Source organism: Narcine bancroftii, chromosome 5, assembly GCF_036971445.1.
Source record: "Narcine bancroftii isolate sNarBan1 chromosome 5, sNarBan1.hap1, whole genome shotgun sequence".
Lineage (NCBI taxonomy): Eukaryota > Metazoa > Chordata > Chondrichthyes > Torpediniformes > Narcinidae > Narcine > Narcine bancroftii.
Window position 1 is genome coordinate 61,395,616 of NC_091473.1, and position 1,138,899 is coordinate 62,534,514.

The following is a 1,138,899-nucleotide window of genomic DNA, read 5'->3' on the forward strand; positions in this document are numbered from 1 at the left end:
CGTGTGTGGGAGGGGTAGCTCCATTAATGGGTGCATGCATTCGATGTACCACGATGTACCCCAGAATGGCAAGGTGGGTGGTATTGAACACACACTTCTCTTTGTTATAAGTGAGGTTCAGCTCCTCGGCCGTCCAGAGAAATCTCTCCAGGTTGGCATCGTGGTCCTGCTGGTTGTGGCCGCAGATGGTGACATTGTCTAGATATGGGAAAGTCACTCTCAGCTCGTGCCGGTCTACCATGTGGTCCATTTCATGCTGGAAGACAGAGACCCCATTAGTGACCCTGAACGAAACTCAGTGAAACTGGTAGAGACACCCATCTGCTTTGAAGGCTGTATATAGGGCTTGTCCTGTGCGTGGTTCGTGAGCTGATGATAGGCCGACTTCAGGTCGATTGTGGAGAAGACCCTGTAGCGGGCTTTCTCGTTGACCATGTTGGCTATCCTGGGTAAGGGGTAGGCATCCAGCTGGGTGTACCAGTTAATAGTCTGACTGAAGTCTATAACCATTCTCGGTTTGCTGCCCCCTTTGACCACCAGGACTTGGGCTCTCCATGGACTGGTGCTGGGTTCTATGACGCCCTCCGCCAGGAGCCACTTTACCTCTGCTTTAATGAATTCTCTATCAGCTGCACAATAGCACCTGCTTCTGGCTGCTATTGGTTTGCTGTCTGATATGAGGTAGAAGAGGGTGGGAGGGCGCAATGTGGAGAGGCCACAGGTGGGCTGGGGCTGGCTGGACAGCTCGCTGTGGAGCATGAGCGGGGAAAGGGGCCCACTGAAAGCGAGGGTGATGCTCTGTAGGTGGCACTGGAAATCTATGCCTAGGAAGACCAGGGCACAGAATTTGGGCATGACCAGGTGCTTGAACCAGTTGTATCTCTCTCCCCCCACAGTCAGATCAATGGCGCAGCACCCGAGGATTTTTATGGAGCAGCAAAAGTGATAGCAAAGCTCATAGGATAGATTTTGTCTCAAAGTTCATGCCACGTTCAGGTGTATGAAGCTCTTGGTGCTGCTGCTGTTGAATAGACATTTTGTTACCTTACCATTAATAGCGACGTCCAGCATGGAGTGCCCGAGGCCATGTGAGATGTCTCTTTAGTGTAGTGGCCACTAGGACCATCTCGGGGTCAGATTCGCTGCTCCCCAATGGTTGAGGCGAGAGGTGGCTAGTGACATCCTTCAAAAGAGGTGAGTGGTGGTCGGTGGCATCCACAGGCTTGGGGTAAGTCAGGAGGGCGGTCTGGTCAGCACCTATCTTGACCACGTCTCCATCGTCATTGTTGTCGTCGTCGTCATCATCGTCGCCCTGTTCTGGCTGGGAGATAGGGTTCTGTGCTGGATCGGCCCGATTGGCCCAAGATGGCAGCAGTGCTTGGCAGACGCCAGATGGCGGCATCCTGTGGGTGTGCATGGTGGCAGCATGGCTGGCTCTACCCGTCAGTCATACTGCCTGCTTTGGGGGAGGTGACATCATCGTCCTCTGGGTCAGAGGAAGTGATGTCATCTGTGACGGCGGAAGTAACATCTTTGTTGGCCTTGGCTGGTGAGGCTTTCGGAAGGGCAGCGCTCGTGGTGAGCACACAGCAGTAATACCCATTGGGGCCAGACGTGGGGCTGGCGAGGAGGACGGAAGTTGCTGGGTGAGTAATGGCAGCGCCCAGCCCTTGCATGTGACGGTGTCTGGGGGTAGCGAGGTGATCGTAGAGGACCACTGAGCTACCAGCAGGCCTCAAGAGGCATACTTTTTCGTAGTGGTCTTTCTTGCCACATCGTGAACAGAACTGGTTTCTCGCTGGGCAGTTTTGGTGTGATTGCCGATCTGACCTACACTGGGACCCACAGTACTTACACAGGCACGGGGCGCATGCATCCATGATGCTTTTGACTGCTGTCAGGGCTGTCCTTGCAGAGGCTTGGAGAAGTCGGGAGTCGAAGGCTTTGGCATGGAGGGCTGCAGCCTCCAGGGAGTGGACTACCTCTATAGTTCAGGTCAGGGAGTAGATATTGTCTTCTAGTAACTTCTGGCGGGCAGCTCTCAAGCGGAGACCTCAAACACAGGCATCCCTGACCAATCTCTTGACTTCCTTTTCATTCTGCCAGGCACGGACGAGCTAGCTCACGTAGGGCTCCCAGGTAGGCTTCGGCTGTCTCACCTGGCTGCTGGACCCGAATACTCAGGAGGTATCTAGCATAGACCACGTTCGTTGAGGTTTGTTCATGGCCTCCGGGGTAGCCATCACTTCCGGGTATTCTGTGCAGTCTTTGAGGGCCTGGAAGGCACGGGGACCTAGCTTCGTGCAGAGCACTATGAGTTTCTTCTGATCGAGTTCACCACATCGGAGTGTGCCTGGATGACTGCCTCGACTGCGTGCCTCCAGATTTCGAAGCGTGCTTGAGCTTCTGGGTGGCGAGGATCGATCTCTAGGCTTCCAATGGTTAGGAGCTTTTCCATAGCAGGTCTAAATTTTAACTGAATAAGTTGTGATGCACTGCTGCAGCAGTAAGCAGTCACAAAACTCGAGAAAGACTGTACAACAGGCTTTATTCAGTTAAAAGTCTCTGCTATAGTGGTAGCTGTACTGGTGACTCCCAAGTGACTGGCTTGGGAGGGGTCGGCTCAGGATTATATTGTGGGCGGTTGATTAACAGCCAGCCGGGTGGAGTTAGGTCTATTCAGCTCGGCTGATTGACAGCTGGCCAAGTGTGGTCTGTCCTCTGGTGATCTTCCTGCAGGTACAGAGATCGCTCCCTGCAGTAGGCTAGTGGTGTATCACCACAATCCCATCCCAGAAAAATCCTGCCAAACTGTCTGTCATGACAGTGCAGGGCTGGTCCTGGAGACACAAGGCCCCAGGGATACAAACCTCACCTCCAGCAGCAACCCAATGGAACCTGCCAAGTCCTAGTCTGGCCAGTTCCATATGGGCTCGGGAGCTTCCCATGTCGTTTTCCAGAGAATCGATTCTCCCTCCCTTTCCCGGCCCCAGTTTGTGAGATCAAAGTTTGTTATCATATTTCTGGGAACGCTATAACAGTGTCAATGACCCAGGTTCTAATCCAGTGCTGTCTTTGAGGGGTTTGTACATATCTCCTAGTGTAGGCATAGATTTCCTCTGGGAGCTCCTGTTTCCTCTCACCCTCCAAAAAGTATGAGGGATGTAGGTTAATTGGTAAATCTGGGAGCACGGATTCCTGGACCCGAAGGGCCTGTTACTATGCAGTACATTTCAATTTAAAATTTAATGCACAGGGGCATAGAAATTCTTCTAAGCTGCCCTACACAGCTCTGTAAAATGCACTGATAAGCAGTCAGTATGAATTGAATCACCAAATGAGGGGGAAAAGATAATAAATATCAGGTGACTACTATTCACAGGTGCAGTTTGTGCAAAAACCATAATTCAGGAGCAGAATGAGGCCTCTCAACCCCACTCTCCTGCCTTTTCCCTGTAACCTTTGTCGCACTTATTGATCAAGAACCTATCAATCCACTTTAAATCTACTCAATGGCACAGAATGATGTAAGAGCTCTGTACTAATCTCTAGTCACTGCTCAGCACTGGGGGAATTTGGGTCTCAGATATAGACCATTTTATCTACCGCGGAAATTTACCACGGTCCTCGTGACTGGAGTGTACATCCACCCCACCCCCCCCCCCACCACCAGTGCTAATGCCTAGGAGGTGATCTGGGAACTGTATGGGGCTATAAGCGAACTGCAGACCGCACACCCTGATGGACTGTTTATTGTCGCCGGGGATTTCAACCAGACGAACCTCAAGTCAGGACTTTGCTGTGAGACGTCGAACCTTATGTTTACGAACATTTCTGATGCATATCGGGCAGACCCCGCCCCTACCTTCGATACTCAGTCCACATCTCTGTAATGCTAACACCAGCATGCAGACTGCTCATCAGACACTGCAGATCAGTTCTAAAGCAGGTTAAAACCTGGCCAGCAGGAGTTATCCATGCACTTCAGGATTGCTTTGAGCATACTGACTGGTACATGTTCAAGGAAGCAGGAACCGAAGGTGACTGCATCAACCTGCAGAAGTATATGGCATCAGTGACCAGCAACATTAGTAAGTGTACTGACGACGTCACTGTGCCCAAGACCACCATTAGTCGTCCTAATCAAAACTCATGGTTGACTGCAGAGGTGTGTGTACCACTGAGGAGCTGAGACTCTGCCTTCAGAGCAGGTGACAAAATAGCCCTAGCTATTGTGAGAGCCAAGCTGTCTAAGGTAATCAGGGAAGCAAAGTGTGCATGTGCCCAGCGAATTCAGTTACTTACAGGATGGCAAGGACATGTGATGCACGTGGAAGGGCATTCAAAATATCATCAACCACTTGACAACACCATCTGCCTGTGCTGGTGATGCCTCCCTCCCAGATGCACTGAACAAATTCAATGCACGTTTTGAGGCAAAAAATTATGTGGCGGTGAAGAAGGCCACCTCTCCGCCAAATGACCAGGTGCTGTATCTTACAGTAACCAATGTGAGGAGAGTGTTAGGCAAGGTTAACCCATGAAAAGCTGTTGGTCAGGATAATATTCCTGGCAGAGTGCTCAGGGGTTGTGTGGCTCAGCTGGCAGATGTACTCACTGACATCTTTAACATCTCCCTGAGCAGCGCCGTGATTCCAACCTCCTTCAAAGCCGCCACCATCATCCCTGTGCCTAAAAAGTCATCTGTGTCCTGTCTCAATGACTACCCGTCAAGTTCACTGAGCAGCACCCTAGAGCCGTGATGGAGTGGTCCTGAACCACAAAGGCAATAGCAAAGTTTGCCAGGTATACTTTATGTTTCAGCGTACGGACCACATTCAGGTGCAAAAATACTACTGCTATCAAACAGGCATTTTCCGTTGACAGCGATGTCCATCATCGAGCGCCTGAGTTCGTAGAGAATGTCCCCTGTTAGTGTGGTGGTCACTAGGACAGCCTCGGGGTCTGAGTCACTACTCCCCAACAGTTGTAGTGAATAGTGGCCAGGTGGTGTCTTTAGGAGCATTGGTTGCGAAGAATGCACAGTTTTGCACACACATGTATTGACCACATCGTCTGGTCAGCGAGTTGAGTGAGTTGGGGTGGATGGGGGTCGGCTGGCCCATGATGGCAGCACCCAGAAGACACACGTGGTGTCAGTGTGGTCGGGTGACCCGGCCGGAAGTGACGCAAGATGTGATGTCAACGGTGCAAGCAGAGGTGATGTCACCAATGCAGGCGAAAGATGGACAATGCAAGATGGCGGCACCTGTGGTGAGCTCATGGCGGTTGGATGGCCGGGCCAGAAGTGATGTCATCGGTGTGGGCGGAAGTGCACAGCATTCGCACATGGGGGCATTCAGAGAGTCAGAAGAGGCTCTGGGTTGGTCACGGAGGGCCACAGTGCTCCTGGTGGGTTTGGAGAGGCATACTTTAGCAAAGTGGTCTTTCTTGCTGCATCAGAAGCAATACGAGTTTCTTGCAGGGGAGTTCTTTCAGGAGCGCCTGTGCAACCCACACTGGGACATACAATACATATAGTGGTGGACCGCATTAGCAGTGGTGATCATCTCTTCCACGTGGAGCCCTTCAGTGACTGCTGTCATTGGCGTCGGCCAGGCCAGAGAGGTGAGGGGAGGTGAGCATCGAAGATCTCTACATGGTGAGCTGCAGCTTCTAGGGAGTGGACCACCTCCATGATCCTAGTAAGGGAGGCATTATTCTCTCCATCTGTCTCCATTGAGTTGCCCTCATCCACAACCCTCATATGCAGCATCTTGGACGAGTAGCTCCACCTCCCCAGCAGTCACCCCAGCTTCATTTGTGCACGGGCATGCTAGTTCTCGCAGTGCCCCTAGGTAAGCGTCTTCCATCTCACCTGGCTGCTGTACCCTAATACTGAGCAAGTACCAGGCATAGAGTATATCTGTCAGGTGCTAGTATGTACCTTCCAGGATGGCCATTGCTGGTTTGAAATCCATGCAGTCTCGGATAGCCTGGAAAGCTCATGGGCCCAGCTTGGTTTGTATTGATGACCTCAGCCTGTGTGTGGATAATCGCCTCAATCGCATGCTTCCAAATCTTGAAATATGCTGGAGTGTCCGGGTGTTGAAGGTCGATATCCATCCTCTCAATGGTGAGGAACTTCTCCATGGTCCTTTTAATTTTAAGCTGATTAAATTGTAAGCGCTGCTGTGCAAATAATTCTGACGCAAAGTCCACCAACTGTACAACAGGCTTTAATTAGCTTAAATGTACACACTAGTCTCAGTATCTTGCTGGTTCCACATGTCTGACTGTCCCCAATGGGGCTGGCTTGAGTCTTTATACGGGCCAGTGATTGACAGCCAGCAGGTGGGCCCAGCCTCCCAGGTATAGTGGTTGCCCCTGCAGCAGGCTGGTAGGAGTCCAGCCAGTGTAATAGTTGTATTACCACATTCTTAATGTTAAAAAAAAAACAAAAGAGATGGTTGTCAACTTCAGGAGAGCCCTGAGGGGAACCACGCTCCACTGACCATTGACGGCTCCACCATTGAGGTTGTCAAGAGTATCAAGTTCCTTGGAGTGCACTTGGCAGAGAATCTCACCTGGTCTCTTAACACCAGCTCCATAGCCAAGAAAGCCCAGCAGCGCTTCTACTTCCTGCGAAGCCTGAGGTAAGTTCACCCTCCATCCTCACTACATTCGACAGAGGATGCATTGAGAGCATCTTGTGCAACTGCATCACTGCCTGGTTTGGAAGCTGTACCTTCTAGGACCACGAGACCCTGCAGAGGATAGTGAAGTCAGCAGGAAACCTCATAGGGGGATCTCTTTCTACTATGAAGGACATCTCCAACACTCAATGCAGGTGAAAGCAATAAACATTGTGAAGGACTCCACACACCCCTCATGTAAACTCTTCTCCCTGCTGCCATCTGATAAAAGGTACTGCAGCATTCAGGACCTTAGGTTCAGATTGAGCAACAGTTTTTTCCCCCAGGCCATCAGATTCCTGAACTCCCAGAACATATGTGCATAGAGTACCTTGGTACCCCAGGCTCTTACAGAATACGTCTTAATATTTAATTTTTTTTGTGTTTAACTTCTATTTTAACTTACATTTATGTAAATATGCTCCATGGTCCTTGAGAAATGCTATATTGTCTTTACCGTGCAGTCATGGTATGAACAATAAATAAAGGTGACATGACTTGAAGAAAGCTCAGCAGTCCTTCTACTTCCTGCGAAGGCTGAGGAAAGTCTATCTCCCACTCTCCATCCTTACTGTATTCCACAGAAAACATATTGAAACTATCCTGTGCAACTGCATCACTGCCTAGTGTGGAAACTGTACCATCTCAGACTGCTACAAGACCCCAGCAGAGGAAAGTGGAGTCAGCAGAGATCTTTGGGGTCTCTCTCTTCCTTCCACGGCAGACATCTAACACGATGCATCAAAAGGCCAATAACATTGTGAAGGACATTTCACACCCCTCTTGTAAATTTTTCTTCCTTCTGGTGTCTGGAACGAGATATCATAGCATTGGGGCCCACATTCTTTCACCCAAGCCATCAGGCTCCTCAATTATATATTACAATATATGTGTACTAGTATATTATGGATTTTTATTGTATTATGACTAATATTTATCTCCTATATATGTAAATTTGCTCCATAGTCCTGGAGAAATGCTATCTCATCTTTAATGTACATTGCATTAGCAGTAATGGGTATGAACGGCAAGTAAAGGTAGCATGACTTGAATTGGCCTCGATAGCCATCTGTGGCATCAATTTCAGTAGTTTACCCCCCCAAGCCTGAAAAAACTGCTCACTTCTGTTCAAAGTATTGATACGGTTCTGTAGTGCAGACAGATCTTTTGGAAGTGCTGGACTAGTTTAGGCTAGGGTTAGAGTACAATGGGGAGGTTCAAGAACCTGATTGCTGTTGGGAAGAATCTGATCTTGAACCTAGAGGTGCTGGTCTTCAGGCTTCTGTACCTTCTGGCCTAAAGTAGCAGTGGGAAGAAGTTGTGACCAGGGTGATGGGGGTCCTTTATGATGTTGTTTGTCTTCTTGAGGCAGTGCCTCACATAGATGTCTTCAATGGATGGGGGACAGTCTATAAGTCGGGGCACCTCTGATGAGTGAGCAGACTGGAGAGGGAGGATTCATTTATGTGTCGAGCTGGAGGGACTCAGTGGGCCAGGCAGCATCCAAGGAAGGCGATAGGTTCAGGCCTGAGACATTGACTGCATTGTGTGAGGAATGGCACATACTTGGAAAGGTTCCAAGATCTGAAAAGGAAGAAAATGAGACTGGGATGGGCAGGGTTCAAGGTGGTTCCTCCAGATTGGGAAATAGAACCTGGTACGAGTAAACGTGGCGGCAAGTTGAGGTGTCAGTAGTATGTGCACTGCCAATCTCACGGTCCAGCTCATGGCTCCCTGGCCAGTCCCAGCCTCAGTCATCAGGACACCTCCAGTTCTGTCTCCCACATGCCCTCCTTAACAGCGGATCATTCTCTGTCTGTGAGTGGCCTGGAGGGGGAAGAACCAGGCAGACTCACAAAGCAGGGTAAATGAGGTAGGGCTTAAATGAGGGAGAGTTTAAATGAGGGAAGGTTTAAAATGAGGAAAGGTTTAAATGAAGGAAGAGTGAGGGATAAATGGAGGATTTAAATGGGAGAGGGTTTGAATGGACAGTTTAAATGAGGAAAGATTTGAATGAGGGAGGGTTTAAATGGAAGGTTTAAATGAGGGAAATTTTAAATGAGGGAGGGTTGAACTTGAGGAGGGTTCAAATGGAGGGTTTAAATGAGGAAGGTTAAAATGGGGGAGGTTTTAAATAAGGGAGAGGAGCAGAGGAGCACAATTTAGTTTCAGACAGTGGCAGTTTGAGGGAGGGCAGGCCTAACGCGCCAACCAATGCATACACCAGCTGTGGCTTTACAACATCATGCCTCCTCCACCCCCCCCTTCTATCACTTGTCCTCACTTCTACCAAGACCTCCTCTTCATTGCCTGACAACTGAAGGTTTCGAACTGAGTGAACCAGTTGTATACCCATAGAGCAATCACATAATCCTGCCCAAGCCATGCAATTCCAGAATCAATGAAATGAGTTCCCACTAAGCCAAAGTCAACTGCACTCAGGAGTAGCAGGTTATATTACAGGTCCATTCCTTGCTTTTTCTATCACCTAAAAGAGAGGAGTAAAACACAAAAGTCTACAGACACTGTGAATAAAGTAAAAACACCACGCTGGAGAAACTCAGCAGGTCAAACAGTGTCCTTTATAGAGTAAAGATAAAGATACACAACCATTTTGGTATTGAGTCCTTCATCAAGGAACAAGCAAAATGTTGGCAGTCCCCTGAACAAAACCTTTCCATTCATAGTTGGCCAGCAGTGGTAGGAGATGTAGTCGTTCCAGCTCACCTTCCTGATAGCTTTATGAGAGATCATTTTGTTTTTCATTGAGGGGTGGATTTAATGGTGGAGGATTCATCTATACAATCTAACTCTTCCCTCCCTCACATCACTTAACCCTCCATTTTTCTTGCATCCATGTGCCTACCTAAGAGTCTTTTAAATGTACCTATTGGACCAGCTTCCTCCACCACCACCCCAGCAAGGCATTCCAGGTACCCAGCACTCTCTGTGTTTAAAAACATCTTCCCTAAACATTCCTCCCCTCACTTGAAACAGATGTCCTTTGGTATAGGCCATTATTTCCCTGAGGAAAAAAGTGCTGGCTGCACCTCCCATAATCTTATTCACCTCCATTAAGTAATCTCTCATCCTCCATCACTCCAAAGAGAAAACCCCTAGTTCGCTCAACCTTTCCTCATAAGACATGCTCTCCAATCCAGACAGCATCCTGGTAAATCTCCTCTGCACCTTCTCTAAAGCTTCCACATCCTTCCTGTAATGAGGTGACCAGAACTGAACACAATATTATAAGACAAATTGAGCTGAAACTCTTCTGCATCCACAGATCTGTCGTTAAGAGCCAAAGGTCTCCACGGAGAATCATGTTTTGGTCACCCTGGTGATTTCCCCCCCAGGTGTTCTGCCTGTGGTAGGGCTGTGAAGAGTGGGATTGATCCTGGAAAAACCATTGTCTGAGTGACTACCTTTCCTGAACAGAGCTGCTGTGCCCTGTGCTGACTCTCCACGTAGCTCGAACCTGCCACCCAGTGGTAGTTGCAGGGAAGACCAGCCTCCCTGACACAGCCAACCACAATTCAAAGTTCAATGTTTAAAGTTCGAATATATTGCTAGAGTACATACTGTACATGACATCACATACAATCCTGACATTCTTTTTTACCAATTACCGGTAACTGTAAACTGTACTCAAAAAGAAAGAAATGTTACTGCAAATACAGAAATATAAATATTCAGTAATAAGTAATGTGTAAAGTACAAGTTCTTAAATGAGTGTCTGAATGAGTCTGCTGTTCAGGAATCTGAAACAAATAAAGAAATGTAAACAAACTGACTGCGAGACAGAGGATAAAAATCAATAAAAGCAAAAGAATCCTTAAATGAGTTCCTGATTTTGTTATTGAGAAGTCTGATGGAGGAGGGTAGCTCCTGAACTTAGTGGTGCGAGTCTTGTGGCACCTATACCTCGTTCCTGATGGCAGCAGTGAGAACAGAGCGTGTGCTGGGTGGTGTGGATCCTTGATGATTGCTGCTGCTCTCCAACGTTCCATGTATATGTTCTCGAGGCTGGGAAGAGTTTTGTACTGGACTATGTTCACTACCATTTGCAGGGGTTTTTGCTCAGAGGTATTAGTGCCCCCATACCAGGCCATGATACACCCGATCAGCACACTTTCCACCACATACCTGTAGGTTTGCCATGCTTGCTTTCTGATGACATACCAAACCTCCACAAACTATTGAGGAAGGAGAGGCACTGACGTGCTTTTTTCACACTGCCATTAATATGATGGGTCCAGAGTACCAGCCGTCCCATCCCCTCTCTCACCTCCGAGTCAGGAACCCTCAGGCAACTCTCTCCTTCATTCCCAGATAGATCCCTCCATGGCCATGTCTCTCTCTGTGGCAGAACTTGGCACCTCTACCAGTCCCAGTTTTAACCACATCGCCCTAGCCCACAACGACGGCAGCCAGAATATTCAATGATCGTTAAGACCATCACACAAACACCCCGCTTCCTCCTCCTCTGCCACAGAAAATCAGCTGACACAATAATAGATTCACCCCCTCGCCCCAGCCACACTCTCTCCATCTTCCCCCTCTCAACGGGAAGGAGATTCATGGGTGTGAGATTCAAGTTCAAGGACATTTTCTTTCCCACCGTTATCAGTGTCCCTCCTCCTTCCTCTCTTCTCCTCTATTCCTCTTCCTCACTCTCTCCCTCTTCTTTCCCTCTCCCTCCCATTCCCTTCTCCCTCCTCCGTCCACCCTTCCTCTCCCTGTCCCTCCCTTCTCCTTGTCCTTCTCTCCTTCTGCAACAGTGTGAACTAGGAGCAGGAGGAGGCCACTTCTCCTCGAAACAGTTCCATGTTCCCAACTCCCCACTGATATTTTAGCCCTTGCTACCTACTACATGCACTGTTAGCCAGAATCAGACACACACAAAGATAAAGACTGTACAACAGGCTTTAATCCACAAAGACTTCCACAGACCCAGGCTGGCTGTGGCTGCAGGAACTCTGAGTGAGGCATCGGGAGGCCGGCGCGGGCTTATATCCCGGAGGGTGATTGACACCCGACCAGGTGCGGTTTGATTCATTCAGGCCAACTAATTGACAGCCGGCCAGGTGTTGTCCTGTCCCCTTACACTCCTGCAAGTACAGAGGTTGCCCCCTGCAGTAGGCCGGTGGTGTACCACCACACAACTACCTTAGAAATATTCAAATACTCTCCTTTCACTGCCCTCTGGGAGACCTTCAGTGATTCTTCGCTCTCTAAGAGATCTCCAGAGATTCTCTGCAGTGGAAGAGAAGTCACCTCATTCTCTGCCATCATTGGTGACCCATTGGCTTTAATCAATGACCCTGTGTTCCAGTTTACCTACAAGAGGAGAGAATCCCAGACATATACGGACACAAACATACCACACTCCACATGTACACACCACACACACAAACTCACACACTGACTCTCCTACATACCAACACACACCCAATATACAGATCAACACATACAGAGCACATATATGTCACACTCACTCATACACATAAAGCACATTATTACACACACACACACACACACACACACACACACACACACACACACACACACACACACACACACACACACACACACACACACAAGACAACCACTCTCCCCAGAGAAAAAGTCATGCCCAGACACACAGTGCCACGATAACCCCTGCCGATGGCTCTGACATCCATCACCAAACCTCACGTTAACTCCACCTCCCAGGCTACCTTGATCCACTACTCACCTACTTTTGCAACAGGTCCACAACAAATATCATCTCCCTGAACTGCTCTCTATCCTGGAACATCTCAGATTTCAGATTTCTTATCAGAATACGTGCATGGCATCACATTCAATCCTGAGATTCCTCTTACATGTGGGTGAAGCAGAATTACCATTAATTGGTAGTGCAATAAAAACTATACACAGCATAAACATGTAAACAAAGAACTGTAAACAGATATAACAAACTGATTGTGCAATACTGAGAGAACAAAAAAAATTAATGAAATGCACAATTATAACGTCCCTCAGTCATGTGATGAGGAGGAGGGTGTAGGAGCAAAATACTTGAGCTTCAGGAAAAACAAAGTGAATTCAAGGAGAAAAACAGCCAAAAAAGACTTCAAAAGTGAAAAAAAAGCACTGGAAGAAAGAGAGAAACACTAAAGCAATGAGGAAGAAGGATTTAAAAAATTATCTTAAAAGGAACCCCGACTCCAGTGCCCTGTGAGGATCAAGAACAGTAGCCTCGTAGTGGGGAAGATGGTGGAGCCTGCCCAAGGTATCCAGAAGCAGAGAAAAGAAAGTCAGAGTCACGACCCACCCTACGCCTAAATCACCTGCCCAAAATCTCAAAGGCACTGGACCACGCACGCTGATGAGCCCAGAAAAGAGCACAGTCACCGCTGGAGAGGAGGCGAAGCCTGCGCTGCAAGGTGAGCCCTGCGTGTGGAGGGAGAGAAGGGCTGAAGGTGATGCTGGGATCAGGAGTGATGGAGGGATGAAGGGAGGTATGGGCAACAATGATCCCGCACCAAAAGACTAACAGGAGCAAGGAAAATATTCAGGTAGCGTCACAAAAGTGACTATACCTGCAGAGTGGGACAATTCCCGTGGACGGCAGCTGGGATGCGATGACAATGCAAGTGACTCTGACCCAGCAGCAGGGGCATCAGCCTGCAGCAGCACGGGAAGCGATATGGAGGAGGAGGAGGAGAATGGCTTGGCACCACTGACAGAGAGGAAAAGAAGAACAGGACAGAAAAAAAGAGAGACTGGAGCCTTTTATTAGGGATATTAAAGAAATATTGGAAACCATGGTAGAGGCTTCTAAAAGCAGAATGAAGAAAATTTTAAAAGATTTATCAAAGGAAATGGGAAAAATTAAGAAAGCTGTGGGAGAATTGCCTGGGAGGGTGACCACAGTAGAAGAAAGGGTCAAAAGGATGGAAGAAAATATGAAAAGATTGGAAGGTGACAGATGCCTGTGTTATAGGGAAAGAAAAAATATGGGAAAAATTAGATATACTTGAAAATTTAAGTAAAAGAAATAATATAAAAATAGTAGGGGTAAAAGAGGAGGTAGAAGGGAGAGAGAGATATTGTTCTTTAGGATTAGATCCCAGAGATATTGGGGGAAGAAAGAATGGGGGGAACCTTCCGATAGAAGGGGCTCGACGATCCCCTCTCCCAAAGCCAGGTCCAGGACAGAGACCTCGCTGTCTTGATTGGGCTTACAAAATATCAGGATAGAGAAAAGATCCTGCGTGCAGCGCCATGGGGCCTAGAGAGAGGGTGGCCCTGCAGAATTTGAAAGTGGTAAAATTCTCTTCTACCCGGATTTAAGCATGGCACTCCTTAAAAAACACAAAGTGTTTGATCCAGTTAAAAAAGCCCCAAGAAACAAAGGAATTGGGTCTACTTTATTATACACAGCAACCCTGAAGATATTTTTTTCTGAGGAGTGGAAGGAAATTCTTTAGGGAGGCCAAAGAGGTACTAAAATATGTAAATACCCTGACTGCTGCCCCAAAAAAAACCCTAAGAAAGATGGCAAGGGAAAGAATTAAAGGAAAATGACCTTGTAAATAATTGGCTGTAAGTACTATAGAAATAAGTGTCACACTTTCTTGATCAACAACATCCTTTTAAAAAAAGAGATAAACATTTATTTTGAGCTCCAGAGTGATTGAGAGGATGGTAAGTTGGGAAGACAGGTGCAATGTACACGCTCCAGGATGAGAAGGGAGGTGGCACCATAAGTTTTTGGGCTGGTGCCGGGGGGAGGAAGGGAAGAGCAGGGTTGGAGGAAAAGATGCAAAGATAACACGTTATTTATTTGGGTTTTAAAAAATCTTTTGTTTTAGTTTTCCAGAATTTATTTTGTATGTGTTTGGCAGAGCCAAAAGGACAAGCATCATGGACTTGGTGAAGGATAAATGCCTTGAGAAAGAGAGAGATAAAGGGAAGGAATCTGGAGAAAGAGTACTGGGTCAATGGAGTTAAGTTCTTGAGCTTCAATGGCTAAATGGGTCGGTGAAGAGGAAAAGGGTCTTGGCATACATTTTTTTTTAAATACTTTATTTTGAAATTTCCATACATGCAGTATATATACATCTTTATACATTTGTCATATTGAAACAAATCGGTTCTAACTACCAAAAAAAATAATACCACCTCCCCTTAATAATCCCTCCCTAACCCCAACCCTCATTACAATAATAATAGTTGCATATTCTCCGGTTATGTAGTAACATAATAAAAAAGAAGGAAAGAACTAATGGATTGTTCTAGAATAGGGTACGGGGTTCCAAGGATTTTATCAATCTATAATTCCTTTATTCATCTCTGTTATTGTAAGTTCCAGCGATTGAAAGAGATAAAATTGAACAATAATACCTACTTTTTGCATAAAAGGGCCCCAAATTTGAAAAAAAAAGTTTTTTTTTTCCTTAAATTATATGTAATCTTTTCTAATGGAGTAGGCACATGTTAAAAAAATGCAGATGGATGTGACTTTTTTACAAGAGACCCAACTTACAAACAATGAGCATCAAAAATTAAAAATGGGTTGGGTGGATAGTGTCCCCCATTGACTCGAAGAGCTAGGGGAGTAGCCATTTTAATTAGGAAAATTGTTCTAGTAAAGGTGGAAGATACGGTCATAGATCCAGCAGGAAAATTCGTAATGGTGCACTGTCAAACATATTCAGAACCCTGGACACTAACAAGTATATACGTCTCCAATTTTGATGATGAAAATTTTAAACAAAATGTCATTTTACACTTGGAAGAAGGACAGGAAAATGCCTTAATTGGACGCGATTTTAATTTTTGCCTGGATCTGGTATTATCTGCAAAAAAAGTGTCAAGAGCTAGGGCTGCACAAACAACTCTAGTCTTCATGAAAGAGTTAAATCTGGTGGACGTTTGGAGGTGTTGGCATCCAAGGGAGAGGGATTACTCCTTCTACTCAAAACAACGTCTCTTCCACCAAGATTGGCTTATTCTTTGCCTCAGTCCAGCTAGAGGGCAGAATTATTGAAACTGAGTACACAGCAAGATTATTATCTGATCATTTTCCTTTGACTTTAACCATTTTCATGTCAGACAAACAAGCCACGGCGTACAGTGGCACCTTAATCCATTGCTATTGAAAAAAATTGAATTTTGTAGCTTTAATATTGTAGTTGAAATATTTTGTGAGACAATAATAGCCAATGTTTTACCAAACAGACTGGCTCGGAATTTGTCAAAGCTAATAAATCCAGATTAGATGGGGTTCATGCAGAAAATACAATCACAGACAACATAATTTATTTTTTTTTCACACCATAAACCACACTGACCAAGATACATACATTTTCCTTTTCAAATATATACAGTGTCATTTTCTCCCCCCTCCCTCCTCCCATCCCACCCTCCCTTCCTCCCCCCCCATTCATTTAAAGTACAAAATCTAAGACACATTAAACCAGTCAAACAATGTTGTCATTCAATAAAAATAAACAAGAAATTCCACTGAGTCAATTCTTTTCATTTCCTTCTCCTTTCGTTAATTTAGGTGGTAGATGTCCCCGGTAGGTTTTCTCTATTGTGTTTCATGTATGGCTCCCATATTTGTTCAAATATTTCAATATTATTTCTTAAATTATATGTTATTTTTTCTAATGGAATACATTTATTCATTTCTACATACCATTGTTGTATTCTCAAATTATCTTCCAATTTCCAGGTTGACATAATACATTTTTTTGCTACGGCTAGAGCTATCTTAACAAATCTTTTTTGTGCACCATCCAAATCAAGTCCAAATTCTTTATTTTTTATGTTACTTAGGAGGAAGATCTCTGGGTTTTTTGGTATATTGTTTTCTGTAATTTTATTTAATATCTGGTTTTCTACTTTCTCACATGTCCAGATAGCACAGACAACATAAATTGACACGGAATTGTTGACATCTACTGCCAACAATTTTTTTTAATATATGGGATACATTAAAAACCTATCTGAGAGGTTGAATAATCAGATATACTTAAGGCATTAAAAAAGAGTATATGCAGGAGGTCAATGAATTGGATCAAGAGATAACTCAATTGGGAAAGGGTTACCAAAAATCAGGCTCTGAGGAAGAATAAAGAATAATAATAAATAAAAAGCTCAAGTAGAATACCATGCAAACATAGAAGATGGGAAAATAAATATTGAGAACCAAACAAAGGTACTACGAGGTAGGGGAAAGAGCCCATAAGGTACTGCCTTGGCAGTTGAGGGCAGAGGAAACTGTGAAGACAATTAATGCAATCAAAAAAGAGGCAGGTGGAATCTCTTATAAACCAAAAGAAATAAATGAAGCATTTAGACAGTGCTATATGCAATTATATAAACCTGAATCAGTGGGCGATTTTGATAAAAAGGAGGAATTTCTGTCTAATTTGGAATAGTCACACTTAGAGCCTGAAGAATGGGAAGGATTAGATACTCCCTTCTTCGAGGAAGAAATAGTAAAAGCACTGAGCTTCCTACAAACCAACAAGTCTCCAGGAGACAATGGGTTTCCCCAGAATTCTACACAGACCTTTTGATACCATTGTTCATGGACGTGGTGAAACAAGTGGCTGAGACTCAGACTCCTCCAGAGACTTTTTCAATGGCAATAATTATGGTAATACTCAAAAACTATAAAGACCCACAAAAGTCTTTCTATACACCAATCTCACTTCTGACCACAGATTATAAAATAATAGCCAATGTTTTACCAAACAGACTGGCTCAGAATTTGTCAAAGCTAATAAATCCAGATTAGATGTGGTTCATGCAGAAAATACAATCACAGACAACATAAATAGGCCACTTAATAAAATATATCTGGCACAGTCAAAGGCGGATCCAAGTATAGCCATGGCACTAGATACGGAAAAAGCTTTTGATAGATGGGAGGGAATTTTTTGGTTAAAGAGCTGGAAAAATTCAGCCTGCGACAATCATTCATAAATTGGGTTAAGGGATTATACCATAAAACTAAGGCCAAGGCTGTTACCAATGGGCAATTATCTTCAGCCTTCCCACTGACCAGGTCTAGTAGAAAGGGTTTTCCGCTGTCCCCAGCTTTATTCATATTAGCTATCGAACCATTAGCAGAAGCCATTCGCCGGGATCCAGGCATCAGGGGTTTTAGAGTGGGCCAGGAACAACACAAAATTAACTTATTTGCAGATGATGTGTTAATATATTTGACAGAATCAGTAGGGTCATTGACCAGGTTACAGACTGTATTGGAGGATTATAATAAAATCTCGGGATACAGAATCAATTATGATAAGAGTGAAATAATGCCACTAACAAAAGGGGATTATGAGAAATATCAACGAGAGAGTAAATTTAAGTGGCCACAAAAGGTGATTAAGTATCTGGGGATAAGGGTGGACCAAAATCTGCAAAATTTATATAAAAATGAATTATCTCTCCCTGCTTAGGAAAACTGAGGAGAACCTACACAAATGGACAAACCTGCCCATAATGTCAGTGGGCAGGGTTAACTGCATTAAAATTAATGTGATGCAAAGCTACAAATCTTTTTCAATCTTTGCCCATACCACTGCCCCAGAGTTTCTTTAAGACACTTAATGGATGTGGCAGACAGTTTATTTGGAGGAATAAGGTAGCCAGAGTCTCCAGGGAGAAATTGACTTTGGATTACAGTCTGGGAGGAATGAGGCTCCCAGACTTCAAAAAATGCTATTGGGTGACCCAGTTGAGAATTAGTGCATAATTCTTTGAAGAGGACGCTATACCCTCTTGGGCACAAATTGGCCCTCACACAGTAGGGAAGAAGATAGCAGGAGAAATGATATATAAATGGGATACTAATTAATAATCACAAAAAAAAATTATTATTAAAGCACATAATTCAAACGTGGCAAGAAATAAAACCAGATTATTGGGTTAAAAGTAGAGCTGTTGCCCAAAATGCCCTAACCCAGAATCAATTAATTCCTATGACCATGGGTAAAAAGATCCTGGACACCTGGTGCCAGAAAGAAATCAGGTGTATTGAGGACTATTATGAGAAATGGCAGCTCATATCATTTGAGCAATTAAAAAACAAATTTGATTGATCAAATATAACCTTCTTCTGCTATCTTCAATTAAGATCTTTTCTGAGGGACAAACTAGGCCCATCTATAGCCCTGCTGCTATGTTGTGACATGGAAGCTCTAATTCAAAGGGAGATCACATGTAAATTTATCTCAGCTATGTATCTCCTGTCCTAAAATGAAGGCCTGAAACCGGGTCTCCATAAATCGAGGCAAAGATGGAAATCAGATTTTGGAACAACAATTCATTAACTGATGCAGTACAATTTCCTGCATCAGCTGTATCTTATGCTGCAAAAACTACACAAAACAAAACCAGAAATCTCAAAATCATGTTTTTGATGTGGCATAAAGACAGAAACCTTCAACCTTGCTATGCGCTAAGATGAACCCCTTTTGGGTAGAGTTAAGGCACACTTTTGAAAAAAATTACAGGTGTGGGGTATCCACAGGATCAAGTGTTGTTCTTGTTGGGAGATATTATGGGCATGAAGGTGAGTTTGACAAAAACACCAAATTCAATTTGTAAAAGTTTCCTCAGCAGTGGTCAGGAAATGCATTACAGTTACCTGGAAATCTGACCCTCAGCTAAGCATAGTACAATGGAATACGGAGATGCGGAGCTGTGTTCCCTTGGAGAAAATTACCTATAATTTAAGAGGGAGACACGACACATTCATTTAGGTGTGGCAGCCAGACTTGCCGATACATTGAAACGCAAGCGTGATTAATCTTCTCAATCCCTCTCTCAAAAGGAAACAGTGGACAATAGGTCAACACAATAGGCTCACACAAGTCCTGAAATGTCGAGAATGACGAGATAATTTAGAGGCCAGACCAGCACCATCCACTGCCCCCCTTTTTTTCTAAAGTGTATTTCCATTGTTATTTTTAGTATTTGATCTGTCTTTGCCAATGTTGGGGTGGGGGGGGAGGGGGAAAGAAGGGAGAGGGGAACAAAATAAAATGCTCTGTAAAAGAGGAGGAGTGATCCACTGATGTTTGTAAAGCTTGAGTATGTAAAATTACAAATAAAATTTTCATAAAAAGAGTCCTTAAATGAATCTCTGATTGAGTTTGCCGTTGAGGAGTCTGATGATGGAGGGGTAGCAGCTGTTCCTGAACCTGATGGTGTAAATCTTGTGGCATGTTCAGGATATATTTCCTGAGATATGGGGGCTATGTTTTTTCCCTACATAGACCCTGGGTTTCCTTGTCTTGGTCTGTGTTTCCTACACTTGAGGACTTATGTTTCCTTGAAGTTCCCTCTCATTCTTTCATTTTCCCAGTGAGTACAACCACCCCATTTGCCCTTCACACACCAGATCCAGAAATCAAGTTCATTATCATTTGACTGTACAAATACAACCCGACGAAACAGCAGTCCTCCAGACCATGGTGCACACACATGTACACACACACACAATTCACAGCACATAATATACTGAGATGACTTAGTCAGTTACAGGATACAGGATACAGTCTTACAGCCTGTGTGAAGCTATTTCCCAACCTAGCAGTCCTGATTTTGATGCTCCTGTACTTCCTTCTTGATAGTAGAGGGTCAAAGATACTATGTGCTGGATAAAAAGGGTCCTCAATAATTGTTTGAGCCCTATTAAAGCAACACTCCCATTGAATGTTATCAATAGATGAAAGGGAGACCCCAGTGATCTTTGCTTTTTTGATAATCCTCCATATTGACTTCCGGTCCAATGCTTTGCAGCCGCCATATCACCCAATGATGCAGAACAGACAAGACACTCTCAATTGTGGTCCTGTAAATTGTTGTCAAGATGGGGTCAGTAACCTTTCCCAGTGATCCTTCCTGAACAAGAACATCTTCCCTCGGAGACAAAGGTTAAACCTGCACACACAATATCGAAGCCCAACTTCAGCAAGACATCCTTACTCTCACGCTCGAGCAACTCTTTGTTTGCCTTACAGCAGGCAAACATTAACAAATTAGTGTATGCTACATTTTTTTGTGTTATTTCACAAATTCTTGATGCATGAAAAGCCACATTTACCTAAATGCTCATTTGCAGCAACTGATACGCAAGGGCACAAGCTCTTGTGGCACCTTTCCCTATTTCAACCTACTCACCATTTAGATAATAACCCACCTCTCTGTGTTCAGAAACAAAGTAGACAACCCTTGTTCCCTTCTGTATTAAACTGTATTTACCATGCCTGCTCCAGCCTACTCTATCTAACTACACCACAAGGTATTCTCGACAAATTACAAAGGAACTCAGCAGGTTAGACATCACCCATGGGGAGATATAGTCAAGATATCTTTATCAAAATCTTGCAAAAGGTCCTAACCCGAAACCTTTGACTGACCATGATTCCCCACGGATGCCACCTGACCTGTGTAGAGCTCGTCGAAAGAACCAAAGACTTGTTGATCCAAACCAAGGCTTTTATTAGCAAAAGACAGGAGTTCTTCACAGGTGGTCGACCAGTCCAGAATGATCCGACCTGGCTAGGGACACAACCCTTTAAGGCCCAGACAGTAGGCGTGGCAAAGCTCTCAGCCAATCGCTGTAAGCACCGTCATTACACTCTAGATACTGTAACTATATACATTGGTGATAGGTCTGTACTATCACATTCACCCTTTCTTGGAGAACTGACCCTGGGGTGGAAGGGCTGAAGCGGGAGAAGGGAAGGAAAAAAAAACGAGGGCGAGAATGAATGGAAGGGGTAGGTTAAGGACTGTAGCGGTCAGGGGGTCTGACCATCTGGCGTGACCGCCGTGGTGCCGGGATTGGGGTCGCTGGAGTGGTGTCACCAGCAGGCTCATTGTGTGCGACCGCTCCTTCGCTCAATTCCCCAGCCGTGTTGTCGGCAGGGTGGTCCGGGTCGTTGGGGTGCTGTTGGTCCGTCTGTTCCAGCACGGGGCTTGGGGAATAAAGAGTTGGGGAAGGTTGGGTTTCACACGAGGCACTGTGTTTGCCGGCGGCCATTTTAGACCTACAGACTGCAGCAAAGTGGCTGTTTTTAAGGCACTTCTGGCACCTGGCTTTTTTTGCTGGGCACTGGGACCTGCTGTGCTTGTCCCTCCCGCAGAAATAACATTTTGGGTTCGCAGGGGGCAGTGTAGCAGCAGCTGACAGGCCGTCAGTATCTCGGGGGGTGGTAGGGTAGAAGGGCACTCTACTCACATCAGAACGTGGGGTCCAATCCCTAGAGAGCTTGTTTGACTTTAAGGCTGCATCCTCCATTGTGATTGCAATCCAGGCCATGTCTTCTAGTTTTTCTACCCCTTGTTCGAGCAAGCGCAGCCTCACTTCGTTCGATCGGAGCCCGGCCACATAGGCATCCCAGACGAGATCGTTTATGATCTCGGCAGCAGTTTTGTCCACACAGTTACAGTCCTTGCCCAACGCCTTGACTACTTGTAAATATGCCCTGCTGGACTCGCCGGGTTGTTGCTTCCTTGACGCAAGCACGAGCGGGCGTGAACTCTGTTCATTGGTTGATCATACAGTTCGTTCAGTACCTTTATGGCTGCGGTGTAAGTGGTCTCATCCTGGATGTTCTCGTAGACTTTCAAGGACACCATGGACAGCAATGCTGTTAGACGCTTGTTATCCTCCTCCACATCAATGAGCCTTAGGAAGTTTTCAAAGTTCAACAGCCAGAACTTAAAGGCTTTGAAGGCTGTCGCTGACTGTGGGTCGATATCAAGTTTTTCTGGCCAAGTCAGACGCTCCATCCCTTTTTTTAAAAAATTCTTTTTGCTAATAAAATTGTAGAACTCGTCGAAAGAACCAAAGACTTGTTGATCCAAACCAAGGCTTTTATTAGCAAAAGACAGGAGCTCTTCACAGGTGGCCGACCAGTCCGGAATGATCCGACCTGGCTAGGGACACAACCTTTTAAGGCCCAGACAGTAGGCGTGGCAAAGCTCTCAGCCAATCGCTGTAAGCACCGTCATTACACCCTAGATACTGTAACTATATGCATTGGTGGTAGGTCTGTACTATCACAACCTATTGACCTTCCAGCAGTCCTTTCTCTGCCTTGGGGTTCCAGCATCTGCAGCTTTTGTGCTTCCCAACACGTTCCCCTTGGAATCAGCCAGGTTGACCCTAAACTCCTCCTTGCCTTCCATTTTAGTTTCCCGTCTGTACTGACAATAACCACAACAGCAGTGCGAGTATAAGACAGCTTTAATAAACTAATATGTACACTAAGAGGTCTTGTCTCTCTGCAAGACGAACTTGGAAGGCTAGACTGTAGCTCTGGACTGCTTTATATACAAGGTCACTGGGATGACTCCTGGTGGCCGAGTGGTGTAATTACATATCTACAACGTCCACTCTCACTCTTCCTTCACTGTCACAGTGAGGTCCAACCCAGGCTTAAAGGACAGGAGGGGTACATTGTGGACTTCTGGACTCTTTACTGCATTTGGCAGGTTATCACTAGGTTGTGAATGCACAACTTATGAACACCCCTCCTCCTTATGATTGAGACAGCGCTCCATACAGTCGAGAAATCTCTCCTTACTATCAAGGCACCCCTCCACACCGATGAGACACCCTCCTTATGGTCAAGATACCCCTCCTTGCGGTTGAGCTCACAAAATATTACATTCAAAAGTCCAACAGGCGGGGAGTCACGTGATGGAGTAGTGGCCGGAAGGGGAACTCCAGCCCTCTCCAGAAAAGTAAACAAAAGGTAGAGAAAAAACAAAGGCACTAACACAGGAACCATAACAAATTGAAAGTGAAAGTGTGGAGAAAATGGCAGCAAAGAAAGAAAAACCAAAAACAACGGGAAGAAAAGAAGAAGGAAGGACATCGGAGGAGGAAGGTGAAGGCCTTACCGGTACGAGGAGACCCGCCGTGGAGAGAGAAGCCCGCTCCCTGAGGTCAGTAGAAACCCCGAACTCAGGACTACAAAAATGGCTCACGGAGCCAAACAAAAGTGCGCAACCGCGCATGCGCGATGCGCAAGGCCAAAATAACACCGATGGGAGGGGGGACCAGCTGAGGAGTAAATCTCCACAGCTGAAACAGACAAGTACAACACAACAGCAAGACTCTCAACAGAAAAACATAGAAAATAACGAGAACAAGAAGAAAGAGAATAAAAATAGGAAATCAAAGAAACAACAGATGACCAACCCAGAGGAAGAAGACCAACACCAAGACACTTTTAATAAAAATAAGAAGAACAAGAATACCCAACAAAATAAAATAAACAACCCAACAAGAAAATTAGAAGAGACAGAGGTAAAGGACACAGATCCTGGAGTGGACTCAAGGGGAGGAAGAACACAGAGAAAAGGAAGATGAAGGGAAGGGCAAGTACATGGATATTTTTTTTAAAGAATATATGGAAACAGTAAAAGAATGGCTGTCACAAGAATTCAATGAAATAAAAAGAAGAAGAAAAAGTACAGAAGAAAAAGTGAATAGATTAGAGATGATCATGACAGATATAGGAAAAAGAGTAGACAAGGTGGAAGAATGAGAAACAGCCATAGAAATGGAAGTAGATGACTTAAAAAAGAAATTAGAAGAATCTGATAAAAAAGTTAAAGAAACACAGGAGCTGTTAGCTCAGAAGATAGATATAATGGAAAATTATAATAGAAGAAACAATATAAAGATAGTGGGCCTTAAGGAAGATGAAGAAGGCAAAAATATGAAAGAATTTATAAAAGAATGGATCCTCAGGGTCCTAGGAAGACCAGAATTACAGGAAGAAATGGAAATAGAAAGGGCACACGGAACATTAGCCCCTAAACCACAACCACAACAAAAAACAAGATCCATTCTAGTAAAATTCCTAAGATATACAACAAGAGAAAATATATTGGAGAAGGCAATGAAAAAAATAAGAGAAGACAAAAAAACCACTGGAATACAAGGGTCAAAAAATTTTTTTCTATCCAGATATAAGTTTTGAACTCCTGAAGAAGAGGAAGGAGTTCAATGCAGCAAAAACGACCCTATGGAAAAAAGGTTATAAATTTATGTTAAAATACCCAGTGGTACTTAAAATAGTTATCCCGGGGCAGCAAAGCAAACTATTCTTGGATCCGGAAGAAGTATGAAAATTTGTAGAACAACTACAAAACAGACAGAGAGATGAAAAGATGTAACAAGAACAAAAATGACAACAAACTATATGTATGTGTGTATGTAGGTATATATATGTATATGTGTGTATGTATATATATAAAAAATAGAGTATAGGTAAGAACTAAGAAGGGAAAGAAAGGGAAGAAAGGAAGTAAGGAGGGAATTAAGAGAGTGACCTTTGTTATATATGAAGATTAAAATCTTTTCTGGGGAGGGCTGGGTGGGGAAGAATAACAGTCACTGCGAAATCAGTTGACGCTTGCGAGCGGATTCACAAATCCAAATGGAGAGGGGAGATGTGGTTGCCCGAAAGGGACAAAGGGCAACTCAGAAAGGGGAGGGACTATTGGGGTTAAAGGAATTTTAGACATGAGAATAGTGGAAATATTTTATGTTTTAGAAATGTTGTCTTATAATGTGTTCAAAAAAAGAAAGCAGAAATGGATAAGAAGGGAAGGTGGTGATGAGGAAATGGAAAGGAAAGATAAACAAAGTATGAAATGACTATGTTGAACTATATGACTTTAAATATTAATGGAATACATAACCAAATCAAAAGGAAGAAACTGTTAAATTTACTGAAAAAAGAAAAAATTGATATAGCATTCGTACAAGAAACACATCTAACTGAAGTGGAACACAAGAAATTAAAGAGAGATTGGATAGGACATGTAACAGCAGCATCATATAATTCAAAAGCCGGAGGAGTAGCTATATTAATCAATAAAAATGTACCAATCAAAATAGAAGAAGAAATAATAGATCCAACAGGGAGATATGTAATGATAAAATGTCAGATATATTCAGAATTTTGGAATTTACTCAATGTATACTCACCTAATGAAGAAGATCAAAAATTTATGCAAGATATCTTTTTGAAGATAGCAGATACGCAAGGGAACATACTAAAAGGAGGGGATTTTAACCTTAATTTGGACTCAAACATGGATAAAACTGGAAAAAAAACTAACAGAAAGAACAAAGTAACCAAATTTATAATTAAATCAATGCAAGAAATGCAACTTTTGGATATATGGAGGTAACAACAACCAAAGGAAAAGGAATATTCATATTATTCGGGTAGACACAAAACATACTCAAGGATAGACCTATTCCTGTTATCAGCCCACATTCAAGGGAGAGTTAGGAAAACGGAATATAAAGCTAGACTATTATCGGACCACTCACCCCTGTTATTAGCAATAGAGCTAGAGGACATCCCACCAAGAATGTATAGATGGAGATTAAACTCCATGCTACTTAAAAGACAGGATTTTAGAGAATTAATTGAGTGCCAAATTAAAAAGTACTTTGAAATAAAAACGGAATCAGTGAAAGATAAGTTTATACTATGGGACGCAATGAAAGCGTTCATCAGAGGGCAAATCATAAGTTATGTAACTAAGATGAAGAAGGACTACAATCGGGAAACAGAACAGTTGGAAAGGGAAATAACAAATATAGAAAAAGAATTAGCAATAAAGGAAGATACAACTAAAAGATGAGAATTGGCAGAGAAAAAAATAAAATATGAAACACTACAAACATATAAGGTGGAGAAGAACATAATGAAGACAAAACAGAAATATTATGAGCTAGGAGAAAAAATGCACAAAATTCTAGCATGGCAGCTTAAGACAAAACAAACTAAAAGAATGGTATTGGCATTAAGGAAAAAGGACAAACAAATTACATATAATCCAACGGAGATCAATGAAAACTTCAGGGAATTCTACGAGCAACTATATCAAACTGAAAATGAAGGGAAAGAAGACAAAATAGATGAATTTCTAACTAAAATTGAGCTACCAAAATTACAAACAGAGGAGCAAAATAAATTAATAAAACCATTTGAAATAGAAGAATTACAGGAGATATTAAAAAAACTACCGAACAATAAAACACCAGGAGAGGATGGATTCCCAATGGAATTCTATAAAACATTTAAAGACTTATTAATTCCTCCCCTCCTGGAAGTAATCAACCAGATTGATAAAACACAAAACGTACCAGATTCATGCAAAACAGCAATAATTACAGTAATACCAAAGACAGGGAAAGATCCACTAGCACCAGCGTCATATAGACCAATATCTCTACTTAACACCAATTATAAGAAAATAGCTAAACTATTAGCAAACGGATTGGCTGACTATGTACCAAAAATAGTAAATCTAGACCAAACTGGATTTATTAAAAAAAGATGAACAAGGGACAATATCTGTAAATTTATTAACTTAATTCATGCAGTAGAAGGAAATAAAACTCCAACAGTAGCGGTTGGTTTAGACGCAGAGAAGGCCTTTGACAGAGTAGAATGGAATTATTTATTCAAAGTACTACAAAAATTCAGCCTACCAGAGAAATATATTAATTGGATTAAAGCATTATATAAGGGGCCATTGGCGAAAGTGACAGTAAATGGATATATATCAAAACAATTTAACTTAAGCAGATCAACAAGGCAGGGATGTCCACTATCTCCCTCATTGTTCGCGTTAGCTATAGAACCACTAGCAGAACTGATAAGAACAGAAAATAAAATAAGAGGGATAAAAATAAAAGAGAAGGAATATAAAATCAGTCTATTTGCAGATGACGTTATAATATACTTAACAGAACCAGAAATATCAATAAAAGAATTATATAGGAAACTGAAGGAATATGGAGAAGATTCGGGGTACAAGATCAACGCAAATAAAAGTGAAGCAATGCCAATGAATAATGCAGATTTCACAAAGTTCAAGAAAGAATCACCATTTAGATGGCAAACACAAGCAATGCGATACCTAGGTATATAACTAAATAAAAACCTCGGCCATCTATATAAACTCAATTATCATCCATTAATGAAAAAATTACAAGACGACTTAGAGCATTGGAAAGACTTACCACTAACACTGATAGGAAGGATAAACTGTATTAAAATGAACATTTTCCCAAGGATACAATACCCATTTCAGTCATTACCAATTCACCTAACAGAGAAATTCTTCAAGGAGTTAAAGAAAATAATAAGGAAATTCTTATGGAAAGGGGGGAAACCGAGGATAGCACTAGATAAATTAACAGAATAGTACAAACAAGGAGGCTTACAACTACCAAACTTTAAGAATTACTATAGACCCACACAATTAAGATACCTATCAGATTTTTATCAAACAAGGGGAAAACCAGATTGGACCAGATTAGAACTAGATAAAATAGGGGAGAAGATACCTGAACATATACTATATAAACGGGATGAAAAATTGGTGCAACGTAGGAATTCACCGGTATTGCATCATCTGCTCAACATTTGGAAGAAGATTCATGTAGAAAGGAATAAAACAAATTATCAATTACCAAAACTAATATTGACACAAAATCAACTAATTCCTTTCACAATAGATAACCTTTCCTTTAGAAAATGGGAGAGAAAAGGGATCAAAAGAATAGAAAATTGTTTTTCAGGAAATAAATTATTATCTTTTGAACAAATGAAGGATAAATATAACATAACTCACGATACAATGTTTGCATACCACCAACTGAAAACCTACTTGAAGGACAAATTGGGAAACAGTCTGAGGTTACCAGGAGGAAGCAATTTTGAATATGTGATTACAGACACAATGATAATTAAAAAATTTGTAACAAACATGTACATCAAACTGCAAGAAAAGGAGAACGAGGAAACAAACGGTAAACCTAAACAAAAATGGGAACAAGATCTAAACATAAAGATAAAGAATGAAACATGGGAAAAGCTATGCTCCGGAACTATGAGAAATACAATGAACACGAGGTTATGCATGACACAATATAACTGGATACACAGGCTATACATCACACCTCAAAAGTTAAATAAATGGCACCCAACAGTATCAAACAGATGTTTTCGCTGTAAAAAGGAAACGGGAACAACAATTCATGCAATTTGGACATGTGAGAAAGTGAAAACATTTTGGGAAGATCTAAACCAGATATTAAACAAAATCACAAAAAGCAATATACCAAAAAACCCAAAGATCTTCCTCCTAAGTAATATAAGAAATAAAGAATTTGGACTCGATTTGGATGGAGCACAAAAAAGATTTGTTATGATAGCCCTAGCTGTAGCAAAAAAAATGTATTATGTCAACCTGGAAATTAGAAGACAACTTGAGAATACAACAATGGTACATAGAAATGAATAAATATATTCCATTAGAAAAAAAACATATAATTTAAGAAATAATATCACAATATTCGAACAAATATGGGAGCCATACATGAAACACAATAGAGAAATCCTACCATGGACTTCCACCACCTAAAATGACAGAAAGAGAAGATAACGGAAAGAACTGACTCAGTAAAATGTCTTGTTTATTTTTATTAAGTGATAACATTGTTTAACGGGTTTAATGTATCTTATAGATTGAACTTCAAATAAATGGGAAAGGGGGTGAGGGAGGGAGGGAGGGAAGGGAGGGGGGAAAGGGGGAGAAAATGACACTGTATATATTCAAGAAAAAAAATGTCTGTATGTATCTTGGTCAATATGGTTTATAGTGTGAAAAATAAAAAAAATTTAAAAAAAGTCCAACAGGCGGTTGTACCCACAAATTGCTGAATGAGTTTCCACTCTCCCTCTCCACTTTTAGTTATCATTCTTTCTTATCCATCTGGCGTGCTGGAAAGCGGGCAAATAATAAAATTCATGAAAATGTTACCAGGGCTTGGGAGTGTCTTTAATTATAAGAAGCTGGGACCTTTCTTCTTGGGGCATAGGAGGCTGAGGGGTAGAGGGGTGTGATGAGAGTCCTTCCCCGCGCCTCCCAGGATAGGTGAATATTAAGCTCGACCATAGACGAGAAGAGAGGGGCACTATGACTGGGGCATCCGCCTTTCTTCACCGTCCCTCCGGTTTAATGCTTATGTTGTCTCCGTTACAATTCCGACGAAGGGTCTTCAACCTGAGACATGAATTAAGGATTAATTTCCTCTCGCCACATATGCGGACGGACCTGCTAATTGATTCCAGCATCTGTGTAAACCCAGTTTTGTGCTTCCTCTCCCCGGCGGGAGGGATAGGGTTACCCTGGGAAGAGGGTGGGGTATATGCCCTGGGCAGTGGGGAGTGTCCTGGGCTGGGAGAGGGGGAATGAAGTGTGGGGGGGGGGGGGGGGGATCAGATTCAGAGGGAGTGTTACCGGGGGAATGCTTCCCTGGGGGGAGAGCAGGTTGCTGGGGAGTGTCACCGAGAGGTCCGATTCCAGGAAGAACGGAGTGGGGGGAGTGTAACGGGTCCCAGAGGAGGACCATGACGCTTTTTCCTGGGCAGATTCTCCTGGAGACGGGTCCGTTTGTTTGCCGGGCGAGCGGTTTCCGGGGGGAGGGAGTTTCTGCAACGCCGGTGGTTGGGGCTCCCGGCAGGCAGTGCGGCGGGACGCAGCCGGGCAGCAGACGGTGAGTGGAGCGGATGGGGAACCGGGCCTTAGTGTAGTCTGCGCGGAGAGTCCATCCATCCATCCGCCCGCCGCCAACGGCCCACGGACGTCAGGGACCTGGTAACTGATCTCCATCCCCCCCCCCCCCACCCCAGTAACAGGGGATCTCGATCTTTCCTTCCTTCCCCCCCCCCCCCGATATGACTGGGGGTCTCCATTCTCCACCCTCTCGATAACAGGGGTTTCCATTCTCCATCCCCTCGGTAAGAGGAGGGTCTCCATTCTCCACCCCCTCAGGTTATGGGGGAGGGTCTCCATTCTCCACCCCCTCAAGTAATGGGGGAGGGTCTCCATTCTCCACCCCCTCAAGTAATGGGGGAGGGGGGTCTCCATTCTCCACCCTCTCAGTAACAGGGGTCTCCATTCTCCCCCCTCAAGTAACAGGGGGGGTCTCCATTCTCCACCCTCAGGTAATGGGGGGGTCTCCACCCCCTCAGGTAATGGGGGAGGGGTCTCCATTCTCCATCCCCTTGGTAATAGGGGTCTCCGTTCTCCACCCTCTCAGTAACAGGGGTCTCCATTCTCCCCCCCTCAAGTAATGGTGGGGTCTCCATTCTCAACCCCCTCAGGTAATGTGGGGGTCTCCAATCTCCACCCCCTCAGGTAATGGGGGGGTCTCCAATCTCCACCCCCTCAGGTAATGGGGAGGGGTCTCCATTCTCCATTCCCTTGGTAATCAGGGTCTCCATTCTCTACCTTCCTTGGTTACAGGGGTCTCCATTCTCTACCTCCCTTGGTAACAGGGGCCTCTATTCTCCACCTCCCTCGATAACAGGTGGTCTCAATTTCCCCCTCTCAGTAATAGGGGGAGTCTCTATTTTCTCCTCCCTCCTCAATAACAGGGGATCTCCATCTCCCTTTTTCTCGCAGGTAACAGGGATCTCCATTCTCCTAGTAACAGGATATTTCATAATTCCATTCCCAGTAGCATAATCCCTTCTTTTAAACCCTCCCCCCCCACTCCGCTCTTGTTGCGAAGGGATCACTATCCCCCGCACTCCTCATCATGTGATTCTGACTGCCCACCTCAGCTTCCGACGTTCCAGAGTGTAGTTTATTTAACAGGTAGGCAGGTTTCCATCCTTGTCAAAGATGAGTTATTTAGATTCTATTTGTTTTCGGCTCTCAGTGGATAGTCCCCACTGCACAAACCCTTTAGTCAATACAAGAACAAATGTCCTCTTTATTCCCCCTGAGCCAGTTTTTAATGTAACTTGCAACTTTCCAATGTAACTTGCAACTTTCCTGTGGACCTCATGGAATCCATTGTTCTAATCAGTCTGCCACTTGAGACTTGGTCAAATGCATTACTCAGATTCATGTACATTACTTAGTAAGGCACATGGGTGAAGACTTACCGCAGAAAACATTTTTAAGGTGGTATTTTGACTGAGAGCTGTTCAGTCATAACCTCACAGATGGAAGCTTTGCATCATTGGTTCCTCAGCCAAGCACCTGCACCAAATATCTGAACCTATGGTTCCTCTATACTGAGCAGGATATCACTTAAACAGTTTTCTGTATAAAAGCATCAACACAAGTGGTCAGCTCCTGCTCCTAAATCATCTATGTGTAAAAACATCTTTGGCCATGATAAAAGGGAGGTGCTTTTCTAATGTTCTTCCTTGTCTCTGGAGCAACCTTCAACTGAAAGATGTCTGTAGGTCTCTCAAATTCCAAGGGACATATTGCCATTCTTGCTTACATAGAATATGTTGCACTGACTTACATAAACAATCAATAATCTAAGATTTCCCTACTTCACAGCCATAATCATCTATTTTTCTTGCCTCCAGGTGCCTGTCTCTGAGTCTTTAAAATGTCCCAATTGTACCAGCCTCCACCACCATCCTTGGCCATGCATTCCAGGCTCCCACTGCTCTCTGTGTGTAAAAACAAAAACACTTACCCCGATGTTTCCCCTAAACTTCCCTTCATTCATCTTATACAGATGTCCTCTACTATTTGCTACTATAGCCCTGGGGAAAAAAGGTGTTGGCTGTCCCCTTGTCTCTCACTAATAAACTTGTAGCCCTTCAGTAAGTCACCTCTCATCCTCCTTTGCTGCAAAGAGAAAAGCTTGAGCTCTGTTAACTTTGCCTCCTAATACACATTCTCCAATCCGGGATATCCTTCCTATACTTCTGGAGCTGCGCTGTTGCTTTATCTGAAGATGAAAAGGAGGATGATTTCATGGCTCTGCAGCTGTCACACACCCAGCCTTCCTCCTGCTCTGTAATTAGATCCCATGTGCTTTTTGTTTAGTTCATCAAACCCTTGATATTCCTTGACTTCCTGGGGTACTTGGACTTGCTGTCTGTGGCTTCCCTCTTTTAGCAAGATATTGGCATCACATTTGCATTATCTCATTTTAGAATGGGAGGTGAGGGAGGGCTCTGGTAGAGTTTAAATCTGCACTGGCCACAGATGAGGTACCAGATGACTGGAAGATAGAAAACATAGTTCTTTTATTCAAGAAGAACAGTATGGATAAGCTGGGTGATCACACACACCAGTGAGTAATACAAGTGATCGAAAAGTTATTGGGGAAAAATATCTTGAGGAATAGGTATCGGCAAGGCAGAGGTTAATCAAAAATAGCCAGCATGCTTTTTTCTTATGGGAGATTAGATCTAGCTGGCTTGATAGAATTTTTGGAAGAAGTACAAAATGGGGAGTGTGATTGACAGTCTGTCTGGACTTCCGCAAGACTTTTGACCACTTCCTGCCTGGGAGACTGGCTCAAAAAGTTCAAAGAATCAATGGATCCAAGTCATCTGACAAATTAGATGTCAAGTTGGCGTTATAATCAGTCAGATGTTGCTGATGTGATCTGAAGCCCCTGATCAATCGTATACCTGATGAAGAGCCCAGGCCAGAAACGTTGTTTACCTTTTACTTCCCTTGGATGCTGTGTGACCTGTTGAGTTTATACAGCACATTTCTGTACTGCACCAATCATATACCACAAAGGTCAATGCTAGGATCCTTCCTGCTATGTAGATTAACAGCTTGGATATGAATGCGCAGATGGCTCAAAAATAAATGGAATTTAATTCTGATAAGTGTGAGTGATGCAGTTTGGGAGGACTGAGAAAAGTAGGACATGCTACCTTAATAGTAGGGCCTTGGGGAGTACTGAGGAATGGAGTTTGTAGGTATCCAAGGATCCTTGATGGTAGAGAAGGTGGGTGAAGAAGGCATATGGACTACTTGGCTTTATTATTCAGGGTACAGAGAAAAAGAACAAGGACACTCTGGATCACTTCTGTAATCAGAGGAAGGATGTGATTTTACTGGAGAAGGGGTAGAGGAGACTCATCTGGATCTTGTCTGGGATAGAACCTTTCATTAATGAGAGAGTGAAATAAGCTGAAATTGTTTTATTTGGAGCAGAGTAGGAACTTGTTGGAGGTGTACAAAATTGAGATGCATAATTTTTTAGTCAAAAGCTTTTCCCCACAACAAAAACATCTCAATCCAGAGAAGAGGGATTTAAAAATGATGAGTAAGAAGGTTGGAGGTGATCTGAGAAATATATTTTTATTTCACCCAGAGGACAGTAGGAGGAGTGGTGGAGGCAGAGACTCACAGCATTTAAAACTATCTGGGGAACACTGGATCAGGTGCTGGTAAGATGCTTGTTTCAAGTTGGTGTGAACTTGACTGACTGCTTAGAGATGGTAGGTTTAAGGTCCTGTTTCCAAATTGACTGTGACCAATCCTGGGCTGATTTGTTTTTCTTTCTGCACTACAGTAAACATCTTTTAGTTCCAAAGCAAATTGAAAAATGATCATCAGGACCTGTACTGTTTCCATTGGAGAGCCTGGTTCAATGTATCTTGGCTAGATGAATTATTCAGTTTTAAGAGTGCCACTCCCCTTAATATAATCATGTGTGTGAGTGTATACGTGCGTACATGTATATATAATGTGTGTGTGTGTGTGTGTGTATACATGGACACACACTCACTTTCATATTTTTCTTTTTTGCCTTCGTAATTTCCACCAGTCATGCCATTGTCTTCTTTACTCTCGACTTCCAGACTGCTAACAGTATTTGTTATAAACATCTCTTTCTTAGCCTTATCCTTCCCTTTCTGTTCGTGGACAGCACTGGGAACCCAGACTCAGGAGGTCCCATTTCATTGCAGGCACACTAAACTCTCACTAACTCCCAGTGCATTGACATAGATTTAAATTCCAGAACCCCTTTACTAAATTGTATCTCAGCCAAGTAAAATTGACTGTCTTCTTAACTCCTGGCCTGCTTTTGCCCCTTTTCCATTACTGAATGGAATCCAGTTATGATCTCTGTCTCATTGCACATCTCTCCACTTGCCCAGGTTTGTTTCTGAAATTAAAACCAGCACAGTTCCCTGATCGTTGGTCCCCTGACACCATTAAGCACCTTCAGGAAATTGGTACCATCTCTACTCATTCCAGTTAATGCAGTTGAAATTCTTTGTCGATACTACCTTGTTATTTTTGAACTTATCAGAAACATGCATACGCATTTGCTCTTCTACTTCCATCCGACAGAGCTCTTTTTAGTTCCTCAATTCAACACAAGTGGCTTTATTTTCAAGTTTTGTCACATTTTATCCCTTTGAAAAGATGTAATTGAGTCATCTCTCCTCCCTTATTCCCTGCCTCTGTATCATGAATATCTGTAGCTCAGAAGGTTGAGCCCGTGCCTACATTCAGCTGGAAGCCGCAATTCTTGAATAACCACCATATTGTACCCTCACTTGTCCAGCAGCCTATGTGGGGCCTGCCTTCCTCTGAATCATTCCCAGAGCTCCAGGAATCTAGAGCTCTCACTCCTTTGACATCTCTTCATGCATTTATCTGCACTGTTCTCCCATACTTGTTGGTACATGGCACCAGGAGTAATCCAGAAATCGCTTCCTTTAAATCCTGCTTTGTAATTGAAGTTCCCCGTTATCTGTCAAAAACACCCCTTCTTTCTGCCAATGACATTCTCACCCACAGATTGGCCTTGTAGATACACTATTGTGATGCCAGTTTGAAATCCGGATCTTGAACTCCTTCAATTATCAACCCTAGTTGTCCAGAATACAGGAGGATATTTCTGATTAACTCCATTTTAACTTCAGCTCATTTATTGGTTTGAGGCCTCACTCAGCACCTCCTCATATTGAATTAAACTGCTACACTGACTAAATTCTCAAGTTTTGCACCATACAAGTTGTCCTCTGTGTGTCCAAATCCTGAGGGAAAGTACTCCACTACATGGTCTATTGCAAGTACTGTCTTATGTTTAATGAGAATACTGCATTTATTCTATCTCAATATCTGTACAACTCAGGCTGTAGTAAGGTCTCAGTAAACAATACCCATTGCAGATCAATAGGTCCCATTTCAGATCAACAATTCATCTATGTGTGGAGCCACAGGAGATAGGAGGCATTTTGAATGAATACTTCTCATCAGTCTTTACTGTGGAAATCATGGAGGCCAAAAAATTGGAGGAAACGATAGCATGATGCTAAACCATATTAGAACTATCAGGGAGGAAGTGTTCACAACCTTGGAGTGTATTAAAGTAGACAAATCACCACAGTACAATTAAGTGCATCCTCGCATCTTGTGGGAAGCCTTGGGTGAAGTGATGGAAGACTGGAGGGTGACTAATGTGCTGTTATTTGAAAAGGGCAGCAAGGTCAGTGAACTTTACGTCAGAGGTTGGAAAATTTCTAGGAGGGGATTATGAGGTATAGAATCTACCAACATTTAGATAGTCATAACTGGTTGGAGATCATCCATATGATTTGTGAGTAGCAAATTGCATCCCTCAAATCTGAAAGAATTTTTGAAGCAGTCCAAGAGGGCTGATTAGGGCAGAGCAGCGGACGTTATATATGGTCCTACATGGCAGGTTAGCCTTGAAGTTTAAATCACATCGACAAAGGTGAGCTGGCCCACTAGGTTCAAAACTGGCTTGGTGGAAGGAGGTAAAGGATAGTAATGGAGGCCTGTATCCAGTGGTGAGCTGCAGGGGTCATTATTGGATCCTCTCTGCTGCTTGTCATCTATATTAATGATTTGCATGGCAATGGAGTTAACTTGGTTTGTAAATTTGCAGATGAAACCAAGTTTGGTGGTATAGTGGACAGAGAAGAAAGATGTCCAAATTTACAATATGATTTAAATCAGTTGAGTATCCAGGCCAATGAATGGCAAGTGGAATTTAATTTTGGCAAGTGTGAGATGTTACACTTTGGTATGTCAAACCAGGGCAGGACTTGCACAGTGAATGGTAGGGCCTTACAAAGTGTTGTTGAACCAAGATGTACATAAGACTCTAAGACATGGGAGCAGAAATAGACCGTTCAGCCCATTGACTTTGCCTCGCCATTCAGTCATGAACTGATCCTTTCTCCCAGTGAGCCCCAGTCCCCAGTCTTCTCCCCATAACTTTTGATGCTCTGGGTAATCAAGAACCTATCAGTAAATACACCCAATGACTTGTCCTCCAAACCGCCTCTGGCAACAAATTCCATAAATTCATTCCCATCTGGCTAAAGAAATTCCTCTGTAGCTCTGTTCTAAGTGGATGCCCTTAAATCCTGAGTCCTAGACTCTCCCACTGTGGGAAACAACCTTTCTACATCTACTCTGTCCATGCATTTCAGGTACAGGTGCATAGCTCATTGGAAGTGGCAACTCGGGTGAAAAAGGCATTTGGTACTCTGACTTTCATTGAATGAGATATAGATTACAAAAGTTAGGTCCTCGAGATTCAGCTGTACAAGATATTCGAGAGACCACACTTGCAGTTCTGTTCGCCCACCTGTAGAAAGGACATCAATAAATTGGATGGGGTGCAGAGGAGATTCACTAGGTCTGCAGGGATTGAGTTATAGGGAGAGGTTGGATGGGCTGGGTCTTTCTTCCCTGGACTGAAGGAGGCAGTGTGGTGACCCTCTCCTGCAACACATTGGAATACCCTCACCAGAGGTAGCACAGTTAGCATAGTGGGTGGCGCAATGCTATTACAACGCAAGCATTCGGGACCGGGATTTTAATCCCATGCTATCTGGAAGGAGTTTGCACGTTCTCCCCATGTGTGTGTGGGTTTTCCCGGGGTAGGAGGGGGGGCTCTGGTTTCCTCCCACCCTTTAAAGCATACTGGGGGTTGTAGGTCAATTGCATGTAATGGGGAAGCACGAGCTTGTGGGCAGAAAGGACCAGTAATCATGTTGTATGTCTAAATTTAAAATTTAGAAGGTTTTCAGTACTTCAAGATCTCTCTAAGCTCATCAAGGGCAATTCGAGATGGGGACAGATACTAGCCTTGTGTATAGTGTCATGTCATTCTAAATAAATGAAAAAAAAACAATTTTAAAATTCCTCTCCGTATTTTCAAGTTCCTCCATGATTTTACCTTTCTTTCCTGCTCATTATTTTGGGCCTTACCACCTTCCATGGTATTGGAACTTACCCGATTCTTGTATTCTTAACTGCCCCTGCTCACCTTGTATTCCACTGTTGCCAGTCGAACCCAGGCCTTGACCTCAAGTTCCATCCTTGGACCTCTCCTGGGGACTCCAATGGGAGTATTGAAAAGCTGACTGTCAAAAAATCAATAGCAAGGGTATCCAGCATGGTGAAAGTGAAGAGAGGTGGGAGGAGTTTTGTGTCGAGGTCAGCACTGGCTATTTGGACTGAATAGTCTGTCTCATTTATCTCAAGACTGTTATTGGGATAACAAAATTTCAGAGCATAATGCCTTCCAATAACTCAGTTATTAACTATTTAACATGTATGGTCAAAATGGCAGGGAGATGGGCAGATATATCTCAGTTGAGGGACAGCATCTATCAGCACACGTGTCAAGGCCTTATTGACGCTCTATGTTGCCATGTGTATGTCCTGAGCTTAAAAAGAGTGAGGACGTAACCCAGCTTTGGAATTGCAGAACTTTTCTGACAAGTACACAGTTGTTCTCCTTTGCGGTGGTCTATAAGCCAAGATTCACAGATTTGTATGATTTGGCTGTTCCTTCCACTGTTGAACTGTACTGCATCAGTGATTCAAAGTTGTCTGGAGCAAAAGTTGTCTGGAGCATGAAGTGTATAACCACCATTTAGATGGAAGTACAAGCTGAATTAGGATCTGAAACATCTCTGGGGATAGCTGTGTCATTTGGCACTGGATCTCGAGTCCTTTCCAGGCAAGCCCAGTCTTCCCATTTGTAGTCAGTGACTTCTGTTGCACAAGTCCCAAATCATGCATATGAAGCATGACTTGGTGTTTTTGACAAGGAAGTTGCCTGCTTTTTAATACCTACTTCCTGGTTTCTGAATCATACCTTTACTGACTACCTCTAGATTAACTGCAGGCACAAAGAGACATTTGTGTTTTCTACACTAGTTTCATAAAAGAGTAAAAAATTTCAAGCATGCAAGTGTGGCAGGAGAAGGCAGTGATTTTTTTTGTTATATACATTTGAGCAGCATGAAATCACTTACAAGAACATTGCAGGTAATGGGCTCAGTATGAATCTATCGACCTTCTAAATTTTCTCTTTGTTCTGTTCTGATAAAACAGGCTGACTTTATGGGTCTGCCAGCTGTTGGCAGAATAATGATATGTGAATGTTTACATCCAATGGATAACGTTGAACAACTTTTTTTTTAAACAGATGCTGCCCACTGCACCTGGGATGATGGATTGCTAATGAGATGAAAACTGAAGTAGGGGGAAAACTGTAGACATTGACTGATGGTAAGTAAAGTGAGAGAAACAGAGTGAATGTTTCAAATGACATGGAATCTGAGCAAAAAAAATCTGTTAGAGGAACTCCTTCGTACCCACATAGGTTTCCTCCTGGTGTTCCTGTTTCCTCCCCCATTCCAAAGATGTGTGGGTTTAGTAGGTGAACTTTCCTATTTCAGGTTATGAGTCTCCTCTTTCTTCCAATCTACTTCTGTTCTTCACCCATATTCCACCCCACCCCCAAATTTTTGACCCTTTCCAACATACCCCTCACTCCCTTCCCCCTTCTAGTTCCTGCCTCTTCTATCCACATCTCACCAATTGGATTCCCTCCCCCTTCAGTTGCACCTGGTCCCATCTATACCTCCTTTCCCCTGATACTTCCTGCTATATCACCATCATCATCTTCTCTGGTCATCAGATTCCAGGACTGGTAGCCCCCAGCCTCACACAGAAAGGTGACATTGACATAGTGGGAATGGGTATAGTCTAGGTAGCTATGGAAGTTAGGGGGCTTGTAGTAAATGCCACTAGAAAGCTGGTCTCCTGAGATGCGGAGATCTAGAAAATGGAAGATATATTTATGACACTCATCTTCCTCCTTTTAACCCCCTTTTTAATCTCTTGCCTCAGCCAGTGTTTCCCAACTATCTATCATCCTTTGTCCTCCCTGGTTTACAAATCTCTTACTGGCCCCTTACTAACCCCTCCCCTCTATGTTCCCAGTCTTGATGAAAATACTTGGCCCAAAACATTGATAATTCTTTTTCTCCCATTGATGCTGTTCGACCCACTGAGTTCCTCCAATGGATTTTTTTTTTCTTGATATTTCGGATGTTGACATTGATCAGATCTAGTAAAGTCAAAAATCAGATGTTTTTAATTGTGGAGAAGAGGACAGGAAATGTTGATGATTGTGTCAAAAACCAAGAAATTTGAACTTTGCATAAAACAAGAAATGCTGCAGATGCTGTGATTGTAATTTAATACAAAAACGTGGACTAGATGCAAGATCTTTTAGTTTGCATCTGGAACGATTTGTTACAGAGCTTTGCAATCAATAGTGGAGAATTGAGAGGGCATGGCTAGGATTTGGTCAGTTAATTTAACTGTTAAATAAATATCTTCCCATGATAAGGATAAAATATTATAACCAATTATCCCCATCATAACCAATTCTGTTATTCCTCATTGGAACATCAATAACTAATTTGTTTACACAATAACTGAGCAGCAAGTAAGATTGTTGGTGCATTTAAACATATACAGGCACACGATCTTTTATCCGGAACCCTTGGGGGACAGTGTGTTCTGAATTTATAGATGCCGTTATTGTCTTACTGAATCACACAGTCATGGGTGTAGAGCAGTGGCCAAAGAATGCAGTCCTTTGGTACTCCTGTACTGATGGAGATTGTGGAGGAGATGTTCTTACCCATCCTCACTGATTGTGGCCTGGAGGTAAGGAAATCCAAAAAAAAATTACACATTTGGATGTTGAGTGTCAGGTCTTGGAGTTGCTGATCCATTTTGAGGGGATGATAGTGTTAAATGCCAAACTATAGTCAATAGAACATCCTGATGTATTCATATATCCTGTCCAAGGCCTGCAACTGAGAATAGAACTGCTCTGGGATAAATTGCATTGCAACCTGGCTTAGGAATTTGAATGTCCAGGAAGCCAGGAGAGTGGAGCAAACATAGCCAGATCCATCACAGGCTCTGACCTCCTATCTATAAAAGCCCTATGCCTTCCCTTGTTGCACTAATCAGGGACAGATTCTACACTGCAAAAATGCCATTATGGTAACTGAATATTTATAATCTGTCTATCTCTATTAATTATTATTTATTTTTCAATTTAACGTTTATTATTGTCGTTTTCTGTTCTTCGTGAAATACCTGTTCCGCTCCAGTGCATGTGCATGTGTACATTGCACAATGTGTTTGACAATCAAGAACTCAGGAGTGGGCCATTCGGCCCCTCATCACTATAATAGTGGCTGGTGTGCTGCAGGCCTTATCTCCTCATCTGTGCCAGTTCACCGTTCTCCCAATTCCTTGATTTCCATCCATACAACAAAGGCATGCAGTTACAAATGACATACAGCTAGATTTTGACATTTTCAAAATACGTTATTCATTTAAAAAAATCAATACGTGGAACTACATTACTGAAACTTGGTTGGAGGAAGGGCAAGATAGGCTGATGCAGGTACCAGGTTTAGGTGTTTTAAAAGGGATAGAAGGTATAAAAGGTGGAGGAGGGGGTGTGGGGGGGAAAGAGTAGCATTACTGGTCAAGGACAGTATCACGGATATAGAAAGGGAGGTCGCTGCAGAGGGAGTGTCCACTGAGTTGGTGTGGATGGAAGTCTGAAATAGGAATGGACCAATCACTGTGCTGGGTCCCCAAATAGCCCTGGGACACTGAGGAGCAGATAAGCTGGCAAATTTTGGAATGGTGCAAGAAATACAGTGTTGAAGTTATAGGTGATTTTAACTTCCCTAATCTGGTACTTCCTGACTGCAAGAGGGATAGATGGGGCTGAATTTGTTAGGTGTATTCAAGAAGATTCCTGACACAGTATGCTGACTGGCTGGCGAGAGGAGAGGCCAAAATAGATATAGTTCTGGATAATGAACCTGGACAAGTGGTGGACCTCTCCATGGAAAGCATTTTGGTGAGAGTGACCACAACTCCCTTAGCTTCAGCATAGCTATGGAAAAGAATAAAAACATTCAAAATGGGAAAGGGCTAATTATGAAGGGATAAGGCAGGAACTAGTGAGAGTAAATTGGAAATAGATGTTTAAGGGTGAAAGCACAGAAGTAATGTGGAAGAAGTTTAGGAACCATTTGTGCAGGGTTCAGGATAGGTCTGTTACTGGAAAAGATGGTAGGAAAAGGAAACTGTGGCTGATGAAAAATCAGGCAACTAGTCAAGAGGATAAAGGAAGCAAAAGTTAGATATAGGGAACAGAAAGGCTCATGAGAAATGTATGGTAGCCAGGAAGGAGCTTAAGAAAGGACTTGGGAGAGGCCCAAAGGTGTTCTGTGCATATGTGATTACAAGAATGAAGGCAGGGCCGCTGATGGATAAAGGAGGCAACATGTGCCTGGAGGCAGAGGATGTTGGGGAGGTCTTAAATGAACAATTTGCGTCAGTATTCACAAGTGAAAAAGATCTTGATTAGGGTGAGGTTGAAGTTGAACAGATTTGCATGCTGGACAATGTGGAGATTAAGGGAGAAGAAGTGTTGGATCTTCTAAAAACCATCAAGAGTGATAAGTTCCTGGGACCGGACATGATACCATGCTGCTGTGGAAAGTGAGAGAAGACATAGCTGAAGTCTTGGCTATGATCTTTGAATCATTTTTGGTTGCATGGAGGTGCCGAAGGATTGGAGAATGCCAAATGTAATCCCCTTGTTAAAAAAATAGGTCATAGAGAGAATCCAGGGAATGATAGAACTGTGGTGTGCAAATTATTGGAGAGGATTCTTAAGGAGAAGTACAGTCTACTCAAGGATAGTCAGCATAACTTTGTGAAGAGAAGAACATGTCTCACAAGTCTTGAGTTTTTTGAGGAGATAACAAAAGAAATTGACGAGGGTAGGGCGGTAGATGTGGCCTATGTGGATTTTTAAAAATATTTTATTTTATATTTTTTATATATGTAAAGCTTCAGTTTCACAATATATTAAACTTTTTCATACAAAAAAATAAAGACAAACGCCTTCCCCCCACAAAATATAAAACCACACGAGAGCATACAATTATCCATAAAATATCTATGTGGGGAAATCACATCTGTTTATACTGTAACAATATCTGTTATTATTATAAATGGGCCCCTATATAATCCAAATATGGCTGCCATTACTTGACAAATATGTCATACTTATTTTTTAGATTGTATGTAATTTTCTCCATGCATATACAACTATCCATCGTGCTATGAGTAAGGGAAAGTCAGACTTCCAAGTAGTTGTAAAACACTTTTTAGCCATTGCTAAAAGTACTTTGACAAAAGAAATTTGGAATTTAGTTAATTTATTTCTTATTTCAATAAAATTACCCAAAAGTTATAGCTCCAGGTCGTCCGCAAAGGCCACCCCTGTTATCCTTGTTAATGTTTCAGCAGTATCCAGTCAAAAAGGCCTTACCTTCACACATGACCACATAGCATGTAAAAGTGTTCCTGTTTCAATCCCAGATCTAAAACACATCTCTGATATTTCATATTTTGTCCTATGTAGCTTCTCTGGCACAAGATATAATTGATGTAGGAAGTTATACTGAACCAGTCCATATCTTGCACTTATAATTGATGTCATACTATCCAAACACCGATCAGACCAACATCTTTCTGATATTACAGCATCTAAGTCTGACTTCCATCTTTCCCTGGACCTCTGTAAATTTGGTTTTGCTCTTTCACTCTGGAGAGCACAATACGTTTTTGTTATGAATTTAGGTATATTCCCCAGCCAGATCATTTGTTCCATTTCATTTATTTCATCTTTCTCTCAGGAATTATGTTAGCTGGAGAAATCAGAAGAAAGTCCCATGAGCTACTCCATAGTTCTGTTTTAACTGATCAAAATACATAAGAATTCCCTCTGCATGGCAGTCTTCACTATATCTTATTTTGTCATACCAGGAGTTTAATATTCTGTTACCGATATTCATAGGCAAAACACATTTTCATAATGGTGCTCTTATCCTTGCTTTTTTCCCCCAATACATTCATTGATTTCTTGCCATTCTCTAATCACATGTATTAATATAGGATTGTCTGTCTTTTTTATTATTGACTTAACACTCCACTTATAAATAAAATCCTTCAATGTGGAAATTTGATCAGGGAGGACTAAGATGACCAAATTTTAAGAATTATTTTAAAGCAGCTCAATTGAGGTTTTTGTCCTCCTGTTAACAAAGGAGTGAGAAACCAGCTTGGGTTCAAATGGAAATGAATAAAATTGGTGAAACTATTCCGGAACAAATTTTATATAAATGGAATAGTGAATTGTTTAAGGGAACTAAAGATTTATCAGTATTAAAGCATATATTAAAAATATGGAACAGAATTCATATTGAGAGAGGAATTAAAAATTATCAATTATCAAAAATGTTGTTAAAACAAAATCGACTTCTTCCTTTTACTGTAAATAATTCTTTATTTAACAATTGGTTTAGTAGAGAATAAAAGATTGTTTCTTAGGATCTTTTTTTCTTAAATTTTGATCAATTAAAAGATAAATACAATATATATAATAATACAAATTTTGCATATTTTAAAAATGTATTTAAAAAAGAGACTGGGAGCAGATTTGAGACTCCCTAAACAAAGTCAATTTAAAGATATAATAACAGATACAGCTGTTGTTAAGAAATGTATTACTTTTTTCTTTTTTCTTTGGCTTGGCTTCGCGGACGAAGATTTATGGAGGGGGTAAAAAGTCCACGTCAGCTGCAGGCTCGTTTGTGGCTGACAAGTCCGATGCGGGACAGGCAGACACGGTTGCAGTGGTTGCAGGGGAAAATTGGTTGGTTGGGGTTGGGTGTTGGGTTTTTCCTCCTTTGCCTTTTGTCAGTGAGGTGGGCTCTGCGGTCTTCTTCAAAGGAGGTTGCTGCCCGCCAAACTGTGAGGCGCCAAGATGCACGGTTTGAGGCGTTATCAGCCCACTGGCGGTGGTCAAAGTGGCAGGCACCAAGAGATTTCTTTAGGCAGTCCTTGTACATTTTCTTTGGTGCACCTCTGTCACGGTGGCCAGTGGAGAGCTCGCCATATAACACGATCTTGGGAAGGCGATGGTCCTCCATTCTGGAGACGTGACCCATCCAGCGCAGCTGGATCTTCAGCAGCGTGGACTCGATGCTGTCAACCTCTGCCATCTCGAGCACCTCGACGCTAGGGATGAAAGCGCTCCAATGGATGTTGAGGATGGAGCGGAGACAACGCTGGTGGAAGCGTTCTAGGAGCCGTAGGTGGTGCCGGTAGAGGACCTATGATTCGGAGCCGAACAGGAGTGTGGGTATGACAACGGCTCTGTATACGCTTATCTTTGTGAGGTTTTTCAGTTGGTTGTTTTTCCAGACTCTTTTGTGTAGTCTTCCAAAGGTGCTATTTGCCTTGGCGAGTCTGTTGTCTATCTCATTGTCGATCCTTGCATCTGATGAAATGGTGCAGCCGAGATAGGTAAACTGGTTGACCGTTTTGAGTTTTGTGTGCCCGATGGAGATGTGGGGGGGCTGGCAGTCATGGTGGGGAGCTGGCTGATGGAGGACCTCAGTTTTCTTCAGGCTGACTTCCAGGCCAAACATTTTGGCAGTTTCCGCAAAACAGGACGTCAAGCGCTGAAGAGCTGGCTCTGAATGGGCAACTAAAGCGGCATCGTCTGCAAAGAGTAGTTCACGGACAAGTTTCTCTTGTGTCTTGGTGTGAGCTTGCAGGCGCCTCAGATTGAAGAGACTGCCATCCGTGCGGTACCGGATGTAAACAGCGTCTTCATTGTTGGGGTCTTTCATGGCTTGGTTCAGGATCATGCTGAAGAAGATTGAAAAGAGGGTTGGTGCGAGAACACAGCCTTGCTTCACGCCATTGTTAATGGAGAAGGGTTCAGAGAGCTCATTGCTGTATCTGACCCAACCTTGTTGGTTTTCGTGCAGTTAGATAATCACGTTGAGGAACTTTGGGGGACATCCGATGCGCTCTAGTATTTGCCAAAGCCCTTTCCTGCTCACGGTGTCGAAGGCTTTGGTGAGGTCAACAAAGGTGATGTAGAGTCCTTTGTTTTGTTCTCTGCACTTTTCTTGGAGCTGTCTGAGGGCAAAGACCATGTCAGTAGTTCCTCTGTTTGCGCGAAAGCCGCACTGTGATTCTGGGAGAATATTCTCGGCGACACTAGGTATTATTCTATTTAGTAGAATCCTAGCGAAGATTTTGCCTGCAATGGAGAGCAACGTGATATAATAATACAAATTTTGCATATTTTAAAAATGTATTTAAAAAAGAGACTGGGAGCAGATTTGAGACTCCCTAAACAAAGTCAATTTAAAGATATAATTACAGATACAGCTGTTGTTAAGAAATTTATTACTAACATGTATATAAAATTACAAGAAACTACAAAGAAAATGCAATGAGAGAAAGATTTAAATATACAAATTCAGGAGGATATTTAGTCAAAATTATGTCAAGAAAGTGTTACGATACAATAAATGTTTTATATCAAATGGTTCAATATAATTTTTTTCATCAATTATATTATACTTCATACAAGTTAAATGGGCTTGATTCTAATTACTCAAAGAAGTGTTTTCGATGTAGGAAAGAAATAGGGACTTTTTTTGCATTCAGAATGGTCTTGTGAAAAAGTGGAAAGGTTTTGGAATTAACTGAGTTTATTATTAGAACAAATTATGAAGATAAAAATACAAATGGATCCAAGAATATTTTTACTTGGGGATATATATGAAAAGGATACAAAATTGAAATTGGATAAATATCAAGAAAACTTGTTAAGTATTGCAATAGCAACTGCAAAAAAATGTAAAGTGATATCATGGAAAGATGATAAGAGAGTGTTATTAAGCAGATGGTATAATAAGATGCAAAATTGTATACCTTTGGAAAAAAATTACATATAGTTTAAGGAATCGAGTTGAAAATTTTTATAGTATTTGGAAACCATATATGGATTTTACGAGTAAATTTTCGTCCACTTCTTCTACCTTATCCACACCTCTTAATCAGAAATTTTAAGAATAATTCTTTGGCTTGGCTTCGCGGATGAAGATTTATGGAGGGGTATGTCCATGTCTGCTGCAGGCTCGTTGGTGACTTACAAGTCCGATGGGAGACAGGCAGGCACGGTTGCAGCAGTTGCAAGGGAAAATTGGTGGGTTGTGTGTTGGGTTTTCCTCCTTTGTCTTTTGTCAGTGAGATGGGCTCTGCAGTCTTCTTCAAAGGAGGTTGTTGCCCGCCGAACTGTGAGGCGCCAAGATGCATGGTTGGAGGTGATATCAGCCCACTGGGGGTGGTCAATGTGGCAGGCACCAAGAGATTTCTTTAAGCAGTCCTTGTACCTCTTCTTTGGTGCACCTCTGTCTCGGTGGCCAGTGGAGAGCTCGCCATAGAACACAATCTTGGGAAGGCGATGGTCCTCCATTCTGGAGACGTGGCTCACCCAGCGCAGTTGGGTCTTCAGCAGCATGGATTTGATGCTTGCGGACTCTGCCAGCTCGAGTACTTCGATGTTGGTGATGAAGTCATTCCAATGAATGTTGAGGATGGAGTGGAGACAGCGCTGAGGGAAGCGTTCTAGGAGCCGTAGGTGATGCTGGTAGAGGACCCATGATTCGGAGCCGAACAGGAGGGTGGGTATGACAACGGCTCTGTACACGCTGATCTTTGTGTGTTTCTTCAGGTGGTTGTTTTTCCCGACTCTTTTGTGTAGTTTTCCAAAGGCGCTATTTGCCTTGGCGAGTCTGTTGTCTATCTCTTTGTCGGTCTTTGCATCAGATGAAATGGTGCAGCCGAGGTAGGTAAGCTGGTTGACCGTTTTGGGTTCAGTGTGCCCGATGGAGATGTGGGGGTGCTGGTGGACATGGTGGGGAGCTAGCTGATGGAGGACCTCAGTCTTCTTCAGGCTGACTTCCAGGCCAAACATTTTGGCTGTTTCTGCAAAACAGGGCGTCGTGCGCTGGAGAGCTGGCTCTGAATGGGCAACTAAAGCGCCATCGTCTGCAAAGAGTAGTTCACGGACAAGTTGCTCTTGTGTCTTGGTGTGAGCTTGCAGGCGCCTCAGATTGAAGAGACTGCCATCTGTGCGGTACCGGATGTAAACAGCGTCTTCATTGTTGAGGTTTTTCATGGCTTGTTTCAGCATCATGCTGAAGAAGATTGAAAAGAGCGTTGGTGCCAGGACGCAGCCTTGCTTCACGCCGTTGTCAATGAAGAAGGGTTCGGAGAGCTCATTGCTGTATCTGACCTGACCTTGTTGGTTTTCGTGCAGTTGGATAACCATGTTGAGGAACTTGGGGGGGCATCCGAGGTGCTCAAGTATTTGCCAAAGCCCTTTCCTGCTCACGGTGTCAAAGGTTTTGGTGAGGTCAACAAAGGCGATGTAGAGTCCTTTGTATTGTTCTCTGCACTTTTCTTGGAGCTGTCTGAGGGCAAAGACCATGTCAGTAGTTCCTCTGTTTGCGCGAAAGCCACACTGTGATTCTGGGAGGACATTTTCGGCACACTGGGTATTAGTCTATTAAGGAGAATCCTAGCGAAGATTTTGCCTGCAATGGAGAGCAGCGTGATTCCCCTGTAGTTTGAGCAGTCTGATTTCTCGCCTTTGTTTTTGTACAGGATGATGATGATGGCATCACGAAGGTCCTGAGGCAGCTTTCCTTGGTCCCAGCAGAGCATGAAAAACTCATGTAGTTTGGTATGCAGAGCTTTGCCGCCAGCCTTCCAGACCTCTGGGGGGATTCCATCCATACCTGCTGCTTTGCCACTTTTCAGTTGTTCAATTGCCTTATATGTCTCTTCCCGGGTAAGGACCTCATCCAGCTCTAGCCTCAAGGGTTGGTGAGGGAGCTGGAGCAGGGCGGATTCTTGGACTGAGCGGTTGGCACTGAAAAGGGATTGGAAATGTTCTGACCATTGATTGAGGATGGAGATCTTGTCGCTGCGGAGGACTTCGCCATCTGAGCTGCACAGAGGGCTTTGGACTTGGGGTGAGGGGCCGTACACCGCCTTTAGTGTCTCATAAAAACCCCTGAAGTCTCCAATGTCGGCGCTGAGCTGGGTTCGTTTGGCGAGGCTAGTCCACCGCTCATTTTGGATCTCCCGGAGTTTTCGCTGAAGGTGGCTGCATGCGAGACGGAAAGCTCGTTTTTTCTCTGGCAGGAAGGCTTTGCAAGGTGAGCCTGGTGGGCAGATCGCTTCTTTGCCAGCAGCTCCTGGATTTCCTGGTTGTTTTCGTCAAACCAGACTTTGTTTTTCCTGGAGGAGAAGCCCAGTACCTCTTCAGTGGATTGCAGTATTGCCGTTTTCAGCTGATCCCAGAGGGTTTCAGGAGACGTGTCCGTGAGGCAGTTTGCATTCTCGAGCTTTGCTTGGAGGTTTGCCTGGAAGTTTCCTCTCACTACGTCTGACTGCAAGTTTTCAACATTGAACCTCTTTTTGGGGGCTCCACTGTTCTTGAACTTTGGCTTGAAGTGAAGGTTGAGCTTGCAGCGAACAAGCCCGTGGTCAGTGTGGCATTCTGCGCTGGGCATGACCCTGGTGTGGAGTACATCTCGTTTCTCTTCCTCGCACCAGAACATAGTCCAGGAGGTGCCAGTGTTTGGATCGGGGATGCATCCAGGTAGTCTTCAGGCTGTCTCTCTGCTGGAAAAGGGTGTTAGTAATGACAAGCCGCTGTTCTGCGCAGAGTTCCAACAGGAGGCGCCCGTTGTCATTGCACTTGCCGACACCATGCTTGCCCAGGATTCCTGGCCAGGTTTCTGAGTCTTTGCTGACGGGAGCGTTGAAGTCGCCAAGAATGACAACCTTGTCGGCTGTAGGGGTGCGTTGGATGAGGTTGCGCAGATCAGTGTAGAACTTGTCCTTTTCTGCTGGTTCCGCCTGAAGGGTTGGAGCATAGACACTGATGAGAGTGATGCATCGCTTATCTTGAAGGGGGAGTCACATGGACATGATCCGGTCAGAGTGGCCTGTCGGGAGGTTTTCGAGTTTGGAGGCAATGGAGTTCTTGACCATGAAGCCAACACCAGATAGGCGTCGTTCAGCCTGAGGCTTGCCAGACCAGTAGAGTGTGAAGCCCACGCCACGTTCTTGGAGGCAGCCTACATCTGCAAGGCGGACTTCGCTGAGAGCGGTATGTCGATGTCGAGTCTGAGGAGTTCATGTGTGATGAGGGCAGACCGACGATCAGGTCAGCCTTGTCTAGCATGGTTCTGATGTTCCAACATGCTAGCTTGAGATATATACTAGTATTATTGTATATTAAATGGTAGGTGTTTTCTTTCTTTTTCTTACTTTTGGGTGGGAGGGGGGTTGGTGAGAAAAAATGTTTTTTTGTATCATTGGACATGGATATTTGAAAAATGTTTTATTCATTGTTTTTTTTTCCGTAATGATACAAATAATTAACAATCTTTCCATTTCTGCAAATCCTTCTCTATCTTCCATAATGGAATATAATTTAATTAGTACAAATTCTGTAGGTTATTGTCAGTCATTATTCCTAAGTATTTAATTCCATCTACTTTCCATTTAGATTGACTTCCTTTATGATATATTTCATAATCAAAGTTCATCGATGGTATATCTTACTTTTATCCATATTATTTTTATAACCTGAAAATCTTCCATATTTTTCTCATGTTTTTGTACTTTCTCCAGAGACTCAGCCTGGTCAGATAAATATAATAGCACATCATCAGCAAATGTGGCTTATGTTGGAGAGTTTTTATACATTTTATGAATATTCTACCTATTCCAAATTTCTCCAATGTTTCAAATGAAAAAGACCATTCTAGGCGATCAAATGCCTTTTCAGCATTAAGGGAGACTGTTCCACTGGAATTCAGTTTTGATTTAGCTATATGTATTTTAAATAGCCTACTCGGACTATTTGAAGAGTGTCTTCCTTTAAAAAATCCAACCTGATCTGTATGTGTCAATTCACCAGTATCTTATCAGTATTCAAAAGCGAAATAGGTCTAAATGATGAGGTTTTTAACGGGTCCTTGTTTTTTTTTCCCCAGCAACACTGTAATAATAGCTGTTGAAAAAGAGTCAGGAGCCCCTTTCACATTTGCAAGTGATCCCAGGAATCAAATGGCAATTGGCCTTTAAAGTGGCAAGTGTGAAAGCAAAATCAGCTCAACGCCAGTGTCAGATGATGTCATCTCACACCAGGGATTGACGGCCTGGGCCCCTAGTACAATACCCAGTGTTTGTAGAGTTAAATTGCAATCAGACAAGTGTGAAATGGGTAATTGCATTGTGGGATTGAAATGACCCAAGTTTTTCCATGAGGGCAGGAAGAAAAGATTAAAATCAAGGTATAAACTTTGCCATGGGAAAGTAGCAGTGGGGGAGAAAGAGAGAGGAAATAAATGGCAATAGCAGACAATTTTTAAAAAGTGTGGGAAAATTGGTAGCGCTATAGTGCCAATTCATAAAGACCGTGGGGGGGGAAAAAAAGCAATGGCGGACCTGAATTCCCAGAATGCAATGCGGAAGAGAAATCCCTCTATGAATGCTCCATGTATGCACTGGGCATACAGCCCTTTCTCTGCTGCATGGAATTCTGGGAGGGCAGGTCTGCCATCGCTTTTTCCCACGATAGCGCTACCAACTTTCCCACGCTATATAAATTATATATAGTGCTACAAACTTCCCCACCCTGTATAAATTGAGTGCTATAGCGCTACCAACTTTCCCACCCTGTTTAAAAATTGCCTGGTATTACTATTCATTACTCGCACTTTCTCATGGCCCCTTATAAAGGTTTATATAGGTTGGGACAACAACAACAGGAGCTGAAGGGCTCATTTTGTGCTGTACATAAAGCTTAATTATGTTATAATTAGGCATGATTAACTTTGTTCAAATATAAGAGCATAATACATTGATCAGGATTTAGGGCAGATTCACCATCGCTTGATGCGTCATGATGTCACCAACTCCTAACTCCTAACTCCGGGGATGGCTCCTTGCAAGTGTGAAAGCGTTCACTATCCCAGTTAGGAGTGGTCATGTGAAAAGCCAAACCCCCATTCCTATCCCAGGACCCTGAACAGCCAATTTAGTGGGATACAAGTGTGAAAGGGGCTTGGGAGAGTCTGAGTCTTCACTGCCTGATCTAGCACATCCATTATAAGAGACATCAACAAATCCTTAAATGTCTATAGAATTCAGACAGGAACCCATCCTCCCCTGGAGACTTGTTAGCCTGGAGAGTGTTCAGAGCCTTCTCAATTTCTTCTCTTGTGAAAGGGGCGTCTAATTTTGGAAGCTCAATATTTGCTAGAAACTTGTACATCTCATTATCATCTCCTAATAATTCTGATTTATAAAGCTTTGTGTAATAGTGTCTAAAAATATAATTAATCTTTTTGATTATTCGTTAGGATATCGATATCTGTTTTAATTGCATTTATCATCCTCGATGACTCCTCTGACTTCGCTTGCCAAGACAAAATCTTATATGCTTGTTCTCCTAATTCATAATATTTTTGCTTATTTTAAAATATTTTTTTCCGTTATATACGTTTGTAATGTTATATCTCAATTTTTTATTCTCTGAGTCTATATTTTACTTGTAAACCAGTATTTTGATATTCTTTCTCCAGTTCTGTTATCTCTTTCTCCAAACCATCCTATTCCGCATTATATTCTCTTTTAAGATTTTCTGTATAAGAAATAATTTGCCCCCTCAAAAATGTTACCAGTGGAAGGAAGATTTTTTTTTAAATATGGACCGCTTCATGAATTTATGTGTTAGCCCTTCTCTGTATCATTCCAGTTTTAGAATATGTGCTGCCAAAGTGAGCACGGTGTAAGGGAGATTTGTCTCACAAAAAATAGTTCTATCAGTCTCCGAATAAACTCATTTTCAACGACGTGGCATTAAGACGCAATCTGTACACATTTTCTTGTTTTTCACGAACATAATAGTGAATTGTCTGATAATAGCCTCTCCAAGTATTCTGTGTTTACCACTCTTGTTTTAACTGTGCAGACATTAAATCAATCTTTGTATATGAGTCGTGGACCCTTTAGTAGAATGAGTAGATTCTCTCTGTGGGATTGAGCTGCCTCCAAATATCAATCAGATTTAAATCTTTCATAAATGATAGCATCACTTTTGCAGATTTTGCCCTCATTGCTGTTCTCACTGTTTTATCCAATATCAGATCCAAACAGAATTTTAAATCCTCCCAAACTAATATATTTTGTCTGCCCTATGCTGCTTTTAAAAATATACCCTTCATAAAGGCTTCATCGTCATAATTTGGAGCACAAATATTCATAAACATTCAGGATTCTGCATAAACTTTACAATGTACCATCACAAACCTTCTGGCTCGGTCAATCGATATATCTTCTACTATTACTGGTACATTTTTATTAATTCAAATCACTACCCCTTTCCCCTTTGAACCGAAAAAAAGATGATATTACTTTAACCACCCATCCTCTTTTTAATTTAGCATGGTCCAATTTAATAAGGTGTGTTTCCTGCAAGAAAACTACATCAGTCTTTTGTTTTTTTAAGTGTGCCAAGACCCTTTTCTTTTTCACCATTCCATTTAGTCCATTAATATTCAGACTAATAAACTTTAACATATTATCCATGCCAGTTCTTAAACAAATATTGTTCAGCAAATAAAACCTTATCGATTATTCAAAAAATAGTGATCTTTCCATTTTAAAAAACATATATAGTACCCCTGCTCTGACAGTGACGTAAACAAAAAATCCTGGAAGCCCATGAAATCTTCCAAGAAAAATTTAGCAACATCTTACAAAACTGCTCTTCTCCTGGCGCCATTATCCCCTTTAGACCAGAATCTCCTCCCTGCTACTATTTTTACTAAGTTCTCGCTCTTTTTTGAGCTCTCCATGCAAATTTCAATAAATATTTAACAATAAATACAACGGTTCAAAAAATATACTTTTTACTTGGTCCCATTGTCAACGTTCTTCTTAATGTTTTCGTAATCTTCATAGTTCTTCCACTTTTTCCTTAGTCTTGATAAAGCAACAGTTACTTCGACCCTCAGAGACCCAGGATATATCATCAAATATTTTATATTCTTTGATCCCAGTTGCCTTTTTACATCATCAAACACCTTCCTTTGCTTAACCAAAGTTGGGCTAAAATCTTGAAAGAATATCGCTTTTCCATTGTTAATCTCAAGCGGGCCATTGTGTTGCTTGAAGTAATCAAATGCTGCTCCCAAAACCCCTTCCCGTTCAAAAAAGTTTTGCAAGGACTGCATGTGGTCGCTGCTCAACAGATCTTCTGGGTCCAAGGATCTACTATTTGTAGTCTTCCATTGAATTTATTTTCACCCAACACTCATGGGATCCAAGTTTCAAAGAAGCTCACCAGATCTCTCCCTTCGGTCCCTTCCTTCAACCAATAATCCGAACATTATTGCATCTGCTGTAATTCTCCATGTGGTTGATCTTCTCTAGCATAGTATCTATGGCATAGACATGACTTAAGGTGGTATGTGAGTGGAAAGAAAAAGTTTGAAAACCACTGTTTTAATCGTACATAGTTGACTTATTATGTGAGTGGAAAGAAAAAGGTTGAGAACCACTGATTTAGAACATAGAACCTACAGTACAGGCCCTTCGGCATGCGATGTTGTGCCAACCTATCTCTATATTCCTTTTTAAAAATACTAAACACCTCCCTGCCCCATAACCCTCCATTTTTCTTTCATCCATGTGCCTGTCTAGAAGCCTCTTAAATGTCCCTAACGAGTGGGCAAAGGTCTGGCAGATGGAGTACAATGTTAGTAAGTGTGAGGTTATCCACTTTGGCAAGAAAAATAAAAGAGCTGAATATTATTTAAAGGGTGAAAAACTACAGCATACTGTTGTGCAGAGGGTTTTGGGAGTGCTTGTGCATGAATCACAAAAAGTTAGGTTGCAGGTGCAGCAGGTTATTAAGAAGGCAAATGGAATGTTGGCCTTCATCGCTAGAGGAATTGAATATAGGAATAGGGAGGTAATGTTGCAACTGTATAAGGTACTGGTGAGACCGCACCTGGAGTACTGTGTCCAGTTCTGGTCTCCATATTTGAGGAAGGATATACTGGCTTTGGAGACGGTCCAGAGGAGGTTTACAAGGTTGATCCCTGGGATGAAGGGGTTGATTAATGATGAAAGATTAAATCGTCTAGGATTGTATTTGCTCGAGTTCAGAAGAATGAGAGGAAATCTTATAGAAACATATAGGATTATGAAGGGTATGGATAGGATAGATGTAGGAAGGTTTTTTGAGCTGACCGGGGAAACTAAAACGAGAGGACACAGTCTCAAGATTCGGGGGAGTAGATTTAGGACAGAGATGAGGAAAAATAATTTTTCCCAGAGAGTAGTGAATGTTTGGAATTCTCTAACCAGGGAAGTGGTTGAGGCTGCCTCATTAAACATATTTAAAATTCGGTTAGATAAATTTTTACATGATAGAGGAATTAGGGGATATGGGGAGAAGGCAGGTAGGTGGAGTTAGGTCATAAATTAGATCAGCCATGATCGTATTGAATGGCGGAGCAGGCTCGATGAGCCATTTTTGGCCTACTCCTGTTCCTACTTCCTATGTTCCTAATCCCCTACTGTCCTGCAATCTGATTAATATTTTTTCGACTGCAATGTCAGGAAAATTGCTGAGAAAATGAACATAATTACTACCCGTATGATCATTCACTCTGGGCGCCTTTTTAGACTGCAAGTACCTGAGTACAACAGTCCCAGTGGTTGGAAGTGCAGTAGAGTGGATGACCAACAATGAATTTTTCCAGTATGATTTAAACTGCAGGCTTCCTCCAAAAAGTTGTAGGAGTCCTGCAGAATAAATCACAGTGCAGGAATTGACTCAAAATTCCTGCACGTTCCTTATTAGACAGCCTGTGTAGCAGAAAAATTCCTTGATTGTGCCATTACATGCCTGCAGTCTAAAAACCACTACTGTTTCACATTGTGTTCTGTGTCCCATCTGAGTCTGATCCCTCATCTGTCAGTGCTACCAAGACCCTGCTTATATCGTTGAATTAACTACATGACCAGAGAAGGAATTGCTGGAGGGACTTAGCAGGCCAGATGGCATCCATGGTGAGAAATGGTCTGCCAATGAGTTCCCAGAGTATATGACTGTGCTCCCTTTGCTCAGAGGGAATCTGACTATGCCACGTTCTGACCTCAGAGTATTAGCCCTTTTTACATAGAGCTTGAAAGCTGGGTTTTATATGTCTTTCGAGTGCTGTGTGAAAGAATCACAAGGTGGATTGACTGGGGGGGTGGAACTAGTCTCTGGACTTGCCTGTCTTTGATCCACCTAGGTAGTAGTCTCAGCGGTGGAGTGTATTTGATTCACGGAGCCAGCTTTTTTCGGTTCTGTGTTAACACGCAAGCCGGCTTCCTAAGATGGATCGTGTCTACACCGCAGCTTTGCAGTATAAAAGGGGATTGTACCCTAAGGTGTTCCACCCTGTCCTGTGCATATTGGTATTTGTGAATGTGAATGTAGATCATATGCAAAGAATTGCTGGAGAAACTCAGCAAGTCGGACTCAGCAAACTCAGCAGGTAGAAATGATCAATCAATGTTTCCGGACAGGACTGTTTACCAAGACTGAGATAGAATGGCTGAAATTACATTCATAAAGGGGAAGGTGCTCAGTGCAGGACAGAAGGTGTGGGAGGTGGAGAGTCCTGTAGAGGAAGAAACCGTGGGAGGGTGGAGGGGAAGGAAAAGTTGAGAGAGAAAAAATAAAGCACAGGAGTCAGTAAAGTGGGAACAGCGGAACCAGGTCGGCATCACCTAAAAATAGAGAAATCAATGTTCAAGCTGTTAGGTTTAATGCTCAGTTCCTGCCTGCTGAATTTCTCCAGAAATTCTTTGTTTGCTCTTGATTCTAGCATCTGAGGTGTTTTTGTTTATTACAAGTCTGGCCAAAGGTAGCTGGTTACAATAAGAATGCAAATGAACTTCTGGCACCTTTTATGTTGGCAGCTTCCTGTTGCTTGTTTTTCTTCTTTGGGGCAAACAGAACAACTCTGATTGGTCCTTGCAATGGCTCCAGACTCTGCAGTAGAGGTTTGGAGGGTAATGTTTGGAGGAAAACCTGTTGGTTTTCAGCACACTGAGATGCCAGTGAGAGATTTCTGTCGACTGGCACCTTCCAAACTGTAGGAGCATGTACTTAGGGATGTAGTGAGGCTTGGCACAGACTACATGAGCTCTGGCCCAAAACGTCAGTAATGATTCTTTACCTCCTATGGACATTGCGTGACTGGCTGAGTTCCTCCAGCATTTCAGTGTGTTTATGCAGACTACTGACCCCAGTCTGGGGTCCTTAAGCTGGGCATTGAGAGGCTGAGATCGGAGGGGAAGCCCTCTAACAACAGAGGGGGGTGTAACTACAAAGTGGTGGCAACTATGCTAGAGAGTTGGAAAACTATTTTTACAATGAACATTAATAGAGTGTATGAATATGATACTAAGGTGAAAAAGATTTTGCATGTTTTTTTTGTTCATAGTTTTATTGTGAATAAAGTTTATTTGGGGCGGGGGTAAAAATTAGGGCTCAAGAGAGGATAGAAGACGTGAGGTTTTCAATTTTGGGCTCCAGGTTGACCACTTAGGTAGAGATAATGGCAACACCTGATGATAGATTCAGGAGATGGTAGATGCTGGAAGAACTCAAGTGGGTTGTGTAGCATCAGTGGGAGAAAAAGAATGGTTGACATTTTATTGAAAGCCATTCCGAGCTCCTGGTTTCATGCCATTTCAAAAGGCACCCAACACCTCTCCCCTTCAAACTTACCATTCTCACAACAACCTATCCATGCTTTGCCTTCTACACAGTCAGAATGCAGACCATCATAAACTAAGAACAACACCACGCTCCACCTGGCCTATTGATATGAACAAGGAACTTACCACTTTCCTTCTGACCCAGTTTAATCCTTCATCTTTCCCACCGACCTGCCACTTATTCTCGTCCTCCTCCCTCTCTGGTTTCATCCTCCTCTATTCACATTTCCTCAACAGGATTCCCTCCATCCACCCCCCCCCCCCCCAAGATGGTTCCATCTGGTCCCATTTTTCCTTCACCTCCCCACCAGCTCTCTATTGTACCTCCATTCTCACCTTCTTTTCCTATCAGCCAGCGCTAGCAGTTTTTGTCTCCACTTTATCAGCTTCTCCCTGTGTGTGATTCATCTTCCTCCATCTGACCTATTTTTTCCTCTTTCACCACCCCCCCCCCCCATTTGCCTGTAATCTGCTACTCAATAGCTTCCATTCGTCATCCTTCGCCCCTCCCAGGTTCATCAATCTCCTACTAGCTCTTGACCACCCCTTTCAATTTATACTGGGTATTCTCTTTCCCCCCCCCCCCCACTCCTTGGCCCCAGACTCTTGGTCCTGAGGAAGAATTTGGAACCAAATACCAACTATTCTTTTCAATCTTCTAGAATCTAGCAGATGGTTGTGCCTGATTATACAGTTCATTTGAAGCCCTGGTAAAGATCAGAGAGAGGCCCTTTATCCTTCCTGCTCCCAGCATGGAATGAACGCAATTTGTTTGTCTTTCCCCCCAAGGTAGTGAGTCACAACTGAAGGGTGAGCCCATTTTGGAATTTCACCTGTTCAGCCTGTTTCTTTAAGGACTGGAAGCCTATTTTTGCACAGCTCTTTTAAAATAAGCAAACAAAAATTTGCTGAGGGCACGCATCAGATCAACAGCATCCATGGGTATAAATTGTCAGTCGACTTTTGGGTGTGAATCCCATATCAAGACTAAGAATAGGTAAAATTCCTTGTATAAAGGGAAAAGAAGCTGGGTGAGGACCTATATCCTTCCTCATAGATTCACTGCATCTACCTTTCCATCAACTGCACCATCTGATCTAACACATTAGTTCCCATCCCTGTCTTGCTAAGTTAAGCTCTCACCAGCATCTCCAGAAAACCTTCTCACAAGGGTATTCATTCCCCCTCAAGTTCAAATGTGACCAGTTCCTTTTATGTAGGTCAAACCTTCCTCAGAAAATATTCCAATAATTCACAAACCTAAACTCCTTACCCCTTCACCACTCTTCAGCTACGCATTCATCTGTCATAACTTCCTGTTCTTACCATAATACAAGCAGCAATCCAGAGATTACTGCCCTTGAGATCCTACTTTTTAGCTTCCTTCCCCATATTCACTGCTCAGGACTTCATCCCTTTTCCATGTTGTTGTTCCGTAACTTTGGGTTGTTCACGAATGCTGTGGATCTGAGATATCTCTGACTCTGGCCACTGGGATACAATGTATCATCCAGGAGTTTCGATCTCCTCCGGAGAATTTTTTGTCTGCTCCTCTAATCGATGAGTATCACTCCCCTCTTCTCCCCCTTTCCATTCTGAGCCACGGAGCCAGACTGTGCCAGAGATCTGGCTACTGTGGTTTTCCCCTTCAACTGTGCAGTTACACTGGGAGGAAGCTTAAAAAATAACATTTTTAAAATATTTTTTATAATAGGCTTAGCTTTCTGCCTTTGCATGATTATTTGGCCAAAGTACTTCAGCCTCACTGGGCAAAGAGTTGAATAGAAAATGGACACCAAATTCACTGGCAGTATAGCACTGGAGGGCTTATCGAGGGAGGCAGTGTGGGTAGAACTAAAAATTAAGAAGGGTGAGTTTACTATTATAGGGGTATATTATAGGCCACCAAATGGGGAGAGGGAACTAGAAGAGCAAATGTGCAAGGAAATAGCTGAGATGTTGCAGTAGGAATAGGGTGGTGTTGGTTGGGGATTTCAAATTTCCTAACATAGATTGGGAAACAGTCAATGAGAGAGCAGGATGTGTTCAGGACTGCATTTTGCAGCAGTATGTGGAGGTGCCCACTTAGAGGGAGAGCAATGTTAGATCTGTTGTTAGGGAATGAAAATAGGATAGAATGAAATAAGGCTGGTGACGGAGGTGAGCATTGGGGAGAACTTCGGATCCAGTGTTCATGGGTCCATTAACTTTAGCTTTATTATGGAAAGGGATAAGTCGGGTCAGAAGTTGAAGGTCTTTCAGTGGGGGAAGGCCAGATTTGAAGAAATGAGAAGGGATTTGCAGAGAGTTGTGTGGGCTGATCTTTTTGCTGGAAAGGATGTAGAGGAAAATTGCAGGGTATTTAAAGGTGAGATTTTGAGAGTATAGGATCTTTATGTTCCAGTCCGGCCGAAAGGCAAGACCAAAAGTTCAAGGATCCGTGGTTTTTTAGAAAAATTAGGAAGTTGGTTCGAGATAAGAGGGAGGCCTATGCTAAATATAAGAAACAAAAGATTGATGAGATGTATGATCATGACTTAGATTGCAGAAAGAAATTAGAAAGGCAAAAAGGTATGAGGTGTCCATAGCTAATAAGGTGAAAGTAATAGGGTTTTTACAGATTCGTGAATAGTAAAAGGAGGGTTAAGGATAGAGTAGGTCCACTAGAAAATGGGAACGGTGGACTATGTGAGGAACCGTTTGAGATGGGGGAATTATTGAACAATTTTTTTCTCATCTGTATTCACGAGGAAAAGGAGCATTGGACTAGGTGAGATAAGTGAGACAAATGGCTTAGTTATGGAAAGGATAGGGATTAGTAAAGAGAGGGTTTTGGAGCTTCTAGGGTCAATAAAGGTGGATAATTCTCCTGGTCCTGATGGGATTTTTTCCAGGTCGTTAAAGGAGGTCAGGGAGCAAATAGTGGGGGCTTTGACAGTGATTTTTCAATGATCACTGGAGGAGGGTGTGGTGCCATGGGATTGGAGGTTTGCAAATGTAGTTCTGTTGTTTAAAAAAGGCACAAGGTGCAGCCCAAGTAATTATCAGCCAGTAAGTTTGACATCGGTGGAGGGGAAAGTTATGGAGGGTGTTCTTAGAGATAGTATGTGCAAATATCTGGATAGGCAGTGATTGATCAGGGACACCCAGCATGGGTTTGTGAAGGGAAAGTCCATGTTTAACGAATCTTGTTGAGTTTTTTTGAAGAGGTAACAAGAAAAGTGGATGAAGCTAGGGCAGTTGACTTGATCTATTTGGATTTTAGTAAGGCTTTTGATAAGGTTCTGCATGTAAGGTTAGGGAGAAAGGTTCAGTCACTAGGGATTAATAGAGATAGTGAAATGGGTTCAGAGGTGGCTGAAAGATAGACAGCAGAGAGTCATGGTGGACAACTGTCTGTCAGGATGGAAGCCTGTGACGAGCAGTGAGCCTCAGGGATCGGTGCTGGGTCCCCTGTTGTTTATCATTTATATTAATGATTTGGAGGAGGGGGTGGTTAACTGGGTAAGCAAATTTGCAGACAATACAAAAATAGGTGGATCGTGAGGAAGGTTTTCTTGGATTACAGGATTTGGTTTGTTTGGAAGGGAGCTGAAAGATGGCAGATAGAATTTAACGTAGACAAGTGCGAGGTGCTGCATTTTAGAAAAAATAACCAAAATAGGACGTACGCAGTTAAGGGAAGGGCATTGAGGAATGCAGAGGAACAGAAGGATCTTGGAATTATGGTACAAAGTTCCTTGAAGGTGGATTCCCATGTAGACAGGATGGTTAAGAAGGCATATGGTATGCTGGCCTTCATAAATCATAGTATAGAGTATAGGAGCTGGGAAGTGATGCTGCGACTGTTTAAGGCATTAGTGAGGACAGGTTTGGAGTATTGTGTTCAGTTTTGGTCTTCACATTATAGGAAGAATATAGATCAGGTGGAGAGGGTGTGGAGAAGATTTACAAGGATGATGTAAGGTTGGAACAAGAGGGCATAAGTTAAGGGTAAGGGGGCAAATTTTAGTAGAAATTTTAGAGGATGCTTCTTCACTCAGAGAGTGGTGGCAGAATGGAATGATCTTCCAGAGGAGATAGTTGTGGAAGGGTCCTTTCTGTCATTTAAGAGAAGGTTGGATGTGTACATGGATATGAGGGGGTTGGAGCGTTATGGGCGGAAAGTGGGAGGGGGGAACTAGTGGAGTTGTTCAAGTGATCCGGCACATACTCGAAGAGCTGATATGGCCTGTTTCTGTGCTGTAAACTGTTATTTTGGTGTATGGCTATATATGAATGACAGTTGAGAGTCGCATCTGACATCGCATTGTAAGATATCTCAGTGCAATGTGTCTAGTCAAATGGAGGAGGCCTCCCTTGGCCATTGTATAAATCTATAAACACTTTAACTCAGGACAATTTCACATGAGCATGTAATTGTATCTGGCAACTTTGCATAATTTGCTGCCATTATTTTGAAGGCTGCAACATGACTACACTTAGTTGACTTTAAATTGCTTTGGCACATCCAGACATCACAAAGGACAAGAAATAAATGTGAATATTTTAAACTTTTCTTCATGCCATTTTATTTGACAAAATTATGAGGGTATAGAGTGAATGCAAGCAGGCTTTTTCTACTGAGATGAGATGAGACAAAAACTAGAGGACATGGATTAAGGAAGGATGAAAGGTGAGATCTTTAGGGGGAATTTCCTCACAGAGAATGGTGAGAGAGTGGAATGAGCTGCCACGTCTCGCACCACTAGGTTCAGGAACAGCTGCTACCCCTCCACCATCAGACTCAACAACAAACTCAATCAGGAACTCATTTAAGGACTCTTACTTTTGCACTTGCTCTTTTTCTCTATCCCTGTATTGCATAATCAGTTTGTTTACATTTCTTTATTTGTTCACATGTGTACATTGAGTCAGGTTTATTTGCACTGCCAATAAGTGGTCATTCTGCCTCACACTCAAGAAAAAGAATCTCAGGGTCGTATGTGATGTCATGTATGTACTCTAACAATAAATCTGATATCAGTAATGCTCAGGCACTTCTGTTACATGGAGAAACTGGATTGGCTAGTTTTTTTATTTTTCTGAAACTGGGGGAAGCTGAGGGAGAAGGGGGTAAGTGGGGATCCTGAGACAAGTATACAAAATATTGAAGCTAAACCTTTTTCCCACAGCAGAGGTAATTGAAAACAGAGAACATAGTTTTAAGTTAAGAGCAAAGAGCTTTAGAGAATTGAGGAGGATTTTTTTTTCACCAAGACCATGATTAGAATGAGGGGGTAGTGGAGGCAGGTTCTATCATATCTAAACTAGAACATGAGTTGCCGCGGCAAAGAAGGTGATGGGTATGTGGTGGTATTTGTATGCATGGATACTCAGTGATCGGCATGGATGTAGTGGGCTGAAGATTCTGTTTCTGTGCTACAATGTCTCCAAGATTCTCTTCACTGGGAAGCAAGAGCAAATTTTATGTCAATCAATGACTCAGTTTAGTTCTTTGAAGGGGATGAGCTACAGACAACCTCCATAATCTTATAACACTCTAGGTTAACTAGATTCATGTTTATTATCATTTGACTGTACATATACAACCAGACAAGACAGCATTTCTTTGTACCCTGGTGTGTACACAATGTCCAGTACATACATATAGATAGAATTTAAAATAAATATATAAATATTTTGGAACAATTTTCTCAGTTACTGGATACTATTCATCATCTCACAGCTTGCGGGAGGAATCTATTTCCCAGCCCAGTAGTCCAGATTTTGATGCTCCTGATGGTAATGATATATCGAAGTATATATCATTGTCGAAGGTACTGTGTGTTGGATTGAAAGGGTCCTCAATAATTCTTTGAGTCCTATTTCAGCTAAGTCTTTCGGTCTCAAATTTAAAAGTAACAATTGATTTGCATTATGTGATTTCATTTGCCTTCAAGTCAGAAGATCATAGGTTCAGTGTGGACTCTGAACCTCAAAATGTAGACTCAGTTTCATATGAGGAACGTTTGAAGACTGCGTTTTTATTCACTGGAGTTTAAAAGAATGAGGTGGGAGGGGGATTTCATTTGAAACCTATTGAATACTGAAAGGCCTGGATAGAGTCGATGTGGAGAAGATGTTTCCAGTGGTGGGGGAGTCTGGGACCAGAGGGCAAAGCCTCAGTACAAACACATCCCAATGGAACAGAGATGAGGAGGAATTTCTTCACCCAGAGGGTGGTGAATTTGTGGAATTCATTGCTGTGGAGGCCAAGTCATTGGGTATATTTAAGACGGAAGTAGATACATTCTTGATCAGGAAGGGTATCAAGGATTATGGAAAGAAGGCAGGGAGTGGGGTTGAAAAGGATAGTAAATCAGCCATGATGAAATGGCGACTCTAACCCGTTTGATCGAATGGGCTGATTCCACTCCAATGTTGTATGGTCTTATGAACACCAAATGTGAAATTTAAAAAAATATTTAGACATACAGCATGGCCACAGGCTTTTTCAGCCCATAAACCTGTGCTGCCCAATTACATCAATTTGACCTACAACCCCCGGTAACACTTGGGAAAACCCCATGCAGACACGGGGAGAACAAACAAACTCCTTACAGATAGTGTGGGATTTGAACCCCGGTCCTGCTTGCTGGCACTGTAAGAGTGTTGCACTAACTGCTACACTAATTATGCTGTGATTGATGATATCTACAGGGACCGGGGCTTAAAGAGGGCTCAGAGAATCATTAAGGACCCTTACCATCCAGGCCACAGTAACCTTGAGACATTACCTTCAAAGAAGAGGTATGGGAGCATAAAAACTAGGACTGCCATGCTGGGAAACAGCTTCTTCCCGCAGGCAGTGAGACTGTTGAGCAGTCCTAAAAATTTGTCAATGTATATATATCATTTCTGTGTAGGATGTACAGTGTGTCTCTCTGTGTACACTATGGACCCGAGATGCGCTGTTTCGTCAGATTGTAGATGTCAGGTTGATCAGTCAGATGACGATAAAACTATTGTGAATAGACCCAGAGTCATGCAGCATCAAGATGAACTCGAAGTGTTACACTGCCCGTAAGCATTCACGTACAACCATCTGAGTTTGTTCGCTCCCCATTCCAACCATTCCTTCCACATTCTGCCACTCACCTGCACATCAGGGACAATTTTCAAAGGTCATTTAACCCACCAGATCTGCACCTCTCTGGGATGTGGGAGGAATCCAGGATACCCAGAGCAAAACCATGATGACAGGGAGAAGAGGCAACATCATCAGAGCTGAGGCAGCAGGTCCCCTCTGATGCCTACAGCTAATAATGATTGTTCAGACCAGTACACAAAAGTGCTGGAGGAACTGAGCAGATCATGCAGCATCTCTGAAAAGCAATAGGATGAGGGGGGTTACCAGAAATTGGAGAATTTGATATTGTTGCCGTCTGGTTGGAGAGTGCCCTGAATGTGGTGTTTCTCCAGTTTGCCTGTGGCCTCAATCTGGCAGTACTGACAGACACAGTGTGAGAATGGGGTGTAGTATTGAAATGGTTGGCTCTTAGGATATCCATACTACTGTAGTGTAAATTGGAGAAACTCCTTATAGTCTGTCTTGGCAGTCTCCAAACAGACGGCATGATTTCTCCAGCAACTCCTTTACCCTGTCTCTCCTTTTTTATCTCATCCATCTGACTTTCTTCCTCCAACTCCCCAGTCCCTTCCCTTCTATCCCCTACCAGAAAGAATCTTACTCAGCACTCGGTCTCCTTCCCAATCGTCTCTGAGCTCCTTTCCTTATCACCTGCTGGACTGTGCTTTTCTTTTTTCACCCGTTCTTATTCGGATGTCTGCCTGATTTTTTTGCATCGGCTCAGACCCGAATCTTCGACTGGCTTTGCTTTCCACGGATGCTGCCTGACCCCCAGCACTCCTGTGCACTGGACGAGATCCCAGGATCTGCAGACGTCTTGCTCACCACATTGGGAGAAGATGCTAAGGTGCTAAGCAGCCTTTTCCGTCCTCTGGAAGGACATTGGCAAACCTTTTTGGATAGGGAATGGTGTTTGTGCACATACCCACTCAGTGGCCAAGCAGTCTGCGTCGTGGTTCACCTTCGGCAGGCCAGGGGTTAAATGGGCGGAGTTTAGGTTGGGGCCTGTCTCGTTTGGCAGGCAGCCTTGACTGACTCGGCGAGTGCCTGATTTATCCGGCCGCCCCTGCGCGTGCGTGCAAGTTCATGGAGTACTGCTCAGGCAGCTGTTTCCTGGTGGGGGTGAATCCTCCCACAGACAATAAGGAGGAAGTTGAAGCGCAGGGAATGTGAGGGTGGAAAGCCCCAGGAGCCAGGAGAAGCGGGGGCAAACCTCAAATCAGGTAGGCAGCAGTCCAGAAGGAGAGTTTAAAAATAGCCTTCCCTGTAGCTTCCTGTGCAGACGGTGGCCGGGCTGAAGTATCGAAGACGGCGTCGCTGCCCATGGTATAAGCTGCGTGAGCCTGTGAATGGATGTTCGTTGCTCTCTTGGCCGGCTGTGTCTGGTTTGCCCAAGCTCGGCGGCGGAGTTCTTCCCATTCTGCTTTTCTCCAGTTCGTAGTGAGTGGGGGAGGGGAGCGGTGTGGGTGTTAAGCAGAGGCAGCTTGAGTTAACCCTTAGAGGACCGTTGGTGGGGAACAAACAGCCTCTGAAGACAAAGAGCAAGGATCCACAGTCAACCCCTAGGTCCAGTGTATTACACATTGGCACTTCTTCAGACCTTTGCTGTGCTGATCACAGACTAATGGCTTTCCTCTCAAACTTTCAAGGATTTGCTTCCCCAGCTGGAGATCAGTTGACCTGGCAGCCAGTCAAACATGGCGTAGAGAATAGGTATTGGGAAAAGTTAAAAAGTCATTGACTTATACACCAGGAGCTATGGATAGAAAAGTCTTTGTTTCGTGGACCTATGAGTTAGTGTTCTCCTGCCCTTGTGTATGGAACTGTTGAGGGGAGTAGCATTGACTTCCCCCTTTTATGTCACAAGATTAACCAAATCTATATACAAGACAGAGGTCTGGATTGACACAAAAGGCCAAGGTGCAGTTACTTCAACTCCAGTGTCACCACACTGCAGTCCTATATGTGTGTTTGAGGGTGTATTTGCAGTTGTTTTCCCTAGTCTGCATGTGCATGCAGGGATTGTACCCAGCCAACTTGTGGCTGCTTTTTTGAACAGGAATACTCAGTCCTGTGTTTGAAACGTGGGAGTCTATAAACTGCATTCATATTTCATATTTTGCTCAATTCCTGTTATGTGGAAAAAACATCCTCAATGTCACATTAGTCTTGTGGATGTCTGTCAGACCTGTGTTAGAACATACTTGACCAAATGTTAAAGTTGAAAGATGTTGGGTGTGATTGTTCCTGTGTTAGTGTCCCTATAGAGTGCATTTGGTCCTGTACTTGTGGGTGTGGGGTTTGATACAATTTAAAGACCCATTCTGGAATGTGAAAGATATATTCAGGCCCCTATTGCGACATTTCTACTTTGGTGCATGAATGCTGTTTTCAGCACTTGTGTGAAAGCCTGTAATTAGTTTTGTGTTTTGGATAATGGCTGTTGTCTGCCCCATGAGGTCTTCCCTTGTTAATCTGCATTGAGTGTGCACAGTTGTGAAATTTGTGTTGGTCGCAAGTTAAAATACAGACTGTGAAGTGTCTTGTGTCAGTGGGTGAAACCTCACTGTGTAGTATGTGGAGTTTGTACTGAATGCAGCGCTTGGTGTCCTGATATGTAGTGGCTGTGCTCTGTCTGGTTTAATGTGCTCAGACCTTGTATGGAGGCTTCTCTGGGACCTTGGTATGTAGAGACTATGCTTGATCATGCTTCAGTGAGTGAACGTTGGGTTAGCATGCACAGACATTCAGGCAATGTTGCTGGTAGCAAGACACAGTCTTCTGTCCCTGTGTAAAAGCAGTTTGCAACCTTACCTTCAAGTGTCTAGCCTCTGCTTGATGCAGTAGAGTGTTTGTGTCTGCTTGGTTCTGTGCTGAATATGTCCACAGTCCCATGTGACTGAGTAAAGGAAGTGCTTTGTTACATTTTACTTGTCCTGTGTCAGTGAGTGGAGGCTGTGATTGAAATTGGAGATTAAAACGGAAACCATGCAAAGGTTGGCACGGTTGGTATAACGGTTATTTTAGCGCAATGCCTTTATAGCACCAATGATCGGGACTGGGTTTAGAATCCCATGCTGTCTGTAAAGAGTTTGTATGTTCTCCCCATGTCTGTGTGGGTTTTCCCTGGGGCCTCTGGTTTCCATCCCGCAGTTCAAAAACGTACTGGGGGTGTAGGTTAATTTGGTGTAAATTGGGCAGCACGGACTCGTGGGCCGAAATGGCCTGTTACTGTGCTGTATGACTAAATTTAAATTTAAGTAACCTGGACTCTGGGAGGGACTCACCGCCACGCCTCGACTCGGGGAGGGACTCGCCGCCATGCCTCAACACTGGGCAGGACATGCTGCCACACAGTTATACAATTGCTACGTTCAAGAGAAATATAGATAGACACTTGAATGCCTATGAAGAGCAGTCAAATTCGAGCAGTGCAGTTAGTCACAAAGGTCAGCATGGTGGACCAAAAGGCCTGTTTCTTTACTGCATGACTCTTGAGTGTAATTAATGTTTTGCATGTGACTAAAATACTTCTTCAACCTTGTGCTCCATGAGAAAACTTGTCGAATCTATTTTGAGTACTTCATGTGTTCCTTTGGCCCATGGAGATATATTTAGTTTGTTTTTTGCACAAAATCGAAGGAAGCCCCCAGGCCTGAAACATGAGTTGCCTTTTACTTCTAGTGGATGCTGTATGACCAGCACAGTTTCTCCACCACGTTTGTGTTTTGTACTTAACCCCAGCATCAACAGAGTTTAACCCCTTGTAAGGCCAATATGTGCAGTTGGTGCCCACCCTCCAACCTCCCCAGAGAATGGACTACATAATCCAGGCTGTTACTCCAGATCAGCACGAAGAATAGTCATCAATTTCAGAGGTCAAGTGAATGTGTTTTAGGCTATTTTACATCTACTCATGTGAATGTGAAAGGTCCTAAAATGCACTCCCAAAGAGCAGGGTCATTCTCCCAGTGCACAGTCCTGTAATCATCCATCAAAACCATCTCAGAAATGGATTATTATCAGATGATGTTGTATATAGGGTGTACATTTGAGGATGTCATGCAATCGGGAAAGACAGTGGAGATGTGTTCATTTTCCCCTTTGCTGAGCATTTGCTGCAATTTAAGGGTCAGGCTGCATCCTGTGAGGCAGGGTAGACCAAAGCAGAACTTTCTCTTTAGAGTAACAGAGGACAAGAGGCAACTTAATAGAGGTATATGAGATTATGTGGGGGCACAGAGAGGGTGGTCAGCTAGCACCTTTTTCCCAGGATGGCAATATCAGAGGACATCTGTTTAAGGTGAGTGGAGGATAGTTTAGAGGAGACATCAAAGTAATTTTTTTTTTAATCAGAAAGTGCTGGGTTCCTGGAATGCATTGCCAGAGGTGGTGGTGTAGCCAGCGACAGCAGGGACATTTAAAAGGCTCATAATTAGGTACATTGATGTAAGAACAATGGAGGGTTATGAGGTGGGAGGGTGGGAAAGGTTAGATTGATGTGGAGTAGGTTTATATGGGTCGGCAAAACATTGTGGCCTGAAGAGCCTGAACTGGGCTGTTCTATGTTCTATCTTTGACAGTAAGGGTTTGCTCTTGCAGGTTAGTGATCTTTCACCATCCACAATCTAGGTCACTGCACAGCACTCCTGGAACTGCAACTTCCCACCCCAGTCTTCCAGTGTCAGTACCCAGCCCAGCTTCTGGTGGATCATAACTAGTGGAACCCCTAGTTTTGCCAGAAAGGAATGTGTGTGATCCTGAACTCTCAGGGAAGATGAAAGAAGAGATGAGCTACTTCCAGAAGCAATCCAGGCAATTCCACTTCTTCCCATCTCTTCCATTCTAACCTCACTGTCTTGGTCTCCTACCCAGTTCCAGTGCAAGCTTAAGGATCATAATTTTATTCTTCAAGCAAGCACATAAAAGACAGGATTAAATTTTAATTTTTTCTCAGTATGGTTAGACTACAAGAATAGCTTAGGCTCATTTCTTGGGGTACTCTTACCCATATCGTGAACTGGCCCACTTTCACACCTGCCAGTAAATATTTGGAGGAAAAGGAATCGACAAAAGCTGCTCGTTCTTTTTTCTGTCCCAGGGTAATATGGTGTCAGACCTGGCCTCATCAGTACTCTACCCTAATGTTATATGACAACAGATCCATCTCCATCAGGTCTCTTCCCTTGTCTCTGACCCTGATACACTTTTTTGTTTTTTTAATTTATTTTTAAAATATCCATACATGTAATTAATAAACTTTTAAATAAATCAGTGTTGGGTTAAGTTCACAATGATTACATGATGGTTTTTACCCCATCCTTACCCTCCCTCCCACACAAAAACTATGCAAAAGATATAAATGAAATATATAGTTATATGAAGTATCGAAAAGAAATAAGAAAATAGTTTCCTGGATTGCTCGATGGGTCAGTTTGCACCCTGGGATCTCACAGTATTTATATGACTATTTTAGGGAAGAAAATTAACACAGGTCTCAAGTGACTAGAAGTACCTTTTTTTACATATTTACCCCTAAACTTTGCATATATGGGCTCCAAATTTGCAAAAAAAGGTAGTGTATTTATTTCTTAAAATGTATGTAATTTTCTCCAAAGGAATACAACTTTGAATTTCTGCATTCCATCTCTCCATATCTAAATATGCGTCTGATTTCAAAGTCACTGTAATACACTTTCTTGCCACCACTAATGCTATTTTGATAAATTTTGTTTGATACATTGATGATTTTAACTTGGATCTTATTCCTTCTATATTTCCCAATAAAAATAAGTCTGGATTTTGTAGAAATGCAGTGCCTGAAATTTACTTTAAAAATTTCCTGAATCCACCCAAAAAGGGCTTACTTTAGGACATGACCAAGTAGAGTGTTTTAAAAAAAAAGTTGCTTTCTCTTCACCACATCCAAATCATTTATCTGATGTCTGATTTCATTCTATTCAATTTTTGTGGCATTAAATTTAATTGATACAGATAATTATATTTAACTAATCTATATCTTACATTTATAATGTTTGTCATACAATCTCGACAAAGATCTGACCATCTTTTCTCATCAATTGTAATATTTAGATCTACCTCCCATTTCTGTCTAGATTTGTGGACTCCCTGTTTCTCTTTATCAGCCATTACAATAGTCATTAACAAAGGGTGAATGGTCAGATAAAATTCTCATTTTATATTCAACATCTAATATCCTGCCTTGTGTTGTGCAAATATTAAAAATAAATCAATTCTGGAATAAGAGTCATGTCTATTTGAATAAAAAGATGAATCTCTTTCTCTAGGATGGATTCTCCGCCATGCATCTAATAAGTTCATATCTCATTAATAGAGTCTCTCAATGTAGCTTTTGATGCTTGCTACTCCTCTTATAGTTTTATCTAAGATTGAATCTAAACAAAAATTAAAGTCTCCTCCTATTAAAATATTCACATGAGTGCCTCTGCTAAGAGTATTGGGAGGTTATGTATCAAGATGGGGTGACTAAATTACTTAATGTAAGATATAGTTTAGTTAATTATAATTTTTTACATCAAATGTATTTGACTCCTGAGAAATTGAAAATATATGGATTTAGTAATTCGGATTTTTGTTTTAGGTGTGGATTATATACTGGAACATTTTTACATGTAGTTTGGCTTTGTGATAAAGTTCAACCTTTTTTGGGGAAAAATTATTTTGGATAAAACTGCCATTAGACCCAGAAATTTTTTTGTTGGGTTATACTGTATCTTTGACTGGTTTTGGGGTTGGACAAGTTCGGATGGCTTTTGTTCGTCTAGAATTAGCAGTAGCGCGGAAATCTATAGCGATTACTTGGAAAGATAATGTAGAATATAGTCCACTGGCATAATGAATTAAGATCTTGTATTTATATGGAAAAAATAATGTATAATTTGCATGATAATTCTTTTTTTTGTCCAGATGTGGTCTCCTTATTTGGAACATATGGGTTTAGAAATATCTTAAATTTTTTTTGTTAAGTTTGAGATATTACACAGTTTATGTATGTAATTAATTAATATAGTTTTTTTTTGCTCCCCTTGTGGGGCTTGCTGAGGGTGGGAGGGAGGGGGTGGGTTCATATTGTTTCAGTTTATTTTGTTATTATCTTTGTTTTTTTTTAAATGTAATTTGAAAATCAAATAAAGTTTTTAAAAAACCCAAAGTGAATCCTCTCCAACTCTAACTCCCTCTATTTTACGGGCCGTGATTGAAGTCACAATTATCCACGTGATCCAGTAGAAGTCAGAACCTCCTCTCCTCCCCAACCCCCCACCCCAGTACATTTTCCCTTAATTCTTTAAATCTTACCTAAAACTTTATTATAAAGAAAACTCATAAACTAAACAAAGAAGGTATTGACAAAAAAAGATTTAAGTATACAATATTCTGAATTACAAAGCCTTATGAGATCTACCAGAGAAATTTAGCCCATCAAAGAAACAATGACATCAGTTTGTCTTCTTTATTTTTCATTCCTTCTGAACTCTTGGAAAATTTTATGCCAATTCTTCAACTTGCACAAAGCTCAATTTTAAAAAAACTTAGAAATCTTCAAGGTCGTTGAATGGCGCAGTACAAACTGATATCCTTTCTCCCATAGAATCTTCTTAACCAGGTTAAATTCTCTTTTTAATAAATCTGCGCTTATATTAGAATAGAATAAAGCTTTGGCCCCTTCATACTCAAGCAGGCCTCCTCTTAATCTTGGCTTTTCTGTTAGCAAAAATAAGATCTCTTTAACTTGGTATCGAGGAAATTTATCACAGATCATGGATTTTGAATTGGAAGTGGTTTTGCTCTGAGAGCACTGTGTACTCTTTCAATCTCTATAGGACGCTCAAAATGTTCAGCTCCCAACATTTCAGGAATTCATTCCATTAAAAAAAAAATTAGATCTTGCTTTTCCACACCTTCTTTAAGACCATCTATCTAAATATTGTTTCTCCTACTGAAATTTTCTACTATATCCACTTTTTGGTGTAACCTGATTCTCCATAGTTAAGGCAGTGGTAGTATCTTCCACTGTAAGTACTCTTCTACATGTTGCATATCCTGGTTCCTTTGTTGACAGTACAATCCTCTCCCCGATCCTACCTTCATCCTAAATTAGTTTAAGCAGTTGATGCTATCCAGGAGATTTCCAGTCCTCCCTCATGATGGGGTGTGACTAGATAATTGTTATCTTGTGTAGAAAAGCATAGGTCAGTTGGGTTCAGGATGTCCAGTGATTGGGCTATGACAACCCTACCCTGAATTCTGGATTGTTTTACAATCACTGTAAAATTCCTTGGTGTTGTCCTTGGCGCTTATTTGAAGTTCTGTCTAAACAAATTATTCAATATGGGTCAAAGGTAATTAGGAAGAAATAAAGGTGTGTGTGCAAGTTTTTGTGTGTGTGTGTCAGGCCTGTGTATATTATGTACATACATTGACATGTACTCGTGCAAAGGTGAGCCGCATACTCTCTATGACACGATTTGACTGATTTATCTTTCATTGCAGATGGTAAAGTACACAATGAGCCTGAGAAAACGATGATGACTTCCTATTACTGACGACCTGACTCCACTGGGACCTCCCCACTTGCTCACTGCCACAATGCCTGTGCAGGCTCCACAATGGACAGACTTCCTCTCCTGTCCAATCTGTTGCCAGACCTTCGATGAGAACATTCGCAAGCCCATCAGCCTAGGCTGTGGACACACAGTCTGCAAGATGTGTCTCAACAAACTCCATCGCAAGGCTTGCCCTTTTGATCAAACCACTATCAACACAGATATAGACATGTTACCTGTGAACTCCGCATTGTTACAGCTGGTGGGAGCCCAGGTGAGAATCCCTCTCCATTTTGGTTTCCCTTAAGTAACAGATAAGGTCACCATATCCATGAATTAAGTAATTAATAGGTGCCACAAGATTCACACCACCAGGTTCAGGAACAGCTGCTAACATTCCATCATCAGACTCCTCAGCAACAAACTCAATCAGGGACTCATTTAAGGACTCTTACTTTTGCACTTAATTGTTTTTTTCCCTCTCTGCATTGCACAGTCACCTTACATTTGTGTACACAGTGTACAGTTTTTTTTTATACTACCAATTAGTGGTAATTCTGCCTCGTCTGCAGGAAAAAGAATCTCAGAGTTGTATGTGATGTCATGTTTTGAAATCTAATCCGATTGGAGGTGTCCCATCATTGGTTGTATGCAGCTTATTGTCAGAGAACATACATAGCATACAATCCTGAAATTCTTTTTGCTGCGGGCCAAGCAGAATTTCCACTCATCGGTAGTGCAAAAATAAACTACTCAAGAAAAGATTCTTATATAAAAGAGAGAAGTGTAAACAAGAAGGAAGTGCAAACAAACTGTTCAGTACACAAAATAAATATGCAAAAATAAATACTGTGCAAAGTAAGAGCCTTTAAATGAGTCTCTGAGTTTATTGTTGAGGAGTCTGATGGTAGAGGGAGAGCAGCTGTTCCTGAACCTGGTGGTGCGAGTCTTTCCTGATGGCAGCAGCGAGAACAGAGCGTGTCCTTAGCGGTGGGTGTTGCTGCTTGTTACCTCTTTGGAGGAGCAAAAGCAAAAAAAAAAATTTGTATTATCAGAGCTTCTCTAACAGTTAGGGAAGTGGAACAGTTAGTGTAGCGGTTTGCATAATGCTGTACAGCACTGTTGATTGGGGTTTGAATCCGGCATTGTCTGCAAGGAGTTTGTACGTTCTCCCCATGTCTGTGTAGGTTTATTCCAGGTGTTCCTCTTTCCTCCTACCCTTCAACATGTACTGGGTGTGTATGGGGCAGCAGTGGCTTGTTGTCTGAAAGGGCCTGTTTCTGGGCTGTATGTCTAAATTTAAAATTTAAATGTGTGGATGAACACTCTTCTGAGTTTAGTTGCATTGGTGTCCTGTAGATTAGTGTTTAATCACCAGAGACTCCAGACTAAAGTTTTACTTAGAAGCTGCTGTCAGCAATCAGGATTCACTTTTTTTGTGCCTCCTTTATCATCTAAACTGAACCAGGCTGTTTTCTTTCCATGCAAGATGTTCTGTCTTTACACCTTCCAGCAGATCATATTATTCAATAATTTGGTTTCCCTGTACAATATCTGTATAACCCTTCGTAATATGCTCCCAAATTTCGGCATATATTACATTAAGAATTTTTCCTACATGTTAAGATGATAGAGTTATGAGAATACCAGTAAATGATTATGCAGAGAACAAGAAGGCTTCAGTGAGTTCTTGATGTCGTACAAGGCTGTCATGTTCTGTCTCCTATCACTGACAACTTGCTCTTCCATGCCTTGGAAAGGCTGCTGATTTCCCCACGTGCTTACAGGAATGAGGGAGTTCAGTTACTGGATAGTATTGCAGAAACTGTGAATGCTTTGATCAAGCAACAGAGAAATTTAATGTTTAATTCAAAATAATGAGGACTTTGACAGTGGATTAAGAATTTGTTTCCTCTGGTACGATATCCAATAACCAGAAGGCATAGATTCAAGCTACTTGCCAAAAGAATAAGCAGATGGGACATTGAGAATTACTTTGCTGAATTCAAGTATGTTTCCTGAAAGAATTGTATAAATGTTTTCCATAGTAACTTTAAAAAGAGAAATGTAAAATATTTTAAAAAGCTATGTTTTCAGAGCAGGAAGAATTAGTGGGACTAATCAGGAAACCTTTGCATAAATGGCCTCTTTTCCTCTGTTCCATGAATCTGAGACCATCCCTTTCTAATTTGGGATCAGCTCTGCAGGGGAGGGAGAGGTGCTTTCACAATTCCCACCTGTGGCCAATATTTTTGAGCAGCATCAAAGTTGATGCAAGATGGTGAATAAATCCTTTCCTGGATTCTCACACACCTACTCATAAAGAGGGTTCACTCGACACTAATAAATAGAAAAGCCCTTCACCAACTGTAATCCTCACCAAGTGTCCTGATATCCCTTAACTCAGTTAGACACTGGGAATCACAGTGCAGATTGAGGAACTGAGCTGCAACCTTCGCATTTCCAAAACCCTCCTGCCAGCTGGCAGAAAAAAATGTCAGAGAGAACATTGGAAAAAAAGGCTCATTTTTATATGGTATATTTTGCAACTTCAGTGCATCTCAAAATATTTTGCAACTGCAAAAGTGTTGCAATATAAGAAGCACAACAGGCAATTTGAACATCACAGGCTTCCACAAACAGGAATGTGATAATGATTAAGTAACCTCTAGTCGTTGGTTGATGGATAAATATTAACCAGGACAGTGAAGTTAAGATCCTGGATTCTGGGATCTTTTTGCATTCATGGTTTAATGTGACTTCTCAATTGCATCCCTATCGACAGGAAGCCTTTCCAAATCATTGCCCTGAAGAGCGATCCTTGATTATGTGATCCAATTTCTGTAGTTGATTATTGAACCTAAAACCTTCTACCCACTGAATCATACCTGATGCCATCAATGCAGACAAAACCCCAACTGAAGTCATTTCAACTGTGCCCTCTCATCCATCTATCCCTTTCTAGGAGGGGCAAGGCTTTGCTCTGGGGGTTCTGTGTTTCTGGAGGCTTGCCTGTTGAGTCCTCTGAAGCTCATGTTTATTATTTGAACACAATCAATATTTCCTGTATCATCTACATCACAACAGAAACTACATTTCAAAATGTTTATTTAGATGTACATAGAAAAGCTAATGTTGATCTTTTACTGGAGCAGGAGAAATTACTTTGGGGAATGAGAAAATGGCAGTGCTATATTTGTGTACAATTCTGGTTGCCCCATTTAAAGGAAGGATGCAGAGGCTTGGGAAAGGGTAAAGGGGGGGGGGGTTTCCAGGATGTCGCCTGCTTTAGAAGGTGTGAGAGAAATGAGAAGTTGGACAACCTTGGGTTGTTTTCGCTGGACCGTGGGAGACTAAGGGAAGACCTAATAAAAGTTTAAAAAGTCATGAGAGGCATTGTAAGGTTAAACAGACTCATTTTCCCAAGGCAGAAAATGTCAAATACTGGAAGACAAAAAAAGTTGAGGAGAGATGAAGTTTAAGGGAGATGTGTGTGCAATTTTGTTTTACTCCAAGATGGGTGATTGGAACAGGCCGCCAAGAATAGTAGTTGAAGCAGATATGAGAGTAGTGTTTAGGAGGCTTCTAAATAGACATGAATATGCAGAGAAATGAGGAATATGGATCTGAGATGGCAGAAGAGGTTTGGTTCAATTTGGATATCATGTTTAATGCAGACATTGTGGACTGAAGGGTTTGATCCTGTGCTGAAATGTCCTATGTAAATGTTCTGAGCCTGTCTTTACACAAGGTACGAAACCTCCTTTAAAAAAAACAGAGCACTCCTACTTCTGCTTTATGTTCTTTAAAGATATGAAATAGATGCAAAATAAATGAATCATATGCGATCCTGTCAATGATTTGTGTTCAAACACCTCACATGAGCAGCTCTAAGCTAGTAACATTAACTCCAGCATTAGTCATTACATTACTTTAAGTATAAAATACTAAATATCTGTAGTTATTTGTATGAGGATATTTTTGTTGCATTAATGATCATATGCAGTCAACCTGTTTTATGCTCTGATTGTGCACAGATTCCAGAGCCACAGCCTATCACCCTGTGTACTGGAGCAGAAAATACCAAACACTATGAGGAAGCAAAGAAATGTGTAGAGGAACTGGCCCTATACCTCAAACCACTTAGCAGCACCAGAGGTATGAACTATCAGGAATGGTTTAACACCAATTATTGTTTGACAACTCTAATAAAAAAGTGTTCTAAATGATTATGTATAGGTTGGAAATTTATTGAGAGTGTTGGGTTGTGTGTGATCACCAATTAATAAATAACCAGGAGAATGTTACTGGCTTGAATTTAATAGAACGTAGAACATTACAGCACAGTAGCTGACCTATGGAAACCTACTCCACGACAATCAAATTTCCCCTACTTCACAACCATAACCCTCTATTTTTCTTACCACCATGTACCTATCTGAGTCTTTTGAATGTCCCTATTGTACCAGCCTCCACCACCACTCCTGGCATCTACCATTCTGAGTTTAAAAAAAAGTAACTCTTTCATCTTCGCTAAATTTTCTCTACCCACTTCAAAATCGATTGCCTTCTGGTATTTGCTATTGTAGCTGCAGGAAAAAAGGTGCTGGGTGTTCACCCTTATCTAAACCCCTTGTAATCTTATCCACCTCTATTAAGAAACCTCTCCCACATAAGACACAAAAGCTGCAGATTTTGAATATTTAAAATAAGAGCAGAGTACGCTAGAGTTTTTAGTTCAAAGAACTTGTATCATTAAAGACCAAAGTTTGTGACTGTGAAGCCTAGTTGTGTGTCAAACGTCTTGCACAATCTTCCAAAGCTAGAAATTTGTGAAAACTGATGATCTCCTTTCGTTTGATATTTTCCTCGATAGCACATACTCCAAAGCCTTTTTTGACTGAAAATGCTCAAATTTTCTTGGCTATCTTGGATTCCCCACCATCACAAACAATTATAATGCAAATTTGATTCACACCATGTAAAATCAAGGAACAGGCTGAGAGCACTAGATTCAATAAGCTTTAAACTTGACAATGGGGCGTGGCAAGATGGCTACAGGGCAGACGTGTAATCCCACCCCTCCTCAGCCAGTTTTTTAAGCACCTATCTTTAAAGTTTATCTAAGTGAATAAAAGTTGTATCTTTAACAGTCTTATTGACATTGAAGATCCGGAACAATCATTGTGAATGGAGTCATTGAGTTGAATATATTTACAGTATTGAATTGTATTAATGTGAATGATGTATTTTTGGTTGGGGGAATGGATACCTCTGAAATCTTTGATAGTCATCTGCCACCAGTGGGGTTTACCACACCCAGTTTTTTAGGACGTTTCTACCTTTGGGTAGTGTTTTTTTGGGGGGGGGGGATAATTACATTTTTTTATATATAGATATATATATATATATATATATATATATAGATATATATATATACTTTTTTTTTAAATATTTAGGGGAGGGAGAGTGGTTTTAATTTACTAGAAGGGGAGTGATTATATTGTAGTAAGTGATTATATTGTTAATTTGTAACGATGTCTAACTTGAAATTTGCATCTTTTAATGTTCAGGGGTTAAATAATTCGATTAAGCGAAAGCGAGTTTTGGCTTATATCAAGAAAATGAAAATTGATATTGCCTTTTTACAAGAAACACATTTGACTGAAAAAGAACATTTGAAATCAAAGAGAGATTGGGTTGGGCATGTTTTTTTTTCTTCATTTAATTCTAAGGCAAGGGGTGTAGCAATTTTAATTCATAAGAATTTGTCTTTTGATTTGCAAACGATGGAAGGGAATGCTGGAAGGGTTTTAAAGGTGAATTGTAAAATTTTTACTGAATCTTGGACTATGCTTAATGTTTAGGCACCTAATGTGGACGATGAGTGTTTTATTTCAAATGCTTTTTTGTTATTAAATCAAGCTAATGAAAATATTTTAGTTGGGGGAGATTTTAATTGTGTCTTGGATCCTTTGTTGGATAGATCCCCAAAAAATATAAGGAAATCAAAGATGGCAATGCAAATTGGCACCTTGATGATGGATTTAAATTTGGTGGATATTTGGAGAAGAGTTAATCTTACAGGAAGGATTTTTCTTTTTATTCGTCTCGACATGATTCATTTTCTAGAACAGATTTTTTTTTAGTATCGGCACATTTACAAGGAAGAGTATTACAGGCAGACTATAAATGCAGGGTTATATCAGATCATTCTTTATTATTTTTTTCTTATGTAAGTTAAAAAGTGGTATGTTCATCTTATAGATGGAGATTTAACACAATGTTGTTGAAAAAAAAACCAGAGTTTGTTATTTTTGTTAAAGAACAGATTACTTTTTTTTGTCTGAAAATGTTAATTCAGTAAAAAGTCGTTTTGTGTTATGGGATGCGTTAAAAGATAATTTAAAAGGACAGATTATTAGCTATACCACTAAAGTTAAGAAGCAGTATATGGCAGAAAGTTTTGAATTAGAAAAGCAAATTGATGAATTGGAGAAGGAATTTCAGAAGGAAGTGAGAGAAGATTTTTAAAAAAGTGACTTTGACCTAATTGAAATTGTGTTATAATACGTTGCAGACTTATCAATTTGAATGTTTAATTAATCAATCCAAGCAGCGTTATTATGAGTTGGATGAGAGGGCGCATAAGGTACTTGCATGGCAGTTAAAGAAGGAACCGGTTTCACGGATTATTAATGCTGTACAAAAAAGAATTCAACAGTTACCTATAAACCTCAGGAAATTAATGACCAGTTTTATTCATTTTATTAAAAATTATATATTTCTATGGGGAAACAGGATAGTGGTTCTATTGATTCTTATTTATCTAAGTTAACGTTATCAGCATTAGAAGAGGAGGATTTTATGGATCTGGAAGCTCTGTTTGGAGAATTAGAGATTAAGGCGGCTATGTTGGAAATGCCCAATAGGAAGTCACCAGGTGATGACAGGTTTTCGGTGGAATTTTATAAAACTTTTTATGAAGATTTATCTTCGGTGTTTGGGGAGGTATTACAACAAGTGACTGAACAGTATGAGTTACCAGAATCTTGCTCTAGTGCTTTAATTACTGTAATCCTAAAAAAAGATAGACCCATTGAAAGTGTCTTCGTATAGACCTATTTCTTTATTGAATGTTGATTATAAAATTATAGCAAAAGTGTTAGCAAATAGACTTGCTAAGTATTTATCTAAATTGATACATGTTGATCAAACAGGTTTTATTAAAAATAGAAATGCTTCAGATAATATTCTTTGATTGATTAGTTTGGTCAATGCATATCAACACCAGTCCAACCATTCAATGGTGGATGCGCTTGACGCAGAAAAAGGCTTTGATAGGGTCGAATGGGATTTTTTATTTAAAGTATTGGAGAAGTTTAAATTTGGCCCTTTTTTTTATTGGTTGGGTTAAAGGTTTATATACGAACTCGACTGCTAGGGTGATGACAAATGGTCAAGTTTCATCATCGTTTAAATTGACGCATTCAACTTGACAAGGTTGTCCATTGTCACCAGCTCTGTTTGCATTGGCTATTGAACCATTAGCTTAAACAATAAGGCAGAATGAACAGATAAGAGGGATGAGAGTTATGGATGAAGAGTATAAGATTAATTTATTTACAGATGATGTTTTGATATATTTAACAAGCCCAGAACAATCATTGCCACATTTACGGGAATGTTTATTACAATATGGAACATTATCTGGATATAAAGTTCACTGGGATAAGAGTGAAATTTTTCCAGTCGGAGAAGGAGATTATTCAGAGTATGAAAATATTATAAAACTGAAATGGTCTGATAAAATTAAATATTTAGGAATAATTGTAAATCCTGAGTATCAATCTTTATATAAGTTAAATTATGTTCCATTATTTAAAAAGATTAAAGCAGATTTAATTAAGTGGAAAGATCTTCCGTTAACTTTAATTGGTCGAGTTAATTGTATTAAGATGAATATTTTTCCTCGTATTCAATATTTATTTCAATCAATACCATGTTCTCTTTCAAAGAGTTTCTTTCACGATTTAAATAAAGTTACGAGAGAATTTTTATGGAAAGGTGAACTACCACGGGTAGCATTATGCATTAGGTGGGCTTCAATAACCTCATTTTCAAAATTATTATGAAGCAGCCCAGTTGAAATTTATTAGTAGATTGATGGATTTGGACCAACCCCCGAGTTGGGCTAAAGTTGAGATGATCTATATTTCTGAAGTCGAGGTGTATTTGTATCAATTTATACTTCAATGGAATGTAAATTTGTTGAGGGAATGTAATATGCTGATATTAAAACATCTATTAAAAACTATGGATTAAAAAAATAAGATTTTAGGATCAACAGGTAAATTGTCAATTTTAACTCCATTATATAATAAACAGCTTATTTCTTTTTCCAATGTTTAATAGTCATTTAAAGAGTTGGGATTCTAAGGGTATAAAAACATTACAGGATTGTTTTGTAGAAGGACAGTTTCTTTCAATCAATTGAAAGAGCATTTTGATATTGCTGAAAAATCTTTATTTGTTTATTATCAACTTTGATCTTTGGTGAAAAATATGTATGGTAGAAAGATGATTTTACCTATATTGACAGAATTCGAGTCTTTGATTTCTTCTACACCAAAAAGGGGTTATATTTCTGTTATGTACCAAGTATTACAAGACAATATGGATAAGTCGGAATGGGAGAAGTCTAAGCTTAAATGGGAAAATGATTTAGCTTTTGTTTTTCCAGAAAATTATTGGGCGGATATGTATCATGATAGTGTTACTAAATTGACGAATGTGCGGTATGGAATGGTTAATTATAATTTTCTACATCAGTTGGATTTAACCCCAGAGAAATTTTAAAAATATGGTTTTGGTAATTCGGATTCTTGTTTTAGATGTGATGTATGTACTGGAACTTTTTTTACATGCTGTTTGGTCTTGTGTGCATGTACAACCATTCTGGGATGAAATTAAGTTAATTTTGGAAAAATTATATAATTTTAAGTTACCATTAGATCCATCTATTTTTTTAATGGGTTATATGAATCCTTTAAGGGGATTAGGATTGGATAAATTTCAAATTCCATTTATATATTTAGCATTGTCTGTAGCTCGAAAATGTGTAGCAAGTACATGGAAAGATAATATAGTGATTAATATAATGTGATGGCGTAATGAATTGAAAGCTTATATTGTTATGGAAAAAGTTACATATAATCTACATGACAATTTTTTGGTTAATAAGTGGTTACCATATTTGGAATATATGTATTTAGATATATTTTCATTTATTATATACTTTTAGTTTCTGTTTATATATTTTTAGCTCACCTTAAGAGAGCTGGCTGATGGGGTGGGGATTTTTTTTTCTCTTGTGTTTTTTCTTCCTTTTGTTTTTTTATTAAATTTAAATATATATTCATATAACATTTTCTTTATGGAATGTATTTTGTATTACTATTAATGATTTTTCAAATAAATTAAGTTTATTAAAAAAAACTTGACAATGAGCCAACAGCTGTCCTGAAGACCAGTGCTCAAAATTAAGCTATTCCTCTTGTTTACTATCCAGCAGAGAGGTGCCTGGAAAAGGCTGCCAGGGATAGTGGTGAACACAGATAGTAGCATTTAAGAGGTTTCTTGTTACTACATCTGGTCAACAATGGGAAAATTGCCAAGGTACGCCCTGTTCTCAAAGAAGTCGGACATATCTCCTGTCTGACGTCAAGTACCAGTAAATGGAAGGCTGTTAAAAGGACTGCCTAAGGTGCTTACTCTATTTTTAGTCAGGGTTACTGTCAGCAGGAGGTAAAAATTGCTGTTCACAAATGCTATCGCATTGACTAATTTGTGAACAAAGAACTGACGTGCACACATCGTCAATTTAGTGCAGAGCTCCTTCACTCAGAATGGGGGAAAAAAACTTTCTCAGCTCAGCATGAGTTGCCTATCAGTGATTTGGAACAGAGCATTCTGCTGCAGGCTAGGCTTCAGTTGGTAACATTTGAGCCTCTGAGTCAGTAGTTTACAGATCAAAGTGCCACAGAGTAGAATACTTTGGCTGACAGGTCCCAGAGTGCACAAGAAATTGAGAGTTGCCATTTTCCAGATAAAATGCTAAGCTTTTACCCTCTTTGCTGTCTCAGAAGAACTTTAAAATTCCCAAAGCACTATTTTGAAGAAGCATGAGAGAGTTCTTCCTGAGCTCCTAATCAATTGTCCCTTGATTCACACGACAAAGCAGGCATATTTCATATCTGTGTGGGAAACTGAGTGATGATATTGACTGTGGGAGATCAGTAAGTTGGCTGCTGTATTTTTGTGCAGTAATAATGCTTCACTGTCTGCAAGGAATTTCAGAGCATCCAATGTCCTGAAAGGCAGCATCAAAACTGAAGTCCTTCATTTGGCGATAATGTACAGTATATTTGAGGGTCTTTGGTGTAGTGAGGTATCATTGTGGGATTGTAATATTTTGTTGGCATTTCTCTGGGTCCTGGGTCTCACTTTGAAAATTAATCCTAGGATGTGGAATGGTGTTGGACTGTGGAGCCTAGCCGCCTTGTGTTTTATTATGAAATCTATAATTCTTAATTCTGGGTTGTCACTCAGCCATAAAGTCATACAGCACGAGAAATGTGCATTTTGATCTTTCTACCCATCTACACTAATCAGGTTTGTTGCATTAAGTCCACATTCTCGAATGTTTTTCCTTTTTAAGTGTCCAAATATCTTTTAAACCAATGTTGTATCTGATTCCATCTGCTCCTCGAGCAGGTTAATAACCGCTGTGCAAAAAAAAAACCTTTGAATCTCCTGTAAAATTGCTTCCTCACACCTTGCATCTTTGATAGGAGTATTTTCAACCCTACCATCCCCATGATAAGATTTATAATACTTCTATCTTGGGGGAAAAGAATTCTGACTAATATACTGCACCTTTATCAGGTCACCCTTTTGGCTGCCTTCACTCCAGAAAAGGCACTCCCAGCCTATCCAATTTCTCCTCCATAGGTAAAGTCCTCCAATCCAGGCAACATCCTGATGAATTTCTCCAGTCCAATCACATTCTTCCTGAGGCATGGCACCAACACTGCACACCGCAATCCTTATGTGGCCTAACCAGTGTTTTGTAAAGCTGCAGCCTAAAGTCCCAACTTTTAAATTCTATGACCTGACCTATGAAGGCAAGCATGCAATATGCCCTCTTCAACCTTTATACCTGTGTTGCTGCTTTAAAGAACTAAAGAATTGAACCTCTAATTCTGCCCTATTTACTGTGTATCCCCCTACCACCATATGAATTTCCAAAATGTATCACCTTGAACTTGTCAAGATTAAATTTTGTTTTCCAATATTCCATCCATCTTTCTGTCAAATCTGTATTCTGCTGTATCTGAAAGGAATAGATAAGATAGAGGCTGGAAAGTCTCCACTGGTAACTGAGCTTAGAACACGGGGATAGAACCTCAAGATTCAGGGGAGCAGATTTAGGATGGAGATTAGGAAGAACTGTTTCTCCCAGAGGTGTGGTGAATCTGTGGAGTTCTCTACCCAAGAGAGTAGTGGAGGATGCCTCATTGAATGCTGTATTTTTAAAATATATTTTTTTTTAAATTATACATAGTAACATTTTAAATATACAGTATATTAAACTTTTTCTCACAAACACAACAAACAAAAACAAAACAATCCCTCCTCCCTCCCTTATACTGATCTGTTCACTATCAGGAGGGCACAGATAAGTTAAACTGTCATTGTTTTTTTTCCCCGTGGGTAGGGAAATCTAAAACTTGAGCATAGATTTAAAGTGAGAGGGAAAATCTTTCACACAGAGAGTGTTGGGCATGTGGAACAAGCTGTCAGAGAAAGTGGGGGAGGTGGAGATTATTGTAATATTCAGAAATTATTTGGACAATTACATGAAAAGGAAAGGTTTAAAGCAGTGGTTCTCAACCTTTTTCTTTCCACTCACATCCCACTTTAAGTATTCCATATGCCATTGGTGCTCTGTGACTAGTAAGGGACTGTGAGTGGGAAGAAAAAGGTTGAAAACCACTATTTTAATCATACCCAATTGACTCATTATGTGCACAGTTTCATCACTCCAAAGGAAATGGGCCAATGACAATTTTTCTCAATTATTTCTGTAACAGTTGGATCTAGAGCAGTGATTCTCAACATTCCCTTCGCACTCACATACCCCCTTAAGCAATGACTTACTAATCACAGCACCGATGGCATAAAAGTGGTATGTGAGTGGAAAGAAAAAGGTTGAGAACCACTGGTTTAAAGGGATTTGGGTCAAACATAGGCAAATGGGGCTATCTAAGTTTGCATGGATGAATTGGGCCAAAGGGCCTGTTTCAGTGTGTTGAGCTCAGACTCTGGGATGTGGGATTCAAGTTTTGCAGCTCATTCCAGAGTAGGAAGCAATAGACTTTGTCCTGTGGATTGCAGACAGATCGTTGCTCTCTGATGTCTGTAATGTTACCAGATAAACCTGGGCCCTATTGGAGACAGAGTCTCCCTTGTGACCTGTGTTGCATTTATTGCAGGTGTGGTGCTCAGCAGTGCAGCGCAGAGTGTGCTGAGCCGGCCCATGCAGAGGAAGCTGGTCACACTGGTGCACTGCCAGCTTGTGGAAGAGGAGGGCCGGATCCGGGCAATGCGGGCTGCACGCTCATTGGGGGAGCGCACTGTCACCGAGCTCATCCTCCAGCATCAAAACCCACAGCAGCTCTCATCCAATCTGTGGGCAGCTGTCAGAGCCAGAGGTTGCCAGTTTCTCGGACCAGGTACAATAGCAGTGTGATCCTGCAGGTTTACCTCAATGAATCAATAATTGTGTATTCTCTGAATTTTTGTTCTCTCTCTTTCCTTCTCTTTCTCCTCTCTCTCTCTCCTCTCTCCCCTCCTCTCTCTCTCCCCTCCTCTCTCTCTCCCCTCCTCTCTCTCTCCCCTCCTCTCTCTCTCCCCTCCTCTCTCTCTCCCCTCCTCTCTCTCTCCCCTCCTCTCTCTCTCCCCTCCTCTCTCTCTCCCCTCCTCTCTCTCTCCCCTCCTCTCTCTCTCCCCTCCTCTCTCTCTCCCCTCCTCTCTCTCTCCCCTCCTCTCTCTCTCCCCTCCTCTCTCTCTCCCCTCCTCTCTCTCTCCCCTCCTCTCTCTCTCCCCTCCTCTCTCTCTCCCCTCCTCTCTCTCTCCCCTCCTCTCTCTCTCCCCTCCTCTCTCTCTCCCCTCCTCTCTCTCTCCCCTCCTCTCTCTCTCCCCTCCTCTCTCTCTCCCCTCCTCTCTCTCTCCCCTCCTCTCTCTCTCCCCTCCTCTCTCTCTCCCCTCCTCTCTCTCTCCCCTCCTCTCTCTCTCCCCTCCTCTCTCTCTCCCCTCCTCTCTCTCTCCCCTCCTCTCTCTCTCCCCTCCTCTCTCTCTCCCCTCCTCTCTCTCTCCCCTCCTCTCTCTCTCCCCTCCTCTCTCTCTCCCCTCCTCTCTCTCTCCCCTCCTCTCTCTCTCCCCTCCTCTCTCTCCCCTCCTCTCTCTCCCCTCCTCTCTCTCTCCCCTCCTCTCTCTCTCCCCTCCTCTCTCTCTCCCCTCCTCTCTCTCTCCCCTCCTCTCTCTCTCCCCTCCTCTCTCTCTCCCCTCCTCTCCCTCTCCCCTCCTCTCCCTCTCCCCTCCTCTCCCTCTCCCCTCCTCTCCCTCTCCCCTCCTCTCCCTCTCCCCTCCTCTCCCTCTCCCCTCCTCTCCCTCTCCCCTCCTCTCCCTCTCCCCTCCTCTCCCTCTCCCCTCCTCTCCCCTCCTCTCCCTCTCCCCTCCTCTCCCTCTCCCCTCCTCTCCCTCTCCCCTCCTCTCCCTCTCCCCTCCTCTCCCTCTCCCCTCCTCTCCCTCTCCCCCCCTCTCCCCTCCTCTCCCTCTCCCCTCCTCTCCCCCTCCTCTCCCTCTCCCCTCCTCTCCCTCTCCCCTCCTCTCCCTCTCCCCTCCTCTCCCTCTCCCCTCCTCTCCCTCTCCCCTCCTCTCCCTCTCCCCTCCTCTCCCTCTCCCCTCCTCTCTCTCTCCCCTCCTCTCTCTCTCCCCTCCTCTCTCTCTCCCCTCCTCTCTCTCTCCCCTCCTCTCTCTCTCCCCTCCTCTCTCTCTCCCCTCCTCTCTCTCTCCCCTCCTCTCTCTCTCCCCTCCTCTCTCTCTCCCCTCCTCTCCCTCTCCCCTCCTCTCCCTCTCCCCTCCTCTCCCTCTCCCCTCCTCTCCCTCTCCCCTCCTCTCCCTCTCCCCTCCTCTCCCTCTCCCCTCCTCTCCCTCTCCCCTCCTCTCCCTCTCCCCTCCTCTCCCTCTCCCCTCCTCTCCCTCTCCCCTCCTCTCCCTCTCCCCTCCTCTCCCTCTCCCCTCCTCTCCCTCTCCCCTCCTCTCCCTCTCCCCTCCTCTCCCTCTCCCCTCCTCTCCCTCTCCCCTCCTCTCCCTCTCCCCTCCTCTCCCTCTCCCCTCCTCTCCCTCTCCCCTCCTCTCCCTCTCCCCTCCTCTCCCTCTCCCCTCCTCTCCCTCTCCCCTCCTCTCCCTCTCCCCTCCTCTCCCTCTCCCCTCCTCTCCCTCTCCCCCTCCTCTCCCTCTCCCCTCCTCTCCCTCTCCCCTCCTCTCCCTCTCCCCTCCTCTCCCTCTCCCCCTCCTCTCCCTCTCCCCTCCTCTCCCTCTCCCCTCCTCTCCCTCTCCCCTCCTCTCCCTCTCCCCTCCTCTCCCTCTCCCCTCCTCTCCCTCTCCCCTCCTCTCCCTCTCCCCTCCTCTCCCTCTCCCCTCCTCTCCCCTCCTCTCCCTCTCCCCCCTCTCCCCTCCTCTCCCTCTCCCCTCCTCTCCCTCTCCCCTCCTCTCCCCTCCTCTCCCCTCCTCTCCCCTCCTCTCCCCTCCTCCCCCCTCGCTCCTCCCCTCTCTACAGTTGACATACATAGCCCATAAATATAACTAAAGATATCATTTGAAAAAAATATAATTGGGATAGTTTACTTTGTTGCAGTGCTTATTGAAGTCACCCACTTCCATCTGTCCACCACCACCACACAAACAGATGGGCAAATTCAATCGTATTTTACCACATCCTCCAATTATAGACTTCATATAGCTCCATTTGCATTATCCCATCAACACTCCCAGTACACAATGCTTTATCCAGACATCTAAAATCCTGAAAGCTCCAAAAACCAGCATTTTTTTCCTGGTGCTGGTACAGCAGAGGGAGAGAAAGAATGAGAGACGGCAGCGCGACTCAGGTGGGCGAGGGGGAGATAGCAGTGCAACGAGTGGGTGAGGGGGAGGAAAGAGATGGCAGCGCGACTCGGGCAGGTGAGGGGGAGAGAGACGGCAACGTGACTTGGGCGGGCAGGTGGGAAAGAGATGGCAATGTGACTCGGGTGGGCGGGGGGGAGATGGCAGTACGACTCAGGTGGGAGGGGAGGAGAGAGAGAGACAGCAGTGCGACTCAGGTGGGGGGGGAGAGAGACGGCAGTGCGACTTGGTTGCAGGGAGAGAGACAGCAGTGCGACGTGGGGTGGGGGGGGAGAAAGATGGTAGCGCGACTCAGGTGGGCGAAGGGGAGGAGAGACAGGAGCGCGACTCGGGTGGGCGAGGGGGAGAGAGATGCCAGCACGACTGGAAGGGGTTGGATATGGCAGCACAATTCAGGTGGGCTTAAATCTGGAGCAGCTGGCTTTTGTTCTGAAATCTAGAAAAATCCGAAATTCAGAACACACTGTTCCTTCCCCCAAGGGTTCCAGATCAAGGATTGTGTACCTGTATATGGGTTAGGTATAATTCCATTTAACCCTCCCAGTAAAGAAAATCATGGCTTATCCATTTTGTTTAATAATATTGTTGTGGTTATGCAATTTAATAACATTTTGGTTGTTTTCTATTTGTTTTTTTATATTTCCTGCATCCCTCCCTGATCTGTTAATTGTAGAGCACACAGTATCACTGAGAATATATCACTGTCAAATGGTGAGGTGAGATTAGATAAATTTAAGGAATGGGAAACTTTTCCTGCAGATCAGTTGCGAGTGGTTAATATTCAATGTGACTTGAATGAGTGTCTGTTTGGCTCCAGCAATGCAGGAAGAAGCTCTCAAACTGGTCCTCCTTGCACTGGAAGATGGTTCTGCGCTCTCAAGGAAAGTCTTGGTGCTATTTGTGGTTCAGAGATTGGAACCCCGGTTTCCCCAAGCTTCAAAGACCAGCATCGGCCACGTGGTGCAGCTCCTGTACAGAGCGTCATGTTTCAAAGTAAGTTTTGTGTTGTCTTCAGGTCCAGGGATGCATAGAATGGGTATTGCTGAATAATGCAAAGGTATCTGCTATGCTAAATAATTCATTTGGTTTCTGTTTAAAAAAAGGGCAAATTTTACAAATACACTTGGCATTCCTGCCGGTGAGATTGAGCTCAACCTTGCTGCCCTTCTAATTGTCCATAGCTGCTAACTAGTCTGCCCTGTGTATCTCGTGTTGACGAAGTTGAGATTTCCTCATTCAATATTGGAAAGACAGTAACTAATGCCCTCAGTGTAGGGGGTTGGTGTAAATGGGTGCTCCCCACCACCCATTGACTCGTTTCACCTCCCAGAACATTGGTGAAGTTGGCCCAGCCTTCCTAGCCCAATGCTAACTCAGATTATTCTAGTTCTTAGCCTTTGCTCATATTTTATTCCCATGCTGGTTGTTGATGATTTTGCTTTTCCCATTTGTACCTCCTCTCAGCACACCTTTTGTTTATTTACTTATGACAGCATTGCTCCCTTTCCCATGACCTTGTTTCCCCTGTTTCCATTTAATCTTTCTTGCTTCTATGCAACAACAAATCTTTTCTTTATTCTTCTCTACGCTTCTCCAGACTCTACCTGTGTCATTTCACAGTGCAAGGTTATCAACCTCGTGCCATCAGTACTTCCTAGGCCGGCTGAGCATTTCCAGTCGGTTCTAATTTTTTAAAATTTCAGAACATTCACAGACCCTTCTAGCTCACGGCCCCACACCATCCAAATACACCCATGTGGTAGCGGTGCACTAACCATTCTACCTCTGGATCCTGAGCTGAGTTTGCTCTCCTGCCTATTTGCGACTTTAAAACAGTGCTTGGCTAGCCCTTCCTCAGCTTGCCCTGCAGTTGAAATTCTTAGCTGTGCCTTGTTCCTTTAAATTGGTTAAATAGCTGGCCCCCAATCTTTTACCCTCAGTAAGCCTGACCTGATCCCACACTCTATTCCTATTCACCAGTCATGAAATAGTGACCGAGCTGGTGGGACTTTCACCATTTGAGTTTGGATGATAGTTACACTCCTTTGTCTTCAGCACAAAATTTTCAGCAGTATGTGTTGCACTGAGGAAAAGCTCCCAGAGGTGTCCACTTCAAACACTGTCAAACTAAGGACATGGCACTGTTTTGTAGAACATGAAGTTTTCCAGTGTTTATCAATTGGTCAATATTTGGATTGGAAAGGTTTTGAGGGATGTGAATGAATGCAGTCAAATAGGACCAATTTGGATAGGCAACTTGGTCAGCAAGGACAAGTTGGGCCTAAAGGCCTGTTTCCATGCTGTAAAACTTCATATCTAAATAACATTAGTGTAGTTACTACCAGTTGAACAGGAAAATCTGCAGATTCTAGGGTCGTGCAAGACACAAATATGCTGGAGCAACTCAGCAGAATACGCAGTATCCAGTATTGAGTGCAACACACAGATGGGTTGGTCTGCTTTGGTTGTGGGTGCTTGCCCTGCACAAATTGTTTCCAGCATAACAAGATTCCTTTAGCATCGTGCACACAACTTATACAGAATTTGTTTTCCATTGTTTGCCCTGTGAAGCCACACAAAAGGTGCCCCTAGTCCAGTGCCCCTATCAAGAGCAGAGTCCCTTCAGAGACATTGTGTCCTTGGATTCCACCATCTCCTCTGATGGCACCTCCTCCTCAGCACCTGTAACCTCTGTAGCCTGATAACTTCCTGTCTGCTCCAACGGTGAACTCGACCTCCAGGCAACCAAGTTGCCATCCTCTGCTCCTGGTTCAGAACCCACAAAGCGATTAGGAACCTGCCAGTACTTGAGGCCCCTTTGGAAGTTCTGCTTCCTATCGACATCCTCATACATCCCAGTCCAAATGCCTAGTTCCCACAAGCCAGTCCCCAGCAGCCCACAGACACACCCCTGCACTGATTCACTCTTCTCCCAGGCTGCTGCTTCTCAGCAAGGGGGCATTTTCCCACTCTTGTGCCCTGCACCAGACCATTGTATCTCCCAGAGCCCTCAACCCTCATGGTCTTGGCGTGGGGGGTGCCATCTTGGGCATGGATCCCTGAGGTCTTTATTGTAGAAACCCCTCCAACAACTTCTACAGACGTTTAAGCCAACAGTAGCAGCATTTTCAAATATTTTGATTACAAAGCATTCTGGAACTTTGTGCAAGGTATACAAAAGTAAGGTTATAAATATAAACATGGTACTGTCCGCCAATGGCTTCTCGAGGCTGGTAACTAATAATTGATAAAGCTCTGATTTCTGCCTACAAATCCCTGATCTCAGCAGATTCTGTAACTTCTTCCAGACCCACACCTCACCTTCATTATTTTTATCACTTGCCCTGTTCCTTCTCTTACCTAGGTCCAAACATCTAGAATTCCATGTGACTCACAGGTTGAAAGTTGTTCTCCAAATCGTAGTTCATCAACCAAATATCCTGAAGTTGGCAAGTGTTGGGAAATCTGGTGACAGGTCATACTTTTGAAGTGGCTGGCTGGTGATGTGTCCTCATAGCAAACAAGGAGAATGGCATACTATGTGAGGCCACAGATAATCTGGTGGGTTGGATGGACACTGAGCATAGGAAATTTTATTGGAAGTGTGAAAGGTGCCTTGAGCAATGAACAATGTTTTAAAGCAAACATGGAACAGAGATCTGGGAAATTATGGAATTTAAAGTGGCTGCAAAAGTAACTACCATGCCCTCCAGAATTTCTACCATCAAACACATCTTTCCCTCTCCTCCCCGCAGGGACCACTCCTGCTGCGACTCCCTCATCCACACAACCCTTCCCACCAGTTTCCCCCTTGTCACCTACTTCTGTGTACTTGAATCACCTGCCTTACCACCATTTGGTGATCCAAACATTCCTTCCAATTGAAGCAATACTTCACACGTGAATTTGTAAGGGTTATTTACTGCATCCAATGCTCCCAGTGTGGCCACCTCTGCAACAAGGAGACAGGATGCTGACTGGGGTATAGTCAAGTTGAACATCTTTGCTCTGTCTGGTGGAACAGTAAGAACCTCCCTGTGGCCAGCCATTTAAATTCCACATCTCATTCCCCAGCAACATGTCAGTCCATGGTCTCACAGCGATGTGTCTATCAACTGCCAAGTTAAAGGACTTGTAACTTGGAGGAACAGCACCTTGTATTCCGTCTTGGTACTCACCAACCAGATGGCTTGAATATTGACTTCTCCAATTTCTGTAAACCCCTTCCCTGATCTTTCCCTTCCTCCAGCTCTCTGCCCCATTCCCTTCCTTCCATTATCAGAGCTTTCTTTCTTAGCCCTCTACCCTCCTCCCACTTTGAGCTTCCTCTCGCACTATTTTTATTTGGGTGTCTTGCCTGATTTTTGGCATTCCTGAAGAAGGCCCAAAACGTCAACTGCCTTTTACTTCCTACAGATTCTGTGTGACCTGCTGAGTTTATCCAGCACTTGTATGTACAGCTTTTGGGGAGGGAAAAAAAAACACTCTGGATCCAACCATCATAAATAAAGGAATGGAATGAAAAGCAAAGCATCTTTATAATTCCCAAGGACTGACCACTTCTGTTCATGGATACAGTCTGACCCGCTGAGTTCCTCCAGTAGTTTATTGTTTCCTGGATAATTGACAGGTTAGATCACAGCTAGAGTATTCTCCTCACTGGACCCTATAAGTGTAGTCAATTTGGGGGGAAGGGGGTAGCGAGGTGTGCAATGTACTGTTGAAAGGTATGGACATAAATTGAATGACAAATTTTCAAAATAGCCAGGACATATGGTAGGAATGGAAAAATCTGCATTCGGGGAGACAGGACGGGGAAGGGAAGGAACTGAACTATTCCCTGGAAGCAGTAGCCTGTGCTGAGAAACTCCAGTTAGTTTATAGTGGAGCTTTTACTGGTGACTCACTGTTACCAGTGTTGGCCAGAGAAGAAACAAGCCTTCTGTCGCGCATGCAGCCACCTTCAGCGCAAACTCCGGGAGATCCAAAATGAGTGGTGGACTAGCCTCGCCAAACGAACCCAGCTCAGCGCGGACATTGGCGACTTCAGGGGTTTTTATGAGGCTCTAAAGGCTGTGTACGACCCTCACCCCAGGTCCAAAGCCCGCTGCGCAGCTCAGACGGCAAAGTCCTCCTCAGCGACAAGATCTCCATCCTCAACTGATGGTCAGAACACTTCCAATCTCTTTTCAGTGCCAACCGCTCAGTCCAAGAATCCGCCCTGCTCCAGCTCCCTCAATAGCCCCTAAGGCTAGAGCTGGATGAACTCCTCACCCGGGAAGAGACATATAAGGCAATTGAACAACTGAAAAGTGGCAAAGCAGCAGGTATGGATGGAATCCCCCCCCCCCCAGAAGTCTGGAAGGCTGGGCCCAAGGAAAGCTGCCTCAGGACCTTCGTGATGCCATCAACATCACCCTGTACAAAAACAAAGTCGAGAAATCAGACTGCTCAAACTATAGGGGAATCACGGTGCTCTCCATTGCAGGCAAAATCTTTGCTAGGATTCTCCTAAATAGAATAATACCTAGTGTCGCCGAGAATGTTCTCCCAGAATCACAGTGCGGCTTTCGCGCAAACAGAGGAACTACTGACATTGTCTTTGCCCTCAGACAGCTCCAATAAAAGTGCAGAGAACAAAACAAAAGACTCTACATCACCTTTGTTGACCTCACCAAAGCCTTCGACACCGTGAGCAGGAAAGGGCTTTGGCAAATACTAGAGCGCCTCGGATGCCCCCCAAAGTTCCTCAACATGGTTATCCAACTGCACGAAAACCAACAAGGTCGGGTCAGATACAGCAATGAGCTCTCTGAACCCTTTTCCATTAACAATGGCGTGAAGCAAGGCTGTGTTCTCGCACCAACCCTCTTTTCAATCTTCTTCAGCATGATGCTGAAACAAGCCATGAAAGACCTAAAAAATGAAGACACTCTTTACATCCGGTACCGCACGGATGGCAGTCTCTTCAATCTGAGGCGCCTTCAAGCTCACACCAAGACACAAGAGCAACTTGTCCGTGAACTACTCTTTGCAGACGATGCCGCTTTAGTTGCCCATTCAGAGACAGCTCTTCAGCGCTTGACATCCTGTTTTGCGGAAACTGCCAAAATGTTTGGCCTGGAAGTCAGCCTGAAGAAAACTGAGGTCCTCCATCAGCCAGCTCCCCACCATGACTACCAGCCCCCCCCACATCTCCAACGGGCACACAAAACTCAAAACGGTCAACCAGTTTACCTATCTCGGCTGCACCATTTCATCGGATGCAAGGATCAACAGCGAGATAGACAACAGACTCGCCAATGCAAATAGCGCCTTTGGAAGACTACACAAAAGAGTCTGGAAAAACAACCAACTGAAAAACCTTACAAAGATTAGCGAATACAGAGCTATTGTCATACCCACACTCCTGTTCGGCTCCAAATCATGGGTCCTCTACCGGCATCATCTACGGCTCCTAGAACGCTTCCACCAGCGTTGTCTCTGCTTCATCCTCAACATTCATTGGAGTGACTTCATCCTTAACATCGAAGTACTCGAGATGGCAGAGGCCGACAGCATCAAATCCATGCTGCTGAAGATCCAACTGCACTGGGTAGGTCACGTCTCCAGAATGGAGGACCCTTGCCTTCCCAAGATCGTGTTATATGGCGAGATCTCCACTGGCCACCGTGACAGAGGTGCACCAAAGAAGAGATACAAGGACTGCCTAAAGAAATCTCTTGGTGCCTGCCACATTGACCATCGCCAGTGGGCTGATATTGCCTCAAACCGTGCATCTTGGCGCCTCACAGTTCGGTGGCCAGCAACCTCCTTTGAAGAAGACTGCAGAGCCCACCTCACTGACAAAAGACAAAGGAGGAAAAACCCAACACCCAACCCCAACCAACCAATTTTCCCTTGCAACCGCTGCAACCGTGTCTGCCTGTCCCGCATCGGACTTGTCAGCCACAAACGAGCCTGCAGCTGACGTGGACATTACCCCTCCATAAATTTTCGTCTGCGAAGCCAAGCCAAAGAAAGACTGTTACCAGTGAAGGAAAACAATTACTCATTAAAATGGTATTTAATAACTACTCACTGTCAGTGATGTCAGGATAATGTTGATGTGCTGTTGTAATCCTCTAGTAAGGGGGCCGCACATCATAATTATTGACTGATCGTTTAATCTTTACTCAAGGGAAGGGTTTAATATTATCTCACTGATTGGACTCCGTGTATGATGTCATTTACTGTCATTGAATCCCTATTCAATGATTACTCTTTAATCTTTAGAGAGTAATGAACTAGTGGAGCTCCCTGCCACAAAACATTATTGAGACTTTCCTTGGATGTGGTGCTTATGGCTAAAGGGATCAAGAATATGAAGAAAAAGGTACAGAGGTTGTGTGATCAGCCATGATTGTAATGAATGGGGAAGCAGTCTCAAAGGGCTGAATGGCCATCTCCTGCTCTGATTCGCTGTTTGTTAGTGAGGCAACGTTGCCGATTGTCACAGAGCCCCTGTTCATGAGTGGCACCTGGTTTAATGCTGGTCCCCACAGTCTTTTTCCACATAGATGCTGGAAGGAGTAACAATTAAGTGACGTTTCATATTGGCTTTTCCCTCAGTTGGTGGCTGTGCTCTCTTTATTTCAAGTAAGCCCGTGGTTACAACCACAAGTGAAGGAGTGTTTACTTTTATATGTTCAGATTATACTGCTGTAACTGGCAATACCAGCATTACCACCTCTAATCGTCCCAGAGCAATGGAATTGTGGGCGAGAAGTTGCACAGAGGTCGGCTGAATGGGGAAGGACAATGCCTCCCCTGAAGGACATTGGAGAGTCTTCTTCACTGAGAGGGTGTTGTTAATGTGGAACAGGTAGCAAAGAAAGCAGTGCAGAAGGAGACAATTATAACACTGAAGACATTTAGACAGATGCATGGATAGGAAAGGTTTAGTGGGATTTGGGTTGAATGAAGGCACATAGGATGAGCTTTGTTATCATGGCCAAAGGGTCTAGTTCTGTGATGTCCAAGTCTCTGACTGATCAAATCACTGTATCTCTTTCCACTGCTGAGGCTGTGTTTTCTGATTACTCATGTACTGGGGGGTGTGTTTCACTGACCAAACTTAATGGTTATTCACTGAGTGTTGAGTGTTCAGTCACTGTCATGGCAGGTATGTTTACTGGCTGAGAGCTATTACCATGACTGTTTTGAATTATCCTTTGCTTGTTCCTGAGTCTGTGGTTGATGTTCTTACTACTTTTGGCTTTACGTTCATTGTTCATAATTGCAGGTCACAAAGAGAGATGAAGATTCATCCCTTATGCAGCTGAAGGAGGAGTTCCGGACCTATGAGGCACTGCGGCGGGAACATGACTCTCAGATTGTGCAGATTGCCATGGAGGCCGGGCTCCGTATTGCTCCTGACCAATGGTCCTCGCTCCTTTATGGAGATCTGTCACACAAGTCCCACATGCAGTCAATTATTGACAAGGTAGACTGTTTGCAATCAGATTTGGGGTCAAACTGAGCAATCTACTGACCCATCCTATCTTTGTAGCAAGTAAAATGATTGTTCATCACAACTATTTCTTTGAGAAAGCACAGATGGCCCTGCGTGTTGCTTTGGCTTGCACTGAGCTCCCTTACTCAGCCGGCCTAGAAACGTGTTATGTGGAGCTGAATTGTGTGTGCCCAAGGGATATGTGAGGAGCTGAGCTCCTTCGAGTTGCTGGTTGATGGAGTAAAACTGGGCTTTGCCTCTTTTAAGCTGTGCCGTAGGATACATAGCATAACTTAATTAAATGAACCTTGCCCTTTACAGACAGAATGTTTTGTCTTGTCATTTTTACGTTTAACTTCCTCCATGTTTTTTCTGTGCTTAAGTTCAAAGATAAATAGCACTATTATGGGCCATTCAGTGCACAATGTTGTGATGACCTATATAAATCCGTTACTCATAAACCTAACCCTTCCCTCCCTTACTGCCCATAGCCTTCCACTTTTCTTACATCCATGTCTTTTAAATGTCCCCATTGTACCAGCCTCCACCACCACCCTCGGCAATACATTCCGTGCACCCACCACTCTTGTGTGTAAATAAAAAAACCTCTGTCATCTCCCCTTAACTTTCCTCCATTCTCCATAAACAGATATCCTCTGGGAGTGGCCACTGCCTCCCTGGGAAAAAAGTGCTGGCTATCCACCCTGTCTGTGCCTCTCATAATCTTGTACCCCTCTATTACTTTGCTTATCATTCTCTATCTTCCTAAAGCAAAAATCTCTACTTTCTGAACCTTTCCAAATAAGGCAGCATCCTGGTAAATCTTCTCTGCACTCTCTCTGAAGCTTCCACATCCTTCCTCTAATGAAGCAAATACTATTGTCTGTGTGGAAATGTGATGAAATAATGCAGATCTTGCCTTGAAGGCACATCCATGAAGATGGAGGATGATTCTATGGGATAGGCAAAATTAAATCCAGAAATGTCATCAGGAGTTTGAATGAGCAACACAAATCCATTTTGCTTACATAATGTGCACAGAGAGTAGAACATTAATGGTTGTGACCAGTATGTGCCAGAGGTGGCAGTTAAATGGCGTTAAAGAGGTGGAGGATGGATGGAAGTTAATTGGAAGTATTTGAACGAGTGGTGGGGTTTGGAAGGAGGTTCCATGACAGGAGAGAAAGGAGTCAAATTGCATACACATAAAACATAGGCACAGAAGAGACTACATTTGCTAGAATGTAGAACATTACAGACTGATGGAGGAACTCAATGGGTCAAGTAGTACAATGGGAGGTATAGAATGGTAAATGTTTCGGGTCAGAATCCTTCAACGTCTGTCCTGAGCAGGACATTTCTGATCACTTATGGATGTATGGAATGGAGATGCTGTTATTAATGTTGCATAAATGAATATGATTAAGACTGAATGTCTTTGGGATATGATGGCATGTGTGAGCTCATTGTATCAAATCCATTGTCTAGGTCCATTAAAAGTCAGGTGGAATGATATCGGTTGTGACTATATCACATTATAATTTTACCATTGAGGGTGTGGACATTATTTTTTGCAGAACTGGTACCTCTGGGTGGACTGAGATTGTGGAAATGCATTAGTTGAGAGCTTGAAACTTTGTACACTCATTGTACTTTAGTCTAAGAACATCCGCATCACTGTTCAAAACCAATTTCTCCAAGCTTGTTTTGAATATCTTCGCCTGGGTGTTTCGTGATGCTGTGATCAGTAAGGTGAAGGAGAGACTTTTCAGAGGTCCACTGTAACTGTTCTTCCCTTTTGCCTGTTTCTCAGTTACAGACACCAGCCTCGTTTGCACAGAGTGTTCAGGAGCTGACAATCGCCTTGCAACGAACCGGAGACCCTGCCAATTTGAACAGGCTCCGACCACACCTGGAACTACTGGCCAACATTGATCCCAGCCCAGGTATAAGCACTGACTCCTGATTTATTTGTCCAACCTCACACTCGTCACCTCTGGACTGAACAAGGCAGTGAATCACACAAACTGCCATTCTAAATCTTTCGGTGATGAAATTAGCCACCCACATTCCAAAGACAGACAAGGTTAGAAGGTTAATTTGGATGGCATGAGCTCGTGGGCTAGAAGGCCTGATGCTGAGCTGTTCCTCTAAATTAAATTTAATATAGAGATATAGCACAGTAATTTTCTCCCCAGCGGCCTGTGGTGCCCAATTACAACCCCCAATACATTTTGAAAGGTGGGAAGAAACTGGAGAACCCAGAGGAAACCCATGAACCCCTGGTACCGATTGCTGGTGCTATAATAGCACGATATTAACCGCTACACTAACCATGCCGCCCCAAATTGAATTTGCCAAGATCAGACCTCTGTGACTCATTTAGGATTCCTCAGAGGGTGTACTTGTGTTGTGCCTCCCCTGCACCTAGAATGTACTTTTCTCTCCGTGTCTCATCATACGTTGAACCTCTCTGCAGATGCACCTCCTCCTACATGGGAACAGCTGGAGTTCGGGCTGGTGGCTGTAAAGACAGTCGTGCACGGATTGGTTGACTTCATACAGAACCACAGCAAGAAAGGAACAGACCAGCAGCAGGTAATGGAGGCTGTGGCCAACAGACGACTGGAGGCACGTGATATCACTGGACTGGGTGACGATTACTGGGACTGGGCAATGGGAGTGGTGGGAAATTACTGGATTTAGAACAGGGAGGAAGAGGAGTTTGTAATATGAAGGGCCTCAATCAAGTAAAAATGACCCAGTTCCCTTTGCAGAGCAGTTGAAAAGCAGAGGGTGGAGCCTGGACCTCACTGAAATGATGGTGGAGGCAGAAGCTCTAATAACATTTACACTACTTGGGTGAGCTGTGACCTTCAGGGCTATAGAACCAATGCCAGAAGATGGAATTGTGCTGTGTAGCTCTTTTACAGCTGGCAGAGGATGACCCAAGTGTTCTCCTTCAGAGCGTAGAATAGTCCAGCAGAAAAACAGACCCTTCAGCCCACAATGTCTGCACTGAACATGATTTTTAAAAAAAGTATCAAGATCCATCTTCATCTATTTCTTTTATATTAATGTGTTTATCAAAGTTTTTTAAATGCAACTATTTATCTGCTTCCACACCACTCATGGCAGCCATTTCAAGCACCCACTGCTCTCTGCAAAAAAATAAACTTTCCCCTTCTTACCATAAACCCAAGTCCTCAAGTATTTTACTTTTTATTCTGGGAAAAAGATTTTCACTGTCCACCCTATCTCTGCCTCTCATGATTTTATAAGCCTCTATCAAGTCTCTCCTCAGCCTCTGATACTCTAGGGCACACCTGTCAAACTCAGGCCCGCGGGCCAAATTTGGCCCGTGATATAATTATATTTGGCCCACAAGATCATATCAAATATGTATTAGAGCTGGCCCACTGGCCGCCACGCCAGTATAGCGCATGCACAGCTAATACTATAAATCCCAGAATGCTTTGCAAATGCATTGGCGTCAGCCCGCTAATCGCCCCCACCTCCTCTCTTTACTTTCATTAGCATCTGTGACCTGTCACCTAACTCACATGTAATAAATCCCTTACGAAAAATGGCCAAACGAAAGACAGAAAACAGGACCTTTCAAGACAGGTGGGAGGGAGACTATATGTTCATCATTTTAAAAGACAAACCTGTTTGTCATTGAAGCAAGTTGTTATTTTTTTTACTTGTTGGCTTGTGAAAAAAATACATTTAAAAGGAGCTTAAAGGCTATAGAGAAATATTATTTATTGAATATTTTATTTCTCATTTGTTAATGCTTCTTCTGGAAAGAGTAACCAAAACTATTATTAAACATTTATTTTAATAACAAAAAGTTTAACATTACATATGTTGAAAGAAGAGAAAACATGCAGATGTTGTTGAAAATGTTCAATAAATATTTAGTTTGGCCCACGACTTAGTCCAAGTTTTTAATTTTGGCCCTCTGTGAATTTGAGTTTGACACCCCTGCTTTAGGGAAAACAACCCAAGTTTGTTCAACTTCTACCCATAGCTCTAAACCAGGCAATGTCCTGGTAAACCTCTTCAGTCCCTTTGCCAAAGCCTCCATATCCTTCCTGTAATAGGGGTATCAGAATTGCATTTAACATTCCAAATGTAGTCTAATCTGCAACATATCCTCCTTAATTTTATTACTTAATGTCCCACCAAATGAAGGCAAAACATCCACCTTTTTTTTTAAACTACCCTATCTTGTGTAGCCACTTGAGGAACTTGGACCCCCAGATCCCTCTGTACAGCAGTGCTGTGAAGAATCCTGTCATTAACTGAATACAGTCCCCCTCACATTTCACCTCCCACAGCATAATACCTCATGCTTGTCCAGATTAAACTTCATCTTCCATTTTTCTGCCCATTATCTGTAATTGATCTATATCCTGTTGTGTTCTTTGTTAGCCCTCTGCACTGTCCACAGCTCCACAAATCTTTGTATTGTCTGCAAACTGACAAACCCACCCATCTACCTTTTCATCCATATCATCTATGTACATCACAAACAACAGGAGCACCAACACCAATCCTTTGAAACACCTTTGATCACAGACATCCAGGCAGAATAACACTCTTCTGCCATCCACTTCTGTCATCAAGGCTTTGTTGCAAGTTTTCTCTGATTCAGTTCCATGAACACTATCTGCAGTTTGTGGGTTGGGCTTTGCATTGTATTGGATCAGATCCTTTCTATGACCAATGAACTACCTCTGACTATGCTCTATGTTAGAGCAAAGTCAGAGGTAGTTCATTGGTTATAGATAGGATCTATGCAAGATCACAGACTGGAGCTGTTTCAGGGAGGTAGCCACTTACAACAATCATGTAAACATCGAGGAGCACACAAGCTCAATGTCTGGCTACATCAGCAGGTGCATTGAGGATGTCACTGAGATCAAATACTTCACAACCAGGGCTCACCAGAAAGCATGGTTGGATGCAAAGGTGTGGGCCCTTCTCAGAGCTCATGATGCTGCTTTCAGAACAGGATGTTAGATGGCACTAAGATCAGCAGGGCTGAACTATCCCGTGCAATCCAGAAGGCAAAGCGGAGATGCGCTCAGAAGATCCACAGACAGCTGTGTGACATCAGTGACATGATCTGATATATTCTTGATCCCTTGTCATTATGCATCTCATGTCATCCTTGAGAATTAAGGATAATGACACCTCCCTTCTGGACAGACTGAAAACCTATGCAAGGTTTGATGAGAAGAACAGCATGACGCGAAAGGAAGTTCTGTGTCTCCCTGATGAATGGGCCCCCTGCATGGCCGAGGTGAGGAGAACCCTATCCAAGGTGAACACACACAAGGTGGCAGGACCAGACAACATATCTTGTTGGGTACTGAAGGACCAATTGATGGAGGTCTTCACGAACATCTTCAACACCTCACTTCAGCAGTCCGTCATTCCCGCAGTGTTCAAGACAGCCACCTTCATCCAATACCCAAAGGATTGTCAATGACATGTCTCAATGACTACTGCCCTGTGGCATTGACCTCCACCATTATAAATGCTTTGAGTGTATGGTGATGGAACGCATCAAAGCACACCTCCCAGACATGCTGGACCCGTTTCAATTTGCTTATAGAAGAAACCATTCCACAGACGATGCTATAGCCTTGTCGCTTCACTCTGTCCTGGTTCACCTTGAGAATGATGCCTCATACGCCAAGCTACTGTTCATTAACTTCAGCTCTTTGTTTAATATGATCATTCCCCAGGGATTGGTGGAGAAGCTGTCGTCACTGAGACTCAACACCCTTCTCTGTAATTGGATCCTGGACTTTTTAAAATGGAAAGATCACAGTCTTCCCTGGTCAGTAGCAAAATGTTGAGCACCATTACACTGAGCATTAGTGCATCTCAGTGCTGTATGCTCAGCCTGCTCCTGTTCATGCTACTGACCCACGACTGCATTGCTAGATCCAGCTCCAACAGTGTCATCAAGTTTGCAGTTGACACAACCTCATCAGCATCAACGATGAGTCGCTCTACAGAGAAGAGGTGGAGAATCTTGTGAAATGGTGCGAGAGTAATAACCTGAGTCTCAACGTGGACAAGACAAAGGAGATGATCATGAACTTCAGGAAGACCAGAAACAACCTCCTCCACTATACATCAATAACTCTGTAGTAGAGAGAATGGAGAGCACCAAGTTCCTTGGAGTTCACTTAACTAGTGACCTGTCATAGATACTCAACATCTTCTTACTTGACAGGAAGTCACAACAGTGACTGCATTTCCCAAGAAGACTAAAGCGAGCAAGGCTACCACCACCATTTTATAGGAGCTCTATAGGATCCCCAGTTGACCTCACCAAAGCCTTCGACACCGTGAGCAGGAAAGGGCTTTGGCAAATACTAGAGCGCCTCGGATGCCCCCCAAAGTTCCTCAACATGGTTATCCAACTGCACGAAAACCAACAAGGTCGGGTCAGATACAGCAATGAGCTCTCTGAACCCTTTTCCATTAACAATGGCGTGAAGCAAGGCTGCGTTCTCGCACCAACGCTCTTTTCAATCTTTTTCAGCATGATGCTGAACCAAGCCATGAAAGACCTCAACAATGAAGACGCTGTTTACATCCGGTACCGCACGGATGGCAGTCTCTTCAATCTGAGGCGCCTGCAAGCTCACACCAAGACACAAGAGCAACTTGTCTGTGTACTACTCCTTGCAGACGATGACGCTTTAGTTGCCCATTCAGAGCCAGCTCTTCAGCGCTTGACGTCCTGTTTTGCGGAAACTGCCAAAATGTTTGGCCTGGAAGTCAGCCTGAAGAAAACGGAGGTCCTCCATCAGCCAGCTCCCCACCATGACTACCAGCCCCCCCACATCTCCATCGGGCACACAAAACTCAAAACGGTCAACCAGTTTACCTATCTTGGCTGCACCATTTCATCGGATGCAAGGATCGACAACGAGATAGACAACAGACTCGCCAAGGCAAATAACGCCTTTGGAAGACTACACAAAAGAGTCTGGAAAAACAACCAACTGAAAAACCTCACAAAGATTAGCGTATACAGAGCCGTTGTCATACCCACACTCCTGTTCGGCTCTGAATCATGGGTCCTCTACCGGCATCACCTACGGCTCCTAGAACGCTTCCAACAGCGTTGTCTCCGCTCCATCCTCAACATTCATTGGAACGACTTCATCCTTAACATCGAAATACTCGAGATGCCAGAGGCCGACAGCATCGAATCCACGCTGCTGAAGATCCAACTGCGCTGGGTAGGTCACGTCTCCAGAATGGAGGACCATCGCCTTCCCAAGATCGTGTTATATGGCAAGCTCTCCACTGGCCACCGTGACAGAGGTGCACCAAGAAGAGGTACAAGGACTGCCTAAAGAAATCTCTTGGTGCCTGGCACATTGACCACCGCCAGTGGGCTGATATCGCCTCAAACCGTGCATCTTGGCGCCTCACAGTTCGGCGGGCAGCAACTCCTTTGAAGAAGACCGCAGAGCCCACCTCACTGACAAAAGACAAAGGAGGAAAAACCCAACACCCAACCCCAACCAACCAATTTTCCCTTGCAACCGCTGCAACTGTATCTGTCTGTCCCGCATCGGACTTGTCAGCCAGAAACGAGCCTGCAGCTGACGTGGACATTACCCCTCCATAAATCTTCGTCCGCGAAGCCAAGCCAAAGAAGAAGAAAGATAGGTACCCCAGCTGCATCACAGTGTGGTATGGTTGCTGCAGAGAAATGGATCAGAGGACGTTCCACAGTGGCAGAGGGGATCACTGCAGTCTCCTTTGCTCCATATCGATGTGAGCTACCAGGATATTTGTCTGCAGAAGGCGCACAATATTATTGAGGACCCCTTCCACCCTGAATGCAACATCTTTCAGTTGATCCCGCCAGGGAAGAGATACATGAGCATCAGTGCCAGTACCACCAGGCTGAGGAACAGGCAGTGATAATGCTGGGCAACAAAAGGAACTTGTCACCCTAACCATCTGAGCCATTCATTTGTACAAACATTTGTTGAATAAATTGTACAAAATATATTTATTTATTTGTATAGATAAAAATGTCATGCATATGTATTGTTTGTCTATATTTGTGTTGTCTGGTTGTGTGTTGGCATGTTTTGCACCAAGGACCGGAGAATGCTGTTTCGTCACTGCAATCAGATGACATTATATTTGACTTGATGTTAAGTCATGATTGGTTGGCAGCTCTAATCTGAGATTACTCTGTATATTGTTTACTCAGTTAGTATGTCTCGATGGGCAGCATGCTGTTTGAGTTTGAATACAGACACACTATGGACACAAACTATCAGTGGGTGTCCAACCCATACATACACTGCTATGCAGCACTTAGCCTGGAACCTGTGCGTATATGTGCTCACACCCAACCTCACTGTGAGTGAACCTAACACCCCCACAATAAACTTGTGCACACCCTCCCACAGATCCACAGATGCATGCTCACATGTACTTAGGGAGGAGGCTGCTCTGTCAGAAGTATTGTTCTTCAATACTTCAAATGAAGGTCTGAACTAAATCCCAGATTCTTTCCTGGGGGGGGGGGAAGAAATCCTGGCTGATGTTTATACCCCAGAAAAAGTCTCTAAACCAATTTGATTGTTGTCAAATTGCTGCCTTAGTTCCTGCATACAAAAATGTTGCACAGACTGTGATCTCTGTCAAGATTCGCACTTGACTGCAGTATCTCTCTCTTCACTCAGTTCAATCATTCTACTCAGTATCTTCTCACAGAGATGCAGTGAGATTTAAGAAAAGGCAGAGTAAAGTGGAGCCTTTCATTTGAAGAAGACCGCAGAGCCCACCTCACTGACAAAAAACAAAGGAGGTAAAACCCAACACCCAACCCCAACCAACCAATTTTCCCCTGCAACCGCTGCAACCGTGTCTGCCTGTCCTGCATCGGACTTGTCAGCCACAAACGAGCCTGCAGCTGACGTGGACATTTACCCCTCCATAAATCTTCGTCTGTGAAGCCAAGCCAAAAAAAAAAGATATATTGCTGCTGTAGAAAGAAGGAAGACCTACCCTTGTGTTCACCACTACCAGGACATCCCAAAGCCAATGCAGCAAGAACATCAGAATCAGAAACCGAATTTATTGTCATGAATAAGTCACGATATTTGTTGTTTTGTGGCAATATCAGTGCAAACATTTATATAAACCACCTTACAAAAATAAATAAAAATAGTGCATGAAAGTCAAAGTAAGGCAGTGTCTGTCATTCATACTTCATTCAAGAATTTGATGGCAAGAAGCTGTCATTGTGCCGCTGAGTGCTTGTCTTCAGGCTCCTGTACCTTTTTCACGATGGTAACAGAGTAAAGAGGCCAGGCCTGGGTGGTGAGGATCCTTGAGGATAGACTGTTTTCTTAAGATACCTCAGTGGAGTGAAGTTTGATGCCCGTGATGTCACAGGCCAAGATAACAACCCTCTGGAGTCTTGTCCTGAGTCTTGGCACCTCTATACCAGACAGTGATGCAATCAGCCAGAATCACCTCCATGGAAGTTTTCAAGATTCTTTGTTACAAACTAACAAACCCTTACTAGTGCTAACACAGGAACAGCAATGGAAGACCGTGGTAAATTCAAAATAATAGTTTTTAATTAAACTATTAACAACATAACATTTCTTACTTATCTCTAAACTTATGACTCTAAATTTAACCCCACTGTGTGTGTGTGTGTGTGTGTGTTAAAGTCCAAACTTTTTGTTGAACTTCAGGATCACGTTTTTCTGGTTCAGAAGTAATTATAAACCAAGAGTGAAGCACATGATTTCTTTCAAACTCGCATGTTTTTGATGAGAGATATTCTTCTGACAAGTGTTCTCACAAATTTCTCCATCTTGTTAGGGTTGCAGAACTGTGTTCTTCATAATTAATTATTTCTTAAGAAGGGGTGACCATCTCTGGGCACATGAGGCTTTTAAAAGAGCAGTCAGAATTGGTCTTACTTATTTAAAAGCCACTTATGTTGTATTGTGGCGGTACGCCATTAGGCAGGCGAACTGGCTCCGCAAGTCACGCACACGGCGGGGCAGCCGGCCAAAACGGTGCCGTCGGGGGTTTCTCCCCGACCTCGACATCAGGCTCAGAAGCCCACGCTCTGCAACCCATGTGATGCCCTGGCGACGTCAGGGCCCTCGGCGCGGTTCTCAGCCAGGTCCGAGCTGGGAGCATAAGACCAGCCAGGCAGACCTGAATAAACGAATTTTGCTCACTGAACTCAACCCGTTTGGTTGTGGAGAGTAGCCGTCACTATATTGGTGACTCCAACAGGTTCAAACGCCTTTGAACCCAATATGAACGACACTTTGATCAATGCTATAGCTATCAAGCTTCCTGACTTCTGGAGGTTTCACCTCCGCCAGATTTCATCAGACGACCAAGTTTTATTATGTGGTCACCGCTCTGGACCAGACCACCGCCAAACGAGTGCTGCACCTCATTCAGCACCCACCTGGGGAAGATAAGTAGGGACCATCAAGCGGGTGCTCACCAACTCCCTCGGCCTCTCCAGGCGCCAGGGTGCCGTTCAGATGCTGCACCTCGATGCCTTGGGAGACAGAACTCCAGTCGTGTTGACAGAGGAGATGCTCGCACTCCTGGGCGATCACACCAACTGCCCACTCTTCGAGTGCATATTTCTCGACCATATGCCCGAAGACATCCAGTCGTTACTGTCCCAGGAGAGCTTTGACGACCCTAGGAAGGTCGCTCAAAAGGCTCAGGAGCTATGGCTTGAACGATTCCCAGAGGGCTCAGCAGTTCAGCAAGTTATGAGTCCCGGCCATGACCACGCCATGCCTTCCTCTAGTGCTGCGGAGGAACACTCGGCCCCTGCAGGGAGCTCAAAGAGCATAGCAAGAAGCAAGCCATCCACTTCAGGCCTCTGCTTCTTCCACCAGTACTGGGGAGCCAAGGCTTAGAAGTATCGTCAGCAGCCGCTGTTGATGGCTGCGGCGGCTGGCCAAGAACACAGCCTTCTTTATCTGCGGGATGCAATCAGCGGCCGACGCTTCCTCAACAACACTGGGGCCCAGATCAGCGTCATCCCGGCCACAGCCATAGAGTCCCAGAACCAGCCTCGAGGACCTCCACTCCGTGCAGCCAATTCGACGGAGATCTGAATGTATGGTAACAAGACTGTCCACTTCCATATTGGCCAGCGGAAGTTCTCATGGAGGTTCACCGTTTCGTTCCTCCCAACCTCTATTCTGGGTGTCGATTTCCTCCTCACCCACGGACTCCTGGTTGACCCCCGAAGTAGGCGACTTGTCGATGCCCGTACATTCCAATCCGTTCGCCTCAACACCTCCCGCACAGAGCAGCCGCAGATGGCCACAGTCAGCACACCCCAAGGATGAGTTTCAGTGCATCTTGGACGAGTTCCCGTCCCTCCTCAAGCTGCAGTTCTCCGCCGCCTTACCACGCCATGGGGTGTTTCATTATATCCCCACCCAAGGCCTGCCGGTCCATGCCAAGGCACACTGGCTCCCGCCGGATAAGCTCCAGATAGCGAAAGAGGAGTTCTCGCATCTGCAGGAACTGGGGATCTTTTGACGCTCCAACAGTCCTTGGCCCTCGCCACTCCACCTGGTCCCAAAAACCTCTGGTGGCTGGCACCCTTGCGGAGATTACCGATAGCTTAATTATGCAACAGTACCTGACCGTTACCCGATCCCTCACATTCAGGACTTAACGGCCAACCTGCATGGTGCGAAGGTGTTCTCCAAGGTCGACCTGGTGCGCAGTTATCAAATCCTGGTGCACCCCGAGGGCATCCCCAAAACGCCCATCATCACGCCCTTTGGCTTGTTCGAATTTCTACGCCTGCCTTTCGGGCTCAAGAACACCGTCCAGACCTTCCAGCGCCTCATGGATATGGTGGGCAGGGATTTGAATTTCTTGTTCATTTATCTGGACGACATTCTTGTCGCCAGCAGAGACCGGGCACCACATAAGTCTCACCTGTGCATCCTCTTCTCCCGACTGGCCGACTTCAGCCTAACAATCAACCCAGTCAAATGCCAGTTCAGGAAAGAGACAATGCAGTTCCTGGGCCCTACCATCACGGCCGAAGGAGCTACAGCAGCTGCTACGAAGGTTGCTGCAATCAGAGAGTTACCACGCCCGGACAACCTCAAGGGACTACAAGAGTTCATGCGTGTGGTCAACTTCTATAACTGATTCATTCCAGGTGCATCATGCAGCCGCTCTTCATCCTCATCGCTGCCAAGGACGACACTCGCCTGGACTCCAGAGCCTAACAGCATTCGAAGCCATGAAAGTTGCCCTCGCGAAGGCTACCCTGCTCATCCACCCTCGCACCAACCTGCATATGGCGCTCTCTGTCGATGCCTCTGCCACAGCCGTTGTTGCTGTCTTGGAGCAGCAGGTTAACAGACAGTGGAAACCACTGGCATTCTTTAGCCGTCTTCTTCGTCCGCCAGAGCACAAGTATTGTCCTTTCGACCGTGAGTTGCTGGGCATGTACCTTGCTGTGCGCCATTTTTGCTATTTCTTGGAGGGGAGGCCTTTCACCATTTTTACCAAGCACAAACCCCTCATCCAGGCACTCGCTATGGCTAGAGATCCCTGGTCGGTCCGCCAACGGCGTCACCTGTCCTTTGTGTCAGAGTTCACCACCGACATTTGGCACAAGGTGGGGAAAGACAACGTGGTTGCTGACGCACTCTCCCGACCGGCCATTTGCTCACTGACACCCAGCCTAGACTACGACCAGCTTGCCTGGGATCAAAAGTCCGATGAGGAGACGCAGGCCTTCAGGGCTGCCATCATGGGCCTGCGGTTCCAGGACCTCCCGACTCCTCGGTGATGGTATCGTCCTGTGTGATGTCTCCATGAGCACCCCGCGACCAGTGGATCCCCAGCAGTGGCGCAGGCAAGTCTTCCACCATATCCACGACCTTTCCCAGCCTTCCATCAGGTCCACGGTTCGTATGGTGGCAGAACGCTTCGTCTAGCACAGGCTTCGAAAGCAGATTGCGGACTGGGCCAGAACCTGCACCCATTGCCAGCTTTCCAAGGTACACAGGCACACCAGAGCGCCTGTGCAGGATTTTGAACACATCCTAGAACAGTTCAGCCACATACATGTGGACATTGTCGGCCCCTTACCCGTTTCCCGAGGCAACCGTTACCTTTTCACGGTGGTATACTCCACCACTCGTTGGCCAGAGGCGATCCAGATGCCTCCAAAGACTCCTACTCCCGAGTACTTTTGACCGGTTGGGTTGCCCGGTTCAGCGTCCCAACCCACTTCACCAGCGACTGTGGTGCGCAGTTCACCTCCGCCCTCTGGGCACAGCTCGCCAACAGACTGGGAATCGAGCTGGATCTCTCAACGGCCTATTAGCCACAGGCCAATGGACTGGTTGAGCGATTGCACCGCCACCTTAAGTCGGAACTTATGGCCCACCTCACCAGCCCCGACTGGGTGGATGAGCTCGACACCCAAAGAAGACCTGCAGGCATCATCGGCTGAGCTGGTCAACGGTGCACCGGTAGCCCTGCCCAATGCACCTCACAACCCGCAACAGTCACCACACGGTTTACTTCCCCACCTCCAGGCCCAATTGGACTCTTTCACACCCCCACCAACACCCAGACACAGCACACGGGCCTCTTACATCCCCAGCGAGCTGTATTCTGCAGAGTATGTTTTTATCAGGCGAGGGCCTTCCACAGCACTCCTTCAAAGAGCTTACGAAGGGCCGTACAGAGTCATCCAGCGTTCAGGATCCACCTTCACACTGGACATCGGTGTTAAGAGGGAACTGTTTACTGTGGACAGATTAAAGCCAGCACACCTCTACCCCAACGAGTGGTCGCGCATCAACCCAAGAAGCGAGGCTGCCTGGCAAAAAAAGACATTGGTGCCGGTTCTGTGGGGGAGTGCTGTGTGGCGGCACACTATTAGGCAGGCAAACCGGACCCACATGTCACGCACGCAGCGGGGCAGCCGGCCAAAATGGTGCCGTCGGGGTTTCTCCTCAACCTCGGCACCCGGCTCAGAAGCCCACGCTCTGCAGCCCACGTGACGTCAGGTCCCCTGGCACGGTTCTCAGTCAGGTCCGGGCTGGGAATATAAGACCATCCAGGCAGACCTCAACAAAGGAGTTTTGCTCACTGAACTCGACCCGTTTGGTTTTGAGATCGTTCAGTAGCAGAGCAGCCGCCGCTACAGTATCCAAAAATAAGAATAATATAATTCAGAATAGCATCTCCCTCTCTTTCTAGACATTACTGTCCTCGTCCTGTCCCTCCAGGATGTCCATTGTTTCTTCAGTTTTTTGATCCAAAAATTTCTCATTTCTTCAATAATATGGTTCTTTGACATCATGTGACCTGACATCAGCAGTTTCAGTTCCATTTCTGTAAAACCTCTTGCCTTTTCCAAACCACTTGTATCCATAACATTTGACCTTGTAGCAGCAGCTACCAAGCAAGAGACTCACAGGCACCTCGTTGGGGGTTCTCAACGACTGTTCATTTGAAATCCCGCGTGCCCCCTTTAAGGGCAGCGTGAGCTCTGACCTCGCATCGGCGGTGACATCTTAACGGCTGCCCTAGGCGTGCCCTGGGTTAAAGCCACGAGGCAAGGAGGTCCCCCAATGGTGCCATCTTCTCGTGGCTGCCCCGTCACGCGGCAGTAGAAGCACGGCAGGTTCGCCACGAGTATGTGTGCCGCCACACAACCTCCCCCCCCCCCCCCCCCCCCCCCCCCAGAACTGCCTTACGAGTCCCGCTGCTTGGGCGGACGGCCTCGGCGCTTGGGCTGAGCTGTTTGGATCAGTTGCGAGAAGTCCAGGTGTTCTGCCTTCAGGCGGTCTACCATAAACAATTCACTTTTACCCCCAATGTCCAATGTGAACGACTCTGTATGAGCCTTCGTAAGGGCATTACAAGGGTGCAATGCGTGGGCTGCGCCAAACAAAGACGAATTTAGCCGCATCCAGCTCTTTGGGCAGTCTAGTTGATCAGGTGCCGTGGTGCGTAGGAGGTGGGGGGCCAGCGAGGCAAGTTTGTTACGGAGGTCTGCCAACAGGGTCGGCTGGTTGGTCGTGGATGCTTTTTCCATGCCGAAGAACTCACCAGGTAGCGACAGTGGCGATACCTGAAGATCCTCCTTTGGAGCCGTCCTGATGCCAAGGAGGACCCAGGGCAACTCGTCTGCCCAAAAAAAAAATCCAGGACCGGTGAGGCGAGCCATGAGGGCTAACTTCAGGTGGCAGTGAAACTGCCCCAACAGACCTTTGGCTTGTGGGTGATATGCTGTGGTGTGGTGGAGCTTAACCCCCTGAAAGCTCGCCAACTGAATCCAGGGGTGATGTGTGCCGGGACTCCGAATCTGGCGATCAAGGTCCTGGTACATGTCTCAGCAGAAATGTCTTTGATGGGGATGGCTTCCGGCCATCTCGTGGTTCGGTTGATCACCATCAGCAGGTAGCACACCTCCCTGGACACTGGTAGGGGGTCCATGATATCAACATGGATGTGCTGGGTCGAACTGTTGAATCGGGGCCCTCATATGCTGGTGGACTTTGGAGGCCTGGCACTGTGTGCAGTTCCTGGCCATTTGGGCGACCTCCTTCTTGAGCCCGGGCCACACAAGTTGCTCCGCCATCATCTGCACCGATGTTTTGGCCGAGGGGTGTGCTAGATCGTGGGCCACTCTGAAAGCCCGCAACCTTCATTGCGGTGGGACTACTGGGCGCAGAGAACCGGTGGAAATGTCGCAGAGCAGCGTGTCTGGGCTGACCGGTAAATGAATGTCCTGGAGGACCTGCATTTCCGTGTCATCTCTCTGTGCCTGTGCCACCTGAGTGTAGTTTAGGCCAGGGGTGAGGCTGTGGATTGCGGGCCAAGAGAGTGCATCCGCCACAACGTTGTCTTTGCCTGCCCTGTGCCGATGTCGGTGAACTCCGACACATAGAGATAGTACTGCTGGCGGGCCAACCATGGATCTTTAGTCATAGCGAGGGCCTGCGCGAGTGGCTTGTGGTTGGTGAATGGCCTGCCCTCCAGGAAATACTGGAAGTGTCGGATGGCCAGGTACAGGGCCAGGAGCTCCCGGTCGAAAATGCTGTACTTGAGTTCCGCGTGTCGAAGGTGCCTGCTAAAGAAAGCCAGCAGGCGCCACTGGCCGTCGGCACACTGTTCCAGTACGCCCCCAATGGCTGTGGCTGAGGGATCTACCGAAAGCGCGGTGTGGGCCTCTGGGCGCGGGTGAGCCAAAAGTGTGGCACTCGCCAGTGCTTCCTTTGTTGCTGTGAAGGCATCCTCCACCTCTTCCAATCAAACCAGGACCTTGTCTTTCGCAGCGAGCATGGAGAATAATGGCAGCATGATGCGGGCCACGCCAGGGATGAACCGATAAACTCTTGCAGGTACTTAAGGGTGGTGGGTTTAGGAAACTGATGCACGGCCGCGACTTTCTCTGGTACCAGGGCGGCTCCAGCCGCCGAGGTGATGTGCCCCAGGAACTCCAGTGTCTGGTTGCTGAATTTGCACTTAGCCACATTGATCTAGAGCCAAACTGTCAAACGGTGCGGAGGTGGACCTTGTGCTCCTCGTGGTCGCAGCTGGCGATAAGGATGTCATCGAGGTATATGAGCACAAACTCCAGGTCCCTGCCCATTGCGTCCATGAGGCACTGGAAAGTCTGGGCCGCGTTTTTAAGTCTGAAAGGCATCTGTAAGAACTCAAACAGCCAGAACGGGGTGACGATCGCGGTCTTACCGATGTCGTAGGGGTGGTCCGGGATCTGATGATAGCCCCGTACCAGGTTGACTTTCAAGAAGACCTGGGCACTGTGGAGGTTTGCTGTGAAGTCCTGGATGTGCGGGACTGGATACCTGTCCGGCGTAGTCACATCGTTCAGGCGCTTATTATCCCCGCAGGGTCGGAAGACTTGGGGACCATGTGGAGATGTGAGGCCCAGGGACTGGCGGACTATCCCCAATTCCTGCAGGGGGGAGAACTCCTCCTTGGCCAGCTGTAGCTTTTTGGGTGGTAGTCCCCTGGTCTTGGCGTGCAGCGGGGGGCCTTGCATGGAGATATGGTGATAGACCCCATGCTGGGGCATGGTGGCTGTGAACTGTGTTTGCAGGATGGTGGGGAACTCGTTGAGTATGCTGGAATACTCATCCCTGGGAGCGGTGATGGCGGCTATCTCCGGCCTGCAGGCTTCCATGGCATCGAGGTGGACTGAATGGAAGGTGCGAGCGTTGACCAGCTGTTTGCCCTTTACATCCACCAGTAGGCCATACGCCCTGAGGAAATCGGCCCCCAATAGCACAGTACCCACTGAGGACAGCACAAACCTCCAGCGGATTGTCTTTTCCAATCTAGATCTGTCCCCCCCCCCCCAGGTGCCAAAGATGGTGGACCCCTTGGCTGCCCGCAGGGTGGGATCCCGTGCTTGGGTGTAGGTCTCGAGGGCAGTTGGGGGTAAGACGCTCAATTCCGCTCCGGTGTCCACCAGGAACCGCTGGACTTGTCAGTCACATGGAGGAGGCTGTTTGCGCGGCTGGCTGGGTTTTTTCCCTGAAAGGTACAGAGCTGTCTGCACTTACAAGCCTGGGCTCCTCAGCGTTGGTGGTAGAAGCACCAGGTGGGATGGTGCTCCTCAGGCTTGTGCTTGGGGGAGGGCTGTGACCGGCTGGTTCCTGGGCGGGTGACCTGGCTGAGGGCAGCCTCATTTTCCATTTTGGTTCGCCAGAGGGTATCTGCTCGGGCTGTGACTCGCCGTGGGTCTGTGAAGTCCTCATCCGCCAGCTGGAATTGAATGTCCTCGGGCATCTGCTCCAAGAAGATCTGGCAGAACAAGAAGCAGGGTTTGTGATCCTCCGCCAGCGCCAGCATCTTGTCCATCAGGGCCGATGGTGTTCTGTCTCCTAGCCTATCTAGGTGCAGGAGTCTGGAAGTGCACTGTTGTGGGGAGAGGCCAAATGTGCCCAGAAGGAGATTTTTGAGGGCAGGATATTTACCCTCAGCTGGTGGGTTGTGGATGCAGTCTCCTCGTTGAGCACGCTCATGACGTGGTAAAATATCGTGGTGTCTGAAGAGATGTTTCTGAGGCGAAACTGCGCCTCCGCCTGCCCGAACCACATATGTGGGCAATGGGTCTGGAAGGGGGGAAGTTTTGCGGCGGCAGCATTAATCTCCACGGGATCCATGGTGGGAGACCAGAAAAACGTCTGGCTCGTCGGGGTCACCAATGTAGCAGCAGCTACCAAGCAAGAGACTCACAGCCACTTCGTTGGGGGTTCTCAACGATTGTTTATTTCAAATCCCCCGCACGCCCCTTTAAGGGCAACGTGAGCTCTGCCCCCACACGGGCGGTGACGTCATAATGGCTGCCCTAGGCGTATGCTGGGTTAAAGCCACGAGTCAAGGAGGTCCCCTGACCGCACCATCTTCTCGTGGCTGCCCACCACGTGGCGGTACAAGCAGGGCTGGTTCGCCATGAGTATGTGTGCCTCCACAACCTCACCCTTGTTTCAAGAGGCTTAAGTAGTTTTATAATTCCACAAACTCTAGGCACATTTCACTCAAATGGTACTGAGTTTGCAAGAGTTGCTAGCATAATGCTCTTAAGAACCACAGATTGTCATGAACTAAATTAAAATCCACTTCTGTTTCATTATTGGCTTTGTCTTCCTTGATGCTGCATCTTCCAACTGACTCTCTTTCTCTTAGTGTCATGGCGTTTTTGCAAATGTGCTGTGACCTGTGTGTAACCCTATAACCACCCATAACTAACTTTACTAAGATATTTTAATATGGTATAATATTAACCTTAACGCAGATCCATTACAGGTGACATAGTGAAGCTCCTCAAATGAGTCTCCTTAATGATGACATCGACATGGAGGCTCCAGGATAGATCCTTGGAGATGCTGACACCCAGGAATTTTAAGTTCTTTTTTTTTTAAATATTTTATTTATGATTTTCCAAACTTAAAATCAGGCAGTTATCAACATTATCAATGTCATTGTTAACAGTATCAGCATTGACTACAATTTACAATTATCAGTTTTATACAAGATTTTCTGCAGAGTTCAAGCTCTTTTCATCCCCCTCCCTCCCCACCCTCAACATTTAACACTTAATTAACCACAGTTACACACAACATTCAAGACACTCACAACAAAGGTATAAGATATATATCAGAGTTTTATCGGTTTGTCTCCACACAGGCAGCCAGTGCTCAGGCTGTTTGGAATTTAAAGTTCTTAACCCTCTCTACTACTGAACCCACGATGAGGACTGGTTCGTGTTCTCCTGACTTCCTTGTGAAGTCAGCAATCATCTTGGTTTTGCTAACATTGAATGCAAGGTTGTTGACACCACTCCCTCTTGTACGCTTCCTCTGTTGTTTGTGATTCTGCCGACAACCATGGTGTCATCGTCAAATTTTTAGATAGCTTTCGAATTCTACCTGGATGTATTGTGAGTAGAGCAGTGGGCTAAGCACGCATCCTTGAGGTGCACCTTGTTGATAGTCAGTGAGGAGGAGATGTTGTTTCTGATTCGTACTGACTATGGTCTTCCAATGAGGAAATCGAGGATCTAGTTGCAGAGGCCCAGGGTTTGGAGTTTGTTGACCAGCACCGAGGGAATAATGTTGAAGGCTGAACTGTAATCAATGAAGAGCAGCCTCATGTGTGAGTTGCTGATTTCGAGGTGATCCAGAGCTGAGTGGAGAGCAAGTGATAGTGCATCTGCTGTGGAGCGATTGTAACGAAAGATGAATTGCAATGGGTCCAGACCTTTGCTTAAGTACATATTAATTCTGCCCATGATCAACGTCTCCAAGCATTTCATCATTGTAGATATTAGTGCTACTGGGTGATAGTCGTTGAAACACCTCTCTCTGCTCTTGGTCACTGGTGTGATTGATGCCCCTTATGAACCAGGTGGGAACCAGGTAGCAATGAGAGATTGAAAATGTCCATGAATTCTCCATCTAGTTTGGAATGAGGAGATCAAATGGCCTTTTAAATCTTCCGTCTGGGTGCCGTTTGTCCACTACCCTTTATCATCCCCTGAAGTCCATAAACAGTTGTACTGTAGAAAGTTCACAGCAGTCACACAGGGTGGAAACAGGCTATTTGGCCCAACTTTCCCATGCTCACCAAAATGTCCCACTCACACTGGTCCCACCTCCCAGCATTTGACCTGTATCACTCTTAACCCATGTATCCATCCAAATGTTTCTTAAACTTTGCAGAGGTTGTGCTATAAATACATAATCATTTGAAAATGAATGATATTCCTTATCTGTTGTAATTGTTGTACTGACTTGCTGTGTTCTGCGCTACCCTTCAGATCACAAATTATGGAAGCTTATAATGCAGAAGGTCAATGTTTGGGGTTCAGGCTAGCAGAAGAGTTATTCCCACCTCTCCTGCAACTGTATAAATGGCAGCATGTTAAGTGCTCACGTAGGCACTTATATCTGTTGCACAAGCCTTCTGGGCAGGGTGTATTTTATCTCGCAAAAACAGACTGGGAGTGGCTCCTTGCAGGTAAATCTTCATCTGACAAGCAGCACATAAAAAGTATTGGAGAAAGTCCAATACTGATTTATCTACAGAAAGCAATAGCAGTGGACATTTCGGGCTTGAGCCCTTCTTCAGAAGTACTGAAAATCAGGTATCTGCTATGACCACCTTTTGTCCCAGACCTTTTGTGTACTGCACTGGACCCCCAACATCTGCAAGTTTTCTTGTTTACCTTTGACAAGCAGGAATCTCTTGAAGTGAAATGGTAATACTTCAGCCCAACATGTTCCAAGTAAGAGCGAATTGTGAGGAAGGCATGTCCAGGAGCCCTTGGATATCAAGGGACATAGAGAGTTTTTTTTTAAATGAAAGTATTTGGCACAGGTTAAAAGCGGGCAAGGCCCTCAGGAGTGCTGAAGAAATAAATTGGGGTAAGAGGGGCCACAAAATATCACTAGTAAATAAGATTAAAGAAAATTTGCAATGCATTTTATGTACATTAAGACATTGGGAAAACTGAAGCATCCTGAGGAAACACATGCAAGTTATAGAGAAAACTTACAAGCTCCTCACAGATAGCAGAACTCAGGCCGCTGGCGCTGTAATAGTATTGCACTAACTGCTATGCTAAACATCCATGGATCTGTTTCGTGGGCACATGGTGAAGACTGATGTTACTGATGTAGTAGACAATTAGCCTGTAAATTTCATTTTTTTTATTCTCCAAAAATAAAATAAAAACAATCTAAACAACAATCCAATCTGGGAAGCAGCTCGAGATTGCCAGATCCCTCCGCAACCCCTCGTACTGATGGCTGATGTTTTTTTTTAAACAGTGGTCCACGGAAAATAAATAAATGCTTTAGTTTACTAAGGTAGTCTGTGGGAGAAAAGCAACTGAGAATTAAATTGTTTACTGCCCCTATGTCAGGATATGGTGAAAAGCTTTATGTTTGCTTGCTATCCAGCCAAGTCAACTTGTACTTGAGTACAACAGGTAGAGCAAAAATAGCAGAGTTGCATGATGTTGACATATGAAGGTGGAGTGTTCGCAATGTTCCTGGCACATCTGAAATATCATCACAATCCCCCGCCATCTTGACTGTCAGGCCCAGAGAACCACTGTTCTAAAAGGGATGTGTTCCATGTCTAAGCAGATATATAGATGGATAGATCCCCAAAGCTTGATTAGATGTATTCTAGGCAAAGGTGGAGAGAGCAGAGGCCCCAGCAGAGATTTCAAAATCTTTGCTGCCTGCAGGTGAGATGCTAGAAGATTTGACAAGAAGATTAACAAGTATATGCCACAAGTACCAGACAGCATGGCTGTTTTGTTGAGACTGGACCCACAGGTATCAGACACATGGCTGGTATTGTGTTGGCACTGGGTCCACAGGTACCATTAATCTGACCAAGCACCCAAGTCTGTGCAACTCTAGAGCAAAGAATTGCTGGAAGAACTCAAGGCCATTCAGCAGCCATGGGTTTCAGCTCATGGATGCTGTCTGATTTACTGAGTTCCTCCAGTAATTTTTTTTGTGTCAGGTGAAGATTCCAGCATCTGCAGCTTTTGTGTTTCTCTGTAGAAGTCTGGATTGAGAGTGCTGTCTAGCCACTTAACAGTGAAGATTCCTGGCCTTGTTTTAAGACAAGATCCAGATTCCAAAACCATGTGACATTCAGAACAGTGATAGCACTATGAGCGACAAAGGTGTGGCTCAATACGACATCATTAGAGTGTATTTAATCAGAGGTCTCTGCAATGAGTTGATGGGTATCACTTAGACCAAGTTTTCCAGATGGAAAAGGTAACAAGCCATGGAAGGATGCCTGGCAGTTGCGTACCTGTGTCACATAGAAGCATGCTGCACAGGATGAGTCCTTCAGCCCAGTGTTGTGTCGACATAGAACCACAAAAATTTAACCCTTCCCTTCCCCACAGCCTATAACCCTCCATTTTCCTTCTGTCCATGTGCCTATCTTAGAGTTTTGAATCTCCCTATTGTACAGCCTCCACCACCACCCTTGGTAATGCATTCCAAGCTCCCACCTCTCTCTCTGTTTATATAAAAAAAACATTCTCTCATTCATCTCCCCTAAACTTTACGCCAACTCTCAAACAAAAAACCAGATGTCCTCTGGTATTGGCCATTGCTGCTCCAGGAAAAGGTGCTGCCTATCCACCTGCTCTGAGCCTCTCATAATTTTATACACCTCTATTAAGTCACCTCTCATCCTCCATCTTTCTTCATAAAATGTGTTCTCCAATCCAGGCAATTTTCTGGTAAATCTTTTCTGCTTCCACATCCTTTCTGTAATGAGGCAACTATATTTGAACACAATACTCTTAAGTGTAGTCTAACCAGAGTCTTATACAGCTGCAACATTACCTTGTGACTCTTGAACTCAATCTCCCCCCGACTGAACTCTCATCTCCTCTTCTCTTTGCAATGCAGTCAGCACAGAGCAGCAAGTACAAAACAAGCATGTGCCGGGACCTAAGGCAGCGAGGAGGCTGTCCTCGAGGAGCAAGTTGCACCTTCGCCCATTCCCAGGATGAACTCGAAAAGTAAGTGGCAGTTCAGTTGCTGGATAGTAACTGATATGCAGTAGCTCCCTGTGAGTGTGTGCCTTCACTGTGGATGATTGCCTGTGACATCACCTGACTGTCCTTGATAACACACCAAGTTTTCAGTGTCCTGATGGGAAACATGAGGTCCCTCGTCATTCCTTCACTGTAAGAGTCCTCAAAATATCATCTACCTATTATATCCAACTGCCAACGCCCATCAGATCACTCACCCTAATTTTTAACCCCTTCTGGTACCAGTCACGTCACTCCCCCACTTCCTGCACCTGTACCCCATTTCATTGCTATATTTAATCTTTTGTTTGCCCCAGTTTGTCATATCCACATGGCCCATGGACTCGTTCTCTTGGTGGGGTAATTGCCAATCCACTAAGTGACCTCAATTCGATGCTCTGTGGGCAGATTGTAAGATGAAGAGGAAAGTTCCTTTAATAATCTCTTGCGATGTTAACAAAGTGTGGAGGACTTCTGGCTGGTTACTGCAGATTGGACTGTAACACATGCTGGGCAAGGCACAGAGGGAAGATTCCTCTGGGTGTTGCTTGCCTGAATCAGTGCAAAGAAACTCCAGTTCAAGTCTGGCAGATTCCAATGGGCTTCATTCTCCCTTCACTGCCTCCTCCCCATCCCACCCCCAGCATGACACCCTCCCACATGGCTGGAGGCAGGAAATTGTGCCATTACCTTCCAAAACACAGTCCAGTCAGACCAGATCAACAAGCAGGAATGTAAACCAATGATTTCCTGACGCTTGTCCTAATGGATGTCATCTTTGGACCCTGTATGCATTAAAATTCAAGATTATTTTATTGTCGTGTAATGAAACAGAAAATGTGATATTACCATAAGGCAGACAAAGATTCACCGTCCCAGTGCCCCTTACAGCCAGCGAAAGAGAAGCAACAGAGAGTCCCCAGGGTCACTGAATGTTCATGGATTTGCCTCCAGTGCTCCTGCAACCTCCACAGTCACAACGGTCTTCAATCCAAACCATCAGCAACCAGACCCTGTGGTCTGGAACATGCCCTTATGAAGTTTTCTCCTCATCAGGGCCCCCATGTAATGACAGCAGAGAATATGCAATGCCACATCATGGAATCAGACACTTTCTTTACTATTTCAGGAAGTGGAGTACCAATATATTATTTAGGATATTGAACTACATCTCAGATATGGTGGTCCAATACAACTCCATAGAACGTTATAGCACAGTGCAGGCCCTTCGTCCCACAATGTGGTGCTGGCCTACATAAACCTACTCCTCAAAAATCGAACCCTTCCTCCCTCGCAGCCCATAACCCTCCATTTTTCTTGCATCCGCATTCCTGTCTAAAAGTCTCGAATATCCCTATTGATTCAGCCTCCACCACCCTGGCAGTGCATTCCAGGCACCCATCCCTTTCTGAGTAAAATAAAACTAACCTCTGATATTTCCCCTAAACATTCTTTCACTCACCTGAAACAGACGTCTTCTAGATATTTGCCCTGGGATAAACGTGTTGCTGTCCACTCTATCTGTCCCTCTCATAATCTTGTACATTTCTATTAAGTCATCTCTCATCCTTTGTCGTTCCAAAGAGAAACTGATGAGATATGAAATCACATTTAAAATACTTGAGGAGCTGCACCCAAGATAAATACATGGCATCCAATAATTTGCTAATGTCTGGAAAGGGATTGTCTGGATAGGCATCTCATGACTCCACATGTACATGATATTGAAGCTTCACCTTATCTCCACTGTTGCTAGTGCTGTGCACATCCTAACAAAATCTGCAACTTATTCATATTCCAGGGCAACCTGAATGGAACATAGAGTAATGACTGGATCTTATCAACCCTTCCAGGAGCGCTAGAGCACAGGGTGTGATGGTGATCAGTGAAACATCTCTGCTGTTTGGGTCTAAACAGGATATGGCATTTTATTGTTCTGGGATATCCCTGTATTTTCCGCTCGAGATGCGGAGTTCAGAGTTCATCCAAAGTACGAGAAAATTGTTCTGGGAAATGTAGACAAATCCATGCCCTTTCAGGGTCCAGTGTCTGCATCCAGTTTAAGCAATGTTATTAGCACTGGCTAGATAAACCTGGGCCAGAGGAAGATGGAGCCTCCCTTGTGCCTGTTCTCAGCAGTACAATTGTAGCAATACCTCTCTATTTCTAAACTTTAAGCTTATGTGACATTTGCCTTTCTACTTGCTACTCCTGGCCATGAATGTTCTATGATTCCCACACACTGATCCCTTAGTATACCACTCGTATGCAGTTTCTCCATTTACTCATGGAACTACACAGCCTAGCACTGTCCCATGTTAAGCTCCATTTGCCAAGTTTTCTCCCACGCACTCATCTGTTGCAGAGAGAGAAAGATTGTGACAGAGGGGAATTGAAGGAAAGGAGACATGCACTACCAAACTGAGACTACCTGCAAATTGAAGGAACAACACTTCTTATTTTTTGGGCACCTTTTTTTTTTGAATATTTTATTTATGATTTTCCAAACTTAAACTCAAGCAGTTATCAAAATTATCAATGTTAACAGTGTCAGCATTGACTACAATTTACAATTATCAATTCTATACAAGTTCTTTTCATCTCTCTCACCCCCCCAACCCGCACACCCACAACATTTAATACTTAACTAACCACAGTTATACACAACATTCAAGACACTCACAGCAAAGGTATGAAACAAATATCAGGAGTTTATGGGGTTGTCACAACATGGCGGTTAGTGCTCAGGCTGTTTTCTTCTCTTGACTTTTCCTGGTTGGGATGGACCCCCCAATTGAGGGATAGATGGGGAAGGTAGCGCAGCAAGGCACGATGGTCCACACTATAATTGGAACTTAAGTATAGTTGCCGAATTTTCAAAAAAAGTGTTATACTTTTTTCTTAAGTTGTAAGTCATTTTCTCCAGGGGAACTCAACTTGTCTTTTCCGTGTTCCAGCGCACAATGCTCAAGCAAGAGTCCAATTTCCAGGTAGCCACTATGCACTTCCTGGCCATTGCTAATGTGATCATTAAGAATTGGATTTGAAATTTGGACAGATTCATAGTAAGTCTTATGTCCATTATGTTTCCCAACAGGAAGAACTCTGAGTCCTGCAGGAATTCTTCAATTATATTTTTTTTCTAGGACTTGGCCTAGTTCCACCCAAAAGGTTCTCACCGTGGCACATATCCAGGTTGCATGTACAAAGGTTCCTGTCTTAATGCCAAATCTGAAACATTGGTTTGACAATTCTGGTTTAGATTTGTTCAATTTTTGCGCTATCGGGTATAGCTGGTGTAGAAAGTTGTATTGTACTAGCCTATACCACACATTAATGATTGCAGTCATGCTGATCCAACACAAGTCGGACCAGCATCGCTCATCAGTCGAAATTCCGAGCATTCGTCTCCCACCTCAGTCTTGATTTGTGAAGGCTTGGTTTAGGACCTTCCGCTTGGAGCTAGAAATACATTGCCGAGATGAACTTTCGTGTGTTTTCCCCCTTCAAATCAAGGTCTCTGTCACTGCACTCTGGTAGGGCCATAGTTGGACCTAATTTGTCCTGATATATCTGACAGACCCAGCAAACTCGTTGTCCAAGCTGGCTCTACTTTGGAAGACTGTGGGAACATCTTATTTGATAAATCATACTTATTGCTGAGTTTTTCAAGTGACATTAGCTGCCACTGCCCCATGCACCTGACACCATTACAACACCAGGTGTCCAGAATTTTGTTACCTATCGTCAATGGTATTAATCTGTTTGGAGTTGGGGATGTTTTGGGGACTGCCCCACTTTGATTCCTAGATATTGGTTAATCTTATTCCAAATTAAGATCATTTGTTTTTGTATAGGGCTGCCTGATTTCCCAGATAACAATTTAGCGTCCCATTTATAAATAAAGTCCTCTGCTACCTTCTCACCTACCACGTCCAGGTAAATTTGTGCCCAGATGATACACCCCCTTCAAAGAGTGAGACGATGTATCTCAACTGGGCTGCCCAATAGTATTTCTTGAAGTCTGGCATTTGTAATCTGCCCAAACTCTAATCCCAGGTCAATTTTTCCATAGAGACCCTGGCTACCTTTCTATTCCATAGAAATGTTCTTATTCAAGAGAGCAAATTTTGGAAGAATCCCACGGGCAGTATCTGGAAGAGGTTCTGAAGTCTTGGCAACGTGTTTGATTTAACACAGTTGACCTTGCCCACTAAAGTTATGGGCAGAGTCATCTACCTATTTAAGTCCTCCTCAATTCTTCCAAGCAAGAGGGTATAATTTAGTTTATATAAATTATTCCAGTTATTGTCTTCTCTGACTTCAAGATATTTGATCCTGTTTTGTAGCCACTTTAAATAACTGTTTTCTTGAAATTGACTAATTCACCCTTAGTAAATGGCATGGTTTCACTCTTGTCCCCACAGTCCTCCAAAGTAGAGCCAGCTTGGACAATAAGTTTGCTGAGTCTATCAGATATATCAGTACGTCAATCGCAAATAAATTGATTTTATGTTCTTCCTGGCCTGATCTAAAACCCTTGATGCCTGGATCCTGGTGAATGGCTTCAGCCAGTAGATCCATGGCTAGTACAAACAGCTGGAGATAGCGTGCACCCTGTCTATTTGATCTTATCAATTGGAAAGCTGGAGAAATTTGTCCATTGATCACAACTTTAGCCTTGGGCGCATGGTCCACCGCCCTTGCCCAATTTATAAAAGTTGCCCCAAACCCCAACTTGTCCAGCACTTTAATAAAAAATTCCACTCCAATCTGTCAAATGCCTTTTCTGCATTCAGGGTCACAGCCAAACCTCTCTTGTTCCTGGTTTGCGCCAGATACATTATATTCAACAATCTGCCAATGTTATCTGCTGCCTGTCTTTTTTTCACAAACCCTGCTTATTCTTTATTTATTAGTTTCAGCAGATGTTTCACCAATCCAATTCCTAGGGGTTTGGCCGGTATCTTATCTCCATGTTCAACAGTATAAGAAGATGACATTAGCAGATCTTTGTCTTTCTTAAGTATTGTTGTAATGATTGCTGTCGAAAAAGATTCCAGCAAAGTATGGATTTCCATTGCCTGTTCTACCATCTCCATATAGAGAGGCATCAATAAATCTTTAAATTCCTTATAAAACTTGGGTAGAAACCCATCCTCCCCTGAAGACTTGTTAGCCTCCAGCAAATTCAATGCTTTCCCTATCTTCTTCCGTGCAGGGAAGATCTAGGCCTTCCTGTTCTTCTGGGTCTAAATTTTGTTATTCTAATTCAGACAGGAACTCCCTGGTTTTATCGGACCCTCCCCCCCACCCCCCCTGTCAATTCTGATTTGTGTAAACCCTCATAGAATTCCCTGTCTCATTAATCAGGTTTATGGGTGATCCTGCCATTCCCATTTTGTATCACATTGATCGTCCTTGAGGCCTGTTGTGTCCTCAGTTGTCAAGAAGGACTTTGTCTACTCTCCAAATTCATAGTATTTTTGTTTTGACCATGTTATGGCCCTTTTCCATACTGTACATATTGTTTTTCAGTTTTTTTAAATTTGTTAGAGCCCTATAATGGTCTTCTGAACCCTATTTTTAGAAATCCTTTACTAAATGAGTAATTTCCTTTTCTAATTCGTCCACCTCCCTCATTATTTTTACTCTTTTGGTATATCCAATTATTTAACCTCTCAAATTTGCTTTGAGGTTATCCCATAGGACAAATTTATCTGGAGTAGAGTAGTCATGCAGAACATTTCTATCTGCATTGTTATAACACCAGCTTCTTTAACGCCAACGTATTCACCACCTGTATGGCATATCCTGCTTATCTGTCATATCTATTATTAATGTCAGGGGTGAATGATCTGAGAGAGGTCTTACTGTGCACTCAGCCTCCATGATCCTTGCCTCTACATGGGCTGAAGCCAAGAAAAAAATCTAGAGTAGGAGTCGTGATGCTTTGAGTAGAAGGAATAATCCCTCTCCCTCAGATGTTTCTATCTCCACACATCTATTAAGTTTAGCTCCTCCATACAGTCAACTGAACCCCTCGCCTCCTTTGTTTTAGTTAATTTCTTTGTTGACTTATCTAAGACAGGGTCAGACAAAAATTAAAATCTCCCCCAACCAAAATGTTCTCCTTTCCCTCTGCCAATCTCAGGAAAATATGCTGTATGAACTTTTCACCATCAAAGTTGGGTCATACACAATTTCTAAGATCCAGGATTCTGAATATATCTGACAGTGCACCATTACAAATCTTCCTATTCAGTCTGTGATCACATTCTGCACTCTCACTGGAACACTCTTAGCTATCAGAATTGCCACCCACTCCCCCTCCCCTACATTTGAGCCGAACGAGGAGGCTATTACCTGGACCACCCATTCCTTTTGGAGTTCCCACTCTGTTAAATGTGTTTCTTGGAGAAAGGCCAGATCCGCCCCCTTTTTTTAATGTGTGCCAAGACTCTTCCTCTTCACTCTTGCATTCAAGCCATTAACATTAAAATTAACATACTTTATTCTCTTAGTCATTGCCTCAGAGAATCTCAGACCTGTGTTTTCCTCCATACCTCCACTGCCCCATATCTATCGTTTATCCAATTTTTTTCCTTCAGCTGTTTGATCCAGCCCACCAAGCCTGTGACAAAACACTGGGAAGATAAAACAAGGACTAGAACCATGAACCAAAAAAGGACAGACAAGAAAAAATATTGAACAAAAAAAAAGAGAAAAAAGGCAAAAGTAACACAAAATACTACAACAAGCCCCCAGCCCTCACCATACTCCCTTCTCCTATTCCCCCCCTCCTCATCCTCCCCCCACCCTGACGACTGCTTCTCCCTGCTATCGCCATTTCCCTCTATTACTCGGCCTATGTGATCCACACCTCTCCCTTCCATCTTCCTCACCTACCCCCACCACAGAGTTCTGTCAGTTCCCTTTTTCCTTCTCGTTTCACATGCAGTTATAAACCCAATATTTATCCATATTTACATAAAAATGCTTAACATTCTACAGTAGTTATTTACAGTGTCAATACATTAATTTCCATTCTTGCTCTTGCTCTTTTTTCATCCTCGAGCACAGGTAATTCCTCAGCAAACTGCTGTGCCTTTCCCACCTCCGCCAAAAATTTCCTTTCCCCCCACCCCAGCAATACCACTTTCAGGGTGGCTGGATATCACAGGACACACTCATATCCTTTCTGCTTCACCAGCCTTTTCACTGGCTCAAACTCTTTTCTGCACTTTAAAAGGGCTGCACTGATGTTAAGGTAGAAGAATATCTTATACCACACCCCCCCCCCCCCCCCACCCCCCTACTTGCACTGGCCACCACTGTCGCTCCTAATATTTTTCCCTGTCCTGGTAAAAATGCAACAGATTCACCAGGACTGAATAGGGTTTCTGCCTAGGACCTGGCTTCAGTATGGATGACCTATGTGCCCTCTCCACCTTCACCCTATCCCCCAATAAATCTTTACCCAGCACTTCAGTGATCTAGCTTTGAAAAAAATCCATAGTGTTTTCCCCTCGTTGTCTTTTTTCAATCCCACTATTTTTATGTTCTTCCTACGACTGTGGTTTTCTAGGATGTCCAACTTTCCCTTTCTCCCACCCTGTCCTCAACTTCTGTCATTCTACCTGTTAATTCTGAGAGGGCTTCCTGCATTTTATCTAATTTTTTTCCCCATGTCCTGGACTCTTGTCCACAGCTTGAAAGAACCTACCTTCCATGAGGCCTAAGGCCTACAGTACATCTCGCAAGGAGGGCTCTGAGTCCTCCCTCACTGGTAAGATTTTTCTAGCCCTTGTGGTATTGTCCTCCAGTGATCCCATTGCTGTCTCCGATGTGGTCCCCCTCCTCCTCGTCGCTCTCACCACTTGTACACTTCATTACCCCCAACCCGACGTTGGACCTTGTTGGACTCACCACCTCCCGGTTCGGTTCCTCTCCCGCGTTTCTCAGCCTCTCTGCTCCCACTGGCCATAGCACAAGCATCGTGCTCAGTGCAAGCGGACCTGACCAAACACTCCTGCTGTGAGAGAGGTGTTCTGAGTCCCTCCCTGTCCCCAAGCTGCTTTGCTGGGCTCCTACCATTTGCTTGCTTGTCCAAGGCAGTGTCACCTCCTTGGTCCTGACTCTCCTGCAGAGACTCCAAGGGCTGCAAAGGCTGGGCAACGCCCTCCACAGTGTGCCTTGAAGCGCCTCTTTCATTTTCTTCACCATGAGGTACCTCAACTCGGTCTCCTGGCTTCAGGGCTGATTCTTTACTGTTCTTACTTGTGATTTTATTTTTCTTTGTCATTCTTCTGTTCTTGACATATTCCCATGTTGTCAGTGAGTATTTTGGTTGTTGTTTTGATATTTTTTTTTCCAGGTTTATTTTCTTGTAGATCTGAGAGCTCAGGGATTGTACATCTTCTCACTCACCTCGCATCACGTGACCCCCTTTGGACACCTTTTCTCCTGCCCTTCCATCCTTGTCTGCCAATGGCCTCTTGGCTGATGGCCTGTGTTCCTCCCCCTGCCCTTTCCTCCATCCTCATCCCCCTCCCCGTCTCTCCCCCACTTTTTTCTATTCAGGCACCTGCCTCCTATTTGCTGGTATCTTGATGAAGGCTCAGAGCTGAAATAGTTATATATCTGTGCCTCCTATGGATGCTGCACAACCTGCTGAGTTTCTCCAGCACTTTTGTATACTTACAGCATGATAAAGACCCTTTTTCAACTCTACCTTCTAAGTGATAGCCAGGTTGTCACGTCTCCCCTTATTCTATGAGCTCTTACCTAAAAAGTGGTATGTGAGTGGAAAGAAAAAGGTTGAGAACCTCTGTTTTAGACAGAGGCTGACCAAGTTTCCCCACAATACCCTGACACCTCCCTCTCTTTCTCACATCAGGTAAGCTGTCAGCAGAGACACCAAATGCCAAAGAGGTCATGTGGCCCTAAAGAACAATGTGACAGCAGTGGTAGTTGCTGGAACCCTTGGACAAATGCACCCTTCTAAGACTGACTAATTGCCAGGAGCCTGGATCTGGGAAAGAGCCCAGGACAGGAGCCTGATTCTGGGTAAAGGCCCAGGACAGGAGCCTGGATCCAGTGAGGGTCTCAGGGCAGGATAGATAATATCAGTGGCAGGTCTGCCCAGAACCTCAGTACAACCAGCTCTCAGTGCACTCTGATGAAATCATTGCACATTGTTTCTGATGAGTACATATTAACATTTCACTCGGGGCCTATTCAGTGACAGCCTCCCCCGCAAAGAAAATTGCACTCTGTTTCATGTTGGGCATATCCCTGCTGGAACTGACTACTCTGCCCTTCCAGTCTTGCATATATCCATCACACACACATGAATTCTTGCAACATAGCACAGGACAGAACTGGCCCTTTGGCCTGTGTCTGCTGAACATGATGTCCAAATTAAACTAAAACTCTGGTGCTTGCACATGATCCACATTCCTCCATCCATTTCTTCTTCGTGTGCCTTTCTTAAACACTACTATTGTATCTGCTTCCATCACCGCATATGGCTATCAATTCCAGGCTCCCACTTTTAAAAAAAAAAAGACTCTGTCCAGCATATTTCCTTTAATTCCACACCACCTCAAACTCCCCCACCGCGAGGGGAGTTGTGGTTGCCGGCAAGGGATAAGGGGCAACTCAGAGAGAGGGGGGAAATTTGGGGTGAAGGGAATATTAGATGTGGGAGTTGTTGAAGTATTTTATGTTTCAAATGTGTTGTCATACACATGAAAAAGGGAAAACTGAGAGATGAAAATGGGGAAAAGGGAATGGTGGTGGTGAGGAAGCGGAAATGAGGTGTAAACAGGATATGAGATGGCCATGTTGAACTATATGACTATAAATATTAATGGAATACATAACCAAATGAAATGAAAAAGGCTATTAAATTTCCTGAAAAAATAGACATAGCATTTGTGCAGGAAACACATCTAACTGAAGTGGAACATAATAAATTAAAGAGAGACTGGGTAGGGCACGTAGTAGCAGCATCACATAATTCAAAAGCCAGAGGTGTAGCTATATTAATTAATAAAAGTGTACCAATCAAAACAGAGGAAATAATAGATCCAGCAGGGAGATATGTAATGATAAAGTGTCAGATATATTCAGAATTTTGGAATTTGCTCAATATATACCTAATGACGAGGATCAAAAGTTTATGCAAGATATTTTTTTGAAGATTGTAGATACGCAGGGGAATATATTGATAGGAGGGGTTTTTAACCTTAATTTCGATCCAATGTAGGATAAAACTGGACAAAAGACGAGCAAAAAGAATAAAGTGGCCAAATTTATGGTTAAATCAATGCAGGAAATGAAACTTATGGATATATGGAGGAGGAAGCACCCAAAGTAGAAGGAATACTCATATTATTCGAGTAGCATAAAACATACTCAAGGATTGATATGTTTTTGTTGTCAGCCCATATTCAAGGGAGAGTTGGGAAAACTGAATATAAAGCTAGATTACTATCTGATCATTCACCCCTGTTATTAGCAGTAGAACTGGAGGAAATCCCACCAAGAACATATAGATGGAGGTTAAGCTCCATTCTACTTAAAAGGCAGGATTTAGAGAATTTATTGAATGCCAAATTAAAATGTACTTTGAAATAAATATGGAATCAGTGAAAGACAAATTTATATTATGGGATGCAATGAAAGCCTTCATTAGAGGGCAGATAATAAGTTATGTAACTAAAATGAAAAAGGACTACAGTCAGGAAATAGAACAGTTGGAAAGGGAGATAGTAAGTACAGAAAAAGAACTAGCAACAAGGGATGATGTAACAAAAAGAGAATTGGCAGACAAAAAAATAAAATACGAAACATTACAAACATATAAGGTGGAGAATGAAAATAAAGCAAAAGTATTATGAGCTAGGAGAAAAAACACAAAATATTAGACTGGCAACTTAAAACAGAACAAACTAAAAGAACAGTATTGGCATCAAGGAAAAAGGACAAACACATTACATATAATCCAATAGAGATTAATGAGAAGTTTAAGGAATTTTATGAATAATTATACCAAACTGAGAACGAGGGGAAAGATGATAAAATAGAAGAGTTTTTAGCTAAAATTGAACTGCCAAAATTGCAAGAGGAACAAAACAAATTGATAAAGCCATTTGAAATAGAGGAAGTACAGGATATATTTTAAAAAGCTGCTTAACAATAATAACAGGAGAGGATCGATTCCCAGTAGAATTCTATAAAACATTTAAAGACTTATTAACTCCTCCTCTCCTGGAAGTAATGAACCAGGTAGAAAAAACACAAAACTTGCCAGATATGAATCTGGCAAGACAGCAATAATTACAGTAGTACCAAAGACGAGGAAGGATCCACTAACACCAGCATCATATAGACCAATATCTCCACTTAATTCAGATTATAAGATAATAGCAAAATTATTAGCAAACAGATTGGCCGACTGTGTACCAAAAATAGTAAAACAAGATCAAACTGGATTTATTAAGACGAACAGCGGATAATGTCTGTAAACTTATTAATCTATTCATGCAGTTCAAGGAAATAAGAAGCCAACAGTGGCTGTAGCTTTAGACGCAGAAAAAGCCTTTGACATGGTAGAATGGAATTATTTATTCAAAGTACTACAGAGATTCAATCTACCAGAAAAAATATATTAATTGGATTAAAGCATTTCATAATGGACCATTGGCGAAGGTAACAGTAAATGGATATGAATCGAACCAATTTAAATTAAGTAGGTCAACTAGGTTGGAATGTCCACTATCTCCCTCACTGTTTGCTTTCGCAATAGAACCATTGGCAGAACTGATAAGAACATAAAATAAAATAAAAGGGATAAAAATAAAGGAGAGGGAGTATAAAATCAGTTTATTTGCAGATGACATCATAGTATACTTAACAGAACCAGAAATATCAATAAAAGAACTACATAAGAAATTGAAGGAATATGGAGAAATAATCGGGGTACAAGATCAACGCAAATAAAAGTGAAGCGATGCCAATGAGTAATGTGGATTATTCAGAATTTTAAAAAGAATCACCATTTAAATGGCAAACACAAGCAATCCGATACCTAGGTATTAGGTTAGATAATAAATTAAAACACTTGTACAAATTAAATTATCAGCCACTAATAAAGAAATTGCAGGAAGACTTAGAACATTGGAAAGAATTACCACTAACATTGATAGGGAGGGTAAATTGCATTAAAATGAATGTCTTCCCAAGGATACAATACTTATTTCAATCGTTACCAATTCCCTTAACAGAGAAATTCTTTAATGAACTAAAGAGAATAATAAGGAAATTTTTATGGAAAGGGGAAAAACTGAGGATAGCGTAGATAAATTAACAGAGAGGTACCACCAAGGTGGTTTGCAGTTACCAAACTTTAAAAATTATTACAGAGCAGCACAATTAAGGTATTTATCAGACAAGGGAAAAACCAGACTGGACAAAGATAGAGCTCGATAAAATAGGGGAGAAGGTACTGGAACATATACTTTATAAGAGGGATAAAAAGCTGGTATAATATAAAAGCTCACCAGTATTGCATCATTTACTCAATATATGGAAGAAAATTCACCTACAAAGGAAAAAAACAAATGACCAAATACCAAAATTATTATTGACGCAAAATCCACAAATTCCTTTTACAAAATCCACAAATTCCTTTAGAGAATGGGAGAGAAAAGGAATTAAAAGAATAGAAAATTGTTTTTTGGGAAATAATTTATTAACATTTGAACAAATGAAGTACAAATATGGAATAACTCATGGTACAATGTTTGCATACCATCAACTGAAAGCCTACTTAAAAGATAGATTGGGAAGCAGACTGAGAATACTAGAAGGAAGCAGCTTTGAATATGTGATTACAGACACATGATAATAAAAAGATTTATATCGAACATGTACATCAAGCTGCAAGAGAAAGAGAATGATGAAATAAGCTGTAAACAAAAGTGGGAACAAGATCTAAACATAAAGATAAAAAATGAAAAATGGGAAAAGCTATGCTCCCGATCTATGAGAAATACAATAAACATGAGGTTACACATGATACAATATAATTGGTTACACAAGCTATATATCACGCCCCAAAAGTTAAATAAATGGGACCCAACAGTATCAGATAGATGCTTTTGCTGTAAGAAGGAAACGTGAACAACAGTACATGCAATTTGGGCATGTGAAAAAGTGGAAAAAGTTTTGGGAATATCTAAATCCGGTATTAAATAAAATCACAAAAAGCAACATACCAAAAAATCCAGAAATCTTTCTTTTAAGTAATATAAGAAGAATTAGGCCTCAAACTGGATGAAGCGCAAAAAAGATTTATTATGATAGCCTTAGCTGTAGCAAAAAAATGTACAATGTCAACTTGGAAATCAGAAGAGAGCCTGAGAATATAGCAATGGAACATGGAAATGAATAAATATATTCCATTGGAAAAAATAACATATAATTTAAAAAATAAAGTCACATTATTTGAACAAATTTGGGAACCGTACATGGAACATAACAGAGAGGGTTTGCCTCGGACCTCCACCCCCCTAAAATGATAAGAAGACAAAATGACTTGATCCAGTGTGTAAAAGTAGATTTTTCTTGTTTATTGTCATTGAGTGATGGCATTGTTCAATGGTTTTATTGTATTGTATATGTTGAACGTTTAATGGGTTTGGAGGGGAGTGGGAAGGGGGGAGGGGAGTGGGAAGGGGGGAGGGAAGGTGGGGAGAAAATGCCACTGTGTATATTTAAAAGGGAAATGTTTGTATGTATTTTGATTGATATGGTTCACAGTGTGAAAATTTTTTTTTTAATTAAAAAAAACTCCCCCACCGCCAACCTTAAATTCATGTCCTCAAGGTTGTGACATTTTCACTCCAGGGAAAAAATTCTGAATGTCCACCCTATCAATAGCTCTCATAATTTATAAAATTCTATCGTGCCTCCCCTTAGCCTCTGATGCTCCAGGTGAAAAAACAACACAAATTTGTCCAAAGCCTTACACAGCTCATAACTCCTAAACCAGGCAACATCATGGTAAATCTCTTTCTAAAGTGTCCACTTTACTTCCTGTAATGGGGCAACCAGAACTGCACACAAGATTCCAAGTGTGGCCTAACCAAAGTTTTATATTGCTGCAACATGTGTTAAAGGTGATAGGTGAAGTGTCTAAAGGAACATTGGGGGAGCTTCTTCACGCAGAGAGCAGTGAAGGGGTGGAGGGTGCCAGCTAAAGTTGTAAATGCGGGCTCAATTTTGACATTGAAGAAAAATTTCATTGGGTTCGCGGATGGGAGGGATATTGAGGGTTATAGTTGGGTGCATGTCACTGGGATGAGGCAGAATAATAGAATAATAGTTTGGGACAGGCTAGGTTGGCCTGTTTCTGTGCTGTACTATTCTATGATTCGAAAATGACTTCCTTACTCTTGAATTCAATGTCCATGTAATGTCTTGCCATTGTGGTCACAACAATCAGACACTGCCCCCCCTTTCCCCCCCGCCCCCTATTGTCTGATTGGATGACTTTTGACTCTACAGCTTCCATTGTAAAGCATCTAAAATGCGTTAGGAGGGACAATATGGCTTTCGTAATCATTTAGGAGGCAGTCACTTCCTTTCCCTGCCACTGGGCTGATGACAGGGAGTACCCCGAGCATGATGGGCCCCTTCCGTCCTGACCACATGCGACACCTCACGCCACCTCTCCCTTCCAGGTTTCGCATGAGGAACAAGCGTCTCGCTGCCGGCCGACCCCTCAGCCAGTCCCTCACCCAGCTCAGCAAGGTGGGAGGGGTGTTGTCAGTCACGTCCAACAGCCTATCAGACGAGGGCTCCTTGGAAGTTGGCTCCAAGCCTGTGTCCATTCAGAACGGTATGGTCGCCACAAGCAGCAACATCGCCCAGCTGATCTCCCGCGGGACCGACTGCGCCTACGACATTGCCATGAAGCCAGGCAAGATGGGAGACATGAGCATGAGTGCCCCAGGATCGGTGTCAGGATCTCCTCCAGACTCGTAAGGAAGCTCTTAACCGTTGGGGTGGCGTTTAACCCACCCAATGAAAGTCCCAGCTCCTGCGGTCACCCATCTGGGTGGGAATGTCTGCCAGTGCTGGGAGTGTTCTCAGGGGCTCTCCAGTGAGCCTCATCCAGACCTCCTATAGCCAAATGGGCCATCCTCATCTCTCCCCTTCCCCACCCTATCCCACCCCACCCCCGAGTGTATAACCCTCTGTTCCACATGCACTGGATCCCTCTCAATCCTGCCCACCCACCCCCACTTGACTAGTCCATCTGACCTTGGCACACTGGATCCCCTCTCCCCCCACTGGAATTACCCCTCTGACCCACACGCACTGGATTCCCTTCCTCTGGATCCCCCTCTCACCCCATTCTCCCCTTCCCCATTTGAATCCCACTCTACCTACCCCCCCAGCTTGATACCACTCTCCCTTGTGCCCCCTCCCACTGGATCCCCTCTCCCCTACCCCTCTCTGCTATCCCAACTCTTCTTCTCCCCACTGTTCCACTCCCTTCTCCCCTACTGGATCCACCTCTCAACTCTCTTGCCCCCTCTCAATCTCCCTCACCTCCCATGCCCCCACTGGATTCCTCTCACCTCCTCCCTCCACAGTATTCCCCTCATCCCCCTGCCCCCACCATATCCCCATTGTTTCCTCCACTGGATTCCCCATCATCCCCTGCACCCACTGTATCCCCCTGCACCCACTGTATCCCCCCTCTCACCCGCTTATACCCCCAACTAGAATCCCCTCGCCTCCCTCTTCACTGGACCCTCTCTGGATCTGCCTCTCAATCCCTCCGCCCCTCTGGATTCCCCCCTCACCCCCACAGTACCCACTGATTAGAAGGGCCACGCTGGGTGGCTTGTTCGGTATTTATTCATTAACCGTGTTTGGTGGTTTTCTGCTTGTTGTGAATAGTGTTAGATTTCTAACAGTGCACTTTAACAGTGGGTCATTGAAACCGTTTCTAGATGTTGCAAATATTTTTCTTTTTTTTCTTTCAGCTGGTGGTGGGCAACTCTGGTTGGTTCTTACCGAATTAGGACATACAAAAGTCACTAATTATCTCCAGGGTCAGAACCAAGTGGCAGGATCATTTCTGTCAATCCTTCCGGCCCTCTACCCCACCCCCCCCACCACACAGCTGCAACGCCAATCATAGGTCATCCTCTCCTCTTGCCCCAATCCCCTCAAGGATAATCTAATGACAGTGGGAGTGGTGCACAACTGGTTACTGATCCAGTGCTGAAATTCCCCACATCTCCAAAGTCCCTCTCCCCCCGCCCCCCTCACCCTGTTTCCACCATCACCCGTCATGTTGGCCTCCTGTGAGCATATCATCGCTCAGATCCTAATGCAGAGGTGCATAAATAATCAGGATCCAAATGATCTCCAGGGGTACTTAATAATAATAAGTTTGTTGTCATACAGCAGGGTTGGCCAAACTTGTTTGGTTGTGTGTCACACATACAGTAAAATATAAGGAGTCATGGACCAAACAATATAGTGCCTAGCAGTTTTGAATCACCAACAACTCACTTAATAAGCCATTTAAAACCTGTACAGAGCCAACAGCAGTCAGACTGGACAGATGGACTCCACCTGGGAGCACTGAGGCTTCACTCACTGCGGGTCCACTCCAGTGGCAATGCTGCTGTTACAGCAGCTCTGTCATTTTTTTCTTTTAATGGCCATTTATAAATGGCCTGAGGGCTGTAGTTTGGCCACCCATGTTGTACACTTGTTATAGTGTACATATGCACCAAAATTGACTTGCTGTATCTGAACAAGTATTTATTCAAAGCTTTAAAAAAAATTACAACAATATATTTAATTGAATTAAAAGAGACAATAAATGCCAAAATAAAATTAGTTATCCTTGTGCAAAAAGAAAAGCAAACAATCCTTTTGTGGTCTCTGATTAGTGCAACAAGGGGAGGTTCAAATTGCCTGATCGTTGTTTGATAGAAACTATTCTTGAGCTTAGAGTAAATACGAATCTAGAATATGTATTTTCAGTTATCATGGTGCAAAAAAAAAGTGCAGACAACACTCATGGTGTTGGAGCAGTCTCTGATTAGTGTTACAAGGGGAGGTTCAAGAGCTGAGACCTGTAGCTGAACCTCAAAGTTGGTCTTGGCCTCAGCCTTCTGGTTCCAGGAATTGGATGGGCTTCTTGTGTTCTTGCTCTTCTCGAATGTCAGTAGATCTCCCCACATTCTTTCAAGCTAATCCTTTTCTTTCCTATTTCTCCGCAGGATAGAGTTACCACAGAAGAGCTCCCTTGGTTCAGTGCCAATCAGTGCCCTCTCTGTGCCACCACGAATAAGTGCTGAGATGCCACCCATGCCGGTCTCCAAGCAGATCCAGATGGTACCACAGAGGTCTCAAATGTACCCCCCTGGCCAGCAGCCAGATGTATACTACCAGGACCCAAGGAGTTCTGCTTCCTATGAGCCACCACAATATCCACCAAGTAAGCAGTCTGCTGGGTGAGAGGTGGCCCTTGTGTCATCTGCAAGACAAAACACAGAGAAGGCCCTTTGGAGGGAGCAAGGGAGAACAAAACAACTAGGTGTTAGATGAAACGGGCAAATCCTTGAGTAGCAAATTGAATTACTGTTACATTTTCTGTCAGATAATTGCAACAAGTCTCATTTTTCACGGGCAACACAGTTAACATAGGTGGTGAGCACAATGCTATAACAGCACTAGCCACGCAGGATCTGATGCTGCATTTGAGGAGTTTGTATGTCCCCTCCCCGTGACTGAGTAGGTCGCCTCCAGGTACTCCAGTTTCACCCACGTTCCAAAGACGTGTGGGGTTAGTAGGTTAATTGGTCACACCTTGTATTCCATCTGGGGACTTTACAACCAGACAGAAAGAACATCGACTTGTCCCATTTCCTTTAATCCCCTACCTAAGTTTCTCTTTCCCTATCGCGCTGTCTCTTTTTCTCCAGCTCTTCACTCCTTTCCCTCTCTGTTCAGAGAGCTACCCTCACTCCAAAACTTCTTAGCTTTGTTCTCTTCTGCCTCATGTTAGCCTGTGCTCCTGACCCTTCCTCCCTCCTCCCACCTTTTTCATTCAGACTCCTGCCTGTCTGACGAAGGGCCCAGGCCTGAAATGTTGGTTACCTTTTACTTTCTCTGGATGCTGAGTGACTTGAGTTTTTCCAGCATAATTGTCTTTTACAATTAGTCACATGGGTGTATTTGTGCAGCATGGGCCGGCAGGTCTAGTTACTGTGCTGTATCACTGAAATTTAACATTTTTTAAAATTAGTGACTTCGGCAGAGCAACCAAGTTCTGAGGAGCTCGTGTGGGGAAGGGAAGGCAGAGAGATTAACAGTGCCCAAAGAGGAGTGGATTCAGAGCACGGGGTTACTTGCCGGGGATAGGTGATATTCTGGGGGCTGACATCAGAGGGGGTTCAGAACAACACAAAAACTGTTGATGCTGGAATCCTGAGCAAACCATGAGCTGCAGGTCAGGCAGTGTCTGGATAGTCAGTGTTTCTAGTCTCGACCATCTGTCAAGGCTAAAGTGGGAAGGAGGATATCAAAGGCTGGAATAGGCTGGGGAGGGACGAAGAGGTGATAAGGTATTGGACAGGAGAGATAAAGGTAGAGGGAAACCACTGGAGGGGAAAAGATTAGAGACCAAAGTAAGAACAGTAGTAGGTAAAGAAGAGATGGAAACAATGGAACCAGATGAGGGATGGGGAGGGGCTTCTAAAATTTGACATTGGGTTAAGTCTGTTGAGGAATATGAAGTGTCCTTCCTCAAGTTCAGCAGACTATTTGTAAAGAGTTGGCCCTTGTGAGACCTGTGTTACAGAGAGAAGCCACTAGGTGTTACGACGTACTGTGGGCAAATCACTCAGCAGTGAAGCTCTAAGAGTGAGGTCTGACATATATGTGTGGGAATGTTCGGCTTACTGGAAGTTGAAGCTGAGAACCACAGCTGGGATTTTGAGATTAGATTTGATTTGGAGATGCACCAGGTAAACTGTGAAGGGTTGATTTGCCTAATTTCTCAGTGTGACCCTTGCTGCTCCCTCCCAGCAGGTGGTGCAGCAACTCATTATTCCTAGCAGAGAATTCAGGGAATAGATCTTCCCTTGAAACCTGGTGATACCTCATGGAGTACTGTGAACAGTTTTGGGTTCCTCATTTAAGAAATAGATGTGCTGACATTGGAGAGGGCTCAGGGAGGTTAAGAAGGATAATTCCGGAAGTAAAAGGATTATTCTATGAGGAGTGTTTGAAGTCCCACCTCATTTTTCTGAACTCCAAGGATTACCATCTAAGAGCTGCCAAATGTTCTTCATTTTCTAATCCCTTCATTCCAGTAAATCATTCTTGTGAATCTTTGACCCCTCTCCAATGCCAGCACATCCTTTCTTAAGGAGCCCAAAACTGTACCCCATAATCCAAGCCTCTATGGTGTCTTATAAAACCTCAACATTGTATCCCTGCTTTTATACCTTATTCCTCTATATAAAAATGCCAACATTGCATATGCCTTCTTCACCACCAACTCAACCTAGAGGTTTACCTTTAGGGTATCCTGCACAAGGACTCCCAAGTTCCTTTTCACCTCCAAACTTTGAATTTTCTCCCCATCTAAACAAAGTCGGCCCTTTTATTCCTTCTACCAAAGTTAATGACCATGCACTTTCCAACATTGTATTTCATTTGTAACTTCTTTGCCCATTCTCCTAATCTGTCTCTTTGCATCCTCTTAATTTCCTCCTCGCTGCCTGCCCCTCCATATATCTTTGTATCATCTGCAAATTTAGCCACAAAGCCATTCTACAATCCAAATCATTTGCGTACAATACAGGTACACAATCCTTTATCCGGACATCTAGAATTCGGAAAACTCCAAAATCTGGCAATTGGGGAGAGGGTGACGGCAGCGTGAGTCAGCCGGGCGAGGGGGAGAGACTGGCAGCATGCGTCAAATGGGCAAGGGGGAGAGACCAGCAGCGCGCGTCGGGTGGGCTTAAATCTGGCTTCACGAAATCTGGAAAAATCCGAAGTTCAGAACACACTGTCCCCCAAGGGTTCCAGATAAAAGATTGTGTACCTGTATAAAAAGTTGCCCAAACACCTACCCCTTCAGAACAGCACTGGTAATCAGTAGTCAACCAGAATAGGATCCCTTTATTCCTCCTCTGTTTCCTGCTGATCAGCTAGTATCTTTCCTGTAATTCCATGGACTCTCATCTTGTTAAGCAGCCTCGCGTCCTTTTGAAAAGGCTTTTTGAAAATCCAAATATACAACCTCTACTACATATCCTTTGTCTAGCCTGCTTGTATGTTTCAGTGAGGCCATCATTTCTCCTTCTAAACTAGCTCAGTCGTTTCATACAACACTGCCACATACCACACTCACACCCCAATCCTTCTGATGATCAGTGAATCTGCTGTACTCCCTCTATTGCAGCTGTACCCTGCCTTGGGTAAAGTGACCAGACTTGCAAGATATTTGGTGTCTGGTCTCACCAGAATTGTTTGTACCCAAATGCTCTTGTACCAAAGGCCAGTCTTAGCCATCCTCATGACTTGTTCCAGATGTTGAACTTCAGTACATTGAGGATGGGGTCACCCCAGGTCTCTCTGTATACCAAAACATTTCAGTCTCCCACCATTTAAAATGAGCTCTGCTTGTTCACCAAGGTGGATGACCTTGTGTTTTTCCACCTGCCCTGTCCTTGCCCATTGGCCTGAAGCTCCCAGCCCCGATCTTTATAACTGCAAAAAACCTCTTCCTTTCTGTACCACACTGATCAGTCTCAAAGAGCCCCTTCCCTCCTGCTCCCGCTTTTCTCTCAGTCGACTAATTTACCCCACCATGTCTGTGTTCTGTAACCTTGCTGAAAGCCAAGAACACCATATCATCTTGGTTGTCCTTATTCCTTTTGCTCAATCTGTCCTTGTTTAAAAAAGCAGACAGCTTTGTCAAGCATGACTTCCTTTTGTTAAATTCAGTGTTGCATCTGTCCAATCTGGTTTGTGATTTCAAGCCAATTGAGACCGATGACATCCATGAGGAGATGCATCCAAATTGATTCCAGGTTATATAAAACAAACTTTAATTCCCATTGATGATGAGTTTTTAAAAATTCTGGGCAATAAGATGTCGGCGCTGTTAGAGCGCTGTAGTGGCAGTAGTACCACTGGTGCAGACTCACGGGGAGCAGAGATACAATGCTCCCACAGGGTCCAGCTGCCCAGTCGACTGCTGTCGGCTCCGTATGAACTTTGAACGGCCCATTGAGGGAGACAATGGTAGTTTTAGTTGAAATCACGCACTGTCTGAGAGGGAGAAACGGAAGGGATGACCCGCGGTGACGGTGACCATGGCGGTGGACCAGGAGGGGACTCTGCAGCTGAGAGACCAGTACATGCGGCGGGCTGCTGGCAACTCGAGGCAAGGAACCCGTGGCAGCTGCAGGCTGTGGAGACTGCTGTTGGGAGGCTTGCGCACCAGGCTGGAGCCTGGCTCAAACTGGCTGGAGGGGTACCAGATATCAGAACTGAGATACAAGGAGGTGCCAAGGGTGCTGAAGGGTTCCTGACCATGTCAGAGGTTCAGATCTGGAGCTCGGGTTGCCAGTGGTTTGGACTGAACTATGTGTGACCCCTGATCCCTTGCTGCCCAATACACCAATTGACCTACAAACCTTGAAGTTTTTGAAGAGTGGGAGGAAACCAGAGGAAATTCATGCTGGTCAAAGAGAGAATGTATAAACTCCTTACAGTGCTGGATTCAAACTTGAGGTTGCATTCCAAACAACCACTATATTAAATGGAAGAGCAGTTTGAGAGGCCTATCTCTGTGTTTGTGTCCTCATCGTTTTATCCAGTTGTGATTCAGACTCGCTGTACAATGTTTGGCTCAAAGATTTTTTGTTCTTGTTTTCCTAGACCTTTACTACTCTCACTCAGGGTCTGTGACATCCTACCTACCGCATTACAGACGGCCTGGCAGTGTACCAGAGCCCCCTCTGCCTCCTTCTGGCCTCCAGTACCAGGACCACTATCCATCCTACATTCAAGAGAGGATGGGGAACTCTCAGTACTCCACCCCTCAACAGTACTCGCTGGCACAACCGGTTTCAGGAATGTACCAACACCATTATGATGGGCGACGCATCTATCACCCTCCACAATCTTACCCCAGGGAGGACGTGCGGAACAGCCCAATACCAGTCGACATGCCATCTGCTGTGGCCAACTGCATTGCAGAGCCCAGAGAACGCTACCCTCCTGAAAGCTACTACACCATGAGCTCTCATCCCAGCCAGATCAGACCTGCATACAGGGTAGGTCCCATTGACGTCTCTTAAGAATGTTACCACCTTTTTGTTCTAACTGATCTCTCTGTAACTCTGCTCTCTGTGCAGTTTAATTTGCTGTACTCGTGGGTTGACTGGTTGCGTAGCATGACAAGCTAACCTTTTCACTGCACAGTAAAGTTGAGCTGAACTGAACCTTGTGCGCTGAACAATCTAGGTTCAATTTCTGCCAATATTGATCTATTCTGTGCTGTTTGAAATCACCTTAGGACCTGATCCCGCATCAGAATTTATTCCTGTCATTGTCCAATGCACATTCATTCTAATGTTGCTGTGGAAATAACCCCATGTTCACCTAAATACAGGGAAGAGATAATTATTCCATTCGAAAGCCACAGAAATAAATTTATTCACAAGGTTATCCCTTGCAGTGATGCATCGTTGAGGCTTCTCCACTGAAACAGATTGGAATGGGTACAAAATATGGGTCTATCTGGAAATTAAATAACCAAATAATCTCTGTCCAGCCTGGTAATTGCCTTCCATTCAAGTATTCCGCAATCCCATTTTGAATCATCCTTTATCCACATATCTGGCTCCTGTTGTGGATCATCTTAGTAACCACTTTCCGTTCGGATTTCCCAATCCCCTTTTTCAGCCCAGGAATTCCTCCATTGTAATCTGAACCAGCCCAACAATCATCAGGCCTGGCAACCCTCTGATCTATTCCTTACCAGCCCAGGAATCCCAGGTCACCCATTGTAATTTTGCTGGGCTAATCATGGACTGCACCACAAATGAACAGTATACATTGGATGTAGAACAGCCATGTACAGGAACAGGCCCTTCAGCCCACGTGTCTGCAACGAGCAGGATCTCAAATCAAGCTAAAATTCCCACTTACACATGATTTGTATCCCTCTATTCCTTGCACATTTGTGATTCCCCAGATGATTGCACCAAAGTTGGGCAGAATTATTTGGTCATATGGGTGTATTAGGTGGCGCATGTTGTATCTAATGCCACTATTGCATCCCTGAAGATGGAGGGGTACAGAAGGGAGTCATTAGATTGAATTTGTCGTCAATGAAGATGAAATATGGAGCAAGGGTGTGGGGAAGAAAAGAGAGGTCACCAAGTTCTGGTGGCAGCTGCCTTGATAGGCCTAAAAATGTCGACTTTCTGTGGGCTGCAGAACCCCTGTTAAATACTCCTTTAAAATATTCAGCTTCCCAGCTGGTTTTATTGCAATCAACTGCATGCAGTTTTTTTCATGCTGCTAAACACAGTTAATGATCTACAAATCTCCTTGGTTATGGCTGAGTTAGGAAGGCAAAGGCCTTAAAGGTTGAGTTCAGAAATGTAGAGAGAAGGCCACAAGTCTGAAGCACAGAGGTCTGAGACCTCCCCTCCTGGCCATGTTACTGGCGAATGTCCAATCACAGGAAAATAAAATTGACTATTAGAGGCAGGTGAGACAAATCTTGGTTGTTTGTTGCACTGAGACCTGGCTAACGGAGAACACACCAGACACCGCTATGCGACCAGAGGGTTTCACCATTTATAGACTGGATTGGAACTCGGATTCTGGAGAGGGTCGATGTGTGATTTTTCGTTAATATTAGGTGTCGACCTCCTGCTTTACTGCCTTAGAGCAAATCTCAATTAATTGCAGACCTTTATAAATATATATATATATATATATATATATATATATATGTGTGTGTGTGTATGTATCCCGAGAGTTCTCATCAGTGATTTGCACCGGAGTTTATATCCCTCCCGATACCGATTACATACAGGCACTTCCCGAGCTGCGTGATGTGGTCAGTACACAAGAGACGGTGCAGCCCAATGAGCTACAAATCTTAGTTGGTGACTTTAATCAGTACTGCATCAAGAAAACCCTACCCATCTACCACCAGCATGTAATCTGCTGCACCAGAGGTCCCAGCATACTCGATCGCTGCTACACCAAGATAAGGAAGGCCTACAGTTCTTTACCAAGACCGTATTTTGGCCAGTTGGATCACCTGGCTGTGCTCCTTCTGTTTTACAGAGTCTAAAAAGAGAGGCTCCAGAGATCAAGACAGCTAGAAGGTAGTCACAGGAGGCTGAAGAATGGTTACAGGACTTCCTCGAGTCAGTGTTCAAAGACTCAGCTGAGAATCTGAATGATTACACCAGGACTGACGCAGACTTTTATCAAAACAGCTATGAATGAGTGTATCCCCCAACAAATCATTCAGGATTTTCCCCAACCAGAATCCCTGGATGAACAATGAAATCTGGAACCTGCTAAGAGCCAGATCACAGTCATTCAAGTCCAGAGATCCAGATCAATATAGAAGGAGCAGGTACAAAAAGCTATCTACCAAGCCAATTGGAGATTCCGGATGAAAATGGAAATAGCAAGGGACACCCAACAGCTGAGGCAGGGCCTAAATGCCATAACCTGCTACAAAAACAAATGCAGTGATGTAGCAGACGGCAAAGCTTCGCTCCCAGAAGAACTCAATGCCTTCTACGCCCAATTTGACAACAGTAACAGCGAATAACCACCCAATCGTACCTCCACATCCCCAATGATCCCATCCTGTTGTTATCTGTAGATGATGTGCGTGCTGTCTTTAGGAAAGTGAATCCGAGGAAAGCATCTGGCCTGCCTGGAGAACCTGGCCAAGTATTAAAAATTTCTGCTCACCAACTTACCATTGTATTCACAGATATCTTCAATATCTCACTCCAGCAGGGTGTGGTACCCACCTGTTTGAAACAGGCATCAATCATACCAGTGCCCAAGAGGAGTATCGTAACCTGCCTTAATGACTCGGTCAGTAGTACTTACAGTGATGAAGTGTTTTGAAAGGTGCTGAAGTGTATCAGTTCCTGTCTGAGCTGTGACATGGATACGTTCCAGTTTGCCTGCCATAGCAACAGATCTACGGGCTCCACACTGGCTCTACACGAAACCTTGGAACACAGGCATTCATCAGGATATTCTTTATTGACTACATTTCAGCATTTAACACCATCATCCCCTCAAAACTAATCCACAAACTCCAAGACCTGGGACTCAACGCCCCACTGTGTAACTTGATCCTGGATTTCCTCATCTCCAGACCCCAATCAGTGAGGATTGGTAAAAACATTTCCTTCACAATCTCCATCAGTACCGGAGAACCACAAGGCTATATTGTTAGCCCCCTGCTCTACTCACTTTACACCTATGATTGTGTGATTCGGTTCAACAATAATACCATCTACGAATTTGCTGACAATACCACAGTAGTGGGTTGTTTAAAGAAAGGGAATGAGTCAGCATGTAGGAGGGAAATTGAAAACTTGGTTGAAAGGTGCACCAACAACAACCTTGCATTCAATGTCACCAAAACTAAGGAGCTGATTGTTAACTTCAGGAAGGGAAAGCCAGAGGTCTACAATCCAGTGATCATTGGGGGAATCAGGGGTTTGGAATTACATCAGAAACCCTGGCAAATTTCTACAGATGTGTGGTGGAAAGTGTGCTGACCGGCTGCATCACAGTCTGGTTTGGGGACACCAATGCCCCTGAGCGTAAAGCCCTGCAAACAGTAGTGGACACAGGTCAGGACATCAAAGGCAAAACAGTCCCCACTATCGAGAACATTCATCGATTGCCATCGAAGAGAAGCAGCAATCATCAAGGATCCACACCACCCAGCACATGCTCTGTCCTCACTGCTGCCATCAAGAGGTATAGGGCCACAAGACTCACACCACCAGGTTCAGGAACACCTGCTACCCCTCCACCATCAGACTCGTCAACAACAAACTCAGTCAGAGACTCATTTAAGGACTCTTACCTGTGCACTTCATTGGATATTTTTTAAATTCTCTCTATTGCATAGATGGTTTGTTTACATTCGTTATCTGCAGTTCTCTATTTGTTTACATGTATGCTCACTATATAGAAATCTGTAAGATGAGGATGAAGGCACCCCTTCCAACAACCCTCAACCCAGATGGTGGAAGATCTCTCTATCGGGGGGGGGGAAATTGAGTGAACAGTCAGTGTTGTCCTAGTGTGCAGGGCAGAATCTCCCAATAAGGCAGGAATGTCATGTCTGATAGAATTTAATGTAATTGAGCAAACAATGTGGAGCATTTATAAAGAGAATGCAAAGAGGTTTGGAAATTTAAGCTTTAGATTTGAAACAGTGCCACATTGATAATGCTATGAGAAATATAATATGAAAGGGATTTGACATTGAACTGTTTCTTGTCACATGTATTGAGATACAAGGAAAAGCTTTGTTTTGCTTGCTATCCAGGCAAATTAACTCATACTTAACGGCTGGTGGTGTGAATAATAAAATACAAAAGCAGAGTACAGTGTTAATGAGGAAAATTTCCAAACAGTGGACAGCATCATTTTATTAATGAAAGCTCTGTTCAAATCTGATAACAGGGATGAAATTGCAGCACGGTTATGAGATGGTTTTTGAAGTGAGGTCAATAGAGAAGCAGTTGATTCAGTTTGATTTCAATTGCTCAGTTTTAGTGATGTCAAGAAAAGCAAGGGACCAGAATATCTAATTCCTCCTGAGAGAAAATATTTGAAAAGACCCATGGGAAAGAACAAGGAGAATGGATTTGGTGACCAGAGGTCGTCTCCAGTGGAGAACCAAGGGAAATAGAGGAGTTGGAATAGCAGGTCAGCTCTCACGAGTAAAATGGTGGAGCTGGGCCAAGGGTTTTGCTCCAGTTCAGAGGCAGGGTGTGTGTGCCATGCCAAGTGCTGAACAGGTGTGCATGAGCACTGTACATTTCTTACCATGCGATTCCTGCAGTATCACAGAGAGGTGCAAGCTGCACAATACCTTTACCATCCATCCCAGCATGCTGTATACTGCCTGGTGGTTTACCAGAGGTACAGCGGGACTGCAGCTCTGGTCCTTCTACTGCAGGCCCAACTGAGATTGGCTAACTCAACAGAGTACTCCTCCTTCCTGGTCATTGTAGGACCCCAAATACTGCAGCAAGTAACACTTCTGCCCAACAGAGACTGCCTATAAGAATTACACTGTTGCAAGAGGGCTGTCCAGCCCATCTAGTCTCTGTGTTTATGCGTACAGGTTTTCTTCTGCCTAATTCATGTAAATCTACCTACATCTCCTCTAATACCTTTCACTCTTGTATTGCCCTGTTGAAATGCTCCCATACCAAGCCTATCATCTGCTTCAGCTGCCAGGAAGACCCATATTCTACTTGCCCTTTGGAGAAAACACAAGAAAATCTCTCCATGTGGGTTTCCTCCAGGTGCTCAGGTATCCACCCATCATCCAAAGACGGGTGGGGGGAGGGGGTGTTTATTAAGTTAATTGTTTACATGGTTGTATTTTGATGGCACAGGCTAATAAGTAAGAGGGGCCTGGTACCATGCAGTATCTCTAAATTTTAAAAAATATATAGATGTAAGAGTGTTGCTAATTGTCCTCTCTTGTTTCAGGATCCTCACGGCAGGGTACCCCAGCACCAACCTCAGCCCCAACCAAGTCTGGATTACCTACACCGGCGACGGAAAGAGCTCATGGCTCAGCTTGAGGAGCGAAAAACCATCTCTCCACCTCCATTCCCCCCTACTGCAGTGATGCCATCTTCATTTGTTGATGTCTCCCCAGAGGTACTTGAAGCATTCTGTCTTCTCCTCCATTGCTGATGGTGTGCTGCTAGAGTCTGGGAGGGAACAAGCAATCTCTTTCAGGCCTGTCTGGGCCCTGGACCTTCACCTTTGGGAAGCTGTTTGTCTAAGCAGACCACCTCAGAGCTGCTGTAAAACTTAAAACAGCGGCATCTTCACAATGATGAATCGCCGTGGGTTTCAGAATCCCATATCGGAGTACACGTATGATATCACATACAACCCTGATATTCTCTTTCATGTGGGTAATGGAGAATTACCACAATTTGGCAGTGCAAACAAAAACTGACTCAACATACACATGTAAACAAATAAATAAATGTCAACAAACTGTGTAATAGAGAGAGAATAATCAAGGCTCTGATTGGATATGTTGTTGAGGAGTCTGATGGTGGGGGGGTAGCAGCTGTTCCTGAACCTGGTGGTGTGAGTCTTGTGGCACCTACTGAATATCTCTTTTCTGATGGTAACAGTGAGCATAGAGTGTGTCCCAGGTGGTGTGGATCTTTGATATTGTTGCTGTTGTTAATGTTCTCGATGGTGAGGATGGTTTTTACCTGTGATGTCCTGGGCTGTGTCCACGACCTTTTGCAGAGCTTTACACTTGGGAGTATTAGCGTCCCCATGCCAGGCCCTGATGCAGCCAGTCAGCACACTTTCCACCACATATCTGTGGTTTCACTGTGGGTTTCAGAATCCATAAGATCTAACTGTTGTATCTTTTACATTTAGTATTCTGATGAAGATCTGAAACCAGGGAAGAAATACAAGGACCAGGATTACACTGCTCAGTACTCACCCTGGTCTTGTGACACAATTAGTTCTTACATTGGTGGCAAGGATGTACAGCCCAAAGATATGATGACATCTGGTGGTCTGGAGATGACGGTAAGACTTACTTAGCAGTGTAAGTGAAAGTAACAACTTTTTATTGCTGGCTGAGTTAACACTGCCAGGGAGAAACTGAGCTTCCCGACACTGACTTGTTCCAAGTTGGTAATTGACCCAAATAGCAACACTGTGTTCATCAGCATTTCTGGGTGGAGAGGGAGGGACCCTTGAGTGTAAGGTCAGGTGGTGTGTGATTTCTCCCACAGAAGAGCTATCCACTGACATTTCTGGCCCAAACTCTCACATGGACGTTGACAACTTTGGTGAAATGCCTGCAAGTTTGGCGGGACTACATTGCAGCGCCAGCATGGGTTAGATCCAAAGTAAATATCCTTTACGATGTCCTATCACAGAGTCCACAGCAGAGATAGCACAGATCAGTCACAGAGTAAAGATTGCTGTGCAGCATCCCATTGCACACTCCCATGACAGAGACAAACAGGTTCAATGCAGAGTCATAGTCCCGCTACATTGCCCCATCACTCTCCCAGGGCATAGGTAGCATTTTATTACACGCTGGGTACAGCTTTCTCTACACTGTCCCATCACACACTCCCAGTCCAAGGACAGCAAGGGCTAAATACACAATAAAGCTTCCTCTGCACTCTTACAGCACACACTCCCATGGCAGGAACAACACCGGCTATATACTTCCGAAAGCTCCTTCCACACAGTCCCATCATACACCCCCAAGGCAGGCACAGAAGGGTTAGACACAGAGTAAAGCTCCTTCAACCATGTCCCATCAAGTTAGATTTTTATTTAAAAGTAGAACTCTCTACACTGTCCCATCGCAGACTCTTCGAACAGGGACAGTTCTGAATAGATATAATATGAAGCCACCCTCTTCACTGCCCCAGCAGGGATACAGCTCAGGTTAGATACAAAGTCGAGCTCCCTCTACCGTGTCCCTTCTCCCAGGAGAAGGAACAGCAGGATTAAATCTAGAGTCCAGCAACACTGAAGTGATAACAGTATGATTTGACATGATCATTGATACTGCCAACTGATTTTACTTTCATCTTATGTGATTCAAGTTGAAGGAAGATGCTGGTATTTTGGGTGTGTACACCAAAGAAAGCACCTGTCGCATATGTAGGATCATTGCATTGGTCAAGAGAAGATGTCCATTTCATCAATGAGACATCCCCAGTCACAAATTAAAAAGTTAAAGGCAGTGTCTGTCTAACAACAAAGCACAGTTCCCAGTGATGTAAATATTTGTGAGGCATTCAAGCCAAGGACACTGCAAAGGGCTGTGTTGTTGGGACAAGTTGATGTGTGTTGGCTCTGCGAGGTTTTCTTCTCGTGCCCTGCAATCAAGGAGAGTCATTGGCAGCCAGAAATATCTTGGACTGTTTGTAGAATTATGCGTACAAGGTGTAAATGGTCAGTGAACATGAGAGATGTGTGTAACAATCCTGAATGCAGGGGGTATAGATATATACTTTGTGTCCTGAAATACATTTCTTCCCAAACAAATTTTATTGATTTGCAAATAATTTACCTTGGGCTTGAAATGGGGTCAGCTTGTCCATGTAAATGACAGAGCACGTCAGGGCTGGGGTAATGAATTTACGTCATTCATATTGCTCTTTAAAGCAGCAGTCATCATTTCATTTCTGGAGGAGGCCAAATCTAGTAGGTCTAAATGCAAGGTCCCACAACAAAATCCAGTGGAGAATGCAGAGAAGGACACATGAAATGTTACACTCCCATCCCATAAGTAGTGATTGAGAGAGATGGAGCAAGTGATCTACAGCTCGACGTGGCCTTCTCTAGATCGATGAGATCAACCACAGATTGGGACATTGCTTCACCGAACACCTGCGCTTGAATTGTGGGTTTAAGCTTAAACTTCCTGCGGCCAACTATTTCAATTTCTCTCCCCAGTCGCACACACGTCTGTCCTTGGCCTCATCCATTGTCAGGGTGAGGCCAAATGTACACTTGAAGAAGAGCTCATCATATTCCTCCTGGACAACCTTAAACATAACAGCATGAACATCAATTTGTGTAATTTTAGGTCCAGATTCTTGATGAAGGGCTCAGGCATGAAAAGTTGACTACCTTTTACTTCCTTTGAATGCTGCTTTACCTGCTGAGTTTCTCGACTACCTTTTTGTACTGCATTAGCTCCCACTTCTATCTTGTCCTACTGTCTCCATTCTCTTATTCACCTACTCCTGTTCTTATTTTCTTCTAACCTCCCTGCCAATGATCTCTCCCTTTGCCAATAACACCACAGTTGTTGGCAGAATCACAAACCGTAATGAAGAAGTTATTAGGAGAGAGATTCGCTCGTTGAGTGCTGTCACATCTACACCCTGGCACTCATGTTAGCAAAACTAAGAAGATGATTCAGAATGAAGTCGGGGAAACATGATACATTCCTCATCCTCAGTAGCAGAGAGGGTCAAAAACTTCAAATTCCAGGGTGTCAGCATTTCTGAGCATCTGTCCTGGAGCCTCCATATTGATGCAATAACTAAGAAGCCTCACCAGTGGCTATCCTTTATGAGGTCTCTGAGGAGATTTGGTATTTCACCAAAGACTCTCGAAAACTTCTGCAGGTGTACCAAGGAGAGCATTCTGGCTGGTTGGTTCATTGTCTGGTACAGAGGTGTCAATGCTCAGGACAAGACAAAACTCCAGAGGGTTGTTAACTCGGCCTGCGACATCACAAGCATCAGACTTCACTCCAAGGACACCTATAAGAGACAGTGTCTTAAGAAAGCAGCCTCTATCCTCAAGGACCTCCAACACCCAGGCCATGCTCTCTTTACTCTGCCACCATTGGGATAAAGGTATGGGACTCTGAAGATGAGCACTCAGCGGCACAAGGACAGCTTCTTCCCGCTGCCATCAGGTTCCTGAATGATCAATGAACCAAAGACGCTGCCTTGGTTTGACTTTTTTTGAGCAGCATTTTTTTTATTTTTAAGTATTATGTGAAGGTTTGCACTGTGATGCTGCTACAAAAACAACAAACTTTGTGACTTGTTCATGACAATAAATTCTGATTCTGATTATATACCTGTCTCTACCTTCTGTCCAATGCTCTATCACCTCTAAGCCCCTCTCAATCTTCCTCCCCCAATATACTTTATATCTCTCTTTCTCCTTTAGACTTGAAAAGGAGTCCCAACCATTTCGACCCAAGGATGTATCTGAACTCTTGAGTCCCTCCAGCAGCTCATTGTTTGCTGGTGTTCTAATAAGGCAGGAAAATGCACTTCTAATAATGAAGTCTAGCAAGAAAATACTGAATCAGAATATGAACCTTTGGTCTTTATCTATGTATGTTTTACATTATTTTTAAACTACTGCGTGACATTTTATTTAATTTTTGACCAGAGTGGAAACAGTTGGGCTGGCAACTGGTGAACTCTGTGGGTTTCAACCTAATGCAACTGGGTTCAGAATTCGAGATTTAGGAAATGATTTGGAAATGGGTACCATAAACAGGAGCCCACTAATGCATCAGATGCTCAATCGCCCCACATTGTTCCAGCCTTCCCACTACCCATTAGGAATGACAAATGTGACACCACCTCCCCTCCCTGTGTGTACTGCATCATGTTAGAAGCAAAGGAAAGGCAGCTAGATATTGAGGGGCAGGTCTGAGGCATCAAATGGCTTGCCAGATTTTTGTGTAATAATTGAGGTTGTTGGTGCAATTATGTGCTGTTCTAACCCATGACACCAAAACTGATATCTTTAGCAGAACGTTGACAATAAAGGCCTGCGAGAGCAGTTGATGAATCTGGATATTCAGAGGAGAGCATCTGAGAACAAGGAGGAGGATCCCATCATACCGTTTGGGGAGTTGCCAACCGTGTCTAAATTTGGTGCCATTTCCCGCACTTCCAAAACTAGTTATCAGACCACGGGGCCCGTGCAGGCAATGGCTTCACAAAGCATTGCCACCAAGCCCATCAGTGTCTCAGGTAATGTAACCCACGGGTAAGCAAGGCTGTCTGCCATCACTATCTTGTGGACTAACTCCCTCCCGGATGTAACAGTGAGTGAAAGGCAGTAACTGCACTGGAGGGTCTGCAGAGGAGGTTCCCCAGCATGTTGCCTGGGATAAAGTGTTTTGGTTATGGGGAGAGACTGGGTTTTTCCTCTTTGATCTTAGAAGCTTCAGAGAGTATGACAGGAGGGGTATAAAATTATGAAGGATATAGATGAAGTTAAACAAGATGCTGGGGTCAAGTGCACTATACAGAAATGCTGGAGAAACTCAGCAGGTCACACAGCATTCATAGGAATTAAAGGGTGACAAATGTTTCAAGACTGGGCCCTTCGTCGGGTATACCCAGGTCTGAAGCATTGGTTACCCTTTACTTCCTATGGATGCTGTGTGACCTGCTGAGTACAGATGAAGAAGACTGCTTTTGACTGTAATAACATCACATCAAGATGAATAACACAAGGGCACATAGATTTATGATGGAGATTTAAAGATGATCTTTCACCAAGAGAGTGATGCGTACCTGGGACATTCCTGGAAAGAATGGTGGAGGCAGAGTTACCACCAACATTTAAGAAATGTCTTGAATCAGCTGAACATAGAACACTCCAGGCCAAGTATTGAAAGATGGGCTCTCACTGGACATTATGGCCAAATGCCCTGTTGCCTGCTGAATGACACTGGATAAAGTTTGTCATGCACCGATTGTACATGTGCACCAAAATTCTTTCTTGCTGCAACCAAACAAGTACTTAGCTTAAAAAAAACATCTAATTTAAATTAAAAAGAGATAATGAATACATAAGATAAACCATAAAAAAAAATTTCCATGGTGCAAGAAAAAAAATTCATGACCTTAGTGGAGACAATCTTTTTGTGTGTTGGAGTATTTAACGATTCTTGTAGTATGGGAAGGTTCAAGAGTCATATCGCTGTTGGAAAGGAACTATTCTTGAACTGAGAGGTGCTGATCTTCAGGCTTCTGTACTTTCTGACCGATGGTAGCAGTGAGATGGGGATCCTATATGATATTGGCTGCCTTCTTGAGGCAGTTCTTATTGCAGTAAATACGTATATTCATTTTATTCCAACTAATTGATTGTCATCAAGTCTCCTGGATATTTGCTCCCTCGTACAGCCACATGAACCAGTGGCATTTGGTGTAATTACGAGAACTTGCTTCTGGAGTTCAGAATGAGAGGCTGCGTGGGCGCAACTGAGGAACAAGGGAGTGATCACTTGGCTGGGTGCGACCCACAGGTCAGCAGGAGATAGAGAAGAGGTGTAAGCAAAAGGGTTGCAATGATAGGTGCTTCAACTTCTCCACTTGATAGGCTTAGAGGGTGTGGACTTTTTCAAGCATGTCCAATTGAACTTTGCAAATCAGTTCATATATAGTTCTTCTGGAGGGGTGACGAGCAAGTGGAATGGGTTGCACCCGGAGAGGAACCAATATCCTAGCAGTAAGGTTTGCTAATGCTGTTGGGTGGGGTCAAACTAGATTCACATGGGAGTAGGAACCAAAATGAAGAGACAGAGGAAGGTACAGCATATAAATAGAGAGAGCTGGTAGGGTGTTTGTATGAAAGGACAGCAGATAGGACAAAATTGCAGCCATGAGGATGAGTTGCAATCCAAAAGGGACACGGAGTTAAAAAAAAAGTAACAAATACAGGGCTAAAGGATTTGTATTTAAATGCATGTAGAATAAGAAATAAAGAGGATGACCGTGTACAATTACAGTATGGCAGGTATGATGTGGCCATCACGGAGTTGTGGCTAAAGGATGTCAGTGGGAGCTGAATGTCCAAGGAGGCACAATATTTTGTAAGGATAGGCACATAAGCAGAGAAGGTGGTGTAGCTCTGTTGGTAAGAATAACATTAAATCATTGGAAAGAGGTGACATGGGATCAGAAGGTGTTGAATTATTGTGGGTTGAGTTGAGAAATGGCAGGGAAAAAAGACACTGCTGGCAGTAATATACAAACCTCCAAACAGTAGCCGGGATGTGAACAACAAATTTCCACTGCAGATAGAAAAGGTGTGTCAGAAGGGCAATGTTTTAGTAGTCATGGGGGATTTTAACATGCAAGTAGACTGGGAAAACCAGGTTGGGACTGAATCTCAGGAGAATTTGTAGAATCCCTATGAGATATTTTTTAGAGCAGCCTGTTGATGAGGCCACTAGGGGATCGGCTGTACTGGAGTGGGTGTTGTGTAATGCACCAGAGGTGATTAGAGTAAAGGAACCATTAGGGAGCAGTGACCACAATATGATTGAGTTCAGGAGAAACTATAGTCAGAAGTGTCAGTATTTCAGTGGAGTAAAAGTAATTACAGTGGGGCTGAGTAGGAAAATGAATCAGCTCAAGATTAAATGTCGTGGCAGACTCGATGCACTGAATAGCCATTTCTGTTCTGTCTTATGGACAAAGGGCATCAGTGGGGCCAATCTTTGAATAAGTAGCCAGGCAAGTGAAGGAATTGTTAGTGGGAGTACATTTTGGAAATAGTGGCCATAGCTCTAAATTTCTGGATGGTTATGGATAGGGTTTAGGATGGTCTGGAAATTAAGGTCCTGAAAAGGGAGAGGCTAAATAGGTCCTGACAAAAGTAGACAGGGAGTAGCTACTTACAGTTTACTCTACAAGTGGGATTCATTCAGAAATGAAATAATGAGTTCCTGTCAGTGTGAACTGCACAAACTGCATTTTCAAGGAACCCTGGATGTCAAAGATAACTTGAATTGATAAAGAAGTAAAAAGGAAGCATATGGCAGATATAGATCACTGAAAATAGAAGGTCGTTTCAGAATACAGAGAGCGTGGATTGTATTTAAAAAAGAAATTACGATCGCAAAGTTGGATGTGAGATATCATTTCAGTTTTAAGGAGAAGCCTATAATTGTGTTGACAAGAGGATCTGTATGTTAAAAACAGCTTCTTCTCACTGCTACCTTCTGGCAGAAGGTACAGAAGCCTGAAAATCAATACCTCCAGGTCATGAACAGTTCCTTTCCAATAGCTACCAGATTCTTGAACTTCCCCTTCTTACTTTGATCATCAACTTCTCTGACGCCACAGAAGGACATTGCACTAGGATTGCTGTAAGTATTTGTATGTATTTTCTATGTATATTTATTTTAATGTATCTTTTAATTTAATTTGATTACGGTAATTTTATATTATGTTTTTCTTTACAAGTACCTGTTCAGCTGCAGGAAGTAAGAATTTTGTTGCATGTGTACATTGTACAATATGTATGATAATAAGCTCATTATCATAACCAGTGAAAGAATGGGGACCAAAGAGGAAATCGTGTCAGGAAAAACAAGCATGGTGTTCAATCAAGGAGAAGTACATTGTAGATGAAGAATTCAGGGAGGAAGAAAATGCTATCATTAAAAATGTGTGAGATCTCTAAGATAATGTGTGCCTCCATCTGCTACAGATGTTATTTAGGAGATTGCTAAAGTGCTGACAGAGGTAACACTGGCTACAGGTGAGGTGTAAGGTGATGGAGGACAAGTGTGCAAGTAGGGCAACAGGGATATGATGAATGTACTCTTAGAAAATTAAGGATTAAATAGCATGGTTTTGTTTGCAGAACTTGTCTGACCAACTTGATTCTTGACGAAATAACTGAATGTATTGAATCAATAAAAATAAATGTATTGTGGTCATATGATTACATGGACTTCACTAAAGCCATTGACTGGGTCCCACGTGGAAGGCTGGTGCATAAGATCAAAGCCGTGGCACCCAGGGAAAGTTGACAAATTGGATCCAAAAATGGCTTGATAACAGGAGACAGAAGGTGGTGATCAAGGATTGATTTTGCTATTATCAGCCTACGACCAATGGTTTATCATGGGTGCTCAGATCCTCAATATTTGTTTTATTGATTAATATTTTGATAAGAATATTGAAATTATGACTTGCATGTTTACAGATGACCATGAAAATTATACTTTTGGTGATGGTGAGAAAGATAATAAGGCTACAAAAACAGATTTCAGATTTTCTTCAGAGTACTTATAGTACCTTCTATCACATACAGCGTCCCCAAAGCACTAGCAGATATGGAAAAGAAGGATTATGGGATACTTTCCTTCATTAGTCAGGGCAGTGAAATTATGGAAGAGTTTTATAAAGCATTGATGAGGCTGGAGTGAACAGTTGTGATCACCACACTAAATGAAGGGTGTGACTGGAGAGGGTGCAGAGGTGATTTGCCAGAATGTTGTCTTGATTAGAGTGTTTCATTCTGTGATTTATTTGGAGGTTGAGAGGGAACCTGATAGAGGCAAAAATAATTGAAGGATATAGGTTGGGTAGACAATAGGAAACAGAAATATCAGAACTCGGAGGGCAGAGCTTTAGGGGAAGGGATTTGGAGGGGACCCAAGGAATTAGAATCTCTTGTGCAGTGGTTGGTAAAGACAGATACTCTAACACTATTTGTTATTTAGATGAATCACCAAGGGATAGAAAGGCATGAACTAAGTGTTAGGAAATAAGATTAGTGCTGAAAGGTGGTTGGTGTGGATCGGAAGGGTTAGGGGTCTGTGTCTTTGCTGTATGACTCAGCAATTTTCAGTAGTTGTGACTGTAAAATTTGAGTTGGGCAATGGGCCGGAGATCACAAAGAATCCTTGGAAGGGCTGAGATGCTGTGTGGGAAACCTCCTTGGACTTAGGATTTGAACTGATGGGTTGTCATTGATTCCGACCTCTAAAAGCCACAGGTAGAGGGCAGCTCATTATGGGAAAGGTAACCGTTGAAAGATGGGACAGGTTTAAGGAGCCCAGTGGCTCGATTACCTCCTGCGAGGCAGTCTCTGCATGCCCTGGGTCTGGTGCTGGGGTTCAGCTTCCTTGTGCTTTGTGAAGCAACAGAGCAGAGCTGAGCTGGTTTTTCTATAATGATGGCACAGTTAGCACCAGTGATCGTGACCTGGGTTCAAAACCCACACTGTCTAAGGAGTCGGAACATTCTCCTCGTGTCAGCATGGGTTTCCTCAGGGGCCTCCAGTTTCCTCCAACCTTTCAATTATGTACCCAGGATGGAGGTCATTTAATTGTAATGAGGCAGCACGGGCTCGTAGGCCGAAAGGGCTTGTTACTGTGCTGTATTTTTAAAATTTAAGACTGGGACGTGGCAACTGGAGCTCACAGTGCTAATGGAGGATATTATGAACCCCTGATTCTCACCATCCCAGCTTCAGCTGAAATTGAAATAAACCCTTTGAATGCTCTGAACTTGCCCTGTTCTTTTTTTTTAATCCCCCTTTGCAGATTATAATCCGTATGGAAACCACAGCAGTTGGACAAACTCGACGACTTCGTATTCTCCACACCAAACCTTACATACTCAGGGACATTTCATAGACAGGTACAGAGTTCTAACCTCTTGTGATTATCAGTTGCCTCCCACGCACCACACTGCCACTCACCTTGTTGTATCACTCAAGGCAGCACAGTAACAGCACCACTCTCGACAGTCTATGCGTCTTGAAATTGAAACCATGCAATATCAAATTGCAAATGTACTGAAGGATGTTGGGAGAGATGGCACCAGCATATGCCAGTTTAACATTGAATCAGCTATCCTGATCATTCATTCCCTCCACCACTGTGACTGCATCTTGCACCATATACAAGAATGCCCTATTGTGCTGCCCTGCTAAAGAGCACCTGCACCTTCCCCTCTAGGTTGCTTGTTAATTGGACACTGTTCCTTGACTATTACTGCGCCTCAGAGTCCTGGAGCTGCCTCCCCTCACTGGATGGACTTCAGAGGCTCAGAGCTCGCAGCCAACTTCCGAAGGTCACTTTGGGTACAGGCACTAAACGCAGGCCATGGGCAAAAAGTCCAGTTAAAGCCAGTAAAAATGGAGTGACCTGGTGATGGATCGTAGAACAATTGGGCAGACTGGAATCAGGAAGTGTAATCTGAAAAAGATTTGGGCCTGTCGGACCTAGGGAGCAAGAGGGGCTGAGACCTGTTCCCATGTCCACATTACAGTCCTAGTAACCACTATCGGGAAATAAATTTCCTAAGTGTGTGTAGGTCAGAGGCAGGAGGTGAACCTTGTTACAAGTTGCCACACCTTCCAAAGCAATGGGTTCTGTCCTGTCATCCTGGCTTGAAAGGAAAGAGTGGTTGGGTATGTTTTTACCCCCAAGTAAACCAATCATGGTTTAACAAGTTCCACTTGTACAATACAGAGAGAGGCTGAGCGTGCAGGAAGTGTCCAGCCACGGCAAGCACCCTGTGCCCCACATACCTCCGACGGACAGGGACCAACTGAGGCTGGAACTGCAGCAAGTCAACCAGCAAATCAGCCAGCAAAGCCAGCTGCGAGGAATTGAGGTACATGAGGGCTGAGTCACCTACTGTCTGTGCTTAAAGCTAAACGGGAAGGGGAGCTTCTCAGTAGGAGGGGAGGCAAATGTTCCAGCATCCAGAATATGCAACAGAATAGGAGGAGGGGTAAGTCAGGGGAGTAGCCTGGGGCAGATGATGCCGGGGTGAGTGTGGTTCAGAGGACGTTAGTGGGGATGGAAGGACAGGAGGAGTGGGGGTGAGATGATATAGATAGGAGCACAGGCAAGGCAGGGGGTCTCCTCCAAGCTTTCAGTGTGTCTCCTCACCTTTTCTCCCCTCCTCGCGTTCTAGAACAGGTTAGCTTCAGGAACTTGGGCTCTGGGGTACTGATGGAGGAAGGGTGAGAATTGGGGCTGTGCCAGAGTTTGGGATCATAGATGCTGAGACTTTGGAGACATCATCAAACTGGAGAGGCAGAGCCAGGGGAAATTTGAGACAGAAGCTGGGTGAGGTGTGGGCGGCAGAGATGGGGATGAGCCTGCGGACCTCATGAGAGGGGCGGTGGTGGGAGGGGATGGTCGTGGAGTTGACCTGCACTCGTTCCTTTATCCAGGGTGCCGGGAGCCCCGTGCAGGGGCAGCGGGAGGTGGGCAGCTTTTCCTCACTGCAGCACAGCTCATGGCCCAGTCGAATGTCCAGTGAGCAACTGAGCTTGGAGTTGCACCAGGTGGAGCGGGAGATCGGCAAGAGGAAGCACGAGCTGGAGACGGTAAGTGACTGCAGTTTTCTCCAGGAACTGGATGCAGAGGTGTGCCCGGAAACTCCTCAAACCTCCTTTGTTCAATAAGGTCGCTGATAACCTCCATCTGGCCCTTAACCTCACCTGGACTTTTCCTGACACTTCTCTCTCCTTCCTCTGTTACAAAAACAGATTCTTCTCCTCCATCTCATTTCTGAATGGACATTGAACCTATGGATACTACCTCACTTTTTTCTTTTTTTTTGCTCCAGTAAATTTTTGTAAAATCTTGTATTTATGGAATTCTAATTTATAGTAATTTTGCACCTTGTTCTGCACAAAAACTGCTGCCACAAAACAACACCTTTCACGACATTAAAACCTGATTCTCTCTCCACCCCAGTGGAACAAACTATACATAAACTCTTCCTGACACCTCTTCTTCCATCACTCTTCGTCTCCATCTCGGGAGTAGGGGGGTGGGGGTGCAAACTATCCATAAACTCTTCCTGACACCTCTCTTCTTCATCTCCATCTTGGGGGGGGGGGGGGGGGGGTGCAAACTATTCATAAGCTCTTCCTGACACATCTCTCCTTCCTTGGCCCTTCTGCCTCCATCCCAGAGGACATGGAGCATAGAACATTACAGCACAATATATGCCCTTCGGCTCACGAAGTTGTGCTAATCTATGTAAATCTACTTCACAACAATCTAATTTTTCCCAATCTCATGCCAATAACCCCCTATTTGTCTTGCATCTAGGTGCCTATTTGAAGTCTTTTTAACGTCACTATTATACACACCTCCACCACCATCTGACAATGAATTCCAGGCACCCACCACTCTCTGAGTAGCTCTGTTATCTCCCTTGAACTTTACTCCACTGACCTTATACCGATGTTCTCTGGTATTGATAACATTAGCAATCTCCTGCATCAGTGGGAGTAAAAAAAAAACAAGGTCAATGTTTTGACCTAAGCATCAGCCATCCTTTTTCTCCCACTGATGTTACTTGGCCCACTAAGTTCCTTCAGCAGATTGTCTTTGACTCTCCCAACAACTTGGGCTAAACATCTTCCTCCCCCATCTCTTGGAAGGATGCCAACCCTTCCTCCCAGTTTCTTCACCTATGTTTTACCTCAGTTCTGCCTTTTCATATTTGCAATCGGAGACTTGATTTATCTGGTATCTGTGCTTTCAGAATCATCAGTGAGGCCAGAGTTCAGCTGAAATGACATTTAGGAGTTAAAATGGAAGCAAGATGACTGTGCAAAGTAGCGATATCAGTCACGATAACCTGAATGCGCTGCTAAGGAAAACCGTCAGCAAGGACTTCCCAGTGGCCAACTATTTTATTTCCACACATCATTAGCACACCAATATGTTAGTCTGTGGCGTCATGCACTGCCAAATCAAGGCTACCTGCAAACTGGAGAAGCACCTTGTATTCTGTCTCGGCATTCTCCAACTAGATGGCATCGATAGCGACTTCTCCAATTTCCATCACCTTCTCCCCACATCTCTGTCTTTCCCTCTCGTTCTATCTTTTCTCCTGCAGCTTCCCACCCCTTCCTTCTCCTATTGGAAAGCTATCCCCTTTTTAGCCCTCTGTCCTCTCCCCATCACTTTTTCCTCTTCTGCTCTCCCATCTGTATCGACCTAAACTGTTAGCCTGTGGTCCTCCCTTCCCCTCTCTCCTCTTCTTGTTTCCTCCCCCCACACACCTTTTTATTGAAGCATCTGCCTGTTTTTTTCTTATTCTTTCAGGTCTGAGAGGCTCAGACCCGAATCGTTGCATGCCCTTTACTTCCTTTGGATGCCGTGTGACATGCTAGGTTTCTCTAGCATATTTGTGTTTTACCCTCGACCCTAGATTTTATTGCTTAACTCTAAGAACATAAAATCACCTGCAAAACCTGTCATCAGAATTGAATTATTTGTCTGACAACCAAGGTTCAAGCTGGGAATTAGTCAGAGAGGACTCATTAAAGAGTGCAAGATATTGAGAGGAGCAGGTGGATTAGATGCCATGAGGTTGTAACCAGAGGATGAGGCAGGATTATTGGCCACTGAGAACTGAGCAAAAATTCTTTAATTCCATCTATTGGGAATTTCCTGCCTACCATGCGGAATGCCTGATGGTCGAGTATGTTCAAGGCCGAGGTGGAATTTTGGATAATGTGTGGTTTCAACTGCGAATGCGATCCTGAGGTAGACAATAAGCCACAATGGTCCTGAATGAAGGAGCTGGCTGGTAGGGGCTGTAGCCTTTTCCCCCAGGGATGGAGGAGATGTTTGTGAGGTCATACACCACCAGTTTTGAGGACAGTTTCTTCCTGCTGAAATCAGACTCCTAAATAAACCTTCACTCCATTGAAATAATGTTGCTTTTGCTCTGTCTGAACAGATTTATCTTTGAAATTCAGTGATTTTATTGCTGAACCATTTATGGGTTGACCAGCTGGATGGCACACAAAATGAACATTCCCATTATACATCATAGCCCATGACAATAAACTTGTGTTTGGGGGCAGCACTTCACCCTCCAACAGGAAGAGATGGGGTTCTTCTTGCTTATGTTGTGGAAATATCCAATTGTGCCTCCGTGTTCTAATTCGCATGCCTACTTTGTACAAATGGCTGATATATTTATAACATGTCAAAAGTAACTGGCTGCAAGGTGCTTTTGCATAAGATAAAAGCTTCACCTCCAAGCCTCACTATGGATAGTGGCCAGAGAGTTGGAGCATCTTTGGTGGTGTTGAGTTAACTGTCAGGCCAATTAATTTGTTTGTTATACAGGAGAGTCGACCCTCATTGGAAATGCAATATAAACTGGCATCGAGCCATCAGGCAGAAAACGGACAACCTGAACAACAACAGAAGCCTCCAGAGGACATGCAACCTTCCCTCAGGTAATTGGGCCTGATAAAACCATAGGAGCAAAATTAGGTCATTCAGTCCATCGACTCTACTCTTGTCATTCAAATCATGGCTGCTTTAATTTTTTTTAAAATATTTAGATATACAGCACGGTAACAGGCCCTTTCGGCCCAAGAGCCCATACCTCATAATTACATCCTATTAACCTTCAACTCTGGTACATTTTGAATGGTGAGAGGAAACCAGAACACCCAGAGGAAACCCACATAGACACAGGGAGAATGTACAAACTCCCTACAGACAGCACAGGATTTGAACCCCAGTCCCGGTCGCAGATGCTGTAAAAGCGTTGTGCTAACCATGCTGCTCTTGACCCCATTCAACTGCCTTCTCCCCATAATCTTTGACCCCTCCCCCCCCCTTACCAATCCATTAGGACCATTCCATGTGTGATCTACATGCAGAGGTATGGGGATCAAGGAGAGGCCCTAAATGTTAGTTATTTCCACTAACACCACAGATCTAGGCCAGGCATATTAAAGCTCTGCATCAGCCTCCCACGAAACAGGAAAATGATACTCAAGTCCTTCTCTATTGTTCTTGTCACAAAGTGAGGGATGCAAGGTTGGGACCTCTGGCTTCACTACAGACAGCTCCGTCAGCACACTGACCAGCAAGGCTGCCTCCCTCAAGCTGTCCCTCGACACAGAGGAAGCAGGGGACCACTGCGACAGTCAACAGAACGGCCTGTAATCAAGCCAAGACAACAGCTGTCCTGGGCACGTCCACTGAACATCTTGTTGAAAAAAAACAGCACTGCAACTAATGGACTTGACATGCCACTCATCTCAATGCAATGCATCAAAGTAGCATTGAGGTTTTTTGTTGTTGTTGTGTGTCTGTGTGAACTTTTTATTTTATTAGCATGCATGCCTTGGCTCGCAAGGCATGGGACATATCCTTATGATTACCTGGTTAATCTTAGTGAAGTAATCTCACCTTATGTACCCCAACTTCAGAACTGGGCCTGCAACAGCGCAAGTTCATGAAGTCACATTCCCATGGGATTCTAGGATGATGTGACGAAGGTCAACGTCACAGATGGAACCTTATTAGTTCCACCGCAGTGAGGAGCAATACTTCCACTTATGCACATGATTGAAAGCTGTTACTTTCTGATAGAAAGGAGCTCTGACGTGTCTTCAAGCGGCCTTCCACAGAAGGCTCAGCCCCCTCAGTGGGGGGAGAAAAACAAGAGTCAGAAAATCTTTTGCAAACAGAAAAGTAACATTCTTAAATATTGTCATTGTACTTTCCACAGAGTGGAAGTTAACTAACCCAAGAGAGCCTAACAGGAAAGGGTTCATGCTGTCTGAAAATTGACTTTATCAAAGATACTGCCTTCCTTTGCTTAGCCCCTGTTGAATGTCCAAGTGCTCCCTAGTCCAAAGGTGTTGGCAGAGAAGCTGAAAGATTAGGCCTGCCTGACCCGATAAGAAGAGGGTCATCACGGAATCTCAGTTTGGGATGGTGTTGACTCAGGATATCGACATGGGAGTGGGTTGAGTGCCGGTATCCTGTTGTAGAAGGGGCTGGGCTGTGCTCCTGATACGAGAGGGTCCAACACATGAAATTCCTGGTGCAGGGGGAGCACCAGGCTTTAATTTGTGGCAGGGGTAAGGTTGGGCTATCTTTCTAGGGGGGGAAGGGAGGGACCCTGTGGTTAAACAAGAAGTCCCCAAGGATGAACAGGTTGAGAGATTGGGACCATTGTGGGTTGAATTGAATGGAAAGGTGCAGTTAGTAATGGTTTCAATTGAAGGTGTTCAGCGTGGGAGGGGCTGGGTTGTGGGTCAAGAGATCTCTACCATAGAATAGATGACCTTTAGCTCCTCCCTGTCAGCTCGTGAAGAAACTATGACTTAGCCATGCCTCACAGGAACAACATTGTCGATTATCACTCGCCTTTCCAGTAAAACTGCTCAGATAAACTAGACCACAAATTTTGGGAAAGGAAGGTGGGTGAGATATTCCTATAAACAGTAAATTCAGGGTGCCAATCAAAAGAATGGAGGGATCAGGTGATTAACCACGCATCTAAGAGGCTGTTTGGGTGACAGGTATTGTGGATCCCAGACTCTACTTGTGTGGGTCTGATTATTGGGTTCCAGTTGCCCAGTGCAGGTATATCTGCATCAACACTCCCTGCCTAGCGCAACTGAGCTGTGAGTCCACTCGCAATCAGCTTTGACACTTTTCCACACTGGCAGGCAGGACATCGTAGCTTGGAATCTCTGAGCTTGTGGGGTTTGTTTTTAAAGCCATCCTTTTGACAAAACTACACTAGTCAGTTTTGTGCTTTCCTGTAAAGTTCCTTGAGACAGTGGAGGCTCATATGGTTTCAAAATTCTAGCCTATTTTACTCTGGACTCAGCTGTATTGGCTTCCCAATTAGATAGTGCTGATCAATGCAACATTACAACTAAACTGGGGTCAGAACTGCCTCCTCTAAAGCTGGTGTGCCCTGGAGGAGGGTTGCTGAACCCTGACAGGAAGACCTTAAGATGTATTCAGACAGGAGAGGTTCTTTCTCCCCACCCCACCTAAAGCAGGATCGGTTGAACTAACCTTAGTCAGACCTCTCCCCATAGGTGAATACCCCTTGTAACGCAGCTGTTGCCTGTGCTGTCAAGGAGGTTGAATCAATAAGTCAATATTGTCCTCAAACATTGACAGTAAACAAAATGATTCCCAAATCCCTGGCAACCCACCAGAAGCTGGGAGACCTCAGCCCAGGCAAGTAAAGCTACACCTTGTTTTATGGATGGAACACCTGGAACTTGTTCCATTCCTGCCTCCCCACCCTCCCTATCTAGGCCCAATCTCAACACGGCAGTTATTATGTTAGCAATCCCTCCCACTAAAACAGCCCTTCATTTAAAATTTTCCCATCTTGAATGGGGATTTCTAGCATGTGTTGAATCCTTACTGTTTATGTGGTGACCCTCTGTAGGGGAACAGCTGTTAGGGAGTTGTACCTCTTATATGGGTTATTTCAATGTTTTCTGCAGCCTATTGAAGTGATATTTTGTGATCTTTTCTCAACTCTGTGATTGTGTCTTTGGCTCTTTCAGGTTTTATTTTCATTCAAGACCCTACTAATGCTAAGTCCATTAGTGGCCCACCAGTTTCTTGGCACCACTTTGACTGGGTGGGTTGTCAGGTGTTAATGTCTTGGGTAGTGCAGTGCCTGTGTGTTACTCCATCCCAAGATCGTGCCAGTGCAGTGGGCGCATCCTCGTGACAGCTTCACACTGATGCTCTCAGCCCTTTGCCCATTTTCACCCTCTATGGTTCCTCCCACCCAGCCTCAATCTCGCTGTAGTGACTTCTGTGAAGTTGTTTTCTCCACTGTGGGATGGACCCCAGTGTTGGGCACAGTATCTGCACTCCTGCTCCCGTTCCTGAGCGTGACAAAGGTTGGGAGGTCATCTGGTGCATTCTCCTATAGCCCCACCACCAGGAGAGTGGCCCTGGGGGTTGGACACAGTGGGATCCACCTCTTCCACCAGGGATTGGCCAAGAGAGGCAGAGAACTTCAGTCAGAGACTTTGCTGTGGGCGGTTGTCATTGCGCTAGGCCTGCAGTCTAGTGCCCAGAGCCCTTGCCCCTCCCACAACCTCTGGCTGCTGCAGGGGGTTGGGGACACAGCAGCTTGTATCTCACCATGCCATGCATCATGTGTGGTGGGGGCCCGTGGTTCCCCGGAACTCCACCTCCTCCAAAAACCCTCCCATGCTGCTGAAACTCTCCAGTTCCTAACTCCCAATGAGAGCCAGTTCTCTCCCTCGTCCATGGGATTGCTGAGCACTGTGAGTGGACTGACACAGGAGCACGAGTCCTCTCTCACCTGTGACTTCGTCCCCTTTTGTTTATCAACTTGTGTGCCTCCCACTGGTGATGGGCATCGAACGAATGTTCATGTCACTTGTTAATTCAGCCCCATTCCTCCTCTCCTTCCCACTCAGTGCACTGCCTCCTTTCCCTATCTCACTCTCTCTCTAGATTATAGCAGAGGACAGAGTGTGGTGGGTGGAGATGTTCAACAATTCCCACCCTATATGGATGTGTGGGAGTAGGCAACCTCGTGTTCGGGGGTGGCTGGGACTTCTTCCCTGCCTGTGACCCCATGGCCATCCAACCCACTTTAAAGCAAGTCAGATTCCAACAACCTGTTTACACTATACATTATTCGAGCTGCAGGGAGCCAGCACTTTCTCTTCAAAACCAATTCCAGAAACCCTCAAGAGAGTTTGCCATTGATGCTCGGAGGCTTTAACTTTGTTATAGGAAGACCAAACCAAGGCAGCACCTGATGCCAATCCTCACAGAGAGAATTTTGCCTTCTCACACATCAGCTTGTTTAGTTTTCTTAAATTAAGGTAAAAAAAAAAATTTCCTGAAAATTTTGTTTGATATACTCCAGTATGGAATGTTTTAGAATATCTTTCTCCAATGTGGAATGTAGTTTTTTTTTCCTTTGTAATGAATTCACTGTGTGAACATTGTTTTTTGCCTTTGTATAGTACAATAATATTCCACTTCAATACTGGGGGAAGGGAATCAGTTTAAAAAAAAATCTACATGAAATTGTTCTGCTTGTCAGAAAGCAAATACAGTTTGTGCAACCATAGAAGTTCACAAGGACTTCAATAAATTGTTTAAAAGAAAACAAAACTTTGAATTGCAACTTGTGTCCATGATGCAATTTATTGATATTGCTCTTTTGTTTGTTGTTCTCTCCCACGGTTAACTCATCCAGCCTGCAGCAGCCCTCCCTTTCTGGACTGCTAACCCAGGCTTTGCCTACCAGAAGGCTCACAGGCAGGCGGGTTCCTGCTGGGGCCCTGGCCCTGTGTGAGCTTGACTCCATTGACATGCATGTAAGGAGCAGGAAGCCACTCGAACATCCAATAAGATCACTCTTGATCTAACCTGAACTTCATATCCCTGGAATCTTTCACCTCCTTTGCTTTTTAAAATCTGTTCACCTCTATCTTAAAATGTTTCCAAACTCTGCTTCCTCCACTTTTTGAGACTCAGAGAGAGAATTTTGCTCCCAAAACAAGCAACCCTCTATTTTTAAACAGTAACCCTTTGTTCTAGTTTCTCCCATAAGATGAATGTGAACTGACCATTTCTACCCACGGATGCAGTCTGGCCTGCTGTGTGCCCCCAGCAATTCTTTGCCTGCTCAGGAAACATCCTCTATTCTGAATACCTGTTTCCAGCAAGTCTGCTAATGATACAAGCCGAGGCAGTCTAACTTAACTTTCCCTTGGATTTGCCATCTATTCTGGATGTTAAACCAGTAAACCTTCTCTGAGCTATGTCCAACACAGTTCAATAAGGAGATCAATACTCTCTTAGCCTCCAGATGTGGCCTTTGCCAATGTCCTCTCTCACTTATGCATAACCTCCCTACTCAGGTCCCTAGCAAACTTTCTGTGAACTTTTCTAATTGCAAAGTCTGCAAACAATCCGATGCCACAGCTCTGCAGCCTCTCATTGGACAGTCCAGGTGTTATCCATTTTTAAAAAATTCTTAGGTGCATGGATGTAGAAAAAATTGAATGCTGTGAGGGAGGGAGAGGTTAGATTGGGGAGTTGGTCAGCATAACATCATGGGCCAAAGGGCCTGTGCTTTACAGTTCAATATTGTTCCAAGGTACTGAAGTTCCTCCTATTTAATCTGCACAGTTAACGCATTTATTCATGAATTCTCCTCACTATCTTCTGAATTAACTGTGCTTCAGGTCAGCTGATCAATCACTGCTCACAAAGAATCACGTTCCTGAAGATATCAAGCATGAGGGGGGATTAAACAACATTTATTTTCACTTGTCCAGTTTTTGTGTGCAGTGAAAAGGTTTGTTCTGGCCATGATCCAGCAAGACGATCTGGACAAAAGTACCATACAACACAAAACCCAGCATGGGGTGTCTAGTTACAGTGGAGTCAGTTTGAATGTAGTGAGGGCAATGTTATTTTATAATAAGGTTTGTTCTGGGGTTAAGATTCTTTATTGTTTTATACATAATACACAGTGTGTTTGCCTTGTAAAGACAAAGAGGCGCCACTTGTCCACTGCCCCAACCAAGACGAGAAAGAGAAGTAAAAGACAGCACCCTCCAAAACATTGAGTGTCCTTGGATCCAACCACTTCGCAGGACACTGCTGTGGTCTCCAACCCTGTGAAGTCCTCTTCCAGGCTTCTGTTTCACAGTCGATGGACTGGGGGGGGGTGTTTTCCCGCTCTGGCCTCCCTGTGCTGGGCCGCTGCTCCCCTAGAGCCCATGCCCCCCCCCCCCTGTCTTCTTCTTTGGCTTGGCTTCGTGGACGAAGATTTATGGAGGGGTAAATGTCCACGTCAGCTGCAGGCTTATGCCCCCCCTGTACTGCAGTGCTAAATATGGGTGTGTTCATCTTGGGCATGGATCCCAATGGTTTCTCCAGTGTTCCACAGACAGTTTAAATCTGTAGAGGGCCATCAGTGTCACGACCAGCCAGTAGAATCCCGTGGTCCAATAGCGGCATGAAAGAAAGTGTCTCTGGGGTTGCATGATCTTACACCCATGAATCTTCTTTCTGCCGGATTGGGAGAGGGCCAGTGAGTCTTCGCATGTGTCATCTGCTTTTCTAAGGCAACGGGAAGTGTAAATGAAGTTGATGTAGATGTGCGATGGACTGACTTGAGTTCCTTTCTATCCCTCCCACTCTCTATTCAAACTTACCTCCCCTCTTCAGTTTCCAGTTAATTGTTTATTGTCATTTTTTTCAAAAGACGTGACAAGCTTTGCTTTGTGTATTATCCAGGCAAGTCAGCTTATCCCCAAGTACAGCAGCTAGTGCAATATTCACTCCTTCCCTGGAGAGCAATGGTGTGGAAAATGACTGAAACTAGATCCTGGGGGGGGGGTCAGAGAATCTAAAAGTAAGGGAACTATTTAAAAGTAACTGGTCACCCATTAGACCGGAGATAAGTTGGATGCTTTCTCACAGATGGGTGTGTCTTTGGATCTCGATTCCATGAAGAGCTTTGGAAACAGAGTATCTGAATATTTTAAGGCAGAGCTTGGGTAGATTGTTCATCAGCCAGGTTTACAAGGTTACTGAGGTGGACAGGATGTGGAGTTGAGATTCACTGTTGTTTGGCACAGTAGGTTTAACAGGCCAAGTGGTCCCCCTCCTACTCCCAATTCATTTGTCCAGACCTTCATTTTGTCCCTAACCTTTTGAACTCATTGGTTGAAACTGGCTGTCAAATGAATTCTGCTGCTTACTCAATCACCTCAAACCCACCCCCCTTTCACTGGCTTTCTGGGCCGATGCTTCTGAGCGGTCCCTAACCCGACAAATATTTCCCCGGCCCCACCATCAACTTGTGCTGCAAAACACTGTGCTAAGAGGTGCCATTTTGGTATGCACATTCTGAAGCCCAGTGTCAATGAAGGGCTCTTGGCCAAAACGCCAGCTGTAATTTCTCTCCTGCCGATGCTACTCGTCCCACTGAGCTCCTCTGGCAGTGTTTGCTGCCTCTTTATAATGTTGGGAAAGACACAGTGAGACACCACAACTGATTTGGCCTGCTGCTATGAGCTGGGGATTTTGGAGAACTCTCTCCTGCCACACCCTTAGTCACCAGACCTAACTTCAGCCTTACCTGAAACACCTAACTCCCCCACACACACACACACAGATACTGCAGCCCTCCCTCAGAGACAAGGGCCACAGTCACAAGCACCATCCACCTGCCTTCTGAAGTCCCTCCTCTGTTACCCTATGTCAGAGTGGGACAGTTCCTAGTAGCAGGATTCAAGGGTTAACCACTGGTTGAAACTTGTTTATTGCAAAGATTCAGTCAGCCTGTAGTTTGCTTTGGATGTTTGCACAGTTCTGTAATCTCCAGCGACCTTCCTACTTAGCATCATTACCGCTGACCTCTCTGTTGTGAGCAACCTCCACAGTTACTCTGATTCAGAAAGTTATCGCCATATCGCTTCAAACGGCTGGAGTGAGGTTCGCCCTGAACTTCCCAGGTAAATGGGTAAAAACCTGTCATGCATCTGAAAGGGGTTCTGTCCTGGGAGAGGCAGAATGGCTGAGATTTCCACAAAGCCTGTGTGGAGGGCTGGGGGGGGGGGGGGGGGGTCTGGATGTGATGAATGCGAAGTGCTGGGACCCCTACCCCCACCAGCTTTTCCCAAAAGGGAGCAGGTGCAAGTTACACACTGAAACCCACGGCCACTTCAGAGCCTATTCATCTCCCAACCTCTCCTCTCCAGCAGCGGCAGACAGGATTGGGGAATAGGGGATGGTGGGACTCAGAGGAAGGATGAGGGGAGGGGACAAGAGAGAGGAGGGAATTGGGGAGGGGAAGGGTGAGGGCAGAGGAAGGGGTTGTGCAGAGTTTGATTGTGAAAGGTTGCAGATAATCTGGCAAAGTTGGAGCCTTTTAAAAGTGAGATGGAGGAAAGTTCAGAACAGCATGTTCCTGTTAGAGTGAAGGGAACCCTGGTGATGAGGCATATTGTATTGAGACTCTGGTCTCAGTTAATGTTAATCAGGTAATTGGGGTGGGGTCAAGCAAGTCCCCAGAGGAGTGTAACAGATGTAGGAATCCACTTACAAGGGAAATCAGGAGAGGGAAAAGCAGACATGAGTTAGTTCTGGCAGCAAAGTGAACAGGGAGATTCTAGATTTGGAGCAAAGATTAACTTAGATGAGAATAGGCTCCCTTAATGAATATTTCTCATCTATAAATACAGCATAGAAGTTCATGGGAGCTAAGAAATTCAAGGTAGAGCATAGTGAAGCTTGTGTGCATCACAGAAGACGAGTTGCTGAAGCGCCTGATACACATAAAGGTGGATTAATCCCTGGGCAGACAACCGAGGTGTTGGAGAAATTCAGCAGGTCACACAGCATCCAATAGGAAGTTGAAGGCAGCTGAAGATTTGGCCTGAGCCCTTCTTCAGGAGTGTTGAAATCAGGCAGATGGTTGAATGAAAATTTGGTGGAGGAGGGGTAGGGAGAGGAGCACAGGGTAAGAGGTAATCAGTGGATATTGTTGGAGGGAACAAAAGAATAGCGCCACACTATTGCAGCACCAGCGACCAGGGTTCAAATGCGGTGCTGGCTGTAAGGGGCTTGTATGTACTGCATGTGTTTCTCTGGGCACACCTGTTTCCTTCCACCCTTACACCTAGAGGTTATGGGCTAATTGGTGTTTTTTTGGGGGGACACAACCTTATGGGCTGGAAGGGCCTGTTATCGTGCTGTACATCTCAATTTTAAAAGCTGAGAAATTGGAGAGGGCAGAGAGCGAAGAACAATATCTCTGATAGTTGAAGGAAGGGAAGGGGGAGGGGAGACTGGGGGAGGGATTACTGGAAATCAGAGGTCGCTATTGATGTCATCTGGTTGGAGAGTGCAGAAACTGAGTTGTAGATGGTGTTCCTCCAATAGCTCAGTAGCTTCAATTTGTCAGCGCATGAGGCCATAATGTATCATTGTGTGGAATTAAAGTGGTTGGCTCTTGGATCTGACCAACTGTTTCCAAGGACAATGCGAGCCCTGGGGAAGGAATTGCAGGGGGCCAGGTACAGATATTAATATTTTTAGCCACTGGTGAGTTCCTGAAGACTGGAGGGTGGCTAATCTGCCTTTAAGGTAGGGAACCATAAGCAGGTGACTTAATCAGAGGGAAAGTTACTGAAGGAGATTCTGACAGACATATGGACCAGCATTTGGAAAGGAAAGAAACTGATAAGGGATACACAGCCTGACTTCATGTATGGGAATTTTGTCTCACACATTTGGTTGAATTAATTGAAGAGGTGATCAAGAAGGTTGATGAGGGCAGAGCAAGATTGTTGTCTACATGGACTTTACCAAGGGCTCTGACAAGGTCCCCAAATAGAAGGTCAGATCACATGAGGTAAGCCAGCCAATTAAGTACAAAATTGGCTTGGAGTAAGTGATGGAGGCCTCTTACCACTGGTGTACCTCAGTAGTTCATAAATGGATAAGAATGTTGTTAGCCTGCTTGGTAAGTTTAAGGATGGCCCAACTATTGGTGGTGCAGTAGACAGTGAAGAAGATCATGTGAGAATACAACAGAATCACAATAATCTGGGGAGTGGGCCAAGGAATGCCAGGTGGCATTAAATGTGGAAATGTACAAGGTGTTGCACTTTGCGAGATTAAACCAAGGCACGGTGTATGGTAGGGCCTTGGGGAGTATTGTAGAACAAAGAGACTTGGGTACACAGATGTAGTCCAATGAAAGTGGCAATACAGGGAGGTAGGGTGGCAAAGAAGGTGTGAAACATAAATCTGCAGATGCTGGTGTCTAGGGCAATTCACAAAAGTACTGGAAAAACTCTGAGGAGATGAAGAAGGCATTTGGCACACTTGCCTTAATTGGTCAGGGCACTGAGTCCAGGAACTGGGACATCATGTGACAACAGTACAAGAAATTGGTGAGACCACATTGGGAGCATCACTAGACACCCAGCTATGGGAAAGATATCATTTAACCTGGAAAGGATGCAGAAAAGATTCTTGAGGATGACCACAGTCTGGCCAGGTCAGTAGCAGAATGTTAAACACCATCACGCTGAGCACTGATGCACCTCAGGGCTGTGTGCTCAGCCCACTCCTGTTCACGCTACTGACCCACGACTGCTTTGCCAGATCCAGCTCAACAGCATCATCAAGTCTGCAGGAGTTGGTCTCATCAGCAACAACAATGAGTCACACTACAGAGAAGATGAGGAAAATCTTGTGATGATTGTTATTAGTGAGACTTGATTACATGAGAGGCAGGACCAGCAGCTTAATTTTCCATGGTTCTGTTGCTTCAGACATGATAGAGGGGATGGAAGGGGGAGAAATGGCATTGCTAGTCAAGCAAAATATCTCAGCTGTGCAAAGTCAGGGCAATCAGGAGGGGTTGTCTACAGAAACCATATGGGTGGAGTTGAGGAATGGGAAAGGTGTGGCCACATTGATAGGATTGTATTATGGACTGCCCAATAGAGAGGGTTGGAGGAGCAAATCTGTAGAGAGATAGCAGATTGATGTAAGAAGCAGAAAGTTGTGATAGTAGATTTTAAAATTCCAAATATTGACTGGGACTCCTATACAGTGTAAGGGCTGAATGGTTTGGAGTTTGTGAGATGTGTTCAAGAAAGTTTTCTAATTCAATACATAGAAATACCAACGAGAGAGGATGCAGTACTGATCTACTATTAGGGAACCAGACAGGTCAGGTGACAGATGTATGTGTAGGCGAACATTTTGGGTCCAGTGACCATAATGTCATTAGTTTCAAGTTATTTATGCAAAAGGATATGTCTGGTCTTCATGTTGGGATTCTAAATTGGAAGATGTCAAATTTTGTTGAAATGTGAAAGGATCTAGATTTGGATAAGTTGTTTTCTGACAAGGATGTGTTCAGTAAGTGGAAAGCCTTCAAAGGCAAAATTTTGAGAGTGTAGAGTTTGCATGTTCCTGTTAAAGACAAAGTTAACAGGTATAAGGAACCCTGGTTTTCAAGGGAGATTGGTGATCTGGTTAAGAAAAAGAGGAAGATGTATAGCAAGTACAGGCAACAAGAGCTAATGAGGTACTTGAAGAGTGCAGAAGATGCAAGAAAATACTGAAGAAGGAAATCAGGAAGGCAAAAAAGGTTGCTTTGGCAGATAATGTGAAGGTAAACCCGAAGGGTTTCTATAAGTATATTAAAAGGATAGTAAAGGACAAAATTGCTCTCCTAGAGGATCAGAGTGATCAACTGTGTGGAGGAGATCTTTAACAATTTTTAGCACTCAGGAAAGTGGCATAATGAATAAGAAAGGAAGGGAAACAAACAGGAAGTTTGCTGATGACAAAGATTTAGAGACATTGTGGAGATTTTCAAAGCAGCGGGATTTGGATCAACTGGGAGAATGAGCCAGAAAATGGTAGATGGAGTTTAAAGCAGACAAGTATGAGGTATTGCATTTTGGAAGGGAAACCAAGGTAGGGCATGCACAGTAAATGGTAGGATACTGAAGAGTGCTGAGGAGCAAAGACCTGGGGATACAGGTAGTGTGGAACAACTAGAGATTAAGGAGGAGGTGCTTGGTGCTTTACAGTGAATAAAGTAGATAAATCCCCCAGGTTGGATATGATTTTCCCTCGCACCTTGAGGGAGACTAGTGTAGAAATTGCAGGGGCCCTGGCAGACATTTTTTAAATGTCCTTAGTAACGGGTGAAGTGCCAGAGGATTGGAGGGTACCTCATCTTGTTCTGTTGTTTAAAGGGCTCCAAAAATAGACCAGGTAATTATAGGCTGGTGAGCCTGACATCAGTAGTAGGTAAATTATTGGAAGGAGTTCTGAGCCATGGACTGATTAAGGACAGTTAGCATGGCTTTGAGTGTGGTAGTTCATGTTTAATTAATCTTGTAGAGTTTTTAGAGGAGGTTACCAAGAAGGTGGATGAAGGCAAGTCTATGGATGTTGTCTACATGGACTTTAGTAAAGCCTTTGACAAGGTCCCACATGGGAGGTTAGTTCAGAAGGTTAAGACATCAAATTCCAAATCCAATTTGTAATGATCGCATTGGCAGTGGCCAAGAAGTGCTTAGCAGTTACCTGGAAATCTGACTCCCACTTGGGAATTGTGCACTGGAACACAGAAATGCAAAGTTGTGTTCCCCTAGAGAAAATTACCTACAACTTAAGGAAAAAATATAATTTTTTTCTAAAAATTTGGCATCCGTATTTAAATTTCATAGGACCATAGATGTTGTGTGGATCTGCATATCTTGCTGCCCTGCCTTCCCCATCTATCCTTCTACTGGGGGGTCCATTCCAAGCCAATCAAGTAAAGTCAAGAAAAGACAGTCTAGGTCAGGGGTGTCAAACTCAAATTCACAGAGGGCCAAAATTAAAAACTTGGACTAAGTCGTGGGCCAAACTAAATATTTATTGAACATTTTCAACAACATCTGCATGTTTTCTCTTCTTTCAACATATGTAATGTTAAACTTTTTGTTATTAAAATAAATGTTTAATAATAGTTTTGGTTAAACTCTTTCCAGAAGAAGCATTAACAAATGAGAAATAAAATATTCAATAAATAATATTTCTCTATAGCCTTTAAGCTCCTTTTAAATGTATTTTTTTTCACAAGCCAACAAATCAAAAAAATAACAACTTGCTTCAATGACAAACAGGTTTGTCTTTTAAAATGATGAACATATAGTCTGCCTCCCACCTGTCTTGAAAGGTCCTGTTTTCTGTCTTTGGTTTGGCCATTTTTCGTAAGGAGTTTATTACACGTGAGTGAGGCGACAGGTCGCAGATGCTAATGAAAGTAAAGAGAGGAGGTGGGGGCGATTAGCGGGCTGATGGGCCGGCGCCAACGCATTTGCAAAGCATTCTGGGATTTGTAGTATTAGCTGTGCATGCGCTATACTGGCGCGGCGGCCCGCGGGCCAGCTCTAATGCATATTTGATATGATCTTGCGGGCCAAATATAATTATATCACGGGCCAAATTTGGCCCGCGGGCCTGAGTTTGACATGTGTGGTCAAGGTGCTGGCTGTCAGGCGGTGACAAATCCCTAATGTGTTCCCTACCTTTGTTGTGGGCATCTTGAATGTTCTGCGTAACTGTAGTCTGTTGAATATTGGGGATGGGGGTGGGAGGATTGGCTCGGACTTGACGGGGAATTTTGTATATAATGGATAAATGTAATCCATGATTGACTACTGGAAATTGTTTGAGTTTGAAAACCTATAAATAAAATATTTTTTAAAAAAAAGGTTAAGACACTAGGTATCTATGGAGCGGTTGTGAACTGGATTTGAAATTCGCTGTGTGGGAGAAAACAGGGAGTGGTAGTTGCCCCTCAGACTGGAGCCCTATGACTAGTGGTGCCTCAGGAATCTGTGTTGGGACCATTGTTTTTTGTTGTCTATATCAATGTTCTGGATGATAATGTGGTAAATTCAATCAGAAAGTTTGCTGATGACACAAAGATTTAGAGACATTGTGGACAGCGAGGAAGATTTTCAAAGCAGCGGGATTTGGATCAACTGGGAGAATGGGCCAGAAAATGACAGATGGAGTTTAAAGCAGACAAGTGTGAGGTGTTGCATTTTGGAAGGGAAACCAAGGTAGGGCATGCACAGTAAATGGTAGGATACTGAAGAGTGCTGAGGAGCAAAGAGACCTGGGGATACAGGTACATTGTTCCCTGAAGGTGGCCTCACAGGTGGACAATGTTGTAAAGAAAGCTTTTGGCATCTTAACCTTTATAAATCGAAGTATTGAGTATAGGAGTTGGGATGTTATGTTGTTGTTTAAGACATTGGTGAGGCCTAATTTGGAGTATTTTGTGCAGTTTTGGTTGCCTAGCTATAGGAAGGATATCAATAAGATTGAAAGAGTGCAGAGATTTACTAGGATATTCAGAATTTGAGTTACAGGGAAAGATTAAACAGGTTAGGACTTTAGTCCTTGGAGCAAAGAAGAAGGAGGGAGATTTGATCAAGGTTTACAAGATTATGAGAAGTATAGACAGAGTGGATGTGAGTAGGCTTTTTCCACTTAGATTGGGGGAGATAAATTCAAGAGAGCTGAAAGGGGAAAGATTTGGGGGAACATTAGGGGAAAGTTCTTCACTCAGAAAGTGGGGGGAGTGTGGAATGAGCTGCCATCTGATGTGGTTAATGTGGGCATGATCTTAAATTTTAATAATAAATTGGATAGATACATGGATGGGAGAGATCTGGAGGGTTATGGAATGGGGGGAGGTCAATGGGACTAGTGGAATGATGGTCAGTGCCAAATGGCCTATTATCTGTGCTGTAGCGTTCTTTGGTGCGAGAGTAACAACCTGAGTCTCGACATGGACAATATGAAGGAGATGATCATGAACTTCAGTAGGACCAGGAACGACCACCTTTTACTACACATCAACAATTCTGTAGTTGAAAGAGTAGAGAGCACCAAGTTTCTTGGATTCCACTGAACTTGTGACCTATCTTGGACACAATATCTCCTCACTTATCACGAAGGCATAACAGTGACTGCACTTCCTGAGAAGACTAAAGTGGGCAAGGTTACCAGCCACCATAATGTCATCCTTTTGGAGCTCTATTGAGAGCATCCTGACCAGCTGTCTCACAGAGTGGTATGGTTGCTGCAGAGAAAAGGATTGGAGGTCAATCCACAGGACTGTAAGTGTTGCAAAGAGGATCACTGGCATCTCACTCTTCCCTTGCCACCTCCCCCCCTCCCCCTATCCCCCAGGATTGTTATCAGAAGAGAGAGCACAAAATCATTGAGGACCCCTTCCACCCTGCACACAGCATCTTTTAGTTGCTCCCATCAGGGAAGAGATACAGGAGTATCAAAGTCAGTACCACCAGGCTGAGAAACAGCTTCTTCCCACAGGCAGTGAGAATGGTGAACGAACAATGGAACTGCTCACACTAACCATCTGAGACTCATATTGACTAAACACACATTTATTTATTTATTTGTATATATGAATACTTGTTCTGTGTGTGTGTGTTATTGTTTCACATGGGAATCCGCAGGGGGTCCTCTACTGCATCTGGTGGTCTCTTTGTGGTTTCCTCTACATTGGAAACACTGGGTGCAGACTGAAGATCACTTTGTTGAGTACCTTGATTCTGTCTGCTGCAATAGCATGGTTTTCCCAGTGGCCACCCTTTTAAATTCCCCATCCCATTCCCTCGCTGACATGCCTGTCCATGGTGCCAGACTGAGCCACCCACAAATTGGAGGAACTGCACCTCATCTTCCGTCTGGGCACCCTCCAACTGGATGGCATTAATATCAACCCCTGGCCCCACCCCCTCACTTCTTCTCCCATTGGCATCCTCAGCTCTCTCTATTTCCTTGAATCCTTTCAGATTTCAATTTATTGTCAGAGTACATACATGACATCACATACAACTTTTCCCTTTTCCTGCGGGCCAGGCAGAATTACCACTATTGATAATGCAAAAAATAAACTGTACACAGCGAAAAACATGTAAACAAATAACGAATGTAAACTAACTGTGAAATACAGAGAGAACAAAAGAAAATCAATAAAGTCTACAAGTAAAAGTCCTTAAATGAGTCCCTGATTGAGTTTGTTGTTGAGGAGTCTGATGTTGAGGGGTAGCAGTTGTTCCTGAACCTGGTGGTGCGCGTCTTGAGACACCTCTACCACTTTCCTGATGGCAGCAGTGAGAACAGAGCGTGTGCTGGATGGTGTGGATGTTTGCTACTGCTCTCCTACGGCAGCGTTCACTGTAGATGTACTCAATTGTGGGGAAGGCTTTACCTGTGATGTCCTGGGCTGTGTCCATTACCTTTTGCAGGGCTTTATTGCTCAGGGGCATTGATGTCCCCGTACCAGACTGTTATGCAGCTGGTCAGCACACTTTTCTCCACACCTCTGTAGAAATTTTCCTGCATTTCTGATGTCATTCCAAATCTCTGCAAACTCCTGAGGAAGTAGAGGCATGGATGTGCTTTCTTCACGATGCCATTAGTCTGTTGGGTCCAGGAAAGATCCTCTGAGATAGTGACTTCCAAGTATTTAAATTTGCTCACCCTCTCCATCTCTGATCCCCCAACGATCACTGGATTGTATAGCTCTGGCTTTCCCTTCTTGACATTAACAATCACCTCCTTAGTTTTGGTGACATTGAGTGCGAGGTTGTTGTTGATCCACCTTTCAACCAAGTTTTCAATTTCTGTGGTCATTTGATGCGAGGAGAGTGAGAGGAGGCGAAATCCCAGAGATCCCAGATTCATAAGAAAAATCAAGAAAAACATTAAAGTAATAATCAAAATACTCACCAGTGGTGTTGGAAGATGTCAGCAGCAGGAAGATGGCAAAAAAAAACTGCCGAAAAACCATCAAAGAATCAGCTCCAACACCAGGGGATCGATCTGAGGTTCCTTGTATCAAAAAAAATGGTAGTGCCACCTCGAGGCCTGCTGTGGAGGATGACGTGGGAATGGAGGTACAGCCCATGCAGCCTGTCCCACAGGAGTGGTGAGGCCAAGGTAAGACTGATCTGGGGAGGGGAAGTGATGCTACACCAAACCGGCAAACAGACAGTAAAAGCCCCATGCAGCATTCCAGAGTGTTGCAGCAGCAAAGGGACTAAGCGGCTGGGAAGCACGGGGAATGTGTCAAGTGGGGAAGCTGCGGGCGATCCAGTGTTGGGCTGGGCGGCATGGCAAATGGTAATGACAGGAGTGGTGACGTCAAGGACTGTGATGGAGGTGGCAGTAGAGAAAATGGAGGATGCCAGGAGGCTTGGGAAGGACTTTGTGGTAAGGCAAAGGGAGAAGGAGGGCTCAGAGCCCTCCTTGTATGATGTACTGGAGGCCATGGGACTCATTGAAGAGAGACTGTCCCAGGTAGTGAAGAGGAGAGCCAAGAACATGGCTAAAAATCTGGACAAGATGCAGAGTGCCCTCTCTGGCCTAACACAGAGAATTGCAGAGGTAGAGGACAGAGTGGGTGGAAGATGAATTGGATGTGTTGGTGATGGAGAGGGAGTGTATATGGGGAAAGTTGGAAGCCCTGGAAAGTTATAGCCGAAGAAATTATATAAAATAGAGGAGCTAGTGGAGGGCATCGAGGGGAAGGACCCTGTGGGCTTTTTTCAGAGTTGGATCCCTGAAGTGCTGGGCAGAGGCACATTGGGTGAGATGGTACACGTGGGTCACCCCTTCCAAAACCGGGCCCTGGGCAGAAACCCTGTTCCATCCTGGTAAAGCTGTTGTGTCACCAGGTCAGAGAGAAAATTTGGGGGATGGCCGCAGCCGGTGTGAGTAAGAGGTAGGGGCAGGGAGGGTGATGGAACTAAAGCGATATAAAATAATTTTCTACCTTGATCGTAGCGCTTTTAAAGCGCAGAAAAGAATTTGAACCAGTCAAAAGACTTCGACCCCACTATGAAAGTGGAACTGCCGGGGGGAAAGGACAGTCTTTGAGGAGCTTGAAAAGGCACAGCAATTTGTAAAAGAACTGCCAGCACTCAGGGAAAAATCAAGATAAAAATGGGGACTAATGTACCTTACCGTAAACAACTGTTGCAAAATCGAATGTAGTTTGATGTATGTGTAAATATCAGTTTGATGTAAATGTGTTGGAAATGAGAAATGGGAAAGGATCTGGGATGTGGGTAAAGGGGGAAGATGAAAGGGAAGAGGTGTAGAGTATATAGACCAAATACTGGAGGGAGATACGATCGCTGGGGTGGGGGAAGGATACTGGGGGGGGGGGGGGGGGGGGCAGGTTTAGGATTTGTTGTTGAACCATGAGTTGTCTTTGCCCTTTTTCTCTCGTTCCTGTTTTTGGGGTTCAGTGGGGAACTGGTGGGCTGGTCCAAAGGATTGGATGGATATTGGACGGAGTGTGATGGGGGAAGGGGGCCACAAAATCGTGGGTCGAATCACTGGGGCAATCACCAACTGTATAAAATACATTAGTTTTAATGTGAACTGATTAAATGTGATGGTGAGGAGAGTGTCTTGGCACACATAAAAAAATTGGGAGTGGATAAAGCTTTCCTTCAGGAACATACTTAATTGAGTGTGAACACCAAAAACTGAAGAAAGTATGGGTGGGCCGGGTAATAGTGTCCTCCTTTAATTCTAAGGCAAGGGAGGGGAGGCCATTTTGATAAGGAAAAATGTTCCAGTGAGGGTGGAGAGTGTAGTCATGGAGATAGCAGGTAGGTTTGTGATATATAACCATATAAGCACTTACAGCACAGAACAGGCCAGTTCGGCCCTACTAGTCCATGCCGAAACAAATTCCCACCCTCCTAGTCCCACTGACCAGCACCCGGTCCATACCCCTCCAGTCCTCTCCTCTCCATGTAACTATCCAGTCTATCCTTAAATGTAACCAATGATCCCGCCTCAACCACGTCTGCCAGAAGCTCATTCCACATCCCTACCACCCTTTGCATAAAGAAATTTCCCCTCATGTTCCCCTTATAATTTTCCCCCTTCAATCTTAAACCATGCCCTCTAGTTTGAATCTCCCCCACTCTTAATTGAAAAAGCCTATCCACATTTACTCTGTCTGTCCCTTTTAACATCTTAAACACCTCTATCAAGTCCCCCCTCAATCTTCTACACTCCAGAGAAAAAAGCCCTAGTCTGCTCAACCTTTCCCTGTAACTCAAACCTTGAAATCCTGTCAACATTCTCGTGAACCTTCTCTGCACTCTCTCTATTTTGTTTATATCTTTCCTATAATTTGGTGACCAAAACTGTACACAGTACTCCAAATTTGGCCTCACCAATGCCTTGTACAATTTCATCATAACCTCCCTACTCTTGAATTCAATACTCCGATTTTTGAAGGCCAACATTCCAAATCCCTTCTTCACCACACCATCTACCTGAGTATCAGCCTTGAGGGTACTATTTGCCATCACTCCTAAATCCCTTTGTTGCTCTGCACATCTCAATAGCCTACCATTTAATGCATATGACCTATTTAGATTTGCCTTTCCAAAATGTAACACCTCACACTTATCTGTATTAAATTTCCTCAGCCATTTCTCAGCCCACACCTCCAGCCTTCCTAAATCACCTTTTAATCTACGGTAATCTTCCTCACTGTCCATAACACCACCAATCTTTGTATCATCCACAAACTTGCTTATCCAATTCTCCACCCCTACTTCCAGATCGTTAATATATATAACAAACAATAGTGGACCCAGGACCGATCCCTGAGGAACTCCACTAGTCACCGGCCTCCAATTGGACAAACAATTTTCTACCACTACTCTCTGACACCTCCCATCCAACCATTGCTGAATCCATTTCACTACCTCCTTATTTATACCTAATGCCTCCACCTTTTTTCCCTAACCTCCTGTGGGGAACTTTGTCAAAAGCTTTACTAAAGTCTAAATAGACAACATCCACAGCTTTCCCTTCATCAACCTTTTTTGTAACCCCCTCGAAAAACTCAATCAGGTTTGTCAAGCATGATCTACCCCTGACAAAACCATGCTGATTACTCCCTATCAATCCCTGTACCTCCAAATATTTGTAAATACCATCCCTCAGAACACTTTCCATCAACTTGCCCACCACAGACGTCAGACTCGCGAGCCTATAATTCCCAGGTTTACATTTGGACCCTTTCTTAAACAGAGGAACCACATGCACCACCCTCCAATCCTTTGGCACTACCCCCGTGGCCAGTGACTTCCTAAATATCTCTGTTAATGGCCCCACTATCTGTCCACAAGCCTCCCTGAGTGTCCTTGGGAATATTTTGTCCGGTCCCGGAGATTTATCCACCTTTATCTTTTTCAACACAGCCATCACTACCTCCTCAGTTATCCTTATATGCTTCATGACCTCCCCGCTATTTTTATTTACTTCAACTGGTTCAATATTTTTTTTCCTAGTGAATACCGAGGCAAAGAAATCATTCAAAATTTCCCCCATTTCCTCTGACTTCTCACTCAGCCTACCCTCACTATCTACAAGGGGTCCAATTTTATCCCTCACTAATCTTTTACTTTTAATGTACCTATAGAAACCCTTTCGATTTATTTTTACTCTGTCTGCTAAAGCCTCTTCGTGCCTTTTTTTGGCCTTTCTAATTTCTTTCTTAAGATTCCTTCTACACTCCTTGTAGTCCTCCTTCAAATTCTCAGCCTCCCTGCTCTTTATACCTCTTGTACACCTCCCTTTTTCTCCTAACCAAATTTCCAATATTCCTCGAAAACCAAGCCTCCTTATGACTTCCAGCCTTTCCTTTGATCCTCACTGGGACATGTCTACTCTGTACCCTCAAAATTTCTTTTTTGAATATCCTCCATTTTTCATTTACATCCTTACCTGAAAATATCCTGTCCCACTCAATACTCCCCAAATCCCTTTTTATTCCTTTGAAATTTGCTCTTTTCCAATCCAGAACCTCAACTTTAGGCCCCTCCTTGCTCTTCCCTAAAACTACCCTAAAACTAACTGAGTTATGATCACTAGACCCAATTTGTTCTCCAACATTAATGTCCGATACCTGACCTAGCTCGTTCCCTAACAGGAGATCCAGTATTACACCGTCCCGAGTCGGTTCTTCTACTAATTGATTTAGAAAACAATCGAACACATTTAACGAACTCTAGCCCATCCAGCCCTCTAACTGTATGGGTATCCCAATCAATGTGAGGGAAGTTAAATCTCCCATGATCACTACCTTATGATTCTCACACATATACGTTATCTCCCTCCAAATTTTTTCCTCTAATTTTCTTGGCCCATTTGGTGGTCGGTAATACACCCCTATTAGCACCCTCATGCCTCCTTCACCCCTCAATTCCACCCAAACAGCCTCACTGGACGATCCCTCCAGACCATCCTGCCACCTCACTGCAGTAATGTCCTCCTTAACAAGCAGAGCAACTCCTCCCCCTTTTTTTTTTACCCCCTGATCTATCACATCTAAAACAAATGTATCCTGGAATTTTAAGTTGCCAGTCCTGCCCCTCCTGTAGCCAGGTCTCACTAATTGCCACAATATCATGACCCCAAGTATCTGTCCATGCTCTAAGCTCATCTACCTTGTTCACTATGCTTTTTGCATTAAAATATATGCATTTCAGAGAATGACCCTCACATATATTCTCTTTTCTACCTTTTACCCTAATCTCCATCCTACCTTTATTATCGTTATTATTCCTGTCTAGGTGGCCATGCTCCCTTGACACAGCTCTCACACTCTGATGGTGCCCTGTCAGGTATACTCCGAATCCTGGACCTTACTGAAAATGTATGCCCTTAATTGGGATGATAAAAAATTTATACAAGATATTTTCTTGAAATTGATGGAGGAACGAGAAAACATCCTGGTGGGGGGGATTTTCAATTTTTGTTTGGATCTAGTCTTGGATAAGTTATTGAAAAGAGTAACTCAAGTCATGCAGCTAAAACTACCCAAATAGGGGGTAGGATCATGGAAATTGAGTACAGAGAGTTTTGTCAAACCATTCCCCCTTGACATTGACAATTGCAATGCCAGAAAAACAGGAGACAGCGTACAGATGGTGCCTTAATACATTGCTGTTGAAGAAGCCAGAGCTTTGTAGCTTTATTCGAACACACAGATAGATATGCTCTGTGAGGCCAACTGTAACTTGACTATGGACAAATTCCTTCTTTGGGACACCCTTAGGGCATATCTGAGAGGTCAAGTAATTGGATTTACAAAAGCAGTTAAAAAGCAATATCTAAGAGAGGTAGAGAAATTGGAGCAAGAGACTGCAGACTTTCAAAACTCAGGCTCAGAAGAGAAATATCAAGCTTTGACAAACAAAAAACTCAAATATAACACACTCCAAACATGTGCAAAGGAGAAGGCCATATTAAGGGGGAACGAGCCCATAAAGTCCTTTCCTGGCAGTCGAGGGCAGAGCAGGCCTCAGGAACGATTAATGCAGTCCAGTCAGGGGATGACAGGATCTCATACAAGCCGAAGGAGATAAATGAAGCCTTCAGATGAGATTTTGAAAAATTGTACATATCAGAATCATTGGGGAAGCCTGAGAAAATAGATGAATTCCTGTCAAAATTTGAGTTACCAAATTTAGGTCAGGAAGATCCGGAGAAGAAGAAATAAGAAAAGCATCGAGTCTTTTACAAGCTGGCAAGTCTCTGGGGGGAGGATGGGTTCCCCCCGAATTTTATCGGCAATTCAAAGATCTCCTGATGCCCATCTTTATGGAGGTGGTGGATCAGGTCTTTGAAACCCACACACTCACAGAATCTTTTTCAACAGTAATTATTACAATGATTCTTTTTTAAAAAGTGACCCATTGAAACTATCCTTTCATAGACCTATTTCAATGCTGAATTCAGACTATAAGATACTTGATAATGCCCTGGAAAATAGATTGGTGAAGCATTTGCCAAAGCGGGCTTTGTGCAAACAAAGACAGGCTGCAGACAATATAAGCAGATTGTTGAGTAACATACATTTGGCACATTCAAGGGATGACCCAAGTGTAGCCATGGCTCTGGATACTAGAAGGCATTTGATAGGTTAGAGTGTGATTTCCTGTCTTAAGGTACTGGAGAAATTGGGATTAGGGTCAACTTTTACAAATTAGATGAAGACACTATACCAAACACCCAAGGCTAAAGTTGTGACCAATGGACAAATATCTCCAGCCTTCCCACTTTCGATATCTAGTAGACAGGGGTGTTCATTGTTTCCAGCTCTATCATTTTGGCTACAGAACCGTTGGCTGAAGCCATTCGACAGGATCCAGAGTGGGCCGCAAAGAACACAAGTCAACCTATTTGCTGATGAAAAGCTGATATATCTGACAGACCCAGCAACTTTTCTGGCCAAGCTCCACTCTTCACTGGAGGATTATGGGAAAGTCTCTGGGTATAAGTTCAATTTGGACAAGAGTGAAATTATGCCACTTACAAAAGGGGATTATGATTAATTTAAAAAAGCAGTCAATTAAAGTGGCCACAAAAGGGGATTAAGTACCTGGGAGTCAGGGTGGACAAAAATCTGCAAAACTTGTATAAACTCAATTATGCCCCCTTGCTCAAAAAAAAATTAAGGAGGACCTAAAAAGATGGATGACCCTGCCAATCACAGTGTTGGGCAAGGTCAATTGAATCAATATGAATGTGTTGCCAAGGCTTCAGTACCTCTTTCAGACTTTGCCCATGGTATTACCCTGAAGATTCTTTCAGAATATTAATTCACAGGTAAGTAGATTCATTTGAAATAAGAGGGTGGCCTTGGTCTCCATGCAAAAATTAACCTGGGATTAAAATCTGGGCAGACTGAGATTACCAGACTTTAAGAAATATTATTAGGCAACTCAGTTGAGGTATATCGCTTCACTCTTTGAGGGAGGAGGTATACCATTCTGGGCACAAATTGGCCCGCACATGATAGGTGAGAAGATAGCAAAAGACTTTATTTATCTGGTGACAAAAACGCCCCTTTATTAAAACAGACTCTTTGTGTGTGGAACAAATTTAATCAATGCATTGGACTCAAAATGGCTTAATACCATGAACAATAGATAACAAGATCCTGGACACCTGAAGCCAGAAAGGGATCAGGTATATCGAGGACTGTTATGAGCAGGGGAATCTAATGTCATTTGAACAGCTTAAAAATAAATATTATTTGTCAAATGGGACATTCTTTTGCTATCTTTGGTTAAGGTCTTTTTTAAGGGACAAATTAGGTCCAGTTATGGTCCTTCCAGTGTGCAGTGGCATGGAGGACCTGATTCGAAAGGGGAACACGTGCAAGTTTATTATGGCAATGTATTTCTTATTCCGAGTGGAAAGCCTGAAGTCGGGTCTTCTTAAATCTAGGTGGAGGTGGGAGTCAGACTTAGGTGTAACAATTGATGAATGGTCCTGGTCAGACCTGTGTCATGACAGCATGACCACAATTATTAAAACTCTATATGGGTTGTTGCAGTTTAATTTTCTATACGCCACAGAAATTGAACAAGGCTAAGCCAGAAATTTCAGATCAATGTTTTAGGTGTGGCAAAGAGATGGGAACCTTTGTACACTCAACCTGATCATGTCCAAGGTGAGGCCCTTTTGAGTAGTGCTCGGCCAAGTCAGAGAAAATCATAGGTAAAGAGTTTCCACGGGACCCAGATCTGTTCCTGTTGGGAAACATCATGGACATAAGGCTTATGATGAAGCTGTCCAAATTTCAAATCCAATTTGAAAGCACAGATTGCTTGGGCAGAAGCCAGGAAATGTACAGTAGTTGTTTGGAAGTTGGATTCTCATCTAGGCATTGCATATTGGAATGGGGAAATGCAGAGCTGTGTTCCCCTGGAGAAAATTACCTATAACGTAAGGAGGAAATATGACACCTTCCTTAAAATTTGGCAAATGTACCTGTGTAATATAGGTGCAAAGATATAGTGCGGTTCCTTGTATTTCGTCACTCTGTCCACTCCTGCCTGCCCTCTCCTTAATCAGGTCGAAAATTCAAAGACCTGGGGTCCCGATGAATCCTATGATTACGGTTTTTTCTTTGAGTTAGCTTTTACTTTTTTGAAAGAATTTTTTAAGTGTAATTATTTTGTTTTTACTCTTTGGTCCTTATGTCCTTAACTTGTCAGGAAGATAAAGGAATACTGATAAATGTTACAGGAATAAGAGACAAGGTCTAATTTATTGCTGCCTTTTTTTAGGGTGATCCTTTATTTAATTTTGTCTTTGAATGTATTAATTGTGAAAAGGGGGGATGGGGGAAATTGAACTCAATGGTGAAGCTTGTATATAATTGGAGAATGTAGTGTTTTTTGATGATGATTATGGATTATTGACACTGATTTTGAAATATAATAAATAAAATATTCAAAAAAAGTTTTCAATCTCCATCCTTTATGCTGACTCATCCCCTTCCTTTATACAACCTGATACCATGGTATCGTTGGCAAATTTGTTGATGGTGTTGTTGTCGTACTAGACTACAGTCATAGGTATAAATCGAGTAGAGCAGGGGGCTAAGAATACAGCCCTGTGGTGCTCTGGTATTGATGGAGATGGAGATTGTGGAGGAGATGTTTTTACCCATCCTCACTGATTGTGGAAATCCATGATCCAATTACACAGTGGGGTGTTAATTCCAAGGTCTTGGAGTTTGCTATTCAGTTTTGAGGGGATAATGGTGTTTAGTGCTGAATTGTAGTCGATAAAGAGCATCCTGATGTATGGATTGACAAATCAATTCTCACCCCTCCCCTATCATATCTAATTAACACTTTTTATTCATCTGGACTCCTTCCCCAGCCAGCACATCTGTATTCTGAGATGTCCTGTTTTTTTTTGCTTATTCCTTAAAGGGCTCAAGTCTAAAATATCAGCCATATATCTTTGTCTCCTATGAATGCTGAAAGGCCAGCTGTGTTTCTCCAGTATTTCAGTGTGTTTTTACTGCATGTGTGTTAGGTCCAGTGTGTGTCTGCATGTTTTGCAATGATGACTAGAGTAGGCTGTTTTTTCAAGTTGTACTTGTACAATCAGATGATAATAAACTTGTCTTGTTTAACTGGGACAAGAGGTTGAATTATAAGAAGAGACTAGATAGGATGGAATAGATTAAACTAGGGCAGGCTTATACAGCAATTGATGAAGTCCTGGAGAGTGTGGCACAACAGAGATCTTCGGGCACAGGTTGATTATTCATTGGAAGTGCCAGCATATGTAGACACGATAGTGAAGGTGCTTGACTTGTTTGCCTTCACCTACTGAGTACAGATGCTGGAACATCATGTTTCAGCTGTAAAAGACATTGGTGAGACCACATTTGGGGAATTGCATGTTCTGGTTGCCCAGTTCTAGGAAGGATGTCACTGAGCTGGAAGGATGCAGAAAAGATCATATGACTGGAAGGCTTGAGTTACAAAGGAACATTGGAGAGTTACAACTGTTCTCCCTGGGGCATAGGAGACTGAGAGGCGACCTAACAGAGGTTTATAAAAATTGTAGATGAAATAAATGGTCTTTTTCCCATGGCATGGGAGTCTATACAAGAGGGTATAGGTTTAAGGTGAAATCACAATGTCTCACAACTGCAGAGCGTTGTGAGTGTGCCAGATAGTGTTGAAGCACAGTCGATGTGGCAGTGTCCTGCTGATGTCGATGGCTGGGTGTTTCTCTACAGGATGAGGTTCCTCAGATTGCTGCTCTGTTCAGTATTGGTCGGGGCTGCCCAGCCACCCGTCTCCAACGTAGACAGACTGTCTCACTGCAGTACCAAGCTCAAGGACATCCCGGGCCAGCCCATGTGTGTGTACCGAACTCCTCCAGACAGGATTGCCCAGTCCACAGACGCTCGCCTGAAAGCGAGCCACCAAACTCCCCGGAAGCCACCGGGCAACACGAATCCACGGGTGTGGGAGCTGTCCCGGGCCAACAGCAAGTTCGCCTTTGAGTTTTACAAGCGCCTCGCCAGCTCGAAGACCAACACTGAAAACGTCTTCATGTCACCGCTCAGCATCTCCACGGCATTCGCCATGACTAAACTGGGTGCCTGTGGGGATACCTTGAGGCAGCTGATGGAGGTAGGTGCCCAGAGGCCACAGACAACCCCCTGCCAGAAAGGGATGCAGCCCATGAGCTGCTGCTGGGGGCGGTTCCTAGTGGGTCCGGCAGCATCCGTCAGGAGACGATTAGGGTTGGGAAAGAAGCTGGGGAGGGGTCAAAAGGTGAAAGGGTATTGGAGAGAAGGTGGGAGGGGTGATAGAGAGAAAGACCATGGGATTGGTGGGGGAGGGGGTTAGATAAAAAAGTGATAACAGGACTAGATGCAGAGGAGATGGAATCAGTGAACCAGGGAGAAGTGGGGTTGCCTAAACGTCAACAAATCGATGTTGATGTCATTGGGCAAAAGGCGGACCAGGAGGAAGTTTGTTCCTTCGGTTTACGTTTAGCCTTATCCTGGCAGTGGATGAGGTGGAGGAAAGGCACGTCTGAGTGGGAATGGTTGGGGGAGTCAAAATGGATGGCGATGGGAATGGAGTGAAGGGATGGAAGGGAGTTCTTATTAGGATCTGACCAACACCAGTGGGTCAAGCAATGGACCATCTGTACTCCAGTGATTCAAGAATGTGATGAATCTACTTGGCAGACAGAGCCATCTCACAACCCTGGGGTGAGATGGGGGAAGGGGCAAGTAGTGAGGGAGTGTTACACTAGAAGGGGCGGAACTGAGGAATGGGCTCAATGTGAGGGGGTCAATACTGATGGACTGTCACACTGTGGTGGGGGAAGTATTGAGGGATGAACACAATGTGAAAAGGGCAGTACTGAGTGAGCATAATGTTATGGGAGGTACAGTACAAGTATGAGGGAGATGCACTGGCTTACCCCAGGCAAGGGTTGAGGGGAGCAATGCCAAGCTGTACAAATGCTGAACTTTTCCCTCCCCCTGAACCCTCTCCTCTTCCCTCTCCCGAACCCTCTCCTCTTCCCTCCCCCGAACCCTCTCCTCTTCCCTCCCCTCCCAAACCCTCTCCTCTTCCCTCCCCCAAACCCTCTCCTCTTCCCTCCCCCAAACCTTCTCCTCTTCCCTCCCCAAACCTTCTCCTCTTCCCTCCCCCAAACCCTCTCCTCTTCCCTCCCCCCAAACCCTCTCCTCTTCCCTCCCCCCAAACCCTCTCCTCTTCCCTCCCCCCAAACCCTCTCCTCTTCCCTCCCCCAAACCCTCTCACTTCTCTTCCCTCCTAAACTCTTCCCTCTCCTGAACTCCCATCCCCAACTCCCTCCACAGGTCTTTAAGTTTGACACCATCACAGAGAAGACCTCAGACCAAGTACACTACTTCTTCGCCAAACTTAACTGTAGGCTGTATCGGAAAGCCAATAAGTCATCAGAACTGGTGTCCGCCAACCGTCTCTTTGGGGACAAGTCGCTGACCTTCAACAGAACCTTCCAGAACATCAGCGAGTCCGTGTACAAAGCCAAGCTGATCCCAGTGAACTTCAAGGTGAGGGGAATATGGGAGGGAAGAGGGAGTTGGTGGGATTGAAATGGAGCAGTTATGGAGTGGAGGGAAGAGAGAGGGTTAGGGGAGATGGGGAGGAGGTATATCCTTTTGAGAATTCACTAGTCACTTTCCCTCCATAACGAGCTGAGAATTGTGGGAATAGTCTTCTGCGAATATTGTGCTGAGTAATTTCTACAACATCTGTAGAAAGGTCCTGGAGATGCACTGTGATGTTTTCCACCATCTCAGGAAACTGTTCACATACGCCCCACAGTGGTGCATGCAGTTACTACAGTGAGGAGGGTGTATTCTTATGCGGTTACAAAATAGTTCACATTATTCTGACTATATAAAATCCCTCCTTCTCAAGATAAATTTAGTGTTCTTTATCACTTTCTTTCCAGTGCAACTTAAGTAATTGAACTTGTACACTAGTTTATTTACACAACTATTTTTAATAGTTCTTATTGATATCACACTGGTGGCAGTATGTTGCTTCACCATCTTGTGGATTTGCCTGTGACCGTTGGGCTCTGTGATGCTGGTACACGTGTAGGTGATGTAGCTCGTTGTACTTCACCTGACAACTGCTGTGTTAATGTTTCGGTATTAGTTGTTGTGGTCTCTTCACTTGATATTGGTGTTGCAGGCTGTGCTGGTATCAAAGCTTTCTGGATGTGAATTCTGTTCCTCCTCAGCTGATTGCCAGAGTCTGTCTGGACAAGGTATGATCTTGGTGTCTCAGCCTCTCTGATGACCTTTGCTGGGGTCCATGTTTTAAACATCGGCTCTTGAATATGTATATGCTGCCCTTTGAAGAATTCTGGCAATGTTTGTGCATGTTAATGCTGGTGACCTTCTTCTTGCGTGTCAGCCAGTCTTCTTCTTGTTTCCTCCTGGTCTTCTGGAGGGTGTATTTTGCTTGGCTGAGTTGTTTTATATCTCCTGCCATTTAGAAATTTCACTGGGGACTTCATGTCAGCCATTAAAGGTGTTGGTCGTAATGATAGAAGAGCAAGGTAGGGGTCTTCCTTTGTTTCGTGACTCTTAACTAGTGTGCGTTTCACAGTTTCTACTTGTCTTTCAATGAACCCATGACCTTTGGGGATGATGTAGTGATAACAAACCCACATTCTGCAGCTAGCTTTCTGAATTCTTGTGACGTGAAATGTGTTCTATTTTCACATTACTTGATCAGGTATTCCTTGTTCAGCAAAGAGTTCTCTTATTTCTGAGGAGATAGTTGGCACTCTCAGGTCTTTCACCCTTTTGACAAACGGAAACTTAGAGTAGTAACAGGCTACTTACTAATTAAATACCACTTTTTTTTGAAATTTTATTTATCATTTGTATCAATACAATAAAAAAAATGAATGAATACAATATTAAGCATTTGATCATACATAATACAAAAAAATCTTTTAAATTTTCTCCCCAAGACCGCTCCCTCCCAAAAGTATGAAAAAAAGAAGAGAGAAAAGAAAGAACCACCTACTACTACATATACAATATCATTATCATATATTCATTAATTATCATTATTAATTTCTAATTGAGAGAGGTGGATAAGGTAGAAAAGGTGGATGGAAATTTTTTCATAAAAATCCATATATGGCCTCCAAATACTATAAAAAAATTTCCAATTCAATTTTTAAAACTATGTGTAATTTTTTCTAAAGGAATACAATTTTTCATTTCACTGTGCCACCTACTTAATAATATTTCATTATCAACTTTCCATGTTATCGTTATACATTTCTTTGCAACTGCTATTGCTACATTTAAAAATTTTTCTTGGTATTTATCCAATTTCAGTTGTACATCCTTTTCATATATATCTCCAAGTAAAAAAAATTCTTGGATCCTTTTGGATTTTTATCTTCATAATTTGTCATAATAATAGACTCAAATCATTCAAAAACCTTTCCACTTTTTCACAAGACGACACTGAACGTAAAAAAAAATCTTATTTCTTTTGTACATTGAAAACACTTATTAGAGTAATTAGGGTCAAGTCCATTTAATTTATATAGAGTACAGTATAATTGATGGAGAAAATTATATTGAACCATTTGGTATCTAGCATTAACTGTAATCATAACACTTTCTTGACACAATTTTGACCATATTTCCCCTTGAATTTGTATATTTAAAGCTTTCTCCCATTGCATTTTTGATTTATGTAAATCTTTTTTCTTTGTGGTTTCTTGTAACTTTATATTCATATTAGTAATAAATTTTTTGACCATAAATGTATCCATTATATCTTCAAAATGACTTCATTTTGGAAACTTCAAATCTGCTCCCAATTTTTTTAAAATATGATTTTAATTGATAATATGCAAAAATTGTATTGTTATGTTTATTGTACTTATCTTTTCATTGGTCAAAAGTTTAAAAAACAATATTTTATCCTCTGTAAACCTTCACTCGACCAATTATCAAACAAAGAATTATTAAAAGTCAAAGGAAGAGGTTGATTTTGTTTTAACAACATTTTTTGTAATTGATCATTTTTAATTCCTCTCTCAATATGGATTCCATTCCATATTTTAAATAAATGTTTTAAAACTAATGTCTCCTTAGTTCCTTTGAACAATTCACTATTTCATTTATACACAATTTGCTCTGGGATAAATTCATCAATTTTATTCATTTCTATTTGAACCCAAGCTGCTTTTTCATCCTTTTGAAAACAGGAGGACAAAAATCTCAATTGAGCTGCTTTGAAATATTTCTTAAAATTTGATAATCTTTGTCCTACTTGATCAAAGTTCCATGTTAATTTTTCCAAACCAATTCTTGACATCTTACCTTTCCAAATAAACTCTCGTATTATTTTATTCAAACTTCGAAAGAATGATTCTGGTGCATGAATAGGTAACGATTGAAATAAGTACTGTAATCTCAGAAAAATATTCATTTTAATGCAATTCACTCATCCTATTAACCTTATTGGTAAATCTTTCCATCTTCTCAAATCCTCTTCCAACTTTTTTAATAATGGGAAATAATTTAACTTAAAACAAATTATTAATATTTCTATTAATTTTTATTCCCAAATGTTTAATTACATAATTTTGCCATTTAAATTTTGTCAATCTTTTACACTGAGAATAATCCATATCCTCCATAAGCATCACCTCACTTTTGTCAACATTGAGTTTATAATCCGATACTAATCCATATTGTTTTAATCTCTCGTTCAACTTATTTAACGATATTTCTGGTTTCATTAAATATGCTATTACATGATCAGCAAATAAACTAATTTTATCAAATAAACTAATTTTATGATTTTTATTACCTACTTCAAAACCTCTTTTTTTCAGTTCTTATTATTTATGCTCATGGCTCGATTGCTAATGCAAATAAAAAAGGTGATAATGGGCAACCTTGTCTATAAGAACTTTCTAACAAAAAGGGTTTTGACATTTGTTTATTTGTAATCACTTTTTCTTTAGGCTGATTATATAATGCCTTTATCCAATTTAGAAAAGTATTTGGAATCCGAAAAGCATTAAGTGTTTCAAATAAAAAAGTCCCATTCCAATCTATCAAATGCCTTCTCTGCATCTAATACTTCTGCCACAACTGGGATCTTTCTATTTTGTGCTATATTTATCAAACTTTTAAAAATTTAACAATATTATCTGCTGCTCTTCTATTCCTAATAAAACCAGTTTGATCCATATTTATTAATTTTGGCAAAAATTCAGCTAACCTGTTAGCTAGTAATTTGAATACAATTTTGTAATCTGTATTCAATTATGATATATGTCTGTATGAAGAAGGTTGTAAACAGCCTTTCCCTTTCTTCGGAATCACTGTTATTAACACTGTTTTAAATGATTCTGGTAAATTATGTATCTTTCTCATTTGTTCTAATACCAATTAATACAGGCATGAATAACTCCTTAAACTCTCTATAAAATTCTGGTGGAAAACCATCTTCACCTAGTGCATTATTATTCGGTAATGACATTAGGATATCATAAACTTCTATTTAAGAAAAATTTTCAGACAACCTTCCTTTTCATCTTCCTTTAACACAGGCAATTTAACTTGTCTCAAATAATCTTTTATTTTATTATTATCTTTCATAGATTCTGAATGATAAAGTTGAGCATAAAATTCCTTAAAATTATCATTTATTTTCTGTGTTTTATAAATAATCTGACCTGTAGGTTTCTTAGTTGCAGTTATTGTTCTAGAAATTGTTTCTTTTTTAATTTCCATGCTAAAACTTTGAGGCCTTTCACCCAACTCATAGTACTTTTGTCTCAATCTCATTATATCCCTCTCCACTCTACAAGACTGAATTGATTTAAACTTTAATTTCTTTGACTCTAACAATTTTCTCTTCTTCTCATCTTTTTGTACTTGAATTTCCTTCTCAAATTGTGTTATTTTTTGTCTAACTGATCTACTTCTTTCATATAATCTTTCTTTACTTTTGAAGTGTAGCTTCTTATTTGACCTCTAAAATATGCCTTCATAGACTCCCATAGTATAAACATACTCGTAACTGAATCTTTATTGGTTTCAAGAAAAAATATTATCTAGAGGAGTCACGTGGCCGGTAGGGTAATACCAGCCCTCTCCAGAATAGAGAAAAAAAAAAGTGAAGAAAAGACAAAGTTCAATAAATACAAAATATAAGAAATAAAAGATAAAGTTGTAGAGAAAAGAAAGAAAATGGCACCCAAGAAGGAAAAAGTGAAAACATCAGGGAAAAAAAGAAGAAAAGATGCTGGAAAAGAAAGGAGAAGGCCTTACCTGCACAAAGAAACAGGGAGCCATGGTGAAGAAGAGCACCCGATCTCTGAGGTTGGTGACGGCCCCATGGAGTTGCAAACCCCTGACTGCTGGACTGCAAAAACGGTTCTCTGAGCCAAACAAAAGTGTGCAACTGCGCATGCGTGAGGAATCACATGTGCACAGTGCGCAAACTAAGGACAAGGAGAACACTGATGGGAGGGGGGACTCAGTCGAGGAGTGGGCAACCACAGCGCGACCAGCTGAGGGATGCCCGACACCAGGGCTCTCAGCTGGAAGAAGAGGAAAGCGGCAGGAGAGGGAGTGAAAGGAAAGAAGAGCAACAGCAGGAGGCTCAGATGAGCGGCTCAGAAGAAGAGGACCAACAGCAAGAGGCCAAGAAAGAAGAGGCCCAACAAAGTGAAACAAGCAACTCATCAGGAAAGTCAGAAGAAAGACAGATACAAAGAAGAGGAGACACAAACACAGGTACAGACACAGAAGAGGAAGAAGAAGACCAAGATTTTCATAGAGAAATAGAAGGTAAAACAGATGGACAGAATATAGATAAAGTTTTTTTTCAAGAACAAATGAGAGCATTAAAAGAATGGTTGTCGTTAGAATTTAGTCCAATTAAAAGAACAGAAGATAAAGTGCAAAGATTAGAGCTAGACATGACTGAAATAGGGAAAAGAGTAGAAAATGTGGAAGAATGAGAAATGGCTGTAGAAATGAAAGTAAATAACTAAAGAAGAAAATTGGAAGTGATAAAGAAATTAAAGAGACACAAGAGTTGTTACCTCAGAAAATTGATATGTTGGAAAATTATAGTAGGTGAAACAACATCAAAATAGTGGGCCTAAAGGAAGATGAAGAAGGCACAGATATGAAGGAATTTATAAAAGAATGGATCCCAAAGGTCCTGGGAATGACAGAAATGCAGGAAGGATTAGAAATAGAAAGGGCACACAGAACACTAGGTCCAAAACCACAGACACATCAAAAATCAAGATCCATTTTAGTAAAATTCTTGAGATATACGACAAGAGAAAATATACTGGAGCAGGCAAGGAATAAAATTAGAGAAGACAATAAACCATTGGAATACAAGGGTCAAAAAATATTTTTTTTACCCAGACATAAGTTTGAACTCTTAAAGAAGAGGAAGGAGTTTAATACAGCAAAATCGATCTTATGGAAAAAAGGTTATAAATTTATGTTAAGACATCCAGCTGTGCTTAAAATATTTATCCCTGGGGACCAAAACAGACTGTTCTTGGATCCGGAGGAAGCACAAGAAATTGCAGAACGATTACAGGACAGAAGGAGAGATGAAGAGATGTAACAAGAATGAAGAACAGCAATAAAATATATATAAAGATGTAAAAACAATGTATAAATAAAGAACTAAAGAAGGGAAAGAGAAAGGAACTAAGGGGGTAAAAAGGGAGAACTTCATTATATGTGTGTAAAAAAAAAACGTTTTCTCGGGGGGTTGGGGAGGGAGAGAATAACAGTCACTGCGAAATCAGTTGACGCTTGCGAGCAGGATCGCAATCCAGATGGAAAGGGGAGTTGTGGTTGCTAGGCAAGGGATAAGGGGCAACTCAGAGAGTGGAGGGATATTTGGGGTTAAAGGAATATTGGATGTGGGAGTTGTTAGAGTATTTTATGTTTTAAATGTGTTGTCATACATTGAGTTTAAAAAGGGAAAACTGAAAGATGTAAATGGGAAAAGAGGAATGGTGGTAGTGAGGAAGCGGAAATGAGGTGTAAACAGGATACGAGATGGCCATGTTGAACCATATAACTATAAACATTAATGGAATACATAACAAAATTAAAAGGAAGAGGCTATTAAATTTACTGAAAAAAGAAAAAATACATATAGCATTTGTGCAGGAATTGCATCTAACTGAAGTGGAACATTACAAATTAAAGAGAGACTGGGTAGGGCATGTAGCGGCAGCATCATATAATTCAAAAGCTAGAGGTGTAGCTATATTAATTAATAAAAATGTACCAATCAAAATAGAGGAGGAAATAATAGATCCAGCAGGGAGGTATGTAATGATAAAGTGTCAGATATATTCAGAATTTTGGAATTTGCCCAATATATATGCACATAATGAAGAGGATCAAAAGTTTATGCAAGATATCTTTTGAAGATTGTAGATACACAGGAACTATATTGATAGGAGGGGATTTTAACCTTAATTTGGAATGTTGGATAAAACTGGACCAAAGACTAGCTAAATTCATAGTTAAATCAATGCAGGAAATGAAACTTATGGATATATGGAGGAGGCAGCATCCAAGAGAGAAGGAATACTCATATTATTTGTGTAGGCATAAAACATACTCAAGGATTGGTACGTTTTTGTTGTCGGCTCATATTCAAGGGAGAGTTAGGAAAATTGAATATAAAGCTAGATTACTATCTGATCATTCACCCCTGTTATTAGCAATAGAACTGGAAGACATCCCACCAAGAACATATAGATGGAGGTTAAACACCACATTACTTAAAAGACAGGAATTTAGAGAGTTTATTGAATGCCAAATTAAAACGTATTTTGAAATAAATACTGAATTAGTGAAAGACAAATTTATATTACGGGACGCAATGAAAGCCTTCATTAAGAGGGCAGATAATAAGTTATGTCTTTGGCTTGGCTTCGCGGACGAATATTTATGGAGGGGGTAAATGTCCACATCAGCTGCAGGCTCGTTTGTGGCTGACAAGTCCGATGCGGGACAGGCAGACACGTTTGCAGCGGTTGCAGGGGAAAATTGGTTGGTTGGGGTTGGGTGTTGGGTTTTTCCTCCTTTGCCTTTTGTCAGTCGAGAAATAGAGCAGTTGGAAAGGGAGATAGTAAGTACAGAAAAGGAACTAGTAAAAAGGGATGATATAACAAAAAGGAGAGAATTGGCAGACAAAAAAAATACGAAACATTGCAAACATACAAGGTGGAGAAGAACATAATTAAAATAAAGCAAAAGTATTAAGAACTAGGAGAAAAAACAAAAAATATTAGCCTGGCAACTTAAAACAGAACAAGCTAAAAGAACTGTATTGGCATCAAGGAAAAAGGACAAACAAATTACATATAACCCAATAGAGATTAATGAGAACTTTAAGGAATTTTATGAACAATTAAATACCAAACTGAGAATGATGATAAAATAGAAGAGTTTTTAGCTAAAATTGAACTGCCAAAATTGCAAGAGGAACAAAATAAACTGATAGAACCATTTGAAATAGAGGAAGTACAGGATATATTAAAAAAGCTGCCGAACAATAAAACACCTGGAGAGGATGGATTCCCAATAGAATTCTATAAAACGTTTAAAGAGTTATTAATTCTTTCTCTCCTGGAAGTAATGAACCAGATAGAAGAAACACAAAACTTGCCAGATTCATGTAAGTCAGCAAAAATTACAGTAATACCAAAGACGAGGAAGGATCCACTAACACCAGCATCATATAGACCAATATCTCTACTTAATTCAGATTATAAGATAATAGCAAAATTATTAGCAAATGGATTGGACAATTGTGTACCAAAATAGTAAAACAAGATCAAACTGGATTTATTAAGAAAAGACGAACAGCAGATAATGTCTGTAAATTTATTAATCTAATTCATGAAGTTCAAGGAAATAAGAAGCCAAAAGTGGCTGTAGCTTTAGACGCAGAAAAAGCCTTTGACAGAGTAGAATGGAATTATTTATTCAAAGTACTACAGAGGTTCAATCTACCAGAAACATATTAATTGGATTAAAGCATTATGTAATGGACCATTAGCGAAGATAACAGTAAATGGATATGTATCAAACCAATTTAAATTAAGTAGGTCAACTAGGTTGGAATGTCCACTATCTCCCTCACTGTTCACTTTAGCATAGAACTATTGGCAGAACTGATAAGAACAGAAAATAAAATAAAAGGGATAAAAATAAAGGAGGAGTATAAAATCAGTTTATTTGCAGATGACATCATAGTATTCTTAACAGAACCAGAAATATCAATAAAAGAATTACATAATAAATTGAAGGAATGTGGAGAAATATCGGGGTACAAGATCAACGCAAAAAAAGTGAAGTGATGCCAATGAGTAATGCAGATTATACAGAATTTAAAAAAGAATCACCAATTAAATAGCAAACACAAGCAATCCAATACCTAGGTATTAGGTTAGATAATAACTTAAGTCACCTGTACAAATTAAATTATCAGCCACTAATAAAGAAATTGCAGGAAAACTTAGAACATTGGAAAGAATTACCACTAACGTTGTTAGGGAGGGTAAATTGCATTAAAATGAATGTCTTCCCAAGGATACAATACTTATTTCAATCATTACCAACTCCCTTAACAGAGAAATTCTTTAATGAACTAAAGAGGATAATAAGGAAATTCTTGTGGAAAGGGGGGAAACCAAGGATAGTGTTAGATAAATTAACAGAAAGGTACAACCAAGGTGGCTTGCTGTTACCAAACTTTAAAAATTATTATAGAGCAGCACAATTAAGGAATTTATCAGATTTTTACCAGACAAGGGAAGAACCAGACTGGACTAAGATAGAACTAGATAAAATAGGGGAGAAGGTACCGGAACATACACTTTATAAGTGGGATGAAAAGCTGGTGCAATATAAAAGCTCACCAGTACTGCATCATTTACTCAATATATGGAAGAAGATTCACTTAGAATTGAAAAAAATGAATTACCAAATACAAAAATTACTATTGATGCAAAATCCGCTAATCCCTTTTACAATAGATAACCTTTCCTTTAGAGAATGGGAGAGAAAAGGAATTAAAAGAATAGAAAATTGTTTTTTGGGAAATAATTTATTAACATTTCAACAGTTGAATTACAAATATGGAATAACTCATGGTACAATGTTTGCATATCATCAACTGAAATCTTATTTAAAGGATAAATTGGGAAACAGACTGAGATTACCAGAAGGAAGCAGCATTGAATATGTGATTACAGACACAATGATAATTAAAAGATTTATAATGAACATGTACATTAAGATCCAAGATAAGGAAAAGGATGAAATAAGCTATAAACCCAAACAAAAGTGGGAAAAGGATTTAAACATAAAGATAAAAAATGAAACATGGGAAAAGTTATGTTCTGGAACTATGAAGAATATAATAAACACAAGGTTACACATGATACAGTATAATTGGTTACACAGGTTATGTATCATGCCCCAAAAGTTGAAAAAATGGGATCCAACATTATCAGATAGATGTTTTTGCTGAAAGAAGGAAATGGGAACAATAGTACGTGAAATTTGGGCATGTGAGAAAGTGAAAATATTTTGGGAAGATCTAAATCAGATATTAAATAAAATCACAGAAAATAACATACCAAAAAATCCAGAGATCTTTCTTCTAAGTAATATAAGAAGTAAGGAATTAGGCCTCAAATTGGATAAAGCGCAAAAAAGATTTATTATGATAGCCTTAGCTGTAGCAAAAAAATGTATAATGTTAACTTGGAAAATGCAAGAGAGCATGAGAATACAGCAATGGTACATGGAAATTAATAAATTTATTCCATTGGAAAAAATAACATATCATTTAAAAAAATAAAGTCACATTATTTGAACAAATTTGGGAACTGTACATGAAACATAACAGAGAGGGCTTGCCTCGGACCTCCACCCCCTAAAATGATAAGAAGACAAAATGACTTGATCCAGTGTGTAAAAGTAGATCACACATTTTTCTTGTATATTTTTCATTGTGTGATGACATTGTTTTATGGTTTTATTGTATTGAATATGTTGAATATTTATTGGTTTTGGAGGGTTGTGGGAAGGGGGGAGGGAAGGTAAGGGGGGAAAAAAAGGGAGAAAATGCCACTGTGTATATTTAATGAGAAATGTTTGTATGTATTTTGGATGATATGGTTCACAGTATGAAAAATTAAAAAAAGAAAAAAATTATCTGTTGCCTCATATAATTACAAATATTTTTTCTTTAATAATGTTGTATTTAACTTCCATCTATAACCTATCTTTTGCTCTTCTTCCAACAAAATTAAAGATGAATGATCCAATAAAACTCATGCTTGATATTCCACCTTTTGTACTCAATGTTGAAATTGTGTAGAAATTAGAAACATATCTATTCGTGAATATGTTTTATATCAAAAAGAGTAAAAGGAATAATCCCTTTCATTTGGATATATTTTTCTCCAAATATCTTTCATTAAATCTCTTACCATTTTTGCTATTTTATTTTTCATCATGTTATCTCCTGACCTATATAATTTAGGGTCTAAAACAAGACTTTCTCTTTAGCGTTAGATAAATGCTTAAAAACATCTTGCATAAATTTACCATCATCTACATTTGGTGCATATACATTCATTAGGGTCCATTGTTCCGAAAAGATCTGACAAGTTACCATAACATATCTTCCAACTACATCTATACTAGTATCCAGTATTTTAACAGGTAGTTTTTAATTTTCAATATTGCTGTACCTCTAACCTTAGAGTTAAATAATGTTGCTACTAGAGTCCCTACCCAGTCTCTTTTTAATTTTTCATGTTCTTTTTCTGTCAAATGTGTTTCTTGTTAAAAAAAAAAGCTATGCCCACTTTTTTTTTTCATATATACTTAACAATTTTTTCTGCCTTATTTGATTTTGTATCCCATTAATATTAATACTAATAACATTCAATTAATCAGCCATCTAGTCTTCCACATAATCTACTAATCATCCTTCTTTCCACCTCCATTCCCCTCTCATCCAAAATGCTAACAATAAAATTAATAATATAATTATTGTATTTAGGTATATTAGTAAAGATCGAACTCCCCCCCCTCCCCCCACCACCATCAAAGGCATACATAGTAATACATCCTTTCTTCCCTGATCTATAGGAGTTGTGATCAAAACCACACCCGCTCGCATAACTCCGCAGAGGCCAGGCTCATGCACCCAAATAACTTCCCCGAAATATTATACTGTCTTTTATTGCCTCTGGTCTATTCAATCTCTACCAGTTACCAATTTCAGTTTTTCATAGATCTAATGGGTAAAAACCTTTTTCTTTAATACTCTCTCCTCATTTATATTCTCAGCTGAAATCTTTCTGCATCTTCTCTCATTTCAAGCATCACCCAGTTCTCGTTTCTCTTTCTCAGGCAATGAATCTGCAAACACGTTTGCTTCATTGGGTTCTGAAAAAAATCTATTTTTTCCTTCAGGAACAAAAATCTTCAGTACTGCCAGGTACCTTAAAACAAAAGTATAACCTTTTTTCCATAAAACATTTTTAACAGCATTGAATTCTTTTCTTTTTTTTCTACAAATCAAAACTTATATCAGGGTAAAAGAAGATCTTATTTCCATTATAAATTAATGGTGATTGCCTCTTTTTCACTTGTTTTGCTGCTAGTTCCAGGATCTTTTCCCTCACTTCGTGACGAAGTAATTTGACCAGTATCGAACATGGTTTTTAATCTGGCTGAGTTTTAGTCATAATGCTCTGTGGGCTCTTTCAATCTCAATATCTCCTTGAAATTCAATTATCCCCAAAGATTGCGGGATCCAACATTGCAAAAATCTCTTCATGTCTTGTCCTTCATCGCCTTCTTTAAGTCCAACAATTTTTATATTATTTCTTCTACTGAAATTTTCTAACATAGCAAATTTTTGAGTTGTTCTTTTGTTATGGCCACTTCTGCTCGAAAGTCTTGAATTTCAAATTAATTCCCTTTAATTTTTTCTTTCACCACTTCAAATTTTTTATCCATTTGCAACAATATTTTTTCCACCTTCAACTTTTCAACTATACTCTCATTACATTTTTTAACTTCCACTCTCAATTGCACCAGAGATTGCTGAAAAATATCCATACATTTCTTCGTTTCAGTTGTAGATATACAAGTCTCTTTAATTTTCTCTTGTTTTTTAGTCAAAACTCTTTGTTCTACATACGTTTCCTCTTCTTCCTGTTCTTCTTCTTGATCACTGGAGCTGGAGGTTTCTTGAGCCTTTTTTAAAATTGCTTCCATTTTTTTCTGTGCTCTGCGCATGCGCAGAGTCACTTCTCCTCCCGTGGCAGGTGGCCCCATGGGCTACTACCTTCCATGCAGCTCCAGGATCCTTCTTCAAGGTAGGCCTCTCTTCTTTATCTGCTTCCTTTTCTTGTTCAAGTTCTTGAAAGATAGTAATTGTTTTATCTTTCTTCGATGATATTCTGAGTTGTTCTGTAGGCCTTCCAACAGCTTTTTTTTCTATTTTCTTTTAATCATTTCAGCCTTTTTAACTCTTTTTTGAAACTTTTATGGAGAGAGAAGGGATTCCAAGTCTAGCCCCATGTCATCATGGGGAATCCCCCTTTAAATACCAGTCTTGATTCTTGGTGAACAAGTCTGCTACACTGTGCCATGGCCTGGCATGTAATTCTGTGGAAATCATCCCCTTTTTTTGTTGTGTTTCTGTTGATGCTTTTGGATATCTTCTTCATCTGGATCTCATAATTGACAGAGATCAACTGCAACTCCTAACAGTTAACCAGACCTAGAATTTCTGGTCCGTGTGCATCTACCACATAGAATGTACAGAGGATGTTCTTTCCCTTATGGCAGCCATTGATCTTAACTCTCCCTAGCTGCTTGATTATAGGCCATTAATGTGACATTTACTGTTTCCAATGCACCGTCTTTTTGGTACCCTTTAGTTATGTTCTCTGGGAACATCTGGTGGTGAGTGGAAGGATGTTGCTTTGTGATCCAGTTTCCAGCTTCACCTTTAGATTAAATATCATAGACTTATTCTGGATTGTCCTCTGTATTTGGATCCTTGTGTGCAACTCCCTTCTTTCTTTTATCTCTCCAGACATCTCATGAAGGTGTATGGATTCTAGGTTCAATATCTGGGTGTCGGAGTCCTCATTGTTGTTTCCTTTCATGTGGTGGATCATCTTCTTTTCTTCTTTCTTCAATAGTGTTACTGTTTTCTTCATACCAGTCTTGCACATCTTCGCCCAGTGGTTTGCTCAATAATCAGAACGGTATGCAGGGCATTTGTTTTGGTCATTGAAGGGGTGTTGCCTACTACACTTCCTGCAGGTGTTGGAGGTTTGTGCTTTTCAGACTGTGTTCTTTAAAGCATCAACCATTCCTTCTCTTTGCTGTGGGTGAGTCTGCATTACAAAGTCAGCTCCACTGACCTGCCAGTTCCCCTTACATGATCAATACAGCACAATTCCTCTATTCTTCAAAAATACGTCTGTGCCTTAAATACATTCATTGACACACCCTCTCCTGCTTCCTTGGGAAGAGAAATCTATGGATTCTCTACCTTCTGGGAGAAGCAGTTCCTCCTCATCTCTGTCCTAAATCTACTCACCTGAATCTTGAAGCTAGTTATTTTCTCATTTGCTCATCCAACTCGAGGCTAACCCCCACCCCCCAGGTTCTAGTGACAGACTTGCCATGCCAGGAATCAGTCTGGTGAATCAATGCTGCAATTAGTAAGGAGTTCAAAACTGTACACCGTCATTCAGGTGGAGTCTCACCAAGATCTTATGTAATGGCAGTACCACATCTTTATTCTTGTACTCAAATCCTATGGCTAATAAAGGCTTAAATCTCCTTGGCCATTCAGATTGCCTAATGAGCTTGTCATTACCAATATCTCTACAGTCGCTATTGCTACTTCTTTCAAACCCCAAGGGTACAATTCATCTTGTCCAGGAGATTTATCCACTCTTAAGACCATTCAGCTTTCTGTTACCTTCTCCTTTGAAATAGTAACTGCACTCATTTCTCTTCCCTGAAATCCTTCAACATCTGGCACACTGTTAGTATCTTCCACAGTGAAGACTGATGCAAAATACTCATTTAGTTTTCCAACAATCTCCTTGTCTATCATTATTATTTTCCAGTTTCTTTTTTCTAGAGTTTCTCCAGCAATTTTGCAGAGTTTCTCCAGCAATTTTGTAGAAACTGCAATCTGCAGTCTTTCTTGGTTAAATAATAGATAGATTATAGATAGGGATTTTATTTGCGTCCTCGTGGCTTTGAAGGCTCTGGCTGTGTCTATAGCTTCGGCCAGCTTCAAGCTATCCTTCCCTATAAGAGACTTTTGCACTTCGGGATGGGCACTCCTCCATATTAGCTGATCAACTAATCTTTCCTCTTTATCCTTAAATCTGCATTTTGCAGCAACAATTTTTAGTCTAATGAGGAAGTTATCAACAGTTTCATCAGTCTCTTGCATTAAGCCTTGAAATTCATAGCATTTAATTCTATGATTAGACCTGGGTTCAAAGTGAGAAGCAAACTTTGTTAATATCATAAGTCAAGGTCTCGCTCCCCTGCTGTTGCGTTTTTAAAATAGCTTTTGAATGTTAAATTGCACTTCTGCTGAAACTTTTTAAACGATTCAACAATGTCTTCAGCCTCCCAGTCTGTCACTGGCAGAGCTGCTGTGGCTCCAGCCATTTATTTTCAGTAATGTTTTTCTCTACTTCCCCTTTGATTTTTCAGTGACTTACAATCAATTGTATAGCTTTATTCCTGTTCTCTTATACCACTGCCACCATGTTATGTCTCGGTGCTACTCAGGAGGCTTCTTAAATAACTTAGAGAAACAAGATTCAAATAACAAAAGAAACTGTACTTACTGATGTCTTCCACCATCTCAGGAAACTATTCACATATACTCATGTACATATACATACGCCCCTCAGTGATTCACTACAGTTACTACAGTGGGTGTATGCTTATGTGGTTACAAAATAGATCACATTATCCAGACTATATAATAAGGTCCTCTGTGTACTCCATGGCGGACATGGCCTTGCATTCACAGGCCCTGCCGAGTGCTCACAGGACCCAAAGATATTCAGCGTTGGACTCACCGGGTTGTTGTCTGTGGGTCACCAGAAGGTGTCTGGCATAGATGACATTGATCTTACACAGGTACTGTCTTTTGAATATGTTCATGGCTTCCTGATATGATGTAGCATCCCTGATCATGGAATACACCAGGGTACTGACCTGGAAGTGCAGCACTTGTAACTTATCGGTCTCTGATTGCACAATGGTAGAGGAAGCCTGCAGGAATGCTTCAAAACAGCGCAGCCAGAGATCAAAGTTGTTGGATGCTCAGGTGATTAAAAGTCGATCTCCAACTTTTCTGGCTTCATGATCTGCTCCATTGTTTAAAAAACACTTTAAGTGAATAAATCTGATGCACTATCAACTTCTTGAATGACTGTTGTTGAGAAACCAATAGGCTTTTATTCACAAGAACAATGGCACATCCATACTGTTCAACTGTCCTGCACTGAGGAGGGGGCTGTGGAACAGCCATCTTTATACAGGAGCCTGTGGGGAGGGGCCACAGTACAATCTGCCAATAGGTGTGCTTGACCAGACAATTATACATAACAGTAGTTTACCACACACTTTTCATCCCTGCAAGACCTTGCAGCCAGAAGGCCCAGCACTCATCCAGAAGATTTGCTCATTGCAATGACAGTCCTCCCAGGGAATGTTAAAGTTTATTTGGAGGAGAGACGGGGAGAGATCTTCTGGACATCCTTAACCATTTGTGAGACCTCACTGCAGGAGTTGGCAGAATAGAGGATGTGTTTCCTTCCTGAGAATGATTACTAATTCTCAACAAAGTCTCTTTCTCTCTTCTCTCCCCTCCTCCCTCTTTCCCCTCTTCCCTCTCTCCCCCTCCACCTCCATCCGGCCTCTCTCCCTCCCCCCCTCTCTAATCTCTCCCATATCTCTCGACTCTTCCCCCCCCCACCCCGATATGTTCAAGGCTGTTGAACTAGGAGAGAAATGCCAGTTTTTCTTTGACAGGAGAAGCCCACGTTGGCCAGACACATCATCAACAATTGGGTGTCAAACAGGACTGAAGGACTCATCAATGATGTCATCCCTCTGGATGCCATAACTCCCTACACCACCTTGGTCATTATCAATGCAATGTATTTTAAGGTGAGTTGATACATTTCCAGACCATTGACCTCCTCGAGCCCCTGTGTGTATCGGTTGGTGAGGTATAGGAGATCTAAGAATGTGGAAGAGTACCTCACAGACACAGGCCCTTGGGCCCACAATGTCTGCATTGAACATGATATTCAAGTTAAATCAAAACTCTGCTCTCTGCACATAATCCATATTCCTCCATATTCTTGCATCAATCTCGAAGTCTCTCAAACGCTACCATGTTTACACCACTAACTCTGGTATCCTAATCCAGGTACCCACCACTCTCCATGTAAAATATTTTCCCCACACATTTCCATCAAATTCAGTAAGTGCATGTTCTCTACTATGTGACATATTTACCCTGGGGCAAAAGATTCTGAATGTCCACCCTCAATTTCAAAGGTAAAGGTTCCATTACATTTAGAATGAAACATATATGAAATTCTATAACTTTTGTCTACCGTGAAGTAGACGGAGAGTCGTCACTTTATCCAGCATGCCTCACATTTATAAACATCTATTAAATGTTCCCTCAGACTCCAGTGCTACTGAGAAAACAACTCAAGTTTGTCCAATAACTCTCCATAAGTCATATTCTCTCATCCAGAAAATGTCCTGGTAAACCTCTTCTGTCATCTTTCCAAAGCCTCCACATCCTTCCCATAATGGGGCAACCAGAACTGCCCACAGTATTCCATGTGGGCAAAAGTTTACATCTGGCGTGTGGCACCTGCTCCACCATTTGACAAGATCATGGCGGATCTGGCTGTGGATTCAGCTCCACTGACCTGCCTGTTCCCCTTACATAGATCAATACAGCACAATTCCTCTATTCTTAAAAAATACGTCTGTGCCTTAAATACATTCATTGACACACCCTCTCCTGCTTCCTTGGGAAGAGAAATCTATGGATTCTCTACCTTCTGGGAGAAGCAGTTCCTCCTCATCTCTGTCCTAAATCTACTCACCTGAATCTTGAAGCTAGTTATTTTCTCATTTGCTCATCTAACTCGAGGCTAACCCCCCCCCCAGGTTCTAGTGACAGACTTGCCATGCCAGGAATCAGTCTGGTGAATCAATGCTGCAATTAGTAAGGAGTTCAAAACTGTACACCGTCATTCAGGTGGAGTCTCACCAAGATCTTATGTAATGGCAGTACCACATCTTTATTCTTGTACTCAAATCCTATGGCTAATAAAGGCTTAAATCTCCTTGGCCTTTCAGATTGTCTAATGAGCTCATCATTTAGTGACTGAAGCACAATTATTTAAACAAAAAAGACTGCAGATTGCAGTTTCTACAAAATTGCTGGAGAAACTCTGCAAGTCAAGCAGAGTTCTTCATGTGGAGAGTAAAAAGAGAGGTGAGAATAGATATAGGACCACTAGAAAAAAGAAACTGGAAAATAATAATGATAGACAAGGAGATTGTTGGAAAACTAAATGAGTATTTTGCATCAGTCTTCACTGTGGAAGATACTAACAGTGTGCCAGATGTTGAAGGATTTCAGGGAAGAGAAATGAGTGCTGTTACTATTTCAAAGGAGAAGGTAACAGAAAGCTGAATGGTCTAAGAGTGGATAAATCTCCTGGACAAGATGAATTGTACCCCTGGGGTTTGAAAGAAGTAGCAGTAGAGACTGTAGAGGTATTGGCAATGATCTTTCAGGAATCCATAGATTCTGATATGGTCCTGGAGGACTGGAAAATTGCAAATATCACTCCACTATTCAAAGGAGGAAGGCAGCAACAAGGAAAGTATAGACTGGTTAGCCTGACATTAGTGGTTGGGAAGATGCTGGAGTTGATTATCAAGGATGATGTTACAGAGACCTAGGAGGCACACGACAAGGTAGGCCAAAGCCAGCATGGTTTGACAAACCTATTTGGATTATTTAAAGGAGTGACAAGCAGGCTAGATAAAAGAAAAGCAGTGGATGTTGTGCATTTGGATTTTCAGAAGGCCTTTGACAATGTGCCACAAATGAGGCTACTTAACAAGAGCCCATGGTATAACAGGAAACATACTAGCATCGGTAGTGCATTGGCTGATTGGCAGGAAGCAGATAGGGATCATATTCTTATTGGCTGCCAGTTGCTAGTGGTGTTGGGGCCACTTTAGATTATGGGTTGAAAAGCTTTATGGCCAAAGTTTTCTGGTTATATTAACGCAGGTGGAGGAGCAGCTTGTGTTGAGACTGCAGAAGAAATTAGACAAATTTTAGACAAACTAGGAGAATGGATAGAGAAGTGGAAAATGAAATATAACTTTGGATGTGTCATCATGTACTTCAGTAGAAAACATAAATGGGCAGACTCTTTTTCTAAAAGGGGAGAAAAGTGAAAATACCTAGATGCAAAGGGACCTGGGAACCCTTGTGCAGGATAGCCTGAAGATAAACTTGCTGGTTGAGTTGGTGGTGAAGAAGGCAAATGCATTGCTGGCATTCATTTCAAGAGGAGTGGAATATAAAAATAGGGATGTGATTTTGAGCCTTTATAAGGCATCAGTGAGACTTCACTTGGAGTATTGTGGGTGTTGTTTGGCTCCTTAGATAAGAAAGGATGTGCTGACATTGGAGAGGGTTCAGAGGAGGTTCACAAGGATGATTCTGGGAATGATAGGGTTCTCATATGAGGAGTGTTTGACAGCTCTTGGTCTGTACTTATTGGTATTTAGGAGAATGAGGTGGGATCTTGTTGAAACAATTCAAATGTTGAAAGGCATACACAGAGAAGATGTAGAAAGGTTGTTTCCCATGTTGGAAGAGTATAAGACAAGAGTACACAACTTCAAAATTGAGAACAGAGATGTGGAGGAATTTCTTTAGCCAGAGGGTGGTAAATGTGTGGAATTTTGTTGCCACAGTGGTTTTAGAGGTGTATTTAAGGGAGAAATTGATAGGTTCTTGATTAGCCAGGTCATTAAAGGTTATAGGGAGAAGTATTGCTTCACTTGGAAGGACTGTTTGGGGCCTCGAATGGTAGTGAGGGAGGCGGTGTGGGTGCATGTTGCACTTCCTGCAATCACAGGGTTAGCCACCAATTAGTGAGACAGGATGAGTGGACGAGGGATTCAGGGAGGGAGCGGTCCCTGCAAAAGGCAGAAGACAGGAAGATGCGTTATAGGTGATGCGGAGGTTGTTGTAGTGATAGATGAGGACAAGGGGAATCCTATCCTTGTTCCATCTAAGGGTGGAGGGGACCAGGACAGATGTGCGGAAAATGGAGGAGATGCGGGTAAGGGCTGAGTGGTAGAGAGGAAGCTACGATTTTCGAAGAATGAGGACATCTCAGATGAGCTGGAATGGAAGAGGGATGTCTAGGTCTCTTCATCAACCAATTGTGGGGGAGCTCACACTTTTTTTCATGGAGCTAGTCTGTCAGCATGTGGTTCCACTTACCTGTATTCCTGTGAAGCCTCTCCACATTCTTGACACTTCTCATACATCCACTCAACTTTGCACCCAGAATGTTACATTTGGTGCCTTGACATTCTTGGTGTGAATCCAGCCTGGAACTATTTGCTACTATGCTAGACACTAACTGCAGATCAGAGAAGGACCCATGTTTCTCTATTCATTGTTTTCTGTCAGTTAACCAACTCTCAGCCTGTCCTAGTGTTTCCTCCAATTCCATGCACTCCAATCTTCCATGTGGGACTTTATCAGAAGCCTTCTGAAATTCAAATACTCCACAACCATTGGTTCCTCCTCATATCCTTCCTTTGAATACATCTCAGAGCCTTGATAAATTCCTCAAACATCACTCCACTATGTTGTGTTAAGCAGGAAAGTCTGCAGACATTGTGATTGAAGTGCAATACACAAAAGTGCAGGAGAAACTCAACAGGTCTCAGATTATCCATAGGAAGCAAAGGACAACCAATGTTTTGGGCCTGAGCCCTTCGTAAAGATATGAACAAAAATCTGGCAGGCACCTGAATTAAAATGGTGTGGGAGGAGGGGATGGAAGATGGGGCAGATACTTCTCCCTACCCTTTCTACCATCCCCTCCTCCCACACCATTTTAATTCCCTTCCCTTCCCCTTTTTAAAAAAAATTCAGGCACTGGCCTGGGTTTTGCTTCCTATAGATGCTGTGTGACCTGCTGAGTTTTGGTGTATTCCCCATGTTGATTCTGCTCCATCACTGTTTTCTCAGTGCCATGATTCACCTTCCTTATGATTGATTCTAGCATTTCTCACCTATTGATATCGGGGCAGCAGGTCCCAAAAAGCGTGCATGCAGGGGACATAAAGAATCCTGGATGACGGGAGGACGGGGACTGGGGGAAATATTTGGTCAAAACCTGATAATTCATGTCCCTCCCTGTAACCTGCTCCCTCTGCTGTAGCAGCAGACACTCCCTGAGCTCTGGGCACTGTGTTCCCTCCCCACATCGCTGACCCTTGCAGTTTTTGAGGTGCTTTTTAAACCCACGTCCATGATGGCATGTTACTTGTCTATGTAAGGTCCTTTAGCACTTCCTTCCACACATGGCTCTGATAGAGCAAATGGTTTCAGGGAAATGAATGATAAATGTGTCGCCTGTCTGTGCAGGGGCTGTGGAAATCCATGTTTGAAAAGCGCATGACCACAGAAAAGCAGTTTGAGAAGACATCCAGAAACAAGTGCCAAGTCCCTATCATGCAGCAGCAAGGTACATTCCGGTTTGGCAAATTCCCAGTGGACAAAGCAAAGGTGATTGAGCTCCCGTACAAAGGCGACGATGTATCCATGGTGTTGATTCTCCCCATGACCGGGGGAAGCCTGCAGGAGATCGAGGGGCATCTGAGCCATGAGAAGGTGATGGGCTGGCTCAGCAGGCTCCGCATGGTGGATGTGGATCTCTCGGTGCCTCGCTTCCGCATTGAGGACTCCTTCAGCCTGACCAACAAGCTGAAGCAGATGGGCTTGGTGGACCTGTTTGACGCTGAGAGAGCTAGCCTTCCAGGTTGGTGAGGTTGCCCTCCATCCCCTCCAAGCCCCAATACCCCCTGTTTGCTCCCACCGACTGCAGCCACACCCATCATGTCCCCAAACTCTCCATGCCCCCAACATCAGTCCCCACCCCACCCATATGCCCACCAACAACCTCAACTGTGCTATTCCCCCACCCCCTCCAAGGTCCAACCACCCCAGTCTTCCCACTTCTCACTCTCCAAACCCACTCACTCACCATCACACTTCTCCTACATCCTAGTCACCCCAACTCAACACCCTCTCCATCCCTGTCTCACAACTTGTTCTCATCATCTCCATGCATTTGTCCCCTGCTCTCTCCAACTGCCTCTTCCTTTCCTTTCTTCCTCCCACCCCGTCTCCCCGCCCCATCTCCCCTCACTGTCCTGCCACCCTCCCTAAGCCCATCTGTTTTCTTCTTCACTCTCTGCATTCCTATCCAACACTGTCATCCCTGTACCTCCCCTGATCTCAAAGGCTTCCTGGTCACTATCCTCATCCAACTTTGTGCCACATGGTCAAGAACCATGGACAGCCATGCACTTTGTGGTTTCCATGAACCTCAGTGCTTTGTATTCTACAACAGTGAGGGCTCATGAATTACCCAAAACCTTTGATGTTTTAATTCACAACCTACCAGGCACTGATATTCGATTTAGAACATAGAACATGACAGAACAGTACAGGCTCTTTGGCCCTCAATGTTGTTTCAACCTATATAATTCCTTTAAAAAAAGTACTAAACCCTTCCTGCCTTGTACACCTCTATTTTTCTTTCAACCATGTGCCTATATGAGAGTTTCTTAAATATCCCTTATGTTTCAGCCTCCACCACCATCCCTGGTAAGGCATTGCAGGCACACACAACTCTGTGTTTTTTTAAAAAAAGTACCCCTGATGTCTCCCTTCACTTTGTACACATGTCCTCTCGTGTTTGCTATTTCTACTCTGGGAAACAGGCACTGGCTGTCCAGCCTATATATGCCTCCCATAATCTTGTAGACCTCTATAAAGTCTCCTTTCATCTTTCTGCACTCTGAAGTGAAAGTCCCAGCTCTGTTAACCTTGCCTCATAAGATTTATTTTCTGATCCAGGTAACATCCTGGTAAATATCCTCTGCACCCACTCCGTAGCTTCCACATCCTTCCTATAATGAGGTGACCAGAACTGAACACAATACTCTTAAGTATGATTTGGGCAAATGCTGACTATGTTTACCTTTCAGGATTAGTTGAAGGATTGCAAACTGATCTTTACGTATCAGATGCATTTCATAAAGCCTTCTTGGAGGTATGTTGTTTTATTTCTTACAGGTAATTAAGCCTTCCGTTGACCTGATAGTTATTCTTTAGTAATTGAATATTGCAACCAAAAGTAGTAAACTTTTTTTTTGCCGTTTGCTTGAGGTTGCCGGTTGATTGAATTCTGGATAACAGTGGTTTTACTGTAGTATATTGAAATCCTCACATCTGCATGTAGTTAGAACATAGCACTCTATAGCACAGTGCAGGCTCTTTGGCCATAGTGATGTACCACATGATAACCAACTGCCTAGAATTTTCCTACAGTATAACCCATCTTTTTTCCTTTGTTCCATGTATCTGATCATTCTTGTTTGTAATCACTGCCTTGTTGCATGCATGTTTTCATGTATGCATACATGTATTTGTGCTCATAGTGTACATTCAAGGTAAACATTTCCCACTGGAATATTTCCATCCTGACAGTGGTTTCATCTCTCAGGCATTGTGTCTGAATTGCACAGCAATCCAGTTTGCTGATGCATTAAAATCCCATTCAGAACCCTGAACCCTGCAACTTGCTGATGTAAAATAGCTGAATCCCAAGAGCTGTCATGTGCCCAGTCAGAAGGTGAGGTGTAGCTCCTCATGCTTGTATTGGCACAGTGTAGCAGCCCAAAGAGAGCAAGGTTAGAGTGAGAGTGGGTTGGAAAGTGAGAGCAACACTTATACATTTTCCCTAAGAGGAATTATTGAATTTCTACCAGACTGCCATAGGTTTCTTTAGTGAGTGGGCACCAGTTTGTCTGGTGGGGTATAATCTGGAGAAGTTATCCACTCTGTCAGGAAGAAAAAAATAGAATATTGTTTACATGATAGATAGTGATGGTTACCAAAAAGTATCGCAGGTGGGCAGAGGAATGGTTGATGGAATTAATACAAGGTGTTAGCGGATAGCACAACACTGTTACAGCACCAATGACTCAGGTTTGAATCTGGCACTATGTCTGGAGTTGGTACATACTTCATGTGCCTGCTTGGGGTTCCTCCAGGTATTCCAGTGTCCTACCACATTCTAAAGACATACGGAACTTGTAGGTTAATTCGTGTATTTGGGTGGCATGGGCTTGTGGGCTGGAAGGGGCTGTTATGATTTTTTTTAATTTAGAAGTTGGGAGGTCATGTTGTAGTTGCATAAGATGGTGGTGAGGTAGCACTTGAGATGAACAAAATCATGAGAGGAATAGATTGGGTGAATGCAGAGCCTTTTGCTCAGAGTAGGGGAATTGATAACCAGGGGGCATAGGTTTAAGGTGAGGGAGGAGAGATTTAATAGGAACCTGGGTGTAACTTTTTTTTTACATAAAGGGTGGTGGATGTGTGGAACAGGCTGTCAGAGTAGGCGGTTGAGGCAGGTATTATTGCAATGTTTAAGAATCATTTGGGTGGATACATGGATAGGATGGTTTTAGAGAGATATCGGCCAAAGCAACCAGGTGGGACTAGTGTGAGTAGGACATTTTGTTTGGTATGAACAAGTTGGGCTGAAGGGCCTGTTTCCATGCTATAATGATGAGTAAGACTCCAGGCTGATGAGATACAGAAAAATCAGAGCGTTCTTGAATATGAAACATACAAAGCGAGCATATAGGTGCACCAAATAATCAGGAAGGCATAGGCAACATTAATCTTTCTCGCAAAGAGGATAAAAGTAGGGAAGTCTTGCTCCAACATTGGAGGGTGTTGGTAAGGCCACCCCTGGAGTACTCTACACAGCTTTAGTCCCCAGGATATAGTATGTAGAGACACACAGAAGGCTGCAGATGCTGGAATCTGGAGCTAAACATAATCTGCCTGAGGAATTTAGCAGGTTGAGCAATGCCAGTAGGTCAAGCAATGTCAGTGGGAGAAAAAGAATGGTCGATGTTTCAAGCCAAATCTCTTTATGAAGATTTGATAGAGTTTATCCCCACTTCCACTGATGCTGCTCTGCCTGCTGAGCACCTCCAGCAAATGGTGTTTAAATATACAGTAGTAGGTGGAGGCAGTCAAAAGGAGATTCAAGTTAAAAGGGGTCTCCATAAAGGTTCCTATCCTGCATTGTTGACTGACCATTTCTACCCAGGAATGCTGCCTGATCCATTGAGTCCCTCCAGCTTTTCACTGCTTGCTCAGGGTTTCAGTATCTGCCATTTTTGTGTTTCTCTTTTTGCCAGTGTAGTTCCTGGGATGATAGGTTTGTCCCATAGAGAGACATTTTGGGTCTGTATTCCATTTTGGTTTCCTTTTTGTATATGTGTGTTGGAGGCAATTCAGAGGTTTACAAGGTGGATACTTGATCTGAAGGAGTTGTCATGTGAAGAAAGCTTGGAGTTTAGAAGAATGGCAGACTATCTTCTAGAAATGTAAGATTTCAAGGGAGCTTGACAGGGTGGATTTCTCTTCAGATAATCTAAAACTAAGGAGCATAGTTTCAGGATATGAGGATGAAGTTCTTCTTTCAGAGGGCGTGACTGTTTGGAATTCTCTATCCTGAGAAGTTTGTATGCTGGGCCATTGAAGGGAAAGATGGACAAATTCTTGGTCTATTCAGGACTCAGGGCTATAGGGATCAGGCAACAAAGTGGAGCTGATGTTGCTGAATGTTGGAAGAAACTCAAGGGGTTATTTGGCTACCATCTAAGTCATTTTTGATAAGGATTAATGTAGAAACTACACCAGTGAAGAACAACATTTTTCATGGGAACATTTGTAATCAGGTGGGAAACATTCGATAGTTCATAGACTCATTTGTGGCAGCTGCCTTTCACTTCAGATAATTTCATTAATGTAATTTAAATTACCAACATGCAGTGTTAAAATTTGAACATCATTTCAGTTCTCATGCCACTGTAATCTCCTAGGGGGCGAATGGTGATGAGACAGTGCAGAGAGAGAGTTTTGCTCTGTATCTAAGCTCTGCTCTATCTGTCCTAACTGTGTGTGATGGAACTGTGCAGAGGGAGCTTCACCTTGTGGGACCCATACTGTTCCTCTCATGGCTGTGTGGAGGGAACTTTACCCTATATCTAACTTGTGTTGTCCCTGCCCTGGAGTGTGTGACGGAAATGTGTAGAGGGAGTTTCCCTCTGTATCTAACCTGTACTGTTGAAGTCCTGGGATGGTATGTTACAGTACAGGGTTTTAACTCCATATCCAGTTGATTTGTGCCCAATATAAGTGTTTTATGGTAATGTAAAGGCTGCATTGCACTGCATCTCACCTGCATTGCATGCTCTCTGTGAGTATGTGCTGGTGCAGTGTAGAAGCAGCTTTGCTCTTGTCCAATGAGATGCCCTAGCCTTGGGGTGAGGTGTGGTCATGTGGCTGTGTATTAGCTGGGCTTGATGTGGGACCTTCTGCCTGGCAGGTGAATGAGGAAGGCAGTGAAGCTGCAGCAGCCACAGCCGTGATGTTGATGGGACGATCCCTGAGGCCAGCCCTGGAGGTCTTCAATGCCAACCAGCCTTTCATCCTGCTGATCCGAGAAGTCGCCATCAACGCCATCATCTTCATGGGGAGAATATCTGATCCCTGTGGCCCTCCACAGCCAAAGAGGCAATGACACTCACCACCAATGGGAGTAGCACAAACTTAATCAAGTGCTCAAGGGGTTGTTATCTTATTAAAAGAAATTAAGAAAGATAGATTTCTCCATGTGTTTCTCCAGCACTTTTGAGTACTGCACTAGATTTCTCTCTCACTTTTTTCAACCTTGAGGGACATTCCAATGCACCTCACAGTAAACACAAGCAAGTGAAAGGCAAAATTCTACAGATGCTATAAACTTGAAGTAAAAACTCAGTTCGACAGGCAGCATCTGCGGCGAGAGTTGATCTTTCTTTTGCAGAGATACTGTCTGATCTGCTGAGTGTTCCTGGAGTGCCTTTGTGTTGCTTTTTTCTCTCTCTCTTTTCAGTCAGTCCCTCAGGATCAAAGAAGGCTCACTTCCTCTGCAGTCCAGTGGGTTCTCTGTGAATGGGGCAGGAGGTGACTGAGGTAGTTTGAGGTGGAGTGGTCTTTCTGCCACTTGCACAGGGCTTCTTTGCACTCCCCATAAAATAGTTCCCAGCATCATGCAAAATACATCCCTCACGTTTTGAGCACTGATGAGTCAGGGGTTGGTCAGGATGTTACAAACCTGAGGTGTACAAAATCATGCGAGGCAATGGAATGAGTGAACACACTGAGTCTTTTGCCCAGAGTAAGAGAATAAGTAGCCAGAGGACAGATTTAAGGTGAGGGGGAATATTTTGCAGGAACCTGAGGGGTAAGTTTTTATCCGAGGGTGGTGGGTGTATGGAACAGGTTGCCAGAGAAAGCGGTTATGGCAGGTGGTATTGAGATATTTAAGAAAAAAAATTGGATAAGTACACTGATAGAATAGGTTAGGATGGGTCCAGACGGATATTGGCCAAATGCAGTCAGGTGGGACATTTTGGTCAGTGTGTGCAAGATGCGTTAAAGGGCCTGTTTCCATGCTATATGACTTACAACGAAGCTCCAAGAACATCCACAGATGGTTATCTCTGTGATCTCCTAGTGTGACACTGCCTGGAATTGACAGTGTTTCCAGAATTCGGCATGCATTCCGTAATCTGCTGTGTGATGGTAACTTCAATGCTTCTAGGATGGCTGGAGGTAAATCCAAACATCAGCTGTGCAGGTGACAGTGCCTGTACAAATGGAATATAATCTGGAGAAGTGGGAGTCTCACATTTGGAAGGGTGCCAAAAGGCAAGATATTCCAACATTAAAGAGGGACGTGGAGGATCTTGTAGCATATATACACAGATCATTACACGTCTATAAGGTGGGTTAAAATGTGTGAAAAATTACACTGAATAATACAGCACAAGAACAGGCCCTTCAGCTCTCGTCTGTGCTGAACATGATGCACAAATTACACTAAAACTTTGATATTTGCACATGGCACATCTCTCTATTCCCTGCATATTCATGTGTCTATCAAGAAACTTCAAAGGCTGCTATTACATCTGTTCCCATCACTACTCCTGTCTGCTTGTTCCAAGTACCCACCACTTTGTGAGGAAAAAGCTTGCCCTGTAGATCTTTATCTACTTTTCCCCCCACTTTAAACACATGTCCTCTTGTATGCTACTGAAAGATTCTGACTGTCCACTTGATAGAGTGGCTCTCATGATTTTATACACCTCTATCAGGTCTCCCCTTAAGATCCAGAGAAAACAACCCAAATTTGTCCAAACTCTCCCCATCACTTCTGAACCAGACTACGTCCTGTTGAATTTCTTTTGTCCCCTTTTGAAAGCCTCCACATTCTTCATGTAACGGGATGTTCAGAATTGCACACAGTATTCCAAGAGCAGCCTAACCCAAGTTTTATTATCGCTGCCACATGACTCCCTTATTTTTTTGCACTCAATGCCCTTATTGCCTTCCCTAGCCAAAGACCAGAGCAGAGAGTTTCAGAACATATAAAATAGAAACAGACTTTTTTTTGGCCACTCATTTCCTCAGCAAAATCACATGTTGATCCTTTACCTCAGCAACACCTTTCCACACTAGTGCCACATTCTTTGATATCCAGAAAAAACTCTTCACAGTTGCCTCAATGTGTTGACTCCATGATCTACATGGAGTTAGAAAGGCAAAAACTGATGAGGGATAATCAGCATGACTGTGTGTGGGAAATTGTGTCTCAGGAATGACTGAATTCTTTGAAGAGGCGATTGTGAAGATTGATGAGGGCAGGGCATTAGTTTTCTACGTAGATTTTTGCAAGGCCTTTGACAAAGTCTTGCAAGGTTAGAACACAGGATTCAGGATGGTGGGTGTATGGAATGAACTACCAGAGGGGAGTAGTGGGGGGGGGGAGGGGGGGAAACAACTGTAATTTAATCGACATTCAAACGTAGATAGGAAAAGTTTTCAGAGATGAGGGCTGATGGCAGGCAAATGGGACTAACATGGTCAGCATGGACAAGTTGGACCGAAGGGCCTGCTTCCATGCTGACCCACTCTACCAGATCTGTCCCTTTCCTTCCATCATGCCCCGTCCCTCTCCTTTCATCAGAGCCCCTCACTCCCATCAAGGCCTCTCTCCCCTTCACCCACTCTGCAATGTAGAGCTGGTATGGGCTCAATGGTACAAAGATCTCAAAGGTTCAAAGATTCCTTTTATTGTCATGTAATAATACATTAAAAATGTAATATACATGATATACTTCAACTTTTGTCTGCCATAAGATAAAAGAGTCGCCATGAACATTGCTTGGCAACCCTAACAATAGAAGAGAAGCAAAAGAGAGTCTCTTCAGGGACACTGAATGTCTGTGGATTAATCTCCAGTGCTCCTGTAACCACTGCAGCCACAATGACTCCAGTTCAAACCAGCGGCGACCCGAGCTCTAGATCCAATTCTCTCACGCCATCAAGAAGCTTTCAGCACCTGAGGCCCCTCGGAACCCTTCTTTGGCCTTAGCACTTTCTTGAATTCTGATTCCGATACCTGGTTCCCATGAGCCATCCCATAGCCTGTATGGGTCCTTTGATTGCAGGTCACCAGCAGCCCGCCACCTCCTCCCTTATTGCAACCATTCTGTGAATCAGTCTGAAATATGGAAGTGGATTCCCCCAGTAATGATTATTTTTTCACGGGTTTATCCCAGAAAATCATGAAAGCTGGATCATTGGTAGTTGAGGTAGATAAATAACTGAGAGTTAGAGGAGACAAAGTTTGAGACATAAGAAACTGCAGATGCTTGAATTTGGAGCAAAAGAGCAGTCTACTGGAGGAACCCAATGGGTCAAGAAGACTCTGGAGGAAAAGTGATGGTCAATATTTCAAGTCAAAATGCAATATCAGCAATTGTGGGTGTTGGAAAGAAGAGGAGTTCAGGCCAACATCCATCGGCCCTGATTGTATTGAATGATGGGAAGGCTGAGTGGACAAATCCTGCTCCTCTTTTCAGAGACATACAGCACAGAAACAGGTCCTTTGGCCTACTGATCCACCATGCAGGCCAAGTTGTCAACTTCAACTCATTGCCTTTGCCTGTATTTGTTCCACATCTCTCTAAGTAGTTCCTATCCATATGCCTTTCTGAATGTATTAAATCATCTTGAATGTAGATTAGATTCAACTTTATTGTCATTGTGCCAAGTAAAAATACAAAGCCAGTGAGATACAATTAGCATCCAACCAGAAGTTAAAAATTAGTGCTATATACAAATAACTGTTCTAATTAAAACAAGTGCATTCAGCAAGCAAACAATTATAAAAGTACAATGTGAGTGTAGTACCACTCAGCGCTGTGATTTCAGGTTCCAGCAGAGTCACAGCCTCAGGAAAAAAATCTTCTTGATGCTTCAAGAGTGAAGGCTCCAGCAGTGCCTACCAGATGGAAGGAGAGTAAAAAGTCCTTAGTTTGGGTGTGATAATTGATGATGTTCTTCATCCTTCCCAAACAGTATTCCTGATATATGTTCTCAATGGTGGGCAATTGGATGCCGATAATCTGCTGAGCAGTTTTCACCACCTGCTGAAGGGCTTAAAGTCCAATATGAGACAATTGCCGTACCACACTGAGACGCTGTAGGTATGGTACAGCGGTAAAAATCCATCAATATCCTGGGTCAGAGGTGTACTTTCTTCATGCTCCACAGGAAATAAACATGCTGTTGTGCCTTTTTAATCAGAATAGAGGAGTTCATGGACCAGGTGAGCTCATCCGAAATGTGGACACCAAGGAATTTAAAGCTTGATACACAGTACACTACAATTCCATTGATGTAAATAGGGGCATGAGTGTAGCCACCTCTACCACTTCCTCTCACAGACTTTATCATATATCCACCAACCTCTGCATTAAAAATTTTCCCCAAAGGTGGCTTTTAAATATGATCCCCTCACCCTACAACAATACCATTTAGTTTTACTCCCTGCCCTGCAAAGAAAATTGATTATGTAGCGAGATGCGCCACACAGAGCGAGAACAAACAGATGCGCTGTTGGAGCTGTAGTTCAAACTGGTTCACTCGACCAGATTTTACTCACTTCCAGCTCTTGGTGCTCTCCCCGCAAGTGATGTCACCCCTGCATACAAAAACACTCTTTGTGCACGTGCAGGTTTTGCTCCATGATGAAGAGGGGGAAAGCCCAGTACCATTTTGAGAAAGGATCTCCTTAGCCATGTGTGGCTACCATTTTTGCTGGTTTGACCAGTACTTAGTGGGTCATCACATGACCCCACCCCCCCAGAATTGGCACTGCAGTCCGCAGTGCCCAAGGTCTGAATGAGTCTCTGTTTGGGCAGACTGCCCCTAGCCAAGGTGACTGGACCTCAACCAGTTGAGTCAAGTCCATGTGGGCCGGTTTGAGTCAGTCTATCGTAAAAACCTCCTCTTTCCCCTCCAATGTCCAGAACGTACATGAACCTGTTATTCCAAATCACCTTCAATGGCCCCTTGTATGGCTGCTGCAAAGGTGCCCGACGCACCCCCAACCCTCTTCTTCTCAACAAACATGAACTCACATTTCTGCAGGTCCTTGGATAAACAGATCCAGGTGTTTCCATGTTGTGAAGTCAGTATGGGGGCCAGGTTGCAGAGCCACTCGCATAACCTGTCCAGGACTGCTGCAGGTTCTTCTTCCTGCCATCGCAGAGCTGGTATGAACTCACAGGGGATGACCAAGGGTATTCCATAGATCAGCTCGGCTGATGAGGTGTTCAGGTCATCTTTGGGGGACCATGAAGATTCCCAAAGGAGTTCGTCTACCCAGTTTTTTTTGTTTTTTTTAAATTTTTTATTTTTCACACCATAAACCACATTGACCATGATACATACATTTTCCTTTTCAAATATATACAGTGTCATTTTCTCCCCCCCCCTCCTCCCATCCCACCCGCCCTACCTCCCCCCCCCAATCCATTTAAAGTACAAAATCTAAGATACATTAAACCAGTCAAACAATGTTGTCATTCAATAAAAATAAACAAGAAATTCCACTGAGTCAATTCTTTTCATTTCCTTCTCCTTTCGTTAATTTAGGTCAGGGGTGTCAAACTCAAATTCACAGAGGGCCAAAATTAAAAACTTGGACTAAGTCGAGGGCCAAACTAAATATCTATTGAACATTTTCAACAACATCTGCATGTTTTCTCTTCTTTCAACATATGTAATGTTAAACTTTTTCTTATTAAAATAAATGTTTAATAATAGTTTTCGATGAATTCTTTCCAGAAGCATTAACAAATGAGAAATAAAATATTCAATAAATAATATTTCTCTATAGAGGATTTGTCAAATGTTGCTAGTGTGCTGTCGAATAGTAAAATCTGAGGGCTATTGAGAATGTGGGAGAATAACATGATTCCTGAAACAATCAAATGGGTGACTGATTGTGGGCATGAACTCTAGCAGGGTTATTTGCCATGCCCTTTTTCCATTGGTACAGATATCCGTTGATTTACACACTTTTCAAGTTTCATGCCTAATGAGCTTGTATCCAGGTGCATGACCATTTTTAACCAGGAATATATTTATCACTGTGACATGAAACTATTGGAAGATTGTTTTATCCTGAGATTAAAGTTCATAATACTTACTCAGGCCTGTGTGTGGGAGGGCGGGTTGGACAACGACAGTGCGGAGGCATCGGCTCTCGCTGCAGGGCGGCATCTTGGCGGATCAGCGGCCCCGTCACCGTGAGTCGTGGATCGGCCTGCGGCAGGGAGGGGGAGTGGGCAATGGTCTTGGCGAGGTCAGGCCCGAGGCCTCCGGTTCTGGGTGCTGGGAAGCAGCCTTGGCTTCCCCTGACACTGGCCAGGCCCCAAAACCAGAGTCCACGGTGAGACCCTGCAACGTAAACAGAGGAGGTGGGGGCGATTAGCAGGCTGACGCCAATGCATTCTGGGATTTGTTGTATTACTGTGCATGCGCTATACCGGCGCGGCGGCCAGTGTATCCAGTTATATTGTATCATATGTAACCTCGTATTTATTGTATTTCTCATCGTTCCAGAACATAACTTCTCCCATGTTTCCTTTTTTATCTTTATATTTAAATCTTGTTCCCATTTTTGTTTAGTTTTACCATTTGTTTCCTCATTCTCCTTTTCTTGCAGTTTAATATACATATTTGTTATAAATCTTTTGATTATCATTGTATCTGTAATCACATATTCAAAATTACTTCCCTCTGGTAACCTCAGACTGCTTCCTAATTTGTCCTTCAAGTAGGATTTCAATTGGTAATATGCCATCACTGTATCTTGAGTTATATTGTATTTATCTTTCATTTGTTCAAATGATAATAATCTATTTCCTGAAAAACAATTTTCTATTCTTTTGATCCCTTTTTTCTCCTATTCTCTAAAGGAAAGGTTATCTATTGTAAAAGGGAGTAACTGATTTTGCATCATTATTAGTTTTAGTAATTGGTAATTTGTTTTATTCCTTTCTACATGAATCTTCTTCCAAATATTGAGCAGATGATGTAATACTGGAGAACTCCTACGTTGTACCAATTATTCATCCCATTTATATAATATGTGTTCAGGTATCTTTTCCCCTATTTTATCTAGTTCTAATCTAGTCCAATCTGGCTTTTCCCTTGTTTGGTAAAAATCTGATAGGTATCTTAATTGTGCGGCTCTATCATAATTTTTAAAGTTTGGCAGTTGTAAGCCTCCTTGTTTATACCATTCTGTTAATTTATCTAGTGCTATCCTCGGTTTCCCCCCTTTCCATAAAAATTTCCTTATTATTTTCTTTAACTCCTTAAAGAATTTCTCTGTCAAGTGCATTGGCAATGCCTGAAATAGGTATAATATCATTGGGAAAATGTTCATTTTAATACAGTTTATCCTTCCTATTAGTGTTAATGGTAAATCTTTCCAATGCTCTAAATCGCCCTGTAATTTTTTCATTAGTGGATAATAATTGAGTTTATATAGATGGCCGAGATTTTTATTTATTTGTATACCTAGGTATCTTATTGCTTGCATTTGCCATCTGAATGGTGATTCCTTCTTAAATTTTGAGAAATCAGCATTATTCATTGGCATTGCTTCACTTTTATTTACGTTAATCTTGTAACCCGACACTTCTCCATATTCCTTCAATTTCTTATATAATTCTTTTATTGATAGTTCTGGTTCTGTTAAGTATACTATAACATCATTCACAAATAAACTGATTTTATATTCCTTGTCTTTTATTTTTATCCCTTTTATATTATTTTCTGTTCTTATCAATTCTGCTAGTGGTTCTATAGCTAACGCGAACAATAAGGGTGATAGTGGGCATCCCTGCCTTGTTGATCTGCTTAAGTTAAATTGCTTTGATATATATCCATTTACTGTCACTTTCGCCAATGGCCCCTTATATAATGCTTTCATCCAATTAATATACTTCTCTGGTAAACTGAATAGTTGCAATACTTTGAATAAATAATTTCATTCTACTCTGTCAAAGGCCTTCTCTGCGTCTAAAGCAACTGCTACTGTTGGCGCTTTACTCCGTTCTACTGCATGAATTAAGTTAATAAATTTACAAATATTGTCTGTTGTGGGTCTTTTTTTAATAAATCCAGTTTGGTCTAGATTTACCATTTTAGGTACATAATCTGCTAATCTGTTTGCTAATAGTTTAGCTATTATCTTATAATCTGTGTTAAGTAATGATATTGGTCTATATGACACTGGTGCGAGTGGATCTTTCCCTTGCTTTGGTATTACTGTAATTATTGCTGTTTTACATGAATCTGGTCGGGTCAGATACAGCAATGAGCTCATTCAACCCTTCTCCATTAACAATGGCGTGAAGCAAGGCTGTGTTCTCGCACCAACCCTCTTTTCAATCTTCTTCAGCATGATGCTGAACCAAGCCATGAAAGACCTCAACAATGAAGACGCTGTTTACATCCGGTACCGCACGGATGGCAGTCTCTTCAATCTGAGGCGCCTGCAAGCTTACACCAAGGCACAAGAGAAACTTGTCCGTGAACTACTCTTTGCAGACGATGCCGCTTTAGTTGCCCATTCAGAGCCAGCTCTTCAGCGCTTGACATCCTGTTTTGCGGAAACTGCCAAAATGTTTGGCCTGGAAGTCAGCCTGAAGAAAATGGAGGTCCTCCATCAGCCAGCTCCCCACCATGACTACCAGCCCCCCCACATCTCCATCGGGCACACAAAACTCAAAATGGTCAACCAGTTTACCTATCTCGGCTGCAGCATTTCATCAGATGCAAGGATCGACAACGAGATAGACAACAGACTCGCCAAGGCAAATAGCACCTTTGGAAGACTACACAAAAGAGTCTGGAAAAACAACCAACTGAAAAACCTCACAAAGATAAGCGTATACAGAGCTGTTGTCATACCCACACTCCTGTTCGGCTCCGAATCATGGGTCCTCTACCAGCATCACCTACGGCTCCTAGAACGCTTCCACCAGCGTTGTCTCCGCTCCATCCTCAACATTCATTGGAGCGACTTCATCCCTAACATCGAAGTACTCGAGATGGCAGAGGCCGACAGCATCGAGTCCACGCTGCTGAAGATCCAGCTGCGCTGGGTGGGTCACGTCTCCAGAATGGAGGACCATTGCCTTCCCAAGATTGTGTTATATGGCGAGCTCTCCACTGGCCACCGTGACAGAGGTGCACCAAAGAAGAGGTACAAGAACTGCCTAAAGAAATCTCTTGGTGCCTGCCACATTGACCACCGCCAGTGGGCTGATATCGCCTCAAACCTCTTGGCACCTCACAGTTCAGCGGGCAGCAACCTCCTTTGAAGAAGACTGCAGAGCCCACCTCACTGACAAAAGACAAAGGAGGAAAAACCCAACACCCAACCCCAACCAACCAATTTTCCCCTGCAAACACTGCAACCGTGTCTCCCTGTCCCGCATCGGACTTGTCAGCCACAATCGAGCCTGCAGCTGACGTGGACTTTTACCCCCTCCATAAATCTTCGTCCGCGAAGCCAAGCCAAAGAATCCAATTAATACACTTCTCTGGAAAACTGAATTTTTGCAATACTTTGAATAAATAATTCCATTCTACTCTGTCAAAGGCCTTCTCTGCGTCTAAAGCAACTGCTACTGTTGGTGCGTTACTCCCTTCTACTGCATGAATTAAGTTAATAAATTTACAAATATTTTCTGTTGTGCGTCTTTTTTTAATAAATCCAGTTTGGTCTAGATTTACCATTTTAGGTACATAATCTGCTAATCTGTTTGCTATTAGTTTAGCTATTATCTTATAATCTGTGTTAAGTAATGATATTGGTCTATATGACACTGGTGCGAGTGGATCTTTCCCTTGCTTTGGTATTACTGTAATTATTGCTGTTTTACATGAATCTGGTAAGCTTTGTGTTTTGTCAATCTGGTTGATTACTTCCAAGAGGGGAGGAATTAATAAATCTTTAAATGTTTTATAGAATTGGGGAGTCACGTGATGGAGTAGTGGCCGGACGGTGAACTCCAGCCCTCTCCAGAAAAGTCGGAAAAAACAAAGGAAAACACAAAGGCACAGAAATAAAAGTTAAAGAAAAGTGAGTATAAAGGTGGAAAGAAGATGGCGACAAAAAAAGAAAAATCGAAATCAACGGTAAGAAGAGAGGAAGAGAAGACAATGGAGGAAGAAGGAGAAGGCCTTACCTGTTCGAAGAGGCCCGCGGTGGAGAGAGAAACCCGCTCCCTCAGGTCGGTAGAAAGTGGACTACAAAAATGGCTCGTTGAGCCGAGTAAAAGTGCGCAACCGCGCCTGCGCGAGGAGTCGCGCAGGCGCGGTGAGCATGAAAAAAAACACACCGACGGGAGGGGTGACCAGCTGGGGAGTCGATCTCCACAGCCGGCAACGACAGCTGCAGAACACCTGCAGCAAGAAGAGAACACAGAAGACAATGAAAACAAGAAAGAAGAGAAGAAAAGGGCAACAAAGAAACAACAGATCGCCAACCCAGAGGAAGAAGAAGAGGAAGAGGAAGAGTACAGTGAAATAGAAGAAGAAGGGAAAGGCAAGATAAAGGATATACTTTCTCTTATTAAAGAATACATGGAGTCATTTAAAGAATGGCAAACACAGGAATTTAATGATTTAAGAAGAAGAATAAACAACACAGAAGAGAAAATGAATAAAATAGATATGACCTTAACAGAAATGGGAAAGAAAATGGACAAGATGGAAGAGTGGGAAGCAGCAGTAGAAATGGAGGTAGAGGACTTAAAAAAGAAATTAGATGAATCTAATAAAAAAAGTTATAGAGACATAAGAACTGTTAGCTCAGAAAATAGATATAATGGAAAATTATAACAGAAGAAATAACATAAAGATAGTGGGCCTTAAGGAAGATGAAGAAGGCAAGAATATGAGAGAGTTTATAAAAGATTGGATCCCTAGGATCCTAGGATGTCCAGAACTACAGCAAGAAATGGAAATAGAAAGGGCACATAGAGCATTGGCCTTTAAACTACAACCACAACAAAAGCCAAGATCTATTTTAGTAAAATTCCTAAGATATACTACAAGAGAAAAGGTACTGGAGAAGACAATGGAAAAAGTAAGAGAGGGCAACAAGCCACTGGAGTACAAAGGGCAAAAAATCTTCATTTATCCAGATATAAGTTTTGAACTCCTAAAGAAGAGAAAGGAGTTCAATACAGCAAAGGCGATTTTATGGAAGAAAGGGTATAAATTTATACTAAAGCATCCAGCGGTATTGAAAATATTTATTCCAGGACAACAAAACAGACTATTCTCGGATCCAGAAGAAGCACGAAAATTTGCAGAACAATTACAAAATAGACTGAGGGATGAAGACGTGAAATTAGAGTAAAAATGACCACGATTTATATGTATGTGGGTAAAGAGGTATAAGTGTGTATATGTATAATGTGCATACGTGAATGTATCCGTATTTAGAGAAAAATATAGATAGTATAGACAAGAATTAATAAGGGAAGGAAATGGAATAGAGGAGGGAACTAAAAGAGTGACCTTTGTTACATATGAAAAGTAAAATCTTTTCTGGGGGGGGCTGGGTGGGGAGGAGTTGCGGTCACTGCAAAATCAGCTGACGCTTGCGAGTCAATTCGCAAACCCAAATGGAGAGGGGAGATGTGGTTGTCCGACAACTCAGGAGGGGAAGGGGAGATTGGGGCTAAAGAAGTTTTAAATAGGAGAATAAGGAAAATGTTTGATGTCTTATAAAGGGTTTAAAATAAGAAAACAGAAATGGAAAAGGAGGAAAGGTAATGATGGAAAAACGGAAAGGGAAGATAAACAAAGTATAAAATGGCTACGTTGAACTATATGACTTTAAATATTAATGGAATACATAACCAAATTAAAAGGAAGAAACTGCTAAATTTACTGAAAAAAGAAAAAATTGATATAGCTTTTGTGCAAGAAACACACTTAACTGAATTGGAGCACAAGAAATTAAAGAGAGATTGGGTAGGACATGTAACAGCAGCATCGTATAATTCAAAAGCAAGAGGAGTGGCTATATTAATTAGTAAAAATGTGCCATTTAAAATAGAAGAGCAAATAATAGATCCAGCAGGGAGATATGTAATGATAAAATGTCAGATATATTCGGAGTTTTGGAATCTACTCAATGTATATTCACCTAACGAAGAAGATCAAAAGTTTATGCAAGATATCTATTTGAAGGTAGCAAATACGCAAGGGAACATATTAATAGGAGGAGATTTCAACCTGAATTTGGATTCAAATATGGATAAAACTGGGAAAAAAATTAACAGAAAGAACAAAGTACCCAAATTTATAATTAAATCAATGGAAGAAATGCAACTTTTGGATATATGGAGGAAACAACACCCAAAAGAAAAGGAATATTCATATTACTCGGCTAGACATAAAACATACTCAAGAATAGACCTATTTTAGTTATCAGCTAGTATGCAAGATAGAGTAAGAAAAACAGAATATAAAGGTAGAATACTATCAGACCATTCACCCTTAATATTGACAGTAAAGCTAGAGGACATCCCTCTAAGAATGTATAGATGGAGATTAAACCCCATGTTACTTAAAAGGCAGGATTTTAGAGAATTTATTGAAAAACAAATAAAAATGTATTTTGAAATAAATACGGAATCAGTGGAAGATAAGTTTATACTATGGGATGCAATGAAAGCATTCATTAGAGGGCAAATAATAAGTTATGTAACCAAGATGAAGAAGGACTATAATCAGGAAACAGAGCAGTTGGAAAGGGAAATAGTAAATATAGAAAAAAAATTAGCAATGAAGGAAGATACAACTAAAAGAAGAGAATTGGCGGATAAAAAAATAAAATATGAAACACTACAAACATATAAGGTGGAGAAGAATATAATGAAGACAAAACAGAAATATTATGAACTGGGTGAAAAAACGCACAAAATCCTAGCATGGCAGCTTAAGACAGAACAAGCTAAGAAAATGGTATTGGCATCAAGGAAAAAAGACAAACAAATTACATATAATCCAAAAAAATTAAGGAAAACTTTAGAGAATTCTATGAACAATTATACCAAACTGAAAACGAAGGGAAAGAAGGGAAAATAGATGAATTTCTGACTAAAATTGAACTACCAAAACTACAAATAGAGGAACAAAATAAATTAACAGAACCATTTGGAATAGTAGAAATACAAGAGATAATAAAAAAATTACCAAATAATAAGACACCAGGAGAGGATGGATTCCCAATAGAATTCTACAAAACATTTAAAGACTTATTAATTCCGCCCCTCCTGGATGTAATCAACCAGATTGATGAAACACAAAGCTTACCAGATTCATGTATAACAGCAATAATTACAGTAATACTAAAGCAAGGGAAAGATCCACTCTCACCAGCGTCATATAGACCAATATCTTTACTAAACACAGATTATAAGATAATAGCTAAACTATTAGCAAACAGATTAGCAGAGCATGTACTGAAAATGGTAAATTTAGACCAAACTGGATTTATCAAAAAAAGATGCACAACAGACAATATTTGTAAATTTATTAACTTAATTCATGCAGTGGAAGGAAATAAAGCACCTACAGTAGCAGTTGCTTTAGACGCAGAGAAGGCCTTTGACAGAGTAGAATGGAATTATTTGTTCAAAGTATTGCAAAAATTCAGTTTACCGGAGAAGTATATTAATTGGATTAAAGCATTATATAAGGGACCGTTAGCGAAAGTGACAGTAAATGGACATGTATCAAAGCAATTTAACTTAAGCAGGTCAACGCGGCAGGGATGTGCCCACTATCACCTTTATTGTTTGCGTTAGCTATAGAACCACTAGCAGAATTGATAAGAATAGATAATAATATAAAAGGAATAAAAATAAAAGACAAGGAAATTAAAATCAGTCCATTTGCAGATGATGTTATAGTGTACTTAACAGAACCAGAACTATCAATAAAAGAATTATATAAGAAATTGAAGGAATATGGAGAAGTGTCGGGTTAAAAGATTAACGTAAATAAAAGTGAAGCAATGCCAATGAATAATGCGGATTTCTCAAAATTTAAGAAGGAATCTCCATTTAGATGGCAAATGCAGGCAATAAGATACCTAGGTGTACAAATAAACAAAAATCTCGGCCAACTATATAAACTCAATTATTATCCACTAATGAAAAAATTACAGGACGATTTAGAGCATTGGAAAGATTTACCACTAACACTAATAGGAAGGATAAACTGTATTAAAATGAACATTTTTCCAAGGATATTATACTTATTTCAGGCATTGCCAATACAACTGACAGAAAAATTCTTCAAGGAGTTGAAGAAAATAGTAAGGAAATTTTTATGGAGAGGGGGGAAACCGAGGATAGCACTAGATAAATTAACAGAATGGTATAAACAAGGAGGCTTACAACTGCCAAACTTTAAAAATTATTATAGAGCCGCACAATTAAGATACCTATCAGATTTTTATCAAACAAGGGAAAAACCAGACTGGACAAGATTAGAATTAGATAAAATAGGGGAAAAGATACCTGAACACATATTATATAAATGGGATGAAAAATTGGTACAACATCGAAGTTCTCCAGTATTACATCATCTCCTCAATATTTGGAAGAAGATTCATGTAGAAAGAAATAAAACAAATTATCAATTACCAAAACTAATATTGACGCAAAACAAGTTACTCCCTTTTACAATAGATAACCTTTCCTTTAGAGAATGGGAAAAAAAGGGATTAAAAGAATAGAAAATTGTTTTTCAGGAAATAGATTCCTATCCTTTGAACAATTGAAAGATAAGTACAATATAACTCAAGATACAGCGCTGGCATATTACCAATTGAGATCCTACTTGAAGGATAAATTAGGAAGCAGTTTGAGTTTGCCAGAGGCAAGTAACCTTGAATATGTGATTACAGATACAATGATAATCAAAAGATTTATAACAAATATGTATATTAAACTGCAAGAAAAGGAGAATGAGGAAACAAATGGTAAAACTAAACAAAAATGGGAACAAGATTTAAATATAAAGATAAAAAAAGGAAACATGGGAGAAATTATGTTCTGGAACGATGAGAAATACAATAAATACGAGGCTACGTATGATACAATATAACTGGATACACAGACTATACATTACACCTCAAAAGTTAAATAAATGGGACCCAACAGTATCTGATAGGTGTTTTCGATGTAAAAAAGAAATGGGAACAACAATTCATGCAATCTGGACATGTGAGAAAGTAGAAAAATTTTGGGAAGATCTCAATCAGATATTAAATAAAATAACAGAAAACAATATACCAAAGAATCCAGAGATCTTTCTCCTAAGTAACATAAAAAACAAAGAATTTGGAATTGATTTGGAGGATGCACAAAAAAGATTTGTTAAGATAGCTCTAGCCGTAGCAAAAAAATGTATTATGTCAACCTGGAAATTGGAAGATAATTTGAAAATACAACAATGGTATATAGAAATGAATAAATGTATTCCATTAGAAAAAATAACATATAGTTTAAGAAATAATATTGAAATATTCGAACAAATATGGGAGCCTTACATTAAATACAATAGCGAAAACCTACCGGGGACAATCATTACCTAAGTTGATGGAAGGAGAAGGAAAGAAAAGAATGGACTCAGTAGAATTTCTGGTGTATTTTTGTTGAGTGACAACATTGTCTGACTGGTTTAATGTATCCTAGATTGTATACCTTAAATGGATGGGAGGTGGGGTGGGGGGGGGGTGGGTTGGGAGGAGGGAGGGGGGGGAGAAAATGTCACTGTATATGTGTGAAAAGGAAAAAGTGTGTATCATGACTAATGTGATTTATGGTGTGAATAATAAAAAATTAAAAAAATATATGTTTTATAGAATTCTATTGGGAATCCATCCTCTCCTGGTGTTTTATTATTTGGTAGTTTTTTTATTATCTCTTGTATTCCTACTATTTCAAATGGTTCTGTTAATTTATTTTGTTCCTCTATTTGTAATTTTGGTAGTTCAATTTTAGTTAAAAATTCATCTATTTTCCCTTCTTTCCCTTCGTTTTCAGTTTGGTATAATTGTTCATAGAATTCTCTAAAGTTTTCCTTGATCTCCTTTGGATTATATGTGATTTGTTTGTCTTTTTTCCTTGATGCCAATACCATTTTCTTAGCTTGTTCTGTCTTAAGCTGCCATGCTAGAATTTTGTGTGTTTTTTCCCCTAGTTCATAATATTTCTGTTTTGTCTTCATTATGTTCTTCTCCACCTTATATGTTTGTAGTGTTTCATATTTTATTTTTTAACTGCCAATTCTCTTCTTTTAGTTGTATCTTCCTTCATTGCTAATTCTTTTTCTATATTTACTATTTCCCTTTCCAACTGCTCTGTTTCCTAATTATAGTCCTTCTTCATCTTGGTTACATAACTTATTATTTGCCCTCTAATGAACGCTTTCATTGCATCCCATAGTATAAACTTATCTTTCACTGATTCCGTATTTATTTGAAAGTACATTTTAATTTGTCTTTCAATGAATTCTCTAAAATCCTGCCTTTTAAGTAGCATGGAGTTTAATCTCCATCTGTACATTCTTGGAGGGATGTCCTCTAACTCTATTGTCAATATCAAGGGTGAATGATCCGATAATATTTTAGCTTTATATTCTGTTTTTCTTACTCTATCTTGCATACGAGCTGATAACAGAAATAGGTCTATTCTTGAGTATGTTTTATGTCTACCCGAATAATATGAATATTCCTTTTCCTTTGGGTGTTGTTTCCTCCATATATCCAAAAGTTGCATTTCTTGCATCGATTTAATTATAAATTTGGTTATTTTGTTCTTTCTGTTAATTTTTTTCCCAGTTTTATTCATATTTGAATCCAAATTAAGGTTGAAATCCCCTCCTATTAATATGTTCCCTTGCGTATCTGCTATCTTCAAAAAAATATCTTGCATAAACTTTTGATCTTCTTCGTTAGGTGAATATACATTGAGTAGATTCCAAAACTCCGAATATATCTGACATTTTATCATTACATATCTCCCTGCTGGATCTATTATTTCCTCTTCTATTTTAATTGGTACATTTTTACTGATTAATATAGCTACTCCTCTTGCTTTTGAATTATACGATGCTGCTGTTACATGTCCTACCCAATCACTCTTTAATTTCTTGTGCTCCAATTCAGTTAAATGTGTTTCTTGCACAAAAGCTATATCAATATTTTCTTTTTTCAGTAAATTTAGCAGTTTCTTCCTTTTGATTTGGTTATGTATTCCGTTAATATTTAAAGTCATATAGTTCAACGTAGCCATTTCATACTTTGTTTATCTTCCCTTTCCGTTTACCCATCATCACCTTTCCTTCTTATCCATTTCTGTTTTCTTGTTTTGAACACTTTATAGGACAACATTTCCAAAACATCAAACATTTTCCTATTCTCCTATTTAAAACTTCTTTAACCCCATTCTCCCCTCCCCCTCCTGAGTTGCCCTTTATCCCTTGTTGGGCAACCACATCTCCCCTCTCCATTTGGATTTGCAAATTCACTCGCAAACGTCAACTGATTTTGCAGTGACCATAACTCCTCCCCACCCAGCCCCGCCCCCCAGAAAAGATTTCAATTTTCATATGTAACAAAGGTCACTCTTTTAATTCCCTCCTTATTCCCTCTATCCCCTTTCATTCCCTTATTAATTCTTATCTATACTCTATATATGTTCCTCTAAATACGGATACATTCATGTATACACACATATACATACACATCTATATACATATATATATATATATATACCCATATACACACATACATATAGTTTGTGGTCATTTTTGTTCTCGTTACATGTCTTCATCTCTCTGTCTGTTTTGTAGTTGTTCTGCAAATTTTCGTGCTTCCTCCGGATCCAAGAATAGTCTGTTTTGCTGCCCTGGAATAACTATTTTAAGTACCGCTGGGTACTTTAACATAAATTTATATCCTTTTTTCCATAAGATTGTTTTTGCTGTATTGAACTCCTTCCTCTTCTTCAGGAGTTCAAAACTTATGTCTGGATAGAAAAAAAAATTTTGACCTTTGTATTCTAGTGGCTTTTTGTCTTCTCTTATTTTCTTCATTGCTTTCTCCAATATATTTTCTCTTGTTGTATATCTTAAGAATTTTACTAAAATGGATCTTGGTTTTTGCTGCGGTTGTGGTTTTGGGGCTAATGTTCTATGTGCCCTCTCTATTTCCATTTCTTCCTGTAATTCTGGTCTTCCTAGGACCCTGGGGATCCAATCTTTTATAAATTCTCTCATATTCTTGCCTTCTTCATCTTCCTTAAGGCCCACTATCTTTATATTATTTCTTCTATTATAGTTTTCCATTATATCTATTTTCTGAGCTAACAGCTCATGTGCCTCTTTAACTTTTTTATTAGATTCTTCTAATTTCTCTTTTAAGTCCTCTACTTCCATTTCTACGATTATTTCTCGTTTTTCCAAATTATCCACTCTTTTTCCTACCTCTGATATGACCATTTCTATTTTATTCATTTTTTCTTCTGCATTCTTAATTCTTTTTATCTCATTAAATTCTTGTAATTGCCATTCTTTCACTGATTCCATACATTCTTTAAAAAAAATATATCCTTTGTCTTGCCTTTCTCTTCTTCTTCCATTTCTTTCTGTTCTTCTTCTTCTACCTCTGGGTTGACCATCTGTTGTTTCCTTGTTTTCTTTTTACCCTCTTCTTTCTTGTTGTCATTATTTTCTCTGTTCTGCACCTGTTGCTGTGTTGCAGGTGTCTCTCTCAGATGTGGAGATCAACTCCGCACCTGTTCCCCCCTCCCGTCAGTGTGCTTTTTTTCATGCGCATCGCGCATGCGTGACTCCTCGTGCATGCGCGGTTGCGCACTTTTACTCAGCTCTGAGAGCCATTTTTGTAGTCCCGAGCCCGGGACTTCCACTGACCTGAGGGAGCGGGTTTCTCTCTCCGCGGCGGGCCTCCTCGGACAGGTAAGGCCTTCATCTTCTTCTTCTGACGTTCTTTCTTCTTCTCTTCTTCCCGTTGTTTTCGACTTTTCTCTCTTTGCTGCCATTTTCTTCTCACCTTTATTTTTACTTTGTTTTAAATTTTAATCTTGTACCTTTGTGTTTTGTGCGTTTTTTTTAACTTTTCCGGAGAGGGCTGGAATTCCCTGACCGGCCACTACTCCATCACGTGACTCCCCCTTCGTCTACCCAGTTGAGCCCCTTCAGGAAGGCCATGAGTGCCGACTTCAGGTGCCTGTGGAACCGCTCTACTAGTCGATTTGACTGCTGATGGTATGTAGTTTGTGGTATAACTGCATTCCCCACAGGCTGGCTATTGCTGGCCACAGGCTGGAGGTGAATTGTACACCTCTGTTGGACGTTATGTGGGCTGGAAGTCTGAAACAAGCCACTCAGGTCATGATCAGTGCCCAAGCGCAGGACTCAGTGGTGATGTCAGTGAGTGGGGTTGCCTCCAGCCATCTGGTGAAGTTGTCCAGTATGGTGAGAAGGTACTGTGCTCCCTGTGACACCGGGAGGGAACCACATGGATATGGTTGAATCTTCTGTGGGTGGGTTTGAACTGCTGCGGTGGGGCTTCGGTGTGCTGCTGTACCTTGGCCGTCTTGCACTGTGTGCATGTTTTCACCCAGTCGATGACCTGCTTCCAGAGGCTGGGCAATACAAACTTGCTGGCGACCATCTGGATAGTTGTCCTGATGGAGGGGTGAGTGAGGTTGTGGACAGAGTTGAACACTCGTTGTCTCCAGGCTGCTGGAATGATGGGGTGCAATTGACGGTGGCCACATAGCATAGGAGGGTGCTCTCGCTGGGTCCTAATGGGATGTCCTGCAGTTCTGTATCTGGGCATCTTACCATCCTCCCGTAATGCCTTCGCTAATGCTGCATAGTCCACTCCCTGGGTCAAGGCTTGAATTGTTGGCCTGGAAAGTGCATCCATCATGACATTGTCCTTCGCTGAGACATGTCTGATAATTGTTATGTACTTGGAGATGTAGAACAGATGTCACTGTTGGCGGGACGACTGGGGATCGGACCTCTTGGTGAATGTGAAGGTCAGTGGCTTTTGGTTTGTGAAGGTGATGAATGCCCTGCCCTCAAGGAAATAGCTGAAATGGCAGATGGCCAAGTAGAGTGTCAACAACTCCTGGTCAAAAATGCTGTACTTAAGTTCAAGTGGCCTCAGGTGCTTGCTCAAGAATGCCAGTGGCTGCCAGTGCCCTTCGATTAACTGATCCAGTACCCCACCGACTTCCATGTTGGAAGCATCCACTGTGAGGGTGGTCGGATATCTGTCCTGGGGTACGCTAGCAGCACGGCGTTTGCCAAGGTTTCCTTTGCCTTCATGAAGGCAGTTGCAGAAACATTGTCCCAGGCCTTGCCTGCCATTAGGGTGAACAGAGGGTGCATGATTAGGGCTGCTGAGGGAATGAAGCGGTGATAGAAATTCATCATGCTGTTGAACTCCTGCAGGCCTTTGACCACGGTAGGCCTGGTGAACTGGCAGATTGTGATGAATTTGGCTGATCGTGGTGTTGATGATCCTGTGGCACAGGAAATCGATTGAGTCCAGCCTGAACTGACACTTGGCCACGTTGATGGTGAAGCTGAAGTTGCACAGCTTCGTGTAGAGTGCACGGAGATGGGACAGGTGCTCCTGACAACTGCTGCTGGTGATCAGGACGTCATCTAAGTAGATGAAAGCAAAGTTCCGGTTGCATCCCACCATGTGTTCTTCAGTCCAAACAACTTGTGGTCAAGTCAAATGGAGTTATGATAGTGGTCTTGGGACTATCTTTGGGGTGTACTGGGATGTGGTGGTATCCCTGGCTGTGGTCCACCTTGGAGAAAATCTTTGCCCCTTGCAGATTTGCTGCAATGTCCTGAATGTGCGGCACAGGGTAGTGGTTGGGGTCGTGGCCTCATTCAGCCAGTAGTAGTCACCGCAGGGTCTCCAGTCCCCTGCTGCCTTGGTCACCATGTGCAGGGGGGAGGCCCATGGGCTGTTGAATCACCAGATGATCCCCAATTCCTCCATTCTTTTGAACTCCTTTGTTTGGCAGAGCTTGTCTGGAGGAACCCTACGGGCTCTGGAGTGGCAGTCCCTGAGTCGGTATATGGTGCTGCACCCCGTGTTTGGGCATGGTTGCTGTGAACTGTAGTGCTAGCACTGACAGGTAGTCTGCCACGACTTTGGAGAACTTTTCCCCAGAGAGTGTGATGGGGTCCAAGTGTGGGGCTGGGAACTTGGCTTTACTTAAAGAGAACGTCTGGAATGTTTTGGCGTGTGTTTCATCTTGTGTGAGTTCTTAGACAACACATGGATGAAGGAAAAGGTTCTTTACTTTAAAGTTGTTGTAAACCTTCATTACAGATCTAACATACTGTAGTTTACTGCTCTGTGTCAGCCCCTGGTGGCAGCCAAGTATAATCAAATGAGTGCTATAATCCTTAAAGCATTGCTAGTTGCATTGCAACCATGATCACTATCATTACAGCATGAACCAGTTATTTCCCCTGTAGGTCCACCAGCAGGCTGTTGGCTTGCAGGAAGTCTGCCCCAGGAGCAGTTGATCCACAGCGGCCAGTGTGAAATCCCACATGAAGCGGCTGGAAGCAAACTGCAGATGAACTGTTGTGGGTGCCATAAGTCCGTATTGTGCTGCTGTTTGCTGCCCTCAGGATGGGTCCTGCCTTCCTGCTGTGGGTGCCATGCCCTGTCGGGGAAATTTCCACTCTAGTGTTGACCAAGAAGCAGCATCCAGTCTGTCCCAGACATACAGGAGGTTGTCCTGGTAGTCAGCCACTGTAGCCATTAGTGGTGGCTGGCATTGGCATTTCCTGGAAACGGGCAACAGTGGAAGGCCTCTGTGCCCCATCTCTGGTGATAGAAACACCACTGCTTGTTGAGTTTGGGGAGTTCTGCTGATGGGGGGTGGTGGGGGTTGTGGCTGGTTGCAGTTCCTGGTTAATTGTGCAAAGGACACCACAGTTTCTTTCTTGGCTCTCCACAGCATGTCTACTAGAGACGGCACGTTACAGGGGTCGGTAAAGTCTGTGCCAGCTAGCAGTAGGTGGATGTCCTCTGGTAGTTGTTCCAGGAACACCGGCTCGAACATGACACAGGAAGAATGGCCTTTGGCTAGGATCAGCATTTCATTAAGAAAGGCTGACAGGGGCCTGTACCCTAGGCCGTCTAGGTGGAGCAAGCAGGTGCCCCATTTGCACTGTGAGAGGCGAAAAATTCTGATGAGGAGTTCTTTGAATGCTGTGTACTTGCCCTCTTCCGGGGGGCATCTGTATAAAATCCGTAACATGGCTCGCCATTTCCTCATCACAGGAGCTAACCACGTAGTAGTAGCACATGAAATCTGAGGTTACTTGCTGGATGTTGAATTGCACCTCTGCCTCGTCGAACCACATGCATGGTCATGATGTTCAGAAAATCGGCAACTTCAGTGAGGCGGCATGTAGTGATGAAACATCATTCCTCTTTGGTCCAAATATCATTCAGATCGTCGGGATCACCAATTGTAGCCATGTGCTTTTCACAGAGCTAGAACAAACAGATGCGCTCAGTCAGAGCTGCAGTTCAAACTGGTTTAATCAGCATTCACTCAAATGGCATTTACGTATTTCCGGCTCCTGGCGCTCTCCCCAGAAGTACGTCACACTGGCATACAAAAAGACTCTTCCAGCGATGAAGAGGGGGGTAAAGCCCAACATAATTTTGAGAGAGGATATCCTTAGCTGCGTGCCGCCACCATTTTCATGTGGGATGCCATAATTACCTATTTAACACCATAATAATGAAGAATTCCCAGCCTATTCCTTCTGCCAGTTCAAATCTACCAATCCTGGTAACAACCTCATGAATTCTTTCCAGCTTCACGATTTCTTTCGTAGACCTGGCTGACCACAACTGCACAAGTGTGGCCTCTCCAACATTCTGTTCAATTTACCATGACATCCCTCTCTGCTCTTGAACTCAATGCCCTAACCAATGAAGGCAACTGTGCTAATCACTTGCTTTAAGTTGCCGCTTTTTGGGAACTGTACCTGTTCACCAGTCTTTATATTCTTGAACACTCTTCAGGGCCTACCATTCACTATTGTATTACATCAGAAATGGCCATTCTTTTATGACAGAGAGCTAGTTACTAGAAGGTGTATATTTCTAGAAGACTGCAGTTTTTCAGGCTCTATGGGATGTAGTTAAAACTGTGCAGGAGGTCAAAAGACTGACAGAGTGAGACAACCAAAATCTAAGACATCCTTGTAGATTGAGAAAGTGTGCTCTGCAGGAATCACCCAATCTGTGTTTGAACTTGAATCTCCTCTGTGTTGGAAAAACCAAATTCAAGTTTATTGCATGGTTTGCTTGGGAGCAGACCAGTCAATATGGGATACACAGTACAACAAGTAAGACAGTACAAATGAGAAAGAGATCAACAGAGCAAAGGCAACATATTTTTTGGGTCATATTGTGTACACTGAATGCAGTCCACTAGGAAGTGCAAGTGAACTGTTGATTCATCTGGAAAGGCGCAGTCTACAGGGTGGTAATAGGTGAAAGGACAGGTGTTGCCCTTTTTGTGGTTGCATTTGCTTTCACATGGTTTTTTAAAAATTTTCATTTGTATCAAATATTTACAATTAATCATTCATCTAACAATATTATAAAAAATTTGTCACAAAATGATTTAAAAATTTTTGCTTTTCATTCCTCCTCTCCACCAAAATAGAAAAGAAAAAAAGAAAAAGAAAACATCTGGATTTATATATTGATCACTATTCATATTAATCTAACATAATTATTTTATCCTCTGAATATTAGATGGGAGGACCGGGAGACGTGGACGACGTAAATGGACTTTTACCGACGAAATCCATAAATGGTTTCCAAATCATATAAAAATTCTCAAGTTGATTCCTTCAACTATAAGTAATCCTTTCCAAAGATATACAATTCTGTATTTCAGTCTGTCATCTATCCAACCTTATAGAATTGTCTGATTTCCATGTTACTGCCACACATTTCTTAGCTCCCGCTATTGCTACACTCAAAAAATGATTTTGTAGCAGCTGCTACACACACAGGTGGAGGTTTTGGTTGAACTGTTTATTTGAATTTCGTGCGCGCCCCTTTAAGGCCAATGTGAGTTCCGCCCCACACACCAGTGACGTCACCAGATTGCCCAGGGGACAAGCTGTAGCCTAAGCCACGAGGCAATAAGCAAGCCCTGATGGCGCCATCTTTCTGTAGCTTCCCTGCCAGCACGGCAGTACAAGCAGGGCCAGTTCGCTCACAGAGATGTGCGCCGCCATACAAAACACCCCCCCCCCCAGAACCGGCTTACGCGTCCTGCTGCTTGGGCGGCCGACCCCTCCATTTAAGCTAGGCTGTCTGCACGGGTTAGTCTAAGTCCACGTGCGCTGGCTTCAGTCGGTCTACCATGTATAGTTCCTCCCTGCCTCCAATGTTTAGAGAGAAAGTCTTTCCCGATCGGTGGAGGACCTTGTATGGGCCCTCATACCGGCGCTGCAGGGGAGTCGGGTGCGGGCCACGCCGGATGAACACGAACTCTGCTGAGCCAGCCCTTTGGGGACATTCGCCGGATGTTTGCCGTGGTGGGTCAGTGGTGGGGGTGCCAGTGAGGTGAGTCTGTTGTGGAGGTCCACAAGAATGGTTGGGATCTCACCTTCGGATTCTGCGCCCACTTTAAAAAACTCCCCTGGTAGCAACAGCGGTGCACCGTAGACGAGTTCTGTGGATGAATCCTGGAGGTCCTCTTTCGGAGCCGTTTGAATGCCAAGCAGGACCCACGGCAGCTCATCTGTCCAGTTGGGTCTATTTAGCTGCGCCATGAGAACCACCTTGAGGTGCTGGTGGAAGCACTCTATGAATCCATTCGCTGGGGGTAATAGGCCTTGGAGAGGTGGAGCTTGATTCCCAAGAGGTTTGCCAGTTGTACCCAGAGGGCAGAGGTGAACTGGGTGCCACTTCGCTGGTCATGTGGGCTGGAACGCCGAACTGGGTGACCCAGTTAGCGAGCAGGGCTCTGGCACAGGACTCGGCAGGAGTGTCCCTGATGGGGATGGCTTCCGGCCACCTCGTCGTCCGGTTGACCACAATCAGGAGGTAGCGGGCATCCCTGGACACCAGTAGGGGGCCCACTATATCAATGTGGATATAGTCAAAACTTTTGGCTGGGGGGTCGAAATGTTGTATTGGGGCTCTAACATGGCACTGGACTTTGGAGGCTTGGCAATGCATGCAATTCCTCGCCATCTGGGCCACTTGTTTTTTTAATCAGTGCCAGACAAAACGTTCCGCCACCAAATGCACCGATGTCTTGACTGAGGGGTGCGCCAGGTCGTGAATCGTCCGGAATGCCTCCTGCCTCCACTGCGGGGGGACTACCAGTCACGGACAGCCGGTGGAGACATCGCATAGGACCGTGTCATGGCTGCCCAGCAGCTTCAGGTCCTCGAGGCGCAAGCTGGTGATGGTGGTTTGGAAGGCTTGAGTCTCTTCGTCCTCCCTCTGGGCCTGAGCTAATTGGACATAGTTCAGGCTGGGGAACAAGTTGTGGATTATAGGTCTGGAGAGCGTGTTGGCAACGACATTATCCTTACCTACCCAATGTCAGATGTCGGTGGTGAACTCCGAGATGTAGGAAAGGTGTTGCTGCTGGCGCACCAACCAAGGATCCTTCGCCATGGCGAGGGCCTGAGTGAGCAGCTTGTATTCCTTGAAAGCGGTGAACAGTTTGCCCTCCAGGAAGTAGTGGAAGTGCCAGATAGAGAGGTACAAAGCCAGGAGCTCCCTGTCGAATGCTCTGTACTTCAGCTCGGGTGGTCAGAGGTGCTGGCTGAAGAATGCCAGCAGGCGCCACTGCTTGTTGACTTCTTGCTTGAGGATGCCCACGATGGCCATGGCGGACATGCCCACTGAGAATGCTGTGTGGGCGTCAGGCTGTGGGTGGGCCAGTAGGGTGGCACTAGCGAGGGCAGCCTTTGTCTGCGCGAAGGCAGTCTCAGCCTCTTTCAACCACTCGAGTGTCTTTTGCTTGGTTGTGATCATGGCAAACAGTGGGCGCATTATGCGAGCGGTCCCTGGAATGAAGCGGTGAGAAAAGTTAACCATCCCGGTGAACTCCTGTAGGGCCTTGAGAGTGTCTGGCTTGGGGAACTGCTGTGATGGGGCTGCCCCATCCACGGTGATGGTATGGCCCAGGAACTGTAGCGACTCTTTCCTGAACTGACATTTGGCCACATTGACAGTGAGGCCGAAATCAGCCAGGTGGGTTAACAGTATGCGGAGATGGGTCCTGTGCTCATTGTGATCTCGACTGGAAATGAGGATGTCATCGAGATAGATGAACACAAAGTCCAGGTTTTTACCCACGACATCCATGAGCCACTGGAAGATCTGGGCTGCGATTTTCAGGCCAAACGGCATCCGCAGGAATTCGAAAAGGCCGAAAGGGGTGAATATGGCGGTTTTGCCAATATCATCTGGGTGTACGGGGATTTTATGGTAGCCCCTCACCAAGTCGACCTTCGAGAAAACCCTGGCGCCGTGTAGGTTGGCCAAAAAGTCCCGTTTGTGGGGGATGTGATAGCATTCAGGTGTGGTTGTGTTGTTTTTTTTTTAATTTTTTTTATTTTTCACACTATAAACCACATTGACCAAGATACATACATTTTCCTTTTCAAATATATAGTGTCATTTTCTCCCCCCCTCCTCCCATCCCACCCTCCCTACCTCCCCCCCCATTCATTTAAAGTTCAGAATCTAAGATACATTAAACCCGTCAAACAATGTTGTCACTCAATAAAAATAAACAAGAAATTCCACTGAGTCAGTTCTTTTCATTCTCTTCTCCTTCTGTCATTTTAGGTGGTAGATGTCCCCGGTAGGTTTTCTGTATTATATTTCATGTATGGTTCCAATAGTTGTTCAAATATTGTAATATTATTTCTTAAATTAAATGTTTTTTTTCTAATGGAATACATTTATTCATTTCTATATACCATTGTTGTATTCTCAAGTTATCTTCTAATTTTCAGGCTGACATAATACATTTTTTTGCTACAGCTAGGGCTATCATAACAAATCTTTTTTGTGCACCATCCAAATCAAGTCCAAATTCTTTGTTTTTTATGTTACTTAGGAGGAAGATCTCTGGGTTTTTTGGTATATTGCTTTTTGTGATTTTATTTAATATCTGGTTTAGATCTTCCCAAAATTCTTTCACTTTCTCACATGTCCAGATTGCATGAATTGTTGTTTCCATTTCCTTTTTACAGTGAAAACATCTGTCAGTTACTGTTGGGTCCCATTTATTTAACTTTTGAGGTGTAATATATAGCCTGTGTATCCAGTTATATTGTATCATATGTAACCTCATATTTATTGTATTTCTCATAGTTCCTGAGCATAACTTCTCCCATGTTTCCTTCTTTATCTTTATGTTTAGATCTTGTTCCCTTTTTTGTTTAGTTTTACCATTTGTTTCCTCATTCTCCTTTACTTGTAGTTTAATATATATGTTTGTTATAAATTTTTTGATTATCATTGTGTCTGTAATCACATATTCAAAATTACTTCCCTCTGGTAACCTCAGACTGCTTCCCAATTTGTCCTTCAAGTAGGATTTCAGTTGATAGTATGCCAACACTGTATCGTGAGTTATATTATATTTATCCTTCATTTGTTCAAAGGATAATAATTTATTTCCCGAAAAGCAATTTTCTATTCTTTTGATCCCTTTTTTCTCCCATTCTCTAAAGGAAAGGTTATCTATTGTAAAAGGGATTAGCTGATTTTGAGTCAGCATTAGTTTTGGTAGTTGGTAATTTGTTTTATTCCTTTCTACATGAATCTTCTTCCAAATATTGAGCAGATGATGTAATACTGGAGAATTCCTACGTTGTACCAATTTTTCATCCCATTTATATAATATATGTTTGGGTATCTTCTCCCCTATTTTATCTAGTTCTAATCTAGTCCAATCTGGCTTTTCCCTTGTTTGATAAAAATCTGATAGGTATCTTAATTGTGCGGCACTATCATAATTTTTAAAGTTTGGCAGTTGTAAGCCTCCTTGTTTATACCATTCTGTTAATTTATCTAGTGCTATCCTCGGTTTCCCCCTTTCCATAAAAATTTCCTTATTATTTTCTTTAACTCCTTGAAGAATTTCTCTGTTAAGTGTATTGGCAATGCCTGAAATAGGTATTGTATCCTTGGGAAAATGTTCATTTTAATACAGTTTATCCTTCCTATTAGTGTTAGTGGTAAGTCTTTCCAATGCTCTAAGTCGTCCTGTAATTTTTTTCATTAGTGGATAATAATTGAGTTTATATAGATGGCCGAGATTTTTATTTATTTGTATACCTAGATATCACATTGCTTGCATTTGCCATCTGAATGGTGATTCTTTCTTAAATTTTGAGAAATCCGCATTATTCATTGGCATTGCTTCACTTTTATTTGCTTTAATCTTGTATCCCGACACTTCTCCATATTCCTTCAATTTCTTAGGTAATTCTTTTATTGATATTTCTGGTTCTATTAAGTATACTATAACGTCATCTGCAAATAAACTGATTTTATATTCCTTGTCTTTTATTTTTAATCCCTTTTATTTTATTTTCTGTTCTTATCAGTTCTGCTTGTGGTTCTATGGCTAACGCGAACAATAAGGGCGATAGTGGGCATCCCTGCCTTGTTGATCTGCTTAAGTTAAATTGTTTTGATATATATCCATTTACTGTCACTTTCGCCAATGGCCCCTTATATAATGCTTTAATCCAATTAATATATTTCTCTGGTAAGCTGAATTTTTGTAGTACTTTGAATAAATAATTCCATTCTACTCAGTCAAAGGCCTTCTCTGCGTCTAAAGCAACCGCTACTGTTGGAGCTTTATTTCCTTCTACTGCATGAATTAAGTTAATAAATTTACAAATATTGTCTGTTGTTCATCTTTTTTTAATAAATCCAGTTTGGTCTAGATTTACTATTTTTGGTACATAGTCGGTTAATCTGTTTGCTAATAGTTTAGCTATTATCTTATAATCTGTATTAAGTAAAGATATTGGTCTATATGATGCGGTGTGGTTTTGTTGTTGAGCCGGCAGTAGTCCCCACACAGGCGCCAACCCCCAGAGGCCTTTGGGATTATGTGCAGGGGAGAGGCCCAGGGACTGTCTGACCTGCAGACTATGCCGAGTTCCTGGAAGTGGGAGAACTCATCTTTCACAAGCTGCAGCATCTACAGCAGCAGTCGTCTGGCTTTGGCTTGGAAGGCCCTGTGTGGCGATGTGGTGGTGGTATGGTGGCAGTGAATTGTGGCCGTAGAATAGCGGGGAACTCGTCTAGGTTGTGGGAGTACTCATTCCTGGGTGTGCAGATGGTGGCTATCCCCGGGCTGTGCGCGCAGAACAGCTCGAGTCGAAGGGACTGGAAGGTGCGGTCATGCACATGTCTCTTGCCCTTCAAGTCGACCAGCAGGCTGTGCGCTTGGAGGAAGTCAGCTCCTATCAGCGCAGTTCTCACAGTGGCCAGCAGGAACCTCCAACAGTATTTGTCTGCCCTGAGGTGTACCTGAATGGTCTGTGTGCCAAAAGTCTTTATGTTGGTGCTGTTCGCTGCCCGCAGGGTCGGGTCTCGTGCGGGATTCGAGGGCGGACAGGGGAAGCATGCTCAATTCTGCTCTGGTGTCCACCAGGAAATGCCGCCCGTTGGTCTTGTAAACCACGTATAAGAGGCTGTTCATGTGGCCAGCTGTTGCAGCCATCAGTGGCAGTGGCCTTGTCATTTCCAGGGTATGAGCAGGGCTGGCGGCACTTGCGGGCTTAGGCTCCCCAATGTTGGTGGGAGAAACACCAGGTAGCTTGGTGCTCCTCCGGTTTCTGCCTGGGGGGAGGCTGTGGTCGGCTGGATCCAGGGCAGATGACCTGATTCATGGCAGCCTCAATCTCCCGTTTGGTTCACCACAGCACATCGTCATGGGCTACGACCTTCCGGGGGTCCGAGAAGTCCTCGTCCGCTAGTAGGAGCTGGATGTCTTCTGGCATTTGTTCAAGGAAGGCTTGCTGAAACATCAGGCAGGGTTTGTGGCCTTCAGCTAGTGCAAGCATTTCATCCATCAGCATGGCCATCGAGGTGTATCAGCTTGGCTGTGCGCTGCCAATGTGAGAGACTGAAGGTGATGAGGAGGGCTTTGAGGGCAACATACTTGCCCTCCTCTGGAGGATCGTGGATCAGGTCATCCACTCTGTGTGTGGTTTCTTCATCAAGGGCACTCACCACATGGTAGAACATCGTGGAGTCAGAGGTGATCTGTCTGAGATGAAACTGCGCCTCCGCCTGCCCGAACCACGTGCGAAGCCGATGGGTCTGTAATGGAAGATTTAAACCATGTTTTTTACATTTGCAGCCTTTGCTTCTGCAAGGCTGAGAACCTGCTTGTTTTTTAGAATCAGCAGACATAAGCTAAATTCCACCGAGCGGCCAGAGATGCTGTTATCTGACGATAGGACATCTGTGAACCAAGAACATTTAATCTTCCTGCTTGTTTTGGTCACAGACTGATGCAAAATAAACCATTGTATTCAAAGTGATAATCTGAAAATTATGTTATTTGATAGAAGCCTAGCATGCTAGGCTTATCTTGCTCGCTTATCTTTCTTACTGTGCTGGGAATAGATGCTTTGGTAAGGAGTTTTTGGGTGATATAAGCCATGGTCCCGCTGCTGAAGTTTGAGACTCTCCGAGAGGTGGCAACATCTCTCAGCAAGAAGAAGAACTTCTAGAGTCCAGCCAATGTCCCGGTCGGCGGAGGTGGAGAAGCTGCTACCGGCGCCCTGACATCCTACTACAAGTGTGCAGTCATTGCCTCGCTTTGGCAGTTGGGACCAGTCCAGGTGTTGATAAGTATAGTTGGGAAGGGCTAGCATATTGTAGTTTGAAATCAACTTTTGAATTTGTAATAAACATTTGCATAAACTGAACTGCTCTCGGTGTGTGTGTCTATTTTCTTTCGGTAGCTCAAACACTGTGACCAATCTAAAATGAACAAAGTGAGAGGTACGACAAATCCATGTTTGGAGACCAGATAACGTCTGGGCGCTGCTACACATAGAAACACACCACAGGACATGATGGAGGTTTTGGTTGAACTGTTTATTTGAATTTCGCGCGCACCCCTTTAAGAACAACAGGAGTTCCACCCCGTGCTGCAGTAACGTAACCACATTGTCCAGGGCGCGGGCTGTGGCCTAAGCCACAAGGCAATGAGCACACCATCTCTCTGTAGCCGCCCTGCCAGCGCAGTGGTACAAGTGGGCCCAGTTCCCTCACAGAGATGCGTGCCGCTACATTTTAATATTTATCTAACTTTAATTTAGTCTCTGTTTCATATAAATTACCAAGTAAAAATATTCTTAGATCTTTTGGTATTTGTATCTTCATAATTTGTCCCAATAATATATTCAAATCTTTCCTAAACATTTCCACTTTTACACAAGATCAAACTGAATCTAATAAAGCCCCTATTTCTTTATTACATCTCGAACAATTTGAATCAACTCTGCATAACTTGTATGGAGTATAATATAATTGGTGCAGTAAATGGTATTGTACCATTTGATATCTAACATTAATTGTATTTATTACACTCTCTTGCCACAACCTTAACCACACTTCTACTTGAATTTGTATATTTAAATCTTTCTTCCATCTTCATTTTGATTTATATAATTTCTTATTTTTCATAGTGCCTTGCAATTTTATATACATATTTGTAATAAATTTCTCAAAGAAATGTCCATAATTAAATATTCAAATTGACTTCTGGAAGTCTTAAATTCATGCCTAGTATCTCTTGTTAAATATGATTTTAGTTGATAATATGACAAAAAATGGTATTATTTGTTCAAAAATTTTTTTAAAACCCTAAAAAAATCTTTTATCCTCTTTATACCTTTACTGTACCAAATATCAAAGAAAGAATTAAAGTAAAATGAGTAAGTTGATTCTGCTTTAAGATCATCTTTGGTATTTGATAATTCTTAATTCCTCTTTCCATATGAATTCTGTTCCATACCGTAAGTAAATGTGTTAAAATTGGTACTTCCATTTTTCTTTTCAAAATGTCATCATTCCATTTATACAAAAAATGCTCTGGGTTAGTTTCTCCTATTTTGTTCATTTCAGTCTGTACCCATTCTGTTTTTTCTCCAATCTGATAACAGGAGGTTAAAAATCTTATCTAAGCTGCTTTATAATTTTTAAAATTTGGTAATCTTGATCCTCTTTTTTCAAATTTCCAGATCAGTCTTTCCAAGGCTATTCTTGGCATTTTATCTCACCAAAGAAATTTTCTTATGTTTTTATTTAATTCTTGGAAAAACTTCTCTGATATAGGAATGGATAATGATTGAAATAAATATTGCAATCTTGGAAAAATATTCATCTTGATACAATTTACCCTTTCTATTAAAGTTATTGGTAAATCTTTCTATCTTTTTAAATCCTCTTTACTTTTTTTAAATAGTGGTAAATAATTCACTTTAAATAAATTATTTAAATTCCTGTCTAATTTTTATTCCCAAGTATTTAATTGCTTCTGTTTGCCACTTAAATTTTGTCATTTGTTTACTCTGTGTATAATCCCTGTCATTGATAGGCATTATTTCATTCTTTTCAACATTTACTTTATAACCCAATACCAGACCATATTCTGCTAATCTTAGTTATTTTCTTCAAAGATATTTCTGGTTTTGTTGTATATAACATCATCCATAAATAAACTAATTTTATATTCTTTATCATCTATCTCAAGACCTTTAATCTCATTATCCCCTCTTATTACCTCCACCAAATGTTTTTATAGCCAAAGCAAATAAAAATGGTAATTTTGGACATTACTGTCTAGATCACACATGTCAAACTCTGGCCCGCGGGCGATATAATTATATTTGGCCCGCAAGATCATTTCAAAAATGTATTAGAGGTGGCCCGCCCTGCAGCGAGAGCCGATGCTGTTTTTTGGTAATGTCACCCCCACCATCCTCTCCCTTCATTGCACATCCTTCCCCATTGTAACACGAGAAATTGTAACACGAGAAGTCTGTCGATGTCATCAGCCGGCAAGCCAGTTGGAAAGCTCCCCGCACAACCAGTCACTTCTCCCACCTGTCGAGCGGTGCGGCGGATTGGCGAGCGCCTGTGATTTCCTGTTGGCGTGACGGGCATGGCAGGCTGCGCACGGCCCCTGGGCAGCGTGGGCCCCGCACGACTGGCACCGGACGGCCATTCCACAGCATGAGCGCACTTCTCCCGGTCACCATGGCCTTCAGCGCTTGCACCCACGCGGACCCCAGGGACGGCTGGTTCGGCCCTGCACGTGAAGAGAGAGATGGTGGCTGACCGCAAAGGCTGATCGGCAGCGCGCTGGGCCTGAGTGGGTGGGTAAGCAGGGGTGGGCAGAGGGTGTAGGTGAGGAGTAATGGGCAGGAGAAGTTATGGTGGTGCGAGGGGCAGTTAGAGGGAGGGATGAATAGAAGGAGGGGTGGATAGGGAAGAGGTAAAAGGGGAGGGGTGATTAGAGGGTGAGAGACGGGTAGAGGGAGGAACAGGTTGAGGGGAGAGGCAGTAGAGGGGCGTGTATAGGATGGGATGGTAGGGCAGAGCGAGTGGAGTGAGGGGTGAGTAGAGGTTGGGTAAAGGACTGGTCAGGTAGAGGGATGGTGGGTCGAGGGTGAAAAGAGGCCTAGAGCCTGAGGAGTGAGCAGGAAATGCTGAGTCCTGATGCAGGCCAAAATGGACACACCCTGTGAATGCTGACTACATCTCCACAGGGACCAAATATGTTTCCCTCAGGTCAAGCAAAGGGTGAACTTGAGCTACCTACTCCTGACTTGTAACATTATCCTCCTAAAGTTATATCCTAAAGTTTAACATTACATATGTTGAAAGAAGAGAAAACATGCAGATGTTGTTGAAAATTTTCAATAAATATTTAGTTCGGCCCTCGACTTAGTGCAAGTTTTTAATTTTGGCCCTCTGTGAATTTGAGTTTGACACCCCTGGTCTAGATGATCTTTCTAATATTTGTCTATTTATGACCACTTTAGCTTTTGGTTGATTATACAAAGATCTTATCCAATTTATAAAAGCATTTGGAATTCCAAAGACACTTAACACTTTAAATAAAAAAACTCCCATTGCAACCTGTCAAACACTTTTTCCACATCTAAAGCAACCACTACTGTTTTCCTTTCAATGCTGCATTTAATAAACTCATAAATTTGACTATATTATTTTTGAGCATGTAATTGCTTTTCTAAATCCAAAATATCATTCTTTCAATTTTCTCTCCATTTTTTAAACTTCATCTGTTAATACCACCATAGTGTCCAAATATTTTTTAATTTCAGCTGTAGAAATAGAAAATTCTTTGACTTTCCTTCTTCATCATAGATCCTTGCTCAATGCGGGCGGCCATTATTGAGGGGGACCTTGTGCAGCTATGTCCAAGGTCTCCCCAGCTCCTGGCCTGTCTTCTCTAAACAGTACTTTCCAGATAGCTCCGGAATCCTTCTTCAAGGTAGGTCTTTCTTCTTTATCTTGTTCAATTTGTATGGCTGTACATCCGGTACCGCACGGATGGCAGTCTCTTCAATCTGAGGCGCCTGCAAGCTCACACCAAGACACAAGAGAAACTTGTCCGTGAACTACTCTTTGCAGATGATGCCGCTTTAGTTGCCCATTCAGAGCCAGCTCTTCAGCGCTTGACGTCCTGCTTTGCGGAAACTGCCAAAATGTTTGGCCTGGAAGTCAGCCTGAAGAAAACTGAGGTCCTCCATCAGCCAGCTCCCCACCATGACTACCAGCCCCCCCACATCTCCATCGGGCACACAAAACTCAAAACGGTCAACCAGTTTACCTATCTCGGCTGCACCATTTCATCAGATGCAAGGATCGACAATGAGATAGACAACAGACTCGCCAAGGCAAATAGCGCCTTTGGAAGACTACACAAAAGAGTCTGGAAAAACAACCAACTGAAAAACCTCACAAAGATAAGCGTATACAGAGCCGTTGTCATACCCACACTCCTGTTCGGCTCCGAATCATGGGTCCTCTACCGGCACCACCTACGGCTCCTAGAACGCTTCCACCAGCGTTGTCTCCGCTCCATCCTCAACATCCATTGGAGCGCTCACACCCCTAACGTCGAGGTACTCGAGATGGCAGAGGTCGACAGCATCGAGTCCACGCTGCTGAAGATCCAGCTGCGCTGGATGGGTCACGTCTCCAGAATGGAGGACCATCGCCTTCCCAAGATCGTATTATATGGCGAGCTCTCCACTGGCCACCGTGACAGAGGTGCACCAAAGAAAAGGTACAAGGACTGCCTAAAGAAATCTCTTGGTGCCTGCCACATTGACCACCGCCAGTGGGCTGATAACGCCTCAAACCGTGCATCTTGGCGCCTCACAGTTTGGCGGGCAGCAGCCTCCTTTGAAGAAGACCGCAGAGCCCACCTCACTGACAAAAGGCAAAGGAGGAAAAACCCAACACCCAACCCCAACCAACCAATTTTCCCTTGCAACCGTTGCAATCGTGTCTGCCTGTCCCGCATCGGACTGGTCAGCCACAAATGAGCCTGCAGCTGACGTGGACTTTTTACCCCCTCCATAAATCTTCGTCCGCGAAGCCAAGCCAAAGAAGAAGAACTATTTTTCTTTCTTTGGTGGTATTTTTGACTTGTTCTATATACCTTTAAATACTTCTTCCTTTAAAAAAAAACTTTTATAACCTTTTTTGACTTTCTTTTCAACTTTTTCGAGGAGAGTAGGGATTTACTGTCTAACCCCACATCATCACAAGGCACGTCCCCCTCGCATGTGTTTCAATGCTCTCAATTTGTGGAACAACTGTCATTGTGAGTGCAAACTTGACTTTCCTGTAGCCAATCAAATGCATCAATCAAATCAGATATATCCCTCGATCGATTGTTAATGAATCAAGCACCTGTAGAATACTCTTTGCAGTACTCCAATTGGTTTAATGCACCAGACTGATGTGGTGGACGACCTCCGTGCCTCGCTGTCCCTAGAGGGAGGTCCGTCTGGTGAATGGGGTTGGAGTGATTGTAGTTTCCCAGATCCAGGTACCGTTTACATCATTCCCTTGTGGACTCCCTTGTCCACTTCTCCCTCCCCATCAATTGCTCCCTTGTACCTACCTGTGTGACTCCAGGAGATGCTCCACTTACACCCACACGTCCTCCCTTACCACCATTCAGGGCCCAAAGCATTCCTTCTAAGTGAAGCAACATTTCACTTGTGAATCTGCAGGGGTCGTCTACTGCATCCGGTGCTCTCATTGTGGTCTCCTCTACATTGGTGCAGATTGGGAGATCACTTTGTTGAGCACCTCAGCTCTGTCTGGTGCAATAGCGTGGATCTCCCAGTGGCAACGTATTTCAATTCCCCTTCCCATTCCATTCCCTTGTTTATATGACTGTTTCTAGTTTCATACACTAAAAACACCCACAAGTTGGAGGAACACCTCATTTTCCATCTGGGCACCCTCCAACTTCCCTGGTTTCCATTACCCCTCCACCCCTGTCGCCTTTTCCCCTGTCTTCTCTCTCGCTCTCTTCCGTTTTCCCTTCTGTCTCCTTTCACAGAGCCAAAATCAGTTTTCACCTCTCCTCTCCTCCTATCATATCCAATTAACACCCTGGAATTCTCACCCTGCCAGTCTTCAGTCTTTATTGTGACACCTTCCTGTTCTTCGCTTATTGCTTGAGGAAAGGCTCAGGCCCGAAACAACCGTAATGTATCTTTACCTCCAGAAATTCGGGTGTGTTTTTACTACAATCATAGCATCTGCAGAAACCGTTTACATCAAGGTACCGAGGCTAAGCAACTACATTTCCCAATGTGCCTTTCGGAGAAACTGTCCAAGCTTTAATGTCGCCAGTTAGGTGTTGGCACGCGTGACGCAACATTGAATGAAGTTGCTGGAAGTTGTTGTTTATTCCAACTTCAAACAATCCGCGCAACACAAATCCGTGTCACCCTTTTAGAATAGAAATTATGGCAAAATGAGATGCACCATGGTAGATGTAGTCCGCATCAGAATCGTTTCCGGTAGTTCGAAGCGGGCCGGAAACTACGTGTCCCAGGGTCTGTGCGACAGGGCATGCGCGGTGTAGCACGCCTGGGCGAGGAGTGTCCGGTGAGAGCAAAGCGGTAAGGCCCACTATCGGTAACCGGGCAACGGCACCTGGCCTCGGAAGTCGGGAAAGGCTGCGCCGAGACGTGACGCGGCCAAGATGAAATCACAGAGCGAGGCGGAGAGTAAGGCGTGAGTGCCCGGTGTGATGGGCCTGCGAGGGGCCTGGGTGCTGGCAGAGGAGAGAGCAGCCCGCGGGGTCGTGAGAGGGGGCCCGATCCGGTCGTATTCTTCATGAGACGGCGGGCTTGACCCATCGGGGCTCCTCCCTTGGAGGGCGTGCCTGTGTAGCCCCTCCTCCCCACGGGCGTGCCCAGTAGGACTCCTCCCCTTTCCTGGAGGCGTGGTCACTTGTTGTGAAACACCGAAGTCTGCAGACTCTGCGGTTGCAGTGAAAACATACTGAAATGCAGGAATAACTCAGCTAGTCTTTCAGCATCTATAGGACACAAAGATATATTGTCGACGTTTCTGGTCTGATCCTTTCTTCAAGAAATAAGCAGAATGAACTATTTTTTAAACGAGAGGTATTTGAATTCAGGGCACTGGAAGTTGTTGAAGTGATGGAGGGTGAGTGAAGGGGACTGGATGTAGGTTGGGAGGGACTGGCTGGGAGTGACACAACAGAGCCTAGATAAGTGGAGACCAATTCAGTGAGGTAGAAGCACATGGACTGATGGGTCTGCCAGGGCAATTGGGTTTGTGTCTAATTCTGCTTACTCCTTGAAGAAGGCCTCAGGCCCAAAACGTAGGCAATATTATCTTGATGCTAAAAGACCAGCTGTGTTCCTCCAGCATTTCTGTGTGTTTTACTAGTGGTTACTTGCATTGCCCTGCCTATTCATTTCATCCACTAATACTCTGGACCAAGCAACCAGGAAAGAGATGGATGTCATTGGAGAACCTCTCATGAGCACTTGCTCAAATGGGTCTTATCTTAAAGCAATCAATGAATTGCTGGAGGAACTCAGCAGGTCAGACAGCATCAATGAGTAGAAGTGGTCAGTCAACATATTGGGTCAGACCCTTCAAGATAAGTGGTGAAATTACATATATAAAAGAGGAAATAAGCTGGGAAAAGGGACCAGTAATAAAATAGAAATTGTGGTAGGTGAAGACAGGTAGAGGGAGAAACAATGAGGAAGGGGAGGGGTAAGAAATGCTGGAGAGAGAAAGAGAAAATTAAGTACAGGAATAGGTAAAGAAAAAGGGAATCCGATGTGGGGGGGGTGGTGTGCAGGTTCATTGTTCTGCTGTTGGGTTTAAGTCTGTGCAGGAAGATTATGATGTCATAAAGTTTGTATTTGGCCTCTCCCTGGCAATGGATGAAGCTCAGGACAGATCTGTTATTGTGGGAATGGTTGAGTTAAAACGGTTGGCTACAGGAAGCTCAAGTTTGGAATCACAAATAAGCTGTCAAATGCCCTGTAAATGTAGTAATTGGTTCTGATTCTACAATTCTACAACCACCTCGAGAGTGATTTGCAGATATCAAGCACTGTGTGAATGAAAAAAACACACCCCTTTAACATCCTACTTCTTAATCTGAATTATTGTCATCTTATGTATGATACCCCTGTCATGGAGGAGGAGTAGTTGTGGAACCATACCTGGGGGTTTGAGCAAGAGGAAGTCCTGTTTTGTGGAAGGTTAAGATGGCTAGGACAAACCCTCCAGGCCTGAGACCTGCAGGGGACTGAGCAAGTCCCCAACTCTAAGAGCTTTGGATCTCCTTCCTCCTCACTTCCATTTTATTTAACCTTTTTCTCTCTTTCTCTTTCATCTCCTCTTCTTCCACCTCTGGCGTAGCCTTTTTTTTGCTCTTTATTATTAATTTTGTGATCCAGAAGAATTCCCAATGCAGCTATAATTTGGAAATGCGATGAAAGTCTCTGTCATGAGCAAATGAGTCCTTAACAGTAGAGGTAGGGTTGTGCAATGTCTCCTGTGTGAGGTGATACTGGTGTATAGAATACAGAGCAACTGAGGGCCAGTTGGAAAAGAGTATTCGAGATGCTGATTCATTGTTTTGGAGTTATGATATAAAATATGTACACCTGGATTGAGACTTATTTTAGGAAATTCCAATGTCAAGTTTATTGTCACATACCAAGGTACAGAGAGAAGGGTCTTTTTGTGACCAGTCCAATCTACAATTCAACCCATACAGAGAGAGAGATAAATTAGAACAAAGCAAAGGCAGCATTATGTTGCTAGTGTGAGGTTCATTCACAAGTCTGATAACAAAGGGAGATAAACTGTCCATGAATCTGGGGGTATGTGATCTCACACTTGTGAATCTCCTTCCTGACAGGAGAAGGTAAAGAGAGGGTAGTCAGGGTGTAATATGTGTTTTAATATGTTGGCTGTTTATCCATGCAGTAGGAGTTATAGGGTGTGAATGAGTGATGGTCTGATTTACAACTCTACAGTTTCTTGCGTTCTTGGGCAGAAAATTTCTCATACCACACACTTTCAGGGTTGCAAGTGATAAGCTTCTGAGGAAGTAGAGTAGCTTGTGTGGTTTCTTAGTTATTGTGTTGATGTGGGGAGACCAGGTCAGGTCACTGGAGTACTTGAAACTATGTCCACCTCAGGATGGGGGAGTGAGCTCTACCCCTCTTCTAGAAATCTATTACCATCTCCTTAGTCTTGCTAAAATTGAGCTAGAGCCTCTCAATCTCCTGTCTGTATGCTGCATCTTTGATGTTGTTGGAGATCCTGCCTTCAGTGATGGAGTTTGAGTTGTGTTTGGCCATGCAGTCATGGGTCTGGGAAGTACAGTAGGGGATTGAGAATGCAGTCTTGCAGTATTTGAGAATGTAGCCAGCTTGTCCTGCATGCTCAATGATTGCAGCATGCAGAACAGGAAGTTGTAATCCAGTTACAGAGCTGTTGCCAAGGTCACAGAGTTTGGGGATGGGTTTATTTGGCACTATTGTGTTGAAGTCAGAGCTGTCATCAGTGAATTCATAGCATGCATCTGCTCTGCTTATGTCTTCAAAGGATATTGTATTACATTGGCAGTGGGTTTATTTTATTACCAGACCACATGTACTACCACATGGGACTTCACTGCACAACATAGAGCTACAGAACAAAGTTAGTTGCAAATGAACTTTATTTCCTCTGTATCTTGCTCTTTTATTTGACATGTTGTCCTTCAGATTTGGAAGTAGGCAGTCATCTTGGTGCTGCTTTATTTTGAAATAGGTCTTAAATAAAATCATGGTATGTGACAATAGGCCTTTTTATGGTGCAACCCCGCATTAAAGCCGGCTCAACGAAAAAAAAAGGTGAATTTACCTTTTTATGGAGAAGCTCTATAAGGCTGATTCAGCATTGCCTTCATAGAGCAGCGTCAGAAGCCAATAACTGGACTATGCGAGGTGGCTCGAATGACGCCATCCGAGTGCGCCAGCAAGTGAAAAATTAATATAGACATTCCCTTCCACCCAAAAGAACAAAAAACTTTAGCCATCACTAATATGAAGAGAGTAATGATGTGATGTGAGTAATAAATATCTGAACACACCGAGCGCTTTAAAATTCATGCTCCTGGGTTGAGGGCTGACAACATCATCGTGATGTTATCAGCCCAGCCGCTTGCTGTGGCATTACCTTAATGGAGGAGGTGGAGCAAGTCGCTCCACCTCTGACTGGAACCCTCCAGACGGATTGGAGTTCGTCTGCTGAATCCGCCCTCAGAGCTTTCTTGAAGGTAAGTGAAGTGATGTAAAAATAGAGAATATCCACCTTTACATTCGTTTTTCTTCCATTATAAAAAGGCCTAATGTCAGTAATTTAAGGGTAAGTGAAATTTATGCAAATAATTTGCACAAATAACAGGTCAGACTGTTTGATTAAAATATTTGGAATACCCTGGTACAGAAAATAGGAGCAGGAGGGTCCTCCACCTCTTCATCTGCTCTGCTGTTCAATATGATGATTACTGATCTGTCCCAGGGCTTATCTCTTATGGGCCTGTTACCCCCCCCAGCCCTCAATTTCCTGATCTTTTGGGGAAAAAAAGACCTCCCTCATCTCTTTCCCTCCCTCAGCAAATGTTCTGTCTTCTGTGATCCTCATAACAAAGAATTCCAGAAATTCATCACCCTCTGGTGCCATCTTTCCATTGTGGATTAGTTGCAATTCAGAAATTGGAAACACACAGAGGGTCAGCCTTCTTCCTTGCTCTGGAAAATGGAAACAAATTGCACGAGTGGCAGTTTCACGTTGCAATGATGACTCACGGCGATTTTCTCAATAAAAAGCATGAAATTCATTTCAGTTACACTGCAGGAACTTCCCAAAATTGTTTATTTTGATAGATGAAATATTAAACAAACAATGTCCACTGCCAATTTGTATCCCTATTCAGAATGCAGAAAGCACACTGTGACTCTGGCAATTGCGCTGTTTGGTATTGTGGATCTTGAGGGCGAAGAATCAGAATTTATTGCAGTAAACATGTCATGCAATTTGTTGTTTTGTGGCAGAATTACAGTGCAAATATTGCTATAAAAAAACATATAAAAAATAAATTAGTGCAAAAATAAGAGAAAGTGAGGTAGTGTCTGTGGTTCATTGTCCATTCAGAAATTTGATGGCAGAGGGGCAGAAGCTGCCATTGTACCACTGAATTCTCGTTTTCAGGCTCCTTTCCCATGGTAGTAGTGTGATGACAATGAGGCCAGGGTGGTGAGGATCCTTGAGGATAGAGGCTGTTTTCTTAAAACATCACTTCTTGTAGATTTTCTCAATGGACTAGTGGAGACTGATGCCCTTGATGGCGCCAGCTGAGCTCACAACTCTGCAGTTTTTTTCTTGTCCTCTGCATTGGCACCTCCACACCAGATGTACACCTGTAAAATTTTTCAGGAATCTTTAGTGACATGTCAAATCTCCTCAAACTCCTCACTAAATCTAGCTGCTGCACGCCTTCTTCAAGATTGCATTGTCATGGAGGCCCCAGGTCAGATCCTCATCAGAGATATTGACACCCAGGACTTGAAGTTCTTAACCCTTGCCATTGGAGACCTTTCGATGTGGACTGGTTCGTGTTCCTCTGATTTCCCCTTCCTGAAGTCCACAATCAGCTAAATGTTTGCTAACATTTGAATTCAAGGTTATGGTCTTACTCAACCTCCTTCCTGTACATTTCTTCATTGCCATCTGTGATTCTGCTGACGACCGTGGTGTCATCAGCAAATTTGTAGACGGCATTTGAATTGTGCCTTGCCGTAGAGTCATGGGTGTATAGTGAGTAGAGCAGTGGGCTAAACGTATCCTTGAGGTGCTCTGTGAGAAGGAGATGTTACCAATCTGTACTGACTGCGATAATCTGATGTGGAAGTCAAAGATCCAGTAGCAAAGTGGGGATGCAGAGGCTCAGGTTTTGGAGCTGGTTGATCAGCATTGAGGGTATGATGGGGTTCAAAGCTAAGCTGTAGTTGATGTAGCCTGATGTATGTGTTGCTATAGTCTAGGTGATCCAGAGCTAATTGGAGAGCCAATAATATTCCATTTGCTGTGGAGCAATTGTGGCAATGGGTCCAAATATTTTCTTGGGTCTGAGTTAATTCTACCCATGACCAACCTCTCAGAGCATTTCAAATTCAGATTATTATCTGAGTACAGGCGTGCCATCACACACAACGCTGATATTTTTCCTGCGGGCAAGGCAGAATTACCACTTATTGATAGTGCAAAAAAAACCCATATAAAATGAAAACAAACTGACTGTATAATACAGAAAAGAAAAAAATCCAATATAGTACAAAAGTAAATGAGTCCCTGATTGAACTTATTGTTGAGGAGTCTGAAGGATTAGGCATAGCATGTGTTCCTGAACCTGGTGGTGCGAGTCTTGTGGCACCTATATCTCTCTTTCCTGATGGCAGCAGCGAGAACAGAGCATGTGCTGGGTGGTTTGGATCCTGATGATTGATGCTGCTCGCAGACGGCAGTGTTACCGTACATGTTCTCAATGGTGGGGAGATTTTGCTTTCAATGTCCTGGGCTGTGTCCACTACCTTTTGCAGGGTTTTACACTCAGGTATTTTACACTCAGGTGTCCCCATACCAGACCATGATGCAGTCGGTCAGCACATTTTTCACCACACAGCTGTAGAAATTTGTAAGGGTTTCCGATGTCATACCAAAACTCTGCAAGCATCTAAGGAAGTAAAGGTACTGACATGCTTTTGTCACAAGATCCTCCAAGTAATGAATCGCAAGAACTTAAATTTGCTCACCTCTGATCCCCCAGTGATCACTGGATCGTAAACCTGAAGTCAGCAGTCAACTCCTTGGTTTTGGTGACATTTTATGGGAAATTGCTATTGGTGCACTTATCGGTCAAGTTTTCTATCTCCTTCCTGTGTGCTGACTCATTGCTACTTTTTATACAACCGTGGATTCTTCAGTGATTTTATAGATGGCGTGATTGTCGTACCAAGCCATGCAGCCATAGGTGTTAAGCGAATAGAGCAGGGATCTAAGAATGCAGCCCTGTGATGCTCCGGTACTGATGGAGAGTGTGAAGATGTTCTTGACAATCCACACTGATTGTGCTCTGTAGGTGAGGAAATTCAGGATCCAATTACACATTGATGTGTTAAGCCCCAGGTCTTGGAGTTTGCTGATCAATTTTGAGCGGATGCTGGTGTTAAATGCTGAATTTGTAGTCGATAAAGACCATCTTGATAAATGCATCTTTGCTGTCCAGGTCTTCAAGGGCTTTGTGTAGACCCAGTGACATGGCATCCATCTTAGATCTGTTGCTATGATAGGCGAATTGGAATGGATCCATATCACCTCTCAGACAGGAGCTGATATGCTTCAATACCTGACCTTCCATAAAACTTGATCACTATTGATGTGTGTGTCACTGGTCGATAGTCATTTAGGCAGGTTACCATAACTCTTCTTGGGCACCAGTATGATTGACACCTTTTTGAAACAGGTGGGTACTATGTCCTGGCGGAGTGAGATGTTAAAAATATTTGTGAATATATTGATAAGTTGGTCAGCACAGATTTTTAATACTCAGCCAGGTACTCCAACTGAACAGATGAATTCCTCAGATCCACTCTCCTGAAGGCACCCAACCAGTCATATTCTCGGATATGGACAGGAGAGGATCATCTGGGGACTTGGGGGTGTGCAGTGGTTGTTCTTTGATATTTGTTAGTTCCTTGATCTTGTGGTCGAATTGGGCATAGAAGGCATTGAGTTCATCTGCAAGTGTGCCATCTCCTACTGCACTGGATTTGGTTTTGTAGCAGGTTATGTCATTTATACTCTGCCACAGCTGTCGGGTATCCTTTGTGGTTTTCATTTTCATCCAGAAACTCCACTTCGCCCAGGAGATGCCTTTCCAAAGGTTATAACTACTCCTTCTGTAGTGATCTGGATCTCCAGACTTAAATGGCTGTGATCTGGCTCTCAGAAGGTTCTGGATTTCATTGTTCATCCAGGGCTTCTAGTTGAGGAAACTCCTGAACGATTTGGTGGGGACACACTTGTCCACAGCTGTTTTGATAAAGTCTGTGACAGCCCTGGTGTAATCATTCAGATCCTCAGCTGAGTCCTTGAACACTGCCTAATCTGCTGATCTGCATTTCATCACAGTAGATATGAATGCCACTGTCCAGTCTGTCTGTCTGTCTTTCTCTCTCTCTCTCTCTCTCTCTATATATATACATATATATATTTTATCCGAAATTCTGAAAACTGAAACCTCCAAAAACCGAACATTTTTCCATGGATGCTGTCTGCCCACCAAACCTCGCATTTGGCGCCAAACATGACATGATACAACTCAGCCCCGTCCAGCACCATGTCTACCAGTCAGAGCCCGAGGTCCCCGCTCCTGCTGGGGAGCCTGAGGTGACTTCTTTGTGGACAGCTGCTGGTCCCTGACACCTCCCAACTGCTGCTGCTGGTCCCCGACTACGGTCCCTGGTCCTGCCCGGCAACTTGAAGTTGATGGTCACTATATTTTCAGGTGTTTTGCTTAGTTTGAGGCAGTTTATGTTTGAAGTTTTATTGTATGTTTTACTTAAAAAGTAAGCTAGTGATTTTATAGTCTATATTTATCTCACTTCATTTACCACCCCCCCCCCCACCATTCACCACGGCCACAAGCCCCTCCCCACCCCCACATCCAGTGCAGCCGCAAACATTCAGAGACCCTAAGATAATTTCCACTCTCCCATCTACAATTATGCTGTGCCTGTATGCATTATATAATCATATTGTCCTCTTTCAGAAATTAGAATTACAGATAGTCCCTGACTTATGACCGTAATGGATTGGTTATAACTCGGATTTGGTTGTAGGTCGGGGAACGGGGACCTCGGGCTGCCACGGGGAATGGGAACCTCAGGCTGCTGCAGGGAATGGGGACCTCGGGCTGCCATGGGGAACGGGGACCTGGGGCTGCCGTGGGGAACAAAGATCTCGGGCTGCCAGGGCAAGCAGGACCTCAGACTGCCATGGGGAATGGGGACCTCAGATTGCTAGGGGGAATGGAGACCTTGGGCTGTCTCAGGGAATGAAGACCTCGGGCTGCCGTGGGGAACGGGAAATGAGGACCTCGGGCTACTGCTGGGAGCAGGGATCTCGGGCTGTCATCGGGAAAGGGGACCGGGCTGCTGATGGGGTATAGGGACTTTGAGCTGCCGCCAGGAGCAGATACTACTGTATACAGTACTTTTAATACAAAATATGTACTTGTACAGTTGTTTTAATAAAGATTTTTTTAAAAATTTTGGTCGTATGTGTGGGTGGATGTAACTCATGTAGATCAGAAGTCAAGGACTATCTGTGCTCCCCTCTGTTATCTTGTACAAGTGTCCACAATTACACTGTATGGAATTTGTTGCCAGAATATAGTACACTACACCCAAATATATTATTTATACATATATTATGGCGAACCACACCACTCCATTATCAAACGAGCATCTGTGGTTGTGGGCCCCTGCAGGATCAAGAATTCCCGGTGGCTGGGGGGCACAAAGAACTCTAGGAGGTACGTGGTTTCAGAGGTTGGGTGATTGTGACAGTACGCCAACTGTAATTATTTAAACTCCTGTGAAGATTCCAGCTCACAGACAACTTCTGTTGTGCTTTATTCACTGCTCAACTCACTACATTGGTGACCCCAATGGTCCAAACGACATTTTGGACCTCACTATGAATGCACAGTATGCCATTACGCTCAAACTTCCAGTATATTGGTCCTCGCAGACACAGTTCTGGTTTGAGCAGACCAAGGCCCAATTCCATCAACACCAGATTATCATCGACGCAATGAAGTGCTACTATGTCATTGCATTGCTGGACCATTACGGGGCATGTTGTCGATTTCTTACGACAGCTTCCAGCTAATGACAGGAATTAAGCCATCAAAGTCCTGCTCATCATATTTTCGACCTTTCCTGATGTCACAGGGCAGCACAACTTCTCCAATATGGACAGCCTGGGCGACCGCACTTCTTTCGAACTAATGAACGAGATGCTGGTGTTCATGGACAGACACAAACCCTGTCTGTTTTTCGAGCAACTTTTTCTCGAGCAAATGCCAGAAGACATCCATTTGCTGATTAAGTCTTTAACGACCCCTGTTTCTTAGCATGCCACAACTCATCAGCATGGGCTGCTAAGCAGCATGGTAGACTTTTGGTTGGGCCCTCCTCTCACGGCCGCCAATAACAGCACTATCCAAACATACGGATCACAGACAATTCCACTCAATTTTGCCTTGTTGCATTCAGCTGGTCCTTCACCCAGCCACTCCTGGGAGCTGATTTTCTTTGTGAGAATACTCCCTTCTAGTAGATCTTAAAGGTTGCCGCCTAGTTAATTCAAAGACTTTCGAGTCCCTCACCTTGCACCCCATGATGTTGCCCACCTCACCTCAACTCGGTAATGCTCTCGGATAATGAATATATCAGAATTCTAGTAGAATTTCCCAGTATTATTCTCTGCAGTTCTCAACAGCCAAACCAAAACATGGAGTACAGCATCACATTTCAACTCATGGATGTCCCCCGCATGCTCAAGTGCACAGGCTACCTCCGTATAAATTGTGGTTGGCTAAAGACGAATTCTGACACATGGAGGAAATGGGGATTGTTCACCGCTCTGACAGCCCTTGGGCATCACTGCTGCATATGGTACCTAAGGTGTCTGTGGGGACTAAAAGTGTCTGAATGACATCACTGTGGCAGATCGCTACCCAGCTCCCCATATAGAGGATTTCTTTGCAATCCTTCATGGCACTAAGATTTTCTTCAAAATTGACCTGATGCATGGGTACCATCAGATCCCAGTTCACTGGGACAACATTCCTAAGATTGCCTTGATTACCCCGTTTGGGATATTTGAATTCCTCTGTATGCCTTTCAGTTTGAAAAGCGCGGCCCAGACATTTCAATGCCTGATGGACACAGTTACCTGGGGCCTGGATTTCGTATTTGTTTATTTGGATGACATCCTTATCACCAGCCTCTTGCGGCAGCAGCACCAGGCCCATCTCTTTCAACTATATCAGTGGCTAGATCAATCTGGCCAAGTGCCAGTTTGGCCTCGCATCAATCAATTTCCTAGGCCACTGCAACGATCAGCACGGAGCGGTTCCAAGGTCGAGGCCATTTTCAAATTTCCAAGACCCTCTACCATTAAAGGCCTGCAGGAGTTTGTGGGCATGATTAACTTTTACCATCATTTTGTGACAGCTGCAGCCAAAGTTATGCAGCCACTTTTCAAATTCTTGTCCAGACATCCTAAGGAACTGAAATGGGATGACGAGGCCGCGGCTGCATTCAAGGCTGCCAAAGGAGCACTAGAGAGAGCCACTATGCTCGTGCACCCGAGGGTTGATGTGCCAACAGCTCTGATGGTGGATGCGTCAGCACTGTAGTAGGCGGGATCCTGGAGCAGCTCATCAACGGCATCTGAAAACCCTAGCTTTCTCTAGTTGTTATTTGAGACCACCAGAGCAAAAATATAGTGCTTTTGACAGGGAGCTCCTCGCTCTCCATATAGCATTTTTGCTATTTCCCAGAGGGCAAAGGATTCGCGGTCTACACGGATCACAAGCTGATGACTTTCGCCTTCACCAAGATGTCAGATCCATGGTCAGCACGACAACTCTCCTACATTTCAGAGTTTACGACTACAATAAAACATCACCAGGAAAAATAATTATTCGCTGACACACTATCCCGCACCACCATCGCTTCCCTCCATTTGCCTGCTCCTGGTATAGACTACACGGCTTTGGTAGCTGCTCAGCAGGAAGATGAAGAGATGGCCACATATCACACTACCATCTCAGGACTGAAAATGGAGAACATACGTTTTGGTCCAGCACATACCTCCATATTCTGTGACGTATCCACTGGCTGGCCAAGGCCCATTGTACCTGCTGTGTGGCGACGTTGTGTGTTTGATGCCATACACAGTTTGGCTACTCTTCAATTAGGACAACAGTAAGGCTCGTGGCGGGCAAATTTATGTGGCATAGCCTGCGCAAGCAAGTCGGCGCTTGGGCAAGGACATGCATCCAGTGCCAGTCCTCAAAAGTTCAGTGCCACACCAAAGCCCCTCTACAGGTTTTTCACCCACACAGCACAGATTTGATCAAATCCTCATGGATATCGTTGGCCCATTGCGCTGTCCAAGGGCGCTACACCTCTTCACAATAGTAGAGAGGTTCACGAGATGGCCAGAGATTGTCCCACTCTCTGACACCTCTGCCTCAGCTTGTGCGAGAACTCTCATCGCCAATTGGATTGCACTTTTCAGACTATCCATCCATATCTCCCCTGACAGAGGAGCTCAGTTTACATCTGGATTATGGTCCACAATTGCACAGTTGCTAAGCACGCAATTGCATTGGTTGGTGGCCTATCATCCTTAGTCCTTAGTGGAACATTTTCACCATCAAATGAAAACTGCTCTCATGGCACGTCTTAAGGGACCAGATTGGATAGATGAACTGCCTTGGGTACTTTTAGGTATCTGTACTGCACCGAAGGAAGATCTAGCTACGTCCTCTGCAAAATTGGTTTATAGAGACCCCTAACGGTCCCAGAGGATTTCATTCTGGCAGCACATGGGCAGAAGGAATCTTCCACTTTGGTACTCACATGCTTAAGGGAGAAGGTGGGTACACTGGTGCCTATCCCAGCCACCCGGCATGGATCTACAACTTCATATATTCCTCCTGATCTCAAGGACGAAATGAATTCCTGTCCAGGGATGCACACAGGACGCCATTGGAATGGCCAATATGAAGGTCCTTTCAAGGTGGTATGGAATGATGGCTCCACATTTGATATGGACATTGGTGGCAGGCAAGAAACAGTTTTAGTAGATCACCTTATGCTGGCCATGTGGACCTAGATCAACCAGTACGGGAAGCATGCCCCCAGTGCAGGGGGCATCTACTGGCCCATTCTAGCCATATAGGCGAGACTGCGGTGTCACCTCCGAACTCCAGTTCTGGGGGGTGGGTGGGTATTATGTGGCGAACCGTGCCACTTCATTATCAAACCAGCATCTGTAGTTACGGGACCCCGCAAGATCAGGAGTTCCTGATGGCCGGGCGGGGGGTGGGCACAAAGAACTCTGGGAGGCACACGACTTCAATTGTAATAATTTACCTGCTGCAAAGATTCCATAAAACAGTTCTGTTGGTTCAGCTCACAGACAACTTCTGTTGTGCTTTATTTACTGCAGCGCACACACACACACACACACACACACACACACATTGAGTACCCCTTATATGAAAACCAGAAAGATCCAAACCCTGAAAAATGTTGTAGTGCTGACATGACATGACAAGTGGGGAAAAAAATTTAACACCTGACTTGCCCATTTGGGGCTCTTACACTCTGTTTGCGCCAGTTTGATTACAATGACGGTAAAAAAAACCAAAATCTTTGCTTCTGCCTGGGAAAATACCAAACAGAGCTGGGTCTGAGTTTTCAGCATTGGCTGCAGCCGGATTCAGTGACTCCATTCTCAACAGGAGGTGCAGTGCCATCTGCATCAAAGAAATCGCTTCAGGCTCCTGGGTAGGAGTGGGGATCTCAGGCCCCCGGACAGGAGCAGAGACCTGCAGCGACAGTGGGGAGGTGTCGGAGAGGTGGTCTTTTGTAATCAGAGATCAAGTTTTAAAAAAAAGTACTAAACATTATTTGATGTGAATTTTTCACGAGGCATCATGCTGGCCCTCAAAAAACCTGCCATTTTTTGTGGTTGCTGTTTAACTGGTGGTACAAGTATTTTGCTGATGCTACTTAGTTACATTGTTCCAAAATCCGGGAAAAAAAACATCTGGTCCCAAGCATTTTGGATAAGGGGCATCTATTTCGGATAAGTGTGTGTGTGTGTGTGTGTGTGTGTGTGTGTGTGTGTGTGTGTTTGTGTTGTGTTGTGTGTGTGTGTGTACTTCTGGCAATCCATCCCATAGGATGTTGATTGTTCCTTTCAGTCAGTTTGTGGTGTTTGATATGAGGATACCCTACACCTCAGAAAGGAACAGCGTGTGCATGAATGGAATTTAGGTGAGTAGGGGTTGCACAGGTCCAGACCCACCCTCTCGACATCCCCACCCAAATCCAGTGGCATGCTGAGGTACAAGGTGGCTGGGGGAAGTTCTGTTGCATTTAATGGTCAGACCAAGCTTTGATGCAAAGGATGCCCTTTTTGCACTTCACGGCACATGTTTGCTAGATGGCCGTTGACCCAACGGGAGGGTTTTTCCACCTTTGACAGGTCTTGTTTTTCATCCTGCAGGTTGTGTAGCCACCCTCCTCACTAGGCAAGCCTGATGGGCCAGCCAGTTTAGTCACCAACCACCCGACCATGCGACAGGTAGTACTGGGTTACATGGTACCAGGAGCACTCTGTGTGTGTGTGTGTGTGTGTGTGTGGATATATCTCCATACTCTCTTTGTATCCTTCTTGCTCACCCTATGTCTTTATAATTATTTATGTATGTATTATATCCTGGCAACAAATTCCATACAGTGCAATTGTGGAGATTTGTACAAGATAACAGTGGGGAGTAGTTCCAACTTCTCAAAGAGGACAATGTGATAATATGCATACAGGCACAGCTGAATAGTGGAGCATAATTGTGGATGGGAGAGTGGAAATTATCATGGCACAAGCAGAGATATTTACAGATAACACAAATTTGGCATTGGCAACCAATACAACAGATAGGGAAAGGAACCTTCAGGTTCACTATCTTCCGTGTGGAAAAAAAAAACAAGGAGAGCTTGGCAGGTCAGGCAGCATCCATGGAAAGAAAGGGAGAGACTCTTTGTCTCAAAAAAGGTCCCGACTCAAAACATTGAATATTTGTCTCCATGGATGCTGCCTGACCTGTAAAGTCTCTCCAGCTTCTCATTGTTTACTTAGATCACAGCATCTGTAGTTCTTGATGATCACCATCTCTCTCTTTGTCTTGCTCTCCCACTTTTTTCACTCTATCATCCCCTCATTCTCTCCAAATCCTTCTTCCCCTCTTGTTCTAACTCCTTGCTCAATTCCTATGCCCCCTTTTCTCTCCTTCCCTGCTGCCTCTTTCTCTGTGCCTCTCCCAAATCCATTCTCTCTTCGCATCCTTCTTGCTCACCCTCAGCTAGAAATAATTATGATGTTGTGGAGGTGGGAATAGGTGATCCATGTCGTGGCAGAGACTAGTGATCCTAAGCTGTTCGTGGGTCAGATGTGATGCCAAAGCTGAAATGCATTTGGTTCAGTTTGAAGTAAAACAGAATGCCAGAAAGACTCATCTGGTCAGAGAGAGAAACAGAGTTATTGTTTCAGGTTGAAACAATATCATTCAGCTAATGTGAAATTTTGCTTTTGGCCACTTTTCAGGTGGTAACCAGGAGGAGGATTTAATCCATGGCAGGGATAACAGGGTGAGGGACAGAAACCAAATAGATTTGGTTTTACCGCTATTTGGTTGGAGGGAGTTTCCATTCAAACCATTTTGGTTGTCAGATAAATAGGCTGACAAGTTCAAAACAGGTGGAAGGATGGAATGAGTTGTTGCTGATGCAGAACTGAGTGCTGTCAGCAAACACATGGAGCTGACATGATATTTTGCTGTTTAATGTGGGTGTTCTGGGGGAGAGCGGGTGAGTTGTTTGAAGTATGCAATTGCTGTGAAACCACCAGATAACCCTGGCTCCTGTTCAGGACTGTAGAATGGAACAAGTTAAAGAGAAATAAAAAAATTGAACCCACACCCAAGGATCCCTCGTTATTTTCAGGGTTATGCATTTAATTTCTGCCAGAAATTGTTGAATTTCTATGCATGCCTGTACTTTGGATGTGAATATCTTTTGTTTTACAGACTGAGTCTACATCATGGCTAAATTCTACAGGAACCTTTTGGTGGAGCACTGTTGCATGTTTTGTGATGCAGCTTCACTGCACTGTGGCACACTTGCATGATAATTGGTGAGTTTGGTGTTCTGGGTGGGATTGATGGGTATATCAGTGGTGAGAAAATGACCAGATTTACTTGCCTGACTCAGTAATCTGTGTGGTAGAGCCCTGCAGGATTTGGGCAGTCTCCATCATCTCTCCTGAGGTCGCCTTCACCAGTGACCTGATGGTGCATGTTGTACCTGTTATTGGGGAAGAGGAAAGCGATGATTCTGTTTATATTAGACCTCTCTGTTCCCTGGTCCCTCGATGAGGTCTTTCCATGAGAGAATTCTCTAATGATTTGCCAGTTCAAAACCTATGAGCCTTAGTGACTTAACAGCATGAAATTCCTATTTACAGTTTGGATGGGCCGAAAATGCCGTGAATATATCGCACAACACCGGAATCCCAGGGATGAGAGAGTTAACGTATGAGGAGCTCTGTGCCTGGAGTCACTAGAGTTTAGAAGGATAAGGAGGGAGAGAGTCTTTTGTCCAGAGTAGGGGAATCAGTAACCAGAGGACATAGTTTAAGGTGAGGGGAGAGGGATTTAATAGGAACCTGAGGGATAATTACTTTTTCACAGAGGTTGGTGGGTGATTGGAACAGGCTGACAGAGGAGATGGTTGAGGCAGGTACTATTGCAACATTTAAGAAACATTTGGATAGAATGGGTTTAGAGGGATATGGGCCAAACATTGGTGGGTGGGGCTAGTCTGAGTGGGACATTTAGGTTGGCATGGGCAAGTTGGGTTGAAGGGCCTGTTTTCATGCTGGATGATTCTATCTCTATCTCATCAAGACATGCCAAATATTGAAAGGGCAAGATATAATGGAAGTGGAGAAGATATGTCTAGCAGCTGGAAAGTCTAGGACCAGAGGGCACAGCCAGAGAATAGAAGGAAGTCCCTTAGATTAGAGATTCATTGCCACAGACAGCTGTGGAGGCCAAGTCATTAGGTAGATTTAATTTTTTTTTAAATTTCAGCATACAGCATGGTAACAGAGATTTCGGCCTATGAGTCCATGCCACCCAATTACCCTACACTCCCTGTATGTTTTGAATTGTAGGAGGAAGCTGGAGCTCCTGGGAAAACCCACACAGACACGGAGAGAATATACAAACTCCTTACAGAAAGCGCAGGATTTGATCCCCAGTCCCAATTGCTAGTACTATGAAAGCATTGTGCTAATCACTATACCAAACCTGCTGCCCAAACGGAGATTTATAGGTATTTTATAAAAAAGATCATGGGGAGAAGGCAGGAAAATGGTTTGGAAAGGAAAATTGCATCATCCATGATTTGAATAGTAGACAGACTCGGTGAGTTATGTGGCCTAATTCTGCTCCCAAGTCCCATTTTCTTAACACGGAACAGCACTAGTTGGCACCTGCATGAAAGGGTGCAATTGTCCTTCATTAACTGGGACTCCAACTCCTTCTTTCCCTGCAGGACTGTGTGAGCTATACTGGGAACCATGGAGAAGGAAGGCAGCATCCAGCTGGAGGTGCCGGACTTCAGCAGCTCTGTGCTGGCTCAGCTCAACCAGCTGCGGATGCAGGGGCGGCTCTGTGACATTGTGGTTGACATCCAGGGGAAGTCCTTCCGAGCCCACAAAGCGGTGCTGGCTGCTAGCTCACCCTACTTCCGCGACCACATGTCCCTGGGCGAAATGAGTGCCGTCTCCATCAGCGTCATCAAGAGCCCTGCGGTGTTTGAGCGCCTGCTGGCCTTTTGCTACACGGGCAAGCTGTGCCTGCAGGTGGCCGACATCATCAGCTACCTGACAGCTGCCAGCTTCCTCCAGATGCAGTACATTATCGACAAGTGCACACAAATCCTCGACGGCATCCACTTCCGCATTGACATCTCAGAGGTGGAGGCAGGGCTAAGCCAGGATGGGATGAAGCGACTGAGCCAGCCCCGCACTGGCACAGCTCTCCCCTCAAACCCACGGCGAGGGCGGGCACCCCCCAGCTACGGGGGACGTGTGGCCCACGGGAGCCCACTGCCAGATGAGCTGGGGGGTGAGGGCAGCAACGATGAGAGGCTGGTGCGCATTGACCGAGTGGGCCAGTGGTACGTAGAGACCGGAGGCAGCGGCGATCGCAGCCCGGAGGCAATCCGGCAGATCAGTGGCATGCGGATCAAGACAGAGACTCCGGATGAGTGGGTCGTGTCAGAGAACCAGCCCTCCGGGGAGGACGGGAGCAGTGCGGAAGAGGTGACAGCCATGGTCATTGATAGCACTGGGCACAGCGCACTGGTCCAGGAAACCTTTCACACTGCAGCCTCCAGCGGCAAGACCTCCAGACCTTCCAGCAGCTTCAGTGAGATGGACAGGTACAGAGGGGGCAAGGTGTCCCATCATTCGCGAGTAAGGGCATGGAGTCCTAAAGGGCAACAGGGTCTATGACCTAGGGAGGAGTTCTTGCAGTCCCTTTTAGCTTGGAGAGAAGCTCCTGCAGGACCCCCAGGCCTAGGTTTGGGGGTCCTAGAAGCCGGTCCCTGTGTTTGGGAGGGGTCCCAGAAGCTAGGCCTGGCCTGAGTTTGGGAGGTTCCTGGAAGCCGGGCCCTGGGTTTGAGGGGGTCCCATAAGTTGTGCCTGGATTTGGGGGGGTCCTGAACGTTGGGCTGCTGGATCCAGGGAGGGATTACACAGGATGGCAAGTGTCAGGTGCAGTCTTGTGTAAGTAATGAGCACAGTTTACAAAATGAACACAAGGGATGGATATATATATATGTGTGTGTGTGTGTGTGTGTGTGTGAGTGTGAGAGAGAATAGATATGTTGATGAACTGGTGTCTGAGTCATGGTCTGAGAATGGACATGTTGATGAACTGATCATTTTGTGGACACATCGACCATATGTTGATACTTTCAAGATTGCTGGTCTCAGCCTCAAAGGAAAACCATTGGGTTCAATTACAAAAGCAAATTGATCATTATTTGGTGTTTAGAATTGATTTGCAGAAATCTATCAAATATAAAAATTTTTTTTTAACCTTTTGGCTTTAGATTCATTAGGTTTTTAAGCACAGAAGTGATCCCTCTGGCCCAACTTTTCTAAACCAACCATGATACCTTTTTCAGCTAGCCCCATTTTCCTTCTTTCAGCCCATATCCATCTAAACCTTTTCTGTCCAAAGGTCTTTTAAATGTTACAATTGTCCCCACCACAACAACTTCCTTTGCTAGCTTGCGTCATATGCCCACCTCCATCTGTGTGGAAAAGGTGTCCCTCAGGTCCCTTTTATTTGCAGTAGTAAACAATGATTGTATATACTCTTGTATCATCAGTCCTGCATAAAAGGCAATCCCCCTATTTTTGGCTCCGACTGTCTGACCATCTGAGCTTCCAACATCCTGACTGCCTGCTCATTTGAGTCCCCAATGCCCCAATTGCCTGCCCATCCAAGTTCTCGATGCCCCACCTGGCCAGCTGAGCAACTGATGCACCAATTGCAAACCCTTGTCCAGGACGCATGCCGATCCAAGCCACTGATGCCCCAACCACCTGCCCGCCCATCTGAGTTCCCGATACACTGACTGCAAATCCTCGTCGCAGCCGCCCACCCATCTGAACTCCCAATGCCCCGACTGCCCGCCCATCCGAGCTCCTGACACCCCGACCACGAACCCTCACCTCAATGACCCACCAATCTGAGCTTCCAAAGCCCTGACTGTAGATCCTCGTCCCAGCTGCTAGGCCACCAGAGCTTCCGGCATCTCGACCGCACATCCTTGCCCTGCCGTCCATCTATCAGGGTTCCCGACACCCTGACTGAATCCTCATCCTAGCCACCTGCCCACTGGAGCTCCCAACGCCACAACTGTGGACACTGCCCCAGCCGCCCATCTGCCAGAGCTCCCTATGTCCCAACTGTGATTACTCACCCTGGCCTTCCGCCCACCGGAGTTCCTGATACTCCGGCCACCCACCCACCGGAGCTCCCGGCATCCCGACCACAGATCCACGCCTCAGCCGCTTGCCCATCTGAGCTCCTAACACCCCTGCCACCAGCCCACTGGACCTCCCAATGCTCCAACTGTGGATCCTCGCCCCAGCCGCCAACCTGCTGGATCTCATGACATTCTGACCGCTGATCCTCACTTAGGCCGCTCGCCCTTCCAAGCTTCCGACACCTTGAACAGAACAGGTACTTACCATGGTCCAAAGTAGTTTCTGTGCAAAAGTTGACCCCCTCCCCAAATTTGACCCAAAAAATTGGTCCCCAAAACTCGACCATTATGAAAGTATATATGGTAGTCTGCCATCTGTCCATGATAATGGATGAAATTAGGATAGGCTTTCTGAAATTAGCTAACTCTGAATTTATGGTAGCTCAGATTACAAATCCATGGGTTCTGTTGAAACACTGTTTGCAGTACTTCAGCATGCCCTGTCCACAGAGTACGAGTTTGGTGAGGTGATGGTACCAGGATAGTGTAGTATTTTAATAATTAAATTAAATTAATTCATGGAGTTAAACAGCACAGAAATAGCCTCTTCAGCACAAATTATCCATACTGGCCAAAGTGCCTTTCTAAGCTACTCCCATTTTCAAAAAAAATTTAGACATACAGCACAGTTACAGACCATTTTGTCCCTTGAGCTTGTGCCACCCAATTTCACCCTGTAACCTACACCCCCAGTATCTTTTTGAACGGTGAGAGGAAACCAGAGCCCCCGAAGAAAACCCATGCAGACACAAGGAGACAGACAGCATGGGATTTGAACACTGGTCTAGACCAGATCGCTGGTGCTATAAAGGTGTTGCACTAACCACTACGCCAACCATGCCGCTTTGCATTTGCTCATACCCCTCTAAATCTTCCCTATCCTGTTGAAATGGCTTTTAAATTGTAGTTGTACCCATCTTACCACTTCCTCTGCAGCTCATTCCACTTACCCACCATCCTCATTGGATGAGAAACCTCAGGATCCCATTAAATCTTTCTCCTATCAAGTTAAATCTATGCCCTTTAATTTTACACTCTCCTACCCCGGGGAAGAGATTATGATTTTTAATTTATGACTGTGACAATGAAAAAGGGTACCAGCCTATCTCCCCTATCGATACCTCTCATGATTTATAAACCTCTATAACAGGGGTGGGCAACCTTTTTTTTAAAACTCACATTCCACCTAAAGTAATCCCTATGCCATAGGTGCTCTGTGAATAATAAGGGATTGCTTAAGGTGGTATGTGAGTGGAAAGAAAAAAAGTTTGAATACCACTGTTTTAATTGTACCCTAATTGCACGGTTTCATAACTCCAAAGGAAATGGACCAGTGACAATTTTTCTCAAGCAAAATATCTCAGTAACAATTGGGACTAGAGCAGTAGGTCTCACCTTTTTTTTAACCCCCCCACTCACATACCACCTTAAGTAATCCCTTACCAATCACAGTGCACTTATGGCATAGGGAATACCTAAGGTGGAATGTAAGATTTAGATTGCCTACCCCTCATCTTTTTCCTTTACTCCAGGGAGAAAAATCTCAGCCTATCCAATTTTTCCTTATAATGCAAACCCTCCAATCTGGACATATTTCCTGATGATCTTTTCTGAGCCCTCTCTAGTTGAACAGTTAGGATAGGCTTTATTGTGTTATATGAGACTGGTATGGTAGAGTTGAGCTGCAGTGGTAGGAGTTGATAGAAACTATTATGGTCCATTCAACCACATTTGTAATGAATGTCTGTTGCATGAGAAACTTCAACTCATAAGAGATGAAAATCAATTGCAGATGCTGAAAGTCTGAAAGAAAAACAGAATGTTAGAATTGTTCAGTGGGCTAAGCAGCATCTGTGGAAAGTGGAACAGTCAGCATTTTGGGTCGAAGGCCCTTCTTTAGAATGGGAAAGTCAATCCAATTAGCTTTCGGTAGCTGAGTATCTTTTGGGGGAAGGAAGCCCTTCTCTGGAGCCATGAGTATGAGTGCTAAAACCTGATGCCTGCTTGGTGTCAGGATGAAGGACTTCTTGGGACTGGAATGGGAATGATCCAGCTGGCCTCATCCCCATGGGAACTGGAGGACAAGTATTTCCACATGGCCTACCTATATTTCCATTTGCAGGAATTGCACTGCTTTCAGATGTACCACAATCTGCCCCAAGGATTTAATAAATAATAAAAAATCAGAATTTCTTATTCTCCTTCCAATCCTCCCTGATCTACTCACATGATCTCTTCTTTCCAACTCTTTTCCCCCCATCTTGCATTACCTCTTTCTGTCTCCTATCCCCTCTTCCTACTATTACCATCTGCCCTCGATATCTGGCTCTGCTCACTTGCTTCCATAATCTGCAACCCTTTGTTACTTCCACTCATCACCTCCAAGCCTCTTTCGCTCATACCACCCTTCCCTCTCCTCTCTTGCTCTGTCTTCATCAACCCCTCCTCACCTGAATCCAGCAATTGCCCCACCAGTCCCCCTAACCTCTTGGCACTATCTCTTTGCTGCTCTTTCAGCCCAGATATTGGGTCTTGACCTGAAATATTGACTGTCGATTTCCCACCTCAGATGCTGCCTGACCTGCTCAGTTCTGCTTGGTATTTTTTTTGATCCAGATTTCAGCATCTGCAGTCTCTTGTGTCTCATTTCTTCTCTGATACCTTTTTTCTGAATTACACTTTTCACCCCACATACTTGGGCCATCTCAATGGTCATTCTTTAGATGATCCAGTGTTGCTCCTCTTTTAGTAAGTGATAGGATCATCCCATCCTGACTTCAGGGTCTTTAAGCTGAGAACTCATTCCTTCAAGGCCACTATCTTTTATGTGCACAGTTTCTCTGCTGAAGATTCTTTTGTTGTCATTTACCTAAATACACAAAAATTCAGTGTCTTTTGCTCAGCGTAAACACTCACAAAAAATGGCACTAGCCCAGTGTCCCCACCAATAAGAGAAAGAGAAGCAGAAAGAGAGTACCTTCAGAGACACCAATTGTCCATTGTTTGCCTCCTGCACTCCTACAATCATGGTAGCCACACAGCTTCATGTCCATTCCAGCTGTGACCCCCAAATTTTTGGTTCGGACCCTCTGATACAATCAGAAAGCTGCTGACACCTAAGGCCCTTTAGGAGTCCTTGCCATCAACTCCCTCTTGGATTCTAGTCCCAAGACCTGGTTCTCACAAATCAGTCTCCAGCAGCCTGTGGCCAGTTTAACCCCTCCACCCTTGCCACCAGCACCTTAATAGGCTACAGTTTGCTTGTTGATACCAGACATCCAGATTGCTTGGCTCAAACTATGTTATCCCACCTCTGTCACCTTCACAGTTTTTTAGTACCATTCATTGGATCGCTTAGTGAACCAGTTCATTGTTATTTAAGGAAACTTATTCAATCATTATCATACAAAATAGTTTTGATGGGAAATGTTCTGCATATGTCCTCACTTTGAAGGGCTGCGTAATGAATTTTGCTGCAATAATGATTTGAGTATTAACAGTTCCAAAGGCTGTACTTCAAATCCAAGTTTATTGTCACATGTACCAAAATCCAGTGATAAAAGTTGATGATTGTTACTTCACTGTGTATCTGTAAGTCATGTGGCCAAAATTCTTCAGAGAAGGAAACAAACAACTAAGCCTCACCAATCTGGGCTGCACGGTTACCACCACACTATTACAGGGCCGATGACTTGGGTTCATATCTGGTACTCTCCGAAAGGAGTTTGCAAGTTCTCCCCGTGATCTGCATGGGTTTCTTCCTGGTGCTCCAGTTTCCTCCCACCTTCTAAAATGTTACTGTGCTGTATCTCTACATTTAATTTTTTTTTAAATTAAAGTATGAATGAGTCCATTGCATTTATGCTTTTGTATGAATAGCTCCTCCAGCAATACCTTTAGTTAAATACTTTTTTTAAAAAGTCAAGGGGGAAGGAGGTAAAAAGTTATTAGTATGCCCTTTGATGCTTTGAAGTATGTTGGAATGTGACTCATGTTTATTTTTGTGTGTGACAGAAAAAATTGAAAATGTTTGGCCATCAGGCAGCATCTATGGAAAGAGAAACAGAGCTAATGTGTCAAAAGTCCAAAATCCTTCATTTGAATGCCCGATTTGCTGAGTGCTTTCAGCACTTTTTGCTTTTATTCCTAGGGAAATTGGCACGGACAGTACTTGAATTACGCTGGGACCAGTTTCTCAGCAAGCTGGATTACAAGGTGGATGTTTAAACTAAATAGTGGCAGGCAAGTTGATTTAGGGTGATATACTGGAGAGAGGAAAATTAAACAGGAAATGTAGGTTCACAATATGACACTCAAATTCTATTAGGAAGTGACAGCATATAGAGGAGGCAAAATTGTACAGGGACAAAAATCAGGACATTTCAGTGTATGTAACTGTAATACAGAACTCATGGGTGGGATTTGTATATTGGCTGGAAAAGTTAAATCAACACTAATGGAGGAGGAATTTATGCAAGATTTATGTCTGTATTACTGGGTTGAGGAATCAACAGAGAAAGGGTTATTTCAGATGTTGCACTATGCATTGGGAAAGAGTTAATCAATGTGATTTTGCTAGTATTGGCTTTTGCAATGATTTTGAAAGTTATGTAATTCAATCAAAAAATATGCTTTTAAATCTACTTAAAACAACAAAGGTATATGGGATGTAACGGCTGTCATTAAAAAAAATTATTGATTGGTAAAAAATAATTTTCCTTGGATATAGCAAGAAAAGTAGGGCATATGGCTGACAGGACCCCACTCTATCAGAGACATACCCTTTGTTCTCTCCATCCCTCCTCTGCAACTTAAAACATATTTGATTGCTAATTTTCTAATGAAAGGTCATTATCCTGAAACATTAGTTTTGTTTCTCTCTTTAGATACTGCTGGGCCTTCTGTTTCTATTATTTTTGTTTTGACCAGAATTTTCTAGCATTTTTAGCTTATCAATCTCTCAATCACTCAGCACTGGAAAAATACTTTACATTCCTAACTTTCTACTGAAGTGGTTGAGATATTTTCCTCCATATTTTGCCACCAGCATTTCCTTTCCCATTTACTTAACCGAAGCCTTCCTGCATCCTGCCAGTCCACACTACCACCCAGTCCTTTATCATTAGCACTCCTTCCCCATTGTATTAATATGGATTGTATAGGTCCCATCAACAAAGCCTGCAGGACCTTACTTGCTGTCACAGCCTCCCAACTCAATTATTTCTACTCTGTGTGGTTTGTTAACTAATCAACACTCCATACAAGAATATTTCTACTTTCTCAGAAACCTGAGGAAATTCAGCATAGCCCCAAGTTCTCTTAATTTTTAGAGATGCACCTCAGATAGTATCCTGTCTGGATACATCACAGCATGGAACAGGTAAAGCTCTACCTAAGCCCGCAAGAAATTGTGGAGAATTGTGAACACAGCTCAGACCGTCACACACATCATCCTCCCCTCCATCGACACCTTTCTACACCTCCTGCTGTCCTGGAAAAACTGCCAACATATTAAAGGACGCATCCCACCCTGCTCAGATTCTCTTCTTCCCCCTTCCATCAGGCTGAAGATACATGTACTTGAAAACACCAAACTGTGGATTCAAGAACTGTTTATTTCCTACTGTTATCAGACTCTTAAATAGATCTTTGCCTGGCAAAAGATAATGTCCTTGCAATATCTTTAAACTTTACTTTTCTCTGTACCCTGCACTGGTTCTGAAATTTTCTTTATCCTTTGCAGTTCTTAACACTACTCCGTACACAGCTGTTTTATTTATATGTTTATTTCTTCTTATTGCATTACCTGCTGTACAAGTTGACTTGCTTAGATACTAATCAAAAAGATGCCTTTCCCTGTATCTCGGTACACATGTCAATAAACATGACAATAATGCCTTCAATGCCGTGTGTTTTAAGCAACACACAAAATGCTAGAGGAACTCAGCGGGTCAGACAAAATTCATGAAGGGCAATGGACAGTCAAAGTTTCAAGCCAAAATCCCTTTGTCAATATTTCGTCAGACCTGATGAAGGGTTTTCAGCTCAGAACATAGACTGTAACCATATAACCATATAACCATTTACAGAGCGGAAACAGGCCATGTTGGCCTTTCAAGTCCGCACCGGTTCACTGATTTTGTGCGCCCTCTTCAGGCATTGGTGATTTGAAGTGTAGTGTGTCTTTGAGAATTTTAACATCTATCCATAGGTACTCTGTACTTTGGATGAGAAATTTCATATTAAAATATTCAAAAACATTGGCTTTGTGGGAGAAGCCAGTGAGTCTCTTGCTTTCCACAAATGCTGACTGACCCAATGAGTTCCTCCAGTATTTGCTGTCTCTCTTGTTGACCCCATGTGTTTTAACATGTGTGACACCCTATCAAGTCTTCTTAAAGTCTTATTAGACTGGTTCGGGAAATATGAGTGATGGGTGAACTGCTAGTATCACAAACCACACATCCAGAAAAGTGTTGAGGGACTTCAAATCTACAGAATGAGGGAAACCTGGAGAACCATGTTATAAAGCTGAAATAGATGACTGATTCAGCAGCACTGAAGGTGAAATTGAAGGTGCATGTCACAACTGGTGGAGATAGCTGTCGTTAAGCCATGTAACCTGAAGCTTGTCATTGGCTTCAATATGACCCTGAGGTTGCAAGCAATCCTGTCCAGTTTTTGATATTTACTGAATAGAAGGGATGGAGTCAGTGGCTCAGGAGCAGAGTTTGTGATGAAGATGGAAAGAAATGAAACCCTGTCTTTCTTTTTACTTCTCCCACACTGAGGGGAACACAATTCCTCATTTCATATTGTTCTCTCGCTGGTCTGTTAATGGTCTGACGGTGTTTTGTCTCAGCTTCCCGCCCGTTTGCAATACTCCCCTATGATGGCACTGACTAAACTGTCCGTCATTGCTTCTGCTTACTGAACAGGTTTAGCCCATCAGGCAGCGTAGTTTGCACCGTGTCGGAGCGTCACAGAGCGAGGAGCGAGTCTCCGGGCAAAATCGATGAGCAGAAGCAGTCCAATTCACAGGTAACTCCATCGGTACCTGCAGGGCAGTTATAAAGTCATCAATATAATTAACCAGCTCCACTTCCTAGTCTTTGCCTCAGTGAGCACTTTTGTTTCTAAGTCCAAAGATTTAACTTCCAAAATACAACACAATTTTTGAAGTTGCAGTGTGGGAGACTTCAGTATCTGCAGAGACATGGCCTTTGTTACTATAAATATATTGGGCTGATATGCTGTTTAGCTCAAATTATTATTCAATACTTTGGGTGGTGGGCTTTTGGGAAGATGGAAGGGTTAAATGGGGAAAAAAAACTGACCCAACTAATTGGATCTGGATGATGATTTGGAAAACTTTAGGCCCTTTCAAACTGCCATGTAAAATAGGGTTAACTGGGCAATTTGCACGGTTAGTGACCCAGTTACATGGAGATTTGAAAGGGTCCAACCGAGTCAATGTGGACAGAACCCAACCAGGTCCCTGACTTTCCTCAGAGATAGTCAGGGAACCCAGTAAAACTTACCTGGGTATCCTGATCCAGCGGTTTGAAAAGGGAAATGGTCGACCCAGTTACTCTGGTGATGTCAGCACTTGTGTGCTGGCGTCACAGGGAAACTCCTGGCTGAGGTGCCATTGCCATGATCAAGGGGGGAGTGGGGGGCCATGATTGGGAGGAGAAAGGTCGCTGCTGCAATTGGGGGAGAGAGTCGCTACCATGAAGGGGGTAGAGAGGTCGCTGTGCCTGGGTGGGGAGAGAAGTTGCTGCCTTGGGAGGAGAGAGGTCACTGCTGTGGGGCCCAGGAGGAAGAGGTTGCAGCTGTGGGGGTGGGGAGAGAGTGTGGAACTGCGATCGGGGGGAAGAGAGGTCGCTGCCGCAATCGAGGGGGGGAGGGGGAGCGTGATGTTCCATTGCTGTGAATGTCTCTCCGGTTTGCGGCAACGGCTCAATGCGGGAGTGTGGGATCAATGGGTTTCTTCCTTACCCAACAGCATGGGCGATTATGGGTAAGAAAGATGGCCATTGCTCCCGCTCTCTAGTATTGAGCCGTCACCGCGAACCAGACCAGCACGTCGCAGCAGCGTCCAGACACCCCTCCCCTATTTTGCAGTAACCGCACATCGCTGAGTGGGGGGAACTGATGGGGGTGATGATTGGTGGTGGGGATGTGCGACTGACGTGGTGGGGTGGTGATTGATGGTGGAGTGCTGACTGATGAGGGGGGTTGGCAACTGATGGGGGTTGGTGATTGACAGAGGGGGAGCCTACTAATGGCTGATTGCGGGTGGGGTGGAGACTGAAAGCCGATAGTTCCCGTGAGTAAGTGACGCGTCATTTAACGCGTCATCGCAGTAGCAGGACCCCTCTTAAATTACCAAGTTAACGATTTAGCAAGTAGGTCGCCTGCGATTTGAAAAGAGCATCCTGCACCCACAACCCAGTAATCGCACCTGGGTCCCAGGAGGGCTACCCAGGTGCTGCAGTTTGAAAGGGCCTTTTTGGAATCTACTGTCACTCACTCCTCCCAGGCACTTCCATGCATCATTTCTTAAATACTTATCCCAAATAGGTTTAATTTGCATTTGAATGAATTAACCACTTTCATACTTTTTTGAGGAAATTGCTCCATTGTTTGGTTGCTGTCACACCAAAATGATGGGCTGGCGTTTAATGCACAATCATGTTGCAAATGGGGCTGGTGGAATGCAACGGGGTGTGGTGAACTTGGAAATATTTGCCTCTGTTGGTGGCTTTCTAACTTGGCAACCTAAGTAGTGTTTTTCGATGTTGTTTTTCAAACAATCAATTGCAGTGGATTAATGGAAAACCACTTGACCTGTCATTATCTCAAGGCATAAATAGAAGGAATTTCAAATGGCCGTCAGAGAAACAAAAATGCTGCAGTTGTGTCAAGAGGCGAGGCTGTGGCTTGCCTAGGCGCTTTCTAGGATGTAGTTAAACAAAAAATCTGCAGATGCTAGCGTTGTGCAAGTCACACAGCAGGTCACGCAGCTTCCATATGAAGTAAAAGGTAACCAACACTGTAAGCCTAATGAAATGCCAGGCCTGAAAAGTGGTTATCTTTTACTTCCAGTGGGTGCTGTGTGACCTGCTGAGTTTTTCCAGCATGTTTGTGTATTGCATTTTCTATGATATGCTGTGAGGAGCTGAGGCAGATCTACATCTCCTGCTGTTTAGCCAACATACTGAAGGATTCATCACACCCTGGACACACTCTCTTCCCCTTCCTTCCATCGGGAAGACAGCTCGAGTGCGAAAGCATACGCCAACAGGCTTGTAAACAGTTTTCTCCCTACAGTCATCAGGTTCCTGAATTAACTCCACAATAGTGCTCTTGTGCTGCCCTTGTGTAGTGCTGTTGATCTTTTCAGTTCAACCCTTCAATATGTAAATTGTGCTCTATACAGAGATGAATATCAGAGATGGGATGTGAGTTTGCTTACAGAAGAGCCTTCTCACTCTATTCAGTATAATGTGACAAATAAACAGAGGCTTTTCACCCAGCCTACCATTGGGATGAAAGAGGCAGAGTTTGGAAAATTATCAAGGAAGCCTGCAGTGGAATCACAGAGCTGAGGTTAGATGGTTAGCCACATAGCTGGTTTGTGCCGTTGATGGCAGTGAAAGAGGTGTCATTTGCATTAAAGCATTCGAGGTGCTGTGTACCTACTTCATACTTTCACTTTGTCTTCACAAGCCTGCTCAGTCAAATCTCCATTCATATATTCTCATCTTACTGGTCTATCCATGCTGTTGTATCAGTTTATGCATTTTACCTTGCACTCAATCAACAGATCTAATCAATCTAATTTTATGCCAGTCATAGAACTTTTTCATAAAAGAGAAAAAAAGGAGTTGGGTGGAGGAAGATAAGTCTGTTGATTGGCAGGTGCCTTTGTTCTGGTTCTTCTTTTCTTTGGCTTGGCTTCGCGGATGAAGATTTATGGAGGGGTATGTCCACTTCTGCTGCAGGCTCGTTGATGACTGACAAGTCCGATACGGAACAGGCAGGCACGCTTGCAGCGGTTGCAAGGGAAAATTGGTTGGTTGGGGTTGGGTGTTGGTTTTTTCCTCCTTTGTCTTTTGTCAGTGAGGTGAGCTCTGCGGTCTTCTTCAAAGGAGGTTGCTGTCCGCCGAATTGTGAGGTGCCAAGATGCACGGTTGAAGCCAATATCAGCCCACTGGCAGTGGTCAATGTGGCAGGCACCAAGAGATTTCTTTAAACAGTCCTTGTACCTCTTCTTTGTTGCACCTCTGTCTCGGTGGCCAGTGAAGAGCTCACCATATAACATGATCTTGGGAAGGCAATGGTCCTCCATTCTGGAGACGTGACCCACCCAGCGCAGTTGGGTCTTCAGCAGCGTGGATTCGATGCTTGCGGACTCTGCCAGCTCGAGTTACTTTGATGTTGGTGATGAAGTCACTCCAATGACTGTTGAGGATGGAGTGGAGACAGCGCTGATGGAAGCGTTCTAGGAGCCGTAGGTGATGCCGGTAGAGGACCCATGATTCGGAGCCGAACAGGAGCGTGGGTATGACAGCGGCTCTGTACACGCTGATCTTTGTGTGTTTCTTCAGGTGGTTGTTTTTCCAGACTCTTTTGTGTAGTCTTCCAAAGGCGCTATTTGCCTTGGCGAGTCTGTTGTCTATCTGGTTGTCGAATCTTGCATCAGATGAAATGGTGCAGCCGAGGTTGGTAAACTGGTTGACCGTTTTGAGTTCTGTGTGCCCAATGGAGATGTGGGGGGGGGGCTGGTAGTCATGGTGGGGAGCTGGCTGATGGAGGACCTCAGTTTTCTTCAGGCTGACTTCCAGGCCAAACATTTTGGCAGTTTCCGCAAAACAGGACATCATGCGCTGGAGAGCTGGCTCTGAATGGGCAACTAAAGCGGCATCATCTGCAAATCAATGTGGTGCCTGCCACATTGACCACCGCCAGTGGGCTGATATCGCCTCCAACCGTGCATCTTGGCGCCTCACAGTTCAGCGGGCAGCAACCTCCTTTGAAGAAGACCGCAGAGCCCACCTCACTGACAAAAGACAAAGGAGGAAAAACCCAACACCCAACCCCAACCAACCAATTTTCCCTTGCAACCGTGCCTGCCTGTCCTGCATCAGACTTGTCAGTCACCAACGAGCCTGCAGCAGACGTGGACATACCCCTCCATAAATCTTTGTCCGCGAATCAACAGATTTATCTTCCTCCACTCAACTCCCTTTTACCTCTCCCTTTGTTCTGGTACCTGCAATCCGTCATTCTTCACTGCTCCCTGGTTCACCAATCCCCCACTGACTGCTGCTCAACCTCTCCCACTCTTTGCTCATTATCCTGGTTATTTCCTCTCTACATTCTTAGTCTTGATGAACGGTCTGACCCAAAACATGTTAAAGGTAATGTCGATATCCATGCCCTTTAAAGTCCCCAGCAAACTTTTGTACACTTGTAGCAATATCTTGCCATAGTTGCTTGTCAGCTGCAAATTAATGGAGTAAAGTAACTAAGCATGCCCATCGTCCTTGTTGCAGTCCAATTGACTTGACAGTGACTGCTTGACTAAATTCTATCCTTGCCATCGCAACCTGTGGACTCATTTCAAACCAGGTGACCAAATGCAGGTTACCACTGCCTGTCACAGGCTTCAGATTGATCCCTTGGGAAGCAAATTCTCTTCATGCCAAACTGCCATTTGCTCCCTGCAGAGACCAATCTGTTCTTGAGTGGCATCTATCTGGACCTGGAGAAAAGCACTCTGTTCCCAGGTGGTATCTCTCTGTTATCATACTGCAGCGACTTGACTCCAGGTTATTGGAGCTCCAGCAAGTTCAGCCTGGGCTTTGCAGAGTGCTGAAGATTAAGAATGACTGGTGCTTGTGTCTCATGGAATCAGCTCAGGTAGGTGACACAGGTAGTGGTGCTGTAGCCCCACAGCTCCAGAAAACCTGGTTCAATGCTGACCTTGGCTGCTAACTCTGTATGTTCTCCCTGTGACTGCACGGGCTTTCACCAGGTGCTCCCACGGACCAAAGATATGCAGATCTGTCTGCACTTTGTTTTTCTTACACTAACTGCAACTATGAATATTTGTCTGTCCATTTTTTCATATTTTTTATTTCTTTATATGCCTTGACGTATCGTGACTAAACGTATACCATTGTAGTTGGCGCATCTTGCGCACTTGTGTGGCTGCAGCAAGTAAGAATTTTGATGCATCTGTACATTGTACTTGTGTATATGACAATAAACTCATCGTCTTTTCCATCCCAGACATGAAACATTGATTCAGTTAATGTGAATTACTGAGTGTTCCAGCATTTTCTGTTTTTATTTCAGATCTCCTCACAGTCCTAATCAGTGGCCGACTCCTCTGGTGACCCCAGGGCTAGATTCCATTCATTCGCTACTCTGCAGCAGTCCAATAGTGCTAGGTGTGTCTCCTTGAATGTGCTCTTTAACCTGTTGTTTTCTGCCCTCATGGCAGCTGAACCTGACTATGTTGGACATGATGACACTGTATTCCTTTTTTATTCCTGTCCTTGCTTAGGAAGAAGGTGAGATTTGTAAGTGTCTCTCTGGAGAACTGGCAGTAGTTTAAAATAAAACAGCAAAAGGAGCCGAACTATGCTGCGTACATGGTCCTTTTTGGAAAGTTGAAAATGTAATGTGCAGATTGCATCCTAAAGCCCAATTTAAATGGTTGGAGAAGCATATTACCTCATAAACAGACTCCTTGCGCCATCTGTGGAAGAACCTACTTTGGCCTTGTAAGCTAGCTCAGAACTCAAAGCCAAGAGTAGAAGCCTCAATTCCAGGGAACTGCCAAGAAGAAAGGGTTAACAGTTGTTAAGAGGTGAAGGAATGCCAGGGTACATATTTATCACAGAGATTGCTGGTTTTCTCTGTGGTATATGAGTTGGACCATTGCGCAGGCAATGATCTCTTCCAGCTTAACCAGGTCCTGAGCAGAGTCAGTCTGCACTTCCTCCCAATTTTTAACATGAAAAGTATGGAATTTTTTTTATTAGTCCACCAATGGGATTATTATCTTCCTTGACTGTCAACTACTTGGAAAGTTATGGAGCAGATTGGTGTTAGAAATCTCACCCAGAATCACCTGGAAGGCCACACTTTTCTGGCATTGCTTTATGTTGCAAGGGATGTCGTTTCCAAATGATGGCTCCAATGCCAGCCTCTCCAAGCTTTGTTCTTAAAAGACATCAAAGCTTTCTAATCTCTGCCTCTCTTATGCTCCTGGTGCAAACGATATGACCAGTAGGCCTAGGGGCTTGCTCCAACCTTTGTCTAGTTGCTGTCTCACCAAAGGTAACTGGAACACTTCTTGCAGTAAAGCATTACCATGGAGAAGGCATGATGCCCTGTTGCTCTTTCAATGTAGCTAAATGGCAGCATCCCTTATGCAAAGGCAATCCACGCCTGTGATCAACAGCTTCAAGCCTAATGCACTAGAAAGAACTGGAGAGGCTCAACCGTGCAAGAATTATTAATAATCCAGAAAGGAGCAAATTAATTTCTCGACAAACTTTCTGCACATGGGGCATCAGGAACTATATACTTAGTTCATTATATCATGTGCATAAAATAATATCAAAAGTCTAACAAAATTCTGGTCTGGAAGTCCAGATAACTAGTTTAGAAAAAGCCAAAGATTGTGCCACACACTCTATAGAGTTCTACCTTGAGCACTGTGAAGTGTTCTGGCTGCCACACTTTCAGAAAAAAGGCTCAAGGATTTGTAGTATATTCTTCTTTTGGTAATATCTGGACTACATTATTGGGATGGATTACAGAATCTAGGGTTTAATTCCCTGGAATTTAGAAGATTGAGACAATGTGTTGCAGGTTTTACACTGTTAATAGGAATTGATGGGGTGAATAAGGAAAAGAAGTCAGGGAATCTCTAGAATGAGGGGACGTGGCTTACATATTAAATCCAATACTTCTACAGTGTTCTGTAAGTCAAGACTGGCTAGAACTCTTGATATTGATTTCCTTTATTCATGTGTATTAAGGTATAAGGGAGAAGTATGGGTATGTATCACAGATTAGCTGCAACATCAGAATAAGATGATACAAGCTTGAAGGGTTTGTTGTCCTACTCCTGGTTTTTTGATTCTATGCATCTCTGGGCTTGCATCAGAAATTTTCAAATATGCATCAATATTTCATGGGCCATGTAAATGTTTGTAAAATCCTGCAGCACAGAAGTAATGTGGCCCATCATTGCCTATGTCAGTACCTTGAAAAAGTTGTCCAATTTAGAACCATTCCCTTTTTTTTAATGTCCTTGGTCACAGGTAAAACATGGAAAATTACAGTGCAAGAACAAGCCCTTCAGCCCACCATGTCTATGCTGATCATGATGCCAATCTAAACTAATCTCATCAGCCAAAGTTTTATATGGTTTTAACTCCTTGAATAAACAGAGCTGAGAGAGCCATAAAGGACTTGAAAGGATCTGATATCCAAATATTCAAATTTTCCCACTCTCAAAGGATTTTTTTTTTCTTTTTTTCTAACCTTCCCCTCTCTGAGACGGAGGGCTCAGTTCATAGCATAGCCCTGACCTACATCCCCCTCTACCCACACCTTAATAAGTTTTGCTGAACTCTTCTTCCGTCACCTCTGTCTCCAGGCCTCCTTCCATGACCATGACTCTCCAACCCCCACCCAAGACCCCTCCTACTTTAAGTCTTCTTCCTCCTCTTGGACACCTCATCCTATCCAGCTGTCCACTCTGGAACTTTTTATTTCCAATTGCCACCAAGACTACAACCATCTCAACTACTCCACTCCCCTCTCTTACTTCCTCTGAACATTCTGCACTCCACTCTCTGCAATAATCCCAACCTCATTATCAAACTCCCAGACAAGGATGGTGCTGTTGTGGTCTGGTGCACTAACCTCTACCTTGCTGAAGCCAGATGACAGCTCTCAGACAGCTCCTCTTACTTATCCCTTCCATAGGACCAACCCACAGCTCATCGAGCCTACCTCTAATACCATCTCCAACCTCGCCACCTCTGGTCCCCTCCCTCCCATGGCCTCCAACCTCTTTGCCTCTCACCCCACACTGCTCTTTTCTACCTTCTGCCCAATATACATAAGCCCAACCATCCAAGTAGATCCATTGTTTCTGCTTGCTCTTGTGAACCGAAGTAGTTTTCTCTTACCTAGACTCTATCTTTTCTCTCCGGTCCTATTCCCTCCCCTCTTACACCCACGGCACCTCAAATGCCCTCCCTCTCTTCAATGACTTCAGATTCCCCGAACTGGACCACCTCATATTCACAATGGATGTCTAATCCTTTTATACCTCCATCCCCCATACAGAAGGTCTGAAAACACTTTGCTTCTTTCTGGACCAGAGACCTGACCAGTCACCCACTGCCATCACCCTCCTCCACCTGGCAGAACTTGTCTTCACTCTAAACAATTCCTTAACTCATCTCATTTCCTCCATATCAAAGGAATAGCTATGGGTTCCCGCATGGGTCCCAGCTATGCCTACCTATGGGCTTTGTGGAGCAATCCATGTTGCAAACCTACAAAGGCAAGGCCCCTCAACTCTTCCTCTGTTATATAATGACTACATCAGGGCTGCCACATGCACCCGCTGCCAACTTCCACCCCAATTTCAAACACCTGGTCCATCTCGACAACACTTTCCCCTTTCTGGATCTCTCTGTCTCCATCTCAGGAGACAAGCTTTCCACCAACATATATTACAAACCCACAACAACCTTGACTACGCTTTCTCACACACTGTCCCCTGCAAGGATTCTATTCCTTTTCTCAATTTCTCCAACTAGGTCACATCTGTTCCCAAGATGAGGTCTTCTAGTCCAGATCTTCTGAAATGTCTGCCTTTTTCCACAAACATGGTTTCCCCTCTACCGTCATCAATTCACATGCCCTCTCCCGTGGCCACCTCTGTCCCCAGTCACAGCAAATAGAGGATTCCCATTGTCCTCACCTACCACCCCACCAGCCTCCGCATCCAAAACACCCACCCATATCTCCTCCCTCATCACAGTTTGGGGCCCCATTCAAGCCTTTCAAGTGAAGCTTTCAAGTTAAACAGCACTTGTGTATCTGCAGGATTCATTTGCTGCATCTGGTGCTCCCTTTGTGGCTTTCTCTATGTCAGAGAGACTGGGCGCAACCTGGAAGATCCTTCATTCTGTCCGCACCAGAGATAGGGACCTCTCAGTGGCCAACCATTTCAGATCTGCATCACTCTCCCATACTTGCATGTCTGTCCATGGCCTCGTACTATCACTAACATTGACTGTCCAGTTTCTGCTAACCTGCTCTCCTTTTCCCCCTCCCTTCCTTTCCCCTGTCAGTTCTCCACCCCTTCCCTCTCTATTCACCTAGCCATCCTTCCCCTTGTTTTCTCCTGTGTCCTCTCTCCCTTCTCCACTTACTACCTCCTACCTTTGCGTCCATGCCTCTCCCCTTTTTTATTCGGATATCTGGCAACATTTTTTCACACCTTGATGAAGTGGTCAAGCCCAAAACATCAGTCATATATTTTTATCTTTGCTATATAAAAGACACTTTTTGATCTGCTGAGTTTCTCCAGCATTGTGTTTTTATTGTTTATTTATTTTTTCAAATCTGGTGAGAAAACTGAGAGGTTGATAATTAAAAAGATTTTTTACAATTAGTTCCCACTGACCATCTAATGTCAGTCAGGCTCTGAACTCTTTGGGATTTGAATCTGTGGTTGTCACAATTGTTGCAGGATTTCTCCTTTGCTATATTTGTTTTTTTATCACAGTAATTACCTTGGTGACAGAGCCGGTGATCAAACTGGCAGGGTCAAAATGATGTTAATTTACCCAAGGATCTGTATGGATTGTTTTCATGCCCTCCACAACTCAAACTTGTGCACAGTAAGAAGTGTGAATGTACAATGCATTTAGGATTTGAAGCTTGAGGTGGGATGTCATAATTTGGATTCTGAGTACTGGGTAGTGATTTCTGATGCCTGGTGTCAGCTTGCTGGCAAGCCAAAAGGGATGCTTGATGAAGGCTTCTGGCCCGAAATGTGACCATTCTTTTTCCTCCCACTGATGCTGCTTGACCTGTTGAGTTCCTCCAGCAAGTTGTGTTATGCTTCAGTTTCCAGCATCTGTAGGCTCCTGCATATCCCCAGGGACAGTTGGGTTTGAAAATCCAGCCAACCTGGGCATCAGAGGTTTAAAACTGTTGCAAGTATGAAGCCTTTTCAAAACAATCAGCACTTTTACCCCACCTTTTAAAAAAAATCTGAAAATTAAGCAATTTGCCTGTCTAATAAAACATCCTGTCATGAAATGTGGTGTACCAGCAGATGATGTCAGGAAATGGAATAAGGAAAATAGAAAATGTTGATTGAGTTAATTGGTTCCAGATGAATAATTACATGATATAACTTTAACATTAACACTGAACAAATGGAAAGTATAATGTTACTTGCTTTAGCTGTGGAAATCTCGGTCTAATGAGGCATAGAGACGTCAATAAATGTTTGTAAGACACACACACACACACACACACACACAGGTTTTTGAAGAATAGAGGAATTGAGGGTTATAAGGGCAAGTGAAGCTAGTCCATGGCCCAATTAGCCATGATTTTATTGAATGGTGGAGTAGGTTTGATGGACCTGATGGCCAACTTCTGACGAAGGGCTCTACCATTTTTCTCCTACTGATACTGTTTGGCCTGCTGAGTTTCTCCATCGGATTGTATTTTCCTCCAAATTCCAGCATCTGCAGTCAATTGTGTGTTCCAAGTTTACTACCTCTGCACCTTTTTTTTGTCATGTTATATGTTTACGGCCATAGCTGTTGGCTGGGTCTCAGCAACAACTTTCAGCCTTCGGCTTAGCCTCCTGATCCAAATCCTATTCCAGAGGTTTAGTCACATAATCTAGGCTGACGCTTCAGTGCAATGTTTAAAGAATGCTGCATTCTTAGAAGTGCTCACGTTCTGAAGTTAATCGAGATCCTGTCTGCCCTCTCAAGTAGAAATAAAACATTCATTCGCACTAACCAAAGACATGCAGGAAAATTCTCCCAAGTGTCTGGTCACAGTTTTTAATCCTTCATCCAACCTAACTAAAACAGGTCCCCATTATCCCTGCCCAGAAAGACATGATTGAGTATTTTCTCCAACAGGCAAATCCAGAGATAGCATTGCAGTAAGTGGTTGATTTTCTGCACATAATTATTCTCTGTTTAATGCTTTATTAGGTTCTTGGTGGGGTTTCAGATGTGTTCTGTTTGCTGTAGTTCATGAAGACTGAGATTTATGGACTGGAGACACATGAGAGACTTCAGGCTTTGGAATCTGGAGCAAAACACAATCTGCTGGAAGAATTCAGCAGGGTGAGCAGTTTCCATAGGATGAAATTGACATTTGACATTTAGGGTTGGAACCCTGTATTGGTTTTTTTTGGAACATTTTATTTTTTGTTTTCCATCGATAAACAAAGAAACAACTTCACAGACTGCTTCAAGATGTACAGATATCCCCCAACAATCTACATACATTTGATGTTTCCCCCCCCCCACCCCCTTTAAAAAGAAAAAGAAAAGGAAAGAAAAAAAGGGAATGCTGGGTGTGGTTTTGGCGCTTTCAATGAATGTCCGGGGATGCTGTGGAGCTTCCCCCTTTTTGTAATTTATTCATTTTGTCAGGGTGTGGCTACAGCTGTACTCCCATGTACATCAGATATGGCTGTCATATTTTCACAAAGGTGCTATGTCAGTTTCTAAGATTGTATATGATTTTTTTCCATGGGAATACAACTGTGTATCTTTGCAGTCCACCTACTCATAAGAAGAGGGGAGTCAGACTTCCATGTCATCACTATGCATGTTTTTGCTACCGACAAAGCAATTAATAAGAATTGAATTTGGAATTTGGTTAATTTATAGCTTATGTCCATGAGGTTCCCCAGGACATACATCATTGGGTCTGGCAGAAAGGTTAATTTCATTATCCTGGTTAGTATATCTGCCAAAATGTGCCCACCTTTGCACAGGATCAGATTGCATGAACAAATGTTCCCAACTCCACTCCACACCTGAAACACGTCTCCGGAACCTCCGGTTTTGCTTTGTGAATCTTGTGGTGGGATGTAGAGCTTGTGTAGAAAGTTGTATTGAACCAGTCTGTATCTAGAGTTAATCACTTGTCACACAGTCTCTACACCAGTCCGACCAGAATCTCTCATCATTTGTCTCCCATCTCTCTCTTGACCCGTGTAGCCCTTGCTTGGGGCTTTCATCTTGGAGTACAGAGTACATTCTTGAAATAAATTTGGGTGCATTTCCCAGTTGAAACATCCCCTCTGCCTCGCTAGGTATAGGCAGGGTCATTATAGAGCCCCACCTAACCCTTAGGAATGATCTTAACTGGAGGAAACAGTGAAATGTCCCATATGACAAATCGTATTTACCTCTTAGCTGTTCGAAGGACATAAGCTGTCTCCGTTCGTAGTAGTCCTCAGTATATCAGATCCCCTGCCGATGCCAGATCTCCAGGATTTTATTTTAGTTCATGGGCATCAATTCATTGAATCAGTGGCTCCTCTGGTGATATTCCCACTTTTTCTCCAATACACTCATTGATCTCATGCCAAATTTTAATCAGATGTTTCAGTATGGAGTTATCTGGGTTTTTTTTGCTATTAATTTGTATATAAAATCTTTTGCAGTCCTCTTCCCCCATTGCATGCAATCTCATTTGTACCAAAGAAGCTAATTACCCTCCTCAAAGAAGGATGCAAGGAAACTTGACTGAGCTGCTAAATAGTATTTTTTAAAATCAGGTAACCTTAAGCCCCCCCCTAGTTGTAGTCCCATGTCAGTTTTTTTAAAACTATCCTGGCACTTTCCCATTCCAGATTATTATTTCAACATTTTAAAGAAGGACTGTAGTAATGTAAATAGTAGAGATTGGAAAAGGTACTCGAGTCTCAACATCACCTTCATCTTTATACAGTTAACCCTCTCCATTAAGGTAATGGGCAGGTCCCTCAATCTTATTAAGTCACCTTCAATCTTCTCCAGCATGGTGGGGGGGCGGGGGAGGGCAATTAAATTTGTATAAATTTGCCAGCTTGCTGTCAATCTTGATTCCTAGGTATTTCACACCTCCTACCTGCCAACTGAAATGACTGTTTCTTTGGTATTCTTTATAGTCAATTATTCAGTGGTATTATCTTACTTTTTTCTATATTGGCTTTATAACCATATATTGTACCATAATCCTTCATTGTGGTAAGTAGTAGGTCTATCAGGTACAGCAACATGTCATCTGCCATTAGATTTATTTTATACTCTAGCTGGCCCACCCTGAATCCCTTTATCTCTGGATTTTTCCTGCATCAAGGAAGGTACCAATTGAAAACTTTGACCATTCCTTTTTCTCAGTGATGATGCTCAACCTGCTTAGCTCCTCTAGCAGATTATGTTTAGCATTAATAGGTAGTTGTGGTGGCTGTTTAAAACATTTCCTTCCTTTTAAGATGCATTGCTTGGAGTCCAGCCTTAAATCTTGAAACTGATTGGCTGACGAGGTCAGAACTCATGGTCATCTTCACAGTTCTGCTGTGGAATCTTGCTGTGCACAATCCAGCTGCCAGTGGTGGCTGAAAAAAGAACTTGTAGTCCTGACATGCTTCAGGTGTTCCTGAGGTAGTGAAAGATATAAAAGAAATATATGTACTACATTTTGAAATTATTTGCATTTATAGAATCTCTTTCACAATTATACAGCATCACGTTTTTCAAATTTAACTGACATCTTTACACCATTTGGGTTTCAAGACCAGCAAAGTGGGGGGGGGGGGGTGTTTATAGATAATAGGTAATGAATTTGTCATACACATTGTACAATGTACATGTGCACCAAAATTCATTCTTGCTGCAGCTGAACAGTTACTTTGTTTTTAAAAAAAGAACACTACAAAAAAAGCTAAAAATGACAATAGTAATTGAATTAAAAAGAGACAATAATGTTTTTAAAAATCATAAATATTGTTATCCCTGGGCAAAAATGTAACTGCAAAAGTACAAGACAGTCCTTTACTTGCTTGATATCAAGTTCTGGGTTCTTTGCCGTTGGAATGGTCTCAGGATCTCGACCACTTGTTTAGGAGAAACCATGAAATGACAACAGAGTTCTTTCAAATGGATTCCATTTGGACAGCCAATAGTGCTGGAGGGAACCAGCGGGTCAAGTGCATTCAGGGGTCAGTCAACATTTCAGGTTTACCCAGTCTCAATGAAGGGTCCCAACTCAAAACATTGACCAACCATTTCTCTCCGCAGACGCTGCCTGATCTGCCGAGTCGATCCAGCAGCTCATTGCTCGATTCCAGCGTTCATGTACTTTTTTCCCTTTTAGGTAAATTGTTTGTTTGAAGTGATTGCTGGCACATCAGTAGAGAATATCAAGTTTATTTGGCATCTGAACTGACATTTTGCATTGTTATCTTTGAGCATAACCTCTCTAAATTCTGAGTGTGTGCAGGTTCAAAACTTCCAGAGCTGAGCACAGTTGATGAAGGGCCCTGGGCCAAATCATTGGTTACCCTTTACTTCCTGTCGATGCTCCTTGAACTGCTGAGTTTCTCCAGCATATTTACATATTGCGCCCTGAATTTTTCACAGCATTTAAAATTTAAATGTTATCTACAGCTTGGTAGAAGTGTATTCCGGCCATTTAGACTTGTACTGCCCAATTACACCCAAATTAATTTACAACCCCATATGTTTTGGATGATGGAAGGAAACTGGAGCACCTGTAGAACACTTACTCAGACACAGGAGAACGTACAAACTCCTACGGACAGCACCAAATTCATACCCTGGTCCCTGGCTCTGTAATCGTGCTGCTCCAACTGTGCTGCTGATCTTTCAGAAAGAACTGAGGTGGAGGCCATCTTGTATTCTTGACAGATATTGTGTTTGGCTCTGAAGTTTGCTTATGTGTTGGTAAATCGTATTGTTTTTTTCCATACTCTGTACTTGGCTTACATACTCCAGGGGGCTAGTGCCCCACAAAGGCTGTACTGTGACTGGTTAGGGCAGCCTGAGCATGGGATAGTGATGTCAAGGCGCTCAGTCATAATTCCTCAGTGGGAGCTTCACCCCATTAGCTCTTCAGCCATGCATGTAAACTAAATGTCTGAACCTGCAGTTCTCATCTATCTATGTCATTCTTGAGCAAAAGTGGCAGCTGGGCCAGTAGCTCGTGGACTCACTGTCTGAGATGACAACCCATTGTGTCTTCTCTCCAGACGCCAGCTGGGCAGGGGCCAGCTGAGCAGGGCTCCCACACCCAGGAGATGTATAGCAAGGTGGTGCGGGCTCTGATAGGAGTCTTGGCTTTGAGCGTCGTGCCTCGACGCCTCGCCACACTTGATTGTGCACAACATTTATAGACTATTCAAATAGATCAAGATGGTAGCTCTGCTGCAGCTGCTATAAGGGCTGGTGCTGTCCCAGGCAGAGGGGCAATTGGAGTCACATCCTTTCAGAGCTCCTTCATGGAATCCTGCTCCTGGCCATTCTACCCCAACAGCCTTCTGTGCATGTTTACATTGCCTGTAGAACAGGCAGGTTTTCCATCGCAGGTCCATGGATGTCTGCACCCAAAATGGCAGTGCTCACATTCTCCAGGCCTCATGGGTTGCAAGCTTTCCATAAGAGAGAACCTGGGAGAGAGCCCCATGAAGTAGGAGCTCACGACAGCAGACCAGTGTGGAGTTAGCCAGCCGAAGGACTCCCACTTTGCTCTGGGATGCTGATGACCAGGTATTGAAACCAGGATTCGAGAGGGTGTCAGTGAAGAGCATGGCTCCTGAGGGGCTCTCAGGCACTGACAGTTTCCTGATGCGTGGGGTGTTGAAAACCAGGGGCTGGCTTGATTTGTGGAGCTTGAATTCAAGGGCAAAGGAAATGACAGCTTCAGAGAAGGTGGCGAGATCCCTGAACATTCTGTCTCTTTTTCTCCTCTTTCTCTTGGTAGTGGTATCTTTTTGTTTGCCTTTACATTTCAAAGTTATGGGGAAAGTTATTTTGTGTGACTAATAAATGGAACCTTAAATTTTTGAAAAAAATTTCAAAATAGCTTGAATCAGAAGCACTGTAAAATACTAAAAGAAACAAAATAAATGGTCTGTGCTAGAGTGCACAGGGCCAAATACTCTTTACAAGCTCTGATGCATCTGAGCTCCATCTCCTCCTAAGACTTGCTTGGGTGCATGTGTGCAGACATCCAAGCTTCCTGAGCCGAACATTGGCAATTCAACCCCTTTTTCCAGGGCAGATTTGTCAGCTGATTTGAATAATACAGACACATGATCAGGAAGTGGGACATTTGGGCCAATTATTTGTTCATAGCCAAAATAAAGTGTCTGTCATGAAAAACCGGGGTGCAGAGAAATTTCTCCTCTCAAGAGTAGTCAGACTTATGATTTGTCTCCCTCAGAGAGTGGCGGACGCATCATCAGATATATTTAGCTGGAGGTGGACAAATATTGGAAAGATCATGGAATTGAGGGTTCAGGCAACTCGCACAAAATGGAAATGAGGCGAGTTTTTTTTTAGTCTGAGTATTCGGTGTCTGGACAAGGTAGAAAGGGGAGCTGGTGGAAGCAGATACAATAGTAATGTTTAAGAGACTTCTTGATAGACATGAATATACAGAGAATAGAGCGATATGTATCATGTGCAGTCAGTGATGGCCAAAGGTTCTGAATCTGTACTGCTTGGTGGCCTATTTATCTTAGAAATAATGTTCACTTCAAGGGCACTTGGCAATGGAAATTAATGCTGGCTTGGCTAGTGTTAACCATTCATTCAGGGGATGAATTTTAAAAATTGGTGGCATTTCAGGTTTTTGTGGGATACTATGAAATGGGGAGTTTCGTGCCAATACACAAACAGAAACTACCATTAGCAAGGAACACAATACTGCTTTTTGGCATGAGCAATGATGAATAAGGTATACTGGTGATGGAATGGTGTAGGTGTGAGAAACAGAAGTTCCTTCACAGATTTCACTCGAGACAAAAATTAAGAACAAAGAACATTTATTGTACAACAGTGCAAAGTTGGGTGCTTCCCCTTACCATGGGAATATACACACATACTGGGGCTCACCCAGCTTTTATACAGTTCATTTCAGAGTAGAGGTACCCTCCCCGCCTTAACATTCTTCTGTCTCCTGGATTGGTTTGGCATTTGGTAATTCTGTCTGCCTAAGTGCAGTTTCTGTAAACTTGAAAGACCATGGGGTATCCTGTCTGGGTCCCATCATGTCATTGTCCTTATTCATGAATCTGCCTTTGTCCTTATTCACACATCTCAGTACTTACTAATTCTGCAGAACTTGCTAATTCTTTCTATCGCTATAAGACCCTTATTCTATTATACTTGCGTAACCCTTCCTCACACTCTTATCGGAATTCATCCCTACTCAGCACTTACTTAACTTCCTCTAATCTAGTCTAGTATTCCTTATTTCATTCATACTAGCTTTACTTCCTATATTCTATTATCTCTCACATAGGGAAAGTATTAATAATGTCTTCAGAAGATCTGGTGCCAGTAAAGTCCTCAAAAGTGCTGGAGGTACTCAGCAAGTAACATGACATCCATAGGAATTAAAGTCAGTCGATATTTTGGGTCTGAGCCTTTCCTCAGGAGAGTACGTTGTTCTGCACAGCCTAGTTTACCTTGGTGGGCCTGTTTCAATGCTGGAGGACTCCAAAGCACCTTAGTGTTCTCTCTGTTGAGGTAATGATAAAAAGAAACAATTTCTCACTTGAATAAAAAAGGCACTCCTGAAGAAGGGTTCAGGCCCAAAATGTCATTTGCCTATGTATGCTGTGTGATCTAGCACTTTTGTACTGCAGTAGACTCCAGCAACTGCAGACTTCCTTGTTTCCCTCACCTTGGTGCCAGTAAAATGTAATTTCAGACAACTAATTGAAGTTTGGGTGTTCTGGTGAGATCAGAGGACCGGCAAAGTGGATTGATCCACTATGCTATACTTAAGCACCTGTAAGAATACGCAAAGGGTTACATAGGCTGGATGCAGCGCTTAACAAAGATTTACAGACTCCTGCTTAACAGGAGGAGTACGCATGTGTTCCTGCTTGTAACATTCCAAAGTTTAATAAGATTCATGATACATAACATCTTTGATATAACATATTTATTATAATTGAAGCGTGCATTTAAAAAGCAAACATTAGCTTGGCTAGAGGGACTGGGGTTCTTTATGGCCTAATGCTGGCTGGCCAAATCCCAAGCACTTTCTTTCAACTCATTTACTATTCTTTTAACATTACAACCCAGTGCTTCTGCATCACTTGGTACTTCAGAATTGGAACATGAATGAACTCTCTCTGTTTTTAATGTCATATTTTCAAGAATGCCATAACACAACCTCATTTACTGCATTTGGTGTTCCCAAGGTGCCTCCTCTACATTGGTCAGGCCAAGAGCATCTACACTCTTTCCACAATAGCCATCCTGAGCTCCTGGTTTAAAGCCATTTCAACTCCCTTTCCCACACTGACCTGACCATCCTTGGCCTCCTCCACTGCCAGAATGAGTCCCAACGTAAACCAGAGGAACAGCACCTCATTCCACCTGGGCAGTTTGCAGACCAGTGGTCTGAACATAAAACTTTCTAATTTTAGGTAACGAATCCCCCTCTTCTTTCCAGCTACTTCTGTTTATTCCCTTCCCACCCAGCCCTCACCTATTCTTATCCCCCTCCACAGTTCCCCCCAAATTCTTCCTTCTCCCTACCTGCTTTAGGTCTGTCTGGTCCCAGCTGTTTTTCCCTATCAGCTTTTTCTTGACACTATTATCTCCTCTTATTAGATTCTAGTTGCCTTTGTCTCAGCTTATAATTTGGCTCCAGCCTGTATGACTCATCTTCCACTAGATCCCTTTGGCATGCCTTTGTCTAGCACCTGCCAATCAACTACAGGTACATCTGTCTGTCAACCTTCACCTATCCCCAACTGCTTCTGTCCAACCCTTCCCAGTTTGACCTTGTTACGTTGACACTCTCCCTTCATTGCTCTCGGGTCTTGGTGAATTGTTCTGACTAGAAACGCTAACCATTCTTTTCCTCCTACTGATGCTGCTCGACTAGCTTAGCTCCTTCAGCAGACTGTATGTTCCTCCAGATTACCAGCATTTGCACTCTTTATGTGTCACAGCACACTACTTGGTCTTCTCTCCTGCTGAGGTATCTCTCTGTGGGCAAATTGACTTTTTCGCAACTCAGCATTACAACTGTGACTATGGCCAAAAAGTGCTTTGTTGATTGAAGTAAAAACACAGAGAAATGCTTGATATATAACTGAAGTTTCAGTCTTGAGTCCTCCTTCAAGGTATGAGCAAAAAGCTGAATAAAAAGACTGGGGGAGAAGGAAAGAAAAGGAGGGGGAAGCACTGCCCAACAGACAAAAGATGATAATTGGATATGGAGAGGAAAGGTGAGAATTGATAGGGTGAGGGGGTTACTCAGTGAATGTAGAGCTGGAGGAAAGGAGAATGAGGGAAAGGGAGAGAGAATGAGACAGCAAGAGGAAAGGAGAAGTAGGGATCAGGGAAGGGGGGCGGGGAGATGATATGGGGCTAATGGAAACCAAAGAAGTTAATGTTAATGCCATCTGGTTGAAGGGTGCCTAAACTGAATATAGGTGTTGGTCCTCCATTTTGCAAGTGGTCTCAGTCTGGCAGTGCATGAGACCATGGACAGACATGTCAGCATGGGAATGGGGTGGGGAATCGAATGGAAGCCCATCTTGGATAATCTGGCATGGAAGTTCTTGTCCTCGAATCAAATGTGATGGTGACAGAGCAATTACAAGAAAGGAATGGAATTGTTACAGGGGACAGGGTGTAAAGAGATGTAGTCAAAGTAGCTGTGGTTTGTAAAAAATGTCTGTCATGAGTTTGTCTCCTAAGAAGGATATAGACCAAAAAAGGGAAGAGTGTTGCAAGAGATGGACCAAGTGAATTAGATCCAACGAGTGTACCCATGGCTACCCCTTATGGACCTCAGTTATGCCTGCCTTTTTGTTGGCTATGTGAAGGCATCCATGTTACAGGCCTACACAGGCAAGGCTCCTCAACTCTTCCTCCGCTTCACTGATGACTAATTTGGTGCTGTCTCATGCACCCAAAATGTCCTCATTGATTTTATCCACTTTGCTACCAACTTTCACCACAACCTCAAATTCACTTGGTCTTATCTCTTTGTTGGTTGTGATACACTTCAGAACATCGTACTGATGAATTGCAAGAGCTACAGGTTATAAATATAAAGAGAAATCCATCAGTGAATGCTGGCTGATTAACCCTGCCCTCATAATTCCTGCTCTGCTTATATCTTCTGAGTTGATCTTGTGCTCTCTTCTAGACTGGCGAGGTTCCACTTTTTGGTGCCACCGGCTATGAAGAGTACCTCCGGGACCAGGAAGTGGCTGAGCGCTGGTACCGTTACAACCCTCGGCTGACGTGCCTATACTGCGGCAAGTCCTTTAACCAGAAGGGGAGCCTGGACCGCCACATGCGGTTGCACATGGGCATAACACCCTTCGTGTGCCGGATCTGCGGGAAAAAGTACACCCGTAAGGACCAGCTGGAGTACCATATACGCAAGCACACTGGGAATAAGCCCTTCCACTGCCATGTTTGTGGCAAGAGCTTCCCGTTCCAGGCCATTTTAAACCAGCACTTCAAAAAGAACCACCCTGGCTGCACACTGCTGGAAGGGTTGCACAGTATCTCACCGGAATCCGCCTCCAAGGGACAGAATGGGGAACAGTCGCCATCTCAGGATCAGGCCAAAGCAATGGGTGAACTCATTCACACTCCTATCTCAACTACAGGGCCCGACTGACTGCACACTGGGGCAGGTGTCTATCTGAGAGACTCCCTGGGCACTGATTGTTTTTTAAAGAGTGGATGATTTCATTTGAATTTGGGACCCTTTGTACAAAGGGTTTTTTTTGTCTGCAGGAAAGCAAGATCACGTCTCCCAGCTACGGAGCTGCAAAAATTCACTAACAACCCATTATCCTTTTAATATGACATTTCCCCCACCTTACAAAGGTCGCAAGAAATTCTGTGAGGAATTATTGGATGTATAATGACAAGATGGGTGGGGACAGGGTGAGGACAAAGGATCCTATATATTAGAAGACTTGAGTAGCAAATGTTGAATGACCAGATCCAGTTAAGTATTTTGCTGAATGGATCTCAGTATACCCTTGAGGGTTGTTAGTATAACAGTCAGAGCCCCTCCCTGAGCTCATTCCACAGGAGGTCCTTGGGAGGTCCAGAGCTACCTCCTTAAAGCTGTTAAAGTGACATATTGAGAGCCTTCACCATTTCAAAGAGATGACAGAGATCGGGATCATCTCTGGAGAGAGGTGACTGTTGAGGCAAGATGGGGAGGAAGAAATGGGTCTGGAGTGGAATATCTTAATTTTGCTTTGGTGTAGCAAATGGAAAAGCCTGTGGTTCTGTACATTTCTATAAATGACTGACAAATGAGCTTTTCAAAGTGCTTAAAAGAAAATGGGAAACTCCAAATGAACATGGGTGCCCAGGTTTGACAGTAGATTTACAGGTGAGTGGATTTGAGTGTGCAATGTTTCTTATAGTGTATGTGTCTTTAACCTGAGAGATCCCTTTAAAGACAAAGTTTATCTAAAATGTCTCCAATTAAGCATTTGTGTGAGTTTGTGAAGCTGCTTTGTTTTAATCAATAATGGATTGGGGAAATGTACAGAACCTAGAATCTTCCATAATTTACAGCATTCCTGAAATAAATATTGATCTTTTGACTTTGGTGCAGAAATGCTTCTAGAGAATCCCTGAATGGTTGAGTGGAATGGGCAGGAGTACGGCAGTGGGAATAGAAGGGTTTCAGATGCACCATGAGTCTCTAAAGAGGTGCTCGACCAGGACACAATTGAAGTCTGTGTCTCTGACTTCCTCAATCTGCAGAATCCTCATTTTACTCTCAGTTGACACTGTTGATTGTTCTGGTGATGGTTTCAGCTTAGAGGATGGTGGTAAAGCCAAGCCTTGATGAAGATGATGGTTGATAAGCAGAGGGAGAGCAACAGTAGGAGTCCTGAACAAAGTTAGGGTCAGGCTATTTCATAGCGAGAGAGTTACATAAAAAGTGATAAATTTCTCTCTCAATTAAGGCTCAGGGTCAATTGAAAATTTCAAAGCAGTGGTTAATAAGACTGTTGTTATGCAAGGATATTTAATGGGATAGGAGTGGTTATAAAGAGTCAATAGACAGATTGGCCATGATGTAACAGTGTAAGAACATACTCAATGGACTGAATTGTTTTTGTTCTACCAACAACTGGGATCATAAGTGCTTCATATCACAGAGTCTTGAAGACCTGCAATAGATGGGAGCTGCTGTTATTCTCAGGGTGTTAATGTTTTAAACCAATGACCAGTTTTGTCTAATTAGATGGACCCAGCAAGGCAAAATACTAAAACAGGATGAATCAAGCAGTGATTAGGGGCCATTACATTTGTGAGTACGTTTTGCAATACTGTTCCTGGCAGGAATATTAGATGCTTGCATTCAGTGTGGAGGAAGAGGAACTGTGGCCTAGATAAGGGTTGAGTGAGTTCACATTGCAAACGGATAGAGGTTAAACAGTCCATCCTTTCCAAATCAGTTACCCATCACTTTCATCCAGCAATCCACCCAGGCTAATTCTGGATGTTGTCTTGGTTTCTGTCCCTGGAAAGCAAGGAGCCCTGTGGAGCATACTAGAGATATTCCCTTTCTGTTATGACTTTTACACAGCTGCTGAGAAGTGGGAAATGCTGGCTGTGTAAAAAGGTCGTGACGGAAATTAGCAGCTAATTTCCATCCTGACATTTTTCCTCCAGGAGCTCTAGACATTTTTATAGACTACCTGCTGTCTAAACTGTCTGCAGGTGCTTCACAAAAATGGGCTAATGAATATGCCCAACTGCCTCGCTCCTAGCCCCTGCCATCTGTTGCTTCCCCCCCCCCCCCCCCCACCGTCTTCTGCCCCCTCCTGCCCATCTATCTCCCGACGTGGCAGCAGGGGTGTAGTGCTGCCAAGGCCAGAGTTCACCGGAGCAGAGCATCGGCTCTCAGCGACGGCCCAACGTGGGAGCAGTGGCTGTCTTTATTACCCATTATTCCCCACACAACTGGAACCACTGTGCTAGAGTCAGAGATACACAGAATGGTTCCAGCTGCATGAGTGATTATGGGTGAGGAGAACAGCCATTGCTTCCGCATTGAGCTAGCTGCTTCTTGCTTCTCTACGGGGCTGAGAGTCACCTTTCCACCGAAGGTAAGAGAGGGCTTCCACAGGGGTGGGGACCAGGGTCAATGGGGAGGGGGGGGTGTCCTCTGAAAATGAAAAATATTTGCACAAAATTTTAAAAACTCAGTTATATTTTATTCAACCTACAACCTACCCCCACCTCAAACGTACAGCCTCCAAAATCTCATCAACTCTGAAATCTCATCAACTCCAAAATCACCATAACTCTTGTGCCAACGCCCTGCCTCTGTGAACAGCTATTCTGGAGGTAAGTATGCAAATTTATTATGGGAAATTAACGTTACTTTTGTGTAAAAACCGTAAGAGACTGAAGTCTCCAAAAACCACCACTACCTTTTGCTTTCTGTCCCTGAACCAGTGTTTAATGCAGTTTGCCACTTTTCCTTTTGATCCCAGGAGGTTGTGTTTTCTTCTTCAATCTGCCATGTCTAATAAACCTCACTGAAATCCACTGACTTGATACCAAGTACTCAAACATCATCTGAGCTCAAAAACAATCAATGAGTGAGCTAAGTGTCACATTTTATAGAAATCTAAGCCACACTGACAAACCTCAATTAACTTGTGCCTTTCTTTAAATACTGGTTTATACTGTCAACAATGCTTTCCCATCACTGCTGACCTAGGGGCGTAGAGAGATTCAGCATGGAAACAGGCCAATGGGTCTGTGCTAAACATCAACCACCCATTTATACGTTAATGCTGACCTAGAGCGATATATTTATTCATAAAATCACAGGGTACACCACCACCTGGAAGTTGCCCTCCAAGCCACACACCATACTGACTGGGAAATGGATTGCCATTCTTTTGCCATCACTGGGTCAAAACCCTGCAACTCCCTGACACCATTGTGTGTGCACCTACACCCTGAGGACTGCAGCTCACCACCTCCCTTTCAAGGGCAATTAAGGGTGGGTAAAAGATGTCTACAAAGCCCTCATCCCTTCTTTGGATAATGAAAAACATTGTTATCAAACCTTCAGAATCCATTCTTCACCTACACACTGGGAGCAATTTACAGTAGCCACTAACACACCAACTGGCACATCTTTGGGTTGTGAAAGCAAATTTGAGCACCTGGGAGGGAGAGGAAACCTACGAGGTCACGGAGAACATACAAACTCCATGCACTAGAGATTGGGATTAAACCTGAGTTTCTGCAGCAGTAGTTAGTACACTAATGTGGCTCCCTTTTTAACCAATGGCACCATATCAGCAAACTTCCAGTCATCTCCCACCATTTCTGTTTGCAGTTTCAAAGAAAAAGGCCCTTTGGCCAATTTGTCCATGCCAACTAAGTTATCTTCCTAGTCTCACTTGCATTTGGCTCCTAGCTCTCTAAACTTTTCCCAACCATGTACTTATCGAAGTGTCTTGCAAACATTGTAATCATACTTGCTTCTACTGCTTCCTCTGCCAGTTTGTTCTATATACCCACCAACTTCTATGTGAAAATCTGACCCCACAGGTCCATTTTCAATATTTCTCTTTTTACCTTCAAATTATGCCCTCTAGTTTTAGACTCCTCTGGGGAAAAAAGGTGACTATTTACTGGTATTTTATTGATGCCCCTCAGCCTCCTGTGCTCCAGAGTGAGGTGGGAAATAAGCCAATGCTATTTATTTGCTTACCTTCTTTTCACAGACTGCAACAAATTTTATTTAGAGCTGGTATTTTGTTCTCTGTTTATCATTTCCACCTTTTCACTTTCTTACTCATTTTCAATGCTCTTATCATACCCTCTTCTGGGAAGACAAACGCAAAGAATTTGTTCTCCTTTTCCTCTGTCATTTTTTTTTTTCGGAATGATAATGTGTTTATTGTCATATATATTGTACAGTGCACATATGCACTGAAATTCTTGCTTGCTGAAGCCACGCAGACTTCCTCTAATCCTCTGAGCCAAACCTTCAGGTTTTCTTTGATTTCATCTACCATTATATTTTCCCATAATCCTGATGTCCTTTTAAATTCCTCCTCCATTTTGCTGCGGTGTTGTGCTCTCGATGTCCTTCACGAGACTCCCTTTTAGTTGTGTCCCATCCTTTCCATTCCTCAGCAGGTCCAGAATTGGGAGCTCTTTCTTTAACAAGGATAGTTAGCTGAATAAAATTGTGCCAACTCCAATTTTAAAAAGTTCTTCCTGGTCATTCTGTGCTCTGTATCTTGACTCTGTTAAATGTAGCCAATAATGATCATTGTTGTCAAACAAGAAAATTTGCAGATGCTGGGGTTGAGTGCAATATACAAATGTGCTGGAGAAACTCAGCTGGTCTCACAGCAGCATCTGTAGGAAGGAAAGAGTGACCAATGTTTTGGGTCTGAGCCTATCATCAGGAATTATGATTATGATTAATGCTGCAATATGATCTTCCTCTGCCATCCTTTTCAAGTGGTAATGATAATGTTTATTGTCAAATATATTGTACATGTGCACTGAAATTCCCAGGACATGCCTAAGTGAAGAATGAGCTGCTGGAGGGACTTGGGGGGAGGGGGGGTGGTTGTCAGACAATGTCCAAGGGTAGAAATGGTCAAGTAGCATTTTAGGTCACCACTGTTTATCAAGACTAAAGTAAAAAGGGAGTAGTATCACCTCATATAATAGGTTCGACCCAACATGTTGCCAGGTTATTTCCCTCATGAATGCTGCCTGACCCACTGAGTTCTTCTAGCTCCTCTCTGTTTGCTCAAGGTTCTAGCATCTGCAGTTTATGTATTTCTCTGCAAAACTAAGTAAAATGCTGCTTCCCTCTCATTGAATTTGCTTCATCATGATTTCAAATGTATTCATGAGACATTAAAAATCTCTGCTCCTTCTATACCCTCTAACGTCCCACTTAATGTTTGGAAAATTGAATGTCACAACTGCCATTGCCTTGTTATTTTTGCACTCTTCATAAAATAACCTGCGTCTCTCACCCTCCCAGAAATGTGTCAGCCTCTCTTTATTGCCTCATTCCATCCTACACGGCCTTATTTGTTGGGCTGCTAACACTTCTGCCTTACCCCCTAAATTCATACCACTAGCACAGTACCAGGCAGGGTCTGAGAACCAAACTCCTCTCAGCACCACTTTTAGCCTCTTAAGGGCTTCACAGCTCTTGCCATTTCTTTCCTTCCAAACAGTTTTTAATCCAGTTTACCATCTAATTTCTTGTTGGTTAATATCCTTTTGGTGATCTTCCATACGCTACTCCTTTCCAAACATGACGCCTACTCTTCTTTCTCCAATCAGCTACCTTATTTAATGCTCAAAGGGAAACTCCTCCTGTGTAATCATTCCCAACATAAGCTTGAGATTTCAGATTTATTGTCAGAGTATATAGGTGGTATCACATCAACCCTGAGATTCTTTTTCTTGCTAGTGAGGCAGAATTACCACTTATTGGCAGTGCAGAAAAAAAAGCTGACTCAACGTACACATGTAATAAAAGAAATGTAAACAAACTGTGCAATAGAGAGAGAAAAAACAATAAAGTGCAAAAGTAAGAGTCCTTAAATAAGTCCCTGATTGAGTTTGTTGTTGAGGAGTCTGATGGTGGAGGGGTCGCAGCTGTTCTTGAACCTGGTGGTGTGAGTCTTGTGGCACCTATACCACTTTCCTGATGGCAGCAATCAGAACAGAGTGTGTGTTGGGTGATGTGGATCCTTGATGATTACTGCTGCTCTCCGACAGCAGTGTTCATTGTAGATGTTCTAAAGATGTGATATCCTGGCCTGTGTCCACCACCCTTTGGAGGGCTTTACACTTATGGATATTGGTGTCCCCATACCAGACTGTGATGCAACCAGTCAGCACACTTTCCACCAAACATTTGTAGAAATTTGCCAGGGTTTCTGGTGTCATAACTCATGAGGAAGTAGGGGCACTGTTGTGCTTTCTTTATGATGCCATTACGTCCAGGAAAGATTCTCCAAAATAGTGACTCCTGTTATGCCTCACCAAGCAACAATTGAGAGATGCATAAACAGATGGGTTAAGTTTTACTCAAAATTTATTAACAATTGTCAATAATAGAATTAACTCAATAAACTCAACACCCAAATATAAACCTTTATTGACAACTATATACTAACAACAGATATTCATAATGTGTATGTGTAAGAAAAACTCAGACCATTACAGTCCAAGCCCAAAGTGCCCAAAAGTAAAACTTCCAAAACAAAACCTCAAAAGTCAGTCAAAAGAACAGTCCACAGAATCTGGTCTACAGGCTTCGATTTCTTAGTTTAGTTGCACACTAGTCTTTTAGTTGGCAGAAAGGGGTTGACCACAGCGGGCGTGCTCTCCATGAGCCCACCAGCTTCAGCCCGGGGCTCTCTGAGCTTGTGTCAGCTGTCAATTCTCCCACTCTGTGGATCTCATGTGTCAAGCAGCTGTTCGCTTTCTCAGTACACTGCTTCAGCACTTCCCACAGCACATGCTCCTCTCTCCCGCTGCATATACAGTCCTGTCCCTGATCCAAAAATAAAGCTGTCCAGGATCCATAACACCTCCCACCAACAAAGAAAATTTTGGTCTGAAAGAACAAAATTTTAACAGTTAGCTAAAGTGAAAAATTCTAATACAAGACAAATACGATTTCCATTTAAACACATACAATAATTTCTTCATTTACAAAATTTAACAAGAAAGATGATCAGCAATCACATTATCTTTCCCCCTTAATATGTGTTATCATTAGATCATATTCCTGCAAAATCAAACTCCAATTCAATAATCATCTATTTTTATTCTTCATTTTGCACAGAAAAATTAAAGGATTGTGAACCATATATATAATAATTGGTTGTTAAGCTATACAAATATAGACATTGAAATGTTGTAAAGCCAACACAGGAGCCAACAATTCTTTCTCAATTGTAGAATAGTTCTTTTGATGCTCATTGAACTTCTTTGAGAAGTATGCTAAAGATGGTCAACCTCATCATCTTCCTTCTGCAGCAGCACGGCCGCTACAGCCTCGTCACTGGTGCCCACAGGTAGAGAAAAAGGCCTCTCTAAGTCTGGGGACTTAAGTTCAGGTTGGTGGCATAATATTGATCGTCCTTTGGTTCGAAGAAAACACATTGTTGTGCAGTTCATCTTTGGACACAAGGTGACTTTGCAGACCCAGTCAGGAAGTGCAAAGTCTAGCACAATGGGGGCATTGGAAGTCTGTTTTTGTAACAACTGTGGCTGCTGCTTTGTGACACTGTTCACAGTTTTCCATCAATTTTGGCAGTGCCTGTCTTCGAAACTGGTGCAGGCTTCATAGTATAGGGTTTGCCAATGGGATCTGTTAGCAGCTTCAGCTTCTAGTTCTCTTGACTAGATGCCACTGTAGTGTAGGTTTTCCTTCACAGAGTCTTTGAGGTGCTTGCTTAGACAACCTTGAGGTCTCCTTCCATTCTTCAATTCACTATAGACCAGTTGGCGAGGCATATGGTGGTTGTCCATTCTGATGACGTGCCCCACCCACCACATCTGGGCTCTGATGATCAGAGACTCAATGTTGGTGGACTTCGCGTAACCCAAGACCTCCAGGATGGAGACACGATCTTGCCAACGGATGCCAAGAATGGAATGGATGGCGCGATTGTGGAATTCCAGTTGTTTGATGTGACGTTAGTAGGGTCCAGGTCTCTCATCCTTATAGGAGAGAAGGGATGACCACAGCTCTGTAGACTTTCAGCTTTGTGGAGATGCAGACATTGTGTTGATTGAGCACTCTGTTACGCAGCCTCCCCAGAGCTTGGCTAGCCTTGCTGATGCTGGAGTCAATTTCTTTGTCCAAAGACCCATCATTTGAGATGATGCTCCCCAAGTATTTGAAGCTGTTAACATTTGTCGGCTGGGTGTCATCAACAGTGATTTTTGGTTCTATAGTGTTAGTGTTTGGCATGGACTGATGGAGTACTTGTTCAGATTGATGGTCAGGCCAAAGCATAGCAGTGTCTGAGAATTTGTTCAAAGATAGATCACTATCTTTGTTTGCCAAGAGTGCACAGTCATCAGCAAAAACCTAGCCATAAGGGGATTCGATTGGGTAGGAAATAGTACTGTACTAACACCCTGTCACCAGGTTTGAAACTCCTCACTTTTGCCTTGCAATCGTATCAGACTTTCATTCTCTGCTGGGTGACTTTCAGATTTTCCTTTGCCATTTCACAGACTTCCTGCAATCATTCCTTAAATTTAGAGACATAATCCAATAAGTTCAAATGTGTAAAATGTATATCCTGATTAATCCATTGTTCCTTCAGCCATATTAGAGAGCCTCTCACCTCATGTCTGAAAACTAGCTCAAACAGGCTAAAACCAAGTGATTCTTAACTGATTCTCTTATGGCAAATAAAAGTAAGTGAACTCCTTCATCCCAATATTTATTGTGTTCGGAACAATAATTTTTCATCATATTTTTCAGGGTTGAATGAAACCTTTCCAATGCTCTATGACTCTCTGAGTGGTAGGCAGAAGACACGACCTGTTTAATCTCAACTCATAAATCACTTGTTGGAATAGGTCTGACATGGAATTGCTCCCCCAATCTGATTGTATTTCCCTGGGCAGGCCAACTAAGGTGAAAACAAAGTCTTTGCTTTAATATTCCTCAGAGGAATGGCCTCTGGAAACATAGTGGCACACGTAATTGTCAGTATATACTGATTTCCAGCCTTTGCTCTAGGCAGTGGCCCACACAGTCCACAATTACCTTGGAAAATGGTTCACTAAAAGCGGGGATTGGCTGACAGGTGCCACTGAGGGACCTTGGTTGGGTTTACCAACCATCTAACAGATGTGACAGACCCTATAAAAACATGCAACATCCTTCCTTATAGTTGGCCAATAAAATTGTTTACTGATCTTATTTACAGTTTTATTCACCCCAAGGTGACCTCCAAAAAGGGTGCTATGATCCAAAGTCATAATTTCATTTCTGTAGGCTCTAGGTACCACAACCTGCTACACCACTGCCCAGTCTTCACTGGCAGGAATATCAGGTGATCTCCATTTTCTCATTAGCACTCTATCCCTAACATAATATCCCACCAGCACCTTTTGTTCTTCCTCGGAGAGGGCCTTATCCCTTACCTCCACGAGTTCTGGATCCTCTTTTTGTCCGATAATCAACTCCTGTTTAGACAATGACAGCTCAGGACCCTTCAGTTTACTATCAGAACTGGGATTGGTTAAAGAGGATTTCTCAGTCTTAACCAGGTCAATTCTACTCAGGACCTGTTCTAAACCACGACTGATTGTGTTTTGGGCTACATTCTTTTCTACAGCCTTATCTGGGCTCACCATCTTTCTAAACATCGCCCTGGTTATCACACAGGTGGTGTAAATATCATAGTCCTTCTTGGACCTCTCATTGGTTGGCTTAGCTAGCAATTGTACTACAGGAACAACCTTACCTTCCGCCAAGTCATTACCGAGTAACAGTGAAACTCCGTCCACTGGCTGATTTGCCCAAACTCCTATGATAATTGGTCCGTTGACTAACTCTGATCTTAGCATTATTTGGTGTAAAGGAATAGGTTCAATATTACTCCTGATACCTCAAATTGTTTATCTCCCCTGTATCAGTTTCCTCACCAAAATCTAAGACACTATCTAGAACAAGTGATTGAGCCGCCGCCATATCTCTCAAGATTTTTTTTTTACTGCACTGACCTCGACCCTTCTCTGACACTGAACCTTCTGTCACAAAATGTTTAAATATTTTTTTAACCCCATCAATAAGTTTGGATCCTTCCCAGTTGTTAGACCTCCTTTCACTCTGAATCCAAGCATTTGGGGCTACCTCTCTTCCTTCTTTCTCTTCAACACAGAGCGACTGACGATCACATGACCAGTCTTTTTGCAGTAGTAACTTTATCACCTTCCCTTCATCTTTGGGTCTATTACTACTCTCAAGTTTATTTGCTACCTTAATCGGACTAACCCTCTGAGTTTTGTGGAAAATTTTACTTGACACCCACCTAAAAATATGGATTAAGTCATACACATCTGTTCTCTTAGCAGATTCCTGCCAACTTGTTGTCTCTTTCTCATTCAGATAGGCTTTTATGTCATCGGGGACACAACTCTTAATTTCTTCCATTATTATTAATTCCATCAACTGATCATAATCATTATTTATGTCCCTGGAAGTACACCAGGAACACAAATAATGCGCACAACCTTCTCGAATACAAAATCAGTGTACGTTGAGTTGAGGAATTCCATAAGTTCCTGAACTTTTGTTGGTAGGCCTCTGGCACTAGTTCATAGAAACAAAATATAAAGTTGTAGAGAAAAGAAAGAAAATGGCACCCAAGAAGGAAAAAGTAAAAACAATGGGAAGAAAAGACGGCAGAAAAGAAAGGAGAAGGCCTTACCTGCATGAAAAAACAGGGAGCCGTGGTGGAGAAGAGCGCCCGATCTCCGAGGTGGGTAACGGCCCCACGGAGTCACGACCCCCTGATCGCTGGACTACAAAAATGGCTCTCTGAGCCAAACAAAAGTGCGCAAACAAAGGAAAAGGAAAACACCAATGGGAGGGGGGCTCAGACGAGGAGCGGGCAACCACAGCGCAACCAGCTGAGGGATGCCCGACACCAGGGCTCTCAGCTGGAAGAAGAGGAAAGTGACAGGAGAGGGAGTGAAAGAAAAGAAGAGCAGCAGCAAGAGGCTCAACACATGAGCAGCTCAGAAGAAGAGAACCAACAGAAAGATGCCAGGCACGAAGAGGCCAGACAAAATGAGAGAAGCAACTCATCAGGAAAGTCAGAAGAGACACAGCTACAAAGAAGAGAAGAAGACCAAGATCTTCACAGAGAAATAGAAGGTAAAAGAGATGGACAGAATATAGATAAAGTTTTTTTTTTCAAGAACAAATGAGAGCATTAAAAGAATGGTTGTCATTAGAATTTAGTGCAATTAAAAGAAAAGAACTGAAGATAAAGTGCAAAGATTAGAGCTAGTCATGACAGAAATAGGGAAAATAATAGAAAATGTGGAAGAACGAGAAACAGCTATAGAAATGGAAGTAAATGACTTCAGAGGAATATTGGAAGAAAGTGATAAAGAAATTAAAGAGTCACAAGAGTTGTGATCTCAGAAAATTGATATGTTGGAAAATTATAGTAGGCGAAACAACATTAAAATAGTGGCCCTAAAGGAAGATGAAGAAGGCACAGATATGAAGGAATTTATAAAAGAATGGATCCCAAATGTCTTGGGAATGATAGAAATGCAGGAAGGAATGGAAATAGAAAGGGCACACAGAACACTAGCTCTGAAACCACAGACACATCAAAAACCAAGATCCGTTTTAGTAAAATTTTTGAGAGATACTACAAGAGAAAATATTCTGGAGCAGGAAAGGAATAAAATTAGAGAAGACAATAAACCATTGGAATAACCATATAACCATTTACGGAGCGGAAACAGGCCATGTTGGCCTTTCAAGTCCGCACCGGTTCACTGATTTTGTGCGCCCTCTTCAGGAATTGGTCCCGGTAATACAAGGGTCAAAAAATATTTTTTTTACCCAGACATAAGTTTTGAACTCTTAAAGAAGAGTTTAATACAGCAAAATTGATCCAATGGAAAAAAGGTTATAAATTTATGTTAAGACATCCAGCTGTGCTTAAAAATATTTATCCCTGGGGAGCAAAACAGACTGTTCTCGGATCCGGAGGAAGCACAAGAATTTGCAGAACGCTTACAGGACAGAAGGAGAGATGAAAAGATGTAACAAGAATGAAGAACAGCGATAAAATATATATAAAGATGTAAAAACAATGTATAAATAAAGAACTAAAGAAGGGAAAGAGAAAGGAAGAAAGGAAATGGGGGAAAAAAGGGAGAACTTTGTTATATGTGTGTGTAAAAAAAAAAAAAAAGTTTTCTGGGGTTGGGTTGGGGGGGTAGAGAATAACTGTCATTGCAAAATCAGTTGACACTTGCGAGCAGGTTCGCATTTCAAATGGAAAGGGAAGTTCTGGTTGCCTGGCAAGGGATAAGGGGCAACTCAGAGAGGGGAGGGATATTTGGGGTAAAGGGAATATTGGATGTGGGAGTTAGAGTATTTTATGTTTTAAATGTGTTGTCATAGTTTAGGAAAACTGAGAGATGAAAATGGGGAAAAGGGGGATGGTGGTAGTGAGGAAGTGGAAATGAGGTGTAAACAGGATATGAGATGGCCATGTTAAACTATATGACTATAAACATTAATGAAATTAAAAGGAAGAGGCTATTTACTGAAAAAAGAAAAAATAGATATAGCATTTGTGCAGGAAACGCATCTAACTGAAGTGGAACATAACAAATTAAAGAGAGACTGGGTAGGGCACGTAGAGGCAGCATCATATAATTCAAAGGCTAGAGGTGTAGCTATATTAATAAATAAAAATGTACCAATCAAAATAGAGGAGGAAATAATAGATCCAGCAGGGAGGTATGTAATGATAAAGTGTCAGACATATTCAGAATTTTGGAATTTGCCCAATATATATGCAAAAGTTTATGCAAGATATTTTTTGAAGATTGTAGATACACAAGAAACACAAAACTTGCCAGATTCATGTAAGACAGCAATAATTACAGTAATACCAAAGACGGGGAAGGATCCACTAACACCTGCATCATATAGACCAATATCTCTACTTAATTCGGATTATAAGATAATAGCAAAATTATTAGCAAATGGATTGCCGATTGTGTACCAAAAATAATAAAACAAGATCAAACTGGATTTATTAAGAAAAGACAAACAGCGGATAATGTCTGTAAATGTATTAATCTAATTCATGCTGTTCAAGGAAATAAGAGGCCAACAGTGGCTGTTGCTTTAGATGCAACAGAGTAGTATGGAATTATTTTTTCCAAGTATTACAGAGGTTCAATCTACCAGAAAAATATATTAATTGGATTAAAGCATTATATAATGGACCATTGGTGAAGGTAACAGTAAATGGATATGTATCGAACCAATTTAAATTAAGTAGGTTAGCTTGGTAGGGATGTCCATTATCCCCCTCACTGTTCGCTTTAGAAATAGAACCATTGGCAGAACTGATAAGAACAGAAAATAAAATAAAAGGGATAAAAATAAAGGAGAGGGAGTATAAAATCAGTTTATTTGCAGATGACATCATAGTATACTTAACAGAACCAGAAATATCAATAAAAGAATTACATAGGAATTTGAAGGAGTATGGAGAAATATCGGGGTACAAGATCAACGCAGATAAAAGTGAAATGATGTCAGAGTAATGAGGATTATACAGAATTTAAAAAAGAATCACCAATAAAATGGCAAACACAATCAATTAGGTTAGATAATAACTTAAGCCACCTGTACAAATTAAATTATCAGCCACTAATAAAGAAATTGCAGGAAGACTTAGAACATTGGAAAGAATTACCACTAACATTGATAGGGAGGGTAAACTGCATTAAAATGAATGTCTTTCCAAGGATACTATACTTATTTCAATCGTTACCAATTCCCTTAACAAAGAAATTCTTTAATGAACTAAAGAAAATAATAAGGAAATTCTTGTGGAAAGGGGGGAAACCGAGGATAGTGTTAGATAAATTAACAGAGAGGTACAACTAAGGTGGTTTGCAGTTACCAAACTTTAAAAATTATTATAGAGCAGCACAATTAAGGTATTTATCAAATTTTTATCAGACAAGGGAAAAACCAGACTGAACTAAGATAGAGCTAGATAAAATAGGGGAGAAGGTACCAGAACATATACTTTGTAAATGGGATGAAAAGCTGGTACAATATAAAAGCTCACCAGTACTGCATCATTTACTTAATATATGGAAGAAGATTCACTTTGAAAGGAAAAAAATGAATTACCAAATACCAAAATTATTATTGATGCAAAATCCGCTAATCCCTTTTACAATAGATAACCTTTCCTTTAGAGAATGGGAGAGAAAAAGAATTAAAAGAATAGAAATTTGTTTTTTGGGAAATAATTTATTAACATTTGAACAGTTGAAGTTAAAATATGGAATAACTCATGGTAAAATGTTTGCATACCATCAACTGAAAGCTTACTTAAAGGATAAATTGATAAACAGACTGAGATTACCAGAAGGAAGCAGCTTTGAATATGTGATTACAGACACAATGATAATTAAAAGATTTATAACGAACATGTACATTAAGCTGCAAGATAAGGAAAAGGATGAAATAAGCTATAAACCCAAACAAAAGTGGGAAAAGGATTTAAACATAAAGATAAAAAATGAAACATGGGAAAAGTTATGTTCTGGAACTATGAAGGATATAATAAACACAAGGTTACGCATGATACAGTTTATATATCATGCCCCAAAAGTTTTTTAAAAATGGGATCCAACATTATCAGATAGATGTTTTCGCTGTAAGAAGGAATTGGAAACAACAGTACATGCAATTTGGGCATGTCAGAAAGTGAAAAAGTTTTGGGAAGATCTAAAGCAGATATTAAATAAAATTAAAAAAAATAAAATACCAAAAAATCCAGAGATCCTCTTCTAAGTAATATAAGAAGTAAGGAATTAGGCCTCAAGATGGATAAAATGCAAAAAAGATTTATTATGATAGCCTTAGCAGTTGCAAAAAAATGTATAATGTCAACTTGGAAAATGGAAGAGTGTCTGAGAATTCAGCAATGGTACATGGAATTGAATAAGTGTATTCGATTGGAAAAAATAACATATAATTTAAAAAATAAAGTCACATTATTTGAACAAATTTGGGAACCGTACATGGAACACAACAGAGAGGGCTTGCCTTGGACCTCCACCCCCTAAAGTGATAAGAAGACAAAACAACTTGATTCAGTGTGTAAAAGCAGATGACACATTTTTGTTGTTTATTTTTCATTTTGTGATGACATTTTTTAATGTATATTTTATATGTGAATATTTATTGGTTTTGGAGGGGGGTGGGAAGTGGGGGGAGAGAAGGTAGGGGGGGAAAAAGGGAGAAAATGTCATTATGTATATTTAATGAGAAACATTTGTATATATTTTGGATGATATGTATAAAAAGGATGGTCTCTTTTAGCATGTCATAATTTACAGCTCATGCAATCATAAGTGCAGAATAAGGCTGTTTGAGATTTTCCCCTAATCACATTCTGCAGCATAAGGAGCTACTGACTATCTGGCCGGTTCAAATTCACAGCTCCCTTTTGAAAATGCTGGAAATACTTGTCTATTCCTGCTTCATCAAAAGGTGGAACTAGCCTAATTTCTCTGATAGCTATAAACCCTTCACCGAGACTTAGAGGTGGGTCTTGTGGACTTTTCTCCATTCTAACTCATAGAGCCTAGTTTTCTCCTCTGCTTCTCTCTCAGTTTCTCCTGCTTTTATTTCTAATTTTCTTAAGTCCCATTTCCATATCCAATTTCTTCAGTTCCAACTGTATTTGCCCAGATATTTAACTCGTGGGAAAAATGTCTTCTTCAAGTTGTCCTTCTACTATGTAGTACTTTGCAATCTTTCTCCCAATCTACCCCTTTTTCATAGGTGGTTTTAGTGAAGCAATTTCTAATTTTTGGACAATGGCAACCAATTTGTGCTTTCCAGCCCTGCGCAACTCTTCCAGCGAGGGTGACTCTATACATTTCTTCATATCCATTCCTGCTGATTTTTTCTGCACACACAAGCCTCCTAGAATAATTTAGCCAATCAATCGAAATTTAATCGATTACTAAGCTCCAAATTCTGTCCTCTTCCTAGACCACATACACAAATAAGCTTCCCAAATTTGGTTAACTATCCCGGACACAAGCTCCCAATTTATGTTATGCCTCACTGGCAGCAATTGAGAGCCACATAAATAGATGGGTTAAGTTTAACTCAAAATTTATTAACAATTGTCAATAACAGAATTAACTCAATAAACTGAACACCCAAACATGAGCCTAAAGGCAACTATATCCTAACAACAGATTTTCATAACGTGCATGTGAAAATAAAACTCAGACCATTACAGTCCAAAGCCAAAATGTCCCAAAATAAAACTCCCAAAACAAAACCTCAAGTCAGTCAAAGAACAGTCCACAGAATCTGGTCTGCAGGCTCTGATTTCTTAGTTTAGTTGCACACAGGTCTTTTAGTTGGACGTGGAGAAAGATAACTGTTATCACTACAGACTTTGACAGGGAAATACAAGAGACTTTCCTTAGTTTCTAAGGTGGTAATGACCACTTTTAATTTCTTCACAATGGAATTTTCACACAGTGACCTCCTAGTCAGTAGCATGAAGTTTGCGCTTCCAAAGCCCTTTTTAGGGTTGCCAAGTGACCTTCTGTCACACGAGTCATCTCCTCCAAAATCCTGTCTTGGGTTGTCATGTCTTCTGCCACACAGAGTCCTCCTCATGAAAGAGGACTGGAGAAGCACAGGTTGGGTACACATACACTCTGGGAGTTAGAGTGTCACAACTGCTGTCAGGACAACAGTGCTGGCAACCACGGACAAAGCAGCTCAGTTTCCTTTCTTCTATTTGAAGTTCTGGGTGAGCACTGACAGACAGTTCTTCATGGCAATGCTGGCACTTGTGAATGATGCAACTCAGCCTCCTGCCTGCTGAAGTTGCCGGGTGAGCACCCACACACAGACCGACTGTATGACTAACTGCCATCTAACTAACTGTCGTCTGACTAACTGTTCAAACTCAGTGTGCTGGGCTCTTCAATGGCCCCAGCGTGTGTCTTCAGCTCTCCTGATTGGTGGAGAGGGGTTGACAACAGCAGGCACGAGCCCACCAGCTTCAGCATGGGACTCTTGAGGTCCTGACAGCTTTCAATTCTCTCAGCACGTGGCTCTCATGCGCCAAGTAGTTATTTGGTTTCTCAGCATGCTACTTCAGTGCTTACCACAGCGCACACTCTTCTCTCTCCCATGGCATATTCATTCCTGTCCCTGAGTCTGAAACTAAAGCTGTCCAGGTCAATAACACTCCCAAGAACTTAAATTTGCTCATGCTTTCCACCTTTGATCACCCAACGATCTCTGGATCATACACTTCAGGTTTTCCCTTCCTGAAGTCAACAATCAGCTCCTTGGTTTTGGTGACATTGAGTGCAAGGTTGTTGTTGGTTTCAATTTCCCTCCTGTATGCCGATTCATCACCCCTTTTGATACAACCCACAACTGTGGTATCGTCAGTGAATTTGTAGATTTTTTTGGCATATTGAGTAGAGCAAGGGGCTAGGAACGGAGCCCTATGGTACTCTAGTATTGAGAGATGTTCTTACCAATCCTCACTGATTGTGGTCTGGAGGAGCAATCTATCATATTCCTTTGGGTCAGCATTAAACCCAATGGCATGAACATTGAAAGTTTTCAATTTTAGATATTCCAAGAAGAGAAAGCAAAAGTGAGTCCCCTTACAAATTTGGAGTGTAGATCCTACCACCAACTCTGATTCCTTAGCCACACAGCCTCCTGTCAACTCCAGGGGTGAATCCAAGCTCCAGACATCTGAGCCACCCTCCTTGGTCCATGGTACCACAGTGCCCAAGGTCCTGCTCACCACTGGAACCCTTACGGAACCCAGTTCTGATACCTGGTTCCCACTAGCTGGTCTCTAGCAGCCTGCGACCTGATATGGGTCCTTCACCATTGAGTCCTTCACTGGTCTGTAACAGTGGTCACCTTCACTCTTGAGTCCTCTCCAAGGCTTCTCCTTCTTGGCAATGGAGGGAGGGGGTTCTTGGTGGCCTGCATCGGTCTGCTGCTCCTCCAGAGCCTGCAACCCTCCTGGTGGGGTCTGTTGCCATTTTGGGCATGGACCTCCATGGAGCTTTAGGAACTGGGAAAGGTTAACAAGTTAGGACTTTATTCCCTGGAATATAGAAGAATGAGAAGAGATTTGATAGGTATTGAAAATTATGATGGGAATAGACGGAGTAAATATAGATAGGCTATCGAGAAGACTCTTAGTCATGCTTATTGTACATGATTCATCATGACTGCTACAGCTGTTGGTTCTCTAATATGCAATTTATTGTCTTTATCTATCCACCTGTATCTCTTTATGTATTGCATTTATTGTTTCTTTTGTCAGAAAAAGATTTGTTCTCATTTTTTATCTGATCTTCCTACAAGTCCCAATTGCTAACAGCAAATGTGATCACGAAATCGAGGTTTTGTGAAAGCAAGAGCTTGCCGAGGTGTGACAGCCAGTAACCTCTTAGTACTGAAAGACAGCTGTGTGAAAATTGGCTCCAACAGGTAGGCAAAGAACAAGAGGAAAATAAATTGATTCTAGATAATTATATATGAAGTGTTGTATTTCCCTATGCTGTCTACACTGTTAAATTATTAATCTGGCCTCAATCACTTGAATCATTTGGCTGGTAGTACAAAAATTAAAGAGATATCCCAATGCAGCTCTTCCAAATGTCCCAGCAGGGACAAAAGGAGTGTATTGATTGCAAAGTGGTCTGAGACCAGACAACTTCTTGCTGTTTCAACTACAGTCACTGCATTCTGAAGCTAAACACAACTTGCTGGAGGAACTATGATGGTAAAGCAGCATCAATAGGCCCTTTCAAGCAAGGAAAATGCCCAACTGTAAAGGCGGAGGATCTCCGCCCTTAGGCCTAGAGACGTACCTTTATGAACGCGCTGTGGCCGGCTCTGAGGCGCCAAATTCAACCCTTCTCAAGGAAGGATAATCAGCGGAGCGCTGCGTTCTGTTGCCTGGTTTGAATGAACAGCCACTGCAAGCGGCTGGTTAGGGGTGGGGTGATAATGCCATAAGCCCGCGACCCATCTCCCCATTCACCCTTCTCCCTCCATGACCTCCTCAAGGCAGGGGCAGCAGGCGGGAGCCATCAGGGAGCAGCTGGTATGGGCTGTGACAGCCTCATCGGGCCACTTCAGCCTTCAGGGCCACTCTCGGCAGCTCAAAATGCGGCAGAGCAATGGCCGTCTTCCCTACCCATAATCCCCCACGCAGCTGTAACTGTTCTGGGAAACACAGAGAGGACCCAGCTGTGTGAGGAATTAAGGGTAGGGAAGGCGACTATTGCTCTTCCACGTATTTATGACAGGTGGTGCTACAGCACCAGTCGCCCTGCCTCCATCGGATCCGGAGGGTGTTACAAGGCTCCGCTCAATATGAATGCAATGCAGGAGCAGCCTTTTAGGGCTGGTCTATGAAAGGTAAGTTTAAAGTTTCCCCTCTGTGCTTGTAGCGGCCTTCAGGCGGAGGCCTGGCATGAAATGGCCTAGTGGGAGAAAAGGAACTGTTGGCATTTCGGTCATAACCCTTCAAGACTGGGAATGCAAAGAGGGCAGAGTGGGAGCAGCAGGATGGGGATTGATGGATGAACACCCAACCCCAACCCACCAATTTTCCCCTGCAGCCGCTGCAACCGTGTCTGCCTGTCCCGCATCGGACTTGTCAACCACAAACGAGCCTGCAGCTGACGTGGACATTACCCCTCCATTAATCTTCGTCCGCGAAGCCAAGCCAAAGAAGAAAGATGGACAGAGGCAGGGGACTGGTAGAGTCCGACAAAGGGAAAAAGGCAAGAAAAAACAAGGAGTCAGGTTGAGGAAGATGAATCAAACTGTGGGGGAGTGGGTGATCAGTATACAAAGGCAGACAGGAATCTGATCAAGAGGTGAGAATTGTGCAATAAAGAGAGACCTGATGAAACTGAAGGGGGAGGGGTGGAGGCAGAGCAGGATGATTCCAGTGAACCGAAGAGGTGAAGCATTGAGAATGGGTGGGAAAGGGAACAGAAATTTATAAAATGGGGGCAGAGTGGAAGAAGCAATAATCCCTTAGCAAGAGGGTGAGACCAAGATGAAAGTATTGAGGTGGAGGGCAGTGCTGCTGGAATAGTTAGTACAGTGTTAAACGTTTTCTCAAGAAGCTGCTGCCAAAATCTCAATGCAGTAAGTGGAGGTGGCCTACCTAACGGACAGGGTGAGGACGTTTGACCAAACTTTAAGTAATTAGAATTCTGGTCCAGATGGATGCTGTCCTGGAGAAATGCTATCTTGTCTTTATCTTGCAAATATGGTATGAATGACAAATAAAAGTGACATGACTTGATGAGGGAGATGGGCTTGCTTTAATCTTCTGCAGATACAGAGGATTGGGGAATGACAAATGTTGCACCCTTGTTCAGAAATTGGGTGCTTGGGAATGTCAGGTGATTGGGAGGGATTACAAAAGTTTTTAATGAACAAGTCAGAAAAAAAAAACAGACGTGGAGAAGTTTACCTTGGTAATGTGGAGCTCCTGATAATTGGAAATGCAGTAAAACCCGTTATTCAGAATTCAAGCAACCAGCAAAAAAATTGCGGAAAATAAATAGGTAAAAAATACTGGTTTAAAATAGGTGTGCCTCGTCATTAGTTCACCAATCGTGCAATAGGCAATTTCAAACAACAAGGAAAATTCACTTATCCTATCCCCATAGGTGCGGGGTACCAGGGGTTTTACTGTAGTTTTACTTTTTTTTGTGCTGAGGTCAGAGATTGTTGAAGGGTATTAAGTAGATGTCATCCGCGTGGATCATACAGCAGTGAACAGGTCCTTTGGTCACGTCAACCATGCTGAGTCAGCATTTGGTCTATATTCTTATAAACCCATCCTAAACAAATCTTTTCAAATGTCTTTTGAGCATTGTAGTTGTACCTACTTCTATATCTTCCACTGGCAGAAATGGGCCAACCTCAAAGTGAAAAATGCTGCTCAGGTCCCTCTAAATCTCTCCCCTCTCACCTTAAGCCGATGGTCTCTTGTTCTGGAATCATCTACCCTCTGGGGAAAATCTGTGATCATCACTTTATCCACGACCATCATGACTCCATAAAGCTCTATGAGGTTAACCCCTCAGCCTCCTTCATGATAAAGACCTTGTGATGGCCCCACACAAGCCCCCTCAGAGTGCCTTGCAAAATGAAGGACAAATGCGACGATCCAGCAGGCTGCACAAGGTCCACAGCGCTGCTCTCCAATTGGCCACAACTAAAGGAGCCTAACTTGTCTATCAAGGAAAGCGGATTGCAAATGCACCAATCAGCGCTGAGGGGGCTTTGACCACGCATCTCAGCTTGGGAATAAAAGCAGGGCTGTGAGCCCAATAAAGCTCAGTGTTAACCACACTCAACTGGGGTTTATGTCGTTCTTTCTGGGAACAGCGTGTTTTTGAGCTAACCTGCGTATAGCTATAACCTCTCCTGCGCTATAGGCTCCACAGATTGCAGCAACTAGCCTTTCCAGTCTCTCCCTAGAACTAGGGGACATACCCTCAAGGTTTGGGGGCGTGGATGTGGAGGCGAGAGATAAGGTGAAACTGCTTCTCCCAGAGAACAGTGAATGTTTGGAATTCTCTGCCCAAGGGAGCAGTAGAGGCTGCCTCATTGAATGCATTTAAAATTTTTGAAGAATAGGGGAATTAAAGGTTATGGAGAACAGGCAGGTAAAAGCTGAGTTCTCTGCCCGAACAAGAGCTTGATAATTGCTGGAATCAGTCATTGAACTTTCTTCCCAAAGGTAGCAGTGAGAAGAGGTTGTGACCAGGATGATAGGGATCCTCTATGATGTTGGCTGCCTTCTTGAGGCAGCATCTCACAGATGTCTTCAATGGACAGGAGGTCGGAGACTGTGGCGGATTTGGCTTTGTCTGCTACCTTTTGCAGTGTTCTGCATTCCTGGGCACTCAAATTACCAAACCAGGCCATGATGCAGCCAGTCAGACTACTTTTCAGTTACAAGTTTGATGGCACACCAAATCTCCTCAAACTTCTTGGAAAGTAAAGGCATGTGCTTTCTTCATGGCTGCCCCAGTGTGCTGGATCCAGGGGAAGTCCCAGGAACATGAAGGATTGTGAATATTACAATAAATTCTTATAATTTGAATTTTGTGCAAGCAGAGATTTAGTTTAATTTAGGCATCATGCTCAGTGCAGACATCATGAGCTGAAGGGCCTTTTGCTGTGCTGTTCCTCGTAGAATACAGCCCCTACTGTGACAGGCATCGGTGGTTACTGCAGTGTACGCATTACTTGTAATCATTGTCCAAGTATTAAAGTATCTCCTTGAATACCTGGCTACTTTTGCATTTCCATCACACCTTTCACCTATCAATATCTCACATCCATCATAACCTTCAAGTGTAAAGGCAATGTATTTGGTACATATGGAATGCAGAGACACTGTGAAGGAGATGTTGCGAGATATCTTGTAAAAATAAATAATAGTAAAATCAATGACTTGTAATTTAGACTTTTTATGGCCTGCATTAGGTAGCTGTTGTCCTGAGAGAGGTGTTGTATTTTAGTTTTTCAAATAAAATGACTGCTTACTGCCATCGAATGCAACTCCTTGGCTATGTGGGAAATCCAGGATGCCTCCCACATTCAAGACAGCCACGAGCAGGAAGTATCAAGATCCAGATTTCAGACTGGTGTCACTGTAGTGTGTCCATGAGGCTGAGTTACATGGAGCACAGGTACAGAAGATGGGTCTGCCCAAGGAGCAGGAGAAACAGGCAAGTAGAATGAGATGTCATTATCATATGCACAAGTCCAATGTTTTAGATTGGGGGGGAAGGGTTGATTAATCTTGTGGTCCGGGGGCTTTGGAGAAGTTTCAGTGCAACATGAAAGAATTTTACAGGGCAGAGCGTTAAGGTGAAAGGGGAAAGATTTAAAAGGAGACCAAAGAAATAACTTTTTCCCCATAGCATGTGCCTGATATAAAGGATCAAGCTGCCAGAGGAGGTAGTAGAGCAAGGTACAACCAAAAGGAGAAGCAATGAGTCAGCATGATGAGTCAGGCCAAATGGAAAGGAGAAGCAGAGATGACTCAACAGGATGGTGATCATGGCAGCAAACAAGCAATTGACTCAGTGGCTGAGGGACCCACACAGACTGTGGGCAATTTGCAGTTGGGGGCCCCCTGCTGTGGGTTTTGATAGGGTGTTGAGGGCAAGAGCTCCCAAAGGGCATTGGGTGCTGAATTTTTCTGATTGTGTCATTGGTTTGGATCTCGATTTCTGGTTGTTGATGGTTTGGAGTCTGTGTGGCTGCAAAAGCTGCAGGAGCGCTGGAGGCGAATCCGCAGACACTCAGTGAGTCTGAAGTGTCTCTATTTTGCTTCTCTTTCTCTCCTACTGTAAAGGGTGTCAGGCAACACTAATGGCAACTCTTTATCTCCCTTATGGCAGGCAGAAGGCAATTTCGTATATTACATGTTCTGTGCTATTACATGACATAAAAGAATCTTGAATCAAGTGGGAATGCACAAATCTTTAATGATTCCTTTGTCATGTAATAAAACAGGTGTAATATAACACAAATTTACTTTATAGTCTGTAGCGAATAAGAAGCAAAAGAGAGCCCCGCAGAGTTATTGAGTGTTCGTGGATTGGCCTCTAGCGCTCCTGCAGACTCCAGTCCAAACCATTGGCAACCTAAGTTCCAGATCTGAACCTCCAACACAATCAGGACTCCTTCAGGCTCTCAGCACCATCTTGCATCCTGGGTCCGATACCTGGATCCCTTTAGTCAGTAGGTGCTTTTAAGCTGCAGCACCCAGGTCGCCCTCCTGGGACCCAGGTGCAATTAGTGGAGCAAAGGTGCCTCCAGTATCTTTTAAGATGAGGGGAGATAGCCCCAGTAAATGGCCAAACCGGCGATTTAAGGGGGATCCTGCCCCCGTGATAACACGCCACGCAAACTAGTCTCCCCATCTCCCCCCCCCAATCAGCTGTCAGTCTCCCTCCCAACGTTAATCGCACTTCCCTCCCACCTCGTGCCAGCCGACCCCTCGTCCCTGCAGCAGCAACCCCTCTTCTCTCCCTCTCGCGGCAGTGATCTCTACCCACCCTTGGCCCTGGCAGCAACCCCTCTCTCCCCCGATCACCATAGACACTTCAGCCGGGGTAACCGGGTCGGCCATTTTGCTGTTCAAGCCGCCGGTTGACACGTCCCGGGTAAGTTTAACTGGGTTCCCTGACGACCTCCAAGCAGGGATCCGGTTGCCTTTAGACGACGCTGACCGGGTCGGACCCTTTCAAGTTGCTTTGAGTGGGTCACTATTGCTCAGTTAACCCCATTTTACAAGGCAGCTTGAAAGCAACGAATCTCCAGCAGTCCACAGGCTGGTGCAAGTCCTTTGACTGCAGTGTGCATGAGTTTCTTGCCTCGCGTCTACGGAATCGTCGGCAGTTGGTCTGGGCAGTAGAAGAACCCTGCGGAGGAAAGCAGTGTCCCCGCTCCCCACATGTCCGCAGCAGCGTCGCCGTTTTTCTCTCCGGTTTGCAGGCTGTTGCTGCTGCAGGGATGGGCTCTTGCACCAAATCCACATGATTTATTTCAATCATTTGACTGAGGGGGAAAAATGTAAAACTTTAAAGTCTGCTAAAATGATGGACAAGGACAGGCCGAATGACTAAGAGTCTTTACCTTTATTAGTATTAAGGCTTTATTTGAAATCTGGCGGGGAGGGGGGGGGGGGCCTTAATTATGACAGCAGCATGGATGACCCACTGAAACAGCAGAAAAGGATTTTGTGAAATGATCAAAGCTTTATATGTCCTTCTTAAGAGTGAATACCAATGATTAATTATGAGATTTGAGCATGAGTGAGGAATGTTATTGTGATTCTTTAGGGATGTGAGAAACAGAAGTACCTTCACAGATTTCGCTCGAGACAAAAATTGAGAACAAAGAACATTTATTGTACAACAGTGCAAAGTTGGGTGCTTCCCCTTACCCTGGGAATACACACACCTAACTTTTATACAGTTCATTTCAGTGTAGAGGTACCCTCCCCCCCCCAACATTCTTCTGCCTCCTGGAAAGAGCTTTGGCAGATACCAGAGCGCCTCGGATGCCCCCCAAAGTTCCTCAACATGGTTATCCAACTGCACGAAAACCAACATGGTCGGGTCAGATACAGCAATGAGCTCTCTGAACCCTTCTCCATTAACAATGGCGTGAAGCAAGGCAGCGTTCTAGCACCAACCCTCTTTTCAATCTTCTTCAGCATGATGCTGAAACAAGCCATGAAAGACCTCAACAATGAAGACGCTGTTTACATCCGGCACCGCACGGATGGCAGTCTCTTCAATCTGAGGCGCCTGCAAGCTCACACCAAGACACAAGAGAAACTTGTCCATGAACTACTCTTTGCAGATGATGCCGCTTTAGTTGCCCATTCAGAGCCAGCTCTTCAGTGCTTGACGTCCTGTTTTGCGGAAACTGCCAAAATGTTTGGCCTGGAAGTCAGCCTGAAGAAAACTGAGATCCTCCATCAGCCAGCTCCCCACCATGACCACCAGCCCCCCCACATCTCCATTGGGCACACTGAATTCAAAACAGTCAGCCAGTTTACCTACCTCGACTGCACCATTTCATCAGATGCAAGGATCAACAACGAGATAGACAACAGACTCGCCAAGGCAAATTGCGCCTTTGGAAGACTACACAAAAGAGTCTGGAAAAACAACCAACTGAAAAACCTCACAAAGATTAGCGTATACAGAGCTGTTGTCATACCCACACTCCTGTTCGGCTCCGAATCATGGGTCCTCTACCAGCATCACCTACGGCTCCTAGAACGCTTCCACCAGCGTTGTCTCCGCTCCATCCTCAACATTCATTGGAGTGACTTCATCACCAACATCGAAGTACTCGAGATGGCAGAGGCCGACAGCATTGAATCTACGCTGCTGAAGATCCAACTGCGCTGGGTAGGTCACGTCTCCAGAATGGAGGACCATCGCCTTCCCAAGATGGTGTTATATGGCGAGCTCTCCACTGGCCACCGAGACAGAGGTGCACCAAAGAAGAGGTACAAGGACTGCTTAAAGAAATCTCTTGGTGCCTGCCACACTGACCACCGCCAGTGGGCTGATATCGCCTCAAACCGTGCATCTTGGCGCCTCACAGTTCGGCGGGCAACAACCTCCTTTGAAGAAGACCGCAGAGCCCACCTCACTGACAAAAGACAAAGGAGGAAAAACCCAACACCCAACCTACCAATTTTTCCTTGCAACCGCTGCAACTGTGTCTGCCTGTCCCGCATCGGACTTGTCAGCCACAAATGAGCCTGCAGCTGACATGGACATGACCCCTCCATTAAATCTTCATCCGCGAAGCCAAGCCAAAGAAAGAAAAGAGGTACCCTCCCCCCCCCCCCAACATTCTTCTGCCTCCTGGATTGGTTTGGCATTTGGTAATTCTGTCTACCTATGTGCAGTTTCTGTAAACTTAAAAGACCATGGGGTATCCTATCTGGGTCCCATCTTGTCATTGTCCTTATTCATGAATCTGCCTTTGTACTTATTCACACATCTCAACCCCCAGGACTTACTATATATGCAGAACTTGCTAATTCTTTCTATCACGATAAGACCTTCATTCTATTTTGCGTAACCCTTCCTCACAACACTCTTATCGGAATTCATCCCTACTCAGCACTTACTTAACTTCCTCTAGTCTAGACTATTATTTCATTCATACTAGCTTTACTTCCTATATTCTATTATCTCTCACAATCCACACTTTTTCTTTAGCTACGCTTAGTAACTTCTCCACTGGAAACTTGGTCTTTTTCCCAGCGAGTCTGCAAACGAACTGCAATCTCAGCATCATCAGACGGAGTTTGGGAAACATACATCCTTTGGGTTGTAGTGATCTGACGAAGGGTCCGTTGAATTAAACACTGCACACAAGTCATTAGGCAGGGAAGTATCATGATGGCTAAAATAATGAGTCCAACTGCTATAAGGGCTGTGTGTATCCACCTCCAGTCACCAGCAAAAAGTTCAACCGCCTGACCATTGTCATCAATCGATCTTCCAAAAATGCCGCCCTCAGCAGCCAACAAGTAATCAAGAGCCAGGCAGTTTTAATAAGTTGTAGCTCGTATCTGTCGTTGTTCTTCAGCCAATAATTCCAAGGCCGTCACTGTCTGTTTGGTGATAATCTCCAAAACTGCCTGGAGTCTGCTTAAACGGTTTAAATGCCAAACAGCTGTGGTATTCTGGAGCAGCTTGAGCCGTTTACAACTGGAATCCCCTTTATAGTGATGGCCTTTAGCCTTCCGAATGTATTCGTGACCCAAAGGATGACTTACAAGATGCCAAGTTGGGGGGGGGCGTTTATTGTTACCTAACCTGTGAGTAGCAGCTTGTCTGCGAGCTTTAGCATATATACCCCCTTTATCCCTACTCCAGGTATAGCCCTGACTAATATTCTGCCTATCATTTTCCCACCATCTTCTTTGTACCATATTTTTAGCACTCATCTTTTTAATACCTGTAGAGGCCGGGACGCAAACCCAATCCACTCCCCTAGGGCAGTTCTGTTTCCCTGGTCCACGTTGGGATCCTAAATTAAACCATATTAAATAAGGTACCCCACTATGAATACACTCTATACCTGTGCCTTGTCTGCATTCTAAAGGTAAATTTGTCCATTCCTCAAAGTAATTATCACCTCTGCTGCCCCCATTCCAGGAGGACTTAATACATTGTGTACAATTGGGTGGTTTCCCAAAAACTGGGAACCAGCAGAAAAACAATACAGCAAATAATGAAAATAACATTACAGCACTTTTTCCAGGCGTAGCGCAACTTTCAGACCAGAAGGATGCGAGACTGCATGCTCGGTGGAGGGTATATTATCAACGTCTTTAGTCCGTGGATTAGCTTGTTTAATGCGTTGTATGTGAGTCCACCCCTTTTCTTTTGTTCGCACTGCAGTGTCTGTAATCAGAAGTACACAATAAGGGCCGTCCCATATCGGTTTTAGTTTATGATCTTGCCACGCTTTTACATATACCCAATCACCAGGTGTAATAGAATGAATAGGATAGTCCAGGGGTGGGTTTTGAGCTAATAAACCCGTCTGTCTTAAGTCATATAGAGAAGTAGAAAGTCCCTGTAAATATTTAGATATGTACTGGTCATTAGCCTCAGGGGTAGGGGTATCAGTGTGGAATCCCATGTAAGGAAGACCAAACATCATTTCATATGGTGAGACAGCAAGGTCCTTACGAGGAGTTCTGCGAGTCCTGATTAAAGCATTTAATCCAGGAGAGGCCAGTTTCCTCATGAAGTCGAGTGAGTTGATTTTTCAGGGTCTGATTCATCCGTTCAACACAGCCTGAACTCTGGGGGTTGTTGGAATATAGGGGTTAATTAATGATAGAAAATATGTAGAATATATGCTTATGTACTATTCAGTTTGTATACATGAATCCAGTACTATGTAACAGTTTAATATTTACCTCATGGTGAAGGGAAAGAGTAATGTAAGTAAGGGGCAGCAACAGTATATAGCAAAGTTGGCTGATTACAGTAGGTTTAGAATTGTCTGGTCCCCAAATACAAAAGAGAGGATATGTATGAAACAATTTAGTAGGAATGTTAAGGCAAAAGGTGTTGCTTAGCAGAGGAGACGATGGCCAGACAAGAACAAAGAGAATCCTAACAGAGACTGTCAGAAACAAAGAGAATGGAAACTAACTCAGTAAGAAGGCTAAGACAGAAGGAGGTGTTGAGTGGAACAGAAGAATATGGCCAGATGAGAACAAAGAAATAATTAGAAATATCTGGGTATGAATTGATTTCTGATCAAAACAACAGGATATTCTGGCCTTGAGGATTAAGATGGGAGCTCTACACCCCAGATATCTGCAGAGCAGGAAATTACTTGTGATAAATCTTATGTAAGAAATCTAGCAAAGGAAGCCAACTTTTGTTCTGTATGATAAGGTTGAGCTCTATAAACTGTAGAGACTGGACAGTAGAGGTCAGTCTTGGGGAATAGCTCACTGTGCAGGTGACCTATGAACTAACGACTGAACCAGAGCTCTGTTAAGCTTTATTCTTGTGCTGTGTAATAAACTGATTGTTGAACCGAATACCTTCTGCTATCACTTCATTTAACGAACACGCTGGACTCAGACGACACATAGACTAAATTAAGGGTAGGGTAAAGCCAGAGTCTGACAGGGTGCCATGGGGTATGTAACTGCCAATCTATTCCCAGGATTTTACACACACCCTGGAGTACCTGAGAGGTAAAATGTGTGCCTCGATCTGAGTCAATGGTTTGAATAATGCCATAACGCGGAATAACAGACTCTAGTAATATCTGGATAACGGTGCTAGCACGATCATTAGGGGTTGGAAAAGCCTCAACCCATTGAGTAAAATGATCCACCATCACCAGGAGGTATTTATAAACCCTTATCTTAGGTAATTCCGATTGGGCACCCCCGAGTACTTTGCTTAGCTATGGTGTATATTCCCGAGCAATTAAAGGACCGTACAAAAGCATCAACAAGTGCTTGTGTTCCCCAATGCATCTGCTGGTGGAGCTGATCAATAATCTGACGAGCCAAGGCTTTGTTCAGTACTTGGCGTCCCTCTGCCGTCCACCACAACCCATCGGCAGTTTGACGCATTCCCTGGTCTTTCATATAAACCTCCTCTTCCTGTGAAAAGATGGGAGTCTTTTGAACCTCATGTGGGGTGGTGAGTAACAGCTGCATGTCTAATTTTTCTGTGAGTGCAGTCTGTTTGGCAGCTTCATCTGCCCGTCTGTTCCCCTGTGCTTCAGGACTGTCAATAATTTGATGGCCCCGTACATGAACTACAGCTATCTCCTCAGGTAACATAACAGCATCTAAGGATTGAACAATTAAGTTTTCATGGATCAACTTTTGTCCTTTCCCAGTTATCATTCCCCGCTCTTTACAAATCTTTCTAAAGGTGTGCACTACACCAAAAGCATACTTTGAGTCGGTATAGATTGTGCCCACCTTTCCCTCTAAACCCTGGAGAGCTCTACAGAGGGCATATAATTCACAGGATTGTGCTGACCAATGACCAGGAAGACGACCGGCTTCAATCACAACTCCTTCATTCCCATCCACTACACTATGCCTGCTATATTGAATGCCGTCAATGCAGCAGGAAGATCCATCAATAAACCATATTTTACCTTCCCGTAAAGGTTCATCACTTAAATTATCTCTAATTTATGTCTGTAAATCTATTACTTCTAAACATACATACTCTAAATCATTGGGGACAGTATCAGAATCTGGAGAAACCAAGAAGGCGGCTGGATTCTGTTCTTTGTTTATAATCAGTGACAAATCATCCCTATCCATAAGAATCGCTTCATACTTTAAAATTCTAGAATCAGTAAGCCACCTTCCGGCATGTTGTAAGAGAATGGTGCGGACTGTGTGAGGGGTGTGAACTATCATCGGGGCACCAAACGTAATCTTTCGTCCTTCCTCGACTAAAATAGCAGTGGCTGCAATTGCTTGCACACATTCTGGCCAACCATGACAAACAGGATCTAAAATTTTTGACAGAAAGGCAACTGGTTGTCTAAAGCCTGCCCTCTCTTGCGTTAATACTCCCATGGCCACACCATCTTTCACATTGGTATATAGGTCAAATGGCTTATTTAGGTCGGGTAAAGCCAAAACTGGGGCACTAATAAGATGCTGTTTCAACAAGGTAAAATCTTTAATCTCCTCCTCCATCCAGACAACAGTTTCGCCCCCTAGAGTTGCAAGTTTATCATAAAGAAATTTGACCAGGCTAGAATAATTCTCTGTGTTTTCCTTTGTTTTTTTCCGACTTTTCTGGAGAGGGCTGGAGTTCAACGTCCGGCCACTACTCCATCACGTGACTCCTCCTTTTGTGCCTTTGTGTTTTCCTTTGTTTGAATAATTCTCAATCCAAATTCTACAGTATCCCACTAAACCAAGGAATTTCCTAAGTTCTTGAGCACTCTTTGGAGGCGGGATCTGCAGAATACCGCGTGTTCTCTCTGGACTTATCTTCCTAATTCCTTGACTAACCAGATGACCTAAGTATTTAACTTCAGATTGAACAAATTGTAACTTTGATTCGCTCACTCTAAGACCCTTATTCCCTAGAAAATTAAAAATTCAAGTGTATTGTTTAACCACATCATACGTTATTCCCATGATTAATAAATCATCAACATATTGTATTAATTGACAATCCTCTCTCCGAGGGGCCTCATCTAGTACCTGTTCTAAAACTTGGCCAAACAAATTTGGTGATTCTGTAAAACCCTGGGGAAGGACTGTTCACCAGTATTGATTTTTCCGTCCTGTAAAAGGATTCTCCCACTCAAATGCAAACATGTCCCTACTGTCTATTGCCAACGGACAGGTCCAGAAGGCATCTTTGAGGTCAATTACACTAAACCACTTACTATGGGGATCAATTTTACCCATTAACGTATAGGGGTTAGGTACAACCGGGTAACGGGTGAGAATAATTTTGTTTAACTCCCTCAAATCCTGCACTAATCGAGGACAGTCTGGTTTTTGGACAGGTAAAATTGGGGTATTAAAAGGTGACATACAAGGTTCGAGTATACCATCTTTCACTAACTGGTCAATTACTGGCTGCAGCCCCTTTCGGCCAGCCATAGGAATTGGATACTGTTTTCGTCTAATTACTTGGTCAGGGTCTTTTAAAATAACTTGCATGGGAGGAACATCTAACCCTCCTCTATTGCCTCTTTTTGCCCATACTCTAGGATTCATTAGTTCCCGATCCTCCTCTGTTAGAACATAAAATTGAACCCTGATACCTGATCCCTGTGGTCTGGTACCGATAGCCAATTGGTCCTGTAAATCCCGTCCCAACAAGCAAACTCCAGCTTGGGAAACTAGTAAAATATCCTCTGTTATTATCTTTTCTCCCATTTGTATCCTTACATTCTTTAGTATAGGGACCGTAAAATCTCTTCCTCCCATTCCCGAAATCATCACTGTCCCTTCTGTTTTAACACCCTCGGGCCGTTGTAAAATACTAGACCGGGCTTCCCCAGAATCGACTAGAAAAGTCATCTTGTCACTGTGGGGTCCTATGCTTAAATTTACCAATGGTTCTCCATGCAGACCCACGGTGTGTACTGACTGAGAACCGTGACCCCCCCATTCATAATCTGCCTCCATCAATGCGTAAGATCACGTGTCCCTGGCTCGCAATGGGCATTCCCTCTTAAAGTGTCCCTCCCTTTTACAATAATAGCAAACTAATGCTCCTGTTTCCCAATTTCTACCAGGGTCTCCACGGGGTCCCGGGAATGGTCGTTGTCCCCGGAATTCTCCTCTACCCCTGCCTCTGCTCTGGTCTCTACTTCCCCACTCCCGGCACTCCTCCCAACATCCAGGAGCTGGCACACAGGTCCTAACATTTCCCTGCTATCCCTCCACAACTTCCTTGACTGCCGCATCAAAATCTTAGCCTTTCCTTTCTGTTTATCTTCAGACCTCTGGACGTATGCCCTTTGTGCGATCTGTAAAAGCTGTGTTATTCCCTGTTCATGCCAATTCTCTGTCTTTTGTAATTTCTTCCTGATATCTGGGGCTGAATTAGTAACAAAGCCCATCAATACCAACTGTTCACCTGCTGGGGATTCTATATCCAACCCCCCATATTGCTGTATGGCCGCATGCAATCTATTCGGAAATGCAGAGGGGGTCTCCTCGGGACCTTGGGGAACCTCAAATGCCTTCTTAAAGTTCTGTCCTTTTGGAACAGACTCCTTCATTCCTTTTATTAGATTAATCCTATACTCTCCATTCGTGTGCGACCATTATTAGTATTCTTATCCCAATTCGGGTTTACCAGGGGGAATTTAAGTTCCCCAGGTATTGCCTCTGGTCCCCCTTGGTGTTTCCGGAGGTAATTTCCTTCTTAAAATTGCGCACCTCCTTACTAGTCAGAGGCACATTTACGAACCCGAGACCTCCCCCCCACATCCCCTCCCAAGGGAATCTCTCGTAAAGGTCTCATCCAGTTAATTTCTGGCTTATCCCCTCCTCTATGATGTTTAGGTTCCTGCCCTCCGGGAGACAAATCAAAGGGTTCTGCCCTTCCCTCCTGAAGGGTCTCACACTGTTCTGAATGACCCTCATAATCAAAGTCTCCTCCCTCTCGTGTCAATTGAGGCGGTAATCTTGTACTCTGTGAGCAGGTCATCATACCACCCCTACTTCTTCTTTCTCTAACTGTGGAGGAGGAGGGGAAGGTAAAGAAGGGTAAAGCGTAGGTGAGAGGGGGGAGATAGGAGCTGGCACAGGGGGAACATAAGGTGGAGGAAGGGAATGTAACACATCCCATCCTTGTACTTCAGGGGCAGAAGGTTCCTCATCCTTCTTGTTCTCACATTCCTTTTCACTCAAAATCATTTGATCAAACGATCCACTGAGCCAACAGGCTGCATATTCTCTGCTCTCGGTATTACCTCCTTGATTTTGGTAGAGCCAGATGTTCAATGCCTGACACATCCAGTCCTCGTCGGATCCGAACTTTGGCCAATATACCGAACTCCCTTTTATCGGATTCTTAACCCATTCCTGACAGCAATACCTGACCATGGTCTGTTTATCTTTCCCACGGGTTTTCCCCGCACCCCAATCAGATAACATTAAGCCTAACGGACTATGTTTAGGTATCTGATCTTCCCGTCCTTCTTTAGGACTGATTCCCTTGCTACTTACTCCTCCCATACTAGCAGGTAAACAAAATTCCTCTGGCCGGGATCCAGTAGCTACTCCTAGCGCGCTTCCTTAACGTTCTCCCATCGTTTGTTCTCAATGCCTCTTCTCAGATATCACTCGTTTCGTCCACTGACCAGTCACCCGTCGTCCGGGAGTCCAGCTGAATCAGCCATTGTGAGAAACAGAAGTACCTTCACAGAATTTGCTCGAGACAAAAATTGAGAACAAAGAACATTTATTGTACAACAGTGCAAAGTTGGGTGCTTCCCCTTACCATGGGAACACACACACACACATACTGGGACTCACCCAACTTTTATACAATTCATTTCAGTGTAGAGGTACCCTTCCCCCCCTAACATTCTTCTGCCTCCTGGATTGGTTTGGCATTTGGTAATTCTGTCTGCCTACGTGCAGTTTCTATAAACTTGGAAGACCATGGGGTATCCTGTCTGGATGCCATCATGTCATTGTCCTTATTCACACATCTCAACCCCCAGGACTTACTAATTCTGCAGAACTTGCTAATTCTTTCTATCACTATAAGACCCTTATTCTATTATACTTGCGTAACCCTTCCTCACACTCTTATCGGAATTCATCCCTACTCAGCACTTACTTAACTTCCTCTAGTCTAGTCTTCCTTATTTCATTCATTCCAGCTTTACTTCCTATATTCTATTATCTCTCAAAGGGAGATTGCAGCTGTGGTTTTGTTTAGTTTTGCTCTCATAAGAAAGGTTTTGCTGGAAGAGGGTAATCAGGAGAGCAAGCTTACCACGTGGGGAGAAATTAACTTGTTCTTTCGAACGAGCATGCGCCAATGCACCCCTGGTCTGGACGCTCGGAAACCCCAACGACCCATGTGATCGTGAAGACGCTGTTTTCTTTCAAAAATAAATCGAAACGGATAGTTCAACGGCCAATCTGACCAATGGGATCAGAATGACAATTGGGGAAATGGATTGACGGACGTTTCGTCCAATCGGCAGTCTCTCTTGTCACCGGGATCCAATCTCCTTCAAAGATCCCATGAGGCTGCACGCGGGGTGTGCTATATAAGTCTGGCACGCCGGTTATTCGTCCTCATTACTATTGAAGGTGAGTTCGAGGGTGGTGGTTTGTTGTGCGGTTCGTCTCGGTGATGAGGTTATGTTGGTAGGGACATCCGAGTGTCTGTGATGAGGATCCAACATGCTGAGAGGGCCAAGGGCAGCTCGGGTTGAGGCGCGGTTCGACTTCGGACCTCTCACCGATTCTTTCCTTCATATTCTAGGCGCTGCTCCCGTCCGACCTTCGAGCACGGCGAGGCGAAACGGCCCAGGTAATGGCTCCACTGTCCGGCTGGGTCCTGAACGGGCAGGTTTGGGTGCTGCAGCACGTGGGTGATATAATAGGGCAGTTAAGATAAATGTGTAAATATGGCTGACTAGATGGGGGGAGGGGGAATGGGATGGGGTGGGGTGGAGTGGAGAGAATGAAGCAAGTCCCAAAAGGCATACATAGAAAGTGGGTCATTTTAACCTTTTGACTCCGTGCCCGTGTTTTCAGGGACTACAAGAAGGGCATATACTCCGTCCCAACTACCCGCTGGTTCACACTGGTCATGCCCGTGGACACAGTCCGGAGTATGTATTATGAAAGGTTAAACATGGCCGGAGTCTAAAGAGTTAAGTAGGGAATCACCATATTGTATCTTTCACACTGCATTGTGTCCAGACAGTAGATGAGGTATTCCTCAGCTTGTAACAGCAGGTCGCAGTCAAAATATCAGAATAAGAGTGGACTGGAGATTACAGGGACGGACATAAAAAATCAATCCAGCAGATGTTGATCAGTATTAATTTGGCCCATTCTAATGTTGAGAAAATGTAATTGTGTAGGTAACTTGTATGCCCATGTGGGCAATTAAATCTGTTCAAGAATGAACCCATTGGTTTTGTTTCAATCCACTGCATGGTTTGACGTGAACTTTTCTTCTAGGTGCTTGAATTATTAATCTGAAGGCATGGCTAAAGATAGGTGAGTGGATTTGTTATCTGCATATTTATCACCAAGCTGGAACAGTAGCTAAACAATCTTCAAGATTGAATATGTGGTATCTTGGTGTTATGGAGTGATGAGCCTGAAATGCATATTGCTGCAAGTAATTGCCAATTTAATCTCTGTCCATTTTATTATATTTGGGATGGTTACTTATGAGCTCTTGATATTCATGCACCAGTAGTTAAACTAAACAGCATTCCTCTGGGAGGACCCCCCCCCCCCCCCCAAACTTTGGGTTGCATTGGAGTTTGATTTTTCTGCCTGAAGACAGTCTATAGTTTTGGTGGTGATTTTGCATTATATCTGACAATGTTCAACAAGTTGCATTGTATGATATTTCCTACCCTTGGGCTGTTCCTCCTCTGGCCCACAGATGGTGGAGTTTTAATTTTAACTGCATGCTCACCCAATTTTTGGTGTATGTCATAGTTCTAGAACTGAAATGTATTCCTCCCAGGAGATGGGTGTTTCAAGCCTCTATTAGATTGCTGGGTTTGTTTTTTTTAACCATGTGATACGGTAAAATTCCTGGCAGTCTGTACCTTACGGGGATTGTGGATACCAGATGTGTGAATTTTCTGGTTTCCTGAGACATTTGCAATGCCTAACTATTGCACACACTTGCATTGAGGGAAAAAATAGTTTAAAAGCCAAAGGTGGTGCAAAACTTAAATTTAGGCATACAGGTAGCCGTAATGGGCCTGAAGGATTGGTTATAACTTGGGGTTGGTCTAAAGACTTTGGATTGTCTCCGGGGAGGGTGAGTACTGCTGTATACAACAATATGTACTTGTACAGTAGTTTTAATAATTAAAAGAAAAAATTTGGTGTATGTGTAGGTTGGAAGTTGAGGACTACCTGTACAGCACAGTAACATGCCATTTCGGCCATGAGTTTGCTGCCTGATTAACCTCAACCCCCAGTACATTTCAAAAGCTGGGAGGTAACTGGCGCCCCAGGAAAACAATGTAAATATGCAGAGAATGTACAAACTTCTTACAGAGGGTGTAGGATTCGAACCCCAGTCCTTATTTAATGACCCAACGTGGGGCATGAAATTTGAAAAAAAAAATCAGTTTTGTAGTCCATGATTGTATAAAATTCACTTTAATCAGGTAATTCCTGTAACTTTCAAAATTTAATTCTGAACCTGGTTGCTGGTGTTGAAACAGTGTTGCACTATTGTGCTGCTGTCATAATTAACCCCCCCTCCCCTAAGTTTGGCTAGTCTTATTAATACCCTTAATAATATTTTAAAAATTACTGGGCACTTGGTTGAGTTGCCCCAGCAGTAAGTGGCATTGGCCAACTCTTCATCCTGGGGTGCTGCCATTTTACTTGCATAATTTTTATTCATACTGTGCTCTGCTGGTTGAATGTTTGCTCCCATCTTCACAAAGGGGTTGTGTGTTGCTTTGGAGAACATTAACTTTTAGAATTTAAATTATTTTTAAAAATTACTTCCTTTTTGTTGCTGGTTGCTTGAATTCTGGATATCAAAGATTTTGCTGATGTCTAAAGAGCTTTGGTGGGGTTGGAATCGATTAGTGATCTTAACCTTGAATATATTAGATGGTCTGAATGCGTGGTGAATAATTGTAAAGATTTACTGATGTAAAAGCAAATGATCTGAGATCGGGATAATAGCTTGTATAGATTTGAAATTTTATCTAATATTCAGATGTCTGCACCCTCTTCCTATCCTAAATGGCTCCTAAGTCTGCTTTTGTATCTGATTGTTGGATCCCCACTTGAGTTGGTAGGGGAGATGAGGGCTGCTGTCTTATCTCTTGCAGCCTGTAAATGGGATCAGCTTCCAGTGAATGTAGGAGAGGATCCTTGTGTGAAACCTGTGATGAAGATGATTCTGCCATATGATCAGAACTGATTCCACTCATTTGTTCCATTTCACCTGAGGTTTCACTGCTCTGAACATGTTTGATTGTAGATGATTGTGAACTTACTTGTCAATAACTGCATGGTCTTTTAACAGGATGAGGAGTTTGCTGCAAGATCAGAAGATGCAGGGTGAGTTATAGCAGTTTCTTGCATTGAGTTGGTTAATGTAGAAATTGCATGAGCTGAGCACAAGTGGAGGTTATTCCCAGCAGAGGATGTGTTCAATTGCCTAAACAACAAATCACCAGGGTTTGACGCCACTGCTTGTGAAGTGAAGCAGAGGTTTAAGTTGAAGGGGATTTAGGAGAGCTGTTTTACCAAATGATTGCGTAGCCAGAGAAGATGGTGGTGTCTGAGTCTGTTGCATCTGCTCCAAAGATGAAGTCTTCCAGATCATTTGATATGTGCTTCCTCTTGCACCATCAGGCAGCCCTTGCCTGCATCTCCCCCACATCTACCCTGGCTCCCTTTGCCACTACTATCCTTGCTGCCACATCCAAAATATTCTCTAATAGATTGCCTCCAACATGATCTCACCATCAGGCACATCTTCCCCTCTGCCTTCCATCATCCTTCCAATTAAAGCAAAAACTCTCTTGTTAATCTGCGGAAGTCATGGTGTTATGTTGTTGCCTTCCCTACATCAGAGAGACTGGTAACAGACTGGGAGATAGCTTTGCAGAGCACTTTCACTCTCAGTATTAATGGGGATTTCCCAGGAGCCAACCATTTCACTTTATAGTCCCATGCCTGTGCCAACATCTGACTTCATGGTCTTGTGCACTGACAAACCAGGACTGTAAATTGGAGGATCAACTAGACCCCTCCCATTTTCCCTCCACCCTTGGAGATTGGAAGATACTTGTGAAACATGACTGAGGGAAATACAATGCAAGTGTAAAGTGATTGGATATTTTAATATAAATGGGACAAGATACTGCTACAAAAAAGGTACAAGGGGTTGTGGTAATGTCCAGGGTGATTAGCGGCTAGTTCTCTGAATGCCATAGCTTTTGTTTGCAAATAAAAGCTTTACCTCTTGAAGACTTCTGCACCATATTCGGTGTTCAGATGTGCACTTAAATAAACAAGACACAGAAGAATGGACAAATGGGATTAATAACAGAAAGCTTTCTGTGCCCATTTCTGTTCTGCAGTGATCCAGTCTGGAACTGGGTTGCTTCAGTTAATGCATTGGGTGGGGAACAAGCTGGTGGATGCACAGGTCAACAGTTCTAATAGATTCTCCTTTTTTTGCTGGTTCCAGATGTGCATTGACCAGCCTGGAGTAGGTAAGAACTGTTGATGCCCTTGAGCGATGCATAAATTGGGTCTGAGTTGGGAGGAGAAGGATTTGACTGAGTAGTTCCATCTATTTTGGAATGCCCTTCACATGCCAATTTTCAGAATTTTTTCTCCCCTCAGGTTTCTTGACTAGATTTGGTGAAGAAGGGCTCGGGACTAAAACATTGACAGTCTTTTACTTTCTTATGGATGCTACTTGACCTGAGTTTCTGCACCTCATTTTGTGCACTTACAGCTATTGTGGTCGTTGCTTGGTGAGTGTCCCTCGTTGTTTATGTTCACTGTGGGTACCTGTGATGACAGCTTCAGGCCTGAGTTGACAATGAAGACGGTCTGATATTAGCTCTAACTGACTGGGTGTATGAAGATCACTGCATATGTGGTCAAATTGCTGGTGGTAGTCAGCTGATACTTGTTTCTTTTTCAGGACTGAGCTATAAGGAGCAAATGCATTGGAACTTCGAAGGTGAGTTTGGTAGCTGGTCTGGCCTTGTCTGGGAGAGGGCTAACAGTGAGTCTTTCCTTCAGATGTTCTGGATGGATGGTGTTTTGCTGACATATAGTTGATGATTTGGTTTTTGCTGCAGGGAACTTTTTAAGCAAGTTTTAGGAATTTTGTGTAATGGGGTGCTCTTCAATTTCAACATGCCCTGTTGGATTCTGAGCACGGAAATGATGAAATATCCTTGAACTCTCTCACTGACTAGTGATGAAAGGAAGTGATCTGAATCTGTGCCATCATGAAGCTCGTGTTTCTTGTCAGGATGGCTGATGACACTGGACAGTTTTTTTCCAAAAGGTTTGCTTCCTTGATTATAATTGAGACAACCAAGCTGAGCACAAAGTACAGATTTGCTGTATCACGTAGGAAGTTTGAGAAACATAAAAAGAACTTTTATTGTATTTAGTATGTTAAATTGCATAATGATGCTGACTGAAAAATGTTTTACTGCTGATGTTTCATTGTATTCAGCATCAGATGCCTATTGTCACTGTCCCAACAAGTCGGGCAGCATTGATGCATTCTGGTTGCCCTGATACACCATTACAATGTTGGTCACTGATTGCACCAAAATCAGCAGGGAAGAAGTCCAAGTTTTGTATGCTTAAAGTAGACTATAAAAAAGGACAGGAAATAACAAAAATGGGTTATATCTTTAAAAAAAATCTGTACAAGATGGGAAAATTTTAAGATAATTTTTGTTATCAGCCCAAATCCTAACAACTGAAAGTGTTTGGAAGCAAAATCTTTGCTTTTTAATGCTATTGGGGTTTGTTTTTAAAGTTTTCATGTTCATCATTGGGCACAATGAAGGGGTTTTCTGCAAGCAATTTAGAAAGTGCAAAGTAGAAGGGCATGGTCATATTCAGAGTGTGGAATAGTCATGAATAAGATCATTGGTACACAGGGCAGAGTGAGCACTGTTGTAGACTTCATTCAGAAGCACAGCCAAGGAGAAAGTGCTGGGAGAATTGTTCGGTTTTGGAAGCTGCATTATTTTAAGCATGAGATTAGCCCAAAATACCATTTTGGTTGGCATGGACTAGATGGGCTGGTTTTCTACTCAGTTGAAAGTGATTTGAGGGGTATGCTTTTTTAATAAAGGGGTGGTTGTCTCCATGAGATACCAGAGAAAGGGGTAGATGCAGGTACACTTGGTTAATTGGAGTATATTCAATATAAACCTGAAAGTTGGTATTTATTTCCTTTTTCCACTATTAACCCATTTAAGACACAAGAAAATGCATCCGGCCTAAACTACCCCTTGCCAGTTCCACCTAACTTGTTTCCCATAATCCTTAATTCCCCAATTAGGCAATAATCTAGCTGCCTTAAATTAATTTAAAAAGACAGCCTCTACAGCTACCTTGGATGTAGAATTCCACAGATTCACTGCTCTCTTGGGAGAAGCAACCTCAAAATTCAGATTTGGAATTGAGAGATGTGTCCCCTCGTTCTACTCTCCTGCCAGTGGAAGCCACTTTCCTGCAACTGAAAACTATATGGTCTGTCATAAAGTTCCTACTTTGTTCTTGAGTGGTCCCATCCTATCCCTAGCGACTTCTTGTTTTAATGCAAGTACTGTAAAACTCCTGGTATCCAGCCCAATATTGAGCAGCATCAACCAGTTCTTAATCCTGGGTGATTCATTTGGTGTTTCACACCTTCATTCAACCAACTGAGACAAGCAAACCACCACCAAGGTGCTCTGCTGGCTGAATATTTGCTCTAACCTTCACCAAAGGTTTGTATTACCTAAAAGAACATGTACACTTTTAAACTTGAATATTTTTAAATTATTTTCTTATTTAAAATTTATTTTCCTTTGTCGGGTTGCTTAAATTCTGGATACCAGGGTTTTTACTGTATTTGGATTTTTCCTTCCTTTTCAACCCTTCCTGTTTAAAGTCCTGCTTCATATTCCTTATGAACTAGAGTTTAGCTTCCCATTAAATTAACTGTTTGTGCATGTGCCGTATCTGGATCATATGATAGTCCCATCCTGATGGACAGCCCATGGCTAGTGGAAAAATTGACATATGGATTGTCCAATGGAATTTTAAGGGGCTTGTGGCACTGATGATAAAATGCTGTTGGAGGGACCATGGAGTCTCAGCAATGAGAAAAGATGGGAAAGTGTTTGTTGGGTTGGGACCTTGGCTATGACAACTAAAGGGATGATGGACAGGTGGATTTGAGACATCTTGAAATATTTGTGACAACCCAATATGCTGAAAAGGTGGAGGTGTGGTTTGGCTTTAGGTTCTCACTGACTTCTCTGTTTGCAGGCATCCCAGGCTCAGTAGGACCAAGTGCTTGGAAAGCAGTGGCCTTAGGTAATGTGCAACTGCAGTCGGTGTGGGCTGCCAGGAGGGTGGGTTCTGGTTCTGAACGGATTCCTGAGTGGGGTGGTGGTGGCTGCAATCCATGCCAGAGAATGTGGGCAGGACTATTGGCTGTGGACTGGGGTCCTTTGGTAAAAGGCCTGGCTACTGCAGCAATGGTGTTACAAAATGGCTTTTATGGCTGGAGCCAAGTTGCTTACACTTACCTATGTCAGCTGCCGATGATTAATGAGTAGTGGTCAGGACTGTTCCTGAAAACGATTGGAATGAGGCTTGCTCTGTGGCTTGCTGTGGCTTCTCCTTGCCTGAGAACCAAACTGATCGTGTCTTCTCTTCTAGGCTTAACCCACAGTGACTGCTGTCTACTGCCTGGCTAAACAGGTACCTTGTGCTTTTCTTGTTTAGATGTTGAATTTCAAAGATCATGCTTTAATTGTTTTTTTTTTAGGATTTTTTGTATATTGCTGTTCATCCTGTACTCTTTGATATCCAAGATAGCTTTAGCAGTTATTAATACTGATGCTGAGTATTCCTTTAGAACCTCACCCACACCCTTTGGCTTCAGACTTAAACTTGCTCCTTAGTTTCAGAGTGGACTCATCCTTCCCCTTGTGTATAAAATTAGGGCTTTGCATAGCCTTTCTTACCTTTAATATTTCTCAAGGACCCTGTTGTATCCTGAAACACTGAACATTTCAATGGGTTTATTTTCCATTGGCCCATTTCTTGGGTACTGTTTAAATGTTCTCAAAACATTTTGGATGAGTACCATAGTGATTGCAATGCCAATACTGACTCACTGAGAGGGCCCTTCAGGACAGCTTTGAAGTACTGTTGAAACATTTTCCCTGATCTGAAGATAACCACCTTGAACTATTGAAACATTCAACAGTTGTTGAATGTTCTTCTCTCCACTACCACATGTGCTAATCCAGGTTCAGCTGCTTTGTCTGCAAAACTGTTCATTAAAGTAAATATACATCAAACTATCAGCCCCACCTTGTGCATTAAGTTGGTCCTGTGTATCCTTGGCCTGATCCCCTTCACCTCAGTCTCTCCACTTGCTGCTTGGTTTGGTTCCCATGCATGCCATACTGGGCTAAAGACTTAAATAGCATTATCAAACCACAGCTGTTCAGGTGTAACCCATGTTTGTGTCCAGAGGACCCCAAAACCCAGCAGCAATAAAAATTCACCAAGACAAATGGTTACTTAAACAATAGTTATTTTTAATCATCTTTAAACATGAAAACAGGATCAAACTTTAACTTATTTCTAATTCTAAGCGCATGTGTATGTAAGTAAGTTAAGAAAAGTTCTTGTAATTCATAGTCCAATCTCGCTTCTCACTCCCAAATTTACTGGTTGCAGCAGATTATTGTACTGTGCACAGAATTTAACATTTATGAATCTTCACCAGGCTTCGGTGCTTGAAAGGTAAATGGTTACTGCTCAGGAAGGTTCTTGTTAGTTTTCAGAGAGATTTGTTGCTCGTTGGACACCCACAGCTGATTCCTGATATCAGCCACTTCAGTGCCTTGCTGAAGAAACTTGCCCCATCAGGGTTTTCCAGATGATGGTCTGTTTCAGGTCACCGCAGAGTTCCTTTTTGTTTGTCTTATTTCAAGTGAAACATCCATCTCCTTGTATGGACCACAAGGGCTTTGGCCAGGCTGAGCTAAGAACTCACGACCCATCTTCAAAATGGGTTTTTTTTCCACAAGCTTGCCAGTGTGTCCTGTTCTAGTCCCTGCTGCTGAACTTTAGAACTGAATTCTCTCTTAAACTCTGAGAAAACCACATGACCCTCTTAGAACAGCAAACTACACTTGGACTATGGGACTGGACCCCATCTTCTGAGTTTGTTCATTTGTTGCTTTCCAAAACAATCTGTTGCTCCACAGCATGTCTAGTTAACACCTACTTGTGAAGTCCTTGCAGGTGTTCTTAAAATTGTTTTGCAAAGGCACCCAGAACCTGGACTGTGTGGCTTGAGCAGAGCTCTGGCATTTTAAATAACATTTGTTTTGAAGTGTTTGTATCCCCACATCTTCTTTAAAACATCTATATATACAATATAACATCTGTCACATTTTCTATTTGGGTAGCTGCTTGGTGGGCAAAACAGTACAGGCTCAAGATAAACAATCCATACGGTTTATAATCAGCTTCCTCCTGGGCTGGATTTCCTCAGCTTTGAAAGTTCCATGGTCAATATTACTGCCAATGATGATTGCTATTTGCTACTCTTGATCCGTTGAATGATGAAGCATCAGAACCACCAATAATAACTGAGGCATGTAAAATGCAACTGTTAATATTACTGTTGGTACAGATCCAGCTACTAACTTCACTTTTTTTTCCTTATAGGTGTGGATGTAGTCAATGTTAAACTATATGCTGACCAGGTGAGTGACTGCCTTTGAAACAGTCTCTTAAACAAGACCTGGAACCTTCAGTTGTACTGTTGATGATGTTAACTAATACAATGGGAATCTCTCTGAGATGGAATGAAAGATGCTTAACAATTACTGAATCAGTACAAGATAGTTTCAATAGCAGGGGCATGGTAAATGCAACACTAAAAGCGCCAGCGATTGGGACCAGGGTTCGATAAAGAGTTTGTATATTCTCCCTCTGTCTACATGGGTTTCCTCCCACCATCAAAATGTACTGGGGTTGCAGTTGGGTGGGTGGCATTATGGCAGATTGCAGGGAAGTGTAAATGGGGATTATGATTTACATGATTAAAGTGGGTCACTGCTTTGTTACATCTAATTTAAATATTTAAGGTATTGTATGGCACTCAGCAAATTATGGCACCAGAGATCTGGTTCAATCTAGACCTCTTAAGGTGTGGATTTTGCATGTTCTGACCGTGTTTCCTCTGAAGGATTTGGGTTGGTTGAATAATTTGGAGAAAAGCTCATGGAGCATTGATCTTCACACTGAGTTCTCACTTGGTCCTTAGATCCCCATATTCAGCCCATTCAAATCCAAATTTACTGTGTCCAAGTTTGCCCAGGATTAGTGCATATTTTTGTCCAGTGGAACTTTTAATTCATTTTAGGCTGTTAACTTTTCTTTCAGATGCTTGAAATGTCCAATGAAGAGCCAATGAAAGGTGTGTAATATACTTGCAGGATGTTCTGTCAGTAAGCCTTGTTTCAATGTAATCTGCAAGGGGTGGATCTGTCCTAGTGGCTGTGCAGTTACAAACATGAGTTGTGGTTAGCTGCTTTCAGTTTTTTGTACCCCTGCATCAGCACAGTTTGTACTGATTTGGGGGGCAGCACATGGAAAATGCAGACTGAGACGAGGTGTGCTCATTGCTTTTGTGGATCTTCAGTCTCAGATACACAAATGTTCTTCACTTGGGAAGATAAATTGATCATCAAATTTTATGTAGAGGTTTTGAGACTGGTCATGTTTGTGGGTAACCTGAAATCTTAAATTCTTAAAATAGCTGATCTGTAACTGCATTGCTCTTTAAGATCACCCAGAGTTGCATTGGGGTGGGGTTTTCTAGCTGAGGACTAAATGATGAGCTCATAGTTCAGCAGATAACTGATGACGATTTGACTTTCGCCTTTTCCTGAATTTCCTCTCTAATGCACACTGTGGTATGATGTTTCCTGCCCCCAGGTTAATTTTTTTTGCTTCAGTCTGATTTTAGATGCGATATTGGCCCTTAGACCACACAAGGTGAGTACAAATCACTAATTGTAGCTTCTGGATTCAATAGCATGCTTCTAGTCTGGGCATCTGTTACTAAGTTGGTTCCTGGTGCTTGGCTTTGTGGACTTTGTGGACCTGAGCCTGGCATTGTCATTGATTCAGGGAAAGCTGGTTGTTGGTTCTGAAACTGTCAGATAACTGCTGTTTGTTGGCAAATGGAATAGGCAATTCATATCTTCTGTTGGTTTACCTCTATGGTCACTCTGGCCCCTACACACCAGAGCAAAAGCCCAGCCTCTCCTTGCACACAAGTTCTCACTCCCAGTAACATCCTTGAGTCATTCTCCCTCTAGTCTGGATCTTAAGAGGCTCCAGTAAGAAGGGGGGTGGGGTGGGTCTGCTTCCACTGGCTTTTCATGTGAAGCCTGTCATGATGATTCTCCCATATGATTAGGGCTGATTCCACTCATTTGTCCATTTAACCTGAGGTTTTGCTGCTTATACATTTCACTTTGTGGGCTTGACACTAACTGCATAGTTTCTTTTACAGGTTGCAGGAGAATCTGAATAACATGGTGCAAGGTGAGCTTTAGAAGTTTTTTGTGGCATGATTGATATTTTGAATTAATGTGGGAAAGCAATTGAATTTAATTGGCAGGTACATTAGAATGGGGATTGCAAAATTATTCAATATCAATTGATGTGTAAATCCTGGCCTCTGGTACCAGTTTTCTCCTTCCTAGCTCCTGGAAGTTTTATTTTGTAAATGCCCAAATGGTTTTAATATGGACAGTGCTGCACAGGAAAACAGTTCTAATTGTTCATTGGTGTCTTGTGATTCTTGTCCTGAGTTGATGCCCCTCTTTTGCAGGCTCCAGTTGTGCATTGGGACTGATGGCTCTACCAGCTTGGAGCAGGTAAGAAGTAGTTCATTCCTATTTCTGCTGTATTTATTAAATACCTTTCAATGTGATGCACGAATTAGGTCTCTGAGCCATGAGGAGAAGATTTGACTGATGAAAGTAGTTTTATCTATTTTGGAATGCACTTAAGCCCAGCTTCAGAATAAATTACTTTTCTCTGGATGTTTTTAAATGTCTTGCAGCTATTTTGAAGGACTCTGGGACCCCAAACATCAACTGTTTTTTTACTTAATGGATGCTGCATGTCCTGAGTTTTTGAGCCACTTTTTGCATGCTACAGCTATTGTAATCATTGCCTGGTGAGTGTCCCACTTTGTTTCCTTTCAGTATTAGTACCTGTGACATCTTCAGGCCTGAATTATTGGCTGACTGGGTGGGTGTATGAAGATCATTGGATATGTGGGCAGATTGCCAGCAGTAGTCACATGACACTTCACAGGGTTGAGTTGCAGGAGCGGGCTCATTGGTGGAGAGGAGTTTGTGGCAGCAACATTATCTTGGGAGCAGAGTGTCTGCTGGTTGGATGGTGTTTTACTGACATCTGCTGAAGGAGTACTTTTAGCAAGTATGTAGATTTTGTGCAGTGGGGTGCCCTGGTTGGATTGAGAGCATAGAAATTATGAAATATCCTTGAACTCTCTCACTGACATGTGATGAAAGGAATTGGATCTGATTCTGCCAAGAAGCCACTGTCAGAATGGCTGATTATGGGGATTGGTTTTAAAATTGTTTCTAATATTAATTTTCATTTTCTTCCTTAGGTGAGAAAAAGCCAGTCATGAAAATATGGAGCCATTATAAACGAGGGGAGTAAATGTGGTGTAACCTTTAATACTGCCTGATTGGCTGACCCACCCATTGCTGATAGTACCTGTGGCTCCTCTCCTTTCTTTAATAAAGACAGCAATGCCATAACCCCTCCCCAGAACAAGGTTGGGTCAACAACATAACATGCCTTCTGTTTGTGGTAATAAAAGCCTATCAATTAGGTAACTTCTGGTCTTTGGAGTTTGTGCATCACTGGTGTCATGACTGTCAGTACTGGATTAACTTAATAAACATTGACTGAAGCCCAGACTTCTTGTCGGTTTTTTCGTGGAGACTGTGAGATTGCCCATGTAAATCTTCATTATAATGGATTCTGGTCATGCTTTTGAAGTCACAAATTTGATCCAGTTTTCTGTAATTGTGCAACAGAAAGCCAATAACATTAATAAAATGCAGGGAATTCTTTTGTCTTTTTGCTCCAAGGATATCTAGTTTTGCCCAATTGCTTTGAAAATTACACATTCTATTTTGTGACGCTGATCACAGGATATTGCTCATATTCTGACACTTCGCAGTACTCTGCATAGTGCCCATTCCGTGGATGGATTCTTGTGTCAATATAAGCTTGTTTTTAAATGTCATTACATTTACAAATCGAGCCTTAAGCAAACTCGAATGAATGTGCAGAACTGATGCTTTTAATACACTGCCAGGATTAGTCCAGGAATGAGGACCCAAGGAGGCTGTAAGTCACACATGTCAAACTCGCCGGCGGGCCAAATTTAGCCCGCAAGATCATTTCAAAAATGTATTAGATAGAGGTGACCCGCCCTGCAGCGAGAGCCGATGCTGTTTTTTGGTAATGTCACCCTCACCCTTCCCCCTTCATTGCACATCCTTCCCCACGATGGCCAGAATATTCTCAAAAAGGAATCCAGAATGGTAAAGTTCCACAAACCTGCTGGGAATCCTAACAACACCCTGGCATCAGATCCACGGGACGCGCGGAGGGAGTAAGTTGCAGATTGACCGTGCAAACTTTGAGAACGAGGAAAACAATTGTAACACGAGATGGGCGAGCGCCTGTGATTTCCTGTCGGCGCGACAGACATGGCAGGCTGCGCATGGCCCCTGCTGTTCCGCAAAGGCTGATCGGTAGCATGCTGGGCCTGTGGGTGGATAAGTTATGGTGGTGTGAGGGGCAGTTAGAGGGAGGGATAAGTAGGAGGGGTGGATAGGGAAGAGGTAAAAGGGGAGGGGTGATGGGTAGAGGGAGGAACAGGTTGAGGGGAGGCAGTAGAGGGGCGTGTATAGGATGGGTGGGTAGAGGCAGAGCGAGTGGAGTGAGGGGTGAGTAGAGGTTGGGTAAAGGATTGGTCAGGTAGAGGGATGGTGGGTCAAGGGTGAATAGAGTCCTAGAGCCCGAGGAGTGAGCAGGAAATGCTGAGTCCTGATGCAGGCCAAAATGGACACAGCCTGTGAATGCTGATTACATCTCCACAGGGACCAAATAGGATTCCCTCAGGTCAAGCAAAGGGTGAACTTGAGCTACCTACTCCTGACCTGTAACATTATCCTCCTAAAGTTATATCCTAAAGTTTAACATTACATATGTTGAAAGAAGAGAAAACATGCAGATGTTGAAAATTTTCAATAAATATTTAGTTCGGCCCTCGACTTAGTCCATGTGGATGGTGAAGGTACTTGAGGGCAAAATTGCCTTAAATTTGCACCAAGGACTCCAACTTTGTGGTTTTGATCTACCCTGTGAACATTTGCAAAATTATAAATGGGTTATAAGGCAGCAGAACTGATAGGATTATTCAACCTAAAGCAAGCATGTTGGATAGATCAGGAATATAATTAGAGGATTGAATAGTGTTGAGAAGCAGGGTTTCATGGCAAGTAATGGAGAGGTAGCAAGCAAGAGCAATGGATTTTAGCTGTGTTTTGGTTAATATTTCCTGATGAGTGGGAATTTTGACCCTGGTTGACCAACATTGAGAAAGCACTTTTGTGGAAGTTGGTGGGCCACTCATTTATTGGGCAAATACTATTGCTCTAGTAGGAACTTGTTTCTGTTTGCGCGAAAGCCACACTGTGATTCTGGGAGAATATTCTCGGCAACACTAGGTTAGGTGAATCCTAGCGAAGATTTTGCCTGCAATGGAGAGCAGTGTGATTTCCTAATACCTAGTGTCACCGAGAATATTCTCCCAGAATCACAGTGTGGCTTTCGCGCAAACAGAGGAACTACTGACATGGTCTTTGCCCTCAGACAGCTCCAAGAAAAGTGCAGAGAACAAAACAAAGGACTCTACATCACCTTTGTTGACCTCACCAAAGCCTTTGACACCGTGAGCAAAAAGGGCTTTGGCAAATACTAGAGCGCATCGGATGCCCCCCAAAATTCCTCAACATGGTTATCCAACTGCACGAAAACCAACAAGGTCGGGTCAGATACAGCAATGAGCTCTCTGAACCCTTCTCCATTAACAATGGCGTGAAGCAAGGCTGTGTTCTCGCACCAACCCTCTTTTCAATCTTCTTCAGCATGATGCTGAACCAAGCCATGAAAGACCTCAACAATGAAGACGCTGTTTACATCCGGTACCGCACGGATGGCAGTCTCTTCAATCTGAGGCGCCTGCAAGCTCACACCAAGACACAAGAGAAACTTGTCCATGAACTACTCTTTGCAGATGATGCCGCTTTAGTTGCCCATTCAGAGCCAGCTCTTCAGTGCTTGACGTCCTGTTTTGCGGAAACTGCCAAAATGTTTGGCCTGGAAGTCAGCCTGAAGAAAACTGAGATCCTCCATCAGCCAGCTCCCCACCATGACCACCAGCCCCCCCACATCTCCATTGGGCACACAGAACTCAAAACGGTCAACCAGTTTACCAACCTCGGCTGCACCATTTCATCTGATGCAAGATTCGACAACCAGATAGACAACAGACTCGCCAAGGCAAATAGCGCCTTTGGAAGACTACACAAAAGAGTCTGGAAAAACAACCACCTGAAGAAACACACAAAGATCAGCGTGTACAGAGCCGCTGTCATACCCACGCTCCTGTTCGGCTCCGAATCATGGGTCCTCTACCGGCATCACCTACGGCTCCTAGAACGCTTCCACCAGCGTTGTCTCCGCTCCATCCTCAACATTCATTGGAGCGCTTTCATCCCTAACGTCGAAGTACTCGAGATGGCAGAGGTCGACAGCATCGAGTCCACGCTGCTGAAGATCCAGCTGCGCTGGGTGGGTCACGTCTCCAGAATGGAGGACCATCGCCTTCCCAAGATCGTGTTATATGGCGAGCTCTCCACTGGCCACCGTGACAGAGGTGCACCAAAGAAAAGGTACAAGGACTGCCTAAAGAAATCACCGCCAGTGGGCTGATATCGCCTTAAACCGTGCATCTTGGCGCCTCACAGTTCGGCGGGCAGCAACCTCCTTTGAAGAAGACCGCAGAGCCCACCTCACTGACAAAAGGCAAAGGAGGAAAAACCCAACACCCAACCCCAACCAACCAATTTTCCCCTGCAACCGCTGCAACCATGTCTGCCTGTCCCGCATCGGACTTGTCAGCCACAAACGAGCCTGCAGCTGACGTGGACATTTACCCCATAAATCTTCGTCCGCGAAGCCAAGCCAAAGAAGAAGAGTAGGAACTTGTTTAGGCTGCTGTGTGCCAGTTTATAAAATGCCCTTCAGGGCGATTAATCCATGGACTGATGTGACCCAGCAGGAACTCTGTCAGAAGCTGCCATTATCTGCCAGTCCAGGTCGATTCCATCCACAGGTGAGCACATACCTTGCCATTGGCTTTAGCAAAGAATACACACCATCCTATTAACACCCTTAATCACCTGCCATATTTGGGCATACCTGAGCCTATCTCATTACTTTGGCTTGGCTTCGCGGACGAAGATTTATGGAGGGGTATGTCCACGTCTGCTGCAGGCTCGTTGGTGACTGAAGTCCGATGCGGGACAGGCAGGCATGGTTGCAAGGGAAAATTGGTTGGGGTTGGGTGTTGGGTTTTTCCTCCTTTGTCTTGTCGGTGAGTGGGCCCAACATGCAGCTGGGTCTCCCCAGGAATGAGAACCTAAGCTCCATTCCTGGGTGATGCCCTGGAGTCATTTGTAAGGTGTGCTGGTAGTGCGTTGGGCTTATTGTGTATGCTTAAAATCACTGATTTTTTTTCTAACTACAGCATATTAAGGATTGGGTACTGTTTCATGTTTTTACTGTATTGAATTGTTCACGATTTGTAGTGATAGCCAGTTGGTTGCATCCAATGTGAGTACCTTATCTGGTTTTGTGTGCGATTCATGTGGTGACTTGCCCCTTAGATCTTTGCTTTTATCAATGTGTTCAGACAAGTTGTTTCTCAGACCTGCCAAACTTGTTCTTCACATCAATCATTTTTATATTAATAAGACGACATACCAATTTGCAGATTTTCTTGTTTGATGCAGACTTAATTGTCCAAAAGATGTGGTCTCTTTGTACCCCAGCACTGGTGTTTTGGGAGCAGTGGTCAATGATGCTGAGATTAACAACCTTTTTATAGAAGTGGATAGGTTTCCATTCACCGTAGTTTTTTTTTCTAGTTGGAAGATTGAAGGTTGAAATGCATGGGATTCCAGCTGACAGGTTCAATGGTAGGAGATAGAGGGAGGTGTTTGAGGATTGTTTATCCAGATTGGAGAACATCAGTGATTAATTAGTTTGAACATTTAGTTTGTTCGTTATTGTCACTATACCTGTCAGTGAAAAGGATTCTGTGAGCAAACTTGGAAGAGGAAGGAAGAATTTTTAATGTTTTGGGGAGATGCCATGCATCAGGCCAAATAGCCTGGGACTTCTCTCTGGAGTGCAGGCTGAGTGGTGACCTTGTAAGTTGAAATGATTAAAGGGTCTTTTCTTCCAGGGTAAGGAAGTCTAATACTAAACTGGATGGCATGGTTAGTGCATCATTATTGCAGCACCAATGACTTGCGTTTGAATCTGGTACTGACTAAGGAGTTACTGTGTTCTAATTTGGGAGGCATGGGATCATGGTCCAGAAGACCTTTTTTAAATAAACATGCATTCAAGGAGAGATGGGAATTCAGGCTCTGCATTTTGTTGAGATGAATGGCAAAGTGAGTAAATTTAAGGAATATTCTTGGACAAAGCTCTGGTCAAAACTTGCATTAGATTTAGGAAGTCCAGATCAAGAGAATCAACAGGAAGTGTAGAATGCTTAAGGAAATCAGGAAGGCAAAAATGACATTAGATTGAGCTGGCAGGTAGAATAAAAGAATCCTGAGTGATTATGCAGGTATATTAAAAGGTGAGTAGGGAAAGAATTAGCCCCCATTAAAGATCGAGGCTGTCTGACGCATAATATTGGTGAGTTTTGAATAAACAAATCCATCTCCATTGGAGATCATGGAAACCAAGGAGTAAGTAAACCAGGTCATAGAATAATCAGGTCTTAACAATTTTGGAGTGCATAAAGGTGGCCAAATCACCTGGGAATCTGGAGAAGAAATAGCAGAGCCCTTGTTGAGATTATTGTTGGCGTTGGTGAAGAGCTGAAAGTGGAGGATGCCAAATGAGCTATTATAGCAGCAGGGTCAAGCCAAGGAACTAAAGGCTAAAGAAATGAGCGAGATTCTGATGTACCTGAGCTGATATTGAATAGCGTGAATTGAAGCATGGTAAATAGTGTCTCATGGAGTTTTTGAATAGGCAGGGCAGTGGACACAAATAAACTTGAGCGAGGCCTTTGACAAGGTCGTGCATTGCAGATGAGTCTGGAAAGGTTAATATAGGATCCAGGTGTTTGATTATAATTAAAAACTCAAGTTCTGGAGGAACTCAAATGTAAAGGATCCATTATTGTCACATGATACATTTAGAATGGAGTAGACATGAATTTTTTTTAACTTTGTTTTGCGTAAGGAAGACTCAAGAGTTGCCACTTGGTCCAGTGCCCCTCAGAAATGAGACCCAAGTGAAGAATGAACTTGCACCCCCCAGGTTTACAAGACCTGAGCTAGGGAAGCCATTCAGCATTTAAAGGAGACAAAGATGCCGGAGCCCTTCAAGGAATAAGCCAGAAGCATGAAATCTCAGAATTCAAAGGGAGTGGAATCCAAACCAACAAAAGGTGTTAATTGAAAGAGAGAGGTAATCTATTTGTGCAAAAGTTGACAGGGGAGCGATTTTAATAAAAGCCAGAGAAGTTGCTATTGAAGCCATCTGGTTGGAGGGTGCCCATTTGGAAGATGTGGTGTTCCTCCAATTTACAGGTGCTCTCAAAGGTAGTGCATGATACTAGGGACAAACATGTCAGCAAGGTGACCACTGGGAAATCCAACTATTGCAGAGGACAGCTGAGGTACTCAACAAAGCAATCTCACAATCTGCAGAGAAGACCACAATGGGGGCACCAGATTCACAAGTGATATATTTGGTGAGGGAGATATCAGATTCATTGTCAGAGGACATACATGACCTCACATACAACCCTGCGGGCGCGGAGGAATTACCGCTAATGCTAATGCAAAAAATAAACTCTACTCAGCATAAACAAATAAAGAATTGTAAAGCGATAACGAATGTAAACAAAATGTTTAAATTCAGGTCAGAAATGTGGGCAGAAGTGGAGCATTTATCCGAATGGTGGTGTATTCTGAGACTTCCTGCTTCTGGCTTATTCCTCGAAGGGCTCAGGCTCAGTTATCTCCTACAGGCGTTGAAAAGATCTGATGAATTCCTGCAGCATTTTTACCTTATTGATTCAAAACTGGAAGGAGGCATTTATTCCCCTTTGCAGCTCTCGCCTCATTGCACAGTAATCTATATGCAATTGCTTCTAATCCATTTACCAGGTCCTTCCGCATCATTTAAACTGCTTTTCCATCAGCTTGGTCCACGTTTCGTAACCATGACATCGGTGGAGTATACTTACTACTTAACATTTACACGTTGTTTCTCGCCGTCCCCCTCCCCCTGAAGTAAACGCACCATTTCCAGCAGGAGATGCGTGGCTCCCGGAATGACTCACAAAGTGCATGATTCGTCAGTTTAATTCAGCATTACCATTGCGATCAGTTTAAATATGCATGTCTGGACAAGGGAATGTACGGCTGCGAACGGTCCGTGAACACAGAAGCAGTTCCAAATGCTGGGCTTGCAACACGAAATGTGGATAGCAAGGAATTTTGGGTTGGGAGCAGCAGTCGGCATACGCTAAAGAGAATGCGCATGCGCGGTAAAAAGCGACCGCCCGTATCGGGTACTGGGCATGCGCGATCGAAACTCCGGTGTCAGTGGCGACGATGATGGCGTTGGCCGAGGCTGAAATACAGGAGACTGAAATACAGGAGGCGATAGCCTAACCAGGAGATTCCGGTAAGAACAGTTGGTGTTCGCATCAAGGGACGGCTCGGGTACGTGGCAGCTCCTTCTGGCACCTCAACCCCACTGGCAGGCCTGGTGTCCCGAAAGAGATTATGGGACCGTACGTGAGAAAGTAGGACATCCTCCTCGAAAGAGAGTGGGACCCTCTCTCCGACCGAGGGCAGGAGCCCTGCCCTGGAAGAGAGGAGAGAGTGAGTGGGACCCCACTCTGACATACTGAGTTGGTACCCTTCCCTGAGAGGAGAGAGTTGCTTCCCCTCCAGAGAGAGTGCGTGGGACCACACCTGAGAAAGGGAGACCGTAGGGCCCTCTCCACGAGGAAGAAAGAGTGTGGGACCCCTTCCGCCAGGGAGAGAGAGGCTTGATAAAGCATCCCAATATGCTATGCTAACTGGACACTTCTACTCATGAATGCTGCCTGGCTGCCAAGTTCCTCCAACAATTCTTCATCTTCCCATTAACTTCAATCATTGGAGGTTTTCATCTTGATCCCCCCAATGATTTCTGTTATTCTGGCTATTCACTATGTAGTAATTGGTTATATGCTAAGGTCTTGTCAAAGGCAATCACTTCCACCTAAATGGTGGGATTCAGCTCTGTGGTCCATGTTTGATCCAAGGTTGTGATCAACTCTTCAACAGAGTGGTGCAGATGAAATCCACAGTGGGCATTAGTAATCAGTTTATCACTATTACAAGTTAAATTTATTGTCATCTGGTTGCATAAGTACAACCCCACAAAACAGTATTCTTAGTGAAATACCTTCCTAGTATTATCTAACTGGACACCAGTTGGTTTGAATTTATGGAGTCATGGAAACAGTCCCTATGGCTGACTTGCACACTCTGACCAAAATCACCCATCCACACAAAATTCACTTGCCTGCTTTTGACCCATCCTAACCATGTATCCATCCAAATATTTCTTAAACACTACAATAGTACCTGCCTTAACTACCTCCTCCAGAAGTCCCACCAACTGCTGTGTAAAAATGTAACTTCTTGAGTTCCTGTTAAATCTCTTCTCCTCCTCCTCCCTCCTCACACTTTAAACCAATATCCTCTGATTACAGATTCCCTTACTCTGGGCAAAAGACTCTTTGCATTTACCCAGTCTATTCTTCTTGACATTTTGTATGCTTTATGAGATAACTCCCCCTCCTGTGCTCCAAGGAATAAAGCCTGCTCAACTTTTCTCTGGATCAGGCCCCTGAATCCAGACAATATCCTCGTAAATCTTCTCTTGCACCCTCTCCAGCTTGACAACGTATTTCCTGCAGCACAGTGACCAAAACTGAACACAATACTCTAAATGTGGCCTCACCAACATCTTGCACAACTGCGTCATGACCTCCCAACTATACTTGATACTCTGATGGCCAATGTGCTGGTGCCATTTTGACCTACTTATCTACCTGTGACATCACTTTCAAGTTGTTATGTACCTGTACTCCTAAATCCCTCTGCTGTACAACACTACCCAGATCCCAACCATTCATTCTGTAGGTCTTATCCATGTTAGACCTCCCAAAATGTCACACTCCCATTTCTCTGTATCTCATTCCATCAATCATTCTTCTGTCCACCACTAGTCACATACTTTCAGACCAAAAAGCAGCCTTCCACCATCACCCTCTGCTTTCTACCATGAGGTTAATTTTCCATCCATTTTGTTATCTTTGGATCCATAGCTGGGTAATTTTCTAAGTTGTCATGTGTTGGGATAGCTTGGCCATGCAGGTGGATAGTTGTGGAGTGCAGCTCTTTATTACTACACCCGCCAAGAGAATGATTTCATAAAACTGCTATTTTCTCTGAACATCCAGCAGGCAAAGCTGAGGTAAGCCTTGAAATTTGTGCATCTGTTTCATTTTACGGCCTCATTCCAGTTTGTTTTTATGCACCATATGTGTCATGGATTGTATTGAAGTGTAGAAGGTTAATTTATGGAGGTCATGTACTCTTAATTTCTTTGGGTTTGATTCAAATTTGTCAAGAAAGGAAGTAATTGTTTGAAATGTCTTTATTGTGCAGGAATTGCTGTCATTCAGCTCTTTGATAATTATTTGTGGTTAATCATGTGCCATCCATTTAAGGCTTCTGGGTTCCTGGCTGCATTATTCTTATTAAACAACTGGCTACGGTTCTGGAAATAGCACATTGTTTGGAATTGTGAACTGTGCATCAGTCTGCATCATCAATCCAAATTTGCCTTTGCTTCGTAAACAGAAAACTCAAGGTCAGCATTGTAGAGTTGACTTTGATTTGCTCATGTGCTGTCATTCAAAGGTTCTATTTGTATTCGAATGCAGAACATTGCTCTATAAATCTGTTCCATATTCATCTAACTCACTGGTTCACAAACCTTTTCAGGCTACAGTCCCCTTGGCGCCCAGGTCACATTCCTAGCAGCCAACCCCCCCTCCACACCCAACCCTCCCCCTCCACACCCAACCCTCCCCCTCCACACCCAACCCTCCCCCTCCACACCCAACCCTCCCCCTCCACACCCAACCCTCCCCCTCCACACCCAACCCTCCCCCTCCACACCCAACCCTCCCCCTCCACACCCAACCCTCCCCCTCCACACCCAACCCTCCCCCTCCACACCCAACCCTCCCCCTCCACACCCAACCCTCCCCCTCCACACCCAACCCTCCCCCTCCACACCCAACCCTCCCCCTCCACACCCAACCCTCCCCCTCCACACCCAACCCTCCCCCTCCACACCCAACCCTCCCCCTCCACACCCAACCCTCCCCCTCCACACCCAACCCTCCCCCTCCACACCCAACCCTCCCCCTCCACACCCAACCCTCCCCCTCCACACCCAACCCTCCCCCTCCACACCCAACCCTCCCCCTCCACACCCAACCCTTTTTCAGGCTGAGCAGCAGAGAAGTCTCTATATCACATTTGTTAATCTAACCAAAGTGTTTGACACTGTTGGTAGGGATGGCCTATGGAAGCTCTTAACTCAAAATTGGTTGCCCTCACACTAACCAACATCATCTGTCAGTTCCACAAAGCTATGGAAGGCCACGTCAATATCTTTGGTATGTTGTCGGACCCATTTCCCCTCAGTAACTGTGTAAAACAGGGGTGTGTTTTGGCTCCCACTCTGTTTAATCTATTCTTTGCTGCTGTTCTTCAGGATGCCACATCAGACCTGAAGTTAGGGGTCTTCCTACAAACAAGGGCTGATGGTGGGCTCCTGAACCTCACAAGACTGAGAGCAAAAACAAAATTCAAGGCCATTGTGGTGCACAAGCTACAGTTTGCTGATGACAATGTCTCCTTGACTTCATTGGGATTGGACAGAGTTGGGGCATAAACATTGACTACGGTGAGGTGGTACCTTGCTTGCAGAAGTATTCACAAGGTCTGGATTCGATCAAATACAGCAACAGGCAGGGTTGGTAGCTTTGCTATGAGGCAGTTCTTGATAGCCAAGTTCACACCAGATTCTCTTTTTTTACCTCTTTGGGCCTACCAGACCAGATAAATATGTACCCTCCTTTCTCTCCACACAGCACACTCTCTCCAGCGAGTCGAGACTCCTGGAGTGCTGCACTGTCCACTCTGTAGTCCTTGAGCATATGGGCAACAAGTGCAGTACGTCTCTCTGGGTGATCAGAAATAGCATTGTCCAATAGAGTTCGTATATTCCATGAGGTGATGATCAGATTCTGCTTGTGATTCTTACTGCTCAAGTTGAACAACCCACCAGCCTCAGCAGACTGGCCAGGTTGGTGTGAACAGGCTTTGTTTGAGCCATCTTTTTTAAGCTATTTCCTTATTGTAGGGAGAGCAATGCTTCCCTAAATAGGGCTGCTCAGATGCAGAGGGTGCTGCCTCACTGGATCTCTGCTCTGTAATCCATATGCGACCACTCTCCCAGTGCATACAGACTTGTGACAACAGCTCCTAGCTGGTCAAGCCTATCGCTTTGCCACTTGTCCATTTCTACAGGACTTGAGACCGTTGAGGATACCTCACTCCTCAGAAATGAACAGTGTGTGTTACAAGCCCAAAGGCCAAAACCCAGCAGCAATAGACATTCACCAAGACAAGTAGTTTTTAAAACAAAAGTTGTTTTTAATCAACTTTAAACATGAAAACAGAATCAAACTTTAACTTATCTCTATACTTAACTAACCCAAATGAAGCCCCTTCTAATTTTAAGCGCACGTGCATGTAATGTTTGTGTAAATTTAAGAAAAGTTCTTTGGTTCACAGTTCAATCTCACTTCTCCTTCTTCCAAGTTCTCTGGATGCGGGCAATTCTTATACTGTACACATAACTTAACATGTATAAAGTTCACTAGGCTTTGGTGCTCGAAAGGTAAATGTTTACCACTCAGTAAGGTTCTTGTAGGGTTTGCAGAGCGAGATTTGTTGTTCCAGTATTTCCACAACTGAGGTACCACCATTAGTCACCTCAGTGTCTCGCTGATGAAACTTGCCCCATTACGGTTTTCCAGATGGTAACTTCTTTCTTCAAGCTACCACAGAGTTCCTTTCTATTCCTCTTATTCCAAGAGAAACATCAGACAGATAGGACTTCCAGCCATCCACTGCTCTAGAACTTTCTATCAGTTTCAACCAGCTCTTCCTGGCTTGCACTGTTCAATCTCTTTTCAGTATCACACACACTAGCTGGGAGAGCTTCTTAACCTCTCTCTCTCTCTCTCTCTCTCTCTCTCTCTCTCTCTCTCTCTCTCTCTCTCTCTAACTCTAACTGACAGAAAGCCCATGTGACTCTCTCACTTGCCAAAACCCCCACCTTCTTCAGCAAACAACAGGAGTTCTTCTCCTTGGTCAAGATGTTGATTTAGATTTTTTTTTAAAAATTTTTTATTTTTCACACCATAAATCACATTAGCCATGATATACACTTTTTCTTTTTCACACATTTACAGTGACTTTTTCTCCCCCCCCCCTTTCCTCCCAAACCACCCCCCCCACCCCCCCCCTCTCATCCATTTTAGGTATACAATCTAGGTTGCATTAAGCCAGTCAGACAATGTTGTCATTCAACAAAATTACACCAGAAATTCTACTGAGTCCATTCTTTTCTTTCCTTCTTCCATCAACTTAGGTAATGTTTGTCCCCGGTAGGTTTTCGCTATTGTATTTAATGTAAGGCTCCTATACTTGTTCGAATATTTCAATATTATTTTTTAACCTATATGTTATTTTTTCTAATGGAATACATTTATTCATTTAAATTTAGTAGTTTCTTCCTTTTAATTTGGTTATGTATTCCATTAATATTTAAAGACATATAGTTCAGCGTAGCCCTTTTATATTTTGTTTATCTTCTCTTTCCGTTTTTCCATCATTACCTTTCCTCCTTTTCCATTTCTGTTTTCTTATTTTCAACTCTTTATAAGACAACATTCCTACAACATCCAACATTTTCCTTATTCTCCTATTTCTATCTTATTTATCCCCAATCTCCCCTTCACCTCCTGAGTTGTCCTTTATCCCTTGTCGGACAACCACATCTCCCCTCTCCATTTGGATTTGCGAATCCACTCGCAAGCGTCAACTGATTTTGCAGTGACCGCTATTTCCCCCCACCCTGCCTCCCCCAGAAAAGATTTCACTTTTCATATGTCACAAAGGTCACTCTTTTAATTCCCTCCTTGTTCTCTCTATTCCATTACCTTCCCTTATTAATTCTTGTCTATACTATCTATATTTTCCTCTAAGTACAGATATATTCATGTATGCTCATTGTCTCTATTCACTCTTATACCTCTTTACCCGCATACATATCAATCGTGATCATTTTTACTCTCATTACCCATCTTCATCCCTCAGTCTATTTTTGTCTTTACCCACATACATATCAATCGTGATCATTTTAACTCTCATTACCCGTCTTCCTCCCTCAGTCTATTTTTGTAATTGTTCTGCAAATTTTCGTGCTTCTTCTGGATCCGAGAATAGTCTGTTTTGTTGTCCTGGAATAAATATTTTCAATACCGCAGGATGCTTTAGTATAAATTTATACCCTTTCTTCCATAAAATCGCCTTTGCTGTATTGAACTCTTTTCTCTTCTTTAGGAGTTCAAAACTTATATCTGGATAAATGAAGATTTTTTGCCCTTTATACTCCAGTGGTTTGTTGCCCTCTCTTACTTTTTCCATTGTCTTCTCCAGTACCTTTTCTCTTGTAGTATATCTTAGGAATTTTACTACAATAGATCTTGGTTTTTGTTGTGGTTGTGGTTTAGAGGCCAATACTCTATGTGCCCTTTCTATTTCCATTTCTTGCTGTAGTTCTGGACATCCTAGGGTCTTAGGGATCCACTCTTTTATAAACTACCTCATATTCTTGCCTTCTTCATCTTCCTTAAGGCCCACTATCTTTATGTTATTTCTTCTGTTATGGTTTTCCATTGTATCTATTTTTTGAGCTAGTAGTTCTTGTGTCTCTTTAGTTTTTTTATTAGATTTCTCCAATTTCTTTTTTAAGTCTTCTACCTCCATTTCTGCTGCTACTGCCCGCTCTTCCATCTTGTCCATTTTCTTTCCCATTTCTGTTAAGGTCATCTCCATTTTATTTATTTTCTCTTCTGTGTTGTTTATTCTTTTTCTTAAATCCTTAAATTCCTGTGTTTGCCATTCTTTAAATGACTCCATGTATCCTTTAATAAGAGCAAGTATATCCTTTACCTTGCCTTTCTTTTCTTCTTCTATTTCCCTGTACTCTTCTTCTTCTTCCTCTGGGTTGACCATCTGTTGTTTCTTTGATGCCCTTTCCTCCTCTTCTTTCTTGTTTCCATTGTCTTCTGTGGTCTCTTCTTGCTGCAGGTGTTCTACAGCTGTCGTTGCCGGCTGTGGAGGTCGACTCCCCAGCTGGTCCCCCCTCCCGTCGGTGTGTTTTTTTTCATTCGCATCGCGCACGCGCGAAGTATCGCGCATGCGCGGTTGCGCACTTTTACTCGGCTCTGCGAGCCATTTTTGTAGTCCATTATTTACTGACCTGAGGGAGCGGGTTTCTCTCTCCGCAGCGGGCCTCTTCGGACAGGTAAGGCCTTCACCTTTTTCCTCCTTTGTCTTCTCTTCCTCTCTTCTTACCGTTGCTTTCGATTTTTCTTTTTTTGTCGCCATCTTCTTTCCACCTTTATACTCACTTTTCTGTAACTTTTATTTCTGTGCCTTTGTGTTTTCCTTTGTTTTTCCCGACTTTTCTGGAGAGGGCTGGAGTTCACCGTCCGGCCACTACTCCATCACGTGACTCCTCATGTTGATTTAGATTTAAAAAAACCCAGGAGTGACCTTTTTGTGAGCACTTTGCAGAAAGGTACTTGGAGCCAGTTTGTCTCCTCCAAACAATGGTCTTTCATTTCATGACACCAGTTCACTTAGCACCTACTTGTGAAATGTGTATCACGTTCTCCAGAGATCCTGCAATGTTATTGAATATGAATTCTTCAGTCTTTCAAATAACATCTGTTTTAAAATGTGTGTATATATGTAACCTTACTCTAAATCTTATCAAAATTCCCAAATATATATAATCCATTACAGTGTGTGAATGGATTTTAGGTGAGTAGGGGGCTTGCCCAGGTCCAGACCCATCCTCCCGACATCCCCTCTTGGATCCAGAGGCATGGTGTGGTCCAAGATGGCTGGGGGAAGTTCTGTTGCAGTGAATAGCCAGACCAAGCTTTGATGCATTTTTTGCGCTTCATGGCACGTGTTTGCTAGATGGCTGTTGACCCTACAAAAGGGTTCAGATGTCCTTTGACAGGTCATGTTTTTCATCCTGCTGGGTGTCTAGCCAACCTCCACACCAGGCAAGCCTGGTGGAGGAGCTGGTTTAGTCGCCGACCATACGACAGGTGGTACTGGGTTACATGGCACCAGTAGCACTCAGACAAGTGACCTGACACCACCACCCCAGCTGTGCAATCCAGGCACTTACCACTCTGTTTAAAAAAAAAACCTTAATCCTACTTGTCAGACCCTTCTTGCATCCCCCCCTTCTAGCTTCCCTTTGTCTCTTCTTAAGTTCCTTCTGGTGACCTTGTAATTCTCAAGAGCTCTGGATAATTATCTAAATATTGTGCATGCTCTCTTCCCATTCTCATAGAATTTTAGGTGGGAAGACTATTTTGGTGGAATTATGTATTTTCAGAGAGATTTTCTTTTTTTTCTTTGGCTTGGCTTCGCGGACGAAGATTTATGGAGGGGGTAAATGTCCACGTCAGCTGCAGGCTCGTTTGTGGCTGACAAGTCCGATGCGGGACAGGCAGACATGGTTGCAGCGGTTGCAGGGGAAAATTGGTGGGTTGGGGTTTGGTGTTGGGTTTTTCCTCCTTTGCCTTTTGTCAGTGAGGTGGGCTCTGCGGTCTTCTTCAAAGGAGGTTGCTGCCCGCCAAACTGTGAGGCGCCAAGATGCACGGTTTGAGGCGATATCAGCCCACTGGTGGTGGTCAATGTGGCAGGCACCAAGAGATTTCTTTAGGCAGTCCTTGTACCTTTTCTTTGGAGATACAATTTCAGGAAATTACAAACTTTTAAAAATCCATCGCTGAAAGGAGTTTTATTTTAATCAGTGCTCAATGTTGATGGAATTTGAGCCTAGAACAGCCCAAGAATGGTCCAAATGAGGTCCTTGTGTGTTCCAAAATATGATTCTGAAGTTTTTCTGTTTTGTACAATTTGAACAAGAAATGTATGAGAATTACTATGTCTTTGCATGGCCATCTTACTCTTGCCAAAATCTGGCAGGCAGACATCAAGCATCCTTGTTTGATGATAAAAGTGACTTCATTTATTGGTAGCAGTCATTTTATACACACTCCAGATACTTGGTATTTTATCTGAGTGATTTCCTTTAAATGATTAAACAAGTTAAGTGAAAGATTTCTGGTTCTGTGGAAGAGGACGGGGCAAAGAAGATGCTAACTATGTTTTACTGGCTTTGGCCAACAGCAATGCAACTGAAGCCTGAACTGTATATTGTTGATCTGCACACCTTCTTCAGTGATATCATGAATCCTCTTTCTGCTAGAGCTTGTGTGATACTGTGGAAGCAATTTTTCCAGTCAGATTCTAACTTGCATTTGGCTCCTGATTTTCACCACGATGAAGTTTGAGCACATCCTTAATTTTATCAGTAAATTTGGATCATTCTTGGTTTTTTATACCTCTTCTCACCTTGAATACAAACATTTGGTAGTACACTGTACCTCTTTTTCAGCACAGGACAGCTTGACCAGTGGCAAAGGGGACCCAAAGGTTTTTCTTTACCAACTTCCATCTTTACCCCTAATACTACTTCAAAATTTACTTTCCACTTTATTTGGATTATCCACAGTGCACTTTTGAAAACTTCTGCCTGACGGCCACGTAGTCTTATGTGTTAAAGCACACATGTCAAACTCTGGCCCGCGATATAATTATATTTGGCCCGCAAGATCATATTAAATATATATTAGAGTTGGCCCGCTGGTCGCCACGCCAGTATAGCGCATGCACACTGAAGGTGAAAATGAAGACGCCGGAGGTGTGGAGGGATCTCAGAGTCCCGAATCCCGGGGATCGGAGCACCGCACTCAGCCCGCCCGGCTCCCGGACACACAGACGCGGCTGGAGTTGGGGACCATCCTCACTGGGTCTGCGCTTCAGCGGCGACGCCGGACCGATCGTCTCGTTGGCGATGCCTTCCCCCTTGCTCCGTGCGCGGCGGACACAGCCTCCCACTCCTTTTGTTGGAGACGAGCCCGGCGCCGTGAGATCGCAGTTTAATCCCTCTCCAACCATGGGAGGGGGGTGGGAGCAACGCACTCTTCTCAGCCAATTCCTCCTCCGCCACGGACGCCGTCGTTTCAATGGGGGGTTCGGGTGCCTTCGTCAGGCGACCGACCTATTGGTCCAAGACAAGGGGAGAGCGTACAAACTCCACACAGACAGCACCTGAACTCGGGTGAACGTGGAGCTGCGACCCCACATTCCACATCAGGACTGTGTGTAAGATTGGGAGCAGTGAGGCGGAAGCTTATTTTGTTCCTGTGATTTAAGCCTTTCTTGGGGTGGGGGGGTCCTTCTCTGACCACTTGCCTAACAATTAACCTAATCAGATGTGGAGTTACCACAATACAACAGTTCTCAACCTTTTTCTTTCCACTCGCGTCCCTGTGCCATTGGTGCTCTGTGATTAGTAAGGGATTGCTTAAGGTGGTCTGTGGGTGGAAAGAAAAAGTTTGAAGACCACTGCTTTAATCATCCCTCATTGACTCGTCATGTGCATGGTTTCAGAATGCTAAAGGAAATGGGCCAATGACAATGACAATGAAAGAGTTTATCCAAAACTATTATTAAACATTTATTTTAATAAGAAAAAGTTTAACATTACATATGTTGAAAGAAGAGAAACATGCAGATGTTGTTGAAAATTTTCAATAAATATTTAGTTCGGCCCTCGACTTAGTCCAAGTTTTTAATTTTGGCCCTCCGTGAATTTGAGTTTGACACCCCTGTGTTAAAGCATCTTCATCTGATAACTTAGTGAACTCCTGCCAAGTTTTCACCACCTCCTCATCCAAGTATGCTTTAATATCATCAAGAACACGTCTTTTAATCTCCTCAATTATTATCAATTTTCTCAATCGATTATAATCATTGTTTATAGTCTTCGATGTGCACCACCGGTCAAAACACACAACCTTTTCATAAGCAAAATCTGTATAAGATTGGGTTGTTGATGTTTTAAAATTCCTGAACCTCAGGCCGTAAGCCTCTAGAACTATCTCATAAGTCTGGAGAACAGCTTTTTTTCACAATTTCATAATAAGCAGCTTGCTCTGTGGTACAGGCAGAATCAGCTTGTTGAGCTTTTCCTTTAATTACACTTTGTAACATAGGAGACCATTGGTTTTGAGGCCAATTTAAATTCAAAGCCACTTTCTCAAAGTGCTGAAAATATTTATCCCCATCAGCTTCTTCAAATGGAGGACCTTCTCTAACTTCTCTACTGGGTATAAACCCCTCACCATGACCAAGAATTTGATTTCAGGTCTCTTCTCCTGTCATTTTCCACTCTAATCTTTTCTAGCTCATATAGCATAATTTTCACATCTGCCCATAGTTCTAATATCTTCAGTTCCATTTCTGATCTTGGCTGCCTCCAATTCTAATCTTTAATTCCAACTGTATTTGTTCAGAAGTTTTATTCTTGGGGAACTGCTCTAACACTTCTTCAAACTTCCCTGCACCTATGTAGTATTTGGAATTTTCCTCCCAATCTCCACCTTTTTCATTCATGGTCTACGGAAGCAATTGTCAACTTGTTGACGTTAGGCACCAACTTGTGCTTGTTAGTTTTGTTCAAATTCTCAAGAGCAGGTAATGCAAACATCCATCTATATCTATGACTGCTGGTTTGTTGCTGTTGATTTCATACACATACCATCTTTTAGTTATTTTTACCAAAGGAATTTTCTAGACCAGACTTGGTCATGGTGAGGGGTTTATACCCAGCTTGATTTAGACTCAGACGATTGATCACTAATCAATTGACCTCAAAGATCCAAAATTGGATTGAATCCTGGATAAGCCCCCACTTTGTTACATCTTAAACCAGCACTAACAGAAGACACAATTTAAAAGCGTTAAATTTTAACTCTATATTTATTAATGACTATTAACAATATAATGTCTTTACACAATTAATCCCACTATAAGTATCTATAGCAAATATACAGTTATTGTAGCGGCTCAATGGAGGCTTAATTAAACTGGCTCAGGAGGTTCTGAGTGACGTCATGATGTCACAATGTGATGACATCATTTGGAAAGCATGGGGTTTTAAAAAGCTGCATGTGACTCTTTGAGTAACGACTTTTACTGAACTTCGACTCGACTCCATCTGCTCATCTTCTCGTTCTTCATTTCACACTGCGACACGGTTTCTACATTGGTGATCCCATCTGGCCCAAACAGTTTTTGGACCCAACATGGACAACGCAGCGGTTTCGCTCAAACTGCCTGTCTTTTGGACAACTCAATCTGACGTTTGGTTTGGGCAGGCTGAGGCGCAGTTCCACATTCGCAAGATGTCCACTTCTATCATGTGGCAAACGGCCTCAACCAGAAGTGGCCAGTCAAGTAGTGGATTTCCTTCGGGATCCATCGGCTCTCAATAAGTGCAAAGTGCTAAAAGTTTTCCTTCTCCGGATTTACGGTTTCTCACAAAGCGAGCGAGTTGCACGGCTCCTCTATAATCGATGGCCTGGGGGACCACGGCCCTTTGGAGTTACAGAACGACATGTTAGCAGTGGCAGATGGCCATAGGCCTTGCTTGCTCTTCGGACAGTTGTTTTTAGAGTGCATGCCAGGACTTTCATAACTCTCGAACAGAGACCACTCATGCAGACATTCTGTGGTGTGCAAAACAGCAAGGTGCTAAGGCCACAGAAATTAGTGCTGCATCACACCCAAAGGTCCAAGCTCCATAAGTACCAGTGACAAGGGTGCATATTCCCCCAGACAAGTATGACTCAGCTATGGCAGCTGGCCACCATTACAGCCTACTCCACATCTGGGACAAAGTCTCCCAGCGCAAATTTTGAGTTGATACGGGTTAGTGTCCTTTCTCCTTCAGGCCTTTCTCCTAGTGTCCTTTCTCCTTTCCACACCAGGAGTGTGGGTCTGGCGCTCACTGTGTTGAATAACAGTTCGATAGCCGACAAGTTTGTATGGCCTACCACCCACAGTGGAAAGGCCTGGTGGAGCAGTTCCATAGGCACATGAAGCCTGCCTCCAGGGAACTCATTGGGTAGACCAGCTGCTCTAGATCCTCCTGGGAAAAAGAACGGCACCCAAGAAGAATCGCAACTTCTCAGCAGCCGAGTTGGTTTATGGAGCTCTACTCATTGTACCTGGGAAGTTCATGCCCACAGCATGCAGACAGGAGGTGAAAAATTGACCCCACGCAAAGGAACTCCGGGACTGTGAGTTTGTGTTTGTGCGTAGAAGTGCACATGAGCCACCCTTAAAGAGGCTGTATGAGGGCCCCTTCAGAGTGGTACAAAACAATTGTACAACTTGTGAACTGGACATTGTGGGGGGGCATCCAGAGACATTTATGATTGACCGACTAAAGGCTGCTCATCTTGTCCTTGATTGGCCCTTGCCACGACTCCTGATGCGAAGGCCCAAGAACAGTGGACTGTAATGGCACCAAAATTTTGGCCTTCTATCACTGGGTCTGGGTGGGGTGGTGGCATGGTGGGGGCATGTAGTGGCTCACCGGAGGCTTAATCTAACTCGCTCGGGAGGTTCCAAGTGACGTCATGACACCATTTGCAATGCGCAGGGTTTTAATAAGCTACATGTGACTTATCAGTAAATGACTTTTACTGATCATTTTCTTGTTCTTCATTTTGCACTGTGACACAGTTGCTACAATATATATTTATGAACAGTATTTGCGGAAAAACTCAGACCATTACAGTCTGTGTCCAATATTTAAAAAAAAATCCCCCCAAAACCTCAGGTCAGTCAGTCAAGTAAGTCAGCCAAAAAACACAGTCCACAGAATTCAATCTCAAAGTTCAATGTTCAAGTTCAGTTCTTTTACTGATTACAAAGCATGTCATCTTGAACATTGGAGAGAGAAATGATTGATGTTGCTTTGCAGTAAACTTCTGATTCATCACTTATGAGGCATGTGCATTCCACACAGCTCTCCATCTGCCCTCTGCTGCTCTCTGCTTCACAGCTGGATTCTCCCCTTGTTCTTGAAAGTTCCAAGCAATTGGTGAGTCAGCACAAGTTGCACAGAGTTCTTAGCAGAAATCCATCCTTTATAATGACAGTCCACAGTCCCAAAAGGTCAGTCCATGGTCCATAACAGGGTAAAGCAAAAAATGAAGGAGCTTTACGGTGCCATCTGTGTAGTCCAGACATCCCACCCTGACAGCACCCTGATTATACCTGATGACTTCAATGCACCAAACCTGAAAGCAGTTCTACCACGGTTTCAACAGCACGTCGACTTCACCACCAGTGAAAAGAACACCCTGAGATTATCCCAACATCTCTAGTGCGTACAAGGCTGCCCATTGGCCCCAACTTAAATACTCAGATCAAAAATCAGTCCTGCTTACCCTGACATACAGACCACTGACAAAACAAAATAAATCAGTTTGCAGGGAGATCAGGATGTGACTGGGGGAGGGGTGGTGGTGGGGGGCACAGCAGTGCTACAGGACTGCTTTGAGACCATGGGCTGGAGATGTTTCAGGGAGTTAGGCCACCTGCAACTGTCATGTAAGCATCAAGGAGCTCAAACAACAGAGGGGGAGTATCTACAAGGGGCCACAGTGATGGCAATGGTGCTAAATAGAGAATATTTGAATACGAAACTCAGAATGTGAAAAGACTCCGGATGTTTTCTTTTGTTAATACTTTATTGTAAATAAAGTTATTTTTGGACAAAAAAGCAAACCACATCACTTGATACTAATCCAAATTGAAGTTTATTAGCTAATTGTACACCAATGCATATTTATTAATGATTTCCAATATTTTCCCCAAACCTCTTTGGTAATAACAGAATCCCTCAGCATAGAAGAAGGCATCACTAATGTACTGCTTGCACATGATTCAACTTAGCTTTCAATGCCACACTGAGGAAGGGAAGCAGTTTAAATTGACTTCTCTTACTTGTATTACTCAGTTTCTTTCATGTGTTCCTACTCTACTATGTTGATCGAGCTGCGATTATAATATCAGTGTGAGGTGGGACCAGTCATTTTAAATAGAAAAGGCTGCAAGTGCACTCTATTCATCAAATTTCAATTTGTGGAACAGTTAGGATTACCACGCCAAACAGACTCGCAATTCTGTTTTAAACACAAATTACTACAGGTACACAATCCTTTATCCGGACATCTAAAATCCGGAAAGCTCCAAAAACCGGTATTTTTTTACTGGTGCTGGTGCAGCGGAGAGAGAGAGAGAGAGAGAGACAACAGCGCGACTAGGTTGGGCGGGGGGGGGTGGTGAGAGAGAGCAGCACGACTCAGGTGGGCGGGGGGGTGGAGAGACGACAGAGCGACTCAGGTGGGTGAGTGGGGAAGAGACAGGAGTGCGACTCGGGTTGGTGGGGGGAGGAGAGAGACGGCAGCTCGGCTTGGGTGGGCAAGGTGGGGAGAGAGACAGCACGACTCAGGCAGATGGGGAGAGAGATGACAGCGCGACTCATGTGGGCGAGGGGGAGAGAGATGGCAGCGCGACTCGGGTTGGTGGGAGTGGGGAGAGAGATGGCAGCTTGACTCGGGTGGGCAAGTTGGGGAGAGAGGGAGACGCCAGCGCGACTGGAAGGGGGTGGATACAGCAGCACAATTTGGGTGGGCTTAAATCTGGGGCAGCTGGCTTTTGTTCTGAGATCCGGAAAAATCCGAAATTCGGAACAAGCTGTCCCTAAGGATTCCAGATAAAGGAATGTGTACACCTTGACTGTTCTTCACATGCTCAAGAGATGGAAAGAGAAATCCATGTGGGCTCCTGACTTTGGTCCTTCACCACAGCATTGGCTGCACCAACCTTCAGGGCATCCCTCAGCATGTACTCCTGCAGCCTGTAATGTGCCAATTAACACCTTTTGTCTGTTGGCCTGGATTCCACCCCCTTCCATTCTTCCCTCTTTCTCTCCCCAGTCTTTAATTCAGATGCCCGCCTGCTTTTTACTTGTACCTTGGAGAAGATCTCACATTTGAAATGTCAGTAATATATATTTACCTCTTATGGTTGCTGCAAGACCAGCTGAGTTCCTCCAGCATTTCTTTGTGTTTTGTGTTACAAATACAGCATCTACAGACTTTTGTGTTTCACCTCATTCTTTAATCACTTACCATTTAAGAAAAAGCACTTCACCATTTTCTTTAACCAATGTCGCATACCCTCCCCTTTTCCAGTGTTACATTCATCCTGCTCTGTCTTTGACCCCTCACTGAGCCTGGGTGCACCCCTGTGAAGTTCCTCATTGTACTCCACACCATTCTGCTCTGATCTCACTGTGTGGGGAATTGTATTGTCAATAACATGGTATTTCAGCATGGAACACTTTGCCCACTTGAAACCTTTATGAACTTTTGAAGGATATAGTTTAATTTAATGGACTCTGTTGGCCTTTAGCTTTTTCAAGTTTTCATGACGTTGAAGATAATTAACCAGGAGAAAATTTACTTTATCCCTCTTTCCCATCCCCGCCCCCATCCATGGTTTCTATTGTTTCCTATTATTTCCTGTTTAAAACAAAAGGCAAGTCTCATTGATCCATTTACTGAGCTGCTTTTACAGACTCTGATCTTTTGTAGGGTGCTGTTGCAGACTGTTGAAAGATGGATGAGCAGGCTGCTTTGAGGAAGGTGAGTGGTTCGTCCGACTCTGTCTCCACAGTGAACAGCGAGGAGTTTGTAATTGTGCCTCAGCAAGCAGAAGATTCTTTCTCCACCAACGGAGAGGAAAGGCCAGCATTGAAGGTAATTAAATGTTCCTTCTTCTCACAGATTCCCAAGGAAGAAGCAGTCCTATCAAAACCTTCATTTCATCCAGTTTTCTCTTCCTTGAACCCTCAACAATGTAGTAATTTGAGATTTAATTGCATAAGGTCATACTCAGCAGAATTTTCATCCTCCAATTTCCATACAGAGCAGTAGAAACAGAAAATGCAGATGTCCAACATCTGTATTTTGTTTGTTTCCATAAAATGCAACCTGTCCAAATTTCCCTGTTCTTTCATTGTCCTTACCAGGCTCTGCAAGCTCATCACTGCTATCCTAAATGAATCTTGAATAGATCTCACATTGGTAAGAGACAACTTTTCCCCACACTATGTTTTTGCATTTTGTTTGGTACCATGCACTATTTTCACTCCTGTCACTGTTTTACAAAAGTTGGGTTGCCTGGATAGCACACCCATCAATGCTTCTTATTAGGTATTGTTTGTTACATGAAAGAATAAGACATTGGAGCAATCCAGCCTGTTGAGCCTGTTACACCATTCAATAAGATCATGGGTGATCTGACAATGAACTCAGCTCCACTTATCTGCAAGCTCCTCATAGCTTTTAATTCCTGCCTGTTTGTGCATGTTAGCTTTGCTTGGATTCTTTTTTAATATTTTTTTAGTTTTTCATCAATAAACAAGTGGATAACATCACTGACTGTTTTGCAGAATATATCAATCTACATACATGTGGTATTTCTCCCCCTCCCATTCCCACTCCCCCTCCCAAAAAATAAGGGAATGAGAGAAAACAAAAAGAAAGGGAGGTTTGCTTAGATTCATGAAAGAAGGTCTTGATAGATTATGGCTGCCAAGGATCAAGAGAAACTTAAGTTTAGACACAGAATCAATCAATGCAGATAGAAGTGACCAACATGTGAAAAATCTCGAAGTAGGAATGGCTCGATTTCGGCAACTGAGAAATTGGACAGAGATTATGGGATTGTAAAAGGCTAATTTAAAAAAAACACCTGGCTTTACTGTGTGACAAAAAAATTAAGTATGGAGGTTGGGGATGTGTAGTGCTGGTTCACAATGTTGGAAAAAGAGGTACACAAGAAAATACTGCAGCTCAGAAAAGCAAACACATTGCTCCCAGTTAAGTTGAGGCTAAGCTTATGTACCTTTCCACAGCATTATGATTACTTTCACAGTTTAAGAAAAGGGACCTGGAATTTAATAGGCCTATTTTTTTTTTCCACGATATTTCCTTCAGGTCAGAAGCCTCCGCGGTCTAGTCAGAGTATCACGTATGGAATACACCCTTTCTTTAAATCACAAGTAGAAAAAGTGCCACTGAAAAGTACTGTTCCAGAACCAATAGTTTCAAATGCAGACAGTTGCAACAACTAAAGTATAGTTTTGGGATTTAGTGCAGAGCCCTTAATTTCATATTGGTTCCAAAAATCATAGAGTTATCCAAACAGCTATATAAAGTCAAAGCTTCCTTAGATACATTATCTATTGAACACACATCAGCCTCATACAAAACAAATCAAGGAGTTGCAAAATCCTTGACGGAGGAGTTGATTGAAGACCTCGTCAACACACTTTTCAATGAACATAGATGAGGCAACCACTGAAACAAACAAGAGTTGTCTCGAGTTGCTGGTTAGAGTCTAGGAGGTTGCAGAAAACAACATTAAACATTTTAAATCCAGGACAAAAAAAAACCTGTCTGAATACATGAAGAGGATGAGGAAGCTTCAATCAACAAAAAAAAACGAAAATACAGCGAGGAAACGGGAAGCCTGACAAGGATCTGAGGCAAGTGGAGGAGCCTCATGTCGGGAGTAATGGCGGTGCCGACCCGAGAGCCATAGAGGACAATGCAACCCCCCCCCCCCCCCCCCCCCCCGCCGATCTCAGCATCAAAAGGAGTTCCGCAGGCAGGCGATGCCCAGAGTGGAGGAACGATCCTGAGTGGCAGTGAGGGCCGTAAGAGCCTTGGAAAGGGAGCAGGAGCAAGGGGGGACAGCTGCCTCTCCCTTGCAGCTCGCAGGTTCGCGTACCAAGCAGTAGTCTCCCCGACGGCCAGGGTCCGCTGGCTGTGTGTTGAGTTGGTGAGGGGCGGGCTCAGGTGGACCCAGCGTGACCTCAGGAATAGCGAGCTCTGACAAGGATGCAGAGGAGGTCGACCGGGACAGCAATCCCGAGAGCCGTCAAGTTGAAAACTAGGGTCAGCAGGGCGAACGTGATGGCGACAATGGTGGCGGTCAGTGTGTGAGGGACCCAGCCACAAAGCCAGGAGAAGCTGAAAGCTGGGATGCAACAGAAAAGAAAGGAGGAAGGCCCGGAGCCCTCCTTAAAAGACATTTTACAGACTCTGACCCAAATAGAAAATAGGTTGGAGAAAGTAGTGGACAGAAAAGCCAGAGACATGTAAGAAAAATTAGACAGGATGGAGGGGGCCCTGATGAATACAACAGGCAAGGTGACAGAGGTAGAGGAGAAATTGAGGACAGGGGAGGTTAGAATTGCCATAATGGAGCAAGAAATTAAAGGTATCCCTAAAGAAAGAGATGAGGTATGGAGGAAGTTGGACTTCCTGGAGAACTTCAGAAAACACTACAACATTAAAATAGTGGGATTGAAAGAAGACTCCGGGGGTGGGGGGGGGGGATCTTATGGAGTTCCTAACTAAATGGATCCCCAAAGTACTAGGAAAGGTGGTGCTGGGAACCCCCATTAAAATAGAAAAAGCCTTTAGAGCCCCAATCCCTATGGCAGGACTGGGACAAAGGCCACAGTCAATCCTTATATAATTAAAATATTTTCAAGATCGTGAGAAAATATTAGGGACGGCGGCAAAAGGGGCAATTCAGAAGGGAGCTCCCTTGGAGTACAGGGGGTAGAAAGTGTTCTTTTATCCAGATATTAATGCAGCTCAGCTCAAGAAGCAGAAAGACTTTGAACCGGTCAGCAAAGCAAAAGGGATAAGATTGTGTTCTATGTCATGCCGCTACCTTGAAAATTTTGTTGCCATGTAGAGAAAGGAAATTTTTTTACAGAAAAGAAGAAAACTCTGCTGGCACTGAATGGAGGACCAAAAGGAAAAGAATAAAAGGGGCAACAAGACTTAAAAAAATTGTTAAAACTGATAGGCTAGGAGGACTTGGATTTCTGTGTTACATAAAGAATAGGCTTTTGGCTGTTTTCTGATTTAAAATGATGATAAAAGATTTATATGTAAGGGTCTGGAAGGGTTCTGGGACTGGACAGGTGGAGGTGCTGAGGGTGAGAATGGAGAGTCATGGTGACCGCATGGTAAGGGGTAATGGCAGTGAGAGGAGGAGAGTGACTGCCAGAGGTGTGAACGGAGGGTGGCTGAGGCTCATGTGTGATGTGTGTGGACTATGTGTTCCCTTTTATTATTTGGAGAGGTATGGTTGTGAGTGGGTATGTATGCTGTGGTATTGTGGGCAAATGGGTTTGTGGCATTCTTTATTTTCCCCAGGGCCTGTTGCGGCTTGGATGGAGTGGAGCAACAGGCAGATGGTAAGAGATTGGATTTGCGGTGTTGTGGCGGTGAAGATGGAGGGAAACGTTTAGGGAGGAATGGCTAAAAGGGTAAAGTATGCTACTTTCAATGTTCATAGCTTAAATGGGATAGTGAAATGAAAAATGGTCTTGGCACACATTAAAAAGATGGGGATAGATCTGTCCTTCCTCCAAGAGACTCATTTAACTGAACGGGAGCATCAGAAGCTAAAAAGGGGATGGGTGGGTCAGGTCATAGCCTCCTCGTTTGGCTCAAAGACAAGGGGCATCACAATTCTAGTGGGGAAGAGTGTTCCAGTGCAGGTGGAGAGGGTGATTACAGACAAAATGGGAAGATTCGTTATGGTGTACTGTCAGATGTATTCCGAATCCTGGACCCTAGTGAATGTCTATGCCCCCAATTATGATGATGAAAAATTTATACAGGACATTTCCCTATGATTGGCAGAGGCAAATGAAAATATTCTATTTGGGGGTGACTTTAATCTATGTCTGGATCCAGTTCTGGATAAATCCACAAAATAAACAACTAGGACTAGAGTGGCAAAAGCCACCATTGACTGCATGAGAGAGCTGAATTTGATAGATGAATGGGGGAAAAAGTATCCAAGAGAGAGGGATTACTCATTTTACTCAAAACAACATGATTCCTACTCTAGAATAGTCTTTTTTCTGGCTTCAGCCCATATAAAGGGTACCATCATGGAAGCTGAGTACGGGGCAAGGCTTCTCTTGGACCACTCACTCTGGTTTTGACTATAGAAATGCCAGATAAGCAGGATTCAGCATATAGGTGGCATCTTAACGCTGTTGTTGAAAAAGCCGGAATTTTGTAGTTTCATAAGAGCCAAAATAGCCCTGTTTTGTGAGACCAACTGCCCCTCTACGACAGATAAATCCCTCCTGTGGAACACCCTTAAAGCATACTTGAGGGGTCAGATAATTGGGTACACAAAAGACCGTCAAGAAAAATGATATGAGGGAGGTGGAGGAATTGGAAAAAAACATTACCCAATTAGCGAAGGATTTTCAGATATTAGGCTTAGAGGACCACTATAGAGCTCTTACAAACAAGAAATTAGAATACAATACTCTTCAGACATATAGATGGAGAAGGCCCTTATGAGGTTGAGGCAAAAGTATTATGAATTAGGGAAAAAGCTCACAAGGTCCTCACCTGGCAGTTAAGGGCAGAACAAGCCTCTAGAACAATAATGCAATATAAACAGGGAATGGCCAGATCTTGTATAAACCCAAAGAAATTAATGAGACCTTCAGAGAATTTTATCGACTGTATAAATCTGAATTGACTGGGGATTCTAATCAAATGGACAAGTTTCTGGCCAGATTAGATCTCCCAAACTTAAACCTGGAGGAGCAGGAGGGACAAGACCTTCCTCTTACAGAGGAAGAGCTGGGGAAACCATTGAATGTGCAAAAAGCTGGCAAGTTTCTGGGGGAGGATGGATTCCCACCTGAGTTCTAGCAAGAATTTAAGGATATACTAATGCCTCTGTATATGGAGGAGACGGACCAGACAAAGGAAACATGGATCCTCCCAGAAACTTTCACAACGGCAGTTGTTATGATGAAATTAAAGAAGGCCAAAGATCTGTTTTTTGCCTTCTTAAAGACCAATTTCCTTGCTGAATAGTGATTATAGGATCCTTACTAAGGCTTTGGCAAACAGATTGGCATTGCATTTTCCAAAATTAATAAGCAAAGACCAGGTAGGCTTTGTTTAGGAGAGGCAAGCAGTTGATAACGTTGACAGGCTGTTGAGTGCAATGCATCTGGCACAAATTAGAAATGTGAAGGGATTGGCTGTTTCCTTGGATGCGCAAAAGGCTTTTGATAGACTGGTGTGGGAATTTTTATTTAAAGTGCTGAAGAAGGTGGAGTTAGGGCCAATTTTTTCAAAATTGGATTAGGATGCTATACCATGCACTCAAGGCAAAGGTTACGACCAATGGAAAAATCTCTTCAGCTTTTCCACTTACCAGATCTAGTAGACAAAGGTGCCCGCTGTCACCTGCTCTCTTTGTGCTAGCGATGAAATCACTGGCTGAAGCCATTCGCCAGGATCCAGACATTAAAAGTTATAGAGTGGGCCAGGAGGAGCACAAAATCAACTTATTTGCTGATGACATGCTGATATATCTGACAGACCCTGCGACTTCTTTGCCTCGATTGCACAAGGTATTAGAGGGCTATGGGAAACTCCAGGTGTAAGATCATTTGGGGAAAAAGTAAGGTGATGCCACTCAACGAGGGGAATTACAGCCAACTTAAAGAAAATAGTAATTTAAAGTGGCCACAAGAGGGGATATTGATGGCAACTTGAACAATTTATACAAGTTAAATTACATCCCCTTGCTGGAGAGAGTCAAGGAGGATTTAAATAGATGGATGTCCAGTCTATAACATTATTGGGCAGGGTTAACTGCATCAAAATGAATGTGTTGCCAAGATTCCAGTATCTTTTCCAGTCATTGCCTGTGCCATTATCCCAGGGTTTCTTCAAACACTGCTACACAAGGTCAAAATGTTTCTCTGGAATGGTAAGGTGGCAAGGGTCTCCATGGAAAATTTAACATGGGACTACAGACTAGGCAGATTGAGGATGCCAGACTTCAAAAAATATTATTGAGGTGCCCAGTCGAGATATTTCGCCTCTCTCTTCCGGTGAGGAGGTGTACCATCCTGGGCACAAATTGATCTGCACCTGGTGGGTGAGAGGATAGAAGAGGACTTTATTTATAAATGGGATGCTAAATTGCTGTCAGGAAAGAATGGCAGCCCCATATTAAAAGAAGTGATTAATATCTGGAACAAAATTAACCAAAATTTGAACATCAAAGTGGGTCTGTCCCCAAAAATGCCCATGACTCCTAATAAATTAATACCATTAATGGTAGGGAACAAGATTCTGGGCACCTTGCTCCGTAATGGCATCAGGTGCATAGAGGACTGTTATGAGCAGGGGCAATTAATGTCGTTTGAGCAACTCAAAAATAAATATGATATATCAAATCAAACATTCCACTGCTGTCTTCAAATGTGATCTTTTTTACGGGATGTATTGTGTCCAAGTATGGCCCTACCTTGGTGCAGTGCCATAGAGACCATGATTCGAAGGAGGGGTGGAAAGAAATTCATTTCTGCAATATATTTCCTGCTCCAGTCAGATGGACCCAAACCAGGCCTCCATAGATCGAGAGAAGGATGGGAGTCGGGTATTGTAATTGATTAGGGATGCTGGTCAGACTTAGGCTGGGACAGCATTACCACGGTCATCAATGAAAGGTACAGGTTGATGTAGTATAATTTCTTGCACCAACTGTATTTAACGCTGCAGAAAATAAATAGGTCAAAACCAGAACTTTCAGAGCAGTGTTTCAGATGCGGCATGGCAACTGGGATGTTCGTGCACGCAATCTAGTCATGTGCCAAGGTGATGCCCTTTTGGGAAGAACTAGGCCAAGTCCTAGAGAAAATCATATGTAAACGATTTCCACAGGACCCAGAGTTGTTCCGTCTGGGAAACATAATGGACATAAGGCTTACAATGAAGCTATCCAAATTTCAAATCCAATCTGTGTTAATCACATTGGCAGTGTCCAGGAAGTGCTTTGCGGCTACTTGGAAGTCCAACTCTAGTCTTAGTATCGAATGATGGAATATGGAAATATAGAGTTGTGTTCCACTGCAGAAAATAATGTAACCCGAGAAACAAATACAGTACCTTTCATAAGATCTGGCAGCCATACATGCACTACATGGGCGCATGGCAGTGATTGGTTTCACCGTTCCTTGCTGCAGCTTCCTCTCCTTCGTATTGATCCCGATCAATGAAAGTCAGGAATGAATATTGGCCCAGAGGCTGCCCATTGAGCTGTGACAATCTCGGTCCTTTATTTATGATTTATTTTCCTGCTGTTAAAGCTTTGTTGTTGTTGGTCGAAGTGAGTCATCTTGTTTTATGTGTGGGGGGATGGGGTTGGTAGAGACACGGGCTTGTACATATAGTCATAAAGACAATGAATATATGTATATTTGAATGTGATCTGCCATTGTTTGCATGACACTGTATATAGCTGTACAAGCTTGTGTGAAAATATAAATAAAATATAAAAAAGAGTTGTCTCTTAGTTTGCTTCTTTTGTCAAAGACAACAGGAAGTAGTTGTGAAACACCTTGCTTCCTTCTCAGTTATTTTCAAAAAATTTCCAAATAGGGGGCTACACCCTTTGACTCCCATTGTACGCCTCGCATAAATGCTCGGCTCTTTTTTGACCTCCCTCACATACCTGAAACTGGAGTGTCAGGTGGAAACCCACTCAGACATGAACGAACTCATAAGAAACAGTGCCGGAATCGAACCTGGGTCTCTGGCGCTGAAATAATGTTGTGTGAACTGCTACATTAACCGTGTCATTTAATTGGCTACTGAAATTTATCTCCCATGGAGGTGGATGACTGAGCCTTGGGGAAGTAAGTGGGAGACTGGAATTTATCCAAGAGCTGGTACACACCTGATTGGCTGAACAGCCTATTTCACAAGAAAACACAGGTCTGGAGAAACTCAGTAGGTCATGCAGCATTGAGTAAAACATGAAAGTCTGCAGATACTGTGATTAAAGTAAAAACACAATGCTGGAGAAACTCAGCACTCAGCAGTTCAAACAGTATACTTTATAATGCAAAGATAAAGATATAGTGCCCTCCATAAAATGTTTAGAACAAAGACAATTTTTTTTCCTGCTCCACAGTTTTAAATCTGTAATCAAACAATTTACATGTAGTTAAGGTGCACATTCCAGATTTTATTCAAGGTTATTTGAATATATTTTGATTTGACCATGTAGAAATTACAGCACTTTTTATACATAGAACCCCCCCCCCCCCCCCCCTCATTTCAGAGCACCATAATGTTTGGGACATTTAGCTTCACAGGTGTTTGTGAGTACTCAGGTATGTAATTGCTTAATTGGTGTAAGTATAAGAGAACTACGCTTGCTTCTAAGCTTTTAATCACATTTACAGTCTTGTAATTGGTATTTTTCAACATGAGGACCAGAATTGTGCCAATGAAAGTCAAAGAAGTCATACCTTAGAATTATCAAAATCAACTGTTTGGGATATCATTTTAAAAATTATTTTATCTTGATTTTCATAGACTCTCAAAATTTAAACAAACAGTAGAATCTTTCAACATTCATGCAATATACAGAGTTTGTGTTTATACCGACCCCCCCACACCCCCCCCCCCCCCCCATTCTTACCCTACTGAAAAAAACAGTGAATTACCAGTATATTGTAAGATACAAATTCCGGAAGGATCATAGATCCCCTACAATTTTTTGGAACATCATTAAGAAGAAAACATACTGATGAACTCATTAAGCGCAAAGGGACTGGTTGGCCAAGGAAGACATCCACTGCTGATGGAGAATTCTCATCATAATGAAGAAGAATTCCTAAATGCCCGTCTAACAGATCAGAAACACCCTTGAGGAGGTAGGTGTGAATGTGTCAATGACATCTGCCTGCTGAAGATTTCATGAACAGAAATACAGAGGCTACACCTCAAGATGCAAACTATTAGCTAGCCACAAAAGAGGTTTTTCAGATTATAATTTTCCAAGATGTATTTAAAAGAGCCTTCAAAATTCTAGAAAAAGTTATTTTGGACAGATGAGTCCAAGATTAATCTGTATCAGAGTGATGGGAAGAGCGAAGTGTGGAGATGTAAGGGATCTGCCCAAGATCCAAAGCATACCCCCTTATCTGTGAAACATGGTAGTGGAGGTGTTATGGGCTGGGCATGTATGGCTGCCACAGGTACTTTCACACTTATTTACATTAATGATGTAACTATGGATAGCTGTAGCGAAATGAATTTCAAGGTACATAAAAATATCTGAGAGGAGTCACGTGATGGAGTAGTGGCCGGACGGAGAACTCCAGCCCTCTCCAGAAAAGTCGGGAAAAACAAGAGAAAATACAAAGGCACAGAAATAAAATTTAAGAAAAGTGAGTATAAAGGTGGAACGAAGATGGAGACAAAAGAAGAAAAATCAAAATCAACGGTAAGAAGAGAGGAAGAGAAGACAACGGAGGAAAAAGGTGAAGGCCTTACCTGTCCGAAGAGGCCCGCTGTGGAGAGAGGAGCCCGCTACCTCAGGTCGGTAGAAAAAGAACTACAACAATGGCTCGCAGAGCCGAGTAAAAGTGCGCAACCGCGCATGAAAAAAAACACACTGACGGGAGGGGGGACCAGCTGGGGAGTCGATCTCCACAGCCGGCAACGACAGCTGCAGAACACCTGCAGCAAGAAGAGACCACAGAAGACAATAGAAACAAGAAAGAAGAGAAGGAAAGAGCAACAAAGAAACAACAGATGGCCAACCCAGAGGAAGAAGAAGAGGAAGAATACAGTGAAATAGATGAAGGGAAAGGCAAGGTAAAGGATTTACTTTCTCTTGTTAGAAGATGCATGGAGTCATTTAAAGAATGGCAAACACAGGAATTCAATGATTTAAGAAGAAGAATAAACAACACAGAAGAGAAAGTGAATAAAATAGATATGACCTTAACAGAAATGGGGAAAAAAATGGACAAGATGGAAGAACGGGCAGTAGCAGCAGAAATGGAGGTAGAAGACTTAAAAAAGAAATTGGAGGAATCTAATAAAAAAACTAAAGAGACACAAGAACTACTAGCTCAAAAAATAGATATAATGGAAAATTATAACAGAAGAAATAACATAAAGATAGTGGGCCTTAAGGAAGATGAAGAAGGCAAGAATATGAGGGAGTTTATAAAAGAGTGGATCCCTAAGACCCTAGGATGTCCAGAACTACAGCAAGAAATGGAAATAGAAAGGGCACATAGAGCATTGGCCTCTAAACCACAACCACAACAAAAACCAAGATCTATTGTAGTAAAATTCCTAAGATATACTACAAGAGAAAAGGTACTGGAGAAGACAATGGAAAAAGTAAGAGAGGGCAACAAACCACTGGAGTATAAAGGGCAAAAAATCTTCATTTATCCAGATATAAGTTTTGAACTCCTAAAGAAGAGAAAAGAGTTCAATACAGCAAAGGCGATTTTATGGAAGAAAGGGTATAAATTTATACTAAAGCATCCTGCGGTATTGAAAATATTTATTCCAGGACAACAAAACAGACTATTCTCGGATCCAGAAGAAGCACGAAAATTTGCAGAACAATTACAAAAATAGACTGAGGGATGAAAACGGGTAATGAGAGTAAAAATGATCACGATTGATATGTATGTGGGTAAAGACAAAAATAGACTGAGGGATGAAGATGGGTAATGAGGGTAAAAATGACCACGATTGATATGTATGCGGGTAAAGAGGTATAAGAGTGAATAGAGACAATGTGCATACGTGAAAGTATCTGTAATTAGAGGAAAATATAGATAGTATAGACAAGAATTAATAAGGGAAGGTAATGGAATAGAGAGAATAAGGAGGGAATTAAAAGAGTGACCTTTGTGACATATGAAAAGTGAAATCTTTTCTGGGGGGGGCTGGGTGGGGGAAAAGAGCGGTCACTGCAAAATCAGTTGACGCTTGCGAGTGGATTCGCACATCCAAATGGAGAGGGGAGATGTGGTTGTCCGACAAGGGATAAAGGACAACTCAGGAGGGGAAGGGGAGATTGGGGATAAAGAAGATAGAAATAGGAGAATAAGGAAAATGTTGGATGTTGTAGGAATGTTGTCTGGTAAAGAGTTGAAAATAAGAAAACAGAAGTGGAAAAGGAGGAAAGGTAATGATGGAAAAACGGAAAGAGAAGATAAACAAAATATAAAATGGCTACGCTGAACTATATGACTTTAAATATTAATGGAATACATAACCAAATTAAAAGGAAGAAACTACTAAATTTACTGAAAAAGGAAAAAATAGATATAGCATTTGTCCAAGAAACACACTTAACTGAATTGGAGCACAAGAAATTAAAGAGAGATTGGGTAGGACATGTAACAGCAGCATCGTATAATTCAAAAGCAAGAGGAGTGGCTATATTAATTAGCAAAAATGTGCCATTTAAAATAGAAGAGGAAATAATAGATCCAGCAGGGAGATATGTTATGATAAAATGTCAGATATATTCGGAGCTTTGGAATCTACTTAATATATATTCACCTAACGAAGAAGATCAAAAGTTTATGCAAGATATCTTTTTGAAGGTAGCTAATACGCAAGGGAACATACTAATAGGAGGGGATTTCAATCTGAATTTGGATCCAAATATGGATAAAACGGGGAAAAAAATTAACAGGAAGAACAAAGTAACCAAATTTATAATTAAATGAATGCAAGAAATGAAACTTGTGGACAAATGGAGGAAACAAAACCCAAAAGTAAAGGAATACTCATACTAATCGACTAGACATAAAACATACTCAAGAATAGACCTATTTTTGTTATCAGCTAGTATGCAGGATAGAGTAAGAAAAACAGAATATAAAGCGAGAATGCTATCGGACCATTCACCCTTAATACTGACAGTAAAGCTAGAGGACATCCCTCCAAGAATGTATAGATGGAGATTAAACCCCATGCTACTTAAAAGACAGGATTTTAGAGAATTTATTGAAAAACAATTAAAAATGTATTTTGAAGTAAATACGGAATCAGTGGAAGATAAGTTTATACTATGGGACACAATGAAAGCATTCATTAGAGGGCAAATAATAAGTTATGTAACCAAGATGAAGAAGGACTATAATCAGGAAACAGAGCAGTTGGAAAGGGAAATAGTAAACATAGAAAAAAAATTAGCAATAAAGGAAGATACAACCAAAAGAAGAGAATTGGCGGATAAAAAAATAAAATATGAAACATTACAAACATATAAGGTGGAGAAGAATATAATGAAGACAAAACAGAAATATTATGAACTAGGTGAAAAAACACACAAAATCTTAGCATGGCAGCTTAAGACAGAGCAAACTAAGAAAATGGTATTGGCAACAAGGAAAAAAGACAAACAAATTACATATAATCCAAAAGAAATTAAGGAAAACTTCAGAGAATTCTATGAACAATTATACCGAACTGAAAACGAAGGGAAAGAAGGGAAAATAGATGAATTTTTGACTAAAATTGAACTACCAAAACTACAAATAGAGGAACAAAATAAATTAACAGAACCATTTGGAACAGTAGAAATACAAGAGATAATAAAAAAATTACCAAATAATAAGACACCAGGAGAGGATGGACTCCCAATAGAATTCTACAAAACATTTAAAGACCTATTAATACCGCCCCTCCTGGATGTAATCAACCAGATTGATGAGACACAAAACTTACCAGATTCATGTAAAACAGCAATAATTACAGTGATACTAAAACAAGGGAAAGATCCACTCTCACCAGCGTCATATAGACCAATATCTTTGCTAAACACAGATTATAAGATAATAACTAAACTATTAGCAAACAGATTAGCAGAACAGGTACCGAAAATGGTAAATTTAGACCAAACTGGATTTATCAAAAAAAGACGCACAACAGACAATATTTGTAAATTTATTAACTTAATTCATGCAGTAGAAGGAAATAAAGCACCTGCAGTAGCAGTTGCTTTAGACGCAGAGAAGGCCTTCGACAGAGTAGAATGGAATTATTTGTTCAAAGTATTGCAAAAATTCAGTTTACCGGAGAAGTATATTAATTGGATTAAAGCATTATATAAGGGACCGTTAGCGAAAGTGACAGTAAATGGACATGTATCAAAGCAATTTAACTTAAGCAGGTCAACGCGGCAGCAATGCCCACTATCACCATTATTGTTTGCGCTAGCTATAGAACCACTAGCAGAATCGATAAGAATAGATAATAATATAAAAGGAATAAAAATAAAAGACAGGGAATATAAAATCAGTCTATTTGCAGATGATGTGATAGTGTACTTAACAGAACCAGAACTATCAATAAAAGAACTATATAAGAAATTGAAGGAATATGGAGAAGTGTCGGGATACAAGATAAACGTAAATAAAAGTGAAGCAATGCCTATGAATAATGCGGATTTCTCAAAATTTAAGAAGGAATCCCCATTCAGATGGCAAATGCAGGCAATAAGATACCTAGGTGTACAAATAAACAAAAATCTAGGCCAATTATATAAACTCAATTACAATCCACTAATGAAAAAATTACAGGATGATTTAGAGCATTGGAAAGAGCTACCACTAACACTGATAGGAAGGATAAACTGTATTAAAATGAACATTTTTCCAAGGATACTATACTTATTTCAGGCATTGCCAATACAACTGACAGAAAAATTCTTCAAAGAGTTAAAGAAAATAATAAGGAAATTTTTATGGAGAGGGGGGAAACCGAGGATAGCACTAGATAAATTAACAGAATGGTATAAACAAGGAGGCTTACAATTGCCAAACTTCAAAAATTATTATAGAGCCGCACAATTAAGGTACCTATCAGATTTTTATCAAACAAGGGAAAAACCAGACTGGACGAGATTAGAATTAGATAAAATAGGGGAAAAGATACCTGAACACATATTATATAAATGGGACGTAAAATTGGTACAACATAGAACTTCTCCAGTATTACACCATCTCCTCAATATATGGAAGAAGATTCATGTAGAAAGAAATAAAACAAATTATCAATTACCAAAACTAATATTGACGCAAAATAAGCTACTCCCTTTTACAATAGACAACCTTTCCTTTAGAAAATGGGAAAAAAAAGGGATTAAAAGAATAGAAAATTGTTTTTCAGGAAGTAGATTCTTATCCTTTGAACAAATGAGAGATAAGTACAATATAACTGGAGATACAGCGCTGGCATATTACCAACTGAGATCCTACTTGAAAGATAAATTAGGAAGCAATTTGAGTTTACCAGAGGGAAGTAACCTTGAATATGTGATTACAGATACAATGTTAATCAAAAGATTTATAACAAATATGTATATTAAACTGCAAGAAAAGGAGAATGAGGAAACAAATGGTAAAACTAAACAAAAATGGGAACAAGATTTAAATATAAAGATAAAAAAGGAAACATGGGAGAAATTATGTTCTGGAACGATGAGAAATACAATAAATACGAGGCTGCGTATGATACAATATAATTGGTTACACAGAGTATACATTACACCGCAAAAGTTAAATAAATGGGACCCAACAGTATCTGATAGATGTTTTCGATGTAAAAAAAGAAAGGGGAACAACAATTCATGCAATCTGGACATGTGAGAGAGTAGAAAAATTTTGGGATGATCTCAATCAGATATTAAATAAAATAACAGAAAACAATATACCAAAGAATCCAGAGATCTTTCTCCTAAGTAACATAAAAAATAAAGAATTTGGAATTGACTTGGAAGATGCACAAAAAAGATTTGTTAAGATAGCCCTAGCCGTAGCAAAAAAATGTATTATGTCAACCTGGAAATTGGAAGATAATTTGAAAATACAACAATGGTATATAGAAATGAATAAATGTATTCCATTAGAAAAAATAACATATAGTTTAAGAAATAATATTGAAATATTTGAACAAGTATGGGAGCCTTACATTAAACACAATAGCGAAAACCTACCGGGAACAAACATTACCTAAGTTGATGGAAAGGAAAGAAAAGAAAAGAATGGACTCAGTAGAATTTCTGGTGTATTTTTGTTGAATGACAACATTGTCTGACTGGCTTAATGCAACCTAGATTGTATACCTAAAATGTATGAGAGGGGGGGGTGGTGGGTGGCTTGGGAGGAGGGGGTGGGGGGGGGAAGAAAAAGTCTGTATATGTGTGAAAAAGAAAAAGTGTATATCATGGCTAACGTGATTTATGGTGTGAAAAATAAAAAATGTAAAAAAAAGGTACATAAAAATATCTTACCTGCTCAAATGCTTCCTACTCACTCGATGCTGCTTCAGCCTACAGCAGAACATTGATCCCAAACAACTAAAGCAAGAAAGGAGTTTTTCAAAGTTTAAAACTTGGAAAATTCTTGAATGGCCAAGTCAGTCACCTGATCTAAATCCAATTAAGCATCCCTTCCATCTGCTGACGATGGCTGCAGTAGAGGCCTGGCAGAGCATCACCAGAGAAGATACTCAGCACCTGGTGAATCACAGACTAAACATGTACTAAACATGACTTCTTTAATATGCATACCATTGTTATGTCCCATGAAATGAGGGGATGATGTATAAAAAGACCTGTAATTTCTACGTGGTGAAACCAAAATGTATACAAAATAACCTTGAATAAAATCGGGAATGTGTAGTTAATCATGTGAATTGTTTGATTACAAATTAAAACTGAGAAGCACAGGGAAAATAAAGGAACAAAGTATTTTTGTCCCAAACATTATGGAGGGCACTGAACATAACCAATGTTTTGGACTTGAGCCTTCATCCAGGTATGAGCAAAATGTAGGCAGGCGTATCAACAAAATGGTGGGGGAAGGGGCAGGGGAGGATCACAGTCCCACAGGAAGGAAAAGTTGGATAAGGGAGGGAGGGCGCACCAACAAATAAGGGGAGGGGGGATGGTTCTGTGAATGGAGAGGGAAAGGGGTGGAGAGCTGGAGGAGAGACAGATGGGGAAGAGAGGGAGAACAGGGAGTAGGCTAGCAGAAAGTGGAGAAGTTGATGTTAATGCCATCTGGTTGATCTCCAACTGATGCCATTAAAGTGACTTCTCTGGTTTCTGCTAGCCTATGCCCTCTCTTCCCTATCCCTTTGTCTTCTTTCTTCCAGTTTTCCATCTCTTCCCTCTCCATTCACAGAGTCATCCCCCCCCCCAGTGCGCCCTCCCTCCCTTATCTGCCTATTACGTCCTGCCTGCAGCTCTGCACTTCTTCCCCCACCCCACACCCACCATTTTGTTCAGATGCCTGCCTATATTTTGCTCACACCATGATAAAGGGCTCAGGCCTGAAACATTGGTTCAGTATCTATAATCTTTGCTATATAAAGTATACTATTTAACCTGCTGAGTTTCTCCAGCATTGTGTTTTTAGGTCATGCAGCAACCACAGGATCAGTGTTTCAGGGTTGAGGATTTTGGCCTATTTCATGAGAAATATAAATTTTTTTCAAACCCTCTTCCCCCAAACCCTCTCTTACACATTGTTTCCAATTTTATGACCCATTTTGCTGATCATGTTGTCAGCCCTCTTCCAATTATGTCTTGTACACCTGCCTTCCCCACTTCTTCCTCACTATTTCCCATCTCCATACCATCTCTGCTTTGCACCTTCCTTGAGATCTCAATCTTCTTTCTGAACCACCTAGCTTGCACCTTCTGATCTCTCATTGCCCTGCTGCTCCTTGTCCAGCGTATCAGTTGCATGCAAATACTCCCCTCACCCACCCACACCACCCCCCAATCTGACCTCCCCAGGTCTCTCTGAGACCTCCATGACTGCACATCGTATCTGGGGCCTCGTGTACAGTTGCATATCTGAGCCTAGACAAGAAGCTGAAAACAAGATCTGGTGCAGAAGTGGGACTGGCAGATTGGGTTTGTGGCTATAGTTTGGGCATTGGTATCCAACATGACCTGCTTGCCTCATGGCCTTCCACTCTACAGTTCTAATTTATAGAGTTGTCCAGCACGGAATCATGCCTAGACGCACACCTTGTCTGCGCTGAACAACATGCACCCCTGCTTTAGTCTCACTTGCTCACATTTTGCCCACATCCTTTCACTCCCTTCCCATCTATGGGTTATCCAGGTTTTTCCATAAAGGAAGCTAATGTACCTTCCTCCACCACTTTGGCAGCTCATTCCATGTGCCCACCACCCTCTGACTGAAGTAATGACCCCTCTCGTCCCTTCTAGATTCTATATCCCCTCCTGATGGTTATAAGCTCTCATCTTAGATTCTCATACTCTAGGAAACAGGCTGTCACTATTTCACTTTATGCCCCTCATCACCACAATGAGGTGACAGATGTGCATAGGATGCTAAAGAGCGGCCTTGCACAGATTTGTCATAGCATGAGAGAGATAGATAAGGAAAAACTTGTCACTGTCTTTTTCCTGGAAGTCTAAAACCAGAGCAAATAGATTTAAACAGAGAGAGGAAAGATTTAAAAGGGCCTGAAGGGTGATGGTTATGTGCAATGAGCTGGCAGAATGAGTGGTAGAGGTGGGGACAATTACATTGTTTAAAATACTTTTGGACAGATGTGTAGATGGGAAAGATTTAAAGAGGTATGGGCCAAACACAGGCAAATGAGTATAGTGCAGATAGACAACCTGGTTAGCATAGATACATTGGGCTAAAGGATTTGTTACCATGTTGTAAAACCCCATGACTCAAGAAAGTCTGCAGATGAGTACAATACACAAACATGCTAGAGAAACTCACCAGGTCACTATCTTTTTTTTTGCTCAGTTACTTACATCTCCGTTAGTGTCATGGTATTGCAGGCTAAAACCCACATCAGATATTCTGTAGTAAAGGCCGCCACTGACATGAACTCCAGAGAAGATTATTAAATTAAGTAGATAATGGGAAATGTGAAACAATATGTGCAAGTCGGTGCCAATTTTATTTAAGCAATATGGTTTAAAATCTTGAATAAGTTTATTTGTATTTTAGATTCTGTAATAGAAGAGATCTTTAAGTTGAAAAAATCCCCAAATGTGAGGTGGAGCAGGGGAGTTTGAGACAGCCGATAGCTGAATGATTGCTCTCAATTGTCATGTGTGTTTGCGTGTTGCGAATGACTTGTCACTTTTTGTCACTGCCTCCAGATAGCTTGTAATGGGGATGAGCAGCAGTTGAAGGCAGCACTGGAGGAAGGGCAGAAAGATGACATAACAATCGGAGCAGGAGGAGAGAAGATACATCGAAGCCCAATGTTCCAAGAACAAAAGCCTCGACATTTAATCTTGGATTCCTGGGCTGTGGAAGGTAATTGGACATTTGCTGTTGTGCGCTTAAGTGCTTAATGCGGCTTAGTTGTGTGCAAGTGGTGCACAGCGAGTAGTTACACATGGCAACAAAGTACAAGAGAAAGGTTGCAATACACAAATGTGCTGGAGAAACTCAGAAGGTCACGCAGCATCCAAAGGAAGTAAAGGGAAGCTAACGTTTCATGCCTGGGCCCTTCGACAAGTATAAGCAAAAATAGGTGCTTGAGTAAAAAGATGGTGGTGGGGGGGGTGGAGAGAGGAGGAGGGAGACTGGAGGAGGAGCAGGGTGAATACAGGTGTTTTCTGCTGTAGACATTACCATTCATATGTACATGTGAGAAGTTGGTCCCTGATACCGAATGGCTGGCATTGTAAATTAGTAAGATATCTAGGACATACTTTTACCATAGTTAATATTGCTTCATCTTGTGTTACTCTGGTCATTTCTGCTGCAGAAATGTTTATCATGTTACAGAAGTTAAGTTCCTTGTCATCTGCGGCACTCGATGAGTAAGGTGAATACAGCAAAAGGGAAATGCTTCATCTACTTTGCACCCTGCATCCTATTTTGGACATTCTGTATACAGTCGCATTCAATTATCTTCCAATCTCTTCCCTGCAAGTGGCCTCAGTATTATTTGATTGTCTACTTCCTCAGTGGGGGGAGGAAGTTGAGACTGAATTTTATTTGGCTTAATTGTTGAAAGGTTACATGACAGATTGGACTGTTTACATGAAGTTCACATCCGTGAAAAGCAATGCCATCTGCAAAGCAGCATTAGAACATAACAGCACAGGCCCTTTGGCCCTCAATATTATGCCGACCTATATAAACCTTCTTAATAATCTAAACCTTCCCTACTTCACACCCATAACTCTTTATTTTTCTTGCAACCATATGCCTGTTTAAGTGCCTTTTAAATGTTTGTATTGAACCATCTCCACCACCAACCCTGGCATGCATTCCAGGCATCCACTACTCTCTATTTGGAAAAACTTACCCCAGTTGCCTACCCTAAAATTTCATCCCCTTACCTTAAACAAATGCCTTTGGTATTTTCATCAGTTGATCCAGGCAAAAGGTGATGACTGTCCACTCTATCTATGCCTCACATAATCCTGTAGACCTCTATTAAGACACCTCTCATCCTTCATTCCAAAGATCAAAGTCCAAGCTCTCCTTTCCTTATAAGACATGTTCTCTAATCCAGGCAACATCCTGGTAAATCTCCTCTGTACCCTCTCCAAAGCTTCCACATCAGAATGAACACAGTATTCCAGGTATTGTCTAACCTGAGTTTTATAGAGATGCAACATTACCTCATGGGCCTTGAACTCAATCCCCTGACTAATAAAAGGCCAGCAGTCTTCTTCACTACCCTCTCAACTTGCTCAGCAACCTTGAGAGATCTATGGATCTGGGTCCCAAGTTCCCTCTTCTTCTACACTGTTAATTAGGTTAATTCTGCCATGAACTATGAACAAATTGTGCATAATTAATTAAATCTGTAATGAGGTTAACCAGGAACAGGAAGTCTGATACAGGCTTGGGAATGGAGAGATGGCATGTGAAAGTTTGGTGTTGTACACCACTTGAGAAATTACTTATAATTTAAGAGATAAATATTATATATTTTAGAAAATATGGTGCCCATATTTATGAAGTGTGGGTCTGAATATTTAAATGAATCTCAGACATTCCCTTTCTCTTAAAGGTCTCTGTATATTAGAAGAAGTCTTATAGTAAGGAACACTCCTGTTGAAGATCTGTCCCACTTTTTTTTGATTTGTAGGGGTAGAGGGAGGAGGGTGGTAGGTTTATAGTGTGGGGCATTCTTTCTCTATCATTCTTTTCTTTTTTCCTATATATATCACATATATTTGAAATGAACTTGCATTATCGTAAAACAGTGGTTCCCAAACTTTTTCAGTCTTTCAGCCCCTTGGCCTCCAGGCCACATTCCTGAGAACCCCCCCTCCATACAATGGTGCTGGGAGGTGTGGTAGTGGCGGTGCTGAGTGGGGTTGGGGGGGGGTTTAGTGGCAGTGCTGAGAGGGAGTAGTGGCGTCGCTGAGTAGGGGTTGGTGGCGGCGCTGAGAGGCAGGTGGTTGTTGTGCTGAGCGGGGGGGGTAGTGACGCCAGTACAACTGGGCGGCATCAGAGACCAACTCTCACAAGAACGCCTTATCGCCATTTATTTTGCTCACTATGGCCAGAAAATTACTGCACTGGCTTCTTCATTAAACTTTGCAGCAAACTGAATAAAAACAAGAACAAAGGTTCTGAATGCCCCCTATTTCCTCATTGCCCCATTTTCCCTACTGCCCCCTTGGATCTTTCCACCGCCCACAGCGGGCAGCAGTGCTCAATTTGGGAAACACTATTGTAAAATAAGTGAATTTTTTGTTTTAAATATATACATAAAATTTAAAAAAAACATGAACTGCTGGAAACACTCAGTGGATAGTGGGGTGAAAGCAGAGTTAAATTTTGGTTAATGGAAAGTGAGAAAGAATGGATTTTCAGTTTCAGAGAGGGCGAGATGAGTCGACACTATAGTGCAATACATGAAAGTGCTGGAGAAGCTCAGCATGTCACATGACATCTATAGGAAGCCAAAGGTAACCAGCGGTTCAGGCTTGAGTCCTTTGTCAAGGTACAGGGTGTGTTTGTGATTGGGTGGATCTTAGGTTTCCCAACTGGCAAGGTTTCTTTTGGTTTTGAAGGTGAGCATGATAACCCTTCCTGCAACACACTGCTGTGTTCTGTCAGAAAGCATTTGATCATGGAATTCTATTCCAACCACTTGAGGCATAGTTAGTATATTGACTGTAGTGATTCAAGGTAAAATGCCCATCACTATCACCTTGGAGATCTATGACAGTAACCAGAAAACTGGTTACGCTGCATCTGGTAAGAGAGGAACAGTTCTAACGTTTTAGGCCGAAGGCCTTTCATCAAAAGTAGGAAAGGTTAGTGATCAGAAGTGATTGAAGAAAGGGGAGAAGCGGAGAGCTGTGCCAACATACTAAGAACTTGGTGTGAATCATAGGATGGTTTCCCCATCAATGAACAAGTCAAGCTATGGTTTTAGGGGAATTAGGGGATATGGGGAGAAGGCAGGTAGGTGGAGTTAGGTCATAAATTAGATCAGCCATGATCGTATTGAATGGCGGAGCAGGCTCGATGGGCCATTTTTGGCCTACTCCTGTTCCTACTTCCTATGTTCCTATGGTTACAAAATCCATTTAATTCCAATAATCTATATGTAATCCAACTAATTAATTTAGCTCAATGGTTAGCCAGTTTTGGTGGTGAATATTGATGTTCCCCAATTGAAGCTCTTCATTTCAGAAGTTTCTACAAAAGCTGGTTTCCATGAGAGAGCACTGCTTTTCATTTGCTGGCATGGTAGGTGGTTAATCATCATGGGATTATCTTGACTTTACTATACCTAAAGCTGTGAGATTTCCTTGAGTACTTAAAGCTCTCAGAACCATCTTCATGTGGTCTGCTTTGAACTGTGTTGGGATGGAGGATATTTTTAGACCCATTGATTCAGTGCCAGAACAATCTGCTGTGAGATACCACTGTCTGATTTGAGAAAATCCTGCTTCCCCAGCCTTTTCGTACAAATGTTGGCCACACCAATTTCTATACATAGTGTGAATATCCATGATCAGATTCCATTTAGGATATGAGGAAAGAAGTGGCAAATCCCCTTTGTTGCCGCTCTTCCCTATTGGGGTGTTTTCATTTTGGGTAATATAAAATGAGGATACAAGTCTGTGACAATCCAGGGTATGGTATAATATACACAAAAGATAGTTGAAAATATTTTTAAAGTTAGATGCTTATTTCTTGACTATAAAATAGCTTCCAGAATTCTACTCAGAGTCTCTGTGGAGTCTTCTAATGGTTGTTCATGCAGTGTAAGTCTTAGGACCTAGTAACTTGGAAACGGAGAAAGAAAAAAGTATCTATGTTCAGATAGTTTTTGTAACTCAAATTCATCTATCTGAAGAAGTTACAGTTTATTAACAGGTTGGTGGGAATTATTTCTGCTACTATGGGATCACAGCTATTTACAAATATGAACTTGAGGTAAAAATCTATTGGAATCTTCACACCATTTTATGAAATATTATGGCTCCTAATATTATGAGCCCAGAGGACTCCAAAAACCAAACAGCAATAGAAATTCACCAAGACAAATGGTTACTTAAACAAAAGTTGCTCTTAATTATTTTTAAACATGAAAACAGGATCAAACTTTAACTTATTACTATTAACTTAAAAACCTAACTTAACCCTCTTCTAATTCTAAGCGCACATGTATGTAATGTGTATATAAGTTCAAAAAAGTTATTTGATTCACAGTCCAATCTCATTTCTCACTCCTCCAAGTTCACCGGTATCAGGTAATCTTTATACTTTGCACAGAATTTAACATTTATGAATTTCACCAGGCTTTGGTGCTTGAAAAAGTAAATGGTTACCGCTCAGGGAGGTTCTTGTTGGTTTTCAGAGAGATTTGTTGTTCGTTGGATACCCACAACTGATTCCTTTAGATCAGCCACTTCAGTGTATTGCCAAAGAAACTTGCCGCATCAGGGTTTTCCAGATGATAACCTCTTTCTTTCCTGTCACTACAGAGTTCCTTTTTGTTTCCCTTATTTCAAGTGAAACATTATGCAGCCAGCCATCTCCTTTTGTATGGACCACAAGGGCTTTGACCAGGCTGAACTAAGAACTCACAACCCATCTTCAAAATGGGGTTTTTCCACAAGTTTGCCAGCTTGTCATGTTCCAGTCCCAGCTGCTGATGTCGAATTGAATTCTCTCTCCCACTCAGAGAAAACCACATGACCCTCTTAGAATAGCCAACTGCACTCAGACAGACTGCGGCTCCGGAACTAATCTTCCAAGTTCGTTCATCTGTTGCTTTCCAAAACAATAATCCATTACTCCACAGCATGTCCAATTAACACCTACTTGTGAAGTTTTTGCAAAGGCACCCAGAGCCTGAACTTGAGCAGAGCTCCATTATTTTAAATGAGATCTGTTTTGAAGTGTTTGTATGTGACCTACACTTAAAAAAAAACCTGCTACAATTTATCTCCTTTAAAACATATCTATATACAATATAAAATATATCATAATCTGTCACACCTGTTCAACAGGAAAGTCTGCAGACAATGGTTGAGTGTAGTTTATGTATTTTTACAGCCCTGGTGTGTTTCACAACCAGGAAGGAGCTGAATGCAATTTGCACTGACTTCCTTAAAAAAACTTAACAAGAAGGAAGTTTTAATAAAGTCCTAGTGAAGTCCACAAATTTAATTTGGCAGCGGGACAGAACCTTGATTACGTTGCAGGAGTTTGTGTATATCATAAGATTTATTTTGCATCTTGGAATACTAGTCTGTGAGGTTCAAATGCTTGAATGTGCACATTCATGCAACCCAAAGAGCTTGAGGTAATGGTTGTTGCATTCAATGCTCAGACACCGAAAATGCAATGTAGGGTAGCTCAGTGTGTTTGTGGATCAAAATCCTGATTGCTATCCATTGTGTCAACAGGATGAAAAGGAAGCTGTATTTTGCCCTTCAGCTCAGTTGCAAAACTGCTGGTTCATTTGTACGAGCCTCAGTGAGAAACTTCTCTTACAGTTGTAGATATGAAGGGATGTTCATTAAACCGCATTAAGTTCCACCCATACCTGCACTGTGGTGTTTCAACAGCAATTGATCTTTATCATAAATAGAGTTACTAATCAAATGGTTATAACCAATTTTCATCTGTTGCACAACTACTTAGAAAGCTGAGGTGGTTTGTTCTCATCTGGGAAATAAACATATATACTCTTCAGTTAGTACAGAATACAAAAACAAAGAGAATTAAGGTGATCTTGGGTAGTTCCTTACTGGCCTTGCAAATCCTTGTACTTGGATGTAGCAGCATTGTGAAGTTCTTGTCTTCTCTTGGAATATAGCAGTTTAGAATGAATATAGTGTTCAGATATATCAATCTCCGAGTAATGATGTGTAATGAGGGATGCTTATTAGTATATCCACAAAAAGATTGTCTGCACTTTTGCAAAATCACTTTTTATTTTGCAAGAGGATAATTGAATATTATCTATTTTTTCTTTTCCTTTTTAATATTTTTATCAAAATTGAAGTTCCATCTCAAAAAATAGAGTACACAGGAATACATAATTTTTTTATTTTAAAGTACATTACACTTGGATCATAGCAATTCATCCAATGTACCCTGCATTCTCAATTAAACAAATTATATTAATGTAATATTTTATTATAAGAAGATCTAAACCCATTGTGGCACCTTTTAAGGCAGAGCTGCAAAGAAAAACATTGACTCACACTGTAATCAGCAAAGAACTGTTTTAATCACTTTTTTAAAACCGCTTTTAAGTCACTTTTGGTTCAGCTGCTCCGAAACCAGAAGCGGCGTTATGATGCTCCTGACGTGTTTCTCAGCCCGTGGGCATAGTCCGCAATGTGAAGGGAGTCCAGCGCCATCTCTGTGCGGGCCCTTGGGAATTCGTAGTTGGCCGACATTACAGGGACGATTCGAACATGAAGCCCCCCCCCCCGGCTGCCACTACAGTACCCCCCCCCCCCACAGAATTGTCTCCCAGTACGATAGTCTGAGTCGAAGGCTGATTTGGAGGGCAACTGGCTCAGCAGTGTCCATGTGGGTAGGTTTGAGCCAGTCACTTGTATACAGTTCGTGTTTGCCCTCAGTATCCAACAGAGGATGAACCTGTTGTTTTTTTAGCACTTTGTATGGTCCAATGTAGGGATGCTGTAGCTGTGTCCTCTGTGTCGGATGGCAGACAAACACAAAAGGTGCCGTCAAGATCCACCAGGACGTGCATGGGTGATGAGCTATGTCTTGTGGCTTGGACTGGGGCCAATGCCCCCAGATGGAGGCACATGGATTGGAGTTCTTCCGATGTTGTGGAATGTCAGCTGGCACTAACAGGGGCATGTCATAAACCAGCTCAGCTGATGAAGCCTACAGGTCCTCTTTTGGAGCGGTCTGTATTCCCAGCATCATCCAGGGCAGTGCGTCCAACAATGGCAGGCCTGTGAGGTGTGCTCACAGAGCCTGCTTCAGGTGCCGGTGAAAGCCTGAATATGTGGTATTGGGTAGCGATCTGGTACTGTTGCACTGGGAGAAGACCAGAGGCTGTCGGAATGCCTGACGATGCCCAGCTCTTCCATTGTTTTAAAGTCCTCTTCGTCTTGTTGTAAACGGTCAGGGGGGAAGTCCCCTTGCCTTGGCATGAATGGGTGGTGCTTTGGTCGTCACATATTGTTGGACGTTGTGCGGCGGGGTGTTCAAATGAAAATTTGGCATGAGGATTTCGGGGAACTCAGTCAGGACCTTTGCAAACTTGTCCATAGACAGGGAGTATACGCACAGGGCTGGCAGAGTACTAGGCAAGAGTGGGCATGTCTGTAAAGTGGAGTCATTGACTAACCATCGCCCCCTCACATTGATCAGTAGGTTATTAGCCCTCAGGAAATCCACTCCCAGGATTGTTTGGCGTACTGCCATGATAGTGAAATCCCACCTGTAAGCTGAGTCTCCAAGTAGCAAACGGACTGATCTGGTGCCATAGCTGGGTATAGGCATCCCCAACGAGCAGGTTGCACTGCTTAGTCTGGCCTTTTTGTTCAAAGGCGTTCGGCTCTTGTGTTGACAAAAACCTTCATCTGGAACCAGTGCAGAAGAGGCCTGTGTGTTCGCCAACCTTCACGGTCATTACTGGTGGCTGGTAATGCCATTTTCCTGGGTGTCAGCTGAGTAAGTGCACAGTGGGACGCATCAGCAGGTGTTCCAGAGTCACCTTCTGTGGTAGAAACACCACCTGTCCTGCTGCATGTCTTTGGACCCTCCTGCCTGTCTTGGGTTATGACGGTTGACAGATTCAGCTGCCTGTTGGACTGTTGCAACAGAATTTTTGGGAACTCTGTATAGTCTGTCCGCTTTGTTTGCCACAGCCTGAGGGTCAGAAAAGTCTGCGTCAGAGAGGAACAAGATGATATCCCGGGGGAGGCGTTCTAAGAATGTAACCTTGAACATTCGGCACTTGGAGTATCCGTCGGATAGCGTGAGCATTTTGGTCATTAGTTCGGAGGGGGAATCTGTCCCCATGTTTTTCTAGATGTAGGAGATGCATGCCTCTCTCCAGCTCAGTCATGGTGAAAGTTTGTAGGAGATGGGTCTTGAAAGCCTCGTACTGACCTTCTACTGGAGGATTGCTTAGAAAAGTTCAACTTTAGTGGCTGACTCCTCATCTAGTTATGCGATGATATGCCAAATTTTTCACAAGATCACAAGACAAAGGAACAGAAACAGGCCACTAGGCCCATCGAGCCTGTTCCATAAATCTACATTAAGTACTCTACACTAGTTCCAATTTCCGGACTTTTTCCCCATATCCCTTGATGCCTTCACTAATGAGATACTTGTCTATTTCTTGTTTAAATATTTTCAGTGATTTGGCTTCCACTGCTGTATGCAGCAGCGAGTTCCACAGATCCATGACCCTCTAGCTAAAGAAGTTCTTCCTAATCTCTGTTTTATATGGATAATCTCTAATTTTCAGACTATGACCCCTTGTCCTCTATTCACCCACCAAGGGAAACTTCCTACCTGCATTCACCCTATCTAAACCTTTCAAAATATGAAATGCCTCTGAGATCTCCTCTCATTCTCTTATACTTCAATGAATGCAACCCAAAAGCTGCCAATGCTCCTCGTATGTTAGCACTTGCATTCTGGGAAATTCCTAGTAAATCTTCTCTGCACCCTCTCCACAACATCCCATCCTTTCTAAGATAGGGGGCCCAAAACTACACACAGTACTCCAAATGAGGTCTCACCAGTGCCCCATAGAGCCTCATCAACACCTCTTTACTCTTCTACACTATTCCTCTTGAAATGAATGCCAGCTTAGCATTTGCTTTCTTCACTACCAATTTCACCTGGATATTAACTTTTAGATTTCCCTGCACGAGGACGCCCAGGTCCCTTTGCACATCCGAGGTCTGAATTTTCACCCCATCCAAATAGTATTCTGCCTGTTTATTTCCACTGCCAAAATGTACAACTGTACTTTTCTCTATGTTAAATCTCATCTGCCATAATTTTGCCCAGTCTCCCAATTTGTCTATCTCCTTCTGCAATGTTACGCAGCCTTGCTGATGATATTGCGAAAGTTGAATTTTGCCTCTGCCTGAATGAACAATGCCCATGGTCTGTGTGGCCAGAACACTGGCAGCTTAATAGCAACCGTGCTCAGCACTGGTTCGTCAGCCATTGTGTTGGGTTTAGAAATGTCTGAACCATCGGGGTCACCAATGTGGCGCCTTTTATGGCAGAGCTGCAAAGAAAAATACTGACTCACAATGTAATCAGCAAAGAACTGTTTTAATCTCTTTTTTAGATCACTTTTAAGACACTTTCCGTTTGGTCGTTCCCAAACCAGAAGCTCCCATTGTGTTTCTCAGCCCGCTGGCTTTGTCCCTGAGGTGGAGGGGGACTAGAGCCATCTCTGTGCAGGTCCCTGGGACTCGTGGTTGGCTGACATTACAGGGACAATTCTAACATGAAGCTCCTCCCCACCCCCCTCCTGGTTGCCACTACACCTGCTACCAAAAACAAAGCTGTTTGGCAAGGAAAGGAAAAAAAGAAATAGGACGAGAAAGAAAATTGCAATAAGCCAAAATGTTTTCTAAATTCTGTCCAGATCTTCAAAGTATGTTTAACCACTGGGTTATCAGCTAATTTATTTAAAGGTATAAAAAATGAGGATCTGAGAAGGGAAATCATAGAAAATTTTCTAACAGAATTAAGTTCAAAAGAGACCTATATTGAATAGTCTTCATGATTAATATAATATGACCAAAATGTAAGATTCTGTATATTGACTGCTCAGTAATAGAACCTAAAGTTTGGTAAAGCTAAACCTCCATTCTTTATAAATTTTTGTAAATGGACTTTGTTTCGGCAAGGATGTTTATTCTTCCATATATAGAAGATAAAATTGAGTCAATTCTCAACATCCATTGGAGCGCTTACATCCCTAACGTCGAAGTACTCGAGATGGCAGAGGTCGACAGCATCGAGTCCACGCTGCTGAAGATCCAGCTGCGCTGGATGGGTCACGTCTCCAGAATGGAGGACCATCGCCTTCCCAAGATCGTGTTATATGGCGAGCTCTCCACTGGCCACCGTGACAGAGGTGCACCAAAGAAAAGGTACAAGGACTGCCTAAAGAAATCTCTTGGTGCCTGCCACATTGACCACCGCCAGTGGGCTGATAACGCCTCAAACCGTGCATCTTGGCGCCTCACAGTTTGGCGGGCAGCAACCTCCTTTGAAGAAGACCGCAGAGCCCACCTCACTGACAAAAGGCAAAGGAGGAAAAACCCAACACCCAACCCCAACCAACCAATTTTCCCCTGCAACCGCTGCAATCGTGTCTGCCTGTCCCGCATCGGACTTGTCAGCCACAAACGAGCCTGCAGCTGACGTGGACTTTTTACCCCCTCCATAAATCTTCGTCCGCGAAGCCAAGCCAAAGAAAGAGAAGATAAAATTGAGTCAAGGTAATAAAAAAAGACAGGAACAAAAACAGGCAAAACCTGAAAAAGGTGTATAAATTTAGGTAATATATTCTTTTTAATTGAGTTAATTCGGTCAACCAACGATAAAGAAGGGTGACCAATTTGTTAACACTTCGCTCATGTGTTTGGTTAAAGTGAGAAAATGTTCTTTGAATACGTTTTTAAGTAGTTGTTATACCAGAATAGATAAATTGATTTCTTACAATTTTAAAGGAAAGGTTAATATATAAAATCTTTCTTGCAAATAAATGAAGGATTGGTGCGATGTAAATTTATTCTATGGGATGCATTGAAAGCTTATTTGAGGGGACAAATTATTAGTTAGATGGCTAAAGTTGAAAAAAAACAGTACTTGGCAGAGAGTCAGGACTTCGAGAAAGAGATAGATAAATTGGAAAAAGAAGTACAACGGGATACCACAGAAGGTAAAAAAGCTCATTTAACTAAGTTAAAGTTGCGGTATAATACTTTACAAACATACAAATTCAAAAAATTGTTGCAAAGAACAAAACAAAGTTATTATGAGCTGGGGTAACGTGCCCATAAATTGTTAGCATAGCACTTGAAGGTGGAACAGGTTCTAGGACTATAAATGCTATTAGATGAGACTTGACAGCTACCTATAAACCTCAGGAGATTAATGATGAATTTTGTTTATTTTATGAAGACTTGTACTCTTCTGAAGTTATGGAAGATGATGTTAAAATTGATGCATTTTTGTCTAACCTGGATTTACCATCATTAAAGGATAAACAGGCAAAAGATTAAGATGCTTTTTTTTAGTGATATGGAAATTAAAGCTGCATTACAAGCAATGTCTGGAGGGAAATCCCCAGGTGAAGATAATTTTACTTCAGAATTTTATAAAGGATTCTATGACCTGTTATTTCCTGTATTAATGGAAGTTTTGAAGCAGGCCACTGAAAGTGGTTCTTTTCCAGAGTCTTTTTCTAAAGCATTGATTATGATAATGACCCATTAAAAGTAGGGTCATACAGACCGATTTCTTTACTGAATGTGGAATATAAAATAGTGGCTAATGTTTTAGCTAATAGGTTAGCTAAATATTTTCTGGAGCTGATTCTTGTAGATAAGGCTGGGTTTATTAAGAATCGATATTCAGCAGACAACATTGTTAAGTTAATTTTCCTGATTAATGTTTCTCAGGAGCAACCCGACCAACCTATGATAGTGGCCTCAGATGCTGAGAAAGCTTTTGATAGAGTGGAATGTGGTTTTCTCTTTAAAGTACTAGAAAAATTTAAATTGGGACCTTTCTTTTCTGGTTGGGTGAAGGCCAGGGTGGTGACAAATGGACAAATATCACCTTCGTTTATATTATCTCGATCGACCAGGCAGGGGTGCCCTTTGTCACAAGCCTTGTTTGTATTGGTAATAGAACCATTTGCTCAAATGATTAGGCAAGACGGTAATATTAAAGGTATTAAAGTGAATGCAGATGAGTATAAAATTAATTTATTTGCAGACAATATTTTGATATATTTAACGCATCCTGTACAATCTTTGTGAGATCTTCAAACACGGTTGGAGCAGTACAGCAGGATGTCATGTTATAAAGTTAACTGGGAAAAGAGTGAGATAATGCCTTTAGCAAAGGAAGATTATTGAGCTTGTAAGCAGGTGTCACAATTTCAGTGGTCTGATAAAATTAAATACCTGGGAATAATTGTTAATGTCAATTATAACCATTTTATGAGTTGAATTATTTACCCTTACTGAGTAAACTTAAATTTGATTTAAATACATGGAAAGATTTACCAATGGGAGGAGTCACGTGATGGAGTAGTGGCCAGACGGTGAACTCCAGCCCTCTCCAGAAAAGTCGGAAAAAACAAAGGAAAACACAAAGGCACAAAAATAAAAATTAAAGTAAAGTGAGTATAAAGGTGGAAAGAAGATGGCGACGAAAAAAGAAAAATCGAAACCAACGGTAAGAAGAGAGGAAGAGAAGACAACGGAAGAAGAAGAAGGCCTTACCTGTTCGAAGAGGCCCGCAGTGGAGAGATAAACCCGCTCCCTCAGGTCGGTAGAAAGTGGACTACAAAAATGGCTCGCTGAGCCGAGTAAAAGTGCGCAACCGCGCATGCAAAAAAACACACCGACGGGAGGGGTGACCAGCAGGGGAGTCGATCTCCACAGCCGGCAATGACAGCTGCAGAACAGCAGCAGCAAGAGGAGAACATAGAAGACAACGAAAACAAGAAAGAAGAGAAGGACAACAAAGAAGCAACAGATGGCCAACCCAGAGGAAGAAGAAGAGGAAGAGGAAGAGTACAGTGAAATAGAAGAAGAAGGGAAAGGCAAGACAAAGGATATACTTTCTCTTATTAAAGAATACATGGAGTCATTTAAAGAATGGCAAGCGCAAGAATTTAATGATTTAAGAAGAAGAATAAACAAGACAGAAGAGAAAATGAATAAAATAGATATGACCTTATCAGAAATGGGAAAAAGAATGGACAAGGTGGAAGAACGAGAAGCAGCAGTAGAAATGGAGGTAGAGGACTTAAAAAAGAAATTAGAGGAATCTAATAAAAAAGTTAAAGAGACACAAGAGCTGTTAGCTCAGAAAATAGATATAATGGAAAATTATAACAGAAGAAATAACATAAAGATAGTGGGCCTTAAGGAAGATGAAGAAGGCAAGAATATGAGAGAGTTTATAAAAGATTGAATCCCCAGGATCCTAGGATGTCCAGAACTACAGCAAGAAATGGAAATAGAAAGGGCACATAGAGGATTGGCCTTTAAACCACAACCACAACAAAAGCCAAGATCTATTTTAGTAAAATTCCTAAGATATACTACAAGAGAAAAGGTACTGGAGAAAATAATGGAAAAAGTAAGAGAGGACAACAAGCCACTGGAGTACAAAGGGCGAAAAATCTTCATTTATCCAGATATAAGTTTTGAACTCCTGAAGAAGAGAAAGGAGTTCAATACAGCAAAGGCGATTTTATGGAAGAAAGGGTATAAATTTTAACTAAAGCATCCAGCGGTATTGAAAATATTTATTCCAGGACAGCAAAACAGATTATTCTCGGATCCAGAGGAAGCACGAAAATTTGCAGAACAATTACAAAATAGACTGAGAGATGAAGACGTGTAACGAGAGTACAAAAGACTGCGAACTAAAAAGACACATGTTTTGAACTCCTGAAGAGGAGGAAGGAGTTCAATACAGCAAAAACGATCTTATGGGAAAAAAACTATTCTCGGATCCAGAGGAAGCAAGGAAATTTGCAGAACAACTACAAAACAAACAGAGAGATGAAGACATGTAATAAGAGTAAAAATGACCACAATTTATATGTATGTGGGTAAAGAGGTATATGTGTGTATATGTATAGTGTGCATACATGAATGTATCCGTATTTAGAGGAAAATATAGAGAGTATAGACAAGAATTAATAAGGGAAGGAAATGGAATAGAGGGAATAAGGAGGGAATTAAAAGAGTGGCCTTTGTTATATATGAAAAGTGAAATCTTTTCTGGGGGGGCTGTGTGGGGAGGAGTTACGGTCACTGCAAAATCAGCTGACGCTTGCGAGTGAATTCGCAAATCCAAATGGAGAGGGGAGATGTGGTTGTCCGACAAGGGATAAAGGACAACTCAGGAGGGGAAGGGGAGATTGGGGCTAAAGAAGATTTAAATAGGAGAATAAGGAAAATGTTTGATGTTTTAGGAATGTTGTCTTATAAAGGGTTCAAAACAAGAAAACAGAAATGGATAAGAAGGAAAGGTAATGATGGAGAAACGGAAAGGGAAGATAAACAAAGTATAAAATGGCTATGTTGAACTATATGACTTTAAATATTAATGGAATACATAACCAAATTAAAAGGAAGAAACTGCTAAATTTACTGAAAAAAGAAAAAATTGACATAGCATTTGTGCAAGAAACACATTTAACTGAATTGGAGCACAAGAAATTAAAGAGAGATTGGGTAGGACACGTAACAGCAGCATCGTATAATTCAAAAGCAAGAGGAGTAGCTATATTAATTAGTAAAAATGTGCCATTTAAAATAGAAGAGGAAATAATAGATCCAGCAGGGAGATATGTAATGACAAAATGTCAGATATATTCTGAGTTTTGGAATCTACTCAATGTATATTCACCTAACGAAGAAGATCAAAAGTTTATGCAAGATATCTTTTTGAAGATAGCAGATATGCAAGGGAACATATTAATAGGAGGGGATTTCAACCTGAATTTGGATTTAAATATGGACAAAACTGGGAAAAAAATTAACAGAAAGAACAAAGTAACCAAATTTATAATTAAATCGATGGAAGAAATGCAACTTTTGGATATATGGAGGAAACAACACCCAAAGGAAAAGGAATATTCATATTACTCGGCTAGACATAAAACATACTCAAGAATAGACCTATTTTTGTTATCAGCTCGTATGCAAGATAGAGTAAGAAAAACAGAATATAAAGCTAGAATACTATCGGACCATTCACCCTTTATTTTGAAATAAATACGAAATCAGTGAAAGATAAGTTTATACTATGGGATGCAACGAAAGCATTCATTAGAGGGCAAATAATAAGTTATGTAACCAAGATGAAAAAGGACTATAATCAGGAAACAGAGCAGTTGGAAAGGGAAATAGTAAATATAGAAAAAGAATTAGTAATGAAGGAAGATACAATTAAAAGAAGAGAATTGGCGGATAAAAAAATAAAATATGAAACACTACAAACATATAAGGTGGAGAAGAATATAATGAAGACAAAACAGAAATATTATGAACTAGGCGAAAAAACGCATAAAATCCTCGCATGGCAGCTTAAGACAGAACAAGCTAAGAAAATGGTATTGGCATCAAGGAAAAAAGACAAACAAATTACATATAATCCAAAAGAAATTAAGGAAAACTTTAGAGAATTCTATGAACAATTATACCGAACTGAAAACGAAGGGAAAGAAGGGAAAATAGATGAATTTCTAACTAAAATTGAACTACCAAAACTACAAATAGAGGAACAAAATAAATTAACAGAGCCATTTGGAATAGTAGAAATACAAGAGATAATAAAAAAATTACCAAATAATAAGACACCAGGAGAGGATGGATTCCCAATAGAATTCTATAAAACATTTAAAGACTTATTAATTCCGCCCCTCCTGGAAGTAATCAACCAGATTGATAAAACACAAAGCTTACCAGATTCACGAAAAACAGCAATAATTACAGTAATACTAAAGCAAGGGAAAGATCCACTCACACCAGTGTCATATAGACCAATATCATTACTTAACACAGATTATAAGATAATAGCTAAACTATTAGCAAACAGATTAGCAGAGTATGTACCGAAAATGGTAAATCTAGACCAAACTGGATTTATCAAAAAAAGACGCACAACAGACAATATTTGTAAATTTATTAACTTAATTCATGCAGTTGAAGGGAATAAAGCGCCAACAGTAGCAGTTGCTTTAGACGCAGAGAAGGCCTTTGACAGAGTAGAATGGAATTATTTGTTCAAAGTATTGCAAAAATTCAGTTTACCGGAGAAGTATATTAATTGGATTAAAGCATTATATAAGGGACCATTAGCGAAAGTGACAGTAAATGGACATGTATCAAAGCAATTTAACTTAAGCAGGTCAACACGGCAGGGATGCCCACTATCACCTTTATTGTTTGCGTTAGCTATAGAACCACTAGCAGAATTGATAAGAACAGAAAATAATATAAAAGGGATAAAAATAAAAAACAAGGAATATAAAATCAGTTTATTTGCGGATGATGTTATAGTATACTTAACAGAACCAGAACTATCAATAAAAGAATTATATAAGAAATTGAAGGAATATGGAGAAGTGTCGGGTTACAAGATCAACGTAAATAAAAGTGAAGCAATGCCTATGAATAATGCGGATTTCTCAAAATTTAAGAAGGAATCACCATTTAGATGGCAAATGCAAGCAATAAGATACTTAGGTGTACAAATAAATAAAAATCTCGGCCAATTATATAAACTCAATTACAATCCACTAATGAAAAAATTACAGGATGATTTAGAGCATTGGAAAGATTTACCACTAACACTAATAGGAAGGATAAACTGTATTAAAATGAACATTTTTCCAAGGATATTATACCTATTTCAGGCTTTGCCAATACAACTGACAGAGAAATTCTTCAAGGAGTTAAAGAAAATAATAAGGAAATTTTTATGGAAAGGGGGGAAACCGAGGATAGCACTAGATAAATTAACAGAATGGTATAAACAAGGAGGCTTACAATTGCCAAACTTTAAAAATTATTATAGAGCCGCACAATTAAGATACCTATCAGATTTTTATCAAACAAGGGAAAAGCCAGATTGGACCAGATTTGAATTAGATAAAATAGGGGAAAAGATACCTGAACACATATTATATAAATGGGATAAAAAATTGGTACAACATAGAAGTTCTCCAGTATTACATCATCTACTCAATATTTGAAAGAAGATTCATGTTGAAAGAAATAAAACAAATTATCAATTACCAAAACTAATATTGACGCAAAACAAGTTACTCCCTTTTACAATAGATAATCTTTCCTTTAGAGAATGGGAGAAAAAAAGGGATTAAAAGAATAGAAAATTGTTTTTCAGGAAATAGATTATTATCCTTTGAACAAATGAAAGATAATACAATATAACTCAAAATACAGCGCTGGCATATTACCAATTGAGATCCTACTTGAAGGATAAATTTGGAAGCAGTTTGAGTTTGCCAGAGGGAAGTAACTTTGAATATGTGATTACAGATACAATGATAAGCAAAAGATTTATAACAAATATGTATATTAAACTGCAAGAAAAGGAGAATGAGGAAACAAATGGTAAAACTAAACAAAAATGGGAACAAGATTTAAATATAAAGATAAAAAAGGAACGATGAGAAATACAATAAATACGAGGTTACGTAAGATACAATATAACTGGATACACAGGCTATACATTACCTCAAAAGTTAAATAAATGGGACCCAACAGTATCTGATAGATGTTTTCGATGTAAAAAAGAAATGGGAACAACAATTCATGCAATCTGGAAATGTGAGAAAGTAGAAAAATTTTGGGAAGATCTAAATCAGATATTAAATAAAATAACAGAAATCAATATACCAAAGAATCCAGAGATCTTCCTCCTAAGTAACATAAAAAACAAAGAATTTGGAATTGATTTGGAGAATGCACAAAAAAGATTTTTTTTTAAGATAGCTCTAGCCGTAGCAAAAAAATGTATTATGTCAACCTGGAAATTGGAAGATAATTTGAAAATACAACAATGGTATATAGAAATGAATAAATGTATTCCATTAGAAAAAATAACATATAGTTTAAGAAATAATATTGAAATATTCGAACAAATATGGGAGCCTTACATGGAACACAATAGCGAAAACCTACCGGGGACAATCACTACCTAAGTTCACGGAAGGAAAAGGAAATGAAAAGAATGGACTCAGTGGAATTTCTGGTGTATTTTTATTGAATGACAACATTGTCTGACTGGTTTAATGTATCCTAGATTTTGTACCTTAAATGGACGGGAGGGGGGAGGTAGGGAGGGTGGGATGAGAGGAGGGAGGGGTGGGGGGGAGAAAAGGGCACTGTATATGTGTGAAAAGGAAAAAGTGTGTATCATGGTTAATGTGATTTATGGTGTGAAAAATAAAAAAAATTTTAAAAAAAAGAAAGATTTACCAATAACTTTGATAAGATGTGTAAATTGTATTAAAATGAATATTTTTCTACACATTCAATACGTGTTTCAATCGATTCCGTATAAAATTCTGAAAAAGTATTTTAAAAATTTGAATGCTTTAGTGCGAATGTTTTTGTGGAAAGGTAAATTGGCAAGGGTGTCACTACAAAAAGTGACCTGGAAATATGCTTTCAAAATTATTATGAAGTGGCGCAGTTAAAATTTATTAATAGCATAATAAATAGATCAACCTTTGATATGGGCTAATATTGAAATGGCCCAGATTCATAAACAAAAAATAGATCAATTTCTTTATAAATTGAATCCTCAACTTTTGCAAAATTATAATTAATGGAGTTATGGTATAATAAAAACCAAATTATAGGAACTAAAGGTAAAATTTCGGCTAAAATCCCACTGTACCAGAACAAATTGTTTTCTTTTTTTGATGAATAATCAATATTTCAAATCATGGTAACAGAAAGGCATTAAGCTGGTAGAAGATTGTTACGAAGATGGGTATTTTGTTTCATTTCATAGACTTAAAGAAAAGTTTGGAATTATGTCAAATATGTTATTTGCATATTATCAGGTTCGAACTTTGCTGTTAGATAATTTTGGGTGTGAGTTAAGGTTACCCAGGTGAACTAATTTTGAAACTTTACTTATAGAAGGGGGTATAAAAGGATTTATTTCAGAAATGTATGCTTTGTTGCAACATCAACTTGAGTAAACCAGATGTATATAAAATGAGAATTAAATGGAAGAAAGATTCGTCTATTTCAATATCTCAGTCTGATTGGATGACTATGTGTGAAGCTAGCATGACCAAATTAATAAATGTGAGATATAGACAAGTTCATTATAACTTTCTCCACGAGCTTTACTTAACACCTGAGAAGTTAAAGAAATGGATTTAGTTCTTTGGATTTGTTCTTTCAATGTCGTAAAGAGGTTGGTTCTTTTTTGGATTCGGTATGGCTTTGTGAGATGGTGAAACCTTTTTGGTGTAGGATTATGGAATTTTTGGAGGGTTTATTTCAATTCAAGCTTTCACTCAATCCTTTATTGGGATATAGTACAGCATTGAGTTTGGAGTTAAATTTAGAAAAGTTTCAGATTGCATTTATTTGATTAGCGTTAGCAGTGGCGAGAAAATATATAGCCATTACTAGGAAGAATGAAATTGAGCTGAGTATTTAAAGATGACACATGGAGATGAGATCCTGTATTCCATTGGAAAAGATAACTTATAATTTACGTAATAATTATTCATTTTTTGTTAAAGTGTGGAAATATGAAATATATGGGTTTAGAAATATAGTAGAATTTTTTTCTTTCCCCAGATTGAGACAGCATCCTCCATGGCAATGATTTGACTGTTATATGTATATGTTAACTCCTTTCTTTTCTATTCTTTTTCTTTTGGGTAGTTTTAAAGGGGGGAGGGAGGGAATTAGGGGAGAAAATATTGTGTATTTGTATTTTTTACTTGCTTGTATGTCTTATTTTGGATAATAAATAAAATATGCAAAAAAAAAAGAAAAGCAATGGACTTAATCCACTCTGGTTTAGATGGTTTAGAATTCTGAAAGTTAGTAAGAGCACAGGCAGAAGGTGAAAAATATAGTAACTTAATCCATTGAGGGGGCGTGGCAAGATGGCGTAAGGAACAGACGTGCCTTCCAGTCCTCTCCTGACGTGCCTTCCAGTCCTCTCCTAGTAAGAGGTGCTGAATCAATATCTAATGGTACATTTGCTAAAAAAAAGTAAAAGAAAACGCTAACAGATCGTTAAAAAATTACATTTCCCAAAATTATCTGAGCCTACCTGTTTACAAGAAGCCAGAACTCAGTGTGGAATGGATCCAGGAGAAGAAGTGCAGGATTTGGCATTGGAACTTCGTTCTGTACCGGTAGAGCTCTTTAAAGATGACACCCGGCAGCCTTTGGAACAATGGGCTGGCCGGGCCCGTGTATTTCAAACAACGCCCGCTATGAGCGCTGTCACTGAGAGTTTGACAGCTGAATCAGCTGGGACACCACCAGCTGGAGAGTTAAAGAGCCGACCTCCGATTGATATAGCGGTGGCGCTGCGAAATGCACCACCAGTTATGACAGTTTCCCCAGGTTTAGATATAATGAAGCTTTTGATGAGATATGGCTTAAAGATATCCCTGACTATCAACCTCCTGATATTGCTGAGGGGGCTGTGGCAGGGGTTTCTACACGGAGCCATACTGCAAGAAAGGCTGCTAAACCAAGGGAAGGGACAGAAGATCCTTTGGTCTCTCAGAAACAGCAGGATCCTACTATATCTGAATCTACCTTTGCTGATATGCTTATCAACACTCTTGAATTTAAGTTATATTCTTCAATGAAGCAGCTAGGTAATTCTATGACCCAGGTCTATTCCAAGTTTAATGCATTGGTGGATATTAATACTCAACAGATGGCTAACTATGGAGCTTTTAAACTTGAAACTAATGAAAGACTTGATATGTGTGATCAAGATTTAGTTGATGTACAAGATCAATTGCAAGATGTAAACAAAACAATTGAAACATTGCAGATTCAGAATAAAAATTTAGCAAAAAAGGTTGATTATTTGGAGAATCAATCTAGACGGAACAACGTAAAAATTGTTGGTTTGCCAGAAGACATAGAAGGGCCAGATCCAAGAAAATTTTTTACTGAATGGATTCCACGAGTGTTAGGACAAGACAAGTTCCCCGAAGGTCTAATATTGGAACGTGCTCATAGAGCTTTGAGAAGGAAACCTTTTTCAGGACAGAATCCAAGACCTGTTCTGGTCTGTTGTTTAAACTACTGTGATAGAGAGACAATTTTACGTGTGGCTATTAGAAATGCACAGCAAAATAGATCTCCTTTGATGGTTCAGAACAATCGTGTTTTTTTTTATCCGGATCTGAGTCAAGAAATTATGTTTGAACGATGTGAATTTAATTCCGTGAAAGAGTTGTTGTGGAAAAAAGGATAAAAGGCAACATTTAGGTATCCTGCGGTATTGAAGATTTTTCAGGATGGATATCAGCCAAAGTTTTTTGATAATCTTAAAGAAGCTATGGACTTTGCTAAATCTTTACCGATTATGCAATTTCAGGAACGACGTAGTCCTCCACGGTCTCCAAAGAGAGTGGAGATACAAGATGGGAATCAGATTTCAAGAAGAAATGGAAGCAATGGTGGTCGAAGTGGCAAAGTTGATTAAAAAAAAAAACAAATCTTTTACTTTTTTTTGAGATTTCAGATAATGATGTTAGTTTAATATGAAATGGGAGTTTGGAGAGGAAACTGGGTGGGCATTATTTTCCAGAAGTCATCAGCTACGTGTGAGTTATCTCACACCCAGTATTTTGTGGGAGTTACCGCATTGTGCGGTTTAAACAGGAGGAGGTAGTTGACCTCTTGCCTGTTTTTTTTTCCTTAATTTTTGGGTTAAGGAGTGAAGTTTTTTTAATTACTTTTTTTAAAATAAATTTTTTTTTCTTTTTTTTTGTTTTTGATTGTAGTTTTAAGAGGGAATAAGGGGAGGGGCTTTTCCTTTTTTTCTCTTTTTTTGGGGGGGTTCTTTTTTTCTCTTTTTTTTTCTTTCTTTTTTTTGTTGTTGAGTTGTTGTAAGGAATGTCTAAATTGAAGTTTGTTTCTTTTAATGTCCAGGGTTTAAATAATCCTATTAAGCGTAAGAAAGTACTTGCTTACTTAAAAAAATTAAAAGTCGATGTGGCTTTTTTGCAGGAAACTCATTTAACAGATAAAGAACATTTGAAACTCAAACATGAATGGGTTGGACAAGTTTTTTATTCTTTATTTAATTCAAAGGCAAAAGGAGTGGCAATTTTGGTGCACAAGAATTTACCATTTCAATTACAGAATGAAGAGAAAAATGGTGGAAGATTATTAAAATTGAACTGTACAATTTTTAATGAAGCTTGGACTTTGCTTGATGTTTATGCTCCGAATGTTGAGGATACAGCTTTGGTTGTGGATATATCTTTATTACTTGGACAATCAAATTCTAATGTGATGATTGGGGGAGATTTAAACGTGGTATTGGAGCCTTTATTGGACAAGTATCCCTTTTACAGTCTCCAATATCACCTTGAAACAATGGGAAAGGAAGGGAATAAAAAACTTATCTGATTGTTTTTCTGAGGGATGTTTTTGTTCCTTTGATGAATTACAAAGGAAATTTGGTATTAGTGGAAATTCTATATTTGTGTATTATCAATTAAGATCTTTTGCAAAACAGATATGTGGTCGTCATTATTGCCTGATTCTAATTTTGAGGAATATGTACTTTCAATACCAAAAAAGGGATATATATCTGATTTGTATTGTATTTTACAAGAAACTGAAAGTAAAAAAGATTGGGATAAAGATAAGTTGAAATGGGAAAAAGATTTAGGTTTTACAATAGCTGAAGAAGCCTGGATGGAAATTTGTCCGAATAGTATTCAGAAATTGATTAATGCTAGATTAGCGATGATTAATTATAATTTTATACATCAGTTATATTTAACACCGGAGAAACTAAAAAAGTTTGGCCTTAGTAAGTCGGATTGCTGTTTTCGTTGCGACCAGACGGCTAATACTTTTTTGCATACTGTCTGGCTTTGTGATCGATTGCAACAGTTTTGGAAAGGTATTCAATCTATACTTAATAGTTTATATAATAACTGTCTTGTATTAGATCCTGATATATTTTTATTAGGGAATATGCAATCACTAATTGATTTAGGCTTAAAGGATTATCAGATTTTCTTTATCTATTTAGCTTTAGCTGTGGCCAAGAATGTAATGAATGTACAGCCTTGGCAATTTCTTCTTATGAAATAGGTTTATCCATCCAGGCTTCTTCAGCTATTGTAAAACCTAAATCTTTTTCCCATTTCAACTTATCTTTATCCCAATCTTTTTTACTTTCAGATAGGTGGCATTTGGAGATGAAATCCTGTTTGACCATGGAAAGGATATCTTTTTCAATTCAGGATAGGATGTCTTTTTATAGGTTAAAGTGGACTCCATTTGTTAAATATATGCATTTAAGTTTGCTTTAAATATGTTTTTAAGAGTTATATTTTAGTATTGATAACTTTTTTTTGTTAGTATCTTTACTTGTTATGTTTTATCTTTTTTTTGTAAGTGGGCTTTTTTTTCTTATATATAATGTTCACTTTATTAACTCTTTATTCTTTATTTTGGGGGGGGTTAGACTAATTCTAAGTTAGGTTATTAATGTTGTGCAATAATTATTGGGGGGGGGGTTAGTTTATTTAGTTTACCGATGTGGTACTGTAATTTTATTATCTTACTTTTATTCTTTTTAAATGTAATCCTCTATTTTATTCATGTTATAAAATCTTAAATAAAGTTTAAAAAAAAACTTAATCCATTGAATAAAATCAGCCCCAAAATTAAATTTTTCTGGTCTTAAATAATTTCATTCTACCTGATCAAAAGCCTTCTCCACATCCAGAGATGTCACACATTCTGAAACCTCCTTAGAAGGAGAGTATATCATATTTAATAAATGGCGTATATTGAAGTGGAAGTAGTGAATTTTAATAAATCCGGTCTGATCATCAGATATAATAAATGACAAAATATTTTCAAATCTGAGCCAAAACTTTGGATAGAATTTTAGTGTAAATGTTGAGTAGAGAAATTGGCCCGTATGAAGAGCAGTCATCTGGATTTTTATTCTTTTTAAGAATTAGTGAGATGGAAGCCTTGTAAAAAGATTGTGGCAATGTGCCCAATTTAAAAGAATCAGAAAAAAACAGAACATATGTAAGGTGTAATTATTGAGGAAAAAGCCTAATGAAATTCTCTAGATAATCCATCAGGACTTGGTGACCTCCCAGAATGTAATGAATGTACAGCCTTGGCAATTTCTTCTTATGAAATAGGTTTATCCAGTTTCTTTTGGTTATCAGCATAGTACAGGAGTTTCAATTGCACTATTATCCTTAGTAGAGTCAGAGCTATACAGTTCAGAATAAAATTCCTTGAAGGTACTGTTTTTTAAATGTTTATTGTCTCTTTAATTTAATTAAGCATATTATTTGTAGTTATTTCATTTTAACAAGGTACTTGTTTGGTTTCAGCTTTGAAGAGTTTCAGTGCCTATGCACATTGTACAATGTATATGACAATTAATGGATAATAGAAATTTAATTGACAGAAAGGAACCACTGCAGTCCATTATGTCCAAGCCAGTCAGAAGTATGAACGTCCAGCGATTACAGCATTCATTACACAGGAAGAGTGATGAAGTTTGTTTTGCAAGCAATTCCCTCTCCCCACCTTATGCAGTGAAAATACAGTGCAGGATTACTGAGAGGGGGAAGAGGCTGCTTTATTACTTGAGAATTGTTAATAGAACTAAGCAATTGAAATCATCAGTGAATTTTCCTCCTGTTCTAATCATGGAAAGAAGCAACTTGAAAAATTTGAGCCTAGTTCTTTGCCAGGGTCGGTGGTGGAGACTGGTCCAATAGGGATGTTTATAAGACTCTTATGCAGGCACAATGATGTAAGTAAAATGGGCGTAATGGGCTGTGAGGGAGGAATGGTTGAGATTGATGTGAAGTAGGTTTACATTAGTTGGTAAAACATTGTGGGCCAAAGGGCCTGTACTCTGTTCTATGATCATTGCCTTGAGAAACTCCAGCAGTCCAGGAACTGAATGATTAGTTTCTAACCTGGTGTGTGACCTTGGAAATAACATTCCCCTTGACTTTTACTAGGGCTTATTGATGCCATGCTTAATCAAATGTTGTCATATATATAACAGCTATCACATTTCTGAAATTCATCTCTTTTACCTATGTGACTTGGGTGACAGTTTAATCATAGCTGAGTAACTGTGGGCTGGTTATTGGGTGCATGTTACTTGATGTCACTTTTGTCACTTTACCGATTGAAGAAGACTGCTGAGGTTGAATTGTCTGGCTTGTACGCCCCTGAACCTCTTGTGCAGAGGTCAGTAGCATGTTTCCAATTTGTTGGCCAGAAGCTGATGCTGTAACTACACAAACAGCTAGGCATACTATCAGGATTGAGCAGCATGCCAGGCAATGCGTCAGTTTAAATTCAAATAAAATCTCCAGTACTCTACTTTTTAAAAATCAGTCTTTATTTTAAAAAAAAGCTGATTTTGTACAGTCACTCAGTTTCAGCACCTTTAGGACAAGTGGATGTCACAGCTTTTAAATTGGAAATTCCTTACTGTTTGGGCAAACAGGGCAATGCAAATTCTTGGGATTTGCTTGAGTCAGTGTGCATTCTAGATTCAAGGTCACAATTTTTGGTGCAACATGTTACAACTTGCTGATGCATTGTTATTAAACCATGCATTGCCATTTCATTACAGCTATGAGAGTCAGAGATATACAGAGCAGAAAGGGGCCCTTCACATTCATGCTCATCTTTTTGACCATCTACACTAACACAATTTGGCTGCATTTGGACTGGATACTACCATCTGAACTTTAGTAAGGCTTTTAGCAAGGTCCCACATGGTAGGTCAGTCTTGGAGGTTAGGTCACTTGGGATCAAAGGTGAGCAAGCCCATTTGCATTCAAAACTGATGGTAATTAATTTATTGTCATACACATTGTACAATGTTGATTTGCAGTTATCCCAGTGCAAAAAAAGTGACAACAGTAATGCAGACAGTTCTTTTGTAATGTCAGAGAAATCTCTGGTGCCTTTTACACAGCCACTTCATTCTGGGATATTTGCGGCATTTTTATACAACGCCTTCTGTGTAAAAGCCACCGACATGCAATTGGTGGGGGGGTGGGTTATTCCAGTCCTGTTTTTTTTCCCGGCAACCGCACTGGAATGCCAAATTTGGCAATTCGGGACCAACTCAGGTAAGGAATATGACGTTGTGATGATGTGTAATGTGAGCAACCTATTAGCGGAAAATTTTTAAGCAACAGGCAGGAGTCAACATCTAATGGTTAAGATGTCTGCAAATTGGGGTGATTCAGAGATCCTCAAACTCCTTACTCTCCAAGTTGAGGACAAAATTAGGTGACATATTACAGGAACGCTAAAGGATGGCATGATATTGGAAAGGCTTGCACAAAAACTTAGAGACTATGGGTTTGCTTAGGACAAGGCACAGATGACAAGCAAGTTGAAAAGCCTGCAGAGCTGTTCCCATCCCAAGCTGTGATGCATGTGGCAAGGATACTTGTTGGCAAGAGACCTGGGGAACATGCTGAATTTCCTCAGGCTTTTGAGAAAGTAGTCTTTGGTGCACTTTCTTGGTTTTAATATTGAACGTGATTGCCACCTTTGACTTGAATTGTTCAGTCCACTTAATGCTCCTAAACACAAGGTTTTTTTACTCATCTTTTGCCAATGTCTGCAATTAATGAAGTGTACATTGTTAAAATGCATTGCCCTCTATTGCAATAAAAAAAATAGTTGCCTCAATCTCTCTAAAGTGTCTGCAATTGCATGATGTGGCTTTTTACCTGGAGAGGGAGAGAGACAGGGGGTAGAGAGAGAGAGAGAGAGAGAGAGAGAGATGGTGACATATTAACCTCTGGGCTCTTTCAACAGAGTCACGTGCACTAAAGGGTGTTTCACCTACTGCTGAGGAAGAGGAAAGTGTGATGTTCAACAAGTTAACTTACTTAGGATGCACAAAGGTGACTTCTCCACGCAATGAAGGGGAGGCTCTTCGTGCTATGGCCAAACTGCGTGCCAGTTGTCAAGACCCTATTCCTGTTACCTTGTATGTTCCAAATGTTGCCAATGGATCTGTGAGGTGGGTCCTTTTTCATTCAATTAAAGATATTTTCAGATTTTATCATAGACTGGGAGCTAATTATATTTGTATTTCTTCTTGTCACTCTCCAGCCAAATGGGATTAATATCAACCTCCAATTTCTGTTAACCCCCTCACCTGAGTTTCTCTCTTTCCCTATTCCTCTGTCTTCTTTCATCCAGCTTCCCATCTTCTTCCCTCCTTCTCCTTTCAGAGAGCTACTCCTCTTCTTATCACGTCAGATTTTTTCTTTTTTATCCTCTTACCTGTATCCACTGATGACCACTTGTTAGTCTGTGCTGCTCCCCTGCACCTTCTTTCTTCTTCTCCTCCTCATCCCTTTACCCCACCTTTCAGCTCTGACCTATTTTTATACTTGTATTTAACATAGGGCCCAGACATATCTCCCTCTTAAGTTGTAAGTAATTTTCTCCAGGGGAACACAGGTCTGCATCTCCGTGTTCCATCTTGCTATGCTTAGCTGAGAGTCAGATTTCCAGGTAACCATTATGCATTTCCTGGCCACTGCCAAGGTGACCTTCATGAACTAAATTTGGTGTTTGCACAATTTTGGACTCGCATCCATAATATCCTCCAGCAAGAACAACACTGGATCCTGTGGATACTCCATCCCTGTAATTATTTTTCAAAATGTCCCCTAATTCTATCCTTGGCGCACGTCCACAAATGTTCCTGTCTCTACGCCACATCTAAAACACAATTTTGAGATTTCTGGTTTAACCTTATGCAATTTTTGTGGTGTAAGGTATAGGTGATGCAAAAAATTATATTGCACCAGCCTCAGGGATTGGTGGTGGGTCCCTTGTTGTTTATCATTTACATTAATGATTTGGAGGTGGGTGCGGTTAACTGGGTAAGCAAATACGCAGATGATACGAAAATAGGGGGAGTGGTGGATAGTGAGGAAGGTTTTCTTGGATTACAGAAGGATTTGGTTTGTTTGGAAGAGTGGGCTGAAAGATAGCAGATGGAATTTAATGTAGACAAGTGCGAGGTGCTGCATTTCGGTAAAAATAACCAGAATAGGACATATGCAGTTAAGGGAAGGGCATTGAGGTACGCAGAGGGACCTGGGGGTTATGGTACAGAGTTCATTGAAGGTGGATTCCCATGTAGACAGGGTGGTTAAGAAGGCAATATGGTATACTGGCCTTCATAAATCATAGTATAGAGTAAAGAAGCTAGGAAGTGATGCTGCGGCTTTTTAAGGCATTGGTGAGGCCAGGTTTGGAGTACTGTGCTCAGTTCTGGTCTCCAAATTATAGAAAGGATATAGATAAGGTGGAGAGAAGATTTACAAGGATGTTGCCTGGCTTACAGCATCTAGATTACAGGGAAATATTAAGGAGACTGGGACTTTATTCATTGGAACGTAGATGGCTGAGAGGGGATTTGATAGAGGTATTTAAAATTATGAAAAGAATAGATAGATTAGATGTAAATAGTCTCTTTCCCCTGAGGGCAGGGGAGGTTGGAACAAGAGGGCATGAGTTAAGAGTGAGGGGGCAAAACTTTAGGAAAAATTTTAGAGGATACTTTTTTACTCAGCGAGTGGTGGCAGAATGGAATGATCTTCCAAAAGAGATAGTTGCGGCAGGGTCCCTTATGTCATTTAAGAGAATGTTGGATGTGTACGTGGATGTGAAGGGGTTCGAGGGTTATGGGCGGATAGCGTGAGGGAGGAGCTAGTGGAGTTGTTCAAGTGAACCGGCGCAGACTTGAAGGGCCGACATGGCCTGTTTCTGCACTGTAAATGGTTATATGGTTATATCTGGTGTTAATAACCACAGAAGTCAGACCAGCATCACTCAGGAATTGATCCTTGATCTGACTCTCATCTTTGCCTCGCTTTATGGAGACCTGGTTTTGGGCTCTTGTTTTGAAACAGGAGATACAAAGTTGAAATGAATATACACGTGATCCCCATTTGAATTAGAGCCTCCATGCCACTACATAGCGGCAAGACCATAGATGGACCTAATTTGTCCCTCAAAAACGATCTTAATTGAAGATAACAGAAAAAGGTCTTGTTTAATAAGTCAAATTTGTTTTTTAATTCCTCAAATGACATAATCATTTCCCCTTCTCATAACAATCCTTTCTGGCACCAGGTGTCCAGGATCTTGTTACCCATAGTTATAGAGATTAATTTGTTCTGGGTTAGGGGTGTTTTAGGAGACAACCCTTCTTTTATTTTTATTTTTTTGCTGCGTTTGGATTATATGCATTAGTATTGGGTTGTCTGTTTTTTTGCATTATTAATTTTGTATCCCATTTGTAAATAATTTCTCCTGCTATCTCCTCCCCTACTGGGTGTAGACCAATTTGTGCCCAGCAGGATAAACCATCCCTTCAAAGAATGAGGCGATAAACCTCACCTGGGTCACCCAATAATATTTTTTAAAGTCTGGAAGCCTCATTCCTCCCAGGCTATAGTCCAAGGTCAGTTTTTCCATGGAGACTCTAGCTACTTTAATCTTCAACAGGAATTGTCTATCCATATTCCCAAATACTTCATCCCCTATTGACACCACTTAAATTTACTCTCTCGTTGGTATTTCTCATACTCCCCTTTTATTAGTGGCATTATTTCACTCTTATCATAATAAATTTTATATTCCAAGATTTTGCCATAGTCCTCCAATATAGTGCATAACCTGGTCAATTACCTGGTTATTCTGTCAACTATATGAAAATATTATCTGCAATCAAATTAATTTTGTGTTCTTACTGGGCCACTCTAAACCCTTTGATGCCTGGATCCTGACAAATGGTTTCCACGAACAGTGTATTCATAGCCAATATGAATAGAACAGGGGACAGCGGACAACCCTATCTACTAGATTTGGTCAGTGGGAAGGCTGGAAATATCTGTCCATTAGTGACAACTTTGGCCTTCGGTTTGTGGAACAATGCTTTAACCCAATTTATGAATGAATGTCTGAACCCAAATTTTTACAGCACTTTCACCAAAAAATCCCACTCCAATCTATCAAAGGCTTTCTCAGCATCGAGTGACATGGATATACTTGGATCCGCCCATGACTGTGCCAGGTGTATTATATTAAATAGCTTACTTATATTGTCCGCCAATTGTCTTTTCTGCTCAAACCCCACCTGATATGGATTTATTAATTATGGTAGATACTGAGCAAATCTATTTGCCAAAGCTTTAGCTATTATAATCTGTATTCAAAAGTGAGATTAGTCTCTAAGAGGACAGTTTTAGTGGGTTCCTATCCTTCTTAGGAATTGCCATAATTATTGCCATCAAAAAAGACTCTAGAAAGGTGTGGGACTCAGCTGTCTGTTCCACCACATCCATAAATAGTGGCATAAACAGGTCCTTGAATTCTAAATAAAACTCAGGAGGGAACCCATCCTCCCCGGGAGGCCTGTTAGTCTGCAATGAGCTCAATGCTTTTACTATTTCTTCCTCTGAGAAGGGGGTATCTAATCCAATGGTTCTTGACCTTTTTCTTTCCACTCACATACCACTTTAAGTAATCCCAATGCCATAAGTACTCTGTGATTAGTAAGGGATTGCTTAAAGTGATGTGTGAGTGGAAAGGGAAGTTTGAGAATCACTGCTCTAAGAACCAATTGTTGCTGAAATATTTTGCTTGAGAAAAATTGTCATTGGCCTATTTCCTTTGGAGTTATGAAACTATGCACATAATGAGTCAATTTGGTACAATTAAAACAGTAGTTTTGAAACATTTTCTTTCCACCCACATACTACCTTAATCAATCCCTTACTAATCACAGAGCATCTATGGCATAGGGAATACATAAAGTGGATTTTGAGTGGAAAGAAAAATGTTGAGAACCACTGATCTAATCCTTCCTGCACCTCAGGTTCTAAATTTGACAATTCCAAGTTGGACAAGAATTCCTCCATTTTGTACAAATCCCCCTTTGACTCAGATTTATATAATTGTGTATAGAACTGCCTAAACACTTCATTTATTTCTTTTGGTTTATAAGAAATCCTGTCAGGCCCTGTTTGGATTGCATTGATTGTTTTTGGGGTTTCCTCTGCCCTCAGCTGCTACTACAGTACCTTGTGGGTTCTTTCTCTAATGCCAAAGTTTCTTTCTCTAACGCCATAATCTCTAAGCATCCACCAGATTTAACTCTTTAGTGAAGGCCAGGGTTGTTTTTTCCATCCTGGCTCTTGTCATTTTCTTGGTCAATTTGTCCATTTCCGGATCCAGGCAAAAATTGAAGTCCCCTCCAATTAAGACATTTTCTCGCCCTTCTGCCAATTGCACAAAGTCATTTTGTATAAATGTTTCATCATCAAAGTTAGGGGTGTTATATTCATGAGTGCCCAGGGATCATAATTAATTTGACAGTGTATCATTAAAAGTCTACCCACTGGGTCTATGACCGTGCTTTTGACCTTTACTGGGACCTTTTTCCCTATTAAAATAGCTACTCCCCTGGCCTTGGAGCTAAAGGAGGATCCTATCACTTGTCCCACCCACGTTTTTTTTTTGATATTCATTATTTGTAAGGTGGGTCTCCTGTAAAAAGACCACATCCACCTGCAGTTTTTTTTAAACTTGTGCCTAGACTCACTTCCTCTTCACTGCTCCATTTAAGCCATTAACATTGAAGCTCAAAAATTTAATTGTTTTATCCATTGCCCTAGCTCTTTTTCCTTTTGATTCTTTCCCTTTCCCTTTCTCACAAAATATTTTCCTTTCGCCCAGTCCATATGCTCTACCTTTTGGTCCTGCGGCCATGTATAAAATAAAGCATGGGAAATTAAGACAGAGTAAAAAAAAAATAAGTAAGTAAAATATAGCCCTTACGCTTCCCATTCCGCCCCCCCCCCAACCCAACCCTCCCTTTCCCCATGACACCAACTCCCTTTTGATTTTTGATTTTGAGGTCATCAAATGCTTGAAGTGTCTGCTCAAGATTAATTTCTCAGAATGAGGCTGCTGGTTCTGCAGCTGAATTGGAACTGTTTCCTGCTGGTTCCCAGTGTTCGTAATCAGTAAGCAGCAGAGGAAGAGAGATGCTTGTCTTCAGATCAGCCAATAGATGACCACAGTGTTAGGTTTCTAGAGGTCATTGGTGCACAGTCAGCTCACTGAAACCCAATAAACAAATGGAGAAGATCGAAAAATGGCTCATTCTTCAGAAATAGTAAACATCACTGACCAATGATGAGAAGCTTGGAGGGACCCTGCCAGTCAGGCAGCATTCTCGGGCAGCAGCACCAGCGACCTGGGTTTGAATCCAGAGCTGTGTGTAAGGAACTTGTGTTCTCTCCGTAACTGTGTAGGTTTCTTTGTGGTGCTTCAGTTTCAAAGTCAAAGTTCAATTTATTGACATGACATCATATGGATTTCTGAGATTCTTTTACCTGCAAGCCACACAGAATTTATTATTACCAGTAGTTAAACTGTATTCAAACAAACAATTGCCGCCATCCCAGTACCAAAGAGGGTGATGGTACAGGCCTCAACAACTACTGCCCAGTGGCACTGACCTCCAACATTATGAAATGTTTCGAGAGTCTGGAGATGGATTTATCAAAGTGCACTACCCAGAGACACTGGACTCATTTAAGTTTACCTACATATGGAACCGTTCCACTAACTATACTCTAGCCTTGTCCCTCCACTCTGTGCTGACTCACCTAAAGAATGATGTCTCATACGTCAGGCTGCTGTTCAATTACTTCAGCTTGTCGTTTAACACAATCATACCCCAAAGACCAGTGGAGAAGCTATCCTCACTGGGACTCAACATCCCTCTCTAAAACTGGATTCTGGACTTCTCACAGAAAGACCGTAGTTAGTCTGGATTGGCAGTAGAACATCAAGCACCATTATGCTTAGCACTGGTGCACCTCAGAGCTGTGTGCTCAGTCTGCTCCTATTCACACTATTGGCCCATGCCTGCAATGCCAGATACAGCTTCAACAGAGACATCATTTACAGATGACATTACAGTAGTTGAGGTGTGAAAAGGTGGAAAATCTCATGAAATGGTGTGAGAATAACAATGTGGATAAGACAAAGGAGATGATTGTAGACTTCAGGAAGTTCAGGGACGACCACAGTCCACTACACATTAATAGCTCAATAGTGGAGAGATTGGAGAGCATCAATTTCCTCTGAGCCCACTTAAGAAATGATCTATCTTGGACACATAACATCACACTTGTCAGGAAGGCGCAACAAGACTATACTTTCTTATAAGGCTGAGGTAGGAAAGGCTACCAGCCATCATTCTGTCAACTTTATATAGGAGTTCTATAAAGAGCATCCTGGCTGGCTGTATCACAATGTGGTCCAATTGCTGTAGAGCATCAGATTGGAAGTCAATCCTCAGAACCATAAAAGGATGACTGGGGTCGCCCTTGTGTCCCATCAATGGGATTAACTGAGATCGTTGTTTAAAGAGTGCTGGCAAAATAGCATCTTCCAGCTATTGCTGTCAAGAAAAAGATACCGAACTATCAGAGCCAGTAGCTCCAGACTGAGGAACAGCTTCTTCCCATGGGCAGCAAGACTGATGAATAACTGCTCCATGTCTCTTCTATTTATTAAGAATATTTATTTTAAGACAGTATGTGTACATATGTACTGTGCATATGTATTGTTTGTGTCTATGTGTGTTAGGTCTGTACCCATGTTTTGCACTGTTCTGCACCATGGGCTGGAGAACACTGTTTCATCAGGTTGTACTGGTACAATTGGATGAGAAATAATCTAGAACTCAAGAAAAAGATGCATATAGAAAAGAGAGAAATGTAAATGAAAAAGAAATGTAAACAAACTGTGCAAAGACAGCAAAAATAAATATTCAGTAATAAATTTAGTGCAAGGTAGGAGTCCTTAAATGAGACTCTGATTGAGTCTATTGTTCAGGAGTCTGATGGTGTAGGGGTAGCAACAATTACAGAACCTGATGGTATGAGTGTTGTGGCACCTATTCCTCTTTCCTGATGTTGGAGAGCCACAGCATGAACAGAGCACGTCTTGGGTGATGTTGATCTTTGATGATTGCTGCGGCTCTCCAACAACAGTGTTCCATGTAGATTTTTTCGATGGTGGGGAGAGTTTTGCCTGAAATGTACTGGACTGTGTCCACTCCCTTTTGCTCGAAAGTATTAGTGCTCCCTACCAGTCTATGATGCAGCCAGTCAGAACACTTTCCATTACATATCTGTAGAAGTTTGCCAAGGCTTCCAATATCATACTCCTGAGGAAGTAGAATGATAAATGTGCTTTCTTCACGATGGCATTAGTATGTTGGATCCAAGAAAGATCCTCTGAGATAATGGCTCCCAGATATTTCCCTTCGCCTTCGCCACCTCTGATCCCTCAGTGATCACTGGATTGTACATGTCTAGTTTTCCCTTCCTAAAGTCTACAATCATCTCCTTGATTTTGGTGACATTGAGTGAGAGATAGTTGTTAGTACACCATTCAGCCAAGTTTTTGATCTCTCTCCTGTGCACTGTCTTAACACCCCTTTTTTATACAACCCACTGCTGTTGGCAAATTTGTAAATGGTGTAGTTGTCGTACTGAGCCACGCAATCATAGGTTTAAAGTGAAATAGAGCAGGGGGATAAGTATGATGTGTCGATCCTCCTGGCAATGGATGAGGCCAAGGACAGAGATGGAGTATTGAACTTCAAATTATTCCCCTTTTGCATGTTTCAAATCCATTCCATCAGTATTCCTGCTCCCCTGGAGGGGTGGCATGTGGTGGGGAGAGGGGGATGGAGTGGGACCTGTGACAGATTACAGGGGAGATTGCGATGAAATAGTAGTAGAGATGATGGTGCAATAGATGACGATGGAACAGGACACGGTGAACCCAGAACAGAAAGTGGGAAAGACTGAATTGTTCTCAGATGTTGCCCAGAATGATGCACTGTCCCCATTTAAAAGTTGAGATGTTGTTCCTCCTTTACATATCAAGTCTCATGGAGGGTTATGAGCTGTGAGAGAGGGAAGGGGGAGATTGCTGAGAAGTAGGTTTACATACAGTAGGTCACCACAACATTGTGGACTAAAGGGCCTGCGCTATGCTCTGTTCTACATTCATTGAAACTTTTGACATAACACTGATAGCTCTTTAATTAAAAAAAAAATCCACTTCCAATTGTTAGTTTGAGTGAAAAGCTCAAAATCCAATAGAAAAGCCTTTCTGTGCAAAGGTTTCCTCTGTTAAAGTTAATGAGTTTATTGTCATGTAATTGTACAATGTACATATGCACTGAAATTCTAACTTGCTGCAACTGAACAGTAATTTGTCAAAAAAAGCTACAATAGTAAACTTAAATTAATTAAAAAGAGACAATAAATGCACACTAAAATTAAGTCACAAAATTCTGGTCACTAAACCAGTGTTTGTGAATTGAAAGCCCCACTGGATCTCCTTTGCTAGCATACAGCAAACCACCCCCTCCCCCAAGTACCTCAGCATGTCATGGGCCACTCCCGCCAAGGAGTTGGGACTGTCCCAGGGACTCTCAGGTCTGCTTACAGACCTACGTGTTGGACAGCTGACATGCAGAACTGAAACTAACTTTAAATTACTTCAAACTATAAAAGGCTCCTCATCCTTGCCCCTGTTTAGATGCTTCTGTGCCCTAAGGAAGTCTTACACTACAGCAGTGTGGAACCATGAGGCTCTAAACTAACCCGTGACACCAGTCATGTGATGAGGATTGGAGAAACATGTGAATGGATGAATCAAAGGAAGCAAGTTTGGAAAACACCTGTTCCTGGTTGTAGTTAGTGTTAAACAAGAAAATCGCAGATGGTGGTGTCAAATGCTAGAGAAACTCAGCAGGTCACGCAGAATCCGTAGGAAGTGTAACAAAAGCTTTATCAGAAATAAGAAAGAACAGACAGGTGCCTGAATTAAAGGTGGGGGGGAGGGGAAGGAAGGAGAGGAGGAAGGATGGAGAAGGGAGAGGAGAAAAAGCTGACTGTTAAGAAGTAATAGGTGGATACATGTGGAAGGGGAGAAGAGAGAAAAGCTGAGAAGAGATAGGTGGAGAGGGCAGAGGCTCTAAATGATGAGCTCACTGATAGGAGAAGGAAGGAGAGTTGAGCTGGTGGGAAGGAGAAAGAGGGATAGAGAAAGAGAGAAACTATGGGGAAGGAGTTAACAGAAATTGGAGATCGATGTCAATGCTGCTTAGTTGGAGACTGCTTATTCCTGATTAAGGGCCTAGGGCCAAAACATTGGTTTCCCCTCACTTGCTACAGATGCTGAGTTTCTCCAGCATATTTGTGTATTGCTTGGCTGTAATTAATTCTCTTAATTGATTACAGAAATACTGTGTTTCCCTGTATCTCTTCCCCCTATCACCAATTCCCAGTAGTCTCTCCCTCCCACCTTCTGTCTAATACCCTATCACCTCTGGGGCTCTGCCCCAGCTTCTTTCTCCCTTTATATACACAAAATCATCCCCTTTTTATTTAGTCTTGATTTGAAATGCTGACTTCTCCCCTTGGATGCTATCTGACCCGCTGAGTTCCTTCAGCAATCCTTTGCTAAAGAACTATCTGCTGTTACCTCACTGTTTTATCATATTCATGGGCTATCTCCACCCTGTTTCACAGCTTCTTGTAACTCAAGAAGAATGTAAAACAAATAGAAGAATTAGCTCCTCACAGATGCCCTGTCATTTAATGAGGACACAATTGATTTTTTTTCCTCTGTTCTCTGGCATGACCTCATATTTGTTGGCTTTTTTTTGGAGGTTCCTTGTTTGTTTATTCAGTTATAATACAAAAAAATAGGCTTCTGCGGTTTACGGTATGGAACATGATTTACATGCATAGTTCTTTCTCTAGACATTGAGCCACTTTGGGACCTCAGTCGGACCACCCAGTGCTGGGGAACTGTTAGGTTAAAAACAGGAGGGGCCTGGGAGAGATCCCAGTCTGGACAGTTTTTAGAGTAGCATTATATCAAAATACTGTTGGTGGATACAACCAACCACGATGACTGCAAAATCCATTGGTGGGGTGTGGAGAGAGAAAAATATACTGGAAAGCTTTTAGCTCCCTTCAAATAACAGGTCTACTTGAATGGGAAAACAGGCTTGATTTGGCCTTTGCTCAGAGGGAGATATTTACTCTTGTTAGTTGTGTACATCTCAAAAGAGCCCTCCCTAGTGTTAGCCGAGATTGCTGTGTTGTGTATGAGAACAAGCAACTGCCATCATTGACCAGTCACTAAACGTGTAAGAACAAATAATGTGATTTACCTTGGAAGGTGAATGGCCACTTTTGGGAAAAGTAAAAGTTCCTCATACTGCTTTGGTGCTTAGCCAAATGTGTAGTGTGACTAGTACAATTCTTGGAATCGCACAGGAGTGTTGGCAAGCGATCTTTCTTTTTAACTTTTGAGCAATTAAAAGATAAATATAATATACAAAATAATACAACTTTTATATATTATCAACTAAAATAATTTTTAAGAAAGAAATTAGGAACAAATTTGAGACTCCCAGAACAAAGTCAGTTTGAATATATAATAACATCAATTTATTATCATGAAATTTATTACTAATACGTATATAAAATTACAAGAAACTAAAAGGATAAAAGATTTATATAAATTAAAATTAAGAAGGGGAAAAATTTAAATATACAAATCCAAAAGGAAATATGGTCAAAATTGTGACAAGAGTGTGTTACAAATACAACTAATGCTAGCTATCAAATGGTTCATTATACTCACAAAAATTGAATGGACTTGATTCTACTTATTCGGATAACTGTCTTTGATGTACCAAAGAAATAGGGACCTTTTTACATTCGGTATGGTCCTGTGAGAAAGTGGAACAATTCTGGAAAGATTTGAGTGTATTGTTAGGACAAATTATGAAGATAAAGATACAAAAAGATACAAGAATACTTTTACTTGGGAATATATATGAAGAAGATATAAAATTGAAATTGGATAAATATCAAGAAGAATTTTTATTTTTAGCCGTAATAACAGTAAAGAAATGTATAGCAGTAATGTGGAAAACTGAGAATTTGGTAAAAAATAGACAGATGGCAGATTGAAATGCAAAATTGCATACTTTTAGAAAAAATTACTTCTAGTTTAAGGAATTGAATTGAAAACTTTTATAAAATTTGGGAACCATATATGGATTTTATGAATAAAAGTCCATCTATATTCTCCACCTTGCCCACCCATGTCAGTCAGTAATTATAAAAAATAGTCAAAGAATATGTTAGTAATATAAATGTAGAAGTAGGTGTTCTTTCTTTTTTCTTTTGGGGAGAAAATAAAAAATTTATTGTATCATTCTATATTAATGAATTTATACTTTGTATTGATACAAATGATAACATTTTCAAAAAAAAGGAGTATTGGCGAAAAAGTGCTGAATTAGAACTGATATTCTTTGCAGAGAATATCCGCTCTGTTCCTCTCTTGCATCTTGAAAGTGGTGTGTGGATCAACTTCTTTGGATCTGTCTGATGTTTGAACATAGAACATAACCCATCAGCCCATGATGTTATGCTGACCTATATAAAGCTGCTCAAAAAACTAAGCCTTCCCTACCTCAGCCCGTTATTTTTCTTCCATCCATATGCTTGTCAAAAAGTCTTTTTAAATGTCCCCATTGTACGAGCCTCCACCACCACCTGGCAATGCATCCCCAGCATGCAAAATACACAATAACCTTGCCTCTGACATCTCCCCTAAACTTTACTCCCCTCACTTTGTACAGATGTCCTTTTGTGTTTGCTACTCTTCCTCTGAGAAATAGGTGCTGACTCTTCACCCTATCTATGCCTCTCATAATCTTGTAAACTACTATTAAGTCACCTCTTATCCTTTACTCCAAAGAGAAAAAGCCCTAGCTCTGCAAAACTTGCCCCATAAGGCACGTTCTCCAATCCAGGCAACATCCTGGTAAATGACCTCTGCACACTTTCCATAGCTTCCACATTCTTCTGGTAATATCTTGCAATTCCTCTTTCTTAACCTCAACATATTCTATTTCTGACCTCACCCTTACCAAGGTTCCTCTCTCTGGTGAGCACTGAAGCAAAGTATTCATTATGGAGCTCACCTACCTCCCCTGCCTCCAGGCACTTTTGTTTCCTTTGTCCTGAAGCGGTCCTAATTTAACTCTTGTCATCCTTCTGTTTTTCATGTACGCATTGAACATCTTGGGGTTTTCCTTCATCCTACTTGACAAGCCTTCTCGTGCCTCTTTCTAGATTTCCTAATTCCTTTCTTAAGTTACTTCCTGACTACCATGTAACTTTCATGATCCCTTTCTGTCTTTTGCTTCCTAAATCTTATGTATGCTTCCTTCTTCCTCATAACAAGCTGCCTGACCTGTTGTCAACCACAGTTCCCTTATCCAACGATCTTATCCCTGTTTCATGGGAAGTCATGGATGAACAATGAAATCCGGAAGCTGCTGAGAGCCAAATCATAGACATTTAAGTCCGGAGATTCCCATCACAGCAGAAGGAGCAGGTATGACCTGAGAAAGCCATCTCCAGGGGGAAGTGGACTTTCTGGATGAAAATGGAAACCACAAAGGGATACCCCATAGTTATGAAAGGGCCCAAATGACATAACCTGTGACAAAACAAAATTTGGTGTTGTAGAATACGACAAATCTTCACTCCCTGATGAACTCAATGCCTCCAAGCCCCATTTGATCTCAAGAACAAGAAAGAACCACCTCTACACACTCCCATGTCCTCATACCATCCTCTCCTGTCTGTATTCAAGGATGATGTGCGAGCTGCCTTCAGAAGAGTGAATCCGAAGAAAGTGTCCTATCCGGATGGAATACCCAGCCAAGTATTAAAAATCTGTGCTGACCACCTTACCAATGTATTCACTCTGGAAGGGAGTGGTACCCACTTGTTTCAAACAGTTAATCAAACTAGTGCCCAAGAAGAGTTTTGAAAGGCTGGTCTTGAAGCATATCAGCTCCTGTCTGCATGGCGACATGGATACATTCCAATTTGTCTACCGTAGCAACAGGTCTATGGTAGATATCATCTAACTGGCTCTACACAAAGCCTTGGAACACCTGGACAGCAAAGATGCATTCATCAAGATGATCTTTATCAACTACAGTTTGGCATTTAACACCATCATCCCCTCAAAACTCTTCAGCAAACTCCAAGACCTGGGACTCAACACACTCCACTGAGTAATTGGATCCTTGATTTCCTCACCTACAGACCACAATCAGTGAGGATTGGTCAGAGCATCTCCTCCACAATCACCATCAGTACTGGAGCATCACGGGCTGCGTTCTTAGCCCCCTGCTCTACTATCTTTACACCTATGACTGTGTGGCTCAGTACGACAACAACACCATCAACAAATTTGCTGATGATACCACAGTAGTGGGTTGTAGAAAGAGGGGTGATGAGTCCGATACAGGATGTAGATTGAAAGGTCAGCTGAGTAGTGCACCAACAACAACTTCACCCTCAATGTCACTAAAACTAAGGAGCTGATTGTTGACCTTAGGAAGGGAAAACCAGATATGTACGATCCACTGATCGTTGAAGAATCTGAGGAATCTAAGTTTTTGGAGGACCTTTCCTGGACCTAACACACTAATGGCATCATGAAAAAAGCACGACAGTGCCTCTAGTTCCTCTGGAGTTTGTGGAGGTTTGGTATGACATCGGAAACTCCTGGAATATTTCTACAAATATGTGGTGGAAAATGTGCTGACCGGCTGCATCACAGTCTAGTTTAAGGGCACCAATGCCCCTAAGCGTAAAGCTCTGCAAAACGTAGTGGACCTAGCCCAAGACATCACAGGCAAAATCTTCCCCACCATTGAGAACATCTGTGCGGAACACTGCTGTCAGAGAGCTGCAGCCATCATTATGGATCCACACCACCCAGAATGTGCTCTGTTCTCACTGCTACCATCAGGAAAAAGGTATAGGTACCACAAGACTCACACCACCAGGTTCAGGAACAGCTGCTACCCCTCCAGCATCAGACTCTTCAACAAAAAATTCAATCAGAGACTCATTTAAGAACTTTTGCACTTTATTGTTTGCTTTTTTTTCTTCTCTGTATTGCACAGTTGTTTATAATTCTTTAATCGTTTACATGTGTACAGTTTTTTTTTGCACTACCAATATGTGATAATTCTGTCAGGAAAAAGGATCTCAGGGTTGTATGTGATATATATATATACACTTTGACAATAAATCTGAAATCAGAACCTGATGCAAGCGAGCAAGCATACTCCAAATTTCTGATGTGCTGTTCCCCAAGAACATCTGTTGAGAGCAGACCATTCAAGCTTCTCCAGGCCCAGTATCTTCCTGCACAACTAATGTCCCTTATCCTTGATATCATTCTTCTGCACACTGTCTTACAGCTTAAAGCGCTTCTCTTGAAATGTGATATCTAAGTGAACCTAGTCACAGGCTACAGCCCCATCTGTGGTTCAAATCTTGGCCCCTTTACTCAGCAAAACCAAGAATCCTGTAGTCTGCTTTTCTTCTTAAATTGCCTCATCTGCTGTTTGAAATGGAATTGGGTATTAAAAGACAAAAATATGTTGAGGGGATGTGAAGAGTGGGAAGAATTCGAACCCTTACTGGATCGAACTTTCAACGAACAGATATAAATATGATGGTATTTGGCTGCTCTGCTTGAAGAAGTTAATTGATCAATGTGGTGTTTGGTTAACTTAGAACTGCACTAAACTTTGCAGCTCGCAGTAAATAATTTTTTCCCTGTAAACAGAAGTCACTTAAGCTCAATTTATTCCTGGAATAAGGTATCTTAATGGGCCACTGCATTTCATCTAACTTCTGGGTTCCTCCCTCCCACTTCAGGATAATAGACCAGGCTATGACTACAGAGATAGCTGCATTTCCCATATATACTGTACTGTTCTGCGCCCGAGACGTTGATGGAACTTCAGAGAGTAATTGCTTTGCATTTACTGAAAGTTACTGCAGTACAGATGAGTTCCAGCTTCACATGTTCTGTTGCGAGATCAAAGAAGCCGTAAGTACAGCATTTTAACTGTTTGCTAAAATTATTTTAATGTTCAAAGTAATTATGTGGATGCAGAATCAAAAGCAGAAATAAGATGTGAGATTTTTCCTTCACTTAGCAGATTTGGTTGTGCACAAGTATTTTGACCAATTAAATAATGGCAGTCATGACTTTATTACACCTTGTCAGACCTCAAACATACTACATGCTGAGTTCCTCTTTAAAAACACTTCATGATTCTGAGTATAACTATGAAAGAGATTTATGAGTAAATTGATTAGAAACAATTAACAGTTCATTTGGAGTAATGTACAGAAGTCAGCTGTTAGTGTTGAAATGTCAGAATCATTGGGTTAACATTGCATTAACTCACTCATGGGCAGTCACAAGGATAGCAGTAGAGTTTGATTCTGAAGTTGGATACATCACATCCTGACTTGGTTATGCAGAAAGACTGAAGAACAAGAAATGCTAGAAATATATCCGTGAAGAGGCTATTAGTGATAATTTAGGGACAGAGACTTTCATCAAAGTGGCATTTGCTTTTGGCTGTTATTGGTTCTTGTCCCCTCTCACTCTCGAGCAAAAGAGAAAATGGTTTCATTCAAACTTAAAGACTTGGACGACTGCAGATGCTGGAATCTGAAGCAAAATACCCATTTCCTGGAGGAACTCAGTATCAATGGGAAAAAAAGAATGGTCGATGTTTTGGGTCAGAACTCTTCATTAAAACTGAAAATGCAGAGAATGCGGATGAAGTGATGACAGGATGGGAATAGATGGACAGGCTGCCTGTAGGAGATTGGTGAACCAGGGAGAGGTGAAAGATGACAAACAGATGGGGAGGTAAAGAGTTCACCTGACTCTTTATCCCTCCTCTTGTCTCCCTCTCCTGTATATGGAAAAGGGAACACAAATAGGCCACCCCATCCATCTTCCATTTTCCTTTCCCATTCTGCCCCCTCCAGCCCTCCCTATTCTTCAAGTTTTATCCCTTTCCTACTCCTGGTTCCATCCACTTTCCACCCATGTTTCACTGACTGGGTCTGCTCCTATCTGCCCATTTCTATCAACGATTCCCATCATCACTTGCCTTGCTCACCAGATTTGAGCACTGTAGCGAGTGTTCCTGCCTTCACCCTCTATCCCATAGTTTATAGTTAGTGTAGTACGAGGAAGTTCAAGAGCCTGATAGCCATTGTTCTTTGTAACAGTTAGCGTAGTGGTTAGAGCAATGCTATAACAGCTACAGTGACCCAGATTCCAATCTGATGCTGTCTGTAAAGAGTTTTTATGTTCTCCCTGTATCTGCATGGGTTTCTTCCAGGTGCTCCAGTTTCCTCCAATCCTTCAAAAATGTAGGGGGTTTGTAGGTTAATTGGTGTAATTGGGGGGGCTCAGGCTTGTTGGCTGTAACCATGCTATATGCCCAAAAATAAGAACCTAGAGGTGCTGGCCTTCAAACTTCTGCACCTTCTGCCTGAAAGTAGCAGTGAGAAGAGGTTGTGACCATGGTAATGGGGGTCCTTTATGATGTCGGCTCCCTTCTTGAGACAGTGCCTCACATTGATGTATGCAATGGGTAGATCAGTGCCAGTGTTTACCACTTTTTGCATTCATTTGAGTGTCTTTAAAAATGTATGGAGAGACAGGCTAAAACAAAAATGTGCTCTCACTCCTGTGCTGTTGATAGTTCCTTGCTGGATGCAATTAGTATTCCCTTACCTGTTATGTTGATTAGCTTTGGCAGTAAGTACCAGAAGCCCATTTCCTAAATGGGTTTTTTGTCCACTCATGCTTCAGCTCATTTAGATATAGGTCAGTGTCATCAGGTTGAGGTGACATGACTGTCTCCTTGATCTGATGACTTGCAGTTAATGTTTCTATCAATCTAGCTTGACTATACACCTGTGTTGTTGCAGAATGCAGCATCTCTCACTGGAGTAGTCCCCTTACCCAATGAGCAGTTAGTTCTATGTCCTTTCATTCTGGAACCTTTAAAAGCAAAAAATGTCAACACTATTTGTCTCAGTTCATTCAACTATTACATACTTGAGGTTATCTAAGCCAATTCTGTTCATCCACCGCAATAATTGAACCCTTTATGCTCAGAGTTGTGAAACTGCTTAACATCATGCTATCTCCACAGCTCTCCTTCCTGTCCTTTGCGATACTGCATCCAGGACAGAGAGCAGATCACCAGGGAGGGTCTCAGCAGAGCTTTGTAAATGTGGGAGTTGAGAAAAACCATGTCTGTCAACCTGCAGCTCTCTCCTTGTGTCTCCAGGTCAGTCGAATTCTTTACAGCTTTTCCACTGCTTTCCGACGATCTTCCAAGCAGGCAGCAGAAGTGAAAGACATGGGTGATGCAAGCCCGGAGAGTGACAGCTACAACTTCACAGTTTCGCTCGAAGTTAAGGAGGATGATGGGAAAGGCAATTTCAGGTGAATTGATGTTGTGTTGAGATGCTAGACTGTTGCGGCTTTGAAGTCATTATCCAAGCTTCACTAACTGCAGCATCTGATGAAAGGTCATGAACCCATCTCTCTTTTCCACAGCTGGAATCTGACCTGAGTATTTACAGCATTCTGATGTACTTAATTATATTGGTTGAGGGATAAATATGGACCATAACACTTGTATGAAAATTTTTGCTCTTCTGCAAAATTACCTTTTAAACTCTTGATGAAGGGTTCCAGCATGAAATGTTGACCAATCTTTGTTTCCCACAGATGGTGGTCAACCTGATGAGTTTCTCTGGCATATTATGTTTGGTTTATCTCAGGTTCACCACTTGAGATGATCAATGTTTTGATTGTCTCTTCCAAAAGATAGCATTCTTGACAGTTCAACGCTCCCTTTGCAAAACTGATAGAACCTGAGTAGATTTGATGGGATGAAGGTGTGCCTGCAAGAAAAATGTTGCAAGTAAATCACAGAAATCTTGAGTCATATCATTATAACCTAAATTAATGGATTTGTGAGGTCCCAACTCCTGTATTGCAACATTTCTGTCATTCCATACTATGCTGTTTCAGTATGTCTTCAGGAATTGCTAAGGTAATGTAACAAATCTGATGGAAAGTTTGGCAGAGTGGTGGTAGACAGTATTTAGTTCAGACAAATATGAGAGAACGCACTTTGGGAAATCAAATTCTAGTAAGACATACAGAGTAAATGGTAGGGACTTTGTGTGCTTTGATGTACAAGGGGAGTCCACGGGTCCCTGAAAGTAGCAACACATGTTGATGGAGTGAAGAAGCCATTTGGTATGCTTGCCTTCATAGATTGAAGCTTGGGTGCAAGAGTTGGGATGTCATAGTGTAGTTGTACAAAACATTGGTTAGATCACACTTGGGATATTGTGTACTGTTCTGGTTGCCATACTACAGGTGGATTTGATAGAGAAAATGTAGAAGACATTCACCAGGATGTTGCCTGGAATTGAGCGCATTACTCAGAGGTTAGGTAAACTGGATTTATTCTCACTAGAACATAGGAGACTGAGGGGTGACATTTTAGAGGACCACAGATAAGTTGGATAGTCTTTTTCCCGGATAGGGGTGTCTAGAACGCAAGGACAAAGTGATAGGTTTTTTCACACAGAGGAAATAGTGTTCATCTGAAACAAGCTGCCAGAGGATGTGGTGGAGGCAGACTCAGTCACAGTAATATAAAAGTCATTTGGATAGGAAGGGTGGAGAGGGATATGGATTCAATGCAGGCAAATGGGATTAGCATAGATAGGCATCACAGTTGTTTCTCCAATTCTGAGGCCCAGTTCAGTTGAATATAGACCACATTGCTGTGTTTTAAAATTTTTTTTAATACTTTCTAAATTTTTCACACTGTGAACCATATCAACCAAAATATGTACAAACGTTTCTCATTAAATATACCTTAGAGTTAAATATCCCTTTTTCCCCCTCTTCCCACCCCCCTCCAAAACCCATAAATATTCAACATATACAATACAATAAAACCATAAAACAATATCTTCACACAAAGGAAAATAAACAAGAAAAATGTGTCATCTATTTTTATACACTGAATCAAGTCGTTTTGACGTCTTATCATTTTAGCGGATGGAGGTCGGAGGCAAGCCTTCTCTGTTATGTTCCATGTATGGTTCCCAAATTTGTTCAAACAATGTGACTTTATTTTTTAAATTATATGTTATTTTTTCCAATGGAATACATTTATTTCCATGTACCATTGCTGTATTCTCAGGCTCTCTTCCATTTTCCAAGTTGACATTATACATTTTTTTGCTACTGCTAAGGCTATCATAATGAATCTTTTACGCACATTATCCAATTTGAGGCCTAATTCTTTACTTCTTATGTTACTTAAAAGAAAGATCTCTGGATTTTATGGAATGTTATTTTTTGTGATTTTATTTAATATCCGATTTAGTTCTTCCCAAAACGTATTCACTTTCGTACACGCCCAAATTGCACGTACTGTTGTTCCCATTTCCTTCTTACAGCAAAAACATTATCTGACAATGTTGGATCCCATTCTTTTAATTTTTGAGGAGTGATATATAACCTGTGTAACCAATTATACTGTATCATGCGTAACCTTGTGTTTATTGTATTCTTTGTAGTTCCAGAACATAACTTTTCCCATGCTTCATTTTTTATCTTTATGTTTAAATCCTTTTCCCACTTTTGTTTAGGTTCATTTTCCTTATCTTGCAGCTTTATGTACATGTTGGTTATAAATCTTTTAATTATCATTGTGTCTGTAATCACATATTCAAAGCTGCTTCCTTCTGGTAATCTCAATCTGTTTCCCAATTTATCATTTAAATGAGCTTTCAGTTGGTGATATGCAAACATTGTACCATGAACCATGAGTTATTCCATATTTGTACTTCAATTGTTCAAATGTTAATAAATTATTTCCCATAAAACAATTTTCTATTCTTTTGATTCCTTCCCCCATTCTCTAAAGGAAAGGTTGTCTATTGTAAAAGGGATTAGTGGATTTTGCGTCAATAGTAATTATGGTATTTGATCATTCGTTTTTTTTCCTTTCTAAGTGGATCTTCTTCTATGTATTAAGTAAATGATGCAATACTGGTGAGCTTTTATATTGCACCAACTTTTCATCCCATTTATAAAGTATATGTTCCCAGTACCTTCTCCCCTATTTTATCTAGTTCTAAGTCCAGTTTGGTTTTTCCCTTGTCTGGTAAAAATCTGATAAATACCTTAATTGTGCGGCTCTATAATAATTTCTAAAGTTTGGTAACTGCAAACCACTTTGGTTATACCTCTCTGTTAATTTATCTAACACTACCTTCAGTTTCCTCCCTTTCCACAAGAATTTCTTTATTGTTCTGTTTAGTTCATTAAAGAATTTCTCTGTTAAGGGAATTTTTTTCTTTGGCTTGGCTTCGCGGACGAAGATTTATGGAGGGGGTAAAAGTCCACGTCAGCTGCAGGCTCGTTTGTGGATGACAAGTCCGATGCGGGACAGGCAGACACGGTTGCAGCGGCTGCAGGGGAAAATTGGTTGGTTGGGGTTGGGTGTTGGGTTTTTCCTCCTTTGCCTTTTGTCAGTGAGGTGGGCTCTGTGGTCTTCTTCAAAGGAGGTTGCTGCCCGCCAAACTGTGAGGCGCCAAGATGCACGGTTTGAGGCGATATCAGCCCACTGGCGGTGGTCAATGTGGCAGGCACCAAGAGATTTCTTTAGGCAGTCCTTGTACCTCTTCTTTGGTGCACCTCTGTGTTGGTGGCCAGTGGAGAGCTCGCCATATAACACGATCTTGGGAAGGCGATGGTCCTCCATTCTGGAGACGTGACCCACCCAGCGCAGCTGGATCTTCAGCAGCGTGGACTCGATGCTGTCGACCTCTGCCATCTCGAGTACTTCGACGTTAGGGATGAAAGCGCTCCAATGGATGTTGAGGATGGAGCGGAGACAACGCTGGTGGAAGCGTTCTAGGAGCCGTAGGTAACGATTGAAATAAGTATTGTATCCTTGGGAAGACATTCATTTTAATGCAGTTTACTCTCCCTATCAATGTTAGTGGTAATTCTTTCCAATGTTCTAAGTCTTCCTGCAATTTCTATATTAGTGGCTGATAATTTAGTTTGTACAAGTGGCTTAAGTTATTATCTAACCTGATACCTAGGTATCGGATTGCTTGTACTTGCCATTTAAATGGTGATTCTTTTTAAAATTCTGTATAATCCGCATTACTCATTGGCATTGCTCCACTTTTCTTTGCGTTGAACTTGTACCCCAATATTTCTCCATATTCCTTCAATTTCTTATGTAATTCTTTTATTGATATCTCTGGTTGTTAGGTATACTTTTATGTCATCTGCAAATAAGCTGATTTTATACTCCTCCTCCTTTATTTTTATCCCTTTTATTTTTTTCTATTCTTATCAGTTCTACCAATGGTTCCATTGCTAAGGCAAACAATGGGGGGGAGATAATGGACATCCCTGTCTAGTTACCTACTTAATTTAAATTGGTTCGATACATACCCATTTACTGCTACCTTCGCCAACAGTCCATTATACAATGCTTTAATCCAATTAATATATTTTTCTGGTAGATTGAACTTCTGTAATACTTTAAATAAGTAGTCCCACTCTACTCTGTCAAAGGCTTTTTCTGCGTCTAACGCAACAGCCACTGTTGGTTTCTTATTTCCTTGAACTGCATGAATTAGATTAATAAGTTTACAGACATTATGCGCTGTTTGTCTTTTCTAAATAAATCCAGTTTGATCTTGTTTTACTATTTTTGGTACAGATTTGGCCAAACTGTTTGCTAATAATTTTGCTATTTTATAATCTGAATTAAGTAGAGATATTGGTCTATATGATGCTGGTGTTAATGGATCCTTCCCCATCTTTGATATTACTGTAATTATTGCTGTGTTACATGAATCTAGCAGGTTTTGTCTTTCTTCTATCTGGTTCATTACTTCCAGGAGAGGAGGAATTAATAACTCTTTAAATGTTTTATAGAATTCTATTGGGAATCCATCCTCTCCAGGCGTTTTATTGTTTGGCAGCTTTTTAAATATATCCTGTACTTCCTCTATTTCAAATGACTTTATCAGTTTGTTTTGTTCCTCTTCTTGCAATTTTGGCAATTCAATTTTAGCTAAAAACTCTTCTATTTTATCATCTTTCCCCTCGTTCTCAGTTTGGTCTAATTGTTCATAAAATTCCTTAAAGTTTTCATTAATCTCTGTTGGGTTATATATAATTTGTTTGTCCTTTTTCCTTGATGCCAATACAGTTCTTTTAGCTTGTTCTGTTTTAAGTTGCCAGGCTAATCATCAGGCTAATTTTATGTGTTTTTCTCCCACTTCGTGATACTTTTGCTTTGTTGTCATTATGTTCTTCTCCACCTTGTATGTTTGTAATGTTTCATATTTTTTTTTATCCGTCAATTTTCTCTTTTTCGTTATATTATCCCTTTTTACTAGTTCCTTTTCTGTATTTACTATCTCCCTTTCCAACTGCTCTATTTCCCGATTGGAATCTAGTTACATAACCTTAGTTACATAACATCTCCAACATCGAAGTACTCGAGATGGCAGAGGCCGACAGCATCGAATCCACGCTGCTGAAGATCCAACTGCGCTGGGTAGGTCACGTCTCCAGAATGGAAGACCATCGCCTTCCCAAGATCGTGTTATATGGCAAGCTCTCCACTGGCCACCAACACAGAGGTGCACCAAAAAAGAGGTACAAGGACTGCCTAAAGAAATCTCTTGGTGCCTGCCACATTGACCACCGCCAGTGGGCTGATATCGCCTCAATCCGTGCATCTTGACGCCTCACAGTTCGGCGGACAGCAACCTCCTTTGAAGAAGACCGCAGAGCCCACTTCACTGACAAAAGACAAAGGAGGAAAAACCCAACCCCAACCAACCAATTTTCCCTTGCAACCGCTGCAACCGTGTCTGCCTGTCCCGCATCGGACTTGTCAGCCACAAACAAGCCTGCAGCTGATGTGGACATTACCCCTCCATAAATCTTCGTCTGCGAAGCCAAGCCAAAGAAGAACATAACTTATCTGTCCTCTAATGAAGGCTTTCATTGCGTCCCATAATATAAATTTGTCTTTCACTGATTCTGTTTATTTCAAAATATGTTTTAATTTGGCGTTCAATAAACTCTCTAAATTCCTGCCTTTTAACTCTCCTTTGAATATGGGCTGACAACAAAAACATATCATTCCTTGAGTATGTTTTATGCCTACTCGAATAATATGAATATTCCTTCTCTCTTGGGTGTTGCCTCCTCCATATATCCATAAGTTTAATTTCCTGTATTGATTTAACCATAAATTTGGCTACTTTATTCTTTTTGTTAGTCTTTTGTCCAGTTTTATCCAACATTGGATCCAAATTAAGGTTAAAATACCCTCCTATCAATATATTTCCTTGTGTGTCTGCAATCTTCAAAAAAAATACCCTGCATAAACTTTTGATCCTCCTCATTAGGTGCATATATATTGAGTAAATTCAAAAATTCTGACTATATCTGAACTATATCTGACACTTTATCATTGCATACCTCCCTGCTGGATCTATTATTTCCTCCTCTATTTTGATTGGTACATTTTTGTTAACTAATATATCTACACCTCTACCTTTTGAATTATATGATGCTGCCGCTACGTGTCCTACCAGTCTCTCTTTAATATGTTATGTTCCACTTCAGTTAGATGCACTTCCTGCACAAATGCTATATTTATTTTTTCTTTCTTCAGTAAATTTAGTAGCTTCTTCCTTTTAATTTGGTTATGTATTCCATTAATGTTTATAGTCATATAGTTCAGCATGGCTATCTTATATCTTGCTTACAAATCTTTTCTGCTTCCTCGCCACCTCCATCCCCCCTTTTCCCATTTTCATCTTAGTTTTCCCTTTTTAATCTCAATGTACGACAACACATTTAGAACATAAAATACTCCAACAATTCCCACACCCAATAATATCTTAACCCCAAATGCTCCCCCCCTCTGAGTTGCCCCTTATCCCTTGCCGAGTAACCAGAACTCCCCTTTCCATTTGGATTGCGAACCTGCTTGCAAATGTCAACTGATTTTGCAGTGATGGTTATTCCCTCTCCCTCCAGCCCCCCCAGAAAACACTTTTTTTTTTTTTTTTTTTTACACATATAACATCTCTCTTTTTATTCCCCTTCCTTCCCTTCTCTTTTCCCTCTTTAGTTCTTTACATATACATTGTTTTTACATCTTTATATATACTTTATCGCCGTTCTTCATTCTTTTTACATCTCTTCATCTCTCCTCTGTCCTCCAAACATTCTGCGAATTCTTGTGCTTCCTCCGGATCTGAGAACAGTCTGTTTTGCTCCCTGGGTATAAATATTTTAAGCACGGCTGGATGTCTTAACATGAATTTATTACTTTTTTTCCATAAAATCGTTTTCGCTGTATTAAACTCCTTCCTCCTCTTCAAGAGTTCAAAACTTAGGTGTGGGTAAAAAAATATTTTTTGGCCCTTGTATTCCAATGGCTTATTATCTTCTCTAACTTGGGCTAAAATGTACCTGGATCTTGGTTTTTGATGTGTCTGAAGTGCTCTGTGTGCCCTTTCTATTTCCATTTCTTCTTGCATTTCTCTCATTCCCAGGACCTTCAGGATCCATCCATTTATAAATTCCTTCAGGTCTGTGCCTTCTTCACCCTCCTTCAGGCCCACTATTTTTATGTTGTTTTGCCTACTATAATTTTCCAACACATCAATTTTCTGAGATCACAACTCTTGTGTCTCTTTAATTTTTTTGTCACTTTCTTACAATTTTTCTCTTAAGTCATTTACTTCCATTTCTACTGCAGTTTCCTGCTTTTCCACATTTTCTACTCTTTTCCCTATTTCTGTCATGACCAGTTCTAAACTTTGCATTTTTTCTTCTGCTCTTTTCATTTTTCTTTTAATTGCACTAAATTCTAATGATAACCATTCTTTTAATGATCTCATTTGTTCTTCAAACAAGGCTTTATCTATATTCTGTCCATCTGTTTTACCTTCTATTTCTCTGTGAAGATCTTGGTCTTCTTCCTCTTTTTCTGTGTCTGTACCTGTGTTTGTGTCGTATTCTTCTCTTCTTTGTGTCTGTCTCTTCTGTTTTTCCTGATGAGTTGCTTATATCTCTTTCTCGGGCCTCCTCTTGTTGGGCCTTCCCTCCTGGGCTGCCTGTCTGTCGGGCCTCCTGCTGTTGATCCTTTTGTCGGTCACCCCGCCGTCTTTCTCCCTTGCCTGGTTCCTCGCTCCCTCCCCTGCCGCCATCCTCATCCTCCAGCTGAGCACCCTGGTGTGGGGTATCCCTCAGCTGGTTATGCTGTGGCTGTCCGCTCCTCAGCTGAGCCCCCCTCCTGTCAGTGTTTTCTTTTTCCTTTGATTGCGCACTTTTGTTTGGCTCCGAGAGCCATTTTTGAAGTCCACTGGTCAGGAGGTCGCGACTCCGCAGGGCAGGCACCAACCTCGGAGATCGGGTGCTCTTCACCACAGCTCCCTGTTCCTTTGTGCTGGTAAGGCCTTCTTCTTTCTTCTCCAGTTGTTTTTAATTTCTCCTTCTTGGATGCCATCTTCTTTCTCTTCTCTTTAACTTTATCTTCTATTTCTTGTATTTTATATTTGTTGAACTTTGTCTTTTCCTGACTTTTTTTCTGGAGAGGGCTGGTTTTACCTGACTGGCCACTACTCCATCACGTGACTCTCTCCGACAACATTGCTGTGTAAACCCTGCACTAACCACATGCACTATCATTAGAAACATGACAATGTGGAGATTGGAACACAAGGAGACCATTCAACCCCTTGCATTTGCTCATTATGAATTTTCCTTCCTGTTTCTCGTAAGTTGGAGTTTTATTGATTTCAGTAGAATCCCCTCTTATTCTTTTAAACTCCAGTGAAAGAAGTCTTAACAGACCCAAAACAATCTACAAATTTGTTGGAGGAACTCACCAGGTCAGGCAGTATCCATGTAAAGCAATAGGCAGTCAACGTTTTGGGTTGGGCCCTTCATCAGGCCATAAGCCTTGGTGGAGTGGAGGAGGGGTGGTTAAAGGAAAAGTGGGAAGGAGCACAGACTTATAGGTGATAGGTGAATGCCAGGGTGGGGTGTGGGGAAGTAAAGAAAAGGGCTGGGAGTTGTGAGTGAGGAAACAGGTTTGGATTGTCTCAAAGGTAAGGACTCTGAACCGTTTTGATGAGGAAGTTTTGAAAGCAAGTGTGGAAAATAGTAACTGATACAGCACACATGCGTGTGCGCGCACACACACACACACACACACACACACACAGTTTACAGCAGCAATGGGAAAGAAATAGCAGACAATTAATAACAAATGTGGGGAAAATAGCGTGGGAACAAAATGCACACACATACAATGATCAAGGAAAAATCACTTCGATGCCCCAACACTCCTCAATTCAGTGCAGGCACAGCTCTAAAACACAAAGGACACTAATTAAATGCTCCCAACCCTTTTAACAATGCACATCTTACCAAGTTTCTCCAGCAACCTTCCAGATTTCTAGGTCTGCAGTGAAGCAGTGTGATCCCAAGCTGGCAAAAAGATAGAACCAACAGCACATGACACCTTTATAGTGCTGGAAGGACAAGCCCAGATCATTTACAGGGAACCAATGGCTTGGTGTCAGGAGGGTTAATCCAAGTACAGGCAGGCTGGAGAGTGCAATGCAGGTAAGATGTGCACTAATGGGTGGGGCGGAACTAAACCTTGATTGGCAGCTGATGTATCCTCTGACTAGGTAGGGGGCAGTGCTGTCACTTGACAGCCACAACTCTTCCCAATACAGGAATAATGGGGGGAGGGGACAGAGGGAGAGAAAGCTGCTCTCTGATAGGAGGAAGGAGGGGAATGGGTAGCATAGGAAGGTTTACAAGCTAATAGCTGAGGACAAAATCTGTTCTTGAATCTAGAGCTGTTGGTCCTCGAGCTTCTGTACCTGCTGCCTGAAAATACCAGAGAGAGCAGGTTATATCCAGGGTGATGGGGTTGTGATGATTACATTTCAATGTAGAATTGAAACAAAAAATGCACAAAACTGTTCAAATTCATCTTCCATAAAGTGGTTTCTTGCTGTAGTAGTTTGCAAGCTATTGGGAAACAATCATCTTGAAGTAGATTTTACAGCCAACCAGCATTAATAGCCCAACTCGATAATGTGCAGTCATGTGTTTTGATGCCGAACCTGACCTTCCTTTTGTCTTCACAGTGCTGTACCAAAGGACAGAGAGAAACTTTACTTCAAGTTGCGACAAGGGATAGAGAAGAAGCTAATAATTAATGTGCAACAAACATCAAACAATGAACTTGCTATTGAGAGGTAATGAAAAACATCTGAGATAGTTACAATTAAAGTTAGTAAGCTACAGTAGTGACGTAATTTTCCATTTGTCTGCCAGATAATATGTTGTATAAAATCTCACTGCCCTGACCTCATCCTCATGACTCTGAAGCTTGCCCAGGAGCTCATTCTTAAATATGAAGATTGGTAGAGTTTTTCATTCAAATTCCTTCAGTGCAGGTTACAATCAGGTTGCATACTGTGGCTGAGTTTCATTGCTTGCTTCCGATCAGCTTTCAAGATGCTGATGGAGCCTTATCACTGAGATCAGAGCACTTTGAGGAATTTGGGTTGGGAGAAATTGGGAAGATTATGCTGCTGTATCCAGAAGCAACACCCCAGCACATAAAGTTAGAAGCACTCTTGACAAAGTGTTGAAGAGTTACCAGGCAGCATCCACAGTTCCGGTCACTGATGTGTGACCAACAGCAAAGTGTAAGTTCAGCTCCCATGGCTTGTGATGAGGTGTGAGGACATAGGCTAGTCTTCACAATACCAAAGATTCTAATTGCAATAAAATTCTGGCAATCCACTTTCCAACTGTTCAAAAGTTGCAATGGGTTGGCATCTGGCATGTCAGGTAACACTGGCTCCACTTCCCACCATCTCGCCAGGTCCCCAATTCCACTTCCTCCCTGTCCACTTGAAGGATAAGAGAGCATGACCAGGGTGGGTTGGGTCGTTTCCTGGGACAACGGGAGATGTAGTCAGAGTCAGTGGAGAGATGACAGAGTACTAACGTAAGAAAATATTAACAGAAATAGGAGCAAGATTCAGTCATCTGGCCTTTCGAGCCTCCTCCACTATTCAATAAGATCATGGCTGATCTGGCTATGGACCTCAGCTCCACCTACCTGCCTTTTCCCCATTACCTTTAATTCCCTTATGTAAAAATCTATCTATCTGTGCCTAATATATAGTACTGCTTCCTTGAGCAGAGAATTATCATCTTTCTCAAGAGTATTTTTTCCTCATTTCTCTCTTAAATTTACTTGCCCAAATCTTGAGGCTGTGTTCCCAGTACTAGTCTTGCCTACCAGTGAAAACATGCTTCTATCTTGTTTATCATTTCATAATTAAAAACAAATAGTTTAGAGATACAGCATGGTAACAGGCCCACACTACTCAAATACACCTACGTGTCCAATTAACTGACTAACCTTGTCTGTCTTTTGGATGTGGGAGGAAACTGGAGCACATGTCAAACTCTGGCCCGCGATATAATTATATTTGGCCCGCAAGATAATTTCAAAAATGTATTAGAGGTGGCCCGCCCTGCAGCGAGAGCCGATGCTGTTTTTTGGTAATGTCACCCCCACCATCCTCCCCCTTCATTGCACATCCTTCCCCATTGTAACACGAGAAATTGTAACACGAGAAGTCTGTCGATGTTATCAGCCGGCAAGACAGTTGGAAGGCTCCCCGCACAACCAGTCACTTCTCCCACCTGTTGAGCGGTGCGGCGGATGGGCGAGCGCCTGTGATTGCCTGTCAGCGCAACGGACATGGCAGGCTGCGCACGGCCCCTGGGCAGCGCGAGCCCCGCGCGACTGGCACCGGACGGCCCTTCCACAGCGCGAGTGCACTTCTCCCGGTCGCCACGGCCTTCAGTGCTTGCACCCGCGCGGACCTCAGGGACAGCTGGTTTGGCCCTGCACGTGAAGAGAGAGATGGTGGCTGTCTGCAAAGGCTGATCGGCAGCGCGCTGGGCCTGAGTGGGTGGGTAAGCAGGGGTGGGCAGAGGGTGTAGGTGAGGAGTAATGGGCAGGGGAAGTTATGGTGGTGCGAGGGGCAGTTAGAGGGAGGGATGAGTAGAAGGAGGGGTGGATAGGGAAGAGGTAAAAGGGGAGGGGCAGGGCGAGTAGGGGAGGGGTGATTAGAGGGTGAGAGACGGGTAGAGGGAGGAACAGGTTGAGGGGAGAGGCAGTAGAGGGGCGTGTATAGGATGGGTGGGTAGAGGCAGAGCGAGTGGAGTGAGGGGTGAGTAGAGGTTGGGTAAAGGACTGGTCAGGTAGAGGGATGGTGGGTCGAGGGTAAATAGAGGCCTAGAGCCTGAGGAGTGAGCAGGAAATGCTGAGTCCTGATGCAGGCCAAAATGGACACAGCCTGTGAATGCTGACTACATCTCCACAGGGACCAAATATGTTTCCCTCAGGTCAAGCAAAGGGTGAACTTGAGCTACCTACTCCTGACCTGTAACATTATCCTCCTAAAGTTATATCCTAAAGTTTAACATTACATATGTTGAAAGAAGAGAAAACATGCAGATGTTGTTGAAAATTTTCAATAAATATTTAGTTCGGCCCTCGACTTAGTCCAAGTTTTTAATTTTGGTCCTCCGTGAATTTGAGTTTGACACCCCTGACCTAGAGGAAACCCACGTAGTCACAGGGAGAATGTACAAACTCTTTTCAGAGAGCAGTGGATTTGAACCCGGGTCTCTGGCGCTGAAATAGCATTGCACTAACTGATTTTAAATGTTTCTATTATGGTTTTTAGATTGCAGGCATGTAACGGCACAATCAACGAAATTTGCCATTACATGGGCAGTCTAAAAAGGAAAATGCAGGAATTTTTAGTCAATTCCTGCACCAAGATTTATCCTGCAGGACCCCTACTACTTTTTGGGGGAAACCTGCAGCCTAAATCACACTGCAAAACTCACCTCATGACATCCATCTGATGATGCAGGCCATCTTGCTCCACGTAAAAGCACCAGGACTAACTTGCACAAGAACTTAAGGTTTGCAATGTAAACGACCACAAGGTGAGTAATTATGTTAATTTATGTTAAATTTTTCACAGATTTTTTCCAACATTTCTGTATAAAAAACACTTTTAAGATTCCCTTTCATTCTTCTCAATTCCAACAAGTGTAATTCTTGGTGACTTAACCTCTCCTCATCGACTAACTCCCTTCAGCTCTGATGTTGACCTGGTGAATTTTCCCGGCACTGCCATCAAAGCCAGTATATCCTTTCTCTGGTATTTGGTATTTCTTAGCACAAGGGATGAAATGGATAATTGCCTGCTTTTGATGCTCTTGTGAAAATTCTTGGCTTTTATTAAAATCTGTAGACTGTTAACTTGCAAATTACCACAGCTTAATTTTTCATCTATGCAATGTACAAACGTGATCTATTTATGCAGCGGAAACCAGGACTTTAGTGTCAAGAGTTTTCCAACATAGAAACAGGCCCTTCATCTCAGCTTGACCATGTTAAATACATTGTTAACCCAAACTAGTCTATTTGATTTCCCTCCCATCCATGTGCCTGTCCAAATGTCTTTTAAATATTGTAACTGTACCACTTCCTCTGGCAGTTTGCTTCACACACCCACCATTCTCTGTGTGAAGAAGGTGCTCCTCAGGTCCCTTTTAAATCATTCCCCCTTCCTCTTAAATCCATGCCCTCTAGTTTTAGATTAATCTACTCAGTGGGGGTGGGGGGGGGGGGAAAGGCAATTTAAAATTTGTCATAGATTATTAAGATTATTGTAAATTTGTAAAAGATTATTAAGCAAAAAAATAGAAAATCAACAATTTTTATTGGACAGAGCGAGCATACAGATTTGAGCTGGTTGGAGAGAGCCAATGTGGATTGATGGAGAGTAGGGCTGTTACCATGCTCTATGCCCAAAAATAAGAACCTAGAGGATATGACTGTATCATGTGTCTCAGAGTTGTACTTGAGGGACTGCCAGCTAAAATGGCCTCTGAATTGTCCATGCATTGTTAACATGATTTGGGAGAATGGGTAGAGTCTTCTATGGAATGCACATGGGTTCATGAATCTAACAATTAGTAGTAGTAGTCATGGTTCGATAATTCTTGAGGGGGTAATATTGTTAGTGGCAAGCACCAGGAAGAGCTAGTTCCTACTGATTGAAGTGAACCTTTTGAAAAGGCTAGAGCACGATCTCGCTGCTGCTCTAATCTAGCACATTGGAGGAGAGGGAGGGTGCCAGTTTTCCCACTTGCAGTTAGTTTCAGTGCAGGATGTGAAATATTAAAAGATCACCTGCATTTGCAGACAAGATTTCTGCTCTCACCTGAAAGGCAATGGCATAGTGAGTGAAGGTCAGACATTGGTGCCTGTTTTGCCCTTCAGTGAGATAATGGCAGATCTTTAACTAATAGTCATTTTCCTGCATGAACCCATATCCCTTGCTTCTTTATTATCTAAAAACAATCGTGAAACTATTCAGCATTCATAGATGTCTCAGTTTGAGAATTCCAAGGGGTCGCCACCCTCTGGGGGAAGCATGTTTGCTGTTGTTGGCTTGCTAATCCCTTACCTTAAGTCACTAAACCCCTCTCTGGAGAGGTGAAATATCATCCTTGAACTTGCTGTGTCTTGTCATGCAAGAACTTTGTAGATTTCAAAGAGATCCTCTCTGAACTATGGATGGCATAGACCTGGTCAGCTTCATCTCCTCTCGCAGAGCTAACCTGCCATCCCAAGAATCAACCTGATGATCCTTAGCTGAATGTCCCCTATTACAACTACATCCTTCCTTGGGGAGGAATAACAGACAATATTCCAGTTGCAGTCTCACCAGAACTCAGTAAAACTGCATCAAAATATCTCTTTTATTCCTATCTCTTTGCACTTACGGGCAGCATTACATTCACCATCTTATTTGCCTGCATGTTAACTTTAAGTGATTGTGTACACTGACATCCACATCACTCTGGATACCAGCATCTTGCAATCCCTCACCGAATATTTTTTTTAAAAAGTTGATGACTTCACATTTTTCCACGTATTTTCTATATGCTCATACTTCTTAACCTGTGCGTGTCTCCCCAGACTCTGCTTCCTCCTTGCAGCACATATTGCCACCTAGTGGGAGGTCCTCATGGTTCTGCAAGGTTTTCTGTCTCTGGTGCAAGCAGTCAAGTTTATTGTTTTTTAAAAAAAAATATTTATAAAATCATGATTAAATGTACAACTTAGAAAAACAAATACATACATGATATTTTTAATGTAAATAATAATTCCTACAACCCCCCATCCCTACCCTATCCCACCCATCCCTTTCCACCCCCTCTAATCTACCCCCAAAAAGAAAGAGAGATCACATAACATAAAATTTATCAATTAGTTACCATGGTTCGGAACAACACCACTAATGTGAGGTAAAGGGATTTAATAATTCAAACCCATATAATGCAAATATGGGCTTCAAGTTTTAGCAAAAGAGAAATAATTATTACATAAATTGTATGTTATCTTTTCCAATGGAATGCAAATCTCATTTCTAAATGCCATCTCTGAATACTCAAATTAGTCTAATTTTTCAAGTAATTGCCAAGCATTTTCTAGCCACAGCTAAAGCCAGTCTCAAAAAAGCAATCTGAAATTTATTTAATTTTAACTCTAAACTCAATCTTTTAATATAACCCAACAAAAATACTAAAGGATCTAGTTGAAGCTTCAATTTAAAAATAGCTTCTAAAAGTTCCTTAAATCAATTCCAAAAGGGTTTCACCGTCTCACATAACCAAGTAGAATGTAAGCAAGAGCCTACTTCCTTATGACATCTAAAACATAAATCAGAGGAAATACAGTAAAATTATATTTCCTTAATTTCTCTGGCATTAAATTTGATGAATAAAATTATAATGAACCAATTGATACCTTACATTTACAATTTTAGTCATACTATCCTTTCATAAGTTCATCCAATCATTCTGAGAAATAGATATAGCTAAATCGTTTTCCCATTTTAATGTAGATTTATGAATATCTGGCATAAACATTTTATTCTGTAATAAAGCATACATCTTAGATATAAATCCTTTCTGCCACTTTCAGTAAGTAAAATTTTAAACTTAGATCGTCTAGGTAACCGTAAAGCACGTCCAAAATTATCCAACAATAAGGCTTTAATTTGATAATAAGAAAAAAAGAACACTTGAAGATGTATCATATTTCTCTTTAATTCTTTGAAAATTCTGCTTCATAACAATCTTGCACCAATTTAATACCCTTTTGATTCAATAGTGTTAAAAAGTTGATTAAGTGTAAAAGAAAAAAGCTTATTTTGATACACAAAGGAGTTTTACCTGAAATTTTATCTTGAGTACCTATAACTTCATTTTTTTTATATCATAAATACATTAAATGTTTCAACACAGTTATAATTACAATTATAATCACAATTATAATTACTCAATAATTTAGGATTCCATCTATAAATAAACTGATCCATCTTCCTTTCACCAATCTGAGATAATTCAATATCAGCCCATATCAAAGGTTTATCCACTTCAAACATCCTATTAATAAATTTCAATTGTGCTGATTCATAATAATTTTGTAAGTTAGGGAGTTGCAAACCTCCTAATTCATACTTACAAGTTAATTTCTGTAATGATACCTTTACCATTTTATCTCTCCATAAAAATTTCCTCACCAAAGGATTTAAATCTTAAAAAAAAATGTTAAGGAATCTTACAGGAGATAGACTGAAAAAAATATTGAAAATTTGAGGAAAAATATTCATTTTAATACAATTAACTTGTCCTATTAATGTAATAGGTAAATCTTTCTACCAATTTAAATCTTATTTGATTTTAGACAATAAGGGCAAATAATTCAATTCATATAAATGACTATAGTTAATATCTATCTTAACATCTAAATACTTAATCTAATCTGACCATTTAAATTTCACAATATGTCTACATGAAGAATAATCCATTTCAGCTAAAAGGAATAATCTCACTCTTTAATTTTACAACCTGATATTTTATCATACTGTTCCAGTCTATCATGTAGATTCCTCAAAGAATTCTGAAGTTTTGTTAAATATATCAAAACATCATCAGCAAATATCAATTTTTAATAAAACCCGGTCAAGTTTATTGTCATCTGATTATACAAGTACAACTATACGAAACAACATTTTCCAGTCCTTGGTGCAAAAACACGCAGACGTACACCTAGATATAACACACATACAAACAAATAATACATATGCAGGACAAGTATTATACCTATAAAAATAAATATTGCTTTGTACAAATGAGAGTCTCAGATGGTTAGTGTGAGCATTTCCTTTGAAAGTTCAGCATTCTCACTGCTCGTGGAAAAAAGCTGTTCCTCAGCCTGGTGGTGCTGGCTCTGATACTGTTGTATCTTTTCTCTGATGGGAGCAGCTGAAATATGCTGTGTGTGGGGTGGAAAGTGTGCTCATTGATTTTGTCTGCCCTCTTCAGACAACAATCCTAGTAGATTGGGGTGGTGGGGGGGGGGGGGAGGTGGGTGGAGTGGAGGGAGACTCCGGTGATCCTATCTGCCATTCTTATAGTCCTGTGGGTTGACCTCTGAATCATTTCTCTGCAGCAATCGTACCACACTGTGATGCAGCCTGTCAGGATACTCTCAATAGAGTTCCTATAGAAGAATGACATAATGGTGGCTGGTAGCCTTTCCCACTTCAGTCTTCTCAGGAAGTGCAGTTGCTGTGTGAGGAGATGTTCACTGTCCAAAATAGGTCACTAATTAAATGAACTCCAAGGAACTTGATGCTCTCCACTCTACTACAGAGTTGTTGATGTGTAGCAGAGGGTGGTCGTTCCTGGTCCCCCAGAAGTCCATGATTATCTCCTTCGTCACGTCCACGTTGAGACTCAGGTTGTTACTCTTGGACCATTTCATGAGATTTTCCACCTCTGTAATGCAACTCATCCTGGTTGCTGATGAGGCCAACGACTGTTGTGTTATCTGCAAACTGGATGACACTGTTGGAGCTGGATCTGGCAATGCAATCGTGGGTCAGTAGCGTGAACAGGAGCAGGCCGAGCATACAGCCCTGAGATGCACCAGTGCTCAGTGTAATGGTGTTCGATATTCTGCTACTGACCCGGACAGACTGTGGTCTTTCCGTTAGGAAGTCCAGGATCCAGTTACAAGTTGACTCCTAGCGAAGGCAGCTTCTCCATCAGCCTTTGGGGAATGATCATATTAAATACTGAAGTCAATGAACAGCTGTGTGGCATATGAAGCATTGTTCTCCAGGTGAGACAGGATGGCGTGAAGCAACAAGGCTATAGCATTGGCTGTGAAATGGTTTCTTCTATAGGCAAATTTAATGTCAAAAATTGACAAGACAATTGTTTGTTTAATTCTTCTGTTATTTCCATATTCCCCAATGTAATTTTTCCTACTTCAGTCTAGACTTCATTGTCATTTCATATATCTACACAAGCTCTTGCAATCTGTTTTTGTATCAATCAACTACTCTTATTTTCTGTTTCCCTGTCAATGCCTTGGTCCATTTTTCATGAATTTGAAATTTTATAAGATGTCAACCTGTTACCTAATTCTCTTTCTAACTTTTTTTTATTGGACATGTCTTTACCATGTTTCCTGTTGCTTTTAGTTTACCTTAGTTATATATTTATAAGCTAAATATTTTTTTTAAAATTTGACTTTTAAACTATTACTACTCCTCTGGATTACCCTGTCAGTAAGTAGATCAGAATAGTGCATTACCTTTGTTTGGTGCACCTTTACTTTCCTGCTTTTCCACTACTTAAGGGCATAAATACAAATCCCATCAAAAGTTTTCTCCTCCTTGTTGTTTCCTAATTCCATCGAAGCTGATGCTGATTTTGTGAGCTTGTGTCCTTTCTCTCTCCTTCCTTTAATCATTAATTCTCCAGGCTGCCTCCATCTCCCATCTCTTTTCCCAACCTCATTCAGTCTGCACCAAATTCAGCCAACATAACAAAAGGAACCATCTCACTAGATCACACTCTTCTCCCATCAGGCACAAGATGCATGAGCTTGAAAACACAACACAATTCAAGAACAGCTTATTTGTCTGGCTCTTGAATGGACTTATTGGATATAAAAGATCTTGTAAACATATCTGATCATGGTCCTTGCAGTGTTTTGTTGTAATATTTTTCTACATGCTACACTTTTATCTTATTTTGCACTATATTTTGTACTTGTGTTGTTTTGACTAGTTAGCACGTGGCTTTCCACTATTTTCCTTACATGTGCCAATAACCAATTCATTTCCTCTAACATAAGTTTTCTGGTTCCCATTTATTCCTTTAGAGCCATTACCCTGTCCATCTTGTAATGAACACAAGGTAGGAAGAGGAGTAGGCCCTCAGCGCTTCAAGCCTGTCCCAACATTTGACAAGATCATGGCTAATCTTTGCCTCTCTCCACCTTTTGTGCCATTTCCCTGGACCTCCTTGATCCTTGACCTGTCACATTTTTTCAACTCCACTCTAAATATTTCTAGTGTTCCAATTTCCACCAGGGCAGAGAATCCTAGGCCCGAAAGGTTGGTTACCCTTTACTTTCTAATGATGCTGTGTGATCTGCTGAGTTTCTGCAGACCTCTGTTTTACTCAAGAGAATCCCAGAAATTTGCTGCCCTCTGCAAAATATCTCTGTCCCTCAGCTTCAAATGACTGGCCTCTTAACTTGTCATTATGTCCCCTTACTTGCAACTCTCCCACCAGTAAAAATGTCCCAAAACTTGTCATCTATGTTTGAATAAGGTCACCCCTTATTATTCTAAACCCCAAGAATACAGACCCAAGCTACTTAGTCTTTCTTGGTAGAACAAGAATGAGCTGGTGAATTCCATTTTGGTTGCTCCCATGCCACTGTATTTTTTTTAGGTAAGGAGACTAAAACTGCATACAGTTTTTCAGCTGTGGCCTCACCGGCATCTTGTACAATAATAACAAGATCTTCCTACTTTTAAACTCCTGGAGAAACTCAGCAGGTCACACGGGATCCATGGGAAGTGAAAGACCATCATTGTTTCGGGTCTGAACCCTTCATAAGATTTCTGATAAAGGGCTCATGCCAAAAACAATGACTACCTTTTGCTTTCTACAGTCACTACATGACCTGCTGAGTTTCTCCAGCACTTTTATGTACTGCACTAGGCTGCATCTGCTGACTTTTTCCCCGACTTTTAAACTCCAAGGCTTGACAAGGAAGGGCCTGTCACTTTTCCCTGTCCTGACTCAAACTGGATGCAAAGTTGATCTTTGCATACACTGCCCCTTCCTGACAGACTCAGAAAGGGTCATCAGAACCCTATAGTCAGAAGTCAGTGTCCAATTTGTGATCCAAAGACCAAAAGGCTGAAACTTTCTGTGAGTGAATAGTGTTGGTGAATTCAGAATTGTGCCACAAGCATCCCTCTCACTCATCTGTAGGTGTTATCGTCTCCCCCCCACACCCCCCCCCCCCCCCCGCATTTAGCCAGGGTAGTACAGTTAGTGCAGGGATTAGCACAACCCTCTTACAGCTCTAGTGACCCGGGTTTGAATCCCCCGCTGTCTTATGTATGTCCATGTGAGTTTCTCTCCTGGTGTTCTGGTTTCTTCCCACATCCCAAAGATAAATGGGTGTTAAGGAGGTTAATTGGTGACATGAGTGAATTTGGGCAGTGCAGGTTTGTGGGCTGCAAGGGCTGGTTACCATGCTGTATCTCTAAATTAGAATTAGATTGGGCAGGTGAGGGGTTTCTCCCTGGAATGTAGGAAGCTGAAGAGTGAATCTATGGAAGTTTATAAAATCACAAAGTGGATGGATAAGGTGAATGGTCGCAGTCTTTTTCCTGGGATTGGGAAATCTAAATCTGCAGGGTATTGGTTGGAGGAGAGGGAGGCAAGATTTAAAGGAGACCTGAGGGATAACTTTTTTCACACAGAGGGTAGTGGATACATGGAACGGCTGTCAGGAAGTGGTGTTGGCAGCTACAGTTATGAAATTTTGACAGGTACATAGATATGGATATGGGCCCATTCATTTCCTCAGAATCCTACTGTTGCTTGCGTGCATTGACACATGAGCTATCAGTAATTCCTAGGGATTTCATCAATCTATTTCCCTTTGTCACATTCCTGTTCTTTCCCAGAGTCTACTTGGGGAGTGTTTGATTGCTTAGGAGGGGTTAACAGCATTTGTTTAGTTTGTAGTGATGTAGAAAATACAAATTGTCTACTACATCACGTGATCACAATTGGCATCAAATCCATTTTTCATAAATGTGATGGAATTGTGTAACTATTAATCTTTAGTTATAAAATATATATTTCTTCAGTAAAGTTATTTTGTGGGTGGACAGGAACACACACAGACCCTTACACACAAAACCATTTTGAGAGACAAAATGTCTACTGGTTCATTGTTGGTTGAAGCTGTATAAATAATTACCTGGAGAAATTGTCCATTGAAATGTTAAAGACAATGTCATTTACTCAGAGAAACACCTGTATAATCTGTTCCAACAAACAAGCTTTTGCTTCAGTGACCTGTGCAGATAGATCAGAGGCATTGGTTTGTAAATTCTTTTGGAAGAGAAGAACTTCAAACAAAATCAGCAATGATGTCGTGATTTCAAAACTCCAAAAAGGCATCTTTAATATTGCATGAGTTTCATTTGAAGAATCAAAGATGCAGTAATCTTCAATGAGGAAGTACTGTTGTGCATTTCCTCTGTGAAAGGGAAGGAACACAAAATCAGTGGCAGTGAAAGATCCACTTCACTGTCTCTTTGTTAAAAGAGGGCAGTTCTCTCGTATCCATTTTTTAAAATGATCACTTCATGTAATCCTTGCCTGGGTTTGTTGAAATCAATGTGTAAAACAAATTCTGAAACCTCCATTCAATACAGGGAAATCATTTGTATGAAGAAACGATTCTCTGAAAACAAACTTACAAGAATTTGTGAGTTTGAAAACTTGAACTGCAGTAAAGACTTTAGTTTCAGAAAACTTCTGTGTTGAAACTCAAAGTTTTAAATCATCTCTTCAGAATTATGCCTAAACTGTAATGGTTTGGATTTTGCTACACACACACACACACACACACACACACACACACACACACACACACACACACACACACACACACACACACAAGCACATAGTGAGGTAAAGTAAGAAGTGTTATGTTCTTAATAAAAATTATTATTTTTTGAAGATAACATTGTCTTGGTGAATTTCTTTTGCTGCTGGTCTAGGTTGTAACATTAAAGATTAATTCATAATTCATAAGCCATAAATCCAGCCCCAACTCCTTGGGAAGGCAACATGGCTGTATTTTTTAAAATGTAGTTGGGCGTCAGTGACTGAAATCATAGCAGGATGTCATTCGTTGAAGGTGGGGCATAGTTTTCACCATTTTGACAATGGGTGGCAAATGCTGTCAAGGCTCCAATGACCTGGGTTCAATCCTGACCATGTGTGCTGTCTGACTCTGTGACCATGTGAGCTTCTGCTCAGCTCCCACGGATGTGTATGTTAGGAGGTTAATTAGCCCACTGTCAATTGTCCCTTGTGTGTAGGCAAGGGGCTGATGGGGAGAAGGGGCATGATAGCATGAGAGAACAGATGACAGGAAAATCAAGTACAAGTTTCTCAAGTTTATTATAATCCAACTACAGTAAAAGCCCTAGTATCCTGCACCTGTGGGGATTGGTAGAAGCCGGATAAGTGTATTTTCTGGATACTTGAGACTTACTCTTACAATGCCTAACTAATACACCTGCATTAAGAATAAACAGTTTAAAAGACAAAAATACTATACTGTACTTACACTGAACAAACTTCACATGCATGAATATATAAACCTTAAAGCATTTCACTTTGTTTTCAGTCACATTATTTGAAAACCTTTAACCATCACTGCATTTACAGGGTCCTCACCCACCACGGAGCCCGCCCAAAAGACAAACAATAACATTATAGAATAATTAACCCCTCCTCCCCCCAAGTTTACAGATAAAGTCTCTGACCAGGGCAACTCTTACTAAGCAGGGATAAGGAGACACTTCTTTAAGAGAGCAATCCAATGGTGAGTGGTAGCAACCAGTTCTTCTTCCTGGGCGATGCCACTGCTGTTTCCCACAACTTTATTCAAACAGCTGTTATGAGCAAAGCTCAACCAAGGCACTCTGCTGGTTGAATATTTACTCTCATCTTCACCAAAGGTTTATGTGTGACTTCAGAGAACATTTACTTCTACAATTTTAAATGTAAGTATTTTTTTACCTATTACTTTATTCTTATTTATTTTAATTAAAAAAAATTATTTTCTTCTATTTTTTGCCAATTGCTCGAGGCTGCCAATTGCTTGAATTTTGGATACCAGGGATTTTACTGTATATATCTTCTCTTCTTTAGCTTGGCTTCGTGGATGAAGATTTATGGAGGGGTAATGTCCACGTCAGCTGCAGGCTCGTTTGTGGCTGACAAGTCCGATGCGGGACAGGCAGACACGGTTGCAGCGGTTGCAAGGGAAAATTGGTGGGTTGGGGTAGGGGGTTTGGTTTTTCCTCCTTTGCCTTTTGTCAGTGAGGTGGGCTCTGCGGTCTTCTTCAAAGGAGGTTGCTGCCCGCTGAACTGTGTGGAGCCAAGATGCACGGTTTGAGGCGAGATCAGTCCACTGGCGGTGGTCAATGTGGCAGGGACCAAGAGATTTCTTTAGGCAGTCCTTGTACCTCTTCTTTGGTGCACCTCTGTCATGGTGGCCAGTGGAGAGCTCGCCATATAACACGATCTTGGGAAGGCGATGGTCCTCCATTCTGGAGACGTGACCTACCCAGCGCAGTTGGATCTTCAACAGCGTGGATTTGATGCTGTCGGCCTCTGCCATCTCGAGTACTTCGATGTTAGGGATGAAGTCGCTCCAATGAATGTTGAGGATGGAGCGGAGACAATGCTGGTGGAAGTGTTCTAGGAGTCGTAGGTGATGCCGGTAGAGGACCCATGATTCGGAGCCGAACAGGAGCGTGGGTATGACAACGGCTCTGTATACGCTAATCTTTGTGAGGTTTTTCAGTTGGTTGTTTTGTGTAGTCTTCCAAAGGCGCTATTTGCCTTGGCAAGTCTGTTGTCTATCTCGTTGTCGATTCTTGCATCCGATGAAATGGTGCAGCCGAGATAGGTAAACTGGTTGACTGTTTTGACTTTTGTGTGCCCGATGGAGATGTGGGGGGGCTGGTAGTCATGGTGGGGAGCTGGCTGACTTCCAGGCCAAACATTTTGGCAGTTTCTGCAAAACAGGACGTCGAGCGCTGAAGAACTGGCTCTGAATGGGCAACTAAAGCGGCATCGTCTGCAAAGAGTAGTTCACGGACAAGTTGCTCTTGAGTCTTGGAGTGAGCTTGCAGGCGCCTCAGATTGAAGAGACTACCATCCGTGCGGTACCGGATGTAAACAGCGTCTTCATTGTTGAGGTCTTTCATGGCTTGTTTCAGCATCATGCTGAAGAAGATTGAAAAGAGGGTTGGTGCGAGAACGCAGCCTTGCTTCACGACATGGTTAATGGAGAAGGGTTCAGAGAGCTCATTGCTGTATCTGACCCGACCTTGTTGGTTTTCGTGCAGTTGAATAACCATGTTGAGGAACTTTGGGGGGGCATCCGAGGCGCTCTAGTATTTGCCAAAGCCCTTTCCTGCTCACGGTGTCGAAGGCTTTGGTGAGGTCAACAAAGATGATGTAGAGACCTTTGTTTTGTTCTCTGCACTTTTCTTGGAGCTGTCTGAGGGCAAAGACCATGTCAGTAGTTCCTCTGTTTGCGTGAAAGCCGCACTGTGATTCTGGGAGAACATTTTCGGCAACACTAAGTATTATTCTATTTAGGAGAATCCTAGCGAAGATTTTGCCTGCAATGGAGAGCAGTGTGATTCCCCTGTAGTTTGAGCAGTCTGATTTCTTGCCTTTGTTTTTGTACAGGGTGATGATGATGGCATCACGATGGGCCTGAGGCAGCTTTCCTTGGTCCCAGCAGAGCTTGAAAAACTCATGCAGTTTGGCATGCAGAGTTTTGCCGCCAGCTTTCCAGATACAAACCGATGAAATAGCATTTCTCTTATCCTCAGTGCACACCCTTTCACAATACACAAGTGCATAGTAATTATATAAAGTATATATATATATATAAAGATATAATTTAATATATATATGTTGGGGTGATTTACTCAATTACAGGATAATGTTCATTAATCTCACAGCTTACAAGAAGAAGCTATTTCACCACTTGGCAGTCCTAACTTTGATGCTCCTGTACCACCTCCTTGACAGTTGTGAGTCAAAGATTTTGCGTGCAGGATGGAAAGGGTCTTCGAGGTGATGGCTTTGCTGGGAATGCTCAGAGCAGGTTGTGACACAAGGGACAAAACTGTTTCCCATGTAGCACGAATTATTAGAATATGAAACCTAAATTTGTGGTCGAAGTACATAGCACAAAGCATTTGCCCCAGCTTTTTTTCCCTGTTTAAAGTACTGTATGATATTTCCAATGTTTTGTTTTTTTCCAGATGTTTTGGCATGCTCTTGAGCCCAGGAACACATGTTCGGAACAGTGACATGCATCTGCTTGACATGGTGAGTTTGCGGTGAACAAGGTGAGGTTGAATCCACAGTTGCTTCTGTTGTTGAGATAACTGTGACACAGTCACACTCTTCATTGTGCAGAAGGTACTCTCGAGTTGATCAATTCTAGACCAGCATCACAGGGCAGTACAGAAAGAATACTCGCGCATTAGAGGTACATTGCACTAAGATGAGGTTCCAATTGCTGTTTCAGTTCTTGACACAAGATTGCTCTGCACTTTTAAATGCAAGCAAGCTTTTTCTACTGAGGTTGGATGAGACAAAAAACTAGAGGACATGGTTTAAGAGTGAAAAGTGAAATGTTTGGGGGAACAACAGAGTGAACTTCTTCAAACAGAGAGTGGTGAGAGTGTGAAACGAGCTGCCAGCTGAAGTGGTGAGGTACAAAGATTAGCGTATACGGGCTTGTAGCAGCAGCTATACTGCTACTGAAAGAACACACTACCAGATGGGTTGAGCTCAGTGAGCAGAAAACTGGTTTATTGCTGGCTGCTGGGCTGGATTTATTATCCCAGCCCGGACCTGGCTAAGAACCACGCTGGGGGACACCGACGTCACTCAGGCGTCATGTGGTCCCCCAGCGCGGGCTTCCACAGTAAACAGCTCCTGCCTGCCGCCGATATCCAGCATGAATGTAGACCCTGAGAGCTGAATGACCCTGTACGGCCCCTCGTAAGGTCTCTGCAGAGGTGCCGTGGGCGGGATCCGCCGAATAAATGTATATTCTGCAGAGTGCAACTTGCTGGGGATGTAAAATGATCATGTGCCGTGTCTGGGCAGCGGTGGGGGTGCTAAGGAGTCCAAGTGGGCCCAGAGGTGGGGAAGTAGCTCGTGCGGCAACCGCTGGGGGTTGTGATGTGCGTTGATGAACTGACCGGCCAGTGCCAGCAGTGTGCCGTAGACCAGCTCAGCTGATGACGCCTGCAGATCCTCCTTGGGCGTGGAGCGGATGCCCAGGAGCACCCAAGGCAGTTCGTCCACCCAGTCGGGACTGGTGAGTCGGCCATAAGTGCCGACTTAAGGTGGCGGTGCAGACGCTCAACCAGTCTTTTGGCCTGTGGGTGATAGGCCGTGGTGCGGTGTAGCTCTATCCCCAACCTGGGGGCGAGCTGTGCCCAGAGCGCAGAGGTGAACTGGGCGCCCTGATCACTGGTGAGGTGATTCTGAACGCCGAACCAGGCGACCCAACCGTGCAACAGCGCTCGGGAGCAGGAGTCCGTGGAGTTGTCTGGCATCAGGATCGCCTCGGGCCAACGAGTGGTGCGGTCTACCACCGTGAACAGGTAACACATGCCCCGGGAAACTGGTAAGGGCCCAACTATGTCCACGTGAATGTGGCTGAACTGTTCCCAGATGTGCTCGAACTTGCACGGGCACCCTGGTGTGCCTGTGCACCTTGGACATCTCGCAATGGATGCATGTTCTGGCCCAGCCCGCAATCTGCTTGCGCAGCCCATGCCAGACAAACCATGGACCTGATGGATGGATGCGAAAGGTCGTGGATGTGATGGAAGACTTGCCTGTGCCACTGCTGGGGAACCACTGGCCGCGGGGTGCCCATGGAGACATCACACAGGAAAGTGCCTTCGCCGCTAGGAGTCAGGAGGTCTCAGAACCGCAGGCCCGTGATGGCAGTCCTGAAGGCTCACGTCTTCTCGTCGGACTTCTGGTCCCGGGCAAACTGGTCAAAGTTGAGGCTGGGTGTCAGCGCGCAGATGGCCAGTCGTGAGAGTGCATCGGCGACCATGTTGTCCTTCCCCGCTTTGTGCCGAATGTCAGTGGTAAAATCTGACATGAAGGAGAGGTGACGCTACTGGCGGGTTGACCAGGGATCCTTTGCCATCACGGGCGCCTGAGTGAGGGGTTTATGTCAATGAAGATGCTAAAAGTCCTCCCCTCCGAGAAATAATGGAAATGCCGCACCTCCAGGTACATGTCCAGTAACTCATGGTCGAAGGTGCTATACTTGTGCTCTGGTGGGCTGAGAAGCCGGCTGAAGAATGCCAGCAGCTTCCATTGTCCATTCACCTGCTGCTCCAGGACGACGCCGACGGCTGTGGCAGAGGCATCGACAGAGAGCTCCATGTGCAGGTCGGTGGGCGAGCATGGTAGCCTTTGTGAGGGCGTCCTTGGTGGCTTCAAATGCACTGCAGGCCTCTGGGGTCCAGGTGAGCGTTTTGTGCTTGGCTGTGATGAGGGCGAGTAGCGGCTGCATGATTCATGCAGCTGCTGGGATGAATCGGTTATAGAAGTTGACCATTCCCGTGAACTCCTGTAGCCCTTTGAGGTTGTCCAGGCATGGGAACTCCTTGATAGTAGCGACCTTCGTAGTGGGGGGCGTGGCTCCTTCAGCCGTGATGGTATGGCTCAGGAACTGCATGGACTCTTTCCCGAACTGGCACTTGGCTGTGTTGATGGTGAGGCTGAAGTCGGCCAGTGGGAGAAGAAGGCGCGCAGATGGGCTTTGTGTTGCTCCCAATCCCTGCTGGCAACGAGGATGTCGTCCAAGTAAATGAAGACGAAATCCAGGTCCCTGCCCACTGAGTCCATGAGGCGCTGGAAGGTCTGAGCGGCGTTCTTTGGACCAAATGGCATTCGAAGGAATTCAAACAAGCCAAAGGGGGTGATGATGGCCGTCTTTGGGATTTGGTGATACCCATGCACCAGGTCAACCTTGGAGAAACCCTTGCACCATGCAGGTTTTCAAACAAGCCAAAGGGGGTGATGATGGCCGTCTTTGGGATTTGGTGATACCCATGCACCAGGTCAACCTTGGAGAAACCCTTGCACCATGCAGGTTGGCCGTAAAGTCCTGGATGTGAAGTGTGAGATAATGGTCAGGAGCTGTCACCTCGTTGAGCCATCCATAGTCTCCGCAGGGACGCCAGGCTTTCGGAACCAGGTGGAGCGGCGAGACCCACATGCTGTCGGAGCGCCGAATGATCCCCAGCTCCAGCAGATGTGAAAACTCTTCTTTTGCCACCTGGAGCTTGTCCAGGATTCGCTGGAACTCATCTCTGGGCGTGCTGATCGTGGCCATCTGTGGCTGCTCTGTGCAGGAGGTGTCGAGGCGAACAGTCTGGAAAGTCCGGGCATCTACCAGGCACCTAGCTTGAATGTCCACCAGGAGGCCGTGGGCGAGGAGGAAGTCAGCACCCAGGATGGCGGTTGGAAGGGACGAGATGGTGAACCTCCACGATAACTTTCATTGGCCGATATGGAAGTGGACTGTCTTGTTCCCATACATTCAGATCTCTGTTGCGTTGGCCGCACGGAGGGGAGGTCCTCGATGTTGGTTCCTGGACTCGATGGCCGTGGTGGGATGACGCTGATCTGGGCCCCAATGTCGACGAGGAAGCACTGGCTGCTGACTGAGTCCCTTAGGTAGAGGAAGCTGTGTCCTTGGCTGGCTACTGCAACCATTAACAGTGGCTGGCCTGCTCGTTTACCTGGAACGAGCAGGGCTGACGACACTTCCGAGCCTTGGCTCCCCAGCGCTGGTGGTAGAAGCAGAGGCCCGGACCGGATGCCGTGCCCCTGGTTATGCTCTTGGTGGCCACTGCAGGGGTCAGATGTTCTACCGCAGCACTAGGGTCAGGCTTGGCGTGGTCATGCCCATGCCTCGTGACCTGCTGGACTGCCGAGCCCTTCAGGAATCGCTCGAGCCATAGCACTTGGGCCTTCTGAGCAACCTTCCTCTGGTCGGTAAATCTCTCTTGGGACAGTAACGGCTGGATGTCGTTGGGCAGATGGTTGAGGAAAATTCACTCAAAGAGTGGGAAGTTGGTGTGATTACCCATGAGTGCGAGCATCTCGTTCATCAGCTCCACCAGGGACCTGTCCTGCAAAGTGTCGAGGTGCAGCATTCGAGTGGCACCTGGATAGTCCGAGGGATCCGGTGAGCACTCGCTTGATGGTCCCATATTTGTCTTCGGCGGACGTGTGCTGAACGAGGTGCAGCACACATTTGGTGGTGGCCTGGTCCAGGCAGTGACCACATGGTAGAATTTGGTCGTGTTGGACGAAATCTGGTGGAGGTGAAACTGGGCTTCTGCGTGGCCGAACCAGGTCTCCGGCTCCTGATTGCAGAGTTCAGGCAGCTTGACGGCTATAACACTGATCCCAGGTTCACTCATATTGGATTCAAAGACGTTTGAACCAGTCGGGGTCACCAATTGTAGCGGCAGCTACACTGCTACTGAAAGAACACACGACCAGGTGGGTTGAGCTCAGTGAGCAGAAAACTGGTTTATTGCTGGCTGCCAGGCTCGACTTGTATTCCCAGCCTGAACCTGGCTAAGAACTCCGCTGGGCGGGGCGCCGACGTCACTCGGGCATTACGTGGTCCCCCAGGGCGGGCTTCTGAGCCCGGGGCTGAGAAGAAGGGGAATCCCCTGACGGCGCCATTTTGGCTGGCTGCCCCGCCGCGTGGATTACAAGCGGGGCCGGTTCGCCTGCCACAGGCTCAGTTTTGACATTTAAGAAAAATATGGAGATTTCAGATTTATTGTCAGAGTTCATATATGACATTACATACAACCCCGAGATTCTTTTTCTAGCAGGCCAGGCAGAATTACCACTTGTTGGTAGTGCAAAAAGTAAACTATACACAGTGTACACATGTAAACAAATAAAGAAATGTAAACATCTGACTGCAATTCAGAGAGGAGGAAAAACCAATAAAGTGCAAAAGTGAGAGTCCTTAAATGAATCCCTAATGGAGTTTGTTGTTGAGGAGTCTGATGGTGGAGGGGTAGCAACTGCTCCTGAACCTGGTGGTGCGAGTCTTGTGGCACCTACACCCATTTCTTGATGGTAGCAGCGAGAACAGAGCACGTGTAGGGTGGTGTTGATCCTTCATGTTTGCTGCTGCTCTCCAACGGCAGCGTTCCCCTTAGATATTCTCGATGGTAGGAATGGGTTTGCCTGTGATGTCCTGGACTGTGCCCACTACCTTTTGCAGGGCTTTTTCCCTGGGGTATTGGCGTCCCTACACCAAACCATATTGCAACTGGTCAGTACACTTTCCATCACACACCTGTAGAAATTTTCCAGTGTTTCTGATGTCATACCAAACCTCTGCAAATTCCTGAGGAAGTAGAGGTGCAGACGTGCTTTCTTCATGATGCCATTAGTGTATTGGGTCCAAGGAAGATTCTCTGAGATAGAAACTTCTAAGAACTTAAATTTGTTCAACCTCTCCATCTCTGATCCCCCAGTGATCACTGGTTTTCCCTTCCTGAAGTCAATAATCAGCTCCTTGGTCGACAAAGAGCATCCTGTTGTGTGCACCTTTGCTGTCCAGGTTTTCCAGGGCTTTGTGTAGAGCCAGTGAGATGGCATCTACCATAGATATGATAGGCGAATTGGAATGGATCCATGTCGCTGCTCAGACAGGAACTGATATGCTTTAACATCAGCCTTTCAAAACACTTTATCACTGTTGATGTAAGAGCCACTGGTTGATAGTCATTTAGGCAGGTTAGCACACTCTTCTTATTTGCCTATTTGAAACAGGTCAGTTTCATGCCCTGCTAGTGTGAAATGCTGAAAATATCTGTGAATACTTTGGTAAGTTGGTCAGCAGAGAGTTTTTATACTCGGCCGGGTACTCTGCCCTCCGATTCACTCTCCTGAAGGTAGCCACACATCATCCTTGGATACAGGCAGGATGGGACCATTAGGGGACATGGGGATACTCAGTGGTGATTATTTCTTGTTCTTGTGGTTGAATTGGGCATAGAAGGCATTGAGCTCATCTGAGAGAGAAGTTTTTCCATTTCCTACTGCACCAGATTTTATTTTGTAGCAGCTTGGCCCTGCCATAGTTGTCAGGGTCCCTCATGGTTTCCATTTTCATCCAGAAACTCCACTTTTTCGAGGAGATGGCTTTTCGCAGGTCATACCTGCTCCTTCTGTAGTGATCTGGTTCTCAGCAGGTTCTGGATTTAATTGATCATCCAGGGCTTATGGGAAAAACCCTGAATGATTTGGAGGGGATGTGCTCATCCACAGTTGTTTTGATAAAATCTTTGACAGCTCTGTTGTAATCATTCAAATCCTCAGATGAACACTGCCCAATCTGCTGAATCGAAGGTACGTGGATAGGAGGGATATGATGGGGAATGGGTTGAGTGCAGGTCAATGGGAGTGGGCAGAATCATAGTTTGGCACAGAGTAAATGGGCCAATTGACCTGTTTATCTGTTGTTATTTTCTATGGTTCTACAGTTCTAAAAGTGAAATAATGGACTTGCAACAGATTTGAAACAAAAGTGGAAAATGGCCAATAGACTCAGCAGGTCAGGCAGTGTCTGCAGAGAATGAAGTGGTTAAATTTAGGTCAATGACATTTTACTGGACCTGGGGAAAGATAAATGGACCTTTAATGCAGAAGCCTGGGGGAGCAAAGAATGTAAAGAGCTGGGAGATGAAAGATCAGAAGGAATGATAAGTGAGAAAATGACCAAAGGAATGCAAATGGGGAAGTCTGAAAAATATCATCCTGCTGGGCACATCCCCTTGTCTCTTGGCTGGCAGTGGTCTAGCTGTTCATTTGATATAAACACACAAGATAGTGCAAATACTGGAATTTGAAACTAAATACCCTCCTCCTGAGGAACTCAGCAGATTGAGCAGTGTCAGTGGAGAACAATGGATGTTTTGAGCTGAAACCCTTCTTCGAGACAGTTTGAATGCAGTGAACTTGCCTATCCACTCATCTGTCCATCATGTTTCTCCTCTACCTGGTTCACCAATCCCATTTGGAGTCTCTATCCCATCCATCCCACCCTGTCCGCTTTGCACGGGCTTCACTACTACATTTAACCAGTCATGATAAAGGGTTTTGGCTCAAAACGTCAACTGTTCTTTCTGACCCCTCCCCATCCACTGAGTTCCTCCAGCATCTCATGTTCATTTGGTGAGTTTACCTTTGAAGGGACAATGCTTCTTTAGTGTTTTCCAGGACTGACTCAGTGCTTCTCTTAGCACTTTTGACATTTGCCCTCTCGCTTCCTGCTCATTTTATTTGTTTTTTTTGTTTTGAGTTCAGGAGTCCATGGGAAAGAGTGCTGATGGCAAGTCCTACGTCATCACAGGGATGTGGAATCCTAATGCTCCTGCCTTTCAGGCACTGAATGAGGAAACCCCCAAAGGTAAAGCATCTTGCTTTCATACTATTTGTAGTAGTCTATGGAGGAGCAGGGGGGATTGGGGACTGAAGGGGGGATTGGGGACTGGGGACTGAGGTATGATTAAAATACGTAGATCACATAATTATCTCTTGTATTCAAATTAAAGGATTATCTGGTTGAGGTGTGTGAGATGATTTCACACCAATCATAAAGTCATTCAGCATGAAAACAGGACTTGCAGTGCACTGCATCCATGCAAAATATAGGGGAGAAGTCAGAGTTGCTTTTTTTCCACTCAGAGAGTGGTGGATGTTTGGAATGCATTGCATTGCAGGGGATTGTAATGGAGGCTCGTACAATCAGGACATTTAAAAGATCCTTGGATAGGCAGATAGATGCAAGAAAAATGGAGGGTTTTGGGCTGTGAGGGAGGGAAGGGTTTGAGTGTTGTGGAGTAGATTTGTGTGGGTCAGTACAACATCATGGGCTGAAGGGAGGGACTTTACTGTGCTCTAATGTTCTAGTTATCCATGCTGGCAGCAGGCACCATCTAAATGAATCCCATGCAACAAACCACCTTCTGGAGAATCTTAGCAGTATCAGTGGGGTAGTTGATGTTTCAGGCAGGAACCCTCCACCAGGACTGAGAGTGCAGAGGAGAGAGAACTGGTATAATGAGAATTCACATCATGTACAATATGACAGCATACCAGCTATCTGCCCTCTGCACACACAATCATGATGAAGGGTTCTGGCCTGAAAGGTCAATCATTCTTTACCTCTCACTGACTCACTGAGTACCTCCAGCAGGCTCCAGATTCCAATGTCTACAGTCTCTCGCATGTCTTCAGTATACTAATCCCATCGCACCTCCTTCAACGTCATTTCCCACCACCATTGATCTGCCTTCCACTGCCAACAGTAGCCAATTAACATCATTCAGTGTATCTCTTGGATGTGGAAGGAACCCAGTGCCCCTGGAATTTTAACTCTTGCTTCTTTATCCAAGTGTGCTTGCTTGCCTCTCCAGCATTTTTTCATTTTCATTGCAATGGAGTTGACTAATTATAGCTTGGGTTTGTTTTCCTTGCAGATGTGAAGGTGTACATGACAGTGGCAGTGGACTTGGTGATCACCGAGGTGGTGGAGCCAGTTCGGTTTCAGTTAGAAACTGTGGTTCGTGTGTATTCAGCCAATGAGAGGTTCTGGTACTTCAGCAGAAAGACCTTCACTGAAGCATTCCACATGAAGCTGAAACAGGTAGGGCTGCTAACGAGGAAGGAAGGCCCTCTATTTCAAGGCTGTGTAAGAGAAGCTGTAATTGCTTTTGAAGATCGAGTAGCACTCCCAATTGGGTATTATTTAGAAGTGAATTTTTTCCACTGCTGTCATTGAGTAGATCCCCTAACATGGAACCTTCATCCCTCCCACTTAGCAACAAGAAGTTGAATTGGCACTAAACACTCACAAATCTCTCCTCAAGATTTGTTGGTATTTGGATTCCCTTTTTTTACACCTAATGTGGTCATTCCCTATCTCCAGGGGCGGGGGTGGGGGTGGGGGTGGTGGGGTGCGAAATGTGGTGGGGACATGTGGTGGGGGATTGGTCGGGCCATTCTCAACTTTGTGGGTGAGGCGAAGTGGGGAGTAGGATGAGAGGCAGCTCAAAAAGCTGCATTTTTTCCTGCCCTGAAGCTGGTGCCTCGAGTCTTTGAGGCATCTGGACAGCCATGCAAGCTTTCCCTTGCCCTTCATTGACCACAGAGGTATGGTTGTTGTGAATAATTTGTATCTTAATCAATGTACAGATTTTCCCCACCAATGTGTTCATACAATCAAGGGAATAGGAAAGAAACCTTCAAATTTCCCAAACCATTGCAGGCATTTAAAGTACCTTTGATGGTGCCTTCACAATTGTCTTCGTCTTGGGCAGCGTCTTGAGCTTGAGGATAACTTATTTCCTCTCCAGTTCTGAAATAGCTGCTGAGACCCACATGCGACCCATGTGGTTTGAGAGGTAGTGCTTTCACTGGAGCTCCCAATGCACTGACTCAAACTTCTCTGTGCCTTCCCAAAGGCTGCTCCATTTTGTGTTCATGTGCCAATGATTGCTCGGAGTTGGTGAGGATGCTGTGTCTTTCCAGGAGGAATTGTTTTTGGAATATCTCTGAAATGTTTCCACTGCCTTAGTGATGCCTTGCTCTGAGGGAGTTCAGTGGTTGTTTCAGGAATCTGGTGTTGGCTATGCAGACAACATGATGTACCCATCAGAATTAACCAAGTGTTATTACCAGTCTGGGGATATCAGCCTGAGAGAGGACAAGTTCAAAGTCAAGTTTATTATATAACCCAACAAAACAGTTTCAGCGATCCATGGTACACATGCAATACACAGTACATAACCATTACATATATACTCAAAGATATCATTTAAATACAGTGCAACCCAGATTATCTGAAATTGTCGGGTAAACTTTTCTTCGGAGAACTAGTCATATTTTAAAAAAGCCAAGTGGCAACAGCAAATCACGTATCAAGGTTTAAACAACAACAAACAACAAGGAAAGGCTTTTTAAGCATTAAAATAATGGTAATTTCTTACCAAAATAATGCTGGCCACAGTGCCAATTACTGAGACCGACCATCCGCTGCCGCTGATCCCCAGCGAGGCTTTCAGGGCTAGTGGAACACTCACTGGTAAGTCGGAAGGCTTCTGCTTCCCTGGTCACCAGAGTTTCTGACTGCCGAGTCCCTACACCGAATCCTCCCCTAAACCGGGGAGTCTGGTTTGCATGTGTGGTAGTTGGCCAAGGAGAGGTTTAGGCTTTGGGAGCTCCGTTATGCCAGGAAGGAAAGGATGAGGAGGGAGGGAGGGAATGCCGCTGAGCCTGAGGTCCCGTCCCTGCCCAGGAACCCGCTCTCCTTGATGATGTTGGAACAAGGGATTCTTCTGAGTACTTGTGGCTGGGAGACAGTGGCATACATTTTGAGAGGGAGAGTTGGAGAGAGAAATCAATTGGGGAAGGTAAAGAAGAAATGGAGAGAGAGAGAGAGAGAGAGGAGGGAGTTGCCTGAAATGAGGACAATCGTCATTCTAATTTCATGTTGAGTGAATTTTTTTTCAATCTGTGAGGACAGTTCGACTCCAAAAAAAACAGTTGGATAAATGAGGATTTCTGATTGTTTCAAATATCCTCATTTATCGGAATTTAAAAAAAAATTGGATAAATACATCAAAAAATAAATATATTATAGGGATGATTAAAGGATAGTGTTCGTCAATCTCACAGCCTGCCAGAAGTCATTTCTCAGACTGGCAATTGTGATTTTGATGCTCCTGTACCTCATTCTTCAAGGTGTTAGATGGAAAGGGCCCTCAATAATTCTTTGAGCCCTATTTAAATAATGTTGTCAGTGGAGGAAAGGGAGACCCCAGTGATCTTCTCGACTGTTTTGATCCTCTGTATTGGCTCCTCGTCTGATTCTTTGCTGCTATCATACCACACAATGGTGCAGCCAGAAAGGACACTCAGTTGTGCTTCTGTGGTCAAGATGGGGACCGGTAGTCTTGCCCTCCTCATCCTCCTTTGGAAGCATAGGCACTACTGCACCTTCCTGACTAGAAAAGAGCTTTGTCCTCTTTACGATGTAACCATTTTTTAAAAACTTTATTTTAATTTTGTGGACAGCATGCATCAAAAAACAACCATTAATTAAATACATAAATTGAAAGTTGTCCATATCTTGAAACAGCCCATCAAATAAATCCCCGAATTAGAAAAAAAGAGAAAATATATACAAAAAAAAACAAAGAAGCAATTAAGCAAAGAAGAAAAATAGAATGAACTGCTGGGAACTGGTATCCAGTTCATAGGATCTAATTCCTTTTCTTACCTAGATCTCTAGTAGGGGAAAGAACCAGGACATAGAACTCAGAAACAGAATAGGTGTCCCTAAATATTCAACCCTGCATTGTGCAAGTATGGCTGCCGTACCTGCAAAAACATGTTATACTTCTTCCTTAAGTTGTAAGTAATTTTCTCCAGTGGAACACAACTATGCATTTCCGCATTCCATCATGCAATACCTAGAGATGAATCAGACTTCTAAGTAACCATAATAGATTTCCTGCCCACCACCACGTTGGAAACATTGATGGTAATGGGGAGTTGTTGACTTTCGTCCTCCCGAAGTCCAGATTAATTTCCTTTTTGATGGGTGTAAGTTGCATTTTCTCAGTTCCTTTGAATCAATGCTGTATTCAAATCTTTGAAGTTCTGATTGCCTCATTTACAGGAAGGATGTAGAAGCTTTAGAGAGGATACATAGGAGATTTACCAGGATGTTTCCAGGATGGAAAACTGTCTCATGAAGCAAGGTTGACAGAACTCAGACTTTTCTCTTTGGAGCAACAAAGTTGCTTAATAAAGGTCTATAAGATTAAGAGAGGCCTCTGTATCTTCCAGCTGAAGGTAACAATAGGAAGAGTTTGTAATTTTGGTTTGGGGGTACATTATGGTATTAACTGCTCTGTTGGGGCTATGTCTCACATAGATGTCTGTAAAGTGTCGGTGCCTGTGATGGACATGTTTAGATTAGCTACCTGATGTGACTTTCTGTATTGCTGGTCATTTGAAACCTCCTTGCCTCTATCTAATTTATTCCTCTCATAATTTTAGATGTCTCTAATAAGATCCTCCTGTATCTTTCTAAACTCAACATAGTGAGTAAAGTGGTGTAAAAATTTCCTCCCACATCCCAAATGTGTGTGACTTGGTAGGTTAATTGGCCATCATAAATTGCCTCAAGTGTGTAGATGAGGGGTAGAATCTGGGGAAGTTTGTAGGGAGCTGTTCTGGAACAGCTGCTCTTCATGATTTTTATAAATGACATGGATGAAGAAGTCAGTGGAGAGGTCAGCAAGTTTGCAGATGACACGAAGGTTGGAGGTGTTGTGGATAGTGTAGTAAGATGTGTAGGTTACAACAGGTTATAATGTAGGATTAGTGTAGCGGTCAAAGGGTCCATTTCTGTGCTGATCTCTCTCTCTCTCTCTCTCTTTCTCTCTCTCTTTCTCTCTCTCTCTCTCTCTCTCTCTCTCTCTCTCTCTCTCTTCTCTCTCTCAAACACATTGACTATAACCCTATAAAGTCCTTTTAGTTGAGCTTTGGAAAGCAAGCTGTAAATTCATTGAACCGAAGACAGGAGGGTAGTCCAAAGTTAGTAGGATCTGCCAGTCATTGTAGTAAGTGCCAACAGAGGTGATTCACTTACAATCTGGTGTAGTAATAACCCAGAATGCAGCAAAGACTTGGGAGCAGGGAAATTAATTTTTCATTCAAGTTACCAGGTTTTGTTTTACCCTTTAAATTATAAAATCTGCCAATGTGAGTAAAATCTAGGTCTTGACAATTGCATAAACATGTCAATGATGGAGTTCAGTCTGGATAAGTGTCAAGAAGGGGTCCAGAAGGGCCTTGGGCACCAAAAGCTTCCCGACTCTGTCAGAGGTTTGGATCTGGAGCTCAGGTTGCCAATAGATTGAACAGAAGTTCTGTGTGTGCTGTAGAGGTAACGGGAGTGCTGGAGTGAATCTATGGATTCTGAAGGGACTCCCTTTTGCTCCTCTTTCTCTCGTACTGTAAAGGGCACCGGACAACACTAATGGCGACTCTTTGCCTTACGGCAGGTAGATGGTAATTTTTGTTTAATATAACATGTTCTTTTCTATTAAGTGACAATAAAGGAATTTTGAATCTAATGCACTTTGGAAGGTCAAACTTCAAGGTGAAGTATGTGGTTAATGGTGAGATTCTTAAAAGTATGGAGGAACAGAGATTTTGGGATCCAGGTCCATAGATCCCTCAAGGTTGTCATACAAGTTAATAGAGTGATTCAGCAGGCTCATGATGTATTTGCATTCATTAGTCATGGAATTGAGTTAAAGAGCCGGAAGGTAATATTGCAGCTCTATAAAACTGGTTTCATCATATTTGTGTTCAGTTATGCTCACTTCATTACATGAAAAATGTAGATGTATAACCCTTTTGCTTCAAAATGTACAGGGGTTGTAGGCCCCTGAAAGGGCTGTTACCACGCTGTACATCTAAATTTAAAACTGTAAAAATAATAAAAAAAGAGAGGGTGCAGATGAGATTTACCAGGATGTTACCTGGATTGAAGAATATATCATTAAGCAAGGTTGACAGAGCTAGGGTTTTCCTTTTTGGAGCAATGAAGGATGAGAGATGATTTAATAAAATCTCAAATACGAGAGGACATCTGTTTAAGGTGAGTGGAGGAAAGTTTCAGAGAGATGTCAAAGGTACGTTTTTTTATTCAGAGTATGGTGGGGGCCAGGAATGCATTGTGGGTGAGGTGATAGAGGCTGATTGAAGAGATTCAAAAGATTCTTTGATAGGCACATGGATGCAAGAAAAATAGAGGGATATGGGTGTGAGGTCACTAAAAATTAGATTGTTGTGGAGCAGGTTTCCATAGAATTGCACAACATCATAGGCTGAAGGGCTCTACTGTGCTGTAATGTTCATTGTTCCCTCCTGCTTTAACTTTTGTTTTTTTTACCTTCCACCCTATCTCTTTATTCCTTTCACACCCTCTCAGTGTTGTCTCTGTACTCACCTTTATTGGAGTCTGTTGTTCTGTTTCCCTGCCTGCGCTCTCCCTGTGTGTTATATTTGTGCGCAAGTTTGGGCTAGTCAAAGGAAAGCAAATACATTTTTCACAGTATCGGAATGGGTAGCATCCTCTGAATGTGTGGAAGGATAAATCTGCTCTGCTCCAATTCCTGACAAAATGCTGGCATGTAGTTTTGTTTTAACCAGCTCATTATTTTAAATGAGAGAAAATGACTGGTCTTTTTGACAATCTCCTTAATCTAAGCACTGGCATCTGCTGAATTTTGCCATTCTCCAAACTTGGCCCTGCCCTCTCCATGATAAGTGTGTATTGCCTAAACAAGGGAAATTACAAATGGATGAGGGGGAAGTTGGCCAGGGTAAACTTTGAACACAGGCTATATGGAGGGACGGTTGAGGACCAGTGAAGATTTTTCACAGTACTCAACAAAAGTATATTCCAGTTGAAAACAAAGACAATGTAGCGGCTCACCGGTGGCTTAATCGAACTGGCTCAGGAGTCCCGAGTGACGTCATGATGTCATAATGTGATGATGTAATTTGGAATGCACCGGGTTTTAAAAAGCAGTGTATAATTGAGTAACGACTTTTACTGAACTTCGACCCGATCATGTCTGATCATTTTCTCGTTCTTCATTTTGCACTGTGACACAGTTACTACATCAGTAAGGGTGGAGGCAACCAGCCTTGGATAAATAAGGAGATCAAGGAAGGCGTCAAACTAAAAGCTCGTGTTCAAAATCAGAAGATTGGGAAACCTTTAAGAAGCAACAAAGAACCACAAAGCAAGCAATAAAGAAAGAGAAGGTAGACTATGAGAAAAGATTAGTGATGCACCATCAATAACTTAAAAGACTAGAAGTTGTAGAGAAACTGATAGGCTTTTATTCACTACAGAATGGATGTCCGTCCATGCTGGTCGACTGTCCTGGACTGAGGAGGGGGCTGTGGCACAGTTACCTTTATTCAGGGGTCATTGGGAGGAGCCTCAGGACAGTCAGCAAGGGCTGTGTCCTAGCACATCCAAACATATTAAAGCACAGCCAAACATATATACAGTGGTTTACCACATTCACCCCTTGTTTTTGAAAAGAGTCTGGAGGGGTGAAGCGATTTAAAAGTTCTTACACATTAATTCTTTCGGGTGGTCTGGTCTGCCATTGCGACAGTTGTAGTGCCAGAGGAGGGGAGATCCCCTTGAAATCAATGCTCAGGCATTCAAAGGAGCAGGTGGTCTTTATCAGGTGCACTCTGTCTGGCCAATAGAAGTGCAGTTTGCACTCTGCACATACCTGGCAATTTCCGATCATGGCCCTGATCGCCTCAATAGAGTAAGGGAAGTTGCAGGCTTCGATAAAGTGGTAGAACCTGGTGACCCTGGGGTGGCAGAGGTCATGATGGAGGGCCTGTAGCCAGTCTATTTGTGTGCTGGATAAGCACTGGAGGTTCATTGAGTTTCCCAGGCTAGTAGAAAGTTCAGTTCTCCACCTTAGTATCTTGTTTTTGATTTGACCTTGCTGCTGATTGTTGAACATGAAAGCGACTGCACTTTAATCAGTCAGCAAGGTAAATTGTTTGCCGGTGAGGGAGTGTCTCCATTGTCATACTGCCTCAACCATGGCCTGGACCTCTTTCTTGACTGAGGAGTGGCAGATTTTGCGCCCCTGAAGGAGACGGGCTTTTTAGCGGGAGAAAAACGCTCGTCTAGTTAAGGATGGCAGGCATGGCAAAGTTGGATGCATCGCTCTCCATCTGGAATGGGGTAGATTCATCCACTGCATGCATTGCGGCCTTGGCAATGTCCACCTTGACGAGGCTGAAGGCCACATGGGCCTCTGACATCAGAGGAAAAGAGGAGGAATTGAAGAGGGGATGGGCCTTGTCTGTATTATGGAGACCCACTGGACATAGTACGAGAAGAAGCCCAGGAACCTTTTCATGGCCTTGAGGCTGTGGGGAAGGGGGCACAAGCAGTCAAGATTGGGGCCAATCATTGTGTTCTCTATGATGCAGTCAAGGATAGATAGCAAGGCAAGATGTGCAAAAAACATACTTCTTTTTATTGTATGTAAGGTTAAGGAGTTTGGGGGCCTGGAGAAATTTTTGGAGATTGGTGTCATGATCCTGTATGTCATGGCTACAAATGTTGACATTAGCCAGATACGGGAATGTGGTTTGCAGTTCGTACTGGTTTACCATGCAGTCCATCTCCCACTGGAAGACTGAGATCCTGTTGATGACTCCAAAGGGAATCCCCAATAAATGGTAGAAACAGTCATCTACCTCAAAGACAGTGTATTGGTGTCCTCTGGGCAGATAAGGGAGCTGCTGATATGCTGACTTTAAATCAGTGATGGAAATACCTGATATTGGGTGATTTGATTTACCATGTCAGATATGAGGAGGAGAGGGTACACGTTCAGCTGCATGTATCTATTAATAGACTGACTGTGGTGGATGAAAATTCTGCGTTTTGCCCCATTCTTAACTACCACTACTTGGGGTCTTAAGGGGCTGGTGCTGGCTTCAATGATCCCCTCATTCAGAGGCCACTGTACCTCCAACCTGATAAAGCCCCTGTCTCCAGCACTGTATCACTTTTGATGGCAATGGGTTTACAGTAGTGGATAAGGTTAGTGAACAGTGGTGGAGGGGTGATCTTGAGGGTTGAAAGACTGCAGGTCGCACGCAGTGGGCAATCTGCAGGTTGCTAGCTGAAAACGATGGGAGGAGAGGCCAGGGAGGGTTTCTGTGGGTGGAGCGCAATGGGTGGTTTAAAAACTGCTGGTTGCAGACATTGAGGGGGTGGGATGGAGCCCATCATACTCCATTGCGACACTCTTAAAGTGGCATTGAAAGTCCAGCTCCAGCAGCACGGCCACAAAAAGCTGCAGCATTATGAGGAGTTTAAACCCTTTATAATCTGTGCCCTGTCACTATTCACTAGCTGTGGACATTTGGGATTTGGGTCTTTGAGGCCAAAGAGACTTTGTGATTTACTGGTCTTAACGCAAGGGAGTAGCACTGCACCGTGTCGAGATGGATGAAGCTCTCCATGTTCCCACTGTTGAACAGACAGCTCATCATGTGACTGTTTACCACGATGTCCATCATCGATCTGATGAGTTGGTGAGGGCTCCCCTGGTCTCGCATGATGGAGGCCAGTGTTGAATGGTAGTCAGGTTCCGTGGATACGGTGGAATGTTCAGGTATTCGGTTCTAAGATGGTGGCCCCCATGGCCCACACTCAGCACTGCTGGATTGAGAAGATGGCATCCCCCAAGGACTGCATGAAGTGCTGCCGAGTTGAGGAGATGGTGGTGTCCGAGATGGCAGCCCCCATAACCTACATGAGACACTACTGGGTTTAGGGGATGACTCAGATGTATATTCTTTAGCATAGTGTTGTTTCTTCCCACAGTTGGCAAACCACTTCTTTTTCCGGACAGTATTTTCTTGGGTGTTTTAGCAGGTCGCAGAAGTAGCACTCCGGGTGCTTGCAGAGTGCCATGGTTGGGTTGCTGGCGGGACATGGCAGTGTTCTGCAGGCTTGTGGCCCTCCCACTTCCCAAGATGGCAGCAGCCACGTTGTCAGCTGAATACGCATCCATGTTTTGGAGGGCCTCCTCTGCTGTGTCCACCAACTTGACCACCTTCTGCAAATTGAGTTCACCTTGCTTTAACAGTCACTGCCGGATGTAGCTGGATCTTATGTTCACGACATAGGGATCTCTGATCAGGTCCTCCATGTTCAGTGTGGCCGTCACAGCCCCATCCAAGGGCTCACAGGGCCTGAAAGTAATCAGCACTCGATTCTCCAGGTCGCTGCTTACGAGTAGCGAGGAAGTGACTAGATAGTCCTCATTTACCTTTCTCCGATATTGGCTTTACAGAATTTCCTTTGCTGCTGGGTACCACTGGGCATCCCTGATCGTGTATACCAGGGGCCCGACTTGGGAATGCAGCACTTGCAGCCTATGTCCTCCTCTAATTGGATGTTAGCGGAGGAGGCCTGCAAGAAAGCTTCGAAACAATGCAGCCAGAGTTCTAAGCTGTTGGATGTGTCGGGCGATTGTGGGTCGAGGTCCAGCTTTTCTAGCTTCAGGATCTGCTCCATTATTGAAAAAGCTGTAGTGAATAAAATTGATGCACCATCAATAACTTCAAAGACTAGAAGTTGTAGAGAAACTGATAGAATTTTATTCACTGCAGAATGGATGTCCATCCTTGCTGGTCGACTGGACTGAGGAGGCGGCTATGGCACAGTCACCTTTATTCAGGGCTCAGAGGGAGGAGCCTCAGGCACAGACAGCAAGGGGCATGTCCTAGCACATCCAAACTTGTACGGTGGTTTACCACAATTAGCAGAAAATATAAAAACAGACAATAAAAGATTTTATAATTCTATTAAGTGCAAAAGGGTGGTTAAAGTGAAGCTTGGATCCTTGGAAGATGAGAAGGAAAAATTTTACTGGATAATGAAGAAATGGCTGAGACTTTGAATGACTATTTTGTGTCAATATTCACAGTGGAGGACACATTGAACATACCAAAGACCTGGATGTAATAATTATCTCTAAAGAGGTCGTACTCAGAAAACTTGCGGGTCTAAAGATAGATAAATCTCCTGGTCCTGATGGACTGTACTGAAAGAAATTGTAGAAGTTATAGTTGAGGCTTTGGAGATAATTTACCAAAATTCTCTCTACTCTGGATAGGTCCTGATGGATTGGAAGTTGGCAAATGTACCGTTGCTGTTCAAAAGGGATGTAGGCAAAAGGCAGGGAACTATAGGCTGGTTTGTTTAACGTTTGTAGTTGGGAAAATGCTTGAAGCTATCATTAAAGAAGAAATAGTGAGGCACCTGGAGCGAAATGGAACCATCAAACAGATGTAGCATGGATTCACAAAGGCAGGTCCTGTTTGACAAATTTCCTGGAGTTCTTGGGGGATATAATGAGCACGGTAAATGGAGGTGAGCAAATGGATGTTGTTTACCTGGATTTTCAGAAGGTGTTCAATAAGGTGTCACATAAAAGACTTATGCAAAAGATAAGGATGCATGGAATTAGGAGTGATGTATTAGTAAGGATAGAGGATAGGTTAACCAATAGGAATCAGTGAGTTGGGTCCAGGGGTGTTTTTCTGGTTACTAATTGGTGGTGACTGGGGTGCTGCAGGGGTTGGTGCTGGGTCTGCAGCTGTTCACAGCATACATAAACGCTCTGGAAGAGGGGCCAGAATGTAGAGTATCTAAGTTTGCTGATGACATTAAATTGAGTGGAAAAGCAAATTGTGCAGAAGATATTGTGACAGATTATAGATAGGCTTTTGGGAGATAAATTGGAGCAGGTTTTTTTTAAATGTAGGTCACATACAAACACTTCAAAACAGATCTCATTTAAAATACTGGAGCTCTGCTCAAGCTAGACAGACAGGCTCTAAGACCCTTTGCAAAAGCTTTGGAGAGTGCCCAAAAGACTTCACTAATGAATTGTTATTTTGAAAAGCAACAGATGAAAGAGATCGGATGAGTAGTTTGGAGCTGCAGGCTGTCTGGAGTACAGCTTGCTGTTCTATGAGGGTCATATGGTTTTGCAAGCAGAGAGAGTAAAACAGGCTTTTCTCTGTGTGAGAGAGAGAGAGAAAGAGAGAGATCAGTTCTGCAGTTTTACTGTCAGCAGCCACAGCTGGGACTGGAACAGCACAAGCTGGCAAGCTTGTGGAAAACCCCATTTTGAAGACAGGTTGTGAGTGCTTTGTTCAGCCTGGTCAAAGCCCTTGTGGTTCATACAAGAGGAGAGGACTGACTACCTAATGTTTCACTTAAAATAAGAGAAACAAAAAGGAACTCTGTGGTGACCTGAAAGAAAAAGGTTATCATCTGGAAAACCCTGATGGGGCAAGCTTCTTCGGCAAGACACTGAAGAGGCTGATTAAAAGGAATCAGTTGTGGGTATCCAGCAAATAACAAATCTCTCTCAGAAAACTGACAAAAACCTTCCTTAGTGGTAACCATTTACTTTTCAAGCACCAAAGCCTGGTGAACTTCATAAATGTTAAATTCTGCACAAAGTATAATAATTGCCTGATACCAGTGAACTTGGAGGAATGAGAAGTGAGAGGCAAAAAACATTGCTGGCAAAAGGTCACAAGCTGGACTAATCCATCAAGAGTGGAGGATCTCAGCAATATGGTATACATACATGACATCATGGTGAGATTCTTTTTCCTGCAGACCAGGTAGAATTTCTACTTATTGGTGGTGTTAACTGTACTCAAGAAAAATATATATATACCAGAGAGAGAAATGTAAACAAATGGTGCAAATACAGAAAAATAAATATTGAGTAATAAATAATTTACAAAGTAAGAGTCCTTAAATGACTGAGTCTATTGTTGAGGAGTCTGATGGTGGAGGGGTAGCAACTGCTCCTGAACCTAGCGGTATGAGTCGTGGCTCCTACACTTCTTTTCTGATGGCAGCAGCAAGATCAAAGAATGTCCTGGGTGGTGTTGATCCTTGATGATCGCTGCTGCTCTTTGATAGCAGCGTTCTAGAAAGAATTTGTTGATGGTGGGGAGTTTTTTACCTGTGAAGTACTGGGCTATGTCCATTCCCTTTCGCAGGGCTTTCCACTCAGAGGTATTAGTGCTTCCACCCCCCCCCCCCCCCCCCAAACAAGGCCATGATGCAGTCAGTCAGCACACTTTACACTACGCATCTGTAGAAGTTTGCCAGAATATCCAATGTCATATCAAACCTCCACAAATTCATGAGGATGTAGAGATGCTGACATGCTTTCTTCACAATGAGATTAGTTTGTTGGGTCCAGGAAAGGTCCTCCAACATAGTGACTGCTGGGAATTTAATTTAATTTGCTCGCTCTCTCCACCTCTGATCCCTCAATGATCACTGGATTGCACACCTCTGGTTTTCCATTCCTAAAGTTTACATTCGGTTCCTTCATTTTGAAGACGTTGAATGAGAGGTTGTACACCATTCAGCCAAATTTTCAATCTCCCTTCTTTATTCTGACTTATTTCCCATTTTTATACAACCTACTTCTGTGGAATCATCAACAAATTTGTAGATGGTGTTCTTGTTATACTGAGCCACATAGTCATTGGTGTAAAGTGAATAGAGCAGGGAACTAAGAATGCAGCCCAGTGATGCTCCAGTGCTGATGAAGATCGTGGAGGAAATGTTCTTGCCAATCTTCACTGATTGTGGTTGGAGGTGAAGCAATCTCAGATCCAATTATGCAATGGGGTGTTGAGTCCCAGGTCTTGGAGTTTGCTGATCAGTTTTGAGAGGCGTTCCAAGGCTTAATGTAGAACCATTGAGATGGCATCTGCTGTAGACCTGTTGCTGCACAGACTATAGCTGATATTCTTCAACACACTTCCATTACTGGTTGCTAGTCATCTTGTCACCATCTTCATTAAGGGAGATAGTTACAGAGGGAGCTCCCGGCTGTCTGCCACAGGATCCTCCTCCGAGTTGTCAAGCGGATTCCAATTACGAAGAGGTAGAGTGGATATTTTCACCAAAAATGCAGAGGGCAGCTCCAACCCCTCTGCATGGGATTTCACAGCTTTGTGCAAACTGCTGAGTCAGCAGTGTAGGGGGAGCTTGATTTCCCTAGTTTGGCTGTCCCTGGAAACTAGTTACTATCCATGGTTAGTGTAGCAGGTTAACCCAAACGTTTTTGCAGCATTGGTGACCTGGCTTCAAATCCGCTGCTGTCTGTAAGGATTTTGTATGTTCTCTCCATGTCCATGTTGGATTTCTCAAGGTGCTGCAGTTTCTTCCCAATTCCAAAACATAAATGGGATTGATAGGTTAATTGGCTGTAATTGGATGGTATGGGTTTCAATGGCTGGAATCTGCTTTTGTGACCAAACATGGTGGAGTAGGGGCAAGGAACCATCTTTGCTGTGATACTGGGTTTCCGGCTGGAGAATGGGAAGCTGGCCAACCTTTGCATCTGCTCCAGATTACCCTACACCCATCGATTGTCAGTAAGCGAATGGCACTTGTGATTGTGCAACATGGGAGACTAGCTGATTAATCAAGTTGATTCTTTCAATGAAGCTTGTGAAAAGATGGGTTGTGTGTGAAATGTCTTCTACCAAACTCGCATGTGCATAGCAAGGCTCTGGAAAACATGGAACCACTCAGGAGGCATTTCTGAGGAATTCACACCAAAGAAACAGCAGCAACAAAGTGCCACTTACAGAAGTGAGGAAGTCCACATATTCATCCCTTGCTTTTGTAATCTGGCTTGTATTGTTACTTCATGAAATTGGTTACTGTGCCTTTGCTGAACAATTTTGGCTGATAAACAGCTGGTGCTTAACAAGGTGACTTGGACAGATGAAGAGATTTTGCAAATGCTTGGCAGATGCAGTCCAATGTCAACAAATGTGAGGTTATCCACTTTGGCACCAATTAGGAAAAAGGGAGAGACAAGGAGACCATTAGTCATTGAAGGTTGGAATGCAGGTACAGCGGGCGGAAAGAAAGCAAATTGGCTTTTATAGTGAGATTTTATAGTGAGGTTTCAAAACTTGGGGAGGCCACACCTTGAGTATTGTGTGCAATGTTGGTCTAATATGAGGAAGGATATTCATGCCATTGAAATAATTCAGTGGAGGTTTACCAGTCAGATTCCTATGATGGCAAGATTGACTTATGAACAATGACTGGATAGACAAGAGTTATATGACACGTCAAGGCTCTAGAACCTCCCTTTATTATAATGATCATTGACTGCTCCGACACCATGAGAGGATCATCTGCACTATTGTGAAGCCAATTTTTTTCTCTTGCACAATGGTATCTGCAAATCTTTATTGGATTTTTGTATTTATTATCTATTTTTAATTTAATGTATGCTGTTGTAGATTTTACTCATGATAATTTATAGACTGAACATGGTCACAGGCACTTCTGGCCTACAAGTCCATGCTGCCAAATGTACCCAATTAATCTACTAACTCTTGATATCTTTGGAATGTGGGGGAAACCTGGAGCACTCGGAGAAATCCCACTAGACTCATGAGAAAATATAAACTCCTAACGGACAGCTCCTGATTCCAATCAGGGTCATTGGTACTGTAATAGCTTTGTGCTAACCGTGGCATTAACCGTGCTGCCATTATTCTCATTGGAATATAGAACAATGTGGCAGATCTCATTGTGACATATAAAATTATGACAGGACTAGGCAGGTTAGATATATGAAGAATGATTCTGATGTTGGGCAAGTCCAAAACAAGGGGTCACCGTCTAAGAAGGTACACAAAAATGCTGGAGAAAATCTGCAGGTAATGCAGTATCCACGAAAAGCATTTGGGGTCTGAGCCCTTCTGCAGGACTGCTGAAAATCAGGCAGATATTTGAATTGGGGGGGGGGAGCGGGGAGGGGAATTGTGAGGATCGCAGGCTAGCAAGTGATCAGTGGATATAGGTGGGAGGGGGAAGAAGAAAGAGCATGGAGCTGAGAGGTGATGGGGGAAAGGGCTGAGAAAAATGCTCTAAGCAGTCTGATGGAACGTCTTCTGGTTGGAGGCAGAAAAGTTCTGTCTCAGCAGTCCCCAACCAGAATGCATTGATATTGACCTTCAATTTCCATTAATTCTCCCCCAGCATCTCTTTTATTCCCTCACCCCTCAGTCCCCCTTCCTCTATCTTCCTATCCCCTTCCCTTCTCCTATCAGAAAGCATTTTTCAACCTTTTCACAGAAATTTCCCTCGTAGTGGCTGCTACAACGCAGAAACACACCACTGAACTCGATGGGGGTTTCAGTTGAACCGTTTATTTGAATTTCGCGCGTGTCCCTTTAAGGCCAAGGGGAGCCCCACGCAGCGGTGATGTCATCACGTTGCCCGGGACGCGAGCTGTGGCCTAAGACATGAGGCAATGAGCAAGCCCCGATGGCGCCATCTTTCTGCAGCTGTCCTGCCAGCATGGCGATACAAACAGGGCTGGTTCACTCACAGAGATGTGGGCCGCCACACAACCCCCTCAGAACCAGCTTACGTGTCCCGCTACTTGAACGGCCAATCCTTCCGTTTAGGTTGGGCCGTCTGCATGGGTTGGTCTAAGTCCACGTGTGCTGGCTTCAGTCGGTCGACCGTGAATAGTTCCTCCCTGCCCCCAATGTCCAGGGTGAAAGTCTTTCCTGATCGGTGGAGGACCTTGTACGGGCCCTTGAACGGGCACTGCAAGGGGGGGGGGGGGGGGGTCGGGTGCAAGCCACCCCGAACGAACGGGCTGAGGCCAGCTCTTTGGGGACGTTCACTGGGTGCTTGCCGTGGTGGGTCGATGGTGGGGGTGCCAGTGAGGCGAATCTGTTGTGGAGTTCCGCGAGAAGGGTTGGGATCTCCCTCCGGATTCTGCGCCCACTCCAAAAAACTCCCCTGGTAGCGACAGCAGTGCACCATAGACGAGTTCTGCAGATGAAGCCTGGAGGACTTCTTTCGGAGCCATTCGAATGCCAAGCAGGATGGGGCCTCATACTATTGTACAGGATTTGAGGGCGGTTAGGGGCAGCACGCTAAAGTCTTCTCTGGTGTGCACCAGGAAACTCCGTCTGTTGTTCTTGTTGACCATGTGCAGGAGGGTTTGATGGCTGGCCTGTTCATTTCCCTGGTACAAGCAGGGTTGGCGGCAATTGTGGGCTTGGGCTCCCCAGTGTTGGTGGTAGAAACACCAGGTGGATTGGTGATCCTTCATCTTCTGTCTGGGGGCGGGCTGTGGTCAGCTTGGTCCATGGCAGGCGACCTTGTTCATGGCGGCCTCATTCTCTCGTTTAGTTCACCACAACACGTCGGCACAGACTGTGACCTTCCGGGGGTCCGAGAAGTCCTTGTCCGCTAGTAGGAGCCTGATATATTCCAGCATTTGTTTGAGGAAGGCTTGGTCAAACATCAGGCAGGGTTTATGATCTTCTGCCAGTGTGAGCATTTCATCCATTAAGGCAGACAGGGCTCTGTCCCCCAGGCCATCAATGTGCATCAGCCTGGCTGCGCGCTGCCGACAGGAGAGACCGAAGGTGCCGAGGAGGATGGCTTTGAAGGCAATATACTTGCCCTCCTCTGGAGGATCATGGATCAGGTTGTCCACTCTGGCCACAGTTTCTTCATCGAGAGTGCTCACTACGTGGTAGAACATGGCGGAGTCCAAGGTGATCTGCCTAAGTCGAAACTGCGCCTCCGCCTGCCAGAACTATGTGCGGGACTGATGGGTCCAAAAGGGGGAGAGTTTCATGGAGACAGCACTGATCGCCGACGAATCCATGTTGGGAGACCTGATAACATCTGGGCTCTGCGGGGTTACCAATGTAGCGGCTGCTACAACACAGAAACACACCACTGAATTCGGTGGGGGTTTCAGTTGAACTATTTATTTGAATTCGCTTGCACCCCTTTAAGGCCAGTAGGAGTTTCGCCCCACGCAGTGGTGATGTCATCACGTTGCCCGGGGTGCGAGCTGTGGCCTAAGCCACGAGGCAATGAGCAAGCCCTGATGGTGCCATCTTCTGCAGCTCCCCTGCCAGCACAGCGGTACAAACGGGGCAGGTTCGCTCACAGAGATTTGCATTGCCACACTTCCATATTTTATTTAATCCTTGAGAAAACTTTTGAAGTAAAAATATGGGTAAAGTTTGAAAAAGATATTGTATTCTTGGGAATTGACCCTACTTACAACATTATAGGTAAAATCATCCATTTTTTCAAATTTTCTTCGACCTTTTTAAGTAATGGTAAGTAATTCAATTTATATAAATTTTAAAAATTATCTCTATGAATCCTTGAATATTTGATCCCATCTTTTGGCCATTTAAATTGAATATTTCTTTGACATGGACTGTAATTTCTTCCGTAAGGGGTATAATTTCACTTTTATCTCAATTTATTTTATAAATTTAGACTAGAAATGTTTCCATATTCTTCCAATTTAAAAGGTAATTTTCTCAAGGAGGTCTCAGGTCCTGTCAAATATATTAGGACATCATCTGCAAATAAACTAACTTTATGCTCTTCCTGACCAACTCTAAATCCCTTAATTTCCAAATCACTCCTAATTGCCTCTGGTAGTGGCTCTATAGCTAATATCAACAAGGCTGGAATGAAGGACATCCTTGTCTACTTGATCTCATCAATTGGAATGGAACAGATATTTGTCCATTAGTCATTACTTTAGCTTTAGGGTCATTATATAATGCCTTAATCCAGTTTATAAAAGTTTGTCCAAGTCCAAATTTATCTAGCACCTTAAACAAAAGATCCTACTCCAATCTATCAAATGTTTTTTCAGCATCTAAAGCTACTGCAACACTCGATTCTCTAGTTTTTTTTGTGCTAATTAATCTAACCACATTATCAGCCAATTGTCTCTTTTTTACAAAGCCTGTTTGATTCATATTTATTAATTTATGTAATAATTTAGTCATTCTATTTGCCAAAATTTTGGCAAATATCTTATAATCCATTTAATAACGAAGTAGGTCTATAACATTAAGGTTTTAAAGGATCTCTATCTTTCTTTAATATCACTGAAATTATTGCTGTCGAAAATGATTCTTGGAAAGTATGAGTTATTGATCTCTGATCTAACATTTTCATAAAAATCGGAATTAATAAATCCTTAAACTTTTTGTAGAATTCAGACAAAAAGCCATCTTTGCCCAGAGATTTATTACTTTGTAACAAACTTATTTCCTCCCTCACCTCTACCTGTGTGAGGTGGGCACTCAATTCTGTCTGTTCCTCCATACTTAATCTAGGTACTGGCCCCACCCTTTACACCCATGGTTCGTGTGCTGTGGCCAAGCAAGCTGGGACATGGCAGTGAGGTCCTTGGGTCGTAGGTTTTATATCGGAGTGGGCTTCTCCTATGCAGGTTTCTTACCCGGGCTGGAGGGGCCTGCCTCCCCTCCTAGGTCGGACCATACCTGGTCGCAAATCACCTGTGGACATGGCCGAAGTAAGTTTAATTGGGTTCTCTAACTAAACAGAGGAACTACTGACATGGTCTTTGCCCTCAGACAGCTCCAAGAAAAGTGCAGAGAACAAAACAAAGGACTCTACATCACCTTTGTTGACCTCACCAAAGCCTTCGACACCGTGAGCAGGAAAGGGCTTTGACAAATACTAGAGCGCCTCGGATGCCCCCCAAAGTTCCTCAACATGGTTATCCAACTGCACAAAAACCAACAAGGTCGGGTCAGATACAGCAATGAACTCTCTGAACCCTTCTCCATTAACAGTGGCGTGAAGCAAGGCTGCGTTCTCGCACCAACCCTCTTTTCAATCTTCTTCAGCATGATGATGAAACAAGCCATGAATGACCTCAAGAATGAAGACGCTGTTTACATCCGGTACCGCACGGATGGCAGTCTCTTCAATCTGAGGCGCCTGCAAGCTCACACCAAGACACAAGAGCAACTTGTCCGTGAACTACTCTTTGCAGACGATGCCGCTTTAGTTGCCCATTCAGAGCCAGCTCTTCAGCGCTTGATATCCTGTTTTGCGGAAACTGCCAAAATGTTTGGCCTGGAAGTCAGCCTGAAGAAAACTGAGGTCCTCCATCAGCCAGCTCCCCACCATGACTACAAGCCCCCCCACATCTCCATCGGGCACACAAAACTCAAAACGGTCAACCAGTTTACCTATTTCAGCTGCACCATTTCATCGGATGCAAGGATTGATAACGAGATAGACAACAGACTCGCCAAGGCAAATAGTGCCTTTGGAAGACTACACAAAAGAGTCTGGAAAAACAACCAACTGAAAAACCTCACAAAGATTAGCGTATACAGAGCCGTTGTCATACCCACGCTCCTGTTCGGCTCCGAATCATGGGTCCTCTACCAGCATCACCTACGGCTCCTAGAACGCTTCCACCAGCGTTGTCTCCGCTCCATCCTCAACATTCATTGGAGCGACTTCATCCCTAACATCGAAGTACTCGAGATGGCAGAGGCCGACGGCATCGAATCCACGCTGCTGAAGATCCAACTGCGCTGGGTAGGTCACGTCTCGAGAATGGAGGACCATCGCCTTCCCAAGATCGTGTTATATGGCGAGCTCTCCACTGGCTACTGTGACAGAGGTGCACCAAAGAAGAGGTACAAGGACTGCCTGAAGAAATCTCTTGGTGCCTGCCACATTGACCATCGCCACTGGGCTGATATCGCCTCAAACCGTGCATCTTGTCGCCTCACAGTTCGGTGGGCAGCAACCTCATTTGAAGAAGACCGCAGAGCCCACTTCACTGACAAAAGACAAAGGAGGAAAAACCCAACACCCAACCCCAACCCACCAATTTTCCCTTGCAACCGCTGCAACCGTGTCTGCCTGTCCCGCATCGGACTTGTCAGCCACAAACGAGCCTGCAGCTGACGTGGACTTTACCCCTCCATAAATCTTCGTCCGCGAAGCTAAGCCAAAGAATCTAGGTAAACTTATCTGAGATTGATATCTATCTATTTTATCATCATCCTTTAAAGATTCTGACCTATATAGTTTAGAATAAAATCTCTTAAAAGATTCATTTATTTTGTGAGGCTTATAACTAATAACATTGGAATCATTCTTAATTACATGAATCATTTGTGAAACCTGTTCCGCTTTTAATTGCCATGCAAGTATTTAATGTGATCATTCGCCTAATTCATAGTACCTCTGTTCTTGTCATTGCTTTTTCTGTTCTATAGGCTTGTAATATACTGAAGTTTTTTATTAATTAGTTGTTTACATTTATCTTCACAGCCTCTCCTTTGGAGATCCTTTTCCAAAACCATTATTTATTTTTCTAATTGATCTATCTCTTTCACTTACTCTTTTTTAATTTTTGAAGTAAAACATAATTTGGCATCTCAAATATGCTTTCAAAGCATCCCATATTATAAACTTATCTTTGACAGAGTTCAAGTTTGTATCACAAAATATCAAAATTTGTTTGCTAATAAAATCACAAAAATCCATTCCTTTTTATAATAGTGGATTCAGTCTCCATCTATAAACTGATTTCTCTTTATCATGTATTACCATTGTTATTAATAATGGCGAATGACAAAATTCTTGATTTATATTCTGCTTTTGAAATCCTACCTTGTATTTGCTTAAATTAAAAATAAATTAATTCTAGAATAAGAATCATGCCTACTTGAATAAAAAGCATAATCCTTTTCTCTGGGGTGAATTCTCCTCCATGCATCTATTAAATTCAAGTCTCTCATTAATACTAATGTAGCCTTTTGCCACTTGAGCTCTTGCCACTCCTCTAGTAGATGTATCTAAAAATGGATCAAAACAAAAATTAAAATCTCCTCCAATTAAGATATTCTCATAAATGTCTGCTAAATTAAGGAATGTTTCTTGATAAATTTCTCATTGTTAACATTAGGTACATACAAATTCAAAGAGTCTATAATTTTGAATTTTAATTGGAAGATTCTTTATCATCAAAATTGCCACACCTCTTGCCTTAGAATTAAAGGAAGAGGCCGCTATATACCCAACCCAATCTCTTTAATTTCAGGTGTTCTCTTTCAATTAAATGAGTTTCTTTCAGAAAAGCTAGGTCAGCTCCCATTTTCTTAATATATGCTAATACACTTTTTAAATACACTTTTTCTCTTCAACATTTCGTTTAATCCATTAACATTACAATTTACATATTTCACTGTATTACTCATATTAATAAAACATATTCAATCCTTTTATTATTAATTCCTCCACCACCACCTGCAGACCATCTCCACCTGCGAACCTCCTCCCCTTAACTCCATTACTCAATATCCAATGTGTCGACACGCATTTCCTTCGGCAATCCAAATATAAAAAAGAAGGAAAATATACAGTTAAAGAATATATGTTCCAACATTTGTAACTATATATAAACAGAATAAAACCCCTCCAATAAGTTTTGTTTAAATAACACATAACACCACCTCCCTTTATTTTACAAGCTGTGACCAAGGTCACAAATACAGACATGATCCTGGAGGAGTTAGAGCCTCATCTACCTGGCCCTCCACCACCCCCCTCCCCCCCCCACCAACCACCCTGGAAATTTATTATTTGATCTTAAATCATTTAATTCATAAATGAATATTTTTCAAAAATTAACAGAGAATAATCATTATTATCTGAGATCGGGGGGCATTGAGGCAAACTGTTGTTCCGCTGCCGCAAGAAACTGACTTGGCTGGTAGTTTATCCTTTGAAGCTGAAAGATGGTAACATCTAAGTCCTGCTGATGCCAGTAAACCAGGCCTTAGATGGGTGCGGTTGACTTTCTGTAACATCCAAACGGAATTGCGATTGGGCTTATTTGTGTTCTTTGAAATCTGGTGTTTGTAGCACTGTTGTTCATTTGAAATTGGGAAGTTGTTCATTGCTGCGATCAGGAAGAACGGGTTAGGGTTTAAATAATTAATGTTCGAGGTTGGATAGTCTATGTAAAAAGATGTCTGTGCCGGTGTATTTTGGCTGCCTGTCATCATTTAGATAGTAACCAATTTATTCCTAATTATATGTTCAGCGCTTTGGATCAACACAAGTTGCGTTAAATGCGCTATATAAATAAACTACTACCACTACTAAATTATCCAGTCCTGCAAAGCTATCAAAAAGATTTATTCCATCTAGAACATAGTAACAGCAGCTGGATTTCTAATTCTTTATTCCACCTGCGCTTTTGGAAGATCTTACATAAATTCTTCTTGTACGAAATCTGAAAATAACTTATTTTGACCTCCAGGCAAGAAAATCTTCAAAGTTGCAGGATGACACAACACAAATTGATATCCTTTTTCCCAGAGTCTTAACTGGATTAAATTCTCTTCTTTTTAACAGATCTGCACTTGTATCAGGGTAGAACAAAACTTTACCTTCTGCATACTCGAGCGGGCCTTTCCTTGCTCTTGCCCCTTCTGCTACAAGGGTCAAGACCCTCTCTCTATCTTGATATCAAAGAAATTTAATTAACATAGAACGTGGTTTCTGATTTTGAAGTGGTTTTCCTCTATGAGCTCTTTCTATCTCAATAGGGTGTTCAAAATTCAGTGTTCCCAACACTTCAGGAATCTATTTTTTAAGAAAGCCAATTTGATCTTGTTCCTCCACTCCTTTAAGACCCCTTATTTTAGTACTATTTCTTCTACTGAAATTTTCGAGTGTGTCTACTTTCTGCTGCTTTGATTTTCCATAGTGAAAACAATAGTAGTGTCTTCCACTCGTCACTCAATCAACATGTTGCATTTCTTCCTGCATCTTCTTCATTTTCCCATCTAATTTATCTAATTTTCTCTTCATTTTATTCACTGCATCCAAGACTGTTTATTTCCTCTTTAATCCCTTGAATTTCTCTTAATAGTTCAATATTAGTTACATCTTCTACTTTAAAGTTACTTTTACTTTTAAAAATCTTGACTTTTAATACTTCCTCTTCATGTTGATGTTCTTCTTCTTCCACATCTTTTTCTTCACTGTTAGACCTTTGTGAGCCCAACTCCTCTTCTTCTAACTGTAAAGGCCTCGGCTTTTCGTGCATGTGCAGTTCACTTCCGGGTTCTTCCCCAAAACCATCTCTCTGTCGCTGAGGGAGAGCGACGTCGGCAGATAAACCCTCTGCAGCTTCATTCACCCAGGGAACAGCTTAAACACTAGTTACCTGCTTCAAGCTCGATGTAGGCCTCAGATCTCTTGGTTTTCTTTTCAGGTAGGGCTACAGCAGTTTTATCTTTCTTCAGAGGCATTTTTAAAATGTTGTGTCAGTGTTTAAATGTACTTCAAAAAGTTTAATTATTTTAAAACAATGCTTATTTAGTACTTTTAAATTAGTTTACAAGGGTCAGGTTCCTATGTCCTAACCATATGGCATCATGTGACATCCCCCCCCCCAATCAAGGTTTGAGCAAAATGTAGGCAGACACCCGAACAAAATGGTGGGAGCTAGGGGAGGGACAAGGGAAGGAACACAGTCCCTCACGCAGGAGGTAAGTGATCGATAAGGAAGGGACAGCACACAAGGGGAGGGGCGATGGCTCTGAATTGAGAAGGAATGGGGTGGAGAGCTGTAGGAAAGAAGGAAGAGGAAGAATGGGGAGTGGGCTACCAGAAACCGAAGAAGTCACTGTTAATGCCATCCAGTTGGTGTGTGCCCTTTGCAGAACATTAGACGTGGCTCCTCCAATTTATGGGTGGCCTTGGTTTGGCAGTACATGAGGCTGTGGATGACATGTCAGAGCAGGAGTGTGGCACAAAATTCTCCTTCCTGAGAAGGCTGAAGTGGGCATGGCTACCGGCAATCATTATGTCAACCTTCTATAGGAGTTCTATCAAGAGTGTACTGGCCAGCTGCGTCTGGGCGACATGGTTGGTGAAGTGGTTAGTGCCACACCTGCGATCGGGACTGTGGTTTGAATCCCTCACTGTCTGCAAGGAGTTTGTACGTTCACCCTGTGTGTGCATGGGTTTTCCCCGGGGGCTCCAGTTTCCTCCCACTGTTCAAAACGTACCAGGTGGTATTGGTTAATTGGGTATAAATTTGGTGGCATGGACTCATGGGCTGAAATGGCCTGACACTGTGCTGTATGTCTAAATTTAAAAAAAATTAAAATCAGAGTGTGGAGCAGTTGCTGCAGAGAAATTGATCAGAGATCAATCTACAGGACCAAAAAAATGGCAGAGAGGATCAATGGAATCTCCCTCCCTGCCCCCCCCCCCACCCCCCCATCCATGTGATCTACCAGGATCATTGTCTGAAGAGGGCACACAAAATTATTAAGGACCTCTCCCATCCTGCACACAGCATCTTTCAGCTACTCTCGTTGGAAAAAAGATACAGGGGTATTAGAGCCAGCACCACCAGGTTGAGGAGCAGCTTCTTCCCATGGACTGTGAGAATGCTGAATGACCACACCAGAGGCGTATCTAGGTCAAGTGATCCCCTAAGATTGCCACTGCCATCGGCGCCCCTCTTTAAAAAAAATTGCACAAAAAAATCTGCCACACAGCAACCAATCCTCGGCCACCCGACATAGTTGCCATTTTAAGCACCCATCAGCACCACCACACACCCAGGTTGTAGATAAAGGTTGCGAGACACCAATCTGTCTTTACCCTTTTCCTTCTCCTGAGCACTGGGAACCCACATTCCAATGATGGAAGCCTTTCAGAAGTTCGCTGGGGAGCGAGACACGGGACAGGAGGCCAGCCTTCACAATCACACTGCTTGCCCAGAACTGATTCCCTTTGGTGGGCCCATTTATTCCCATCCCAAACAATCAGATCAACAACCTGCTACCTTGACCACCCCCCAACCCCCTTCCTCATTCACTGACCTGCACGGACAGTAACCACCCCCTTCATGCCCCAAAAATGTTTCCAAAGCCTGCCAGCTTCCATCTCTTGGCAGCTCCCTCCGTGCAACAATCCTCCTAGAAGCCAAGTGTTCAGAGGGGAAAGCAAGCTGTGCGACAATATGCAGGCTGCAGGGAGATTAGCAAGGTATTAATTGGAAAATCTCTGTGGGTGGCTGGGGTAGGCTGTCAGCTGGCCATCAGGGGGCAGCCGGGGCATGTTGTGACAGCCCACTGGACACCCAATCTCCAGCACCTCAATAGGCTGCTCCACCATCAGCACCTCACCAAGCCGCTTTGGCCTTCAGGGTCACTCATCGGCACCAGTGGCTTAATCCGGGGTCATTGGGCAAAATGGCGTCTTCCCTACCCATAATTCCTCACACAGCTGGAACCACTCTGTTTCCCTGACTGGCGCTGGCAGAGTGGTTCCAGCTGTGTGGGGCATTATGGGTAGGGAAGATGGCCATTTTGGCCATTGATTCCACGTTGAGCCCCCTCAGGTGCCACTTGCGTGCTGGAATGGCCCCAAAGCAGCCCATTGAAATGCCAGTCCGGAGCAATACTCCAGGGTGTTTAAGTGAGCCCCGGCAGCACAGCACTGCCTTCCTGGGATTATTGGGCTAGGGACTCAGATATTGGGCGAGTAGGGCGAGGACAGTGGCAACCCCTTTCAAGTGGCACTCTGGTTCTGTGTCCCACCTGCCATACTCTAGATATGCCTATGGCTCACACTAACCATCCAAAGTTCTCACATTCATGAAACAATATTTATTTGTATAAATGAATACTTGTCATGCATATGCATTGTTTGTCTGTATATGTTATGTCTGGTTGTCTGCCTGTTTTGTACCGAGGGGTGTAGAACGCTGTTTCATCTTGTACTTGTGCAATCAGATGACAATAAGCGTGACTTGACTTGAAATGGTTGGCCACTGGGAGATCCCTGTCATTGAAGCAGACAGAGTGGTAGTGCTCAGTAAAGCGATCTCCCAGTCTATGTCCAGTCTTTCCGACGTAGAGAAGGCCCCAATAGAAGCACTGGATACAATGGATGACTACTTCAGATTTACAAGGGAAACTGTTGCTTCACTTGAAAAGACTGTTTGGGACCCTGAATAGAACTAAGGCAGGAGGTCTAGGCACAAGTGCGGCACTTCCTGCGGCCAAAGGAGAATGTGAACAAAGGGCATTTAGTAGGAAGGGATGAGTGGACAAGGGAGTCATGGAGGGAGTGGTTCCTATGGAAGGCAAATAGAGGAACATGTGTCTGATGGTGGGATCATGTTGTAGGAGTCGGAAATTGTGAAGGATAGATAATGTGTTGGTTGCAGGGGCTGCTGAGATGGTAGGTGAGGACCAGGGGAATCCTGTTTTTGAGGGCAGATGAGCAGGAAATGGAGGAGATATGGTTAAGGGCTGAGTTGATAGTGACAGAGGTGAAGCCATGTTTTTGGAAGAAAGAGAACAGGAGTAGTGGTTAGTACAACACTTTTACAATGCCAGCGATCAGGACGAGGATTCAAATCCCATGCTCTCTGTAAGGAGTTTGGATGTTCTCCATGTGTCTGCATGGGTTTTCCCTAGGAGCTCCAGTTTCCTCTCACCCTTCAAAACATACTGGGAGTGTAGGTTAATTAGGTATAAATTAGGCAGCATGGACTCGTGGGCCGAAATGGCCTGTTACCATGCTGTATGTCTAAATTTAAATTAAAATCTCAGATGATCGGGACTGGAAGACCTAATCTTGGGAGCAGATACGACAGACATTGAAGAATTGAGTGAAAGGAATAGAATCCTTGCAGGGACTGAGTATGAGGAAGTGTAGTCAAGGTAGTTGTTGGAAATGGTAGGTTTGTAAAAAGTGTCTGTGAAAAGGTTGTCTCTTGAAATGGAGACAGAAAAATCAGGAAAGGGGAGAGTGCTGCCAGAGAAGGACCAAGTGAATTTGAGGTCAGGATGAAAGCTAGCAGCAAAGTGAATAAAGTTGACAAGCTTATCACAGATGCACGAAGCAGTACCAATGTAGTCGTCAATATAGCAGACGTGGTGAAGTTGAGATGGTTGATGGTGGAAATTGGAAATAAAAATATCCTGAGCTCGCTCTGGCCAGAACTCATTGAGGTATGGGCAAAGGGGAACGAAGGTGAGGCTACAAGTGAGGACAGAGCATTCTGTCTCTGATAGGAAAAGGTCAGAGGGGATGGTGGACCAAGCAGGGGTCAGAGTGGGAGCCAGTGTGGTGGAGGGTGTCAGGGGGTTGAAGTGGAGGGTTGGGGAGGTCAGAGGGTAGAGGTGGTAGATAGGGGGAGAGGTGGGAGGTAAGAGAGGTCAGAGGGTGGAGGTGGAGGATTAGTGTGGGTAAAGAGGGTCTATGATGAGTGGGGGGGATATAAATGAAACGGTCTGAGTGTTGGGGTGGAAAGAAAACGGGAGCTCAAAGGAGGAGATGGGGTTGAGAAGGGAGAGGTGTGAGGGGATAAGGAGAGTTAAGGAATAGTGGTGGAGGGATGAGCCTGTGGGATCCAGCAATGGAGGTTCCAAGGTGTCAGCCTTATGGAGGCTAAGGTTGGTGTGGGAACTGGCAAGAGAGTTGGCATGGACACCATTATGGGGAAGATTGGGACTGTGGTACGTATGACAGGAGTAAAAAACAAAAGTCTGCAGACACCATGATTGAAGTAAAAACATAAAACTTGGGAAGCTCAGCAGGTCAAAAGTGGACTTTACATAGAAAATATAAAGATACATAACCAATGTTTTGGGCTTGAGCCCTTCAACAAGATATGAACAAAATGTAGGCAGGCACCCGAACAAAATGGTGAGACAGAGAGGGTGGGGGAGGAGTACGGTCCCACAAGCAGAAGGTAATAGGTGGATAAGGAAGGGAGGGTACACCATCAAGCAGAATGGAGGAGGGCTCTGTGAATGGAGAGGGAAGGGGGTGAATGGCCTCCTGCCCACTGTTTTCTGATTCTATGAAAAGATATATAATGTTCCTTTGCTTATTGCACCATTCCATTTTTATGGTCTCAAGCAGATCACTATGACCCAATATGCTATTATTTCTCTTTTACAGTTAGAAGGCAGAAACCATGCTGGAGGTGTCGACACGATGTATGAGGTTGTGTCCCTACAGAAGCAATCTGAGAGGGATGGAACTGCATCTCCTGCAACTAGCTTTACACTCTATCTTGGCAGGCAGTCCAGCCTGACCCTTTCTCCTCAGGACGATGAGGAAGATAAAGGTACATCAAAGAGTATGGAAAGCAAACATTTTATTTTTATTTTGAACAGAGCTGAAAGCTAAACATTTGTCTGGAAGCACCAGAATGTCAGGTGCATGGTTGTATGCATATTGTGATTTGGTTGCGGCCTCTCAAGAAATAAGAGGGGCCTTAGAAATAAGCACCCAAGGCTTCTAGTGTGGATTTAAATCTTCTCTTGATATTGTTTTGACTTGGAGTATATTGCATGAAATGTTAGATATCGATTAAAGTGAACAATCAGGTACAGAACAGTAAACATTGAGAAACTGTGGTATAGGTGTACATGGGTCCCCTCAACATTGCAGGCAAAAGGCCCTGTACTGTTCTGTGTTCTAGATGCCACCATAAGTCACAGTACTCATACTTGCACCATATCTGTGGCCTTATACACTGCCAATCCGAGGCTACCCACAGATTGAAGGAACAACACTTATATTCTATCTGGGCATTCTCCAACCAGAGGCCATTTACACTGACTTCTCCAGATTCCATTAAATCCCTCTCCTCATCTCTCTTTTTCCCTATCCCTCTATCTCGTTTCCTCCAGCTCCCCACCCCATTCCCTTCCCTCTTCTATCAGAGAGCTGCCCCAGCAGATCCCTCGACTCACTGCGTCCATACTGATCTTTTCCTCCATTGATACAAATCCAACTCTGTTAAGACAGGAACCTTCTGGGCCTTGCCTATGAAAGTATTTGTCTGTATGCCTATTGAGCGTAGAGTATATATCTAATTCCACCACCTCGTCTGACTGCATGTTTCATTGGGAGAAGACAAGCCCATCCCATTCTATACCCTTCCCCATGAGGGTAAGCATGAAATGTGCAACCATCACCACTCAATTGACCTGTGTTGCCACTTTCATGAGCTGTGGACCTGTAGTCCCTATTGCATTCTGTATAAGCCACACCCTAATTTGACTTCCCAAAATGCATCAGGTCACACTGAGCAGCATTTTGTGCAGAACTGTTCCAGTAAGAGAGAAAAATTCTAGGGCAGGAACCGTCATTTGTGTTAACTAAATATTTTTTAAATGTTTTCAAGCGAAAGGCATATAATTGTGCAAAGACAGGTGGCAGGTCAGAAAATCGGACAGAATATTTAAAAAAAGCGAAGAACAATAAAGGGATTAATAAGATGTAGAAGAATGATTCCCAGAAATTTGTCTTCTTTCTGCCCATGTATGACTTTCCTTTTTGGGATCATGTACCCCCTAACCATGCAAGGCTTTCATTAAAGTTTGAGTATCTGTATTATTAGCTTCAAAGCTCGGGCTGGCTAATAATTGGTCATCAATATGTTGAATCACCATGGGTCCCTCTGAGAGTTGTAAGGTTGACAATTGTTTTTGTAGCGTTTGAGAGAATAATGTTGGTGAGGTAGACATGCCCCTGTGTACTGCTGTCCTTCATGGGTGAATGCAAAAAGATATTGGCTGTCTGGATGCAGTGGGACAGTGAAATAAGCATGCCGTTGATCAATTACAGTGAAAATGACTGCTATTGCTGGTATGTGACTCAAAATGGTAGCAGGATTTGGCATAATTGGGTGCATAGGCATAACTATGTCATTAATAGCTCATAGATCCTGTATCAATCACTATTCAGTACATCCTGGCTTAGGTTCTGGAAAGATTGGAGTGTGGCCAGGAAGATTGACATGGCACCAAAATTCCTTGATGCAGTAGAGATTCTACAAGCTCTCAAATTCCCATAGTTGTTTCTGGTTTCAGAGGATATTGCGGTATGGCTTGTAGCCGTGCATGAAGCTTTAAAGAGATAGAGACAGATTCACAGTTGGTTTTTCCTACCTCATAAGGTGATGCAGACCATACCTCCTCCCAGACATCTTCTGACCTTGACGGATGATGAAGCTGTAAGGTGCCTTTGACTTCTTGAGGTGTCAATCACTGTGAGAATTCTTACCTTCCTGTGGTACTTACATCTGCAAGATTAACTAAAGTCTACATTAGCACTCCAAGTTCTTTTGCTGTATGATCCTGATTTATTGTTAGAGTCACAAAAGGATATACTAAACCCATCCGCAGCCATATATCTGAAGGCACTTTTCCTATAATGCTGTTCCTGGTGGTCCATTAACTTCGCCAACCAGAAGAATTTTTATGGTTTTTCCTTCCCATGATTGATAGTGTTGTTCAAATTCATAATTTGTTCCAGTGGGATCATAACACACTGTCACATATGGATCGGACAGTGCGAGAGTGCAGAAAATATTGGGTTAGGAGGCAAATCAATTGACCACCACTGGGGAGGGCTCATAATATAGTTAGTTCTCTTCCTGTACTGATTTTTTTGGGGAGTGGCTTACACTCATGGACCTTGCTCATCTCTCTTGGCGTTTTAATGTATATGCCTCTTTCACTGCATGTAATTTGAGTCCCTAATCCTGTGAGTATATAGCGCCCAGCTAAATTACATCCTAGATGTTTTGTAATGTAAATGTTAGAGTGCACGTAACATAATCATGTCACCTGTAGTGGCTCTGTGGTTGAACAGTGAGATGGTAGTTAACAAAACCTATTGGGTCTTTATTTCTATCAGGAGCATGATGAGCAATTAACAACATTTCTTGTGGTTTCCACAATACACTGACTGGCATTGTAGTTTCTTGATTTTGCTGGTGTCCGTGGGGATTCGGAACCATACAGATAGTGTATTGTTTTTGTTCCATTTTGTCTAGCTTAGTTTCTTTGTCTCTGTGTTTTATTTTTTTTTTAACCACTTCACCTATTGACACATTGTATTCAGGTTTTTGGTGGGAGTTTAATGTTAAATCACCAGTTGCTGAATGAACCTGGACTGGTGCCGTACCTACTAAGGCTAACTGTACTGACTGCAAAGCTTGAGGCAAAACAGCCTCCTGGACCTGGGGAAGATAAGGGTGGTGGGGGTGAATGAGGTGGGGGTGGGGGAGGGCAAGCCCAAAAGGAATCTTCTGACTCCTCAACCTCATCATTTTGCAGAAACAGTTTTGCCATGCTTGATAATGGATCCCCGGGGTTTTCCTTTTTCACTCTCTGTTTATTTACCATTTGGTGCTTAACTCTGTCTTCATCCCTCCTTTGCTTTTGCTTTTTCTTCTGATTATCATACCATTCACATTCTGCCTGCAGAATCTCCCAGTCTTTTAGTACATCTCCTCATGTACATAATGCTATTCCCCTAGAACTTGCATTATCCCTCCAACTATTTTCCTTGGATTTTTGCCATACCTTTTGACCTTGTTCTTTATATTCTCATATACAGTACTTACATTTCTTCCCTATAATGATTTTTCAGCTTTTTCAATATCTTGTATTGACCATGAAAGCTGTGTAGAAATGTGAACAGTAAAGGGTTTCTATAGATGTTCAACAATAGAGTGAACAAAGTGACCAATGTTCCTATTAAAGGTAAAACTGGGCAGTTAGTAATGGGGAATTCATATTATCACAAAAGACTCCCAATACCCTGTCTATCTTAGGCAGAAGGTACAGAAGCCTAGATTTAAGATCAGTTTCTTTACAACAGCTCCTGAACCCTGTATGACCCTAACCATAAACTACTCTGGGACGACCAAAGATCTGTTTGCAATATTTTAAAACATCACCTTTTTTTTTGCACTAACCCTAAACGTATAAATGCAATTTGAGATTTATCCAGTCACAAACCTGTCGTTAATGTATTCATATAGTCCAATAAACATACCCACGGGTCAATCTGTAGATCTATCTTAAATAAATCTCACAAAAATTTAATTTTTTTTCCCAAAAAGGTGTGACTTTTGTACATTCCCATACTGAATGTTAGAAAGTACCTGTCTGTTCTCCACATCGAAAACACAAATCTGATGAACCAAATCCATTTCTCTTCAACTTTTCAGGAGTTAAATACATCTGATGTAAAAAATTATAATTAACCAAACTATATAGTACATTGATTAACCGTTACACTGTCAACACACATGTTAGATCACTCCTCCAAAGATATAGGAATAGATAGATCCTTCTCAATTTATCTTACATCTTATATATATCAACCTTCGTCATCTTTTCCTGTAGTAACATATACATTTCTGAAACAAATCCCTTATCAACAATTAATTTCTCAAATTTTATTTGACCGGGCAATACTAACTCTTATCCAAAACATTCTAACAGTGAATCTCATAGTTGATAGTAAGCAAATAAAATGTTTGGTAATGTACCAAACTTCTCTCTAAATCTATTAAAAGAAAGAAATATACCTGTGTGACGGTGTGAGCAGTGGAAGAAACACAGCCACCACGTTGAGGGTCGTTAATGACTTTATTCAAATTCAGCACACCCTTATAAGGGCAGCAGGAGCTCAGTCACCTGGTGCATTGTGACATCATAATAGCTGCCCAGGGTACCTGCTGGAAGGGATGCTGGAGTCAGAGAGAAATCTCTAATGACGCCATTTCCCCATGGCTGCCCCGCCACGTGGCGATACAAGCAGGGCCGGTTCACCATGAGGATGTGTGCCGCCACACTTGCTTCAAAACAATCTTCCATTAATATCACAGCTTTTGATTCCCAGTCTTTCAAATAAGAATTATTCAAAGAAAATGTTATTATCTGGTTATGATATAGTGGTGTCTTAGCAGATATTTTACCTTTTGTTCCCGTAATTTGGTTTCGCTTATACCATACACCCATCAAATGTTTCAAAACTGACAGTTTATTCTGCTGTAAAAGAGATGAATTCCATTTATATATAAAATGATGTATTTTTTTTGAAAAATCTGATCCAACTCCACCTTCACCCATACCGGAGGAAATGTATATGTTACTACAGGAAAAGATGACGAAGGTTGATATATATATAAGACAAAAGATAAATTGGAGAAGGATCTATCTATTCCTATATCTTCGGAGGAGTGGTCTAACATGTGTGTTGACAGTGTTACGAAGTTAATCAATGTACGATATAGTTTGGTTAACTATAATTTTTTACATCAAACAGCCTATTAATAAACTTTAATTGCTCCGCTTCATAATAATTCTGAATGTGTGGTAATAGTCTTAATATATAGATTTGACACTCCATTTATAGATAAAATCCTTTGCTTCCTCCTCCCCCATTGAATGCATTACCATCTGAATCCAAGGAGGGGGCTGTCTTCCACAAGGCTGCGAGAAATATAGCCTGTGCAGCTATATTGAAATCTGGATGTCTCAGTCCTCCTTCCCTGTAGACCCATGTCAGTTTTTCCGGTGCAATTCTTGGTACCTTATTATTCCATAGGAACTGTTTAATATGATTTTTTAATAATTTAAAGACATTTTTAGGTAACAGAATAGGCAGCGATTGTTAAAGATACTGCAGTCTTGGCATTACTTTCATTTTGATGCAATTAACTCTTCCCACTAGAGTAATCAGAGTCTCCATTTCTGCAGGTCTTCTTCTATCTTCCCAAAAGAGGAACATTATTTAGCTTATACAGATTTTTAAAATTGTTGCCAGTTGCTATTCCAAGATATTTTATTCCATCCGTCTTCCATTTAAATTTACTTCCTTTTTAGTAACTTCCTTATTCAAAATGTGTCAATGGCATTATCTCGCTTTTGTCCATATTTATTTTATAACCAGATATTCTTCCATATTTTTCTAGTGTTCCATGTAATTTTTCCAAAGATTTAGCCAGGTCTGATAGGTATAGTAACACATCATCGGCAAATAGACTAATTTTGTGTTCTTCTTGTCCAACTGTGAAGCCCTTTATATCCGGATTCCTTCTTATTATATCTGCCAGCAGTACAATTGTTAAAATAAAAAGCAATGGGGACAGGGGTATCCCTATGTACTCAAGGAGAACATAGCTGTCATCTGATTATAGGTTATGATTTTAGCTTGTGGTTTATGATATAAAGTGTTTATCCAGTTTATAAATACCTGTCTATGCCAAATTTTTTTCCATGTTTTAAATAGAAAGGACCATTCCAAACAGTCAAATGCTTTTTCCATGTCCAGGGAAACTGCTATACTTGGATTCCGTTTGAATTTTGCCATGTGTATTATATGAAATAATCTTCCTAGACTATTTGAGGAATGTCTTCCTTGAACAAATCCTACCTGGTCTGTATATATCAATTTTGGTAGCTATTGTCCTAATCTATTAGCCAACACTTTTGCCAGTATCTTATAATCAGCATTTAACAGAGAGATTGGTCTATATGATAACCCTATTTTTTTAAATATAACATTAATAATCATGGTTGAGAATGATTCCAGGAGGATATGTGATCAACTGCTTGATCCAGAACATCCATTAACAGGAGCATTAATAATCCCTTGAATTGTCTGTGATTTATTAGCCTGTAGGGTATCCAGGGATTTTTCAATTTCTTCTCTTGTCAAGGAAGTGTCTAGTTCTATCTTTTCTCTCTTCTAGTTTTGGAAGTTCAACATTCAACAAAAATTCTCCATTTCATTCTCATCTCTTAGTAATTTGGATTTATATAATTTTGAGTAATATTGTCTAAAGATGTAATTGATTTCCTTTTGTTTATATGCTATAGTATCTGTCTCTTTTTATAGTGGTTATCATTCCTGATGACTCCTCTGCTTTAATTTGCCAAAATGTCTGTATTTGCCCATTCACCTAACTCATAATATTGTTATTTAGTTTTTAATATAGCTTTTTCTGTTCTATATGTTTGTATTGTATTATATCTTAGCTTTTTATTCTCTAATAGTCTATATTCTTCTTGTAATCCTGTTCTTTGATTTTTTTTAAAAATAATTCTATAATATCCAAATTGTTTACTTCTGCCATATATTCTCTCTTAATATTCTTTGTATAGGATATAATTTGTCCCCTCATATCAAAAAAAATTAATAGTAGACGGGTGATTTGTTTCACAAAATATTTCTATCTGTCACTTTATAAACTCGCAGAAGTCTATTGTTTTAAGTAGCATGGCATTGAGATGCCATCTGTATACATTTTTTTGCTTTTCCATCGTTACAATAGTTAATGTTAGTGGTGAGTGATCTGATAGAAGCCTTGCTAGATATTCTGTTTTTATCACTCTACTTTTTAACTGGGCAGACATTAAAAATAAGTCAATCCTTTTCTGTGAATCGTGCACCCTTGAGTAAAAGCAGTAGTCTCTCTCTGTGTGATTAATTGCCTCCATATATCGATAAGGTTTAGGTCTTGCACTGGGGAATGAAGCTGATCAGATAACAGGTATCAGTAGGAGAACACTTTGGGCCCAGTGACCACAGTTCTATGAGCTGCAGTTGTTGCCAGAAATAAGAAAGTTGAGTTATTGTGAGAGACTGGAAAAAATGGGCCTGTGTTCCTTGGAGTACAGGTGGTTGAGAGGAAATCTTATTGAAGTCCATAAGATGATGAGGGGGACAGTCTGTTTCCTAGAGTAGTGAATCAAAGACGAGTGGGCACAATTTCAAGATGAACATGTTGGGATTTAGAAGGGACTTGAAGGGACATTTCTTCACTTAGGGTGGTGAGCACATGGAATGAGCTGCCAGACAAAGTGGTGGAAGCAGGTATATAGGCTTCCTTTAAGAAAACACTTGCATAACTCCATGAACGTGAGAGGATTGGAGGAGGGTGGTCCAAAGGTAGGCAGTTTGAATTTAAGCAGGAGAGACTGTGGGCCTGTTTGCACACTGCAAGACTTTGTACAGGACAGGAATAGATATTCAGCCTTAGTGTCTGCACTGAACGCAATGTTGAAAAAGAAATGGCTTGCTTTATTCCCACTTTTTGTGTTCTGCTAATCAGCCAATCTTCTAATACCTTTTCCATAACGTCATGGGCTCCTATCTTATTTAGGTGCCTCATGTGCAGCACCTTATCAAAGGCCTTCTGAAAATCCAAGTGAACAACATCTTGACTCTCCTTTTTCTGTCATGCTCATTACATCATCAAAGAATTCCACTAGATTTGTCAGGCAAGATCTTCCCTGAAGGAAGTTATGCCAACTTCAGCCAATTTTATCATGTGCTTTCAAGTATCCTGAAACCTCATCCTTAATTATGGACTCTTGAATCTTACCAACCACTGTTTAGGCTAACCAGCCTATAATTTCCTCGCATTTTCCCTTTTCCTTTTTGAAGAGGGGAGTGACATTTGTATCTATCCAGTCCTCAGGAACCATCCCCGACTAGTGATTTCTGAAAGGTCATTACTAATGCATTCACTTAGCCCTCATCCTGATGACCACCTTCATGCATCAAAGCAGCCTTGTTCTGAAAGAACATCACCCATAATGCACATGGTCCTCAAGATGACTGCAGTGGAGAGGAGACAGTCACCCACATCTTTGCAGAATATAGATTTGATAAGAGTGTGTGGAGAAGGATGCAAGAGTCCTTGTCACTGTTCATCCCCAGCAGCAGTATGAGAGAGGACTCTGATTTATGGGCTGTTCCTGAGGTCGCACAGAGTCAGACATCCAGAACTGCTGGAAGGCCATCAGCTTGGTGAAACAAGCAATTTAGTCTGCTTGAAACCTATTGGACTTTCAGCACATGGAGATATTGGTGTGGGAATGCTGTCAATTGCCACATTCCAGGCTGCAGGAATACATGCTGAAGGAGGCACTGAGGCTCGATGTAGCTGATGGGGAAGGACCACAGTCTGGAAGTCTGTGGAGGAGCTGAGGCCAAGGAGAAGCCCTAAGGTGCCACAGTGGTAGCAATAATGTAAATAGAAATTAATGTAACAATGTATAGTGATGGGAATATATAGTTACAAAACTAAGGGTAGTAAGAAATTTGAACGGTTATATGTTTGTAAATAATTTACTGTGAATAAAATCTATTTTTGTGAGAAAAAAAATCTCTTCAGCTACCTCTTTCAGAACCCTACCACTGAGCTCATGTACTCCTCTAAGCTTACATGACTGTTGTAGGTAGCTGTCTCCCTGAAACAACTGCAGTCCGTGGTCTCAAAGCAGCCTTGTTGTGCTGCCGTGGCACCTACCCCCCCAACCCCGCATCCCCGCCCCAGCTGTGTTCTGCGTGCTGCGTTCTGCATTTTGATCTCCTTGCAAACTTGCGTCATTCGTTTTGCAAGCAGTCTATATGCATGGGTTAGCAGGACAGGTATTTTATCCGAGTATCTAAGGTGGGGGTCAGGGCAGCAGCCTTGTACACATCAGGTACATTAGTGTACACCTGATGCAGGATGTTGACATGCTATTGAAACCTTGGTAGAACTGCTTTCAGATTGGCATGATCTTTACTCAACTGCAATCCTGACACACCAGGTTTTTAGCTTCTCCCTCTCAAACTGCAGAGTAAATTCCATCATGTTATGATCATTGCCTCCTTAGAGTTTCTTTAGCTTAAACTCCCTAATCAAATCTGGTTTATTGCACACCTCCCAATCCAGAATTGCCTTTTCACCGGTGGGCTCAACCAGAAGCTGCTCCAAAATCAGAGGACATTGGTTGAAGGTGATTGGGGAGAGATTTAACAGGAATCTGAGGGGTAACATTTTTACACAGAGTATGGTGGGCTTATAGAACTGCTGGAGGAATTGGTTGAGGAAGGTATTATTTCATTGTTTAAGAAAGAATTGGAAATATACAGTGCCCTCCATAATGTTTGGGGCAAAGGCATTTTTTTCCTTTATTTGCCCCTGTGCTCCACAGTTTTTATTTAGTCATCAAACAATTCACATGTAATTAAAGGACACAGTCCAGATTTTATTCAAGGTTATTTGTATACATTTTGGTTTGACCATGTAGAAATTGCAGCACTTTTTTATACATCGTCTGCTCATTTCATGGCGCAATAATGTTTGGGGCATTTGGTTTCACAGGTGCTTGTGAGTACTCAGGAATGCTGAATTGCTTCACTGGTGCAGGTATAAAAGAGCTAGGTTTGCTGCGAACTTTCTGATCACCTTTGGAGTTTGTAATTGAGGACTAGAGTTGTGCCAATAAAAGTCAAAGAAGCCATTATGAGGGTGGAAAACAACAATTTAACAGTAAGAGACATCGCCCAAACCTTAGGATTCCCAAAATTAACTGTTTGGAATATCATTAAGAAGAAAAAGTGTGCTGGTGAGTTCAGTAATCACAAAGGGACTGATATTCCAAGAAAGATCCTCCATTGCTGATGACAGAAGAATCCTCATCATAATGAAGAAAAATCCCCAAATGTATGTATGTTCAATGGATGAGAAACCCTCTTCAGGAGGCAGGTGTAGATGTGTTAATAACTATGGCCACAGAAGTCTTCATGAAAAAAAATCAAAGACTACACTACAAGATGCTGTATGTTTTGGATCTTGGACAGTTCCTTTATGCCTTCATTAATTATGCCATCACTCTGATACGGGTTAATCTTGGTCTCATCTGTCCTCAAGACCTTTTTTCCAGAATTCTGCAGGCTCTTTTTAAATATTTCTTGGCAAACTGTAATTTGGCCATCCTTTCTGTGGCTAACTAGTAGCTTACATCTTGCAGTGTACCCTCTGTATTTCTTTTCATTAAGTCATGAACAGTCCCCGCTCTACTCATTTTACACCTACGACAGTGTAGCTCGGTACGACAATAACACCATCTACAAATGGTTGTATTAAAAAAAAAGACGATGAGTCAGCAAACGGGAGGGAGATTAAAAACTTGGCTGAATGGTGCACCAACAATAACCTTGCACTCAATGTCACCAAAACTAAGGAGCTGATTGTTGACTTCAGGAAGGAAAAGCGAGAGGTGTACAATCCAGTGATCATTGGGACATCAGAAGTGGAGAGGCTGAACAAATTTAAGTTCTTGGGAGACATTATCTCAGAGGATCTTCCCTGGACCCAACACACTAATGGCAACATGAAGAAAGCATGTCAGTGCCTCTACTTCCTGAGGAGCTTGTGGAGATTGGGAATGACACCAGAAACCCTGGAAAATTTCTTCAGATGTGTGGTGGAAAGTGTGCTGACTGGCTACATCATGGTCTTGTATGGGAACACCAATACCCTTGAACGTAAAGCCCTCCAAAAGGTAGTGAACACAGCCCAGAACATCACAGGCAAAACCCTCCCCACTTGTGAGAACATCTACAGGGAACACTGCCATCAGAGAGCAGCAGCAATCATCAAGGATCCACATCACCCAATGCACGCTCTGTTCTTGGTGCTGCCATCAGGAAAGAGGTATAGGTGCCACAGACTCACACCACCAGGTTCAGGAACAGCTGTTACCCCTCCACCAAAGGCTCCTCAAAAATAAACTCAATCAGGGACTCACTTAATTGATATTTAAAAATACTTGCTAAATTTCATCGTCAATTTGTTTACATTCATCATCTGTTTACAGTTTTTTATTTGTTTACATGTATATGCAGTGTGCAGTCTTTTTGTACTACCAATAAGTGGTAATTCTGCCTCGCCTGCAGGAAAAAGGATCTCAGGTTGAATGTGACATCATGCATGTACTCTGTCAATAAATCTGAAAGTTGAACTCTTCTGCAGACAGTAGTTATTGACGTATGCACGTGTTCCTCCTGAAGAGTGGGTAATCCACTTTGCGATTACTGAGCTCACCAGTATGCTTTTTCTTCTTAATGATGATCCAAACAGTTGACTTTGGTAATCCTAAAATTTGGGTGATGCCTCTTACTGTTTTATTATTTTTCAGCCTCATAATGGCTCTTTGAGTTTCATTTACACAAGTGAGGTCCTCATGTTAAAAAATGGCAACTACAAACTCCAAAGGAGATCAAAAGCTTAGAAGCAAGTCTAACTGTTTTATACCTACACCAATGAAGCAAGTAAACATACATGAGTATTCACACATACCTGCGAATCCAAATGTCTCAAACATTGTAGGGCCCTGAAATGAGGAGTCTACACATAAAAAGTGATGTAATTTCCACATGGTTAAATCAAAATGTATACAAATAACCTTGAATAAAATCTGGAATGTGCACTTTAACTATATGTGAATTGTTTGATTAAAAATTTAAAACAATGAAGCACAGGGACAAATAAAGGAAAAAATTATCTTTCTCTGAAAGATGGGTAGGATGTGTATTAGAGGGACATGAGTCACACAGAGGCAGGAGGGACTAGTGTGAGTGGGACATTTTGGTTGGCATGGGCAAGTTGGGCCGAAGTCTTTGCTGAATGACTGTCTACCGGTACCTATTTTCGTACAATGGGAGCGTTTGAATACACCTTCAGTCCATCTTCCTGCCCCTTGCCCAGTGGAAACCCTTAAAATTCACCCCCATAGAACACAGAAATCTAAAGCACTGTACAGGCCCTTCAGCCCACAGTGTTGTGCCAACCTAATAATCTACTCCCAGAATAACACTGCATTTCCTACAGCAGAACCGTCATTTCTGTCAGTTCCATATGCTGATCCAATAGTCTCTTAGAAGGTCCTATTGTACCTACCCCCACCACTGTCGCTGGCAGCGCATTCCATGCAACCACCACTCTCTGTGTGGGAAAACCTGCCTCTTACAACCCCTCCTTTACTCACCCCAAAGCACAAAATTATGTCCTCTTATGTTAGCTATTTCAACCCTGGGAAAAAAGAATCTAGCCTCTTATCAACTTGTACACCTCTCTATCAGGACACACCTCATCCTTCATCACGCCAAGAAGAAAAGACCAAATTTACTCAACCTATCCTGATAAAGCATGCTCTCCAATCCAAGCAACATCCTCGTAAATCTCTTCTGCACCCTCTCTATTGCATCTACGTCTTTTCTGTAATTAGGTAACCAGAACTGAACACAATATTGCAAATGGGGTCTAACCAAGGCCTTATAAAAGCTGTAACATCATCTCATGGCTCTTGAACTTGATCCCACAGTTAATGAAGGCCGACACACCATATGCCTTCTTATGTGCAGCAGCTTTGAGTGTCCGGCCACAGACCTCAAATCTCTCCGTTCATCCACATTGTTCAGAGTCCTCCCACGAACATTGTATTCTGACTTATGAATTGTGTTGACTTACTGAAATGAACCACTTCACACTTTTCCTATTAAACTTCATCTGCCACTTCTCAGCCCAGTTCGGCAGCCTATCAATGTCCCTTTGGAACCTCTGACAACCCTCCAGATTATCCACATCACCACTCCATTTATTGTCATTTGTAAACTTACTAACCTGCCCTTCCACTTCCTCATCCAGGTCATTTATAAAAATCACAAAGAGGAAGGGTCCCAGAACAGATCCCTGCTGGTCACTGATCTCTGTCCAGAATACAAATCATCTATGACCTCCATGGTTGACATCAAGAGCCCAGCGAAGCTCAAAAGCTGTACCCCAATACTTCATCTGCCTATGCCTTTAACCAAAAGCATCAGGAAAGGAAAGTGCTCAAAATAAAAATAAAATTCTGTAAGCACTTGGCAGGTCAGACAGCACGTGTGTGAAAAGAATAGATAAGGCTTCAGGTGGATGGACAAATGATCACTGATTTTGGCAGGTTAAACTAATCGGTGGAAAGGATTTTCAGTAATTTCCACCAAATTAAAATCACTTGAAGTTCCAATCACTTCTATTGTGAACTCGTCCTCAAAACAACCTTGTGCAGTCACCTGGTGGGCAAAAGTACTGCCCTCATCTTGCCTTGTGATTTCTCAGTCCTCTTGGGACCTCTTTGTAGAAATAGACAGACTGTGTAATGACGTGCAGCTGTATTAGTCTCTCTCTTTCTCCACTCCCTTGCAGACAGTGATAATGAATTATCAAGCGGCACTGGAGATGTTTCCAAAGAGTGTCCAGAGAAAATCCTGGAATCGTGGGGGGACTTGCTGCAAAGATGGTGAGTGCCACAACCCAGCTGTGGAGAAGTGTGGCTGCTTTCTGCCAGGGTGCATCACACCTCTGGACAAGGACTCCTTCCTTTGTTGTCCATGTTGGAGCTAATAAATGGTGCAGGACCTGGGGAGAATGCGCAATGCCTTGCTGACAGCAGCGGATTCGAACCTGGGTCGCTGGCACTGTGATAACATCACACTAACTTTGTTGCCTTTGTGGGGGGCCACATGTCAAATAAATCAACCAAGAGTGATACCAGACTACCAAAGACTTGGGATTGTATTTGGGCTGCAAAGAATTCCACACTGAGTTTAAAAAATGGTGCAGAAGGGGAGGGATTATTACTGAAATGTAACGTTTACTGTCATGTGGCTGAGAGGTAACCTCGTACTGAGTGTATCCACCCACTGATGGAGTGTCTTGTTTCAGGCACAGCAACCTGACTGCCAGACCCAAGGGGCTGCCTGTCCTCGTTAGGCGCGGAGTTCCAGAAGCACTCAGAGCTGAGGTTTGGCAACTGCTGGCGGGTTGCCACGACAACCAAGCAATGCTGGAAAAGTACAGAATTCTGATCACCAAGGTAGGATACTGCTTAGCAGTGGAAGTAGAAGTGGCTGCCTCTTTTGACTAAGCAACCAGAGTCCACGCATCATTGAACTATGGATTAGGGGGTAGTGTTTAAATTTGACATGAGTTGATTTTTGCAGTCCCATGGGACTATTCGCAGACCAGTGCTCATGCATCATTGAGAGGTCCTGACTCACAGGAAATTATCTTACTATGCACTTACATCTTGAAATTGCCCAGTGTGGCATTCATGGCAGTGCAGGCTTCTGAGCATGGACACATTTACCTTTAATCCTGTGGTAGAGATTTTCCTCTGTAGCTCTGTGATATCCTAATAAATTCTATCAGATTCCATAGGATTTGTCAGCAAGGTGTTATGTATGTTTTGGATGTGACTGGGTCTGCATTAATCTCTCAGTGCAGGAAAATGTCTTTCCTATGGAGCTTCCCCCTCTTCCCCCCATCCCCCCCCCCATCCCACCATGGCACAATCTCCTCCCAACTCATCCCGCCATGCTGTCCTGTTCCATACACTGTGACACTCACCTTCAATGTCATTGAAGTTGTGACAAAATGTTGATTTTTCTCTTAGCAGATATATATGTGTCAAATTTCATTGTGCACTCATCATTTTGTGCCTTTAAAGGGTTATGTAGGATTTCAGTTGTCATCAATTGATCATATGCCTTTTTTTTGCTTCAACTGAGATATAAGACGCTCCATGAACTTGTCTTTGATGGAATGCTGTTTTCATTGAGGTTGCCTTCATTGATTGGTTTCGTCAGCCCACAAATGACTGAAGTGTTGAACTTGTATTGGGGAATGATTGGTTGCTGATGCATCATTCCATCCACGGGCAGAAGAGGACTGAAGATTAAGCCTGGATTGTCAGTGATGGAAACTTTCCTCGGCTTGCCTTTCTTCCTTTTGCCCCTGTGTTTTGTGCTTGTTTGAAGCTTTGTCTCTTATGTGGGTGATTCAGAATCAAATAAGTTCATGTGCCAGGCACATTAGTGTCCCAGCTCGAGAGTCTGGTCTCCTGGCAAACATGTGAATTGGGAATGTTTTGGCCAGGACCCTGCATCAGGACTGAGAGAGCATAGTAGTTACTGAACCCATGACAGAACAAAGGACAAACGATGTTAATCTGAGCAAGATAGATTATGTCCTTAGTTTATTAGACGAGACTCTTTTAGAGTCTCCCACTAAACAAGACCTGTGTAGACCATTGGCTGCATCTTATTCCTGATTTTATAGTTGTCCTTGTTCTCAATTGACTGGCTTGTGCAGGCTTGTTGGACACCCAAGCTTGGCCTCTAATGGGTCACCAGTGGTGATAGGCTTTATGCAAAACACGCATAGGTGTGAGGCCATAACAAGTGGAGATGGAAGGTAGCGGTATAAAAGGGAGAAAGGAAGGAGTGATACGGGCCAGCAGGTAATAGGTGGACCGAGAATGGAGCCGGTAAGGGATGGAGGGGTGAAGTTGGGAAACAGATAGATGAGTGATAGGTGAAAGCAGGCAAGGGGAGGGGCAGGAACACAGAGAGCAGGAAGGGAGGGTGAAGGTGGACACTGCTGCTATAAGTACCGATTCATGGAATACTGTATTGTATTCAGTTCTAGTCGGCTTTGGAGAGGGTTCAGTAGCGATGCAGATGGAGGAATTGACAGAGAGGAATAGAATCTTTTACAGGGGAGCCTTGCGTCACAAAAGCTCCCAGGATGAGGTCTTCCATTCCAGATCATCCGAGATATCCTCCTTTTAAAAACGTGGCTTCCCTCCATCACCATCAATTCAGCCCTTATCTATATCCTCTGTTTCCTCCACCTACCTTGGTCCCCTCTGCTCCAAGATGCATCAAGGACAGGATTCCCTTTGTCCTCACCTACCACTCCACCAGCCTCTGCATCCAACATATTATCCTCCGCAATTTCTGATGACTGCATTATCCCACCACCAAACGCATCTTCCCCTCTCCTCCCCTATCTGCATTCCACAGAGACCACTCCCTCTGTGATTCCCTCGTCCACTTATCCCTTCCCACTAATTTTCCCCTTGGTACTACCCTTGTGATTACAGGAGCTCACATCTTCTCCCTCATCACAATTCAGGCCCCTAAACAGTGTTTGCAAGAGAAGCAACTCTTTCACTTGTGAATCTGTGGGGGGGTCATCTACTGCATCTGATGCTCCCATTATAGCCTTCTCTACATCGGAGAGACTAGATGCAGACTGGGAGATCGTTTTGTTGAGCACCTTAGCTCTGTCCGCAGCAATGGTGGGATCTCCCAGTGGCCAACCATTTTAATTCCGTGCCCCACTACCATGCCGACATGACTGTTTATGTCCTCATGCACTGCCAAACTAAGGCCACCTGTAAATTGGAGGAGCAATACCACCACCACCCCTCTACATTCAGAGAGCTATCCTCCCTCCCCCTATCACTACTCAACTTTATTTCTTGTGCCCTCCATCCCATATCCATCTTTGATCTCTTGCTTGTGGGTCTGCCCTCCCCCTGTCCCTCCTCCCACCATTTTATTCAGATACCTACATGCTTTTTCCACATACCTTGATGAAGTGCTCAGCCTGAAACATTGGCTATGTATTTTTATCTTTGCTACAAAATCCTCTTTTCCACTGGTATCACAGTTAATTGGCTGTGCAGTGTCCCGGGATATGAAGCCCTTTGTGCCGTTCCTACTGGACCACCCTTAACTGGGACACCAATTGCTTTTCCACTGAACACACTGATCCCTGGGGATCAGAGTGTTCTATCTTCAACTGGAAATGGGTGACTTTCTGCTGTCCCTTTTCCACTGATTTTACTAACGCACTGCCGTCAGCAAGAGGTGGGGATATGAGTAGGGGTAGAGGTGGTTAATCCCTAGTGTGAAATGACGTCATTTGAAGCCGGCGTTTGGACAGTGTTCCTTTTCCACTAGACCCTGTCCCAGTAAATTCCCAGTTAATTCCTGGAACATAATGCCAATGGAAAAGGGACTATAAAGAATGCTGTGTAACTTACTAAGTTTCTCCAGCATTTTTGTGTAAACTATAATCACTACTTCTGCAGACTTTTGTGTTTAAATTGAGTAAGAAACAGTCTTGAGGGGTTGAGCGGCTTCCCCGTGATGTTCCTCTGGGTGAAAACCATCTAGCAGGTAGAATTCAGTTTGAAGTTCTGAATCCATTAATGATCCACAAGTTAATGACAAGAGCTAAGTCCACAACCAAGGACAACGGACAAGAGGGCTTGCAAAAATCCTTGGGAGTCATTAGAAAAATGATTTGAAGTATTTGAGAATTGAAAAAAATTAGAGATGTTGGGGTGAGAAATGGAAGCTTATAAATAGAGAGGCTATACACAGGAGGAGAAAGGTTATGTATGGAGTCTTTTGCCTGCGATACATGGGATGAATATGGTAATATGGTAATTTGCTGGGGGTGTCCAAAATTGTACTGGTGGTTTCTCAACATTTTGCACTGTTTTCTTGATCCTGACGGACAGAATTGCACCAGTATTGACAGAGGCCAAATTTCACCCTCTGTCCCCACCCTCCTGGTCTCTGCCAGATGTGTGCTCCATTTGACTGTCCATTTCAAATTTTTGATTTCATTAATATAACAAGATGTAAAGAGTTTTCAGTGTACCTGAAACTGATAAATAACAAAAACAACTTACATTTATATGGCACCTTACACTACCCAGGGTATCCTAAAATGCTTTACAGTCAGTATTAATTGCTGTAGTGATGTAGAAATGAGTACAGTACATTTCCCCATTTCAAAATCAAACGTTTGTGACATGACGTCATAAATTGAAAAGAATTGTCCATGTGGACCCAACCCACCATTTTGATAACAGCAGAGCTATCTTGTCAGTTTATAAAATCAAAGAGGGACTTTTAAGACAAAAATCATTGTTAATGATTAGTAATTGTTGGAAACAATTGAAAAAGCGATAGAGGAGAATTACTAGTGTTTGGTGCTCCATTTATCTTATTTGTAAGCAGAGATCAAGTTTTTTTTGGAACATATTAAACATTATTTCATGCTCGGAAGGTCTGCTGTTGTTTTTGTTGTTTAAATGTGGATAAAAGTATTCTCCTGATGCCTCTGCTGCTTCGCCTTCGATAACCGAAAAATCCAAATAACTGAAAAAAGTAGCTTTCCAAGCATTTTGGATACGTGGAAGCATACTGTAATCCCATAAAAATCATTTGTTGGATCTGTTGCATTGGAATAATGTGATCACTTCTTTTACTCATTTCTGAAATCATTAATTTTTACAACTGCTAAGGACATTGCTTTGTTGGCACAGATTATGGGCTGAATGATTAATCCTTCCAGAAGCATGCAAAGCTTTACAATTTGCAGTAATACACTTTGTGGGGGGATGAACTAGGGTAAGGCTTGCACCATAAATGGTTGGGCATTGCAGAGTGCAGTAGAACAGAGAGATCTGGAAATATAGATACATAATTCCTTGAAAGTGGCATCATTGGTAGATGGGGTCAAAAATAGAGCTATCTAATAATGGGTTAATAATGAAAGATTCAACAAAACTGATGCTGCTGAGGAAGCTTTATGGATAAGATAACTGCTCTTTTTTTTGTACAAACATGGACATTATTTCCAACCTCAATCCCCCCACCACTCTCTGATCACACCATGTGGACCCATTATTGTCAATCTCAGCCTGTAGAGTGGCTGTAATCTTTAATTATATCTGAGGTGCAATTTCTCCATAAATAGCTGAAAGTTGACAAGGCCACCATATTGATGACAGGACTGGGAAGGCGCAAAGCTCCCAGTGCGCTCCAATTTGAATGCTGTGTGTGGCTGTGAAGTTAGTGGAATAGACAAACAGAGGGATCAACTTTACTGAGCAACCAGTCTGTGATGCAGCACTGCAGAAGGGTAAACCTTCAGGTGAAAAAACAACATATTACTCTGTCAAAACTGACTCCAACAGAAGGCTTATTAAAATACACAATCAAGAAATGCATCACGTAAATCGATGACAGGTGCTCCTCAACTTGTAAGTCGAAAAAAAGCGTAAGTTGATAAAGAATACTGCACCTACTATTTTTTATAATTAAAATTTGAATACCTTCAATCCACACTGATAAAAACCATTAACGTGCATAGCTGAAAGCACATTGGGCATGAAGAATGTTTGAAGCATTGAACTAAAATTAAATGCTGGATGGTGAGGAGACTCACATGGGCATTTAGTAGACGTGATGGGTTGTTTACAGTGCACTCGTTCATATGATCACTACAGAGACTGTGAGCATTGTTGAGTCAGCATCGTGAGACAATATGCTGTATGACACTCGCGTGCGATGCTGCCAGCACCCAGCATCATGAGAGAGAAGCATACCATATATCACAAGCGCAGGAACAGATTAGAATTCAAAATTGAAAGTACGGATTCGAACCATCGTAACTGAAAAATCATAAGTCAGACCATCATAAGTAGGGGAGCACCTGTAGCAGATGATGTACTCTCACAGGTAGTGGCTGTAATAAACCTGGGAAGCTCAGGAAATAATGAGGAGGCATTGAAAAGGTACAGAAAAGGTTTACCACCATGTTGCCTGGATTAAAGGGTATGAGTTATGGGAAGAGGTCGGACAAACTGGAGTTGTTTTCTCTGGAGTGTCAGAGGCTGAGGGGAAACACGTCAGAGACTTTGATAGAGTTGATGGTCAGAGTCTTTTTCCTGGATTATAAATGCCACACACAAATGATATTTGTTTAAAGTGAGGGGGGGGGGGGGGGGGAAAGAATTTGAAGATGATGTGTGGGCAAGTTTTTACACAGAGAGTGTTGGGTGCCTGGAACAGGCTGGCAGAGGTAGCGGTGAAAGCAGATACAATAGAAGTGTTTAAGAGGTTTCTGAAAAGATGCAAAAATGCAGGGATATGGATCACATTCAAACAGCAGAGTTTTAGTTTAATTTGGACATCATGTTCAGTACAGTCATTGTGGGCCAAAGGGCCTATTTCTGTGCTAGTCTGTTCTGTTTAGTTGAAAACCAAACTTCTTCTGGAACCCATATGACCCAGATTCTGTTGTGCCCTAGAGTCTGTATTAAATGACCCAGGAAACAGTCTTCAGGAGGTTTGTCTCAACAGTTACTTGTGGCTGCACCTTTATGATAAGGACATTCTGTGAACAGAAGCAGTGGAACTATGGCAGAGCTGGTAAAGCCCCTGCCTCAGCGCCAAAGACCTGTTTGCATGTTTTCCCTGTGACCTCCAGCTACTCCATTTTTCTCCCACATCCAAAAGACCCGTGGGTTCGTTGGTTAAAATTTGCCACTGAAATTTGGTGAGTTGATGAGAATGTAGGAAGTATAGATTTAAAAAATGGGACGAATGGGGGAAAAAAAGAGTGATCCCGATTCTCTCCATACTTGAAGAGCTGCCTCTTTGTACAGTCCATGAGTCTATGAAGCTTTCAGTAGAGCCCAGTTTGATTAGGCATTTAGTGGAATGCCCATTTACCTTCACAGCCACCATGGAGATGCTGAGCTGATGAGGCCTTCTGAACCTTCTGCCTGAAGGTAGCAGCGGGAAGAGGTTGTGACTGGGTGATGGGGGTCCTTTGGCTGTCTTCTTCAGGAAGCGCCTCACAGAGATGTCTCCTCATAGATAGTGACATATTCAAATTTGTGTCTCTTTGTTGTAATAGCATTATGCTAACTGTGCCTCTGTTTTAAGTCTATAATTTGGATTGTACCTAAGCTAAATACATCATTACTACAATAAATTGTATATTTATACTAAATGTATATTTTATTTGAACACTACTTTTTGAAGGATACAAAAGGTATCAATTTAGATATTTTCTGATTGGGCATGATCAAAGCCAAGTGGTTGTGAGTGTTCATGGTTTGTGAAGACTGGGGGTTTCCACAACTGTCACCCACCTTATCTCTTACTCCACTGAAGTGAAGAGTTGCTGGTCAGTAATGGACCTGTAATCACCAGCCAGTTTTAAATCCTGCCAAGAGGAGCAGGTGCATCTGAAAAACCATAATTGTGTTCCATCAAAGGTTTGTGCAGCAAGTGAATCTTGCTCCCCATAAGTAAATTATGTGAAGCGTTGCCTCAAGAAGTCAGCCAACATCATAAAAGACCCCCATCACTCTAGTCACAAGTTCTTCTCACTGTTACCTATAGATAGAAGCCTGAGGTCCAGCACCTCTAGGTTCAAGGACAATTACTTTCCAACAGCAATCAGGTTCTTGAACCTCTCCATGCTACCCATGCTACACCAGGACCATAAAAAGGCTGATCTGCACTATTGAAGCATCACTTTTTCATTTCTTCCACTAACAGTAATAGAATATTTATTTATCAATCAATCCTTTGTATTTATTATCTCTTCATGCTGGGGTAATTTAATGTGCACAATTTTTTTTACCAAAGTACCTTTTTGGCTGCAGCAAGCAAGAATTTTGGTGCTTTCGTGCATTGTATGTGCATGTTTGACAATACACTTATTATCATTATTAATTTGTTGATATTAGGATTATTCATTTGCAGAATAAAAGTTTGATGTTGATTGAGACTCTCTGGAAGAGTAGGGATTTTTTTTAACTCTAATCACTGCACCTTAAAGAAGCATGCTGCTTCTTAATAGTTTACCATTCTTTGTAATTACTTTGCCAATACAGTTTTATTGTCCATCTGCTCACCCTTTGTACTCACCTCCTTGAAAGCACAAAATCTTACTAGCGTATGGTGCTGACAGCTCTCCCTTGGTTCATAGCAGGTGAGAAACTGATATTGCGTCTGGATGTCATTTCCACGGCATTAATTCTGCATTAAGGAGAACCAGTGCAGAGGACTTTTTGTATGTTACCCTTGTCTTCTACTTTAAAAAGAAGAGCTCATGTTACTTTTGAATAGGGTTTTACAGATAGGTTTGTATGGGAATGGGAAGGGGTGTTGAAACGGCAGCATCTGGGAACTCAGGATGACCATTGCGGCAGAGAGTGGATGCTTTTACAGACAGGTCAACATGGGAATGGCTTTTGGTCTGAAATATAATCCATTCTTTTTTCTCCCTCTGATGCTGGTTGAACTCTGAGTTCCTCAAGCAGATTGTGTTTGGCTCCACTGTTACTTTCAGTTGTTTGTGATCAAGATTCCATTTATTGTCATTTATAAAAATGCACAAAAATAGTTTTTCTTTGTTTGCAGTGTAAAGGCACACAATGAGGTGCTACTAGTCCAGCTCCATGATCCAGATGAAAAAGAGTTCAAAGTTCAGATACTTGGAAGTATGATGTGGTAGCGATTAGTGAGACATGGTTGCAGGAGGGATGTGATTGGCAACTGAATATCCCTGGGTTTCGTTGTTTTAGGTGTGATAGAGTCGGAGGGGCAAGAGGAGGTGGGGTTGCATTGCTTGTCAGGGAAAATATTACAGCGGTGCCTAGGAAGGATAGATTAGAGGGCACATCCACGGAGGCTATTTGGGTGGAACTGAGGAGTAGGAAAGGAGAGGTTACACTTGTAGGGGTGTATTATAGACCACCCGGAGGGGACCGAGGCCTAGAGGAGCAAATCTGTAGGGAGATAGTAGATATTTGTGATAAGCACAGGGTTGTAATTATGGGAGATTTTAATTTTCCACATATAGATTGGGAAACACATTCTGTGAAAGGAATGGATGGGTTAGAGTTTGTGAAATGTGTGCAAGATAGTTTTTTACAACAATATGTAGAGGTGCCGACCAGAGAAGGAGCAGTGTTAGATCTACTGTTGGCAAATGGGATGGGTCAAGTGACGGAGGTTAGTGTTGGCGAGCACTTCGGGTCCAGTGATCATAATGCCATCAGCTTCAATGTCATTATGGAAAGAGAGAAATCAGGGCCAAGGATTGAGGTTTTTGATTGGGGAAAAGCTAGATTTGAGGAGATGCGAAAGGACTTGCAGGGTGTGCATTGGGACAATTTGTTTTATGGGCAGGATGTAGTAGAGAGATGGAAGTCTTTTAAAGATCAGATTTTGAGAGTGCAAAAGCTTTATGTTCCTGTTAGGTTAAAAGGAGGGGCAAAAGGTTTGAGAGAGCCGTGGTTTTCAAGGAATATTGGAAACTTGGTTCGAAGAAAAAGGGAGGCGTACATTAGATATAAGAAGCATGGAGTTAAGGAGATGTTTGAAAGATACATTGAATGTAAGAGGAATCTTAAGAGAGGAATTAGGAAAGCTAAAAGAAGGTACGAGAAAACTATGGCAAGCAGGGTGAAAACAAATCCAAAAGAGTTCTACAAATATGTTAATGGTAAGAGGAAAGCTAGAGACAAAATTGGTCCCTTAGAAAATCAGAGTGGAAAACTGTGTGTGGAACCTAGAGAAATGGGGGAGATATTGAACAGTTTCTTTTCTTCGGTATTCACTAAGGAGAAGGATATTGGGAGATGTGGGATAAAAAAAGCAAATTGGGTAAATATGGGGAATATAGAGATTACAAAAGGTGTAGTTTTAAGGCTTTTGAAGAATATAAAGGTGGATAAGTCTCCAGGACCAGACGGGATCTTCCCCAGGACATTGAGAGAAGTGAAGGAGGAAATAGCAGAGGCTCTGGCGGTAATTTTTCGAATGTCATTAGATATGGGGATAGTGCCGGAGGATTGGCGCATTGCGCATGTGGTTCCGTTATTTAAAAAGGGTTCAAGGAGGAAGCCTGGCAACTATCGGCCTGTAAGTTTGACGTCTGTGGTAGGTAAATTAATGGAGAAAATTCTTAGAGATAGTACTTATAAACATCTGGATAGACAGGGTCTGATCAGGAGTACTCAACATGGATTTGTGGGAGGAAGGTCATGTTTGACCAATCTGATTGAATTTTTTGAAGAGGTGACTAGGAATGTGGATGAGGGTAGCGCAGTGGATGTTGTCTATATGGACTTCAGTAAGGCCTTCGATAAGGTACCACATGGAAGGTTAGTTAGGAAGGTGCAGTCTTTAGGTATAAATTTTGAGATAGTCAAATGGATTGAACATTGGCTGAAAGGGAGAGGCCAGAGAGTGGTAGTGGATAATTGTCTGTCAGGTTGGAGGCCGGTGACCAGTGGTGTGCCTCAAGGATCTGTATTGGGCCCATTGTTGTTCGTTATATACATTAATGATCTAGATGATGGGGTGGTGAATTGGATTAGTAAATATGCAGACGATACTAAGATAGGTGGAATAGTGGATAATGAAGAAGGTTTTCTAGGATTGCAGAGGGATTTGGGCTGCTTAGAAAAGTGGGCTGAAAAATGGCAGATGGAATTTAATGCTGATAAGTGTGAGGTGCTTCATTTTGGTAAGAAGAATCAGAATAGGACATATGTGGTAAATGGGAGAGCATTGAGGAATACAGAAGAGCAGAAAGATTTAGGAGTGACGGTACATCGTTCCCTGAAGGTAGAAACTCACGTGAATAGGGTGGTGAAGAAGGCTTTTAGTATGCTGGCCTTTATCAATCATTGCATGGAATATAGGAGTTGGGAGGTGATGTTGAGATTGTATAAGACGTTGGTGCGGCCTAATTTGGAGTTCTGTGTGCAGTTCTGGTCGCCTAATTATAGGAAGGATATAAACAGAGTGGAGAGAGTGCAGAGAAGGTTTACCAGAATGTTGCCTGGGTTTAAGCATCTGGAGTATGGGGAGAGATTGGACAGATTGGGTCTTTATTCTTTGGAGCGTAGAAGGTTGAGAGGGGATTTGATAGAAGTATTTAAGATTATGAAAGGGATAGACAGAGTGGATGTGGATAGACTATTTCCGTTAAGAGGAGGAAAGATTAAAACAAGAGGACATGAGTTAAGAATTAAGGGGCAGAGGTTTAGAGGTAACATGAGGGGGAACTTCTTTACTCAGAGAGTGGTAGCTGTGTGGAATGATCTTCCGGGAGAAATAGTGGCGGCGGAGTCAATTGTATTATTTAAGAAAAGGTTGGACAGGTATATGGATGAGAGGAAGATGGAGGGTTATGGGCATTGTGCAGGGAGGTGGGATTAGAAAGGGGTGTTTGGTTCGGTGCGGACTAGAAGGGCCTAATGGCCTGTTTCCGTGCTGTAATTGTTATTATTATTATTATTGTGAGAGCACGTACATGACATCACATACAACCCTGAGAGTCTTTCATCTGCAGGCCAGGCAAAATCTATACTGATTGGTAGTGCAAAAAACTGTACTCAAGAAAAGATAAGTATACAAAAGAGCAAAATGTAAACAAGGAAAGAAGTGCAAACTGTGCAAGGCAGAAAGCACTTCAATAATAAATAAGGTGCAAAGGAAGAGTCCTTAAAGGAGTCCCTGATTGAGTTTGTTGTTGAGGAGTCTGATGGTGGAGGAGTCGCAGCTGTTCCTGAACCTGGTGGTGCAAGTCTTGTGGTACATACACCTCTTTCCTAATGGCAGCAGTGAGAACAGAGAGTGTGCTGGGTTGTGTGGATCCTTGATGATTCTTCCTGCCTCCTAAGCCAGCGTTCCATGTAGATATTCTCAATGGTGGGAAGAGTTTTGCTTGTGACGTACTGGGCTATGTCCACTACCTTTTGCAGGGCTTTCTGCTCAGAGACTTTAGTGTTTTTATACCAGGCTGTGATGCAACCAGTCAGGGCACTTTCCATTGCACATCTGTAGAAGTTTGCCAAGGTTTCCGATGTTATACCAAACCGTTGCAAATTCCTGAGGAAGTAGAGGTGTTGACGTGCTTTCTTCGTGATGCCATCAGTGTGGTGGGTCCAAGAAAGGTCCTCCTAGATAATGACTCCCAGGAATTTAAATTTACTCACCCTCTCCATCTCTGATCCTCCAATGATCAGTGAATCCTACACCTCTGGTTTTCCCCTCCTAAAGTCCACAATCAGCTCCTTAGTTTTGGTGACATTGAGTGCAAGGTTATTGTTAGTCCACCATTCAGCCAAGTTTTCAATCTCCCTCCTTTATGCTGACTTATCACCCCTTTTTATGCAACTCACTACCATGGTATCATCAGCGAATTTGTAGATGGTGTTATGGTCATACTGAGCTACACAGTCATTGATGTAAAGCAAGTAGAGGAGAGGGTTAAGAACACAGCCTTGTGGTGCTCCTGTTCTGAGGGAGATTGTAGAGGAGATGTTCTTGCCAATCCTCACTGATTGTGGTCTGGAGGTGAAGAAATCTATGATCCAATTATAAATTCAATTGAACATCTGTGGATCCCCGCCACATCTGATGCTACTGCCCCATGCGCTTCCTCAATCTTCCTTAACTGCATAGCCTCCTTTCCAGTCAGCAGTGAACCTGAGCTCAAGGCATCCAAGTCACCTCCTTGGTTCCCAGTTCCAAACTCCCAAAGGTTCCAAAACCATCAGCACCAGAAGCCCTTTGGGATCCCTGCTCTTGATCAGCCCCATTATCTCCGACGTAAAGAACTCAAAGCAATTATCTGCATATAATGCAGCTGAACCCATCTCTCCTTTCAATATTTATTCTTGTCAGACTTTCCAGCAAAAGCCACTGGATAGTAAGCAGGAACAGGCATTGACCTGTTTATTGGCACGAATACTGAAATGCAGTGAAAGACTTGGTTTTGTATGGTACCCAGTCAAGTTAACCAGTCCTCGAATACTACAAAATGAAACAAAAGTTCAGCTTGTAGTGTAACAGAGAAAAGATTCTGTTCACAGCAGTGGAAGGGCAGCATCATTCCACCAATGAGAGATCCATTCAAGAGTCTGATAACAGCAGGGAAGAAACTTCTTGAATTTATGTGTTTTCAGACTCACAGGACATCTCCCTGACAGGAGGAGGAGGAGAAGATTGTATGACTGGGGTGGGATGGGTCGTGTCCTTTCATATGCCTTTTAATGGCAAGAGGAGTAGACAGTGTTGGTGGAGTGGAGGTTAGTTTGTGCGATGGCCTGAGCTGCATTCACAGCACTTCAGTTTATTGTTGTCTTGGGCAGAGCAGTTCCTGACCCAAAAACCCATCTCTGAAAACTGGTGGGAGGCAGTTCCACTCCAAGGAAGGAGAGGTTATGGCACACCTTCTTGCCCCAGGGTCAAGTTCAATTTATCATTTGTCTGTACCTGTACAGCCAGTCAAAAGAAACAGCTCTTCTCCAGACCACATGCACACACAATATGCACTACACATAGTAATCACAATTATACATAAAGCTATAATTTAAAATAAATAAATATATATATTTTGGGATGATTAACTCAATTACAGGATACTGTTCATCAATCTCACAGTCTACAGGAAAAGGTTATTTACTAGCCTGACAGTCCTGATTTTGATGCTCCAATCCCTCTTCTTGATAGTAATGGGTAAAAGATGCTGTGTGCTGCATGGAAAGAATCCTCACTAATTCTTTGAGCCCTATTTAAGCAATGCTCCAGCTACTGTGCAGTCAGATGATGCAGCCAGATTAGGCACTCATAATTGTGCCTTCCTGACTAATGAGGAGATGTTGTGGGTCCTGGATAGGATGTCCTTTATATACACACCAAGGAACTTTGTGCTTTCCACTCTATCTCTCCATGATGGAGCCATTGATGTGTAATGGGGGGTAGTTGACCTTCGACCTAATGAAATCCACAACCATCTCCTTTGTTTTGTCCACGTTGAAACTCAGGTTTTTCTTCAAAGTGGTTGGGCCAGAACCTGTTTTTATATCAATGTGCTTAATTGTTCTTTACTCTCTAGTTTTGGTGACTGGATTTGAGGTTTTTAAAAAAATCCTAGCTGAGTTTAAGCAGATATAAAAGCCAGACATTGCTTTGTAACCTGCTGTTCTGCACTAATTAACACAGCCAAGCCTCCAGCGGTCCTTCCCTAAACAAAACCGAGATATACTGGCTCTATTCTTGAAACATGCATACTGTTTCTTTCATCCCAACTTGACCTTATCTGTTCCATGAATGATTTCCTGCATTTGGTGTTGTGTGCCTCATTTATGGTCTTCATGTGTCCACAGTGCATTACTGAGAGAATGCTGTACCAACAAGAAGGAATAATTAAATCAAGGACTTTCCTGCTGTCACGGTTCTTGAACCAATTAATAAATTAGCAGTTGACAGCAAAGTTAACAATATAGTGAGGAAGTTATCCAAGTTTACTACAGGATCTAGATCAGTTTGGAATTGGTGGAGAGGGGGTGGCAGGGAGTGGCAAAATGGAATTTAACCCTGACAAACATGAAATGCTGCACTTTGGTAAATCAAACCAAGGCAGTTCTTACACAGTAAATGGCAGAACCTTAGAGAGTGTTGTAGAACAGTGGGACCTCGGAGTATAGGTGCATAGTTCCATGTAAGTGGTGGAGAAGGCTTTTGGCAACTTTTGCCTTCATTGGACAGGGTGCATTAGTTGGGACATCATGATACAAGGTGTTGGTGAGACCACACTTGGAGTAATATGTGCAGTTCTGCTCACTCGACTATTTTTGTTTTGATGTATTTGAAAAGTTTTCTTGGATATCCTTCCTTATTTCTGCAGTTATGGGCACTTCCTTCAACATTACAAATCCACCTCCTTTATATCTTCCCTCCCCACCGCCAGCTGCCACTCCTGAATATCATAGTCTGGTCGCCAGTCCTGCTCTTCTTGTAACCTAGTCTCTGTGATAGCTCTCAATTCAGCTACTTTATTCATCTGACAATTTAACTTTACACTTCTCCCAGTTGCCTTCCAGGACTGACTTGGTTTCCTTTCTGTATTTTACTATCATGTTGTTCCCTATATACTAACTCCAGACAATCAAGGCATTTGGAAGCTGCAAGGACTGAAGCAGAGCTATCCTTCAAAAACGTCTAACCTTTATTTGATGTATTACTGTGGAAACTGAATTCGGTCTCTCCATAAGCCGATCCCAAAAATATCCCAAACATTTAATTGATGAGCGACTCTTTTACATTAGACTTCAGTTGGCTTGCATTGCTGGCTGCACCTACCTAGCCACAACTACAATGTAAAGGTTCAGGGATTCACTGATAATTCTTTGGAAGGCACTGGCAATGTCAGCATTTATTTGCTGTTACCTAATACCAGCTGAAAGTACTGGTAGGCTGCAGCCATGACATGCTGCTCCTTCAGAGCTGTAGGAGAAGGAGTTTCAGGATTTACACCTAGCTGTGAGGAAGGAGCAGCGATATATTTTCAAATAAAGATGGTGGGAGGTTTGAAGGGGAATCTATAGTTAGTGATGATCCTCTCTTGGAGGGTGGGTGTCATTCTGTGGAGTGAATGCTATTTGCTTCATCAGCCGGTTCCTGAATGTTGACCATTAATTTAATTTTGCTAAGGAGTGGTGAATATTGTGTCATCGTCAAGGAACATCTCCACTTCTGACTTTGTGTAGCAGACAAAGGAGGTTGAGGCCTATGTCCTGGAGCCTTGATGCATGTGCAAATCACTCTCACCTCAACTCTGGACTCTGTTTGGTACATTTTAATTCAGAGATGAAGCAAAGTAACAGGCCCTCTGGTCCGTAAGCTCATGCTGCCCAAGTACAACCATGTGACCAATTAACCTTCTAACTTCCTTACGTGTTTGGAGGATGAGCACCTGGAGGAAACCCACACAGGTCACAGGCAGAACATACAAACTCCTCACAGACAGCGGGTGTTTTAAAGTTGGAGGAGAGGTAACACAGGTCGAAGTGTGCAAGGGAAGTTGAAGTGTGAGACCTGTGGCAGTGAGAGGAGCAAAGAGTCATCACGCTCCAGCACCATTTTTCAAGACCAGACCATAAATAGGAGCAAGAATACCCCTTCTCACCCATCGAATCTTCTCCACCATTCAATATGATCTTGGCTGATCTGGCCATGGACTGTTTCACCAACCTGCCTTATCGCTCCTACCCTTAATTTCCCCTACTGTGCAAAAATCTATCTGTGTCTTAAATATATTTAATGAGGCAGCCTCTACTGCTTCCTTGGGTAGAGAATTCCTCAGATTCACCACTCTCTAAGAGAAGCAGTTCCTCTTTATCTCTGACCTAAATTTACACCCCCAATATAGACAACACTTTCCTTATTCTAAGATATCCTAATGTCAGAGTATCATCTTCCAAAGCGTGAGCTGCGATACCCAATTTTCTATCTCTTTAATCCAACAAATCTAACTCTGTGGCTGTTACTTTATGTAGTTTTAATTCGTTGATAGAACGAATAAACATTTTGCATAGCTTCGCAACAAGACTTTCATACCGATGAATAACAAAGCATTTACTATATGATAGAGATACAAAGATATATAGAGATACAAAAGGTATTAAAAGAGATAAAAAAAACTTATAGAGATACAAAAATTCAAAGAAAAATTTCTCGTGCTCATGCTTCCTTCACATCTTGTAGAATGAAAGAGCAAGCCGTTAACCTAGATGGATATTATGATATATTACATCATAGTCACTATGGTAACACTATAAAAATAGTTCTTTTAAAGAGACAGGCACAAAATTAACTAAGAATCAAAAATACAAAGTTTTAACCTTTACACCCAAATATGTCCCTGAGTTCTAGTCTTACCTACCCATGGAAAGCAGTCTTCCCTTTATCTTGTCTATCCCTTTCATAATTTTATGTGTCTATAGGATCCCGTATCATTCTCTGAATTTCAGAGAGTTTCATCCCAATCTCTCCTCATAGACTAACCCCCTAATTTCGGGATTCAACACAGTGAGCCTTTTCTGCATGACCTCCAAGCCCAATACATCTCAAGAAAGGAGACCAGAACTGCACACAGAATTCCAATACCCTGCACAGTTGCAGCAGAACCTCCCTGCTCTCAAATTTAATCTTTCCAACAATGGAGGCCAACATTCGATTTGCTTTTTGATTGTCTATGGCACCTGCAAACCAACCTTTTGTGATTCATGCACATGCACTACCAAGTCTCTCTGCACAACAGCATGCTGCAATCTCTCACCATTCAAATAATATGACCTTCTATTTAACCTTCCAAAATGGTTGACCTTGCACACTGCCAGATCCTTGCTCACTGACTATCTCTCTGAAGATTCTTATCCTTTGCACAGTTTGCTTTTCCATTCATTTTACTGTCATCAGCAAACTTGATATGCTACACTCAGTCCCCTCTCTACATTGTTATTGTTCCCTGCGGCACTCCGCTCACTAATGAATGCCAATTAGAGAGAGACCCATTTTATCCCATTCCTGTGCCTTCTGTTGGTTAATTGATCCAATATCTATGCTAATATTTTATCCCCAACTCCATGCATCGTTACCATATGAATAAGTCAAACATCGTCTGGAAACACACAAAATAAATATGGATCAGGATAACTGTTATGAGCCCAGAGGACCACAAAAAACAGCAGCAATAGATATGCATCACGACAAAGGGTAACAAACAAAAGTTGCTTTGAATTATCTTTGAACATGAAAATAGAATCAAACTATAACTTAACTCTGACGACTCACTTAACCCCCTTCTAATTCTAAGCACAGGAATGTGTAATGTGTGTGTAAGTTCAGCAAATTTCTTTGGTTCACAGTCCAATCTCAATGGTTGCAGGCAATGCTTATACTGTACACAGAAGTTAACATTAATAAAGTTCACCAGGCTTTGGTGCTTAGCAGGTAAATGGTTACCGCTCAGGAGGGTTCTTCTTGGTTTTCAGAGAGAGTTTTTCTTGTTCTAGGACATCCACAACTGATTCCTTTTTAATCAACCACTCCAGTGTCTTACTGACAAAACTTTCCCCCTTCAGGGTTCTCCAGATGATAACCTCTTTCTTTCAGGTCACCACAGTTCCTTTCTGCTTCTCCTATTCAAAGGGAAACACCGGACAGCCAGTCTTCTCCTTTGACCAGGCCGTCTTCCAAAACTTGCCAGCTTGTCCCTCTGGAACCGATGTCTGTGTCTCTCCTCTCTCACTCCCCCAAACTCTGAGAGCAAAGCTTGTTTCTCTCCTCCTCTCTGTCTGCAAAGATCACATGACCTTCCAGATAGTAAATTCTGTTTTCTAGTCAAAGTTGCCAATGCATGTTACATTTGTTGCCTTTTGCAAATAACAGTCCATTATTGAAGTCTCTGAGCACTCTTGCAAAAACTCCTGCAAATTTTCTGTGTTTTAGTGTTTGTGTGTGACCTGCTCTAACAAACCTTTCCCAATTTATCTCCCAAACACCTCTATATAGTCTGTCACATAACCATTTGGGTTTTTTTATATTTATCAAAAATTTTCAGTATCCAATTGATTCTTCAAAGTTATTACTTTGCCTTTCCACTCACTGTATGAAGCAAATCCTGATAAAGTAAAACCCCTGGTATCTGGCACCTATGGAGATTGGTAGATGTCAGATAAGTGTATTTCCTGGTTGCTTGAGATTGTATGTTGCATGATTGGTGAATTAACCAATTTTAAACTTTTGTATTTTTTAAACTTTTTTTTGTTGATTGTTTGAGGCTGCTGGTTGCTTGAATTCCAGATAATAGGGATTTTACTGTATTTATCCTTCATTGTTTTATCTCTTCTCCCTTGACCCTACTTTTTAATTGTAGTGATTAGGATAGAATCCACAGCAGTTTGCAGGTAACCATAGACACAACACCTTTAACATGGAAAGAAACATATCAAGGTGCTGGACAAATATTATCAAGGCTGAGCTACATGAGGAGGTAACAGAATAGATGACTGAAAACTTGTCCACAGGGACTGTTTTCAATGTGAGGTTTAGTGGAAGGAAGTGAGGCAAAGAGGACTTGCAGTGCCTTGGCTTTGGTAGGTGAGCCATGACTGACCAAGATACAGTTGAGAGGAATAGATCAGGTGAATGCAGAGAGACCTTGCCCAGAGTAGGGGAATCAGTAACCCGAGGACAAAGGTTTAAGGTGATGAAGCAGAGTATTAAACAGGAAGATGAGGGCTAACTTTTTTACCCACAGGGTGGGTTGGTGTATGGAATGTGCTGCATGCAGTTAAGTGCTGTTCCAATGTTTAAGAAAAATGGATAGAATAGGTTTAGAGGAATGCAGGCAGGAGGGATGATTTTGAGTGGGACATTTTGCTTGGCATGGGCAAGTTGGACTGAAGGTTAAGTTTCCATACTGTATAAATTGAAATTCACTGACACAATTGATAACTTTAAATTTATGGTAATTTATTGTCATAGAAATAAGTATAATGTACAAATGCACCAGAATTCTTACTTGCTGCAGCCACACAGGCACATAAAAGCCACCATTCAATTATAAATGCACCATGGGACAAAATAAAGATAACAAATATAAAATGATAGATAAATATTCACAGTCGTAGTTAGTGCCAAATAACATGGTGTTTCAGGAGTGCAAACAAATCTTTTGGTGATTCTGAAGTTGTTTATGGTTAGGTAGGATGGAGAGGTTTAAGAATCTGATAGCTGTTGGATATAAACTGCCTTGAACCTAGAGATGCTCAACTTTGGGGTTCTATACCTTTTGCTCTAAGCTAGTAGAGGGAAGAGGTTGTGGCCAGGGTGATGTTGCCTGTCTACCTTCACTTACTCAAATGTTTTTACTGAGGGTGATGATGCTCTTGTGGTTACCCAGCAGTCTTTATCCTACTGTTCTGAAGTTAATCTTTGGAATTGCAGGAAACATTGAGGCAATTGTGTGAAATGGGCACTTGGCAATCAATGAATCAAGTAAATTACAGCAGATGAACTACAGCGATCAGCTGCAGTTAAAAATGCAAAGGAGACATTGGGTTGCAGTATCCAAGAAACTATATTGCTATTACATTAGACATTGGCCAGATCCAATCTGTGTCATTGTGTCTAGACTGATATCTGGTCAGTGTAAAGATTACAGTGCTGTTAATCACCTTCAGTGCAGCACATTGCTACATCCCACCTCTTGACTGCTACATACTGTTAGGGTACAGATGAGCAGTGAACATTTCACACCACATAAGGTGCACAGGAATAGGTTTATTTAATTAGTCACCCATGTGTATTGCAAACATTTGAAAAGTGGAGTGTGTTGCTTGAGCGAGGACAGCGTGTGTGAAAAAATTTTTTGGCAGGTGACAGAGTGACCCACGGTAAATTTCAACATTGTGGCTCTGCTGCTTCTAGAGTAGGTCCTTGTGGAGTGATGTTTACAGATTGAAGATGGAACAAAGTGATGATTGTCTAGCTCTTATTTCATGGGATGTCCTGGTTATATTTCTTAACTGACAGCACCACCAGTACTTTCCCTGTTTTGCCGCACCCACCTCCTGCCTCTTGTCTCCCTCCCCCACACACTCTCCCAGTCTTGTTTCTTTATCTCACCCCTCACAATCCTCACCTGCCTATTGCTTTTGTGTTCTCGTTGTCCCAACCTCTCAAACCCTCACCTCAAACATCTACAGTTCCTGGCTTCTACTTCTATTCCAGTTACATCTGAACAATGAGTCTGTTGGCATCAGTACAAATGGTATGGTGCAGGCCACAAATAAATTTATAATGAGTAATGTTTGATTGCTATTTATGCAATTAATAATACATGGAATTTTGTTTCAGTGATATTGCAGCCAGCGCTGGGGTTAATTTCAGGAAGTTTGGCTTTGTAGTCATAATTTGCTTTGCACAGGCTATTTGTTCAAACTCTCGAATCCCGTGTACCTCCGTGCATCCTCTACCTTTTTTCGGAACCTGTCTCAATGGAATAATGCAACTGAGGGCTGGCTGGCTCGGTCCCATCATCTTCAGTCATTCCCCTCTCAGATAGCGTTACAGTGAGTGGCTGTCAGCCTGCGTGTGCTTGGCAACTGTTACCAAGCGACATAAAAGGGAAAAGCAGCTCCGATGGCTATTGGTGGCTCTGCTGCTACTCGTTTGGAAGCAGGAAAACCAAGGTAGCTGGAGTAGAGGATTCTTCCGCATCAGCTGCGATGGAGTCCAGGCAAGAAACTCAGGTGCAGCTGCCGAGCGATAGGGAGTGTGCATCAGCAGCACTAATGCGCTGCTGAAAGGATGGCTTCTCCTGCACAATGGACATGTGAGTCTCCTTACTAAATCAGGAGATTGCTGCATTATTCTCTCAGTCTTTCTTCTTGCAAGACGGAAACATTGATTAATGTGCATGAAAGGCTGGGGATTTTAAATGGTGCACTCTTTACTTCCTCTTATTTATCATTTGATTTCCCGATGCCCTGGATTTTTAGACGGCGTGTGAAGTATTTCACGAGGCTTCAGTTGGAGCAGAATAGGGCTGGCATGTGGGGAGCAGCGCGAGAGGTTGATGCAGCTCTGCTAGGGCTCATGTCTCCCTTTCCACTTCTGCACACAATGGCTCTCGATGAGCAGCTGGGAGCGGTTTACTGGAGGGAGCTTGTCAGCAGCATTGCCCCCCTGGGGTGTGTCAGCAGTGTTCAGCTGCTGGGGAGAGGTGCTTGGCCGTGAGGCGTCAACCCCGGAGACCGACCCCACCAGTCAGGCGACTAGGCATGGATGCTCGACTGGCCCCCCCGCCGACACCTGCCTGCGACATGAACCGCTCTGCGGAGCAGTGGGACCCCGCGAGCCTGAGCCACACCTCGACCAATGCGTCCAACCACCGCGCTTGCCCGTTGGGCATCGGCTACTCTGGTGCAGCTGATGTTTGCCTCTTGGAGACCACGATCATTGTGCTGTTGACTGTCCTGATTATCGCGGGGAATCTGACTGTCATCTTTGTATTCCATTGTGCCCCACTTCTTCATCACTATACCACCAGCTACTTCATCCAGACGATGGCCTACGCAGACCTGCTGGTTGGGGTAAGCTGTCTGGTTCCCGCTCTCTCCCTTCTTCACTATTCCACAGGGATGCAGGAGTCCCTGACCTGCCAGGTGTTTGGGTACATCATTTCCGTGCTGAAGAGTGTATCAATGGCATGCCTGGCATGCATCAGTGTTGACCGCTACCTGGCCATAACTAAACCACTCTCCTACAGCCAACTGGTAACTCCATGCCGCCTCAGGATCTGTATCGTTGTGATCTGCATTTACTCTGGGACAGTATTCTTACCCTCGTTCTTTGGATGGGAGAAGCCGGGATACCACGGGGACATCTTCGAGTGGTGTGCCGCCTTCTGGGAGACTAATGCTTACTTCACAGGCTTCATTGTCTGCCTGCTGTACGCTCCAGCAACCTTCACTGTGTGCTTCACCTACTTCCACATCTTTACAATCTGTCGGCAACACACCAAAGAAATCAGCAAGAGGCGTGCCCGCTTCCCCTGTCGTGATGTGGAAGCTGACGAAGGAGGTACCAGCCCCGACCGGCACTATGCAATGGTCCTGTTTCGGATTACCAGTGTCTTCTACATGTTGTGGCTTCCCTACATCATCTACTTCCTGCTGGAGAGCTCGCGCCTGCTGGAGAGCCCCATGCTCTCCTTTGTGACTACGTGGTTGGCCATCAGCAACAGCTTCTGCAATTGCTTCATCTATAACCTCTCCAACAGCGTCTTCAGGCTGGGCTTACGGAGACTGTGGGAAGCCGTGTGCTCTCTCTGCACCAGCTTGGGAGATGAAGCTTTGCAAAATCCCTTGCCCAGAAAGAGGGCTAATTCCTGCTCCATCTGATGGTCTGCCTGGTTTTTTTTTGGAAGGGGTATACCAGTTTGATGCTCTGTATGGATCTGCACACTTGTGTGAAGATCTGTGGAAGACCAAAGGCAGATTTGAGCTAAGGGCTCATTGGAATAGGCAGGGTGCATGAGGAGGCAACTTAGTCACTCCAACCTGTTAAACAAGAAAGTCTGCAGATGCTGGGGTTGAGTGCACACACAAATATGCTGGGGAGAAACTCACAGCTTTTATGGGAAGGAAAGGAAAGGGCAACTATCATCTCAAGCCTGGGCCTTTTGTCAAGGTATGAGTTAAAATCAGTCAGATGCCTGTATAAAAAGGTGGGGAGGGAGTGGGGGAGGGATTCAGGCATCTAGCTAATTTTTGGACACCATTTTGGAAAGTGATCAGGCCCGAAACATTGGGTACCCTTCATTTCCTATAGATGCTGTGTGACCTGCTGCTTTTCTGCAGTGTATTTGTGATTGCCCACCATCCTGTTTTCCCCTTTCATTTAGGTCATTGTTTCTGCCCTCCTTGGTTTGATGCCCATTGTGTTCAACACTGTAATGTTTAATGACTTTGCCCAAGAAAAAAAAAACTATTAATTTATTTTGACATTTTCAATTAATGTCAGCCTTTGCTGGGGGTTCCTGAGACACCTTTTGCCCAGAATGGGGCAAAGCCCACTTAGGATGTTTTCATGGCTTGGACATGCAATAGAACTTGCATTATGATTTGTGTTTAAACTACCAAGAGCCCTCATCCCCACATTGAGAGGAATTGAACTGGTTGCGGATCGTACTTCCTGCATTGTGACAAGGAACTGAAAGGCCAAAGTGTGCAAGCACTTTTATGAAGAGTGCATACTGCAGCAATCCCATCAACTGTTCACTGTCTGGTCACTGAGAGTCGGGTGCAGTAATTTGTACAACTTTCTGAGGCCACTGTTACCCTTTCACTAGATGTGCCATCTTCTGTGGTAGGCTGCAGTTTGTGCTATTCCAGTATCAATTTGAAAATGTACTAAATATTTAGGTGGAGTTTATTCTTTGCACTTGATGTATCTTCAAAAGTTCACTAGTTTGAGAACAGGTTAAGTTGAGCAGAAGTTGAATTCACTTTCAAACATTTGAATGCAAAAAAAATTAAATGCACTGTGTGTGTGGTTAATTGTTACCCTGAAAGAAGCTTTTCATCATCGTGTGTACCTGCAACAATGACTTGGCTTGTACTGTCTGAAGTTTCGACAAATCTGAGGCAAGCTGTGTGGATGAAAGTTTTGCCAAATGTCCACTAGGTTTGTCTATTTCCGCGGCATCAGGATTAATGACTTTAAAGGCCGTGGGGGGAATCTTCAAAGAACCCTTTGTTCGTTCACGTGAGTCAGGAATACGTTGTTTTAGAAAATAAGGAAAACAGCAGAGCTGGTACTGCTGGAAGCGGATGCTGCTTTATAACCCCTCAAACTGCCCAGTTCCTCTGCATTGTGCAGCATTCCACGATTTCTAATTTCAAGGGGCAAAGCTGGCTTCCTATTTGAATGGTAGGTGCAGAGATTTTGCTGCAGCACTCAAAGGGCTATATACTGTGTGATAAGAAAGAGTTAATCAGTAAGAATGTGATATTAAATTATTGCAAAACTATTTATTAACTTTTACATTAAAACAGACTTTTATATATATAAATGTAGTACCTATTTAAGCAGCCTGCATTCATGAGGTTAATAAATGGATAATCCTGAATTGAATGAGTGTGATTGTTTTTGCAGTTCAATTAATTCAGCCACAGGGTTTCACTGCTTGTTTATTGAAGGCATACTTGGGTTACGGAACTGACTTTTTAAAGTCTGTGTCGTTGCCACTCTCAATGATTGTCAATGCAAGATGCATTGTGTTTCTTGGACCCTGAGAATTCCACTTCACATCACTATTCTCTCAGAAAGTAGGAGTGAGCAACTTGCACTCATCCTCTCATGCTGACCGATCTACCCAGAGCCTCAAAGCTTGTGTGCAGCGGCCCTTGTAGCTCTTCATTCACTGATCTTTGCAAACAATTATCCTCTCTCACCTAAATGACTTCTGAAGGTCCAGCCTCCATGACCCTCTGGAGCAGCACCTAGCCTCCCTTCCAGTACAACCTTGCTGCAGAGACTGTCATCAAGTATCGGCTTCCTCCATTGCTTCTCACTCCCTACAATGCCCGGCTGCTCTTTAATTTACATTCAGTTTTCTCTTCATTTTATTTTTTGTAAACATGGTTTTTAGGGGTTCAAATTCACAGATCCTTCAAGGCTGCCATGCAAATTGCTAGGATGGTTAAGAAGGTGTATGTTGTCCTGACCTTCATTGGTTGGGAGATTTAGTTCAAGAGCCATGAGGTAATGTTGCAGCTTTGTAAAACTCTTGGAAGATTGTGTTCAGTTTTGGTCACATTCTCGGAAGTATGTGGAAGCTTTAGAGAGAGTGCAGAGGAAATTTTCCAGGATGCTGCCTGGATTGGAGTACATGTTTTATGAAGAAAAGTTGAGCGAGTTAGGACTTTTCTTTTTGGAGAGATGAAGGATGAGAGGAGATTTAATAGAGGTGTGTAAGATTATGAGAGACATAGATCTGGTGGATCTATGGTGGAAAGCCAGCACCTATCACAGGGCAGCAATGGTTAATATCAGAGGACATCTGTTTAAGGTGAGTGTAGGAATGCTTGTGGGAGATATCAGAGGTACATTTTTTAACTCAGAGTGGTGGATGCTTGGAATGGAGGCTGGTACAGTGAGGACATTTAAAAGTCTCTTGGATAGGCGCATGGATGTAAGAATGGATGGAGGATTATGGGCTGTGCCAGTTAATCCAAAATCATGGGCCGATGGGCCATTATTGTGCTGTCATATTCGACATTTATGCCAAAAAGTGCCAGGATCCATACAGTACAACCAGCTGCTCTGCTGCTCCTTGCTTCTAATACTCCAGTACCTTAGAAAAATGTTGTTCATTAAGTTTCCAACACGAGTGTTGGATTCTCTCTTTAACTACATTACACTGTAGTATGTGAGGGTGGGGGGTGGTAGGGGTAAAGCTCTGCATTGACTATATTCAAAGTGAGGTGCTGATCTGAGGTGATTCAGCCACAATTCTGTATGCCCTGGAGTATATCCTGGATTCCAGTCTGCATTCCATCACACTTTATTATTTATTTCCCAATCAGGAATGCCATTTCTAATGTGTGTAGCATACATCAATAATACAAGGGAGACCAATTATTTATTGGAAGTACAGCAACATCCAAGTATGCCATCATCTGCAGGTCAGTGGTTCTCTGCTCTGAGACAGAAAGTTGTGTGTTTAAACACCCCTTCCCCAAACACAGTTCAGAGAGAGTGTGCTGCACATTAGAGGTGCAGTATTTGATTTAAAAAAAAAATGGATCAAGAACACATTATCCCCTTGGATGGAGAAAGATGGTCAACTTTAGTACTAAAGAACAGAAAAATTCTGTTAACTTGTAGTCATCTCATTTATAATGGTCATCTTGTGTGGACACAACCATTTTGGAACCTTGTTATGTGTGAACTTGCTGTCAAATTTCAAGTGAGAAATAGAGATACCCAAGAGACTGGAATCTGGAGCAACAAACTATCTGCTGGAGAAGGAGATCAGTAGGAGAGAAATAAAGCTAGATGTTTCAGCTTGGAACCCTTCATCAGGATGAATCAGAATTTATTTTCATGAACAGATCATGAAATTCGGTGTTTTGTGGCAGCATCGTAATGCAGACATTCATATTATAACCATCTTACGACATTACTATATACAAAAAATAGTGCACGAAAAATAAGACAATGTCTTTGGTTCAGTGATTATTCATGAATCTGATGGCAGCGGGGAAGAAGCTGTTCTGATGCTGTTGAGGGCTTGTCTTAGGCTCCTGTACCTTTTTCCCAATGGTAGCAGAGTGACAAAGGTGTGGTCTGGGTGGTGGGGTCTTTGAGGATAAAGGCTGCTTTTTTTTAAGACACCACCTTAATTGTAATGAAAAATGTTCAAATGAAAATTGCATTTACTGCATAGTGATAAAAGAACTGAAAGATCAAGGAATGAAAGATATTTAATTTCCTTAAAGCACCTCATGACATTTGGAGGTTGTGATATAAATATAGTATAAATTAATTTAGAGATGCAGCACAGTAACAGACTCTTCCAGCCCACGAGCCCGCGCTGCCCAATTATACCCACATGACTAATGCCATCTGTCTTTGGAATGAGGGAAAAAAAAGAGAGCGCCCGGAGGAAACTTGGTCATGAGGAACATATTAGCAGTTCATTCAGACTCGGGCCACTGGCACTGTAATAATGTTGTGCTAACTTTGCTGCCCAATACTGGTAAATATAATGTGTTCATATAAAAAATACAAATAAGTGATAAAAATATCATATAAATCATTCTTTTGAAAATAATTATCTTGATGGTTCAGAACAAATCTTTGTTCAAAAACAAAGGACTGTAAACCATGAGGAGATCTGAAGCAAAGATAACAGTGTGAGAAGAGAGAAGGGACAGGGCCTTTCATCAAAATATGCTAAAGTAGGGCAAGTACAAGTGGGCATGAGTTTTCTAGGCACGTTCCCCTTGTGCTTTTGGACATGTACAGTGCCCTCAATAATATTTGGGACAGACACCTTTTTTCTTTATTTGCCACTGCACTCCTCAGTTTTAAATTTGCAATCAATATGTGATTAAAGTGTATATTCCAGATCTTATTCAAGATTATTAATATACATTTTAGTTTGAACATGAAGAATTACAGCACTCATTGTCCCTTCATTTCAGGGTGCCATAATATTTGTGAGTACTCTGGTATGTTTAATTGCTTAATTAGTTAATTAATTAGTTAGTTAATTAATTAATAAGAGAGCTAGGCTTGCTTCTTAGCTTTTGATCACCTTTTGAATCTGTAGTTGCCATTTTTCAACATGAGGACCAGATTTATGCCAACGAAAGTCAAAGAAGCCATTATGAGGCTGAAAAACAAGAATAAAACAGTAAGAGACATCACCCAAACTTTAGGATTACCAAGATCAACAGTATGGAATATCATTTAAGAAGAAAGAGTGTATAAATAAAGTTTAAACAAAAAGAAGAAAGAGTGTACTGGTGAGATCAGTAATCGCAAAGGGACTGGTGTTCCAAGGAAGACCTCCACAGCTGATGACAGAAGAATCCTCATCATAATGAAGAAAAATCCTCAAACCCATGTCTGATAGAATAGAAACATTCTTCAGGAGGAAGGAGCGGATATGTCATTGACTACTGTCTGCAAAAGACTTTATGAACAGAAATACAGAGGCTACACTGCAAGTTCCAAACCATGGCAAAGGTGATATGCTTTAGAACTTGAAAGTTCCTGTATGCCTTCACACTTTGCACTTGCCATCACACTGATACAGGTTAATCTTGGTCTCATCTGTCCACAAGATGATTTTCCAGAATTTTGCAGGCTATTTTAAATACTTCTTGGCAAATTGTAATCTGGCCATCCTTTCTGTGGTTAACTAGTTGGTTTGCATCTTGCAGTGCAGCCTTTGTATTTTGTTTCATGAGATCTGCAGACATTAGTCATTGACATTTCCACAACTACTTCCAGAAGAGTATGATCTGTCAAACATACATTTGGGGATTTTTCTTCATTATGATTAAAATTCTTCTTAATGACGTTCCAAATTGTTGATTTAGGTAATCCTAAGGTTTAGGTGATAACTCTTATTATTTTATTCTTGCTTTTCAACCTCATAATAGCTTCTTTGACTTCCATTGGCAAGCCTAGCTCTGTTATACCTGTACCAATGAAGCAATTAAACATATCTGAGTACTCACAAACATCTGTGAAACCAAATGTCCCAAACATTATGGTGCCCTGAAATGAGGGGACTCTGAATAAAAAGTGTTGTAATTTCTACATGGTCAAACCAAAATGTATGCAAATAACCTTGAATAAAATCTGGAATGTGCAAGTTAATTACATGCAAATTATTTGATTACAAATTAAAAACTGTAGAGCAAAGGAAAAAAGTATCTTTGTCCCAAACATTATGGAGGGCACTCTATCTGGATGTTTGGGGAGTGTTTCAGCTGTAAAGCATGGCGACAGTATATGATGGACCATTTGGACTTTACCTGTTTGTCATATTTCATGGTAAAACTGAAAAGAAGATTGCAAGTCCAGGAGTACAGGGATATGATGATGGTTGTGCTACTGGACTAGCAGCCAGGGTTCTGGACCATTGGTCCAGAGGCGTGAGTTTCATTTCAATTGTTCTCATTGAAACCCACCGAATATTGAAAGGGCAAGATAGAGAGGACGTGGAGAAGATGTTTCCACTAGTGGGACATTGTAGGACTGGAGGGTACAGCCTCAGAATAAAAGGACATCTTTTTAGAATAGAGATGAGCAAAGGTTTCTTCAGTCAGAAGGTGGTGAAACTGTGAAATTCATTACCGCAGACAGCCGTGGAGGTCGGCACTGGGTAGATATAAAGCAGAGGTTGATGGGTTCTTGATTAGTATGGTCATCAAAAGTTATGGGGGGAAGGCAGGAGAATGGGGTTGAGAGGAAAACTATATCAGCCATGAATAAAATGGCAGAGCAGCCTCAATGAGCAAAATGGCCTCATTCTGCTCCTATGTCTTGTGGTATTTTAAAATTTTTTGCTTCTATTATCTGCACAGGAGGATAGCTACCAAGAATACTGAGTCAGTATTTGAATCTGTTCCATATTCTCATCTATCACCTGGCCAGCCCATTCCCTCATTGGCAGCTAGGTCCTGATTAGTACCTGGAAGCAGCAGATTCCTGCTGAACCCTCAGTGGTATAGAATACACCTGCCCTCAGTAATGCACTGTTCCTTTCACTAACCTGCTTTTCCTTGTAATCATAGCGTTAGACAGGCTTGAGGATATAAAAAGGTTTAGGGGGATATGATCTGAATGCAGGCAATTGGATTGGCTTGTTCATTATGGACCAAAGGGCCTGTTTTTGTGTTGTAGAAATTTATATGCCTGGTATTGACAACTGATTTTTAAGAGCTGAGATTTGACTTTTAAGGGAATAGATTTCCACAAATTTCATCTCCATTGATTAAGCAAGGAGAACTGAATGGACTTGACTTCAAACGGTGACGTGAAGCACCTTGCTTCCCAGGAGACACCTTTGAAATATGGTGGCCAGTGTAACACAGGAGCCAGTGCAGCATAGCACTGGATTGTCTGTTCAAGAGCATTGGCTGAGGGGAAAATGTGAGCCAGAGGGACTCTTGGCTCACCACCGTAATTGTATTTCCCTCCAGTACCTCTTCTTGCAGCTCATTCCATATAACGACCACCCTCTGATCTCCTTTAAATTCCCCTTTCTCACTTTGAACCTGTGCACTCTTGTTTTAGACTACCCACCCAAGGAAAGTGTTACAGTCTATCTTCTACTGTATGCTCCTCATGAATTTATTGACCTGTACAAGGTCATCCTTCAGCTCCCTATGTTTTAGCGAGAATAAACCCAGCGGATCCTATCTTTCATTGTAAGTGAAATCTTCCATTCCAGGCCACATCCTGGTGAATCTCTTCTGCACTCTCTACTGCTACCATGTTTCTCCTGTAGAACTGTGCACAATGCTCCGAGAACAGCCTGATTAAAGTTTTGTACAGCTGTAACCTAAGTGCTAATTTTTATACTCTATGTATCACACTATCAAGGCAAACATGCTAAATGCCTTCTTCACTACCCTATCCCCCTGTGTTGTTATTTTCATGAAGCCATACATCTCATGGTCCCTCTGTACATTGACGCTTATAAGTTCCCTGCCATGTATCCCATCCGTCCCACCAGAATTTGATCTCTCAAAGCATACTTGTCTAAATTAAATTCCATTTGCCTCTGCATCACTCAACTTTCCAGTTGATCTAAGTCAAGCTGTATTCATTGTTATAATTCATTCTTTGTTATAATTCCACCAATTTTTGTTGTCTGCAAATCAAATCACTTAAATTTTCATCTAAGTTATTTGTACATATTACAAATGACAAAGGTTCACCCCTGTAGTACATCACTGCTTAGAGATTTCCAGTCAGATGTCATCATTATTCTCTCTACTATCACCAAGCCAATTTTAGATCCAAATTGCTAACATACTTTGGATCCCTTGTGCCTTAACATTCTGGGCCAGCCTACAATGCAGAATTTTGTCAAAAGCCTTGCTGAAGTCCATAAAAATCACATCTACCATCCTGTGTTTGCCAATTTTTGAAGTTATGCCCTCAAAAAGGTTTGTCAGGCAGGATTTCACCCACTAAAGACTGTGCTGACACCCCCTAAATAGATTATGCCTTTGCCAGTGATCATGAATCCTGTCCTTCAGGATTTTCTCCAATATTCCCCTTCCTGCAGATGTAAGGCTCAGCAGCCTGCAGTTTCCAGCCCTATCTTCCAGTTCTCTGGTACTTCACCTATGGCTAACAAAGACATCACACCCCCAGCAATTTTCTCCCTTGTTTTCCTATACCATTCAGGGATAGATCCTGTCAGGATCCAGAGATTGATCCACCTTAATGAGTGCCAATATCTCTAATACTTCTTCCCGATGCAGGTATGTTCCCAGAATATCTGCATGTTCCAACTCTCCATCCACCCCACCCTTCTCTCTGGTGGATACTGATGAATAGCATTCATTTAGCACCTCTCTCCACATGCAAGTTTCTCTTTCAGATTGAAGGTCTTACTTTTTCCTTGCCTGGCTTCTAAAATACTTATAAAATGATTTCAGAATTGTCCTCAGCCCTGCTTGCAAAGGCCTTTTATTCATTTTTACCTTTGATTTCATTCTTAAATTTGTATCTCGCAAGTGAATCCTTTTGTGATCTTAACAGCCACTGATTCTAATCACATTCTCTATATTCCCCTTTCCTTGGGACATTTGGGTGGGTTTTACTTCATCAACGTTCATCCATCTCCAGTATCACCCTGTCTGAAGATAATGATGATGAGCTTATTGTCTATACATTGTACAACGTACACTTGCATCAAATTCTTACTTTCTGCTGCCAAACAGATACTTTGTAAACATAAACTACATAAAAACAACAAAACACTACAATGGTATACATAATTGAATTAAAAAGAGATGATAATGATAGATAAAAAATATTTGCAGTTATCCTAGAATAAAGAAAGTGACTTGGCAATAGTGTAGACAGCCTTTTTCATAGTGTTGGAGATGATGGGGCCCATGATTAATGAAACAAGACCACGTTCAAGAGCTTGATCGCTGTTGGAAAGAAACTGCCCTTGGTCCTAGAGGTGATGATCTTCAGGCTTCTGTTCTTTCTGTCCAAAGTTAGCAGTGACAAGGTCGTGACCAGGGTGATGGGGATCCTTTATGATGTTGGCTTCCTACTTGAGGCAGCATCTCACACAATTGTCTTGAATGGATGGGAGGTTGCAACCTGTGATGGACCTGACTATGTTTGCTATCTTCTAGAGCAGTGGTTCCCAACCTTTTACTTTCCACTCACATGCCACTTTAAGTATTCTCTATGCCATAAGTGTTCTGTGATTAGTAAGTGCTTAAGGTGGTATGTGAGTGGAAAGTAAAAGGTTGGGAACCACTGTTCTAGAGCCTTCTGCATTTGGGCACTTGAATACCCAAAAACAAGCTGTGATGCAACCGATTGATACACTTTCCACAGTGCACTTTGTCAAAATTTTTAAATTTTTAAATTATATCTGATGACATACCATATATCCTTAGACGACATAGAAAGTGAAGAAATTTGTGTGCCTTGTTCACAGTTGTTTCAATGTGCTGGCTCCATGAGAGATCTCCTGAAATATAGTCTCCCAGGAACTTGAAGGGTGTAGCCCTCTCCACCTCATCCCAGCAATACTGACAGGTGCGTGCTCCCTCAGCCTCTCCTACTTAAAATCAACAATAAGCTCCATGGTCTTGGTGGTGTTGAGAGCAAGGTTATTGTTCTAGCACTTTCCTGATCAACATCCTGAAACATTGATAATCTATCACCTTCCATGAATGTGGCCTGTCCCGCTAAATTCCTCCAGCATTTTATGCGCTGCAACAATTTCCCATACAATACTACAGCATGGGAACAGTCCCTTCAGCCCATCTCATCTGTTGAGCAATTATTCCACCTAATCCCATCAATCTGCACCCAACTCATAGCCCTCCATACCCCTCCCATCCACTCTTAAAATGGTGAAATTGAACCCACATCTACCACTTCAGCTGACAGCTCAATCCACACTCTAGCCACTCTGTGTAATAATTCCTTTAAATATTTCACCTTTCACTCTTAACCCATGTCCTCTGATCCAACCAGAGTGGAAAAAACTTGCTTCCATTTGATCAACCATTCACCTCATAATTTTGTGTATCTCTATCAAATCTCCCCTCATTCTCAAACACTCCAGCATCTGCAATCTTTCTTGTTTCACTTTGTATGAACCACTTTCCTCCACCGAGCCTTTTTTCGTTTGCTTCTCTCTCCCTACTTTTGTCTCTCAACAGCCTGTTTCTTCCAACTCCACCCCTCACCACCCCATCTGTCCATCATCCTTTACCCCTCCCTGGAACACCAATCTCCTATTGGCCCTGACCTACCCCCTCCTCATTGTACTAGTTATCCAACCTCTGCACTCTCAGTCTTAATGAAAGGTTCCAACCCGGAGTTTTTTTTTTGCTCCAGATTCTAGCATCTGCAGTATTCGTATCTCCTTTTGAACATTTATTCTGTGCTCTTGGGAATTGATTTTTGGCAAAATATAATTGAAACAAACAGTTTATTCACCAGTATCAGCTGTCTCACACTGTCCATGCCAGAATGGTTTCTTTTACAAGTTGCGTGCAGATTGAGAGGTGCTGCTCACTTTTCCACTGCATGCACTTTGTGACAGATGAGGTTTCAGCTCTCTTAGTCTATTGTTATCAGATTGATACATTTATATTGCATTCACCAAAACCTCCCCGGGCAGAAAGGACTCATAAATAAGGTATAAAAATCCTCGGTTCAGAACAAGTCAGGCATCAGTTGAATGGCTGAGAAAAAGATTTACAACTCCATTTTCTCAAGTCCCCTGCTAATATATTAGTGAAAACGAGATTCAAATAAATAAAGTGTAAGGGTTGTATTAAAGGACTGGTTCAGTAAAAAGATGTTGCTCCCAGCAAAAACACCTGGTCATGCCAAATAACTCACTACCATCTGTTCAGAATTACATTGCAGAAAGAGACCATTGGCTCCACCTCTGTGACCATTGCCACTCTGCTCCCTACCCCTCAAATGTTTCTCTGCTTGAGTATATGTCAGTTGCCATTCTAGAAGTCTCATTTGAACCTAATTCTATCACTCTACAGCCTGTGACTTGCTGATCATGATTCTAGACCTTCATTCTTTCCCGTTGGTTTCTTTCTTCTTTGGAACAGTGGGAACAAAAGGTCATTAATCTCTGCCTATTTGGTTCATTATTTGCTACCTTCATGTCAGTACAGACTCTCTCTTCCTGCCCCCTAAATAAATCTCCATCTTCTCCTGCACTAATTAAGTCCCCTATCAGCACATTTTTTTCTGCAAAGGTTAGCTAATAGTGAGGCATTGGGTAAAGCCACTGCCTCACAACTCTTGTGACCCAGTTTTAGTGGTTTGGAGAGTTGAGTGACCTATAAGCAAAAGGTTTCAGAAAGTAGCAAACCCTGTAGAGTCTGACTCGGACACTGTCCTCCCATCCAATAAGAAGGCAGTCATAACCCTGGCCACAACCTCTTGTCAGCTGCTGTTGGGCAAATGTCTGGCATTTCTAGGTTCAAGAACAGGACTTTTTTTTCCTACAGCTATCAGATTCTTGAACCTTCCTTTTACATTTAAATTTGACATACAGCACAGTAACAGGCCATTTCGGCCCATGAGCTCATGCCACCCAATGACAACCCATTAACCTACAACCCCCGATACATTTCGAATGGTGGGAGGAAACTGGAAACCTACACAGATACGAGAAGAACATACACTCATTATAGACAGCGCTGGATTCAAACCCTGGTCTCAATCACTGGCACTGTGACGGCTTTGTGCTAACAGCTATGCCAACCATGCTGCCCAAACCCTAACCTAACCATAACCTTCTGCCAGTCCACCAGAAGAAACATCACTTTTTTTTGCAACTTGGAATATAACAGGTATTAAGGTGAATTCTAATGAATAAAAGATAAATTTGTTTGCAGATGATGTGTTGACACATCCTTCACGGTCTTTGGAGACCTTACATGAACGTTTGGGACACTATGGAGCGTTATCTGGTTATAAAGTAAATTGGGAGAAGAGTGAAATTATGCCTTTGGCGGAGATGGATTATTCATCACATAGACAGATTGTGAAGTTTAGATGTTCTGATCGTATTAAATGTTTGGGTATTATTATTGATAATACTTATGATCATTTATTCGCCTTGAATTATTTACCAATACTGGCTAGAATTAAAGATGACTTTTTTTTTTTCGAAACTTTATTTATTAATTTTAACATATGAAGAAAGTAAGTAATTCACGTACAGAAAAAATACAAAATAAAGTAATACAAATACAAAGTAACATAGTTAATACAATACCAATCTCGGGATCTCCCCCTAACAACTAAAAACTAAGACTAAAAAAAAGCTATTTTTAACCCCTAAACCCCCCCTCCCCACCCCCACGATAAAGAGTGAAGAATTAATACTATTAGTATAATTTTTAAAAAATCTTAAAAAAAAGATCGATATATATATAAAAAACAAAAAAAAATATTAATTAAGTATTAATTATTAATCCAAAAAATTTTTATTATATAAGGATATATATGAAAAAACAAAAACAAAAAGAACTTAAACGAAAAAAAACAACTAATAAAAAAAGCTAAAAAAAAGAAAACATATATATAGAAAAAATATATAATAAAAAAAAATTTTTTTTAAAAGAAAAAAAAATGATTAATTCAAACTTATTTAAATTGTATCTAATCAATAAATGGGGTCGACTTTAACTCATAAAAAGACATCTTATCTTGTATAGAAAAAGATATTCTTTCCATAACCAAACAAAACTTCCTCTCTGAATACCACCTATCTAAAGACAATACATTTCTATTCTTCCAAGTAATCGCTATACATTTCTTGGCCTCTGCCAGCGCTAAGTAAATAAAAGAGATCTGGTAATTATCTAATTCTAAATCAATCAACGGTTGCATATTTCCTAATAAAAATATATCAGGGTCTAATACAATATGAAGATTATATAGATTATTAAATACAGATTGAATACCTTTCCAAAATTGTTGTAACCGATCACACAACCAAACAGCATGTAAAAAAGTACCAGAAACCTGATCACAATGAAAACAAAGATCTGACTTGAATTAAACATGACTTGAATAGGTGGAACGATTTACCAATAACATTGGTGGGATGGGTGAATTGTATTAAGATTAATATCTTTCCTCGAATTCAATATTTGTTTCAATCTATTTCATGTAAGATACCTTATAAATTTTTTAAGGATATAAATTCTTTGGTAAGAATCTGTGGAAAGATAAAATGCTGAGAGTTTCATTGCACAAATTAACATGAAAATATGCATTGGGAAGTTTACAACTACCTAATCTTTAAAATAATTATGAATCAGTTCAGTTAAAATTCATAAATAGAATGTTTCAAGTGAATATCCCCTTGGTTTGGGCTATTATTGAATTATCTCAGATTGGGGAAAAGAAGATGGATCAATTTATTTATTGATGGAATTCTCAGTTATTACATAATTATAATTTACTGGTATTGAAATATTTGTTTGAGTTATGTACAAATAAGAATTAACTTTTAGGTACGCAAGGTAAAATTTCATCTAAGACACCTTTGTCTCAAAATAAGCTTTTACCATTTACAATCAATAATCAACTTTTGAAGTTATGGGAACAAAAAGGAGTGAAACTGGTTGAAGATTGTTATGAGGCAGGATATTTTGTTTTCGGAGAATGAGAGAGAAATATGATGTATCTTTGAATACTCTTTTTGCTCACTAAAGCTTTATTGTTAGATAATTTTGGCCGTACCTTGCATCTTCCTAGAAGATCTAAATTTGAGACTTTAACTATTGATGGTGGTAGGAAAGGTTTTATATCGAATATGTATAATTTATTGCCGATTAAAATACCTAAGCCAGGTGTAGATAAAACTAGAGTGAAATGGGAGAAAGACTTAGGAATATCCATCTCCCCAGATGAGTGGATGTTGATGTGTGAAGATAGTATGACTAAAATTGTGAATGTGCGACACAGATTGGTTCATTATAATTTTATTCATCAATTATATTTAACTAGAGAAATTGAAGAAATTTAAATATATCACTTCAGATTTATGTTTTAGATGTCATAAGGAAATAGGAACCTTCTTACATTCGGTTTGGTTATGTGAGACGGTTGAACCTTTTTGGAATAAAATTAAAGAAGTTTTGGAAGTTATGCTTATATTTAAAATTCCATTTGACCCTATGGTATTTTTATTGGGTAATATTAAATCATTGCGTTTAGAGTTAAAATTAGATAAATTTCAAATTGCTTTTTTGAGGTTGGCCTGAGGAAGCCAGCTAGGAAGTGTCTTGCACTTACATGGAAGAATGAGATTAAATTGAATATTCAACATTGGCATGCGAAGATGAGGTCATGTATCCTGTTAGAGAAGATAACATATAATTTACAAAATAATTGTCCTTTTTTTGTTAAAGTTTGGAGCCCGTACATAGATTGGATGCGTTCTAATTATTAAAGTATTTTCCCATACATGGGTGGTGTGGTCCCAAACTGCGACACATACCGGAATGTATTGCTTTAATTGCTGTCCTCCATTTTTCTTTTTTTCTTTTTTTGGGGGGGGGTGTAGTTTAGGGGTGTGTTGAGTGGGGTGGGAGGAACAGGGAAGGGGTGGGGGGTTTTATGGGATAAAATATGTATTGCATTATATTTTGTATGTATCATTTATTATTGATTATAAATAAAGTTTTAAAAAACCCCAATATATTTAGTAGGTTTTGTGATGTTAAATTTTTCGATATTGTATTAACTGTATTACATGCAATTATATATATCTGCACTACAAATTCTATGTACTGTGTGGTTCTGAATTTCCAGCTTCTGACATTGTGTTGCTCGCTGAGGTACACAGCAAAAGAGTCAAAGGTGCACTGAACAGGAAAGACAATGAGGCAACCGATCTCCAAGCCTCTACTTCAGAATGTCCTTTTGTGCCTACAATTCGCATTGCATTGTGCCCTTGATTTCTGCACAGTCCTTGGTGTGAGAGAAATTGAGAGAGCACATGGAGTGAAACAGGCCCTGAATTTGAAGGGAAGGAGGAAGCAGAACTAGTCCTCAGATCTTTCCCCTTTCATCTTAAACCCATGCCATCTCATTGTAGATTCCATTACTCTGCAGACTATTCATCTCATTTTAAATTTTTTAAAATTTAGACACAGCATGGTAATAGGCCATTTTGGCCCACAATTCCATGGTGCCCAATTTACACCACCTTAATTTACACTCCTGATATGTTTTGAACAGTAGGAGGAGCCCCTGGAGAAAACCCTTGCAGACACAAGAAGAACATACAAACTCCTTACAGACATTGCGGGATTCTGGCCCTGACTGCTGGCGCTGTAAAGGCGTTGCGCTAATCGCTACGCTGCTCATCTATGCCCTCACGATATGTACGCATCAATTTCATACGAATGCAGCTTGGCTCACTGATTTCAACCAAGTTGATGGTGACATTTATTTCTCTTTATATGAGCACACAGCACACCTCCAGTCTGCTCTACTATTCATTCTCTGTGAAGGCTCTGGACCAGCGGTGGTCTCTTTTGGTTTCTTTTGAACTTGAGTAGGTTCCACTGGGAGGCTTCTGGACAGTTTTGCTTTTGACAGACATCGATCTGTCACTTTCTTTTCTTTACAGGGAAAGAATGAGGGTTTTGATGAAATATTGATGAGCTCTGCACAGATCATTGTTGGAATTTAATAAGAGAAGAGACACTATCGTGGGAGAGCTGCCTGCTTCTCATTGTGACCTCTGCAGCCTCCTTTCTCTTGGGTTGAACTGCTGAGAAAAGTGGAGTTAAAGTTTAAAAGATTGGACCAAAACAAATGAATCCAAGCAGTCTTCAGATTTTTAAATTTCCATTTGAACAGAGAGAGCATGGATTAAATTAATTCAAGTCATCCAGGGGCCTGGCAATCCTACAATAGGCCCTCCCTCTCGTTGAATACCATTCCACGATCCCTCTTCCCAATCATGAACTTGTTAATCCTATTCCACACCCCATGATCTCTTTCCCCAATCATGCCTCTTTTCCACTGACACCCTGTCCCAGGAATTAACTGGGAATTTAACATTGACTATATTTTTTGATGACACGAAGGTCATTTATTTTTTCATAGTTTGGACCATATGTCAACATTCACTGCAGGGACTTTATTTTCAGCTGTACACCAGAAGTGTTCCAGTGCCATTGTGAGCTGAGTACTCAAGTACTCAGTCAAAATGGTGAGATGTGCATCTCTGTATGACCTTGGGGTGTAGTGGCCATGAACCTTGTCTAAAGTATGAGACTCCTGACTTTCTACTCAAGATTCAAAATTCTTTTAGTGTCATGTTAGAGTCAAAGTTTATTTTCCTTTGTTTGCCCCAAATGCACACAAAGTGACACCACTAGTCCAGTGCCCCCACCAAGACGAGAAAGAAAAACAAAGGAGAGTCCTCTCAGAGACATTGAGTGGATCCCACCACCATCTCTGATGCCACCGCCTCCTGTGAACCTGTATCCTCCATAGCTGCATGGCCTCCTGCCTTTCCAGTGGTGAACCCAAGCTCCAGGTGTCTGGGTCACCATCCTTGGCCCCCAGTTCTGAAGTTGTCAGCACTCAAGGACCCTTCAGGAGCCCTGCTCACCATCAGTCCTGCTCCTGGTCCCAATATCTGACTCCCACGAGCCAGTCTCCAGCAACCCGCAGCCTGGTGTAGGTCCTTCAGCCATGGAGCCCCTTGCTGGTCTGTTGCTGTATGGTCTCCCAGGACCTCCCACAGGCTTCTCCTTCTCAGAAGGGCAAGGGGGTGTGGGTTCCCCCATTCTGGGTCCCCTGTGCCAGTTTGTTTCTCCCCCAGAACCTGCACCCCTCAGAGTCTGGGCTGCCAATCATGGTCAATAACCTGATCTCAATTCTGTGTAAAAGCAGTTCATCCAACCACCTGCAAGGTTTCTGTGTTTTCCTCATAAGTACATACACCATTATATCATATGAATGTTGCCAGAAAATCACCTTTGACACGCACACAATTCACTCTGCGTTTTCTGTGTCATAAGCTTTATGTGATCATTTCCAATTTATGCTTTCTGCATGAAATGAGGAATAAGTAATCACATTAGAATGCATGCCATATATTTCAGATCCTTTTGTGAAAACTCTGTGGGTGTTTACCCACTCAGCGATATCAGCCCTGTCTCTCTTTATCCAACCTCTGGTAGTGTGTTACTGCTTGTTCAGCCCTCACTCTGCAAGTGAACCATAGCTTAAGGTTTGTCTTTTATTGTAGTGTTATTCATCTGACTTGGTTCTAAGTCATTTAGATTTCAGTTTTATTGTCAGAATAAATAGGGTGGCATGTTAGTGTAGCGGTTGTGCAATGCTGTTACAGTGCAATGATCAGGACCAGGGTTCGAATCTGGTGCTGTCTGTAAGGAGTTTGTATGTTCTCTCCATATCTGTGTGGGTTTCCCCCGAGGGCTCTGGTTTCACCTTTCAAAAATGTACCAGGATTTGTTGGTCAGTTGGGTGTAATTGGGCAGCATGGGCTTGTGGGCTAAAAGGGCCTGTTACTGTGCTTTATGTCTAAATTTAAACATTTTAAATATAAATTTAAATACATGACATCACATACAACCCCGAGATTCTTTTTCCTGTAGCGAGGCAATTGGTAGTGCAAAAAATATCTGTAGACAACATACAAATGTAAACAAATAAAGTTTGTTTGGGCAAACAAAGGAAAATAAACTTTGACTCTAACATAACACTAAAAGAATTTTGTTTGAGGAACTTTCAGTGCAATGAAAAGAATCTTCCCTTCACTGTCTTCTCAAGATCTCTGTCAACAGTATAGTTAAAACTAGACATTCAATGAAGTATCATCTGATGAAAAGGTTTTTAATGGGATGGCAGGGTTAGCGTAGTGGTTAGCACAGCCCTATTGCAGCGCCAGTGGGCAGTTGTCTGTAAGGAGTTTGTACCTTCTCCCCATGACTGCATCCTCTAGGTTCTTTAGTTTCCTCCCATGTTCCAAAGTTGTACGGGATTAGAGGGTTAATTGATTGCATGTTGTAATCAGGCAGTGCAGGATCATGGGCCAGAAGGGCCTGTTACCGTGCTGTATTTCTGAAGTTAAAAATAAATTCTGACCCCAAACATCCCAATCATTTCTACTTTGAGTTAGTCTAGCAGCTTTGTTCATTCTTTGTGTTTCCACATTCACTTTAAACAAGAATGCACAAATGCCGTGGAAATATCACTTGTATTGAATGGGAAAGAGGCGAGATAGGTTGCACTGGGACACTCAATAGTTTGCACATCACTGGGAACTCCTTGCAGGAAGTCATCACTTTAAAATAGAACACAACATTACAGTACAGTACAAGCCATTCAGCCCACAATGTGCTATGTAAACCTGCACAACAATCTAATTTTTCCCTTCTTCATACCTATAATCCTTTATTTTTCTTAGATTCATGTGGCCATATAAGATTAAATATCCCTGTTGTACCAGCCTCCACCACCACCCATGGGAATGCATTTCAGACACCCATCACTCTGAGTAAAAAAAAAGTGCTTTTGATGTCTCCCCTAAATCTTCTCTTTCTTCAGCCAACTACTGGCACATGTGCCAGTACTGACTGTGATGTGGTGCTTAGCAGTGCGGGGTCTGCATGCCCCTCCAACACCTGTGGCCTCTTTTCCCACACCAGCTGAAGTCTGTACACCTCTCACTCTGGCTGAAGTTTTGCTCCTGACTTAAAAGTCAGTAAGAGGCTGATATATACAAGAGACTCCTTGAGCTCAAGAGCAAAGACTCCTGACTCTTCCTCATGCCAAAGGCATTGGTGCCAGGTGATGGGTTGCTGGAAGTTTGGGGCTTGACACCAGAATCCTGATTTCACACTTTAAGTGCGCATGGGCAGCAACTTTGAACCTTAGTGCTGGCAGCAAACTAAAGGAGGAGCGTGATTAAAGGAGGATGAATATAATGTCCCAAGAATGGGAAATCACTGATCTTGTGGGGAGCTCAGGGTTTGCAGCTATATCCTGCAACTACCTGTTATGAGGTATTGAGGCATTCCTCTCCTATCAATGAGGTTATATCAGCACCGAGCCATATCCAGACTGGCCTGGAGAGAGACTAAAATGAAAATTCTACCCTCCTACATGAGGTGAATTAGATTATAGGTGATAGAGTCATACAGGATAGAACAGGCCCAATTCGTCCCTGCCAACCAAGTTGACATTCTGAGCTGGTCCCATTTGCCTGAATTTGGCCCTTCCTATCCATATATCTGTTCAGATGTCTTTTGAACATTGTAATTGTGCCTACTTATACAGTTCAAGTTTATTATCAACTGATCGTATACAACCCAATGAACCACGGGCCACAATGCACACATATCTACACATAATTTTCTTTGGCTTGGCTTCGCGGACGAAGATTTATGGAGGGGGTAAAAAGTCCACGTCAGCTGCAGGCTCGTTTGTGGCTGACCAGTCCGATGCGGGACAGGCAGACACGATTGCAGCGGTTGCAAGGGAAAATTGGTTGGTTGGGGTTGGGTGTTGGGTTTTTCCTCCTTTGCCTTTTGTCAGTGAGGTGGGCTCTGCGGTCTTCTTCAAAGGAGGCTGCTGCCCGCCAAACTGTGAGGCGCCAAGATGCACGGTTTGAGGCGTTATCAGCCCACTGGCGGTGGTCAATGTGGCAGGCACCAAGAGATTTCTTTAGGCAAAAGACATAATACCCTGTACATAATAATCATATATTTACATAAAGATATAATTTAAAATAAATATATAAATATTTTTGAATGATTCACTCAGTTTCATGCCAGCCTGTCAGTCCTAATTTTGATGCTATTGTACCTCCTTCTTGATAGTAGTGGGTCAAAGATACTGTGTGGTGGATGGTAGGGATGCTCAATAATTCTGTGAACACTCCTGGTACCATACCACACAATCATGCAGCTTGACAGGACACTCTCAATTGTTCGCCTGTAAAAGATTGTCAAGATAGTAGCTGTGAGAATGAAAAAACTTGGTGGCTGTTTTCCAAGCTTTACTCAACTTTATTGTTCAGTTACAGTTAAAATTTAAAAGAAAGGCGCATTCTATATTCTTAAAGAGGACTGGCAGCAGCCAGTATCAACTAAATATGAAATGCAAGCTGTAGAGCTCGTCGAAAGAACCAAAGACTTGTTGATCCAAACCAAGGCTTTTATTAGCAAAAGACAGGAGCTCTTCACAGGTGGCCGACCAGTCCAGAATGCTCCGACCTGGCTAGGGACACAACCCTTTAAGTCCCAGACAGTAGGCATGGCTAAGCTCTCAGCCAATCGCTGTAAGCACAGTCATTACATACTCTAGATACTGTAACTATATACATTGGTGATAGGTCTGTACTATCACATAAGCTAATTAACAATTAAGAATAACTTTGTAATATTACATTCTTCCCTCCTAAAAAAAACACTAGCAGTATCAAGCAACACTTTATGGGACTACTCTCATCCATATTGATTGGGAGGTTTTGATACACGGCCGTACCTCCTTAATTCTTGTGGAGCTACTGTTTCATCATCCTCCACACTAGGCCATGTCATACCTTCCTCTTTCTCCAGTATTGGTACCACCAGATTTCTTTTTATCTTGTTCCACAATAGGAGATGTGGGGATTGCCAAGTCACGAACAGACCCTGTAGATTCCTGACAATCTGGGTACCTGATGTTTGCATATGTTGGATTTCTGTCAAGGAGTTCAACTTGATTGCAAGTGGTTCTTTCTTGTTACTTCTCACAATCTCTTTTTGTAGTAAGGGTCCAGAGGTCATTAGCCAGGAGGGGAGTGAATTTCCATGGGATGAGTTATGTTGGAATGGAAAAAAAACATTTATGGGATGTAGTATTTGTTGCTGTACATAACAGCGATCTTTGGGAGCTTAGTACCTCAGGAAGCACCAGTTCCCAATGCTTCTCGAGCAGGTTATGTGATCTAAGGGCCAAATGGTCTGCCTTCCATATGATTCAATTGAACCTCTTTACCTGTCCATTCCCGATTGGGTGATATGGGGTAGTATGATGTGCCAATCCCCTTCTGGGAGAGATAATTTTTCAGATCCTTAGATACAAAGGTGGTGCCTCGATCAGAGTGTATGTAATTTGGCATTCCGCATAGGCTAAATAGCAGATCCAGGCATCTGATCACTGTTGTAGTATAGATATTGGGAAATGGAAAGGCAAAGGGGAAGCATGAGTATTCATAAACTGTAAATAGATATAGGTTACGCAAAGCTGTAGGCAAGGGTCTCTTGAAATCAATACTAAGCCATTCAAAATGTTTTGTTGCTTTGATAAGAGTCCCTCCTGATGGGCAGTAGAACTGAGGTTTTAGTTCAGCACAGACCCTGCATGAAGCATAAGCCTTCTTGACATCTGTAGAAAAGTGGTGATTCTTTGCTCTAACAAAATGCAGCAGCTGAGTTATTCCTGGATGACAAAGTCCATTGTGAAAGTCAGCAAGTGTGGAAGTAGTAAAGGCCGAACAAATGTACGCCCAACTAAATGAGTCAGGGACCACATTCTCTTTCCCAGGACGGTACTTTATTGTGTAACTAAATGCAGCAAGTTCCTGCCTCCATTCTTGAATCTTTGCATTATCTTTGTACACCTTTTACTGCCAAACATAAAGGCCACTGTCCTTTGATCTGTAACCAAGCGAAAGTGGCGCCGTGCCAGGTAATGGTTGCATTTGTGCACTGCCTCAATGATGGCAGTCGCTTCTTCTCTACAATGTGGTTGTGCAATTCATTTCCTTGTAGCATCTTTGACATGAATGCAACAGGTCATCCTCTTTGGTTAAGGACAGCAGAAATAGCCACATCAGATGCACCACACTACCTCAAAGGGAAAGTTTTCATCCACTGAGCCACAGGGTAGCTTCCTCCAATTCTCTCTTTAGTAAGTTAAAGGCATTCAAGGCCTTTTTCTCCATTGGAAACTTCTCTGTATTTACCATCGGTTGAACTTTGTAAGAAAACTTTGGCAAAATAAGCAAACATCCCGAGTTCCCTTTTTAAGGATCACAAATTTTCCGTTGGAGGAAGCTCTTGTAGTGGGTGAAGTCTCTCAGGATCTGGCTTAATGAGACCATTCCCCACATGGACATTAATGGAATTCACAGCCTCCACAGTCTTTGAATCATTAAGTTTAGGTGCCTCCGACTGATGGTCTTTAGGAATTTCTTTACATTTTGATCATATCCCTCTTGTGTACATCCAGCAATAGTGATATTATCAAGGTAAGGGAAGGCACCTTGCAGTTTTTCTTCTCAAACTAACTTGTCCATAGCTCACTGGAAGATGGCTACCCCATTTGTGACTCAAAATGGAATCCTAGAAAATTGGTATAAAGGTCCATTGGCTTCAAAAGCCGTATATTTCTTATCTGACTCCTTCAATGACACTTGGTGGTAGGCACTCTTCAGATCAAAGGTAGAGAACACATTATATTTTGCAAGTTCTTTCACCATTTTGTCAATTCTTGGCAAGGGGAAAGTATTCAATTCCATGTATTGATTGATTGAGAATAATCCACACTCATTCGCTTCTTGTGTCAGTAGATAGAATCCTTCACCATTACCAATTGGGCTCGCCATGGTGATATGCATGTCTCAATTATGCCTTCTGAAAGTAATTGGTGAATTTCCTCTGCATTGAAATCCTGATCATCTTTGCTAAAGTGTTTTGATTTGGCAGCAATTGGTTTACAGCTTAGTGATAAGTTTGGAAAAAAGGATGGTTCTTCTATTTTTGCTGCTGTTAATGCCCAGTAATGATCAGCACCATTCACAGTTGGCTCAGACAAGGGTCCTTCCTATTTAAATTTCACACTCAGATACTGATGCTGGAGAAGTATTAAGTCAGAACATGGGTCCTTCAATACACCAAGTCATGTGGCAGCGCATGACTGGCTATTAAGATTAAGAGTTAGGTCAACAGCAACATATCTTTGGGAACTAGTGTTTAAAGTTTTCTCATCCCTAGAAATGTCTTTCTGGATGGGTGACCCTGTAGTTTTTGTTCCCGCGTGACTTTCTCACTAATGTAACTATCACTGCTGCATGAATCCAGCAGACCACTTAACCTTTCAAGGCTGCAGCTTGAACGAATCCTTGTGGCACATTAGTTAAGTGTAGCAAGTACCTGAGAATTGACCACTATTGCCACTGAACTTGGTGAGGCCTTGGATTTGCACACCTGAGCATAATGTCCCTTGGCACATTTATTACAAGTATAGTGCTGGACAGTTATCCCGTGAATGGTAAGATAAACCACAGAAGAAACATTTACATTTTGTATTATAAATGGCAGCCATAGCTGGTTTCTCAAGAACAACTGTAAGGTTATCAGGCAGCCCTGCCAAGAATCCTTTTCACATAATTGCGGTACCTGTTCAGGATTCACTATTGCAGCTGTTTGAGCCGCCATGGTAGCATATGCATTATTATTACAATGAGCTATGGTTATAATCAGTCTGTAAGCCCAGTGTTTTGTTTTCTAAGAGATGCTGACATATTACAGGTGAGGCATTGCCTCATTTCCACACTGCTCCATACTATGCTCTCGAAAATTACAGTTTCTCTTTAACATTTCCAACTCCATGAAAGAATCACCTAATGATTCTCCTGACTTCTGCTGCCTGGTAGCCAGTAAAAGTCTGGCAAAAACCTCATTGGGAGTCTTCACATATAAACTGTCCAATTTAAGGTTGCAGTCAAAATTTTCACATTGTATTCAAAAACGTTGCAACTCCCAGAGCCTAATAGTGTTCTGTACTTGTTCAATATTTTGTCCCCATTAGTGGTCAACATAGTTCATGAAAATTGTACACCAGTGTCATCACTCCTTGGCAGCTGTCGGTGAGTTGAGGTCACTTGACAATTAAATTGAATAAATTGTGAGAATGAAAAAACTTAGTAGCTGCTTTCCAACCTTTATTCAACCTAATTGTACCTAATTCCTAGAGAGGAGTGGCAGCGGCCAGGATCAACTAAATATCAAATGCAAGCTTATTAACAATTAAAAATAACTTTGTAATATTAAAGTAGCCTTCCCCTCCTCAACCTCCTTAGAAAGTGTTGGCATTACTGCACCTTGTTGACTAATGAAGTGTTGTGGATCCAGAATACATTGAAGCCACTGGAATCACAGTGGACATGACAAAATAACCACACAAGGCATTTCTAGAATGAATCAATCGGATTTACTCTTCATCACCCGAGCAACCTTTTAAAATCCAGAATCATGCGCTCAACACGTGCTGATGTCATCATGCACTCAAGTCACATGGCTGGTTCGATGCCTCCTGGGAGTTGTAGTGCTGCTATAATGCCGCTACATGTTCCCCACCCCCCCCCCCCACACCACTCAGAAACGGTAGAAAGGTTTGTCTGTCTTTTAGGTTGTTGACCTCTGAAACAAACTGTTGGTTGCTGCACTGGGGAAGACTTGTCCACATGAACTGATTTAAGCCTGTCAATAGTGAAAGACGGTGGCTTCCCTCAAATGTCCAAAATACAAGTCGACCTTCTTAGTAACAGCCTGGTCCAGGGCACTGACAAGATGGTAATAACAAGTGGTGTCCAATTCAACTTTGCGAAGGTGAAATTGTGCTTCAGCCTGTTGGAACCACAGTTCAGGCTCAGCTGTCCAGAAAGATGGTAGCTTCACAACTACGGCTGCTGAGTGCATGTTTGTCCAAAGACTCATCAGGCCACCAATTGTGGCCATTAGACATGACGAAATAACCACACAAGGCGTTTCTAGAGTGAATCAAATGGATTTACTCTGCATCTCCCACACAACCTTTTAAAAGCCAGAATCACACGTTCGACATGCGCTGACATCATCACACATTGACATCACATTGGCTGATTTGATGCCTTCTGGGAGTTGTAGTGCCACAATAGCACTGCTACAAGATCATCAGTTTCCTCTGGCAGTGTGTGCAGATATGGACCACCCTCTGAGTGAAAAAAGTGCCCCTCAGGTCCCTCTTAAATTTTTCCCCCTCTCAGCTTAAACCTATGCCCTCTAGCTCTAGTGCAATAAACAAAAGTGCTGGAGAAACTCAGCAGGTCACACAGCATCTAAAGGAAGTAAGAGAGTAACCATTATCTTGGGCCTGAGCCCTTCTTTGCGGTCTCTTCATCTCCTTTACTCCTCCCTCTCTGTTATCCCTGCTACTTTCAAGCTCTATGACCATGCGATGTCCAGACCTTTGTGTATTGTACTTGACCTCAGCATCTGCAGATTTTCTTGTTTAACCCCTCTCATCCAGAATCATCTCTCCTGGGGAAAAAAACTGCAAACATTCATTTTATTCATGGCCCTCATGATTTTATCAACTTCTGTAAGGTTACCCCTCGGCTTCCTTCACTCCAGAGAATAAAGACCCAGTCTATTTGTAATAAAGTATGAAAATAATCACAAGGGTAAGCTCTTGGAAGCTGAAGGTGAGGTCATTCTATTGCTATAGAGAGGCTGAGTTTTGAGCTTCTGAACACAGGTTGGTTTCAGATACTTCAATTAATTCCTGCCACGAAGCCCCAGAGGCTGCTGCAAAATAAACTTGGGCAGCAATTTCCCACTGTGCCCATCATACCACAAGTCATAGTTCAAAAATAGCTGTCTGTATTTAATATACTGCACTCTGAGGCTTCAGCACAATTCCCTCACTGCTGAACAGCAGACAGAAATATTGCCTGCAGGATTAAGCAGAAATCCTGTTGGTGATAAGATTTTAAAACTGGATTTGTCTCCTGTTACATAGTGGGCTTTTCACCTCCCTTTATTGAGGCTGTAACCCCACATTCCAACACAAAATAAAATCCGACCATGCCAGAAGCATGGTAGCACTGATGGAAGGAAAAACAGAGAAAACATCTCAGGTAAAAGATTCTTTATCAGTGTAGTGCCACTGATGTGAAATCTTGCCCTCTTAACAGTGTGGAGAAACAGAGAGATTTCGGGGACCAGATCCATTGATCCCTGAAGGTTTCCACGCAAGGTGAAAGGGTAGTTAAGAATGCGTATGGTGTGCTGGCCTTCATTAATTGTGGATTGAGTTCTCAAGAATCATGAGGTAATGTTGCAGCTCTATAAAACTCTGATGAGACCACACTTGGAATACTGTGATCAGTTCTGGTCACCTCATTACAGGAAGGATGTAGATGCTTTGGAGAGGGTGCAGAGATTTACTGGAATTTTACCTGGAACTGCTCACACTAACCATCCGAAACTCACATATGTACAAACCAATATTTACTTATTTATTTGTGTAGATGAAGTACTTGTCCTGTAAATGTGTTGTTTGTCTGTATGTGTGTTATCTGTTCATGCGTCTGCATATTTTGCACTGAGTACCGGAGAATGGTGTTTCATCAGGTTGTACTTGTACCATCAGATGATAATAAACTTGACTTGGATTGGAGAACATGTCATATGAAGCAAGATTGACAGAGATAGGGCTTTTTCTTTGGAGCTCAGAGGATGAGAGATGACATTAGAGGTATATAAGTTTATGAGGCACTTGGGGCAACTATAGCAAATACCAGAGGACATCAGTTTAAGGCAATGGTTCTCAACCTTTTTCTTTCCATTCACATACCACTTTCAGTAATCCCTATGCCATCAGTGCTCTGTGATTAGGAAGGGATTGCTTAAGGTGGTAAGTGAATGGGAAGGGAAGGTTGAGAATCACTGCTCTAGACCCAATTGTTACTGAAGAAAAATTGTGATTGGCTCATTTCCTTTGGAGTTATGAAACTGTGCACATAACAAGTCAATTAGGTATGATTAAAACATGGTTTTCAAACATTTTCTTTCCACCCACATACCAACTTAAGCAATCCTTTACTAATCACAGAGCACTTATGGCATAGGGAATACTTATGGAAGGTATGTGAGGTTGAGAACTGCTGGTTTAAGGTGAGAGGAAGAAAGTTTAGAGGTAGGTCATTTATACTTGGAGTGTCTGGAATGCATTGGGTGGTGGTGGAGGCTGGTAGATTAGGGACATTAAGAAGACTCTTAGATAGGCTCATGAATGTAAGAAAAAGAGAGGGCTGTTGGTGTGAGGTAGGGAAGGGTTATATTGTTGTGGAATAGTTTATCGTAGGTCAACACAACATTGTGGGCTGAAGGGCCTATACTGTGCTGTAATGTTCTGTAATCCAGCTCTCTGCTTTCCTTTGGATTCTGCAGCTTTACCTTCCTGATCGAAGTGCCTTCACAAAATCCTTTGTGGTCCAATCAAATGTGTGGCCCTCATCTTTCCTTCAAAAATAACATCAATGACTGAGGAAATACAATCCTAAATAAATCAATTTGTCCTTGATCAGTGTGTCTGTCTCTCAATGCAGATTCACACAGTTCCTTTGAGTTTTCTAGTAACTAGCACCCCTGCTGTCAGGTTTGTCTCAACTGTCCCTTTCAATGTTTTTAATACAAGGATACCATGTGTAGTCTCCTGTACCATGCTTGTCACTGGCCTTATGTACTGTCCCACCCTGACCACCCGCAGATTGGAGGAACAACATCTTATTTTCTGGCTGGGCACCCTCCAGCCACATAACATGAACATCGATGTCACTGCTTTTCATTAAACCTGCTTACCTTTTCTTTCACCTCCCCCACTTTTGCTGTCCTTCCGGTTCTTTCACCCACAGACTCCTACCACCTACCACCCCCCCCCCCCCCCCCCCACTTTGCTGCTGTCCCTTTTTTCCTTTCTCCACCTTTCATCTCTTGCCTTGCAATCCCCATTTCCACCCTCCTATCCTTTTGTTCGGACGCTTGCCAGCATTTTCTCATACTTTGATGAAGGGGTCAAGCCTGAAACATTGATTATGTATTTTTGCCTTTGCTACATAAAGGACACTGTTTAGCCTGCTAAGCTTCTCCAGCATGGTGCGTTTTTACTTTGACAGCAGGACGATACCTAAAAGGTACCTAAGAAGGCAGATACATGGAAAGCAATAGACAATTAACGCTTCGGGCTTGAGCCCTTTGGGTGTGCAGATCGGAGAGAGGCCCGAATAGGATTATGGTGATTTTGGAGGGGGGGGGGTTTGGTGGGTGCAATGGGAGGAGGAGAAGCACTTAGGTGGATACAGGGAGGAGAAGAGAAAGAGGTTGAGAGGCATTAAAAGACCACTGGTATGTTTTGAGGAAAGAGCTGCAGGATACACTTGCCACTTGCAATCTACTGTACCTCTTAGTTCAAAGGGACGGTTCAGCTGCCACTCGGTAATTTGAGCAGCTCAGTGTGAGCAGTGGACAATGAATTAATCAGGTCCACTATTTACTGCCTCCCATAGATGCCCATGGAGCTAGGACCAGCAAGTGAAGTTTAGCCAATGGTGTATTCATTAATATTATTCTCTCCTTCTAATGAAAGTGGGAGAGGGAGTCCAATCTGGAAAGTGTAAAGTGATGCACTTTGGAAGATTGAACTTGAAGATGGATTACATGGCTAATGGTAGGATTCTTAACAGTGGGATCTTGGGGTCCAAGTACATAGATTTCTCAAGGTTGCTGCACAGGTTGATAGAGTGGTTAAGAACATGTGCAGTGTGCTGTCCTTCATTAGTCTGGGGATTGAGTTCAAAAGCAGCGTGGTAATGTTGAAACTCTGTAAAACTCTGCTTATAGCACACTTGGAATATAGTGTTCAGGTTTCAAATTATGTTTATTGTCTTCCAACGAAACTGTTTTCTGGTCCTCAGTGCAAAACACAGACACACAACTAGGCATAACACACAAACAGACAAACAATACATATGCAGGACAAGTATTCATATACTCAAATAAATAAATATTGTCTTGTAAATAATGAAAGTCTTGAATGGTCAGTGTGAGCAGTTGTTTTGGTTGTTCACCATTCTCACTGCTTGTGGGAAGAAGCTGTTCCTCACCCTGGTGGTGCTGGCTCTGATACTCCTGTATCTCTTTCCCAGTGGGATCAGCTGAAAGGTGCTAAAGAGCCATAGAATATTACAGCACAGAAACGGCCCTATTCAGCCTTTCTAGTCTGTGCCGAACCATTTTTTTGGCCTAGTTCCACTGAACTGCACCCAGTCCATAGCCCTCCATACCTGTCCCATCCATGTGCCTGTCCAAGTTCTTCTAAATGTTAAATTTTAGCCTGAGTTCACCACTTCAGCTGAAAGCTCGTTCCACATTCCCACTACTCTCTGTGTGAAGAAGTTCCCCCTAAACTTTTCCCCTTTCACTCTTAACCCTGTCCTCTGATTGTATCTCACCTACCCGCAGTGGAAAAAGCCCATCTATATTTACTCTGTCTATCCCCCTCATAACTTTAAATACTTCTATCAAATCTCCAGGGAATAAAGTCCTAACCTATTTAACATTTCCATGTAACCCAGTTCTGGAAGTTTGGGCAACATCCTAGTAAATCATCTCTGCACTCTTTCTATCTTATTAGTTGGGTGACCAAAACTGCACACAATGCTCCAAATTTGGCTTACCACTGTGTTATACAACTTTACCATAACATCCCAACTTCTATACTCAGTACACTGATTTAAGAAGGCCAATATGCTAAAAGCTCTCTTTACAACTCTTTCCACCTGTGATGCCGCTTTCAGGGATTTATGTATCTGTATTCCCAGATCCCTCTACATGGGATGGAAGGGGTTCCCAATGATTTTGCATGCCTTCTTCAGACAACAATCCCAGTAGATCACATCAATAGTGGGGGTTGGGTGGGTGGAGGGAGGGAGAGAGACTCCAGTTATTCTCTCTTCCACTCTTTTGGTCCTTTGGATTGACCTCTGATCCATTTTTCTGCAGCAATTATACCACACTGTGATGCACCCGGCCAGGATGCTTTCATTAGAGCTTCTGTAGAAGGTTGACACAAAGGTGGCCAGTAGCCTTGATCACCTCTGTCTTCTCAGGAAGTGCAGTTGCTATTGCACCTTTCTGACAAATGAGGAGATATTAAGTGTCCAGGATAGGTCACTAGTTAAGTGAACGCCAAGGAACTTGATGCTCTCCACTGTAGAGTTAATGATGTGTAGTAGAGGTTGGTCGTTCCTGGTCCTCTTGAAGTCCACGATCATCTTCTTTGTCTTGTCCACATTGAGACTCAGGTTGTTACTCTCGCACCGTATCACAAAATTTTCTAATTCTCTGAAGTGTGACTTATCTTTGTTGCTGATGAGGACAACTACTTTTGTGTCATCTGCAAATGATAATGCAGTTGGAGCTGGATCTGACTGACAATACAATCGTGATTTAGTAGTGTGAACAGAAGTGGGCTGAGAACATGGCCCTGAGGTGCACCAGTGCTCAGCGTGACTGTGCTCAATGTTCTGCTATCAACCCGGACAGACTGTTCTGGTTGCCTCATTATGGGAAGGATGTAGAAACTTTAGAGAGGATCATAGGAAATTTATCACAATGCTGTCTGGATTGGAGAACATGTCTTATGCAGAAAGATTGAGCAAGCTATAGTTTTTGTGCTTGGAATGGCAGAGGATAAGAGGCGATTTAATAGAAGTGCCTTAGATTAAGAGAGGCATAGATAGCATGGACAGTCAGCTCTTTTTTTCCAGTGGCAATGACCATTACCAGAGGTCATCTGTTTAAGGTGAATGGAGGAAAGTTTAAGAGAGACATTAGAGGTAAGTTTGTTTACACAGAGAGCGGAGGATGCCTGGAATGCATTGTGCTGGGGTGGTGTAGGAAGTTAGTACAATTGGAACATTAAAAGACTCAGGCAGGCACATGAACATAATAAAAATAAAATGTTATGTGGTGTGAGAGAGGTAAGGGTTATACTGAAGTGGAGTAGGATTATCGAGGTTACCATGACATTGTACATTACTGTTCTATGTTTCAGTTATATTCTGTCTTTCTCCTCATGGTCCTGAACCTCTGATACCATCAGGAAGCTGACAGTGCGTGTGGCCCTTTGGGAGCCCTGCTCACCATCAGCACCCTCATGGATCCTGGTCCATGATACCTGTTTCCCCACCCCCCCACCCCCCCGAGAATATTTGTTTTCCCAATAATGCTGTTACTTTCTGATAATATCAATCAATTGGGTTTTCGTTTTTGCATCGTCCCAGTTATTTTTCTCTTCCCCACCCACTGCAAATGCACACAGTAATTGATTTCCTGCATTTTTTCACATGATTTCCTGCATCTCGAGAGGTTACATTGAGAATTTTTTTAATAGTTTATGGGAGTAAGCTTACAAGAGACAAAGTTTTACATTATTAATGTTCATGTTATTAACGATCACCTGTTCATTCAGTGGAAACGTGACAACTTAGTTCCATTACAGGTCTTTCTAGTGAAAAAAGAACCCTGCAGCAGAGAAAGGCGATGTTGGAAATTCTCAGCAAGTTAGTGAGCACCTCTTGAGATGAGGAACAGAACTAATATTTCAAGTCCTAGGGGGTGGCACGGTTAGCATAGCGGTTTGTGCAGTGCTATTACAGCACCAGCGATCCAGGTTCAAATCCCCTGCTGTCTGCAAGAAGTTTATACATTCTTCCCCATGACTCCGTGGGTTTCCTCGGTGTGCTTCAGTTTCCTCCCACATTGCAAAATATAGGTTAATTGGCCATTTGGGTGTAGTTGGTTGGCAGGGCCAGAATAGCATGGTATTGTGCTGTATTTCTAAATTCAAATTAAATCTTCCATCATATCTGGAGAAGGCTTCAGATATTAAGATGGAAGAAGTAGAAGGTATAGGAGCAGAGGAGAGAAACAAAGGCAAGGGTGTAGGTGGAATGCCAGAGAGATTAAGGTTCAAAATAGATGGTGTGCAAGGCAAGTAAAGAGGTCTCTGTGGAAGGTGTAAATGGTTGAAGTAGCACTATTCTTATTATTTACAAAGGAAAAGATTGTGAATACTGGTCCCCAGAGATTAAAGCAGAAAATGTATACAATTATCAACTGAAATTGTTGAGCTAGTGTTGGATCTGGAAGACTGTAATAAATCAGAAAATTAGACATTGTTCTTTTTTGCTGCATGCACTCTCCTGTCATCTTTGGAATCTGAGGACATGTAAAAATGGCATGGCTCACATGCAGAGATTATTCCTTTCAGCCAACCGTCCGATCTCTACATCTGCAACACTGGAAAGGTCAGGCAAGCAGAGAAAGCCACACAGTGGTCCTGGGGGTTCCCTTCAACAACTCTAGTCCCTGTAATATCTCCTGGCTGCAGGAGAAGCATGGGCAAGGAGATGCTTTATCATTTGAGAAAAAACTATGGCAGTGTCTTCTTGATTTCTTGGCTAAAAGTAGAGCTGTTGCTCATTCTCACAGAATTGATTGTGGGACCTTTTTGCTTGCAAGTTTTTTATGCAGAACACCATTATGAACCAATCATTATCTGGATAGCACTTATGCAATTCATTAAAGTATAGCATCCACAAGCAGGCATGGGCCAGACAATAAATGGAATTTGAGTTAGTCTAAAATGAGTCGTGAGGGTGGTGAATCTGGGGATTTCATTACCACCAATGGCTGTGGCGGCCATCATTGGGTAGATTTGAATCAGAGAGATAAGTCCTTGATTAATAAAGTGATGGGAAGAAGGCAGAAGAGTGGGGTTGAGAGGAAGAATACATTAGCCATGATTGGAATGGGTGAGCTGACTCACTGAGATGAATAGCCTTATTCTGCACCTACATCTTATTGACTCTATGTTCTCTAAGTTCTGCCCTGGTAGACTTTCGAAAGTTCAGTATCTTGTGGTCCTCTGGTTACTTGATGATTGACGTGAGCCAAGTGGTTCAGAGGGCCTATTGCAGTGCCTGACTATGATACCCGAAGTCACTCAGTAAGATCTTGGCTTCAGCTCCATCTTCCTACCTGGTCCATCCATCATCTGACTCCACGATGGTCCAGAGATCTATCTTGTATATAGTCAATGCTGACCTCCTGAAATCCTAATCCTGTTTAAAATAGGAATAAGCTGAGCACTGATAGCTCAGTTTTAATATATCTCTCACATCTACACTCTTCACTGAACAACTTAAAATTGTCTTAATTAAAATTTGATACCCAATGCAGTCATACAGCACAGAAACAGGCCTTCTGGCCACCATGTCCGTGTCAAACCTTTTCCATATATACAATAATGCTATTTGTCTGCATTAGAATCATATGCTTCCAAGCCTTGCCTATTTCATCGACTGTCGACCTGTCTCATAAAAATAGTAACTGTATCTGATTCCATCAGTCTCGAAGCACATTCCACATATCAATCAGACTGTGTTTAAAAAAAAACACCTGTCAACCCAGTTCCACTTTAAAGCTTTTTCCTCACACCTTAGGTCTTTCCCCTCTACATTCTGTATGTATTTTACTTGGTGTGTTAGGTTTAGCCGGACTGCTGGTAGAACAAACTTTCTCATTGCACCCCTTTTTAATAATCCAGCCATGAGAAAAATATTCTCACTCTACTATATCTGTGATTCCCATATATCAGGTACCCTTCAGTTTCCTTTACCTCGGGGAAAAACATCCACAACCTATCCAAAATCTACCTGTAACTAAATCCCCCAATCTGGATGAATATTTCTGTATCAGTGGATGTTAGTATTTGCCGGATGAAACTCAATTAGAGGGATGTTGTCTGAGATTCCAGCTGGATATAGATTCCAAGAAGGTAAATGGGCAAGGCTTAGAATATAAGTGTAGGGACATTAGTTTAGCTATTGTCAATGTGTACCCTTTGCCCAACCCACCCTACCACCCAGCATGGGGGTCACAGCACATTCCAGTAAAAGCATTGTTTTCTCTTCACCTCACACATATTTAATGAATATATATTTACACACACACTCACACACAGTCCCACCATCCCCCCACCCCAATAAAAAAATAATGTTTGGGACAAAGACACTCTTCTTTTATTTGCCCCTGGCTCCACAATTTTAAATTTGTAATCAAACAATTCATATGTAATTAAAGTACACGTTCCAGATCTCATTCAAGGTTATTTGAATACATTTTAGTTTGACCATGTAGAAATTACAGCACTTTTTATACATAGTCATGAGAATGCTGCCAGAACTGGTGGCCTTGAATTATAAGGTGAAGCTTGATAGGCAGGGACTTTTCTTTCTGGAGTGTAAGCGACTGAATAGGAACCTTATGGAAGTTTATAAAATTATGAGGGGCACAGATAGAGGAATATAGTCTTTATGTCATGATTGGGAAATCTAAAACTAGAGGGTACAGATTTAAGGTGTGAGTAGAAAGATTTATCATGGACCTGAGGGGTACCTTCACACAAAGGATGGTGGGTGTGTGTAAAAGGGTGTGTGGATGAAGATACCTTGAAAAAGGCCTCCGGTCCGAAATGTCGGTCATATTTCTTTACCTCCTATGGATGCTGCGAGGCTGCTGAGTTCCTCCAGCATTTTTATGTGTTTTAACAACATTCCGAACCTTCCCTACATCACACCCATAACCCCTATGTGTTTTTCTAAGAGTATTTTCAATCTCCCTATTGTATTAGCCTCCACCACCACCTCTGACAATGCATTAAGGCAGCCACTTCTCTCTATGTAAAACAAAAACCTACCTACCTCTGCTGTCTCCTAAACTTTCCTATACTCACTTTATGCAGATGTCTTCTTGTATTTGCTACTCTTGCCCAGGGAAAAGGTGCTGGCTGCCCATCCTATCTATGCCTCCAATAATCTTGTAGACCTTTATTAAGTCTCCTCTCATCCTTCTTTGCTCCAAAGATAAAAGCTTTAGCTCTGTTAACCTTGCCTCATAAGACATGTTCTCCAATCCAGGCAACATCCTGGTAAATCTCCTCTGCATCCTCTCCAAAGCTTACACATCCTTCCTGTAATGATGTGACCAGAACTGAATACAATATTCCAAGTGTGGTGTAGCCAGATTTTTATATTACTTCATGGCTCTTGAACTCAATCCCCTGACTAATGAAGGCCAGCATATCATAAGCCTTCATAACTACCCGAACAGCCTGTGCAGCAACCTTGAAAAATCTATGAATTTGGGCCCCAAGGTCCCACTGTTCTTCTACACTTTAAAGAATCCTACCATTAACTCAATACTCCACCTTCAAATTCAGCCTTCCAAAATGCATCACTTCACATTTATCCGGATTCAGCTCCATCTACCACTTCTCCGCCCAACTCTACATCCTGTTTATATCCTGTTGTAACCTACAACCACCTTCTACACCACCTCCAACCTTCGTGTCATCAACTTACTGACCCATTCCTCTACTTCTTCATCAAGGTCATTTATAAAAATCACGAAGAGCAGGAGTCCCAGAACAGATCCCTGTGGAACTCAACTACTCACTGACCTCCAGGCAGAATGTATTCCATCTACTATGACCCTCTGCTTTCTGCAGGCAAGCCAATTCTGAATCCATACAGCTACCTTTCCATGGATCCCATGCCTCATAATTTTCTGAATGAGTCTACCATGGGAGGCTTAGTCAAATGCCTACTGGAATCCATATATGCCACATCTACTGCCCTACCGTCACCAATATCTTTTTGAAAAACTCAATTTGGCTCATGAGGCACAACTCACCCCTCACAAAACCATGTTAAATATCCCTGATAAGACTATGCTTTTCTAAATTCTTGTAAATCCTGACCCTAAGAAAGCTTTCCAATAATTTGCCCACCACAGATTTATGACTTCCTGGTCTATAATTTCCACAATTCTCCTTATTATTTTTTTGAAACAAGGGGACCACATTTACCATTCTCCAAACCTTTGGTACTTTCACTGTAGCCAGAGAATACAAAGATCATTGACCAAGTCCTGGGATTCTCTTCCCTTTCTTCCTGTAGTAACTTGGATATATCTTGTCCAGTCCAAGGAACTTATCAATTTGAATGTTTTTTATGATCTGCTTGGATAATAAATCTCCACTTATATGATGCACCCATCTTGGCATATTTACTTGGAACACTTTTTGGATCACACCACTTCATAAATCAATAAGTCTTGCAAGACATGCCACTTTTATATAATTTATGTGGCACAGTATATGATAATGAGTTTATTGTCATACACATTGTACAATGTAAATATGCACCAACATTCATATTTGCTATAGCTAAGCAGGTACTTTGGGAAACAAAACTTTCAAATGCTACTGGACTAAGAAAAGACCATTGGGGATCCTCTTCCTAGCATGAAGGATATCTACTACACTATATGCAGGCAGAAATCAATAAACATTGTGAAAGACTCCATACATCCTGCATGTAAACTGTTTTCCCTTCTACCATCTGGGAATAGGTACCGTATCACTTTGGCCCTTATGTCCAGAGTGGGAAACAAGCCTCCAAGCCGTCAAGCCGTCAGGCTCCTGAACTCTTGGTACAGATCTGGATAGTGCACAGCGGACTCTCAGTATACGTCTTAATACCTTAATATTTTAATGTGTTAACTACTTTCCTAACTTACAGTTATGTAAATATGCTCTGTGGTCCTGGAGAAACACTATCTCATCTTTACTGTACAAGCATGGTATGAATGATAAATAAAGTTGACTTGACTTAAAGAATTAATTACAATAGTATACTTATTGAATTAAAAAGAGGCGATGAATACAAAAATTCTATGTTGAGGGGAAAGAATCCAGTCCTGCATTCCATAATTGCTAATCTTTTTCTTTTTTTTTGTCCAGGATTCTGTTCAGGAGAATGTCATCACCCGTGATATTAATCGGACTTTTCCAGCACATGATTACTTCAAGGACACTGACGGAGATGGACAGGACTCATTGTTTAAGATTTGTAAGGTAGGATATTAGAATATTGTGTTCAGTTCTGGACACCTCACAATAGGAAGGATGTGGATGCTACAGAGAGGGTGCAGAGGAGAATTACAAGGATTCTGCCTTGATTCGAGAGCATTTCTTATGAGGAGAGGTTGAGAGAATTTGGTCTTTTCTCCTTGGAGCAACAAAGGATGAGGGGTGTATAAGATGATGAGAGACATTGATTATGTGGATGACTAAGGGCCAGGGCTGAAATAGTGAACAAGAGGGTAGAGTTTAAGGTGCTTTAGAGTATGTACATGGAAGAATGTAAGAGGTATGTTTTTCACATAGAATGATGGGTGCATGGACTGTGCTGCCAGCAATTGTGGTGGAGGCAGGAGCAATAGGATCTTTTTTGGAAGGTTAGTAGATCTGGGAAATACGGAGGGCTATGCAGTAAGGAAATTCTAGGCAGTTGTTGGAGTAGATTATTAGGTCGGTTCAACACTGTGGGTCAAAGGACCTGTGCTGTGTTATAGATTTCTATGTTCTAATCCAAGAGCTTTTCACCTGCCTTTTCCTGTGCTGAATATTTGCACAGGACTGCGCTGCCAGAGTTGCTGTAACAGATGTGACGCTGCTGGTTCTGACCCAGGAGAGCAGAGAGCGGAGACACAGCGTTGCTCTGAAGGGTTCAACTGCTCAGAGATAATGCCAGCAGCTATGTACAGTCTTTAAATGGCCTGTTAAAAGGAGCTGAAGATGTTTTATTTTAAAATCCTGCAATGGTGGGGTCTATGCTCAAGATGTGCTCAGCAGCAGATACAAGGTGTTGCAGACTCCAAGGAGCAATGGACTGGTTCAGGGCACCAAAAATGGGGAAAACACCCACTGTTGAGAAGAAGCAGAGGAAATGACCCAACAGAATGGTGACCACGGTGGTGGACCAGTGAGGGGCTCAGCATCTGAGGGATCCACAGAGGCTGTGGGCAACTTGTGGTTGGGGGACCCACACAGGCTGTGGGCTGGAGACTGGCATAATTTTTATATTTCAATGCCTTGTCCATCCCTTCTCATACAATTCTCCTTATTTAATGTGGTGTAGTAGAATCGCTGGGAGGAAGGGGAAGAAAGAATAAAGGAGAAAGAAGACAGCAAGAATAAAATTGGGAGAAGACACAGAAGGAAGAGAGCTTTTGTGAAAAAAGAATACATTTAGGCAGGCAGCATGGTAACAGGCTCTACTGGCTCACATACCCACGCCCCCCAATAAGCCAATTAACTTCAATCCCCATATGTTTTTTGAAGGGTGGGAGGAAACCAGGGCACCCGGAGGAAAACCACACAGACATGGGGAGAACATACAGGCTCCTGATGGACAGTGTCCGATTCAAACCCTGGTTGCCCGCGAGGTAATAGCGATATGACTAACTGCTATACTAATTGTGCCTGCCCAAAGGAAGAAAAATAATTTCTAGTTCATTTCACTTTAGTAGCTAGCCCTACTCATATTCCTTTCTCAGGAGGAATTGCTTGAGGAGGCTGAGTCTTTTGCCTAATATATAGGAAGCGGTTACCAAAGAAATAGGTTTCAGGTATGCAGGAAGAGATTTTACATGAACCTGAGGGATAGCTTTTTACAGAAAGGGTAGTGGGTTTATGCAATGGGCTGCAACATTTGGACAACTAGCTACAAACTCTAGGCCTCTGAACCCCCCTCTACAACTGGATCCTTGACTTTCTCATTGGAAGACCACAATCAGTACAAATTGGAAGCAACGTCTCCTCCTCACAGATTATCAACACAGGTGCACCCAAGGATGCCTGTGTAGCCCACTGCTCTACTCATTATACACCACGACTGAGTGGCCAGGCACAATTCCAATACCATCTACAAGTTTGCTGATGACAACACAGTTGTCAGCAGAATCGTAAATGGCAATGAGGAAGATAGATCAGCTCGTTGAATAGTGTCACGATAACAAATTTGCACTCAACGTCAACAAAACCAAGGAGATGATTGTGGACTTCAGGAGGAAGTCAGGGGAACATGACCCAGTCCTCATCAAGGGGTCAGTAGTGGAGAGGGTCAAGAACTTCAAATTCCTGGGTGTCAACGTCTCTGAGAATCTGTCCTGGAGCCTCCAAATTGATGCAGTCACAAAGAAGGCTCACCAGTGGCTATACTTTGTGAGGTGTCTGAAGAGATTCAGTATGTCACTGAAGACTCTCGTAAACTTCTACAGATGTACTGTGGAGAGCATTCTGGCTTGTTGCATCACTGCCTGGTATGGAGGCACCAACTCTCAGGACAAGAATAAATCCAGAGGGTTGTTAACTCGGCCTATGACATCACAGGCACTAGACCACTCCATCGAGGACATCTACATGCGGTGGTGTCTTAAAAAAGTAGCCTCTGTCCTCAAAGACCCCCACCACCCAGGTCATGCCCTATTCAATCTTCTACCATTGTGAAAAAGGTAAGGACAAGCATTCAGCGGTACAAGAACATGTCTTATGAGGCAAGGTTAAAAAGCTTGAGCTTTTTTCTTTTGAGTAGAGGATGTGAGATGACTTAATAGAGGTCTACAGATTATGAGAAACATGGATAGGGTAGGCAGCCAGAACCTTTCTCCTAGGGTGACAATAGCAAATACAAAATATCTGTTTAAAATGAGTGGAGGACAATTTAGAGCAGGCATCAGGGGTATGTTTTTTAGACAGAGTAGTGGTTGCCTGGATAATGCATTACCGGGGTGATGGTGGAGGTTGATACAACTGGGACATTCAAAAGACTCTTAGATATGAACATGGATGCAAGAAAAATAGAGGGTTATGGGTGTGAGGTAGGGAAGATTTAGATTGTTGAATAGGTTTATATTTGGCACAGCATCATGGGCCAAAATGCCTGTACTGTGTTATAATGTTCTATAAAGAACTGGTGAGAGGTTAGAAGAATGAGACGTGACCTCATTCTAACACATAAGATCCAAATAGGGGCTTGACAGGGCAGATGTTGAGATGTTTACACAAGCGAGAGGATCATGAACGGTGAATATGGTTGCAAAATAAGGGGCTAGTAATTTAAAACTGAAAGATGGAGAAAGACCCATCCTCTAGAATTCCCTGGGCCCCCCTGAGGGTGATGGAGGGCAGATCGTTCATATATTTAAAGTAGGGATGGATGAAAATTTGAAAGATTGAAGAATTGAGAATTATGGGGAACTGGTACAGAAGAGGAGTTGAAGTCAGCATAGACCACCAATGATTTTATGGGATGGCAGGACATGCTTGATGCCCTATTCCAGCCCCTGTTTTCCTTTCAATTCAATACCCATTCACGATGCCCTTGGACAAATGGTGGTGAACTCATAGTCACCAGCAGGAGTCCCCATCCCGAAACCCACCAGCCAGTGGAAGAGCAGAGTCCAGACTAACATGCTGTGCTTTCTGCAATGTATTAAAATGGTGGAGTGTTTTGGGGCTGACAAGGTCTAATGAAGCCTGTGGCAAAGAAGGTAATGAAATAATGCACAGGTGATAAAAATCTAAATTTAATTTGCTGCAGTTTCACAGATGATGTATAGTCTTCAGCATTACCTCCCTCAATTTTGTAGATCAGGTAAAGTGGCATGAAGTTCTATTGGAACATATTTTTCATATTCAACTACTACTTTAATATGTCAACCATCTAGAACATACATTCAACAATTGTTGTCACTTCAGTGGGAACCTTGCACCTGATGCTGGCTGCATATTTTTTTGATTTGTGGGACTAATTTTGTTAGTTTCAACCTTAAATCTCCACGATTTGTAATTTCCAGTCTGTTTCTCTTAGCTTGTAACAAATCACTAACAGCACTGAAGCCACATTCTACTAAATAAGACGATGGAAAATGTATCAATGATTCCCTTCTAAAGTAGTCGAGTTTGGGTATTTATTTTTGGTCTTGTTAGGCAGGCACATCTTAGTTCCTTTCATTTGAACAGAATTTTCACAAATTCATCATGTTGCAATTCAGATAGCTGCTCTGGTATTGCACTGGAACTTCCGGTAAGTCCACCAGCCATGGCTGAGTTAACCAAGAGGGAAAATCCATTGCCTTTAAATCATAAAATCTATAATTGAAATCAGTAATCAGCATTTTTAAATGGTTAAGAATGACATTTGTAGCAATATTAGTTACTTCACACTCAATCAACTAATAGAAATGACTGACATTTTTTGCAGAAATACTCCTTTGGCATAATTCTAGAAATGTCATGAATCCAAAAATCTTTGTTTTTGTATCAATGAGTGCTATATTTATTTGCTACTTGGAGTTGCTTGTTCAATGTACTTAGTTTCTCAAAAATGTCCATCAAGTAACTCACATAAGCTTTGCCATCTGTTGTTAGCAAGAGCTTCATTTCAGGTTTGTCCTTCAAAAACTCGGTGAGGAGGTCAAACTGTTCCATAAACCCTTTGAAGCAGTTTCTTCAGTGTAAAGCAATAATCACGCGTTCTGCATTTTTATCGACACAAAACTGCTGGAACAAACGTTCACATTTGGCATTAGCTTTGATGATATTGATACACTTGATCACAGAATGCAGTTTCTCGTGTAGAACAGGGGAAACTTTCTTGGCAACAAAGTTTTCTTGGTGAATTACACAATGTACAACCAACATGTTTAGATTTTCATCCTTCATTAATTTTAAACATGCTGTTTTTTTACCCATCATAGCAGATGCACCATCTGCAGCGTAAGATACAATGTTTCTTTTAGGTATTTCATTTTCATCCAAATAATTTTTGAGCTTGCTGTAGATATCAACCGCTGTAGTGCTTGTTTCTAATGATTCACAAAAGAAGATCTCTTCTTAAAACTCTTCCTGATCAATATATCTCCCGTATGCCAATAGCAGAGCCTCACTGTCCCGTACAGTAGATACATCCAGTTGTATTGAGAACTTTTATGATTTCAACTTCTCAATAAGCTGCTTTTCAACATCTTCACCCATATCATCTATTCTGTTGCAGACAGTACTATTACTCAATGGCAATGCTCGGACATCTTTGTCATCCTTTTGTAGAACTATCTTGAGAAACAATGATATTGTGGGTTTAATCAGTTCCTCCCGAATCGTATGATTCTTCCCATGTTTTGCTATCAGTAGAACAATTTCATAGCTAGCTTCAAGGGTACGATTCAGGGCTGTAGTTTGCGCAGCGAATAATGAAGTGATTTTTGACCTATTTTCAGATTTATCTCTCAGTGATTTAAAATATTCCAATTTCGAATTGACATGGGCTAGGATATACCCTCAAATGAGCTTCAAGATGGCCTACTTTCATTGATTCATTTGTCAAAGTCTGTTGGCATAATAGGCAAAAAGGTGAATGTTCATCGTGTACAACAGGACGCCACTGAATATTGGCGAACCTTTTGCTTGGTTGGTCTGCTCATTGTGAATATACAACAGGTCTTGCTCACTACTGAACTGAAAAAGTTAAGGGATATGGACAGATACATGATTGTTGAGATCATTTGGAATTCTCATTGCCAATGAGATCATTTGGAATGGATGATAATAAGACTGGTCAAAAAATATATAATTATAATGTTAACCAAGGATAACAACAGTTTAAAAAAAAAGAGAAACAACAGAGAAACACCGGAAGAGCAAAATCATGTTATGAAAATAAAAAGAACCAAGTGATTTTATTTGGAAGTTACCACAATTGTGTTGCACTGACAGTGTTGTCAAGTCACATCTTTTACACCAACATAATGAGTTTATTTTTTTCAAACCAACTTTTTAAGTCAGCCTCGATGACTCCCTGTATGAGTTCAAGTGCACTCAGAAGGCCTTCAAATTTCCAGGCCTATTCTCAAAGCTCAAGCCAAGAAGTTTGACCAGCTGATCAACAGAGAAACCTCACAGTTGAAAGCTAGCAATGGATAGCTAGATTGGTTTAAACGCCGTCATGGGATTTCTCAAGTGTTAGTGTCTGGAGAAAATCGTAGCGAATACCTGGCAGAACTAAAAAACTCTTAGAAGAAGGTGGCAATATGGAAGAACAAGTGTACAACTGTGACGAAACAGGCCTCTGCTACAAGATTATCCTAGACTGCACACTGTCTTGCAAACCTGAAGCCCATTGACGTGAAGGGCCCAAACAATACAAAGATTGCGTGACATTGTTGTTTTGTGTTAACAAGACTGGAACACGTAAGTTAAAAATGCTCACGATTGGCAAATTTTGTTCACCCTGCTGTTTCTACCATGTCAACGTGAAGTAATTACCATTCAAATACACACCTAGCAGCATTGCTTGGATGATCAATGTCATCTTTGACATTGGTTTTACAAAACTTTTGCCTCTGCTGTCTGCGCTTATTTGTGCATTCAAAATCTAGAACTCAAAGCTCTTCTTTTGCTTGAGCACTGTCCTGCCCATTCATCAGCTGCCAGCCTAGTAAGCCACGATGGAAAGATCCAAGTTTCTTACCTCCCAAACAACACTACATCTAAGATCCAGCCCCTAGATCAGGGGATCATCTCTGTGTTCAAGCAGAATTACAGGCATGAATTAATTTGTAGAATTGTATACGAATCAACAACGCTGGAAGACTATCTGAAAAGCATGAACATTAAGGAAGTTTGCCACTTAGGTGGGAAGGGCTGGGCAGCAGTCAGCTCCTCGTGTGTGGGAGAAGGGTCTGGGTCCAGCCTTTTCATCATGGAATTCCACCGTGGAAGATGATGGTGAGCAAGGCTTCACAGATGAAAGAGGTGTGTGAGGCAGAGAGGCTATTTGAAATGAGAAAAGAGGACTTACACCAGTGGTTCTCTGCCAAAGACAATTGCCCAACATATGAGCACCTGATGGGCTCCGAGATTATCTGTAACATTACTATAGCATCAGATCCCGAACCACAGGAGGATGATAATGAGGAGCCTTCACCCCCATCCCCAAAAGTGTCTGAACCCACTGAGTACCTCGAGGCTAGTCTGCGTTGGTTGGAGACCCAGGATGTGGACCACATAAAAATCCTCCAGCTCGGAAGCATTTTGGATTTTGCTTGCAGCTAGTGCATGCTGCATTCAGGCAACAAACATTTGATTGCTTTTTTAAGAAATAAAAAGATGATTGTAAATACAGGTATTGTACATGTATTCTTTATTTTTCGAAACTACTGTTTTTCATGATCCCTGATTTAGCGCAACCCCGATATGGTTTTTTTGGACCCCAACTATCTCATTATAACTGGGTTCCATTGTATCATCGTTAGCCATGGGTGTGGTACCTGAAGTGTGTTACTACTTGTTCAGCCTTCTCTCTCTCTACTAGAACTATAGTTTGAGGCTTGCTTGTTACTGTACTTTTATTCACTTGACTTACTTCTAAGCAGTTTGTATCCCCAGCCTTCAGATTCTTCAAATCCTATGGCCCAAGCGAGATTACTTTTTTCCATGGAGAATATAACTTGTAATTTAGTTGCCATTCTGAAGTTTATTGCTGTCCTGTGTGGTGGTACAATTTCTCTTGGTTGGAGTCGATGTACCCCATTGAGAGCTTTTGACATTTGTACTGGGAATAATGCAAATGATTTGTAAAAGTGCTAAAAGAAAAAACTTAGTGCTGGGGTCGAATGCAGTACACAAATGTACTGGAGAAACTCAGCTTGTCATGCAGCATCCATGGGAAGTATAGAGTAACCAACGTTGCGAGCCTGAACCCTCCTTCAGTAGTGCAAAAAATCAGGCAGATGCATGAATATAAAGATGGGTGGTGAGGTTGAAGTGGAAAGGGGAGGGGCACAGGATAACAGGTAAGAGGTACTTCTCCGGTTTCCATTAGGCCACTCCCGTCTCTCTTTGTTCCCCATCTCTCTGTCTCCTTTCTTCCAGCTCACACTCCCTTCTCTCTCCATTCAGAGAGCTATCCCCTCTCCCTATCATTTCTCAGCTTTTTTCTCTTATGCCTTCCCATCCATATCCCCTTATGACCTCTTGCCCGTGGGCCTGTGCTTTTCCTCCTGTCCCTCCCCCCCACCATTTTATTTAAGTGCCTGCCTGCATTTTGCTCATACCTCAATGAAGGGCTCAGGCTTGAAATATTGGATATGTATCTTTGCAACATAAAGAATGCAGCGTAACTTGCTGAGTTTCTCCAGCATTTTTGTGTAAACTACAATCACAGTGTCTGCAGATTTTCTTGTTTTACAGGGTAGAAGAGAATGTAGCTGAAAAATTATAGGTGGCAAGGGCAGAGGGCTGAAAGATGGTAGGCAGGATAGGGGTTGGAGAGCTGGGGCAAGGATACAAAGGGGTAGGGAAAAAGACTGGGGAATGGGGTTAACGGAAATAAGGGGTTGATATTGATGTGTCTGGTTTGAGACTATCAAGACAGAATATAAATTTAATTGTAATTTAGACAGAGAGCACAGTAACGGGCCCTTTCGGCCCTCGAGCCTGTGCCACCCAATTATAACCACTTCACCTACACCCCCGATATGTTTTTTAATGTTGCGAGGAAACCAGATCTCCCAGATAAAGGGTTGTTCCTCCAATTTGTGGGTAGCCTTGATATGGCAGTACATAAGGCCAAGGACTGATATGTTAGTGTGGCAATGGTGTGTGGAATTAAAATGGTTGGCCATTGGGAGGTCCTTGTTCTGGCTGCAGACAGAGCGAAAGAGCTCAACAAAGCAATCTCCCAGGCTGTGCCCAGACTCCAATGAAGAGAAGACTACAATGGGAGCACCAAATGCAGCTGATGGCCCCTGCAGATTCATAAGTGAAGTGTTGCTTCATTTGGAAGGAGTGTTTAGGGCCCCAAATGGTGGTGAGGGAGGAGGTGTAGATGCAAGTATAGTACTTCTTGCTGTCACAGGGATAGGTACCAAAGGGGTCTCCGTTCTGATTAGTACACTGATTGGGGATGAGCAGTGCACATGCGTTGGGGTGCAGGAAGCCAGCAAGAGCTCCACAAGACACTTTGAAATCCGCTTTCCACCATCTGAAGACTTATGTGGCCAGTTGATGTCCACTTTCCTGCAGATGAAATGGCAAATAATTAGCTTTTACTTCATCATGATAAAGAGTTTATTGTCATGCATCAAAATTCTACCTTGATTCTAATTCTTCCTTCTTCAGTGATTACACAGTGCTTCCTAGACAATTAAATGTTTAGTGTCAGCACTCTTTATGGTGAGTGTGCTCCCACACTGGTCTGCAGCTCCATCCTCTACATCTATCTTCGATTTTCTTTCAAGTGGAAATTTTAATTAACAGTGAACAACATTTTATTCTGTACTGTCCTGATTTGGAGTAATTGAAATCCCTGGTAAAAACCCTTGGTATCCAGTACCTATGGGGGATTGGTAAATGCCTGATAAGTTAAATTTCTGGTTGCTTGAGGTTATGTGTTGAGTGTTTAGCAAACTAACGGCGAGGCGCGCTAATTTTAAATGTCCTCCTTTTTTACCTATTTATTTTATGTGACTTTTTTTCCAGTTCCTTGAGACTGTCGGTTGCTTGAACTGTATATGGAATCATAGAATCAGAGAAAATAAGTGGAGGGGTAGGCCATTCAGCCCTTCAATGCTACACTATCATACAATAAAATTGTGGGTGATCCTGCAACCTTAGTCCTCTATTCCTGCTTTCTCTCCACCCCACTTCATCCCTTGAGCCATAAGGTCCACATTCAACTCATTTTTGAATACGTTAAATTCTTGAAGTGGACTTGAGGTTGCTCCAAAGCAAACATAAATACAGCTGCAGAAACAAACTTTGCAATGCATGAGAACTCTGTTTCAGCAAGAAGCACTGCCATGAGCCTCTACGTTACTACAAAGTGAACCTCTATCTTACTATAAAGGAGTCTCATTCGTGACTTGTGATATCATCTTATTTATGCTTTTTTAAATTTCCAGGATGCTTGAACATTCAAATTGACTGCTCCATACAAGTACACACACACCCCAAAGTTCTGTCAGGATTCGTTAGTTAGTCTCACACCATCTGACAAAAGAAGGAGCTCCTCATCAGCCCCCAAGCTGATAACAAGAAAGAAATGCACCCCACAAATGCAGCCCTCCTTTTCTCTTCCAGTCAACATTTTAAACTTCCATTTTTATTATAATCTAAAATCAACTTTCTCAAAATGACTGGTCTCAACTCTCTGTGGCAGAGTTCCACAAGTTCACAACTCTCTGTGAAGATGCTTCTCCTCATCTGACTCCTAAATGACTTCCCCTTTATCTTTATACTGTGACCCCTTGTTTGGGACTTACCCAGCACCCAGAACATTCATTGAGATAACTCTTTTATTCTTCTAAATTCTAGTGAGTGTAACCCTAGTTTCTATCCTTCTTCATTCATCAGTCCTGACACCCCAGGAATTAGACTGCTGAACCTTTGCTGCACCCCCTCAATAGCAAGTATGTCCTTCCTGAGATTAGGAGACCAAGCCTGTACACAGTACTCAAGGTATGATCCCAGCAAGGCACTACACAACTGTAGTAACCTCTCTGTTTGTATTCTCAAAACCTCTCATAAGGCCAGTAAAGCTGTGACTTTGAAGGTGCTATCCAATTAGACCCACCTTCCCCATACTCTACAATACATGTTCCCCTCTCAAGTACATACCCCTGATGAAATCAGGATTGATTTAGCTTTCTACTGCCTTTTATGCAGTGCATTTCCTTCTCCTGTCCCTGCCACGTTACTGTGAACAAATTGCAAGGTAATACAATGCTGGTGAAACACAGTTGGTCAAACAGTGTACTTTATAAAGCAAAGATAAAGATACATAACCAACGTTTCAGATATGAAAAAATGTCAGCAGGCTTCCAAACAAAATGGTAATGGGGAGAGGGAGGGGCGGGGAGGAGCACAGGAGTAATAGGAGAATAAGGAAGGAAGGGCACACCATCAAGCAGGGGGAGGAAGGATGGCTCTGTGAATAGAGAGGGATGAGGGAGGAGAGCTGGAGGAAAGAAGACAAAGGGAAAGGGAAGAGAGGGAGAACGGAGAGTAGGCAAGCATAAACCGGAGAGGTCAATGTTAATACCATCTGGTTGGAGAGTGCCCAGACGGAAAATCAAGTGTTGTTCCTCCAATTTACGAGTGATCTTTGTGGGATAGTACACAAGGCTATGAACAGACATGTGAGCAGGGGAGTGTAGCACAGAATTGAAGTGGCTGGCCACTGGGAGATCCCTGCCACTTATGCAGAGAGAGTGAAGGTGCTCAGTGAAGCGATCTCCCCATCTGTGCCACATGTCTCTGATGTAGAGAAGGCCACAGTGGGAGCACTGGATGCAGTGAATAACTCCAGTGGATGCACTGGATGATTATTTGGGGCTTGGACTGGTGGTGAGGGAGGAAGTGTGGGCACAAATGTGGCACTTCTTGCAGCTACAGGGGAAGGTGCCTGGGGGGGGGGGCGCAATTGATGGGCAGGATTGAGTGGACAAGGGAGTCACAGAGGGAGAGGTCCCTTGGAAGGCAGAGAGAGGAGGAGAGGGAAAGATGTGTTTAGAGGTCGGATCCTGTTGTAGGTGGTTGAAATTACAGATGTGATGGATGCTAATCCTTTTACACCTCCATTCCCCATACAGAAGATCTCAAAGCCCTTTGTTTTTGACAAGAGACCGAACCAGTCACCCTCCATGACTACCCTCCTCCACCTGGAAGAACTTGTTCTCACTCTTAATAGCTTCTCCTTTGACTCATCCCACTTTCTTCAAATCAAAGGAGTAGCCATGGCTACCCGCATGGGTCCCAGCTACTTCCTGTTTGTGGGCTTTGTGCAGAAATCCATGTTCCTCTGCTATATTAATGACTACATCACAGTTGCCTCATACCCCATGATGAGTTCAACAATTTCATCCACTTCACTGCCAACTTCCACCCCGATCTCAAACTCACCTGGTTCATCTCTGGCAACACTCTCCCTTTTCTTGATCTCTCTAGTCTCCATCTCAGGAGATAACCTTTCCACAGACATATTTTACAACCCACCAACTTCCACAACTACATTGACTGCATTTAAAAAAAAATTATTTAGACATACAGGCCATTTTGGCACACAAGTCTGTGCCGCCCAATTTACACTCAATTAACTTTCACCCCTGGAATGTTTCAAATGGTGGGAGGAAACTGGAATCCCCAGGGAAAACCTGGGGATAACCTGGAAACTCCTTACAGACAACACTTCTTCACATCCAGTCCCTTGCAAGGATTCTATTCCCTTCTCACAGTTTCTCCATCTCCGCCACATCTGTTCCCAAGATTAGGTTTTTCAGTTTAAATCACCTGAAATGTTCGCCTTCTTCCATAAACATGGCTACCCACCACCACCGTCAACTTCAGCCCTTTTCTGCATCTTCTCCATATCCCATTCATCTGCTTTGTCCCCATCTGCCCCCGACCAGACATAACAAACACAGGATTCCCCTTTTCCTTACCTACCACTCCACTAGCCTCCACATCAAACACATTATCCTCTGTAATTTCCACCACCAAAAATATGATTCCCCACACAGGACACATCTTCCCCTCTCTTCCTTACATAGGAACCACTTCCTCCGTGACTCTCTCACCCATTCATCCCTCCCCACAAATCACCCCACACTTGCATCCATTGTCCTCCCTCACCTCCATTCGGGGCCCCAAACAGACCTTTCAGGTGAAGCAACGCTTCATGTGCGTCCACAGGAGTTATCTACTGCACCTGGTTCTCCTTCTGTGACCTTCTCGACATCGGATAGACTGGGCTCAGACTGGGAGATTGCTTTTCTGAGTACCTTCGCTCTGTCCAAATCAGTGACAGGGATCTCTCAGTTACCAACCACTTCAATACTTTGCCCCACCCCAATGTTCACATATCTGTCCATGGCCTCATGTACTATCCCACCAAAACCACCCATAAATTGAGGAGCAATGTTTGATTTTTTTGTCTGGGCACTCTCCAACCGGGTGGCATTAACATTGATTTATCCAGTTTCTGCTAGACTACTCTTTGTTCTCCCTCCCTTCCCTTTCCCTTTGTCTTCTTTCCTCCAGCTCTCCACCCCCTTCCCTCTCCATTCACAGAGCCATCCCTCCTCCCCCTGCTTGCTGATGTGCCCTCCCTCCCTTATTCACCTATTACCTCCTGCCTTTAGGACTGTGCTCTTTCCCCCTCCCCCATTACCAATTTGTTTGGGCACCTGATGACATTTTTTCATACTTTGATGAAGAGCTCAAGTCCAAAACATTGATTATGTATCTTTATCTTTGCTACATAAAGTACATAGTTTGACCAGCTGAGTTTCTCCAGTGTTGTGTTTTTACTTCAACCACAGTATCTGCAAACTTTACTTTTGCAAGTTAATTTTTTTGGCTATGAGTCTTTTGGAATCACTTAAAGCCAAGGGTAGCTATCTATTGATGGATGCACCAGAATTCTGGAGTTTTTTTGACTTTCTTTTCAGTCTTGGAGAATTAAATTTAATTGTTTTTCATCGTGTGAACTGAAAAACAGTAAAAAGCTTATTTTTGCGTGCTATCCAAGCAAGTTAACTCATATAGCAGGGAATACAATAATAACATAAATAAATAGATAGACTGCTGTGTAAGGAGTGGTGTTTTAACAAATTAAATAGTGCAGGATATAGGGAAAAGTACATAAACAGGGTGCAAAGTGTCGTTAAACTGTGCAAGGGCATCATCTTTTACCAGAGAGCAGTTAATTTAAAAGTCTGATAACAGCAGGAAAGGAACTATCCTTAAATCTGAAAGTTGATGTTTTCAAACCCATGTATCTTCTGCCCATCTGAAGTGGGGAGAAGAGAGTGAGACTGGCCTAACTGGGTTGTGTTCAGCTGGTAGCTATCTGATCCCTGTCACTCAATAGATGGTAATTTGACAGACTAAGGGAAATGCTGCAGGAGAACTGGAGAATACACGAGGTGCTGGAGGGACTCAGTGGGTCAGGCAGCACCAGTGGAAAGCATTAAGCAGTCGATGTTTCATGCCGTGACCAATCATCAGGATCAGCAAGAAATGAGCAACAGCTCAAAGAAGGTGTGGGCAGGGCAGGGAGTGGGGACAGAGGAGCACAGGCTGGCAGTAATTGGTCAATGTAGATGGGAGGGGAAAGAAAAAAGCTAAGAGGTGATCAGGGGAAGGGACAGAGGGCTGAGAAAGATACCCTCTGATGGAAAGGAAGAGAAAGGGATAGGGAGCTAGAGCAAGGGTGGGGTAGATGACTGGTAGGTGATGTGAGTCAGAGAGTGGAAAGAGATGGAGGAAAGAGGGTAAAGGGATAAGGGAAAGTGAGGGGGAGTGGAGAAGAAAATTGGGGGAAGGAGGGTACCAGAAAGTAGAGATATCGACCCTGATACTGTGTGGTTGGAGATGGCCAAGACAGAATATAAGGTGGTGTTCCTCCAATTTTCGTGTGGCCACAACCTGGCACTACATGAGGCCATGAACAGACATGTTGCTGTGGCAATGAGAAGTGGAATTGAGGTGACAGACTGACTTGCCTTGAGGTGGTTCATGAACACGAAGTAGTGTTTTCCAGCAAAGGCCGACTCATTTGCATCCATCCAGTCACTGTGAAATAATTTGTCAAACTGAAGGGGTGAGACATTCTCAGTTGCAGCTGTGCTGCTCACCAGGAGAAGCAGAGTGCGGAGCTACAAGGTCACGGAGTTGATGAAAAGCCAATTCAATCAGCATTCTAATAATGGTAGTAATCCTGCACCGTGCGCAGCCTACATGCCCTGTCGTGTATCATTCTGCCTGTGCAGGAGCTGGGCTCCTGAATCATCGTACTTTATTACAGTCAGACTCTGTGCTTTATCAAGTGGTCCACTCTGCTGGTTGTTTATATTCCAGTAACCGCAAGGGTTTGCTCATTTCCTCAGTTATACCTCCTCCTTTCCAAGCTGTGTACATGTCTGCAGACTGACCTCATCACTCACCCCTTACCACGGAGCAGTCAGCACACTGTCCTCCCAAATCCAGCATGCAAGCAAACAACTTCACCCAATTCTGCATTCATCAGTTGGAGTCTATTTTGTCTCCATTCATGTTTTTTTTAAATCTGAAATAAAACAGTAATCCAACAAAATTGAAACAGGACTGTCGTTAAAAAAGAACACTGCTCTCTGAGGAGATTGACAGCAGTGAGGCCCAAATGTACTGGACTTGGATTTCAATCCTATAACTTCTCCAGGGTGTAATGTCTTCATGTAAGGGTGAACAACCCAAGCAATGAAGTATATCAGAGTCCCACTGTAGTGGTGGGGTAAAATTCAGCTGACGGTCACCGTAGTGGTCAAGTCAAATTTATTGTCAGCTGATTGCACAAGTGCAGCCTGATGAAACAGTTTTCTCCAGTCCTCGGTGCAAAACATGTAGACACCCAACCAGATATTAACACACATACAGACAGACAACACATAATGCTGACTAGTAAATAAATTATTCAATATTGTTTAGTAAATAAGAGTGTGTCAGATGGTTAATGTGAGCAGATCCTTTGGTTGTTCAGTATTCTTACTCCCCATGCAAAGAAGCTGTTTCTCAGCCTGGTGGTGCTGGCTGTGATACTCCTGTATCTCTTTCCTGATGGGTACAGCTGAAAGATACTTGTGTAGGGTGGAAGGGATCCTCAATGATTTTGCACACCCTCTTCAGACAATGATTGCGATAGATCACATTGATGGGGGGAGAGGGAGACTCCAGTGATCCTCTCTGCTGCTCTTATGGTCCTGTGGATTGACCTGAGATCCATTTCTTTGCAGCAACCATACCACACTATGATGCAGCCGGCCAGGATGCTGTCAGCAGAGCTCCTATCGAAGGTTGACATAATGGTGGCCAGTATCCTTGCTCGTTTCTCAGGAAATGCAGTCACTGTTGTGCCTTCTGACAAGTAAGGAGATGTTGAGTGTCCACGATAGGTCTCTAGTGAAGTGAACTTGGTGCTCTCCACTCTCTCTACTACAGAATTGTTGAAGTGTAATAGAGGATGGTCATTCCTGGTCTTCCTGAATCCACGATTATCTCCTTCGCCTTGTTGAGACTCAGGTTGTTACTCGCACCATTTCACAAGATTCTCCACCTCTTCTCTGCAATATGATTTAACGTTGTTGCTGATGAGGCCAACTACTGTTGTGTAATCTGCAATCTGAATGACACTGTTAGAAATGGATCTGGCAATGCATTCATGAGTCAGTAGTGTGAACAGGAGCAGACTGAGTACACGGCCCTGAGGTGCGACATTCTGCCATCGACCCAGACAGATTGTGATCTTTCCATTAGGAAGTCCAGTTACAGAGAGGAATGTTGAATCCTAGCGAGGACACTTCTACACGAGTTTCTAGTGGTTGTGGGGTTCTTCTGATGGTCACACTGTAGTGATGGGATAGGGTTTTGCTGATGGTCACTCATGGAGATATGGATACCTAGAACATTCTCCCTACCATCCTGGCCAACAAACACTTTGTAAAATCAGACAAGCTGGTCAATATTACCCATGGGGACCTGTTGCCAATACATCATTCTCTGTGCTCCACCAGGACTGAGCAGCTGCTCTGAGGTGAGTTTGGAAGACCAACATCACAAAAGAACTCTGCATTATTCAGGGTTTTTTTTTAATGCACCATGGTATCTGTGAATATTTATTATCTATCAATCTGTTGTATTTATTATTTCTTTTTAACTGAATTTAATGTGTTCTATTGTAGTTCTTTTTAACAAAGTACCTGTTCAGTTGCAGCAAGTTAGAATTTCAGTGCGTATACACATTGTACAATGTGTATGACAGTGAACTCATTACCTTGGAGGTGTCCTGTATTTTAAAGGTGCTCTATAATTGAAGGCATTTTCCTCCTGGTACATCGAAGATGGTGTGGACCTGCTCCTCTGGGACAAGGAGCACAGTTGTACATCAATCATAGTATAATGTTGAGGTGCTGTTGACATTTGTTCTGCTATGATGCTGTTAAACTATGGAGGTAGAGGGCAAGGGGTGGGGAGCGTCCTGAATCCTGAGTGGATCTAGGATGAACTATTGTCATTGTGTCATGACAGACCTGAACACTTGGGCCTGTATGTCCAGATTGGGTGAGAGCTTTGTTCCCCAAGCCATGAGATTTTTTACTCCCAGAACATTTGGGGATTGGGTACTGCGGAATGTTAATTTATAAGTCTTAAATATTTTAAATGTGTTGAACTTCTATTTTAACCTATATTTATGTGAATATGCTCCATGGTCCTGGAGAAACACTATCTCATCTTTACCGTGTGAACATGCTATGAGTGACAAATAAAGGTGACTTGACTTGAATTAGCTTAGCTACCTGCTTTAGGACAGGTGGTGTCTTCCTACCTCTGTTCGTCCTACACAGTGGATGCAGAGAGCTTAAGTTTGCTGATGCTGCAAGTTTGGTTTGTTAAGACCTGCTGATCGTCAGGATTGAATATTCCAAATTCAGTTGTGTTTTACACAACTCAACCCCTTCCCTCCTACCTGCCCCCACAACATAATGCAGGGAGAAGGAAACACATTGTGAAGATGAATGGGTTGGGAGATCCATGCAACATAGGATGTGTGGCTGTACCCAGGGAGTGCAGAACGTGTTGTGATGCAATGACTGGAGTGAAACAGGAAAGTCTATAGATGTTGTGATTGCAGTGCAATACATCAAAGGCTTGAGAAATTTAGCAGGTTGTACAGCATCTATAGGAAGCAGAGGGATATAACCCAACGCTTCGGGCCTGAGCCCTTCGACAAGCAAGGTATGAGCAAAAATCAGACAGGCACTTGAAAAAGACTGTGGGGGGCAGGAGAGGAGAGGAGGGAAGAAGGGGCGGGGGAGGTGCACAGGGCAAAAGACAAGATTTCATTGGTGGATGCGGGTGAGAGTAATTGATGGTGTCTGCAGCATGACAAAACAAGCATTTATCCGTTCATCTGGAGGCTGGTCTGCAATGTTGAACGCTGGCGAGATTTTTTTATGCACTTCCAATATATTGACAGCCACTTCAGGTATTGTTCCTTCAGAGTAAACATCTTCTGGCATCCCTGGAGATCTTAGAACAAAATCTCTTTCCTTTACTCATTCGTAGGCAGGGATTTTGGAACCAAGCCCATTTCTATTGCAAGGGAGTTACAAGAGAGTGATTATAAGGAATTTGACAGCATGGTTTGTGCAGCGCTAATACCCCGCACCAACAACTTGGGTTCAAATCCACCTCTGCCTGTAAGAAATTTGTACATTCTCCATGTGACCACATAGGTTTCCCTGGGTGCTCCAGTTTCTTTCCACGTTCCAAAGACGGACGTGGTTAGGAGGTTAATTAATCACATGGGTGCTTTTATACAGTGCATGCTCATGGGTTGGAAGGGCCTGTTACTGTGCTGATCTCTAAATTAAATTAAAATAGAAACCTGAGTTAATGTCAGGATCACCATTCTTGTGACCCGGGTTGGGGGAAATAGTTTAATTTCAAAGAACATTGGTATTATAAACCAGGATCAGTTCACAAAATAGACTGATGAAATAGGGGACAAATGGCAGATAGAATCTAATGCTGAAAAGTTCCATTCAACAGAAAGTATGAGCTGAGACTGTATACAAAAACTGGTGTGACGTCCCACCATTCTTTATTCTTCTATCAGGTCACCTCTCAGCCTTTTTCACTCCAGGGAGAACAAGCCCAACATATCCAAACTCTCATAACTCAAACCCTCCAAACCAGCCATGTCCTGGTGAATCTCTTCTGCACCCTTTCCTGCACAACCACATACTTCTTGTGGTGTATTGACCAGAACTGTGCCCAGTATTCTGTCTTTAAAAAGGAGCCCCCAAATTACCTTCCTTCTACCAGGAGCAACTGACTTTCCCAAGTACCAGAGGTTTTTACACTCTTCGCAGATTTTTTAAAAAACATGGTGTGTTTATCATCCTATTGGACTAAATTCCAAGGAATTACATTTGTGAGACTCACTGGCATTTTTGAAGAGCTAGAGAAGCTGACGGTGAGAAAAAAGGTTCAGGAAATGTATCGAGTCTTTCAATCACCAGGGATTAGAGGGCTTTAATGATACAGTCACTCACCAGTTTCTCTCACTCAGTTCCCTGATAGTCTCATCACAACCTTGCTTTGGAAAATCAATGTCGAAACCAGCTTGAGTGGAAAGTGATTTATATTCTCCTTGAACAATATTGACAGAGGGACTTCAGTTCTTATATTGGCTGACATTGTGGCAATGTGAAGGGCAAAGAGGGAGCAGAATTTTTGCAAAGTCTACGAAGAATCATTCGTGATCACTATGTACAGCCAAAAATGAAGGAAGTCATGCTAGATTGTTTACCTTTTCATGTAATCCACTCCCCCTGTGCTTCTTGCCCACTCAAACGAGTCCACCCAGAGTCTCTTTCCCTTTGTTGACTTTCCCCCCTCATTACCAGGATATCACTTTCCCCCATCTGGTTCCATCTGCCAGCATCTACATACATATCAACTTGGGTTTCTCCTCCCTTGACATACCCTTTTTATCCCCTCCATAAGCTGTTTCCCTTATTTATTTTTGGAATTTGAGTGCCCAGGAATGCAGAAGGCTCCAGAAGGTAGTAAACATAGCTAGGTCCATCACAGGCTCCGACTTCCCATCCATTGACTGCATCTATGTGCGGCACTGCCTCAAGAAGACAGCCAACATCATAAAAGACCCCATCACCCTGGTCACAACATCTTCACACTACTACCTTCGGGCAGAAGATACTGAAGCCTAAAGACCAGCACATCCAGGTTCAAGAACAGATTTATTTCCAACAGCTATCAGCCTCTTGTATCTTCTCTTATTGTACTATTGAGAGGAGATTCAAGAGCCTGACAGCTGTTGGAAAGAATCTGTTCTAGAACCTAGAGTCTTCAGGCTTCTGTACCTTCTGCCTGAAGGTTGCAGTGAGAAGAGGTTGTGACCAGGGGGATCTGTACCAGCTGGAAAAAAGGGCTGCAAAATAGCAGTGTAAGGTATTGCACTTTGGGATAAAAAATCAAGGTATGACATCCACAGTAATCAGTAGGGCACTGAGGAGTGCAGTAGAACGGAGGGATCTGGGAATACAGATACATAATTCACTGAAAGGGGCATCACAGATAATAGGGTCGTAAAGAGAGCTTTTGGCACATGGCCTTCATACATCAAAGTATTGAGTACAGGAGTTCCAATGTTAAAGTTGGATAAGACATTGAAATAATGTGTACACTTTGGATACCTACCTACAGGAAAGATATCAATAAGATTGCACAGAAGATTTGTAAGGATGTTGCCTGGACGTGAGGAGCTGAATTACAAGGAAAGATTAGATAGGTTAGGACTTAATTCCCTGGAGTGTAGATTTATTCCCTGGAGGTGAGATTTGATAGAGATATACAAAATCCTGAGGATATACATAGAGGATAAATGCAAACAGGCTTTTTCCACTGAGGTTGAATGAGACAAAAATGAGAGGGCATGGGTTTAGGGGGAACATCTTCACTCATGGGTGGTGAGAGTGTGGAACAAGATGCCAGCAAAGGTGGTGGATGTGGGATTGATTTAATCATTTAAGAAAAATTTGGATAGGTACGTGGATTGGAGAGGTATGGAGGGCTATGGTCTGGATGTATGTTGATGGGACCAAGCAGAATAATAGTTTGGCATGGACTAGATGGGCTGAAGGGTCTGTTTCTATGTTGTGTCTTCTATGGTTCAATGGATGTGGCCTTGTTGGCTAAAGGGATGAAAGGAGATGGAGTGAATGCAGAAATAAAGTTGTACGATCAGCCAAATCTCATTGAATGGTGGTGCAGGTTCGAAGAGCTGAAAGGTCGATTCCTGCCCATGTTTTCCATAAATCTATGAAACCTTGCCTCTTTTTCTCTCTCTTTAAATTCTCCCTGACCTGCTGAGTACTTTTGTTCTTATTTTTGGTTAAGCAAAGGAAATGAAGTAGATCAAGCAATTAGAGGGTCGCATGCTTAATCTCATGGGGGGAAATCCTCTCAAGAGATGGATTTGAGGCAGAAATAAGTGAATCTTCAAAAGAAGCTACTCATCAGCATAATTGAAGAGTGAGATGAAATAAATTAGCTGAGGAACAGAGCTCACATTTTTCAAACTTGAGAAGTATGTAGTGGTGTCCCAACTTCTGCTCTGTACTGACAGATTGTATACTGACTGGTTGCATCACAGTTTAGTTGGTGATTTGAGTGCCCAGCAATGCAGAAGAGTGCAGAATGTAACAAACATACCCAGGTCATCATCGGCTCCGACCTCCTATCTATTGAAAGTATCTATTTAAAGTGCTGCCTCATGAAGGTCGCCAACATCATAAAAGACATCCATCAGCCTGGTCACAACCTCTTCTCATGCTACCTTAGGGCAGAAGGTGCACTATGGCAAAGTCAATTTTTTTGCATTAGAAAAACTGAATATTTATTTATATATTTTTTTAAGTTCAAGTGTATTATCTAATTATACACATACAACCCAATGAAACATCTCTCTGGATCATGGAGTACACACAAACACAATACATAGTAAATAATGACCACATACATAGTCAAAATAAATATAAATACATAAATATTTGGGACGATTTACAGGGTTACAGTTTCCTCAGTTTCACTGTCTAGGGGAAGAAGCTATTACCCAGCCTGGAATTCCTCATTTTGATACTCCTGTATCTCCTTGATGGTAGTGGGTTGAAGATACTTGGAACTGGACGGAAATGGTCTTCTATAATTCCTCGAGCCCTATTTAGGCAATGCACCTGGTAAATGTCGTCAATAGAGGAAAGGGAGACCCCAGTGATCCTCTCAGCTGTTTTTATAGACTTCCAGTTTGATGTTTAGCAGCTTCTGGCCTACACAATGATGCCACCAGGAAGGACACGCAATTGTACTTCTGAACCAAAGGTTGTCAAGATGGGGGCTGTATTTATTTATTGTATTTACTGTCTCTTTTAATTCAATTAAGTATACTGTTATAGTTTCAACAAAGTACCTGTTTTGCTGTTGCAAGTAAAACTTTCGGTACTGATGTACATTTTACCATTATCGTGATTTTTTTTTGTGTGTATTTTTATGTCCTAGCCATGGGGGTACTGAATGTCAAAGTTTGTATGTGATACAAAGTTCAAAGAGGGATCAGACAGTAGTGATGCATTTCCTGAGGATGCAGGTAAATTAAAGGAAGAATGATAGGCAAATTCTCATTCAAAGCTGTTACTGTTTGTGAGGAAGATTAAGGAGAAGGCAATGGAGCTCCACGTTGGAACTTTGAAAATGTGCCGAAGCAGAGACTATGTCTTTCACCTCTTTCAAAGCAGAGGGACAAGTTCATCAGCTGGTAAAATTATTTAAGGATCTATATTAAAAGAGGAAAAGATTCCACAAGCAGGTGGTCTTTTTTGTTCTGGGGCAACACTTTGGGAAGGATATCAAGACCTCACTTTGACTTTGCCAGATATCAAGAGATTGGAAGAGAATTGTTGGAACAGTTCCAGTTAGAAACAGGAGATATTCCTTAGTGAGGCCACAGCTGGAATTCCGTTTACAGTTCTAAGCACTAGAGCAGTGGTTCCCAACCTTTTACTTTCCACTCACATACCACTTTAAGTATTCCCTATGCCATAAGTGTTCTGTGATTAATAGGGATTGCTTAAGGTGGTATGTGGGTGGAAAGAAAAAGTTTGAAAACCACCGTTTTAATCATTCCAAATTGATTCGTTTCGTGCACATTTTCATAACTCCAAAGGAAATGGGCCAATGACAATTTTTCTCAAGCAAAATATTTCAGTAATAATTGGGTCTAGAGCAGTGATTTTCAACCTTCCCTTCCTACTCACATACGACCTTAAGCAATCACTTACTAATCACAGAACACTTATGGCATAGGGAATACTTAAAGTGGTATGTGAGTGGAAAGTAAAAGGTTGGGAACCACTGCTCTAGAGGAAGGATATGATGGCACTGGAGAGGAGGTTTACCAGGATGTTTCATTTATGAGGAGAGATTGGATAAGATGACTCTGTTTTCCTTCGAGCAAAAGAGGCTGAGGGAAGACATGATAGATGTGTACAAACCTGAGGAGGATAGTGAGAAACGTACCCCCAAGGATGGCATGGTTGGTGTAGAGGTTAGCACAAAGCCTTTACAGTGCCAGCAATTGGGACCGGATCGGGGTTTGAATCCAGGGGTTGTCTGCAAGAAGTTTGTATGTTCTCCACATGTCTGTGTGGGTTTCCTCCCACCATTCAATATCATTAGAGCAGGTCACATGTCTGAAACAACATAATTTTGAATTAATGGTAGGGTGAAAGTTTCCTGCAGACTGTATTGTGTTGCTGGCTTTTTCAATATCAGTGAAGCTGTTTTGGTGTGGTCAGTGCAGTAGAACAGTAGCTCAAACATCGATAAGGTCGTATGTTATATGAATGAAGTTGATAGAGAACGAGTTGCTGCAAGGAGAACTCCTATTTCCACCCATTACCTCTTACCTATTAGCTTGTGCTTCAGTGTGCTTCTCCTCCTTCCCTTTCCTTCTTCTCCTCTCCTCCTTCTCCCACCTTTTTATTCAGTTGCTTTTTTCTTATTTCTAATGAAAGGCCCAGGCCCGAAATATTGCTTAACATTTTACTTCCGATGGATGGTGCGTGACTTGCTGAGTTTTTTCAGCATGTTCGTGTATTGCACTTGACTCCAGAATCTGAAGATTTTTTTTTTGTTTAACTCCATGCATCCTTTGGAACAGTGTGGTGGGAACCCTTCCTTTTACTTGAAAGAGCAGGTGGGACAGTGAGCTAACATCTCAGCTGGAAGTTGGTATCACCAACAGTGCAGCACTTTGACTGCATTGCACTGAAGTTTGAGTTTGGATTATGTGTTCAAGAGGACCCTCTGGTGAGGTGGTTAGGGGCCATATTAGTTTCCAAGGTTTCCCAGTGGCTCATTGGCCTGTAGTTCCTTAGGTGATTCTTATAGCCTTTTTAAAAAAATTAAACTACCCTTCAGACATCCAGCACCTCACTCGTGTGGGGTTTTAACAAAGTCATCGCTGACAGGTGGAGCAAAATGGCCTCCTAACAAATTGAATAGAATTTGAATAGTTTTCTTGTTAAGCAGTTAAAAACTTCATTTTGCATGCTATCCAGGCAACTCTGCTCACACAGCAGGATAGTGCAATAATGACAAATAAATAAACACCAGTGTAAGGAGCAATGTCACAAATAAGTCAAATAATGCAGGATACAAAGAAAATGACCAAAAGTGCAGAACAGGATACAGAGAAAGGTACAGTTAAAATAGTTCAATGGCATCATCTTTTACCAGTGAGAGAACAATTCAAGATTCTGATAACAGCAGGAGATGGATCTAGAATCTATAGGTACATGTTTTCAAGCACTGTCTCACAGAAGGGGAGAAGAAGAAAGTATCACCAGGGAGGGATAGGTCCTTTAGTGGCAGTTTCACCCTTAACTTGAAAGTGAGAAGCCTCTATTGAATTTGTTTTACTTTGTAAAGTTGTTGGGATGAATTTGTAAGAGAGTGCTTTTGTTGACCATTAGCAGTGCAAGTGTAGCTTGCTTTGGTTTTCCTCACTGCCTTTTCTTCTCCACAGGCTTACTCTGTGCACGATGAAGACATTGGGTATTGCCAAGGCCAGTCTTTCCTTGCCGCTGTTCTCCTGCTACACGTAAGTACCCTGCAATCACAAACCATTTAATCGTCCAACACAGAAGGCCAATTTGTAGTTATAGCGGCCAATTGGGGAGGGGGTCGGTGCATTGGCTTTGAGTGAATGGAGAGAAGTTGGAGGGACTTAGGAGGTCAGGTATTATCCGTGGAGAGAAATGGTCAGCTAATGTTTTGGGTCCCGACCCCAAAACGTTTTCTCAATAAAAAGGTTCCTATCTGAAACATTGACTGATCAACTCTCCCCATGGGTACATCCTGACCTGTTGAGTCATGCCAACTTTTCTTCGCTCACTCTAGATTCAATCTAATCTGCAAGTTGTGCTTTTCCCTGAAACATTGGCCTTCATTGCAAGCGGGTTTAGAGCTCAAAAATAAGGAAACCTTACTGAGATTATCACGAATATCATGTGCAGTTATGGTCTCAGAGTTATGATCCTTTCCAAAAGTCATAGCATTGCCTGGGTTTGATCTGATCTCAGGTGCTGTTTGCTTGGAGTTTGCATGTTCTCCCTGTGCAGGAGAACATCAAAAATGGGAGTAGGAGTTGGCCATCCAGCCCATCAAGTCTGCTTCGCCATTCAACAAGATCCAGGCAGATCTGGCCGTGGACTCAGCTACTCTACGTGCCTGTTCCTCACAACCCTTGCACAATTACGATCTGTCAGCTCCTCTGAACTGGCTACATTGCATGACCAGACCAGATTCCCAAAGGAAGCAGTCTATCCCAAGCTGTGTCATGGGAAGAGGTTATCAGGTGCCCAGAGGAAATGACTAAAAGATGTTCTCAAAGCCTTTTTGAGGAAATTAAACGCCATAAGAACATAAACCAAGTTCACGTTTGTTCTCATCTGACTGTACATATACAACTAGATGAAGCAATGTTTCTCCAGACCACAGTGCACATACAAGCATACAATTTAAAATAAATATACATACAGTGTAAATTCTTTGGGATGATTTATTTGGTTACAGAATACACAAACCTGCACCCTGCATGACCCCTCTGCACAACTTGCTTCCTGCGTGACCAGGAGATAAAAAGATGTACCTTACCTTTCCTTGCTGAAGGCATCCCAGGGTAGATCTCATGATCCTATCTGTTAAATGGCTGGCACTCTCTCCTGTGTCAGAAGATTGTAACCCTACACTCTGTAAATCATGCTCTTCACACAAGTATATGTTAGAGATAACCTGTTGGTGTATTCGTAGAAGAAACCTTTGCACTGTACTAGGTATTGAATGAAAGGTTCACTCTTTCTTTACCTACTGAGTATTTCTGTACGGCAAGCTCCCACAACACAATCTTCTGACACAGGAGAGAGTGCCGGCCATTTAACAGATAGGATCATGAGATCTACCCTGGGATGCAATATCCATTAGCACCAAGCAAGGTTACCATTACAGCACTATGGTGGGTTCATTCATGAGCCTGACAGCTAAGGGGAAGAAACTATCTTTAAGCCTGTTGGTTCATGCTTTCACACTCTTAAGCCTTCTCTCCTATGGGAGGAGGGAGAAGAGAGTGTGTCTGAGGTGTTATAGGTCCTTTACCATGCCTTTCCCAAACTACAGGAGACGTAGATTGAGGGGAGGGACGTTTGCGTGCTGATCTGAGCTGGATTCACCAATTCTGCAGCTTCCGATCTTGAGCAGAGTAGCCCGCGTCCACACTGGGATGCATCCAGCAAGTCTCCTTTTGATAGTGCACCTGTAGTAGTTGTTGAGGGAAAGGGGAACTGCTGAACTTCCCTCAGTACTTTGTTGGTGTGCTTTCTTGATTGTTGTGTCAATGTACTTGTTCCAGGTCAGGCCACTGGAGATATTTATTCCCAAGAATTTGAAGCTATTCTCTCTTTTGACTTCAACACCATTATTGTGGACAGGGGTGTAGACTCTACTCCCTCTCCTGAAGTCAATGATCATCTCCTTCATCCTATTGAATTCAAGAGAGAATTTGAATAGTTTTCTTGTTAAGCTGCAGTTAAAAACTTCATTATCCACGGATAATACCTGACAGATCGTAATTGTGCAAGGGTTGTTATTGTGACAGAGTATTTAGTAGTGGCTTGGGAGGAATTGCTAGAGCAGGTTGTACACACACATTTCAAAACAGAATTTTTGCAGGACTTTTGCAGAGTGCTTTTTGCAGAAAGAGCAACCAAGTTGCAGAATACAGCTGGCCTGGGAGAGCATGTGATCTTTGCAGACAGACGGAGAACAGTTTTGCTCTCAGAGAGGGAAGGAGTGAAACAGAGAGGAGAGACACAGAAATCACTTCCAGAAGGACAAAGCTAGCAAACTTTTGGAAGGGTGTCTGGTCAAAGGAGAAGATTAGATGTCTGAGGTGACCTGAAAGAAAGAGGATCATCTGGAGAACCCTGAAGGGGGCAAGTTTCGTCAGCAAGACTGATTGAGAAGGAATCAGTTGTGAATGTCCTGGAAAAGGAATATCTCTCTGAAAACCAGCAAGAACCTTCCTGATTGGTAACCATTTGCCTGTTGAGCACTAAAGACTGGTGAACTTTGTTAATGATAACTTCTGTGCACAGTACAAGAATTACCTGCAACCAGTGAGATTGGACTGTGATCCAAAGAACTTTTCTAATCTTAAATATACATTACACATACCTGCGCTTAGTATTAGAGGGGGGACTAAGTAGGTTAGGTAGGTTAAGTAAGTTGGTTAAGCAATAAGTTACAGTTTAATTCTGTTTACTTGTTCAATTATAATTAAAAACTACTTCTGTTTAAGTAACCCTGTGTTGTGGTGCATATCTATTGCTGTTGGTTTTTGGGGTCCTCTGGACTCTGTAACATTTTCTTGTCACCATTCCATTAGACACTCAGCCTTTTCCTGTATTTTGACTCATCATTTGATGAGTTTGTGACTCCTGACCCTGCCCTACCAGAGGAAAACCAGCCCAGATGCTGAGTTGCTTGTGTACAGAGAGGGCACGAAGCTCTGGGCACCACAGCATATTGACTCTGAGGTGACAACTATCTAAGGGGAAATACCTTGTGGCTCATCTGTATTATAGCTGAGGCATAAGGAATAAAGTGGATGACCTTACAGAACTGCTACATAATGATAGGTATGATGTAGCGGCCATCGCGGAGTCATGGCTAAAGGATGGATGTCATTGGGAGTTGAATGTTCAAGGATACACAGTGTATCAAAAGGATAGACAGAAAAGCAGAGGGGGAAACTTGGCATTGTTGGTGAGGAACATTAAATTATTAGAAAGAGGTAACATAGGAACAGAAGGTGTAGAATCATTGTGGGCTGAGTTAAGAATGGCAATGGTATAAAAACACTGTTGGCTGTTATGTAGAGACCTCCAAATAGTAGCCGTGATGTGGACAACAAATTGCCACAGCAGATGGAAAAAACCTGTAGGAAGGGCAATATTATGGTAGCCATGAGAGATTTTAACAATAAAGTAGATTTGGAAAACCAGGTTGGGAATGAATTTCAAAATAGAGTTTTTGTAGAAAGCCTACGAGATGGCTTTTTAGAGCAGCTTGTTGATGAGCCCAATAGGGGATTGGCTGTACTGGAGTGGGTGTTGTGGAATGCACCAGAGGTGATTAGAGTAAAGGAACCATTAGGGAGCAGTGATCACAGTACAACTGAGTTCAATTTGAGATTTAACAAAGAGAAATTAAAGTCATATGCGCAGGTATTTCAATGGAGTAAACGTGACTGAAAAACTTAAAAGATGAAATATGAAAATAGGCTAGCAAATAATTTGTAAGGAGATAGCATATATGTGTAATAAACATAAGGTAGTGATCATAGGAGATTTTAACTTCCCTCACATTGATTGGGATACCCAAACAGTAAGAGGGCTGGATGGGCTAGAGTTTGTCATATGTGTACAAGATAGTTTTCTTAATCAATACATAGAGGAACCGACCAGTGTAATACTGGATCTCCTGTTAGGGAACGAGATAGGTCAGGTGTCTGAGGTTAATGTTGGAGAACAAATTGGGTCTAGTGATCACAACTCTATTAGTTTTAGGGTAGTTTTAAGGAAGAGCAAAGAAGGGCCTAAAGTTGAGGTTCTGGATTGGAGAAAAGCAAATTTCGAAGGAATAAGAATGGATTTGGGGAGTATTGAGTGGGACATGATTTTTCAGGAAAGGATGTAAATGAAAAATGGAGAATATCCAAAGAAGAAATTTTGAGAGTATAGAGTAAATATGTTCCAGTGAGGATCAAAGGAAAGGCTGAAAGTCATAGGGAGCCTTGGTTTTCGAGGAATATTAGAAATTTAGTTCGGAGTAAAAGGGAGGTGTACAAGAGGTATAAAGAGCAGGGTGCCAAGAAATTGAAAGAGGACTACAAGGAGTGTAGAATAAATCTTAAGAAAAAAATTAGAAAGGCCAAAAAGAGGCACAAAGAGGCTTTGACAGGCAGAGTAAGAATAAATCCAAAGGGTTTCTATAGGTACATTAAAAGTAAAAGATTAGATTAGTGAGGGATAGAATTGGACCCCTTGTAGATAGGGAGGGTAGGCTATGTGAGAAGTCAGAGGAGATGGGGGAAATTTTAAATGATTTCTTTTCCTCGGTATTCACTAAGGAAAACAATATTGTACCAGTTGAAGTAAAGAAAAATAGTGGGGAGGTCATGAATCATATAAGGATAACCGAGGAGGTAGTGATGGCAGTGTTAAAAAAGATAAAGGTGGACAAATCTCCGGGTCCAGACAAAGTATTCCCAAGGACACTCAGGGAGACTAGTGTACAGATAGTGGGGCCATTAACAGAGATATTTAGGATGTCACTGGTCACGGGGGTAGTGCCAGAGGATTGGAGGATGGCTCATATTGTTCCGCTGTTTAAGAAAGGGTCCAAATGTAAGCCTGGAAATTATAGACCTGTGAGTCTGACGTCTGTGGTGGGTAAGTTGATGGAAAGTGTTCTGAGGGATGGCATTTACAAATATTTGGAAGAACAGGTAGTAGTCAGCGTAGTTTTGTCAGGGGTAGATCATGCTTAACAAACCTTATAGAGTTTTTTGAGGAGGTTACAAAAAAGATCGATGAAGGGAAGGCTGTGGATGTTGTCTATTTAAACTTTAGTAAAGCTTTTGACAAAGTTCCCCACAGGAGGTTAGGAAAAAAGGTGGAGGCATTAGGTATAAATAAGGAGGTAGTGAAATGGATTCAGCAATGGTTGGATGGAGGTGTCAGAGAGTAGTGGTAGAAAATTGTTTGTCAAATTGGAGGCCGGTGACTAGTGGAGTTCCTCAGGGATCGGTCCTAGGTTCACTATTGTTTGCTATATATATTAACGATCTGGAAGAAGGGGTGGTGAATTGGATAAGTAAGTTTGCAGATGATACAAAGATTGGTGGTATTGTGGACAGTGAGGAAGATTACCGTAGCTTAAAAAGAGATATAGGAAAGCTAGAGAAGTGGGCTGAGAAATGGCTGATGGAATTTAATACGGATAAGTGTGAAGTGTTGCATTTTGGAAAGGCAAATCTAAATACATCATATACATTGAATGGTAGACAATTGAGGAGTGCAGACCAACAAAGGGATTTAGGAGTTATGGTAAATAGTACCCTCAAAGATGATACTCAGGTAGATAGAGTGGTGAAGAAGGCATTTGGAATGTTGGCCTTCATAAATCGGAGTATTGAATTCAAGAGTTGGGATGTTATGATGAAATTGTACAAAGCATTGGTGAGGCCAAATTTGGAATACTGTGTGCAGTTTTGGTCACCAAATTTTAGGAAGGATATAAACAAAATAGAGAGAGTGCAGAGAAGGTTCACGAGAATGTTGACAGGATGACAGGGTTTGAGTTACAGAGAAAGGTTGAGCAGCCTGTGGCTTTTTTCTCTGGAGCGTAGAAGATTGAGGGGGGATTTAATGGAGGTGTTCAAGATTTTAAAAGGGACAGAGAGAGTCAACGTGGATAGGCTTTTTCAATTAAGAGTGGGGGATATTCAAACCAGAGGCCATGGTTTGAGATTGAAGGGGGAAAATTTTAAGGGGAACATGAGGGGAAATTTCTTCATGCAAAGGGTGGTTGGGATGTGGAATAAGCTTCCGGCGGAGGTGTTTGAAGCAGGAACGTTATTTACATTTAAGGAAAGACTGGATAATTACATGGAGGGGAGAGGATTAGAGGGGTATGGACCAGGTGCTGGTCAGTGGGACTAGGAGGGTGGGGATTTGTTCCGGCATGGACTAATAGGGCCAAACTTGCCTGTTCTGTGCTGTATATGGTTATATGGTTATACGATACAAAAATGTTTATTCGTATATAAAGAATAGAGGTGAGAGTCAGTATAGGACAACTAGAAAATGATGCTGGAGAAACATTAAAGGGAGACAAGGAGATGGCAGAGGAACAAAATAAGTATTTTGTATCAGTCTTCACTGTGGCAGACACTAGCATTGTGCCAGATCTTGAAGGGTATCAGGGAAGGGAAGTAGGTGAAGTTACTATTTCAAGGAAGGTACTCAGGAAGCAGAACAGTCTAAGGGTGAATAAGTGTCCCGGACCTAATAGATTGTGTCGTCAGGTCCTGAAAGACCTAGTGGTACAGATTGTGGAGGCATTGGTATTGATCTTTCAGGAATCAATAAATTGGGGGGGCGTGCCATGTGATGACGGGGCTAGACTTGAATTCTCTACTCTCTCCGATAAAATTTTACAAAAGAAAAAGAAACCTGAACTGACTGCAAGAAAATAGAAGAGGAAGCTATTAGAAGGCTTTCAGAGCAATAAACAATGCCTCCTAAGAAAGATAAAAATGACTGTTTATTTTCAAGAACTTGAACAAGAAAAAGAAACTGATAAAGAAGAGAGGCCAACCTCAAAGAAGGATCCTGGAGCTCTCCGGAAGGCAGGTGCCCGTGGTGACAGACCCGGAGCTGGAGGGACCTTGGACATCACTGTACAAGGTCTCCCCCGACAATGGCCAACTGCCAGGGGTGAAGAAGTGACACTGTGCATGCATGACTCCTCGCACATGCGCAGAGAACCAAAAACAAAAAATGGAGGCAATTTTAAAAAAAACTCAAGAAGCCTCCACCTCCAGCGATCAACAAGAGGAGCAGGAAGAAGAAGAAAAAGAAATGTTGAACACAGAGTTCTGGCTAAAAAACAGGAGAAAATAAAGGAGTCTTATATATCCACAACTGAAATGAAGAAGTATATGGATTGTTTCCGGCAAACTTTGTTACAGTAAACAATGGCAGTTTAAAAATGTAATGAAGGTATAATTGAAAATAAGGGTTCTACAAAGAAGGTAGAGAGAATGCTGTCACAAATGAAACAAAAATCTGAAGTGATGGATGCAAAAATTAAAGGTAATTAATTTGAAATTCAGCATGTTAAAGAGCAAATGAAGAAGGTTCAAGCTGAGACGGCTGCAACTAAAGAAAAATTAACTCAAAAAATTGATATGTTAGAAAATTTCAGTAGAAGAAATAATATAAAAATTGTGGGTCTTAAGGAAGGTGACAAGGGCAAAATATGAAGAGATATTTACAACATTGGATTCTGCAAACTTTGGGGGTAACTGATTTTCAAGGAGATATTGAGATTGAAAGAGATCATCGAGCATTACGACCTAAGCCACAGACAGATCAGAAGCCATGTTTGATTCTGGTCAAGTTGCTTTGTTAAAAAGTGAGGGAGATGATGCTGGCTGTGAAGCAAGTGAAGGAGAGCCAATTTCCATTGATTTATAATGATAATGTGGTGCTCAGAGGAGCTGAAGTAAATCACTGCCACCACACTGATAGTCGTTAACGACTGTTTTTATTCAAATTCCATGTCTCCCTTTAAGGGCAGCATGAGCTCAGTTACCTGATGCATTGTGACATCATAATCACTGCCCAGGGCGCGGACTGGAAGGGATGCTGGAGTCAAGAAGAAACCCCTGACGACACCATTCCCTAATGGCTGCCACTCCACGTGGCAATACAAGCAGGGCCAATTCACCATCAGGTGAATATGCGCCGGCACGCTGAAATGAACGATTCATTGGCCGACCAGGGCACTACCACACGTCTCTGCCAATGCTTCACAGACCGGGATGGCTTCTGGCCACCTGGTAGCTCTGTGCACTATGGTGAATAGGTACACTGGCAAGGGGCCCACGACATCTACGTGGATATGTTGGAACCTTCGCGGTGCTGGGTTGAAATGTTGGACACGGGCCTGTGTGTGCCTGTGGACTTTGGAGGTCTGGCATCGGACTCAGTTGCGGGCTAGTGCTGCGACCTCCTTCTTGAGGCCGTGCCAGACGAATCGCTGAGCCACCATGCGGACGATGGTCTTTACTGAGGGGTGGGCGAGATCGTGGATGGAACTGATGACCCTAGCTCTCCAGTCCTGTGGAAATACCGGGTGCGGTGAGCCAGTGGAAGTATCGCAGAGCAGCGGCTGGGCAGAATCAGAGAGGCGGATATCCTCAAGCTGGAGCCCTGATACTGCGGTGCGGAGACCCTGGGTTTCGGCGTCACGCTGTTGGGCCTGTGCAAGCTGTGCATAGTCAAGACCGGAAGCTAGCGTGCTGATGGCTGGGCAGTAGAGCGCGTCAGCGACTACGTTGTCCTTACCCGCCCTGTGCTGGATGTCCGTTGTGAATTCCGAGACGTAGGACAGGTGGCGCTGTTGCCTGGCTGACCACAGGTCCTTGGCCATCGATAGTGCTTGGATGAGGGGCTTGTGGTCGATAAAGATGGTAAAAGTCCTGCCCTCTAGGAAATATCGAAAATGGCGGATGGCCAGGTTCAGCGCTGGGAGCTCCCGGTCGAACGCACTGTATTTGAGTTCAGGAGGCCGCAACTGCCTGCTGATAAATGTTAGCTGGTGCCACTGTCCATCCAGCCACTGTTCGAGCACCCCTCCAACCGCCGTGGCAGAAGCATCGGCCGATAGCGCCGTGTGTGCTGCCGGGCGCGGGTGCACTTACAAAGTCGCCTCAGTGAGGGCCCACTTCATCACTGCAAAAGCCTCTTCTGTCTCCCCCGACCAGGCCAAGGTCTTCTCCTTCATCGCTATCAACGCAAACAAAGGGCACATGATGCGGGCGGCATTGGGGATGAATCGATGGTAAAAGTTCACCATCCCCACAAATTCCTGTAGCCCTTTGAGAGAGGAGGGCTTGGGGAAATGTTGGATGGCTGCCACTTTCTCCAGTGCTAGAGCTGCCCCAGACGCTGTGATGGTGTGCCTCAGGAACTGCAAAGTTTATTTCCGAACTGGCATTTGACCTTGTTGACCGTGAGGCCGAATTCTGCAAATCGGGCAAACAGGGTAAGGAGATGGGCCTTGTGCTCTTCATGAGTATGGCTAGCTACCAGGAAGTCATCTAGGTAGATAAAGACAAAGTCTAAATCCCTACCCACTGCGTCTATGAGGCGCTGGAATGTCTGGGCTGCATTCTTCAGGCCAAACGGCATGCAGAGAAACTCGAACAGGCCGAAGGGGGTTATAATGGTGGTCTTTCCAATGTCGTCGGGGTGGACTGGGATCTGGTGGTATCCCTGCACCAAATCGACCTTTGAAAAGAATTGCACGCCGTTGAGGTTGGCCGCAAAGTCTCGGATATGGGGGACTGGGTACCTGTCTGGAGTCGTGGCGTCGTTCAGCCATTTGTAGTCTCCGCAGCGCCTCCGACCTCCCGATGACTTCGGGACCATGTGTGCCCCAGCACTGATGGTAGAAGCACCACGATGACTGGGCTTCTTTGGGCTGCCCTTGGGGGATTCTTGCTAATGACAGGGCACCAGCTTGGAGATCTGGCTGAGGTCTGCCTCATTCTCCTTCTTAGCTCACCAGAGGGCATCCGCTCGGGTTGCTGCCTTGCGGGGATCGGAGAAGTCCTCCTCAGACAGATGGAGCTGAATGTCCTCTGGCATCTGTTCTAGAAAGATCTGTCTGAAGAGGAAGCATGGCTTGTGATCCTCTGCAAGGGCCAGCATCTCGTCCATGAGGGCTGAGGGGCTGTAGTCCCCCAACCCATCTAAATGTAGGAGTCGGGATGCATGCTGCTGGGGTAAGAGGCCAAACTTCCCCAGGAGCAGATTCTTGAGGGCTATGTACTTTTCAGTTGCTGGTGGCCGATGGATGATATTGTCCACCCTCGCCACCATGTCCTGATCGACGGCACCCACGACATGGTAAAACTTGGTGGTATCAGCCGTGATGTTGCGGAGGTGGAATTGTGTCTCTGCTTGGCCGAACCACGTCCATGGGTGATGTGGCCAGAAAGGGGGAAGTTTTAGGGCTACTACGTTAACCTCTACTGTGTCCATCGTTGGTTGGGTCCAGAAGGTCGTCTGGGCCTGTTGGGGTCACCAATGTGGCGCTCTGAGGAGCTGAAGTACATCACAGCCACCACACCGATGGTCGTTAATGACTGTTTTAATTCAAATTCTGTGCGCCCCTTTAAGGGCAGCATGAGCTCAGTCACCTGGTGCATTGTGATGTCATAATCACTGCCCAGGGCGCGCGCTTGAAAGAGATGCTGGAGTCGAGAAGAAACCCGTCGACACCATCTCCTAATGGCTGCCCTGCCACATGGCGAGACAAGCGGGTTCGGTTCGCCATTAGGCTGTGCACCGCCACAATAATAAGATTTTCTTTTACCCTGATATAAGTTTTGATTTGTTGAAAAAAAGAAAAGAATTTAATGCTGTTAAAAATGTGCTATGGAAAAAAGGTTACACTTTTGTTTTAAGGTACCCAGCAGTGTTAAAGGTTTTTGTTCTTGAGAGTAAAATTCGTTTTTTATGGAACGCAATGAAGTGAGAATGTTTGCAGATTCGTTGCCTGAAAAAATGAGACCAGAACTGGGAGATATTTGAAGAGAGAGAGGAAGGGGAAAGATTGAAGTTGGAGATGTATGATGAAATGATATAAGTTTTAGGAGGAGAGGAGAATATTAGAGAGGACCGTTTCTACCCAATAGATCTGTGTAAAAAAATGAATTGATCATTGTAAGTTTGAGTAGATTTGAGGAATAAGAGATAGTATAATTTTTCAGGGGAGTTCGGTGAGAGTGTGAGCCTGGCCTCCGAGGAATCACAACTTCTATAGATCAGGGGTATAAAGACGCACTGTTAATAGCATACGCCTTGGTTGGGGGGGGGGGTGTGGGGGAGTTAGGTTTTCTGTTCTTTTCTTTGTTTCATTTATTTTTTTCTCTTTAATATACCTAAATTTACTAATTGTGTTATGAAATATTTAGTTAGTATTTTCAATGTAGGTGGAGTGGAGTTGGAAAGTTGGATGGTTATTGGATTTTATGAGAGTTTAGATGGCTGATAAATTTAATTTTATTAGTATTAATATTAATGGGATTCAGAATCAAATAAAGTGTAAAAAATTATTAGTTTATATGAAAAAAATTAAAACAGTCATAGCTTTTTCACAGGAAACACATTTGATGGAAAAAGAACATCAAAAATTAAAAAGAGATTGAGTATGAACAGTAATTGCATCACCTTTTAATTCCAAGGCTAGAGGTACAGCAATATTAATTAATAAAAATTTACCAGTTAAAATATTGGATACGTTATGGTGAATTGTCAGATTTATTCGGAACAATAGATCTTAATGAATATATTTGCTCCAAATGTAGATGATGGCAAATTTACGCAAGATGTCTTTATGAATTTAATAAATGCCAAGGGAAAAGTTATATTGGGAGGGGATTTTAATTTTGCTTTAAACCCTAAATTAGATAGATCTGGAGATAGAATTATGAAAAATAATATAGCAAAAATGGTAACAGATTTGATGAAAGATATGGATTTAGTGGATATATTGAGAAAAATTTACCCATTTCGATTTAAAACATATTCATGGAAGATATGTTTTTAATTTCTGCACAACTTCAATATAGAGTACAAAGAGTGGAATATCAAGCGCGCGTTTTATCAGATCATTCACCTTTAATTTTGTCTATTTCATTGGAAGAACAAAAGGTAGGTTATAGATGGAGGTTAAATACTATTTTGTTGACGAAAAGGGAATTTTGTGATCTTATTAGGCAACAGATACATTTTTTTTCTAGATACTAATAAGGATCAGTTGTGAGTAGGTTTGTATTATGGGATTTAATGAAGACATATTTGAGAGAGAATATATGAAAGAAGTAAATTAATTAGATAAAGAAATAATGAAATTGGAGAAGGAAATTCAAGTACATAAAGATGAGGAGAAGAGGAAATTGTTAGAGTTGAAAAAATTAAGACTTAATGCTGTGCAGACTTATAGAGTGGAGAGAGATATAATGAGAACACAACAAAAATATTACGAGTTGGGTGAAAGGGGCCATAAAGTTTTAGCATGGCAATTAAAAATGAAACATCTCTAGAACAATAATTGCTACAAAGAAATTATCAAGACGGATAACTTATAAAATGGAAGAAATAAATGATCATTTTAAAGTCTTTTATGCTAAACTTTATCATTCAGAGTCTAAGAGAGATGATAATAAAATAAGAGATTATTTGAGGCAAATTAAATTACTAGTGTTAAAGGAGAATGAAAAGATAAGACTGAGAATTTTTCATGAAAAGAAGTTTATGAGACTAATGTCTCTACAGAATAATAAGGTGCCAGGTGAAGACGGTTTCCCACCAGAATTTTATAAAAAGTTTTAAGGAGCTATTAATACCTGTATCGATAGAGGTATTAGGTCAAATGAAAGAGATTTATGATCTACCTGAATCTTTTATAACAGAATTAATAATTGTAATTCCAAAAAAATGGAAAGATTGTTTATAGCATTCCTCATCTCATTATTGAATACAGACTATAAAATTGTATCAAAATTGTTAGCTAATAGGCTAGTCAAATTTTTGCTAAAATTAATAAATTTAGATCAAACTGGTTTTATTACTTCTCCGACCTCCGCTTTATTAGAAAAGTGGCAGATAACATGGTTTAATTTTTAAGTTTGGTAAATATAGTACAAAATAGGAAAATGCCTGCAGTAGCAGTAGCATTAGATGCAGAGAAAGCATTTGATCGATTGGAATGGGAGTTTATATTTGTGACACTTAATATTTTTGGGATTCCATATACGTTTTCTTTGGCTTGGCTTCGCGGACGAAGATTTATGGAGGGGGTAAAAAGTCCATGTCAGCTGCAGGCTCGTTTGTGGCTGACAAGTCCGATGCGGGACAGGCAGACACGATTGCAGCGGTTGCAGGGGAAAATTGGTTGGTTGGGGTTGGGTGTTGGGTTTTTCCTCCTTTGCCTTTTGTCAGTGAGGTGGGCTCTGCGGTCTTCTTCAAAGGAGGTTGCTGCCCGCCAAACTGAGAGGCACCAAGATGCACGGTTTGAGGCGTTATCAGCCCACTGGCGGTGGTCAATGTGGCAGGCACCAAGAGATTTCTTTAGGCAGTCCTTGTACCTTTTCTTTGGTGCACCTCTGTCACGGTGGCCAGTGGAGAGCTCGCCATATAACACGATCTTGGGAAGGCGATGGTCCTCCATTCTGGAGACGTGACCCATCCAGCGCAGCTGGATCTTCAGCAGCGTGGACTCGATGCTGTCGACCTCTGCCATCTCGAGTACTTCGACGTTAGGGATGTAAGCGCTCCAATGGATGTTGAGGATTGAGCGGAGACAACGCTGGTGGAAGCGTTAAACTGGATAAAGACATTGTCTGATCAACCAAAATGAAAAATAATTACAAATAAACAAATCTCACAACCCTTTTAGCTTGAAAGGTCTTCTAGACAATATTGTCCATTATCACCCTTTTTGTTTGCATTAACGATTAAACCAGTGGCAGAAGTATTTAGAACTGATAATGAAATTAAAGGATTTGAAGTAGATAATAAAGAACATAAAATTAGTTCATTTTCTATCTTATCCACTCCTCTTAATTAGTAATTTTTAATAACAATTATTGATTGTATATGCAAATATTATTGTATATTAAATGGTAGGTGTTACTTTCTTTTCTTTCCTTTTCTTACTTTTGGGTGGGAGGGGGGATGGGGAGAAAAATATTTTTTTAAATTTTGTATAATTGACTATGGATATTTGATTAATGTTTTATCATTTTTTTCCTGTAATGATGTAAACAATTAGATTTTTTAAAAATGGAATCAATAGATTCTGGCATTGTTGTGGAGTGAATTTATGTAAGTTGGCACAAACCTTTGGGCTAAAGGGCCTATATTGTACTGTTCTGTAATGTTCTATGAACCAGAGCTGCTCAGTAGTGCAGGACCTCTGCCGTGAACCCACACTGTTGAGCTGGCTCCCTTTCCCCAACCCCAAGTCCAGATGCGTTCTGTGTCACAATCTATCACATCCATAGCCATGTGCGAAATGCCTTGGATCCTGACTCCGAATGTCTTTTCCTCCTTCCACCCCCTTCACCCTCCAGATGCCGGAAGAGCAGGCCTTTTGTGTCCTGGTGAAGATCATGTATGATTATGGCCTTCGCGAGCTCTACAAGAACAATTTTGAGGATCTTCACTGCAAGTTTTACCAACTGGAAAAGCTGCTCCAGGTATCCACTGAATCTCTACAAAATTTGGATTAGTTTGCATTATGTTGACTTGCTTGTAAAAAGGTTCAACCAAGTGAGTGGAATTAATTTAGTTGATCTTGGGATTAGGAAGCAGTGTATAGGTGGCCACTGCTGCTACGGCAATCAGGACTGAGTTCAAACAGATGAAAGTTTTTTACAATGTACATATGCACCAAAATTCTGTGTTTGCTGCAGCTACACAGGTATACTACATGCAGACAATAAATTAAATTACTTCATGAAAACAAAAGATAATAATGAAAAAAGGATTGATAAATCTTCAGAGTTGCAGTTAATACTAAAAGAGATGGTTTTGTTGTGCAGACAAATCTTTATGTATCATTTAAGGTTAAGGTAGGATGGGGAGTACTATCACCTTGATCACAGCCTCTTTCACTGCTACCTTCTGGCAAAGGTACAGAACTCTGAAGACCAGCACTTCTGGTTCAAGAGCTTTTTTTCATTGCTATCAGGCTTTCGAATCTCCTCATACTATCCTCACAAGAAACATGAACTATACCAGGATCACTCACAGAATTGTGTGCACCATTGAAATATGGCACTTATTTGCATGAACTGCACCTGTGAAAATGTTTATCCTTTGATATTTATTATCTTTTATTTAAATCTAGTGTCACTTTGCAGTAATTTAATTTTTACCTTTGTTGGTTGTAGCAAGTAATAATTTCAGTGCATCTGTACATTGTTCTTGTTTATGTGGCAATAAACTCATATCCTGGAACTCCAAACTCAACAATTTTTTTTCTGACATACAGCACAGTAACAAGCCCTTCCGGCCCATGACCCCATGCCACCCAAATACACCAATTAACCTACAAAACCTGTACATTTTCAGTGCGTGCGAGGAAACTGGAGCACTTGAAGGAAACCCACACAGACACGGTGATCGCATTATGCCCTAGATGTTAAATTCAGTGCGATGTCTTTAGCAGGCAGTTCAGCAAGGGTAAATGGGAATGTTAAACAAATGTTGGCCTTCATGATGCCAGATCCTGAATAATTAATTTTTAAAAATTCCAGCTCCCTATCTCCTAGCCTACCCAAATCCAACCAGTACAATATCTCCAAACTACTGACTGTCATCTGGTAAATAGTCCTATGTGGTTGCCCTGTCTGGCTGGGGAAGTAAAGAGATGGGGAGGAAGGAGAGATACCAAAGGAAAGGCTTGTGGTAGGAATCGTGGGAGCAATTGAGGGACAGAGTAACTGTTGGTTAAAGTGGAAGAGGTTGTAAATGGGACATGCAACTGAACAAGTCTGTCCGGAGAAGTGAAAACAAAGAGGCAGAAAAATTATCTCAAACTAGCACAGGAACAATCTTTAAGCTGAAAATTCGAAATAAAGTTGCTCCATTAAGTGAATGGATGCAACAAATAGAGCTTCAGCAATGCAGGTTCAGTCCTGTCCTCCGGTTCTGTCTGTGGAGGGTTTACACATTCACCTGTGGCCCCTTGGGATTGCCCCTGATGCTCTGGTTTGTGCCTACATCCCAAAGACCTGCAGCTTGGGAGGTTAATGAGCCATTTCAGGTTAGTAGGAAATCTGGGGGAGTTGATGGGAATGTGGGGAATAAAAGTGCAGGGTGTAGTGCCACAATGGGACAAAGAGTTCATGGCGTAGTGTCACAGTAAGTCAAAGACTACAGGACGCAGTATGTAGGGGTGGGGGAGGAGAGAATGTGAGTGGGGTGGGATGGATCTATTGATGCGTTGGCTGCTTTCCTGAGACAGTGGGAAGTGTAGATGGAGTTGATGGAAGGTGGGCTGTGTGTGTGATAGTTGACAACTCTGCAGTTACTTGCAACCTTGGGCAGAGCAGTTTTAGTCCCAGCTGTGATGTATCCAGACAGGATACTTTCTATGGTGCATCTGGAAGAATTGGTAAAAAGATCTTGGGAATCTGGCAAATTTCCTTTGCTTCTGAGAAAGTAGATTCGATGCTATAACAAGGAGAAGGCATCGATGTGGTTGGTCCAGGACAGTTTATTCGTGATATTTTCTGTAAAGAACTTGAAGCTCTCCACCCTAGAACTAATGATGTACATGGGTCAAGTCAAGTTTATTATCATCTGATTATACAAATACAACCTGATGGAACAGAGTTCTCCAGTGTTTGGTGCAAAAACATGCAGACATACAACCAGAACAGGACAGGTCCTATATCTAAAAAATAAATACATAAATATTGTTTTGTGCAAATGAGAGTCTTGGATGGTTAATATGAGCAGTTCCTTTGGTTGTTCAGTATTCTCACTGCCTCTGAGAAGAAGCTGTTCCTCTGCCTGGTGGTGCTGGCTGTGATACTCCTGTATATCTTCCCTGATGGGAGGAACTGAAAGATGCTGTGTGCAGGATGGAAGGGGTCCTCACTGGTTTTGCATGCCCACTTCAGTCAATGATCCTGGTAGATCACATCGATGGGGGAGGGGGAGACTCCAGTGATCCTCTATGCCACTCTTATGGTCCTGTGGATTGACCTGAGATCCATTTCTCTGTAGCAACCATACCACACTCTGATGTAGCCGTCCAGGACATTCTCGATAGAACTACTCTAGAAGGTTGACATAATGGTGGCCGGAGGCCTTGCCCACTTCAGTTTTCTTAGGAGGTGCAGTCGCTATTGTGCCTTCCTGACATCTGAGGAGATGTTGAGTGTCCATGACAGGTTATTAGTTAAATTAATTCCTAGGAACTTGGTTCTGTCTACTCTCTCTACTGCAGAATTGATACGAGGTGGAGGGTAGTCATTCCTGGTCCTACTGATGTTCACGATTATCTCCTTCATCTTTTCTACATTGTGACTCGATTGTTACTCTCGTAGCACCATTCAAGAGTTTTTCCACCTCTTATCTGTAGAGCGACTCATCATTGTTGTTGATGAGGCCAACGACTGATGTGCCATCTGCAAACTTGATGACACTGTTGGAGCTGGATCTGGCAATGCAGTTGTGGGTCAGTAGCGTGAAATAGAGCAGGCCGAGCGTATAGCCCTGAGGGTGCGCCAGTGCTCAGTATGACAGTGCTTGATATTTTGCTACCAACCAAGACAGACTGTGGTCTTTCTGTTAGGAAGTCTAGGGTCCAGTTACAAGAGGGATGTTGAGTCCCAGTGAGGTCATCTTCTCCACCAGCCTCTATTATTGTATTAAATGCCAAGCTGAAGTTAATGAACAAACAGCCTGATGTATGAAGTGTCATTCTCCAGGTGGGCCAGGACGGAGTGAAGCGACAAGGCTATAGCATCATCTGTGGAACGGTTTCTTCTATAGGCAAATTGAAATGGATCCAGTGACTCTGGGATGTGTACTTTGATGCGTTCCATCACTAGACACTCAAAGCATTTCATGACAGTGGAGGTCAGTGCCACAGGGTGGTACTCATTGAGGCCTGTTATTGTTGCCATCTTGGTGGCTGCCTTGAATCCTGCAGAAATGATGGACTGCTGCAGTGAGCTGTTGAAGATGCCCATGAAGACCTCCATTGATTGGTCTATGCGATCCTTCAGTACCCAACCAGGTATGTTGTCTGGTCCCGCCATCTTGTGTGGTTTCACCCTGGATAGGCTTCTCATAACTTCAGCTGTGGCTAAGCATGGGACATAGAGCTTTCTTTGGCATCATCCTGTTCTTCTCATTAAATCATGCATAGAAGATGTTCAATCAGTCCAGAAGGGAGGCGTCATTGTCATTCATTAACAAGGTTGACTTTTGATCCGTAATAGTCTTGATCCCTAGCCACCTGCATACCCTCTAGTCATGTTCTGATCTCCCTACGAACTGACCTAGTTTGCCTTGCCAGCAGCCTGTACACTGGTGTTATCAGTACATATATGTTATCCGAGTAACCAAGGTGGGGCAAGGTGCAGCCTTGAACGCATGAGGGACATTGGTGTACACCTGATCCAGGGAGTTCTCTGCTCTGGTGGTGAAGTTCACATGCTGCTGAAACTGTGGTAAAGTTGTTTTCAGGTTGGCACAATTGAAGTCGCCAGCAACAATCATGGCACCGTCAGAGTGGGAAATCTGGGCTTCGAAGATGGCACCATAAAGCTCCTGCATGGCTTCACCCTCATTAGCCGAAGGCGGAACATAAACTGCGGCAATCAACATGGCCGAGAATTCCATGGGCAGGTAAAAGGGTCTACATTTCACCAGGAGGTACTCTATCTCTGCTGAGCAACAGAGACATTGGCCCACCAGTTCTCATGATGTAAGTGCACAGACGCCTTCCTCAAGTCTTGCCAGAAGCAGCAGTGTCTCTGTCTGCCCTGTAAGAGATAAGGCTATCCAGCTGGATCGCTGAGCTGGAATGTGGCCTGGAGCCAGGATTTTGTAATCACCAGAGCATAGCATCCCTTCATTTCTCTCTGGTTTAGATGCAGCCTCAGGTACATTTTCTTCTGCAGCAATCTTACATTTGAGAGTAAGATTGTCAAAGCAGGGGTATGAGAGGGTTAACTCTCAGTCTAACCCTGATGCCAGCCTGTTTTCCATGCTTCTGCCTTCTCCAGCAGCACTTCTGATGGCCTCCCACGTGCTTCCTGCGATCCGTTCCCCAGATTGCAACTTCACAGTCATGTGCCCCATTTCCTGGAGCCACTGACTCGCTCCCTCGTTTTGCTGCCATTGAGGGAGAGATTGTTGTCTTGATACCAGACTCTCCATCTCCTTCCTTTCTTGGACTCTTGTCTCACCACTGCTTGAGATTCTGCCTAAAATAGTGGCAACATCTGCAAACTTGTACCTAGAGTTCAAGCAGCGTTTGAGTCCACGGCAGCCAGTCCAAGCAGAAGCTCTGAATGTACGCCACAAAGTCCAGGTGAATTGTCTTTTTGATCTGTTTGTTATTCTACCAATGTTTTTTTTAACTGATAATAAGTACTAGGTTCTTCAATGTTATTAATGCCTGCTTCACTTCTCTTTCTGGGATAGTTTTTGCCATCACTGCTGCGAAGACGGACACAAAATGCAAAATGTAATGTTTCGGTCATTTCCTTATTTCATTGCTTCTCTGGTTTCAACTTCTAAAGGACATGCATACATGCCAGATTTCCTGGTGCACCTTCCTACACTGTCTTGTTAAATTACTTGCTAGTTTCCCCTCACAATTGATTTTCCCCCTTTTTGGACTTCTTTCTGTTTGAATATCCTGCCTATTCTCAAATTCACTATCTTTTAGAAAAATTGGGTAAATCTCTTATCAGTATAAAATGATCAAGTTAGACACAGATACAGGTGGGGTACAGTTTCTATAGAGCTTTTATTGCTCAGCATTTTGCAACTGAATAAAGTATTTTCAAATGTTTCTTTAAATCCGCACTGTTTCTTTTCCATTGTAACTTCAAATCTCCCAGTTCACCTCAGCCATTTCACATCACTTGGCTATGCAAATAGGTTTAGTTCAGAAGTCTGGTGTGGGGGAAGGAGATTGGTATTTCATTCATGGTGAAATTTCATCCTGTTGTGATTTCTGCAGATGATCCTTTCCTGCAAGGTTACTAATTATCCTTGCCTCATAATAAAAGACTATATCTAAGCAAGCATATTCTTTGGTTGACTTCACATCACTTTTGTTCAAGGAAATGTCCCAACTGCGTCAATGAGTCACTTCTTGCAATGACACCTTGGTTTGTCTTGCCCAATAGAAAATTGAAGTACCCATAGTCTTGCCTTCTCTCTATTTCTTGATTAATACTTCACCCTATTGGACCGATAAATTTACTCTCATAAGTGTTATCCATCCTCTTATTGGCCTAACTATAAGGTGAGGGATGTGGGATTTGGAAGGAACGTGAGGGGACAGTCTTCATTAGAGGGCAGTGGGCACATGGAACAAACTGCCAGACACAATGGTGGAGGGAGATATGTTAGCTTCTTTTAAGAAACACTTGGATAACTCAACGAATGGGAGGGGATTAAAGGGGCGTGGGTCTAATATCGGCAAGTGGAGCTAAAGCAAGAGGGCATGTTGTATGGCACGACCAGCTGGGCCTGTGGTCTGTTTACATGCTGTGAGTCTGTGCTTATCTATACACAACATGGAGTCAGGCCCAACGTTGCCCTCTAGATGTAGATGCTGTTGCAAACCCAGGTAATATTCTTCACTGTCAACTGTAGTACATATTTTCATGCCATCAGCAAACTTGCTTCCTTTGGCACAAACATCCTTGTTCAAATCATTTGTGTATATAACAAAAAGTAAGAGACGCAGTTCCGAACCGTAAGGCCCTTAACTGGTTACAGTCCTCCAATTTGGAAAAACTGCCCCTGCAGTCGCTCTCTGACTCCTATCTCTGAGCCCATTTTTTCTATCCAGTTGGTCTCCTATCCCGTGTGCCCTAACCTTCCATACCAACCTACAATGTCACACATTATCAAACATTTTATTAAAATCCATAAAAATAACATCCTTGCCCTTGTCATCAGCTCTGTCAAGCCATGAGGCAAGATTTCCCATGCACCCAACTATGCTGGCTCTCCCTAGTTTTCCCCTGGATATCCAAATATTAATAGATTCTCTCTCTCAGAAACCAGCAGTTTCCCTCCAACTGACATCAGGATAACAGGTCTGTAGTTACCCAGATTATCTGTGCAGCTCCTTTTAAATAACAGCACCTTATTTGCCATTCTCCTCTCATGAGTGTTGAGTTAAAAATGTCTTCCAAGACGCCTTTGGAAGACGACACAAAAGAGTCTGGAAAAACAACCAACTGAAAAACCTCACAAAGATTAGCGTATACAGCGCCGTTGTCATACCCACACTCCTGTTCGGCTCTGAATCATGGGTCCTCTACCGGCATCACCTACGGCTCCTAGAACGCTTCCACCAGCGTTGTCTCCGCTCCATCCTCAACATTCATTGGAGCGACTTCATCACCAACATCGAAGTACTCGAGATGGCAGAGGCCGACAGCATCGAATCCACGCTGCTGAAGATCCAACTGCGCTGGGCAGGTCACGTCTCCAGAATGGAGGACCATCGCCTTCCCAAGATTGTGTTATATGGCGAGCTCTCCACTGGCCACCGTGACAGAGGTGCACCAAAGAAGAGGTACAAGGACTGCCTGAAGAAATCTCTTGGTGCCTGCCACATTGACCACCGCCAGTGGGCTGATAACGCCTCAAACCGTGCATCTTGGCGCCTCACAGTTTGGCGAGCAGCAACCTCCTTTGAAGAAGACCGTAGAGCCCACCTCACTGACAAAAGACAAAGGAGGAAAAACCCAACACCCAACCCCAACCCACCAATTTTCCCCTGCAACCACTGCAACCGTGTCTGCCTGTCCCGCATCGGACTTGTCAGCCACAAACGAGCCTGCAGCTGACGTGGACATTACCCCACCATAAATCTTCGTCCGCGAAGCCAAGCCAAAGAAGACTCCAAAAACTTTCATTCTGTCTTCCTACAGTGTTCTCAGATGCACCTGGTCTGGACCTGGAGATTTATCCACCTTGATATGATCTAAGAATTCTAACAGCAGTCTTTTTGAGGTGATGTCCCCTAGTTCTGGTCTCAACAACGTGCCAGTATCATCTATCCCTTTCATAATTTTGTCTTTCTATAAGATCAATAAGATCTGCCATAAGGCAAACAAATAGTCGCCATGAACAATGCCTGGTGCTCCTAACAATAAGAAGCAAAATAGAGTCCCCCTCAGAGACATTCACCTTCAGTGGATTCATCTTCAGTGCATCCTCAGGCTCTGCAGCCACCAGACTCCTGTTCAAAGCATTGGCAACCTGAGCTCCTGTTCTAAACCTCTGATACAATCTGGAAGCCTTCAGCAACCTCTTGAATCCAATCCCAGTTCTGATACGTGGTTCCCATGAGCCAATCTCCAGCAGCCCACAACCTGTGTGGGTCCTTTCACCACGTCACCAATATCCCACAGCCTGTGTGGGTCCTTCAGCCGATAAGCCCCTAACTGGTCTGCTGCTGCGGTCACTTTTACTGTGCCATTACTTCATCTATATTTTTTAAGAATATTTCTTGCAGTGAGCCAAGCTGCTTTCATTTTTGAGCCTTTACACTTTTTTTCATGATTGGATCCAATTTTTGTTGAAACTATCCATTTCTGACACAGTTTTCCTATTCTTGTCCAACTCAACAAAAATCTTCTCTGGGCTATCCCAGAGTCTCAATGAAGGGTTTGAATTTAAATGTCGACTATTCTTTTTCCCCCACTGATGCTGCACAACCCACTGAGTTCCTTCAGCAGAGTGTGTTTTGTTCAATAATCCTCAAGCTCAGATGTTGTATTTTGAAATTTTCCCTCACTGCTGTACAGTGTGATATGTAATCTATCTTTTAAGGAACGTTGATTAGTCTCAAGCTTCTGGAATGTGTTGACCCCACTTGAAGGCAAGAGTGTTATCTCCAGAACAAGACTTACACCATACATGATAAACCAAGTGCACAGCTATAATAACTTCTAAACCCAGTTTTTTTTTGGATTTCAATTTACTTTAAACAATGTAAACCTGTTAAAGCAATTAAAGCAAGGATTGGTGGGTGATCTATGCAACTGGTAATTGAATTCTACAAATACAGGAAGAAAGGAAGTTGAATGGCAGAATAAGGCATTTCACAATTATTTATGGTAATCGTTTAAATACAAGCTATAATATAAATTTGAGCCTCAAAGCATTTCACCTCAGTCATTTATTTATACTGGGCACACGGCTAATTCTATTGTTAAATCGGTGCTGTAGGAGATGGAAAAACTTCATTCCCTGATGAACTTAACACCTTCTACGCCAGATTCGAGAATAAGAACAAGAAAGCACCACCACCGCGCACTGCCATGTTCCCTGATGATCCTCTCCTGTCTATATCTGAGGATGACATACGGGCTACCTTCAGGAGGGTGAATCCAAAGAAAACATCCAGTCTGGACGGAATACCTGGCCGAGAATTAAAAATCTGTGTTGACCAACTTACCAACATATTCACAGATATCTTTAACATCTCACTCCACCAGGGTGTGAAACCCACGTGTTTCAAACGGGCATCTATCATACTGGGGGCCCAAGAAGAGTGTGGTAACCTGCCTGAATGATTATCAACCAGTGGCAGTCATTTCTTCTCTTTTTAAAATATTTTTATTGAGTTTAACATTATAATCTACTACTATTACAAAAGAATATCATAGCATGTACATATATAATTATTATAAATGCACTTTACAACAAATTTCATAATTGTTAATTTAACATTATTTGTTAAAATAATTATGAATATAAACTCATCATACCTTGGTATAATATCTAAGTAATTGTTATGATCTAGGACAATCATAATTAAAACATATATGATCAACTTAACAAAAATAAAACAGAAAAAAAGAAAAAAACCTAAAACTAATACTAATCTAATCCCTCCCTCTAATCAAGGTTACTTAATAGAATGAAAAATCTACAAAAATGGATCAAGTAGCGATCCTCAGAGGACAGACAGAATGTCGCTGGAGCATCCAAATGACCTAAAACTGCAAACTGTGATAGTATTCTATGAAAGTATTCTATGAATGGGCCTCATATCTTTTCAAACTGAAACTTTCTATCTTTAATTCTGTATCTAATTGTCTGTAAACTTAGATAAGTCACAATGTAGCCCCTGTGCTTCAGTCACTGAGAGTTCATCCTTCCATTTCATTAAAACTGCTCGTCTGGCTATCAAAGTGCTAAAAACTAAAACTTTCTTCCGAGATGTCGACAAAAGTATATCTGGTTCATGAGAAAAACTAAACAAGGCAATTAAAAGCCATGGGTCTCTTTTAATCTTAAAAATCATTGATAATGATTGAAAGATATTGTCCCAAAATCTTTCTAATTTGCAAAATTTCCAAAACATATGAATCAATGAGGCTTCAAAAATTTTGCACTTTTCACATAGTGGGTCAATATCTGCATAAAAATGAGATAATTTAAGTTTAGATATATAAATTCTGTGTACCACCTTAAATTGTAATAAACAGTGCCTTTCACAAAATGAAGATTCATTGATCAAACTAAAAGTGGAATACCAATCCTCATCTGAGAATGTTACATTGAGATCATGCTCCCAATCATTTTTAATCATAGCTATTTTGGCTAATCTTAAATCCAATAAATCTTTATAAAATGTAATATCAATCCACTGTGAACAAACTGTAAGTTAAAAAATATATCAAGAATATTTAAATCTGCAGTTCAAGGAAAATCATGTAGTTTAGGCTGAACAAAATGATTAACTTGCAAATATCTAAAAAAATGTCTATTAGAGAGATTAAATTTAACTGACAATTGTTCAAAAGAGGCAAAGTTATCTCGAATAAATAAATCTCTATAACTTTTAATGCCTAATCTGTAACATTCTTTAAAGTCTTTATCTAAAACAGATGGTGGGAAAAGATGGTTATCTATAATTGGACTAGCCAGAGAAAAAACTGTTATAACCAAAAAATGTGGCACTCATTTCAACAGTGATGAAATGTTTTGAAAGGCTGGTGTTGAAGCATATCAGCTCCTGTCTGAGTGGGGATATGGATCCATTCCAATTCACCTATCGTAGCAACAGGTTACGGCAGATGCCATCTCACTGGCACAACACAAAGCTCTGGAATACCTGGATACCAAAGATCCATACATCTGGATGCCCTTTATCATTTACAGATTAACACCATCATCCCCTCAAAACTGGTCAGTAAACTCAAAGACCTGGGACTCAACACCCCACTCCATTACAGGAGCACACCACCCCCACCCCGCCGCACTACTTGGTTTACACTATGACTGTGTGGCTCAATATGACAACACCATCTACAAATTCACTGATGATACCATGGTAGTGGGTTGTATAAAAAGAGGTGATGAGTCAGCATACAGGCGAGAGACTGTAAACTTGACAAATGCTGCACTAACAACAAACTCGCACTCAATGTCAACAAAACCAAGGAGCAGATTGCTGACTTCAAGAAGGGAAAAACAGATGTGTATGATCCGTGATCATTGGGGGATCAGAGGTGGAGAGGGTGAGCAAATTTAAGTTCTTGGGAATCACTACCTCAGAGGATCTTTCCTGGATCCAGCACACTAAAGGTGTGTTGAGAAGAGAGCACATCGGTCCCTCTACTTGCTCAGGAGTTTGCGGAGGTTTGGTATGACATCGGAAACCATGGCAAATTTCTATAGACCTGTGGTGGAAAGTGGGCAGACCAGCTGCATCACAGTCTGGTTTGGGGACAGCAATATTCCTGAGCATAAAGCCCTTCAAAAGGTAGTGGATATAGCCCAGGACATCACAGACAAACCCCTTCTGACCATCGAGAACATTACAGGGAATGATGCTGCCAGAGAGCAGCAGAAATCAAGGATCCACACCATGCAACACATGCTCTGTTCTTGCTGCTACATCAGGAAAGAGGTCCAGGTGCCACAAGACTCGCACTACCAGCTTCAAGAACAGCTGCTACCCCTCCAGCATCAGACTCCTCAACAACAAACTCAATCAGGGACTTATTTAAGGACTCTTACTTTTGCACTTTATTGTTTGGTTTTTTTTTCTCGTCTCTGTATTGCATAGTCAGTTGTTAACGTTTGTATATTTGTGTACATTATGTAGTTTTTTTTGTACTACCAATAAGTAGTAATTCTGTCTGGCCCACAGGAAAAAGATTGCAGGGTTGTATGTGATGTCACGTATGTACTCTGACAATGTCTGAAATCTAAATCCACCTGTACTTTAGGACCAGATGAGATCCTAAAATAAGTGAAAATAAGGTGGTGAAAAATGCACAGAACACCATTTATCCTTTGATTCATGTTGTTTATTCTATCCTGCTGCAACGGCAATAGTTACATCACATCCATGTAGCCACAGGGGACTGTCCACCTCTAATAGCTAGAATTCTGGCACACTAATCTACCCCACAGTCAGAGCTGGTCACAGTGAGCTGGTTATTTTACATATAGCACAACTTTAGGAATTGTCACTCACAACTCCATCATAGTTCACCTGTTCCGACCCATCAGTCAGTCCAATGATCATGGGTGCACTGACACACAACACCCCAATTACTTCTCCTGCACCTTAAGAGTTTGTCTTTTTGGCCTCCAGGTTCAAAGGTCAGTTGTCCAGATGCAGAGTTGGAGGTCAGTAATAGTCTCTCTTCCAGCATACAAAATGTCGGTGAAGGAATGCTGTCACCTGGCACAGTCCAGGCTGAAGTAATACGTGCTGAGGGACACACTGAGACTTGGAACAGCCAATGCAAGGGTGCTGTGGGGAAGGACCACAGTCTAGAGTCCTCCTGTAACCAGGCATTGAGCAACTAAGACCGAGAGGAAGTTACTCAAAAAACAGAGAGGGGAGGAGGGGAGTGTTGACAAGATGCCATAGTGGTGGCAATGGTGCCAAATAGAGAACAAAGGTAACCATGTACATTGATGGGAATGTATAGATATGACACTAAGGATGTGAAAAGTCTTTGGATGGTTTTCTTTTTTGTAAATAATTGAGAATGAAGTTTGGTTTTTTTTGGAGAAAAAAATCTAACCTAAACAAATGTGTAAAAAGAGCTTCTTGGTTGAACCTGAGTAATTTTCTGGAGTAATACTTGAAAACATAAGTAAATTGTATAATATAATCTTAATATCTACATTATATAGCAAAGAGATTCAGCTGCATCTTACCCAGTCTTGTTTGAGTATAGTTGTAGCTTTGTGCTTGATCAGACGGCATGTCCATTTCTTCCACTTTTATGATGTACTCCACTGTTGATAAAACAATAGCACAAACACAGTGGAATGAAACCAGGAGGGGAAAACTGCTGCAAATGCTGGAAATTTTGGATAAAAGCAGAGAATACTGAAAGTACTCAGCAGGTGAAGCAGCATCGACAGGGAGAGAAATAGAGTTAACACCTCAGGTTCCAAAGTGTTCTGATAAAAAGTTCCTGCTCCGATGCAGATATCTACTTGCTGAGTTGTCCCATTGTTTCCAGAAACATTTTCGGTCTCAGCAACTTTTGTTGGATTAAGACTTTTCCATTTCCTCAGTCACTATCTCTGTTATGCATTCCAGCAATTGGAGGATGATGCGCATGGGCAGTTGCGAGTGATGCTATGCGGATGGCCACTAATGGACAAGAGTAGACTATGACTCCTTCTTGTTCCCCTCCCTCCATTGCCAAACATTTGCTACCTAATTCACTGGATAAATGTAGGTCACTCCTTACCTGTTTATGAAGAAGTAAACTGTTCTGTGCTGCCTGTTACTTGAGGATAGATGTGGAAGCTTTTAGAAAGGGTGCAGAGGTGATTTACCGGGATTCTACCTGGATATGTCTTATGAGAAAAAGATGAGTGACCTGGGGCTTTTCTCTTTGGAGCCACAGAGGATGAGAGGTGCCTTAATAGCAGTGTATTAAGGTTATGAGATGCAGAGATAGGGTGTACAACCAGTACTTTTTTCTCAGGGTGACAGAGGACATGTGTTTAAGTTGAGTGGAGGAAAGTTTAGGGCTGACACATTTTTTAGATGAAACTTGCCTTAGCAAAATGGATCTTCAAATACAAAACTATTTCCATATACGATTTTAAACAGTTCACAGAAACTCGTTGAAATGTTATCAAACCTATATCAGACACATTTTTTTACACAGAAGGTGGTGGGCATCTGAAATGTATTTTCAGAGGAGGTTGATATAATAGGAATATTCAAAAGACTCTGATAGACACATGGATATAAGAAAAATGGAGGGTTATGTGTTGTGAGGGAGGGAAGGGTTAGACTGATGTGGAGTGGGTTGGTATGGGTCAGCACAATATTATGGGCTAAATGGCCTGTACTGTGCTGTAATGATTTGTGTATGACTGACTGTTGCTCATTGTTTGCAGGAGCAGCTGCCCGAGCTCTACCATCACTTCCTGGACTTAAATTTGGAAGCGCACATGTACGCTTCACAGTGGTTCCTCACACTCTTCACTGCCAAGTTCCCCCTCTGCATGGTCTTCCACATCATCGATCTGCTGCTCTTCGAGGTAACAGCGTTCATACCCACTCTCAATGCTTTTAAGAATTGATCACACGTTTTCAGCAAATATATGCGTCCTATAAACCTTTCCCTGCAGGGAAAGGAGCATCCAATTCCTTTATGAGTGCCTTTAACTTCAAGTTTATTGTCACATGTGCCAAGATGCACTGAGGTTGTTTTGTGAGCAGGTCAGTAGACATCTCATACATAGTACAAGAAAAACACAGGAGGAAGGGAAAAGGTACAGAGTGAGATCATTTGGTAGGGAGCTAAGGCAACATCATTCTGCTTTCATGAGGTTCATTGAGGAGTCTGATAACAGCAGGAAAGGAATTGTCCTTGAACATGATGGTGGTGTGTGATCTCACACTCATAAATCTCCTTCTTGACAGGAGGTGGGGGAGGTGAAAAAAGTGTGACAAGGATAAAGGTGAGTCTTTTAATATGTTGGCTGCTTTTCCAAGGCAGCACGTCCTATAGACAGAGTCGATGGAGGGGAGGGGGACGTGTGTGATGGCCTGAGCCAGATTTACCACCTGTGATCCACACACTCTCCCCGATGGCACAGAATTTTAATGTATGTTTCGAGAGAGAACAGTTGCAACTTCGCAATATAAATTGATTTGGTTATCACACAGGAGCCAAGCACAAATTACTCTGATCAGCAGAATGTGCTAGTGGGACTGCCATTTCAAGGTTCTCTCTGGGGCCTTGGAGGTATTGGTTTTTCTTTCTACTTGTTTGTTGTCACTGATACAAAACTGAGAGGTCTATAGAATGTGGCTGTGTTAACACAGATGACACTAGCAACATCATTACATCAATAGAGATCATGTTGATGTCAGAGGGAATCGTCGCCATCCCATCCTTTCCCCTTGTTCAGGGTATTTGACACATGAGAGCACCACTTGGGAGGCAGGAGATTTAGAGGAGATAAGTCAGGATATTCTTCCAGGAATCTGGAATGAGCTGCCTCAGGTGGTGAAGGAGGTGGGGATTAGGGAGTATGTCATAAAGAGCAGAAGCCTGAAACATTAGTTACTCTTTACTTCAAATGGATGGTGCAGAACTTGCTGAATTTCTCCAGCCCATTTGTGCATTACACTTGACCCCAGCATCTGCAGATTTGATCGATTCTGGAGCTGAGGGGGTAAAGGTAAATGTTCCATTACTGTCATGTAATACTACATTTAGAATTAACATACATGAAATTTTTTGACTTTTGTCTACCGTAAGGCAGACAGAGAATTGCCACTTTGTCCAGCATCTATCACAGAAACCTACAGATCCTAATGTTTCTAGGCAGTCTCCCCTCCAAGTACTGACCAGTCCTGTGCTTGCTTAGCTTCTGAGATCAGACAATCCCAGGTGTATTCAGGGTATTAGATGTTGTGTAAGCGTATACAGAGCCGTTGTCATACCCACACTCCTGTTCGGCTCCGAATCATGGGTCCTCTACCGGCACCACCTACGGCTCCTAGAACGCTTCCACCAGCGTTGTCTCCGCTCCATCCTCAACATCCATTGGAGCGCTCACACCCCTAACGTCGAGGTACTCGAGATGGCAGAGGTCGACAGCATCGAGTCCACGCTGCTGAAGATCCAGCTGCGCTGGATGGGTCACGTCTCCAGAATGGAGGACCATCGCCTTCCCAAGATCGTATTATATGGCGAGCTCTCCACTGGCCACCGTGACAGAGGTGCACCAAAGAAAAGGTACAAGGACTGCCTAAAGAAATCTCTTGGTGCCTGCCACATTGACCACCGCCAGTGGGCTGATAACGCCTCAAACCGTGCATCTTGGCGCCTCACAGTTTGGCGGGCAGCAGCCTCCTTTGAAGAAGACCGCAGAGCCCACCTCACTGACAAAAGGCAAAGGAGGAAAAACCCAACACCCAACCCCAACCAACCAATTTTCCCTTGCAACCGCTGCAATCGTGTCTGCCTGTCCCGCATCGGACTGGTCAGCCACAAACGAGCCTGCAGCTGACGTGGACTTTTTACCCCCTCCATAAATCTTCGTCCGCGAAGCCAAGCCAAAGAGGGTATGAGGAGAGATTGAGTCACTTGGGACTGAACTTGCTGGAATTCAGAAGAATAAGAGTGGATCATAAATGAGAAGGAAAAAATGATTGACCACTAGAGCTACTGTAACTGAAGTGCTGCTGCTGGTGTGGATCCAGGTGTGCAGGGAGCGGAGGTACAGTGCTGCTCCACAGGTTTCTTTTGCCTGGTTCTGATGTCAACAGCTCCATACTGGCTTTAAACAGCCTTTTAAAGGTGCCAATGGTGTTTATTTTAAAATACTGCAACAACGGAGTTCTGTGCCCAGGATAGTAGTGCCAGTGCTGGGCAGCATACCAGAGGGGTTGTGGTCTCTGGGGGAGCAGCAGGTTGGTGCAAGGCAACAGAAACAGGGAGAACACTCAGTTGAGAAGGCAAAGTGTAGAAGACCCTATAGGATGGTGACCACGCCAACAAACTAGTGAGGGACTGAGTGGCTGAAGGATCCCCACAGGCTGTAGGCAGCTGGAGACTGGGTCATGGGAACCAGGAATCAGAAACAGGATTCAAGAACATGCTGAGGGCAAGAAGGGGTCTCGAAGGGCCTTGGGCCCTGAAGTCTTTCTATCGGTTTAGATGAGGGTTTGGGTTGCTGATGGTTTGAAATGTAGTCTGTGTGGCTGCTAGAGTGCTGGAGGTGAATCTACGGACACAGTGTTTCTTAAGGGACTGACTCTCTTTTTTGCTTTTCTTCCCCCATTTGGGGACCAGGCAATATTCATGGTGACTCTTTGCCTTATGGAAGACAGAAGTTGAAGTATATCATGCATATACATTTTTAATGTATTATTTCATGACAATAAAAAGAACCTTTGATTTTATGGAAATTTACGGTTAAACCCCTGGTATCCAGCTCCTATGGCAATTAGTAGATGCTGGGTATGTGTATGTTCTGGTTGCTTGAGTGCCTAACTAATACACCTCCATTAAGAATGAACAGTTCAAAAGACTAAAAATACTATACTGTACTTACATTGAATATTCATGGCATGAATTTCAGATTTATTGTCAGAGACCATACATGACATCGCATAAAACTCTTTGAGATTCCTTATGCTGCAGGTGAGGGAGAATTACCACTTCTATTACAAAAAATGGTACTCAACATACACGTAAACAAATTAAAAAATGCAAACAAACTGGCTGTGTAATACAGAGAGAGAGAAAAAAATCAATAAAGTGCAAAAGTAAGAGTCCTTAAATGGGTCTCTGATTGAATTTGTTGTTGAGGAGTGTGATGGTGGAGGGGTAATCAGCTGTTCTTGAAACTGGTGGTGCGAGTCTTATGTCAACTATACCTCTTCCCTGATGGTAGCAATGGGAACAGAACATGTGCTGGGTGATGTGGATTCTTGATGATTGCTGCTGCTCTCCAACGGCAGCATTCCCCATAGATGTTCTTAGTGGTGGGAAGGGTTTTGCCTGTGATGTCCTAGGCTACGTTTAAAGCTTTTACGCTCGGGTGAATTGGCATCCCCATACCAGACCACGATGCAGCCGGTCAGCACACTTTCCACCACAGATCTGTAGAAATTTGCCAGGGTTACCAATGTCATAACAAGCCTCTGAGGAAGTAGAGGTGCTGATGTGCTTTCTTCACAATGCCATTAGTGTGTTGAATCAGGAAAGATCTTACGAGATAGTGACTTACAAGAAATTAATTATGCTCACCCTCTCCACCTCTGATCCCCCAATGATCATTGGATCATATACTTCTGGTTTTCCCTGGCAGAAGTTAACAGCTTGCTCCTTGGTTTTGGTGACATTGAGTGTGAGATTTTTTTTGGTGCACCATTAGGCCAAATTTTCGATCTCCCTCCTGTATGCACTTACATCAACAGTGATGAAGTGTTTTAAAAGACTGGTGATGAACCATGTCTGAGCGGTGACATGGATACATTCCAGTTTGGCTATCGTAGTAACAGGTTTACAGTGGATGCCATCTCACTGGCTCTACACAGAGCCATGGAACACCTGGACAGCAAAGATGCATACATCAGGATGCTCTTTATCAACTACAGTTTGGCATTTAACACCATCATCCCCTCAAATCTGATCAGACAACTCCAAGACATGGGAGTTAACACCCCACTGTGTAATTAGATCATGGATTTTCTCACCTCCAGACCACAATGAGGATTGGTAAGAACATCTCCTCTACAATCTCCATCTGTACCGGAGCACCCCAAGACTGCGTTCTGTATGACTCTGTATGGTTTGGTATGACAAACCCTGGAAAACTCCTACAGATGTGTGGTAGAAAGTGTGCTGACTGGCTGCATCATGGTCTTGTATGGAAACATCAATACTCCTGAGCATAAAGCCCTGCAAATGGTAGTGGTTGTCGCCCAGGACATCACAGGCAAAAACCTCCCTACTATTGAGCCACATCTACAGGGAACACTGCTGTTGGAGAGCAGCAATCATCAAAGACCCACACCACCCAGCATATGCTCTGTTATCACTGCTGCCATCAGGAAAGAGGTATAGGTGCCTCAAGACTCACACCACCATGATCAAGAACAGCTGCTACCCCTCCACCATCAGACTCCTCAATGACAAACTCAATCAGAGACTCATTTAAGGACTCTTTTGCACTTAATTAATATTCTTTTTGTTCTCTCTGAATTGCACAGTCAGTCTATTTGCAGTTCTTTGTTTGTTTACATTTTACATTGTGTAGTTTATTTTTTACACTACCTATTGTAATTCTGCCACACCAGCACAAAAGAGGAATCTCAGGGTTGTAGGTGATCTTATGTATGTACTCAGACAATAAATCTGAAATCGGATGGTGACTCATCACCCCTTTTTATACAAGTCACTACCGTGCTATCCTCAGCGAGCTTGTAGATGGTGTTGTTGTTGTACCAAGTCACACAGTCATAGGTGTAAAGCGAGTCGAGCGGGGGTCTAAGAACGCAGCCTGTGATGCTCCGGTACTGATGGAGATTGTGCAGGAGATCTTCTTACCAATCCTCACTGATTGTGGTCTGGAGGAGAGGGAATCCAGCATCCAATTACACAGTGGGTTGTTGAGTCCCATGACTTGCAGTTTCTTGATCAATTTTGAGGGATGATGGGTGATGGTCATCTCAATGGCCCTTCACAAAGTCCTAGAAAACCTGGACAGCAAAGATGCATTTATCAGAATGCTCATTATCTATTACAATTCGAAATTTAACACCATCATCTCCTCAAACTGATCAGCAAACTCTAAGGCCTTGGACTCAACACCCTACTGTGTAATTGGATCATGGATTTCCTCACCTACAGACCACAATCAGTGAGGATTGATAAGAACATCTCCTCTACAATCTCCATCAGTACCAGAGCACCATGGGGCTGTGTTCTGTATGGCTCGGTTGACAACACCATCTACAAATCCACTGACAATACAATGGTAGTGGGTTGTATAAAAAGGGGTGATGGGTTAACATACAGGAGAGAGATTGAAAACTTGGCTGAATGGTGCATCAACAACAATCTCACACTCAATGTCAGCAAAACTAAGGAGCTGATTGTTGACTTCAGAAATGGAAAACCAGAGGTCTACAATCCAGTGATCATTGGGGCATCAGAGGTGGAGAGGTTGAGCAAAATTAAGTTCTTGGGAGTCACTCTATCTCAGAGGAACTTTCCTGGAGCCAACACATCGATGGCATCGTAAAGAAAGCATGTCAGCTTGTCTACTTTCTCAGGGGTTTACAGAGGTTTGGTATGACATTGGAAACCCTGGCAAATTTCGACAGATCTGTGGTGGAAAGTGTGCTGACTGGCTGCATCGTGGTCTTGTACAGGGATGCCAATACCCCCAAGTGTGAAGCCCTGCAAAAGTTAGTGGACGTAGCCCAGGACATCACAGGCAAAACCCCAGGGAACGCTGCTGAGGAGAGTAGCAACAATCATCAAGGATCCACACCACCCAGGACACGCTCTGTTCTCGCTGCTACCATCAGGAGCAGTTGCTACCCCTCCATCATCAGACTCCTCAATAATAAACTCAAATCAGAGACTCCTTTAAGGACTCTTTTACACTTTTTAATGCTCTTTTTTCCTCTCTGTATTAAGTATTCAGTCGTTTACATTTCTTTATTTGTTTACATGGGTATATTGTGTAGTTTTTTTTTGCACTACCAAGAAGTGGTAATCCTACCTCACCTGCAGGAAAAAGAATCTCAGGGTTGTAGGTGATGTCATGTATGTACTCTGACAATAAATCTGAAATCTGAATATCAATCTGTAGTCGATAAAGAGCATCCTGATGTATGCATCTTTGCTGTCCAGGAGTTTCAGGGCTTTGTGTAGAGCCGGTGAGATGGCATCACCTGTAGACCTGTTTCTACAGTAGCCTCAACATGGTTATCCAACTGCACGAAAACCAACAAGGTCGGGTCAGATACAGCAATGAGCTCTCCGAACCTTTCTCCATTGACAACGGCGTGAAGCAAGGCTGCATCCTCGCACCAACCCTCTTTTCAATCTTCTTCAGCATGATGCTGAAACAAGCCATGAAAGACCTCAACAATGAAGACGCTGTTTACAACCGGTACCGCACGGAAGGCAGTCTCTTCAATCTGAGGCGCCTGCAAGCTCACACCAAGACACAAGAGCAACTTCTCCGTGAACTACTCTTTGCAGACGATGCCGCTTTAGTTGCCCATTCAGAGTGCATGACGTCCTGTTTTGCGGAAACTGCCAAAATGTTTGGCCTGGAAGTCAGCCTGAAGAAAACTGAGTTCCTCCATCAGCCAGCTTCCCACCATGACCACCAGCCCCCCCACATCTCCATCGGGCACACAGAACTCAAAACGGTCAAGCAGTTTACCTATCTCGGCTGCACCATTTCATCTGATGCAAGGATCGACAAAGAGATAGACAACAGACTTGTCAAGGCAAATAACGCCTTTGGAAGACTACACAAAAGAATCTGGAAAAACAACCACCTGAAGAAACACACAAAGATCAGCGTGTACAGAGCCGTTGTCATATCCACGCTCCTGTTCAGCTCCAAATTATGGGTCCTCTACCAGCATCACCTACGGCTCCTAGAACGCTTCCAACAGCGCTGTCTCCGCTCCATCCTCAACATTCATTGGAATGACTTCATCACCAACATCGAAGTACTCGAGCTGGCAGAGTCCGCAAGCATCGAATCCATGCTGCTGAAGACCCAACTGCGCTGGGTGGGTCACGTCTCCAGAATGGAGGACCATCGCCTTCCCAAGATCGTGTTCTATGGCGAGCTCTCCACTGGCCACCGAGACAGAGGTGCACCATAGAAGAGGTACAAGGACTGCTTAAAGAAATCTCTTGGTGCCTGCCACATTGACCACCGCCAGTGGGCTGATATCGCCTCCAACCGTGCATCTTGGCGCCTCACAGTTCGGCGGGCAGCAACCTCCTTTGAAGAAGACCGCAGAGCCCACCTCACTGACAAAAGACAAAGGAGGAAAAGCCCAACACCCAACCCCAACCCACCAATTTTTCCTTGCAACCGCTGCAACCGTGCCTGCCTGTCCTGCATCGGACTTGTCAGTCACCAACGAGCCTGCAGCAGATGAGGACATACCCCTCCATAAATCTTCGTCTGCGAAGCCAAGCCAAAGAAAAGAATTGGAAGGAATCTATGTCACCACTCAGACAGGAGCTGATCTGCTTCATTACCAGCCTCTCAAAACACCTCATCACTATTGATGTGAGTGCCACAATATAGAAACTTAAAACATGTTACTTTATTTTAATTACATTTTTTGAAAAAAAAAATTAACCATCATTGTTTATGTAGCTTCCTCCCCCTCCATAGAACTGCCCAAAAGATGAACAATAACATTATAGATAATTAACACCCACCCCCTCCTCCAAATTTACAGATAAAGCTGCTGATCGGGACAATGCTACTGAGCAGGGATGAGGGGACACTTTAAGAGCATCACCCCAGTGGTGAACAGCACCAACCAGGTCTTCATCTTGGGTGACAGCATTTTATTTAAACACAACTTTATTCAAACTGCTGCTATGTGGAAAACACAACCAAGACACTGCTGAATATTTGCTCCCATCTTCACCAAGGGTTTATGAGTTATTTCAGAGAATATTCACTTCTACAATTTTAAACATATGTATTTTAACTCTTATATTATTCTTAATTATTTAAATTTTTAATTTTTTTTTTGCCAGTTGCTTGCATTCCGGATACCAGGGGCTTTACAGGTACATGATCCTTTATCCGGAACCCTTGGGGGACAGTGTGTTCTGAATTTCGGATTTTTGCGGATTTCGGAAAGCCAGATTTAAGCCCACCTGAATTATGCTGCTGTATCCACCCCCACCCCCTTCCAGTCGTCCTGCTGTCTCCCCCATCCCCCCTTGCTCACCCGACTCACGCTGCCGGTCCCTCGTCTGCCCGACTTGCACTGCTGGACTCCCCCCCCCCCCCCCACTCGCCCACCCAACCCACGCTACTGGTCTCCCCCCCCCACCGCATGCTGCCGCCTCACTCCCCACTTGCCGGAATTTTGAGCTTTCTGGATTTTAGATGTCTGGATAAAGGATCGTGCACCTGTACTGTATAAAGTTATAAAAGGGATAGACAATACTAGAAAGTTGTTGAGACTAGAACTAGGGAACATTACCTCAAGATTTGAGGTAGTAGATTTACAATGGAGATGTGAAAGAACTGCTTCTCCCAGAGGGTGATGAATCTATGGAATTCTCTGCCCAGTGAATATATCACTGAATATATTCAAGACACAAATGGATGTAATTTGCAAATAGGGAAATTAAGGATTATGGAGAAAAGACTATTAGGTGGAGCTAAATACACGGCCAGATCATGATCTTATTGAATGGCAGAGTAGAGTCAATGTTTAGAATGGCCGACTTCTGCTCCTATTTCTTGTGGACTCGCAAAACATTTAAGACCTATCTGACAAGTACTTGAATAGCTGAGGTATGGAAGGCTGCAGATTAAATGCAGGTGAATGAGACTAGTGTAGATACGACCAGCCTACTATGTTGGACTTTGTCAAAGCCCTTGCTAAAGTCCAGTTGGACAACATCTACCACCGTGTGCTTATCAGCCACCTTGGTCACCTCCTCAAAAAGCTGAAGCTTATTCATGAGGTATAGATTCCTTCACACAAATGCATGTCAACCTTGACCCTACAATTCCCCCAATAACATCCCCACGACTGATATTAAGTTGAATGGCCCGTAGTTCTCTGGCTTATCCTTGCCACCTTTATAAGCATAACATTACTCACCCTCCAATCTTCCAGTACCTCACCTGTGCTCAATTATTTTTTTAAATTTAAATTTAGACATTTCTTTTCTTTGGCTTGGCTTCGCGGACGAAGATTTATGGAGGGGGTAAAAGTCCACGTCAGCTGCAGGCTCGTTTGTGGCTGACAAGTCCGATGTGGGACAGGCAGACACGGTTGCAGCGGCTGCAGGGGAAAATTGGTTGGTTGGGGTTGGGTGTTGGGTTTTTCCTCCTTTGCCTTTTGTCAGTGAGGTGGGCTCTGCGGTCTTCTTCAAAGGAGGTTGCTGCCCGCCAAACTGTGAGGCGCCAAGATGCACGGTTTGAGGCGATATCAGCCCACTGGCGGTGGTCAATGTGGCAGGCACCAAGAGATTTCTTTAGGCAGTCCTTGTACCTTTTCTTTGGTGCACCTCTGTCACGGTGGCCAGTGGAGAGCTCGCCATATAACACGATCTTGGGAAGGCGATGGTCCTCCATTCTGGAGACGTGACCCATCCAGCGCAGCTGGATCTTCAGCAGCGTGGACTCGATGCTGTCGACCTCTGCCATCTCGAGTACTTCGACGTTAGGGATGTAAGCGCTCCAATGGATGTTGAGGATGGAGCGGAGACAACGCTGGTGGAAGCGTTCTAGGAGCCGTACGTGATGCCGGTAGAGGACCCATGATTCGGAGCCGAACAGGAGTGTGGGTATGACAACGGCTCTGTATACGCTTATCTTTGTGAGGTTTTTCAGTTGGTTGTTTTTCCAGACTCTTTTGTGTAGTCTTCCAAAGGCACTATTTGCCTTGGCGAGTCTGTTGTCTATCTCATTGTCGATCCTTGCATCTGATGAAATGGTGCAGCCGAGATACAGCACAGTAAAAGGCCTTTTCGGCCCTTGACCCCACGCCGCCCAATTACACCCAATTGACCTACAACCCCCCGTTATGTTTTGAACAAGATGATGGAAATATTTCTGCCAAAGTTCCTTCAATTCCTTTCTCAGCTTCTCATAACATCCATGGATATACTTGATGAGACTCCAGAGATTTAACTCCCTTTATACGTATGTTTTAAGACCTTCAGCACCTCTTCCCTCTGATTCTTTTCTGGACATTGCTCTTTAATCCCTGAGTTCCTGAGCATCATCTTCTTTCTCCACTCACAAATTTTTTTTAAAAATATTCAAAAACAAAGGAAATGAAAGTGTATTTTGTTTGTGGGAGAAATGCCTCCATAGTGAGGTAGAATGCCTGTTTGATTAGGCTATCTGCCACCTGATACATGTACTGCCACTGCCCCCTAGTGGTTTCTACAGGATCTTTAAAGCAGACACCCAGCAAGGAAAATATACATTCTTATTTTATTTTTGAACTTGTCATATTTTCCAAAGCCACCAAGTTATCACTCTTAATGTACATTGGTAACTGGCACTTTTTTTTTTAACCTATTTTACTCATTTTTAGATGGGATGACAAATTGAGGACAGACATAAGGAGACATAAATGCTCTTTTTTGTACTATTTGAGATAAAAAGGATTTGGAAAATCTATCCTTGACGTCCCAGTTGCTAACCAAACCTAGAATATAATAAAATCTTATTTATCATTGTCTTGTGAAAAATTGGGTGCACCATTATCTATAAGAGGGGATAAAGGAAGCTGCAGAAGCTGGAACTGAACTAATCTGCTGGAGGAACTCAGCAGGGCTAGCAGCATCCATGGGAGAAAAAGAATGGTTGGCATTTCAGGTTGGAACCCTTCATCACGACTTGTAAATAGTTTATCCCTGCTCCCACTGATGGTGCTCGACCCAATGAATACCTCCATCAGATGTGTTAAGCTTCAGATTCCAGCATCTGCTGTCTTAACAATTGCATAAACTAAAGCAACTATATCATTGCTTCACATTACACAGAAAAAAAATGTTTTCATGGCCCACAATGTGAAGCAATATCCCCAATATTTGAGTATAAAAATAAAAAAGGTAAAGTTTTCATTATTGTCATATAATACTACATTTATATTGTAACATACATGAAAATCTTTAACTTTTGTCTATTGTAAGGCAGACAGAGAGTTCCCACTTTGTCCAGCACCCCTCACAGAAACCTACAGCACCTGGTTCTTGGGTGGTCTGCCCTCCAAGTACTGGCAAGGCCTGAGCCTGCTTAGTTTCCGAGATCAAACAATCTCAGGCATATTAAGGCTACTAGGAAGTCATGTTGCTGTTATGTAAAACTTTGATTCAGCTGCACTTGGAATTCTGGTCAGCTCATTGTAGGAAGGATGCAGAACTGTATGATCTAAGGACAGTTTCTTTCCTATATCTATCAGACTCCTGAACAAACCTCACTCTGGAAACATAATGGTGCCTTTGCTCCATTAATGCCTGTGCTCCATCCTAACTGATGTCTCTCTCTCCATAACTCTGCCCTTGATGTAAGTGACAAGGTATAGCAAGAAAGTTCATTTTGCATGCCTGTCAACCCATACATCTTCTTTCTTTGGCTTGGCTTCGCGGACGAAGATTTATGGAGGGGGTAAAAAGTCCACGTCAGCTGCAGGCTCGTTTGTGGCTGACAAGTCCGATGCGGGACAGGCAGACACGATTGCAGCGGTTGCAGGGGAAAATTGGTTGGTTGGGGTTGGGTGTTGGGTTTTTCCTCCTTTGCCTTTTGTCAGTGAGGTGGGCTCTGCGGTCTTCTTCAAAGGAGGTTGCTGCCCGCCAAACTGTGAGGCGCCAAGATGCACGGTTTGAGGCGTTATCAGCCCACTGGCGGTGGTCAATGTGGAAGGCACCAAGAGATTTCTTTAGGCAGTCCTTGTACCTTTTCTTTGGTGCACCTCTGTCACGGTGGCCAGTGGAGAGCTCGCCGGGAGACGGCGGCCCCGGCCTCGGTCGAGTGAGGCAGGCGGAGGCCCCGGTCCGGACAGGGAGTGGGAGGCGGCGGCCCCAGTCCGGTCACAGGGAGAGCAGCAGCGGCCCCGGCCCCGGTCCTGGCGAAGGGTAGACGGCGGCGGCCCCGATACGGGCAGGAGCAAGGGGGAGACGGCGGCCCCAGCCTCGGTCGAGAGAGGCAGGCGGAGGCCCCGGTCCGGACAGGGAGTGGGAGGCGGCGGCCCCTGTCCGGGCACAGGGAGAGCAGCAGCGGCCCCGGCCCCGGTCCGGGCGAAGGGTAGACGGCGGCGGCCTCGATCCGGGCAGGAGCAAGGGGGAGGCGGCGGCCCCGGCCTCGGTCGAGTGGGGCAGGCGGAGGCCCCGGTCCGGACAGGGAGTGGGAGGCGGCGGCCCCAGTCCGGTCACAGGGAGAGCAGCAGCGGCCCCGGCCCCGGTCCGGGCGAAGGGTAGACGGCGGCGGCCCCGATACGGGCAGGAGCAAGGGGGAGACGGCGGCCCCAGCCTCGGTCGAGAGAGGCAGGCGGAGGCCCCGGTCCGGACAGGGAGTGGGAGGCGGCGGCCCCTGTCCGGGCACAGGGAGAGCAGCAGCGGCCCCGGCCCCGGTCCGGGCGAAGGGTAGACGGCGGCGGCCTCGATCCGGGCAGGAGCAAGGGGGAGGCGGCGGCCCCGGCCTCGGTCGAGTGGGGCAGGCGGAGGCCCCGATCCGGGCAGAGAGTGGGAGGCGGCGGCCCCAGTCCAGGCACAGGGTGAGCTGCGGCGGCCTCGGCCCCGGTCCGGGCAGTATGGACCGACCTAGGAGGGGAGGCAGGCCCCTCCAGCCCGGGTAAGAAACCTGCAACCCATATATAGTGCTGCATAAAATAGAGTGCAAAGTGGTTTGCCATTGGAAGGCCCTTGCTGGTGTAGCAGACAGAGCCAAGTGCTCAATGAAATGATCCCCAAGTCCGCATCCAGTCTCCCCGATGTAGAGGAGGCTATATTGGGAGTACCTAACACAGTATATAACAGTATGAAGCATGAGTAAGTAGATTGGGAAACAGAATTAAAATTTCTGGTGGGGAAGCAATGGCAAACAGCTGAAGAATTAATACGTAGTTTAAATCAAAAATATATCCCTTAAAGGTGCAAATCCCAACAGGAAAATTTGTCCAGAGACGCCCAACAAGAGAGATGGCATTGGCTTGGGTTGGGGAAAGGTGGAGTGTAAGTATCCAAATTTGCCAGTGATATAATAGTAAATGGGAAGGCTTCCTGTGCTTAGAAGAATTAGATTTTGCAATGGGATACGATAATGATAACAAGCACAGCCCGAATATGCCTGAGATTGTCTGATCTCAGAAGTTAAGCAGGCTCAGGCCTGGTTAGTACTTGGAGGGGAGATTGCCCAGGAACACATGGTGCTGCAGGTTTCTGTGAGGGGCGCTGGACAAAGTGGCGACTCTCTGTCTGCCATACATAGACAAATGTTAAAGAATTTCATGTACATTATATTCTTAATGTAGTATTATGTGTCAATAATGGAAACTTTATATTGTCATCCACATTGTATAATGTACATATGCACCATAATTCTTACCTGCTGCAACTGAACAGTTACTTTGTTAAAAAAAAAACCAAAAAATTTAATTGAATTAAAAAAGACAAATATATAACATCTATAGATAATAAATATTCACAGTTATATAATGCAAAAAAAGGTGACGTACAATCGTGCAGATAGAAATTTTGTGCTGTTGGAGCAGTGTGTGGGCAGGATCAATGAGTGGACAATGGGGTTGATGATGGGAAAGTGTGAGGTCACGTGTTTGGGCAGAGGAATCTAGAGACATATAATATCTAGAGTGGGCAACAGTGGAATTGAGTGAAGTGCAAAGGGATCAGGCAATTGCAGTTACTCAGAGTTAATGGCAGCAGCTGGAGAGGTACATGGCATATTGTCCTTTACTGCAAGGGACTAGAATTTAGAAAGAGGGACAAGTGTGGTTTAAGAGCCTGTTTCCGTGCTGTAAACCTCAATGAATTTTTTGTAATTGAGAAATGGTTGTTTGAAATGACACCAGATTCCCATGGAAAATGCAGGAATTTCTTGTCACATGGTTGTGTCAATGATGAGGCAAATGAATGAAGCCAAGCAGCATCTCCACATCCAAAGGTTTCTCTCTGCAATGTGTAATTGCACATCTGCTTTCAGCAGGTGGTTGTGAATTCATATCAGGTTCTGTGAACCTTGCTGTCAATAATTTAGGACCTTTCTTGCTTAATATCTACTTTCAAGTTGATGAATAGAAAAGCTTCTAGGGCATGTTTAATCATGTACCCACACATGGCACACCCTTTGTTAGCCTTAAACTTATCGTGTGGTAAACCAATTGCTGTATCCGTGATAGAGTGAATAAACTGGATCAAGGTTAGTTGTCAGGAATGGAACATTGAAAATCCCTTCTCATGTAATGTAAATGCTATGAACATGGAGGTAATTAATTATTCACCAAAATAAGCCGTCCAACTATTAAAATTATCAAGCTCTTGGTTAATACAGAGAGGGCCCATTTGGCCCATCCACTTTGACTACCCTTGATAATCCATTACAGCCTCTAATTTCCTATTGGTCTTTTACTTCAGCATAAAGTCCACTTTATGCTGATTACTCTTTACCCTCAATATATGAGTCTAAAGTTTTGAGAGAGTGGATGGGAAAGACTTCATGGGAAAGAGTTCAGCCTCAGGAAAGCATTTGAAATGATGGGAGTGAAATTCTCATTAGAGTCATAGTGGAAACAGCCCCTTCAGCCCAACAAGTCTATGCCGATCAAAATGTCCCACCCACATTACTCCCACCTACCTGCATTGGGCCATATCCCTCTAAACCCATCATATCCATGTATCTGTCCAAACATTGCAATGGTACCTGCCTCAACCACCCCCTCCAGCAGCCCATTCCATACACCCACCACGCTCTGTGTAAATAAAAGTTACCTCTCAGGTTCCTGATAAACATGTCCTCCCCTCACCTTAAACCAATGTTCTCTGGTTACTGATTCCCCTACTCAGGGCAAAATGCACTCTGCCTTCACCTGATCCATTCTTTTCATGATTTTGTAGATTTCTGTCATGATTTATTGTTTAAATGTATTTCTTTATTTGAGGATCCTACATGAAGGATGAAATATATCATGTGTTTCTTGTCAACGAGTTGCCTGAGCAATTGCTCAGTAAATTGGTAAGTAGGCTGGTTTGTCAGAAAGGTGCAGTTAACTGACTTCTGATTGGCTGCCTATCATGCACCTTCAGCAGTGGCTTATTGTGTCACAATGTTCCTTGGGGTGTGGTAACTTGGATTGTGTGGTGTTTAATCTGCTCAAGAGATCAAGTTGGGCAGGAGTCTGATTTTGTTCAATAGATGAAGAAATGGAATAAATTAGTTTGATACTTATCAGAATCTAGTTCCAGCCACCTGGGAACTTTCCTCTTAGAATTTGGATGTAACTGTATAGGGCAGACTTTGTGATGGTTCAAATTTTTTGGGTAAGTGCACAACCTATTGTAGCTTCTTGGTGTGTCTGGGTGTTGTGAGTGTATGGCATGCGAGAGTTCATACTGCTTGGGAGACTTGTCTACAGCCTGCATGCTAGAGATCTGGATCAGGTTGTCATTCGAGGCAGCATTTAGTATACTTACAGCATTATAGAGAGGGGCTACGATATGAATGCCTGGAATAGAAGGATTGTCCATTGGATGCTAACTGTTGGGCACCACTGAAGTAGATAATCAAATGGTTGTCCCTGAGCAATATTATAAAGCAGGTCGATTACACAAGTAGATTACACAAATAGTGAGAGATGTTTGTATGTTGGAACAAGCCCTGTGTCGTGTCACAGGTGACTGATGGGTTGGGTATGGATGCCATCCTGAATAAATGGGTGGAACCTATCCCAGGAGTGTGGACGTTGTCCCTTGTAGTCATTGCTTATTCCTTTTGGAGCTGTTGGGTGGGGAAACCTCCCACAACAAAAAAGCCAAAGGATGCAAAACCGGTGGCTTAGATCAATGCAGCAGAACATATGTGGAGAAAGTTGGGCACAAGTGTCAAGTGACTCTGCTCAGAGACTTGCCATGACCCTTGGAACCGCTGCAAGTGTTATCCATAGCACAGGTTGGGCAGAGGGAGAATAGGCAGGAACATGGCAGGACTGGTGTGGGAGGAGACACCTTTGTAGGGGGCACTGGAGTACATTCTGGAATGTGGAGGCTGGGTTTGATGGGGGTTGTCTACAGAGCAGGCAGTTGTCTGGATAAAGGAGAGACTCTCATGAAAAGAGTGGGTCTTAGAAAGAAAGTTTGCCCATTGCTGGGGGAAATTCCTCACGGACATATTAAGGAGTGTAGGCAATATATATAAAACTGTTCAGGGAAACAGGCGCAGGATTTCCAAACAGATACAGATAAAATGTAGAGCTCAAAACTAATGTTATTGTTTATTGCTGAGGGTACTGAGAGAGTTAAACTTTGTTTTGTGTGCTATCCAGCCAAGTTAACCCATACCTAATAGGTAGTGCAAATTAAAACAGAAGAGCAGTGTGTAATATTATAGAGAAAATGTTCAGTTAAAACTGGGCAAAGTCGGCATGATTTTATTAATGAGAGTTCTGTTCAAGGACAAGGCAGCAGCAGGGAAGAAACTGAGGCAGATGATACAAAGGTTGGAGGTGTTGTGGATCATCTAGAAGGTTGTTGTAGGTTACAACAGGATATAGAAATGATGCAGAGTTGGGCAGAGAAGTGGCAGATGGTGTGTAGTGATGCACTTTGGAAGGTCAAACTTGAAGTCAGAGTATGTGGTTAACAGCAGGATTCTTGGCAGTGGGTAGGAAGACCGAGATCTCAGGGTCCAGGTCCATTGATCCCTCAAGGTTGCTGGACAGTAAGAAAGGTTGAGAATGCTGGGGCTTTTCTCTTTGGCGAGACAGAAGATCACAAAAAGGCAACTTAATGGAGGTGTGTAAGATTATGAAGGGTATAGAGAGGGTGGACAGCCAGCACCTTTTTTCCCAGAGTGGCAATGGTCAATACCAGAGCTAGGGCTTGTCTCTTGGGAGCGACAAAGGATGAGAGGTGACCTGTTGGAGAAATACAAGATTATGAAGGGCTTCGATAGCACCTATTTCCTGGGGTGATAATAGCAAATACAGCAGGACATTGGTTTAAACTGAGTGGAGGAATGTTTAGGGGAGATGTCAGAGGTAAGTTTTTTTTACTCTGAGTGATGGGTATCTAGAATGCATTGCTGGGGATGGTGGTGGAGGCTGGTGCAATAGGGACATTCAAAAGCCTCCTAGGTAGGCACATAGGTTTAAGGAAAATAGAGGGTTATTGGGTGAGAGGTAGAGAAAAAAATATAGATTGTTGTGGAGTAAGTTTCCATAGGCTGGCATAACATTGTGAGCTGAATGACCTGTACTCTGCTAGCCTTAATGTTCTATAAGAGGGCATTTAACATTGCCATCCCCCTCCCCAATCAATTCTCATCTTTCCTTTCTGTCCTCCTATCCATGTCCAATTATTACTTTTTGCCTGTGCCTCCTCCCCCCAGCTTGGCCTGGTTGGCAGTGAGAGGAGCCCTCCCAATCAGATTCGAACATCACCCACAATGAACATTGTCCCGGAGATGACTGTGGTGGAGTGGAGACAGTGCCCTACCTATCTGCAGAAACAGATTTGCTTAGAGTTTGTGGAGAAGGATGCAAGGGTCCCTGTCACGGTTCATTCCCTGTAGCAGTGTGACAAAGGACTCTCTGATTTACAGGCTGCTCCTGGGTACACACATGGAGTCAGACATCCAGAACTGCTGGAAGACCATCAACTCAGTGAAAGACACCCTTTAGTCTACCCAAAACCTGTTAGTCTTTCAACACAAAGAAATGTTGGCGAGGGAATGCTGCCTCCTGGCACATTTTAGGCTGCACCAATATGTGCTGAGGGATGTGCAGTAATAATATCCAGTGATATGAAATGAAGATTGAGAAGAGACTTTGAGTGCTTTCCTTTTGTAAATTATTTATTGAGAATATAGTTTATTTTTTATTTAAAAAAAATCTATCTCCTATGGTTCCTCCAAGACCTGTTGAGTTCATCCAGCATTTTTGTGTTTTTACTACAATCTGCAGATTGCAGACCATCTGCAGATCTTTATGTTTCACAGCACTGAGAGGATGCTTTTTCCAGTGGGAATTGTCTACCATGCCATTCCAGATGTTCACTTTGATAAGGAGATTAAGCACTGAGTCCAGGTGGGAACATGGGTGAGATTTCTTCCTTTGCAATACACTCAGAAACTCAGCAGGTCACATCGCATCTATAGGAAGTGAAGGGTAACCAATATTTTGGGCCTGGACCCTTCAGGGACAAGCAAATACAGGTGAATGAAAATGTAGGGAGAGAGAGGAATAGGGAGGAAGGGGCAGGGGTAGGAGCACCAGCTAACAGGTAAGATATCATAGGTGGATACAGGTGAGAGGATATAAGAGAAAAAAGCTGACTAGTGATGGGGAAGAGGATAAAGAGGTCTCTGATAGGAGAGGGAAAGGAGGAGGTGAGGAGCTGGAGGAAAGGAGACAGATAGGAAGAGAAAGACTGGGGAGGAGTTGAAGGAAACTGGAGAAGTCTATGTCAGTGCCATCTGGTTGGAGACTGCTCAAATGGAATATTAGGTTGGTTCCTCCTATTTTTGGATGGCCTTGGTTTGGCAGTGCATGAGGCCATAGAAATGTCGGCTTGGGCATGATGTGTAGAATTGGTGGTTGGCCACAGGGATGTCCTTGCTGTTTCTTCCTTTGTGTGGATAATATGCTTTATCACTGAGATTGGTGGGGCAGAGATTGTTGCATCATTGGACAGATTGTGCAGCCATTTAATTTGTATTTCTTGTTTGTGTATTATTACAGGAAGGACATAGATGCTTTGGAAAGAGTACAAAAGAGGTTGAGCAGGACATTATCTGGATTAGTGGGATAGATTGGACAAATTAGGGTTGTTTTCTCCGAAGCGTTGGAGTCTGAAAGGAGACTGCGTAGAAAGTTATAAAATTATGAGCTATAGATAGGGATTAGATCAGTGGTTCTCAACCTTTTTCTTTCCACTCACACACCACCTTAAGTCATCCCCATGCCATCACTGCTCTGTGATTAGTAAGGGATTGCTTAAGGTGGTATGTGGGTGGGAAGGGAAAGTTGAGAATCACTGCTCTAGACCCAATTGTTACTGAAATATTTTTGAGAAAAATTGTCATTGGGCCATTTCCTTTGGAGTTATGAAATTGTGCACATAACGAGTCAATTGGGTACAATTAAAACAGTGGTTTTCAAACTTTTTCTATCCACTCACAATCCCTCACTAATCTTAAGCAATCCCTTACTAATCACAGAGCACCTATGGCATAGGGATGACTTAAAGTGGTATGTGAGTGGATAGAAAAAGGTTAAGAACCTGAACTAGGGTAGTCAGAAATTTTTTACCCAGGTAAAATTATCACATACCAGAGGATATGCATTAAAGTAAGGGGAGAAAGGTTTCAAAAGGATGCGCAAGTCAATTTTTAATTTGGCATCATATAAGGTGTAGATATCAGGGGTCAAAGGGCCTGTTCCTCTGCTGTTCTATTGTACTTGTATTTTAAAATTCTAATTTTAATTCGGAGATGCAGCGCAGGAACAAGCCCTTTTGGCCCATGAATCCATGCTGCCAAATTACACCTATGTGACCAATTAACCTACCAACCCTGTACATCTTTGGGACTTGGAAGGAACCCAGAATATTGGGAGAGAACGTACAAACTCCTTGCAGACTGTGGGGGATTGCAACCCAGGCCACTGGTGCTGTAATAGCCTTGTGCTAACCCCAACACTAACTATGCAACCCTTGTGTACGTGACAAACTCGAATGATCATCTTTTGTGCATATCTCCCTGGAATCTTGATGACTGTTTGCCAGGTTGCATTGTGACCACAGCTCTGCACAGCCCCATCATCACCACCTCTCTGCTCATTCCATATTCTATTGGTGCCTAGACATGTGCAGTGTCTCTTCCCTTCGATCTTCATTCCTTCTCAATTTCCTTCTTGCCTATCAGCTTCATGGGTCCACTTCCCTCTTTAAGCCTCTTCAGCTCCCTCTGGATTAAACCTGATCATCTTGCCTGACTTGTGTCCTATGGAAGTTCATCTCAGACTTTACGACTTTCCTTTCCTGATGTCGCACTCTTCCAGCTGGTGCTGGTCTGAGATGTTCATGACCATTGTTTTTCATGTTTTGAGGTCTCCCAAATTGTTGGCCCTCTCCCTTGGGAGTTGGAGCTTGCTGCTTGCAAGAATGAAGGATGAGGATGCTGAAAATGTTCCAAGCATGGAACAGAACCCAATGATCAATACACCTGAAGGGAAGGGATGATTCTGTGGATAGGAGTCCCATTGACTGTTACACCTGAACAGCAGATTTTGGTCTCATGGATGGAGTTCCTAATAACTTACACCTAAAGGGGAGGGATGGTTTTGTGTATGGGGATTCCAGTAAATGTTACACCTAAAGGGAGGGATGATCTCATGGATGGAGGTTCCAATAAATGTTACACCTAAAGGGAGGGATGATCTCATGGATGGAGGTTCCAATAAATGTTACACCTGAGGGGAGGGATGATCTCATGGATGGAGGTTCCAATAAATGTTACACCTGAGGGGAGGGATGATCTCATGGATGGAGGTTCCAATAAATGTTACACCTGAGGGGAGGGATGATCTCATGGATGGAGGTTCCAATAAATGTTACACCTGAGGGGAGGGATGATCTCATGGATGGAGGTTCCAATAAATGTTACACCTGAGGGGAGGGATGATCTCATGGATGGAGGTTCCAATAAATGTTACACCTGAGGGGAGGGATGATCTCATGGATGGAGGTTCCAGTAAATGTTACACCTGAGGGGAGGGATGAGAAAGAGGACTGTGGAACTATAAATCAGCAGAAACAGCACCTTCTTGAGGTGGAGTGGAAAATTTGGGGGACAGAAACATGATGTCAGCCACTGGGAGGGGACTGATTCCCAGGGAGGGTTGGGGGGGAGACTGGTTCCAAGGAGGGTTAGGGGGGAAGGGGACTGATCTCCAGCAAGAGTGAGGAGGGAAGGGGACTAATCCCCAGGGAGAGTCGGGAGGCCTCTGATCCCCAAGGAGGGTTGGGAGGGGACTGATTCCCCAGGGGTTTTAGGAATTACAGGATATAGGAAGTTATGCAAGAATTTTACAGAAATTGTTCTTCCTTTAACCAATCTTCTGAAGAAAGAGGAGAAATTTGTGTCAACAAAATTTTGTCAGAGAGCTTTAGAAAATTTAAAGGAGATATTGTGCCATAACCTGGTTTTAAAATCTCCTGATTTGGACAAACCATTTTCTTTAGCCGTGGATGTGAATGAAGAGGCTGTGGGAGTTTTATTCCAAAGGAATGATTGTGATGACATTGATCATCCAGTGGTTTACTTTTCCAAGAAATTCAATTAACATCAAAAAAATTATTCTACCATCGAGAAAGAACTATTGTCCCTTAAACAGGCTTTGTAGCACTTCAATGTTTATATCTGCGCACCTCAGGGACCAATTATACTAACCATAATCCTTTGATATTCCTAAGTAAGATGAAAAACAAAATTGGAGATTATTAAAATGGAGTTTAATTTTGCAAGAATATAATTTAATGAACTTGCATTAAAGGCAAAGATAATGTAATTGCTAATTGCCTTTCCAGATGTTAAGTGTACAATGTTTTGCAGCAAAACAAAACTTATTAATTGTATAAGCTTCTAGAAGAATGTTATTTGTCTGTATTATATAACAATAGTGAAAGTATTATTTAATGTTGTAGATTGTAGTTAAAAATTTTGATTTAGAGCTCAAAATATTCTTTGATGGGGGAGATACTATGATCCATTTTAGTTAAATGGGATTATCACTGTAAGGGATAGTATAGGCAGGAGGAACTGAATGGTGTTCAACCAGACCAAGGACGCACTAGCCAATGCCAAGCTCCTAATCTACCCCCGGATTGAAGTCCCCACAGCCCTCCCAGTTGCCGCCTCCATAACGGCAGTTGGCAACGTACTTGAGCAATTAATAGAAGGATAATCGAAGCCGCTCGCCTTCTTCAGCCAACATCTGCGGCCCTGCAAGTCTATTATGTTCGACAGGGAGCTACTAGCCCTGTATCTGGTATTTCAGGTCTTTCCTAGAAGGGAAAGAGTTCACGATCTTCAGACTACAAGCCCCTCACCATAATGTTCGCCAAAGTGTCTGGGCCTTGGTCAGCCCGCCAACAGCACCACCTAACCTGTGTCCAGATTCACCACCACGATCAAACATGTCTCAGGGAAGAACAACGTGGCAGACGTGCTGTAAAGAACACCCATCCAGTCAGTGCAAGTCCCAGCCCCAGGAGTTGATTACGCAGCACTAGCAGAAGCACAGGAGAGCAGTGAAATACCAGCATACTGAATCGTACTCACTGCCTCCACCTCAAGGACATACCCATCAGGCCCAGCGGTAGCAAACTCGTCTGCAACACCTCCACAGGGCAACCATGGCCCATCGTACTGGCCCCTTGGAGTCACCGAGTGCTCTATGTTTTTATAGAGTGTTTGGCCCACCCTTCCGTCCGGTCGACCGCCCAGCTAATTGCAGAACGGTTCATGTGGCATGGCCTACGCAAACTGGTCTGGCACTGAGCCAAGACGTCCACACACTGCCAAACCTCCCAGGTCCAGAGACACGTGAAGGCACCACTGCAACCCTTCCAGCCAACACACAAGGGGTTCGAGCATGTGCACATGGACATCGTTGGCCCACTACTTGTTTCAAGAGAGGCAAGGAACCTATTTACAATGGTGGAAGATTCACGAGGTGTCCAGAAGGAGTTCCAATTAGTGACACAACAGAGACATGTGCCAGGACCCTGATCACAACCTGGGGAGGTGAGGTTTGGACTTCTGCTCACATCATTTCAGACAGGGGCGTGCAGTTCATCTCAACCCTGTGGTCCATGATGGCACAGCTCCTAGGAACCCAGCTACACTGAACAACTGCGCACCCCCAATTGAATGGCCTGGTGGAGCATTTACACAGGCACCTAAAATCAGCCTGATGGCACAACTCAGAGGACCTGCCCCGGGTGCTGCTAGTCATCCGCACAGCACCCAAAGACCACCTAGCAGCATCATTGGCTGAGTTGGTGTATGGTTCACCGCTCACACTGCCCAGCGAGTTCATGCCCGTGGCCAAGGGGACACACCACAGAGGTGCTGGCCGAACTCTGAGAGAGACTAGGGTCACTGGCTCCAGTTTCACCATCCCACCATGGAGCAGCACCCTCCTTTGTACTCGATGACCTGCGGCAGAGTGAGTACGTGTTCATCCACAGAGGAGCACACAGACCGCCTCTACAACAGCTGTATGAAGGACCCTTCAGGGTAGTGTGACACAATAGGGCAACGTGTTTTGGACTTTGGGGGCTGGGAGGAGCCATTTTCCACCAACCATCTCAAACCAGCACAACTGGACATTGAACACTCAGTCGTTACACCACCTGCTTGGAGACAAGGATGACCAAGCAAAACAGACAGTAGGGGCATGCACCTCCCATCACCGGTTCTAGGTGAGGGGGGGTGAAGGTCATGTAGCACCTTACCTGCATGGCTAGCAAACCGGTGCCAGCAGCATCCATGGAGATGCTCGGAGTGTGGTAAAGCTGCGGCCCGGAAGTTGTCGTCACTTCTCCCCTACTGGGCCGCTAAGACTTTGGGACCAGGTGGGTCTTTTAACTGCGCAATTCCAAAGCAGTTACTCCAGAACTCTGCAGGTCTCAGTGTGTTCCTTTCAATTTAGTGGCTTAGCAGCAACTATAGCATTAAAATCGGTGGTATTGATGATGGAGGTTGTCCGAGGATACAGAAAGATATAGATCAAATGGGAAGTGAAGCGGAATGTGAGGTGATGTATTTTAGGAATTCAATTAAGAGTAGGAGATAGACAGTATGGTAGGGATATAAGTATGTTGATGAACAGTGAGAGTAAAAAGGAAGGCACATGACACACCTGCCTTCATAAATCCGGCATTAGAGTATAACAGTCAGGATATTATGTTACACCTTTACCAAACTCTGATTAAATTATGTTTGAGAGCATTGTGTATAGTTCTGGTCACCACCCCACAGGAAGGATGTGACTGTGTACAGTTCTGGTTATCACATCAGAGAACCAGTTAGTGTAGCGGTTAGCACTATGCTATTACAGCATCAGAGATTCTGATCCACCATGTCTGAAAGGAGTTTGTATGTTCTGTTTGTGTTGGTTTCCTCTGGGTGCTCTGGTTTCCTCCCACCTCTCAAAGACTTACCTAGATTGTAGGTTAATTGGGATATTTGGGCTTGTAGGCTGGAAGGTCCTATTCCAGTGCTGTACATGTAAATTTAAAATATAAAACCTTGAGGCAACTCCTCACATCAATGTCTTCAATGGATGGGAGGTCGGAACCTGTGATGGACCTGGATATGTTTGCTACATTCTACAACCTTCTATGTCACTGAGCACTTGAATTCCCAAACCATGCTGTGATGTATCCAGTCAGTGCCCCTGTAGAGGTTTGAAAGAATATTCAAAGATGTGCTGAATCTCCTCATACTCCTTAAAAAGTAGCAGCCATTGGTGTGCTTCCTCCAGGATTGCCTTGATGTGCTGACTTCAGGAGAGGTCTTCTCAATTATGGATTCAAAGGAACATAAAGGTTCTGACTCACTTTGCCTTTGTTCCATCTGTCTCCTTAGTGGGTGTTGGTCACATTTAAAGGAGCCAAAATTAATTCTGCATTTTAACACTTTTACCCCTTTCCTGTTTCCTCAGGGACTGAGTATCATTTTCAACGTGGCCCTGGCTCTGCTGAAGGTAAGATGGAAAAGTAAAAACACTGACAACTGTTTAGACCTGTTAAGAGTTCTGTCACCTTAATCCACTAACTTGAGGTGTTTGGCTTGGCCTATTTAAATCAAAATTTGAATGTCTTTGTACAGTACTGAATAAACTATTATTAAATGGGCTGAATGGTAGGAGGCAGAGGGAATTGGGGGATGAGTAGTTTTCTGAGTGGAAATCTATATCCAGTGGGCACTAAAGGGATCAGTGTTGGAATAAGGTGGGGAAGTAGAGCTGAGTCCATGATCAGGTCTGGTGGAGCTGTCCTTATGACTTTTGTTTGTGATCCAGAAAAAGGACTTGGATGAGAATGCAAGTGGACTAATAAGTAAGTCTGCAGATGACACAAGAAGGGGCGGAGCTGTAGATAGTGAGAAAGATTGTTTAAGGGCACAGCAGGACACTAGCTGAAAAGTTGAACAAAGTGGTAGCCAATGCAATTTAATGCAGATGAGTGTTGGGTAATTCACTTTGGGAAGTCAAAATATGCTAGGACAAATAAAGTAAATGGCAAGGAGCGAGCTTGGGGGCATTGATGCACAGAGGGACTTTGAGGGGCAAGTATGTGGGGTCCTGAAAATGGCTACACAGGTCGATAGGCTAGTAAATAGCCATTTGCTATACTAGAGCCATTGAGTATAAATCTTTGGAAATAATTTTGCAGCAGTTTTGTTCGTCACACTACAGGAATGATGTGGTAGCAATAGAGAGAGTGCAGAAGAGATTCAATAGGAGTTTAGTTATAAGGAGAGAGTGGGTAAACTGGGATTATTCTCACTGGAACATGGAAGGCTGAGGACTATCCATATAGAGGTCAATCCTCTGTATTGACTTCCAGTCTTGTGCTTTGTGGCTGCTGTACTGCACAGTGATGCAGCAGGACAACTCCTTTTGTGCTCCCTGTAAAATGTTGTCAAGATGGGGCTAGTAGTCTTGCCCTATTCACCTTTCTTAGGAAATGTAGGCCTATTACGCCTTCCTGATCAATGTGTTCACCGCCCACATTTATTACAGATTTGATGTTCTCCTTTTATTTAATACCTACCTCCTAGCAATAACTCATTATGTTTCCTCAGGTGATTGCTGGTCCTCTTTTCCTTCTGTTCCCAACTTCAGATGTAGTGTAAAAATGATAATGAGCTTATTGTAATACACATTGTACAATGTACCCATGGACTGAAACACTCACTCGCTACAGCTAAACAGTAACTTTATAAATGAAAAACAATTGCAAAATAACTACATATTAAATAATTGAATTAAAAAGACCAGGAATACACAAATATCCACAGGTGGAGGTACAATAAGGACATTGAAAAGACTCTTAGTTAGGCATATAGATGTTAAAAAAAAGATGGAGGGTTATGGAGTGTGAAAGAGGGAAGGATTAGATTGATGTGGAATAGGCTTATATAAGTTGGCATGACTTTGTGGGCTGAAGGGCCAGTGCTGTTCTATGAAGTTACCCAAGTGCAAAAAAAGCAGTCACTTTGGAATGGTGCAGACAGTACTTTGGTGGTGTCAGAGGGGTCCCTGATTAGTGTAAGTGTAACAAAGGGAGGTTCAAGAACCTGGTAACTGTTTGGGGGGGGGGGGAAATGTTTTTGAATCTGGTGGTGTTGGTCTTCAGGATTCTATACCTTTTGCCCAAAGGTAGCAGTGAGGAGGTTGTGACCAGGGTGAAGGAGGTTCTTTGATGTTGGCTGCTTTCTTGTGTCAGCTCCTCACATAGATGTCTGCAATAGATGGGAGGCTGGAGCTTGTGAAGGACCTGGTTATGTTTGCTACCTTCTGCCAGCTTCTGCGTTCCTCGGCAGTTTATTTCCCAAACCAGGTTCATTTTAAGCAGTCAGTATACTTCCCACAGTGCACATGTGGAAGTTGCGTATCTGATGACATGCTGCATCTCCTCCGACTCCTGAGAAAGTGGTGGCATTGTTGAACACACAACTAACTGATGTGTAGATGGTACTCTGGAAGTATGTCGGGCAAGGGATCTATCTCTTGCCTATCCATGTTAAATCACAGGCAGATGACAATGAGTTGCCAGATCCAAATCCTCCAACTTCCTACTGCACATCACTATGCAATGGTGGCAGTGCAAAGGGGTGAGCCAGCTTGCTTCAGCCACTGTTTCATTTCCTTGGTGCCTCTGCTATTCTCATGATCCCTTGGCATGGCTCCCTACCAAGCTAACTCCTGGACTAGTTATCAGCCACTGCCTTCCATTTATACCAGCGAGCTCTTCAGTTATCCAAATTGTTTTATTGCTCTCTGGAGCAATGCATTAAATGGATTTTACAGATCAATTGGATACTTTAATCACATGCACATAATGAATTGAACTCATCCTGTTTTTGTCTCTCTGATTAACTGTTTGCTTCCCACTTCTGAGCAACAAGATCTCTTCTGTGTCAGACAGATTATGCGCACTTGATCTTCTTCCCAGTTTTAATTGGCCATTCATCAGTGACCTTGTAAGTGTTCTGTACGAACCATGCATGATTTATTTGGAAATGCACCAGCAGACTTGCTGAGCCCCTCATATCTCTTGTGCATTGCATGCATTCCAGCCTCCTCTTGAACTCTGTGCCATCCATCTCTGCATGTGACACGTTTCCAGAACTGTAAAACAGGAACCTGCATGAATGGTGACCTTTTAGGTGGTGCTGGGAAGTGGCAACGATGCCAGCAGCTGAGCAGAGCATCTATCTTGTGTATCTTTTGATTCATTTAATTCAACTTGTTTACCATTATAGTTTTCTTTACAAGGACCTGTTCAGCTGCAGTGAGTAAGAACTTTGATGCATTTGCATAGCATACAGTGTGTATGACAAAAAAACATCATCGTATTACCTACATGTCAACTATTGAACCTACACTTTTTCTTGCACTGCAACTAAATATTTTTTCATCCTCTTATTTATTATCTCTTTTCTCATCTTGCCATTTAATTTCTACTCCTGCAGTTAATGTACCTTGAGTATCTGTGTGGCTACAGCGAGTAAGAATTTTGGTACATTGTACTTGTGTGTATGGGGATGAATTGGGTGGCACAGATAGCAATTGGAGCAGTTTTTACAATGCCAGCCACCCAGGTTCACATCCAGCACTTGATGTAAGGAGTTTGTATGTTCTATATGGGTTTCCTCTCATCCTTCACAAACATGTGGAGAGAGTAGGTTAATTGGTGTATTTGGGGAGCACAGACTCCTGGGTGGGTATGGCCTGTCTGTTTTTGTGCTGTACATTTAAATTCTCCTCTCTCTCTCAGAGGATTTCCATCAATCAGTTGCTGGTGCTTTCAAAGAATTGGAATTGCTGCACTTTTTTCTTGAAGACGATGCTTACTGCAGCCCTGCTTGTTAATATAAAAGGCTGCATTGTACCAGATAGAGTCAAATTGTTGCAGTTAATCATTGAGATTAATTATCCAGCATGGAAACAGGCCCTTCAGCCCATCAAGTCCACACCAACTATCAACCATCCATTCATACTAATCCAAGATTGGTCCCATTTTAACCTCCTTACATTTCCATCCCTCTAGATTGTACCCTTCACCTGCACAAGATGAGCCAACTAACAATGAACTCAATGACCTGCACATCCATGGGGTCACAAGGGAAATAAGGCAAACTCTACATAGTCTGCAAGCTCAAGGCCAGGTCGCTGGCACTATTCTGTGCTCAATGATGGGGAGAGTTTTGCCTATGATGTATTGGGCAGTGCCCACAACCTTTTGCAGGCTTTCTGCTCAGAAGTATTGGTGCCCCCATACCAGGCCATGATGCAGCCATCAGCATACGTCTGTAGAAGTTTGCCAAGGATTCTGATGTCATATCATACCTCTGCAAACTCCTTGGGAAGTAGAGGCGCTATAGAGGGGTAGCGATAGAGTAAATGAAAGCAGGCTTTTTCAACTGAGCATAGTCTTTTCATCATATTCATTGGAATTAATACTTAACCCCAGACAATGCCGCATCCCAGCTGGGTCCAAAGTAAAGAAAGTAAGTTTTGAAAAATTAATTCAAACTGATTGAAAGTTGGTGCTGCCTCTTATTCAGTAAACCTGTCAAGCTCTGTAAGTAATCTGCTCTTCCACTTCGTTTCTTAACCAGGCTTCATGCTTTGAATTTATTCATTGATCTCATGTGCAGCCCAAGTTTTTCATTGTTTGCTGAACTTGTGTTCTTTCAGGTTCAATAACTATCAGGCTCTGGAACCTACCCATACTAGCCCAATCATAAATTACTCTTGGGACCACCCAAAGTTCTGTCTGCCCTATTGAAACATAATTTTGTTTTTGTGCTAATTGTAACAGTAAATATTTCTTTATCTATTATATTTATTTCTTTTTCTGTCTCATGGTGCATTGTGGTAATTTAATGTACACTATTGCATTTGGTGATTCTTGTGTATCTGTGTGGTTGCAGCAAGTAAGGATTTCAGTGCAACTTAACATTGCACTTGCATATATACAGAATATGACTATAAACTATCATTATCATACCCCTCTAGTTCTATGGCACTTTATTAAGTGTCAAATAACATGGAAAATGAGATTTCAATACTGGGAGAGCATGAGAAGAACTAGCAAGAGTTCAAAAGATTATTGTTCAATTAATTAATAATGGTTGTGTGAGAGATGTACTGTGTCACATGACTTGCATGTTTCCTACCTCCTGCTCCAGAAAATTCAAAAAAGAGCCTTGCATTAATATTGCACATTGCCTGTCCTGAAGCACCTTACTGCCAAGTAAATACTTTATGTATGTTCACTGTTTGAATCTGCGAGAAGCATCAGTCAGTGCACGGTAAACTGCCACAAATTGGAACACTAAATGATCAGATAACCTCTGATTAATATGGTTGATCTTTTACACAACTTGAGACAGCAGAACAGGGCCTTCCTGGGACTGTACTTGGAGTTTGGAAGAATGAGAGTGGATCTCATTGAAACTTCTCGAATACTGAAAGGCCTGGATAGAGTGCACTGGAGAGGATGTTTCCTATGGTGGGGGAGTCTGGGGACTAGAGGACACAGCCTCAGAATACAATACATTCCTTTAGAACAGAGATGAGGAGGAATTTCTTTACCCAAAGGGTGGTGAATCTGTGGAATTTGTTGCTGCAGACATTAGTGAAGGCTAAGAAATTGGGTAGATTTAAGACACAGGTAGGTTCTTGATTAAGAAGGGAATCAAGGGTTATGGGTAGAAGGAAGGAGAATGGGATTGAAAAGGACAGTAAATGATGGAATGGTGGGGCAAACTCGATGGGCCACATGGTCTAATTCCACTCCTATGTCATAGACAATAAGATATAGGAGCAGAAGTAAGCTATTTAGCCTATTGAGTCTATTCCCCACCATTTAATCATGAGCTGATCTATTTTCCCACAGCCCCACTGCCGGCCTTCTCACCATAACCTTTGATGCCCTGACGAATGAAGAAACTATCAATCTCTGCCTTAAATACATCTAATGACTTGGCCTCCACAACCATCTATGGCAAGAAATTCCACAGATTTATCACCCTGTAGCTAAATAAATTCCTCCACATTTATGTTCTAAGAGGACACCCTTCAATCCTGAAGTTGAGCCCTCTTGTCCAAGACTCTCCAGCCGTGGAAAAGAACCTTTCTTCATCTTTTCATCTATTCCATGCCTTCCAACATTTTTTATTTCTTTCTAAAACCTTATGAGCTCTTTCTCCAAATTCATAATACTGCTGTTTAGATCTTTGAATTAACAATATTGATACGTTTGTAAAGTATTATAACGCATCTTCGAATTAGATAACTGTATCTTTTTTTATCTTCAGTAACATTCTTCTGCAAGTCTTTCTCCATATTTTTAATCTCTTCCCCAAGTCTATTACTATCTGTCAAATATTTTGTCTTAACTTTAGAAGTATAGCTAATAATTTGACCTCTTAAATATGCTTTCAAAGCATCCCATAACACAAATTTACTTTGCACGGAATTCTCATTTAATTGTAAAAAAACATATTAATTTGATCTCTAATAAAAGTAATAAATTCTGGCTGTTTCAACAATGCAATATTAAATCTCCATCTATGACTGGTTGGAACCACATCAAAACTGACACATGAAATCAGTAAAAGTGAATGATCTGACAACGTTCGACATTTATAATCAGCACTAACTATTTTTCCCTTGCAACTGGGCGGATACTAAAAAAGATCAATTCTTGAAAAAGATTAATGTCTAGCTGACTAAATAGAAAAATCTTTCTCTGTTGGATTCCTCCTTCTCCAAATGTCCACCAAATTTAAGTCCTTCATAACTTCTGCCAAATGATCAGCCATCTTTAATTTTCTTACAGACTTTGGGGATTTATCCAATAAAGGTCCTAAACATCAATTATAATCTTCTCCCACCAATATATTAACATTTGCCTGATTCAATCCCAAAAAAAAGCTTCAGTAGTAAACTTTTCATCATCTACATTAGGAGCATAAACATTTAACAATGCCCATAGTTCAGAAAAAATCTTACAATTAACCATCAATACCCTACCCTTCTTTTCCAATACTGAATCCAATGTAAAAGACAAATTTTTATGAATTAAAATTGCAACTCCACACGCTTTAGAATTAAAAGATGAAATAACTTGACCCACCCAGTCCCTTTTCAATTTTAAATGTTCTTTTTACGTCAAATGTATTTCTTGTTTTTAAAAAAAAGCAATGTCCACTTTCATTTTCTTAATATAAGCTATATATTAGGAAGCATGCTTCCTTTTGTTGGATTATTCAAACCCTTAACATTAAAAGTTGCAAAATTTAAGTTAGACATTACAACTAAAATAAATCAGATACACAGTAAAAATACAACTAAGGCTCCAAACTACTACTAACTATATTTTAAAAAACCCTCCTAAAAAAAATGAAAAAAAAAACCCAACCCCCCCCAAACTAAAATACAAATATCCCCAACCCAATAATAAAGTACAATCAAGATTCAGATGCAGTTGGAAGCTCCACCTCCAAATCCACCAATTGTTCAGTTTCCAGCTTTCTACCTCCCTGTCCATTTCCAGCTTTATTTATGGTCACCAAAGGTTTTGTCGAAAGATCTTGAGTAAACTCGGAATCTAGCAAAGAATTAGCAAAAATTAATGCGTCTTGTGCCCTTTCAAAAAAATTGTGATTGATACTGCCCATTGAACACCTTCAAAATTGCTGGATATTGAAAGGCAGATCTATATTCCTTCTTCCACAATACCGCTTTAGCCACATTAAACTCCTTCCATCTCAGAATAACCTCCTGACTCAAATCAGCATTAAAAAAAGATCTTATCCTGTACCATTATTGGGCTTTGATTCATACGAGCTTGCTGAATTGCCACACGTAAAATCATCTCCTGATCTTGATACCCAAGACATCTAACCAAAACTGCCCACGGCAGCTGACCTGGTAAAGGTTTCTTTCTTAAAACATGATGTGCTCCATTTAATTCCAAACCCTCAGGAAAATATTCAGAACCCAAAACATCAGGAATCCATTCTTTAAAAATCCTTGTAGGATTTGCTCCCTTAATACCCTCAGGTAAACCCACTATTTTAATATTATTCAAACGACTTTGATTTTCCAATGAATCCATCTTCTGCAAAAAAAAAAAAAATTTTCTCCATTTGCCATCCGGTAATAGATTCTTCAATCTTATCAACTCTATCTTCAACATTCTTCACTCTGTCTTGAACCATGTCAACAGCTGTCAGACATTTATTAATGTCTAACTTCATTGAAGCAATATCTCCAGACATGTCAGTTATTCTAACTCTAATATGTTCATCAATAATATGAAAATTAGTAGATATATAGTCCATCAAATTTTCATTTTGCTTAGTTATCCCTTCTAACATAGTTACCACAGCAGGTCCAGGCGAAAGGCTCCGCAGACTTGGAGATTTATATGAAGGTGCCTTTAAGGTTCTAGGCTTACCCTCCATAATATTAGCAGCAGCCATAAGAAGCTCATTATCTTCTACATCTAAATAGTCTGTAACTTTCTCCTCCTCTTCATGTATTAAACTCCCCTCTCTAGCAGCCTGGCTGCGGGTCTGGACCCTTCTCCACGCTGGGCCAACATAATCAGCATGGTGGTGAATGGCCCCCCCACCCCCCCGCAGGCTGGACCCACTCGAGGATTTCATGCATGCATGCACTAGCGTGCATACTAATTGCGGCAGTCGCGCGGGAACGGGATTCAAGTAAGGACACGTTGGCACATACCAATGTGCTAACGCGCTTATGCTCGCGTCCCCCTGCCCCCGTGCTCAGCCATGCTACTAGCGACGCTCAACACGGCGCTCCTGTGCACCTCCTGGAGAGATGCCAGGGAGGCAGTGATGGCGCCATCTTGTGTCGCTGCATGCACTGAGGACGCCACCACTTCAGTCAACCTTGCCAGAGAAGTATGCTGGGGCTTCGGATCCATCTGAAATTGATCCTGAGACTTCAATTCTTTGGTAGGCCCAATTCTTTTTTTTTCCCCAGTACTTTAAAGTGTAGTTTTTTTTGATTGTTGTAATTTTCCTCTTCTTGCTTCTTTCATTCTCATATCATAGGAAATTTTTCCTTAACTTTTTGGATATTTATCAGTTCATTAATTTCGTGTTTTAAACTGTCCAGTTGAGTAGAGATGACTTCCCATGTCTTCACCCTATGCCATCTTGCCACACCCCCCCCCCCAACATTCAAATGTTTCATTGAGATCCACCCCCTCGTTCTCCTAAATTACAATGAGTACAGGCCAAGAGCTTTCTAATGATCCTCAAAGGATCACCTTTTCATTACTGAAATCATCCTTGAGCCCCTCCTCTGAACCCTCTCCAATGTCCTCCCATCCTTTCATGTTATGTCAGCTCATCTTCTATTTCACTGGAAAGCCAACTGATATGTAGTGGTTACATCTTTGACGTTAATTAATCCCACAGCATTTAACTCATAGGCAAGAGCCTGACCCACACAAATATTGGCAGGAATGTAATAATTTTAAAAAAATTAGACCTATAGTATGGTGACAGGCCCTTTCTCCCCCCCCCCCACAAAATTAATCCACAACCCCAATATGTTTTAAAAGGTGGGAGGAAACTGGAGTACCCAGAGGAAACCTACACAGACATGGAGAGAAAGAAAATCCTTACAGACAGCACCAGATTCGAACCCAGGTCGCTGGCACTATAATAGCATTGCACTAACCCCTATGCTAATTGTGGTGCCCCCAATAATAGAAAAGCATTTGGAGCTTCCCAGATGTGAAGAGACTTGTCAAGGAGAAGAGGCTTTGATGTAGAAGGAGAGAACATGAAATCTGCAGACACTCTGATTGTAATAAAAACACAGAAATGCTGGAGCAATTCAGCAGGTCTCGCACAGTCCATAGGAAGTAAAGATGTACTGTATAATCAACATTTCAGGCCTGAGCCTTTCTTAAGATGTGCAAGGAGAAACAGATTTCTGACAGCAGCCTTATTAGTTTGATTTGGACATTACGTTCAGAACAATCATGTGTGCTGAAGAGCATGCTCTTGTGCTGTTATATTCCATATAATATAGAGGTGAATGCTCTGTTTGGAGTTGGAAGCACAATTTATAAGTCAAGGTGTTAATATTCCACAGTTAGAGGATTATCCTCTGGAACCTCTGGCACTTTCAACATGACAGCACTGATAGAAATGGCTTTCCTCCCCCTGCCCTTGCAGCATGCCAAAGGGACTGCCCCTCTTGTCCACTTCAATCTCCACCAACATCTTCTTCTGGCATTTTTATCCTGGAGGTGCAATGCCTTTCCTTTTGCCTCCATCTGTCCCATCAGCTAGTTATTGATTAACATCTTCCAGGTAAGGCATCAATCTATATACAGTAAAACCCCTGGTATCTGGCACAAAAGGGGATTGGTAGCTGCTGGATAAGTGTACTTTCCAGTTGCTTAAGATTTACTCTTACAATGCCTAACTAATATACCTGCATTAAGAATAAACCATTTAGGAGGGAGTCACGTGATGGAGTAGTGGCCAGACGGTGAACTCCAGCCCTCTCCAGAAAAGTCGGGAAAAACAAAGGAAAACACAAAGGCACAGAAATAAAAGTTACAGAAAAGTGAGTATAAAGGTGGAAAGAAGATGGCGACAAAAAAAGAAAAATCGAAAGCAACGGTAAGAAGAGAGGAAGAGAAGACAAAGGAGGAAAAAGGTGAAGGCCTTACCTGTCCGAAGAGGCCCGCTGCGGAGAGAGAAACCCGCTCCCTCAGGTCGGTAAATAATGGACTACAAAAATGGCTCGCAGAGCCGAGTAAAAGTGCGCAACCGCGCATGCGCGATACTTCGCGCGTGCGCGATGCGAATGAAAAAAAACACACCGACGGGAGGGGGGACCAGCTGGGGAGTCGACCTCCACAGCCGGCAACGACAGCTGCAGAACACCTGCAGCAAGAAGAGACCACAGAGGACAATAGAAACAAGAAAGAAGAGGAGGAAAGGGCACCAAAGAAACAACAGATGGTCAACCCAGAGGAAGAAGAAGAGGAAGAGTACAGGGAAATAGAAGAAGAAAAGAAAGGCAAGGTAAAGGATATACTTGCTCTTATTAAAGGGTACATGGAGTCATTTAAAGAATGGCAAACACAGGAATTTAAGGATTTAAGAAAAAGAATAAACAACACAGAAGAGAAAATAAATAAAATGGAGATGACCTTAACAGAAATGGGAAAGAAAATGGACAAGATGGAAGAGCGGGCAGTAGCAGCAGAAATGGAGGTAGAAGACTTAAAAAAGAAATTGGAGAAATCTAATAAAAAAACTAAAGAGACACAAGAACTACTAGCTCAAAAAATAGATACAATGGAAAACCATAACAGAAGAAATAACAAAGATAGTGGGCCTTAAGGAAGATGAAGAAGGCAAGAATATGAGGAAGTTTATAAAAGAGTGGATCCCTAAGACCCTAGGATGTCCAGAACTACAGCAAGAAATGGAAATAGAAAGGGCACATAGAGTATTGGCCTCTAAACCACAACCACAACAAAAACCAAGATCTATTGTAGTAAAATTCCTAAGATATACTACAAGAGAAAAGGTACTGGAGAAGACAATGGAAAAAGTAAGAGAGGGCAACAAACCACTGGAGTATAAAGGGCAAAAAATCTTCATTTATTCAGATATAAGTTTTGAACTCCTAAAGAAGAGAAAAGAGTTCAATACAGCAAAGGCGATTTTATGGAAGAAAGGGTATAAATTTATACTAAAGCATCCAGCGGTATTGAAAATATTTATTCCAGGACAACAAAACAGACTATTCTCGGATCCAGAAGAAGCACGAAAATTTGCAGAACAATTACAAAAATAGACTGAGGGAGGAAGACGGGTAATGAGAGTAAAAATGATCACGATTGATATGTATGTGGGTAAAGACAAAAATAGACTGAGGGATGAAGACGGGTAATGAGAGTAAAAATGATCACGATTGATATGTATGCGGGTAAAGAGGTATAAGAGTGAATAGAGACAATGAGCATACATGAATGTATCTGTACTTAGAGGAAAATATAGATAGTATAGACAAGAATTAATAAGGGAAGGTAATGGAATAGAGAGAATAAGGAGGGAATTAAAAGAGTGACCTTTGTGACATATGAAAAGTGAAATCTTTTCTGGGGGAGGCGGGGTGGGGGGAAATAGCGGTCACTGCAAAATCAGTTGACGCTTGCGAGTGGATTCGCAAATCCAAATGGAGAGGGGAGATGTGGTTGTCCGACAAGGGATAAAGGACAACTCAGGAGGTGAAGGGGAGATGGGGAAAAATAAGATAGAAATAGGAGAATAAGGAAAATGTTGGATGTTGTAGAAATGTTGTCTTATAAAGAGTTGAAAATAAGAAAACAGAAATGGAAAAGGAGGAAAGGTAATGATGGAAAAACGGAAAGAGAAGATAAACAAAATATAAAAGGGCTACGCTGAACTATATGTCTTTAAATATTAATGGAATACATAACCAAATTAAAAAGGAAGAAACTACTAAATTTAAATGAATAAATGTATTCCATTAGAAAAAATAACATATAGGTTAAGAAATAATATTGAAATATTCGAACAAGTATAGGAGCCTTACATTAAATACAATAGCGAAAACCTACCGGGGACAAACATTACCTAAGTTGATGGAAGGAGAAGGAAAGAAAAGAATGGACTCAGTAGAATTTCTGGTGTAATTTTGTTGAATGACAACATTGTCTGACTGGCTTAATGCAACCTAGATTGTATACCTTAAATGGATGAGAGGGGGGGGTGGGGGGGTGGCTTGGGAGGAGTGGGGGGGGAGAAAAAGTCACTGTATATGTGTGAAAAAGAAATAGTGTATATCATGGCTAATGTGATTTATGGTGTGAAAAATAAAAAAATTTAAAAAAAAAAGAATAAACCATTTAAAATACGAAAGACAAAAGTACTATACTGACAATGAACAAATTTCACTTGCATGAATATATAAAACCGTACACATCTCCGTCCCCTCCATCAATAACTTCCACCGCCTTTTCAGTCACATTCTTTGAAAACATTTAAACATCACTGCATCTGCAGGTGCCTCCCCCCCCCTCCATGGACCCGCCCAAAAGATAAATTATATTATAAAGATTAATTATATATAATTAACCCCCCGCCCCCCAAGTTTACAGATAAAGCCTCTAACTGGGGTGACTCTTACTAAGCAGGGATTAGGTGACACTCTGAGACTCACACCAGGGTGAGCAGCATCAACCATTTCTTCATCCTGGTGATGCCATTTTATTCAAACACCAATTTATTCAACCTTTATTCAAACAGTTGCTATGAGCACGACCAAGACTCTCTGCTAGCTGAATACTGGTCTCATGAATGTATTTGTGTGGCACAGTCTTGTGGGCTGGAGGGGCCTGTTACTGTACCTCAAAAAAAAATGAAAAAAGGATTCAGGTTAGAAGCACTAGATAGGCTGAGCAAACTGGAAAATATGTGACTTTTTGGAAGTATTTTGGGAAGCTCATGGAATAATGATGATTTGGCACCAAATCCATCGAACGTGAGAATGTTAGAAGGAAGATGAGCCTTGGGTTGCTTGTTCTTGACCAGGGAGAGAACTTCAGTTATTGGGGGTCAATTAAGGCCAGCAGTTGTTTGGAACAGTTAGTATACTCTTTGGAATTAAGGCATCTCTAAATGTGAATAAAAACACATTCAAAAATACATTTGCAACACAATGTTACGAGATTGAAAATTCAACAATGATCTTTTTTTTTTCCCTAAAATCTTTTATGTTAGCGACAGGAAAATTCAAATCCAGTTTTTCCATTCACATTACAGAACACCATTACTTAAACAAGATTATTGACACATGTACCAAGGCACAATGAGAAGGTTCATTTTGTAGACAGACTAGCGTGCAGAGTTAGAGAGAGAGAGAGAGCACAGTTAGAATGGAATAAACTCAACATTATTTTACAAGTGTGAGGTTCATTCAGGAGACTAGTGACAGCATGGAAATAAACTGTCCTTGAATCTGCTGGTGTGTGATCTAATATTCATGAATCTTCTTCCCAATGAGAGGAGATGAGGAGTGTGTGGCTGGGGTGGAGTCTTTTAATATGTTGGCTGTCCTTTCAAGGCGGTGGGAGTTATTGATGGAGGGGATGGAGATGTGTTCGATGCTCTGAGAGGAAGGGTATGTGTGTGATGGTCTGAACAACATACATAGGCTTTTGCAGTTTCTTGCAGCCTTGGTCAGAGGTGTTCCGGTCCCACACAGTAAAGCAACCTGACAGGACACACTCCCTGGTGCACTTGTAGAAGTTGTTGAGGGGTGCAGGTGACGTGCTATATAAAATAGTAGAAGTGATACTAATTCTTAACATAAGACCACAACTGGCCAATGTCCAGAAAGTTCCACTTGGGGAGGATTTGGAAAGTTGTTGTTTAACATCTGATTGGGTGAGCATTCTCCTGAAGTCCAGCACAAAATAAAATCCTGCCAATGCAATCTTCCAAAGTCATCAACTCCTTTTTAAAAAGCTTTCCTAATTCCGAGTTCAACCAGAGTCAGTTGTAGGAGAAAATATCAAAGAAAGGAAGCAGAAAAGTTTCACAGGAAAGTTGCCAGAACTGGCAGGCTTTAGTTATAAGAAGAGGCTTGATAGGCTGGAATTGATCTTTCCTTGAGAGAAAGAGGTAACCTAAAATAGGTTTATAATATCAAGGGGCACAGAAAGGGTGGATAGTCAGAATCTTGTTCCCAGGGTAGGGGAGTCTTAGGGTAGGGTGAAAGGGGAAAGATTTAAGGGGAATCTGATGGGTAAACTAATCACCCAGACAGTGTTGTGTTTATGGGACAAGTTGCTGAAGGACGTAGTAGAGGTGGGGACAATTACAAAGTTTGAAAAACATTTGGACAAGTTTTTTTTTAAATTTAGAGGTATGGGAGGATAACAGACACTTCCAATCTGTGGCACCTGCACCATCATTCAATAAGATCCTGGCTAATCAGACTGTGGACTCAGCTTCACCTACCCACCTTTTCCCAATAACCCTTTATTCTTCAAAATTCTATCTATCTGTGTCTTAGATATATATTCAATGAGACAGCCTCTAGTTCTTCCTTGGGCAAAGAATTCCACAGATTCACTACACTCTGCATGAGGCAGTTCTTCCTCATTTCCATATAACAATTACAGTACGGAAACAGGCCATCTTGGCCCCTCTAGTCCCACCTACCTGCACTTTGCCCATAACCCTCTAATCCCCTCTCATCCATATACCTATCCAACTTTTCCTTAAATGACAAAATTAACTTTGCTATGACACCTATTCCGGAAGGTCATTCCACTCAGCTACCACTCTGAGTGAAGAAATTCCCCCTCTTGTTACTTCTAAACTTATGCCCCCTAACTCTTAATTCGTGACCTCTCATTTGAATCTCACCTATCCTCAAGGGAAAGAGCCTATTCACATCTACTCTATCTATCCCTCTAAATACCTCTATCAAACCCCTCTCAACCTTCTACACTCCAATGAATAAAGACCTAATCTACTCAATCTTTCTTTGTAATCTAGATTCTGAAATCCAGGCAATATTTTAGTAAATCTTCTTCGCACCCTCTCTACTTTATTGATATCCTTCCTATAATTTGGTGACCAAAACTATATACAATATTCTAAATTTGGCCTCACCAATGCCTTGAAAAGTCTCTTCACTTCCCAATTCCTATATTCTATGCTTTAATTTATAAAGGCCGGCATACCAAAAGCTTTCTTCACCATTCTATCCACATGAGATTCCACCTTCAAAGAATAATGAACCATTATCCCTAGATCTTTTTGTTCTTCTGAATTCTTCAATGCCCTCCTGTTTACTGTATATGTCCTGTTTTGATTATTTTTTTCCCAAAATGAAGGATTTCACACTTTTCAGTATTAAACTCCATCTGCCATCTTTCAGCTGACTCTTCTAAATGGTCCAAATCCTTCTGCAATCTCTGAAAACCTTCTTCACTTTCCACAACTCCACCTATCTTTGTATCATCTGCATATTTACTAATCCAGTTTATCCAAATCATTAATGTAAATGACAAGGGGCCCAATACTGATCCCTGAGGCCCACTGCTTGTTACCAGCCTCCATCCTGATAAACAGTTATCCACCATGACTCTCTGGCATCTACCTTCTAGCCACTGTTGAACCCATTTGACTATTTCAAAATTAATACCTAGTGCCTGAAACCTCCTTAACAACCTTCCATGTGGAACCTTATCGAAGGCCTTACTGAAATCCATAGATACATCTATTGCTCTACCCTCATTAACACTCCTAGTCACCTCCTCAAAAAATTGAAGATTTGTCAAACATGACCTTCCATGCACAAACCCATGTTGAGTATTCCTGATCCGACCTTGTCTCTCTAGATACTTTATATATTATCTCTAAGAATACTTTCCATTAGTTTACCGACCACCAGTGTCAAACGTACAGGCCTATAATTGCTAGGCTTACTCCACATGTGCAACATGCCAATCCTCAGGCACTAAGCCACTCTCTAATGACTTTTGAAAAATCACTGTCAGAGCCTCTGCTATTGCTTCCCTGACTTCCCTCAAGGTCCTGGGGAAAATCCCATCAGGACCTGGAGATTTATCCAAAAGCTCCAATACCCCCTCATTCCTGATCTCTACATTTTCCATAATTACCTCCTTTTGCTTCCCTTATCCTGCACAATTCAATATCCTTCTCCCTAGTGAAAACCGAAAAATTTATTCAATATCTCCCCCATCTCGTTTGGCTCCGACACGGTTGTCCTCTCTGATTCTCTAAGGGACCAATTTTATCCTTTTGCTATTTACATATTTGTCCACGCTGCTGAAGATCCAGCTGCGCTGGATGGGTCACGTCTCCAGAATGGAGGACCATCGCCTTCCCAAGATCGTATTATATGGCGAGCTCTCCACTGGCCACCGTGACAGAGGTGCACCAAAGAAAAGGTACAAGGACTGCCTAAAGAAATCTCTTGGTGCCTGCCACATTGACCACCGCCAGTGGGCTGATAACGCCTCAAACCGTGCATCTTGGCGCCTCACAGTTTGGCGGGCAGCAGCCTCCTTTGAAGAAGACCGCAGAGCCCACCTCACTGACAAAAGGCAAAGGAGGAAAAACCCAACACCCAACCCCAACCAACCAATTTTCCCTTGCAACCGCTGCAATCGTGTCTGCCTGTCCCGCATCGGACTGGTCAGCCACAAACGAGCCTGCAGCTGACGTGGACTTTTTTACCCCCTCCATAAATCTTCGTCCGCGAAGCCAAGCCAAAGAAAACCCTTTGGATTTATTTTCACCCTGTTTGCTATAGCCACCTTGTACTTTCTTTTCACTTTCCTAATTTCTTTTTACAATCAATGCATTTTCCAATCCTGTCATTTACACCTTGTTTCTTATATTTAATATAGCCCTCCCTTTTTATTCAAACCAAATTTCTAATATCCCTTGAAAACCATGGCCCTCTCGAACTTTTGGCTCTGCCTTTTATCCCAACAGGAACATAAAGATTCTGCACCCTCAAAATCTCACCTTTAAAAGACCTCCAATTCTCCATCCTTCCATAAAACAAATGATCCTAATCCACTCCTCGCAAATCTTTTCTCATCTCTTTAAATCTGGCTTTTCTCTACTCAAAAACCTCAATCTTTGGACCAGACTTGTCCCTTTCCATAATTATATTGAAACTAATGGTACTATGATCACTGGATCTGAAGTGCTTCCCAACACATACCTCTGACACGTGCCCTATCTCATTCCCCAACAGTAGATCCAACACTGCCCCTTCTCTAGTGGGTACCTCAACATATTGCTACAAGAAATTATCCTGCACACATTTTACGAATTCTAATCCATTCAGCCCTTTCATAGAATGTGTTTCCCAATCAATATTAGGAAAATTAAAAACCTCACTAACACAACCCTATGCTTATTACAAATATCTGCTATTTCCTTACAAATTGGCTCCTCGATTTCTCACTCCCCACTCGGTGGTCTATAATACACCTCTATAAGTGTAACTTCTCCTTTCTCATTTCTCAATTCCACCCATACCACCTCCCTTGTCAAGTCCTCCCATCTATCTCACCTAAGCATCACTGTAATATTTTCCCTGACAAGCAATGCGATATCACCCCCTCTTGCCCCTCCAATTCTATCACACCTAAAGCAGCGAAATCAAGGAATATTTATCTGTCAGTCACAACCCTCCTGCAATCACTTGCTACCAGGTCATACAGCCAAGTGTCTATCCACACCTTCAGCTTGTCCACCTTCCTTACGATACTCTTAGCATTAAAGTAAATGCATTTCAGAGATTTCACACATCTTTCTCTCTGTATGTCCCTATCTTTACAGTCAACTGTTATTTCTTTCCATAATCTCCCCTCCATTACTGTACTGACTATTTTCCATCTCAATCACCTGTCTATCCACCCCCAAACTTTGGCTACAAACCTTCTCTGTTTGCAGTCTAACCCTCTTCTTGCTTTTCTCCTTTATTTGGTTCCCTTTCTGCAATCATTCTAGTTTAAAGCCTCCTGAGTAGCCCTAGCAATTACCCCCACCAGGATCCAGGTCCCTCTGGGATTCAGATGCAACCTGTCCATTCAGTACAGGTCCCACCTCTCCCCCAAAAAAGGTCCTAGTGAATCAAAAACTCTAATCCCTGCTCCTTGCTCCACCCCTTCAGCCATGCATATATCCTCCACCTTGTACTATTCCTGCCCTCACTGTCTCATAGCACAGGTAGTAATCCAGAGATTACACCCTTTGTGGTCCTTGTTAGCTCCCTACCTAACTCCCTATTCTCTTTTTTTTTTAAGGACCTCTACACTCTTCCTCCCTATGTCATTGGTACCAACATGTTCAATGACCTCTGGCTCATTACCTCCCACACCCCCCCCCCCTTAGGATGTCATGGACACGAGAAGCTCCATCCTGGACCCTGGCCTCCCTGGTGCTACAAAGGCTGATCTTGTGCCAGAGGTACAGCCACTGATGCTTTCCCCAACTTGGCAGTCCCCCAACAGTCAATCTTTGGACCAGACGTCCCTTTCCTTCTTGTTGAGGGTTACAGTCACAAGGGTCCTATCTAGTACCTTACTCTTCCCTTTCCCTCTCCTAACCATAACCCACTTATCCTCCTCCCATGGTCCTGGTGTGACCACCTGGCTGTAACTCCTATCTATGACTTCCTCACCCCTCTCTGACCAGGGCAATGTCATTGAGCTGAAGCTCTAGTTCCCTAACAGGGACTCTGAGAAGCTGCATCTCAGCACACTTGGTTCAGACATGGACGTCCGGGGGGCTTGAAGATTCCAGGACCTCCTACATCTGGCACTGAGAACAACAACTTACTCATTTCCTCTCACCCCCTCACCTTAAAAAGAGAAAAATATATAAATAAGAGAATAAAGAGACAAATATACAGGCCTATCTTAATCCGGATGAGATCGACCTCAGCGTCTGCTCGCCAAAGCCTCTCGAGCCAAAGCCTCAATATCCCACTCCTTCACTGTGCCACTCACTTGCTGGGCCGCTCCTCTCTGGCCACTTCTTTACCTTGCTCTCTTTTTATTGGCCCTTCAATCAATTAACCCAGTTACTCGCTCCTCACCCCTCCTCCTCAATGCCGCTGAAACTCTGACTCCTCTGACACTGACTCCTCACTCGAATCAATGAGGCCTGAGCCCCAGTAAGTCATTGAATTTAAGTTCTTACCTTGTTCCTCACCCCTCTTCCTCTGAACACCACAGAAACTTCGACTCCTAAATCTAAATCTAGTCCCCAAAATCTTGAGGCTGTGTCCCCTAGTTCCAGTTTCACCTACCAGTGGAAACGACCTCCTTACATCCATGTTACCTATTCCTTTAATAATTTTATATATTTCTATAGGATACCCCCTCATCCTTATAAACTCTAGGGTACTTAATTTCTCCTTATATATTAACTCCTTCACCTCTGGAATCAATCTGGTGAACCTCTCTGTATTGCCTCCAAGGCTAGTATATTTTTTCTCAAGTAGGGAGACTATAACTACACAAAGTACTCCACGTGTGGCCTTACCAGTACCCAGTACTGTTGCAACAGAGCCTCCCTGCAATCATGCAGCAAGGAAGTCCAGAAGGCATTTTGCGACAGGAAGGATGTGCATTAACTGTTGGTCTTGCCAGCAACACCCACATTTCATAATTGAATGAAAAAAAAGTTGATGAGGCATATTATCCAAGTACCCCTCTAAATGATGCAGTTCCACGAACAGTCAATGAATGAGTGTCCTACAGTGAAAATCGCTTGTCTTTAAATCTGCAGGACACAAATTGAGTCTGAGATTGAAGTTCTGTCCACTTGCCTGATAATAAAAAAAAGTGGCGGTGCTGCTGGAGTTGCTGTAACAGCAGCTCTGTTGATGGTGTGGACCCACAGAGAGCGGAGATACAACACTCCCCGTGGGGTCCAAACGCCCAATCCAACTGCCCAAGGGGTTGGAGACCAAGAAAGCAGAGAGCTGGCTCAAGGCATCAGAAAACAGGGATATCATAGCCTCCATTTGAAAAGGAGAAGCAGAAGAGATGACCCAAGCGACAGTGACCTGGTAGTGGACCAGTGTAGCTGAAGAACACAGATGGCAGGTGATTTAAGGCGAGGAACCCATGCAGGTTGTGGACTGCTGGTGACTCCAGTCAAAGGACTCACAACATGCTGTGAACTGCTGGAGACTAGCTTGAGACTGGCTTAAGGAGTACCAGGTATCAGAACCAAGATGTGAGAGGGTGCCAAAGGTGCTGGAGACTTCCTGATCATGTCAGAGGTTTGCATCTGGAGCTCAGGTTGCAGTTGGTTTGGACTGAAGGCTGTGTGGATGTTGGAATGCTGGAAACAAATCCATGAACACATAATGACTCTGGGAGTAGGGGTGGGTGACACTCTTTTGCTCTTTCCCTGACAGTAAGGGGTGCTGGGTGATTTCTGCTGATAGCGGATCTCTTACAGTCGAAAAATAAATTTTTGTGTAATATCATATCTTCTATTTTACTACATGAAAATAAAATCTTGAATAATCTAGAAAAATATTGTTCCTGGTGAGAGCATGTCTCTTGAAAGCAACATACCATGCATCATATACATCCCACCCTACCTTCACTTCAGTACCTTGGCTTCAGTGTTATGGTTTACTGAATGTCTTGTGATGACTCAATTACATTTCTACACTTCCTGACCACATAGCAGAAGGTCATTTGATCCTTCAAGTCCATACTGGCTCAGATCAATACAATTCTCCCACTAGTTTTCACTAAAATTGATTTTTGTCAATTTATTATTAACTATTATTTTGGACAATTAACTATTATGGACAAATGATGAAATGTGGCAGCATGTTGTGCAGACGGACTTGGGTGTGGTTGAGCATGAATTACAAAAGGTTGGTCTGCAGGTGCAGCAGATATTCAAGAAGGAAATGGGATATTGGCCTTCATTGCTAGAGGGATTGAATTTAAAACCAGGAAGGTTTTGAGGTTGTTTCCATTAGAAGGTGAGATGAGAATTAGGGGCATATCCTCAGGATTCAGAGGAGAAGTTTTAAAACAGAAATGAGGAGGAACTGTTTCTCCCAGAGTGGTGAATCTGTGGAGTTCTCTGCCCAAAGAAGCAGTAGAGATTGCCACATGAAATATCTTTAAAACCAAGATAGATAGATTTTTGAACCACAGGGAAATTAAGAGTTATGGGAAATGGGTGAGTAGGTGGAACTGAGTCCACTCCCAGATCTGCCATGATCTTATTCAATGGCAGAACAGGCTTGACGGACAGACAATCAACTTCTGCTTCTATTCATTGTGCTCTTGTGTTACGTGATTCTACTGCCCTTCTTCACTATGGGCAAGTTCACATTTGCCAATTATCCTACAATCCCAAGGGAGGATGTGCAAACACCACACAGACTGTACGAGAGGTTAGGATCAAACCCTGGTCACAGGGCCCATGAGGCAGCAGCACTAATAGGTGAGTTAGCAGTCTCCCTGTTCACTTGCCAGCACCTTTCAACTATCAAGAGGGAAGTAATTAGAGAATTATAGTATTTGTGACTTATTTTCCAAGTTACACACCAAATTGACTTGGATTACACCATTTTCCCTTTCTTTAGGTAGAGTCAAAAATGATGAAGGTTTAGCAGTTTGTCACCACTTTCTCACCAGGGAAATTTAGGACAGGTATTAATTGGTGTCCTTGCACACTGACATCCATAACTCATTAGTGAATAAATAGAGCAAGGAACAATCTGCTGGAGAGTGGGGAAGGAACTGTTGAGGTTTGCAACTGAAATCCTTTATTAAAACTGAACATGGATAGGGGAGGTGACCAGAGGAAGGGAAAAAAAGGTTGGGAGGGCTGAGACAGTGGGGAACCAGGAAGGGTGAAGGATGATGAACAGATGAGGAGGGGTGTGTGGTGGAACACGGCAATGTAGGTGGGGTCCTCACTGGACTGCTCAGGCTGGCTTTCCTCCAACCTGGTAACTCCTCCCTGTAGTTTCCCAATAAAGGCTGATAGTCTTAGTCTCCTCCCTCAGTACCAGCCTTGGATCTGGGCCAGAAGCATGTAGTTATGTGCTGGATAATTCAGGATATTAAATTGTAGCATGATCAATAACCACAAGCAGACACAAAGCAAGTGATTAAAGGCTTTAATATTCTGTATTTCTTCTTTGGCTTGGCTTCATGGATGAAGATTTATGGAGGGGTAATGTCCACGTCAGCTGCAGGCTCGTTTGTGGCTGACATCCGATGCGGGACAGGCAGACACGGTTGCAGCGGTTGCAAGGGAAAATTGGTTGGTTGGGGTTGGGTGTTGGATTTTTCCTCCTTGGCCTTTTGTCAGTGAGGTGGGCTCTGCGGTCTTCTTCAAAGGAGGTTTCTGCCCGCCGAACTGTGAGGCGCCAAGATGCACGGTTTGAGGTGATATCAGCCCACTGGCGGTGGTCAATGTGGCAGGCACCAAGAGATTTCTTTAGGCAGTCCTTGTACCTCTTCTTTGGTGCACCTCTGTCTCGGTGGCCAGTGGAGAGCTCGCCATGCGATGGTCCTCCATTCTGGAGATGTGATCCACCCAGCGCAGCAGCTGGATCTTCAGCAGCGTGGATTCGATGCTGTCGGCCTCTGCCATCTTGAGTACTTCGATGTTGGAGATGAAGTCGCTCCAATGAATGTTGAGGATGGAGCGGAGACAACGCTGGTGGAAGCGTTCTAGGAGCCGTAGATGATGCTAGTTGAGGACCCATGATTCGGAGCCGAACAGGAGTGTGGGTATGACAACGGCTCTGTATACGCTAATCTTTGTGAGGTTTCTCAGTTGGTTGTTTTTCCAGACTCTTTTGTGTCGTCTTCCAAAGGCGCTATTTGCCTTGGCGAGTCTGTTGTCTATCTTGTTGTTGATCCTTGCATCCGATGAAATGGTGCAGCCGAGATAGGTAAACTGGTTGACCGTTTTGAGTTTTGTGTGCCCGATGGAGATGTGGGGGGGGGGGGGGGGGCTGGTAGTCATGGTGGGGAGCTGGCTGATGGAGGACCTCAGTTTTCTTCAGGCTGACTTCCAGGCCAAACATTTTGGCAGTTTCCGCAAAACAGGACGTCAAGCGCTGAAGAGCTGGCTCTGAATGGGCAACTAAAGCGGCATCGTCTGCAAAGAGTAGTTCACGGACAAGTTGCTCTTGTGTCTTGGTGTGAGCTTGCAGGCGCCTCAGATTGAAGAGACTGCCGTCCGTGCGGTACCGGATGTAAACAGCGTCTTCATTGTTGAGGTCTTTCATGGCTTGTTTCAGCATCATGCTGAAGAAGATTGAAAAGAGGGTTGGTGCAAGAACGCAGCTTTGCTTCACGCCATTGTTAATAGAGAAGGGTTCAGAGAGCTCATTGCTGTATCATATTCTGTATTATCCAGCACATAACTACATACTTCTGGCCCAGATCCAAGGCTGGTACTGAGGGAAGAGATTAGGAGTTTGGAGACTGAGGCAGATGTTTAATTGGTGCTAGACAAAAAGAGACAAAAAAAAATTGTCAAGGATGGCTAAAGGTGGAGATAGTTGCTGGAGGGTAAAATGTGGGAACAAAGGCAACCAGAGCTGGAATCTGATCAACATTGTACTACTTGTATTGGATATATTCCCGCTTTGCAATCAATTTTGATGAAGAGTCTCAGCTCGGAAATGTCGAGCATTCTTTCTCTACCACTGATGCTGCTTGATCCGTTGAGCATCTCCAGTGGAGTGTTTGCTGCTCCAAATTTCAACGTCTGTGGTCTCTCCTGTGTCTGTATGACTCTTTGACTCTTTAACTGTAAAGGTTAAAACCTTGTGTTTTTCATTCAGTTAATTTTGTGCCTACCCCTTTAAGAAAGCATTGTAGTGTTACTATAATGACTATGACGTCATATGTCATAATATCTGAGTGATCAAGAGCTTGCATCTCATTCTTCAAAGAATTATGAATGGGATGTAAGCTCGAGATACTTTTCTTTGAATTCGTCTTTTTTGTCTATTTCTTTTATATGTTTAAAGTTGAATATTATACAGTATGCTTTCGTTAATGAAATCTCAATGTGAAGTTATGCAAAATGTTTATTCCTTTTATCACTGACTTAAAACTGCAAACTACAAAGTTTGGTTTATTGGATTAATAAGAGAGTAATTCAGAATATTGTCACTCACGTTTCTTTGAAGATGACTTATTTTGAAATTGGGAAATACTAGAAGCTGAAAAGTGTCATCTATACTTAGATTTAAAGAAAAGTATAATTGTGAAGTTTGAATGGAAGAAAGGCTTGTAAAATTTGTCTGAAAGAACTCAACTTATTAAAAGCAAGAAGGATTTAAGCTTTAACAAGAAGTGCAGTTTTCTGTGAGAATACGTCTGCCAATTGCGTAGTTTAAAATTTAACCAAGTCTTGAAAAACACCTGTGACCTTGAAAAAGATAAGCCATTGCTAGTAGCCAGAATTTGGCAGGAAGCCCAGAAGAATGTTTTAAAAAATTATAAAAACACCCGATAAAGGAAGGTTGTGTGCAGAACACAGAGACAATTCAGCCAGAGAAATCCTCTTAAAGGAACCACACAAGATATAAATTCTCATGAACCAGGTTATGCCAGGAGAAGACAGGCTGCAGTGTAAAGAACCCAAGATGGATAAGAAGTCGTCTCATCGGGCTAAAGACCTCGAGCAAACAGCTCCTCTCAAAGAACTGTTTGGTTGTGACTTGAGCCAGCAAGGTGGACTGACAATGCTTGACAGGAGATTGGAGCCAGCCACCAAAGAAGAAGAGGCTTCAACTACCAAGCAAGAAGAAGACTTCGATAAAGCACTGCAGGCCTCATTAGCTGGCTTAAAGGTTAGAGGAGCTGAAACAGATTAAAGTATGTTGCAAAACCCCACTGGTGCCGTACCAAATGAAACGCTGAAGATAGAGACCCAGTGGTATCAGAAAGTTCAAATGTGGATCCTGATGATAGTATTTTCAAGGTTATGAGCGTAGGAAGGTATTCAAAGGCATCTAGAGCAAGTACAGCTTCGTGTGCATCTAGAGCAAGTACACCTATGCATGCTAAGGCACACGCAGACTTGGCTAATATCTATGCGCAACGTGAGTGGTTGGAGAAAAGATGTGCTTTAGAAAATATAGAAGCTGAAATGAAGAATCAGCAAGAACAAAAAAGATTATTGAAGAGAGAAGAAAAGACTCGAGCTATAGGAACAATGTGCTATGGATATGATCAGAGTAAAAGCATTAGCTCAGACTTCTGCAGGATCTATCACTCAAAGGGAAATACCCAAAGGGCTTGCATCTAACATTCCAGCAGATCAGTGGGTACCACAACTATAAGAAACAAGTTGACTCGAGCAAGGAGCCACAGGTGGTACTGCTAGTGCTCAAATGACAATGACCTACCCTATAGAAAGAGCTAGCGACATTCAATCTCTTCCAAGCGCACAATATAGAAATTTTCCCGAAAGAGTATTTCAAAAAGGTTAAACCATGCAAGATGATCATACTCAACAACTAATGTCTCTTCATGTTGCTGAAGAACCAACGACAAGTCAAGGATCCCCACCAATGCCGTCACTTACAATTCAAAGTCCTACACCCATGGCACCAGTTTAAGTTCCGTATGTTCCATTCACAACAAGACAACCAGTCACACGCCATGGTGGACAAGACAATATATTATCACTCAGCAAAACAAAATGAAATTTCTGCTATGTTAGCACAGGAACAGGTTCATATGGTTTATCTAAGAAGGAAATTCCAGTTTTTTTTTATGGAGTTCCATTACAATATCTGACGTTCATGAAATCCTTTGAACATCACATTGAAAGTAATAAAAGAATGCTAAAGATTGACTGTATTACTTGGAACTGTATTCTGGAGAACAGGTGAAGGAACTAGTCAAAAGTTGCCAATATATGGATCCAGTCCAAGGTTTTAAGGGCAAAATAATTATTTCATCATTATGGCGAAGAACATAAAATCGCAAGGGCCCACATCGACAAGATTCTTTCTTGGTCAGCAATAAAATCAGAGGATGTAAAGGCTTTACAAGCATATGCACTCTTTCTGAGAGGATGTTGTAACACAATGGGAAGCTGAATTTGCTTGCTAATTTGTCAATCATTGTCAATAAATTACCTTATAAGCTGAGGGACTTGTGGAGAACCAAGGTTGCAGAGATTAAGATTCTTCCTGAAAGCGACACCACTTTTAAGGATGTGGTACAATTCTTGGAATGGTATGTGCATGTTTACACCATACCAGCATTTGGAAATATTAAGGATACTTCAAAAGTTCCTAAAGATGTAAATGAGTCTAAATCATCGTCGCAACAGAAACCAGAGAAGTACTTTTATAACTGCTATGTCAGATACAAGCACAAGAAAGAACAAGGAAACAAAGGAAAAGGAAGTTCAGACTATTCAGGAAAACTGTTTGTATTGCAAAGGTAAGCGTGCTTTAGAAAAATGTTCACAATTGGAGAAAACGTTGTATGATGAGAAATTAAACTTTTTAAAGAAGCATGGAATATGTTTTGGTTGCTTGTGTAAAGGACACATCAGCAAAACTTGTAATAAGCAACTCTGTTGTGATGTATGCATTTTAAAGCATCCCAAGGTCTGCATACTCAATGAAGTAAAGTTGAGAAAGAAGTCAAACAATCTAAATCCAAGACTAAAGACACAGTCAAAGAGAATGCCTCAGCTTCAGTTCAGACAAACAGTCTTACTGGGGGCATTGACAAAGCTCTCTCAATAGTTCCGGTGCAGGTTAAAACTAAAAAAGGAATCGTCATACTGAAGACCTACGCATTTCTTGATCCAGGAAGTACTGCATCATTTTGTACTGTTGAATTAAAGAATAAACTTTATCTTCATGATAAAAGATCACAAATCTTGTTCAAGACATTGAATGATGAAAAGAACATTGAAACTAAACAGTTTCTGGTATACAGATTGCTGGATTGAATAGCAATGAATTTTGCGATCTTCCAAGTGTATATACTCAGAAGATGATGCCTGTGAATAAGGAGAATATTCCCTATCAGGATGATATCAAACAGTGGGATCATCTAAAAGACATTTGCTTACCCAAGACTGATGCTAAAATTGAGATGTTAATTGGATTAGATGTATCAAAAGCTCTCAAACCACTAGAAGTAATAAGGAGTCAAAATGATGGACCTTGTGCCGTGAGAACATTGCTTGGATGGACAATTAATGGATCATCAGGAGGTAAAATGAATAATGATCAGGAGACATTAAACATAAATGTCAACCGAATTTCAGTTGTCAAACTTAATGATCTATGGGAACAACAGTTTAAAATTGATTTCCCTGAATGTCTCAAAGGTATTCAAGAACCTTCAAAGGAGGATAAACAGTTTCTGGATTTAGTTTCAAATTCTGTTAAACATGTTGATGGTCATTACTGTATTGCATTACCTTTGAAGGAAAGAGAAATTTGCACACCAGACAATAAAATAATTGCAGAGAACGTATGCTGAATTTGAAAAGAAAATTCAAGAGAAATTCTTCCTTTCATTTGGAATATACCAATGTCATGTTGGATATGATAACCAAGGGTTATGTAGAAAAGTATCAGAAAATATCTTGAAATGTTAAGATGATAGAAAATGGTATTTTCCTCATGGAGTTTTACATTCACAAAAGGAGAAGCTACATGTAGTATTTGATTGTGGAGCATCATTTCAAGGAGTTTCATTGAATTCTCAACTTTTATACAAGGTCCAGACTTAACCAGTACTTTAATAGGTGTTTTGATAAGATTTTGTGAAGAGCCTATTGTAATTGCTGCAGATATTGAAGCAATATTTCATCAAGTGAAAGTACCAACAGAATATCGTGATTTTTTTCGATTGTTATGGTGGCCTAATGGTGATTACAGTAAAGATATGATTGAATACAGAATGATAGTTCATTTATATGTAGCAACTTCGTCATCGAGTTGTGCAAATTTAGCTCTCAGGAAATGTGCTGAAGATAATGAAGAGCAATTTAGTTCTCAAACTATAAACATCATCAGAAATAATTTCTATGTTGATGATTGTCTTACTTCAGTGGTTTCAGAAAAGGAAGCAATAAATCTTTATCACGAGTTAAAAGAGGTCTGTAATAAAGGAGGTTTCTTCCTTATGAAAAGGAGTAGCAACAGTCGAGATGTGTTGGCTGTTATTCCAGATGCAGAAAGAGACAAGGAGATAAAACATCTTGATTTGGATTGTGAGGTTCTACCTGTTGAAAGAATTCTAGGGGTGCAATGATGTGTTCAATCTGATGTTTTCAAATTCAAAATTGTTTTGAAAGAATTACCTTTGACAAGAAGAGGTATTCTTTCAGTCGTAAGATCAATATATGATCCTTTGGGAATATTAACATCATTAGTACTGCGAAATAACCAAGAGTGACTACATTGTGGATTTGTAATGGGAAAAGCCAGAGTAGCTCCATTAAAGCCAGTCACCATACCTCGAATGGAATTGACTGCCGCTACTATGGCGAGTAAAATGGACACTGTGCTAAGGAGAGAATTACAGATAGAGTTAGCAGATTCTATGTTTTAGACTGTGCTTAAGTACATTAATAACAAAACTATGAAGTTTCGTACCTTTGTGACTAACAGAATTAAGAGATCGAAAAAGCTTCACATGCTAATCAATGGAGATATGATAAAACAATGGATAATTCAACTGATTTGGAATCACGAGGATCAAAAGTTCAATCGTTTCTGAAAAAAGCCAACACTTGGGTGTTCGGACCTCATATTTCTTCGCAATTTCAAGAACATTGGCTTCAAAATCCAGAAGAATTAAAAGAATTTTAATTTATGTGAATACTATTCAAGTGTCTATTTGATTATTCAATTAATTTGCTATTATTCTTTATGGTTTCATTTGAAAAGGGCAGTAGCATGGATTCTTAGATTAAAAGATATGTTTTTACATCGTATCAAAAAAGAAAATCTAAAGTCTTGAAAGAGCTGTTATTTAACAGTTGATGAGTTGGTGTATGCTGAATTGGAGATAATTTGTTTTTTTCCCCCAGAAAAAGGCATTTGATAATGAGATATCAAAATTGAAGAAGAATCTGTTACAAAATCAAGTCATGTTTACAAGTTAAATCCTATTCTTGTAAATGTGGTATTGAGAGTAGGAGAAAGATTAGAAAAAGCAATTATGCCAGAAGAAGTGAAACGTCCAATTTATCTTAGATAAGGAATTTCATATTTATGAATTAATTGTTCAACATGTACATGAGAAAACAGGTTATGATGGTTGTAATCATGTGTTATCAGAATTATGCCAGAAATATGGGATAATTGGTGATTCAATATTGATCAAAAGAATTATATCTAAATGTGTTAATTGTCGATGTGCGAATGCTAAACCTGGACAATGACAAATGGTGGATTTGCCACAGGACAGAGTTTTGCCTGATGAACCTCCATTTACATATGTAGGTTGATTATTTTGGTCCTTTGCAAGTAAAACAAGGAAGAAGTGTTGAAAATGACACAGAGCTATTTTTATTTGTTTGACTACGAGAGCAATTCATATTGAAGTAGCGTCATCACTTGATACAAACTCTTTTATCAATGTTCTTCGACGTTTTATCGCCAGACATGGTCAAGTAAAGGAATTGCATTCTGATAATGGATCTAATTTTACAGGAGCTCAACTAGAGTTACGAAAAGCAATTCAAAATTGGTATCAACATCGAATTCATGATGCTTTACTTCAAAAGAAAATTAGTTGGCTATTTAACCCACCCACAGGATCACATCATGGAGGTGTGTGGGGAAAGAAAATTCTTAATTCCATTTTGAATAGTCAAATACTGAATGATGACAATCTTCAGACAGTATTGTGTGAAATCGAAGCTATTTTAAATTGTCGATTCAAATGATAACAGGCACTTACACCAAATCATCTCTTATTTCTTAAATCTAAACCTTTAATGCCTCTGGGTCCATTTCAGAAAGAAGATATTTATGCAAGACGTAGATGGAGACCAATGCAGTTTATTGCGAATTTATTTTGGAAAAGATAGATTAAAGAATATTTCATTATGAGAAAGACTAAAATGGACTAAAGCTAAACACAATTTTGTATGTGGAGACATTGTCATGGACGATTCTTGGTTGCTGAGGAAAATTGTGGAAATCGTTCCGGACAAAAATGGTTTCATTAACCAAGATTAGTTAATTAAATCAATCTATTACTAAAATCTGTCTTTTCTAAGAAGCAGAAGTTTTGATTTCTAACCATATACTTACCATATTTGCTTTTGTATCTGTAATAGTAATTATGTATGTCAGTAATGTCTATTATAATAATTAGGGGCCAGAATGTAGAAGTTAAAATCTTGTGTTTTTGATTCATAGTTAATTTTGAGCCTATCCCTTTAAGAAAGCATTGTTTGTAGTGTTGCCATAGTTACAATGACATCATATGTCATAATATCAGAGAGGATCAAGTGCTTGCATCTTATTCTTCAAAGAATTATGAATGGGGCATAAGCTCAAGATACTTTTCTTTGAATTCATCTTAATTCATCTTATTTTGGCTATTTCTTATTTCTGTTTAAAGTTGAATATCATTATACAGTAGGCTTTGTTTACTCATCATAATGAAAATCTCAATGTGAAATTATGCAAAATGTTTATTCCTTTTATCAACGAATTAAAGCTACTTAAAGTTGCAACTGTAATTCGGAATATCATTGCTCACATCTCTGACGATGACCTGTTTTGAAATTGAGAAATACTAGAAGCTGGAAAGTGTTGTCTATAATAATTGCCAGTAGGTGGTGTGAGTGTTACTCATCATTCTGGGTGAGAAGATAGAGCTTGGAGTCGCTGAAATGCAGGATACAGTTATTAAATTTGAATGAAGCTAAGCTTGAAAGTGTAGTAACTAGTGAAAAAGATACCTAGTAGCCTCATAGCCACAGGCAAACTGACAGATGAAATTCTGGGCAGTCAAGTTCAGCACAGTGGAAACAAAGGGTAGATGATGCAATGTTAACTGGGTTGAAAGAGCACAGAGACTTTGTGGGATTTTATACACATCTTTGAAGTGGTAATAAAGAGCTTCATAAAAAGAAGCAGAGAGTATAAATCCAAGGATAAACCACAAAGCAATAGTTTCAAATACGTGTCCAATACAGCATGGAGCATGAGTAGGCCATTCACGAGTCAGTCGTGCCTTTAGACAAGACCAGGCCAAACAGATATTGGCCTCAGCTCCACTTTCCTGCACAGTTTCTAATGCCCTTGGTTCCCTGTGTTTATCTGTCTCAGCCTTCAATTTGCTTAATGTCTTCACGATTCTCTGGTAGTGAGGATTCAAAAGATTCTCAACTCTCTAAGAGAATAGATTCCTTCTCTTCAGGGGATGACACCTTATTCTATGAGCCTACCCCAAGTTTAACACATTCCCCATCCTCATGAGTGGAATCATCCTCTCAGAATCTATTCTGTCAAAGCTCTTCATAATATTTTAGGTTTTCTTTAATTTTAGAGACACAGCACAGTAACAGGCCCTTCCAGCCCATGAGCTTGTGCTGCCCAAATTCACTAATTAGCCTACAAACCCCATACGTTTTTGGAATGTGGGAGGAAACTGGAGCACACGGTGAAAGCTCATGATGATATGGGGGGAACGTACAAATTCCTTGCAGACAGCACCAGATTTGAACCTGGGTCGCTGGCATTGTAGTAGCTTTATATTAAACATTATGCTAACCTTGCAGATTTATGTTTCAATAAGATAATTCCTAAGATCTAATGTACAGCTCTTTTTTCCAAAATCTTTCCTCAAGCAACTCACTGTACTGCTCTGTCCAGCTATACCCTTCCTTAAGTATGTTGACCATACTTGGGTATACCAGATGTAGCAAGACTGCTGGTACTCCATTCCACTTATAATAAATGTCTGAATGCATTTGCCTACCTTAATTATTTGCTATAACAGCATGTTAACTTTGTTCCTTATAAAATGACACCCAGGTCTCACTTAACACCAGTGTTAATTGTCTCACATCTTGAAAATAACACTCTGCTTCTCCTTCTTAATAATAAAATGGTTAACTTCACATTTGCTGTTATTAGATGCTCCATCTGCCTCCTTTCTGCCCACAAAGGAACGTAGACAGATTGTGTTGTCCTGGCAACTCGCTTTCCCATCTGCTTTTTTAAAATCAGGAAACCCTGATTGTCCTTAGCCCCTTTATATTAGTCAAGAATGTTGAGTTTAAATAGCTGAGGCTGCAACGTAGATTCACTGGAAGTAGCCTTCATCCAAAAAAATGCACCTGTCTCTCCACCCCTTGCTTTGTGTAGTGTTCTGCTCTCAGCTGAGCCCTTGTGCAGTCACCACACCAAAAGCCTTTCAAAAATCTGGGCAGTTCTCGAAGAACTCTGATAGTTTGTTGTGTGAGTCGCCCTGGGTGCTTTAGTTTTCTTTCAGGTCTTTAGGCTGTAAATTGACCCTAATGTGTGGTTGTGTGGAAGAGTCTTGGGGAAGTTGATGAGAATTTTGGTGGGTGGGGGTGGAAATTAAAACATGAGATCAATGTGGGATTAATATAACTGAGCGATTGATGGTCAGTGACTGTAAATAAACACATTTTCCCCTGTATAAAACTATGCTAGCTGTCTGTTCTCTCAGTGTGCTATCATTTGTTTTTTCATGTTCCACTATCTGCAGTGTCTTGTGTGTCTCCAATCATACCCAGCTTTCCTTCTCCTTTCCTTGAATGTTGAGATTGTTCTCAGTGAAATTCAGAAGAATAAAAGGGGTTAGAATCATACAAGCATGGAATCAGACCCTTCAACTCGTTTTTGTCAGACCAAAATGTGTCACCTGACTGCTTATGGCCTATGTCCCTCTAAACACATCCTATCCATGTATCCACCCAAATATATCAGAAACATTCCTTAACTATTTCTTCCACAGCCCATTCCATCCACCTCTGTGTAAAAATGTTACCCCTCAGATCCCTGTTAAATCTATCGCCCCTCACCTTAAACCCATGTGCTCTGGTTACCAATTCCCCAACTCTGGACAAAAGACTGTGTTCACCCGATCTAGTTCTCTCATGATTTTGTACACCTTTGTGAAAGCACCCCTCAAATATCTGTGCTCCAAGGAATAAACCCCTAACCTTCTCAATCTCCCTGTAGTTCAGGCCCCTGAGTCCTGACAATCCATGTAAATATTCACTGCCCCTCTCCAGTTTGACGACATTTATAGCTGAATAGTTAAAGAGTATATAGGATAACTGTATAGTTAAAGAGTACGTGAGCAAGAGAAAATACGGGAGTCACGTGATGGAGTAGTGGCCGGTAGGGGAACTCCAGCCCTCTCCAGAAAAGTTAAAAAAAGATAGAGAAAAAGCAAAGGCACAAACATGAAAACCAAAATAAAGTGAAAGTAAAAGTGTGGAGAAAATGGCAGCGAAGAAAGAAAAACCAAAAACAACGGGAAGAAAAGAAGAAGGAAAGACGTCAGAAGAAGAAGGTGAAGGCCTTACCGGTATGAGGAGGCCCGCCGTGGAGAGAGAAGCCCACTCCCTGAGGTCAGTCGAAGCCCCGAACTCGGGACTACAAAAATGGCTCACGGAGCCAAACAAAAGTGCGCAACCGCGCAAGACAAAAATAACACTGACGGGAGGGGGGACCAGCTGAGGAGTCGATCTCCACAGCTGAAACAGACAACTATAACACAACAGCAAGAGGAAAACATAGAAAATAATGAGAGCAAGAAAGAAGAGAGTAAAAATAAGAAATCAAAGAAACAACAGATGACCAACCCAGAGGAAGAAGACCAACACCAAGACACTTCTAATAAAAATAAGAAGACCAAAAATACCCAACAAAATAAAACAAACAACCCAACAAGAAAACCAGAAGAGACAGAGGTAAAGGACACAGATCCTGGAGTGGACTCAGAAGAAGAGGAAGAACACAGAGAAAAGGAAGATGAAGGGAAGGGCAAGTACATGGATATATTTTTTTTAAAGAATATATGGAAACAGTAAAAGAATGGCAGTCACAAGAATTCAGTGAAATAAAAAGAAGAATAAAAAGTACAGAAGAAAAAGTGAATAGATTAGAGATGATCATGACAGATATAGGAAAAAGAGTAGACAAGGTGAAAGAACGAGAAACAGCCATAGAAATGGAAGTAGATGACTTAAAAAAGAAATGAGAAGAATCTGATTTTAAAAAAGTTAAAGCGACACAGGAGCTGTTAGCTCAGAAGATAGATATAATGGAAAATTATAATAGAAGAAACAATATAAAGATAGTGGGCCTTAAGGAAGATGAAGAAGGCAAAAATATGAAAGAATTTATAAAAGAATGGATCCCCAGGGTCCTAGGAAGACCAGAATTACAGGAAGAAATGGAAATAGAAAGGGCACACAGAACATTAGCCCCTAAACCACAACCACAACAAAAACCAAGATCCATTCTAGTAAAATTCCTAAGATATACAACAAGAGAAAATATATTGGAGAAGGCAATGAAGAAAATAAGAGAAGATAAAAAACCACTGGAATACAAGGGTCAAAATTTTTTTTTCTATCCAGATATAAGTTTTGAACTCCTGAAGAAGAGGAAGGAGTTTAATGCAGCAAAAACGACCCTATGGAAAAAAGGTTATAAATTTATGTTAAAATACCCAGCAGTACTTAAAATAGTTATTCCGGGGCAGCAAAACAGACTATTCTCGGATCCGGAAGAAGCACGAAAATTTGCAGAACAACTACAAAACAGACAGAGAGATGAAGAGATGTAACAAGAACAAAAATGACAACAAACTATATGTATATGTGTATGTAGGTGTGTGTATATATATATATATATATATATAAAAAAATAGAGTATAGGTAAGAACTAAGAAGGGAAAGAAAGGGAAGAAAGGAAGTAAGGAGGGAATTAAGAGAGTGACCTTTGTTATATATGAAGATTAAAATCTTTTCTGGAGGGGGGCTGGGTGGGGAAGAATTACAGTCACTGCGAAATCAGTTGATGCTTGCGAGCGAATTCGCAAATCCAAATGGAGAGGGGAGATGTGGTTGCCCGACAAGGGACAAAGGGCAACTCAGAAAGGGGAGGGACTATTGGGGTTAAAGAAATTTTAGATATGAGAATAGAGGAAACATTTTATGTTTTAGAAATGTTGTCTTATAATGTGTTCAAAAAAAGAAAGCAGAAATGGATAAGAAGGGAAGGTGGTGATGAGGAAACAGAAAGGAAAGATAAACAAAGTATGAAATGACTATGTTGAACTATATGACCTTAAATATTAATGGAATACATAACCAAATCAAAAGGAAGAAACTGTTAAATTTACTGAAAAAAGAAACACATCTAACTGAAGTGGAACACAAGAAATTAAAGAGAGATTGGATAGGACATGTAACAGCAGCATCAAATAATTCAAAAGCCAGAGGAGTAGCTATATTAATCAATAAAAATGTACCAATCAAAATAGAAGAGGAAATAATAGATCCAGCAGGGAGATATGTAATGATAAAATATCAGATATATTCAGAATTTTGGAATTTACTCAATGTAAATTCACCTAATGAAGAAGATCAAAAATTTATGCAAGATATCTTTTTGAAGATAGCAGATACGCAAGGGAACATACTAATAGGAGGGGATTTTAACCTTAATTTGGACTCAAACATGGATAAAACTGGAAAAAAAAACTAACAGAAAAAACAAAGTAACCAAATTTATAATTAAATCGATGCAAGAAATGCAACTTTTGGATATATGGAGAAAACAAAACCCAAAGGAAAAGGAATATTCATATTATTCGGGTAGACATAAAACATACTCAAGGATAGACCTATTCCTGTTATCAGCCCACATTCAAGGGAGAGTTAGGAAAACGGAATATAAAGCTAGACTATTATCGGACCACTCACCCCTGTTATTGGCAATAGAGCTAGAGGACATCCCACCAAGAATGTATAGATGGAGATTAAACTCCATGCTACTTAAAAGACAGGATTTTAGAGAATTCATTGAATGACAAATTAAAATGTACTTTGAAATAAATACGGAATCAGTGAAAGATAAGTTTATACTATGGAATGCAATAAAAGCGTTCATCAGAGGGCAAATAATAAGTTATGTAACTAAGATGAAGAAGGACTACAATCGGGAAACAGAACAGTTGGAAAGGGAAATAACAAATATAGAAAAAGAATTAGCAATAAAGGAAGATACAACTAAAAGAAGAGAATTGGCAGATAAAAAAATAAAATATGAAACAATACAAACATATACGGTGGAGAAGAACATAATGAAGACAAAACAAATATTATGAGCTAGGAGAAAAAAAGCACAAAATTCTAGCGTGGCAGCTTAAGACAGAACAAACTAAAAGAATGGTATTGGCATTAAGGAAAAAGGACAAACAAATTACATATAATCCAACAGAGATCAATGAAAACTTCAGGGAATTCTACGAACAACTATATCAAACTGAAAATGAAGGGAAAGAAGACAAAATAGATGAATTTTTAACTAAAATTGAACTACCGAAATTACAAACAGACGAGCAAAATAAATTAATAAAACCATTTGAAATAGAAGAATTACAGGAGATATTAAAAAAACTACCGAACAATAAAACACCAGGAGAGGATGGATTCCCAATAGAATTCTATAAAACATTTAAAGTCTTATTAATTCCTCCCCTCCTGGAAGTAATCAACCAGATTGATAAAACGCAAAGCATACCAGATTCATGCAAAACAGCAATAATTACAGTAATTCCAAAGACAGGGAAAGATCGACTTGCACCAGCGTCATATAGACCAATATCTCTACTTAACACAGATTATAAGATAATAGCTAAACTATTAGCAAACAGATTGGCCGACTATGTTCCAAAAATAGTAAATCTAGAACAAACTGGATTTATTAAAAAAAGACGAACAACAGACAATATCTGTAAATTTATTAACTTAATTCATGCAGTAGAAGGAAATAAAACTCCAACAGTAGCGGTTGCTTTAGATGCAGAGAAAACCTTTGACAGAGTAGAATGGAATTATTTATTCAAAGTACTACAAAAATTCAGCCTACCAGAGAAATATATTAATTGGATTAAAGCATTATATAAGGGGCCATTGGCGAAAGTGACAGTAAATGGATATATATCAAAACAATTTAACTTAAGCAGATCAACAAGGCAGGGATGTCCACTATCTCCCTCACTGTTCGCATTAGCTATAGAACCATTAGCAGAACTGATAAGAACAGAAAATAAAATAAGAGGGATAAAAATAAAAGAGAAGGAATATAAAATCAGTCTATTTGCAGATGACGTTATAATATACTTAACAGAACCAGAAATATCAATAAAAGAATTACATAGGAAATGAAAGGAATATGGAGAAGTGTTGGGGTACAAGATCAACGCAAATAAAAGTGAAGCAATGCCAATGAATAATGCGGATTTCTGAAAGTTTAAGAAAGAATCGCCATTTAATTGCAAACGCAAGCAATGCAATACCTAGGTATACAACTAAATAAAAACCTCGGCCATCTATATAAACTCAATTACCATCCATTAATGAAAAAAATTACAAGACGACTTAGAGCATTGGAAAGACTTACCACTAACACTGATAGGAAGGATAAACTGCATTAAAATGAACATTTTCCCAAGGATACAATACCTATTTCAGTCATTACCAATACGCCTAACAGAGAAATTCTTCAAGGAGTTAAAGAAAATAATAAGGAAATTTTTATGGAAAGGGGGGAAACCGAGGATAGCACTAGATAAATTAACAGAATGGTACAAACAAGGAGGCTTACAACTACCAAACTTTAAAAATCATTATAGAGCCACACAATTAAGATTCCTATCAGATTTTTATCAAACAAGGGAAAAACCAGATTGGACCAGATTAGAACTAGATAAAATAGGGGAGAAAGTACCTGAATATATACTATATAAATGGGATGAAAAATTGGTGCAATGTAGGAATTCACCAATATTGCATCATCTGCTCAACATTTGGAAGAAGATTCATTTAGAAAGGAATAAAACAAATTACCAACTACCAAAACTAATATTGACGCAAAATCAGATAATCCCTTTTACAATAGATAACCTTTCCTTTAGAGAATGGGAGAGAAAAGGGATCAAAAGAATAGAAAATTGTTTTTCAGGAGGTAAATTATTGTCCTTTGAACAAATGAAGGATAAATATAATATAACTCACGATACAATGTTTGCATACTACCAACTGAAAACCTACTTGAAGGACAAAATGGGGAAGGGAAGGGGGAAAAGGGGGAGAAAACGACAGTATATATTTAAGAAGAAAAATGTCTGTATGTGTCTTGGTCAATATGGTTTATAGTGTGAAAAATATAAAATTTTTTAAAGAAGCAAGAGAAAACACGAGGACTAGGACAGTACAGGCTGTAGGATGGAGCAAGGAGGTTGGAGAGAACCAGAAGAAAGCAATTTTGAATATGTGATTAAAGACACAATGATAATTAAAAAATTTGTAACAAGCATGTACATCAAACTGCAAGAAAAGGAGAACGAGGAAACAAATGGTAAACCGAAACAAAAATGGGAACAAGATCTAAACATAAAGATAAAGAATGAAACATGGGAGAAGCTATGCTGTGGAACTATGAGAAATACAATAAACACGAGGTTACGCATGATACAATATAACTGGATACATAGGCTATACATCACACCTCAAAAGTTAAATAAATGGGACCCCACAGTATCAGACAGATGTTTTCGTTGTAAAAAGGAAATGGGAACAACAATTCATGTAATTTCGACATGTGAGAAAGTGGAAAAATTTTGGGAAGATCTAAACCAGATATTAAATAAAATCACAAAAAGCAATATACCAAAAAACCCAGAGATCTTCCTCCTAAGTAATATAAGAAACAAAGAATTTGGACTCGATTTGGATGGAGCACAAAAAAGATTTGTTATGATAGCCCTAGCTGTAGCAAAAAAATGTATTATGTCAACCTGGAAATTAGAAGACAACTTGAGAATACAACAATGGTATATAGAAATGAATAAATGTATTCCATTGGAAAAAAATAACATATAATTTAAGAAATAACATTACAATATTCGAACAAATATGGGAGCCATACATGAAACACAATAGAGAAATCCTACCGTGGACTTTCACCACCTAAAATGACAGAAGGAGAAGATAACGAAAAGAATTGACTCAGTAAAATTTCTTGTTTATTTTTATTAAGTGACAACATTGTTTAACGGGTTTAATGTATCTTATAGATTGAACTTGAAATAAATGGGAAAGGGAGTGAGGGAGGGAGGGAAGGGAGGGGGGAAAGGGGGAGAAAACGACAGTATATATTTAAGAAGAAAAATGTCTGTATGTATCTTGGTCAATATGGTTTATAGTGTGAAAAATATAAAAAAATTTTAAAAAGCAGAGAAAATACGAGGACTAGGACAGTACAGGCTGTAGGATGGAGCAAGGAGGTTGGAGAGAACTTGGCCGCCAGTAGAAGGATGAGAAGGAAAGCGATGGTGGGAAAATATGAAGCATGAAAGGTTATTGAAGAAAAAAGGTTGTAGTATCTTCAAAGTTCAGATTTATTATCAGACTACATACATGACATTACGTGCATTGTAAGCATGATACCTGTCTCCATGAACTACAGGGAGTTTCCCCAGCAGTTTATGTCCAGGGGTGAGGGGATGCCATAATCATGAGTAGCCCCTTTTAAAATGTAGCATCTGGGTACCACTCCTGTGACCCGGGTGCAGTTACTGGGGCAAAAGTGCTGGAAGCACCTTTTAAATTGAAGGTAGATCAATGTATTAAATTGCCATCCCGGTGATTTAAAGGGGATGCCGCCCCCACATTGACATGTCACATAGTCAAGAGAGGGAGATAAGTGGGTCGGCCATTTTCCTTTTCAAATCGGCCGTGGACAACACCTCGGTAAGTTTAACAGGCTTCCCTGACTACCTCTGAGGTAGGTCAAGGACCCGGTTGGGTTCCAACCAGGTGGAACTGGGACGCTAACTTGGCAAATTGCCTGGTTAACCCAATTTTATACAGCAATTTGAAAAGGCCTAGTGAAAGCCACCACTTCAGATGCAGGAACAGCAACTGTTGAAGTAGCTGGAGGTGGTTGCCCTGAGGAATTCCTGCAGTGGTCTCCAAGTTCATTTTCATCTGACTGTACATACACAACCAGATGAACAGTGTTTCTCTGAACCACCGTGCAAGCGCATACACACATACACCACATATGTATTTAAAGATAAAATTTATAATGAATAGATTGTGGCGGTGTGAGCAGTGAAAGAAATACATCCATCACGTTGAGGGTCATTAACGACTGATTTTATTCAATTTCAGCACGCCCCTTTAAGGGCAGCATGAGCTCAGTCACCTGGTGCATTGTGATATCATACTCGCTGCCCAGGGTGCGTGCTGGAAGGGATGCTGGAGTCAGAGAGGTACCCAGATGCTGCATTTCCCCATGGCTGCCCCGCCAGGTGGCGATACAAGCGGGGCCGGTTCGCCATGAGGATGTGCACCGCCACAAGATATAAATATTTGAAATTATTTATTGGGTTACAGGATACTGTTCATCAATCTCATAGCCTGCAGGAAGAAACTATTTCCCAGTCTGGCAGTCCTGATTTTGATGCTCGTGTATCTTCTTCCAGATGGTAGTGGGTTAAAGATGTGTGGTGGATGGAAGGAGTCTTCAATAATTCTTTGAGCCCTATTTAACAATGGACCCAGGGAATGTCATCAATTTAGGAAAGGAACCTTGGGCTCTCCACTCTCTCCATGATGAAGCCATTGATGTATAGTGGAGAATTGTTGACCTTTGTCCTTCTGAATTCCACAATCAGCTCCTTTGTCTTGTCCTTTTTGGGACTCCAGTTGTTATTCTCGCACCATTTAACTAGCCTGGAGTTGGGATGATTGACCTTGAACAAGTTCAAGCATTTTTTTTTAATCTACGGAAATGCGATCAAAATTGTCGGGCAACTTACCAGCAAATCATGATTCAAAATCATCGATGTGTCAAATAGTTTCCCTGCCAGTGCTTCAGTTCTCTTTAATGGCTGGTAAATGTGGTGCTGAATGGCCTATTATTTCAGGGCATGGCTTTGTCCTCAGCCTTACTCATCTTGTCAGGTTTTTGCTTACATTTGATGTTGTTTGCATCTGCAGTGGTTTGCGATAGGGATAATGGATTTGTAACTTCAGTAAAGCTTTAGCTTTTCAAATCTCTGAAAGTGGCATTCTAGCAAAGTTAATCGATTTAATTGTGTGTCTCAGCATTGCTCTGACTTGAATGTTTGGATAATTTTCTGTTGCCTTTATCCCATTCTCTTTCCTGAGTCCAGCAGATGGCTAGAAGGTGTTCTGAGTTTGAGTTCTTGGAGATCAGGAAATTAAGAAGTAGTCGCCATCAAGGATCTACACTCATGACTCATTCAAATGGCAAGGCCTATTGCAAGATTAATGTTACTTCCATCTCTAATATTGTTACAGACTTCATATCATTAGGGTGAAGGACAATTTCTTATTGCTCATTACTTAATGATTGTCAGGATGAACATTTTATAATGTCCAATTGTCCACTTGAGGCAGAAAACCAAGGTTATAAAAAAACAAGGAACCCAATCTGCTCCAAAGAACCTGGAGATGGATATCAAATAGACAAATTTAATATTTTATGGTCGCATTCACTGAGACACAGTGAATAACTGTTTTGTGTGCTATCCAATCATATCAATTTGTGCAACAGGATGTGCGATATTAAAACAAAAGTGCAGAATATACATAGTTTTACTGAGAAAAAATTGATTTAAAACAGTTGCAATGAGGTAGGGTTTGTAAATCAAGAATTTTTTTTAAACAAGATCATTTCAAGAGCTGTTAACCATGGAAGAGAAACTGTCCTTAAACTGTTGGTGCAGGTTTTCAAATTTATGCATCTTCTCTCCAAGAGAAGAGGGGAGAAAAGAGTGTGATTGGGGTGGGATGGGTCTGTTCATATATTGGCTGCTCTCCTGAGGCAGCATGAAGTGTAGATGGGAGTTTCTGGAGGGGAGGGTGTGTGTTTGATGGCCTGAGCTGCATTCACAACTGTACTTTCTTGGGTTTTGGGCAGAACAGTTTCCATCCCAGGATGCAGCCTGACTGGACACTTTCTGTGACGCATCTGTAAAAACTGGTGAGCGACCTCTGGGTTCATGCTAAATTTTCTTTGTCTTCTGAGGAATAGAGGTGCAGGTGCCTCTACTTCCCACCACCTGATTCTTAAACTGTTGTATTTCTCATTGACTCCTTCTCCTTGACCACTTACTGTCTGATTCCTGCATTAATGATGCCAAGAATGGTAGAGAACTTTAGCTCCAAGCCTGTGTGACCAGTCACAGCTGTGAAGTGTTCCCCTGAACCTTTGGTTACTTTGTGAATTGTGATCACCAGAAGGGGATCAGGCAAAGTGAAGCTATACTTTTCAGATGGTTACACTTTGTAAGCCTTATGACAGCCATGAAGCTCATGAACCTTCCCATAATATCCTAACCATAAACTATTCTGTCTACACCATTCAAACATTACATGTTTTGGACATACTGGAATAATGAATATTTATTTTAATTTGGAGATACAACACTGTCACCGGCCCTTCCAGCCCATGCTGCCCAAATACAACCATGTGACCACTTTTTTTTTTACTAACCCTGTATGCGTTTCGAACATTGGAAAAAAACTGGAGCACCCACAGGAAACCACTAGAGTCACATGAAGAATGTACAAAGTCGCTATAGACAGCAGCGAATCCAAACCTGGATTGCTGGCTCTGTAATAGCATTGCACAAAACACCATGCAAACTGTATCACTATTTATCAATCCTTTTATATTTATTATCCTCTGACTGTCTCATGGCACATAGTGGTGATATATTGTAGCTGCATCTTACTCACCTGTGTGACTGCAGCAAGTACGAATGTTGGTGCAAGTGTACAATACAGTACAGAAAACTCATATCATATCAAGGATATCAATTCCAGTTGTGAAAAGTGACCTCCTCCTTGTCTGACTGACTCAAAATATCTGGCTCCTTGAACAGTACATTTTGAACTCTCTCATTCATCAAGAATGGTGTACTGATAGTAAAAACAGAAAGCTGGAGAAACACAGCAGGTCAAACAGTGTAATTTATAGAGTAAAGATACATAACCAACATTATGTGTATTGATATATTGGTTTCAAATACAGTGCAACAGCATGCCTAAGAACCTGCCACTCAATTACACGGCACATCATTGGAATCAAACCCCCGATGCCACTAAATGTTTAGATTAGAACCCTGACTTCAGAGAATTCTTTGTAGGTCATCTCTACTCCACCAAGGACACAAACTATCCCTTAATTTGGGCTGAATTTGAATCATCTTCCCTTTGTGGTCTTATAATGCTTTTTGACGTTGTGTCTCTTGTTCATATTCTTTTCTATCTAGCTGGTACCAAACAAGAAACAAAGTTGTGTGAGGTAGCTGTTCCACTGATCAAGGGTAATAGTGAAGCAAGCTGGGACACTTACCTTCCTCATCATGGCCATCTTGTGTTTTGCCAGGAACACTTGGCTTCAAACCTCTTTGCAGCTTGGTTCCTGTGGACCAAACAGCTATATTCCAGAAGTGAGGTGAGAATGATTGCCCTTGATTTTTAAGGCAACTTTGTCTATGCATGGCAACAATGTTATGGAGAAGGGGGATGCTTGATTGTAAGGAGTCAGTCATCTCAGCCTCAGGAAATTAGTACAGGAGCTCTTCAGGGCATCGACCCAATCATCTTCAACTACTTCATCAATGACCATGACGTTGCAAAGGGGATGCTTGCACAATTTTCAACTCCATTTGCAATGTCTCAGTCAATGAAATCACACATCCAGGCAATATTTCAGAAGAACAAGTAGCACTCAGAGAGTCACACAGTATGGAAATAGGCTTTTTGGCTCAACTTTTCCAACTTCGACCAAAAAGCCTCACTTACGCTAGCCCCACCTGCTGCTGTTTGGCCCATATCCCTCTAATCCCATATATCCATGTATCTATTTTTTTCTTAAACATTTCATCTCCAGCAGTCAGTTCCAAAAAACCACCACCCTCTGTGTAATAAGGTTACCTCTCAGGTTCCTGTTAAATCTCCTCCTCCTCCTCACCTTAAACTTGTATCCCCTGGTTACTGATTCCCCAACTCTGGGCAAAAGAAGCACTGCATTCATCCAATCTATTCCACTCATGTCTTTGTACCAAGCAATGACTGATTCCATCAAGAGAGACTAATTGCCTATACAACATTGAATTACATTACTATTCTTACAGCCAGATGGATCTTGTTCATATTCTGTTTCATCTAGCTCCCTCCACTGACCAGAAGCTCAGATGGACTAGCCATGGATGGGTATCCATCTCTCCAAATTCTGAGGCTTTTCCAGAATCTCCAAGGCACAATTCGAGAATGGGATCCAATTCTCTCCTCTGGCCTGGAAGAGTGCAACTCCAGAACACCAGGGTTGACAGTGTCTCAGACAAAGCTTGGTTGGCAGCCCGTCCATCAATCTGAACATTTAATTCCACACCCCTCTGGTGCACAGTGGCAGAGGTGAGCGCCCTTTCCAAAATGACAGCAGTTTGCCTCCCCGAATACTGCAGCAGCGCCTCTCAACCCAGTGAGATTTCCACCACGACAGCACATAGAAATGCTTGAGAAATTCAGCAGGTCACGCAGTATCCACGGAGAGCGAAAGGCAGTTGATGTTTCGGGCCTGAAAATCAGGCAGATGCCCGAACAAGAAGGCAGGGGAAGGGAAGGAACATATACAGTCTAGTAAGTGATATCTGGAGGGGGAAAGGGACTGAAGGTGATAGCATAGGCGAGTTCTTTCCCCATTCCTCACCCATCCTCATCTTTTTCTTCCCGCCTCTGCCTGACTTCAACACTCCTGAAAAGGGGATCAGGCCCGAAACGTCGACAGCCTTTTCCTTCCGAGTGATGCTGCGTGACCTGCTGAGGTTCCCCTGCACTTTTGTGCACTGCACCAGATCCCAACTTTTGCAGATTGTCATATTTGACTGGACCTTCTTCGCCACTGGATTCAAGTCCTGGGTGACCCTCCCCAATGGCGCCGGGGAATGGGCGCACCTTCCCTGGTTTCTGTTCAAGAAGGCAGCACCACTCTTCTTCCCCCACTCCTCAAGGGCAGTTCGGGACAGGGGACGTGCAGAAAAATGGGCAAAGTTTGTGAACTCTCGAGTTAAGGCAGACATGGTGTGGACACGGCAGATTGCGTTTAATTTGCTGAACCAATGGCTTCTGGCATTGGGCAGTTAGGTATTAGCTCGGTGGGGAGTGAGTCTGCAGTGTGAATGGGGATGCAGAGCAACAACACAGTTATGCCTGGACACACATAGAATCTGACTTCACTCACAGAGGGAGCTGCCATCTTAAACAACAAAAAAAATGCGTCTCCTAGTGACAGATAAAACTTTAAACATTGCAGACAGAGCCAAGATTGAGGAGATCACGCAGCCCAAGCGGGAGGCTGGACCACTGAACAGTATGCGTCCACGCTGCTTGCTGAACACAGCCAGCTGTCTGCAGGGGAGGGAGGGGCAGTTTATGAAAGGATGTCAGCTAGCTGGTAGCCGAGGTGTGTGTGTCTCTCTCTCCTCCCCCCACCCCCAGCAGGCAGCTCCCAGGTGGCGTGTGGGCTGGCTCCCTCATTACACATTCACATCAGTGCTGAGAAGAGCCGCCGTCACGTTTCCTGCCAGGGGCGATGAGCTCACCGACTACATTAGCAGGACCAACTCTGCCTGGGCTGCTCGGTGCGGGTTGCAGGCGCCGCCTTCCCGTGGAACGAACCATGCCGCCGAGCCCAACTCCCTCTCGGTCCTAAACCGCCCCCTGCTTTCCCCACCCCCGTCTCCCGAGCCGGCAAAGCTGGATCCGACCTGCTGCCTCCTGACGGAAGAGGGGCTTCCCTGTGCTGCCCCTCCCCTCTCGGCTGTGCAGAGTCCCCGCCGCAAAGCCCGGGAGGCGCAGGATGGCGGTCACAAGATGGTGAATGCGTATGCCTGCCGGCTACTAGAACTGTTGGGGATGGGCCATCGGCTGTTCGTACCTCGGCTGCTGCCGGTGAGCACCTCTTTGAGGGGTTGAGGCTGTGGGAGGGAGGGGGGTCACAGTCCTGGAGCATGGAATTAATAACGATAGTTCTGTGTGTGGAGCGTTGAAGGGGAAGGGATGGGTGGGGTGGGGGCTTCTAACCATTTAAAAAGCAAAGCAGTTGGCCAGACTGCAGCCCCACAGACTGAACGCTGGCAGCACTTCTTTTGATGAGAGGGGAGCTGGTGGCACCTTTGTCTGGCGTTCCCATTTGCTGTGGTTGACCGTTCCTACCACTAGCTGTCAAAAAGGTGGAGGAGCTGCAGATGTTGGAATTGCTTGCCCAAAGGGTGGAAGTATGTGTGCCAGGGAAGGTTGCAATGGTTCGCTCGCTGAGTTGCTGGTAATGAACCCTCTGCACAGAGGGACACTTGATGATTGCCTTTCATTCCCTGGGTGTTCATCAGGGAGGGACTGCTGTCTCTCAGAGAGCTGTGGGAAGAATTTCTCTGTTCATTGGAAGAGAGCTGCTGCTGTTATCTGCTGTGGAACTGTCACCAGCCAGGTTAGCATTCAGTCTGTACTGAGTTTCAGGTGGTAGCCTCTGGTAGACTGTCCAAGGAGCATTAGCATCTTCAACTCCCAGCCTGATGATCACAATTTGATTTATCCAAATGGCTGTGTGTGTGTGTAAAAACCCTGGTGTGAACATCATCTGTCACTGTTGCTGAGATTGTATCAGAGTTGCAAAGGAACATTCCCTTGGATCAGGCTGTACCACCTGTCCTGGGGATAGTGGTTCTGCAGGTCAGTGCAGAATGCCCTCGAGGAGGATTGCATGCAATTCGTTTGCTAAGCAGATGGTCAGATTTGTGGCAGAATGTATCATCCCCAGGACCTCCCTGGTCCTGAGGCAGGATGTCCTACTGGGACTGACACACACAGCTGCAGACTAAGCTGGGATGACTCCATCATCCCTTTACTTAAGTATGCATTTCCAAGGAGATCTAAGGAGGGATGTGGTGGTTCTTGTCGTAGTTTGCCCGGAACAGGAGCATAACTCAAGTCTCTGACCTCTTACCCAGCACCAAATGCTGATGGAAAAATATCAACTCAGTGTAGGATCCCCTTTGGTCAGCTTGAAGCTCACTGATCTTCCAGTGCAAGGAGCTGAAAATGACCAGACACTCCAAGGTCTAGGACTAAATGCTGAAGGGCACATTGAAGCCCTGGGTAGCTGTCCATGGGTACTGTGAAGGAAGGCAGGATGTTTATTTTAAATAAACCTTCAAATTGTCCATCGATTGCCTCCTTGCAATGTGATCAGCAAACTGTGCTACATCTTTGCAAATGTTTAAGCTTTATTGCTTATTTTCAGAATTGATCTCTGTGTCCTGGAAATGTGGGTTTACCTCTGAAGGTGCAGCAGGCACAGCTCACTCTGAAGCAGAGCTAGGGCATTGAACACAGCAACTCTGAGCCAAATGACGTGCAACAAGATGCTGCTGGGTAAATTCAGATCATGATATTCTGGATTTAGAACAAAGACAAAACAAGTCAATGTGGGTCCTTGGGCTGACTATGTTTTGCTTCCCATGTAAAGCTCTGCACATCAATCCAACCCTTCCCTTCCTTGCTGTCCATCACCCCCTATTTTTCTTGCATCCATGTGCCTATCTAAGGGTCTTTTAAATATCCTTATTGTACCTGCCTCCACTACTATTCCTAGCAATGTTTCCCAGGTTTTGGTAATATTGCAGAAGCAAGTGATGTGAATAAGCTAATTGCCAAAACGCTTTTTTTGGGTCAGGGTTTACTGTCTAGTGCTGTTAGATCTGGGAGCAATTGAGGAATCCTGTGTAGCTCAATGACCTACACATGACGGATTTGAAGCCAGGCCACTGGTGCTGCAATATTGTGTGCTAACCACGCTGCTCTGCTTCCTCTGCTGTACTGTTCCACGTTCTGTGTCGTGATCTGCATGGTTTTTACCATTTTACAAACTAATGGAAGCTTGAGCCATTTCAACCAATCTTTTAGCAAAATCTTCACCTATGGCTGTAGCTTCTAAAGTGAACTGCTTTGATCTTTCTCTGGCCAATTTTTCACTCTCTGCCTTTCACAAATCAGCTCATCTGGAGCTGCCTCCACCTTGCACTAGATCTTGTTCACCCATCACCCCTGTACTTTCCATCAGTCAATTCTGTAGCTCCCATGCTTCTAATTTAATACTTCCACCCTTTTTCAAGATATCAACATATCTGTGCTGTTGGCACCACCTTGCACAAACCTCTGCCCTCACCTCACAAGACCCTGTCCACATTGCCCTGTCATCTGTGGCTGTCTTTTCAACATGCCTGCATCCTAGCTTCTGTAGTTACCTCCTTCCATGTCTTCACCTCCTTTGTGAACCCATCATTAATAAAGCTTTGCTCTCATCTTTTCACTGGGATCCATGTTTTTCTTCTGGAAACAATTGCTTGGTATCTGCTGGTATCTTCTGTGAGTTCTCCTTCTCAGCTATTCTGATCCTGTTACAGCTATCTTGCCCCACATTTAATTCTATTCTCTGTGTCTGACACTGCCTTTAGCAGCAAATCTCCAACCATCTCTGCTCTACGTTTATAATTATTATTGTACATTGAAGAACTCTGCTTTTGTTCTGGACAATGAGCATCTTCCTACTTTTAGCTGACAGTATCTATGATAAATTTAAAAATCTCTGCCAGGGCCTTCTTTGTCTCTGTTGAAACTAACCCCAGCCTGGTTTTAAAAATAATGCAGAGCGGGGGGGGGTCGGGCCATTGCGATCTCGGGACTGTTGGAGTAAGAGTGAGTGACTTGAGAGCAGTGAGTGGAGGAAATCAGTCTAGGCGAGTGAGATTTAAAAAGTTTTAAAAAGAGCGCGGAGGGCGACTGAAAGGATAAACAGAGTGTTGATTTGTGGGAGTGAGTACTTGAAATAATTGGCAGGGACAAATAAAAGGACGGGAGGCTGAAGAGGAGCAGCCAGTATTGAGTGGAGTTTTGAGGCTTTGGCTCAAGAGGCTTAGGCGAGCAGAGACCGAGGACAAGTGTGCTTCCAGTGAGGTAAGGCCAGTTGAGGTCATTTAATCCTTTAATTAAATCAGGAGTCAGCTAGGGCAGTGGAATGTGGGAAATCTGGAACAGCATAATTGTCCCTGATGACTACACCAGCAAAAGGTGCATCCAACTGCAGCTCCTGACAAACTGACTTGGGAAATGGAGCTGAATAAACTCTGGTTCATTTGGGAGGCAGAGGGAGGTAATAGAGAGGAGCTTCAGGAAAAAAATCACTCCCCAGAAGTCAGGCAGCTGGGTGACTGTCAGTAGAGGGAAGGGGAATAGACAGCAGAGCACCCCTGTGGCTGTTCCCATCAACAATAAGTATACTGATTTGAATACTCTTGGTAGGGATGACTTACCAGGGACAAATTGTAGTGGTCAAGTCTCTGGCACTGAGACTGGACCCAGCTCAGAAAGGAAGGAGGGAAAAGAGAAGAGTAGTAGTGATAGGGGATTTGATAGCTGGGGGGGGGGGGGGGTGGGGTGGGGCAGATAAGAAGGTTCTGTGGGAGAGATCAAGAATCCTGGATGGTCTATTGCCATCCTAGAGCCATGGTCCACAATATCTTGGATTGAGTTTTCAATATTTTTAGGAGGGAGGGTGAACACCCAGATGTTGAGGACCCTGTAGGGACCAATGATGTGGGTAGGAAGGGTGAGGAGGCCCTACAAAGAGAGTTTAGGGGGTTGGGTATAAAGTTGAAGGACAGGACCTTCAGGATCTTTGGAGTGCTACCCGTGCCACATGCTAGTGAGGCTAGAAATAGGAATTTAATGCAGCTAAATACGTGGCTAAAGAGATGGTGCAGGAGAGAGGCCTTCATGTTTCTGGACAATTGGGTTCTGTTCCAGGGAAGTGTTTTGATGGAACAGTTTGCACCTGAATTGGAGGGGGAATTAATATAGGTTTGTTAGTGCTACTCTGGGGGGGTTTAAATTAGATTGGCAGTGGGATGGGAACCAGTGTTAAAGCAGATAGTGAGGTGGAGGAGGTTAAAGGTCACATGCGGACAGCATGTATAGACAAAAATCAAAGGTTTGTACATGATAGATGTGTTCTCAGGTGTATTTATTTCAAAGCAAGGATTGTTGTCGGAAAGGAATTGCTATTAGTGAGTCTTGGTTGCAAGAGGGGAAGGACTGGTAGCTGAATGTTTCAGGCTTCTGTTGTTTCAGACGTGATAGATGGGGAGAGATGAAATAGAATGGCATTGCTAGTCAGGGAAAATATCACAGCTGTGTTTAAACAGGACAGCCCAGAGGCTCTTCTACAGAGGCCATATGGGTGAAGCTGAGTAACAGGAAAGGCGTGACCACACTGATAGGGTTGTATTATAGACTGCCCAATAGTCAGAGAGAGTTGGAGGAGCAGACCGATGTAAGAAACAGAAAGTTGTCCACTGAATTTGGACAATGAAATCTTGGTATCTGGCATCAGCAGGGGATCCAATACATTAAGGACTGCTAAGAAAAGAGACAGCTTATGTCCTTCAAGCAGCTGCGCTGCAAAATGCAAGCCATGGCAAAGGTGGTATGCTTTGGATCTTGGGCAGTTCCTTTACACCTCCACACTTTGCTCTTGCCATCACTTTTATACAGGTTAATCTTGATCTCATCTGCCAACAAGATCCTTTTCTAGAATTCTGCAGGCTCTTTTAAATACTTCTTGTTAAAGTATAATCTTGCCATCCTTTCTGTGGTGTGCAATTTGCAGTGTAGTCTTTGTATTTCTGTGCATGAAGTTTTCTGCAGACATTAGTCATTGACATATCTACATCTGGCTCCTGAAGCGTGTTTCTGATCTGTTGGATGTGAGTTTGGGGAATTTTCTTCATTATGAAGAGTATTCTTCTGTCATCAGCAGTGGTGATCTTCCTTGGAATACCAGTCCCTTTGTGATTACTGAGCTCATCAGTACACTCTATCTTCTTGATGATGTTCCAAATTGTTGATTTTGGTAATCCTAAGGTTTGGGCGATGTCTCTTCCGGTTTATTTTTGTTTTTCGGTTGTCTTATTTGCATTGTGCTATTGGGGGCCTGTAGAATATTCTCAGTGGAGTGATCTCTTTCTTCTATCTGCACTGACAGTAGATGGCTCCTTCATGACATCCTCCCTTTCTGAATAACAATAACAATCCCCACCCACTTTTACTTTCCTCCTTATCCCTTTTGAAACATCTGGACCCCAGAACATCGAGCAGTTGATATTGCCCTTGTAACAGCCAAGTCTCAGTAATGGCCATAACAGCATACTTCCACGTACTGATCCATGCTTCAAGCTCATCACCCTTGTTTGTAAAATACTTTTCAAATTGAAGTTCACACATTTCAACCCTCTAACTGACTGCTTTTATTGCCCCATCCACTGTCTGTCCTTCTTCACAAGTGTTACTGCACCTTTCCACCCTCTGCTCCATTATCAGAGCTAATACTCTGGTTCCCATCCACCTGCCTAGCTTTGTTAACCCTCCCCAACAGCTCTTGTAAACTTAAGGATATTTGTTCCTCTCAAGTTCAGGTCTACCTGCCTCTTTTGTTCAGGTCATTCATTCCCCAGAAGAGATCCCAAAGATCCACAAACCTGCACCAACTCCTCAGCCACATATTCATCTGCCATCTCTTTTTCTTGACACTCACTGGCACATGTTTCAGGCAGCAATCCATTGGTTACCACTGCTGAGGTCCTGATTTTTAGATGTCTTTTCTGCTTTCACCCAGTGCAGTGGAGGGGGCGGGGGGGGGAATCGAGTTTATACTATTTGAAGTTTTATCTTGATTTATATACATATGTGATATTCTATTTTCAGTTTTGTTCCCTTTTCTTCATTGTACTGTATTATAAAAACGATTGAAAAAGAAAGACATCTCCATCTCTTTTGGCTCCATATATAGCCAACCACTCTGATCTTCAAGGGGTCCAATTTTGTCCCTTACTACACATTTGCTCTTAATTTACTTGTAGAAACCCTTAGGATTTCTCTTCACATTGTCTGTCAAAGCAACCTCATGTCTTCTTTATCCCTCCTGATTTCTTTCTTTTCTTGCATTTTTAATACTCCTCCAGTATCTCATTTGCTCCTTGCTGTCTATGCCTGTTCTACACCCCTCTCTTCTTCCGAAGCAGATCTCCAATATCCCTTGAAAACCAAGATTCCCTATGCCTTCTAACCAGAGTTGGCATCAGAAGATCTAATCGGGGAGCATTAGGGTAACTGGTGGGGTGGGGTGGGGGAGGGGAGACACAAACTGCTGTTTGAGAACTCACTTAATGGGGGGTTGAGGGTAGCAGATGCCATACCTGCCATGGACCTCCTCTGTCCATCGCACTGTCACACTTCTCCCTCCAGTGTTTCAGACAAACACACGTGCTTATAACGTGTGGAGATGAAACCATGTGATTCTTTTTGGTGAGACCGTCTCTGATGGCATCACTGGTGCTGTGGGTGGGTGAGGGGTGGGTGACCCGCAAATGCTTCCCCCCCCCCCCAATGATGCTGAGCCTGCTTCTAACCTTGCCTTTGATCTTGACAGGAACACACAAATTCAATGTTCTCAAAATTTTACCTTTGAAGATCCTCCACTAACCTAGCACATCCTTGACTGAAAACAATTTATCCCAATCCATGCATTCTAGATCCTTTCTCATTTCCTCAAAATTGGCCTTTCTCCAATTTAGAAGCTCACCCTGAGGCCCAGACCCATCCTTCGCCAAAATTAACTTTGAAATCAATGACATAATGATCACTGGACCCAAAATGTCCCCTAAGATTTCTGTCACCTGTCCTGCCTGTTTCCTATAATAGGAGATCCAGTATTGCACTCTCTCTAGTTGATACTCCTACATATTGATTTAGAAAACTTGCCTGAACACATTTGTCAAACTCCAAGCCATCCAGCCCTTCCATGTGTGGGATACCCTGTCAATATGTGGAAAATTAAAATCTGCTACTATCACAACCTTGTGTTTCCTGCAGATCTCTGCTATCTCTCTACAGATTTGCTCCTCCAATTTTTGTTGACTGGTTATTGTTGGTGATAGTGCAGGGGCATACAATACCTTGACAAGTTTGCAGATTAAGGTCTCACACTGAAGTATGGTGGGAATCTCAAAAGTGGATCTGCTGATTTCTGATTTTTTTTAAAGACTGGTTTGTCACAATTAGCCAGAGATCAATGATGGGCAGAAGGTACCACTGCAGCTTTGAGACCAGGGATTACAGCTTTGCTTGGTGCATACTCTGATGGATGGAAGAATTCGGAGTGCATTAGGACGATAGAGGGACTAGCGATTGGTTCAGGTACAAAATCTTGAAGGAATAGATCAGGTAACCACAGAGTCTTTTGCCCAAAGTAGTGGAAATGGTAACCAGAGGATATAGGTTTATGAGGGGGAGATGTTTACCAGGACCCTAAGGAGTAACACAGAGAATGGTGGGTGTATGGAACAGACTGCCAGAGTAGGTGGTTGAGGCAGGCACTATTGCAACATTTAAAAACAAATTGGACAGATACATGGATGGGAAAGGGTTAAAGGGATATAGGCCAAATGCAGGCAGGTGGGACTAGTGTGGGTGGGACAGTTTGGCCTGTGTAGACAAGTTGGACTGAAGGCATTTTCCAAGTTCTTACGACAACAACCTCTCCCTCAATGTTCAGCAAGACGAAGAAGATGGTCATAGGTGGTGCTCACTCCCCAGTCCACATCAATGATGCTGAAGTGGACTTAGCTGACGGCTTTATGTTTCTGGGGTAAATGTCTCCAGTGACCTGTCCTGGTCCATCCATTTTGACATGATAGCCAAGAAAGTACACTTGGTGCCTCCACTTCCTTAGAGACCTGAGGAAATCTGGTGAGTCACCTGGATCCCTCAAAACCTTCCAGAGGTGCACCATTGACAGTATCCTGTCTGGCTGCATCACAGCATGGGACCATAAGAAACTACAAAGGGTTGTGAATGTAACTCAGATGATCACACATACACCCCTTTTCCCCTCCATCAACTCCATCTGTACTTGCTGCTGCCTTGATCCCATGCCGGTCATACTCTTAACACAGTACATCACAGGCCAAACTCTCCTCGCTATTGAGAAAGTTTAAATGAAATGCTGACATTGTAACGCAACATCAGTCATCAAGGATCTGCACCACCCAGGACATGCTTTGTTCTCACTGCAGCCATCAACAGAGGTATAGGTACCAAAACAGTTGCTACCCCTCCACTATTAGACTCCTAAACCACAAACTCACAAGATTCAAGATTCCTTTATTGTCATGTAATAGTACAGAACATGTAATATTGCACAAAATTTGCCTTCTACCAGCCACAAGGCAGACCAAGAGTCACAATTCGTGTACCCCAGTAGCTCCTTACAGTAAGAGAGAGAGAGAGAGAAAAAACAAAAGAGAGTTCCTCAGAATCACTAAGTACCAATCTATTTGCCTCTACCACTCCTGCAGCCTCTGCAGTCGCACAGGCTCCTGCTTGATCCATTGGCAACCCAGTCAGAGGCTCGTTTAAGGTCTCTTGCTTTGCATATTATTTATTACTCAATATTTTTTTCTGTATTGCACATTCAGTTTGTTTTCATTTTTTTGTTTATATTTCTCTCTTTTGCATATGTATCTTTTCTTGAGTGCTTTTTTTTTAACAATACCAATAAGTAGAAACTCTGCCTGGCCCACAGGATAAAGAATCTGAGTTGCATGTGATGCCATGCATGTACTCTGACAAAAAATCTGAACCTTGAACTTTACTCCTCCCATCAGGAAGGAGATTGATTTATCAGTGTGAGATCACTCACCACCAGATGCAAGGACAATTATTTTCTGGCCTTATCAAGCTCCTGGATGAACCTCACACCAGTAAAATAATGTTGCCTTTGCTGTGATCAACTGATCTTTATTTCTGTAACTTTGCATTTCTTTATTGTGTTTTACTTGCTGTACTATGTATAGGATGTCCAGCTCACAAAGTCGATTTTTATCACTGCACCTTGGTACATCTGCCAACAAATTTGTCCTTGAATTCAGGCAGAACTACGTGATATACTGGACTCAACACTCGAAAGGATATCTAAGATATAGTTGCCACCTTGTAGATGACCCTTAAAGCACTTGACTCAACTTTACTCAGGGTAAACTTCTGTGCATCAGGAAAGGAATGAGTCTGCAGACATGACCATGTTGATATGGTTGGGACCCAGTCTTGGGGATGCTACTGATGGGGAAACTGGCAGGTCATGGGGCTGCAAGAGGTGGGAGACTTGCCAGGGAGACAGTGTCAGATGCCCATTCAGGATTACTTGGTGGTGTGACCACAGGGTAGAGAAAATCACAGGGACGAAGGGGCCCCACAGATCCCTGAAGAAAGGAACTGCTGACATGGATGGTGGTCTCTGGAATAACCTCATAAACATACAGTACAGTCGGATTCTACATAGGTGAAATAATAATTTGGCTCAGACTAGATGGGCCAAAGGGCCTGTTTCTGTGCTGTTCTGTTCTATGGTTGTAAGTGATCTGCTGAACTGCATCTATTAAATTCTTAAGGGATAAATTTAAAGTTGGCTAATTCATTGAAGTGACTATTGATATGCTCGTCAATACATCAACATGAAGATGAGAGTTTGTTGTCATGCACATAAGAACAATGTACAAACACACTGAAATTCTTCTTGTTTGTTGGAATTTAATACCACTCAGTGCAAAGGGATGCATAGGGGAAGATTCAGCATGGTCAGAAGTACCCAGTGAATAGTAGGATCCAAAGGAGTATTGAGGAACAGTACCTTGATGTACGTCCAAAGATCGTTGTTGGAGGCAGTACAGGTACATAGGGTCTAGAATGTAAGAATAAGGCAAGTTGTGATGTAACTTCATGCAACTACTGGAATGTGTGTGCAGTTTTAATTGCCTCAGTTCAGAAGGATATCATTGTGGTTGCGAGGGCAGGGATGAGGATGTTGCCAGGGACAGAATGCATCTGTTATGGGGAGAGACTGGATAGGCTGGGTTTGTTTTCCTTTGAGTGCTGAAGAATGGTGGGGTCCTGGTAGGGGTGCTAATGAAGATCGAAATAAGAGGATAAGGCAAATGGACACATGGCTAAAGAGCTGTGCAGGTGGGAGGCACTGAGTTTCTTGGAACAGGCAGATCTCTTCTGGGGCAGAGGCGACCTGTAAAGAGAGACGGGTTGCACCTGAACTGGAAGAGGATCAATATACTGGAGGGAGATTTGCTTGTTTGTGGGAGGATTTAAACTGGTGTTAGAGATTGGGACCTATAGTAATGTAACAAATGAGAAATTTGAAGCAAACATAAGAGGCCAAAATCCACTAGACAGGATAGTGAGCAAGGGAGGAAGGATAGCCTGATAGGTAAGGCAGATACACTCGGAACATGGATAGGTATATGGGACAGTGATAGTGACATTGTTGATGGAAGGGTAGGACAGGCATCTTAATGTTCCGGGATACAGATGTGACAGAGGTGATAGTAAGAGAAGAGGGCGAGTTGCAATCTTGCTTTGGGATGACATCACAGCAGTACTCAGAGAGCATATACTTTGGGGATTCACCCAACAAGACTGATGGGTAGAAATCTGAAACAAAATTGGAGGGAAGATTTGATGGAAATTGTAAATCAGTCCCCCAATAATCAGCAGGAATTAAAGGATCAAATAAGTGGGAAGATTGCAGATCGACAAGAATAGTAGGCTGGTAATAGCAGGTAATTTTAACTTCTAGTACTGATTTGGGCTGCCTTGGTAGTTTCTAATGGTTTAGCTGGACCATAATTTGTTCAGCATATTCAGGAAAGTTTTCTGAAGCAATGTGTAGGGAGCCTGACTGGAGAAGGGAGTACATTCGACCTTCTCTAAGGAAATGAAGCTGGGTGAATGGCTGATATGTCTGCAAAGGTGCATAATTCCATTGGTTTTCAAATAATTTATGGAAAAAGATAAAACTGCTTCCCAAGTTAAAGTCCCACATTGCGGCAATTCCAGTTTTGACAGGAACTTGCAGAGGATCATTGGGAAAGGCTCTTTGCAGGTAAGGGGACTTCTGGCAAGTGAAAGGCTTTTGAGATTGAGACAGTGAGTATTCAGGAACAGCATGGCCTTGTTAGAGTGAAGCGCAAGGCTGGCAGGAGTAGGGAACCCTGTATGATTAGGGATATTGAGGCTCTAGTTGGGAAAAAGTGGAAGTGAGGCCAGGTGTAGACAGCTGGGTTCATTCAAATCCCTTCAGGAATGTAAGAGATGTAGGAGAGTACCTGAGACATCAGGAATGCATAAAGGGGACATGAGATATCCTTGATAGATACAGTAAAGAAGAATTCTTGATGATTCTGTTTGTGATTTTAAGAATATAAGACATTGGGTGGAATTAAGCCTTTCTGCCTGTCCAATCTACCCTGCCATTCATAGCCTTTTCACCCACATTCTCGTTCCTTCTCCCCATAACCCGGATTCCCTTCCTAATCAAGAATCTATCCATTATCTACCTCAGTCTTAAATATCCCCATTGACCTGGCCTCCATAACAGTCTGTGGCAACAAATTCACCATCTTCTGGGTATTAAAAAAAAATCCTTCTGTTCTATAGGGGTGTTTTTGTATTCTGAGGTTGGTTGTGCTCTTTGATTCCAGACTTGCCCACCATGCAAAACATCCTCTCCACATCCAGTCCTTTCTGTATTCGATAGGTTTCAATGAGATCTCCCTTATTCTTATAAACTAATGAGTACAGTTCCTGAGCCAACAAACAGTTCTAGTATTTTAACCCTTTTGTTCCAGGGATCATTCTCATGAACCTCCTCTGGACTTGCTTGAAAGCCAGCATATCTTTCCTCAGATAAAGAGCCCAAAACTGCTCATTGTATATTAAGAGCAAAAATTAACCAGAGAGGGAGTAGGTCCCTCTAACTATCTGTGTGTTATCTTTGTATGAGGAGTCAGGAGGTGGTCAAAGTCCTCTTGTCTGTAACTACTGTGGAGAAGGACATAAAAGCCAAAGAAGAGTGAGGCCATGAAGCAAATCAGCTTGATGTTGCCGATCTTGAAGCACAAAAATATGGATAAATTTTCAGGGCCTGACCAGGTGTATTCTGATGTTGTGAGAAGTAAATGAAGAAATTCCTCTCATCCTGACATAGACTTTTCTCTTTTCCTTAACCACAGTTGAGGACTGTAGGGTGGTTAATATGCACCTCAGGACAAACCGGTGAACTGCAGGCTGTGAATCTAATGTTAGTGGTGGGAAAGTTACTGAAAGATCTTCTGAGAGACCAGATCTGTCTACCTTTGGAAAAGAAAAGGTTGATTGAGGAGAGTGAGCATGGTTTAGTGCATGGTTAATGATGTCTCTGCAAATTACTTTTGAAAAGCTTAGCAAGAGGGCGAAAGAAGACATTGTCTATGTGGAATTTGGACTAAACCTTTGACAAAGTCTTTCAGGGTAGGATGGTCCAGAACAGTGTTTCTCAACCTTTTTACCCTTATAGAACCCTTGAAATAGTTTTCATATCTCAGGGAACCTCTGCATAAAAATGATTATATACCATTATTAAATATCTACCTCTTTTTATATTTTTATCGTAGTTCACATGGTAAACATTTTTTTTCGGATAACTTGCTTAATGAAAAAATGACCCCATTTTTTGTCAAATTTATTGGCGGTGCAAAAAAAATCATACTGCTCGTTTATGAGACCTCACACCGAGGTTTTCATTTTAAATAATATAAGAGGTTGAAGCCTTTATTATAATAACCAAGGATTTTTCAACAATATGCCATCCATGTATAGTAAAATTACGACTATAAAATTAAACAAAAATTACTCAAAAATGCATTAGCCTATTTATCACTGCTTCTTGCGGAACCCTGGTTGAGAAATACTGGTCCAGAAAGTTAGAGCACAAAGGCAAGGATAGCTGATTGGATACAAGATTTGCATGGTCAGAAAATAGTAGTGGAGGATTGTCACCAGCAGTATACTGCTGGGATTGGTGTTGGGTCCCCTGTTGAATGTCAAAATGTGAATAGTTAAGTATGTGTTTGGCAAAATTAGTAATTGGACAGTGAAGTAGATTCCCTCTGGTTATAACAGGAGATTGATTAACTGAGAAAGTGGGCAAATGGAATTTAACTCAAACAAGTATAAAATTATGCATTTTGGCAAGTTTAACCGGGATAGAACTTGCACAATGTTTGGCAGGGACTTGGGGGTGCATTATTAAACAGAGAGACCTTGAGGGTTCAGGTACATAGTTCACTGAAAGTGGCAACACATTTGGATAGGCTGGTGAAGCAGATATTTGGCACACTTGGCTTCATCAGCTGTGGCATTGAGCAGACTAGTTGAGGCATCATGTTATATCTGTATGGAAAAGATAGTCAGATCGCATTTTGTTCAGTTTTGCAAGGATGTAATTAAGCTATAGGGGATGTTGAAAAGATTCACAAGGATATTGCCAGGACTGCAGGGGTTGTGCTGAAAGGAGAGGCTCGATAGGCAGGGACTTTTATTTCCCCCTAAGAAAAGGAGTTTGAAGGTGACCTTATCAGGTTTATAAAATTATGAGAAGCACAGTCTTTTTCTCCTAGAGGAGTCTAAAGCTGGAGAACATAGGTTTAAGGTGAATAATGAAGGATATGAAGGGGACAAGAGAGGCATGTTTTTCACACAGAGGGTGGTGGGCAGTGCTACATTGTAGATTGTGTCGCTGCACTGGGAGGTTGGCACTGCATTGTAGATGGTGTCGCTGCACTGGGGGTTGGCACTGCACTGGAGCTGGGCAGCACTACTCTGGCACTGCGCTGTGGGAGGTTGGCAGCGTTTCACCAAGGAATTGGAGGATCTGCCCTGTAGATGGTGTTACTACACTAGGAGATTGGCAGACAGCCCTGTAGATGGTGTTACTGCATTGATGGGTGATGGCAGTGCTACATGGGGGGGTTAATAGTGTTGCATTGCAGATAGCATTGCTGCTATGGGAATTGACAACTCTGTACTGTAGATGGCATTGCTGCACTGGGGCCTGGTGCTGTACTGAAGATGGTGTTCCCACACGGGATTGTCAGCATTGTCCTGTAGATGGTGGCACTGAACTGTAGATGGTGTTGTTGCACTGTAGGGTTGACAGTGTTGCATTGTGGTTGGCAGTGCCTAGAGTGGATTTAGGTCTGTTGTCTTGAAAAATTTGTGAACAAAGCAAGTGATGGAGTGAATTTATAGCTGGTTAAATTTATATCTGATATTAATGTAAATAGTTAACTAATTACATGGTTTTATTTTGGTAAGTGGTTGATTGTGCAGAGTTACAGTTATACAGGTTAACAGCATGTCTATATGTTAGCCAAGTTGTCTACCCAAAGGAAAACAGTGTATTTTACAGTTCTAACTTTTCAAAATGAGCGCACAATGTAGTATGCCCTTTGATAAATAGTTGTTCAAAAACTGCCATCAGTTGAGAGTTGTTCCCTTCAATACAGGGTATTCATTGAACATCTCTGCTTCCCTACCTTGCCTTTGCACAAAGCAGCATATTTAAGAATTGAAACAAGGAGCGATTGTCAACCAAGGAACTGTTGAGCAGAAAAAGTGGAAAAAAATGGGATTTTTAGCCTTGAAATGTGGCCAAGTAGAGTAAATTTATAAACATAGTCTTCCAGAACCTGAAGATATCTCATTACAACTAATGAAAGATTTATTAGCGATAATCACAGTTCAGCAATCTGACTGGTTAATCTGTTTTGATGGAATTGGTTAGCAATGAATGTGAGCAACACAGAAGAGACTTCTTCCTCTACAAAAGCTGTTGAGTGATCTTTACATTGTTGAGCATTTTAGTGCATGACTAATCTCAAAGGTAGTCCCTCTTAAGTGTGCAGCATTGCAGTTTTAAAAGTAAGGCAATGTAGGGTAGTCAATGCATATTACAATGATTAGAGTTATTCAGTGTGGAAACAGGCTCTTCAGCCCAACTTGCCCGCATTGACAAAAATGCCCTACTTACATCCCGCCTCCCTGCTATATTCGTCCAACCCTAATCCTGCAACCATATGGTCTGTGCCCAAAATGACAGTGTCTATGCTCAGCAGTGGCCAGGAGTGGTAGCAGATTCTGGGAAAGCAGCAAGTGGGCAGGGCACCATAAATGGGAAGAACACACCCCCACCCCATTGAGAAAGAGAAGCAGAGGTGGTGAACATGGCAGCGGATTAGTGAGTGACTCAGCAGCTGAAGAACCCTACAGCTGACCTCGGCAGTGGACTAGCAAGGGGCTCAGTGGCTGAGGGACTCACACAGACTGCAGGCAAGGGGCTCAGTGGCTGAGGGACCCACACAGACTGCAGGCAACTTGTGGTTGGCTGCATGCTGCTGAACACTGACTCCTTGACCCAAGTGTTTGAGCTGGGATTCAAGAGGGTGCTGAGGGCAAGAAGAGCTCCTGAAAGGCCTTGGGAGCTAAAGGCTTCCTGATCATGTTGGAGGTTCAGATCTGGGTTGCCAATGGATTGAACAGGGACACTGAACGCTTTCACACTTGCAAGGAGCCATCCCCGGGGTTAGGATGACATCATGACGCATCGAGCGATAGTGAACCTGCCCTAAATCCTGATCAATGTATTATGATTTTGTATTTGTAACAAAATTAATCATGCTTGATTATAACATAATTAAGCTTTATGTACAGCGCAGTATGAGCCCTTCAGCCCCTGTTGTTGATGTGCCAACCTATATAAGCCTTTACGAGGTACCGTGGGAAAATGGGAACGATAAATAGTGATAGCGGAGAATTTTTAAACAGGGTGGGAAAGTTGGTAGTGCTATCGCATACAATTTAAACAGCATGGGAAAATTGGTAGCGCTATCGTGTACAATTTATAAATACCGTGGGGGAAAAAGTGATGGTGGACCTGCCCTCCCATGTGGCAGAGAAAGGGCTGAATGCTGCGCATAGCATTCTGGGAAGTCAGTCCACCATTGCTTTTTTCCCCCAAGGTCTTTATAAATTGTGCGCTATAGTGCTACCAATTTTCCCACGCTGTTTAAAAGTTGTCTGCTATTGCTATTTATTTCCTCTCTCTCCCCCATTGCGACTTTCCCACGGCAAAGTTTATATCTTCATTCTTCCTTCACGTTCCTGCACTCACGCAAAAACTTGGGTTATTTCAATCCCACAATGTAATTACCCGCTTCATACTTGCCTGATTGCAATGCTGATGCCTGTAGACACCGGGGATTGTACTAGGGGTCAAGGCCATCAATCCCCTGCGAGAGATGGCGTCATCTGACACCGGCATTGAGCTATTTTGCTTTCACATTAGGTACTTTAAAGGCCGATTGATGGTTAATTCCTGGGATCACTTACAAGTGTGAAAGGGGCTTTTGTTTGTCTTATGGCAGACAAAAGTTAAAGTATATCATGTATGTTACATTTTTAACAAGTTAATACGTGACAATAAAAGGAACCTTGGACCTTGAAGACCCCTTCTTCCACCATAAGCCTTCTTTTTCCTCTTGAACACCTCTTCCTGATCTGTTCACTCTGGATCTTCATATTTCTAAGTGTTACCTATTTTAAAAACCTCCTCCTCCTCCTCCTCCTCCCCGCAACTTCTTATTCAGTTGCCTGTCTGCTTTTTGCTTATACCTTGACAAAGGGCTCAGGCCCAAAATGTTGGTTATATATCTTTGCTTCCTGTGGATGCCGTGTAACCTGCTGAGTTTCTCAAACAATACTGTGTATGATACAATACTCCAAATGTGTCCTCATCAATGTCTTGTACAACTGCAACATGACCTCCTATACTCAACACATTGACTGATGGCCAAGTGCTGAAATCCTTTTTGAACACCCTGTTACCCTCTGGCACCACTTTCAAGGTACTATATACCTGTACTCCTTGATCCCTTTGCTCTACAACCATTCCTACCATGTGTAGGTTCTACCCATATTAGACTTCATAAAGTGCAGAACCTCACATTTCTCCATATCAAGTTCAATCCGCCATTGAATAACAAGTACAGCTTCTTCAAAATAACCAGCATTGATGTCAAAAAGTAAGCTGCTGAGTAGCAGTGATTTATCAGGTGGGTTAGTGGAGGGACAAACATTGGTGCTGTCTAGGCAACTGTTGTACACCGTGATGGTGGAATTGTTGCCTTGTTTCAAGTGAGTGTGTGGGCTATATGACATTACTCAGCCCCAGGTACCATCTCAACATTTCAACTCCTCTTTCAGTTGACTTTTTGTAGTAGTTTATTCAGCTACATCCTTTGCTAAGGATACTTTAAAAATTGAGCACTGGTCCAGTCAATTTCCTGAGTCTCTTCAAGAAGTTCCATCATCTTATCCAAGTGGAGTATGTGCAGCCTTCTCTGTTGTTCCACCCTTTAATGAGGTGACTTGTGTCCATAATAACCTTGCTGATGGATATATTCCAAGCTGCATGATTATGTGCAGAGGGATACATTGAGGCTTGGCGCAGCCAATGCCAGGGCACTGTGGGGAAGAACAACAGTTTAAAGTCCTTCTGTCAATGGGCATTGAGGAGCTGAGACCAAGGGAAAGCAACAAAGTGCCATAATGGTGTAAATAGAGAGCATATGTAAAAATGTGCAATGATCAGATTGTATGGACATGACACAAAGAGTGTGAAGAGACTTTAAATGGTTTTCTTCTTTGTAAATAATTTATTGTGAATAAAGTTTATTTTTGTTTTTTTTAAAAACTTTGCTGATTGAGCCCTAGTCACGGAGTTTACAGCACAAAAAAACACCCTTCAACCCATCTTGTCCATGCCCAACCAAGCAGACATATCCCTCTAAAGCTTTCCTATTCACCTACCTGTCCCAATGTCATTTAAAGTTTTTCCTGCTTCCTTCACTTCTGACAGCTCATTCCAAAACTCACCACACTCTATGTGAAAGAGGTGCCCTTCAGGTTCCATTTAAATCTTCATTCCCACCCTCCACTTTTAGAAGATTGAAATCTACAGCACAGTACAGGTCCTTCAGCCCAGTGTTGAGCCAACCTTATTAAAAACTGCCTCAAATTTCCCAACTGCTTAATCCTTCATTTTTCTCAGTTCCATGTACCTATCTAATAGTTTCTTAAAAGACCCTATTGTACCTGCCTGCACCACCTTTTTCAGCATCACATCCCGTGCACCCACTACTCTCTGTGTGGGGGAAGAAAAAAATTACCTGTACTATCTCTAAAACTCCTTCAAACTGTGCCCCCTCATGTTAGCCATTTCAGCCCTGAGGAAAAAGTCTCTATCAGGTCACCCCTCATCCTTTGTCACTGCAAGGGGAAAAGTTCACTCAGCCTATCCTCATAAGGCCTGCTCTCCAATCCAACCAGCATACTTGTAAATCTCCTCTGAACCCTCTCTCTTGAAACCACAGCCCTGTTATGAGGTGACCAGATCTGAACACAATATTCCAAGTGGGGTCTAAGGTCTTGTATAATGGCAACATTACCTCAAGGCTCTTGCATTCAATCCTATAGTTAATGAAGGCCAACACTCCATACCCCTTCTTTATCAACATGTGCATCACTTTTGAGTATCCTATGGATCAGACCTCAAGATCTCTCAGTTCATCCACACTGCTTAGAATCCTTGTATTAACTTTCCATTCTGTCTTCAAATTTGACCTACCCAAATGAACCACTTCACACTTTTTTGGGTTAAACTCCATGTACCAATTCTCAGCTCTGCATTTAATTAATGTTCCTCTGTAACCTCTGGCAACCCTCTAGACTATCCACAACACTACCAACCTTTGCGTCATCTACAAACTTACTAACCCACCCTTCCACTTCCTCATCCTGGTCAGTTATAAAAATCACTAAGGGATGGAGTCCCAGAGCAGATTTCTGCAGAACACCACCAGCCATTGACTTGCATGCAGAATACGAACTATCTACAACCACCCTCTACTTTCTCTTCATGAGCCAATTTTCTATCCACAAAGCAAAACCTCCTTGGATTTCATGCTTCCTTGCTTTCTGAATGAGCCTTGAATGGGGACCCATATCAAATGTTTTACTAAAATCCATGAACACTACATCCACCACTCTACCTTCATCAATGTCCTTAGTTCCATCTTCAAAGAATTCAGTCAGACTCATGGGACGCAGCCTTCCCCTTATCCTTAATTATATATAATTTTTATAACTTAGGCATACAGCATGGCAACACCCCACGAGCCAATGACGCCCAATTAACCTAAAACCCCAATACGTTGTTGATAAAGGTTCCATTATTGTTACATAATACTACATTTAGAATGTAACATACATGAAATTCTTTTATTTTTTTTCACACCATAAACCACATTGACCAAGATACATACATTTTCCTTTTCAAATATATAGTGTCATTTTCTCCCCCCCTCCCTCCTCCCATCCCACCCTCCCTACCTCCCCCCCCATTCATTTAAAGTACAAAATCTAAGATACATTAAACCAGTCAAACAATGTTGTCATTCAATAAAAATAAACAAGAAATTCCACTGAGTCAATTCTTTTCATTTCCTTCTCCTTTCGTTATTTTAGGTGGTAGATGTCCCCGGTAGGTTTTCTCTATTGTGTTTTATGTATGGCTCCCATATTTGTTCAAATATTTCAATATTATTTCTTAAATTATATGTTATTTTTTCTAATGGAATACATTTATTCATTTCTATATACCATTGTTGTATTCTCAAATTATCTTCCAATTTCCAGGTTGACATAATACATTTTTTTGCTACGGCTAGAGCTATCTTAACAAATCTTTTTTTGGACCATCCAAATCAAGTCCAAATTCTTTGTTTTTTATGTTACTTAGGAGGAAGATCTCTGGGATTTTTGGTATATTGTTTTCTGTAATTTTATTTAATATCTGGTTTAGATCTTCCCAAAATTTTTCTACTTTCTCACATGTCCAGATTGCATGAATTGTTGTTCCCATTTCTTTTTTACAACGAAAACATCTGTCAGATACTGTTGGGTCCCATTTATTTAACTTTTGAGGTGTAATGTATAGCCTGTGTATCCAGTTATATTGTATCATACGTAACCTCGTGTTTATTGTATTTCTCATCGTTCCAGAGCATAACTTCTCCCATATTTCCTTCTTTATCTTTATATTTAAATCTTGTTCCCATTTTTGTTTAGTTTTACCATTTGTTTCCTCATTCTCCTTTTCTTGCAGTTTAATATACATATTTGTTATAAATTTTTTGATTATCATTGTATCTGTAATCATATATTCAAAATTACTTCCCTCTGGTAACCTCAGACTGCTTCCTAATTTGTCCTTCAAGTAGGATCTCAGTTGGTAGTATGCAAACACTGTATCTTGAGTTATATTTATCCTTCATTTGTTCAAAGGATAATAATTTATTTCCTGAAAAACAATTTTCTATTCTTTTGATCCCTTTTTTCTCCCATTCTCTAAAGGAAAGGTTATCTATTGTAAAAGGGAGTAACTGATTTTGCATTAGTATTAGTTTTGGTAATTGGTAATTTGTTTTATTCCTTTCTACATGAATCTTCTTCCAAATATTGAGCAGATGATGTAATACTGGAGAACTCCTATGTTGTACCAATTTTTCATCCCATTTATATAATATATGTTCAGGTATCTTCTCCCCTATTTTATCTAGTTCTAATCTAGTCCAATCTGGCTTTTCCCTTGTTTGATAAAAATCTGATCGGTATCTTAATTGTGCGGCTCTATAATCATTTTTAAAGTTTGGCAGTTGTAAGCCTCCTTGTTTATACCATTCTGTTAATTCATCTAGTGCTATTCTCGGTTTCCCCCCTTTCCATAAAAATTTCCTTATTATTTTTTTTAACTCCTTGAAGAATTTCTCCGTCAAGTGTATTGGCAATGCCTGAAATAGGTATTGTATCCTTGGGAAAATGTTCATTTTAATACAGTTTATCCTTCCTGTTAGTGTTAGTGGTAAATCTTTCCAATGCTCTAAATCGTCCTGTAATTTTTTCATTAGTGGATAATAATTGAGTTTATATAGATGGCCGAGGTTTTTATTTATTTGTATAACTAGGTATCTTATTGCTTGCATTTGCCATCTGAATGGTGATTCCTTCTTAAATTTTGAGAAATCCGCATTATTCATTGGCATTGCTTCACTTTTATTTGTGTTAATCTTGTAACCCGACACTTCTCCATATTCCTTCAATTTCTTATATAATTCTTTTATTGATAATTCTGGTTCTGTTAAGTATACTATAACATCATCTGCAAATAAACTGATTTTATATTCCTTGTCTTTTATTTTTATCCCTTTTATTTTATTTTCTGTTCTTATCAATTGTGCTAGTGGTTCTATAGCTGACGCGAACAATAAGGGTGATAGTGGGCATCCCTGCCTTGTTGATCTGCTTAAATTAAATTGCTTTGATATATATCCATTTACTGTCACTTTCGCTAATGGCCCCTTATATAATGCTTTAATCCAATTAATATACTTCTCTGGTATACTGAATTTTTGCAATACTTTGAACAAATAATTCCATTCTACTCTGTCAAAGGCCTTCTCTGCGTCTAAAGCAACTGCTACTGTTGGCGCTTTACTCCCTTCTACTGCATGAATTAAGTTAATAAATTTATAAATATTGTCTGTTGTGCATCTTTTTTTAATAAATCCAGTTTGGTCTAGATTTACCATTTTAGGTACATAATCTGCTAATCTGTTTGCTAATAGTTTAGCTATTATCTTATAATCTGTGTTAAGTAATGATATTGGTCTATATGACGCTGGTGCGAGTGGATCTTTCCCTTGCTTTGGTATTACTGTAATTATTGCTGTTTTGCATGAATCTGGTAAGCTTTGTGTTTTGTCAATCCAGGAGGGGAGGAATTAATAAATCTTTAAATGTTTTATAGAATTCTTTTGGGAATCCATCCTCTCCTGGTGTTTTATTATTTGGTAGTTTTTTTTATTATCTCTTGTATTTCTACTATTTCAAATGGTTCTGTTAATTTATTTTGTTCCTCTATTTGTAATTTTGGTAGTTCAATTTTAGTTAAAAATTCATCTATTTTGACTTATTTCCCTTCGTTTTCAGTTTGGTATAATTGTTCATAGAATTCTCTAAAGTTTTCATTAATCTCCGTTGGATTATATGTGATTTGTTTGTCTTTTTTCCTTGATGCCAATACCATTTTCTTAGCTTGTTTTGTCTTCATTATGTTCTTCTCCACATTATATGTTTGTAGTGTTTCATATTTTATTTTTTTATCTGCCAATTCTCTTCTTTTAGTTGTGTCTTCCTTCATTGCTAATTCTTTTTCTATATTTACTATTTCCCTTTCCAACTGCTCTGTTTCCTGATTGTAGTCCTTCTTCATCTTGGTTACATAACTTACTATTTGCCCTCTGATGAACGCTTTCATTGCGTCCCATAGTATAAACTTATCTTTCACTGATTCCGTATTTATTTCAAAGTACATTTTAATTTGTCTTTCAATGAATTCTCTAAAATCCTGCCTTTTAAGTAGCATGGAGTTTAATCTCCATCTATAAATTCTTGGAGGCATGTCCTCTAACTCTGTTGTCAATATCAAGGGTGAATGGTCTGATAATATTCTAGCTTTATATTCTGTTTTTCTTCCTCTATCTTGCATACGAGCTGATAACAGAAATAGGTCTATTCTTGAGTATGTTTTATGTCTACCCGAATAATATGAATATTCCTTTTCCTTTGGGTGTTGTTTCCTCCATATATCCAAAAGTTGCATTTCTTGAATCGATTTAATTATACATTTGGTTACTTTGTTCTTTCTGTTAATTTTTTTCCCAGTTTTATCCATATTTGAATCCAAATTAAGGTTGAAATCCCCTCCTATTAATATGTTCCCTTGCGTGTCTGCTATCTTCAAAAAAATATCTTGCATAAACTTTTGATCTTCTTCATTAGGTGAATATACATTGAGTAGATTCCAAAACTCCGAATATATCTGACATTTTATCATTACATATCTCCCTGCTGGATCTATTATTTCCTCTTCTATTTTAATTGGTACATTTTTACTGATTAATATAGCTACTCCTCTAGCTTTTGAATTATATGACGCTGCTGTTACATGTCCTACCCAATCTCTGTTTAATTTTTTATACTCCATTTCAGTTAAATGTGTTTCTTGCATGAATGCTATATCAATTTTTTCTTTTTTCAGTAAATTTAGTAGTTTCTTCCTTTTGATTTGGTTAGGTATTCCGTTAATATTTAGTCATATAGTTCAACGTAGCCATTTCATACTTTGTTTATCTTCCCTATCCGTTTCCTCATCATCACCTTTCCTTCTTATCCATTTCTGCTTTCTTGTTTTGAACACTTTATAAGACAACATTTCTAAAACATCAAACATTTTCCTTATTCTCCTATTTAAAACTTCTTTAACCCCATTCTCCCCTCCCCCTCCTGAGTTGCCCTTTATCCCTTGTCGGACAACCACATCTCCCCTCTCCATTTGGATTTGCGAATTCACTCGCAAGCGTCAACTGATTTTGCAGTGACCGTAACTCCTCCCCACCCAGCCCCCCCCCGGAAAAGATTTCAATTTTCATATGTAACAAAGGTCACTCTTTTAATTCCCTCCTTATTTCCTCTATTCCATTTCCCTCCCTTATTAATTCTTGTCTATACTCTATATATTTTCCTCTAAATACGGATACATTCATGTATGCACACTATATATATATATATATATATATATACACACATATACCCATATACACACATACATATAGTTCGTGGTCATTTTTACTGTCATTACATATCTTCATCTCTCTGCTTGTTTTGTAGTTGTTCTGCAAATTTTTGTGCGTCCTCCGGATCCGAGAATAGTCTGCTTTGTTGCCCTGAAATAACTATTTTAAGTACCGCTGGGTACTTTAACATAAATTTATATCCTTTTTTCCATAGGATCGTTTTTGCTGTATTGAACTCCTTCCTCTTCTTCAGGAGTTCAAAACTTATGACTGGATAGAAAAAAAATTTTTGACCTTTGTATTCCAGTGTCTTTTTGTCTTCTCTTATTTTCTTCATTACTTTCTCCAATATATTTTCTCTTGTTGTATATCTTAAGAATTTTACTAAAATGGATCTTGGTTTTTGCTGTGGTTGTGGTTTCAGGGCTAGTGTTCTATGTGCCCTCTCTATTTCCATTTCTTCCTGTAATTCTGGTCTTCCTAGGACCCTGGGGATCCAATCTTTTATAAATTCTCTCATATTCTTGCTTTCTTCATCTTCCTTAAGGCCCACTATCTTTATATTATTTCTTCTATTATAGTTTTCCATTATATCAATATTCTGAGGTGATGCTTTCAGTTACAGGGGACAAACATCTCCAGTAACTTGTCCTGATTCACCCACAGCAAAACAATGGCCAAGGAAACACACACACACACACACACACACACACACACACATATATATATAATTTAATAAACCATAGAACCATAGAGCCACAGAGAGATGTTTTAGCAGTTCAACTGTCATTCTGTAGTCTTATTGACCGTGGGAAGAAACTGTTATTTAGTCTGGTTGTTTTGGCTCTAATAACCTCTGCATCTCTTTCCTGGCTGGAGTAGCTGGAAGCTGCTGCATGCGGGGAAGTAGGGCACCTCCCTGATTTTGAAAGCCCTGTTTAAACCAACAATCCTGGTAGATCACAATGATTGGGGGTGGAGGGGGGATGGAGAAGAGGGTAATCCCAGTGATCCTCTCTGCCACTTTTATGGTCCTATGGATTGACCTCCAATCCGATGCTCTACAATAATTGTACTACCCTGTGATCTAGCCGGCCAAGACGTTCTCGATAGAGCTCCTGAAGAAAGTTGACAGAATGGTGACCAGAGGCTTTGTCCGCCTCAGCCTTCCAAAGTGTTGTTGCTGATGTACCTTCCTGACAAATGAGGAAATGTGTGTCCAAGATAGGTCACTTTGTAAGTGGACTCTGAGGAATGATGCTCTCTACTCTTTCCACTATTGAGCTATTAATGTGTTATGGAGGGTGACCATCCCTTGTCCTCCTGAAGTCCACAATCATCCCCTAGTTTTGCACTCATTAAGACTCAGGTTGTTATTCTTGCACCATTTCATGAGATTTTCCACCTCTTCTGTGTAGTATGACTCTTGGTTATTGCTGATGAGGCCACCTATTGAAGTGTCATCTCCAAACTTGAGGACTGTTGGAGCTGGATCTGATGTTGCAGTTGTGTTTCACTAGCGTGAACTTGAGTGGGCTGAGAACACAGCTCTGAGATACACCAGTACTCAATGCGATGATGGTCAACACTCTGCTCCCAACCCAACAGACTGTGGTCTTTCTGTTAGGAAGTCCAGAATCCATTCACTTAGAGGGGCATTGAGTCCCAGTGAGGACAGCTTCTCCACCAGCCTTTGGGGTATGATCGTGTTTGAAGCTGAGCTGAAGTCAATGAACAGCCGCCTGGTGTATGAGGCATCATTGTCCAGCTGGGTCAGGACAGAGTGGAGGGATCATCAGTGGAACATTTACATCTGTAGGTGAAGTGAAATGGGTCCTGTATCTCTGGGATGTATACATTTGATGTGTTACATCAGCAGATGTTCAAAGCATTTCATAATGGTGAAGGTCAGTGCCAATGGGCAGTAGTTGTTGAGGCCTGTTACTGTGACCCTCTTTGGTTCCGGGATGATAGTGGGTGTCTTGAAACTGGTGTGGATGAGGGACTGCTGCAATGACTTGTTGAAGATCTCCGTAAGGACTTCAGTCAGCTGGTCTACACAGTCGTTCAGTACCCAATTGGATACGTTGTCTGGATCCACTGCTTTATGTGGGATCACCCTGGATAGGATTATCCTCACCTCAGCAGCAGCTAGGTAAGGGGTCTGTTCTTCAGGTGGAGACAGAGTTTTCTTTGACATCTGCCTGTTCTTCTCATCAAACTGTGCATAGAAGGTGTCCAAAAGGGAGGCATGTCTTTGACTTACAAGGTTTTCTTGTGGTCTTTTATAGTTTTGATCCCTTGCAACGTGTGCCTCGTGTCACTGGTGTGGCACAGCTGACTCTGCTTCCAACCATGGTTTCTGGTTAGCCCTGGTTGTGTACCATTTGATCACCATGACATCCTCAATGCACTTGCTAATGTAACCAGTCACTGAGATTATGTACTTGTCGATGATTTATATATCCGTCATTGGAGGCCACCTTCCTGAAATGGCTCTAGTCCGTACCTTCAAAGCAGTCATGTAGCGCTGCTGTGATTTTCCAGCCCCTCCTTGAACCATGTCCTGATCTCCCTGAAAGCTGGCTTCATTTGTTTTGCCAGTAGTCTGTATGATGGGTTAACAGAACAGATATGTGGTCAGAGTATCTAAGGTGGGGGCAAGGGACAGCCTTGTATGCACCAGTAATGATAGTGTACCCTCAATCTCGGGTGTTTTCTCCTCTGGTGGTGAAGTTGACACGCTGTTGCAATCATGGTAGAGCAGTTTTCTGTTATGTAGTTGAAGTTGCCTGCTACAATCATGCAGTCGTCAGGGTACAACGTCTGGTCTTCATTGATGGCATTATAAAGTTCCTTCCCTGCTTCACTCTCATTTGCTGAAGGCGAAACATGAGCAATGGCAATCAGCGTGGCCATGAATTTCCAGGACAGGTAGAAGGGTCATCATTTCACCATAAGATACTCTCTCTGCTGTGCAGAAGGTCTTTACAACAGAGACATTCGTGCACCAGTTCTCACTGATGTAAACACTCAAATGCCAGAAGCATCAGCAACTCTGTCTACCCGGAAAGGGATAAGACCATCGAGCTGGATCTCTGAATCTGGAATAGAGTAGTAGAGCCACATTTCTTTAATCACCAGAACACAGCAACCCTGCAGTTCTTTCCAGTTCAGATGCAGCCGTGGGTAATCCATTTTGTTCTTCAGCAATCTTACATTTGCCAGTAAGATAGTTGGTAGCATGGGTAACTCTCAGTCTAATCCCAATGCTGGCGCACTAGTCGCGCTTCTGCCTTCTCACACAATGCTTCTTATGGCCTCCCAAGAGTCTCCAGTGATCTGCTCCCTGGTTTATTGCAGACTGGCTTGCTTTCTTTAGTAAGTTAAAACTTACTAACTTACCAGTCAGTAACTTACCAGTCCAGGTCGTATTATTATTATTATTTTCTGTAGTGTTTTCCGAGTGTAAGCAATCTGTGTAGGTTTGGGGATTCCGCCATTGTATGGAGCTGAAGTGCCTGCTGCAACCTCATGCATGGCCATTTTAAACTCCAGAATCTTGCCAGCTTCATACAATGCAAGCTACCACTTCAAATTATCTCTGATGTGATGATACGCTGAAGTAAACATTAATGACACCAAAGAACCAGGCTCCCTGGTAGTTTATACTCTGTGAGCGAATAATTCTGACGCAAAGTCCACAGACTGCACAACAGACTTAAACCAGTCTCAGTATCTTGCTGACTCCACGTGTCTGACTGTCCCTAAAGGAGCCGGCTCGAGTCTTTATATGTACCGGTGATTGACTGCCAGCAGGAGGGGCTAGCCTCCCAGATTGCCTTCCTGCAGGTATAGTGGTTGCCCCCTGCAGTAGGCTGGTAGGAGTGTGGCCAGTGTAGTATCACCACATTCACCCACTTCTTAAAATGAGTCAGGTGGGGGGTGCACAGTGTTCTCAGTACCGAGTACTATCTACAAGTTTAGGTGGTCTGGCAATCATCTGTGCCTCTTGGACCATCGCAGGACAGGCTCCTGGTCAATGTTTGGTAGGGGCAGGGCAGTCTGAGGATCGGCTGGGTCCGGGGTGGCTGAGGTAGCCAGTGGTGCAGGCGGGATGATGTCTGACAGAGTGGGGGTGTAGGTGTGGGCGAGTCCGTGGGGAGTGGGGCCCTCTGGAGAGGCGGAGAGAGGGTGTTTGCTCCTGGGGGATCCTGCAGGTACAGTGGTTGCCCCCTGCAGTAGGCTGGTAGGAGTATGGGTAGTGTAGTGCTTTTATCACCACATACTCAAATATTCCTGATTGCATACCCAATGATGGTCAGCATGTGACTCGTAGGCTGAACGACATCTTTCGGTAATGTTTCTTTCACTTACCAAAGCTCAGTACCTCACATTGCCAATGTCAACTATCAAAGGAGCTACATGTTTTTGCACTGCTTATTCGAAGATCACATCAACTTCGTGGCTCTTTGTTTTGCCAATCAAAACAATCCAGTGAATATTAATATCCATTAAAACACCATGCCTTCCATTCAAATATCACTCTCCATCTGTAATCTCTAGTGGGTACCATGTAAAGGTAAAAAGGTAAAGGTTCCATTATTTTCATATAATACTATATTTAGAATGTAACATACATTAAATTCTTTAACTTTGTCTACCGTAAGGCAGACAGAGAGTCACTACTTTGTCCAGTGCCCCTCAGAAACCCACAGCACCTAGGCAATCTTCCCTCCTAGTATTGACCAGTCCTGTGTCAGCTTAGCTTCCGAAATCGGACAATCCCAAGAAATGGTGATGAGAATTTATTTTTTCGTTGCAATGTACAAATGTCCTGAAATTTGTGCACGCTGTAGCTACGTCATTCTTTAAAATACACTAACAAATAATAAACAGAAATTACATGACCACATGAGAAAAATTAAAGATAACAAATATTAAAAGGATGGATCCATAAACATTCGCAGTTGCAATTAGTGCAATAAAAATGTGATTTTTTTTCAATAATGCAGACAGATCTTTGGTCCTGAAGTAATATTCTGGTCAGGATGGTTAGTGGAGGTTTAAGAGGTAATGATAATGTTTATTTTTATATACAGTACATCGTACAATTATGCACCAAAATTTTTGCTTGCTGCAGCCAAACAGGTATTTATAAAAATTCTACAAAACCACCTAAAAACAACTACAAAAGTATACTTAATAGAATTAAAAAGAGTAAATAAATTCAAAAATGTTGACAGATAATTAACATTCACAGTTTGAGTTAAAATAGTGAAGACAGACCTTTTGTAGAGTCGTAGCAGTCTGATTAGTGTAACAAGGGGAGGTTCAAGAGCCTGATAGATGTTAGGAACCTAGAGGTGTTGGTCTTTAGGCTTCTGTACCTTCTGCCAGGAGGTAGCAATGAGAAGAGGCTGTGACCAGGGTGTTGGGGTCTTTTATAATGTTGGCTGCCTTCTTGAGGCAGTGTCTCACATAGATGTCTGCAGTGGATGAGAGGTTGGAGCCTGTGATGGACCTATGTTTGCTTCCTTATAGAGCCTTCTGTGTTCCTTGGCAGTCGACTTCGTAATCCAGCCAGTATACTTTCTACAGTGCACTAGTCTCTGATTAGTATATAAGGGGACTGTCAAGGGCGTGATGGCTGTTGAAAAGAAACTTGTTTAATCTAGATGTGCCAAACTTCAGTCATCTGTACCTTCTGCCTGATGGTCACAGTCTGAAGAAGTGGTGACCAGGGTGATGGGGAACCTTTATGATGTTGACTGCCTTCCTGGGACAGCGGCTCATATCAATGTCTGCAATGGATGGGAGGTCAATGTTGGATGACTAGGTTTAACATTTTTTGCAGCCTTCTATGTTCCTAGGCACTCGAATTTCCAAATCTGGCCACCAGAATTTTTTTTTACAATTTCTATTGGAGCATGTCATTGCCTTTTTATGTACTGCATCTGACACTAGTTGTTCATTACCTAATGAAGGCCTCAGACAATCAGCAGCCTTTGTGTGTCATCTTTAAATAGGAAAAGGACCCAAACTGCTCGCAGGAGCCCTCCTTGGAGTTCCAGTGACCAAGATGAGGACAGGTGGTCAAAGAATGGGCTAAAACACTGACAATAGAAGAACGTGGAAGGAAAGGAGAGTGTAGAGAAGCAGAAAAAGTTAAGGAGCAAATTGGAGAAGTTGGGGCCGAGGTAGTGTAAGCTAGCAACCGTGGGGGATGAGAAAGAGATCTGGAAAAGGCAGCAGGTAAAGGAGCATCGTAAACTTGATGGGTTTGTATGTGCTGGAAAAGGTCACGGTTCTGGGGAAGGTGCGGCAATAAAGTGATTTGAACACATGAGCATTTTCAGCCTATACAGTTTAATGATCCTTGCGGCTGACTGAGGCCAGCTTAATGGCATTCTGAGTGACGTCTTTAGCAGTACCGCATCCCCTTGTTAGTGAGCAAAGTTAAAGGAAGCATGCTCGGCTGAGATGTTGGTTATCTGCCCAGTGTATCCAAGTATCAGCTCATTTTCAATTTTGTCTTTGCAGACCTCGAAGGAGGACTTGCTGCAGGCTGATTTCGAAGGGGCTTTGAAATTCTTCCGTGTTCAGCTGCCAAAACGGTACAGAGCTGAGGAAAATGCCAGGCGATTAATGGAGCAAGCCTGCAATATAAAGGTAAGCAAGCAAGTGGATAGGATTGCGAGGGAGGGGGCTTGGTTTTTTTTTTAAAAAAAAGGCAGGTTATTGGGAAAATGTGCACAACACAAACACATCTATTGGAAGCAAAGGGTAACCATTGTTTTTGGCCCTTCATCAGATGAGTGAATACAAAGGTGGGGGGAGAAGGGAGGGAGGAAGGAGGAAAGATAGATACAGGTGGGAGGGTTGAAGGAAAAAAGATAAGTAATGGGGAGAAGAAAAGGAAGGGGATGGGGAACTGGAGGAAAGGAGGCAGAGGTACGAAGAGAGAGGGGTTTTATGGAAATTGGACAAGTCAATGTCAATGCCATTTGGTTGGAGAGCGCTGAGACAGAATACAAGGTGTTCCTCCAACTTGCTTGTTGCCTCGGTTTGGCAGTGCATGAGGCCATTGTCAGATGTGGTGGTGTGGAATTGATATGTGGAATTGAAATGATTGACCCCTCGAAGGTCCTTGTTGCAGTGGAGAGAGTGAAGGTGCTCAACGAAACAATCTCCCAGTCTGCTTCCCGTCTCACCACTGGGAAAATATGAATTCATTAGGCCCTTTCAAGCTTCCATGTAAATTGGAGTTAACCGGGCAATTTGCCTGGTTAGCGCCCCGGTTATGCGGTAGTTAGAAAGGGTCTGACCTGGTCAACCCTGTTGGAATCCAACCGGGTTCCTGACTTACCTCAGAGGTAGTCAAGGAACCCAGTCAAACTTACCTAGATCACATCCACAGGTGATTTGAAAACAAAAATGGCCGACCTGCTTATTCTGGTGACGTCAGCGCTTGGGTGCGTCAGCGGGCAGCAAGCACCCGAACATCTGGCAGTACTTTCAGTGAGTACCTGATGTGTTATTGCAGGGGTGGGATCCCCCTTAAATCGTCGGGTTAGTAATTTAATGGGTAGATCTCCCTGCAACTTTCCAGCACCTTTGCCTCAGTAATCGCACCCGAGTCCCAGGAGGGCTACTCAGGTGCTGCAGTTTAAAAGAAGCTATTGTTGCATGAAGAACAGAACTCCGATTAACCAAAATGGTTGGCACCTTGCCTATGTTGGATAAATTGTTTTTTTCAGAGAACTGGTCATTTTTAAAAAAACAGCCCAGTAGCAACAGCAAATCACATAATAGTGGTTAAGCTACAAAAAACAAAGGAAGGCTTTTTAAGCATTTAAACAATGTTTAATTCTCACCAAACAAAAATTCTGATCGCCGCCAATCACCGACGCCTCCCCACCAAGGCTCTGCCTGTGCCGGGAGCCTGAGGTTCCTGCTGCCACTGGCAGCCCGTCGTCCCTGGTCAGATAAGCTCCGAAAATTTTTTTTTGGCTAAATGAGGATTTCTGATTTGTTTCAGATATCCTTATTTAATCAAAATTTAAAGAAAAATTTAGATAAATGAAGGTTCTGGAGAATCTGATTTTAGATAATCTGAATTGCACTGTACGCAAACCAACCTGCTGTGAGGACAAGTAATGTTGCATGTTGGTTGGCCTCATGGGTGCAATTAATCACAAAAGGGTAGATTCAACTTTGCTTCAGATTTGTATCCAGTGGGTGTCAGTATTGGATTAGTAAAGTGTAAACAGTGAAGCAATTATTGCGTCTTCTTGGAGGTTCAACATAGTTTAAACAAGCCCATCGCCACAAGATAAATAAAGAAAGCTATTTGGCCTATTGTGGCACACTCATCTGAAATAACAAACCCCAACACTTGTTCTCAAGGAGCCTATATCCTGGAACAAAGCTAGACATGATATATGGCACGTGAAATATGGCACATGATTGGTGGGGAGCAGGTAGCAATAGAAGCAAGATTCTCAAAACCCTCAACCAGGTGGAGTGTTTTTTGCCTCATGTATCTACAATTACAATTTGGAGGGTCAGCGACCGTGATGGATGGAGAGACATGATCGACCACCACGAACGCCAAAACACTTGAACAACAATGATTTTGTCTACCAATGTTTGAATGAATCCATTCCATCCCACTCACACTCTACCTATTTCTGTCAGGCCGAAGGTACATGAGTTTGAAACCACAAACCTCCAGATGCAAGGACAGTTGCTTTCATGTCGATATCAGCCTCTGAACTGAATCTCATTCTTGGCAAAAAAAAATGATGCCTTTGCTCTGTTTAACTGCTTTTCACTCTCTTTTTGTAATATAATGTCCTGAACTCTGATTTATTGCACTTTTGTTTATTTGTCATGGCACTATCGACTGTATGAATGAACTTGACTAGTCAGTATAGAAAACAAAGCTTTGCCCTGTATCTGGGGTATGCATGATAATAATTCAATTTATGTTTGAGCCTGTGGTAAACTAACTGGCAAAAATTGATTGCTGTAAATACTTTTTATGGTATTTTCATATGTGATGGAGATAGACATTGGCTTTTGTCTACCAGGCCCTGATTTGCGTCAAAGGATTTGTGTATTTATGTATTCCAGTTCCATTCTCAAATGTACAGTTGCACGTTGTCTTCTGATGGGTTTAAAGTTCACCCTTTTCCACAGTGACTCAGCATCACTTGTTTTTGAGGTGTGCCTGTTTGTCAATTGTGTATGGGGCAAATAGATGGAATCTGTATATTGCTCCAGATTCCATTACCTGTAGTTTTATGTCTCCAGTTTCCTTCTCCATCGTGAAGGTGTGCAGACTTTGAATAAGTTTTCTTCTCTCTTTGTTGAAGGTTCACAACCCAAATTGTCAACTGTTCTTTTTCTCCCACTGATGCTGCTCAACCTGCTGAGTTCCTCTAGCAGCTTGTTTTTCTTTATCATTCATGTATATATGCTGTTTAATATTTGTACACTTCCTGGGGTCTCCATTAACCATTGTTCCACAGGAATCCATCCTACCACATCACAATGTCTCCTGACCCTGAACAGTTCTGGTCACCACATCGGCAGCACAGTTAGTGTAGCTGTTAGCGCAAAGCTATTCCACCGCCAGTTCAAATCTGCTATTGTCTGTAAAGAGTTTGTATATTCTCCCCATGTCTGCATGGGTTCCTTCCTGGTGTTCCAACTTCCTCCTGTCCTTCAAAGTAGACAGGGGTTGTGTTAATTGGGGTATTTGGGCCACACAGGCTTGTAGGTTAAAGGGCTTGTTACTGTGCTGTATGTCTTAAAAAAATTCTTGTGTCTCAGTAAGATCATCGTGTAGCCTGGTTGGACCCTGCAAATTCAGGAACAATTCTGATGTTTGGAAAGAAGCATGTGCATTTCCACTTGTCGAGTAAAGACATTTTACTCAGTGTCCTGGATACTGTGATCATTGCAGTCTTTTGAGGTAGCTCCATTGTAATATTCCTGTTGTACTTCACAGTCCTTAAATGTGAATGTATTCAACTTTCCCATACATGTTAGAGAATAAGTCTTGAAAAACAGTTCCAACTCAAAATGTTGACTCTCCATTTCTCTCCATGGATGGTGCCTGACCTGCTGAATCCCTCCAGGTTCTCTGTTTTATTAAAGAATAACTTTCTTGTTTAGTCCCAATGTCTCAGGAATTCATTGCTTCTAATAGTATCCTCCAAAAGAAATGTCATCTCTTGACCAAACATTTGGTCATCCTTTCCAATGTCAGCGCATCCAGCGATGTATCAAGTTTTGTTCAATGAGATCCAGGAGCAATTTGCAAAGTTTTGCAATTTTGATGGTTCAATAAAGATGCGTGGAGAGATTGTCAATGATCATTTACATCAAACTTCTTTTCATGTAAAACCTAGTTGTCTGAGTGACTTTCCCTTGGTACTTAAACACCTGAGTCTCATGTTTCATGCTGTGTTCAGTTGCCTTGATCTTGTGCTTCCTGCAATGTTTATTTCCCCAGGTATTTTTTTTGTTGTTGCTCCTTTTAAGTGTTGTTGCCAATCAATCTAACAAACAGTGCACTTAGCTGCGTGTATCTCTTGTTTTTCTTTTGCCATGTCCATAGAAATGTACAGCACAGGGACACACAGGACATCAAAATAAAAATAATTCAAAGAGAAAATCTGCAGATGCTGTGGTTGAGTGCAATCTACAGAAATGCAAGATAAGCTCAGCAGGTCTCATAGGATCCCGGGAAAGTAAAAGATAACTAATGTTTCAGGCTTGACCCTTTGTTCGAAATTGGGAAAAACAGGGAGACACCTGAATATAAAGATGGGGAGAGGGTAGGAGGGATGAACGGGAAGGGGGAAGAGCACACACTAACAGGTAAGAAATAATACCTTGATGTAGGTGGGAGGATAGAAGAGAAAGAAGCTGAGAAGTAATGGGGAAGGGGGGTGAGTGGGGGAAAGAAGGATAGCTCTCTGCTAGGAGAAGAGTGGGGAGCTGGCAGAAAGGAGACAGAGGAATAGGGAAAGAGAAAATTGGAGCAGGGGAATTGCAGAAATAGGAGGAGTGAATATTGATGCCCTCTGATTGGAGACTGCTGAGAAGGAATAAAAAAGTTTTCTTCATCATTTTGGGGGTGGCCTTGGTTTGACAGAGCTTGAGGCCACCCACAATGATCAAAACACTCAGCTGGTCAGGCAGCTTCTTTGGAGAGAGAAACAAATAACATTTTGGGTCCAGGACCTATAATCACCCAAAAGCAATTTACAGCATCAAGGAAGGTGTGGGTGATAGGGTGAGTCACTGGTGTATCTTGCATACTGTATATTCCTGTATAATAGTGTTGTGTATGCACTCACACAATTAAGACTCAGAGATGTGATGTTTTCTCATCCCTTACTTCTATTAGTCCTGACACACAGGGTTATATACTGGAAGGGTGACATCATGATGTGGGTGTCATGATGTCCAGCAGAGGGTGGGCTTATGTTCAACACTCTTCCCCCCCCACCCCCTTCCCCCGTGCAGTAAATGCTGACTGGGCCCCTTCGAACTAATAAGATTACATCGGGCCCAGAACTACAAGTGAGAATTAGAATACATCTCATGAGTAATTATAAAAAGGGAAAGTATTTAATAATAATCAGGGAATATAGTCCTTAAAGTGTTCAAGCGGTCTTCTTTCTCTTTTGAACCGCCTCGGCGTGGTTTGCTGTGCTGGCCTTTGCTTGGGACCTGTGGATAGCCAGGTCGGCAGTCAATTTGGCGACGACTGCCCGTCTTGACTGACGACTGCCCATCTTCACTGCCCTCCTAGCTGCATGTCTCAGTTACTGGACTCCTCACTGGACTGCTTGGCTCTGCGATCATCCCTGCCGTCTCTCCCCCCACCACCACTTTTCCTGAGGGGTGGGATGGTCGGGGCAGGCCACAGCAGGTCTGATTCCACCTCCTCCTGTTCACGAGGCAGTTCATGGACCTTGGTGTCAGTCAATGTTCGTAATTGGTCAATGTGTCACTTCCATAATCTGTCCCCCACTCGAGCAGAGTATGAGCAGGGGTGTCAACTTTTGTAAGATTACTCCTATGGGTGTTTATATTGCCTATAATCTTGTACCAGAACTCTCTCGCCTACTTCCAATATTCTAGGTGAGGTCTGTGGCGATGCTGTTTTTTTCAGCCGGAGTCCCAGGTCTGGATGAACTTTAGACAGCTGGTCCACAGATTGCGGCCAAATATTACTTCTGCTGGAGTGTGTTTCTGTATCCCAAAAGGAAATCTGCAATTTTGTGTGTCCAGGAGGCTTTTAGAAGTTTTATGGTTTTCATTGCTTTGTTGAATGTTTGTACCAAACGTTCTGCCTCCCCATTAGTACTTGGGTGATAGGGTGCAGACATAAGGACAAAATATGTCTGATATTGTTGTCACGCATACATTTTTAAAAATGTTCTGATGTAAATTGAGGCCCATTGTCCATAACTAATTCATGAGGCAATCCATAAGTGGCAAAGATAGCTCGTAGACACTCAATCGTGAGATCTGCTTTGGTATTTTTCATCTGTAAAACTACTGGCCACTTGGAGTGTGCATTCACAGCTATTAGGAAAGTCTCACCCACGAATGGTCCTGCAAAGTCTACATGAATCCGATGCCAGGGTTTGAATGGCCATTTCCATGGGTTAGCTTCATTGACTGACATAATTTGCATTGTTGTTTCAATGTCCCTCTCTATGGAGGACCATCAGACATGCATCCGTACCATTCCCAGATGGTTATGGTGCAGTTCTAATAACATGGTAGTTTGCCATTTGGCTGGAATAATTGTATGGGTACCCCATGATAAACATCCTTCTTTGACTGATAGTTCATGGTGGCATGTGTGGTAAGGTTTTAGATCTTCTGGAATGACCATATTTGGGCCATTAAGGGTAAAGTATAGGATCTTGCTTAATGTGGCCTTTTTTTGGGTTTCCTTTGCGATCATCTGGGCTGTAATGGGCAGTTATTGAAGTTGTTCTTGGTTGATGCCTGCTGCCTCCGCTGTCCATTGTTCTGTCTCGGGTAGTGGTATGCGTGATAAGGCATTTGCATGACTGTTGAGTGTTCCTGGTTTATCTTTTATATCATAGTTATATGCCGCTGGTAGCATGGCCCATCTTTTAATTCTGGCCACAGCTATACCTTTGTGTGGCCGTGATCAGGGTGAATTTTTTTCCATAAAGATATTGGTGGAATTTTTTTTACCTCAAAAATGATTGTCAATCCTTTTTCTAGTTGGGTGTAATTGCGTTTGCTTGTGGTTAGTATTAATGAAGCATACGCTTACTGGTTGCTAACCTTTTTCTGTGATTTGAGATAGTATCACTCCTAGTCCCACTGGTGAAGCATCCACGGCTAGTGTAACTTTTTTACTAGGGTCATAGTGGATCAGCAACTTTTTTATTGGACGTTAGTATTTCCTTTAGTTAATCGACTGTGTTTTTAGTTTCTGTGTTCCAATACCATGTTTGACCTTTCTTGAGTAATTGGTTCAGCGGGCTTCATAGTGTAGACATATTAGGGATATGTTTTCTGTAGTGATTAACAAATCCTAGGAAGAACTGTAATTCTGATTTGTTGGTTGGGTATGGGGCCTTGTGAATGCCTTCTGTTCCTGCTGGATTCATTCGCACCCCCTCGTTGTCGATTGTAAACCCAAGTTATGTTAATGAGGTGCAAAGGGGATATTTCTGATAGGGTGAGTCACTGGTGTATCTTGCATGCTGTATATTCCTGTATCTTTGGCTTGGCTTCGCGGACGAAGATTTATGGAGGGGGTAAAAAGTCCACGTCAGCTGCAGGCTCGTTTGTGGCTGACAAGTCCGATGCGGGACAGGCAGACATGATTGCAGCGGTTGCAAGGGAAAATTGGTTGGTTGGGGTTGGGTGTTGGGTTTTTCCTCCTTTGCCTTTTGTCAGTGAGGTGGGCTCTGCGGTCTTCTTCAAAGGAGGTTGCTGCCCGCCAAACTGTGAGGCACCAAGATGCACGGTTTGAGGCGTTATCAGCCCACTGGCGGTGGTCAATGTGGCAGGCACCAAGAGATTTCTTTAGGCAGTCCTTGTACCTTTTCTTTGGTGCACCTCTGTCACGGTGGCCAGTGGAGAGCTCGCCATATAACACGATCTTGGGAAGGCGATGGTCCTCCATTCTGGAGACGTGACCCATCCAGCGCAGCTGGATCTTCAGCAGCGTGGACTCGATGCTGTCGACCTCTGCCATCTCGAGTACTTCGACGTTAGGGGTGTAAGCGCTCCAATGGATGTTGAGGATGGAGCGGAGACAACGCTGGTGGAAGCGTTCTAGGAGCCGTAGGTGGTGCCGGTAGAGGACCCATGATTCGGAGCCGAACAGGAGTGTGGGTATGACAACGGCTCTGTATACGCTTATCTTTGTGAGGTTTTTCAGTTGGTTGTTTTTCCAGACTCTTTTGTGTAGTCTTCCAAAGGCGCTATTTGCCTTGGCGAGTCTGTTGTCTATCTCATTGTCGATCCTTGCATCTGATGAAATGGTGCAGCCGAGATAGGTAAACTGGTTGACCGTTTTGAGTTTTGTGTGCCCGATGGAGATGTGGGGGGGCTGGTAGTCATGGTGGGGAGCTGGCTGATGGAGGACCTCAGTTTTCTTCAGGCTGACTTCCAGGCCAAACATTTTGGCAGTTTCCGCAAAGCAGGACGTCAAGCGCTGAAGAGCTGGCTCTGAATGGGCAACTAAAGCGGCATCATCTGCAAAGAGTAGTTCACGGACAAGTTTCTCTTGTGTCTTGGTGTGAGCTTGCAGGCGCCTCAGATTGAAGAGACTGCCATCCGTGCGGTACCGGATGTAAACAGCGTCTTCATTGTTGGGGTCTTTCATGGCTTGGTTCAGGCATCATGCTGAAGAAGATTGAAAAGAGGGTTGGTGCGAGAACACAGCCTTGCTTCACGCCATTGTTAATGGAGAAGGATTCTACTAAATAGAATAATACCTAGTGTCGCCGAGAATATTCTCCCAGAATCACAGTGCGGCTTTCGCGCAAACAGAGGAACCACTGACATGGTCTTTGCCCTCAGACAGCTCCAAGAAAAGTGCAGAGAACAAAACAAAGGACTCTACATCACCTTTGTTGACCTCACCAAAGCCTTCGACACCGTGAGCAGGAAAGGGCTTTGGCAAATACTAGAGCGCATCGGATGTCCCCCAAAGTTCCTCAACATGATTATCCAACTGCACGAAAACCAACAAGGTCGGGTCAGATACAGCAATGATATTCCTGTATAATAGGGTGATAATTTCAAGGCTGTTTACCATGCCATATTGTCGGCCTACACTAGAAGGAAAAGAAGAATTGAACTAAAGCATAATGTCCAGTCCTGATAAGGGCAGAAAAAGAAGGCTACTTTAGGATGGTGAATTCAATATCCAGAAAAATGCAGGAGGCCCAGGTGGACTATTGTTCCTCAAGCCTGCCTTAGGCCTTGTTATAACATTGGAGAAACTGGTCAGCATGGGCAATTAACGTGGTAGGCAACCAGAAGCTCGAGGTCACTCAACAGACTGAGTGCAGGTCCTCTGTGAACCACTCACCCAATCGGCTATGACCTCTCCACTGCAGAGTAGACCATGTTGTGAGCAAGTGTAGTCGACTAGGTTGGAAGAAATGTTAGTTATTTTAAAAAGATGCAATGAGCTGCTGGAGGGACTCAACGAGTCAGGCAGCATCCATAGGTGGAAATGGGCAGTCTGTGACTCTGGTCATGTCATTTTATCAATAAGGGGTCCTGACCAAACATGTTGACTCACTATTTCTCTCCATGGATGCTGGCTGATCCCCTGAGTTCCTTTGCAGCTCCTTGTTTGCTCAAGATTTCAGCATCTGCAGTTTCTGTATTTCTGGATAAGTTATTAAACACTGTATTAAAACTAATCTGTTTCCATGCTTAAGTTATGTTATTTTGGTACATGGCATTTTGTACTTTCTGCAGTGATTAACTGCCTGAGCCTTGTGTTTCTAATCGGGTCATTTTTATGCCGAAATTTCTTTAGGCAACTGATCCCTGGCTTCAGTGTCCATGTCACATATCAATAATCAAATAACTGCAAATGATGGAAGTCTGAAACAAGGGCAGTATGGTTTCTTTAGTGGTTATCACAAAGCCATCAGAGTGCCAGTGACCAGGGTTCAAATCCGCTGTCTGTAAGGAATTTGTATGTTCTCTCCATGTCTGCATGGGTTTTCTCCCGCCCTTCCAAACTTATAGGGGTATTTGGGGGACACAGGCTCATGGGCCAGAAGTGCATGTTACCATGCTGTATGTCTAAAACATTTTTAAAAAGGAGAAAATGTTAGAAATTCTCAGAAGATAAGGAAACACTTCTAGAGAGGGAGAAAAACTGCACATTTCAAATCTGAAACCTATGGTCAGCGCTGAGGTCATTGAAGGGGAGCTCTATGTGTGCTCCTGCGCATGAACACATACTCACAGGAGAACAAGTCCAGGGGGTAGTTTGCAGGACGGACGACTGTGTCAGCGTCATGCTTGATTGCTGGGGGAAGGAATTGTCCAGGCACTGCAATGGTCTCTCCATAGACTAGTTTGGCCAAAGAGGTCTTGAGGTCATCCTTGGGCACTGTGTAAATGCCTAGGAGGACCCAGGATAGCTTGTCAACCCAGTTGTGCCTATCAAGGCACTGATTTGAGGTGGTAGTGAAAACACTCCACTAGTCCATTGACTTGAGGGTGGTAAGTTGTGGTATGGTGGAGCTGGGTGCCCAGGAGTCTGGAGAGTTGTGTCCACAGGGCAGAGGTAAATTGTGTTTCCTGGTCAGTCGTAACCTCTGCCGGGACACCAAAATGGGAGACCCAAGTGAATCGGAAAGATCTGGCTCATGTTCCTGTGGAAGTATCTGGGAGGGATATGGTCTCCTGACAGTGAGTAAATCTGTCCATCACTGTGAGTAGGTAGTGGGATCCCCAGGAGACGTGCAGTGGCCCGACTTTGCCTAGGTGGATGTGTTGGAACCATTGTGTTGGGCTATCGAAGTGTTGGAGTTCGTGCTTGGTGTGTTACTGGATCTTGGACGTCTGGCAGTCTCTGCAGTTCTTCGCCCACTCAGTGACCTGTTAGTGTAGGCTGTGCCAAACAAATTTTGTAGATACTAGCCGCACTTTTGTTTGGATGGAGGGGTGCGATAAACCGTTGTTTAAGTTGAAAACCGTTTTTCTCCACTGGGTGGGGATGAGGAGGCAGGGCTTGCCAGTGGAAATGTTGCAGAGGAGTATGGTGCTGTTGCCGTTAAGCTGAAGGTCTAGGAGCTGCAATCCGATGATTGCTGTTCTGAAAATGAGTGTCTTGGGGTCATTCTGTTGTGGTCATTCTGTTGGGGTCATTCTGTTCTGTCATGGTAGTCAATGCCCTGAGACATGGTATTGACTGCAGGCCTGGAAAGTGCGTCAGCAACCACGTTGTGCTTTCCTGACAGGTGTTGGATAGCAGTGAACTCATAGACATAGAATAAGTGTCTCTGTTGTCAGGCAGACCATTGGGTCAGAGGACTTTGCGAAGGCAAAAGTAAGCAGCTTGTGGTCGGTGTAAACAGTGAATGGGCGTCCTTCCAGGAAATAACGGAAATGGCGGATGGCCAGGTAAAGGGCAAATAGTCCCTGTCAAATGTGCTGTACTTCAACTTGGCTGATTCCAGGTGTTGACTGAAGAAGGCGAGGGGTTGCCACGAGCCATCAACGTACTGTTCCAGGACAGCGCCCACAGCCCTGTTGGATGCATCCATGGTGAGGGCCGTCAGTACATCCATCTCTGGGTGCACCAGCATCATAGTGTGGGGCAGAGCTTCTTTTAGTCTGTTCGAATGCTCTGTGTGCCTTCTCTTTCCATTGAAGTTCCTTTGACAAGCCCAACAATAACATGAAGAGAAGGCGCTTAATCTTGGCTGCTTCAAGGATGAACCTATTGTTGAAATTCACATGCTCATGAATTCCTGAAGGCCCTTCAGTGCCATTGGTCTGGTAAACTGCCAGATGGCCTCAATTTTGTTTGGTAAAGGAGTGGTGCTGGCTGGGGTGATCCTGTGGCCCAGAAAGTCTATTTCCATGAGGTCAAACTGGTACTTCTCTGGATTAACGGTGAGGCCGAACAGTGCAAGGTGAGTGAACAGCTGACGGAACCAGGATGAGGTAGATGAAAAGGAAAAGCAAGTCTCTCCCGACCATATCCATGAGGCACTGAAAGGTCTGTGCTGCATTTTTCAAGCCAAACGGCATGCACAGGAACTCAAAGAAGCTGAACGGGTGATGGTAGCGGTCTTTTGGACGTTGTCTGGGTGTATGGGAATCTGATGGTATCCCCGGATTAAGTTGACCTTGGAGAAAAGCTTTGCACCATGAAGATTCGCTGCAAAATCCTGGGTGAGGGGAATTGGGTGTCGGTGTCGTTGCATCATTGAGATGTCTGTAATTGCCGCAGGGCCTCCAGCTGCCAGTGGACTTAGGCACCAAGTGGAGGGGTGAGGCTCATGGACTATCGGAATGACAGATGATACCCAGCTCCTCCATGTACCTAAACTCTTCCTTGGTGAGGTTAAGTTTGTCTGGGGCCAGGCGGCGGGCCCATAAATGCAATGGTGGACCAATGGTAGCAATATGGTGTTGGATGCCATGAACTTTAGGCACAGAATGGAGGGAAAGTCTGCATGGAGCTGGCTGTACTGGCCATGTTTGGTCTCCACAGAAGAGAGCTAGGTGGACAGTTCATTTGATCTGCCAAGGGGCACAATGTGGAAAGTCTGAGCGTGGACTAACCATTTGCACTGGAGATCGATGAGCAAGGAGTAGGCCTGGAGAAAATCTGCACTGAGCAGGGGTTTGTCCACTGAAGCTGGATTCTGTCTTTTTCCAAAGGTTTGGATGGTGGTGTTATTGGCATTCTGAAGGGAAGGGCCATGTGGTCTCGTGCACGTCTTGAGTTCCATGGTGGGTATGATGATAATCTCTGCCCCCGTGTTCACCAAGAACTTGTGGCCTGAGATGATGACCCAGATGTAGAGAAGGCTATTTGGTTAGCCAGCCTCTGCAGCCACTAATGGCAGCTGGCCACATCAGTTCCCAGGAATGAACATGGCTGGCAGCATTTGCGAGTGGACACCCCCCAACGTTGGTGATAGAAACACTATTTTGGATCAGGCATCTCCGTCTTCTGGGGGGGTGGAGCCTGCTCACGTGGTGGACTAGATTTGGGCGTTGTCCTTGGTGGTGGCCATGAAACACGGTTGATGGAGTCCATGGCTTCGCATTTTGAATGGTAGAGAACATCCGCCTGCGCCGCAACTTTCCAAGGGTTGCTGAAGTCAGCATCAGCCAAGAGGAGCCTGATGTCCTCTGGCATCTGCTCGAGGAACGCCTGCTCAAACATGAGGCAGGGCTTGTGTCCTTCCGCTAATGTGAGCATCTCGTCCATGAGGGCAGAAGGGGTTGTATCGGCGAGACCATCCAAGTGAAGGAGCCTGGCTGCTCGCTTCTGCCTTGAGAGGCCATACGTGCTAATGAGGAAGTTTTTCAGAGCCATCTATTTACCTTCCTCTGGCGGCACCTGAATGAGGTCATCGACTCGGGAGATGGCTTCCTGGTCAAGCGAGCTGATGATGTGGAAGTATCTCGTCAAATCTGGAACTGGGCCTCCGCTTGACCGAATCAAGTGCAGGCCTGTTCGTCCAGAAAGTCGGCAGCTTCAGTGCAACGGCACCTACATCTGCTTGTTCCATTGTTTCGAGTCTTCAGGACACGGAGACTCATCGGGGTCACCAATGAAGAGTGTTGTGAGCGAGCTCAACTGACTTTATTTGAATCTTGCATTGCAGCCTTGAAGCCTTGTCTCATTCAGCACCTGGACCAGAAGAGAATGTCCCACGCCACCATCCTTGCCACGGCTGCCCTGCCGACCGCGCGTAACAAGCAGGGCCACTTTGCCGCTACAAGAATGTGCATCACCACAAGTGAATATTTTCTACACCTGGAGAGACTGTTTGAGTGTCTGAATGGTGAGAAGGGAAGAGGTTAATGGACAGTTACTGAATCTCTTGCATTTATGGTAAGAGATCGATGGGGTCGGAAGAACAGAGTTGCAAAGGGAGGGTTTTTTTTTCTGTGTTTAGTTCAAGGTTCAGGTTTATTGTCAGAGTGCATACATGATATCACTTACAACTCAGATTCTTTTTTCCTGCGGACCAAGCAGAATATCTACTATCAATAATGCAAAACAAAACTGTACTGAAAAAAGATTGGGAAAATAGAGAAATGTAATCAAAGAACAAAATGTAAACACACTGACGTACAATATAGAAAATAAATATTCAATAATAAATAATGTGCACAGTAAGATTCCTTAAAATGAGTCTCTGATTGAGTTTGTTGTTTGGTAGTCTGCTGGAGGGGTAGCAACTGTTTGATCCTGGTGGTACAAGACTTGTGGCGATTATAACTCTTTCCTGATGGCAGCAACAACAACAAAGCATGTCCTGGGTGGAGCCTGCTGCTGTTCTCCGATGGCACCTTTCCATGTAGATTTTCTCGTTGGTGGGAGAGTTTTGCCTGTAATGTATTGGACTATGTCCACTACGTTTTCCAAGGCTTTTTGCCCAAAGATATTGGTACCCTCATACCAGGCCAAGATGCAGCTGGTCAGTGCACTTTCCACTGCACATTTGTAGAAGTTTACCAAACCTCTGCAAACTCCAGTGACATACTTTCTTCATGATGACATTCATGTGTTGGGTCCAGGAAAGTTTCTCCGTGCAGAAAGCCACTCAGCTGCTCAAACCTGCCCTACCATTCAACACGACCATAGTTAATCTATATTGCCCTTTGCTCCTCTTCTGTGCTAGGTTTCCATAACCCTTAATTCTTCAATCTGTCAAATATTAATATACCACCACCATAGATATATCCAATGATCTGGTCTTCATCACCCTTAGGGACAGAAAATTCCTAGATTCACCACCCTCTGAGGGAAGAAATCTCTACCTGCCTCGGTTTTAAATGACCCTTATTTTATCTCCATGTTCCCCTGTTTGTGATCTCCCACCAGTGAAAACATCTACCTTGTGAAATCACTTTAGGATCCTGTATGTTGGAATATGGTCACCCCTCATACTTCTAAATGCCAAGGAATATAAATCCAAACTGTCCATCCTCCCTTGATAGACTTCTCATCCCAGGTAGAAGCTAGGTTATTCTCTTTGGGACTGCATCCAATGCCACTGCATCCTTTATTAGGTCCAAGGAACCATGCAGAGTATTCCAGGTGTGACCTTGTCAGTATGACAAAGTCTCCCGATATTTAAACCTCAACCCTTTTGCCATAAAGACTCATGTTAACTGCTTGTTGAACTTGCCTGCTGACCCTTTGGATTTCATGCAGGAGAATGCCTAGATTCCTCTGAACTTATGCAGTTTCTCCATTTAGATAATCATCAGCCTCTTGATTCCTTTGCTAAAGTGCACTTCTGTGCATTAAACCCTACTTGCCAGGTTTTTACTCAATCACTCACTCATTATGTTGCTGAATCAAATGCCTTCATCATGACATACCCTTAACCTATTTTTGTATGATGGGTTAACTTGGAAGTCTCACAATTCCTTCCTTCCTATAGTCATTAACATAAATAGTAAACAATTCAGGGCCAAGAACCAATTCGGGATACTCCACAGTTGCATCCTTCCAGTCTGAGAAGGACTCATCCATTCTAACACTCTGATTTCCATGTGACAATCTTTATTCAATCCATGCTAACACAGATTCTTCAGCACCTTGGGCTCTTAATGTATGCACCTAACTCTCATATGTGGCACCTTGTCAAATGCCTTTTGAAAATCTAAATACATGTCATCTACCAGTTCCCCTCTCTCAACCTCCTGGTCACATCCTCAAAGAATTTAAGCAACTTTCATAAAACCATATTGACTAGTTTGTATTCAGCTTTTCTAATGCTTATTTATTTATTATTTTTGACTTGAGCATCTTGCCAACTAGCCCATTGTTTTTCTCCCTTATGGAACAAGAAAGTCACATTGGCTGTTTTCCAATCTTTTTGAACACTTCTAGAGTTTATTGAGATTGGAAACATTTCAACCATCAAGCCCACTATCTCTGCAGCCACCTCCTTCAGAACCCTTAGGTACAGGACATTAGATCCTGGTGATTTGTCCACTTTTGACCCTGTTAGTTGCATTAATCCTTTATCCCCTGGGATTGGGAATTTTATAAGTTCTTCCTTGTTATTTGAACGTAGCCCATCTGTTATCTTGGGGATATTTGACATGTTCTCCATGACATACAAAAATAAATTGATTTAGCATATCTTTCATTCCTGTGTTTCCTGTTATTAATTCACCAGTTTCATTGTCTGGATGTCCCACATTTGCCTTACTCACCTTCTTCCTTGTTTGTATGTCCAAAGAAACAATTGCCATTTATTTTAATATTACACAGGGTTTTCTCCCAAAATTAATTTTCTCCCCAATGAATTTTGCTGATAGAGTCTAAAATCATTTCAGTCCTTCTGCAAACCAAAGTGACTTAGCATCAATTGTGGGAAAATTACTGGAAAGTATTTTGAGAGACAGATCAGCCACCTTTTGGAAAGGCAAGGACCATTTAGGCTTTCTAGATGGGAAATTGTGTTTCATAAATTTAATTGAGTTTTAGGACTGAGCAGCTGGTAGGTGTTTATCTACATGGGTTTCAGCAAGCTTTTTTACAAGGACGCATAAGTTAAGTTGGTCCAAAAGGTCAGATCACATGGAATCACAGCTGGCCAATTGGATACAGGATTGGCTTGATGGTGGGAGACAGAGAGTGGAAGTGGAGGGTTGTTACTCAGATTGGAAGCCTGTGTCCATTTGTGTACTGCAGGTATCAGTGCTGGGACCACTATTGTTTTGCTTCTATATTAACAATGTGGAAGACAGTGGTTAGCCATTCTCAACAGAGACCCACGCCGCACCACCACCTCCCCCCTCCCCCCACCCCCCACCCTGGGCCACTGCACATTTAAGAAAAAGCCTTGTTTTCACCTGATAAATATTTTTATTTTTTTTTTATGTAGTCTGTAGGAGAGAAGTACAGAAGAAATCAAAATTTGACTGCTTCACAGGGAATTTTTTAATTTAATATTGTGCAGTAACAGGCCATTTCGGCCCTAGAGTCCATGCCACCCAATTTATACTCTATTAGCCTACACCCCTGGTACGTTTTGAACAGTGGGAGGAAACCAGAGCCCTTGGAGAAAACCCACACAGAGAGAGCATACAAACTCCTTACAGGACTCAAACCCCAGTCCAGTCCTGATCGCTGACGCTATAAAGGTGTGGCCCAGAGAGTCCTCGGGAAGCAATAGCCAAAAAGAGATTGAGAATGGCTGATCTAGTGGTCAACGAGGAAGACTTTCTGAGATTACAAGAGGATCCAGGTGAATTGCGAAAATTGTCCAAGGAGTAGCAGATGGAATTTAACTCATATAAGTACAAGGTGTTGCATCTTGGTAGGTTAAACCAGGAGAGGATTTTCACGGTGACAGATAGGCCCTTGGAGAATGTTATAGAACAGAGAGACTGAGGGGAACACATACATAGTTTTATGAAAGTGTAGCCACATGTAGACAGGGTAGTGAAGAAGGTGTGTGCAATGCTTCCCTTCATCACTGCATGAGTCGGACATGATGTTATAACTACATGATAATAGTGAGATTACACTATTGTGTGCAGTTTGAGTCACCCAGCTCTTGAAAAGACATTATCAAGCTGGTGAGGAGCGGCTAGTGTGTAAGTGGCTCAGGATGGGAGTGGGACATCGAGGCTTTGGCTCAAGAGGCTTCAGCGAACAGAGGCTGAGGAGAAGGAGCAGGAGTTGAGGCAAGGAAAGGAAGGATTTTTCTAACTTTTTTTCTATTTCATACATAGTGGGAATGGCAGCCAGGGCAGGACATGCTCACTTGCAGAATGTGGATTGTTAGGGAAGCCAATATCATCCCTGATGATTTCATCTGCAAGAAGTACATCCAACTGCAGCTCCTTACATACAGAGTTAGGGAACTGGAGCTGAAGTCGGACGCTGTCACACCTAGGAGGGAGGCAGGAGGAAGGTAGGAGGGTGACAGGAGAAGGAGAAGGAAAGGGAGCAGATACCCAGTTCATGGCACCTTTGTGGCCATGCCCCTCAATAACAAGTATACCATTTTGGATACTGCATGGGGGGTTGATCTACCAGGCACAAACCACAGTGTCAGGTTTCTGGCACAGAGTCTGGCCTTGTGGCTAAGAGAAGGGAGGAGAAGAGGTGAGCTGTAGAGATAGAGGACTCCATACTTAGGGGGACAGATGAGAGATTCTGTGGAATTGATTGGGTATCCTGGATGGTATGTTGCCTCCCTGGTGCCAGGATCCAAAATTGGAGTGCAGCTCACGTTGTTTCATTGTTTAAAAAAGGCTCCGAAAGTAATCCTGGAAATTCTAGACCATTGAGCCTGATTTCAGTAGAAGGTAAGTTATTGGAAGGTGTTCTTATGGATCAGGTATACAAGTATTTGGATTCAGGACTGATTAGGGATAGTCATCATGGCTTTGAGCATGGTTCGTTGTGTTTAACCAATCTTGTAGAATTTTTCAAGAAGATTACCAGGAAAGTTGATGAAGTAAAATCTTTGGATGTTGTCTTAACGAACTTTAGTAAGGCCTTTGACAAGGTCGCACATGGGAGGTTATTAGTTAGAAAGTTCAGGCACTAGGTATTCGTGATAAGGTAGTAAACTGGATTCAACATTGGGAACACGGGAAAAGCCAGAGAGTGGTAGCGATGATTGCTTCTCAGACTGGATGGTGGGCCTCAGGGATCGGTGCTGGAACCATTTGTCATCGATATCAATGATCTGGATGATAGTGTGGTAACATTGAATCAGCATATTTGAAGATAACCCAACGATCGGGGGTGTTATGGACAGCAAGTATGGGTTTCAAAGTTTGCAGAGGGATCTGGACCAGCTGGAAAAATGGCAGATGGAATTTAATACAGACAAGTGTGAGGTGTTGCATTTTGGAGAGACCAACCAAGAAAGGACATAGTAAATGGTAGGGCACTGAGCAACATAGTAGAACAAAGGGATCTAGGAATTCAGATACACAATTCCCCGAAAGAGGTGTCACAGGTGGATAGGGTTGTAAGGAGAGCTTTTGGCACATCGGCCATCATAAATCAAAGTATTGAGTATAGGAGTTGACATGGTAAAATTATTCAAGACATTGGTGAACCCAAATCTGGAGTATTGTATGCAGTTTTGGACACCTAACTATAGGAAATACATTAATAAGATTGAAAGAGTGCAGATTTACTAGGATGTTGCCTGGACTTCAGGAAGAATGAGGGGAGATTTGATAGAAGTATTTAAAATTATGAGGGGGATAGACAGAGTAAATGTAGGTAGGCCTTTTCCATTGAGGGTAGGTGAGATATAAACCAGAGGACATGGTTTAAGGGTGAAAGGGGAAAAGTTTAGAGGGAACATATTTATACAGAGAGTGGTTGGAGTGTGGAACAAGCTTCCAAATGAAGTGGTGAATGCAAGCTCAATTTTAATTTTTATAAGAATTTGGACAGGTACATGGTTTGGAGGGGTCTGGTGGGCTATGGTCCAGGTGCTACCCAGTGGGACAAGGGAGAATATAGTTTTGCATGGACTCGAAGTGCTGAAGGCCTGTTTCTGTGGTGTATTGTTCTATGATTCTGTGGTTCTGAGCATAAGGTAAAGATTCACAACGTTGCCAGTTTTAGCGAGCAAGTTATAAGAAGAGATCGGATAGGCTTGAACTTTTCCCTGGAGCATAGCAGGCTGAGGGGTAAGTTTATTTGTCAAAAAACATCTCCTCGAGTGAGAAAGGTTCTTCTGCAAGCAGACTGATGGATAACTTCAGGCTTTACATGCAGTCATGTAAATATTTACAAAGTATAGGATTATAATGGAAAGATTGATTAGGACTTGGAAAGTACAGGGAGAACAGATCAGAATGGTTGAATGTTAAAAAAAGAGAGTATCTGCTAAGAGCTCGCAGGATTTTGCCATGCTTTGCCAGTGTTATAGAGATTTAGAAAATCATGAGGGATGTAAACAAGATAAATAGTGTCCAGGGTACTATAACTAAAACTAGAGGGAATAGACCCAAGGTGAGAGGGGAGATTTAAAAGGGACCTGAGGGACACCTTTTTCCCCACACAGGTTATGGGTATGTGGATCAAGCTGCCAGTGAGCAGTTGCAACATTTAAAAGATCTTTGGACGGTCAGCTCGATAGGAAAGCTTCGGGGGATATGAGCTGAATGCGACCAAATAGGACTAGCTCAAGTTGACAACCTGGTTAGCATGAATAAGTTGAGTTGCGGGGCCTGTTTTTGATCTGCAATACTTCATTGGCCCCACCACTAGCCCTTGCCACTCTGTATGCCCTACTTTTCAACATAATTTTATCTCAAGACTCCTTTGTTAATGACAGAATGTGCTTTTTCTCAAGAAATTCCTCTTTCTCATTGGGATACACTCCTGGTAAGGAATATGGATCAGCTGTTTGAATATCTGTTTCTGTTCATCTGCTGACCTGTCTCTTCGCTTATTCCCCCTGACCACCTTGAACAATCCATCATCATTCCAATCAGTGTGTAGATTAAAATACCCTTCACGTTTCCACTCTTTATTTGGATGTGCAAGTCTCGTGTTTCCTCCTGTGTTTGGATGTGAGAGTCTCATATTTCTTCCCGTGTTTATTTGTCTGAGTCTCCTGTTTCGTTTTGTGTTTAGGCATTTGAATCTTGTGTTTTGTATCTGTGTTTCATGTCCCCTCCTGCTTTAAATGCCGAGTCTTGAGAGCCCTGCCGGATTAGGTGCCCAATATTACATGTCCCCTACTGTTTTAGGGGTCAAGGTTTGTGTTCTCTCCTGGTTTAGGTGCCCATCTCCTGATTGTTGAAGTTAGTTAATGACTCAGCTATTCCTCAAACTTTTGATGTGAGTGTTGCCATGTTGATCAGCACCAATCAGCTTTCTGATCTCCCTCCTCAGCAGTTTATTCTCCCCTGAATTGGATGCATTGATCCTGTTACTGTATTAGACAGGGCGGTTCTTGAATTAGGGTTCAATGACTTTTACAAAGCCATGAGGTATATCCAAAGTGTCCTTATTTTTGGTGGTTGCTTGCCCAAATTTCAGAGATTTGTATTCCATTGCATTCTGTGTGTGTACAGATCGTGGGTTTCTTTCCAACTGACAACACCAGCCCTGCTTTTGTGCTTTTTTCCCATTGCCTACATATGCTTCATGATGAAATTATTCCTTTGACATTTTATCTTTCAAAAAATGAACAAGGTATGATGTTTCTCTCAGCCAATCCCTCTGGATGAGGATTTGTTATTCCTATTCCCGCAGGCTTTCTTGTATCCCAGCAACCAGTAATAGGTCCCACTGTGTACAACACAGTCTGGAGTCAGTAAGGACTCACTGTTCCTACAGATTGAATGCTTCAGAGAGTAAACATTCATCTCTAAATGCACCACAATTTTGTTTAAATAAGCAACTCACTCAGAGCACAACAGGTTTGCCAGGATTATTGTTCTGATACCTCTGTGTAGTATTGTGGTCTTTGGTACTTTCCCTCTCATGAGGAGGTCAGAGAGTTTTGGGAGAGTTGGATGGAATTCTTGTGTGTGGATAGACCCTGTAACCTGTCCCACTTGGATATGCCAAATGACACCTCTATTAAACAAAAAGAGCCAAATGGCACCTCTATTAAACAAAAAGAGCCATGCAAACAACTTGGTCCTCAAGAACTGGCCTTGCTTTCCACTCTGAACATTGGTTAATATTACAAGTAGTCAAGTTTATTGTCCATTGATTGTACAAGTACAACACGACAAAACAGCATTCTCCAGTCTCATTAAAACACGCAGACACACAACCAGACATAACACATGTACAGACAAACAATACATATGCAGGACAAGTATTGTATCTATGAAAATAAATAAATATTGCTTTTTACAAGTGAGAGTCTCAGATGGTTAGTGTGAGCAGTTCCTTTGGTCATTCAGCATTCTCACTGCCTGTGGGAAGAAGCTGTTACTCAGCCTGGTGGTACTGACTCTGATACTCCTGTATCTCTTCCCTGATGGGAGCAACTAAAAGATGTGTGCAGGGTGGAAAGGGTCCTCAATGATTTTGCGTGACCTCTTCAGACAAAGATCCTGGTAGATCACATTGATGGGGGGGGTGGTGAGGGGGCGAGGAGGAAAACTCCAGTGATCCTCTCTGCCACTGTTATGGTCCTGTGGATTGTCCTCCGATCTATTTCTCTGTAACAATAGTACCACACTGTGATGTAGCCAGCCAGATCGCTCTCAATAGAGTTCATGTTGAAGGTTGACATAATGGTGGTTAGTAGCCTTTCCTGCTTCAGTGTTCTCAGGAAGTGCAGTCACTGTTGCACCTTCTTGTCAAGTGAGGAGATGTTGGATATCTATGCTAAGTCACAAGTTGTGTGAACACCAAGGAACTTTGTCCTCTCTACTCTCTCCACTACTGAGTACTACCTTTCCCTGTAAACTCAGTTCCTCAAGTCCTGGCAACGTCCTTGTAAATCTTCTTTGCACATTTTCAATCTTATTTACCTTTCCTGTAGGTAGGTGGCCAAAACTGCACACATTATTCCAAATTTAACCTCACCAATGTCTTATCCAATTTCACCATAACATCCCAACTCCTGTATTCAATACTTCAATTTATAAAGCTAATGCACCAAAAACTCTATGACCCTATCTACCTGTGATGCCACTTTCAGGGCATTATGTATCTGAATTCCCAGATCCCTCTGTTAAACCATGAGCTATTGCCACTGTTGAATAGGACCTGATGAATGAAGTTTATTGTCATATACTTAAGTACAGATGCAATGAAAGTCTTGCAGGTTATCAGTTATGAAAATTACATTAATACAATTATAATTAATAGGTCCTGAAGAGAAAAAGGAAGGAAATAGAAAATAAACATTCCCATTAGGCCTGAAGCACAAATAAAGTGCTGAGTTGGTTGCGCAGACAGATGTTTGCTGGTCCTGGAGTGGTGTCATAGTTCAGATGGTAGGGGTGAACTGAGAACTGCTCGACTTCTGGCATCTACTTCTGCCCGAAGGAAGAAGCCAGAATAGGACTTGACCAGAGTGATGATAGTCCTTTATAATGTTGGCTGCTTTCTTGAGGCAGAGTCTCATGTACAGATCCAGATATTGGTTGAATTTTTTTGTCAGCAGTGAAAGCTTGATTCCCAGCAGAGGTTGGCGGTAAGAAGAAGTTGTTGAAGTCAGAGGTTTAAGCCAGTAGAACCATTGCCTCACTGCCCCAGAGATCCGGGTTCAATCCTGAATGTGTACAATCACCCAGTGATTGCATGAATTCACCCTAGGGTGCCTAAGTTCTATCCCATATCCCAAAGATGTGCCGGCCATGAGGTTAATTGGCCACTCTAAGATGCACAGGCAAAGGGCTGGGTCTGGGGGAAGTAGAATCCAGGGAGTATGGGGAGAAAAGAAATTGGGTTAAAGTAGAATTAGTGCAAATGTTGGTTGATATTTCCCATGGATATGACAGGTCAAAGGGCTTCTCTCTTTGACTGTAAGAGAAAGGAAAATGTCAAGATGCTGTTCAAACTATTGGCCATGAAATTAAGGGAACTGCATAAATCAACCTCTTCTCCCTCCCATTTCCCCTCCCGCTCATTCTCCTCCATTCCCCTCCCCCCATTCTCCTCCATTCCCCTACCCCTTTCACCCCCTTCCCCTCCTTCTCTGCTCCCTTCCCTTCCCCTCCTTCTCTGCTCCCTTCCCTTCCCCTCCTTCTCTGCTCCCTTCCCTTCCCCTCCCTCTCTCCTCCCCTTTCCCTTCCCCTCTCTCTCTCCTCCCCTTTCCCCTCCCTCTCTTCTCCCCTTTCCCTTCCCCTCCCTCTCTCCTCCCCTTTCCCTTCCCTTCCCCTCCCTCTCTCCTCCCCTTTCCCTTCCCCTCCCCTCCCCCTCTCCTCCCCTTTCTCTTCCCCTATCTCCTTCTATTTGGTCTCTCCTTACCCCAAAGTAGTCAGAATGTGGACCTATGGAGACCCCTTTAGAACCGAGATGAGAAAATTCTTCAGCCAGAGGGTGGTAAATGTGTGGAATTCATTGGCACAGACTGCTGTGGAGGCCAGGACTTGGTGAATGGCTTAATTATGCTTACTAGTCTTATGGGATGCTTTCCTATAACCCAGTGACTTCACCTTCCTGACACTGAATAGAATGCCAACCTGGATTTTATAGTTAGTGAAACATTGCTTGCTACTGACCTGGGAACTTGGTCCATGCTTATACTACAGAGGTCTCCCATTGGAATATCCTGGACAAAGGTGGTTCTGATTTAAGTGGTGGAGGCAGCAAGCCTAATCCCCATTCATGTAGGAGGATCAAAAGAAGACTCACCTGTGGACAGCTGACTCCAAATGGAGCATTCATGTTTCTGGCACAAGAGTTTTGAGTTACACAAACTATTAAAAGTTAATAAAGCTTTTGCATAGTTTGAAAAGTTATTTTTTAGCTGAAACAAAAAAAAAACCAGATAAATGGAAACAATTTGAAAGCAGCATAAAAATGTTGGAACTTGCCTCAGGGCCACTATACCCATGGGTTTGCATATATGAAGCCCTTGTTCTTGGTGCAGTGGTTGTGAGACTGGGGGAGTCTGTTGATTGCTGCATGTAACGTGAGCTGTGAGAAGATGTACTCTTATACGTACTTCCTTCAGATAAGGTGATGGGTTTGTAGAACAAGTGCCTGAGCAAGTAGCAGAGGCAGAGACCATTTATGCAACGTTTGAACTGATAAATGGATAGGAAAAGTTCAGAGAGTTACAGGGCAAATGCAGGCGAATGGGACTAGCTCAGGTAGACAACTTGGTCAGCATGGACAAGTTGGACCAAAGAGCTTAGTTTAATTCTCCAAAACTCTTATTCTATGATCCCAGCAGCAGTTCTTCATGTGAAGCAAATTGAGGATGTGCCCGTGTATCAGGTTGTGCCAACAGATTATAAAACACAGCAGGGCTGGGGAAATGTCCCAGCTTTAAGCTCTGTGATTCCACCATTGGAAAGTTTAAAAAAAAATCAACAAATAGCTGTCAAACATGTGGCGCTTCTACACTGATGCACACACACTTTGAAATACCGGCCCATTGGCATTTGATTGCTACAGTTGCCCACAGAAAATGCTGCTCATTATCTTGGGAACAGTGTGCTCTGAGCTCTGTTATGAAAAATGGTTACCAGAGGGACAGAGGTCAAGATTTGGGGTGTTAAACATGAAAATATGCAGTTACTGGTGTCAAGTGCAGTACACAGAAATACTGTAGAGCAGTAGTTCCCAACCTTTTTCTTTCCATTCACATACCACTTTAAGTATTCCCTCTGCCATGGGTGCTCTATGATTAGTCAAGGATTGCTTAAGGTGGTATGTGAATGGGAAGGTTGAGAATCACTGCTCTAGACCCAATTGTTACTGAAATATTTTACTTGAGTTAAAAATATCATTGGCCCATTTCCTTTGGAGTTATGAAACGGTGCACATAACGAGTCATTTAGATTCGATTTAAACAATAGTTTTCAAACTTTTTCTTTCCACTCACAGTCCCTTATTAATCACAGAGCACCAATGGCATAGGAAATACTTAGTGGTGTGTGAGTAGAAAGAAAAAGGTTGAGAACCACTGCTTTAGAAAGTCAGTAGGTCATGCAGCATCAATAGGCAGTTAAAGATGATCAATTTTTTGGGCCTGAGCCCTTCGTCAGGAACCTGGTTCATTGTGTGCTCTGAGTTCCATGAATAAATGCAGCATTTCCACTGACACCTGGCAATGGTTACTTAAACAAAAAGTTTTTAATTTTCTTTATTCATATAATAAGATTAATATTTAACTACAGGTATTACTATTAACAACCCCCTTCTAATTCTAAATGCACGTATATGTAATGTGTATGTTTTCAGGAAAGTTCTTTGTTTCACTGTCCAGTCATTCACTTTTCACTTCTCCACATTCACTGGTATCGAGCAGTTTTCCATATTGTGCAAAGAATTTAACATTTATTATCTTCACCAGTTTCTGGTGCTTTAACTTAATTTGTTACCGCAAAGGAAGGTCTTTGTTGGTTCCAGAGAGAGACATTTGTTGTTCATTAGAAACAGACAAATTGATCTCCTTCAATCAGCCACTTCAGTTTCCTGCCAAAGAATCTTGCCTAAGAAACTTGCCCCCTCTTGAGTTTTCCAAAAGATAACCTCTTCTTCCAGGTTACCACAGAGTTCTTTTTCCCCAATTTCAGGAGAAACACATTAACCAGCCACATCCTCTTGTAATTGATCACAAGAGGCTGAACTTGGAACTCAATGGGTCTTTACTAAGTCTCCCAATTTTTTTGCAGCCTTCACCATGAACATGATGCAGTCAACTGATTCTCTCTGTCTCTCTCTTTCTCTGTTTGCAAAAACCACATCACCCCTCTTAAAACACAGACTTCAAGCTGGCATCAGTTTTAATAGCAAAAGTTTTAATAGCAGTTTTAATAGCAAAAGACAACAGTCCGTTTCAATTCTACAACATCAGTCCCATTAACATCTACTTATGAAGTTTTCATAGTCCGTCTTCATGGAGTCCACACTTGGGCAAAGCTCTTGCATTTTAAATGAGATAGATGTCTTTTGTGAAAAGATACTGAGATGTCTGTTTATGAAGTGTACCTAAACTAATACCTAAACCCCCACAATCTAACCTTGCCCCTTAAGATTATTTTATTCCATAATTGTATTAACTTATTCTATAACAGCAGCATGAAATTTGTATGTTTTTTTTTCCTTTTGGTCACACTACAGGGAGAATTAGACTGTCATCGGATCTCATTAGGAAGCAGAGATGAATTATTCACTTGAATGTTAAACCATAAGACATAGAAGCAGAATTAGGCCATTTGTCCCATCAAGTCTGCTCCACCATTCGAATCATGGCTGATCTATTTTTCCTCTCAACCACATTCTCCCCATAATTTTTGACACCCTTGATCATAAAGGACATATTTACCTCTAAAGATCTGTTTAGCACCAAGCAAGGGCAGTATGAGAACACTGTTTGTGGGGTACTTTCAGGAGCCTGATGATTGAAGGGAAGAAACTGCTTTTAAACCTGTTGGTGCAGACTTTCACATTTGAGCCTTCTTCATAATGAGAGGAGGAAGAAGAGAGTGTGTCTGGGGTGTGACGGGTCCTTCAGCATGTTGGCTACCTTTCCTGCGCAGCAGAAGATGTAGATGGAGTTGAGGGAAGTTTGTGTGATGGGCTGAGCTGCTGAGAGCTTCCTTGTTACAATTAAATTCTTCCCTGGCTGTCAAAATATTACAAAATGTACAACATTCATACACTCAATAGTTGCACAGTCTTCATTTATTCAGTCCATAGCGAACTGCAGATCCTCCTTACAATTCAGCCTGCATTGAACAATACCCTGTCCCATCTCTCCACCCCAAACATCTTTAAAGTGATAACATGCCACTTAATTAACGTCTGCTGCAACTCACATGGGTTTCTCTGCGCCCCTTTCTCTGTACTAGAGTAAGGAGCGTTAACTCTGTTGGTTTTCAGGCTGTGAGGCAGGGATGGTCATGACTCACCCACCCCTGTTGCTCATTAATCTGCCCTCAGGAACCAATGGACTGAAACAAGCTGCTCCTTGAAAGAAAGCACGTGAATTGGTAAGGAATGCAGGGCGGCTAAAGCCTCCCTTCAATTATTGCTGCTTCCTGGTTTACAGTGCACAAGCTACAGTCTGCTCTCAGGAGGGACGAGAGAGAGAGAGAGAGAGAGAGAGACGTGTGGTTTGTGGAACAGGTTCCTTGTGCTGTGAAAGTCAAAATATTCCAGAAGCTTGAGACAACTTGTTTCATCTGTAGAACCTGTTGCTCCTCTCTTGGGGGACTTGCGAGAACTTATAAGAACCAGTCAGCTGGGTTGAACGGGAAATGCTCGAGCCTAAAATCCACAGGGCACCTGTGAAGGATGCCATCTGAACCAGGAAATAGTTGTCTGTTTCTTTGCTCCCCTCCCCCATCAACCCCATTCGAAGTGAATTGCCTTGCGGTTGGGCTGTGTACTTTTGTTTTTGAAAAGTCAGGACTGTTCACGAAGAAACTCGTAGTGTCTGAGTGCAAGAGTTGAGCACGTTAGAGGACTTCCTTCTGAAACCGCTGAGCCTCCACAGTGGCTGCCCTAGAAACCTATTCAAATTCAAATAAGCAAGGTGCCACTCTCGAAATTCTGACTGTTCTACAAGTCTCCAAGGAATGGTCTAGCCACTGAGGTAACGAAAGAGCCTTGTACCAGCCTCTTCTCCCTCCGCTACTTCATGCTTTGACAGAAACAAGCAGGAAGTGATCAGCAGCACGAAGTTGAGGATCTCCCTTTCATTGGGTGTGCAGCAGCTCGAGAGATTAAGTCACATTTCATCACTCTCTGACTACCAGAATGGTTGTGGAAAATCGGGATCAAGCACAGGAGAGAGAGAGAGGGAGAGAGCACGATAGTTAACAGGTCAGACTTTGCAACAGCTTCATCCTCCACCAATGGGGCTCTGAGCACTTGCTGGTAATGGAGTCCGACCCGTAGCCCATGCTTCAAGTGGAAAAAGAACAATTTTTTTTTTTAGCTCATCACCACAGCTAGTTTTGGAGCTGAAATTGGATGCAGTGTGGAGTCTTCACTCTCTTACCAGCACTCCCTGTGCTTTGGGGGCTTGTCTTATTTATTTTAATTTGTGATCATTTAACATATTGCATCCAAGATGATGGAAGAGGTTTCTATAACCGTAGCCTACGATGCTCACGTCTTCAGCCAGATGAACGAAGAGGACACCTTGGCCAACATGGTTGCAGTCACGAAACCCAAGCCCATGGTAGGTTATGACTAGGCTCGCATGTGTATTAAAGCAGAGCAGGAACCATCTGCTGTCAGGGTTTGAGTCAGTGGACAAGCCATGTGTCACTCAAATGAGGTGCAAAAGAAGCACCAAGGAGAAGAGCTGGGGAGTACTTTGTGCTGTTTTGGCCAAGAAATATTCTCGCAAGGATTGGTGGAGTTGTGGTCAGCACCATGCTATTGCAGCACTAGTGACACTGCTTCAAATCCCCCTCTGCGTGTGAGGAGTATGTACATTATCCCCCATGTCCCCGTAGGTATCCTCTTGGTGCTCCAGTTTCCTCCCATATCCCAAAGATGTACAGGGGTTTAGAAGGTTAATATGGGTATATTAGATGGCATGGGCCCAATGGGCCTGTTAAGATGTTGTGTCTCTAAATTAAAAATTCAACATCACTGCTGTTCATTGACCAGCCATCATCTCATTGCTGTTTGTTGGATTTGTTGTTCACTCATTTATTGCAATTGCACATTTTTTTGGAATGCATTACCCAAGTGATGGTAGAGGTTGGTACAATACAGTAATTTAAAAGACTCTTTCTTAATTAAAGCCGGACTTCAGAGGTGTCTTATTTGCTTGAAAACCTCTTGGGAACTCTGAACTCCCTTCCCAAACCAATCTCTCTTCTCTCTGGTTTCTGTTTCTTTTTGGGGGTGAGGTGGGATGTTAATGCAATGTTACTGTATGAATGAATCAGTAGGTTGGAGTTCTGTTCTGCCTTCTTTAGGAATGAAAAGTTGACTTCTGTGGCAGTGGCTGTGAAATGGTCAGATTAACTGGGGAGAAAGCGCATGCCTATCAGGTGATGCAGTGGAAGTGTGATTAGTCCCAAGCCCTCTGATTTGCCGTTCAAGACAAATGGCCCTGCTGCAGATTCATGCTGAACACAGCATTAATGCCTACCGACAATACCTGTGCCGTGTGTGCATCACCACTTCGATCAGTGCTCCCTGCTCTTATGAAGTTGCCCTTTAATTGAGTTACAGCCAGCTTTCTAAGATTATAGTTCAAGTTTATATGCCAAGGAACAGTGATAAAGTTTGTTTTGGAGGCAGTCCAGCTAGTCAACCCATACATAGTACAGCAGGGAAAAAAAAATACAGAAAGAAATCAGTACAAAACAAAGGCAACATTATAAGCTTAAATGTAATATATAAATGTGCTGGAGAAATTCAGCAGGTCACACAGCATCTACAGGAAGTAAAGACTAACCAACATTTCGGGCCTGGGTCTTCATCAGCTTCCTACCTGAATACATTCACTAGAAGCATTGCTTAAATTGGGCTCAAAGAACTATTGAGGGCTCTTTCAATCCAGGACACAGTATCTAGGTCAGATACTGTTTGCTGGTACAGGACCATTAAAGTCAGGATGGCCTGGCTGGAAAATAGCTTCTTCCCGCAACCTGTGAGATCGATGAACAATATCCCGTAACCGAGTAAATTATTTCCAAAATTTTTATATATATTTATTTTATATATATTTGTATGTGATTGTGTTGTGTATTGTGAGTATGTATGTGGATTGTGATCTTGAGAAGTGCCTTTTTTCCTGATTTTTAATTTATATATATATATATATATATATATATATATATACAGTCAGGTGTTGATGAACTGTTAGTCCCATGTTAGCTCCAGGATCTATCCACGTCCATTACAGACATCAGGAGAGTTGATTCAGCAATTTCAGATCACCAGCCTGTTCATTTTGTGATAAAATGGCAGGGAATAGTAGAGGAGCTTGGTGGTTTATGCCAAATGTGTGAGGGACCAGAGTTTGGCCTCTTGAGTCATTGACCTTCTGTGATGAGGGGTCCTTACTCTGAAATATTGATTCTTGTTCCCAATAAATTTTGCCTGACCTGCTGAGTTTTCCTAGCCCTCCAATAACCCGTACTTACTTTACCCTGAATCAGCTTAATTGATTTCAGATTTATTGTCAAGTGTACATACATGACATCACATACAACCCTGAGATTATTTTTCCTGTGGTTGAGGTGGAAATGCCACTTATTGGTTGTGCAAAAAAAACCTGACTCATTGTACACCTATGTAAACAAATAAGAAATGTAACAAACTGTGCAAAACAGAAATAGAAAAAAAATCAATAAAGTGCCCTTAAATAAGTTCCTGATTGAGTTTGTTGTTCAAGAGTCTGAGGGTGGACAGGTACCAGCTGTTCCTGAACCTGGTGGTGTGAGTTTTGTGGCACCATACCTCTTTCCTGATGGTAGCAGCGAGAACAGAGTGTATGCCAGGTGCTGTAGATCCTTGATAATTGCTTTCCCTGTAGATGTTCTCAATGGTGGGAGAGTTTCCCTGTGATGTCCTGGATTGTGTCTACTACCTTTTGCAGGGCTTTATGCTCAGCAGTATGGTGTCCCCATACCAGACCATGATGCAGCTGGTCAGGACACTTTCCACGACACATCTGTAGAAATTTATCAGGGTTTCTGATGTCATAGAGGAGCTGATGTGCTTTCTTCATGATGTCATTTGTGTGTTGGGTCCAGGAAGGATACCAAGTGAATGCCTTTATAAGAATTAATGCTTTTAAGTTTGCAACATTCAGCTGTTGATGTGACTGCATTATCCTATCTTACGGATTCAGCTGCACCTCGTATCTAGTCTCTTGTATACTCTGTATAGTTAGAGAAAAATCTCCCTGCTCTAAAATTCGTTCCTTCCAACTTTGAAGGCCAACATCCCATTTGTCTTCTTGATTACTTGTGGCTCCTGAAAACCGATCTTTTGAGATTCACGCGCAAGCACTCCCAGGTCCCTTGCACAACAGCAGTCTGTAATCACTCATCATTTAAATAATTTTTCCTTCCAAAATGGATGACCTTGCATTTGCTATCTTTGTCATTCATTCACCAGACCCTCAACCTGTCCATATCTCTCTGCTTTTCAACTCGATTTAGTGTCATCAGCAAACATAGATACACTACATTCAAACTTCTCTTCCAAATCATTAATGTATATCAGACACAGCAGTGACCCCTGAGCACTCCGCTCACCACTGATGCCAACAAGAGAAACACCCACTAATCCCAACTATCTGCCTTCTATTGGTTAACCAATTCTCTATATGATAATATTTTATCCCCAATTCCATTCAGCCATCTCTTATGGATGTCTTTTATGTAGCACCTTATCGAATGCGAGTCTTGTGCCACCTATACCCCTTTCATGATGGCAGCACCGAGAACAGAGCATGTGCTGAGTAATGAAGGTCTTTGATGATTGCTGCTGCTCTCTATCAGTAGTGGGGAGGGTTTTGTCTGTGATGTCCTGGCTTGTGTCCACTACCTTTCAAGGGTTTTTTTCTCAGGGGTATTGGTGTTTCCATACCAGTTCGTGATGCAGCCGGTCATCACACTTTTCACCCTACCTCTGCAGAACATTTGCCAAGGTTTCTGATGTCATACCAAACCTCCACAAACTCCTGAGGAAGTAGAGGCACGGATGTGCTTTCTTCACAATGTCATTGGTGTGTTGGGTCCAGGAAAGATCCTCCAAGATGGTGACTCCTAAGAACTTGTATTTGCTTACCATCTCCACTTCTGATCCCCCGATGATCACTGGATCTTACACCTCTGGCTTTCCTTCCCTGAAGTTAACAATCAGATCCTTAGTTTTGGTAACATTGAATTCAAAGTTGCTGTTGTTGCACCATTCAGCCAAGTTTTTAATCTCCATCTTGATGCTGACTCATCCCCTTCCTTTATACAACCCACTAATGTATTGTCGGCAAATTTGTAGATGATATTACTGTTGTACTGAGCCACACAGTGGTAGGTGTAAAGTGAGTAGAGCAGGGGGCTAAGAACTGGTGTAGATTATGGAGGATAAGTTCTTACTAGTCTTCATTGATTATAATCTGGAGCTGAGGAAATCCATGACTCAATTACATAGTGGAGTGTTAACTCCTAGGTCTTGGAGTTTGCTGATCAGTTTTGAAGAGATAATGGCATTAAATGCCGAACTGTCGTCGAATAGTAGCATCCTGATGTATGCATCTTTGCTGACCAGGTGTTCCAGGACTTTTTGTAGAGCCAGTGAGATGGCATCCACTGTAGACCTCTGACTACAATAGGCAAACTGGAATGTATCTATGTCATCGCTCAGACAGGAGCTGACATGCCTCATCACCAGTCTTTCAAAACACTCATTCACTTTGAGAGATCTATGGATTTGGACCCCATGGTCTCTGTTCTTCCACGCTGTTAAGAATTCTACCATTAACCATGTGCTCTGCCCTCAAGTTTGATCTTCTAAAATGCATGACTTCATGCTTATCCGTATTGAACTTCATTGGCCACTTTTCTGCCCAACTCTTCATCCTCTGTACTAATGTTGCCTCCTTTATTTTTCAGCAGCCCTACCTTCACTCTTATCATCCTGTTCTTCACATATGGCTAGAACTCCTTAGGGTTTTCTTTAATCCTACTTGCCAAGGCCTTCTCGTGCCCCCTTCTAACTCTCCTGATTTCTCTGGATGCTGTGTAATTTTCATGAGCCCTTTCTGTCTTTTGCTTCCTAAACCAGTGCATGCTTCCTCTTAACTAGCTCTCTCACCTCTTTTGTCAACCACAGTTCACTTATCCTACCATCTTTAACCTGCCTCAGTGCGACAAACCTATCGAGAACCCTGCGCAAGGTTACATAATATATACTTGTTCTCCTCTATCTCCTGTACTCGTTAGTATTTCAAGTGTGACCGAATCAAAGTTTTATATTACTGCAATGTGACTTCCTTACTTTTATGCTCACTGCTGTGGCAATGAAACCAAGCATACCATACGACTGCTTTACCACCCAATTTACATGTGTAGTCACTTTCGTGGATCTATTAACCTAAACCCCCAGATCCCTCTGCATATAGTACATTTAAGAGTCCTGCTATTAACGGTATACGTTTCCCTTACATTTGACCTTCCAAAGTTCAACACCTCACACTTGTTTGGATTAAACTCTATCTTCCATTTCTCTGCCCATATCTGTAACTGAGCTGCAGTATATTCTTTTGTATTCTTTGATTGCCCTCTACACTGTCCATAGCTCCATCAATCATAGAATCAAAGAGTATTACAGCATAGAACAGACCTTTCACCCACAATGTTATGCTGACCTATATAAATCTACTCCACAACAATCTAGCCCTTCTCAATCATACACCCATAACCATCTATTTTTCTTGCATCCATGTGCCTAATGAAGAGTCTTTTAAATGTCCCTACAGTCTCCATAATGCCAACAATGCATTCCAGGCACCCACCAATCTTTATGTTTAAAAAAAAACTTAACTCTGATATCTCCACTAAACTTTATTTCATTCACCTTAAACTGATCTCCACTGGTATTTGCTATTATAGCCCTGAGAAATAAGTGCAGCTCTCCATTCTCTCTATGTCTCTCATTAAGTCTCCCCTCAACCTTCAGCATCTGGAAACTTACTAACCCACCCACCTAATTTTTCATCAGTCACATATATATCTACATATTAAGTGTGTGTGTGGGTATATGTGTATGTGTATAAAATACAATTTTACTACAATTTCAAAATATAGTATGTATACATCATAAACTTCAAGCGTCCCAACACCAATCCCTGCGGAACACCACAGGATCATTGATCTGTAGCTTGGGGACCAACCAATGACAAATCTAAACCATAAATTCACTCTCTATCACATGCATCTATATCTTCTGAATCAACCTATCATGAGGGACCATGTCATGTGCATTATGAAAAATGATGTAGACAACATCCACTGTCCTACCCTCATCAACCTCCTCAAAAGACTTGATCAGATTTGTAAGACACAACCTTCCCTTCACACAGCCATGCTGCCTTTCCTAATCTGACTATGCTTTTCCAAATGTACATAAATCCTATCCCCTCCAGTATCCTCTTCAATAATTTCCCCACCACTGATATGAAGTCCTTTCTTTATGACTGTGAAGATCAATTACACTGGACAACAAAGATTTTGCTTCTGAGATATTTTTGGGTGTATTTAATGATCACAAAAATCACCTTAAAAAGTTCCTATCACTTACCTTTTTAAAATTATAACCTATTTACCAAATTACAATATGTTGCTTCAATCGTACAAAACCACTAAGTGCAACATGTGATTGAAAATTCATTTTCTGCATTCACACTGGGATTTCGTCCCTGCTGATCGTGGTGCAGTCAGTGACAAACATGGTGAAAGGTTTTACCAGGATATTGCAACTATGGAAAAGCAGTATCAGGGCAACGGGCTAAGTACAAATGAAAATCAGCGCCAAAACATTTTGAGGTCAGTTGAATTAATCAATGTGTCAGCATCATTATGCGATTAAATATACTAAATTTAATAAAAATTAATTTAATGTTTCTCCAACTTCCTATGTGATACAGCAAATCTGAAATTATCTTTTTGTTCCTCCTGAAGTTGTCCATCATCATCCCCTTTTTTCAGAAGCAAACCTTTTGAGAAAAATTGTTGTCCAGTGTTATAGTGACACCAGCCAAAAAGCTAATTAATTAATTGCTTCTGCGCAATCTAAACATTGAAAGCAGACCTTAAGCCTGAAGACGTGGTCACACACAGTCAGATGATATGATAACTGCACAAAATTCTTGCAAATGCATTCGACTTACCATGTGTATAGTAACCCAGTAACCTGGTTTCTTTAATGTGGTTGACTGGCAATCAGGTTGTGTGGTTAATGATTCCTTTGCACTCAAATTTCTGGGTAACGAATAAGAGGTGAATGATTACAATCAGGTTCTTGATCACTATAATCCTTGTACAGAGCAGAAATGGTTTCGCTTGTGGCTTTCTCTTTCTGGAAGTTGTTCACTATGCTCTCCTGAATATGATATAAAGTTACTACCACTATGTTCTTTTTTCTCTCTGTACTCGGTTTTGAAACCTGTCAGGGAAGGCACAGTAAAATGGAACTGCCACATTTAATTCAAAGATACTACCATTCAGCACACAATATCTTTGACCCACAATCATCAAGAATGAGGTACAGGAGCATCAAAATCGGGACTGGCAGGCTGGGGAATGGCTTCTTCTCACAGGCTGTGAGAATGATGAACATTATCCTGAAACCTTGGATCTCTTTTCAATGAAATTGAGTAAATTATTCCACAATATTTATACATGTTTATTTTGTAGTATATTTTTATGTATGTATATGTTTGTTAGCTGCTGTGTGAGAAATGTATTCTGTGCATATGTGTATGCACCATTGTGCAGAGAAACACCGTTATGTTGCACGTGTGCAGTCAAATGGTAAACTAGAACGATTCAAGTTAATACTGGGACCACATGTAAAGTAGAGGTTGTCAGCAGCTGATCACATTGTCGTTTGCGAGGCCTCTGAATTGGCTCAGTGGAGAATGGGCTCTATGATAGTCACCCCCTTTTTAGTGGCAGACAATTACAGCGCTGCCCTACTCCCACGAGCGCAATTTTCTGTCCCAGATTGATTTCAAAGATCTCAAGTATTGAAGAAGACAATGGAGTCCTTTATCAGATTATCATGCTCTCTCACAACACCCCTTCCACCCTTCCCAGTGCTGGTGTGGCAAATGGCTATTTGTAAAAAGGGATAATGGAAAGGGTACAGGAGAGGTTTGCTAGGATGCTGCCTGGTTTAGAGGCATGAACAATGGGGAGAGATTGGACAAATGTGGGCTTTTCTCAGGAGCATCAGAGGCTGAGGATAGACCTGATGGAGGTTTATAAAATCAGGAGAGGCTTTGATCGGGTAGACGGTCAGAATGTTTTCCCCAGGGTGAAGCCATCACACACTAGAAGAGGTGTATTTATGGTGAGGGGGAGAAAATTTAAGGGAGATGCGCTGGGCATATATTTTACCCAGAGATTGGTGGGTGCCTAAAACAGGGTGACAGGAGTAGTGGTGGAAGCAACCACAATAATAGTGTTTAAGAGACTTTTGAATAGACACAGGCTTATAAAAGGGAACGTGGAATATTTATCAGTTACAGGCAGCAGAGTTTTGGTTTGATTTGGGCATCACAGACACTGCACAAATACAGTGACCCACGTGTTCTATGTACACAGTGGTGACTATTTTCTCAGCTGTGAGTATCTCTGCAGGAATTATTGCCCATCCTTAATTGCCCTAAGAAGGTGATGTGCCATTCCTGAACCTCTGTGGCTTGTATTCAACATACTATCATAGTCATGTGATGATGTAGAAGGGAATTCTCATATACATATATAAATATGTATATAAAAATGTGTGTATTTTATTTATATATATATATATATATAAAAGTATATATATATATATATATATATAAAAGTATATATATATATATATAAAAGTATATATATATAAAAGTATATATATATATATAAAAGTATATATATATAAAAGTATATATATATATATATAAAAGTATATATATATATATAAAAGTATATATATATATAAAAGTATATATATATATATATAAAAGTATATATATATATATATAAAAGTATATATATATATATATAAAAGTATATATATATATATAAAAGTATATATATATATATATATATATAAAAGTATATATATATATATATATATATATATAAAAGTATATATATATATATATATATAAAAGTATATATATATATATATATATAAAAGTATATATATATATATATATATAAAAGTATATATATATATATAGTATATTTTAAAATTCAGAGATCCAGCAGAGTAAACATGCCTTTCAGGAACACAAACCTGTGCCGCCCAAATACACACTTGAAACTAATTAACCTACTAGCTCTCATACATCTTTGGAATGTGGGAGGAAACTGGGCATGGAGAACATATAAATTCCTTACAGACAGCGGCGGATTTGAATTCAGGTCACTGGCGCTGTATGAGTGTTGCGCTAATCGCTGTATGAACTGTGCTGCCCTATTTAGGGTGGTGAGTGGGCTAAGCTATTGCTGAACGATGCCAGCTTTGGCTGCTGCTGAGCTATACTCACTAGTCAAGAGCAGAATATTTCATATTTCTCCTGGCCTCTTGTCTTGTTGATAGAACATTGAATATGCCCTTCAGCCATGATGCATGTACCCGCTGTGATGCCAAATGAAACAAATCCTATCTGCTTGTATGTGATTCATGTGTTTGTCTCAATGCCTCAAGTATCACCATTGTATCTGCTTTCACTGCCCCCTCTGGCAGTGCGCTCCAAATACCTATCACTCCATGTAGGAACCAAACTTGTCTCTCTGGTTCTCTTTAAAACTACCCTCACTCACCTGAAAGATATGCCCTCCAGTATAAGACATTGCCACCCTAGAGGGGAAAAAAAAACATCTCTGTCTCTCCACACCTTTCAATTTTACATTGAGTTTCACAGCCCAACTTGTTCATGCTGACGAAGTTGGTTCCATTTGCTTGTGTTCAGTCTGTATCCTTATTTGGAGTACTGTGTACAGTTTTTGGCCCCTTAGAAGAGATGTAATGATGTTGGAGAGAGTACAAAGAAGATTTACCTGGATGATTCCTGGAATGCGAGGGTTAACCTATGAGGAACGTTTATTAGCTCTTGGACTGTATTCATTGGAGACTAGAAGAATGAGAGAGGATCTCAGAAACATTTTGAATGCTGAACCTGTCGGAAAGTTTTTTAACTGTTACAATTGTTTCCCCTTTATCACTTCTTCAGGAAATATGTTCCACAAACCCTCCATCCTCTGTATGAAAAAGGTGATCCTTGGGTCCCTTTTAAATCTTCCCCTCGTACCTTAAATTGATGGCATATATTTTTAGACTCCTTACCCTGAGTGATTTTATAAACCTCTATAAGGACCCTCTCAACCTTTCACACTACTGGGAGAAAGGTCCCAGTCTATTCTTGTCACCCAATTTCTTCAGTCCCAGTAACAACCTCATGAATCCTTTCTGCACACTTTCTAGCTTAATAACATTCAGGGATTCCAATGCTCCAGGAAGAAAGGTCCTAGCCCATAACTTCCATCGGGTCTCCCCTCAGCCTTCAACACTCTGGAGAAAACAACTCAAGTTTGCCCAACTTCCCCTTATAGCTCACCTGTGTAATCCAGGCAACATCCTAGTGGTCCTTTACTGTTTCCTCACCAAAAGCTTTGGATCCTTCCCAGAATGCAGCAACCAGAATGGCACACAGTGTTCCAAATGTGGTCTCACCTAAAGCTTATGCACTTGCGACATGACTTTGACTTTTATATGCAGTGCTCCAGACTAGTAAAGGCAAGCATGCTTTGTGCCTTCTTTTCTACCCTGCCAACTTGTGTTGTCACTTTCATGGATTTATGGACCTGCACTCTTAAGATCTCTCTGAACTTCAATGCTCCCAGTGGTCCTACAATTTATACTTTACTCTTAGATTGGACCTCCCAAAATGCAAGATCTTACGCTTGTATAGATTAAGATCCATCTGTCATTCCTCCACCAATGTCTCCAACTGATCTATGCATCCTGATGTTGTTGACACTATGGTTTTGGATTCCATGCAATAGGTCATTCTGCACAGATACCCAAGCAACGAGTTTTCTTGGTCTTGCAGCACTGCCTCAAAGAGCTGTGGGGAAGACAGCAACTAATACCCCTGAGCATAAAGCCCTCCAAAAGGTAGTGGACACATTTCAGGACATTGCAGGCAAAACTCTCCCCACTATCAAGAACAGCAGCAATCATCAAGGATCCACACCACCCAGCACACACTCTGTCCTCACTGCTGCCATCAGGAAAAAGGTATAGGTGCCATAAGACTCGCACCACCAGGATTAAGAACAGCTGCTACCCCACCACCATCAGACTCCTCAACAACAAAGTCAATCAGGGATTCATTTAAGGACTTTGACTTGTGCATTTTATTTATCTTTTTATTTTCTCTTTATTGCACAGTCATTATGTTTACATTCATCATCTGTTTACAATTCCTTCTTTGTTTACACGTGTACAGTTATTTTTGCACTACAAATAAGTGGTAATTCTGCCTTACCCACAGAAAAAGAATCTCAGCTTTGTACGTGATGTCATGTTTGAACTCTGACAATAAATCTGAAATCCAGTATAAGATAATCTTAAGTGCCGGGTATAGTCCATCTGCAGCACAGGTGGAAATTTAGCTGCACTAACCCTCCCCCATACTGGGGATCACTGTGGAGGAGAAGTGCATGATCTCTGGACACGCTGCATTAGTACTGTGGCTACAAGAAGAGGTGGAAGGTCCTCCATCAGCCAGCTCCCCACCATGACTACCAGCCCCCCCACATCTCCATCGGGCACACAAAACTCAAAACGGTCAACCAGTTTACCTATCTTGGCTGCACCATTTCATCAGATGCAAGGATCGACAATGAGATAGACAACAGACTCGCCAAGGCAAATAGCGCCTTTGGAAGACTACACAAAAGAGTCTGGAAAAACAACCAACTGAAAAACCTCACAAAGATAAGCGTATACAGAGCCGTTGTCATACCCACACTCCTGTTCGGCTCCGAATCATGGGTCCTCTACCGGCACCACCTACGGCTCCTAGAACGCTTCCACCAGCGTTGTCTCCGCTCCATCCTCAACATCCATTGGAGCGCTCACACCCCTAACGTCGAGGTACTCGAGATGGCAGAGGTCGACAGCATCGAGTCCACGCTGCTGAAGATCCAGCTGCGCTGGATGGGTCACGTCTCCAGAATGGAGGACCATCGCCTTCCCAAGATCGTATTATATGGCGAGCTCTCCACTGGCCACCGTGACAGAGGTGCACCAAAGAAAAGGTACAAGGACTGCCTAAAGAAATCTCTTGGTGCCTGCCACATTGACCACCGCCAGTGGGCTGATAACGCCTCAAACCGTGCATCTTGGCGCCTCACAGTTTGGCGGGCAGCAGCCTCCTTTGAAGAAGACCACAGAGCCCACCTCACTGACAAAAGGCAAAGGAGGAAAAACCCAACACCCAACCCCAACCAACCAATTTTCCCTTGCAACCGCTGCAATCGTGTCTGCCTGTCCCGCATCGGACTGGTCAGCCACAAACGAGCCTGCAGCTGACGTGGACTTTTTACCCCCTCCATAAATCTTCGTCCGCGAAGCCAAGCCAAAGACAAGAAGAGGTGGAAGGCTGACTAACACTGGCAAGTGACTCGTTTCCTGACACCCAAAGGTATCCTGCCACCTGCACGGCACCACTCAAATTATTCTGCGATCTTGCAATCCTCGGTGGGGTAAAATCCACTTTCAGTACATTTTCTTGACAGGTCTAGCCTGATGGGCACTATGAGAGGTCAGCAGAACGTGGAGTACAAAGGGATTCTTGAAAGACTTAAAATAGTTGCATGTATACAAGAAAAAATAGTGAGTTAGGAGTATGTGGTAGGAAAAGATCATCTTATTGTGGAGTACTTTGGCTTGGCTTCGCGGACGAAGATTTATGGAGGGGTATGTCCACGTCTGCTGCAGGCTCGTTGTCAACTGACAAGCCCGATGCGGGACAGGCAGGCACGGTTGCAGCGGCTGCAAGGGAAAATTGGTTGGTTGGGGTTGGGTGTTGGGTTTTTCCTCCTTTGTCTTTTGTCAGTGAGGTGGGCTCTGCGGTCTTCTTCAAAGGAGGTTGCTGCCCGCCAAACTGTGAGGCGCCAAGATGCACGATTGGAGGCGATATCAGCCCACTGGCAGTGGTCAATGTGGCAGGCACCAAGAGATTTCTTTAAGCAGTCCTTGTACCTCTTCTTTGGTGCACCTCTGTCTCGGTGGCCAGTGGAGAGCTTGCCATAGAACACAATCTTGGGAAGGCGATGGTCCTCCATTCTGGCGACGTGACCCACGCAGCACAGTTGGGTCTTCAGCAGCATGGATTCGATGCTTGCGGACTCTGCCAGGTCAAGTACTTCGATGTTGGTGATGAAGTCATTCCAATGAATGTTGAGGATGGAGCGGAGACAGCGCTGATGGAAGCGTTCTAGGAGCCGTAGGTGATGCCAGTAGAGGACCCATGATTCGGAGCTGAACTGGAGCGTGGGTATGACAACGGCTCTGTACACGCTGATCTTTGTGTGTTTCTTCAGGTGGTTGTTTTTCCAGACTCTTTTGTGTAGTCTTCCAAAGGTGCTATTTGCCTTGGTGAGTCTGTTGTCTATCTCTTTGTCGATCCTTGCATCAGATGAAATGGTGCAGCCGAGGTAGGTAAACTGGTTGACCGTTTTGAGTTCTGTGTGCCCAATGGAGATGTGGGGGGGCTGGTGGTCATGGTGGGGAGCTGGCTGATGGAGGACCTCTGTTTTCTTCAGGCTGACTTCCAGGCCAAACATTTTGGCAGTTTCCGCAAAACAGGACGTCATGCGCTGGAGAGCTGGCTCTGAATGGGCAACTAAAGCAGCATCGTCTGCAAAGAGTAGTTCACGGACAAGTTGCTCTTGTGTCTTGGTGTGAGCTTGCAGGCGCCTCAGATTGAAGAGACTGCCATCCGTGCGGTACCGGATGTAAACAGCGTCTTCATTGTTGAGGTCTTTCATGGCTTGTTTCAACATCATGCTGAAGAAGATAGTAAAGAGGTTTGGTGCGAGGACGCAGTCTGCTTCACGCCGTTGTCAATGGAGAAGGGTTCGGAGAGCTCATTGCTGTATCTGACCCGACCTTGTTGGTTTTCGTGCAGTTGGATAACTATGTTGAACTTGGGGGGGCATCCGAGGCGCTCTAGTATTTGCCAAAGCCCTTTCCTGCTCACGCTGTCAAAGGCTTTGGTGAGGTCAACAAAAGTGATGTAGAGTCCTTTTTTTTATTCTCTGCACTTTTTTTGGAGCTGTCTGAGGAGTATTGTGTAGTAGGTTTACATGAATTGGCAAAAGCAGAAATGCTGGAGGAACTCAACAGGTTTTGCAGCATCCTTAGGAGGTAAAGATATATAATTGGTGCTTTGGACTTGAGCCCTTCTTCAAGATCTTAAGGACACTGAGACCTGCTGAGTTCCTCCAGCATTTGTGTTTTTGCTACAATTACACTGTCTCCAGTCTTTCGTGTTTCACTTGCATTGATTGGCACAACATCAAAGGGCCTGTACTGTACTGCAATGTTCCATGACACTGAGGGTCATGATCCCTTACCTACTTGGCTCTTCCGGTAAGACAGGACAGATCCAACGTGGCTGATGGAGTTAAAGGAATGATTTGAAATCACTGCTTCTTGACTCATCCATGGGATGTTTTGTCTCTGGTTCCCAGCTGACACTTGACGGGTTCAGCTGGTGTAATTGTTCTTTTGTCACTGGAAATCTGTAGTAGATGTCCTGCCGGTCTCATTTCCATTGTCTTTTTACAGCACATGAGTACAATTCATTATCTTGCTAAGCTACATTAGAGAGCTCTCAAATGTTCACCACCAAATCTGCAGTCACACCAGAACTGGTAAACCAAACAAGTTTGCTGCTGTCGAGTTCTTGCGACATTTTGGCAGTCCAGTTGGTCATCATTGCAAACAATAACTTTTTAAAATGTAAATTTAATTAAATCATGTTAATCCACAAGACTCAGGAGCAGGATGAGCCCCTTCAGCCCATTGAGTCTGCCCTGTCATTCAAATTGTGTATTTTACTTCTCAACTCCATTCTCTCCACAACCTTTGTCATCCTAACAATAACTGATCAGCCTCCACTTTAAATCTACTCAATGATTTGACCTCCAAAGCTGTCTATGCCAATGAATTCCACAGATTTGCCATCCTTTCGCTGAAGAAACTTCTCGTCTGCTATTTTCCCTACCCTTTAATGTTGACAGTTCTCCTCCAACTGATGCGGTTCGATCTGCTGTGTTTCTCCAAGGAGATTTTTTTGGTAACTACTCTGCTATTTTAACATTTTTTTTTAAATTGCCCTTTGGAAATATATTGTTGGTTGACAGGTGCTTTAGGATCCCCTAAAGCAATGAGAGAGCCCTCAGATAGTCAGTTTGCATTGGTCTTCACACCTGCATTGTTAACTCTACACAAACTGCACAGGAGGATCTCAGGGGAAGGTCCAAGAATTGTGTAGGAAGCATTTGGTAGGTTAGTCCACCTTTGGAAGAGATGTCTAATCAAAATGTCGGTTTAAATGTGCAGAGGTACACAAAATGTTTGCACATGCAGGGTTTAGGGCAGCGCACAAAAGTACTAACGAAACTTAACAGGTAATGTAGCTGATTATCTGGGTCAGACCCAAAACTTTGACTGCCTATTGCTTTCCATGGATGCTGTCCGCCTGACCCGTTGAGTTCCTCTAGCACTTTTGTGTACTTAAATGCACAGATCTTTTTCTGTTTTATCTAGACTTTTGCTTTAAAATCACTTGCCTCCATCATTTATCAATTCTTTTCATGTTCTTCAAAATTTCTAGCAGATCATCTCAAATCTTTGCCAAAAAGTGGAGCGCCTGTAAGAAGTTTGTACATCCTTCCCATGTCTGCATGGGTTTCCCCTGAGTACTCTGGTTTCTCCCTCCATTCAAAACTTAAAGGGGTTGTATGCCTATTGGAAGTAATTGGGCAGCATGGGCTCATGGTCCAAAAGGGCCTATATCATTCTGTATGTCAAAAACAACCCAAATTCCAAAACTTTGCTCCATGATCTGAACTTCTATTACTTCAGAAACCACCTTAGTGGCAGTGACAACTGCACACAGTTCACCAGCTGGAGTTTCAATCAGGGATGAAATAAATTGTTGGATAGCTTTAACTTCCTATGGACAAAGGAACCTGGCCCAAAAAGTTGGTCATCACTTGCATTCTGTGAATGCTGCGTGACCTGCAGTTTCTCCAGTATGTTTGTGTATTGCACAAAATAAATTCCATTCCTTAAAGTGTCAGGTCCAAATGTGTTGGAAGTGTGAGGGAAAGTTGTTCTATCCAGGCTTGGAGTTCCCAAGTTTGGAAATTAAGGGATGGTCAAATGACATGGCTTATATTGTGAGAGGTTCTGAATATAGAATGGGGAAGTCTTCCTGCAGTTGAATAGAGCCTTGATAAGGCCACACCTTGAGTATTGTGGACGGGTTTGGTTTCCTTATCTGAGATAACACATTCACTTCATTGAGAGAGTGCAGCGAAGATTCACCATTTGGGTTCCTGGGATGGCAGGACTGATAAAGGAAGACTGGATAGACCAAGGTTACTGGAAATTAGAAGAATAAGAGGAGATCTCACTGAGTCGTTTAAAATTCTGACAGGACTAGACAGGTGTGATGGATTATGTTATATTTTACATTGCATATAGATATGTTTTAAAGGAAATAAATTGTGGCAGGGTTTTTTTTAGTATAGCTCACAAACAAATACAAACAGAGCTCTGGCATTTTAAATGAGATCTGTTTTGAAGTCTTTGTATTTGTGTGTGTTTTGAAGTCTTTGTATTTGTGTGTAACCTACATTTAAAAAATCTTACCACAATTTATCTCCTTTAAAACATATCTACATACAATATAAAATATAACATAATCTGTCACACAGGTTAAATCCAAGAAGAATGTTCCTCAGATTGCAGAAATCAAGAACAAAGTGTGAAAGTCTAAGGACAAGGGAGAAGCCATTTAGGACTGAGATGCGGAGAAACTTATTCACACCAAGAGTTGTGAACTTGTGGAGCTCCCTGCCATAGACAGTTGTTGAGGCCTGTTCATTAGATAAATTCCAAAGGGAGTTGGATATGGCTCTTATGGCTAAAGGGATCACGGGATGTGGAGAAAAAGCAGGAATAGAGAATTAAGATTACATAATCTCCCATGATTGTATTGAATGTCGACTATTATGAGATGCTTTCAGAGGTTGGTCATGGCCAGAATTAACTCACACCTAAGAAAAGACCCATACCTAATGTGCCTACTGGCACATTTGCTCCACAGTAGATGCAATGCCACGGGCTCTCCACTTAGCCCTGGATCACCTGGACAACAGCAATACGTACATCAGGCTGCTTTTCATTGATTACAGCTTAGCTTTCTACATCATCATCCCCTTAGTACTGGTCAGCAAGCTTCAAAGCCTGGGCCTTCTCCTCAGTGCTGATCAACAGAGGCACACCTCAAGGATGCATGCTTAGCCTACTGCTCCACTCTCTCTACACCCACGACTGTGTGCCTAAGTACAATTCAAATACCATTTACAAATTTGCCGATGTCACCATGATCATTGGCAGAATCACAGATGGCAATGAGGAAGCATAAAGGAGTGAGATGGATCAGTTAGTTGAGTGGTGTCACAACAACCTTGCAGTGAACATTGGCAAATTTAAGGACTTCAGGAAGGGAAATCAGCAGAACACAAAACTCTCCTCATCAAGGAGTCAGCAGTGGAAAGGGAAAAGAACTTCAAATCCACAAACATGGCTCCCCTCCACCACTATAAACTCAGCCCTCACCTGCATCTCCTCTATTTCCCACTCATCTGTCCTGGCTCCCTCTGCCCCCAGGCGCCACAAACATAGAATCCCCATATCCTCACCCACCAGCCTCCACATCCAACATATTATCTGCCAGAATTTCTGGCACTTCAGTTCCCCACCATAAGACACATTTTTCCTTCTCCCCTCTCGGTCTTCTGCAAGGACCGCTCCCTCCGTGATTTCCCTCATGCATTCATCCCTTCCCACCCATCGCATCCCGACACCTTCCCCTGTGCCTGAAGACGCACACCCATCGTTACAAAAACAGCTTAATCCCCTCTGCCATCATATTTCTCAACAAACAATGAACATGTAGACACTATCTCACTTTTTTTTGCACTAATTATTTATTGTTAAATAATGGAACCGTAATTTATTGGAATTTTGCACCTGTATTGCGCAATACTGCTGCCATAAAACAACAAATTTCATGATGCATGTTCATAGAACCTAGAGCATAAACATTATGGCACAGTACAGGCCCTTCAGCTCTTGATGTTGAGCCAACCTATATATTCTAACTTAAAAAATAAATAAACCCTTCCTGCCCTGTGCCCCTCTATTTTTCTTTCATCCATGTGCCTGTCTAAGAGTCTCTTAAATGCCCATAATGTTTCACCCTTCACCACTATCCCTGGCAAGGCATCCACAACTCTCCATGTATATAAATGTCTCCCCTAAACTTTCCTCCCTTCACTTTGTAGAGATGTGTTTGCTATTCCTGCCCTGGGTAAAAGGCACTAGCTATCCATCCAGTCTATGCCTCTCAGAATCTTGTAGTCCTCTAAGTCTCCTCTCATCCTTCTTCACTCCAAAGAGAACACTATAATGAGGTGGCCAGAACTGAACACCATAATTCTAAATGTGGTCTCACCAGAAATTTGTAGAGTTGAAGTATGGCCTCTCAACTCTTGAACTCAATCCCCCTGTTAATGAAGCCCAACATCCCATAGGTCTTCTTAACTATCCTATCAACCTGCACTGCAACCCTCTATTGTATGGATGTATGGATTTGGACCCCAAGTACCCTCTATTCCTTTACTCTCCTAAGTAATTGACCTTCCAAAATGCATCATCTCACACTTACCCAGATTGAACTCCATTTGCCACTTTTCCAACCAACTCTGCATCCTGTGTTAACCTACAACAACCTTCAGCTCCATCCACAACTCCTCCAACCTTTGTATCAACTGCAAACTTACTGACCCATCCTTCAGCTTCTTCATCTAGATCATTTATAAAATCACTAAGGGCAGAGGTTGCGGTTCCAGAACAGATTCCTGCAGAACTCCACTCATTACTGATCTCCAGGCAGAATGCTGGTACTTTTGATCCACTACTACACTCTACTTTCTACTTGCAAGCCAATTTTTAATTCACACAGCCAAGGTTTCGTAGATCCCATGCCTCATGACTTTCTGAACGTCTCTCATGGGGACCTTGTCAAATGCCTTTCTAAAATCCATATAGACCACACCTCCTGCCCAACCCTCATCTTGACAATAAGCCTGATTCTGAATCTGATTGATAGTGCAGGCTCAAAGAGCCGATTGACCTCACTCTTGCTCCTATTTTGTACAAATCAGTGGTTCTCGACCTTTTTCTTTCCACTCACATACCACTTTAAATATTCCCTATGCCATGGGTGCTCTGTGATTAGTAAGGGACTACTTAAAGTGGTATGTGAGTGGAAAGAAAAAGGTTGAAAACCATTGTTTTTAATCATACCTAATTGAACTGTTATGTGCACAGTTTCAGAATTCCAAAGGAAATGCGCCAATGACAATTTTTCTCAAGCAAAAAATAAATCTGTAACAATTGGGTCTAGAGTAGACAGTAAGCACCTTTTTGCTAGGGTGGCAATGGCCAATACCAGGCAACATCTGTTAATGGTGAATGGAGGAAAGTTTAGGAGAGATGTAGGTGCATGAATTGCTTTGCTAGGGGTGGTGATGGAGGCTGGTACAATAAGCACATTTTAAAGACTCTTAGATAGGCACAAGGATATAAGAAAAGAGAAGGGTTATTGGCTGTTAAGGAGGGAACAGTTAGATTGATGTGGAGTAAGTTTATATGGGTCAGCGCAACATAATGGGCTGAAGGGCCTGCACTGTTCTGTAATGTTCCATGCAAGTTAAAGAACCTATAGGGGTGGCCTGTAATCAATACTAAAGTCAAAATTATGACTTGGGATCTGCTCAAGTGTTCTCACTGAAGTCAGTTGCACTGTAGGATTTTGCATGTCTTGTTAAGCAAGGGTTTTAAACGATGTTTGATGTCACCACACACATGTCCAGTGACCTCACTGATATGCTGGCTGAATTCTACATTACATCTTTCAATCCTCACTGGAAAATGGTTCTCTAAATCTTGGATGGTGATGAAGAGTTTTGAAAGCCTGGTGTTAAAGCATGGCTCTAGTCTACACAAAGTCCTGGAACACCTGGACAGAAAAGATGCATTCATCAGGATGCTCTTTATCAACAACAGTTTGGCATTTAACACCATCATCCCCTCAAACCGATCAGCAAACTCCAAGACCTGGGACTCAACACCCCACTGAGCATACAGGAGGGAGATTGAAAACTTGGCTGAATGGTGCACCAACAACAACCTTGGACTCATTGTCAACAAAACCAAGGAGCTGATTGTTGACTTCAGAAAGGAAAATCAGAGTTATAAGATCCAGTGATCATTGGGGTTCAGAGGTGGAGAAGGTGAGCAAATTTAAGTTCTTGGGAGTCACTATCTCAGATAATCTTTCCTGGAGCTAACACATCAGCATTTCTACCTCCTTAGGAGATTGCAGATATTTGGTATGTTACCAGAAACCCTGGCAAATTTCTACAAATGTGTAGTGGAAAGTGTGCAGACCAGCTGCATCATGGTCTAGTATGTGGACACCAATACCCCTGAATGTAAAGCCATGCAAAAGGTAGTGGACACAGCCCAGGACATCACAGCTAAAACCCTCCCCACCATCAAGAACATCTGCAGGGGGTGCTGTTGTTGGAGAGCGGCAGCAATCATCAAGGATCCACACCACCCAGCACCCGCTCTGTTCTCACTGCTGGCATCAGAAAAGAGATATAGGTGTCACAAGACTCACACCACCAGGTTCAGGAACAGCTGCTCCCCTCTACCACACCCCTCCCCCCTCCATCATCAGACTTTTCACAACAAATTCAATCAGGGTCTCATTTAATGACTCTAACTTGTGCACTTTAATTATTTTTAAAATTTCTGTCTGTATTTGCAGAGTCAATTTGTTTACATTCGTTATCTGTTTACAGTTCTTTATTTGTTTACATGTGTACCTTGTGTACTGTTTTTTTTTTGTACTACCAATATGTGGTAATTCTGCCTCGTCCACAGAAAAAGAATCTCAGAATTGTATGGGATGCCATGTATGTACTCTGGCAATAAATCTGAATCTGAGAGTTGCAACAGCAAGCAAATGGGAATATCATTTTGTATAAGCTCCCCATACAAGTCCTCCCTCTGAAATAAATCTCTGTGTCTTCATGGTCGCTGGGTGTCAGTCTTGGAACTCCCTTTCCAACAGGACTGTCTGAGCACCTTCACAAGAGGGACAACATTATTGTTTCTTTTCATACACATTACTTTGTACAGATGCACTGGAATTCTTGCTCCCTGCAGCCGGGATGGGCAATAAATGCTGGCTCGTGGCACATCCTATAAATTCAAAGAAAATGAAATCTCAATACTTTTGTGATTCAGGTAAACTCCACTGAGGAAAAGATGGTGAAAAATGTACCTTGCTGTCCCAAAACAGTATGATTGGCTGGAGATTACAAAGATAATGCATGGGATAGGAAGTCGGGAAGAATTTGTAAACTTAATAAAATATGCAGGCAGGTTTTATTTGCACTGTCCCCAAAATGATGAGCCCGTCGTCTTTAGTTTTCGATGTGCCGAGCTGTACATAACCTTCACCACACAGGGCGTAATGACAGGAACTATCAACAGTTCCCTCAGCAAGGAGAACTTGGCACTAATGCGTTCCGGAGGCAGAGACCTGTGAGGGCTGTGTAAATTTCCACTAACCTCCCACTCTCCTTCAATCTCTCCAGGTGCCAACAAAGAAACTGAAGAAATATGAGAAGGAGTACCACAGCATGAGAGAGCTGCAGGCCCAGCAGGAGGATCCCATCGACAGATACAAGGTAGAGAGAAGTGTGGAAAACCTGTCTTGGTGTGATGTATGAAGAGTGTGGGACCTCAGCGCAGCTGAGAGAAAGCAGGGTTCGTGTCTGGAACCTGTAGTGCAGGCTGCACTGTCAAAGCAATTACTGGAGTCAATTTAATGAGAGCCATGAAAATGTCAAAACTTGAGGAACCAACCAGGGAGCAGATTGTTTAAGATCTGCTGTTGTGTAATGAGACAGAATTAATTAATGATCTTGTAGTGACGGTCCTCTTAGGAAAGAATAATCATAGCATGTTAGACATCAGATGTAAAATGAGGGAAGGTCCCTGGGCCTGCTGATGAAATAACTCACTGCAAATGCTGAATGTAATTTCAAGATGGGTATGGAGAAGGATAAGGATAATCTGCAAATTAAGATCTTGAGTGGTGGGGGAGGGGGAAATCAGTCAATTTCAAGGTCATATTGTGGCCTGCCAGAACTATACTGGGAACTTCTTTCAGAAGTATGTACAATATATCTGGTAGTTGAGAGTTTAGGACCATCATGTTCCTCCAGTCTGGAGATGAGGTGTACCTTGGCTTGCTGCAGGTGTGAAGGAGGATATTTCTGAGGCCTTGACAGAAGTATCATTGGCCACAGGTGAGGTGCAAGATGATGGCAGACAAGTGGGCATGGACAGAATAGAGAAGCCAAGCAATTTACAGATGTCTGAGACTACTATCTGTCGTGAGGGAGCTGCAGGGGAAAATCTTCACTGGCAGCAACAGATGCAGTGACTTTATTTGAGGAGGCCAGTGGGAGTAAGGCAGGTCTATTCGTCTCAATATCATTTGCAGGAAATTTACTGGAAAAAATCCTGAGGGATAGAATTAATCCTTACTTAAAAAGACAGGGAATGATCAAAGATGGTCAGCATGGTGTTTTTAGCGAGAGATCCCTGTCTGATCAATTTGACTGAATGTATCAGGGATGAAAACAGTATTGAATCAAAGGATAAAGGGGGGGGATCTCATTGAAACCAACCAAATATTGAAAGGACTGGATAGAGTGGACGGGAATAAAAAAATTTCCAGCAGTGGGAAAGTCGAGGACCAGAGGGCAGACTAAAGGGACATCCTTTAAGAACAGAGATGAGGAGAAATTTCTTCAGCCAGAAAGTGATGAATCTCTGGAATTCACTCCACAGATGTTTGATAGGCTTTTGATGAGTAAGGATATCAAAGGTTATGGTGAGAAGGCAGGAGAGCAGGGTTGAGAAGAACAATACATCAACCATGATTTGAATGGCAGAGCAGCGTCAGGGCCAGATGGCCTGATTCTGCTCCTACATCTTATCATCAATGTAGTTGGTGTAGTCTGCATGGACTTCATTAAAGCCTTTGACAAGGTTCCACCTGGGAGACTGATCCCAAAGATTAGAGCCATGGGATTCAGAGCAAATGGTAAATGATCTTCTAATAGAAAGCAGAGATAATAGAGAGTTGCTCTTTTGATTGAGTCAATAACTAGTGGTGTACCACAGGGATCAGTGCTGAGGCCTGTTTGCTAGCCACATTTATGATTTGAATACAACTTGAAGATATGATTAGCATGTTGTCAGATGATTTGAACTTTTGTGATGGTGTTAACAGTTAGGATTGTCTCAACCGACAAAGATGTTATGAATTGGATGTTAACATGGGCATAAAAATTTAATTCTGTCAGTTTGAGGTGAGGCAAGTTGGAAGGACTCATAACAATTGGGCATACTCTGTGAATGATAGGGCCAAGGGTGTATTGGGAAGCATTGATATAGAAGTTCAAAGATCCCTGAAGGTGGTAGCTCAAATTGACACAGTAGCTCAAGTGGACTCAGTGGCAAAAAGGACACATGGGTCACTTGCCTTCATTAGCCAAGGCATTGAGTTAAGAACAAGGAGGTTATTGTTCATCCTTCTAAAATGTTGGTTTGGGCACAGCTAGAGTTTGTCTGCAGTTATGGTTGCCAAATTGCAGGAAGGCTATGATTGCACTGGAGAGGGTGCAAATGAAATTTGCCGGAAATTCTACCAGGAATGAATGTTTCCTCTATGTATGAATGGATAAGCTGTGCCCAGTCAACATGAAGTGATTGGGACAAAGGGCCTGTTTCTGGACTCTGAGAGAGAGGATGAGAAATCTAGGTGTGAACCACAAATAAAAGCAACTACAAGGGTCTGATGACAGCGTTAGCAAAGTTGGGCCGAAAAAAAATAGATCAGTGGCATACATGAGGAAATATTTCATAAACCTCGGTAAAGGTATATTCCATTGGGACAGAAAGGTTCCTTGAGAAGGATGTACCCATCAAGGAAAACTAATAAAGTTAAAGACAGTATTAAATTGAAAGAAAAGGCACAAAATGTGACAATGGTTATCTATAAGTTAAAGGATAGGGAAATGTTTTGAAACCAGCAAATGATGACTGAAATAATTCTAAGGAGCATTTAGAGTAAATAGAAAATACTATATAAAAAACATTGTAGAGGCTATCGCATTATATAAAAAGAAGGTAAACATTGCTCAACCAGAGGATAAGACAAAGGAACTAATAGAGGAGAAATGGTTGAGGTTCAAAATAATTATTTTAGGTTCGTTTTCTTGGTTGAAAACACTAAAAACAGACCAATAATAATAATTTCCATCACAATAATAAAGTACTTGGCAAACAAATTGAACAAAAAGCAGCAGTTCCCTGAACACAGTGCCCTGCGTCTTCAGATCTTAGAGTGGCTGCAGAGATAATGATTTTTGGAGAGCTCAAAAAGGATTTGGAAATAGGAAAGGTGTTGTCCCTGTTGAAGGAATCGGGGAGAGCAAAAGCAGGAAGCCAACGGTGAGGTAGCCCAAAGCCTGTCAATGGGAAATGTATTTATTAAGGAGCAAACAGCAGGGAATTTATAAAATCAAGCAGAATCAAACGGAAAGGGAAACTGTGTTTATCAAATGTATTAGTTCTTCAAGGATGCCACAAACCAGATTGAGAAAGGGCAACAGTCGATGTAGTAGATACAAATTTCCAGAAGAGATTTGAGATAAGAGTGCAGAGATTGGAGTAATTTTATCTGCCAAAAGTCTGGCAGTTGGAGAATAATGTTGGTAAATGTGAAGTCATCCACTTTGGTAGGAAAAATAGAAAATCAGATTATGATATGTGTGGTGAAAGTTTGCAGTGTGCTATTGTGCAGAGGGACTTGGGAGTGCTCACACGTGAGTCGCAATAGGTTGGTTTGCAGATGCAATAGGTAATCAAGAAGGTAAATGGGATGTTGGTCCTCATTTTGAGAGGGACTGAATTTAAGAGCAGGGAGATTCTGCTGGAGTTATGCAAGGTACGGGTGAGGCCACACCTGGAGTACTTCATACAGTTCTGTTCTCCTTACTTGAGGAAGGATAAGCTGGCTTTGAAGGTGACGCAGAGGAGGCTCACCAGGTTGATTCTGGCAATAAGGAAAGATCGAGTCTCCTGGGACTATACTCGGAGAAAGTCAGAAAAATGAGAGGGAATCTTATAGAAATGTATAAAATTATGACAGGGATAAACAAAATAAAGGACAGGAGAGTTGTTTCTACTGGTAGATGAAACTAGAACTAAGGGACATAGCCTCAAGATTTGGGGGAGTAGATTTAGGACAGAGATAGGAGGAACTGCTTCCCTCAGAAAGTTACGAATCAAGAATTCTCTGCCCAAGGAAGCAGTAGAAGCTGCTTCATTAAATATATTTAAGATATATTTAAATTTTTGAATAATAGGGAATTAAGGGTTATGGGGAACAGACAGGACAGTGGAGCTGAGTCCACAGCCAGATCTGCCATGATCTCATTGAATGGTGGAGCAGGCTTAACGGGCCAGATGACCGACTCCTGCTCTATTTCAGGAAAAATTAAACAGATGTTGTAGAATTGGCCAATAATCTAAAGAGTCAGTGCAGAACCTGGAGTGTAGTTCCTTCCCCGACAGCCTGTGTTCCTCCCCCTGCCCCTTCCTCCCTCTTCTCCTTTGCATCCCCCTTCCCCACCATTTAATTCAGGTAACTGTCTGCGTTTTACTTATATGCCTGCTGAAGGGCCCAGGCCCGAAACGTTGGTTACCCTTTACTTCCTGTGGATGCTGTGTATCCTACTGAGTTTTTCCAGCACGTTTGTGTGTTTCACTCAACTCCAGCGTCTGCAGAGTTTCGTATTTAACTTCACTCACCAAACCCTGTACTCTGTGCTTGCATGTACTTTGTACATTGGTCTCTGGCTGATTTGATTGTCGTGTGATCTTCAATGCGTGCATTTCATGTCAATGTTTCTTGTGCATCTTATAGTGAGTTTTGCCATGTATTCAGCCCAACTATGTAGCAAATGGTTTTGTTCTTTCTGTGATTTTTCCCACCCATTTTGGAGCAATGAATGTAGCTGCTATCCTTGTTTGTTCACTCTCTCCTGCAACCCAGTGGAACTCTTTCAGAGGCAACTGACTCTTCCATATTTCTCCCTGGACTCTCTTGATGGTTGGCGAGATGTGGTTAACTTTCCCCATTTCCTTCTCTTCTTTCAGTTCATTTCCTTTTCCTAAAAGCGTGAATCCCCCTTCATGGAAAATTGCATGACATGGCTTTCTACGCAAAGAAATGGCAAAGCACTCACCTCTCTATCATGAGGCAACCTAGTATTTACGACAGATTGGACCAAAGCTCAAGCAAAGTTCCTTGTAAAGTGTCAACATCTACCTCGCAAGTTAGCAAGAAGAGCCCAGGATGTTATGATCTTCGGTGAAGTTTGCCGTTTGTCTTCCCTCCCTTCACCTGGCAAGGAAGAACTTTTGTTTGGACTGATCTTTGTCATCTCAAGCGCTTTCTCAAGTCATGGTCCTGAGTGAATTTGGGACTTTGATGGACATCATGTGAAGGACTAGATGGTCATTCTGTGGTGGGGTTGAGGACTCTGTGGTTGGATTGGGAGGGGTAGATCACCTGGATGCTGTGCATCCATTGGAATGGGTATGTCGAACATCTCTGCTGCATGGTGCCAGTTCCAGCATTCAGCCCGCCATGGCCTCATGCCTCAGCCCACGTTCCATGTGTGGCCTTGAAACCCACAGCCTTGCGTGAGAGGTGAGAGCACTACCAGCTGAATGCCATCTCTCATGAAGTGATCTGACCCACTTGCTGTATTGAAATACAGTATCTTAGCACAGTCCATGGGCTGCATCCAAATGACCTGACTGGTAATATTGTGGTGTCGTATATTCCTCCTCCTAATGCTGAAACCCTGCCATGTCTACCTCTGGGATGTTACAATTCATACTCTCGGCTCCTGACTCTATTTCCTGCCTAGACTTTCCCTTGCTGCTGCTCATTTATTGTATGGAGGACTTCAGATTATATTGTATTTTAGTACCTGCTTTGTCAGACCCTACTGGTGAAACCAGAGAGTGGAACAGTAAAATTCCTTCTGATTCTTCTACTGTCAAATTCAACATTTCAACTGTAGAAACCAATCCTGCCTCTGCATTTCAGCCCTGTTTTAGGGTAGATTTTACATAATTATTTATTTGCAAAACAAACAGCATTGTCCACCTTCTCAGGCTCTTTTCAACCTTCTTTGTAATTATCAGTTAAATAAGAAAATCTCCAGATGCTGGGGTCGAGTGCAATACACAAAAGTGAAATTCAACAGGTGTAACATCCACAGGAAGAAAAAGAGTAGCCTTGTGTTTACCTGACAAGGGGCCCAGGCCCGAATCGTTGGTTGCTTTGGATGCTACATGACCTGCTGAGCTTCTCCAGCACTTTTGTATATTGCATTGTGATTATCAGGACTCGTTTTGTGTATGGTCAATCACATTGCATTCATGACATCAGAAAGTTTCATTTTATTATTTTGGATTTTATTTATCCATTCCCACTGCTGTTCAATTTTCCTGGTCCCATACCAGTAAATATGCATTGTTATATATACTGATTTGGAAGTGAACATGGTACGTTAGATGTGGCGTTGCCACAGACCTCCCTCCAACACACAAACCCCTCTTCATGTGAATATTGTGTGACCTTAGCGCAATTCATCAAGTGGAAAGATGTAGCTGGCAATTGAGAGGCACAAAGAGCAGAGTTCTGGGTTCAGTCCTAATTTCAGGTGCTGGAGAGTTTGCCTGTTCTCGCTGAGAACCACGTGGGCCACCCACCCTCCACTCCCTCCCGGATTTCTTCCTTCATCTCAAAAGTGCAGGCTTAAATTGCCTCTGTAAAATTGCATTTAGTTTAAAGATAAGAGATAGAATCTGGGGGGAGCTGATGGAAATGCGGGGGAGAATAAAACAAGAACGTTTAAAGGTAATGTTTTGGGCGGAAAACTTCACACAGAGTACAGAGTGAGCTGCCAGCTGAAGTGGTGAATATGATCTTGATTTTGACATTTAAGAAAAAATTGGATAGGTACATAGATGGGAATTATATGGAGGTCTATGCTCCCATTTAGGTCAATGTGACTAGCCAGAATAATGCTTCAGCACAGACTAGATGGGCCAAAGGGCTTCCATAGGGGTTAATATAGGATCTGTGGTGGTGCGTGGTTAATGATTGGAGCAGACTGGATGGACTGAATGACCTTTTACTAACTCTATAAACATTTTACTTTTTCTAATGCGGAAGATTGTTTTTTTTTTAAATCTGGGTTATTATCTCACTCATTGACAGGCCTGCAGAGAATGCTTCCCCACCCCCTGCCTCCAGCACAAACCTTCCTCCTACCTACTGCCCCACCTGCCCCCCCCCATCTCCCTAATACTCCTGAATCTTCTATGCCCTCCGCTCTTCTTCTCCAACGAGCCCATCAGAATGACTCCAGGGTTTGAAGTTAACTCGTGAGGATCAGCTGCTTGGGCTGGTCTTGTTTTCAATTTAATCATGAGGCTTAAGGCTGTTTAAGATATTATTGGCTAGTCAAAGAAAAAAATATTTCCTTTGGTGAGGGAATAAGCAAAAAGGCAGAAGCTCTGACTGAATGAGGGCATTCAGGGATGATGTTCAAATGAGAGAGGTGAAATCTGGAACTCCCACCTTGGGTCACAGAAGGTGAAGAAGAGAAAACAAAATTGGCAAATGCTGCAACCCCCGCCCCCCACCCTCCCCCCTGCCCCACACACCTCTATCTGATTCCACTCTCTTCACCTACACTTTCTTAGTTTCTCTAACCCCAACCCCCCACCCCACCTCCCAACAGTGGTTTCTGCTTCTACCTGTCTCTCTTCCTCTCACCACCTTGTATCCAAACCCCACTCACTTCTTTGTCCATCTCTAGCTTCTTGCCTCTTGGCCTGTGCTCTTCCCCTGCCCTTCTTCCTTCCTCCCCAACCCCACCTTTTTATTAGGGCACCTGTCTGCTTTTTTCTCATACCTTGATGAAGGTCTCAGGCCCAAAACATTGGTTATATATCTTTGCCCCTTATGGATGCTGTGAGAGTTTCTCCAACATTTTTGTATATTAAGTACAATCACAGCATCTACAGACTTTCTTGTTTTACTCTTTTCTCTCTCCCTAATTTTCAACCCCCCCTCGATATCTCCCCTTTGAACTGTAGTCTCAATAAAGGGTCCTGACCCAAATTGTTGACTGACCATTCTCTCCACAGATGATGCTTGACCTGCTGAGACCTTCCAGCTTCTCACTGCTTCCTCTGAGATGAGGTGAAGGTGGGGATGGTGTAGAGATGAGTCTTGATCTATCATTGATACATGAGGCATTTTGAGGGACTAGGCACTCTTCACTGGCACAAGCCACCGAGACACTTACACATGGTTCTAGTGCCTTCAAAGAAAATAAGTGCCTGTTACACACTGTAAAGGTCAGACACTCACCATTTCACTTTTCCCAGTCCCATCCTGTCCTCACATTCCAAAGCTTCTGTCATGGTGGGGAGAGGAGGGGAATGTGGTCCCCATAGATGTATTCCTAAACATCTAGGATCCCTTATGGCCCCCCTCCCTATTCCGCAACCAGTTACAGTTGGGCTCAGGATAAGGGGCCTGTGGAATTAAACAAGAAATTCCGCAGATGTTGGGGTCGAGCAGCATACACAAATGTGCTGGAGAAACTTAGTAGGTCACTCAGCATCCACAGCAAGTAAAGGAGAACCAATGTTTTGGACCTGAGCCCTTTGTCGAACTGGTAAGTCTGATAGGTCTATTGAACTCCACCTGGGAGTAAGTAAGTATTGATAGATCCACCCTGCTGCCTTCCCCTTAGCTTCTGTGAAAGCCTCCTGTACAGTCCACTGCAGGCCATGGGGATGCACAGGAGGCCACAGATGCTGGAATCTGGAGCAACAAACAATCTGCCGGAGGATCTCAGAAGGCCAAGCAGTATCTGTGGGAGAAGAAGAACAGTCGATGTTTCGGGCCAGAGCTCCTTAATGAGGACTTCTGACCCGAAACGCCAAGCGTTCTCTTTTTCAGATCATGGGACTGTGGCCCCAGGCAGTGCAACCTAAGACTCTCTTCCAACTTGAATCAAACAAGTTTATTGTGTTGAAACAGATACTTCAAACCAAAATGTCCATCCTTGGAATTCTCCGGTACACTTAAAAACATTTACAGTCCCAGCATTTGTCACATTCAAACCTTCAGCTTTCAGTTACCTTCACAGTGGTGGCAATGCAGCCCAACACAGGCAGTGCCCAAACCTGACAGGGGCACTAGGGTTTCTTCCTTTATAAGTATTATCACTTCCTTTTTAAATCTGCCATTGTTTCTCTCTACTTGAGGCCCACGCACACTGTTGAGCAGTATCACATCTGTGAGAGGGAGGTCGCATTGCACTTCAGAGTGCTGCATGTAGCTAAGTCCCATGGCCAGACAAGGCTGTGGTTAATATTGAAGAGGGCATGGGTGTTTTCCCATTACTGCTTTAAATTTTAAAATATTTAATGTTGCAACTTGAAAACTCAAATGATAATTAACTTGTCAACTTCCTCTTTAAAATATACTCCCTTCCCTCTGACAAGTGTTGAATTTGCTATTCAGGGACCAGTTGTGTACTTGTGAGCCTGTTGTGAAAATACTGTTGAATTTGTGCATTTGCTGCTGCTTTGCAATGTCTCATGATCCCAACAGGTACTCTTGAAATGTAACGATTCTTGTCTTTGTGAATATGAAGAGCAGACATTACAAATTGGACTCTCAGTTGGATGAAGTGTTTGTTAGTATGTTTTATGTGCTCGTGTGGCTGCAGCCTTTGTACATCGTACCTGTAAACTCTTATTGTCACCATCAACTTTGAATGGTATGGTGTGAGGGTATCTCCCATGTCTGGGATCGTCTGACTCTGTGTTTCTGGATTCCGAAGCGTGCCTTCTGATGCTTGTTCCCAAGCAGGGTTGATGTTTCATTGCAAATGTTTTAGAGGTGTGCTGGTGAACATCTTTAACTTGATGATGTTTCATTTAACATAACACTTGTGTTCACAGAGCACTGACTAATGTCTGTGGCTGAGTTCTTGAAGGCCCTTTGTGGAATGTTCATTTGCAACCAAATAAACCTGTTACATTTTGTAGCTGCAGTTTACAGTTTCCTGGTGAGGGACATGGCTGAGAGTTGGAGAATTAACTGGATTTGCCAGTTCCATGTAGCCTGGTTATAGAGGCAAAGTCCATCTCCAGATCACTACAGTCATCAAACCTGGACACACTACATGTTCTTTCCACAGGCTGGGAACATGTATATGATATCTATATGCTACCTGAATGGCCCATTACAGGGGGTGTCAACAGCATAACCTCCAGCACCAGCAGCAAAACCTAATGACAGATAATGGCAATCACACCTTGCTGATTGTGAGCAGCATTTAGACCACTGGTCTCGTACTGATACTGGGTTTTGTTGCCACAAGAACCAATCACAATCGCATTCATTTGAGGGAATGACTTGTATGATCCATGCCAGCTCTTAAGGGAGTAATCCCATCAGTCCCATTTTTCCCTCCTCTCATTTCTCTGAGACTTATGAATCTGTGCTCGTGCCCATCAACTTCCCTTTGATTTATTTCTGATTCCTTCTCGCTTACATTGGGGAAAATTTACGGCAGTTATTTCAGCCCATGCGCTTCCTAGACGAGGTGGGGGACTCATAAAATTACAGGGAGAATGTGCAGACTCCAGACAGACAGCACCTGAGGTCAAACTCGAGCATCAGCAGCTCTGAGGCAGCAGAACTAGGGATGGCATGGTTAGTGTAGGAGTTGGTGCAACGTTTTTACAATGCCACCCACCCAGGCTCGATCAAATCCACCCAGGCTCGATCGAATCCACCAGTCTGTAAAGATTGTATGTTTTCCCAGTGATCGCATGGGTTTCCTCTGGGTGCACCAGTTTCCTCCCATGTACCAAAGACATAAAGAAAAGGTTAATTGGTCACATGGCTGTATTTGGGTGATGGGGGCTCGTGGGCCAGAAGAGCCTGGAACCATGCTGTATTTCAAATGAACTAACATTGAGCAAGTATGCCATCAATGACGGGTATCTTCATTCAAAAGCAAGTTCACGACAATAATTTATGATCTCACATACACTGTACCCCATGATGGATAAACCTATTGAAATGAATACAGCTAGTTTTACAGGTAAGTGCTGAGTATATTCAAGATGGAGGTTAGTAGATTTTTGGATATGACAGAATCAGGAGATATGGGGAGAGTGCAGGAAGGTGAAGTGAGATAATTGGCCGTGTGGGCACAAGGGGCTACTCTTTCAAATGTTTGCCTTGAGTCACATTGATATCAGCTGGAAGACAGCCATGTTCATCAATTTTTGACAGTTACAACACTGGTTTAGCATACCTTCCATTCCATCTCCAGTAGCATTGCAACAATGAGCACAAAGCTCTTCTCCAATGGTAAACCGAGTGTGCAGGAAGAGTAGACAGGTCAGGCTGTAAGTTTCTCTCAGAGAGCAACAGGACCAAGCACTGTGACAGCGCCTGGTAACATCAACATGAGGTAAATCAGACTACAAGGATTTTAATGGCGTGCTCCTCCCCCCAAAGTAATATTTTAATGACCAGCAGTTTGCCCAAAGTGGGATCTGCACAGGGAGCTTTCACTTAAGTTCATCCTCTACTTAAACATGGCAGACTTTGCGGTTTAGCTACATAGTTTCCTGAAAGTAGACACTGGTAGACCGGGTGGTGAGAAGGCTTTGGGCTTGCTCTCCTTAGTTGGACAGGACACTGAGTCCAGGATTTTTGACATCATGTTACATCTGTACAGGATGTTAGTGAGACCATGCTTGGAGCATTGTGTGTATTTCTGGTTACCCAGCTACAGCAAAGATGCCATTAGCTGCAAACTGTGCAGAGAAGATTCATGAGGAAGTTACTGGGATTGGAGAGCTTGAGTTACAAGAATAGGCTGGGATTTTTCTTCCTGGAGTGTGAGAGGTTGAAGGGGGACCGAAGAGACGTACAAAATCATGAGGGGCATAGATAAGGCAAATAATCATAGTTTTTTCCCAGGGAGGAGAGTCTAAAACTAGAGGAGGAACTCCACTGGTCTTTTCAGCATCTATAGGAGACAAAGATATATTGGTGACTTTTCGGGCCTGAGCCCTTTTTCAAGGAAAAATCAGAAAAGCCAGAAGTGGGATATATCAGAAAGTCTCAGAAGTCAAACAATGGGGGAGGAAGAAGGGGATTGGGGGAGGTTTTAATGAAAGCCAGAGAAGTCGATATCAATGCCCTCCGGTTGGAGGGTGCCCACTCAGAAAATGAGGTGTTGTTCCTCCAATTTACAGGTGGTCTCAATCTGGCAGTACATGAGACCATGGACAGACATGTCGGCAAGGGAATGGGATGGAGAATTGAAATGGGTGACCACTGGAAGATCCACAGTATTGCGGCAGACAGAGCTGAGGTGCTCAACAAAGCGATCTCCCAGTCTGCATTCAGACTTTTCGATGTAGAGGAGACCATGGTGGGAGCACCGGATGCAGTAGGTGACCCCTGCAGATTCACAGGTGAAATGTTGCTTCACTTGGAAGGACTGTTTGGCACCGAAAAGTGCTGAGGGAAGAGGTGTGGGCACGTGGAGCATCTTCTGCGGTCACAGGGGTAGGTCCCAAGGGGACAATTGGGGAGGGAGGAGTGGACAAGGGAGTCACAAGCCACTTTCAGGTGCACGGACGCAGATAATGTGCTGGCAGGCACAGCTGGGACATTCGGGTGGCTGCAGAGAAGACGCCTTTCTGTCACCTGAACGTGCTGGCAGAAGGAGAGCTGCGTCCGAGTGAATGCCACCTCCTGTGGACTGTGGCCTAGTCCCGCTACGCTGCCTCGACGTCATTTGCAGCACGTCAAGACCGAAGCTGTAAGGAACACAGGATCAGGATCAAGGAGGAGAGAAATGTTTATGGGGATGTTGGCAGCCAGTAATAATTTACTCAACATTTATTTGCATTGTCGCTCAGAAGGTCCAATTACGATAAAGTTGAGATGAGTATTCCAATGTAATCATTGCACTACCAGTGAAGCATAGAAATTTTTTTCTGTTTTAATCGTAATAGGATATTTCGTATTCAACTTTTCCAGGTGGCATTCCAACAATTTGGCATTCTTCAAGTAAAAAGGTGGGCTGAGAGAAAAAAAGATAAAAGAGAGGGAGATGCTAAAGCCCTTCCTAGTCCCGAACGTGCCATTTGCCTCTAAACTCAAATCAGCCACACCAGGAATGGAGATCAGAGAATTCAAAATGTGAGATATTTGAAACTTTCCTATCGCAATATCCTCCCCCCTCCATCTGTACCGGGATAGGGTTACATACAAACATCAGTCAATAAATGACCAAAAATCTAATTTCCACAATATAATTCTAAATAATTGAAATAACCAGGTGTTTAATTAAGTCACAGTGGCGCATTTAAGGTGAGGGGACAGTTAAAGGATGGTGTGCAGGTGAAATATTTCATGCAGGGAGTGATGGGTGCCTGGAACAAGCTGCCAGAAGCTGATACAAGAGTGGGGTTCAAGAGGCTGATAGACGTATTAAAAAAATTAAGGGGGTGGAAGGATATCTACCAAGAGCAAGCAGCAGAATTATAGTTCATAAAAGGGCAGCCGACCATTCAGATGTGGACACTTCCTTGGGCGGTCCATCATATTCGGCACAGACATGTGGGCCGAAGGGCCTGTTCTGATCCAAACGTAACAATCCTTACATTTTAAAAAAATGCGGACACAGCTCTGAAAGTTCAGAAACTCCCATGGGAAAGTGAGTGAAGTTTGGAATGTTTTAATTGGTGAACTGGTAAGCGGAGCAGATGTCACGAATCCCCTCAATTTGTACATGGTCGTGAATGAATTGATTTCTTTAACGGCTCAGCAAGAGCTCGGTGGGAGAGCTGAGAGCAAATGCACCTTAAGAGGCACCATCAAAGGTTTGGATCCCGACCTGACCTCACGCATCTCTCGGGTTCACTGCAGTATAATACAGGCCAGAGTCTATGGCAGACGACATCACCGTGACGTCATCAGCCAGCCCCCTGGCAGCCACTGCTGCTTTCAGGTGCAACGGGGGATTCTCGGAGCCAAAGATTATACCTACAGGAGGAGAGTTGGGTAAGTGCTCCTCCTGGCCAGGTTCTCCACTTTCAGGTGGCATTGGAGTACAATAGGCAGCTTTACAGTCAGGTATTGTGGGCACCTGAAAGTGGCTACAGAGGGAGCGGTCCCTGCAGAAGGCAGAGAGGGGATTATGTGTTCAGTGGTGGGATCACATAGTAAGTGGCAAAAATGGTGGAGGAGGATGTGTTGATAAGGACAAGAGGAATCCTGTCCTTGTTGCGCATGGATGCAGAGGGGTTCAGGGCATATGTGTGGGTAATGGAGGATATGCAAGTAAGTGCTGAGTTGATGAGCATCTCCGCTCTGCCTGCCACAGTAGTGGGGATCTTCCAGTGGCCAGCAATTTCAATTCTCTATCCCATTCCCTTGCCAACATGTCTGCCCATGATCTCAATGTCCTGCCAGACTGAGACCACCTATAAATTGGCAGAAAACACTTCATCTTCTGACTGGACTGGACTGGCATTAATATCAGCTTTTCATTAAACCATCCCCCATCCACCCCTGTCATCTCTCCATTCCCCTGTCCTTTCTCACAGACGTGATAAATTCTACTTAGTCCCTTATCATATCCAATTAACACCTTTTGGTTGGTCTGGATTCCTCTCCCATGGTGTGAATTCTGAGACTTACTGATATACCCTGTTTCTGCTTTTTCTGATTTTTGTTTTTCCCTTTGAAGGGCTCAGGCCCAAAAAACGTTAACAGTATATCTTTGTCTCCTTTAGACGCTGATAAAAATCAGCTGAGTTCCTCAAGCACTACAATCACAGCGTCTGCGTTTCACCCCCTAAAACTAGAGGGCATAGTTTTAAGATGAGAGGGCACCTGAGTAGCAACTTTTTCACATAGAGGGTCATAGATGTGTGGAATGAGCTGCCAGAGAAAATGGTGGAGGTGAGTGCAAAAGATATTTAGACAGATCTATGACAGGAAAGGTTCAGAGGGATATGGACTAAACAGGTATATGGGGCTAGTTTGGGCCAGCATCCTAGTCAATATGAACAGGCTGGGCTGAAGGGTCTGTTTTCTCTTCTTTCTCTGTGGCTCTGGCTACACACTTTGGGGGTGTAGGACAAACCAAGCAAGGGAGAAGGAAGTAACGGGTTGGAAGAGGTAGGGTACAAGGTGCAAGGGTGGAGAAGATACAGCAGGAATGGTGAATCAGGCTGTCAAATTAAACCCAAAGTAGAGGCTTAAGCCACAAATTAATGGAGAGATGAGATCAGAGATGCAGAGATGGGTGGAGCAGTGTGGGACTGGGAAGCACTGGGGTTTCATTCAAGTGAGTGGAAAGCTGCTGGGGTAGCTTGGTTCTGGGAGTCAGTTGGCAGCACCATCCAGTGGCCATCACTTGTTATTGCATGCAAATAAACCTAGGTCATCTATCCAAATCCACAACCAGAGCTGATGCCTTCAGCAGTTGCTTCCTTGGAAACATTAGCCCACCCCAATACCAGGGTGCTAAGCTCCTGGGTGACTAAGCTCTCAGCATTCCAGTGCAACTTGCATCCCAACAATGTTCCAAGTGAAGTGAGGAGTTGTTATACACAGAGGTACAATGTGCAAACACACTGAAATTCTTCTTGTTTTCTGCATCTACACAGCTACATAAAATGTAATAATAAACAATAAGTATACATTTAGATTACCACACAAGAAAAAAATAATAAATATGAAGGGATAGATAAATATTCACAGATCGAGTGATGCAAAAAAGTGATGTTACAGAGGTGCGGACAGATCTTTGGCTGATCCTGAAGTTATCTATGATTAGGGAAGGTTGTCTGTGGACATTCAAGAGCCTGATAGCTGTTGAATGTTGAGATGCTGGAGTTCAGGCTTCTGTACCTTCTGCCCAAAGGTAGCCATGAGAACAGGCTGTGACAGGATGAGTCACATAATGGAGTAGTGGCCGGTCAGGAAGAACCAGCCCTCTCCAAAGAAAAGAAAAAAAAGTCAGAAAAAAGCAAAGTTCAACAAATACAAAGTATTAAAAAAAAAAGGATAAAGTAACAAAGAAGAACCAGGAGATGGTGCTGAAAGAAAATCACCAGAAAAGAAAGAAGATGGCCTTAACTTTACACTGGAGCAGGGAGCCCCCGTGAAGAGGATCGGCTGACCCCTGAAGGTGGTAGGTGTCCAGCAGAGCGGCAACCTCCCAAGCGGTGGACTTCAAAAATGGCTCTCTGAGCCAGTCAAATACGCGCAATTGCGCATGCGTGAGGAGTCATGCATGTGCAATGCGCATACAAAAGAAAACATTGACAGGAGGAGGCCCAGCTGAGGGACAACCAGCAACGGGGTGCCCAGCTGAAGGACGCCCATAGACAGGAGGAGCAGGAAAGGGTGACCAGCGACAGGACGTCCAGCAATGGGACGTCCTGCAGCAGGGGGCCCGACAACAGGACAGGAGTGGTTCACCTGGAAGAGCTGAAGAGGAAACAACACAGAGAAGAGAGGGAGAAGACCAAGATCTACACAGGAAAGAAGAAGGTAAAAGAGATAGACAGACTATAGATAAAGACTTTTTTGAAGACCACAATTAAAAGGAAAATGGAAAAAGCAGAAGACAAAATGCAAAGTGTAGAGCTGGCCATTGCAGAAATAGGAAAAAGAGTTGAAAATGTGGAAGAACAAGAGACAGATGTAAAAATGGAAATAAATGAACTAAGAGGAAAATTGGAAGAAAGAGACAGAGAAATCAAGGAGGCACAAGATTTGTTATCCCAGAAAATTGACATGTTGGAAAACTACAGTAGGCGCAATAATATAAAAATAGTGGACATGAGAGAAGGCGAAGAAGTTACAGACATGAAGGAGTTTATAAAAAGATGGATCCCAAAGGTTTTGGGAGTGGCAGACCTACAAGTAGAAATAGAAAGGGCACACAGAGCACTGGTACCAAAGCCACAACTGCACCAAAAGCTGAGATCCATTTTAATAAAACTTTTAAATACACAACGAGAGGACATATTGGAGCGAGCAAATAACAAAGTAAAAGAAAATAAACAGCTGTTGGAACATAAGGGACAAAAAATATTTTTTTACCCGGCCATTAATTTTGAACTTTTAAAGAGGAAGGAGTTTAATATGGCGAAAATGAAAGGCTACAACTTTGTGCTGCGACACCCAGCAGTACTTAAGATATTCATCCCTGGGGAGCAGAATAGACTGTTCTCGGATCCAAAGGAAGCCCAAGGATTCACAGAATGTTTGCAGGACAGGAAATGAGATGAGGAGGAGTAAGACTGACAAGAAAATGTATAAAATAAAAGAGACAGTGTAAATACAGAGGTTTAAAGTTGAAAAAGAGAAGGGAAAGTAAGGAAAAAAAAGAGCTTTGTTATATGTTTAGTAAATGAATAGCGTTTCTCTGGGGGGGTGCTGGGAAGGATGGAAAAACCGTCACTGCAATATCAGTTGATGATTGCGAGTATTATCGTAAACCAAATGGAAAGGGGAGTTGTGGTTGCCCGGCAAGGCACCAAGGGCAACCCAAAGCAGGGGGGGAGTTTAATGTTATTTTGGTTAAAAGTATATCTTGTGTTATTTGTTGTGGGGATTTTAGGGGTATTTTGTGTTCTAAGCATGTTGCCGTACACTTAGAAAAGCAAGGAAAACTTAAAGAATAATAATGGAAGAAAGGAGATTGGGAAACCGAGGAGACGAGAAAGAAAACAAAGGTATAAGATGGCTATGTTGAATTATATGACCATAAACATTAATGGAATACAAAACAAAATTAAAAGGAAGAGGCTACTAACACTACTCAAAAAGGACAGAATAGATATAGCATTTGTACAGGAAACGCCTCTAACCGAGGCGGAACATAGCAAATTGAAGAGACTGGGTAGGTCACATAGCGGCAGCATCATACAGTTCAAAAGCTAGGGGCGTAGCCATACTAGTTAATAAAAACGTACCAATCAAGATAAAGGAATAAATAGCAGACCCAATGGGCAGGTATGTAATGATAAAGTGTCAGATATACTCAGAATTTTGGAATTTGCTCAATATTTACGTGCCTAATGAAGAAGATCAAGAGTTTATACAAGACATTTTTCACAGGGAAACATTCTGATTGGGGGGGTGGGGGGGGGAGGATTTTAACTTTAACTTCGACCCAGTGTTGGATAAAACCGAAAAGATAATAAACAAAAAAGAATAAAGTAGCCAAATTCACCCTTAAATCGATGCAAGAAATGAAACTAATTGATATATGTAGGAAGCAACATCTAAAAGAGAGAGAATATTCATATTACTCGAGAAGGCACAAGGCACAAAAAACTGAATACAAAGCTAGACTACTTTCTGATCATTCACCCCTACTATTAGCAATAGAACTAGAGGACATCCCACCAAGAACATGTTGTTCAAAAGATGGGATTTTGCAGAAATTTAAACTCCCGGAAAAATATATTAATTGGATCAGGGCATTATATAATGGACCTTTGGCAAAAGTAGTGGTAAATGGATATGTATCAAACTAGTTCAAATTGAGAAGATCAACTAGGCAGGGATGCCCATTGTCCCTCTCATTGTTCACCTTGGCAGTAGAGCCATTGGCAGAGCTGATAAGAAAGGAAAATAAAATAAAAGGGATAAAAATAAAGGAGAATGAATATAAAATTAGTTTATTCGCAGATGACGTCATAGTATATTTAACAGAACCAGAGAGATCAATAAAAGAGCTATACAAGAAATTGAGGAAGTTTGGAGAAATATCTGGGTACAAGGTTAACACAAATAAAAGCGAAGTGATTCCAATGAGTAATATGGATTATACAGAACTCAAAAAAGAATCTCCATTTAAATGGCAATCACAAACAATACGATATCTTGGAGTCAGGATAGACAATAACCTAAACCATTTGTACAAACAAAATTATCAGCCATTAATAAGGAAAATACAGGAAGACTTGGAAAATTGGAAAGAATTGCTGCTAACATTGATAGGGAGGGTGAACTGCATTAAAATGAATGTATTCCCAAATATTGGATACAATACTTATTCCAAACGTTACCAATTCCCTTGACAGAGAAATTATTTATAGGACTAAGAAGAATAATAAGGAAGTCCTTATGGAAGGGGGAAAAAAAATCGAGAGTAGCGCTGGACAAATTAACAGAGAGATATAAACAAGGTGAGTTACAGTTACCAAACTTCAAAAACTACTGCAGAGCTGCACAACTAAGGTATTTATCAGACAGGAGAAAAACCGGATTGGACTAGGATAAAACTAGTTAAAATAGGAGAAAAGGTACCGGAGCATATACTTTATAAATGGGATGAAAATCTGGTGCAATACAACAACTCATCAGTACTGCATCACAAACTGAGAATATGGAAGAGGATACAGGTAGAAAGAAAAAAGATAAATTACCAAATGCCAAAAATGCTATTGACACAAAACCCACTAATCCCTTTTACAATAGATAACTTTTTTTTTAGAGAATGGGAGAGAAAAGGAATCAAGAGAATAGAAAATTGTTTTTTGGGAAATAATTTATTAACATTTGAACAATTTAAGGACAAATACGGAATAACACACAGTACAATGTTTCCATACTATCAGTTGAAAGTTTATTTAAAGAGCAAATTGGGAAGCAGATTGAGACTACCAGAAGGAAGCAGCTATGAATATCTAATTACAGATACAATGATAATTTTAAAAATTATAACGAACGTGTACATTAAACTGCAATGCAAAGATGATGATGAAACAAAGTATAAACCAAAGTAAAGCTGGGAAAAAGATTTAACATAAAAATAAAGAATGAAACATGGGAAGAGCTATGTTCAGGAACTATGAAAAACACAATAAACACAAAACTACGTATGATACAATATAATTGGTTACACAGACTATATATCACCCCTCAGAAAGTAAAACAGTGGAACCCAACGATGTCGGATAGATGCTTTCACTGTAAACAAGAAATTGGAACAACAATACACGCAATTTGGGCATGTACAAAAGTGAAAACTTTCTGGGAAGAGCTAAGTCAGATATTAAGCAAAATCACAAAAAATAACATATCAAAAATAACAGAAATTTTTATTTTAAATAATATAAGAGGTAAAGAACTAGGTCTTAAATTAGATAAAGCCCAAAAAAGTTTCATTATGATAGCCCTAGTAGTAACAAAAAAATGCATAATGACAACCTGGAAAATGGAAGAGAGCCTAAAAATACATCAATGGTATATAGAAATGAATAAGTATATTCCATTAGAAAAAATTACGTCCACCCTAAAAGACGATACAACATTTCTGGTTTTTTTTCTGTGAGAATGTTTTTTTTTGTATTTTGCATGTTTAATATTTATTGGTTCCGGGTTGGTGGGGGGGGGGGGGGGGGGGTAGGGAGGAGAAAAGAGGCAAAAATGTCACTGTGTATACTTAATGAAGAACATTTGTACATATGGTTGTTGATACGGTTCATAGTGCAATAAATTAAAAATTACAAGAGAACAGGCTGTGACCAAGGTGATGGGGATCCTTTGTAATTTTAGTCATACAGCATGGAAACAGGACCTTCAGCCTAACTAGCCCATGCCCAACAAAATGCCCCGCCCACACTAGTCTCACATGCATTCGGCCCATATCCCTCTAAATCCATCCTATCCTTATATCCATCCTTAAAATGGTTCCTGCCTCAATCACCTCCTCCGGCAGTCCATTCCATACACCCACCAGTCTCAGTGTGTGTTTTAAAAAAAAGCCCTCGGGTTCCTATTAATTCCACCGCTCCCCCCCCCACCTTAAACCTGTTGTTCCATTACTGATTTCTCTACTCTGAGACTCTGTGTTTCCCCTGATCAATTCTTCTCAGTCTGAAGAAGTTGATTCAAATGTGGGTCAGAATGGCACAAGGGAACTAAGAGAAACACTGCAGATGAAAGTAGATGACACTCTGAGCTCTTAGACGTCACAGTGCCACTTTGAACATTGGCTAGTCTCTCAAACAACTGCCAAGTACCGATGACCAACAGATCTGGTCACCTTTCATTTCATCTTTAAAGTTTTGTTCAGTGAAACATAGAAATCTTGGGAAATCCAAGGGTTTTTTTTACTCCTTTTTGAGATCTAGTTGTAACTAGCAAGGCCAGTACTTACTGAGCCTGCTCTCTCGAATGACTGTAGACGTTGCGGTGAAGGTGTTCCCATGGGTCAATGGGAAAGGAGATAAAGCTAGAGATGATGAAGGAACTCAGAGAGAGGGGACGAATCTCTGTGAAGGGGGTTATGTGAATGGTGGACATGGTCAGTGGACAAGGTGAGTCATTTCGTATGGTTTGAACCCTAACCATCTCGAACAGTCACAGTGAAAACCCCAGACCATATCAACATTGAAAGACCAATGAGGTGCGATTTGGAGAGGTGTATGAGGTTGTACATTCATAAGTAGTCAGTAAAGTAAATGCAGTGCAATTTGTAGGCACTGTACACTGCTGGTGGAGGGAATGAATGAGGGTTGTAGCTATGAGCACATCTTAGAGAGAGGGACAAGGCATTTTGACAAGCACATGGCAAGAACAGTTTAGAGAATATGGCCAATTGTGGGAAAGTGAGGCTGGCTCAGTTCAACACAGACAACATTGGCGAAATGGGTTGTCTCTGTCCTGCACTGTGACTGGTTCACACAATGTCAATAAAGCAGGTGACTTTTGTCCTGGATGTTATTGGGTTTCTTGAAGTGTTGCTTTGCTCATCGAGGCAAGTAGAGAGTGTTCCATTGCAATCCTGAGCTGAGACTGTAGATGATGGAAATTTACTTTTTCTTTAAAGTCTGCCCCACATATCTTTCTCCCCCTGCCTCTCTCCCCCTGTCTCTTCCCACCCCACAGGATCAGTCCAAGTCAGCATAGATTTTCAAAGGGGAAATCATGCTTGACTAATCTGGAATTTTGGAGAATTTAAATTTGAAAACAGACAAAGGGGTATTGATCGTGGATGATCAGCCATGATCACTGTGAATGGCAGTGCAGGCTGAAGGGCCAAATGGCCTCCTCCTGCACCTATTTTCCATTATCTCCCTCACCACCCTCCTCCCTGCCTCCACCCCTCTCTTCTCCCCCTACCCCTGCATCTCTCTTCACCCCCTACCCCCGCCTCTCCCTATCCCCGCCTCTCCCTTCACCCCCTGCCCCCGCCTCTCCCTGCCCCCGCCTCTCCCTGCCCCCGCCTCTCCCTGCCCCCGCCTCTCCTTGCCCCCGCCTCTCCCTGCCCCCGCCTCTCCCTGCCCCCGCCTCTCCCTGCCCCCGCCTCTCCCTGCCCCCGCCTCTCCCTGCCCCCGCCTCTCCCTGCCCCCGCCTCTCCCTGCCCCCGCCTCTCCCTGCCCCCGCCTCTCCCTGCCCCCGCCTCTCCCTGCCCCCGCCTCTCCCTGCCCCCGCCTCTCCCTGCCCCCGCCTCTCCCTGCCCCCGCCTCTCCCTGCCCCCGCCTCTCCCTGCCCCCGCCTCTCCCTGCCCCCGCCTCTCCCTGCCCCCGCCTCTCCCTGCCCCCGCCTCTCCCTGCCCCCGCCTCTCCCTGCCCCCGCCTCTCCCTGCCCCCGCCTCTCCCTGCCCCCGCCTCTCCCTGCCCCCGCCTCTCCCTGCCCCCGCCTCTCCCTGCCCCCGCCTCTCCCTGCCCCCGCCTCTCCCTGCCCCCGCCTCTCCCTGCCCCCGCCTCTCCCTGCCCCCCCTCTCCCTTCCCCCCTCCCTCCCCCCCCTCTCCCTGCCCCCCCCTCTCCCTGCCCCCCCCTCTCCCTGCCCCCCCTCTCCCTGCCCCCCCCTCTCCCTGCCCCCCCTCTCCCTGCCCCCCCTCTCCCTGCCCCCCCCTCTCCCTGCCCCCCCCTCTCCCTGCCCCCCACTCTCCCTGCCCCCCCTCTCCCTGCCCCCCCCTCCCTGCCCCCCCTCTCCCTGCCCCCCCTCTCCCTGCCCCCCTCTCTACCCCCCTCTCTCCCTGCCTCCCTCTCTCCCTGCCTCCCTCTCTCCCTGCCTCCCTCTCTCCCTGCCTCCCTCTCTCCCTGCCTCCCTCTCTCCCTGCCCCCCTCTCTCCCTACCCTTTCTCTCTACCCCCCTCTCTCCCTGCCTCCCTCTCTCCCCCTCCCTCGTTCGCCCTCGTTCTTCCCCTCCCCTCTCACTCTCTCCCCTGCCTCATGTTCTCATTCTCCCCGCCTCTCTCGCTCTCTCTCCCTCGCTCTCTCCCCTCTCTGTCTCTCCTGCCGATTGCTCTGTCTCTCTCCCCTCACCTCACTCTCCCCTCGCCTCTTTCTCTTTCTCCTATCTCTCTCCCTGCCTCTTTCTTTCTCTCTCCCCTCCCTCACCCCTTACTTTTCCCCATCCTTTCCCCCCCCCCCCCCCCCATCTCTCAAAGCACTGCTAGTTCTGGGTTCCAACCTCACTCTCTGTCCCCACAGCGTGAGAACCGGCGTTTGCAAGAGGCCAGCCTGCGCCTGGAACAGGAGAACGATGACCTGGCTCACGAGCTGGTGACCAGCAAGATCGCCCTGAGGAATGATCTGGACGAGGTAAGTCTGGCAAAGTGTCCCAACTCACTGGCATGGCATTCTCCGACCAGCAAGGGAGATGTAATTGGGGAGTGCTGTGTCCAGATGCTCAGCTTCCCCTACACTCTGCGTGATTACTGCCCTGTACCTAATGCATGCTGAGCGAGGCTGGTACTACAGGGAATGTGCACAACAAGATCCCACAGGCCGTTCCACAAAAAAATCCAGCAAATTCCTCACTGTATTTCATTAGTGTGCGTTGTTGGATGTACTCCCCTTCAGAACCACAATGAGGAACCTGCCATGGAGATGGACAGTTCCCCTGCTCTCCCATCAGCATGCAGCTCTCCCTCAGCATCCCTGCATCATGGTGTCTCCTTCACTTCTCAAACATGGGACAACTCTACACTACTTGATCCCACAACTACACACATCTTCTCCCTTCTCTTCCTTCCACAGGGACCACTCCCTCCGTGACTCTGTCGTCCAATCATCCCTTCCCACTAATCGCTCCCTTGGCACCTTCCCCTGTGGCCGCAGGAAATGTTACACTTGCACCCACACCTCCTCCCTCACCACCATTCAGGGCCCCAAATAACCCTTCCAAGTGAAGCAAACACATCATTTGTGAATCTGCAGGTGTCATTTACTACATCCAGTGCTCCCGTTGTGGTCTCCTCTACATCGGAGAGACTGGGAGATTGTCTTGTTGAGCAATATCGCTGCATCCGCATCTGTAACAGGGCCCCCCAGGTGGCTAACCATTTTAATCCCACACACCATTGCGTCATGTACTGCCATACCAAGGCGACCAATAAATTGTAGGAATAATACCTTCTCCTCACTCTCCAGATGGCATAAACATTGACTCCAATTTCTGTTAACTCCTACCCCACCCCAGTCTCCCTCTATCCTTATCCCTATCCTCTAACTCCTTTCCACCAGCTCCCAATCCTCTTCACCGTTCAGAGAGCTCCCCTTCTTAGACTCCTAGCCATTACTTCAGCTTCTTTCTCTTTTACCCCTCTCCCCCTGCTAACCTGTGCTCCTTCCTCTCCCCTCACCTTTTTATTCAGGTGTCTGTCTGATTTTTCAGCTCAGTCGCGAGATGTTGACTGCCTTTTACTTCCCTTGGATGCTGGGTGACCTGTTTTGTTCCTCCAGCACCTCTGTATTGTGGGCTTTGGAGCTACACTGACACAGACTTCAGTGCAAATCCCATGACCTCCTCGTCCAGAGTTGAGGGTGCTCAGGACTCAATGGCATGGTGCATGAAGGCTGGGGCATGGGGGAGCCGAGAATGTCCCAGCGTTTTCCACTGATATGGCTGTGTTCCACCGTGCAGATCGAAGACAAGGCTGATGTCCTCAATAAGGAACTGCTGCAGACCAAACAGAGGCTGGTGGAGACAGAGGATGAGAAGAGGAGGCAGGCAGAAGAGTCAGCCCAGGTATGGGGAGTGGGAGTAATGCCCAGGGCAAGACATGAATGTGAGGGAGGCCTGAGGCCAGTTTTCGACCTGGGTGTGGAATAGACATCCAGGTTTGTGAGTGAGGGCCAGGCCAGGGTGCGGGAGGGTGGCCCAGGCCAGGGTGCGGGAGGGAGGCCCAGCTGGGGTGTCCGTGGTGCAGGAGGGAAGGAGGCCCAGGCCGGGGTGCGGGAGGGAGGGAGGCCCAGATCAGGGTACGTGTGGATAGATGGCCTTGCCCAGTGTTAAACTGCCTGAACCTCACATGATGTGACTGAACTTCCCTCTGGGTTGTCCATTGCAGATTAAGGAGGTTTTCCGCAGAGAGTTGGAGAAAGCTGAATCAGAGGTCAAGAAGACGAGTGCCATCATCTCAGAGTACAAGCAGGTGTGTCCAAGTCTGAAGGTGGACACCCAGCTCAGGGCCACTGGGACGGGTATCTGAGGGTGGGGTGGGTATATGTCAGGGTGGGTGTGTGAAGTCACTTTCAGTGTGGGGTGACACCAACCTCCTGATTCCCTTGGGCACATGCATCAAACTGACTGCTCGGACCTGCTCCCCCTCCTCGCTCCTCACTCCCCCGCTCCCTACTTCCCCACTCTCTCTTCACTCTCCCCCTCTAACTCCATGCTCCTAACTCCCTGCTTTCTGCTCCCCCTTCCCCACACTCACCATTCACCACTCCCTGTCCCTTTCCCTTCCCCACTACTCCCTGCTCCCCACTTCCAGCTCCCTTCTCCTGTCACCCCATTCCCCGTACCTCACTCTGCTCTCAATGCTCCCCACTTCCCTGGTCCTCATTTTTCCCACTCCCCCTTTCCATTCTCCCCTCTCCCTACACCCTGCTCTGCTCTCCATTCCTCCCCGCTCCACTCTTCCCAATCCTGCTCCCCTCTTCCCCCTCCCCCCTCCCCCCTCCCCAAACACTTTGGGAGCCAGAACTCTTCAGGTTCAGTTTCCTCAATGACACAGACATAGAACACAAAATGCATTCTCTTGTGACTGTGAAGGCACAGTCTCCCCTGACCAACGACCCCACCAAGAGGAGAAGAAGCAGAGAAGAGACCCTTCAGAGACACCAAGTGCATGTGGATTCATCCTGTCCCAGATATCATCTCCCCACCCCAGATGCCGCCCCCAACCCCTCAGTTGCCTTCCTGCCACCCCACGTGCTGACCTCACCCCCAAGTGCCACCACCCACCCCAGGAGCCACACCCCACTACTGCAAATGCCATTCCCCCACCCCAGACACTGCCCCGCCCAACCTCGGATGCCTCTCCCCATCCCTGGTGCTGCCCACACCACCACTGCAGAGACCGCCTCCTTCCCCACATGGCCTTCCTCCACCCCAATCACCTCCCCACCCCAACCCAGGCACTCTCCCCTCCCCCCCCCCCACTCCAGGTGCTGCCCTCACCCCAGAGCAGGCAGCACATCTTTTCAGCTGTTGTCTCCCCACTGCAGGACACGTGGTATCATTAACTTTCAAAAGCGGGGCAGAGGAGGCTAATCGGATCCTATAACCTGTCTCACCATTCAACCTAACTGTGACTGAACTCTATAGGCCTTAGCTCCTCTTTGCACCAGTTCTCCACCACAAATCATTGATCCTTCAAATATTTATCCAATCCCACCATCCTTTCAGGGGTGATGGGGTGTGGGCAGAGAATTCCAGGGATTCACCTCTGGGAGCAGAGGTTTCTCAGTTTTAAATGACTGGCCCTTATTTTGTAACTGAGTCTTCTTGTTCGTGATCCTCCCACTAGTGAAAATGTATCAACTTCTTCATGGTCTAGCTCCCTTTTGACCTTGTAGGTTTGAACCAGGTCACCCCTCCAAGCTGATGGGCCTCTCAGATTTTTTCCTATCTCCCTGATGCCACTTCTCCCCTCTGCGGTCTGTATCTTGCCTTGGTTCGGCAAAGGGAGAGGTGCTGATTCATCCTCTTGTTCAGATCTGTTCGCAGCTGAGTGTCCGACTGGAGAAACAGCAGGCTGCCAGCAAGGAGGAGCTGGAGCTGGTGAAGGTAGGTATCATTCCTCACCCTCATCGAGTCTGCTCTGTAATTTGAATCACTGCTGATGTATTTTTCCCTCTCAACCCACTCTTCTGCCTTCTCAATCAAGAAACTGCCAACCTCTATTTTAAATCTACCCAATGACAGCCTCCAGAGCTGTCTATAGCAATGAATTCCATTTATCCACGACCCACTGCTGAAGAAATTTCTCCTCATCTCTGTTCTAAAGGGGCATCCTTTTATCCTGAAGTTGTGCCTCTGGTCTCAGACTCTTCCGCTAGTGGAAGGATCCTCTTTACGTCCGCACTATCCAGCTGTTTCAATATCCAGTAGGCTTCACTGAGGTCCCCCCTCATCTAAATGCCAGGGAGTACTGGCCCAGAGTTATCAAAAGTTCCTCATAGGTTAACCTTCTCATTCCCAGGATCTTCCTTTGGACTATTTCTAGTACCAGGTGCATCCTTCCTTGGATTGAGTGTTGCCGGTACTTAAGGAGCTGAGGTACAGGGAAAGGTTAAATAGGTTAGGACTTTATTCCCTGGAGTGTTGGAGAATGAGGGAGATTTGATGGAGGTATACAAAATTATTAGGTACATTGATAAAGTGAAAGCAAGCTTTTTCCACTGAAGTTAGGTGAGGAAAAAAAACTGAAGAAAATGGGTTAAGGGTGAACATTAGAATCAGAATTTATTGTCATAAACAAGTCATGAAATTCGGCGTTTTGTGGCAGCATCATATTGCAAACATTCATATAAACCATCTTACAACAATAAATTAAAAAAAATAATAGTGCATGAAAAGTAAGGCAGTATCTTTGGTTCATTGATTATTCAGAAATCTGATGGCAGCGGGGAAGAAGCTGTCCTTGTGCCACTGAGTGCTCTTCTTTAGGCTTCTGTACCTTTTTCCTGATGGTAGCAGAGTGAAGAGGGCATGACTTGGGTGGTCGGAGTCTTTGAGGATATAGACTTTTTTCAAGACACCTCCTTATGTAGATGTTCTCAATGGAGTGAAGTCTGGGTGCCTGTGATGTTGCAGACCGAGTTAACAACCCTCTGGAGTTTATTCTTGTCCTGAGAGTAGGTGCCTCCATACCAGGCAGTGATGCAACCAGCCAGAATGCTCTCCATGGTACATCTGTAGAAGTTTTCAAGAGTCTTCGGCGGAACTTCTTCAAACAAAGTGTGGTGAGAGTGTGAAACAAGCTGCCAGCTAAAGTAGTGAATTCAGGCTTGATTTTGACATGTAAAAGAAATTGTGGACAAGTACATGGATGAGAGGGGTATGGAGGGCTATGGTTTGGGTGCAGGTCCAATGGAATAGGCAGTATAAAAGTTTGGTATAGACTAGATGGCCTGAAGGGCCTGTTTCTGTGCTCTAGTGTTCCATGATTCTATATGGGTCCCAAACCTTCTTGCAATATTCCAAATGTGGTCTGACGGATGAGTTGGCTCTCCTGCCCACATCCTGACTTGGGCCTTTTATTAGCTCCAGAACAGCCTGGTCGTGGAACTTCCCAAAAAGAACCCCACCTTCCCCACCCCCACAAACATGCATACACCTACTCCCGCTAGCTTCACTCAAGAGTACTTGGCAGGTAAACGATATAAACTGTGTCCATAACATGCCCAGAAACCAAGAAGAGCTAGTAGGGCACTTTTCCCTCTGTGGAGTGGGTTTGAGTGGCAACCTCACAAAAGATGTTGCCACTCCCTCTCTGTGGAACCGCTCTCTGCAGCATGGAGGTGGGGTGAGAGGAGCCGTACACACACATTAGATTGAGACCCTTTAGAACTGAAGGTTTAGTCATCTCCTTGATTTCGTTGTTCAATCTCCTCCTTTTTCACAGTCACCTCCTTGGTCTCATTGTTCTGTGAGCAGCGGTGTGTAGCATCTAGTGCAGGCACTTGCCATGGCTTGCCTCCTCAGCTGGGGCCTCTGTACATATGCTAATATCTCCAGCAAAGAAACAGCCCCTTCAGTTGCATCCATTTCCCAGCCTGGGGTCCATAGCCACCTCTGCCTGGCAATGCCAATGTGTGTCTCATTGCTTCTGCGAGCAATTGCCTCCAAATCTTCCAACCTGTTCCATATTCCAGCCATCCCTCACTCCTGTTATTCATCTTAAATCTATGCCCTCTTATCTTAAACACTCCCACCAAAGGAGATAATTCTTACTTTCTCCCTCATATATCCCTCTCCTATTTTGTTGATTCCACAATTGCTTCAATGTTTATTATCTTCAAGGCTTTGGATATATTGTATACCTATTTTTTTAATGTATTAATATATAAATACAGGATTGTCTTTCAGTTAAATCTAAACAATAATACATAGTATTTTTATACCCCCAACCCCTCCCACACCCTCCCCCCAAAATAATACCCTCTCCCCAAAATAATACCCTCCCCCCAAAATAATACCCTCCCCCCAAAATAATAACCGCCCCCCCCCAAATAAAGCAAAGAAAGAAAGAAATATAGAAAAGAGAAAAGAATACAAAATGGAAAAGTAATAAAAAAGAAAAATACATCTGGTGACTAAAATTACAATCAATTTCATCAAATTTTGCCTCCACAATATTAAACCAAGGAGTTGATAAGGTTTTGAAGTTAAGGAGATAATTTCATAATGTGATACCTACAGTATGTAGGTATAGGCACTGAATATTTAAGAAATTATAATTATTCCTTAAATTATATGTCATAATTTTCAATAGGTGTACAACTATTTATTTCAGCATGCCATCTGTCCATTACCAAATTTGAATCTGATTTCCATGGCACTGCTATGCATTTTCTTGCAACTCCCAGTGCAATTTTCACAAATTCCTTTTGAAACATGTTATATTTTAGTTTTGGCCTAATCCCAGGTATATTGCCTAATAGGAAAAGCATTGGATCTCGAGGAACTTTAACTTTAGTAACCCTTTCTAAAAATACTGCTAAATCCATTCAAAAAAGGTCTTAATTTTGAACATGACGAAGTAGAATGTAAAAAAGAAAGTACCTATCTCTTGATTACACCTAAAACATTTATCTGATAAATCTGATTTCAACCTATTTAATTTCTGTTGAATAAGATATAATTGATGCAAAAAATTATATTAAACCAATCTTACCAACATTTATTGTGTTTGTCATACTATCATGGCACAATTCTGACCAATTTTTCTCCCCAACATTAGTATTCAGATCAATTTCCCAACTTGGTCTAATGAGTGGTTCCCAATCTTTTTAGGGCTGCCATCCCCTTGGCTCCCAGACCACATCCCTAGCACCACCCCACAGACACACACACATCCCTTTTTCTTGATATTAGGTCTACAACAACTAATCTAACACTATAAACAAGCGTATGTATTTCACAAATAAAACTTCAGTAAACCAATTTATTTAGCAATATGAAAGGGTAAATTTGAATTTCAACTGATATAGCATGGTCAGTCCTTGTCCTGAGCAGTCACCATCCCTGGCAATGACCCCTCCCCCCTCCTCACCTGACGGATAGTGCGCGATGAACATTGCAGGCTGAGTTTGCCTGAAACATCAGAATGCCTCCTTTTTCCTCACCCCTTGGATCTTTCCACTGCCCCCCAAGAGGTGGCACTGCCCACTTTGGGAATGACTGGTCGAGATTTATGAATTCCTTGTTTCCTTTTGCAATAAGGAATGCATAGCTGAAATAAATTTCTTAATAGATTTATTACAGATCAAACTTTCAATTTCACTCCTTTCAGGCAATAAAATTGTTGGACCTAATTTATCCCTCAAGAATGCCTTTAATTGATAATAACAAAATATTGTATTATTTTGTATTCTGTATTTATCTTTCAATTGATCAAATGTCATTAAGTTCCTCCCTTCAAAACAATCCACTATTCTCCTAATTTCTTTGCTAGACCAATTATTAAAAAGTCTTTTATTAATTGTAAAAGGAATAAGTCTATTTTGAATCATTGGCATTTTAAGATATCCCATAATTCCTTGTTCCCAATTGAACATGTGCTCTATTCCATATATTAATCAAATGTTTCAACAATGGCTCTTCTCTATCTCCAACTATTAATCTATTCTCCCATTTATAGATAAAATCTTCATGCTGGTTTTTCTCCCTCCTCAAATATGGAAGAAAGAACTCTCAGTTGCACTGCACCATAATAATCTTTAAAGTTTGGAAGTTGCAAACCTCCCAATTCAAATTTCCAAGTTAATTTTTCTAATGAAACTCTCAACCTTTTGCCCTTCTAATGAAACTTTCTTACATAGTTATTCAGTTCCCAAAAAAATTCTGTGGAATAAAAATGGGCAATGTTTTGTTGTAGGTAAATTCCATCCGTCTTCTTAAATCTTCATCAATTTTCTTAAGGGTTATAATTTAATTTAAATATGTTCTTTAAATTGTTACCTATTTGATTTCCTAATATATTTTATTCCATTTACTGGGCATTTAAATTGAGTATCTCTTTTACTCTGTGTATAATCACCTGTGGTAAGAGGCATAATCTCACTTTTGTCCCAAGTTACTTTAAATAGAATTGTTTAAAATTATCATTAATTTCTTGAGGTTTGTGAGAAATTAAATTTGAATCATCCTTAGTTGCAATAATCGTTCTCAGTGCTTGTTCTATCTTTAATTGCCATGCTGAAACATCATGCGCTCTTTTGCCTAATTCATAATACTTCCGTAGAGCCCACCTCACTGACGGGGGGCAGGGGAGGGGGGACCCAGCGCCCGGCCCCAGCCAACCAGTTTTCCCCTGCGGCCGCTGCAACCGTGTCTGCCTGTCCCGCATCGGACTTGTCAGCCACAAACGAGCCTGCAGCTGACGTGGACTTTTACTCCCTCCATAAATCTTCGTCCGCGAAGTCAAGCCAAAGAATACTTCTGTTTAGTTCTCATAATCACTTTCTCTGTTCTGTGTTTTCAAAGTATTATTTTGAAGGTTTTTATTTATAAGGGATCTTCGTTTATCCTCAGTTACTTGCATCTATAAATCTTTTTCTAAATTCGTTATCCCTGTCTCCAATTGTTCTAATTATTCCAAGTAGTCCTTAATTTTAGGTATAACTTATTATTTGACCACATGTATACGCTTTCATCACATCTCAAAAAATGAATTTATTAGAAACTGAGTTTTGTCTGTGTTCTAATAAATTGACAAAAATCTTTCCTTTTTAATAACATAAAATTAAACCTCCATCTATAAACTGATTCTTGCCTATCCACCCTTGTTATTGCCAACAACAATGGAGAATGGTCAGATAAAATTCTCGCCTTATATTCTACTTGCTGTAATCTACCTTGGAGTTGTGCAAATAATAAAAATAAGTCAATTCTAGAATAAGAATCATGTCTACTTGAATAAAAGGAATAATCGCTCTCTCTTGGATGAAATCTTCTCCAAGAAGCTATCAAATTTAGATCCTTCATCAGTGACAGTGTAGCTTTGGCTGCTTTTGTCCTTAGTGTAGTTCTTGGTGACCTATCTAGAATTGGATCTAAACAAAAATTGAAGTCTCCTCCTACTAAAATATTTCTAGCATTTTCTAAATTAAAAAAAAAATTCCTGTTTAAATTTATCATCATCCATATTCAGTGCATATATATTCATTAGTGTCCTATGCTCTGAAAAAAAATGACAATTTACCATAATATATCGACATGCTGGATCTGTAATTACATTTTGTATTTTAGTTGAAGTCTCTGCTCCATTAAAATAGCTACTCCCCTTAAATGAAGAATTTGCAGCGTAGCCTACCCAATTCTTTTTTAACTTTTGATATTCTTTTTCAATTATATGAGTTTCTTGAAAAAAGCTATGTCCACTTTCATTTTCTTAAAGTGCCAATATTCTTTTCCTCCTCACCTGGCTATGGAGCCCATTAATGTTAAAACTTAAAAGTTTCAATACTTCATTTTTTAATCATCCTTGTCCAACATCTCTCCTTCACCTGTCTCCTCTCAGCTCCTTTGGTTTTCAATTCTACTATAAAGCTTAAATCTAGGGAGTTTTCTCTAGCTAATGCAGATAGAAAAGAAAATAGAAGTATAAAAGTAAATAAACAACCCCTCCCCCCTCCGATTAATATTGTTGCTATAATATGCAACATTACCCCTTCCCCCTCTACTTTACAGGTAGTGGCCAAAGCCACAAACACATGATTCAGTAGAATCAGCTTTCCCGAATACTTATTTTTACTTCGATTAATTTCTTTAAGACAGATGAACATAATCTTAATCAACTTTATTTATATTTCAAAAGAAGTTTCAAACTCCTGCTTGCTGCACTGGCCTCTGGTCAAGTTCTTGACAAATATTTGTGGAACATCTGCATACTCTTGCGCATGTCCAGGGCCTGTGAAGAATTTATTCGGTCCTCCTTGAGTAAAAACCTTAAGAGTTGCAGGATAACGTAAAATGAAGCTCTAACCTTTTTTCCACAAAGTGTTTTTCACCAGGTTGAATTCTTTCCTTTACTTCAACAAATCAAAGCTGATGTCAGGGTAAAAGAAAATTTTGTTTCTATTATATTCTAATAGATCTTTTCTTTCTTTGCCTTGTTTTGCTGAAAGCTCTAATTTTTTTTCCCTGATTTGATAACAAAGAAACTTTATCAAAATAGGCCATGGTTTTTGACATGGTGACAGTCTTGGCCTGAGGGCGCTATGGGCCCTCTCTATTTCAATATCTTCTTGAAATTCATCCTGTCCAAAGGTTCCTGGGATCCAACGTTGCAAAAAGACTTTTAAATTATCCCTTCGTCACTTTCTTTAAACCCAACAACTTTTATATTGTTTCTTCTACTAAAATTCTCCATAGTCCACTTTTTCACACATTTTCCATTTTATCCATTCTTTCTTGAACTATTTGTACGTCAAATTGAACATTCTTAACTCTGTCGACGACTTCATCAAATCTTTTTTGCAAGTTATTAACTATATTATAAATTTTGTTAGTTTTTTTCATCTGATTTTCTAATATCTGATCTTACTTGTTTAAGCTCTTTCATAATTAAAGTTTCTGTACTCAATTTCTGAATGCTAATTGACATTTTAGATTTGATTCCTCCTTTAGCAACAGTTCCTGCTGCCTCCTCTTCTTCTTTTCTTCTTGCTTCTGTTCTTCTTCCTCTTCACTGCTGACCTGAAGTTCTGCTATGAAGCCAGCTTGTAGAGGCAGCGATTCAGACTGTCTTCCTTTGCAATCTGTTCATATTCCCGTGACCTGCACATGGCCGACTCCTCGCACATGCTCAATAATGCGTCTTTGACTTCCACGTTGTCCATCAGTTGCTGCAGATTCATAAGTGCTGCAGTGCCAGTCAGCCAGAAGTCTTGACCATAGTGCCCTTATCCATCTGTAAGGTAGGCCTTTCTTGTTGTCCTTGCTTTTTTTTTGTTGCACTCCAAATGGACCAATGATGTTCTTATCTTTTTTTAGGCGACATTTGTAAGGTAATCTATGTCTATTTAAGAAAAGTTTCCAAAGATTTAATCTCTGTCTCTTTGCTTTTTTTTAAAACTTTTTTCGGGAGAGCCAGATTACTGCATCCTGGCTCTTCCTCGTCATGTAACGTCCCCCTGTATTACATTTTCTAGATCACCATCTTCTTGAGGTGGTGCGCTTTGTTGTTCAACTATAGCTAACCACAGAGACCAATTTATCTCGTCAATTACAGAACATTGCAGCATAGTACAGGACCTTCAGCCCATGATGTTATGCCAACCTATGTAAACCTAATGCACAACAATCTTAATTTCATGCCATAACCCTCTAAAGGAAGCTTACCTCTGATGTCTCCCCTAAACTTTTTTCCACTCACCTTAAATGATGTCCTCTGGTATTTGCTTTGGTCACCCCAGGAAAAAAGAGCTGGCTGTCCACTCAATCTAAATCCATCAAAGTCTTATATACCTCAATTAAGTTATCTCTCATTCTTCTTCGCTCCAAAGAGAATCTAGCTTCATATAACATGTTCTCCAATCCAGGCAACATTCCAGTAATATCTGCATCTTCTCTAAAGACTTTCCTGTAATGAGATGACAAGAACTTAACATAATATTCCAAGTGTGGTCTCTAACCAAAGTTTTATAGAGCTGCAATGTTACCTCACAGCTTTTGAACTCAAATCTCCTGAACGATAAAGCCCAGAACACTGTATGTCTTCTTAACTACCCAATCAACAACCGTTACAATTATACAAGCTATTCAGTAATACACAAAACTCAGTGAATTCAGTTGTAATCATCTCGAGCAAACAGTGAGCTGCTTGGAGGGACTCAGCCAGTCAGGCAGCATCCGTGGATAGGAATGGTCAGTCAATGTTTTGGGTCAGAACTGACCATCTCTCCCGACAGATGCTGCCTGACCAGCTGGGTCCCTTTGGCTTCGCGTTGTCGGCTCAAGAGTCCACTAGCTGCAGGTTTTGTATTCCTCTGTAATGATCAGTACCTCAGGCGCTTCTGAATGTTCTCCATCTCTGCGTTCACATTAAGTGAACCTCACCTTTCTCTCTTTGTTCTTGCCCCATCTGAAGCCAGAAACATCTCCTCTGACCCTCTGATGTTTTCCCTTCTGACATGAGTGTCTATAATTTCTTTGGCTGTGGGCGAGCTCTGTTGTGTTAGAATTGCTACTGATGAGTCAGTGCCCACTGGACCATCCATCAGAGTTGCTCAATAGCAATGATGTGTACTTGGGAGTGTGATTAGCATTTGACATGAAAAATAAGGTTGTGGATAGTAAACATGGTGCCAGCAGAAGGAATTTAAATCCTTTAAGTGTGAGGAGATGAGTTTTCGTAGGTCTAAAAGTGATAAGGTACATAGTAAATGGTAGGGCACTAAGGAATGTTGCGGGATTTAGAAGAAAAGGGGGAGGCATAGTTCACTAAAAGTGACTATCCAGGTCAATAAGGTGTTGAAGGAGGCATCCGACATGCTTGCCTCCGTAGGTGAACAACAGAAGGCGAGAGTTGGGACGTGACGATGCAACTGGTTTGACCATACTTGGAGGATTGTGTAGAGTTCTGGTTGCCATGTTATGTAAGACTTGTTGTATAGCAAACAACCTGCCTGAGGAACTCGACAGATTGAACAGCATCTGTGGGAGGGAAAAAACAGTCAACATTTTGAGCTGGAACATTATCCACTCTTTTTCTCCCACAAACGCTGCTTGACCTGCTGAGTCCCTCTGGCAGATTACTTGTTGCTCAGGTGTCTGAAGAACATGTCATGATCAGGGTAGTATGGGAAGCTCACACATCATTCCAGGTTCTGCCAATTTAATTGCTTCCCTGTCCCAGCAGCTTTTGATTCAGAAGTTTCCAGATATTCTTGTGAGGACCCCCTGATCAGTCAGCTCTTTTACTACTCTGTCCTTCATTGGGTGTGGAGGTTTTTGCTCTGATGGCACTGGTTGCTGCTGGAGACAGGTGCACTGACTGATGGAGTGGTGCTCCGTTCTACCCTCAGGGTAAGGTTCTGACCTGTGAGCGGTGCTGTGAGCTCTTCCGGAAGGACGGTGAGCTGGAGGTTGCAGAGCCCGGACAGGCCAGCATGCTCCAGGATATGGACGAGGAAAAGGAGCTCCTGAAGAAACAGCTGAGGGAGATGGAACTGGAGCTGGCTCAGACCAAACTGCAGCTGGTGGAGGCAAAATGCAAAATACAGGTACTGGCCCAATAGGCTGATGGGAAAGGGTTCACCCAGAGTGAGGCCTCTCCCCGCACACCCCCACCTCATCTCCCCATCTCTCCCCCCTTTCCTCCCCCTCTTTTCCCTCTCACCCCACGCACCCCCACCTTATCTCCCAGTCTCTCTCTCCTCCCCCTCTCTCCCCCCTTCCCTCTCTCCCCCTTCCTCCCTCTCCTCCCCTTCCCTCTTCTCTCTTCCCCTCCCCCTGCCTTTCTCCCTCTCTGTTTTCCCCCTCTCTTGTCAACAACCTTGTCTGTGTTTGCATGTTGGATGTTCTCCCGCTGTTCTGTAGTCTGAATTCTTTCTCTGTTGTAACTGCCTTTACCAGGAGCTGGAGCACCACCGGGGAGCTCTTCTCAATGAGATCCAAGCCACCAAAAATTCCTGGCTCAGCAAGACCTTGAACTCGATCAAAACTGCCACCAGCACACAGCCCCCTCCCCCTGCTCCTCCTAAGGAAAGCACATAGTCACAGGCAGCTCCAGGCAGTCTGTGATCAGAGGCTGCTCAGGGAGGGTGGGTGAGTCTACCTAAAGGGCAGGCAGGTTGTGGGGAGAGTGTCAACTCTTTTGTATGTTTGTGGACTTTATCATTATTTAATCCAATGTTACTAATTGTTGGTTTGTGTAATGTAAGGCAACAAATGTTTATTGTATTTTATATTTACTTGGTGTTCCTTTCATTGCTGTTGGATTTTGAATGATGTTGCCACAGGCTAATGTAGTTAAAGTACCAGTTCCATACTCTGCCTGAGGAAAGAGGGTGTCTGCAATCCGTTCCCTACAGTGAAACTACATCCTCCCTCTTCATATTAGTGGAAAGCTAGCTGAATCCCTGACTGAGTGAACATCTGAGCTCACTTCCAGACCGACTGGGAATGGCCCAGCTCACTCCCAGATTGACTGGAAACATCCCAGTTCACTCACAGACTGACCGGGAATGTCCCAGCTCATTCCCAGACTGACCGGAAATGTCCCAGCTCGCTCCCCCTGGAAGCATCCCAGCTCGCTCCCAAAATGACTAGGAATGTCCCAGCTAACTCAAAGACTGACTGGGAAAATCCTGCCAATGACAACTTCTTGCCATGCTAACTGTGATTGCATTGTTTCAATTGATCATTGAGCCCGATGCCCACCCATTTGATATCTTGTGACTCCCCCAAACATCCCTTTGGGATCTTCCTTGCAGAATCTTCCTAATCTTCTCCTCTCAGAGTCTCCCTGCCAACCACTGATTGTAACCGTGGCAACGCAAAATGATACAGGACTGAATTTGCACAATGTATAAAGAAATAATTATCTGGATTCTCTAGTTTTCAAACTTGCTCGATATTAAAAGTAAATGCATTTAGGAGAGATTTTATGCAGAACATGTCGGCTCTTCTGGCAGTTCCTTTTGTTTCTGGTTGTCCATATTTTCAGGTTCTACATCTCTTATTCCTGGCACAGACCAGCCCCATGGGACAGCTTAAGTTTCTAACAGTTGTATTTTCGAAAATAAACGAACTGGCCCTGACAAGCGTCTGCCTGAGTTCTGTATCGCCTTCAGAGTCGGACCCTGCACATCAATCAGCTGCAGGCTCTCAGCTATTCGACCCATTCGCCTGCTCATCCTGAGGATCAAACATAAGGTGGTGCAGGCTCCCTCAAAGAACAGAGGCTGGGGCTCACTGTGTTGCAGGCAGGCAGATGCTGACCTCAGCCTGAGACACAGAGGCTGGGTTAGCTGACCACAGCTTGTTTTATTTAGACATACAATGCGTTACAAGCCATTTCGGCCCATGAGTCTGTGCTGCCCAATTTACATCCAATTAACCTACATCCCCCGGTATGTTTCGAAGGGTGAGAGGAAACCGGAACCCCTGGGGAAAACCCACACAGACACGGAGTGAACATAGAAACTCCTTATGGACATCGCAGGATTCAAACCCTAGTCCCAATCACTGGCGCTGTAAAGGCGTTGTACTAATCACTACGCCAACCGTGCCGCTCCATAACCTATCTACCAACCTACCTGGACACTAACTTATTTACAGAGAGTGACCTGAATTCAGACCCCACCCCTCCTTTTTCCAGTTCCATGAGCCAATAGGTATGATGCTTGAGTTGCCTGTGATAGACTGGGAAACTATATTCAGAAGGAGTGAAACACAAAAATCTACAGACACTGTGATTCGAGTCAAAACACAGAAATGCTAGTCTCGCAGGGTCCATAGAAGGTAAAGATGTATTATCGAAGTTTTAGGCCTGAGCCCCCCGCCACCCCCCACCCCCACATCTGTATTCAATGAATGTTGTTGCCCAATAATAATTAGTACAGGTACTCCTATCTCTATTACTATGCAAACTCTAAACGTTGCTCCAGATAAATTGATGTATTTGAGCAGTGTGGGCTTATGGGCCGGAAGGGTCTGTTACCATGCGGAATCTTTATATTTTTTAATTCAAAGATTTAACAGACGCTCTGTAATCCCAGCACATGTCCTAGTTAGTCTGCAACTTCTCTTTTCAGATTCTATACTCTCAGCATCTGTTAGAATTGGTAGGCTCCTCTTAGGGTCCTTTCTCTTATTTGTTAGCATGTGCACTTCCTCACAGAATTACTTTGGGTGTTTTAACCCTCAGTGTGCTGCACCTTCCATGCACTCCACTCCCTCCCCTTCCTCTCAGTTGGTCTCTTTCTCCCCCCCTCTTTTCTCTCACCCCCCCTCTTCCCCCCCCCCCCTCTTTCTCTTCCCCCGCCCCCTAACTGGTAAGGAAGATAGTTTTCATAGTGACTGATGGTGCCCAGGAAATTTCTTTGGGATGCAAGTACACAGGTGTTCAACAAATGAAATCAAATGACGTTCCCTCTCTCTCTCCAAACCTGCCTGAACCTGTCAGTCTCACCCTGTCCTATTTCCACCACCTTCTGGCCTTTTCTGTCAACTGTTCACCAATCACATTAACAATTTGGATAAGAATATAGCTGGCATGATTGGTAAGTTTGCAGGTGACACCAAAATTGGGGGTGTGGTGGACAGTGTAACCTAGCATTATAACAGGATCCAGATCAACTGGAAAAAGTGGCAGGGAATGGCAGAGTGTTGTAGAATTGAGAGATCTGGGGGTTCTGGTCCATAGTGCCTTGAAAGTGGCAACAGAGGTAGACAGGGTAGTGTAGAAGATGTTTGGTAAGCTTGCCTTCATTGGTTAAGACACTGAGTACAATCATGGGGATGTCCTATCACTATCTGATAGAAGATTATAAAATTGAGAGACATTACCTCATTACAGGAAGGATGTGGATGCTATAGAGAGGGGGCAGAGGAGATTTACAAGGCTGTTGTCTGGATTGGAAACATTCTTTATGAGGATAGGTTAAGTGAACTTGGTATTTTTTCCTTAGAGAGATAGAAGATGAGAGGTGATATTGATGATGACAAAATGATGAGAGACATTGATCATGTGGATGGCCAGAAGCTTTTTGCCAAGGCTGAAAATACAAAAGGGCATAGTTTTAAGGTGCTTGGGAATAAATACAGTGGGGTTGTAAGAGGTAAGTTATTCACAGGGAGAGTGATGGATGATGGAGACAGGTACAATAGGATCTTTTAAGAGACAATTAGATAAGTACATGGAACAGAAAAATGGAGAGTTATATGGTAGGAAATTCTCGGCAGTTATTAGAGTAGGTTATTGGATCAGCACAGCACTGTGGGATGAATGGCCTGTACTGTGCTGTAGATTTCTATGTTCTCAATGGGGAGTAAGCTTAAAGGGCTAAATGGCCACCTATTTTCAATGTTTCTCTTGAAGAATACTAGATTGTTAAGGGCTTGAGAAGCTGGATGCAGGGAGGGCATCCCTCTTTCCCCCGGCTGAGGGGTCTGGGTTCAGGGCTGTTTTGGACTGAGATGCAGAGGTCTCTTCACTCAGAGCTTGGTGAATCATTGGAATTCTGCTCTGGAGGCTCCATCATTGACAATGATCAAGACCCATAGATTTCTGGACAAAAGTAATTGAGAGGCAAGAGAATAGTGCTAGAACATTGGGCTGAGGTTGGACATCAGGCTGGATTGTGGTGAACAGTGAAGCAGGTTTATAAAGCCAGGTGGTCTTCTGCTCCTCTTTCATAAGTTCTTGGGTCATCTCCATTTATGGTAAATGGTAGGTCACTGAGGAGTACAGGCAAACAGAGGGATCTAGGAAAACAGACACATAATTCTCTGAAAGTCCCGGATAGGCCTGTAAAGAAAATGAATCTTAGAGAGATGTCATGTATGCACTCTGGCAATAAATTGAACTTTGAACTAAAGAGAGCTTTTAGCATATTAGCCTTTATAAATCAAAGTATTGAGTATAGGAGTTGGGATATTAGGAGTTGGGGTGTATAGGTGTCAGAAAATGCCAGTGCTGCCACTGATGCGGACCCATGGGGAGCAGACGCAGAGCTCCCCAGCGGAGTCCAACCGCCCAGTCTGACTGCTGTCAACTCTGTACAAGTTTTAAATGGCCTGTTAAAGAGACAACGGTGGTAGAGTTTAAAGTCCTGCGTCCGCGGGTTCTGGACCTAAGATGACAATGCCTATGTTCAGCAGTATCCTCGAGAGGTTGCACACTCCAGGGGAGCAGAGGACTCGTGCAAGGCACCAGAAAATGGGGAGACTGCCCCCCATTTGAGAAAGAGAAGCAGAGGGGATGACCCATGGGATGGTGACCATGGCAGCGGACCAACAAGGGCTCTGAGGCTGAAGGACAAACAGGTACGTGAAGAAACCCACAGAGGCTGCAGACTGCTAGCGACTGCGGTCAAGGGACCCGCACCAAGCTGCGAATTGCTGGAGACTGGCTCAAAAATGGCTAAAGGGGTACAAGGTATTTGAACCAGAGAGGGTACTGAGTGCTTCCTGGTTGTGTGAGAAGTTTGCATCTGGAGCTCAGCTTGCTGATGGTTTTGACCGATGGTTGTGTGGCTGCACAGCAGTGGGAGCACTGGAGGCGAATCCACTCTAGAGGGACTCTATTACCGCTCTCTGGTTGTAAGGAGCATGGAATAATTTATGCTGATGGTGAATCCTGTCTGTTTTACTGTAGTCTAAAGGAAATTTTGCTGCAATAGGAGGTAAAGATATGTTACAAGCATTTCAGGCCCAAAATCTGCAAGACGTGCTGTTCCTCCAGCATTTCTGTATTTTTAAGACATTGGTGAGGCCAAATTTGGAGTGTTTGCAGTTTTTGTCACCTACATACAGGAAAGATATCAATAAGACTGAAAGAGTGCAGTGAAAATTTAAAAGGATGTTGCTGGGACTCGAGGAGCTGAATTATAAAGAAAGATTAAACAGACTAGGACTTTACTCCCTGGAGCATTGACGAAAAAGGGGAGATTAGATCAAAGTACTGCATACAAAATTATGAGTTTAGATAGAGTAAATGCAAGCAGGCTTATTCTTCTGAGGTTAGGTGAGATGAGAACTTGTCAAGTTTAATTCTCATCTGATTGTACAAGAACAACCCAACAAAACAGCATTCTCCAGTCCTCGGTGCAAAATATGCAGACACATAACCAGACACAACACATGTAGAGACAAGCCATATGTAGGCTGGACGAGTATTTCATCTATGCAAATTAATAAAAAAATATTGTTTCATGATTATGAGAAACTCGGATGGATAGTGTGAGCAGTACCTTTGATTGTTCAGCATTTTACTGCCCGTGGGAAGAAGCTGTTCCTAAGCCTGGTGGTACTGGCTCTGATACTCCTGTATCTCTTCTGTGATGGAAGCAGCTTAAAGCTGCTGTGTGCAGGGTGGAAGGGGTCCTCAATGATTTTGTGTGCCTTCTTCAGACAACAATCCCAGTAGATCACGTTGATGTGGGGCAGGGAGGGATAGACTTTCTCTTTTCCACTCTTATGGTCCTGTGGATTGATCTCTGATCCATTTCTCTGCAGCAACAATACCACACTGTGATGCAGCCAGCCAGGACACTCTTGATAGAGCTCGTATAGAAGTATGGCTGGGTAGCCTTGCCTGCTTCAGTTTTCTCAGTCGTTGTTGTGCCTTCCTGACAAATGATGAGATGTTGAGAGTCCACAATAGATCACTAGTAACTAGAGGACATAAGTTAAAGGTGAAATGTTTAGAACTTCACGCAGATAGTGGTGAGAGTGTGGAACAAGCTGCCAGCTGAAGTGGTAAATACAGGCTCAATTTTGACATTTAGCAAAAATTTGGATAGGTACATGGATGGGAAAGGTATAGAGGGATATGGTCCAGATGCAGGCCATGGGACTAGGCAGAATAATAGCTCGATACAGACCAGATGGGCCAAAGGGCCTGTTTTTGTACTGGGGTGTTCTATGTAAAACAGCAGTTTGGCCAGCATCTCTGGAGAGAAAATCAGAGAGTGACTTTTGTTCAGACATTAACCCTGTCTCCACAGATGCTGCCTGACTCAGGAGTTTCCAACAATTTCTGTTTGAGCATCTGCAATTTTTTCATGTTTTTCTGTTCATTTAAATGTAAAAGATTTGTGCATTTTTAAACCCAGGCGTCTGTGGTCTTGAGACTGACCTCTTTATTGACTTAACGTAGTTTTCTTATAAAATGTTTTACATTGCACCAAATTATATTTAATGCCATGAAGTGGGTGCATCTCTTCCCATTCCCTAGGCCAACTATGGGTCCTTGATTTATTGTTCTCACTGTCTCATTACTGAACTGCCTCTTCTGTATTACTGGCAAGCCAAATTCATCAAATGCTTTGTGGAGAGTGATAATTCTAACTTAAACTCAGAATTATGCAGCTCAGAGATGGCTCCCATCAGCCCACCTCATGATGCATGTCTATACTAATTCCATTTACCTGTGTTCTGCTTGTATTTGTTGTGCTCCTGCCCTGTCCAGCTTCTTATACAAATGCCTTTTAAACACTGGATTATATCTGCTTTTACCACCTCTTCTGGCAGCTCATTCCAGATAACCACTTGCTCCACTGGTCTCTAAATTTCTCCCCACTCATTTTAAACCTGTGCACTCTAGTTCTAGACTCCTCTGGCCTGGTGGAAAAAGACCCTATTTACCATATTCTCTGCCCCTCATAATTTTATAAACTTCAATACGGTTACCTTTCAGCCTCCTATGTTCCAGTGAGAATAAACTCAGCCTGTCAAATCCTACCTTATAACTACAGCCCTCCATGCTAGACAACATCCTGGTGAATCCCTTCTGCACTCTATTGCTAAAGCAACTTTCGTAAAATGCTGTGACCAGTACTGGTCTTGCCATTCTTTTGTGTATCTGCATTGTCTCATATTAAACCATATTACATGGCTTCTTCACCCTAACCACCAGTCTCACCATATTTGGGGAGTTGTGCAATTCCTTTGAGAGGTTCGTCATGGCCAGAATTAAGTCATACCTAAGTAAAGATCTGGACCCATTGCAATTTGTCTATTTTCACAATTGTTCCACAGCAGATGCAATCTCTGGCTCTCCACTTAGCCCTGGATTACCTAGACGACAGCAATACCTACATCAGGCTGCTTTTCATCAATTAGAGCTCTGCTTTTAAAATCATCATCCCCTCAGTACCAGTCAGCAAGCTTCAAAACTGTGCCTACGCTATGATCCTCGCTCTGGAATTGTATCCTTGACTTCCTCAACTGAAGACCACAGTCAGTGCTGATTGGTAACAATGTCTTCTCCCCACTGACAATCAACACAGGTGCACCTCAAGGATGTGGACTTAGCCCACTGCTCTACTCTCTCTACACCCATGACTGTGTGGCGAGGTACAATTCAAATGGCATCTATAAATTTGCTGATGACACCATGGTCGTTGGCAGAATCACAAACAGCAATGAGGAAGTATTCAGAGGCGAGATAGATCAGGTAGTTGAGTGGTGTACAATAACCTTGCACTGAACGTTAGCAAATCTAAGGAAGTGATTGTGCACTTCAGGAAGGGAAAATCAGGAGAGCACAAACCAGTCCTCATTGAGGAGTCTGCAGTGGAAAAAAGTAAAGAACTTCAAATTCCTTGGTGTCAACCTCGCTGAATATCTATTCTGGGGCCATCATGTCAAAGCAATCATGAAGAAGGCTTGCTAGCAGCACTATTTCATTAGGAGTTTGTGAAATTTGGTATGTCACCAGACACTTGCAAATTACTACACATGTACTGTGGAGAACATTCTTACATGTTGCATCACAGTCTGGTATGGAGGTGCCAATGCACAGAATGGGAACAGGCTACAGAGGGTTGTAAACTCAGCCAGCACCATCATGGGCATTAGTCTTCACTCCATTAAGGAAATATTTAAGAGATGATGCCTCAAGAAAGCAGCTCTGTCATCAAGGGCCATCACCACCCAGGCCATGCCCTCTTCTCACTGCTGCCATCAGGAAGGAGGTACAGGTATTGAAGGCACACACTCAACATTACAAAAACAGTTTCTTCCCTTCCACCATCAGATTTCTGACTGGACAGCGAACTTATGGACACTCTCTCACTTTTTCTCTATTTTTAAAATCTTGTATTTGGGAATTCACAGTTGACTGCTTGTTTGGTTTAAATTTGTCACTGCTCCACCCAACTTTTCATCTGAACTATGTCCCACTGTATCTTTACATTGCCTTCTTTGCTACCTACAATTGTAATTCTCTGATTGAGACTACTTTGGTGCTGCCTCATGTACCCATGATGAGCTTGTCGACTTTATCCACTTTGCTGCCATCTTCCATCCTAACTTCAAATTCACTTAGACTACCTCTTAACAACACTCTTCCTCTTCTCAATCTCATCTTGAGAGACAAACTCTTGACAGAGCGAGAAAAACTGAGTTCCTCCAGCATTTCTGTGTTTTGAGTATTCAGACATTGCCAGTGTGATGAAACAAGGTGTAAGCTTGCTCCCCTCCCCTGCCTTGGCTTTACCTACATATCTAAGTATGATGAAAATATAATGGCAAGAGTGCTTGCATTTTCCACCCAGCACTCTTGGGTGCATCCATCGAGACCAACCCACTTTGCCTTCTGTGAGTACAGCTACTTTAAATCATTACTCCTCTTTTTCAGTTTATAGCCTATCTGGATCTGGCTCCACCCACCTCCCCCTCCTCTTTTCCTCTCCTGTTGGCAGCATTTCCCACAGAAGATTGCATTGGAGAGTTCTCATGTTGAAACTCTACATGGCTGTCTAACCACCCAACATTTGTGCTACTCCCTGATTAGAATTTAAAGACTAGTAGTAGAAGATGTCTGGGCTCCATTTTATGGCAGCACCCATTTATCATCCCTCAGAGCCTTTGACCTGTTCTGGGACCACTGCTCTATGTGACTTTTATAAATGACTTGGCCAAAGAAGTGGAAGGGTGGGACAGTAAGTTTGCAGATGACATGGAGGTGGTATGGATAAATGGGTTATAGATTTGATGCAGAGTTGGGTGGAGAACTGGTAGATGGAATTCGATCTGAAAAAGTGTGAAGTGATGCATTTTGGAAGGTCAAATTTGAAGATAGAGTTTGTGGTTAACAGTGTGGAGGAACAGCGAGATCATGATGTCCAAATCTGTAGATCCCTCAAGGTTGCTATGCAAGTTGTTATGGTAGTTAAGAAGGTATATGGTGTGTTGGCCTTAATTTGTTTGGGGTTTGAATCCAAGAGCCATGAGGTAATGTTGCACTCTATAAAACTCTGGTTAGACCACACTTGGAATATTGTTTTCAGTTCTGGTCATCTTATTATTTAATATTTTTAGACATACAGCATTGTAACAAGCCATTTTGACCCAAGAGTACGTGCTGCCCAATTTACACCCATTAACCTACTCCCCTGGTACATTTTGAATGGGGGGAGGAAGCTAGAACCCCCCGGGGAAAACACATGTGGAGAACATACAAACTCCTTATAGACAGCGTGTAATTCAAACCCCAGTCCCGATCACTGGCACTGAACAGGTATTGCGCTAACCGCTACACCAACCATGCCGCATAGAAAGGATGTGAAAGTTTTAGAGAAAAAGCAAAGGAGATTTACCAGGATATTGCCTGGATTGGAGAATATGTCTTATGAAGCAAGGCTGAGCAAGTTGGAGCTTTTCTCTGTGGAGTGATGGAGGATGAAAGATATATAGGATTATGAGGGGCACAAAAAGCACCTTTTTCCTGGGGAAACAATGGCCAAAACCAGAGAAGATCTTTTAAGGTGATTAGAGGAAAGTTTAGCGAAGACATTAGAGATAGATTTTTTTTTACACAGAGAATGGTGAGTGCCTGAAATGCATTGCTGGGTGTGGTGGTGGAGGCTAAGACAATAGAGATGTTGCTTGGATGTAAGAAAAAATAGATGGTTTTGGGTGAGGTTGGGAACCATTAGATTGAAAACACAATGCTAGAGAAACTCAGCAGGTCAAGCAGTGTACCTTGTATGGCAAAGATAAATGTACATAACCAACGTTTCGGGCTTGACCCCTCCTTCAAGGTATGAGCAATATGTAGGTGATCACCTCAACAAAATGGTGAGGAGGAGGGGCTGGGGGAGGAGCACAGTTCCCACAGGCTGGAGGTAATAGGTTGATAAGGGAGGGAGGGTACACAGCAAACAAGGGGAGGGGGGGAAGACTCTGAATGGAGAGGGAAGGGGTGGAGAGCTGGAGAAAAGAAGACAGAGAGATGGGGAAAACTATCAGAAACCAGAGAAGTCAATGTTAATGCCATCTGTTGGAGAGTTCTCAGATGGAAAACAAGGTGTTTCTCCTCCAATTTACAGTGGTCTTGGTTTGACAGTACATGAGACCATGGACAGACATCAGTGTGGGAGTGGGGCACAGAATTAAAATGGTTGGCCACTGGGGAGGTCCCTTCACTGATGTGGACAAAGTAAAGGTGCTCAGAGAAGCATTCTGCTGATCTGCGTCCCCTCTCTCCGACTTAGAGCAAGCAACAACAGGAGAAAATTTTATCTTTGCTATATAACGTACCCTTTGACCTGCTGAGTTTCTCCAGCATTGTGTTTTTACTGCAATCACCTTGTCTCAAGGCTTTCTATTTTACTCCAAGGGTTAGGTTGATGCTGGAGTAGATTTATATAGGTCTGCACAATATTTTGGGCCAAAGGCCCCATACTTGGCTGTTCCATATTCTATTTTCAGTTAATTCACTTTTGTTTCCATTCATATGTTGACCTCACTAGAAGAAACAACATTTGACCATCCTTCTGAAAGTGGTGGCTAGCCATAATTTTGAATCATTGTAGTCTGTCAAAGAAAGGTCTACAGAGCACTGTCGGGGAGGGTTTCAGACATTTCTTCCCAGGTCAGAATAATGTAGGACTTGGAGGGGAATCTACCTGTCCTTCCTCCATCAAGGCCCTAAACTCTAGAATTGTATCTCTAAACTTCCTTGTCTCTACCTCTTCCCTTCTGCAATTGGATTCTTGAATTCCTGTTGTGGAGACCTCATGCAGCCCATATCAGTAACAGCACTTCCAAGACCATCACACTGAGCACAGGGGCTCCCCGAGGCTGCATGCTTAGTCCACTGCTGTTCACTCTGCTGATTCATGACTGTGCAGCCAAACTCAGCTCAAACCACATCATCAAGTTCGCTGATGACACAATCATGGTGGGCCTTATTGGTAAGAATGAGGAGCTAGTATACAGAGATGAGGTGCAGACTTTATAGGAATGGTGTTGACTTGAGGAGGGCCTGGGGGGGTGCTACGGTCTGCTGATGGCTCAACAGTTAGGGTCGTCAAGAGTATAAAATTCCTTGGAGTGCACGGTGGAGAATCTCACCTGGTCCCTTAACTCCAGCTCCATAGCCAAGAAAGCCCATCAACACCTCTATTTCCTGTGCAGGCTAAGTTCATCTTCCACCCTCCTTCCTCACTACATTCTACAGAGGATGTATTGAGAGCATCCTGTGCAACTGTATTGTCACAGGATTTGGAAGCTGTACCTCCTCGGACCGCAAGACCTTGCAGAGGATAGTGAAGTCAGCAGAGAAGATCATTGAGGGCTCTCTTCCCATCATGAAGGACACCTACAACACTTGATGCAGGCGAAAGGCAATAAACATTGTGAAGGACCCCATACACCCCTCATGTAAACTCTTCTTCCTTCTGGCATCTGATAGGAGGCACCGTAGCAATCAGACCCTTATGTCCAGATTGGGGCAACAGTTTTTTTTCCCCCCCTGCCAAGCCATCAGGCTCCTGAATTCCCAGAACATATGTGAATAGTGAACCATGGATTTTAATTGTATACATCTAAATATTTTAATATTTCAATGTGTTTGACTTCTATTCTAACATATTTATGTAAATGTTCTCCATGGTCCTGGAAAAAGCTATCTTTTTAAAATTTTTTTATTTTTCACACCATAAATCACATTAACCATGATACACACTTTTTCCTTTTCATACATATACAGTGCCATTTTCTCCCCCTCCCTCCTCCCATCCCTACCTCCCCCCTCCCATCCATTTAAGGTACAAAATCTAGGATACATTAAACCAGTCAGACAATGTTGTCATTCAATAAAAATACACCAGAAATTCCACTGAGTCCATTCTTTTCATTTCCTTTTCCTTCCGTTAACTTAGGTAGTGATTGTCCCCGGTAGGTTTTCGCTATTGTGTTTCATGTAAGGCTCCCATATTTGTTCGAATATTTCAATATTATTTCTTAAACTATATGTTATTTTTTCTAATGGAATACATTTATTCATTTCTATATACCATTGTTGTATTTTCAAATTATCTTCCAATTTCCAGGTTGACATAATACATTTATTTGCTACGGCTAGAGCTATCTTAACAAATCTTTTTTGTGCATCCTCCAAATCAATTCCCAATTCTTTGTTTTTTATGTTACTTAGGAGGAAGATCTCTGGATTCTTTGATATATTGTTTTCTGTTATTTTATTTAATATCTGGTTTAGATCTTCCCAACATTTTTCTACTTTCTCTCATGTCCAGATTGCATGAATTGTTGTTCCCATTTCTTTTTTACATCGAAAACATCTATCAGATACTGTTGGGTCCCATTTATTTAACTTTTGAGGTGTAATGTATAGCCTGTGTATCCAGTTATATTGTATCATACGTAACCTCGTATTTATTGTATTTCTCATCGTTCCAGAGCATAACTTCTCCCATGTTTCCTTTTTTATCTTTGTATTTAAATCTTGTTCCCATTTTTGTTTAGTTTTACCATTTGTTTCCTCATTCTCCTTTTCTTGCAGTTTAATATACATATTTGTTATAAATCTTTTGATTATCATTGTATCTGTAATCACATATTCAAAGTTACTTCCCTCTGGCAAACTCAAACTGCTTCCTAATTTATCCTTCAAGTAGGATCTCAATTGGTAATATGCCCGCGCTGTATCTTGAGTTATATTGTATTTATCTTTCATTTGTTCAAAGGATAATAATCTATTTCCTGAAAAACAATTTTCTATTCTTTTAAACCCTTTTTTCTCCCATTCTCTAAAGGAAAGGTTATCTATTGTAAAAGGGAGTAACTTGTTTTGCGTCAATATTAGTTTTGGTAATTGATAATTTGTTTTATTTCTTTCTACATGAATCTTCTTCCAAATATTGAGTAGATGATGTAATACTGGAGAACTTCTATGTTGTACCAATTTTTCATCCCATTTATATAATATGTGTTCAGGTATCTTTTCCCCTATTTTATCTAATTCTAATCTAGTCCAATCTGGCTTTTCCCTTGTTTGATAAAAATCTGATAGGTATCTTAATTGTGCGGCTCTATAATAATTTTTAAAGTTTGTCAGTTGTAAGCCTCCTTGTTTATACCATTCTGTTAATTTATCTAGTGCTATCCTCGGTTTCCCCCCTTTCCATAAAAATTTCCGTATTATTTTCTTTAACTCCTTGAAGAATTTCTCTGTCAGTTGTATTGGCAATGCCTGAAATAGGTATAATATCCTTGGAAAAATGTTCATTTTAATACAGTTTATCCTTCCTATTAGTGGTAAATCTTTCCAATGCTCTAAATCGTCCTGTAATTTTTTCATTAGTGGATAATAATTGAGTTTATATAGTTGGCTGAGATTTTTATTTATTTGTACACCTAGGTATCTTATTGCTTGCATTTGCCATCTAAATGGTGATTCCTTCTTAAATTTTGAGAAATCCGCATTATTCATAGGCATTGCTTCACTTTTATTTACGTTGATCTTGTAACCCGACACTTCTCCATATTCCTTCAATTTCTTATATAATTCTTTTATTGATAGTTCTGGTTCTGTTAAGTATACTATAACATCATCCGCAAATAAACTGATTTTATATTCCTTTTTTATTTTTATCCCTTTTATATTATTTTCTGTTCTTATCAATTCTGCTAGTGGTTCTATAGCTAACGCAAACAATAAAGGTGATAGTGGGCATCCCTGCCGTGTTGACCTGCTTAAGTTAAATTGCTTTGATACATGTCCATTTACTGTCACTTTCGCTAATGGTCCCTTATATAATGCTTTAATCCAATTAATATACTTCTCCGGTAAACTGAATTTTTGCAATACTTTGAACAAATAATTCCATTCTACTCTGTCAAAGGCCTTCTCTGCATCTAAAGCAACTGCTACTGTTGGTGCTTTATTCCCTTCTACTGCATGAATTAAGTTAATAAATTTACAAATATTGTCTGTTGTGCGTCTTTTTTTGATAAATCCAGTTTGGTCTAGATTTACCATTTTCGGTACATACTCTGCTAATCTGTTTGCTAATAGTTTAGCTATTATCTTATAATCTGTGTTAAGTAAAGATATTGGTCTATATGACGCTGGTGTGAGTGGATCTTTCCCTTGCTTTAGTATTACTGTAATTATTGCTGTTTTACATGAATCTGGTAAGCTTTGTATTTTATCAATCTGGTTGATTACTTCCAGGAGGGGCGGAATTAATAAGTCTTTAAATGTTTTATAGAATTCTATTGGGAATCCATCCTCTCCTGGTGTCTTATTATTTGGTAATTTTTTTATTATCTCTTGTATTTCTACTATTCCAAATGGCTCTGTTAATTTATTTTGTTCCTCTATTTGTAGTTTTGGTAGTTCAATTTTAGTTAGAAATTCATCTATTTTCCCTTCTTTCCCTTCGTTTTCAGTTCGGTATAATTGTTCATAGAATTCTCTAAAGTTTTCCTTAATTTCCTTTGGATTATATGTAATTTGTTTGTCTTTTTTCCTTGATGTCAATACCATTTTCTTAGCTTGTTCTGTCTTAAGCTGCCATGCTAGGATTTTGTGCGTTTTTTCACCTAGTTCATAATATTTCTGTTTTGTCTTCATTATATTCTTCTCCACCTTATATGTTTGTAGCGTTTCATATTTTATTTTTTTATCCGCCAATTCTCTTCTTTTAGTTGTATCTTCCTTCATTGCTAATTCTTTTTCTATATTTACTATTTCCCTTTCCAACTGCTCTGTTTCCTGATTATAGTCCTTTTTCATCTTGGTTACATAACTTATTATTTGCCCTCTAATGAATGCTTTCATTGCATCCCATAGTATAACCTTATCTTTCACTGATTTCGTATTTATTTCAAAATACATTTTAATTTGTCTTTCAATAAATTCTCTAAAATCCTGCCTTTTAAGTAACATGGGGTTTAATCTCCATCTATACATTCTTGGAGGGATGTCCTCTAACTTTACTGTCAATATTAAGGGTGAATGGTCCGATAGTATTCTAGCTTTATATTCTGTTTTTCTTACTCTATCTTGCATACGAGCTGATAACAAAAATAGGTCTATTCTTGAGTATGTTTTATGTCTAGCCGAGTAATATGAATATTCCTTTTCCTTTGGGTGTTGTTTCCTCCATATATCCAAAAGTTGCATTTCTTCCATCGATTTAATTATAAATTTGGTTACTTTGTTCTTTCTGTTAATTTTTTTCCCAGTTTTGTCCATATTTGAATCCAAATTCAGGTTGAAATCCCCTCCTATTAATATGTTCCCTTGCGTATCTGCTATCTTCAAAAAGATATCTTGCATAAACTTTTGATCTTCTTCGTTAGGTGAATATACATTGAGTAAATTCCAAAACTCCGAATATATCTGAGATTTTATCATTACATATCTCCCTGCTGGATCTATTATTTCCTCTTCTATTTTAAATGGCACATTTTTACTAATTAATATAGCTACTCCTCTTGCTTTTGAATTATACGATGCTGCTGTTACGTGTCCTACTCAATCTCTCTTTAATTTCTTATGCTCCAATTCAGTTAAATGTGTTTCTTGCACAAATGCTATATCAATTTCTTCTTTTTTCAGTGAATTTAGCAGTTTCTTCCTTTTAATTTGGTTATGTATTCCATTAATATTTAAAGTCATATAGTTCAACGTAGCCATTTTATACTTTGTTTATCTTCTCTTTCCGTTTCTCCATCATTACCTTTCCTTCTTATCCATTTCTGTTTTCTTGTTTTGAACCCTTTATAAGACAACATTCCTAAAACATCAAACATTTTCCTTATTTTCCTATTTAAAACTTCTTTAGCCCCAATCTCCCCTTCCCCTCCTGAGTTGTCCTTTATCCCTTGTCGGACAACCACATCTCCCCTCTCCATTTGGATTTGCGAATTTACTCGCAAGCGTCAGCTGATTTTGCAGTGACCGTAACTCCTCCCCACCCAGCCCCCCCCAGAAAAGATTTCACTTTTCATATGTAACAAAGGTCACTCTTTTAATTCCCTCCTTATTCCCTCTATTCCATTTCCTTCCCTTATTAATTCTTGTCTATACTCTCTATATTTTCCTCTAAATACGGATACACTCATGTATGCACACTATACATATACACACATATACCTCTTTACCCACATACATATAAATCGTGGTCATTTTTACTCTTATTACATGTCTTCATCTCTCTGTTTGTTTTGTAGTTGTTCTGCAAATTTCCTTGCTTCCTCTGGATCCGAGAATAGTTTTTTTCCATAAGATCGTTTTTGCTGTATTGAACTCCTTCCTCTTCTTCAGGAGTTCAAAACTTATGTGTCTTTTTAGTTCGCAGTCTTTTGTACTCTCGTTACACATCTTCATCTCCCAGTCTATTTTGTAATTGTTCTGCAAATTTTCGTGCTTCCTCTGGATCCGAGAATAGTCTGTTTTGCTGTCCTGGAATAAATATTTTCAATACCGCTGGATGCTTTAGTATAAATTTATACCCTTTCTTCCATAAAATCGCCTTTGCTGTATTGAACTCCTTTCTCTTCTTCAGGAGTTCAAAACTTATATCTGGATAAATGAAGATTTTTCGCCCTTTGTACTCCAGTGGCTTGTTGTCCTCTCTTACTTTTTCCATTGTTTTCTCCAGTACCTTTTCTCTTGTAGTATATCTTAGGAATTTTACTAAAATAGATCTTGGCTTTTGTTGTGGTTGTGATTTAAAGGCCAATGCTCTGTGTGCCCTTTCTATTTCCATTTCTTGCTGTAGTTCTGGACATCCTAGGATCCTAGGGATCCAATCTTTTATAAACTCTCTCATATTCTTGCCTTCTTCATCTTCTTTAAGGCCCACTATCTTTATGTTATTTCTTCTGTTATAATTTTCCATTATATCTATTTTCTGAGCTAACAGCTCTTGTGTCTCTTTAACTTTTTTATTAGATTCCTCTAATTTCTTTTTTAAGTCCTCTACCTCCATTTCTGCTGCTGCTTCTCGTTCTTCCACCTTGTCCATTCTTTTTCCCATTTCTGATAAGGTCATATCTATTTTATTCATTTTCTCTTCTGTATTGTTTATTCTTCTTCTTAAATCATTAAATTCTTGCGCTTGCCATTCTTTAAATGACTCCATGTATTCTTTAATAAGAGAAAGTATATCCTTTGTCTTGCCTTTCCCTTCTTCTTCAATTTCACTGTACTCTTCCTCTTCCTCTTCTTCTTCCTCTGGGTTGGCCATCTGTTGTTTCTTTGTTGTCCTTTTCTTCTCTTCTTTCTTGTTTTCGTTGTCTTCTATGTTCTCCTCTTGCTGCAGCTGTTCTGCAGCTGTCATTGCCGGCTGTGGAGATCGACTCCCCAGCTGGTCACCCCTCCCGTCGGTGTTTTTTTGCATGCGCGGTTGCGCACTTTTACTCGGCTCAGCGAGCCATTTTTGTAGTCCACTTTCTACCGACCTGAGGGAGCGGGTTTCTCTCTCCACCGCGGGCCTCTTCGAACAGGTAAGGCCTTCTCCTTCTTCTTCCATTGTCTTCTCTTCCTCTCTTCTTACCGTTGGTTTCGATTTTTCTTTTTTCGTCGCCATCTTCTTTCCACCTTTATACTCACTTTACTTTAATTTTTATTTTTGTGCCTTTGTGTTTTCCTTTGTTTTTTCCGACTTTTCTGGAGAGGGCTGGAGTTCACCGTCCGGCCACTACTCCATCACGTGACTCCTTCCCGGAAAAAGCTATCTTGAGGCAACCCATTTACCAGCAAGCAAATTGGCTCCTAAAATTGTGGACGTACTGTGAAAAGCATGGAAAGTTGACCTGTATCCAACACGGGTTTTTATCTAAGCTGATGACATCACTTCCTGTCCATTTGATGGAAGTAGTGATGTATATAAGCCTGGAGGTGTCAGTTTTGCACTAGACTCCACAGCGTGTACATCAATTTCCCTGCATATACATCAACTCGACAACGTGAACAGAGATTACATGTGTGCACCAACATCTATAGTAGTTTGGTATACAATACTTCACTACAATCTCGTATTTACTGTGTGAGCATGGTATGAACGATAAATAAAGGTGACTTGACTTGGTTGGAGATATTTTTCACATTCAAGGTGCTATGCAAGATATTGCTGATGTGTGATTGGGCTATATTTATCCAGTGTAGATCCCAATCAACTGCAGGATTCCTTTTAGTTATGAAGAGGGTTGATTGAATCACAATGCTATCTGAAACTTAATTACATTAAAACTTTTAACTTCAAATTTATTTTTCATGAATGAGTGTGGTGAGATTGCCGATCATTAAAGATGGAATAACCTCAACTATTTTTTTTAAAAAGAGGTTTTGTTTAATTACCTCGTTGTTGTCCAATTCGAACTGTTGGATCAAGAGGCAAAGAAGAGGTGAATTACTGTATAATTATTTCACTTTAATAATTTTTAATTGTGATGAAATATTTTAAGTGCTTTAGTTAACTACTTTTTTTAATCTTCTAATATTTATTTGTGCCTGCATGTCTGTTTATCTGTTCTCCATACAAATCAATATGGAGCACTCTAGAAATGTCCAAAGAGGTTCAGTAGGGGTAATGTTTGATACTGAATGTCATGACCACATTGAATTTACCCTTTAAGGTCATATGAAGTTCAAAATTGCTTTTTGACCAGCTTGCTCTGTTTATTATAATTTTGGTAATATTTGATGTTGAATGTCAAGGCCACATTGAATTTAACTTTCAAGGTCATAAAAGTTCCAAAACAAATTTGGACACCTCAATTAGTTACAATGCTGTGTTTCAATGTACATTCAGAATAAAAGCAAGTGGCCAAACCCAGTTCAATATGAGCCCAAAAAAGTGAAGCAACATTGGCAAAAGCTACTCACAGGCCCATAAAGTTAAACAAGGGAGAAACCAAGAGGCAGCAAAGGTGAACTACAAGTCGGTTGAGATAGTTCCTGATCAGACTCAAGTGGTCAACTATCACAAAGAGTATCTAAATTCACTGAAACCTCTAAGAGTCCCACCACATTGCCTCAGTCTAAAAGTAGGAGCGTCGACCATACTCCTTCGTAACTTGGATCCATCCTACCTGTACAATGGAACAAGACTGATTATTAAGAAGCTTATGCCCCACGTTATTGAGACGGCAATACTTTGGATGTGGCAAGGGAGAAGATGTACTCATTCCGAGAATTCCCATCATTCCCACTGATATGCTGTTTGAGTTCAAGAAACTTCAATTTCCCATACGCCTGAGCTTCGTCATGTTCATCAACAAATCCCAAGGTCAGACGTTGAAGGTAGCTGGACTGCAATTGGAAGAGCTCAGCTTTTCCCATGGGCAGCTCTATGTTGGATGTTCATGCGTTGGAAGCCCGAACAGTCTTTATGTAAATACTCCAGGTGGAAAAGCTAAGAACATTGTTTATTATGAAGCCCTTAGCAGAGAATAGTTTGTTATGCCAGAAGTCAACTTTGTTTGAACTGTGTATCTCTGTTACAAAGAATATAAATGTATAAAAATATATTTATGCAAAATTACCATGAAGGTTTTTTTGGGTATTTTGTTTCAACCATGTAGTCAACAACTGAGTGTTTTATTTCCCAGACAACGCCGGGTATCCTGCTCGTGTTCAATATTTTTTCTTAACATCAAATTTGGATAGTTTTTAAGTGCCTTAGTTTCAGAAACAAAGAACAGTCTTTTACAATTCAATCCCAGGTTTTGTAGTCAGCAAACCCTACCCCAACCTGTCCAGGGTGATGGGGGCAGGGTTGCTAGGGAGCAGGGGGCGGGTTCATGGGCCAGACTTGATCTGGTCTACATTCTTCTTGCAGTAGACACTCTGAAAAACAACCCATTTTCCTCCAATTCATCTCTCTCCAAGTGTACACACATTTATTGATCCTTTGTTACTACAAGTAAATTTCTGGAACATTGACAGTGTCTCACTCCACAGGTTCTGCCTGAGTTTCTGAATATTTCCAATATTTTAATTTGAGATCTGTTATATTTATTTTTTGTCAATGACAGTTAACTTTGCACAACAGGGGTTACACTGTGAACTTATTGTACCAACCAAACATCTGACTTTTAGACTATCCTACTTGGGGAAAAGCCTGTTGTGGCTATTCACCTACTCCATGCCCTGATAATTTTGTATGTCCTATCTTGAGCCCTTCGGTGAATCCTTTTTTGCACCCTTTCCAGTTTAATGGCATCCTTCCCATAGCAAAACACTTAATGTTTCAGGTCAATAACCCTTCAAAAGAATTGGGAAAAGTGAGCAAACCCATGGAGAAGTGAAAGTGGTGGTGAGGGCAATAGGACTGTGTGTGAGAGAGTGAATGGCCCAAGTGTCGGTAGCACTGCCTGAGAAACAGGTGTAATGATTATAATATTTTGGAGAATTTGTAAGATTTAGAGTAGGTTACATACATACACACATTTTAAAACAGATCTTATTTGAAAGGCTGAAGAAATATTGAAGATCTCTGGAGAATGCTAAGCACATTTCACAAGTAGGTGTTAATTGAACTGATTTCATAAAATGAATGGACTGGAGAGACACTCTGGCTGTTGGAAGCTATTTTCAAGGGTTTTGACAGAGTGCACAGAAAGGTCACTCCTGGGTTTTGTTGATCTAACAACAGATGGGAGCAGAAGAAAGAACTCCTGTTGTTTGCTGAAGAAGGTGGGGTTTTGCAAGTGAGTCACATGGGCTTTCTGGAAGCCAGTTGGAGAGAGAAAGAGAGAGAGAGAGAGAGAGAAGCCCTCTCAGCTTGTGTGTATGTGACACTGCAATCCAGGAAGAACTGATGAAAAGTTCCAAAGCAGTGGCTGGCTGGAAATGCTATCTGACTGATGTTTCTCTTGAGCTCTGTGGTGCCCTAGAGGAAATGGTTACCAACTGGAAAACCCTGATGGGGCCAGTTTCATCAGTGAGACCTTGAGGTGACTAAGTTGTGGAAATCCTTAGACAACAAATCCTACAAACCCTACAAGAACCTTCCTGAGTGGTAAAGATTACCTTTCAAGCACCAAAGCCTGGTGAACTTTATACATGTTAAATTCTGTGCACAGTATAAGAATTGCCTGCATCCAGTGAACTTGGAGGAATGAGAAGTGAGATTGTACTGTGAATCAAATAACTTTTCTTGAATTTACACACACATTACATACACGTGCGCTTAGAATCAGAAGGGGGTTAATTTGTGTTAGTATAGAGTATAGTTTTAAGTATAGAGTAAAGTTAAAGTTTGATTATTTTTTTCATGTTTGAAGTTGATTAAAAATATGTCTATTGCTGCTGGGTTTTGGGGTCCTTTGGGCTCATAACACAGGGAGGAAGGATTGTTAATGCTGTTTTTGCTTTCACCTGCCCAACAACTCTGATGCAAGTTAAAAACTATCTCCTCCCAAGGGGGTGAACTGTGCTCAATAATAAGTCAGACTAGACTGTCAAGATGCAGCTGTAGCAATGACAGCACTGCTGCTGGTGTTGATCCGCCAGGAACATAGCTGTGTCTTCCAGTGCTCCTCTCTGGAGAACTACTGCCTGACCTTGGTGCAAGTTTAAACCATCTTTAGAATTGGGGAGGGTTGAGAACTAGAATTTCAGTATTTAGCAGCGGTGAGACAAAGCAAGAACCGAGAGTTTAAAAGCACCAGTAAAGGTAGGTGCTTTGTGTGAGATTGGTTTGTTAACTTGCCAATAAAAGGAAGGAGATCTTGTGTGGACTGACCAATATGTGAGTGGCCAGGGCAAGAGTTGGACTTCAAGGCTTTGGCTCCAAAGACTGAGGAAGTAGTGCAGGAGTTAGCAGCGGCAGCAGCCCTATGGGTGAAAAGGCATGTAGCAAGAAGGCATCAATAAGGGCAAGTGAGGTCTTTTCCTCATTTCACAGAGAGAGCTGTGCGAATGGCAGTCAGTGATATGCTCCTCTTCCAGAATGTGGATAAACAGGAAATCCACCAGACTTCATCTGTGAGGTGCATCTTGCTGTAGCTCCTTACAAACTGTGTAAGAGAGCTTGAGCTGGATAAGCTCCAGATCATTCAGGAGGCTAAGGGGGCGATAGACAGGAGTTACAAGGAGGCAGCCGCGCCTAGGAGGAAGGTGACGATCAGAAGGAACAGAAACAGTATAGGGTACCCCTGTGGTTTTTCCCCTCAATAACACATTTACAGTTTTGGAAATCGTTGAGTAGGACAATCTATCAGGGACCAGTCACGGTGGTCAGGTCTCTGGCATGGAGTCTGACCCTGTGATTCAGAAGAAAACTGAGGACAAGAAGCGAGCTATAGTGATTAGGGGAACAAATAAGAGATTCTGTGGATGAGATTGAGACTCCTAGATGGTATGTGGCCTCCCAGGTACCAGAGTGCAAGATATCTTGGATCAAGTCCACAGCACTCTCAAGAGGGAGGGTGGGCAGCCAGATGTTGTAGTCCAAATCAGGACAAATTACATGCTAAGAAAGGGTGATGAGGTCCTGCAAAGAAAGTTCAGGGATTTGGGTGCTAAGTTAAAGGGGTTGTGATCTCAGGATTCCTACCCATGCCACATGCTAGTGAGGTTAGAAATGGGAAGATAATGCAGCTTAATATATGCTTCAAGAGATGGTGCAGGAAGTAGTGTTCTCTTCCAGGGAAGGTGGAACCTGTGCTGCCAGGACAGTTTGTATCTAAACTGGAGAGGGACTAATATTCAGTACAACTCCGATTATCCTTAACGGTCAAGATTGGGCCTATTTTGGATAAATAATATTTTGATAACTGGGTTTTTTTTAAAAACAACTCAGTATCAACAGCAAATCACTTGTAACAGTGTTTAAACAAAAGCAATTAACAAGGGAAGGCTTTTTAAGCTTGCAATAATCTTTAATTCTCACCAAAAAATGTCAAGCAAGGAAGGGAGTAGAAGGGTGTTTTGGGAGCTCCCATTAGTTAGAAGTAAAGTAAGAAATTTTATTAGCTAAAGAAAGAAAACTAAAGAGAATATACAGGAAAGATTAGAGTACAATATGGGAAAGAAAGAAAAACAAAAAGTGTTCCTTGAAAGAAATTTCTCAAAAAGAGGTCGAGCCCAACTGTGTCAATGGAAGGTCTAGACCAGTGGTTCTCAACCTTTTGCTTTCCACTCAATCCCACTTTAGGTATGTCCTAAGCCATGGGTGCTCTGTAATTAGGAAGGGATTGCTTCAGGTGGTATGTGGGTGGAAAGAAAAAAGTTTGGAAACCACTGTTTTAATCGTACCTGTTAGAAATTAAAGTACCTTTAAAGAAATTGCTCGAGACAAAATTTGAGAACAAAGAACATTTATTACTACAACAATGCAAAGTTGGGTGCTTCCCCTTACCCTGGGAATACACACATACACTGGGGCTCACCCAACTTTTATACAGTCAATTTCAGTATCAGAGTGCCCTCCCCCTTACATGCTTCTGCCCCCTGGATGGGTTTGGCATAGGCAATCCTTCCTGCCTACGTGCAGTTTCAGTACACTTGGAGGACCAGGGGGTATCCTGTGGGTGCCCCATCATGTCATTGTCCTTATTCACACCTTCCTGATTCTCGGGGCTACAGTCTCTTGATATGCAGAGTTGACTCATTCTATCTAGGGTTGGCTAATTAGAAATGTATGACTTGGTACTTCTGTCCAGGGCTAGGAGACCCTTATCTGATCCAGACTACCTCAACTTCCTACATTCTATTGTACCTTACCATTCCTTATCTTAGTCTTATGGTCTTGTCACAAAGACTAGAAGATTCTTATGTTAATCGTGCTGACTCTGCTTTCCTGCATCCTAAGCCCCAAGCTTATCCTGTTTGAACTGGTTACAGCCATTTACTGATGAACTTTAGTTTCTTCCATGTTCATAATTTTAGATCAATTTTCCCATCTCTCACAATCCTCACTTTTCTTTTAGATCAGTAATACTGATCTTTCACCATGATCAGTGTTACTGATCTTTGGTTACTAGTGTCAGTGTGACTGATCCCCCCCCCCCCCCCCTCCTCACTTTTCTTTTAGATCAGTAATACTGATCTTTCAAGTGTAAGGTGTAGTTTTACCCAGCTGGTCAATAACCGAAATGTAACACCTGTGTAAAGTCTTTAGGTAGGGGAGCACCATGAAGGTCAGAGTAGCAAGTCCAGCTGCTTATTTGGGTTGTGAGTATCAGGCTCCAGTTCTCAGTAAAGAGTCTAGTCCATCCCACATCAGTCCGAAGTTGCCACGTCTGAACATGGGCATGGGCAGATTCACGTTGAAACATTGAAGCAGTGTCTTTTAACCACCCGACTTTTGTAAGCATTGTCCTGACGAAGTCTGTGAGAGACGCTGCCTTCAGCAGCGAACGAGTAGCAGTCTGTGAGAAACGCTGCCTTCAGCAGCGAACGAGTAGCAGTAGTCAGGCGGTTCCGTTGAATTGTGGCTAGTATCTGATGTCCTCTTCAGCCCCGAACCCTAGGGCCACCGATCTCCGAAGGCTGTTTGGAGCCTGATATTAAAGTGTCAAGCAGCTCACGTTGTTGGAAACTGGTGCTCCCCTTCACGGGGTGATGAAAAGTGACCAAGCTGGGGGGGGATTGTTTCTTGTGATTTAACTGTGTGTTGCAGCTTGTCTGCTAACATTAGCATATGTATCATTGAACTTGTGAGTTGCAGCCTGTCTGTGTACATTAGCATATGTATTAACTCTCTCTCTCTCTGCTACATGTACAATCCTGACTACCATTCTGTCTGTCTTTGTCCCACCATGTCCTTTGTGCTATCGCTTCAAAACTCCTGTCTTTAATACCTGTGTAGGCTAAGATACAAATTAGATGTACTCCACTAAAGCTGTTCAGTTCCCCTGGTCCGTATTGGAATCCCTTGTTAACCCATATTCCACTATGACTATACATTAAATCTATGCCCTGTCTACATTCTAAAGGAGCACAATTGTAACCTCTGCTGCCCCTATTCCAGGGGGACTTAAAACATAGCGAGTACTGAAGTGACATATCCATTTAACGAACAATATTCCAAAAAAATGAATAAACAACAATAAAAGTAAAACCCATTGAAAACAGCAATAAAATACAACAATAACTGAATAAACAACGATAAATGTAAAACCCATTAAAATACGGCAATAAAAATACAACAATAACTGTATAAACCATTAAAATACGACAATAAAAAATACAACAATAACTGTATAAACCATTAAAATACGACAATAAAAAATACAACAATAACTGTATAAACCATTAAAATACGACAATAAAAAATACAACAATAACTGTATAAACCATTAAAATACGACAATAAAAAATACAACAATAACTGTATAAACCATTAAAATACGACAATAAAAAATACAACAATAACTGTATAAACCATTAAAATACGACAATAAAAAATACAACAATAACTGTATAAACCATTAAAATACGACAATAAAAAATACAACAATAACTGTATAAACCATTAAAATACGACAATAAAAAATACAACAATAACTGTATAAACCATTAAAATAGGACAATAAATGTAACATTACTGCACTTTGTCACGGCGCAGTGTAAGTTTCAGGTCTGAAGGATGAGGGACTGCATGCCAGGTTGGGGGTTGAATCTGTGTGTCGTGATGTTGTGGTTCAGAAGCTGGTTTAATTCTTTGAATGTGGGTCCAGCCTTTCTCTCTTGTTCTTACTGCGGTGTCTGTAATTAAAAGTACACAGAAGGGACCATCCCAGGCAGGTTTTAGTTGATCCTCTTGCCATGCTTTTACATATAACCAATCACTAGATTTTAATAAAATGAATAACAATCTGACTTTCCTTTGTGTTAGTGTAAAAATTGTAAAATGAAACACAAACCATATTTGCATGGGTTTTGAATATGTTAGACCTTATTAAAATGCAGTTGGAGCTGCTTGTCTGTATGGGGCACAACCCTCCAATTTGTTAGAGTGAGTACATAACAGACATTGCAGCACAAGAGCCCCTGCAAGAGAACTTGAAACATATTCAACCTTTCGTTCTGCCTTAAGTAAAATGCCTTGTGCCACAGCTCACAGGAGCTGGCCTTATTTAAAACAGTCTGTAAAACAGGCACCAAAAAAAGTTAAAAGATGTTCTTATGAAGATTGTACACACAATAATTTAAGTACAGGCTAGTTTCTATTATATTCCACTTAAAAGTTCTGCAGCATGAATCCTGGAGCTTGTGGAGTCATTACTGAATCAAGAAATATTGGTACCATGCCAATCTCATTCTAACATGCCAATTTCTCCAGTCCTTAAGTCAAGATGTACTGAATAGCATCTGGTACAAGATCTGTGAGTTCTTAATGATATTATTATTCTTATGCACCCAATTGTTCTGAACTATGCCACCAATTTAAATCATATTCCACCTATTGCAGTACTCACACAGCACCATAGACCAGTTCGCAGGTTTATTTCTCCATTAAGCTGAATCCAGTTGCGCAGGGTTTACCTCCGTGATTATTTACAATGTAACTTCCGCACTACCGGATTTAAATATAAACCTGATGAATGGGGGAAAGTTATCATGAATTAAATAACAGCGGCAATACAGAGAAATTGTGCTGAGGCATTAATTTCACTCCGGAGGAAAATGCACCAGAGAAATGAATGATTAAACTTATAGGAATCCCCATAGGAATCCCCAGAGGTTTCTTTATTCTTCAGAGGTGGGTGATCTTTAAACTCACGGACCTTGACTGCTGAATGTGTAGAAGAAATGTACTAAATGTATTGATAGGACTCCATACCTCTAACTGCAAGACAAGAGCCTGAAGCCTCAATTTCAAGTGCCACAGTGCACTTAAAGGGACATGCACACTCCCCCTTCAACTGGCTGATCCAGCCACTTTACACATCAGATCCTTTCTTAATCTCACATACACTTAAAGTTAAGATGTATAGAACTCACCCTATTTGCGCAAACATTTCTCCCTGCAAATGTTATAACATCACTCAACTCTCAGGTACTCCCTGTGCAAAATCACATTTGAATACAATTTATTTCATAAATTGGAATTAACTGGTAGTTAAATTCGCTAATTCTACAGTATTGAAAAACGATCATTTATGACATTTAATTATTAGCATGAATTTTAATCAATATTGGTCAGTGACTGAAGTGGGAAGTCGTGATTTATGAAATTATCTCTGGTCTCTACTCTCCCACTCCCGACGCTTCTCCCAACATTCAGGAGCTGGCACACAGTCCCTGCCTTTTTCATGTTACTCATCTACTATTACTTTAACTGCTTGCATCAAAATGTTAGCCTTTGCTTTCTGCTTATCCTCAGATGTTTGGACAAATGCTTTTTGTGTGATCTGTAGAAGCTGGGTTATTCCCTGCTCATGCCAATTTTCTGTCTTTTGTAATTTTCTCCTAATGTCTGGGGCTGAGTTGGTAACAAAACCTGTTAGTACCAATTGTTCCCCTGCTGGGGATTCTATGTCGAGACCCCCATATTGTATATATATTTGGTCCCAAAAATTGGTCTAACTGTTCGGCACATCCCTGGGGATCTTCTATCAGGGAGGTCAGTTCTTTCTTAAAGTTACGCACTTCAGTACTGGTCAGGGGCACATTTACGAAACCGAGACCCTCTCCCATGGGAACTTCCCACAGTGGTCTCATCCAATTGGTTTCTAGCTTATTAGGTCTGGGTTCCTGCTCCCTGGGAAATGAATCAAAGGGTTCTGCCCTTTCTTCCTGAAGAGTCTCACGCTGTTCTGAATTAAAGTTACCTCTCTCTCCTGCCAACAGAGGTGGTAATCGAGTGCTTTGTGAGCAAGTTATCATACCACTCCTGCTCTCTTCTCTCTTCTCTAGTGGTGGGGGAGGTGGGGAAGGTGCAGAAGGGTAGGTCATAGGAGGGGAAGGAAAGATAGGAGCCGGCATAGGAGGAACATAGGGTGGAGGGAGGGAATGTAACACATCCCAACCCTGTGATTCAGGGACAAAAGGTTCCTCCTCTCTCTTATCCCTGAATTCTTTCTCATTCAAAACCAGCTGTTCAATGGATCCCTTGAGCCAGCAGGCTGCATATTCCCTGCTCTCAACATTGTCTTTCTGGTTTTGATAGAGCCATAGGTTCAAAGCTTTACACATCCATTCATCCTCGGATCCGAATTTTGGCCAGTACACGGAGCTCCCTTTAACCGGGTATTTAACCCATTCAATACAACAATACCTGACCATCGTCAGTTTCTCTTTACCACGGGTCTTTCCTGTGCCCCACTCAGATAACATCAACCCAAGCGGGCTGTACGTAGCTATCTGGTGTTCACATCCTGTACCAGGACTCTCCTCTTTGCTACCCATTATTCCCATGCTTATAAACAAGTAAAATACTCTTACCGAGTTCTAGTAGTACTGCTCTAGTGCGCTTCCTTCCGTCGTTTGTTCTCAATGCCTCTTCTCGGATATCACTCGCTTCTTCCACTGACCAGCCACCCGTCGCCCGTGAGTCCAGCTGAATCAGCCGGGGTGCACCTACTCTCGTCGTCGGGGTACTCTGTCAGTGGAGGGAGTGTGATCCCGGACGAGCCCCCATTTGTTAGAAATTAAAGTACCTTTAAAGAAATTGCTCGAGACAAAAATTGAGAACAAAGAACATTTATTACTACAACAATGCAAAGTTGGGTGCTTCCCCTTACCCTGGGAATACACACATACACTGGGGCTCACCCAACTTTTATACAGTCAATTTCAGTATCAGAGTGCCCTCCCCCTTACATTCTCCTGCCCCCTGGATGGGTTTGGCATAGGCAATCCTTCCTGCCTACGTGCAGTTTCAGTACACTTGGAGGACCAGGGGGTATCCTGTGGGTGTCCCATCATGTCATTGTCCTTATTCACACCTTCCTGATTCTCGGGGCTACAATCTCTTGGTATGCGGAGTTGACTCATTCTATCTAGGGTTGGCTAATTTCATATGTATAAATCTGTGTATGGTAAGCTAATTAGATATGTAGGACTTGGTACTTCTGTCCAGGGCTAGGAGACCCTTATCTGATCCAGACTACCTCAACTTCCTACATTCTATTGTACCTTACCATTCCTTATCTTCGTCTTATGGTCTTGTCACAAAGACTAGAAGATTCTTATGTTAATCGTGCTGACTCTGCTTTCCTGCATCCTAAGCCCCAAGCTTATCCTGTTTGAACTGGTTACAGCCATTTACTGATGAACTTTAGTTTCTTCCATGTTCATAATTTTAGATCAATTTTCCCATCTCTCACATACCTAATTGACTTGTTATGTCCACGGTTTCATAACTCCAAAGGAAATGGGCCAATGACAATTTTTCTCAAGCAAAATATTTCAGTAACAATTGGGTTTAGAGAAGTGATTCTCAACCTTCCCTTCCCACTCACTTACCACCTTAAGCAATCCCTTACTTACCGTGCATCTTGGCGCCTCACAGTTCGGCGGGCAGCAACCTCCTTTAAAGAAGACCGCAGAGCCCACCTCACTGACAAAAGACAAAGGAGGAAAAACCCAACACCCAACCCCAACCAACAAATTTTCCCCTGCAACCGTGTCTGCCTGTCGCACATCGGACTTGTCAGCCACAAACGAGCCTGCAGCTGACGTGGACATTTACCCCTCCATAAATCTTCGTCCGCGAAGCCAAGCCAAAGAAAAAAAACTAATCACAGAGCACCAATGACATTGAGATTACTTAAAGTTGTATGTGAGTGGAAAGAAAAATTTTGAGAACCACTGATCTAGAGACTGAGAGCTTCAATTGAAGGGGGCTGACTGGTGGAGTTTAGAAGTCGTGCAGGCACTATAGAGCCTTCACTAAAACACAGCAGGGGAAAAACCGGGCAAATCAAGAAAAACTATAGCAATGATAGCAGCACCATGGTCATCAGGAGCATCAGGGATGAGGGAGACAATGCAGTAGCTTTGAAGAGGACCATAGACTCAAGTTAAAAAACAGAGTACACTTTAAAGACATTGGGAAAGCAAGGAGAAGTGATGGAAATATAAAAAAGGCTCCGTTTTTAATTTGAATAATTATGAACATCCAATAAGTAATAATGAAAAGTTGGGACCCTAAAATAAGACTAGGAGATTGCAAAGACGATGCCAACTGAAGTCACGGAGCCATTAATTAAAAAAACTGACAGTTGACTGATGCTCTGAGAAAGAAGAGATGTCAAGTGTTAAGAAGATTAATAAAGAAGGCAAATCTATTTCAATAAATTGGTTCAGAGACATTCTAGAAGTTATAGAAACCTCTGACAATAGAATTTAAAATATTGAAAGATTTAATAGAGATAGAAGATATTAAAAAAGTTGTAGGGGATTTAGCTGGCAGAAAAATATATAGATGGTTAAAAATTATGTATGAGAGACATATGGATAAAAGAAAAGGAAAAAAATCTAGGTTAAATTTGATACAATTGATCATCTTAATAGAAGGATGAACATTAAAATAGTAGGACTGAGGGAAGGGATAGAAAGGAAGGATCCAGTTAATTTTTTAACAAAATGGATCTCAGATATATTAGATAAAAAGATGGTTGGAGATTTACATATAGAAAGAGCACAAAGATCCCTTTCCCTAAACCAGGTCCTGACCAGAAACCTCAAACAATTTTGATTATAGATTCTCAAATTACTTTGATTGAGAAAGAACCCAAGGGGAAGTAATAGAGAGAGTAAAAAAAAAAAGAGTTGGCCCCATTGAAGTAGATGTGAGAAAAGTTTTCTTTTTTTTTCCAGATTTAACTTCAACTTTGATTTTTTTTAAAAAGGAAAGAATTTGAAGTGCTAACAAAAATAAAATAAAGGCATAGATTATGGTCTGTTGCATCCAGCAAAATTAAAAGTTTTCCTTCCTGGAGACAGAAAGAAATTTTTTAATGATTCGAAAGAGACCTTAAACTTTGCTTCTAATTTGAATACTTCTCAGAAACACAATTAGATTTTTGTATATATTATTGTATATGTTAGTGATGCTTTGCTTTTTTTGATATATAGAAATTAATGATAAATATAGATATAGGGAGCTCCAAGGATATTGAATAAAGGGAAGGTCTATAAATACATGCCATGGACACACTTCAGTATCGGGGAAGAATTGGTGCCAATATTTTTGGTGGTTGGTGCTAGGGGAGATAGTTCAAAAGGATGGGAAAGGATTTTATGGTGGTTGTCAATATATTCTTTTATATTATTGTGTGTATTTTTACTTTATTTAAATCTTGTTTTAAGTTTTATTATATCACAGATGTCTGTGCCAAAGAAAGATCAAGATGTAAGAAAGGGGTAAGGATAATTTAAAAAAAGCTCCAGGGTAATGAATAAAACAATTAAATTCGTAAGTTTCAATGTTAATGGGAAAGTAAGAAGAAAGAAGATTTTGGCACACCTTAAGAAAATACAATCAGAAATGGTGTTCTTACAAGAGGCCCACCTCACCCAACAAGAATATACAAAACTAAAGAGGGATGGGTGGGTCAAATGGCATCGTTTTCCTTTTGTTCTAGATCAAGAAAAAAATAACTATTCTGATAAAGAAAAATGTTCAAGTTGTGGTCCAAAATGTGGTTGCCAACCCAAATGGGAGATTTGTGATAATGCACTGGGAGATATAATCAGAATCCTGAATGCTTATGAATATTTATGCCCCAAATTTTGATAACGAGATAGAAATTTATACAGGATATATTTTTAACATTAAGTGACAGGGCAGCTAAATCTACCCTGGCCTTTAGGAACAATCTAAATCTTATTGACGTCTTGAGAAGACTGAATCCAAAAGAAAGAGACTATTCTTTTTACACTAGCCAACATGAGTCCTACATTAAAATTGATTTATTTTTAGCATCAGCTCAATTGGAGGGTAGGATAGTGAAACCCGAATATACAGTTCAGCTACTGTCAGATCATGAACCCTTGACGTTATCCATTATAATGCCAGACAAACAAACTGTGATGTATAGATGATGGTTAAATATACTAGTGTTGGGAAAACCTGAAATTTTTCGGATAAATGAGGATTTCTGATTTTTCTGAAATCCTCAATTACTAAAATAAAAATTTCGGAGTCAAACAGACATCACTTCTTGATCCAAAAGTTGAGTTGTGCTGTGCGATTGAATTTCTACTCTAATGAGGACAACTTCTTAATTTGGGATGCTTTAAAGCTTATTTAAGGGGCCAAATAATTGGATAAATGAAAAGTATTTAAAAAGTGATGGAAGTTAGTGCCTTAGAACAGGTGATAGCTCAATTGGAAAAAGATGACCAAAGAAAGTGTATGGAAGAGAAATATAAAAATTTGATGAACAAGAAACTCAAATACAACACATTACAAACATACAGGATGGAACAACTAATTTAAAGATCTAGACAGCAGTTGTATGAACTGGGGGAAAACCCCATAAAATCTTTTCCTGGCAAATAAGGGCAGGAGAAACCTCAAGAACAATTAATGTGATCCAAACTGGGTACAGTAAGATCTCATATAAACTAAAAGAAATAAATGAAATATCTGAAAGATTTTTATAAAGAATTATATAAATCTGAATTTGGGAAAGATCATACAAAAATAGATGAGTTCTTGCATCCATTACAGCTACCAAAATTAAATCAAGAAGAGAGAGAAGGGATGAATGCCCCTTTTTCAAATGAAGAGGTTACACGGACTTTGAGCACTTTACAAACTGGAAAATTACCGGCAGGAAATGGTTTCCCTGCTGAATTCTATAAAGAATTTAAAGATCTTTTAATGCCCATTCTTATAAAGGCGGTGGATCAAGCAGTGGAGACACATACTCTCCCAGAATCTTTCTCAACATCACGGTAATTCAAAAAAAGACAGGGATTCCTTAAACCTTGCCTCCTATAGACAAATCTCTTTACAGAATATGGATTATAAAATTATTACTAAAATATTAGCCAATAGATAGGCAAAATATCTACCAAAATTAATGAATCCAGTTCAAACTGGATTCATTGAAAGAAGGCAATCAACAAACAACGGAGCTAGATTATTTTCTACAATACATTTAGCACAGTCGGAACCGGATCTGGGAGTGGCAATGGCTCTAGACACGGAGTAAGCTTTCAACAGATTGGAATGGGACTTTCTTTTTAAGATACTAAATAAATTTGGATTGGGCCAAACATTTATTAATTGGATGAAGACACTTTACCATAAACCCAAAGCTAAAATTGTTACAAACAGACAGACGTCTCCAATTTTTCCATTGAATAGGTCCAGTAGATAGGGCTGTCAATTTTCGCCAGCGCTGTTGATGCTGGCAATAGAACCACTGGTGGAAACCATTCAACAGGATCCAGACAAAGAGATCAAGGTGGGTCAGGTATATCATAAAATCAATCTTTTTGCTGATGATGTGTTAGTATATTTGACAGACCTGGGGAGGTTGCGGACTAAGTTTTGGATATCCTCAGTTATCCGAAAAATTTCAGAGGCTAAACGACATCATTTTGGCTTTGAAATTTTTCAGATAAATGAGGATTTCTGTTTTTTTCTGAAATCCTCAATTATTAAAAAAAAAAATTTTCGGAGACAAACAGACATCATTTCTTGATCCAAAAAAATTTTGGATAGCTGAGGATTTCAGATAATCTGATTTCAGATAATCAGAGTTGTACTGTACTTGCAGAAAGGTTTGTTAGTCCTGCTCCAGGGGGACGGGAACTAGAGTGCCAGAGTAGATAGTGGAGTGGTTGGAGAAAGATGTTGTTAAACCTGCATAGAAAGACATGAACATCTTTGTACACTTTTTATTTGTCTTCAAAAGTTTGGACTGAACATAAATCTGGATAAATGCATTTTTGGACAAGAAATGATTGATTTCTTGGGACATAGGATTACTCAGAAAGGCGTGACTCCGCTGCCATCCAAAGTTGGGGCCATTACCAAGTACTCAAGACCTGCTTTGGTTAAAAGTCTGCAGAAATTCTTGGGAATGGTATATTTTTACCATCGGTTTCTTCTGGGAGCAGTTCATATCATGAAGCCTCTTCGATTTACTGTCCAGAAGTGCCAGAATCATCCATTGGACTGAAGAGGAAAACAATGCCTTCTTGAAGATGAAAGATTTGCTGACTCGCGCCACGATGCTCAGCTACCAATTTTTAAATGCAGCCACCATCCTTTCTACAGACACTTCCAGTGTCTTCAGCGTTCTTCAGCTACCAACTTTGTGAAGCAGAGAAGAAACAGTGCTTTTGATAAGGAGCTTTTGGCCATTTACTTGTCTATTCAACACTTCTGTTATTTTTGGAGGGCAGAGGTTTTACTATATACACCGACCACAAGTTCTTAACGTGTGTTTTCCAAGATTACAGAGCCCTGGTCAGCGCAATAACAACTGCAATTATCATTCGTCTCAGAATTCTCCACAAAAATACTACATATTTCAGGAAAAGACAATGTAGCTGATACACTTTCCCACTTTGCTCCACTCGAGATTTCGTCCGTAGATCAAGGTAGTACGTAGACTACACAGCTTTGGCGTCAGCCCAAGAACATGACCATGAGACGAATGCTTATCGGACTGCAATCATGAACCTGCAATTGAAAGATGTCTAGTTTGGAGTTAATTGCAAACTAGTCCCCTGTGATATATCAGAGGGACACCCAAGCCTAGTAGTTCCCACATCATGGAATCGTCGAGTATTCAACTCTGTGCATAGTCTCTCACATTCATTGATTAGGTCAACCATTCATATGGTTTCCGACAGGTTCGTGTGGTAGAGACTTAAAAAAGATGTTAAACAAATGGTGATGTCCTGCATTGCCTGCCAAAAAGAAAAATTTCAGCGACATACCAAGGCAACACTACAGTCCTTCCCAGCAGTTACTCATCGTTTTGCTCGGTTTGCATCCTGTTTCAAGGGGATACCGTTATCTTTTTACAGTAATAGACAGGTTTACATGGTGGCCCAAGACTGTAGGTGCTCTGAAGAGAGGGAGTACCTTTGGTGCTGATAGCTGCGCCTCACTAAGGTGGGGATGGTAGGCATCACTGGACCTCACTCATCTCCTAAATCTCTCACTTGTTGGCTCCTCGTGCCACACCCTGGAAACCACTTCAGCTAGTGGGTGAAAACAAGTGAGGGGGTGGTGTTACTAACGGCAGAGCAGGTGGAAGAGGAAACATCTTCCAATGGCTGCAAAGGCAGATGAGGATACCCAACAATGGGTAAGGAGGCTTGCGAGCATGCTGCAAGAACTGCTGTGGACCCACAACACTCAGGGCTTATCTACCTAGTGTGTGAAGCCTGGATTCAGTGGACTTTGTGGAAGAAACCATCACTGGTCAATGGGCAGAAAGGCAATTCTCAGCAATGTGTCGTGGAGCGCTAAGATGGCACAATGAGATACATACAGAAGACTGTTGGCCATCCACTGCATCCTGACTTGTCTCCAGCCATCTCGACTATGTCTTGCCACTGGGTCCAGATAGGTCGGGGTGAGAGTGAGGCTGACAACCTGCGCAACTCTCCCTCACTTTAATCCAAGCCAAGTGCAAGTCATGACTTCAAACCTAGCTGACTTTGAAGCCATGGTCATCTTCGACTATGAAGGACGAACAACAACAACAACAAGATGCTACTGCAGACACTTGTTCCTCAGTTCCTGGGTGTCTTGTTTTGGTTTACTGGTGCATGTTACTGTGGATAGAGGACCACAATTTAATTCCTCACTGTGGACAGCCTTGTCTCGCTTGCTTGGTACAACAATTCATCATACAAATGCCTATCATCCCCAGTCCAATGAATTGGTGGAAAGATTTCATCAACATCTCAAGTCAGCCTTGATGGCTCAGTTAGATGGCCTAAACTGGGCTGATGAGCTGGGTATTACTGGACATTAGAACAATTCCAAAGGAGGACTTCCAAGCTTCATCTGCGGAGCTCATGTACAGTGCACCATTGGTGGTTCCAGGAGAGTTCATCCCCTACCATTCCTACTCCAGTGATGATCCTAAGGAACTGTTGAGCAGGCTAAGGGAGACCATAGGAAAACTTACCCCTATACTACCATTGTCATATGAAGAACTCTTACTTTGTGCCTGGATACCTCAAAAACTGCAAATATGTCTTTGTCTGAAGAGGAACACTCAGTTAACCTTTACAGATGCCCTATGAAGGACCTTACAGGATACTCAGACAAACTAGGCCAACCTTTTTTTTAGGACTTTGGAGGGAAGCCAAAGTCTTTCACTATAGATAAGCTTAAACCAGCTTATATGGACAAGTCTTCCTCAGCATAGCAGCCAACAGTCCGTCACAGAGGTCAACAACCTAAAAGACAAGCAAACCTTTCTGCTGGTTCTGGGGTGAGTGGATGTGTGTAGCGGCACTACAACTCCCAGAAGGCATCAAACCGGCCACATGATGTCAGTGCATGATGACGTCAGCGCGTGTCCAGCATGTGATTTGGGGTTTGAAAAGGTTGTGCAGGTAATGAAGAGTAAATCCGTTTGATTCACTTTAAAAATGTCTTGTGTGATTATTTTGTTGCATCCACTGCGATTTCAGTGGCCACAAAGGGAAGTGAGGTGGGGATGAAAGGAGGAAGTGGCATTGCTAATCAGGGAAATTATCACAGCAGTGCTCAGACAGGACAGACTGGAGGGCTCATCAACAGAGTATATAGGTGGAATGGAAAAGGGATGACCACGTCAATGGGATTGTACTATAGACCAGGCATTCTCAACCTTTGGCTTTGGGACCCCACCCCCCCCACCACCCCACCCCCCCCACCACCCCACCCCCCCCCCCCCCCCCCCACCTTAGGACTCTGCTCAAAGTTTATGAGGCTCCTTTGTGAAGCAGTCAATTTTTGGTTTCTTCTGTACTTCCAAGTGCATAAAAACTATTTATGTTACATGAGGTGAAAAAAAAAAGGCTTTTACTTAAATATGCTGTGGCCCCCAAGGGAGAATCATAGGGCCCACGCTGAGAATGGCTGCAATAGACCAGTGGAAATTGGAAGAGTTGCAGGAAACAAAGTTGTGATCGCAGGTGATTTTAACTTTACACATATTGTCTGGGACTTCGATCCTGTAAAAATTTGATGAGTTAGAGTTTGTAATATGTGTTCACAAAAGTTTTCTGAACCAATATCTAGAGCTCTCAACTAGATAGAATAGATTACTGAATCTTCTATTAGGGAAAGTGACAGAAATGTGAGTAGTGGAACACTTTTGGTCCAGTGATCATATTGCCATTATTTTCAGTATAATTATGGAAAAGGATAGGTCTGGTCCTTGGATTAAGATTCTAAATTGGAGAAAGGCCAATTTTGAAAGAATGGGAAAGGATCTCATAAGTGTAGATTGGGATTGGTTGGTTTCTGGCAAGAGTGTGCTTGTCAAGTGGGAGACCTTCAAAGGTGACATTTTGAGAATATAGTATGTATGTTCCTGTCAGGATTTGAGTCAAAGTTAACAGGCATAGGGAACCTTAGTTTTGGAGGGATTTTGAGGATCTGATTAAGAAAAAGGGGTACATAGCACATATAGGCAAATGAGGCATTTGAGAAAAAAAATGCAAGAAAAAAAATTTAAGAAGGAAATCAGGACGGCTAAAAGAAGACATGACATCGCTTTGACAGACAAGATGATGAAAAATCCATGACCTTTCATACAACTTCCCTGGTAACCTCCTGTAGAGCTTGTCGAAAGAACCAAAGAATTGTTGATCCAAACCAAGGCTTTTATTAGCAAAAGACCGGAGCTCTTCACAGGTGGCCGACCAGTCCGGAATGATCCGACCTGGCTAGGGACACAACCCTTTAAGGCCCAGACAATAGGTGTGGCTTAGCTCTCAGCCAATCGCTGTAAGCACAGTCTAGATACAGTAACTATATACACTATGTACATTGGTGATAGATCTGTACTATCACATTCACCCCTTCTTGGAGAATTGACCCTGGGGAAAAAAAACAAAAACGAGGGAGAGAATGAAAGGAAGGGGTAGGTCAAGGACTGTCGCGATCAGGGGGTCTGACCATCCGGCATGACCACTGTGGTGCTGGGATTGGGGTCGCTGGTGTGGTGTCGCCAGCGGGCTCGTCAGGTGCGACTGCTCCGTCGCTCAATTCCCCAGTCGTGTTGTCGGCAGGGTGGCCCTGGTCATTGGGGTGCTGTTGGTCCTTCTGTTGCAGCACGGGGCCTGGAGAATAAGGAGTTGGGGAAGGTTGGGTTGGGGGGTTTGCTGGGTCTACCGCGTCCTGAGCTAGGTCCTGCACCGAAACAGTGTCCTCCCGCCCGTCTGGGAACTCAACGTAGGCGTAATGTGGGTTCGCGTGGTGTAGAGTCACTCGGTCGGCCAAGGGGTCGTTCTTTGAGTGCCGGACGTGGCGTCGCAAAAGGACGGGGCCAGGGACGGTGAGCCATGCCGGTACAGTGGTTCCTGATTCGGATTTCCTCGGGAAAAGGAACATCCTTTCATGGGGGGTGGCATTTGTTGCAGTACATAGGAGGGAGAGGATGGAGTGTAAGGCACTAGTGAGAACCTCCTGCCAGTGAGAGGTGGGGAGACCTTTAGACCGGAGAGCCAGTGTAACCGCTCTCCATATGGTGGCATTCTCCCTCTCGACCTGGCCGTTACCGCGTGGGTTATAGCTCGTGGTCCTGCTTGAAGCAATACCACACTCCAGAAGGTACTGTCACAGCTCTGCACTCATGAATGCAGATGGAATTGGGGTACCCGAAGATGGTGAAAATACTGTGAAGGGCCTGTATCACTGAGGTGGCAGTGGTGTCTGGGCAGGCCACAGCGAATGGGAAGCGGGAGTACTCGTCAATGGCTGTAAGGATGTAGGTATTACGGTTGGTCGACGGTAGGGGCCCCTTAAAGTCTACGCTAAGACCCTCGAAGGGGCGGGTGGCTTTGACAACATGGGAGTTATCCAGACGGAAGAAGTGGGGCTTGCATTCAGTGCACACCGAACAGGCTCGGGTCATGGAGCGGATCTCCTCGACTGTGTAGGGTAAGTTGCGCGCCTTGACAAAGTGAGCAAACCTAGTGACCCCTGGATGACAGAGCGCCTCATGGAGTTTCCGTAGTCGGTCCATCTGTATGCTGGCGCACGTCCCCCTGGAGAGCGCGTCAGGCGGGTCGTTGAGCTTACCAGGCCGGTACAGGATGTCATAGTTAAAGGTGGAGAGTTCGATTCTCCATCTGGCGATTTTGTCGTTTTTTATCTTACCACGCTGGGTGTTGCTGAACATGAAGGAGACCGCGCGTTGATCAGTCAACAGTGTAAAGCGCCTCCCAGCGAGGTAATGTCTCCAACGACGCACTGCTTCAACTATGGCCTGGGCCTCCTTCTCGATCGAGGAGTGTCTACTCTCCAGACCCTGGAGGGTTCTGGAGAAGAAGGCTACAGGGCGACCGGCCTGGTTCAAGGAGGCTGCCAGGGCGAAGTCGGATGCATCGCTCTCGACTTGAAACGGGACAGACTCATCGATTGCGTGAAGCGTCGTAGCAGCGATGTCGGATTTGATTCGATCGAAAGCCGCTGTGGCTTCGGTCGAGAGGGGAAAGGAGGTTGTCTTGATAAGAGGACGCGCCTTGTCGGCGTAGTGTGGAACCCATTGGGCGTAATACGAGAAAAGGCCCGGGCAACGTTTGAGAGCTTTCTGGGTATGTGGGGGGGGGGGGTAAGTCCATTAGGGGACGCATGCAGTCAGGATCTGGCATGACTATCCCGTTCTCCACAACACAACCTAGAATAGCGAGTCGTGTGGTCCGGAAGACACACTTGTCCAAATTGTAAGTCAGGTTCAGCCGACGGGCAGTTTGAAGAAATTTGTCTTGGTTGGCGTCGTGGTCCTGCATGTCGTGGCCGCAGATGGTGATATTGTCCAGATACGGGAAGGTAGCGGTTAGCCCATTCTGGTCCACCATCCTGTCCATTTCCCGCTGGAAGACCGCGACACCATTCGTGACCCCGAATAGTACCCTGAGAAATTGATATAGCCGCCCATTCGCTTCAAAGGCCGTGAATGGTCGATCCTCGCAGCGGATCGGGAGCTGGTGGTAGGCCGAACGTAGGTCAATAGTGGAGAAAATGCGGTATTGGGCGATCTGGTTCACCACATCCGTGATGCGTGGCAGGGGGTACGCATCCAGGAGCGTGAAGCGGTTAATGGTCTGGCTATTGTCGACCACCATCCGTAGTTTTTCCCCATTCTTGACAACCACCACCTGGGCTCTCCAGGGGCTTGAACTGGGTTCGATGATGCCCTCATCCAGCAATCTACGCACCTCACTCCTAATGAATTGCCTGTTTTCGTAACTATATTGCTGACTTTTGGTGGCCACAGGCTTCCAACCAGGGGTGAGGTTTGCGAAGAGTGCTGGCGGGGCAATCCGGAGTGTGGAAAGGCCGCAGGATTGGCCCCGGGGCACGGAGGCGGGTTGCTCGGGTGCTTCGGGGGTGGGGCGATGGCAGACCAAGAGGGGGGCGTGGGGTCCCCCAAAGTGTAGGGACACCGTTTGGAACTGACACTGGAAGTCTAATCCCAGCAACACTGGGGCGCACAATTGGGGAAGGACGAATAATTTGAAGTGGGTGACCGTCACGCACTGTACTTCCAGCGTGGCGATGCAATACCCCTTTATCCCAGTCGAGTGCGACCTCGTCGCTAATGAGATCCTCTGGGTAGTGGGGATAATGTCAAGTCCCCAACGGAGAGCCAAATCTGGCTGGATAAAACTGTCAGTTGACCCAGGGTCAAATAAGCAATTGGTGTAGTGTCCATTCACTTTAATCAGTTCCATTGCTCTGGTGAGGGGATGAGCGCATTGCTGGTTTAATGTTATTGAAGCAGTTGACAGGGGAGTTTTGCGCGATGACGTCACGCAACGGGATGACGTCATGCAACGGGATGACGTCACGACACGGGATGACGTCGTCAACGCTCGAGGATCAGGTTGGAGTACCTCCCGGAAGTGCTGTTGTGGCGGCGTTGGCGGGTGAATGGTAAGTAGTGGGGTTTGTAGTTGCTCGCGATTGGCGGTGGATAGGTCGTTGGTCGCGGCGGTCGGGCCCTGGCGGTCGTCGGCGATGGACGCTAGGGTGAGTACCAGGTTGGCCACGGGGGTGGCTGTGGCGGCGGCAGCAGGTGGGGTAGCGTCGAGTGTTCCGCACGGGGGCGAGAGGCGGGCCAACACCATGGTTGTGAGGGTGGGCTGCCCCTTCCGGGTTCGGCGTCTCCGTGACATCAGGCGTTGCCGTGCAGGGGAGCCCTCGCTCTCATTGGACAAGAGCTCTGGGGAAGAAGAGTTTGAATGGGATAGTGGCGATTGGGCTTCACACGAGGCACTGTGTTTGCTGGTGGCCATTTTAGACCTACAGACTGCAGCAAAGTGGCCGTTTTTAAGGCACTTCTGGCACCTGGCTTTTCTTGCTGGGCACTGGGACCTGCTGTGCTTGTCCCTCCCGCAGAAATAACATTTCGGGTTCGCACGGGGCAGTGTAGCAGCAGCCGACAGGCCGTCAGTATCTCGGGGGGTGGTAGGGTAGAAGGGCACTCTACTCACATCAGAACGAGGGGTCCAGTCCCTAGAGAGCTCGGAGGACTTTAAGGCTGCATCCTCCATTATGATTGCAATCCGGGCCACGTCCTCTAGTTTTTCTACCCCTTGTTCGAGCAAGCGCAGCCTCACTTCATTCGATCTGAGCCCGGCCACATAGGCATCCCGGACGAGATCATTTGTGATCTCGGCAGCAGTTTTGTCCACACAGTTACAGTCCTTGCCCAATGCCTTTAATACCTGTAAATATGCCCTGCTGGACTCGCCGGGCTGTTGCTTTCTCGACGCAAGCACGAGCCGGGCATGAACTCTGTTCACCGGTTGATCATACAGTCCTTTCAGTACCTTTATGGCTGCGGTGTAAGTGGTCTCATCCTGGATGTTCTCGTAGACTCTCAAGAACACCATAGACAGCAATGCTGTTAGACACTGGTTATCCTCCTCTACCTGAATGAATCTCAGGAAGTTTTCAAAGTTCAGCAGCCAGAAGTTAAAGGCTTTGAAGGCTGTAGCTGACTGTGGGTCGATATCAAGTTTTTCTGGCCGAGTTAAACGCTCCATCCCTTTCAAAAAAAATTCTTTTGCTAATAAAATTGTAGAGCTCGTCAAAAGAACCAAAGACTTGTTGATCCAAACCAAGGCTTTTATTAGCAAAAGACCGGAGCTCTTCACAGGTGGCCGACCAGTCCGGAATGATCCGACCTGGCTAAGGACACAACCCTTTAAGGCCCAGACAATAGGTGTGGCTTAGCTCTCAGCCAATCGCTGTGAGCACAGTCTAGATACAGTAACTATATACACTATGTACATTGGTGATAGATCTGTACTATCACACCTCCTATTCTCCAAGATTTGTTGAACACAACCTAGCTTGCCCAAGGCATTGTTTACTATCCCAATCAGTCCCTGCCATCCAAATATTTGTACATTAGAATAGATTCCAATAACTTACTACTAATTTTCTGTATTATTCTTGGAGATTTTTTTAAACAATGGAACATTAGTTATCCTCCAGCACCTATCTGTGGCTAAGGATGTTTTAAATATTTCTGCCAGGGCCTCTGCAATTTCTACACTAGCCTCCCTCAAGGGCTAAAGAATATCTCATCAGACCCTAGAGATTTAACTACTCTTCTATGTTGTCAGTATAACTCATCAGTTCCAACACAAACATACAGAGGAGGATTCTAGAGGGGTACAAAGGATTTAATCCAATTATCTGAGTGTATGGGCACCAAATTTGTAAAAACATTGAATATTTGTTTCTTAGCTTGGAAGTAATTTTTTTTCCAAAGGGAAGCAACTATGAATTTCAGGATGCCTTTTTGGCAATGTTAAAAGATATATCCGATTTCCAAGTGATTCTAATATATTTTCTCACAACTGCTAATGTTAATTTAACAAATTTCAATAGATAAATTGATAATTTCAATTTAGGGGTTGTACCTTCAATATTTCCTTATAAAACGTAGTTTTAAGGCAAGTCGAAAGGCTACAAACTTTATCAGAGATTCTTAGGATTAAATTGGAACGGTGCTGAGAAAGGTCATGTGATGGTGGATGGTGAGTAGGAGCAGAATCCCAGAGCTCCTCAGAACACTAAAGACAGAAAAAATAACATATAGAAACAAGCCCAGAGAGAATCCAGAAAGAAAGGATGGGAATGAAAGACAAGAAGCCTGCAATAAAAGGTGTAGCCTTGAGGCAGCTGCAGGAATCAGGACAGCGGGACCATGTGGTGAGGAAGTCAGCAGGGCCTACTCAAGGCCACCATGGGAGGAGGTTGCGGGAGACTCACATTTAAGGAGGGCCATCCAGCAGTGCAGAGCCAAGAGTGGTAATGGGTCTGTGGGATGTCGCTGAGGAGAATTGAGTCGGGAGGAGGCAGCATCAGTGGCAGCTGTGTTAGTGGTGTTGGCAGTGACGTTGGTAGTGGTAGCAGCCGTGGTGGCAGCAGCAGATGTCTCTGTGGCAGCAGTGGCCACATCGGTAGCTGCAGTGGCGGTGAAGGCCATGTCAGCACTTGTATTGGTGGTGACGGTGGCAGCTGCATTGGCGGCAGTGTCAAGCAGGCTAGTGGAGATGTAGGAGAGTGAGGGCTGGTGGTAGTGGGCTGGAGCATCATCGCAGGCGGCATCAAGAAGGAGGCAATGGAGAAGTTGGTGAGCAGCAGAGGGGGGTAGAGATGGCAAGGCAGAGGAGAACGGTGGGAGGATAGACCTGTTGTTGAGATGGTTGAAGGCCTCTGAGGGAGAAGAGAGACTCACTGGGGAGAGTATCAAGGCCGTAGAGGAGGCGATTGTGTTGGAGGCCAGACTGAAAACTGTATTCAGGGGACTTTCGAAAGAAATGGGAGAAATAAAGAGGGCTATGGCAGATTTAAAGGGGAGGGTTGCTGGTGTAGAGGATAGAATAGAGAGGGTGGACGTCTGGAAGGTCAGAGGGGTTCCTGGAATAAGCAAAGGGAGGAAATCTTGGAGGAACTGGATATGCTTGAAAATTTCAACAGAAGGAAAAATGTTAAAATTGTGGGATTAAAGGAAGGGATGGAGGGGCATGACCTGATCAGGTTTATTAAGGATTGGATCCCTGGGGTGAGGACAAGGTAGGGAGAGATTTGAAGGTAGAAAGGGCCTGTAAGTCTTTTTTCCCCAAGCCGGGTCTGGGGCAACGGCCTCGGTCAGTCTTGATCAAGTTTGAAAATGTCTGGGATAGGGAAAGTGTTCTCCAGGCAGCGGCAGAAGGGGTGAGGGTGGGGGTGGGGGGTCCAGACATTAGTGGGGCACTACTGAAATGAAGGAAACAGTTTCACAAAGTAGTCCTGTGAAGCAAAGGGGTGGAATATTCGCTATTACACCCAGCATCGCTGAAAGTACTAATGCCAGGGGGGGACAAAAAGTTCTATACAGAGGCAAGAGAGGATGTCAGAGAGTGGAATTTAGAATGACTAAATTCCAAATTTGTTTTTGAAGGTTGCTTGGCGGTAGCCAGGAAGTGTGTAGGGGTTTTGTGGAAGTCTGACTTCCAGGTAAATACCACACGACGGAATATGGAAATACAGAGTAGCATTCCCCTGAGAAAATCATATATAACCTAGGGAGGAAATATGACACATTCAGTAGAGTATGGCAACCTTACTTACAGTACATTGGTACTTAGAAAGATTGACACCCCCGCCCCCCCCCCTTTTAAATAGGATTAAGGTTAAATTATTCCAGTACGGCCAGAGGTGTGATTATGGAAATAGGACTTGGCGCAAACAATGCACTTGACTTTTTCTTTTCAAGTCCTTAGTTTTCCTTTTGAGTTTCTTTTCTTTATCGTGCTTTCTTTGAATGGTGTTGCCATTGTGAATTTTTTTTTCATTACAGGTCTTGATAGGGGTCGAATGTCCATGATGAGTGGAATCGAGATAAGTGTTTGGAATGTACTTGCTGTGGTGGGTGGGGGCAAATACGGACTTTGGGTATGCACATGTACATGAATGGCTTTGTATATTGGATTTTGTAAGTCTGAGAAATTTTTAAAAAAATTCAAAATAAATTTCCTTATAAAAATAGATCAGGATTTAACGGAAAAACTGTTCCTGTTACTTGTTGTAAAAAATTACTTAGACACCAAAAGGGTCTCACATTTGGACAAGATTATGTTGAATGTGTAAAAGATCTATATCCTCACCACATCTAAAACATTGATCTGATAAATCTGCTTTTAATCTATTCATCTCTGTGGTGTAAGATATAATTGATGTAAAAAATTGTATTGAATTAATTTGTACCTTACATTAATAGTATCAGTTTTCCAAAATTTGTAATATTCAAATCTGTTTTCCATCTCTGACTAGATCTATACAATCCTAATTTAGGAGTTCCTACTTGCAATAATTAATATATCAAAGAAATAATTTTTTTTACATTCTCACTCCTAATAAGAAGTTCCATCTCAGTACAATTAGGCAAAAACATCTCTGGTCCTAATTTATCTCTCAAATATGCTCTTAATTGAAAATAACAAAAAAGAGTAGTACGCAGTATATCATATTTGTTCCTCAATCATTCAAACGACATTAATTGTCCTCTTTCATAGCAGTCTTCCACATTAACAATCCCTTTATGATACCATATATTCATGAACTGATGATCTCTTGAAAAGATCAAAAGGGGATTAATCAATGGCATTTTAGGTGATAAAGACCCTCCACCAATATCTTGATTCATTTTATTCCAAGCATTGAGTAACAAGGCTTCAATAGTGGTGTGTTTTTATCAGCAACCAACAATTTTGATTCCCACTTCTATATAAATTCTTCTGATTTCTCTTTTCCAATTGTGTTCAGTTCTATGTTAATCCATGCAGATATTACATTTTCAAATAAAGAAACAAGGAATCTCATCTGTGCTGCTCAATAATAATTCTTAAAATTAGGGAGCTGTAGTCCTCCTAATTTGTATTTCCACATTAACTTTTCTATAGAAACTCTCGCCATTTTACCTTTCCAAAGTAATCTCCTTATTTGTTTATTTAATTGAGGGATTGAAAGATTGATCATTGGCAGTGACAGAATAACACATAGACATTAAAAAGTCACACTTTCACATTTTAAAAACCAGTAAACACAGGCCTTTCCTGCCCTCGATACACTCTTTTGACTAAACTGACAAGCAAGAAATTCTCATTGATCTTACAAAGTTTTCCAACATCTGAAAAAGATATTGAGTTCTGGAAATATATTTATATTTATACAATTCCCCCTTCAAACTAAAGTTATGGATAAATTTGCCCATTTTTAAAAAATCTTCCTCAATCTTTTTAAGATAAATAATTCAATTTACATAAATTCTTCAAATTGTTATCTGCAGCATTCCTAAATATTCAGTACCTTTCTTTGGCCATTTAAACTGCTGTCACCTACTGTCAAAGGCATAATTTCACTTTTATCCCAATTTATTTATCACCCGAAACTTTCCCATATTCTTCCAGTTGGGACATACAATCTGCGTTAAGATGACTCAGGTTCTGTCAAATATATTAAAACATCATCTGCAAATAAACTGATTTTGAGTTCCTCTTGAGTTACCCTAGAACCCTTAATTTGAAATCCAAGCAAATCATCTGGGCAAGTGGTTCTATAGCTAAAACAGATAAAGCTGGTGACAGGGGACATTCTTGTCTACTTGATCTTGTTAAATTAAATGGCATAGATACTGTCTATTTGTTCCTACTTTAGCTTTAGGGCTATTGTATAATGCTTTAACCCAATTTTAAAAATGTAATCCAAATCCAAACTTTTATACCTAAAACAAAAAATCCCATTCTAATCTATCAAAACCTTTTCTGCATCTAAAGCCACTGCAACACTCAAGTCACCCTTTTTTTTACACTAAATGAATTATATTAAGCAATCTAGCTACATTTTCTGAAATTTTTTTTTAAACAAACCCTGTCTGACCCACATGAATGAAGGTTTCAAAGGATTCCTGTCTTTTTTAGGAATCAGTAATTATAGCCATCAAAAATGATTCTAGAAAAGTAGATGTTTGTGAAGCTTGATTCAATACTTGCATAAATATAGGAATTAATAAATCCTTAAATTCTTTATAAAATTCAGATGGGAAACCACCTTCTCCTAGATATTTATTGCAGTGTAAAGAATTCATTACTTTTCTTACTTTTGCCTCAATAAATGGTCCATCAAATTTAGTTTGATCTTCTAAACTTAATCTAGGCAATATTGTCTGTGATAAATAATCATTTATTTTAGTTTTATCTCCTAAAGATTCTACTATCTACAATCTTTTTTCTTTTCTCTTTTTTTCTTTTTTTTTTTTTCTTTTTCTTCTTTGGCTTGGCTTCGCGGACGAAGATTTATGGAGGGGGTAAAAAGTCCACGTCAGCTGCAGGCTCGTTTGTGGCTGACCAGTCCGATGCAGACACGATTGCAGCGGTTGCAAGGGAAAATTGGTTGGTTGGGGTTGGGTGTTGGGTTTTTCCTCCTTTGCCTTTTGTCAGTGAGGTGGGCTCTGCGGTCTTCTTCAAAGGAGGCTGCTGCCCGCCAAACTGTGAGGCGCCAAGATGCACGGTTTGAGGCGTTATCAGCCCACTGGCGGTGGTCAATGTGGCAGGCACCAAGAGATTTCTTTAGGCAGTCCTTGTACCTTTTCTTTGGTGCACCTCTGTCACGGTGGCCAGTGGAGAGCTCGCCATATAATACGATCTTGGGAAGGCGATGGTCCTCCATTCTGGAGACGTGACCCATCCAGCGCAGCTGGATCTTCAGCAGCGTGGACTCGATGCTGTCGACCTCTGCCATCTCGAGTACCTCGACGTTAGGGGTGTGAGCGCTCCAATGGATGTTGAGGATGGAGCGGAGACAACGCTGGTGGAAGCGTTCTAGGAGCCGTAGGTGGTGCCGGTAGAGGACCCATGATTCGGAGCCGAACAGGAGTGTGGGTATGACAACGGCTCTGTATACGCTTATCTTTGTGAGGTTTTTCAGTTGGTTGTTTTTCCAGACTCTTTTGTGTAGTCTTCCAAAGGCGCTATTTGCCTTGGCGAGTCTGTTGTCTATCTCATTGTCGATCCTTGCATCTGATGAAATGGTGCAGCCGAGATAGGTAAACTGGTTGACCGTTTTGAGTTTTGTGTGCCCGATGGAGATGTGGGGGGGCTGGTAGTCATGGTGGGGAGCTGGCTGATGGAGGACCTCAGTTTTCTTCAGGCTGACTTCCAGGCCAAACATTTTGGCAGTTTCCGCAAAGCAGGACGTCAAGCGCTGAAGAGCTGGCTCTGAATGGGCAACTAAAGCGGCATCATCTGCAAAGAGTAGTTCACGGACAAGTTTCTCTTGTGTCTTGGTGTGAGCTTGCAGGCGCCTCAGATTGAAGAGACTGCCATCCGTGCGGTACCGGATGTAAACAGCGTCTTCATTGTTGGGGTCTTTCATGGCTTGGTTCAGCATCATGCTGAAGAAGATTGAAAAGAGGGTTGGTGCGAGAACACAGCCTTGCTTCACGCCATTGTTAATGGAGAAGGGTTCAGAGAGCTCATTGCTGTATCTGACCCGACCTTGTTGGTTTTCGTGCAGTTGGATAATCATGTTGAGGAACTTTGGGGGACATCCGATGCGCACTAGTATTTGCCAAAGCCCTTTCCTGCTCACGGTGTCGAAGGCTTTGGTGAGGTCAACAAAGGTGATGTAGAGTCCTTTGTTTTGTTCTCTGCACTTTTCTTGGAGCTGTCTGAGGGCAAAGACCATGTCAGTGGTTCCTCTGTTTGCGCGAAAGCCGCACTGTGATTCTGGGAGAATATTCTCAGCGACACTAGGTATTATTCTATTTAGTAGAATCCTAGCGAAGATTTTGCCTGCAATGGAGAGCAACGTGATTCCCCTGTAGTTTGAGCAGTCTGATTTCTCGCCTTTGTTTTTGTACAGGGTGATGATGGTGGCATCACGAAGATCCTGAGGCAGTTTACCTTGGTCCCAACAAAGCTTGAAAAACTCATGCAGTTTGGCATGCAGAGTTTTGCCGCCAGCCTTCCAGACTTCTGGGGGGATTCCATCCATACCTGCTGCTTTGCCACTTTTCAGTTGTTCGATTGCCTTATATGTCTCATCCAGGGTGGGAACCTCATCCAGCTCTAGCCTTAGGGGCTGTTGAGGGAGCTGGAGCAGGGCGGAATCTTGGACTGAGCGGTTGGTACTGAAAAGAGATTGGAAGTGTTCTGACCATCGGTTGAGGATGGAGATCTTGTCGCTGAGGAGGACTTTGCCATCTGAGCTGCGCAGCGGGCTTTGGACTTGGGGTGAGGGGCCGTACACAGCCTTTAGAGCCTCGTAGAAACCCCTGAAGTCGCCAATGTCCGCGCTGAGCTGTGTTCGTTTGGCGAGGCTAGTCCACCACTCATTTTGGATCTCCCGGAGTTTGCGCTGAAGATGGCTGCATGCGCGACGGAAGGCTTGTTTCTTCTCTGGACAGGACGGCTTTGTAAGGTGAGCCTGGTGGGCAGCTCGCTTCTTTGCCAGCAGCTCCTGGATTTCCTGGCTGTTTTCGTCAAACCAGTCCTTGTTTTTCCTGGAGGAGAAGCCCAGTACCTCTTCAGTGGATTGCAGTATGGTAGCCTTCAACTGATCCCAGAGGGTTTCAGGGGACGGGTCCGTGAGGCGGGTTGCAACGTCGAGCTTTGCTTTGAGGTTTGCCTGGAAGTTTCCTCTCGCTTCGTCTGACTGCAGTTTTCCAACATTGAACCTCTTTCTGGGGGCTTTATTGTTCCTGGGCTTTGGCTTGAAGTGAAGGTTGAGCTTGCAGCGAACCAGCCGGTGGTCAGTGTGGCATTCCGCGCTAGGCATGACCCTGGTGTGGAGCACATCTTGTTTGTCACTTTCTCGCACCAGGATGTAGTCCAGGAGGTGCCAGTGTTTGGATCGGGGATGCATCCAGGTGGTCTTAAGGCTGTCCCTCTGCTGAAAAAGGGTGTTTGTAATGACAAGCCGCTGTTCTGCGCAGAGCTCCAACAGGAGGCGCCCATTGTCGTTGCACTTGCCGACGCCATGCTTGCCCAGGATTCCTGGCCAGGTTTCTGAGTCTTTGCCGACACGAGCGTTGAAGTCGCCCAGGATGACAACCTTGTCGGCTGTAGGGGTACGTTGGATGAGGTTGCGCAGGTCGGTGTAGAACTTGTTCTTTTCTGCTGGTTCCGCCTGGAGGGTTGGAGCATAGACACTGATGAGGGTGATGTGACGCTTGTTTTGAAGTGGGAGTCGCATGGACATGATTCGGTCCGAGAGGCCTGTCGGAAGGTTTTCGAGTTTGGAGGCAATGAAGCTCTTGACCATGAAGCCTACACCAGATAGGCGTCGTTCATCCGAAGGCTTGCCAGACTAGTAGAGTGTGTAGCCCGCGCCGCGTTCTTGGAGGCTGCCTACATCTGCCAGGCGGACTTCACTGAGAGCGGCTATGTCGATGTCAAGTCTGAGGAGTTCATGTGCAATGAGGGCAGACCGACGTTCAGGTCGGTGGCTGTCAGTCTTGTCTAGCATGGTTCTGATGTTCCAGCATGCTAGCTTGAGTTTGTGAGCATCTTTTGAGGGGGAGGACAATCTACTATCACGTTATTTGTACCTCTGATATCATTAATTTGCAGATCATATTCTTGTAATATCAAACTCCAGTTTAACAATCTTCTGCTTTTATTCTTCATTTTATTCAAAAACACCAGAGGATTATGGTCAGTAAATATCACAATTGGTTCATGAGAGGTACTGAGATATACATCAAAATTCTGCAGAGCAAATATGATAGAACACTGTTCATTTTCAAGAATAGAATAGTTCCTTTGATGAACATTGAATTTTTTTGAAAAGTAGGCAACAGGATGGTCAATTTCATTATGTTTTTGGAATAAAACTGCACCAGCTGCTCCCTCACTGGCATCTACGGCCAAAGAAAATGGTTTATCAAAATCAGGAGATTTTAACACAGGGCAATGGCATAGCATCTCCTTTAACTTTTCCAAAGCTGTCTGACAAACTTTAGTCCACACAAATTTCTCCCCATTCTTCAAAAGGTTGGTTAAAGCAAGAGCAACCTCAGCAAAATTCCCTGCCATTCCCAAAAACCTTCTCACTGCTTTCTTGCCATTGAGAATAGGAAACTCAGAAATTGCATTCACCTTAGCTTGAATAGGTGCAACATAACTCAAATATATGTTACCTTGGCATTTGCAAATTGACTCTTTGCTAAATTAATAGTTAAGTTTGCTTTGGATAATCTTGCAAACAATTTGTCCAATTGCCTTAGATGTTCTTCCCATGTGTCACTCTTTGTGACCAAGTCATCAACATAAGCATCTGTATAAGTTAATCCTTGAATAACTGAATTAATCATCCTCAGGAATGTTGCAGGGGGAAATGGAGTCCGGAGATGAAGTAGTGGCCAGTAGGGTAAAACCAGCCCTCTCCAGAAAAAAAGTAAAGAAAAGACAAAGCTTAACAAATATAAAGTATAAGAAATAGAAGATAAAGTTGCAGAGAAGAAAAAGAAGATGGCACCCAAGAAGGAAAAAGTTAAAACAACGGGGATAAAAGAAGAAAAGTCACTGGAAAAGAAAGAAAAAGGCCTTACCTGCACGAAGGAACAGGGAGCCATGGTGGCAAAGAGCACCCAATCTCCAGGGTTGGTGCTGGCCCCACAGAGTCGCAACCCCCCGACCAGTGGACTGCAAAAATGGCTCTCTGAGACAAACAAAAGTGCTCAACTGTGGATGCATGAGGAGTCGCGCATGCGCAGTGTGCAATCAAAAGTAAAAGGAAACATCGACGAGAGGGGGGCTCAGCTGAGAAACGGGCAACCACGCCGTGACCAGTTGAGGGACACCCGACATCAGGGCTCTCCGCTGGAAGATGAGGAAGGTGGCAGGAGAGGGAGTGAGGAACCAGGCGAGGAAGAAAGTCGACGGGGTGAACGGCAAGAGGAGCAGCAGCAGGAGGCCCGACAGATGAGCAGCCCAGGAGAAGAGGATCAACAACAAGAGGCCCAGCAAGAAGATGCCCAACAAAGTGATACAAGCAACTCATCAGGAGAATCAGAAGAGACACAGATAAAGACACAAACACAGGTACATACGCAGAAGTAGAGGAACAAGAAGACCAAGATCTTCACAGAGAAATAGAAGGTAAAACAGATGGACAGAATATAGAAGATCAAATGAGAGCATTAAAAAAAAGATTGTCATTAGAATTTAGTGCAATTAAAAGAAAAATGAAAAGAACAGAAGATAAAATGCAAAGTTTAGAATGAATCATGACAGAAATAGGGAAAAGAGTATAAAATGTGGAACAACGAGAAATGGCAGTAGAAATGGAAGTAAATTACTTAAGAGAAAAATTGGAAGAAAGTGACAGAAAAATTAAAGACACAAGAGTTGTTATCTCAGAAAATGTATATGTTGGAAAATTATAGTAGGCGAAACAATATAAAAATAGTGGGCCTGAAGGAGGGTGAAGAAGGCACAAACATGAAGGAATTTATAAAAGGATGGATCCCGAAGGTCCTGGGAATGACAGAAATGCAGGAAGGAATGGAAATAGTAAGGGCACACAGAGCTCTAGCTCCGAAACCGCAGACACATCAAAAACCAAGATCCATCTTAGTTACATTTTTCAGATATACGACAAGAGAAAATATACTGGAACGGGAAAGGAATAAAATTAGAGAAGATAATAAACCATTGGAATACAAGGGTCAAAAAATATTTTTTTACCCAGACATAAGTTTTGAACTCTTGAAGAGGAGGAAAGAGTTTAATACAGCAAAATCGATTCTATGGAAAAAAGGTTATAAATTCATGTTAAGACATCCAGCCATGCTTAAAATATTTATACCCGGGGAGCAAAACAGATTGTTCTCGGATCTGGAGAAAGCACAAGAATTCGCAGGGTATTTGCAGGATAGAAGGAGAGATGAAGCAATGTAATAAGAATGAAGAATGGTGATAAAGTATATATAAATATGTAAAAACAATGTTTATGTAAAGAACTAAAGAGGAAAAGGAGAGGGGAAGGAAGGAAGTAAGGGGGAAAAAGGGAGAGCTTTGTTATATGTGTAAAAAAACAGTGTTTTCTGGGGGAGGGTTGAGGGGGAGAGAATAACCGTCACTGCGAAATCAGTTGATGCTTGCGAGCAAGATCGCAATCCAAATGGAAAGGGGAGTTGTGGTTGCCCGGCAAGGGATAACGGGCAACTCAGGGGGGGGGGGCATTTGGGGTTAAGGTGTGGAAATTGTTGGAGTATTTTATGCTTTAAATGTGTTGTCATACATTGAGTTTAAAAAGGGAAAACTGAGAGATGAAAATGGGGAAAGGGGGATGGAGGTGGTGAGGAAGCAGAAATGAGGTGCAAACAAGATATAAGATGGCCATGTTGAACTATATGACTATAAACATTAATGGAATACATAACCAAATTGAAAAGAAGAGGCAATTAAATTTACTGAAAAAAGAAAAAAATATTTAGCATTTCTGCAGGAAACACATCTTACTGAAGTGGAACATAACAAATTAAAGAGAGACTGGGTAGGACAAGTAGTGGCAACATCACATAATTCAAAAGCTAAAGGTGGAGCCATTATAATTAATAAGAATATACCAATCTAAAAAGAGGAGGAAATAATAGATCCAGCAGGGAGGTATGTAATGAGAAAGTGTCAGATATACTCAGAATTTTGGAATTTGCTCAATATATATGCATCTAATGAGGAGGATCAAAAGTTTATGCAGGATATTTTTTTGAAGATTGTTGATACACAAGGAAATATATTGATAGGACGGGATTTTAACCTTAATTTGGATCCAATGTTGGATAAAACTGAACAAAAGACAAGCAAAAAGAATAAAGTAGCCAAATTTATGGTTAAATCAATGCAGGAAATGAAACTTATGGATATGTGGAGGAGGCAGCACCCAAGAGAGAAGGAATATTCATATTATTTGTGTAGGCATAAAACATACTCAAGGATTGATATGTTTTTGTTGTCGGCCCATATTCAAGGGAAAGTTAGGAAAACTGAGTATAAAGCTAGATTACTATCAGATCATTCACCCCTGTTATTAGCAATAGAACTGGAAGACATCCCACCAAAAACATATAGATAGAGGTTAAACTCCATGCTACTTAAAAGGCAGGAATTCAGAGAGTTTATTGAACGCCAAATTAAAACATATTTTGAAATAAACACGGAATTTATATTATGGGATGCAATGAAAGCCCTCATTAGAGGACAGATAATAAGTTAAGTAACTAAGATGAAAAAGGACTACAATCAGGAAATAGAGTAGTTGGAAAGGGCAATAGTAAGTACAGAAAAGGAACAAGTCAAATGGGATTATATAATGAAAAAGCGAGAATTGGCAGACAAAAAAATAAAAATTACAGATGTACAAGGTGGAGAAGAACATAATAAAAATAAAGCAAAGTATTACAAACTGGGAGAAAAAACAAATAAAATATTAGCTTGGCAACTTAAAACAGAACAAGCTCAAAGAAATGTATTGCCATCAAGGAAAAAGGACAAACAAATTTTAAGGAATTTTATGAACAATTATACCAAACTGAGAATGAGGGGAAAGATGATAAAATAGAAGAGTTTTTAGCTAAAATTGAACTGCCAAAATTGTAAGAAGAGGAACAAAACAAACTGATAAAACCATTTGAAATAAAGGAAGTACAGGATATATTAAAAAAGCTGCCGAACAATAAAACACCTGGAGTGGATGGATTCCCAATAGAATTCTATAAAACATTTAAAGAGTTATTAATTCCTCCTTTCCTGGAAGTAATGAACCAGATAGAAGAAACTCAAAACTTGCTAGATTCATGTAAGACAGCAATAATTACAGTAATACCAAAGATGGGGAAGGATCCATTAACACCAGCATCATATAGACCAATATCTGTACTTAACTCAGATTTAAGATAATAGCGAAATTATTAGCAAACAGTTTGGCCGATTGTGTACCAAAAATCAAACTGGATTTATTAAGAAAAGACAAACAGTGGATAATGTCTGTAAACTTATTAATCTATTCATGCAGTTCAAGGAAATAAGAAGCCAACAGTGGCTGTTGCTTTAGATGCAGAAAAAGCCTTTGACAGAATAGAGTGGAACTATTTATTTAAAGTATTACAGAAGTTCAATCTACCAGAAAAATATATTAATTGGATTCTTTTCTTTGGCTTGGCTTCGCGGACGAAGATTTATGGAGGGGTAAATGTCCATATCAGCTGCAGGCTCGTTTGTGGCTGACAAGTCCGATGCGGGACAGGCAGACACAGTTGCAGCGGTTGCAGGGGAAAATTGGTTGGTCGGTGTTGGGTTTTTCCTCTTTTGTCAGTGAGGTGGGCTCTGCGGTCTTCTTCAAAGGAGGTTGCTGCCTGCCGAACTGTGAGGCGCCAAGATGCACGGTTTGAGGCGATATCAGCCCACTGGCGGTGGTCAGTGTGGCAGGCACCAAGAGATTTCTTTAGGCAAGCATTGTATAATTGACCTTTGGCAAAGGTATCAGTAAATGGATATGTATCGAGTCACTTTAAATTAAGTAGGTCAACTAGACAGGGATGTCCACTATCCCCTTCATTGTTCGCCTTAGCAATTATATTGGGAAGTTTGGCAGAACTGATAAGAATAGAAAATAAAATAAAAGGGATAAAAATAAAGGAGGAGTATAAAATCAGCTTATGTGCAGATGACATCATAGTATACCTAACAGAACCAGAGGTATCAGTAAAAGAACTACATAAATTGAAGGAATATGGAGAAATATCGGGTACAAGATCAACGCAAATAAAAGTCAATGAGTAACGCAGACTATACAGAATTTAAAAAAGAATCACCATTTAAATGGCAAGCACAAGCAATCTGATACCTAGGGATCAGGTTAGATAATAACTTAAGCCACTTGTACAAACTAAATTATCAGCCACTAATAAAGAAATTGCAGGAAGACTGAGAACATTGGAAAGAATTACCGCTAACGTTGATAGGGAGGGTAAATTGCATTAAAATGAATTTGTTCCCAAGGATACAATACTTATTTCAATTGTTACCAATTCCCTTAACAGAGAAATTCTTGAATGAACTAAAAAGAATATTAGGAAATTCTTGTGGAAAGGAGGTAAACCGAGGATAGCGTTAGATAAATTAACAGAGAGGTATAACCAAGGTGGTTTGCAGTTACCAAACTTCAAAAATTATTATAGAGCCGCACAATTAAGGTATTTATCAGACTGGTTTAGGCAAGGGAAAAACCAGACTGGACTAAGATAGAACTAGATAAAATAGGGGAGAAGGTACCAGAACATATACTTTATAAGTGGGATGAAAAACTGGTTCAATATAAAAGCTCACCAGTAGTGCATCATTTACTTAATATATGGAAGAAGATCCACTTAGGAAGGAAAAAAACGAATTACCAAATACCAAAATTACTATTGACACAAAACCCATTAATCCCTTTTCCAATACATAACCTTTCATTTAGAGGATGGGAGAGAAAAGGAATCAAAAGAATAGAAAATTGTTTTTTGGGAAATAATTTATTAACATTTGAACAGTTGAAGTACAAATATGGAATAACTCATGGTACAATGTTTGCATATCATCAACTGAAAGCTTACTTAAAGGATAAATTGGGAAGCAGGCTGAGGTTACCAGAAGGAAGCACAATGATAATTAAAAGATTTATAACAAACATGTACATTAAGCTGCAAGATAAGGAAAATGATGAAATAAGCTATAAACTTAAACAAAAGTGGGAAAAGGATTTAAACATAAAGATAAAAAATGAAACATGAGAAAAGTTATGTTCTGGAACTATGAAGAATATAATAAACACAAGGTTAAGCATGATACAGTATAATTAGTTACACAGGTTATATATCACTCCGTAAAAATTAAAAGAATGGGATCCAACATTAACAGATAGATGTTTTCGCTGTAAGAAAGAAATGGGAACAACAATACATGCAATTTGGGCATGTATGAAAGTGAATACGTTTTGAGAAAATCTAAATCTGATATTAAATAAAATCACAAAAAATAACATTCCAAAAAATCCAGAGATCTTTCTTTTAAGTAACATAAGAAGTAATGAATTAGACCTCAAATTGGATAAAACGCCAAAAAAATTCATTATGATAGCCTTAGCAGTAGCAAAAAAGTCTATAATGTTAACTTGGAAAATGGAAGAGAGCCTGAGAATACAGCAATGGAACATGGAAATGAATAAATGTATTCCATTGGAAAAAATAACATATAATTAAAAAAAATAAAGTCACATTATTTGAACAAATTTGGGAACCATACTTGGAACATAATGGAGAGTTTGCCTCGGACCTCCACCCCCTAAAATGATAAGAAGACAAAACGATTTGATTCAGTGTGTAAAAGCAGATGATGCATTTTTCTTGTTTATTTTTCATTGTGTGAAGACATTGTTTTATGGTTTTATTGTTTTGTATATGTTGAATGTTTATTGATCTTGGAGGGGGGTGAGAAAGGAGGATAGGGAGAAATAAAAGGGAGAAAATGCCACTGTGTATATTTAGTGAGAATCGTTTGAATATATTTTGGTTGATATGGTTCACAGTGTGAAAAATAAAAAATTATTTAAAAAAAAGGAATGTTGTAGGGGCATTTTTCATGCCAAAATGTACCACATTATACTCATATAAACTGCATGGAGTTACAAAAACTGAAATATTCTTTCCCCTCTCAGTCAAAGGCACGCATCAGTAACCCTTCAATAAATCCAATTTCGTAAGAAATTTAGCTTTGCCAATTTTATCAATACAATCTATTCTTGGAATAGGATAAGCATTTGTTTTAGTTACTGAATTAACCTTCCTATAATCCGTACAGAACCTAACAGTTCCATCTGGTTTTGGTACCAGAATACAAGAACTCCAAGCTGAGTTTGAAGGTATAATAATATCATTCCTCAACATATATTCCACCTCCTGATCCATGATTTTAATCTTTTGAATGTTTATACTATATGGGTGCTGCTTTATGAGATTGGGTTCTCCAACATCTACATCATGGTAAATCACTCATGTCCTTTTTGGAATATCAGGGAAAAACTTTGTATTTCAAAAGTAATTCTTTCAACTGCATCTGCTCTTGTAACTTAAGATGCCCTAACTTTTCTTCCACATTTTCCAAAATTGTTGAGTTAGACAGGCACACAGGAACCATGATTTCTTTAAGGTTATGCCCACAAGATTTTATTTCCATAATCTTATGATCCACCACTTCCTCCACTCAGTCAACAGCCAACACCTCTGATACAGATTGTTCTCCACTACCCTTATTCTCGTAATAAGGCTTCAACATATTTATGTGACAAACTTAAGTTTTATACCTTATATCTGGAGTTTTAACAACATAATTAACATCATTCAGTTTTGATTTAATTGTGTATGGTCCAGAAAATCTAGCTTTCAAAGGATTGTCATGTTTTGGAAACAAAATCAAGACTTTACCTCCTGTCTTAAAATTTCTCACCTGAGCTTTCCTGTCAAATAAACATTTAATTTTACCCTGAGCCATTTCCAAATTTGCTTGAGCCAAAGTCCACACTTTATGTAACCTATCTTTAAATTTAGAAAGATAATCCAGTAAGTCCAACTGTACCTCCTCATTAACCCACTGTTCTTTTATCAACATTAAAGGTCCTCTAACTTGATGTCCAAACACAATTTCAAAGGGGCTGAAACCTAGTGACTCCTGCACAGCCTCCCTTGCTGCAAACAACAATAAATGAATACCTCATCCAATCTTTTCCATTCTCCATAGAGTAAACTCTCATCATATTTTAAGAGTAGAATGAAATCTTTCCAAAACTCCCTGAGTTTCAGGATGGTACGCAGATGAAGTGATCTGTTTTATTCCAAACTCATAAACTAACTGTTGAAACAATCCACACATAAAGTTAGATCCTTGATCACTCTGGATCTCTTTCGATAGTCCAAACACTGTGAAAAATCTTTCCATAGCCTTTACCACCGTTTTGGCTTTAATATTTCTCAGTGCTATAGCCTCTGGAAATGTCGATGCTGCACACATAATTGTTAATAAGTACTGGTTACCAGACTAGCAGGGGACCTACACAATCTACAATAACCCTAGTGAAAGGTTCCCCAAGAACAGGAATAGGTGGTAATGGAGCCACTGGAGGACCCTGGTTAGGTTTCCCCACAACCTGACAAACGTGACATGTCCGGCACCAATTTACAACATCCTTCCTCAAACCAGGCCAGAAAAATTGTTTCAAAATCTTATTCAAGGTTTTCTTTACACCAAGATGACCACCCAAAGGTGTACTGTGGACTAGATCTAATATTTCCTTCCGGTAATTTCTAGGAACAACCACCTGATGAATCACTCCCCACTCTTCATTAGCAGGAATATCAAGAGGTCTCCATTTTCTCATCAACACTTCACCTTTTAAGTCATATCCACAAGCCATTTCGTTAATCTTCTGTTCAGTTACTGCCTCCTCCCTTAAACCAACAAGATCTGCATCTATTTTCTGTTACTGAATTAACTCTTTCCTTGACAAAGAGAAATCCTCACTCTCACAATGACCCTGTTCTTTCAAAAGAACTTCAGAAGTACTGGGCAAATCTCTAACAACTGGATTTTCTTCAGCTGTCATCATTTTCTTAGTCACAGACCTAGTTACCAGACATGCAGGATATATCTCACCATCCTCTCTAACCACATCCTTACTAGGCCGATTTGTCAATCTTAAAACTGGCCCAACCTTATCCTCTGCCAAATCATTCCCCAACAAAAACGAGACACCCTGCATGGGTAACTTTGGAATTACTCCTACTACAACAGGTCCACAACAATGACTGAGCAGCCCCAGTATCTCTAAGAATTTTAACTAGAACCTGTGGTTCTCCCTCCTTTATTGAGACAAAGCCCCCTGACACAAAAGGCTTGAAAACATCCATGAGCTCCTGACCAGGTTTGGCACCTCTGCTTTCCCTAAATTCCACTGTTTGAATACATGCTTCTGGTAAAGACTAGACAATTCGCAATTTCATGACCAGGTTTCTTACAAAAATGACATACAAATGCAGAGGTTCTGTCCTTTCCTACCTTTCCCTCATCTTTTCTTTTAACATTTTCTCCAGACATTATTTCAGGCCTACTATCCTGCTCCATACTAATCTTATGAGTAGGTTTATTAATCTGTTCCACATTAGCTCTCTGAAAATGTCTGTTATTCAGAGCAAAATTCGTCTGTTAATCAAGCCACCTATTGCCATGTCCCCATGTCTCTCTCATCCAGGTATAATTTAATCTCCTTGGGACACACCTTTTAATTTCCTCCATTAATATTAATTCTCTCAATCTGTCAAAATCATTATTTATTCCTTTTGAGGCGCACCACCGGTCAAAACACACAGATTTCTTCAGAGCAAAATCCATATATGATTGATTCCATGTTTTCACCAAACTCCTAAGTTTTTGCCTATATGCCTCTGGAAGCAACTCATAAGCTTTCAATACTATTTGCTTAACAGTATCATAATTTGCCACTTGCTCTGCATTCAAGCTAGAGTATGCAACTTGTGCTTTTCCTTTCAATACACTTTGAAGCATAAGAGGCCATTTTTCCTTGGCCTTCTTGAGCTCTCAGCAACCTTTTCAAAAAGCTGAAAATATGTATCCATATCTCCCTCATCAAAAGGAGGCACTTGATTTACTTCTCTACAGCCATAAATCTCTCCCCAGGAGTTACAGCTCTTACCTTTATCTCCATTCTTAACTTCTCTAATTGAAACTGTCTGTCCCTTTCAGCTTTTCCTCTGCCTCGTATATCTTTTTTTCTCTGTCTTCTTGCACCCTTAATTTCTCCAATTCCAATTGCAATTCAAAAGATCTTTTCTCTGGAAAATTTTCTAAGTCCTCTTCAACAAATTTACCTTCACATATAATATTTCACTATAATCCTCTGTATTTGTACTTTTCTCATCCAATGTTCAGCAATTTTCAGTGCCTTAGAAATAACCATCAGTTCCTCTTTTCTCATGTTCTGCAGCTGATGGTTGTAACCAGAATGTATCCACATCCATTGCTGCTGTTTTTCCAGACACCAGCTTTAAGTTCGCTTGCAAAAATTCCAGACACAATAGCTTGCAAACAAAAAACCAAATCAACTAATAAATCAATGTTCAAATCCTAAACGACTAACCCCCATAAAATGTAACGGAATCCCGAGGACCCCCAAAACCCAGCAGCAATAGATATGCACCACAACACAGGGTTACTTAAACAAAAGTAGTTTTTAATTATATTTGAACAAGAAAAAAGAATTAAACTTTAACTTATTACTTAACCTACCTAACTACTTAATCCCCCCACCCCCCACCCCCATACTAAGCGCAGGTGTGTGTAATGTATATTTAAGATTAGAAAAGTTCTTTGGCTCACAGTCCAATCTCACTGTATTGTGCACAGAAGTTAGCATTAACAAAGTTCACCAGTCTTTGGTGCTTAACAGGCAAATGGTTACCACTCAGGAGGGTTCTTGCTGGTTTTTAGAGATTCCTTTTCCAGGACATCCGCAACTGAATCCTTCTCAATCAGTCTTGCTGACGAAACTTGCCCCCTTCAGGGTTCTCCAGATGATCCTCTTTCTTTCAGGTCACCTTTCACACCGCCAGTCTTCTCCATTGACCAGGCAGCCTTCCAAAGTTTGCCAGCTTGTCCCTCTGGAATGGATTTCTGTCTCTCTCCTCTCTGTTTCACACCCTCCCTCTCTGAGAGCAAAACTCTTCTCCTCTGCCCTCAAAGATCACGTGCTCTCCCAGGCAAGCTGCTGTCGATATTTTGTTGCCTCCTGCAAAAAGCATTCTGCAAAAGTCCTGGAAATATTGTGTTTTAAAATGTGTGTGTGCAAGCTGCTCTAACAATTCCTCCCAAACCACCTCTAAATACTCTATCACAGAGGAAATAAGTTTGTGGGTGTCCAATGAACAAGAAGTATCTTGCTCAAACCAACAAGAACCTTTCTGAGCGGTAACAATTTACCTTTAAGCACCAGAGCCTGGTGAAAATTCATAAATGTAAAATTTTGTGCACAGTATAAGAATTGCCTGATATCATATAACCATATAACCGTTTACAGCGCGGAAACAGGCCATGTCGACCCTTCGATTCCGTGCTGGTCACTTGAACAACTCCACTAACTCCCCCCTCCTGCTCTCCGCCCATAACCCTCCAATCCCTTCACATCCTTGTACACATCCAACCTTCTCTTAAATGACAGAAGGGAGCCTGACGCAACTATCTCTTCTGGAGAAGATAGAAGTGAATTATTGGACTGTGAATCAAAAAACTTACACATTACATATATGTGCCCAAAATACTGGTGATGTATCTTTACCTTTGCTACATAAAGGCACTGTTTGACCTGCTGAGTTTCTCCAGCATTTGTGTGTTTCTTCACTTAACCACGGTGTCAACAGAATCCTGTGTTTTACCACCATACACGTGTGCTTAGAATTAGAAAAGGGTTAAGTTAATAGTAATAACTTAAAACTTGATACTCTTTTTATGTTTAAAGAAAATTAAAAGCAACTTTTGTTTAAGTAACCATTTGTCTTGGTGAATTTCTATTGCTGCTGGGTTTTGGGTCCTCTGGGCTTGTAACACTGTGCTGCAGTATTCTATGGAAGATCCTCAAGAGTCCCAATCCAAAATGGTAGCACACAAGCTCTGCATCCAGATCTCGAGAGGCATGGGCTTCAATGGAGCAGTGGACAGGTGCAGGGCACCAGAGTGGGAAAACACCACCTCTCGACAACTATGAGAAGAAGCCTGGGAGAGGACCCTACAAGGTAGGAGACAACTGAGGGGCTGATACAGGTTGTTCCAAGACCGGCTTCTGGGAGCCAGGTATTGGGACTGGGATTCGTGGGGACGCATTTTGTGAGCAAGGCTGCTGAAAGGCTTTGGGCACTGACAGCTTCCTATTCATATCAGAGATTCAGAACTGGGAGCGAGAGGGTAATGGAAACCTAGAGCTCGGGTTCACCACTGGACAGGAGGCTGAACAGCTATCAGAGGTTATAGGTCCTCTGGAGATGGTGGGATCCATGAACACTCAATGTTTCTGTAGGGACACTTTATTTCACTCTTTATAGGGATGCTGAACTAGTGGCATCTCTGTGTACCTTTAAAGGACAAACAAAAGAAAATAAATGTTTGTAAACAAGGAGGCTGGAGATCCTAAAGAACTAGATCAACTCACAAAGTACTGGAGGAACTCACCAGGTCAGACAGCATCTGGGGAAAGCAATAGGCAGTCGACATTTCGGATCTGAATCTGTTATAAGAAAAGCCAAAAAACAAGGTGGGGTGGAAGAGGAAATAGCACAAGCTTGCAGGTGTCAGGTAGATGCAGGTGGGAGGGGGAGTAGAGGGCTGAGGAAAGATGCTATCTCATAGTAGAAGGGAAGAGGTGTGGGGAGTTGGAGGGAGGAAACTGTGGATGAAAGGCCAGAAGAGAAAGGAAGGAAGGGAGTCAGACGTATGAGGAGAAGCAAGGGGGGGTGGGGGGAGAGAAATAAAAGAGAGCTGGGGGAGGCAGTTACTGTAAATTGGAGCCCATTAATGATGCCATCTGTTTGGAAACAATTTGGCCTCCAATTTTCAAAACAAATTTTGTGTACATTGCAAAAAAGAATCTTAAATCTTGATCAAAAGTTCTCTGGCTGAACAGCCTTTGAAGTGCGTGATCCTGTTTGATAGTTCAACCATCCTGTGCAGAACTGCCTAAGCGAGGCGCCAGTGGGGGCTGAAGTTGCCTTTGATCATTTGGAAAGTGATGCTTCCATTCAGTGTCCTTCAAAGCATTGTAGATCGAGATGATGAAATCAGGAAAAAGTCCAAGACAATATTTGTCTGGTTTACCAACTATATTCTTGATGCTGAAAAAAAAAATTAACAAACACATGGTCACAGAGCACAGGGCTGGCTCTTCAGCGCAACTCATCAATTTGGCATTCTGGGGTCATCCCATTTGCTTACATTTGGTCCATTTCCTTCTAGCCCTTCCTGTCCATACACCGTCCTCATGTGATTTGAATTTTGTAATTGTAACTACTTCAAAAGATTTCTCTGGCAGCTCGTTCCAGATGCAGACCACACTCTGAATTAAAAGGATGACCCTCAGGTTCCTCTTAAAACTCTCCCCTCTCACCTTAAACTATGCCCTCTAGTTTTAGATTGATCTACATTAGAAGATAGATTGTGAGAAATTGCTTAATCCATGCCCCTCATGTTTTTACATGCCCTCAGCCATCTATTCTCAGGGAATAACAGAAAACAATGAACATTTTAACACAGTACAGGCCTTACGCCCCATGATGATGTGCTGACCAAGATCACCTCCTCAGCAATTGGGGGAAAATGGTGGCCGTAGAGGTGTAGTGAAGTTGGCGATCTCCCCGTTAAAAAGATTAGAAAAGAGAAGTTAAAACATAGAAATCCCCCCATAAGAATCCACAGAACAGCTACTTTAGAAAGCAGTGAAGAAATGGGGAAAAGTAGCAAGAGGAGAGAGTGAAAAGAACTTGTCTCGTGGCAGAGAACGAAATCAAAGAGGCACCTTTGCTAAGGATGGCAATGGCCGCGAATCAGCCCCTGAGTAGGGGCCTTCCTGTTGGGAAAAGATCACGCAGGAGGAGGAGAGCGAGGCCACTCTGAGAGAGGCTAGCCCAGAAGGTGCCCGGAGAAGACTGGAATCAAGGTGGCAGGAGCGCCATCAGGCATGGGAGGTTTGGCAGCTCAAGATGGAAGAAGTTGGGCGGGATGGAGAGGGCAGCAACAGAGGTAGCGGCTACAATGGCACTGATGGGGAGCCTGGAGGCTTAAGGTAAAGGAAGCCGGGCCAAAAAGGAGAGGGCGACAATATCATCAACAATGGGAGGCGCAGAGACGTAAGTGCAGTGGAGCCAGCCCGAGGTTGATATAGCAGCGACAACAGCGGGTGGAGGGAAGCCCAAACACGCGAGCCTGGGGAGTAAGGCCAAGGCAGAGATGGCAGTGATGTCGGCAGCAAGGGTGGAAAGGAGCCCATGGGCTGGGAAGAGAAATACCAGAGAGAGCGAGGACTTGCCTGGTAAGGCCGCTCCAACCGACAGGTGTGAGGATGTCTGGTTCGAGGCGTCGGATGGCATCCGAGGTGTCAGGCCTGGTGGACTCCAGGGAAAACGCGGCCAGAAGGAGATCGGCAAGAAAGATGTGTGGCAGGGGCTGCCTGGAGTCGGAAAATGAGGTGGAGGAGGAATAAGAAGAGGAAGAGGAAGGGGGCAAAAGAAAGACAGCATATGGAAGTCGAAGACTGATAAAAGAGGCAGAGGGCTTGATGCTTTTTGCCAGAGAAATTTTGGAGGCCATTGGTCAAATTAAAATGACTGAAGACACTGGTGGCAGACTAAGGGGCAATTAAAGAAAGGCTGGATAGCTTAACGGAAAGAGTAATTGAAACAGGAGAGAATTGAGAGGGTGAAGGGAAGATTGGATAGGGGAGAACAAAATGGCTATATGGGAAGGAGATAAGATAAAGATGTGGGAGAGGATAGACATATTAGAAAATATTAATAGGAGGAACATGATTAAGATTGTGGGGAGTGAAGGAGGGAAGAGACACTGGAATTTCTGCAAAAGTGGGCTTCGGATATACTAGGGAGGGAAAAAAGAGGAAATAATTTGGAAATAGAATGGGCCCACCAGTCTCTCGTTCAGGGCCACATCAATGACCATGTTCTATCCTGGTGAGACTCCTGCGCTATCAGGATAGAGAGAGGCTTTTGCTGGTGGCGACAGTAGGGGAAAAAGCAAGGTGGAGGGGGTCAGGTGGAATATGAAGGGTCTTATGTCTGGGTTGATTAAGAGGAAATTGTTGAAGCACAGGAGGAATTTGAGCCTGCAAAAAAGAGCTTGAAACAAAAAGGAATGGAGTTTGCCCTAATTCACCTGGCAATGTAGAAGATAGTAAGGGCCAAGAAGGTTTTTTTAAGGATCCAAAGGAAGCAATGGACTTTTTAAGATCCCTGCCACTGCTTCAAATGTAAATAAAGGAGAAAGAGGGATTTGGGCGAAGAATGGATTGTAAATATTGAAAGTGTGAGGACTACGGGAATGTTAATGTTTAAACGGGATTGTATATGTTAATTAAAGAAGAGATATGGGGAGCTCGCAGAAAGGGAGGGAAGTACAAATGGATGATGGGTGCATTGAGCACTTCTCAAAATAGGCAAGGGTTTGGCACCAATAGCTTGGTTATTGGTGCTGGGGTGGTTAAAGGTAAATGGAGGGGGGGGGGGGGAGGGTTTTTTTCTGGTGGGTTTTTAGTTTTGTTTTGGAATGAGGATTTTAGTTTTGTTAACTTGTTTGGTTTTTGTTTGGAGCACAATCGCCTATGCCAAGGATCTACGGAGCAGAATCAGGACGGAGGCTAAATATTGGGACAAGAAGGAGGAGGAAGGGTATAATGGAATGGTCCGGGGACAATAGATGCCAATTAAATTGGTGAGTTTTAATGTAAATAGGATAAATGTATCGATCAAGAGAAAAAGACCCTTGGCTCACCTGAAAAAGATGCAGACGGGAATAGTGTTTTTGCAGGCGACCCACCTTACAGAACAAGAACATTTAAAGTTAAAGGGGGGTGGTTGGGTCAGGTGGCAATGTCCTCCTTTGATTCTCGGACTAGGGGAGTGGCCATTTTGATAGGGAGGAATTTTCCAGTAATGGTCAAGGATATGGGCACGGATTTGGCAGGGAGATTCGTACTTTGGCATTGCCAAAGTACTTGGTTCACTGGACATTTATGAATATTTACACCCTGAATTTTAATGACAAAAAATTTATACAGGACATATTTCTGAAAGTATCAGAAGGGTGTGAGAATGTTTTGATTAGAGGGGATTTTAATTTTTGTTTCGATTCGGTCATGGATAAGTCAGCAAAGAATGTAACAGCTAAGTCTACCCTAGAATTTATGAAAGAACTGAATCTTATAGATATCCAGAGAAGGCTGAATCTGAGAGAAAGGAATTATTCCTTTTCCTCAAGACAACATGATTCCTACACTAGAATTTATTTATTTTTGACGTCAGCCCAATTGGAAGGTAGGCTAGTGGAAACTTAGTACACGCCACGGCTATTTTCGGACTACTCTCCCTTGACTTTATCCATCATAATGCCAGATAAACAGGCCTTGATGTATAGACAGCCATTAGTAAAACCAGAATTTTGTAACTTTGTTAGGGCCCAGATAGAATTGTTCTGTGAGACAAACTGCCTTACTACTGAGGATACCTTCTTAATATGGGACACATTAAAGGACTATTTAAGGGACCAGGTCAAAGGATATACCAAAAGCATCAAAAAGGGGCACAAGAATGAGTTTAATGCCTAGAACAGGAAATAGCTCAATTGGAAAAGGATTATCAAAGAGTGGGAACAGAAGAAAAATAGAGGAATTTGGTGAATAAAAAGCTCAAATTTAATATATTACAAATATATAAAACAGAAAAGTTGATTTTAAGATCTAGACAAATGTATTATGAATTAGGGAAGAGGGCCCACCAAATCTTGTCCTAGCAGGTGAAGACGTAAGAGGCCTTGAGAACAATTAATGCAATTAGAACAGGGGAAGAAAAGATTTCATATATACCAAAAGAAATAAATGAATATTTTTCAAGAAATTGTATAAATTGGAATCAAGGGGTGATCCAACCTAATTGGATGATTTCTTGCTTTCATTGAGCTTACCAAATTTGGATCATGAAGAGTGAAAGTGACTGAGTGCCCCTTTCTCTAAAGAGGAGATAGCATGGACTTTGAGCTCTTTGCAGGCTGGCAAATCACCAGGGGAGGAAGGTTTCCCTGACATTTTATAAAGAGTTCAAAGATCTGCTAATGCCCCTTCTTATGCAGGTGGTGGATCAGGTGGCAGAGACACATACCCTCCTGGAGTCTTTCTCAACAGCAATCATCACAGTGATTCCCAAAAATGCCAGGGACCCATTGAGCCCCGCCTTGTATAGATCCATCTCATTATTAAACACAGATTATAAAATCATTGCAAAAGTATTAGCTAATAGGTTCGCAGAATATTTGCCAAAATTATCAAATCCAGATTAAAATGGATATGTAGAAACGAGGCAATTAACAAACAATAGTTAGATCCAGGAGTGGCCCTAGCTCTGGATGGGAGAAGGCCTTTGACAGACTGGAATGGGACTTTTTGTTCAAGGTACTGGAGAAGTTTGGATTCAGTCAACTGGATGAAGACACTTTTCCATAAATCCCAAGCGAAAATTATTACAAATGGGCAGATGTCTCCAGTGTTTCCATTGAGTAAGTTCAGTATGTCTCCAGCACTGTTCATATTGGCAATTGAGCCACTGGCGGAAGCCATTCAGCGAGATTCAGACATAGGAAGTTCAGGTTGGGCCAGGTAGACCACAAAATCAACTTTTTTTGCTGATGATGTGCTTGTGTATTTGACAAACCCCAAGGGGTCGTTGGCCAGCCTGAAGACCACACTGGAAGATTATGGGAAGGTCTCAGGGTATTAAAGTAAATCTGGACAAAAGTGAAATTATGTCTTTGACAAACAGGTATTATAGACAATATCAACAGAGGAGTCGATTTAAATGGCCGCAAGAAAGCATTTTGGGATAAAAATAAAGATTTACGTAACATAAAAACTAATCTTCCTTTGTTCCAGAAGATTGAGGAGGATCTTGATAGATGGAGGACTCTGGCTATAACACTGGTGGGCAGAGTTAACTGTGTCAGAATAAAGGTGACACCAAGGCTCCAGTATCTTTTTTCAATTGTTATCCATTTTATTGCCCCGGGGTTTCTTTAAGACACTTGGTGAATATGTCAGAAGGTTCCTGTGGAATAGTAAGGTGGCTAGAATCTCCATGGAAAAGTTAACATGGGATTACAATTTTTCTTTGGGGGGGGTGGTTAAAATAACCAAATTTTTGAAATGTATTATTGGGCAGGCAAAGTTTATTGCATCACTCTTTGAGGGAGGGCCACCACCCGCGCCCCACTCCCACACTTCCTGGGCACAAATTGGACTACATGTGATAGGTGAAAAAATAGGAGAATTTATATATAAATGGGACACTAAATTAATTTCAAAGAAAACCGATAACCCCATACTAAAGCATATACTTCACATATGGAAAAGAATAAATCAATGTATTGGATGGAAGGTGGAGATATCTCCTAAAACGTCTTTGACCCAGGACAAATTAATAATCTTGAATCTGGGTAATAAGATCCTGGACACCTGGTCCAGAAAGGGATCAAGTGTATTGAGGAATGTTACAAAGGCAGGTCATGTCATTCGAGCAGTTGAATGACAAATATGGTTTTGTGGCGACCCACTTAGCAGCAAGTGAACTGGCTCCCAAAATGCTGTGGAAAATACGGGAAATTGGCCTGCACCCAACATAGGTTTTTATCTGAGCTGATGGCATCACTGATGATGTCACTTCCTGTCCACGTGACAGAAAGAGTGATGTATATAAGCCCAGCATGCAAGCCTGGAGGTGTCAGTCTTGCACTAGACTCCACAGCATGTACATTGACTTCCCCGTATATACATCAACTCGACAACGTGTACAGCAATTCCACAAAGTGTACACTGATGTCTATAGTAGCTCAGTATAGAATACTCCGCTACATTGGTGACCCCAATAGTCCAAACGATTTGGGCCCCAACATGAAAAATATTTCTTCAATGCATGCCGTGGCTCTGAAACTGCCAATGTTTTGGACTTCACAACCACATGTATGGTTTAACCCAGCAGAAGCCCAATTCCATTTGGAGCAGATAACATCTGATTCCATGCGGTACTACTATGTAGTAAGTGCCCTGGATTTTCTGCAGCAGCCTCTGGAGGAGGGCAAGTATATGGCACACAAGACTCTGCTCATCCATGCCTTTGACCTCATGACATGAGCAAGTGGCCCATTTACTTCACTTGGGACACAGGACCTGTACCGCGCTCATGTTCAAGCAGGCTTTCTTGGAGCAGTTGCCAGAAGATATTCATATGCTGCTGGCTGATGAGGATTTCAGTGACCCATGGGGAGTTACGGCCCATGCCTATGGTGGGCTAAGCAAGAAAGCGTGACATCCGTGGGACAGGCCTCAAGATCCTGCTCACGGCAGCAGGACTGTGCAACTCCAACATTAGAGCGGCAGCAGGGTTGATCAAATCTGTTGTTAGACTGCCAATTGGCCAGGACACAACAGGACGAAGATAGTATCCATTGGTGTTTCTACCATCAACGATGGGGCGCAGAAGCTCGCCGCTGCTGACCTCCCTGTACGTTTCAGGGATATGCCAGGGCCAGCCGTCACTAATGTCTGGGATAGACATTCTGGCCAGTAATTCTTGGTGGATACAGGGGCTGAGACCAGTGTGCTTCCCCCTTAAAGTGGTATGTGAGTGGAACACACGTAACAGAAAACCTGGGCCATCATTGAAAGCTACAAACTGCAGTACTATCCAGACATGTGGCACGCGTAGAATCCTGCTTCAGTTTGGCAATACTAAGTTCACGTGGACGTTCACATTGGCCACAGTCACACAACCGCTATTGGGAGCTGATTTTCTCAGAGCACATGGCTTGCTGGTTGATCTAGAGGGATGAAGGCTCATTCATACCCACACTTTCCAGACCTTTACCCTAAGTGAGGCCAAGCTTCCAGCCTCGCGTTGAGACCCCATAACTCTTTCGGACAATGAATTTGCCAGGTTGTTTGTGGAATTCCCTGTAATAATTACGTCACAATTCACCTCGGCGATACCGAAATATGGGGTGCAGCAAACCAAAGGGCCACCGCTGCATGGCCAAGCTCGCAGGCTCCCTCCAGATAAACTTCGTCTGGCCAAAGAAGAGTTTGAAAGGATGGAAGGCATGGGTATTGTACAACAGTCCAATAGCTCCTGGGCCTCCCCACTCTATATGGTACCCAAGGCTGCAGGCAGATGAAGACCCTGCGGCGATGACTGCTGGTTGAACAAGTTTACCACACCGAATCGCTATCTGGTACCACATTTACGGGACTTCAAGTCCAACTTGAAGGGAGCCCATGTCTTTTCCAAGGCAGACCTGGTCTGGAGGTATGAACAGATCCCGGTCCACCTGGATGACACTCCAAAAAAAGCTATTTTTATACCCTTTGGCCTTTTTGAATTCAGAAGGATGCCGCCCAGATTTTCAAACATTTAATGGACAGAGTAGGACGCAATATTGACTTTACCTTCATATACCTAGAATACATACATCGCTAGCTGCAGTCGTCAGGAACATCTGTCCCACCTGCACTCAAATGAGCTTTTCACTCATTTGAATGAGTTTGGGCTGACCATCAACCCAGCCAAGTGTCAATTCGGGTTAGTGACCTTCGACTTTCTGGGTCATAGAATCAACAAGCGTGAACCAAAGCCACTACCAACAAATGTTGAGGCAATCTCAGCACAGTTAAAGGCCTCCAGGAATGGTGAACTTTTAGTGCTGGTTTCTACCATCAGCGGTTCGCAACTTGCGTTCCCTCTTCATCCTTGTGTCAGGCAAGCCAAGGAAGCACTGGCTCATGCTGCATTGCTGGTCCATCCAATAATGGATGTTCCAACAGCCCTGACAGTGGATGTGTCCAGTATAGCAGTAGAAGGAGTGCTTGAACAGTACATCAATAGGCATTGTAAACCATTGACTTTCTTTAGTAAGCACCTAAGACCACCAGAACTCAAGTACATGCTTTTGATTGAGAATTGTTGGCACTGTACCTAGCTATCAGGCATTTTAGGTATTTTCTAGAAGGCAGGCATTTTACAGCTTTTACGGTCCACAAGCCACATACATTTGCCTTCAGATGGTATTAGATAAGGTATCAGATCCATGGTTGGTTCGTTGACAGAGACATTTATCATATATTTCTGAGTTCACGATGGCCATTGAACACATCTCAAGAAAGTCCAACGTAGTAGCAGATGTGCTGTCTCGCCTGGCCATGCAATCCGTGCAGACCTTAACCCAATGGTTCTCAACCTTTTTCTTTCCACTCACATACCACTTTAAGTATTCCCTATGCCATATGTGCTCTGTGATTAGTAAGGGATTACTTAAAATGTTATGTGAGTGGAAGAAAAAGGTTGAGAACTACTGCCTTAGCCCAAGGCGTGGACTATGTTGCACTTGCGAAAGCACAACAGGCAGATGACGAAATTCTGCATTATGGAACAGGAGATTCAAACCTGCAGCTGGAAGAAATTCCGGTAGGCTCAAGGGAGCTCAAACTCCAGTGTGACGTATCTATAGGTCATCCTACCCCAATCGTTTTGGTGGCCTGGAGGCAGCAGGTATTTGATGCAGTACACGAGTTGGCCCATTCATCGATCTGAACGACTGTCCAGATGGTAGCAAACAGATCTGTGTGGCATGGCCTTCAAAAACAGCTCAGCAATTAGGTGAAGACATGCACTTGTTGCCAGACATCCAAAGCAACACCTGAAACCCCCACTACAATCTTTTGAGCCGACGTATCAGAGGTTTGACCATGTACACATGGTCATTGTAGGCCTCCTAACGGTGTCATGTGGTTCCCATTTTATTCTCCCTGTAGTGGATCGGGCCACGTAGTGGCCAGAGGTGGTTCCATGACTACCGACACCTGCGCCATGCCCCTCATTTCTGCCTGGATAGCACATTTCAGTCTTCCGCACACATAATGTCTGACAGGGGTGCCCAATCCATATCAAGCCTGTAGTCAGCAATGGCCATCCTGCTTGGTACCAAGTTGCACCACACAACTGCGTATCACCCACTATCCAACGGACTAGTAGAAAGGTTCCACAGGCATTTGAAAATGGCCCTTATGGCACATCTGCAGGGACCTAACTGGATTGATGAATTGTCATGGGTATTCTTGGGCATATAAATGGCACCTAAGGATGATGTAGGTGCCTCATCATCAGAGCTGGTCTACAGCACAACACTGATGGTTCCAGGAGAATTTGTATCAGAATCACAAGGACGAGAGGAGATGCCCGCAGCAGTCCTAAGCAAGCTCTGTGAGAAGCTGGGTTCTTTAGTACCCATACCGACATCTCAACACAGTCATGCCAGTTCCTGCAAGTATGTTTTCATACAGAGAGGAGCACAATGAGCACCATTTCAGCATCTATATAAGGGTCCCTTTGAGGTACTAAAAGATGCAATGGTTCGACATACATTTTTGACATCGGAGGTAAAGACTGCCTCAAACCTGCCTCTCTGGATCTGGACGGAGCAGTTATGGTTCAGGCACCTGGCGAAGAGGAAGGCCACCCAAGCAAAAAAAATACAGACTTTGGGGGTCCGCAATGGGATTGGCGGTTCGGGGGGGGGGGGGGTGGTTTACGTGGCAAGTCACTTACCAACAAGCAAACTGGCTCCCACAATAGTGGACGTGCTGTGAAAAATACAGGAAATTGACCTACATCCAACACAGGTTTTTAGTCGAGCTGATGACATCAATGATGATGTCACCTTCTGTCCATGTGACAGAAGCAGTGATGTATATAAGGCCAGCATGCAAGCCTGGAGGTGTCAGTCTTACACTAGACTCCACAGTGTGTACACCGACTTCCCTACATATTCATCAACTCGACAACGTGTTCAACATTTCCACAATGTGTGCATCGATGTCTGTCTATAGTAGCTCAGTGTAGAATACTTCACTACAGTTTGTCTAATAGAACATTCTTCTGCTATCTGCAAATAAGATCTTTCTTAAGGGAAAAATTAGGATCGTCTATGGCCCTACCTAGATGTTGTAATGTGGAGATTCTACTTCGACAGGGGAATATGTGTAAATATGTTCCAAAGAGCCCGAAGCCAGGCTTACACAGGTTGAAGAAGAGATGGGAGTTGGACTTGGACACAACAATCAATGGTGGAAAGACCAGCGAGTATGACTGAGGTCATTAATGCCAGATACATATTGGTGCAATACAACGTCTTTCACCAGCTGTACCTCACATCACAAAAATTACATAAATCAAAGCCAAAAATTTCAGAAATGTGCTTTAGGTGTGGTGTGGAGATTGGAACCTTTGTCCACTCCACCTGGCTGTGTACAAAAGTGAGATCCTTCAGGGGGATATTCTGAAAAAAAAAATTATGAAGTTGGATTTTCCACAAGATCCAGAGTTGTGCATTCTGGGAGATATTGGGGACGTGAGTTTTAGATTGTCCAAATACCAAATTTACCTTATGAAAGTCACCATGTCGATAGCCAGGAAGTGTATAACCATTAGGTGGAAATCCGACTCCCAATTAAATATCACACAATAGAATATGGAAATGCAGAATGCATTCCCTTGAAGAAAATCACATACAATCTACGGAGGAAATATGACACATAAGTTAAAGTGTGGTAACCCTATTTGAAATACATGGGCACGCAGATTGACTAGTTCCCCCTCCCTTTGAAATATGGACACTATAAAAATCTGTCCCAGCAGGGAAAGGAGTGGAGTTAAGAAAGTGGGGCATGGTGCAATTTTTAATTTGTTTTTTTTTAGTTTTGTTTTTCAGTTCTTTATTTTTATTCCTTACCGTTGTTATTTAGTTAGCTAGGTTGTTTTTTCCTTAGGTTTTGGTGGGGGCTGTGAACTCCACTAGTATTTGTATAATGATATGTTTGGGGCAAGGGAGAAGCAGGGGAGGTTAAATACAGACTCTGGACATTATATGAATGTTGAAAAAGATTGTATTGGCTGTTTGATTTGCTCTGAGTCTATGAAAACCAAAATAAAATATTAAAAAAACCCACTCAACAATCTAAACCTGTCCTACTTCACACCCATAATCCTCTATTTTTCTTGCATCCAAGTGCCTGTCTATGAGTCTTTTAAATATCCCTATTGGACCAGCTTCCACCCATGGAAATGTATTCCAGTGACCTACTACTCACTGTGTAAAGAAGAAGCCTACCCTTGATGTTTCCCCTAAACATTTTTTCCCTCACCTTATGCAGATGTCCTCTGGTATTTGCTACCATCACCTTGGGAATAAAATGCTGTCACGATCTTGCAGACCTCTATTGTCACCTCTTACCCTTCTTTGTTCCAAAGAAAAAAAAACCCTAGTTCTGTGAACCTTGCCTCGTAAAATACATTTTTCAATCTAGTTTCCTGGTAAATCTCTACTGCACCTCTCCAAACCATCTACACCCTTCCTGTCTGAAGCAACCAGAACTAGAGCTGAAACATTACCTTATAGCTCTTAAATTCAATCCCCTGACTAATGAAGGCCAGCACCAGAAGCCTACTTAACTACCCTATCACCTGCACAGCAACCTTAAGAGATCTGTAGACCTAGATCCCCAAGGTCCCTCTGATCTTCCACATTATTAAGAATCCTGCCCTTAAACATGTACTCTGCCTTCAAGTTTGACCTTCCAAAATGCATCATTTCACGCTTATCCAGTTTGAACTCCATCTGCCACTTCTCCACCCATCATGCCTGTATCCTATTGTAACCTACAACATCCTTCAACACTATCCACAACACGTCCAACTTCCATGTCATTTGCAAACTTACAGACACATCCTGCCATTTCTTTGTCCAGATCATTTATAAAAATCTCAGAGCAGGGATCCAAGAACACATCCCTGTGGAACTTAATTAGGCACTGACTTCAGGCATAATATGCTCAACCTACTACTGTTTTCTGTAGGCAAGTCAATTTTGAATCCGCTCATTGAAATTTCCATGACTTTCTGATGACTCATGACTTTTGTAATGAGTCTCTCATGGCGGACCTTGTCGTATGCCTTATTAAAATATATATGCACATCTACCGCCCTACCTTCATCAATTTCTGATGCCACTTCCTCAAAAAACTCAATTAGGCTCGTGAGGTATGACCTGTCCCTCACAAAGCCATGTTGGCTGTCCCTGAGAAGACTATGCTTCTCTAAATGCTAGTAAATCCCATCCCTAAAAATCTTCTCAATAGTTTGCCCACCACTGACATAAGACTCATTAGTATGTAATTCCCAGGATTCTTCCTATTACCTTTTTTTAAACAAAGAAACTACATTTTCCATTCTCCAATCCATGAATAAATACTGAGATGATCCTAAAAACCCAAGCTCATCCTCTTAATTCTTCTCTGCAGCTTGACCACATCTTTCCTGCAGCATGGTGAACAAAGACAAATACAGTACTCCAAATTGAGCCTCACTGTCTGATACAAATGCAACCTGACCTCCCAACTTCTACAGTTGTGTCAGTGTGGGATGGGAACTGCTCCACCCAAGACCACAAGGATACTGCAGGGTTGCAAACATGGATCATGTCACTATGCAAACCAAACTCCCTTCCATTGACCCCATCTACACCTCCCTCTGTCCCAGGAAAGCTGCCAACATATTAAAGGACTCATTCCACTTCTTCCATCAGGTAGAAAATAGATGAGCTTGAAAACACCAACCTCAGATTCAAAGACTTTCTTTCCTGCTATTAGACTCTCAAATGAATGTTTCACTAGTAACAGATGACAGCCTTGCACTGTTTAACTGTACTTTTCTCTATACTAGTGGTTCTCAATCTTTTTCTTTCCACTCACATACCACTTTAAGTATTCCTTCTGCCATAGGTGCTCTGTAATTAGTAAGAGATTGCTTCAGGTGGTATTGTTGGTGGGAGGAAAAAGTTTGAAAACCACTGTTTTAATTTTAGCTAATTGACTTGTTATGTGCATTGTTTCATAACTCCAAAGGAAAGGGGCCGATGACAATTTTTCTCATGCAAAATATTTCAGAAACAATTGGGTATAGAGCAGTGATTCTCAACCTTGCCTCCCACTCTCATACCACTTTAAGGAATCCCTTACTAATCACAGACCACTGATGGCATAGGGATTCCTTAAAGTGGTATGTGAGTGGAAAAAGGTTGAGAACCACTGCTATACATCCCACCTCTGTCTTTGTAACAATATATCCTGCACTTTGACTCACTGTAATTCTACACCCTGCACTCTAACTCACTGTAACACTGGATTCTATCTTACTGTAACACCATGTAACACCATGCTACACTCTGACTCAAGTAACACTCCATCTGCCCTCTGATTCGCTGAAACACTCCATCCTGCACTCCGACTCATTGTAACACTCAACCCTGCATTCTTTGCCGACGACATCACAGTTGTCGGCAGAATCACAATCGGCAATGAGGAAGCCTACAGGAGGGAGATAGATCAGCTCGTTGAATGGTGTAACAACAACATTACGCTCAACATTAGCAAAACCAAGGAGATGATTGTGGACTTCAGAATGAAGTCAGGGGAACACGATCCAGTCCTTATGAGGGCTAAGTAATGGAGAGGGTCAAGAACTTCAAATTCCTGGGTGTCAACATATCTGAGGATCTGTCCTGAAGTCTCCATGTTGATGCAATCACTAAGAAGGCTCGCCAGTGGCTATACTTTGTGAGGTGACTGAGAAAATTTGGTTTGTCACTGAAAACTTCTACAGGTGTACTGTGGAGAGCATTCTGGCTTGTTGCATCACTGCCTGGTACAGAGGTGCCAACTCCCAGGACAAGAATAAACTCCAGATGATTGTTAATTTAGCCTGCAACATCACAGACCCCAGACTTCACTCCTTCGAGGACATCGACATGAGACAGAGTCTTAAAAAAGCAACCTCTCTCCTCGAAGACCCCCACCACCCAGACCATGTCCTCTTCATTCTGCTACCATCAGGGGAAAGGTACAAGAGTCTAAAGATGAGCACTCAGCAGCATGACAGCTTCTTCCCCGCTGCCATCAGATTCCTGAATAATCATTGAACCAAAGACATTGCCTTACCTTTCGTACACTATTATTTTTTATTTATTGTAATGTTATAAGCTGAGTAAGTAAGTTGGTTATAATAGGAATGTTTGCACTACGATCCTGCCACAAAACACCAAATTTCATGACTTGTTCATGACAATAAATTCTGATTTTGTTTCTTTAATTCACTGAAACACTTCACCCTGCACTCTGACTCATCGTAACATTACACGCTGCACATTTATTTTATTATTACACTACCTGCTGTACTTAAATATTGGCGGACCCAGAGAGCAAACAAAACACAATTTTTCATTGTATCTCAATATATGCGGCAATAAGCAATTCAATTAAAAAATATCAACTGACTGGCACCAGTTTCTCGTACCTCTCATCCTTCTCGTTGAAATGTTGTGTCAGATTTCTTATAAATTTCAGGAGATCATTGGTGGTGTCTTGATAAATCTTTTTGTTGGTTGGCTTCTTGCTTTGGCCCTGGTTCATGTCTTTCAGAACGTCCTGATCAATCTAAAGTAAAAGGAAATGAGATTTATCTTCTTAAAATAATTTTTATTGAGTTTAACATATAAGCATAAATACAGATTTGACACTTACATAATAATTCATTTGTATACAAGTAAGCATGCACAAAAAAAGCCAAAGAAAATGAGTAGATAAAACTACATCAATAATTGCTTATAATACCTCAAAATATTTAAATGAAATGATCTATGCAACCATGTTAAACCCATTTGTTGAAATAACATAAAATAAAGGGGAAAAAAAAGAAAAAAAAACCTACATCTAATTTAACCCCTCCCTCTAATCAAGGTTACCTTATAAACTAATTTTTAAAAATAAATAAATGTGGAACCAATGGTGCCCCCTGGAGAACAGGCAATGAACCATTGGAACCTACAATAATTGTTAATTCTTTCAATTATAAAAAATTCTAAGAATGGGTTCCACATTTTCATAAATTGAAACTTTCTATCTTTAATATTATATCTAATTTTCATTAAATAGGACATCATATTAGGACATTACGTCAAGATGATGCATCCCCTACTCATACTATATACGAGTAGGGGGGATGCATCATCTTTCCATTTCAATAAGATTACTTGTATGGCTATCAACATGGTAAAAACTAAAACTTTTCCCACAGGCAAGGTTCCAAATTAATCTTAAGAAATGTTGATAAAGGAGGAGTCACGTGATGGAGTAGTGGCCGATAGGAGAATACCAGTCCTCTCCAGAAAAGAAGGTAAAAAGTGAGGAAAAAACAAAGCCTCAGACACACAAATCACAACAAATAAACAATAAAGGTGTGGAGGAAATGGCACCAAAGAAAGAAAAGCCAAAAGCAACGGGAAGAAAAGAAGAAAGAAAGACGCCGGAAGAGAAAGGTGAAGGCCCTACCTGTACAAAAATGCAGGGACCCGCCGTGGAAAGAGGAGCCCACACCCCGAGGAGAGTGGAAACCCCGCAGGGTCACAACCCACCAAACGCAGGACTGCAAAGAAGGCTCACAGAGCCAAACAGAGGTGCGCAACCGTGCATGCATGAGGAATTGCGCATGCGCGATGCGCACGACAAAGACAACACCGACGGGAGCGGGGACCAGCTGTGGAGTGGAACTCTACAGCACGAACAGCTGAGAATGACCCAACAGCAGGGCTCCCAGCGGGAAGATACAGAAAGTAACGGGAATGGGAGGGCTGAGAATGAAAAAAGGAAGCCAGAGACATAACAGATAACCAGCCCAGAAGAAGAGGACCAACATCAAGACACCATGAAAAAAAACCCAACAAACTGAGACAAACAGCCCAACAAGAAAGTCAGAAGAGACACAGATACAAGGAAGAGAAGTGGAAGACACAAACCCTAGAGCAGACACAGAAGAAGGAGAACATCAAGCTCTGCACAGAGAAATAGAAGATAAAGTGAATGGACAGTACATAGATAAAAAAATTTTCAAGAATATATAGAAGCATTAAAAGAATGGCTGACATGAAAATTTAGTGAAATAAAAAGAAGAATGAAAAGTACAGAAGAAAAAGTGAGTAGATTAGAGCTGGTCATAACAGAACAGGGAAAAGATTAGACAAGGTGGAAGAACGAGAAACAGCCGTAGAAATGGAAGTGAACGACTTAAAAAGAAAACTGGAAGAAACTGATAAAAAAGTTAAAGAAACACAGGAGTTGTTAGCTCAGAAGATAGATATAATGGAAAACTATAATAGGAGAAACAATATAAAGATAGTGGGCCTTAAGGAAGATGAAGAAGGCAAAGATATGAAAGAATTTATAAAAGAATGGATCCCCAAGGTCCTGGGAATGCCAGAAATGCAGGAAGGAATGGAAAAAGAAAGGGCACACAGAACATTAGCCCCGAAACCACAGCCTCAACAAAAACCAAGATCCATTTTAGTAAAATTCCTGAGATATACGACAAGAGAAAATATATTGGAGAAGGCAATGAAAAAAAATGAGAAAAGACAAAAAACCACTGGAATACAAAGATCAAAAAAAAAAAATTTCTACCCAGACACAAGTTTTGAGCTCCTGAAGAAGAGGAAGGAGTTTAACGCAGCAAAATCGATCCTATGGAAGAAAGGCTATAAATTTATGTTATGATATCCAGTGGTGCTTAAAATAGTTATCCCGGGGCAGCAAAGCAGACTGTTCTCGGATCAGGAGAAAGCACGAGAATTTGCAGAACGCCTCCAAAACAGACAGAGAGATGAAGAGATGTAACAAGAACAAAGAATGACGACAAACTTCATATACAGAAGAAAAATAATGTATAAGTAAGAACTAAGGTGGGGAAGAAAAGGGAAGAAAGGAAGTAAGGGGGGTATAAAGAGGGTGAGCTTTGTTATATGTGAAGATAAAAGTCTTTTCTGGAGAGGGTTGGGTGGGAAAGAATAACAGTCACTGCGAAATAAGTTGACGCTTGCAAGCGGGTTCGCAATCCAAATGGAGAGGGGAGTTGTGGTTGCCCGGCAAGGGACAAGGGGCAACTCAGAGTGAGGGGGGGACATTTGGGGTTAAGGGAATTTTAGATGTGGGAATAGTGGAAATATTTTATGGTTTAGAAGTGTTGTCTTACAGTGCGTTCAAAAAAAGAAAACAGAAATGCATATGGGGGAAAGGTGATGATGAGGAAGCGGAAATGAGAGGTAAACAAAGTATGAAATGGCCATGTTGAACTATATGACTATAAATATTAACAGAATACATAACCAAATCAAAAGGAAGAGGCTGTTAAATTTACTGAAGAAAGAAAATATTGATATCGCATTCGTGCAGGAAACACATCTAACTGAAGTGGAACACAAGAAATTTAGGAGAGACAGGGTAGGGCACCTAACGGCAGCATCATATAATAAAAAGCAAGAGGAGTAGCTATATTAATCAATAAAAATGTACCAATCAAAATAGAGGAGGAAATAATAGATCTAGCAGGGAGGTATGTAATGATAAAGTGTCAGATATATTCAGAATTTTGGAATTTGCTCAATGTATATGCACCTAATGAAGAGGATCAAAAATTTATGCAAGATATCTTTCTGAAGATTGCAGATATACAGGGGAATATACTGATAGGAGGGGACTTTAACCTTAATTTGGACTCAAAGATGGATAAAACTGGAAAAAAGACTAGCAGAAAGAACAAAGTAACCAAATTTATGGTTAAATCAATGCAGGAAATGCAACTTTTGGATATATGGAGGAGACAACACCCAAAGGAGAAGGAATACTCATATTATTCAGGTAGACATAAAACATAATCAAGGATAGACCTGTTCCTGTTGTCAGCCCATATCCAAGGGAGAGTTAGGAAAATGGAATATAAAGCTAGATTGTTATCTGATCACTCAACCCTGTTGAACAACATCCATCAGAGACTCTTGGAGTAAGGGAAGCTCAGTATGCAGAGAGTAGTCGAGCTGGCAGGTATGCTGGAAGTGGCTTTCCAGAACATGGAGGCCTACTCGACCGACAATGGGGGCACCTTGTGGCTACCCCAGGTGCCACCATTTTGGGATGTGCCACCACAACCCCCTGCTACTCTAATGACCTGTCTATGGCAGCAGTACTCTGCGAATGCCTCCCACCACTGTTCCCCTGTCCCATCGGCGACTCAACTACAGCTGTGGTACATCAGAGGAAAGGCTGCCCAGCAAAGGATTCAACTTGCTCCAGCTGCAGGAAGAAGAGATACCAAGCCAAAGGGTGTAAGCTGAAACTACTTCCTAGCAACACCGCGTGCAGATCATAGGGGCTGCTGTCCAGAACACCGCCATCATTGGGGGCCAACAGCGTCATGTGCATACTGTGGGGGCCGCCATCTTGGATATTCAGCAGCACCACATGCTAGGGAGCGCCATCTTGAACACCGCCATCTTCCACAGCAGCGATTAGCAGCAATCTGACACTGGCTTCCCCCACACTCAACCAGGACAGCCCGCACCAGCTCGCCAGGTCAATGATGGACTTTAAGATAAACAGCCACTTGCCAATTTGCTTATTCAACAGTGGAAGTACAGAGAGCTTCATACTCCTGGACACAGTGCGGTTTCTTTCCCTCACAATATTGCCAATGAATCAGAATGTCTCCTTGGCCTTCAAGTCACACACGTTGGACATACGGTGCATAGTGACTCTAACAGTATGGGGTACAGAATATAAAAACTTTAAACTTTGGTAATGTCCAGTGTCACCTTAAAAGCATGACAATGGAGTTCGATGGGCCCCATCCACCCTTCTCTGTATATAACTGGCAATTTTCAAACCAACCATTGCGTTCCATACACCCTCCACAACACCCCAGCGTACATAGCCAACAACCCAGCCGCTAACCACACACAACCTGCAGGCTCTCCACATCTAAAATTACCGCCCCATCATTATTTGCCAACCTCACCCCTAACTGTAAACCCCTCGGCACTAAAAGTGCAGGGGACAGGGCCTTCATCCGGGCAGAGGTACAGCGCTACTCAAGGAAGGGATCATTGAACCCAGCACCAGCTCTTGGAGAGCACAGGTAGTGGTAGTGCAGAATGAGGAAAAGAACAGGATGGTCATCGATCACACTCAGACCATCAACAGATACATGCAATTGGACGCATACCTCCTCCCACACATAGCCGACATGGTCAACCAAATTGCACAATACCGGGTTTTCTTAGTAAAGTCGGCATATCATCAGCTCCCTATCCGCCCAGAGGACAGCCAGTATACAGGGTTTGAGGTGGATGGATGCCTCTACCATTTCCTGCAGTTCCCCTTCGGCATTATGAACAGTGTCTTGGTATTCCAGCTGCAGGCCACCTATCCGTACTGTTACGAGCCCAGAGCACCTAAAAACCCAGCAGCAATACATATTCATATTCACCAAGACAAATGGTTACTTAAAATTACTTAAAATTGCTTTTAATTATCTTTAAACTTGAAAACAGAATCAAACTTTAACTTATCACTATTAATTTAACTTAACCCACTTCTAATTCTAAGCGCATGTGTAAGTTCAGAAAAGTTCTTCGATTCACAGTCCAATCTCACTTCTTATTCCTTCAAGTTTACTGGTTGCTGGTAATTCTTATACTGTGTACAGAATTTAACATTTATGAAGTTCACCAGACTTTCGTGCTTCAATGGTTACCGCTCAGGAAGGTTTTTGTTGGTTTTCAGAGAGAGATTTGTTCTTCCTGGACACAAGCTGATCCCTTTTAATCAGTCACATCGGTGTCTTGCTGAAGAAACTTTCCCCATCAGGGTTTTCCAGATGATAACCTCTTTCTTTCAGGTCACCACAGAGTTCCTTTTTGTTTCTCTTATTTCAAGTGAAACATTAGGCAGCCAGTACTCTTCTCCTCTTGACCAGACTGAACTAAGCAGTCACAACCTGTCTTCCAAATTGGGTTTTCCACAAGCTTGCCAGCTTGTCCTATTCCAGTCCCAGCTGCTGCTGCTGACAAGCACTGCAGAACTGATCTCTCTCTCTCTCTCTCTCTCTCTCTCTCTCTCTCTCTCTCTCTCTCTCTCTCTCTCTCTCTCTCTCTCTCTTTCAGAGAAAAAGCTGTTCAACTCTCTCTGCTTGCAAAAACCACATGACCTTCTTAGAACAGCAAGCTGCACTCCAGACAGCCTGCGGCTGGAACTACTCCTCCGACCTCTTTCATCAGTTGCTTTTCAAAACAACAATCCATCAGTGAAGTCTCTTGGGCACTGGCTTGAGCAGAGCTCCAGTATTTTAAATGAGATTGGTTTTGAAGTGTTTGTATGTGACCTACACTAAAAAACCTTCCCCAGTTTATCTCCCAAAACATACCTCTATACAATACAAACACAACATGTTCTGTCACAATGTTACCATCTGCGGCTTCGACATGCAGGACTATGACGCCAACCTCCAGAAATTTCTCAAAATGGCCAAGCTTCTCAATCTCACATATAAGGCTGTGTGTATTTCACACAACCCGCTTTGCCATCCTTGGCTGTGTCGTTGAGAACAGAGTCATTGGCCCCTGGCTGCATGCAGCCGCTCCTGGAATATCCACTCCCCCACAACCTTAATGCCATGAAGAGGTGCCTTGGGTTCTTCTCCTATTATGTCCAATGGGTCTCCAACTATATGGATAAGACACACCACCTCGTCAAATCCACATCCTTCCCTCTGATGGCGGAGGCTCATGCAGCCTTAAATCGCATCAAGGCACACATTGCTATGGATGAATCCACTCCATTCCAGGTGGAAAGCAATGCTTCAGACTTCGCTCTGGCAGTCACCCTTAACCAGACAGGCAGGCCAGTTACATTTTTTTCCTGTACCCTGCAAGGCCCAGAAATTCAACACTCCTCAGTTGAGAAGGAGGCCCAAACCATTGTTGAGGCAATGCGGAACTGGCGCCATTACCTGACTGGTAAACGATTACTGATCATGTTTAACAATCAGTAGCAGGGCAAAATCAAAAACGACAAGATATTGAGGTGGAGAATTGAACTGTCCAACTAAAACTATGATATCTTGTACCGGCTGGGGAAACTTAATGAGCCACCAGACGCCCTGTCCTGTGGGACTTGTGCCAGCATGCAGATAAACCATCTACAGATCCTCCACAACAATCTGTCACCCTGGAGTTACCAGGTTTTTCCACTTCATCAAAGCCTGCAACCTGCCACACTCCATTGATGAGATCAGATCCTTGACAAAGAACTGCCAGGTCTGCGCTGAGTGCAAACTGCACAGTTAATAAAAGCCACCCGTCCCTTCAAGCACCTCAGTGCCAACTTTAAAGGACCTCTGCCCTCCACTGATCTCAATATCATTGATGAATACTCCTGTTTTCCATTTGCCATTCCCTGCTCGGACATGACAGCTGCCACACTCATCAAGGCCCTGTGAAGTCTCTTCACTCTATTCGGCTTCCCCAGTTATATCCACAGCGACCAGGGGTCCTCCTTTATGAGTGATGAGCCAGTACCTGTTGGCCAGGGGAATTGCCACAAGCAGGACCACGAGCTAGTGGAAAGGGAGAATGCCACGGTTTGGAGGCCATCCTCCTGGCTCTGCTGTCTCAGGGTATCCCAGTCTCCAGCTGGCAAGAGGTCCTCTCGGAGGCACTCCATTCTATCAGGTCCCTGCTATGCCTGCATGAATGCCTCATCAAATGAATGTGTATGTTTTTCTTTTCCAGGAAATCTGCATCAGGGACCACACTGCCGACATGGCTGACATGCCCAGGGCCGATCCTACTCCGGAAGCATGCATGGAGCCATAAATCTGACCCTCTGGTCAAAAGGATACACCTCTTCCATGTCAATCCCCAATATGCCTATATGGCATACCCTGTTGGGCACAAAGACAATGTCTCTGTTAGGGACCTGGCTCCCCCAGGGACCCTGGAGACCTCCACAGATCACCTCAGACATCCTTGACCATTGAACACACATGATGCACCTGACCCCTGGTACCCTGCCCCTACCCCAAGGGAGGATACACCAGACTCATCAGCACTTATCAACCAGCCCAACACCGATGAGTACGTACAGGTGTCCAAGTCCATCCGGGACCCTGTTGCTGCACCTCAGTCACAACCGGTACCATAACAGTCCCAGAGAATGACCAGACCACCTGAGAAACTTAATGTGTGACTTTGTAAGTTCCACTTCACCCTGCTAGATTTTTTAAAAAAAAAACAAGGGATGAATGTGGTAAACCACTGTTTGCCTGTTTGCCCATTGGCTAATTGTACCTTTGGCCTCTCCCACAGGCTACAGGATAAAGGTGACTGTTCCACAGCTCCTCCTCAGTGCAGGTCAGTCAACCACTATGGATGTGCCTTTGTTCTTCAGTCAATAAAAGCCAATTGGTTTCTCAACAAAAGTCGTTCAAGTAATTGATGGTGCATCACACTTCATCCACTTGCCCTTCCTAATTTCCCAAGACTAGATCAAGTGTTGCCCTCTATCTTTTACATTTTGCCAGAGAAAACTTACATGAACACATTTGACAAATTTCATCTTGTCTAAACTTTCATCCTATGACTTTCCTATTCAATATTTGGAAGATTAAAATCCCTTACTATGACAACCTTTATTTAACTAAGAGATGGCAGCAATCTCTTGACACATTTGCTCCTCTAATTCCTGTTGACTACTTGAGGGCCTGAAGCACACTTCCAACAAGGACAAGTCAAGTCAAGCTTATTGTCATCTTATTGTACAAGTAAAAACACAATGAAACAGCATTCTCTGGTCCTCGGTAAAAAACATGCAGATACACAACCAGATGAGGCCGCTACGGTGGCAGACAAATAATACATATGCAGGATAAGTATGATACCTTTATAAATAAGTAAATAGAAATAAATATTGTTTCGGTGTTCATGCCGTTCTTGTTCCTCAGCTCCACCACAGAGCCTCACAAGTCAATCTATTTGCAAAATCATCTCTGACTGTTGCTATGAAATCCTCCTTAACCAATAATGCAACACCTCCTCCTCCTCCTCCTCCTCCACCTTTTCTTTCCTGAAGCCATTGTACCCAGGAATGTTGACCTGCCAGTCCTGTCACTCTCTAACCAGAATTCCCTAATAACTACCACATCACAGTCATACATGTTTATCCATGCCCAAGTTCATCCATCTTACTGGACAAGCCTCTAGCATTAAAATAGGCACAATTTAAACCAGCAGTCCTTCCTCATTCCCTGCCTTTCCCCTGCCCACTCATCACCCTCCATACCAACTTCTAACTCTCATTTGCCTCTGTCCTGCATAGGATCCCACCCCTTGCCAATTTAATTTAATCCTACCCGTGTAGCACAACTAAACCTGTCTGCTGGGATTTTGGTTCCTCTCTGATTCAAATGCAACCTGGCCCTCTTGAACAGGTTGCCTCTCCCCAAGAAGATATCCCAATGATCCAAAAGTCTGAATCTCTGTTCTCTGCACCAACTGCTCGGCCACAAATTCATCTGGTTTGTCTTCCTATTTCTGTGCTCACTAGCATGCGGCACCAGAGAGCACTAACCTTGAGATCCTGCTTCTCAACTTTACCTTACTGCCTAAACTCATTGTGCATGATCTCATCCCTTACTCCTCTATCCAGGCAAAATCTTCGCTAGGATTCTCCTAAATAGAATAATACCTAGTGTCGCCGAGAATGTTCTCCCAGAATCACAGTGCGGCTTTCGCGCAAACAGAGGAACTAATGACATGGTCTTTGCCCTCAGACAACTCCAAGAAAAGTGCAGAGAACAAAACAAAGGACTCTACATCACCTTTGTTGACCTCATCAAAGCCTTCGACACCGTGAGCAGGAAAGGGCTTTGGCAAATACTAGAGCGCCTCAGATGCCCCCCAAAGTTCCTCAACATGGTTATCCAACTGCACGAAAACCAACAAGGTCGGGTCAGATACAGCAATGAGCTCTCTGAACCCTTCTCCATAAACAATGGCGTGAAGCAAGGCTGCGTTCTCGCACCAACCCTCTTTTCAATCTTCTTCAGCATGATGCTGAACCAAGCCATGAAAGACCTCAACAATGAAGACGCTGTTTACATCCGGTACCGCACGATGGCAGTCTCTTCAATCTGAGGCGCCTGCAAGCTCACACCAAGACACAAGAGCAACTTGTCCGTGAACTACTCTTTGCAGACGATGCCGCTTTAGTTGCCCATTCAGAGCCAGCTCTTCAGCGCTTGACGTCCTGTTTTGCGGAAATTGCCAAAATGTTTGGCCTGGAAGTCAGCCAGAAGAAAGCTGAGGTCCTCCATCAGCCAGCTCCCCACCATGACTACCAGCCCCCCCACATCTCCATCGGGCACACAAAACTCAAAACGGTCAACCAGTTTACCTATCTCGGCTGCACCATTTCATCAGATGCAAGGATCGACAACGAGATAGACAACAGACTCACCAAGGCAAATAGCGCCTTTGGAAGACTACACAAAAGAGTCTGGAAAAGAAACCAACTGAAAAACCTCACAAAGATAAGCGTATACAGAGCCGTTGTCATACCCACACTCCTGTTCGGCTCCGAATCATGGGTCCTCTACCGGCATCACCTACGGCTCCTAGAACGCTTCCATCAGCGTTGTCTCTGCTCCATCCTCAACATTCATTGGAGCGACTTCATCCCTAACATCGAAGTACTCGAGATGGCAGAGGCCGACAGCATCGAATCCATGTTGTTGAAGATCCAACTGCGCTGGGTAGGTCACGTCTCCGGAATGGAGGACATTCGCCTCCCCAAGATCGTGTTATATGGCGAGCTCTCCACTGGCCATCATGTCAGAGGTGCACCAAAGAAGAGGTACAAGGACTGCTTAAAGAAATCTCTTGGTGCCTGCCACATTGACCACCGCCAGTGGGCTGATATCGCCTCAAACTGTGCATCTTGGCGCCTCAGTTTGGCGGGCAGCAACCTCCTTTGAAGAAGACCACAGAGCCCACCTCACTGACAAAAGACAAAAGAGGAAAAACCCAACCCCAACCAACCAATTTTCCCCTGCAACCGCTGCAACCGTGTCTGCCTGTCCTGCATCGGACTTGTCAGCCACAAACGAGCCTGCAGCTGACATTTACCCCTCCATAAATCTTCGTCCGCGAAGCCAAGCCAAAGAAAAAAAGAAATTGTACCAATGTTGTCAACAACCTCTGGCTGTTCACCCTCCAACCTCCAATGTCCTCCAACCGCTCAGTGACATCCGTGAACCTAGCACCTGGAAAGCCACACACAATCCCAGCAACCCTTCCACAATCAGAACTTCCTGTCTAACATCCTACAGCTGCAGAATCTCCTCTCTGTTGCTCACACTATTGAGGCTCCAAAAACTACCACCCTCCCTGCCTACACCCTTACTTTGGAGCCTCAGAACCACTCACGACGCCATTCACTTAACTGCTGCTACTAGCTCCTGTGAGTTAATTTTCCCCACAGCATCCAATGCAGTACACCTGTTAGTGAGGGAAATGGCCACAGGAGAATCCTGTACTGTCTGCCTACTCCCCTTCCCTCTCCTGGTGGACATCCATCTATTGGCCAGCTGCCCCACAGGTGTGCCCAACTCAGTGAAAAACTCATTTATGACGCTCTCAGCATCTCGGATAATCCTAAGTGCATCCAACTGCAGCTTTAGTTTCTTTATGTATATATGTGATTATTATATACTGTGTATTGTGTTTGTATGTCTGTGCACAGTGGTATGGAGAAACGATGATTCATCTGGTTGTATATGTACAGTCAGTTGATAATAAACATGAACTTGACCTTTTCAGGAGCTGAAGTTGGGTACACTTCCAAAGATGTGGTCAGTAAAGAGAGAAAAAGGATCCTTGACTTTCAATATCTAGCTGGAGGAGCTTAGTATTGATACAAGCATTGAATTGTAGCAGCGCTATGATGTCACTACAACTCCCAGGAGGCATCGAACCGGACATGTGACGTCAGCGTGTGTCGAGCGTGTGATTCAGGCTTTTAAAAGTTTGTTCACATGATGAAGAGTTTCTTTGGCTTGGCTTCACGGACGAAGATTTATGGAGGGGTATGTCCATGTCAGCTGCAGGCTCGTTGGTGACTGACAAGTCCGATGCGGGACAACCATGCACGGTTGCAGCGGTTGCAACTTCATCCCTTGATGAAAAGTAAATCTGTTTGATTCACTCTAGAAACTCCTTGTGTGGTTATTTCATCGTGTCCACTCCGATTCCAGTGGCTACAATTGGTGACCCCAATGAGTCCAAAAACATTTTTGGACAAACATGGACTCTGCTGCCATTGCTGTGAAAATACCACCTTTCTGGACAGCTGAGCCTGAAATGTGGTTCCAACAGGCTGAAGCACAATTTCACCTTTGCAAAATCGAATTTGACACCACTCATTATTGCCTTCTTGTCAGTGCCATGGACCAGGCCATCGCTAAGAGGGTCAGCGACTTCCTATGGGATCCACCATGTACCAGCAAGTATGATGCTTTAAAAGCACTTTTATTATGGTATATCCCATAGGGAAAGGGCAGCCAAACTACTACATTTTGATGGGTTGGGAGACTGTGCCCCTTCAGAACTAATGGATGAAATGCTGTTCCTGACAGACGGCAGAAGTCTCAATATGTTATTCAAGCAACTCTTTTTAGAGTGAATGCCAGATGATATTAGGCTCTTGTTATCCAAGTGTTTCTTTGAAGGCCCAAGGGCTGTAGCAGTGAAGGCAGACATTCTCTGGCTGGCTAAAAAGCACAGCAAGGAAAGACAAGTCTGCACAACCAACCCCTCCAATATTGACTGTGTCACGCTCTAGTGCTCTTAGCACATCACTCCTTACAAGCAGGCAACGCCCCAATACAATCAAGCAGCCTGTGGACACCTCGTCTTGGTGTTATTACCATAGGCATTGTTTGTGGAAACCAACCATGCCAACTGCCAGTAAGGCCTGTGGCGGATGGAAAGATATCTACAAGCCAACTGTATGTATGGGACCAGTTGTCCCAGTGAAAATTTCTGGTGGACATGGGTTCAGAAATTTCTGGTGGACATGGGTTCAGTATTTCCACCCACCGGTTTTGACACATGCTATCCTACCCTGGACTGCAACTATGAGCAGTTCACAGTTTCAAAATTCTGACCTTTGGCACCAGTAAGATGAATGTCGAGGTCAAGAATCATCTTTACATTTGACCATTTATTATAGGAGCAGTATCCCAACCTTTGGTGCAGATTTTTTTTGGGCTCATTCATTCCTTGTTGACTTAAAAGGGTGTCCTCTGGCAGACACCTGTACCCCTGTTCTCCACCTTCAAACCAGTAGATGAATTCTCCAAGCAGTTGGAAAATTTCCTTGAGATTACTACTCTACAATTTCCTGCCTCCACTGCAAAGCACAGTGTTACTCATCGCATTTGTACTCAGGGCCCTCCTATCCATGCTAAAGTCCCCCGCTTGCCTCCAGAGAAGCTGAATTTAGCTAAGGAAGAGTTTGGCAAGATGGAGGAAATAGGCATAATTCTTAGGTCCAACAGTCCCTGGGCATCCCCATTTCATATGGTCCCGAAACACAATGGAGATTGGTGACCTTGGGGAGATTACCGGCAGCTTAACTAAACAACCATTCCAAATTGTTATTCAATTCCTCATATTCAGGATTTCTCCATGGTAATTTGCATGGAGCGAAGATCTTCTTCAAAATAGATTTGGTTATCACCAAGTACCAGTAGAGCCTGAAGACATTCCAAAAACAGCAATAATTACCCTGTCTGCATTGTTTGAATTTTTACGAATGCCATTCAGATTCAAGAATTCTGCTCAACCATTTCAACGGGTGATGGATGCCTTAGGGCGTGACATGACTGATATCTTCACTTTCCTCTATGACATTTTAGTGGCCAGTGGGACTAAGGAAAAACATTTGGAACATCTTAGTACATTTTTTATTCATCATGGACTGACCATCAATCTGAATAAATGTGATTTTGGACAAGAAATTATTAATTTCTTGAGGCATAGGATTACTCAGGAAGGCGCAACTCCACTGCCATCCATAGTTGAAGCCATTACCAAGTACTCAAGACCTGCTACAGTTAAATGTCTGCAGAAATTCTTGGGAATTATAAATTTTTACCGTCGGTTTCTTCTGGGAGCAGCTCATATCATGAAGCCACTTTTTGATTTACTGTCCGGAAAAGTCAGAACCATTCATTGGACTGAAGAGGGAAACATCGCCTTCTTGAAGATGAAAATTTTCTAACTCATGCCATTATGCTCAGCTACCCAGTTTTAAATGCACCCTTTCTATAGACACTTCCAGTATGGCCGTAGGAGGTGCACTTCATCAATATGTCAACGGGCAATGGAAACCATTAGCATTCTTCAGCCGCCATCTTCGTGAAGCAGATAAAAAATACAGTGCTTTTGATAAAGGCAGAGATTTTCCTATGTACAACTATCACAAGTCCTTAACATTTGCACTTCCAAGGTTGCAGAGCTCTGGTCAGCACAAAAATCATGGCAATTATCATTCATTTCAGAATTTTCCACAAAAATACTACATATTTCAGGAAAAGACAATGTAGTAGCTGATACAATTTCATGCTTTGCTCCACTCGAGGTTTCGTCCTTAGATCAAGGTATTGACTACACAGCTTTGATCATGGCCCAAGAACATGACCATGAGATGAATGCCTATTGGACTGCAATCACGAACCTGCAATTGAAGGATGTCCAGTTTGGAGTTGATGCAAACTAGTCCTCTGTGATATATCAATGGGACATCCATACTCAGTAGTTCCCACATCATGGAATTGTCGAGTATTCGACTCTGTGCATGGTCTCTCACATCCATCGATTAGAATGACTGTTCATATAGTTTCGGACAGGTTCATATGGCATGGTCAAAAAGTTTCAAAGATGGCAAGGTCCTACATTGCCTGCCAAAAATTAAAAGTTCAGTGACATACTAAAGCACCATTGTAGTCCTTCCCAGCAGTTACTCGGCATTTTGCTCATGTCCACTTGGACGTTGTTGGTCTGCTTCCTGTTTCATGATACCATTATCTTTTTACAGTAATAGACAGGTTTATGGGGTGGACCAAGGCACTTGTACTTGGGCGTTCCTAATTTCCTGGGTGTCTTGTTTTGGTTTACTGGTGCATGTTACCTTGGATAGAGGATCACAATTTACTTCCTCAATGTGGACGGCCTTGTCTCGCTTGCTCAGTACAAAAATTCATCATACAAATGCCTATCATCCCCAGGCCAATGGATTGGTGGAAAGATTTTATCAACATCTCAAGTCACTCTTGATGGGATGGTTAGAGGGCTCAAACTGGGCTGGGTATTACTGGACATTAGAACAACTTCAAAGGATGACTTCCACGATTCATCTGCAGAGCTCATGTACGGTGCACCATTGGTGTCTCCAGGGGAGTTCGTCCCCTACCATTCCAACTCCAGTGATGATCCTAAGGAACTGCTGAGCAGGCTAAGGGAGACCGTAGGAAAATTGACCCCTATACCACCATTGTCACATGGAGAACACTCATCTTTTGTGCTAGAAGACCTCAAAAACTGCAAAAATGTCTTCGTCTGAAGAAAACACTTGGTCAACCTTTACAACACCCTGAGAAGGACCTTATAAGATACTCAGACAAACTAAATCGACCTGTATTTTGGACATTGGAGGGAAGCTACAGTCTTTCACTATTGACAGGCTTAAACCAGCTCATGTGGACAAGTCTTCCTCACTGCAGCAGTCAACAGTCCATTGCAGAGGTCGACAACCTAAAAGACAGACAGACCTTTCTGCTGGTTCTCGGGAGGGTGGTGAGGTGTGTATAGCAGTGCTTTGGCAGCACTACAATTCCAAGAAGGCATCAAACCGGCCATGTGATGTCAGTGCTTGATGAGGTCAGCGCGTGAGTTGGGCTTTTAAAAAGTTGCGCAGGTGATGAAGAGTAAATCTGTTTGATTCACTCTAGAAACCCACCTCACTGACAAAAAGCAAAGGAGGAAAAACCCAACACCAAACCCCAACCAACCAATTTTCCCCTGCAGCCGCTGCAACCGTGTCTGCCTGTCCCGCATCGGACTTGTCAGCCACAAACGAGCCTGCAGCTGACGTGGACTTTTACCCCCTCCATAAATCTTCGTCCGCGAAGCCAAGCCAAAGAAGAAAGAAACCCCTTGTGTGGTTATTTCGTCATGTCCACTGTGATCCAGTTGCCACAGTATGCAGATTTCTTTAACATGACAATGGGGAGCTAGTCCACTAACTAACCCGAATTTCTAAATCAGACCCATTACATACCAAAAACAAAAAGGATTCAGGAATGAGAACCACCCCATTCCCCACCCTGCCAAATCCCACTGTAGGGTAATACTGGATTGCATTCAGTTTATATGAAGTTTAACATGGTAGGCACAAATGGTACTTTGCAGACCTGTTGGAATATAGGGGTTAATTAATCATAGAAAATATGTAGAATATATGCTTATGTACTATTCATTTTGTATACATGAATCCAGTACTATGTAACAATTTAATATTTATCTCATGGTGAAGGGAAAGAGTAATGTAAGTAAGGGGCAGCCACAGTATGTAGCAAAGTTGGCTGATTACAGTAGGTTTAGAATTGCCTGCTCCCAAAATACAAAAGAGAGGATATGTATGAAACAATTTAGTAGGAAGGTTAAGGCAAAAGGAGGTGTTGATTAGCACAGGAGCCGATGGCCAGACAAGAACAAAGAGAATCCTGACAGAGACTGTCAGAAACAAAGAGAATGGAATAACTCAGTAAGAAGGCAGAAGGAGGTGTTGAGTAGAACAGAAGAACATGGCCAAATGAGAACAGAAATAATTAGAAATATCTGGGGTATGAATTGATTTCTGATCAAAACAACAGGATATTCTGGCCTTGAGGATTAAGATGGGAGCTCTACACCCCAGATATCTGCAGAGCAGGAAATTACTTGTGATAAATCTTATGCAAGAAATCTAGCAAAGAAAGCCAACTTTTGTTCTGTATGATAATTAGATCTAGCAAAGGAAGCCAACTTTTGTTCTGTATAAGGTTGAGCTATATAAACTGTAGAGACTGGACAGTAGAAGTCAGTCTTGGGGAATAGCTCACTGTGCAGGTGACCTATGAACTAACGACTGATCCAGAGCTCTGTTAAGCTTTATTCTTGTGCTGTGTAATAAATTGACTGTTGAACCGAATACCTTCTCCTATCACTTCATTCAAAGAACACGCTGGACTCAGACCACACATAGACTAAATTAAGAGTAAGGTAAAGGCAGAGTCCGACAATTTGGTGACCACGACGTGATGAAGATGGAGAAGTGACGGAAGAAAAATATACGAAACACCGGTCGATTGTGGTGTGGTGATAACAACAAGTGGCCATTCAACAAAAGGAGGTAAGCAGATGCCTGTTTAAACGAAGTTCAGCTATTGGCAACGATAAAATTGTGTGTTGTCACTACTCTGCAAAAGTCCTAGTTAAAGCCAAAGAATAAAGCTTCAGGGGTTAGAAGCCCCTGTAAGAAGCGGGGGTTAGAGTCCCCTGCAAGAAACGGGGGTTAGATTCCCTCGCAAGGAACTGGGGTTAGAGTCCCCCGTAAGGAACTGGGGTTAGAGTCCCCTGCAAGAAAAGGGGGTTAGAGACCCCCTAGTAGAACGGGGTTAGAGTCCCCTGTAGAAAAAGGGGGTTAGAGTCCCCCTAGTAGAACAGGGTTAGAGTCCCCTCGTAGCGATCTCGAGATATAGGTTTAGACACTTGGCCAAATAGAATAAGGTGTATTGTGTTATAGTTATTTGTTTCTATAGTGTATAATAAGTATTTGTTTAAGGATCGTGTACCATAGTAGTGTATAATAAGTATCTGTTTAAGAATCGTGTAGTGTATCATAATAGTTTATAATAAGTATTTGTTTAAGGATTGTGTACAGTGTGCCGCTGGTGTTTATAATAACGTGGGAAGGGTCGAAGTAGATTGCAGGGTGGAAAAATCCTACCAGGGGAGAGACCCAGTGAAGTACGAAGTCTGAAGGGTTAAAAATCGGAACGTAAGATGGAAGGGAGTAATTGGGGATGTATGGCAAAAGTTTGGGGAAGACAGATGGGTTCCCCCATCTGTAAACCGACAGTGGGAAAGAACAAGGAATCAATTACTGGGAGGATTACCGAAGGGAGAGGAGGTACAGGCTATGAAATGGTACGAACAGATATGGAAAGAGCTGCAGAGTCAGCGGAAGGTACCACTAGGGTTTGAAAAGATCCGGCTTGTAATGTACTTGGGAGAAGCCGAAAGGGAAGCGGCAAAGGAGGTACGGGAACATGAGGCAAAGGGACAAGGATCTATCTGGAATAGAAGAAGGCTTAAACAGCAGAAGGAAGCGAAGGAACAGAGAAGGGCAGATTTACACAATATGACATTGGCTTGCATGGCTGTGGAAGCGAACCTTCAGCATGCTACTACTAAAAAGGCATCCCCTATCACAAAAGAGTCAGAGGATGAGGAGATCTTGACCTTTTTCAGTCAGTGTAAGGAGACTTGGACGGATAAAGCAGGAGTACACCCAGCCACAGAACCCTTGCAGACTACACTATTTAAGTCTGCCAGCTGTAGTCAGGGAGGCGTTAGAGAATAACCCTGATATTCCTGGTTGCTCGACTGAGCAATGGGAAAAACATTTGGCCCATCACATGAAGCGTTATAGGGCTAAGCAAAAGGAGGACAAACAAATTATGGAGTCTGCACAAGTGCAACTCCTTAAGCTTCAATTGGAAGAGGCTAGGAAAAAGGCAAATGAGGTAAAAAAGAATCCCTCAAAGGGTGCGAACCAGATGATTCAGCAGCCACCGCAGCCACCACAAGGGAATAATATGAATTGGCCCCCGGCCCCAAATTGGGCATCGGGTCCCACCTATGGGGGCAGGACTGGAGGTCCAATGGAGGGATTCCGAGTAAGAGGGAGAGGTCGGGGTGTTCCACGAGTGCAGCCAGCCGTATGTTTTGGATGTGGTCAACCAGGACACTGGAAGAGAGAGTGCCCCCTAGCACGGGGTCTTCAGGACACTGGGGGAAGGGGATATGGACCACCACAATATGAGCCTTGGGTCCAGCCCCAGAGATCGTCAGTGCCACCCCCGGTACATCAGGCACCCCATGCGGCTCTAGCTCCGACGAGACAATTCCCATTGCTGACGGAGGAGGAGCAATGTTACCCACAGTGACGGGGCCCGAGCACCCAAAAGCAGGTTAGGTTGGCAGACCCCTTCCTGCAGATTAAAGTGATGGACATGGAAGTATCTTTTTAGTAGATACGGGTGCCAGATTTTCAACACTTACTGGTGCTGAGTTTCAATCTAAAAAGTCATCCTCTAGCGTCCAGTTGATAGGGTTCTTGGGTACACCAGAAAATCTGCCGTTTTCTACACCACTAGTCACTTCTGTGGCAGGACAGACTTTTGCACATCAATATATTCTGTCGGCAATGTGCCCTATTAATCTTTTGGGCAGAGATCTGCTGGTCAGGTGTGGAGCATCAATCCTTTGCGGACCTAGCAGATTAGAGGTCACCTTTCCAAATGGATATTCAATGAACTGTTCATTAACTACACTTCATTCCGGTTCTCAGATGTTGTTGGCGGCAGCTGGAGGATCTGCGTCTGAGGGACAAAGGGCTGACATTTACTGGGGGCTGTTGGAACCGGAGGACCCACAAAAGAGAGGGCTGCTAAAGCTTTATAATCAATGAAAGCCATGGTTCCAGACGTTACACCCGTATACCCATCCCTCGGATCCCCCCCATATGACCCTCTTTTACGATAGGGATGGGGATGAAATGTATCAGCATGCTTTTTATGAAGAGGTAGAGGGCAGGCAATGGGAGATTAATTCGGATTACATAGTGGTAGGAAAGGAGGGAGTGGCCGCTACGGTGGCACTGACATCTGAGCAGCTGGAATGGTATGTGATGGCTGGTGAGGCCATTCCTCGTGTCACTCTTGCAATTGGCACTAATCACCAGGCAAAAGATTTGGGACCGATGTGTCAGAACTTGATGTCCTTGAGGGACTGGTCCAACATTCAATTACCGACAGTGCAGTTCTCTCTATCTGGTCAGGCGTACAGGATTTTGTACCCTTCAAATGATCGGGTCCTCCTTGAGCATAGACAGATTGAACGCTTTCATGGTAGAGAGAAGATGGATCACCCCGACTCTGCCCCTATGCTAGATTCTCTCCCTGAGAACCTGTGGTCAGTGGGATCAGCAGATGTGGGTTTTTGTCAGCAGGTTGATCCCATAACATTTGAACTTTCAGATTATACTCCCATTTGGCAGACACAGTATCCCCATAAACCCGAGGCTGAGGTGGGTCTGGCAGATACCATTGATGGCCTTATGTATTCAGGGGTGTTGGAACATTCGTGTTTGAGTTGGAATACACCCATCTTACCTGTTCTGAAACAGGACACAGGCAAATATCGGATGGCCCATGACTTAAGGCGCATTAATGGTATTGTGCAAACACCCACAGTTTCAGTACCAAACCCATATACTGCCATGACTGCTTTAACCCCTAACCACAAGTGGTTCTCTTGCATAGATTTAGCGAATGCTTTCTTTTGCTTATCGCTGGCAGAATCATTAAGAGATGTGTTTTCGTTCACGTATAAAGGTAGAAAGTTACGGTATACTAGGCTTCCACAGGGCTTTATCTTATCTCCAGGGATTTTCAATCAGGTGTTGAAAGAACAGCTGGCGGGGGCTAGCACTGCCAGGTGGGGTAGTTCTGATCCAGTATGTAGATGACATCCTATTAGCAGCACCTGATCATACTTCCTGTTTGGAGGCCACCTGTCTCCTGCTAGTGCAGCTGTTCAAGGCAGGCTTTAAAGTCTCTCGCTCAAAGCTGCAATGCTGCAGGCAGGTGGTCACCTTTTTAGGTAGAATGGTCTCAGTGAAAGGCACAGGGATTTCCCCTGCACATCGAACAGCGATACTACATCATCCAAAACCAAAGACAGTTAAGGAAATGCTTTCGTTTTTGGGTTTGTCAGGTTACAGTAGGCAGTTTATCCCATCGTATGGTGAGTTGACACATCCACTGCGAACTTTGGTGAATGAGCAGGGAATGAAGAATCTGGGAGCTACACTTGATTGGACTGCACAGGCTGAGATGAGTTTTATTCTATTGAAGCAAGCTCTTACAACAGCTATAGATTTGGCGATTCCAAATTATAAACTACCTTTCTTTTTGGATGTTTCTGAAAAAGCACACACAATTGATGGTGTTCTTTTTCAGAAAAAAGGGGGTGGAAGATGTGTGCTCATGTATGTGAGTATCACACTAGACCCGACGGAAGACAGACACCCACCATGAACGAGACATGCAGCAGGAGTAGCAAAGATTCTACAAAAGGTGGCACACATAGTGATGGGACATGGCCTGACGGTATTAACAACACATAGTATTGTAGCATTTGTGAGCTCGACAGCATTTACAATGACTTTGCTAAGGCAGACGAGACTAGAAAAGATCCTGAATGCTCCAAATGTTACGTTTACCCATGAAGGCATTAACATGGCAGACAATATGGGAGAGGGAGAACCACACTGTTGTGAGAAGAGGGTAGTAAAGGATATTAAAATAAGACCTGACTTACAGGCTACACCCTTAAGAGAACCAGATGAAACCTTGTTTACAGATGGGTGTTGTTACAGACACCCCACAGATGGATTGAAAGCCGCCTATGCGGTGGTACGAAAAACTACAGGAGGATTTGAAGAAATCATTACAGGGACAGTGAGAGGAAAGGAGTCAGCACAACTCGCAGAACTACAGGGAATGATAGCAGCATTAGAATGGGCACAAGGGAAGGAGGTCAATATATATACAGACTCGGCATATGTGGTAGGGACAATACAGGTTGAGCTTAGTCAAAGGATTAGAAGTGGGTTTTTAACAGCAGCAAAGACCCCAATTAAACACGAGAAGGACGTTAGGAAACTGGCTGAGGCTCTCCTGAAACCAAGGGCATTAGCAGTTCTTAAATGTAAAGGACATGATAGAACAGATACGATGGTGGCTTGGGGAAATCAGGAAGCGGACATGGCCGCTAAAAGGGCAGCAGGATACGGCCCTCGGTTTATTATGATACAGGCAGACAGAACGGCACATGACTTATTGCCACCGTGTGAGGTAGAAGTAATAATTCAGGAACAAGCGAAGGCATCACCTCAGGAAAGGATGGTATGGGAGGAAAGGGGGGCAACCAAGGATCAAGGACTGTGGAGATCGATAGACGGTAGGCCAGTTTTACCATCTGGACTCATGAAACCCCTCCAAGAGGAGGCGCATGGGTTAACACACTGTGGAAAGAAGCAGATGATAAGGTATTTGATACATTGGTGGCACCCCTTCCTGCCGGCGATGGTGGAGAACCATATCAGAGAGTGTGCGGTATTTCAATGTCAAGGCGACTGTGAAGCCGCATGAAGGACAGTTTCCGTTGCCTAAGTTACCAGGGCAGGAAATTGTAATTGATTACACGGACATGATTGAGAGGGCAAGTGGATATCGATACCTCTTAGTAGCAGTAGATGTGTTCACAGGGTGGCCGGAGGCAATCCCTGCCAAAAGAGAAGATGCAAGGACGGTAAGTAAGTTCCTGATCAACCAGTATATTCCGAGACACGGATTCCCTAGAAAAATTAGGTCAGATAATGGAAGTCATTTTAAGAATAAAGATCTACAGGAGGTAGAAGCGATGTTGGGGTTGAAACATGCCTTTGGAACGGTGTACCATCCACAATCCCAAGGGAAAGTGGAGAGGATGAACCAAACAAGAAAAGGTAAGATCGGGTAAGTACAGGCACAGACCAAACTAAATTGGGTGGATGCGTTGCCCCTGGTGTTAATGTCAATAAGGAGTTCGGTAAGTTATGTGACAGGATTTACACCGTATGATCTACAAACGGGGCACCAGTTTCCGGGTCCTGGAGCCGGGATTCATACCACAAAGGAAGAGGTAAGTCCAATGAAATGTAAGCTTTATTATGATAAACTAATGGCTCTGGTATCAGCTTTTTCACAACAGGTTACAAGTACCGAATGGAAAGGTGAAACCCCAATACCATCAGCCGTGGAGTGGGTTCTGCTAAAGGTGATCAAGAGAAAGAGGTCGGAGCCCAGGTGGACAGGACCCTACAGAGTGGTGGAAAGAACGTCCCACGTGGTTCAACTACTGGGAAAAGGAGAGACGTGGTATCATTGGAGTCAGTGAACAGCAACGGACCCACCAACACGGGCACTGGAACAGATTCGAACGGAGATGACTGAGAACCTGTGAAGCAACTACGGACTAAGAACTTTTTGAACGGGTCCCTTTAAAGAAACTAGTGGATTACGGTGACTGTATTTCAGTACTTGAAGTGATATTTCTATATTGAAGTCAACAAAATTTAGGGGGCTGTGATGGACACTATGTGGGGACTATGGGTGATGTTGTTCCTAGCCCTTGAAGCATCTGGAGAAGGAAACAACTGTACAAAGTGTTTGTGGTCAGCCTGGGAGGCCCATAACGAACCGAAACAGTACTTTGCGGATTGGACTGACGTTCCTGAACACTGTGTTGGGGCCCCCACTGGACTGAAGTGTGTTCATAATGGCCAAGTTTGTAAGGTTAAGTTTAACAAGGGGTCGGAGATGCCGGTCCTTGCAAAAACTCCTGAGGTCTTGGTCCCATAAGTTAACTGGTGGTTGGTCTCATTTTCATGAGACCAAAAGGGGGACTGTTGGAATATAGGGGTTAATTAATCATAGAAAATATGTAGAATATTTGCTTATGTACTATTCATTTTGTATACATGAATCCAGTACTATGTAACAATTTAATATTTATCTCATGGTGAAGGGAAAGAGTAATGTAAGTAAGGGGCAGCCACAGTATGTAGCAAAGTTGGCTGATTACAGTAGGTTTAGAATTGCCTGCTCCCAAAATACAAAAGAGAGGATATGTATGAAACAATTTAGTAGGAATGTTAAGGCAAAAGGAGGTGTTGATTAGCACAAACAAAAAGAATCTGATCTGACAGAGACTGTCAGAAACAAAGAGAACGGAATCAGTAAGAAACTAAGACAGAAGGAGGTGTTGAGTAGTACAGAAGAATATGGCCAGATGAGAACAGAAATAATTAGAAATATCTGGGGTATAAATTGATTTTTGATCAAAACAACAGGATATTCTGGCCTTGAGGATTAAGATGGGAGGGAGTCACGTGATGGAGTAGTGGCCGGACGGTGAACTCCAGCCCTCTCCAGAAAAGTCGGAAAAAACAAAGGAAAACACAAAGGCACAAAAATAAAAATTAAAGAAAAGTGAGTATAAAGGTGGAAAGAAGATGGCAACGAAAAATGAAAAATCGAAATCAACGGTAAGAAGAGAGGAAGAGAAGACAACGGAAGAAGAAGGAGAAGGCCTTACCTGTTCGAAGAGGCCCACGGTGGAGAGAGAAACCCGCTCCCACAGGTCGGTAGAAAGTGGACTACAAAAATGGCTCGCTGAGCCGAGTAAAAGTGCGCAACCGCGCATGAAAAAAAAACACACCGACAGGAGGGGTGACCAGCTGGGGAGTCGATCTCCACAGCCGGCAATGACAGCTGCAGAACACCTGCAGCAAGAGGAGAACACAGAAGACAACGAAAACAAGAAAGAAGAGAAGAAAAGGGCAACAAAGAAACAACAGATGGCCAACCCAGAGGAAGAAGAAGAGGAAGAGTACAGTGAAATAGAAGAAGAAGGGAAAGGTAAGATAAAGGATATACTTTCTCTTATTAAAGAATACATGGAGTCATTTAAAGAATGGCAAGCGCAAGAATTTAATGATTTAAGAAGAAGAATAAACAACACAGAAGAGAAAATGAATAAAATAGATATGACCTTAACAGAAATGGGAAAGAAAATGGACAAGATGGAAGAGCGGGAAGCAGCAGTAGAAATGGAGGTAGAGGACTTAAAAAAGAAATTAGAGGAATCTAATAAAAAAGTTATAGAGACACAAGAACTGTTAGCTCAGAAAATAGATATAATGGAAAATTATAACAGAAGAAATAACATAAAGATAGTGGGCCTTAAAGAAGATGAAGAAGGCAAGAATATGAGAGAGTTTATAAAAGATTGGATCCCCAGGATCCTAGGATGTCCAGAACTACAGCAAGAAATGGAAATAGAAAGGGCACATAGAGCATTGGCCTTTAAACCACAACCACAACAAAAACCAAGATCTATTTTAGTAAAATTCCTAAGATATACTACAAGAGAAAAGGTACTGGAGAAGACAATGGAAAAAGTAAGAGAGGGCAACAAGCCACTGGAGTACAAAGGGCAAAAAATCTTCATTTATCCAGATATAAGTTTTGAACTCCTGAAGAAGAGAAAGGAGTTCAATACAGCAAAGACGATTTTATAGGAGAAAGGGTATAAATTTATACTAAAGCATCCAGCGGTATTGAAAATATTTATTCCAGGACAACAAAACAGACTATTCTCGGATCCAGAGGAAGCACGAAAATTTGCAGAACAATTACAAAATAGACTGAGGGATGAAGACGTGTAATGAGAGTACAAAAGACTGAGAACTAAAAAGACACATAAGTTTTGAACTCCTGAAGAAGAGAAAGGAGTTCAATACATCGAAAACGATCTTATGGGGAAAAAAAACTATTCTCGGATCCAGAGGAAGTAAGGAAATTTGCAGAACAACTACAAAACAACCAGAGAGATGAAGACATGTAATAAGAGTAAAAATGACCACGATTTATATGTATGTGGGTAAAGAGGTATATGTGTGTATATGTATAATGTGCATACATGAATGTATCCGTATTTAGAGGAAAATATAGATAGTATAGACAAGAATTAATAAGGGAAGGAAATGGAATAGAGGGAATAAGGAGGGAATTAAAAGAGTGACCTTTGTTACATATGAAAAGTGAAATCTTTTCTGGGGGGGGCTGGGTGGGGAGGAGTTGCGGTCACTGCAAAATCAGCTGACGCTTGCGAGTGAATTCGCAAATCCAAATGGAGAGGGGAGATGTGGTTGTCCGACAAGGGATAAAGGACAACTCAGGAGGGGAAGGGGAGATTGGGGCTAAAGAAGTTTTAAATAGGAGAATAAGGAAAATGTTTGATGTTTTAGAAATGTTGTCTTATAAAGGGTTTAAAACAAGAAAACAGAAATGGATAAGGAGGAAAGGTAATGATGGAGAAACGGAAAGGGAAGATAAACAAAGTATAAAATGGCTACGTTGAACTATATGACTTTAAATATTAATGGAATACATAACCAAATTAAAAGGAAGAAACTGCTAAATTTACAGAAAAAAGAAAAAATTGATATAGCATTTGTGCAAGAAACACACTTAACTGAATTGGAGCACAAGAAATTAAAGAGAGATTGGGTAGGACATGTAACAGCAGCATCGTATAATTCAAAAGCAAGAGGAGTAGCTATATTAATTAGTAAAAATGTGCCATTTAAAATAGAAGAGGATTAAGATGGGAGCTCTACACCCCAGATATCTGCAGAGCAGGAAATTACTTGTGATAAATCTTATGCAAGAAATCTAGCAAAGAAAGCCCACTTTTGTTCTGTATGATAATTAGATCTAGCAAAGGAAGCCAACTTTTGTTCTGTATAAGGTTGAGCTATATAAACTGTAGAGACTGGACAGAAGAAGTCAGTCTTGGGGAATAGCTCACTGTGCAGGTGACCTATGAACTAACAACTGATCCAGAGCTCTGTTAAGCTTTATTCTTGTGCTGTGTAATAAATTGACTGTTGAACCGAATACCTTCTCCTATCACTTCATTCAAAGAACACGCTGGACTCTGACCACACATAGACTAAATTAAGAGTAAGGTAAAGGCAGAGTCCGACAGACCCCAGCATTTCTGGAAAAAAAAGTGTTGGTTGGATTACAAGTTAGATATTTTACCTTTTCTGTCCATGTGTGAAATGATCTTTCACTGTCCTTGCCAGCCTCATTCAGAATCTGCACCAACTTACTATTCTTTATCCGTTTTGTTACAACCTCTTCATTGGCAAGGTCTTGGACAAATTTAATCTTCCTGAGGTGAAAATCAGAAATCGATTAATGTTCCCAATTGCACACACATGCAAAAACAGTTGATACTTGGTGTGACTTGGAGACAGCATAGATTGAATGAAAAATTGGACGAGCTTCTATTTCCCAATAGCCTGGTTAGTCAAGTACAACGCAATTTAATACACACGATATAAATAAAATTAGATTTTTATTTTCCCAACAGAATTTGAGCAAGAGTTTGTACTTTGGCCATGGGTATTTTCCACATTAAATGTAAGTTGAAGGACACATCTAACCGTCACTTTTAGGATGGCTATTGTGAAAGGCAATAAATGCTGGCCTGTCAGAGATGACCCGACCTGGCCGCAAATCAGTTACCAGAAACAGGTCTTTTGGCCCATCGAGTCCGGATTAACTATTCACTATCCGCACCAATTCTACATTGGTTCAATTTTTTAAATTATTCATCCATTCTCACCAATTTCCCCTGCAGATTTTACTACTCACTTACAGTAGTGACCAATTAATCTACCAACCAACATGTATTTGGGATGTCGGAAGAAACTGGAGCACAAGGAGAAAATTCACAGTCACAAGGAAGAAAGTGTGAACTGTTCATAGGTCAGGTCTGAACCCAGGTTGCAAGAGATTTGCGGCAATGGTTCTGTAAGCTGTGCCAGTATGTGACCCATCTTACAAAATTCTTAAAAAAAGAAGTCAGGGGTCCTTGTTCACCTGACATTCCTTCCAACTGAGAACCTGCGAGAGTGCCGTATGGTGCTGCTATTGCAGCTGTTCCCTGCTAACAGCCTGAGAATGGGAATATGATATAGAACACCAGTCATCTCTGTGCCATCTAACACTGGTGGCTTCAGTCTAATAACTGTAGATATGCTGGTTACCCTGGGTTCTACTGTAAAGAATTACATGCTGCAGGAAAAGTCAATTGAGATATCGTTTGTTTAATGCTTTGCCTCCTTTTAATGTTAGGATTGGAAGTACCTAATCTCAAGTCAATAGGAAATATTGAAGCTTCTCTGACTCACTCTGATTCTTTCCACAAGAATGGATGTTGCTCAGCCTCCTGGAGTGTGATCCGGGTCTCAGCCGGAGCTAGCAATCCCTCTATGAAATCTCGGACTTCAGCATTCTTGTGCTTGTACAGTTCCTTATTCAGCAATGGTTTATTCTCACACAACTCCTCCTCGTTCTTATAAGGGTCTTCTCCTCCAGTTACTATATAGTGCAACAGACGTCCTAATGCCTGCCCAAATAAGGAAAACAAATTCAGAACTGCATTATTGGGAAATGATGCATATTTAAATCCTATTGGGTTCCCATGTCACAAAATAAAGATACAAGTAAAATTTTATAATAATTTTAATATTTGTAACAGCATGTGGATATCACTGGGATTCCCAACATTATTAGCCCATTTTTAATTGCCCCTGAATGAGGAGGCAGTTAAGAGCCAACCATGGAATGGGTTTGCATTTACATATAGGCCAGACCGGGCAAGATTCAAAGATTTCCTTCCAGGAGGATCTTACATTAGTGAATCCTATGGTTTCTACAACAATACAGTAATTTCATGATTATTGTTGCTGAAACTTGCTCTTTTCAGATATATTTATTTTTGTGTTCTTACTTCCCCAGCTGCCATATCAAACTTTCCTGTCTCCAGAGCAAAACTCTGGCTACTGTACCAAAAATTTAACTAGGACTCCACTGTATTGCTGTACCTAAAGTATATCCTGTTTTGAATGCAGCATTCATTTGTAGGGTTTCATGAAATGGTAGAAACAGCATCGAGTCCACGCTGCTGAAGATCCAGCTGCGCTGGATGGGTCACGTCTCCAGAATGGAGGACCATCGCCTTCCCAAGATCGTGTTATATGGCGAGCTCTCCACTGGCCACCGTGACAGAGGTGCACCAAAGAAAAGGTACAAGGACAGCCTAAAGAAATCTCTTGGTGCCTGCCACATTGACCACCGCCAGTGGGCTGATATCGCCTCAAACCGTGCATCTTGGCGCCTCACAGTTTGGCGGGCAGCAACCTCCTTTGAAGAAGACCGCAGAGCCTACCTCACTGACAAAAGGCAAAGGAGGAAAAACCCAACACCCAACCCCAACCCACCAATTTTCCCCTGCAACCGCTGCAATCGTGTCTGCCTGTCCCGCATCGGACTTGTCAGCCACAAACGAGCCTGCAGCTGACGTGGACTTTTTACCCCCTCCATAAATCTTCGTCCGCGAAGCCAAGCCAAAGAAGAAGAAATTGCATACAAGGGGCTATTCTATTCATTTCTGTATTCATTTTAAATTGTTATCCAAAGGACATGCATATATTTGTCAAATGTTTAAAAGCTATGGTTTCTACCATTGTTTCTGGTTAGTCATTCCATAATTGACGAATGTAAAATAATTTACCTCAATCTTGCTATTCCAATTACAGGTCCATACTCTCAAGTTGAATATTATTCTAATAAATGACCTTATAGTGTTCTTGATCAGAAACTCCTCTTTACTACCCTATTGCTTGACAAAGACCATGTAGTTCTGGAAGATAAAGAAAGAATAAAACCCCCTTTTTTTGTCTACTGGTCTAATCATGCAACTTCCTTCAGGGATATTTCTTCCATCTGCTTCAAAATGGAACAGGAAACATTTATGAAGGATGAGCTTAATTGTAACCAGTTGTTCGTTCATTTTACATTTAATAAATGAAATAACAGTATAGTTTCATGTGAAATTCACTCTATTTCAGGTCTCGCATAACTCAGAGAATAATAAAGCACTCTATTAATGTGCCAAATTCACTTTACAGACCAGCAAAACCCCCTTACTGGTCAGCCCAGATCTAAAACTTGATGCTGATTCTACTTTGACCATTACTGACCTAAAGTCTGTAGATTCTCACTCTAAACAGGAGGTCAAAGAATTGATCAATGACACTTCACCCGCTCTCTGTTTGGTGTCGGTGCTGTGCAATTGCTCAGCAAAAGGAAGTGTAAGGCACTCCTTCTGTCTGAAAGCTTACAGGTCACACTTGGGCAAGGTGTAGTACCTGTTACGCCTCCCAATCAGGGTTATGTGAAGCCATGGATTGCAGATGGTGGATGATTTTTACAAGCAGATTCTACAAATTGGAATTTATAGTTGTAAAACTAAAAATGCTGGGCAGATGAATCTGCTGATCAATGTTACTCATCCAGTATGGACACTGCAACTGAAGAAGGAAACAGGAAGCCACTTCAGTATTTTTCTCTTGTCTAATCATGAACTCAACATCAATTACGGTCTCATCTCAAAGATGGGAGCCTTCACCGAAGGAGAATAGGGGAGGCAACAACTACAATTCAGAGGGACAGAGATCGTGATGAATGGAGAGACATGATCGCCAACGCTGAATGGCAAGGCACTGAATGAATGAATGAACGTTTAGTTATAGCCAGTTGAACCGCACATCATATTTGTTACCAGAACCTGGTTTGTAAGACTGTCTTGGCCAATCAGCTCACCTATTCATGAGGTTGTTCTTTAAAGAGAATAGAGCTGAACATAATAGATATAGGAGTGGATTAGCCACCTTGACAGAGAAGAACATTCACATTCACGAGATACAATGGTAAATACGGAATATCTTCCATATTAATGGAACTACACACATCTATTAAAATCTCCATCACCTCACTCTCTCTCAACTTGTTTCTGTTTCTTCTTGTTCACCCCAATCACTAAACAGGTTCTTTAGGTTGGAAGGATATACTGGCCTTGGAGGCAGTCCAGAAGAGGTTCACCAGGTTGATCCTGGAGATGACAGGGTTGACCTACGACAAGAGACTAAATCGTCTGGGATTATACTCACTTGAATTCAGAAGAATGATAGGAGATCTTGTGGAAACATCTAAAATTATGAAAGGGATAGATAGAGGCAGAAAAATTGTTTTCACTGGTATGTAAGATGAGAACTGGGGACAAAGCCTCAAGATTCAGAGGAGTTAATTTAAGACAAAGATGAGGAAAAACTGTTTTGAATCTGTGGAATTCTCTGCCCAGGGAAGCAGGTGAGGTTACTTCATTAAACATATTTAAGGTTCAGTTAGAAAGATTTTTACATAAATAAGGAATTAAGGGATATGGGGAAAAGACAGATAGGTGGGGTTGAGTCAATGATCAGATCAGCCATGATCTTATTGAATGGTGGAGCAGGCTCGATGGGCCAGATGGCCTACTCCTGCTCCTATTTTATAAATTCTCATACTTTCCACATCCTCACTGTACCCAACCAATTCTTCCTCTTGCGAGCAGTAACCTTGGAATCATCTAATCTAAAATAGAAACAGAAAATGCTGGAAACACTCAGCAGTTCAGGCAGTATCTGTGGATTCAGAAGCAAAGACAAAATTTCAAGTAGACCATCGAACTAATCTAGCTGGTTCAATTAATTTAACTGGTCTTGCTTTCACTCTTTTCAGCCTTGGTTACATCCTGTGACCCTTCACCCAGATGACTCAGGAAAGAAGGAAGTGTACCTGCAGATCTGCTGTGTAAAGCTCACTCGCTTCGAAAGTGGAAGTTGACATTTGTTTCAGTTTCTGAAGGATTTCTGAAGCCTCCCAGGTCCCTGGGGATGATAGTTTCACAGCTGTATTGTTGCCAAAATACATACTCTTGCCAAAATCTGCCAGATGAATACGATTTTCAACATCTGTGAAAGAATCAAACCACTTTACTGTTCAATGTTTTTACCATGTAACTTGCAAAAGTGAGTGCTGTTACAATGTTTTGATTTTATGTCCTTGGAATCATGTGGCATAAGATACATTAAAAACAAGTGGATGTAAGTCTAAGGAAGTCATACTTATCAGCAAATGAAAAACAAAAGTACATCATCTATGGCAAGAGGGAGACAGTTGACATTTCCAATTGATGAGACAGAGAGAGAGAAATAACTCAAGGGATGATGGTAGAAGAGAATGTATTGAGACAAAGAAACCTGATGAGTCTGAAGGAGGTGAGTGTGTGTCATGGGATCTTTATCTAAAGCTGTCGAACTCTGGAAGCTGTAATGTACCGAGCCAGAGGACCTGCTTATTCTTTCAGTTTATATAAATTTCTATGGAATTGTGTTCAGAGCCAAGGTTAGTCACCAGAAGCAGAGAGGAACTGAGTATTAAAGTGACCTGTTCTAGGCAGCAAGACCTAGACAACATTCAAGCATGGGCTGCTGTGTCAAAGGCGGTCTCCAACATTTAAAAGATTAACAGATGAGTGTCCTTCCATTAACATCCTGGAAGTCACTACTGAGCATAGATTCAGCTGGACCATAGCAACAGAAAGTGGGTATGGTGGGACAAGAGACTCAACTCCTGGCATACACCCCTCTCCCCATTACATCATCTTTAACCTGTTCTACCTCACACTAAAATCACCTATGCCATCACCCTAGTATTTTCTACCCTCCAATTAGGGAATGCCTTGGTTTTATATTTTCATCTTTGATTATAAATTTCTCCTGGAATCTTTCTTCCATTCCTTTAACCTCCACTGCCACCTCTGTAACCACCAACCCTCCAACTCTCGATGATATCGGTGTCCCACTAATTTCTGCTTCTGATCACCCCCAGAATTGGGTGCTCACCATGGGTGGCATGGCTCAGGTTTGATAATCTGTTCAAGTTTCCTCAACTTTTGTTTCATGATGTGACCGCAAAACTCCTTGGGGCATCTCGCTACATTAAAATGCTGTATAAGTGAAGGCTAGTGTTGTTCTTAATATTGTAAATAGGTTACACAAACAACCATATCTATTTAACAGAAACTATTTTTTTTTAAACTTTATTTAAGATTTTATAACATGAATAACATATAGGATTACATTAAAAAAAATTAAGAATAAAATAATAAAATTACAATACAATATCAGTAATCTAAATAAACTATACCCTCCCCAATAATTATTACACATTAATAACCCAACTCAAATTAGTCCAACCCCCCTTTCCCCCAAAAAAATAAAGAGTGAAGAATTAATAAAGTTAATAATATATGTGAGAAAAAAAACCCACTTACAAAAAAAAACAAAAACATAACCGATTAAAATACTAACAAAAAAAAAGTAATTAATACTAAGATATCAGACTTAAAAAACATATTTAAATCAAACTTAAATGCATATATTTAACAAACGGAGTTAAGATGAAACATATATTTAACTCAAACTTAATATAAAAAATTAGTAAAGTTAGTAACATTATCTATCAAAAATTCTTAAACAATAATCAATTCTTTAAAAAAAATTGTAGCATAAAAAAGATGAAAAAAAAAACTTTCTCTATAGAGATAAACCTTCACCAAATATCAACTTCACATCTATCATCATATTAGTCACATAAACCACCATCTTAAAACAAAATTCAAACCTCATTAAGCATTGTACAATTCAATTTTAGTACATTTCCACCAATTTTTCCCTTTTACTCTTGAATAGTTATCCAATAAAAGCTCCAATACCACATTTAAATATCCCCAATCATTACGTTAACATTCAGATATCCAAATAATAAAAACACATCTACAACGAAATCTATATCTTCAACAAATGGAGCATAAACCACAAACAAAATTCAAGCCTCATTAAGAAATGTACAATTCAATTTATAACTTTCACCATTATTCCCTTCGTTCTATAACTAAAATAGCAAAATAATATACACCAGAATGACCATTCCTTTCACCTTAAAGTTAAAGAAAAAATATAAAAAAAACTTATCCATCCCATTCACATTTAAATTTCAGATATTCCTTATCTACTGAATAAACTTTACAAAAAAAACCACATCAATTTTTAGTTTTTTAAACAATCAAATACTTTCTTATGTTTTTTTTATATATTTAAACAAAAAAAAACCCCTTCACTCTTTAATCTAATAATACAAAAAAAGGGAAAAAAAAAACAGGTACCCTCTCCCGTCTAAACCGCGCAATGCAGTAACTCCCAAAAAAAAATGGGTGTGAGATAACTCACACGTAGCAGATGACTTTCAGGAAATAGTGCCTATCCAGTTCTCTCCCCCAACTCTCACTTCATCTTAAACTAACATCATCATTATTTAATATTCCTTTTTTTTAAAAAAAAACATTAGAAAAAAAAGGACAACTCTTTTTTTAATCAGCTCCAACTGCCAAGTCACCATTACAACCATTCCTTCTTGGAGCACAGCTCTTTTCTTCCATCTCTTGTCTCCTTAGAGATCGCGGCGGACTATGTCTCTGTTGAAACTGAGTAATTGGCAGCTCTTGAGCAAATGCTATAGCTTCCTTTGAAGAATCAAAGAACTTTGGTTGGCAACCATCTTGGAAAACCTTCAAAACAGCTGGATATCTAAAGGTTGCCTTGTAACCTTTCTTCCACAACAACTCTTTAGCAGGATTGAATTCCCGTCGTTGGAACATAACTTCTTGACTCAATTCCGCATAGAAGAAAACTCGATTATTTTGAATCATCAAGGATGATTTTCTCTGTTGTGCATTTCTAATAACCACTCGTAAAATTATTTCTCTGTCATAATAATTCAAGCAACGAACCAAAACAGGTCTTGGACTTTGACCTGAAATAGGTCTTCTACGCAAGGCTCTGTGAGCACGTTCCAGTATTATACCTTCCGGGAAATGTTCTTGACCCAGCACCTGCGGAATCCATTCAGTAAAATATTTTCTTGGGTCTGGTCCCTCCATACCTTCCGGCAAACCAATAATCTTTATATTGTTCCGTCTGGATTGGTTTTCCAAATAATGAATCTTTTTCACCAAATTTTTATTTTGAGTTTGTAAGTCTTCGACCATTTTGGTCACATCAAAAACTTGATCCCGTATTTCGTCTATATCTTCTTCACACGAATTAAATTTATCTCTCACTTCAAGCTTAAAAGCTCCAAACTCAGCCATCTGTTGAGAATGTATTTTCACCAAAGTATTAAACCTAGTACCAAGTTCAGTCATAATCTTGAATAATCCCTGCATTGTATAAGATAATTTAGATTCAAGATTCACAAAAATCTTTTCAATTGGAAGAGATTTTGGCTCAACAGATTCCTGCTTCTTCTCCACAAGATCTTCTATTCCTTCCTTCATTCTGGTTGCCTTCCTTGTAGTATGACTGCGTGTGGAAACCCCAGCCACAGCCTCTCCAGCAATGACTGAAGGACGCTGGCCGGGGATTTCCCCAGACCATAATGTATTAAATTCTCCCAGTACATCAAGTTGTATAGGTTCTTGTATCTCAAGAGATGCAGTTTGCAGCGCCACCTCTACAGATGACAAATGCCTTTGAGTAACTCTTTGTTCTAAAGGCTGTTTGGCACCCTCTTTAGGGGGCTCTACCGATGTAACATAGAGCTCTACATCCGAACACTGAACCTCTCTCCTGGGATCCATTTCACGCTGAGTCCCGGTGTCTTTCCTATAGGTAGGCTCCAAAACTTGAACTTTTGGAAAATGTAGTTTTTTGATGATCTGTTGTCATTTTTTTTTGCTCTTTTCCACCAATTGTACCATCATAAGTTAAATTAACAGCACTGAAATTATCTAAACTTTTAAATAATTTTAACGGGCATTTCTAGACAAAACAATAAGATAGAGTCAGGAGAGGACTGGAAGGCACGTCTGATCCTTACGCCATCTTGTCACACCCCTCTAACAGAAACTATTTGAAGAGTTCCTGTAAATTGCAGCAAATGGATCCTATGATAAATACCATTGCAATGATAGCCAAGAAGTGATTTTGCCATTAGTTGGTTTTCAAATCTGTAAGTACAATGATTGGAATTGTCATGGTGGGCTGGAGGGCTAGTTTCTGTGCTGTGCAACTATGATTATGAAAAATGTAGTGAAAGAGGATAGTTACAAGATACAAATGATGCCCATAAAATCAATCGATCATTTCACATAGCACTGATTAAAATCACCTATTCTGCCTGGGCCTTATATGTTATCACAGGGAATCAGCATTTAATTGAAGAACTGTTCTGATTTAAATTTCTAAAAATAGAACTGGTTACCTCTGAGGACATTAGTCGGATGCAAATCCCGATGTGCGAACTTGGCTCCGTGCAAAATCTGAAGAGCCTCAATCAACTGCTTCATAACATTTGGGGCTCCCAGTTGAAGTTCTTCACGTTGCTGTTGTACACATTCATCCAGATTATATTCACAGAGATCCAGACACAGGTATTCACAGTATTCATCAGTTTCACAATACAGCAGTTTAACAAACAGACTGCTTGCTTTGATCTTTGGCTCTCTGAGGCATTGTTTTTCTTTTGAGGCTTCTTCACTGGATCTCCTGTGGCATTTCACTGCTACCTCAGTTTCATTGTCATAGAAACCAAGATAAACTTTAGTTCTGCTTTCTGTAGTAATCTCAAAATCCTGTCTCCTGAACATTTTCAGATTCCCAATGGAGGTACATTCAATTTTCTTCAGTTTTTCTAGTTTTGGATGCCACCGTTCACTCCACTTCTTCCAATTTGAGGAAGCTTTTGCCTTTGTTTCAAAGTTTCTCTGATTCAATAGTTTTATTATTTCCTTGGCATACTTCCTTTTGGCCACCATTATGGGTGTATTCCCAGCATTGTCCTCGCAGGATACGTCCACTCCCCTCTCACACAGCCTTTTAGTCAACTCAAAATTTTTGTTGTTTACCGCTTCTAGCAGGGCTGTTGATCCTGAATTATCTTGTGCGTTAATCTCAACACTGTAATCATCCAGTAGCAGTTCAGCCACCTTTGTGAGCCCAGATTTTATTGCAAGCATTAGTGGTGTTCTCCCATCTTGATCTGCAACATTCAACTTTGCTTTATGTTTGATCAGCATTTCCACTATTTCACTATCTGGACTGGTAGTTTTCATTGCAGTGCTCAGAGGTGTTTCTTGATTATTGTCTCTGAAGTTTACGTTAGCCTCATGATCCAACAGTAATTTTACAATTCTCTTATTGCATTTCTTCAAGGCAAAAAATAAAGCTGTTCTACCAAGGTTGTCAACGATGTTAACATCTGGGTGCATCTCATCGAACAAGATGTTAATGATGTTTTCACAATCATTCTCCACAGCACTCATCAGTGCAGTCTTCCCACCTCTACCCACCTTGCGTTTAGCATCAGGAACTTCTCTGCGTTTATTTACATCAGCGTTGTGCTCAAAGAGAAAACGTAAAGCATCTTCGTTATTGTGCTCTGCTGCTTCCATAAAGGCAGTAAAGCCATTGGCATCTGCCTCATTGACATCTGCACCACGGTTCAGAAACACTTGGAGCAAACTTACATTGCCATTTATCGCAGCAGAAATGAAAGGCGTTGCTCCATTTTCCTTCCTAATGTGTGGATCTGCCCCATAATCTAGCAATAGACGCACAACATTTTCATGATTTGCTTGTATGGCACTATGGAGTGGTGACCAACCATGAAGCTCAGTCTTAAAGTTAATATTGGCTTTGTTTTTCAAGAGAAACTCAACAATCTGTTCATGACCTTGACCTGCAGCTAAAAATAGAGGGGTCCCGATGTCATCAGGAGAAAAATCGATTGATGCTCCCTCTGCAATTAATTGTTCCACTTCTTGGAGATTTGCACTTGAAGAACCACAGACCTGCCTAAGTTTCTTCCCAAGTTCATCTTGATTCAAGTTTGCAGCCATTTTTCTTTTATTGTCGCAGTTTAACCTCTTTGCTCTGCAAAAAAGAAGTTGATGGTTATAGTCTAATAACACATAATAGTGTAATTTTAAATATCCTCCCCTATTCCTTGAACATCTGAGTGATCTTTAAATATCAATGTGATTAAACTGAAGCATTAGAATTATAACCATGACACTTGGAACACCATGCACAATCTGTTTTACTGAATCCAACTGCTGACTGAATCTCTGAGGGAAAATATTTCTCTCAGATCACAAAACTTCAATATGTTTTCACATTATCAATTACCCCTTTATTCTTCAACCCTGAAATTGTAGAAAGACATATTTGAAAATTTATGACACGGGAAGAATCCATTTGACCCATAGTGTCTGTGCTAGTTAAAGTGAGCTCCTCTGCTCAATCAACCTCCCAGCATTGGGTTCAAAGCATTCCAAATCACAGTTCTCCTATTACATCGTAATGCTGTGTAAATTTCACACAGGGAGATCCATTTCTCATCACTCTCCAGGTGAAAGGACCTTTCCTCATCTCTCCTACCAATTACTGAAACCCTACACCTTCTTTGCCAAGGGAAATAGGTCTGCACAATTTACTACATCCAGGTCCCTCATAATTTTAGATATTTCATTTAAGTATCCTCTGATCCAAAGAAACCCCAGCCTCTCCTACTTTATGGCCGCAGTTTTCTGGTCTTGTCAATATCAATCTGAATCTTCTCTGTAACCCTCCATGGTTGTCACATCTTCTCTATCATATGATTGTAACTGCGTGAAGTGCTCAAGTTGTAGTCTAACTTGACTCAAAAGCACTATGTGTACACTCATTGAGTAATAAGTGGATTGCAACCAAAGAGAGAAAGTGAATGTAATTGTGAACACATGAAAACCTAAAAACATTGAAGACCATATAATTCCCAGTCATTGTACAACCAAATGCTGGATTTTATCCAATTTTACAACAGCGCATCTGTACTTCATTTATCTAAGAAAGCAAAAAAAAAATGGATTGGCCAGCAATTGGCATGTGACATGTAAGAACTGGCTTGGAAATGTCTTTGCTGGCTGACATTTGAGATTTTGAATTATGGATTGTGATCTTTTTCAGTAATGAATCAGATATCAGTCAAGGAAAAACAAGTACATTTGAGTCACATATACATATTATATGCATATAATAATATGTATATTATTATTGATATCCATCCCTCCCATAACCTTGATTCCCCGGGGATGCATATCAATAATAATATTGATAACAAAGGTAATTTAGTTTCAAAGTTCACCTAACAGAGTTCACCTAACAAATATTTAAATTAACTCAACATACCCACCAGTACATATTTGGCATGTAGGCATGCTGGATACAGTCCCACTAGCAGTCTCAAGGGCTGCTAGCACTAATTCCTTAAAGGAAGAGGCTCATGATGTCATCAGGTATGATAGCAAAGATGGGCAAGTATTGTTCTCTTTGAACAAATTGCACTTCCATTTACTAATATTCATCAAGAGGCATTGGGGATCATTTTAGAGGTGGAAAAGCTTTCTGGATTTCTGTTTGGTAGATTTTTTACAATGGGCAAAGAAATTCTTGGTCCCAAGCAAGCAATATTCACAATGGCGTATCATTAGTGTCAAGGTAGATCAATCTCTTATCTCAATATTAAGACAAATATTAAGATTTCTGTACTGACTCAGACCTAGCCAATGAAAATGGCTTCAAGATCAGTAATGGAAAGGAGTCACGTGATGGAGTAGTGGCCAGTAGGGTAAAACCAGCCCTCTCCAGAAAAAAAAGAAAAAAAGTCAAGAAAAGACAAAGTTCAACAAATATAAAATATAAGAAATAGAAGGTAAAATTGGAGAGAAAAGAAGATGGCACCCAAGAAGGAAAAAGTAAAAACAATGGGGAAAAAAAGAAGAAAAGTCACCAGAAAAGAAAGAAGAAGGCCTTCCCTGCACAAAGGAACAGGGAGCCGTGGTGGCGAAGAACGTCCGTTCTCCAAGGTTGGTGCCGGCCCTACGGAGTCGCGACCCCCCCCCAACCGGTGGACTGCAAAAATGGCTCTCTGAACCAAACAAAAGTGTGCAACCGCGCATGCGCAAGGAGTCGCACATGAGCAGTGCGCAATCAAAGATAAAAGAAAATACCGACAGGAGGGAGTGCTCAGCCGAGGAGGGGGCAATCATTGCGCGACCAGCTGAGGGACGCCTGACACCAGGGCTCTCAGCTGGAGGATGAGGAAGGCGGCAGGAGAGGGAATGAGGTACCAGGCAAGAAAGAAAGTCGACGGGGTGAATGGCAAAAGGAGCAGCAGCAGGAGGCCTGACAGATGAGCAGCCCAGAAGGGGAGGACCAATAGCAAGAGGCCCAGCAAGAAGAGGCCCGACAAAGTGATACAAGCAACTTATCAGGAAAATCAGAAGAGATACAGATACAAAGAAGAGAAGAAGAAGACACAAACACAAGTACAGAAACAGAAGAAGAGGAAGAAGAAGACCAAGATCTTCACAGAGAAATAGAAGGTAAAACAGATGGACAGAATATAAAGCTTTTTTTTTTGAAGAACAAATGAGAGCATTAAAAGAATAGTTGTCATTAGAATTTAGTGCAATTAAAAGAAAAATGAAAAGAATAGAAGATAAAATGCAAAGATTAGAACTCGTCATGACAGAAATAGGGAAGAGTAGAAGAAAGAGAAACAGCTGTAGAAATTGAAGTAAATGACAAGAGGAAAATTGGAAGAAAGTGACATAAAAATTAAAGAAACACGAGTTGTTATCTCAGAAAATATGTTGGAAAATTATAGTAGGCGAAACAATATAAAAATAGTGGGCCTGAAGGAGGGTGAAGAAGGCACAGACATGAAGGAATTTATAAAAGGTTGGATCCCAAAGGTCCTGGAAATGACAGAAATGCAGGAAGGAATGGAAATAGTAAGGGCACACAGAGCACTAGCTCCGAAACTGCAGACACATCAGAAACTAAGATCCATCTTAGTAAAATTTTTGAGATATACGACAAGAGAAAATATACTGGAGCAGGCAAGGAATAAAATTAGAGAAGATAATAAACCATTGGAATACAAGGGTCAAAAAATATTTTTTTACCCAGACATAAGTTTTGAACTCTTAAAGAAGAGGAAGGAGTTTAATACAGCAAAATCGATCGTATGGAAAAAAGGTTATAAATTCATGTTAAGACATCCAGCTGTGCTTAAAATATTTATACCCAGGGAGCAAAACAGACTGTTCTCGGATCTGGGGAAAGCACAAGAATTTGCAGAGCATTTGCAGGACAGAAGGAGAGATGAAGAGATGTAATAAGAATGAACGGTGATAAAGTATATATAAAGATGTAAAAACAATGTGTATGTAAAGAATTAAAGAGGGAAAAGAGAAGGGAAGGAAGAAAGTAAGGGGAAAAAAGGGAGAGCTTTGTTATATGTGTAAAAAAAAGTGTTTTCGGGGGGGGGGGGGTTGGAGGGAGTGAATAACCGTCACTGCGAAATCAGTTGACGCTTGCGAACAAGATTGCAATCCAAATGGAAAGGGGAGTTGTGGTTGCCCGGCAAGGGATATGGGGCATTTGAGGTTAAGGTAATATTCGGTATGGTAATTGTTGGAGTATTTTATGTTTTAAATGTGTTGTCATATATTGAGTTTAAAAAGGGAAAACTGAGAGATGAAAATGGGGAAAAGGGGGATGGAGCTGGTGAGGAAGCAGAAATGAAGTGTAAACAAGATATAAGATAGCCACTTTAAGATAGCCACATTGAACTATATAAACATTAATGGAATACATAACCAAATTAAAAGGAAGAGGCAATTAAATTTACTGAAAAAAGAAAAAATAGATACAGCATTTGTGCAGGAAACGCATCTAACTGAAGTGGAACATAATAAATTAAAGAGAGACTGGGTAGGACACGTAGCGGCAGCATCATATAATTCAAAAGCTAGAGGTGGAGCCGTATTAATTAATAAAAATGTACCAATCAAAATAGAGGAGGAAATAATAGATCCAGCAGGGAGGTATGTAATGATAAAGTGTCAGATATACTCAGAATTTTGGAATTTGCTCAATATATATGCACCTAATGAGGAGAATCAAAAGTTTATGCAGGATATTGTTTTGAAGATTGTAGACACACAAGGGAATATATTGATAAGTTGCGATTTTAACCTTAATTTGGATCCAATGTTGGATAAAACTGGACAAAAGACAAGCAAAAAGAATAAAGTAGTCAAATTTATGGTTAAATCAATGCAGGAAATGAAACTTATGGATATATGGAGGAGGCAGCATCCAAGAGAGAAGGAATATTCATATTATTTGTATAGGCATAAAACATACTCAAGGATTGATATGCTTTTGTTGTCGGCCCATATTCAAGGGAAAGTTAGGAAAACTGAGTATAAAGCTAGACTACTATCTGATCATTCACCCCTGTTATTAGCAATAGAACTGGAGGACATACCACCAAGAACATATAGATGGAGGTTAAACTCCATGCTACTTAAAAGGCAGGAATTTAGAGAGTTTATTGAACGCCAAATTAAAACATATTTTGAAATAAACACGGAATCAGTGAAAGACAAATTTATATTATGGGACGCAATGAAAGCCTTCATTAGAGGGCAGATAAATAAGTTATGTAACTAAGATGAAAAAGGACTACAATCGGGAAATAGAGCAGTTGGAAAGGGAGATAGTAAGTAAAGAAAAGGAACTAGTAAAAAGGGATGATATAATGAAAAAGAGAATTGGCGGACAAAAAAATTAAATATGAAACATTACAAATATACAAGGTGGAGAAAAACAAAATGAAAATAAAGCAAAAGTATTATGAACTGTATTGGCATCAAGGAAAAAGGACAAATAAATTACATATAACCCAATAGAGATTCATGAAAACTTAAGGAATTTTACGAACAATTATACCAAACTGAGAATGAGGGGAAAGATGATAAAATAGAAGAGTTTTTAGCTAAAATTGAACTGCCAAAATTGCAAGAAGAGCAACAAAACAAACTGATAAAACCATTTGAAATAGAGGAAGTACAGGATATATTAAAAAAGCTGCTGAACAATAAAATGCCAGGAGAGGATGGATTCCCAGTAGAATTCTATAAAACATTTAAAGAGTTATTAATTCCTCCTCTCCTGGAAGTAATGAACCAGATAGAAGAAACACAAAACTTGCCAGATTCATGTAAGACAGCAATAATTACAGTAATACCAAAGATGGGGAAGGATCCATTAACACCAGCATCATATAGAGCAATATCTCTATTTAACTCAGATTATAAGATAATAACAAAATTATTAGCAAACAGACTGGCTGATTGTGTACCAAAAATAGTAAAACAAGATCAAACTAGATTTATTAAGAAAAGATGAACAATTGATAATCTCTGTAAACTTATTAATCTAATTCATGCAGTTCAAGGAAATAAGAAGCCAACAGTGGCTGTTGCTTTTGATGTAGAAAAAGCCTTTGACAGAGTAGAGTGGAACTATTTATTTAAAGTATTACAGAGGTTCAATCTACCAGAAAAAATATATTAATTGGATTAAAGCATTGTATAATGGACCGTTGGCGAAGGTAATAGTAAATGGATATGTATCGAGCCAATTTAAATTAAGTAGATCAACTAGACAGGGGTGTACATTATCCCCCTCATTGTTCGCTTTACCAATAGAACTATTGGCAGAACTGATAAGAACAGAAAATAAAATAAAGGAGGAGTATGAAATCAGCTTATTTGCAGATGACATCATAGTATACCTAACAGAACCAGAAATATCAATAAAAGAATTACATAAGAAATTGAAGGAGTATGGAGAAATATCGGGGTACAAGATCAACACAAATAAAAGTGAAGTGATGCCAATGAGTAACACGGATTATACAGAATTATAAAAGAATCACCATTTAAATGGCAAGCACAAGCAATCTGATACCTAGGTATCAGGTTAGATAATAACTTAAGCCACTTGTACAAACTAAATTATCAGCCACTATAAAGAAATTGCAGGAAAATTAGAACATTGGAAAGAATTACTGCTAACATTGATAGGGAGGGTAAATTGCATTAAAATGAATGTGCTCCCAAGGATACAATACTTATTTCAATCATTACCAATTCCCTTAACAGAGAAATTCTTTAATGTACTAAAGAGAATAATAAGGAAATTCTTGTGGAAAGGGGGTAAACCGAGGGTAGCGTTAGATAAATTAACAGAGAGGTATAACCAAGGATGGTTTGCAGTTACCAAACTTTAAAAATTATTATAGTGTCGCACATTTAAGGTATTTATCAGATTTTTACCAGACTAGACTAAGATAGAACTAAATAAAATAGGGGAGAAGTTACCGGAACATATACTTTATAAGTGGGATGAAAAGCTGGTGCAATATAAAAGCTCACCAGTATTGCATCATTTACTCAATATATGGAAGAAGATCCACTTAGGAAGGAAAAAAACAAATTACCAAATACCAAAATTGTTATTGACACAAAACCCATTAATCCCTTTTACAATACATTTTTTTGCCACTGCTAAGGCTATCATAATAAATCTTTTTTGCACTTTATCCAATTTGAGGCCTAATTCCTTTCTTCTTATGTTACTTAGAAGAAAGATCTCTGGATAACCTTTCCTTTAGAGAATGGGAGAGAAAAGGAAATAAAAGAATAGAAAGTTGTTTTTTGGGAAATAATTTATTAACACTTGAACAGTTGAAGTACAAATATGGAATAACTCATGGCAATGTTTGCATATCATCAACTGAAAACTTATTTAAATGATAAATTGGGAAACAGATTCAGCTTACCAGACGGAAGCAGCTTTGAATATGTGATTACAGACACAATGATAATTCAAAGATTTATAACGAACATATACATTAAGCTGCAAAATAAGGAAAATGATGAAATAAGCTATAAACTTAAACAAAAGTGGGAAAAGGATTTAAACATAAAGATAAAAAATGAAGCATGGGAAAAGTTATGTTCTGGAACTATGAAGAATATAATAAACACAAGGTTACACATGATATAGTTACACAGGTTCTATATCACACCTAAAAAATTAAAAGAATGGGATCCAACATTAACAGATAGATGTTTTCACTGTAAAAAGGAAATGGGAACAATAGTACATGCAATTTGGGCATGTGAGAAAGTGAAAATGTTTTGGGAAGATCTAAATCAGATATTAAATAAAATCACAAAAAATAACATTCCAAAAAATCCAGAGATCTTTCTTCTAAGTAACATAAGAAGAAAGAAATTAGGCCTCAAATTGGATAAAGCGCAAAAAAGATTTATTATGATAGCCTTAGCAGTAGCAAAAAAATGTATAATGTCAACTTGGAAAATGGAAGAGAGCCTGAGAATACAGCAATGGAACATGGAAATGAATAAATGTATTCCATTGGAAAAATTAACATATAATTAAAAAAATAAAGTCACATTATTTGAACAAATTTGGGAACCATACATGGAACATAACAAAGAGGGCTTGCCTCGGACCTCCTAAAATGATAAGAAGACAAAATGACTTGATCCAGTGTGTAAAAGTAGATGACACATTTTTCTTGTTTTGTGGTTTTATTGTATTGTACATGTTGAATATTTATTGGTTTTGGAGGGGAGTGGGAAGGGGGAAGGGAGGGTAGGGGGGAAAAAAGGGAGAAAATGCCACTGTGTATATTTAATGAGAAATGTTTGTATATATTTTGATTGATATGGTTCACAGTGTGAAAAATAAAAAAAATATTTTTAAAAAATCAGTAATGGAGAGGGGGAGAAGATGTAAAGATATTGTTCTGAAACAAGCATGTGAAAAGTCTTTGAACAGATAGCTGATCCAGGTATCAATATCCAGATAGATACAAGACTATTGTAACTTACGATAACTTGTCGATTGATCTGACCACATTAAGTCAGAAGACAAATTTTAGCAAACATGGTTTGGAAATTAACTCAGAAGCTGTAAATAGAGAATGTACGTAATGGGCAGGGATGTAGGACAGCAGAAAGTGACTCATGATCAAGTTCATTATCATCTGACTGTACATATACAACCAGACACAACAGTGTTTCTCTGGATCACAGAGCACACACATTCACACAAACTGCACAGCACATAATAATCACATACTGTATATACATAAAGATACATTTTAAAATAAATATATAAATATTTTGGGGTGATTTATTCAGTTACAGGATACTGTTCATCAATCCCAAAGTTTGTGAGCAAAAGCTATTTCCCAGCCTGGAATTCCTGACTTTGATGCTCCTGTACCTCCTTGATGGTCGTGGGTCAAAGATACTGTGTGCTCAATGGAAAGGGTCCTCAATAATTCTTTGAACCCTATTTAACCAAAACTTCTGGTGAATGTCATCAATAGAGGAAAGGGAGACCCCAGTAATCTTGGGTGTTTTGATCATCCTCTGTATTGACTTCCAGTCCAATGCTTTGCAGCTACCATACGACATTGTTGCAGGACATTCTCAATTGTGCTCCAGTATAATGTTGTCCAGATGGGATAATGTGCTGCAAGCACCATGCTGAAGCCTCATCTATTCCTTTTGCAAACAACTTGGGTCACTGGATTAAAAAAAAATAACATAGTTGCATTTGTAGGTTACTGAAATACAGAAATAAAACACTTCCTCATTAGTCAAGAAGCCGCAGCAGTGAACACTCAACATCTCCTCACTTATCTATCAGTGAGGGGAGAGAGAGCGGGGGGGGGGGAGGAGAAAGGGGAGCACTTCCTGAGAAGACTGAAGCGGGCAAGGCTACCAGCCACCATTATTATGTCAACCTATACGAGCTCTATTGAGAGGGTCCTGGCTGGCTGCATCACAGTGTGGTATGGTGGCTGCAGAAAAATGGATCAAAGGTCAATCTACAGGACCATAAGAGTGACAGAGAGGATCAATGGAGTTTCCTTCCCCAACATCGACATGATCTACCAGGATTGTTGTCTGAAGAAGGTGCACAAAATCATTGAGGACCCCTTCCACCTTGCACACAGCTTTTTTTTTTAGCTGCTCCCATCAGTGAAGAGATACAGGAGGATCAGAGCCAGCACCACCAGGCTGAGGAACAGATTCTTCCCTTGGGCAGTGAGAATATTGAATGACCAGAGGAAATGCTCACACTAACCATCTGAGACTCTCATATTCATGAAATAATATTTATTTGTATATATTTGTCCTGCAAACGTATTGTTTGACGGTATGTGTGTTATGTCTGTTGGAATGTCCATATATTTTGCACCGAGGTCCAGAGAACGCTGCTTCATTGGGTTGTACTTGTACAATCAAATGACATTCAACTTGCCTTGGTTTTGTTCTGGCGCCTGCTGACATTTTTCCATACCTTGATGAAGGGCTCAAGTCCAAAACATTGGTTATGTATCTTTATCTTTGCTATATAAAGTACATTGTTTGACCTGATGATTTTCTCCAGCATTGTGTTTTTACTTCAACCATGATATTTTTGGACTTTCATGTTTTACTTCCCAAATACTGTACTCAATATTCTGACTGATGAGGGCCTTTTTGAACACTTTCAAGGTACAATGTACTCCAAGATCCGTCTGCTCTACACACTCCCCAGAACCCTACCATTTAATGTGCAGCACTTACCTAGAAGTTAGACTTCCCAAAATACTCTTTAATTCCATTGTAGTGACTATTCTGGTAGAGCAACTAAATGAATATACATGCCCAGGTTTAGTCACCAAAAGATTGCTTATTCGAGTTTGCTTCCTCCTTTTTTCTCCCTCCCAGTCCAGCTCCACAAGACCGGGAGTGACATCACCACATGCTTGCCACTAATCTGCAGGGCTGGCGTGTTTAAAGTAAACATGATGGGAGTCCTGCACCCTCTATAAAGAGCTACTCAGCTCACAGCGCACGTGAACACGGTTTCTTGCCCAGGTGAGTGAGCAGTGACCTGGCCTGCTGCTCTACATTTCCACTTGGTGAGCCACCCCATCGATGGTTCACAATACCATGCTATGCAGCCGCTCGGACCGCTACACGGCCGCTACACCCTCCAGAATCATCACCGAAACAGGTGAACTGGCCCCATGTGCCTTAGGCAGATGCTCTCGCCTCCTGGGTTGGGGGCAGTGAATAGAGGAAGTAGGGTCCACATGTGCTGGTTTGAATCTTTCCACACTGAACAGTGGCGAATGCCCATCAATGTCCAAAGTATACACAACCCCATCCCTCTTAACCACGTGGAAAGGGTCATCATATGCTGTTGCAATGGTGTTGTTCCTGAGGCCTGAATGCGCACAAACACAAAGTCAGTGTCGAGGAGAGATGGAGGCACATCCTGCTTGGGGGTTCCATGCCAGTTGTTTGGAATAGGTTTCCTTACTGGAACGTTGTGTCGAAGCTGCTGAAAGAGCATCCAGGTCAGAGAAGCAGGAGTTGGATGAGAAATGAACATCATCCGGAACTGAAAGAACCGAACCATAAATCATCTTCGCGGATGATGTCGGCATGTCTTCTTTCGGGGTGGTGCACACTCCCAGCAGAACCCATTGCAACTCATCTATCCAATTGGGTCTGGTGAGTTGGGCTTTGAGTGCGGTCTTAAATTGCCGGTGGAAACGTTCCACAAGACCGTTGGACTGCAGGTGATATGCTGTAGTGTGATGCAGTTATGTGCCACAAAAGCGCACAAGGGCAGTCCATAACGCAGAGATGAATTGCACTCTGCAGTCTGAAGGGATGTGTGTGGGAACTCCAAATCTCGAGATCCAATTGGCAATGAATGCTCTGGTACATGTCTCAGTATCGCTGGATGGCAATGAGATGGCCTCTGGCCAGTGCGTGAATCGGTCTATGACTGTCAGGATGTACCTCATGTTCTGAGACACTGGCAATGGTCCGACCAGGTCTATATGCACATGTTCAAAATGCCGGCGTACCACCGTGAAAGGCTGGGGAGGCACCTTGGTGTGCCGCTGAATTTTGAAAGTTTGGCAGGGGGTGCACATCTGGGCCCACAGTGCAACATCTTTCTTAAGTCCATGCCATATGTATTTAGTTGCCATGAGCTTGGCGGTTGCTCTGATGGAGAGATGAGACAAATTGTGAACTTCGTCAAAAAGACATCGCCTCCAAGACGCTGGAACCACTGTCCTGGTGTAGCCTAAGACATGTCATAAAGCCCGCCTAGTTGTTGTATGTCCAGGTTCGGAATGGCAGTACTGTATGTCTAAACATTGGGATCATGGCCTGTGCACTGGCCAAGTCAGAGATATCAATGCCACCCTGGATATGATGCACTATCGGTCTGGATAGCATGTCAGTGACCAGATTGTTTTTCCCTGAGACATGACACACATCCGTTGTGAATTCAGAAATGTATGACAAGTGGTGTTGCTGCCTGGTTACCCACAGATCCGATATTTTGCTAAAGGCAAAATATGGTCCGTGAAAGTGGTGAAATAGCGGCCGTCCAAAACATATCGGAAGTGTCGTGTGGCCAGGTACAACGCCAACAGCTCTTGGTCAAATGCGCTGTATTTCACTTCTAATGGCCATAGGTGGCAACTAAAGAAAGTCATAGAGGTTGGCAATGGCCATTGAGGGACTGTTCAAGAACTGCACCCACCGCTGTATCTGAGGCATCAATGGTGAGTGCCAGGGCAGTGATGGGATTAGGATGCACGAGCATCGCTGCGTTGGCCAAAGCATCTTTGGCGGTTGTGAGTGCAAGCTCTGCCTCTGTGGTCCAAGTAACTTCCTTGCACTTTGTGGTGAGGAGCTGAAACAGTGGTTGAAGAATGTCAGCGGCTGCCAGAATGAAACGGTGATAGAAATTCACCATTCCCAAGACCTTCTGCAGTCCCTTAACCATGATAGGTTTGGAAAGGCATGAACTGTGCCCACATTGGTGGATAAAGGAAAGACACCTTCAATGCGATCTTGTGCCCCAGAAAATCAATGGTTGACCTGCCAAACTGGCATTTGTTAGGGATGATGGTAAGTCCAAATTCATCCAGCCTTTGGAACAGGCGGTGTAAGGGCAGGTGGTGATCTTGCTCATTTTGACTTGCGATGAGGATGTCATCTAAGTTGATATAAGCAAACTCTAAATCCCTGCCCAAAGCATTCATAAGCCACTGGAACGTTTGAGCGGTGTTCTTAAATCTAAAAGGCATCCGAAGGAATTCAAAAAGCTGGAAAGGAGTAATATTCTTGGGATGTGATGATATCTCTTGATGAGATTGACTTTGGTAAAACAAGGCAATTGTGCAGATGGGCACAAATCTTGTATATGAGGAATGGGGTATCTGTCAGGCATAGTTATATTATTGAGCCTTTGTTTTTGGGTACCATGTGTCATGGTGATGTCCAAGGACTGTTGGAATGCCGAATGATACCCAATTCGTCCATGACAGTAAATTCTGCCTTTGCTTGCTGTAGCTTAACCAGCGGGAGACTACGAGCCCTGGCGTAAATCAGCATGGGACACACCATGGGCCAATGTGAAGGAATTGAAATTAAGAAAGAGCACACCAGGAAATTCATTGAGCAGGGCAGCATAGGTGTCTTTGAGCAGGGTGTGCACCCCGAGCTGGGAACTCGCCCTTTGTTGCTTAGTAGTGGCATTGACTAACTTCCTCCGCTTAATGTCAACTAGCAGGTCGGGGTCACCATTTGTAGCGGTTATATGGTTATATGGCTACTCCGGTAGAGCTACTAAATGAATACAAATACACAGGTTTAGTCAGCAAAAGACTGTTTATTCGAGTTTGCTTCCTCCTTTTATATTCTTCTCGGTCTGGGCTCCCTGAGACCGGGAATGACGTCACCATGTGCTTGCCAATAATCTGCAGGGCTAGCATGTTTAAACACAATGGGAGCCCTGCGCCCTCTAGAAAGAGACACAACAGTCCAGTGTGTCGCTACCTAGCTTGCAGTGCCATGTGAACATGGTTTCTTGCCCAGGTGAGTGAGCAGCGACCCAGTCCACAGCTCTACACATCTTCTCGGCGTTGGTTCACAATATGTGCTTCACGGCCACACGGGCCGCTGCACTATCAACTATTCTTCTGCCCATCTGCCCAACCATCCTGTTGCAATTTTTTGCAACCATTTTCATTATCTACATTTCAAACTTGCGAATTAATCCAGATACATTTCATCTAAATCTAATCAGACAACAAAACAGCATTGGGTTTAGCACTAAACCCTGAGGCACAATACTAGCTGACTGGTTTCCAATCTGGAAAACAAACATCCACCATTACCCTCTGCTATCTTGCATTGAAGCCTTTGGACTCAATTTGGCAGCCAAAAACCTCTGCATGATTAAAAACTTCAGCAAATGTGTACAAGAGTTGTTTAAATAATTGAAATTCAAATACATTTGAAAGAAAACAGTAATTAATTGCCTATGTCTGCTTAATTTCAAAATTATCTGAATTAACAAAAGTACCTTTCAGCTGAGAAATGAAACCAACCAAGTCCAATGCAAGGCAAATTACAACAAAACTGAAACCAACTTGAAGCAAGAATCTAAAAGAAAAGTCTGTTTTTAAATTACAGGAAATACCAACAGGTTTAGCACTTCAAATGATCATACTTGCATCGACTTACTTGTACAATATTTTCGTTTTTGAATCGAAGGATATGAAAGTCACTTCTTCCACTGTGTCAGTTGTTTGTGGTAATGTGGGCGGGGTAATATTAACCCAACTGTGGCTCTCTGTGTTTTATCCAGAACTGCATCAGACTCAACAAATGGAGCAAAGTTACACTGATTGAGTGCTTCCCTCTACATCAGTGGTTCCCAACCTTTTACTTTCCACTCACATACCACTTTAAGTATTCCCTATGCCATAAGAAAGATCGCGGCGCGGGCTACACACTCTACTGGTCTGGCAAGCCTATGGATGAATGACGCCTATCTGGTGTAGGCTTCATGGTCAAGAACTCCATTGCCTCCAAACTCTAAAACCTCCCGACAGGCCACTCGGACCGGATCATGTCCATGCGACTCCCCCTTCAAAACAAGCGTCGCATCACCCTCATCAGTGTCTATGCTCCAACCCTCCAGGAGGAACCAGCAGAAAAGGACAAGTTCTACACTGAGCTGCGCAACCTCATTCAACGCACCCTACAGCCGACAAGGTTGTCATCCTTGGCGACTTCAACGCTCGCATCTGCAAAGACTCAGAAACCTGGCCAGGAATCCTGGGCAAGCATGGTGTCGGCAAGTGCAACGACAATGGGCGCCTCCTGTTGGAGCTCTGCGCAGAACAGTGGCTTGTCATTACAAACACCCTTTTTCAGCAGAGGGACAGCCTGAAGACTACCTGGATGCATCCCCGATCCAAACACTGGCACCTCCTGGACTACGTCCTGGTGCGAGAAAGAGACAAACGAGATGTGCTCCACACCAGGGTCATGCCCAGCGCGGAATGCCACACTGACCACCGGCTGGTTCGCTGCAAGCTCAACCTTCACTTCAAGCCAAAGCCCAAGAACAGTAAAGCCCCCAGAAAGAGGTTCAATGTTGGAAACCTGCAGTCAGACGAAGTGAGAGGAAACTTCCAGGCAAACCTCAAAGCAAAGCTCGAGGATGCAATCCGCCTCACGGACTCGTCCCCTGAAACCCTCTGGGATCAGCTGAAGACTACCATACTGCAATCCACTGAAGAGGTACTGGGCTTCTCCTCCAGGAAAAACAAGGACTGGTTCGACGAAAACAGCCAGGAAATCCAGGAGCTGCTGGCAAAGAAGCGAGCTGCCCACCAGGCTCACCTTACAAAGCCGTCCTGGCCAGAGAAGAAACAAGCCTTCCGTCGCGCATGCAGCCATCTTCAGCACAAACTCCGGGAGATCCAAAATGAGTGGTGGACTAGCCTCGCCAAACGAACCCAGCTCAGCGCGGACATTGGCGACTTCAGGGGTTTTTACGAGGCTCTAAAGGCTGTGTACGGCCCCTCACCACAAGTCCAAAGCCCGCTGCGCAGCTCAGACGGCAAAGTCCTCCTCAGCTACAAGATCTCCATCCTCAACTGATGGTCAGAACACTTCCAATCTCTTTTCAGTCCCAACCGCTCAGTCCAAGATTCCGCCCTGCTCCAGCTCCCTCAACAGCCCCTAAGGCTAGAGCTGGATGAGGTCCTCACCTGGGAAGAGACATATAAGGCAATTGAACAACTGAAAAGTGGAAAAGCAGCAGGTATGGATGGAGTCCCCCCAGAGGTCTGGAAGGCTGGCGGCAAAACTCTGCATGTCAAACTGTATGAGTTTTTCAAGCTTTGTTGGGTCCAATGAAAACTGCCTCAGGACCTTTGTGATGTCACCATCATCACCCTGTACAAAAACAAAGGCGAGAAATCAGACTGCTCAAACTACAGGGGAATCACGCTGCTCTCCATTGCAGGCAAAATCTTCGCTAGGATTCTCCTAAATAGAATAATACCTAGTGTCGCCGAGAATGTTCTCCCAGAATCACAGTGCGGCTTTCGCGCAAACAGAGGAACTACTGACATGGTCTTTGCCCTCAGACAGCTCCAAGAAAAGTGCAGAGAACAAAACAAAGGACTCTACATCACCTTTGTTGACCTCACCAAAGCCTTCGACACCGTGAGCAGGAAAGGGCTCTGGCAAATACTAGAGCGCATCGGATGCCCCCCAAAGTTCCTCAACATGGTTATCCAACTGCACGAAAACCAACAAGGTCGGGTCAGATACAGCAATGAGCTCTCTGAACCCTTCTCCATTAACAATGGCGTGAAGCAAGGCTGCGTTCTCGCACCAGCCCTCTTTTCAATCTTCTTCAGCATGATGCTGAACCAAGCCATGAAAGGCCTCAACAATGAAGACGCTGTTTACATCCGGTACCACACGGATGGCATTCTTTTCAATCTGAGGCGCCTGCAAGCTCACACCAAGACACAAGAGCGACTTGTCCGTGAACTACTCTTTGCAGACGATGCCACTTTAGTTGCCCATGCAGACCCAGCTCTTCAGCGCTTGACGTCCTGTTTTGCGGAAACTGCCAAAATGTTTGGCCTGGAAGTCAGCCTGAAGAAAACTGAGGTCCACCATCAGCCAGCTCCCCACCATGATGACCAGCCCCCCCACATCTCCATTGGGCACACAAAACTCAAAATGGTCAACCAGTTTACCTATCTCGGCTGCACCATTTCATTGGATGCAAGGATCGACAACGAGATAGACAACAGACTCGCCAAGGCAAATAGCGCCTTTGGAAGACTACACAAAAGAGTCTGGAAAAACAACCAACTGAAAAACCTCACAAAGATTAGCATATACAGAGCCGTTGTCATACCCACACTCCTGTTCGGTTCCGAATCATGGGTCCTCTACCGGCATCACCTACGGCTCCTAGAACACTTCCACCAGCATTGTCTATGCTCCATCCACAACATTCATTGGAGCGACTTCATCTCCAACATCGAAGTACTCGAGATGGCAGAGGCCAACAGCATCGAATCCACGCTGCTGAAGATCCAACTGCGCTGGGTAGGTCACGTCTCCAGAATGGAGGACCATCGCCTTCCCAAGATCGTGTTATATGGCGAGCTCTCCGCTGGCCACCATGACAGAGGCGCACCAAAGAAGAGGTACAAGGACTGCCTAAAGAAATCTCTTGGTGCCTGCCACATTGACCACCGCCAGTGGGCTGATATTGCCTCAAACCGTGCATCTTGGTGCCTCACAGTTCGGTGGGCAGCAACTTCCTTTGAAGAAGACCGCAGAGCCCACCTCACTGACAAAAGACAAAGGAGGAAAAACCCAACCCCAACCAACCAATTTTCCCTTGCAACCGCTGCAACCGTGTCTGCCTGTCCTGCATCGGACTTGTCAGCCACCAACGAGCCTGCAGCTGACGTGGACATTTACCCCCTCCATAAATCTTAAAGTGGTATGTGAGTGGGAACCACTGCTCTACATCATACACTTGACGTAACTTGACGACTTGATGTAACATTCGAGCTTAAATTTCACACTGGATTTCAGAGAAATCGATTACCAGTACTTTGGATTCTCTCCACTGATATAATAAACACAAGTTCATTTTGTAAGCTTTAACTTTTTTTTAAAAACCATGCATTTGTACCTTGACCTTTCACATTCCAAAGTGCATCATGCCCAATTATTTGCTTTTCAATTACATTTGCAGCTGTCATAATGGGAGTATCCATCATGTAGTGAGTCATTTAGCTTCTGTGACTCAGCTGGCTCTGTGCAAATGCTCCCATTCCCCAGCTCTTTTCTATCATCTGCAAACTTCTCCCTTTCTGATAGTTATCAATTTCCGTTTGGATCTTGTTCCATCAGCATTTTTTTGCCCAATGCATTCGAGATCATAACTGGTTGCCCAAGTCAGGAACACAGGTGACTTACATACAGTAAGATCCTCCAACCAAATAATACCAATTAAAGCTCCTTTACTATGATACTCTCAAAATGTATTTACTTTTATTTGTCCATAATGGTCCAGCAAGAAGAGAAAGAGAAGCAAAAGAGACATCGAGTATCTGTGGATCCCACCACTTCCTCCAATGCTGCCTGCCACCTGCACTCCCATATCCTCCATGGCTGCACAGCCTCCACCTCAGGTTTTTAGTAAGGCTTTTGATAAGGTTCTGCATGGTAGGTTAATAAGGAAAGTTCAGTCACTAATGATTAGTAGAGAGATAGTGAGATGGGTTCAGAGATGGCGGGAGGATAGACAACAGAGAGTCATGGTGAACGACTATCTGTCAGGTTGGAAGCCTGTGACAAGCAGGGTGCCTTAGGGATTGGTGCTGGGCCCCTTGTTGTTTATAATTTATATCAATGATTGTGAGGAAGGTTTTCTTGGGTTACAGAAGGATTTAGTTTGTTTGGAAGAGTGGGCTGACAAATGGCAGATGGAATTTAATGTAGACAAGTGCGAGGTATTGCATTTCGGTAAAAATAACCAGAATAGGACATATGCAGTTATGGGGTGGGGGGGGGGGGGGGTGGTGGCATTGAGGCACACAGAGGAACAGAGGGACCTGGGTGTTATGGTACAGAGTTCATTGAAGGTGGACTTCCATGTAGACAGGGTGGTTAAGAAGGCAATATGGTATGCTGGCTTTCATAAATCATAGTATAGAGTATAGGAGTTGGGTAGTGATGCTGCGGCTGTTTAAGGCATTGGTGAGGCCTGTTTTGGAGTATCGTGCTCAGTTCTGGTCTCCAAATGATAGAAAGGATATAGATAAGGTGGAGAGGGTGCAGAGAAGATTTACAATGATGTTGCCTGGCTTACAGCATCTGGATTACAGGGAGAGATTAAGGAGACTGGGACTTTATTCATTGGAACGTAGAAGGCTGAGAGGGGACTTGATAGAGGATTTTTAAAAGTATGAAAGGAATTGATAGACTAGACAAAAACAGACTTTTTCCCCTGAGGGCAGTGGAGGTTTGAGTTAAGGGTAAAGGGGCAAAACTTTAAGAAAAATATTAGAGGATGATGCTTTTTCACTGAGCAAGTGGTGGCAGTATGGAATGATCTTCCAAAAGAGATAGTTGCGGCAGAGTCCCTTCTGTCATTCAAGAGAAGGTTGGATGTGTACATGGAGGTGAGGGGGTTGGAGGGTTATGGGCAGTGAGTGGGACAGTTTGAGCTAGTGGAGTTGTTCAAGTGAACCGGTGTGGACTCGAAGGGCTGACATGGCCTGTTTCCGAGCTGTGAACGGTTATATAGTTATAAGTCACTTTCCATGGACCCAAATTTCAAAACCCCAATTACAAGTAGGAAGCTGTGACACTCGAGCCACTTTGGGAGTTTTACTTGCCAATAGGACCCTCACAGATCCTAGACCAGGGGTGTCAAACTCAAATTCACCGAGGGCCAAAATTAAAAACTTGGACTAAGTCGAGGGCCGAACTAAATATTTATTGAAAATTTTCAACAACATCTGCATGTTTTCTCTCAACATATGTAATGTTAAACTTTTTCTTATTAAAATAAATGTTTAATAATAGTTTTGGTTAAACTCTTTCCATAAGAAGCATTAACAAATAAGAAATAAAATATTCAATAAATATTTTAAGCCAAGGATCGCACGTTGCCGAGAAGCATGCCAGGGAGCGGAGGTCTGCAGGGAGCCCTCCCCAGCCCAGCCAGCAAACCCGAGCGGCATCCCCCCCCCTGCCCCCTCTCCCTCCTCCGCCCCCGCCTCCGCCTGCCGCAACCGCTGGCAACAACCCAAGGAGTCCCCGCTGGTCTCGCCATCTCACCGGGAATACCGTGAGAGCGGTGGAACTCGTCCGCGACCTCCACCCCAGCAGAAAGTCCGATGCCCAGCAGCACCCGCCCACAGATGAAGCTCAAGGAGACGTTGGAGCTAGGCGGCGGGTCCGTTGGAGCTAGGCGGCGGGTCCGTTGGAGCTAGGCGGCGGGTCCGTTGGAGCTAGGCGGCGGGTCCGTTGGAGCTAGGCGGCGGGTCTGTTGTAGCTAGGCGGCGGGTCCGTTGGAGCTAGGCGGCGGGTCCGTTGTAGCTAGGCGGCGGGTCCATTGTAGCTAGGTGGCGGGTCCGTTGTATCGGCGCCGCTGTGAATATCTAATTAACGTTCCCGTTAACTATATCGGTGTACTGCTGTGCCTGCTGTGGAAGTGCTAAAAACTACTATGGTAATGCTTGCTGCTGTACATGTGCTATACTTGCGCGGCGGCCAGCGGGCCAACTCTAATATATATTTAATATGATCTTGCGGGCCAAATATAATTATATCGCGGGCCAAATTTGGCCCGCAGGCCAGAGTTTGACATGTGTGTCCTAGACCAATACCTGGCTCCAAATGACCACCAGTAGCCTGCACCTACAGCTGCCAAGTCCTTGCTGGTCTTTAGCTTCTCATCAGTGAGGTGGCATTCTCCCATACTGGTGCTCTGTACTGGTCTGCTGTTCCCCTAGATCCTCAACCCTCATGGACTGCCAAGCATGAGCACAGATTTCTATGGTTTCTCCAATGTTTGAAATAAAATATCTACAGGCGGTTTAAATTTATATGGATCATTGGGGTAACAATCGGAGTGTAAAATCAACTCTTCCAAAAAAAGTTTGTATCCCATTTAATGCAATGCTTTCTACAGGGCTTCTGTTTTGACACTTGGAAGCCTCCACTTAACACCTTCGAGCTTGATACGCAGCTCTTTCAAATGGTTAGTTTTTTGTAACTCCTGGAGAAAAGTTTAACGTGTGTCTTTTTCTCTTTCTGCTGTTGCCCCGTATCCTACATCATCCCCCCCCTTTCTCTTCATCTTAGTCGGAAGGTATTGGAGCTGTGGGAGTTAGGTTCTGTCTTTGAATTGGGTGGTTTGGGGTAAGGGATTGAGATGGTGCATGTTGTGCGGTGAGGGGGGGGGGGTGGCATTGGGAATCTAATAATTCCTCTTCCTCATTGTCATGAATAAATAGGTTTTCTACGGCTGACACAGAGTTATCTAATATGTCATATTGTTTTCTCGTTACTTTATTAATCATTAAGTGCTTTGTTTATTTTCCTTGTCCCTCTTCTATTGTTGTTTATCATGCCAGTCGCATTCTGTTTGCAATACCATTTATTGACAATTTTGAGTACTAACTGCCTTGCCCATTCTGTTTGCATTAGTGGAGACGCTATCTTGGCTGGCACTCAACACCCCTCTCTGCAACTGAATTTTGAACTTCCTAACAGAAAGACCACAGTCTGTCCAGGTGGAAGTAGAACGTCGAGCACCAGCACGCTGAGGACTGGAGCACCTCAGGCCCTTTGTGCTCAGCCCATGCCAGTTCATGCTACTGACCCACAACTGCAATGCCAGATCGAGACCCAATGGAGGCATTAAGTTTGCCGATGACACAACAGTTGTTGGCTTCAACAGCAACAACGAGTCGCACTACAGAGAAGCGATGGAAAATCTTGTGATATGGTGGCAAGAATAACAAGTGTCTCAACGTGGATAAAACAAAAGAGATGATTGTGGTCTTCGGGAAGACAAGGAACGCCCTCCTTAACTACACATTAATAACTCAGTAGTGGAGAGAGCAGAGAGCACCAAGTTCCTCAGAGTCCACTTAAGTGGTGACCTATCCTTACTTGTCAGGAAGGGACAATAGCACCTGTACTTCCTGAGAAGTCTGAGGCAGCAAGACTACCAGCTACCATACTGCCAATTTTTTTTAAATTTAATACATCACTGCGAACCACATTAGTAACAATATGTACAAATATTCAGCATTAAAATATACACAGTGACATTTTCCTTTTTCCCGCTTCCCCCCACCCTCTCCGCCCTCCATAATGTATAGCAAGAAAGAAATAAACAACAGAAAAATAGAAAAAAGAGTAAGAAAAGAAAAAGAAATCATGTCATCCAATATTTCATATTTAATTATTTTCATAATTGTAACTTATCACGTCAAGAGATGGATGTCTGAAATTGGCAGTTTCGAATAAACTCTATGTTTGGTTCCCAAATTTGTTCAAATAAAGCATATTTGTCTTTTAGATTGTAGGTAATTTTTTTCTAATGGAATTTACTTGTTCATTTCTATGTTCCATTGTGGTATTTTTAAGGTTGCTCTATTTTCCAGATTATCATTATGCATTTTTTGCTGCTGCAAGCACAATCGTAATAATAATAATAAATCTTTTTTGAGCCCTGTCTAATTTTAGACCTCATTCTTTTATGTTGTTTAACAGAAAGATTTTTGGGTCTTTTGGTATACTATTTTTTGTAATTCTATTTAATATTAGGTTTAAATCCTCCCCCCCAAAAATTTCACATTTGTACATGTGCAAATTTTGTGTATTGTTGTTCCAATTTCTTGTTTACAATGGAAGTATTTGTCCGATAGTGTTGGATTCCATTCTTTTAACTTTTGAGGTGTAACATATAGTCTAGGTAGCCAATTGTATTGTATCATACAAAACCGAGTATTTATTGTATCAATCACAGTCCCTGCACATAGTTCCTTCCATATTTCATTCTTTATTCATATATTTAAATCTTTTTCCCAACCTTGTTTGGGTTTATATATTGCTTCATCATTTTCCTTGTATTTCAATTTGCTCTACATATTTGTAATTTTTTTTTACTATCACAGTGTCTGTAATTAAGTATTGATAGCAGCTACTCTTAGGTAATCTTAGACTAGTTCCTAACTTTTCTTTTAAATAAGTTTTCAACTGAAAATTTTGTACCATGTGATATTCCATATTTATTTTTTAACTGTTCAAATGTCAATAAATTATTTCACAAAAAGCAATCTTTTTAATTCCTTTAAAAATAAATTAATAATTTTTTCCGGTAATTTGAATTTCTGTAGTACTTTAAACAGATAATTCCATTCAACCCTATCAAAAGCTTTCTCTGCATTTATAGTTACTGCCACAGTTGGTGTTTTATTTATTTGTGCTGTATGGATTACATTAATAAATTTACAGACATTATCCACTGCCCTTCTATTTTTAACAAATCCTGTCTGATCTAGCATCACTACTTTCAGTACACAATCTGTTAATCTATTGTTACGAGTCCAGAGGACCCCAAAACCCAACAGCAATAGATATGCACCATGACAAAAGGTTACTTAAACAAAATTTGCTTTTAACTCAAGATCTTCTTTGGCTTGGCTTCGCGGACGAAGATTTATGGAGGGGTAATGTCCATGTCAGCTGCAGGCTCGTTTGTGGCTGACAAGTCCGATGCGGGACAGGCAGACACAGTTGCAGCGGTCACAGGGGAAAATTGGTGGGTTGGGGTTGGGTGTTGGGTTTTTCCTCCTTTGCCTTTTGTCAGTGAGGTGGGCTCTGCGGTCTTCTTCAAAGGAGGTTGCTGCCCGCCAAACTGTGAGGCGCCAAGATGCACGGTTTGAGGCGATATCAGCCCACTGGCGGTGGTCAATGTGGCAGGCACCAAGAGATTTCTTTAGGCAGTCCTTGTACCTTTTCTTTGGTGCACCTCTGTCACGGTGGCCAGTGGAGAGCTCGCCATATAACACAATCTTGGGAAGGCGATGGTCCTCCATTCTGGAGACGTGACCCACCCAGCGCAGCTGGATCTTCAGCAGCGTGGATTCGATGCTGTCGACCTCTGCCATCTCGAGTACTTCGACATTAGGGATGAAAGCGCTCCAATGAATGTTGAGGATGGAGCGGAGACAAGGCTGGTGGAAGCGTTCTAGGAGCCGTAGGTGATGCCGGTAGAGGATCCATGATTCGGAGCCAAACAGGAGTGTGGGTAAGACAACGGCTCTGTATACGCTTATCTTTGTGAGGTTTTTCAGTTGGTTGTTTTTCCAGACTCTTTTGTGTAGTCTTCCAAAGGCGCTATTTGCCTTGGCGAGTCTGTTGTCTATCTCGTTGTCGATCCTTGCATCTGATGAAATGGTGCAGCCGAGATAGGTAAACTGGTTGACCGTTTTGAGTTTTGTGTGCCCGATGGAGATGTGGGGGGGCTGGTAGTCATGGTGGGGAGCTGGCTGATGGAGGACCTCAGTTTTCTTCAGGCTGACTTCCAGGCCAAACATTTTGGCAGTTTCCGCAAAACAGGATGTCAAGCGCTGAAGAGCTGGGTGTGAATGAGCAACTAAAGCGGCATCGTCTGCAAAGAGTAGTTCACGGACAAGTTTCTCTTGTGTCTTGGTGTGAGCTTGCAGGCGCCTCAGATTGAAGAGACTGCCATCCATGCGGTACCGGATGTAAACAGCGTTTTCATTGTTGAGGTCTTTCATGGCTTGGACTAGCCTCGCCAAGCGAACCCAGCTCAGCGCGGACATTGGCGACTTCAGGGGTTTCTATGAGGCTCTAAAGGCTGTGTACGACCCCTCACCCCAAGTCCAAAGCCCGCTGCGTAGCTCAGACGGCAAAGTCCTCCTCAGCGACAAGATCTCCATCCTCAACCGATGGTCAGAACACTTCCAATCTCTTTTCAGTGCCAACCGCTTAGTCCAAGATTCCGCCCTGCTCCAGTTCCCTCAACAGACCCTAAGGCTAGAGCTGGATGAGGTCCTCACCCAGGATGAGACATATAAGGCAATCGAACAACTGAAAAGTGGCAAAGCAGCAGGTATGGATGGAATCCCCCCAGAGGTCTGGAAGGCTGGCGGCAAAACTCTGCATGTCAAACTGCATGAGTTTTTCAAGCTTTGTTGGGACCAAGAAAAACTGCCTCAGGACCTTCGTGATGCCACCATCATCACCCTGTACAAAAACAAAGGCGAGAAATCAGACTGCTCAAACTACAGGGGAATCACGCTGCTCTCCATTGCAGGCAAAATCTTCGCTAGGATTCTCCTAAATAGAAAATAACTCAAGATACAGTACTGGCATATTACCAATTGAGATCCTACTTGAAGGACAAATTAGGAAGCAGTCTGAGGTTACCAGAGGGAAGTAACTTTGAATGTGTGATTACAGATACAATGATAATCAAAAGATTTATAACAAATATGTATATTAAACTGCAAGAAAAGGAGAATGAGGAAACAAATGGTAAAACTAAACAAAAATGGGAACAAGATTTAAATATAAAGATAAAAAAGGGATCATGGGAGAAGTTATGTTCTGGAACGATGAGAAATACAATAAATACGAGGTTACATATGATACAATATAACTGGATACACAGGCTATATATTACACCTCAAAAGTTAAATAAATGGGACCCAACAGTATCTGACAGATGTTTTCGTTGTAAAAAAGAAATGGGAACAACAATTCATGCAATCTGGACATGTGAGAAAGTAGAAAAATTTTGGGAAGATCTAAACCAGATATTAAATAAAATTACAGAAAACAATATACCAAAAAACCCAGAGATCTTCCTCCTAAGTAACATAAAAAACAAAGAATTTGGACTTGATTTGGATGGTGCACAAAAAAAGATTTGTTAAGATAGCTCTAGCCGTAGCAAAAAAATGTATTATGTCATCCTGGAAATTGGAAGATAATTTGAGAATACAACAATGGTATATAGAAATGAATAAATGTATTCCATTAGAAAAAATAACATATAGTTTAAGAAATAATATTGAAATATTTGAACAAATATGGGAGCCATACATGAAACACAATAGAGAAAACCTACCGGGGACATTTACCACCTAAATTAACGAAAGGAGAAGGAAATTAAAAGAATTCACTCAGTGGAATTTCTTGTTTATTTTTATTGAATGACAACATTGTTTGACTGGTTTAATGTATCTTAGATTTTGTACTTTAAATGGATGGGGGGGAGGTAGGGAGGGTGGGATGGGAGGAGGGAGGGGGGAGGAGAAAATGACACTGTATATATTTGAAAAGGAAAATGTATGTATCATGGTCAATGTGGTTTATGGTGTGAAAAATAAAATTAAAAAAAACAACAAAATTTTCTTTTAATTATCTTTGAACATGAAAATAGAATCAAACTTTAACTTATCTCTATTGACTCACTTAACCTACTTAATCCCCTTCTAATTCTAAGAGCACGTGTGTGTAATGTGTGTGTAAGTTCAGTAAAATGATTTGGTTCACAGTCCAATCTCACTGGTTGTAGGCAATGCTTATACTGTGCACAGAAGTTAACATTAATAAAGTTCACCAGGCTTTGGTGCTTAACAGGTGAATGGTAACACTCAGAAGGGTTCTTGTTGGTTTTCAGCATTTTTCTTGTTCCAGGAGATCCACAACTGATTCCTTTTTAATCAGCCACTCCAGTGTCTTGCTGATGAAACCTGACCCCTTCAGTGTTCTCCAAATGATAACCTCTTTCTTTCATGTCACCACAGAGTTTCTTTCTGTTTCTCTTATTCCAAGGGAAACACCAGACAGCCAGTCCTCTCCTTTGACCAGGCCGTCTTCCAAAGCTTGCCAGCTTGTCCCTCTTGAACAATGTCTGTATGTCTCCTCTCTCTCTCACTCCTTCCAACTCTGAAAGCAAAGCCTGTTTTTCTCCTCTCTGACTGCAATGATCACATGACCTTTCAGACAGTAAATTCTCTTTTCCAGACATAGCTGCCACTGCATGTTGTTACATTTGTTGCCTTTTTCAAATAACAGTCCATTATGAGTCTCTGAGCACTTTGCAAAAGCTCCTGCAAATATTCTGTGTTTTAAAGTGTTTGTGTGTGACCTGCTCCAACAAACCTTTCCCAATTTATCTCCCAAACACCTCTATATACTCATTCACACTATTCGCTAGTAATTTTGCTATTAATTTATAATCTGTATTTAGTAAAGATATTGGTCAATATGAAGTCGGTGAAAATGGGTCTTCTCCCATTTTTGGAATTACTGTAATTATTGCCATTTTACATGAGTCAGGCAAATACTGGGTTTCTTCCACCTGTTTCATTACCTCTAAGAGGGCAGAATTAATAGATTATTGAAAACCTTGTAAAACTCTGTAGGGAATACATCTTCGCCTGGCACTTTATTATTTGGTAATGTCATTAGTGTATCGTGTATTTCTGTTCTTGTCAGGGGCTTTAGTAATTTATTTTGATCTTCCAGTTGTAATTGGGCAATTCAATATTTGACAAAAATTCATCTATTTTGTCATTCTTCCCTGGGTTTTCGTTTGATACAATTGCTTATAATTTTTTAAAATTTCCATTAATCTCTAATGGGTTATATGAGATCTGTTTATCCTCCTTTCTTGTTGCTATGATAGTTCTTGCTGCTTGCTGTTTTTAGTTTCCAAGCCAATATTTTGTGGGTTTTCTCTCCTAATTCATAATATCTTTGCTTTGTTTTCATAATGTTTTTTCTCCACTTTGTATGTTTGCAATGTATCTTATTTTAATTTTTTTCTCTGTCAATTCTGTCTTTTCTCTCTATATCTTCCCTTCTCATTAATTCTTTCTCTACAGTTACTATCTCTTTTTCTAACAGTTCTAGTTCCCGATCATATTCTTTTTTAATCTTGGTCATGTAACTAATTATTTGTTTTCTAATAAATGCCTTCATTGCATCCCATAATATAAATTTGTCTGTTACCGAATTTGCATTTGTCTCAAAATATATTTTAATTTGTTGTTCTACGTATTCCCAAAAGTCTTGCCTTTTTAACAATATGGGGTTTAGCCTCCATCTATGTTTCCAGTGGAATATCCTCTAAAGCAATTGTCAATAACAAGGATGAAAATTTTTGCCTTATATTCGGTCTTTCAAACTCTCCCCTGAATTTGAGCTGGCAGCAAGAACATATCGATCCTAGAATAGGTTTTATGTCTATTTGAATAATATGAATAATCTCTTTCTTTTGGATGTTGTTTTCTCCATATATCAATTATCTTCATGTCATGCATTGAGTTTAATGTAAATTTAGCTGTTTTATTTTTTTATAGTAGTCTTCCCGGTTTTATCTATTGATGGGTCAAGGTTAAAATTAAAATTGCCCCCTGGTAAAATGTGTCCCTGTTTATCTACTATCTTTAAAAAAATGTCCTGCATAAATTCCTGGTCATCTTCATTAGGTGCATAAATGTTCAACAAATTCCAAGATTCTGAATAAATCTGGCACATCATCATTACGTATCTACCCGCTGGGTATGTTATTACTCTCTTTATCTTAATTGGCAGATTCTTATTAACTAATATAGCAATTCCCTTGATTTTTGAATTGTATGATGATGCCTCTCCGTGACCTACCCAGTCTCTCTTCAGTTTGCGATGCTCTAACTCAGTTAAGTGTGTTTCTTGTATAAATGCTATGTCTATTTTCTCCTTTTTAAGTAGAGTCACTAACTTTCTCTTAATTTGATTGTGAATTCCATTAATATTAATAGTCATATAGTTCAATGTATTTGTTTTAACCATCATTTTCACCTCTATCCCATCTCTTCAAACCCTCCATTTCCCATCTTCTAAAATCACTCTTTGGATTGTTCTTACTCTTTAATGACACAGCTAGTAGGAAAATAACAAAGACCATAAAAAAACCAAAGAATACTATTAAAGAAAACAACATATGTTAATGGTAAGAGGAAAGCTAGAGACAAAATTGGTCCCTTAGAAAATCAGAGCGGAAAACTGTGTGTGGAGCCTAGAGAAATGGGGGAGATATTGAACAGTTTCTTTTCTTCGGTATTCACTAAGGAGAAGGATATTGGGAGATGTGAGATAAAAAAAAGCAAATTGGGTAAATATGGGGAATATAGAGATTACAAAAGGTGTAGTTTTAAGGCTTTTGAAGAATATAAAGGTGGATAAGTCTCTGGGACCAGACGGGATCTTCCCCAGGACATTGAGAGAAGTGAGGGAGGAAATAGCAGAGGTTCTGGTGGTAATTTTCCAAATGTCATTAGATATGGGGATAGTGCCGGAGGATTGGTGCATTGCGCATGTGGTTCCGTTATTTAAAAAGGGTTCAAGGAGGAAGCCTGGCAACTGTCGGCCTGTAAGTTTGACGTCTGTGGTAGGTAAATTAATGGAGAAAATTCTTAGAGATAGTACTTATAAACATCTGGATAGACAGGGTCTGATCAGGAGCACTCAACATGGATTTGTGGGAGGAAGGTCATGGTTGACCAATCTGATTGAATTTTTTGAAGAGGTGACTAGGAATGTGGATGAGGGTAGCGCAGTGGATGTTGTCTATATGGACTTCAGTAAGGCCTTCGATAAGGTACCACATGGAAGGTTAGTTAGGAAGGTGCAGTCTTTAGGTATAAATTTTAAGATAGTCAAATGGATTGAACATTGGCTGAAAGGGAGAGGCCAGAGAGTGGTAGTGGATAATTGTCTGTCAGGTTGGAGGCCGGTGACCAGTGGTGTGCCTCAAGGATCTGTATTGGGCCCATTGTTGTTTGTTATATACATTAATGATCTAGATGATGTGGTGGTGAATTGGATTAGTAAATATGCAGACGATACTAAGATAGGTGGAATAGTGGATAATGAAGAAGGTTTTCAAGGATTGCAGAGGGATTTGGGCTGCTTAGAAAAGTGGGCTGAAAAATGGCAGATGGAATTTAATGCTGATAAGTGTGAGGTGCTTCATTTTGGTAAGAAGAATCAGAATAGGACATACGTGGTAAATGGGAGAGCATTGAGGAATACAGAAGGAATACATTGTTCCCTGAAGGTAGAAACTCACGTGAATAGGGTGGTGAAGAAGGCTTTTAGTATGCTGGCCTTTATCAATCATTGCATGGAATATAGGAGTTGGGAGGTGATGTTGAGATTGTATAAGACGTTGGTGCGGCCTAATTTGGAGTTCTGTGTGCAGTTCTGGTCGCCTAATTATAGGAAGGATATAAACAGAGTGGAGAGAGTGCAGAGAAGGTTTACCAGAATGTTGCCTGGGTTTAAGCATCTGGAGTATGGGGAGAGATTGGACAGATTGGGTCTTTATTCTTTGGAGCGTAGAAGGTTGAGAGGGGATTTGATAGAAGTATTTAAGATTATGAAAGGGATAGACAGAATGGATGTGGATAGACTATTTCCGTTAAGAGGAGGAAAGATTAAAACAAGAGGACATGAGTTAAGAATTAAGGGGCAGAAGTTTAGAGGTAACATGAGGGGGAACTTCTTTACTCAGAGAGTGGTAGCCGTGTGGAATGATCTTCCGGGAGAAATAGTGGCGGCGGAGTCAATTGTATTATTTAAGAAAAGGTTGGACAGGTATATGGATGAGAAGAAGATGGAGGGTTATGGGCATTGTGCAGGGAGGTGGGACTAGAGAGGGGTGTTTGGTTCGGTGCGGACTAGAAGGGCCTAATGGCCTGTTTCCGTGCTGTAATTGTCATGTTATCATGTTAACATTAAATCCCCCTTTATTGAGTTGCCTTTACCACCTCGCAAGACAACCACAATTCCCTTTACTATGTGGATTGCGGTGTATACCACAAATGTCAACAGATTTTGCAGTGGACAGATCCTCCCCCTCCCCAGCAACCACCCCCCCCCCAGAGAAATCACTATATATTATTCTTAAAAAATATAACAAAGCCTTTTTTAACCTTTTTTTTCTTAAACGTCTGTACTCAAACTATTAACATTCCAACTTAATTATATACATTATCTTAACAGTCCTTTTATTATTTTCTTTACTCCTCTTCTTGTTGCTTATTTGATAATTGGTCTGCAAAGCGAAGAGCTTCTTCTGGATCTAAAAACAGTCTATTTTGCCCACTAGGAATGAATATCTTCAACACTGCAGGATGCTGTAACACAAAGTTACAACCTTTTTTGCCATAGTACAGTTTTTGTTAAGTTAAACTCCTTTTGCTTCTTTAAAAGTTCAAAGCTTTTATCTGGATAAAAAAATATTTTTTCCCATTGTTCTCCAATGGTTTCTTATTTTCTTTCACTCTTTTCATTCCCAGTTCCAATATTTTCTCTCTTGTTGTATATCATAGTAAGTTTTATTGGTATGAAACACATTTTCTGATGTGGCTGCGGCTTTGGCGCCAATGCTCTGTGGGCTTTTTCAATTTTTATTTCTTCTTGGAGTTCTTCCACTCTCAAAATCTGTGGGATCCATCTTTTTATAAATTCTTTTATATCTCCCCCTTCTTCACCTTCTTTCAGGCCCACTATTTTTATATTATTACATTTACCGCAATTCTCTAAAATGTCAAATTTTTGGGCTAATAAGTCATGTATCTTCTTAATCTCCTATTCTCTATCTTCCAGTTTTTCTCTTAACTCATTCACCTCCATTTCCACACCTATCACTCTGTCTTCCCCTTCATCACTTCGCTTTCTCATTTCTGTCATAGCATTCTTTGTATTTTTACATCTATCTTTTGCATGTTTTTTTTAATAGTACTGAACTCAATCATTATCGTATCCATTAGAATCTTTATTTGACTGTCAAAGTATTCCTTATCTACCATCTGCATCTTTTTTTTACTTTGTATTTTTTCTTGTATGTTCTTTATCTTCCTCTTCATCTTCTTTCTCTTGCTCTATTTCTTGGTTCTGTGTTGATCTTGCTTCTATCGTGGTCTTCTCTATGGCCTCTCCCATTACAGAGTCAGCATCTTGCTGTCAGTGTCTGTTCCCTTCGTCATCTTTAGAATGCGCATGCGCGCTGGCATTTCTTTTTCAGGGTCTGCAAGCCAAGACTCCAGACCACCCCAGGGGCCATTGCCACCAAGCTGCCTGCTTTCCAGCTTCACAGCTCAGGCCATCTCTTTGGGAGAGCTCCCTGTTCAGGCCTTCCTCTTTTTTTCTGGCGATTTCTTCATCTCTTCTTTGCTTGCCATTGTGGTCTTTTCCTTCTTAGGAGCCATCCTCAGGTTCTTCTTATACCTTTTATCTCGCAAATTTTTTTTGTTTTATTTCTCTGCCTTGTTTTTCTACCTTTTTTTCAACTTTCTCTGTGGAGGGCTGGTTTTCCCTATCCAGCCACTACTCCATCACGTGACCACCCCCTCATCCTGTCAATTTTCTAAGAGCTCTATTGAGTGTGTCCTGACAGACTGCATCACAGTGTGGTACGGTTTCAGTAGAACATTGGATCAGAGGTCATTCCTCAGGATCATAAGTGTACAGAGAGAATCATTGGGGTCTTCCCACCCCCCCCACCCCCAATCAACTGGATAATTGTTTGAAGAGGGAATGCAAAATCATTGAGGACCCCTATCACCCTGCACACAGCATCCTTCAGCTGCTTCCATCAGGAAAGAGACACAAGAGTATCAGAGTTAGAACCACCAGGCTGAGGAACAGCTTCTTCCTATGGGCAATAAGAATGCTGAACAACTGAATGAACTGCTTATACTAACCTTCTGAGACTCTACTATTAATTTTAAAATATTTATTTATTTTTATACCAGCAGGATACCCGACATTGACTGGGGAATAAAATTCTCAACTGTTGACTACATGGTTGAAACGAAATACCCAAAATACTTCATGGAAATTCTGCAAAAATATATTTTTTTCTGTTTCATGCTGCCTGCTCCTTGTTTGTCTGGAGGCATGTGCACTGAGATGGGCGTATCATTGCTATTCTGTTTCCTGCTGCCTGCTCCTTGCATGTCTGGAAGCATCAACAGTGAGGCGAGACTGATGTTCCTCTTCTGTCTCCTTTTCGAACTCTACATGCTTGTGAAGAGCTTCTGCCAATGTTGGTTCACTTGTTTGGGCCCATATTGAACTGAATTTGGTTTCTGAATATACATTGATGCACAACACTGTAACTAATTGAGGTGTCCTGGTGCAAGTTCAATTATTTTTTGAACTTTTGAACCTTCATAAGGTCAATGTGGTCATTACATTCAGTATTAAATGTTACCACAATTATAATGAAGAGAAATGCAAGTCAGTGGAAGCTGGTCAAAAAACACTTTCAATGTGGTCATGACATTCAGCATCAAATGTTACCCCTACTGAACCTCCTTAGACATTTCTAGAGAGCTCCATATTGATTTGCATGGACAAACAGACATACATACCCAAATATATATTATATGTATAAAATGTACTGCATATGAATTAATTGTCTCTATATATGTAACGACTGGTTGTGTGCTTACATGTTTTTGAATCAAAGACTGGCGAACACTGTTTTGTCAGTTGTACCTGTACAATCGGATGTTAATAAATGTGAACTATATTCTACTCACTTAATCCATCTTTACCCTTTTATATTTCTGCTCATAATTTACTAACTTATTTCTGGATTATCAGCAAGCTTGGTTCCAGTGTACTCAGTCTCTCTCCATCACAGTCAATATAGATTGTAAATTGTTGACAGCATAGGATTGATCCTTATGGTACCTGCTCCTTACTAATTGCTGATCTGAAAATAAACCTGCTTATCTCAATTCTGTTTACTATTAATTAACCACACAGATCATCATGCTGATGTATTACCTCTAACCACTTTGCCAGTGACATTTTATATGGCATTGCCTTTTAGAAATCCACAAGAAATTGAGTGATCTTACAGGATTGGCGTAAAGGTACAACAAATAATCAGGAAACCGAATAGAATTATTTATTTACAAGAAGGAGTAAGTGTTAAGTAGGGAAGTTTTGATGGAAGTTTACAAGATGCTAATGAGTCTGCACATGCAATATTGCAGCATAGTGGCCTCGCAGTTAGTGCTATTGCTTCAGCACTCCAGCAGAAGATGGGAACAGTGGATGGATGAGGGGGAAGGAGAATGTGGAAGATGCACAAATGGATGATGGGTGGGGGAATGAAATGAAACGGTAAAATAAGAATGGCAAAGGGGCTGAATGAAAGATATGCGTGTGTAGACCTTGCTGGATTAACATAAGTGAGAAAGGAACAGAGGGGAAATCAGGTTACTGGAAATTTGAGAATTCTGTTGCATTGTAGACATGCAGGCAGAATGTAAAGTCCTGTTTATCAAGTTTGCATTTGGCTTCACCCTGGCGATGCAGGAGGCAGACTAGGACAGAAAGGTTAAAGTGGGAAAGTTAGTTGAAATGTCTTGCAAGCGGGAGCTCAGGATAGCCATTGCAGATGGAATCACAGAAGAACATAATAAGTTAGGAGCAGGCCAACTGGCCCTCATAACCCTTAATTCAAAAATCTATCCAACTGTGCCTTTAATGGGGCAGTCTGAATTACACCAAGAGGCAGAGAATTCCCAGATATGCTTTCCTGGAAGAAACAGCTCCTCCTTATTTCCATCTTATTTCTACTCCCACCAAATGTTCAGGCTGTTTCCCCTAGTTCTAACCTCCCTGCTTCTATCTTAACCATCCCTTTCACCATTAAATTTGAGCCCAGGCCCAAAATGTCATTCACTCCTTATTTGGTGTGGATGTTGCGCGACCTGCTGAAGCTTGTAAAGCTGAGTCTTACCGTGTCTTCTCCTCCCATGTTAAAATATAGATGAGTTAATTCTATGCGATCAATCAGATGTTTATTTTAAACTATTTTCTTCCCCAATGACAAGTTGGGATAGTGATCGTGGTTGCATTGCAACTAGCAATGCCTTACTGTTTGATTAGACTTTATTAGACAGAGACAGTAGGGGTCTGGCACACAGTATGTTACATGTGTAATGGTGACATCCAGCCTCGTGGAGCTGTTAATTAATGGGACGGTCTGTGGGCGGAGCGCGCCGACACAGAGGCGGCCCTGATCCTGGGCACAAGCTCGGCCCGAGCCCCACTCTGAATCGCTTTGCCCTGATCAAGTCTGCCGACTCGCGCCGGTCACGTGAGACGCAGACGTTGGCTCTATGACGTACAAGTGCGGAGGCCGCCAGAAGATGTCTAAGATGGCGGAGGATGAAGTGGCGCAGGAGCAGGCCGGGTCCCTATTCTCTCTGTCGAGGCTGTTCGAAGTGTTCTGACACCGCCCGACCGTGAGTATAACATCTTGGAGTCGGAACCTCCGACGACCTCCCCTCACCCTCCACACACAACTGCAGCCCCACCACCCGGATCCCCTCCGCCGCCCAGCCCCCGGCCTTCGCCGCCCAGCCCCCGGCCTTCGCCGCCCAGCCCCCGGCCTTCGCCGCCCAGCCCCCGGCCTTCGCCGCCCAGCCCCCGGCCTTCGCCGCCCAGCCCCCGGCCTTCGCCGCCCAGCCCCCGGCCTTCGCCGCCCAGCCCCCGGCCTTCGCCGCCCAGCCCCCGGCCTTCGCCGCCCAGCCCCCGGCCTTCGCCGCCCAGCCCCCGGCCTTCGCCGCCCAGCCCCCGGCCTTCGCCGCCCAGCCCCCGGCCTTCGCCGCCCAGCCCCCGGCCTTCGCCGCCCAGCCCCCGGCCTTCGCCGCCCAGCCCCCGGCCTTCGCCGCCCAGCCCCCGGCCTTCGCCGCCCAGCCCCCGGCCTTCGCCGCCCAGCCCCCGGCCTTCGCCGCCCAGCCCCCGGCCTTCGCCGCCCAGCCCCCGGCCTTCGCCGCCCAGCCCCCGGCCTTCGCCGCCCAGCCCCCGGCCTTCGCCGCCCAGCCCCCGGCCTTCGCCGCCCAGCCCCCGGCCTTCGCCGCCCAGCCCCCGGCCTTCGCCGCCCAGCCCCCGGCCTTCGCCGCCCAGCCCCCGGCCTTCGCCGCCCAGCCCCCGGCCTTCGCCGCCCAGCCCCCGGCCTTCGCCGCCCAGCCCCCGGCCTTCGCCGCCCAGCCCCCGGCCTTCGCCGCCCAGCCCCCGGCCTTCGCCGCCCAGCCCCCGGCCTTCGCCGCCCAGCCCCCGGCCTTCGCCGCCCAGCCCCCGGCCTTCGCCGCCCAGCCCCCGGCCTTCGCCGCCCAGCCCCCGGCCTTCGCCGCCCAGCCCCCGGCCTTCGCCGCCCAGCCCCCGGCCTTCGCCGCCCAGCCCCCGGCCTTCGCCGCCCAGCCCCCGGCCTTCGCCGCCCAGCCCCCGGCCTTCGCCGCCCAGCCCCCGGCCTTCGCCGCCCAGCCCCCGGCCTTCGCCGCCCAGCCCCCGGCCTTCGCCGCCCAGCCCCCGGCCTTCGCCGCCCAGCCCCCGGCCTTCGCCGCCCAGCCCCCGGCCTTCGCCGCCCAGCCCCCGGCCTTCGCCGCCCAGCCCCCGGCCTTCGCCGCCCAGCCCCCGGCCTTCGCCGCCCAGCCCCCGGCCTTCGCCGCCCAGCCCCCGGCCTTCGCCGCCCAGCCCCCGGCCTTCGCCGCCCAGCCCCCGGCCTTCGCCGCCCAGCCCCCGGCCTTCGCCGCCCAGCCCCCGGCCTTCGCCGCCCAGCCCCCGGCCTTCGCCGCCCAGCCCCCGGCCTTCGCCGCCCAGCCCCCGGCCTTCGCCGCCCAGCCCCCGGCCTTCGCCGCCCAGCCCCCGGCCTTCGCCGCCCAGCCCCCGGCCTTCGCCGCCCAGCCCCCGGCCTTCGCCGCCCAGCCCCCGGCCTTCGCCGCCCAGCCCCCGGCCTTCGCCGCCCAGCCCCCGGCCTTCGCCGCCCAGCCCCCGGCCTTCGCCGCCCAGCCCCCGGCCTTCGCCGCCCAGCCCCCGGCCTTCGCCGCCCAGCCCCCGGCCTTCGCCGCCCAGCCCCCGGCCTTCGCCGCCCAGCCCCCGGCCTTCGCCGCCCAGCCCCCGGCCTTCGCCGCCCAGCCCCCGGCCTTCGCCGCCCAGCCCCCGGCCTTCGCCGCCCAGCCCCCGGCCTTCGCCGCCCAGCCCCCGGCCTTCGCCGCCCAGCCCCCGGCCTTCGCCGCCCAGCCCCCGGCCTTCGCCGCCCAGCCCCCGGCCTTCGCCGCCCAGCCCCCGGCCTTCGCCGCCCAGCCCCCGGCCTTCGCCGCCCAGCCCCCGGCCTTCGCCGCCCAGCCCCCGGCCTTCGCCGCCCAGCCCCCGGCCTTCGCCGCCCAGCCCCCGGCCTTCGCCGCCCAGCCCCCGGCCTTCGCCGCCCAGCCCCCGGCCTTCGCCGCCCAGCCCCCGGCCTTCGCCGCCCAGCCCCCGGCCTTCGCCGCCCAGCCCCCGGCCTTCGCCGCCCAGCCCCCGGCCTTCGCCGCCCAGCCCCCGGCCTTCGCCGCCCAGCCCCCGGCCTTCGCCGCCCAGCCCCCGGCCTTCGCCGCCCAGCCCCCGGCCTTCGCCGCCCAGCCCCCGGCCTTCGCCGCCCAGCCCCCGGCCTTCGCCGCCCAGCCCCCGGCCTTCGCCGCCCAGCCCCCGGCCTTCGCCGCCCAGCCCCCGGCCTTCGCCGCCCAGCCCCCGGCCTTCGCCGCCCAGCCCCCGGCCTTCGCCGCCCAGCCCCCGGCCTTCGCCGCCCAGCCCCCGGCCTTCGCCGCCCAGCCCCCGGCCTTCGCCGCCCAGCCCCCGGCCTTCGCCGCCCAGCCCCCGGCCTTCGCCGCCCAGCCCCCGGCCTTCGCCGCCCAGCCCCCGGCCTTCGCCGCCCAGCCCCCGGCCTTCGCCGCCCAGCCCCCGGCCTTCGCCGCCCAGCCCCCGGCCTTCGCCGCCCAGCCCCCGGCCTTCGCCGCCCAGCCCCCGGCCTTCGCCGCCCAGCCCCCGGCCTTCGCCGCCCAGCCCCCGGCCTTCGCCGCCCAGCCCCCGGCCTTCGCCGCCCAGCCCCCGGCCTTCGCCGCCCAGCCCCCGGCCTTCGCCGCCCAGCCCCCGGCCTTCGCCGCCCAGCCCCCGGCCTTCGCCGCCCAGCCCCCGGCCTTCGCCGCCCAGCCCCCGGCCTTCGCCGCCCAGCCCCCGGCCTTCGCCGCCCAGCCCCCGGCCTTCGCCGCCCAGCCCCCGGCCTTCGCCGCCCAGCCCCCGGCCTTCGCCGCCCAGCCCCCGGCCTTCGCCGCCCAGCCCCCGGCCTTCGCCGCCCAGCCCCCGGCCTTCGCCGCCCAGCCCCCGGCCTTCGCCGCCCAGCCCCCGGCCTTCGCCGCCCAGCCCCCGGCCTTCGCCGCCCAGCCCCCGGCCTTCGCCGCCCAGCCCCCGGCCTTCGCCGCCCAGCCCCCGGCCTTCGCCGCCCAGCCCCCGGCCTTCGCCGCCCAGCCCCCGGCCTTCGCCGCCCAGCCCCCGGCCTTCGCCGCCCAGCCCCCGGCCTTCGCCGCCCAGCCCCCGGCCTTCGCCGCCCAGCCCCCGGCCTTCGCCGCCCAGCCCCCGGCCTTCGCCGCCCAGCCCCCGGCCTTCGCCGCCCAGCCCCCGGCCTTCGCCGCCCAGCCCCCGGCCTTCGCCGCCCAGCCCCCGGCCTTCGCCGCCCAGCCCCCGGCCTTCGCCGCCCAGCCCCCGGCCTTCGCCGCCCAGCCCCCGGCCTTCGCCGCCCAGCCCCCGGCCTTCGCCGCCCAGCCCCCGGCCTTCGCCGCCCAGCCCCCGGCCTTCGCCGCCCAGCCCCCGGCCTTCGCCGCCCAGCCCCCGGCCTTCGCCGCCCAGCCCCCGGCCTTCGCCGCCCAGCCCCCGGCATGACACGTCACATAGACTGGGTCAGATCCTTTCTAACGGACACATAACAGCGCAAATTGCCTGGTTAACCACATTTTACCTGGCAGTTTGAAAGGGCCTACTTGTGACCGAGCCAAGTTGAGAAGAAACCCAGTGCATAGTGGATCCTTAATTCTATATTTAATTGAGACTAGTTGCGGAGTATATTCAAGGACAGGATTGGATAGATTTTTGCATATGTAGGGAATCGAAGAATGTGGAACTATAATATTGAGATAAAAGATTTTTCACTGCCTCTCCTTGCGACAGAAAGCCTGTTTATCTGACTTTACCCTAGAAAGGTCTTTAACTTGAAATATTTTTCTTTCCTCAGATGCTTTCTGCTGTGTATTCAGAATTTTCTTTTTTACTGACTTCCAGAGTCGGCAACATTTTGGTTTTTAACTCAAGGAACATCATGATTTAGGATGGTCTCTCATCATGGTGACTGCTTAAATGGTGAGTTTCACTGAAGAAATGTGTTTGTATTTTGCAAAAGGAATTATTGTGGATAGCTTTGGCTCATGTGCTCCACCCATCTGGAATGCTACGAGATTACCTAAATCCAAAACCTACCCGAGCAATACCTGTTCCTGGGCACTATTGCTCTGAGGTTCAGAAATTTTTACTTTCAAACTGGTAGAAGGAGCAAGAGAAGAACAACTGAATGATTTCATTCACCTAAAAGCACAAGATATTAAAGTTTTGTACTTCACAAAGGAAAAAGTCAATTTATTGGCATTTATCATAGAATTCTGGTGAAATAGTCTAGTGATAACCCCATTTTGGTGGATCAACACTAGTAGAGAATCTAGTCAAGTAGAAGATTGGTCATTAAATTAGCTACTTGCAGCAAATGGAGAACCTAAAATTTCTTTACTTGGGAGGTATTATGGACCTTGAACAACCTTATTTTTGACTGAGGACTGGACTCAACCTACTGCAGGGGATTTGACAGCTGCTAGGGCTACTGCTAGGGAACTTTGACAACCATGCGCTGGAAGTCCATGGGCTCGCAGGAGAGTGAGCCTGCGGCTGTTAACGCTTCTCCATCAATGGGGAGAGATGGAGGCATGCACTGTGCAGTTTTAAAAAGCCCAACGCGCTGGTTTTGGAAAGGTTAGTCGGTGGATTGGACTGTAGGCAGTCAGTCTCACCCAGTAGCTTTAGCAAGCTGCACGCTGAGTTGCTTTGCTCACAGATGCTAGTACTGCTGTCTGGAGCTGCCTGTCAGTGTGCTCACCCAGTAGTTTCAGTGGAAAAAGTAAGACTGAGCTACTTTGTCCATGGGTGCCAGCACTGTTGTCCTGACAGCAGTTTGAGGAACTCTGATACCCAGACTGGCCCGTGTCTCTCCTATCCTCTTTCAAGAGGAGGACTTTGAGTGACAATGGTCATGGGATCACTCAAGCCAGGGTGTCCAAAGGAAAGTACTTGCATGACAGAAGGTCACTTGTTAACCCAAAAGGGAGTTTAAAAGACTTGCATGACACAAGGTCACTTAGTAACCCTAAGGAGGACTTCAGAGGCATGAAACTCATGTGGTGACTAGGAGGTCACTGAAAATTCCCAGGTGAAGGAAGGAAAGGTGGTTGTTGTCAGATTCGAAACTCAAGCAAGTCTTGTGTTCCTCTGACAGGGTTGTAAGTCTAGAGGGATCACCTCAAAGACCAGAGAGCAAGGAAACAAATATTCCAAGCCTGGAGACGTGACTGACTTGGGGGTTTTTTGGAAATGTTGGGGCATTTGAGCTTGGACTGTAATGGTCTGGGGGTTTTCCCCCACATACGCTGTATAATAATCTGTTGTTCGTATAGGGTTGCCATTAAGGTGTTAAGTTTATTTGGGTTAATTCTATTATTGTTAGTCTGTTAATACATTTTGTGTTAAACTTAACCCATTTGTTTGTGTATCTCAATTGCTGCTGGGGAGCGTAACAGGATTATGGAGGTAATATCAAAGAGGAAGTAGATGCATTTTTGAAGAGTCAGACAATCGAGGGCTATGGGGCACTGATAAAGATGAGGCCTAGGGCAGATCAGTTATGATGTTGAATGGCAGAGTTAAGAGTCCTAATGCCTCACCTGATCTTGTGTTCTAATCAGCTATCTGGCTAATAGTCTTGGGGTGAACACCATAAATTGAACCATTAGTCTTTAATGGTAGGATACAAATGATGAATGACTTCTTGGCTGATTTTTAGGCTGAGGTATAAAGTAAACGCTCTGATGTATCCTGGAGACCATTGAACAGGATAGATCTATGTAAGAAGATGTAGCTTTATTTTTGTTTCTTTGCTTCTCCAGATGTTCAAAATGGAATTCAAAGATCCTTCTTCTCTGAGAACTCTATTGAAATCATAGCAAGGTATTGATCATTTTCCTATGGCTCAAAAGCTTTTTTTTTACATGCTAGAATTCCTTTATTTCATTGTGGCGGGAGTATATACACTGTATGCGCTGCTATGGTTCAAATTTAAAAAAAAAAATAATAATTTAGACATACAGCATGTTAACAGGTCCTTTTGGCCTATGAGCCTATACTGGCCGATAACACCCAAATGACATACAACCCTGGTATGCTTTGAATGGTGAGAGGAAACCCACACAGACACAGTGAGAATGTACAAACTCTTTACAGATAGCACTGGATTCGAACCCCAGTCGCTGGAGCTCTAACTGCAATGCTAACTATGCCACCCCATCAATAATTCCTGGGCATTGCAGTAAAAAGGAGTATTGTCCAATGTTACTTTGGTTCTGACCATTGTAGTCAAAACTGCATTGTGAATATCCCCTCAACCTTAAAGGTGAAATGCAAAAATCAGTCCTTTGAAAACTACTGGATTAGTTGAAACCCAGAACCTGCCTTGAATGTTTCCTGAGTCCGGCCAGCTCAGTTTACTTACACACGAGTCAGAGGAATAGAATAGATTTGTGTGCATCTTTAGTTTATCTAAATCCACAAGATACTGTAGAAAGTTTGCAGTTCAATGTAAGATTGCAAAAGAGCCTTCAGCAGTGAACAGAGCTCCCTCTCTGTTGCATCTTTAAAAGACAGGCTTACTTTTTGTCATCGGGACCTTACCCCAAACTGTCTATCTTGAGGACACAAATGATGAAACTGGTCTTTTTCGCAAATTCTATCATGAGGCTCAAAGTAAACGCTCTGATGTGTCCAATGGTTCAATGTAGTTTTTTTTTGCCAAAAGAAGGAAACAGAATGTTATGCTTTGTATTCAGTGTACATTCTCTAAGATTGTGTTTGGAATTTTTGCTTGCGTTATTCAGTTACTGAATCATTAGTGAGACAAATAAATGAAAATCTGACAAATTCCTATTGTCACATGAGCAGCTTGTTCAACATTCCTTTATTGTCATGTAATAGTACAGAACAAGTAATATTACACAAAATTGCTAATAGTGTTGTCCAGTACCCCTTGCAGTAAGAGAGAACTAAAAGAGAGTCCCTTCAGTGTCTGGATTCATCTCCAGCAGCCTCTGGAGCCACATAGACTCAAGTGATGGATATCAAGGTGTTAATGCCAAAGTATGGCTTTACTTTTCTATTTTGGAGGCAAGTTCTTGATTAAAACTAATTTATTGTCTCCACCCTGATCACTGTATATGCAAGGCTCAAGGAATAGACAGTTTTTAAGAACAAACATTCAGCAATATTGCTTTTAATTTTTATTGTACACAAGGGCTTTCATGCGAGAGTGGATTGATTCAATTTATGTCATGTACTCTTCTCTGCATGTTCCAGACCACTTGTAAAAATCAGAGCTTGGATAAAGTTTTTGCCTTTGCCTGAAGGATGGTTTACAGAAATCCAGTGAAGTAACTGCTGCAATGAAAGGTAGGTTCCGTGTGAAGTGAGAATCCTCAGGACTGTATTTGTAGCAGTTTAAAAGAATAAAATTAAACGTGAGGAAGAACATCAGGTACAAATCTCTGATTCCTTATTTCTCATGGATCAATTAGAAATACCCCCACCCCAATGTTCTTCGAAACTCCAGGAAGAACAATCCCTGAGCCACCAAATATTCCTCATATGTAACCCTTGTGTTTTATTCATTTTTGTGAATATCCTCTGGTCCCTCTCCAATGCCAACTCATCATTCCTTACTGAGCCCAAAACTGCTCAGAATGCTTCAAGTGCAGTCTGACCAAAGCCTTGTAAAGCCTCAACATTACATCCCTGGTTGTATATTCTATCCACCTCGAAATGAACACTGGCTTTGCATTTGCCTTGCTTACCACCAACTTTGCATCTGTTCACCTTTGGAGAAATGTCGACAAGGTCTCCCAAGTCCCTCTGCACCATTAATTTCTGAACTCTGCCTGTTTAGAAAATAGTCAATACCAAGTTGGTATTCAGAGCTAGTTCCATTTGCCTGCAATTGGTCCATATTTCTGCTCAAATGTTTTTTAAAATGTTAAAATTTTGCCTACTTTCCTCTTCTGGTTCATTCCTCTGTAAAGTTTGCCCCTCTGGTGCTCCTTCATTCTCTCCCCAGCACTCTGTAGTGCTAGAATTATCAAGGAAAAAGATTTGCCATTTACGTTATCCATGATCCTTGTGATTTTTTTTAAAAGCCTCTACAAGGTTACCCCTCAGCCTAATGCACCAAGGAATAAAGACCCAGGCTATCCCTTTAACTCAAGTCCTCTACTACTGGCAACTTCCAGGTGAATCTTCTCAGCATCCCTTCCATTGTATTGATTTCTTCCTATCGATGGGCAACCAGAACTATACACACAATCCCAAGTGTGGTCTCCAACACGCTGTACATGATATCCAGACTTTTGTACTCAATACCGAGCCCAATGAATACTCAGACAAGAATGCTAAATGATGTCACTACCTCCTTGTCTACCTGAGATGCATTTTTCAGGGAGCTATGCACCTGTACCTCTTGTACCCTACCCATTCACTATGAAAGTCCTGGTTTGGCTTGCCAAAGTATAACACCTCAATCTTATGAGCGTTAAATTATATATGCTCACATTCCCAACAGATCTAGATCCTGTTGTAAACTTAGATATCCTTCCTCATTGTCCACTATATGACACATCTGCAAATTTACTAATCATATTAACTACATTGCCATCCAGATCATTAATATATGTAACAAAGAATAATAGACCCAGCACTGACCCCTTAGTGACCCACAGGTCACCAAACACAAAAATGTCCCTCTATTACTCTTCTAATTTTGAAACAAATGGAATAGTTCCCATGGATCCAAAGTGATCTAAGCTGTTATGCAGGACCTTGCCAAAAAGCTTGCTATTTATATATAATGCCCACTGCCATGCCCTTGTCAATCCCCACAAAAAAAACTATCAGATTTGAAACACACAGTCTCCTATGCATGAAGCAATGCTGATTATCTGGCATATTACAAATGCTGGTAATTCCTTTCCCTCAAAATCCAACCACTAACTGCTCAAAGGTCTGTACATTCCTGGTTTGTATAAATTGTCCTCTTGAAATAATGACAAAATTTCAGCCACCCTCCTGTCTTCTAGCACTTTACCTGAGATGTTACTTTATTAGTCTCTGAATTTGTCATATACTTCCTCCTTGGAACTTTTATGGTCTAGGACAGGGATGGGCAACCTTTGGCGCATGCGCCAAAAGTGGAGCGTTGCACCCCAGTGAAGTTGATTTTTAAAAAAGTAAGCCTACTCATGCAAAAAGTATTAACCAAACATTGATCTGTAGGAAAAAAGTATCTAACAGGAATTCCAGTAGCTTAGAGCTAGAAATGGTTTTTACTGAGAATAAATCTAAAACTTAGCAATTATTTTTACCAAAATCAAAACAGACACAAAAGTCTCATTAAGGTAAGTAATGTTATCTTGTTTTTATATTAAATCATTATATCATGCAAAAATGCTAAATATGTCTATATTAACATACTGTATTTTTACAAGAATTTGTGCGTGGAATGTAAAAGGTTGGCCACCCCTGGACTAGGATATTGCAACTTGTTTCCATCAATTAGCTTCCATAATCTACTGGATGTTTGAATTGGGCCATTGGGGGGTAGATGGCAGACCACTCAAATGTTTTAAGTTTTCTTCACCTAACCTGTGCTGAATTTTTATCTTTTATCTATGCCTGTTTTAAGTATAGGAAATGTACTTGAGCCTAGACACACTTTAAAGACTGAAGCAGTTAAAAAGCAGCTAGAAATTGCCCAAGATTAGTGAATTTTAATACCACTGATTATAGGTCAGGAGTTTTTGGTAATCTGTCTTTTGGTACCTGCACTCTCCTGTTAACTTGAGCATTGTGATGCAAATGATGAGAATTGGGAAATGTGATGTGTCCGTGATCTTCCAAGTAAACGCTCTGAAGCATCCTGCTCATAGGGAGATATTCAGCCTGTAGGTTGTGTGTATTCTTAGCTCTGATTGGTTAGATTCATGCAATATGTGATACATTGTTAAGTTCACTGTATTGTGTTACTGGCAGATGCTGCAAATCTCAACTTTTCAAAGTGGTAAGTAAATGTTTATTCAGTGTATTTTTTTAAAATCATCTAGTTTTCCTATATGGTAGACCTTTTTATTTGCAAAGGTTTTAACCAAAGAGGGAGGAGGGTTCATTTAAAGCATGGCTAGAGACTGGAAAGAGTTTGATTTTTAATTTCTTCCCCTACAGTGATGTACATTTTCTGAGATATTCTTGTCCTTGACTATGGTGACATTGTGTGTGTGTGTGGATTACTGTGATTAAGATGAAACGCTTGATTCAAGACACTAAGTAATGAGTAGTAAATGCTGACCACCTTGGTGTTGCTCTTACCTTAAGGTGGGATGGGAATGTACATTTTTGCATGTGATGGTGTGAAATAGTCCTGATTTTTATTAATCCCCTTTCAGTCCTTCACTACCTCCATCCCTAAACCTGAACTTGCCAGTCTAACAGAGACTGTTAGAGGGGGGCAATAGTGTGCTGGGGGGGAGGGGTGGGCTTGTTCACCAGGGGGGTGCTATTGGATGGTGGGACCTACCTGTCATTAAAACCATCTGCCCCTCTAACGAGGGCACTCCTTTTATTTCGTCAAGCATCATTAGAAGCTGCTGATGCTTGATGCACGCTAGTGATCTGGCCGGGGCGGGTGGAGAGTCACACTTTCACAGGAGGGGTTGGGTCAGCTCTGACAGCCAGCGATGGTTGCGACCATATGGGGGCACAGCACCTCATTTGTGGGGAAAATGCCAGCGGATGCCCCCTTGGAGCTGACCCTGGTTGTGACATCAGCGCTTGCATGTCTGTGTCATCACTTAAGCTTCTCACTCTCAATTTGCCTTCAATAAATCAGTTCATTCTGTTATTTTCCTCTTGCATTTCTAAAGTCCAGTACATTAAAAATTTCACAAAATAGTTTCCAAGCCCAAATATAAGAAAGGTTCATCTGTGCTGATGCTTGTTATCTGAAATTATAAAGTTAGCAGCAATAATGTTTGGTCACCTCGCCTACTGAAGGTTCCATTATTGTCACATAATGCTACATATAGAATGTAACATACATGAAATTCTTTAACCTTGTCTACCATAAGGAAGACAGAGAATCACCACTTTTGTCAAGCTTCCCCTCACAGAAATGAGGCACTAGCAAGGAACGAATTCAGGACCCCTGGTTTACAAGACCAGTGCTTTAACCACTGAGCTATCAGACCTCTTTCTATTTAAAAAGCTATGTACCCTTCTGCTGGTCTTAACCAAATTGTTAATTGCTCTGTTCTTGCTATTGCTCCCTCTCTCTCTCCCAGTAGGACTTCCTGCGAATGTGCCCCTCACTACATCATTTCTGGGGGTGGGGCCCCCCTAAATTGCCAGGGAGGGCAAATTATAGGGAATTTAGACTCCAATATGAAAGGCCGGGAGGTCCTGCCTTCCCGGGAATTTTACTTGGGTCCAAGATGGGTCGTCGCTCGCCCGTGGTGTGAAAAGGCTAGGTTAATAGTTTGTACTCCAAGTAAAATTCTGGGTTTAGGATTTGCATTTTTCTGTGACTTGAAGATAAATTATAAGCTGAAAAGCTGCATTATTGCCGCATACCCAACCCATCTCTGGAAGCCGGCTTTTTTCACACAAAACAGAAAAAAATGCCAGGTCTGTGAGTCCTCTTACACAGCAAGCTGACTCCCCGAAGCAAAAGAGGTGGGATATGTTGCATGGCAAAGCGGCTTGCCTTTTTGGATACTACCTATCTTGCTGGATCAAAGCTGGGTAAGATTACCTCCCAATTTTCCTTTGATGTGTTCATACAACATTCTAAAGGCAGATAATATCCAGCTTTCAAGTGTTGTGTAAAAGGGGTAATAGTCTAGGACCAGATGGATTTGTTTTTATGTGAGTTGTAATTTTAAGATGCAGCAAAATAATCCCTTCATTCTTAATAAAAAATCTCAAATGTGGAGGCTACTTTTTCACTTTTTTTTTTCAATTGTTATTCAGGAACTTCGATGTGAGAATGACTGAGTCAATGGTCTTTGTCAATGGATTCTTCTGCTCTGGGGTTTGCAGACTACTTAGTAAAATTTCAGATTGCGTCAAGATGCTGGGTATTTGGAGGGCTTGGCCTTGCAATGAGACTGGAGAGATGAGTTTTGGCTGAGTTCTCCATGAAGAGTTTCAAAAAGATGAATCAAAAGCAATTTTTTGAGTTTTTTCTTCAAAAATTTACTTGTACTGATAATTAACGAAGATGATGGGAAAAATATTGACTGAGTTCGCCTGCAATATCGACTGATAGTCCAAAAGGAGCTGCCTCAACTTCAGGAGCCTTTGCCCAAGAACTACAGGCAATCCTATCAGGGATGGAATCCTTGAGAATATGGTTTGCAAAAGTTTAAGGAATGATAAAAGCTAACAGGATAAAGAGTAATGCTGAGAGATACTTGGGAAAGCAAGTTAAGAAATTGGAAGTCCTGCATGACTAAACACAACAGTGGACAATTGATAAACAAGTGCTCCTTGATAAGATTGACCATTTGGAGAATTTCAGCAGACAAAATAACGTGCGCATATTTGGTTTAAAATGTGTTGAAAAGATGCGGTTAAATTCTTTGAATCCTGGATTCCTGATGTACTTCATGCCGAGTCACTCAGTGGACAAAGTAGGTTTAACACTTTCTAACTGAAGAGCAAAATACATTCTAGTAATAAATTTGGATGTATTACCCATCCATAGTGTCCACTCCATTTCACTAACTCCCAGAGGAGACAATGCCTGTTCCTATCTTTCCCTCAAAAAAGTTTTCAGTTGGAGAAAACAGAAAAGTTCCATTAGTTACATAATTTGTTCAAATGACATTAAAACACCATCTTTGTAACAATCTGCTATAAAACGTACATCTTTTTGTAACCGTATGTTTAGAATTGTTACTCGTATTCATAGGTAACAATATATAATTGCGAAATGGAGCTCTTCACAAAATACCCACTTTTCTCCCTATACAGATAGTGAGGCCATTAACAGAGATATTTAGGATGTCACTGGTCACAGGGGTAGTGCCAAAGGATTGGAGGGTGGCGCATGTGGTTGGTTCCGCTGTTTAAGAAAGGGTCCAAATGTAAACCTGGGAATTATAGGCCCGTGGGTCTGTGGTGGGTAAGTTGATGGAAAGTGTTCTGAGGGATGGTATTTACAAATATTTGGAGGTACAGGGATTGATAGGAAGTAATCAGCATGGTTTTGTCAGGGGTAGATCATGCTTGACAAACCTGATTGAGTTTTTTGAGGGGGTTACAAAAAAGGTTGATGAAGGGAAAGCTGTGGATGTTGTCTATTTAGACTTTAGTAAAGCTTTTGACAAAGTTCCCCACAGGAGGTTAGGGGAAAAAGGTGGAGTCATTAGGTATAAATAAGGAGGTAGTGAAATGGATTCAGCAATGGTTGGATGGGAAGTGTCAGAGAGTAGTGGTAGAAAATTGTTTGTCCAATTGGAGGCTGGTGACTAGTGGAGTTCCTCAGGGATCAATCCTGGGTCCACTATTGTTTGTTATATATATATATTAATGATCTGGAAGTAGGGGTGGAGAATTGGATAAGCAAGTTTGCGGATGATACAAAGATTGGTGGTGTTGTGGACAGTGAGGAAGATTACCGTAGATTAAAAGGTGATTTAGGAAGGCTGGAGATGTGGGCTGAGAAATGGCTGATGGAATTTAATGCAGATAAGTGTGAGATGTTACATTTTGGAAAGGCAAATCTAAATAGGTCACATGCATTAAATGGTAGGCTATTGAGATGTGCAGAGCAACAAAGGGATTTAGGAATGATGGTAAATCGTACCCTCAAGGCTGATACTCAGGTAGATGGTGTGGTGAAGAAGGCATTTGGAATGTTGGCCTTCATAAATCGGAATATTGAATTCAAGAGTAGGGAGGTTATGATGAAATTGTACAAGGCATTGGTGAGGCCAAATTTGGAGTGCTGTGTACAGTTTTGGTCACCAAATTATAGGAAAGATATAAACAAAATAGAGAGAATACAGAGAAGGTTCACGAGAATGTTGACAGGATTTCAAGGTTTGAGTTACAGGGAAAGGTTGTGCAGACTAGGGTTTTTTCTCTGGAACGTAGAAGATTGAGAGGGGACATGATAGAGGTGTTTAAGATTTTAAAAGGGACAGACAGACTAAATGTGGATAGGCTTTTTCAATTAAGAGTGGAGGAGATTCAAACTAGAGGGCATGGTTTAAGATTGAAGGGGGAAAATTATAAGGGGAACATGAGGGGAAATTTCTTTATGCAAAGGGTGGTAGGGATGTGGAATGAGCTTCCGGCAGATGTAGTTGAGGCGGGATCATTGGTTACATTTAAGGATAGACTGGATAGTCTATAGTCCATGGAGAGGAGAGGACTTGGAGGGGTATGGACCGGGTGCTGGTCAGTGGGACTAGGAGGGTGGGAATTTGTTACGGCATGGACTAGTAGGGCCGAACTGGCCTGTTCTGTGCTGTAAGTGGTTATATGGTTATAGTTTGCAGATATCAAAGGAGAGGTGGGAGTCCAACTTGGGTGTTGAAATGTCAGAACAATCTTGGTCTGAGTGGTGCTTGGATAATGTAACTTCAACTATTAAATAAAACTATTAAATAAAGGTTGGTAAAATTCTTTTACCCAACTATATTATTCCATGGAGGTTACACAAATCCAAGCCAGAAATATCAGAATTGTGTTTTAGGTGTGAAATAGAAAAAAGGAACCTTTTTTCAGGTAACCTGGTCATATGTGAAGGTTAGACCCTTTTGGCAAGAAATTTCTGAAGTATTAACAAGAATTACAAGGTGACCTTCCCAAGTGATCCGGAACTTTATTTACTAGGTAATTTTATAGATATAAACATTGACCTCACAGAGTCTCAAATTTTGCTTGTTAAAACTGTACTAGCAGTGTATTGTAATCACATGGTTACCACGGTGAGGTGAACAGGAGAGATGGATAGTTGTTTACCAGTGGGGAAAAAACCATACAATTTAAGGAACAAGTACAATATGTTTCTGAAAATATGATGAACATACTTAAACTATGTCGGTGCTCAACTTCAATAAATCTGCTAAAATCAAATGTGATCTCTCTGAGGTCAAATTCTGAGGTTAATTTAGACTGTGAGCTCTGACAGTGTATTAAAGAATATTTAATAAAAATCGGGGTGGGGAAACAAAAGGGGTTAAAGTTAGGGGTTTTTGTATGTTTTTTTATACAAAGTTGAAAATATGTATGTATTTTATGGAAGTAAAATAATTTTATTTTTATATTAAAAAAATCTCTTTTAAAAAGATGCCGGGCATTTTCCTGGTCTGATAGATAAAAGAACCAGAAAATTCTGGGTTCTTTTTGAAGAAAATCCTGTGCAAGGGCCATTTTGCAGGTTGAAATGTTCACAAGGATCTGATTGTGTGCACAAAATGAACAATGTATTTGATGAATTAAAATTCGTAACTAATTTAAATGTCTCTGGCTAGATTATTGAAATTGGCTGGTGAGTGGAGTTGAGTTTAATGCCAATTGTTGGATGTTTTGCTCTGTCACTTTGTTTTAATAGCTTTGCCCTCTAGGAATCAGTAGAATTGCATTTGTCAAACTTGCTTTATTCCAGAGAAGAGGAGAGCTGACACTGCACCCTGCCAGCCTTGCACATTTTGTATAGTTACTACAGGTCAAGTACCCCTTATCCAAAATTCCAAAATCCAAAACATTTTGAGCACTGACATGATGCCTCAAGTGGGTGCCAGTTTGGTACCACCAGAACTACATCCATTACTCACTGTTTTTTGCCATCCAGCAGAATTTCTAGTATTTGGTGCTGCACTTATCTTCCTTTATAAGTAGAGGTCGTGTTTTTTGGTAAGTACAAAACATTCACATTATTAAACACATTATCCCAAAATCCAAAAAAAAATCTAAAATCGGATAAGGAGTACTCTACCCCAGTAGCACATTTCAGGCAGCAAAATACTCTGTCTTCCCTCCACAACACAAATAAGTGTGTGGTTGATGATTATTTGGCTATTGTAGGTGAATGGTAGGAAATTTGAAGGCTAATAGAATAAAATTAAATAAGTGCAAATGGATGTTGATGATTAATGCAGTTAAATATAATTTAAGTATATTCAAATTTGTTTTGGTCTATTTCTTTGGCTTGGCTTCGCGGACGAAGATTTATGGAGGGGGTAAAAGTCCACGTCAGCTGCAGGCTCGTTTGTGGCTGACAAGTCCGATGCGGGACAGGCAGACATGGTTGCAGCGGCTGCAGGGGAAAAATGGTTGGTTGGGGTTGGGTGTTGGGTTTTTCTTCCTTTGCCTTTTGTAGACCAAATGAAAAAAGCACCATGCAATAGTGTTACCACAACCAATTGTGAAATAGTCAGGCAGAGTGTAAACTGATCTTTTGACTCACTGAATCCACACCAAACATTAATTTCCACTAATTCCTTCTTTATTCTCCCCATGTTCTTTTCAACTCCCTGAGATTCTACCACTCATCTACATGCTGGAGTCTTTTTTACAACTTATAACCAATCTACCAACCCACATCTTCGACATGTAGAAGGAAACGAGCATCCAGATGGAACCAACAATATGAAAAGGTGAAATAACAGAAAAAATATTAGGTAACCCACACACTCATCTGATTCCATTGTTTCCATCTCTTTAAATTTGTTCCTGTACTTTTCTCTAATTTCGGTTTTCTCCCTTTACCAAAATGCCTTCTGTCCCTCCCTTCACTTTCTTTCCCCCCCCCCCCCCCCCTTTATATATGCATCTTCACCTTTTAATCTTAGTCAGAACTCTTTATCAGGACTCTGTGTTGACTGACCATTTCTCTCTTGCTGACTTCCTCCAGCACTTAAGATTCTAGCATCTTCACTTCTGTGTGTCTCAACCAACTGCTAAAGTTGGGCTAAATGGAAAGTGGAATCCACACCTTAGTTGAGGCCTGGGTGTTTTGTAAAGATGCTTTTTTTTATTCTCTACTCAAGAGTTTAAGGGTGCTGCATTCTTTATCAATCACTCAACAAGTCCTACTTTTGAAGATTCATGTTCTACTTTGACACACCTTTTAGAACTCTGGCATTAAATCTATATTGTCTCATTCTGTTTCTCAAGAGTTGCTGAATGTTTAGGGAAAAAATGTTATATTCTCCATCTCCATATGATGCTCTCTTGTACTTCTGATATAAATGCTAGCTTTTATGTCCTGCTATGGTTATACCAAGCAATGCTGGTTCCACTTTACCCTGGCCTGCAACAATTCGATTGAACTTGCCCTTCCTACAATTTACTCATTTTTCTGTGAGTCTTGCCCCCCCCCCCCCCACCCTTAATTGCCAAACTTTAATCTTTTGAATACTATGCAGATCATTGTATATTTAACATTTTCTGGACAACCTATCAACCTTGAAATTGTACAGTAGTTTATTGTAATTCAAGCAGCATCATCCTTTGCATCTTGGAGGGAGGTAACAAATCATTCAGACAAAGGCCATAGAATTCATAGATTGAACTATTACTTTTGTTTAGTTTGCTATTATCTGTTGACTCCTGGACAATGTTGATGATGGTGTCTTTGAGTTTTATAGTATGCAGAAATCAAAAGGAAAAGCTGCCCAATTAGTACTGAAGGGTAGTTTTGGAATGGCAGCCTTGATTCAACTGATGCTGCCTTAGCTTTCATTACAGTATCACTCAATTGGAGTGAATTGAGAGCATACAGAAGGAAAGCAATGCTCCTGACTACCTGATATACTTTGAATCATTCATGAAGAGGTCTGGGTTGTGAAGGGAATCCTGCAGAACTTGCATATTGAATTAGTGAAAGATGCAAAATTAATAGCTAATGCATTTCTTCTAGGGATCAAAAATGACTGCATTTACTCAGTCCAGCTTGATTCCGGACCCACACTATTCTTGAATACACTGAATTGTCTAAGTAAACCTTTTGGTTATATCAAAACCATGAAGTAAAAATAAACTGTAGGTCGATTTTCTAGCATTGACCTGGACATTAAATTTAAAATAAGTAAAGCCACTTCTTGACCATTAAGTTCACAAAAGTAGTTATAGACAACAGACTCTCCAAGGCAAATAGCGCCTTTGGAAGACTACACAAAAGAGTCTGGAAAAACGACCAACTGAAAAACCTCACAAAGATTAGCGCAGACAGAGCCGTTGTCATACCCACACTCCTGTTCGGCTCCGAATCATGGGTCCTCTACCGGCATCACCTACAGCTCCTAGAACGCTTCCACCTGTTTGGCTCTGAATCATGGGACCTCTACCGGCATCACCTACGGCTCCTAGAACGCTTCCACCAGTGTTGTCTCCGCTCCATCCTCAAAATTCATTGGAGCGACTTCATCCCTAACATCGAAGTACTCGAGATGGCAGAGGCCGACAGCATCGAGTCCACGCTGATGAAGATCCAGCTGCGCTGGGTGGGTCACGTCTCCAGAATGGAGGACCATCGCCTTCCCAAGATCGTGTTATATGGCGAGCTCTCCACTGGCCACCGTGACAGAGGTGCACCAAAGAAGAGGTACAAGGACTGCCTAAAGAAATCTCTTGGTGCCTGCCACATTGACCACCGCCAGTGGGCTGATATCGCCTCAAACCGTGCATCTTGGCGCCTCACAGTTCGGCGGGCAGCAACCTCCTTTGAAGAAGACCGCAGAGCCCACCTCACTGACAAAAGACAAAGGAGGAAAAACCCAACACCCAACCCCAACCAACCAGTTTTCCTCTGCAACCGTGTCTGCCTGTCCCGCATCGGACTTGTCAGCCACAATCGAGCCTGCAGCTGACGTGGACTTTTACCCCCTCCATAAATCTTCGTCCGCAAAGCCAAGCCAAAGAAAGAATGATTGGTATCTAAATGCAGAGAAACTGTCCCTCAATTAGGTCCAGCAAACTATTGAATTGCCAATCCTGGATAGGTCCTGTCACATTAACATGACATCCATCAGAGGTGATGGTACAGTATGGGAGAAAGACGATCTGATTCCAAACCCCACAAAGTATCAGCATCAGGTCAATTAAACATTATTACACCTATCACTGTTTCTCAGCTGTTAACACTATTTCTCATCAAGGAAGCATGATGCCCATCACCACTACTGAAGGAGATGGTTGCCAGAATCTGGCAGGTGAATGAATGAAAAAAGGGATAAACCTACCTGACCTCATCTACCTGTTGTAGATGCATCATGGTAATATTACAACAAAAGTCTTGTAGCAAGAGTTCTCACTTTATCCAGAACACCATTATATCATATATGGAACTATAGTGGTGCTAGAGAGGACATACTGAAATCTGGCATGTCAAAACTGCATTCATGAAGTATTACAGATCATCTGCATTATGTAATATTTTAGCTTTTTCTGAAGATCAGTGATTGCCTAATGGGTTTAGTAATAGAAATGGAGTTGTCATAATGCCATAAATAAGACATGTGCAGTGAAGGGGTGGGCATTGAGGAATGCAGAGGAACAGAGAGATCTTGGAATAATGGTTCATTGTTCTTTGAAAGTGGAATCTCGTAGATAGAGCGGTAAAGAAGGCTTTTGGTATGCTGGCCTTTAAAAATCAAAGCATAGAATAGAGGAGTTGAGAAGTGATGTTGTGACTATTTAATGCATTGATGAGGCTAAATTTGGAATAGTGTGTGCAGATCTGGTCCCCAAATATAGGAAGGATATCAATAAGGTAGAGAGGGTGCAGAGAATATTGACTAAAATGTTGCCTGGATTGCAGTATCTAGAATATAAAGATTGATTGAGTAGAATGGGTCTTTGTTCTTTGGAGCGTATAAGGTTGAGGGGGGATTTGATAGAGGTATTTAAAATTTTGAAGGGGATTGATAGAGTAGATGTGAATACCCCTTGAGGGTAGGTGAGATTGGAATGAAGGGTCATGAGTTAAGGATTGGGGGAAAATGTTTAGAAGTAACACGAGAGGGAGCTTCTTCACTCAGAGAGTTGTGGCTGAGTAGTGAAATGGCCTTCCAGGAGAGGTGGTTGCAGCAAGGTCATTTTTGTCATTTAAGAAAAAGTTGGATAGGTGCATGGATGTGAGGGGGTTGGAGGGTTATGGGTAGGATGCAGGTAAGTGGAACTAGAGGAGATCAATTAAATCGGTACGACTAGAGGGGCTGAGATGGCCTGTTACAGTGCAGAAACTTTATGGTTATATAAAGTATCCCAATGGTTTGTGCCAGGGTCCGAGAGAGCTCGGATTGAATTCTCCCATTACTAAGGAGGAAGGGGGGGGGGGGCATCCACATATCATGGCCCATGTGGGGACATCCACATATCATGGCCCATGTGGGGACCAGTGATGTGGGCAGAAAGAGTGAGGAGGTTCTGAAAGGTGAGTTTAGGGAGTTAGGAGCTAAATTAAAGGACAGGACCTTCAGGATAGCAATCTCAGGGTTGCTACCAGTGCTAAGCACAGGTGAGTTAAGGAATAGTAAGACTGTGAGGATCAACATATGGCTGCAGGGGTGAGCATTTCAGATTTATTGACAACTGGGCAGTTTTCCAGGTAAGGTGGGACCTATTCTTTCAGGATGGTTTGCATCTGAACTGGAGGGGCACAAACATTCTTGCAGGTTGGTTTGCTAGAGAGGCACAGGTACATTTAAACTAGAAGGGGGGAGGGAACCAGAGTGTAGGAATAGATGTAGGGGAGAAGGAAAAAAAAGAAGATAGAGATGGAGAAGATCTTAAATGTGTTAATTTTAATGCTAGGAGCATTATAAGAAAGGTAGATGAGCTTAAAACGTGGATTTATACTTGGAAATACGATGTTGTAGCTATTAGTGAGATGTTGCAGGAGGGGTGCAATTGGCAATTAAATAGTTCTGGATTTTATTGCTTCAGGTGTGATAGAATAGAAGGGACAAGAGATGGAAGTGTTGCATTGCTTATCAGAGAAAATATTATTACGGTGCTTTGGCAGGATAGATTAGGGAGGCAATCTGGGTGGAATTGAGGAATGGGAAAGGCAAATGTGAAGTAAACACAGGATGGTGATTGAGAGATTTTAATTTTCTGAACATAGACTGGGAGACCCATACAGTAACAGGGCTGGATGGTTTGGAGTTTATAAAATGTGTGCAAGAAAACATTTTGCAGCAACACCTAGAAGTACCAACGAGACAAGAGGCAGTGTTGGATCTTCTGCTGGGGAATGAGATAAGTCAGGTGATAGAGGTGTGTGTTTGGGAGAACTTTGGGAGCAGTGATCATAATGTCATAAGTTTCTTTTGCAATTTAATTTTTGATCCCTGAATAGAACATTTTTCAAAATAGAAAATGGCTGAACAAATGTAAAAATGTGTTTATTGTAACAGGGGAACTGTAATCTCTTCCCTTCCCTCAATATTTCCATTTCTCTTCCCCTCCATCTGTACTTTGCTTGGGCTTCTTTTGCAGCACTTTATCATTTACTGTCAAGACTGACTTGATTCCTGTTGAAAACGTTGCTGCTTTTTCTTTTACTCCATTCTTTCTGAATTTCTGACTGCTTCCTAGGCAGAGCATTTATCCCAAACACAATCATGGTTAGTTAAACATCACAACAAACATTACACTTAAAAATCTGACAGAGTACAAGAGGTTAGTGCATGAAATAGTCCAAAACAAATCAACCATGGTCCAAAAGAGGGGAAAGCAATGTGGCCCAGAGTTTAAAGAAAAAAGGGCATGGCGCAGGAAGGTTAGGCAATAGGGATTTGGTCCAAGGAGAAAGGAACAATGTTAATTATGCATGAGTGTAGTCTAAGGGTTGTGTGATCTTGGTAGAAGGTAAAAATGTGGAAAAAGCATACAGGAACTGTATTTGGGACATGGCCACAGAAAGATCAGAGTGAGGGAAAAGTGACGGAGCATGGTCATGGGGGAATCTTGCTTCTGAGACTGCAGGAAATTAGCAAGGAGGTGGGACAAAGTGAGGGTGTACAAGATCAAGAATGTGGGACTGAGGAAAAAAGGGTGAGAGTCTAAGGGGGAAAGGACCAGTGGGGACAGGAGAGAGATCCACAAAGATCACAAATGTGAGATTCTCACAGATCATCCTTGACATAACATTTTTTTTTGCTATTTTGCTTTAGCGAAGAAGTAAATAATGCTTTTCATAGGTCTAGCCAATAAAGAGTTGCAGAGTGAGGATATCAGTGCTGTAATCATTAAAAGTGATTGGCATCCCTTCGATGGCAATAATCCACAGAATGCCTTAAAGAGAGGATGAAGGAGAAGGAACTACCCACCAACTGTGGGATAGAGAATCTCTGGAGGGAGAGCAATTTGTGTAGCAGGCAGAGAGCTTAGATGGATGAAGGGGAATTGTGTAGAAACATAAAATTATGAAAGGAATAGAGAGGCAGTAAGGTTGTTTACATTGGTTGGTGAGACTGCAACTAGGGCACACAGCATCAAGATTCAGGGGAGTCGATTTAAGACAAAGATGAGGAGAAACTGCTTATTCCAGAGAGTAGTCAATCTGGAATTCTGTACCCATGGAAGCAATAGAAGCTGCTTTGTTAAATGTAGTTAAGACACAGATTTTTGAATACCGTATTTGGGGAAATGAAGATTACAAGGAATGGGTGGGTAATTGGAGTCAAGTCCACAGACAGATCAGCCATAATCTTCTTGAATGGTGGAGCAAGCTCGACAGGCCAGATGGCTGACTCCTGTTTGTTCCTTCACTCGGCCACAGTGCACAGAAATCACACAGATGGTAATGCTGAGTAGGCAAGGCCCTTATCCCACGATGTGCTTCCTTTGGGTAATGTGACTGGTGAGAAATGTTAAGCCGATGAAACGTGCCATGAAACACAGGAGCTGTGTGAGACACCTGGCACTGACCATGGGATATTGCAAGCTGCAGCCTCTTGAAGGAGATATCAGTCCCGTCCTCATGGGTCTGATATCCTGTGCTGAAGAAAACAAAATATAACAGCCCCGGCCCATTAGCCCACAATGTTGTGCCAACCTATGTAACCAACTCCACAACAATCTCATTTTTCCAATACCTTCTAACACTCTTACATTCATATGCCTGTCTAATAAGGCCCTTTTACACTGCCCATGAAAGACAGCAATTAAGCACCTTTTTACCTTTTCACCTGTGTGAATGTGACAAGCACAGTTTGGGGAGGGGGGGGCCCTTTTTAATCCTGGTGCTTACCCACCAAGGTAGGTAGTATCAGAACCGATGTTTCGCATTAGCTCCTGTGTAAAAGGCTTACCCGCCTTCCCAGGACACCAACACTGTAATGTTGCAGATCCTGCCTCCTCTTGCACCGGATGCCCGGTCCGCAAGTAAAAGGTCGCAGTGAACTGGCTTTTTTTGGTTCAGTATAAACTGACCTGGCTTTAAACACGGGTCGTTAACATGGCAATGTATTGGGATCTCTGTAAAAGGGCCATAAGAGTCTTTTGAATGTCTCTTGTGTTTGTAATGTCAGCTGGCAGTCCTGTCCCTCCCTCAGCCATGTTTCAGGAGTTGCTACAATATTGAAGTTCCATGGATTTAACTAAGCCAGAACAAGGGACTTCCTCAACACTGACAGAGCTATGGGTTTTTTTCTTTGGAGTGATGAAGGATGAGAAGTGACTTGTATACCTTTATTAAGATTATGAGGGGCTTAGATAGGTTGGCAGCCTGCATCTTTTTTCCCAGGGCAAACAATGCAAATACCTGACATCTCTTTAAAGTGAATAGAGGAAAGTTTAGCAGAGAAGTCAAAGGTAGTACCTGAAATGACTAAATTTGAGACTTTTCTTATGAAGGTACAAGAGAAGGGTTATATTTCATTTATGTATTAAATATTACAGAATGGTATGGATAAAAAGGATTGGGATAAATCCAAAGGTAAATGGGAAGCAGATATTGTTTTTTTCTGAAGATGATTGGTTATATATTTGTTATGATAATGTAATTAGACTGATAAATGCACGCTATGCAATGATTAATTATAATTTTTTATATTAATTATACTTAACACCTGAAAAACTAAAAAAGTATGGTTTTCGTGATTCAGATTTGTGTTTCAGATGTGGTAATTCTGTTGGAACTTTTTTTCATGCTGTCAGGTCATGTGTGTATATAATCTTTTTGGAAGAAAATTTAATTGTTTTTAGAATATCTGTATAAGATTAAAATGCCTTTAGATCTGATAGTATCTGTATTGGGCAGTTTGCAACCTCTGAAAGGTTTGGGATTAGATAAATTTCAACTTGCTTTTGTATATTTAGCTTTATCTGTAGCAAAAAAATGTATTGCTAGTATGTGGAAAGATACAAATATGATTGATATTAATAGATGGCATAACGAGATGAAATATTGTTTAATAATGGAAAAAATTACATATGTTTCTCGTGATAACTATAGTTTTTTTATTAGTAAGTGGTTGTTATATTCAGAATATTTACATTTTGATTTATGTTGATTAGATCTTAATATGTATGTTTAATTTTTCCTTAATATTTTTTTTCCTTTCTTTATGGCTCTCCTTAGGAGAGCTGGCTGAAGGAGGGGGGGGTTTCTTTTTTTTCTATAAAATATAACGTTCATGTTCTTGGTTCGTTGTTGTATATGTATTTCACTATCTGTATTTTGAACGAATAAATAAAGGTTTTTTTAAAAAAAAAGAGAAGTCAAAGGTAGGTATTTTACTCAGTGGTGAGTGGCTAGAATGCATTGCCAGGGGTGGTGGTAGAGCCTGGTACAATAGGGACTCTTCAATAGGCACATGGATGGAAGGAAAATAGAGGTTTGTGTGAGGTAGGGAAGGATTAGCTTATTGTGGAGTAGGGTTACATAGGTTGGCACAACATTATGGGCCAAAGGGCCTGCACTGTGCTGTAATGTTCTATTCTACAAATCAGATGGGTATGTTTTTCCACACGAAACATGGTGGGTTTATTATTGAGCTGCCAGAGGAAGCAGATATAATTAGGACATTGAAAAATCATTTAGACAGAGAGATGGGCTGAATGCAAGCAAATGGGATTAGCTCAGATATCAATGTGGTCAGCATGGATGAATTGAGCCAAAAGGTGTGGTTCCATGCTTTGCAGTCTCATGACTCAATACCTCATCAATGACCTCGGCAATGCAGTTTAAGTCTCATGATGTGGTGTCAAGATTACATCCTATCTCTCAGTATCATCAAGGTGAGAGAGATGGTCGTTTACTTCAAGAGAGGGGGCAGAGATACCCACGTCCACATCAATGGTGGTGAAGTGGAAAGAATAGACAGCTGTATGTTCCTAGGGATGAACCTGACCTGGGTCAAGCATGTTGACGCTATGGTCAAGAAAATGCACTAACACCTTAACCTTTTCAGAAGACTAGGAAAGTTCGGCATGTCCCCTGTCCCTCAACAACTTCTACAGGTGCATCATCGACAGCAGACTTGCTGAATGTATCACAGTGTGGGAGGGGACCTGCTCTGAAGATTAGAAGCTGCAGAAGGTGGTAACTGCAGCTCAGAACATCATGCAAATTTCCCTCCCCTCTGTGAATTCTGTCTACATTTCCCGCTGCCTGGGAAAGGCAGACAGTATGCTGAAGGACCCATCACACTCTTTGAAGAATGTGAAAGCACAAACCTGTCAGCTTAAAGACAGTTGCTTCCCTGCAGTCATCAGGCTCTTGAATGAACTCCACAACAGTGCTATCAAGCTGCCCTTGGTACTAATTAATCTTTTAATTGTAACTCTATACTCTGTAAATTGTGCTCTTTATATTTCAGTATGAGTGTTAGAGATAACTTGTTAGACTTGCAGAAGAACCCTTCTCACTGTACTAGATATAATGTGACAATTTTAAACAATCAAGCATTTCTAGTTTTACAGTGACTCTCACCTGCAGTTGAACTTCTGCCCTGGTCTTGAGGGATTAGCATCTGTATTCCTTTGGCTAGTGTGAACCTAAGAATTGGGAACTCTTCTAGAAAAAAAAGTGAAAAAGCAATTACTCTACCAATTTCAATGAATAATTTGAGAATTATAACGTACAACATAAAATGATTCAATTCTGATATTTAACTGAGGAATATTCATTCAATTTGATTAAAATTATGTTAAAGGCCGATTAAAATTACCTCCACACACAAAGCTGACGTGGATTTTTGTTCACCTGACAATTATCAACCTTGAAACAAGACTATATTACATTCAGTTTTTGATGGATTGCAAGCCTATTTTTATCAGGATTTAATTCTACCAATGAATTTCAACCTGGATTCCTGGTGGAAATATCGAAAGGTTCATTTCCAACCAGCATCAATCTCTCCTTGATTTGAAGTCAAGAGATTAGTATGCAGTCTTCATTAACATCCTTCTCTAAGGCCTTAGGGATGTTTACTATTAAATTTCAAAAAGCAAAATTTCTACCAAAACATTGCTAAAATTTAAGCTTGAAATTAAACTTATGTATTAAACACATTCTCTCCCTCATACATGAGAGTCATAGAACATGAAACATGCCCTGCAAACCAACTTGCCACGCCAAGTAAAATGTCCTAAACCTATCCTATCTGTGTATTCGTTCAAAGTTTTCTTATATGTTGCAATAGTACCTGCCTCAACCACCTCCTCCGGCAGCCTGTTCCATACACTCACTACCCTCTGTAGACTGGGGGCCCCAAACATGGTCAATATCAACCCCCAGGGGTTGATGGGATTAGCCAAGGGGTCGATAAATGACTGAGGGTCGAAAAGGAGTCGATAACATCAGGGGAGAGGGTGGAGTCGATTTAAAATAGCACCTACGGCAGTGTTGGAGATTGGCTGCCATGTTGTATTAGGGTTTGGCTTTTTACTGTATTTGATAGGAAACAGGAGGATCACCACCGCAGCTCCTCCTCTGTTGAGCGCTGGGATTCCATGCCTAGGGTCGATGAGGGACCACCTAGTCCCTGAAGGGGTTGACAGTCTAAAAAGTTTGGTGACCCCTGGTGTAGATTGATCTGGCTACATTTTCATATGTTAACCATATAACCATTTACAGCACAGAAACAGGCCAGTGGGTGGAAAGAAAAAGTTTGAAGACCACTGCTTTAATGATCCCTCATTGACTTGTCATGTGCACGGTTTCAGACGCTAAAGGAAATGGGCCAATGACAATGAAAGAGTTTATCCAAAACTATTATTAAACATTTATTTTAATAAGAAAAAGTTTAACATTACATATGTTGAAAGAAGAGAAAACATGCAGATGTTGTTGAAAATTTTCAATAAATATTTAGTTTGGCCCTCGACTTAGTCCAAGTTTTTAATTTTGGCCCTCCGTGAATTTGAGTTTGACACCCCTGATGTAGACAATTCCCTATCTGATGATTGCTAAGCAGGTAGTGATGTTTCCGTACATCTGAAACCCTTGACCTTCTTGGAGTGGGAGATCACAGGTTTGGGAGGCGGTGGAGAGAGGTCAGAAGAGATAACAATATTTTTCTCCGATAAGACCATAAGACAGGAGCAAAATTAGACCATTCGGCTCATCCACCTGCTGATTTTTCTTTCTCATGGTAATCAATTCTAGAACAAGAGCATAAATGAAAGGTGAGAGGGGAGATATTTCTGAGTGACCCGAGCGGCAACAATTTCACTTGGGGTGGTCCATATCTGGAACGAGCTGCCACAGGAAATTATAGAAGCAGGTGCAGTTACAATGTTCAAATGAAATTTGGACAGATTTGTGGATAGGAAAGGTTTGAAAGGATATGGACCAAAAATAGGCAAATGGGGCTTGTTGAGAAAGTTGGTCAGTGTTGATACATTAGGCCCTGTCTGTGCAGTAAGATTCTGTCTTCCAGAAGTTCAACACTTTAGGTTTTTCTGACTATATCAGAAATGATCAGTTCTGGTGTAGTTAATCCATTTATTCCCCACTGACATTTCCTGGCCCGTCAGTAACAGCAGGTGACGTGCACTTTACTGACATCTTTCAGTTCTCTTTTTTTTAAATCATGATCTGCATTAGTCTAAGAATCAAATAGCTCTGTAAACAATAGAATCACATGAGCCCCTGGCCATAGACTCATGCAGCTCTGAGGAGGCCCTTTGGCCCATCCTGACAAATTTGGCATTCTGGGTTAGCATTTTGTCCATATCCTTACAGCCCATTCCTATCAATCTATCTTTTGAACTTTGTGACTCTATCTCCCTCTGGCAACTCATTCCAGGAACAGACCACTCTCTAAGTGAAAGGTTGCCCCTCGGTCCATTTAAATTTCTCCCCTCTCGAAATATTGCCCACCGTGGGAAAAAGGACAGTGCACCTTCATTTTATCCATGTCCTTCATGTTTTTATAAACTTCCAAAAAAGGTCACCCCTCAGTTTCCTACACTCAGAGGAAAACAGTCTATCCAACCTCATCATGGCAACATCCTGCTGAATCTTCTCTGCAATCCTTCCAACCTATTGATATTCTTTAGAGCTGGGTGACAGAACTGTACACTGCACTCCTAATGAGGTCTCACCAGTGCCTTATACACCTGAATCATGACATCCCAGATTTTGTACTCTGTACCCAGCCCAATGAAAGCAAGTGTGCCAAAAGCCTTCTTCACCACCTTCTCCAACTGGAACTACACACCTGTGCTCCATGGTTTCTTTGTTCTACAACACTTAAGTTCAAATTTATTATCATCTGACTATACACATGCAACTAGATGAATTGACATTTCTCCGGACCAAGGTGCACACACAATAAACAGCACATACTAAACGCATGTATACATTTAAAATAAATATTTTGGAATAATTTACTCAGTTACAGAATACTTTTGTCTGAAACCATGCCATTAATGGTGTAAGTTCTACCCTGGTTTGAGTTAGCAAAGTGTAGCATCTCACGTTGTCAGAGTTAAATTACATGTGCCCACCCAACTGATCTAGATTCTGTGGTAAACTTAGGTATACTTCCTCAATCACCAACTTTTGTGTCATCTGAAAACTTAAACATGATGATAACTACATTGCCATCCAAATTATTAATATAGATAATAAACAACAGTAGACCCAGCACCAACCCTAACAGTCATCCAATCAGAAAAGCAACCCTCCACTACCACCCTCTTCCTTCTCGCACTATACCCTCTGCTTCCTCCCTCTAAGCCAGTTTTTAATCCATTTGGCCAGCACAGCTCAGATCCCATGTGATCTCACCTTCCATTCTAACTTGCCATGTGGGATCTTGCCAAAGGCCTTGCAAAAACCAATATTCACCTCTGTGGCCTCATCAATCCTCTTTATCACCTCTTTAAAAATAATTATCGGATTCAAGAGACATGATCTCCCTGAACAAATCCATGCTGATCATCTCCAATAACTTCTTGCTGATCTGAATGGCTGTAGATCTTGTCCCTGAGAATTCAGTCCAGTAACCTTCCCACTGCTGGCCTGTAGTTCCCTAACTTGTCCTTGCTGTCCCTTTTAAATGCAAACTCAATCTTCAATTTCTGAGGAAACATTGTCCCAACAAAAAGCTTCAACTCAGGTTCAAAGCTCCCACGTCTTTGCTATCAACTACTAACAGTATTTGCAGCACTGGAACTCGAGAACTCCTTTTACACCGTCCCTTCCAAAATTCCTAGGCTGGGTATAGCATATATAATTACAGGGAAAATTGGCAACCACCTGTCCTGTTAACCATTCCCAAGGAAGAATTAAGCTTTAAAGTGAATGACTCCCTCCCTGTGACAACAGGCAACTATTTCAAGATGATATCCCTTGGTGTGGATGGGAAAGGTATGGAGGGATATGAGCCAAATGCAGGTAAAATGGTACTAGCTTGGCATGGACAAGTTGGGTCAAAGGGCCTGTTTCTGTGCTGGAGAACCCTAACTCTGAAACTTAGAAACATCATTTTGTTTAAGTAACCTTGATCTTTTCCCAGTTAACAGGAAAGTCTATAGATGCTGGAGTGAGAGCAATGCACAAATACCTTGATGAAGGGCCCAGGCCCGAAACTTTGGTTACCCTTTGTTTCCTGTGGAAGCTACAGGAAACTTCTCCAGTGCTTTTATTAATTGCACTTGATCCTTTCCCATTTGTACTATGCCTTTTCCTTACCTCCTTCAAACACAGGGATCATCTTATAATGAAATTCAGGAGATGGCTTCAAGTAATTTGGTGGAATGTACTCCCTTCTCCATTGACGTGTGGGTTGGCCCAATATTTTTAGGGCATTCATTAAACAGAATCTGTGGGAAAGGTATGGAAAGAGAGGGACATCATTGTGACAGGGCCTGATAGTTTTAAAAATGTCATTCCCATTCTCATTTATAATAAAATCAGAAAATGCTGGAATCGCTCAGCACCATCTTTGGCTCATCGACTGTTTTTGTTGCTATCTGACCTGCTGAGTATTTCCAGCATTTCGTGTCTTACTTTCAGTGGTTCACCACTCTGTGGGAGGGGCAGTACAGATCTATGTTCCCTTGGACAGGAGGGATAGTGGGGCATGTTCCAGAGGTAATCAGAATCACTGCATTACTCAGCAAGATGTTTCAATGATGTCCAAGAAAATACTTGCCACAACATCCCAGCAACCCACCAACCTGCCCCATCAGCTACCTCCCATCTGCAGATCCCACATTGGCCTCATCAGCCTCAGAACTGGAGAAGACCAAAGTCACCCTCACTCATAAGGGACTACCTAAGGAGAAGCAATAGTTCACAAAGATGCATCTCATACTACTGCGATTACTTGAGACAGTTGGTGAGGCTTCTGGTGTTGCATGCATCTGTTCCTTGACTAAAACCTTGCAGTGACAAGCAGATCAAGAGCGACATGAAGCTCAGGATTGGCAGAGGACTGAACAATAGTAGCAGAACACCCTGCTTTGTCGATACATTCATTTCAGTGAGTTGAATATCATTACCAAGGAAAATAAGCAAAATTAATGAAAACTATACTTGTCAGAATATAAGAGTTAGGAGTAGGCCATCCGGCCCATCAAGCCTGCAACACCATTCAATGAGATCATGGCTGATCTGATGATAGACTCATCTCCACCTACCTGCCTTTTCCCCATATCCCTTAATTTTCTTACTATGTAAAAATCTATCGAACCTTGTCTTAAGTATATTTACTGAGGTAGCCTCTACTGCTTCAATGGGCAGCGAAGTCCTCTTGGAAAAGCAGTTCCTCCTCATCCCTGTCCTAAATCTACTACCCTAAATTTTGAGCCTTTGTCCCCCAATTCTTGTCTCCCCTACCAATCTCTATCTTAATTTCATGTATTTCTATAAGATCCGCTCATCTTCTAGTACAGTTCCAGATGACTCAATATCTCCTCACAAGCCAACCCCTTCACCCTTGGAATAAACTTGGTGAACCGCCTCTGCATCACCTCCAAAACCAGTACATCCTTCCTCAAATAATGAAACCAGAAAGGCACGCAGTAATCCAGATGTGGTCTTACCAGCACCCTGTAATTATATTCCTGGTCTTTCATTAAAAGCAAGACCTTCTTTGATGTCTGAGAACTTAAGCAGGAGCTCTGCACATACTGCAAAGCTGCATATGCTCCTTCTGCTATTACTGCATTCCCAGTTTGAAACAATACTCCACGAGGGCACATTGAGTCCAATCACTCCTTGGTAGTCTGGCGAATGGACACATTCATAACAATGTAGTCACCTGCAAAGTTGTGCAGAATTTTGGAAATTTGCAGTGCAGGATGCCATTCACCCCATCCAGCTTCTGCCAACCAATGGTGAAAAAGAATAATACCATCTACTACCTATCTCTTGCTCTGTAGATTTTTAGATCACAACTTTTCAAGAAAATATTTCAAGGTTCAATTTTCATCTGGGGAAGGTTTCCCCCTCCACCATTCCTTCAGGCAGAATTACAGATACTATCTGACCACATAGCAAGTGAAATAGTATGTTCTCATCTCTCCTCAATCCTACCAATTAAACCCGTGCCCTCAGTTATTAACCTCTCTGCCAAGAAAAATAGAACCGACTGTTTATCTTTTCTTGGCCTCTCTCAGTTTTATACCTCATTCTCCCCTCAATCAAAAGGAAATCCTAACCTAGACATTTTCACATCATGTTGGAGTTATGGTACAGAGTTCCTTGAAGGTGGATTCCCACGAAGACAGGGTGGTTAAGAAGGCATATGGTATGCTGGCCTTCATAAATCATAGTTTAGAGTATAGGAGCTGGGAAGTGATGCTGTGGCTGTTTAAGGCATTGGTGAGGCCAGGTTTGGAGTACTGTGCTCAGATCTGGTCTCCAAATTCTTGAAAGGATATAGATAAGGTGGAGAGGATGCAGAACAAGCCTTACAGCCCACAATCTTGTGCTGACCTATATAAAGTGCTCGACATCGATATAACCTTCCCTCCCTCATAGCCCATAATCCCTCCATTTTTATGTCTTTTTAATGTCCCTATTGCACCAGTTTCCTCCACCACCCCTGGCATTGCATTCCAATATGGGCATATTGATGTGGAGCACTTTATATAGGTCGGCGCAACATTGTGGGCTGTAGGGCTTGTACTACACTGTACTGTTCTATGTTCATAATAGTTCTCTAGCAATGCCATCCTTGTATCCTCTGCAACTGCTCCAGTCCTATCTCATTCTTCCAGCATTGAGGTGCATTGACTAGAAATGTATAAAGCAGAGGAAAAAATGTAGCCTGAGAAACCAAGGTGATCTGCAGCAGAAGGTATGAAACACAATGACTTTGAGCTGGCAGCCCAGCAAAACTCCACCATATAACCATATAACAGTTGACAGCACGGAAACAGGCCACATCAGCCCTTCGAGTCTGCGCCGGTTCACTTGAACAATTCCACTAGTTCCCCTCTCCCACTCCGCCCATAACCCTCCAACCCCCTCATATCCATGTACACATCCAACCTTCTCTTAAATGACAGAAAGGACCCTGCCGCAACTATCTCCTCTGGAAGATCATTTAATTCTGCCACCACTGAGTGAAGAAGCATCCTCTAAAATTTCTTTTAAAGTTTTGCCCCCTTACCCTTAACTTATGCCCTCTTGTTCCAACCTCCCCTGCCCTCAGGGGAAAGAGTCTACTCACGTCTAGTCTATCTATTCCCTTCATAATTCTAAATACCTCTATCAAATACTCTCTCAGCCGTCTATGTTCCAATGAATAAAGTCCCAGTCTCCTTAATTTTTCTCTGTACTCTTAGACGCTGTAAGACAAACAACATCCTTGTAAATCTTCTCTCTACCCTCTCCACCTTATCTATATCCTTTCAAGAATTTGGAGACCAGAACTGAGCACAGTATTCCAAACCTGTCCTCACCAATGCCTTACTTCCCAGCTCCTATGCACTATGATTTATGAAGGCCAGCATACCATATGTCTTCTTAACCACCCTGTCTACATGGGAATCCACCTTCAAGGAACACTGTACCATAACTCTGCATACCTCAATGCCCACCCCTGAACTGCATATGTCCTATTTTGATTATTTTTTTCCGAAATGCAGCACCTTGCACTTGTCTACATTACTGAGACCAGGCTGCCAAACTGTCCCTTTTCATTTGGGCCCAAGACACCCACTTGACTCCACTACTGCACCTCTGTGGTTCCAGACAGGCACCAAAGATCCTGGGACATCAAAATCCTCAGTCTGACCAGGCAGGGTGACAATGCTCTCTGTAATCTGGGGCTGACCTTTTCCAGAAGTGCAGGAGAGGAACGATCACAGCCATCCGTGCACTGTGAAATAAGTTAGGTTGTAGTGTTCCGTACCGTGCCCCCATAATGATCTGGTCTCTCTCGTGCTCCAAAATATTCACCTGTCCAAAGAGAAAGATGAGAATGAGTAACGACAGAGATTTTGATTTGTGGGATTTAGTACTTCAGGGAAGTCACTCTCCAGCCCAACACTGATCTGTCAGATTGCTCAAGTGTATCACTTGAACACTGCCAGGCAGCAGCACTAACTGCTCCACCACCTTGCTGCCAACGCCATAAAATATATAAAAGGAATGCAGGCATTTTATCCAGGATCCCAGCCCAAATAGTTACTCCTCAACAAAGGCCATCAAGTAATCCGACCATTTATATTATTGCAGTCCATGGTATCCATCGATAAGAGTCAGAGTCCACACAGCACTGAACAGGCCCTTAAACTCAACTCATCCATGGTGACCAATTTGGCATTCTGGGCTAGTTCCATTTGCCTGCATTTGATCCACATCCTTCTCAGCCCTTTCTCTCCTTTTAGGAAGCACTACAGTTTCTCTGTGCAAGATGGTGATGCATTTGCTAAACTGGAACTGTGATCACACGTCCAGAAGTACATTGGGAAGCACCTTGGAATGTCTGAAAGGATGTTATGGAAAGGTACGACATTCATTTTAGTGAGATCCTGGGAACAGACTGAGAACTATTCCCATTGTAATCTGTATTTTAGCACAAAAAAAAATAGGAGAGCAGTGTATTACTTACCAGGCGAAAAATTGGGAAATGATGATGTATGAAGGGATCTGGGTGTCCTTGTACACCAGTCGCAAACTTAACTTGCAGGTGAGGAAAGCAGTTAAGAAGGTACATGCTATGGCAACCATTATTGCATGAGGTTTTGAGTATAGGAGCAAGTATGTTCCCCATTTATTATAAAGGGCCTTGGTGAGACTACACTTGGAATTGGGTGTAATTTTTTGCCCCCTGACCAAATGATGAAGACACTTGCCATAGTGAGAAAGCAGTAAAAGATTCTGGGATTGGTGGGACTGTTGAACAAGGAGATTGGGTTTGCTGGTCATGTAATTACTAGAGTTTAGAAGAATGAAAGATGATCTCTGAAAATTCTGGTTGAGGTTGACTGATTAGAATCAGAAAGGAAGTTGTAAAGAGCCAGGAATTACTGTCTCAGAATACAGGATAAGACTATAAGACCATAAGATATAGTAGCACAGAAGTAGCCATCGAACCTGTTCTGCCATTCATTATGAGCTGATCATTTCTCCCACTCAACCCACTTCTCTGCCTTCTCCCCATAATCTTTGATACCCTGGCTATTCAGATACCTATCAATGCCTTAAATACACCCAATGTCCTGGCCTCCAGAGCCATCCGTCGTAGCAAATTACAGAGGTTCACCACTCTCTGGCTAAAGAAATTTCTCTGCATCTCTATTTTAAGTGGACACCCTTCAATCCTGAAGTTGTGCCCTCTTGTCCTAGTCTCCCTTAATATGGGAAACAACTTTGCCCCATCTACTCTGTCCAGGCCTTTCAACATTTGAAATGCTTCTAAAGAAGCCTCCCTCTTTCTTATGAAATCCAAGGAGTACAGTCCAAAACCCGTAAAATGTTCCTCATATGCTAATCCCTTAATACCAGGAATCATTCTTATGAATCTTTTCTGAACCCTCATTTGGGGCTAAAAATGAGGAGAAATTTATTCATACAGGATGGTGAACTTGCAGAAGTCTCAGTCACATAGGCTGAAGAGGCAAGGTTGTTGATTGTATTTAAGAAAGGACGTTGATTTTAGTTTAGATAGGCATTACCCTGATGGATACTCTCGAAGGAGCTCAGGTTCATGATGAGGAATATACCACAATTGCAATTGATAAATCTGTAGTTTAATTCAGACCACCTTGGGAAGTCAACTTCGATTATGTCAAATACCTGCAATCAAATTTCTGACTTCTCAGGTTGTGCACATGCCAAAGATTTAATCGCTCTTGAGGCAGCGCAGTCTTTCTCCTTGGGAACTAAAGATAAAGCAGCATAACTCATCCTGCCAAAGACACCAACCTATTAAAATCTTCCTGTAGCTTGGATCATTCCTCAGGTATCTAAAGGTGGGTGACACTAAGAAAATGTATCCAAACAGGGAATGATTCCATGACAGTCTGGTTTCCTTGAGCTGCACAATCTAAAGTGTACCCTGATTGGGAGTCTATTGAAGAAGAACAGGACAGAAAGCATTGCTTACCCGAAGACGTGGAGGGTTGTCTGCCTGCAGGAACAACTTGATGATCATCTCTACTTTGGCCCGAAGCAATCCCTCATAGACGTCATCATGCATTCCAAAACGGGCCATGATGATTGCGGCCTCTGATCGCCTTACGTAACTGGAATGGCACAGCAATTATCACCAGGCTCAGCCGGCAACAGAACACCATAATCATCCTCAATTCCTCTGGTCCCAGTCTATTGAAAGCTTCCTGGATCTTTTCTCAGGTGTTTGGAGGTGAGTGACACCAAGAGAAGTTAGAGATCCTTCTGTATTGAACAATGTTTGATTTACCAGCCCTTGGAGTGGTTAGAGTCACTGTTTATTGGGGGGGGAGGGTTAATATTTATTTTACAACACTTCTTAAATTGGACAGAATTTGCACTTTTTTGATGATTTTTCTTGGGTAGCTATCTTGATGTGTTGTATCTCATATGAAGGATTTTGCCCAACTATACACAGTTTGTTCCCATCCCAATCGGAACCTACCTCCAAATGCTGATGTTCCTTCAGGGTTAGGTAGAGAGAGCTATGCTCCCTGTCTGGGACTGAGTAATGGGTCACTCCACAGGAAACTTTACTCTGTATCTAATTTATTCTCTTCCTGACCTGGAGATATTTGATGGCACAGTGTGGAGGAAATTTTACTCTGTCCAATCTTTGGGAGTGATTGATGGGAGAACATAGGAGAGTTTTGCAATACATCACAATTCACTTACTGGGGGACAACCTGATGTAGTCACTCAATACAGAACTCATATGGGCACTCATACACTCCCTACAACCATACAAACAAACACACACTCTCACTGTAATTCATATTCTGTTATTGACACAATTTCACTGTAATTCACACTTTGTCGTTACAACCACTGATGCACGCATTCTCGCTACGAATCACTCACACACACACCCTCATATAACTACTCACACCAATGCACTCCCTCACTCTAATTCACACTCTGTCACTTCATCCACTCACACACCTACACAACCACCACTCATGCACGTTCTCACTATGAAGCATTCGCTATAACCATTCACACACTCATTACAACCATTTACATGCATGTTCCACACATTCTCTCTAACTGCAACCACATCTACACTTTCTCACCACAGCCCCTAAGAACTCATGCTCTCACTCTATCTACGACCACCATTCATAGGCACATGATCACTATAATCACACATTACAATCATACACTCGCGCACTCAATATAACCACACGCCCACATAAACCCGCTACAACCTCCCACATAAGTGCACATTCACTACACTCACACACACACTACAATCACATTAATTCTTGCTACAACCTTGCATAGGCATGCACCAACAGTTCACATATGTACTCACCACAACCCTGCTCACATGAACATAAAGCCACACACACACACACACATACCACTGCCACATGGATGTACATTACATCACTCAGTCACATACACACTCACTATAACCATTCACACATTCCCACACACTGGCTCAGTAAACACTTGAACCAGCACACACACATGTGCAATGATCCATTACATACCATGCGATCCTTGGCCCACATCTCACATTTCCAGCTATCTCATACCCACTGATATTGTTCGCTCGGCAGACTGGGGAGCCAGTCTCATCCTGACTTACTGCTGGATTTCCATACAGATGTGTAGGTCATTCACTAAGTAGTTGACAATGATTTGCTGGTTACACACAACTCGCTTCTTTATGTGGGTCACCTCATAATCCTCTCCATAATCGAGCCCGCGGAACACGGACAAGTTGAACAGGGAGGGTACATTTGACATAATGCGGGATATGGTCATATCTGAAAATAACAGAGAAAATCTTAATTGATGGCAAATCATTCAGGGAGAGACAGTCCCTCTGCAGGGATCCCATGCTGTTACAGCTTGAGAACCCAGCTTTTAACCTGACAGTCCAAATGTTATTTAACCATAACATGGTAACTTCTACTTTGAAAAAGAACCACTTGATAACTTCAATCTCAAAAGAACAACTTTATCTGGAACAGTGAAACTATATAGGCATACAGAGGTTTGTCTTCTTCCTCTGTTGTTTCTCCTCTGGCACACAGCATGGCCTCCAAGCTATATTTAAGGCACACAGAAAGTAAAGAAGACAGACAGGAAGTAAAACCCCTCCCAGCCTCATTTTAAAAACAGCTGACATTACAACATAGAGTCAAAAATCTTTTCCCTTTGCATGAAAGATATTCAATGATCCTGCTTCCACTGAGGGAAAAATTTCAGAGACTCATGACTTTTGAAAAGAAGTTAATGTCATGTTTCAAAAAAATTGTATACTTCTGAAGTATTGAGGATGAGACAAAAATCGATAATTTTAAAATCTGATTTGGATTTAACTTTTTTGAGTGATAAGGTTATTAGGGATTTGGATGCTTCTTTTACTGCTAAAGAAGTAATAAATGCACTTCAATCTAAGCCTAGTGGGAAGTCCCCAGGGGATGATGGTTTTACTTCTGAATTATATAAAGAATTTCAGGATTTATTAATCCCTTTATTGATGGATGTATTGAAGCAGGCGACAGAGATTTATTATTTTCCAGATTCTTTTTCTGAAGCAATTATTACAGTTATTCCTAAAAAAGATAGGGTTCCATTGAAAGCATGGTCTTATAGACCTATTTCTCTATTAGATGTTGATTACAAAATTGTGGCGAAGGTTCTGGCTAATGGGTTAGCTAAATTTTTACCAGAATTAATTCATTTGGATCAGGCAGGTTTTATTAAAAATCGGTATTTGGCAGATAATATTATGAAGTTGATTTCTTTAATTAATGTTTCTCGGGAAGAATCTAACTTACCAATGGTTATTTTGTTGGATGTAGAAAAGGCCTTTGATAGAGTAGAGTGGAATTTTTTATTTAAAGTTTTGAAGAAATTTAAATTTGGCCCCTTTTTTAATGGTTGGATTAAGGCTTTATATAGAAGTCCTACTGCTAGAGTTGTGACAAGTGGACAGTTATCTTCACCTTTTATGTTGACCAGATTGACTAGGCAAGGCTGCCCTTTGTTACCAGCTCTATTTGCATTAGTTATTGAACTTTTGGCTCAGGTGATTAGAAAAGATAGTAATATTAAAGATATTAAGGTGAAATCTGATTAATTTAAAATCAAATTGTTTGCAGATGATGTTTTGATATATTTAACAGAACTTCAGAATTCTTTGAGGAACTTGCATGATAGATTGGTGAGGTATCAGGTTATAAAATTAATTGGGAGAAGAGTGAGATTATGTCTTGAGCTGAAATGGACTATTCTTCGTGTAGACATATTGTGAAATTTAAATGGTCAGATCAGATTAAGTATTTAGATGTTAAGGTAGATTGTAATTATAGTCATTTATATGAAATGAATTATTTGCCTTTATTGTCTAAAATTAAATATGATTTGAATCAGTGGAAAGATTTACTGATTACATTAAAAGGATGAGTTAATTGTATTAAAATGAATATTTTTACAAATTTAATATTTTTTTCAGTCTATTATAAGATTCCTCAAATTTTTTTAATTAGGAGGCTTGCAATTTCCTAATTTTCAAATTATTATGAATTTAACACAATTGAAATTTATTAATAGGATGCTTGAAATAGATAAACCTTTGATATGGGCTAATATTGAATTATCTCAGATTGGCGAGAAGATGTATCTGTTTATTATAGATGGAATCCTAAATTATTGAGTAATTATAATTTACCTGTTTTGAAACACTTAATGGATTTATGGTATAAAAAAATGAAGTCATAAGTACTCAAGGTAAATTTTCAGGTAAAACTCCTTTGTATCAAAATAAGCTTTTCCCCTTTACACTTTTGAATTTATGGGATCAAAAGTGTATTAAATTGGTGCAAGATTGTTATGAAGTAGAATATTTTATTTATTTTCAAAGAATGAAAGAGAAATACGATATATCTTCAAATATTCTTTCTTCTTATTATAAAATTAAAACCTTATTGTTGGATAATTTTGGACATACTCTACAGTTACCTCGACGATCTAAGTTTGAAATTTTACTTACTGAAGATAGCAAGAAAGGATTTATATCTGAGATGTATGCTTTATTACAGAATAAAATGCTTAAGCCGGATATTCATAAATCTAGATTGAAATGGGAGAAAGATCTTGGTATATCTATTTCTCAGGACGATTGGATGAATTTATGTAGGGATAGTATGACTAAAATTGTAAATGTAAGATATCGATTGGTTCATTATCATTTTATTCATCAATTATATTTAACTCCAGAAAAATTAAGGAAATATAATGTCATAAGGAGGTAGGTTCTTTTCTACATTCTACTTAGTCATATGAGACAGTGAAACCCTTTTGGAATAAACTTAAGGAATTTCTAGAAGTTATTTTGAAAGTGAAATTTTTATTAGATCCTGTGGTGTTTTTGTTGGATGTTTTTAAGAGGATTAGATTAGTTTAGAACGTCGAGGTACTCGAGATGGCAGAGGTCGACAGCATCGAGTCCACGCTGCTGAAGATCCAGCTGCGCTGGATGGGTCACGTCTCCAGAATGGAGGACCATCGCCTTCCCAAGATCGTATTATATGGCGAGCTCTCCACTGGCCACCGTGACAGAGGTGCACCAAAGAAAAGGTACAAGGACTGCCTAAAGAAATCTCTTGGTGCCTGCCACATTGACCACCGCCAGTGGGCTGATAACGCCTCAAACCGTGCATCTTGGCGCCTCACAGTTTGGCGGGCAGCAGCCTCCTTTGAAGAAGACCGCAGAGCCCACCTCACTGACAAAAGGCAAAGGAGGAAAAACCCAACACCCAACCCCAACCAACCAATTTTCCCTTGCAACCGCTGCAATCGTGTCTGCCTGTCCCGCATCGGACTGGTCAGCCACAAACGAGCCTGCAGCTGACGTGGACTTTTTTACCCCCTCCATAAATCTTCGTCCGCGAAGCCAAGCCAAAGAGTTTAGAATTGAAATTAAATAGATTTCCAATCACTTTTTTGAGTTTGGCTTTAGCTGTGGCTAGAAAATATTTGGCAATTACTTGGAAAAATTAGACTGATTTGAGTATTCAGAGATGGCATACAGAGATGAGATCTTGTATTCCATTGGAAAAGATAACATATAATTTATGCAATAATTATTCTTTTTTTTTAACTTGGAGCCCGTATTTAGATTATATGGGGTTGAATTATTAAATCCCTTTCCCGCACTTTAGTGGTGTTGCTCCAAACCATGGCAATTAATTGACGAATTTTGATGTTATGTGATCGCTGTCTTCCTTTCTTTTTTCTTTTTGGGGGTAGATTAGAGGGGGCTGGGATGGATTTGGTGGATTAGGGAAGGGGGATGGGGGGGGTTGTAGGGGATTTGTTTTTTTAAATCATGTATGTATTTTGTGCCTTTTTTAAGTTTTATTCATTAATTGTATGTTTAACATACGCATCATGATTTAATAAATAAAATGTTCAAAAAATAGTTTTGGGTATGAACCTTTTATCAGTAAGGTTTAAGGCTGTCTTTAATTATTTGTTGTTCCTCGAGATTAACTTGAGACTCACCCTGACAATGAATGAAGCCAAGGACAAAAGTCACCTTTGCTAAAATGATTAGCTTCAGGGAGCTCAGATTTTGACACAGAGTATAGGTGTTCAACGAAGTAATCACCAAATCTGTGTTTGGTCTCACCAATGTAGGGGAGGCCACACTGAACGCAATAGATAAGGTTGGACGACACGTATGTAAACCTCTGCCTCACTTGGAAAGTCTGTTTATGGTCCTGGATGGAAATGAGCAGAGAGAAGTAGGGCCAAAGGGTCCAGACCCACAACGTTGACTGACCATTTCTTCCATGGTTGCTGTCTGACCTGCTGAGTTTCTTCAGCAATTCTTTGTCTGCTCCGGGAAGCAGAGTCTGAGCATGTAACAAGAGAACAATGTGGACGTTGGGTCAAAGGTTCATTTCTGTACAACTTTAATTTAGAGATACAGCACAGCAATAGGCCCTTATAGCGCACACGCCCATGCTGCCCAAATACACCCGCGTGACCAATTAACCTTCTAACTCCATACGTCTTTGGAACAAAGGAGGAAACCAGAACACCTGGAGGAAACTCATGAGGTCACTGGTAGAACGTACAAACACCTCACAGGCAGCATTGAATTTGAACATGGGTTGTTGGTGCTGTGATGGCATGGCACTAACCATGCCATCTAAATTGTGAGGAGGGTTAATGGAACTGGCACAACATCACCTGGGTTTGCTATTAATTCAGGAACCACTGCAGAATGACAGAGGGGAAAGAAGGAACATGGGGAGGGGAAACAAAATGGTGGCAGTGCTGGCACAAGACAAATGACACCCTCTACCATCCTCAGCATGTTGAGAGAGTCCATCCCCGTGAGCTTACTTTCCTCATCATTGTAGACTTCATCACGCAAGTAGCTTTCAAAGGATCTATGGATTGTTGGAGTCTTCAGCATCTTCAGGAAGAGCTTCACCATTCGGATGATCTTCTGCAGCTCCTTCCATGCTCGGTTCTGGGAACAACATAGACTGCAAGTCACTGCTACTTCCCACACTAAAGGTCACTACTACTCTCATGCATCACAGTCACCACAGTTACATAGAACAGAGAACACTATAGCAGAGTACAGGCCCTCGATGTTGTGCTGACCCATTAGACCCACACTGATCTCACACACACAGCCAGAACAAGTCTTAGTGGGGGGCATTAGATAACTGAGGGAGTTGGGGGGAAGAATTAGCCTGATGCTCGGAAACTCGCACAGCGGGTGGGGTGAGGGGCAGAGTGGGGGAGGGTTACAATACCTGTTCATTGGACAAGCTCTACGGCTCTCCACCCAATCCTGAGGCTGTCACAGCACAAAGGCAGCGGTTGAGGATGGGTAACGTCAACTAGATTCCCCCACCCCCCCCCCCCCCCTTGCAGGGATATACGAGCAGGAGGCACCTGTCCTTGCGCCGCTCTGCAGTCCTGGTGTCCTGGTTCCAGAACCCCTGGCTGCAGGGATGGTCATTTGAAGCATATCGACCACTGCGCTGCCTACGAACCCAGTGGCAGCATCAGGAGAGAACCAGAGCCACCACCATCATCCATGCCGCATAGAGAGGTCACCAAGGTCAGTGCGAAATTGCTGGCCAGGCACGGGCTGCGGCAAAGATCCAGGCTTTGTTCCAAGGTTACCAGATCATGAAATTATTAAGGAGCATTGGCAAGCACCCAGAGATAGAGGAGGGAGGCAGCACCAAGAGGAATCCAGGGAAATATCCACAGATGCGGTTGGGGATAACCCCGAGAATGTCCACCTGCATATGAGTGCAGTGCGGGATCTCAGGACAGGAGAGGTGGCAAGCTGGAAAGCGCAGCTCAAGACTGAGGGACCAGCAATTTGGATCAAGGACTATGTTTGCTACAACCCCTGCAAAGTGACCATACATGTGAAAATGTCAGTGGCAAACCTGCGCTGAGATAGGAACCTTATCAGCACTGTCTAAGCATATCTCCACACAGAGATAAACGGGGAGACCGGTACTGTCCCTAGAATAAAAAAAGATAACAGCCTACAAATACACCAGTCGGGTGGGGATCACAATACCTCATTTGGTGTTTGGGGGGGGACGGCAATGCCTGCAAATGCCCCCACTTGGCACCAGCCCTGCAACCCATATATTCTTAAAAAAACCCTCCCTACCCTGTAACTACTTTTCTTCCATCCATGTGCCTGTCTAAGAGTCTCCTAAATGCTCCTAATGTTTCAGCCTCCCCCACCATCCATGCCAAGGCATTTCAGGCACACACAACTCTATGTGTAAGAAAGCTTACCCTTAAGTCTCCCCTGAACTTCTCTCCTTTCACTCTGTACATATGTTCTCAGATGTTTGCTATTCCTGCCCTCAGAAAAAGGCACTGCCTGCCCACCCAATCAATGCCTCTCATAATCTTGTGGGCCCAATAAAGTCTCCTCTCATCCTTCTATGATCTGAAGAGAAAAGTCCCAGCTCCGCTAACCTTGCCTCATAATCCAGGAAACATCCTGGTAAATCTCCTCTGCACTCTCTCCATAGCTTCCACATTCTTCCTATAATGAGGTGAGCAGAAATGAACACAATACTTTCAGTATGTTCTTACCAGAGATTTGTAGGGTTGCAACATGACACCTCTCCATTACCACCACTCTCATACACCGCAGTGACCACCATTCTCACACACCAGTCACCACCACTCTCACACAGTCACCACCGCCCTCACACACACAGTCTCCACTGCTCTCACACACCAGTCACCACTGCTCTCTCACACAGTTACCACCGCTCTCACACACACAGTCACCACCGCTCTCACACACCAGTCACCACCGCTCTCTCACACAGTTACCACCGCTCTCACACACACAGTCTCCACCAGTCACCACCACCCTCACACACACATTCTCCACTGCTCTCACACACCAGTCACCACCGCTCACACACACAGTCACCACCGCTCTCACACACAGTCACCACCGCTCTCTCACACAGTTACCACCGCTCTCACACACACAGTCTCCACCGCTCTCACACACACAGTCTCCACCGCTCTCACACACCAGTCACCACCGCCCTCACACACACATTCTCCACTGCTCTCACACACCAGTCACCACTGCTCTCTCACACAGTTACCACCGCTCTCACACACACAGTCACCACCGCTCACACACAGTCACCACTGCTCTCACAGTTACCACCGCTCTCACACACACAGTCACCACCGCTCTCACACACCAGTCACCACCGCTCTCTCACACAGTTACCACCGCTCTCACACACACAGTCTCCACCAGTCACCACCACCCTCACACACACATTCTCCACTGCTCTCACACACCAGTCACCACCGCTCACACACACAGTCACCACCGCTCTCACACACTGTCACCACCGCTCTCTCACACAGTTACCACCGCTCTCACACACAGTCTCCACCGCTCTCACACACCAGTCACCACCGCCCTCACACACACATTCTCCACTGCTCTCACACACCAGTCACCACCATTCTCACACAGTCACCACCGCCCTCACACACACAGTCTCCACTGCTCTCACACACCAGTCACCACTGCTCTCTCACAGTTACCACCGCTCTCACACAGTCTCCACCGCTCTCACACACCAGTCACCACCGCCCTCACACACACATTCTCCACTGCTCTCACACACCAGTCACCACCATTCTCACACAGTCACCACCGCCCTCACACACACAGTCTCCACTGCTCTCACACACCAGTCACCACTGCTCTCTCACAGTCACCACCACTCTCACACACCACAGGTCATGGCTGGCTGCTCTCATACAGGCCACTGCTACTCCCATATACACCCAGCACAACCTCACCATTCTCAAACACCATAGGTCACCACTACTCTCATACCTACCACAGGTCATCACTCATACACATACTACAGGTCAACACCACATATCCACCACAGTTTCACCTGTCTCTTAACCACTGGAGTCTTATCATTCATACACATCAGAGGTCACCACCACCACAGGTCACAACCACAGTCTCACCATTCACACCAGTCTCATTTCTCCACTCCAGCACAACCATAATCTAATTAATCACACACATGGTGTCACCACATACAGCCATAGTCTGACTCACTCACACATGTACCTCCAGTTAATCTGATTCTGAATCACTCTCTCTCTCTCACACACACACAATAATCTCTATATACCTTGCAAACTTCTACATACTCACCAATCTCTTGCTCTCATATTCATACCAACTGTTTCACTCCCATGTTCCTGCAATCTTTCTTGTACTACTACAAGCATCCTCCCCCAGCATTCACATCTGACTTTCACTCTCCCTCTGTCTCAGACTCAATGTCACACAAATGCATGAAAAAAAAAATGTCACTCATGCACATCTTTCCCTTTCTATCTTTAACTCTTAGCCATGATTATTAAATCTTATACCAGGATAAAGGACCCTTTAGGAGCAGAATTATTTTCCTCCCTCTCCCAAAGAAGGAATGGGTGCTGCAGATCATAGAGCTAAGAGCTGCTCAGGGTGCAGAAATTGAAGGCATGGCAATATAGTCAGACCTTTCAAGCACCTTCTCCCTTCAGTCCCGTGTGTTCTCCACCTATGCTCGAGCTCATCTGTGGATCCTTCTTTCCTCATTGCAAGGAAGGTGGTTCTGGCAGGCATTGGGAGGTGTGCACTGTACCAATTCTACCAGGTAGGAAGGAACACTGGCACATTGAAACAACAGGCCAGTTACCGAACTAAGGGAATATGAAGCTGGATTAGAGCAATATGCTTCATCTGGTGAGACACCAGGCACAAGTGGTCAGGAGGGCAGATGGAAGATGTGTTTGCTCAGGGGAACTTGGCTAAAGACTGCCATTGGGCAGCCTGGATGTACCTAGGGAGGTGGAAAGTATACCTTGAGTTCCGTTCCACATGTGGTGAAGGGTTCTGAAATCTTTGATGGGCAGCTATAATCTGTCACTTCTCAGTTAGGTGAAGGCATTAGCTAGATCTTCGCTAAACAAGCTTACATTTTGCCTGCAGAGCTGGAAGGTTGACATTCTGTCAGGCCTTCCAGATAAATCTCCAGACTTAGCATTGAACCTAATGTTTCCCTAGCCTTATATCAACCATCAATCTAATGCCCAGGACTCATTACTGTGCAGGACATGGCTTCAGCAGCCCTTAGCCATTGGTGATTGAAAGAATGTGGAGATGATTTATAAGGATGTTGCCAGGAATTGGGGAACTGAGTTACAGGGAAAGGTTAAGTAGGTTAGGACTTTATTCCCTGAGAATGAGGGGAGATTTGATAGAGGTATTTAAAATTATATGGGATATAGATAGAGTAAATGCAAGCAGGCTTTTCTGATGAGGTTAGGTGAAACAAAAATTAGAGGACATGGGTCAAGAGTGAAAGGTGAGATGTTTAGGGGGAATTTTATGGGGAACCTCTTCAGGCAGAGAGTAGTGAGAGTGTGGAATGAGCTACCATCTGAAGAGGTGAATGTAGGCTCGATTTTAACATTTAAGAAAAATATGGATATGTACATGTATGAGAGGGATATGGTGGGCCATGATCTGGGGGCAAGCCAATGGGACCAAGCTGAACAATAGTTTGGCACAGACTACATGGGCCTGTGTTGTAACATTCTATGGTTCTATAGTTCTATTCCAGAATATCCATGGTGACAAAAGACAAACATTAGAACAGGAGACACTGGAATCTTGAGCAAACAATGAATTGCTGGAGGGACTCAGTGAGTCAGGTAGCATCTGTGGATAGAAATGGTCAGTTAATGATTTGGGTTGGGACCCTTTATTGAGATGTAAGTGGGAAGGGGAGATGTCAACTACATTAAGGAGTGGGCTAAGAAGTGATGAGTATTGGACGGAAAGTGGGGAGACAGGGAGAGTGGGAGACCAGTGGGAGGGGAGGCTGGTGAGAAAGAAAAGCAAGAACAGGGGTATTTAAAGAAGAGGGGAAACATGGAGGTAGGGGTTACCTAAAATTAGACAAATAATGTTCATACCATTAGGTTTAAGGTGTGACAGAGTATATAGATATGTTTTTGGGAGATAAATTGGGAAATGTTTGTTCTAAGGTATGTAGGTTACATACAAACATTTTAAAACAGATCTTATTTGAAATATTGGAGCTCTACCAATGCTTGACAGCTTTTGCAAGAGATTTGGAGAGTGCTCAAGAAACTTCACTAATGGATTGTTGTTTACAAAAGGCAACAGATGAAAGATATTGTTGGAGCTACAGATTGTCTGGAGATGTTCTAAGAGGGTCATGTGGCTTTGCAAGCAGAGAGAGAGAGAGAGAGAGAGAGAGAGACACACACACAAACACACACACACACACACACACACACACACACACACACACACACACACACACACACACACACACACACACACACATCACTTCTACAATGTTACAGCCAGCAACACAGCAACAGCAACTGGGACTGGAACAGGAATAGCTGGCAAGCTTATGGAAAGCCTCATTTGGAAGACGGCCTGGTGGTTCATGCAACAGGAGAGGACTGGCTGTCTAATGTTTCACTTGGAATAAGTGAAACAAAAAGGAACTCCATGGTGACTTGAAAGAAAGAGGTTATCATCTGGAGAACCCTGAAGAGGCAAGTTTCATCAGCAAGACACTGAAGTGGCTGATGGAAGTAAATCAGTTGTCAGAGGTCCTGGAACAATAAATCTCTCTCTGAAAACCAACAAGGACCTTCCTGAGTGGTAACCATTTACCTTTCGAGCACCAAAGCCTGGTGAACTTTATAAATGTTCAATTCTGAGCACAATATAAGAATTACCTGCAACCAGTGAACTTGGAGGAATGAGAAGTGAGATTGGACTGTGAACCAAAGAACTTTTCTGAACTTACACACACATTACATAAACGTGCGCTTAGAATTAGAAGGGGGTTAAGTTAAGTTAAGTAAGTCAATAGTGATAAGTTAAAGTTTGATTATATTTTCTTGTTTAAAGATAATTAAAATCAACTTTTGTTTAAATAACCATTTGTCTTGGTGAATTTCTATTGCTGCTGGGATTTGGGGTCCTCTGGGCTCGTAACAAAGGCTGTTTAGAAGGAATACGATGCGTTGTTCCTCAAGTATATATTTGGCCTCACTCTGGTGATGGTCAAGGCCAAGGCCGATCATGTCTCTTTGGAGACAGAGAAGTTCCACAATTCCAGCAGACAGCATCAAAACAGTTCAAGGCAATCCTAGGCTTCACCTGATTTTCCAGCTGAAGTCTGCTTTGCAAAACAAAGTGGGTGCCCAGTTGAGAGGGACTCAAAATTCACACACACACACACACACACACACACACACACACACACACACACACACACACACACACACACACACACACACACACACACACACACACACACACACTACTCACTGATCTCAAATGTTAACTCTGTTTCTCTTTCTCCCTAGATGTTGACTGACCTGCCAAGTATTCCAGCGCTTGCTGCTTGTATTTTCTTATTTGTTCAATCAGAGGTTGGTGTTTATATTTGGAAAGGCCTGTAGTGCGCGGGCAATTGAATAAGCAAACTGCAAAATGTGGTTATGGGAATTCTCACCGTTCGAATGAGGATGTGCATCGACTTGGGCACAGCCACAGAGTTGATACGCTGTTCGGATTCTGCTGAATATGTTTTCAGATAGAGTTCAAACCTGCACCAACAAAACAAGGAAAAGTCACAGCTCCAGTTCGGGTGCCTTCCTACAGTACACAAACCCTTTCTCCTCAATTTAGTTAAACTAGAACTTTCACAGGTAGACAGGGCAGTGAAGGAGTTTGCCACAAATGTGTTCGTTGATCAGGGCACTGCCCCAGGAGTTGAGATATCATGTTATAGCTGTACAAGGCATTGGTTGGCTGTGTGCAGTTCTGAGTGCTCTGATGTAGAAAAGATGTCACTAAGCTGGAAAGGATGCAAAAAGATTCACAATGCTGTTACCTGGACTAGAGGGCTTGAGTTAAAAGGAGAGACTGGATAGGCGAAGTTTTTCTCTCTGGAGCAGAGGAGGCCGAGGGATGACTTTATTTGAGATTTATTAAATTATGTGGCGCATAGATGGGATGAATGGTCTTTTTTCCAGGAATAGAGAATCTAATCTAGAGAGCAATTTTAAAGTGAAAGCAGAAAGATTTAAATGGGACCTGAGGCACGTTTTTTTCACACAGAGGATGGTGGACATGTGGAACAAGCTGCCAGACAAAGTGGTAGAAGAAGGAAAATTGTAACATTTAAAGGACATTGAGACAGGTACAGAGCATGGATAGAAATATGGACCAAATGCAGGCAAATGGAACTAGTTTAGCTAAACTACATGACAAGTTGGGCTAAAAGACATGTTTCTGTGCAGTTGACTAACATTTGACATTAACCATGCCCATGAGACAATCATATTCCTACTAAACTGACAGCCCAGTGTCCCTCCTGCATTTTTTTTGGTTGTTTCTGGCAAATATTCCTTATACCGGGGTTTAATTCCATGACCTGTCATACCTCCCATTCATCACCCTCCTGAAGAAGCTAACAGTCTGTTGTTGCAAGCACATTGAACATTGGCAAACTCCCATACTGCTTCAAAGTCCTCCAACCTAATGCCACTTCCTAAACCCATTATTTCATGGCACCATTAATAGTGGCAGAGTGGCTCTGGCTAAAAGGACTAATAGTGATGTCATTAAAATAAAGATGAAGTCCCTCTTCTCAATATTGTCAACTTTCCAAAGTATTTAACACAGTTCCTCTTCTTGTTTCTCCCCCACCACCCCCACCCCACCCACTCCCTCACCTGCTGTCCAGACTGCGGGAGTCTGGTTCCTGGTTTCATCCTCATCTACCTGGAGTACAAGTTGTTCATTTATTTTCTTTACATCCCTACGCATACCAGGGATTACTCATTGTTCCCAAAGTAAAGTTAATGAAAAGCATTGACACAACACCGACAAAGGATCAAAATCCCAGTGAAATGGGAGGCGAAGGGGCAACCTGATAGAAGTATATAAGATCATGAGAGGTAGATAGTCGGAGTCTCTTCCCAGGGCAGAAATATCAAATGCTAGAGGTCATAGATTTAAATGAGAGGAAAAATATTTAAAGGAGGCCATGAGGCATTTTGTTTACAGAGAATGGTAGGTACCTGTAACATGCTGCCGTGGAAACGATGGAAGCAGATACGATAGGAACACTTCGACAGACACACAAACAAACAGAGAATGGAGAGAAACAGACTATGCTTCTCGGATATGCAGTTTGCAGTGGCATGATGGCTATCACAGACACTAATTGCTGAAGCCACCACACTGAACATTTTTCAGTAAATGGGACAGCTGTTCTTCAGTTAGTTTGAAGCAAAGGGTTCTGGGATGAGGGCAAAGTTAAGGCAGCGGTTGCTGGTGGGATGTTTGGTATCTTAACACTGGGGGATGGGTTTGATCATCGGGAGTAGTGGCTCTGCCTTTCCTGAACTGTAATGACCTTGGTATGATAAAACCATCAGACATGGAAGCAGAAATAGGCTATTCAGTCCATTGAGTCTGCCCCAACATTTAATCATGAGCTGATCCATTTCCCTACTCAGCCTTCTCCCCATAACCTTTGATGCTCTGACTAACCAAGAACCTATCAATCTCTGCATTAAATACACCCAATGACATGGCCTCCACAACCACCTGTATTAACAGATTTACCACCCTCTAGCTAAAGAAATTACTCTGCAACTCCATTCTAAGCAGCTGCGCTTCAATCCTGAAGTCGTGTCCTCTTGTCCTACACTCTCCCACCATGGGAAAGATATTTCTACATCTACTCGATCCATGCCTTTCAACATTCGAAATGTTTCAATGAGATCCCCTCTCATTCTCCTAAATTCCAATAAGTAGGTCAAATGCTCCTCATATAATAACCCTTTCATTTCTGGAATCGTCCTTTTGAACCTCCTATGAACCCTTTCCAACATCAGCACAATTTCAAGACGTGTGCACTGAAAAACACAAAACTGTTTTTTTTTCACCAAGACTGGAGCAAACTCCCCTCCATCCTTGGTCTCTGACCACTAAGATAATTTTGAATTCATTTGGCTAGGTCAACCTGGATCCCATGAGATCTGACCTTCCAACCATGCAGAAACTTGTCAGAAGTTTTGCTAAAGTCAATGGAGACAACATCTACCACCCTAACCTCATCAATCCTCTGGTCACTTCTTCAAATTACTCAATCAAATTCGTCAGACACAGTTTTCCATTCACAAAACCATGCTGACTGTCCATAATCAGTCCTTGCCTTTCTAACTGCTGGTCCATCTGTCCTGTCACTGACTTATAGTTCCCTGCCTTGTTCTTGCAACTCTTAAACAGAGATACAACATTAGTCACCCTCCAGTCTTCTGGTGCCTCACCTGTGGTTAACAACGATGCTAATATCTGTACCAAGGCCTCGATAACTTCTTCTCTAGCTCCCTGCACTTCCTAGGACACACTTGTTCAAGGCCTGGGCATTTATTCACCTTAATGTGCTTCAAGACTGCCAACCCCTCCTCTTTTGTAATGTCAATATGTTCTAAGTCTTTGTTATTCATGTCTCTTAATTCTGAAGCCTTCTCCATGATAAATACAAATGAAAAATATTCATTCAGAATCTTACCCACCTCATGGCTCCACATGTGATGACCACATTGATCTTTTCGCTTGTAATATAGAGTCTCTTGAGGTTTTATTTTACTGTATCTCACCGGAGGAAAAACCCAACACCCAACCCCAACCAACCAATTTTCCCTTGCAACCGCTGCAACTGTGTTTGCCTGTCCTGCATCGGATTTGACATCCACAAACGAGCCTGCAGCTGACGTGGACATTACCCCTCCATAAATCTTCGTCCGCGAAGCCAAGCCAAAGAAGAAAGAAGGAAAGATTTATTAGAGCTATCTCATGCCCTCCTGAGTTTCCTTTTATGTGTACTCCTTCATACCATTCCCTATCCCTGTCTCCTTTCCTCCAGCTCCCATCCAATTCCCTTCCTCCTATCAAAGAGCTACACTTCTTAGTCCTGTGCCATCTCTCTATCACTTCTTAGTTTCTTTCTCTTCTACCTTCCCACCTGTATCCATCTATTACATCTTACCTGATAGCCTGTGTTCCTCTCCTCCTCCCCCTTACACATCCCACCTGCCTGTTTTTAGTTACATTTGAAAAAGGGTTCAGACCTGAAATGTTGGTTCCCTTTTTACTTCCTATGGATGCTGTGTGGCCTGCTGAGTTTCTCCAGCACTCCTGTGTACTGCACTTGACCCCAGCATCTGCAGACTTTCTTGTTTAACTCATTCATCCCTTATTTTCCTCTGGCGATTCACTTGATTCCAGCTGGTATACCTTTGTCTTAACACCCCTCATCAACCTGGGTTCCCTACTCCGGCCAGCCTTGCCCTTCACTCTAACGGGAACGTGCTGTTCCTGAACTCCCCTCTCACTTTTAAAAACAGGTCGGACATTCCTTTTATCTTCAATTAGTCTCTTCTAACCAACCTTTGCTCTTCCTGTCTAAATTAGCCTTGTTGTTTATTTAGGAACCAATCCTATCTTTTCCATAACTGTGTTAAAACTAATAGAATTATGGTCACTGGTCTCAGCGGGCTCCCCCAATGATACTTCAGCCACGTGCCCTGCCTCATTTCCCAACAGGGAGGCCCAGTCTTGAGTACTCTCCAGTAGGCCCAAAATATATTGTTTGAAACACTTTCACATTTATTATCATCTAACTGTCAATATACAACTAGACATACAAAATTTTGCTCTTTGATACAGCACAGAAGGCAGTGACTGTGAGGTGGTGAAATCCAGTCCCAAAGTGGTTGACTTATAATCTGTATTAGTATTCAGAATGAGATCAGCTGGTTGGATAAAGGAAAGGGAGTTTTCATGACATGGATCTTGACAGGTAAACGTGATTAGAACTCTGCTTGCAAAAACTAGTTCAGCCCAATTACCTGTTTCAGTGATGTATTTGTTCTAGTTATCCAATGCCCATTCTCACTTCAGATAAGCTGCAAACAGCAAACCCACAATACTGACCAGCCCTGCAACGACTTCTGAACTTCTGACTGAGCTTGTAACAGCATGTTCATGGTCACCGGCTCCCCATGCTCAATCGCATCCATAATCTGTTTGATGATTGGTGAGTCACATTGCAATAACTCCTCTAAGATTGAAAGAGTGCAGAGAAGATTTACAAAGATGTTGCTGGGACTTGAGGAGCTGAGTTACAGGGAAAGATTAAACAGGTTACGACTTTATTCCCTGGAGTCAGAGAATGAATTATGCAAAATTATATGGCATACAGATAGAGTAAATGCAAGCAGCCTTTTTCCACTAAGGATGGGTGAGAGGACCTGAGTTAAGGGTGATAGGTGCAATGTTTAAATGGAACATTAGGAAAGCTCTGGTAAGACCACGCAGAGTATTGTGTTAATTTCTGGTCACCTCATTATTGGAAGGATGTGGAAGCTATGGAGAGGGTGCAGAGGAGGTTTACCAGGATGTTGCCTGGATTGGAAAGTTTTATGCGAGGTTAGCAGAGCTGGGACTTTTCTCTTTGGAGTGTAGAAGGATGAGAGGAGACTTGATAGATTATGAGAGGCATAGATAGCGTGGCAACACCTGTCAGGGCAGGATCAGCAAACACCAGAGGACATGTGTACAACATTAAGGGAGGGATGTTTAGGGGAGACATCGGTAAGTTCTTTTTTTACACAATGCTTAGGATGCATTGCCAGGGATGACAGTGGAGGCTGAAACATTTGGGACTCTTAAGAAACTCTTAGACAGGGACATGGAAGAAAGAAAAATAGAGGCTTATGGGATAGGGTGTGTTTAGTACTTTTTAAGGAATAAATGGGTCGGCACAACATCAAGGTCCAAAGGGTCTGTACTGTGCTGTAGTGATCTATGTTTTTTGAACATCTTCACGCAGAGTGGGGTGAGTGTGGAAAAAATCTGAAGTGATTGCTGGCTCAATTTTCACATTTAAGAAAAATTTGAACATGTTCATGGATGGGAGGGGTACAGAGAATTATGGTCCAGGTACAGGTCAGTGGGACTGGACAGAATGTTCAGCACAGACTAGATGAGCTGAAGGGCCTGTTTCTGTGCTGTAGTGTTGTAAGGTTCTAAGAGATGGAAGGAGACAATGTGTTGGGAGAGACAGGAAGGAAATAGCAATTAATCCATACAGCCAGCAAACATATACCCATAAACTTACCACATTCTGCAGGCTCATTGCTGGTGACTAGTTCCTTGGCAGTCTGGGCACAGCAGCAACTTCACCCTATTGGTCAGCCAGCACCAAGCAGCTCAGGAAGTAAGGACAATACACATGCAAGATCCATAGGAAATAGAGGGCATCCAATTTTTCAGGCCTGGGCCCTTTGTCAGGTACAAGTAAAAACAGGTAGACACCTGAATAAAAAGGTGGGGAGAGGGAAGGGAGAAGTATAGGCTAACAGGAAAGAGATCATAGGTGGATCCAGGTGGGAGGGTGGAAGAGAAAAAAGCTGGGAAATGAGAGGGAAGAGGGTATCTCTCTGATAGGAGAGGGATAGGAAGGGGGTAGGGAGCTGGAAGTAAGGAGACAAAGGGATAGGTAAAGAGAGAGACCCGGGGGAGTGAGTTAACGATGTTAACTCAGTCTGATTGGAGATGGCCCCAACAAAATAGGTGTTGTCAGGGAATGAGGGGGTACCAGGAAGGTCTTCTCAGCTGCATGGAATGTGGTGTGCCCAACAGGATAATATGGGCTTCTGAAGTTCTATTGTTTTTTTATTTGTTCCATTGGTCCCATCACATGAACACTGACAACCAAATATGGCATAAAAGCTGAAGCTTTCTTAAAGGCCCCCATCAAGAATGCTAGGTCCAGTGGATGACTGAACCATATACTCTAGTGGCAGCCCCGGGTCATTCATTCTCCACACGACAGGTCTGGAAGGAGAGACAGTCAGCTCAGACCACTGTGTGATGTGTAAATGGCAGGTATTCAGCTTATCACAACTCATGGAGTCATATACCACAGGAACTATGTTGACCATCATCTAATACCTATCTATACTAGCTCCTGCTCCATCTCCCCATCCAAGCTTGTCTGCTGACTGTCATTGCCTGTCCTATTACAGGTCAATGAGTGTAGCCGGGATGCTTTTTTACATCAAGACCCAATGCCATACAGTCATCATCATCTAGCATCACGTCAAATTCAACGCAAGCAAGGGAACTATCCCAGCATGGAGGTGGGTGATTTGGACTGAGATGGGGAGAAACCACTTGTGTCCATCTGGAACTTTCCACTCCAGAAAGGGGGCTGCACTTGTTCGGTAATGAGGGTATTCAAGGCTGAAATTGACCAAGTTCTGGACATGAAGAGTATCAAGGGATATAGGGAATGTGTGACGATGTAAACAAGGTGGAAGATGGGAAATGAAACAATCAATTGGCACAGCAGGCCTGAGATCCAACTGGCCCACCATTTGTTCCAGTTTCCTATGCTCTTATGGATATTGGTTGGTTTTAAAGGAGGAGAGAGAGGCAAAGAATTGGAGAGGTTTGGGAAGCAACTTCCAGAGGTCGAGGACAGTGGTTCTCAACCTTTTTCTTTCCACTCACATGCCACTTTAAGTATTCCCTCTGCCATAGGTGCTCTGTGATTAGTAAGGGATTGCTTAAGGTGGTACATGGGTGGGAAGAAAAAAATTTGAAAACCACTTGTTTTAATCATACCAAATTGACTCGTTATGTGGACGGTTTCAAAACTCCAAAGGAAATGGGCCAATGACAATTTTTCTCAAGCAAAATATATCAGTAACAATTGGTTCTAGAGCAGTGATTCTCGACCTTTCCATTCACATGCAAACCAGCTCTGGTAAATTTCACTCCACTCAGTACTGGGTGGCCGTCTGGAGACAAGGATGGAGACAGGTGGTGAGTTGAACTTGGGCAGATCTGTAAGAATGGACACCTTGTTCTCAGACAAAGTCGCAGAGCAGGAACTTGCAGCAGGATGAGGGATCAAGGACAGACCCTTGGTGACACTGGAGTGGGAAAGAAGCTGCTATGTAAGAAATTGGAACAGGAGATGCTTGAACTGAAATGGAAGCATATTATTGGGCCCAGTCAGACCAGGGTGATGAAGACAGGTTTTAGACAAGGATTTCATAGAGATGGGGCAAGTCAGTGGCCAAAAATTGGCAGCTGTTAGGATATATGCAGGTGACCTCCCATTATACTCCATCTGCCAAATTTTTAACCCTTTGTTCATCCTCCGGGGCAGATCAGATTGGGCCAGGCTGACTTTTTACAAATAAAAGTTATAAACATGCCATCACTTCACTTCTCAGTACAGAATATACAGGCTAAATTCATGGATGCACTGGGGGGGGGGGGGGTGGGGGGGTAGCATGAAGGACTGAAGACTGAGGACTGAGCTGGGCTGGGAGATGCAGGCAGTGATTGTAACTGGTCCCCACATGAAAAGCACCGCCAACTGCTTGCTGACCTGGTGCATCCTCATAGTAGAGCGCCACCCCCTCCCTCTACTTTCCAGACTCCCCATGGGATCTGACAGAACCTTAATCTTATAGCTGAGCAGGTCTTCATTTCTCACCACATTCTCTGGCATCTGACTTCACTTCCCCAGAGCCAATTTGGCCAAAATACACTTAGACTTTTAATTATCATTTATATGAACACATCACAGATTCCAACTTGCTACTGGAATTTTTTTTATCCCCACTCTGTATTCTATTACTTAGTCACAATATATAAACAGTCCAAACCTCTCAATAAAGCTGCAACTGAGTAACTGTTATCACATGGACAAATTCCACAAAGAACCCTTGACTGTTACCCTCTGTCATGTAATTCCATTGATAAACCACACTGAATCTCTCAATTATATTCCACAGGTAACTCAATCCACGGAATGTGCTGTTCTGTGTGTATGGTGACCTTTCTAAACACCTTGATTAGACTCCTGTCTGTAAAACTTGAAATTTTGGGAGGATTCCTCTGGCTGGAACCATCGCAAGACACTCACTTGGGTTGACATTCTTGTTAAAGAAGTTGTTGATGATCCATTTGGCGTAGAGTTTTTTCTCACTTGCAGTGGTGAGGTTCTCGAGTTTCTCCACTGCCTGCCAGAACTGCAGTGGAGATTCTGAAGCGTAGGCTTCCAGGAACCTCTGGAAGAAAATTATTCCTCTCAAGTCTGTCAGCACATCCGCCAATTTCCTGCCAAGACACATTGTCAAAGGTTAAGGGATGGTCAAAATTCACCCACTGTCCTGGGATTAGTCTCCCAATTCTGACAGCAGTGGATTTAGATAGAAAATACAGGAAACATTTCAGGTCAATGGCCTTTCATCAGTGTTCTGAAAGACTCCAGATACTGGGATCAAGTGCAATGCGCAAATATGCTGGAGAAACTCAGAGGTCACACAGCATCCAGAGAAAGTAAAGGGTAGCCAACATCTTGGGCTTGGGCCCTTTGTTGGGTACATACCTGATGAGAGGCCCAGGCTCCAAACTTTGGTTACCCTTTACTTCCTTCAGACATTGCATGTCCTTTTATTGGGAAACTCTTCTCTCTCTCTTGACCTGCTGTTATGTCTCCAATACTTTTTTTTTAGTTATGCAGATTTCCCACAGTACATTGCACTTCATCTGGTAGCTTTTTCTCAAACCTTGGTAAGTGTCTGTGCTCATTAAACAGAATACTGCCAGCACTGAAATAAAAACATCCATTAATGGGATGACTAGGAGGTTAACTCACTCTATACAGTCCCCATCAAACACTTCTGAGGCATGTCCTCCACCTCAGTTCAGTGTAAGCTCTGGAATGTGCAGTAGCAATGCTATGGAGTTAAACAAGAAAGTCAGTAGATGCTGGGGTCAAATGCAATACACAGAAGTGCTGGAGAAACTCAGCAGGTCATGCAGTGTCCATAGGAAGTAAAGGGGAAAAAAGTTGGAAAATGAACAATTGATTTCTGCGCAGTTACAAGGTAGATTTAATTATGCAGAATATAAAAGTAGATTATTGTCTGATCATTCTTTGTTGTTAGCTAAATGTTTAAGTGCTGAAGTAAATGAGATGACTTATCGTTGGAGATGTTATTAAAGAGACCTGATTTTATTAAATATGTAAGAGAACAAATTTCTTTTTATTTACAAATGAATGAAGGTTCAGTACAGAGTAAATGTATTTTATGGGATGCTTTAAAAGCTTATTTGAGGGGTCAAATTATTAGTAATACAGCAAGGATTTAAAAACTATTTATTAGAAAGTTCAAGTTAGGAAAGGGAAATTCAAAGATTGGAGAAAAAAATTACAGAGAAAATGTACTGAGGATGATAAGATACAATTATCTAAATTGAAATTACATTACAATAATTTAGAAACTTATAAATATGAAAAAATGATTTTGCGATCTAAACAATGTTATTATGAGTTGGGTGAAAGAGCGCATAAGGTTTTGGCATGGCAATTTAAAACTGAGCAAATATCAAGAACAATTAATGCTATTAGGAAAAATGGTGAGATTACCTATAAATGAGAGGATATCAATGGGAAATTTTTAAAATTTTATAAAAATTTATACACATCAGAGGGTGATCAAGAAATGGATCAAATTGACTTTTTTTTAATCCAGTTTGGATTTACCATTATTGAATGAGTTGGATGTGAAAGATTTAGATGCTTCTTTTACTGATTTAGAGTTGAAGGAAGCCTTGCAATCGATGCCTAATGGGAAATCTGGAGAGGATGGATTTATAATAGAGTTTTATAAAGAATTTAATGATTTGTTATTTCCATTATATAAAGATGTATTGAAACAAGCAACAGAAACTGGTGTATTTCCAGAATCTTTTTCAAGAGCATTGATTACTGTTATACCAAAAAAAGATAGGAACCCCTTAAAAGCAACTTCATACAGACGATATCATTATTAAATGTTGATTACAAAATTGTGGTTAAAGTTTTAGCTAATAGATAGCAAATTATTTGCCAAAATTGGTACATATTGATCAAGTAGGTTTTGTTAGAAGTAGCTACTCTGTGGAAAATAAAGTTAAATTGATTTCATTAATTAATGCTGCAAAACAGCAACTTAATCAACCAATGGTAGTATCTTTGGATGCTGTAAAAGCATTTGACCGAGTTGAGTGGAATTTTTTTGTTCAAAGTATTAGAAAAATTTAATTATGGTCTGTTATTTAGAGGTTGGGTCAAAGCTTTGTATGCTGGACCTACAACAAGGGTAATGACGAATGGTCAGATTTCAAAATCTTTTAATTCATCTCGTTCTACAAGACGGTTGTTCTCTTTCTCCTGCTTTGTTCGCTTTGGTAATAGAACCTTTGGCTCAAGCTGTTCAGCAAGATTTTAATATTAAAGGAATTACAGTGAGAGAAAATGAATGTAAGATTAGTTTGTTTGCAGATGATATTTTTATATATTTAACAAATCCAAAAAAATAATTGAAGTCACTACAAGATTTGTTGAATCAATATGGAAGGTTATCAGGATATAAAGTTAATTGGGAAAAGAGTGAGATGTTACCAATAGCTGATGAAGATTACACAGATTGTAGGCAAATTACTAAATTTAGATGGTTCAGTAAAATTAAATATTTAGGAGCAGGTTGTAAATAAAGAATATCAGGATTTATATAATTTAAATTATATTCCCATATTGAATAAGAATAAAATTGATTTAAAGAAGTGGAAAGATTTATCATTGGCTTTAATTGAAAGGGTCAATTATATAAAGTTGAATATTTATCCTCAAATACAAGATCTTTTTCAATCAACACCATGTGTAATTTCAAAAATTTTTTAAGGAAATAAATAAAGTTATTAGGTTATTTTTATGGAAAGGTAAATTGCTAAGAGTTTCTATTCAAAAATTAACTTGGCGCTATGAGTTAGGTGGTTTACAGTTACCTTGTTTTCAGAATTATTATGAGGCAGCACAGCTGAAGTTTATTAAGTGGTTATTTGATATTGAACAACCCCATAGATGGGCAAAAATAGAGATGGATCAGATTTCTGGAAATAATATTACTTACTTTATTTTTAAATGGAACCCTTTATCATTATAAACATTTAAGTTACCTGTTTTACGACATATAATGAATGTTTGGTATAATCAAAATTTACTTATACCTTCTAAAGAGATAATATCTACAAAATCACCATTATATCAAAATAAATTAATTCCTTATTTTAAAGAGTGGGAAATTAGAGGATTAGTTAATATATTGGATTGTTTTGAGGCAGGGAGATTTTGTTTGTGTGAAAGGTTACAGGAGAGATTTGGTATCGAGTCAAACTCTTTGTTTGTTTATTATCAGCTTTGTAATTTTTTAAAGAAGAATTAATTTTACCAGGTCAAACGAAATTCGAGTTATTAATTGCAGATAAAGTTGAAAAAGGTTTTATTTCAGATATGTATAGGTTGTTACAGGAGAAAATGGAGAAAGTAGATATGAATAAGGTTAAAGAGAAATGGGAAAATGATTTAGATATTGTTTTGACATGGGAAGAATCGTCAAAAATCTGTGTGAATAGTGTTACAAAGTTAATTAACATGAGGTATAATATGGTTAATTATATTTTTTTTGTATCAATTATATTTAACTCCTGAGAAATTGAAGAGATATGGATTTAGTTTAACAGATTTGTGTTTTAGCTGTGGAGAGCAAAGAGGAACTTTTATACATTCAGTTGGGTTATGTAAGAAAGTTAAACATTTTTGGGAGGAAGTTATAAAGTTTTTTAGAGATTTGTTCAAAATAAATTTGCAATGATGTGTGTATTAGGTTATATTAATGTGCCATCTTATAGAGTTACAAATGATTAAACTATATTCGGCTTTTTTATGATTGGGGTAGCAGTAGTGAGAAAATGTATATCTGTAACATGGAAAAATGATGTGCAATTGAGTTTGCAAAGATGGCATAATGAACTACAGTCATGTTTGTATTTAGAAAAAATAGCATAATTTATGAAATAATAATTATTTTTTTGTTGTTATGTGGTTTATATTTAAAATATATGTCTATTCCTTTGGCTTGGCTTCGCGGACGAAGATTTATGGAGGGGTAATGTCCATGTCAGCTGCAGGCTCGTTTGTGGCTGACAAGTCCTTTTTTTTTAAACTTTATTTAAGATTTTATAACATGAATAAAATAAAGGATTACATTTAAAAAGAATAAAAGTAAGATAATAAAATTACAGTACCACATCGGTAAACTAAATAAACTAACCCCCCTGCAATGATTATTACACAACATTAATAACCTAACTTAAAATTAGTCTAACCCCCCCCAAAATAAAGAGTGAAGAGTTAATAAAATGAACAATATTATATATAAGAAAAAAATGCCCACTTACAAAAAAAAAGATAAAACATAACAGGTAAAGATACTAACAAAAAAAGTTATCAATACTAAAATATCACACTTAAAAACATATTTAGAGCAAACTTAAATGCATATATTTAACAAACGGAGTCCACTTTAACCTATAAAAAGACATCCTATCCTGAATTGAAAAAGATATCCTTTCCATGGTCAAACAGGATTTCATCTCCAAATACCACCTATCTAAAGTTAATATATTTCTATCTTTCCAAGTAAGTGCTATACATTTCTTGGCCACAGCTAAAGCTAAATAGATAAAGGAAATTTGATAATCCTTTAAACCTAAATCAATTAGTGATTGCATATTCCCTAATAAAAATATATTAGGATCTAATACAAGACAGATATTATATAAACTATTAAGTATAGATTGAATACCTTTCCAAAACTGTTGCAATCGATCACAAAGCCAGACAGTATGCAAAAAAGTATTAGCCGCCTGGTCACAACGAAAACAGCAATCCGACTTACTAAGGCCAAACTTTTTTAGTTTCTCCAGTGTTAAATATAACTGATGTATAAAATTATAATTAATCATCGCTAATCTAGCATTAATTAATTTCTGAATACTATTCTGACAAATTTCCATCCAGGCTTCTTCAGCTATTGTAAAACCTAAATCTTTTTCCCATTTCAAATTATCTTTATCCCAATCTTTTTTACTTTCGGTTTCTTGTAAAATACAATACAAATCAGATATATATCCCTTTTTTGGTATTGAAAGTACATATTCCTCAAAATTAGAATCAGGCAATAAGATCATATGACGACCACATATTTGGTTTACAAAAGATCTTAATTGATAATACACAAATACAGAATTTCCACTAATACCAAATTTTCTTTGTAATTCATCAAAGGAACAAAAACATCCCTCAGAAAAACAATCAGATAAGTTTTTTATTCCCTTCCTTTCCCATTGTTTCAAGGTGATATTGGAGACTGTAAAAGGAACAAGTTGATTATTATATAATGGCAATCGTCCAGACCATTTATTTTTGAGCCCCAATTTGTTAAGTTTACTTGTCCATAAATTCAATAAATGCTTCAATACTGGTACATCATAAGTTCGTAATAAATTTTTATTCCATCAAAACAAAAACTCATGAGGAGATTTTTCTAAAATAACCGCCATTTCTACCTTTGCCCAACTGGGCGGATCATCCACATTCAATAATGCACTAAGAAATTTAAATTGAGCTGCTTCATAATAATGCTGAAAATTCAGTAATCTTAAACCTCCAAATTGGAAATCCCACATCAACCTTCTCATCGCCACCCTCGGAAATTTTCCCTTCCATAAGAAGTCTCTAATTGCTTTATATAAATCCTTAAAAAAACTTTTATTTAAAAAATAAGGATTTGATTGAAACAAATATTGTATTCGAGGAAAGATATTCAGTTTTATAGTATTAATCCTCCCTAATAAACCCAAAGGTAAATCCTTCCACCTAATCAAACCTAATTTAATCCTTTTTATTAAAGGAAGATAATTAATTGAATATAAGTCTTGAAACTCCATATTAACATTGATTCCTAAATATTTAATTTGTGTATTCCACTTCAAATTGGTAATACTTTTATATATTGAATAATCATCTTTACAAATTGATAGAATTTGACTTTTAGCCCAATTTACTTTATAACCAGATAATTGACCATAGATTTCTAACCATTTTTTAATTGCTGGTAAATACCCGGATCCACCAAATATAATAAAACATCATCAGCAAATAAATTAATCTTGTATTCCTCATTCAAAACTCTCATACCTTTAACATTTTCGTTTTGGCATATTAATTGTGCCAAAGGTTCAATAACTATAGCAAATAAAGCAGGCGACAATGGGCATCCTTGTCTAGTAGACCTTGTTAAATTAAAAGATTCTGAAATCTGCCCATTAACAGCAATTCTAGCCTTCGGACTATTATATAAAGCCTTTATCAATCCAATAAATAAAGAACCAAAACCAAATTTCTCAAGTACTTTAAACAAAAACTTCCATTCAACTCTATCTGCATCCAGTGAAACCACTATTGGATAATTTATCTGAGATTTAGATTTGTTTATCAAAGTTATTAAATGCAAAATGTTATCTGACGCATATCTATTTTTTATAAATCCCGTTTGGTCACTATGTATTATTTTAGGCAAATATTGAGCTAGTTGATTAGCTATAACTTTAGCTACAATTTTATAATCCACATTTAACAGCGATATTGGTCTATCAGAAGAAACCTGTAAAGGATCTTTATCTTTTTTTGGTATAACTGTAATTATTGCATTAGAGCAAGACTCAGGTAATTGAAAAATATTATAAATTTGTTGTAATACATCCTTTTAAATAGGAGATATATCAGCCCAGTTTTATAAAACTCTATAGAAAACCCATCTTCACCAGGTGCCTTTCCATTTGGCATATCTCTTATCGCCATTTCTATTTCATATTCTGTAAAGGATTTATCTAACTATTGTCTGACTTCTTGATTCAATTGTGACAATTTAATATTTTTCAAAAAGAATCTATAACATCTTCAGTTACATCTTTACATTCTGAGGTATATAATTTTTTATAGAAATTAAAAAATTCCTCATTAATTTCCTTTTGGCTAAAAGTAATACCTGATTTCTTTCTAATTGCTGGTATAATCCTAGATAATTGTTCCTTTTTTAACTGCCATGACAAAACTTTATGAGCTTTCTCACCCCATTCATAAAACTTATGTTTAGTTCGGTTCATTAAACATTCAAACCGATAAGTTTGTAATTCATTATATTTAAATTTTAAATTAGTTAACCGATTCTTTTGCATTTCAGTAGCACTTTTTTGAAATTTTTTTTCAGTAGTAGTTATCTTTTTCTCTAAATCTTCAATCTCTTTAAGTCTCTCTCTCTTTACTTTAGAAGCATAACTGATAATTTGACCTCGTAAAAAAGCTTTCATTGCATCCCATAAAACAAAATGACTAGAAACAGAATTAGTATTATTACTAATAAAAACTTCAATTTGTTGTTTTAAATAACTAATAAATTCTGGTTTTTGTAATAACATAGTATTAAATCTCCATCTTGGAGCTCTCTGAACATCTTGTGAACTCTGATATTCTAATAATAATAAAGAATGGTCCGAAACCAATTTTGCCTTATAATCCACCGATACAACCCTATCCTGCAAATGTGTTGAAATTAAAAAATAATCAATTCTAGAAAAAGAATTATGGCGCGAAGAATAAAAAGAAAAATCTTTCTTCGCCAAATATCAAGTAAATTCAAATCTGACATCATATTAGTTACTTGAACTGCCATCTTAGATTTCTTAATTACTCTTGGATACTTGTCCAATAAAGGCTCCAATACCACATTTAAATCTTCCCCAATCATCACATTAGAGTTTGCTTGTCCAAGTAATAAAGACATATCCACAACAAAAGCTGTATCCTCAACATTCGGAGCATAAACATCAAGCAAAGTCCAAGCTTCATTAAAAATTGTACAGTTCAATTTTAATAATCTTCCATCATTTTTCTCTTCATTCTGTAACTGAAATGGTAAATTCTTGTGCACCAAAATTGCCACTCCTTTTGCCTTTGAATTAAATGAAGAATAAAAAACTTGTCCAACCCATTCACGTTTGAGTTTCAAATGTTCCTTATCTGTTAAATGAGTTTCCTGCAAAAAAGCCACATCAACTTTTAATTTTTTTAAGTAAGCAAGTACTTTCTTACGCTTAATAGTATTATTTAAACCCTGGACATTAAAATAAGAAAACTTCAATTTAGACATTCCTTACAACAACTCAACAACCAAAAAAAAGAAGAAAGAAAAAAAAGAAAAAGAGGAGAAAAAAAAGAAACCCCCCAAAAAGAAAGAGAAAAAAAAGGAAAAACCCCTCCCCTTATTCCCTCTTAAAACTACAATCAAAAACGAAAAAAAGAAAAGAGAAAAAAAATATTTATTTTAAAAAAAGTAATAAAAAAAAATTTCACTCCTTAACCCAAAAATTAAGAAAAAAAAAACAGGCAAGAAGTCAACTACCTCCTCCTGTTTAAACCGCACAATGCGGTAACTCCCACAAAATACTGGGTGTGAGATAACTCACACATAGCTGATGACTTCTGGAAAATAATGCCCACCCAGTTCCTTCTCCCAACTCCCATTTCGTATTAAACTATCATCATTATCTGAAATCTTCTCAAAAAAAAGTAAAAGATTCGTTTTTTTAAAAATCAACTTTGCCACTTCGACCACCAATGCTTCCATTTCTTCTTGAAATCTGATTCCCATCTTGTATCTCCACTCTCTTTGGAGACCGTGGAGGACTACGCCGTTCCTGAAATTGCATAATCGGTAAAGATTGAGCAAAGTCCATAGCTTCTTTAGGATTATCAAAGAACTTTGGCTGATATCCATCCTGAAAAATCTTCAATACTGCAGGGTACCTAAATGTTGCCTTATATCCTTTTTTCCACAACAGCTCTTTCACGGAATTAAATTCTCGTCGTTGAAACATAATTTCTTGACTCAGATCCGGATAAAAAAAGTCACGGTTGTTCTGAACCATCAAAGGAGATCTATTTTGCTGTGCATTTCTAATAGCCACACGTAAAATTGTCTCTCTATCACAATAGTTTAAGCAACGGACCAGAACAGGTCTTGGATTCTGTCCTGAAAAAGGTTTCCTTCTCAAAGCTCTATGAGCACATTCCAATATTAAACCTTCGGGGAACTTGTCTTGTCCTAACACTTGTGGAATCCATTCAGTAAAAAATTTTCTTGGATCTGGCCCTTCTATGTCTTCTGGCAAACCAACGATTTTTACGTTGTTCCGTCTAGATTGATTCTCCAAATAATCAACCTTTTTTGCTAAATTTTTATTCTGAATCTGCAATGTTTCAATTGTTTTGTTTACATCTTGCAATTGATCTTGTACATCAACTAAACCTTGATCACACATATCAAGTCTTTCATTAGTTTCAAGTTTAAAAGCTCCATAGTCAGCCATCTGTTGAGTATTAATATCCACCAATGCATTAAACTTGGAATAGACCTGGGTCATAGAATTACCTAGCTGTTTCATTGAAGAATATAACTTAAATTCAAGAGTCTTGATAAGCATATCAGCAAAGGTAGATTCAGACATAGTAGGATCCTGCTGTTTCTGAGAGACCAAAGGATCTTCTGTCCCTTCCCTTGGTTTAGCAGCCTTTCTTGCAGTATGGCTCCGTGTAGAAACCCCTGCCACAGCCCCCTCAGCAATATCAGGAGGCTGATAGTCAGGGTTATCTTTAAGCCATATTTCATCAAAAGCCTTCATTATATCCAAACCTGGGGAAACCGTCATAACTGGTGGTGCATTTCGCAGCGCCACCGCTATATCAATCGGAGGTCAGCTCTTTAACTCTCCAGCTGGTGGCATCCCAGCTGATTCAGCTGTTAAACTCTCAGCAACAGCGCTCACAGTGGGTGTTGTTTGAAATACACGCGCCTGGCTAGCCCTTTGTTCCAAAGGCTGCCGGGCGACATCTTTAAAGAGCCCTACCGGTACAGAACGAAGTTCCAAAGCCGAATCCTGCACTTTTTCTCCTGGATCCATTCCATGCTGAGTCCTGGCTTCTTGTAAACAGGTAGGCTCAGATAATTTCGGGAATTGTAATTTTTTAACGATCTGTTGGCATTTTCTTTTACTTTTTTTTAGCAAATGTACCATTAGATATTAATTCAGCACCTCTTACTATTTATAAACTTTTAAAAGAGTTTTAACGGGCACTTATAAACAAAACAATAACTCAGAGTCAGGAGAGGACTGGAAGGCACGTCTGTTCCTTACGCCATCTTGCCACGCCCCCGTGGCTGACAAGTCCGATGTGGGACAGGCAGACACGGTTGCAGCAGTTGCAAGGGAAAATTGGTTGGTTGGGGTTGGGTGTTGGGTTTTTCCTCTTTTGTCTTTTGTCAGTGAGGTGGGCTCTGTGATCTTCTTCAAAAGAGGTTGCAGCCTGCTGAACTGTGAGGCGCCAAGATGCACAGTTGGAGGCGATATCAGCCCACTGGCGGTGGTCAATGTGGCAGGCACCAAGAGATTTCTTTAGGCAGTACTTGTACCTCTTCTTTGGTGCGCCTCTGTCTCGGTGGCCAATGGAGAGCTCGCCATATAACACGATCTTGGGAAGGCGATATCTATAGAACTTAAGTAAATGTTGTAGAGTTGGGACACCAAATAGAGAATATTTAATACTTTTAAGGCTCCGGGGGGAGGGTGGGTTGGGTTTTTTTTTAGTTTAGTAGGGGGGAGGAGCTGTAGTTTATAGTTTTTTTTGTTTTGTATGTATTTTTTTTTTAATTTGTTTTATTATATTTGTATTTTGCAAATTATTAAATAAAATTTTCCAAAAAAAAGGAAGTAAAGAGTTACCAGCCTTTCAAAGGTTTATCCCTTATGCCTTGGTGAATGTTTCTCTGCCCCAAATTCTAGGAAAAGTCATCATTGCATTACACTCATCAGAATCCAGACAGATCCTCAGGAATATCTTTAGGAACTGAGAATGTCATATCTGCACAGTATTCTAGGCAAGAGATCAGCTCTTCACTGAATGTATCATCTACTTGACATTTCACAGCTCCATGATTGACAACCCCCACCCTCCCCCAGTGTGGATCACATCTCTACACATGTCTGCAGAACATTTACCTGGGAATTCCTTTGGGTCGGGTCAGGATCTTGTTGCCAACTTTCAAGTGTTTCACGTTCAGCTTTGTCCCCAGTTTCTCTTGTAAAATCTCTTTGTTTAGCAGACCTGTGAGCAGAGATCCAGAGATCAATAGATTGAAGGTATCTAAAGGGTACTGTGACCACGGTGGGTGGGCGACACAGCGCTTCCAGCCCATGACCTCGCACTGCTTAATTACACTCACGTGACCAATTAACCTATCCCTGTCTGTCTTTGGAATATGGGAGGAAACCGGAGCACCCAATGGAAACCCATGCAGACATGGGGGGAAAGTACAAAACTCCTTACAAACAACTGCGGTGTTGAAGCAGGGTCACTGGCACAGTAAGTGTTGTGCTAACCTCTTCACTGACCGTGCCACTCTAATTTACCTCATGCTTTCAAGAAAGATCATGGCTGCTCCAGAAGGTAAGCACTTTCAGCTGAAGGGGTAACTGCTTAGAGGAGAGATCAAGTCGACAGGTACAATGATCATTGGAATTCAGAAAAATGTGAAGGGATCTTTTCTAAACATCTAAAATTATGAAAGGGATGGATATGATAGAGGCAGGAAAATTGTTTCTACTGGTAGGTGAGATGAAAACTTAGGGACATTGCCTCAAGATTCAGGGGAGCAGATTTAGGACAGATCTGCTTTTCATAAAGAGTGGAGAGTGTGTGTAATTTTCTGCACAAAGAAGCAGTGGCAGAGCCTGCCTTATTAAGTATTGTATATTGTAAGTGCTTTGGAGAAAAGGTGGGAAGGTGAAGCTGATCCCACAGACAGATCCGCCGTGATCTTACAGAATGGTGAAGCAGGCTTGATGGGCCTGATGGCCGACTCCTGCTACCACTGCTTGTGTAACTGGGAAGGATTTCTTGTTATGATAAGTGGTATTTGCAGCTAACAATCTATGTAGATGGGGTCTGTTTGCAGTAAGTGGACCACTCTATATAGAGTTAACTTATACACTATGCCTTATTTACCAGATATACTCATGTTATAGTCGATCCCGTGTAAAAGTCAACCCCTCTTTTCTGGTCCAAAAATCGTGTATTTTCATATATCGCATGTAAAAGTCGACCCCTCCGCCCCCCTTATTTTTGGCCCTGACCGCCTGCCCACCCCAGCTCCCGATACCCTGACCATGAATTCTCACCCCAGCTGCCTGCCCATCCAAGCTCCCAGCGCCCTGATTTCTCATCCATCCGAGCTCTAGATACCCTGACTGCTCCACTCACCCACCCACCAGAGCTCCTGACTCTCCGACTGTGGATCCTTGCCTCAGTCACCCACACACCAGAGCTCCAGACATCCTGACCGTGGATCCTCGCTCCAGCTGCCCACCCACCAGGGCTCCTGACAACCTGACCACGGATCCTGGCCTCGGACATCTGTCCGAGCTCCTGATGTCCTGAACATGGACTAACCACTTGGTCCTGGCCATCTGTGCTCCTGATACCTTGAATGTTGCAGGAACTTACAGTGGTCAAAAGTAGTATCTGGCGCTGTCTGTTCATCCTCTCCCCCCCACCCCCACCGTGTCTGCATCAATTTCTTCTGGGTGCTCTGGTTCCTCCCACGTTCCAAACACAAATGGTTAATAAGGTTAATTGGTCATGTGTTGGCCAGAAGGGTCTGCTACCACGCTGTATCTCTAAATGAAATTTTAAAAATAGAATTGGTTTGACGATACCTGTTGCATACAAACATACCAAGTAGAACTATTTTCTTGTAATATTGATGAAAGTTCTTGCTCAGCTCTTCAATTGCCAGCTTTGGGTACTTCAGTGCTAGCTCCTCAAAGGTCATATGCTTGACGTCTATGGGGTGTGATGGGTGTGGGATAGAGACAACAGGAAGTACAACATTAGTGGTGGGGAAAACATCAGTCACTGACTGATAAATTGCTGGAATCAAACTCCAGTGAGATAATGTCAAAGAAATGGCTGGTTTAGAAATACATAGGATACGGGAACAGGAAGAGGTCAATCAGATATGTGATAGATTCTTGTCTCAGGCACGATGGTGGCAAGCTCTGATTGCCCATCTTCCATTGGGTACTGGGCAACACCAACAGCAATACATTGAGATTTCATTGCATTATGGGCTGACATCAGGAGTAGGGACTCTGCACAACCAGCAAATACCAGTTGTGGCATGCGATCAAAACCAAGTTTCAAATTCAGGTTTACTGCCATATGCAGGGATGGACTTTGTTTTGCCAGCAGACCAGAAATAGCACAACAAGATAGCACAGTAAGAACGTGCAGAGATACAGGTGGAGATCCAGTAGTTACAGAGCAATGGCAACATTTTAGGGTTTATTCAATGATCGATATTGGTGGTTTCTTCAAAATAAATGGTCCCTACATCTGGGCATGTGTGAGCTCACACTCATGAATCTTTTAACTTTTTAAAATACTTTTACTGATATTTAAAGTATAAATAATTAAACAGTACAATTATACAATGTGCAACAAAATTAGAAAAAAATTACAAATATGATAATTAAGAAATCCAGAGCACATTCTTAATAATGAAATTAAACAACAACAAAAAAACATAGAAGAAAAATTGTTTTTAAAAAATTCAAAACCCCTTCCTCTAAGCAAGGTTGAAAGTTGACATGTATGAATTAAGTAATACCTTCTTAGAGAGGGACAACACAGCCCCAAAATTGTTGAACAACACTAAACCTTAAGATTATGATAGTAGTTCAAAAATGAGTCCCATTTCTTTTGGAATTTAATATTTGAATCTAAATTTAAGCAAGACATGATATTGTTTAGCCATTATGCATATGTAGGTGGGATATTATCTTTCCATTTTATGAAAATTGCATGTCTGGCTAACAACAAAGTAAAAGGTAAAATTCAACTCTGAATGAAAGTCATTCTCATTCTCTTGAGATATTCCAAAAAGAGCAATTAAAGGGCAAGGTTCCAATTTTAAATTTAAAATCACCGAAAGTGATTGATAAAAATCCTTCCAAACTTTTTCTAAGCAAGGACAGGTACAGAACATATGAACTAAAGAAGCATTGCCTGTTTTACATTTGAAACATAAAGAGTGCATATCTGAATAAAAATGGGACAATTTAACTTTAGACGTATGTGCTCTGTGAACCACTTTAAATTTCAGCAAACCATGATGTGCACAAAAAGAAGTAGTATTAATCAAATTAAAAATAGAATCACTAACCTCATTGGATAGTGAAAGGTTCAAATCCTGCTCCCAACATTCTTGATTTTAACTAACGAGGCTTGTCTTAAATTAACCACTTTGTTAAGGATAAGAAATATTCAGCCTTTATAAGGAGTTTGTAATTCAAAAAAATTATCAAGAATATTCACCTCAGGGATTACAGGAAAATCAGAAATCTGAGACAAATATCACTATTCCCTAATATTCAAATGATTTGATCAATGAAATCAACTGATTGTCTATTAAAAAATAATCAACAGGAGCCTCTACTATTAGGATGAAAGAATCAGAAGACATCTGAAATACCAAAATGTTTTGGAAAGGAATCAATTACAGCAGCAGATTTACTCAGAGTTGCAGAACATTATTTTACCAACAATTGAAATCTTTCCCCAACACCAGTGAGTATTGACTTAAGTCTGGTAGGGCTGAGAAGAAGTTCCAGATCATCAATGTTAGGGGTATATACATTAGCAAAAACTACCATTTATTATATAGTTTACATGTAAGAATAATATAACAACCATATTTATCTGAAATAATATTATGTTGAATAAAAGGAATATTCTCATTAATTAAAATAGCAACTCCCCTAACTTTAGCATCCAAAGAATGGGATTGTTTTCCATTCCATTTTGTCACAAGTCTAGCATTATCACAATTTCTGATTTGAGTTTCTTGAAGAAAAATAATTTCAGCTTTAAGTTGCTTGACAGGTGCAAACACTCTTCTGTGTTTAAATGGGCTGTTCAAACCTCTCAAATTCCAAGAGATAGGTCTGGTAAGATTAATCATGTTTTTAGAGTCAGGAAGTGGAAATCTGACTCTCCCAGGAATTAGTTAAAAAGTGCCAAATAAGTACCCTAAACCAAAACAGTATAAACTGCTCAAGAGCTATTTTATAATGATCTGAGAATGTCACCTAAGAAAGGTAAGAACATTACTAGCCCATCGGGAATGCAACAAAAACATCAACAAGAACAAGAAAGAAGGCCTACCCTTTCGATAGATCTAGGAGTTGAGATGAGAACTCTTCCCTGGGCGAGTCAGGCCCTTATTGGGACCATTAGATGCTCTGCAGTGCAATCAAAGTCTCTCTTGCAGGGAGATGGCATTGAAGATGAAATGTTCATGCACGGAAAGATGCTCTTGCGTAGATCGGAAAAATTTCGAGATGTTGCCAGAGCAGGCAGTGTTTTTGCTGGCTCCAATAAGTTTCAAGTGTTACAACAAGAAGAAACTTATTTACTTGAATCCCAGGCCAGTGATAAAGGTGAAGAGGAGGAAGAAATAATGCAAGTAAAAGTTTCCAAAGACAAAGGTAGGAAACTTAAATTGCAAGAGGATGATGGTACAAATGCTGAACTACTGAGAGAACTGGGAGAGATGAAAGCAGAAATGAAAAATTCAAATACAGGTAAACAGATGAAGTAATATTTTGCTATTGTAAATAAAATGCAAAATAAATTGGATAGTGTGGATGATAAGAGTTAAAACTGTGGAGACTGTATGGAGGAGGTACAGGACAGAATGGGGAAAATAAAAGATGTTACAGATGTATGGGCTATTGAAAAGAAGCAACTTGGGGAAAAATATATTTATTAGAAAACTTTACTAGAAAAAACATTAAAACCATTGCCCTTAAAGAAGGAGAGGAAGGTGATGCTCCAATAAGATTTTTCCAACATTGGATTAGAGCAGATAAATTTGAAGATGTTATTGAAATTGAAAAAGGACATAGATCTTTGAGACTTCGGCCACCACCAGATCAGAAAACATGATCTATATTGATAAAATGTCTTTGTTATCAAGATAGAGAAAGAATATTAGCACAAGGAGCAACAGTGAGAAAAGGTGCACTGGAGCTTCAGGGAAATTTTTCTTTCCTGCCATAAGTCTGGTATTGTTGAAGAGCAGAAAATAATTTCACATGGTAAAACATGCCCTGTGGCAAAAAGATTACAGATTTATCCTACGTCAACCTGCCACTTTGAAGATTTACTTGCAAGGAGGGGAGAACAAGTTCTTCACTGATTATATTTGTGCAGAAGAATTTGTGGACACACTGCCGGTTAATCAGCAGGTGGGAATATGAAAATCCTTTGATTAATAAAGAGTGGCTTTTTCTTTAAATGAAAGATGGATTTATATAATGGTGAATATCTGGGGGCGTGGGTTGGAAGTGATATGGACTGACTACTATCGAGTCGTGTGTATTTGTGGCAGGTGCTGCAACCTGCCACAAATGGAAGGGGGTAATATTACATATTATTTAAGCAACATCAATAGGGGGAATTTTTGTGAATTCTACTTTTTTTTTAAATTTTATAATTGTAACAGTTATAATTATGCATAATTTTTCTTCCTTTTCTTACCTGGATTGTTGAGGAGGACATGCGTTAACACGGTAGACAACAAGAATTCTAATTGTTGAGGAGGTGCAAGGAGAGTGGTGAAGGGGAAGTGTCAGTAGACATGAATTACATTATACATCAATAAGTAACATACTGAATTTTTAAGGTTTAATGTTAACAGGCTAAATGGGCGGGTGAAGATAAAAAATAATATTGACACACATTAAGAAAATGAGAGTAGATATAGTTTTCTTGCAAGAGGCTCATTTAATTGAAACAGAGCATCATAAATTAAAAAGAGATAGGGTGGGTATGTTACAACTTTCTTGTTTAATTCAAAAGCAAAGGGAGTGGTATGTAGTAATTTACCCTGCAGGGAGATATGTTACAGTACATTGTTAATTTTTTTCAGAGTTATGGACTCTTATGAATATATATGAATTGAATGTGAATGATGAAAAATTTATTCAAGAAATTTTTCTCATCTTGGCAGAAGCACATGAGAATATATTAATAGGAGGGGATTTTAACTTTTGTTTAGATCTAGTTTTAAATAAATCAACTCAAGTCATAACAATGGCAAAGGCAGTGAAAACAAGCTTGATGTTAATGAATGATTTGAATTTAATAGGCACCTGGAGAAGAATCACTCCGAGAGAGAGAGATTATTCATTTTATTCAAATAGACATGATTCTTATTCATGGATAGATTTATTTTTATTATCATCACATTTCCAAGTAGAATTAAACAAGTTGATTATAAAGCAAGAATTTTATTAGATCATTCCCCTTTGTTAATGACAGTTACAATGTTGGATAAAGAAGAATCAGTACATAGATGGAGATTTACCTCAATGCTATTAAAAAGACCAGACTTTTGTGATTTTGTCAGAAGGCAAATACAATTTTTTTTCAAGATTAATTCTAATTCAGTTAATAATAAAATTATTTAATGGGATGCAATTAAAGCATATTTTAGAGGGCAAATTATAAGTTATACTTCTAAAATTAAGAAGGATTATATGAAAGAGGTAGAACAATTGGAGAAAGAGATAGTATGTTTAGAAAAAGATTTACAAAGCTGGATTTGTGAGGAGAAACATGAATTATTAATAAAAAAACTTAAATATAATACATTACAAACATATAGAGAAAGGAATAATGAGAACTAAACAGAGATACTATGAGCTATGTGCAAGGACCCTTAAGGTCCTTTTTTGGCAGTTGAAAGCAGAGCAAGTCTCAAGAACAATTAATGCAATGAAGACTGATTTGAATGTGACTACTTACAAACCTCAAGAAATTAACTAAGCTTTTAAGCAATTTTATTCTAAGTTTTATCAATCGGAGTTGCAAAGAGATGATAAGGTTACCAAGGCTAAGTTTGGAAGAACAAGAGGAGCTGGATGCCCCCTTCACCCCAACTGAGGTGAGGGAGGCATTGAGCTAATTACAAAGCAATAAATCTCCAGGAGAGGATGGCTTTCCACCTGAATTTTATAAAGAATATAAAGATTGTTGATATTTCCTTGTAAGGAGGCAGTGGTGTTGCACACACCCCAGAATCTTTTTCAAAAGTGATAATAACAGTAATACCAAAAAAAGATAGGGATCTTTTAAAACCATCATCATATAGACCTATTTCATTGTTAAATGCAGATTAAATGATAATTGCAAATATTTTAGCAAATAGGCTGACAAAATATTTACTAAAGCTGATAACTATTGCTCAGATAGGGTTTGTAAAAAAGAGACAGTCTGCAGATAATGTAACTAGACTACCTGATATAATACATTTGGCACAAAAGAGTGGAGATTTAAGTGTGGCAGTGGCTTTAGATGCAGAAAAGGCATTTGATAGATTAGAATGGGATTTTTTGTTCACAATGTTGGAAAAATTTGGGTTGGGAAAGATATTCGCAAATTGGATCTGATATAGTGAACCTAAAGCTAAAGTTGTAACAAAATGGGGCACTATTTCAATTAATTAGATCTAGTAGACAATGATGTTCATTATTGCCAGATTTATTTATTCTAGTGTTAGAACCACTTGCAGAATTGATTCAATCTGATCCTGATATTAACAGATTTAAAGATAATTGAGAGGAATATAAGATTAATTTATTTGCTTATGATGTTTTGATTTATTTGACAGAACCAGTAGGTTCAATACATAAATTATATTTAAGATTGGAGGAATGGAGGAAAATGCCGTGTTATAAAATAAATTGAGGCAAAAGTGAAATTATGCACCTCACAAAAGGGGATTATATTTAGTGCCAAAGAGATTTAAATGGCTGGAAAATTGAATAAAATATTTAGGGACACAGGTAGATAATAACTTTTTAAAAATTATATAAATTGAATTATTCACCTTTACTTCAGAAAATTGGAAAAGATTTGATTAAGTGGATGGAGTTGCAAATAACATTACTGGGAAGAGTTAACTGTGTTGAATATATTTCTTAGAGTTCAGTATATTTTTCAAACATTACCAATATTGTTACCACAAAAGTCTTTTCAATAATTAAATAAATATATAAGAAAGTTTCTTTGGAAGATAAGTTGTTGAGGGTTTCTTCAGATAAATTAACATGGAAATTTGAGTTAGGAGGCTTACAGCTTCCAAATTTTTAAAATTATTACAAGGCAGCTCAAATAAGGGTTCTTGCTTCATTTTTTGAAGAGGGAGAGAAGTCAGCATGGATTAAAATAGAAATTGATAAAATATGAGAAAACCAGAAGATTTTATATATATCAATGGGAACAAATTAATATCTGGTGTCAAGGAAACCTTTTGTTGAAACATTTGATTATTACTTGGAATAAGATAAACACTGAATTGGAACGAGGAGTGTTATCTAAAATGCCACTGACTCGAAACTGACTTATTCTATTTATAATGGATAATCAATTTTTAAATATCTGATCTCATAAAGGAATTAGATATATCGAAGATTGCTATGAAGGATGAAATTTAATGTCATTTGAACAATTAAAAAATAAATACAACTAAGGACATACTTAAGAGATAAATTGGGACCAACAATGTCATTACTGAAATGTAGTGTTGTGGAGGTGTTGATTCATTATAGACATATAAAGAAATTTACTTCTGCCATGTACATTTTATTGCAAAAGGGAATTCCTAAGCAGGGGATACATAGGTCCAGACAGAGATGGGAGACAGATTTAAATATTAATACTGATGAACAAAATTGGTTGGAATTATATCAAGATAGTTTGACAAGTACAATAAATGTTAGATATAGATTAGTTCAATATAATGTTCCACATCAATTATATCTTACACTGCAGAAATTAAATAGATTGAAGTCAGATTTATCAGAACAATGTTTTAGATGTGGCGAGGAGATAAGTACTTTTTTTACATTCTACTTGGTCCCGTCTTAAAGTGAAACCTTTTTGGATAAATATGGGAACTTTTTTTTAAGAACAGGTTACAGGAACTAAATTTCCATAAAATCCAATGTTATTTTTACTAGGTAATATTGTAGGGATAAGAGTGAAATTGAAATTAACAATATATCCAAAAGAATTTGTAAAGATTCCATTAGCAGTAGCAAGAAAATGTATAGCAGTGGAAATCGGAACCTCATCTTGTGGAAGTATAATGATTGGCAGTTCCTGCACAGTCTGTGTTGTATATTTTTTAAAGATTGAAATTAAACTCTTTTCCAGGAGGTTACAGAAACTAATCCAGCTAAAGTATTTGGATGAGTAGACACTAAATTAGAAGGTGTGAATTAATTATGATTAACGTTGAAATAAAAACTAAATGGGATGTTTAAATATCACATATGATTAAATTTTAAATAAGAAACAGACCAGCACCAACAACAGAATGTGTAACTGACTTAGAATTTCAGATTAAGGACATGATATTTACTATTAAAATGGTAGTGCATTCTCTTGCCCACATCCCCACCTTAGAGAAAGAGAGATTTTTTTTCTGCTGCCTAAGTGACTGACTTAACCCTTTGTTCTGTTAATCTGTTCGTGTATTCTGAAACCATGTTAAGCACCAGTGCTTCTAGCATTTTCAAAACAGCACTGAGCCCACATTGAAACTCTTCAAAGATAAAACATGTTATGGGCCAATTTTTAACAGATCTTTAAATACATGCAGAAATTTTTTAGGCATTATTAAACGAATTGATTTATCAGTGCCCATTTTTTTTCTTGCTTCTGAAACTTTCATACATGAATTCAACATGTTAGAAGGGAAACACTATTACCTAATTATCAGTCTTTAATTCGTGCAACCATTTCTTTTCCCTTTAAATCACAGGGACAGATAAATGTAGGAAAAGGATGCAGCAAGAAAATTTAAAACTGAGAAGTTCTGCAGGCTGAATGTGAGAGGAGAGAAATCAGGAAAACAGGCGGCAAATGGTTAACAAACAAAGTGAGAAAAGAAAACCCCGGGGACCTGTTGTCAGCCACGGAGACCCTATTCTTGCAGAATGATGAGAATGAGGAATCAAAAGATTTCTTGTGGGCAAGGCCACCCCCATATGTACCCAAGCAGCCAGAGTGACCAGTCCTGTGTCTCACTAGATATGATAAAGAAGAAGGTTTCAGACTTGGCTTTGATGGAGAATTGTTGCTCATTTTGGGGAAAAAAGAAACTTGATAAAAGTTTTCCTCCCACCTTCGATCACTTTTGTTCATGTAATGAGACTGTGTATGAATGAGGAAGAAGTGTTTTTTTTTAAAAAACTCACAGCTTCACAGCTGCTGGACATTAATAACAGTTAAATGTTGTTCAACTCCTTCAGAGTTGGCCCTCTCCAAAGACACTGCACAGGAATTTCAGAAGCATACCAGACTTATGCTGCAGATCAGACATTTAATGCAAAGCTTACCAGAAAAAAGAACCTCCAAAATTGTTTAAAACAAAGAACTGAGAAGAGCGGTGATGACCTTCTGCCCAAGTAGTAAAGAGGGAGAGCTGAAGCACCTTTGAAATCCAGAGTGAAATGCGTCCAGCATTCAGTGACAGCTCTTCTTGCGTCTAATCAGATAGGCTACATCTTGAGCCACTATGAACTTTTCCCTTAATGAATTCACCTGACCTTCCATGACTATATTACTGTTAAGTCGACAGCTTTTTTTAAACACCGCCTCCAGACAAACCTGAAGAACCAGATTAAGATTGTTTGCAATGTAATTATCTTTTGACTCCTGGCACGACAAATTTTAATAGACAGTCCCATTGATGAAACTACAACTTGGTTTATAGACTGGTCAACCTTTGTTGATGATACAGGTCTACACTGTGCAGGTTATCGCTTCTTCTTCTCTTTGGCTTGGCTTCGCGGACGAAGATTTATGGAGGGGGTAAATATGGAGGCAGGTTATACTAGTGTGAAAAATACAGAACTGAAGTAATACAAATGACTGCCTTCTATCATCCAATTTTCCCAGCATTTGAATTGTCTTCCCTTGTTAGAGCCTACATGATAGGCCCTGTTCACGAATCCTGTACCCTTTGGAAATGCTTTACCCAAATGCTCCTGCAAAAATTGCCGTTATAAACAGTCCCTTCACCATTTATTCAGAAAACAATAAACTGCTTGAAAATAGAATGGTCTTTCCTGATATAGGAATGAAGCATAACAGAGGGATGCCCCTGCCCTGCTAATTTCATTAAGCACTGTAAACATCGGGGGGGGGGGGGGGTGACAGAACTCCAGAAATTGAATTATGAACCACCTCTGTGAGACAATTTCCATACCTAATGCTATTTTTAACCTGTCCTACTTAATTATATACATGCAATAATATATTTGACTAAGGAGGAACAGTCGGAGTGGCACGTCTCTAATTTGAGAAAATAAACCCAAAGAAAGGCACAGGACTGTATCATCTATCAGAAAAATAATCCTGGTAATGAAGTTAGTGCCCTCAGGGAAGGACACGAATGCCTACCATTTGAGTGTACATAGATTGATTTTATAGAATTAAGTACATAAGTATAAGTGTTGTCTTATTATTATTAAAAATTTCCCTGAGACCTTAAAGAACAAGTTGGCTAAGTTGTCAGAAGAAACTATTGAATTGGATAAAGATATTGCTGTTGGCTTTATTTGAAATGTGTATAAACCAGCACTGCAGTACAGGATTAAAATCCTAAGACTGACGTGACATTACTTTAGATTTATATACACTCCATCCTCAACATTCATTGGAGCGCTTTCATCCCTAACGTCGAAGTACTCGAGATGGCAGAGGTCGACAGCATCGAGTCCACGCTGCTGAAGATCCAGCTGCGCTGGGTGGGTCACATCTCCAGAATGGAGGACCATCGCCTTCCCAAGATCGTGTTCTATGGCGAGCTCTCCACTGGCCACCGTGACAGAGGTGCACCAAAGAAAAGGTACAAGGACTGCCTAAAGAAATCTCTTGGTGCCTGCCACATTGACCACCGCCAGTGGGCTGATATCGCCTCAAACCGTGCATCTTGGCGCCTCACAGTTTGGCGGGCAGCAACCTCCTTTGAAGAAGACCGCAGAGCCCACCTCACTGACAAAAGGCAAAGGAGGAAAAATGCAACACCCAACCCCAACCCACCAATTTTCCGCTGCAACCGTGTCTGCCTGTCCCGCATCGGACTTGTCAGCCACAAACGAGCCTGCAGCTGACGTGGACATTTACCCCCTCCATAAATCTTCGTCCGCGAATCCAAGCCAAAGAAAGAAGAAAGAAGAATTAAAGCACTGTCAATCCAACACTCACAGGTGCAGAAGACGAACCCATTGGTGGCAAACAGGTGCCCCTCCTCCAGCCCGGTGACTACGTGCTTTGAAGTAAGACAATGCTTGATAATCATGATGACCTAAACACTCCAATTTTCTGAGGACTCTTTAAGCTCAATCATGTTAACCTAGTGTTCCTGCAAACTGTTAAAAGTAATGCAGTAGTGGTTAAATTAAAATTAAAAATTAACAAGCCCATATGATTTCTTAATGCATTGAAATTCAGCAACTTAGCAAGAGAGATAATAATTAAATAAAAAATAAAAAATGCAAACAAATACTCAGTTATAAGCCTATGTCAGCCAGACAAACATATGTACTGAACTTGATATCTTTGTTGCTTGATTATCTTCACAATGATGCCCACATTGGCAAGGAGAGAATGATAAATGTCTCACTGTAAATACCTCACTGCAGACATGAAGGCATCCAAATTTTAGATAAAGAGACACCATGGCAGCAAGTATGTACCTCTTGTCAGGAGGCCATTTTTCTTTTTATTTACTGAGGTGGAGGCCCCGGTCCGGGCAGAAAGAAAGAGGTGGCGGCCCCGGTCCGGGCACAGGGAAAGGAGTGGCGGCCCCGGCCCCGGTCCGGGCAGAGGGTAGGCGGCAGCGGCCCCGATCCGGGCAAGAGCGAAGGGGAAGGGGAGGCGGCGGCCCCGGCCGCGGTCGAGTGAGGCAGGCGGCGGCCCCGATCCGGGCAAGAGCGAAGGGGAGGTGGCGGCCCCGGCCTCAGTCGAGTGAGGCAGGCGGAGGCCCCGGTCCGGGCAGAAAGTAGGAGGCGGCGGCCCCAGTCCGGGCACAGGGAAAGCAGTGGCGGCCTTGGCCCCGGTCCAGGCAGTATGGTCCGACCTAGGAGGGGAGGCAGGCCCCTCCTGCCCGGGTAAGAAACCTGCAGAGGAGAAGGCCACTCCGATATAAAACCTACGACCCAAGGACCTCGCTGCCACGTCCCAGCTTGCTTGGCCACGGCACACGAACCATGGGTGTAAAGGGTGGGGCCAGTACTGCGCACACTGCACTCCACCTAAAAGCTCCTTTGCGCAGGCCCGAGGACAGGTCCACGTCCTCCCCCTCCACGTCCTCCCCCTCCACGTCCTGCCCCTCAAAAGATGCTCACAAAATCAAGCAAGCATGCTGGAACATCAGAACCATGCTAGACAAGGCCGACAGACCTGAACGTCGTTCTGCCCTCATTGCACATGAACTCCTCAGACTTGACATCGACGTAGCCGCTCTCAGTGAAGTCCGCCTTGCAGATGTAGGCAGCCTCCAAGAACGCGGCACGGGCTACACACTCTACTGGTCTGGCAAGCCTATGGATGAACGACGCCTATCTGGTGTAGGCTTCATGGTCAAGAACTCCATTGCCTCCAAACTCTAAAACCTCCCGACAGGCCTCTCGGACCGGATCATGTCCATGCAACTCCCCCTTCAAAACAAGCGTCGCATCACCCTCATCAGTGTCTATGCTCCAACCCTCCAGGCAGAACCAGCAGAAAAGGACAAGTTCTACACTGATCTGCGCAACCTCATTCAACGCACCCCTACAGACGACAAGGTTGTCATCCTTGGCGACTTCAATGCTCGCGTCGGCAAAGACTCAGAAACCTGGCCAGGAATCCTGGGCAAGCCTGGTGTCGGCAAGTGCAACGACAATGGGCGCCTCCTGTTGGAGCTCTGCGCAGAACAGTGGCTTGTCATTACAAACACCCTTTTTCAGCAGAGGGACAGCCTGAAGACTACCTGGATGCATCCCCGATCCAAACACTGGCACCTCCTGGACTACGTCCTGGTGCGAGAAAGAGACAAACGAGATGTGCTCCACACCAGGGTCATGCCCAGCGCGGAATGCCACACTGACCACCGGCTGGTTCGCTGCAAGCTCAACCTTCACTTCAAGCCAAAGCCCAGGAACAGTAAAGCCCCCAGAAAGAGGTTCAATGTTGGAAACCTGCAGTCAGACGAAGTGAGAGGAAACTTCCAGGCAAACCTCAAAGCAAAGCTTGACGATGCAATCCGCCTCACGGACTCGTCCCCTGAAACCCTCTGGGATCAGCTGAAGACTACCATACTGCAATCCACTGAAGAGGTACTGGGCTTCTCCTCCAGGAAAAACAAGGACTGGTTCGACGAAAACAGCCAAGAAATCCAGGAGCTGCTGGCAAAGAAGCGAGCTGCCCACCAGGCTCACCTTACAAAGCCGTCCTGGCCAGAGAAGAAACAAGCCTTCCGTCATGCATGCAGCCATCTTCAGCGCAAACTCCGGGAGATCCAAAATGAGTGGTGGACTAGCCTCGCCAAACGAACCCAGCTCAGCGCGGACATTGGGGACTTCAGGGGTTTTTTACAAGGCACTAAAGGCTGTGTACGGCCCCTCACACCAAGTCCAAAGCCCGCTGCGCAGCTCAAATGGAAAAGTCCTCCTCAGCGACAAGATCTCCATCCTCAATCGATGGTCAGAACACTTCCAATCTCTTTTCAGTGCCAACCGCTCAGTCCAAGATTCCGCCCTGCTCCAGCTCCCTCAACAGACCCTAAGGCTAGAGCTGGATGAGGTCCTCACCCGGGAAGAGACATATAAGGCAATTGAACAACTGAAAAGTGGCAAAGCAGCAGGTATGGATGGAATCCCCCCAGAGGTCTGGAAGGCTGGCGGAAAAACTCTGCATGCCAAACTGCATGAGTTTTTCAAGCTTTGTTGGGACCAAGAAAAACTGCCTCAGGACCTTCGTGATGCCATCATCATCACCCTGTACAAAATCAAAGGCGAGAAATCAGACTGCTCAAACTACAGGGGAATCATGCTGCTCTCCATTGCAGGCAAAATCTTCGCTAGGATTCTCCTAAATAGAATAATACCTAGTGTCGCCGAGAATGTTCTCCCAGAATCACAGTGCGGCTTTCGCGCAAACAGAGGAACTACTGACATGGTCTTTGCCCTCAGACAGCTCCAAGAAAAGTGCAGAGAACAAAACAAAGGACTCTACATCACCTTTGTTGACCTCACCAAAGCCTTCGACACTGTGAGCAGAAAAGGGCTTTGGCAAATACTAGAGCGCATCGGATGCCCCCCACAGTTCCTCAACATGGTTATCCAACTGCACAAAAACCAACAAGGTCGGTTGAACCCTTCTCCATTAACAATGAACCCTTCTCCATTAACAATGGCATGAAGCAAGGCTGTGTTCTCGCACCAACCCTCTTTTCAATCTTCTTCAGCATGATACTGAACCAAGCCATGAAAGACCTCAACAATGAAGACGCTGTTTACATCCGGTACCGCACGGATGGCAGTCTCTTCAATCTGAGGCGCCTGTAAGCTCACACCAAGACACAAGAGCAACTTGTCCGTGAACTACTCTTTGCAGACGATGCCGCTTTAGTTGCCCATTCAGAGCCAGCTCTTCAGCGCTTGACGTCCTATTTTGCGGAAACTGCCAAAATGTTTGGCCTGGAAGTCAGCCTGAAGAAAACTGAGGTCCTCCATCAGCCAGCTCCCCACCATGACTACCAGCCACCCCCACATCTCCATCGGGCACACAAAACTCAAAACGGTCAACTAGTTTACCTATCTCGGCTGCACCATTTCATCAGATGCAAGGATCGACAACGAGATAGACAACAGACTCGCCAAGGCAAATAGCGCCTTTGGAAGACTACACAAAAGAGTCTGGAAAAACGACCAACTGAAAAACCTCACAAAGATAAGCTATACAGAGCCGTTGTCATACCCACACTCCTGTTCGGCTCTGAATCATGGGTCCTCTACCGGCATCACCTACGGCTCCTAGAACGCTTCCACCAGCGTTGTCTCCACTCTATCCTCAACATTCATTGGAGCGACTCATCCCTAACATCGAAGTACTCGAGATGGCAGAGGCCGACAGCATCGAATCCACGCTGTTGAAGATCCAACTGCGCTGGGTAGGTCACGTCTCCAGAATGGAGGACCATCGCCTTCCCAAGATCGTGTTATATGGCGAGCTCTCCACTGGCCATCGTGTCAGAGGTGCACCAAAGAAGAGGTACAAGGACTGCCTAAAGAAATCTCTTGGTGCCTGCCACATTGACCACCGCCAGTGGGCTGATATCGCCTCAAACTGTGCTTCTTGGCGCCTCACAGTTCGGCGGGCAGCAACCTCCTTTGAAGAAGACCGCAGAGCCCACCTCACTGACAAAAGACAAAGGAGGAAAAACCCAACACCCAACCCCAACTAACAAATTTTCCCCTGCAACCGCTGCAACTGTGTCTGCCTGTCCCGCATCGGACTTGTCAGCCACAAACGAGCCTGCAGCTGACGTGGACATTTACCCCCTCCATAAATCTTCGTCCGCGAAGCCAAGCCAAAGAAAAAAAAAAGTAAAGGCAATACTGCCATGACTTGGTTAAGATTTTGTTTTACTGCTTTGACTATTAGTTTAAAATTTTGTTAAGAGAAATCATTCCTTATTTCTAATTAACTTATTCCTTTCACTTTGAAAAATTCTTTATTTGATAACTTGTATTGAAAAGGTATACAGAGGATAAAAAATTGTTTTTTGGGATTTAAAAAAAACTTTTGAGCAATTAAAATATAAATATATACAAAATAATACAATTTTTGATATTACTAATTAAAATCATATTTAAAAAAAGAAATAAGGAACAGATTTGAGACTCCCAGAACAAAGTCAGTTTGAATATATAATAACATAAATTTATTATCATGAAATGTATTACTAATACGTATATAAAAATACAAGAAACTAAAAGGAAAAAAGGTTTATATAAATCAAAATTATTATGGGAGAAAGATTTAAATGTATAAATTCAGGAGGAAATATAGTCAAAATTGTGTCAAGAGAGTGTTACAAATACAGTTAATGCTAGATATCAAATGGTTCATTATACTCACAAATATTGAATGGACTTAATTCTACTTATTCGGATAAGTGTCTTTGATGTACTAAGTAAATAGGGACCTTTTTACATTCGGTATGGTCCTGTGAGAAAGTGGAACACTTTAAGAGAGATTTGAGTGTATTGTTAGGATAAATTATGCAGATAAAGATACAAAAAGATCCAAGAATACTTTTACTTGGGAATACATATGAAAAAGATATAAAATTGAAATTGGATAAATATCAAGAATTTTTTTTAAATATAGCTGTAGCAACAGCAAAGAAATGTATAGCAGTAATGTGGAAAACTGAGAGTGTGGTACAATTTGATAGATGGCATATTGAAATGCAAAATTGTACACTTTTAGAAAAAAATTACATATAGATAAAGAAATCAAATTGAAAATTTTTATAAAATTTGGGAACTATATATGGATTTTCTGAATAAAAAAATCCTTACCCACCCCTCTCAATTAGAAATTATAAAAAATAGTCAACAAATATTATGTATGTTAACAATATTATATATGTAGTAGTAGTGTTCTTTCTTTTCTTTATTCTTCCTTGTGGTGGCCCACAATTGTGGAGATCAGGTCGGTACATCACGCGGCAGCGGACACGGATAGAGATCACTAAAGTGACTCCCAAGACTACGAACCAGCAGGGATAGAAGCTGGGATAGCATCAGACCAACAGCCCTAAAATGGTGTTGGTCAAGCTGCCCAGCTAACTCAGCAGAAACAGGCTGGGGAAGAAGGACATTCATATGCATGGATGTTCCCGCCCCCTATTGTTATTCAAATGAATGACTCAGTCAATCAACAAAAAATGGCAGGAACTTGAACAGTATAAAAGCATCCTTACCAGCCCTAATAAAGGAATGAGCTTAACCTGCCACACTGTGTGTATGTGTTTGTTTGTAGCGGTCGGCTACATCCTTTTATTTTTTTCTTTCTTTTGGGGGTGGGGGGGGGTTGGGAAGAATTTTTTTTTTTAATTTGTATAATTTTGAATGATTTATTATAATCACTGTATTTTTTAATTTATATTTTGTTTGATGTAAATGATAAATAATATTTTCAAAAAAACAAGAAATAATTCCCTGCTATGGTCCACCTGAGGCATTGAGTTCAGATAATGGTCCTCACTTGGTAGCCAAGATAAATTAAGAATTGTATAAGGAATTAGGGATCTTGTAAGGAATTGGGGATTACAGTGGTTCCACTACTCCCAAGCAGCAGGAATAGTGGAATGTGCAAATGAAGAATTAAAAAAAACACTAAGCTGGCAAAATTGACTGAGGAAACAGGTCTAAGATTGGTTAAAAAGTGCTACCCCTAGCATTGTTTAAAATGCAGATGACACTGCAGGCTAAGTCAGGGATATCTGCTGCAGAGATGGTCCATGGACAGCCAATATGGACATCTTGTGGAGCAAAGCCCGCATCTCCAGTAGGGATGGGTTTATTACCATTAGGCGATGACATGAGCAAATATTTGAGAAATTTAACTAATTTTTTTTGAGAGATGCATTCACAGGTACAACAAGCACAGCTAAAGGAGGGTGATGCAACAGATCAAAATGGTAAATATCCTAATGTTAAACTTGAAAATTACGTTTTGGTAAAGAATTAGGATTGGAAGAAATTGGGAACTCATTGGAAAGGGCCATTCCAGGTCCTGTTAATAACACTGACATTGAAGGACAGCCTCACTAGATACACCAAACAGACTTAAGGAAAAAGGCCCAGCTAAGATATTAAGACTTTTATTAATATACAGACTGAAAAAATGCCCACCTACAACATGAGAACTTTATTGTTATGCCTCTTGTCGCCTTGACATTTGAACTGAATATACCGGAGTCGTGCCTGAAAAGAAGAACCTTGGGCAGAAGCTTAATACCTTTTTAAATGCTTTTTACTTAATTAATAAGATGAATACTTATAGCTGTTGAATCTATTCCCATATCCTAACCAACTCAACGGGAAGTATGCCCTCATGACCCAACCCTTACCCCAGACGGAAAGTGATAGAATGGATTTTGAAACAGAACTGACTCCAGACAAGTGAAAGGAAGGATATAAACATGTGGAGGACAGCAGGGTATTACATGAAAAGTTCTGAAACGCCACTGCCTGTTATTGGTTAAAGGATATTTATTATTTGTTTATTTATTTATTTTTAAACTTTATTTATTCGTTCAAAAAACAAATAATATATGACCTATAAAGCAATTAAACATGAACATGAACATATTTTTTTATATATATAAAAAGAAGAAAAAAAGATCCTCCCCCCACTTCAACCAACTCTCCTAAGGAGAGCCATAAAAAAAGAAAAAAAGAAAGAATATTTTAAAAAAGTTAAATATACATATTAAAATCTAATCAATATAAATTGAAATGTAAATATTCTGAGTATAACAGCCACTTATTAATAAAAAAATTATAATTATCATGCGAAACATACATAATTTTTTCCATTATTAAACAATATTTCATCTCATTATGCCATCTATTAATATCAATCATATTTGTATCTTTCCACATACTAGCAATACATTTTTTTTGCTACAGATAAAGCTAAATATACAAAAGCAAGCTGAAACTTATCTAATCCCAAGCCTTTCAGAGGTTGCAAACTACCCAATAAAAATACTGTTGGATCTAAAATTATTTTAATCTTATACAGATATTCTAAAAACGATTGAATTTTCTTCCAAAAAGATTTTACATGTATACATGACCAAAAGGCATGAAAAAAAGTTCCAACCATATCACCACATCTAAAACACAAATCTGATTCATTAAAATCATATTTTTAAAAATTTTTCAGGTGTAATTAATCATTGCATAACATGCATTTAATAATCTAGTTACACTATCATAACAGATATCTAACCAATCCTCTTCAGAAAAAGTAAAACCAATATCCGCTTCCCATTTAATTTTTGATCTATCCCAACCCTTTTTATCCATACCATCCTGTAATATTTGATACATAAATGAAATATAACCCTTCTCTGGTACCTTCATAAGAGAAGTCTCAAATTTAGTCATTTTAGGTAAAATCATATCTCTACCAAACATACCAAAGATCGAATTTGATAATAAAGAAATAAAGAATTCTTATCAATAACAAAATCTTCCCTCATCTGATTAAAAGATAAAAACTTACCATCTTTAAAACAATCTCCCAAATTTTTCAAATCTTTAAATCTCTAATGCAATAAACTTTGATTATGTATTGAAAAAGAAATAAGTTGATTATTATACAGTGGAGTCAAAACCAATAATTTACCCCTAGAACCTATCATTTTATTTTTCTATATCCATAACTTCATTAAATGTTTTAGTATAGGCACATTATATTGTTGCAACAAATTCATATTCCACCTAAACAAAAATTCAAATTCAGAAATATTTGCCATCTCAATTTTAGCCCAACTAGGAGGCCGTACCAAATCCATCAATGAACTAATAAATTTAAGTTGGCTACCTCATAATAATTTTGAAAATGTGGTAAACGTAATCCCGCTAACTCATATTTCTAAGTTAATTTATTCAAAGCTACTCTCGAAAATTTACCCCTCCATAAAAACTCCCTAACCATTTTATTTAAATCTTGAAAAAAAATTTATCAAGTAAATACAGAATAGATTGAAACAAATATTGTATACGCGGAAAGATATTCATCTTAATTGTATTTATCCTTCCCATTAAATTAATAGGTAAATCTTTCCATTTAATCAAATCAGTTTTAATTTTTTTCATTATCAGAGCATAATTTAAATATATATAAAGATTGATAATTAACATTCAAAATTATACCCAGATATTTAATTTGATCAGTCCACTTCAAATTAATAATATTCTTATAAACTGAATAATCTCCTTCACTTACCGGTAATATTTCACTTTTTTCCCAATTAACTTTATATCCAGAAAGACATCTACATTGTATTAAACATTCCTTCAAATCCAAAAGTGACTGAGCTGGATTTGTTAAATACACCAATACGTCATCAGCAAATAAATTAATTTTATACTCCTCATCTAAAACTTTCATACCTTGTATCTGTGTATTTTGTCTTATCAACTGTGCTAAAGGTTCAATCACTAAGGCAAACAAAGCTGGTGATAAAGGACAACCTTGACGAGTTGATCGAGTTAACTTAAAAGATTCCGAAATCAAACCATTCGTCAATACTCTAGCTACTGGTTTACTATATAATGCAACCAATAAAAGAAGGACCAAACTTAAATTTCTCCAAAATTTTAAACAAAAAATTCCATTCAACTCTATAAAATGCTTTTTCTGCATCTAAGGATATCAGCATCGGATGATCTAAAGATTGTCAAAATCTATTAATCAAACTAATCACTCGCAAAATATTATCTGAAGCATATCTATTCTTCATAAAACCTGTTTGATCAATATGAATCAACTTTGGTAAAAATTTAGCCAATCTATTCGCTAATACTTTAGCTATTATTTTATAGTCTACATTTAACAACAAAATTGGTCTATATGAAGATACCTTCAAAGGATCTCTATCTTTTTTAGGAATTACTGTAATTAAAGCACTAGAACAAGACTCAGGTAAATCACAGTGTTCTCCAACTTGATGTAATACATCCCCAAACATGATAAATTACAGATAAATCATCATTAAAAAAATTATAAAATTCAACCGAAAATCCATCATCACCAGGTGATTTACTATTTGGCATTTCCAGCATAGCCATTTTAATTTCTGAATCATTAAATGGTTCTTCTAACTCCTGTATATCTCCATTCTCTAATATCGGTAAATTCAACTGTGATTTAAAAAATCAATCGATCCAATTTCCTGTTTTCCTTCAGATGTATATAACTTTTTATAAAATGAATAAAATTCATCATTAATCTCACGAGGTTTATGTAACAAGAGAATTCCGTCTAACAGCATTAATAGTCCTCGATATCTCTTCTTTCTTTAATTGCCATGCCAATACTTTGTGTGCTTTCTCTCCCCATTCGTAATACCGTTGTTTAGTCCTATTAATCACACATTCAAATTTATAAGATTGCAAGGTATTATATTTCAATTTCAGCCTAGATAATTCTATTTTCTGATCTTCTGTAGCATCTTTCTGAAATTCCTTTTCTAACTCATCGATCTGTTTCTCTAATTCAAGACTCTGATTTAATCAATTCTTTTTTTATTTTAGAAGTATAACTAATTATTTGTCCTCTCAAATAGGCTTTCATACCATCCCATAATACAAACTTACTTTGAACAGATTTAGAATTTTCTTTAAAAAAATTAATTTGTTTTTAAAAAAAATCAATAAATTCCATATTTTTAACAACATTGTAATAAATCTCCAACGATAAGCTATTTGAATTTTGTCAGAAGTTTCATTTGTAAAATATAACAGAGAATGATCTGAAATCACCCTATTTTTATATTCCGCTTGTTTTATTTTCCCTTGTAAATGTGCCGATACTAAAAAGAAGTCAATCCTTGAAAACGATACATGTCTAGATGAGTAAAAGGAAAAATCTTTCTCTGTCAGATTAAGATGTCTCCAAATATCTACTAAATTAAGATCTTTCATCAACACTTGGACCTGGATTGCCATCTTGGATTTTTTAACTTTCTTCGGAGATTTATCTAATAAAGGTTCCAAAACACAATTAAAATCACCACCAACTAAAATATTATCATTAGCTTGACCCAAACATAAAAATGTATCTGAAATAAATACTTCATCATCTTCATTTGGAGCATAAATATTAAGTAAAGTCCAAAATTCACTAAAAATCTTACAATTCAAGAATACATCCATTTATTGTAATTCAAAAGGTAAATTTTTATGTATCAAAATTGCTACATCTTTAGCTCTAGAATTAAATGAAGAAAAATATACATGCCCAACCCAATCCCTTTTTAATTTCACACTTTCCTTCACATTTCTTGTAAAAAAGCAATATCAATTTTCATTTTCTTAATATATGCCAAGACTCGCTTACGTTTAATCATATTATTTGATCCTCGAACATTCAAAGTAACAAACCTCAACTTCAACATATCTACTATTATTATTAAATACCAATAATATCTTTATATAAAAACTCAAATCAATGTATATAGACCCTCTGAAAAAAATTACAAATGAAAAACTAAGAAAAATATATAAAATAAAAATTTTTTTAAAAAAAATTTTTAAAAATACCCCCCCCAAAAAAAACTACCAAAAGGTAGTAATCCCCTAAACAAAAATTGGGTGTGGATCACCCACCAGTGGCTGAAGACTAGTAAAGAACTTAGTGCAAATCTCCCCCTCCCCAGCCAAACAATCAGTAACATCCAAGTATCATAATAACAAAAGAAAAATTAAATTAAAAAAATTCTTCTTTTCATCCAAAAGATTCCAATCTCGAAGATCCCATTTCGGAAGGAGGTGGACTCTTTCCATCCCAATTTTTCCCATTTCTGCCATTTCTTCCATTTCCAGAACTACCAGATTTTCCTTTAGGAGATAATGGTGGGCTACGTCTTTGTCCTCTTATATCTGGCAATGAGTCAGCAAAAATCATTGCTTCACAATCAGTTTCAAAAAACTGAAATTGATAGTCTCCATAAAAGACCTTCAACACTGCAGGGTAACGAAAAGTAGACTTATAACCTTTATGCCACAAGACTTCTTTTTTTTTAAATTTTTTATTTTTCACACCATAAATCACATTAACCATGATACACACTTTTTCCTTTTCACACATATACAGTGCCATTTTCTCCCCCCCCTCCCTCCTCCCATCCCACCCTCCCTACCTCCCCCCTCCCGTCCATTTAAAGTACAAAATCTAGGATACATTAAACCAGTCAAACAATGTTGTCATTCAATAAAAATACACCAGAAATTCCACTGAGTCCATTCTTTTCATTTCCTTTTCCTTCCGTTAACTTTGGTAGTGATTGTCCCCGGTAGGTTTTCGCTATTGTGTTTCATGTAAGGCTCCCATATTTGTTTGAATATTTCAATATTATTTCTTAAACTATATGTTATTTTTTCTAATGGAATACATTTATTCATTTCTATATACCATTGTTGTATTTTCAAATTATCTTCCAATTTCCAGGTTGACATGATACATTTTTTTGCTACGGCTAGAGCTATCTTAACAAATCTTTTTTGTGCATCCTCCAAATCAATTCCAAATTCTTTGTTTTTTATGTTACTTAGGAGGAAGATCTCTGGATTCTTTGGTATATTGTTTTCTGTTATTTTATTTAATATCTGATTTAGATCTTCCCAAAATTTTTCTACTTTCTCACATGTCCAGATTGCATGAATTGTTGTTCCCATTTCTTTTTTACATCGAAAACATCTATCAGATACTGTTGGGTCCCATTTATTTAACTTTTGAGGTGTAATGTATAGCCTGTGTATCCAGTTATATTGTATCATACGTAACCTCGTATTTATTGTATTTCTCATCGTTCCAGAGCATAACTTCTCCCATGTTTCCTTTTTTATCTTTATATTTAAATCTTGTTCCCATTTTTGTTTAGTTTTACCATTTGTTTCCTCATTCTCCTTTTCTTGCAGTTTAATATACATATTTGTTATAAATCTTTTGATTATCATTGTATCTGTAATCACATATTCAAAGTTACTTCCCTCTGGCAAACTCAAACTGCTTCCTAATTTATCCATCAAGTAGGATCTCAATTGGTAATATGCCAGCGCTGTATCTTGAGTTATATTGTATTTATCTTTCATTTGTTCAAAGGATAATAATCTATTTCCTGAAAAACAATTTTCTATTCTTTTAATCCCTTTTTTCTCCCATTCTCTAAAGGAAAGGTTATCTATTGTAAAAGGGAGTAACTTGTTTTGCGTCAATATTAGTTTTGGTTATTGATAATTTGTTTTATTTCTTTCTACATGAATCTTCTTCCAAATATTGAGTAGATGATGTAATACTGGAGAACTTCTATGCTGTACCAATTTTTCATCCCATTTATATATGTGTTCAGGTATCTTTTCCCTATTTTATCTAATTCTAATCTAGTCCAATCTGGCTTTTCCCTTGTTTGATAAAAATCTGATAGGTATCTTAATTGTGCGGCTCTATAATAATTTTTAAAGTTTGGCAGTTGTAAGCCTCCTTGTTTATACCATTCTGTTAATTTATCTAGTGCTATCCTCGGTTTCCCCCCTTTCCATAAAAATTTCCTTATTATTTTCTTTAACTCCTTGAAGAATTTCTCTGTCAGTTGTATTGGCAATGCCTGAAATAGGTATAATATCCTTGGAAAAATGTTCATTTTAATACAGTTTATCCTTCCGATTAGTGTTAGTGGTAAATCTTTCCAATGCTCTAAATCGTCCTGTAATTTTTTCATTAGTGGATAATAATTGAGTTTATATAGTTGGCCGAGATTTTTATTTATTTGTATACCTAGGTATCTTATTGCTTGCATTTGCATCTAAATGGTGATTCCTTCTTACATTTTGAGAAATCCGCATTATTCATAGGCATTGCTTCACTTTTATTTACGTTGATCTTGTAACCCGACACTTCTCCATATTCCTTCAATTTCTTATATAATTCTTTTATTGATAGTTCTGGTTCTGTTAAGTATACTATAACATCATCGGCAAATAAACTGATTTTATATTCCTTCTCTTTTATTTTTATCCCTTTAATATTATTTTCTGTTCTTATCAATTTTGCTAGTGGTTCTATAGCTAACACAAACAATAAAGGTGATAGTGGACATCCCTGCCGTGTTGACCTGCTTAAGTTAAATTGCTTTGATACATGTCCATTTACTGTCACTTTCGCTAATGGTCCCTTATATAATGCTTTAATCCAATTAATATACTTCTCCGGTAAACTGAACTTTTGCAATACTTTGAACAAATAATTCCATTCTACTCTGTCAAAGGCCTTCTCTGCATCTAAAGCAACTGCTACTGTTGGTGCTTTATTCCCTTCTACTGCATGAATTAAGTTAATAAATTTACAAATATTGTCTGTTGTGCGTCTTTTTTTGATAAATCCAGTTTGGTCTAGATTTACCATTTTCGGTACATACTCTGCTAATCTGTTTGCTAATATCTTAGCTATTATCTTATAATCTGTGTTAAGTAATGATATTGGTCTATATGACGCTGGTGTGAGCGGATCTTTCCCTTGCTTTAGTATTACTGTAATTATTGCTGTTTTACATGAATCTGGTAAGCTTTGTGTTTTATCAATCTGGTTGATTACTTCCAGGAGGGGCGGAATTAATAAGTCTTTAAATGTTTTATAGAATTCTATTGGGAATCCATCCTCTCCTGGTGTCTTATTATTTGGTAATTTTTTTATTATCTCTTGTATTTCTACTATTCCAAATGGCTCTGTTAATTTATTTTGTTCCTCGATTTGTAGTTTTGCTAGTTCAATTTTAGTTATAAATTTATCTATTTTCCCTTCTTTCCCTTCATTTTCAGTTCGGTATAATTGTTCATAGAATTTTTTAAAGTTTTCCTTAATTTCTTTTGGATTATATGTAATTTGTTTGTCTTTTTTCCTTGATGCCATTACCATTTTCTTAGCTTGTTCTGTCTTAAGCTGCCATGCTAGGATTTTGTGCGTTTTTTCCCCTAGTTCATAATATTTCTGTTTTGTCTTCATTATATTCTTCTCCACCTTATATGTTTGTAGTGTTTGATATTTTATTTTTTTATCTGCCAATTCTCTTCTTTTAGTTGTATCTTCCTTCATTGCTAATTCTTTTTCTATATTTACTATTTCCCTTTCCAACTGCTCTGTTTCCTGATTATAGTCCTTTTTCATCTTGGTTACATAACTTATTATTTGCCCTCTAATGAATGCTTTCATTGCATCCCATAGTATAAATTTATCTTTCACTGATTTCGTATTTATTTCAAAATACATTTTAATTTGTCTTTCAATAAATTCTCTAAAATCCTACCTTTTAAGTAACATGGGGTTTAATCTCCATCTATACATTCTTGGAGGGGTGTCCTCTAACTTTACTGTCAATATTAATGGTGAATGGTCCGATAGTATTTTAGCTTTATATTCTGTTTTTCTTACTCTTTCTTGCATACGAGCTGATAACAAAAATAGGTCTATTCTTGAGTCTGTTTTATGTCTTGCCGAGTAATATGAACATTCCTTTTCCTTTGGGTGTTGTTTCCTCCATATATCCAAAAGTTGCATTTCTTCCATCGATTTAATTATAAATTTGGTTACTTTGTTCTTTCTGTTAATTTTTTTCCCAGTTTTGTCCATATTTGAATCCAAATTCAGGTTGAAATCCCCTCCTATTAATATGTTCCCTTGCATATCTGCTATCTTCAAAAAGATATCTTGCATAAACTTTTGATCTTCTTCGTTAGGTGAATATACATTGAGTAGATTCCAAAACTCCGAATATATCTGACATTTTATCATTACATATCTCCCTGCTGGATCTATTATTTCCTCTTCTATTTTAAATGGCACATTTTTACTAATTAATATAGCTACTCCTCTTGCTTTTGAATTATACGATGCTGCTGTTACGTGTCCTACCCAATCTCTCTTTAATTTCTTGTGCTCCAATTCAGTTAAATGTGTTTCTTGCACAAATGCTATATCAATTTTTTCTTTTTTCAGTAAATTTAGCAGTTTCTTCCTTTTAATTTGGTTATGTATTCCATTAATATTTAAAGTCATATAGTTCAACGTAGCCATTTTATACTTTGTTTATCTTCCCTTTCCGTTTCTCCATCATTACCTTTCCTTCTTATCCATTTCTGTTTTCTTGTTTTGAACCCTTTATAAGACAACATTCCTAAAACATCAAACATTTTCCTTATTCTCCTAATTAAAACTTCTTTAGCCCCAATCTCCCCTTCCCCTCCTGAGTTGTCCTTTATCCCTTGTCGGACAACCACATCTCCCCTCTCCATTTGGATTTGCGAATTCACTCGCAGGCGTCAGCTGATTTTGCAGTGACCGTAACTCCTCCCCACCCAGCCCCCCCAGAAAAGATTTCACTTTTCATATGTAACAAAGGTCACTCTTTTAATTCCCTCCTTATTCCCTCTATTCCATTTCCTTCCCTTATTAATTCTTGTCTATACTCTCTATATTTTCCTCTAAATACCGATACATTCATGTATGCACACTATACATATACATACATATACCTCTTTACCCACATAAATATAAATCGTGGTCATTTTTACTCTTATTACATGTCTTCATCTCTCTGTTTGTTTTGTAGTTGTTCTGCAAATTTCCTTGCTTCCTCTGGATCCGAGAATAGTTTTTTTCCATAAGATCGTTTTCGCTGAATTGAACTCCTTCCTCTTCTTCAGGAGTTCAAAACTTATGTGTCTTTTTAGTTCGCAGTCTTTTGTACTCTTGTTACACGTCTTCATCTCTCAGTCTATTTTGTAATTGTTCTGCAAATTTTCGTGCTTCCTCTGGATCCGAGAATAGTCTGTTTTGCTGTCCTGGAATAAATATTTTCAATACCGCTGGATGCTTTAGTATAAATTTATACCCTTTCTTCCATAAAATCGCCTTTGCTGTATTGAACTCCTTTCTCTTCTTCAGGAGTTCAAAACTTATATCTGGATAAATGAAGATTTTTCGCCCTTTGTACTCCAGTGGCTTGTTGTCCTCTCTTACTTTCTCCATTGTTTTCTCCAGTACCTTTTCTCTTGTAGTATATCTTAGGAATTTTACTAAAATAGATCTTGGCTTTTGTTGTGGTTGTGGTTTAAAGGCTAATGCTCTATGTGCCCTTTCTATTTCCATTTCTTGCTGTAGTTCTGGACATCCTAGGATCCTAGGGATCCAATCTTTTATAAACTCTCTCATATTCTTGCCTTCTTCATCTTCCTTAAGGCCCACTATCTTTATGTTATTTCTTCTGTTATAATTTTCCATTATATCTATTTTCTGAGCTAACAGTTCTTGTGTCTCTTTAACTTTTTTATTAGATTCCTCTAATTTCTTTTTTAAGTCCTCTACCTCCATTTCTACTGCTGCTTCTCGTTCTTGCACCTTGTCCATTCTTTTTCCCATTTCTGATAAGGTCATATCTATTTTATTCATTTTCTCTTCTGTATTGTCTATTCTTCTTCTTAAATCATTAAATTCTTGCGCTTGCCATTCTTTAAATGACTCCATGTATTCTTTAATAAGAGAAAGTATATCCTTTATCTTGCCTTTCCCTTCTTCTATTTCACTGTACTCTTCCTCTTCCTCTTCTTCTTCCTCTGGGTTGGCCATCTGTTGTTTCTTTGTTGTCCTTTTCTTCTCTTCTTTCTTGTTTTCGTTGTCTTCTATGTTCTCCTCTTGCTGCAGCTGTTCTGCAGCTGTCATTGCCGGCTGTGGAGATCGACTCCCCAGCTGGTCACCCCTCCCGTCGGTGTTTTTTTGCATTCGCATCGCACATGCGCGAGGAGTTGTGCATGCGCGGTTGCGCACTTTTACTCGGCTCAGCGAGCCATTTTTGTAGTCCACTTTCTACCGACCTGAGGGAGCGGGTTTCTCTCTCCACCGCGGGCCTCTTCGAACAGGTAAGGGCTTCTCCTTCTTCTTCCGTTGTCTTCTCTTCCTCTCTTCTTACCGTTGGTTTCGATTTTTCTTTTTTTGTCGCCATCTTCTTTCCACCTTTATACTCAGTTTACTTTAATTTTTATTTTTGTGCCTTTGTGTTTTCCTTTGTTTTTTCCGACTTTTCTGGAGAGGGCTGGAGTTCACCGTCCGGCCACTACTCCATCATGTGACTCCTCCCCGCCACAAGACTTCTTTAACTGGATTAAATTGACGTCAACATTGAATGACATCCTGACTCAGATCAGGACAAAAAATGACTACTATTCTGAATCAATAATGGGGTTTGTTGTTGTCTTCCTCTTGAGAAGGTTACTTATAATTTAAGAAACAGATATGATGTATTTTTGAAAATTTGGTGCCCGTATCTATAAACTGTGGGAATTAATTTATAGATTTTTTTCCCTAAACTTCGAGAACCTCGTTAACCTTCTTGGAAGTATTAAAAAATATAAATGGTTAGAACCGTGTGGTAGGCGGTGTCTTCTTGGCAATTAAGTTTCTTTCCTTTACTTTTTCTCTTTTTATTTCTTTTCTTGCTTCACTCTTATTATTTCTTCCTTTCTTTTCTTTACTTGGGGATTTTTTGTTATGGGTGAGGGGGTTGTTTGGGGGGGATTTATACCATCGTATAATGGAACTGACATCAATATTTGATTATTGTATTTTGTATTTAGCTACGATTACATATATGGATAAAAATTTTAAATAAAATATTCAAATAAAAAAATACATGAACATGCATAATGAATTCATCTCTCCTTGAGGCTCCGACAGTTCAGTGGTTAGAGCACTGGTCTTGTAAACCAGGGGTCACGAGGTTGTTCCTCGCTGGGGCCTCATTTCTGTGAGGGGCACTGGACAAAGGGGCAACTGTCTGTCTTCATTACAGTAAAAAAAGTTAAAGAATTTCATGTATGTTACAATTTAAATGTAGCATTACATGACAATATTAGAACCTTTACCTTTCCCATTATCAGCAAAAATATGAGTTAAAAAGAGACACGGAAGATATAGGACCGATTGAAAATGATGCTGAAGAAATTATAATGGGTATCAAAGAAATGGCAGAGGAACTAAATGAGAATTTTGTGTCAATCTTCACTGAGGAAGGCAATAGCAATAAACGTGATAGAGGTTTCAGGGAATAGAATGAAGTACACTTAGGATTACTAGAGAGATAGTGCTTAGTAAGGTGAATGCACTACAGATAGATAAGTCTCCTGGACTGGATGAGGTGTGCACACAGGTTCTGAAGGAGGTGGCTTTGAAGATTGTGGAGGGATTGGAATTGATTTTCCAGAAATCAATAGACTCTGACATGGTTCTGGAGGATTGTAAGGTCGCAAATGTAGTTCCGTTGTTTAAGAAAGGAGGGAGGCAGAAAAAACGAAATTATAGGCTCATTAGTCAGATGTCGGTAGTTGGAAAGTTACTGGAGTCAATCCTCAAGGAGGAGGTTATGAAATACCTCGAGGTGAATGGCATGATAGATCCTGGTTTCATAAAGGGAAGATCCTGCCTGACCAACCTAATGGATTTTTTTTTAAGGAAATCTCCAGTAGGATGGACAAGGGAGAGACTGTGGATGTTGTGTATTTGGATTTTCAAAAGGCCTTCAATAAGGCATTAAAGGTTGCTTATTAAAGCGAGAGCCCATGGAATTACTGGAAAGATATTAGATTGGGTGGAGATTGGCTGATAGGCAGAAAGCAAAGGGTGGGAATAAAAGGATCCTGTTCTGGTTGGTTGTCGATTACTAGTGGTGTTCCGCAGGGATCGGTGTTGGGGCCGCATCTTGTTACAATATATATTGATGATTTAGATTATGAATTGAATGCTTTTGTGGTGAAGTTTGCAGATGACACCAAGATAGATGGTGGAGTAGGAAGTGTTGAAGAAACCGAAAGTTTGCAAAGAGACCTGGACACCTTAGGAGAGTGGGCGAAGAAATGGCAGATGTTGAGGAATGTATGGTTGTGCATTTTGGAAGAGGAAATAAATAAGCAAATTATTATTTGGATGGGGAGAAAATTCAGAAGTGCAAAGGGACTTGGGGGTCCTCATGCAGGATAACCTAAAGATTAACCACCATGTTGGATCGGCAGTAAAGAAAGCGAATACTATGTTGGCATTCATTTCAAGAGGAATAGCATATTAGAGTAAAGAGGTGTTGTGGAGGCTCTATGAGGCACTGGTGAGACCTCATTTGGAGTACTGTGTACAAGACAGACTCGCCAAGGCAAATAGCGCCTTTGGAAGACTACACAAAAGAGTCTGGAAAAACAACCAACTGAAAAACCTCACAAAGATAAGTGTATACAGAGCCGTTGTCATACCCACACTCCTGTTCGGCTCCGAATCATGGGTCCTCTACCGGCACCACCTTCGGCTCCTAGAACGCTTCCACTAGCATTGTCTCCGCTCCATCCTCAACATCCATTGGAGCGCTTACATCCCTAACGTCGAAGTACTCGAGATGGCAGAGGTCGACAGCATCGAGTCCACGCTGCTGAAGATCCAGCTGCGCTGGATGGGTCACGTCTCCAGAATGGAGGACCATCGCCTTCCCAAGATCGTGTTATATGGCGAGCTCTCCACTGGCCACCGTGACAGAGGTGCACCAAAGAAAAGGTACAAGGACTGCCTAAAGAAATCTCTTGGTGCCTGCCACATTGACCACCGCCAGTGGGCTGATAACACCTCAAACCGTGCATCTTGGCGCCTCACAGTTTGGCGGGCAGCAACCTCCTTTGAAGAAGACCGCAGAGCCCACCTCACTGACAAAAGGCAAAGGAGGAAAAACCCAACACCCAACCCCAACCAACCATTTTTCCCCTGCAGCCACTGCAACCATGTCTGCCTGTCCCGCATCGGACTTGTCAGCCACAAACGAGCCTGCAGCTGACGTGGACGTACCCCTCCATAAATCTTCGTCCGCGAAGCCAAGCCAAAGAAGAAGATGAGGCACTGGTGAGACCTCATTTGGAGTACTGTGTACAAGACAAATAGTGATCAAAATAATATCATAGCTTTAATTGTTTAAAAATAAAACCCAAAAATATAAAGATCCACTTAATATTTTTCAAACTCAAAAAAGCCAGGTATCTAGAATCTATATAAGTTTAATATAAAATTTCCCACACTTGAATAAACTATGCATGTTCACATTGATTTAATGTTAACCCTATTTTCCCACGGTCGTATGATAAAGTAAGTGCTTGACTCTATTTCCCACAGTCAAATAATCAATTAAATGCACTGTTATTGCATTATTAATAAATGAGTAAGCAAAGTGGATAATAACTGTCAACATTAATTAAGTAATAATAATTAGACCATTTGCAAAAAACATTACCCCCTCAACAAAACAAAAAGAAAACATCCAAATTCACCAGCACAAAATAAAACAAATTCTCAACCACAGAAAAAATAGATATCAACAATAGTTCGTACTGTAATCAGACTTGAATTTATCATTCAAAACTCTTTGTGCCTCTACAACCGATTGCAGAAATTCTTTATGACTATCCTCATGGGTGATCCACAAACAAGCTGGATACAACAGGTTTAAAACCTTTCTTATAGAGCTCAACCATGACTTCTTTGTATTCTTTTCACAGAACTTCAGGATGGAGATCTTCAACAAGTCCATTTTGTTTCCCCTGGTAGTTCAGATTTCTCTTCTGATGAGCCTCATGAATTACATGGTCTTTAACTTGATTACAATGGCACCAGAGAATTACCGACCGCAGTCTTTATCCAGAAGCTGGCAAAGGAGCTAAGGATCGATGAGCTCTGTCAAGCTCGGGTTTAGTAGAAAAGAATTCCCTTCTGAAATCTCCAAAAGTAAATCAGAAAAGAAGACCAGGACCCGAATATTTATAAATGCCATGCAGTGATGGATCCCGACAGGACACTTTCAATGGCGCCCCAGTAGAAATTATTATGGGACGCAGATAACATGCTGAAGAAGTTGAGGCACTGGTACACTTTCTTGGCCATTGCATTGATAAGCTGAGGCCCAGAATCCATGCTACTTCTTGGTGAAATGGAGCCTGTTGGCTCATAATTTGGACCAGTGCCTAGCTATCGTTTGCATCACCGTGAATCCATTACCCTCTCCAAGGAGTTAAGCACATTGTTGACCCCCAGAAGTTTCCCACAAAAGCACTGTCCCACCAATGATTGTCAGACTTGAGCTACAAACCATCTTCTTTTCCTATTATTGACTCTACAAAGGAAAATGATCAACATGTCCAATTCCCCCAGCTGATTAAGTAATCCAACATGGGTGATGACAGCATCCTACCCCTAGATTGTAGGAGCTGCACAGAAAATAAACCCTTAGTATTTGAATGGTTAGAATAAAGGAATGTAGAGGTGGTGATTTGTTCTGGGGCTCCTCATCCTCTCCCTCCTTTAACTAATACCCACATCGTAATCTTACATTGTCAGTGACAAATAGCATCAGCATCGTAAAAAATCATGATTTGTCCAGCTCCACATCCACATGATGACAGAATCACAGGCACATTTGAATGGGTGTTTGCAGGAGGTTTCAGTCCTGGGGGATTCATCCATTTCCCCAAGCATAGCATCATGGAGTTGTACAACCTATACCACTACCAAAACAGATAACTGCACAAATTTTCAGGGTTATAACAACCTGCAGATAATCCTGCAAAACTCACACACCAGGGCCACATGAGAGACTGCAGATAATCCACTGGAAGAATCAAGTGGGAAAATGGAATAGTTAATGTTTCAGGCCAGAACCCTTTGTCAAGTCAATAACATATCATCCTGAGTGGCAAACATATTGCCATTCCTTCATTGTTGCTGGTTATAATTCCTTTAAGATGCTGTCACGACACCATTGCGGAAAAGGACTGCATTAGTTCAAGGTGACTACTTGTCCATGTGTATTAAAGCATGTGCAGTTAATGCCAGCAATACCCATGTCCCATTGGAAAGCTAATACCCACTGCATAGGCTTTTCCAGGCATCCTGCTTGACATCAGCCAAGCATATGTCAGAGGAGCTTATTCCAGGCAACAACTGCCTAAAGATCTATGGGTTCCTAGTTTCCATGTGAAAGAATGCAACATCTGTTTTGCCTCACCTCGATGGGGCACAGCTGCAAAGTTAAATTCAGGCTTGTAGAGCTCGTCGAAAGAACCAAAGACTTGTTGATCCAAACCAAGGCTTTTATTAGCAAAAGACAGGAGCTCTTCACAGGTGGCCGACTAGTCCGGAATGATCCGACCTGGCTAGGGACACAACCCTTTAAGGCCCAGACAGTAGGCGTGGTTAAGCTCTCAGCCAATTGCTGTAAGCACAGTCATTACACTCTAGATACTATAACTATATACATTGGTGATAGGTCTGTACTATCACAAGGCTCTAGTTTTTGTTTTAATTTGGGGATACAGGCCCTTCCATCCCACAAGACTGCACCACCTAAATACACCCATGAGACCAATTAATGTACTAACCCTTGTATACCTTTGGAACATGAAAGAAACCCAGAGTACCCGGAGGAACTCCAAGCTAATCATAAGGAGAACATACTCCTTATAGACAGCAGCAGATTCAAACCCATTCGCTGGTGCTGTAATAACTTTGTGGTAACCACTACGCTAAATGTGCTACCCTTGGATTAAAGCTCTGGATTGAAGCCAAAGTCAAACCTAACACACACCAAAGGACAAAGATAACCAGATAAGCATTGTCCTTCTTGGAGGGCTGGATTAAAGTGGAATGAAGATCAGTGTGAAGACCAAGATGATTTCTCAAAATACATGGTCAAGTTCGCACCGGAGAAGTGCTTTCTTGGACAAAATCTCCAACAAATTGCACAAGCATGGATGTGGCTTCATTCTGCCTCTGCAGGATGCCAAGTGAAAGGTGCCTTTGCTGGACCTGCGATGACACAGTGACCATCAATGAGCTGAGTCGAGCAAAAAACACTCCAGAGACCGTGTGACTGGGGGTACAAGGTGCCTCACGTTTATTGAACTGTTCCAACTCGAAACTCAACTAGTTTATTTTAAAGCCGAGTGCCAAGTTCCCAGTCATCGGGATTGGATTCCTGACTCCACCTTAGCCCCCATTTTTCTTAAATCGAAGGTTCTGGTGAGTTTCCATCTATAAAAAATAAATGATTAAAATGACTTCAGGTTTTGGTGGTTGCTCCTACTTAGCTTAACAAAAAAAGGCCAAGATTGTGGTGACACTCTGGTCTGAGGAAGAAGATTGTGGACTCCTTTTCTCCAGAGTCTCAAGCCCACAGTCAAGGATGACACTAATGAAGCTCTAAAGGATTGATAGAGAAGTCAGAGATGCTGATATTCAAAGCAAGTATTTAACACCTGTCCTCTCGGTGGATAGAAAAGATCCCCAGCACCGTTTTGAAGGACAACACGGAGTTTGGTCCTGGGTTCAGGTTGGTATTTGTTCTTTAACTCCTAAAAGAGATTAACATAATGTGATCTGTATTTCCTCTATTACAACAGAGATAACACTTCAGAAGTACTTATTGACTGCAAAATGCTTAGATTTAGCTGATGCACAGAAGCTATAAGGAAAATGCAGGCAGCTACATGAAGAAGGTGCTGCAAATATTGTAATAAAAATAGCAGTTCTTGTTCACTCTACTCAATACACATAGCATGATGGCATGAAGCAAAGAAAAACAAGAACTCACTGGATCAAGCAGCATCTGGGGGAGAAAACGAATGGTCGATGTTTCAGGCCTGAACCCTTCATTTGAACAGTTTAGACCTGAAATGTTAACCATTCATTCGCCGCCATCTCAGAATATGCTCAGTGTACAGGTATTTCTGCAGGATCCTGAGGTGGTAAGTCGCCAGTTGGGTACACACACGTCCCAGTGATTGACCACCCTCCTCAAATGGAAGACTCAAGACTGCAGCTGAGACCCAATGCTTCATGTGTCCCCAGAAGACATCCACCAACTTACTCTGGGTCATGGTGATAAAGACAGCAGGTGGGTCCAAAGTAACTAAATGCACCACAACACGGACCCATACTATATACCACAACTATTTTCAATGGGATTCATACAATCCCTGGGGCACAGCACATTTAAGGAAGGCCAAAGACTGAAATCCTTAATAAGGGGGGCCCAAGGTGTATGGGGGGGGGGGGGGTGGAAACTGAATGGATTAAACTTTTTTTTGGTGAAGGAAAGGACTTTGCTGCTAGGCCAAGCACATTATATTTTTTCAAGGTTGGACAGCCTAGAATGAGCTAGATAAATGCAAAAAATTAACAATGTTTTCCTTGCTTTGACATCTTTGGCTATGAATTGCCTTCCAAGCATATTTGGTTCTATCATCTTTAATTCCAGGAAATAAGTGTGCCCTCACTTTGCTTCAAGTTTCTGTGATAGGTAGTGAATGTACCAACAGAAGAATGTCTCCTTCTGCTGGCGTTTATTGAAGAAGGTAAGTGTTTTTCATTATTTTCTGTAAAATTTAAGCTGACTTTTGAGCTAACTCTTGTAAGAAGTGCTTTTGTTTTGTAATAGTTAATTTTTGTTACTTTCATAAATAATTTTACCCATGAATTTCTTGGCAAAAAAAAAGGGTTTGCAGTATTCTGTAGAATTCTTATCATATGGTTTCATTACATCTTTGCAAAAGCCTTCTCTGCCCCATGTGTTTGATTTGTTTGAATACATTTTCAAATGAATGCACAAGGCTAAGCAAGCTGAATATATAAAGAAATTAAAGATAAACCCTTGGATTACTTCAAAACCCTTTGAGAATATTTCAAGAGAAGGCCAATGCTCAAACAGATGACTCCTGAAACATCACAGGAATTAGAAAAGGGTCTTCTTGCATCTACGAGGTAACTGAATTGATTGCTAAAAGTGGAAATGCTCACATAGTTACTGAGTCACTTATATTACCTTCAGTGTCGAAAATAATATGATGTCATGAACTTAAATGCCAAAGAAATTATTCAGGCAATTCCTTTGAGTAATTCCACTGTTTCTAGAAGAACAGATAAGATGCCAAGGGACATTGAAAAAGTCATTTCATTACAATCCAAGAAATTCTCTTTTCAATTAGACAAATCCACTCTGCAAGAGAACAATCCTCTTCTCATGGGTTATGCCAGATTCTGGGATTGAAACAAGCTGATAGAAGAGATTTAGTTTGCCAGAAGGATTAAAACAGATACTAAGGAACTGACTATTTTTGAAGAAGTTTAGAATTACATAAATGTGAACAGTATCCCATTCGAGAACTTAGTTATCTGTTGAATGAACTGATGGTGCTGGTTTAATGGTTGGACAATATAGAGGGATCATCACACACCTGAAAAATGTATTTATTACCTTCAGTCTTTACTGTTAATTGCGTCATTCATAGGGAGCATTTATATGGCTAAAAACCGGAGGACATTTAAATGTTTTGCTTTCTTTCAATTGTCACAAAGACTGTTAAATTTATAAAATCACATCCCCTTCTGAACCATCTTTTCTGACAGCGGTGTGAGGAAAATGACGAACATTTCCAGACACTGCTGCTGTGTACCAAGATGAGGTGGGTGGCTGTCTAAAGGAAGTTGTTTTCAACCTATTGTCTGGGACACGACTGCTTTGTTTCTTTCTCATCACAAGCATGGAGAAAAAATCTTGTTGATTCAAAGGTGGACATATTTTACCTGCTAATCATCTTTGACAAACTCAATTTATTCCACAAGATCTTAGAGGGTAAACACCTCATTGACACTAAGGAAGTCATTGTTTCTTTCCTCAAAGAGCTCAAAGTCTATTGGAGCAAGATCAGACATAGGGAAATTTCACATTTTCCAAATCTGAACACAAATGCAGAGGGACTGAACCACAATGGCACGAAACACCTAAACCAAATACATACAGTTCTGCAGTGAAGATTTAATGACCTGTTAAACCTCAATATCCCACATTGGTTATTGGATCCATTAGAGGAACCATGATGCAGACATTCAAGAGAGGTTGATTGATCTTAGAATGATATAATTGCATGCCTTAAGTTCAATCAATTTAAAAAAAAGATTTTTGGGTTAAGAGTGATCTGCTGAATAGATTTCCAAAATTATGGGAAAAGGCTGAAATATTTTTCATTGCCTTTCAACATATTTGAATGTGGATTCAGCAAGGTAGTTTCCTTGCCAAAATAACCAACTTCATATCACAAGAGGTGACCATTCTCTATCCAATTTTGAGCCTGTCATCAAGGTCAAAAATCTCACTAAAATTTTCATTTTATAAGAATTATTTTTTTAAGTTCTTATTATTAAATTTTCACATCCTCAAGTTAATGCTTAAGAATCCTTAATGACTCATTGTGTACAAAACAACTACTCTCAAAGAATATTTTATAAAATTTTGTATATGTATGTTCATGTTTTCTTCTTTCCTAAATGTTCAATAAGAATAATATCCCATTTGTCTGTTTGTTCTGGAATCACAAACCACAGTTATGCTCAGAGTCAAAGCTTTGATTTCTTCTTTACCTCATGTAACATAAATATTTTTTGTTTTTTTTAATGAGAGAACTACAGAAGAAACCAACTAAACTTGACTACTTCATAGGGAAGGGGGTCCATAAACTTTTAGCGAGTCAAGTTGAGAATGGCTGATGCATTCTATAGTTCTGACACTATGAATTGTAGATCTAACAATGAACGACCCACACTCTGAACAAATTAGATGGATATGGAGATAGGATGTGTTTAGAAGGATATGGGCCAAATGCAGGCAGGTGGGATGAGTGAGGGTGGGACATCTCGTTGGCATGGGCAAGTTGGGACAAAGGGGCCTGTTTCCATTCTTTATGACTCTGCAAATCTCTTTACCTTGAATAATAAGGACATTTATATGACTCAGACCTGAACTTCACAACTACAGGGTCTCATTACTGGGCTGCCCCTCTGATGGTGGAAAGAAAGGCAGATTCAGTGTGTGCTGTTCTCTACAAGCAAGGGGGATGCAATACCTTGTCCAAGCAACTGCTGTTGCCAGGGCTTGTTTATTGAAAACTGACCCCTTGGTTGGTCAATTGAAATTGGCCACAGAGCTTTGGGAGCAGAGTCACGGTGGGGGCAGGGGTCTGTGGATTGTTCCCTTCCAACAGAAAGGGGAAAAATAAGTTCAGCTCCTTTCCCTCCCCCTCTAACTCCCTTACCCACATCTTCAGTCGGTGGCTTTGGGGATATCTCCAGAGAGCCAAGGTTGGCCGTGATCTCGGTGACCAGCAGCCTCCAGTCCTCATCAGTCAACGTCTCAGTGTCACCCATGGCAGTGCAGGCCTGGCCCAGCAGCAGCGCCCTTGCCATCCGCCCGATGTATGGATCCCCAGAGTCTGTCGTAGGTGTAGCCAGCTCCCTGCACTGTGTCCATCTGCCTGGATCGCTTGGTTGGGTCCCAGCCTAAATTTGGACAACAAGACGTATTTAATCTTAACTGCAGCATCAAGAGTTCACTGGACACACGCAAAAACAAAAACATCCAGTTTATCATTTATTATCATTCACAAAGGTTGAGAACCTTTGCTCTATCCACTGCAACAGCCAGGACTCCTGATGCCTAGCCATTTTAATCTCTCTTCCCATTCCCACACTTTCACGACTATCCACGGCCTATTTTACTGCCCTGTTGAGGCCACACACCTTATATTCCATCTCAGCATTCCCCAACCGGACAACATCACACTGACCTTCAATTTCTGATAACTTCCCTCCTTGTTTCTATCCCTGTCCCTTTGCTTTCCCTCACTCTCTGGCCCCTTTCCTGCTTCTCTTTTCCTTCTATTTTGCTTCTTTCGATCTGCCAGTCCCCATATGTTCCTTCCTCTAGCTCTTCACCTCCTTCCCTTCATTCCATTATGTACTGTCCTCTCCTATCTCCTTTCTCAGGCCTCTGCCTCTTTCTCTTCTCACTTTCTAGCTTCTTAACTTTTTCTTATTTCTCAGTGGTCCCTTGGCTGTATTTGGGCAGTGTGGGTGTATATCTCTAAACTTTAAAAAAAGTGCAGTGTATAGCATCACATAATACAACAAATGTTGGGTATAGTGTTGCAGGGTAAAGTACAGTTCATCAAACTAAAAGAAAGGTCAGTGGAGCATTAGTGGCAAGTCTGTTGGTGTCAGAATAAGATTGTGGAAGAATTATAAGGAATGCTGGAGAGGATTTGCTGGAAGCTGCTTGCAAAACATCTCCACTCTCCAGCATCATCTTCAAGATGACACATAAGCACAAAAGGCACAAGAACTCAGTGGGAATATCAGAGAGGGTGAGCACCCACATGAATGTGAATGAGTTAGGGATTCCTCTCAAACACCAATTAAATTGTTCCTTGGGGAGTCTCTGACATGGTAGGTTGGGGATGGTATTTCGAGGGATTTTCAACAGACATCAGAACCTAATAGAAGCCCTGTTTACGATGATTGAAGGAGCTGATTGTTTTTTTTAAATTTTTTATTTTTCACACTATAAACCATATTGACCAAGATACATACAGACATTTTTCTTCTTAAATATATACAGTGTCATTTTCTCCCCCTTTTTCCCCCCTCCCTTCCCTCCCTCCCTCACTCCCTTCCCCATTTATTTAAAGTTCAATCTATAAGATACATTAAACCCGTTAAACAATGTTGTCACTTAATAAAAATAAACAAGAAATTTTACTGAGTCAGTTCTTTTCATTATCTTCTCCTTCTGTCATTTTAGGTGGTGGAAGTCCATGGTAGGATTTCTCTATTGTGTTTCGTGTATGGTTCCCATATTTGTTCAAATATTGTAATGTTATTTCTTAAATTATATGTTATTTTTTCTAATGGAATACATTTAGTCATTTCTATATACCATTCTCAAGTTGTCTTCTAATTTCCAGGTTGACATAATACATTTTTTTGCTACAGCTAGGGCTATCATAACAAATCTTTTTTGTGCTCCATCCAAATTGAGTCCAAATTCTTTGTTTCTTATATTACTTAGAAGGAAGATCTCTGGGTTTTTTGCTATATTGCTTTTTGTGATTTTATTTAATATCTGGTTTAGATCTTCCCAAAATTTTTCCACTTTCTCACATGTCCAAATTGCATGAATTGTTGTTCCCGTTTCCTTTTTACAGCAAAAACATCTGTCTGATACTGTTGGGTCCCATTTATTTAACTTCTGAGGTGTGATGTATAGCCTGTGTATCCAGTTATATTGTATCATGCGTAACCTCATGTTTATTGTATTTCTCATAGTTCCGGAGCATAGCTTCTCCCATGTTTCATTCTTTATCTTTATGTTTAGATCTTGTTCCCATTTTTGTTTAGGTTTACCATTTGTTTCCTCGTTCTCCTTTTCTTGCAGTTTGATGTACATGTTTGTTACAATTTTTTTGATTATCATTGTGTCTGTAAACACATATTCAAAATTGCTTCCTTCTGGTAACCTCAGACTGTTTCCCAATTTGTCCTTCAAGTAGGTTTTCAATTGGTAGTATGCAAACATTGTATCGTGAGTTATATTATATTTATCCTTCATTTGTTCAAAGGATAATAATTTATTTCCCGAAAAACAATTTTCTATTCTTTTGATCCATTTTCTCTCCTATTCTCTAAAGGAAAGGTTATCTATTGTAAAAGGGATTAGCTGATTTTGCGTCAATATTAGTTTTGGTAGTTGGTAATTTGTTTTATTCCTTTCTACATGAATCTTCTTCCAAATGTTGAGCAGATGATGCAATACCGGTGAATTCCTACGTTGTACCAATTTTTCATCCCATTTATATAATATATGTTCAGGTATCTTCTCCCCTATTTTATCTAGTTCTAATCTGGTCCAATCTGGTTTTTCCCTTGTTTGATAAAAATCTGATAGGTATCTTAATTGTGCGGCTCTATAATAATTTTTAAAGTTTGGTAGTTGTAAGCCTCCTTGTTAATTTATCTAGTGCTATCCTTGGTTTCCCCCCTTTCCATAAAAATTTCCTTATTATTTTCTTTAACTCCTTGAAGAATTTCTCTGTTAGGCGTATTGGTAATGACTGAAATAGGTATTGTATCCTTGGGAAAATGTTCATTTTAATACAGTTTATCCTTCCAATCAGTGTTAGTAGTAAGTCTTTCCAATGCTCTAAGTCGTCTTGTAATTTTTTTCATTAATGGATGGTAATTGAGTTTATATAGATGGCCGAGGTTTTTATTTAGTTGTATACCTAGGTATCGCATTGCTTGCGTTTGCCATCTAAATGGCGATTCTTTCTTAAACTTTGAGAAATCCGCATTATTCATTGGCATTGCTTCACTTTTATTTGCATTGATCTTGTACCCCGACACTTCTCCATATTCCTTCAATTTCCTATGTAATTCTTTTATTGATATTTCTGGTTCTGTTAAGTATATTATAACGTCATCTGCAAATAGACTGATTTTATATTCCTTCTCTTTTATTTTTATCCCTCTTATTTTATTTTCTGTTCTTATCAGTTCTGCTAGTGGTTCTATAGCTAACGCGAACAGTGAGGGAGATAGTGGACATCCCTGCCTTGTTGATCTGCTTAAGTTAAATTGTTTTGATATATATCCATTTACTGTCACTTTTGCCAATGGCTCCTTATATAATGCCTTAATCCACACGTCAAACTCTGGCCCGCGGGCCAAATTTGGCCCGCAATATAATTATATCTGGCCCGCAAGATCATTTCAAAAATGTATTAGAGGTGGCCCGCTGGCCGCCGTGCCAGTATAGCGCATGCACAGCTAATACTATAAATCCCAGAATGCATTGGCGTCAGCCCGCTAATTGCCCCCACCTCCTCTGTTTACGTTGCAGGGTCTCACCGTGGACTCTGGTTTTGGGGCCTGGCCGGTGTCAGGGGAAGCCAAGGCCGCTTCCCAGCGTCCGGAACCGGAGGCCTCGGGCCTGACCTCATCAGGACCGTTGCCCACTCCCCCTCCCTGCCGCAGGCTGAGCCGCGACTCACGGTGACGGGGCAGCTGATCCGCCGAGATGCCACCCTGCAGCGAGAGCCGATGCCCCCGCACTGTCGTTGTCCAACCCGATCGCCCGCAAACCCTGCCCTCCCGCATATAGGCCTGAGTAAGATTATGAACTTTAATCTCAGGATAAAACGATCTTCCAATAGTTTCATGTCACAGTGATAAATATATTCCTGGTTAAAAATGGTCCTGCACCTGGATACAAGCTCATTAGGCATAAAACTTGAAAAGTGTGTAACTCAAAGGATATCTGTACCAATGGAAAAAGGGCATGGCTAATAACCCTGCTAGAGTTCATGCCCACAATCAGTCACCCATTTGATTGTTTCAGGAATCATGTTATTCTCCCACATTCTCAATAGCCCTCAGATTTTACTATTTGACAGCACACTAGCAACATTTGACAAATCCTCTATAGAGAAATATTATTTATTGGATATTTTATTTCTCATTTGTTAATGCTTCTGGAAAGAGTTTATCCAAAACTATTATTAAACATTTATTTTAATAAGAAAAAGTTTAACATTACATATGTTGAAAGAAGAGAAAACATGCAGATGTTGTTGAAAATTTTCAATAAATATTTAGTTTGGCCCTCGACTTAGTCCAAGTTTTTAATTTTGGCCCTCCGTGAATTTGAGTTTGACACCCCTGCCTTAATCCAATTAATATATTTCTCTGGTAGGCTGAATTTTTGTAGTACTTTGAATAAATAATTCCATTCTACTCTGTCAAAGGCCTTCTCTGTGTCTAAAGCAACTGCTACTGTTGGAGTTTTATTTCCTTCTACTGCATGAATTAAGTTAATAAATTTACAGATATTGTCTGTTGTTCGTCTTTTTTTAATAAATCCAGTTTGGTCTAGATTTACTATTTTTGGTACATAGTCAGCTAATCTGTTTGCTAATAGTTTAGCTATTATCTTATAATCTGTGTTGCAAGTGGATCTTTCCCTGTCTTTGGTATTACTGTAATTATTGCTGTTTTGCATGAATCTGGTATGCTTTGTGTTTTATCAATCTGGTTGATTACTTCCAGAAGGGGAGGAATTAATAAGTCTTTAAATGTTTTATAGAATTCTATTGGGAATCCATCCTCTCCTGGTGTTTTATTGTTCGGTAGTTTTTTTATTATCTCCTGCAATTCTTCTATTTCAAATGGTTTTATTAATTTATTTTGCTCCTCTGTTTGTAATTTCGGTAGTTCAATTTTAGTTAGAAGTTCATCTATTTTGTCTTCTTTCCCTTCGTTTTCAGTTTGATATAGTTGCTCGTAGAATTCCCTGAAGTTTTCATTGATCTCCGTTGGATTATATGTAATGTGCTTGTCCTTTTTCCTTAATGCCAATACCATTCTTTTAGTTTGTTCTGTCTTAAGCTGCCACGCTAGAATTTTGTGCGTTTTTTCTCCTAGCTCATAATATTTCTGTTTTGTCTTCATTATGTTCTTCTCCACCTTATATGTTTGTAGTGTTTCATATTTTATTTTTTTATCTGCCAATTCTCTTCTTTTAGCTGTATCTTCCTTTATTGCTAATTCTTTTTCTATATTTGTTATTTCCCTTTCCAACTGTTCTGTTTCCCGATTGTAGTCCTTCTTCATCTTAGTTACATAACTTATTATTTGCCCTCTGATGAATGCTTTCATTGCGTCCCATAGTATAAACTTATCTTTCACTGATTCCGTATTTATTTCAAAATACATTTTAATTTGTCGTTCAATGAATTCTCTAAAATCCTGTCTTTTAAGTAGCATGAAGTTTAATCTCCATCTATACATTCTTGGTGGGATGTCTTCTAGCTCTATTGCCAATAACAGGGGTGAGTGGTCCGATAATAGTCTAGGTTTATATTCCATTTTCCTAACTCTCCCTTGAATGTGGGCTGATAACAGGAATAGGTCTATCCTTGAGTATGTTTTATGTCTGCCCGAATAATATGAATATTCCTTTTCCTTTGGGTGTTGTTTCCTCCATATATCCAAAAGTTGCATTTCTTGCATCGATTTAATTATAAATTTGGTTACTTTGTTCTTTCTGTTAGTTTTTTTTCCAGTTTTATCCATGTTTGAGTCCAAATTAAGGTTAAAATCCCCTCCTATTAGTATGTTACCTTGCATGTCTGCTATCTTCAAAAAGATATCTTGCATAAATTTTTGATCTTCTTCATTAGGTGAATATACATTGAGTAAATTCCAAAATTCTGAATATATCTGACATTTTATCATTACATATCTCCCTGCTGGATCTATTATTTCCTCTTCTATTTTGATTGGTACATTTTTATTGATTAATATAGCTACTCCTCTGGCTTTTGAATTATATGATGCTGCTGTTACATGTCCTATCCATTCTCTCTTTAATTTCTTGTGTTCCACTTCAGTTAGATGTGTTTCTTGTACGAATGCTATATCAATTTTTTCTTTTTTCAGTAAATTTAAGTTTCTTCCTTTTGATTTGGTTATGTATTCCATTAATATTTAAAGTCATATAGTTCAACATAGCCATTTCATACTTTGTTTATCTTTCCTTTCCGTTTCCTCATCACCAACTTCCCTTCTTATCCATTTCTGCTTTCGTTTTTTGAACACATTATAAGACAACATTTCTAAAACATAAAATGTTTCCACTATTCTCATTTCTAAAATTCCTTTAACCCCAATAGTCCCTCCCCTTTCTGAGTTGCCCTTTGTCCTTTGTCGGGCAACCACATCTCCCCTCTCCATGTGGATTTGCGAATTCACTCGCAAGCATCAACTGATTTAGCAGTGACTGTAATTCTTCCCCACCCAGCCCCCCCAAAAAAATATTTTAATCTTCATATATAACAAAGGTCACTCTCTTAATTCCCTCCTTACTTCCTTTCTTCCCTTTCTTTCCCTTCTTAGTTCTTACCTATACTCTACTTTTTATATATATACATACACACACACACACACACATATATATATATATATATATATATATATAAAATATATATATACCTGCATACACACATACATATAGTTTGTTGTCATTTTTGTTCTTGTTACATCTCTTCATCTCTCTGTCTGTTTTGTAGTTGTTCTGCAAATTTTTGTGCTTCTTCCGGATCAGAGAATAGTCTGTTTTGCTGCCCCGGAATAACTATTTTAAGTACTGCTGGGTATTTTAACATAAATTTATAACCTTTTTTCCATAGGGTCGTTTTTGCTGCATTAAACTCCTTCCTCTTCTTCAGGAGTTCAAAACTTATATCTGGATAGAAAAATTTTTTTTGACCCTTGTATTCCAGTGGTTTTTTGTCTTCTCTTATTTTCTTCATTGCCTTCTCCAATATATTTTCTCTTGTTGTATATCTTAGGAATTTTACTAGAATGGATCTTGGTTTTTGTTGTGGTTGTGGTTTAGGGGCTAATGTTCTGTGTGCCCTTTCTATTTCCATTTCTTCCTGTAATTCTGGCCTTCCTAGGACCCTGGGGATCCATTCTTTTATAAATTCTTTCATATTTTTGCCTTCTTCATCTTCCTTAAGGCCCACTATCTTTATATTGTTTCTTCTATTATAATTTTCCATTATATCTATCTTCTGAGCTAACAGCTCTTGTGTCTCTTTAACTTTTTTATCAGTTTCTTCTAATTTCTTTTTTAAGTCATCTACTTCCATTTCTATGGCTGTTTCTCGTTCTTCCACCTTGTCTACTCTTTTTCCTATATCTGTCATGATCATCTCTAATCTATTCACTTTTTCTTCTGTACTTTTTATTCTTCTTTTTATTTCACTGAATTCTTGTGACTGCCACTCTTTTACTGTTTCCATATATTCTTTAAAAAAAAATATATCCATGTACTTGCCCTTCCCTTCATCTTCCATTTCTCTGTGTTCTTCCTCTTCTTCTTCTGAGTCCACTCCAGGATCTGTGTCCTTTACCTCTGTCCCTTCTGGTTTTCTTGTTGGGTTGTTTGTTTTATTTTGTTGGGCATTTTTGGTCTTCTTATTTTTATTAGAAGTGTCTTGATATTGGTCTTCTTCCTCTGGGTTGGTCATCTGTTGTTTCTTTGATTTCTTATTTTTACTCTCTTCTTTCTTGCTCTCATTATTTTCTATATTTTCCTCTTGCTGTTGTGTTGTAGTTGTCTGTTTCAGCTGTGGAGATCGACTCCTCAGCTGGTCCCCCCTCCCGTCAGTGTTATTTTTGTCTTGCGCGGTTGCGCACTTTTGTTTGGCTCTGTGAGCCATATTTGTAGTCCCGAGTTCGGGGTTTCCACTGACCTCAGGGAGCTGGCTTCTCTCTCCACGGTGGGCCTCCTCGTACCGGTAAGGCCTTCATCTTCCTCCTCCGACGTCCTTCCTTCTTCTTTTCTTCCCGTTGTTTTTGGCTTTTCTTTCTTCGCTGTCATTTTCTCCACACTTTTACTTTCACTTTGTTTTGGTTTTTATGTTTGTGCCTTTGCTTTTTCTCTACCTTTTTTTAACTTTTCTGGAGAGGGCTGGAGTTCCCCTACCGGCCACTACTCCATCACGTGACTCCTCAGGAGCTGATTGTTTGAGAGAGGATTTATTTCATCTGGGATGGAGTTTAGACAGGCCATAGCTTTCAAGTTTGGTTCAAGACTACTGACAAGATTATAGCTTTTATAGAGGACAAAATGGACTGTCATTATGTGGAAGGATTAAGTGAATGAAAATTGTGGCTGATTGGAGAGGCTTCACATCAAGTGTTGGTGAGGGACCATGATAAATTGGGTTGCCATAAATATCAATATTAGTTGCTGACAGAGCTACGTCCCAATGGGAGATATTTGCATGAGAGGCTGGTTGTGAACATTGAGGTACATGGGATCCAAGGCAAGTTGGCTAATTAGATGCAAAATGGGCTTGGTAATAGGAGGCAGAGGGAATGGTGGAAGGATGTTTTCTCTGATTGAAGGTTTTTGATGGGTAGTGTACCACAGGCATCTGTGCCAGGACCTTTGCTGTTTGTGGAACATAATGACTAGGAATATCAATGTAGGGATCATGGTTAATAAATTTGGGAATGAACTGGAAGTTGGTGGTAGTGTGGATATGTGGTGGTAGTTATCTTAGGCTACAGCGGGATACAGATCAGGTGGGACTTTTTAAAATTGTGAGTTTATTTACAACATGTTAGAAGCTAATTCTGATCATTGAAATGTGCACTGCCCAAATTCTCATAAACCCAATGAACCTACCAACCTGGAATAATTTTGGAGAATGGGAGGAAACCAGAGGACCTGGAGAAAGCCCACACACGTGGAGAGCATGCAATCTCCTTCACAGGCAGCCTCAGATGGCTAAATGAAATAAATAAATAAATTTGAACCCGGGTCACTGGAGCTGTAACAGCATTGCGCTAATCTCTACACTAACTGTGTCGCCCAGGGTAAAGTGTTGGCAAATTTACTCCCGACAAGTGTGAGGAGATGCATTCTGGAAAGTCAGTTAGGAGTAGGACATAATGGTAGAGCTCTAAGGAACACTGATGAACAGAGAGACCCGTGGATCCCTTTCCACAGTCCTGACAAAAGCAACACAGGTCAATAAGGTGGTGAAGACAGCATATGGCCCACTTACCTTCATCAGTTGGGACAGAGAATATAAGAGTTAGGACATTATATTGCAAGTTTACAGAAGGCTGGTTAGGCTGCACTTGGAGTGAAGTGTGAAGGTTTGGTCACCACACTATTGGAAGGATGTGGTTTTGCTGGACAGGGTGCAGAGGAGATTCACCAAGATGTTCCCTGGATTGAAGGACTTTTATTAGGAGAAGAGATTGGACAGAATGGCCTTGTTTTTGCTGGAATAAAGGAGGCTGAGTCATGACCTGATAGAAGTAGAAAAGATTACGAGAGTTAAAAAAGAAAGTTTGCAGACACTGGGGTTGAATACAACACACAAATGTACTGGAGAAACTCAACAGGTCACACAGGATCCATAGGAAGGAAAAGATAACCATTGTTTCGGGCCTGAGCCCTCCGTCAGCAATCTGGAAAAACTGGTAGATGCCTAAATAAAAAGGATGGATGTTGAGAGGAGGGAGGAAGGGGAAGGAGGAGGTCCCTGTTAAATCCCTCTTCCCTACCTTAAACCTACGTCCTCTGGTTACTGATTTCATGATTATTTCATGATTATCCAAGATTATCTGCGTTCCCACAACCTCTCATGATTTTGTACATCTCTATGAGATCACCCTTCATCCTGTGCTCCAAGGAATACAGCCCTAGCCTGCTCAACCCCCTTCAAAATATTACCGCTCTACAGTTCTAAATTTAATCTCAAACAGTGGCAGATGAAAACCTTCAAAATCTTACTTCCATCGTCATGTACTTTTCTGCAAGGTGTCAAACTCTCTCTGGAACTTGGGAGTGAAACATGAAAGTCTGCAGATGCTCTGATTGTAGAAAAAAAACAGAAATGCTGAAGGAACTCACCAGGTCTCGCAGCATCCATAGGAGGTAGACATATAACTTATATTTCAGGTCTGAGGCCTTCTTCAAAGAATGAATAAAAAGCAGACAGGAAAGAAATGGCAGGAGGAGGAGCAGAGACCAACACACAAAAGGTGTTAATTGGACATGGATAGGAGAGAGGAAACATGAAAACTGATCAGGGGAGGGGGGTTTGGCTCTGTGAGGGGAAAGGAAACAGAAGGGAAAGGGAAAGAGCGAGAGACAGAGCTAGAGGATAGGAGTCATAGAGATAGATTGGGGGTGGGGGGGCAATAGAAACCGAAAAAAGTCGATGTTAATGCCATCTGGTTAGAAGTTGCCCAGATGGAATATGGGGTGCTTTACCTCCAATTTGTGGACAGCCTCATTCTGGCAGTAATTAATACCATGGACAGACATGTCAGCAAGAGAATGGGATGGGGAATTGAAAAGGGTGGCCACTGGGAGATCCACGCTATTGTGGAGGCCAGAGCCGAGGTGCTCAACAAAGTGATCTCCCAGTCTGTGTCCAATCTCTCCAATGTAGACCACATCAGGAGCACTGGATGCAGTAGACCCCTGCAGATTCACAAGTGTTGCTTCACTTGGAAGGACTGTTTAGGGCCCCTAATGTGCTGAGGGACAAGGTGTGGGTACAAGCGCAGCACTTCCTACAATCAAAGGGGTAGGTGCCAAAGGGCGATTGCTGGGTTCGGAGGAGTGGATGAGGGAGTCGTGGAAGAAGCAGTCCCTGCAAAAGGTGGAAAGATGAGGAGAGAAGATATGTCAGAAAAGGCGGAGGATATGTTGGATGCAGAGGCTGGATGGGTGGTAGGTGAGCACAGGGGGATTCCTGCCCCTGTTGTATGTGTGGCGGAGGGGGCCAAGGCAGATGTGTGAGCAATGGAGGATATGCGGGCGAGGGCCAAGCTGATGGCAGCTAAGGGAAAGCCATGTTTTATGAAGGAGGATATCTCAGGATATGGCATGGAAGACCTTGTTTTGGGAGCAGATGCAATAGAGATGAAGGAATAGAGAATAAAGAATGGAATCCTTACAGGGAACAGGGTGTGAAGAGGTGTAGGCAAGGTAGCTCTGGGTGTTGGTGGATTTGTAGAAGATGTCTGTCAAGAGTTTGTCTCTCGAGATGGAGACAAAAGATTGAGAAAGGAGAGAGTTTTGCTAGAGATGGACCTAGTGAATATTAGATCAGGGTGAAATTTGGCAGCAAAGTGAATAAAATCAATGGACTCATCACAGGTGCACGAGGCAGCTGCAAAGTATCATAAATGAAGCAGAGGAAAAATTGAGAAGCCTTGCACGTGTAGACTTTTGGCAAGGATTGCTTCTGGAACTTTACAAGTAATATTTACTAGGCAATTGCAGATGAACTGGAAAACAGCAGTCTCAAAGAAATTTGTGTCTGGGGGCTGCTGTTTCCTGATGTCACATTATCTTGAGCAGTAAAGCACATGGAGAAAGACACAGAAAGGAGATCTGCAAAAGTCTTACCACAAGATCGAGGAAGCTCTTATCCTCTTGATCCAGAAACTCGTCGTACGTTTCTTGGAGAATCTGTCGAGAGGAGTAGAAATTAGGTTGATGAACTTGTTTTTGGTTCACACACACTAAGATCACATTGTTCTTGCACCGAACCATATCATGGGCATCAGACCATGCTGATTTGGCTAACCTCAGGTTGTAGAACAGTTTCTCCAGAGCCAGGGATGGGAAGTTTGATCAGTTTTCTCACATTGATAGGTTTCAGATAACCTCTTTGAAAGCGAGAGCCTGATGAGGTCAGGGGAAGCGATTGGGCCAATCTCAATAGCGAGAAGGTGACAGAGCTGTACTGACATAACAACGTTATACTTTGTAGGGACTACAGAATTGGTAAAGTACATGTATAAACAAAATCTGTGCTAGAGCAGTGTTATACGAGAATCTCTGTTTATACCTCTGAGTTGAATAGGAGGTGTCATATGTGGTGGTCTTCATGCCTTGATATTGTGACTGCATGCAACTATCATCTGGCTACAGAAAACTCTATCAGGCCTCAGGTTAGTGACTCAGCCATGAAGTCCACAAGAAAGTCCAAAGGTTGTGAAATGGCTCAGGCCATCTCGCACGTACGCATACAAACAGACACAACCCCTCCCCACCATCTAAAATTCCCACTGCCTTGGAAAACTAGCTAGCATATTAAAAGACTCATCACAACCCGGCCACACCCTCTTCACACCCTCTCCTATCACAGTGTGAGATCACACATCAACAGAATGAAGGACAGTTTCTTTGCTGCTGTTATCAGACACCTGGTTAAACCTGACCCAAGTACAATTATGCTGCCTTTGCTCCATACCAGCCTATCTCTCTTTGTAACTCTTCACTCCATACTGTGTCTTACTTGAACTGTGCACAAGATGTCCAACTGGTCTGCTTGCAAAGCAACTGTTATCACTGCATCTTGATAATTGCGGCAATAAACATGAACTTAAGAAGTTTACAGCACAGGAATATTTATGACACCCTCTGGAAATCTAAAGAAGCAATCTAATTCATTCCTCTCCCTGCCTTTATAGGTAGTCCATGAGTAATTTTCCAACATCTCTTGGAAAGTTACCTATGAATGTTTGTACTTTCTTTTCAATCAGCACATTCCTGATCAAAACAACATGCTGGGTTTAAAATAAATCTCATTTCTCCCCTGCTTCACGATTGCTCTTGTCTCACCTAGTGGGAACAGTTTCTCTCAGCACCATAAAGGTTCCCCCATAACTTTGGACACAACCTCTTCTCACTGCTCCCTTCAGACTGAAGGTACAGAAGCCTGAAGTCCTAAACCTCGAGGTTGAAGAACAGTTTCTTTCCAACAGCTATCAGGTTCCTGAGTCTCCCCATTCTACCCTGACCCTGAACTACTCCAGGAACACCAAAGGATGCATCTGCACTATTGAAACTGTATATTTTGTGCTACTACTATTATAAATATTTATCTATCATTTTATATTTATTATCTTCTTTGATCTCACAGCATGTTGCATTAATTTAATTTATACATTGTTTATTAATGTGCTTACAAACCTTTGTGGCAGCAGCAAGAATTTTGGAGCATTTGTTCATTGTACTTTGTATATGACAATAAACATCTAATCTCTGTTATATAGGGAGGTGTGCTGGCATAAGAAATATGATCAGGAGTTGTCCATCTGGCCCACTGAGCCTTCTCTGCCATTCAATAAGATCATGGCTGATCTGGCCGAGGACTCAATTCCACCTACCCGCCTTTTCTCCATAACCCTTAATTCCCCCACGTTGTGTGTCGTAAATACTGTATGTTCAATGAGGCAGCTTCTACTGCTTCCTAGGGCAGAGAATTCTAGATTTATTTATCTCTGAGAGAAGCAGTTCCTCCTCATCTCTGTCCTAAACCTACTCCCCTAACACAATAGTGTGTTGTATTGTAGATGGAGCAAAAAGTCATCAAAAATTGAAGAAGGATTAAGATCAGTTGGGTAGGTGAGGAGAGAAATAGTCAATGGAATTTAATGCAAAGAAATATGAGGTGTTGCATTTGGAAAATCTAAGATATGAATGGTAGTTATCTGGGAGTGTTGTGGAGCATAGGAATCTTGGTTCATTGAAAGTGGTGTCAAGGGAAGATAGGGTGGTCAAAAAAGCTTTTGGCCCATCAATCAGAGTACTGAGTACAAATGTTGGGAGGTCATATTGCAGTTGTATAAGCCGTTGTTGAGTATCGTGTTCAGCTTTGGTCACCATGCTATAAAGGTGATGTTGTCAAGTTGGAGAGGGTGCAGAGAAGATTTACGAGGATGTTGCCAAGAATCAGTGGCCTGAGCTATAGAGAGAGGTTGAGCAGGACAGGGTTTCATTCCTTGGAGCCCAGGAGGATGAGTGGTCATCTCAGAGGAACACACATTCATGAGAGGAATAGATTGAGTGAATGCAGAGTCTTTTGCCAAGGGCAAGGGAATCGATAACCAGAGGACATAGGTTAAAGACAGTGGTCCTTGATCCTTTTCTTCCCCCCCACCACTCACATTGCATTTTAAGTAATCCCTTACAAACTACAGAGCACATATTGCATCCAATGTCATAGGTATTTTGTGGTTAGTAAGGGATTATTTAAGGTGGTATGTGAGTGCAAAAATAAAAGGTTGAGAACCACTGGCTTAAGGTGAGGGCAGTGGGAGGGGGGGGGGGGGAGGGGGAAGAGATTTAGTAGGAACCTGAAGGGTAACTTTTTATACACAGGTGGTGGGTGTTTGGAACAAGTTTCCAGAGCAGGTCTTCGAGACAGGTACTCTTATAAAGTTTAAGAAACATTTGAATGGATGGGTTTGAGGGGATGTGTGCTAAATGCAGATAGGTGGGTCTAGTGTGGGTGGGATGTTTTGATTGGTGTGAACAAGTTGAGTCCAAGGGCCTGTTTCTATGGCTGTGTTACTCCATGACTAATCTTGAGGCTATCGCCCCTAGTTCTAGCCTCAATTGCCAGACAGAGTAAACTGTGTATTGAACTATTTCTTCTTCTGTTGTGCCCACATGCTTTCACATGATGTGATGTTGTTCTCTGTCGAGGGTCACTTTAGTGCTGCATCTTTCCCCTCTCTACACTGGTTGGATTTCCTCCCTCAGAGGCACACCCTCAAAGTCAACAGTGAAGTCTCACCTCACAAATCTCCTTCTGGGCAACGAATATCCAGGGAATGACCTGACCCGAGGGTAAAAGCATCTTCAGCTGCTCAACAGTTTCTACCTGCAGTTTGGTATACTGGTCACTGCTCTCTGTCAGGTAGACATCAATGATCTTCTCGCCAAGGATCTTCCTGAGGAGGTAGCTGCCTCTGTCCTTCACACTCAGCACAACATTGAAGAAGTTGCTCATTTCATGCCAGAGACGGAGGTAGTGGAGCTGGGAGAGGTGATCACGCATCCTCAGGAACTCAGCCAGCGGTCCTCCCGCCAGCAGGTCAGCACTGAAGGCCCAGTTAAGGTACCTGAGCTGCCGGGGTACCTCAGGGAACCTCTGACACTGCAGCATTGAGGCCGCTTTGATGAGGGGAATGGAGGAATCGTGCAGGGGGAAGACGCACTCCCCCTGCAGCCCTGCTGTCCGTTGATCCTTGGCTGACTGAGAACCACAAAGCTGCCTCGGTGACAGGAGGCAGCCTAGCCCATCCTGCTTAGGGGGAGTGGGCTGAGGGCCAGATGGCTGGTGCTGGCTGCAGTCCTGTCCACTCTGGGCTTTCAGTTTGTCTGGAGGCCGGGGGGCAGTAACCTTACAGGCAGGCAGCCCCCACAGGAGGCTCTTGTGAGCCTTGCTTGAGTACGGCTGTGCGATGCCCTCAGATCGTTTGATGACCATTCTTGGTTTGGGGGAAATTTCCAGAGCCTCTCCTTGAGACCCCTTTCCCCCATTCACCCACAGAACAGCACCATACTCCTTCACCTTCCGCAGACTCTGCTTGCAGTGTTCAACGAAACGAGGCAACCAGTATCCCTTCAGTTGCTCCAGGGCCTGCTGCTGCACTTTTGCCAGGAAATCCCTCCTGGTTCGGAAATGTTCCTTTGACAATGGGATATCTTTTGATCCACAAAATTGAGCCCCTGTCCCAGAGAAAGAGATAAAAACACATTTCAGGTGAGTTTCAGGGTGATGTCAGATATAGTTTTTTTTACACACACACACACACAGAGTAGTGGGTGCCAAGAAAGCATTGCCAGGGGTGGTGTGCAGCCTGGAGCAATAGGGACATTCAAAAGTCTTTTAAATAGACACATTTATGTAAGAAATAAAGAGGGTTATGTGCTATGGAGGAGGGAAGGGTTAGATTGATGTGGAGGAGGTTTACATAGGCTGGTACAACATCGAGGGGTTAAGGTCCTGCCCTGTGCTGTAATGTTCTATGTTCTCAAAGAGGAGAAAGAAACATGAAATTTCAGGCATCTCCTCTTACTTATCCCTCCAACAGAGCCCCACCAAAACGTAACAAACCATTGTATCATACACCATCTCTGAACTCATCATTTCCGGTCACCTCCCTGGCATAACCTCCAACCTTATTGTTTCCCAACCCCACACCACTTGATTCTACCTCCTACTCAAGATCCACAAATCCAATTGTCCCAGCAGACCCATTGGCTCTGCATGCTCCAGCCCTACTGAATTGGTCTCTGCTTACCTAGAGTCCATTTTGTTCCCCAGTCCAGTCCCTCCCCACCTACATGCTAGACACCACACACCTCCATCACTTCAACAACTTCCAGTTCCCTGAACTCGATTGCCTCATGTTTACCATGGACATCCAATCCCTATGCACCTCCTTTGTTTCTTTCTGGACAATAGACCCAACCAGCACCCCCCCCCCTCCACCACCACCCTCCTCTTGCTGGCAGAACTTGTCATCACCCTCAATAATTTCTCCTTTAACTCATCTCACTTTGTACCCACATGGGCCCCAGCTATGCTTGCCTTTTTGTTGGCTACATGGAGCAATCCATGCAACAAGCCAACACAGGCAAGGCCCCTAAAATCTTTGACAACTACTTTGGTACTGCCCTCATGCACTCATGATGATCTTGTTGAATTCATCAACTTTGCTGCCAACTTCTACCCCAACCTCAAATTCACTTGGTCTATCTCTAGCAACACTCTCCCTTTCCTTGATCATCTTGGAAGACAAACTCTTCACAGACATCTTCTACAAACCTGCCTACTCCCACAGCTACCTCAACTACACCTCTTCACTCCCTGTCCCCTTTCTTTTCTTTTTCAATCTTTTTATTAACATTTTATAATATACACAGCTCAAGAATAGAAATAACACAATTAAAGTGTTATGTCCAAGTCTACATAGTATAAGTATTGTGTATAAATTCCAAAGAGTGAAAATATGACATATTAGAAATAATTCTCCAACCAAAGAAAACAGAGATAAAGGAATATTTAAAATATATATAAAAAACCCAACTAATCTACTAAATTAAAAATATATATAATAAAATTAAATTAAAATAAAAACCGAATGGCCTATCCTGAGGATTTGTCGAATAGTTTAAAACATAGCTTCGGTCCACATGTACAGATAACAAAAACTATATTAAGTCCTGGACGAAGCCCTGGAGAAAATAATAGGCAAAGATTTCCCATTGGATCCAGTGTTGTTCCTGCTGGGAAATATGATGGACATTACAATGAAGCTGGGGACTTACAATGAAGCTGTCCAAATTTCAAATCCAATTTGTAATGGTCGTGTTGGCAGTGGCTAGGAAGTGCACAGCAGCTAACATGAAGTCCGACTCAGTTTGAGCATTGCACAGTGGAATGCAGAAATGCAGAGCTGTGTTCCCCTGGAGAAGATTACCTACAATTTCAGGAAAAAGCATAGTACTTTCCTTAAAATTTGGAAATCGTATCTAAATTTCAGAGGTGCACAGCTCTAGGGTGGGCCATCTTGCCTCGCAGCCTAAATCCATCCCATCCCAATCTGGAAAAAAAAAGCCACAGATAGGATATTGACTGGGTCATAGGGCGCCGGGGCATAACAAATCTGCATATCCTGACTTATGTTTTTAACGTTTGTTATGTGGTCTGTTGTGTGTGATAAGGGGAGAGAAGGGTTAAAAAATGCTCCGTCTCATTGGTGAACCTTGTACAGAAATAATGACTGTAAGTTTGGATGAATGTTGATCTCTGTACAAGTTTGAGTTTGAAAATTGATAAATAAAATATAAAAAGAATTATATTACGTCTGGAAAGTAAGAGTTAATTCATAGAATAACACCAGTTAAATCCCATGAAAGTAATCAATAAATGGTTTCCATGCTTCTTCAAATTTAGTAGTTGTACCTAAAGTACAATTTCTGATATTTTCTAGATTTAAGAAAGACAACATGAAATCACCTTGTTCCCTATAAGGATTCTATTCCATTCTCTCAATTCCTCTGTTGCATCTGCACCCAGGATGAGGTCTTCCATGTCAGATCATCAGAGATGTCCTCCTTCTTCAAACACCATGGCTTTCCCTCTACCACCATCAACTCAGCACTCACCCACATATTCTCCATTATCTACACATCTGCCCTGGCTCCCTCCGCCCCCACGCACAACAAAGATTGATTCCTCTTGTCCTTACCCACCATCCCACCAACCTCTACAACCAATGCATCCTCCCCTCCTCCATTTCTGCCACCTACCATTAGACACATATTCCCCTTTGCTCTCCTCTTTATCTTCCACAGGGACTGCTCCTTCCATGACTCCCTTGTCCACTCCTCCCTTCTCACTAATCATCCTCTTGGTACTGTTATGGGCCCAGAGGACCCCAAAACCCAGCAGCAATAGAAATTCACCAAGACAAATGGTTACTTAAATGAAAGATACTTTTAATTTTCTTTTAAACATAAAAACAGAATCAAACTTTAACTTATTACTATTAACTTAACCTAACTTAACTCCCTTCTAATTCTAAGCGCACATGTATGTAATGTTTGTATAAGTTCAGAAAAGTTCTTTGATTCACAGTCCATTCTCACTTCTAACTCCTCCAAGTTCACAAGTATCGAGCAATTCTTATACTGTGCACAGAATTTAACATTTATGAATCTTCACCAGGCTTTGGTGCTTGAAAGGTAAATGGTTACCACTCAGGAAGGTTCTTGTTGGTTTTCAGAGAGAGATTTGTTGCTCTTTGGACACAAACTGTTTCCTTCCGATCAGCCACTTCAGTATCTTGCCGAAGAAACTTGCCCCCTCGGGATTTTCCAGATGATAACCTCTTTCTTTCAGGTCACCATAGAGTTCCTTTTCTGTTTTCCTTATTTCAAGTGAAACATTATACAACCAGTCTTCTCCTCTTATTTGGACCCAAGGGCTTTGAACAGGCTGAACTAAGAACTCACAACCCATCTTCAAAATGTTTTTTTTTCCCACAAGCTTGCCAGCTTGTCATGTTCCAGTCCCAGATGCTGAACTGTAAAACTGAATTCTCTCTCTCTCAACGAAAACCACATGGCCCTCTTAGAACAGCCAACTGTTCAGACAGACTGTGGCACTGGATCCAATCTTCTGAGTCGATTCATCTGTTGCTTTCCAAAACAATAATCCATTACACCACAGCATATTCAATTAACACCTACTCGTGAAGTCTCTATAGGCATTCTTTAAAGTTTTTTGCAAAGGCACTTGGAGCCTGGACTGCCTGGCTTGAGCAGAGCTCTGGCATTTTAAATGAGATCTGTGTTGTGAAGTGTTTGTTTGTGACCTACACTAAAAAACCTGCCACAATTTATCTCTTTTAAAATATATCAAAGTACAATATTAAATGTAACCTAATCTGTCACTTTCCCCCACAAAGGAATTTTAATGTTAAAATTCAGTTATAACTAAACTGACTTTAAAATCACTAAAGTGATAACACACAAAGTTATAACAATGTAACTCACAAACAATCTACTATCACATTATTTGTACCTCTGATATGTTTAATTTGCATTTTATATTCTTCCAATATTAAACTCCAGTTTAACAATATTCTGTTCTTATTCTTCATTTTATTCAAAAACACTAGAGGATTGTGGTCAGTAAATATCACAATTAGTTCATGAGTGGTACCGAGATATACATCAAAATTCTGCAGAGCAAGTATTATCAACAACAGTTCCTTCTCAATGGTGGAATAGTTCCTTTGATGAACATTGAATTTTTTTGAAAAGTAGGCATCTGGATGGTCAATTTCATTATGTTCTTGTAATAAAATTGCACCTGCTTCCCCCTCACTGGCATCCACTGCTAAAGAAAATAGTTTGTCAAAAATCAGCAGATTTTAAAACGTGTAATGGCATAGCATTCTCCTTTAAATTTTCTAAAGCTCTCTGACAAACTTTAATCCACACAAATTTCTCCCCTTTCTTCAAAAGATTGGCCGCAGAGTCTGTCCACCACAATAGTATGGATCTTCCAGTGGCCACCCATTTCAATTCCCTTGCTGGCATTCCCTTGCCAACCAGATGGCATTAATATTTACCTCTCTGGTTTTTGTTAAACCCCCCCCCCCCAACACTTCTTTCCTCGTCGCCTTCCCCCAGCTCTGTCTCTCTCCCTTTTCCCTGTCTCTTTTCGCAGACATAATCAATCCTCACCTCTCCCCTTATCATATCCAATTAACACCTTTTGTTGGTCTGGACTCCTCCCCTGGCCAGAACTTTCTCTATTCTGAGATTTCCTGCTTCTGGCTAATTCTGCTTATTCCTTGAAGGAGGGCTCAGACTTGAAACTTCAGCAATATATTTTGTCTCCTATGGACACTGAAAGACCGGCTGGGTTCCTCTAGCATTTTGGTGTGATTTTACTACAAACACAGCGTCTGAAGACTTCCGTGTTTCAAGAAGGAAATCAGATCAGCTTTATTACTGTGTTCAAAGTTGGACACCTCACTATAGGAAGGATTTGGAAGCTTGAGAGAGGATGCAGAGCCTGGAATGGAGAACATGTCTTATGAATTAAGTTTGAGTAAGCTTGGGCTGGAATGGCGGAGGATGAGAGGTGACAATCAAGGTGCGTAAGATACTAAGAGGATTATACAGGGTGGACAGCATCATTTCTGGAGGGCAGCAGTAGCAAAGTTTTGGGAAGTTGTGGGTGCCTGGAATGCATTAACAGGATGGTGATGGAGGCTGGTACAATAGACTCTTAGATAGGCACATGAATGGAAGAAAATTAAAGGGTTATGGGTGTGAGTGAAGGGTTAGATTGATCATTTAATAGATTTATATAGGTCAAAACAACACTGTGGGCTGAGGGGCCTGTTTTGTGTTCTTCTGGGAATCTAAAGCAAAGGATGGTGGCAACTGAAATATCTTTTAGTAAGGGCTGCCATACTGAAAGCCACATTCCCTTTTCACCTTGAGCTTTGGTTTTCAATGGGCAGAGCAGAATGAGGCCGCAGGAACACCTTGGCCCTCCCCAATAGGAAGCACAGCTCACTTTCCTGTCAAAGCTGTTAAGGCCATGCATCAAGTTTAAAATTTCTTTGATAGCCAGCCAGCAACTTTTAAAAACCATAAAGATTTCGGTAAATAATTAGAAACAGTAACTTTTAAACTTTTACAACACTATAAATCACATAGAAACCATTAAAGACATTGGAATAATTTGCAGTAAGTAAGAATTGTAACTTAACTTACCTCTTACCCCATAAATCAGGTCGTGATTCTCAGGGTAGTTGAATGGAGGTCCTAATGTGACACCAGTAAAAATACAAAAGGCTGGAGAAATTCTGCAGGTCAAACTGTCCTTTATGCCCGACGTTTTGGGCTTGAGAGCCCTTCAAAATCTTTGCTACATAAAGGACTCTGTTTGACCTGCTGAGTTTCTTCAACTTTTTGTGTTTTTACTTCAACCACGGTGTCTACAGAATTTTATGATTTACTTCCAATACAACACCTGCTCTATCTGACATAGGATTGGAAGAAAGGATTCCCCATTTGGAATCTCAGCAATTGTGGGCCCTCCCATTGGTCATCACATGCAATGAAAATAACTTACTGAAACCTAAGGAAATCAGGCATGTTCCCAATGTCTCTTAGGAATTCTCAGAGGCTGTGATGGACCTGGCTAGGTTTGTCACCTTCTGAGATCCTGGGCACTTAAATTCCCAAACCAGGCAATGATGCACTCAGTCAGTAATCTTCCCACAGTGAACCTGTAGAAGTTTGATTGAAGCATGTCTGACAACATGCTGAATCTCCTCAGACTCCTTAGAAAAAGAGACAAGCAAGGATGGTGCTAGCTAATATGGCCTTAGTATGAGTAGCAACAGGAAGAGTGGTGAGCGACTATGATAGAGAGTGCTACACAAGTGACTTAGTTGCAGCTATTGCTGTGACTGGACACCTTTCATTAGACTGTCAATCCCTTACCAGTAACAGGTGCACAGGTGGTCATGACAATGGAGCCATCCTGCAGGTGAGTGGCCTGTAGTGTGCGGAGCTGGGTGAAGTACTGGTCTCGCTGGTTGATGTCGGTCTCATCGAGCTGCAGCATCCTCTCCATTCTGATCCAGAACTCCACCAGCTCTGCCCCTGTGCAACAAACGCCACACCCAGTCATTGTCCATTTGTTCTCAAAGCTCCAACAGCATGCAGACCGTGCACAAGGAGCTAGGGATTGGTGTCTACCCTCACCTCCTGTCATCCATGCATTTGCCTACCATTTGTCCCCAGGAGGAACGAGCGAAAGCGCTTCATTCCCCGCACGCTCCCAATGCACTTTCTCAGCAGCCACTGATCTCGTGTCTCACTTGTCTGTGCCTCTTCTGTGGAAACAAAATGGGAACAGAAAGGTTCAGTGGTTCAACAGATGACCTGTTCTGGACCTCCAACACCTCCTCATTAGGAGGGTGCAGCAGTACCTAAATCAGCGGTTCTCAACCTTTTTCTTTCCACTCACATACCACTTTAAGTAATCCCAATGCCATTGGTGCTCTGTGATTAGTAAGGGATTGCTTAAGGTTGTATGCGAGTGGGAAGGGAAGATTGAGAATTGCTGCTCAAGACCTAATTGTTACTGAAATATTTTGCTTGAGAAAAATTGTCATTGGCCCATTTCCTTTGGAGTTATGAAACCATGCATATAACAAGTCAATTAAGTACAATTAAAACAGTGGTTTATAAACTTTTTCTTCCCACCCACATACCATCTTAAGCAATCCCATACTAATCACAGAGCACTTATGGCATAGGGAATACTTAAAGTAGTATGTGAATGGAAGTAAAAAAGGTTGAGAACCACTGGCCTAAATGTTCTAAGGAAGTTGGGTACAGCTACTGGCCCCATCTTGACAACTGGATGTGTCCTGACCTGCTGCATTATTGTGTAGTACAGCAGCTGTAAAGGTTCAGACTGGAAGTAAATACAGAGGATAATTGAGAAAATCACTGAGTCTCCCTTTCCTCCTTTGACAACATTCACCAGGAGCGTTGCTTAAATGGGGCTCAAAGAATTATTGAAAACTCTTTCCATTCATCATACATATCTCTGACCCACTACCATCAAGAAGGAGGGACAGGTCATAGTATACTTAACAGAACCAGAATTATCAATAAAAGAATTACATAAGAAATTGAAGGAATATGGAGAAGTATCGGGGTACAAGATCAACGCAAATAAAAGTGAAGCGATGTCAATGAATAATGTGGATTTCACAAAGTTTAAGAAAGAATCGCCATTTAAATGGCAAACACAAGCAATCCGATATCTAGGTATTCATCTAGATAATAATCTAGGCCATCTATACAAATTAAATTATCAGCCATTAATGAAGAAATTACAAAATGACTTAGAACATTGGAAGGATTTACCACTAACACAGATAGGAAGGGTAAATTGCATTAAAATGAATATCTTCCCAAGGATACAATACCTATTTCAATCGTTACCAATTCACCTAACAGAGAAATTCTTCAAGGAGCTAAAGAAAATAATAAGGAAATTCTTATAGAAAGGGGGGAAACTGAGGATAGCACTAGATAAATTAACAGAATGGTACAAACAAGGGGACTTACAGCTACCAAACTTTAAGAATTATTATAGAGCAGCACAATTAAGATACCTATCAGATTTTTATCAAACAAGGGAAAAACCAGATTGGACCAGATTAGAGCTAGATCAAATAGGGGAGAAGGTACCAGAATATATACTTTATACGTCGGATGAAAAGCTGGTGCAACATAGGAATTCACCAGTACTGCACCATTTGCTCAAAATCTGGAAGAAGATTCACGTAGAAAGGAAAAAAAACAAATTATCAACTACCAAAATTAATATTGATGCAAAATCAACTAATCCTTTTCACAATAGATAACCTTTCCTTTAGAGAATGGGAGAGAAAAGGGATCAAAAGAATAGAAATTGTTTTTTGGGAAATAATTTATTATCTTTTGAACAAATGAAATACAAATATGGAATAACTCACGGTACAATGTTTGCATATCACCAACTGAAAACCTACTTGAAGGACAAATTGGGAAGCAAGCTGAGGTTACCAGAAGGAAGCAGTTTTGAATATGTGATTACAGACAGAATGATAATTAAAATATTTATAACAAACATGTACATCAAACTGCAAGAGAAAGAGAACGATGAAATAAGCTGTAAACCCAAACAAAAGTGTGACAAGATCTAAACAAAGATTAAAAAATGAAAAATGGGAAAAGCTATGCTCCGGAACTATGAGAAATACAATAAACATGAGGTTACGCATGATACAATATAATTGGTTACACAGGCTATATATCACGCCCCAAAAGTTAAATAAATGGGACTCAAAAGTATCAGATAGATGTTTTTGCTGTAAGAAAGAAACGGGAACAACAGTACGTGCAATTTGGGCATGTGAGAAAGTGGAAAAAGTTTTGGGAAGATCTAAATCAGGTATTAAATAAAATCACAAAAAAAACATACCAAAAAATCCAGAGATCTTTCTTCTAAGTAATATAAGAAGTAAAGAACTTGACCTCGATTTGGATGAAGCACAAAGAAGATTTATTATGATAGCCTTAGCTATAGCAAAAAAATGTATAATATCAACCTGGAAATCAGAAGAGAGCCTGAGAATACAGCAATGGTACATAGAAATGAATAAATGTATTCCATTGGAAAAAATAACATATAATTTAAGAAATAACATCAAAGTATTCGAACAAATTTTGGAACCATATATGGAACACAACAGAGAGGTCCTACCGCAGACTCCACCCCCCAAAATGACAGAATAAGAAGAAGATGAAATGAACTGACCCAGTGTGTAAAAGTAGAAGACACAAATTTCTTGTTTATTTTCATTGTGTGATGACATTGTTTAATGGGTTTAATGTATCATATATGTTGAACGTTTAATGGGTAGGGAGGGGGGGTGGGAAGGAGGGAGGGAAGGGAGGGGGGAAAAGGGGAGAAAATGACACTGTGTATATTCAAGAGGGAAATGCTTATGTGTATTTTGGTCAATATGGTTCATAATGTGAACAATTTAAAAAAAAATTTTAATTGTTATAATGTTCTATATTTTAACAAATTACAAGCTTAAAAAAAAAGGAGGGACAGGAGCATCAAAATTAGGACTGCCAGGCTGGGAAATAGCTTCTTCCCTCAGGCTGTGAGATTGATGAATGGTGTCCTGTAACTGAGTAAATCATCCTAAAAATTCATATATTATATATTTATTTAAAATTATATCTTTATGTCTATATGATTATTATGTGTGTGTATCATTGTCTGGAGAACAGTTGTTTTGTTGGGTTGTATATGTAGTCAGAAGATCATAAACTTGAACCAGGGAATGGCTCCCAGCAAGCCTTTTCAGTAGATCAGCTGCATGTCTTGGCTTATATCCCAATGTTGCAACAAGCACAAGCATTGACATTTTTTTGTTTTTTCATTTCTGCACGTCACCGAGAAAGCCAGCATTTATTGCCTGACACTTTGGGAAGTGGGGGGTGTCCTGCCTTCTTGACCTGCTGCAGACCTTTTGATGAAGATGTGCCCATGGCACCGTTGGAGAGAGAGCTCCGGAATTTGGACCCAGTGATTGTGAGGGTCCAGCCACAGTGGGGGAATCTGCTGGGATTAGTGTTTCCATGGTAAATGTCTGCAGATGCTGTGATTGTGTCAAAAACACAGAAACGCTGGAGGAACTCAGCAGGTCTCACAGGGTCCATAAGAGGCAAAAATATACAGTATAACTGATGTTCTGGGACTGAGCCCTTCTTCAAGGTATGAGTATAAAGCAGGCAGGTGCCTGAATTAAAAGGCTGGGCAGATGGGAAGAATGGGCAGAAGGACGAGTACAGACCAACAGATAGAAGGTGTTAATTGGTTATAATAGGAAGGAGAGAGGAAAGGTGGGTCCTGTTCTTCTGTTGGAGCTTGTAGAAACTGAACACAGTACTTTGGGAGGGAGTCAACTGAAGTGCAACCCAGTCATGATGCAGGTTTCTTGAGACCAAGGTTATATTAGATTGGGCCTCGCATTTATATTCTTATTTATTGATTTTTTTTATTTTCCTTAACCCTGTCATTTTTATTTGGCTCAAGCTTTTTATTGCTTTTGTCCAGTTTACTCCCTTTCTAGGAATAGACAAAAGTAAGTTTGATAATTCAAGGCAAATGTCTCAGAGCGCCTTCATCCCTAACATCGAAGTACTCGAGATGGAAGAGGCCGACAGCATCGAGTCCACGCTGCTGAAGATCCAGCTGCGCTGGGTGGGTGACGTCTCCAGAATGGAGGACCATCGCCTTCCCAAGATCGTATTATACGGCGAGCTCTCCACTGGCCACCGTGACAGAGGTGCACCAAAGAAGAGGTACAAGGACTGCCTAAATAAATCTCTTGGTGCCTGCCACATTGACCACCGCCAGTGGGCTGATATTGCCTCAAACCGTGCATCTTGGCGCCTCACAGTTCGGCGGGCAGCAACCTCCTTTGAAGAAGACCGCAGAGCCCACCTCACTGACAAAAGACAAAGGAGGAAAAACCCAACACCCAACCCCAACCAACCAATTTTCCCCTGCAACCGCTGCAACCGTGTCTGCCTGTCCCGCATCGGACTTGTCAGCCACAAACGAGCCTGCAGCTGACGTAAATCTTCGTCCATAAATCTTCGTCCGCGAAGCCAAGCCAAAGAAAGAAAGATTGTATCTCAGGATTGTGAGGGGGACTTGGATGTGGAGGATGAAGGTGAAGGTTTGAGGATATGGAGTTAGGGGAGGTGGTGAGCAATGTGGATGAGGATCGGGGTTAGTACTTGAGCAGTAGTTTAAACATCTTGAACATTCTGACCTCTAATTGTACAGTGGTTAGATCTCAACACTGTCCTCCTCAGCTTAGTAACTTGTACCCTTCCTGTTTATAAAAAGAAAGTGATTTTCTGCCCTGTTTTTAACAAAGAACATTCAATATGACCATTTCTCTTTCTCAATACCTCATGTCTCTCCTCCCTTAACCTTGATGCCTTTGTATCCAGCTATCTATTCATCTCCTCCCCAACAACTTGTCCTTCTGTGGTGTAGAATTCTACCAGTTCATCTCCCTCTAATTTAACAGATTTTTTCTTATCTCAGTTCTAAAAACCTGGTGTCCTGGAATTGAACTTTATTCTAGACCAAACATTCTCTGTTGGAGGAACACAGCAGGTCGAGCAGCATCAGTGGTTGATGTTTCAAGCCAAAACCCTTTATCTTGATAAAGTTTCTCCACTGGATTGTGTTTGGCTTCAGTTTCCAGCATCTGCAGTCTCTGGATTCTCTCCTGATTGAACATTGTTTGCCCCAGACTCCACACCTGCAGATTTTTTGTTTCTCCATTAAACTGCAAATTCTCAGAGTATGCTGACTTCTAAGAAGTTTCCTTCCTCTTTCCAAAGGGAGTTCTGTCAAACCCTCTCGCAGTACATTCTTCCTGCACTTTCAATTGTCTGTTGGCTCCGTGCTCCCTCTACCTTTCTGTCCACCTCTCCCGCCAATACCCTATTATCTCTTCACCCTGTTCCCCAGCTTTTTTCCCCTTTGATATCTCATCATCATTTTCCTTGCTAGACTCGATAAAGGGTCCCAACCTGAAATGCTGACTGACCGTTTCTGCCCATGGATGTCATGTAAGCTGCAGAATTCCTTAGGTGCCTCATTGCTTGCTCTTCATTCCTACTCTTTCAATCAGAGGGGGAAAACAAGAAAATATGCTGGCCTCTAGTGCAATATACGAACATCCTGGAGCAACTCAGCAGGTAACGCAGCATCCATGGGTAAAAGGCAGTCGATGTTTTGGGCCTGAGTCCCTCTTCAGGGATGTTTGAAATCTCGCAGACATCTGAATAAAAAGGTGGGGGGAAGAGGTGATAGGTGGATGGAGGGGGAAGAAGAGAAAGAAACTGAGAAGTGATGGAGTAAAGAGGGTAGGAGTGAAAAGGAAGGGAAAGGGTGGGGAGCTGAAGGAAGGGAGACAGAGGGATGAGGACAGAGGGATGAAGAAAGAAAGATCTGGGAAGGGGGTAAACAGAAATTGGAGAGGTTAGTATTGATGCTATCTGATTGGAAAGTGCCAAGACGGAATATCGGTGTATAAGGTGTTGATGTTCGTCTCCAACCAGAGGAAACATTTCCCCCCTCATTCAGTCTGTAGAGACCTATCAGATCTATGCCCATTGTAACAAACTCATTTTTCAAAACTAATGAATAACGTTCTAGTTGTCAATTATACAACAACCTTTTCAACAGGAATCTGTGTGTACACCTCCTATGAAAAATATATTCATATAGCAAGAACCACTAAGAAAAAGCAGCATAAAAAGAGAAAATGGAATAGGATCTCTCAACAAGATGACATAAAATGCCTTTATGACAGTGAAGTTCGCTTCAAATGAGAGCACAGCGAGATGCTATCAATTGAAATGCAACAATGCTCAGAAATTAATTGATGCCCAAGATGTATCTGTTGGTTGGGACTTGGGTGGGGGGGGGAGAACTCCCCACATTGCTTTGCAACTATCCCAAGTGATCTTTCCACAGCCTTCCCTGAGGGTCCATTGTCCATAGATGGGACCTCCAACCACCAGCATGTACTTGGTACCACACAAGTAGGATGTGAACCAATACCTTTTGATTCAGAGACAAGAACTCATAGTACTAGAAAATTATAAAATAAAACAAAAGATAGTGAGAGGTTACAATGTTGATGAGGGGTTTGGCCTGAAAAGTCACCCATCCTTTCCCTCCCGCTGATGCTGCTCGACCCACTGAGTTCTTCCATGAGTTGAATAATAAAATCTGAAGATTCTGGGGTTGGGTTCAATACACAAACATGCTGGAGAAACTCAGCAGATCACACAGTATCCACAGGAAGTAAAAGGTAACCTACATTTCGAGCCTGGGCCCTTTATTAGCAATCTTAAGTCCTGATGAAGGGCTCAGGCCTGAAACACTGACGGCCTTTTATTTCCTCTGGATGCTGTGTGACCTGCTGAGTTTCTCTAGCACTTTTGTGATTTCCTCCAGCAGTTTGTATTTAACTTCAGATTCCAGCATCTGCAGGCTTCTGTGTGTTTCCAAGAGGTTACAATGTATGCACTTTATATTCTAAAGCTTGACAGGCAGTAGTGTACTCTAACAGACAAGCTTATACTGTTTCAGAAGAGTTGTACAAGTTTTCAGTACACTTGCTAAGCTGTATATCCTGACCTGTGCTAAATAACATTCCGTGGACTTAAAACTACCCCAAATCTCATGAGATCAGGTGACAATTTTTTAAAAATTATACATACAGCATGGTAACATGCCCTTTTGGCCCACGAGCCCATGCTGTCCAATTACAACCCCAGTACATTTTCAATGGTGGGAGGAAACCGGAGCATCGGGAGGAAAGCCATGCAGACTCAAGGAGGACATACAAACTTCTTACTGCTGTCATGGTTAGGAAATTTGATATTACATCAATGTTCAGGTCCATAATCTCTCTGGCCATAAGACATAGAGCAGAATTAGGCCATTCAGCCCAGTGTCTGCTCTGCCATTCAGATCATGGTTGATGTATTTTTCCTCTCAACCTTTGACAGCTTTACTGATCAAGAACCATCAACCTCTCCTTTAAATCTACCTAATGACTTGGTTTCCACAGCCATCTGTGGCAACAGATTCCACAAATTCACTCTCCTCTGGCTGACAAAATTTCTCCTCATCTCGTTCTAAAGGGATGTCCTATTATCCAGAGCCTGTACCCTCTGTTCCTCGACTATCCCACTAATGGAAGCATCTTCTCCATGTCCACTCTATTTAGCCCTTCCAATATTCATTTAGGTTTCGATGAGATTCCCACCCCCACCTCCCCTTCCATCTATCCAGCTGTACAAACACCAGTGAATGCAGGCCCAGAGCCATCATACCTTAACCCTCTTATACTAAGATCATTCTCATAAATCTCCTTTGGACACTCTACAATGCTGGGACATCAATCCTTAGATTTTGGGCCTAAAACTGCTCACAATACTCCAAGTGTGGTCTGACTAACACCTTGCAAAGCCTTGGCAGTACATCCTTGCTTTTATATTCTTGTTAGTAACCACTATTGTGGTTTGGGCTTGATCTTAATCAGCAGCTGGAGGGGATCTCCACCCTGTTGATCCTTTCACAGATTAGTAGGAACTCAACAGCCTAACATTTACACAAAATCTCTCTACTTGCTGGCACTCACCCTTGGATGGCTCTTGGCTGAGCCAGGTATTGGAGTCCTGTGCTTTACTGCTCAGGGAATTAGAGGACAGACCATCCTCTGAGAACTCCAGTGATGAGTGGGATTCCAATGATTCTTGAGGCACTGCCGCAATTCTGGTTACTGTGAAACAGAAATAATGTGACTGATCAGCTGGGAGTTGGAAGGAACTTCCAAGAGCAAAAGCTTCAGAAAGCACCCCGAACCAAAAACAAAATTAGTGATGGTCTCAGTGCAGTGCAGAGTATAGTTCTGGCAATGGGGAGGAAGAATAGGTTTGGTGGAAACAGCAGGAGCACGAAGTCACCTGTGGAAATCGCATATTGACCATGTGGTAATAGAGAATTAAAAAATGAAATAATTGGAAAGAGAAGCACGAAAGGTGCAGGTGGAAGAATTTTGAGCTAGCAAATAATTTCAGGAGCCAGTCAGCAGGTCAGACGGCAAAGGCCAATGCTTCATCAAAAGATAAAAAACTCTTGATGAAGGAGACAAGATATAACAGGAATGATTTGGCACAAGAAGACTATAGGGAAGGTGGAACCATCCTTCAACTAATGCCTTTCCCAATCCTATTCTCTCAAGTGTGATATACAGTATGTTATGATACAAGACAGTCATATATATTTCTTACTTGCTGCAGACACGCAGGTACATAATGTTCACCAACAACAACATTGTACATTGAATTACCACAATATGTCACAAGTCAGAAAAAAGAGATAATAAATATAAACGGTGGGTAAATAAATATTCACAACTATGCCAAGTGCTAAAATAATGTGATGTTTCAATGGTGAAGACATATCTTTCTGTGTTTCAGAACAATTAATTTTTAGGGTAGTACAAGGAGAACCTCCCTGGATTTAAAAAGAACTGTTCTTGAACCAAGTGGTGCTGGATTTCTGCCTGAGGGTAACAGCGAGGAGAGCTTGTGACCAGGGTGATGGGGGTTCTTTCTGATGTTGAGACAGCACCTCACCTAGATGTCTGCAATGCACTGGAGGTCGGTGCCTGCGATAGTCTTGGCTAAGTATGCCATTTCATGCAGCCTTCTGCATTCCATGGAACAGATGGATTCTCAATGGAGGAAAGAAAAAAAAGTCTTATTTATTTTTGGTTAATTTAGTCTGGTACAATCTAAAGCACAGGTGAAGTCCTTTTGAAAGCCAGCCAGTGTTGTAAAGAAGGAAAATCAACAGCCAACATGTGATTACATAAACTGAATGGGTGATGGATGAAGAATAAATTTTGAGCAGGTCTCCTGGAAAAACACTCCTGTTCAAAATTGGGCCATGGGATTAAATCCTACTGAGAAGGTAAACAGGGTTCTGGGTCAACCTGCTATACAACAGACAGCACCTGGGAAGTCACAGGGACCACCTGCACCACTCAGGAGTGCCAGCCTAGAGTATTTGAAATGTTAAATGTACAGAGCTGCTTTGCAGGTAAAATGTTTGGCATGCACTCACCAGTTAGGATGGGCACAGGCATGTCCAATAACAGCTGGCTCAGAATGAAGTGCAGGTGCAGGTCTGTCTTCAGGAAATGCAGCAAACGATGCTCTTCCAGCCACTTCAAAAACCCATCCACATTCTCTGTCTGAGGTCAAACACAGCAAACAGTTTTCCTTTCCACATAGACAGCAACCAGCGCCAGTAATCCAGCACTGGGAGCCTACGTTCAAAGAGAGCCCAGAGCAAAGAAGTTGTCCTCGATTTGATCAGATAATTCATCTTGCGTATTTTACCAGAGTCATACAGTTTAATGGCATGGAAAAAGACGCTTTGGTCCATCTTGTCCATGCCAACCAAGCTGTCTGCCTGATCCAGTCCCACTCACCTGCATATCTCTGTAAACCTTTCCCATCCATCAATCTGTCTGAATGTGTTTTAAACTGTTTGATCCAAGCTTGCACAGTGTAAATCACTTGGAACTACCCCAGAGCAGGGTGGCATGGTTAACATAGCGGTTAGCACAACGATATTATAGCGCCAGAGACACAGAGAATCTGTCACTGTCTCAAAAGGAATTTGTACGTTTTCCCTGTGTCCGTGTGGGTTTCCTCCAGGTGCTCCAGTTCCTCCCATGTTCCAAAGATAGATGGGGGTTGGTAGGTTAATTAGCCGCATGGGTACATTTGGGAAGCATGGGCCAGAAGGGCCTATTACCATGCTGTATCGCTAAATTTAAAAATTAAAACTGAATTAATGAACTTGGGATGTGGGAGCAGAATTACCACTGCGGGGACTGGGGCCAGATTTCTCCCTTCTATGGTGGTCTCTGCTCATTGCTCAGGCTTCACTGTGAACTGCTGTGGCTCTGGAGCTGAACATGTCGTGAACCTTGGTGTGCAGACTTACCAGGTTGGTAGGCAATTCGGGCTGAAGCTCCCAAGATTTGTCCTTTAAAACATAGACTGGAGTCTGTCCAAACACCTGGAAACCAAATCACTGTATGGTTACTGCTGCCCTCTTTCAAAAGGGATACCCTCTCTCAATGAACATTGCTTGGTTCAACCATTTAGTCACTGAGCTAACCATTACGAGTGCAGAATATTAACAAATAAAGGCAGCACATTCAAATATCGCTCACCAAGGTTTGGCATGGGAAAGAAGGAATCAATTCACACAGAGAGCAATGAAATAATGACTGAGTGCAGGTTTGATTGAAGAGTAAGTATTGCTCAGGACCTGACGTTGTCAAAACGTCTTCACTGGGATGTTTGAAGATACAATGGATACATTTCTAAAATGATACATCTTAAGGGTTGTGGGGAACTATCGCAGAAGAGCAGTTGAGGCCAGCATAGATCAGCCCTAATCATATTGAATGACAGGGCAAGCTCGAGGCCAAGTGGTCTTCTCCTGTTCTTATCGTACTCTTGAGATGGAAGTCAACCCCCTGCTTGTTATCAGTCAACACCAATAAAATGTTTTGGTATACAACAGAAGGGATAGATAGGAATATACTGAAAGGCCACAGTCAACAAATGGCACCTATGGCAGTGTAGCACTCTCTTAGTATTGCAGTAGTAAGTTACTGTTGGAATGGCATGACATTAAACAGATTCTTGCTTGGTGGCATCTCTCTCTGTCTCCTTCTCATAAGACAGATTATGCATTTAGTATAAACTCTCTGACTGCCAGAGGAAGTAGTTGATGCAGGTACCTATTGCAGTGTTTAAGAAAAACAATGTCTGGGTGGATATACAAAGCGGACGGGCTCGGAGGGACATGGGTGGAGGCATGTAGGTGGAATGAGTGTGGGTGGGACATTTTGGTCAGTGTGGACAAGTTGGCCCAAAGGGCTTTTTCCACACTGTATGACTCTATGGCTCCCACAGCTACCTAGACTACACCTCTTCCTATTCTGTAAGGAAACCATCCCATTTTTCCAATTTTTCTGTCTCTGCTGCATCTACTCTCAGTTCCAGTACATCTTCCATTCCAATACATCTGAAATATGCTCCTTTATCAGGGAACGTTATTTAGTCTCTGCACCGACAGTGGTTAATGGAGCCCTTCTTATCAACTCTTCCATTTTATGGAGTTCTGCTCTCACCCCAACACAAATTAGATGAACAGCACCTTCTATTTCACCTGGATAGACTACAAGCCAAAGAGCACGAACATTGAACAAAGATGGATTGCTGGAGGAACTCAGCAGGTCAGGCTGCAACTTTGAGGAAAATGGAGTTAACATTTTGGGCAGTGACCCTTCATTAAGACTGAACATAGGAACATAGGAAGTAGGAACAGGAGTAGGCCAAAAATGGCCCATCGAGCCTGCTCTGCCATTCAATACGATCATGGCTGATCTAATTTATGACCTAACTCCACCTACCTGCCTTCTCCCCATATCCCCTAATTCCTCTATCATGTAAAAATTTATCAAACCGAATTTTAAATATGTTTAATGAGGCAGCCTCAACCACTTCCCTGGTTAGAGAATTCCAAACATGCACTACTCTCTGGGAAAAACTATTTTTCCTCATCTCTGTCCTAAATCTACTCCCCCGAATCTTGAGACTGTGTCCTCTCGTTTTAGTTTCCCCGGCCAGCTCAAAAAACCTTCCTACATCTATCCTATCCATACCCTTCATAATCCTATATGTTTCTATAAGATCTCCTCTCATTCTTCTGAACTCGAGCGAATACAATCCTAGACGATTTAATCTTTCATCATAAGTCAACCCCTTCTTCCCAGGGATCAACCTAGTAAACCTCCTCTGGACCGTCTCCAAAGCCAGTATATCCTTCCTCAAATATGGAGACCAGAACTGGACACAGTACTCCAGGTGCGGTCTCATCAGTACCTTATACAGTTGCAACATTACCTCCCTACTCCTGAATTCAATTCCTCTAGCGATGAAGGCCAACATTCCATTTGCCTTCTTAATAACCTGCTGCACCTGCAATCTAACTTGGAGACATAACCAATATACAGAAGAGGAGGATGAGGCAGGGGCCAGTGGATGATTTATCATCAGAGGAGGGTGAAGGCTTTCCCTCCCTCCTCTATCTGGGTCCATAGGTCCTACATTCTTTATCCCTCTCTAGTCCATCTATCATCAACTAGCCCCCGTGTCGTTCCACCCTCACCTCCTTAAACTGATAATCTCCACTCTCAGTCCTGATTCAGGATCTTGACCCGAAACATCGACGATCCCTTCCCACTGAGCTCCGTCAGCCATTTTGCTCGGTTCACCTGTCCAAGCTTCTCTTCACATGGGTGAGTGAAGCCTCACCATCTCACTAGCCCCTCTTGCCTCTGTCGCTGGAGAAACTCACCGGGAGGTTGAGAAAGACGTTCAAAAAATCCACAAATATGTCGTTGTTTAGCAGTTCGAGGATGGTGGCATGACCTGTAACACAAGCATCACATGAAGAGTTAAACCAGGACCATCTAAGCCACAGGCAGAGACAGGTCTCAGGTCTCAACTCAAAGCAAAAACAAGCCAGGGCACCAAAACATTTGGTCAGGGACCACGTGGATAAACCAAGCTTGGATCCCCTCCTGAAGTCTGTGTGTAGGAGCCCACTTAGAAGTAGCTGGGCAATTCCCCTCCTCTCCACTCCCTCAGCCCACTCAATGGAGTCTGTCCATTTTATCAGGCACCAAAAATTGCCCCACCCACACTCAGCACTGCATTGTCTTCATATATACAATTATTGTTTAAACTTCTCCATCATCAGTGAGAATGCTTCCCATATGCAGAGAATGCTTAACAACCCAAGGAACTGCTCACACTAACCATCTGAAACTCTCAGTTGTACAAAACAATAGTTAGTTATTTATTTGTATCAATGAATTACTTGTCCTGCAAATGTATTGCTTGTCTGTATGTGTTTTATGTCTGGATGCGTATTTGCAAATTTTGCACCAAGGACCGGAGAACATTGTTTCGCTGGGTTGTACCTGTACAATCAGATGACAATAAAGTTGACTTGACCAATGATCAATAACTACAGAGGCACATCCTGTCTCATGAGCCTAAATGAGTTGTTTGAGGAAGTGACAAAACAAATTGAAGGTAAGGCAGCAGATATGGTGTATATGGATTTCAGTAAGACATTTGACAAGGTCCACATGAAGGCCCATCCAGAAATTCATGAGGTATGGGTGTGGTGCGCTGAGGAAGCAGCAAGCAAACACAAAACTTAAAAGACTGTACAACAAGCTTTATTCAGGTAAAAGTCTGAACACCAGTTCATGCTTCGGTGGCTTGCGTGTGACTGGCTCAGGTCTATATTCAGGTCAGCTGATTGACAGCTGGTTGGGTGGAGTCAGCCCTTAGGTGGTCTTCCTGCAGATACGGAGAATGCCCCCTGCAGTGGGCTGGTGGCCATGTCACCATATTCACTCCCATCTTAAAATTGTCCTGGGGGGGCTATGTAATGATGCCGGGAGATAGTTACAAATTATACCTACAAGTTTAGATGGTCTGGCGGCTGTCGGAGTCTCTGTGACTGTCACAGGGTTGGCTCTTGGTCAAAGGTCGGCGAGGGTGTGGTTTCTGACTGAGGGCTGGCTGGGTCCAGCGTGGTCTGGGTGGGCACCGGTGTGGGCAGCGTGGTGATTATTTGCATGTTTGTCCGCGGTGGGGGTGGCTGGGTAGGTGTGGATCGGCAGGAGTGGGGTTCATCGGAGAGGCGGAAGGAGTGGTTCGGCCCTCAAATTCTGGGTGGGCCAAGGGTACCCATGGTGGGGGGGTTTAGTCGGGTAATCATGATGCTGGGGGGTGTGCTGCCCCTCTTGTTACCAGATCCCTGGTTGAGACGGTGTCCTCACGGCCACTGGGGTACCTGATGTAGACATAGTTGTGGTTTGTGTGGAAGAGACCTGTTCGACCAGTGGGTCGGCCTTGTGGGCCCATATATGTTTGCGTAGGAGCACCAGTCCCAGAGATGTGAGCCAAGCTGGGAGTAAGATTCCAGTTGCCGATTTGCTGGGGAATGAGAAAAGGCATGCATGAGAACGACCTAATGGCATGGAGTGCCTCAGGGAGGGCATCTTGCCAGTATTCGACGGACCAGCTTTTGGACGTCAGGGCCAGGAAGACTGCCTTCCAGATCTCCCTGTTTTTACGCTCCTCCTGCCCGTGGCCCCTCGGATCGTGCAACGAGTCGCAATGCCTCGCGCTACCAGGTACTGATGCAGCTCGTCACTCATGAAGCTGGAACCCCGATCACTGTGGATGAATGCCGGGTATTCGAACATGGTCAAAATCTGCATCAGAGTCCTGATAAGGGTGGCTGTGGAGGTGTCCAGGCAAGAGATGGGGAAGGAAAAACGGGAGTACTCATCTATGACCTTGAGGCAGTAGAAGTTCTTGTTTGTGGAAGGCAGGGGTCCCTTGAAGTTGACCCTAAGCCATTCAAAGGGCTGAGTGGCTTGCACTCTGCACAGATCCTGCATGACTCGGTCATGATCCGGACTTCTTGTACGGTGAAGGGGAAGTTTCGTTACTTGATGAAATGGTACAGGCGTGTGATGCCTGGGTGACAAAGAGAGTCATGTAGCACCTGCAGCTGGTCGGCCTGCACCACCGCACAGGTCCGGGACAGGGCACCAGGAGAGTCGTTGAACTTCCCTGGACTGTACAGGATGTCGAAGCTGAACGTGGCCAGCTCGACTCTCCAGTGCAAGATCTTATTGTTTTTGATCTTGCCTTTATGGGTGGTACTGAACATGAACGCCACTCTGCATGGTCGATGAGGAGGGGGAATCTCGTGCCTGCCAGGTATTGCAGCCAGTGGCGGACTTCTTCCACGGTCGCCTGGGACTCCTTTTCAATGACGGAGTGTCCGAGGTCAGAACCGTGGAGTGTCCTGGAGAAAAAAGCCACAGATCGCCTCTTTAGGTTGAGGGTGGCTGCAAGGGCAACAACAGAGGCATCGCACTCCATCTGAAATGGAATGTCCTCATTCACGGCATGCATCATGGCATCGGTGATGTCTGCCTGATGTATGCAAATGCTGCCTGCACCTTGGGTGGAGGGGGGAGAGAAAAGGTGGTGGCCTGGACCAGAGGGTGGACCTTGTCTTCTGAGAAATGGGGGACCCACTGAGAGTAATAGGAGAAGAGCCCAAGGCACCTGTGGAGGGCCTTGAGCGTGTGGGGGAGGGGCAGATCCATTAGTGGACACATGTATCCTGGATCCAGACTGATGACACCATGTTCCACGATGTACTCAAGGATGGCGAGGCGAGGGGTGCTGAACACGCACTTCTCTTTGTTGTAAGTGAGGTTCAGCTCCTCGGCTGTCCGGAGAAATCTCTCCAGGTTGTGGTCCTGCTGGTTGTGGTCACAGATGGTGACATTGTCCAAGTACGGGAAGGTCACTCTTAGGTTGTGCTAGTTTACCATGCGGTCCATCTCCCACTGGAAAACAGTGACCCCAAACAGAACTCAGCGGAACTGGCAGAGGCGTCCGTCTGCCTCAAAGGTGGTATAGGGCTTGTCCCATGAATGGATAGGGAGCTGATGATAGGCTAACTTTAGGTTGATTGTCGAAAAGACCTTATAGCGGGCTATCTCGTTGGCCTTGTCGGCTATTCTGGGCAGGGGGTAGCCATCCACCCGTGTGTACCGGTTTATGGTCTGGTTGTAATTGATGACCATCCTCAGTTTGCTGCCCCCTTTGACCACCAGGACTTGGGCTCTCCAGGGACTGGTGCTGGGCTCTATGATACCTTCCGCCAGAAGCTGCCTCACGTCTGCCTTAATGAAGGCCTGATCGGCTGTGCAGTTACACCTGCTCCTAATGCTTTGGAGGTGGCACTGAAAATCCAGCCCTAAGAGGACTGGGGTACAGAGCTTGGGCGTAACCAAGAGCCTGAACCTGTGGTATGTTCCCCCCCCCCCCCCCCCCACTGTCAGATCCACTGAGCAGCGCCCAAGGGCTGTGATGGAGTAGTCCTGGGCTGCGAAGGCTATAGCAAAGTTCGTGGGATAGATTTTGAGCCTTAATGTCCAGGCCACATTCAGGAGTATGAAGCTCTCAATACTACCGCTATTGAACAAGCATTTTGTTACCTTCCCATTGACAGAAATCTCCATCATTGAGCACCCAAGCCCATGAGATATATCCCTTTGTAAGGTGGTAGACGCTAGGACCACCTCGGGGTCCGAGCCACTGCTCCCCGATGGATGAGGCGAATAGCGGCCAGCAGTTTCCTGTCCTGGCATGGGGTGCATCAGGTGGGCGATCCGGTATGCGCCCGTGTTTACCACTTCATCCCGTCGATGTGCCGTCAGGGCCTGACTGGCCCAATATGGTGGCGTCCTGCAGGTACACATGGCATCAGCATGGTCAGGCATCCTGGTTGTCTGTGGAGCAGGCGGTGATGCCATCTGTACTGGTGGAAGTGACGCCTTCCATACTGGCAGAAGTGATGCCGGCAGTACTGGCACGCCTGGGGGAAGATGGCGGAGCCCGGGACGAGCACACTGCAGTGGAACTGGTTGGTGGCTGGGCCAGTAGTGACATCAACAGTGCAGGCAGAAATGGCAGGGCGAGTGATGGCGTCGCCAGAAATGGCAGTCCTTGCATGTGGCGATGTTCAGGGGGGCTCCCAGCTGGTCGCAGAGGGCCGCCGTGCTCCCAACGCGTCTGGAAAGGCACACTTTTGCATCGTGACCTTTCTTCCTGCATCAGGAGCAGTATGAGCTCCTCACTGGACAACCTTTGCGGGATCGCCTGTCTGATCCGCAGTACTTACAGAGCCAGGGGGTGGTGGCACCAGCAATAGCCTCCTCCACGTGTGGCCCTTCGGCTACAGCAGTCGCCTGCATCTGCCAGACTGTGTGTTGGGGGAGTCAGGAGTCAAAGACTTTGGCATGAAGAGCTGCAGCCTCCAGGGAGCGAACCACCTCCATTGTCCTGGCAAGTGAGACAATGTTCTCTTTCAGCAGCTTCTGCCAGGCACTCCTCGAGTGCAGCCCTCGCACGCAGGCGTCTCGGATCAATCGCTCCACTTCCCTTTCGGTCACCCCAGTCTCAGTCAGGCATGGGTGAGCCCCCAGATAAGCATCTACTATCTCACCTAGCTGCTGAGACCTGATTCTGAACAGGTACCTGGTGTAGACCACATTCGTCGGGGATTTGTACATGCTCTCCAGGACGGCCATCGCCACTTCATAGTCGGTGCAGTCCTTGATAGCCTGGAAGGCTCGGGGGCCCAGCTTAGTGCGGAGAACCATGAGTTGCTTTTGGTTCGTGTTGATCACCTCTGACTGTATTAGGATGATTGCCTCAATCGCCTGCCTCCAGATCTCGAAGCATGTTTGGGCTTCCGGGTGTTGAGGGTCGATCTCTAGGCTCCCGATCGACAGGAATTTCTCCATGGTTGTTCTTTAAATTTTTATCTGAATAAATTGTGGTGCACCGAGGTAGCAGCAAGCAAACACAAAATTCAAAAGACTGTACAACAGGCTTTATTCAGATAAAAGTCTGAACACAAGTTCATGTTTTGGTGGCTCCCATGTGACTGGCTCAGGAGTGGCCGGCTCAGGTCTATATTTGGGTTGGCTGTTTGATAGCTGGCCAGGTGGAGTCAGCCCTTAGGTAGTCTTCCTGCAGGTATAGAGCTCACCCCCTGCAGTAGGCTGGTGGTTGTATCACCACAATGGGATCCAAGGAACCTTGTCTGAATGAATTCAAAATGGGCTTGACTGAAGAAAGCAGAGGGTAGTTGTAGATGGAATGTATTCTGCATTGAGATCGATGACTGGGGCATTCCTTAGGGGTCTGTTCAGGACCCCTGCTCTTTGTGATTTTAATAAATTACTTGAATGAAGAAATGGAGGCATGGGTCAATAAGTGTGCAGATGATACAAAGGTTGGAGATGTTGTGGATGGTGTAGAAGATTGTCATATAAACAGGATGCAGAGCTGGGTAGAGAAGTGGCAGATGGAGTTTAATCTGGATAAGTGTAAAGTGGTGAAATTTGGAGGGTTTAACATGAAGGCAGTATGTGATTAATGACAGGATTCTTAACAATGTGGAAGAACAGAAAGATCTTGGCATTTAGGTCCTTAGATTCCCTCAACGTTGTCATGCAAGTGGTTAGGGTGGTTAAGAAGGCTTATTGTATGTTGGCCTTCATTAATCAGGGGATTGAGTTCAAGAGCCTCAAGGTAATGTTGCAGCTCCATGAAACTCTGGTTAAACCAAACTTAAAGCATAGTGTTCAGTTCTAGACATCTCATATAGGAGGGATCTGGAAATTTAGAGGAAGAGATTTACCAGGATACTGCCTGGATTGGAAGGCATGTCTTATGAGGAAAAGTTAAGTGAGCTACAACTTTTCTCTTTAGAGCAACTGAGGATGAGTGGTGACTTAAAAGAGGTATATAACATTATGAGGTATTGATAGGGTGGACAGCCAGCACCTTTTTATCCAGGGCAGCAATGGTCAATACCAGAGGACATCAGTTTAAGATGAGTGGAGGGAAGTTTAGAGATGTCAAAGATAGGTTTTTCACACAGAGAGTGGTTGGTTCCTGGATGGATTGTGAAGGGTGGTGGTGGCTGGTGCAATAGGAGCATTTAAAGGCTCTTAGACAAGAGCATGAATATAAGAAAAATAAAGGGTTATGAATGTGAGGGAGGGAAGTGTTAAGATTGATGTGATATAGGGTTGAGCTGAAGAGCCTGAACTGTTCTAGGTATCTCGCTCCACCACTGACACAAAGTTGCAACAGTTTGTACTGTCTACAGGATGCCCTGCAGAAACTCACCAGGACTCCTGAGACAGATCCTTCCAAACCCACCACCTAAAAGGAAAAGGATTGCAAAAGCACAGGGACACTCCCCCCAGAAGTTGCCACACACCATCCTGACCAGGAGATATCTTGCCATTGCTTCACTGACGCTGGGTCAGAATCCTAGAATCTCCCTCCCTAAATCCATTGAGGGTGGACTCACACCTCAATGACTGCGGAGTTTCAAGAAGGCAACTCAGCATCACCTCTTCAAGAGCAATTAGTGATGGACAGTGAAATGCTGGCTCAGCCTGTGAAAAGTTGCAGTCCTTGACAGAATTAAAAAAAAATACTCCAGCTACCTGCTGAAGCACCAAAATATTCAGTCACAAGTCCACGGTTTCACCAACCACATTGGGAAGAGAATTGTGGTGATACCTCTGTGACGCCATAATGCCATTGAAACTGTATTTCTGTGTATGACTGGTCTGCCTCCTCTCTGTTACTCCTTCCCCCTATGCTTTTAGCTTGGGAAGGAGGTGAGGAAAGGAGACAGTGGGATAGGGAAAAAGACGTCCAATCATGGTAACTAGTAAGGGGGAGGTCTCCCTGATCTCTGTCAGGAAGAAAGTCATCACTAGGGTATTCCCCAACCATCTCTGTCCAATGACTGAAGAGCCCCTTCCCAGATCACTGTGTGGACTCCATTCATTCAGAATCACGAAGACGTGATCTTCACTGTGATTGAGGGAGAAGAGGAGTGCCTGGAAGTTCTCAGCCTGTCAATGGCTTGTGGACATAGGGAGAGGATGGGCAAACCTGGGCTGTTTTCTCTGGAGTGTTATTAACATTGATCCCTGCCCTCTTCAATGCTCTGACACCTAGACTACCTCCAGTGAGCATCAACAATTGTGTCCGCCCTCAGGCCCAGGTTACATCTGGCAACACTGAGCAACCCTCGACACCAAATTCCCAAAAGCACTCTCCTCCAAGCTCTGCCAGGGGAGGAGGTGAGCAAGGCGACAGAGGAACGTTTTTAAGGACTTGCCCAAAGCCCGATTGAAGAAACAGCAGCATCTCCGTTCAATCTCTGCCCCATGGACGCCCAGGTCAGGAACAAGCACATTGGGTGGTATTGAAGAGCCCGAGTCCATGGAACAGGAGGGGCCCAGGCCCTCACAAAGTCCTCACCCGCCTTCTGTCCCATAGGTCTGGTTGCAACACTGGCCTCATCGGTCATCTGGGAACGCCCAGACCCGGAGTGCCAGGGGATCAGCCCGGATCCCCGGTGGTGACCTGAGACTGCATTCATGTCACATTTGGCACGTTTCTCTCGGTTTATTGACCGGCGACACCGCGCTGAAGATAAACTCTCTGCAAATACCAGGAGAACCTTTGACACCCCGACTTGAATCCGACCCCCAGCACCTCGGGGGTACTCACAGATCTCTGTGGCTGAGATGCTTTCCCCAAGGTGCACCGACCTGCGTGCCCTGTCACGCCCGAAATCGGGACTCTCTCTCCCCCACAGCGGCGCGGGTGCCAGAGAGGGAGCGGCGCTGAGGGCGGTTACAAAAAATGAAGCATTTCTTTTTAATGCAGCAAGGGGCTCTTCAAACATCATCGCCCGGGTCTGGGGCGAAAGTACCGGTTGATAAAAGGCGCACCGCGTGGAACGGCTTCGTTCGGTGCAGAAGAAGGTTGTTGCGACCCTCACCTGGATCATTCATTGTCGGTTGGAGGTGTTAAGAGAGGTGGCAGGGAGGGAGCCGCCGGCAGAGTGGGGCAAGGGAGCCTGGGACTGCGGGCAAGACCCGGGATTGTGACGCGCTTCAGCTCAGCGCCGGGTCAGGTCTCCGCGCCGAGCGAAGTGATCTGGTCCCGGACGGCGGTGGCTGTTGAACGCATCTTGACAGCCTACTGACGGGGGACGGGGACGGAGGCGGTGGGGTGGGGTGGGGGAAACCGACGGGGGCGGTGGGGTGGGGGAAACCGACGGGGGCGGTGGGGGGGGGGGGGGGGAACACGACGGGGGCGGTGGGGGGGGGGGAACACGACGGGGGCGCTGGGGGGGAACACGACGGGGGCGCTGGGGGGGAACACGACGGGGGCGCTGGGGGGGTGGGGGTGGACGGTGGGGTGGAAACAGTCCAAACATTTGTGAGATTCCCAGAACAAGCCTTCGTTGGTTGCAGGAAGGATCAAACTATTCGTTCGAGTGGGGGGTTTATTTGAATACGGGTACACTGCAATGGAGCGAATGTTGCCTGTGCAAACGCGCCAAAGAGAACCAGAGGTGCTGGAGAAACTCAGTGGGTCACGCAGCAGCCACAGGAAGTAAAAGGCCGTCCGTCAGCGTTTCGGGCCTGAGCCCTTCCTCAGGAGTGTGGATCAACAGCTCGACTCCAGAATATAAGCCGCTGCGGTGCGACTTGAACTGGATGATGATGTGCGGCCGTCGGATTGAAACTTGTTCTCTGCCTGGTTTCTGAAGAAGATTCTCAAACGCTGTTGACTGGTGGAGGGGGTGGAAGGGCGAGGAGCACAGGCCCACGGGTAGATACAGGTGGGAGGGCTTGTATTGACCAGGGCTTCTCTCCTTCAGTAACACGCTCTTCCTTTCCCCAACAGTTGACAAAAGGTGGCGATAATAAGCAGCATTTAGATTCTAGGGTTGGAATTGGACATTTGAAAGTGTCTGTAACAAATAACTGTATATCTGTGTAAACCAGTGGTTCTCAACCTTTTTCTTTCTACTCATACACCACTTTAAATAATCCCTATGGCATCGGTGCTCTGTGATTAGTAAGGGATTGCTTAAGGTAGGATGTGAGTGGGAAGGGAAGGTTGAGAATCACTGCTCTTGACCCAATTGTTACTGAAATATTTTGCTTGAGAAAACTTGTCATTGACCCATTTCCTTTGGAGTTACGAAACTGTGCTGGTTGACCGTTTTGAGTTTTGTGTGCCCAATGTAGTTATGGTGAGGAGCTGGCTGATGGAGGACCTCAGTTTTCTTCAGGCTGACTTCCAGGCCAAACATTTTGGCAGTTTCCGCAAAGCAGGACGTCAAGCGCTGAAGAGTTGGCTCTGAATGGGCAACTAAAGCGGCATCGTCTGCAAAGAGTAGTTCACGGACAAGTTTCTCTTGTGTCTTGGTGTGAGCTTGCAGGCGCCTCAGATTGAAGAGACTGCCATCCGTGCGGTACTGGATGTAAACAGCGTCTTCATTGTTGAGGTCTTTCATGGCTTGGTTCAGCATCATGCTGAAGAAGATTGAAAAGAGGGTTGGTGCTAGAACACAGCCTTGCTTCACGCCATTGTTAATGGAGAAGGGTTCAGAGAGCTCATTGCTGTATCTGACCCGACCTTGTTGGTTTTCGTGCAGTTGGATAATCATGTTGAGGAACTTTGGGGGACATCTAATGCGCTCCAGTATTTGCCAAAGCCCTTTCCTGCTCACGGTGTCGAAGGCTTTGGTGAGGTCAACAAAGGTGATGTAGAGTCCTTTGTTTTGTTCTCTGCACTTTTCTTGGAGCTGTCTGAGGGCAAAGACCATGTCAGTAGTTCCTCTGTTTGCGCGAAAGCCGCACTGTGATTCTGGGAGAATATTCTCGGCGACACTAGGTATTATTCTATTTAGTAGAATCCTAGCGAAGATTTTGCCTGCAATGGAGAGCAGCGTGATTCCCCTGTAGTTTGAGCAGTCTGATTTCTCGCCTTTGTTTTTGTACAGGGTGATGATGGTGGCATCACGAAGGTCCTGAGGCAGTTTTTCTTGGTCCCAACAAAGCTTGAAAAACTCAACCAGTTTACCTATCTCAGCTGCACCATTTCATCAGATGCAAGGATCGACAATGAGATAGACAACAGACTCGCCAAGGCAAATAGCGCCTTTGGAAGACTACACAAAAGAGTCTGGAAAAACAACCAACTGAAAAACCTCACAAAGATAAGCGTATACAGAGCCGTTGTCATACCCACACTCCTGTTCGGCTCCGAATCATGGGTCCTCTACCGGCATCACCTACGGCTCCTAGAACGCTTCCACCAGCGTTGTCTCCGCTCCATCCTCAATATCCATTGGAGCGCTTTCATCCCTAACGTCGAAGTACTCGAGATGGCAGAGGTCGACAGCATCGAGTCCAAGCTGCTGAAGATCCAGCTGCGCTGGGTGGGTCACGTCTCCAGAATGGAGGACCATCGCCTTCCCAAGATCGTGTTATATGGCGAGCTCTCCACTGGCCACCGTGACAGAGGTGCACCAAAGAAAAGGTACAAGGACTGCCTAAAGAAATCTCTTGGTGCCTGCCACATTGACCACCGCCAGTGGGCTGATATCGCCTCAAACCGTGCATCTTGGCGCCTCACAGTTCGGCGGGCAGCAACCTCCTTCGAAGAAGACCGCAGAGCCCACCTCACTGACAAAAGGCAAAGGAGGAAAAACCCAACACCCAACCCCAACCAACCAATTTTCCCCTGCAGCCGCTGCAACCGTGTCTGCCTGTCCCGCATCGGACTTGTCAGCCACAAACGAGCCTGCAGCTGACATGGACTTTTAACCCCCTCCATAAATCTTCGTCCGCGAAGCCAAGCCAAAGAGAAGATGAAACTGTGCTCATAATGAGTATATTAGGAATGATTAAAATTGTGGTTTTCAAACTTTTTCTTCCCACACACATTCCTCCTTAAGGGTTACTAATCACAGTCCTAGGAATACTTAAAGTGGTATGAGTGGAAAGAAAAAGGTTGAGAAGGGTTGTGGAGGTCACCGGTGTAGCAAGTGGTGAAGTAACAAAGTAACGAGCTGACTCATTTAATGGTCTTCTTACAGTCATTTAAGTATCTGAAATTCGCGCATTCCCTGCATCATGTGACTCCTAGAAATGATGTGGCTCCCAGAAGCCAGAGCATTATTAGTTCCCAGGAAACTCCTGGGCCCAGAGACCATGACTCTGAAGCTCCAGTGAGGTAAGTAGAGGTGCAGTCCACCACATGACCCCCCCCCCCCCCTACTCTCAAGAACTAGAGTGAGGAGTTGACTCCTAATCCTGTTATTATGAGTAGCATTGGCTGGTAGGTGCCTCCTGTGCCAGGTACAGGCCACCTGTACTGGCTGATCAAGGTCCACCTATGCTGGCCTAAGGCGATCTACTGAAACCATTTCTTGCTGCCAATATCTATAACAAACATAGAGCTGTCTTTCTGTACCACCTTGAAAGGACCTTCACATAACCATTGATACAGTGTCCTGTATGCATCCCTGTGCAGGAATACATAAAGACAGTCCTTAAGTTCAGGTGGAATGTATGAAGTTGTAGACCTATGTCAGGTGGCCGGGATAGGTGGCACCTACTGAAGTAGGTGTCTTGGGTAAACTTGTACCTCTCATTTTGTTCATTTTAGATTGGTCACAGTGTTTGAGCTACCGAAAGAAAATAGACACACACACTGAGAGCAGTTCAGTTTATACAAATGTTTATTACTAATTCAAAAGCTGATTTCACACTACAATATGCAAGCCCTTCCCAACTATACTTATCAACGCTTGGACTGGTCCCAACTGCCGAAGCGAGGCAATGACTGCACACTTGTGGTAGGTTGTCAGGGCGACGGTAGCAGCTTCTCCACCTCCCCTGACCGGGACGTTGCTCGGACTCTGGCTGTTCTTCCTTCTTGTCAAGGGGTGTTCCCACCCCTCAGAGATTCTAAACTTCAGCAGCAGGACCACAGGCGTATATACCCCAAAAACAATTAATCATGCGCTTACTCCTAACATTTGTCAGTCAAAATCAAAACTGAACATACCATTCTACAATTTAGAAGATTAATTATTATGGAACCAGGACGCTATGATTTCCTGGTTTATCTCATAGATACAAAGACTTATTAAAACTTCAGGCTTTGCATGCCATGCTATCCTACTTTTAGGAAAGAACAATTAATCATGCGCCTACTCCTTCTAACATTTGTCAGTCAAAATCAAAGGTGAACATACTATCCTACAATTTAGAACATTAATTATTATGGAACCAGGATGTTTTCCTGGTTTATCTCGTAGATACAAAGACTTATTAAAACTTCTTGAGCAAGACAGGTTGTGACCAATTCGTCAATTTCAGAGTGTTGCATTTGACAACTGCTTTCCCTAGGCCTCACAGTGGAATTCCATTTCAAAGTGTATCTTCAGATAAATCCCCATGGCTGAGTTTAATTACATCTGCTAGTTCTGAAAGTAAGGTGACCTGAGTGTGGCCCCAGTGTCGTCAGTTCCACATAAGCAAAAAGCATCTGGGCACATGGTTTTAAACCTCCATTACAGTAGGAGATTCCTGCTGCCCACGTGCTGATGGAAAGAATTCTGGGACCGTTGTGGGGGGGGGCCTCTGTAAGCCAATTCTGCAGAGGATGTAGCCAGATCCTCCTTCGGCATGGTACAGATACCTAAAAGTACCCAAGACTGTTCATCTATCAAATCTGTCCCTTAAGACATGCCATGAGAGCAGTTTTCTTATGACGGTGAGAACATTCCACTAAGCCATTGAACTGGAATGATAGGCTGTCGACCAATGCAGTTGCGTGCCCAGTAAATGTGCGATTGTGGACCATAACCTGGGGATAAACTGAGCTCCTCTGTCAGAGGAGATATGCATGGGTAGTCCAAAACACACTATCCAATTGGCGATGAGGGCTCTCGCACAAGCTGAGATGGAGGTGACGGAGAGCGGGACAACCTCTGGCCATCTTGTGAACTTGTCTACGGGGTAACGGGCCAATGATATCCACGTGGATGTGATCAAACCTGCGTTGCGTGAATGCAAAACCAGTAGAGGAGCTTTGGTGAGGCACTGAACCTTTGAGGTTTGGCACTGGATGCATGTCCTTGCCCAAGTGCTGATTTGCTTGCACAGGGTGTGCCACATGAATTTGCCCGCCACAAGCTTTGTTGTCATCCTAACGAAGAGTGAGCCAAACAGTGTATGACATCAAACACCTGAAATTGCCACACAGCAGGTACAATGGGCCTTGGTTGGCCGGTGGATACGTCACAAAGCAGGGAGGTATTTGCAGGACCAAAATGTATGTCTTCCAATTTCAGTCCTGATATGGCAGTGTGATACGCGGCCATCTCTTCATCTTCCTGCTGAATTACTGCCAAAGTCATGTAAATGATACCAGGAGCAGGCGAATGGAGGGATGGCAGTGCGAGGTAGTGCATCAGAGTCTGGATTTTTCTTCCTAGTGATGTTTTATCATAGTCGTAAACTGAAATGTAGTTGTTGTTGGTGTGCTGACTATAGATCTGACATCTTGGTGAAGGTGAAAGTCAACGGCTTGTGATCTGTGTAGACCGCGAACCCTCTGCCCTCTAGGAAATAGCAAAAATGCCGTATGACCAAGTAGAGGGCGGGGAGCTCCCTGTCAAAAGCGCTATATTTTTGATCCAGTGGTCTCAAATAACAGCTGTTGATGAGCTGCTCCAGGATCCTGCCTACTACAGTGCTGACACATCCACCGTCAGAGCTGTTGGCACATCAACTCTCGGGTGCACGAGCATAGTGGCTCTCTCTGGTGCTCCTTTGGCAGCCTTGAATGCAGCCGCAGCCTTGTCATCCCATTTCAGTTCCTTAGGATGTCTGGACAAGAATTTGAAAAGTGGCTGCATAACTTTGGCTGCATCTTCACAAAACGATGGTAAAAGTTAATCATATCAACAAACTCCTGCAGGCCTTTAATGATAGAGGGTCTTGGAAATTTGCAAATGACCTCGACCTTGGAAGGTAGTGGAATCGCTCCATGCTGATCATTGCGATGGCCTCGCATCAATCAATTTCCTCAGCCAAACTGGCATTTGGCCAGGTTGATCACTAATCTGTGGTCATCTAGCCGCTGACATAGTTGAAGGAGATGGGTCCGGTGCTGCCGCTGCGAGTGGCTGGCGACAAGGATGTCGTCCAAATAAACAAATACAAACTGTTCATCAGGTGTTGAAATGTCTGGGCTGCACTTTTTAAACCAAAGGGCATACGGAGGAATTCAAATAACCCAAACAGGGTAATCAAGGCAGTGTTAGAAATGTTATCCAAGTGAATTGGGATTTGATCATACCTGCGCACCCAGGTCAATTTTGGAGAAAATCATAACACGGTGAAAGATTGCAGAGAAATCCTGTATATGGGGAACTGGGTGGTGATCTGCTGTAGTGATGTCGTTCAGATGCCGATAGTCCCCACAAGGTCTCCACCCTCCAGAAGCTTTAGGCACCATATGCAGCGGTGATGCCCAAGGGCTGTCAGACCAGTGAATGATCCCCATTTACTCTATATGTGGAATTCATCTTTAGCCAACTGCAATTTATCCGGAGGCAGCCTGCGCCCTCGAGCATGCAGGGGACGTCCATGTGTCGGAATTTTTTGGTTGGGCTGTCGAGAACTGCAGAGTAATAATGCTGGGAAATTCCACTAGGATTCTGGCAAATTCATTCCACTAGAATTCTGGCAAATACATTTTCCAAGAGCGTCACGATTCGAGGTGAGGTGCGGGCAATGCTGCGGGGTGCAGGGCAAGGTACTCAAAAGTCTTTGAATTAGCTAGGCCTTTGAGAACTACTAGAAGGGAGTGATTTTGCAAAAAATCAGCTCCCAGGAGTGGCTGTGATACATCAGCAATGGTGAAGGACCAGCTGAACCGTGACAAGCCGAAATTGATTGGAATTGTCCATGACCCATGCATCCAGATTCTGCTGTTGTTGGTGGCTGTGAGAGGAGGGCCCCTCTTTCCTGAACTTGTATCTGGCCAGAGAGGAGGAGCACACTAACCTCCTAGTGTTGACTACTGTTGACCAAGAACAGACAGCCTGACAAGTAAATGAGGTTGTCCTTGTGGCCAGCTGTCATGGCCACTACTGACAGCCAGCCTCAGGGTTTCCCGGATGTGTGCAGCAGGGACACCAGTGGCGGGCTGCAGCTGCCCAACTCTTTTTTAATATTTTATGTTCTTAAAAAAACCCACAATTACAATTATTAATAATTGAAAATAAAACGATACATGTGTGGTATATATATCCCTTATTTCCCCCCTCCTTCCACTAAAATTAAACCCTAAAAGAGAAAAAGGAGATTGCCAAAAATACATATATAACTTCAATAACCGTGGAGCTGAAAAATCACCACCGGGACAAGTCATTGAGAGTTCTAAATCTTCAAACCAACATATTGTAAATATGGGCTCCATATTTTCAAAAAGAAATGATATTTATTATGTAAACTATAAGTTACTTTTTTCAAGTGGAATACAAGATCATAATTCTGTACGCAATCTTTGAATTCCTAAATCTATATCTGATTTCCAAGTAATGGCTACACATTTCCTATCAAATCTTTAAATTTCTTAAAATTCCAGCAGAAAACCATCTTCCCCAAGAGATTTACCATTTTATTAAGAATTAAGAGCATTAATAATTTCTTTAGCTGTAAACGGGGCTTCTAAATAGTTCCAATCTTGGCAATTTATAGAAGTAAGATGTAAAAAATTATTAATCTTAACCATCATTATTGGACTGAGATGTATATAAACTAAAATAGAAATCTTTAAAAGAGTCATTAATATCCTGCAGTTTATAAGTAATTTTTGAGGTATGTACTCTTTCCCCCAAGTCATAGTACTTCTGTCTAGTTTTCTCAATTCATTTCTCTGTTCTGTGTTTGTATTATAATTTCTTATTTATTAAATCTTTTTTTCCTTCAGATTTGTTCTTCTGCAAATCTTTTTCTAAATTCTCTATTTCTTTTTCCAATATGTCTACTTCTTTTAAGATAAGCCTTTTTAATTTTAGTTGAATAACATTATTTGACATCTTAAATAAGCTTTTAAGGCATCCCATAAAACAAATTTATTGTCAATCAAATCAGTATTAATAGCTAAATATTCCTGAATTTGTTTTCTTAAATAAGTACAAAAATCTACATTTCTCCATCTAGAAAATGATTTTTTTTAGAAACTATACATGAAATCAAAAGGTGAATGGTCTGATAAAATCCTAGCTTTATATTCTACCTAGGTAACTCATCCTTGTAATTGAGGTGACATTAAAAACATATTTATTCTTAATAAGAATCATATCTGTAAGAATAAAATGAATAATCATTTTCTTTCAGATTTAATTTTTTCCAAATAGCAACTAAATTCAAGCCCTTCACCAAAGTTTTTGTTCTAGTAACTGATTTTTGTGACATCTAATAATGGATCTAAACAACAATCAAAGTCCCCACCAATTAACACATTTTCATTTGCTTCAACAAGATGAAAAAAAAGAATCCTGAATAAATTTTTCATCAATATAAAGTGCATAAATATTCATGTGTCCACATTTCAGAGTAAATTTGACAATGCACTAAAATAAATCTTCCTGCAGAATCTGTAACAACACATTGTAATTTAAAAGGTAGTTTCTTATTAATTAAAATAGCAATTCCTTTTGCCCTAGAATTAACTTGATGTGTTAGATGTGTCTCGTGTTGTTTTTCATCCTTCATAGTCGAAGATGACCATGGAGGTCAAAGTCAAATGGAAGATTGGTGGCTGTGGGTCTGGAGGTGACTGGTGAGGCCAATCTGGGCCCTGAAGGCTCGCCCACATGTGGGACACGAATGGGTGGGTGCTGTCATGGCAGTGGATGCTGCTCGGACCTTGCGCATAGCATGTTTTCGTTGCACCTCGATGATGCGCTGACTTCAGCTTCTTGCTGCGCCAAGCTGGACGGTCGAGAGCAAGCGTCTCCCACATGCTAATGTTGGGTTTGAAGTCATGACTTGCGCTCGACTTGAATTAAAGTGAGGGAGCGTTGCGCAGTTTGTCAGCCTCACTTTCTTCCCCTGCCTATCTGGACCCAATGGCAAGACGTAGTCGAGACGGCTGGAGACAGGACATGGTACAGTGGATGGCCAGCAGTGTTCTGTATGTGTCTCACTCTTCCCTCTTAGTGCTCCATGACGCATTGCTGAGAATTGCCTTTCTGCCCGTTGAGCCAGTAATGGTTTGTTCCAAACAGGCTGCTGAATATAGGCTTCACATGCTAGATAGACAAGCCCTGAGTGTTGTGGGTCCACAGTCATTCTTGCGGCATGCTTGCATGCCTCCCTACCCATTGTTGGGCATCCTCATCTGCCTTTGCAGCTGTTGGGAGATGTCTCCTCTTCCGCCTGCTCTGCCATTGGGATGATCACTTAGTAATGTAGTAATGACACCACCCCCTCACTTGTTTTCACCCACTGCTGAAGTGGTTTCCAGGGTGTGACACGAGGAGCCAACAAGTGAGAGATTTAGGAGATGAGTGAGGTCCAGTGATGCCTACCATCCCCACTTTAGTGAGGCGCAGCTGTCAGCACCAAAGGTACTCCCTCTGCTCAGAGCTCCCTACACCCATGTCTCATGTAAAAAAGCAATATCAACCCTCAATTTCTTAATATAAGCCAAAAATGTTTTATCTTAATTGTGTTACAAAATTTAATAGGTTATTAATAGCCATATCTCAAATTTTAAAAATACATAACTCTCACCACCAATCCCAGTAGATCCAGGCTCCACAGAAATTTTCAAAAATAACTGAAAAAAAACCCCTAAAAAGATAACCCCCCCGCCCAAGTACTGATCATAAAAAAAACCAGTACTATTTCCCTCTGTTGTACGAGAAGTGGCTCTCACCACTAAGTGGCACGCAGCTGCAGAAGGGGAAGATGAAAGGCCCCCCTCCCACCGGACAGAATATACACAAATACATTAATGTAATTCTTTCAAGTATAAAGAGCTTCTTTGAGATTACTTGGATCATCATCAATTTCAATCAATTCCCGATGTTCTAACACCTGACGTTTATCTTGCAGCTTCTCTTGACTCAATTTCACCTTCTAAACAGGTTTGCTTTGAGTTAGATCTTGTTTATTATTAGGTAAAGAGTGAGCAAATGCCAAAACTTCATCTTTATCAGTAAAAAATTGTGATGGATTTTCTCCAATAAAAAACTAAGTATAGCTGGATATCGAAAAGAAAATTTATATCCCTTCTTCCAAAGGATGGATTTCACAGGGTTAAATTTATTTCCTCTTTTAACAATAGCCATACTCAAATCTGCATAGAAAAATACTCTATTATTTCCAATCATTAAAGTGCCTTGTTGCTTCCAAGTATTTTGGACCGTCAATCTTAATATCATTTATTTATCTTGATAATGTGAACATCTAATCAGAATAGAGCATGACGCTTGTCCGGAAATGGTTTCTTTCCATTAGCTCTATGTGCTTATCCAATTCCAATCCATTCAGAAATTTTTCAGAGCCCATAATTTCCGGAATGCATCTTTGAAAGAATTGCACTGGATTGGGACCTTCAAAATCTTCAGATAGTCCAACAATTTTAACATTATTTCTGTGGCTGTGATTCTATAATATATCAATTTTCTGCAAAAGTTCCTTCCATTGAACTTCCCAAGCCATAAAAGAATCTTTCATTTTATTAACTGTATCTTTACATTGTTCTACATCAAAATGATAACTTGTACACCTTCAATTTTCTGAACTTTAACATTATCCACAGTTTTAGCATATTTTGCCATTCTAATCTAATAAAATTCATTTAATCTTGAAAGTACTGAAAGTGTGGATTGGCATCAGATCTTGCAGACATAAATTGTAGATCCATATGTTTAATCATTCTTTTCATTTGTTCCATAAGGAAAATGAACTGAAGGATCTGCACTTGAGAAACTTTTAACTTGAGAAAATTCAAACTTTGTTCCCTCCATACCTTGAGTAAACTGGGGCTCTTCTCCATGCTATAACAATCCTACTCCCTCCAATTCTTCACACATTTCTTCTTCTCATCCTTCTTTCTCTTCCTCTTCACTTGGTGATGGAATTGGTCTTGATTGTTTGCAAGCCATTTGCTTAGTCCTGTTCTGACTAGCAAAGCTACCAGACCCGGGCTTGGCTGGCTCAGTCACTCCTTGCAATGACATTTATTCAGTTGTGCACTTTTGTTCTTGCGACATTTGCAATTCAGTGATTCTCTTCTGAACTCCAGTGCTATCTTCGCCTGCTCCCCAGAGAAGCGGTGCTGGAGTTACATTGATTTTAGCCAACACAGCGCAAGATGCTCTCAGAGAGAGAGGAGGCAATTCCGAAGGCACCATTGTTAAGATAGGCCCCGTTTCTTTAATCATACTAACCTCTTTAATAGTCATTTTCTTTGCAGTTTGAGTCTTTGATTTCTTTGTAGCCATTGCAGTTAAGTTCAGATCAAGTCGCAATATTGTAATTTTTTTTAAAAGTTTTTTTAAAATTCTGGTTTTGATTAATTCTGCCAGGTGAGGCATATTTCCACGTCTCCAATCTACGCCATCACGCCATGCCCACCCCTCACAGCTTCCCAACCCTGAAGGTAATAGCACCATTGCTCTCTGTCTGTGCTGTGTCTGGCCGAGTCTGAATTTGCACCGCTATCCCAAGTGGGCAGGGTTTGTGCCCTTTGCCGAGGCACCATTACACACCCAACCGAAAGTCCTCCATGCTGCTTAGCATGCTACAACTCATCAGCTGCAAGGGAACAGGGGGGTGCTAAAGTTGTTGTCTGCAAGCTGCAAATGGATGTCTTATGGCATTTGCTTGAGAAAAAGCTGCTTGAAAAGCAGACAGGACATGTGTCCAACCATGAGCCCCAGCATCTCATTCATTAGTTTGGAAGGAGGGCTTCGCCCAGGCTGTCCATATGGGAAATTCATGCTGCCCTGTTGCATCAGGAAAGGCCCAAAGTACATGAGTAGGACTTTGATAGCTTCATACCTGTCAGTGGCTGGAGGCTGGCATAAGAAATCGATAATACGCCCTGTGATGTCTTGGACCAGCGATGCAAATTACATAGTAGTAGCATCAGCGGAAATATGGTGTAGATGGAACTGGGCCTCCAACTGCTCGAACCAGACCTGCGGCTGCAAGGTCCAAAATACCGGACATTTGAGCACAATGGCATTCTGCGCATCCTTAGTGAGGTCCAAAATGTCATTTGGACCGTCGGGGCCACCAATGTCGTTGTTCACTGCTGTAGTGAGTGATGAATCAACAAAGAATACAAAAGACACTATGAGCTGACTCGTTTAATGGTGTTCTTACAGTCGTTCAAATATCCAAGATTCACGCACTCCCCGCATCACGTGACTCCCAGAAATGACACAGCTCCCAGAAGCCTTAGTGTCATTAGCCCCCCCCCCCCCCCCCCCCCCCCCCGGGGAACTCCTGGGACTGTGGAGACCCATGACTCCGAAGCTTCAGTGAGGTAAGTAGTGGCACAGTCTGCCAAAGGGTAAATTTTCAAAAACAATGGTGGGTGACTGGAATGCATTACCATGGGTGTTGGTAAAAGCTAGTACAATTGGGACATTTAAACTACTTAGGCACGTGAATACAGGAAAATAGGTTATGAGCGTGAGATACGGAAGGTTTAGATTGTTGAATAGGTTTATAAAGGTCAGCAGCATATCATGGGCTGAAGAGCCGTACTGTGCTGTAATATTCTAAAATAGCTGGAAACATTTAGCAGGCCAGGCAGTATGTATGGAAAGAGGAAGTATTGATGAAGGGTTCCAGCCTGAAACGTCAACCATTCTTTTTTGACCCCACTCATGCTGCTCAACTCGCAGACTTCCTCCAGCAGATTGTGTTCTGCTTTGGAACAGGGTTAATGATGCAGCCCAAAGACCTTTAAGCAGAACCCTTCTCTTTCAACCTGAAACATTAACTCTATTTGTCTCTCCACGGATGCAGCATGACCTGCTGTTCCAGCGTGTTGGTGTTTGTTTCAGTAACTCTCTCTACGAGCAGGAAAGAATTAAAGTATTCTCCCTCTTTTAATTTTTTTAATTGGTTTTTATAAGAAATACAGTACATTGAAGAAAAGGGGGAAAAAAATGATACAATATTTTATATATGTGTGTGTGTGAGAAAGTAGAATGGGTAACCAAATTTTTGAAATTTGGACTAGTAAAGGGATCAGATATATCAAAGACTGTTATGAGAGGGGGAAACTAATGTCATTTAAACAATTAAAAAATAAGTGTGGAATTCTTAATACAATCTTTTGCTATTTTCAAATAAGAGCATATCTAAGGGGGAAACTGGGCCCAACAATGTTTTTGCCAAACTGTAATGGTGTGGAGACGCTGATTCAAGAGGGAAATACAAATAAATTTACTTCAGCAATATATCTGTTACTTCAAACGGGAACCCCCTAGACAGGGGGTTCGTAAGTTAAGGCAGAGATGGGAATCAGACTTAAATGTAAGAATTGGCGAGCAAAACTAGTCTGAATTATGTTGGAATAGTATGACTAATACAATCAATGTAAGATATTGATTAGTACAATATAATTTTTGCATCAATTATATCTCAAACCACAGAAACTAAATAAATTAAAATCAGGCTTTTCATACCAATGTTTTAGATGTGGCGAGAAGGTAGGAACTTTTCTACATTCATCTTGGTCGTGTTCTAAAGAGAGACCTTTTTGGGTAGATTTAGGAAATTTCTTAGAGCAGATTACAGTAATTCAATTTCCACAAAACCCAGAAACATTTTTACTGGGGAATATTATAGGGATAAGACCTAAACTGAAACTATCTAAACATCAAACAGAATTTGTTAAAATTGCATTGGCACTGGTCAGTTAATGTATAGTAGTTACTTGGAAGTCTGATTCACCTCTAGGTACAGCACGTTGGAATGTGGAAATACATAGTTGTATACCTCTGGAGAAGATTACCTATAACTTAAGAAATAAGTACAACATATTTATAAAAGTTTGGCATCCATATTTACAATTTTCAGGTGTAAATCTTTAATTGTCTTCTTCCTATCCATCGAGATCTGCGCTAATCTTTTCCAAAGAAAATTAAATAGAATATGAACTTCTGATCTGTGGAGTGCGTGGCACTTTTCAGTAATCCATTCTGCTGCTTCTTTTATATTTCTTTATCTTTTTCTTGCTTTTCTTTTTCTATATCCACATCTTTGGGTTCTTTTCTTGGGTGGGTGGGGGTTGGGAAGATTGGGGTACAACCATCATGGAACAAATAATGGATTTACTTTTGTATTCTAAATTTGTAATTGACTGCATGTATGGTCAAAATGTTAAATTGTAGCACATGCTACAGCAGAGCGTGAAATCAAACACTGACATGAGGTGAATACAGTTGATACTAACTTTATTATTGGTTGGCCCTGCCTTGTATAGGCCCGCCAGGCCATTATGCTGCTTCCAGCAGAAATGACGTCACCAGCTTGCTGGCGGTGGATAGGCTGGCATTCTCATTGGTGCTCGCTGTTTCCTGCCATGTGGCTGGCAGCTCATGAAGAAAGCCGATTTAGTCAGCGTGGCCCTAGCAGGATTGCCATGTTCGGGTGCCATCTTGCATGTTGGGACATCACACAACCCCCCCCCCCCCCCCCACCCCTACCAGCACCGGATCCGGGTGCTGTCCTTGGTTTTGAGCAGCCTGCCTCTGCAACGTGGGGCTGATGGGTTGATCGGCTAGCTGGTGTCCAAATGTGCTGGTTGTGGCAGTCAATAGTAAATGTTTCCACCTTGCTGCTGATGTTCAGCATACATGTAGACCCGTTATGCCTGAGCACCTAGTATGGCCCCTCTTATGGCTGTTGTAGCGTAAATTATGGTATCACAATGGAGGGGTATTCCGCCAGGATACGTCCAAACTCATTTCAGTGGTGATGGAATGTAGGTGAGGGGGGAGGCATGTAGCTTGGCCTCCCTTAGGGGGAAGGTCTGGAAAGTCTTGGCGTGCACTAACTGCTACGCTTATAAGTCCACCAACAAGCTTATAAATCCACCAATGAGCCCTGAGAAATCTGCCCCCAGAACTGGTTGTTGCTCTGCTGCCAGGGTGAACGTCCATGTGAACTGGCTGTTTCCAAAGCAAAGTGGGATGGTGCGGGTGCCAAAAGTTCAGATGTCAGAATTGTTTGCAGCCCTCAGGGCTGGGCCTAGTTTTCTGTTGCGGGTGTCACGAGCTGAAGGTGACAGGATGCCGATCTTGGCCCAGTGTCGGCTAGGAACCATCATGTGTGGAGAAGACTGTCTTGTTGGCTGGCCATCACAGCCATTAGCTGTGGCATTTCCCTGAAACATGCAGGGAGGGCAGCATCGACAGCATCGATAGAAACAGTGCTGCTCATTGGGGGGGGGGGGGAGAGGGAGAGCGAGCCATTGGCTTGCTGGTTGTCTGAGGCGATCTAGTCAATCACTGTGCTCGAGGCCTTGTGACTTGGTCCACCACCATGCTGGAATCTTTCTTCACTCCCCAGAGGACGTCCACTCGAGCTGCGACCTTCCTGGGGTCGCTGAAGTCCTCCTTGGCAAGCAGCAGTCAGATATCCTCTGGTAGTCGCTCCAGGAAGATCTGCTCAAAGAGCAGAGGCAGGCTTCTGGCCATCGGTTAATGCTTACATGTCATTCATGAGAGTGGAAAGGATCCTGTCCCCCAGATCATCCAAGTGCAGCAGTTGGGCTGCACACTTGCATTTTGAAAGTCCAAAAGTGCAGGTTAATAGCTCTTTGACAGCCACATATTTGCCCTGCTCCGGAGGCTGCAGAGGAAATCAATGTCCCTGGTGGCTGTGTCCTGGTCGAGCGAGCTCACCACTTAGTAATTCCGCGTGAGCGTCGGCTGTGATCTGTCAAATCTGGAACTGGGCCTCAGCCTGCTTGAACCATACCAGTGGCTGCGAAGACCAGAATGTCAGCAGTTTCAGTGAAACTGCATGGTGCTGCTTATTCCTTCATTGTTGGACTGATTGGGGCCACTAGTGTAGTGTGTGCTACAGCAGAGCATGGAAGCAAGACACTGACACGAGGTGAGTACAGTTGATACCAACTTTATTAACGTTTTGCCCTGCCTTATATAGGCCTGCCGGATCTGGTTGTTAGGTCGCTTCTGGCAGAAATGTCATGCCAGTCGCGATTCCCGCTAGTGCTATTTCCCACAGTGTGGCCAGCAGCTCATGAAGACAATTTAGTCGGCATGGCCCTTGCAGGAGCACTGCGTTTGGATGCCAAATTGCATGTGGGAACGCTGCGGGCCGCCACAAAATAAAATATAAAACAGTATAAACTTGGCCCCCCTCCACTGAAAGGGGTGAAAAAAAAAATCAAAAGTATTGTGTAAACAAAACCCCACCAAACCTACTTTAATTAAAAAAGAAAAAAACTAACTAAAACGAGCTGAGCAGCTTATCCCGAGGGCTACATATATTATGTAGTTTTTGGTTCTTGCCTTAAATCAAAAAAAAAGGTAAGACTATATCTCATCTGGAAAAGTAAATACATCTAATCACATTAGAAATATTTACATCAAATGAAAATAAGACATAAAAGGTCACCACGTACAGCTACACAATCCTTTATCCGGAACACTTGGGGGACAGTGTGTCCCCGAATTTCGGAAAACCAGATTTAAACCCACCTGAATTGTGCTGTCGTATCCACCCTCACCCCCTTCCAGTCGTGCTGCCATCTCCCCCCCATCTCACTTGCCCAACGCGCGCGCTGTCGGCCTCTCCCCCTCACCCGCATGACTCGTACTGCCAGCCTCTCCCCTCGCCTGCCCAACTTGCGCTGCCTGTCTCTCCCCACTTGCTGGATTTTAGATGTCCGGATAAAGGATCGTGTACCTGTATCTTCAAATTTCACCAATGTATCAAATACATGATAACTAATTTTTTTCAGAGTTTAGACATGAGAAAACCATTGAAACACAGTTGGTGGTCTAGTGTCTTTCCATTGAAAACGATAGCTCTTCTAGCCAACAACCCATTGAACAAGAAAAACTCCCTGGGTCAATAAACCTGAAAAGAGCAGTTATTGGATTGGGTCGTGGCTCCACCTAGAGCATAGTTGAAAAGATATTAAAAATTTCTTTACTATAGTTTTCTAAGGAGAATTGAAGTATTTCCAGCCATTTTTTCTATGTAAAGTCAACACCAGTTGATGTTTGGGAATCTTCCTCACAAACCAGGCAGAGAAGTTTAAAATCTGACGACTGGACATCATCCAGAGATCTGAGTTCAAATCCCACCGTAGTGGCAGGTGGTGTTAAAATTCAGTCAATGTTGACTAAATTCCAAATTACTAGAAAAAATCTAATGCTAAAGCAGGTAGATTTTATAAAGACATTAACTGGGAGTTCACTGAAGACATTTACATTCCTCTCCCAACTTGGCAGGTCTCCCATTGACCAGTCAATGAGAAATAGAGCACACCACACAAGTGGGGGGGGGGGGGGGGGGGGGAGAAACTCAAGAACTCCTGCCATGCTGATCACACATGGATAGTGAGCACTGTGGATTAGATGGGGAGGAACTTGCAGATTTTAACCCCCATCAAGCCTGTCTGCTCACCAACTTCACAATTGGCCCATGGTCCGGTGATTGGCTGTACAGGCGGGGTGATGTCACAATTTCCTCCCCTCTCTCCTGTCATTCCACCTGCTAAATGGTCCGGAACCCTGACCCTACACCCTTTGATGGACAGGCTGAGCCTGGGCACCAATTGGAGCATTGGGGCAGGTATTGTGCAAATCAGCGGCCGAGGTATCAACATGTCTCTCTTCTCCTCTGCCATCTTGTCTTTCCCTGGAAACAAATTGAATTAAAGGTAAAAAATAATTAAAATAAAAACAGATAGATCCCTGTAATTTCTTCCACAGAACCCAGTTTAGGAAACGTTGGTTTAGGGGAAATGGTGCCAGTTAAGATCAAGAGCTGCTTTGGTAAGTTTGGTTTCACTGATTGTTAACCTTGGCACAAAGCGAAGAGTTTCACAGAACAAGGAGCTTCCAAATATCAGAAATTGCCATGCCTAAGACCCAGCATCCGAATACATGGGAAATCTGAGTACATTCATTAAATCAAGGGTCTTAAGTCAAGCATTTCATGTTCTTGTTTTATTGTATCTAAATTAAGCTGCTGATTATAGTCATGAGAAGAACTCAGTTCTTTTCTCCAAAGTTGAAGATTCTAGAACTGGAGGGCATTGATTTATGGGGTGAGGGGCAATTTTTTTTCCACTCAGAGGGTGGTCTATATCTAGAACGAGCTGCCAGGGGAAGCTGCAGAAGTGGGCGCAGTTGCATTCAAAAGACAATTAGATAGGTTTATGGATAGGTAGGGTTTAAAGAGGTAGGGATCAAATTCAGGCATGTGGGATTAGTCCAAATGCCAATTTGGTAAGGGTGGACGAGTTGGGCCGAAGAACCTGTTCCCTGCTGTTTGACTCAATGAGAGCATGTTCTGCTTGCAATTATATAGTCAGTTGAAATTCTATGGAAGTTACATAGGGCACCACCAAAATCTTCTGGTAATGGCATCCCAAGTTTTGGTATGAGACCAAGGAGTTATTAAAAGGTGTTAAGTTATTACATTAAGAAAGATTCCATTGTTAAGCAAAGGACTGAACTGATTACTTTTACTGGTTGCCCCAACATGAGGATTACTGGTTTTTAAATTATTAGTTTGTGAAAAGGGAATAGATCAGCGAGGTTTAGTTTGAAACAGTATAGTGGCAATATTGCAAGTTGCACCATGGCATTCACCACCTGAGATGTGTAAGATGTAGCACACTAAGGGTTAAAATGCCTTAATCACGTGCATGGAAGAATCTGCAGACAGAATATTTTAGTATTTCAACTGTATTTGTTATAGAATAAACAAGTAGAAATATTGCTTATAAAGTCACCATATTAAAAAAAAACAGGTATTATTTACAGAGATATTTAAAATTAAATTTTATAAAGTTTTGATTGATTTTTTATTGATACAGAAGAAATCAATCACATTGATCGGAAATATGCAACAGATGCCGAGTTAGGTTCATTATTATTGGCTATATATGCCTTCAACTTTGGTCACAACTGCTGGTCTCTTCCATGTTCAAGGTATTTGATAATATTGGAGAAAACGTGCCTAAAAGTAACCATCTGTGTGGAATTCTTCCAAGCAGTACAGTGACAGATGCTGTACTGCTGTCCTTGTGCCTAATAGAAAGTAAGGTGTGGTTTGTAACAAAGTACCGCATTCAGTCTTGTTATTCTGCAACTTCCACAGTGAGTGATGGGAGGATGTCCACTGACAGGCTGCAGCGAAGTACATTGATTTATCTGCCAAACCTGTTATGAGATTGCATCCCAACGAACAGGCATGTTGGAAGAGAGCAGCCTGTGTGAAATAAACTAACATGGGTGCCATGCACATCAAGCAGTTGATAATGGTCAAGATACTCCCTATACTTGTGCCTGAAGGGAGTGTAGGTGTTATCTTTGTCAGACCGATTTAATGAATGGACCTAATCACTAAGGAGTTGGCGCCAACTGGTATGGTAATCATTTGGTGGCTGAGCTATGGGGACATCTCCGTAAGGTGGAACTAGTAGAAGGTTTTTTTCAGGGGAATTGTTTCAAACACCCAAATCTGATGTGGTGTCCAGAAATTTCCAGCAAGCTTCCAGTTCTGACTCAAGCCACTGCTCTTCAGCAACAGGGACCAGAGTTCAATCCAAACCTCCATTGCTGTCTGTGTGTTTTCATGTTTTCTTTGTGACTGTGTGGGTTTCCCCAGGGTCACCTACATGTGAGTTAGTAGGTTAACTGACCTTGTAAATTGCCCTCCAGTGTGTAGGTGAAGTGGAGAAATCTGGGGGCAGAATCAAATGTACAAGTGTAATGGAGATAAACATGAAAACCTGCAGATGCTGGGGTCTAGTGCAGGACACCAAAGAGCTGGGAAAACTCAGGTCACGCAGCATTTGTAGGAAGCAAAAGGCAGTCAATGGGTACTTGACGGCCAGCATAGATTCAATGGACTGAAGGGTAGATTTCCATGCTGCATGGCTCCAAGACATCATTTCTACCAATGCCTCCATGTGCAGCTATGACTGCTGCAGGTAGCCTAGTGAGTACAAGGACAAGTCAGCTTATCCTTCAGCATGGTTTCCTTATTATCTGACAAAGACCCTTTCTGTCAGAGGTGTCTACCTGCGATGGTGATCACTATCTTATCTTGGCGATGACACTGACATCACCACCCAGAGGTCATCCGTACTTCTGCCAAGTGATCACTATTGATTCATCAATTGAGGGAGGAGAGTAGGTGATCATCCAAGTTTC

At 42.4% G+C, this 1,138,899-nt stretch overlaps 7 protein-coding genes, 5 long non-coding RNA genes and 3 other non-coding genes across 47 annotated transcripts; 11 read left to right on the forward strand and 4 right to left on the reverse strand.

Annotated features, from left to right (window-relative positions):
* The first annotated feature begins 1,577 nt into the window (after window positions 1-1,577).
* Window positions 1,578-10,535, forward strand: LOC138762695 (uncharacterized). Its single transcript, XR_011357061.1, has 2 exons — window positions 1,578-1,646; window positions 9,982-10,535. It is a non-coding gene; the product is annotated as an uncharacterized lncRNA (long non-coding RNA).
* Window positions 10,536-30,167: 19,632 nt separating this feature from the next.
* On the forward strand, window positions 30,168-167,632 carry LOC138763431 (roquin-1-like). 9 transcript variants are annotated; one of them, XM_069937552.1, is made up of 21 exons: window positions 30,168-30,425; window positions 39,037-39,119; window positions 73,351-73,677; window positions 77,441-77,561; window positions 85,961-86,200; window positions 89,473-89,648; window positions 96,940-97,140; window positions 98,963-99,095; window positions 99,629-99,747; window positions 120,186-120,298; window positions 135,067-135,366; window positions 137,635-137,852; window positions 142,316-142,713; window positions 148,178-148,351; window positions 149,102-149,257; window positions 152,988-153,210; window positions 158,535-158,631; window positions 159,468-159,612; window positions 160,181-160,336; window positions 163,110-163,222; window positions 163,802-167,632. In XM_069937552.1, exons 3-21 carry the CDS (start codon window positions 73,447-73,449, stop codon window positions 163,941-163,943), a joined length of 3,456 nt encoding a protein of 1,151 aa, XP_069793653.1. In that variant the 5' UTR covers window positions 30,168-30,425; window positions 39,037-39,119; window positions 73,351-73,446; the 3' UTR covers window positions 163,944-167,632. The 9 variants fall into 9 exon arrangements, with proteins under 9 accessions (XP_069793653.1, XP_069793646.1, XP_069793648.1 ...); XM_069937545.1 differs by having other exon boundaries at window positions 30,169-30,425; window positions 152,985-153,210; XM_069937547.1 differs by having other exon boundaries at window positions 30,169-30,324; window positions 152,985-153,210.
* Window positions 167,633-171,132: 3,500 nt separating this feature from the next.
* Window positions 171,133-218,464, forward strand: serpinc1 (serpin peptidase inhibitor, clade C (antithrombin), member 1). The gene is made up of 7 exons (XM_069937554.1): window positions 171,133-171,289; window positions 189,994-190,393; window positions 191,602-191,817; window positions 208,444-208,581; window positions 213,137-213,530; window positions 214,765-214,829; window positions 218,190-218,464. Exons 2-7 carry the CDS (start codon window positions 189,995-189,997, stop codon window positions 218,382-218,384), a joined length of 1,407 nt encoding a protein of 468 aa, XP_069793655.1. The 5' UTR covers window positions 171,133-171,289; window position 189,994; the 3' UTR covers window positions 218,385-218,464.
* A 52,543-nt stretch (window positions 218,465-271,007) lies between these two features.
* On the forward strand, window positions 271,008-308,247 carry zbtb37 (zinc finger and BTB domain containing 37). 4 transcript variants are annotated; one of them, XR_011357558.1, is made up of 5 exons: window positions 271,008-271,097; window positions 272,522-273,412; window positions 281,971-282,073; window positions 287,402-287,496; window positions 302,543-302,627. XR_011357558.1 is itself a non-coding variant. In XM_069937556.1 (4 exons), the coding sequence occupies exons 2-4, from the start codon at window positions 272,547-272,549 to the stop codon at window positions 303,023-303,025; spliced, it is 1,452 nt and encodes a 483-aa protein (XP_069793657.1). In that variant the 5' UTR covers window positions 271,008-271,097; window positions 272,522-272,546; the 3' UTR covers window positions 303,026-308,247. The 4 variants fall into 4 exon arrangements, 2 of the variants coding, with proteins under 2 accessions (XP_069793657.1, XP_069793658.1); XR_011357559.1 differs by lacking the exon at window positions 302,543-302,627 and adding an exon at window positions 287,613-287,684; XM_069937556.1 differs by lacking the exon at window positions 287,402-287,496 and having other exon boundaries at window positions 302,543-308,247.
* Window positions 308,248-340,924: 32,677 nt separating this feature from the next.
* On the forward strand, window positions 340,925-340,997 carry LOC138765621 (small nucleolar RNA SNORD47). The gene has a single exon (XR_011358608.1). It is a non-coding gene; the product is annotated as a small nucleolar RNA SNORD47 (small nucleolar RNA).
* A 6,352-nt stretch (window positions 340,998-347,349) lies between these two features.
* LOC138765617 (small nucleolar RNA SNORD24) lies at window positions 347,350-347,427 on the forward strand. Its single transcript, XR_011358604.1, has one exon. It is a non-coding gene; the product is annotated as a small nucleolar RNA SNORD24 (small nucleolar RNA).
* Window positions 347,428-347,590: 163 nt separating this feature from the next.
* Window positions 347,591-347,670, forward strand: LOC138765618 (small nucleolar RNA SNORD79). Its single transcript, XR_011358605.1, has one exon. It is a non-coding gene; the product is annotated as a small nucleolar RNA SNORD79 (small nucleolar RNA).
* A 10,113-nt stretch (window positions 347,671-357,783) lies between these two features.
* Window positions 357,784-816,758, forward strand: rabgap1l (RAB GTPase activating protein 1-like). Of its 16 annotated transcripts, none has more exons than XM_069937559.1 (27): window positions 357,790-357,908; window positions 374,263-374,427; window positions 392,753-392,912; window positions 419,930-420,137; window positions 435,019-435,193; window positions 437,472-437,629; window positions 447,445-447,555; window positions 462,895-462,961; window positions 470,024-470,126; window positions 471,199-471,365; window positions 499,227-499,395; window positions 513,109-513,202; window positions 513,628-513,778; window positions 573,453-573,566; window positions 598,198-598,272; window positions 612,664-612,789; window positions 626,708-626,851; window positions 651,987-652,028; window positions 695,871-695,939; window positions 728,779-728,907; window positions 778,867-778,959; window positions 801,966-802,076; window positions 803,401-803,505; window positions 803,828-803,911; window positions 805,480-805,551; window positions 815,019-815,216; window positions 815,569-816,758. In XM_069937559.1, the coding sequence occupies exons 2-27, from the start codon at window positions 374,287-374,289 to the stop codon at window positions 815,707-815,709; spliced, it is 3,207 nt and encodes a 1,068-aa protein (XP_069793660.1). In that variant the 5' UTR covers window positions 357,790-357,908; window positions 374,263-374,286; the 3' UTR covers window positions 815,710-816,758. The 16 variants fall into 16 exon arrangements, with proteins under 16 accessions (XP_069793665.1, XP_069793664.1, XP_069793660.1 ...); XM_069937561.1 differs by having other exon boundaries at window positions 374,263-374,313; XM_069937560.1 differs by lacking the exon at window positions 695,871-695,939.
* On the reverse strand, window positions 500,019-503,714 carry LOC138763437 (uncharacterized). The gene is made up of 3 exons (XR_011357562.1): window positions 503,662-503,714; window positions 503,233-503,311; window positions 500,019-501,360 (listed from the first exon to the last, which is right to left on the reverse strand). It is a non-coding gene; the product is annotated as an uncharacterized lncRNA (long non-coding RNA).
* LOC138762696 (G-protein coupled receptor 52-like) lies at window positions 535,262-536,341 on the forward strand. Its single transcript, XM_069936289.1, has one exon. The coding sequence runs from the start codon at window positions 535,262-535,264 to the stop codon at window positions 536,339-536,341; it is 1,080 nt and encodes a 359-aa protein (XP_069792390.1).
* On the reverse strand, window positions 621,494-640,802 carry LOC138763436 (uncharacterized). Of its 2 annotated transcripts, XR_011357561.1 has the most exons (4): window positions 640,761-640,799; window positions 640,631-640,650; window positions 625,502-625,582; window positions 621,494-621,733 (listed from the first exon to the last, which is right to left on the reverse strand). It is a non-coding gene; the product is annotated as an uncharacterized lncRNA (long non-coding RNA). The 2 variants fall into 2 exon arrangements; XR_011357560.1 differs by lacking the exon at window positions 640,631-640,650 and having other exon boundaries at window positions 640,761-640,802.
* Window positions 816,759-877,453: 60,695 nt separating the features above from the next.
* On the reverse strand, window positions 877,454-965,760 carry LOC138763438 (2-5A-dependent ribonuclease-like). Of its 2 annotated transcripts, none has more exons than XM_069937576.1 (7): window positions 965,622-965,760; window positions 930,154-931,823; window positions 925,627-925,802; window positions 922,137-922,354; window positions 920,980-921,112; window positions 894,352-894,491; window positions 877,454-880,017 (listed from the first exon to the last, which is right to left on the reverse strand). In XM_069937576.1, exons 2-7 carry the CDS (start codon window positions 931,787-931,789, stop codon window positions 879,840-879,842), a joined length of 2,481 nt encoding a protein of 826 aa, XP_069793677.1. In that variant the 5' UTR covers window positions 931,790-931,823; window positions 965,622-965,760; the 3' UTR covers window positions 877,454-879,839. The 2 variants fall into 2 exon arrangements, with proteins under 2 accessions (XP_069793677.1, XP_069793678.1); XM_069937577.1 differs by lacking the exon at window positions 965,622-965,760 and adding an exon at window positions 945,443-945,527.
* Window positions 965,761-965,897: 137 nt separating this feature from the next.
* LOC138763439 (uncharacterized) lies at window positions 965,898-981,572 on the forward strand. Of its 2 annotated transcripts, XR_011357563.1 has the most exons (6): window positions 965,898-966,129; window positions 969,927-970,051; window positions 971,899-971,959; window positions 973,358-973,450; window positions 976,079-976,106; window positions 978,071-981,572. It is a non-coding gene; the product is annotated as an uncharacterized lncRNA (long non-coding RNA). The 2 variants fall into 2 exon arrangements; XR_011357564.1 differs by lacking the exon at window positions 976,079-976,106 and having other exon boundaries at window positions 965,901-966,129.
* Window positions 981,573-987,472: 5,900 nt separating this feature from the next.
* Window positions 987,473-1,118,537, reverse strand: LOC138763440 (regulator of G-protein signaling protein-like). 4 transcript variants are annotated; one of them, XM_069937579.1, is made up of 22 exons: window positions 1,118,398-1,118,537; window positions 1,110,262-1,110,335; window positions 1,107,832-1,107,906; window positions 1,106,941-1,107,070; window positions 1,105,451-1,105,591; window positions 1,097,423-1,097,527; window positions 1,097,133-1,097,294; window positions 1,089,883-1,090,820; window positions 1,086,702-1,086,764; window positions 1,074,955-1,075,198; window positions 1,036,610-1,036,717; window positions 1,034,875-1,034,980; window positions 1,023,797-1,023,990; window positions 1,019,785-1,019,911; window positions 1,015,286-1,015,379; window positions 1,008,519-1,008,648; window positions 1,003,741-1,003,921; window positions 1,002,082-1,002,220; window positions 999,805-999,929; window positions 996,210-996,340; window positions 991,998-992,081; window positions 987,473-987,651 (listed from the first exon to the last, which is right to left on the reverse strand). In XM_069937579.1, exons 1-22 carry the CDS (start codon window positions 1,118,408-1,118,410, stop codon window positions 987,500-987,502), a joined length of 3,516 nt encoding a protein of 1,171 aa, XP_069793680.1. In that variant the 5' UTR covers window positions 1,118,411-1,118,537; the 3' UTR covers window positions 987,473-987,499. The 4 variants fall into 4 exon arrangements, 3 of the variants coding, with proteins under 3 accessions (XP_069793680.1, XP_069793681.1, XP_069793679.1); XM_069937578.1 differs by lacking the exon at window positions 987,473-987,651 and adding an exon at window positions 988,274-989,061; XR_011357566.1 differs by lacking the exon at window positions 996,210-996,340 and having other exon boundaries at window positions 987,567-987,651; window positions 1,118,398-1,118,535.
* Window positions 1,013,397-1,024,883, forward strand: LOC138763441 (uncharacterized). Its single transcript, XR_011357567.1, has 5 exons — window positions 1,013,397-1,013,454; window positions 1,015,137-1,015,202; window positions 1,019,752-1,019,887; window positions 1,021,881-1,021,994; window positions 1,023,666-1,024,883. It is a non-coding gene; the product is annotated as an uncharacterized lncRNA (long non-coding RNA).
* Window positions 1,118,538-1,138,899: the final 20,362 nt, after the last annotated feature.

Coding starts and splice junctions, on each gene's coding strand:
- rabgap1l (XM_069937559.1), top strand. CDS start 374,287: ATGGATGAGCAGGCTGCTTTGAGGAAGGTGAGTGGTTCGTCCGACTCT. Junction 499,396..513,108: donor GGACGATGAGGAAGATAAAG/GTACATCAAAGA, acceptor ACTCCCTTGCAG/ACAGTGATAATGAATTATCA. Junction 573,567..598,197: donor CATTGTTTAAGATTTGTAAG/GTAGGATATTAG, acceptor TCTTCTCCACAG/GCTTACTCTGTGCACGATGA.
- LOC138763440 (XM_069937578.1), bottom strand. Junction 1,075,199..1,086,701: donor AGAGCTTCCTCGATCTTGTG/GTAAGACTTTTG, acceptor GTCCAAATTTAG/GCTGGGACCCAACCAAGCGA. Junction 996,341..999,804: donor CTCCTGCACTTCTGGAAAAG/GTCAGCCCCAGA, acceptor CCTTTCCCACAG/ATTCTGTTTAATGAATGCCC.
- serpinc1 (XM_069937554.1), top strand. CDS start 189,995: ATGAGGTTCCTCAGATTGCTGCTCTGTTCAGTATTGGTCGGGGCTGCC. Junction 190,394..191,601: donor CCTTGAGGCAGCTGATGGAG/GTAGGTGCCCAG, acceptor CTCCCTCCACAG/GTCTTTAAGTTTGACACCAT. Junction 213,531..214,764: donor TGAGAGAGCTAGCCTTCCAG/GTTGGTGAGGTT, acceptor TTTACCTTTCAG/GATTAGTTGAAGGATTGCAA.
- zbtb37 (XM_069937556.1), top strand. CDS start 272,547: ATGGAGAAGGAAGGCAGCATCCAGCTGGAGGTGCCGGACTTCAGCAGC. Junction 273,413..281,970: donor AGCTTCAGTGAGATGGACAG/GTACAGAGGGGG, acceptor CTTACTGAACAG/GTTTAGCCCATCAGGCAGCG. Junction 282,074..302,542: donor AGAAGCAGTCCAATTCACAG/GTAACTCCATCG, acceptor GCTCTCTTCTAG/ACTGGCGAGGTTCCACTTTT.
- LOC138762696 (XM_069936289.1), top strand. CDS start 535,262: ATGAACCGCTCTGCGGAGCAGTGGGACCCCGCGAGCCTGAGCCACACC.
- LOC138763431 (XM_069937545.1), top strand. CDS start 73,447: ATGCCTGTGCAGGCTCCACAATGGACAGACTTCCTCTCCTGTCCAATC. Junction 89,649..96,939: donor ACAGAGCGTCATGTTTCAAA/GTAAGTTTTGTG, acceptor TCATAATTGCAG/GTCACAAAGAGAGATGAAGA. Junction 99,096..99,628: donor CAACATTGATCCCAGCCCAG/GTATAAGCACTG, acceptor ACCTCTCTGCAG/ATGCACCTCCTCCTACATGG.
- LOC138763438 (XM_069937576.1), bottom strand. CDS start 931,789: ATGGCTGCAAACTTGAATCAAGATGAACTTGGGAAGAAACTTAGGCAG. Junction 922,355..925,626: donor TTTACACAGCAGATCTGCAG/GTACACTTCCTT, acceptor TTATTTGGGCAG/GCATTAGGACGTCTGTTGCA. Junction 894,492..920,979: donor TTCACACATGGACAGAAAAG/GTAAAATATCTA, acceptor CTTTTACTTTAG/ATTGATCAGGACGTTCTGAA.